Raw genomic sequence first — 1,022,216 nt, 5'->3', positions numbered from 1 at the left:
TAGATGAACAGACAATAATATCCCGTGGAAGTAAATTGTAATAACGTAGACAGATGCACAAAATACCTTTGAGTGCCGGCGTTAGATGATCAAATTTACGCAAATCATAGCTGTATCTCAGGCAGGCATTTTGGAATTTTTGTAAGCTGCATTGGTCTTTACATCTTAGAGCCAGCCAGTATGCAGCACACAATTTAAGTTTATTCTCAGTAGGTAAGTGGTCTTTATACATGTAAAGTGCTTTCAGTTTACCGTAGGACTTCTGCAGCAAATAAGACAAGTTGGAATCAAAAAGCAACTTACTATCAAGAAAGACCAAAGAAGTTTTTACATTTGTCGTCAAATTCAAGCGGAGTACCATTCAAGGAAAGTTTCTGGATAATTTCCTCTTTTTTATTGCCAAAAAGAACAACCTGATTCTTTGAATCATTTAATGCCAGACCATGGACTTTGGAGATACTGGAAATCATTTCAAGATCCTCATTTATGCCATTGAAAGACATCTTTGACCTAGAAATGATAAGTATATTTGTATATTATCAGCATGAGAATAACATTTATGTAGGTGCCTAGAGGAATCAGACATGTAAATCGACAACAATAGAGGTCTAAAATACTACCCTGAGGAACTCCCCGACGACTTTCTAAGAAACTTGTTATTAAAGTAATAGCAGTGTCGCTTAAACCGAAGAACTTTAATTTTAAAATAAGAAGATTATGATTTAAAGTATCGAATGCCTTGCTATAATCCAACAAAATCAAACAACTATTTCTTGATACTTTCTAAGCCCTAAGAAGGTCTTCAGTGTTGTGGCCGTACCGTGCCTGGGCCTAAACCCAGATTGGAATACAGGCAAAATATTCGAATCAGCAAGATGATTATTAAGTTGATCATATATAATCCTCTCCAATAATTTAGACATTACACAGAATAAGCTAATAGGGCGAAAATGTGAGATTTCAGATGGTGAAGTTATCTTAGGAATATGTATATATTAGCTTCCTTCCATAATGAGGGAAATTTGCAGTTAATATACATTGGTTAATAAGAAACGCCACCAATGGTGTCAAATGAGGAATAACCCAAGAGACTTTTGTATATTCGTAATTCTCTCCACATCCCCCTATGTTACAAAACCCAAATACACCTACGAAATCATATCTTTATTAGCCTGCTGTTCACCAGCAGGAGGCGGAACACCTTTAAAAACTGATTAAATGTGGACGAATCAGAAACATCGACTGGACTGGAGCAAGGCCTCGCATTAGTGTTCGAATCGTTTAGTATCTTCCAGAAACCTTTGCTTTTCTTTCATTTCTAAGAGCTATAGTAAAAAGTTTGCGCAAGGATTTATTTGCTAACTCAGTCTTTAATGGTTTGTAGGTACTACATTATCAATCTTGAGTTTAGCGAAACGCCAGCAGTACGAGTACAAGAAGTGACGACTGCCTCTATAGAACTCAAGCTCTAGCTCATATTATGCGCGATCTAAAATATAAAACGCTTGACTTAATAATCCAGGCAAAGATTGGCTGCGGAGTCTGCGAAAATGATTCAACATGTCTTCTGCAGATCGTTTCAGTGCAGCAGTTTTCATGGTCAAGATTGTCGTGGTATTAGCAGACCTCCGATAATGAAGAAGCAACACCAATAAAAGAAAAGTTTTTTGGGTAATACTTAAATTTAAAAAAATTGACAAACGCTATCTCCAAAAAAGACATATTTGTAACAGACAAATTTCACCATAAAATTTAAAACTCCCTGCGTAATATCATTTTCGTATTTTTCTAGCAATTGCCTGCGAGTTATGAACCTGCCGCTAGTTAGGCGGGGAAATTATATTCGGTCTTTAATTCCTGATTGCGTGAAACAATAATCGCTCCCATATCGTCGTAACGAGCATATAAAATTAGCAATAACCCTTAGTAACGACAAAACGTTCCACTTTATTAGCGATTTTATGCAAAATGTCAAGCCCCACCCCACCGGTATTATCCGACTTTTCACGCCGGGGAGAGGTAAAAATAAATTTTAATTTTACGACCCGTAAAACCCCACGACTCCGTCTTTATTGGCGTTTTTATTTTTTATTTTATGCAGAGCCCAGATATTAATCAACGCTGCGAATGAATTCTAATAAAAATGATGAATTGCCGATCGAAAAATCCGTGCTCACTTTTCTTCGGTCGCGGTCGCCCTTAAAAGGTTCCTTTATTTTTTTTTAGTGGTTGTATTGGGTGTCCCGTGTTGTTTATTTTTATGGGGTATCTCTTTCATTTTTTTAGTTTCATTGATTGCAGTTTTCGCGACTTATGGTTTTGAAATGGAACGCCCTGTATATACAGGAAGTTCAGAATTTAATAGTGATGCGTCGACTGTACGGAGGATATTAAAAGGACAACAGTTATATCTATACCATTTAGAAAGGGTTCAAGCTCTTTGACCACTTAAATGTATTTAATTGGTTTCAGAATTGTTTACTAATAAATTATTTTTAAAACGTAATTGTTTAGAAGATACAATACAACTGTTTGACGGGCGTCGAACTAAATTTTGTGAAAAAATTGCAAGAGGCAAAAGAGTTTATAAATCTAAGTCTATTGAAACTTATTTTTTCTACTCCCGTCTGTAAAATGCCCAATTACACCGATCAAGCGTGCGGGAAACGTCATTTTACCACGTCAGTTTCGTTTCCCACGGATCCGAACCACTTCGGTCATTTCCGGGATTTTACTGCACGGATTTGTACCAATCGGATGTTTTCGGTCACATTTCTCGTGAGTCAAATGCCGTTTACCTCACTCGTTGCATAATATACTATTTTCCCATGTCACGTCAAGATTTTCTTTGAATTTAGTCAAGAAGAATGGGTAGTTTAATTCAATACTCTCTCTCTAAATATGCAGAAAGTGTGTTTTTATAAGAGTAATACTTCTGTAATATTTTACTGTCCTATTTAGTTTCGTTTTTAAGCGCGATATTTGAAACAATGAACTGACCCCTTAAGTTTTTCGCCTTTATTTTGAAACGCATAATTTAATAGTAGGCCACGAATAACAATATTAAACAATTGAAAGTTACATACAACTGACCACGGATTGGACGTATCTTTTATAACAGGATGATATTTTCAAAAATACCTATGGAGCTTTTGTATAGCAGTAAGTTTGTAGCTTAATATAAGAATATAACAAAAACAAAAAAAATACGTTACTAAAGAAATCTAAATTTTTAAAGGCAATGTTCAAAACGGTGACCATTTTCTCTGATGTAAAATTGGCATATCTTTGTAATTATTTGAATAGTCTCATTTGGATTCTCTCTCATAGATTTCGCAATATTAAAGCAAACAAGCAAGTTTTTAAAACATGTTATTTGTTTATACATTTTTAGTGATATAGGCAATACATGATAGAGTATGATAGAGTTCTCTATCACGCTAATATTCGTCATGGCGACCATTATACCACCATCCCCTCCATCTCTGCACGTCCTCTTTTCCCTCTTTCCCACTGAAATAGTTTGCGGTCCATACGGTTAACATAGTCATAGCCTTTACAAGTCCTCACTTTAAACGCTGTTCTTGTTCTTGGCGTTTGGCACCGGTCGCTTCTCTGAGACACGCGTTAATAGTACTTGAATGTAGCATATTTGGCTTCAGATTTGGTCTCGATATAATACGGTAAAATCATTGATTTATTTCTTAATCACTTAAATTGATTCTAGGTTCACAAAAATAATCTGTTTACAAATCTTCGTGTTCAATTCTTTGTGCGTGAGTTGTTTTGCTAACATTTCGCCAATCATCATGTTGGCTTCTTCAGAGCTTAACCGAAACTGATACGCATTGTACTCTGTACCTGCTTATACAAGGTGTTTTATAATTGAATATCAATAATTGAAACATACCAACTAGATTCAAATCTTATTCGGTAAAACTAAAATTCTTGCATACCTCAGACCAGATACCTAATCAGTATTAGAGTAGTCGATGGAAGTTTCATTAAAAAATGATCATCTATCGGATGGATAGAGTATAATATTAATAATAATAATAATAATGTTTAATTGCTTTGAAATTTATCAAAAGTATCGGATAATGTCAACAAGTAAAAAAAAAATCCATTAGAACACCAAAATACAAAGTTTAAAAACAGGTACGTACAAACAAACATAAAAAAATACACACAAAGTATATCACGCTGAGAGATCGTCATTACTGCAATCATAGATAGAACAAAAAACATTCTTATTCAAAATGAGCTTTATTTTTTGCTTAAATAAATGGACAGGCAATATCTGTTTGACGGACAAAGGCAACTTATTATTTAGTTTTATTAGTAAAATCATAGGGCTCTTAGCTACTTTGCCTAACTTATGACTTGGCACCTGCAAATTAAGATTGGCTCTAAAATTGTAATCAATTCTGGTCATGCAATAATTAGATAGATTACTTTTTATGTAAATTATGCTATTTAATATGAAGAGAGAGGGAAACGTTAAAATATTTAATTTTGGGAACAGGGTTCTACAAGAGTGACTACGAGACTTCCCCAGCATTGTTAAAACAATACGTTTTTGTTGGTCAAAAACTTCACTGGCGGAGTTTCCCCAGCATATAATAGCGTAAGATAAGCAAAGTTTAACATATCCGAAATAATACAATAGTAAAAGCTGACACACACACTCGACCGCAGTCGGCAAATAAAAGTATGCATAGCCATTTTGTTTAAAACGTAGTCAATTTGGTCTGTCCAGAACAAATTACTGTCTATACACAAACCCAAATACTTGACAATGAGTTATCCTGCATTCTAACCAAGAAGCTCTTGTTCAAATCCCTAAGCGAAAACATCATCTCAGTCTTTGTCCCGTTCGAACAAATACCGTTACGCTTACAATATCGGGTCATACCACTTACTGCCCTAGTGGCCAAGCACGTGAGATTTCCCAGACTCCTAGATGACATTGCCACAGCAGTATCATCTGCATATAAGAAAACATAATTGTCTGGGAAAGAATCAGATATATCATTAACAAATATTATAAATAATAAAGGTCCCAGTATGCTTCCCTGTGGGATACCGCTGGTGAGTTCTTTAGGTGAGGATCTAATCACAGAAGTATGACTTCTAAACACAACTCTTTCGTCACGACCATTGAAAAACGACTCAATCCCCGTATTCCGCAATTATTTAACTTATTCAACAACAAATTAATATCGAGCACATCAAAAGCTTGCTTGAAGTCAAAGAAATTTTTTATTATTCTGATCCAGGTTCGAGACTATTTGATTATATAAGGAAACTAAATAGTCTTGAGTAGATCATCCATTGCGAAAACCAAACTGAGAATTCGGCACCGATAGAGTTGTTTATCATACTGATACTTGATAGCTACTGGCGCGTTATTATTTCATATTGAGGTTATTATTATATATTGTTATTTGTGTTCAAGCTTCAAGCTGGTGTTTTAACGAGGTTATTAGTTAGTTATTAGTCCTCCGCTCCTCCGTTCTCATCTCTTATACGATGAGACCTCAGGCTCGGGTCTGACTGATATAGCTGATCAGCTCCATTTAATTACCCACAAGCCTGAACCCTGGTCACTTTGCATTCGAAAAAACTGAAAATTTAAATCGATTTGTTGCCTAACTTTCCATATGCGGATGTTGCCATCTTTTTTTCGCTTTAATTACTATTTTGCATGTTTGCGGTAAAGACGGTGTAAGCGACGAGAACCGCATTAAAACTGCAGGAGGCTGATTGCGAAAGCTAGCAGCCGCAACATGACACTTTTTCATTTCTCCGGCACCCGAAATAATTTTCAATTCAGCCCGCAGCGTCGTCGCTCACTAAATTTCAAATTGCGCTTCATGCTTTGCGGAAAAGAATATGTTTACATTTAGGGGCTTTTGAAATTTGACAGAACCCCAGGGAATGCGGCCGCTAAATACAGATAAATATATAAATAAAGATACACTGTTTGTGTTTTAAGCAACACTTAATTCAGTAGATATGCCCCGTGAGCTATTCTATTCTATGCTTAAATCCACTGCACTAACCCGAAGTATAAAAGCTTTAGGGCTTGGTTTGGGATCGTTTCCTTGAAATTTCTTATTACGAACTTACTTACACACAATAACGCGTTTTACCACAAACCGAAACTCAATTTTACGTACTTGACGCGCGTTTCGCCAACCAAGTTGGCATCTTCAGGAGAAGATTAAAACGCGTTTAATCTTCTCCTGAAGATGCCAACTTGGTTGGCGAAACGTGCGTCGAATACGTAAAATTGAGTTTCGGTTTGTGGTAAAACGCGTTATTGTGTGTTAGTACAGTGCCGAAGGTTCCAGTTAAGAGTTTGATAACGAACTTACTTGAATATATTTTAGAATTTAGATAACTAATGTGATTTTTCCAAGTTAGCTTTTGATTCATTTCTAAGAAACTAGGTGAATCATAGGCGTAATTTTCTAGTAACCCTGTTGTTTTCAGTTTGTTAGGTAAATCGTTTACACAGATATTAAATAAAGTTAGGGAAATGCATGAGCCTTATGGAATGCCTCTCTGTACATCAATGCAGGTGCTTCTGACACCCCCAGTCCTCATAACCTTCGAGGTATTCTTTACTAAGTTTTTTTTTCTAATACTAGCCCATAAAAAATGCTTTTTAAATTGCACAAGAAATCTATCTATCTATAATTTAACTAATCAAAATATAAAATTTTAGATACTTTGATACTGATTTGCTTAAAAATTATTAGTTTTTTTGCTATATTTAATGTATTGCGTATTTGTTTTAAACGGAATCATGTGCAAAGCAATATTAATAAGATGATTAGCAAACTTCTAAAAGATTTCTTTAACATTTTAAAAAGAAAAGAGGGTGTGCCGTCATGTTACCATCCAATGGAACAAAGCGGGTAGTCCACTAGTTGTTGGTGTCGGCCGCCGTTTGCATTTACAATGTCTCCAAGTTTTTGTAGCCGTTTTCTTGTTGGTTTTAAGAGCAGTTGATTTTTTTTTCATTTTATTACCAAAATCTAAGTAAAGGCAATTAGGTATGATTGGAAAATATGAAACATAAAAGTCGGAGCAAATTAAATTTCAATAAAAATATTATACTTAAGAAGAAAACCTGGTACATTAACATTGCATCCTGAAAAAAAAGGACTTTTATAATGATGGTCTCTTTGTTTTAAATCTATAAAATATTTAAATTGTTATTTTAAACATTTAAAACAATATTTTGTCATGCTTATTTTATTATCTGTTAATTATAATTTCAATGATTTCCTTTTCCGTCCAAATGCAGACAATAGTTTTTTTTTAATAAGAATAAGTAATAAAAATTGTCATGTACCTGTTTCAGAAAGACAGAATGATATAGCGCCTTACTGATTTAACAAAAAGCACAATTGAAGCGAAATCATATTTAATTTTGATCAAGCGTTTTTTTAAATTTTGCGTTTCAACTTTCTTTCGTTATTAATGACACTGCTTGTACTTTAATAGTTCATAATTCGGTTCGATTACTACCGTCTTCTCGTTGAGAGGCCTTCCGTTACTACGGCATAAAGGAATAATGAGTGGCAATATCTCAGGAAAAATGGTAAATGATTAAACATTTTTTATTAATATCGAATGTACAACAGAGACCAAAAATAATTTTTTGTTCAAATTTTGCCTAGACCACTGCATATTTTAGCCACGTTGTCAGTTCTCATAATATGGTGCACCAGTAGCTATCAAGGATCAGTGTGATAAACAACTCTATCGGTGTTAGCAACAGAACAATGAAATAATGGTAAATGGCAAAGGGGAAAGAATAAATTGAGTGTGCCAACAATATTAATTAAAAATCTTTTAACATAAACACGTCCATAAAATACATGCACTCTCCAATAAAATCAAAAATCGAATATATACTGATTAGACGACAAGCACATCGCAGGTTAAAGGTATTGTTTCCATTAAGAAGACACTATAGATTAGATAGATGATCATTTTTAAAAAAACTTCCGTCGGCCACTCTAATACTGGATTGGTATCTGGCATCTGGTAGAAGAATCGATTACATGCAAGAATTTTAGCTGTATCGACTAAGATTTGAAGTCCTGTTTCGTGATTGTGGCTCTTTGAAGTTCTTTGTGTCTAGTTGATATTTTTCTTAACCGCGACTCATGTCTTTACTCTTTTCCTCTAGGATCAGTCATCCGAGACAATGTTCATACCCTTCGTTTTGCATCTCCTCCCTCAAGCAATATTCAGGGTGTTTTCTAATTGAATGTCAATAATTAAGGCGGCAATTTTTGGGTCCATTTTAAAAAGAAAACTTCATATGAACATACGTTCTTAACTTTTGAGATACAGGGTGGTAAAGTTTTCAAACATTTTTTTGTATATGCCACTATGGATATTTGTGTACTATGTACAATGTATCAAGAGGCATTATTTAGCGTACAACGTTTTTAAAAATAGTAGCAAGATAGTTTGTTGACCTATAATTGTTTATACCTAAAAATCTTATTGGGTATGTATTGATCCTTTCAAAACTGCGGCGATGGCGGGTAACATTGTTATGTACATTGCTACCAAGGAAAAACTATACTTGAGAAATTACATTACCACCGAGAAGGGAATAACACCTGTTCGATGAGATAACCCGGAAAACTTATCCCCCGGTATATGGGGTATGCACTTTAATTATTCGCAATCAATCAGTCAAGCAGCTTTCAGATTCTAGATTTATGCGGCCGGACGAAACGCATCGCCAAATTGCCTTGCCCTGATACGACATAAGGACGGACGTCTAAGGCCAAATGAGTGATTTGCTCCTGCCGGGCGTGTATAGTAGTAAATTAAGTTGCATGTAGTGTGCTGTGTTGTATGGTGACGCGCGTTGAGGCCATGTCGATTTTCATTTCGTTCTTTTATAAGTCGATAACTGCGATGGAGATTTCGTAAGGAAATTAACTGGGAAGGTTGTATTCGTGTGGTTATATATTTATTTATAATTTACAAAAAATATATCTCTTCATTAAACTCAAAGCAAAAATTCAAGTTGAAAAAAGAAGTAATATAGTATATGAAATTCCGGGCTCTAATTGCGATAATGTGTATATGGGACAAACAAACCAGTATTTAAAAAATGGAATCAACGGACATAAGTATGACTAAAAAAAAATAAAACAGCTCTTCATAACCATTGTGAGAACACCAAAGGCACATTTAACTTTCAAAAAGTTTAAGTCCTATTAACAGAACCTAACACCAAAAAAAGAGATCTTTATAAAAGTATAGAAATACAAAAAAACAAAAAAATAATTACAAAACCGATTCTAAAGGCCATAATATATTTGCTAATAAAAAACATCCTTATTTTAAATATATATTATATTAACGCAACGCAATATATATATATATATATATATATATATATATATATATATATATATATATATATATATATATTCTCACGTATTGATTCACGGATGGAAAAATGTGATGACACTATATTCCGGGATATCATCCGTTCGCTTGTTGAACTCCGACTGGAATCCTGCAGACGTTTCGCCCAAATCTCACTTGGCATCTTCAATGCTCGCGCTCCGAAAACACTTCGAACACTATATATATATATATATATATATATATATGTATATATATATATATATATATATATATATATATATATATATATATATATATATATATATATATATATATATATATATATATATATATATATATATATATATATATATATATATATATATATATATATATATGTGTGCGTTGTAAATTCTTCCGGGTTTTACTCCGCGTCTGGTCTGGCATGCTCGAAGTGGAGGTAGTCCTCTGCTGACAACGTTTCGGCAAGATCTCACTTGTCATTTTCCATTTTCAAGTCGGGTCGTTCTGCTTCTCGTCTGAACTCGGCTTGAACTTCATTTATACAGGGTGCCCTAATTCTTCTGTATTGACATCAACTTTGCAGTTTATATTTTATTAAGGCAACTTTCATACGATTCTTACAAGGTTGACCAAAATGTTTAAGCTTATGTTAGTTATCACTCAAGAAAAAAGACATCAGACCAATTAGTGATATTGGCAAAAGGAATATATATACACACCAGACAAGTTTCATTAATTTTCGTAATTTTCTATTCTAGAATTGTGGCAGCCGTCTTGTTAAATCTCATCTTATTAATTTTGTCAAATATTAAGCTCATGTCTAAAATTTTTGACACATCCAGTTATCAGCAATGTCACATTATTTAACAAAATATTTAAATTAAGTAGCTTGGCAAATATCATAAGCTGAGCTTTATTTGTATTTAAAGTGAAAATGTTTGTACAGCATTCTGATCATTATTAATATGTTTTTGAAAAGAATTGCAATCCAATGGCCTGAGAGGGCAATAAAGTTGTAAAAATAAAAAACAACTAAAAGTTCAGATTTATCAAATGTTTGATGTGTTGTCAAAATAATTGTCATGTCAAAATATATAATTTCGTGAAAATCTGAACTTTTAGTTCTTATTTATTTTGATAAATGGATTTTCATCAAGTAAAAGCCCAGTTCAATTAATAAAGTTGTACATGATCAGCATATTGACGTCATTTAATCTAATTTAGGCAATTACCCAAGTTCAGCCGTATAGTTTACTGAAGAGAAGATCTAATTTTTAAATAGCATACCCTGTATATCACGTCTTTAGTAGAACGCTCATAATTTTATGATTTATATTTAATGAAATAGTAGCACAATTCTTAACCTTCATCGAATAAAATGTCTAATTGATCTATACTTTTTTACACCTAAAGATAATGTTGCTTGTATTAACCCTTTGAAAACTGGGGCGATGTTCAGCACTTGACAACAGTATCTTAGCCAGTAAAAATATTTGAATCTCGTTAAAACGTAAACAATGCCATCTACCTTTAGAATCCTAAACTTGGCACTAGAAAAAATGAATGTAATCTGAATATCTTGCATGCCTTGGTTTGGAAAATTTCAAAAAATCGTTTTTTTATTGTAGCTATAGCATATTCAACGAGTCCAAGCGTTAGTTGCCAGAGATTTACTCTTGAGTGTCAATTTTTGTCAACAGTTTTCACACAAAATTGCCAATTGTTTAACGAAACTCTTTACAGATTAAGCTAACTTTTCCAAAAAGGAAATCAGAAATTTCCGCAATAACCATATTGGGCCGATGGAAACCGTCATGCGGTTGTAGAATTTAAATATCAAGAACAATTTTTGGTAAATGTTTGGGCTGGAATTGGTGGAAATTACTTCATTGGACCCTGCCTACCAGAAAGGCTAAACGACCATAATTATGGCCGGTATTTAGAACAGGTTTTGTCAATTTTGCTAGAAGCACCATATTTAATTAGAAACAGAATGTGGTACATCCATAATGGCGCACCTGCTCACTTGTTGCAGTAAGAGAATATTTAAATCACACATTTAATGACCTCTGGGTAGGTGGCAGCGGATATCAACTATGGCTTCCCAGATCCCCAGAAAAGCTGAAGGATCGTATAAGAACTTATTGCGATTCAATAAGAAACACTGGAGGTGTACTTCAAAGAGTGCGCGGCAATATGAAGAAAAGAGTTGAAGCGTGTATGCTTCAAGGTGGAAGACACTTTCAACAACTTATCTAGTTTCTATGTTCTACTTTCTTTCAGAAAGGTTGCTATTAATTTATTAACAGACAATTTTCTAAAAAAATATTAACAGTATGTAGTGTTTTTTTTTTAAATAACAATCGCTTATTATTATGTTGTTGTTAGGATGTAATTTCGTTAAAACTGTAAAAGTAAAAACAACACTAGTTGGTAACTAAAAACTAAATATTTTGTTTTAAATAGGCATTTTATTTTTCACAAAAAAAATTCTCGATTTAACCAGTGCAGTGACGACCTAATTAATCAAAATATTATTTGTTCATAGACAGTTAGTGGCACGCCACTGATTTTCTAAAAAAATAATCACATTTACCTTCATTTATGAGCAGATTTGATCTCTTAAGTTTTTATAGACCGCCTCGCGGTTTTCACTTAAAAATAAAAATTAATGTCTCTGCTGTTTTTCGAAGTTTCTATTTATTTAAGCGAAATCCATACATCGGATTGAAAAAAATCAAGAAATTATATTTTTTAAATGATTGGAGAATATACGAGTAACATGTATTTTAAGAGAATTCAGTGGCGTACCATCAATGTCTGCCCAAATAGACACAGATAATGCCTCTTGCTGCATAATACATGTGCGCCAAATTTCATTAAAATATCTGAACTGGTATTACAGAGATTAAAAAATATATTTTATTTTTGGAAACTTTACCACCCTGTATCTCAAAAGTTAAGACGTTTAGGACATATGTTCATATGCAGTTTTCATTTTAAAATGGACCCCTTAAAATGCCTCCTTAATTATTGACATTCAACTAGAAAACACCCTGTACATCTATGGGCCAACCCGTACGAACGTAGTCCAATTATGTTGCATTCGTCCAAAAACCGAAACCGACCGTACTATATTATAAACTTCGGCCCTCTTCAAGGTGTGTGTTCTCTTCTAGGGCCTAACCATCCACTCCGTGAATATATCATCCGACATCTACTTGAGTTTTATATTTTCCGCAATCGCGGAGACACCTGCTTACATAATATATTATTATTCAGGCGGGCGGTGCGGGAGGCGGGGGCCGATGCCCCCTACCCTCGTTTCGGGGGCGGATTTTGCTTCCCGGTGGGATTTCTGCCAGAAGGTAAACACGCACGACATGTTTTTTTACGTCACTTTGCTCCCGTCGACCCACTTTAACGCGAAAGTATCCGCGACGCGAGCGGTTTTCATTGGCCCCCATTTTGCGAGTTATTCGATTGATCATTTTTTCTACCAACGTCGAAAAACTGCGCATTGATAACAACAAGTGCAAAGTGACTTCTTTATTTTCATTTTCCTATTTTATCATGTGTGAAATCCATTTTTACATACATATTATTATAATGTATTATTAGATATAAATAAAGGTCCCAGTGACTCTATTACGTTTTGATTTGCTGAGCACTTTTCCAATAGAGGATGTTTCTAATTGATTTTTGGGTATATTTTAAAAAGAAAACTTCATATGAACATATGTCCGAAACGTGTTAACTTTTGAGATACAGGTTTTTTTGTATTAATATTTAGTTAATGTTACAATATGCTATTTAAACTTAAATAAATATTACTATTACTATTACTATTGATAAATTGGTTAAGGCTTTCGCGGCCCGTTGATAAGCTATTATCTTGGTTCGGGTTTAAAGGCCGTCGTCGATTGGAATTACTTCCTAACGTTTCGCTAGCACGAGTGGCGAGCTTCTTCAGAGGTCCTTCCATCTTCGATGTTGGACGTAGACTGATTTCGTTTTTGTCTAAGGAATGCTGGTATGATGTTGGTGTCCCGGCAGCGGCACAGAAACGCTAAAGTAGCGAGTAAGTGCGCTTTTTGCTTCCTTATTTTGTCCAGTCGTTGATACTGCTTACATGTTTCCTCCCCGTAGAGGCGTCTGATAAATTGGTTAAGGCTTTCGCGGCCCGTTGATAAGCCATTATCTTGGTTCGGGTTTAAAGGCCGTCGTCGATTGGAATTACTTCCTAACGTTTCGCTAGCACGAGTGGCGAGCTTCTTCAGAGGTCCTTCCATCTCCGATGTTGGACGTAGACTGTCTACGTGGACAGTCTACGACCAACATCATACCGGATATAATTATGGCCATTTAGCCTTTCTAGCAAGCAGGGTCCAATTAAGTATTTTCCACTACTTCTAGCCCAAACATTTATCAAAAATTGTTCTTGGTGTTTAAATTCTACAACTGCATAGGGGTCTCCAGTGGCCCATTTCTGGAAATAGAATTTCTTGGTCAAACAAAGAATATGCGCAATTTGATCCAAAAACCATTGACAAAAATTAACACGCAAGGGAAAATTTCTGGGAAGTAACGCTTGGGCTCGTTGAATGTGATATGAGTACAATAGAGAATCTTGCATAATTTTCCAAACCAAGACGTGCGAAATATTCAGATCATTTCTAATTTTTCTAGTACTAAGTTCAGAATTTTCGGCAATAGAATTTAAAACTGCTTCTTCAATTTTTTGAGTTTTTACAGTCCGACGAGCCTGGGAAAACTCTGGATATAATCGCCTAGGTTCCGACGCACTGCAATCAGCCAAACCATACATAAGATGCACATTTACCAACTTCTCATTGCTGCTCATTAGTAAACTCGACTATCCTTTTTTAAAATAACAATACTGACAACATAATTAATTCTTACAGTCACACCCTACTACATTGTAGTAACGGGTGATTCAATAAGAGTTTCCACATTACAATCCGAACTATTTTTGAAACGCCACTGTATTTGTTTACATTTTGGAATGTGGTTCAAAAATTTGAGCAAACTGGATCTGTAACTAACCTCAAAGTCCCTCAACGTGCTCGTGCAGGTCGGTCAGATTAAAATATTGCCATTGTTCGCGAAAGTGTAGCCGAAGATCCAAACACATCGATTCGTCATCGATCGCAGCAAGTGGGCCTTACGTATTCAACCACACAGCGAATTTTAACAAAAGACTTGCATCTGCACCCATATAAAGTCCAAATAACTCAGGAGTTGAAACCTCGAGATCATCAACAGCGCCGCGTGTTCGCAGAATGGATACGAGAACAAGGGGTTCATTTTTCAACGAAAATCATCTTTAGCGATGAGGCACATTTTCGCGTTGGTGGCTTTGTAAACAAACACAATTTGGGGATTAGAAAATCCAAGAGAAATTGTTCAAAAAGCAATGCATCCTCAAAAAGTGACTGTTTGGTGCGGAGGAATAATTGGCCCTTTTTTTTTCGAGGATAATGCGGAGAACGCTGTTACGGTTAATGGTGTTCGCTATCGAAACATGATAGCTGATTTTTTCTGGGAGTAGTTGGAAGGTATGGACATTGAAGATTTGTGGTTCCAACAGGATGGAGCCACTTGTCACACTATTCCAGAGCTGAAACAGGAGATTAGAAGCTAAATAGAACTTGAATTGTGTCAAAAAGTGATAGGAAATTTCAATAAACGAATTACGTCATTCCACATGAGTCACGCGGGTCATTTGAATGACATCATCTTTCATACCTAATTGCAAGACACTAATCTAAAATGGAACATAAAAATGTTTGTATATTTTTATATTCTTCCGAGTTTTTTTTGTTATTTTATTGTGGAAACCCTTATTGAATCACCCTTTACATACATACTTGGTACATGCGTGCCAAATTTCATTAAACTATCTAAAGGGCTATTACAGATATTTAAAAAAAATATGTTTTATTTTTGAGAACGTTACCACTCTGTCACTAGAATGTCATTCGTTTCCCTTTACTCCACCACAAGAGAATAAGTGGCAATATATCAGAAAAGTGGTCAAAAATGGCGACAATATGCACCTTTCTGAACTGTATAAGCGAACTAATATTATTTTTTGATATTCTATTTACTCCAGAAAGTTGCATTCTGTAAACTTTAGCTGAACTTTGATGCCGATAATTTTAATATAATTTAATATTGGTTGTTTTGACAGACATTAAAGCGATTTGAATTAACTACGTTTGAAACTTTGGCGATTTTCTTGATATTCACGTCATTTTAAACAATAGTCTCTTCCTTAATTTCTGAGGTGGTGGAAGGGGAGGGCTGGGGAGGTATTTCTCCCCGCCGAGAAATGTATCTCGCATCCGCTTAACATTTCAATATTATTTTCTCATTTTTCCGACGTCTTAGTGCTTGTTTTAGAAAATGAAAAATCGACCTCTCTTTAGGATGCCACCCTCCGCGCTGGAAATAATCATCTCTCAAGGAAATACGCGTTCCCTCGGAAAATATGATACGTAAACCCTTAGGAAAACCAAATTTCAATGGATTTTATGTTCTGTTCCGGAGTTTATTAGTTTAATCCGGTTTATGGTATCCCGTTTCTTGTATAAATTTGTATTGTTTGGCGTGGATGTAATCGTATCGTTACCCCTGAAGATGTTCCCCAGAGATACGAACGTAATTTATTAGGTTTTTTTGTTTCATGTTTTCTTCTGAAATATTTTTTTTAAGTATTGATTTTAATAGATTTAATATTAGATACGATTACATAGATTTAAGTACAGTTTGTTTGTCAGATACTCTGATAACCGTTAATTTTTAATCATTTTAGAATTTTAGATGCATATATGTGTACTAGATGAATTAATGTTAATATAAAAAAAAATTAGATTACTTGTTTGTTATGTTAAGTCAAATATCTTAAAAAATATTGGTGTTACATAAAATTCATTATAAACATTGTTCTAAATTGAACATATAATAATAATAATAATAACAACAACAATAATAATAATAACTTTGGGGGTATATTGACTTTGGCCTCGTAATTTTCAGCGAAAATATCTTTTTTGACTTTGATAAAATGGTTTCAGCCGTTCTGGTTAATGTATATTTTTTTCTTATTTAAATTGTCTGAGGATCAATGACATTGAAATTTTTGCACACTATTATCTCCAAAACTATTAGATGCGAACATGTACAGGGTGTTTCATTTAAAATAAGAGCTAAGGTGGAAGTACTATTCCAGTGTTTTATATGTCAAAATACAAAATTCAGATACAAATACAAAATATGTAAGTAAAAATTAAAAAATTCCTTAATGTGCACAGAGAAAGTGGTTATTTGTCCACGAGAATACAAACATCCTGTATATACAGGGTATTGTCGGAAATTCTTACTGAATGGAATTTTTTTTATTATTAAAGTTACGAAAACGAATGCCTCTTGGTGAGAAAATAAATTTGCACACGAATATTTGTACGTTTGACATGCAGGGTGGCTTCAGAAAGTACCCAGTTAAAAATTAATAAAATAATAATTAACAAAAATAGCCAAGTGAACAAGTGAAAATCGTATCTATCTCTTTCCTAACCTAAAATATGCGAAAAAAAAAATTAAGTACAGTTAATAACTACCCTCTGAAACAGAATAGACTTTTTGGCAGTGCCAGTGACAGTTTGGAAATTATAATTTCTATTTCAAAACATGCACTTTATATTTAAAAAAAGGGTTTCCAGTTTCTTGCTTACTTTAAACCTTAATACTGTCTGTTAAACTGACCGTTAAGGAAAAAATATAAGTATTTCTTATTGTTGGCGATAATCGTAATTTTCATTACTAGATACAAATAAACGTATTAGCCACGTTATCGTCGGTAATGTCGTCACCAAATTTTAATCTACGTCCTTTGTTAATTTTAATTTAAACACCAATTTTCTTATGCAAAATTATTTTCTCACCAAGCTGAACTTTTTACGAAGAGGTACTTTCTCTCGAGAAGCTAATAATTAAAATTTTGCCCATTTGGTAAGAACTTCGGAACATATAATATTTTCAAAATATAAGTGGTTCAAACAGCTTTTGTCTTTGAGTTTTTTTTTATTTTTTACAGATTTTGATTTAAGATGTCATCCAATAATCAACGCGCCACTCGGCACCAAATTTAATTAGTTATAAAATTTAAAGTAATCAGAATCGAAGCTTTTGATGCGATGTTTTAACAATTGCTTAATCGTATCTAAGAACCTACGAGGCTATTTTACGAACATCGTCTCCTTATTATGTTATATATTATACACAACTAAGAAATTATACAAAACATGCAATAGCTTAGGGAAAAAATAACTTATTTTAATACATTTTCACGTAAAAAGGTCAAAAATTCTGGAGAAATGCTAATAAACTAAATATATCTAAAAATGAAAATCGCTTCGAGATTCCAGATGAGCTCCAAAAGTGCACAGATTTCCATAATTTTTTTAAGAGACTGATAATTTACCATCCCCCCATCTATGAAATTTTTTGCAACATTAAAATGGGAACAGATAAAGTATTAAACTTCATCCAATTAATCAAACCGATCTTGAAAAAATAATCACAGGCATTACTTCAAATGCAGTTGGAGAAAATGGAATGTCAATTCGAGATATAAAAATCTGCTTGTCTTTTTGCTATGGACCAAAGGACCGAAAGATATTGGAAAACATATATATTACTGAGTTTTTCGAAAACAATAACCTTATACCAGTTTGCTAACCAGAATGTAGAAACCATTTTCTTCAAATCTTATGAAAGATGTTCTAACAAACTTCCGAAATTAAGTTGATTAAGGAAGGTGTTTTACAGGGGTCAGTAATTTTACCAACTCTCTTTTCTTTAAACGTGTCCGATATGAATCAGAGTATAACACATTCTACGCCTAAACAGTTTGCCACTGCAGAAGTTCAACAAAAACTTAACAAGATCTTAACAACTTATTTGTAACAAATTTCAGCCTATAACCTATAACCCTCAGAAATCTCAAATTATTATCATCAATAAAAACAAGGACATTCGAGAAAACATTGTACTAAGAATCTACGTTGAGATTGAAAATAATGCTATTCCAGTTATAAATACATAATTAATACACACATAACACACATTAAATAAAAAACTTACAGCGTTCTGAACATTTACAGATTTAAATCCAAAACAAAAATATTTTCTCTGCACCGCTTCAATTCTTTCATTGTTTGTTTACTCAGATGTGGTCAATACAAAAATCGCAACTCTTGTATGCGTTTCGCCTATAACAAACATTACCCTATTCATATATCTCCTTTTTTGAATAATTTTAATGTATTAAACATGGATAGTAGACGGAAACTGGATGTGTAGGTTGGTTTATAAAATTATAAAATCAGGTAAACCGGATTATCTTAATACGTTCCAACTTCTTCCATATCCCCAAAGAACAAGAAATAACCTAACTTATATTGTTCCTCGTTGTGGAACGTCAGCATTTCAGAGATCATTTACTTATGTGGTAATAGAGATATGGAATAGTCTCACCAGTCAGATGCGAACACAAAATTAATAAAATCTAAATTACTTGCAAAATAAAATCTACTTTTACAATAATTAATTTAAATATTCAATAGTTATTTTTATTTATCTTTAACATCACCTTCGATTTGGGTTTGGGTCTGCTTTCTCTCGGATTGGTCCCTTCCCTTTAGTTCAAACTCCCGTTCAGTCGTGTTTCGAGGAGTTAGACATTGAGTTTTAGTGGCAATATACTCAGCACAACATCCTTTTTTTCTAATTTCTTTTCTTATACAATTAAAATTTGATTTGTGGTGTAATTCATCAACTTATATTGTCTTTTTTTTGAAAAATAAAGGTAATATTATATTACTATTTTTTATTTGTTGTCTATTATGCAGAACTATAGCTCATCTCTGGTGTTTGGCCAACGAATCGGCACATCATTAAAATTTTTATGATTTATGCGCGACCCACTCCGAACTTCTTAACATATATTTCCCAGTTTCAACACCTTTTTTCGCCGGTCCAATATAAAGTTATCGAAAGTTCGGCCGACGGAAATTTCTCTATCTTAAGTTTCGGGTAGTTTATCATATAAAAAAGTTACAGCTTTAAAACGCCCGCGTAGGAAGGCGTTTATTTTTAGGCGCGGGCAATAAAAATGAAATATTGCCCCCGCGCCATTGTTCTACCGACTATTTGTTAGAAACTTTATCAATTTGATATTAGACCCAAGAGTGTATCAAAGGAAACAAAATACGATATATCGGCCTCCCAAACTCATAACGGGGTTTGTTAATATAAAGAGTGTTTCGGTTTTTCTTTTTTAATGGTCGATAGAACTTTTAAAATTAATTAAAAATTATTTAGAATTATACGCAACGATAAAGTGTATTTATTTATTTTGCTCCATTATATCCAAATATTTCCACACAATGGTAGAAAATTCATTTTTTGGGGGCGGACAATTTAAATTCGTTGTTAATTTGGTATATACCTTCAGATTTGCCCAGCTCTTCTTAATCATTATGTCTATCACCCGATATTCAGTTGAGTGGTCTCCATGATTGCCAAATTTAAACCCGAACGACTTTTTTCTATGGAGATTTTTAAGGAAGGCGTGTATGAAACAAGAGATGAACTTGTGAACATAATTAGCAATTCTTTAGGTTAAATGAGACCATTCTTAAATACCATTTCACTCTCAGTTTCACTGTTTGTTGGTGTTTTCTTTATTGTACTTTCAAAATTATCTTTTAAAAAATATTCCGTATAACGGTGCAAGCTAAACATTCATCAAGTACACAAACTGAAATTCAAAAATATGTGTAAAAAAATATTTATTTTATTAGAAAACTGTATGGTTTCTTCGCATTATTGTATTCAACCAAATATAACCTTTCTTCATTTCAGGTTGTAGGCACTTTGCCTGTAATGATACGCATTTTTTTCTGACCAGATCTGACTTTGGCTGGTATAATCTTCTTGTGTATCTGTTCCACGTGTTCCTTTCATTTACTTTTATTTTCTCGTTTATATTCAAGATGTTTATGTCCATTCTTATATCTCTTTTTTTAGCCTGTGAATTTTTGTGCAACCTTTCACTCTCCTTAGAAATTTCATTTCTCGTGCTTGTATTCTACTTTCTTCTTTTTTGGTTTATTGCACATATTGCACTACCGTATAAAAAGTCGGTACAGCAATCGTCTCATAATATTTTATTTGTGTATCTTTTCTTGTGTTATTCATTAATGTTGATAATGTTTGAATATATTAAGTTTTTCTTCTATGTCTGCTTCAGTAGTGTGATATATCGTAGCAGTACTTTACCTGTATTCTCATTGGATATTTACCTGATAAAGCCATGGTTTTCCTTTTGCTTACTAATACGAATATTTTAATGTTATTTCGTATTGATTGTTTGTGGAATACGTATTTTTCTTCAAAGGTCGTTTCTGTTTCTGTTTTTTTTTTTAGATAACATCTCCTTACATTTTATATGACCGTCCGCTTGGAAAACATCATGGAGTCTGTAATGAAATTTTAAATGAAATCTATGAAACTGAACCTGGAAACCCCTCTCAGTTTTGCATGAAACGTGATGCTGAATTTTGTGCGACGAAAATTATAATGTTTCAGTTTACAGATCCTGTCTGCAAGATATTTCGGAATAGGTTTAAAAGCTTCTTATTGATATAACTCGTCTTAATATGGACTTTCTTATTGGATCTTAAAAGTTATCTGACTTGCTCTAGTGACGAGAGTGACGCACGACTCTAGTTCTTGTCTTGATGAGATTTTTACAGACTCTCGATCCACAGTATTGAAGTTCTGCACCCATGTCTTCCTGACCGTTAAGCAGAAATAATAAGAACAAAAGGCACTCGGTGTCATGCTGTATTAGGAAATTTACTGATAAGAATTTGAGTACGTTTACTCTATCTCTAGAATCCCTAAACTGGTCTAGTTGTTTTTCTGCTTATAACCTTAACTACTTGTCCCATTTAGTATGCATTCTCTAATGAAATTAATAAGTACTTTCTTTGCAAAAAAGATCCTACTTTTACTAATATCTATAAGACTCTCAAAACCGAATATGTTAAGGAAATTGCTCTTGCCAAAAAACAGGCATTTGGTACTTTTATTAATGATTCTGTAAATAAATCGAGAGATTCTTGGAAATTAATCAACTATGAAATAAACAAATGTTATTCACAACCTAACTATTCTTATATGGATTATGAGTAGTTTAACCTCCACTTTACTAAGGCGGACGAAAATATTATTGATAAAATTCTTGTTCACCCTTGACTCATTCCTTTGAAGTCAACGATATAATATACTCAGAAAAAGTTTTGAATTCCTTTTTATTACAAATGATGCGGCAATGAATGCAATTCACTATTTAAAAAACCCAATAAGTCAAGACGTTTTTAATATTAATGGTAAAATAATAAAAGATTCTAAGCAAAAGCGATGTCACTCTTCACAAAAGATAAAAGGTCGTACAATTATCGACCTATTACCACCGTCCCTATATTCGAGAAATTTTCGAAATAAACTAAAAAGAAATTATTAGATAATTTATTAAGTATATAATTGTTTTGCGAGGAACAGTGGAGATTCCTCCGTGGAAAATCTACTTCATATGCAGGTCGAAAGGTAGTGTCAGAGATCGTTAATAGTCTGGAAGATGGCGATGTGTTAATTATCAATCTATGATCAACTGTTGTTATATATATTAGTATATACTGGAATGATTCATTAAAATCTAAAATATGGAGTCCCTCAAGGATCTGTCCTAGGGCCACTTTTCTTCATTATTCACATAAACGATTTTCACTTTTCGCGGACGATAGGACAATAATTTGCAGGAGCTTGTCGTTAACCAGAACAGATGAACTGACTTATGGGGTTGCGCTGAAGGCCAAGTCTTGGTTTTGGTTTATCAATTTATTTTTAAATAATCATAAAACTCAAAAACTATTAATTTCAACCAATGCTTATTTACTTACTTACTAAGGGTGGTGGCGTCGCTCTCCTTGGTGCTTAGAAAGTTGAAAAGCACACTAAGAATCGTCTATTTTGCATTGTTCCATTATAAAATATGTTATGCTTTTACACTATGCGGAAATTCTAGCCACGGAATAAAGGTTTTTAAACTCCAAAAAAGGCCATTAGAATTCTATTAAAACTCAATTACCGAGAGTCCTGTTGACCTTATTTCTCTAATAATCTTCAATCTTTATATATTGTAGCCATAATGAAATCCATAGAAATAAGACAACTATATTTTACACTCAGACATTCATACATTTTCTACAAGAAATTCTCATCTTCTGCGACTACCTCTTATCGTCTAAATAAAACTAAAAATAACTCTTTAAATCTAGCATTTTACAATGCCCTTGCAACAAATATATAAGCTTTGAGTGAAAAGCCTTTTCAGAGATCAGTCTAGCCAGTGTTTATTAATAATTGCTTGTATAGCAATATATATATATATATATATATATATATATATATATATATATATATATATATATATATATATATATATATATATATATATATGTAGCATGTCAGTTTGTACAAATAAACACGAAACCATAGCTTAGACAAACTAAAGGACAAATGGCGTCAATTAAAATATTCGTTATTGCTATACAAGCAATTACTAATAAACACTTTAGGGCCCTCCGTTTACGTCTCATCTCGTCTAAAAACCTTTTTTGTTGGTATTCCCTTAGTTAACTTTCCGCTAATCATTTTCTCAAAGTCTATAAAGCTATATGTTCTCAGTTGTAATGTCGATGTTTTTCTATGACTTATTGTAAATTAAAAAATTAAATATGATTTTGGTTCATTGGTTCTTTTTAATGAATCAATAAGGCGCTATATGGTTCTAATTTTTATTATTTATTCCTATTAAAGCAAAGTATTGTCTGCATTTGAATTGAATTCTTTTTTCTATTAACGCTATCCTTGGAGAAGGAAGTTCTATTTTTTAGTTTTAAGTACATGCAATAGTAATGTAACAAGTTTTCTTATAATATATTTCTTATATTGGAATTAAATTTGTGCTGACTTTAAATAAATAATATCAGTAAAGGTTTACGGTTTAGTGAAAAACTCTTTAATTGAATTTGATAGTGAAACAATTTTTTAAAAAATGTAACAAATATCTATTTGCCAATCAACTTAATTTATTTCAGAATTAAATAAAATTACAATTCACACATGAAAAAATGCACTAAAAACAGTTTCAATTGAAAATAAAACGAACAGATTTTTTTTCAATCACACCTAATTACTTAGGTTTTGGTTATAAAATGAAAGACAATTGTTAAGAATATTTACCCGTTCTTAGTTGCACAATCCGGTAATTCTTATTTTTATACAGTCCATATGTTAGATATATACACTAGATTTAAAAGAAACAGAAGATTCTACAAAAAATTGCTAAGGCAATTAATTACCGACAATTACCCATTTGCTTGTTTGCTTGTAAGCAACAATTTAAAAAACGCACTATTCTTAAAAGCAATAGAAAACGGTTAAAAAAATTTGGGGACACTGAAAATGCTAACGGCGGTAATTACCTAACAACATAAGAAGTGGACTATCCAGAAAAAACAAGCGGGCGCTAATGGCGAAGACCCTCTTTTCTTTTTAAAATGTTAGGAAATCTTTTTGAAGTAACAACCCACGGCTCTTAAAATATAAACGCTGCAGTTTGATGAATATAGTCATCTTGTTATAAAAGAATGGGAAAACGTCCTTTTGCTAGTAATAATTTGTTTTAAAAACAATTCCTTTTAAAACAAATACGCAATTCATCAAATATAGGAAAAAAGAGTGACTAAACTAATAATTTATAAATAGCGACTAAAGTAATAATTTATAAACAAATTAATGTCAAAATATTTACAGACCTACATAAACTGTTATATGCTGATTAGTTAGATTAAATTTAAATTAAAAAGTGTTGATTTATTACAAGGTGATTTTTAGTGCATTTTAAAATGTCTATCTACTTTTTCTCAAACCAATGTTTTTTTTTCATAGGTAAATCCTCGGTAGTTTTGAGTTTTCTTCATATCACCTTTTTTGAACAACGGGATTACTTTTGCTTGTTTCCAGTCGTCAGGGATAGTGCACATTTTCCAGCAGTCTTTGACGTTAAATAAGTCCACCGTATATTCAGAGTTCTGCTATATCTATATCTTACATTTTACTCCTGTATCGTTGTTTCATCTGGCTTTTCATTATATTGTGTTCTTTATTATCGTCCTGATTGTTTAGTGATTTCATTACTTTGGAGGCCAAGTTTTGACTAACATATTCCAAGACTCCATCCTCTTATTGCACGTTTTTGGGATAATCGATGTCAAAAGTCCAGAGGATATACTTTGAGACAGAGTATACCACAAACTCATCAACGGTTCATTTTATCCGCCGCGTAATGATTTTACAGTAAAAATAAATCAAGCAGAATCACTTAAAACCTAAAAAAAAGCGACGCGGAACGATGTCGCGCCGCGTGATTTATCTCCTTTTTAACAGCTATTACTAATAATTAAGATGTTTAATATGCAGCTCGCGGTTCGAGGACTGGCCTATAACCGTACGTGTTTCGGGGACGGAATAAAACTTCTACCGAGAGGCGGGGGATGAAATTTATGAGCGAATTATACAAGACACAACTGTGTAAAGTACGACGACGTGAGCTGTAGCCGGCCGTAGATGAGGGTAGTTTTCCCCGGAATAAAACTCGTTAGTTCTAACCTGCCCTATGTCCCATGTCGTCGATTTTCGAATTATGATGAATCTAAAATATTTTTTTTAGTCTTTACTGGCAATTTAACATAACACCGCAGAAACGTCACTTACAAAACACCGTCTATTTGTGTGCCACGAGTTCTCTGTTTATTACATACAGGGCGGTCAAATAAAGTTACATTTTTTCAAATTCTAAATCTTGGTGCATTTTAAAGTAACTTGCATTTTATAAACCGGACTTAAAAAGCCAAAAATGACACAAGTGGAAACCGAACAATTACAGTGTCCGCTGAAAACAGTAGTTTTAGTATATATATATATATATATATATATATATATATATATATATATATATATATATATATATATATATATATATATATATATATGTATATATGATGACACTATATTCCGGGATATCATCCGTTCGCTCATTGAGCTCCGACTGGAATCCTGCATCCGACTGGAATCCTGCAGACGTTTCGCCAAAATCTCACTTGACATCTTCAATGCTTGCGCTCCGAAAACACTTCGAACACTATATATATATATATATATATATATATATATATATATATATATATATATATATATATATATATATAATCTGTCACACTGTCAACCCCTACCGTTTGGTGGGATAGAAGAAATAGTAATTAAGATACAAAAACTTGGTTGACAACTGTATACTTAGATTTTTAAAAAGTTCGAGTAAGTAATTATATTGTTGCTGAGCTGGATCAAAATCAGTTATTAATATTATTGGACAACATAAAGCCTTTTGGGATGATTAATCACGATATAGGTTTTAAAGAGCCTTAATTTCTGCTAATACAGTCTTATTTAACAGGTCGTATTCAAAATGTGATTATTACAAAATAAACACTCGGAGATGTCCCACAGTGAGGTATTTTGGGACCTTTGTTCTATAAAATTTCTACAATTAACATTATAATTATATTTTAACTTGAAGACTTAAAAGACTGTTCTTTTTACTTTTACAGTTTTAATGAAATAGCACAACATCCTAACAAGATAAATAATAAACGATTAATAATTTTTAACAAAATTGTTAATTAATTAATAATAACCTTTTTGGAAAATAGTAGGACATAGAAACTCTTATTTCCTCATATTGCCGCGGACTCTTTGAAATACACCTCCAGTATTTCTTATTGAATCTCAGCAACCTCTTAACGCGATAAACAAGACTTTTAAGATGCCCCCGTAAGGTAAATTTCACAATATTTCAATCTGGAGACTCAGGTCATGGTTATTAAATGTGTGATATAAATATTCTCTGACTGCAACACTAGTAAGCAGGCGCGCCGTCATGCATGAATCACATTCTGTTTCTAATTAAATATGGTTCTTCTCCTAGCAATGTTATGGTCATTTAGCCTTTTTGGTAAGAAAATGGGTCCAATTAAATAATTTTCTAGAATTCCAGCCCAAACATTTACCGAAAACGGTTCTTTATGTTTAAATTCTACAACTACATGGGAATTTTCATTGGCCCAAATATGGTTATTGTGCACGACTGGGAAAGTTAGCTTTATTTATAAGTAGTATTTCTTGGTCAAACAATGCGCAGTTTTGTCCAAAAACCATTGATAAAAATTGACATGTAAGGGAAGCTTCCTAAATCTAAGCGTGTTTTTGGCAAATTTGTAATAAATAGCGACATCTGAATCTAAATGGTAAAAATTAGGTGGGCTTCCCAATTTGGTTTAAAATCTCAAATCATACACGCTTAGTTGATTGTATCAGACGCTAGAGGGCGCCCCGATTGAAGTATATATATATATATATATATATATATATATATATATATATATATATATATATATATATATATATATATATATATATATATATATATAAAACGGTAGTCGTGACCGGCTAGTTGAACAACAAATTTTAGTTAATTGGGGTATCGGTCCTGATGAGGGCTCAAATAAAAGGCTTTTGTGCTACACCAAGCTTTCGAAAATGTTTGAATGAGTTTGGTGTTGGCCTATAATGGCACTGTAGCAGAAAGTACTTTAACTATAAGACTTTAGTATTAAATAACTAAGAGCCGCTTTCATATTGTAGCCCCTGAAGAAGAAAATAAACATTTTCGAAAGCTTGGTGTAGCACAAAAGCCTTTTATTTGAGCCCTCATCAGGACCGATACCCCAATTAACTAAAATTTGTTATATATATATATATATATATATATATATATATATATATATATATATATATATATATATATATATATATATATATATTTTCAAAGTTTGCATTAATATCAATATTTCTGGTTATAACGAATTCGCAAAATTCACAATAAATTAATTTCAGTTAAATTATAAAAAATGTTGCTATTTTCATCATAATTATTTACTACCACATGAATGCTTGGAGAACATTAAAATTTGAGTTAAGTTGAATTAATTTTTCTCCTTTTAAATATAAACATATGACAACATAACAATATGTCAATCTGTCTTTTTCCAAACCATTTTTTAAAAATGAAAAAAAAAAGTTATTTTTGACAGATAAAAAGCGTCATTTTAACGAGCGTGATTCAAATCCTATAATAAAATTCAAGCACTATGTTTAACATACATATTAAAATTTTAAACTCAAAAACTTCCAAAAATAAATTCACCTTTTAGGAATTTAGGAATTTTCTTCATTCTATTACGTTGTTTTAGACAGGTACTGTTGGGGACTACGTTTTTTTCTTTTTTTCCGATTGTATTCTATCTTTTATCTTTTTAGCTTTATCGAGTAAGGAATTTGTTTTTTTTTCTTTTTTTTGGGTGTTTGTTGGGTAGCTAATACCCTGCAACACATAAAAAGCTGATCTGAGGGATACTGTCGGTCAAGTTGAAATATAACTTTTAGGACTCTTTTCTGAATAACTTCTAGTGGTTTGAGATTACTTCTTTTATTGAAAGAATGTGTCTCGTTTGCTTAAAAATGTACACTAGAGATCTATTTTTCTTTAAGTGTTTGATTTTGACTATCCCATTTCAGGTGGCTGTCCAATAATGTGCCGGGATATTTGACAGCGTTTTTTATTTCTATTTGCTACCATTCAGATCTCTGATATATATTATGTGTATGGGAGTGGTCATTAATGTAATTTCTTTAATGCTAACACCTTTGAGGGTACATTAAAACTGTTAAGGAGTATTAGGTTGAAAAAATTCTGTAATATTGCATTGCCGGAGAGTTTTGTTCTAAGAAAGGTGTATTTTTTCTACTTCCTTCTGTAAAATACCTGATTATACACCGATCTAGCGTGCGAGCAGCGTCATGTACCACGTGAGTTTCTTGTCCCACGGATCCGAGCCACTTCGGACATTTTCGTGATATTACAGCACGGGTTTGGGAGCAATCGGATGTTTTCGGAGATTTTACCGCACGGCATCCATTTTGACGATTGTGAATTCCGACGGTCATGTCAGTGAATGTATTTGTGTTGTTTAACAAAAATGTACTCAAAAACTAACAGCCGTTTATTAAACACTCACTCCGCTCGTGTCAAATAAACTCGTGGATCAAATGCTGTTTTTCACACATTTTCATTCATTTAATTCGATTGGGTTCCGAGTGTCTTTAGTAATTGGTGAATTTGCTACAACTTCTTCTCTTGCGTCTTCATTATTGTCAGCGACATTCATTACATCTTGGCCAATTTTATCATCTTCACAAATTTCCTTCGTCTCCAACTCGTCATCCACATTGACGAAATTTCTGGAACATTTTCAATTGCTTCCCGACGTGTTCTGACCCAAGTTGATAAAGGCAAATCAATTTGGGATTCATTGTCTGGCTGCTCATGTGTAACGCAGTCCCAAGTTTCAGAGAACCACAGAATAGAATCTAATAAATTGGGTTGAACAACACCGCAACCACGTTCAATGTCTTTAATGATCTTTAAAACTTGAATCTTGGTAAAATGATTTTTTAGGGCTGAGATAACACGTTGATTTGAAGGTTACTACCTTTATTTATTAGGATGTGCTTTGCAATTGTCCACTACAATCCAGAATCTTTCTCTTTTGTTCAGTAAACTTTAGCAGTTCACGGTGTCACAGGTGCAAAGTCTTTATGTTCTTAACAGCACTGATTTTTCGCCTCACCAATAACAATCAATTTTAACTTTTCTGTCCCAGTCATATTTGCTGCTATTAGGAGAGTATTTTTCCGTCACTGGAGTTTTCACCTTTAAATCTCATTTTGAAAAAAAATCAGTTTCATCCGTATTGAATATGTCGCTATCTTGGTATCCTTGGTTTTAGGCCAAATATTTTTTAACCAATTGCGCCATCATTCTAGATAACAAACTGAACACTTGAAATTTTGCACTTCCATCTTTAGAGCCGGTTCGTTGACTTTAAACTGCTGCACTGGCCCATTGATGGGCACGTTGTGACTTCTATGAAAGTTGAACCACTTAAGTGAACTCTGATCAATATTTTCGTAATTTGATTTTGCGATTTTCTTTGTTGCTATATTGGAGTTACCACTACGTGAATAACTTTAGATTTCGCCCCGTGTTTGCCAAATTGTTGCAAAAGTAGAACGAGGAACCTTATAAAATCGACGGTGTGTTCAAACTTACGTCTAGAAAAGCTGCTATGGGAGATATTCTTTCTCCGCAGTTCAAACGATCGATAATTTTCATCTTCTCTTCTACTCTGAACACTTTAAGTTTTTTTTTCGAGTTGTCCATTGCCCGTTGTAGTCTACAGCACGTCGATAACACAGGTCTGCAAAATTAAACTTTTTGACAGTTGTTTTTATTTTAAAAACTGATTTTATATAATTTTGGTAGGCTGATCGCGTAAAGATTTTTTGCAAATATTAAAGAAGAAAAAAACGATATTTTTAAAATTATTAATTTTTTTATTTAGTAAAATATTGGAATCCTACTTAGGATCCTAGTGACGAATATTGTTGCAGTACGCTAGCCGTCCTTTCTGAGTCAAATATTGACCTAATTCTTTTTTGCGATCTCTGTAAAAGCTTGATGTGACGTCAGTAAATGCTTGTCACGAAGTCCCTTGGAAGGTGCAAATGTCTAATTAAATCATTTAACTCGCTCTGGATAAACACTTCGGGCTCTCTGAAATCTGGTGTGAAATCTGAGTCATGTCATCTGGGTCGGAATTAGATTCGGATACACAATTTGTTTCTTAATTTTTTCTGATGAATCCTTGAACATTACATGAAAAATATTTCTTCCTACCTTTTTGCCAGTTTCTTAATGCTTGAACACGTGGTCGCCAATTCTTACATCAAAGTAAGCGTGGTATACATTTTTCACACAATTAGTTTTGCGGTTTCTATAGTACGATGTAACTACCACAGAAATAACAAAAGCTATTTCAATTGTTCAGATAATGCCGTCTTTCCATATTTATACGTTTTAGAAAAAGAAACCTAATATTATCCAGTGTTGCCAAATCAAATTTTATTTCATTAAAATTAATTCATTTAAAAATTATTAAAATTATTATTAAGATTTTTAAGATATAGAACGCTAAAAAAATGTGGCGTTTTTTGGAAAAAGGGACCCTGAAATATACAAACAAGCAACCAGCTTTCAAACATCAAAATCACTGTAGACGTGTGTAATTTTAAGGTTTGAAACTACGTATGTAAGCTTGGTTATTAAAAGTAATGAGTAATGAGTATGTTTGTTTTGTTATCTAAAATTACCTAATCTAAAGTGTAAGGATGTCACCTTAACTTGTAAACAAAGTAAAGTTGAAGCACCACGAACTGTCATAGCACGCCAATGCTTTCGGTAAATAATTGAAATTCAACTCAGTCTCGAACTCCCCCCGCCCCGTCTTTTGCATCCCCTGTCGCGGACAGAACAAGTGCATGGCGAGCGTAGGACATGTTTCGGCCAGTGTTTTGTCCATTCTCCAGACCCTATCGTAAACACGGCTTAAAATACGTGTTAACATGTTTTGTTCGTCGACGACAATATGAACTCTCTGTGCGATCTTCTAATGTGGGATTGTAGTTAACCTAACTAATATCATTAACGGTTACACCATTTTACCAAGGAGGTCGATTTGAAAACAATTATTGACACTGGCCGGACATGCGTTAGATTATTTTTAAAATTTGTTACACTACAAAACACTTCCAAATCGTTGGTATTCAGTCTTTGCAAACATTGCAAGCCATTTTTATTTTTGAAAGAAACTTCCACAATGTACACTGTGTCCCATTTTGTCCGTTGTTAGGGAAGATAGAGCCTTGCGTAATCACCAACTTTAGGTACTTTTTTGTGAAAGGAAAGATGACGTTAACAAAACTTTGTTGACTTGCTTAGTTTTTAAAGTGCAGGACGATTTTGGAAATTTGGAGTTTTGGGGCACCCCTCGTATCTCGGGGGTCCTATGAAAGGTGATATAGATTTTTACGTAGAATTCAGTGGCGTAGTCAATTTTTTCAAAATGGTTTCGTCTTTTTGAAAAAAAGTTAAATAGGCCGATTTGATTCCGCTTGGTATGAGCTTCTCAAAAATGTATAACGGTACGGAGTCATTTGTATAAATAAATTAATTAATTTAATTAAATAATTTAATTAATTGATTTACATAATTAATTTAATTAATTATATAAAATAAATTTATTAAAAAAGTGAAGCATTCTTGTAAAAATCTTAATTTACTGTGTTGTCTTATCAAAAATATTAAAGAATTGCTGAATATTTGCGAAGAAAATGTCACTAAAGCGATGGACATGTGTTTAAATAGGTAAAAGTTTTGTATTTTATTGAGTATCGGGATGTAACTTGAGGATTTTTTCCCCAACCAACCAACCAAATCGTGCAATATTTAAGCTAAATGCGAATTTACTTAGATTTGGATCCTATGCAAAGCCTCGTCCAAGGAAATGTAAAAAAAATGAAATAGGGGAAATAAATGTTCTAGCAAGCGTGCAAGACAAACCACAAAATTTATGTAGGAGTATCGAGCAGGATGTGGGAGTACCAAAAACTAGGGTATAAAAAACATTAAAGATTCATAAATTTAAGCCTTACCTATAAGGTCAACGTAGTGCATCAATTACATCTTGGCGATCCGGATAGGCGACTGGTATATTACAATTGGTTTTTGGAACAAATTAACAAGGACAACAAGGACGTTTTGACTTCGGTGTGGCCTGTTTCATTCTAGGCACTAAAATCGTATATCGTATGTTTAAACGTGCTTTGACTGCCGAGTTGTATATGGAAATATTGCAAGATGTTATACTTGAATTATTAGATAACCAAACCCGCCCATAATTCTAGACAAGCAAGGTCATTTTTAGAGGACAGTTTTGGAGATTCTAATGGTACTAATGGGCCTAACAGGTGGTCTGCGAGGTCCTCTGATTTAAGCGTAGCCACAATAATGTCAGAGCCACCGAAGCAGCTTTTGAAAGCGTGCGAATGCAACCTCTTCTTATACTGAAAGCTTTGGAGAGGATTGAAACTGTGTGTAGGTAGTGCGTTAGAGAAAATGGTTGACATTGACAGATTTGCAAAAAAATTTTAATATTTAATATTTTTATCATTTTATCATTTTAAATAATTATTATCATTTTAATAATTTATCATTTTAAATAATTGTTTTAATTCTAGGTTCTCGATTTGGTTTATCTTTTTTAATAATATCTAGGTCATAAAGCTATGCGAAATATTACAAATAAAACGTTAATATTAAACAAAGTTGGCTTCATGCAAATTATTGTGTAAGTATTGTCATGTTAGAGATTCAATAAATCATTTTTTCAAGGCCTGCTGAGAATTAAAAAAAAAGATTTTTGTGAGGTCATTTAGAGAAAAATCTCATACCCGGTCGCGACAAAAATGGGACACAGTGTTATTTGCAAATCTTCCAGAAGGATTCCTCCTGGGTCTGTAATTGAAAAATCGAGCGTCACAAATCATCTTTTTGACTTTTTCAGAGCTTAAATGAAGCTTGTTTGCATTCTAATCTTTATCTTCTTATATATTGCTTGAGGGGGGCGGAGCTAACATTGTCGCGGATGACTGATTCCCATATTGGTAAAAGGTAAAAATCTTAGTCGCGGTTAAGATTGTTTGGTTGCTCATAGATTTCTACAGATTCTGGAATTTCTAGTTGCTAGAAGAATTCATTACATGCAAGAATTTTAGTTTTATGGAATAAGACTTGATATTCGGTTTCACGATTCATGCTTCAAGCAGTTACTATGTGAATAAAATGCCAGTCTAGCTAAAATCTTTTATTTATTTGTTTTTTATTGTAAACGTGAAATTAACAACATTTTTTATGAGATATGACGCTAAATCTGAAGAACTATGTGGTATGTGACACTCTTAATCTGGTGAAATCATACTCTCGTAGATCCTTATAGATTTTAACTGACCAGGACCGAATTTGCAAAAATTAACGCTTTCTTTATAACTTATTTTAAATTTTTGATCATTTACCTGCTCGTTATAGTAATGCAGTTTTCGGCGAATTCTAGCAGCTCACCAAAAATATACATACAACCTTTATGTGTTAAAGCGAATTTAAATCCGATTTTCCTCTAAGGTACGTTATTATGTAGAAGGAAATACAGAAATTCGCATAAACGAGATTTGCTTAGAAGCTGGGTTCACTTTTGTCGCGCTTGACAAAACGATAGCTTCCAGGGAAACATAGTGCGGTTTTCATAAAAATCGAAAAGTTGAAAATGTCATACGTAATACGTAACTCCTGCAATTTGGAGAGTGCTTCTAAGTAGGACCGAACTGAAGTTTAATTTTTCTCGAATGGCAAGAAACGGTGAAATGTTTCAAATAATAACCAAAAAAAAGTTTCAACCAAGCACAGAGGCGAGTTAGTCGGAAAGATCCTAATGATCAAGAGAAAAATTGTGAAACTTTTCTTAGTGGATTTTAATTCCTTCAAAAATGCGCTTACTTTTAATTTTTTGCCTTTTTAATACTATTTCTATTTTTCCTTTCTATTTATGAGATTGCGGTTTTGCGTTTTATTCATTTTCTCATTCTTTTTTGAGTTGGCAAATTATCAATAATTAATAGCCCTAGATTTATAGAACGGAAAGCCAAGTTCTACTTGCAAATATTTGTGCGGAGGTTCTAATGTTAAAACAATATTTTCAAAAATTATTAATATTTGTAAAAACAAACAAACAGATTTTATACAGAAACACAGACCTTACAGCTAAAATATTAGAATTTTTGTAACAATCTGTACGAGGTGTGTTCAAAAAGTAAGGTGACTTTTAAGTTTTATCGAAAAGTATTTATTTATTTATCAAAATTTGTTGTTGCCTTGAAAGTAATGCCTTCCAGATATAATACATTTGTGCTAACGTTTTTTCCAACCATCGAAGCACTCCTGGTAATTATTATTGCCTTGAGTTCTTCCAGCGATTTTTTTCATGTTCTCAATCATTTCAAACCTCCTCTCTTTTTCTTGAGTTTTGAGCAAAAGTGGCAGATGAATATGGTGGCTGAGGCATGATTGTGGTTTTGTTTATGGACAAAAAGTTAGATGCAAACAATGATGAGCGAGCAGGTGCATTGTGCTGATGCAAAGTCCAAGAATTGTTTTCCCACAACTCCGGACGTTTTTTTCGTATTGCTTCTCGCAACCTGCGCATAACTTCTAACACTTTTTATTAACCGTACGACCTTGTGGTAAGAACTTTTTTTGTGCTACGCCACGATAATCAAAGTAAACAGTAAGCAAAACCTTGACATTGATCGAACTTGACGTGCTTTTTTCGGTCTGGGCGATTCTGGGTTCTTCCATTTTGACGACTGGTTTCGACGTCATAAGCATATACCCAGGATTCGTCACCAGTTATGACCTTTTTGATGATATCAGGATCATCATTGGCGTGGTTTAACAGCTCCTTTTCTTCAAAATTAAGCTGTTTCGGAACAAATTTTGCTGCTACACGTTTTATGCTCGAAACTTCGGAAAAAAAGTGCATGGCACCAGCCGATAGAGATGTCGGCTTCTTCGGCCACTCCTCTAATAGTGATTCGACGATTTTTCAACACCATTTGTTTTACTTCTTCAGCGCTTTCATCAGTTATTTTAATTATTTAAATAGTTAAATTTTATCCAAATTCATTGTTCCAGTTTTTTTGACAGAAGAAAATCGTCGAGCACACAAAAAAAGTCTAAGGCTTTCTGTCTCACAAAGAAAGTAAACTTACAAACTGTTTAAAATGTTAAAGACATGTGTATCAACATAGCAAAAAAAATATTGAAGATCGAATGTACGCAGCCCGCCCAACTACAAAAGTCGCTTTACTTTTTGAACACACCTCGTACACCATATTGTAGCCTTGCGTTTGCAAAATATACCTGAATCAGGTGTTCGATCTTTATCACTGATTTTAATTGTCTCAGAGTGTGATTTTTAGTATTAGGTATTCACCGTGAGGTTTTTATCGATATATATCAATAAGCCAAGAAATTTTATATTGTCTGCAAATGGAATGCTTTCGTTGTCCAATTGAAATTTTAATTTATTTACACGTTTTTGTGCATGATGAAATCGCATAAGTGTCGTTTTAATGGATTTAGGTAAAGAGAGTGACCACAGACTTAACTATTTTTTTTTTTCATCGAGTTATTGGCATTACTCTTTTAAACAGAAAATTAGGATCTATACTGTCAAATATCGGACCCATTATCGATCTTTTTATTTTAAAAGTTCAATCGTCGTATTATTATATTTTTTTAATAGGTTTATTTTAAACGGAGTTTTCGTTTCTTATACCCTTGAAGAATATTTACCATTACTCAAGATAAGCGAAGTGTGAAATGTGTAAAGCAACACAAAAAAAAATTCTTAATTGTAGATTAGGTATTTAAGGACACCAGTGTAAATTAAGAGTTTCAATATGCTTGAAAAATGAATATGATATTTTCAATTATCGCAAAATTATGAAATCCTTGCTGTAAATTATTTGACATCTTCAATTTGAAAATGCTTTTAAAATATACTTTCCATTATAGTGTATAATCGTACAGTACTGTTTGGTTTCAGTTGATTGCATATCGTGGCCGCACGAATCCTGACGGAGTGTCACGACTGGTCATATGAACTTTCAGTGCAGTTCCAGTTTTTATCAGTATAAGGTGTAAAGGTATTGTAACAATAAATATAGAAGATTCATTGAAAAGTTGGGGACTTCACCAGTCCATTATCAAAGTATTGAAATTTAGAACTTATTGTTTACTATCTATATGCTTTAAGTGTGTTATAGGCAGTAGGCAATTTTCCCTAATTTCCCCGGGAGTTGATCAATAATAATGAAAATTATTTCTATGCAATGTTGTGGGTTTTTGGATATAGTACCATAATTTCGTATGTGGTATATGAATACTTCCATTCTTACGAAACTAGATACAGACCAAAAAATGTCACGACACAATGTTGAAGTAGTTGCTTTTCCCTATAATTTTAATTTAATTTAGGCTAGGATAGAAAATGTGCCATAATTTTGTTTATATTAAGTATAGTTCTTTGTTTTAGGTGCTGAAGAAATTCTTAAGGATTTTGCATAATTTGATAATAAAAGAAGGTTCTTTTTTGTAAGATTTACTATAAGGAGAAACAGAAAACCAAACAGTAACGGAAAATTGACAATACGAAAAATTGTCTATATAAAATGCAAGGTGGTAAAACTCTTTTTAAAGCCCTTCCTCCTTCCATATTTGGTTTCAAAGTAACTATTTTCATGTTAGATTAAATCTGCATTCTGGATCACAAAAATTCTCTGCATATGGTAATAGAAATACTAGTTTTGGATGTGTTATTTATCACTAGTCTATAACAATAAAGGAAATTTGATTTTGTCATAATTATTAATACTTATTAATAATTAGTAACACCTCTGAAAAATCTCATTTTTAAAAGTATTTTTCTATTTGTTAAAAATTATCAAAGATCTTTGGTCAATATATAACATGTTTTAGTAAAAATATAATCTGAAAAGTTATTTATATTTTTTGTATTTGCATATTTTCGTATGTCCCAAAATAAACGGTGTCAGTTGGTAGAATGGTCTGAACAAAGTTATACAAACATTTACTTTAAAAATATCTCCATTTTTATGGTAAAATTCTCAACCCTGTCAATATAAAACTGGGATAAGATCAAACAAAACTTGTTGGATGCAATTGACATAATGCTTGATTTAAAGCAACTATATTTTTAAGTCTATATATTTACCTAATTCAAAACTAGCAAAACTTCAATAATAAATTATGCTCATTTTAATAGAGTAACTTTTCGTTTTTAAATCGAATCGGTGAATGCTCAATTCAAGTTGCAACCTAAATATCTAAAATTTTCAAATAACGCTATGTATATTCAATTTGAATTACTGATATTTTTGCTGAAAAAATATCAAATACTTCAAAGAAGCACTTCATTTTATTAAAAGAAACTTTTAACTAAGTATTTTGTTTTTTCCGTGAAGGGAGTCAAAATAGAATCCTATGGTAAAGTCTGTTCATAGATATAAGAAAGTGACTAACCGATACGAATTAAAGAAAGACCCGGCAAAGCTGTAAGAATGAAATATGGCCGAACAGGTCCGTACTTTGCTTAGAATTTAATTATTTGCGGTTTTGTGAGGAAAGATACTAAACAATTTATTTATTTATGTATGTATTTATGTTTAAATCTAAAATAAAATTACAAATTATTTTTATAACCTACTTAAATTACTTAAAATTATTCTCATAATATCAGTAGCACTATAGCTATTATCGCCTGTTCTAATTATTATTTGTTCTATATTATTTGCAATATGGATATACGATTGTTCAGCTTTTTCTATATGTTTAACAGAATTTGCCCGACTTTGTGGTGGAATGTTAAAAACTTCGGTTTCTATAACTTTGAGGACATTGGAGTTAACACGGGGAAAAACATAGTTACGACGAATGGCAGATTTCAGTTGGTGCCAAACATATTCAATGGGATCAAGTATACGGTGGTAAGGTGGCCTTAAAACTGTATGCCCTAGATTTTTTGCATAATTATCACAGATGTATTCCTTGTGTAGGTTCAAGCTTTGTAGAACCCCAATTAATTGCTTTTTGGTATAATCTGAAAATAAAATTCGTTATTATACATGTAGTTTTGGATTGTTGAGTTTGTGTCACATGAGGAAGGGGTTTTAGTCAACTGTCTACCGTGATAACTTGCATTGTGCATTATAATGACGCTATTAGGAGGAATGTTTGGAACTAGTTTGTTTTAACACTAACTTTCAAATAAATCCGGTGGTGGTGTCATGATCTTTAATATTTTTTGCAGACAGAGAAAATCCATTTGGAATCCAAGCCAGCATTCAAAATAATCATTCTTTTAACTCTTTTTGATGACGCGTTTGTTTTACACTTATCAGTTGAGTCAACCCAACCCTTTTCCGGGGTACCATAAGTGTCGAACCAGGTTTCATCCAAGTAAATAATTGGCCTTTGTTGTTCTCTGTAAATCCTAATTTTTTTCTAGATATTCCAGTCGCCATTTCCGAATTCTAAAAGATTCCATTAAAACTTGCCTTTTGTCAATTTTTTTAAATCTAAAACCCATGGGTTGAATACACTTCTATAAGGTAGTTCTGCCACATTTAACATCGGTTTCATCTTTTTCAAGCCTCCTAATTAAGATACCTAATGTAGGCACGCTTTGTTCCTCGTATAACTGGTAAATTTTACGCCGTATTATATCTTGATCACTTTCATCTACACTCGAGAAAATGTCAGCATCGCTTCTTTTTTTTCCTCGCTGAAATGGGATTATTCACATTTCACATTCACATTTGCATACAGTTGATGATGGAATTTTCGTCAATGTGGCCGTTTCTTCTAAATATGCTTGCTTGCTGGCACCACGTTCAATGAGAGTCAAATAAACATTGTTTATAACTTCCTTAGTCTCAACAGAATAGTGTTTTCTACATTTGGGCTGAAGCATCTCCTGAGATACACTAGACTGGCACATATTTTGCATAATTCGCACACGATTCAACACACGCAGTATTACACACGAAATAAAAATGATTACTAATAAACTTAAACTTAAGTAGTATACCAAACCTAAAAATATTAAACATAGGTAGGTATAAAATTATTTTCTATTAAGGACCACAATTTTACCTGAATTTAAAATTAAGAAGCTTTAGGTAATAATCTTAAGGACCATCCTTTGGATAATCCCATTCAAAAGCAATTGGTCACTTTCTTATATCTATGAACAGACCATACACCTACCCGTATATGCTAATATCAGTACAGCTATGAGCATCCTGTTATACCAAGGAATCAATTTATTGCTAACCCTTTTCGCTTAGTTTTAACCCATAACTTATTAAACATCGCGTGAAATGGCTCTAATATCCACGATGACGAATGGCAGAGATAATTACTATTTATTGAGGGGCAATCAATTGTCGACGCCATTTTAACGAACTCCCGCTTTATGTTATTAATGTTTGTTAAATTATTCGCCACCCTAGTCCAGAATATTGCAATTTAATAACCTCGTTAATTGTAACAACCCGGTTTCCATTGCATCGCACACCGGAGGTCTCCAAACGGAACTGGAACGGACAATAACGGATAGTTTGATTAGAATATAATAGAATAGAATTTATTTCCCTACTTCAAATGGTACAAATACACTGAGATACCGGTTTGTGAGGCACCACTACCGTCTTTGGATTTTTTATTTTTTATATTTTCATGTATACAGGGTGACTCGTTTCGCCGTGGCGGCTATGAACTTTTTTATTTCAAATAAAATACCTTTTATAATAATAATAATAACATATTTCCCAAATAAGCATTAAACAATATACAGTTATACAAAATGTTTATATTACGGCAAATATAATACCAACAGCCTTAATTAATATAATATATTTTTCAAGAACTTGTAACACATTTAATTGTCTATAACAATATAAACATTGACACGCCAACTTTGAATATGACGTCATCAGTTAAATAAATTATTAAAAAAATTATTTGCAGTTTTATACCTATTATTTTTTTTTATATACTCACTAACAAATACATATTTCGAGAATCTATGAAATCGTGCATAAGTTTACGTTGTTTTTGAGATATCCAAAGTTTCCCTTTTTTAAAATAAATTTAAAGAATTTAATTATTTAATATCTTCGGGAAGGCAGTTATACAATTTTGGAACAATGTATGTATGGCGTCTCGATGCTATAGTCTTTTTTAGAACTGTTTTTTTTTAAGTTTGTTCCTTGTATTGCGTTCGTTGTCGATTTTTTCAAAGGTCTGTTTATTTTTGTGTTGACATATTAACAGATTGTGCGATGCGATCTGAACATGCCACTTCAGGTGACTATCCAGATATATACGTAGATACTTCATATGTTGTTTGGACTTTATTTGTGATTCATGGTAAATCTTAGTGTATTATAAGTAGGGATGTTCCTTGCATATGATGTAATGGCTAAGAAAAATGTTTTTTCACAATTTGCAGTCAACAAAAAAAATAGCATCAAACCGACTCAACACAGTTTTAAAGTCCTGTTCAGTGATTAACTACAGTTCTGTCCAGTTGCCTGCACCATACATGACTACGGTGTCATCAGCAAAACTCACAACCCGTCCTTCGATGTCTAACTTGAAAAGCTCGTTAATATAGATATTAAAGAGTATAGGGCTAAGTAGGGTTCCTTGAGGCACTCCATATTTTATCAATTGGAATTCCCTCGTTACATTTGGAATTGGAACACATTGTTTTCGATTATTTAAGTTACTTTTTAGTAACTGGTATGGAACGCCTCTAAAACCACTATCGTGAGGACAAGATAAGAGTTGTTCGTGGTCGACTGTTGAATGGTTGAGCCAGATCAAAAAATATACACAGTGATGGAACTTTTTTGTCCATACATTTGTTGTTAGTGACTAATTCAGCTACTGCATCCTCTTTCAACCTTATCTCTCTGAAAGCATACTGATTTTTCTACAAAATGTAAAACTTAAAACCAGTGAAATCGATCTGTAACTCGATACACAGTATCTATCAATTTTGTGTAATAATGGTTTCCTTTAGAATTGTCGGAAACACTGCTTAAGAAAACGATTTGTTTATTAAGTATGTAAGCGGAGACTGAATGAAGTCTCTAACCAACTTGAATGTTTTAGATCTAATGCCCGTTCTAGGGGTTTTATTATTTTTTAAGCCATTAATTGCTCTTAGTACATCCTCTTCCGTGATCTTTAAAAGATAAAATGAATTTTCAAGTAATGTATCATGTTTTCGTCGACCTTCCTAATTTTGTTGTAATTTTTGTTGTATTTCTGAGTAATAGCTACAAAAGTTATTGGCAATTGTTTTTAAATCAGTCGTATGACCATCAGAAGTTTTAACTCGGCTAATTACGTCTCTGTCCTTGGTGGTACCTGTGACGCTTTTTACGCGTTTCCATAGTGAAGAGCAACCACTTTTATTTATATTTATTTGCTCGTTTGTTCCCTACAGTAATTTTGCTTGCATAATTTAATTAATGTATTTAATACGTGTCGATAGTTTCTTATAAGTGTTATTTTTGTGATTCACGGATTTGTACGGAATGTACCACGGTTTTCACAACCGTGGTACATTTTTCAATACAGTATTTTAATTTATTTACAAACGTTTCCGTGGCGTTGTCAGTATTAGCAGCGTAGGAAATATTGTTTCATTCGTCAATTTCTAAGTAGTAAAGAAATTTTATCCAAGTAAGTAGCTTTATTTAGAGTATTATTTTTCTATTTAACTACTTCGGGAAAGGTAACAATATTTGATATGAAGTAATGATGGGTAACACGATTGAGAATAATTGGGGATATTAAACTGTTATGCAGTGATAAATGTGATCGTCGTCTCGTTATATTGCTAAAAGAAGATTTAAAACCATGTTTACTTATTGTGTCTAAATAATCTTGTGGTAACGATTAGATTTCAGGATATTTATATTTTTTTCCCTATCAGATTATGAAGGTAATTATTTTAATGACAGTTGCTAAGATATAAATCGTTATTAAATTCAAAAACATCTAAGATGGTGGTCGATAAGTGGCCGTGATTAAGAAGTGTTTATTTTTAATAATTAATTTTAATTCTATTATTTTAAGTTTATATTATTGCAATTGAAGTCACAACTGTTTTTTTATGTAAACCACAATACTATCGTTTTTATTTAAAACATCACTATTTTAAATCAACGAATAGTTTTGAAGTTTAATTTATGATAGATCTTCAATATGCCATGTTTCTGAAAATCGAAATCGAATATCGAAATCGACTTTCATCTGGCTTAGGATAATTTTCACCTCGTTCAAGTTCTTATTTATGCTTCGAATATTATAATGAAGGATACTAAAAATGACTTTATTGATAGTTTTCTCTAATGAAGTATTATATTCTTGAACATTTTGACGACGTGTGTATCTATTGAATCTATAGAATAATTATTTATACACGAATAAATCTTATTTAATGCAGATAATTTTTTTAAAACAATAAAAAAGTACATAAAACAAAAACTGCTCTATCTAGGCGTGTTGGCTACTTCTGTGGGTACGTGTTTTTTTCCAGTTTTTGCTTTAGAAGGTTTACTGTCCTCAACACTAAACACCTCTTCTTGACATTCTGTTTGATCTTCTCCTGTTTGTTTAACAGCAGTTGGAATTAGTTGGGCGCTGCTTCATTTCAAGCCTTGTTCTGCGTTCCTCAAATTATTTTCTTTGTTCTCATTTGTAGATCTACTTACTCTCTTTTTTCAGTAGCTGTTGAACTGTGTTCTCCTCATGTAACTTTGACTTGGACTTTCTTAGATAGCTTTCTTTTCATTCATGGCATCTAATGCCCATTTTTAATTGTATTGTAATTGAAACGTATTCGTTTACGGCTTGCGTCACTTCGTATTTAGTCACAATTTTCCAATTATATTTGAATCCTCAGTCTAATTTGCTCCAGTTTGGTAGGTAAATCGTTTAAACAGATATCAAATAAATTTGGAGAAATGGACTTTGATAGTTTTGGTTAGATTATATTTATATTTTAATTTTCCAGAATAAATGTTCCGCGATAATATTCATACGTTCATTATGTTGATCTTCAATAAAACCATTGCAGATCTTTTCTTCGGTGTTCTTATTGATGGACAAATCGTTTGCCATTTAAGAATGATCAGAACGAAGCAAATTTCTTTTTCTACCACAAACATACAGGTATGCTTCGTGACAACTGCAGAAGTGAAGTGAGGAAGATTATAAGAGTGCCGTTATTTTCCAATGCGATAGTAAAATGGAAGTTTGGGTGTAGGTAATTCGGAAATGATTGAAGAGGATCCTGATCGTGCGACCACGGAACACAAAGATCACCTACATATATTTTTAACAGTTTCGCTCTTGGATGAATGACTCTTTTTTCTAAATGTTTCCTATTATATTTTGTGATATTTGTTTATACATTTGTTCGTTACATGTGCAGTATGTTCCAGATAGAAATGTTTCTATTAAAAAGAGAAACTCTGCAGGGAGGTTAACATTTCTGAGATGTCGCATGGGTGATTCTGCTTTGACTGTGATTTTTTATGTTATATTGGTATAATAATGAAATTTTTGTATTAATTAGATGATCATGAACATATTTCATCTGCATATTTTTTATATAATATAATTTGTCATTCAGAGAGAACCTACAATATATGAGCTAAATGTCAGTACCGTGCAATGTCCATTTCTTAAATACATCAATAAATTCTATTTTTTTTGTCGCAATAAATGATTGAAACTAATTATGATCAAACAAAAAAAAAACACTCTTTTCGTTACACTGTTTTCCGGTTTTGTGTTTAAAATTTAACGAATTTATGATTTTGAATTTATATGACTCGAACGTCATCTACCCTCTAGTAAATCATCTGAGTACTGTTTTCAAAGTTTGTGTAGTGAAACGGAAAATTTGAAGTTTGTTTCTCGTTCTTCACGCTTTGAAGTTGAAGGGCTTTTATTTTTACAGTAAAATAGATGAAGAATATGGGTAAAAAAAAATAAAAGTCTAGTTTTAAAATCTTTAAAATTTTAAGTAAAAAAGTAACAGTTGAACAGGGACTTTAGAAAACAGAGATAGAATCTAAATTAAGATATTTTAGTTCTTGAATTGGTCGAAAAGAATTAAACCCAAAACTTGAACGTTTTCCTGTGAAAGTTTGCAAAATGTGTTTTATTTATTTCACAGATTTTTTGTGAAATAAATAAGAACTAAAAGTTCATATTTTCACAAAATTATATACATTATTATTATATGTCTTTATCAAATGTAATATTTACAAACTACCTGCTACTATATATACCGAAAAGTGACAATAAAACCTTAATTAATGTTGTTGTTGTAAAGTTTAATAACATTTTGCCAAATGTTTTGAAATTTTTTCACTGGGTCCTCTTTCCTATGTATATTTCGGATAAATAGTCTGTGTATAAAAGAGTGAAATGCAGCCATTTTGTGTCTATAAGGGTGATTTGGGCTGTTATGTATGACTGTGTCCGTTTGTGAATTTTGAGAGGACCATAGAGTGGAGAAATTTGAGGAGCGAGGATATTGATTTATTGTGAGAATACTTCGTCCTAAGTGTTTCTCAGAAATGATCCGAAGGTGACAACGGTAATAATATTTTGGAAGTATTTAACGTGTTTACTGGATTAGTCCGAGAGTTTTCTTAGTAAGTTCCACTATTGATTTATATCATTTTATTTTTGAATAGTAATTTTTCGATTATATTTCAATATAAGGTCGTGAATTTGGGGGATTTGTTGAAAATGAGTGATAACGAAAACACTATGGCAGTATACGTATACCAAGATACCAGTGCAACATTCTTCACGTATGGAAGTGGTGTTGATCCAGATATTCATCTGTTGGTCGTTGGAATCTAAACTAGGATAGGTTGCCCGACGTTTTGCCAAAATTTTATCTGGCATCTCCATGATAGTTAAACTCAAGTGCACTTATAAACAGAAACTGTAAATCATTGGATATATTTGATTAAAGTTTAAACTCACAAATGATAATATTGTTCGTGCTCCAAAAAATTGAAATTTCGAAATTTTATGCCACTTAGAAATCATGATTTTATTTATTTACTTAAGATTTATTCATTTTATAGGGTTTTTGTAAATATTTTTAAATGGATAGCTTGTAACGATATAATTCTTGCTCGCGCTGCGGAGGAAGCATTTTACCTTAACTGTGCCTTTGGGCTGCTCGGTTGAATTTTGTTAGGCGCCAGTCCTTTTATAACAATAATGGAAGTTGGAAAAAAGGACAAATCTACCGTGCCGTTGTTTTATTTGCGGTGGTTAATGACGGCAAACAGGGAACGAGAGAAAAGGAGAAAATTAATATAACAAGATTTAATAACAAATGAAACCACCCGCAATTACTCAAACCTCTCTGGCAAAGCGCTGTCTACTTGTTCTCCCCGGGGTGGTCCTAAGTACTCCTTGTAGCTGGCGGACCTTGACTGATTATGTCAATGACAGATTCTTGCCACAGGTGATTTCCTCCACCTCCACTTTATTGAGGGCGATTATGCAACTCGGACTGTAGTTTTCGGGATATCCAACCTCGGAGAAAGACAAAACAGCAGTAACTAATACCAAGGTGAGGTTTTGAGATGTGTGGGGAGTCTTTGGAATAACAATATAAGAAAACTATGCACTAATTCTTGCTTACAAATTGCAATCTTAAAAGCAAACAAGATTTACAATAATATCCTCAATTTTGAATTTGGCCAAATGGAAAAATTATCAATAGAAAACTGATTTGAATATTTGAATCTGATCAAAGATATCCATTAACGAAAAATTAAGAGAAAAGAAGAGAAAATAAATAATAATAATAACAAAAAAGGTAATAAGACTTAAAAGATCAAATTTCAAAATGTCAAAAACAATTGGTGCTTTTACAGGGCATTAATTACACCAAGGTGACGACAAATAATCTCCGCACTTGCAATATAAAAAAAAGACGGACAGTAAAAAGTGATTACGGCATATAATAGATGAAATAGCTATCGAAAACCGCACCAGAGCTATGTGATGTTTCTGCCCACAAATCAAAAGCAAAATATACGTGCAGGTATTTTGAAAGTGGTCGCTTAACAACTAATATCGAATAGAGATAAAAATAACCACTTACCTGCAGGTATCCTCGCTGAAGATTTTGATAAAAACGTCAAACTTGTCTGATTTTCGTTTAACCAAGGGGGTCCACAATAACTCCAGCAATGCACCCAGAAATTCGCCTAGGGGTTAAGATATGATCATACGCTAAAATAGGACTTGCAGCAGGAATGCAATACTACACAAAATATATGTACCGAGAGTGGCAACGAAAGAAATTAAGAAATATATACGACAGCAGAAGGCCACGTATATACCAAATCAATTACAGCCCTTTTTACTGTCGATGGCTTACGCCCGATAGGATTATGGCGGATATAAAACTGCAAACCATATGCCAATAATGGCTACCGCAGAATTGCAACGCAAGAGGAGATTATTATTATTATTATTATAAGGAATAAAGTGCAGAGGAACTTATTATTCACCTTGAGAGTTAATAACTTGAGAATGTTATACATATAATCAATATTTAGTTATTGCTGTGAAACAATACACTATCCAAGCGACTTTTAAATACAGACAAGTTCAGTGCACACACAATATCTGGGGGTAAACTATTCCAACAATCAAGAGTCCTATTACTTATAAAATGCAGCCGATATTGCTTAAGACTACAACACACCACAAGGGCCATGTCAGATGGAAATTGGTCATGCGCAAACCTATAGATTTAAATGAGATCCACTTGCAGCCGACGCTGACTTGATGTTGGCATACTAAGTATTTTGAGACGGTCATCGTAATGTGTATGTCCAAGTTGAAGTGGTCAGCGCGTAGCGGCTCGTTGCACTCTTTCCGGAACATCACAGTTACGCAATAGTCAAGGATTCCAGACTGGGGAAGCAAATTCCAGGATGGGGCGAAGGTAAGTGGTAAAATGTCTGCAAGCGATGAGATGACTAGGATTTTTAAATGTCTTTTTTAACAAAAATAGCACGCAGTTTGCTTTCTTTGCAATATTTAATACATGTACAGACCACGCAAGATCATTAGTTACTGTCACACCTAGGTCCATCTGAGAATCGACACATGACACAAAGTTTCCATTGATATAATAGTTCAAACCGGGATTGTTCTTGCCAACTTGCAGCATAGAGCACTTTTGAGCATTCAGCGGCAATAGCCAACTTGAACACCACAACTCCGACCTTTTCAAGTTTGAATAACGATGTAGCATTTTGTCGAAAGCTTTGCTAATATCCACCGGATCACCTGAGTGAAGAGATAATGCCCAGTGTTTCAAACATGTCAATGTATTTGATAGGACCGATCCGCCGGGAACAAAGCCATACTGCGAATGTGGGTATAATATGGCTGTCGATCAAAAACGGTAACAGCTGATTTACTATAAGGCGTTCAAGAACTTTGCATATAATACACACTAGGCTGATAGGGCGGTAATTTGAAACATGGAGCTTATCACCCTTTTTATAAATCGGTGTTTAGTTACATTTGGGGAAAACGACTGGGTCGCAAGTGTGGCAGAGTCCAAAGATTTTCTCAAAATAATATAAATAGGCTCTGTAAGCACAGCGGCACACACTTTTAAGATTTTACTGGAAAGTCCATCAGGTCCGGGAGCAGAATATTCTTTTAACTCAGAAAGAGTTCTTTTCACGTCCTCTTGGTCAAAGTGAATGTCTTCTTATAAATCTAGATTTATAGGACCCGTCATAGGTTAGCTGGTTCATCAGCAAAGACGCTAGCAAAATATGAAGCAAATTCATTTGAAATGAAGTCCTGGTTATAAGAGACCTCTCCCGAAGTATCTCTAATGACAGGAAGGGATACCTTAGACGATACGTGTTGTCTGACATAGGAATAAAACGCTTTGGGACGATTGAGGAGGTCATTTTCGAATGCCGACTTTGCCTCTCTAATCTCCAAGGATAAACTATTAGAAACTCTTTTGGGCAACGGATAATCGGAAGCAGAGCCAGAGGCCTTAAATCTACGCTATGTTATTTTTTATGTTTTATTTGTTTGAACAGACGTCCAGTTAACCGAGGTTTTTCAGAATTGAACTTAACAAAATGAGTTTTGGAGCTTGTGCCTATGTAATAATCTAGAATAGACAGAAAATATGTCCAGGTATTATTAACGTCGTTATCAGGAAAGTTCCACGTATGGTGGGAAAGGTCTGCAGCTAATCTTGCAAAAGTTGTCCCGCATAACATTTTTCGATTATTGACCTACTTGGGATAACATAAGGCTTGAATACAAAACTCAATAACGACATGATCAGATTTGCCGATTGGGGAATCAAGCTCCAATTTGTTAGGTAAATTGGGATCCGGGGTAATTACAAGATCAAGAGTTGACGGAGCGTCGTTCTCTCGGAAGCGCGTGTGTTCTTCAACAAGTTGACTAAGATTACAATCTGACAAAAAATCTGTCAAGATTTCCAACTACGACCTTTATGCGTATGCGGCAAAGAATATATTGAAGAGACCGGACGAAAAATATCAACTAGACTCAAAGAACACGAAAGAGCCTTAAGACTAAGAAAAATAAACCCATCAGCTCTTGCCGAACACACTCATGAAACTGGACATAAAATTTTATTGGATAAAACTAAAAATTCTTGCATGTAATGAGTTCTTCTACCAGCGAAAAATGCGAGAGTCTATAGGAATCTATAAGCAACCTAACAATCTTAACAGCGACTCTGGTCTTTATCTGTCAATATGAGTATCAGTCAACCGAGGTGTTTATGCTGCTCATTTAGCTTCGCCCCCCTCAAACAATATGTAAGCAGGTACAGAGTAAAATACGAGCCAGTTTTAGTCAAGCTCTGAAGAAGCAAACAGGATGATTGGCAAATCGTCTGCAAGTTCGACTCAGCAAAAACCGACGCAAGAGGAATACTGAAGTTTTGTGGAAGTTTCTTTGAAAGCTTAGAAAATTATTGTTTGAACCTTATGATCTTTATATCCAGCTTTCGGCACATGTGGCGATATTGTGACACTGAAAATATGTCAAGTCGATATTGGATGGTCAAAGGCTACCTTATCAAATTTTCAGCCAGCTACTACGTTTCTCCGTCCCCGGGATCAATTAAAATGTTGCGATAAACAAAATTTCCACTTAATTGGGGCCCCGAGTGAAAAACATTCAATTAAGTGTCGAAAAAGGAAACGGACCGCTAGCAGCGAAAATTAACCAGTTAATTAAATTTAAAATATTCTAATTGGGGATGCATTATTTGGTCCGTTGCTCAGTGAAGGGGGGGCTATTTCAAAGAGAAAACCATCGAAATTCCCTTTATTTTTGGTGAACAAAATTTTAACGAAGGAGATGACGACAGCAGAGAACTTCGATCCATCGAGAAGCGAAGGCGAGCGAATGTGGGTTGTCCATTTTTCTCTTGCCTTCGTCTTGATCGCATTGTTTGATGTTATAGACTGAGAGTATTTTGCTTGCCAAATGATAAACAGATTTATAGACAAGGAGAAAATTTTTTTTTCCCCGAAAGTGATAAAAAATAGTAGTTTACGTGGAAATGATACTTTGGGGACTGTTTCAATTTAGTGTAAGTCACTTTGCAGTTGGTTAGCAACGAAATAAATAGACTGTTACAGCTTAAGTTTAAACACGACAATTAGTTTTCCAAAATGGAGTTTGAAGAATACAAATGGGCAGAAAATGAAAGTTTACCCAACGAAATTGTTCAAGCACTTCAAATATACCAAATTTTTGAAAATTGATTTGCTAACTTATTTATCTGCAAAATCATCATCGTTCTTAGTATGTATTTAATGCTATGTACAATGAAATATCAAATCAAATAAATCGAGAGATATAGATCAATACAATATTTTAATAAGCTCTACAATGCTATAGAAAGTGTAGATCAGACAACGTTCCCCATCGACGTCTTTTGATTCGTTACAATGGAGGAAATGTAATCAACAAGATTGCTTTCGAAATCTCGTGCGAGGCGTCTGCTTCGTACCATCCGCTACGCAGTCTACAAAGTCACTGCGGAGCTTTGTATTTTAATGATTTTTTGTCCAAGATAAACGTATAGTTTTTCTATAGTGCTCCTGCGGACCACTACGAAATTTCTTTTTTTTTTATGCCCCTATAAAGTGTGTGTTCCGTCTCGCGGAACTTCAAAGTCCCGGCAAACTTTGATAAATACAAAAAATTTTACAAAAAATAGTGATTTCTATTGATATTTCTTCAAATAACTGACACCCTGTATGATAGACGAAACCTGAAACTCTCTCTTCACACATTTTACGATAGCGTTTTAAACAAATTATCCCATATTTTAAGGCTAGTAATTTACCCACGAAACGGGCAATTTTCAGGATCATTTTTACCCATAATCGTCACACGTACATAATCCAAAAGATGCCTGAAGTGAAAGTTATAGCCCTGGATCTCCTATGATTCTTAGTATTTGATTTTTTCCAATAGAGTGTGGGATTCGAGGAAATACTTACTTTCTGAGACCATGTAGTACATCGTAATAGTAAATGACGTCCACGTGGCTAGTTTAAGCGAGAGAAATAGTCATTCTCATAAGGATTTCCCCAAATATCTCGAGCACCGAATGTGACAGAGGAAAACCGTAAATAAAAAAATTGTGGCTCTTCAAACGATATGGCCATATTTTTCACAAATTTTGATTTACGGCTAATAATTTTCTATGGAAAAGAAAAAAAATTTCAGGATCTTTAAGATTTTTCTCTATCACTGGAAAACCCTGTATGCAATCAAAAAAGTGCTTGAAATAAAAGTTGTGGTCCCAGATCTTCCGCATTTCCTGGTTCACAAATTTTGCCGATCGGGTCAATAGTCTCCGAGAAAACATTTTTTCTGTGAAAGTCAAAATATGCAAAGAAAAATCTAAATTCTGCAAAAAATACTTTGCGGTATTTGATTAAGTCCTGTTTTAACAGTTCAAACATGGATGTAGACTTCTACTTTTTTACCAAATCTGAAGGCGATACCTGCACCCTGTACAATTGGTAAAAACCTTAAATACGAAAGTTTTAGCTATTCGTACGGGCTATACGTGTAGGTTACATATACCACACTGACACACTGACAACTGAAACACAGTATTCCAGTTGTAGTCAATTATCATTATAAAGGGAACCAAATTTTTAGTTTTTTGCGAATATCGCACATACCCTGTACATTTTTGAAAATTATCATGAATAAAAGGGTATAATACTGGCCCTCGTCGATTCTTTGATTAAAGATTTCTTTCGATCGCGTAAACGGTTTTCGAGAAATAATTTTTTTCTCGGAATTTTGCAAACGTAGTTTTTAATTTCTAAATATAATTCCCGACTCCCAGTCCCCCCAGTTTCAATAGGCTCACTTAGGAAATTCGTACACTTATCGTGTGTCATAGCAATGTCCAAAAAACTGTCGAAAATCGAAGAAAAAAGTTGGATGCGGGTTTTCGATAGAGGCCATTTTTAATTGACTTAGGTGTCCCATGAACTGTTTAAAAGGAGCCCAATTTGAACGTTATAAGTCAAATTGTTCTAGAGTTATTGCCAATTAGTGCCGCGACTACAGAGAAAGGGAGAACCGACAGACATTAAAAAAAAGAGTTTTTTTCTACCCTGGTGGTTTCTTTTTCAATGGGGATCCCCTAAGACCTCCCATTGCCGAGATATGTTTCGTTATCAAGCTCGTATGCTTTCGCAAAATTCGATTTCATCGATTTTTAGAATGCAACTAGCCTCCATATATACATAAGGTAAAGCTCCTTTCGAAATAGTTATTTTTTTAAAATTACCCAAGCCAAAGTACACGGCATTTGTTTTTCTCCTAGTTCAGAAACATTGCAAGCTAATCGGGGTGCTGACGTTATACAATTAAAATGACGTGGTGGTTGGAAGTCCTTTCCAAGTTGCTAAAGGCTATATTGAAGAGTCTCTCCATACGATTCTTATAAAAACACAGATTTTGTATTACAAACTCATTATAATTAAAGCTGTTCCAAAAATCTCATATCAACAAATAATTTTGAAATATCTTGAAAGTAGAAATACTAATAATTCAACCTTTAATATTAATATTCAAAAATAATATTTGTATTTTTGACTAAACACTAATTTAAAATTTTTAGAAAACGTTAAAAAACTATTCGCCGGGTAAAATGGCGCTTTGGGACTTGCTACTCACCAAAACTATTAAAGAAAATACCTTCTTTGTAATCAGTATTATTGCTGTTTATATAATAATAGTCTTTTCCGAGGGGTGGATAAAAGGGCCATATAATTTCAAGAGTTTTTAAATACTGTATATGTATCATCGACATTAAAATTATTTACGTAACAAAAATTGTACACTTATTAATTAAGTGTCCGTTCAATAATATTTACAAAAAAAGTGGCATTTGTTTTTGTATATTTTATTTGTTTTAATGTCACTATTACTGTTTTTAACTGTATAAAATATAATAATTATAATACTTTAATACTATATTATTTATAATTATCAATAATATTAATAATATATAAAATATAATTTAAATAAATCTAATACATAATTTGCGAAGATAATTATAATTAAGCGTCCATTATAGATAATAAATGTGATAAGCCACGTGCTGTAACTTTGAAAGTTTAAATTCATAATTGATTAGAAATTTCTCTTGGGCCGCCAAAAATATTTTCATCTGTGAGTTTGTACGCCTCAAAGTTTAAAAACGCGCACATCACGATTCTGAACATCTATATATTTTATAACAAATACCCACCGGCACACGTGAAAGCATTTTGCACTGGTGCTGTTCTCTACTGCTAACGCGATGGTTTTCACGCATTTTCAACATGTCCTCCAAATTAGTGGACCTTACTTTTACTTTTATGACGTTTATGCTAGGGCACTGACGCATCTCGTTAGATTGAAGCTCTGTGACGACAGTCTCGACACGGTTTCGTGTAATTACGCTAAATATTTCCCAAACATTAAATTGTCGCATCGGGTTCCCGTTTTCAAAGCCAACAAACGCTGGCGTGTGCCTTTGTGTGCAGCGCTCGTGTCATTTTAATGAAAAATATCAAAAGATTCCTTTTTTATGTCGTTCGCGTTCTACCGTTTATTTCTTCAGCTGTTCGGAGTCGTTTTAATGGGATCTCCAATCCATATTTTATGCTAGTTATAGCTTTTATTAGATATTAGTTAGTATTTTGCGACGAGAAAGTCTGCACTGACATTTCCTTCGTATTGAATTTAATAATTGCAGTGTAAATTCTTTTGTTAATATAATTACGAACTAATAAAACCACAAAACCAAATTACTCCTTATGAATATTTGTGTTAAACACATGGGTGTAAATTTGATTAGTCTATTTTTCCAACCTTCCGCTAGTTTGCTGCTATCACTATTACACGAAGTTATATCTAGCTCTACACATATTTGAACAATATCAAATCTGACATTTGTTTTGATCTTACTTTTGGATTGAATTGAAAAGTTGATGAAAGTAAGGAACGAGTACTGCTAAGTAAAGGAAGAGAAGAGCAAGATGTTCTACTGTTCACAAATCTCTTCTCTCAAATAATTTCCACGTTAGAGATATTAAGCGTTCCATTACAAAATACACTTTACCACAATCTTCTTAAGACAATGATTCCGAAAGCAACCACACGCTTGCCACTGTTGTCCTTCCTTAAGTTCAAAACATCAGTGACCACATATCAATAGTTCTTAAGAAATATAATGTCAAAACCAGATTTACCATTTGTCCAAAAATATCTCATCATCTTCCGTCAAAGACGGAGATTACAGCATTCCATGCATATGCGGCAAAGAATGGATTAAAGAGGCAGGACGAAAAATATCAATTAATAAGAATAATAATAATAATCATAATATACCCTATTTCCACACGACTTACATTGTAAGTATAGGATAGCTTCAAAATACACAACCAATAAAGTTAAACAGCATTTTTAAAATAACACATAGAGTTATAAAAACAAACACAAGTTGAAATGGACAAAAGCTGGTAGAAACACGAATTAAGGTACTGTTGTACAGAATAAAATGCCTTCTGGACAAGCAATCGTTTCACCTCAGCCTTAAACTGACCGCAGCACGTCTCATCCCAGGTGGTAATTTATTAAAAAGTTTTATAGGAAGGACGATTGAGCTATTTGCTACCGAACTTAATTTATGTTTTGGAATATCTATATACTCATTATAATTAGATTTAACCGTCGTTACCGAATTCAATATGTATAGACTGGAAAATGTCAAAATTTGCGTTTCAATAAATATATTTCAACAGTAATAATGTTTCGGTTTAAAGCGCATTGTACGAATAATCCTTTATTGGAAAAAACATATTTCATGTGATCGGGAGCAATTACGCCAAGCAGTAATACCATAATTTAAACTGGACTGAATATACGAATAATAATATAGCAATAAAAGACTATAATCGATCCTTCTTCTAAGTTGCCAAATGACAAAACAGTGTGTGGATCATTTTTTGAGAATATGGTCCACCTGATGAGACCAAGAAAGACCAGAATCTAAATAAACTTCCAGAAATTTCGCGACCCGCCTCTCCTCGATCGTTTTATTATTACACTTAACTAAGATGCTCTTATCTATGCTTCTTAATGAGAAATTAATCAATTCAGTTTTATCGTGATTTAATGTAAGACTATTTCTGTTACAATAATCAACAATATCTGCCAGCGCCTCATTAGAGTTCTTAGAGAGATCCTCCATGTGGGCACCGCAGGAAACCCAGCTGCATCATCAGCAAATAATGATAGATAATTATTATCTGATCCACAGGAAACTATGTCATTAATAAAGAAAATAAATAATAGAGGCCCCAATATAATCTCAAACAACAAACAATGTTAATTATGTCAAAAGCCCTTTTTGGATCGAAAAGAAGAAGAGTTGTTGGTGTATTATTATCTAAATTGCTTAGTATTTTATTGTATAGAGCAACAATTGCATCATGTATTGATACTCCCCTACGAAACTCAAAGAGCCTTAAGACTACGACAAATAAACTTATCAGCAGTTGCTGAACCCAATCATGAAACCCGACATCAAATCTTATTCGAAAAAACTAAATACATGTAATCAATTCTTCTACCAAAGAAAAAAATCGAGAATCCATAGAAATAAGCAACCAAACAATCTTAACAGCGACTCAAGTTTTTACCTTTCACCAATATATCGTCTCCCATAAGCAATATATAAGCATGTACAGAGTATAATGCGAGCTAATTTCAGCTAAGCTCTGAAGAAGCCAACAGGGATTATTGGCGAAACGTCAGTAACTTTGATTTATTAATAACCGACGCAGGAGGAATCCAGAACATTTGTAAACAATTTTTCAGTAGTATTAAACTCTACTATATCATCACAACACAAAATCTGAAAAAATTACCACTAATACGCTGAAGTTATGTAGACCAAAAATGAAACTGACATGATCGTAGACACAGAACTTGAAAATATATCACCGTGCCTTCACTGTCTCAAGTTTGAGGATAATTTTGCATATTTACAATAGTTTGCTGTTTTATCACTAGTAATAATTGATATAAATCTGCATAATTCCCAAAATTAGAAGTTGTATTGTAGAATTTACGAGATTTAGTTAATAGGCTATGAATATTCACTATTCGATTATCACCACTTTGGGCATTAACCGCTATGAGCTGCGTTTCACTCCACAGTGCCGCAATTGGCAAATAGTTATAATTGCCAATTACCGCAATCCGCAATACTTTTATGCTAAAATCCCAATTACCTTGAATAAAATGACTGCACTAAGAAATTAGGTTTGCGGTGATTGTGAGTGTTAATTTTTTGAAACGGAAACAGAAGCTGGTCGTGTAATATTTTCATTCTAGTATACTGCCGCTCAATAGATTTGAACTATATGTTCATCGAGTTAAAATAAAATAGTCCGATTCGCAGGCCATTTTTGAAAAATCAACTTAATTCAAAATTTAATTGTTCCTTAAAATTTGGCAAAGCAATTATTAAAACCCTAGATTTTCCTTCTGTGATATTAAAAAAGTACAGTACTGCTTGCAAAAAAGAGAGGAACGTTATGTTGAGGTTTAAGCGCATTAATTGATATATTATACAAATAAAGAACAAAAATACGTTAACTTGATTTGTAATTATATAGACAAAATACAGAACTGAACAAAATCAATGTTTCTTTAGGTAACTACAAAATAGTGTATAAATGAGCCGTTTATTTTGAATGTGGCTTAAGTCCATTTTCATCTTTTATCAAGTTGGCACTTGTGGCATTTATAATTTATGCTGAACTGTCAGAAAAATTAATCTGTATCGAAATATACTTAGTACATTTGAAAATTTTATGTCACGCACATTTTCAAAATAATATAAATACCGAAAATCCTAATTTTAAAAGTGACGTAAGTCCACTTTTATTGACGATGTCAAAAAGTGCGGCCCAAAATGTTGAAAGCAGGGATGAAGGTAATTTAAATTACGTTTTGATATTAAATTGAAATTTAAAAAATAATATTTTATTTAAAGAAATTATTAAACCAATTTAGAAGTTTATTCTTCAACAGAGGAAGAGGAAGTAATTGAGAAACAGCACCTTCAAGGAAGGATTCAGAGAACACAGAAGTGATACCTACATTCAGAAAATTCGTAAAATGAAACGGAATTCAGGGAAAAGATGCGATATAAAATCGGAAAAAATTATTCCTGCCAAAGTTTTTCAAAATGAAGATAGCCAATGCCGAAAAGACTGCTTGACAAATTTAAATGAAATAGAAAGAAAACGTATTTTCGAAATATTTTTGGCCGAATGTCAATAATATTCCCGTTTAAAGATTTTCCCAAATACTCTTTAACTCTACGGGAATTATGGGCGGGCAACCATCCACCTGATTCCAGATCTCCTGATCTTCATAAACAACTTCTTCTAGTACTCTTCTTTCTTTATCGTCTTTCAGTGTGGTGGTTTTCGTATTTACAGCAAAAATATTTGTGATTTTTTAATGTGTGCCACACTGTGGTTTGATGTTTATTTACAGCCTGTCCATGAATCCTTGTACTAATCATTTTATTTTCCTCTACAAGCAGTAAAATGTGCATATCTCTATGTCCCATTCTTCTGCTCTATTATCGACATTTTCGGCTGAACATTTGAAGTTATTTATTAGGGTGCCTTTGGACTCGAATTGGGTACTAACACGTTTCAGACACTGCTCCAAGACTGTTTCCTGCATAATACCACTACATTACGGTTACTCTTTCTTCAATTGAATAACGCTCAGCTTAAATTAAAGGGCGTTAAATAACGTATTTTCATGTTCTAATTGTCAAACTGTCTTTTACTGGTGTTTGATTTATTACATAAACTAAAAATTTTCTAATTTTACCATAATATTTAATTTAATGAAGATTGGATTGGATTTTCAAACTCGGCCAAAGCGGTCATAATAGGAAATAGTATAGGTAATTATCCAAATGTCAGCTCCAGCTTGCAAATGAGAGGTTGCTAAACCCCAGATCTCAATAAAAAGTTACTTGATTGTTCTTTTTTTATATTTGGTAGTCATTTTCTTGGACAATTAATATCCGTATAGCATTTTTGTAATGGAAAAACGGTTTTTATATTTATTTTTTATTTGTTATTTATTTATTTTAGAGTGATTTCCTTTTTTAAAATACTAAATATCACAAAAATATAAAAACGGGCACTTTTAAAGATTTCATACTTGAATTTTAATATTACTTTTTGACCAGTATATCAAAACCAGACCCAGTTGACAACTTCGATAAATTACCTGACTAAACGCAATTAAACTCTCATTTAGAAAATAATGATAAGATGATCATTTTGTATTAAAACGACAATAACTATAAAAAAATAGTTAGGGGCATAAAACTGTGAAACTGATTTCCAAACTCACAACAAGCAAAGATAATGATGTTTCTGTAAAAAAAGATAAGTAAAAACAAAACGAACGAAACGCAGAATTAAAACAAAAAAGAAAAAAAATAATTCAAGAATTAAAATCACACAAAGGAAAAATTGATCAATAACAACTATTTTATAGCTTTCTATTCTAATGACTATTAGCGATTTTTCAAAAAATCTGTTTTCGATTAGCCTGTGTTTATTTATTTATAAAATACCAGATCCCATTTTACAAGCAAATTAACCTCAACAAACATTTTCAGTTGAAGAAATTGATAGATATATTTAGAAATAAAACAGTTCTGTGTATATAACACTATTATATATTAAAAGAATAAGTGAACCCAAATAACTTTCGTCTTTAAATTTGTGCCACCCAGTACATTATGACAACGAAAGCGACTTGTTTTGATCGATTGAGAAGCAAATCTTGACAACCATAAAATGCGCACGATTTAAGCGAGAATGTCGAATATCGGTGGCCTGGTTCGTTGACGGGGCAGAAAATAAAAATAAAACAAAAGTCAATAAGGGCCTATATAGAATACGTGCTATTACATTGGAGGGAAGATAAATCGCGCTTAGCGGGATTTCAGATGAAAAGCGGTAAAATAAATGTCACTTGAAACTTCCAAATCAAGTGTGTGTTCCTAAAATATTATTTTAAATTTAATTTAATTTAAATTTTACGAATTTTAATACTATTTAATATTTTGGCTAAGCAATTTTTCGAGAAAACGTGTCAACTTTCTTCATTTTTTGAACAAACTTATTAATATTTTTAGAATATAACCTATAAATTCTGGGTGCAATCGGGCTTCGTGAAGTATTAAAAAAAAATAGTTTTGGGTTATTTTGAGTTCCAGAAAAAAATAATTTTACCAATCAAAAAAAATCTTGAACCGGGAGACGCAGAAGATCGAACGCTATAACTTTTATGGCGAGTATTTTTTCGGTTATATACAGGGTTATAGATTTTTTTAAGGGCAAATCTGCCTGTTTCACCAATTTTGTCTTAAAGCCTTTAGTTCACGAGATATAACACAAAGGTATATTTTTAAAAATGAAATACCCCAATTTTTTAAAGAAAATTAGTATTCTATAAAATTTTCTATCATTTTATCATGTCGTACTTTTCAAAGTTTTCAAACATTTTTATAGCTTGACGAAGACACCACTATTGACACTTGGGCTTGTGTATCATGGCAATTGTTTTTATCTGATCCTAGCTACCTAGATAGATACCGTAAAACTGCATAGGTCAGAGTTAAGCACAGCCTACTATGGTAATTATTAAAAGTTGCAGATATCTAGATTAACTACTTAATAAAAATAGGTGTATGGCACGTTCGACAGGAAATTTTATTAGAAAACTGATTTTTTAGAAAAATTGAGGCATACCATTTAAAGAAATATAACTTTGTGTGATATCTCGGGAACTAAACCAAAAAAACGGGTAAAATAAAGAAATTCCCGCTTAAAAAACCTTAAAAAAATGTTTTTTCCCAAAACTCCCAAAAAAAATTATAGAGAACCTTTAAAATGCGGTTTTCAGTTATCGACTTCTCTCGAAAATCGAGCCCTTAACATGCGTATTAGTTTTGGGATAACTATGCTACAATTGCTTAAAGCCATAGAGGCCCCTCGAATTTGGACCACCTTGTACAATTGATGTTTGGTAAGTGCCACAAGATGCGGTAGAATTCGAACATTTCGAGTGCCTCTCCGTGCTGAAAGTGAATTTCGTTATAATGAGAGCCGCAACGTGGCGAATCTTTCCTCGTTTAACAATTCAGTATTTATTTTTTTTAGGTACCTCGCCATAGGCAGCAGCCCTAAAAGGGCTAAAAGATATTTATTCCGCGTCATCAAATGCGCATTATTTCTTTTTGTGCTCAATGGAATGGACGGCGGGCTAAATCTTTCTGTTGCGGTCTTTTTCCGAAGCGAAATTTAAAATGGACTCCCATCGCGGCCGACCCTTTTATACGCCTGCCTATTTGTAAAAGGCGTTTAATGCGGAGATTTTTAAAAGTGATAAATTTTAACGGCATGTTTGCAAATGGACCTACGCGTCCATTTGCGAGAAAAACGTTACTGGTCGACTATTTATTTTGTATGTTACTAGTGTATTCGTTCGTTACATTTAATTAACTCTCGCCCAGTTTTACGTTGCAAGATAATAACGTCAATGTTAATACCGTAAATATAACTTTTCTCGATTAGTTCGCATTTTTAGTGCTACTGTTAGATACCTAGCCTAAATTTTCTTTTTACTAATGCCTTAACTCCTAGACAAGATTATGAATAATCAAATACGAATTTTTTTGGAAACTAATAACATTTTGCCTTCGAACCAGTCAGGGTATCGGTCTGGACACAGTTGTGTAACGGCGCTTTTGAGTATTACAGATGACATTATAAAATCAATAGATTCGAGTCAGTCATCCGTTTTGGTGCTTTTGGACTATTCGAAGGTATTCGACACTATATGCCACGAACTCCCGTTAGCTATTTTTAATTATGTCGGATTTTCGGGTGGTGCGATAAAGCTAATAAAAAGTTGTCATGAGGATCGAATGCAGTATGTTGAAACAAGTTTAGGTCAATCAGCTATAGAAACTGTTAGTTAGTGCAACAAGGTTCCATACTGGGGCCACTTTTAATTACAATTTACACAGGTATAATATTCATTTGACCCCAGTACTTGGTATACGGCTAAAAAATTGATCAATGCAGATTTAAAAGAGCATACAGCACACGACGCAAACAGGCGAATTTGATCAAAATCTTCTTCTTAAAGTGCCGGTCCTCTGTGGACGTTGGCTATCACGTTGGTCCATATTACTTTGTTTACTGCGGATCTGAATAGGGCTGTTGATGTCATTCCAGTCCATGCACGTAGGTTCCGCAGCCACGATATTCGTCTGCGTCCTGCCGATCGTCGACCCTCTATTTTCCCCTGTAAGATGAGTTGGAGTAGGTGGTATTTCTCATTGCGCATAATGTGTCCAAAGTATTCCAGTTTTCTGCGTTTGATGTTTGCTAGGAATTCCATTTCTCCTCCGATGCGCTCAATGACCGTTTTATTTGTCACATGATGTACCCACGAAATTCTGAGGATGCGGCGGTAGCACCACATCTCGAAGGCATCTATACGTTTGCACGAGGCATCGGTAAGGGTCCATGCTTCTGTCCCATAAAGGAGGACCGAGAGAACATAACAGTTCAGGACCCTTATTCTAGTGCGGACGCTGAGGGATAGGTTACAGAGTATGTTTCTTATTTTGTTAAATGTGCTTCTTGCTTTTTCGATTCGGCACTTTATTTCTCGAGAGTGGTCCCAATCTTTGTTCAAAGTACAGCCCAGGTATGTAACTGTCTCTGCTGTTTTGATGGCTTCGTTGTTTGCAGTAAACTGTAGGTTTCCAATATCGTTTTTACTGATAATTAATATTTGTGTTTTTTTACAGTTTATCTTCATACCGTATCCTTCGCATGCAGTCGCCACTCGGTCCACAAGTCTCTGAAGCCCCTCGGCAGTGTCGGCCACAAGAACGGTATCATCCGCATATCTCAAGTTGTTTATAATTTGACCATTTACTACAAGTCCGTCCTCTGTATCATCAAATGATGATGATCAAAATGCTGGCCAATATTATTTATCTTAAAAAAATATCTAAAAATGATGAATAATGAATTTATTTAAGAAAAGTATAAATTTTAATGATAATACAGTACTTTACATCATTATTCCGCTTCACGTAAAAATATTCAGGGTGCTCGAAAAGTCGTACCTAAATTAAATACTGATTAATAATTTTTTTTTAGAATCACGTTAGAACATTTTTAATTTAGTTTCTTACTTGTTCACATTTTTACGTAATTCATTTATTTTTCAGTGACAGTTATTAAAACTTATTTTAACAACACCAACAATGTGTATTATTGAAGAAAAACAGTTCTAATTTTAACTTTGAATTATCATAATGTATATGTAATTACAAAAACAATATTACAAAAAGATAATCATGAATATTTTAGAGAAAAGGGGCAAAAACGAAGACTTTTTATGACAAGTCTTTTTATGGACTATTGAAATTTGTTGCGTCTATGAAAATCTAGTACAAAAACATATCTCATAATTCCTGGTCTATTATAAAAAAAATCTGATTAGATACCTAATAACTTTCTGTGTCACAAATTTTCAAAATGACACAGGGCAAACATAGGTTTTAGACTGTCATGTTTGCTATATGTCATCTATTAGTCAAAAAACACTTAATAGTCTACGATATAAATATTTCTTCTCAAAAAGCTGTAAATCTGGCAACATTGCCATTATCATTTTTGAACAATAGTAATACAATAGTAAATTTTACCAAAATTAAAAATATATACCAGCACTGACAGCACTTCTCAAAAAATAGATATCCATTAAGATCGCAAATTATCGCATAAATAAGAAAATATGTCTTTTTAAGGACATATTAAATAAGAGTTCTATGCTAATTTGAAGATGGGGAAACGCGGGGAAATGTACTTTTTGTCCAAAGAAAAAGAAACATTTATGTACTTTAAGAAGTGACGCCATTGTGACATTAAAACAATTCATAGATGATAATAATTGCATAGATAATAATAATTATATGCTTGTACTTACCACTAGCAATAGGCTCCATACTATAATTTTATTATCTTTCAATCACCAATTTTCGAAAAAATGGTTAAATACACACTGATGCACTCTGATTAAATGAATACAAATTAATAAAGTTTCAAGTTTCAATGACAATATGGCGAGTAGCAACGCGAATCAAAACAAAAGTTTGTTTATAATAGCCAGGTAACTAGATTGCTCAAAAGTAATGGATTTAGCTCAAGATTTTTAAGTTGGAGTTTTTGACTTCTGGCCAGCTTTTGAAGAAAACTCGCCTGTGTGCGATGGATAGATAATCAATCCAAGTAAATCATCTGTTATGCTCTTTGGAAAGAATATTGATCGTTTGGTGTCTGAACTTTACATAAAAGTGAGTGGTAGAGTTTTGCGGTTTACAAATTGTGCAAAAAATCTTGGCCTAAGAATTAACACAGATTTTCGTTTTATAGACCAAGTTGGCTATTATTTACAAAAGGGATATGTCTCCTTAAAGTTGCTTTATCCGCATCGCCATTTATTATCTGAGTTTCAAAAGATTAAATTAACGGATTCTCTAGTATTAAGTTACTTTAACTATTGTGATATTTTATATGGCCCATGTCTAGATAAAATTGGCACATATAGAACTAAGAGACTACAAAAAAAGTGTTTGCGGTTAATTTATGGTATAAGAAAATATGATCCAGTCTCACACAAGCTACAGGATGCTAAGTGGTTGAATATTCAGAATAGGTGTAGACTGCGCTCCTTGGTATTATTTTAATTATATTATTATTTTTAATAACAGTCCTCCTTACTTGACAAATAAAATAACATATCGGACAGATGTTCACAGATTGAACCTTAGATTTAGGGGTCTTATCTCTCCAGCACCACACAGGACATCTCTTTTTCAAAGAAGCTTCTCCTATAACGTTTGCAAACTTTACAATACCGTTCCTCTCTCTTTAAAAGCCTTATCACCATTAAATTTCAAAAAAAAAAATAAATAAAAAAAGACAAGAAATGTTCAGCCAACAAGCAAATTGCAAGTGATTTTCGAGTAAGTTCAGTCCGAAAATTTTCTATCAAATTTTTATATACACGTACACATTTTCTTCTTTTGCTATAGTTATTTCAAGCGAACTCATAATTTTAAAATAGTTGCTATATATTATTTTATAGGGGTTGAACTTGGAACAGTTTGTTGTTACGTGGTTTATTGTATTGTAAATTGAACATTGCAGAATAAATGTATTATTATTATTATTATTATTATTAATATTATTATTATCATTAAAATCCCTTTTAATCAAACATAGAAAGACTTTTTACTCTCACGGTTAAGTAAACATTTGAACATAAAGAGCTTATTCTTTCTCAGATTTCGATATAGAGAAAGTCAGTCTAACTCAAGTCTCAGTTTTGAATAGGTTAAGCGAAACATGCTTTATACTTGTAATAATTTTAAGACTTAAAATAAAATAGTTAAAAACTTTCGGTGTGATAAATTGTTTTCGCTGCTGATCCATCCATCCTGACAATATTTTCGAGCCGGGAAGAACGTAGAAAATACACTCCTGGTGTCATTTTTAAATAACACTACACTAGTAATACATGCACAGAGGTGGCGGAGTCTTACTGGCTGTTCACTAACGTCTACGATAAATATCCACTGCTACCAGGTGAACAACTGCTACCTCAAGTGGATATTTTTATGGTGAGGGCAAGTTTTGATTATTTTACAATTTTTATTTTGGAAATTTACGTGCCTCCACCTGTGAATCGCTTTGCAAACCTCTTTGATTTTATTGTATCTCTAAATACTTTGTATGGCAAATTTTTTTGTATTTTGCGTGATTTCAATATCTCTGCATACTTATCAAATCAATGTGTTGCTTAGCAACTTCATGCACTATCTGAACCTCCTCGAATAGTAATTTTGTCAGAAATAGAAACAATAAAATTGTGGAGTTAGTACTGCATAACACTGTCAACAATTACATGCTAGAATGGGAAATAGATGTGTTACATGATCATCATTTTAAGGACATTGGCAACTTACTTTTTAAATAAAGTTTTACTGAATTCACAGTTAAAATATCTGATTTATTTGGGTGAAAAATTGTTTCATATTTGATATCTTGGCTCCGGTACATGGGGTGACATTGAAAAAGCTAAAACGACTTTGACTGACCTTCACAACTGTCTACCTTACCGGAGCCAAGGTGTCAAAAATATGACACAATTTTCCACTTAAATATTGCACTTTTGAGTAAATTTCTTTTAAATAAATCATAGATTCTAACTTTGAATTCAGTAAAATATTATTTAAAAGTTCGTTGCCAATATCCTTAAAATTCCTGATTTTACTTATGTTTTAAGAAATTTCAGTTTTTTTGTATGTATTTTAACCAAGGAATTCAAAAATGTCGAAATATACAGGGTGCTACATTTAAAATAACAAAGTTGATTTCGGGGAACGCTTTTGGGCCACCCTGTATCAACAAAATTATAATACTTTAAATCTTCAGGAGAATCCAAGAAAGTTTTGTACGAAACTTTTTTTGGTATTTCCTATGGGTTTCCAGATACTGTTTTAGCCACGAAAACGGCAATTTTCGAGATCTTTTAGATTGTTTTCCCATAATCAACACACCCTGTACATAATCCAAAAAACAGCTAAAGTAAAAGTTATAGCCCTGGATCTTCCACGTTTCCTGGTATACGAATTTTTTCAATAGAGTAAATGGTTTTCGAGAAAATACTTGTTTTCTGAAACCATGTAGTACGTGGTAATAATAAATCGAAATATTTCGAAAAGCGTGTGACATATTTTTTACGAATTTTGATTTACGGCTAATCATTTACTCCAGAAAAGAACAATTTTCAGGGTCTTTTGAATTTTTGTCAATAATTGAAAAGAAAAGTATAAAATCGAAAAAATGCTTTTTTTTTACTGTCTTCTGTAAAATACCTAATTACGCACCGATCTAGCGTGCGGGGAGCGTCACTTTACCACGTCAGTTTCGTTTCCCATGAATCCGAGCCTTCGGACATTTCCGGGATTTTACCGCACGGGTTTGGGAGCACTCGGATGTTTTCGGAGATATTTCCCACGCTTTGAATTTTGACGGTTGTGCATTCTGACGGTCATGTCAGTGAACGTATTCGTGTTGTTTTGCGAAAATGTACGGTCGTAGAAAAAGTATAGCATGCAACACGTTCAGTAAACTTTTTAACTCACTCGTTTATTAAACACTCGCTCCGCTCGTGTCAAATAAACTCGTGGATCAAATGCCGTTTACCGTGCTTGTTGCATAATATGCTATTACCGATCGGGTAGAGAGCTTTTTAGAGAAGATTTTTTTTTGGAAGCTAAAATAACCCATAAAAAAGTTTAAAACATTTTTTTCTGTACGTTTGATGCTCCCAACTTCTAAAGTTTAAATATGAGTATGGACTTCGAATTTCCTGTCAAATCTGTCAATTCGTGGAAACAGGAAATAGAAAAGTTATAGCTGTCTAAACGGACTATACGGGGTGTTTTCTAATAGAATTTCAATAATTAAGGGGCGATTTTTGGATCCATTTTAAAAAGAGAACTGAACATGTGCCATAAACGTCTTAGCTTTTGAGATACATAGTGGAAAAGTTTTCAAAAATAATATATATTTAATAATACCACTTTAGATATTTGAATGAAATCTGGCACACCTGTACTATGTATCAAGATTCATTATTTTGTTTTTAAATACACCAGTGACAGGTATAGGTCTATGTCTATTTTGGCAGACATTAATGGTAAGCCACTGATTTCTCTTAAATTAAATAATCCAATCCTTTCTAAAGAAATGTAATTTATTGATTCTTTTCAATCGGATTAACGGTTTTCGCTAAAAAAAAATTAAAACCTCTTCTCTGCGTGGTCATAACAATATTTTTAATATAGTAATAATATTAAATAAATCTGATATTCTAACTGTGAATTCAGTAAAACATTATTTAAAAGTTCGTTTGTCTATATTACAATAAACCAGTGAATGATCAGATATGTGATATGTATTCATTAACTGGTATTCTACTTTTTTCATTTATTAAATTAACATTACTTATAGTGTAAGTAGTACTTGTTTTTAAATAATTATTCCAATTTATCTATCTTCACATTCTTCTTATTTCTCTTTACATTCAATCACAAAACCTGCCTTTCTATTGTAGGCAAATTTTGCCTCATTTCTGAAGATGTTTCCATGTTGTTATAACAGCGGCGCCCATCTTTTTTCTCAATTTTCTTCTGTTTTTCGTACATCGCTAGGAAACATGATAAGCATCCGAAATTTAAAACTATCGGCTTGAAATGTGAGGCACGGATAGACTTCAGTCTTCTAACGGAACCTATTGAAACGGGGTAGCTAGGGGGGCGGGAAGTATTTTTAAAAATTTAACAGGGGTTCGAGAAAAAATCGTTTCTCGAAAACGGTACGAACGATCGAAAAAATTCTTTAACGAAAAGACACGGGAGATCTGGGTTAAAGACTTTTGCGCGGGTAATTTGCAAAAAACTAAAGAATGGGTTAATCTTTTAATGAAAATTGGTCATAACTAGAAGACGATGTCAATGTTTCTTAAACAATTATACAGTGTGTTTTCTAATTGAATGTCAATAATTAAGGAGGTTATTTTTGGGCTCATTTTAAAAATAAAACTTCATTTAACTTTCAAGATACGGGGTGTTAAATTTTTAAAAAAAATAATTATATAATACCACTTTAGATATTTTAATGTCATTTGGCGGCATACATAGACTATGCATCAAGAGGCATTATTTAGTGTACCACATTTTTTAAAAATACTAACAAATTTGCATATTATTTGTTCATAGACAGTCATTGGCATGCCACTGCATTCATTTAGGAGCCAACACGTCAGTCTCTGATTGTTATATTAACAATATTGTTATGACCATGCAGAGGCGAGGTTTTTATTTTTTTAAGAGAAAACCGTTCATCGCATTGAAAAGAATCAATAAAAAATACATTTATTTAGAAAGGATTGGTAATAATATTTTTAATATAAGAAAAATTAGTGGCTTACTATCAGTGTCTGCCAAAATAGACATAGAGATAGACGTGCCACTGGTGTATTTAAAAAAAAATGTGGTACACAAAATAATGCCTCTTGAGACACAGTACAGGTGTGCCACATTTCATTAAAATATCTAAAGTGGTATTACAGATATTGAAAAAATATGTTTTATTTTTGAAAACTTTTCCACTATGTATTTCAAAGACGTTTAGGACATATTTTCAGTTTTTTTTTAATGGATCCAAAAATTGCTCTTTAATTGTTCTATTAGAAAACTCCCTAGACAGCTATAACTTTTCTATTTTCCGTTTCCACATATTGTACAGAGTGTTCGGGATATTTCGTGCTATAATATATAATACGTAATATAGTAAGTGTCTTAAATTAGCAGCTCTCGACTTCAGATTTGACAGGAAATTCGAAGTCCATACTCACATTTAAACTTTAGAAGTTGGGCGCGATCAAGCGTAGTGAAAAAAATGTTTGAAATTTTTTTTTGGGTTATTTTAGCTTCCAGAAAAAAAATCTTCTCTCAAAAGCTACCCGATCGGTAAAAGCATTTTTTCGATTTTATACTTTCATTTTAATTATTGACAAAAAGCCAAAAGACCCTGAAAATTTTTCTTTTCTGGAGTAAATTATTAGCCGCAAATCAAAATTCGTAAAAAATATGGCTATCTATCTATCTCACACGCTTTTCGAAATGTTTTGATTAATTGTTGTTGTTGTTGAGAGAGAGAGAGAGAGTTTCAGTTTTCGTTTATCATACATACATACGCTATTACTAGTTCAGATTTTTATATTTACTAAAGTTTGGCGTAACTTTGAAGTTCGACGGGACGCGAAAGCAACTTACGATCTGGAAACCCATAGGAGACACGAAAAAAAGTTTGTTGATACAGGGTGTCCTAAAAGTCTCCCTCGACATCAACTTTTTTATTTTGATTGGAACACCTTGTAGGTTTCGAGATTTTTGTAATCCTTTGTTAAAATAAATGTCATTTTCTTAAGAAATTCCTACTTGAATTTAGCATTGGTTAGGCAAAGATAGAGGTTATGTTTTTTTTTTAATTGTGTTGTGACGCTATTGATACAGGTATTGCAGCGAAAATTTAACTGCAGACTAAGAAGATGATGCACTACTCAATCAATTTGCCAGATGCGTCGTTTTTGCGAATTCAATTAACAAAATCTCAAGATTTTCAAATGGAACACACTATATTTTAATTTAGATATCAATTTTAGGACAAAAAATAAGGTAAGTTTGTAATTTATCTTATATTTAAATTTTACATACTTTTTCAGATATTTAAGGTTTAAGATAAACAGTCGCATAAATTCTTGTTGAGTTTAAAGCTTCCCACATTAGGTCACTTGTTGGCAACATGAGGTATTTTTTAAATAGCTTAGACATGATACTACTTCTTTTAAAGGTATAATACTCCAGATATACGAAAAAACCCTATTCCATGGTGCCCATTAATACGTGGAAATTAAAAAAAATCGTTTCTACCAGTTTAACAGATTCTGTAAATCTTTAGAATTCATATTTAAGGAAACATAATAAAGTGAATAATTAAAGTTTATAGGCTAACTAAACAAGGTAAGAAATTTGAATAAATCAATTTATAAAACAAAAATTTAACTAAAAAGAATTCTTTAATTCGATCCATAAAGTTTAGTTAAACATGTTCCTCTTAAAATGCTCGATTCATCTGGCATCAAAACAACAAAGAAATATCAAAATATTTAAAAATGTAGTTATGTATAAACAAACTTTGACATTTTTGTTTGTTTTTGTTATTTTTCATATTTCAATTTAAAAAATATGGAGTATTATGTCTTTAGAAGAAGTACATCATGTCTTTGCCATTAAAAAAATACCCAATATTGCCAAAAAGTGACCTAATGTGGGCAGCTTTAGATTCAACAAGACTTTAAATATAAGATAAATTACAAACTTCCTTATTTTTTGTCCTAGAATGGATATATGAATAAAAATATACTGTGTTCCATTTGAAAATCTTGAGATTTTGTTAATTGAATCCGCCGAAACGGCACCACCTATTTGGGACACCCTGTATAAGCTGAGGCGCATCTGTCAAACTGGTTGAGTAGTGCATCCTCTCCTTAGTCCGTGGTTAACTTTTGGTTGCAATAAATGGCTCAGTAACGTAATAACACAATTTTATGTGGGGCAACCAAAATATGCAAAATTCGAATAATAAATTCTTAAGAAAGTGACCATTTTTTTCACCAAGGATTCTTAAAATGTCGTAATATCCAGCATGTTCCATTTAAAATAACAAAGTTTATTTCGGGGCGGACACTTTTTGGACACACTGTATCAACAAAATTATAATACTTTAAATGTTCAGGAGAATCCAGGAATCTTTTGTACCAGACTATTCCGGGTATCCCCTATGAGTTTCCAGATCGTATAGTGGATCATTTTACTTGGCACACGGTGTACAATAAAATTATATCGATTCTGCGAAAGTTACATAGAGGCACAATAGAAATAAAATGCGTTCCTCTTTAAGACAAGAAGCATTTAAAGTACAAAGCTGCGTTGCAGCGACAAGATCGCGAAAGCAATCTCGTTGATCTCGATCAATCAATCAATTAGTTTTTACTTTTCAGTGATTATTGCTGAAAAGTTCCTTTTTTTGTCCGCATATGTTTACTACCGAGCAAGTAAGCTCATTTATTTGTTTAGTTGACAAGAGAAAATGCTTAGAATGGCATCGGACTTCGTATTAGCTGCAACATTGAACTTGCAAACTTCTCCTTGGTGCAGGGAAGCCTTTTTTTCAGCACTAAATTTCGCGGTACGTTATTTGCCACTTTTATGAACCCAATTTTAGACGAAATTCGGGCCATTTATTTCATAAATTTGGAAAACTTCTTTTACTAACCTTTCAGATTGTTTTGTCAGTGTATCAAATCATTAAAATCATTTTAGTGTAAAACGTTAAAAGGTAATTTAAAACTAAGGCGACTACCGGAAGCGACCTTTTTAATGAATCAAGTTGGGCCTTAAGAGAAGGAAAAATATTAACGAGTAGACTAGGTGTTCCCTAGCATGCACGTGCCGTATCCCCGCGTGTTATATTGGGCGAGTTAAAAGGAATAGCCACACAATAGCGGGCCCGTGAAATCGGTCCCGAAACAATAGAGGACGCAAGATCGACTCAGTTTGAAACGTGGACTTGGACGGAGCGAGTGAGGACAGGCGTGCGCGGAACGCAGCTTAACGGGAAATTCGCGTTTTTTTCGTTTTTCGTTCGTTAGTGGCACCTGTTGATTGAAATACGGAAACAAGGAAAAGGCCAGGCAGAGTTCAATTATTGAATTCCGGCGGTGAGGTAGGTCGAACACGTCAGCGTGATACTTGATAATTGATTTTTAATTCAGAGAAAGATATTTTTAGTTATTTTAGTTTATAATAAAAAAGGCAATTGTGGTAATTTTTCAAACAAACTTCCAGAGGCTACTGTAATACCACTTACAAATGTTCTGGATTCTTCCGGCGTCGGTTGTTTATAAATAAAACTTGCTGACGTTTCGCCAATCATCCTGTTGGCTTCTTCAGAGCTTAACTACAACTGGTTCGCTTCCCACTACTCACATGTTGTTTAAGAGGGGCGGGGCTAAAGGAGGTTAATGGACACTGTTTCGGATTATTGAAGAATAGATTAATGAATGCTCTTTGAGCCTAGTTGATATTATTCGTCCTCACTTTCCAATGTATTCTTTGCCGCACATCATGGAATGCTGTAAACTCCTGCTGTCTCAAACAGAATTTTATGTTTGACTGATCGATTTTTGGACAAGTTGTAAATATGGTTGTGACGTTATATTTCTTAGGAAATTTTGTGATGTTTTGAATGTAAAGAAAAACAACAGTGGCATGTGTGGGGTTGCTTTCGAACTCATCTTTGGAAAGTTGTGGTGAAGTGTATTTTGTGATGGAACGTGTAATATCTCTAATGTCGAAATTATTAGAGAGAAGGGTATAGTGACTCGGGTATAGTGAGAGTGTTGATAACCGATGATTTTTGGGCCGAATAGTGATGTGACGATGCATTAAGATATCGGTCGGTGTGCGAAGATTTTCTGTAAACAGAATGATCCAATATTGGGTTTAATTTTCTATTAACAAGAATATATAAGAATTGGAGATTATTGTTAGTTTCTAGTTAAATGATTAAACGTATGTTAGGTTGTATAGAGTTTAAATGGTTAAGACAATTTGGGAGGTATTCTTCACCATGAGTTCAAACAACAGAAGTACCTTTCTGAGTTGCGGATATGATCCGTATGTAAGAATATCTTGAATTTTGTTCATGGCCAGCGTGGCATTTCCTTTATATGGTTTTAGGATTACGATACCGGGATTAGATTTCAGAGATTTTACAGCAAAGCGTCTAGGCTTTGGGACGTTAGATTTAAGAGGTTTGAATTTTTTAAAGGTTTCGCGGTTTCAAATCGACTTTCATTAGCTGTCTGAGATGTCAGTCTGTTTAGGATGGACTCAGTATGGGGGATAATATGTGGGCCAATGTCGAAGTTGGAACATTTTGGAAGTTGGAAGCGATTTTTCCGTGAAAGCAGGTGCGATGATACATTTACCAGAGAGTTTGATGGTTTCACTAGTATTGACGTTAATTTTCTAAATTTTTGAATTTGATTAGAGGTAGAAGATAAACGAAGATTTTCAACTTTGTCATGAGTCAAGTTTGAACTTGTTGTAATATATAAGTAGATAGTAGTAGTTAGATTTATAAACAACCAACTCAGGCGGAATCCAAAAGGTTTTTAGAGTAGAGTAGAGTAGACTTTTATTCACTAATACCAATTTAACAAAGGAAAGTTGCGTCGAAAATAAAATCGCAATGTGTCTAAATATTTCGAAAATTTAAAAACAATAAATATTATATAAAACAAATATAAAATTTTTCGTGAAAAAGACCAACAATTAGCCAAATTGTGTCACGAAATACAAACTTTTTTTAAAAATTTTTATCTATTATTCATATTACTCATATAATTTTCGTATTCAGATAGATTATAAAATACATTTGTTGTCAGTAAAGATTTAACATATTTTTTCTTTTGCTCTACGTTTGTAGTTTCAGCGTGAAACATTATAGTATATTTTGCCGGGAATAAAAAGGTGGATGTTATTTTTATTTCTTGTCTAGTAAGAGTGTTTGTTTCAATGTTGTCTTAATTTTTATGTATATGTATATGAGTGGTATACATTTAAGGAGGATTTCAATTTCAGCTGTAAATTTTAAATGGTATCACGTAATTCTGCTGTTTATGCGTTTCTTACTAAGTGTTCGATTTTTCACAGGCCGACTTGTCAAGTATTTTAAACGTAAAAATTTACTGTGAACGTGCGGTCTAGAATGCCTCGTTTTCGAGATGCAACTTGTCCAAGTTTTATATTTATTTTGTCTTTGGGTCTTTGGTTTCCGTAATCGAGTAATAAGAAAATTTACAGCGCTGTAAAAAGTTTACAGTTTCGAGGAAGACCGTCCGTGAAAGACGAAAACAAAGACGAATAAAACGGACCCCTAAATCTATTAAAGCTCCATCGAGAACATGCGAGTCGGGGTTATAAAAAGGTGTTAACGGGGGAAGCTTCACGTGCGCCCCCACTCCCTCCCGGGTAACGGTGCTTTTCACGTCGTAAACACTTCTACCGAAATCGACGGCGCAAGAAGTCAACAAACGTCTACGGGAATCGGAATTTAGTCGATGGAATTTGATGTAAAAACCACACTATATAGTTTATGCAAAATTACGTCTTGTTTAAAGTTCTACTTTAGCGAAATTATTAATTAATATGTTTTACTTTTTCACCCACTACGATGGTTAGCAAATCAACCCAATTTGTAGAAATGTTTTAATATAATTAATAAGGCATCCTATGGGTCTCCACCAAGGTCCACAGGGTTGGGTCAAGTTTCAAGATCATATTTGTGCAGAAATTACAAAACGTTCCTCAAAAGGGGCCTCTAAAGATTTGCTAGTTGGGGTTTGAAGAGATATAAAAACGCAGAGGCTTATAAACCTCTATAGCGTGGAGTAAAAAAATTACTGAAAATCCAATTTTTAAATTAGTTACATTTTGAATTGAATTGAAATGAATAAATTTAACAGTTATTTGGTTTATTCAGTATACCCTCATTCTTCATTGCTATGAAAGGCGGGAGAACGTTTGCGGGGCTAGAAGGCTGTAGTTAAAAGTTAACAGCGTAACAGAAGAAAATGCAGCTATACCTAGAAGGAGTAGTAAAATGCAAACTACCCATGATTAGGACAAGTGTAGTAGGCCTGTCTAAACTAAACACGTAAAATTTGTGCTCTCCAAAAGTGATACAAAAGTGATTCTGCACGGAAGTTCATAAATATAATATAAAGAAATGGTTATTTTCGGTACTGAAACAAAAAAAATTACCCTTGTGTGATAAGATACTCTCAAGTACGTTCCGAGGCCTGCTATATACAAACTCAGCCGGAATATAAATAAAGCACAGAAATGGTACCAAATGATGAAATCTTTGAACTGTTGAAAAGCGTACTGGATAGTAATGACAAAATTGGCAAAGATGTACCGAACCGAAAAAAATTCAAGGAAGAACTCAAAAGCTCGAAAGGAAAAGTTTTCACAGTTTGGAAGCAGAGAATTTAATATTAAAGGAATCTATCTTGAGTCAAAACAAGAAAGGCAAAAGGAGGAACATAATAATTTTTGGACTCCCTGAAGTTCAAAATATTTCAGAAGACATTCTGCTTGAGTTTTTTAAAGGAAAACTTCAAGTTGATCTCAGGAAACCAGACATTGATAATTTTGAAATAACAACTGTGTTTGATAGATTAAACATTTTTATTATTATTAAACAGGGTAAATAACTTAAAAGTTTCGCGAAGTTCAGATAAAATGTAATGATTAAGAAACCTACTATTTACAAGACAACTTCTTTTGTAAATTATGGTTAGTTACGAGTGGTTAGATGAATAGTCGCCGGAGTCCAGAGAGGTAATAAGTTGCTCTACCGTGTTTTCTAGTGCTTTATTAACTTCCCACATTCTTTTATGTATTTCATTCGTATGTACGACGCACTTACTCCATTATTCACAAGAGGGTTTCAACATGCTTTGCTTTGCTACTTGCGCCCGTACCAATTCTATGGGGATTAAACCACAGCTGAATGGAGAAGAAGGAGGGAGAAGAAGTACTGTATATGTTGAAGTCGTCTTCAAAAACATTAGTATTCATGTCTTCATGACAGTCCTCAATCCGTTTTGATTGAAATACTAATAACGTGAGTAGTTATTTACTCCAGAGGACCTCCTTCTATGAAAGCTTGCCTCGCGCTTTTTAATATTTATCCCCATGTTTGACCAACATGATAGATATTTCTGTTTTCCCTTCTTCGTGTTGCTTCTCCTTTATCGGAGGTTTGCAATCACCATGGCAGTTCTGACCTTAGAAACCGCTGCTCTGGAAAAGACCTGCAAAAGACGTGTTGAACCATTCTTCTCCCAGTTGACCTTCTGTCCACAATCTTTCTCTTTTTAACACCTTTAACTCTTTGTTCATTCTCATCGGTACTTCTGCGTTAGTGGTGTGCTACACCCACGATATTCTGAGCCTTCTTCTGTTCTATTGTGTTATGGGTCCAGTTTCTGCGCCATAGTACAGCACCAGAAATACATAGCACTTTTATGTGCGTATTCTATAATCTAGGCTCAGGTTACGGCTATAGAGCATCTTTTTAATTTTGAGAAAAGCTGCATATGTCTATTATATAGTTATAATCTGTGACCTGTAATCATCCTCTGTCTACATAGAGCTGTTTTGTGTTATAATCATGTATTTGGTCTTTTTTGTATTAAACGTTGCACGAAAACGTTGACGACCCTGTTTAGCGGTTTATTAATTATATCGTCACCATCAGCAGATTTTGTCCTCTTCTTTCAAAGTTTTAGTTTTTCATTTCAGAGATTAAAACGAGTGTGTATTATTCTTGTCTTCCGTTCCTCTTCTTTTTGGACTTTTCTTCGGTGAAGTATATATTGACAGATCAACTCTCAGTTTTACTCAGAAGAATAGCCATTTTTAAGAACGAACTTTGCCAACAACTGTGACAAAGTAACTAAGGCACTTGCTACACATATGGAATACTGCTAACCCCACTAGGTTTTAAAATTCAATAGTGATCTATAACCCTCTCGCATTGAGCAACAACAATACGTTTTTTATATTTAGCTACCTACAAAACTCGCATCTATGCCCCGTCCTATAACACGAAACTAATTAAATTTTTTTTTCAGGAAGAAGCCCTCGAAGCCCTGTCATCCGCGCCGCAGGAAATTATCGCGTCGCAAAACTAAAACTAGCGCTTTGTGGAAATTTATCTAGCGAGAATGTAACCAACTTCAGAAGGAACCCTGCCTTTTGAACTCGATTGCGTTTAAATATGAGTGCCGTCGAAAGTGGAGTTTGCAGTGTGCCGACAAAACTCCGGGCAGCCCGGCTAGTTCTCGTCATTTTTCTTCTGGAGGAAATATCAGGTTAGTATCTTGTGTAAATATAGCAGAGTAAAATGATATTAAAATGTGCCGGTATAATGTTTTGAAGGAACGTTTTTTGAGCTACTATAAAGAAAACTTATCAAAACAAACCAGTAACAAAGCCTTCAAAACTAAATATTTATTTATTAACAATAACACAACTCTGCGTTTATATAGTAATAAGAAATATAACAAAAATAAATAAATAAAAACACATAATAACTAACTAGACGGGTCCACAAAAAGACAATTTCCATGATTTAAATATTTGAGTTTGGGGGTATCTTGCACAAAGACCATCGATAACAACGAAACACAAAACAATTTGACAATGCGGTTTTGCTTTTCCATTAAGCGTTTTTTATATGAGAGGCAAATTGTGTTACTGAGAGCTGCTTCATATGACCAGGCAAGGAATTCCATATTCGAACCGCAACAAAAATAAATGGCTGTTTAAAAGCAGCCGTTCTGTGCTTAGGAACCCTGAAGTCATTAACATTTCTAGTGCCATGAGGATTGAAACAATCATTGAACTGCTGCCTAAGATATGCGGGTTGAGCGGAGTTGCTAAAAGCAAACTTGCGACTAGTCATATTCAAGAGTTTTGAACTTTCAGTATAGCATGAGTTGTGCGAGTATTTACTGAGCTCCCATAAACAACATCCGCATAAGCAAACAAAGGCCAGGTGAGACTATCGCACAAATAGTATTTAGTTTTAGCTGGCAAAACTTTCTTATACTCGTAAAGTTTTTTAAACGCATGTTATATTAATATGTGATTGAAAAGCAAGATATTTGTCAAAAATTACTTCAAAATTCTTGGCTTCTGTAGCGATGGGTAAATATTCATTATTATATAAAGCCCAAAACTCCCCGTTATTTTATATTTCATGTTTTTATTATTATTAAATAGAGGCATCGAGTTTGAGATTATGGTCCACGGAGTAAACAGATACACTATTCAAGTAAAGATTGAAGTTTATTAGAGAACGTTTTAAACCCTGCGTAGAACAAGAAATGTAAATATGGGTATCATTCGCATATTGCTGCGCATCACTGAATACTTTATACACTCATTCATATCTGCTATATAAAGACTAAACAATGAAGGTCCTAAAATTCAACTTTGGGACATTGCAATAGTGATTAGAGTATAGTTGGAGTTTTCTAGATTAAATTGCTTTCTAACTTCAACACAAAGCGATCTATTGCTCAGATATTGTTCCATGAACCTAAGAAATCCAGCTGAGACACCGAAATAATGAAGTTTTGCCGCATCATATTGTGATTGATCGTGTCGAAAGCTTGACTAAAATCCAAAAGAACCAAACAGGTGGCTTCCCTTCTATCTTCGTTGTGGCGAATATCATTTAATAACTTAACTATATTGGTATTTGTACTAAACCCTGAGTGGCAGTCTTGAACGATTTTGGCCAAATTTACGAAAGCACACATTTGTTCGTCCTTGTTGGGCTCTTTCAAAAATGAAATGGTTCCTCGTGCTATGGCAATTAAAAATTCCCGGGCCGTATTACAGTTGGCAAAACTGCATCTGACGTTCGGCATCGCAAGGATGCAAATGTTGAACAGTCTTAAACTTGTATGGATGGTATTTGTATTTTTTTTAAATTCTTTGGGCAGTCGAATTTGGTACCCCTACTGCTTGTTCTAAGTGTTTGCAAGATGATAACGGCGTTGCTTCCATGTAACCTGATACATTTGTCTCTCTTTGCTCGCTATTTTCCTTCAAATAATTTGTAGAACTTGGTTGAATAAAAGATTCGGACCTAACTAGATTTATTTTCAGGCGAGCAAATATATCTGGAAACGGTTGTCGTCTTTCTGGATATCTGATATAAACAAAACACGTTTCTATAATATGAAAATTATACTGACTATATCCCTTTGAAAACCTTACGTATGGTAATATTATTCCGAAGCTTATTGGTCATTTTCATTGTATTGTATAAAACATACCAACATATCCATATTTTTCGAAATTCTCGTACACTGCCATTATTACGAACACAAAAAGAATAAATGGATAGATAATAAAAATATAATTAAAAACTGAGTCTCGTAAGTTTTTGACACATTTGCTTTTTTGTTTTTAATGGATGCGTCATAGCTAACTATCTACTCAACATTATAATAACATAATATTTATCATATTAATAAGGCTTTATCATTTATAGAAAATATATTTTCATCTTATTTTTTCGAAATTAGGAAAAGAGTCTCTTGTATAGTAACTGTTTAGATGTATCTTGTCTTTAATTGGTTTACTATGGCCTACTGCTAGAAGTAAAGTGAAAAATGAAAAAAAAAGATATAATATATAGGGTGCTCCATTAAAAAATATATATGTTTGCTTCATAAGTAAAAAACGGTTAGAGCTAGTAAAACTACGCCACTGCATTATACAAAAAAAACTATATTAAACCACTCTTCAGTAACTCATAAGACAACGGAGATACGGGTGTGGTCCCGAAATCGATAGTTTTGGATTTCACCCTGTATCTCAAAAACCAAGGGGCAACGATAATTTCGTGAACGGCATCTTTAATTTCACAAAAAAGTAGCACAGTGTCGCATAAACCTGGACTCTCTATCTTTAAAAATAACTGAAATACCCCGTAAAAGTGTTCAAAATACCCGGTACAGCATTGATATAATTATACTGGAAATATTTCTAATGTGTTCAGTCGAACTATTGTTAATTCAAAAAAATGATTTTTTGGAAAAACTGGACGCTTAATGAACATCTACTTTATTTTACAGGGGAACAATTTGAATCTGTTCAAGGACAAATGTTTCAATCCAGCAAAAAGAACAAAAAAACGAAAAAAAAAAAGAAAATTTTGTAGTCCTAAACCAGTTTTTCACTTGTAAAACCTCACAAAAACAAAGCAAACTTTCTTGCTAACCATATTGCTATTTGGATGTACTTGTGATTTTATGAAATGGAGCACGACATTTTGTTAACCTGCGTCGAATAAAATTTCTGGTTAATCTACCTACATTTTGTCATACCTAAAAATCATATTGTGTATAACAACTGCGGGGATGCTCGGCACGCGGCAACATTGTCTCAACCCTTCAAAATACATATTTGCATCTCGTTAAAATGTAGACAATGACATCTACCTATACAGGGTGCCCCATAGTTAATATTGCATGAAAAAACAAGACATTCGTTGGGTAAAAATTTTTCGACATGGGAAATCCATTTTCGTGAATAATTTTGGGGTATTTTGTAGAGGGCGCTGCGTATAGTAGTTCTCGTGCATTTGATACTTTCTAACTTTTTTGCGCCTTAATGTGTGCAGATTTTTAATAAAAATATCAAAGATATATCTTTTAAATTTTGCATTTTTTTATACCATCAATTTTTAAATAACAATGCACATAACTGATCCAATATGGTAGCACAGACCTCAACAGCGATTTTAATATTATTTATTTTGAGATTTTTACAACAAGAGATTCAAAAAAACTTCGACGTCTATGAAAAGAATTTTATGGAACTTCAAATTTAATTTTAAACCAAAGTCAAATTCAAAAACTAATAAAAAAACAAGATTTCCATTCATGATGATGAATTTAGAGACACGTTTATTGAAAGATTGCCCGATTTTAAATAATAATTCTTCGTTGCGAAATAATTCAGGGGTATTTTCATGTACCATAATTCTTCTCGAGTATGAACTATTTCTTCATACACTAGAGACTTCATATATCCCCAAACCCAAAAATCAATAGGATTGAAGTCTGGACGCCTAGGCGGCTAAGCCCAAATAATCGGTAAATTAAGTTTGCAGAAAATTGAGGTACAGCTCTTCCTAACATGTAATTATCAGTTATTCCGCACCAAACGTTTATTTTAAATTTCTGTTGGAAATGGCTTTCAGTTGCTAAAAAAAAATCTCTGCGTGTAAATGAATTGTAGTATTGGGTCGGCGTTTTGCTAAAAGATTTTGAACGGGCGTAAACTAATATAGATAAAAGTTTTCTTGCCAAAAAACTCTACAAACTGCTTTGTGCTCTTCCAGCTCCGGTGTAATCATTTTTCATCGCCTCACAGAATCCCTCTTGGGTCGGAAATTTTAAAATCTGGGCTCTTTCGGTTTGTAAACATGTCGACCTCCGTCTATAAGCGCGACGCCCTTTATAATTCTCTTTTGTGTATAAACAGATCATCGCACATATCCACGTTGGGAAACAAGTTGTAGAGTTTTTTACCAAGAAAAGCTTTATTATCGGAATATATTAACCAAAGCTTTTTAAAAACGCCCATGATACTGACAAACAAAACATCAATTCACGAGAAATTAAAGTATCTTTATCGCATTTGTCAAAGCCTACTTTGAGAGATTTTGCAGGTATTTTAACTTGTTTGTTTTCATCAGAGCCTACTTCGCACTCTTTTACTCTCTTTTATTGTGATTATGTTAGTGAAAGCCTACTTTGAGCTATTTTCAATTAGGTGCAACTAAAATTTCAAATGCAAATTTTTAGAAAACGGCGACTAGTGGCGAAATTTGACGTGTAAAAAAGGTGTAAGGGAAATTTTTATTAAAAATCTGAATTCACTAAGGCGCAAAAAAGTTGGGAAGTATCAAATCGACAAAAAGTACCGTACCTTGCGTCTTCTACAATTTACCCGAAAATTATTCGAGAAAATCGATTTCTCATGTCTATCTATCCCAATTTGCAAAATTTTGCGCAAAAAGCTCGATTATTTCAGGAATTATTTTAAAATAATTTCCTATTTTGCCATGTGCCGTTACCTATGGGCAGCCCGGATATTAATTTACTCACTGTGTCACGAGTTTTAGGGCCCAGAATAATTGGAAAATACTACTCAATAATCAAGCAGCATCTGCTCCGCCTGTTGCATATACAGGGCGTCCTAAAATTAGTGGACCAAACCAAGTTTTCTGTATAAACATGAAAATTGTCTCTTTGAGGATTTTGGTAATATTTACCAAACAGACTGAGAGAAAGTATTGAAATTTTAGCGTTTTGGCATGCGAAATCCGTTTGTAAATTTAGAATTGTTAAATTTCGGTCAGGAGCCTAACTTTTGCAACAACTTTTTGTTATTTATTCGTCAAAGTTTGGAAACTGGATCGATAGGTTTTTTATTTGTTAATTTTTATTTGACGGCTTACTAGCAGTCAATTTTTATGGAAAATTAATAAATTTTGTAAAACGTTTCTTTTAAATATACCAGCTGTAGCGAAAAATCGTGTTAATAATATTCTTAATTCTCTTAATAATTCTAAGATTCAATACTTTAAATCATTCTAAATTACAATTTTTCCTTGTGTATGAAATGCGTAAGAATTGAAGTATATCAATCTTTTACGCAAGGAAAAATTAGAATTATAATAAAAATTAAAAAAAAAGTATCAAACGCACGAAAAATGTACTCAATTATTCCGGGAATTATCTAAAATAATCAAAAATTAAATTGAGACTTTGACAGCCTGTATCACGCTTAATATCAATTTTTGGACTAGGGTAAGTTTGGTTAGTTTTTACCTAAAGAATTACCTATGAGACGCCCTGTATATTAATGAGGTGAACTAAGTAGCTCCTTTCGGCGCGTTACAAATAGTATTACGCTGAAACGGGCGCAAAAAAGAAGTCAAGGTGTTATTTTTAACTCAAGCCCTCGCTTTTTCTTTGCCGGCGCCTGAGGTTTGCTTATTAATTTTTGGCACGTAAGCCAAATTACCTCTCAAACGATGTTTACGCGCGACCTACATTTAATTTAATTAGGGCCCGCAAACAAAACGATCGGAAATTTGCGAAACTAATCGCTTTGTTGCATTTTTGTGCTGCCAGTATAATCAGACCGCGGTTTTAGTTTATATTTTAATTTGGCCGCGAAAAAGCTCTATTCCTCCGATTTTTCTGGCAGGAGATACCTGTTCAGATTAGAATAGAATGGAATGTAATATATTTGACTTGTCAGTTCACCGAGATTCTTTTATTATTTTTTTTAATTTTAAAATGAAATTAAAAAAAATTTGTATGATATACCCACTATTAGGCACCATCTGTTCAAAAGCAAGAAGAAAAACCAACCATTTGTCTCAGAAAAAGGGCATTTAAGTCCACATCTGAAGGTTTATTGATGATTTCGATTCAATGAGTGAAATCGGCAATTATTTGTCCCAGAAAACTCGTTTTTTTTAACGAAGATGCCGATTCTGACTCGAATCTTGACGCCGTTTTGGTTACAATATGCTTCGGAAAAGCTGTCTTTGCCTGAAATCTCATTCAAGTCAAAAATCTACTGTTGATCTAAGTTCCAGAAAGACGGATTTGTAAGTGCCAAAAAGTTGATTTTGACCACATTAGGCTGCAAATCAAGAACTATTTGTCCCAGGAAGAGGGGGTCTTAAATATCTTAAATACCTCTAGGTATAAAATATATTTTGGTACAATTTTTGCTGGAATCTGTTCGAAATCAAAAAGAAAAACCATTCATTAGTCCTAGAAAGGGGGATTTTAAGTTGATATCTGCTAGTTTCTTGCCGTTTTTGCCACAATGAGGGCCGTAGATGCCGACTTTGACTGGAATTTCAACGAAACTGACAATAAAAGGTAATTATTTGGAATAGAAACTGAAATTTTAAGCTGACATCTGCAATTCTGAGCGGTTTTAGTTACACTATGTCTCGGAAAAGCCGACTTTGGCTGGAATCTCATTGAAATCAAGAAGAGAAACCTACTATTGGCCAAAAAGTGGGTTTTTAAGTTGATGTTATTAAGTTTTAATGTACATTTCGGTTCAGTAAATTACCAAAAAGTTGATTTTGACTGGAATCTGCTCGAAATCAAGAAGAAAAACCAGCTGTTTGTCCCAGAAAGAGGGTTTTAAGGTTGACATCTGAAGGTTTAAGGTAGATTCCGTTACAATAAGTGTTGGAAAAGCCGATTTTTGCTGGAATCTAATCGAAATGTACAAAGAAAGACCCAGAAAGTGATTTTTTAGACTGATATATGTAGTTTACTTGCCGTTTTCTCTTGTCTCGAAATCAAGAGAAGAAGCAACCATTTGTGCCAAAAAGAGGGGTTTTTAAGTAAATATTTGCAGATTTAATGTAGATTTCGATACAATAAGGGAAGTTTGAAGTTGATATCTGCTGTTCTGATGCCGTTTTAGTTACAAAAGTCTCGAAAAAAACGACTTTGATTAGAAGAAAAGCCTGCTGCTTGTCTCAGAAAGAGAGTTTCTAGGTTTATGGTAGATTTTGCTAGAATAAGGGGCGAAGAATATGATGTTGGCTTATGGCTAATCGAAACCGACAAGCAAATTTGAGCCAGTAAGGCTGATATGTGCAGGTTTGATGCGGTTTTTGTAACGATATGAGACGGAAAAGTCAATTTTGACTGAACTCTGTTTGAAATGAAGAAGAAAACCCATTTGTTCTAAAGTTGATTTCGGTACAATAAGTGGCTAGAAAGTCGATTTTCAGTGAAATCTAATCGAAATCTCCGGGGAACGGCAACTATTTAAGCCAGAAATTGATTTTTTAAGGTCCATTTCAGTTTCATTCATTCGTCAATCGTTGGATCAACGAAAGGCAGCAAATTAAAGCTCGAATCGCTTCCCCATCGACCTGATTCTCCCGACATTACACCCAGCGACTACGTTTGGTTCCCTAACGTCAAAAACTGCCTGTTGTTTTCATTGTTAGCTATTCTGTTTCAATATTTCGTTTCCCCTTTTTTGGGATTCGGGCGTATTTACGCACATCCTATTTTTATAATTAATTGCACTGTCGGCAAACGTAACAATAATTTGTCGCGACGGGGTATTTATAAATTAATCCGTTTAAAAAAAAATACGATAAAAAACGCGCCTTGAAAACACAATGGCACTTGAAAATTGCGGATTCCCCGGAATTAGTACACAGAGCTTAACTGCAGCTTTAACGGAGCTTACGGAGCTTTCGCCCCGTAATGGCGGGCGGAGGCCGTCACGCGAATTTATGTAAATTTTATGCGACGTGTAAACGCAATAATAGAGTGTGTAAAGTTCCTTGAAATTAAAAGTAGTAGATCTAGATTTAGCATGATGCATGAATCATGATCGAAACTAAATCTTAGGTAAGCAAAGTTCAAATTTTTAAGATACGACCTGAAGTTATGCCTTTTTTTAATGGAATACCCTGTTTATATATTTTTTTATTTGATTGCAGTTTTTATACTCTTGTTTTTTATCTAAAGTTCATTCTAGTTAATATTATTGCAACTACGAAAATGTAATAAAGAACATTAGACTGCACCATTTAAGAAATTGAACTGAGGTGGCTTTTACTTGATGAAAATCAATTTATCAAAATAAATAAGAACTAAAAGTTCAGATTTTCATGAAATTATATATTATGACATGACAATTGCTTCTACAACACCGTGTCTTTATCAAAAGTAATATTTACAAACTACCTGCTACTATATATACCGAAAAATGACCATTAAAACTTAATTAATGTTGTTGCGAGAATTTAAATTCAATAAAGGAGAGGTATTTAAATCTAATTGATCGTTAAGCAATACATTTGAATGTCTCATTTTGTTAATCTCCATGGCTTCTAATAAATTTGATTTCCTAGTTTTTGTGGCTGTGTGTAATATATCAAAATTGTCGTCAAAAATGTGTTTTTCTGTTTTTAAGTGTGTAGCATAATTAGAATCTAGGCTATTGTTTTTAAACGCTCTTATATGTTCGTTAATGCGTTTCTTGAAGGATCTACCTGTTTGTCCAATATAAACGTGTAGACCCCCGATTTTTGGGATTTTGGACATTTCGATTTATTGTTTTTTAAATATTTTCCTTTTTTAAACCACATTTTGACAAATGTTTTGAAACTTTTTCGCTAGGTTCTCCTATGTATGTAATTGTTTTAAATTGTTCGTGTTTTGTATTTGGTTTCGGATAAATAGAGTTTACTGTTGTCTGTATTGTTTTTTATTTATAATTTTATCTATAATGGACGGATTGTAGCCGTTGTTCAGTGCTATTTGTTTAATGATATTAAGTTCTTTGTTGTAATTTTCTGTTGAGAGTGGCGTATTAAGAAGTCTGTGTATAAAAGAGTTAAATGCAGCCATTTTGTGTGTATAAGGGTGATTTGAGCTGTTATGTATGACTGTGTCCGTGTGTGAAGGTTTATGATATATTGAAAAATCTAATTTGCTTTGCACTTTCGTAATCGTTAAGTCTAAAAAATTAATAGAGTTATCCTGTTCAATATCGATAGTGAATTTTATACGATTATGTATTGAGTTAATGTAATTTAAAAAAGAATTCAATTGTCTGTCCGTTCCAAGCAAAGGCATCGTCCACATATCTATACCACCATAAAAAACTTTTACTTAAAGGATGTTCCAGTATGATATTTTCCAAATTATCCATAAAAATCTCGGCTAACAAAGGACTAAGTGGGTTTCCCATAATCAAACCTTTAGAGATATAAATCGTTTGTACAAATAGAAGCAATTGTCCTCGAAAATTCCCAATGAAGAAATCATGAGTAATGTTGAGAAGCTGGTGGAAGTATCTTTGAGCAAATATTTTATTTCAAAAAATATATATCTAGAAATTTTTGAAAATTGGAATCAAATTTTTAAAAAAATATGGTTTAACTGGTATCTCAAAAGTCTTTTTTTTATCAGATTCCCTTTTTCATCATGTAATTATGTTACAGAGCGATTAAAATACAAAGCGTAGCTGAAACCGCCAATTTTTCTGTATTACCTTGTAACTCAAAAACGAAGGCAACTAGGGCCACTTTGAAAAAATTGTGGACACTGTCCTCCATTTTCCTAAACATACAGTTTTTAAGTAAGGTTAATGATGTAGTCGGAATGCAAATTATTTATAGTATCTATTTAACTCCTAATTAGTTTTTTAATATCTTTGGCCATGCTGCCTAAAACGAATTTTGTTTTTTAGCTTATTCGGAAGGCTTGGCTTGCTAAATTTATAAAAGTTTGTTCCTGTTTTTTATTTAACGGCTTTAATTTGGAGAACCTGAAAGGATTTAAACTTCACTTTATAAACTGCTATATTTAACTACATTATTTATCAAAATAATTAACTGAAAAAGCGTGGGACAAAATGTAGTTAGATTAACAAAAAGTTATGTGTTGTTTTCTCTGGGCCTCGTTGTTAGTGAATAAGCCGCTTTTAGGTTTGTGTTAATCTTTATTGCAAGATTACGTCCACTCAACACCATTAAATATTGATGGCTAATGGAACTATTTATGTAATTTTTGAGGTATACAGGCTTTCTTAAACTTCGACGGTCTAGAGTATATGAAGAATAGATAAAAGTAGGCTTGAGCTTGAGCTTTTTTAGGGATAAAAATTATTTTTTATACTGTATTATTTTATGGAAATGAGATGTTTTTGTATGTTGCACAGGAAGTTTTAGAATTTTTCATTGAAAGCATTCCATTAAAACAATGAAATCTCTGCAACAATCTATCTCTGCGACCCCAGTTTTGTAATCCCATCTTGATTCATTCCCTCTATACTTGTAAGAGTTTATTGAAAATTTCATCCGTTCTCTCAGATCCTGAGGTAAAATACACAAAACACTGGAAATCAAAACATGAATTGAATCTGAAAAACAAGTGACATTATATGACAAATTAGACACAAAACGCACACATGAACAATAACTATGGCACAGATTAACGATTTACTGTCAGCGACATCTATTAAGAATACTTATAATAACATTATACACCAACGTCTTGATAATTGCATATTTAAATAGATGACCATGAGGTTTTTTGTTATCTGTGATTTTATGAATTATTTCCTTTTTTAATACATGTCTCTGACATTAAGTTCTTAATATACATGATTCTTGCATAGTCGCATTTGCATTTGACATTTTTATAGATCTGATGATGACATTTAGCCGACAGATGTCAACTGTCAAATACAAGATAAAATGTAAGAAGCCTGGAATATCAAAAAATGCGCGAGATCAATCAAATAGGCAGCTGACTGATATTTATTTGGATTGGGACATTTTAAGTTAATAATAATAATTGCGTAGTCAAGTTTATTTACTACTTCTGTAATTTGATAAAAGAAGGATTTTTGAATAGTTTGAAATAGTTGAGGAATTTCAAAACGAATTTAAAACAAAATTAAAAAATAAAATGTTCCGTTTGAAAAAAATGTATATGTTATTCGTCTTTTTCGAGTCACCTTGTATACTTTAGAACATTATTTCATGTTCTCATAACTTATATCATGTACTAGAATAATCAGAACTCTTTGTAAGCTGAAAATGACAGAGTCGGATTAGTTTTTTGATGTCTAAACGTTCGAAACATCAGTGCCCGATATCCAATTTCTCATTAGTGCTACGGGAAAGTCCTTTATCGCTCCCCGCTGCAGACCACTTACCGATTTTATTACTATACTTTTAACTATATTCTTAACTTTATTTCCATAAAGCTCCAACTGGGTTTTTGGTCGATTTTTTTCCGTTTCCTTTTACTAAAAACGCTTCTGCATACGCGCGTTTGGTTATCGATAGCATAAAGACGGATCTAGAAAACCGATTGTTGCGTTTCCGCTTTCGGATATTTGCGCTACCCGGAACTTTGGCACTTATCTCAAGTTAAAAGCCGGCTTTTGAGTTTGCATAGTAACTATGGCTACAGACATCGGAAGGAATCACAAACGTCCAATTAGAAGAGACGGCATTCATAAAATTGCCATTGTTGTCATGAGGGTGGGGGATGTTGCGTAAATATGATTGGTTACTATAATAACCATGGTTGCTATAACCATTCTTATTTAGTAGAAGTAGTAGTATGGGATTAAAATTATCATAGACGCATAAATATACAACATATGCGGAAAAACGCAATATTCAACAACCACATATCTCATGATCACTTTACTAGAGAAAAGACGAAAGAAAACTTAACACAACGATTTGCAAAGAAAAGCGGACATTTCTATATGTTGAAAATATAACATAATTCCTGCTGAAATGAAAAACATTATACAATCTAAAGTTTTCGGCTATAAATTGTCTAATTGGTTAGTGGAAAATTATTTTGGTTCCTCTTTCCTTCTTATAGTTAGTTTATTTTGAAGGCTAAGAATATGTATTTTATTTTGTCGGGGTTATTTGCAAAATAAATAACACTTAAGATAGCATACGAGTTCCGCAACTCAAGCTTAATCAAGTGCCATGAATTCACAAATGTTATTATGATGTCTTATTTTTTTTGTTTATCCCAAATTCAAATTTAAATTTTGAATTTCCGTCCTTCCCAGATCATGTTTTGTCACTATCATATTTACTTTTTTTTAGAAATCACTTATCGGAAACTACTACTTAGCTGAGAGGCATCATATGGTTTACTTAATGATGGTCGCATATCCGAAACCTATACCTTGCGGTGTTCCCCAGGGTTCTATTCTCGGACCTGTACTCTTTTTCCCCGTATAATATGCTGACGACAATGATAAGATAAGATTAATTCTGATTCAAGAACTCTGTCGAATATTTCGCAACGGCCACTGCTTCAACCTGCTTCTACTCTTTGGAAAAAACCAGTCTAGGAATTTATATTCCAAACATTTATAGGTAGCATAAGTTTGATAATAATAAGGCCGCACATGAATGTTCTGATATAGAAGAAATTAACAAATTGAATAAATATTTGAATTTTGCGCAGTTAGTTATAAGGGCAAATTGCGTATTATATGCTTGTACTCGTATGAACTACCCTCAGGGGATTTTGATATATAGTTTTTAATCGGCTTGAGGAAGTTTTGCAGTTTTCCGATATAAAATATGAATCAACTTTGCTTTTTAGGGATTTAAAGAGAGGTAAAAACGACTTTGACATGAATGTATTGTTTGACTTGTTTGAATGGTTTGGTCTGACTTCCCTGGCGAAATAAAAATTAAAAATAATATAAATAATTGTAAAATATAAAAATAAATAAATAAATAATAATATGACAATAAATAATATAACAACAATTCGAATTTGAATTTTTTTGTACCACTCATGTACAGTTTAAAGTTGATACTCTGTGCAGTATAGATGAGACTGGTACTTTTTCACCAATCAGAGAGAAGAGTAAGATCTTTGTGCCACATGCCGCAGAAGAGGTACCGTCCTTAATTAACTGAAAAACAAATGATCTTTTGGAATTGGCGAAATATCCGTTGGACTTATTAAAGTGCTATTGAAGGCTATACTTGAGATGGGATCAGGACATAGATAGTACTCGTCTGTTTCATGTAATATTGTAAACTAGGGAGAAGCTAATGATTGTCAAAGCGTGTTTATGCATCAAAAGAGGCAGCTTAGGTTGATTTTTAAACTTCCTCTGAGACAATCCTCTAAAGAGATATTTCAACAGCATAACCTTGATCACGCATAAAAATAAAGATTCACGTAAAATACACGCCGATATCCACCGTTATTGAAACCAAAACTCCATCATATACAGGACCATATGATTTGCTTCATCAACAAGGCCAATTAAAAAACACGCCAACAGACTCCTGCCGGCCAAAGAATTAGAAATGTATTTGAGAGCATTTAAATGATCTATGTTTTTTTCTCAAAACGAGTTTGTTTGTTCTTTATTTTGAAGTGTTGGTCGTTATACATTAGCTTGTAATTCTCGTCTTATACATTTTTAAAAAATGAATGTGCACGTTTGTTTTATTATATAAATAAATTTTAATTTGTTAATTGTCATTTAAATGGCTTAATATGAGTGAAAAATGAATATTACACACTGTTTTTAACAAAATTGTGGGTAGGAAATGTCCAGATTATCTCTATAAGATTTCAAATTCCGTTACTACACACATAAGTTGGATGTAAATTATATATCAAAGAGGGTAATTATTAATTATCTAAATTAAATATCAATTAAGATTATACGGTTACTGTGGTGGCGGTACGGTTCTTTTTATCAATTATCTGTCGGGTCGCTACGTAAAGGCTCTCTTTAGTTCCTTGCAATAAACTTTTATTATTATTATTATTATTATAAACGTAACTTCTTATTTTTGGATACCACAAAATTCAGGTCTGCCAAAAAGAGACCAGGAGTTTTGTGTAATATATTTGTTTCGATTTCAAAAATTTATAAAACAAATTTCTTTAAACCTTCACACGCACAAAATGTAAATGAGTAGTAATAGTATATTATGCAACAAGTGCGGTAAACGTCATTTGACTCACGAGTTAATTTGACACGAGCGGAGCCCAGCGGAGCGAGTTTTTAGTAAACGAGTTTACCGAACGGGAGGCATACTATACTTTTTCTACGACCGTTAGTTTTTGGTTATATTTTCGCAAAACAACACGAATATATTCACTGGCATGACCGTCAGAATTGACAAACGTCAAAATTCAAAGCGTGGGACACATCCGAAAACGTCCGATTGCTCCCAAGTCCGTGCGGTAAAATCTCGGAAATTTCCGAAGTGGCTCGGATTCATGGGAAACGAAACTGACGTGGTAAAGTGACGGGTAATTGGGTATTTTACAGACGGGAGTAGAAAAATGTTTTTGCCATAAATTCATGTTTGTAATTTTGTACGTATGTGGTTAAAAAACGTCTATGATCGCGAAAATTATGTTGTGTTTTAAGGATATGTAAAATATATTTTTTTAATTTGAAGAATTTTAAATTGGCTTGGCTTGTCTGGTTGTTGCTTTTGATAAGAGCACGGATATTATTCAATTACCAATTACCACTATTTTAATATGAACTATTAAATTTAACACACTTAGATACACTTAAGCAGTATGACTCAATAATATCGAATATTTTTAAATTAATTGAAACGTAAACGCAAACGCGATTTGACTTAGGACATTTTCAATTATTGCAAATTCTGCGTTGGCATACTTTTAAACGGGGTACGTTCTAAAATCCAGATACTTACGTAGCGAATGTTCAAAAAATAAACAGAATGAACATCGCCAGCAATTCGGAATGCTTCGGTGGGGGAAAAATACAAAACGCGAGGGTAAATCTTCCGTCGGAAATTTCAATTTCGCCAAATCTAGGCAAATATTGACAAAGAATACCAGATTTACGAATACGCAAACATAACTCGCGGTTATTTGCCGCACGGTGGCGCCAGCGACGATTAGGCGGCGCTCGTCAAATGTCCTTGACGAATTCCAGTTTTCGTCCTTGATGAATTTTTAAGTTGCCCATGTATACAGTGAGTCAAATTAGATGCTTTTAAAAGAGAATAAATTTTTCGGTTAATAACTAATAATACTTTTTAAGACGCATATATATTTTTTAAGCTACGCTATAAAATTGTATTGTATGTACAACGCAATAAGCAATCGCTTTCGAGCCAGATGTTTTCCTAAAACCGCATTTTTCGCCCCCCCGCTCTGTCATAATATCGATTAGTAGAAGGGTGTCATTTCTTTTCAATCTTTCCGACATTCTCGGTTATAATACGACCAAAAATATAGTGCATTTATTGCTTTGCCGTTTTAAGTATTTTACAGTACCTTAACCGCAAACCTTCGCAGGACCGTGGTAAAACCTAACCCAACAGATATTTATTTTCCATTAAGTAGACCTGAGATGGTCCATCACGAATATTTGTAGAAACTTGAAATGTAAATGGACCGTTTTAAATTTGATTAAGCATTGATGCTGTGGGGTATTTTCGAATAAATAGAAGCTTTTATTTTAACATCAGGTACTATGTATCGTTCTTAACAGTTTAATCTAAATTGCAATATACATTACGGAGGAATTTGACTGTGATTCTTCCAGTAAGTACATATTTATGTACCTAATTCTCGAGCTTTGATCGTGTGAGGCTGATTTCACAGAATAGTTCAAAGGGTAAAGATAAGTACCTGTACTCTATTTATCTTACAGGTAAGTTTGAAAATAATCATTTTTGTCTTGTGTGCCTGTCGATTAACAACATTCTTCTTCTTGTATTTTCGTGTCCTCTACATAGTTTTTCGATTTGTCAGCAAGACTATATAAAAAAAAGTTATTGTTTCTCAATCCGTTGGGTTAAATAGATCAGGGTGGCTAACATACTTATGTTATCCATATCTGGATTTCGCCCATTTCAGTGTATGTAAATGTATACATTCATTTTGTAAAAGAAAGTATGGGTATACAGAAATAAAGACATATTATTATTATTATATATTATATTCGCGGTAGATAAAGGTACATCATAAGAATACAGATAAATATTTATTAGAATCTTAAAATTAAACATTTTTTGGAGGTTCCTGTTTTTTAACACTTAAAAATGTGGACCGCGTGGAATGTAGCAGATGTTCCCATCGAAAACAACGCAGAATTTGAAGACAAAGTGGAGATGGTTGTCGAACCTAATGACAATTTAGAAGACGAATTACCTCAGCAAATAAAAAAAACGGATCCATTTGTCTTCGGATGGCAAACAAATTGTTGTGAATTGAGCAGCAATAAAAAGCAAGTGACATGACCATTTGTTGTGCCAAAGAGTCGTTGCCTACATTTTTGAAGAAAATGGATTTTCAGTTCCAAACATTTAATAAACACCAAGTGCTAATGGATTATCAAAGAATTTCGCATAGAAGGGTGGATTATTTAAATGCAATTGAAAAATTCCAAACGCTTCTTCAAATATAGAAGAAATTAAAGAGTTTCTGTACGAAAATGATTTATATTTTGAGGAGAGCTACACGAAAAAAACTACTTCTGTAATTATTAAAAATAAAGATTTTAATAAAGACTTCAAAATTGATTCGATAGCACAACAAAACGGACATGAAATCTTGAGATTATTGTATATTTAACCCGTTTGAGATGATTTGGTCTGAGTTGAAAGCACATATAAGAAGAAATAACAGGGCAGCAAAATTTAGTGATTCGGCAAAAGGTAGCTAATATATCAGCCCAAAGCTGATCTAACTCTGAAAAATGAGTAATAAAAGAAGAAACTATTTATCGAGAACGATTAGTGCCGGAGTTGATCATTGAAATAGGTGATGACAGTACCTATAGTGACGATTTTTCAATTTTGTATATTAATAATGATACTATGTAGAAACGTCACGAAATAGAACGTAATAAATTGTTGCTTTATACTAATTTTTGTATGTACATGTTTCAAGAAATCCTGTCCTGGAATGGCTACGGTTAAGGGTCTGTTCGGCAGGGTGTTCTATAAGGGGCTGCGGTTTTGGTGTAATACGCCGTAGGCAAAGTTAATCACGGGATCGGTTGCAAAAGCACAATATTCCTGGTCTAGGTATAACCTTGCAGTCGTGTGTTGCGGGCTAGGGTTTTCATTACTTGAAATTGCGAAGACTTAAAGGTGGTTTTGTTTTATTGCCGAAAATACCAAAGTGCAAAAAGATTTATTGATCGGTTTCATTTTTAATTTATAAAATATACCTAAGTAATTTTGTTAAATATTAGTGTGCTTTTTCTTTGAACACTTTTAAACGTTGTAACGTTGTTCAGTATATTAAGACCTACTGTTTATTGCACTGTCGTGTGCTGCTGCCATTCAGTGCCGATGTGGTCATTTGCGACAGTATACTTTGTGTGTCGCTGCCCTTAGTATGCATTGCACGATCGGAGTAATCAGCAGTAGTGATTGAATTAGGTACTATATGACTCTGCCCTTAGTGTCAATATACTGATGCCTGTTTCTGCCCTTCGATGTGGTTATTTGCAACAGGATACTTCGTATGTCTCTGCCCTTAGCATGATCGAAATGATCAGCACTAGTGATTGAAATAAGTAATATGTGTCTTCTTCCCTTAGTACTAACATAAATTCAGTCCCAGATTTTACGAGAGTTCAAGATATATCTGCTATTTGCATTTTTTGGTGATAATAAGTATTATTAACTTTCTTTTCTTATTTTAAATAATCTTTGGTACTCAGGTTATTTTTTTAAGTTTCAGATGCGAACCATGTCACCTACCTGACGGACTGATCGCCTTTCGTTTTGACCAAAATAGTTAATAATTATTCATTAAAAAAATTAATAAATATGTATTTTACATTTGCAAATTAAAATTTTGTTGTCATAGTTACTCTCTCTTACAGCTTTTAATTTGGGAAATATTATATTGAAAATATGATTTTGGATGCTTGAGTCTTGTGTGTATGTATATATATAGGCTGTTTCACGGTTCGCACCTTGGACGTTTATAGAGAACGGTATATTGAATTGAAATTTCTGTTACTTCCATAAGCGGCGAAGCTCTATTGAGTTAAAATATTTTTAACGCTGCCACGTTGCCGTTTCTTCTAAACAGTAACATGAACACTGAAATTTTAAATGGGACACCATGTATATTATTACATTTTTCTATCCGCTAATACTTTATGATTGTTTTTGAATAATATATTCCTATACCTATCATCAGCGGCATTCGAGAAAACTATTATTTTCTTCATTTTTCCGACCAAAACAGTTTCAAATATGTTTTTTTTTAATACTACACTGGAGCCAGTAGAAACGTAAAATTTTGGATGTAACATAAGGAGGTACTTAACATCGAAATTAATTTTATATCATACAGGGTTGGTCAAAACTAATTATTTGCCTAAGAGATACAACAATGGTAAAAAGCGATTTTTCCAAACGGAACACCCTGTATACTATCACATATTCTAAGAGCAAATTAAATTCCCTATATCATATCCCTATATCTAAATCGATTGGTTCCTCAAATAAAAGCAAGTTCCAAAGTTGATGCCGTTACCAAAGAATTGGGGTACCCTGTAGAATAAAAAAGTGAATATTTTCTTTTTAAAGCTTCTTGATAACTGCTACAGGTTGTGAGAAAAGTGTATAGTTTACCTTATGCGAGACACCCGGTAAGATTAAATTAGTAAGATTTTAAAAGATAACAAATAAAACAACAAATTTAACAAATTTGTTGGAGAATTAAAACAATTTTCTGGTCCGTACTATCCTATGGTCCATGGTCTATGGTCTGCGATGTGAATGGGTGATGAGATTGATTCTGGCTTTTTGTGATTCAGTTTGTTTTAAATGAGAAGTTGTAACATTAAAACTTTTTTGAAAAAGATTACTATGTTCCGATTTGTTAATCTTGTCCTTTCTCTAAAGCTTGGTTATATGATGTAGACCAATTAACTAAAAACTGTACTTATTCGGTTTCCATATATTTTGAATAAACATATCGAAACTTTTGATTTATTTGGCAAATAAAAAAGCCATTTAAAGATCCCCGTTCATTCTTGATTTCAATCGTTGCAAGTCTTGTAGAATTCGCTTGCGTTGTCTTTAGATGGTCTTTGAATGGAGTTTTGCTTGATCGTAAACTAACTTTCTGAAATCATTGAAATGATATGACACCTAAGGGCTATATGGGATTAGGTTTTACAAGTAGGTTTACCTTTCTCAAAACATGTAATATTTTTCAACAAATTTTAAATACAAAAGTTTTAGATATTTAAAGTTAAAGACAGTGTAATAGGAGTTTCTGGTAGTATATATATTTTTAAATAGTCTAAATTATGTTTATCGTAGTTACTTTAGTTAATTAAGTGCTTGGTTGTATTAATAATTATTTTCCAATCGATTTCCTTTGTAGAATGGTGTAATGGTCCTCCCGGCATGTCTCGTTTCCATATGGTCTATCAAAAACTTATTACACACGTGCGGCAAGTGTTCTAAAACAATAGACACGTTGTTATTAGTTATAGCTCTCCGATTTGGCGAATGTCCAAAAATTTATGCGATGTTCGAAAGGTCAAAGCTGAACTTCTCTACCGGCACATGTGTGTTTTATCATGGTTTATTTGGATGCGCTTTGGAATACGGGGTGAGCCAAAGAATCGAATCCAGTGTATCGTAGAACTGCTTTTTAATAGGACCTATAGAAAGTGACTTATATCTGCTAGATAGCTATTCAGATAACCAAAACTAACCGAAGCCCCTAAAATGCAGTAACGAACTTAACATCTCATGATTATAATATTATAGAGCGCCTTATAGTGGTAGTAATAGAAACAGTCCCCGAATCAATACCTCCCAAAATGTAGTCGTATTACTTCTTCTACAACCTGATTGTTGGATGTGCAAAATATTTTTTCCCATACTAACATGACCACGGATCACTAAAATGCGCTACTTTTCAGAAAAATGTCAGAACTTATTTCTAAAAGTCGACTTGTATGATTTTAACGCCCATGAGCTCGGATTACAAAGTACCTAATAAATTAATATGCACACTTAAACTACATCACTGTGTAGAAGACCACCGAGCCAGTATCTACAAAGGCGCAGACACAAAAGAAAATAGATCCCTTTCTATCTCTGTGTGTGTGTAACATGTAAATTTCTTGTAATATTATTTTTGGCGGACCAGAAAATCCTATCTGACGATACCGGATGATTCCCTTGCAGCTTTGGCGCCTAAAAATAAGGAAAACGTTCCTTTACTGATCGCGTGCTCGCACAGGGGCGGCGATTCGGGGGCGTTTAAACTGATGCCTAGTGTTTATTATGTTGTGATACTGCTTCCCGAATCTAAATGCAAGAACTGCTGATTTTATGATTAATTAGTGGTGGGTAACAAAGCAGGGAAACGATTATTTATTATCAAACTTTTTGCTCAACTATCCAGCCCTGATTGCGAAAATAATGCACTATACTACATACAATAGTATCGTTTAAACCTCTAGGGGAGGATATTATAGTCGCTTATGGGCATAACCGTAGCATGAGATCCAAAGGTAAAAATATACTTGTTGTATAAATGAAAAGGTGAATTATTACATAAAACTAGCCCCTAATCTACAATATCCTTTATTTTATATGGAACATACACTATCAGACAAAAGTAGAGCCACATCTTCAAAAATAAGATTTATTTAACACAAATCTCAACATTCTGATTATACATGCAAGGTATTGTATAAAAATACAATACATTTGAGGACATTAAAGTAGGCTATGATTTATTGGCGATCACAAACAAAACAAATGAATTTATTTTGACATTAGTTTTAAATGCGTATTAATGACGCGTCAAAAATAGAGCATCATTTCCAAAATTTGTTCAAAAAGACGCTTTTAGTAAAAGTAAATGCAAAAATAACTCGTGTTGGGTTGATTTTGTGCTAAGTTAACCATTTGTGTGCAGGACTAGTTATGCCAAGAGGAATTCCAATTTCAAAAGACCTAAAGCAAAGAGTAGGTACCAATCAAGCTGATATTTCAAGACAGTTTATGTTACCTCGGTACAGCATATCTAAAATAATTTCATCGTATGACAGAGGACACTAAGAAAAATTGCCGAAATCAGGAAGACCCCGGTTTTGACTGACAGGTGCACTAAAAGAATTGCTCAACAAGATCCTTGGAAGTCCGCACCTCAAATAATTGATGAAATTCCAAAAATTACGGTTGGTATACGAACTGTGCAAAGAAGATCAGTAGCTTCAAAGTTGTTCAGTAGACGGCCAGCAAAAAAATCGCTAGTTTCTGCAAGAAACAGAGCAGCAAGGTTGGCCTTTGCACGCCGGCACTTAAACTGGACCATCAATGACTGGAAAAAAGTTCTATTCAGCGATTAAACGCGATATAAAATATTCAATTCTGATGGAATGCGACGTGTGAGGCGACCAATTAATACAAGGTTTAACCCTAAGTACGTAACACCTACAATTAAACATAGTAAAGGCAGTGTTTTTTTATGGGGATTTTTCCCATGGAATGGAGTAGGTCCTATACACTTCATTAATGAGACAATGGATCGATTTGTTTATAGGGAGATTATGCAAAATATTATGCTCCCCTATGCAGAGTGGGAAATGCCGTTACGTTTTATTTTCCAACAGGACAATGATCCAAAACACTCTTCACAACTCGTTCAACAGTGGTTTGCAGAAAACAATGTTAGAGTTTTGCAGTGGCCGGCACAGTCGCCAGACTTTAACCCAATTGAAAATCTCTGGGAAGAAGTAGAACGTCGCATTCGTACACAAATGTTTCCAAATAAACAATCGTTGATAGATAAAATTAATGAAGTTTTCTACAAATCTTCCAGAAAATGTCACTCAAAAGTTGATAGAGTCAATGCCGCGCTGTTGCCAGCAGGTAATTCTCAATAATGGATATTAAGGCATAATTTTAATTATTATTATTGTACTAAAATGTGTGTTTAATGTTTTTTTTTTAAATAGAATACAATACAATGCTGTTAAATACAACTTTCTGAAATAAAATAAAATAAAACACTGTTAAATACAATTTGTTGCTTTACTTTTGTCGCCTTCATTTTCGTCAAATTTTATATTAATTATTATTTAGCTTTCACCAACTAAGGTACACCCAAAATGTTATGAAAAATTACTTTCTATGCAAGGAAAGTATTTTATCATAACTAGCAAAAAATATGAACCATTTTTTTTTATTTAAAAAATACTCTATTTTTGTCCGATAGTGTATGTGCTTTTGCGATGGTTTTAGTCACAACTTAGTTTTTTCCATTAGCTTCATTTTTAGGTTCCAAATTACCTTGCCAAGTTGAAGTCAACTTCTTGATTTTGACAAGGTTTCTTTCTTTCGAAGCGCATTTTAAAAGTATTTTTATATTATACAGCGTCGATTTTTTAAAACGGACTACTTTGTGTATTATTTAAGTATTGGTTTGTATGTATGTAGAATATTATTTTTTTATTAGCATTAAAATTGACAATTTACAAAAAATAATATACGGTGCAATAACAGACCAATGTAGCTTTCAGTCGTATTCATTTACTCATTCCATCGACTTTCTTTTGGTTTGACTAAGACGGACATTCCACAGGAAATGATGTTTTGCAACAATATTAAAACGTTCCACTTAGGGTAAACATAATCTCTATTCTGCCGTGAACTATAAATTCACCTTTATTTAAGCCCACCTTGGAACACGGTGATCAGCTTAGTTTATTGCAATAACGTTTATCCGTTATTTTTGTTCCTTCCCGAATAAACGTTAGAATTCTGAAAAGTCCCATTATTGTTTTCGCAACAAACCATAATTTGATCAAAATTTTTGAGTGTTCCATAGTATTCCTGTTGGTTTGTCCGAAATCCGGTGGGTAGATGAACTTATAAACTATGGTCATGGCCCAAAGGCTTAGCGGAACTTTCATCTGCCGATGTTCATGTAACTGACTGGTGTTGTGGTATTGTCTGGTGTGCTTCGATTTGGAGTTGCCGTTAAATTCAATTTTTGGACCACCATTTGAAGTCCGATTAATCTTCTCACCGAAGTCACCCCATCCTCCATAGAAACCGTATTTTAATGTTTCATTTAATGGTTATTTTGTATTTGATACGATTCTTTTGTGATAAATTATTATTATTGCGTAAACCGACACATGGCGTGCTTGGGAAATCTACTTTTATTCCCGTGGCGCCCTGAATATTTTTTATTTTTTTTTATTTTTCAATATGGTCGTCGTCTACGATCCCCATTTTGTAAGTTGACCCTGGTGGTTAGGTCGCATATTAAGGATTTTTCTTTCATTCTTTTATAGCAATTTTTATGGAAGCCCAGCCCCAACTTTAGTTGAATTGCAATTTTTTTTTGAGCTCCGATATTCTCCGATACTCCGCCATACTCTCCGATACCTTCTGACACTTCCTGGATACTTCTTACGAAGCAGCTTCCGATAAAGGGACGTAATCGCCCAGGAACACTGAGTCCTGGTGTTCTTCACGAAGAGAGATTCTTTCAGTTTGGGTTACTCACAGTAGCGGATTCCTGTCAAGACAAGGCCGGCGTAAACTTTGTAAAATTTTTCGCTTTGAATTTAAATTAATCGTTTTGGTTTTTAAATTTTCCATTTCTAACATTTTTAATTACGCCAAGTAACTTTTTTTTAGAAGAGCATAAACAATGGTTTGGAGATCAACACTCAAAAAACCTCAAACACCTACCGATTGGCGCAGAATTATCTACTGTACAACTAAGAAATGAGGAGATACAACCTTGCAGTGAATCTACTTAACTGGGAGTGATATTTGATGCAACTGCAAAGATAACGAGGATATCAAAAAACGAATAACCCAAGCTAGACCAACAGTTGGCTGTCTGAATGGAATATTTTGGAGTACGTAGATGGGAAAGAGACGGAAAATCAATATATATGAGACACTGGTAAAAAGCAGTCTACTATGGCGCAGAAACGTGGAGGATGACAGACGCCAATCGAAGGAGTCTTGAGGCGGTATAAATGGACGCCTTTAGAAAAATACTTAGAATTTCTAGAAGAGTCAGGATCCGCAATGAAGTAATTAAACAACGAATAGATGGCTCTCTAAGCACCGATATTGAAAGAAAGAATCTTGATTCACGGATAGAAAAATATGATGACACTATATTCCGGGATATCATCCGTTCGCTTGTTGAACTCCGACTGGAATCCTGCAGACGTTTCGCCAAAATCTCACTTGGCATCTTCAATGCTCGCGCTCCGAAAACACTTCGAACACTCGAAGTGTTTTCGGAGCGTGGGTATGAACTTCTACTCCCCTGCCAAATTTGAAACATCATCAAAAATAAAGGATTTCGGCCTGAATCTCGCGCGTCTTTTATTTCAAGATTTTTTTCGATTTATGGAAAAGATTTTTTTCACTTGCAAATGCGATTTTTAAATTATTAAAAATGCTTCCCCCTGTTTCAATAAGCTCTTTTACAGTGCAAAACGCTAATTGCATGCCAAATTTCATTTGAATAGTTTCAAATTTCGCAAAACAGAATGAAAAAGATGGACGTCGGAGTCTGATCGGGGTTATATTTTATTGCCTTGATGCCTCTTCTGCAGAGGAAACGGAGAACAGAGAACAGAAAAAAAAGTTTTTTTTTCGACCCTGTACTAATGGCGACCCCTGTACCTACAACCCTGTAGCGACATCCATCTTGGTCTCGGATTGAGATTGATATGATGTTACATTTAGTCGGTGCTTCTCTATGGCGTACAAGTGTGGAGCTTGAAGGTAAATGCTATAACAAATGTGGACATACCGGAGAATTTTTAACATCCCATGGACAAATGAAGAGGTTCTTTATTGCCTCGTGCTCCTCAACATTACAAAGAAGAGGAAGACTGCTTGTCTCCGTCGCGTCATGCGAGGTGTAAAGTACCAGCTCCTGCCACTGATCATCGGAACCAAGTTAGAGGGCAGAAGATGATTTAGACTGAAAAATATATCACGGTTAATTCACGCCGTCAGAGATAAAGAAACAATGAAAAATGTGATCGCCAACATCCATTAATGGATGCGCAAAGGAAGAAGAAGAAGCAATTGCTTGAGTAAACATCTTTAATAAGACGATATCCGGGTCTCACCTTTGAATTACTCATCCTTGTTTGCGAGATTTACCAAGCCCGTATAAAATTATAATATCCATTAAAACTGACTAATTCGTAAATGCACCTGCCCCCCATTCCGGGCCCGCCAACAATTTCGGGCTATTTACACGGGGGGTAGTGTAATAGGTATTACTATGGAGGGGTGCGGTTTGTACCGGCTCCCCCGTCCCCCGTAATCTAATACCGTAACTCTGCTCGTTCACCTCTAAACCAGAGAGCTAATATTGAACGAAAGGGATGGGAATCCGCCCCACTTAATGTTTAAACACACTCTTTGACGGCTGCTTGTTTATATTTGGATAAATCAAATCGGAAATGTATGCAGGTGTGTGAGATCCGCGGGAGCCAGCGACTGTTCATTTAATGTTAAATAATCAACCGAAACCAAACAGGAAAAATGGGGATGTATTAATTAGCCCCGCAGTCGCATTCGGGTGGTAGAATATTTCCAGTCAGTGTTCATCTACATACATAGCGATACATAGCGAAGCGCTGTCGTACGAAAGGAATCGACGTTTTGTAGCTGGAAGTTTGAAACAAATCAGACAGAAAGCAATTATTTTCATTAAATTTTATGATGGGGCAAGTCATTTGACGCAAATTATATTTTTCTACTCCCGTCTGTAAAATACTTAATTATCCACCGATCTGCGGGAAGCGATATTTTACCACGTCAGTTTCGTTTCCCACGAATCCGAGCCACTTCGGACATTTCCGGGATTTTACCGCACGGGTTTGGGAGCAATCGGATGTTTTCGGAGATATTTCCCACGGTTTGCATTTTAACGTTTGTCAATTCTGACGATCATGTCAGTGAATGTATTCGTGTTGTTTTGCGAAAATGTACCCAAAAACTAACGGTCGAAGAAGAACTATAGTATGCAACACGTTCGGTAAACTTTTTAACTCACTCGTTTATTAAACACTCGCTTCACTCGTGTCAACTAAACTCGTGAGTCAAATGCCGTTTACCGCACTTGTTGCATAATACACTAAAAGTCAGTCGTTTATTAAACACCCGTGAGTCAAATGTCGTTTACTGCACTTGTTGCATGATGACAAATCATCAAATAACACTTAACGAAGAAGAGATAACGACAAAAATCGAAACAGAGGGACAGCCCTAGCCCATTCCTGTATGCTGTGCTATGCCGATTATGCAGCTAGTATCGCGGAAGCGGTAAACGACCTCAGAGACAGTTACACAAATTGTACGAAATAAGTTAAAAAACTTAAAGCATAACCTTTACGAAGGAGTTCGTAAGGTGTAAGTTTGTAGTACAAAACAAAATGATCCGGCAAATCTAATAATTTAGATAACTAATACGATACGATACGATAATTAATACAAGCGTAAGGATAGTGAGGTTAATATCTATAAGACCCGTATCAGATCGATCATGACAACCCGAGAAGAAACCAGGTGTGGAAAAAACAAAATAAACACTATGAAATGCAAGAAATGGCAAAATGGGGAAGACAAAGAAAAAGGCAAAGGCAGGTAAAAAGAAATCGGACAAGATGAAATGGAAGAGTACCGAAGACATGGAAGAATAGCTGGCAGTTCACCTCCCAGGAATCATGAGGCTAACAGAACATAAACATTAAGAATGAGTGTAGTATTGCTTCAATGTTAATGTCTACTTCCGGCATCTTAAAATCCGCAACAAATTATCAGCTCCCATTTTTTAGCGACAAAAATAATAAGAGAATCAATCTTTTCGAAAACTTTAAAATGGTAAAAACGTGTAAATCTTGGATTCACGTTAATAAAAACCTCTCCGTAAAGAATATTATTACTGAAAATCACAATCCGTTGCCTAACTAAATGCTGCGACTTCCTCCAAGTGCCCGTATCTATATCTCATAGTCCCAATATCCCACACGTATAGCGCACCGGACTCAACTAATATACCCATCCATTCCACTTTAATTACTTCCTTATGAGAGAGCGCGAGAAAAGGAATAAGAGGGAAAGAAATGAAAAAAAAAGATTAACAACTCAATTATCGGAGGCGTCTGGCCGAAAGTCGGCAAAGATTAGTCCTAAACGAAAATAGGAGCGATTTCTCAAACGGATATATTTAATTTTTGTTTTGAGTTCGGGAAACCTTTTAACTTTCGAGATTTTATTGCCCGTATCTTTAAAAGCGCGACGGAATTTTAAGTGAAGCCAAATTGTGAGGGTAACTTCTGTCGTATCCATTTATCTAAATTTCATATAGCTGGCGATAAGAAAAAAACTTCATAAACTTTTGAGAAACGGGTAAAATTATCAGAAAACATCTATTTTTTTATATTATACAAAAAACGATCCCGTGTATCAAGAGTCATTTTCAGGGGCACAACTAATTTTTAATTTCCTCCAGTGGCGTTCGTACGCGGGCACGAGGAAGTTTTTTTTTTGAAAAAAAAATCTTCCACCGAGTATTTCATAAAAAAATATTTATGTAAGTATTGCACCCGTTTCTTCTTTATCAAATCTATTTTAAATTCAATATTTTAGTTCGTTCACCAGTCGATAATTTCCCATCTTATAGACACACGAAATGGAAGAAATCGACGAACATACTGGGCCAAGTATGGAAAAGATCATTAGAAATATTTTTCAGCAATGGTTTGAAGGATTCTAATAGATTCTTTGTTACATCTTCTGTCAATATTATCTTCACAATATTAAACAAAATGACTAATCATGTCCACAGTTCAATCAAAAATATCTAGGAATGCTAACATTTGTCATAGTTTGGTGCTATTTTTTTTAATTTCAATATATTTATGATTTTCATATAATATTTATAATATACACCCAAACTGAGATAGGGCCCAGGTTCTATTCCCATAGTTTTATTTGTTATTTTTTCTTTCCTTGACCTTCCAGACGATCTGCTCCAATAAGCGATTCATTTTATTTGTTAGAAGAATATTTTTTGTTTTGTTCTGTCAACTTTACCTTTTATATATCATGGTATTATCCGTTCTCTTAGCCCTTTATACTTTTCGCTTTAGTAATGTTGACTTATAAATCTCATTTTTCATGGTCTTTTAGCAGTTTCGTTGCGATACACACTAAGTCATCACGATCCTGTTCGAGGAGTATTTTATCAGCTGCGAAGAAAAGGGTCTATAAAGAATTTTTGTCATTCTAAGATAATAAGGTAGGATTCGCAATTGCTCTACATTTGTTCATCAATTTTTGTAACAACATGGTCTACGTTTTAGGCACAAGGTTATTATCCACATTTACGTTGAACCATCTAAACTTTAATTGTCAGTAGTATATATATATATATATATATATATATATATATATATATATATATATATATATATATATATATATATATATATATATATATATATATATATATATATATATATACGTAATTATTGGCTTGGCTGACCGTGCAATTAAACTCTCTAATCCGGATTTCAGAGAAAAATCGATTACTAAAGCAAAACAAGCATTAAAACTAAATAACTATCCGGAACGATTAATTAACACCATTTTCAAAAAACGTATACACCTATTCTATAACCAAACTAAACAAAAAAGCAACACCCAACAAAAACAAAAAAATAATTATCTTTCGCTTCCTTATATACCCAGTATGTCCGAAAATTTTAGCAAAATTTTTATGAATCACAACATTACTATTGCTCACAAAGGATACAATTTGGTAAAAAACATTTTCAGTAAATTAAAAGACAAGATACCGGACGAAAAGAAGAGTCACGTCATTTACGAGATACCTTGCAACGATTGTGAGGGTGTGTACATCGGTCAAACAAGCCAGTATCTTAAAAACAGAATTAATGGTCACAAATACGACAAAAAAAATACGACTGCCCTGAAGAGTCATTGCGCGGAAACCAAGCATTCTTTCAACTTTGCGAAAGTAAAAATTCTAAAAACCGAAAATAATACAAAAAAAAGGGAAATTCTGGAAATGGTTGAGATCCAAAAAAATAAGAACTCTATAAATTCGAAAACAGACACCAACAATCTCAGTAAGTTATATTGCAACATTCTGAAGTAAAACAACAATGAAAGATACAACATAGGAATATATTAATATAAAATTATAATATATAAAAATAATTTAAAATAAATAAAAGAAAAAAATTATAAATTAACAAAAACACTCTGTATATCCTCGGAACCTTGCACCAAAACAATCGTGCATCGTATGATATTTTTACAGTAACGTCGACGCGAGCAAACCTCGCGTATCGGTATTATTATTATTTTTTTTTTTAAACTCTTATATATATTTGAACTGTTTCGTTAAATTTGTGTGTATTATGTGTGTGAGTGCCGTATACAAATCATTTTTTGTTGGACTTTTATCTTTTATCAAGGGTATGACTTTTTTATTCTCATAGTTGGAAAAAACCAAAACAATAATATTTCTAGGCACTATGACAAAACCAAACGCTTTTAAAGTATAAACTTCCATATGATGCTACCTCTTCAATTTTAAGATTTGTGTTTGTCTCTTTTTGGTAAGGTTCTTTGTAATTCCGTTGTGTATATGTAAAAAAACAAAGAACTGTACTATAACATAATTTTAGACTGTACCCCTTTCTGAAGAAGGTCATAGAAGACCGAAACGTCAATATATGGACAAAAAATTTTAATCGCTTTTAATACAAAGACCTATAACCCAAGAACCAAAAGCTAAACATAAATATAGAGAAGGTCTAAGAAAAAACAAAATATAAAGAATATATATATATATATATATATATATATATATATATATATATATATATATATATATATATATATATATATATATATATATTCTAACGTATTGATTCACGGATGGAAAAATGTGATGACACTATATTTCAGGATATCATCCGTTCGCTCGTTGAACTCCGACTGGAATCCTGCAGACGTTTCGCCAAAATCTCATGCCAAGTGAGTAAGAACTTTTAGAGTATCTACAGGACACGCAATCTATACCCACAAACATCTCTTTAACGGAGAACCTCTTCCTAAGTATGATATGTGTGAGATATATTTGACCTTTGTTCACATAATCAGTAAGTGTCCAATATATAGCCTACAAATACAACAATACAAAATAAAACCGATTCTTGAAAATAACATGAAGAAGGAACAGATTTAACACACATTGACATATTTAAATGAGATAAACATATTTAACAATATATAGAAAATGCGACGATTAAACGAGGGATATATGCGTAAATGCAATAGAGATTGACAGCTAGGGGCCCTAGCAGCCGATGCTGTAGATTGGGGGTTGTTTTAGCGGGTAAACCTGGATTGCACAACTTAACAAGGAGTCCCACACTCCCCTGCATTTGCCACTCACAGCGTCCGTAAAGGATTTCACCTCCAATTCACTAAAATAATAATAATAGTTATAATAACAATAATAAATAATATAGTCTTGATTACATGGGCGAAGTCTGGCCTTAAAGCCATTCACACTTAACCCATATCTAATTATAATATACACATTTCAAGTAAAAGTAATTATAACAATAATATATGATGTACCTGAAACTACACGTGGCTTGATGTCTCAGATTCAGGTCATGAATTGATTTCCTAAACACTAATTTGTGATTCCAAATATTTAGGAATGCTGGAATTTATTACATGTTTCATTCCGAGCCACTTCGGACATTTCCGGGATTTTATCGCACGGGTTTGGGAGCAATTCTGATGGTCATGTCAATGAACGTATTCGTGTTGTTTTGGGAAAATGTACCCAAAAACTAACAGTCGTAGGAAAATTACAGTATACAATATGTTCGGTAAACTTTTTAAGTCACTCTTTTATTAAACACTCGCTTCGCTGCGCTGCGCTCGTGTCAAATGACGTTTACCACGCTTGTTATTTTAACCAATTATTTTTAATCAATTTAATTTCATAAATGCTCCGGCTATAAGGTCCAATTTGCGCAAGTTAGAAATAAATCGGTAACAAGTATACTGAATTTTCTGTAGTCGATAAGATGTCACAAAAGAGGTTGCAGACAAGACAAACGAGAGAGAACTGTATTTTCGTGTCATACGACAATACTGCAATTTTAGTCATATGGTTGGAGACATGGGCGACATGACGAAAAAACCTCATATTTTTATCAATATATAGACCTAAATTTTTAACAGTCTCTACAACTTGTATAGGTTTATTGTCCACATATAGTTTTATCCTGGACTTGATGTTAATTTTCTTTCTCTTGGGAGTAATAATAAACACATTACACTTTGATGGATTTAAGCGTAAATAATACCCCTCTGCAAAGCTGGTTATATTTTCTAGATCCCCATTCATGATGTTCGCGGCATATTCACAATTGTCGCACTCAAATCTGTGATACAATTGAGCTTCGCACTATGCAACTACATCACGCCCGTATAAATCAAAAATAATGACGGTCCCAATACTGTGCCATGCGGTACTCCCGATAAAATATATAGAGATGACGAGAGCTGATTTTTTAAGTTCGATTATAAAAAAATATTGTTAATTATTGATTCAAAAATACATCGACCATTTTTTTTTACATTCAGAATGGTATGAACGACGGGAGCAATATATAAAGACCGATGATGGATGACAGAATAAATTTGGTTTTAATTACCGGAGAAAGGCGAAAAAACTGTGATAAATTTGTCACATTCTTTGTAGTCAAAATAATGTGTTGAAAAGATGTAGCGTGTCATTTATTTTAAAACTTAAACGGTTCCATGCCGTCGGCGGGTCCCCCATAATATTAACATATAAATAAGGAAATCTTTTATGTCAAGGTCGACGATATTTGATACCTTCGGGGGGTAAATTAAAAAAATATGTTTCTTTTATTTATTAACTGTTAGAATATAGAATAATAAAAGTCGTTTATTATGTTGCCCCTTAAATGCATGATTTTTTAATTTAATTTTATATTTATTCCATTCAAAAGAGTAATGCTGAGCATGAAATTCCTTAAAACAATTATTCTCGTTATCGGAATACAAAGCTTTTCCGAATTTTTCGCATGTTGTGTGCTTAAATCCCCAACTTTATTCCGATTACAAGTAACCCAATCCAAATAAATTGTAACACTGCTGAGCACCATTTTTTTCACACAACAATACAAGCAGTAAAGTTTTTAATTACTTGGAAGTTATCCAAATTTTTTAAAAGTTAGAACTCAAATAAAATACAAGGTGAAATTTTAAGTTTTTATAAAAATCGCGTTTTCAACGGTCTACGAAAAAGATCATTTTTTAAAATCCGTTTACGAAAAATTCTTGATCAAAAAGACGCAGAAGATTCGGGTCCATTTACTTTTGTTCTTGACAATTTTTCAAAAATGTACCGGATGCGCCGAAAATTAAAAAAAAAAAGAAAAATGTTTTCCCCTATTATTGAAAATTGGCTATAAGGGAAATATACAGTATATATACAGGGTCTTTCCGATATTCAGTGCATTATAAGAAATGTGTTAAGTGACCAGAGAAGTAAAGGTCCGTGCGCGAATTTTTTTGTTGCTTTTTTTGACTTTCAGAAAAATGTTTGTCTCCATAATCATTCACGCGATCGGGGAAGCGGGAGATCCGGTGCATAACTTTCATTTTATGCATTTTTTCGATTATATACAGGGTGGTTTAGTTAAGGACAAAAATTTAAAAAACCTTGAAAATTATTCTTTTCGGGAGTAAATTATTTATCGTCCATCAAAATTCGTAACAAATATGGCCAATAGGTTTAAGCAGTGTGATAGGCCGCATGAAAAGCTACAATTTGTATATTTACAGTTTTCGTCTACCACACACGCTGCTCGAGATATTTGAAACAATCCATATGAAAATCTCTATTCCTCGAGATGAGTCATTTACTATTTTGCGTACTGCATAATTTCAGAAAAGAATGGTTTTCTGGAAAATTGTTTACTCCATTGGAAATATTCATAGGCCGGAAAATGTGGAAGATCCAGGACTATAACGTCTACTTACTATAAAACATTTGATAATTTGATCTAAACAGTATCGTAAATTGTGTCGAGAGAGTTTCAGGTCTCGTCTATCATACACGGTGCGCGAGATATTTGAAAAAATGTCATTTTAAATCGCTATTATGTGCACAAAAACTAACCAAAGTGTTTCATTTCAAAGTTTCATTCATAGTGGTCCGCGTGAGCACAATAGAAAAACAATGCGTCCCTCGTGGACAAGAAGCCGCGAAGCTCATTCTTTTTAAAATAAAAAGGTGCTTCGCGCTACAAGCTACGAACTGGCCCCGCCCACAGACGATTTTTCGATAGCAATTTTGTTTAAATTGTGACAACTCACCATTGCGAAATCTATTAGCTCCATTTAATGTTTTATCGAAAGCCTTTGATTTAGGGTTCGAGTTTATATTTGTATGTTATATTTTGGATGAACTCATTTGTGTATGGTGAGTTAAAGGCGCTTACGATTGGACGCAGGGGAACCCCGTCCTTATGGATCTTTGGGAGCCCGTAGAATTTTGGGCAACGACTCGATTTTTCCCTCGGAATAAGTTTCTCCTTTGTATCCTCGTTTATTGATGAATCGAGAATTTTGGACTTAGTTGTTTTTTTTTTGTGCGTGGGGGGAGGTGGCTCCGCCCCCTGAATTGTCGCTTTGTTAATTTCGCCCGATCGTAGTTGCGATGTCCCCGTTGACTGCTGCGCATCGCTCTGCTGTTTGATTATCGTTCTCCACGTGTTGGATAAATGCAGAGCGTCGTCTCTCGTATTGAGGTGTCCGGACTTTTCTATTTCGATGGCCTCTCGTATAATCCTAGTCCTAAAATCAGGAATATTAGCTATTTGTTTGCAAGTGCCGAAATCAATTTAGCACCAACATCAGACAGGCCATAAAATTGATTTCGGCACTTGCAAACAAATAGTGAGATTGAGCTACAACTTTTCAGACTCCACCTGAAACTGAGCAACAAGATCCATCAGTTGCTGTGGGACCGCATAGAATTATTAACATCATGGCGCACTGAGAAAGACAAGGACATCACGTCAAAAAAACTGTGAAAGAAATTAGAAATCCTTCAGTCAAATTCCAAAAAATCAGGACAAGTGCCAAATACAAACCGAAGCAGTACAGTTCATAACAAGTGCCAAATACAAACCGAAGCAGTACAGTTCATAATATTTCAGCATACCATCTTTCTGATACAGAAGTCAGCGTACTGAATAAAGGATTTAACTATGCAATAGCTCCAAAAAGAGTACCCGTCGAAGAGATCGTTTCCAACGTCGCAGCAAGTCTTTCCACCGTAGACGAACAAGATGCGGAGTTAATTAGGCAAGATGTCGCCAGAGTCTTAAGACAGTCAAAACCACCGCAACCAAACTTAAGCAGAGAAGAAATGGAAGCCTTAAGGAATCTAAACAAAAACGAAAACATTCTAATAATGCCAGCAGACAAAGGAAATGCCACTGTCGTCATGAATACGTCGGATTATAATGCAAAATTGGAGGATATTTTGAACGACCCAATATACAAACTAGTCACCAGAGATCCCACGACATATTTGGAAAAAACAACTAAGTCCAAAATTCTCGATTCATCAATAAACGAGGATACAAAGAAGATACTTATTCCGAGGAAAAAATCGAGTTGTTGCCCAAAATTCTACGGGCTCCCAAAGATCCATAAGGACGGGCTTCCCCTGCGTCCAATCGTAAGCGCCTTTAACTCACCATTATGCAAGCTGGAAAAACATCTGACCAGTGCACTTCAGCCTATAGTGGAAAAGGCAGATTCCTATGTTAAAAACTCAGAACATTTCACTCAGATTTTAGGTTCTCTCAGGATGGACAAGGACGACATTATGGCAAATTTCGATGTCAAATCCCTCTACCCGAGTATTCCAGTAGAAGAGGCACTCTTGCTTATAGAAGAAAACGAAGATCTTCCGCCATACATAATGGATCTGTCAAGACATTGCCTGAAAAACGCTTACCTTATGTACAACGGGAAAATTTACCGACAAATAGATGGAGCAGCAATGGGATCATCTCTCTCACCTGTGATTGCCAACCTCTTCATGATTTACTTCGAAAAGAAAGCAATAGAGAAGGCAAATCTGAAGCCAAAACTATGGACAAGATACGTTGATGACGTATTTGTTGTATGGCCTTTTGGCAAGGAGGAGCTTTTGAAATTCCTAGATCATCTGAATTCCATTCAGCCAAGGATTCAATTTACAATAGAACTTGAAGAGGATAACAGTCCGCCCTTTTTAGATGTGCACAGCACAAGGACCGAAGCTGGGCACTTGGAACACACTGTCTATAGAAAACCAACACACACTAATAGATATCTGAACGCTAAATCTCATCACCACCCATACAGGCATACATTAATTGCTATATATATATATATATATATATATATATATATATATATATATATATATATAGCATCCGTGAATCAATACGTGAGAATATATATATATATATATATATATATATATATATATATATATATATATATATATATATATATATATATATATATATATATATATATATATATATATATATATATATATATATATATATATATATATATATATATATATATATATATATATATATATATATATATATATATATATATATATATATATATATATATATATATATATATATATATATATATATATATATATATATATATATATATATATATATATATATATATATATATATATATATATATATATATATATATTCTCACGTATTGATTCACGGATGGAAAAATGTGATGACACTATATTCCGGGATATCATCCGTTCGCTCGTTGAACTCCGACTGGAATCCTGCTTCCGACTGGAATCCTGCAGACGTTTCGCCAAAATCTCACTTGGCATCTTCAATGCTCGCGCTCCGAAAACACTTCGAACACTGGGAGGTTATCGGCGGTGCGTGTGGTATTTATACTCTGCGCCGGAGATGGTAACGGTGCTGCTTGTGCGTGGGGGGAGGTGGCTCCGCCCCCTGAATTGTCGCGTTGTTAATTTCGCCCGATCGTAGTTGCGATGTCCCCGTTGGCTGCTGCGCATCGCTCTGCTGTTTGATTATCGTTCTCCACGTGTTGGATAAATGCAGAGCGTCGTCTCTCGTATTGAGGTGTCCGGACTTTTCTATTTCGATGGCCTCTCGTATAATCCTAGTCCTAAAATCAGGAATATTAGCTATTTGTTTGCAAGTACCGAAATCAATTTTATGGCCTGTCTGAAACCATATATATATATATATATATATATATATATATATATATATATATATATATATATATATATATATGTCATCCTTAATGTTTTCACCCAAGAAATTATCTAATCAGGACTAAACAAAACATTTTCTGTACCCGTTGATAGGGCGTTCAAATAATAATAAAATAAAACTAACAAAATTGGCCCCAGTTCTACTGTAACTAACTTTTTTTGTAAAATTTTCGATTTCATAGTCTTGCTTTCATTTTGAACAATCAGATGCTATTGGAAAGGTATGATATTCTTCAATTGAATGCTTTACCATATCATGCTATCAAATTTCTTGGTTTGGGCAACGTAGGCAATCAAACGCCTTACTAAACCTATGGCTTACTTTAGTAATTGAAGAATAGAGGTGCTAGTTGATTTATTTTTCGTACGCATACTGGGAGTTAGAAAATAATTGACATTTGCCCATCAATTCGATTAATCTGGAACACATCATCATTTCAAAGAGCTTAGAGAAACTGGCCAAAATATTTTTAAATTTTAATAAAGCTAATTTGATGTTACTGTATAGTTCAAAACTTATGCTTATGCTTATGTATTGATAATTTTACTATTGTATATTGAGTTAAGTATATTGTCGTCGCGAGTACAATATCTCTCCGGTTTGATTTTTTGAGGGGGTCTATTCACTGGTATTGGAGATCATAGGTTATAGCTAATCTAAGAGATTCGCACATTTAGTTTTATTGCATTCAGTAAGGAAGCACTATAATATGTCGTCCTACACCCTGGTTTCCGGCTGCATCTTATGAATTTAACACAGAGAATTTAAGTTTCGGCTTTCGCGTCAGGAAAAATTTAAAAAATTCGAAGCCGTCGCGCGCACAGGCACAAAATTAATTGCTTACCTATATATAATTTAGCTTCGGATGGACACATTCCGTGCGACTTATTTTTAGAAATTTCAATATGCGATTTAATGGTAGGAATTCCAAACAAGCGATCCGACCGAAGGGGAAGCAAAACCGAAAGCTGCCGGATGTTGTTCACAATTAACTATTTTCGTCTTGGACCGAAGAAATGGCGAGCATTTAAGAATTTTCCTTAGCAAATTGCGATACTTATGACGCAAACGTTCGGTTAAAATATATTTTTGAAAAGTGATAACAAACGTTTGCTTGAAGGTGGTAAACAATGATTCAGTAGAAATACCAAGGGATTTTCGAACTTCCATTGTCTTTATTTGTTGATTTATACAAAGTTTTGGGCAGACTAATTGATCAACATTGGTACCCTCTATTAAGGGTTGTCCGATTAAAAATCTTGCTAAACAAGTTTGCATTGTTTTTAATGGACATAACTTCCTTAAATTTGCGCTTTTTCCAATGCGGTTCCCTGAAAACAACCCGAGCATTGGACCATTTGGTGTGGTGTTAGCTTTGATGTGGAAAATTTATACACCAAGGTATCCTTGAAGGTATCGTTCAGTACTGTAGAGGACTTATTGAGGAATGATACATTTCCAGCTACCGCTGTAATGAAGGAGATCCTTAGGTGCTGTCTGCATAATTTTACAATACTATACAATTTTTTTCCCATAGCATTTCGTACTTGTCTTGTGCATAGACAGCTACAATCATCTTATTTTTTTACGACCGTAGATTAAATTTATTGTTGAGAAAGAGAAGAACGGCTACCCATGGCTTCTAAATGTAAGTGGAACCTCTGTAAGGACAAGGTCGGCCTTTGGAGCTCTGTGGGCGTGCTGGAGAGCGGTAGGGGACACTTGGGGCCTGGGGCCGAAGATCATGCAGTGGATCTACGGTACCATGGTAGGGCCTATGCTCACGCATGGGGCAGTGGCATGGTGGACGGGGACCAAAAGAGCGGAAGCAAGGCTAGTTCTTAACAAACTGCAGAGATTGGCTTACCTCTGCATAACGGGCGCCATGAGAACGGCGCCCACGAGGGCCCTAGAGGCACTGGCGCGGGGATCGCGGGGTCATGGGCATGCCAATCATGATCCCCGAGATGACCTTCTTTGACAAATTAACCTTTCTCTTCCCATCAAGGGAAGAGTGGAGAGAGGGCAGAGTCGGCTCCTGGGATGGACTTGTCTGGTACACAGACGGGTCCAGAATGGGAGATCTGGCCGGAGCTGGAGCGTACTGCGAGACAACGGGATCGAGCTTGTCGGTCCGTCTGGGTCAGTACTGCACTGTGTTTCAGGCGGAAATTTTCGCTTTATTGATGGCGGCCAGAGAGGTCCTTCGGCTCAACCACGGAAGCAGGAGGGTCTTCTTCTGCTCGGATAGTAGGACTGCACTTATGGCGCTGAAGTCAGTGCGTACGCGCTCCTTCTTGATAAAGGAGTGCAAAGGGATACTGAGGAGAGTGACTGAGGAGAGGAAGGTCACGTTGGTCTGGGTCCCGGGTCACACCGACAGACGATCCGGAGTGTAGGTGCATGGAAGGGGAGGAGACCCCGTATCATCTACTCACCGAGTGCCCTGCCTTGACATGGGCAAGATTGGGAGTCTTCGGAACGGCCCTGATCGCTCCGAACTCAGTGCGTGATATTGGGCTAAAGGAGACTGCTGACCTTCTATAAGAGGGGTGGCATTCTGGACGCCCTTTATAGAGGCCTGGGGGCACAACGGGCCGATCTGTTGGCCTAAGTGCTTGAACGCCCGCGAGGGCGCCCCCCTTTAATACCAATACCAATACCAATAATACCTCTGTATATACGTTCGGCGAAAATACAACTATTGATAACGGAGAAAAATTGCTGAGAATGCTGTCGACTATCTAATTTAAAAATCTTCCGTCAAGATTCTAACTCAATACGTGAGGATGTGCTTTCCGTGTTTCCTAGTAAACATGAGTATATTAATAAAAGTTCTAGGATTTTTATTTCACAAAAAATAATAATATAAATAGGCCATTTAAAAAAACGAGATATTTTTAATTGAAAATAATCCAAATATATTCGTTTATTTTAAACACCCTGTAGCATGTTATTCAAATTCAGTTGCATATAAACTTACGTGCATAGAAAGCGGCCCATTATTAATTTCAATTTCATTTTTTTTAGAAACAACTGATCAGATGAAAGAAAAAAAACATGCTGCTTGAAAGACATTTTAATATACTTTAATGCAAATTTAAATTGGTTAAAACTTACCCTTACTCGATTAGGCATATATCTAATAAAGCTCGCTATTGTTTCCTGTGGAATATTAAGTCACTGCCTCTACTGAAACAATAAGCTCTGAGATCGAGGATGAAAACAGGGTCGGTTCGTGTGTCCATAGAAATTGCACCCCATATCATGGCGGAATGACCTCCATAAGGGCTCTGCTCTTCAGTGGAGCATTCTGCAATTCGCTCTCCTGTTCTTCCATACACTTTATTTCGACGGTCACTATCAAAAAGGCATATTCTGGTCTCATTTGAGAACAGAACACACCCCCATTGGTCCAATGCTCAATTCAGGTGACCCCGTGCAATTGCAGTTGATTTTGCAGTCTTCTTCTCACTGTCCACTGCTTAATAGCCACTCTTCGAACTTCATTTAGCTGTTGCTGGACTTGAATCGCATGAAGGTGCATTATGGTTTCTTATTATTGTTGATGCAATAAAGCGATCATTACAAGCCATTGTCATTCGCCTTCTGAACGTTCCACGGGGCCTAGCAAAGGATCCGATCTCCTCGAACTGCTGCGCGTGTCATATCCAGTAGTCGAGCAATAGCTCGCTGGCCACTATCGATTAAAGCGATAACTTGAGCGGGATTTTTGCTGTGTAGTATGAATCAAGCTAACATAAATAAATAACGTGAAAATTTCATTTGCAAAGGCGCTTAATTTAAGTCTATAACAAGTTTGTTACTATCAATATAGCTACTGCATGAAAACGTTTTATTTGTTTAACCGTAGCTACTCATATAAAAGATCAGCTCTCTTGACAGATTTAAACTCATACTAAAGCATATTAAATTGTCTTCCAAATAGCATGTTTATTTTTTTGGTCAGATGAATGGATTTTAGAAAAAAAAACTAAAGTCAATAATTTACAGAGGACCGATTTATGTGCACGCAAGTTTACCTTTTACGAATAACGCTAATATCACCTATTCGTGACCTACCTTGTACAGATTCTGAGATAAGGTGACTTATTATAATAAACTGGCCACCCTATACATTCTCCATCAACCAGTCTCAACAACTGAATACATTTTAAACGAAAATATGTCCTTACGAAGCACGTACCACGTATATACGTGTATACGAGTGGAACGCAATAACCGCCATAAAAGCTAGGAAAACTAGAAGGAAATTTAATAAAGAAATATTAAACAGACACTTACCCCTAATATATTCAGGAAAATCTCCATAAAATATCATAAATACGCCGTACTTTATGCTCGCGGGACAGGGGCGTGCCTAGACATTTCATAAATTTCACGCGACCTTACTTACTTACGGAGTTTTTCCCGGTTATATTTAAATTATTGCAAATGAGGTGCCATCCACCTGATTGCCTGAAAATGGAGTTTATTTAAGCGCATAGATTGCACTTTGCTTCCCATAGAAGTAACTATCCGAATCTAATATTCAACAATTCAACAATTCAATAGAAAGATTTTAAGATACACAAGGTCAGGTTTCATTGAAAGAGCATTCAGGAAATTATTCTTCCAGAATAATATGAATTGCGAAGATTAATTAGATGAGTTTTTAGTTAGATTGGAGGTGAGACACACAGTGCAGTTGGATGGAGGATGGAGGTGGATTATAGTTATGGAACAGATCCGTTCCTGTTCAAAACATCTTTAAATATTTGTGTTACTAACAGTTACTAACTACTAGTCTAAGAGTTTTTTGTTCTATAAAATACGCAACTACGGAAAATAAAACACAAAAATCCAAATTCTGCCTCACGTGCATGTTGGTATGTGTATCTTCATTTAATTGTTCTATCCTTCGTTTTAAGGAAAGATTTTTAAGTTATATCAATGGCAGTGGAACATTTTGTTAAGAGTTTAAAATAATTCCTCCACCACCCCAGGACTGTTATTACTTTTTGTTTGCTTTAATAAGTAGGCAGTTTTTGAAAATAATCCAAATTATCTACTTGCTGTGCTAAGAACATTTTTAATAATTTTTCCACTTCCTTTTGTAAAATACACAATTATGCACGGAAAGTGGCATTTTACGGGTTCGGGAACAATCGGAATTTTTCGGAAATATTACGCATGACTTTAATCTTGACGTTTGTTAATCCTGACGGTCATGGCAGTGAATATAGTCGTGTTGTTTTGAAAAAATATATCCAAAAACTAACGGTCATGGAAAAACTATAGTATGCAACACGTTCGGTAAACTTTTTAAGTCACTCTTTTCTTAAACACTCGCTCCGCTGCGTTCCGCTCGTGACTCAGTTGTCGTTTACCACACGTATTGCATAATATACCATTGTAAAACACAATTTATCATTGAACTGCAACACTGTAAATAAGAAACAATTTCTGGTGCTACTGGAGATTGTAAATTTGAATAAAATTCTTTATATGAAATTTTTTGTCGTACCAAGTAAAAAAGTTTGTGGCAAGGCATAGAACCAACTACTGGGAACATGATGACTAGAGTTTGCAAATGGTAGTATTTATAACAACTTATTTACTTTCATATTATGCATATAGGTTTTATTTACTTCATTTTAGAATAATTGGTATCTCAATTATCTGAATTGAATGGAGGTGGCTTTTACTTGATGAACATCCATTTAAGAATTCGAACTAATGAACAGGGTCAAAGACATTAAAATTCCTCCTAAGCCAATTTTAATTTTCAACATGCATTCCACCCATTGACGTAATAAACATAATAGAAAATATTCTCACTCAGAGACAAGTCAACCTAATCACAGAGCTGTTAGTTTTGGGTCAAAATAATTTTGAATTTAAAGGTCAATTTTATATTGCCAAAGGAGGATTAATTATGGAAAACGCACTTAGTTCACTACTTTCACAATGTGGAAAATAGCATACATGAACATCCTCTGAGTAAAAGATTTCTTTAGTGGTATAGATACCTAGATGATGTTTTTGCATCATATTTCTTGAAACATGATATAACATTTACCATAGAGACGGAACTAGATAACTCTGTAAATTTTCTGTACTTAACTATAACTAAATTTCAGAACAAATGAGATTTTTTAATTGACCGTAAACCCTCACAAACGGACACAGTAATACATGATATCTCAAATCATCCTCACACTCACAAAATGGCTGCCTCGTATTCTTTTATCCACATACTACTTAGTGTACCACTTTCCACAGAAAATATTGAAAAAGAATTAAATATAAAACCAATAGCATTTAACAAACAATTTCAAATAACTGAACTCTATCTATCAGATATTAAACATCGAACCCAAAATTTATAAAACATTAATATACACAGGAGAACCTAGCAAGAAAATTACAAAACATATATCTAAATTTGGTTTTAAGATTGCTTTTCAAACTGAAAAATTACAAAAACAATAAAAATAAATCACGAAAGACTCACAAATCCGGAGTTCATGATCATGTCCCAAAATTTATATCGGACAAACAGGTAGAACATTTAAGAAACGCATTAACGAACATTAACACTTAAAAATAAAAGGTCGGATTCTAACTATGCCCTTCATTTAAATTCACATGTTTGAAGATAATTTTCATATTTTACAATCATAATGAGTAAAAAAGCAATAAACTAAATTCGATGGAAGCTGTGGAGAGTAACAAAATCGGATATTCGAATTTCTCGCTTAATGACCAATTGGATTTAAATGCGTCTGTTAAATTCTAATTTATAAGCCTACACCGATAATTAAAAATCTATCACTACCTGTTTATATACATAAATGTCGGAATAATATCACAATTTGTATTTGATAAAGGCCGAACCAGGTGCCATAAACCAATAAATAACTGTAAAAATCTGACATTTGTTTGTTTTAATTTAATTTTCTCAATTATCTGCCCATCTCTATAATTTTAATCATGTTTAATTATTATTATCTCTCACTCGTCTTAAGTTAACTTTGGTGTGGAGGTTAAAAAACTAACCAAAACTATCATTGCAATTTATCTGAAATGTCGATATATCCTTTAAGTTGTCCACCTTGCTTAATGTTCAGTGTCATCGCAAATTTATATTTTATTTTCCTCTCGCATTAGAAGTCTAAATATTTTATTAACATTCTTTTAACGTAAGGCAATATTTTTCATATTATTAAAGCAGCTTTAATTCAAGAGCATCTCTAAAGAAATAGCATGCGCCGTGCATTAGACGTTCAATAACCGAAAATTGATAGTCTCCATCGAACAATCGGAAGTTGTGAGGACCACCTCTGGTTTACCCCGACATCTATTACCATAAATATATCGTATTTTATGTCTAGTATTAGGATGTAAAGTGGCCCGCCACATGTTACTATCTTCCCTTAAACTTTTTAATATAACTCCCGGACTTTTCTTCGTTCCTCTTATATACATATATATATACACCGCGACGACAGATCAAACTTTAATATAACGGTTTGAATAAAATGGAGAGGCACGTTTTTTCGAGCGAAGCCTTACTTTAATTTGGAACATGTTTTTTAGTTGTCCCGGTCGCTCTGGCCACAAAATTCTCCGCCAACGTTTTTTAAATTTATTTTGTAATAATAATAAAACTATTTATTGTATCGAGTTCGGATGGATTGTTTATGAACCGATGAAGCTACGGAAGTATTTATTTTTAAGTAAAAACTGTACGACGGACTAAAACAAATTAAGAAATCAAATTTGCCCATAAATTAAGGCAATCAGTGGCGTGCGACTGACTGTCTATGAATAAATAATATTTTGGTCAATTAGATCGCCACTGCACTGGATAAATCGAAAACTTTTTTGTGAAAAATAAAATATCTATAAAAAATATCTAGTTTTTAGTTACTAACTGGTATCCTTTTTACTTTTACAGTTTTAATGAAATAAAAAACATCTTAAAAACAAGACACTAACTAGTATTAATAATTTCTAACAAAATTTTGTCTTAATAAATTAACAACAACCCTTTTGGAAAGAAGTAGAACATAGAAACTAAATAAGTTATTGAAAGTTGCCGCTCACTCCTTGAAGTATACCTCCAGTGTTTCTTATTAAATCGCAGAAAGGTCTTATAGGGTCCTTCTGCTGCTCTACAGTGTTACCTGGATTGTGTTAAACCAGACTTTTGAAATATAGTACTTCTTCAAGCAATCTTGACAAACGTTCTTCTAAAAACCGTGGCCAATTATAGCCATTTAGCCTTTCCGGCTGGTCCAATTAAGGAATTTCCAACAAGTTCAGAACAAACATTTACCAAAAAGTGTTCTTGATGTTTAAATTCTACGACGGTATGGAGGTTTTTATCAGCCCAAATATGGTTATTGCGGAAATTTCTGATTGCATATGTGGAAACATTGGTTTCATCTGTAATAGTATATTATGCAACAAGTGCAGTAAACGGCATTTGACTCACGAGTTTATTTGGAACGAGCTGAGCTGGTGCCTAATAAACGAATGAGATAAAGAGTTTACTAAACGTGTTCCATACAATACTTGTTCTACCGCCGTCATGACATAAATCACAAATTAAAAATAATAACAGAATATCGGATTACTAAATTACTAAATATTTACTAGTTGCCACTAAACCTATTCGTTTATCGATTGGATCGGTTCTGCTATTGTTGTCTCAACAGAATAAATAAATTGTAAAACGTTGTTTCTTATTTAACTTCTATAATTGATCATTAAGTAGTTTATTTAAAGAAAAAGACTGAAGAAACGGGTAGAGCTTTTAAGAGTATTAAATTTTTAAGGTCGTATAAACAAGAAAAAGCAGGTCCTAACCTTCAATTTTGTTTTGTTTGTACTGATGACGCATGGATATTAACAAGTGCGGTAAACGGCATTTGACTCACGAGTTTATTTGACACGTGCGAAGCGAGTGTTTAATAAACGAGTGACTTAGAAGTTTACCGAACGTGTTGCATACTATACTTTTTCTGCGAATTTTCGCAAAACAACACGAGTAGATTCACTGACATGACCGTCAGAATTGGCAAACGTCAGAATTCAAAGCGTGGGAAATATCCACGAAAACATCCGATTGCTCCCAAACCTTGCGGTAAAATCCCGGAAATGTCCGAAGTGGCTCAGATCCGTGGGAAACGAAACTGACGTGGCAAAGTGACGCTTCCCGCACGCTAAATCGGCGTGTAATTATGCATTTTACATACGGGAGTAGAGAAATTGTATTTCTTGGTCAAACAAGGCATAATGCGCAATTTTGTCCAAAAACTATTGACAAAAGTTAACACGCAAGGGAAAATATCTGGGAAGTAACGCTTGGACTCGTCGAATATGATATGGGTGCAATAGAAAATCATCCAAAATTTTCCAAACCAAGATGTGCGAGATAATCAGATTATTAACAATTTTTTTAGCAGTAATTCGAGGATTTTCATCAATAGAGTTTAAAACTTTTTCTTAAATTTCGGTGCGATGGGCTCGTTTTAAATGATTATTTGCCATCAAAGTATGTTTCAGTCAACCTTCTATGCGCTCTTGATACAATCTCCAACTCCCCATTAGAGAACTCAATCATTCTTTTTTAAAATAACAACTGTCAAATAAGCACCTTGACAACAGAATTAATAATTATTACAGACACAGCCTACTACCATGATAAGAAATAATTATGCTGATTTCAGAGTTAGCGTACCTAAATATTTAAATAAAACAGATAGACAATTACCTAACTAAGAAATAATAATTCTCTGCATGCTGTCATGTTAACGACATTGTTATAACCATGCAGAAAAGAATTTGGATTGAAAAAAATCAAGAAACTAAATTTTTTTACAAGTGATTAGAGATTGTAGGAACAATATTTATTTTAAGAGAAGTCAGTGGCGTACCATCCATATACGCCAAAATATATAGGTGAAATTTCGTACGCTGGTGTATTTAAAAAAAATGTGATACATTCAATAATGCCTCTTGATACATAGTAAATGTGTGCCAAATTTCATTAAAATAACTAAAGTTGTATTGCACATATTAAAGAAATATATATATTATTTTTGAAAATTTTACCACTGTGTATCTCAAAAGTTAAGACGTTTTGTACATATGTTTTCTTTTTAAAATGGACCCAAATATCCCTTAATTATTGACATTCAATTATACAACACCCTTGTACCATCAACCCTTAAGGACACTCCAGTTTAATAACGGTGAATTATTTAAATCTACTCGATATATCTTGGTTTGTTTATCTCCATTTTTCACGTTTTGATAAGACCTCTTTCGATTTTGTCCGATACCTAACTTCCATAATCATCTGTCATTCCTTCTCTTAAGTCTCTTCAGCTCATTGTCCTTGAAACCTTCAAAGTTTTTTTCGGTCTTCCTTGTTTCTTCAGGTTTGCTGGACATGACATGGACATGATCATACCTTACTAGTTGTTTTCGTGCCATTTCTGTCATTAGTAATCCTTCAATTCCCATACGTACTCAAAATTCTTCATCACGCTCCCTCGCCCACGTCTCTCCTCTCTCCTCTACATCCTGATTCCGCTAATAATATTTCAAAATTGGCGTCAAAATTGCGTTTTTCTGAATTTAAGTGAGTAGGGTAATACTCAACTCTTATTTGTGATATGCTCTCTCTTTAATCAAAGAATGTGATCCTTTGTCCAGTATAAAATTTTGGACATCATCTTTAAACTTTTGACCTTCGATTTGTTGTTTTTTAAATATTCTTCGATTGTGTCGTCAATTTTAAAGGCAATCTTTAAACCACATTTTGGATAAAAGAATGAAAAGCAGCTATTTTTTGTGTACTAAATAACAGATCATTGGAACTAAGCACATAACATTGTTATACAGGATAGTTCAAATCACCTTTACCCACAAAATATAGGCGCTTTTACCCACAGACTTCTTAATAAGACACATTTAATAAAAGAAAGGAATTAAACATTATAAAAAATAGCATGTAACAATGATGTTATGCCTTGCTACAAAACCTTTTCTTGGGCCCATGCCGATTATATGGGATTTATCCGATAACAAATTTTGTACAAAGAGGTTTATTCAACTGTACAATTTTTCGTAGCTTCTTTTTGAGCTAATCTTTGTGAGATGGCTTGTTATTAAAAGTAAGCCCATGAATGATGCCATTTTGGATACTTTTTCGAAATTTGCCGAGCGGTAGTTGGCATTATCCACCAGTGAATAACATCAGCATTCGTATGTATAGTGCGTTTTGATTGAAATGTTAGCATACCGCCATTTACCGTGGACTAAATTTTTAACCTCAAAAATTGTATTATTTGTGAATGTGAATTTTGCTATTAAAGTGTGGTTGTCATTTTTGGTCCTTTTTGGCTTATCGGTACTGGTATCCGATTCTCAGCAACAAGTTTAAAAACACGTGCCATTTCCAACATCCCACTTTGCCCTCTGAAGACACTTGCAACTCTCTCCCCTCAAGAAACAGAAATAACGACCATGAGAAAACAACCAAACGAAACTCAAACCCTTATTGCAACCAACTCATAACTCTTTCAATCTTAATAAACTTTGAAACGCACCTCATAAAAGACCCATTATCGTCGCTTATTATAGCGGCCGGGCACCCTTTTAACATGCGAGCGAGAAGGGCTTCGAGAGGGCAATAAAAGAAATATTAAGGGATGTATTGTTCCCTTTTGTGCGTCCCTTTTCTAGGGATACATCAGTATTTGGCTTTGGCGCGTTCGAAAATGGTTTCGAACGAATAAAATCATAAATTTACATATGAAGAAGAATATTGGAAGTAGTATATATAGTTTAGGTTGTAAATGGATATTGATAGAATGGGCCGACGGGGCGTCTTTGAACAGTCAGAAACGGCTAAGTGGCGTGAAATTTGGGTTCGGTATTTATTTCTGCGGGATGGCCCTTTTCAGTGGCGTGCGATCTTCCGAGTTCCGTCAGAAGAATACCAAACAAAGAACGCAGAAAAGAAGATGTTGGTTATTATTTTCATATTTTATTAATAGAAGTACCAAAGATGTGTAGTTTAGAGAATTACATTTTCTCTTCTAATAGGTGTTTTTTTTTTCGATGTATAGAACTTTAATTTGGCATTACTGTTTAAGATGGCGACCGATTTAACAGCTGTCAAGTGATTTATACTCAGTTTGGTTTGGCAATTCATTATGAATAGACTCACGCCTGAACAACGCTTGCAAATAGTACAATTTTATTTCGAAAATAATGGTTCTGTGCGGAATACGTATCGCGCAATACGTCCATTTTATCGTCGCCAAAATCGTCCATCAGAGCAGTTAATTCGATTAACCATGGAACGTTTTCGCACCACGTTTACTCTTATAGATAACTCGCATCCCCAGAGACGCCGTACGGTGCGTACAGAAGAATCTATTGCTGCTGTAGAGCGTAGCATTGAGGAAGACCCGAATGAGTCCATCCGCCATCGAGCACAGGAATTGGATATGTGTCCACTTTATGGACGATTTTGCGGAAGGATCTTGATTTACGTGCTTACAAAATCCAACTCGTGCAAGAATTGAAGCCAAACGATCATCAAGTAAGGCGTAGATTCGTCGAATGGGCCCAAAACGAGATTGCCGTGATTCCTGATTTTCATAAGCGAATTTTGTTTAGCAATGAAGCGCACTTCTGGTTGAATGGCTACGTGAACAAACAAAACTGCCGCTTTTGGAGCGAAGCTAATCCTCAAGTGTATGTTTAAACACCGTTATATCCAGAAAAACTGACTGTTTGGTACGCTTTATGGGCTGGTGGAATCATTGGTCCGTACTTCTTCAAAAATGATGATGGCCCGAACGTTACAGTCAATGGTGATCGGTATAGAGCTATGATTACTAACTCTTTCATTCCTGAATTGAATAACCACGATGTCCAGGATATGTGGTTTCAACAAGACGGCGCCACATGTCACACAGCTCGTGCCACAATCGATTTATTGAAAGACACGTTTGGTGACCGCCTAATTTCACGTTTTGGAGCTGTAAATTGGCCTCCAAGATCTTGTGATTTAACACCGCTAGACTACTTTCTGTGGGGCTATGTAAAGTCATTGGTCTATGCAGATAAGCCACAAATGCTTGACCATTTGGAAGACAACATTCACCGTGTTATTGCCGATATACGGCCACAAATGTTGGAAAAAGTCATCGAAAATTCGACGTCCAGATTGAACTACATCTGCGCCAGCCGTGGCGGTCATATGCCAGAAATCATATTTAAAATGTAATGCCACAAGATTATCTTTCGGATAAATAAAATTCATGTCAATCGAATACTCCATTGTTGTTTTATTGCAACTTAAAGTTCTATACATCGAAAAAAAACACCCCTTATTAGATCAACTCCACATGAGCCAGAGCAAAGTGATATTTATATAAACCAAATGTTGCAGCTTTTGGACCATTAAAGTACCTAATTTGTATTAATGTGACTGTGTTATCTATAACAGTTGAGCATTTTTTTAAAAATTCTGTTACTATTCCTAATAAATTTAGACCAAAACAATTTTGAAGTTGTTGTTTATGATGTACAATTCAACGTCCTAAGTCTTCTACTATTAATGTAGTTGATGTAGTTTTCTAAACAGACAAGTGTGGCGGTAAAAAAAAAAATCGCTTTATGATGGACGCTTATCAGTATGCAATCAATGAATATTCCTACATAAATATTGCAAACACACATAGTTAAAGGACACACCTAAAACGAAGGTTCACTGAGAAGTGGTTCAATTTATACACCAGAGCAGCATTTAACACTTATTTCCTTGCAGAAAAAAAACGGGTAAAATGTATGAAGTTGTAGAAATCCATCATCAAGACTTCATGAATTTAAAAGGCTTGAAAAGTGGATTCGTGTTTGACGACACACAGTTCTGGTTTCAGAACTAAGGGCTTTTAAAGTTGAAAAAGAACATGACCTAAGCATATATTATAAAACATAATTCAGCGATGATAACTTCTCTAAGACTGATATAATATATAATAAGAATAAAGGCAAAGTTACCATCAAAAGTGCTTACAAGAAAAAGCCAGGTATTACTGACAAGAACAAGAAAATCCTTCTTGATCTTTTCAAGTCAAAAGTAATTCGTTTCTATTATAGCTTTCATAAAAATTTATGAAACGGATTTTTTTTATTGGTGAATTATTTTTTACAGTTGTTTTTAAGAATATAACAATTCAAGATTGTAAATTTATTTCTAAGTGGTCAGAAATTAGTAGCTTCACATTGAGTTCGCTGTTGATGTTTAGATATTTAATATTTCTATCATTATATTTAGTTGTTTATTTAAAGGTCTGTCTCAACAGCAAAAATGTAGATAAAAGTTTTGAAATAGTGTTTGTGTTTTGATGCTTGTTTTCGAAATCTTTTTTTGGAGAAAAACTACACATTAAAAAAAGGTTTTATTGTGACTTCTACAATTCTTTTTATTAATGGAATGCATTTTAGTAGACTTTAATCAATAATTCCACTTATTTCTGTAATTAAATTGAATGTTACAATTGAGAGAGTTTAGAACTGCGCTTCTGAACAATAGAGTATTTTTATTTGGGTCGCTCTTCTTCCAAGAAGGTGAAGCGGTTATAAATACTTTTAGTGCCACCTTTCAGCGCTACTGCGAATCTAGGAAAAACTTAAACCACAGATTTAGCGTGTCCTATCGATTTTGTGTTATTATGTATATAAATTTTAAGCTTATATATTCTTCAGTCGAATTTGGTGGATTTAACGATGTATTTGGTTTTCACACATTTAATTCACACTCACGGGTATTCCGTTAAAGTTTGTTGTGTCTCACGGGGTCCGTATCAATTGAGGTACACGAAGAACTGAGTTTAATGTTAGTTTAACTAGCTGGGTTTTAGTTAATTAAACTAGTGTGCGAGGACTACGCGGATTTGTATTACAGCGGAGTGTGTTTGTCAATTTTGTAAAGTAAACTCGAAACGCGTACATTAATGCCGTTAATTATATATTTTGTCTTTACAGAGTGAAAAAATATACGCTTTTTGAAGCTTAGCTTTATTCTAACGATTTTAATTTGTGATTTAATTAAAATAAAATTGTGGAGGGTGATTGTTCAATGACTGAACTTATTTTAATGATCATGCTATACTAGTACTATACTAATTTGCATGAAGTCCAAATACAGGGTGTGGAATGTTTGTCTATGGTAAAATTTTGATAATTCTTTTTTGTTGGATATATTTCACTGAAAGACACTAACGATTTTTTTAAAATTAAATATGATTAGGGCGAGATATAAACTGAACAGACTTCACAACGCTGTATTTTTTAAATTAAAAATGATTTTAAAATTCTCATCTAATAGTGAAAATAACTGAAATATCAAAATTGATTGATGTCGGCATACTGCTTTCTTTATAAAACCAAGCTTGCCATGGAGAAGCAAATATTCGGCAGTCAAATTCAGTCGGTAATTCATATTTTAATTTTGTTTAAGATTTATTAATGCTGTTGTTTTAAGATGATACCAAAAAATAAATGTCCCTTAAAAAGTCTTTTTTATCATTATTTTTGGTATAATTAAAATTCGTAAGATGCAAAAAGTACATACAACATAAGCGTTATTTGAAAGGTTTACAATATATTTTTTAAAACATCAAAAACTTTGATCATTGGTCTAGTTACTTTTCGGTAGTCCTGAATACGAATCTGTTGTAATTTTCAATTTGAAAAAATCTTTAAAAGTACTTCTTGATTTTCCACTTCACGCAACTGTGTCAGTTAGCCATGACTTTAGCCGATGCTATATGAGGAAATCGTTTCATTTCTCTTTAGTAAGATCTATCCAGCAGAAAAGAATTACCAAAATTGAGCCAAATGTTCTACAGAAGTAATGCTTTAACCAACTTTATGGAAAATAGTATAGTTAGGTTTCATGTAGTCCTGAATAAAAATTTGATTACAATTTATTTTTAAAGAAATTCCTAAAAGTTATCAAAATTAATCAAAAACGATGTACAGCCTTAAGAGGAGCGTAAATACCCTGTATTGAAACATTATAGAAATTAGTATTGTCGGTCCTGTTTATTATAATATCTTTTTTCATCTGTTATTCACTGCCTGTTTATTGAAAATCTCTTCTCGATTAAGAAATGCTCTAATATGAAATACTTCCTTGGCGCCACGCTTGTTTACTGTCAGCAGCGCCACCATCAGATATGTCATTTAAATATCTACAAATAGTTCCGTGCTGGTGTTTCATAAAAACGCACACCTTTGTGCGATTGTTCGCTTCCCTAGCGCACCAGAAATTGATTTCTATCGTTCGTTTCCGGGAATAATTTCGCGTGCGCAATTTTCGTCAATTTTTCACGCCGCCGACTTAAATGTTCACGCGGAAATAAAATCTCAATTTGAATATGAAAAGCGCCTCTAATAGGAAGCGGTACACCGGGTTTTAAATTTCCTTTTTATGTAATCCTACTTTTAGTACATCATCTTTATGAAATGCGTTTCCGTATATTTATTTTAAACCGTTTATATACAGGGTGTCCTGAAATTGGTGGGGCAAACTATAGCAGCATAATAAGTCCTAGAAACATATGTTGAAAAACGCCTCTGATTCTGAATCTGATTACAAAACTAACGTCAAATTATGCTCATGAGAAGTACGAGTGAATAAAACTGCAATAATTTTTTGCTGGTTGACTTGTAGGCTTATTTATTGTAAAATCGGAAAAAGGGATATCGCTTGGATGGACCATTTTTAGGAAAATTTCAAAAATAGGCTGGTTCGAATGCACCTTATTTATTCATCAAAAATTGAAGAGTAGACCTCGAAACAGAATTGATGAGGTTGTTATTTTGTTGTCAGTTTGACATTTATGGTGCTTTTTGGTCTTATTGTCAAACAAGCGGACTTGAATCCACTAAATTATTATCTGTGGTGTAATTTGTGAGAATCATCATTATTTTCCATGAAATAGCCTGCTAGTGAGTCAACTGAAAAGAAGTAACAATCTAGTCATTTTTTTGATGAATAAATAATATGGCACGATAAACAGCGTATTTTTAAAATTCTTTAATTACCTGACTTTTTCTCGTAACAGAACAGTAAAACAGTAAAAAAAGTCCAAAAGTCAATCCACAAAAGTTATTGCAGTCATTGCAGTTTTAGTTATCTGCACCCTCTCAAAATTAATAAAACAAAACTAAAACTTTCTCTCTACCACTACCTGAAATATTAATAAATCATCATACTATTTACAAAACTTCTGGATTCGTCCTGCACCGGTTGTTCATGAATCAAACTTGCTGATGTTTCGCCAATATTCTTTTTTAATGATCAGGAAAGGATTCGAGATATTCTTACAGACATATCGTTAACTTAAAAAAGATCTCCAATTCTTAGATATTCTTATCAATAGAAAATCAAACCTTGGGTCATTCTATTTGCAGAAAACCTACGCACACAGATATATACCTTAATGCATTGTCACATCACCATCACCAATTAGATTTAAATACCTCTCCATTACTAAACTTAAATTCTCACAACAACATTAATTAAGGTCTTATTGTCATTTTTAGGTATATATACTAGCAGGTAGTTTATAAATATTACATTTGTCGGTGTTGTCGAAATAAGCTGAACTTTTAGTTTTTATTTATTTTACTAACTAACCAATATGTGAACTATGCCCTATGTGGGCATATTGATGACCATGTTTCAGTGACATGGATGACCAAAATACTATTGGGACCACTCGACCTTCACCTCATGTATTAACTAATCCTCAACCCAGCACATCCTCATCCGAAATATCAACTGATCTACAACCCAGCACGTCTTCAACTCAAACATAGTCTGATCTACTACCGATTACGCTTTCATCTCAAGTACTGTCTAGGCAGCAAACTAACCATGTCATATCTGAACTATGCTCTATGTGGGGATATTGATGACCATGTTTCAGTGACATGGATGACCATCTGAAATTTCTTCTGATCTACAAGACAGCACGTTTTCAATTCAAACATAGACTGATCTACTACCAATTACGCTTTTATCTGAAGTACTATCTAGGCAGCTAACTAACCAAGTCATATCTGAACTATGCCCTATGTCTAGATATTGATGACCATGTTTCAGTGACATGGATGACCAAAATACCATTGGGAACAATCGACTTTCACCTCATGTATTAACTAATCTGCAATCTAGCACGTCCTCATCTGAAATTGCTTGCCATCTTCAACCGAGTACGTCTTTAACTCAAACATCGACTGATCTAACACGAATTACGCTTTCATCTCAAGTGCTGACTAGGTAGCACAATCTTATTAATTCAAAAAGAACAGCTGCAAAAGATAATATATTACTTCAAGCAAACTTTAAAAAAAAGTTTTTTACGACATAAATTGGCGATAAATTGGAAGTCAGACTTTCATTAATTAGCAACAAAAATGGCACCTTGAAGCAGGTTTTCATCCGTAATCAATATGCAATTTGCAAAGAAATGTTAATTTCCAGAGACGAGATTTGAGCTCAAGAAATTTCGGTAAAAGAATCAGCTTCTGCTAATTCAAAAAGCTGTACACACTATAACTGCAAGTGCTCCACGTCTAAATATAGCTGCAAAAAGAAGAGGTCTTTGTGTAATTCAAAGTGTCATCCTTGATTAAGTTATTTCAATAATTATTTCATACATTTACTTGGTTTTTCTAAAAACTTCTTCCATGTTTTTATCGAAAGAATAACCTATAAATTTTATTTTTTCTTTTAATTAAAAATTCTTTTGAACGTGTTTCGAACAATGTTGACATTCGCCAGTGACTGCTAGAAATAGTGATATTTGATGAATACATCGCACACACGCCAGGTACCTTGGCGAATGTTGACATTCACAGTGTATCCTGCCCATCACCTGTTTTCGGACTTTCACGGTAACATATTTACGGTATCGATTTTTTCTCTGTCGCGATCTTGAACACGAAGCCAAATTAACTTTCGCAAGTGCGATAAATTAAAATTAAACCGACCGCGAAGAAAGAGTGATACCAGAATTGTCGGAAAATTTATAATGGAGGCCGAGAACTTTCGCCGGCCCAACTTTGCATAAATTAACCGGGTGGATCATGGAGATATTGCGCATAAATAATCGCCCTTATTCGAATTTTAATATTGAAGCAGTGGTGTGGCTATTATCACTGCTTATTTTCCTAAAGGGTGCTTAATTACTAATTCGAGGTAACCGAGTAACCCTTAGAAACTGAAATTCGGAAACTATCATTGCAGTATATCCGAACTAGATACGATATAAATTTTAACCTGTTCGCCCTCTGAAATCTTATATTTTATAATTCCTTCTGTGTCAAATAGTTGCTGTCTCTTGTCAATTTCGATAAAATTCTAGTGAAAATTGGCTTTTCGGTCATTATGTTGAAGCGGAATCTGCTTCAACCTCGATCGCAATTAGATTCCAGTCAAAATCGGCTTTTCCGAGGCTGATTGTAACTCGAATGGCGTTAAAAATGCAAATATCAGCTTAAAACGTCTCTTCCTAGGTCAAATGGTAGCTTCAACTTTTTGATTTCGATCAGATACCAGTCAAAATCGATTTCACGGTCACTTATTTTACCACAATCTATATCAAAGTCGCAGAAATGTTCTTAAAACCCCCCTTTCTGTGTCAAATAATACCTGTTTCTTGTCTATTTCAAATAGATTCCAGTCAAAATCGACGGCACCAAACCTGCAGATATAAGCCTAAAACCTCACTTTCTGTGTCAAGCAGCACCTTTTCCTTTCCTTCTTGATGTCAAACTTGCTTTTTCGATGTATATTGTAACTAAAACGATATCGATCAGATTCCAGGCAAAATGCACACTTATTATCAAAAAAATCTTCATCAATCCTGCAGAAATCAACTTAAAATCTCCCTTTCTGAATCAGATTCCTCTCAAAATACCGATTTTGACTGGAATCTGATCACCGACACTTATTGTATCAAAATCTACATGAAACTTGCAGAAGTCAACTTAAACTTCCCTTTGTGTGTCAAATAATACCTATTTCTTGTCTATTGTAAACAAATTCCAGTCAAAATCGGCTCTTTAGAATCATATTGCAACTTAAACGGCATCAAACCTGCAGATATAAGCTTAGAACCTTACTTTCTGTGTCAAGTAGCACCTTTTCCTTCTTGAATTCAAATTCTAGTCAAAACTGGCATCGTATAACTGAAATGGCATCAAATCATCACCAGACATCAGTCTCAAACCTCACTTTGTGTGTCAAATAGTTGCTTCTTCTTTTCGATTTGGATCAGATTCCAGTCAAAATCGGTATCGACACTTATTGTACCAAAATGTACATTAAGCCTGTAGAAATAAACTTAAAACCTACCTTTCTGCCTGAAATAGCACGTTTTCCTTCTTGATGTGATATCAGTCAAAATTGGCTCTTTCGAAACATATTGTATTGTATCAAGTTAGAACTTCTTTTTCTGTGTCAAATAGCTTCTGGTTCTTAATTTCGATCAGATAAAAGTCAAAATAGGTTTTTCCGCCACTTATTGTTACAAGAACGGCATCCGAACTTCAGATATCAGTTTAAGAAATCACTTTCTGGGTCAAATAGTTGAATTTCTTTGTCGATAGGATTCCAGTCGAAGTAGGCTTTTCTGTCATGCACCGAAATATCTATTAAATTCGCATATATCATCTTACGATAGGTAATATAGCAATAGATATGAAGTTGAGACCAAACTTAATAGACAAAAATAATACATTCCAAATAATTAGGGACACTTTTATATCTTTTTATCTGCGAATGCACTATACGTAACTTGTCGACGAAAAGTTAATAACGCAAAATTTCCGATAAATACCGTTTTTCCTCCCAGCGGATCAATTATTGTTAAAAGTATTTTATGAATTTTATTAGTCGTTATACTACATTTTAATATCGTAAGGAATTCGCGATATTAATATATTTTTATCGACTTTCGTCGGCGCTGATAACAATTTAATGCTTCTGCCGTGTGCGAATGATTTCGATTTGCCTGACGAGCATTGATCGTTGAAAATTCGACAATTGCTGCAGATGCATTTTCGGGTCAGTGATCGCAATTCTTTAAAAGTTGCGTTTGTGAAAAACTTTATTAAGGGTATTTCTACAAAATAACGACAAATATAACTATAATCATAACTCCACAGAAAATCACAGAACTAAATCAATTTTATTATATTTAATATTATTAATTTTGAAGTGAAAATGATATGATTTCACACAACACACATTAGACTACACAACACAAGTAAAATCCAACGATATGTCTTAGAGGTCATCTGAGGTCGAAAGTTGCTCTTATTACGCAAATTTCTCAGAAAAAGTCGATTTCAGCTCGAAGACACCGCAATCATATCGATAGATGTTTCATTTGTAAACGGCATTTTGATAGTTTTCACACGTTACGTGTATGTAGAGCAAATAGTAGTTACGCTACCCTGTATAAGTACAATTCTAATATTTATTTAAAAGCCGATCTTAGGTATTTAGGCTACTCGTCATATTCTGCCACAGCTTATAAGGGGTGTTTTTTTTCGATGTATACAACTTTAAGTTGCAATGAAACAACGATGGATTATTCGATTGACATGAATTTTATTTATCCGAAAGATAATCTTGTGGCCTTACATTTTAAATATGATTTCTGGCATATGACCGCCACGGCTGGCGCGGATGTGGTCCAATCTGGATGTCCAATTTTCTATGACTTTTTCCAACATTTGTGGCCGTATATCGGCAATAACACGGCGAATGTTGTCTTCCAAATGGTCAAGCGTTTGTGGCTTATCTGCATAGACCAATGACTTTACATAGCCCCACAGGGAGTAGTCTAGCGGTGTTAGATCACAAGATCTTGGAGGCCAATTCACAGGTCCAAAATGTGAAATTAGGCGGTCACCAAACGTGTCTTTCAGTAGATCGATTGTGGCACGAGCTGTGTGACATGTTGCGCCGTCTTGTTGAAACCACATCTCCTGGACGTCATTTTTATTCAATTCAGGAATGAAAGAGTCTATAGCTCTATACCGATCACCATTGACTGTAACGTTCTGGTCATCATCGTTTTTGAAGAAGTACGGACCAATGATTCCACCAGCCCATAAAACGCACCAAACAGTTAGTTTTTCTGGATGTAAAGGTGTTTCGACATACACTTGAGGATTAGCTTCGCTACAAATGCGTTTGTTTCTTGACGTAGCTATTCAACCAGAAGTGCACTTCATCGCTAAACAAAATTCACTTATGAAAATCCGGAACAACGGCAATCTCGTTTTGGGCCCATTCGACGAATCTACGCCTTACTTGATGATCGTTTGGCTTCAATTCTTGTACGAGTTGGATTTTGTAAGCACGTAAACCAAGATCCTTCCGCAAAATCATTCATAAAGTGGATGGACACAGATCCAATTCCTGTGCTCGATGGCGGATGGGCTCATTCGGGTCTTCCTCAATGCTACGCTCTACAGCAGCAATAGCTTCTTCTGTACGCACCGTACGGCGTCTCTGGGGATGCGAGTCATCAATAAGAGTAAACGTGGCGCGAAAACGTTCCATGGTTAATCGAATTAACTGCTCTGATGGACGATTTTGTCGAGGATAAAATGGACGTAGTGCGCGATACGTATTCCGCACAGAACCATTATTTTCGAAATAAAATTGCACTATTTGCAAGCATTGTTCAGGCGTGAGTCTAGTCATGATGAATTGGCAAACCAAACTGAGAATAAATCACTTGACAGCTGTTAAATCGGTCGTCACCTTGAACAGTAATGCCAACTTAAACGAAAAACACCCATTACTTGCCAATTATATGAAAAAATAAATAAGTGCAAATACAAAATATAACAGAGTTTTTTCTAATTATATGATTTTTTTTTCTTCGATATTTGAGGTTAGGAATAACATATCGAGCTACAGTTTGCACTTTTCATTTTGGTATCATTTCATTAGATTTTTTTGAAAAAAAATATAATAGTTATAGTTCTTTAGAGAATTTTTCAAGTTATTGTTATCAACTTACATTTGGTGTTCGATTTTTGTCGAGATTTACAAATTTCTTAACAAAATAACGTCTATAGCTTTTTCAGATTTTTTTATTCTAAAATATTTGCTTCGTGGTTGCTTGCGAAGTCGCTATTTTAAACCAAAAAGTTTATCGTTATAAAAACCAAAATTCGAAAATAGCTTGCAACAGGGATAAATTTCACAGCTTGGCAAAAACAAAATAAGCGATATCATCGATTCGAAATTACTAAACCCAGATAAACAAATCTCATGTTACTCTGTACAATGGCTTTTCCGGAATAAAGATAAATATATCTTCTCAGGTTATCCTTCCGCCACTGGTACTGAAAAACCAACACTTCGGAACGAGACGAGACCTTTTTTCGATGATGTCTCTAGAAGGGAAATCGAAGCCACAGAAGGCCAGACTCTCGTAATTCCATGCACAGTAAGGAACCTTTACAAGGACAAGGTGGTACGTATATTTCATTAGAGAAATAATTGTTAAGCAATTATAGTAAGGAAATATATAAAAAATACACTTTAAACTTCATTTCAAAAAGTAAGAGAGAGTATTGTCAGTGTTACTGTTTACAAATTCCCTAAATTTTCATATAGAATTAAAAATGTTTTAGAATTTTCAGTTAAAGGAAGACTACGCCATGCGTTTTTTTTTATCGATAATAACACATTGTATAGAAAAAGTCATTTTTGATGATGAAAGAAAAAAAAACAAAAAATGGTGCAGTGTAGTGTAGATAATCTTCTATACCATATAAAGTTTTTCTAATAAAAAGTATTTTACCATAATTTTTGAAAAGCTATTTGGCAAATTATTAAAAAGTAGGGATCCTATAATATGCGAGGGAAACTGAAATCCAATTTATATTTGAAAATATTTTTATTAATTGAATAATGTATATTAAAATTTAAAAAATATATATTACGATTTGAAAAAATTCACAATCACATTTTGGCAGAAGCAAAGACGATACAAATAAATAAAATAATTTAGTCTACAAAGCTAGGAGTTTTCTTGTTTTCCAGATTTTAATTGTCTTAGAACATTTTTTTGAGAGCTCAGTTTTGATATTTCCCATTTAAGATTTTCATCAATACATAAACCAAAAATGTATATTTTCATTGTCCAATTCAATTTTTAATTTATTTACCTCTTTAGTGCATGATGAATGCGCACAAGCGTCGTTTTGGGTGGGTCTAGGTAATGAAAATGATCACAGAACCAACTATCTTTGGTTAATCGTCTTATTTCAATCACTTTCTAAAACTGTATCAGAGTAATCTGTAATTAAAAACGAAATGTAGCATTGACATGTCAATTTTGAAATTTCTGTATCCGTACTTATTTTTTAAATGAAAAAGTAGTAGTATTTAAAATTGCATACAGTAAAAGCTCTTTATTCGTTGGGTATATGTTCCATAAATATACCGCGAATACAGAAACCGTGCATACGGAGTAGTAATTTATATTTGATTATAGGCAATACATTCTTACATGCCAATATACAAATATTGAACATTTTTATTAATTATTTTAAGGCTTAGGCAGTGGTTTGAGGGATTTTGTAATTTTCTCTGACTAGGCACTTTTTCAAATCTCCTTCAATTCAGACTGATACGTGCATACGGAATAGTAATTTATATTTGATTATAGACAATACGTTCTTACATGCCAATATACAAATATTGAACATTTTTATTAATTATTTTAAGGCTTAGGCAGTGGTTTGAGGGATTTTGTAATTTTCTCTTGCTAGCACTTTTTCAAATCTCCTTCAATTCAGACTGATACGCATTCGCGATCACAATTTTTGTAACGAATGTGAAAGACGATAGAATAAAACACGCAAAGCGACTTTTACCATAGAACGGAGCAGCAATATTTAAAAATATACTTTATTCATTGAGTAATGAGGTTGCTTAGATCCTCGATCATATCATTTAGCAACATACTTTGGGCAAATTTGTAATAAGATCTATTTTATCGGAAAACAAGAAATAAAATGATATAAATGTTGAAAATATTAGTTTTAGTTTGAAAGATTAACAAACATTGAAGTAACTAGAAAAAAACATGTTAAAAACTTATACTATTTTTCCATAAAACGCCTTTTATTAGCTTTTCTTTTATAACTCTTCTTTGGGCAATCTCTTTTTAAAGACCAGCAGTAATCTGCCATCATGCGACAATCCCAGTGATCCTGATACCGTTCTTCCATCACTTTTACATCCTGGTGGAACCGCTCTCCGTGTTCTTTACTATAATTCCCTAAATTATCCGGGAATTTATCTAGATGATTGCGAAGAAAGTGTAACTTGATATTCATATTTGCTCCTAGAATCTAAGAATTTTTCAGCATATTTTGCACAATTGCTTCATAACTGGGTGCTTTATGATTACCTAGGAAATTTCCGACTACCAATACAAAAAAGTCTTTCATCATTTGCCTTATTTGAGAACAATCAAATATTCCACGCTTCAACTTTTCCAGATTAAGCTCAGGAAATTTTCTGCAAATGTAATTAAAACAGTTTCCGTCCTTGCCTAATGCTTTTACAAATTACTTGTTCATTCCTAACTTAATATGTAATGGTGACCGAGTAAAAAATTAACCATGTTCCGAGTATTTAATTTTTTCTAAAACTAAATTTTCATTTTCATACTCCTCTTTGAGTTTTGTTGAATGGGCAACTCGAATAGATGCAAATTTATTACCATTGTGTAGTAAAACTCATTTCAAACTTCTTTTAGTACTGTCAATGAAAAGTCGCCACTCAGTAGGTTAGTATGCTGTTAAATCCATATCTAAAAGTAGCTTCGCGATATCATTACAGTACACCAGACGTTCATCTTCACTAAACTCTTTTTCTCTTGTCCTGTATGTCGTAATTGTCACTGTTGGGGCAAATAATTTTTTTTCTTTCAATCTTGAGGCTAATAATTCTGATCCTTGTTTTGATAAATAGAGATCACATATTACGTCATTGAGTTCATTTTGAGAAAATAACTTGGACGTGGGATGTTTAACCTTCCCATTCACTTCCACTTGTAGACTGTCCCGATTTCTGTGAATTTGTTAACATCATTTTTTCTGAGGGCATTCGAATTACTTTTGAAACGTAAATAGGCCTAGGAAGATTTTCACTGTGAAGTATAGGACCATTTTGTAGACTGTAAATCTCGATATCTCCAGGTTTGATTGCGATTGAAACCTTTAGCATCTATAACGCAAAAGTACCAATCATCAAAATGATTTGTAGGGTCCATCCAGATCATCGGAATACCAAAGTCTAATCCAGAACGTTCTCCTTTTTTCCATAACCGTAAAGACTACAAATTTTATGAGGAACCCATGGTTTTTCTAGTTTGTCCATTTTAATACCGAAATATTCAGTGAAAGCATCCTTAACAAAGTCTATAATGTTTCGTTGTTGTTTTTTTGTTAAATAAACACCGCAATTACAACTAAACAAATCAGTACTATATTTACCCTTTCTTCTTGACGAACTCATATTTTAAAAGACAAAACAAATATATATTTAAATATATATTCAGTAATTGAAACCAAATAGTAACTCATACGAACTTGTTTAGATTCACGTGTGCTTCGTATTGTCGAATAATTGTGATCTCAGCTGCTCTGCGGAACAAAGGGTGTAGATTGCTAAGAGTAGGGATCACGTGATGTTTGTATGCGCGAAAAAGTTGTGCAGAAGCCTAATCATGACTGATATAATCGATTTTTATGAATAAAAAGCTGATTATTGTTCAAATTATAACATTTGTGAAAATCATAAAAATAAGAACAGGTTCAGTGTTTTCGTATTTATGTATTCGTGATCTGGACACTTGAAAACATAAAAATTTTCACAGATATCCAGGGCAACAAAAAAATATTTTTTTTTAGAGCTGTGCTATTGCAAGATCAGCAAATATAATATATAAATAAAAACGCCAAGTCATTATTGGGTATTTTTATCAGTATACTTAAAAAAGAGCCCAATACGCTAAAATTAGTACATTACTAAAAGTAGCATCTTGTATGTACGAGAAACGGGAATAATTAAATTTTAGGTGTCTTGGATACGGACCAGAGACCTGCACATCCTCACTTCCGGCAGGCATACTTTCTCTAGCGACTTCCGTTTCGAAGCTTTGCATACGGACAGTTCCGGTGACTTCTGGGGTCTTAGGATAAGGGGTGTTAGACAATCGGATTCAGGTCAATACGAATGCCAAGTCAACACCGATCCCAAGATGAGTCTTGCCGTAAAATTATCTGTATCTGGTAAGTAGTATTGCCATTTTTTCTAAATTATTGATAACGATATGGACATCAAATATACAGTGTGTCTCAGTAGTGGTAACTAGGGACGCTATTAAGGAACCGGAAGAGCATAGTGTGTGAAAAAAACTTTCATCTTAAGAGAATATGCTGGAAATTATCATTTCTAGTCAAACGTCTTAACCGACAGTCCAAAACTAAATCTGTTTGAAAGTCGAACTATTTCCGATGATGTGTCATGCTCGAGCAGTACCGATCGATATCCCGAGACCAACCGAAGCGGAACAAGCCCCGCCCTCCACCAATCGGCATAAATACAACCTGCGCAGGAGAAATCGTCAGTCTACGTCCAACATCGGAGATGGAAGGACCTCTGAAGAAGCTCGCCACTCGTGCTAGCGAAACGTTAGGAAGTAATTCCAATCGACGACGGCCTTTAAACCCGAATGAAGATAATAGCTTATCAACGGGCCGCGAAAGCCTTAACCAATTTATTGTAATATAATTTTTTTTTTATAAATTTATGCACTCAACTCCCATGTTTGATAACATTTTCTGAGCTAAGCTGTTAATTAAAAAAAAGTATTTAAGCAAAACAATGGTCGTTTTTAGTAGGTAGGTTTCGAACCTACGCTGCGATAGAGAATCGCTTTAACCGACATTCCAAGACTAAATCTGTTTGAAAGTCGAACTTTTTATATACGAGCATTTCACTTTTAAGGATTTTGGGCACTTAATTCTTCAATTAACTATCATTCGTGCTATGTGTGATGCGATTACGTTTGCTTACCTGACTACTAAGTGACGTTTTCTAAATAATCGCAAAAAATAATTTTCCTAAAAAAGAATTTGCATTTATTCTTTTCCAATTATTCCACATTTGGCTGCTGAAATACATCAATAGTTAATAAAAGTAGTTAGTCGCCAATATTTAATTAGTGATTAAAATAAATTTTTAATGGGAAAGTAAATATTTGGAGAAAGCTAAGCGTGTCAAAACGTAATATTGTCAATTACGGGGTAATTGGGTAATGTATTGTAGGTAGTTGTAATATTGTATTAGTAGTATTAACGGCGTCAAGAGCGTTGGTTTTTGTAATAATAAGTTGTTAAAGGTTTAGAATATGAGTCATTGGGGGTCATTTAATACTCAGTGCTTAAGGAAAATAATATATATCCTCACAGAGGATTTGACCATTAGGTACTATTAGGCATGTTCGAGGTTAGGACGGACACTCCTTTTTTGTTATCGGTTTTTGTATAGCACGGTGAACTCTGAGTGACTTTTAAGCAAAGCAAAATTTTACATCCTCGGAATTGAAGTTAGGCTTAGGAATATTTACATCTGGCACAAACGTTTTAAATCAATCTCCAATTTTGTTTATTTGCACTGTATTTTCATTATTTTACTCTTATTTATATATATTCTTTAATTAAATTTAAACTTGTTTATTTATGCTTTTTACATAAGACGACTATCTATACTACAACCCAGCAGCCATTGTACAAATTGAAGGCAAACCAAACTCTAGAGTTGAACTGAGGTGGCTTTTACTTGATGAAAATCCACTTTACAAAATAAATAAGAACTAAAAGGTCAGATTTTCACGAAATTATATATATTCATATGCCAATTGTTTCAACAACACCGTGTCTTTGTCAAATGACATTTGATAAAAACACGGTGTGTTCGAAACAATTGTCATATGAATATAAATAATTTCGTGAAAATCTGAACTTTTATTTATTATTTATTTTGTTAAACTCAAGAGCTGCTCATTAAATATGGATTAAGACAAAGCTGTATCCTATCTCCAACTTTCTTCGACGTTAGGGAAGCCTTGGATGACTGACAAGAAGGTTCGCTGACAAAACGGCTATTCTTGCAGAGAACCTAGAAGACTTCCAAACAGTAATAAATCTAGTCAATGAAGCAAGTGATGGGAGGGGTCACAATATCAATAATACAAAACAAAAGTGGAAGGCAATTGGAAAAATAAAGTCATAAGTCCTTTACGATATGTTAGGTTTGTCCTGCTTTATGGTTGGGAGACATATACACCAAAGGCTCCAATTACAGAAATAGAGGACTTTGAACTGTGGTGTTATCCCCGTATTCTGAAAATATTAACGGGTGAGTCTCGCACACTTCAAATCAGGTCGTCCTCAGAATGATGCATAGCACTATAAAAGGGAGAAAATGCGGAATATTTGGGAGATGTAATTAGGGGACTCAAATATCAGCTAGTGACTACCTTACCGTTCATGCTGCAGCTGGTGAAGAAAGGTTCCAAAAAAAAACATTCATGTAAATAAAAGGGTCGTTTTTGGTATGATTAAACATTTTCCAGAAAATACTAAAATGTGACACCGAACTCAAAGTCGTCTATTTAAACGATACAATAATATTTGTTCGGATTCTGAGGGAGTTTTTCCAGTGAGCGTTTATACTACAACTTCGTTAAATTGGTTTCGGTTTCTAATTTGGAACCACTTAAAATTTTACCGCTCTCCGGCGTACAAACTTTAAAATGGTTTATTTTAAAACATTTAAAACACCATAAAGTGTACCTTGGCAAGCGAAAACTAAAGTTTAAGTAGTTTGGAAACATCTGGCTTGATTATTTGAATACAAACAACGAACGAATGCGGGAAAAGAATGTTTGTTTGGGAATAAACGGATATTGGGCTAACAGAACGTTCGGAAATATTTAGCAGTGAATGTCGATGACGGGATCGTTAATTGTCAAGAGCCATCGAAGGTTTACCCCTCAATTTCTCTCCCGTTTTTATATTTAAAAGGTTTGTTTTGCTACGACGTTATAATAATGCAAATTACAAATCCAACGTTGGTTCTCCTTTCTCGAATTGATCAGCTTTCTTTTCAACTCACTTTTTCCCTCTTGTAAGGAAGGTTCGACGTAGTTGCTTTGGGAACTACCAACCGGCTCATCACTGTCAGAAGAAATCAAGAAGCGCATTGTGAGGACGGAGACTGTTCCACCAAGGCTCTATGGACTACCTAAGATACACAAAGTAGATGTCCCGTTAAGACCAATAGTTAGCGCACCCGGATCACCAACGTATTACTTGGCTAAACACTTGACATCGCTGCTCCAACCACACGTAGGACACGTCACCAGTTACATCAAGGACTCCACCGACTTCGTGCGCAAGATTCAAGATATCAATATTGAACAAAACGACATCCTTGTGAGCTTCGACGTCGTCTCACTGTTTACCAAAGTACCTCTGAAGAGTTGCTTGAACCTGGTGAACAGGATATTTCCTGTCGATATTTGCAAACTTTTTGAAGACTGTCTGACCGGTAGCTATGTCGTGTGGAAGGGAAACTTCTACGAACAGGTGGACGGAATGACAATGGGAAGTCCATTAGGCCCGGTTATAGCCAACTTATTTATGGAACACTTTGAGGAAAAAGCGATCGAGACCTCAGAGTACAAGCCAGCAACGTGGTTCCGGTACGTGGATGACACCTTCGTGATTTGGAAACATGGTATGGACAAGCTCAACAACTTTCTGCAGCATCTCAACAGTCAGCATCCCAGCATCCAGTTTACTATGGAGACTGAAAATGACCAACAACTTGCATTTTTAGACGTAGTGAGGAAGCGAGGTAACAAGCTGGGTCACACAGTGTACAGAAAACCAACTCACACGGACAGATGCATGCATGCATGCTCATGCTGCATGCTCTAGCCAACCATCACCCAAGTCAAAAGTATGGGGTTATCAGAACCCTGAAAGAACGAGCCCGAAGGATTTGCGAACCGGAGAACCTCCAGATGGAACTTGAACACCTAAAAACTGCGGTTGAGGTAAATGGCTACAGCAAGAGGGAGATCAAGAGATCAATGAACTCAAGATCATCAGGATCACGGGATACCGAACAACGACCCTCCACTTCCCACGCGTATCTGCCGTATATTCCGAGTGTCACCGACAGGATTGGCAAAGTATTGAAAAGAAACGACATCAAAACAATCTTTAAGCCTACAAAGAAGATCCAGCAGACCATCAGGTCAGCGAAGGACAAGCCGCAGCAGTCTACCGCATTCCGTGTTCATGCGCAAAGGTCTACATCGGAACTACTAAGAGATCAATGGGAACGAGACTTAAGGAGCAAAAAGCAAGCTGCAGGCTAGGACAGACAGAGAAGTCTGCAGTAGCTGAACACGCACTGGGCAGCGGGGATCACAGGATACACTTTGAGAGCTGTAAGTTACTAGCATCGGTCAACGGCTATCACAACAGACTAGTCAGGGAAGCCATTGAGATACAAAAACACCCACACAATTTCAACAGAAAGGAGGAGACCCTTAGACTCAACCAAATCTGGAACCCGATCCTTAGGAACGCCCGAGCAGTACCGATCGATATCCCGAGACCAACCGAAGCGGAACAAGCCCCGCCCACCACCAAACGGCATAAATATAACCTGCGCAGGAGAAATCGTCAGTCTACGTCCAACATCGGAGATGGAAGGACCTCTGAAGAAGTTCGCCACTCGCGCTAGCGAAAGGTTAGGAAGTAATTCCAACCGACGACGGCCTTTAAACCCGAATCAAGATAATAGCTTATCAACGGGCCGCGAAAGCCTTAACCAAACTACTACTAATATTGATGCAGATCCACTTTATAATTTCTTAATATACAGTGTGTTTTATCAATGATTGTCAATATTTAAGGGTGCGATTTTGGGGTCTATTTTAAAAAGAAACCTTCATATGGCCTAAACGTCTTAAATTTTGAGATACAGAGTGGTAACCTTTAAAAAATAAAACATATTTTTTTAATATCTGTATACACCAGCGGCGGGCATACAGAATTTCACATGTCTATTTTGGCAGACATTGATGGTGGTACGCCCGTGATTTCTCTTAAAATAAAAATTATTGTTACAATCTTCAATTTAATTTCTTGATTTTTTCAGTCCGAAGTACGATTTTCGCTTAAAAAAAATAAAATCTCTTCTTTGCATTGTCATAACATTATCGTTAATAGGTATGACAGCATGCAGACAATTATAATCATTATTATTTCTTATCGTTGTAATAGGCTGTGTCTGTAAGAATGATCAATTCTGTAGTGAAGGTGGTTGTTTGACACTTGTTTGGCATCAGATTTTAAATTAATTTCTTCACGTCTTATTAATTTAGTGTTTAAAATATCCGAACATTGTTATTATAAAAAAAGGATGATACATTTACTAATGAGGATTTGATTATATCAAGAGCGTTTTCCTCATATCAGATAAACGGACATTTTCAAATGTATATAGAAGGTTGAGTAAAACAAGTACTTTGAGGACAAATAATTATTTATAAGGGGCCCATCGGACTGTAGCAACTCCAGAAACTAAAAAAGCAATTTTAAATTCTATTGATGGAAGTCCTGAAGTACTAGAAAATTTGGAAATAATCTAAATATCTCGCACGTCTTAGTTTGGAAAATTCTGCACTATTATATTCAAGGGTCAAAGCGTTACTTCCCAGAGATTTTCCTTTGCGTGTTCATTTTTCTCAATTGTTTCTAGACAAAGTTGCACATTATCCCTTGTTTGACCAAGAAGGTGGAAATGCAATCAGAAATTTCCACAATAACTATATTTGGGTCTGTGGAAACCCCTTTGCAGTTGTTGAATATAAACACCATGAACAGTTTACGATAAATGTTTGGGCTGGAATTGTTGGAAATTAATTAATTGACTACTTTATCCTGCCAGAAAGGCTAAATGGCCACAATTATCGCCGGTTTTTAGAAGAAGTGCCATATTTAACTAGGAATAGAATGTGGTTCATGCAAGATGGCGTGCCTGCTCACTTTAGTGTTGCAATAAGAGAATATTTAAATGACACATTTAATAAGTTATGGGTACGTCGCGGCGGACCTCAACCATGACCCCCTACGTCCCCAGATTTAAACAGTTCGTATTTTTTCTAATGGGGGCGATTTTCCACTTTCCCTTTCATTTGGAAAATAGTTTTTCAAATTTAAAACCATTGTTTTGGTATGCGTTTTGTTAAAATTTCCAAAGCCTCAAAACTACTAGCTTACCCATTTGTTTTTCAGGTCAAGAGAGTATTTTGTTCGAAGTGCGCAATTAAACAATATAAAAAATTAGCAAAAGAAAATTCCTTTGAATTTTGCAACTAAAATAAGCAAGTAGGTCAAGTTTGAAAAAACCAATAATCGGCTAGGTGGAAAATAAATTCGTTCCTATAGGAATTTTCTTGTCCTACTTCTTTAACTTGTTTGGAAAAATGTTCTCGGCTTTCCTGATAAAAACTGTAGGTTTAATTAGAAATCAGTAGATGATTTTCAGGAAATAAGCCAGCTCGATTGGCGGCAACAGAACATACCCCAAAGGATTTTGACTTAGTTATCGAACATTTGATTGCTTTTCCTTTTTTCGTTTAGTGTTACGAAATCGTGATTGAGTTTTGAAACAATAATTGTCTAATAAGCGATCTTAAAAAGTTACACACGCCGTCTAATAGTGTCTATAATATATATGGATTGAGTATTAGCAGCCCTGCACAAGAGAATAGAATATAAAAGAATATAGTGGATGTTCACTTCATCACCTCTCTTCTTCTAGGGCCTAACCTTTCTTCAATTCTATTTCTTGACCCTGGGTGCCCTTCACTCCTTCGCATCTTCGCATTTCACATTTCTTTAGAGTGGTTTCTTGAATTATAAATACAGGTACTTATGTTAAAATTACGACCTCACTGCACTCTCCATTCTCATGTTTTAATATTCACAAGGGAATATTAATTTTCAAACGAACAACATTCGACGTGATATTTCTACAATATCATATGACGCTTAATGATTTCATGAATAGGGAACTTGAACATTTTTTTAATTTATTTAATGCCACAAAACATAATATTTAAGTAGCAATAAATAATTCAAATTGTGACACCTTGCTATTCCTTTTAACCGACACAAACGCGCAGGAAAGACCATGACGTCATACCGCTGCTTTTCGGTCGATATGGTAACAAGAATTTTTGGTTCGTGTAAATTGTGTTTTTGTCATATGATAATAATATAAGCAACACAGAAACAATATTACAAATCGTGCCATCGTGTTTGAGTACTACCCTTAAAACGCCAGATAAACTTTTTATTAGTCTACCAGAAACTACAAGCCATCGTTTTTGTTAACATTATGTTCAGTTGTCACTTTAATTTTAACCGCGAAAACGTTTTTAACTCACCCATCCTATTGCAGTCTCCATAGGAATGGCTCCCTGATCTATATAATGTAAAGAACACTTCAAGTTATCAATTTTAATATACTTTAAAATCAGTATTTAGTTTTCCAGTAGTTTAAAAAAATCCTTTTAGCTTTTTTGGTTAAATAATTTACATTTTATTTGATATAACATTTGAATCTCAAAAGCTACCAAACTTTAAGCTGATTACAATACTATATTGATAAAAAAACTCAGCAGAAACTTTCGATGTATTGTGTGTAAGATGTCACCATGAACATATCCGCTGAAGGTAAATTATCAGATCGACCTTTTAAAAAATTGGTACCTTCGGCCTTTTTCAGAACTTTGTTTTTGATACTGAACACAAGATAACAGAAGCATGCGACAGGATGAAGATTAAAATTAAAATTAAAACCACGAAGACGAAAGCGTTGTCGTTATCTAATGGCTTCTCTATGCTACCGTCCGGCTGGCAAGTAGTTTAACAAGATTGTTTTGGAAAAATCGTCACTGGGCGGGACAAGTTCGTCGCAAGTAGCGCGAGTCAGCTTTTTTTTTTAAAAAAGAAGGCGCTTCGCTCCTGCGGCCACTATGGAACTTTCGCAAAATCGATGTTATTTTATTGTGAATACACCCTGTATAGAGTGTCCTTCACATCTCGTTGAACTTCGAAGTTACGCCAAACTTCAGTAAATATTAAAATTTGTACTGGTAATCGCGATTTAAAATGATATTTTATCAAATATCTCGCGCCCCCTGTATTATAGACGAAACCCTCAACTCTCTCTCGACACAGTTTACGATACTGTTTAAAGCAAATTATCACATCTTCAAAAGTTTTTCATTTATCGCCAAGAATTCACAAACAAAACCGGAAATTTCTAGGATTTATTAGAATTTTTTCCCACAAACGACGTACCCAGTATATCATCAAAAACAATGTTCGCAATATAGCCCTGGACCTCCTTAGTTTCCTGGTATAGAAATTTTTCCAATGGAATAAATAGTTTTCATGAAACTACATATTTTGTGAAGCCATTATTGAGGGCGAGAATTGGTGAATTTCATTCGGATTTTTTGAAATATCTCGAACAGCGTATGGAATAGACGAAAACCGTAATACAAAAATTATAGCCCTTGATACGGTCTATAACACTGGTTGAACGGATTAGATATTTTTTGTACGAATTTTGATATATGGTTAATAATTTACTCTCTAAAAGAACAATAAAGAACAATTTTCGGGCTCTTTTAGATTTTTGTCCATAACTAAACCAGCTTGTATATAATCGAAAAAATGCATGAAACAAAAGTTATAATGCCGGGTCTCCCACGTATTATGGTTGTAAAATTTTTCCGATCGGATGAATGGTTTTGGAGGAAAAGATGTTTTTCTGGATTCCAAAATAACCAAAAACAAAAAGTTCAAAAACTAAAAAAAAATACTTCGCGTTATTTTATTGCCCCCAGTTTAAAGAGTCTAAATGCGGGTCCAGACTTCTACTCCTCTCCCAACTCTAAAGTCGATAGATGCAAATTTGGGGCACTTATTATGTTTTTTAATATTGCACGGAATATTGCAAACACCCTGTACAATACTTAAAAACCTTCTGTCCGTCTATATGGGCTATATCGTCATGTAAAAGAAACTGACATCTAAAGCACAGATTTTAAATTATTGCCAATTTCCAATAATAGGGAGACCCATTTTTCAGATTTTTCGAATTTGTGGCGCACCCTTCATATTTTTGAAAAATTGTCAAGAATGAAAGTTCATGGAGCCGTATCCTCTGCGTCTCTTGGTTTAAGAATTTTTGCCGTCTTGTAAACGGTTTTTGAAAAATGGTCTTTTTTGTAGACCCTTGCACACGCGATTTTTATTTTTTTTTAAATACTTTCCAACCCCCCGCCCCCTATTTTCAATAGGTTTTGTCACATGGCAAAACTGCATATGTGTGGCAAATATGAAGCCGATTGCTTCAAATTTCGGATACTTATCGTGGAAAATCGCGAAAAAAAAGATGGATGCCGGCGTCGGATCGAATCCATTTCTTAGAAGCTTATGTATCACGTAGAGGGTTAAAAAGGAGACCAATTTCAATTTTGTAGCTCCAACGGTTTGAAAGGTATTCAGGAAAAACTGAAAAACGTTCGACGGTGATCATTTCTGTACCAACAGCGATTCCATAGGACCTAACGTTACCGAGATATAAAATTTTTATACGGACGCAGATTTTCAAAAGTAACAAGCGAATTGATGTTAGAACAGGCCACAGGCAATGACAGCGCGTTTCAAGGATTATTTAAATTTTTCAATTTTTCATTGCTTATATTTATTACTTACAACTAGAAAGTTCTCTTTTTTGTGAACTGTGGTTATTTTAATACTATAAACTTACTCCCCTATTGCAGGATATCGATGAAATATTTTTTAAATATTTCTTGTTGTTTCATCTGGTGATAATTTCTTCTGTAGTTCCAGGTACTCTAGATTCTGCAGACCTGTCAAAATGGCTCGGCAAAGCTGAAATCGCCGGTCCCAAAGAGGTCTTCGTTCAGTACGGATCTACATTTTTTCTGCAATGTAAAGTGCACCCGATTCTGGATCAGTCGTTTATCTTAGGACAGCAAGCAAACCGCAGGCCAGACGTGTGGTGGTTGCATGAAGACACTCAAATTTCCGTAGAGGTAATAGTTTCAATTGACCAACCAAAATACTGGCACAATTCCTAGTATTGATGATCTCGTTTTAATTTTAGGCACAAATAGGCAAGATTTTCATAGAAACCACATATAACGAAGAAGACGAGGTTATCAATAGTCGTCTCCATTTCTTCCACGTTTCCTGGCAGGACGAAGGTGCGTACACCTGTATGAGACCTTCTGTAAAAAGGGATTCCGTCCGAATAATCGTCGTCGAAGGTAAATGTTATGTAAATGTAAGAGTACAGTGCATTGCGAACTTTCTATCCCTAATGGGCAATCTTAAAAAGGATTTTATGAGAAACGTTTCGCAATTTTATTAGTAAAAGAACATATCAAACGAATATGTACATACGGAGAACAAAACATTCACCGATAAACAAACCCTTTACTCCATGGATTACTGAAAATATTAAATTTTGTAATGAAGTTTATATAACTTATTTTAATACATTTTCACATAAAAAGCTCAAGAATTCACTAGTTTTCATAGTAAATGATATCAGGTATGAGGAACAGGAAAATGGTACTTGTTGATTTGAGTAAAGCGTTTGACACTTTGAGTCTTAATCTATTATTTGCAAAATTGAAGTATTTTGAATTCTCAAGTAATTCCTTAAATCTTATGAAAGACATTCGAGCAGGTAGATACAGTCGAGTTGGAACAACAACGAAGTGTTTGAAACAAACTTCCAAATTCGAGATGATTAAGCCAGTATTTTAACCTCTTCTCTTCTCTTTTATTTATGTGTGTCTGCTATGAATCAGATTGTACCACATTCTAAGCTTAAATAGTTTGCCGACGATTCCGAACTTCATTTACCAATCAGTATCCAATCCATTGTAGAAGTTCAACAAAAACTTAACGCAGATCCTAACAACTTGCGTTTGAATACAACATACCTTACCGTAGTCATATGTCTCCTTTTCTTAACGGAAACTTACTAATCAAATGAGGCAATTAGGGCTATCTGCGTACACAAAATTAATAAAATCTAAATTACTTACAGAACAAAATCACCTCTTAGAATAATTAATTTAAATATTCAATAGCTATTTTTATTTATCTTTGGTGTTATGTTTAAACTCCTATAGCAACTTCATTGTCAATTTAGGTTTGGGTCTCCTTTTTCTCAGATTATTCTCCATGGTGTAAACTCCCGTTCAGCCATGTTTCAAGCAGTTAAAAATTGAGTTTGAGCTGAGCAGCTGACTATTTTTTCTAATTACTTTTCTTTTTCAATTAATAGCTATGCCACATAGTAGCGCGCTTCTAGGTTCGATGCTATTGTAGACTCTAGGGCTTTCTCGCTAAAATTTTTCTTTTAGAAAAGTGAACGGTTATTAGAATCGAGAGCGGGTCCTTTTTGGTCAAAATTTGATTTGTGATGTAATTCATGAAATTCTGTTCTTTTCTTTTTGACAAATAAAGAATATGGTATTATTATTATTATTATTATTATTATTATTATGTTCCGTAATCCAGGCTTGGAAGAGTTTATCTTTGTTTTTTATATTTTTAAAGGGAGCATGAATTTCAGTTTCCTTGTCAGACAATCGGCTTTCATGTTACATAACATTAACTAATCGTATTTTATGATTTAAGCTGAACCGTCTGAAGCCATGCAGAGGGACTACCCCATATCTTCAACCTCCGTAAATCGCTGTGCCTGCACGATGATGAAGATTTTTCCCCTTCTGCTGGGAAGCATTTCATTACGGTATTACTAGAAGACTGATAATTATAACATGCCATGTACATAATATTGTAAATAAATATTTTATTTTTGTGTATGCGGTTTTTGTACACCCATCATTGTATCGTATTCGTATCGGCCTCTATTGCTTCAATATAACGGTGCAGCAATTTAACCTTTGTTCAAAATCGCGCCCTTAAAATTCTTGAATTTAAAGTCAAATTGCCAATTCTTTTTCTTCAATAGGAATAATAATAATAATAATAATAATAATAATAATAATAATATTAACAATATTAATAACAATACAACAATGTTCCCAAAAAGTGGAGATCGGGACAACCCAAAGAACTCTCGCCTGATAACTGGCTCACCGACGTTGTATAAGATATTTACGTCAATAATCGCTCAGAACGTTGAAAAACATGTAACTGAAAATGAAATCCTAGCAGCTGAACAGCTTGGTTGTAAGAAAAGTACCCAAGGCACAAAAGAACTGCTTATCACTGACGCAGTGATTACAAACCAAGCTAGAACCAAGCAGAGAAACCTATCGGTCGCCTGGGTAGATTACAAAAAAGCGTTCTACTCGGTGCCACATAGCTGGCTGACAAGTGTTCTTGGCATTGACAGCCAAACTACTCCAACACACGATAGGCAAATGGAAAACAAGATTAAGAGTTCGCAATCAACAGCAAGAATATCTAATCCAGCACCTACAAATAAAAAGGAGAATTTTCCAGGGCGATAGCATGAGTCCACTCAGGCTTTGTCTAGCCCTGAACCCACTTAGTTCTCATGTATTGTACGACCTTAAATTTTATGGAAGCAACAACGAGCAACTTCACAATCAGATGGAAATTGTGACCGACTTTAGCAGGACTATAGCGATGGAGTTTGGACTGGTCAACTGTGCTCTTCTTCACATAAAGAGAGGATTCCCGGTTGCGGAAGAGACAATGAAGCTCATGGATGGAGTCGAAATAAACCACCTACCAGCGGAAGAAAATTATAAGTATCTTGGACTATAGCAAGCATTGAGCATCAAAACAAAACTGATGAAGGAAAATATGAAAACGGAGTTCATAGGGAGACTTCAACTCGTACTGAAAAGAGAACTCAATGCAAAAAATACTTCCTCCGCTATTAATTCCTGGGCGATGCCAGTTGTGGAGTTCACATTTGCAGGACCAGGTTGCGCCTACAAGGTACTATATCTGACTTGTCCTGAAGCAAAACATCCCAAGAGATTTGCGCAAAGTGTGCCAAACCATACCAAACCTGAAACCATATAGCATAGTATCGGCACATATAGCGAAATTTCTCCAAAAAAATACTTGAACGGTCATAATGACATGGCGAAAATCGTACATAGTAACATCTGCTACAAAAATAATTTGATGAAGGATATTTTGTCGTATTACAAGTACAACCCAAACCCAGTGATAGAAAATGGTTCCGCCAAAGTTTACTGGGATAGAATGATCGTACCTGATAGACAAATACAGCATAACAAATAGGACATTCTGTATATAAACAAAAATGAAAAATTGGCCTTTATCATAGATTTTGCTGTACCAGCAGAAAACAACATATAGAAAGCATACTCTGAAAAAATTACAAAATATCACGATCTTTTATATGAGCTAAAAAGGACCTACTCACTTCAAACAATCGAAGTCTTACCACTAATTATTTCGGCGACTGGCCTTGTTGAAAAGCGCCTAGTACACTAGGAACCCCCCCACCCCCTGCCAAGGTGATCCGATAATAATAATAATAATAATAATAATAATAATAATAATAATAATAATAATAATAATAATAATAATAATAATAATAATAATAATAATAATAATATTAATAATAATAATACATTTGTTATCCATATAGAAAAATGTTTTAAATTTTTTTATAGGAATTGTCAAACAAAAAAGAAATTTACAAGAACAATTACAATCAAATACCACATAATCAAAAGGTTATATAAAAAAACTGTTTATAGTGTACATGAATTTTTGCAGTATATGCTAATTTAATCTTATTTTAAAAGTTGTTAAAAAGTTACATCAGGAAGGCGATTAAAGACTTGCATCCCCAGTATACAGGGTGGTCTAGACTAGGCTATATTTGGCAAAAGGTATATGGATTTTGTTCTGCTGTCTGTTGTGAAAAGAAAAAATAGATTTATTTTGAGTATTTGAGAGTATTTATAAAATAAATTCTTACATGAATGAGAGCTAAGTACCCCAGCAATACAACAATTAAACACTGATGGGATTATCTAGTTAGTATACTTACTTCGTTTTGTAAAGTCTTACTGCGTAGAAAGGATTTTTTCCGCCTAAAACATGGCATGTATTATTATTAATAAAAATAAAAATAAAAGGAATACAAAACAAAATTTTAAAATATGTATGTTTTATTTTTCGTGCCTTTTTGAGACACCCTGTATATTTTAAAATAATTTCAAATTGTGCATCCTAACAATCGTCACTATTTCTGTATTTACCTTTTTTTTACCTAAAGCAGGGGCACGAACATTCTCCCGGATAAATGCTTTTCATATTGATAAAAAGATTGTAATAAATTTTGAGCGTTTTTTGAGTTTTCCGGAGTTATTTACTGCCGGGTCGGGACGCGAAGGGTATTTTCGTGTTGAGGAACTCGAGAGCTATCGGGACCCGTAGAAAGACCTCTCTTAAAATTGAGGAGGTTTTGAGGTACGTAAGGAACTCGTCTCCTATGGGACATTGACGCACCTATACTCAGACGCTTTTATGAATCTCCTATACCCCGCCTGTTTTTTTTTGAAGGTGCCTCCTCGAAGTTCAAAAAGTTTACCTTCTCGGAGGTTTAACGGCCGAATTGGTTCGAAACAGCTATAGGGAGGTTTTTGGGACAAAAACATCGAATCCGCGGCCAAAAATTAAAAAAAAAAGTATTCATAAATTAGCAAAATAATTATAAAATTGTAATAAGACTGACTTATTGTTAGAACTCAAGCAGTTGCACTCGTAAATCTTGAAATCTTCAATGAGGATTTACTCACTTACAGATGGAGGAAACCTTGTCACGTCAATCCCGGATGCTTTTTCGGTTACCCAGTAGAAATCGCGAATCGGCATCAACCCTCCAACCATAAAAACGATAAATCAGGGAGAAAATAAACTTTTGGGATTAGCGGGGTTAATTTCGGGACGTTATTAATTAAGGGCGCGGCGCGTCACTTCCAAATCTCGAAATTTAATTTGCTTTGGAGATGCGCACATCCATTGTTATCCCCATTATTCCCGTTTGCGATGCGGTTCCTGTGCCGCTGCGTCGCGAACAAGGCGTCTTAAATAGATCAAATTTTGTAATAAATACACGTGTGTTTCTCGCCCCCGACGCCGCCATATTGGTAATTAATGGGTACTTTCTCTTGGGATGCCCGTAATTATAGGACGCGTTCTGAATAGGGTAGAGTTAGCGCCTCGATATTATCATAATGCGCCGAAAACAACGTTTAATCCACTGTCAATTAATCACAATTATTCACTATTTACAAATCTTCTGCATTGCTTCTTCGTATACGGTCGAAGATTTCATGTCCAGTTTCATGATTATGTTTCATGTTCTTTTAGCCTAGCCGATGTTTTTCATCCTGTCTCTCCACTGTATTTTTTGTCGCATGTATATGGAATGCTGCAAACTCCAATCTCGTGCGGAATTTTATCTTTGATGTTGACAGGTTTTTGGACAGTTGGTATATCTGGTTTTAACGTTATTTTTATTTATTTATAAATATGTTTTTGCTACAGACTGACACAGCTGTCCAATAAAAAGAAAACACAAAATTTCCCAAATACGATACTTAGTCAGTGGACTAGTTTACATTATTCCTTACAAGCTAAACCGAATTAGGAACCAATTATAGCCTTACATTGCAGTATGTTAATTGGTATACTGTCTTAACTGTCGTTTAAAGGCTTCAAAGCACAGAGCTCTGTTATAAGTACGGGTACATCTGATAATAGAAGAGTAGTTTGAGCGTTATCTAGATACGGAGAACGTTTGGCTGTTTCGAATAATGCAGGGATTACAGTTAAAGTATACTTTTTCCAAAACGAAAGGAGATTCGATTAAATAATTGTCAACTTTATAAATCACTTTGTTCTACGATTTTCCAAAGACCGCATATAATACAAATGAACGTTTTCACTGTAATTAACGGTTTATAGCATTTACAAATTTTCGTTGTACACTCTGTAAAATACACTGGATTCCAGACCGTCGCAGCATATTCCGACACGGGTCTGACAAGAGTATACAAAATATCATTAACGATTTTTTTATTATTAAACCGATTAGTCACTCGTAGAATAAATCCAAGATTCCTTGGAGCCTTTTGAAAAATATATTCTATGTGCATCTCAAAAAGAAGCGCCGAATCCAATCTAATATCAAGGAAACGTTCAGCTGGTAAGTACCAAGGTAAAGATAACTTTTAATTTGCAGTTGTGGTAAATTTTTTTGTAAACAAAATACAGTAAGATTTCTCAGGGTTAACAGATAATCTGTTCTGAGGACAATATTCTTCAAAATTTGGCAAATATTTCTGCAACGAAACATAGTCTGCCGCAAAGTGAACCAATTGTGAAATTTTTACAGGAGAATGGCAAACCATGAGGGACCCAAATGTGGCCCCAATTATATTTTTACTCTTACAACATTTTTTATTTTTTATTTTATCCCACTTACAACAATATACTGAGATCGTCCGTACAAGTAATTCTTAAAGCGACCGAGCAAAACACCGAATAGACCGAAAATCTCCGGATCACGGCAAGAGTTGGGTAGTGTATTTTATCACAAACTTTGGAGAAATCGATGTATACGGCTCAAGTCTATAATATTGTCTGTAAGTCTGTAATATTGTAATAATAATAATAACAATCAGAATAGTCACAATAAATAAAGTTTATTCGCAGAAAATTAATTACAGAAAACATATGTGTATAAATTATATATAATTATCCGCAAACAGGGACTGAAGGCACTTTAGTCAATAGAGTAATTGCACTAAAACAACTGACACAAACAACTTGCCAAAGTGGCTTGAGGGAGAGATCGGTCTGTGGTTAACTAAGCTACTCTTATCACCGGATTTCAAAATGGGCACGAGTCAAGTCAAAGTCCAGAATATTTACCAGTTAAGATGGCTTGAATTTATGACAAAAAGAGATAGATATCGGGGCATGATTTTAAAAACCGTCTAGCCCAGGCCACTTTAAGGGACTAATAGGGCATCAAAATTTCTTTACATTGTCTCTCGGTATATGATCAACATTAAAACCTTTTTGTAATGGAATTGGTTTTATAAGTGAAGCGGTGTCAGATGATTTAAAGCCACTGCTAAAGAAGTTTCAAAAAAGTTCACAGATACCAGAGTTGTTCCAATCATTATTTTGTATCTTGCTTAATATTTTGTTCTGTTACAGCAACGTATGCTTTAAAATTTTTACTGATATTCATTTTAACGATCTTTCTTAAAATCGAAAAAACTTCATAAACAACTTGTCCCTAATGTCCGTAAACCATAAATATATTTCCGTTTCTTTATATTGATTTCTGGTACATATGTATCTACAATTTCTGTCAATTTTTCATAAAAACAGTCGAGGTTACGATCAACATCACTGGATGTCAATAAAGCATTCCAAGGAGTAGAACGAATTTCATCACAAATTATTGTATAATTGGCTTTAGAAAAATTTAATTTTTCGTAAGAATTACAAATAATCTTTTCTTCGCAGCTCAAGTTGAGAATTATTTCCAGCGATTGATGATGGCAATGCTCAGGAATTAACGTCCGATTACAAGTTAAATTCTCCTAATAATAGTAAGCAGATTGGCTTTTATTATTTAATATGGATTCTATTTTTGAGAAACAGCTCATATTATTAAGTGATGCATAAGGCGGGACATATACAGTGCAATTGTTGAAATATTGTTCGAATTAGACCATTTAGTCACAATTTCGTCATAGTAATCCCCACGAACAGCCATCAATGCCCTGCCAACACCAGTCTTGCCATTGAGAGAAGCATTAAGATTCCAGCCTAAAAACATGATAGCCTGGAGGAAGCAGTTCTGGATCTTGAATATCGGGTTTTAACCAAGACAGTTATTGAAAGAGAGCAATACCCAACACTACACATAGATTGAAAGATTGAGAGAAGACACGTGCTTTTCCGTGTGGATACTTGTAATATGGGCAAAGATACTCACTCATTGATTAAAATTTTTGTCTCTTTGTCAAATACTTTATCAATAGTGTTTATTTAATCTATATTTTCTGCTTAATATAGCAGCACTTAACCCATATTATCCCAACCATAAAAAAAATGTTTTTTTGATCTGAAATTATTTATTTTGTTGCACTTAAGTGTGTCAAAAAAAATAAAAACTCGAAACATACAAAAAAATACTGGTGAGTAAACGAACCACTGGGAAAAAACATTAAATAATGTTTTGAGTCACATAAGATGTAACACATAATTTATACATAAATATACAAAATAAAGTTCAAATTCGACAGAAAACAACTAAAAGTAGATTGTTTTCCAAATAGAACCTGATTTGATACAAAAAAACGCATAATATTTTATGTGCACCCCTGGTAACACCCGGTTTCATTTTTGGTGATATTTTACAAAGCATGAAGTATGTAAGTGCACATTAACAAACGTAAATTGTGTGGCTGTGGCATATTCTACATCTCCTTCGGGCTTGAGATGACCTTGATTATCATAACGCACTTCATCTATGGCAGGTGCAAGATTTCTTTGTGTAATTGTTTAATCAGTTCGCAAAGTAATGTAACATTTAAAATCTACCTGGGAAATCTGGGGTATATTTGCATCTTTCCGTTCTTTTCTATTATAGCGTTTTACATGAGTTGCCGCAGTTACAACTGAATTGTCGTGCCAAGGGGCAATAGAAATTTTTGATTCGGATTCATACGCTGAAAAATAGGATCCGCGGTCTTTTCTTCCAAATGATTTACAATTTTCCATTCGACATTTATTTGTTCTATTATTCCGATGGCAAAAGATCCATTAGTTTTTAAATGTACAAATAGTTTGAATGATGAAAAAAAAATTGGTGATTTACTGGCTTATTTACAACAGAAAGTAGACTCATGACAACGTCACCGCCAAGACCAAGGTCAGAATGAGGTTTATTTTGAGCACCACCATATGGAAGTGAAAATAGGTACCCATCCGATGAACAAAGGCACCAAAGTTTAAAGCCAAAACGAACTGGCTCACCCCTTATAAACATTTTCCAGGAATATTGGCCAAAGTAAAGTAAGCCAAAGTAATTACAATTAGAACAGGCTACATTTATAGGAGAACATACCCTGGCTTTAACACAGTGAAAAGTGTGGTTGAAGCTGGGTTGAAACCGTTTTCTTTACAATAAGCGACTAAGAAATGGAGGTTTTAAGTTGATATCTGCGGGTTGGTCGATGTTTTCGGTACAATAACTGGCACAAAGAACACAGAATCTTATCGGAATCCACAAGATAAGGTTACTGTATGACACAGGAGGTTGATATCGGTTAAGTTTGAAAAAGGTTGATTTTGACTGGAATTTAATCGCTATCGACAAGAAAAGTTTACCGTATGAAGCAGGTGCAAATCGTAAGTCGTAAAGTATCGCAGAGAAATAAAATAACATCATCAATAAAAATTACACAAAAGAGTAGTCCTAAATTAGAACCGTGAGGTACCCCTGATGTGAAGGATTTATTAGATTTATACCCATTGTAATACACGTATTGTCTCCTGTCATTTCTAAGGGACAGTCATGCATTAATTTTGTCATATACTTTACTGAAATTGGTGTATGCGACATGTACTTGTCCTTGATTGTCTAGTACTTGTATGTCTTCTAAACTGTACTAAATCAGTAACCGTGGACTAAGAGTTATAAAAGCGACGCTGATTCCTTGCAGAGTTGAAAATACTGTCATAGAGTACAACAATTTATAGTATTTTTGAAAAATTACATAAGATTGTGATTAATTAATGCTTAGTAAATGCTTATTCGTTTGTCTCCCATTGTCGCTATTGTAATGGGTAATAGAACTTTAAGTTGGCATTACTGCTCAAGATGGCGACCGATTTAACAGCTGTCAAGTGATTTATTCTCAACTTGGTTTGGCAATTCATCATGAATAGACTCACGCCTGAACAACGCTTGCAAATAGTGCAATTTTATTTCGAAAATAATGGTTCTGTGCGGAATACGTATCGCGCACTACGTCCATTTTATCGTCGACAAAATCGTCCACCTGAGCAGTTAATTCGATTAACCATGGAAAGTTTTCGCACCACGTTTACTCTTATTGATAACTCGCATCCCCGGAGACGCCGTACGGTGCGTACAGAAGAAGCTATTGCTGCTGTAGAGGAAGACCCGAATGAGTCCATCCGCCATCGAGCACAGGAATTGGATCTATGTCCATCCACTTTATGGAAGATTTTGCCGAAGGATCTTGGTTTACGTGCTTACGAAATCCAACTCGCCCAAAACGAGATTGCCGTTGTTCCCGATCTTCATAAGCGAATTTTGTTTAGCGATGAAACGCACTTTTGTTTGAATGGCTACGTCAACAAACCAAACTGCCTCATTTGGAGCGAAGATAATCCTCAAGTGTATGTCGAAACACCGTTACATCCAGAAAAACTGACTGTTTGGAGCGCTTTATGGGCTGGTGGAATCATTGGTCCGTACTTCTTCAAAAACGATGATGGCCAGAACGTTGCAGTGAATGGTGATTGGTATAGAGCTATGATTATTAACTCTTTCATTCCTGAATTGAATAACCATGATGTCCAGGAGATGTGGTTTCAACAAGACGGCGCAACATGTCACACAGCTCGTGCCACAATCGATTTATTGAAAGACACGTTTCGTGACCGCCTAATTTCACGTTTTGGACCTGTGAATTGGCCTCCAAGATCTTGTGATTTAACACCGTTAGACTACTTTCTGTGTGGCTATGTAAAGTCATTGGTCTATGCGGATAAGCCACAAACGCTTGACCATTTGGAAGACAACATTTGCCGTGTTATTGCCGATATACGGTCACAAATGTTGGAAAAAGGCATCGAAAATTGGACGTCCAGATTATACTACATCCGCACCAGCCGTGGCGGTCATATGCCAGAAATCATATTTAAAATGTAATGCCACAAGATTATCTTTCGGATAAATAACATTCATGTCAATCGAATAATCCATCGTTGTTTTGTTGTAACTTAAAGTTCTATATATCGAAAAAAAAACACCCCTTATAAGCTGCGCCTCTGTTTTTGAAAACTACCCCACTCGCAATGGACGTTCCCGATCGATGAACGTAATAAAATCCCGGCAAGTGTTCATTATGTAACGAAAAATTGTATGTCCCACGCAATCATAAATATTTACATGATATGCATATAAATATTCTATTAGCACAGAAAACGCGAATAGATGTATTACATTTTATTATTTGAAGCATTTTTCGGGCTAGTAATTCCCTTTTCAGGCAACGCAGCAACTCGAAGTTTCGTTTAGATCATGTCCGTTACAAAGAAATCGTTTTGGAGTGAGACGAAAGAGAATTTTCGATATAGTCTGAGTGTCTGTTCGATAAGCGCAGTTAATCAAATTGTCTTAAATGATAGGAGAACGAAGTCTGAAAGGTTCGTAGGATAATGCAGATTAGACGCCTTAAGCTAGGGTTATTAAATTTTCGGTAAGAAAAGGTAGCTAGGTAAGTGTGATATAATAACCCTTCCATACTTTCTACTCGATTTAAATTTTATTATTTTTAAATTAATAACGCCAGTTTAAATGAATTGAATTGAAAAATGAATATGATATTTTCAAATCAATAGTCTTGTTTTAAAATTTTATTTTTATTTCTAAATTTCAGATTCTGCTTCTGAGATTGCGTCATCTCTTTGTTTGGAAATGATGATATGGAATTTCAAAATGTACTACTTTCTGTTTTAAATGACATAATATTCAAATGAAAACGATTTGAGAATGTGGTTTTGCGGAATTCTATATGTTTATAGGATAATTGTGTTCAAAAAAATATGTTTATTTAAAAAGGGAATACGAGCAAGACTTCTTAGCGAAAAAAACCTAACATTCAATATTTTTAACTCAAATAATAAAAGCAAAGATTCTTGGAGACTAATAAATTTTGAATTAAAGAGATGTACTTTAAAATCAAGTTGTGACATCGGCTGCGATGATTTGAAGTCATATTTTCACACTTAAAATCAATTGATCCTCTAAATGTAAATGACATTCACAGTTGATTCAAACTTGATTTCAAAAGTCGTGTTAACTTTTAAAAATCTTGCTTAGTATTTTATAATATTCACAGCCGATTAATTAAAGAATGTTCTGACTTCTTGGTACCCCTTTAAAACTTTCCCAGATCAATGGAAGTATGCAGAAGAGATTCCACTTTTCAAAAAAGGCAATCCATATGATCCTATTTCAATATTGCCTATTTTTGACAAGATTTTTGACATTATACTGAAGGAGTTGCTGTTAGAGTACTTGCCAAAAATTTCATTTTTAACAGTGGAGTTATTTATAGAGAAAGGCAACTATAAAAACGTGCGTGCGATTGTTCATAACATATTAGAGAAGCTGGAGGATGGACAGCATGTATCTCTCCCTTTTTGATATATCAAAGGCCTTCGATTGTGTCAGTCATATAGTTTGTTGTTGCAACGCTTGTCAGAGGCCGCAAAATCTTTTTTCAAATCGTATTTTACTGATTGCCCTTAAAAAGTGAACATAGTTGGTAGTACCTCCTCTTTTTTACGTCACGGTGTCCCGCAAGGATCCGTTTTGGGTCCGCTCCTTTTCCTCATTTATATAAATAAATGTGCACATTTTATGAAGCCCATCAAGTGTACACTATGCGCAGACAACACCACAATGATCTGCGGAAGTTCGTTTCTAGACGAACTGAACAGTAGAAGTAATGTTCCTGAGGAGCTGGCACGATTTTCGTTTGAGGCGAATGATTTGCTTTTGAACCGAAATAAAACGCAAGACTTCTTAGTTTAATATTACTAAAGGCACGAGCGTCACTCTGATCGGTATCACTATTGACGGTAGATTGAATTAGTCCGCACTATTTATGCTGCGAAAGCTTAAACAATCTGTGTGTTTCTTCTTCAAAAAAAAACTCAACGAATTCTTCTTGGTTTGGACCATAGAGAATCCTGTAGAACACATTTTCCCAACATTCATGTTATGTTCTTACTATCTACTTTAATATACAATAGCCTAATCGAGATTCGCTATAATAAATCTAGTCTTTCTGTTCAGCCTGACACTCATTCCTACTCAACGTGTAATGCACAACAGTTATGATTTCCCGAGACTGTCTTAATAAATCGATCATAAATTCTTTAAACCTGAACTTTTACAATATAAAACGCCCTAAATTTCAAATTTTAAACCTGTGTAACCTGTTTACTTTTACAAATTTGTTTCGTGTGGTTTATACTTTTATTCATATATTGTTTTGTTATCCTTATATGTATTTGTTCATTTTATTTTGCTTGCTACACATACACTGTAGTTAAATCAATAAACCTAAACCTAAACCTATCTGTTTAAGAATTTTCGGGGTCACATCCAAATTTTGAGAGATAAGCGCGGGAGTTGATCAATAATAATTAAAATTATTGGCCTGTAATATATATAATTGGGTTTTTGGATTCAGTACCAAAATTCGGAATGTGGAATATGGGTCCTTCTATTTTTTAAAACTAAATACAAACCAAAATATGTCATGACACTGTTTTGAAGTAAGTGCTTTTGCTTATACTTTTAATGTATTTAAGGCAGAGAAAGGATATGTGCCAAGATTTTGTTCACATTAAGTATAGTTCTTTATTTTAGCTGAAATTGACATGTTCACGCACCTCTTAAGCGGAATACATTTTTAAGGTATCACTTGTTAATAAAAAATAGTAAAATTTCATTCGCTTTTTTTTGCAATATTACTATAAGGAGAAGCAGATAAGCAAACACTAACAACAAAAAATTTACAATATATACATTATACGGTGTTCAAAATTTTCTAACGCCCTCTCTCGTTCCATTTTTGAGATTAAAAGTAAAAGTTGGTAAGGAATTTTTTTTTCTTCGCCTAGAGGTAGTTTTAAAGTAACTATTTATCATATTAGATTAAATCTGCATTCTGGATAACAAAAATTATCTGTATGTAATAATCGTAATACTCGTTTTGAATTGACAACGTTAATGGAAATAACGTAAATATCTGCTTCTGCTTACCTGCTTAATAAAATGTCGTATGTATCACTGGTGTTCAACAATAGTAGAAATTAGTTTTTGTCATATTTATTAATCTATCTTTAGTAATAGCTCCGGAAAAGCCCATTTTTAAAAGTATTTCTTAATTACCTCTATTTGTTAAAAATTATCGAAAGTCGTCGGTCAATAAATACCATGTTTTAGTGGAAGGCCCATTATATTTTTTCCTATGTCCCAAAATTAAATTTTTCAATTGATAAAATGGTCTAAACCAAACTATACAGAAATTAAAAATATCTCCATTTTTATGGCAAAATATAAAACTGGGATAAGATCGAACAAAGCAGGATTCACTTGTTCGATGGAATCGACATAATGCTTGCTACATAAATAACGTTTTAAAATGAAGCGAAGAATATTTAATTTGAATTACCTACATTTGATTTTGTTAAAAGAGACTTAAGATTCTGAGAATTTGCCATTTTTATTTTAAGCCGAGTACATTCAAGCTCAAATTGAGCTTGACCTATTTGAACCAAGTATTTTGTTTTCTCCGTGCAGCAATTATATCCATGAAATTGACAATATAATAACACGTGTTAATCTGTTAATAAACAAACCATATGGTTTTGTTGCTGTGCGACTATCTAGCCCAGTCTCTTTTAAAGTATAATCTTCTTCTGCTTCTTCGAATCCACTTCGTCCACAGCGGAAATTGCAAAGAATCCAGATGACTTTTCAATATACAAAAAAAAAATTCTTGGTAATTAATTCATTTAATACCGAGCGGTATAGAACAGGTGAATAAAATCTTACTAAAGATTTATCCGCCTACTACGATAGCCCATAAAATATTGGATGAAACTTCTGCTAGGCCGTCAGAGTTCGTGCATGACTTGATGCCTAAATGTTCATTAAAATTTTCCCAGGTTTCTTCACTTGAGTCCAAGGAAGTTATAATGTCTTTGATCAAATCAAAAGCTCTAGACTTTTATTGTTTGAGTAGTAAAATCATTTAAGAGTGCTGCAATGCAATAGTTTTACCATTGCCAGACATCATAAATTAGTGTTTTCTTACTTGAGTATATCAAGAGGTTTTTCAAATATCTCCAAGTTGTGCCAGTCTACAAAAAATAGTTTAGAAGGTTTTGGATATAGTTATTCATTATCAATTTTCTTATTATTTTGAGTTTAATATTTCCATAATTAAAATTACTTTGGATTAAGAAAAAAATTACGTTCTACTACCCAAGCACTGTTGCGTATAGTGACTGGTATAGTAAAGGGCTTCGTAAGGATATAATAGTTTGACGCTCTTAACGCAAGGCTTTCAGTTTCACTGGAAAAACTTTTACGGTTGGGAACCCATGTGTCTGCTGTAAATTCTACAGATGACTCTACATTTAAAACATCAAATCCAAATATAGTAAAATTATTATTAGCTACTAGGCTCTTTTTAATTTAATTTTTGGCATATGCTGTTATACTATGGGGAAACTCAACAAATTCCACGCAAAAAAGAATGTGGAAAGCTGATAACACAATAATTATTATTTGGCTGGTCGTCTATCGTTTTGTCGTTATGTTTTCTACCTTGTTATCAGCTTTCCACATTTTTTTTTTTTGTTTCAAGCACATGTCGATGCACTTACTCCATTGTCAACCTCTGTTCAGAAATTTAGGGTTATGCCACTGGCATCGGAATATATCTGCCATACAGTTTTGGAAAATCATAACTTGATAAAGCTGTTATGGTCTGTTCATAGATATAAGAAAGTGACCAATTGCTTTTGAATGGGATTATCCAAGGGTGGTCATTAACATACAATGCAACAAGATTATTACCTAAAATTTCGGAATTTAAATTCAGGTAAAATTGTGGTCCGCAATAGAAAATAATTTTATACCAACCTGTCTTGAATTTTCTTTGGTTTGGTATACTACTTAATTTAAGTTTATTAGTAATCATTCTTATTTCGTGTGTAATACAGCGTGTGTTGGATCGTGTGCGAATTATGCAAAATATGTGCGAGTCTAGTGTATCTCAGGAGATTCTCCCGCAAAAATGTAGAAAATACTATTCTATTTGACTCTCATTGAACGTGGTGCCAGCAAGCAAGCATCTTTAGAAGAAACGGAAAATTGTGAACAATCTTCATGCTGGCTCTAAAGACGGTTGGATTCCTGCGAAAAATATTAAGGATTCTTCTCTGGATTACCATGAAGACACCACCGCTGACTTATTTCAAAGTTGATTTAAAAACAAACTAGTTCCAAACATTCCTCCTAATAGCGTCATTGTAATGGACAATACAAGTTATCATAGTAGAGAGTTGACTAAAACCGCTTCATCATGTGAGACAAAAGCAACAATCCAAAACTACATGTATAACAACGACATTTATTTTCACCAAGATTATACCAAAAAGCAATTAATTGAGGTTCCATTCCATTCCATTCCCATTTAACATGTTTTGCACCAAGTGAAATCTGCCATTCGTCGTAACAATGTTTTTCCAATGTCCTCATTATAGAAACCGAAGTTTTTAACATCCCTCCACAAAGTTGGGCAAATTCTGTTAAACATATAGAAAAAGCAGAACAATCGTATATCCACATTGCACATTACAAATAATGTAGAACAAATAATAATTAGAACAGGCGATGATAGTGATAGTGATACTGATATATTATGTGAATAATTTTAAGTAATTTAAGTAGGTAATAAAAATAATTTGTAATTTTATTTTAGATTTCAATAAATAAATATTGTTTAGTATCTTTCCTAACAAAACCCCAAATAATTAAATTCTAAGCAAAGTACGGACTTGTTCGGCCATATTTCATTCTTACAGCTTGCAGTCTTTCCTTAATTCGCATCAGTTAGTCACTGTCTTATATCTATGAACAGACTTTACCACTCCACTCAGATGATGATGGATATTCAATTTCCTCCTCAAATTTGCTTCCAAGTAAGAAGTTTAAATACACCAAATGCGTGTGTGGTTCTTGCGGTCGATATTCAAATTGTTTTTTATGTGATGTATTACGTTTTTATACCTTTTTATTGTGGATTTCATCTAATCGTATACATGTTTTTGTACTTGGACGTGCTGTAAATATACTTTATATGTTAACACAATCAAATAAAGGGTCTATCTATCAATATTCCATGCCGCATAGCGTGAATAATCCTGAAAATTGATTAAGGATAGAAGTTTTATTATAGAAATCGGTTAAGACCACACGTACTTGCTGGAAATTACAAATATTGCCAGGGTGCTGTTATAAATATTAAACAAAAGTAATTAACACATAAAACATTACAAGGTAATTTAATTCTCATCGAATGGATATCATAATATGAGTTTTCTCCGTGCTCCCAAATTAAACGTCCCGCCAGTAAGTTGGAAAGTATTTTAATTTGGTCGAAATTAATTCGTTGGCAAAATAGAGAAAAGTCCTTAGTCAAGAATTCGGAATGCTGTGGCGGAAACCCCAATAGATTAGGGGAGAATATACCCCAATGATTATATTGGCTAATAATTTAGTTGCTGACTTTGGGAAGCCGAATGGTCCCTCATCCCTGGCCAATTTTAAAGCTATCCGAAGTGTATAATGGATCTCGATAGATTATGATTTGCTTATAGGAGAGCAGCTGCTGAAAACATGATAAATGACACTAATTTATGCTTAAAATGTACGAATTCAACGCTGGTCAAGTTAATATAGTATTGGGGTATGAGAAGGGAGTACGAGCCTGACCCTACAACTAATTAATAACTATTATTTGTCGGGTCGTCTATCGTTAGAAATAATAAGGGGCTCTACAGTGTTTTCTACCTTGTTATCAGCTTTGCACATTATTTTTTCTGTTTCAAGCACATGTTGGACGAACTTGCTCCATTTCTCACGATCAACTGTCTGTATTTCGGCATGCAAGTGGGTTTCAACTCCCTTCGTTTTAAAAGTCGTGTTATGCCTTACTACAAATGCTTTTAATTGCGTCTATTTAACTTGCATTGATTCGTCGACAAGCAATTTCGTATAAAAAGATTTGTTCAAATTTAGATTTAGCATTTTTGAAAATTTTGTATTTTGGTCACATTGCCACATTTCCTCTTATTTGTTTTTGATTTAATGTTTTCACGAACGTTATTGTGCAAGCAATTTTAATAAGTTTTTTAAATAATTTTTCAAAGAAAGTTCCACTGGTAACTGTAATACTATTTACAAATCTTCTGGATTTCTCCTACGTAAACTTTTTTTAAAAATATTTTTCCTTTAGTTTTTTAAAACTGATTAAGATTAGATGTATTAAAAACCCATCGAAATTGTAATAATAATATTTTTAATAACGATTCCAGATTATTTTGGATAGCAGTCGTGATGTTAAGTTTCGGACTGGCGATATGGCAAGGGCTGATTGTCCTTACTCATTATCAAAATCGTCCGGTGATTGTGACTGTCGAAAAAGATTCGTATCTGTGGAACTTGCAGTTTCCTTCTGCCACGATATGTTTCAAGGAGTTTTGGCCCGACAAATTGCAATTATCTCTCGCCGAATTAACGAGGTTAGAAATTAATGAACTATACCGTTTATGAAGTTAAAATTTGAGTGCTTCGGTTTTCCAGTTTGCTTTATCGAAATAAAATATTTTCGGTGACCCAACAGTGCCGCTTCTAACAATGATTTCTTCTTTAATGATTTCTTCTAATAATTCGGTCTGATGGTTGTCGTCCAATAAATTATTCCCACAATCTGATTAATTGATTGAATTCCAAAGGTAAAGAAACAACCACATATAATACGACCAAAAATATAGTGCATTTATTGCTTTGACGTTTTAAGTATTTTACAGTATCTTAACAGCAGACCTTCGCAGGACCGTGGTAAAACCCATCCCAACAGATGTTTATTCCATATTTAGTAGGTCTCGCATGAGATGGACCGTACCGAATATTTGTAGAAACTTGAAATCTTTATTTGATACGTTAATGGACCGTTTTAAATTTGATTAAGCCATTGATGCTGCGAGTTATTTTCGTATAAGTAGAAGCGTGATACGTATAGTTCTTAAGAGTTTAATCTAAATTGCAATATGTTCGTGTATATTAGGGAGGTATTTGACTGATCCCTCGAGTAAGTACGTATTTATGTACCTGTTTCTCGAGCTTTGACCCTAAGAGGCTGTTTTCACTGGATAGTTCAAAGGTTAAGGGATGTACCTTTACTCTATTTATCTTACAGGTAAGTTAGAAAATAATCATTTTTGTCTTGTGTGTCTTTCGATTAACTTCTTGTATTTTTGTGTCCTCTACTTCGATTTGAAACAACAACAGTTTTTTTTTTACTTCAAAAGAATGCAGATAAATATTCATTAGAATCTTACATTTAAACATTTTTTGAAGGTTCCTGTTTCTTAACACTTTAAAATGTTTAAACCGTGCGATGAAAAAGATGTTCCCTTGTTAGAAGAAGATATGGTAACAACGCAGAATTTGAAGACGAAGTGAAGATGGTAGTCGAACCTAATGACAATTTAGAAGGAGAACTACAGCCGCAAATAAAAAAACGGATCCATTTGTCTACGGATATTAAACAAATTGTTTTAAATGTTTACAATTTTATAAGAACTTCAGAAGGGGAAGTAAGAGCAGCAATTGACATTACCAAAGTTCTGAGGTTAACTGTAAGAAAAATTGTTGCAAATGGGATAGTCAAGAGCAAAGTGACAGAAGAAGCTCGTACTTCTCGAGTCTTTAAAGAGCAACACGCAGATCTAATTTGGCTTATAATCTACGACGCTTATGAAGTGAATAGCGTTTTAACTCTAGAAGAACTGCATAAAAAAGTACTAAAAGAACATAAAAAGTGCAGACTTAAACAGTAGTTTAAAGAAAATGTATTTTCAGTTCCAAACAATTATGCTCATGGAATCGCAAAGAGTTTCGCAATGGAGTGTGGATTATTTAAATGCAATTGAATAATTTGGAGTGCAAAATAGCAAAAAATAGTGTATTTAGTTGAAACGTGGTTCGACAGAAAGGAAGTTAGACGGATATGCCGAAGAAAGAAAAGAGGTGAAGAAACCAAAAAGTTTGAAGACCTCGAAGATGATAACACAAACAACGGAGTAAGGGACTTCTACAAGAAATTGACAATATATAGAAAAGGTTTTAAGCCAAAAACAGAAAATTTTCTTCAAAGGGATGACGGGACACTAATAACGGAGCAAAGTAGTATCCTGGATGCCTGCAAGACACATTTCGAATTCCTCCTAAACACCCAAGGCCCAGAAGAAGCAAAAACAAAAATATTTCAAACTGTTGACTGGCCAGTATCACATCGGAACTAATAAAATACGGAGGAGAAATATTACACAAAAATCTACACCAATTGATTTCGGATATATGGGAAACAGAAAACATAGACTGACACCATATGCAGAAATTATAAATAAATAAATTTTCTCCATACGGATGATGCTAGAAAAATGCTGGGAATATAACAAAGGAATTCATCATCTATTTATAGACTTTAGACAGGTATATGACAGGTTGAAGAGGACCGCTTTATGGGAAGCCATGTCAAAACTCTCCATTCCAGCAAAACTCATAGCACTGATAAAGATGTGCGTTAGCGGCTCAAAAAGTGCAGTCTGTATAGGAACATTGTCAGACTATTTCCACATAAACAACGGCCTACGACAGGGAGATGCACTATCCCCCTTGCCGTTTAATACCACCCTAGAGAAAGTCATTAGATATGCAGAAGTGAACCTAGAAAATTTTTCACCAAATGAACCAACTTGCTTCTGGCAAATGCTGATGATATCGATATCATAGAAAGATCGGTCTGTGGAGTGAAAGAAATGTTTGTAAAAATACAAAAGAACGCCATCAAAATTGTCGAATCCACAGCGTAAACCGATGTCTCTTTGCTCTTTCTGGAGTCCTTAAATCTAAAGTGGTATGGCGAAAGTACAAAATTAAAATCTCTAAAACCATACTAAAATCGATGCTAATGTATGGGTACGAAAGCTCGACAATGACGAAGCAAAACGGGGGAAAACTGAGGGGTTTTGAAAGAAAAATCCTAAGAATAATCTTTGGCCCTGTAAAAGATACTGAAATGGGAAACTACAGACGAAGAAACAACAATGAACTGAGAGACATATATCAGGAAGCGGATATTGTCCAGGAGAGTAAATCCAGACGACTAAGATGGCTTGGACACATAGAACATAGTCCAGAAAATAGAATTACAAAGCTAGTCTGGAGTGACAATCCAGCTGGGAGAAGACCTCTAGGCAGACCTCGTTTAAGATGGCGAGATAATATAATATCAGATCTCAGGGCAATGGGATACACGTACCAACCCCAAATGACAGAAGATCGTCATGAATGGAGGCGAAATGTAATGTAGTGCTACTGATGATGATGATGATGATGTGGTTCGACACAAACGACACAGTAAGAAAAGGATGGTGTGATAACAGTAAAGGGTGTGTACTAGACGTGCCGCCTTCACATGGAAAACGCATAATAATTCTTCATGCTGGGTTCAAAAATGGTTGGGTGGAAGGTGCCTTATTTTTGTCTGCCAAAAACGTCAAAAATTCAAGTGTGGATTATAATGAAAATATGACCGCGGAAATATTAGAGGACTGGTCTGAAAATTAATTGTTGCCAAAACTATCGCCAAAGACTGTTAATGTTTTGAATGTTTTGAATTAGAAAAATTCCAAATACTTCAAATAAAGAAGAAGTTAAATAATTTCTTTACGAAAATGATTTAAATTTTGAACAGAGCTCCATGAAAAAAAACACCTCTGCAATTATGACAAATAAAACATTTTAATAAAGACGACAAAATCGATTCTATAGCACAACAAAATGGACATGAAATCTTGAGATTACCCTTTTGTCACTGTATATTTAACCCGATTGAGGGAAGGTAGAGAAGAATTTTCTAGAGCAAAATAGGCCAATAGTGTCAAAAAGGATGATGTGATAACGGTAACAAGTGTATACTAGACGTGCCGCCTTCACATGGAAAATGCATAATTCTTCATGCTTCGTCCAAAAATGGTTGGGTGGAAGATGCCTTATATTACCTCTGTATCAATTTATATTTATCCCTATTGAGATGATTTGGTCTGAGTTGAAAGCGCATATAAGAAGAAATAACATTGCACCAAAATTTAGTGATCGTACCATCAACGTAATTCGGCAAGAAGTAGATAAAATTTCACTACAAAGCTAATCTAACTGTGAAAAACGAGGAACAAAAGAAAAAAATATTTATCGAGAACGATTAGTGGCGGAGTTGATCATTGAACTAGTTAATCACGGCTTCGGTTGTAAAAGCACTATATTTCTGGTCGAAGTATACCATAGAAGTATACCTCTTCTATGCTTAACTGTTTCTGGACGATGTGTGCATCTTACACCATAAATACACAAAACTTCGATTCTTTGAACTCTTTTCACTCTTGGCATTTATTGCCGATATCCCTTCGCAAACAATAATATTGCTCTGTTTTTTACTGAAAGAAGAGGTTTTTTTACGGATGTTCGTGCTTTTAATCGTTGCTTTAATTTTGTACGATACCATATATTTTCTTGTTAGAAGCGGCAACATTGCATTGTACAACAGATTCGAAAACCTGCCATAAGATTTTTAGTATTCTGAATATATCGATCGCTTTCGAAGACACCAAAAAAGAAGATTTTCTGCAATATCTGAGAGAACTTGCTTTCACCGACTACCGGATGTACAAGAACTACGAAAAATATGCCAACGGCAGTCGAAAAGAGTTGCTAACGCCGGATAGGTATATGGACGTGCTCGATCAAATGGTCATGACCTACGGCATCGAAAAACCGGGAAAAAAGAAGAGGATTTCTGCCATCAAGTATCCGCTAAACACGGTAGCTCCATTCCAGAGGATTTTTACCGAACTAGGACCCTGTACCGCCTTTAATCCTGGGGTCGGAATTTATTATACGCCTCTGTCAGTTTCACCTTTCTTTTCAATTCAAATTTAAACAGAAACTGAATGTCGCGTTTTAGATTTCTCAATAGTTCGAAGCAATACGACGGTTTCGTTTCTATATGGTACGACAGACATGACTACGCCAGTTGGATAATTAAAGAGAAGACTACCGAAGAGTTTACGGTAAGTGGGATAGGAGGTTAAAATATCCCAGTTTTTTAAAATGCATTTAAAGATAGAGTTGAAGATCGGATTGCGAAAACCATTTACCGGGTGACACATGAAAGTGGGAATACTCTATAACATAATATAGGCTGAATGTCCAATTTTTTGGCAATATGTAGTCAATGGTTGCACTTCAAAACCTATATTTTTTGCATTTTTGATTCAGGAGATCATTCTAGGTAGGATATGACAGTTTTTCTCATTTGTTTTTGTTTTTTTTTTTAATTTTTATTTAATTTTTAAAAATTGTGTCTAGGAATTATGGAACCGTTTTTTTTTTCATGGTGCGCGATATTTACAATTTCCAAGAAATGAAATTGAATACTCGTTAGATGATTTACCTCTTGCTGTGGGATTAAATACGTATTTTTAGCAGGATGGCGCGCTTGCCCATAATATTAGAGATTTCACTGAACACCTACGTGATGTTTATGGCGATAGACTAATCTCGACACACTGTCCAGTCCATTGACCACTATGCTCACCGGAGTTGACACCATTAGATTCTTTTGTTTCGGGGTACGTGAAAGACCGTGAATTAGTGTAATCTCCAGAGCCAGGTAGTGTCCTATACAAGAAGGAGGACATTTTGAAAATATTCTATGAAAGTGTCATCTGAAAATAAATTGGTTATTATCTATCGCACTTATTTCATTCAAAATTTAATTCAATTATTGTCAATTTAAAACTTGTCTCACCTACCGAAATTGTTGAGATTTTATTTTCTAACAGATTTTCAAAATATTGTGTTGAATTATCAAAAAAAGTGACGGATTTGAAAAGAAAAATAAATTCGGTAAAAAGTGCTGGTAGCTTATGACGTACGTATTCATACAAAACTTAGTTTTTGACTGTATCCCCATATTCGAAAAGCACATCAACTTTTCACCATAATAAAACACTTTCCATAAAAAATTCTAATCGTTGAATCTCAGAAGAAACTCCCCTTTTTTAATACTAATCTGTTTCTTTCTTTGAACTGCATGAGCTTGTTGAGAGTTTCTTCTGCATTTTTATTCTTACCGACATGACAAATAAAAATGAATAGTAGCAAAGCCACCTAAGTAATATTTGTTTTTTTTAAAAATGTATTTTTCTACTCCCGTCTGTAAAATAGCTAATTACACACCGATCTAGCGTGCGGGAAGCGTCACTTTACTACGTCAGTTTCGTTTCCCATGGATCCGAGCCACTTCGGACATTTCCGGGATCTTACCGCACGGCGCAATCGGATGTTTTCGGAGATTTTACCGCACAGCTTGAATTTTGACGTTTATCAATTCTGACGCTCATGTCAGTAAACCGGTACACAAAAACTAAAGGTCGTAAAAAAAATATAGTATGCAACACGTTCGGTGAACTTTTTAAGTCACTCCTTTATTAAAATTCGAAAATTACTGTAATATTGACTAAATTATATCAAAAATTTGGACAATCAGCCTATATTAATCCTTCCAAATTTCAAATCGCTATCTCAAGCCGATTAAAAGTTGAACTGACGTGGCTTTTACTTGATGAAAATCCATTTATCAAAATAAATAAGAACTAAAAGTTCAGATTTTCACGAAATTATATATTTTGACATGACAATTGTTTCGACAACACCGTGTCTTTATCAAAAGTAATATTTACAAACTACCTGCTACTATATATATATATATATATATATATATATATATATATATATATATATATATATATATATATATATATATATATATATATATATATATATATATATATATATATATATATATATATATATATATATATATATATATATATATATATATATATATATATATATATATATATATATATATATATATATATATATATATATATATATATATATATATATATATATATATATATATATATATATATATATATATATATATATATATATATATATATATATATATATGATGACACTATATTCCGGGATATCATCCGTTCGCTCGTTGAACTCCGACTGGAATCCTGCAAATCTTGCATCCGACTGGAATCCTGCAGACGTTTCGCCAAAATCTCACTTGGCATCTTCAATGCTCGCGCTCCGAAAACACTTCGAACACGAGCATTGAAGATGCCAAGTGAGATTTTGGCGAAACGTCTGCAGGATTCCAGTCGGATGCAAGATTTGCAGGATTCCAGTCGGATGCAGGATTCCAGTCGGAGTTCAACGAGCGAACGGATGATATCCCGGAATATAGTGTCATCACATTTTTCCATCCGTGAATCAATACGTGAGAATATATATATATATATATATATATATATATATATATATATATATATATATATATATATATATATATATATATATATATATATATATATATATATATATATATATATATATATATATATATATATATATATATATATATATATATATATATATATATATATATATATAATTTAAGTTCAATAAAGGAGAGGTATTTAAATCTAATTGATCGTTAAGCAGTACATTTGAATGTCTCATTCTGTTAATCTCCATGGCTTCCAATAAATTTAATTTTCAAGTTTTTGTGGCTGTATGTAATATATCAAAATTGTCGTCAAAAATGTTTTTTCTGTGTTTAAGTGTGTAGCATAATTAGAATCTAGACTATTGTTTTTAAACGCTCTTATATGTTCGTTAATGCGTTTCTTGAAGGATCTACCTGTTTGTCCAATATAAATTTTAGGACAAGATCCACATTTCAACCTGTAGACACCTGATTTTTGGGATTTTGGACATTTCGATTTATTGTTTTTTAAATATTTTCCTATTGTGTTGTTAGTTCTGAAAGCTATTTTTAAACCACATTTTGACAAATGTTTTGAAACTTTTCACTAGGTTCTCCTATGCATTGTTCGTGTTTTGTATTTGGTTTCGGATAAATAGAGTTTACTGTTATCTGTATTTGTTTTTTATTTATAATTTTATCTATAATGGACGGATTGTAGCCGTTATTCAGGAATTTGTAATTTCTTTGTTGTAATTTTCTGTTGAGGGTGGCGTATTAAGAAGTTTGTGTATAAAAGAGTTAAATGCAGTCATTTTGTGTGTATAAGGGTGATTTGAGCTGTTATGTATGACTGTGTCCGTGTGTGAAGGTTTATGATATATTGAAAAATCTAATTTGTTGGGCACTTTGGTAATAGTTAAATCTAAAAAATTAATAGAGTTATCCTGTTCAATCTCGATAGTGAATTTTATACGATTATGTATTGAGTTAATGTAATTTAAAAAATAATTCAATTGTCTGTCCGTTCCAACAAAGCAAACAAAGACATCATCCACATATCTATACCACCATGAAAAACTTTTACTTAAAGGATGTTCTAGTATGATATTTTACAAATTATCTATAAAAATCTCGGCTAACAAAGGACTAAGTGGGTTTCCCATAATCAAACCTTCTTAGAAATATAAATCCGTCCATTAAATTCAAAATAATTTTGGTCTAAAGATACTATTAAGCAATCTAATAAATCTTGTTTTGAGTTAGGGTGAAATCTACTAAATATATCAAATCCATAGGTGGAATACTGTTAAATAAGTTTTGTACATCAAAAGACAATAGTGTTGCGTTAGAAGGGATTTTGACGTCTTCAATTTTGTTGATTAATTCAAAAGAATTTTTTATTGCAAATTTTGGTTTAAAACCTATATGGAACTTTGAAATATTTACTAATTTTGTAAAGAGTTTAACTGCTGGAGCTGTTATATTTTATTGAACAAAAATTCTCGCAATAAGGTTTTATGGTCATTTTTCGGTATATATATTAGCAGGTTGTTTGTAAATATTAAATTTGATAAAGGACACGGTGTTGTCGAAACAATTGTCATGTCAAAATATATAATTTCGTGAAAATCTGAACGTTTAAAAGTTATAGAATGTATAGAAAGAAAATATACTCCTTTACCTAAAATTATTTCAAGTAGCCACTTTTGTGCCATTTCGGGTTTCCAAAACTGCACGCCAGAACATTATACCGTAGGTAAGACGTAGTTGTATGAGAGCTGAATATAGAATTTTTAGACATTTTACGTCAATAAATTTTTTTAGTTCTCTAATTTTTTTTATGAATGCACCCAGTTTATATAGTCTATTATAAGTTCGAGACATTTAATTTCGGGTGTTGTTTTAATTTGTATAATTTGGTGATTAACATTAATGTTAAGTTTCTTGAATGAGGACAGCGAATCAGAATAACATCCAAAACGCATGTTCGTCCATGTTTGCCTTTGATTGGCAAACCACTGAAATATTCGAGCCAGCTCGGCTTCCGTCTTTTCTTTGAGAGCAGGCCAAGTGCCACCTTTAGTAAATAATAACGGAGTCATCGGCAAAACCTATAATTTCTCCGCTAGGCTGAATATGAAATAGGTTATTAATGTAAATATTGAACAGGACGCGCGTTAATTACAATTTTGTTTATTTGGCTAATAAAAAAAATGATGAAAAGACAATAGTTTCTTGTGCTCCTGAATATCATATAAGGATTTTTTACAAACCTTAAAAAACTACTACTAACTATTAACTTTTTCATTTTATAAGTTTGTAACTAACGAAATAACTCAATGTACAAAAACAGAACCATTTTGATTTTTAAAAGGAATTTAATCCTCAAAATAAAGTTCTCTTAAAATTTTGTTAACCACTAACCACGAAAAAAATTCTTTCACCTAGTTATTTCCATACATTCGATCAAATTTGCATTCTACATCATCGAAAATTATTTGTCATCGATACAATCACTAAAAGTAATTTTAAAAATAACAATTACGGTCTTTAAGCATTGAAAATTATTACATATCAGTTTAATATCATAATTGTTAATGTAGACGATTTTGAATGTGTTTATAGTCTTCGTCCTTGCCTCTCTCTTTATTTCGCTTTTTTTCACTTACTAAGCGCAATGATGATTGTGACCCTCTATCCTTTTCTAATACTCTAAAAGGAATGTCTAATGTGAATGCCGCGCTGGCTCAGAAAATATGACCTGGGAATCTTTCATTTCCCCCAGAAGAATGCAGTAAGCCTTTACGTTCATCCCCACTTTATTTATTTCTGATTTTTCATTATTTTAACACCAATAACTTACAGGGTGTCCGAAATACCATACCACGCCAAAAGTCGGAAATAATATATTTTACCCTGTATCACAAGATGCCATAAGTTTCCACAATTCAAAACTTCACTAAAACTGAGACTGGGTTGCGGAAACCACAAAGTTCCATCTTTGTTGGTTGAGCCATTTGGGTTGAGGTTTATTAAAATAAGTACTTATTCTAGCTTTATGCATTTATTAAACTACACCAGACAACCTAAATCCAGCAATTGGTTTTTCTGAATTTTCCATTTATAGCCATCCCAATTTTTACTCTTAAATCACACTTGTTATCGACTAGGTATTTTTTCATTCCCCTGCCGAAGTAATGGAAATAATGGATTGGGTCGTGAAAGTTCCCAGTCGTACGATAAAATCCACCAGGTACGAGGTGATAACGGTTCTTATATCGCCTTCTGCTGAAAACCTCACCGTACTCCAAAAGGATTGTCGCATGTGGTACGATCAAACGGACCACTCTCTAGACCACAGTCCGGTCTACAGCCACAACTTATGCAAATTCGAATGCAGAATTCGTTTGGCGTTACGATTCTGTCAATGTACTCCGTACTATTACAGGCGATTAGGTGAATCGAAACACCTGCTACATCACAAGGCTGCGCAATGCTAAAGTTTGAATCATCACATTAAGGGAGCGATATATCTGGTATAGGCGTTCATACATACTTTTTTATGACTTTGTATTAAAATTTATTGGACATCAAGAAATTGAGACAGTAAAAAAAAAAGAAAGTCAATTTCGCAAACATTTAGAGGCACTAAACGTCAAGATAAAGCAAGTGCTAGAAAACCTTGAAGCTGCATAAACTCGGGAAGAAGCTGAACATGACCGTCTTGAAGCTATGGCAGCTATGGAGAAGAAATTTGTGGAAATTCTCTAATAATGTGCAGTGTGTGATGTGAAAGATTGTAAACAAACAAACATCGTTGCAAATGACCAATCTGTGAGACAGATAACTAAATTGAAGCTAGAACATCAAAGTGACTTTAATGTCTTATAGTAACAAGTGCTTTAAGATTTTTGGTTTAAGGTTTTGTTAAATTTATTGTAGTAGAGATTGAGAAAAGCGTGTAGCAAAAGAAGAGAAGCGTTTTGTGGACATTCTATAATAATGTTATATAATAATAATTCGCCTCGTTTTTAACCCTCCACGCGAGGCACATAAGCCCATAAGAAATGGCCCTGATCTGACGCCGGTATCCATCTTTTTTTCGCGATTTTCGACTGATTTTTGGACCTTGCTATGAAACCTATTGAAAGTGGGGGTGGGGGAAGTGTGCTAAAAAAATAAAAAATCGCGTGTGCAAGGGTCTACAAAAAACATCATTCTTCAAAAACTGTTTACGAGATCAAAAAAATTCTTGACACCAGAAGAAGCAGAAGAAGATACTCTATAAACTTTTATTCTTGACAATTTTTCAAAAATATACAGGGTGCGCCGCAAATTCAAAAAAACTGAAAAATGGGTCCCCATATTATTGAAAATTGGTTATAACTAAGACTATGATTCAGATCTCTTTTTTTTTATTTAAAGTTTTCACCTATTGTACGGGGTGTTCCCAATATTCCGTGCTAAATGAGAAATATATTGAGTGTTCTAAATTTGCAGATATCAACTTTTTTTTTTAGCAGAGAAGTGAAAGACTGTGTCCACATTTAAATGGTAGAAATTGGGCGCAATCAAATTTTACCAAGTATTTTTTCAAAATGTTTAAAATTTTTATTTTGGCAATTTTAGCTTCCAGATAAGTATGTTTTTCTCCATAATCGTTTATCCGATTTGCAAAATTCTTTAACCGGCAGACGCAGAAGATCCAGTGCAATAACTTATATTTTTGCATTTTTTCGATTATATACAGGGTTTTCAAATTATAGACAAAAATCTAAAAGACCTAGAAAATTGTTCTTTTACAGAGTAAATTATTAGCCGCAAATCAAAAATCGTAAAAAATATGGCCAATTTGTTCAAACGGTGTCATAGGCCGCATCAAGAGCTACAATTTTTGTATTCGAGGTTTTCGTATATCACATACGCTGCTCGGGATATTTGAAAAAATCCATATTGAAATCGTTATTTCGGGGGCTATGAAATGCCGTCCTATTTTCAAAAAATTCTAGAACCAGGACGCGTGAAAAATCCAGGGTTATAACCTCTACTTCGAACAATGATTATACAGGGTGTGTTGTTTATGGGCAGAAAATCTAAAATATCCTAGAAATTTCCGTTTTTGTGGGTAAATTATTGGCGATAAATGAAAAACCGTTAAAGATGGGATAATTTTATTTGAACAGTATCGTAAACCGTGTCCTGAGAGAGTTTCAGATTTCGTCAATTATACAGGGCGCGAGATATTTGAAAAAATATCATTCGACAACGCTATTATTAGTGCAAATTTTAATATTTACCGATATTTGCTGTAACTTTGAAGTTCGACGAGATGTGAAAGACATTTTACACAGGATGTATGCATAATTCAAATACATTGATTTTGCGAAATTTCCATAGTGGCCCGTGGGAGCACGATAGAAAAACAATGCGTCCCTTTACCACACGAAACCGCCAAGTTCTTTCCCTTTTTAATAAAAGCTACTTCGCGCTACGCGCTACGAACTTGCCCCGCCCAGTGACGATTTTTCGAAGCAATCTTGTTAAATTTATTGTAGTAGATATTGAAAATAAAATGTCCTCAGTCATGCAACTATTTATGATCACGGCTATCTTGAAGCTATGGCAGCATTGGAGAAGAATTTTGTGGACATTCTATAATAATGTGTAATGTGTGATGTGTAAGATTGCACACAAACATCATTGCAAACGACCAATCTATGAGACAGATAATCGAATTGAAGCTAGAACACACAGGTGATTCTAATGTCTTATAGTAACCAGTGCTTTAAGATTCAACTTTTGCAAAATGTCCTCAGTAATGCAACTGTTTATAATCCGCTAAATAAAAACTGAAAAATTAAAGAAATTCCTTAACGAGATGGGACCATGTTTAATTAATAATAACCCAACGAAAACGTATCACCGAAAATATAACCTTAAATGCGATGGACATTTATCCTCCCTTTTCGTGATGGCTCCGCCTTGGTGTATAGGTGGTATTGGGTGAACGGCATGAGAAATTACAATATCGTTGTTTTAGATGGGGAACGGATCTGCAACATGTCTGGGATGTATTGCTTGTCGAAACACGCGGGTACGTAAGCGATTAGGAGCTTATTTTCCCTTACTAAAAAATTCCAGATACGATAATAACTTTGGAGTCGGGCGCAACTAAATCCGATCTGTGTTCCTGTTCGCAAAATTGCAACTTCAGCGTGTTTTTAGAAGCTGAAGAGTTAAAGTCGCAGCCGTTTTTGTTGCAGACTATATTCGAAATGAGTATCAGTTTTCCTGATAAACTGTACATCAGGAATCTCGTGTATACTCCTATTGATTTGACTGGTATGTATGTGGAATGCCATGTTATTACAAAACCACGAACTAAAATATACTGGAAACGGCGACTGACGTTGAAAAAATGTCATCTCATGTTTGTCGTATTTATTATTTTAAAATAACTAGACAGATTCCTTCCACAGGGTGTTTTCTAATTGAATGTTTATTATTAAGAGTGCGATTTTTGGTCCATTTTAAACAGAAAACTGTATATAATGTATTTTTTGAATGTCTGTAATAGCACTTTAGATGTTTTAATAAAATTTTGCACAGATATACTATGTATCAAGAGGCAATATTTGGTGCAGCACAATTTTTTTTAAATACCCCAGTGGCGGGCTTCCGGAATTTCACCTGCATATTTTGCCTAGCTGCTGTTACGCTACCGATTTCTCTCAAAATAAAAATTATTCTTACAATTTCCAGTCATTTCCAAAGAAATTTAATTTCTTGATTTTTTTCAATCCGACGTACGGTTTTCGCTTAGCCTAGGTCATGCATGAACCACACCTCTCCCTAAGTGGGCTTCATCTGTAAGTAGCATTTCTTGGTCAAACAAGGGATAATTCTCAATTTTGACCAAAAACCATTGACAAAAATTAACATCAATTGAAAATCTCTAGGCAGTAAAGCCTGGACTTTTTGAATATGGTATGGGTACAATAAAAAATTATCCAAAATTTTCCAGATTATTTGCATATTTTCTTGTACTAAGTTCAGGATCATCATTAATCGAATTTAAAACTGCTTCTTCAATTTCTGGAGTTTCTACAGTCAGGTGGGCCCCTTTTATGACTATTCGCCCCCAAAGTACCTGCTTCTGTCAACATTCTATGTATATCGTGTGCCAAATAAAATGATCCACTATACCATTTGGAATCTCATAGTAGATACGAAAAAAAGTTTCGTACAAAAGTTTCTTGGACTCCCCTGAAGATTTAAAATATTATAATTTTGTTGATACAGGGTGTCCCAAAAGTGTCACCTCATTTATCAGCTTTGTTATTTTAAATGGAACATCCTATATATTTCGACATTTTTTGAATCCTTGGTTAAATTAAAGCTCACTTTCTCAAGAAATTCCTATTCGAATTTTGTATAATTTATTCAGAAATTGAGATTATGTGTTTCATTCCATATTTTGATCGTCCCATACAAAATTGTGTTGTGACGCTTCTACCTAATCAGTTTAACAGATGCGCCTCAGCTTGTACAGGGCGTCTCAAACAGGTGGTGCGGTTTTGGCGAATTTAATTAACAAAATCTCAAGATTCTCAAACGGAACACCCTGTATTATTATTCATTTAACAATTCTAGGACAAAAAATGAGGTAAGTTTGTAATTTATCTGATATTTAAATTTTACATACTGTTAAATTCTTGTTGAATTTTTAAAATATTTTTTAAATAGCAAAGACATAAAGATATTTTAAAGATATAATATTGCTAATAGTACAGAGTTAATAAAACTTTAGAATTCCTATTTAAAGAAATATTTAATAGTTAATTATTTAGCTTGATTGAAAATACCTAATAACAAAAATAAATAATTATAGGCTAACTAACCAAATCAACAAATTTAAACAAGAAAGTTAACTAAAAAGGGTTCCTTAATTCGGTTCATAAAGTTTAGTTAAAAATGTTTCCTTTAAAATGCCACTTTCATTTGGCATCAAAACAATAAAGAAATATCAAAATATTTAAAAATATAGTTGGCTATGACATCACAATCTTTTTTTTACGCATTGAGGTATAAATAAACTTTCACGTTTCTGTTTGTTTTTGTTGTTTTACATATTTACATTTAAAAAGTTCATAGTTGTCAAGTTATAGTTTTTTGGAAAATATATAAACTTGGTGTAATATAAACTTTAATTATTTATTTTTGTCATTAGGTATTTTAAATCAAGCTAGATAATTAACTACTAAATGTTTCTTTAAATATGAATTCCGAAGTTTTATTAAATCTGTTGAAGTGTGTACTATATAGTCAATTTTTTTTTAAATTTAGCAACAGGTTTAATTCGTAGATCTTGAATATTATATTTTTAAAGGAAGTAGTATCATGTATCTGCTATTTAAAAAATAAGTAATATTGCCTAATCTGGGCAGTTTTAGATTCAACAAAAATTTATATGTTCCATTTGAAAATCTTGAGATTTTGTGAATTGAATCCGCACAAACGGCACCACCTATTTGGGACACCTTGTATAAGCTAAGGCACATCTGCCAAACTGATTGAGTAGTGTGCCATCTCTTTAGTATGTGGTTAAAGTTGTCTTTCGTGGTTTATACGAGGAGCGCCTTTTATATTTCGGGATTTTCTTAAACTCGTTCTGCCATCTGCCATATTTTAAATATTCAGAAGAGTCCAAGAAACTTCTGTGGGAACCTTTTTTTGGTATCTCCTATGGGTTTCCAGATCGTATAGTGGATCGTTTTATTTGGCACACGGTGTACATTTGAAAATGTTCGTCTATCTGGTATGACTCTATCAGAAAAGCACTCTTGATATAATCGCCTAGCTTCTGGCGCACTACCATCATCCAAACCATACCTAAAATGCAAATCTGTCAACTCCTCATTAGTAAACCGCACATTCTTTTTTAAAATAACAATGCTTGGATATATAATAATTATAAGGATTTCCAAAATAAAACTCAGAGTTTACGTACGTCGTAGTCCTACTTCGAAGTATTTCAATAAAACACATAGACAATTACTTAATTAAAAACTAAGTTTTAATTTATTACTTACATTTTCCTTTCCTTTCCTTGCTGCGAAAGCAGTTCATGGCTCAAGTTAAAAAACTACCTATAAGCAAGTATCATTATTCTAACTATGAGTATGTGCGTGACTGTTTTAGTAATTGTGTCTGACATATCTCCAATATATGAACATATAGCCACGATAAAAACATATTTGGTTGAAAAGAAAAATAGAAACGGTGACCTGTTCTGCGATTGTTATTTATAAACAGTGTCATTATTGTTTATGCATTTGTGATATGATTATAATGATTTTTATTTGTTTTATACCGAATAAATTCTATCTATCCTTCTATTCTGCTTTTTCAAAGGATTGCACAAATTAACAAAAACAAGTCCTTAATTGTACGTATAATAAGCGTGAAAATATCTAAAAATCTAAAAAAACATCCTACGCTATGCAACGAAAAGGTGAATCATGACACAAAGAGTCCGTAAATAAAATTAAATACAGGGTGTTCTGTTTAAAAGAGCGTAGGCTCTACACTTTGATGCTAATAATAATAGATATAGCAGCGAAAAGTCGATTTACTCTATCGCGGTATATACTGGAAAATGTTAATAATCAATTCTGATGTTTTCAGTGCAGATCGGCGGCATATTCGGACTTTTCCTTGGAGGCAGCATTTTGAGCTTAGTCGAGCTAATCTACTTCGTAACCATTCGACTATTCTGGGGGACTCGGCTCGACAGAGACGGCAATACTACCCGAGAATATTAACTGCTTACGGAACGACATCTTTTGGCGCCATTAGGGCTCGAGCTCTTGAGCCGAAAATTATTTGCATATTTTAACTTTAAATCGAACACCTTTTTCCGAATACAATCACTTTTCGCGAATCTACCGTCGATTTTTAATCAGGTTAGCGCCTTTTTATTGGATTCGATCTATCAAAAAATAACCGTAACCCGACAAGATCCGATCGAATCTTTATTTAACTGATGCCTCCATTTTTAATCCGTCCGCCGTATTCGCGAGAAGCAATCAAGCGAGAAACAATCTATGGCACATTATCTCCGTCTTCTTTACGTCTCGTTTATGGGTAATGGGTCAGAATGGAATAGATTTTCGTAGGTGAAAGGTATTTTAGATAACGGATGGTGCAGTGCGATATGAATTACAGATTAAACGGCAGCTGTTCTTCGCTCTAATAATTACATAATCACAATACTCACAATTCATGCAATTTAAACGTTCAAAATCTTAATTATCGCCAATCTTTAATTTGAAAATTAAACGTATATTATATTAAATAACACGCACTTCGAAAATAAATATATGTAAAGCTTTTGGGAACAACTGTGTGACCGTATGACTAATAATCAAAATTCAGCACTTCTAAAATTGTTAAACATAGATGTCCTAGTCAATTGCTTAAAATGCTCACTTAGGTTTACTCCAGTTATTAATTATTTTGACATTGCATTTTCTCACGTTAAAAAAAGAATTGCCTTAATGCAAGCAAAGCTGAGCTGTTCGTGAAATTTTTTTTTTTAGTTATGAATATCATAACTCGAAGTGATTTTTTTGTTGTAGTTAGTGTTCCATTCTTCTATTGGGTATCTAGGTAATTTTTTAAGATAGAAAGTTGTGGCAACACTGTGCTACTTTTTTGTGAAATTAAACATGCCGTCAACAAAATTATCCACGACCTTCTCGGTTTTTGAGATACAATGTGAAACCCAAAACTATCGATTTTGAAACCAAACAAACGTTCCTATTTCATCTTTTCCGTAGAATCCAGTGGCGTAGTTTGTTTTTTACTTGCTCCAACCGTTTATTAGTTATGACGTAAACATAAATAAATTAATTAAATTATTATGTTGTTAGTTCTGAAAGCTATTTTTAAATCACATTTTGACAAATGTTTTGAAACTTTTTCACTAGCTTCTCCTATGTATGTAATTGTTTTAAATTGTTCGTGTTCTGTATTAGGTTTCGGATAAATAGAATTTACTGTTGTCTGGATTTGTTTTTTTATTTATCATTTTATCTATAATGGACGAGTTGTAGCCGTTGTCCAGTGCAATTTGTTTAATGATATTGAGTTTTATGTTGTAATTTTCTGTTCTGTATTAAGAAGTCTGTGTATATCCGAAACCTAATACAGAACACAAACAATTTAAAACAATTACATACATAGGAGAACCTGGTGAAAAAGTTTCAAAACATTTGTCAAAATGTGGTTAAAAAATAGCTTTCAGAATTAACAACAAATTAGGAAAATTTTTAAAAAACAATAAAACGAAATGTCCAAAATATCAAAAATGAGGTGTCTACAGGTTGAAATGCGGATCTTGTCGTAAAACTTATATTGGACAAACAAGTAGATCCTTCAAGAAACGCATCAGCGAACATAAAAGAGAAGAGATTCTAATTATGCTACACATTTAAACACAGAAAAATCATTTTTGACTACAATTTTGATATTTTACATACAGCCACAAAAAGAAGAAAATTAAATTTATTGGAACCCATGGTGATTAACAAAATGAGACATTCAAATGCTTAACAACCAATTAGATTTAAATACCTCTCCTTTATTGAACTTAAATTCTCACAACATTAATTAAACAATTAGATTTAAATACCTCTCCTTTATTGAACTTAAATTCTCACAACATTAATTAAGGTTTTGGGTTAAATTTTTCGGTATATATAGTAGCAGGTAGTTTGTAAATGTTACTTTTGTAAAGACACGGTGTTGTCGAAACAATGGTCATGTAAAAATATATAATTTCGTGAAAATCTGAACTTTTGGTTCTTATTTATTTTTACTCAGATTACCTACATCGTCAAAAAGACGAAAAAAAAATCCTGACAAGACTTTATAGGGTATTATAATAATTTGACTGTTGAATTGTATGCTTAAATGCTATTACACATTACAAGGACGGAAAGAAATATTTGTTAATTTTGGGACTTACCTTCTCATTCAGTTGGTTTTATTTTGAGGTGATCACCATTGCCAACTGGCTCAAATTGCCTACATTTTCCCTATTTCTCTTCCCTCTCTCCCCATAACTTTGGAACAAATCGTGTGCCATTTGGTTTCGTAACAAATTAATTTCTCATTAATCTGACAACCCCCAGGCGACGCCGCAAGACAATGGCACGATTTTTTTATTCTATCGTAAGCCGAAGCCTTGCTTTGCGCCGTCTAAGTCGTACTTCGAGACTTCGATCCTGTCTTTGAATCCTACTGACTTGCACGAGTATGTGTGCACCATCAATTAAGCACCTTCCAAGCTTTGACGGCTCCGAAGGATGCGAAATTTAATTACAAGGGCAGCTTTAGAGAGGATTAAGTAGAATTCGACTTCTCTCGATCCTCTTATAATTTGCGAATAAGTAACGATTTAGCACCTAATTTACGGACCATTTGCGAAATGTCTCTGCGTCATTAGTCATTAACAGCTGTAATAAGGATTTGCGTTTTAGTCATACACAATATAATAAAACTACCAAAAATTCATTGTTTTTATAACTAAAAAAAATATTTGCTGACCTATTATTTGTTTTAATAAGAATTAACCCGGTCTCTTATTCGAATACCAATAATATCTTTGATCCTTTCATTATTTTCAGGAGTTCGTATTTGCCATAAATTTCAGTATGAGACGTATTAGTGTTCTAATCTCTTTCGCACTAAAATTAGCAGTTCGTTTTTGCAGGAATATATTTTGATATCACTGTTCCACCAAATTAAACCATAAACTTATATCAGTTATTGCCCATAGGCATAAAAAAGAAACTAATAACAGTAGTATGGTCTGTTCATAGATAGAAGAAAGCTTTTGAATGGGATCATCCAAGGGTGGTCATTAACATACAATGCAACAAATTATTACCTAAAGTTTCGGAATTTAAATTCAGGTAAAATTGTGGTCCGTAATAGAAAATAATTTTATACCTACCTGTGCTTAATATTGCTTGGTTTGGTATACTACTTAGTTTAAGTTTATTAGTAATCATTCTTATTTTGTGTGTTGAATCGTGTGAGAATTATACCAAATATGTGCGAGTCTAGGAAGCCTAGGAGACTAAGGAAGTTATAAACAATGTTTATTTGATTCCCATTGAACGTGCTGCCAGCAAGCAAGCATCTTTCCAAATTCCAACATCAACTGTATAGAAAATTGTGAATGATCTCATTTCAGCGAGGAAAAAAGAAGCGATTCTGATATTTCCTCATTTGTAGATGAAAGTGATCAAGATATAATACGGCGTAAAATTTACCAGTTATACGAGGAACAAAGCGTGCCTACATTAGGGTTATCTTAATTAGTACTTGAAAAAGATGAAACCGGTGTGAAATGTTGCAGAACTACCTTATGGAAGTGTATTCGGGCAAGTTTTAATGGACTCTTTTAGAATTCTGAAATGACCACTGGAATATCTAGAAAAAATTAGGATTTACAGAGAACAACAAAGGACAATTATTTACTTGGATGAAACCTGGTTCAACATTTATGATACCCCAGAAAAGGGTTGTTTTGACTCAACTGATAAATGCAAACCAAAGGCGCCATCAAAAAGAGGTAAAAGAATAATTATTTTGTATGCTGGCTCTAAAGATGGTAGGATTCCAAATGGACATTCTCTGTCTGCGAAAAATATTAAAGATTTTTCTCTGGATTACCATGAAGACACCACCGCTGATTTATTTGAAAGTTGGTTTAAAAACAAACTAGTTCCAAACATTCCTCCTAATAGCGTAATTGTAATGAACAATGCAAATTATCACGTTGACTAAAACCCCTTCCTCATGTGACACAAAAGCAACAATCCAAAACTATATGTATAATAACGCCATTTATTCTCACGAAGATCATACCAAAAATCAATTCATTGAGGTTCTACAAAGCTTGAACCTACAAACGGAATACGTCTGTGATAATTGTGCAAAAAACCTACCTTACCACTGTATATTTAATTCCATTGAACATGTTTGGCACCAACTGAAATCTGACATTCGTTGTAACAATTTTTTTCCCCGTGTTAACTCCAATGTCCTCAAACTTATAGAAACCGAAGTTTTTAACATCCCTCCACAAAGTTGGGCAAATTCTGTTAAACATATAGAAAAAGCAGAACAATCGTATATCCATATTGCAAATAATATAGAACAGGCGATGATAGCGATAGTGATACTGATTTAATTAATTTAAGTATGTAATAAAAATAATTTGTAATTTTATTTTAGATTTAAATATTGTTTGGTATCTTTCCTAATAAACCCCAAAAAAATCTAAGCAAAGTACGGACCTGTTCGCCATATTTCATTCTCACAGCTTGCCGGGTCTTTCCTTAATTCGTATCAGTTAGTCACTTTCTTATATCTATGAACAGACTTTACCAACATAATGAGATCGCAGTTTGGCCAAACTAAAGATCGATGAAGAATGAACTCTTTCATATATTGAATCTTGTATTTAAGATCAGGAATATATTATGCAACTGCCGTTAATGTACTTCCTAGGGTTGTATTCTCAAGATCACAAGTTTTATTCTCAAACTTTAACTTACAAAATGTAATGCCACTTTGATAAATTTGCAATATAACATTGGAAATTGATCCACGTGCTATCTCACATCCCTCATTCACTTGTATATGTAATTAACCAAAACTATATTTACGAAAAAATTCCTTCTAACTCTTTTCAAAACATCGAGGGACATCCACAATCATCAACACTTATAAATGATCATGAGAGGCACTTTCAACACCGCAATCCCGCAACTGTCGAATTCTACTTAGCAATGGTTTCAAGAACAGGATACGTAAGGATGGCCAATTTCTAAAATTTAATCAATTCAATTTTATTTTCCCTTTATTTTTATTTGTTAGTTGTCGTTATAGCCTGGATAAGTTTCCTATGTAAATTTTATGTGGCCAAATATTGGCTCCCGTGTACATTTTGTAGCAAAGTTATAATACAACTTTTTGAAGGGGCCGATATGATTAAGTCATGTGCCGAATTTGAATAGATTTTAATAAGCCAATCTTCAGTTTTTGAATTAAATATCATGGCAAAATTAGAAAATTCAAGTAATAATTCAAGCACAAGTAAAATACATTTTGACAATGATGTTTAAGATATTTTCGCCATGTTGGACATTATTTTCTTCAGTTATATATTTCACGCCAACTGGTTAGGCCACCCGTTCCACATCTATTTCCGTGTTTCACCGAGCGTTGCCGATTGACGTCAGTCGTTGCGGGCTCTGTTTTTTTTGTAACTAAAAAGTAAAATAAATAAGTGCGAACAATATACAGTCCATTTAATCAGTGAGGAGGCCATAGGCTCCACAGAACCGTTAAATAAACCTAACAAATGACAACACGAAAATTTTTAATTTTTTACGTTATTAAACGCGCTTTATTGAAAGCTGAATATTTTATCTAGCTTTAACTAGTTTAACAGTTTATTTTCCTGCTAAAAATATACCGCATTATTACCCAATTCGAGTTCAAAAGCATTACAAATAACTTCAAATGTTCAGCATTTTTGCCATCGTATTTATTTCAATTTATTCAAACTCGGTACAAGAGTAAATCATACCGGCCCCTGCAAAAAGGTATATTGCAATTTTGCTCTTAAATGCATCACCCGATATATATAAACTTAGTTGTTGAACCCACTGTTTTTTAAAAACGTCACATGTCGTTACTTATACCTGCGTAACTTTTAGTTACAAAATATGCAACAAATCAAGTGGTAATAAAATGTCATAGATAGTGATCATTGGAGTCATAAAATACCTGAATTCACAGACTTTACAGCAAAACTTAGTCCGAAGTTGACTATATGGAAAAACCAAAAAAGACGTAGTTAAATTTAAAAGTACATTTCCTGGTGGGTAAAAAAATTAGGGGTCCCATTTTGATTAATCAAGTTACGACCAGTTATTATATTCAAAAAAATATTTGCCGATCCTGTATTAAATATTAAGCAATTTATAATTAACGTATAACATATGGTCAACGGTTATAGATTTCGCTTAAATACTCCTTATGTGGATGAAAGATTAAAATTAGGTTCCATTTAGGTCAAAATTTAATTTATTTAAAAGACCTTAAGGTTTAGGTGTCATTAACGTTATTGAAAATTACATATACAGGGGCGATCTATATAGTATGGCCGTAATTTTAAATAGAAACCATAATTGAATTTCACACATCATACACTCATAGAAAAAACCTAAAAGGCGCTAAAGATTTGATCAAAGTTAAATACAATTTTGTTTCATTGGTGCTTTTTAATTTTAAACAATAAGACTAGACCATTCCATGTCTTGTTGAGATTAACACTTGCATGATAATTCTGATTGATTATTATTATTGAAACAAAAATATTGGCTGCATTCGAATTGAAAATAAAGCATCACAAAATATTATTTTGAATGTTTGAAATAACAATTTTAACATGCTTTAACTATAGGCATTTATTACAAATTATAAGGAATTTTTTTTTTGTTAACGCTGTCCTTTGGGAAGAACGTTCCATTGGTTTTATAATAATTTTTTTATAAAATATAATGTTTTCAATGGAATTCGATTCGCCCGGCTTTTAATTCACACCATGAGTATATGTTTACGGTTTACGGACTTCTCAACTAGTTCAAATAAACAGTTTTTTTAATCATACCTAATTGCTCTTACTTGGTTTTGGTATGATCAAGTTTAAGTTGTGATCTTTATATAATATAATATTTATACGTGTGCGTGTTTACTTATCGGCACCAATTAAAAAAATGAGCTACTTTTAAAACCAACAAAAAGGCAATTTCGACTCAGCAAAAACCGACGCAGGAGGAATTCAGAAGTTTTGTAAAAAGTAAAAGTCACCTTACTTTTCGAACAACCTCGTATTGTGATATTCTCCAGCCCCTGCTTAACAGCCCATGTTCAATTCTTGTCTGTGCTTTTTTTTTAGTACCCCGTACAAAATTAAGTTATCTAGCCGATCTCACATATCCCTAGTAATCTTGGTAAGTGAAATAAAATTATTAAATGGCCACGTAAGTTTGTAATCAAATGAACCCATCAAGTTATTCGTTCTCATTTTGGTATCCCTTTTTTACTTTTAAATTGGTCAAGATTGTCATTATATTTTCCCATTTTTCTCTAATATATAGTAAAACCTATTCCTACTTAATTTTAAAGTATTTATAAAATTCTTCTACAAAATTATTTTATGATAAGAAAAGAAAGGTAAGTAATGTTTTTTGGTATAAATTACGTATTTAAGCAAATTATTGGTACCTAATGATAACAATTTTAATGTATATGTAAATGTATTCTTTGCCGCATATGCATGGAATCCTGTAAATTCGTGGTATCACAAATGGAATTTTGTCTTTGACGGATCGAAGATATTGAAAGATTATCGTTAGTAATGGTAAAATTAGCTTTGCCGTTATATTTCCTAAAAAATTTTGATATGTAGCCAGTGATTCTTTGAATGTAAGCAGGACAACAGTGGCAAATGTGGTGATGCTTTCGGGCTCATTGTCTTTGGAAGGTGAAGTGTATTTTGTGATGAAACGCCTTATATCTCAGATTTTATGTTTTATAATTTGCTATGTTGATATCCATCCAAAAAACTTGTGGACGCTGAAAATGCAAATGGCGGTCACTATCTAAGACAACACAAAACAAGTGGACTACCGAGAAGGAGCACGAAGACGCTAATAGTGGTTTTATCCCTTCGTTCTATTGGCTGGCAAAAATCACATGATAGAAGACTCCCTTTTCTTTTTAAAAGATTCCAGTTGTTTTGCTTAACGGAAAAACGTTCCATTAAATAAATAAAATAAATAAATAAAACCGCCTCTATTTTAAGCTCGGCGAAGATCAGCTGAGCTACTTAATTTAGTATAGTAGTATAGTAAGTATTAGTATACTTAATTTAGTATATCAATTTTAAATTACAAGGATGTAAATCAAGCATAAATCAAAAAAGAAAAACGATAAAAAACAACGTTAAATAAAGAGAACTGATTACTGATTAGTTAGTTTCCCGTAAGAGATATTTTTTTAAATGAAATTTAAAAGCGCAATGAGAGACATTGTGTCATGCTTATTAAGTAATCTAACAGATGTATATGAGACTCAGCTGTTAGTCATGGACTTCTTAATTTTAGGCATTTAATACGGAATTCCATTCCACGGAAATCAATGCTATTTCTACAAGTCAGTTTTTCTAACAAATCTGAGCGGCATTCAGTTTTAAGGATATATTTAATCATTTTAAATAGTGAAGTTTATAACTTACGTTATCTTTTCGTTTAAGGTTATAAGTCAACTGTACTTTTTGAAATTTACATTTTGTCAAAACGTCTAAGCAGGGTCCACAGACAAAATTACAGTAATTTAGATGATTCAAAACCAGTGCTTCACATATATTTTTTTTAATCTAAATAATTTACAAACAAATCAATATCAAAATATGTACAAACGTAAATAAAATGTCATATTTCGATTATTTCAATTGAAGAAAAAGGCAGATTTATTTTAAGGCGATTTCTTGTGCACTTAGATATACTCGATTACAGTAACCGCGTGTTCAAAAATGTTGCTATCGCTTAACAAAGTCGTCCTTCCACATTGGAAAAAATGGCCACGTTTATCGCGTAAAAAATTATCCAAAGGCCCCGCGCCCTGGCGTTTTTATCCAATACCGAAAGCGTGTCGTTGATTAATTACCGCGCTTAACTTTCGTCGTTGCTAAATCCTCTTACAAAGGGGTTTCCGTGCTTTTTCCCCCTGATGGGACTAACTCTTTATTTGTGGAGGGCTCGACCAAGTTCGCGTGTTTGGCATTGGATTTTCGACGGAAAGTAAGGTCCTTTGCGCTTCGGTGTGAAAAATTTCACCAAACCGGATTTTAACTGTTTTCGTCTATCGCCACGTTTCTCAAATCTATTCTCATTTCTGAATTCTATGGCTAACACCCCTGAAGGCCTTCTCTTTTTCTTCTCTGTAGAGTGGCCCCACTACCCACCACTAATTTTATTGACTTTTGTTAGACCGCGACACATCATTGCAAGCTGTTATTATGGCCTCGGTTCCCGTTGCATATTCGATACATTCAAAAGAAACGTATGAAAATTTGGAACTTCTTTTTAAGAAAATAAACATGCTTTATTTGTGAGTGGGATAGTCGGGCAAGAGCTAGACATTGGACTCAAATAGAATGGCCCTCTAGAACAAGCCATACATCTGGTAACAAAAATGTATTAAGAGATAGCTTAGTTGACCCCCAAAAAGTTTTGGACTTCATATCAAATCAGTGGATCTTTTGTGGTGACCTTAAAGTACTGTGTATGCTCTTAGGACGTCATGCTTTATTTTCGAGTGTTTCAAATATTTGTGCCAGAAATTTCCATGCATATTTGATGCATAGATAAAAGAAGGTATTTTTGTTGGGCCGACAAGAGTTTCATTTAAAGAAGTAATTGATAAGTTTCTTGGGAACCCTAAGGACGTAAACTTCGAAAGTAATGTTCAAAATATGTGACAACACTTTCATCGTCTACGCTGTTGTATGAGTTTAAAAATGCATTTCCTGTTTTTACACTTGAACAATTTTCCTGAAAATGTTAGAATAGTTAGCGAAGAACAAGGAGAGAAGTTTCACCAGGACATTAAGGAAAAGGATTCCACTTTTTTACTAAATAAAAAAATAAATTATTTTAGAAATATCGTTTTCTTCCTATAGTATTTGCAAAAAAAACCTTACGTGATACAAATTAATGCATAGAATTTTTGGAATCAGCCCACCAAAATTATGTAAAGTCAGCTTTCCAAATAAAAACGTCTGTCACAAACTATAATTTTGTAGACCTGTGTAATCAACATAGATCATAAAACAAATTCGTTAAATAAGAAAATGTAAATAAAAGAGTTTCGGAAAAATGGCATTTTATTCGCAAATTTATATCTCGATCCAAATCGCTTTCTGTACAATATAGGTGTGTCGATGAATATCGGCCGTGTGTTGCTCTCGAAGCTTTTCAAATACTAGTAATACTAATGTAAGGCGACTGAACAAATTAGCGAATGTGTTGGTTTTCAAGTAAGTCGATTTGTTGCGAAAAGAATAGTGCTTGTCAAATTATCAAGTCAATATTTTATCTATTTAAATAACAAAAACGGTAGTGCACTGCATTTCAAGATGAAATATTAAGGAGGAAAAATATTCTTGTATTTGGACTTTCTCAGGAAGAAAGTGTACAACTAATAGGCTAGTTAGTTCTATAAAAGTTCTCAAACCTAAATCGAAACAGTTCGGCCCAAAGATACGAAAGAACAAACTACTGGTAATCAGGAATTTACACTTGAGGCACTAAAAACACCAACATAAGGCAGAGTTCTTGGAACCAATCATTAACAGACAATCCCTTTTTCGTAATTCAACTCCATCCGCTACTCCAACGACAAAGTAGTCGAAAGAAGATTATTTTGAGGACGATGTACGAATTTAGAGTGTTTGAAAAAGAATTTGGAATAGATACCTTAAAGCAGCAACTTGCAGATCTGTAAGAGGAGGATGGTATATAGACCAGGAATAGAAAAATAAGGGAAAGGCAGGGGAACAAAGATCAACTTTTGGCATTGAAAACCTCAATTGGAAGAGTTACTAGATTGACTTCGACCAACAATCCCTAACAGAGGAAAGTTGCTCCACAAAAAGGGTAACTCTTTTCCCTCTGTGCACCTTTCATTCCTTGTTTATTAAATTATCATTTTTCTTCTCGACTTCTCTTGAGCAACTTTGGGTATTCGTTGTGGTTTTCGATAAACGCTTGGTGTTCTTTACCGTTCGCCTAGGTCTAACGTTCTTCAGACACTGGAGGAGTTTGAGAGTACTTTTTATGCGTTGCTACCGGACAAAAGAGAAAAAATCAGATTTGCATATAATGTGCTTTGTTAATGGTATCAATCGGCAGTCCTTCACTTTTACCATCGAAATCAAAACTAACGATTAATTGGAAAAAAATATATCGCCTGCCAGTGATGACTTCACCAACCATACCCAGTAGGTTAATTCCATCACACGCGAGTACCAAATACTGGGATAGGAGTTTTGTAGTCGTACAACCAATTGGACTACTACAGATTACCTTTCCAGTATTTCTCATAGGCTGTTGGTTATAACATAATAATGAAGTAAGGTCCACTGGTATACCTATATAGGATCCAATACCTTCACAGTTGGAGATAATAACGACGTCTCAACTAGTATAACTGGATATTTTTAGTCTGTCCTAACAAACATCCCACGGCCATACGTGGACGTTCCAATTAGTAGCATCGTATATCCTTGAGACGTCTTAAGGATGTCCCCTTGCTGAAACAGTATATCCCTAGGATATACGCTATATCCCGTCAGATATCCCGATGGTGTTTTGCGGACGTCCTTGTGCTATTTGAGTAAGAGGCTGCGGTTTTGGAGTTATAAACAGTAGGCAAAGTTAATCACGGGGTCGGTTGTAAAAGCACTATACTTCTGGTCGAAGTATATATTTCTCGTTTTCAGGCTTTGAATTCGTGGCTTCACTGGCTAGATATCATAGTACTATGTTATGTATAATCTTTTGAACGATTTATTCACATGATTATGATCGAACTTCACTTAGGTAAGTCCGTTTGATCATTTAATTATGTTTGTCTAACCCGCTTCAAAGGAACAAATTCCACTGGTTTCTTTAACGGAAAGATCGAGTCAGTATAGCTCGGGATGCTGTGCACAAGTAAAACTCATGCAGAGCATCGAATCGATTCACCGTAAAGGGAAATCCGGTTTTCCGGGATACATTTACTAATGACTGCATCGGTAATAAATTCGGTTTCAATAAAGCTAAGTATCTTGCGTCGGTGTTTACGCCGTTAATCGCGGGACCTGTTGAAATTTCAAAAGCCAAACGGTATTCGCATCGATCGCAATAATATTTTGCGTTTTACGTACTCCACTAAAATATGAATCCGTTTTCAACATACGTCCACGTTGCTAATGACTTTCAGCGGCCGCGGGAACAAAATTTATATTAATTTTTGAAGTATTGTAAACAGTAGTAATATAACAGAGCAGCTCACTGCTGCGTGATTCTTTAATGTTTCCATGAGAGTTTATTTATTTTTTTAATTTTTCAAAGAAACTCCGCAGACTTCTGTAGTAATATTTATTTATAAATCGAATAATAATTAATAACACAGGTTTACAGTGACTTTGATGCTTGAAAGCTGTTTGCTTATTCGCATATTTTCCGAAAAACGCCATGTTTTTGCTCTATAACGTATTTTTTTTTTATAGCGCTCTGTATCTTAAAAATGTTATTTTATTAATATACATACTTATGACATGAATATGTTAGAAATGATTTTTAAATGTGTTGATTTTTGTGAAATTAAATGTTATTTGGCAACACTGGACAATAATTGATTTCTCTGCAAAGCCACAGAGTTGGCACAGAAGCGTCAATACAGCGTTGTAAGCTGTTTATGTGCAGTTTGGCTGTATTGGTCGTCATGTTACTGTGTTCGCGGCTGTTGTCTTCGTTGTTGCGTATTTTTAGTGTTCTAGAACGTATAAATATGGCAAGAAGACATGTTGCAAAGTCTGTGGCAGTTATGTCGTAGTAATGCAAAGGCAAACTATTACCTCTTATGTGAAAAATGTATACCACGATTATTTTGGTGTAAAAATTGTCGACCAAGACAAGTCGTGGTTTCCTCATACTGTTTGCTCTATTTGAGCATTAAGAAACTGGCAAAAAGGTGGGAAGAAATGTTTAAGCTTTGGTGTTCCTCTGGTAAGGCGAGAGCCTAGGAATCACAGTATAAGAAACAAATTGTGTATCCCAATCTTGACTCTGCTATTCAAGCAGTTCCTCATGGACCCGATGTACCGATACTTACCGCTCCAAAAGAACTAGAAAACGTCATGTCGTCAGAATCATAGAAATCTAATTCCGAACCAGATGACTCAGATTGCACACCTGATTTCAGAGAGGCCGAAGTGTTTAACCAGAACGAATTAAACGATTTAATTAGAGATTTGCACTCTCCGAAGGATGCATCCGAATTGTTAGCGTCCAGACTTCGTGACAGGTGTTTCCTGCCAGCTGGCGTCACATAAAGCTTTTACCAGGATCGCGAAAAAGGGTTATGTCATTATTTTACTCACCAAGGACTGCTAGTGTATTGTAACAAGTTGCAAGTTTTTTTTTCACTTTTTTTAACTAGGATTCCAGTTCTTTACTGAATAAAATGGATCATAGGATGGATCAGCCTACCAATATTATATAACACCAGTTTTCAAAATAAAAATATCTGTCAAAAATTTTAATTTAGTTTAATTTCTTTGCGTTAGTGTTATTTATTTTACTGAGGAATTTAAATTACATTTAAATTGACCTTGTTGTAGAGATTTTTCGTTCTATCAAACGAAAAAATCAACTTTTAATACTGTTGTGTGTTAATTCTAGTCTTAAGAATAATATTAGCGTTGAACAACACGGTTATGCTTGAAGGTGGTAGACACTGATTCAGTAGAAATCAAACTTCCACTGTCTTTATTTTTAACTTACACAACGTTTCGGACAGTTGTATCACTGCGCGTTATCAAGTGTAAATTAAAGCTTAATTCTAAGGCTACAAGGTTTAAATACTATGTAACAAACAAAATAAACAAGGTGATAAACAAAATAATAACAAACTGTAAGCGGGAAACAACACCGGAACCATGTGAGGTAGATACTCTTTCTCTCTTGACGATCCCATACGTGAAAGGAATATCAGAAAAGATTAGGCGAATAGCTAAACAATATCAAGTCAAAACTGTATTTAAATCTGGATCAACAATGAGAAGTATACTCACAAAAACAAAACCTGAAACGTCGACTCAAGAGAAAGAGTGTATCTACGAGATGCCCTGTGACTGTGGAGAGTCATATATTGGCGAAACCAAACGACCTCTAAAAATAAGAGTAGAAGAACATAAGAAACATACAATGAAGGGCGAAACGCAAAAATCAGGTATCGCAGAACATGTGTGGACCAAACAACATGACATCAATGGTCCAGAGTGCGGGTTGTTGGAGGAAGCGCAAATTTAAAGAAGCAGTTTTCATTAGAAACAATGAAAACATCTTCAGCAATCCAAGCATGAATATGCCAACAATCTGGCAACTTCTAATAAGGCGCACCAATGCTGGCGTTCTAGTTGAACAACTTCACGCTTGACTACCCTCGACTCCGTCATGGATGAGCGCCGTCACGCTTGACTACACCCGACTCCGTCATGGATGAGCGCCGCCAACTAGTATTTAAACCTTGTAGCCTTAGAAAATAAAGACAATCGACATCCTTTTAGTATTTATGTGATATAATGAATCTAATATATATGGATTTTCAAAAAACATTTGATCAAATAGATGTTGATAAAATATATCCTTTAGTTTAGTTTTCGCCACCACGGTATTTCTTTGTTTATAATATCTGCATGCAATTATATTATTATTATATTATTTCTTTTTACGGAAGTGAGCCGATCACAGAAGCAAGCCGCTTTGCGGTGTTTCCTGAAAGTTCGGGTCTAATTTTGATGCGTACCGACGAAGGGTTTAAAAGCGGGTGACGATACTTGTCCACGAGCATTATGTATTAGACGATTCAACTAAAAAGACGCGAGTAACGCGGAAATCCGTGCCGGTTGCTCTTTTTCTTTAAAGACGCAAAAGATGTGGGTAACGCGGAAAGCCGTGCCGCTTACTCTTTTTCTTTAATAAGACGAATTGTTAGACGAAAGACGAGTAGATGAATTGTTAGACAAGTAGACGAATTGTTGTTGTCCATGCCAAGTGTAAAAGAAGTTGTTGTGCGCTGTGTAAATAAGTGAAAATATAGTCTTATTTAATTTTCCATAACGTCGGGCTGTGTTTATTGTGAATATGGATAGTTGGTGTGGCATTCAATATATCAATGTTATATTGATAGCTTGGACTTGATCCAGAGACGGTTCCTTAAATACTTATGTAAGACGCATATATTTTTTAAGCTAACCTATAAAATTTTTGTACGTACGATGCAATAAGCAACCACTAGTGAGTCAGATGTTTTCTTAAAAACCGCATTTCTCGCCCCTCGCTCTATCAGAATATCGACTAGTAGAAGGGTGTCATTTATAATAAACATAGTTTTGGGGTAGAGTAACATTTTAAGAAATATCTTTCCGGCATTTCTTGGTTAACCGTGCATTCGAGTATTGCGGATTATTATTTGCATTCCGTGAAATTGCGAAGACTTAAAGGTGAGTGTTCTCACGGGTACATTTCATGATGTTTTCGTTTAATTGGCAAAAATAGCAAAAATAGCAAACTCCCAAATAATATATTTATTGATCGGTTTCATTTCAAATTTATGAAATATACCCAAGGAATTTGGTTAAATATTAGTGTGTTCTCTCTTTGAACCATTTTAAACGTTGTTACTTTGTTGGTTGAAAGTCGGTGCTACTGACGAGTGTCTCTGCCCTTCAGAATATTATGGTCTGACTTGTTTATTGCACTGCCGCGTGTCTCTGCCCTTCAGTGCCGGTGTGGTTTGTTACGATTTTTTATATATGTTGCAGTCAAAGCATTCATTTAGTAAATGTATTCATTTACTAGCCAATGCATACATTTGCTAAACTCCGTAGTTAAAGTATTCATTTTAACCGAAATGAACACATTTGCTAGTGGATGTATGCATTCACGGACTAGTCAAAGTGGTAAGTGGGTGAAATTTACCGGGAAACCTAAAACCTAACCTCTTTATTCGTGCTGCACCGTTTGCTGGTTGTTGTTTTTCCGTTTGAGATTCTTGGTAAGTGAATTGTTTAAATTGTATGTGTTCAGAGTAATTAATAATTATTAATTATTTTTTTAGCCAAAAATATAAAATGGATAAAGAAGCGATGAAAGTTAAATTCTACGAACATATTAACAATACTCCACAAAAAGCTAACGGCTTTCGTATGAGAAAGATATACAAAAGTAATAAATGATGTTAAATCCGCTAAATCTGCTCAGAAAAAAGAAAATCGTCAGATCTGGTTACTAAAACATTATGATATGGTGTATGTATGTAATGTAGATAAACTAATTGCACCAATAGCAAATGAAAAAGTGCTGCATTATGTTACTGTTGAAGAATTGTTTGAAGTTTTATATGAAACTCATTTATCAATTGGACATGCTGGACGAACTTAAGGAACTTAACCTTCGCTTTGCAAATATAACAGCACAAGATATTCAAACATTTTTAAATAATTGTGAAGTTTTCCTTAAAAAAAGGGCGAATGAAAAGAAAGGCTTGGTGGTTACGCCAATGGTGTTTTCTCATTTTAATTCAAGATGTCAAGTAGATTTACTTGACTTCCAATCACAGCCAGATGATAAATTTAAATTGGTATACCAGGACCACTTAACAAAGTTTGTCATTCTTAGAGCTCTTAAGAATAAGACAGCTAATAAAGTTGCTGATCGACTCCTTCGAATTTTTTGACTATTTGGGGCACCATCTATTTTGCAATCGGACAATGACCGAGAATTTGTTAACCACGTCATTGCTGATTTGAAAGCTTTATGGCCTGAATTAAAAATTGTTCATGGGAAGCCACGCTACAACCAGTCTCAAGAAAGTGTGGAGCGTGCGAATCAAGATATTGATAATATTTTAGCCGCATGGATGCAACAAAATCAAACCAGTAATTGGAGTAGAGGACTGGATTATGTGCAGTTTATGAAGCATCGAGCCCTTCACGCTGGTATAAAGCGAAGTCCTTACTACGCAATGTTTGGACAACCCGCCAAGGTTGGTCTTACCTCTTCTTCCTTACCATACGAGGTATTAAACAATATAAACAGTGAAGAAGATTTGGAGAAAATTCTTCAAAATGTCAACGGTAATGAAGAAAGTGCCCGGGAGATTCCACGACTTGAAACCATTGTGGAAGATGCTCTAGAATCAGATGTTATCTTCAGTGAAGATGTCGGGGAATTGCTAGTGGTTCAAGATGACACGGAACAAGGTTGTTCACCGCTTGAAACTACCGTGACCCTACGAAAATGTGATGCAACTGACATTTTACTTAATTCGGAATGAAATAAAATGTGCGACATTTGCACGGTGCGATCACAGATCAATAATTCCCGAGCAGAATCAAAAGAAAACTTACATAAGCAAGCTAAGCGCATGAAATTAATTTCCGATGCTTCGCATCCTCCGGCGAAGGTAGGAATGACAGTAAGAATTAAGGTACCGGAAGTTGATAGTGGACGGGGAGATTCTCGTGCAATATTGGGATGTTTATTAACCAAAACGGATGATGACAATTTTCAAATTGGAACACGCAATTGAATTTTAAAAGGGTTATATTCCAGATCTCAGTTTAGCGTGTGTCATGAAAATATATTAACGCCAAATGATATTCAAGACAATGCCATTGAATTACCATTACGAACTATTGCAACCAAACAGTCGATAGGTACTGGACAGGGATTTTCTAAATGCCAATGGAAAACAAAATACACAACAAATAGATGTGCATGCCTTAAAGCAAAAAAAATTGTGCAATTCCAAATGCCATGGAAGTTTGAATTGTTCAAACAAATAAAGTGTTTTTCTTATTTATAAATGTTAGGTGCTTTTGTATATATATATATATATATATATATATATATATATATATATATATATATATATATATATATATATATATATATATATATATGCACCTCAGTCCATAGTGGAAAAATGTTAAAAATTCAGAATATTTCACTCAGATTTTAGGTTCTCTCAGGATGGACAAGGACGACATTATGGCAAGTTTCGATGTCAAATCCCTCTACCCGAGCATTCCAGTAGAAGAGGCACTCTTGTTTATAGAAGAAAACGAAGATCTTCCGCCGTACATAATGGATCTGTCAAGACATTGCCTGAAAAACGCTTTATGTACAACGGGAAAATTTACTGACAAGTAGATGGAGCAGCAATGGGATCATCTCTCTCACCTGTGATTGCCAACCTTTTCATGATTTACTTCGAAAAGAAAGCAATAGAGAATGCAAATTTGAAGCCAAAATTATGGACAAGATACGTTGATGACGTATTTGTTCTATGGCCTTTTGGCACGGAGGAGCTTTTGAAATTCCTAGATCATCTGAATTCCATTCACCCAAGGATTCAATTTACAATAGAACTTGAAGAGGATAACAGTCTGCCCTTTTTAGATGTCCACATCACAAGGACCGAAGATGGACACTTGGAACACACTGTCTATAGAAAATCAACACACACTAATAGATATCTGAACGCTAAATCTCATCACCACCCATCACAGATACAGGCAGTGGGAAATACATTAATTGATCGGTCCTTCAGGCTCACAAACGAGAGGAACAGAGATGAAGAACTGAAGAAAGTTAGTACTTGTCTTCGACAAAACGGATACCAAAGGCGCATCATCAGCAAGGCAATCAGTAAACAACAACAGCCGCAGCAGAGAGTGCAGGACGAGACCCAACGCAGATCGATCGCTGTCCTGCCATACATCAAGGCGGTTACTGACAAAATCGGCCGAATATTATGGAAACTCGACATATCAACGGCATACAAACCTGATCATACCATCGGAGCAATACTAAGAAACCCAAAACAAAAAATTACTTTGGAAAACCAAGGAGTATACAGTGTAGCATGCGGATCGTGCAGCCGACATATGTGGGACGGACCAACAGAAGGATTTCAGCCAGGCTCGAGGAAAAATTGATTTCGGTACTTGCAAACATAGCTAATATTCATTAATATATATAAGTATATATATATATATATATATATATATATATATATATATATATATATATATATATATATATATATATATATATATATATATATATATATATATATATATATATATATATATATATATATATATATATATATATATATATATATATATATATATATATATATATATATATATATATATATATATATATATATATATATATATATATATATATATTATACTGTATATCCTCCCAGAGGATTTATCCATCGGGTTCTTTTACGTAGGTTCGAGAGGTTAAGAGAGACCTTAATTCTTTAAAATTTCTGTACGGTGAAATCTGAGTGGCTTATAAGCGAAATAAAATTTTAAAGAATTGAAGCCAGATTTAGGCTTACATTTCATCTCTCTACACCTAGGACAAATGTTTTATATCAGTCGACAATTTTGTAAATGTGTGGTAACTTCAATATTGTTTCAGACATATGTGATATTAATGCGGATGCTTATAACTGCTTGGAGTATGTGTGTTAGCTTCCTTAGAGTACGCATGCGAGTAAATAGCTTCTTTGTATTTTGGACTGTATTTTCATAATTTTTCTCTTTTTTATATATTTTCTGTAATTGGCAAAAAACCTGTTGAAATAAATAAATTTGCATATTATTAAATAGAATACACTGTATAGAAGCGCAACTTAATATTATAGGATTGTTTAATGTCTCCATGAGAGTTTACTTTATAGAAAAATATCAAGAATAATAAACGAAATTGGACGAACACACTCAATTCCGTTTTAAGAATGTCTTCGAAACGAGAGAAGCACTTTTAGCAATACGTGTGTTAATTGAGAAATGCGGAGATGTGGACTGTGATGCGTACCTAGGTTTAATAGATTTTCGACATGGTAAAGCATGATAAACAAATGGAAATGTTAGGATCTTGTAACATTGACGATAAAGATGTAAACGTTTGAAATCAAAAACGAAATATCGGAAAAAAAATTATTTACTGGTATATATTATAGCCTAATCGTAAAATGTTACTTTAGAAAGTAAGTGAAAAACACGATAAATGGATCTATGGACTGAAAATAAAATCGTGAAAATCGGATAAAATAGAAGAAAGTTAGGAAACATCAAACTTGATCAAAATTCTAGGGATTCGTGCTACCAATTATAATGTGCAATACGTAAAAATGTATGTAAAAATTATTGGAGTTTTATGTTATTAACAGCTATTTACCTAAATCAATTAACCCTTTTTATTCCACGTCCCACAAATTTAGAATCAAGCGCACAGAAAAAAAAACTGAACCTATTGTTCCACGTTGTTTGCCGTCGTAAAATATGGCTTTCGTGAAAGCTTCGCTGCTGCGCACGTCAATGTAAATTGGTTTGTCGCGACACAGAAAACAGAGAACCCGAATAAAGGAAACGCTTTGTTTAATCTGGCCATAATAGGCGGAACGCATGTTGTTTGGACTACTTTCAACTTCCAAATACATTATTTACCATTAGCGAAGCACGAATGAGAATTATAATTGCAATTCGGCTGCTAAAACGGCCCCCTTGCCTCCTCGCATCTGAGGTTAATTAACATTATTTGTGTAATAGTAGTATAGCAGCGCAGATTCGAAACCACTTTTGGCGGCCCACTTAAACTTTATGTATTTTTTTGTGGCCTTTAACAATCAAGTCGACTTATTTCTGACCAACTTGAACTAAATTTACTATTTTTAAATCCATTTAATTTTCCAAAAAATAACACTTTCAATAAATTAATTATGATTCGGATATAATAATGTGAAATAGCTTTTTTTTGAAATTTTAAGCGGCCCATTTCACTCCTGGTATTACGCAAAGGGCTCAAAATGCATAAATAACCAGAATTTGTAATTATTAGAAGAAAAAACGAAAAAAAACTTTTGGGGTGGGCCTCCTTCCCCGGGGGGGCCGTCTTGCCCCACCAGCACCTATATTCGGGTTGGGATTTAACCAATTCAAAACAATATAATATCTTTTCCACTCTCCCATTATAATTATGCACCGGTAAAACTTGCTCCAATATCGCGTATTGAGTAACCACTGGGGAATTAACAATATAAAACTGATCAAAAATCAAAAAATGAAATAAGCCCTGGATTTTAAAATATATTCATGATTAAAAAGTCGAAACAATATTTACTTCTCTGGATTATCAATTCTGAATTTTTATATGTAATACATACGACAGGGTCTCGACTTAAGATGGAGGAGCAACTGGCAGGTATATATTTGAAAATATTATATCAATTTTGAAGGAGCAATCTTTATAAGTGATATTGTTCTAAATTGGATATATGAGGGATTAAAAATCACAAAGCAAAAGGTAACTAATATTTTTCTGAAATTTGCTAAGTTAGTTAGTTGCTTTTTTTTGGCCAAAACGGAATAAAATTGATCCACTATTTAAAATTTTTACGAATAATGCATATTTGGTTCATAAACTTCTCGCTCCGCTTGTGCAAAATGACATTGGTGTCCAGAGAAGTGTATAAATCGCTAAATAAGGAATATAAACAAAAATTCAACAAACCAAAAAGGCTGCTTTTGATGGCTTTATCGAAAAATCAACCAATAAAAACAAAGATGTCTGGAAAATCGTTAACTATGAAAGAAATTGTCTTGGGAGATGTGATAAAGAATCTGATTTATCAGCAAACGATCTTAAAAGTTTTTTTAGTTCTGTCTCGAGTAATATTATAAAGATCTTAACGGTGAATCACAATATACAGAGTGCATGTGTTGAAGGGATTCCACTGGAGGAAACTACTTTTTTTTTGCATCCGATAACTTTTGAGGATACGTACCGAGCCATGCTAAGATTAAAAAAATCTTATTCTAGCGATGCTTATGATATCAATAGTGTCTTGGTGAAGGGACTGGTTGAGTACATTACACTGCCATTAACCATTTTATTTAATAAATGTATTGACACAGGTGTATTTCCGTCGCTGTTTAAGATTTCGAGAGTAGTTCCAATCCATAAGGCAGGTGATATAAATGATGCTAACAACTACAGGCCGGTTTCAATCGTGTCTTTGTTCTGAAAAGTTTTTGAGATCTTACTAAAAGATCAGCTAACTTCTTATATTAATAAGATCGAATGTCTTTGTGCTGGTCGGTTTGGATTTAGGGGAGGGTGTTCGACGATCCAAGCAGTGTCTAAAGTTGTGAGTGGGATAGTTGAGGGCCTCGAGGGGGGTGAATTAGTTGGTTTGACCTTGAGTGATCTCTCCAGGGCCTTCGACTGTGTTTCTCACCAGCTCCTTATTAAAAAGGTATACAGATATGGTATACGAGGTCTGCCCTTAGATCTTATAGCGTCCTACTTGCAGGGCCGACAGCAGTTTGTAGAATACCAGGATGACCGTTCATCACTTGAATCAGTAGTAAGCGGGGTGCCCCAGGGTTCCGTCCTGGGCCCGCTACTATTTACAATCTACATAAATGACCTTTATCATTTCTTGGCCCCCAATCAGTGCGTGATGTTTGCCGACGTTACATCCTTCACTACATCTGCTAAGAGTATCGAGGAGTTGTCCGTTAGGGTTGGCATGTTGCAGGACAGGGTTAATGTCTGGTTCGAAAATAATTATCTTAAATTAAATTTAGACAACACCCAGAGTATTGTGTTTTCCTCCAATTGCTTGGTAAATAGTGGACAGTCCGTCAAGTTGCTTGGCATTAGGATCGATGATAGTCTAAATTGGAAACAACATATCTCAGACCTGAAAAATAGATTGTCCAGCAACATATCCGTTCTTCGACGACTGAGAGGCCTGATAGGAACAAGGACTCTGCTTATGGTCTATTTTTCTTTGTTGCATTCACACTTATGCTATGGCACGGTACTGTGGGGTGATTCCTCAGCTGCTGTGGAGATTTTTAGAATGCAGAAAAGGACCATTCGAGTCGTTGCTCATATAGGATATAGGGACCATTGTCAACCTTATTTTAAAAAATTCAAAGTGATGCCCCTTCCTTGCATCTATATCTACTACCAGTTATTAGAGATACAGAGAACGAAAGGAAACTTTAGCGCTAATTCTGATTGCCATGCCTATTCAACTCGTTCGGGGGATCTCCTTAGACGGCCTAGGTTTAGACTGAGGAAGTCTGAGAACAACTCATTGAACCTGAAATTGTATAATGTTTTGCCAGGTACCGTGAAAAAGATGAGCAATAGAAAATTTAAACATACTATTAAAGAATTCCTGCAACGTCATTGTTTTTACTCCCTGCGAGCATGCATTGACACTGTCACTGGTATCGATGCGCTATAAAACTGTATAGTACTGTCTAATTTTGTTTGTATTAGATGTGTGTTTTTATGTTATTTATTAATTTGATTTTATTGTACTTAAATATCATTTCTGACTTGCTACAATTGTACGTCCCTTTTGTACGAAACGTAGTCAATAAATGAATCTATCTATCTATATATCAGCTGTTGGGTTAGTGCAGTATTCGTTTTTTTTTTTATATAAAATTGAAATTGAATTGATATTTTGTACAAGACATGCTAAAATGGTTTGCTTCTATTGAGGAATAAATATATTTTTTCTAGAAACTTCAAAAATCGACAAAGTCTGTGCATTGATATTAATGTGCTGTTTGGTGCTTTATCAATTACAAATTAAGATATCATCTATCTAAATATATTAGAATGTGAATGAGGACCGATGTATTTCGACAAGAGAATAAGCTTGGATGAGGAATCATAAAAAATTTAGTTAAAACCACTGAAAATAAAAACAATGATTTATGGAAAGGCAGCCAAGTATATTCCTCATTCCTGGTCCTCAAGCGCAGCAAGAAACAATACCTACTGTATAATTTATAATTTTCCGACATAACAGTTACCGAACTAGGAAACATCCTCAGAAAAAGATCAGCAATCAGAGTGCCACTTGTCCGGCAAATCAAGTACATTATCGCAGCAAAAGCAGTTTAGATAAAACCAGAAAAAGCGTTTCAAAATTAAATTTTCGATTCATTGCAAACGAAAGATTTATAAATGTGTTAGGTACAGTGTTGGGCTGGTCAATTGATCGCTTTTTAATTGACTAGCCAAATTCGATCATAATATTTTAAATAACAGCTTGCAACTGTAAGGTGTTAATTGTAATTATTTAATAATAATATCTACTTTATTTTAAATTAATATGCGTTTGTGTAGTTCAATTTACCTATAACCCTCTTCAAAAAAAAACGATTCGAGTCCTCAGAGTCCTCAGAACGACGCGACGACATAATATAAATAAATATAAATTAATAAATATCAATTCCAGTGCATTTTTTAATTTAATTAGGTCAATTGACTGGTTAGTTGTTAATTGACACAAAAAAATTGAGCTATTAATTCCACTACCCTAGGTAATATACATAATATTGTGAAAATCTAGATGGAGATAACATTTGATAAGGGATGTAAACGAATAAACTTTTGAACCAGGATTTCTAGACAAATATTTAAAAGGAAAACGTTGGTTTTGTGGCTTTGCAAATGAAAAAATGTAAATTAAAACTATATATGTAACATATTTAATTTTTATTCCAATTTAAACCTTTATATCTGTCAAAAAAATGGCTGACGTATTTACGCAGACACACAATTTTTCGGAATTGCTCAAATAATCAAAACTAAGCTTGTATAACATGAACCGTCGACATCGTCATGACGAAAGTTGCTCCCCCGGTAGGTCATGAAATAACAATAACAACAGAATTGAATTATTTGATTGCCTCGCGCTTTATTGTTCGATGGGAGCGTGTTGCGTGATAGGTTACTATTATCCGTCTCGAATATTCTAAGAAAATGGCGTTCCTTGTAGGAAATTATTTCAAGCCAACGGATGGCCTTTTACTTAGACGGGTTAAAAAAATAAATAAGGCTCTCTATCGCCGGTTAGATCTAAGTTAATACCCATTTAAAAATAAAATAATTTTTAGTTGGCCAATAATTTATTCATTTCAATGGCGTGCAACTACTTTTCCTTCCCGCACCGCAGTCGCATTCAACGACGGTCCAGATTTTTTTTTACACCAGCCATGAAAACTTCCAGTTCATGATTACACATTGGGGTGCATTCCTAAACGATACATTGTATGATATTTGATCTATAAGATTGATTAATGCCTAATGCATTTAAAACTTCTAGATACTCACGTTTTTGATCCCTTGACCATGTGTCATTTGGTGTGTTACGAATTCAAAAAGTCCGCCCGTTGTATCTTGGTGAGAGCGGACGAATCGTACTTGAATGTTTTGACAGCTAAGCCACAAAGCACTTGCGACCAAAACAGTTTTCTTTCATTCTTCTTCTTTTATTAGACGGAGTTGTTGTTCTATACGTTTCGGAATAATATATACTTAGACCTTGTCTATTTTGTTATATTTTACGCTTAATATGGACAAAACTAATAGGCTAAACACAGTTCATTTGGGAAGGATTGACGCGATTTCTGGTCATATGACCAGATAACTAAAACGCCATCCCTAAGATTTTAGATGGAACTTGTCGACGAAAGGTGTCAAAGTGGATTCTGGAGATTTTGCTAAAGAATGGGCTGGGCACCCATGGTGCTAGCAGTAGATCGTAGAGGTAGCGTTGTTTTGTGCTTTTCAGGAAGACGGAGTCTATGAATTTTAGAGGAGTGACCGCCTTTTGATCGACACTCTTTGATGGCAGGTTCTATAGAACTGAGTTGGCGATAAAAGTAGTCGGTAGAATTTATGTCATATTAAAGCATTTAAAGCAAGAAACTCTGATGTTTGGTATGGGAGGTATAGTTGTTCAAAGAAAAACGTTTCCGAAGCGAATCTCATTTTTAGTTTGGGAAAAATTATGTATATGTCTTACGTTCCTAAATATCTTTCGATATAGAACGTATAATAAGGTTACAGAGAAAATCAAATTTATATATATATATATATATATATATATATATATATATATATATATATATATATATATATATATATATATATATATATATATATATATATGATGACACTATATTCCGGGATATCATCCGTTCGCTTGTGGAATTCCGACTGGAATCCAGCATTCGACTGGAATCCTGCATTCGACTGGAATCCTGCACGCGGAGTTCAACAAGCGAACGGATGATATCCCGGAGTATAGTGTCATCACATTTTTCCGTCCGTGAATCAATACGTGAGAATATATATATATATATATATATATATATATATATATATATATATATATATATATATATATATATATATATATATATATATATATATATATATATATATATATATATAAATAATTATTAAAAATAATAGAATTCCTTCGTAACTATACTTTATTATCTTAATTTTTAATATTTACAGAGATGGATTTTTACAGAAAGTTGTGAAATATATCTGATTTACAAAAATATCGAAAACGTCTTTGTAAAAAAAACAATTCGGTAGACAATGCTGGTAAACGAATCAACTTTTCACTACTTATCTTACGAAACTTATTGAAAGAATAGAAAAGAACTAAATTCAGACCCCAAGTTCGTGCAACGAAGGATAAGTAGTAAAAACTATATAACAAGAGGTATCTACAGGATATAAGTTACATTTATAAATATATTTGTTACAATCATTACGCCTAATAACTCTATGGTGTCTTTCCCGCTTCAGATCGATGTCCGGTTAATTACTTCTATGGTAAACTAAGATTCGTTATAAAATCGTATCGATAACCGCCGGACGCTAAATCTGAAGATGGAATCGCACGGTTATAAAGAAGAAATATATTATTTACACGTTTTCATTGGACGTAGAACTTTCACTTCACCTATTAACAGGGTTCCGTAGCCTATAGCACCAGAAATTAAAAGTCCGGTTTGAACGTTATTTTTACCGCTTCCAATTGTCACTCGCTTTTTCAATATATCGATTTAGTTTTTTTTTTTTTGATTAATGGGATACAAAGTTGACATAAAATTTGCACGTCAAAACAACAAACGACTAGTTGGACAGTGAATCGTTCCGAGGAAACAAAATTTTCGATTCGTTTTCGATTTTTGATTAACATCCCGCCGAAACACGGCATAAAATCGAATACCGCTTCTGTATTATCGCATATTTTGGAACGCACGTGGAAGGAATCAGCTGCTGCACGAGAAGACGCACAAAAGGGCCATTATGGAGACTGCAGGGGCGAGGTATGAACCTCTGCTGGTTTGCATGGCGGCTGGGTGCTCTCCTGAAATAAAAAATAAATTTAAACCGATCAAATACTACAATACTGTTTCACTTACGACATAGCTCTAAAATATCTAAATTCGAATGGCGACAGAGTAATTTCAAATCAGATAAAGAAAATGCAACAGAAATCATTCACGCAGGAAATAAATCAAGATACTATCGCCAACTTAAATATATCCAACTTTATCTACGGAACGCAACTCTAAACCTGCTGTTAAAGTTAGAACTCGCGAAAAAGTCTGCTACCCCTCACTATTCTCAAATTCCTCATCCATACGGACTCACTAAGAATTACGCATCTAGGATTGTTAGTCCAATTGATTCTCCAACCTATTCTCTAGCAAAATATCATGATTCTATAGTTTCGTATTTAATTTCTTTTGCTTCATTCAATAACTAAAAAGGACTACATTAGTTCCAGTCATGGATTCTTCATAATCATCAGCCATCGCTGATATATTTAAGGAAGTTTTTGAGAAGAAAATCTTCGATACATTCCATCTAAAACCCTTTCCCAAAAGAAAAATTTATTTAAATTTACATTATCACATTTCTTAAAGAGGTGTTATAATAACGTACTATTCCGAAGATAATGTTTGGCGTACTTTGAGATTCGGAGACAAAAATATTTATATTTTCTTGAATTCCTCAGAAACGATTCTCGTAAAATTCTTTAAAACTTTCCTAATTTACTCGACTCTTTAACTCCTAAGTAGACAATATTGTTCTAAAAAAAACAAAAAAGTAAATAATGGTCAAATTTTTAATAGCAAATATAACAAAGTAAAAACAAATATTATTTTTTAAAACGTTCAAAAAATTATAAATAAAAATGCGATCTTTGACGAAACAGCTAGCGAACCTTAACAGTAACAAATTTTTTAAGCTTTTTGGTGAAAAATTGTTAAACGACAATGTGATTTCTGTAGTACTCGATGCCCAATTTGGAAAACGATGTTTTGGTTAGTTTTTAGTTTTTTGATCAAAGAAACGCCGTATATTCGTATATTAGTATACCGAGTGTTTCAAATTCGACTCTCATCATTAGGACCTCGGTAACGGTGAGAAATACGGGGTGACTTAAATAAGGGCAAAGCTGCGCATCGTTTTGTTCAATAATGTTCCGCTTTGGAATTGAAATTCATTTTGTTACTTGTTAAAAAATCGGCAAATAAATTCTCATTGCAACTTTTTAGACTTCACCATATTGCTAGGTCAAAAATCCCTTACGACGTTTTATTTTTCTCAAACCATTATCAACTTTATTTTTTCTCTCGCCTCATTGGATTTTTGCAGTGTTGAATAGCCCTTATTATTACCTTTTTATTGATGTATCACAAGTTGTGTTCCCTCGAATTCGAAGTATTGAACAAAAACTTTTACACCATAGTAAGCCATGAAAAAAATCTCGCCGAGTTTGCTTCGTTTGAAAAATATGGAGATAGGACGGATGAGGAAACTAAAGAAAATTTAGTTAATGAGGTAAGATTGATATGAAATTATTTTATTGCTTTCAATAAAAATTGGTATTTTGCAGATAAATATGAACCTGAGAAAATCCATATGCCAAGTTTACTCTGATGTGTGCTTCTTCTCATACGAGTGCCATAATATACAATAATGCACTTGTTGCATAACATACTATTTTCTACGACCGTTAGTTTTTGGGTCCATTTTCGCAAAATAATACGAATACATTCACTGACATGACCGTCAGAAACATCCGATTGCCGCGCGGTAAAATCCCGGAAATGTCCGAAGTGGTTCGGATTCATGGGAAACGAAACTGACGTAGTAAAGTGACGCTTCCCACACGCTAGATCGGTGGGTAATTAGGTATTTTACAGACGGGAGTAGAAAAGTATAGTATGCAAGATGTGCGGTAAACTTTTAAGTGACTCGTTTATTAAACACTCACTCCGTTCGTCTCAAATAAACTCGTGAGTCAAATGCCGTTTAGCGCACTTGTTGTATAATATATTAATATGGGAGGGAATTTTTAACAGAAGGAATAATCATTTTTGGTCATCAGAAAATCCAATATTTGTATGCGAAAAGCGAATTCAACATACATTTAGTTTAAAAGACAATAGAAAATAATACAGATTTTTGTATTAACAACGAGAATTTGAACCACGAAAAATATCTGGATATTTTAAGAACAGTTACAGATTTTTTAGACAATTTGGCATGAGTGTTACATCGCGGATGTTGGTATCAACTTGATGGAGCTCCGGCTCATCGCACAAATAGAGTAAGTCACGAACTTACAATAATGTTTGAAACACCGTTTGATGCCTATCTTTGAGGCACTACTAAAGAAAGATTGTTTAAAACTCCAGTTGGCACAATAGAAGATTTGGAACGCCGTGGCAGACAATCTCTTCAACAACTTGATCCAAACGAAATTGAAAGGCCTTTTACTTGATGAAAATCCATTTATCAAAATAAATAAGAACTAAAAGTTCAAATTTTCACGAAATTATATATTTTTACATGATTGTTTCGACAACACGTGTCTTTATTAAATGTAATATTTACAAACTACCTGCTATTATATATACCGAAAAATGACCATCAAACCTTAATTAATGTTGTGAGAATTTAAGATCATTAAGCAATATATTTGAATGTCGCAATTTGTTAATCTCCATGGCTTCCAATAAATTTAATTTTCAACTTTTTGTGGCTGTATGGAAAATATCAAAATTGTCGTCAAAAATGTGTTTTTTTTTGTGTTTAAGTGTGTAGCATAATTAGAATCTAGACTATTGTTTTTAAACGCTCTTTATTTACGTTTCTTGAAGGATCTACCTGTTTGTCCAATATAAATTTTAGGACAAGATCCGCATTTCAACCTATACACACCCAATTTTTGAGATTTGGGACATTTCGTTTTATTGTTTTTTATAAATTTTCCTATTGTGTTGTTAGTTCTGAAAGCTATTTTTAAACAACATTTCAACAAATGTTGTGAAACTTTTTCACTAGGTTCTCCTATGTATGTAATTGTTTTAAATTGTTCGTGTTCTGTATTAGGTTTCGGATAAACAGAGTTTACTGTTGTCTGGATTTGTTTTTTTATTTCTAATTTTATCTATAATGGACGGGTTGTAGCCGCTGTTCAGTGCAATTTATTTAATGATATTGAGTTTTTTGTTGTAATTTTCTGATGAGAGTGGCGTATTAAGAAGTCTGTGTATAAAAGAGTGAAATGCAGTCATATTGTGTGTGTAAGGGTATCGTATCGTAATCGTATAAAATTCACTATCGAGATTGAACAGGATAACTTTATTAATTGTTTAGACTTAAATATTACGAAAGCGCAAAACAAATTAGATTTTACAATTTATCATAAACCTTCACACACGGACACAGTCATAAATATTACATTTGATAAAGACACGGTGTTGTCGAAACAATGGTCATGTAACAATATATAATTTCGTGAAAAGCTGAACTTTTAGTTCTTATTTATTTTAAACAGTTTCCAACGTTATGAAGTCAATCCATAGACATCTTAGAGTAAATGGAGGTAATTCCAAGAATAATATCTAGTTGTATGTAATTAGAAGCAATTTAAATCCTTTTATTAGTTTTTAACATTTGTTTTGTATATAACGGTTTTTATGAATATTACATTTTTGTTGGCAAATGTATTTTCTTCCAATTTCACTGTAACAATTACTTTTATTACATTATTACATTTGAACACGCTAATAATGGAATATTAAGCTTATTTATGTCAAAGACAAATTTGTTTACAAAAACTTCGTCGTGGCCGACCAAAGTCTACTTACCCAAATGATAAATGTGATAACTTTAATTCGTATTAATTGCAATATTTTGATTTTTTTGCTTATAACTCAAAAATAAATATACCATAGTTTAGTGCTAGGTACAAAGGAGGCTCTGTTCAGCATTCAAGTTCTAACTCAAAGATGTCGCGATATGAACTGCGGTGTATTTATGTGCTTTATTGACTTCAAGAAAGCGTTTAACATAGTGGAATATGAGAAAATGATTCGAATACTAAAAACAACAAGAATTCATGACAAGGACTTGAGAATCATTGCCGACCTCTATTGACATCAAAAGACAAATGTGAAAATAGGAAATAATATGATTGAAAGCATCTTAATTAAAAGAGGCGTAAGACAAGTTTGCATTCTATCACCATTGCTTTTCGATTTATACTCGGAGAGATTATTCCAAGAAGCTTTGGAATATATCGAAGAAGGAATAAAAATAAATGGGGTAATAGTAAGCAACTTAAGATATGCGGATGATTCCGTTCTACTGGCAGATAATATTAAAGGACTTCAAAAATTCCTAGCTCAAGCAGTGTGTTCGTTACGGTCGTAAACTTAATATCAAAAAGACCAAATGCAGAATTGAGCAAGCATGAGCAAGGTTCATACGTATAAGGAAAGGGGTGTGTGGACACAAACTTAAAACTGAGCTCAGAATGAGAATGCTCCGATGTTACGTGTTCTCAATCCTGCCGTATGCAGTAGAATCTTGGACTCTCACAGAGACTACGTTAAAAACGCTGGAAACTTTTGAAATCTATTGGCGCATGTTGAGGATAAGTTGGATAGATCGGGTCACTAACACAGAAGTCATGAACCAAATGAAGAAAAATACTCTCATACATACTAAATCCAGCATTTTATCATTGAGGGCAAGATTGAGGGAAGATGAGTCTCGGAAGAGGAAGAACATCATGGCTGATGTACCTACGACAGTGATTTGGAATATCAACTAATATGCTGTTTAGGACAGCGGTAAATAAAGTATTGATAGCCAACCTCATTGCTAACATTCTGTAAAAAACGGATGTGGCACATCAAGAAGAAGAAGTTTAGTACTTTTAGATGGCAAATTTGAGGGGCAATATAAAATATTGGGTGTATTATTTAAAATGTCCATGTAGCATGGTTTTTGATATCCGGCCAAATGGACGATAAGTTGATGACGATGAAGCAATTTATTAGGGAGCCATAACCGAAAAAGCAAAATGTTATAATATATAGGGTGTTCAATTTAAAAAACGAAAATTGATTATTACGAGTACATCTGCCAACAAAATATGACCAAAAATATTTTATATAACTAGCTCATATTCGCTGACATAAGTGACCAACATTTCAGGATTTTATAATGCGTTCTCTAAAAGGACACTCGTGAATAACCCTGTATATCCTTGTTTCGAATTTCGAGTTGGATTCATTCCATCGGAGCCAGACCCACATCGTATGGGTGTTTTTCGATTATGGTACACGAAGGCCATATTAAATTAATATTTCCTATTGGATAACCCAAAAAGTTGATTGCCGTATTAATATTGAATGTGCGTCGGGGCGAAAAAGGTGTCGGTTAAATATTCTCGAAGGTGACGGGAAAACTCGACACGGAAATCAAATACCGCTTTAATAACAAACTGATTTTGTTTTTTTTTTAACATCTTTTCGAATTCCCCGAAGCAAGAGACGCAGAATTTTATTTTTACTTATTGGATTTTTGTAGATTTGAATATTCCGTTTTGTTTGCGTTTTAGCGCATTTTGCCTGCTTTTGCATTTTATTGCAGCGGTCAAAATTGGTTTATCAAGTGATTTGGAAAAAAAAATCATTCATGAAAACAATTTTTTTCGCAATTTTCCCAGCGAAATTTCGGTAAACTTTTAACTTTTTAACCCACTCGTTTATTAAAAACTCGCTCCGCTGCGCTCCGCTCGTGTCAAATAAACTCGTAAGTCAAATGCCGTTTACCGCACTTGTTGCATAATATACTATTGTCGCGGTTTTTCTGACGGAAATTTACACCTTTGGAGAGAAACGCCTAGGCTTGATGAAGCAGTTTTACGTAATGTGAGACAAAATCCTGAAATCTTTTGTATGTCTATTAGGTCTAAGAGATTTTGTTCTTCGTTTACAGTTTTGCCAATGCTATTACTGAATGGTTCATAATAATGGAAATTTTCTTTAAAAATGTGGATGGACCTTTACTTTCTTCAACAAAAGTTGTCCATTTTAATATACTCGTCCCCCTTCACCTGAATAACACCTTTGGCGAAATTGCAAGGGGTGGATCAGTTCACTTCCCTGACTTAAATCCGATAAGTATTTTATTATTTACTTTACTCGCATAGAAACAATGCGAATTTGACTTTTCGTCACAATTATTCGTGTTGTAGCAGTTTATGTTGTGGCGGCCACTGCCCTAAATAATTTTCATTTATTTGGGTTAAATAAGCCTCTTAATACACCAAATAACATTGTCCAATTTCAACAGAATCGAGTTAATGTTTACTTACATATATTTAACAAAAAAATCAGGTCCTGTATCTTGAAAACTCTACTCCGTCTACTTTTTGAACACCATGTACAGTTTCTTTGTTTGGATATGTAGGGACCCACTAGACTTATTTTCAAAATACCTTTATATTATGCTGAGCATTCGAAAAGCCCGAGAGGTATCAAGGTAGAAGTTTTTTTAATGGGACGCCCTATATATTTAATATTTGGTTTTCATTGCACTTGTGAACTTTCATTTAAACGATAATACAAGGGTCACCTGAAAATTTTCTGACCTCACTCTGAAGATGACAACACCAATTACTAAAAGCTAGTGATCGAAATTGTGCACCTCTTGATAGTTTCAGCCATATTAGACGCGTGGTTTATAGTTGAGCGTAGTTTGAGTGTCTGAGTGTTTCGTGAAAATGGCAGAAATTGAGTATAGAGCTGTTACAAAATATTTGTTTTTGAAAGGCAATGCCCCTACGCAAATTAAAGTTGAGTTGGACTCTGTGTATGGGGACTCTGCACCGTCATTTACCACAGTGAAATTTTTGGCAGCTGAATTTCAATGTGACCGTCAAAGCTTATGAGATGATGAATGTTCGGGACGTCCATAACTTGTAACTACTGACGATAATATTACTAAAGTTCATCAAATGGTGTAAAACGACCGTCGAATTAAAGTGAGAGAGATAGCAGAGCTTATTTAAATATCTGAAGAACGTGTTCAGCACATACTAATTCAATGAAATTAATCAAAATTTAATTAATAAAAAAATAGATGAAACTTGGATACACCATTATGCGCCCGAATCAAAAATTTATTCAAAATAGTGGATTGCGAAGGGGGAACCAACTCCGAAAAAATCAAAAATTGTTTTTTAGTCTAGGAAAGTGATGCCGACTGTTTTTTAGGATAGCCCAGGAGACATCTCAATCGATTACCTTCAGGATCATGATAGGCATCATTAGTTGATATGCTGAGGGCAGAAGTTGTAGAAAAATGGCCACATTTGCAAAAACAATCCTGTTCCACCAAGACGCCGTCTCATACCTCAGCGGTTGCCATGGCGAAAATACACGAATCATGATTTGATCTGCTTGGCCATCCGCGTTACTAACCGGATATAACCCCAGTTGACTTCTTTTTATTTCCACATCTGAAAACTGTGCTCGGAGGACAACAATTTTTGTCACCTTCATGAATAGTTATTTTGTGGAAAGCAACGCTGGGTGCTATTTGGACTTGCATCGCTGGGAGAAGTGTATAGAGTTGCAAGGAGTAGGAAAAAAATAGGAAAATGCCTGGTACCATTGTTGGTTCGGAAACTTTTCAAGTGACCCTAGTATGACAATAAACCTATCGAACAATGTCGAACTATCCCATCAGTTAATTTTTCCAAAAACTATATTTTTATTTTGCCAAATTTTTTATAGTTCATTAAGATAAAGATTTTCTCTTGCTCTCTTCGGTACCGCCTTAGGTGTCCTGTTGTTAACAAGTACCGTCATATTATCTACAGCGAAAATAAATGTTTGCTGGATTGATCGATAAATTAGTAAATGGATAAAACGCGATTCCTCAGACAAAAGAAAATGAAGCGTCGATCGTCTGAGATAAAACTCGAAACGCCACGCGACCTACTTAGAACCCGTGTAAAGCGGTGTAAGAATAATCACCGTTCAAGAAAATCAAATGCATAAATAAAAGAAACTTAGCGCCTCTCCCTTTCACTATTCTTAAATACTGTATAGACAATGCGGTCAGAAAGCGACAGTAAAAGAGAAGGGGTGATAACAAACGACGCAAAATCTTATACGGCTCACTAAATAAACCAATTTATATACAGGAAGAATGAGAATGTGTGGGAGGCGTTAAAGTAACGGGATATCAGCTAGATGTATTGCCGATATAAACGAAATATTCATCTTACGCCGTCACCACAGAAAATTATACATTCTGGAAAAATGAACGTGTTGTCCCATGTTGTTGCGTGGCGTTCTTCGAGGAGAATTGATTTTTAGTTGCATATACAAGGTGTTCCAAAATTAATAGGCCAAGCTGTAACAGTATATTATCCGTCGAAAATAAGCCTCCCTAGTAGCTAGCAAGAAAGTTCAAAGTAGCCAGAGTTCTTCAGCAAACTATAATTTCGAAAAGCCTCACCTACACACCACAACCAACACAAACAACATGTAAGACACCGTCCGCTTAAACCAGAAAATAAGCTTTGTAGGCGCGGTTCTTGGGCCAAATGCCGCTTAAAAAGTTAAATCTCGACTACGCGTTTTCTTAGTCCGATAATATATGTGTGTGTAGGAAAGATTAACACGGAGTCAAATCTGTAACGCAAACTTTCCGCCGAACGTGTATAACAAAGTTTACCGAAACCGGAAGTTTTCTTTTGAGAAACTTCCGCGAAATGATGGAAGTATGTAGGAGCGGCACTTAATGTTAGGCGCGAAGTTGAAAAGACGAAGTTGTATCGGTTGAAACTTCGGATGTCTATTGGAAAGTGTTTTCGCCGGCAGGCTACATATAGAAGTCACTACTACGCGTTTATCCTCTGTCTATAGTTCGAATCGTGGACAATATTTAGTTTATGTTTTACTAATGATTTACATCATATAAACTGCACTCAAATGAATCAAAAACAAAAAACGTGGTCCTACAAAATGTGAACTTTCAACTGAGATTAGTTTTGGTTAGTTCAATTCTGTAATTTTTCCGCATGCTACTGTAATACTATTTAGAAATATCCTAGGATCCTAGGAGGGATAGGACATCAAGCGCAAAAGAAGTTAGAAAATCACCGACTGAAACTGGTAAGATTACTCTGTACACTGACTTTTATGTTACGTCGTAGAGACAATAACCTTATCCGTAATTTTCTCAAAATATGGCAAAACTATGGCAAAATCTTATCCGCTTATAAAATTCTTCGTAAATCTAGTTTTGCTATTTGCAAATATGCGAAATCAATAAGCCTTCTGTCGATACCCTTTCAAACATGATTCATGACAAAGCTGAAATTCTTCCTTTATCTTCTACTCAGAATCACATGCAAAAATTTTTAAATTTAACGTCAACACTAGTGACACAATCAAACTCTTCTCAACTTCCAAACACTGTGGTAAATGTATCATGGCACCAACTTTCCAACATGAAAAAATCACTCCTTGAAAAAAGATATTGTGGTTAGTTTCGACTTTTCGACTAGAATCCATCTTTACTATTCCTGAAACCCTCAACACTTATTAAGATGCACTAAAAAACCTTCTCACCTTAATTTAAGAATATTTTGGAACATACTTTTCTTATGCTACGTTGATGATTTTTTTATATTTGGCCCCATACCGAAGCATCTCTACTAGATTCTTTTAGTCATTTAAACTCTGTACACTCCAACCATTGAATTAGACACTAATAATAATCTCCCATTCTTAGATATTCTTATCAATAGAAAAACACACCAAACATTGGGTCATCAGAAAACCTACTCATATGGACCGATAACTTAATGCATTGTCATATCACCATACAGCCCAAAAATCATCGGTTATCAAATCACTTGTTTACAGAGTCATAAAACTAAATCAGCTCGAGTCACTGATTCCAGAATTAAAACACCTTACATCTGCTTTTCCCTCTAATAATTTCCACAATCGAGATATTAACCGTTCCATCGCAAAGTGCTGCTAACTGCTGCTAACTTGCTGCTCCTCCCGGAAAAAATGAATCTGATTGCACCCCACACTTACCACTGTCGCGTTCCATCACAAAATACACTTCATCGCAACATTCCAAAGACAATGTGTCCGAAAGCAACTTCACACTTGCCATTGTTGTCATTTCTTACATTCAAAGCATCACTGACCACCACATACCAAAAGTTATTAAGAAATATAACATCAGAACCAGATTTCCACTTGACCAAAAATCTCTCATCTTCTATCCGTCAAAGACAAAATTCCGCGAAAAGTCAGCAAGTCAGCTGTCTGTTGCAGTAGGGTCATACTAGGGTACTCCCATCTTGGTTACGCTATGCTAAGCTTCTCTCAGGATGGAAATGTCGAAGGTAATCCCTATTATAAACTTATATTTAGTTTATTTTTCATTTGATAAAAGGCTTTAGTGAGAAATACTATTTCTCTGCGAGCCAAAATTCATTTGGAGCTAAAATATCCACTGGTACAGCTCTAAATATGGTTCTACAACATAAGTAATAGAACGAACATTTTGGGTCTCCAAAGCCTGTTATTATTATTATTGTTATTATTTATTGTATATGGAAAGATTATTATTTTTACTGATAAGAAGCCATAAAAACTATTATTCATTATTGGAAACAGTCTAGTTCGTTATAAAGAGAACATGTAAATAGTACGTTGAATAGGGTTTCATTTTCTTGGAGATTACAGATAGTGCAAAATTCGGTATACTCAAGCCGTATAATGGGAATTTCGATTCAAGGTCAGCCCTAAAGTAAATTTGTTTGTATTAAGTAAGGATGTTAGGCAAAAAAAAATGTTTCGTCGCGTCAGCTGAAATTCACGAATTAAATTTCGAATTGCTTGCTCATCCACCTGTTTCGACGGACCACGCTCTGTGCCCGAACCTCAACAACTGGGTTGGTAGATAAAGATTTTTCCAGAATTTTCTTTTCAGATTGGCAACGTAACCAACCGCAATCGCGGATTTTACGGTTGACCGCCTAGGATAAGCTATTTGTAATGAATCCAAATTTATTAAAATGCATTTTTGGATATAAATAATGGAAGCGCTCTTTTATTTTTTGTACCCTTGCATGTAGCACCATAAAATTTGGCATTAAAATGTCTAATTTTTGACATAAAAACAATATCGCAAAATGTCAAAATGAAATCACGGTGCCATTTCAAATATTTTTTTTAAATAGTAAGAGGTCATGCACATTCTATGCGCATACCAATTTTGAAAACATTTCATTTGTCAGGTTTTTCAAGACAAAAAATTAAATAAATTAATAATTATTATTGTAAGGTTGTGTGTGAATACAGCATTAGAGAGTGCCAGGTCATGTTAGATTATTTTCTCTTGTCAATGTCAAAAAATTTTTCAATGCGTTAAGTCCATTTTAACTGTTTTGCTTAAATATTTGTTCGAAAATAATTCGAGTTTGGCGAAATGTCTGCAGGATTCCAGTCGGATGATATCCCGGAATATATTGTCATCACATTTTTCCAAACAAATTAAAATATTTTATTTGCTGTGAGGTGCTTTTAGAGACAACAAAGTTCTTTGGAATATAATTTTTGGGTGTTGGTTAAACATAAAATTCCTATCGATTACTAGTTTTTGTCCCATCAATTAAAACAATTTTAATACTGCATATAGAGATTCCAATATTGCTTTTAAGAAAATCCACTTTATCTTGCTCCCAAAAATCCTAAATCCAGTTTTGTCAGGATTTAGTTTCAAGTTGTGCTTTTTAGGAAGATCGCTTAATATTTGTATAAAAAATAAACAAATTTGAGTTTCACCAACGAATGCCTGTATTTTACAGCATCGCAGTGACTTAAGAATATTGGACGTATAAACGAGAAAGAGTAAGAGTCCTAAGATGGAACCTTGTGGGATAAGATAAATTATGCAGCCTGCCGTCTAAATAGGAACTTACAAGAAGAGAAGCTCGATTATCAATGCCATAATAATACTTTAATTTAGATGTGAATGTTTTATAGCATCCAATGCCTTTGAATAATCTAACAGAATGTCGTCAGTCTGATTTATATGTCTGAAAATTCTTTCGAAAACCGCATTGAGTTTTTGATATAATCAATTTATCGATGAAATATGGTTATATAAATGTCAATATGTCAAATATTTTACATAAAGCTGGTAATATACTCCTAACGCGATGTAGGGTTGGAATTGCTCGGAAGTTGTTTCTCAATTGAAATTTGATAATAGTTGATCTACAACAATTAATGATATGGACTGTGGAGTTTAAACATTAATGGCGAGATTTCATCCAGGCCCATTGCTTGCTTTTGAACATTTTTTAGAAGTCATGTACTTGAGAAAATGTTGCCAGGTTAAATAAAATATTAATTTGTTTTAAAAAAATCATTTTTTATCGAATTTTATGGTTTAATATATGTAAGACTGTACACGGCCAAATTTTGATTAAAAGGAATTTTCACCTGTTGCACTAGTGCCACTAATTCCTACTGATGTGGTCTCGCTATAATGTAGTTTTTTAAAGAAAATCAAGTGCTTAATTTGGATTCCCCGAGACCACCTGCAATTCCACGAAGCATTCAGGTCTGTGTTAATTTTTATTTTTATTCAAGCAATAGTTTTGTACTTTCCGAGCATTAATTTATTTTGTACCAGTCAGACTAGACCCCTGAATGTAGTGTTTACTTGAAGCTATGAAAGCGGGTGAATTCAAACTGTAAATTTAGCAACACCACCGGCGGCAAACTAAATCGTTGGAAAGAACAATGTTATATACGATGAGGTTGAAAATGCTAGTGATGGCAGGAGGTTAAAACTAACCAAAACTAACCAAAATGTTGTATCTCGAAAAATACAGTTTTTTACCCCTCTGCACTTGCTCCTTTTCAGTTGACTTCCTAATACAAGAAAATACCTTTAAAAGTAAATTTGCGCCTTTTTTTTTTGAAAAACGTTCAATCGGCCACGTACCATTAAGCACGTGAACGACCGCAGAAGCCGGACTGGCATTGGACGGCATGCAAGTGTAATTTCCGGTATCCGATAGCAGAGCCTTCGTTATCAGGAGTTTGCTCGTAGTTCCGGCTTCCGTCTTTTCCGTTTCTAAACTGATACCTCCACGGGGTGAGTCGAAGTCTACCACCGATTGGCCGTGGTACCACAGCACCGATGATGGCGGCGTGGAATGAACATTGACCGTGCAGGTTAAGGATATGGTACTGCCCTTCTTGACGTAAATCTCAGCAGGTCCGGCTATCGTTGCTTGAGCATCTGAAACGACAAAGACTGGAATTTTAACGAGGCGTATTTTTTATTTTTATTTTATATTGGACTCTATATAATTTATCACAGAACGAAAGGCTTGGGAACGGGAGAGGGAAGCATAGAAGACGAAAAGTAGTCACGTGAAGTCAAGATTTGTAATTTAAATTAAGCAAATTAATATAGATATGTTAATTATTGTTTTGAAGTTTTATTTCATGCCATTCCATAGCTTACCTTAATGTTTGCAAATATTTGGTACCAATACATAAAGTCCAGTAAGCAAATAATCAGCTTTAATATTTCTAGGAGTTGAACGCACATAAATTTTCGAAAAATTGATCTTACATCATAATAATAATGTTATTCATTTTATTGTGAATCATTTTTGGTCAATGAGGTGTTTTATTCCAATTTAAGTAAAAATTAAAATGTGGTATTTTAACAATGGTAACAAGGTAACAATTACATAAACCAACAAACAATTATATTAATTTTTCAATAAATCGTTACATCGGTTGTTGATAAATCGAATTACCATTGAATTCGACACTAAAAATTGATAGAAAATCTAACAGTGGGTCATTCAATATACAGAAAACATACGCACAGAGGTCGATATTCTAAAAGGTCACATCAACTCTCTTGTTGAAAGAGTTGTAAAACTATCTTAACCAGAATCACTCAACCAAGAGCTAAACACCTTACAACTGTTCTGCTCTAATAATTTCCACATTGGATATATTAAGCGTTCAGTCACAAAATACTTTTCACCACAATCTTCCAAAGACAATGAGTCCAACACTTGCCACTGCCCTTCCTTACATTTAGACTTCTTTTTCCTTACATCTAGAGTTTACAGTATTCCATTCATATGCGGCAAAGAATACATTTTAGAAACAGGACGAAAAATATCCTAGGCTAAAGGAACAAGAAACAACGAATAAGCTCATCAGCGGTTACAGAACACATACATGAAACCGTACATTTAATCGCAGAAGATTTGTAAATGGTATTACGTTAGCCTGTGGGTGTGATTAAAACTGATTGTTGGGAACTGCAATCAAATTGCTGTGAAATAAAACCAATTGAAAATTAATACTCATACGTGCTTTCAAATAACCTTTTCTAGGCTCAAAAATAGTAGGCTCCGAGTTACGGTTTGGGAAACATATGGAAAAAATTTGGGTTTATTAAGTGAGGTTCTAGAAATTGCCACAATCCTAAATCTGGTGACTCTTTTTGACAGGTTAAACATGGAATACGCGTGTTTCGGTATGGAAAACAGTATTTTAGATGCATAAACAGAACAAAAAACATCGAAAATTCCTTATTTTATGTTCAAATTCTATCAAAACCTAATTTACTTCAGAAAATCGTCCCCAACTATTGGGTTGTATAAATATGTACAGTCCAAGATTCTTAAGACACTCAAATTTATTCTTTTTTATTTCTATTTTCTATTGTATTATAAATACTTTGATTTCCTGTTCCTTTTCCTTTCTGATTTGATTAATTGGTCTATTACAATTTCTGGTATATTCGTTTCTAATGATCATCCAGGAAAATGATTAGAATACTTATACATACCCTGTAAATTCTAACGTCTGTATATTATGTTGAGTATAGGTGGGGGCACTATAAATATAGATAAGTATACAGGAAATGCGAATGCAAAGTCGACCAATAAAATTTCGATCTTTATAAACCCTACTGTGTAGTAAAACATTTACAAAAATTCATTCGCTTCAAAAAGGTCTAATAAAAATGAAAAGTCCACAAAAAATTTTTATATTTTGTCGTATCACTCCAACTAGGTACTCCACGGAAGTTTCGTAATATTACCTCGGCAGCTTTAAACGTAAAATGCGCGGGGCTCTTTTTGCGAGATCAAAACTCTCGAAATGATATTTTATTCATGCCCGAAAGCAGAGATCTAACTTTCGGCTCTGTGAGAGGTAACTATTTACAATTTCCATCGAACAATGGCGGTGCCAAACTAGAAGTTTTCGGGAGATTTTGGTTATCTATGACCTAATTTGAGGTAGTCTAAGGGTGCCTCAATGATGTAAGGAAGTATTTTGTCTGTCTTAATGCGACTAATCGTAGTTGCGAGAGTGCTTGGATTTGCACACCTCTTGATTATGTGTTTTAGTATCAATCCATTTTACTAAAGCATTTGATAGGCTTAACCGCATACTTACATCACATGATCACATGATCAGAAGAAATGAACATGAAATTTAGATGATCCTCATTTGTGTCTTTCTTGTATTTTTTCGTTGGAGAGACCGGACGAAAAATATCAACTAGGATCAAATAACACACATTGATGAAACACACTCATGAAACCGGGCATAAAATTTTATTTTATAATCAGTTCTTCTACCAACGGAAAATCCGAAAGTCTATAGAAATCCATAAACAACCTAACAATCTTAATCGCGACTACGTGTCACCAATTTGGGAATCAGTCATCCGAGAAGGTTTTATACTCCTCATTAGCCCCCCCCCCCCCCGCCCTCAAGCAATATATAACCAGGTACAGAGTAACATACGAGCCAGTTTCAGTCAAGCTCTGAAGAAGCCAACCGGATGATTGGCGAAACGTCAGCAATTTCGACTAAGCAAAAACCGACGCAGGAGGAATCCAGAAGCTTTGTAAAAAGCGATAATTAAACCAGTTAGCATTTTTTTTCTTTACAGATGTTGTTTCCATTTACTCCAAAGATTACATACATATTGCTTAATTATAGTATCTTCTCTATTTCATTTTGTACACGGAGTCGTTCATTCAGTTTGTTTCAGTACATCAAAAAGTTCACCAGAAACTATGATATCCGGAGCTATAACAAAATATTTTTTACGAAAAGCTCAGCTTTGCTAACATTAAGGCAATACTTTTTTTAAGGTGACCATAAAATTGAAACAAAATTTCGCCACTGCGAAATTATTTGAGATGAAGTATCAATTATACCCAAATTTAAAGAAATTATTGCATTTTATTGGACACATCAGTTCAATTTTATCAATATTTTATTATAATTGACAAGCGCCTCACGCGAACTTGAAGACGCTAACTTACTCTCAGTGATATGAAGCACCAGCGTCAGATACAATTATTTTGAAGTGCTAAATTGGCACACCGTCATTCCCAAAAAAATAAATACATTTGTTTTGAGGTGTCAAGTCTGTGTGAATAGGTTTTCTGTAATCGAATGTGTCTAGAGCTTTCTTCCCATAAGCTTCCATAAATATATTTGCGATGACCGCTGAAAATTTCAGATTTGTTCATAAATTTGACAGTTACAAGACAAATATTCCAGACAAGTATTTTTCAATTAAGACGAAAATGTTTCATTCTAGATTCCCATATTCGAATAAATCTGAAATGACGTTGAGAATTTCAGGAATAGGGACTTTAGTAAAAGGGAACTCTACATCGAAACTAACCAGAATATCGTTTGTCCGTAGAATCGAGAAATTTTAGAGTCGTGAGTGAGTGAGATTTTTTCCGGATTTTAACAACAGCCATTAACGAAGGAAGATTCATAAGTTTACACTATTAATCAATTGAATACATTATTAGCAACTGTTAGGAAAAACGCAGAAAAATCTTTCTTTTGGTAACTCCTGGTCACTGAATAGTTTCGGAAACTTCGATAGAATTTAAATTAATATGCATAACTGAGTAAGTCGGTTAATAGATCGGAAGTTTGAAGTCTAATCGATAAGACGAGATGAGATGCTCGCCTTTTGGGGGCTGTGAATAGTTCATAAACTCCAATCAATAGCGCTGTAAGTCGGGTTAATAGTTTACACGATTATCGGTTAACGGCGGAAAACCATTTGTCGCTTGTCATATTTTTTATCCTTGATCTAGCACTAAGTATATAAAAAATGTTAAATAAAATCGCCGGAAACAACGGGTTCGCTTATTATCACAAAAAAATGTGACAACGAAATTAGTGTAATACTGACACTTACTAGAAGATTTTGTAAAGAATATGTATATATTATTAATTTTTACAAAATTTCATGTTTCCTAAGGTATTCACAAACATTTTTATGAACTTGGTATTAAAAATTTAGACTCAAAAAGTTGGCCAACTGACAAAAGTTACAGTCACAACAATCGACTGCACCCAAACTTGCGAGTAAGGTACAGTGCTTTTACAGATGTATGATTCGAGCCTAAATTGATGCATTAAAATTGATAATTTAGAAATATAATTAGAATGTAGAAACGAAGTTTTATATTTATATATTTCTTGTGTTTATATTTATTTTTTATATATTTTTAGTATATGTACTACGTGGATTTCACAGAGCAATCATTTTAAAAGATTAAGATGGCAGTTACGCTCCCTGGCGAATGGAAATCTGAAAATATTTTCCACGGTTTTCTTTGGACCGCTCAAAACGGTCAATTAAGATGACATGTTACTCGGTTTTGAATATGCCCCCTACTTACATGACATCGATTTTTTGTAAATTACTAACTGAAGCGAAGTTTAGTATTAACAACTTAAAGTAAACGTATACGTAAGTAAATAAGTATACGTAACCTAAAATAAACTAAGCAATAAGTAAATGTTTTTAGTGGAATGGATGAACCTGATGATTAATAATAAGTTATCAACGTTTGGTGTCAATTTTGTAAGGCTTAATTTTAACTCTCCTTGGCTGATTATGTCGAGTTCGTTTCTTTTTTCGTTAGGATATTAGTAACAGCTCTAAACCTTGGATCCACCAGATATGACGATTTAAAGGAAATTATCAATTCTTCCGCTAGATTCCGGGATAAGTTATGGGTATATTTTTTGCAGCCAGAATTGCTGATATCCGCTCTTAAACTGGATTTTAATTTCTTCCTTGTACTTTATTCAATCAGTTCTTCGTATATTATGATATTCGTTTCTTCTGTGGCATCACATGGGTCAATTATCCACAGTGGCATTACCATAGTCAAAACGTTCTCAAACCTAGTTTCAAAACCTGAATAAATCGCAATTAACAGTTGAACGTAGGTTGAAACGTCTTTGATCGGTATTACAACGCAACAGAAAGCTTGTCGATGAATTTCATAGACGGTACCGGGCTTTAGAGTTATTAAAAGCATTGGGATACGTTATTAATCTATTTAATAACCAGCAAGGTTGATCCGAGAACACCCAATCTTTGGGAGAAACTCATCATTAACAAAAGGTTGACAAGTCCCACCTGGGAAGAGTTTTGCAATTTTTAAACGATCGATGCAAACTTTTGGAAACCACTGAACTTAACGTAAAGGTTGAAAACAAATTCCAAAAAACATCTGATCAAACAAAACAAAGTTTCAATTCTGGGGAGAGAAACAAAAATCATATTCAATCATAACAATCATATTCAACAACGCAATCAAAACACTTTAAGTGCCTGTTTTGTAAAGATTCGTCTGTGCGAAAAATTCTTAGCGTTATCGCGATTATCTCAAATTACTCGAACTACTTGAGTTCAAATCATACCACTACAGATTGCGCTTTTCAGGGATGTAAAGTCTATTCGAAAAAACACAACACGATGCTTCATGTAGATACTAAATCTGAAAAATCGGAAAAAAATTCTGTTGAAAATTTAAAATCAACTTCATCTGAAAACACGCCAAAATTGGTAGGGTCAATAGTTAACCACAACATTAAAAATGAACCTGAAGAAATTCTCTTATCGACAGTGACACTTTTAATTCAAGATCGCGATGGAAATTGGCAACCCTGTCGCGCGCTACTTGATAGCGGATCACATGCAAATTACGTGACGCAAAATTTGATAAAGAAATTAAATTTTTCTTGCACTAAAATCAATATACCGGTTGTAGATGTATTCTGCGTTCTTAAGCAGTATAGCAAATCAAACGCGTGCTAAGGTAAAATCGAGTGAAAACAATTTTGAAAATGAACTAAAGTTTTTAATTCTCGATAAAATAACTGAAAAATTGCAAACTGTTAATTTTGACAAAGTCAAGTTAAATATTTCAAAGCATATTAAGCTTGCGGATAAACACTTTAACACATCTCAACAAATTGACCGTTTTTATGTCCACAGCGAATAAATTTAGGGGAAAATATACCATCTCTTCAGAACACCGTATTTGGTTTTATCGTTTCCGGTCCTTTAAATTAGAGTTTTAATGCAAAAAAGACTGTTTGTCATTAACATTAACATCGAGAAAGAAACTCTTTGCGAAAAAAGTATTTGGTGTCAAACGCGACAAGGCAAGACGCTTCATTGGAACATTACCTCTCCGAGAAACAGCAGGCAAAATCGCAACTCTCTTGATGCCGCTTTGAAAATGTTACATTCTATTGAAAGAAAGTTTAAACCAAATCCTGAATTTAAAAGTCATTATCTACATATTATGAGGGAATATGGATCACTTGGACACATGCAAAAAATTTCCGTTAATGAAAGTGAAGCATTTTATTATTTTTCGCATTAATTACTCCATGTAATTAATAATTCTAGCATTACAACAGCATTAAGGGTAGTTTTTGACAGATCGGTGCGTGTACACAGGACCACTTATTTTCAATACTACTTAGATTTCGAAAGCACAACGTTGTAATAACAGCTGACGTGGCGAAAATGTATCGTCAAGTTAAAATATCCGGGCATCAGCGTGATTTACAACGTATAGTGTGGCGCGAAAATCCAGAATCTCCAATTTCTCATTACGTTTTGACGACAGTGACGTACGGCACTGGTCCAGCTTCATTTTTTGCTACCGGAGCTTTACAACAAGCTGCTATCGAAAATCGTAAAAATTATCCCGATTCATCAGACGTAATTATGCGAGATTTTTACTGGCGTAGAACTGGCATCCAAATTAAAAACTGAAATCAATGAAATATTAAGTCAATATGGCTTTTTCTGAGGAAACGGACCTCAAACGTGGTTTAAGTAATTTAAAAAGAAAACTTTGATAGTATAGACAAATGTTATGTTCATGAAAAAGAAATAAAAAAGACTTTATGTTTGGTATGGCATGCAAATTTGGATGTTTTGAAATACGATGTCAGTAATTTCACACAATCCCAAAAAATCACTAAGCGATACATTCTTTCAAGCATATTTAATCCGTTAGCTCTAATGTCACCAATAATTATTAGCATTAAAATATTGCTTCAGAGACTTTGACAATGTAAACAAGATTGGCACGATCCAGTTTCTCCCGGCATTCTTAAGGAATGGCAAAGCTTTTCAGACGAAATACAATCTATCAATAACTTAAACATTAACCGACATGTATTATTACCACTCCAATGCTTATCGAAATGCATTGCTTTTCTGATGCGTCTCAAATTGCATATGGAGGGAGCTTGCATTTACTTAAAATCATTAAACGAAAACGGCAATGCACCACAAGACTGTTGTGCGGAAAATCGCGCCTAGTTTCTCTTTAAACACTTTCCATCCGAAGGTTAGAATTATGCGCAGCTCTTCTAGCAGCACAACTTTGCGAAAAGGTTCAGGAGGCTCTTAGGTTACAAATGGCTATCTTTATTTCTAAGTTCCTTTAAAATATTCGTAGCGAATCGAGTTGCTGACATTTAAAGCATAACGAACATTTCAAGACTCATGTTCCTATAAACCAAAATCCCGCTGACGTTGTCTCTAGAGGTGTCAGGCCGTCAGAGTTGATCAATCTCAAACTTTGGTGGTTCGGTCCCGAGTGGCTTTCGAATGATAAAAAATCATGGCCTTAAGCAAAAATTAAGAAATCGGATATTCCCGAAAAAAGGAATACTAAAACAGTTTTAACAATTACACCCGCAAAAAGTTCTGAGATTTTTCGAAAACGGAAATTTTGGAAATACAGGCGTTGAAAAATCAGGTCGATCAGTGTTACTTAGAGACTAGCACCAGCGGAAATGTTTTCCGAAGAACTTGTCGATATAAAAAGTAATAAACCCTTATCAAAAAAATCAAAATTATTATCATTGAAACCTTTCATCAATTCTTGCGGCTTACTGCGAGTTGGTGGTCGATTAAAAGAATCAAAGCTCATTTTTAATCAAAAACATCCCGTACTATTATCTCCAAACCACCCACTAACTAGATTAGTTGTATTAAATGAATATCGCCACTATTTGCTTTCGGGTATTCTTTCCTTGTTAACAAACATTACGCGAAAAATATTGGATAATACATGGGCGCAGAGTTATTCGTAGCATCCTCAAGTCTTGCTTGACATGTTTCTAAATTAACCCAATTAACATTAGATACCAAATGGGTGAGTTATCCTCAAATCGTGTAACACAAAACCGACCATTTCAGATAGGCGGTGTTGATTTTGCTGGTCCCTTCCAAATTAAGGACGGAAAACTGCGAAACAGGGCCATCATTAAGGCATATCTCTGCATTTTTATGTTTTACGACTAAGGAAGTTGTTGGTTGTCCTGATAGCCAATCGTGGCACAAATTTCATTGGTGTCAATAACGAACTTAAACAAATTGTACAAAAAATTCCTGAGTTTGTAGAGGATCGTGATGTATCTAATTTTCTCCTCATCGTGGGGGTTTGTGGAAAAATGCCGTTAAACAAGCGAAATATCGTTTATTGCGGGTTATGACAAAAACTGTGCTTACGTTTGAAGAACTTTCTACGTTGTTTGCTCAAGTCGAAGCAGCACTAAACACTTCACTCATAACACTATTATCCGAAGATCCTTCTGACCTTTCCGTTCTAACCCCGGGTCGTTTCCTGATGGGTCAACCTTTGTTTCCTTACTTCAGCATGACTTAAGTGGATTGCCTTCAAATCGGTTGAACCAGTTTGAGAACCTTCAGAAAATACTTCAACTATTTTGGAATAATTGGTCTCGTGACTATCTTCTAAACCAGATCAAAATGCAAGTCAACTATCCAGATTGTTGATAATAATCTTCCCCCGTTATATTGGAAAATAGGAAGAATTATATTGATCTTCATCCTGGCAAAGACGACATAACTCGAGTAGTTTCCATCAAGACCGTTACTGGTACTACAACGCGTGAGGTGCAAAAAGTGTGTCTTCTTCCGATAGAGACCTAAAGTGTAAAGGTGTGTGTGTGTGTAACAAACAAAATTTGTGTTTGAAAACTTGGGTTTTCAAAGGCCGCCGGTATGTTCGGTATTACAATGCAACAGAGGACGCGCGTGACCCGGCTTCGCGAGTCCTTCGTAGGCCGCCGGCCCCTGGAATGTTTTGATCTAATGCCGATCCAGACCGGTCGAAACAGTTCGATGAATCTCTGGCAAGAAGTCGCGAAAAAGAGCTGGAGTCAGCCTTCATCCACCGGGCTATGTAATTAATTTAAAGAATGTTACTCCTTTGTTTTGTTTAAAAAATGTAACCGTGTATTCAACTAATTGAAGAGATTCATGCAATATAACTTTCAAATTTTTAGCAACTAAATATTGCCGATGGATAACGTAATGTCTTGCTAACACTCCTGACACATTTTGTTTTAAACGACTTATAAATCCACGATAACTACTGATATTATATTTGATAAAGTGATTGCTTTTTCGACGAAGTACCGGTTTTCAAAGTTCTTGGTAAGAGCAGTTCTACGTAGATTTCTTGATTCATAACAAAACAAATAATTACACAAGAAGCTTTAAAATATCAGAATTTATTTCTTCAATGCCTCTTTCGACAGTATTGTTGCTTAATGATATTAAATGCAGGTTTGTGAAAAACAGTTTTTGAAACCTGTTCAATGGCTGGCAAAATTACTTCTCTCCGATGGTTTGCGGTTTTCCAGATTTTGCTATAAGTAGCGAGACATTGTAAGATTCCCGAATATCATCATCGTTTCTTTGTGACTTCGAAACCAACATTCTGTCCAGCGCGAGTCTGTTCTGAAGATTATATTTGACAGTTTGAAAGTATTTCAAATCTTTATCTGTTTTTTCAGGGCGACATCTTTCCAGATGATGGTTTCATAGCGTCATTGCCAAAAACTTTTGCATAAAAGACGTATTCAAATAATCAGCAGCTCTATGTTAAAAAATCAAAGTCAAATTTAAATCGCGTGGTCTTAGATATTATAGCAGGCATAGGCATACAGCCATTTCACATGAGTGTGAGAAGGGGAATGTTATGAATGTTACTTAGGGTTTTGATATGATTGAAATTTGAAAGTGAACACAAAAAAGGTAAAATAAAATATTACATAATGAATAATAATAAATAATTAACAAAATAAAAATTCAATGCAAGTTATTTAATAAATGACCGGCAAGGTCGTAAATAAGTAGTTTAATTCAAAAATAATGTTATTTAATATGCTTTCTATATGTCAACTTTAAATTCTATGATAAAGCAAAGAAACACACAAAGGAGAGTATGTATTGAAAAACAAAACTATTGGGGAGTACTCGTATATTTTATCATGATTTCAATATTAAACAACTAATAACTGAAGTCATATTTGGCGCAATTTATCTGTCTTTGCTAATTGGGGGTCCGTATAGACCACTTTGAAAATCACTGCTGTAAACGAACCTATTAATGTTTATAAAATTTAAGAAAATTATTTGAAAAGTGTCTCTTTAATTTGATCTATTGTGCAATAATCAATTTGCTTTTACTCAAGATTTTAATGCTAATGATACAATAGTGGAGCTCACTAAGAAAATTGCTAATCATCTGAAAGGTAAGTGATTAAAATATTTATTGCAAAATACTATTAATTTTTGTTATAATTGTAGGTATATACAGTGTTCATCTTCAGCCGCTAAGAGTAATACAAAATGCTGCCTTAAAAATTAAGTTTTAAACACCGTAATTTTGCGTTGCTGCCATAGTATAGGGTGTTTTTTTTCGATGTATAGAACTTTAAGTTGGCATTACTGTTCAAGATGGCGACCGATTTAACAGCTGTCAAGTGATTTAATTTCAGTTTGGTTTGGAAATTCATGATGAACAACGCTTGCAGATAGTGCAATTTTATTTCGAAAATAATGGTTCTGTGCGGAATACGCGCACTACGTCCATTTTATCGTCGACAAAATCGTCCATCAGAGCAGTTAATTCGATTAACCATGGAACGTTTTCGCACCACGTTTACTCTTATTGATAACTCGTATCCCCAGAGACGCCGTACGGTGCGTACAGAAGAAGCTATTGCTGCTGTAGAACGTAGCATTGAGGAAGACCCGAATGAGTCCATCCGCCATCGAGCACAGGAGTGGGATCTGTGTCAATCCACTTTATGGAAGATTTTGCGGAAGGATATTGGTTTACGTGCTTACAAAATCCAATTCGTGCAAGAATTGTAACCAAACGAGCATCAAGTAAGGCGTAGATTCGTCGAATGGGCCCAAAACGAGAATGCCGTTGTTCCCGATTTTCATAAGTGAATTTTGTTTAGCGATGAAGCGCACTTCTGGTTGAATGGCTACGCCAACAAACAAAACTGCCGCATTTGGAGCGAAGCTAATCCTCAAGTGCATTTCGAAACACCGTTATCATTGGTCCGCATTTCTTGAAAAACGATGATGCCCTGTAACGTTCTACAGTCAATGGTGATCGGTATAGAGCTATAATTACTAACTCTTTAATTCCTGCATTGAATAACCATGATGCCCAGGAGATGTGGTTTCAACAAGGCGGCGCAACATGTCACACAGCTCGTGCCACAATAGATTTATTGAAAGACACGTTTGGTGACCTCCTAATTTCACGTTTTGGACCTGTGAATTGGCCTCCATGATCTAGTGATTTAACACCGCTAGACTACTTACTGTGGGGCTATGTTAAGTCATTGGTCTATGCGGATAAGTCACAAAGGCTTGACCACTTGGAAGACAACATTCGCCGTGTTATTGCCGATATACGGCCACAAATGTTGGAAAAAGTCATCGAAAATTGGACGTCCAGATTGGACTACATCCGCGCCAGCCGTGGCGGTCATATGCCAGAAATCATTTTTAAAATGTAATGCAAGAAGATTATCTTTCGGATAAATAAAATTCATGTCAATCGAATAATCCATCGTTGTTTTATTGCAACTTAAAGTTCTATACATCGAAAGAAAACACCCCTTATATATTTTCTAGAGAAAAGCTATCCTTTGGATAACTCTTGCCTGTTTGCTTGGTGTGAATACTTTTTTAAACTCAGATGTCTTATGTCGCAGATGTAACTTATGTTTTGAAATAACTAAATCTTAATAGAAAAATTACCAGCGGCGAATTATTAAATTGATGTCGCGGTAGCTCCAGATCACGGCGTTATTGCCCAGCGTCCATTAGGACGGAAAAAACTTTTACAAAAGTTGACCGTTAACACTGACGAAATTGGAAACCGGAACGTTTGCGATGGCGGCTTAATGGAGCATAAAAAGTTTTATTGCAAAACAGAAATAGACATCACGGCGAAATCCTAATTAATCCCTGACAGTAGAGCGGGCAGTAAATTTTAATTCTCTACCGTAAATTGCGCGGTCATATAAGAAATATATAAAACCCCCCCGGAGTGACGTGCAATCTTAGAGTGTCCAATGATGTTCTTTTACAAGCAAAGAATTAGTGGTAAACTTTTATTACAAAAAATTAGTGATATTTTACTAAAAGCGAGCGCCATCAAATAACTGTTCATTATTGTTGTTTTGAAACTAATGTTTGAAGTGCATTGATTTATGCTATGTTTGGAAACAATAGAAAGTGGATTTTGGTGAATAAAACTTATATGAACCCGGCGTTGCTTCAGGTCTCTCTCTCTCTCTCTCTCTCTCTTTGGCCCATTTCCCTAAGAAGGGATTAGTGACAATGATGCTCTTGAAACAGTGGTTATGGTATTGTGCCATTCCGTTTTATTCCGAGCCATGATTACGGCTTCATGGAGGCCATGGCCGATAAGATCCTTGGTTTGATCTCTCCATCTTTTGGGTGACCTTCCGCGCGGCTTCCTTCTACCTTTCCTTCGACTATTAGTAGTTGCAGCGAGTCCGTTCTTCTTGAAATATGGCCAATGAATGTTAGAAAGCTTCGATTTACCATCTTTGACAGATTTAGTTCAGTATATAGTTCTTGTAGAACGGACTCATTTGTACGGTGGGCCGTCCAGGGAATCCGTAACAGCCGTCTGTACGCCCATATTTCAAAGGCATCTATCCGCCTTGCATCGCTCTTCTTGATCGTCCAGGTTTCAGCTCCATAAGTGGCAATCGGGAACACAAGTGAATTCAACAATCTTAGTTTGCTGTTTTTAGTGATGGCTGTATCTCTCCAGATCTTACTTAACTTAGTTACGGCTGTTCGAGTTAGTGCAATTCTTCGCTTTATTTCACCTTCGCATGCACCGCTATTGTCAATTAAGGATCCCAAGTACAGGTACTTATTCACCACATTTTTTTGGTTTTGCCGATCTACAATCATGACATTAGTTTTGTTTGGATTTAATTTCAATCCAAATTCTGCACTGGTTTCCTGGAGACGGTGCATAATAAATTCCATTTCTTCTACACTAGATGTTATAATTAGTGTGTCGTCGGCATATCTCAGATTGTTGACTTTTCTTCCCCCTACAGATATGCCACCCTGCCAGTTAACCAGAATGTCCCGCATTATGTATTCGGTGTATTTGTTGAACAGTAAGGGCGAGAGAACATATCCTTGTCTGACACCCTTCATCGCTTGAAACCTGTTTGATGTGACATCGTTGATTCTTATCAGATCGTAATTATGTTCATGGAGCTGTCGGATAAGGATTATTAGGTGGTCAGGGACCCCCATTTCTTTGAGTATTTGCCACAGTTTTGTCCATTTTACCAAGTCGAAGGCCAGGGAGTAGTCGACAAAACAGAGGTACATTGTTATGTTAAATTCTCTAGCTTTCTCAATTAGTTGTCGTACGTTTCCTATTTGTTCTCTCGTACCCTTACCCGGCATAAAACCGGTTTGTTCTTCTGCAATCTGGGGTAGTAGATATGGTCTAAGTCTGTTATTAATGATCTGTAGGAGAATTTTGCATGCATGGGGTATTAATGCAATCATGCGGTAGTTATTGCAGTCTGCTGGGTTACTCTTTTTATACAGTGGAATATAAAGTGAGCCGCACCATTCGCCTGGCCAAACTCCTGTCTTCCAAACTCGATTACATATAAAATGTAAAACTTCAACTACAGGCTGTCCTTTTGACTTTAGTGTCTCTGCAGCTATGCCATCTATGCCTGAACTTTTTTATTGTTTTTGAGGCTCTTTAAGGCACATTCAACCGCCGATTTAAGAATCCCGGGTTCGTGTTCAGTAAGTGTAGAATGGTTTACGGTGTTTAAGGGTCCATCATCGTTGTAAAGTTTATTGCAGTATTTCCGCCAGACCTCAGCAATGCCTTCCGGATCGGTAGTCGTTCTATCATTTTCGTCCTGTATAATTTGTGTGCGAAATTTAAACTCACGAGAGAGGTATTTTACTTTATTGAACAGTTCCCTAGATTCGTTGGTTGCGGAGTGCTTTTCTATTTCCATGCAGATTTTATGAATGTGTGCGTTTTTATCCTGTCTACAGCTGATTTTTATTTCTTTATTGATGTTTTTTTATCAGATATTGTTGCTGGTAAGGCTTTTAGGTGTTTTCGTGATTCCAGCAAACTGACAGTATTATCAGATAACCAAGGGTTGGGTTTTATCTCCGTCTTACCAGGTGTACAGCTTTTTTTGACTATTTCATTTATCCAAGTTCTAGTATCATTCCAAATTTCTTGTACATCGTCTTTTTGTCTAGGCATTTCGACAGAGCTCAGTGCTATCATTATTTTCTCAGTAGAGGGTATTGCACACCTTGTCGTCTTGTTTACTTTCACTGCCCTTAGTTTGCGATGAAAGCTTGCCACTAAGAGTTTATGATCTGATCCACATTCCATGCCAGGTCTTGTTTTAACATTGGTAATAGAGGACCGCCATCTACAGCTTATTAAGATATAATCAATTTGATTTTTCGTTTTTTGATCGGGCGATGTCCACGTTGAAAGTCGTCTAGGGTGGTGTTTAAACATGGTGTTTGCGATATTGAGATTGTTGTCTATTGCAAATTGAATTAGTCTCTCTCCTCGAGCATTTCTGTGTCGAAGCCCATACCTACCCAGGACACTCTGTAAGTTGCTGGTCTTTCCAACCTTTGCAATGAAATCGCCTAGGATGATTAAGGGTTCTTGGCTTACATTGTCTAAACCTGACACGAAAATCTGATGGTCATTAGTTGTGAAATGTGAAGAATCAAGCTTGGCACGTTTTTTTTTTATATTCACCTTAATTATCAACATCGCCTTTAGGGCTGAAATTTATAGCTGTTTTTTATGAGATGTCCCCAAATTGTTCATATAGAAAATACTCTTTCTGCAGCAGGCAAATATAAAATATATCCCATTACAATAGAAAGGTTTTCATGCTGCACTATCTTGGCGCGAATGTGTTTGAATATTTCCACCCAACGCGTTTTCGTCGAAACATTTAAATTATACCATTCCGTTATTTTTTGTAATGTATTTAGAAATTAATCAAAATTCGTCAAAAACTTTACAGTCAATATACAGTGGGTCCCACTCGAGAACTGTACACCTTTGTGAAATCTTTGTTTATGGTTCGATTTTGATAAATTTTTTTGTTGGATAGATCTTTGAAAAATGCACTAAAAATTTATTTTGCTTATTGCGCTTCAACTTAAAGTCATGGATAACTGGAACTATTTAACAAACGAGAGAGACGAGAGAAGTAATATTAAGGAGCTAAAAAAAATAAATGTTATAAAAGTCATGGCCAAAGAGGACCAATTTTTGATGTCAAATATCGAGAAGAGCTATTAGGGATTTTTTAACGAATAAAATGTCAACGAGTTCTTATTCACGACTACATAAAAAAAACTTATTATACTAATCTCAATTTCAATTTTTTAAAATTGTCAACAGACTCGTATTTATCACTATCTAAAGGTAGTGCTAGACCAATGACCCAAGTTTTTATTGTTTTAAAAAAATTAATATTGTAAACCTTGTAAATAACGATTATTTTGTATCTGATTTTAAGATCGTACAAATTTTAATTATAAGATATTTATTTTTTAGTATCATCTTAAAACAACAGCAGTAATGAATCTTGGTATTCAAAAGATGTAAACAAAATTAAAATATATAGTAGCGAGTGAATTTGACAGTCGAATATTCGCTTCTCTAAATCCTTTTTAATTAGAAAAATACAGCATATCTTTGTCTTTCAGTGGAATCTATCCAACACAAACAAAATGATCAACATTGAGTCATAAATCAATATTCTACAGGAGTAATGTTTAAGCGAGGCGCCGGAGATATTTCGAGCACCCTGTATTCGAACTTAGTCTCAGTTGGCCATGATTTCAAGTTGAAAAATAACTAAAACAAGATTTTAGAACATTTTTCACAGACCTATCCGACAATTTTTTTTTTATCAAAATCGAACCGTAAACAAAGATTTTGCAAGAGTTCTTAAGGGGGACACACTGTATTGGTTTTCAATTAATACATCCCGAGATTTTTGATAGTCTGTTCACTGTTCACTATATTCCGGGATATCACTTCGAACACTCGGAGCGCGAGCATTGAAGATGCCAAGTGAGATTTTGGCGAAACGTCTGCAGTTCCAGTCGGATGCAGGATTCCAGTCGGAGTTCAACGAGCGAACGGATGATATCCCGGAGTATAGTGTCATCATATATATATATATATATATATATATATATATATATATATATATATATATATATATATATATATATATATATATATATATATATATATATATATATATATATATATATATATATATATATATATATATACAGGGTTTTTCACTTAAAACTCCGCACTCCAATAAGTCCAAAACGAAAAGAAATATTTAATTTATGTAAAAAGTAGTCAAAGTGTGGGGTCAAGTAGATATTTCCTAAAGTTTAAAAAATTCGACGCCTGCAAAGAGCTGGGCGTCGCGACGCGTCGAAAAATTATTCGATTGCAGAGACTTTGCAAATACGCGCATACAAAAGTACATATTATTTAAAAACTTTTTTGTTATTTACTCAAACTTATTTACTTTACCCGTTTCTAAGTTATACCGATTTAAAGTAAACATTTCTTGATTAATAAAAAATGTGATTAACGCTTATTTTTACAAGTATGCCATGAATGTTAGTTACTATGGCAACCATTGTTATCGCAGTTGTTTTAAGTGCAATTACAAACGTAAGTTGTTATTGCTGTATCAAAAAATTGTCACAAGAAATATCCAAATTTGTTCGATTTAAAAAAACTAAGAATTATTATGTGAAAATGGTGCAATTTAGCAATGAGGAAAAAGTAGACATGTTACTGGTGTTTGGAGAATGCAGATGCAATTGTAGAGAAGCAAAAAGAGTTTACGCACGGCGTTATCCGCATAGAAGAGTCCCCGATGCAAAAACCTTTTCAAGTTTATGTAAAAACTTAAGAGAATATGACAGCTTCATAAAACCTAAAAGAGATAGGAACAGGACGGCTGCAAATGATGAAAATACTTCTGCTGTAATTCAGCAGGTTGATAATAACCCCAAGATATCCCTATCAGAGATAAAAGAAAATACCGGTGTTACCATAAGTTCTTCGTGGAGAATTCTACATAGAAACTCTTTTCACCCGTACAAAAGTAAACTAGTTCATAAACTAGAACCAGGCGATTATGCTAGAAGAATGTATTTCTTAGCGACATTGTCCGATTTGTATTGCCAAGATGCAAATTTTCTCTCGAAAATTTTATGGAGCGACGAAAGTCGATTTCAAAATAATGGAATCGTTAATAGACACAACTGTCGTTTTTGGTCCGAAAACCATCCTCGTTGGATTACAGAAAGAGGTAACCAACGAATTTTTAGTATCAATGTTTGGTGCGGCATATTAAATGGATTCCTTATTGGACCTTACTTTTACGAAGGAACTTTAAATGCAGATCGCTATTTAAGATTTCTTCAAACTACACATCCGGAACTATTAGAAGAAGTGCCTCTTGACACTAGAATGAATATGTGGCTACAGCAGGATGGAGCGCCTGCACATAATGCCCAAATAGTAACGAGGTATTTGAACCGAGAATATCCCAATAGATGGTTTGGTACTAATGGACCGGTAAGGTGGCCGGCGAGGTCCCCGGACATTACACCACCAGATTATTTTCTTTGGGGCTACCTAAAAAACGTTATCTATGAAGAACCTATCGAAGATATGGCTTATCTCATTAACAAAATTAGTGCAGCGTGTGCCGCTATCACAAGAAGGACTCTCCTACAAGTGACCCAAGCTCATCTGTTAAAAGTTTTTGATAGTTGTGTTCGAGCAGATGGACATAATTTTGAACAAAATTTTTGAAATGTCTTATTATGTAGTTAATTGCAATAATAATTTTGGTTATTGTAGGTATTTTACTCTTTTTTCATTTATTTATCATGTTATCAAAACTAAATCGATAAAAAATAATAAATAAAATCATACTAAAATAGTTGAAATCTATTGTTTGTAATTGCACTTAAAACAACTGCGACAACAATGGTTGCCATAATAACTAACATTCATGGCATACTTGTAAAAATAAGCATTAATCACATTTTTTATTAATCAAGAAATGTTTACTTTAAATCGGTATAACTTAGAAACGGGTAAAGTAAATAAGTTTGAGTAAATAACAAAAAAGTTTTTAAATAATATGTACTTTTGTATGCGCGTATTTCCAAAGTCTCTGCAATCGAATAATTTTTCGACCCGTCGCGACGCCCAGCTTTTTGCAGGCGTCGAATTTTTTAAACTTTAGGAAATATCAACTTGACCCCACACTTTGACTACTTTTTACATAAATTAAATATTTCTTTTCGTTTTGGAGTTATTGGCGTGCGGAGTTTTAAGTGAAAAACCCTATATATATATATATATATATATATATATATATATATATATATATATATATATATATATATATATATATATATATATATATATATATATATATATATATATATCTACTCTTATAGATTTATTTCTGATTAAATTAAGAATAGATAGCATGAACGCCATACAAATTCTTATTAAATAAATTGTGTCATTTTGGGACACTGTTTGGGTTCGCCTCAGATTCGATTTTAGGTGAAATCTATCGATGACTTTTTATTTAAAATAACAGAAGTCATTGCATTGCTAATTTTGGGTTTTACAACGACAAGTAATCAAGGAAAAGAAGAAAGAAATCGATCATTAAAGAGAAACTATTATGAAGGAAACATGTGTGAGAAATACAACACATGTAGAATATTCGTTGATTCTTATCGATCAATATTATCTCTCATCTTCGCTTCGCCGTACGCTAACCGAATGTCATTTGAGGTAGCAAGTAATTCAATTACTTAAAGTAACTGTTATTTTCGGTTTAATCTCTCGAAACTAGAAACCCCTCTGCGTAATGAATCAATTCTTGATCCCCTACGGAATATATCACTACTGCGTGGGGGAAGTGCCTAAACGAGGTGATAATTGTGGCTAAAGGGGAAAATAGAATGCTCGGCGAGGAAGGGAATTCCAAATTATAAATTATACAGTAAAAATCGATTTTAATCGCAATCGCTTCGGAGGGAGAATGGTTATTTCCACGCTTGCATTGATTATATACTTTTTAATGGAAACAGCCCCCTCAAACTTGCGCTATTTCCAATTCGTTGTGAACAACTTCCAATTGGTGTTGTATTGCTTGGTTCATACATGGACTTGAATGCAGTCTTGACTTTGTATTGTTTCGCTAATGGCCTAATCTTGGCTGATGGCACGTATGGCATCGTCAAGACTTTCTGCTATCTACATCGACTGATGCTTCGTCAGTGTATATTTTGATTGTCTTCTGCATGGTGTTTGGTTGATTCCAAATAGCTAGACTCGAAATTTAAATACTTCCTGGTATGTGTACGTTTCCAATATACAAAGAATCTAGGACATGTATTCTTCTTCTGTTCTTCTATTTCACAACGGTAAATTTAATGGACGGTCGCAAAGAATTAAGATGATCGAGAAAGGAATCTAGCCGTCTATCGGTTCCCTTCCAGATGATATTCAAGAAAAACAATTCGAATGTCGATACTATCGGGCTCAACTTGGCTCGTCAATATTTTTATGAAATTTTTATGACTCAATGGCAGACGAAGAGACGCGATGGCATCTCCTCATGTGTCACTTTAAAAAGTAATTTTCCTATTGCTCGTTGAGCAACATCATTGAGTTACTGAGTCCACTGAGTAACAGTAAAATTTTTACTTTTTACATTACGGAGACTCTTTCATTTTAATTCCTACTCTCTTTTTGAAATGTTTGCATAAGGTTAGTCGTAAGTCGCTATAAAAACTCACCGTCTCACCGTTACAAATTAAAAATAAGCCACACACACATGAACAAGAACTTGCAAGAATCGTATAGGGTAACTCGTTCCCATAAAAGAAAATCATAAGAATTCTATACACTTACACTACACTTTTGTTATATATTTGTGCGGATATAAAGGGTGTTTTTTTTCGACGTATAGAACTTTAAGTTGGCATTACTGTTCAAGATGGCGACCGATTTAACAGCTGTCAAGTGATTTATTCTCAGTTTAGTTTGGCAATTTATCATGAATAGACTCACGCCTGAACAACGCTTGCAAATAGTGCAATTTTATTTCAAAAATAATGGTTCTGTGCGGAATACGTACCGCGCACTACGTCCATTTTATCGTCGTCAAAATCGTCCATCAGAGCAGATAATTCGATTGCCCATGGAAAGTTTTCGCACCACGTTTACTCTTATTGATAACTTGCATCTCCAGAGACGCCGTACGATGCGTACAGAATAAGCTATTGTAGAGCGTAGCATTGAGGAAGACCCGAATGAGTCCATCCGCCATCGAGCACAGGAATTGGATCTGTGTCCATCCACTTTATGGAAGATTTTGCGGAAGGATCTTAGTTTACGTGCTTACAAAATCCAACTCGTGCAAGAATTGAAGCCAAACGATCATCAAGTAAGGCGTAGATTCGTCGAATGGGCCCAAAACGAGATTGGCGTTGTTCCCGATTTTCATAAGCGAATTTTGTTTAGCGATGAAGCGCACTTCTGGTTGAATGGCTACGTCAACAAACAAAACTGCCGCATTTGGAGCGAAGCTAATTCTCAAGTATATGTCGAAACACCGTTACATCCAGAAAAACTGACTGTTTGGTGCGCTTTATGGGCTGGTGGAATCATTGGTCCGTACTTCTTCAAAAACGATGATGGCCAGAAAGTTACAGTCAATGGTGATAGGTATAGAGCTATGATTACTAACTCTTTCATTCTTGAATTGAATAACCATGATGTCCAGGAGATGTGATTTCAACAAGACGTCGCAACATGTCACACAGCTCGTGCCACAATCGATTTATTGAAAGACACGTTTGGTGACCGCCTAATTTCACGTTTTGGACCTGTGAATTGGCCTCCAAGATCTTGTGATTTAACACCGCTAGACTACTTTCTGGGGGGCTATGTAAAGTCATTGGTCTATGCGGATAAGCCACAAACGCTTGACCATTTGGAAGACAACATTAGCTGTGTTATTGCCGATATACGGGCATAAATGTTGGAAAAAGTCATTGAAAATTGGACGTCCAGATTGGACTACATTCGCGCCAGCCGTGGCGGTCATATGCCACAAATCGTATTTAAAATGTAATGGCGCAAGATTATCCATCGGATAAATAAAATTCATGTCAATCGAATAATCCACGTTGTTTTATTGCAACTTAAAGTTCTATACATCGAAAAAGAACACCCCTTATATAGGAGCTTGACCTGAAAGATATAGACGGTGTCTCCGCATGGAAGATTTTAAAGGACAATTAATATCTGTGGTATATTTTACAGAGTACAACGGGAATATATTTTAACAGCAACAGATTTGCTTGTAAATAATTGTTTATTAAAAGCTTCCCTAGGCAGAAGGATATTAAAAAGTCAATGAAAAGGAGAGTGAAACCCAGCGGAATTATGGCCTAAAGGCAGTATTTATAAGTCTTCAGTGATTATATTTGGAAATTATAATCTAATCGATTATATTAAAAGTGTATCATACCAAATTGTAAGTGTGATTAACCAAAATGCCTCTTTAATACTTTTCACGGGCGCCATTGACCTTGAAAAATAAGTTTAAAATTTTTTTTTTGGGAAAGCAAAATGCTACCCGATTAAACTTTGATTTAAATACTTCCTTGTCTTCAGTTCCATGCCTTTAACACTACAAGCGTTATCTGTTCCTCTGCCTGTTAATTTCATTCTAAATTTGGGGCTTCAGCAAAATCTGACTGCGCCAGATGTTTGACTTTCTTAGCCATATTTAATTCTAGATATTATCAACATCTTTGAGCATTGCATGTAACAGTGTTGTCCTCGCCAAAAATAAATTTCCGAAAATAATAGATAAATGACACATTTTAATTACAATTGTAATAAAAATAAATACCAACGAAATATGTAGATTTCGCGTGTTTTTTGCCTTACCTATATTTATCCTCAGTACCTGAGGAAATGGATGAATTTCTGAATTCAAAAATCATCAACATTTATCATTGTTTTCCCCGTAACGCAAGATGCATCGACCGCGTGAGTGAACACAACATTTTCCGCTGGCAAAAAGGGATTACGGAAATGGAAAACGTATACAGCGTATTTCCGATGAAAAGCTGGATAATAATTTTTATATTTTCGTCTATAGTTACACAAAAGTCGAGGTACGGGGCGCAATAAAAGCAAGAACGGGGGGGCAGAGCAAACAATGTGAGTAGCGCTAAAACTGCTCTTTGATATAACTTTCTGTTTATTTTCACTCTATTGTCTCGTCGGATAAGGGCATTATATTTCGTTATGTTTCGAGATGGGAGATCGGTAGAATGAAAACGCGAAAGAATTCAAAGGACGAGGGGATGAAAAAAAAATAGAAGTAGGGCGGGGAAGGGGCGAACTTGATTCGATTTGCTTTTTTATACGGCATTGAAAAAGCTTATTCGGGGTTCGTCGATTGAAATGTTCTAATTAAAAAGGACCTCTATACGGAGCTTAGGAACTTTGCTAAAAAAGTGATCCACAGGTAAAGAAAAAGTGTACAATGGGTATTAGGGGAAACGGAAGTAAATTTGAAAAAAAGAAGTAAATCATCCAAAAGGAAATGCTGGCTTGTTATCCTGAATTTTTGAACTAGGTTTCTACAAAAATATCTAATAATATCCATGGCATAAAGTGCTATTTTAAAAAAGAAAAAAAAGTTGGATTGGGGCAAAAGGTTCCGCTTTGCAGGTAGTTATTAATGTCTAGGTATACTGAATTTACCAAATAAAATTTTAATTTGTTATTTAGGATGTCAAAGGAAATTTAAAATCAAATTAAAATATTGTTTTTCTACTCCCGTCTGTAAAATACCTAATTACACACCGATCTAGAGTGCGGGAAGCGTCACTTCACCACGTCAGTTTCGTTTCCCACGGATCCGAGCCACTTCGGACATTTCCGGGATATTACGGCACGGGTTTGGAATCGGATGTTTTCAGAGATTTTACCGCACGGCTTGAATCTTGACGTTTGTTAATTCTGACGGTCATGGTAGTGAACGTAACCGTGTTCTTTTGCCAAAAACTAACGGTAGTAGAAAAGGTATAGTATGCAACACGTTTGGTAATAGTATATTATGCAACAAGTGCGGTAAATGGCATTTGACTTACGAGTTTATTTGACACGAGCGGAGCGAGTTTTTAATAAACGAGTGTGTTAAAAAGTTTACCGAATGTATTGCATACTATACTTTTTCTACGACCGTTAGTTTTTGGGTACACTTCCGCAAAACAACACGAATACATTCACTGACATGACCGTCAGAATTGACAAAAGTCAAAATTCAAAGCGTGGGAAATATCTCCGAAAACATCCGATCGCTCCCAAATCCGTGCGGTAAAATCCCGGAAATGTCCGAAATGGGTCGGATTCGTGGGAAACGAATCTAACGTGGTAAAGTGACGCTTTCCGTTCGCTAAATCAGTGAGTAATTAGGTATTTTACAGACGGGAGTAGAAAAACTTTTTAAGGCACGAGCTTATATGGCACGAGCGGAGCGAGCCGTTTACCATACTTGTGGCATAATATATTATACTTATCTAAATTATTTTTTTGCATTACAGAAAGGTGCCAAATTACCCAGTAACTGACATTGGTCAGATTTGATATCATTGATATATCAACTAGGACAGTAATCAATTGCTGGAGACTAACTAATTTTATTAAATATAGATTTATTTTATTATTGAAACGTAGAAAACCATTTAAAAATATCTCTTTTGACTGTCTGTTCAGATTGCCTATCGTTTTAATTAGTTTAAATTTGTTAAATATTTATTACCTTAAATACATCTTATTAAAACCCATCGTAATCCTGTGCCTAGAAAAAATCAACCCATTGGGAACAAAGAATACCTAATATTGATAATTGATTGATTAATTGATTAATTAGATCAGTTACTCTTCAACTATTGAATAATTTTGATTAATTGACTAATCCTAATTATTAAATAAAAGTGAGGGAAAATAATACATTAATTGAAAATGTGCTAGGGTATCAAAATATAGTAATTTCAGCTACAGGTTAATTTTATTTATGGAGCATTAGACATTAATACAAATACTAGGTTAGGATAAAGTTATTGAGATGCCGTTATCATTACTTTGTTGAACACTTCTTTGACTATCTATTGATTTTATTAATTGATTAAGTATTATTATTATTAAGTATTATTTATTATTATTAAGTAACCGTACGAAAAGCTCATTTCATCGACTTATATTAAAATGTACCGCACAAAATAGATATGAATTTATCACAGCTTCAAAAATCATTTTATTCGGACACCATATATGTATATTATTATATTACTTTTAAGCGCTCACGACAATTAAAGCTTGCTTTTTATCGGTTTTCTATGTTAAAGAAACACCAATAACACAAATAACTAAAACACAAAAAGCGGCTTCTAAATGTACCTTTGTTCGTGTTTCTTGTGTCTTGATGAGTTGCTGCCAGTGACGGTAAGTCTGCAACAGAAAACCAATAGAAAACAATCTCTCTCGCGTCATTGTAGCATAGTCCGGGAGCTGGCGATGGAAATAATTTTTTCGCCACCTTTCGAAGATTCGTGTCTCAAAAAATTAAGAAAAAAGTGTATCAATTAACCAAACAGAACTCAGTGACTGAACCAAAACCAAACTAACCAAAATTATGACATGAATATCTCGTAACATTTTTGATATACAACTTGGATAAAACTATTTGGTATTGTCAGATAGAGAAAGGATATATAAGGATATATAACGTCAAAAATTTAAAAATCTCAAAATTATAAATGAGCGAGATATAAAACTTTCAATATATCTCCAAACAAGACTGCATTAAGAAGTTTGCTTAAATTTTCTAAAGAAAAATTTTGTCACTATTAAGTACATTGCGCATTAAACTTCCAATATATCAATAACTTTGAACTTATGCCTGCATTCTCTTCTATCACTTTAAAGTTTGGGGTTGTGCAGCTTCACTAATAATAACGCTGACATTTTCTTCTTCCTTTCTTCCAAGGCTACTTCTATAGATAATATTGAGCTTATGTGCAACACAAAGCTGTTCTTTTACGACAAGATTTTCATGTCGCAATTGGTTAAGTATCTAGATCTAGATAAGTGCCAAGTCAAATGATACATTCTTCCATGATTTCTTTGTATTTTTTTACCATTGCCCCATTGTTGGATAACCACATTTTCCGCGTTCTGTGAACGGAAGGCTTATAATTTGTCACCAGCTGCCGGACTAATACACAGAATCGGGTGTTAAAAGTCGCGTCCAGCTTCATTCAGCAATCTATTTTTCGAAGTAGTACCTAACCGGACGTAGATTGTTAAGTAATGTACTCTGTGTGCCTTTTCTAGAAACAAAAGATGTTGCCGGATGATTTCGCCATTTCGGTAACCATTTCTATGTTAAACACCCTGTATCGTAATAAGATGATAGAAATGAAATCATATACATTTTTCATTTTGCAAAAAATATATATTTTAAGGTACGAGCTAAAGTTATGTTTTTTTTATGGTACACCCTGTATATACAGAGTTGTTCGACATACAAAATACAAGATTTTCAAAAACTTTTACTTTTCGGACTGTAAAGTGTCCAAATTTCAATTTTTTGAATGAAACTTTCGGTATAATCATGTGCAAAAATAAGTGTACGAGGGTCACTTGGAAAGTTTCAGATCTCAACAATGAAAACGGCGGCACTAGTTACTAAAAGCTAGTAATCGTGCATTATTTGATAATTAATAACCAAAGTTTCGGCCATTTTGGACGCCTGGTTTTCAGTTGAGAGTCGATGTGAGTATTGTCGTGATAATGGAAAAAAATGAGTATAGAGTTGTTTTAGAATATTTTTTTGTAATAATAATAATAAAATTAATAACAACCTTTGTTATATCTGTGGTAGTTATGTCGTAGTAAAGCTAAGGCAAACTATAATTTCTTTTGTGAAAAATAAACGCTTATTATGGAGTAAAACTTGGCGAACAAAACAAGTCTTGGACTCCTCATACTGTTTGTTCCGTTTATATTGAATCATCAAGAAACTGGCAAAAAGGTAGGAAACAATGTTTAAGCTTTAGTGTTTTGGCATGGCGAGATCGTAGGAATCAAAGTGATGATTGCTATTCTCGTTCGTATTATGTTTAATAATAATAATAATAATAATTTAATAATAATAATTTTAATAATAAAAAGAAGAAACAAATTGTGTATCTCAATCTTGACTTTGCTATTCGACCAGTTCCTCATGGACCACATATGCCGATACCCACCACCCCAGAAGAACTGGAAAACATCATATCGCCATCTAATTCTGATCCGAATGACTCAGATTTCATACCAGATTTCAGAGAACCGAAAGTGTTTAACCATAGCGAATTAAAATATTGTAATTGTATATTTGCACCTTGCGAGGGATGCATCCGAATTGTTAGCGTCCAGGCTAAAGAAACTTATGAAAATTTAAGACTTGTTTGAAAGAAGATAAATTACTTTGTGGTGACACTAAAGTGCTGTGTATGCTCTTAGGACAACAGGAGGGTTATACAAAATTTACATGCTTTGTGAGTGGGATGGTCGGTCAAGACATTGACATTGGACTGAAACAGGATGACACTCTAGAAGAAGCCTTACACCTGGTAGCAAAAAGGTATTAAGATATATCTTAGTTAACCTCAAAAAAGTTTTACTGCCCTCTCTTCATATCAAACTTGGCATGATGAAGCAGTTTGTTAGAGCCTTAGACAAAAATGGACAGAGTTTCAAATATTTGTGCGAGAAATTTCCAACATTTTCAAATTCACAAATTTCCAAGAAGGTATATTTGTCGGGCCGCAGATACGAAGATACGAACAAAGATTTTCAAAACACAATGAGCAATTTCGAGAAAAACGGCTGGGTTTCATTTAAGGAAGTAATTGATAAGTTTCTTGGGAATCCTAACGACGAAAACCACGAAAGTATTGTTTAGAATATGTTACAATGCTTTCATCATCTAGGTTGCAATATGAATTTGAACGTGCATTTCCAGTTTTCACACTTGAACTATTTTCCTAAAAAACTTGGAGCAGTTAGCTAGGAATATTAAGGAAATGGAACGGCGAATGTCCAGACAACGCAGCTTTCTGACAAAAAGACGAACATTTCACTGAAAATAGTCTGAGAGGTTCTTTTTCACTTTTTTAACTAGTATTCCACTTTTTACTGAATAAAAAAAATAAATTATTTTAAAAATATCGTTTTTTTTTTCTTTAATATTTGCAAAAAAAACTTACGGGATACAAATAAACGCATAGAATTTTTGAAATCAACCTACCAAAATTATATTAAATATATTTTCAAAATAAGAACATCTGTCAAAAACTTTTTTGTAGGCCTGTGTGATCGATGATGATGATCGATGATTCTATGAGCCTACATGAAATTTAGTAAGGGAAAAATATATATAGAAATAACCAGCAAGTTCTAGATATTAAAAATAAACTAAACATTTTACTTATACTATCTAGAATTTATACTTATTTTAAATCGCTCTATAACCAAACAAAAAAAGAAAATGGCAAACTCTTAAAAACATTCAGAGCTGAAGAATATAGACAGAAGATTGAACAATAGAATAGAACAAAATGTAACAACAGTAATCTTCAAATGCAAGGTGATCCTACGAAAGTAGCAAATCGTTATAATGAGTATTTATTATCAATTACACCCGATCTAATCAAAAAATCAGAGCCTAAACAATTCAGTTGTAAAATACCAATTAACAACCAATGTCACCAGATGAAGCTACTTAAATAGCTAATAAAATAAAGAATAAGCACAGCAGTGGTTATGACGAAATACCTACAAGCATAGTTAAATTATCAGTGCCTTATATTAACAATGTTCTCAGTCATTTATTAAACAGTTTCAAATATGGAATTTTTCCAGATCAATTAAAAACAGCTGTAATCAAGCCATTATATAAGAAGGGTGACCCGGAAGAAATGGATAATTATAGACCAATCGGTCTTCTTTCTGGTTTTTCAAAAATATTTGAAGTAGCAGTATGTGGTAGATTGGTAGATTTCTTCATTGACTGTAACTTGTTTAGAGACCATCAGAGACCGTCTGGCAAATCCACTGGAACGGCACTTTTTAAGTTTACTAAAACAATTCTAAAACATATCGGAAATGACGGTATGCCACTTGGCTTTTTTTTGGATTTATCAAAAGCCTATGACTGCATCAACAGGGATCTACTCCTTAAAAAATTAGAATTGTATGGTGTCCGAGGACAAGTGCTCGAACTGTTTAGATCCTATTTATCGAATAGAAAATAGTCTGTGAAAATTATGAAAAATGGACGCCCTCACTACTCACAATCTAATAGTATCGCACAAGGCAGTATACAAGGACCAATTCTATATATAATATATAAAAATGACATCTATTCGATTACAGGACTAAATAATGAAAGCATTTTGTGTTTTGCAGACGACATAAACTTACTTGTGGGAGGTACAGATATTACTCAGGTTCTGAACAATGGTAGTAAGTTGTTGGAAAAGCCGACAATTGCTTTAAAGAAAACAAATTAATTTTAAATAAAGATAAGTCACACGATATTTTGTTTCTAATAAAACAGTCTAAATTGCATAAACCACCCCATTCGGAATGTGATAAGCATGTTATCAATATAGTAGATAGTGTAAAGTTTTTAGGGGTAAATATAGATTAGTTTGTAGACTGGAATGAGCATATTGATAGTTTAATAAAACGGTTAAATTCTGTTTGTTATGGAATTAAAGTAGTTAGAAGTTACATGTACTACAATACAAAAAATATATATAATTTGCCAATTTTCTGTCCATTTTAAAATATGGCATTATTTTTTTGGGAGGGCACAGCACACTACAAAGATTATTTGTAGTTCAGAAAAGAGTTATAAGGCTAATTAAAAAGATGAAGTGTGGAGATAGTTGTCCAGGAATTTTTCAGATGAAAGGTTTAATGACAGTATACGGTGTCTATATTTACGAGTCACCCATTTTCTTTTTTCAAAATCGGGAATATTTCCAACTGCATATATCATCCCATACGTACAACACTAGAACGGGAAATGTAAATTACCCAATACATAGATTAACTCTAACTGAAAAGAGTTCATGCTATATTTGTAGAAAATTTTATAACAATTTTCCCAACAGTTTAAAAGAAATAAATAGTTCGAAAAGATTTAAAACAAATATTAGGACACTTCTGATAGAACTAGATCCCTATACAATAAAAGACTATTTTGAGAAAATAATGTAACGATTTTTATATGTTATGGTTATTTGTAGAGTATAGTTATTTGTATATGTATAGTAGTATGTATATGTATAGTAGCATTGTGTTTTTGTATTTTGTAATATACTAACACAATTTCAAATAAAGATGATTATTATTATTATTATCAATATTTTTAAAGAAATATGCGCTTATATTCTGTACAGTATTATCGAGTCGTTGAAATTCAATATTTGAAAAGGATCTACCACCCATCATAATGATTTAAAAAACTGAAACTAACTAGTCGGAGAATTTTAATTAACTAAAACTCAAGTTATCTATTAATCTATGGAACGGTCAACAAATCATGTGAAGAAGCCAGCAGCCTCTTTGGACAAATTTCACTGAGACCGAGTCAACACCCCACCCAGGAGAAATCCAGAAGATTTGTACCTACAAGTTCCACAATCTGTGAAAATTTCTTCGAAACATTATCGAACGTTTGTCAGACCAGAATTTTATTTTCTCTGTTGCTATGTGTGAAATAAGGCTTTACCAACGAAATTCCAGTCTACTTTCGTTTCTTTTGAAACTGAATAATTGCGAGTTAAATTATCCTCCGCGCGTCATGTATGGAAAACATGTAATTCTCGAAAAGAAACATTATATTTTAATGCCGGAGATCGCACAAAAGCGCGAAATTCATCGCGTTCCATTAATTCTCGGAAATGTGTATGACGTGCCTGTAAAATGATTAATATGGCCGGCGATTTATAGGCGAAATCGACATTATCTTCGAAATTTATTACGCGCCCTCGCTAATTGTTGCACATTTAACCGCGAAAAAAATGTTCGATTTTGGCCAGTTTTGTTATCCGGCAGATACGAAATATTTGCAGTTTTGTAATCTCTACTCGAAATCCTTGTTAGTTGCTCAAGATTTTACAACTGTCAATAGACGCTCCGCAAAAACTGATTTCACGTGATTTTTTAAAACAAACATTAATCTTACCAGTCAATTTTAAGCAATTCTATTGTTAATAAAATTACATAAACACATTTTTCCTGGCACTTGTCATTTTTGACATAAGAAAAATGGAAACTGTTAGAACTTTGTCTTCTGCAACGGTAAAAACGGTAAATCTAGGATCTTTGTTGTTGTACTGAGTGACATCATGTTTTTAAAAAGAGAAGTGTAAGTTACAAAATACAACCGAAAATGTGCAATAAAACCAGCGCTAATTTGTATTGTTATATTAGCAACAAAAATAACATACTCTTCCGACGTTTATTGATCCACTGACCTGAGCAATTAACAATAGAAATCTTATTATTTAAGTAAGATTCCAACGGTATCGCACATGATAGGCTTATTTTCAGTTTTACTTAAATAAAAGAAATATCTACCTTGAACAGAGGAATGTCTGAAATGAAAAGGAAATTTCGGAAAATTAAAAGATAATTGTTTTTGTTACTAAAAAGAAAACTCAAAGCAAAAAATCGCTTTTAATACAGGAAGGCGAATTTAGTCAGACAATTTCAAGGGGAAACAACGATATCTATTATTTAAAGGAATCATAACTAAATTAAGTATACACCCTTGGCTGATGGTAAAGGTTTAATATTTGCAAAAATGGTGGCTTAGAAGCATTTCAATCAAAACGGATATTTTTGAAGACTACTTCCAGCTTATTTCACCTGGATCTGTCATACTCATTGGAACACAAAATGACATCGTTCATTGGCTTACTCTAAAGAAAAAGCAACTTATGCTGAAAAAGGGGATACTGAAAATTTGATTCAAAACGATATACAGGGTGTTCGGAAATTGAGTTCAGAAACAACCATTTGTTATTTTTGTCGTAGATCATTGCTATCTGGTATTGATGTGGCTGACGTTAGATTTGGAATATGATTCGGATTTGCGAATATTACAGTGGACCACTTTACTTTAATTTAAACAACGCATTCCTGAGAAAGTAAGTACGGAAATATTGTATCAGACGTTGTCCCTTAAGAGAGTTTCAAAATGGTGTATTATTCAACCGTCGGGAAGATATGAAACTACGCCCAATAATGAAATACCCAAATGCATAACATATATGTGTTTCATACACCAAAGAGTTTAAGTGCCCCCAAAAAAAGAAGTTCATACTTTTAAAGAAAACCGACCCTGATGTTTTCATTCCCTTTTATCAATGTTCCACTGATGCATATTTCGAAGATTTACAATTTCGCAGTTTGGATTTTTCCTAAAACTTGATTGCTCAAGTGCTCATCACCCTCATACAGTGCTTAAACCCTATGAACATGAAAGGGCCGAAGATCATTTTCGTGCAAAACTTCCCAAACTGTAGAGCAAGCAATTCTTCTCTGAGCGGCAAGTTTTTTGGTACTCGTCTTTTATGTATTGTATTCTATCGGGATAAAGCTCGATATAAAGCCGTCGTACTTGATCTGCATTTTCATTTGCTCTTTCGTAGCAAAAATGCATATCGCTGATATTCAGTATGACTTATTCAAATTTCATCAAGTCGTGTTATGTAAAATCATATTTATAGGTAAACGATAAAACTTAATAGACGTGAAATAAGAGTAAAATTTTTTTAGGATTTCTGATTCTGATTAAGGCAATCTCTTATATTTTGCAATATAAATAAAATACAGGAAAAATAAAAAAAACGTTCTAGGTAAAGAGCCTTCTAGTGACAGATTTATGAAATACTTTTATTTTGTAACGATGACTTTTACTAAATTAAGGCTGTGTGTAAAATACCAGCTTATTACGTCGTTCGAAATAAAATTTAAAAAAATGAGTTTTGACAAGCTATAACTCGGAAAATATTGACTTATTTCCATTATTATACCACGTTGAATCTTTCCTCCAAGTTTCCGAAGTCAATTTCCGAACACCCTGTATACAGCATACTTCGCCTTCCGACATGTCACGGTGAATTAAACCCCATGGAATTGGAATAGGCGCCAGTTAAATGGATTGTAGCAACGCATAACACCAGTTTTAAAATGTGGGACGTGGAAACCCTCTTGCAAGGGGAATAAAAACACTGGATTGTGAAAAATGGCAGCCAATAGGTTGAATATATCTTTGAAATAGAAGAAAAGTGAATGTGGAAACTGGTAGCATGCTAGAAAACACTGTAGAGATATTATTTTTTTGGATTCCGACCACTATAGTTAATTGATTACTTGCAACATGATAAAAAATTGCAAACAAAAATGGTGGATTTTTTAAATAATAGCATTTATTACAATTGATGCATACTCATATTATTTTTACTTTTATATAAGTTTTTGTTTTCTTAATATTAGAATAACTAATATCTCAATTATGGGTCAATTTCGATAATTATAATCATGTATAATTATTTCAAGAGTAATTAGAGCCAGAGCAGAAAGTACACTGTATTAAATTGTTACTGTATTTCAGCCGTTTTTACATGTAAATTCCCATAAGAAAATTTAAAGTTCATATTAGCGAAAATTTGGTCCGCTCAATGTCATTCGATCCACCACTCCTCTTAGCACCGGCCTATTACCTACCGTCACCGTCTCTCTCAACCCTCACCGCTTCCCTCTTCCCACAACCATCCTCCGCCCCCTCAGCCCTTATTTAATTTTCGATAATATGAACCTTAAATGTAAAAACGGCCGAAATTGCTGTTGAACGCACGTAGCCTATCTACTGATGGAGACAAAAAGAAAGATTTGCATTAGCAGTAACAGTCCTGACATCAACTTAATCGAAAACAAAACAGCGAGCAGCTAAGATCTTCAGGAAGTAAGGGAAGAATTGTCGCTTGAAGAAAACTCCTTTCATGACCATGAGCCGCAGTATATTGCACAATATATTAAATTCCTTCCAAGTGTTCCTGTTTATGTTGAAATGTTGGGCCCTCACTGATAAGGTCAACCATCTTCTAAATTATCTTTTTATTTTTTAAATAAATAAAAGTTGAGTCTGTATTGAAACTTAGGAAATCAACCAAGGACAAGTAATAAAATTGAAAAAATGCTGAATACTCTAATACCTACATAATATATATACATTGTTTGCAAGATATCTTCACAAATTTACCAAAGAAGATGTCTCATGTTGCTTACAGGAAGTCATGAAGTGGATAGTGTAAGGGAAATGCAGTAGAAATACGCGCCCTTACGCCATTGGCTAAACAATTAAACAGCTAAACTGAAAAAAAGAAAGAAAAAAGCACTCAACTCTTAAAAATATGAGCAATCATTTTTATTACTCAAAATGTTTGGGTAAACCGCCCTTTAGATCCCATACTGTACGTCAAAACAAACTTCTTTTTGTCAAAATGTGATATGGCAGCCCGTTGATGTGTATACTGCCCAAAATCTAAAGTGGAATTTTCGAGTAGTATCATTTTTTTTTATGAATCTAGCTGCACGTACATCAGTAAAATTCTTGGTCGATATCGGTATTAAATTGTCACCATATTATTTTATTTAAAAAATAAACTTTGTTTTCTATTTTTCTAGTTCATTTGCTTATGATGCCTCAGAACTTTATCGGAAGGTTGAAACCATTTTACTGTTTGTACAACCCTGAAACGAGGAAATGGCCAAGGATTAAAAAATCTGTTATGTGATTCTCAGAGCTTAGAAAACCCACAATTATGAGCCGTAATAATAGAGGACCGCGAAAGTTAATTGAATACGGCGCGATAAACTCCCAACATTCGAAAACTTTTATGTGTTCGTCGCATTTAACGAGAGGCGACAAACCTCCCAGAAAGATATGGTAAAAGTTCGCCCGAAAGAGTGACTACAAGTCTGATAACGCTATTCGGGGCCAACTTTGACAAATCGAGTAGGTTACTATCTATATCTGACCTCTATTTGTCAAGTCAAATCGTTTGAATAACTTTCTTACAAAGGGGAAAAAGGTACGTGACTTATACGAGCCCGTCTCGTACGTCAGCAAGCTTTCTCGGGCTATTTTTCCAACTGGCAAAGACCCAGATTAAAGACAAATTCGCTGTTCAGGGCAATTGTTTTCGGATAACGCAGAAAAAAAAATGGAATACCTTGTACCGGGTGGTCCGTTTATTATGGGATGACACTTTTTCATTCAGGAGTTGTAAAAAATATCGAAACAACTTTGAGACAAAAGTTTTTTTATCTGGTGCCGAACGAAATGTAGGGAATTCCATGTAAATTTTTAGAATGCCAAATATTGACTCCCCTGTATATTTTATAGCAAAGATGTAATAAAACTTTTTGAAGGGGCCGGTATGATTAACTAATGTGCCGAGTTTGAAAAACTGTTAATAAGCCAATCTTCAGTTATTTAATTAAATTTGATGGCAAAATTACTTGTAATTGTTATATATGCGTCACTCAAATGAAATAAAAATGAACCATAATTAAGTGGTGTTATGCAGGAAACAATTTTAGAAAATTGTATGAAATGTTTTCAGTTTATTTTTCTGATAAAACTCTACTTTCGATTTGAACAAAAAAAATGTCTATAATAGAGCATAAAAAAGAGATAATAGAGATTTGAACATTTAACTGCATGTGGAGGAAAACAAAATGATTAGTACGAGTATTTTTGGACAACCTGTAAATAAACATCAAACCACAGTATTGGGCATATTAAAAAATCACAAATATTTTTCCTATAAACACGCAAAGCACCAAGAACTCCGGCAAGGCGATGAAGAAAGAAGAGTATCATATTGGTTTGAAATGATGGAAAAAGCAAATAATTATAAGTTTTTTTTTTAAATATTTGTTTTACCGGTGAATGTACATTCACACTCATCAATGAATCAAATGTTCAAAACTGTCAGTTTTTTTTTGTTTTTATGCTTGCTTCTCTTGTCCATAAGGGCTAAAATGTCAATCCAGGCAACTAAATAAGAAAACCAACCACTAATATATAACAAAATTGCTTTCGAAAAATCGTTGGTGTGCGAGTCGAGCCGCATACCAGCCGCTTCGGGGCTTCTTGTCCTATAGGGACGCATTGTTTTTCTATATCGGACCACTATAGAACTTTCGCAAAATCGATGTAAGTTAATTGTGCATGCACCCTGTATAAAATCTCTTTCAAGTATCGCCGAAATTAAAAGTTACAGCAAACTCTGGTAAATATTAAAATTTGTACCGGTAATTGCGATTTAAAATGATATTAAAATATCTCGCGTACCCTGCATGATAGATGAAAACTGAAACCCTCTCTCGAGACAGTTTACGATAAATAATAAAATTATGCCATCTTTAACAGTTTTTCATTTATCGCTAATAATTTACACGGATATTTTTTGGACCTTTAAGATTTTTTGGCCATATATATAATTTATCAATTCTCGACAGAGAGGTTATAGCCCTGGATCTCCCACTTTTCCTGGTATATGAATTTTTCCAATAGAGTAAATGGTTTTCGAGAAAATACTTATTTTCTGAAATAATGCAGTACGTCGTAGTAGTGAATGACATCATTGTGTCTAGAATGACGGCTAGGGATTAGTGATTTTCATTTGGATTGTTTCAAATATCTCGAACAGCATATATGCTGGACGAAAACCGTAAATACAAAAATTGTGTCTTAATTTTTTTTCGAACAAAATATTTTTTTCTAGAAGCAAAAATAACCCAAACTATTTTTTTTTTACTTTACGACTTTCGATTGCGCCCAACCTCTGAAGTTTAAATGTGGGAATGAACTTCTACCGCCAAATCTCAAGTCGATAGCACATTTAAAACACCCACTATATTTTATTTTATTGCACCAAATATGCCGAACACCCTGTACAATATGTGGAAATGTTAAATAAAAAAATTTTAGATGTCTATGTCAAAGGAACTGGCAACTAGTTAAAATTAAAGTCTTTAAAAAAAGAATCCATTTTTTTGCTTTTACGGCCGCACCATGTACTTTCTGAAAAAATATTACTCCTAATGATTTTTTATTCCGAAACTCATGAGTTTTTTCGTTTTCTGGGAGATCTTTTTGGCGGACCAATGCAAATGCTATGTTTATTATTTTTTAAATACTTCCCGACCGACCCCCGAACCCCCCCGGTTTCAACGGGTTCCGTTAGGGAAGTAAACTGTATACCTATGCCAAGCTTGAACTCGACAGCTTTAAACGTCGCTAAAAAAAAGATGGATGACAAGGTCTAATCACAGACTTATGTGTCTCGTGGCTACGTAAAAGATGTCAAATTTCAGCATACTAACTTGGAAGATATCTTTATATGAAAAGTCGACAGAGAACTAAGATCAGAGATAAGAGAACGGCAAACAGACAAAAAATCGAAAACTTTTTTGCGAAAGTAATGAGGGTTTTCAGTCGAAGAAATCGATATATTAGATATATTAGCCTGGCTAACGTCACTTTGAAAGGGTTAGACTTAGGTTAAGCATATTATTCAGAAATTTGAAAGCTACCTTAATAATGGGTGTTTTTTCGATGAATAGAACTTTAAGTTGGCATTACTGTTGAAGGTGGCGACCGATTTAACATCTGTCAATTGATTTATTCTCAGTTTGGTTTGGCAATTCATCATGAATAGGCTCACGCCTTAAGAACGCTTGTCGAATGGGCCCAAAACGAGATTGCCTTTGTTTCCGATTTTCATAAGCGATTTTTGTTTAGCGATGAAATGCACTTCTGCAAAACTGCTGCATTTGGAGCGAAGCTAATCCTCAAGTGTATGTCGAAACACCGTTACATCCTGAAAAATTGACTGTTTGGTGCGCTTTATGGGCTGGTGGAATCATTGGTCCGTACTTCTTCAAAAACGATGATGGCCAGAACGTTGCAGTGAATGGTGATTGGTATAGAGCTATGATTATTAACTCTTTCATTCCTTAATTGAATAATCATGATATCCAGGAGATGGGGTTTCAACAACACGGCGCAACATGTCACACAGCTCGTGCCACAATCGATTTATTGAAAGACATGTTTGGTGACCGCCTAATTTCACGTTTTGGACTTGTGAATTGGCCTCCAAGATCTAACATCGTTAGACTACTTTCTGTGGAGCTATGTAAAGTCATTGGTCTCTGCGGATAAGCCACAAACGCTTGACCATTTGGAAGACAACATTCGCCGTGTTATTGTCGATATACGGCCACAAATCTTGGAAAAAGTCATCGAAAATTGGACGTCCAGATTGGACTACATCCGCGCCAGCCGTGGCGGTCATATGCCAGAAATCATATTTAAAATGTAATGGCACAAGATTATCTTTCGGATAAATAAAATTCATGTCAATCGAATAATCCATCGTTGTTTTATTGCAACTTAAAGTTCTATACATCGTAAAAAAACCCGTTGGATAGGGTCTTCTATTTAAAATAAAAAAAAAGATATTTTTGCTCCAAAATACAAAGTATTAAATATATAGTTTAGTTTAAGGACGTTTTGTCTATAGTGGTATTTTTTAAACGGTTCGAGATGAGGTATCGTTCCATAATAAACGGGCCACTTATTTTTTTTTTTTAGGTCTTAAACGCGAAGTTCAATATCTTTAATCAAATATTTGATGAAAACGAACAACTCACCGTCAACATTCAGCATAATCGGCAAACTGATTTTGGGTTCCGTGTTCACTTGGCATTCGTAAACTCCCGCGTCGCGTTTTTGAACGTAATCAATCTTCAAATCCCAGTCGTCGCTATGCTCAGGGTGTCTGATATTAAATCTACCGTCGCCCGTGTACGCGTGTACTCCGGATGTGAGAATGTGCAGGTCGCGTTTACGCATCCAGGACACCTGGAAATAAAAAAAAGGAAAATATGAGGGTACGCCTTGCGTAGAACCCTATAGTTCACTATAGATAAAATCAAACGGGTTCTAGAAGTCTTTTACAATTTACAAATTTTCTGGATTCCTCATGTTGTTGTTTATAAATCTAATTTGATTTTCACCAATAATCATGTTCGCTTCTTCAGACCTTAACTGAAAATACTTTTGACAAAGCTCCTGGATTCCTCCTGCTTCGGTTTTTGTTGAGTCAAAGTTTCAGTGAAGCCCTGAAGAAACCAACAGGATGATTGGCGAAACAGTTGTAAGTTTGACTCAACAAAAACTGACCCAGCAGGAATACAGAAGTTTAGTGAAAAGTATTACAGGAGCGTGTGAAAGTTTCTTTGAAGAACTTACCTACTATACTGTTTGGTGAAAGGTAAAGGCCTGAGTGGCGGTTAAGGTTGTTGGGTCGTTGAGAAGCATTGTTTACACGCAAGAATTTTAGTTTCATTTTGTATGTCATTCCTCACGACTCCTAAATTCCTCGTTTCTACGAACTCAATAAGATTCGCAACCCAGAATTGCCCATTCGAGACCTATTGTTAGCAACATCAGTTCTAAAAACCTATCCTCTAGCAAAATATCTAGCTCTGAAATTAAAACCCTGATAGTTTCGTACTTCTTTTCACTTCAGGGAACAGTTGAAAACCATTACATTAGATTCAAACGATTTTCTGGTTTTCTTGTACATACTAAAGTCCTTATCAAACCTGCTCACCAGTCATAGTCAACATATTTATGGAATCTTTTGTCACATCACCATAACCAAAGACAAAATTCCATTTGAAATGACAGAGTTTACAGCATTCCATTCATATGCAGCAAAGAAAACATTGGAGAAACTGCACGAAAAATATTAACTAGTATAAAATAATAAGGAGGGGCATTAAGACTACGACAAATAAGTTCATAAGCAGTTGCTGAACACAATCACGAAATCGTATACCAAATCTTATTCGACCAAACTAAAATACTTGCATATTATCAATTCCAACGAAAATTCGAGAATCCATCGAAATTCAACCAAACAATCTTAAATGGTCTTAGGATTCAGGTCCATCACCAATATGAGGATTACTCATTCGAGGCAATATTCCACCTTTAGCTTCACCCCCCTCAAACAATATATAAGCAAGTACAGAGTGGAATGCATAAATTCAGTTAAGCTCTAAAAAAGCTAACAAGATGATTGGCTAAATGTCAGCAAGGTCGATTTATACACAACCAGAATACGATGCATCCAGAAGATTTGCAAGTTTCGGGAGTTTCTTCGAAAGATGTGTCTTTTATATATTTATTTATGATACACCCTTAAAACAGCCGAAGTCACTTGATGATCGACATTATTTGCTAATTAGCTCAGTAATGTTCTTATTGTGTTAATATGACAATATTGATAAATGATAATTCCGTCATAAGATGAGACATAATTGGTAATATTAGTATATTATGCAACAAGTGCGGTAAACGGCATTTGACTCACTCGCTCCGTTGCACTCAACTCATGGCAAATAAACGAGTGACTTAAAAAGTTTACCGAACGTGTTGCATACCACACTTTTTCTACGACCGACATTTTCGCAAAACAACACGAATACATTTACTGACATGACCGTCAGAATTGACAAACGTCAAAATTCAAAGCGTGGGAAATATCTCCGAAAACATCCGATCGCTCCCAAATCCGTGCGGTAAAATCCCGGGAATGTCCGAAGTGGCTCGGATCCGTGGGAAACAAAACTAACGTAGTAAAGTGACGCTTCCCGCACGCTAGATCGGTGGGTAATTAGGTATTTTGCAGAAGATAGTAGAAAAAAATATTTAACCTTATCCCATTATTAGACCACCTTGTGCGTAGCGATTTTTTTTATATTACAAATGAAACAAAAACAGTGCTCTCATTGCATATTATAACCTCTTCAAGTAATTCCAGAAAAATTACACTTGCTGTAATGAATAATCCGTAAATAAATTTTCATAATTTCGAAATAACTCTGGTCCACTGTGTAGATAATCCAAAACGATTTATTTATTTTATAACTGTAAAGTCGTTGAGCTTGAAGGACAAATATATTCCGACAGAGAATGCTTGTATCGACGAGTGCGACGGAAGTCACGCATAAAAACGAGTGTCAAAATAATGCTTAATTAGCTTCGTGTTGGTTGAATTAATTTTGCTTATAATCATCAGGATATCGAAAAATGTTTTGATAACATTTATAAATTTATTGAAACGCAATGAACCGATTGCATCGAAAAGCCGAGCCGACATTGTTTAATTCGAAACGCGGTACATATAAAATTAGCAAAACAAATAGTGAATAAAACATGTCGATTTTCCGTAAATGTGATTGTATTGAAAAATTTAAGTTATAATTGTTACTTTATTTCATATTTTGTTTTATGTTATCTTATAGGTTATAACTTAATAATAATACTTAAGATTAGTACACTAGTTCGGTCAAAATAGGTGTTTCAAACAAAAGTACCCACCGATCCCATCTTTGGTAAAAAATGTCAAAAGTCAAATTTAACTTACATAACGTTTCGGACAGTTGTATCACTACCCGTTATCAAGTGTAAACTAAAGCTTAATTCTAAGGCTACAAGGTTTATATACTAGGCGATGGCGCTCATCCAAGACGGAGTCGGGTGTAGTCAAGCGTGACGGCGCTCATCCATTACGGAGTCGAGTGTAGTCAAGCGTGAAGTTGTTCAACTAGAACGCCAGCATTGGTGCGCCTCATTAGAGGTTGCCAATTTGTTGATATATCCACGCTTGGTTTGCTGAAGATGTTTTCATTGTTTCTAATGAAAACTGCTTCTTTAAATTTGCGCTTTCGCCAATGCTGCTCTCTGTGAACAACCCGCGCTCTGGACCATTGGATGTCGTGTTGTTTGGTCCACACATGTTCTGCGATACCTGATTTTTGCGTTTCACCCTTCATTGTATGTTTATTATGTTCTTCAATTCGTATTTTTAGAGGTCGTTTGGTTTCGCCAATATATGACTCCCCGCAGTCACAGGGTATCTGGTAGATACACTCTTTCTCTTGAGTCGACGTTTCAGGTTTTGTTTTTGTGAGTGCACTTACAGTTTTGACTTGATATTGTTCAGCTATTCGCCTAATCTTTTCTGATATTCGTTTCACGTATGGGATCGTTAAGAGAGAAAGAGTATCTACCTCACATGGTTCCCGTGTTGTTTCCCGCTTACAGTTTGTTATTATTTTGTTTATAGATTTTTCGGAGTAACCATTCTGAAGCAAATCCTTTTTAATATTATTCAATTCGGCATCAAGAAATGCTTGGTTGCTACATATTGTGCTTACTCTTTTGCACAGTGTTTTAATTATTCCTAGTTTGGTTGTTTCAGAATGGTTAGACTCAAAATTTAGATACTGTCCTGTGTCCAGATAATAAAGGTATGGTCAATATATCGAAGCCAGATCTTAGGTTTAATAGTTGCAGTGTTTATGGCATGAGTTTCGAACCACTCCATGTATATGTTCGCTATCACTGAAGAGAGAGAAGAACCCATCGGCAGGCCATCATCTTGTGCGTAAAACTTATCTTTGACTTGAAAGTAAGAATTATGCAGACAGCACCTCAGAAGCTCCAACACTCCATCAAGTGGCAGCGAAGTTCTCTCTAATAAATTTGTCTGAAGGATCTAGTTTCATGTTTTTTAGTAGATCTATGAAGTGCCGGGAGTTTTTTACAAACGAAGAAGTTTTACCTACAAGTGGCTGGACGATTTGAAGGAGAAATCTACTTAAGCTGCTGGTTGCAGAATCTTTTGAACTAGTGATCGGTCTGAGTGGTAAATTATCTTTATGGATGTTTGGAAGTCCGTAAAGATGTGGTGGTTTGGTGTGATGTGGAGTTAACGTGGTTCTAATGTTATCCGGAATATAGCATCTGTATTTATGGAGAGATCAGTAGATTTTTCCTTCAATCGTCTTAGTAGGGTCACTAGTTGAACAACTTCACGCTTGACTACACCCGACTCCGTCATGGATGAGCGCCGTCGCCTAGTATATAAACCTTGTAGCCTTAGAATTAAGCTTTAGTTTACACTTGATAACGGGTAGTGATACAACTGTCCGAAACGTTGTGTAAGTTAAAAATAAAGACAATCGAAGTTCGACATCCTTTTAATGTCATTAAACTTTGTTTCCTAGCAATCACAATTCCTAAGTTTCAGCGATTCTAATAATAATTCACTTTATCCGGCACGAGGGCTTATGCTTAAAATATTGGAATTTTAAAAAGTTTCTTTATTCGGATGATGCGATTAAGGAATTAATGTTTAATGCGCTTAAAAATTAAAGTTCGTAATTTTGTTCACACAAACCAAAACAGTCGCTTTTCTTAATTTTAAATCAAATTATAAGCCACTTATTGTTCCGAAAAGTACATCATAAGTGCAGATATTAATCTGAAACCTCATTTTCTGTTTCGAAAAGTAGCTATTTCTAGCTGTTTGAACCAAAATCCATTTTAAATCAATTTATCAAATCAAAACTCCAGATATCAACATCAAATCCCATTTCTAGGTCGAACAATAGCTCCGAGGAGGACCTTGGTAGCAGGAGGAGGAACAGTAGCTTTTTATAGTCGATTTCGACTTAAATCTATCAGAAATCAAATTATCCACCACTTACTGTCCTAAAATCTCCATCAAACCTGGATATATGAACATAAATCCCCAGCTTCTGATTGTGAAACTTCGCCTTTTTCAATCGATTTGGGTCCGATTTGAGTGATAATACGCATTTCCATCTCTTAATGTAAATAAAACTACTTCGAAGCCGCGACATCAACTTAAAACTTCACTTTTTGCTTCGAGCAGTCGTTTTTTCTAGTCGACTTAGAATCCATTCTAAATCAACTTAAAACCTCGGTTTCTGTTTCGAACAGTAACTTTTTCCATTCGACTTCTATTAAAATCTATTCCAAATGGAATTATCGAATCAAACCCGCAGATATAAACATAAAATCTCATTTTCTAGGTCAAACAGTAGCTCCAAGGACGATTTTGAGGCAAAAATATGCCAAACCTTCCACTTTTTCTAATTGATTTGAGTCAGGTTTCATGGAAGATTTTTTCGAAAACAACACAAAAATTGAGCGAGACCACCTATTTTTCTAATCCATAAATTGTAAAATAATAGTTCCTTCAAGTTATTTTTTTTTTACGTTCTGTTGTGAAGGATAAAATTGCTTAAGTTGTCAGTTATCGTTTTTCAGGTCTATATAGCATTTACCTATATTCCGACTAAGTTGTAATACACCGTGAGTCATCACGTATAGACGGGAAATAGTTGAAGACGAACCCCCTTCCGGTTGCTGTTGCTTCGTCAGACCTTCCCTCCATTGTAAAATCGATAGTTAACATTAATTTTGGAATTTCCAATATGAATGGACGTCCGGCCGCTCATTGTGTGTTAATAACTTCTCCGCTTTGTAGCTACCGTGTTGTTAAAGTGGACAAAGGCGTGTGCACGTGTTATTAGAAAAAATAAAAATGGCCGTCATCTTTGTGCGCCAAGGATAAATGAAATGGCTCGTAATAATTTGTTTGGTATTAAGGATATTTTAAATAATAATAATAATAATAATAATAATAATAATAATAATAATAATAATAATAATAATAATAATAATAATAATAATAATAATAATAATAATAATAATAATAATAATAATAATAATAATAATAATAATAATAATAATAATAATAATAATAATAATAATAATAATAATAATAATAATAATAATAATAGTCTTTAGGGCCTGCAAATGACAGTCGGCGGGACCCAGATGGCGACCAGAGGCGAGGTCAGGTATCTCGGTGTCTACCTGGATACGAGGCTGACGTTCTGAGCGCACATCAGGCGCGCCGTAGACAAGGCAGCTTCAAATACTGCAGCACTCAGTCGCCTTATGGCAAACAACAAGCTCTTGAGCGAAAGAGTGTCTACGAGCGTAGTATGGAACTGGGCAGGGCAAGGGCGTCCAAAGAAGCACGCAACGTGACGATGGACTAACGGCACGGACTCCACTTGAACGAGGAGACTAATCAGAGACGTGCGACGGTGGAAGGAGAGTGACGGGGGTGAGGTGAATTTTTACCTTACTCAGTTCCTCTCCGGACATGGATACTTCCGGCATTACCTCTTCCGCATGGGTAAGGTAACGAGCCCATGCTGTAAGTACTGCGGAGAAACTGACAACGCGGAACATACGTTTTTCGACTGCTCACGATGGACGGTAGAAAGACAAAGACTAGATACTTTAACTAGATCGATTACGGTAGACAACGTGATTGACCTGATGACGTCGACAACGGACAACTGGGACCTTGTGGACAAGTTCATAAGGGACATACTATTAAGAAAGAAGGCAGACGGCTGCCTAGAAGACTAACGAGACAACACGTGACGTGTTGACTGATACTGCACGGAGAAATACAGAAACGACAGATACGAACGCCAGTTCCCAGCTAGGTGGTGAAGACGAAGGGTTTGCTGGGTTCAGCCGGTAAGAATCCGGCACTCCCGACGGGTGCGCATCCCCGTCGGGGTCTTCCCATTGTGTGGGACAGTCAGCACGCTAGAGCTGGTGTTTGGCTGATATAAGATTCCCAGCATTATCCCTCGGAAAAAAAATAATAATAGTCTTTATTGAGAGTTGAGGTACATAATATACATAATACACATTATACAATACTAAAATCTTCTAGCTGACTAAGTCAGCTGCTCAATATTAACACTTTTTATTACACCTTTCTGATAACACAATTTCTAACAAGAAAACCCGTGGAAAATAAAAATAAAATACAAACAAAAGAAAGACAAAATAAGTAATTATAGAAATAATTCTGTGATTGATTAAAAGACGAAAAACCCAGTCAGCACTTTTATCTAATAACACGCATGTACTGTTCTTTCGAAACAGTTTTAAAGATGATAAGGCACAGAAATATCTATGCTGATTTGTCGCATTATAGGCAAACTCCGGCACGCAAAGGGCAGTTCTAGGTTGAGGCACAGTTAACGTTAGTGCCAGTTTCATAGCGGAAAACTAGCTAAAATGTTAAAAAGGTGGGGCCAGAAGACTTGTATATTATCACATTAAATGTATAGAATTATTAAAAAACACAATAATATTTGAGAATTTTTCACTTTACTGCAATTAGTTTCCTTTTAAAACGTAGTTAACAAAGATCATATAACATTTGGTATTCTATAGGTCCCCATGCGTATTACAGAGGACACTTGTCTAAACGAAATTATTGCCTCAGACCTTCGAAAATTGCAGTTAAAATTTTAACTCCCTACGAATTCAAATGTGCCTCTAATAAGGATTTCATTGAACGAAACATAGGACAAATTATTAATATTTTGATAACTGCTAACGCTAGGCGCAGGTGAGAAGAAAATACAGCAAAAATTGAATTAATACTAATTAATAAGATTTTCATATATTCGATGATCGTTTAAACTTAGTTACCCTTTCAAAAAAAGCTAAAGTGAGGAATATTAGTCGTCTTTCTAAGAACTGCTGGAATTCCATCATCCAATATCTGATTTATTATTTAAATATAATTTTGCTTATAGGGAATTATATCGAAAATAGGCGTTATATATATTTTAACATTAGCAACGTTTGTAATAAATGTTGCGCTTTGTTATTTCAGCATAAAAGCGCTCAACATAGTTCGTAATTCAATTTTCACGTCGAAGTTTATGTGAAAATTACAACGATTTTGAAACTTTTAAACAATGATGTTATTACGGCCGTAAAGGGCACGTTTTACGAGAGCATTTCATAAAATTCGGTAAACAAGTGTCGTAAAAACCAAAAAATAGCCCTTTTCTTTACCTATATTTTTGCGAGTCATGGTGCTATCTCTATGTGAAACGAAAGCTGCGGTCAACAGAATTTTCTTATTCTTTTTTAAGCAGTTTCTCAGATTTTTTTATTTTTTGAATTATGTCATAAATTTGTGTATTTTTAAATGGGAGCCCCTGTATAATTTTCATTAGTTGTATAGCATCCCCTAAAGGCTTTCCGAACATACATAACAGTTCAAAATTTGTTTCTAACTTTAGATGTTAAAGTACAATTTTTATTCTAATTTATTATTAAAGGCTGGCTATGACCGAAACAAAAGAACGCTTTGTCTGTCGAATTATCATCAATATTGCTTGGGCAATTTTATTCTCTTTCTCCTAAAATGAGTATGTGGCCGAAGTAGCTTATTTTACATTTTTTAATAGAATAGAATAGAATTTATTGAGCACGTTTTGTTCATAAAATTCTGGCAAATCATAAATACAATATGTAGAAAAATATGTATATAAAAAACGAGACAATGCATAAATTACATAATTATTATTATAATTTTATATAATTTATATAATTATATAATTATATAAATTATATAAAACAATGTAAAATACATGAAAACAGAACAGCATATATAACAAAGAACAAGAAGGTCATTGCACAGTTTAAGATGTTTTTTTTTAATTTTCTATTACTTAGAACTTTCACGTTAGCTGGTAGTTTATTGCACAAGTTTAAGTTTAGTGATTTTTTTTTGACTTTTGGTATATTTGAATCTTGAAGCACGAAGTAACTTCTCATTTCTAGTTAAATAGTCATGATAAGAGGAGTTTTGACTGAAGCTGTCTATGTTTTTGTGTATTTCTAATAATTGATAATAAATATACAGACAAGGAAGTGGTATAATTTCCAACTTTTTAAAAATTGGTCCACAGTGCTCCAGATAACCTGCACCGGCAATCAAACGAACAACTTTCTTTTGGACTTTAAATGATTACCCCAGAGAACTATGCAGTAAGTTAGATGAGAGTGAAAAAGGGAAAAATAGGTAACTCGCCATGTGCCCACGGTAACCAGTCCTTTAAGTTTATAGGTTATAAAAATATTAGAAGCAAGTTTTTTACATAAGATGTCCATATGAACGGCCCAATTTAAACTATCGTCAAGCGTTACTCCCAACGTTCTTGCCCTCCAGTATATTATTATTAGATGAGAAAACAAGACTTGGTGTCTTATCTGTGTTAAGTTTAAGGTTATTGTTGGTAAACCAAAGTTCCGCCATCCGCTCAACATTATCAACATTGTGTATGAAGTTCATTGGAGTGATTGCCATAAGTCACAAACGATGTATCGTCCGCATAAAGTTTACATTTATTGGGGAACAGAAAATTATGCAAGTCATTGATGTAAATAGTGAACAGGATCCAATCATGAAATATGGCACATTCTCCTTAGTGACCAAATTTCGAATGCCTCTCGCCTTTTGATTGAAGATGTTTTTAGGGAACAGGTTTCCATGCCATAAAGTAATATATAACACTGCACCATTCTATAATGGATCTTAAACGAAAGAACCTGATTGCAGAGGAAGGGTTTGCATTGCCTTGCCTGTTGGATTCGGTTTTTTTGTCGTGCATGCCCTGCATCGTTTATAGGAATTCCAAGATGTTTAAATGATTTAACCTGCTCTATGGATTCGTTATTAATATATATAGTTGATTTCTTTGCTGGCTGTCTACTTATGATCATTTATTTTCGAAATGTTTATATTCAAGCATCTACTTTTTCCAACACTGTCTATTTTATTCAGCATCATTTATAGGTCTTGGCTGTTATCAGCAATTATGACAGTCATCGACAGAGAGCAGGTTATTGCTTGGAATGCCATTTACTTTAGTTGCAAAGTCAATTTCATCCAAAACAACATTCTAGGCGAACATCCTTGAGTATTTCAAACTTCTCTGTAACAGTGTCTCTTTCGACTACGATTCGAGCTGTTTGATTCCAATACAGATTTTGAATTATCCGAATATCTTCATCAATTGTAGCATTACGGAGTACATCATGTCTGACATTGTCGAATGCCTTTTCATAATCGACAAATAGTAGGTGCACATCCTTACGTTGATCCAGGCAATTCTGTACTAAGGTGTTTATACAGAACACTGCCGCTCTTATACCAAGGTCACTTTTAAACACGAACTGCGTTTCCCCACTCAAGTCCTTCAACTTTTTGAATATTCTGATGTGGAGGACTCGAAGTAGCAGTTTCAGAAGATGACTCATTAAACTAATAAAGCGGTGATCTTGACATTGTACAGCGTTGGAAGTCTTCGGGATTATTATAAATGTTGACTGTAACCATTCTGAAGGGATGCGACCTGTATTATAAATATGATTTAATAACTCTACCAAGATAATCACATTAAGACCTCGGTGTTAATGTCATCCGGACTGGGCGCTTTATGTATGTTTACAGTTTTAAATGCATAGGCGACGTCATCTTTTAATATAGGTGGGTCAGATAGGCCCTCGTTTGGGAGCTTACAAGTTGGTTGGTGTGGTCTTCTTCCGATGTTATGTACGCGTTTTACTGATTTCGTATTCTAGATTTATGATGTTTCTTTGACTTTCTTATGTAAGCCAAGCGGTCCACTTTGTTTTATAATTCAGCCACTGTTCTTTTGCTCTTCTAAATTTAACTCAGATCTCTGGTTGAATTTGGATATACTTAGGTTGATCTGATCGGATCTTATATTGCCTCCGGACTTCTATCACAACCAAAATCTCGCTAGTCATCCACTCCTGCTTCTTATTCTTTCTGATCTTCGGTGTAATATCTCTGTTTACGCCTACAATTGTTGATTCAATACCATGCACAATATATTCAATAATATTTACATTCTCACCTCGTTTTGGACTGTGGCAAAGGTGTTTCTCAATCCATCATTTATCATTTATTGGGACCTCTCATTAGCTTCTCTTCTGTCTCACAATATTTTACTAGACTTTTAAGTTGTACGTTAGCTACGATCAGACGAGATATCGGCACCCGGATAAGCAGCAATCCTTTTTATATAGTTGCAAAATCATTTGTTCATCAGAACAAAGTCAATCTGATATCTAATTAATCGAAGCTGGAACCATGTGCTAGATACAACAAGTTCTCCTTCCTGACAAAACTCGAATAATAAGTTGCCCCTTTCATTCCTAAATCCCAGGCCTAATTTAACTACGTCCGCTTCTTCCCTCCTTGGCATTGAAGTCACCCATAATCAGATTGCCTAATTTCTAGTTATTTTTAAGTTCAGGTCTACATCTCATCGTTAGATTTATCTGATGTGGGTGCGTAAACCTGTATCAAATTCACGTTCAGTGGTGTTTCATTAACGTATTTAGTTTTCTAATAAAATTGTTATAAATAAAGTTGCATTATCTGAAATGGATTGTTGTGTCGTGAAAGTACAGACGAACGAAGCATCTGGCTATATTTTGCACAGGTATAATGGATAATAAAATACGTTTTACTTTTATGCCCCTTTTACAAATCTGTTATGCGGGTATCTAGAATGAAGACAACCCAATAAAAGAATATTTCATAGGCTTAAAACCAACCTAAAAGATTTTGGCTTTTTCGAAAAGGTCGGCTAAAAATGTATAATCAAAATGTTTTGACCGCAGTTAGAACAGCTCATACAAAGTCTTGCAGAAAAATTGAGGATAATGATTACGTAAATCTTCGGTTCAACAAATTTGAAAAGAGCACTAGTTTAAACCTCTTATTCAGGGGAGCAGCAACGGAGACAGCATTTGAATTAACAGATGTAGGAGGATTTTTGAAATTTTGCATTTTTAGACACACTAACTGGGTTCCTTACTTATTTGCGTATCGAAAAGGATAAAACTGGTCTGGATAAAATAAAACGGATCTCAAAAAAAATTCTTTTTCATTTGTATAGTTTGTAATATTTTTATTATTTTTATATTTTATTATCGATTTTGATTTTGTAATGAATAGAAGTTCTTCTGTGCACCATATCCCGGAAATTCTAAGCACCTCCATCCCTTATCGTTTTCTATCCCATGTAATGCTAACGTCTCCCTAATACGTTTATCTCGAACTTTCTGCTGCGATAAGTTTAAAAAGTCGTCCAACGAGGGCCGTTTGTTTTCGAGTTTATGCTTGTTGTTTTCACGGTTTCGTTGTTATGAAATCTACGCCAGATCTTTAAACGATTAGTTAGGGTAAATTGCGAAGTCTTCCGCCGAAATTAAAAATTGCGACCCACCATAAAGATGATTTCATTGCCGCGAAACACGGTCGCACAGTTAAAAATCGAGCGATAAAGATGACACGCGTAGATTGTTTTTATCCGGTAAGTTTTCTCACTCAAGGGATTTTTAATTTTTTAGCTTGTAATATTGACGATGGCACAACAGAAATAGAAAGCTCGATTAAATTGTGCCGTTAAACATATAAAATAAATTATTATTTATATTAAATATTTCTAGAAGATGCCATTTACAAATCTTCGCGTTTCGGCAATATTCTGTTGGTTTCTTCAGAGCCTAACTGAAACTGGCTAGAATTCTACTCTGTACTTGCATATACAGTGAAAACTCTCTATAGCGAAACTCCGTATAACGAACAAAATTTGTTGTACTAAACAAAGCTATGTATTAATCCACTCTGTATAATGAATTTCTCACTCTGTATAACGAAAGAAAAAAGGGCACATCAGGTAACAAAGTAATGTATGTAGATGACTTGTAATTAATAGAGTCTCTTACCTAATCAGAATTACTTACCCTAATAATCTAATTACCGGGAACCTGGTCTTCCTAATTGTTTTTTTCATAATAAGCAATTATGTTAAGGTGTTTATCGGTATGTATAAAAGCACACCATTGTTCAATCAATTCTAATGAATACGACCAGCATGGCGAGTAAGCGAAAAATTTGATCTCTAGATGATAAAGTCCTTTTAATTCGGGATATAGAACGGGGAGAAAAGAAAAGTTATGTGGGACGTCGATGCGGACTTACACCGTCGACTGTATCCACGATTTGGAAGTGCAAAGAAAAAATCATTCAGGCTGAAGCGGCAGGCAGTTCTAGTAAAAACTAAGAAAGCCAAAATTTGAAGATTTGGATGGGGCAATGCTGCAACAGCAACGTCTTAAAAGTGTACCACTCTCCGGACCTATCGTAAAACTAAAAGCAGAAAAGTTTCCTCAACGGCTTGGCGTTATCGATTTCAAGGCTTCGGAAGGATGGTTGGGGAAGTTCAAACAAAGACAAGGACATAAATTATGGACAGATAAGTGGCGAAGCCCGTGATGTCGACAAAAACGTCACTATCGATTGGCTGGCGAAGACGTGGCTAAAACTAGCAGATAAGTACCCTGCTGACGACATTTTTAATGCTGACGAAACTGGTATTTTTTACAAAATGACGCAAGTTAAACCCTTAAATTTCGAAGCGAAAAAAGTGGGGGTGGAGAACTTTCTTAAGAACGTATAACAGTGTTAGTAGCTGCCAATATGAGTGGGAGAGAAAAAAGAAAGCTAGTCGTGATTGGAAAATCAACTAACCCACGATGTTTTAAGAACATCAAGCATTTGCCGGTCACTTACAAGGCAAACAAGTCCAAATGGATGACATCGCAAATTTTTGAAGAGGCGATACGGAAATGGGATGCAGACTTAAAGGGGACTAAAATATTACTTCTCTTAGATAACTGCCCTGAACATCCCCATATTCCAAATCTACGGAATATTGAATTGACATTTCTTCCAGCCAAAACAACAAGTGGACCAGAGCGTAATAAAAAGTCTTAAGAATCGATACAGGAAAAACATTTTAATAGAAATGATCCGAAGACAAATTTTCCGTTAATGTGCTAAATGCAGTCAACTTTATTAGTAAAGCTTGGAAAGAGGTGACAGCAGAAACAATTCAACACTCCTATCGTCATGCAGGACTTATTATCGAGACAGAGTACGAACAGGACGTGGAAGATGATCAGCCACTAAGCGAGTAGATAAAGCAGTTTAAAACAACAATTACGTTTACAAGCGAGGAGTTGCAAGATTTTATGGTGATAGATCAGGCCTACAACAGCAGACTTGATAGAGGAAGCCATATTACAACAAGCAAGAAAGGGTGAGGAAGAGCACCAAAAGGAAGAAGAAGATGAAGGAAGAAGTTGATCTGGGACCACCACCAACCATTCAACAAGCCCTATATTCAGTTAAGCTGCTAGAGAATTTTTTTATGTATCAAGGGGAAGATCCCCCTCTCGAAGAAATGGTGAAAATACAAGTCAAAATACAAGTATGTATGTAAAATAATTAAATATTACAGAACACATATGCGTATTGTTATTTTTCAAGTGCCCATAACTCTTTATAACGAAAAAAAAAAAAGCAGATCCTTCAATTTCGCTATATAGAGTTTCAATTGTATATTGCTTGAGGGAGGCGGAGCTTAGGGAGAGGCATGAACATTGTCTCGGATGACTGATTTCCATATTGGGGAAATGTAAAGACCTGAGTCGCGTTTAAAATTGTTTGGTTGCTTATAGATTTCTATGGATTATCGGATTTTAGTTTGATAGTTTCTTAGTCTTAAGGCCCTTTCATGTTCTTTGATATTTCATGGATATCTAATTTTGAATTTTTAATTCTTCAGAACTTTTGATATGTGGTCAGTTAAATGTAAAGAAAGATAACAGTGGCAAGTGTGAGTTTGCTTTCGGACTCATTATCTTTGGAAGGTTGTGGCGAAGTGTATCTAGTGATGGAACGCTTAATATCTATAATATGGAAATCATTAGATAGAACAGCAGATGCTTTAATTCTGTATTCAGTGACTCGGATTGGGGTCTGTAAACAAGAGAGTTGATAACCGATAATTTTTCTGCGCTATGGTGCTGTGACAATGCATTGAAGTATCGGTCTGTGTGCGTAGGTTTTCCGTAAACAGTAAAGATTGTCTATTGATAAGAATATCTAGGATTCTTGACCATGAGGCCAAATAACGAAAGTATAAATTATAAAAAAAATATATTCCAGGCAAGCATTTTTCACCAAGATTAGAAGGTTTGGTTCCAGATTTTCGGGTTTTAATATATGTGAAACAATGTTCAGGAATTAGGATTTTAATAAAGGGGGTTCTACGTCAAAACTAACCAAAATATCCTTTGAATTTAATGTAATGGTTTTTAATTGTGCGGTGCAATAAAAGTACGTGTGTAAGTTTTCCGTGTAAAGGGTACAAGCTAGATATATTTCTAGATATATTTCTAGATATGTTTCAGAACCAATGGTGCTGACAATAGGTCGAAGGGGTGATCCTGGTTTGTTAATTTAGAGTCATGAGGGGTAAAAGATCGACATCGCCAGTTGGCGAAAGCAATCATGAAAAAAAATATCAAATCTTATTCGATCAAACGATGGAAATGAGGGGTGACAGACTTTTTCAAGGATTCTGATAGGCCATTTAAGGTTGCATTCCATAGATAACGTAAGATGCTTTTTAAGTTGACATCAGGATCCCTCTGTAAGAATATTTTGATTTTTTTCCCTGATATTCACTTGTGTTCATGACCACCTTTATCTGCTTTTAGAATTACGATGTCAGGATCATATTTTAGAGATTTTAGGACCATGAGTTTAGGCTATGGAATATTAGATTTCCAAACCTCCTGGACTTTCAAGGACATAATGTTGATAGTTTCAAGAATGGGGACTTTAGGAAAGATGGATTCTACGACTAAACTAACCAGAATATCGTTTGAATCTAATGTAATGGTTTTTGATTATCGCATGACGTTTTAAGATAGAAGCTACATATTTTGCAAGCGAATATGTTGGAGAACCAATGGTACTGACAATAGAACGAAGGGGTAATTCTGGTTTGCGAATCTTAGAAAGTCCCTAGAGACGAGGAGTTTTAGAGTCATGTGAGGTGACAGACTTTTTCACGGATTCTGATATAGAAGAAGTTTATAACAGATTTAAGGTTTCGGAGCAATGACGATGTTGGAACATTTTTAAACACTGATTTTTCCCTCTCAGAAAATTGGTGCGATGATAGCACAGAGTTTGAAGGTTTCATTAGTGTTGATGTTTTCAAATTTTGTGTGATTTTTTCTATTTCTTTACCAGCATTTTGGCTTGTTAATTTTTCAAAGAAACTTTTACAGCCTTCTGTAATACTATTTATAGTTAAGCTCTGAAGAACCCAACAGATTGATTGGCGTCGGAAAATTCTATTCATCAACAACCGACGCAGGACAAATCCAGAGATTTGTAAATATTATTACAGCAGCCTGTGGAAGTTTCTTTATAAAATTAACATCTTTTAAAGCAAATTTCATTGAATGCATAGATAAAGACAGGAATGGCTGTAAATCATTTTTAAATCTTTTTGTAGGTTTCGCGTATAAAGTTCAGGGTTTTTCAGCATTTGATTTAAGTGACAAGCCATTTTAAATCTTTTGTCTTATGCTCATCCTCCGTTTAAGATTGAACATAAAGTGAATGCAACGAATTTTGAATCATTTACAGTCTTTTAGGCAATGTTAGAGAATGAGATAGACACTAAATATTTTGATACTTACGTAAATTTCTCAGAGATATTATTGCCCTTGCTTTTTGAGCTTTACATTTTAGTTTGTGGGGTCCCGAAAATATAACTGCACATTTCACAAAATTCATTTTCAAACCATTTTTAAGTTGAGCAATGGAAAATTTTAAAACTTAATTAATTGAACACTGTGGCACTTCTCTACTATTGCTTCCAGAGTTGGGGTCTCGACTCAGATATTGCACTCATGTTTACTATCTGTTCCGGAAAAACAGAATTAACTCTACAGTAATAAAAAAAGGTGCGTTAGAAAAGAAGGAGTAACGAGCGTCATTTTATCATTTCTAGCAATAATTTTTATCTATATGCAATGTATTGTATGAAAAGAAAATAACTTCGAAAGATGCAATAGTAGTTGGACTATATTGACAAATGATGCAAATATAAAAGGGTCACATTCGATAGTTTGGTTAGATGATTAGAAAATTTGTCTTCCTGACAAACAAACTTACAAAAAAGTATGGTAAAGACTTTTTATAACAATTATTTAGGAGTCATAATTGAAATGGATTTTTGTGCTATTATCTTGTTTGCATTCAAATATGACTGACACATTGTAAATAATTAAAATTTTGCACTTCTGCACTCTATTAATTCAGTGCTTAGCGGATATTAGGCAAGCTCTATGTGGAATATTTGTTTATATCTCCAAGACAAGAAAATCCCATCAGGCTAAACCCGTCAACGTTACACTCAAACGTCGACTACCGAAACGAAAATATTTCCTTTGACGTTTTACGGATATCGACCCTTTATCTCGAGAATATAATCCACTTTCCGCTGTCTATTATATAATAGAAATCTATCAATCTAAACAATAGAGGCACTACTTCGATACTATATTTACTTCCCGCTTCGGCCTTGGATCGATCCTTCCATTCCGGCACATAAAACCGCACGATATCCATTAGTTTCCAAGTTTTCCAATAGGGGGACATTAAACAATTGTTTCATCACAACGAGCGAAGTCACACGAGATCGTTTTTTGTTTCTGTTTATTAATTTTGAGGAATAAAACCAAAGCGACTGACAATTTGTGGACAAATATGAGTAGAGTTTCAGTAGAGTACATCAACGAACAGAAGAATAACGATAGACTGATAATTGAGATATTAATTTTTGTAAGTTCAAGTAAATAAAAACCTATTTAGAAGTAAGGGTAATATCAAAATAGATAATAAATGTTATTTAAGAAAATCTACTAGTTACAATTCAAAACTAACCAAAACTATACTCGTTGCAATCCAGAAGCTCTGCAATGCTTTCTAACATGTTATCAGCTTCGCACTTTCATTCTATATTTCCTCTTACTAGCGACTATTCTAACTATCTATTCTATTCTATTCTAACCCTTATATTTCGTTTTCGTCTACAACAAATTTTGCACAAAGATTTTTCTTTAAATTAACAATTTCTTGCAGCTTCTTTGTCAGCATATATTTTTCAAATTACTTCTTATTTAAATTAAGCCAGTGGATGCTATCATTTCAAGAAGACGTTGGTATTTTTTTGCTGGAAGTCGTCTTCAAAAACATCGTCAATCATATCTTCATCCATTTTTGATAAAAATATGAGTAATTATTAAGACTTTCATTGTAGTTTCACCCTTCCACGAGAGCTTGCTTCGCGCTTTTAAGATTTTTATAAACTCATGTTGTACCAATGGTTTCGTCCAGATAATAGATCTTTCTGTTTTCTCTTCTGTCTAATTGTTATCGTCACTGCAGGCAAAAAATTTCGTATTTATTTATTAACACCGATTTTCGGTTTTAAGTTTCTCCGTAATGAAAATTAATTTCCTTTAGTTTCCACAATTTCTTCTTATCCGTGGGTGGAGTGAAATGATCCTTCGCACTGCAGATAATATAATATTTTTTTTCTTTAAAGCAGTAGGACCATACCAATACCCTACCAATTTCTACGTTGGCTTTTATTTTCTGCCTTCCAGCCTTCAAGCCTATCAATCTTGCTTTAGCCACATAACGATTTTGTTTTATAGGAAACAATTTTTAAGGTTTTTTTGTGTCGGCACAAACTGCGATAATGGCAAATAAAACTTTAGAAATAGCAATTACGCCAATTAGTTCAAATCAAACAGCGCACAATTTTGAATAACTTGTTTGCGACGGAAAAGAACGCCAATCATCGATTGGCCGTTAATTGTAATTAAAATTTCGTTTAATCAATATTTGATGACTGCACTTGATTGCAGTTTCGTGTAAAATTGCGCCTTTATTCTCAAACATTTGGTTGGGTCCACAATTCAATAAAACAAAACGGCAAAAATGCGAAATATCCTCCTAAAAAAAAGAGCATAAATCATTCAAAAAAACTACTCTCAAGGTATATGGTCTTGATTTTAAATAGAAAACTGTACACTATATTTTATAGGTTGCGCCACAGTTTAGGAAGTGTTCAATGTTGTCATTTGTTATTGCAAAACCAGCATATTAGGAAAAACCGGCAAAATAGATTTTAGGCTGACTACTAATTTGAAATTGAAATACCCAAGATCTTATTTTTAGTGGAACGCACATAAAGTAGGTTTTATACCTATATATAAATTGATTGTGGAATTATTTGACTTTTTCTCTTTTTTTTGCGCATTCTATTTAAAAAATATTCTAAGGCACTGAGCATTGCATTCATGAAAAGGACTAATTTAGATAGCAAAGAAAACACACTATACAAATATTGTAAAATTCTAAGAGACATTTTATTTTACATCTAGAAAGATTCAAAAGAATAATATGGAGGAAATAAATTAATGGGATTTAGGTAAAAAAAAAACTATGCTTGATTAAATATAATTCAAGTCTTATTTACCTTTGATATTTTAAGTTAATGAGGTCATCAAAAAGTCGTCTGTCCATCTGAAACATCCATATTTTGAAATCTTTATTAAGTTTCGTATATAATATGGAACAATTAATTTTCTTTCGAAGTTTCTCTTTCAATAATTCGTTACAGGTTAAACATAAGCCCTGTCTTGCCAAAAAGCCACGTTTTCTCGATAATTTTGCGGTTGTCTGTTTATTTCAGCTTTCATTTGGTTTCTGATAAAAAAATACTTTTCTCCACTCAGCACCTCATCATAAAAAATAGGACTCACGATTGAGTCAATTATAATTGGTACACACCAAACATTAACATTTCTTGTTAATCTTATTAGATAGATTGGTGATCAGCTGTGGCAATTTTTGTAGTTTTAAATTGTAAAAATAGCTTTATTCGTTCAAGATACGTTTTCGACGATTTGCTTCTGAAATTGAATGTCAATCCAATAGGGACTGCGTCGCAAGAAACTTAAATTGCTTCAATCGATTCATTTTTAACGCGCGAGTTATATGTTGATAAAGTGCAGACGCAGACTAAACAAAATGCAGTTTCACCGAATCGGATGCTGACAAGTGCATCACGTGCCAGCTCTTGTGCCTCGTTTTTCTGGGTGGATTAAAAACTAGTAGCTTCTTAACTTCAGAACGTTCACGTTGTAAATTCGCATAAATTGTCGGTTCAAAAGTTGTGCTTTAAGAAATAAGGCCAATTTTTAAAAAGTGTTTTCACCTATTCCACCACGAAACTCGCGTTCGGCACCTCTTGTAAAATTTTCGGAATTTTCCTGAAAATACAATAAAATAAGCAAATGTTGGTTTTTCCGTCAATATACCATTTAGTCTGATGCGTAAGCAACAGCTGACTTCCAGGCCAGAAAGCACTTAGATTCTTATGACTACCACAGAATATTCGAAAACGAGGTATTTTAATTTTTATAAAATTTAATGTTTCTTCCAAACACATTTTCAATTTACTTTTTTCAGGAATGCAATAGTCTGTGTGCGAGGTTATTTTTATTATTGCGAATAATTCCACAATCGCTATATATAGGTACCGAAACTGTTTTATTTTTATTGTAAGGTATAATGTTGAGGGTGTGCCATTAGGAAAATAGATTCGGTTATTTGCAAATTTCGAAGGTCAAACAGCAAAGAAAAACACGGTGTAATTCTACACTAGAAAATATATGTGTGTGTATAATTCTTTGGCAAATATTACTAGGTAATACATTATTAATTTTGTGGTATTTTTTTAATATGCTGATTATAGTGTGTTCTGATTATCTCAGAAGGCTACTGTATAATCCAAAAATGAATAATCTTAAATACAAAGAACTTTTGTATTTAAATTTTCTTGAAAAGTATTACAGGTTTTAAGAAAAGTATAGGGATCAACTTCTGTAAGACACTCCCTGTACATATCTTGTAAATCTAATTCTATTTCACTTTTGCAGCTATAATTATTTTGATGGCAAATCTTCAACTTTTAAAATGTGCTGAGCGATATATTTTGAGATACACCATACTGAGCATATAGCTGTTAAAATAAAGTAGCAACTAGTGTAAGAGACCTCAGTAGCTTACAATTTAATTGCAGAATTGTAAGGTCATCTTTTGTAGGGTATATATTTATCTTATACTTTTTTTAATATTAGCCTATTTGCTTATTATCTTATATCCTTGCCACAAGGTTAGGTTAGATTAGACAAAGAGGTTAAGTTAGGAAACTAACCTTCAACTTGCAATTTGTTTATATTTCACATCGCTTCGCAAAAGCATTATTATTAAAATTACATCGGCATGAGGACACTGATGTCTTTAGATTTTAAAAAGGGGTTAAAGCAGAGACAATGACCGCTCTAACGAACAATGCGTACAATTATTGCTTTTCCCTTGTCCCGCATTGTCTTGAAGACGTAACAAAAGTACGGAACGATATGTGGTTCGTTCTCATTAAATCTCTTGTACGTGTAGGTATTTTTTGTTATTTCTGTATGGGTTTTTATGTTCGGTTATACGTTCTGCGAAATATTTATTATTTTGTAAACAACTCTGTTAAATTTAAAATTCCAAAAGTCCATTTGGCATTAACGACGAGATTCGTAGCAAAATAGAGACTGCAGCGTTGAGACGTAACTGGAACTTTAATTTGGCCAGGGATTACGAAATTATTCGCCGAAATTTTGCCATCCTGAAACAAACTCGATTTAAAGACGAGTAATTTCCGGTTCAACTAGTCCGGTCAATTTCCTGCGTCGGGAATCGATTACAAAAATAGCCGTTAGATAGACGGTAGAAAGTTGATTGGGGAGTTTGGGAAAAAGGTGAACTAGGCCAGTTTCGAAAATTGTCTCGACCGTAATCAAATAGCTGATACTCCATATTAAGAGAATTAGAGAAAAAAAAATAAATTGTTAGGAAATTTTTCTAAGAGACTTATGGAGGTTATTGCAATTAAATTTACAAATATTCTGGATTTTTCCTGCGTCGGATGTTTATAAATCAAACTTACTGACGTTTCGTCAATCATCCTGTTGGCTTCCTCAGAGCTTAACTGAATCTGGCTCGCATTTTACTCTGCATCTGCTTATGAACATTGTCTAGGACGACATCATCGCACCCATTTTCTGAGACGGACAAATCAGTTCATGCAAAAGGTTTCGTCCTTGTCCCAAAAGAGAAAAATCATTTTAAATGTCAAGTCTATCCTATATAGACTGCCATCTCAAACGGCTAATGAAAATCGATTTGAGACCTCAAGAATCCTTAAAACATCAAAATCTCCTAAATCTAATATTCCAAGACCTGAACGCAAGCTCTAAAATCTCTGAAATCTAGTCTTGACATCGTGATTCTAAAAGCAGATAAAGCAAATGCTACGGTCTTCATGATCACAAGCGGATATCAGAAAAAAATTCAAAATGTTCTTACAAACGGAACCTACCGTCAACTTAAATAAGATCCTTAAATCCTAAATCTGTTATTAAGACTTCTTGTCTAACAGAATTCGTAAAAAAATCTGTCACTTCGCATGACTTTAAAATTCCTCGTCTCTAGGGACTTTCTAAGACTCTCCAAGATATTCTCCAGCAAAATATGTAGCTTTTATCTTAAAACTCTTTACAGCGAAAACTGACAGTTTCGCACTTATTCCTTTCATTTCAGTGGAGAATCAAAAACCATTACTTTAAGTCCAAAGTCCCCATTCCTGAAACCCTCAACTGTATTTCAGATATATTCAAATCCGAGAATCTCAAACCAAACCTTCTCACCTTAATTGAATAATGCACTCAAATTTATGAACAAGCGTCGGAACAGCTATGGGTACTCCATTATCAGCAGTCTATGGGCGCCTTTGAGAAGAAAGCCTTCGACACCTTTCATCTAACGCTAAAATTACGGAAACGCCACGTCGATGATACATTCGTTATTTGCCCTCTTGGTGAACAATCTCTTTCTTAGTCATTTAAACTCTATACATCCTAACATATTTTTACCATTAGACTAATATCATTACTTAATCTCCCATTATTAGATATCCTTATTATTAAAAAATCAGACGGAACATTGTCTACAGAAAGCCTACGCACAGGCCGATACCTCCATGCATTGTCTCATTACCATCCGGTCCAAAACCTTATGATTATTTTCACAAAATCCTAAAACTGTCTCTACTAGAGTGACTGAACCCAGAATTCAAAATATCTACCATCTGCTCTTCTCTCTAGTGGTGTCTACATTGGAGCTATTAAGCGTTCCATCACCAAACTACTCTTCACGAAATCGCTCATAGATAGATGTATCTTGGCTACGTAACTTTTGCAAATGTAAAGCTATGACGCTAAAATTCAGAGGGAATGTCAACAACAAAAAGAGAACTTAGATCAGAACAATGAGTGCGTCACACGGTCACAAGACCTTACCAGATACAAAGAATAAATTCTTTGCCATTGAACGTAAAGCACGGACCATGTGAATGCGGAAAATACAGTACTTTGACGGCAGGAAATGAAGAAATGTTGCCGGTTTTCGAATGATAGTCCTAAGGAAAACCCATGACCCGGAATATAGTTAGTATTGGGCAAATTCAGTTGGCGAAGAGCGTCCCGCATAAGTGCCCGGAAAAATCGATTCGCTTTCAATTAGAGATCGGTTCGAAAAATCCGGGGCTCGGAAAAAAAATTTATGCCCGGAAATGCTTGAAAATTTACGTCAAACAGTAAAATCGAGTTATAGAGTTAGTATTTCCCGATAATTGCGTAGTACTAACGCGATTAAACCGAACGAGAGTTAGGAAAACCACTCGCACAAAGCTGTAAATATTATCCCCGTTTAACTCGACACCAAATTGAAGTTTCGTGTTCTAAATTTGATGACGCGGCCGTGTGATTTTGCACGTTGTCAACGACAAATTGAAAATAAATTAGGAAACCCGTACAGAGGTAAATTTGTAATATGACGCCCGACGTTTGTCTGATAAATTCGATTACTTAAATCATAAATTGGATTCGCGCAAGTGCCGCCGTCGCCACTTTTATTTCTCTCGTACCCAAATGGAAATATTCACTTTGGTTTGTTGCTCATCTTATGCTACTCCAAAAACTCAAAAATTCAGCTGTAACTATCACATTATAAGAAAGATTAAATTATTCTGAGAGACCGTCATGTTATTCCTAATTTTCTCAAAATATCCCATCATATCAATACATCATCTGTTTACAAAAAAAATTTTCGTAAGTTTAGTTTGACTTTACTTCGAGAAAGAATTCATTATACCCGTAAATAAAACTTCTAGCCAGAATCACATTCAAAAAGTTGAAAAACTTCCCTCAGCACAAACTCTTCTTAACCACAAATATTGTCGAAAATGAATCATTCTGAGACTGAGAGATTAGTTCTTGCAAAATGTGCCAACTTCGTTCTTACCCCACGTAATATTATTGTTATTTTCAACTGCCCGAGTCCATTCTAAACAAAGTGTTGTCTTGAACAGTTAATTAGAATTCATACATCTAATATCTAATATTCCAAAGAATGAACACATAGGTTTAAAATCCGTAAAATCTATATATGACTATTAAAAAAAAAAAGACGGAACGGAATCTATCGTCATCTTAAAAAAATAGTACGCAATCTAAAATCTACAATTAAAGCTACATTTCATTTAGAATTCGTAAAAAATTTGTCAACCCTCACAACCTTAAGGGATCTCTAGCAAAATATCTGGCTTCTATATTAAAACCATTTGCAGTAAAAATTGATAATTTTGAACTTCCTTTCACTTCATTAAACAATTAAAACTATTGCAACCTGGAATCAAATTTTCTGATCTCAATTGAAAAATGCTTGTCTGGAACATATTTTTCTTTTAACGGCCACAAACAAATATCACGAACCGCTATGGGTTCCCCGTTATCACCAGTCAAGGCGAAAATATTCATTTAACTGTCTGAGAAGAAAGATCTCAACACTCAAAAATTCTCAACATCTTCGATCCATCACGCTTAACTGAAATAGTTTCAGTTCAACAACCGATACAAGAGGAATCCAGAAGATTTGTAATTAGTATTACAGTAGCCTGAGGCAAACTTCTTCAAAAAATTAATGATATTTTTACTTTTGTACTTTTCAGTTGATTTAGAAAGCATAATTTGTACGTCATCGAGAGGAGGTAGACAATATTTACTCAAAGAGTAAAAAGAGCGTACCTTACTATTGAGCAAAAAGAGGTATCGATTTCTGGTAAAAGTCGTTTTAATGAGATCTTTTACCAGGATTTTGAGTTTATTTGAACTAACTATTGTGTTCCACCATCGTGAAATCAAATAGTTTAAATAACCTCAAAATTTTTAAATGGAATTCAACCATGTAATGTATATGAAATGAAATATGTAATGTAATGTAATATCGGTCTGTCAATCTCAGGTTTTAAATTGTTCTAATTGTACTAAATTGAATATGGCCCATGAGAGCACTCATCATAAGGAGTAGGTATATCTAGTTTCACGTTGTTTAGGGCCGTATGTTGCAGGCTTAAAGCAAACATTCTTGGTCAGTAGGAATTGATGTTATCATAATGCCCTACATTCTGACCCAATTTGGACATAACTGCGTTGATTCAGTTTTTTGGGTAGATCGCGATTTTAGTGCTACTAATAAAGGGTGATTCAATAAGGGTTTACACATTAAAATAATAAAAAAAACTCAGAAGAATATAAAAATATACAACCATTTTTATTTGCTATTTTAGATGAGTGTATTACAATTAGGTATGAAAGATGATGTCATTCAAATGAACCCCGCGACTCGAGTCTAATCTCTTGTTTCAGCTCTGGAATAGTGTTTGGTTTATTTCTGTACACTCTGCTTTTTAGATACCCGAAAAAAAATCTAGGGGAGTAAGAACACATGATCGCGGCTGCCAATTGTTTCTCTGGATGTGTGACAAGTGGCTCCATTTTGTTGGAACCACAAATTTTCAATGGCCATACCTTCCAACTGCTCCCAGAAAAAAATCAGATATCATGTTTCGATAGCGAACACCATTAACCGTAACAGCGTTCTCCGCATTATCCTCGAAAAAGAAGGGCCAATTATTCCTCCGCACCAAACAGTCACTTTTTGAGGATGCGTTGCTTTTTGAACAATCTCTCTTGGATTTTCTAATCCCCAAATACGAGCATTGTGTTTGTTTACAAAGCCACCAATGTGAAAATGTGCCTCATCGCTAAAGATGATTTTCGTTGAAATATGAACCACTGGTTCTCGTATCCATTCTGCAAACACGCGGCGCTGTTGATGATCTCGAGGTTTCAACTCCTGAGTTATTTGGACTTTATATGGGTGTAGATGCAAGTATTTTATTAAAATTCGCTATGTGATTGAATACGCAAGGCCCACTTTCACGAACAATGGCAATATTTTGATCTGACCGACCTGCACGAGCACTTTGAGGGACTTTGAAGTTAGTTACACATCCAGTTTGCTCAAATTTTTGAAACACATTCCAAATTGTCCTCTCAGAAGGTCGATTTTGCCCGCCAAAAAATTCACGTAGAGCCCGAAATGCATTTTTCTTGATCGACTATTTTCATAATAGGTTTGCACAATTTTTACACGTTGTTCAGTCGTATATTGCTCCATGACTAATGTTGTTTAGGTATTGAGGTTAGAAATCTCATATGACAATAAACAAATACAGTGGCGTTTCAAAAATATTTCAGATTGTAATGTGGAATCACCCGTTACATGCAGTAGTGGCGGAGTCCTACTGGCTGTTCACCAACGTATTAAGTTACCTAAGATAAATATCGACAAAGCTGAACTGCCGACGTATGGCAAACCTCTTTGATTTTATTGCATCTTTAGAGACTTTGTATGGCAAAAATTTATGGATTTTGATACAGAAAATCAATGTGTTAGATTGCATAGCAACTTGATGCACTGCATGAACCTTTAGCAAAATATTTTTTTTAGAAGTTGAAACAATAAAATTTTGGACTTAGTCCTGCATAATACTATCAATACCTGCGTGGTAGAACGTGCAATAGGAAACTTTAAATTCCTCATTCCTTAAATAGAAAACACGGCTTTCCTATGCCACTGCATAATAATTTTTAATGAAAAAAAGCTAACTTTCTGCTCGTGTATGATATGTTTTTATACTTGCAATGGTCATTTCTTTCCCATGAGTCGAATGTTGAGTTCTCGTGCAACTAATCAAAAATAAACAATCAGAACTAATCAAAACCCGATCTAACCAGTGCTTCCGTTTACTACGGAAAAATACCAAAGCGGGTTCCCATGGATTCATAATATTACGAATTACATAATTATAACTGTTTAGGCCTGACAGATAAATACTGCGCATCAAAAATAAACATTTCAAACACCCAAAATGAAAATGATTAAAACGAAATCTGGATGTCAAAAAAGTTTCAGAATTACGGGTAGTTCCTCAGAATTGCAAAATTTCAAAGGGCCACCTATAGAAGCTATCTACTGAAAATTGAATATGACATTAAAAAGATCCTAAAAAAATTTGGTTGTTTATTAAAATCAAAAGTTAGATGGACTTTAATGACACTTTTACCAATTTAACGACTATGTCTCAATATATTTCTGAGGCCATTGATGAAGGTTCTCAAATAGACGTCATGTATCTTGATTTTTCATTTACGTCTATCTCTATGTCTATCGTCTTCAGACGATTGGTAAAAAGCTTGATGTCAGTTTCTTGATACATGTGGACGATGTAAAAATTATATTAAAAATCCGTCCAGAGGATTGTCTTGCTCTCCAGCATAGTTTGGAGCAAATAATCAATTGGTCTCTAAATAATAACTTGCAACTTAATACGGTGTAATGTAGTCTCTTTTGCCACCATGAGTGCAGCTGTGGTATATGGCTATCATCTTTTTAATAAAACTCTCTCCCGTTCTAACTCTTTTTGTGACTTGGAAGTAATATTCCACTCGAAATTATCCTTTGTTCCTCATATTAATAAGGTCCTGGCAGAAGCCTCAAAAAACTATGGATATATAGTACGATTCACTAGAGACTATAAAAATACAGAAGTGATAAAAATATTATATAACTTATACGTCAGGCCTTGTTAGAAAATGTATCAGTAGCCTCCTGGATCATATTAATAGCCCGGAAAAAGACCAACGTAAGTTTTTTTTGGTATAAGTTGGAATGAGTATATATCCCCAAGGCTCATTGCATACAATATTATTAAATAGATTTGGTTATGTGTCTCTTAGTAATCGCCATGATTACCATTTTCAAATGGGTTTATTTAACGTTTTAAATAACTTATTTCATTACTCCCAACAATTATATAGACTAAATTTTTTTGTTCCCCATATGAGCTCTAGACATAGTAACATATCTTTCTGTCCACACCAAGAACAAATATTTTTAAATTTTCACACGATTTGGACTATTACTATTATTCTTAATTTTAGTCTCTTCGTATTCTCTTTATTTAGACTTTAGCCTAAGTTTCGTGATATCATCATTACTTGCAGTGTAACTATTTAATACGACAACCTACCTGTTAGTTGGGTTTCATGCCTGTTTTAAATAAATAAATAAATATCTTGTTCGAAAGTTATTTTGATCCTCTATATAGCACTCATCGAATTTTTTAAATCGCTCGAATCTACCGGTACTTTTTAACCGACCTTGCGGGCATTTATATGTATTCAGTCGCCGTTTAGGCAACTTAAAACCGTCGTTGGTTTAATACAAAGTAATATTGTAATAAATCGACTCTATATCAAACTTGTGGCGAAAAGTTATTTGCCGGATAAATATAGATATGCGAGCAAACGGGACCTGAGAGAAGTCCTAATCGTCTGTCTCTTATGGGAATTTACCGCCTTAGAATTGATGTAAATAAAACATTACGAGGAAATTCTTGTTTGCCGTTTTCCATCCCCCGCGATGACGCGCATAAAACTCATCCAAATATGTAAACATTGGTTTAGTAAACATGACACTTTTCCCTCGACCGCGAGGTCTACGTTAAGATATATCGCATTTCCTCCGGGTATAGTTTTCAAATTTTCTTCTTGCGGGTGGAAAGAGCCTCGGAGAAAAAGAAGTTTCCGCACGGCAATTTTCCCAAAATACTTTTCCAGCGAATATCGACGTGCCTTCTACGCTCGTTTATGTTCGACAGATTGTTAATTCGCGAGCGGGAAAAAATATTTCCTAAACACTATTAGATGATGGATAAGTTTTTATGGGGACTAAGAGATTATACCGGCTGATAATCATAACAAAATACAAACCACAAATATGTGCTTAATAATTTTTCGAGATAGGGCCGACCGTTTATGCAGGAATCACTTGCGTCTTGTTTTCTGAAAGCAGATGGGTCTTTTCTTTTTCTTCTCACTGATTTAGGTTGATGTACATTAAGCCGCTACTTCTTTCGTTCAAAGTCCACATTTAAGTAAGTTCATGTAGACTTCAAATAATATTTTTATGTGTCAATTGATGCAACATTACGGTTTAACTGATTTTACCAATTATTTCCCATCTTATGACGGAATGATCATGTATCAATATTATCATATTAACAATAATAATATTACTGAGATAATTACCAAATAATGTCGATCATCAAGTGACTTTGGCTGTTTTAACGGTGTATCATAAATAAATAAAAGACAGATCTTTCAAGGAAACTTCCGAAACTTGCAAATCTTCTCGACCTTGCTAACATTGAGTCAATCATCCTTTTGGATTTTTCAGAAATTAACTGAAACTGGCTGGCACTCTATTGTGCACTTGTTTATATATATCTCAAACAAAATTTTGTCTTTGACGGATCGAAGATGTTGAGAGATGGAACAAATGGTAAATCTGATTTTGAGGTTATATTTATAAAGAAGGAAGGACAGCAGTGACAAAATGAACCACTGTTAGGTTTGATTTTTTATTGATAAGAATAGCTAAGAATGGAGATTATTATCAGTCTCTATTTCAATGGGGTTTCCATAATTTTGGTATCCGATTTGAGGTATCGAGGGCTTTCCTCTCATTCTTGATAAGAATATCTAAGAATGGGAGATTATTATTACTTTTTAATTAAATGAGGATTTCATAATTGTGGTTTCAGATCCAGAGACTTCCATAAATATATTCGCGATAACTGATGATAATGGAGAACCCGACGTTTGTTCAAAAATTTGATCGTTATAAGAAGAATATGTTCCAGCAAGCATATTTCAATTAAGATGGTTTGGTTGCAGATTCCCGGATTTTAATTATCCGAAATAAGATTGAGAGTGTCAGGAATAGGGACTCTATGTCTAGACTAATCAGAATATCTTCTGGATCTAATGTAATGGCGTGTGATTGTTCAGTAAAATGAAATTAAATTAATCTAAATATTTTGCAGAAGAATATATTGGAGAACCATTCTTGCTTATAATAGGCCAAAGGGTTTTGGGTGATTCTGATAGAGAGGGCGCCTTAATAACAGATTTAAGGTTGCGTTGCATAGATGACGATAGGATCCGTCTGTAAAAATATTTTGAATTTTTTGGACTTTGGACTATTAGATTTGGGAGATTTGGATTTTTTAAGGCTTTTTAAGGTTTCGAATCGAATTTCATTAGCTGTTTGAGATGGCAGTTTGTTAGACTTGACATTTGAAATGATTTCCTTTTTTATAATAATACGTGGGGCAAGGGCGAAGTTGGCACCTTTTGCAAGAACTGATTTTTCCGTCTCAGAAAATTGGTGTGGTGGTAGATTTACCACAGGGTTGGGTAGTTGAGAAGAGTTTGATGGTTTCGCTAGTGTTGACATTGGTTTGATGGAAGCATATTCAAGATATCGAGACAGAAGAGTCTCACTGATTTGGTCTATTTCTTTACGGATATGATAATTTTTTTCTCGAAGTAAAATGCAACCAGATTTACAAAGAATTTTCTGAGTAGATGAAATTTTGATAATGAGATATTTTAAAAAAGTTAGGGTAATGGTATCTACAATGTAACAAAAAAGCTAATGTACAGAGTAATTTTACTAGTTTCAGTCGGTGATCTTCTAATTTCATTGTGGCTGATAAACGACGATTATCAGCTCATCGGCAGTTGCCGAACGCAATCACGAAACAACATCAAATTTTATTAGATAAAACTAAAATTCTTGCATTTCCTCAGTTCTTCTACCAACGAAAAAACCTAGAATCTATAGAAATCTATAGGCAATCTAACAACTGCAACTGGAATCTGGAACATTATTCATGTTCATTGAAATGGCAGCTACTATTTGCTATTGTTTGACAATTCTTTCCCATGATTGCAAATGGAGTGTTCGTAGTGCAATACAAAATAGAAATTGTACTAATCAACAAAAAATAATAATTCTTTAGCTACTTAAAAAAATATGTAATTTAATTAAGACGCACAAACGGCAGGGCCTTAGGTGTGGTGATATATAACTGTGACAGCAAAATACTAAAATATTCTGTAATAGACGGTATAGGTTATTTCATATAAAACATGGTAAGAAAAATTCCGAAAATTTAAAAAATGCCTTGATGTACAGGGTGTTCTATTTAAAATAAGAAATATTTTACTTATTCGCACAATAGAGACCTTGCATATATGGCAATATCATATTTTAGTCCAAGTCCAGTCCCATCTAATCAAACAAATTTTGTGTTTGAGTGCTTTTGGTATTAATAAACGTATAAAGTACGCCACTGTGATGCACCGCTTTTGGTCGTGCGAAACGTATTTAGTTCTCGTATATTATTTAGAAAGCGGACCGGCAAAACATTGGGGCGGTTTTAATTTTGTATATTTTAAACAGGCTTCGTCTATGAAACTTTTATCGCCTTCATTTAGCGCAAGGTTTAAAATTAAAAATGTATTACCACCTGCGGAACAGAGTTTTAGGATCGCCTGCATGTTTGATCCGGTACAGGCTTCAATTTTTAATTTATTGCCAATTAGAAACCGAGATTGTTGATTTGGTGATGTGTATACTTTGTTGCAAAGTATATCGTCTATCCGGAATATGTTTTTATTATTATCATTTATTTTCTTCTTCTTCTTCTAGCTTCCTTTTCAGTTCATTTAATAATTCACTGCTAGCAATATCCTTTATCAACCCAATATTTTGAGATACACTATAATACTATTTGGGCAGTCGGGCGGCGGTGTTCCTAATATTTACGATTCACAAGCGATTGAATAATTTGATGTATCTGCCTCTGAAATTTAATTTTTTGTCTCTTGTACCACTTGAAATTGTCACATTGTTCAATGGCTTACCTTAAGTACTTTTGCTGCGCTGGTACTAGGTTTAGAAAGCGAAAATCGATAATCACCGGATCAGATCAAGCATATTATAACGTTGTACTGGATAGGTTATAATAAGTACATGTTTATCAGTAAAATTTTAGGAACGACAGAGCCCCAAATATCCGAACAATTGCAGTTATATTAAAAGAAGAATGACCTGAATACTTTTAACAAATACACCGAAGATGATACCTAAAAGAAAATGTAGACTTTAAGCGAAAAACTTTACAATATGGTTTCGTCTAGAGTAGATAGAACTTCACCATCCAGTGTACATTGGGCATTTGAAAGTCAACAGAATAATGTAAAATCTTACCTTATTCTTCGGCATAAAGGAAAGCAAATTTCAAAAGAAGCTTTCGGATAAATCATTGCTAACAACTCTCAAAGAATATATTGACATTCAAGGCGTTCAGTTTACTTTAGAGTTTTAGACTTAATTTGCTCAAAGTAAAAATTTGCGAGTATACTTAGAAAAAAATAAAATATATTACAAAAAAATCTTCCTCCGATGATAAGTCAAGCATTTTTTTTTTGTGATTTTTGAGATACAAGGTGTAATATATTTGACAAGGTAAGAAAAATTAACCGTCATTTTAAATTATTATTCACAAGTTTGTTGAAATTTTAAAAAGAATTTTTTTCGAAACCCACTGCCATCAAGCGACATTTGCCTGACTCGCCTCTTACCTATTTCCACTTTACCTAGTCCTGATCTAGTTCCTAACTGCCAGGATCGTCTTCTTGAAATTGACTATAAAAAATGATTTCCAAAAACTAAAAATTATTGTATAGCCTTATTGTAGGCAAATTTAATGTAATCTGTCACTAAGGCTCCAGTTTTCATTTCAAATACTACGTGAAGCTGGACACCTTGGCCAGAAGCATAACTCCTTTATTATTGATTCTTGCATTAGATTTAGAAAACGGAAATTGATAATCATGAGAACAGATCAAGCAGAATAAAGAATAAAGAATAGTGGAAAAATATTATTATAAATCATGTTTATGAGCAAAACTTTAAAGGCGAATTAACCCACAATATCTGAAAACGATTTATACTTTCGTTAGAAACACATGATCTCGTTGTCTCAAATGTATGTTATGAATTCAAGCCTTGAACATTAAAGGAAACGTTCTACTGGCCCGAAATACAAATATGTAAACATGATTTGCTATTTTAGAGGGATTTAACTCAAGGAAAGACTGATAACGGAAGATTTTCATGCATTTCCGAATACAGTCAGTGTGCAAGTGCAAGCTTTGGGTTTAGAGGAGAAACTAGACATAAGAAAAGCCCGGGGGCAAGCTTTACTTGGAATTGGAGTTTTACTTTGAATTATCATTTTCTGTAGAAGATAAAATTTAAATTGTAATAATGAATCACAAATAATAAGTGTTTACTATGCTAATGACGACACTAGATTTACGTCTGGTATAATTTTGTGTGGATGGTATACCGATTTGCCTAATGTCTTCTTGAGTCAGAAAAGATCTATGGCCGGTATTTCCAAATCTATTTCCCGTAAAATCCATTTTTATGTTTGTTGTTATGTTGAAGAGTAATTTTCACTCGGCGAATACAAAACTACAGATGATTTTTGAGTTCCTTACGCAAAATATAATAGAATACCAAGTGTAAGTCGTTTACCGAAAGAAATAAAAATGTGTGATAATTTATGTGCAATCACAACATCTTGTGATTAAATGCCTCCACTCGGTAGAAGAGTACTTTGGTTAGTGCCTTCTTCCTTCCTTGTTTATAGATTACTGTTTGCGAGTCTTGGATGAGTAGATTATTTTTTTTGACAATGAGTAAGATCACGTCAAGTGGACTCCAATTTACCACTTGGTCATAAAAAATTAATCTATATATATTTTTTATAAGTACTTATGATGGAAAATTGATCCCCAAAACGATATTTTAAAATTTTGATTTTAACTACTTTTTTTTATAATGAAAATTTTAAGCACTTTTAACTTAAGCACTTTTAACTAAAAAATGGTTTAAAACTCAACCGTAAGAGATAAATTTATGAAATTTTCGGCATCCATGGTCAAAATATCTATACATATTAACGACTTCAAATTATTTGCTTATTTTCGTAATATTAAATAACATGTTTTTTTTTTATCGGTCGCCTGCTTTATCCATTTAAGTTTAAGATTCCGGAAGAAAATTTCACTGCTTGTCATTAGTTTATTTACGACTGCGCGCCGGGCGTCGAGCGCCGTGGAAGCGCCGCGCTGCCGAGCGCCTCGAACTTCATTGAAAGTTTTATCAGTGATAATTTAAAACAATAATACAAAATATTATTACAAAACAAATTTTATTGTTATTTATGTTATTTTATTATAATTATTATTAATAAAATTTTATTTTTTTTAACATACTGAATAGAACAAACAAGCTTGTATAATTAAATTGTAAATTTGTCATTTATTTATTTATTTTTTTAACTTATTTTTTTTTAAATAAATACTTTTTCGTCCTCTGAAAGGAGCCTGCATTCTAGCGAAAAATTTTCCAATCGTTTGTAATAATGAAATTGGCGAATATTTTTCATTGCAGTTAAGCGTTCGAATCGTGGTTGGTATTTTTTTTTTAAAGAACTTTGGGCCCACTGAAAAAAGGAAAGTGGGGTTGTTATGTGGTTGTTTTTATCACGTTGGAAACTAGCGCGATAAGCTTATCTTTTTACACTCCCTACTAAGCCATCACACGCTCCTTTGCCATCAGATGTAGCGAAAAAAGTCCAATCAGCATCAACACCAAAATCATTTTTATGATTAACTTGATTAAATTTCATAATTCACTCGGCCCATTTTAAATCAAAGAAACACACACAATTAAAAATTATAATACTAAAATATTAACTAAAAAACCACAACTCAACAACACTTCAGTTTTTATTTTTAATAATTATTTCATGTTTTGCGTATAAACTTATGTCATGAATAGAGAGGAATGTCTCTAAAATAATTTTGTTATTTACTAGAATACAAGAAAAACAAATGAAAATCGTTACGTAGCGTTTTTTTTTTGTTAACTACAGATGGAGTGTTGACTAGTAAATTTAAAAATAGTAATTTACTAAATTACCTAGAAAAAATAAATATACACCATAACAGTTTTAAAAATTTAAAGCTGACAACTTTTTTCTAAATTTACGATAAAAATAATAAAAGAAAATTCATAGTATTCTTCAAACCATTGTAAAAAAATGTTATTAATAATAATTATAATAAAATAACATAAAAAATAATAAAATTTGATAAAACCTTCAATGCAGTTCGAGACGCTCGGCAGCGCGGCGCTTCCACGGCGCTCGGCGCCCGCGCGCTGTCATCAATAAATTCATTTTGTTTAAACTAATGGAATCTTAACATTAAATGGATAAAGTTCGGAAAGTCATTTTGTTTTTTTTGGGGAACATGAAAGACAGTTTTCATATAATGAATAAATATTTTATTAAATTATATATTGGCCATTCTGGTCCAACACCTTTTGCCATCTTTCTGGCAGTAACATAATTCCCCTCTTATAAAAGTTTTGGTCCTTGCTGGCAAAAAAACTGGTTCAGGTGGTTTTTGACATCTTCATTTGAGGTAAAGGTTTTGCCATCCAAAAGATTTTGCAGGGACCGGAACAAATAGTAGTCGGAAGGCGCCAGATCTGGAGAATATGGTGGATGTTGCAGTACGTCCCATTCAACCTGTAAAAGTTTTTGGCGAGTGACCAAACTTGTGTGAGGTCTCGCATTATCCTGGTGGAACACTACACCCTTCCTGTTGATTAATTCGGGCCTCTTCTCTTTAAGTGAATCATTCAATTTGTCCAGTTGATGACATCCCACCAAACGGAGAGCATCACCTTTTTTTGGTGAATGTTGGCTTTTGACACGCTTTGAGCCGGTTCATCTTTTCTGCTACATGACCTCTTGCGTTTAACATTGTTGTATACAACCCATTTTTCGTCCGCTTCAAAAATGGATCATTTTCTTGACATTTGAGGAGCGAATCACACACGTCAACGCGACGACACTCCGTAAGGACATGGGGCTCCCACACATCGAGCTTCGAGGTTAAGCCCATGCCTTTCAAATGGCCATAAACAGTCCAATTCGAAAAATTTAAACTCTCACCGATCTCTCGTGTGGTTATTCGCCGATTTGCATCAACTAATGCCTTTATCGCATCTTTGTCAGCTTCGACCGGCCTTCCAGACCGTGGTGCATCTTCGACATCAAAATTGCGGGATCGAAATTTTGCAAACCAGTTCTGGCACTGGCGTACTGTTAACACGCCTTCTCCATACACATCCGTCAATTTTTTTCTCGCTTGGACAGCATTTTTACCTTTTCTGAAGTAAAAAAGTAAAATATGACGAAAATGCTGCTTATTGCTCTCCATATTTAAAAGGGCACCAACCAAAAACTACTGCGTAGAATTAATAGAACTTTTTCACACACAAGCCTTGCAATATCAGCTCTCAAGACATATAATGGTTATGCGGCTTAAGTGTGAAGTTGGTTTCGAAAAAACGTAATTAAGTCCTCTGACGGGAAAAAACGAAATGACTTTCCGAACAACCTTATTTGGGGCATCAATTGTCCATCATAAGTACTTGTAAAAAATATATATAGATTAAATTTTTATGATCAAATGGTAAATGGGGGGTCCACTTGACGTGATCTTACTCAATTTGAATTGTAATTGTAATAAAAAGTTGCTGAAATCGAAGTAATTCAAATAACACCAGTTCTAAAAACTGATCTGCCGACGACCATAAGACGTTAAATTTCGTTCCTTACCAGTGGGTACATTTAGTGACTACGCCATTTTCAATAAATTAGTATTGTTTATCAGATTGTTGTGACTGTTTGCGACCAGCTAACAATATTTTTAGGATTTTATGGTTATGTTTTTCCACTTGAATTAACATTGATTGAAAAAGTTAGCTAAGAATATTTTTGGCAAAATAAACGACTTTTTTAAATTGTTTTGAGGGCCCACCCATTTTTTTCTTCCACCCCGACCATGTTTATCTGTAGACGGATATATCACTCAGAAATAGTTGCAGACCTACCATTTTCCGTAAAGTTATTTTTTAATTTTGATGTCACGCCTTCGTCAAAATGCTGGTTGGGGATTTTAATGTTGGTTGCTAGACCGATTTTGTCATGTAACGAAATGGTTTTTTTAATAGTGGAAACTCCATAACCATTGTTAAGCCTGCGCGAATTTAAAGTGTCGGATTAGCTCCCAGCGTATGTAAATTAAAACCGAAATAAAAAGTCACCGCGTATCGGTAGTTATCATAAAATTTCGACAACAGTGGCGTCCTCGGGTTTAGACGTCGCAAATCCGGTGTATATTTTCGCCGGGATAAGCCCGATAATAGTTGCGAAAACGCGGCAGAAATCGCAAGTTAGGACTTTATGAAAAGGGAAATATCCGCGCTCGTAAAAGCGGGCGTAAAACCGCGCCCACATATTTTAAAACGTTTCCGACGATGCAGTCGGCGGACCAGCCGGAGCGTGCAACATAGACGTGGCAAAATTTGAACTTTAATATAAATAATATGCACCTTTCTGTTTTACGTTCGTCCGCCATAAACGTTTCGGAAGAATAACTTTTCCTTTGTGAGCGCTTATTTGGGAAAATGATGACTTCCGAGGCCCTTATTCTTGAATTTTCCCAACCAAAAGAAAGTGAACCCCCGCTAAGATTCTAACCTCGAAAGTTGCAATTTTGCTCATTTGTCGTGTGTCTTGTTTTTTTACAAGGTGTCAATAATTAGGGGGGCGATTTTTACGTCAATTTAAAAAAGAAAACTTTATATGAACATATATGTTAAACGTCTGTCAACCTATCTAATAGTAGGGACTGTCTTGGGAAGATTTATAAAAAGCACACTAATATGAATTAATATAACAATTTAATCATAGAAAATTTCTCTGCTCTTAAAATACAATAGTCCGCAAGACGCAGTTCTTGTCGGCTAACATCTTAAATAAGGCCCTGGCCTGTGGTACACGTGCTGAAAAGAATGATCTCTCCCGCTTTACAATAGGCCGGTCTTAAACTCATTCGGAAGTTAAAACCGTAAAAGGTTGTATAAACGGTATATCGTTGTGCGAACTCTATAAAAAAATTGTTTGTTAGTTGCTTTATCAGTTTCTGTATTGTCAGTACATAATTGCGGTACAATTCGATGTTATGAACCCGTTTTAAAGAAACGATACATTATTCACGCGTCCTCGAGACTTGCCGCCACCCTTCAAAACTAAAATGCCACATTTTATTGAAAGATTTTTAATTCACAGGTTTACTTTGAGACCCACCATGTATAACATGTAATCTGTTTCATATTTGCAGTTTTCAGGATCAATTAAGGAATTTCCAGTGCAATGAATTAATTGCTCTGTGTATATCTCGTTATCTAAATGGTTTACTGTAGAATAGCTTATTAAATAAATACTTTAATAAAAAATATATCTGACGGTGGTGAGAACGGACATTCAACGCATCACCGAGTCGGTAAGTGAAGACCAGAAGTTTCCAATTGCGACCGGGGATTTTATGGCCGTGAATATTGGTTTGAAAGTTCAAGTTGGGACGTCGAATAAAATACTGTCGAATACTGTTCTAGCAGTATTTAAGATGACCAACATTCGCAATTTGATCAGTCGGCTGACCGAAGTGCGTGACCTATCGGAGATCTGAGGGCCGTAGCTCGAGTATACCATGCAATATCAAATGCATTCTTATTAAGCTTGAAAAATTACGAAAATTTGAATATGTTGAGACCCATCATTTCTAGAAGGATATAGAAAACTTCATATGAACATATATCCTAAATGCTTCAAAAAATCGAAGTACGAATACGAAGTAGGTAAGCTCTATTTTTCAAATATTTATAATTATTTCTAATTATTGTAGTAGGCTGTGTTTGTAAGAATTATTAATTCTTAAGATATCAAATCTGCTCATCAATGAATGCATAGGTCATTATTTTTTTAAGAAAATTAGTGGCGTGCCACTGACTGTCTATGAACAAATAATATTTTGATTAATTAGGTCGCCATTGCGCTGGTTAAATCAAGAACTTTCCTTTGTGAAAAATAAAATAAATATCTAATTTTTAGTTACCGACTCGCATCTTTCAGAAGAAAAAGAATATTAGAAGACTGTTCTTTTTAATTTTACTGTTTTAACGCATAAACATTACTTCCTAAAAAGGTAAATAATAAAGGATTCTTATTTAAAAAAAAGAGAAACACTACCTACTATTAATAATGCTTAACAGCATTGCCTTTTTTCAAATCAAGTAGACTATAGAAACTAGATAAGTTGTTGAAAGCACGCCATCGTACATGAAAATCATTCTGTTCCTGCTTCTAGGAATATTGGAAAATCTTCTTCTAAAAAATAATTATGACCATTTAGCCTTTCTAGCAAGAAAATTCCAGCCCAACCAATTACCGAAAACTGTTCTTGACATTTAAATTCTACAACTGCATGGGAGTTTTCATAAAAATTAACACGCAAGGGTTTAGCTCGGGGAAATAGCGCTTAGGCTTGTCGAATAGGTGCGAGATATTCAGATTATTTCCAATACTAGTACTTAATTCAGAATTTAGAAAGTGCTCTTGATATAATCGCCTAACATACATAAAATCCATATGTGACACCTCCTCATTCTATTCTATTTCAAAATAATAATGATCGGATATTTTAAAAAGCAAATCAATAAGAGGCGGTGAAGTGAATTTAAAAATTGATGTCAAACATCTGTCAAATAACCGCCTTGACAACAGAATTAATAATTTTTGCAGACGCAGCCTACTTCAGTGATTAGAAATAATTATAAAGATTTCAAAAATACATCTCAAAGTTTACACGCACTTCGTATTGCTACTTCGATTTTTTGAAGTATTTTAACGAAACAATTACTTAAGTAAGAAACAATAATGATATTAATGCTCTGCAGGCTGTCATATTAACCAGATTATTATGACCATGCAGAGAGGAGTTTTATATTTTTTTAAGCGAAAATCGTGCATCGGATTGAAAAAAAATCAAGAAATTACATTTCTTTAGAAACGATTTTAGATTGTTAGAATAATTTTTATTTTAAGAGAAATCAGTGGCGTACCATAAATGTCTGCCAAAATAGACATAATAATGCCTCTTGATATATAGTGCCAAATTTCATTAAAATATCTAAAGTGGTATTACAAATATTTAAAAAAATATTTTATTTTTAAAAACTTTACCACCCTGTATCTCAAAAGTTGAGACATTTAGGCCATATGTAATTATGAAGTTTGTTTTTTAAATCGCGCCCTTTATTATTGACCTTCAATTAGAAAACACTGGTGATATCGAATTTGAGACCGGAATTGAGTTAATGAAAGTCTTGTTTATAAAATGTAGATCTAGATCCAAATGTTTTTGTGATTAATTTTTTTAAAAATTTCCAAAATAATTTGCTCTTTTTATTGTTTAAGAAATGTTTTATGTATGCTTTTTTTTCACATTGGATCATGTTGTTGGTAAAGTTTTTAAAGCTCTCTATAACGAGCTAGATTTTCAGTTGTTTTGTTCTTTTTGAACATAAATTTGGCTTTATTTCTTTTTTCAGCGAACGGACCATACTCAAGATTGAAAAAGCTGGTAGCATCTAGCATCATAAAGAGAGGAAAACTAAAATACTAACCAGTACTAATAGATGCATCTGAGAGACGGGCGGAGAAGAACGCAAGAAACATCCCCCAATACATATTTTCTACCAAACTGCAGCTGCTACCCGGAAGAAGTTAGGGGCAGTTGTGCCATAAAAAGATTAGGTGGAAGGAGATTTAAGAATACTTGGAGTTACAAATGCGTGCAAGAGAGAGAAGGGTGCAGGAAGATCCTTCAGCAGGATTGTAGAGGCAGAGATGATGTTGACGGCTTTGATTAACAGGCGGTCGGTACTAGTGACATAACATTTAGTGACTTCGCCATATTTTCGATGCACGACTTGAAGTTACGCGTCCGCCACTCGAAAAATGTTAAAAAAATGGAATGTATAATAGTTTAAATAGTACGACAGATTTCTATAAAAACGTGGCGACGCAATGCTTTTATATATATTTTTTATTTCTGCAGATATGTTACTAAATGTTAAACACTAATACCAATTATAATAATACTAATAATAATAATTACATTGAAATCCATATTATTCTTCTACACTATGTGTATTTCTGTGAGTAAATTAAAAACTGTTGTTCTGCAAACTAATATAACACCTAGTGCACTGATAAAACGCACTCTTCTCACTCATAGCCAGCCTGTGCCTGGTATATGTGTAATTCATAGTTTTTGTAGTACGCACTTCTTGAGATACACTGTTTTCAAAAAGGCTTCTGTTTCTAAAGACGAACAGTATACTCTCCAGTATGAAGATTACAGCAAAGGTTAAAATTTTGTTTTCTTTAAATTTTCTCCCAGATAACTCTCGAAAATTTAGCTGCAGTATAATTTGCAGGGCTCTCTTTTGACAAATAAACATCCTTTCAATTGTTCTGCCATTTCCATACATAACAGTATCTCATGTGAGACTCAAAGTTACTAAGATACAGCATTTCTTCCCATGCTTGTTCGAAACATTGTTATTGTAGTCTTGGCATTATTTATAACTAATGTACTCTTAGCAAATCAATTATCCATTCCCATCATGAATGTCTTAGCCTCCTTTTTGAGGTTTACGGTATCTTAGTTAGTGATTTTATAATTTTGACCCGTTGGTTACAATTTTGTAATATTCTTAATATACAAATGATTACACTGCACAGCAGTATACCTGCTGCACTATTCTTGCTTTCTGATACCACCAGATTTTCTTCCTCGCCTATTACCTCTTGCTGCTTTCTTCTCGAAAGGTACGATTCCAACCACCTTAAAGCTCCTCTTATTCCATGCAAATGTTGTTTAGTCATAAATATGCTATAGCTTACGGTATCATACGCTTTTGACAAATCAAGGAACAATGCTGTTTGAGTTGTTCTGCCTGGAATATTCATGCTTATTTAGTAAATTATTGGCGACCAAAAAGTTTAAAATCTTTAAAGATTGGTACAACCTTGAAGGTGACTGGAAACACAAACTTTATCATCGTACCCGGAACTAAACTTATTCTTTAATTTTTTAGCTATTTCCTAAATTTCTTTTTCATGCTCTGGTTGTTGAACTATTGCGGTTTAATTAAATGCAAGGTTCCAACTAAAGCTTATATTTCCCAATTTTTTAATAAGCTTGGTGCAACACTAATAAGAATTCATAAAAATTATGTACTAAAATCTTTATTACCATGTTTCCGTTTAATATCATTTACCATAGATCAGGCACATTTGTTTTTGTTACATGTGGTTTTTATCCGCATAATTCTGTCTCTCATATTTATTTAAAAGGTTACTTTATTGTTCTGTGGAGCTCTTTATATCTGGTATTTACATTTTGCATCGCGTAAAGAATATCCTATGACCCTCGTTGGTTTCAGGATGTTTTTTATGTATTTAGGTTTTTTAAATTTTCTAGAAAGCACTTTTAAAACAGTGAAAATGTTCATTGAACTTGTTCGAGAACTAATTCATAAAAGTCAACCACTGTTTTAAATTTTATTTCATTGGCTGTATTAAAATTTCTTTTTTTACTTAATCAGGTGTCTGTATTTCGGTGTATAATAATAACTTTTGAGCAGTGTGTTCTGAAATCAATGTATGTAAAGCTTGGTGTGTCATGTTGCCGTCGAAATTGTTTAATATGTTACCAATACAGGTACTAGTTTTATGTGTTATACGAGTGTGACTAGAAAGAGTGTGCTTTACATTCAACGAGTTAATGATTGATATTCATTCTGAATTACTACATTGAAATCCCCCACTATAACAACTATTTCATTAAAGCTACGTGTACACATTTTCAGAATTGTTCCATCTTGTTTATCAAAAGTTGAGGCACAACAATTTCTCCTTTATTTGCATTTTGCACCTCATATGCACAGCATTCGACAATAAAGTCCTCACATTTGATTCTCACAAATTTGCACTTTCACCATGTTTTTGTTCTAATTGTCTACAAATATAGCTTTTGTTTAACCATTTAGAGTGTCCAGCAATTTGGGTTAATAAAAAATTACTGATTCTCCTAAAATACACTACAACGTTATATATAATAATAATAATAATAATAATAATAGCACTTTATTTCCAACAGGTAACATGACCCAATTACAGGAAATATTAAATATAAATCATCCAATATATATACTAGGGGACGTAGAAACCAATCTTAAATCTACTAAACTTACAACTAAAAAAAAATGAGGAAGGATAGAATGAGAAAGAGAAAGGAAAGGATAAGACTTAACGGTACGCATAACCCGACGCCATTCGAAGTTGCTGAAGTATGGCCTGGAGACCATCATAATATAAATCGCAGTACGATGATAGTTTGTTGAAGGTAGCACACATATTGTAAATAGGGTTTTGAAAATGGATATTGGACCTGGGTAACTGCGGTAAGAAAGTTGATTGATGTCTCCCTTCCAGCCGCGGCACATGAAAACGTAATTGTTCCAGAAGAAACGGACAATCAACTCCGTAATGAACTAACTTGTAGAGAAATGAAACAGATTGCAAGTCTCTGCGCAAGCTCAGGGGCAGTATAGCGAACCTTCTTAGTAGAAGATCGTGATCAACTCCCCTCTCAGGTTAGAGACCGTCCTCCCTGAACGTTAGATACTTTAGTAACCTTCTCTGCACACTCTCAATGGACTGAGTGTGGCAGTGATAAATTGGTGGCCATATCAGTGAACCATAGTCAAACTTGGACCTAACGTAACAATTTCTTATTACGAATCCTAAAATTTGCATTGCACTGGAAACCATTTTTGTAATGTGAGGTACAAATGAGAACGACTGGTCAAATAAAATCCCCAGATCCTTAACAGTAGCAAGTCTAGTCAGGACAGTACCATCCATATTGTAATCAAAGACTACAGGAGTTTTTGTGCGGTGGTAAGAAACCACATTACACTTGCTGATGTTAAGATGCAATTTATTTCTGGTACACCATTGACTGACAATACTGATGTTGTCCTGGAGAGTCATGCAGTCCATGCCAGTTTCAATGCTCTCGTATAGCTTTAGGTCATCCGCATAGGCAAGCTTGTTGCAGATGATCGAAGATACGAGATCATCTATAAATATATTGAAAAGCAGAGGTCCAAGGTTAGAACCTTGAGGCACGCCAGAAGTTGGAACAAAAGGAACTGATCTAAACCCCTCAATCTCAATAAACTGTCGACGATTCACCAAATAGGACCTCAACACTGTAATCAGCGAATCAGAGAAACCAAATTTATGAGATACTTTTTCAATCAGTAAGTGATGATCTATCTGGTCAAATGCTTTGTGGAAGTCAGTGTATATAACGTCAACTTGACCTTGCTTGTTCAGAGAGTCACAGACATACGAAGACAGGGAGCATAAGTTAGTGATACATGATCTTTTCGCATAAAAACCATGTTGTTGCGTAGATAGTTTATTTCTAATTTGAGCAAAAATAAATTTATTTAATATATTCTCGAATATTTTAGAAAAGTTGGACAAGATCGAAATAGGCCGGTAGTTTTCAACAACAGAGGGATCACCTTTTTTGAGAATAGGATAAACTTTGACATATTTCCAAGGCTCTGGATAAATATGTGTATGATATACCATGGAAGATCAATGATTTACGAAGTTTTCAAATTTCTTTGGTGCTTGCGAATATGATGTTTACGTCAAAGTGTAAATATTGAGAGGGAACCGGAACTTTACTGTAATCAGGCCCAATATCTGACGAATTTCTCGAAAATTAAGAACCCTCGAATAAACAAAATAATATCCGGTACTAGGGATCCCGACGTTACCCCAAAATCACTGAAGGCAAAAGAGTACAAAGTTAAATCTTACAAGATTATTTGGTCGGAATTAATTTCGTAAATTAGAGCGAATCTGGAAGACCGGAAATCTGTTTATTTGCCCAAATAGAGCTCCAATTTTCAAATTGGCCGTTCGAATGTTCCGTATCGAAAGGAAAGATAAACAGAAATCGTAAACTTATAAAACGGAAACCGAAATATTAATTAAATGGAGAAGCAACTTCGGGATATTTGATAATAACTATTTATGCGGAAATCACTACGTAGTGAACGTGAGAGTAATGAGGAATTTTCCAAACACTTATCATATTCGTATTTTTTATTTAACATAACTTCATGTTTAATAATTGGACACATTAAACGGATAATGAGCATAGTAAAACTAACCAAAACTAAACAGTAAGGAGAAAATAATTTTGAATCAATTTTGCTTTAGTTTGACTTAAAAATGATGTATGGCTAACGAGTCTGACAGTGCCAAAAATGTTAAAGCAATATTCAGAATTGAATAGAATATAGAGTAGATTTTTTTTACTCTATTTGGAAAGAAAGAAAAATCAAATAAAAAATACAAAACAAAGAACACACATAGTAAAAAACAATCGCAATAAAAGTTTCAGTGAAAAACATGATAAAAAAAGTATTGAAAAATATTTAGATTACTACATTTGCTACCTATTAAAATGAGATATTAATATATTTATATTTTTATATTTATATATTTTTTAATTCCTTAAAATTATATTTTTTCATTTTATCAGGAAGACAGTTAAATGTCATGAATTCCGGATAGTATTCCTTACATCTGGTTAATTTAAATTTACGGGGTGAGTAAAGTTCGTAATCTCATCAAAAGTTATGAGAAAATGGTCAATACAAAAGCTGTAAAGATTGTTAGGATGCACAATTTGAAATTAATTAAAGTATACGGCGTCACTCAAGGAAGGTTGATGATTAAAAAATACTTTTTTTTAAATGAAACACATTTTTGGTGATTATTTCTAAAAAAATATTAGTTGTCACACTTGTAAAAAAAGGTAGGTCACTCGCATTTGATATTAGCGTTATTCGAAGATGACGTATAACATATATGTAACGGACTTTATACTAGATGTTACAGCGTGTTCGAGAAGAACGAATAAATTTGGATGATTTTAAATATCATTTAAATATCCACCTCTACCGATCCATTCCTGTGGGTAACTAACTATTAATTAAAAATTCCCGAAGTCTTGATGGTAATGCAGAAGAGCTCTAACTTAATGAAACCACATTTGGTGAATCTGAATGTTCCAAAAAATTTAAATATCTATGATTGAATAACTTAACCAACCCAACTTAAGCAATATATTTGGTTTGCAACTTCCCGTACCCAGTGTGGATTAAGTGTGGAATAATTATGCTTATTATGACAATTAACTGCACCATTACTGCGAAAAGTAGCTTCACCGGAAAACATTATTTTAGACAAAAAATTTTCATCTGCCTTCATTGCTTTTTTGACGTAGGTGCAGAAGTTTACTAATTATTCAAAATCATCAAAAGTTTCATATGGAAGGGATGATGATGCGGTAGATTAGGATGAATCACATAAGACAGCTACTTGAAGGCCTTGAATTTGAAATAAAATTTCCAATGCTTTTTCCTCGCTGATAGTATTTTTTCTACCTCACCTATAATTAATTCCGCTTTAGGAAAATGCATACTTAGTTTTTTTTGTTTTTAATTTATCGATACTAAATTTTATGAATTTTTTTATTTTGTTGTCAGGTACAAATTTGACAATGTCAAAGAAGGGAAAAAATTGAAAAAGTTAAAATAAATGGCAAAGTATTAAAAATAGGTATTTGACATAATTAGTAACAGTTTCTGTAAAACCTTTCCGAAAAAATAATAACATATTTTGTGCGCCATTTAAAAAAAAATAGATTTTTTAATTTAAAATGATCCAAACATATTATCTGAAATTATTATTATTATTGTTATACATTATTTTTATTACAAATAAAAACTCTCTAAAGCTTCTTTTTTTTATCATTCTATAGTGGAAAAACCCTGTACACACAGGGCAAAGGCATAATTCTTTCACCTGTACCGTTACTCCTTACTTATTACTCCACTTATGGTAGCTTGGAGTGGAAAAGCCCATAATAGAACATTTTTTAATATTTCAAAACTAACAAATGGTTTGAGGAGTCTCATCAAATGCGTAACAGTCCAGGGATCTGAGCACAATCAACTTACATGTGCAGACTGTCATCAGTAGTAATACTGAGTGACTTCAAGATATTTTCTGTTAGAATAAAGAATTTTTGAGTTTTCTTCATGTTTCCCAGCCTTTTACACTTGTATTTTTTTCAGATTTGTTCCAATGTAGCAAATATCTTACTAAACGCAAAAGTTGTTATCCGCTAATTACACTGTTGGCGTTGAAGCCATTTATAAAGACGATGTACAAAACGGAGAGTTGAGGGATTCCAGTGCTCATAGACTTTGCTCTAGAATGTTGACTATTCATATCTCACCTCATATATTTACTTTTTTTTTCATCATGGAAATAAATTAACATAACACAATACAACTTAATGGACATAAATACTATTCCACTGAGCTATTATCCAGGTTACCGTACCAGAATGGTATTGTTTGAGGTATTTTTTGTCAGTCCATTTGATAAAATTAACTTTAAAAATTGAAACAGCTCTTGCTTTAAAATGCTTGAAGATGAATGACTAACCCGACCAATTTTAAAATTCATATATTTAAAAGTGATCGAGATATGTTAATCAACATAACAAAATTAATACAGTCAGACAGTAAACTTTTTTGTTTCAATTGATTACACATTTGGGTATTTCAGTTTTTACCTTAAGACTTGGATCACTTGAATAGATTCTTGGATAATCAATGTCGCTACAACTGAAAACTGAAATTCAATTCGCAACCTCCACTACAATCAGTCACCAACTGTCAAGGTAGGTAATGAGGTAACAGAGGAGATTAGCATACGTCAGGGATGTGTATTCTCAACACTTCAATTTAAAGTTTCCTCTGAATATATCACCGGATTTGTCTTGGAAAATTCTGGCAAATAAAAAACAAAGTCTTCAAAAGCCACCGTAAACAAAGATCGTCTGTGTTCTCCATCCTCTTATGTGGAGTAGAATCCTGCAAAACGAACGAAGCATTTGAGATGTGTTGTTATAATAGAATCCTCAAAATTTCATGACTTAAGTGTGATACAAGGAAGTGCTACGCTGAATGAGCGAAAGACTGGAAGTTTTGAATACGGCGTCAAAAGGTTGAGTATCTAGGCCACATATAATGCTCAAGAACCAGGAGGACGGAGAATATCGTGGCTGCAGAACCAAAGGAAATGGTTTTAATTCACTACGAATCAACTTTTTAGAACCGCTGTAAACGAGGTAAATAAAATTATTAAAATTTTTAAAACACTGATGCTCTACGATATTGAAAGTTGAGACATACTATACCATTATTTGATTTTACAGTTTTAATGCACAAATGCCAGGTTTCACTTGTCTAAAGTCAGCTATTCGGAAACTGACGTCCATTAATATCAATCTATTCATACTGCAAAGGTTCGACGCTGCACAGCTGCACACTTTTGCATAACAATTCAACGGGGTCCGAATCGAGCGTCAAACATGTTTATTTCTGCATCCGAACGGCAATATTCAAGATCTATCCATTGTACGGGCAAAGGGGTCACGGAGAATGGCCCTATTGGGAAATACCTCGTACGGAAATTGAGAGTAAAGTTGAAAAGTTAGCATGGGACCGCCATCGATACGAGTGTTTGCTGCGTTCCATTACAAATCGAATACGTATTTGGAGACCTATTAGTTGGCATTTCGCACTGTTTATGACCGATATGGAGGTATGTTACGGCGATGTTGCGGCAATCGAATAATACCAATGCTAAAACCCTTTGGGAAGTAGATCCTAAAAGCTAAATAAAATCCAACAAACTAAAGACTACGTCTGTTCACGGAATATTTTGAATGTTATAGAATTCATGTTTTAAAATCTAAAATGCAGTCATCAAGTTTTTTTTTTTTCGGTGATATACAAGGTATGTCAAAAAATTATGAATCTTACTCAAGAGTAATGTTAACTTTAAATTTGACAATACAAAGGTTATATACGAAAGGTTACAATAAATTTTAAGGATAGTTTCCGTATATTCCGTATTTCCGACACCTCCAGTAATAATAATTGCCAGATAATTGAGGTACTAATTATTCTAAGATCAAGTAAATAAAAACTCATTTAGAAGTGGTATTAATATGATAATCGATAAATATTGTTATTCAAAAAAGATCTAATATTTACATTACAACTTCTTAAGGGCGCGGTTTTTGGGTAAATTTGAAAAAGGAAATTTCATATGATCATATGTCCTAAAAGCTCTTAATTTTTGAGACACAGGTTGGTAAAGTTTTCAAAAATGAAATATATTTTTTTAATATCTGTAGTACCACTTTAGATATTTTAATTAATGTACTATGTATCAAGAGGCATTATTTAGTTAAAATGAACCTGCGGCGGACGTATACAATATCACATGTCTATTTTGGCAGACATTAATGGTACGCCATTGATTTCACTAGAAATAAAAATTATTCCTAAAATCTCCAATCATTTCTAAAGAAATTTAATTTCTTGATTTTTTTCAATCCGATGTACGGTTTTCGCTTTAAAAAAAGCTCTTTTCTGCATGGTCATAACAATATCGTCAATATGACAGCAAGCAGATGACTATTATCATAATTATTTCTTATTTAAGTAATTGTCTATCTGTTTTATTCAAGTCTGAGGTATATTTTTGAAATCTTTATAATTATTTGTTATCATTGAAGTGGGTTGTGTCTGTAAGAGTTATTAAATCTGTTGTCAAGTCGGATGTTTCACACTTGTTTGACAAGTTTTAATTTCAGTTCCTCGTATCTTATTCATTTGGCGTTTAAAATATCCGAGCATTGTTATTTTAAAAAAGAATGGTCGAGTTTACTAATGAGGAGTTACCAGATATATATTGAATGTATGGTTTGGCTGATGGCAGTGTGCGAAAAGCTAGGCGATTATATCAAGAGCGCTTTCCTAATAGAGTCATACCAGATAGGCGAACATTTTCAAATGTACATAGAAGGTTGACTGAAACAGATACTTTCGGGGAAAATAATCATTAAAAAGGACTGTAGGAACTCCAGAAACTCAAGAAGTAGTTTTCAATTGTATTGATGAAAATCCTGAACTTATAATTAGAAAAATTGGAAATCATCTGAATATCTCCCATCTCATTGTTTGGAAAATGTTGCACAATTTTCTATTTATCATATTCAACGAGTCCAAGTGCATGTTAATTTGTGTAAATGGTTTTTTTGACAAAATTGCGTATTACCCCTGGTTTGACCAAGAAATACTGTTTACAGATGAAGCTAACTTTACCAGAAATGCAATTACAAATTTCTGCAGAAGCCATATTTGCGCAGAAGAAAACACCCAACCAAACATGACGGCGATTCTACTAACAGTAGGTAGTACTAATACTATAGTATTGCAGTAAGAGAATATCGGACCTCAACCATAACTCTCTAGGTCTCCACATTTAATTATTTTGGACGTTTTCTTATGGTGGCATCTTAAAAGTTTGTTTATCGCACCGCAGTTAATACTGGATGAGAGCTGAGGAATCGAATAAGACCTTCCTGCGATTTAATATGAAACGCTGTATTTAAAAATAAAAAGTAATTTTTCTGCATGCTGTCATATTAATGATATTGTTTTTTAGTGTTTTTTAAGTTTTTATTTTTTTAAGCGAAAACCGTACATCGGATTGAAGAAAATGAATAAATTAAGTTTCTTTAGAAATGATTGGAGATTGTAGGAATAATTTGTATTTTAAAAGAAATCAGTTTAGTACCATCAATGTCTGCCGAAATATACAGGTGAAACTCCGTACGCCCGCCACTGGCGTATTTTCAGAAAGATGTGGTACAATATATAATGCCTGTTGTTACCTAGTACATGTGTGCCAAATTTCATTAAAATATTTAAAGTGATATTACAGATATTAAAAAAAATATATTTCTGAAAAATTTACCACCTTTTGGACATATGTTAGGACAAGTTTTCTTTTTAAATATGTATTTTTAATATTTTATTTTTCGAAACTTTACCACCTTGTGTCTCCCCCTTAATTATTATTATCCAATTAGAAAACAATCTGTATAACAGTGGCAAACCATCAAAGTTATCCAAAATGTTGTATTTGTATTTGTGTATTTAACATTAATATTTGTATTGATGTCTTTGGAGTATAATAACAGTAACTGAGCATTACCCGAATTCTACAACTGATAGTAACTTATCCAACAAATTGATCGTGCAGAGGAATAATTACCATCATATAAGTACTCCCGTAAGGCATACGGGATAAAATATACTTAGCGACACCTCGGGAGTAAATACCTACGTCCAAGTTTGACGTTTTAACTCTCTGGGGACCCATTAATAATATTTACAATACCCTGAGCGCACTAAATTTAATTCCTAAAATGGCGGCGCCATTAGAATCTAATCTATTGAAGAAAATGAAGAAATTAAGTTTCTTTAGAAATGATTGGAGATTGTAGGAATAATTTGTATTTTAAGAGAAATCAGTGGCGTACCATCAATGTCTGTCGAAATATACAGGTGAGACTCCGTACGCCCGCCACTGGCGTATTTTCAGAAAGATGTGGTACAATATATAATGCCTGTTGTTACCTAGTACATGTGTGCCAAATTTCATTAAAATATTTAGAGTGATATTACAGATATTAAAAAATATATATTTCTGAAAAATTTACCACGTTTTGGACATATGTTAGGACAAGTTTTCTTTTTAAATATGTATTTTTAATATTTTATTTTTCGAAACTTTACCACCTTGTGTCTCCCCCTTAATTATTATTATCTAATTAGCAAACAATCTGTATAACAGTGGCAAACCATCAAACTTATCCAAAATGTTGTATTTGTATTTGTGTATTTAATATTAATATTTGTATTGATGTCTTTGGAGTATAATAACAGTAACTGAGCATTACCCGAATTCTACAACTGATAGTAACATCCAACAAATTGATCGTGCAGACGAATAATTACCATCATATAAGTACTCCCGTAAGGCATACGGGATAAAATATACTTAGCGACACCTCGGGAGTAAATACCTACGTCCAAGTTTGACGTTTTAATTCTCTGGGGACCCATTAATAATATTTACAATAACCTGAGCGCACTAAATTTAATTCCTAAAATGGCGGCGCCATTAGAATCTAATCTATTCGGCTAAAAGGACCCGTATATCGTTATTTTGCTGGGAGAGTTTAATATCGTTTTCATGTTTCGGGGCTATCATTAAGGCATTAGCGACTGAGTGCAAACGATTTCATTTTCCGATATACTCGTCCTCGGTTAATGAAACTTCCATCGTAAATTTCTAGACTTTGTCCGGATTATTCCCTCGCGATAGCGTAATCGCGACTGTTTTCAACTGCCAATGTTAGTTCGCTAAGTCGATAAAGACTACGGTGCGGGTATTAAAAAAAATTACAAAAACACCCGTCAGCCGGCGGAAAAGCATCGAAGAACTTATCATTTACGACTGTGTAAACCGATAGTACAGTTAACAGGAAAAACCTATTTCTGAACTAGATAGAGCAATATAGGCTTACATGTCAAGGGCTCGATTTTTCCATTTTCGGCCCTGTTGAAAATTTAATTTAATTTAATTTAATATGCTGGGTTAACATGTACAAATAGATTCCAAGTCCAAGGAGTTCCACATACACTTAATTTTTGGTTGCGCCTAGATTTCTAAGAATCCGTATGCGCTTTCTTAAAAATAAGAAAATAATTATGTTAACACTCTATACTACCCTGTCACCCTATTATATAAACTAACATGACGTAATGCAGTTCAGTCCTCGCCCAACAAATCCAACAAATTAATAAAAACAAAATAAACCAGAGTTAAAAACAACGCAAAATAAAGTTCCCTATTTTCAAATATAAATTAACGATGGAACATCACAAACCTTTTCCTTATAGAGAAGATTTGTTGGATACAAGTGATGTTTTTTGTAAATCAGTTTAAGGATTCTATTCACACACACATTCAATGGTCTCAACGCAGTACTGTACAGCCCCTCCCAGACTATTATCCCATACCGCAAAATGGACTCTACGAGACTATAGTATATTATCAACAGATGTTGCTCAGTTAGACATTGCTTTAGTGAATAACATTTGAATATTAAATACCTTAGCTTTTTTGTTAAGAAGTTAATGTTACTCTCCCACTTCAAATTTGTATCAATATAATTACAGTTTTTGCTTCCAAAATTTGTTCATTTCCATTTTCAACACGTATGCTTTTAAAAGTAGGACGATCAACAATAGTTTTTTGAAAAAGCCACATAGTTAGTTTTAGCTTGTTGCAGTCTAACCATTCTTTTACCCTGTGAAGTTCGCCGGTTAACTGGGCTCTCGCCCCATCCCAGCTACCACTGCTAAAGAGCAAAACAGTATCATCGGCGTATAAGACAACTGTTGCCAATTGCCAATAACTTTTTAATTTTTGAAAATTTTGGATTCCAATAAAAAACAACATGCGAAGAGATGCGATGAATACAGGTTAATTAGCCTTATGAGCCACACACTTAAGATCTTCCTTCGCATAATACATGGAAGAATAAGAAGCCAGTGCGAAAGGGATATAGACGAAACCGAATTTGGTTTTAGAAACGCACTTGGAACCCGCGAGGTACTTTTTGCCCTAAACGTCCTCCTACAGAAGTGTCGCGACCAACGTAAAGACATCTATGTGGCTTTCATCGACTACGAAAAAGCATTTGATAGGGTTCAACACGATAAGCTTTTTAATATATTAAGGACCTCAGGTATCGATGGTAAAGATCTACGTATCATAGAGAACTTGTACTGGAACCAAAAAGCAGTGGTACGATTCGATGAAAGACTAACCCGCGAATGTTGCATTCAGCGAGGTGTAAGGCAGGGATGTATTCTCTCTCCGCTATTATTCAACCTTTACTCAGATGTGTTCTTCAAAGAGGCTCCACAAGATAAAGATCAACGGCGAACTGATTAACACTATCCGGTATGCCGACGACACGGTCATCTTATGTGATAGTATCCAAGGCCTTCAAGAGCTGTTGGATTGCGTAAACACGACAGGATGGAACATGGGTCTAAAAATGAATGTCGCTAAAACAAAATTTATGGTATTCAGTCGCCAGCCACATGCCGATGCATCCCTACATATAGACCAGCAAAACATTGATAGAGTTACCTATGACAGATATCTTGGATGCTATATCACAGAGCAACTAGATCCAGATAAAGAAATCAAATGCAGAATAGAAACAGCTCGCACAACTTTTATGAAAATGAAACCATTCTTCTGCAATTATAACTTAAACCTCAAATTGCGCCAAAGAATGATCAAATGCTATATTTGGTCTGTGTTGTTATACGGTGCTGAGACTTGGACTCTCAAGGCCAATGCTATTAATCGCCTGGAATCATTCGAGATGTGGTTGTATAGAAGAATGCTCCGAATACCACGGACCGCCCTGCAACGAAGCAGTCTTAAATAGAGCAAGTGAAGTCCGTGAGCTATTTAACACAATCAAAATACGGAAAATATCGTACCTGGGGCATGTTCTTAGAGGGGACCTCTACAAAATCCTTCAACTTATAATGAAAGGCAAAATCGAAGGTCGCAGAGGTGTTGGAAGGAAACAAATGTCATGGCTAAAGAACATCCGCGATTGGACCGGAATACGCAGTGCCGAACAACTATTCAGATTAGCCGAAGACCGTGATCAACTCGCCAATGTGATTGCCAACGTTAGGGGGACCTGATATGGCACCGAAAGAAGAAGAAGTTGCTATCTGTGATGAAAAGGGGCGGAAATATGAGACAATTTTTGTTAATGTACTGGTAAGCCTACGTAACTCTTTTCTGTATTTAATTTTGTGTTCTGTAACACATAATTATTTTGGTGTCCAAACTGAAGCTTTTAATACATTTAGAAATTTGAAATGTACCAAAATTATAAAAAGTCTGATAAAGCGTCACATTTTTTGAAACGAAAACACAGAGGAAGCCAACGAATTTCGTTTCAGTACATATCCAGAGCGACACCAACCTGACAAGCGAATATTTCGGAAGTTTAAAAATAATTTAACCAATTACATTGCAAAATGCCAAGGCAAAATCGAAACCACTTAAGTTAAGAACAGGAAATCCGGGAGTTGAATATAATTGGAGAAGTATTAAAAGAACCAAGCATATCCTCATGGGCACTAGCACACACAAAAAATGCTGGAAAAACTAAAGTGTTGACTACTTTAAGAAAACATAAATTAAAGCCATATCGTATGAGAATAGTTCACAAATTACAAGAAGGAAATACCGGTTGAAGAATACAATTTTGCCACTTTTTGATCGGAAAATGCAATGAGAACATTAATTTTCAAATGCACAGAAAACCCTCATGTTGGAGTGTATCAAATTCGCTTTGGATTCAATGTATCGGTAGGAATTTTGCGAGGAAGATTTTTGGGATATTATTTTTTTATTGAAAATCTGAGAGCGGATGGTTATACAAATATTTTGCGAATATGTGTTGTCCCATTTTTGGTAGACTTGCCGCTAATTCTTGGATGATCAGAAAACGCAAGTGAACTTTGAAACAAAGCGTTTGAACAGTTTTGGTTTGGAAATAGCGGCCCCGTTTTGTGGTCTGCTGGAGCGTGTGATCTAACTCCTCCAGATTTTTTTATGGGGAAGATTAAAGGATATTATATTTAAATAATTAAATATTAAGACAGAGTTAGAGGAAGCCACTCGTGTTTGCTTCCACCTATCTCTATAGAGTTAGTGAATAGTTGCGCGAAAATATTTCAATAAAATTATTGTCAGAGGTTAAATTTTAATAACTTGTATTCAAATAGTTACTGTGTTTTGTATAACCGGTTAAAATAACTATAATTTTGTTATCCAAGTAATCGAAAATATTAAAATTAAAAATAATAGTTAAATTTAAAATGAAATTATTCAATGGTTCAATGTATTCAGGTTATTTTAAATTGGCCCTTATCTTTTTTAAAGTTCCAGTGATCGTTAAATTGTTTTTATGTGAATTCTTTTGGAATATATTATGCACGGCCTACATTTTAAATGGCAGAACACAAAATTCAACAAAAAATAAAATTTATGTCCCAAATATTTTCTCTCTTTCAATAAAGATATTAAGAAATTATATGGCTGAAAAGGGCTCTACACGGCATTTTTTTAAGGCCATAGCTAACTATTATTACCATAAAAAATTAGAAAATTGTATATATGTGTATAAACCGGAGAACCGTGGAAGAAATCTAAGTACGCAACGGCATTTGTCTTATAAAAAAGGCTCAAATAACGTTATCAATTAATATGTTCACAAATTTCGCCATTTGTATTTAAAAAAGGCAAAGAACACAAAAAACAAAAAGTAATTGAAACCAAAACTCCAAAATTAAAAAAAAAATTCTATTCTTCTAAACTTTTTGTTGTTCGTACTTCTCATTAAAACTTCTACATGCCTAATGTTTTTATTAGAATGGTCATAAACTATAACAAGTGCGTAATTACCTTCATTTGTATAATTATATTGATCCATTTTGCTTGACAAAAATTCTATCCTGTCAAGCTCCAAAGCGTTCTTTATGAACAGGATAACAATTTGAAAGGTCATTCTTTAGTTTCATAGTAGCCCGAAACAGTTTTCAAAATAACGGTGTCGAATGTCTTTCAATTACGTGAAAATAAAAAAAATGTATTTTTATTTGGGTGTTTCTGCAAACCCCGTGAAAAATCTTCTTATTGAAACACCCTGTCTAAAATGGAACGGCAGGAAAAAATATTCAACAGTTTCATAACCTACACAAATTGAAGGCAATAGAAAAATATTTATCATTATCAAAGACAACTACAAAATTGTATAAGAATAGTCAAAATACATAACAGATATAACGAACATATAAAACATATACTCAAAAAATGCATGTAGACTAATATGTTTTGGATAACAAGGTTTTAAAAATTTGTCTCTTAATTCCATATTATTAAAAATTTGAACACCCAAATAATCAGATGACCTCGAAGTCTGGAACATGCATATTACCGCTCTGTCTTGTAAGCTAAAAACGTACGTCACCTACTAACGTCAAATTCGATCAATCCTTAAACACATACAATGACATTTCAAAAATGAAATGACTCGCCAGTGTGAGAATTCTGAACTAGGCAAATAAACCCCTACAAAACACGTAAACTTTGAAATATGTGCAATACTCCAATACTCCTTAATGTACGTTTTTAAGCCAAAAATTATTTATTGGAATTTACAGATGCTCCCCACAAATTGATCCCAACACATAATCGAAACTCAATCTTCTCAGAGTATAAATTGGGCAACTATTGCTTAGTTAAAATCTCAATTTATAAAAAAAATAGTTTCCACTATTTAGAGTTGAAATAAGAGTATCACGATGAGACTTCCAATTTAAACATTCATCCAAACTCAATCCTAGAAACCTCACAATATCCCTACTAAGCTCATACTAAAATTATCACATTGTTTCTGGTAGATCTGAAACCTTATATGATACTTTATAATTTTTCCAAACAATGCCATCAATCTATCGACTGCTCATAGCACTTCTATGAGAGGTTATCGTCATTTGCACCCAACGGCACCGAGCAAAGATCATCTACTTATCGGATAAAATTTTCAGTATACAATTTACATATAATATGAAGACTGCAGGGCTTAGAATTGAACCTTGAGGGACTCCCATCTCTTTGAGTTAACTAGCTGAATTTACCCTTTTCATTTTCTTTCCTTTATAAAACTTAAGGGATACAAATTGAGAACGATCTTTTCAAAAACTACTGTCCCAATTTAGAAGCTTACCCTTATACACGAAGCTGACAAAGCATCCCCAAATTCCGTAAAATCAACAGAGACAAACGCACCAGTTGAAGTGTTTCTATTTTCTTTTGAAGCCATGTTGATTATGTATAGAATTATGACACTTATCTACAAAAGACATTATTCTCTCTAAGAAAGCATACTCAAACACTTCAGAAAAACTATTTGAAATTGTTACTGGACGATAGTTCTCCGGTAACTGGCAACTGCCCTTCTTGAAAACTTGCACAAACTTTATTTCTTTTTAGACACGATGGACCTATTATCAAACCAAATACTCTTTTTAATAAAAACGTTAAAAATAAAAACGAGCTCCTCTTTCAGAAAAGGTACCACATAAAAACTCGTTCACATCTCATCACAATACTCAGACCAACCTTTTTGTTATCCAACTAACAATATTTTCGGGAGTATCTCTAAAATAGTTAAACACAGACGCTACAATATTAGGCTCATTCTTGATTTTATTGGTCTGCTTATTCATTAAATTAAAATTCTCAACACTGGACTGACATATTGTTATATATAATATTTCTATTCTACCGGGCAAGTAGCAATTTTATTATTTAAAATACAACACCCTGTATATTAAAATTTAAGGAGTCAGGTGATATAACTGATAACTCAGGTATACAGTGATTTTGATGTTTGAAAGCTGTTTGGTTATTTTGTATATTTTTGTGGGTCCTTTTTAAAAAAAAGCCATATTTCTGCTTGATCACGCCATTTTTGTTATAGCCTTCTATATGTTAAAAATGTTATTTTATTATTATACATACCTCGTATGATTTTTAAATGAATTGTTTTTTATGAAATTGAATGTGATTTGGCAACACTGAATAACATTAGATGTCTCTGCAAAGCAACAGAGTTGGAGCAGAAGCGATGTAACCTGCTTATGCGCAGTTTGGTTGTATTGGTTCTGCTACTGTGTTTGCGGTTTGTTGTCTTGGTTGTTGCGCCTTTCTAGTATTTTAGAACATATAAATATGCAAAGAAGACAATCCAAATTACTTTTGTTATATCTGCGGTAGTTATGTCGACGTAAAGCAAAGGCAAACTACAACTTCTTTTTAGAAAAATGTATACCACGCTTATTTTGGTGTAGAATTGTCCTGGGCTCCTCATACTGTTTGTTCCGTTTGCGTTGAAGCATTAAGAAACTGGCAAAAAGGTAGGACGAATGCGTAAGCTTTATTATTCCATTGGTATGGCGAGAGCCTAGGAATCACAGTGATGATTGTTATTTTTGTTTCAAATCTTCAGTCTGCTAGAACTAGAACACGTCATATCGCCAGAATCAGAGGAATCTAATTTCGACTGAAATGACTCAGATTTCACACCATATTTCAGAGAGCCCGAAGAGTTTAACTATAGCGAATTAAATGAGCTAATTAGAGACTGGCACCTTTCAAATTATGTGTAAGTGTCAGCGTGCAGATTTCGTGACAAGCATTTATTTACTGACACCTGGCTTTTACCGGGATCGCAAAAAAGAGTTGTGTCAGTATTTTACTCTGGAAGGACCGCTAATGTATTGCGACAATATTCCTGACTTAGTTTCAGAATTAGGAAATGTATAAAGAAGAATGGCGCCTGTTTATTGACTCAAGTAGGCGTAGTTATTGCACAATGAAAACGAATTGGATTCAGTTCCCCTTGCACATTCGGTACATCCAAAAGTAACGTATAAAAAGTCAGGACTTCTTTTGAAGTATATAAACTACCAAGAACATCCGTGAATGCTTTGTGGTGACCTTAAGGTGGTAAAGGAAGTTGGGCAAGACGTAGACATCGGACTCAATAGAATGACCCCCTATAACAAGCCTTACACATGTTGGCAAAAATGTATTAAGAGATAGCTTAGTTGAGCAGAAAAAAATTTACTGCTCCCTCTTCATGTATGATGAAGATAGGAACATTATTCACAGACAAGAATTTTCAAACCACATTATGACGGAGATTTTACTTAAAAAAACTGAGTAAAGTTTTTTTTTCTCTTCTTTTTTTGAAACTAAGATTCCATTTCTTACGGAATGAAAAAAACAATTATTTTAGAAATATCGTTTAATTTGCCAAAAACCCTCACGTGATAGAAATAAATGATTTTGATTTTTGAAATCAGCCTACCAAAATTTTATAAAATCAGTTTTTAAAATTAATACATCTGTCAAAAAGTTTAATTTTGTAGACCTGTGTAATTATTGCAGCTAGCAAAATGTTAGTCATTGTAGAAAGTGAGAACACAAAGTTTCTGCAACAGGTCATTGGAAGATCTCTTCAACCCCAGATCGGATTACATGTAATTTGTTTCTTGGAAGTCCCGTTTCATCCCGGATCCTTAATTTCCGCCAAGGGACGTAACACACCCTCCGATTGGGCCCGCTCTTCAATTTTTTAGATAGGCATCGCTAACAGGATTAAGAGGTCCTTTTAGTCCCTTGTCGTTTCTTGAGCCGTAAATTATTTGTGGAATTTCCCGATCGAGTTCGCACGAAAATTTCCCTTTGGCTTTGTAATTTGCCCGCGGCGACAAATTTTAATATCGATTTTACGAAGACGGACATTCTAGTCATCGCAAGATGTTCAGGATGACGTTGCGTTCCATAGAAACTGCGCTAAAGATCCCAAATATTTAGTTCGATGTCGTATTGGCGCAAAATTATGTTTGCTCTATACAGGATGTCCCGAAATTAGTGGACCACACTATAACAGCATGATCCACGTCTAAGAATGTCCAAAATAAGCGTTCTATAACCTCATGGAAACTAACCAAAACTAACATTTTCAAAACAATTGAATCCTATTTAACGTTTATCTCGAAAGTGGGAAACACCAATCAGTGTCACTGCTGGGTGCAGCGACACTGGGATAGTGGCTGAGAGCTTGGAGGACCTACAACCTATAGCTAACGCCATAAACCAAATAGGAAAGCAATATAGGCTAATTATAAATAGCAGCAAAACGAAATTTTGATTATTAGAAGATAATATCATGCTCAAGAGAACCTTCTTGTGGAAAAGGTGCATACTCAGTCGCCAAGCAACTGTGATAGTGACCACAAAGTCGAAATCTTATGACACGAACCGCATTTGCGAAGTTCAGCAAGTAGTTCGGCAAAAGTATGAAACTGAGAGACAATTGTTGAACATAGTCAAGCAACGAAAGTTTGTTTTGGTTATGCGATTAGGGGATCTCGATATTCAGTTGTTAAGCTTATACTTACCAAGATCGAATGTAGAAGTGGCTTGGAAGGAAACAACACCATCGCGTAACATAGTAAATTGACGTCAGTAACTGATTCTGACACGCGTTTGGCACAAGAAGAAGTAAAAAAGTTTGAATAAGCACCCAACATTGTTCTACCTTACCACGGAGTCTTATTTTTCAATGGAAAGAGTTGATACCGCACCCAAAGCTCTCTAGCTGCACTACTGCTAGATTCAGCTAGATCCTTCTGAGAGACGGTTGATCCGTGTGAATGGTTAAGAGTACTAGAATCTTCGAGAGTATAAGGACCAACCGCAGGTAGGATAGGAATAAGAATACAAACCACTTCATCTTCCTTTCGGTTCATATCGTAAGTAAATAATTTTTACGCATTCCAGTTGTAAATTTCCAACAAGGCATATTTTTTTTATTGAAAACCGGACGGAACAACCGAATAACAAAAATATGTAAATCCGAATTTGCTTCCCAAAACAAGCTGATTTCGCGAGATTAAACAGAATTCAGACCTGTCTAATCAATTATGTATAATTCCTTTTGGACTCTATAATAAAATCGGCTCAATTCGGCCTCGGAGAACCGCGAGAGAGAAAAACTTGAAAAATATTGAAATTAATTCCGAAACTCTGCGTAAACTGTCGAAGTCGGCTTACGGTCTAATTTTTTTTCTGTTTCGGGTTTTCGAATGTGATATTACCGACGGCGAAAATTCGTTCGATATCCTTGGCCGTCCATTGCTTTCGACCTCATTTATCGTGTTTATATTTTTCTAGAATTCGTGCGCGTAAATGTCAAAACCAAAAACCGAAAACTCGCTTGCGTAGATTTGGAAATATTGGCAATAAAATGTTTTTTTTTTTTTCATAGTAAAAATGCTATACTGCTAACCGTTGCAGAGAATACGAGCAATCATTAGCACTATAGATACTGTGGTGAGTCTGTGGTCGGTTAACCTCCGTATTCGTCCCGCAACCTTGGTATGGTCTTTTTTCGTGTGACTCTGTTCACGCCAGTGTGGAGGCCGGATGGACCCGGATGGTCCGCGGTTAAAGCGGGGGGAGACCGGATTTTTTTGGTATCGGTCAAAGAATAAATGTTGGTTATATTTTTTTACGTCTTGGTCTGTGACCAAAAGAAAAAATCCTCGACGGAAGTCCGTAATGGGCGAATGTCCTAAGTTGATTTGTCCACTTTAAGGAAAAACAAAAAGAAGAAGAAAAGAAGATGCTGAGGTTTGACAATTTTTAAAAAATGTCACGCACTGTAATAGGAGCAAAATTAAAATTTTATCAAAAACATTTGAATATTTTATGAAAAATAACCAAATGGACCACGTAAAAGGAACGGAGTTAAAGTTAATGGCAGAAAATTTTAAAAATTTTGGAATTGTTGTTGAATATTGAATGTTAATTTGTTTTCTTTACAATTAGAATTAGAACTAGAAAAACGCAGTAGTCGTGTCCATGTGAGATATTTTTTAAAGAAACTTCTTGACGTTTCTTCTTCTTCACATCTTAAGGAAAACTGATTTGCATTTTACTCTGCTTATATATTGTTTGGAGTCTAGTTGCTGAATCCAAAATTTAAACATCGTTTTTTTTGTCTAATAATTTCCAAACTAGATATATTAAGCATTCGTTCCATTGCAAAATACACTTCACCACAACCTTTCAAACACAATGAGTTCGAAAACAACCCCACTTGCCACTGTTGTCCTTCGTTACAATGAAAATATCACCGACCATATATAAAAAATTCTTAAGAAATAAAACGTCAAAACCACTACCACCAGAATTGCTTTACAGTTCGCAGGGTTCACATATATTTTTTTTATAATTCTCCCTTTTCCGAAAAATAAATACAACTTTCTAATTTGATGTGTTGAAGCCTTTGGTCTTAACAAAAAACTTTTCTTTAGAAAATCCTTCTTCGCTTACAATATGGACGGTTAATAGTCTCTACCCTTTGACAGACCTTCCATTAAGGCTTAGCGCGCATTGAATATAATTTTGTCTTGCCATATTTTTGGTACTACAATACTTTCATTAATCCACGTCTCATCAATATAAATGATTTTCTTCTGCTCTTATCGGGATTGCTTTATACGTCTCAACAGCAGACAATTTCATCACTTTCTAGTAAAATTGCAGTTATACATTTGCGAGCAAGAATTCATATTTTTTAAAGAGCTCCATAAAGGTATAAAAGTTTTCTAGTTTTCAAAGAAATAAAAGTGGGCATTACTTTTTTAAAATTAAAAGAGTAAATATTTCTTCGAATTACACTTTAATGTCTTCATCAAAAACAAGATTAAAATTTTACATTGGTTAACAAAACGGCACTCGATGGAAAATCTTGAAAATCTGTAGCTTGCAACAGCTAATCGAAACAATTTTGATGGAAGCTGCATCCTTCCGTTAAACCGAAACGCGACGTTCGGATCGGCGAGCGTCCTAAAGGCGAAAACTGCATCATGATTTCCTGGGATTCGAAGAAATTGGACTTAATTGCATTAGATAAATACTAAGCCGCATTTATCTATCTATCTATATATCTATCTATCTACATAAAAATCTAAATATATCTATATCTGAGTGAACGCTGGCAATTTTCTGAAAAATTGTACAATTTTGTTGTAAATAAAATGACCGACTATCCAATCTGAGAAAATGTGAAATCGACAAAAAAAAACTTTAGTACAAAAGTTTCTTGAATGGACTTAAACTTCTTAAGAACATGACTGTTGTGAATACAGGTTGAATAGTTACCGGTACAAAATTTCCTATTTTAAATACAATCTGCATAGTGATTAATCTTTTTAAATGTCACCCTCTGAATATTATGACATATATTAATAGGGGTTATAAAAATTATAATTAACAAAGGTTAAAATCATAACATTTTTGGCAATAAAATAAATTACATTAGTTGTTGTATCAAAACGATGGTCGGTCAAAACGGTTATTTTAGACTTCTGGTAAGGCTTGACAATACTGTAGCATATTACTGACTTAATTTGCTTTAACAGGATGAGGTAGCGCAAACTTCAATCTTTAATTTGGCTAAATATAGAATTTTAAGAAATATCTATACTTCCGCAATGACGTTTATGTGAAATAAATTCCCGCTATTCGCACTATTATATATCATCATCATGAAACGCACTATCTGGATATATGTCACTAGTACAGCTTTACCATAACATTATTTTAAATGAAATGGCCCCATTTATTTTTACTGCAAATTTTTCTTTTTGTTGTAAAACAATTCAAGCAATTCATGTATTTTAATATAATACAAAAAAATATCTCAAATCTAATATTTACAAATCTTCTGGACTCCTTCTGGTTCTTGCTGAAGTTTCGCCAATCATCCTGCTGGCTTCTTCAGAGCTTAACTGAAACTGGGTCGTATTCTATTCTGTATCTGCTTATATATTGTTTGAGGCGGGTGAAGCTACATACTGGTGAAAGACTTGACTTATAGATTTTCTGTAGGTTGTAGGATTTTTCGTTGGCAGAAGATTTGATTGCATGCAAGAATTTTATCAAATAATATTTGATGTCCGGTTTCGTGATTTTGTTCGACAACTGCTGATGAGTTTACTTGTAGTAGTATTAAAGCTATTTCATGTATTTTTAGCTTAGTTGATATTTTTCTTCCGGTCTATCCAATGTATTCTTTGCATCGAATGGATTTTTGAACAAGTGGTAAATCTAGTTTTGACGTTATATGTCTTAAGAACTTTTGATATGTGTTCAGTAATATTTGATTGCAAGCAAAGACAATAATGGCAAGTGTGGGGTTGTTTTTGGACTACTTGTCTTTCTAAGGTTCTGGTGAAGTGTATTTTGCGTTGGAACGCTTAATATCTCTAATGTGGGAATTATTAGAGAGAAGGGCAGATGAAAGGTGTTTTATTTCTAATAAACCACCGATCAGAACATTTGTAAATAGTATTGCGGTAGCCTGTGAAAGAAACATTTCGGTAATATTTGTTTTTCGTTAGATATTTCACATGTCTTATCTGCATTAATGTAGGCGTAAGAATTTATAATAAAACAAGAACAAAATGACCCTTTCTAAAATTACATTTTCGGAAGCTCTGAAATTTTATTGCGGATGACCTAGTTTTGGTATATAAGTTAGCTTGACCAATTCGTTCGGCTTAACCGAAAAACCGCAACTTACACAAAAGTAATCGTTCCCTATTGCATAATTCCGATATAAACTCCCCCATTTCTTGGCCCGGACAAAGTTCAGCACACCCTGACTTATATCTGTGTCAATCTGTTACGATTAGAATCCAATTTGGCGTGAGACAAAGACGGACGATAACTTCCATCTACATCTTATTTGGCCGAGTCTAACGAAGCGAATTTATTACCCGACGGTCTTGAACAAACTTTATGCGAAAGTGCTACTAATTCCGACTATCCTGCCAAGCGACGAGATTGAGGACACTCGCATTAAGTCATTGGATTAGCGGAAGCAGATTCTAATGTTTCAGAGTATTGATGATGAAAACAATAGCAATATTTCACTTACAATATCGACCGAATTAATTTATGTCATTATTATTATTTTTGAAAATTTGAGTACAATAATTGCTTTATCTTTGCTTTCAGTCTAATTTTCCAATATTTTTTTCAAAATCTGATACTACCAAAAGAATTACTTAGCTGCTATTTTAACCCACAAAGAGCTGAAATTTTGGTTGTAGTCGACAAAAATTATCTGGACTTATTTAGATAACCCAACTGACATTTAGGGCTTAACCTTAAGATTTATAACAGTTTAATAGTTCTATAACAAAGTTTTCTGCTACTTTATATAAATAAGATCTTTGGTGCTGGTAAGAACATATTTTTTGAAAACCTTATGGACAAACCGTTGTTTTTTCAGCCACGATGTTTGCGTCCTAGGTCTATTTTACACTCCATTTTTTCCATAATATTGTAGTAGTACTTGTCTTTTAAAAATGTTTAAAACTTATTCGATGCATATGTTCGTAATGTTATCTATTATTTCGGGAGCCTGCAACTTTCAAAGTAGCAGTCGTATTGTAATGGGAATATTTAAGTGTCTGCTGGTCAAGATTATTTGCATATTCCTAAAGACTTGTTTGGATTGATCTATTCTAATCCTATCCTCGGAGGTTAGTTCCTGTTTGTCTTTCCAGTGGCAGTCAAAATACTTGTATGTAGACACACGCTTCACTACTTCATTTTTAATGGTCAAATTGAAGAGCCATATTGAGTCTGATACCCATGGATTCGCTATGGTGACTGCGGCTAACAGTTCTTGCAGATTTGTTATCTAAGGTTAATGCTTTTCAACCCGCCGATTCCTACCCCAGCTTGTTTGTCGTCCAGAGCTTCACTAAATATTCTCTCTGAATTTAAGTTGACTGCCGCTGTTTGGCCCCAATATTGATTTGCAATAATATGAATATCACTTCCATTTCTTTATCTTTCTTTATTGTGCCCCACGAAACCCCCTACACTAACATCCAAACAGTGCTGGACAAGAACCTGTATACTGAATAGTGTCTCTCTCGTTCCAAATCCTCTTCACATTTTCGTAATGATTTAAAAAAATTTTAAAACATGGCTGATAGTTTATATAGTCTTTACATTACTGGTTTTGGTTATTAAGTAATTTTACTATTAAGTCAAGTTTAGAACATTTAAAAAGTTATAATCATAAAGTTAAAGATATTTTGAATATATTCAACCAATTCTTTTAACTTTTCCCTGTTGATGTTGACATAGTATTTTGCTCATTCATTAATACGTGATGGCCTTGCTTTTTAGTTTCCGATCTTACCGATCTTACCACACTCTATTACGTCGCAGCTTGGATAGCCATTTGTCTTCTGCATCTGTTATCTAAAAACTTCTTGAACTAAAAGATGCCCAAGACCCGCACCAAAAACCTTTATTCTTGATAACTTTTTAAGAATGTACTGAGTGCGTTGTTAATTTGTAAACAACTGGAAATTGAGTTTTCCCTATAATCATAATTGAAAATAAATAGAAAGCTGCGTTTAAGTTGTTGTATGGGCAGCTAAAACTATTGTATTTAAAGTTTTCACATATTGTACAGGGTGCTCGGGATATTCTGTGGTATATTCAAAAATGTATTACGTGTCTTTGCAAGTTTTTTCAAAAATTTTTGTTTTTTTTTTTTTGATTATTCTGGTTTCAAGACCAAAATTGTTTTCTCGAGAACTATTGAGCCGATCCGATATTGAAACTTTTGCTTCAGGCATTTTTTCGAATATATACAGGGTTTGTCAATTATTGACAAAAATTGTTCTTTTACGGTGGAAATAAGTGTAAAACGTGGGTAATTGACTGCACGAGATATTTGATGAAATCCATATGGCAATCGCTTTTTCTCATGTTCAGTCTAGTCGCGATGACGTCATTGCGTATTAAGTTGCTGCATAGTATCAGAAAAAAAATATTTTCTCGGAAACCATGCACCGAAAATGTAGATCCAGGGTTATGGCCTCTACTTCATCTTTTGAATTATATACAGAGTGTGTCGTTTATGGGCAAAAGAACTCAAAAATCTTGACAACTTCTGCTTTTGTGGGTAAATTATTGGCTGTTAATAAATAACGGCAAAAGATGGGTTAATTTCTTGTAAACAATAACGTAAACTGTATCGAGAAAGCGTTTCAGGCTTTGTCTGTCTATTTTGTCTATCATACAGGGTACGCGAGATCATTGGAAAAATATTTTATATCGCAATTAGCAAGAAAAATTTTAATATTTAAAAAAGTTTGCCCTGACTTTTAATTTCGGTGAGACGAGAAAGTCACTTTATACAGGGTGCATGCACGATAAAATTATAACGATTTTGCGAAAGTTCCATAGTGACTGTGAAAAATGAAGCAAATGCATCGAACATGTCATGTGGGGAGCTAATAAAAATTATATCGTATAGTTTTAGTATAGTTAGCATAGTTAGTTAGCATTTAGGTTGTACCTAGGTATCTCTGGTATTTTATTACCTATTTCATTCCATTTTCCATACGTTCTCATTTGTTTTGTATAAAAACAGCATCAAGAATCAGCTTAATTGACTTTAATTAGAATCTAGTCAAGATCGACTTTTTCTAGATGCATTGTATCTAAAACGGCATCAAAATTGTTGATATCAGCATAAACTTTAATTTTCTCTTCCAAAAAACAACCTTAAGAAACCAGCAGATATCAGTTTAACACCGACATCTCTGGGTCAAATACTTGCTGATTTCGATTAGATTCTTTTTTGCCACTAATTTTACCGAAATCTACAATAAACCTGCGCATTGAACATAAAACTTCTCAATGGTTGGTTTTGATTCTTGATTTAGAGTAGATTCCAAGCAAAGACAACTATTTGACTATTGACTATTCCACAAAAGAATGGTCTGAGTCACATGTCGCCCCCTTTTCCACTTTGACATAATGGGTTTGTAGAATTGTCGCATTGTTATGACCTAATCGATGATTAGTGCGAGGTTGGTGGTGTCCGTTTATATTTGTGTATGTTTCAATGCTGGTAAAATATATTTAATAGTTTGAAGCTGAACCAACGCAACATCCTTCTTTGTGCCGTGGGTTGAAATCCCTTATTAAGAAACTCTCTTTTCTATTTCCTATAGAACGTTTTTCTATAAATTCATCTTTTGCTAGTTTTGTTGCTTTTGCATCAGGTGCATGCTACATTGATTTCATTGTAAATATTTGATCTTTTTTTCAATTATATTGTTTATTTTCATATTATTCTTACTTCCATATAAGCTTTTATTTACTCGTTCTTAGGAACGTCAATAACAAAATCTGTGCTAATAACATTTTTGAGGTTTTATGGCTTTGTTGAATAGTAGTATAGTAGTGCCGGTTCGGGTATATTCGGGTGTGTTCGGGTATGTTCGGGTGTGTTCGGGTTGCCGCGGGAACATTTTGAATCTTCGGGTATGTTCGGGTTGGCGCATGCGTTCTCATTCGGGCTTTCGCGGAAACTCCTCGTCGGCCGCATGCTCAAGATAAAGCGTATTCGGCTATGTTCGGAGTAACTCGCATATGCAGAAGAGAAGGGGAAGTTTGTGAAGGGGTATGTTTAATAAATACCGGTACGTAAACAGAAACTTCTTAAGACTGAAGCGAAGTTGACCTGTTTAATAATAAATATGAACAACCAGGACTTTTGTGTAATGGAAGACGGTACTATTATACTTTGAATGATTCAAAATGCTAGCTTTTGTTAAAATACTTCATCGCGATATAAATAAAATTTGTTTTTAAAGTCTATGCATTTTTCTTTTCTACCCTGGCCAGATCTACCTTTGTTTTTTGGCTCGGTATTCCTGGATAGCTCACTAGAGGTTTTGTAATTACTATAATGGCTGGCTGGTTCAAAACTTTGGCAACAACCGAATTAGTACTTTTTTAGATCTGCGACATATTATTTAAAAAAATATATTGACTCACCGTCCTGTCCCCAGGATGTTTCACTCTGCAGTTCAGCATGGCGGACTGACCCACAACGGCGGTTACATTTTTGGGGCCGACGTCATCGAAATAGGGTCTCAAGACCGGCTTTCCAGGCGACGAAGGCCTCGTGGGCGGCCCTTCTCCCGATTCCACGGACTTTCCCAACAAACTCGATGATCCTGAAACGAATAAGTTTTGTAATTGGATTGAACTTTCTTCATTAAATAATAAACGACGGGCAAAAAGCGAGCAGACAATTTTCAAAGTTTGATGGGACAACCAGAGTATATAAACAACGTAGTCTCCAGAAAGATTAACACATTCTTCATACCTCCTAATCTTGTTATTAGATGAAACGTCGAGCTTTCTCGATTCTGTCAAATCTTTGTCCACCACGCCGATCTTTAAGGGAAAAAGACACTGCGTTAAAGACATTTTTTAAGAAACTTATATGTGGGGAAATTAATATTTGAAAAAGTTGGTCGACAATAAAGAGCAATCAGAGTATAGTCAACAGACTTTTTGATCCTATTAATTTAAATATTTATTTGAGTACAGTTATTGAAAACATTTCCGAAATCAATGAAAAAAATAACTTTATAACAATAATCTTTACAATAATTGCAATTTTCTTTTAAGCTTTCAACAATAACAGAAGTAAATAAGGTGCTTAATGGTATTAAAGCAAATGCAACTGGCCTGGATGACGTATCACCGTTAATGCTAAATTACTGTATACAATATATCGATAAATATATTACACATATTACATACATTACATATATTGTTCGAGCGTATGATAAGAAAATGAGTACCGTTCTTGTGCTGTTAGATTTCTTGAAGGCTTTCGAAGCAATCAATCATCAACTTCTAATATCAAATATTATGGATTTTCTAATGAATCTTTTACTCTTATGTCAACGTATCTGAATAATAGAAAGCAAATAATATCCTCAACTGATAAATTTTCGGCTCAGGCGCAAAAACTCTCGGGGGTGCCACAGGGGTCCGTTTTAGGTCCTCTGTTATTTAGTGTCTATACTTCGGACATTCTAAAATCATTAACTTTATGTAAAATTGCAGCGTTTGCTCATGATACACAAATTTATTATTGTTTTGACGAATAGGATATTTTTGAGGTATAACAGAACATAAATCACAAACTTTGAGTGAACTCTCCAAAAGTTAAACTCCATAAAATCTTCCATATCAGTGTTTGTTAATAAAAATAAGAGCAATGGGATCAAAAATTCTTTACATATTTCAATTGACGGAACAGTACTGAACTTCGAAAGTAATCCGAATAACTTGGGTATTGAATTGAATATTTAAAAAGCATATTTCAAATGGCATATACTGCATTAAAAATATTATGCAGTAATAAGTTAAAGAAAAGGTCGCGCGAGTCCCTCGTCCAATCAAATTTTAATTGTTGTAATTTTGTATATAGTTTTTGTTTAGATAATGAAGGTGAGCGTGTGAACATAGGATTCAAAACATTCATAACCACGTGTAACGCGGTAAAATATTATGACCTGGTAAATTTTAATAGTAAATATTAGAAAGAATTACTGCATCAGTTTGTTGTAGAGATTTTTTTCTGTTTTTTTTTCACTTTTTCTCATGCATTTGTTATAACCATGCTTTAAAAATTCGTAGCTGGGATAGGGCATCATAATCAATTTCGTTTTTAATTTTGTTGTGTACTATTGTGTCAGTCACTGTGTTATCTTAGTATCTGAAATAAAAGTCGTTTATTATTTTTTTATGTGTTATTATTATTATAATTAAGTATTTAATTCGTATGTACACTAATAGTCAAAAACAGTGAGTCTGATGTTTGTTACTTTCGTGTGTGATGGGAAAAAAGATGGATTCTTATAAGGGGTGTTTTTTTTTCGATGTATAGAACTTCAAGTTGCATTAAAACAACGATGGATTATTCGATTGACATGAATTGTATTTATCCGAAAGATAATCTTGTGGCATTACATTTTAAATATGAATTCTGGCATATGACCGCCACGGCTGGCGCAGATGTAGTTCAATCTGGACGTCCAATTTTCGATGACTTTTTCCAACATTTTTGGCCGTATATCGGCAATAACACGGCGAATGTTGTCTTCCAAATGGTCAAGCATTTGTGGCTTATCTGCATAGACCAATGACTTTACATAGCCCCACAGAAAGTAGTCTAGCGGTGTTAAATCACAAGATCTTGGAGGCCAATTTACAGGTCCAAAACGTGAAATTAGGCGGTCACCAAACGTGTCTTTCAATAAATCGATTGTGGCACGAGCTGTGTGACATGTTGCGCCGTCTTGTTGAAACCACATCTCCTGGACGTCATGGTTATTCAATTCAGGAATGAAACAGTTAGTAATCATAGCTCTATACTGATCACCATTGACTGTAACGTTCTGGCCATCATCGTTTTTGAAGAAGTACTGACCACCAGCCCATAAAGCGCACCAAACAGTCAGTTTTTCTGGATGTAACTGTGTTTCGACATACACTTCAGGATTAGCTTCTCTCCAAATGCGGCAGTTTTGTTTGTTGACGTAGCCATTCAACCAGAAGTGCGCTTCATCGCTAAACAAAATTCGCTTATGTAAATCGGGAACAACGGCAATCTCGTTTTGGGCTCATGCGATGAATCTACGCGTTACTTGATGATCGTTTGGCTTAAATTCTTCCACGAGTTGGGCCTTCCTCAATGCTACGCTCTACAGCAGCAATAGCGTCTTCTGTACGCACCGTACGACGTCTCTGGGGATGCGAGTTATCAATAAAATAAAATTGCACTATTTGCAAGCGTTGTTCAGGCGTGAGTCTATCCATGATGAATTGCCAAACCAAACTGAGAATAAATCACTTGACAGCTATTAGATCGGTCGCCATCTTGAACAGTAATGCCAACTTAAATTTCTATACATCGAAAAAAAACACCCATTATAAAACGTTTGCCAAACAACACAGCAAAACCTTTATTTTTATTTATCCACAACACACAGATTGAAAATTTAGAATGATTCACTTCAATATCAGAAGCTTGGCACAACACTTTTTGAGTGAAAATTATTTTAAATACACATTATTTTTCTTCAATCATCAATACAGTTATTTGGTCTGCGACTACTTTTTTCCGAAATATAAAACACAAATGACCATTTTCCTATTGCGGTCGTGTTTTCAATAAAAAAAATGGCAACATAAAATAAAAATAATGATGTAAAAACTTATACGAATTAATATTACTTAAACTGAAATTACAAAAGATAAAATGGTATAATATTTATAGCGATCGTGCTCGTGATACAATTCGATGTAAGCAAGAAATAACAGCTCTTCTGCAGCATTGTGAGAATGCGGAATACGTAGATGAAATAGAGACAGATGACAATAAAAGCCATACTGATACCATTCACATTTCAAACAATTTTATTGTGCACTACAGTAGTATTGGCGGGAAATATGCAGCAAATACAATGTGTTTACATGAAACGAATATGTTCGCGGTACAACAGTTTATTAAATATTGAAAACCAAAGAAAACCAATGGAATGTGATAACATAAGAAGTGAAACTGTGAAACAGGCGACTGATGAAATATTACGAGTATTTCCATATTTATCCTGACCATCTGAATATTGGTATAATCAAGCGCACGTACAAAGAAGGAGACAAAACTAAAATATTGTCCCATCTCGCTGTTGTCAGCATTTTCAAAAATAGTTGAAAAAATAATAAAAATACGAATACGAACAGTGTGGGTATAGACAGAAAAGATCGACCCAGGACACAATTTGTGATCTTTCAGAGCGGATTTACGATACATTAGATTCGATACAGAATAGGATATTCGTATTTTTAGATAAGATCTATCTATTTATAATCTACTGCATAGTTTTCTCGCTATTAGCACACTGATGTAGATGGGTCGGTCTAGCAAAGGTGCAGAGATGGTTAGCTGTAAATCGGGGCACTGTACTTGGGAGGCTGTTTATATTATATTATTATATTATAATTATGGGGGCGGTTTTTTGGGTCCATTTTGAAATGAAAACTTCATATGAACATCTGTCCTAAGGGTCTTAACTTTAATATTATTTGTTCATAGACACTCAGTGGCGCGCCACTGATTTAAAAATAATGACATTTGCATTCATTTATGAGCAGATTTGATCTGTTAACTATTTTTTAGTCCGTCGCACGGTTTTAAAAATAAAAACTAATTTCTCTTCCTGCTATTGTTAGGACCATGCAGAGAAGAAGTTTTTATTTTTTTATGAGAAAAAAGTACATGCGATTGAAAAAAATGCAGAAATGAAATTTCTTTAGAAATGATTGGAGATTGTAGTAGTAATTTTTATTTTAAGAAAAGCAGTGGCGTACCATCAATGTCGGCGAAAATAAACAGTTGAAATTCCGTACGTCCGCAACTGGTGTATTTAAAAAAAAATGTGCTACACTAAATTATGCCTATTGATACATAGTAAGTGTGTGCAAAATATAATTAAAATATCTCAAGTGGTACTACAGATATTAAGAGAATATATTTTATTTTTAAAAACTTGACCACCCTGTATCTCAAAAGTGAGACGTTTAGGTTCTTTTTAGAATGGACCAAAAAATCGCCCCAAGAATTGTTGACATTCAGTTAGAAAACACCTTGTATATAATACAATTAATAAAAAAAAAATTGTGCTGACAAAATTGCATAGACAGCGATTTCGTGATGGTTGTGTTGTGGTTTTGGTGTGTGGATAAGACTCGATATCATTTAAGTCATACAGTAATGATTTATCGAATCTTGGTCCGCTGAAGATAGAAGACGATACAGACATTTTAGAAGCCGAATTCGTAAGGTATCTGGGAATAATTATTGACCGGCATCTCAAATGCTACTATACGGGGTGGTTCAACGAGATTCCGCATGTGTCTCTAGCATCGACTTCTGTGCCTGTATATTGGATATATATTTAGCGATGCCATTGACATCTCCAATTTACGTGTATATAGTGATACTGGCAACGGTCACTTCGACTTCCAGAATTTATCGTGTATATTGGAAACATTTTTTCGGGTTATGTGGACTTAACTATAAAAAATTGTTTCGGCATAACTTAACAATGAATATTAGAAGTAATATCTAGCCGGGCAGAATTTGGCTTACAAAAAATTCGGAAAATTAACATTAATATCTGAAGCGAAAAATATCAAGGTTAATTTAAGTTTATCATTTTTTGAAATTTGTGTTAATATTCGGAAAAAAGTAACTAGTTGCATAATCGTCGAAAAAAATTAGGTTTTGTAGTACAAGTTTTATCACAAACATAATCTCACGTCATAGATGCGCGTTTCAGCACCCAAGTTGACATCTTCAATGAAAGATTTTTGATTTTCTCCTGAAGACGGAAATTTGGTTGGCGCAACTCGTGACCATGTATGACCATACATTTTTTTTCAAATTCTCTTGGGTATTCGGGCTCTCGAAAACAAATAAATATCTATTAACGTTTCGATCTTAATTTCGATATTTTTCAAAATATTGTTATTTTGTACATATATTAATATATATTATATATTTAAAATAAACATAATTCGTCAGCCAATATTTTATGCGGATTTTAATCGCATGCAAAGCAGATACGGATATTTGTTATTAACAAATATATTGGATGATTTAATTTTGTAATTAATTGATTTTTGTTTTTTTTTTTTGGATTTCTATAATTTCATAAAGTTCTTTTTTTTTGGTGTTATGTTCTGTTAGTAGGAAAAATAGTAGGAAAAATAAGATAGCTGATGATTCGATAGTTGATGGTGGCAGAAAAACTTTCAAAGATCTGATGAATTTCTGGTTAATATCCGTACCTATAATCTCGTGCACATCTTAGTCTCCGTTTTCCTGGGTTATTTAAACCGTTTAAATCATAATATATTTTGCTGATTTTGATTGCCATTTTGTATAAACCGGTTCTATTTGATGAAAAAATCCACTCACAAGCATTTACATATGCTTCTGCGAATTTTTAGATGTTTGTTTGTATTATTTTTATTAATGGTTAATTATTATTATTACATTTTTGTTCTGAATTCAAAAGAAAATTTGTTTGAGGCATGCTGGGCTCGTTCATAATATTTTGGGCGCTAGTATCTGGAGTTTTGCGATTGCTCGTTCTTTATCAATTACCTTGTATTACCTATATAAGAATACCGATAAAAGAAATTATACTGAAGCGTCGTCTCTATGTCAGGCACGACACATATCCGCCCGCTCTCCTATATGACATCCGGCACAAATTTTCTGACGAAACTAGAAACTACGCACGCCAATCAACACTGGGTCAAAAATATCCCTTTGTTATTTAAATTCGTAACGTAGTAATTTAGTTAACCCGACGATCATTTGTATAGCAATTCTTTTTCAGTGCCGCGACCCTCGAATTTTATTAGTTTCTCACATGTCGAAAGCAATTTCCTTTAGGGTACTATTTTTTTTTTAGAATTGTTCGGATTCCATCAGCGGCGGTCCTGATAATGTCCTTCGTGCACGAAATAATTTTAGGGTTGACAGGGGGCGTTTTGTCTCGCAAAAAATATATTTATATTTCGCGTATAATCGAGCACTGGCGATTCTACGAAATTGGAATGTTCAACACGACAATTTCTTAGTAATTTTGTCTGAGTTGTGTGAAATTGGGTTTTTTTAAAAGCATTTCTTTATTTTTCTAAATCAATGAGGTAATATATAGCAGAGTATTCTCTAAAGGATTTTTGATCCTCACCACAAGAAAGCGATCTAGATCTCCGTGGAGTTTATGCTCATGTTACCACCGAGCGTAGTTTCCGCTAGTTCTACGTAATTCTCTGCTTTACTGTTAGCAAGAAAATTTTATACTACTTGATGAATATATATATAATAGAGAAAATATCCGCAGTTAATTCAGAAACACGTATCTTATTCTTTGTTTTCGAAAGCTTATGATAATGTACCCATTAGCAGGCTCTCGGAAGTATTGCAAAGCACCTCCATTAGTCAAACTCTGATAAATTCTATCAGAAACCTTTATAATAACTCCACTTCAAAAATAAAAACAAGACATAAACCGAAAAAAAGAGGGCGTCCAAAAAAACATGACACGAGGGAGTTTGCAAAGCGATGAGCTCGAGAAACTTAGACACTGGCCAATGGGAGGACCGAAGACAAAGGAGGCTAGATATCGGACAACATCGTCGCACGTTTTAAATCGAAGATATACATATATTTTCAAAATTTGGAAAATTGGTTTCTTTATTATAGTAACCAAACAGCTTAGGCAAATTTTGCTGGTGTGTTGAGACGTATGGATAAGTCTAGCACTCATAGTAGTGGATAAGCAAAGCCGGATTCAGAGCAGCAATCCTGACATAACCTCAAACCTTGATTCCGTGCTGAAATATGAACTTTCAAATTTCTCATTTTTACTAAATTTGCAATTAAAATGGGCATAGCTCTCGATTAATTTTATTTATAAATCGGCTGAAAAATGTCTAAAGTCTGTTCATAGATATAAAAAACTGACTAACTGATACGAATTAAGGAAAGACCCGGGCAAGCTGTAGGAATGAAATATGGCCGAACAGGTGCTTACTTTGCTTATAATTTAATTGTTTGGTGTTTTGTTAGGAAAGATACTAAACAATATTTATTTATTTATGGATGTAATTTTGTTTAAATCTAAAGTAAAATTTCAAATTAATTTTATTATCTACTTAAATTATTTAAAATTGTTTACATAATATATCAGTATCACTATCGCTATCATCGCCTGTTCTAATAATTACTTGTTCTATATTATTTACAATATGGATATAGGATTGTTTTGCTTTTTCTATATGTTTGACAGAATTTTCCCAACTTCGGTTTCTATAAGTTCGAGAACATTGGAGTTAACACGGGGAAAAACATTGTTACGACGAGTAGCAGATTTCATTTGGTGCCAAACATGTTCAATGGGATTAAATATACAGTGGAAGAATTAAAACTCTATGCCCTATATTTTTTGCATAATTATCACCTTTTGTAGGTTCAAGCTTTGTAGAACCTCAATTAATTGCTTTTTGGTATAATCTTCGTAAAAATAAATGTCGTTATTATACATGCATTTTTGGATTATTGCTTTTGTGTCACATGAGGAAGGAGTTTTAGTCAACTGTCTACTGTTCATTACAATGATGCTATTAGGAGGAATGTTTGGAACTAGTTTTTTTTTAAAACTTTCAAATAAATCAGCGGTGGTGTCTTCATGGTAATCTACAGAAGAATCTTTAATATTTTTCGCAGACAGAGAAAGTAAATTTGGACTCCAACCATCTTTGGAGCCAGTTATTCTTTTACCTCTTTTTGATGGCGCGTTTGTTTTACACTTATCAGTTGAGTCAACCCAACCCTATTCCGGGGCATCATAAGTGTCGGACCAGGTTTCATCCAAGTAAATAATTGGCCTTTGTTGTTCTCTGTAAATCCTATTTTTTTCTAGATATTACAGTCGCCATTTCCGAATTCTAAAAGATTCCATTTAAACTTGCCTTTTGTCAATTTTTTTAAATTTAAAACCCATATGTTGAATACACTTCCATAAGGTAGTTCTGCCACATTTAATACCAGTTCTTTTTCAAGCCTCCTAATTAAAATATTCAATGTAGGCACGCTTTGTTCCTCTTATAACTGGTAAATTTTACGCCGTATTATATCTTGATCACTTTCATCTACACTCGAGAAAATGTTATCATCGCTTCTTTTGTTCCTCGCTGAAATGGGATTATTCACAATTTCCCATACAGTTGATGTTGGAATTTTCGTCAATGTGGCCGTTTCTTCTAAAGATGCTTGCTTGCTGGTACCACGTTCAATGGGAGTGTTTTCTACACTTGAGCGGCAGCATCTACTGGGATACACTAGATTCGCACATATTTTGCATAATTCGCACACGATTCAACACAATGCTCTATTACACACGAAATAAGAATGATTCCTAATAAACTTAAACTAACTAGTATACCAAATCAAAGAATATTAAACACAGATAGGTATAAAATTATTTTCTATTACGGACCACAATTTTACCTGAATTTAAATTCCGAAACTTTAGGTAATAATCTTGTTGCATGGTCTGTTAATGACAACCCTTGGATAATCCCATTCAAAAGCAATTGGTCACTTTCTTATATCTATGAACAGATCATACCACATTTCCGGAAACTCGGGTTTGACATTCTTATTTAAAAGCGTCAAGGACACACGCAATATAATGATACATTTCGTTTTACTTATTATGTTCCGCCTTTCGTAAAAAATTAGGTCACCCGTACGCTATATTTATTCAACAATCTACCAGGAAGTAGAATGCATTCTTATTGTACCTTCGCGCCCGCTTCATAAAATTCAAATTTAATTCCGCAAAATTTCGCGAATATTAATTCAAACTGTCCAATAATGTAAATCATTTCAGCACTCTTTTGTTCCACGTCCGCGCGGAACGATTATATTATCACAAACATTATTCTTTTGTCGGAAAACGGGCTAATTAATCATTCCAGAAGGAAATGATAGTAGCTCGGTAATATGTTAATAGAAAATTATAATTAACCATTATTTTTGTTAACCTAGAACTGTCGCCACGAAAATGTGTGTCGATGAAAACTGAACAGATATTTGTGTTAAGCAAGGGTAGATTTTAGGTTTACGTATGATTTATAATCTAGTACTTTTTGATGTTTTTTTCGGGGTTAGTAAGACGAGAGATATGTTGCAAACAAATTGCTTTGTAAAGTTATTTCTGAGCAAATTATAACTAAAAATAATGGGGCTCCCTCATATTCATAATTTTCAAAAGTCCGTAATAAATCATTAATAGATCCCTATACAAATTTTCTTGGTTAAAATTATTAAGTAGTTCTTCGAATTGCACTTTTGGTATCTTCGTCGAAGAATTTTTCTGGTCTGCACTGACTTTTCTTGAGATGTTCTTTCTTTGTACCATAAAATGTAATTTGCCCAAATACATTTACCACAATCTTTGAGTCCTTCTATTGAATGGTTTCCAGAAAATTTAAAACGATATATGGTTAGGGCTCAGATACTTTTGCCTGTGAAAAATACACAAGATGGAAATTTTTTTGATTCGGGATCAAATTCCACTACACAAGATTAAAGTCCCTACATGACCCGTTGAACCTTTTCCGCGTGTCCTACACACACCGGAAAATTGAAAATATGACCCCCGCCGAATTTATTCAGCCGTATAAACAGGTTGTGAATTAAATTCAAAGGTTCATTCAAATAATGTTTTCAAGGTTCATTCAAATAATATTTTAAATATATTATCGAATATAACGCGACAAGCGGACACCAATTTATTTTTAAAATTAATAGAAGGACTAAAAATCGGAAGATAGCTTGCCCATTCCAAAAATAAAACACATTGATTCAAAATTGAAGATATTGAATTGCAATATTAGCCCAATATCAAAGATATAACTCTTTTTAGCTTTGGTGGATTCTAATTTTTCGTAAGTTCAACTTCTTTCCTCTTCTAGCACTCATGCAAAATATTGGCAATTTAATTTTGAGAATTCGTGGATGAACAACTTAGACGAAGAAGAAATAATTCTTTTGAAATTGGAATGTTATAAAGCTCATTCAACTCTTTAACCTTTAATAATAAATACAATATCGAGAAAAGTCAAGATTCCACCGGCATCATTCTCCAACCTAAATTAATTTTCTTATTCAGGAATTGATAAACGTTAGGCATTTGGTACTCGTTTCTTGGCTGCCAGTCCAGACGATGGAGATATCGTCCAGGTTCATTTTGTACCTTTTTAAATATGTCGAGAATCGACGATCCATAAATGTCTCTCAAGAGAGTTTTCGATAATTATGTCTTCAATAAATGATGTTTTAGCAGGAGTTCCGTATGGTACTAATTTGGGCACCTTAATCTTCCTACTTTTTGTAAATAATCTCTGCGGGTGATTTTAAATTTAACGTTAAAGTATACTCAAAACCAACTTTATTTTAATGTAAAAAAATGCACGGTTATTACATTTTCAAATAAACAAAATTCAATAATATATTATTACAAAATAACAATATTTTAAAGATTACGGTGTCAGTTAGGGACCTGGGGTTGGTCCTCGATTCAAAATTTACATTCTCAGATCAAAAATTGCAAGGAGCTGAGGAATCCCAATGAAATAAAAATTTTGTAGAATTCTTATGTGAGATCTAATTTGGAATACTGCATCTTAAGAATTTTGAATACTTAAATTATGAAATTATGAACACTTAAATGAAGAAACGGACAGAATCCAAAATAAATTTGTAGGAAATCTTCGATTCAAGATAGGTGGCATCTATTCTACTTCGTCGTATACAGATTTGATTCGAATACATAATATGACATCTCTGCAACAAATTAGTTTACCACAACATTGTGTGATCACTGCTTATAGAGTTATTGATTTTTGTACAATATTTATAAGTTTAGTGGAAATTTGGAAGCGGTATTTTTTCTTGACTTTTTGTCGTAGGTCTTCAGCTGGAGTAATATTAGTTTAGCCCAGGGATAATACCTTAGATTTAATTTATTTTGTCTTTGTTTATTTTCGCTTGCTTTTGGTTAGTTTTGGTTAGTGCATTGTACTGTTGATCAACAAAGATATAAAATAACTTAAATTCAATTAAATTTAACCACGAATCCAAAATTTTGTTGCAGTTGGTTCATTGTTAAATCGAATATTATCAGTGACAACGTACTGAACTCCTCCGTATTCTTCAACACTAATTATTTGCACTCGGTCTTTACAAGCTATTTTCTGTATCCTTCAGACGTCCAAATAAAGAAACCGAATGAGTGATACTCAAAGCGACAAAAATACAGGATTCGAATCAAATCCGGAAAAGACCATTATGAGCACAAATAAAAATGAGTAAAACTGGACCATATAAAGCCAGCATAAAAATAAACACTAATAAAAATAAAAAAAAAACAACTGGTTGGTAATAAAACAATTGCGATCTACACCCGAGAGTCAAGAGGTATTAAAAACTATACAATCGCATTCATGGGAAAATCAGTTGTCAATGTATGGACAGATAATCCATCAGCAGACCTGCTAAGCTATTAAAGAAAGGTTGTCGGAATAATGTTAGTTTTACTGATGGTACCTGAAAGAGATCTAAGCCCAATGGCATTGGAAGAATACTCTGAATAGCTGTATTGCAATATTATTTTTTCATTCTCTTCTCTAAAATACTCAATTATAGGCGGATCGCAGGTAATATCGACTGCTTGAATTTTGACGTGTGTCAATTTTGAAGCTCATATCAGTAATCTAACAACGTAAACAATGAATTAATTGTACATTGGCGAATAAAAATTCGAAGTCGATCCGAACAAACAAATTAAAGAGTAACTTTCGGAAAAATTCGTGCGGAACTCAACGAAGCGGGGGCCGTTATTACCTAATAAAAATTACCTCCCGTATATTTCCGACGCAAAAATTGCACAACTTCGAAAAGCGCGCCGATAACGAGAAAGGCAACTTTTTCCGCGAAAATGCAGGAAAAATTAAAATTGGCTCCTTTAAATACGAATGCCGTTTGCCCTTTTCGAAAACTTTCCGGGGCGAACTTCTCGAAGACGAAGTTAATCTAATATTCAGACCGTGTCCTCATATATTTTACGGCGAACGTATTTTAATTTAAGTTGTAACGGCTTGGTAAAAATTGCCGTAACGATACACGACCCTATGGTTTTTCGCAAAACTATGAATTTTTGATGAAGTCTCGGACTCGCTAATGAGAATTAAAAATGAATCTACGAAAATCCGCTCGGAGCTTTCTTCGTTGTTAATTTCGGGCAAAGTCGCGAAACTAAAAGCGACGGAAGTAAATGAAGCGCAAGTTCCGTACAAGTATATTTCGGAGTAGCCTCGATTCCGATATTACGGACAGAAGGCTTAAAATAAAATTTAAAATCCAGTTAAAGTTTGCTTTGGCACAATCAAAGTCGAACGTCCTTTATTCGTGCTTTGGTTGGCGTATTTGTTGAAAAGCACTTCTTACCACTAGAAAGGGAATATTGCATGGATTTTTAATATTCTCTTCAAAAGACTTATATAAATTCGTGCAAGAAGTGAAACTATTGGAAACCATGTCACTAAGGAGGGATTCATCACCGCTACTTCCAGTCTTATTGGCATTCTCCATAAGGCAAATCACTACACTGTTTTATATGCTGATGATTTGGTAATTATAAAATTGTGCAAATTCGAATGAACGCTATGAGAATGTATGGGAACTGTACTATAAATAATCAAAGAATGATCATTCTCGGTTCGTCGGAGGCATTGAATATAGGACGACACTCGAGAGTAAGAAACTCTTTATAACTCTTTATAAAAGAGGTGCGCAGGCATTCGTTACGCCTACAGTTATATGACTTCTTCTACTAATCGATCGACGCTAATAACTTACTTACAAAATATTACTAGCTATGGATTATTTTGAAATTCTAATTAATATGTAGAAAACCTGAAATAAAATATGCGCATGCATAAGGTACCATCACACCTTCCCCGCCAAAAAGGAAAAAAAACTAGAAGAGGATTTTTTAAAACTTATACTTACAAAAGGAAATAAACTAAAACTAACCTACCCATTTATTATTAACAAAAACATATATATATATATATATATATATATATATATATATATATATATATATATATATATATATATATATATATATATATATATATATATATATATATATATATATATATATATATATATATATATATATATATATATATATATATATATATATATACCTATTCTACTCATCAACTAATTAGAAGTAATGTATGGCTTAGTATTTCTGCCAGCCTATTATCTATTTCCAAAACTAAATAAGTGGTTTTTGCGTCTAAAACCGTCTATGAACCTGTAAACAAACCATCTAATTTGGTACTCTTTCGCGCAGCGGAGCGAATTTTTAATAAACGAGTGAGTGAGTTAAAAAGTTTACAGAACGTGTTGCATACTATACTTTTTCTACGACCGTTAGGTTTTAGGTACATTTTCGTAAAACAACACAAATACATTCACTGACATGACCGTCAGAATTGACAAACGTCAAAATTCAAAGCGTAGGAAATATCTCCGAAAACATCCGATCGCTCCCAAATCCGTGCAGTAAAATCCTGGAAATGTATTTACGTACCATGACATAAACATTTTTTTTAATAACCAGCATTCATAACTTCAAAAAAATACAGCATGATATGAAGCCATGAAATAGCAAGTATTTAGATAAAATGGATATCGATAAATTCTTAGCAGAACTACCAGATGACTAAAGTTTTGTTGTTTAAGGAGCCTGTCGACAACATAATAGACATTCTTAACACCAAAACCAATAATCCAAATCCACCAATGTTTCTCATCGACTTCTCTTTGATCATTACAATAAAGCAAAATGTAATCAACAAGCCGTGGGCATTCATTTATCTATTTTCGAAGTAACTACTGTCGAGTCCTTGAAGTTATTTAGGATTCTGTTTATAATAAGATTGATACAGCTGACGAAATCCAAATGGCAAATAAAGAATGCTACTTAGTTTTAGGTTAAGTAGATGTATAAAAGGGGTTTGGACGAACATAACCTCAAAACGATGCCCGATGCTTCTGGGTTATGTTGGTCCAATCCCCCTTTATGTGTACTAGGCTAACAGTCAAAAGAAATGTATATATTTTTTGCCGAACACTAAAAAAATATAAAATAGCACTTTCGGAACTTAATACTTAAATTAATATTTCTTGTATCCATCGCAAATGACATATTATTGTCATTACGGAAACGTTACTTGGGTTTTTTTAAAAATATTCTTCAAACTAAATCCCTTATGTAGCGACCAATAAGATATTCAATTTACGTGCTACTGACAAAGCAATAACCTAACGGAATGTACTTAGACGTTTTGTGCTAGCTGGAGCAAAGCTGAAGTTTTTCCCCAGCCATACTCAACTTTCGGGTTCCATTTATTGCTTTAGTTTATATCCAACGATGCACTTGCCACCATTGTATACCGTGCGATGTACAGAATACACGGAGTGCAGTCTTGCAGTCTCCATTTCAGAGCCATTGCGCATAAACATACAAAATGAATCCCTTAAAATTGCGTTTTCAAAGTTTTAATTACGGGCAAGTCGAGTCGTGTAAAGGTAATTAAGTGAAATTAATTATTTCTGGGGAGTTATAAAAAGTTTCGAGAGGGATTCGAGTTTTAACGGTCCCAATTATGGCGGAAAGAGGATAAGGCCACCGTTCTTTTTTTTATGCGACTTGATTAAGAATATTAGGAATGACGCTAACGGTGAAATTTTATCGCCGAGGGGCTCCTAAGCGATGTACGATTTATTTTAAAGCCGAAGTTGCTGTGCAATAACGGTTCTTTAAACGGAGGAATTTCGTTCGTGCTTACTACGTCATGCAATAGTCCATTCATTGGCAAGCAGACTGACAGGAATAGTATTGTACCTCTGATAATATACTTGTGTTTTAGTGCCTAAAATTAAAATTATAGTTACTTTTCTGCAGTTCCATCTTGAAAAAGACTGGTGTTTCTAAATTTGTTGCTGGATAAGGGATTAGTTTAACAGCGATTTTCGAAACTCTCCTTAAAACCAGGAATATTGGGGCGAATGTTGGGTAAATGTTATCGTTAATTTTTCAAAGAAACTTCAATATACTATTTACAAATTTTATTTACAAATACGGATTCCTCCTGCTTCGGATATTGATACACAGTTTCAGTTAAGCTCTGGAGCGAAACGTCAGCAAGTTCGATTCATCAAGAACCGGCGCAGGAGGAATCCAGAAAATATGTAAATAGTAGGATCTCTCGTTGGTACATCATGACAGGAAATGGAAAGGAAATCAAAGGGAATAGAACTAACCAACACTACTTTATATGTCACATACGACTAGAAACTGCAGTCCGAGTGCCAAAAATATTTCTAAATACAGATAAAACTGATAGGCGTAGAACCATCTGACCTAGAACTAGTCTCATAAGCTGTTGTTTTCAAGAGTATAATTAAGTGACCTTTTATCAAAATGGAACTGACAACAAAGAAATCAGAACACGAGTAAGCCTGGCAAGGGAAATTATTGGATGTTGAGATTGGAAAAAGATCAAAATACATCTACAACTCGCTGATGAGGAGCACTTATATGGGTCAGCAACATTGCGATTGTCGGGAGAGAATAAAAGAAGAGTAAATGCAGTAGAAATGGACATGTTTCGGAGGTTATTAAGAATATCTCGATTATAATGAAAAACAAAGGAAGAAGCAAGAGAATGAACCTACGACAGATGAAATTGAACCAACCAAACAACTGATTTGGTATGGACACGACAAAGATGGCTATGGAATTTACGTCACAATACAGACGGAAGAAAGGAAGACCCAAGGAGATCTGCTCAGACGAAGTCAGGAAGGTACTGAGCAATAGAGTGTAAGGAAAAGGGAATAAGAAGATAAATTTTGCTTTGTTAAAGTTGGTGTTTAGATCGTATTCATTGCAGCATGTATTTATTCGATTCATTAGTTTTTGCAAGTCGACGATGCTATCTGCCATAATAACTGTATCATGGTTTCGCCATTGATGTTTATGCCTTTTGAGCAATCGGTCAATTGTTTTTGGCAAATGGTTTCACTGTAGATATTGAAGAGCAGTGGTAACAGAACACAGCTCTGTCGTACATCCCTCAATATTTTAATCTTCCACCCAGACTTTAACTGTTTGGTTCCAATACAGTGTTGATATTACGTTGATGTCGTTTGTGTCAATGTTTTTATCCGCTAAAATGTCTATTAGTTTTGCATGTTGCACCTTAACGATCGCTTTCTCGAAGTCAATGAACCCTAGGTACCCTGGTTCATTTCGATGCATCTTTGCGCTAAAACATTCGTGCCAAACAGAGCGCCTCCGTTGTACCGATCCCATTTCTAAAACATAACTTAGTGTTACTTACGTCCATTTTGAGGCGCCTCAAAATTCAGTTGTGAATAACCTTAAGAAACACTTTTAATATATGACTCATATGGTTCTATGGTCAGCACAGGTTGTGGCTTTTGGTTTCTTAGCCAAATGCCACCCACAAGGCTTCTTAGGGGTCGCAACGAAAATCGACTGAAGCTATTATCCAAGTATTGCGCCAGATATATTGTGTTAAATATGTCGACTAAGACACCAATTACATCTTCATCAATAAGTTTAATTAGTTCAATTGAACCTGAACTGTTTTATCCTTTTGATTCATTTCTTTGATCTTCTTATGCAAGTCAAAGCTGTCATATTTTTTCTCTATTTCTTGTATTGCCATCCACTTTTTAGATAGCCATTTTTCCTTTGCCTCGCGGATTTTTCTTCCAAATTGCTTTCTGGACTTCTTTGTATTTACTTGGTTCATTTGTTTCTGTATAATATCCCATTTGCCATCCAAGTTTTCGGTCGATGTTATGCCTCCTCTTACACCTTTCAGATTGTGATTTAGTAGTTGCTTGGTCTTGTTGTATATTGATTCTTCTTTAAGTCTTCTAGCTAGTGTTCATTTGATTGCTTTTAATTTGATATTTATGGATGAGATAACAGGGTTATAGTCCGATGATGAATCGGCGCGTGGATGTCTTGGTTGATTTAATGCTGTTCCTAAATCTTTTGTTTATAATGATATAATCTATTTGATTTCTGATAATACTAGGTTTGTTGTCTACACGGGGATGTCCAAGTAACAGAATACGCTTAGGAAGCTTAAAGAAAGCGTTAGCAATTGTAAATTGTTAAGAAGAGGCCGGAACAGGGGGATCTACGAAATTGTTAGGTTTTCAATACTACTCGATAGTTTGCAACCCTGTAGTAAATTGGTAACCTCGTGTAAACGGTAACATGGGCAAGATACAAAGCTGCATTTCCTTCTCCCTCCAAAAACAGTCTTCTCTGGACCTCGTGAACATTGACATCAATTAATGTATAACGGTGTGACCTGTTGACCTCTATCATAGTTAGGTAAATTAGTGAAATAAAGATATTATATTAATATATTTTTAATTAATAAAAACATTAAATGAAGAAACGACCAATTAGCCGTAGTAGACAACAGAAACGATGCAGAATCAGAATCGTATGTTTATGTCAACATAACAGTTGTAGGGGCGCGATCACACGATCAATTTTTAAAGATTATTTTCAAATTTCCTCGATTCTCGGCGTCAAAATTCGTTACGAGCAAAATGCGGAATCCACGTTAGGTTAGTTGAACCCTTCGGGGTTGTTTAACCGTCCCATTACGGTTCCCGTTTTCGCTTTAATGCCGCGTCGATTTTTCATTTCATATGAAATTGGAAATTTAGTCGGTGACGGATCTAGAATATACGGTGTAATTTATTTCGCTATTAATCAAAACCGATTACGATTTTTTTTTTTTGATTGATTCGAATTTAATAAACATGCGCAGTCACTTTGGATAATGGCCCGAAATTGAAACGGAAAATTTAGTCTAGGATAATTTGTTTAAACGTGATTTAATTAATTTTATTTGTGGGAATTTTGAGTATAGAGGATTTTGAGTATAGGGATTTGGATGGAAACAGATCTATAGTTGGTAGGATTTAAACTAGCTAAAACTGAGTTTTTGCTTTTGATAGAGTTTTCTAACCTAACATTAACATTACCTGCTAAAAATGACGAATATAAGGGGTGTTTTTTTTCGATGTAAGGTGCAATAAAAGAACGATGGATTATTCGATTGACATGAATTTTATTTATCCGAAAGATAATCTTGTGGCATTACATTTTAAATATACATATGACCGCCACGGCTGGCGCGGATGTAGTCCAATCTGGACGTCCAATTTTCGAAGACTTTTTCCAACATTTGTGGCCTTATATCGGCAATAACACGGCGAATGTTGTCTTCCAAATGGTCAAGCGTTTGTGGCTTATCCGCATAGACCAATGACTTTACATAGCCCCACAAAAAGGAGTCTCGCGGTGTTAAATCACAAGAGGCCAATTCACAGGTCCAAAACGTGAAATTAACCGGTCACCAAACGTGTCTTTTAATAAATCGATTGTGGCGCGAGCTGTGTGACATGTTGCGCCGTCTTGTTGAAATCACATCTCCTGGACATCATGGTTATTCAATTCAGGAATGAAAGAGTTAGTAATCATAGCTCTATACCGATCACCATTGACTGTAACGTTCTGGCCAACATCGTTTTTGAAGAAGTATGGACCAATGATTTCACCAGCCTATAAAGCGCACCAAACAGTCAGTTTTTCTGGATGTAACGGTGTTTTGACATACACTTGAGGATTAGCTTCGCTCCAAATGCGGCAGTTTTGTTTGTTGATATAGCCATCCAACCAGAAGTGCGCTTCATCGCTAAACAAAATTCGCTTATGAAGATCAGGAATAACGGCAATGTCGTTTTGGTCCCATTCGACGAATCTACGCCTTACTTGATGATCGTTTGGCTTCAATTCTTGCACGAGTTGGATTTTGTAAGCACGTAATCCAAGACCCTTCCGCAAAATCTTCCATAAAGTGGATGGACACAGATCCAATTCCTATGCTCGATGGCGGATGGACTCATTCGGGTCTTCCTCAATGCTACGCTCTACAGCAGCAATAGTTTCTTCTGTACGGCGTCTCTGGGGATGCGAGTTATCAATAAGAGTAAACGTGGTGCGAAAACGTTCCATGGTTAATCGAATTAACTGCTCTGATGGACGATTTTGTCGACGATAAAATGGACGTAGTGCGCGATACGTATTCCGCACAGAACCATTATTTTCGAAATAAAATTGCTCTATTTGCAAGCGTTGTTCAGGCGTGAGTCTATTCATGATGAATTGCCAAACCAAACTGCGAATAAATCACTTGACAGCTGTTAAATCGGTCGCCATCTTGAACAGTAATGCCAACTTAAAGTTCTATACATCGAAAAAATAACACCCATTATTATACAAAATTTCATACAATAGACCTTTCTCAGTAAATTGTATATGCAAACATAATCAAAGACCTTTTCTAAATTAAGAAACAATAACTAAATACCGAGAGCCTAGAAACATAGTCAATAAAGTGCATGGTTGTACCGTAAGATGGGGTTACTAGAAACAGTTTTGTTTAGGTTTTTGTTGTATCAAATTTTGACAATTAATATTTGTACACTGATTAATGCTGTAAAACTCGAATCTTGGATTAAAGACTATTGTAATCTAGGCAAAAGTTGCCAATGTTTTTTTTACCTTGTTTCTTTTTACCCACGAATGTGGTGAATAGAATGTGACTGTTCTTAATGCATTACTTTATATTTCAGATTTATGTTTAAAAAGAAACAGTATAATTTTTTAATATAAAAAACAGAGATAAGCGAAATAACAATATTTCTTTGCATAAAAATAATGTAAATATTAATTTTAATGGAAATGAACACCAATGCTTTGGTGACATTTTTAAATGATAAAAATAACAATAGCTCTTTCTGAGCAAAGTTATCAAAAACATAATAATATAATAAATAATAAAAATGAAGCTTTATATTAAATTCAATGTGGCTCTATTTCCTGTAGCAGGCTCTTTTTCGATCACTAATCACTAATTCTGGATTTTCAGATTGCTCAAAGTTTTCTTTAGATTCAGTTGTCGACGTTAGGTAGATTTACTTCATTCTCAGATTTTTTGGTTATGTTGGACTTGCAATTTTGTTTTTATTTTTTGATTAGGAAGGCCTTCAAACGAACCGTATCTTAAATCTCGAAGTTCTTTCCACAACAGACTCATTAACAACTCTGTTGACATCATTGGGGTTAGTATGTTCTAATAAACGTCTCCAATGCTTCTACAGGATTAATTGGTATAATACCGGTTTTTCGAAACCCTGCTTAAATATTATTAGCAGCATAATATTTTTCATTAATTTTGTAGGAAGTGAAGGAAAAATCGATTTTGGGATCACACTCTCTTTATGTCCAGGTTCTTTTTTACAACTTTACACGGTACAAAAAAAGCCACGTCTCATGGTTGGGTCAGATGGGTCGAATTGGCAGTAAAAAGGCTATTTCATCATTATAATCTTTCAATAATTGTTTGACATGTAATGACAAATGGGATGATAAGTTGTCTCATATAAGAACTTTTTACCTTACCTTTTTTTACAAAATGGAAAGACAACTGTTTTAGCCCAGTCAATAAAGCAATGCGCATCCTGACTTTGTCCTATTATATCTTCTTCCTTCTAGTCCTCCCGCCGTCCAAGTGTCATATAAATGAAAAGCTTTGTAAAGCACATAAAATTTGCATTTTGCCTGACGTAGCAATTTTTAAGTGGTTTAGTACCCTCCATGGAAAAACTAGAGTGATAAATTCTTCTAAAAAATATCTCGTTTTGTTTTTTTTTTATAGATAACTTTCTTTTAACCCCATCTTACGGTACAGAGTGCTATGTTTAACGGGCTGGAACTGACCTGCTTGAATATACTTCTGTTCGTTCGTTCTTTGTAATAAAGTTTATTTTATGATTTTTCAAATAAGGATTGCTGTTTCGATAATTATAATAACAAAAATCAATTTTATTTTTTTAATGAATTTTAATTAATTCTAATACTTTCAAACGTACTACGCGAACAGAGTGGGGTTTTTACATCCGCATAGTGCCGCTAGATGGCATTTTTACACGAGTCTAGAAAAACTTAAAATGTCGTCGCAAAAGTGTAAATATGATGCAGATGCTTTTTGTTGTATATGTGGTGAATTTATTAAAGTGCTTGATATAAAACTCGAACCAAAGACATCTCACGTTCTTTGTGAAATCTACGAAGCATATTTTGACTCTCCTCTTCGGACTCAAGACAAGCCATGGGCACCGCATGTTGCTTGTAGTTATTATAAAAGATGTTTAGATGTTTTGATGTTTAATTCAGTGGTCATATTAATTTTTATTTTTATATTTTGGGTTGACATCGAGGCAAAAAAGGGTTTATGACGATTCGTTTTTTAACACCCTGTATCACGAGAAGCAAAGTAGGACACATCTTTGTGTCGTAAAAATATAAATTATAAATATAAATTCCCGTGTTGAATGTTCCCATTTTCAATTTATCGCAAGACTATTAAATAAAAGTTGGGCTAATGACATCACCGAAGACGTAATCATCGTTGCGCAAAAAAATCGCGACCTAGCGAGAGCGCTCCTTCAGTCAATATCAGTTTATTTAATTAACTTCAGAGAAGGCAAAACTCGGCAGCAGAATTTTCCCAACTTTATTACACTTTTCATCCTTTTTCATGGAGATCGGGATTGTTTTTCAGAAATTTTAATCAGCTTCCAGAAGGCCTCAGTTTTATTAAGTCCCATTATTCGAAATCAAAAATTAATTTTATTTTTAAATCGAATAGGGGGTCATTAAAATTCGCCGACCGGAGTTGCCTTGATCTTAACTGCAACGTTCGCTGTTTATTAGGTTAATAAATTGGGAACGACCGACGGTTTTCAATTTTGAGAAGACGAGTATTAAAATATAATAATATAACGTCCTAATTGCGAAACAGTAATAGTCGGTGCTGAAAAAGATCTCACTTTGTTAATGGCTTACACAGAAGGAAATTTAAATCATCTGGCATCACAAGGAAGCACTAATTTTAAAATTTTACGCTGCATTTTAGAAAACCAATTGCTAAATTGATAATAAAATCAAGAATAAGAAGATAAAAACTAGCAGGCCCATTTTTTCAAAAACATTTTATTTACTGCCCTTGCTTCTCATTATATCTATAACTATTAATAACATCAGGTGTATCCGAAATATTATTATTGTCATTATAATTAGCTATATCTAAACTGAATATAATTCTCTTATTTTCATTTAAAGATGCACTTACAGAATGTGAACTAAACCCCTTACAAAATAATTTAAATCCACACACGCAAATGTTTCCACTTTTTTGGCCGATTTAGATGATGTCAGTTTTTTCACGCCGTCTTTACGACAACTATTTTTCGAAATAAGACCGAGTGTCATTGTTATTTGGCCACCCGGTACCATGATCACAACACTAGATCTCTAAATGATATTTATCAAATCAATCAATTAAAGAAAAAACAGTTTCCCTATAACTAACCATGTTCACCATATACGACGAGTGTGTTCAGAAATTAAGATGACTTTTAAGTTTTATCGAAATATATTAATTTATACATCAAAATTAATGTTGTCCTCTTCAAAGTAATCCCCCCAAATATAATACACTTGTGCCAAAGCACTTTCTGGTATACCCTTGAGTTCTTCTAGCGATTTTTTCTTCATTTTTTCTTTATCTCCTCAATTGTTAAATTGTTCGTTTCATGGGTTTCTTGAGTTTTGGAACAGGAAAAAGTCGCAGGGTGTCATATCCGGTGAAGATGGTGGCTGAGGCATGATTATGGTTTTGTTTTTGGCCAGAAAGTTAAACTTAAGCACCGATGGGTGACCAGGTGCATTATCTATGAATTCATCCAAAATCAATGGGTTGTTTTCCCGCAATTCCGGATATTTTCTTAGTATTGCTTCAGCAAACGAGGCATTACTTTAACTTATTGACCATACGACCTTGTGGTAGGGAGTCTTGATGTATTACGCCACGATAATCAAAGTACGCAAAAAATTTACATTTGATTGAACTTGACTTGCTTTTCCGGTCTTGGCGATTCTGGGTTTTTCCATTAGGGCGAGTGGGCTTTAGTTTCGACGTCATAACCATCTACCCATGATTCGTCACCAGTTATGACGTTTTTGAGCATATCAGGATTTTCATTGACGTCGTTTCACAGCTCTTGAGCGATGCTCCTTCGACTGTCCTTTTGTTAAAAATCAAGCAGTTTCGGAACAAATTTTGCTGCTAACAAAACTTCATCAGTTATTGATGTGCTTGGGCCTCCGGAGAAAGGCTCGTCATCGGCGTCTTATGCAAATTCTTCCATTTTTTTTGACAGAATAAAATCGCGGAGCATACAAAACACGTCTAACGCTTCTGTCCCACAAAAAAAGTAAATGTACAAACTGGTTGAAACTGTTAACATGTGTTAGGGACATGTGTAACATAACAAAAAAATCGAAGATGTACGTAGCCCAACCAATTAAGAAAGTTACCTTACTTTTGGAACACACCTCGTATACCATATTACCGTTCAGAGCTTCCCGAAGTACTGCACATATGAGAGACCTCGTGAGTGGGGCAGCTTCTATTTAAGCGAGACAAAGAAACCGTTGGTGAGGATCAAGGGACGGCCATGACATGAAATGTTAGGGCAAAATCATCGCCAATAAATAATATTCGAGGAGTAGAAAATTCAAAGAGGCAAGATCCCAAGTGCTTTACCAAACCCTTTTTAGAAATTAAGAACCTTGCTTTACTGAGTTGTAAACAATGCGCTAAATACCTTGAGAGCACCCACTTCCATACCCATATTTGGAGTATTATGCAGTGTGTCGTACGATATGACTGTCGTGACTTGGGAGTATGCGGGGTGATTTCAAGTTAAAAATGTCATATGAACCTATACCCGGAACGCTTTTCTATCTGAGCCACAATCATTTGAAATTTTAAAGACCACTTAAAAGAAACCCCTACATTTTTTATTTATTTATATTTTATTTTAATGAATTAGTTGTTCGAACTATCCACCCAGTTGCTGTATACATAGTCTAGCTTTTAGTATTGAACTGGTAGCTCTGCTAACAGATCCGCAATTCTAGCAACCAGTTTTTTCTGTTTTCAATACTTGCTACATAAACTAAAGTTTTCAGTCTTCCCCATAAAATGTAAAATAAGGGATTAAGGTCAAGGGGTTGGCCAAGGAATTGCTAAACTTTTTCCAATCCACCGATTTGTATAATTTTCATTAAGAAATTATGGTACTTGTCGACCAAACTGAGGAGGTGCGCCATCTTGCTGAATGGAAGTTTGTTGTCCTACACTAAGGGGAACTTGAACCAGCAATATTGGAGGACCATTTTCAATGAAACGTAAATAACGAATGGCCGTTCAGTTATAAACAGGCCAATGAGGCGGTCATCAATAATGCCATGCTAAATATTCACCGAAAATCTATCTTGAAAATGGGATTCCCGAGTTTTTTCGTGGATTTGCAAGTGCCCAACAATATGAATTTGTGGTGTTATTGATACCGTTTCTTTTGATCCTTTGATTTCTCAATATCTAGCGACTAATTTCAAGTCTGGAAGAGTAGTCGGCAGGTTTTAAAGCTTGTACAAAACTAACCAAAATTATACGTAAAAAATACGTTAAGTCTATTTAAGTATTAAGTATTGCCTCGTCTTGAGCAAGTTCTTGTTGAACGGAACATTCGGAAGTAGCCGTAGAAAACTTGCTTGTTTCTCTTAAACCTCAACGGCCATTGTTAAAAACAGACATCGACCCTTGAAGAGTATATTCATTTTACTGTCACAATACAAAACATTTACAGCCACATTGGCTTTTTAATAATAATATTAACAGCGGAATTTAATTGTTCCTTAAAATTTCAAATGCTTATAGCTCAGTTAGCAATACACTCTCAAGCAATGGTAGTCATGTCGTGGGACACCCTATATGTAAACATAAAGTTTACATATAGGCATATAGGCACATATAAGCAGAAACATTTCAGCCAAAAAACCTAACTTTAACGCTAAGCAGAAACATTTCAGCCAAAACGTTTTTGACATTGCTTAATACGTTTGTAAGGTCTAGAAATACCTTACTGATTAACAACTGCAAACACTCTGCAGATAATTGTTTATGAGTTCCTTTAAAGTATTGTTTAAAGAGGACAACTAGCCGCAGCGCATGAACGTACCCCAGGCTGCTAGTACAAAAATAATCATCGGATGCAAGACCTTTGCCGATATTGTTGCCATGTTTGCCTAAAACCGCCAAAAACTTAATCCCCCTTTCCCTAATTTACTCATAATGCTCGTATTATCTCTTTCTATTGTCGAACCAGACGATTCGCTACAAATTCCGATATCGCTTTTCCGCTTCGGCTTCGGCTTCATCTTTATGTTTGTGTTGTCGCGTCCAAAAAGCTTGGGATATTTTTAAAATCGATCCCTTTCAATCCTAATTACAAAGATACACAGTACGCGAGGCAAAAAAGTAATTTTACTCGAGAAATAACACAACTCGAAATCTCGGAGGCGATTCCGAACCGAAGTCAATATTAACTTTTAGTTCGGGTAATGCGTTGCACCGTTCGCTTTCCTTTTAATCAACTTGCGTACCGGGATTTTTTGCATAGACTCTGTTTCTTAATGCGCGAGAGTTATAAATTATTTTTATCATTACATAGCATACCAAATTTTGGGTAGTTTTTGACAAAAATGAACTTTTTCTTGTCTGCGGGAAAACAGGTCTTTGGAATAATATGTTTTTATATACTTGAAAACTAAAATTACAATGGTGGTTAATAATTAATTCTTTAACCTATCTATGGCGAAAATGTATTATATAGGGTGGTCAAAAATGACTATCAAAAATTTTTTTTCTAATTTATTTCTGTATCATTTCGTACCTAAAGCTTTTATTACCAAAATTGGTAGTTTGGAAGTTATGGCCAATTTTCTCCTACAATTAGTGTATTTTATTTTAAATTTAACTAAACCTACATAATAATATCCTATTCTAACTAAGTTTGTTTCTAAACATTACTAGTTTGTAGTTAGTTATCATACAATATTATAATAATAGAAACGGGCATATTAATGAGATATTAATCATTCTAAGTATAATACGAAAATAGATAAATTGTAATAAACGTTATTTTGAAAAAAGTCTACTATTTACAATGAAAGTTCATTTGTATATATATATATATATATATATATATATATATATATATATATATATATATATATATATATATATATATATATATATATATATATATATATATATATATATATATATATATATATATATATATATATATATATATATATATATATATATATATATATATATATATATATATATATATATATATATATATATATATATATATATATATATATATATACATATATATGTATTTTGAATTTTATCCAACATGTCGTTCCGAATGTAAATCTTTATGAAGAATCTCAACTACATACAAATAATGTACAAATTAATTATTCTACATAATGCTTGTGTTGTATTTTAAGGTTGAGGGACGCAAAGAAACTTTTAAACACTTTACATAAAGAAATACATACCTTAGTGATAATTTCAAATATGAATAATTTGCTCTATACAAAAAAATCATATTAATGATATTCTCAATGCTTTTAATGATTTTCATTCTAAATTACAATTCAATATTGAAATGGAAAAAGACAGAAAAGTAACTTTTTTGACCTTAAACATAAACATAATTTACAGAAGATACAAGGTCAGCGGGATATCTGAATTATAATTCTCATCAACCCAGAAATAAAAAAATGCTGTTATTATTGGTCGAACAGATCAAGTTATAAAACTAAAATCACCATAATATAGGGCAGAAATTATATCATTTAACATCATCAAATAACATAAATAAAATGTTTATAACATGTATTATAATACAATTAAAATATCATAAAATAATTCAATTAATCAGAAATAGGTTGGAATGCCATGTGGAAAATGAAAAGATAAAACCACACTCTCTTGAAATATTTTATCACAAATTAATAAAATCAATATTTATTGTATTAACTGAAATTCCAGTTAAAAAGAAATCTTAAAAGAAATATTGGATTGACGTGGCCACTTTTAGAAAAACGTAAAAATTGACATAAATATACTAAAAACGCATAAAACGAAAATTTAACAAAAACAGAATTTAATTTTAAAGAAACCACAATTTTAAGCCAAAACTAATCGAAAAGATGTAAGTAATTTAAGAAAGTCATACCACAATTTAATAGCATAATCTACATTAAAAATAAAATCAGCTTTCTTATTATAATAGTGTTGAAAATAAACCAACAATTAAATAAACTCTTGGAAATAAAACTATCACTACAATTTGAACTTCCACCCTGTTTAATAATACCTGTTATTGCCAATTTGCGTTTTATTATGTCCTTGAATTAGGAAACTAGGTATTATTATTATTATTATTGTGTCTTTATTAACAAAAAGTCAGTTTAACAATTTTCTCATGATAAATAAAAAAAAATAAGTGGGATAATAGGCCCTTTTACATTTTGTTCTTCAACGAAAACAAAAAATACAAACACTCATGGACGTTAAGCTAAACAATCAAGAAACATTGGCATTCCTTATACATACATATCATACATACACATACATATCATTAAAAATCACTTTCATTTTCAAAAATAAATATTTTTAACCTTTTTTTGTAATAAATCGTTTAAAATATCTACTGGTAATTTGCTGATCAACTTTGGGAGCCATATATGAAACAGATCTTATTTTCTAATATTGTAACACAATATCAATATACTACACTTTCCGGAGTCTGTTACTATTCCTTAATGACTAACAAAGTTTGAACACATTATTTCACAATTTATATAGAGTTTCTGCTTCTGACATGATCTGCCTTTTCTTTCCTCCTAATAGTATCGCCAGTGGCTTACTGGCATTAAGCAATTAGAGTAATAGAGAATTTAGGTCCTCATTAATCTCTATAGTTTAAGGGGTACATGTTTCAAAACAAAGGGAAAGAGATGTATGTTGAGAAGAGCATAGGTACTAGCTTTACTATTGACAAACTGTTGCGATCTTCTGTCAAAGTTAATTAATTTAGTGGACCCATCTTAAAAACTAAAAAAAAAGAACAGTATCAAAAGACAAGACACTCAATTTTGATCACTCTGGCAACGCAAGTCATTATTGGTATATCTAATGATGTGTGTCGGGTGCTCACAGATGCAATATAATCATTTTCAAATTAAGTTAGTATTTTTATGCTTTTTTGTATTTATTTAAAAGTTGAAATTGTGATTAAGTTTTCGAAACACAAGGCGAAGAAATAAAATTATGACTGATTTGCTGCCGCTGTAAATCATTATTTTCTTTATTTATTATTCCTAGATCTCAAAGAAAATTTCACGTAGCCTTAATGTCTTCTTTTTAAGTACAAAATCCTTGCTCACGCTTCATACATCGCTTAGTTTTGTTTCGAAGAGTTTGGTAAACATTCCAATGAACTGAGTGTCTTGTCAGTTTTGTAACTTCTATATCTTAAAAACATTCGTTCATACGGTACATAGCTAAATAAGTCGAAATCGTTCTGCCTAAAATGGTTGCCACAACTGGCCGTTACTTCTCGGCAATTTGTTAAAGATAATCTGAATATGGTGCCATTCGAAACGAATGCATCTCCGATTGCATAGCTAAATAAAATTCATCAGCAGCTAGTTAGATTTAAACGCCGCTGAAAGGTTTTACTCGAACAGAGTGAAGATTTTTAATCAAGCGGAAAAGCTTATAGAAACAAGTCGTTTCGGCAATAAGCTAAATTATGTTTGCCGTCCGTTTCCCGGAATGCCCGGAAAGAGAAAACAACTTTTCGATTTTAATTAATTTAGTTCTTTAGTTATTAGACGAGACTTCCCTTTCTCAAGTTTATTTCGGCGGTATTTTGGAAACGTATTCTTTACGTAAGGTCGTAATTTTCCATTGCAGTTTTCCCCGCTTTACTTTCAGAAGTAAAATGCAACGGGGGAAATTAAACCTGATCGAAACGAGATGGAAAATTTAAGAATTGTAGAGGACAGCTATCTGCTCTATCTTTTTCTTTCAATTCGGTGATTGCCCATATGGTCTGCTATCGTCTGTTTATCTGTTTGTGAGGATATCTACCATTCCTTACTCGGCGGTCTTTCTCTGGCTCTTCTTGCGGCTTTTCTATTTTTCTCAATCTGTTTCAGACTGTTCTTCCTATTATAACCCATTTGGTCCACTTTGTTTTCTAAGGTCTTCATGAACCTTACTGCTTGTGGTGGTCTATGTGGTATCTGATCATGTCTTTGCTGCATAGTTCAATATAGGTCTAACTGACTCCACATAATATCTTCTAGGTATCTAGAAATACTAGAAGTTTTCATCATTGTATATGTGTGTGTACTTCCCATTTCAAATTTCAAAATTCAAATCGAAGTAGCAGTCAGTGTTTGCCATAGCAATATGACCAAACTGTAACTGAGTATAGCAAGAGGAACGAAAAATGTGGAAATCCCAGAATACAAAAGAAATACTTTTGGAAAAAATCTGGACAGAAAATTACGAAATTTTAAGCTTTACAAGCAATAGAAGAATGTTACAAGTTGCAAGCAAATAATAAAGAATACATTGAGCAAGCCAAGAACAATACTATGAACTCAGATTAAATGACTGTAATGTCTTGAAATAAATTTCCTGTTTGAAAGTATTTTTATGGTAATTACAAGTATAAGAAATGTTATTTTATGCGTTATACAGCACACAATTTCCATTCTTTTATTATCTGCTTCTAAGTAATATCAAATGAGGCAAAATCTATTGATTAAAATACCTTGAAAAGTTAATGAACGAACCCTATGCGATATACTTTTTGAATTTTGTTGTTGACGCAAACTCAAAAAAGAATCGTTACATTTTGGCCGAATCAAAGCGCAGTGCACCAAAGTTATATCTATCGGGAGATTTTATCTTTCAACACGGAAGAGCTTAATTCCATACAGCTACCGAAAAGTGGATGGGAGAACATGACATTAAAGTTTTGTCATATCCCTTTAGCAGCCCGGATCTTAATCCGGTGCAAAATGAATTAACGCCTGCGAAGGCCTAGTTGGTGTAACGCTTAATAGAGTTCAGACGGTTATTCGAGCTTATCAATTTTTATTTATTAAAAAAAAACTTCCATAATAATCCAATAATTCCATACATCATTAAAAATGCCGGTAAATTCACATTTCCAATCTCTATCTATGTATCGATTTAGGAAAATTTATTGAAATAATTTTAATTTAATTACATTACAGAGCAATGTTCGGACATGTTTTCTTATTTTTATTAACGGCGATATAGCAGTATATATGTGAAAATCATCGGTCATTATCGGTCAAATCAAATTATCGGTCAAATCAGCTTCTCTTCTTCTTTAAGTGCCGTCTTCGTTGCGAAGGTTGGCAATCATCAGTGCTATTCGTATTCGTGACACAGCCGACCGAAATAGTTGGTTTGTGGTGCACCCGAACCAGTCACGAAAGTTTCTCATCCATGAGTGACGCCTTCTTCCTACACTTCTCTTTCCTTGAATTTTTCCTTGTAATATCAGTTGGAGTAGTTGGTACTTTTCTCCTCTCATGACGTGTCCAAGGTACTGAAGTTTACGCTTTTTTACCGTAATGATAATTTCTTTTTCCTTTTTTATTCTTTTCAGGATTTCCATGTTGGTCACTTTATCGGTCCATTTTACCTTAAGTATTCTACGGTACAACCACATTTCGAACGCCTCCAGTTTCCTTATGTCCAGTTTCTTCAGAGTCCAAGCCTCTACACCATAGTACAGTACCGACAAAACATAGCATCGCACCATTCTGATTTTTAAATCCAAGCTGAGGTCGCTGCAACAGAGCACTCTTTTCATTTTCACAAATGTTGTTCTCGCCTGTCCTATTCTAGTTTTGATTTCTTCAGAGCAGTCGTTATTTTTATTTACAATTGTACCTAAGTATTTATAACTGTCAACTTTTTCTATGGAGTGGTTATTTATATGAACTTGTGAATTGTTTTGTGCTGTTTTTGATATTATCATAAATTTTGTCTTTTTTACGTTTAGTGACAGTCCGAACTCTTCACTCGATGTATTAACTTTGTCTACTGCAATCTGTAATTCGTTTAGGTTGGTAGCTATCAGGATCGTATCATCCGCATATCTTATATTGTTGATAGGCACTCCGTTAATTTTTAGTCCTTTCGTTTCATCGTCCAATGCTCGTTTCATTATTTCCTCTGAGTTAAGGTTAAATAACATCGGTGATAGCACGCACCCCTGCCTAACACCTCGACTGATTTCTATTTCTTCGGTGTTATTCCCTTCTATTTTTACCACTGCTTTTTGATTAAAATAAAGATTCGTAATAATTTTTATATCTCTGGTGTCTAAGTTCTTCTCTTTCAGAAGCTGGATAAGTTGTTCGTGTCGGACCCTATCGAAGGCTTTGTTGTAATCAATGAAACATATATAAAGATCCTGATTCATATCCATACATCGTTGGGCGAGAACGTTCAAGGCAAATATTGCTTCTCTTGTGCCTAAGCCACCTCGGAAACCGAATTGAGTCTCGCTGATATCGTGTTCTAATGTTTTGTATATCCTGTGATGTATCACTTTCAGAAATATTTTTAGCGTATGACTCATTAGACTGATTGTTCGAAAGTCTGTGCATTGCCTTGCATTATGTTTTTTGGGATAGTGACGAACGTATATGTATATGGTGTGAAACAGATCTGTTAGACTGTGTATGTTTTCCTCTTCTATCAATTTGAGAATTTCAGAGGGTAACTCATCAGGCCCTGCAGCTTTTCCATCTTTTGTGATTTTTATAGCATGGATGACCTCTTCTTTAGTTATTTCCGGCCCACTGTTTTCTTGTTCTGTTACTATTCTGTTTATATCTCTCTCATCATCGAATAATTCTGTTATGTAATTCTTCCATGTTCTTAGTTTTTCTTCCATTTCCATAATAATTTTGCCATTCTGGTCAGTGAGTATTGACGGTTGTCTTTTTTTCTGTAACCCTGCCAGTTCTTTTACTTTCTTGTGGACATCGAAGCTGTCGTGCTTTTCTTGAAGCGCTTCTAGTTCGTCGCATTTTCTTTTGTAGAATACCTCTTTTGCTTCTCTTATCTGTGATCGGATTTCTTTCTGAATATTCTTATATGCTTCATTGTTGTCTTTTACACCACGTCGTTCGTTCATCAAATTCAAAATTTCTGGAGTCATCCATTCCTGTTTTTTCCCTATTTTCTGTTTTGTCAGAATGGTCTTGCTCGGCTCAATTAATGCATTTTTTAAATCTTTCCATTGTTTGTCCGTGTCTTCTTCCGCTGTTATTTGATTGTTTTTGAGGGTTCTGAGGTTGTCATTGATCTTATTTTGTAGCCTTTGTCTTGTTTCTTGGATTTTTAGACCCGATACGTCTATAAAATTTGTTGTTGGTATTACTCGTTGTTTTTTAAGTGTTAAAAACCGGGCTATTAGTGGATTATGGTCCGATGAGACATCTGCCCCTGGGTAGGTTTTAACTGATTTGATTACATTCCTATATCTGTGGTCTATCAAGATGTAGTCAATTTGGTTCCTGACTATATTTTGTTTGTTGTCTTGCGGAGATTTCCAGGTTTACAAACGGCCGTTTGGAAGTTTGAAGAACGTATTCGATATAATAAAATCGTTTTCTTGGCAAAATTGCAGCAGTCTCCTACCAAGTCCATATTCTCCCACATGTTTGTCAAATCTACCTCTGCCAATCTTGGCATTGAAGTCTCCTAATACTAGTGTTATGTCCCTTGATTTTAAAGATTGTATGATGTTATTAATCTCGTTGTAGAATTCCTCAATGCCTTCGTCAGATTAATCTGCTGTCGAGGCGTATGTTTGAATTATGTTTAATTGTTAAGTTTGAAGTTGGAGTAACATGGCTCGGTCTGATATAGGGGTAAAGTTTATTACTGATTTATTGATTTCTCTGGATACCACGATCGCAACTCCATATCTATGGTGGGTGTCATCACTTCCTGAGTAACAAATGGTGCCGTTGGCTATTGATTGTTGTCCAGAATTCGGCCATCTAGTGTCACTGATTCCTAGGATGCTTAGATCTAACCTTTGCATCTCCTGGATAACATTATGTATTTTTCCAGGTTCATATAAACTGCGTACATTCCATGTACCAATTCTCATAGCTGACCCGGGGATTCTTCGCACCCTCTGATCATTTAAGATCTGCCGGGGACTGAGGGCCGTTTGTTTGTTGTTTTCAGCCATGATGATTTGTACTAGGGAGAATCGAAATGATCTTTAATGCAGTGGGTTCCCCTTGCCTTCTGCATTCTCATGCCGTTGACCGTGTTGGTTCATCCGCATTTTGGACCGATTTCTCAATCCATGGACCAGAGATGGCCCTACCTCTTGATAGCTCCTCCACCCGAAGCTGTTGGCCATCAAAAAGGGGGACTGCTTATACCGGCAGTCACTGGGTTGGTCTTGGGAGGACCATTTCTTCCGCTCTCGTTAGCCCTGACCTTGTTTCCCACCGGGATTGGTTACCACGATCTTCCACAAGGTTGCTCAGGATTCCAGGGCGGTGAGAGTCGGAATTGAGTAGGAGAGGCTGACTGACGTTAGCTGGAAACAACGTCATATATTCGCTTCACTACCCCCTTAACTTCCCCAGCTTAGTTTTGGTCAATTTTAAGTAGTTTTTGTCTTTATCAAATATACTGAGTTTTTAAGTAATTTGAAAAACTTGCTTGAAACCAAAACTATAAAAGTAAGTTTTGTTTTCTTCGCAAAAAAAGGAATATTTAATGTTTGATAATGTATTATTAAGTTAATATAATTATAAAGTTCTATAACAAATAATGTGCTAACATAAATCAAATCATTACCATTAACATAACATATTAAATTTTACTTAAATAAAAACTAACCATAACTGTTGTCTAATAGGCACATATCATTCATTCAGTTCCAATATTTTCGAATTTTTAAAATGATCATATTTCCCCAGCAATTTACGTTTCGAGATGTTGACCTATTATGATATATTCACACCCTGTATAATGAGAAGGGTTTTAAGATAAATAATTCGGCGCTACTGATGCACAAATCAAGGATGAGTCTTTGAACCACTGGCTGAAAATTGAATATCGACGTTAGTTTAGGTCAGTTTTGATTGGTTTTAAACTATTAAAAACTACTGGTTCACCAGTGTCTATCCTGCATATCCTATTTGTTCGGCCCATGTAGCCATAGGATAATATAGCGGCCCTACTACGGTAAAAATTGATGTGCCGCAGATGGCTATGATATTTTCGTAGAGAAGGTATGCGCATGCGTCATCCCCCAACTGACTGAGTTGCTACAATGTTGTAAATTAATTAATTTTTATTAGAACACAACATCAATCTCTGGAATCCGAAATAATAATAATAATAATAATAATAATCCGTGCCATACTCATAAACTTGTATAATTTGTGCATTCAATAGTTTGTTTTTTAAGGAAACAATGATGCTTATATATGTTCATTTAACAAACTGGAAAATTGCGGTACACAAATATTTACATATGAATTTACTAAACAGAATTGCCTACATTTTTAGGTACACTTAAATAGCTGCGAAGGATGTTTGGGTAATATGTTTCCGTGTACAAGATTTTCAAGAAATATAATAAAGCAAGTTGAATTTTTACTAGAACAAGCATAAGAAATACTCCATGTCAATTACTGTCTACAGGAGGTGCTTCTTAAACATTTTTTCACTCAGATGTCAATGTCTTATGGGTCCTACGTCAGAATTTGTCATTACAGTTAAAAACGAAAGTTTAAATCTCGCGCATGCGCACATTAAATGGACCTTCTGAAAAATAATTTACATAGCTGCTTCATGAATTTTTGTACTGTCATCATAAGCAGCGCCTCTATATGTCTAGTAGCTGTCTGGTTCCGCTACTTTGTTGTCTTATTAAATAAAAAAGTATAAGATTTTTTTTTATTTAGGGCGATACATTTTTTCTTCATTTTGGCCGTTCGATTTTCATTCAGACAAGGAGATTAGCTTTCCCGTCTTTTCACCTGCACGAAATTGCTGGAAGATAATCATAACTCTTGGTGAAAGATTAACGATCGCCGAGAGGCGATGAAAAGCGAACCCTCGACTTCTTTCGTATTTTGTTCCTTTTTCTTATTTTAAAGAATTTTTTCGTCGTTAGGCGCGGGATCGTTTTTTGCCCTGGTCGTGACACAATCTGGAAATGTTTGAATAGATCGAGATAAATAAAGCGGGAACCCACGAGAGGTTCTGCCGGATAAATTCGGGTTTAACTACAAAAGGGTCTTGCTCTTTTAGAATATGAAAATTATCCAGCGCAAGGAATTTGTAACCACTGTTTGTTTGGGTTAGTTTGTACCTAAAGTTCTTCGGCAGGAATTATTTTAGGCAAAGACGGGCCAATTAGTGAGTTTGCCTCAAGAGTGGAACCGATTCACTTATTCATGAATATTTTTTTTATGTGGACCTGGTAGAGAAATAGCTGGTCTCTAATAATTTTATTTTATTCATTTTATAAATGCCATTATTCTTGTGGTTTGTCAGGTCTACTCTAGTGTCTTTACCTTTGTCGGGATTCTTTCGCAATTACATTCTATTTTGTCAGATAAAAAAAAGCTATTATTTGCTTTGTAATTTATTCTAAGTAAATCGCTTCCTCCAATAAGAATAAGTAGGCCATTGATATTAGCGTTGGTATTGATTCACCCGAATGAAAGATCTTTTATCGTTATTTTAAAATGCAATCAAAAATGTAGCATCCAGTATATGCCCAAATGAAATTCTAAACAGGTTTTAGATTGCTTTTTTGATCATTCATTACAGGCCACCCTGTATAGTAATATATGAATTTTAAATTGTAGGTGCCTAAACCTATTTCTGTATTGTGTTTAATGATAAGGACACTAATATATTTTTTTTGTTTCTTGTAATATGTTAATTAATGAGTTTATATAATTAAACTAGAACGGAAGGCCTCAAAAATTAAAAAAATAATAAAAGAAAGGAAAAAATCCCTAATGCCACATTCAATTTTGATTGTGGTTATTGAATCATAGTGTGAGATGGAAATAGTAAAAAAAAATTGCATAAGCCAAAAAGCGAGGTCGCTTTGGAGGAAAGGAAAATAATGGGTGTTTTTTTTTATGTATAGAACTTTAAGTTGGCATTACTGTTCAAGATGGCGACCGATTTAACAGCTGTCAAGTGATTTATTCTCAGTGTGGTTTGGCAAATTCATCATGAATAGACTAACGCCTGAACAACGCTTGCAAATAGTGCAATTTTATTTCGAAAATAATAGTTCTCTGCGGAATACGTATCGCGCACTACGTCCATTTTATCGTCGACAAAATCGTCCATTAGAGCAGTTAATTTGATTAACGCACCACGTTTACTCTTATTGATAACTCGCATCCCGAGAGACGCCGTACGGTGCGTACAGAAGAAGCTATTGCTGCTGTAGAGCGTAGCATTGAGGAAGACCCGAATGAGTCCATCCGTCATCGAGCACAGGAATTGGATCTGTGTCCATCCACTTTATGGAAGATTTTGCGGAAGGATCTTGGTTTACGTGCTTAGAAAATCCAACTCGTGCAAGAATTGAAGCCAAACGATCATCAAGTAAGGCGTAAATTCGTCGAATGGGCCCAAAACGAGATTGCCGTTGTTCCCGATTTTCATAAGCGAATTTTGTTTAGCGATGAAGCGCACTTCTGGTTGAATGGCTACGTCAACAAACAAAACTGCCGCATTTGGAACGAAGCCAATCCTCAAGTGTATGTCGAAACACCGTTACATCCAGAAAAACTGACTCGTTGGTGCGCTTTATGGGCTGGTGGAATCATTGGTCCGTACTTCTTCAAAAACGATGATGGCCAGAGCGTTACAGTCAATGGTGATCGGTATAGAGCTATGATTACTAACTCTTTCATTCCTGAATTGAATAACCATGATGTTCAGAAGATGTGGTTTCAACAAGACGGCGCAACATGTCACACAGCTCGTGCAACAATCGATTTATTGAAAGACACGTTTGGTGACCGCCTAATGTCACGTTTTGGACCTGTGAATTGGCCACCAAGATCTTCTGATTTAACACCGCTAGACTACTTTCTGTGGGGCTATGTAAAGTCATTGGTCTATGCGGATAAGCCACAAACGCTTGACCATTTGGAAGATAACATTCGCCGTGATATTGCCGATATACGGCCACAAATGTTGGAAAAAATCATCAAAAATTGGACGTCCATATGCCAGAAATCATATTTAAAATGTAATGCCACAAGATTATCTTTCGGATAAATAAAATTCATGTCAATCGAATAATCCATCGTTGTTTTATTGCAACTTAACGTTCTATACATCGAAAAAAAAACACCCCTTAATACGGTTTCAGGTATTTAGGTAACTTATTCAATTTGTAGGATTGAGTTCGTTGCCAACAATTTTCAAATGCTTTTTCGGGCCTGCTTCCTTTTTATTATATTTTATTTTCATTAGAAGAGTTTGCAAGAGGTCAGTCAACTTTGAATCTGTAAGCATTATATATTCTGCGTTGGAATCGAACGAAATAATAAAAGAAACGTCATTATCGTTTAGAAAACGATAATTTCCGCCTGCGGTCTTAATAGGCTCTGAATTCTTATCAACCTCTTACATAATTCTTTGAAAGAAAATTGTCAAAACCAACTAAATAATTATAGTAGAAATAAATAACAACAACAATTATTGCACAAATTTTACACAAAATATAGTTACACATCTCAAATGGCGAAGTCTAGCTTAAAATCTTGATCTCTCAGCTACTTAACATTAACGGAATATTACAATGCAACTATTATAATAATAAGTCTAAAAATTTATTATTGGTAAAATATTAATTTCTTTATTTAATTTTTAATTCATTCATTCCAATTGATTTCGATGATCCATCGGACAAAAAATTATAGCTTCCAGGGGAGATGATGATGCATAATTTATGTACTTTTAGAATTTAGCTTAAGATTGTGTTTTTTACTATATTTAGAAAGACTTTTCAAGTCCAAACTAAGATTAGCTTCGACATTATCATAATTAATTGAGTTAAATGCGTATAACAGCTGGGTGTCATCAGCATATGATGAAGTTGAGAAAATTCGACTTCCTTAGACTTATCAAATGTGTACAAAAGATACAACAGAGGTCCAAGAATTGAACCCTGTGACACTTCCGAAGTAACGTCGCCCAAATCTAATATACCGATATTAGTTCCAGTGAACTGGAGCCTATTATATAAATATGACTGGAAAAATGATAGATCGAACGGTGAAACCAAAGTGCTTTCGTTTAGCACAAAATAACTCATGATCCACGCAATCGAATTACTTTGAAAAGTCAAGTATAGTTGAAACATTTTTATCCAATTTTTTTATTATTAGGTCATTAATATGTAGTAAAGCGATACAAGTTCTATGTTTTGGCCGGAATCCTGACTGGTTTGATGGAATTATATTATGACTAGTTATATAAGATATGAGTAATTTTATTTAGTATGACCGGAAAACACAATCTGACATTAAGTAAGGCGATATCATTTCATTTATTCTGTTTTATGATTCTGCTAATGTCTTCTTGAGAAGGTAGTACAAAATCAAAAACACAAAATCCGCACGGTATCCGCACTGGTAATGGCAAAAATAAATAAGAAAAATTAGTTGATTATTTGTAGATCTTGCTTCGCTATCATAGCAGCATCTCCAGAGGTGATTTTTTTTAAATATGCAGCTTCTTTACGTCTGAGGGATGACAAAGCATAGTTACGTAGACTTTGGTATCTTTTATACTTTTACACTTTCATTTACACAAAAATTGTTAAATTTATTTTCTAGAACACCATCTCGGACATCCGGATAGTGTGCGACTAGATAATTAGCATTTAAATGTCCAACTTTTAATTGGAGTTTATACCCATGGTAACATATTTAAAATTGTACAAGATTCAGAGGGAATTCAGAGTGGTTGAATAATGCGCCAATGTAGGCACTCCTATTCTGATTTGACGATTATTTCACTTTTGCTAATACTGCTCCATTGTGGCTCCAAACATATTTGTAGGCCTTTTTATGTATTTCATAGATTCCCTGTGCAATGCAGAAATAGCCATATTCACTTCCTTGCTTTCATATTTTTTTTTTATTTATATTATTTATGTCACATAACGGTGTACTAAGAGTGCCTTTTTGCTGTCGTTTTTGTAGCATGTCGGTAGCTGAAGTTTTTATGATTAATCCTTATTATTTTAATATCCTCGATTTCAGTTTCAGAAAAATCATTGTTAATCTACTTCAGGACCTGAGATGCCTTGTTTTTTATAGTTTACCCGTGGTATGCACCATTGAACTTTGTCCTTGTTTTTCAGAGTGTAATTTTCGATTTTGATTTTTCAACGCAGAAACCCCTGCTTTTAGCTGATTATTAGCTCTCTTAATTTTGTCAAAAAAAAAAAACGAACCGTATCGGGTAGCTTAGTGTAGCCCATTTTTGATTTACTTCGTAATTCTGAACATTAAACTCTAATTTTCTCTATGGTAAGTAACTATCTGGCATTTCTAAAGCTTATGAAGATAACAAAATTACTTCCTTCATTTTATCAAAGCCTTTGACATTGAAATCGTGAAATCCTTATTTCAATTCTTCATCATCTGGGATTCAATGAAGTGTCTTGTAAATTCGTATCATTCTTTTCAAATGTTTCATGTTTTCAAGTTTCATCATATTTGGTTAGATCGGGCTGACTGAATATGTTCAACCGATAAAAACTTCACTCCCTGTTATTCAAGTTTGAATCTTCGTAGACGAGGTCTCCTTACTGTGTCACTGCATCGAAAGACCATTATAAATTCTTCTCATACCAAATTGTAAAATATGATTAATCAATATGTCTCCTTAACCCAATAATTTTATTTCATGTTGGCTTTTTGTATATTTTTGTGTTCATTAGACAATAAATTGGACTAAAATAATTATTTTTCATCTTTACTATAAGGAATGTAGAAAAAAACTTTGATACCACATGATATACCATATTCAGTCCCTCCCATGCTGTTCTTGTAAGATGTTTAACAATTTGATCGAGAAACGATTATAAACTGTTTCTCTTGCTGGCTGTACCTCTTTACTGATGATAATGGATGAACTCATATATTTGTAGAAGCAATAGTGGCTACTGAGGTGTCCACCCACCTAATCTGGAGAACGCGAAGTTTCTTTTAAAACTGTTTTTTATTTGTTAGGGGACATGATATAGATATTCGATTTCCTCGAATCGTACCTACCACAATAAATCCGAGATATTTTAGATAGGAGAGCAGATTTGGACGAGTAAACAATTGATCTATATGAATAACATATGAAAAATCTTGTTTGTGGGCGTCCAGAAGCATGCATACCAAGGGAGGGGAACATTTCCCAAATAAACTTTCAAAATCTGCATCACCACGATGATGTTTTATATGGTAAAAGTCGGATTGCTTGCATCTGCGTCGCCCATAATATTTTACCATTGACCCATCCTGTAATAAGTTTTTAACTCGCTGAAAGAGTGTTAATTTATACATTAGAGGTCTTAATTACCAGGCTTTATCAAGTTCATTTATTTGAAGGAATCTGTTCTTTCATTCCTGCATTCACCACCATATTGTTATGGACGTATTCGTCCATTTCCCAGTACATTTTTTTGTTGGGAAAGTGATTGTATCAAGTCAAAATTAGAATAGCAACAAAACAGTAAATTTCTCAATTGGTGATGACTGGATCAACTGGGTGTAACGTTGTGTCTGTTCAGTGAGAATGCTGAAAGATGTCCTAATTAAAAAATAGTTCAAAAAGATCAACGGCGTACATATTTTTGTATTGTGATTAGTCATCTTCCGGAAAATCATCTTTCATCCAGACTGCATTTCCACTACAAGACATCTAAAGTTGTAGCAGAAGTCCCATAAAATGATAATAATTTTACAATTACAAACGAACACTGACTTTATGGCTTTAAAACTGACTTCGTTCTCTTCTGAAACCCCTATAATTCTGACATTATTTGTTAACTACATTGCAACGACAGCAACGTAGTGGTACTGAATTCACAAAATATATTTAAATTAATACCATTTTACAATACCCCTGTCACCAACATCTGCAGAATCCTCATTCGAAAATTCTTTCTACTGTTCCTTGCATTTTTGTCTTCGTCAAGTATATCCATGGCTGGGATAAGTGAAAATCCACTCCCAAAATAACATAGTTCCCCTAACTTTGTGGGCATTATAATGCCTACAAACAAAAAAAAAAACAAAACTGCTTACTCCCATTGAAAGTGAAACACGTGTATGAATCTAACCTCAAAATACTGCTAAACAATTGCTTTTACTGTGTGTACTTGGTGTTTCATCCACCAATATGAAAAAATGGACAGCTACAAAATTTCATGTTTGGTTCTGTAATTTCTCGATTAGGAAAATTTCACAATTAATTTTTTTCCAAATAAGCTAATGAGTGAAATTCTAATTTGAACTGAAAATATATTATATTTTGTATATTCGAAATGTCTTATTTCGAATTTATATACAGGGCAAATCATTGTGAATTGTAATAAATCTGTGGAAATATGCTAAAATTAATAACACATTTTTACTCTATATACTGTATACTGTATATATTTAGTGACCATAAATTAAAGATGAATTTATCCAATTTTAACCTGCACAACTAATTTTAAAAGCTTGTTATCAAATCACATTTTACAACTTTATTTTTAGATATGTCGAGTTGGGAAGCAGAGCAAGAATATTTGCGTCAATTATGGAATGAAGTGGAAGTTGAAGAAGAACCAGATGACCAAGAAGAAGAACTCGCTGCAGAGGATGATATACTTGAGGCAAGGGACACGGATAGCGAGTCTGAGCAAGAATTCGACGTTTTTTTGGGAAAGATGGCGGTACAACATGGAGCAAACATTGTACGAAAAAAACCTCAAGGACCAGACGAGAAAATATTATTGTACGCCTTCCTGGAGTAGTAGATTATGCAAGAAACGCTGTTTCGCCAATGGGTGCTTTCACCGACAATACAACCTATACATCGTCACAGTTAGTCCTCCGAAATATTCTAGAGACGGAGCATGTAAATCAACTGACTTAACTGAAATTAAAGCATTAATTGGTTTGGTTTACCTGGCAGGAACCTCAAAAAATAGTAGACTGAATACAAAAGAAATCTGGGACAGAATAGGAACTGGAGTTCAACGATTTTGGGTAACAATGTCCGAACAACGTTTCAGATTTCTTCTTAACTGTTTGAGGTTTGATGATTTATCGATCAGAGGCCAAAGAAGGCATTTTGATAAACTAAGAATAAGAACAAAGTTCGATTGTTTTGTTCAAAACTGTAAAATAGCCTACTGTATAGGAACTACAGCAACTATAGATGAGAAACTTGGGGCTTTTCGTGGACGTTGTAGGTTTAAGCATTACATACCAAGTAAGCCCAATAAATATGGAATAAAGATTTTTGCCTTGGTTGATGCTGCTACGACATACTGCGCTAATTTAGAGGTTTATGTAGGACAGCAACCTGAGACTACCTACGACTTATAGAGCCTATTTCTGGGTCGAATAGGAACCTTACTTGAGACAATTGATTCACCAGTATCTACCTAGTCAACAAGCTACTGAATTAACAAAATATAACTTTTGTTGGTACCATTAAGAAAAACAAGAGGGAACTTCCACCAGAGTTCGTCAACACGAGAAATCGACCGGTATATTCTACTGTTTTTGGGTTTCAAGAAAAATTGACAATAATGTCATATGTTCCAAAAAAATATAAAAATGTAATTTTAGTTTTCTCCTTACATAACGATGACTTAATTGATAAGTCAACCGGAGAAAAAGGAAGCCTGAAATAATTACCTACTATAGTCATACCAAAAGGAGTGTTGATAACTTGGACAAGTTATCAGCTACTTTTAATGTAGCTAGAAATACTAGACGACGGCCTATGGTGGTATTTTATCCCTGGAGTAAATTCACAGATAATTTAACCTGTTAATAGAAAAGGATAATCAATTACAACATTTGGAACGCCGTTCTTTGGAACTAAATATGCTGTTGATAAAACAACCCAATGCCCTCGCGAACCCTGAAACGCGGATATTGCGTTAGACGTGACAACGTCTATCGCCTCCCTTGATCACGCTGCATAGACGTGACTGACCGCCCCGACGGCGCCTGTTTTCCAGACATGCGTTGCGCGCAGTTAGTTAGTCGACCGCGACCGCCCTTGACGATAGAAAAGTGAAAATCGCCCTATCGCTAAACCCCCCTTTAAGCCCCTTTCACTCTTAATATTCCCTTATAAGTCGGTGTCCTCTTTGGACTAGCCCCTCAAACGGTTTCTTTCGAGGAAGTTTAATCTCTATTTTAACGCAAATTGTGTTTGTGATTAACTCAAATAAACCGATTGTTAAATGCCTTATCTTGTACCGTCGTCGCGTTGTGACAGAATATAGTTTGTGTTGTGTTAAACGGCTATCATTTAAAATAAACCAGCCCCGCAAGAATACAGTCCACACCCCCAACAAATCAACCCGTTAGATGGTGGTGAAGCAAGGATACGTTTCTCGCCCATTGTTTGGTCCATAGCAGCCGGATTGTTGGCCGTTTTGCCTATCAGAAAAATTGTAAAACTCCTCAACGCATCGTAACGTTTGGTTATTATTACCAAATCAGCTTGCTTGGTACTGAATTGACGCCGACGGAGACGCTCGGACGGAAGCAGCTTCCTTCGGTCTTTGAAAAATTACCGACACGAGTTTGGACTCGCTTTCGTCGCGGTTAGACAGGACCGTACTTCAGAAGTTTGGTGAGACAATTCCAATTTTATAAAGTGTTGTGCAATACTTCGCGTTTTGACGTTATTTCACGTGGTTGCCTGGCTCTTCTGCGGAAAGCATTTAAAATTGCATTTAGTAAAGCATAGTTATATACAACTGTAGCGGAAAAAATTCGTATGTTCATTTCGCTGTTTTGAAAAATCAATTCAAGTGAATACTTTTAAAATGTCTATCAATTCGCTGGAAGATTTAAAAAATCAAAGAGCCCATTTAAAAAGCTCGATAACTAGTATTTGTAACTGGGTAAACTCCAACAAAGATGTTATCAAAGATAAATTTGAATTTCAAATGCGCGCTGATAAATTAGAAAAAGTATTTTCGGAATATAATGACGTTCAGAATTGCATCGAGACGCTTTTACTTGAGTTACCTGTTGATCAAGGAGATCATGCTGAGGATAGAGATGCTGTAGAAAGTAAATATTTTAAACATTTATCAATAATTCAACATGTAATTGAACAATTATCACCTAATTTAAATAATTCCGCTGTAACCTCGCATATGTTAACAAATTCTAATTCTGTGTCAAATATACCGTCTGTTAAATTACCAGAGATCAAAATCAACCAGTTTTCTAATAATCAAAGTGATTGGGCGGCCTTTTATCAGCTGTTTGATGCGCTAATTATTAAGAACCCTAGTATAAGTGACATTCAAAGATTTTTGTATCTAAAATCTTACTTGAAAGGTGAAAGTTTAAAACTTATAGACTCCCTTAGTGCGACGAACGAAAATTTTGAAATCGCGTTGAAAATTTTAAGAGACAGATATGAAAATAAGTGTTTGCTTTTAAACCATTTGTTGAACTCACTATTAGACTTGCCAACTATAACAAAATGTAATGCGCAAAATTTAAGAGACTTTGTAGTAAATTGTAAGAAAAATATTGAATCTTTAAAAAATTTAAATTTGTCTGATAGACAACTGTTTGAACTAGTTTTGATAAATTTATTCCAAAAAAAATTAGACTACACTTCAAAGAAACTTTTTGAGGAGGAAAAAGGTAAAGACAAAAACGAGTTACCGACTTTAGAAGACTTCTTTACATTTCTTAATAGCCGCTGTGTTGTCCTCGAAAATTTACTCGCTTTCGAAAACAAATTCGTAAAGAAAAATGAAAGAACTAGTTTACATACAAATAATAACCCTCAGAATTCCAGAAATCAAAGTTCATGTATCTATTGCACCAAGGAAGGTCATCGTATTTATACGTGCTACGGATTTAAAAACATACCGATGTCTGAAAAACAGGAATTTGTAAGGTCAAATAATATTTGTTCGATTTGTTTAGGCAATAGACACGTTACTGAAAATTGTCGATCAACGCAGAAATGTTTTATCTGTCAAAAATCCAGTCATCATACCCTTTTGCACGTGTCAAATGCTCCCAAGCCTGTGCCTCAAACTAAAAATTCAACCTCTCTTCAACAAACATTCACGAGCACCTCTAGGAACTCGCCCCAAACCTCTGACGTGAGAAAAAATCAATCTCTTTCACACGCATCGACATCAAGAACTAGTTCTCAAATTCTATTAGCCACGGCTTTAGTCACAGTATACTCGAAAGAAGGAACTCCTATTCAAGTCAAGGCCCTATTGGATTCTGCCAGTCAAAGCTCCTTCGCGACTGAACAGTTAGTTTCAAGACTCGGGTGCCAACCATTCAAAAAGATATTGTCCATCTTCGGAATTTCCGAAAATTGTGTTGCGTCGCATAAAATGGTCAACATCTTTATTTACTCTGATGTCAATTCTGATGTGAAATTTAAGGTCACGTGTGCTGCCCTTAAAAAGATCACTTGTAAATTACCCCAAGTAGAAATTGATGTTCAATCCTTAAGGTTACCGAAAAATATCCAACTCGCAGACCCATATTTTCACATCCCCGAAGAAATAGATATGCTCATTGGAGCAGATCTGTATTACGACATTCTCGATGAAGGATTAATTAAACTAGGATCTAACCTCCCAGTACTTCAAAATTCCCACTTAGGCTATTTGATAGCGGGAAGCGTTCCATCGGTGACTGCTTCACCCAGTGTTACCACCAATTTCACGACCAGTGCACACGGAAAGGTCTCCTTACTCGCTCAAACCACTGAATTAGAAAAAACTATCGCAAAATTCTGGGAACTGGAGCAAATTCCGCCTAAGACCTTCCTGAATGAAGAAGAGTCCGCTGCCGAAAAAATATTCACTTCAACTACCAAGGTCTTAGAGGATGGTAGATATCAAGTTTCTATTCCTCTAAAAACTCCCTCAGAATATGAGAAACTCGGAAATTCCTTTTCGAATGCATCGAAAAGATTTATTAGTCTAGAAAGAAGATTCGAAAAGGATCCCTCTCTCTTCTTAGAATACAAAAAATTCATCGATGAATTTGTGCAACTAGGACACGCTAGGAACATCCCTTTAACACTAAAAACCCCTGAAGGCCACAATAAATATTTTATCCCTCATTTGTGTGTCTTGAAAGATTCGAGTGTGACTACTAAATTAAGAGTCGTTTTTGACGCTTCTTGTCCCACTTCTTCTGGAATATCTCTAAACGATACAACCATGAAAGGTTATCAAGTACAACCGGAACTCTATGATATACATTGCAGATTCAGAATTTTTAAGTTTGTATTGACTCGTGATATAAAGAAAATGTACAGACAAGTTAGAGTTGATCCCAAACAAACCTTCTTGCAAAACATCCTTTGGCGTGAAAAACCGTCACTCCCTTTTCAATGTTTAGAGCTTTTGGTATTGACCTATGGAGTAAAACCTTCTGGTTTTCTCGCCACTCGCGTACTAAAGGAGATAGCTATTAACTCTGGTCACAACTTCCCATTGGGCACTGACACACTATTGAATCAATGTTATGTAGACGATATTTTATCTGGTTGTAATAGTGTGCAAGATCTGCGGATTTTGTTCAACGAACTCAATATGCTATTGAATCAGTCCGGATTTGAGTTACACAAATGGTCCTCAAATTCAAAGAGTTTTCTTAATCAGATTCCTGACGCATCAGATTTGACTCGAAACATGAATCTAGATGGTTCTCCAAGCAAAATTCTCGGTCTGACTTGGAATTCTGTATCTGATTGTTTTTTAATTTCGACACCGCAAGGCCCCTTGGAAGGTCCAATAACTAAAAGAAAAATTTTGTCCACGATAGCTCAGTGCTTCGACCCCCTCGGTCTCGTTAACCCCGTTATAGTTAGAGGCAAAATTCTCATGCAGAAGCTTTGGCTTCAAAAATCAAATTGGGATACTGAAGTTACAGAAGAATCGATAATCCATGAATGGACTAACTTCTGCCAAAATCTCTATAAACTTAATTTTCTCAACATACCCAGACCGCTCTTTTTAGACAGTCCCGTCAAGATCCTTGAAATACATGGTTTCGCCGATGCTAGTTTGAAAGCTTATGCTGCTTGTATCTATTTGAGAGTTATGTACTTTGATAATGCAGTCTCTGTTCGTCTTGTGTCTTCCAAATCCAGAGTCGCTCCTTTCAAGTCACTGTCGCTTCCAAAATTAGAACTATGTGTCATGTTGCTCTTAGCCCAATTAAATGAGCGAATTGTGAATGCTTACTGTAAAAAACTAGATGTTGCTTCTGTCAATCTTTGGTCAGATTCCCAAATTGCCCTAAGTTGGTGCAAATCGCACGCCAGCAGGTGGAACGTATTCGTAGCCAATCGCGTATCTCAAATTCAGGAGTTGACACAAAGCTACTGTTGGAGACATATCAAATCTGCAGACAATCCTGCTGATATCGCTTCTAGAGGTTTAGCTCCTCAAGATGTTCTAAAATGCGACCTTTGGTGGAATGGCCCCAAGTTCTTATTAAATCCCGAGTTAAAGTTGGAAAAGTTTGATATTGGTTACAAATTATTTGATTTACCCGAGGAAAGAAAAATCGCTTTAGTAGTCCAAGGCAAATCTTCGGTAAACAACTTTTGGCAACAATTATTCACAAAATTCTCCCGATTCTCTAAGTTACGTCGCACTTTTGCCTATTGTTTACGCTTTGTCCACAATTCTCGAAACCAAAATAAACTCTCTGGTCCCCTCTCGGTACAAGAATTGAGTTGTGCGTTAGAAAAAATTATAACTATTATTCAAGAAGAAAACTTCTCCAAAGAAATCTCCGATATCAAATCTGGTAAGCGGATTTCAAATAAACAAATTTTATCATTGAACCCATTTCTAGATAATGATATTCTGAGAGTCGGTGGCAGACTTGAAAACGCTAACATTCCTTATGAGCAGAAACATCCCGCGCTGCTGCCTTCTAAAAATTATGTCGTCAAACTCATGCTTATTCAAGAGCACAATCGTTTGGGACATACTGGAGCACAGAATGTCTTGTCCAATTTTCGGCTTCGATTTTGGCCGTTAAATGCACTTCGAGAAATAAAAAAGGTGATCAGAAGCTGCCAAACTTGTTTTCGTTTTAGAGCTCAAGCTGCCCAGCAAATTATGGCTAACTTGCCCAAGGACAGATTGCTAATATCTCGCCCTTTCCAAAGGGTTGGAATCGATTTTGGAGGACCTATCATGGCTAAGTCGTCATCTCTCAAAAAAGCCCCTCTCATTAAAACTTACGTTGCCATTTTTGTGTGCATGGTTACTAAATCAGTGCACATCGAATTGGTTAGTGATCTATCGACCCAGACGTTTTTACTCACTTTAAAAAGGTTTATATCACGGAGAGGAAATCCATCTGTAATATTCAGTGATAATGCAACTAATTTCCAAGGATCTAGAAACAACCTCAAGGAACTTTATCAATTTTTCAAAAATAAGGACAATTTAAACTTCATCCAAGATTTTTTGACTCCTAATGAAATAATCTGGAGATTCATACCCCCAAGTTCTCCACACTGGGGTGGTATTTGGGAAAGTGCCATCAAAGGTGCTAAGTACCACCTTAAGCGAATTGTCGGAAACTCAATATTGACTTTCGAACATCTTTACACTGTCTTGGCTCAGATTGAAGCTATAATGAATTCAAGGCCCTTATGTCCAATCTCCAATGACCCCTGCGACTTTGAAGCGTTAACCCCTGGTCATTTTTTAATAGGCTCTAGTATGACCACCTTCCCTGATAGAGACTTTAGTGGTACGCCAGAAAATCGCCTAGCGTTCTGACAAAGATGCTCTAAGATGCAGCAACAGTTTTGGAAACGATGGTCAGTTGAATACCTTAACCGACTGCAAAATCGCCCAAAATGGCTCCACCCTTGTGAAAACTTGAAAATCAATGATATGGTTCTAGTAAAAGAGGACGGATTGCCTCCCCTTAAGTGGTCGCTCGCGAGAATCATTGATGTGATTACAAGCTCTGACGATAAGGTTCGAGTTGTCAAACTCAAAACCCCTGCTGGCGAGCTAACCAGGCCAATAACAAAGATTTGTCCTCTACCGAGAGATGAAGCCCCTTTTTCCCATATTCACCCTTAAATCTCTTTATTTCTCCATACTTCCTCTTTTGAAGTGTAACTTCAACCGGGGGAGAATGTTGATAAAACAACCCAATGCCCTCGCGAACCCTGAAACGCGGATATTGCGTTAGACGTGACAACGTCTATCGCCTCCCTTGATCACGCTGCATAGACGTGACTGACCGCCCCGACGGCGCCTGTTTTCCAGACATGCGTTGCGCGCAGTTAGTTAGTCGACCGCGACCGCCCTTGACGATAGAAAAGTGAAAATCGCCCTATCGCTAAACCCCCCTTTAAGCCCCTTTCAGTCTTAATATTCCCTTATAAGTCGGTGTCCTCTTTGGACTAGCCCCTCAAACGGTTTCTTTCGAGGAAGTTTAATCTCTATTTTAACGCAAATTGTGTTTGTGATTAACTCAAATAAACCGATTGTTAAATGCCTTATCTTGTACCGTCGTCGCGTTGTGACAGAATATAGTTTGTGTTGTGTTAAACGGCTATCATTTAAAATAAACCAGCCCCGCAAGAATACAGTCCACACCCCCAACAAATCAACCCGTTAGATGGTGGTGAAGCAAGGATACGTTTCTCCCCCATATGCCATGAGCTAGTTGTACGAGACAGAAGATGGGATTATGCTGGAAATTCGACAAAAACAATATCACAACAGAAAATTGTTCCAGGAACTCGAAACAGATGTTTTTTCTGTGATAAAGATTCAAAAAAACGGTTGTACTGCCAAAGGTGTAAAAAATGTGTATGCTTGTCTCACCTCGTGGCTTGGTGTGCTCCTTGCGTTGATTCTTTGGAAAACCAATAAAAACAAAATTTCAACTATGTTGTTGGTAGATTTAGCTAATTTTTTTTTAGATTTTGTAATTTTCATACTTAAGGGTTCTTTTTCTAAGTGCATTTTGTTCTTCTTATTACTTCTCGTTTTTCAATTTGGAGAATGGTATTTCTTTTGATTTCGTATATTGAAGATAAATATTTTTTTTTCTTGTACTTGAATAAATAGTTAATATACACTTGTTATTATTTTCGTAAAAAAAAATATCCTAAGTATTTTTTTTTTCAGGATGGGTCTGTGACACAAGATTATGCGCCACTTCTGTAGGGTTAAGGATATATCCTTTTCCCCCTTTGAACCAATATGCGTCTATGCACAAGATTATTTCTGCCCTCAACGGTGGGCCATGTTTCCCGTATTTTCCGGTCCGGATTCGAGTGTAGAATCAAAACTCGCGAAAAGTTAAACGTTTCTGGATTTTTCCCGGATTTATTTACCGTCGAAACAAGAGAAAAACGCGACGCGACCGCATTATTTTCGAGCAAACTTCCGGAATCGGTAATTTCTCATTCGAGCCGAACACGTAGAAATTCGAATACTTTGAAATATCGAGAGCAAATCATTTCCGTCTGCACGTCGTCCGCGTAGAAAGAGACAGCGATTCGGAAAGTTTGATGATTTATATAAAAATTAGAAAGAGCGACAGCGGCTGCGGGGAGAAATATACAGAAACTTCGGCGTATTTACAGAAAATTGGAAAACTCGGTTTTCGTCCGGGATCAATCCGCGCCCGGAGGCGTCGATGGCTGCCGTCTTTCTCCTGGAAATTAAAAAGTTTACTTCAACAGCCAACGATTCTGCAACAGAAATAAGATTGAAGAAAGGAAATTTTATTGACAGCGTTTGTCGTCATTGAATACCAGACGTGACGCGTCCGTCTTCTCCTTATAGCGACAAATTTTCGAATCAGGCTGCCAGAGGGTTCTAATTTAGGTCCTCTGTTATTTATTGTGTATACTTTGGACATTCTAAGATCATTAACTTTCTGGAAAATTCAAGCGTTTGCAGACGATACACATTAGTATATTATGCAGCAAGTGCGGTAAACGGATTTTGATAAAGAGTTTACCAAACGTGTTGCATACTATACTTTTTCTACGACCGTCCTGAAAAAATCACAACTTAACATATTAAAAGTAATAACAGATAATCGGGTTAATAAATTTGCTATTAAACCTATTCGTTTATCATTCCGATGGGTTCGCGATTAACGAACTTTGAATGAACTCTCCAAAAGTTAAACCCTACAAAATCTTAATTATTATTATTTTGGAAATAAAAATTAGACGAATAAGATCAAAAATTCTTTAAATATGTTAGTTGATGGCACAGTACTTAACTTCGTTAATAATGCATTTGTTTAGAGAGCGAGCTAAGATTTACAGAACTTTTAAAAAGCATATTTCAAAGGGCATATACGGCATTGAGAATATTATACAGTAATAGACAAATTTTAGAATTGGACAGAGGTGGCTTTTACTTGATGAAAATCCATTTAACACAATTCAATTAGAACAAAAAAATGTTCAGATTTTCACGGTTTTTAATTATTTATGACAGCTGTTTTAGCAACACCGAGCCTTTATCAAATACAGAATATGACAATATTTCGGCACCTATATATATATATATATATATATATATATATATATATATATATATATATATATATATATATATATATATATATATATATATATATATATATATATATATATATATATATATATATATATTAAGAAGGTTAAAGGCATTCAAATTCCTCCTATTTCATTTGAAGCCTATATATATATATATAGGCTTCAAATGAAATAGGAGGAATTTGAATGCCTTTAACCTTCTTAATTAGTTAGAATGAATTTTTGATAACATATCTAGGTTTAAAGTCAAATTTTAGGTCAAAAGGTAAGGAAAGAGTTGTGCGGGTCCCTTGTCTTATCAAATTTTAATTATTGTAATTTTGTATATGGTTTTTGTTAGATAAGGGAAGGGAGAACAGAATTAAAAAAAAAACTCATAACCAATGGCTTAAGAAAATATGATCGTATTTCTAATTTTTTTTAAACAGATTAGCAAAACTAATCAAACTCATTGCTTTTCGTGGAAGGAAATGGAAATTAATTGCTTCTTGCTGCTAACTAGGCTGCAATATTAAGCCTATGTGGTATAGTCTATTACTCTATACTTTAATTTTACAAAGGTCACTGTTTGCAACTTGTTTTTTCTCTAGGTGTAAATGGTTCACATATATTTCCTTTCTCTTCTTTTCTTTTCTATTATTTAAGTAGTGTAACATCGAAACTCGTTACTCTCGGTATACTGAATGTATTACTTTAGAAGCAATATGTTAGTGACATGAAAAGTGGCTTTTATTTGATGATAAACCATTTACCACAAAAATAAATTAGAACAAAAAATGTTCAGATTTTCACTGTTATTAATTGGTTTATGACATCTGTTTCGGCAACACCGTGTCGTAATGGATTCTTAATTACAGTTGTAGGGTTATAAATTTAAATTTAACTATGGAGGCCTATTCAAATCCAATTGGTTATCAGGCAATGGATTCGAATATATCATTTTTTTTAATCTCCCTAGTTTCCATAGGTATTTGCTTTTTAATTCATTATTGGAAATGTGAAAATTATTGCAAAACTTGCGCATTTCTGAATTTGAATGAATTGCATTGTTAGAATATCAATTTTTATTTTTATACTTTGTTTTATGTTTATTTTTTCGTGATTTCGTTTTATTTTTTTCTAGAAGTTTTTCTATGATTTTCTCAGTTTTAAAAGTAATCTTGATACCGAATTTAGATAGATATTTCGAAACTTTCTTAGAAACTTCTCCTATGTATTTTATTGTTTTGTGCCTTAGGTGTTTAATATGGGACGGATTAAGTTCAGAGTTATTTGAAACTGTTTTTTAGTTATCATCCATAAACCATTTTGAGAAGCTATTTGTTTTACAATACTTAATTGTTTTACAAAATCTTCGGTGGAAAGTGGTATATTAAATAGCCTGTGGATAAAAGAATAAATGTCAGCCATTTTGGGTATGTGAGGGTCACCTGAGAAATTATGTATTAGTGTGTCCATCTGTGAGGGCCTATGGTAAATGGAAAAATCTAATTTGTTGTATAATTTGTTATAGTTCCAGTCCAGAAAATTTAAGGAGTTATCTAGCTCCGTCTCTATGGTAAATTTTCAAGGTTATGTATAAAGTTGATACGACTGAAAAAGGATTGTAGTTGCATTCCAATGAAACAAGCAAAAACATCATCTATGTATCGATACCACCCAAGAAAACTTACTCAGAAGGTGTTCATGTATGATATTTTCGAAATTGTCCAATATGTGATTGTAAAATATTTATTAATATTGTTGAAAGTTTAACTGATGATGCTGTTGCAAAAGAAACTACAGGCCTAATTGCTAATTTATTAAAGAATATAATTTTGGAAGTTGGGCATTTTTGATTTATTTTTGTTATAACCCCGAGACAGTTATTTTTAATTGATTTTACCATGACGTAGGTGAGAGTTCTTCGAATTTACTGTAAGTTGTAACTTGAAATTTTATTAAATTAGCTAATACGTGTTTGTTTACGATATTGTCGTCATTACCTTTAATAGCAGGCTCGCAATTAATCCCTAAACAGTTTTACTCCTTAATGATGATTGAGTAATTTAAGTTTAAGTTGAAACATTTTTTCCAGTAATTCGGACTATTTTTCAGAAAATGTAGTATTAGTTAAATTAATAAATCATTACCAAAATTTATGATTAGACATATTTTCTTCTTAGTGGGTTTTATTAAATTGTTCAACTTAGATTTTTGTCTATGAACTAATAAATCAAATTATTTGATGTTGAAAGTCCATTTTCTAGCATTCCATTTCTTGGCGTAATAAACATAATAGACAATATTCTCCCTCAAAGACAAGTCAACCCCATCATAAAACGAGACTTGTTAGATAATTTACTAGTTTGTTTGAATTTAATGGTCAATTTTATATTGCTAAAAAAGGATTAATTGTAGGAAACCTAGTTAGTCCACTACTTGTAGAAAATTTCGTGGACCATTTGGAATATATCATACAAGAACATCTTCTGAGTAACAGTTTTCACTGGTGGTATAGATAAGTAGATGATGTGTTTGCATATTTCACTAAAACGCAAAGACAACTAACTTTTTGGATCATATTGCTTTCCACAGAAAATTTTGGAAAAGAATTAAATATTATAAAAAAGTAGCATTTAACAATGATTACAACCCCTCTTTGATAGATAAGATTATAACTAAAAAACAATTTCCAATAACTCTGAACTCTATCCATCCCATATTAAACACCCAACCCAAAATTAATAAAACAACAAAATACATAGAACCTATCCAAATTTGGTCTCAAAATAGCTTTTAAAAATTAAAACACCGTAGGAAAATTTTAAAAAACATTAAAAGTAAATCACGAAAAGCTCAAAAATTCTATATCTAAGTTTAATAAAATGAGAGTCAACGAGTTAAACAGGTAAAACATTTAAGACACTTATAAACGAACATAAAAGGGCGTATAAAAATAAAAGTTCGGATTCTAACTATGCCAACTAAATTTGTTGGAAGGTATAGAGATTAACAAAATGAGATATTCGAATCTATTACCTAATTTTATTGTTAACTTTAAATTTATAAGTCTAGAACTGTATTAAAGAATTTATTCCTAGCTGTTTATATTTTTCTAGAAGAAGCCTGCAGCATGATTGGTGAAACGTCAGCAAGTTCGATTCAGGCGGAATGTAAATAAGATTAAGGTACCCTGTGGAAGTTTCTTTGTGAAACTAACAAGCCTTTATGAAGAACACATCAAGTACAATAGATAAGAAAATACCTCGTTTCTTCTTCATCATTGCAAGTCTTTGCATGTTTTTTCTAACTTGGCAAGGAAATTGTTGAAATTGTGAAGGTAATAGACAACCGAATTCGACAAAAATCTGAATAAGATATAAGCGAACAACAAATGGGATTTCGTGAGGGATTGCGGACTAGAGAGGCATTGTTTGCACTGTCAGTACTTCTGCAGAAGTATAGAGACCAGAGGAAGGAGGTGTACATTTGTTTCATAGATTACACAAAAGCATTTGACTGCGTGAAGCAAAAGAAGTTATTGTACATTCTTAAAACTAGATTTTAAAATTATCCAACAACGATATTCATGAAACTTGGAGTTAGACAAGGGTATGTGCTAAATGCTTTTTGATAGGTACTTGGAGTTAATATTTCAAAGTGCACTCGAGGGAGCAGAGGATAGCATAAAGGTAAATGGTAGATTGTTGAACAACTTAGGATACGCCGATAACGCAGTTATGATTGCGGAGAGCTCTGAAGGCCTACAAAGAGTGCTACATAAGAAATCCACCTTAAGCGACAAAAAAGACAACAAAGCAAAACTAGCAAGAGTCTCGAACTTCAGATATTTGGGCAGTTGGATCAATGAAGACCTAAATCCCGATGTAGCCCGTGTCGAAATGGCAAGAACAAATTTCCTAATGATGCGACAACAGTCTAAGCATTCACACGAGACATAACTTCCTCAAATGCTGTGCATTCCACACTTCTTTACTGTGTTGAGTCATGAGCGTCTGAGGTGTGGGTGTATCGCAGAATGTTAAGGATACCATGGACTGATTACATTTCAAATTTGGAAGTTCTAATCGAGTGAACAAGGAATGCGAGCTTCTCGATAGAATAAGGAAAAGAAAAATAGCATATCTCTGTCATCTTATGAGACATAATAAATACAATTTGCCTCAACTCACTTTAATAACACATTAAGAAGAAGGCAAGGGAGCCACAAGTTTATCTTCTTAATTTGAATGGATTTAGAACTTTGCCGGGTCGGTATGTTTATGTTTATATAAAAATCACGAGGATACTTCGTGACGATGTGACTGCGAGTGTGTTCTTCAAAGTTCTTCCCGCGACAGACTTGGATTGGACGATTTTGGTTTTGCCTTTCCCGCATTTTCTCAATTCAACTCGATAATAAGACAATTGGCAATTTTAAAATCTACTAGAATAGCACAAATATTTAGAGCACAAAAGTGAATAATTAGAGCGGTTTTTGGACTTACACCTAACGAGCACCCTAACAGTTTCTTGGAACCGAACGAACGTTTAATAATTTCTCATCGGTGTAAAGACTGAGAAAAATATTTAATATTTATATTTGAAATGTAAAAACTGCCATCAATAGGGTTTTCCCGCCAAAATAATTGAAGGTAACGTTAAGGGAACAAAATTCTCCCGGTGTTAAGTCTAAGTGGAAGGGAATCGGGACCGAATTATCCAAGTATTTTTAATGATCATTATACTTTAGTAAGCAAAATATTGTCGAATTCGTCTGCGTTCAATTTGACTGAGTTTTTTTGTCAAACGTGCCAACCAAATCATTCGCAGAAAGCTTGTTGCTTTACAACAGCTTACAGAGTCTAGACGCGATATTGTTAGCATCGGTCGTTAACCCTATCATTCAAAATTATGTCTTGACATGGGGTAATCCGCAGAGCTAAGGGTGTGCATCGTAATACCTTTTTAGCGTATAATTCCTCAGAGTTCATTAAACATTTTTCGTTAAACCAATTAATTGTTATAATACACTAATAATGGGGGAAAATGTGCGTAATATTAATAATATTAAGCAAATTATAGAATTAAACAGAATCAATATTATTTTAATTACTAGCAATTCAAAATGAGTTAGCACAAATACAGTGTATATATAGTGTATAAATAGCAAAATTTGTATATTATACACTAACTTAACAATTTACAAATACATATTTGTAAGTTATTTTTTATACCGATTTACAAAACGGCAAAAGATCTTCAATTTAGATTAATGGATGTCAATGCGGATAAATAAATAATTAAATAAGCAAAAATCGGGTTTCATTGAAGAGAAGAAAAAATTAACATAGTCATGTTTATAATATACCAATTTCTATTCAAAAATTTTAAAAACATCATTTGTTTCGAATCTTCAAAAAAAAATTACGGAGTGGTACTAACAAAAAAATTATCCCATAAAATAGCGAAATTATGTTGTAACTAGTTAATGCCCTATATATATTATTTTATTATATATTATTTATTACATAAATAAATACACTAAATATTTATTTGCACCAATAAAACACATAATTTTTAATTGATTAGTTTTTATTGTTTAAAAAAATATATCTTTCTTACATTTCACGGTTTTAATTATAACAATAATAAAAATGTGGCACGTCAAAAACAAAGTAGACTGAGAAGCTGACAGGACTATAAACGGTGTCCAGTATAAGATGATATACCGGGTATCCCACTTTCACGGGGTATCTCGGTTATTTTTGAAGATGGAACGTTGGGGTTAACGCAACACTGTGCCACCTTTTTGCCAAATTATCTTTAATTTGACAAAAACATCTTTGTCGTCAACAAAATTATTGTGAAAATAACAATTGTTGTTCAATTTGGAGACCATTTTCTCGAATGCAAAACTCACACATTATTCTTATTTTTTAATGGCTTTTAAAATAATTATTGGTCTCCTTCGTAGCGTTTCGAAAGTTAAATTAATTGCCTCTTGGAGTTCTGATACAGACTCGTATCGTGTTCTATATACTTTGCTTTGCATATATCCCCATAAAAAGAAATCAAAAACTGAAAGATCCGGATATCGTGGAGGCCATCTTACAGGTCCGTTTGTACCTATACATTTTTGAGGGAAATTGTCATCTAAAAATCTTAAAAATCCAAAGTTATGACTTGGGGCACCATTTTGCTGAAGGTATACATTATTATAATATAATAAGAAAATATCTTTGAATAATTCGGTAGACTACTCATTTTCCCAAAATAAAACACGATACCACAACCCCAAAGCGTCGTTGTTAGGCCCTTTCAAAAATTAAATTTTGGTCTTCTGTCGACCAGTTGCTGTGTTATGGCGATTAAAAATTGAGGAACTTGAAAAGTACCATTTTGAGACGAGCAAATTCAATGGAAATGGTTGTCGTCTCTCAGGATATATAATATAGACAAAACACATTTCTATAATATGAAAATTTTACTGACTATATCTTTTTAAGAACTTTTCCTGTCGTAATTCTGAAAGCATCTTCACTACATTCTATAACTAACCATACCAATATCTATTTTTCAGAATTTTCGTATGCTGCCATTATTATAGACAACTAATTAAAATGAAATAAAAACAGAAGAAAGAAGTAGATAGATAATTAAAATAAAATAAAAAACTACATTTGCTTTTTTGCTTCTAATAGATGTTTCATAACCAACTAGCCACTTAATATTATAATAACATAACATTTACCATCTTAATAAGCCATTATAATTTTTAAAAAATATACTTTCATCATGTCTTTTAGAAATTAAGTAGAGAGTCTCTTGCTTAGATGTATCTATTTTTGTGTTGATTTAGTTGATGTGCTAAGGCATATTGCTGCAAATAAAGTAAAAAATGAAAAAAAAAAAAAGAATTTTGAGTTTAATTTTCAAAACAACTTTATACTAATATATATTATTGACAATTATTGCAAATAATAATAAATAGGTTGCTTTATATGTTTGGGTCATAACTAAAAAATGGTTATAACAAGTAAGAAAATAAACTACGCCACTGAATTCTACAAAAAAAATTCTATATGAACACTTATTAAACTCTTCAATAAGTCGTAAGACAACGGAGATACGGGGTTGGTCTCAAAATCGATAGCTTTGAATTTCACCCTGTGTCTCAAAAACCAAGACGGCCATGATAATTTTGTTGACGGGATCTTTAAACCGCTACTCTCTATCTTTAAAAATAACTGAGATTCCCAAAATGGAGTACCCCGTACATGGGGATATTGGAAACTGTAAGAAATACATCGTCGCATGCAAAAAAAGTAGCGTCTGTATCTGCCAAAAAATAATCTGGTTTTGTTTAACTTGAAATCTATACCCGTATATAGACATGGGGTGAAAAAGAAAAATATCAATTTTGGAAAAACCACAAAATTTCCCTTATTATGGGAGCTGAAATGTTGAAATTTATAGAATAGGCGTAAAAGAATACAGCGATGTTATAAATGGCGTCAAAAAAATCTACGTACGGCCGAAGTCAACTTTCGCTTTCTTTATGGGCGCCATATTAATATAATAATAACAATAAGTTTATTTGTCAATCAATACAAGCCACAATATCACGACTACAATATAACGCTATTCATACTAATTCCTGTAAATACATAACCAAAAAAATAAACATTAAAAAAATAAAATTAAACAAATGATTATCTACTAGAAGTGTGAGTAAAATAATTACGATTATTTTATAAATAGACTAAAATAACACCAAAGAAATACTTCTTGTCGGTGAGAATTAAACTTATAGGTCTTATATGATTATGGAAAGTAAAAAGTGTTAATGAAAGAAAACGAATACCTACCTAAATTATACATGTAATTAAATATGGAAAAATCAATACAAATTGGAAAAGTCAAAAAGTCATTTTCCAAATCCTCTTTAAAAATGTCTTACCTCTCCATCTCAGGGTCGTGAAAAAGAAACGCATTAATTAATTAAATTCGTAATTTAATAGTGAGGTAAGACAATGCCTAGGCTAGCTCATTAACAACCGAGAAAAATTAATAAAGTAGAAAAGAAAAAAAAATATATATATACTAAACCAAAGCCAGGTTGGAAGGCGGTGAAGGGCACCTCGGTCAGTCCCGGAAGGTGGTAGGTAGGCGCCACGTGATTCGAAAAAGGTAGACTTATCAACCCGAGGTACCAACCCGTAAAGGAAATAAACAAGTGAATCACGAACAATAATTTATTTCCTTCAACCTGGTGGTAGGTGTGAGTGTCAAATCTCACCTTCAAGTTTTGGCGGTGCAAAAGAATATAAGACACTATAATTTAAGGCTATAAGTTCCGCAAACCGTTCTTGAAGAGAACAGGCCACTTAAGCTACCCAAACCTCAAGATGTCCCGAACGTTACACAGCTGTCTGTCACTATCCCGGGAACCAAGCCAAGATGGAATGGTGGCTCAATGAGACAGCCGCAGGTGGGCAGTCTCAGTTAACCCAGCAAAGTCCGTCCGGAAAGCCGGCTGCTCGATAGGGGAAACTCCACAACTAAACATGTACCCAAGAGACAGCATACACTGCAAGACACCAAGTCTGGTCTGGTATTCCGGTGAAAGAAGAAACCACGTGGAAGGTTTGCGGGAAACGGAGCAACAATACGTACAATACTAATTAGAAAAAAAAAACCCTAAAATAAAATCGGCATAAATTGAGGAACACTGATTAGGTAGCGAAATGGTTCCAAAAGGTAACTTACCTCGATTCGAGGGTTTTCTGGAAATATGGGGCAATGACAATTCTTTTCAAAATCCCTCGTTGAGGAAGATTCCCATTCCAAACTCCAAATAGATCCAAAAGTATGGGAAATCATAAATTAGTGACCAATTCACATATCCCCCTCTTATTGGGGTAGCACTACCGGCTCAAAAAGAAATCGGTCACACAAAAGAAAATCTGCCACAACCCCAAGCTTCAAAAGCTAGCGTACAAAATGCCGGACGATTCAGACAACCAGTTTTATTAAAAGGCTAAACGGGCACAAAAAATTAGAGGGAAAACGCCACTCTTGCCAACCTAGTCGACGGTACGCCGCCAGTAGAAAGAACAACCGAACTATATCTGTGGTGATGGCCGTATGGCCCGTGCCAAAGAATCGAGGTTGCGTCAACGAGATCGAATTACCCGAACGCTATCCATGGTGGCGACCGGACGGCCAGTCACAGAAAATCGAGGAAGAATAGGTTAAGAAACAAAACAATGTTTACTAGGCTCGCCAAGGAATACCGAAGCAATGAAAAGCAAATGTGGTCCCTAGTCTCATAGGGTGACAGATGGTAATGGTTATGACTCCTTCTAATGCGCAACTAATACTCTGTTTTTTGCATTAGTATCTCTCAGTAAACCGGTGTCACTTAAGAGAAAACCAAGCGAACAAGGGGCCACGCACACAGCCGTTGCAGCATAAAATATTTATGGTTCGGCAACACAATCGGCCGGGGAGTACAAGTCCGAAACTAAAGGAACCGAGTCTACAAAAGAACGTGTGTTCAAATTGCAAAATCGATATGAACCTAATAAACAAGAATTTTAATTGTTAAGAAGCACTCGCCAAACAGCAAAAGGTGAAGGAAATGGACAGTACAATTAATTCTACAAGGTACTAATAAAATAAACCCGTTACTTCGCAAATGTGCCAGCACTCTCACTTTAAAAATGCTAAATTTTACCATTGAAATATGAAACCGTCACACTCCCCCGTTCCTCCGTCAGAGGTGAACACCGATCGACACATGGACTTCCACCAGAACAGCAAAATAGCGTACAACTTGCCGAAACGCCCGAAGAAAAAAAACTTAAATATTAGTAAAAGAGCAGCAATATCACCCGAAAACTCGGTAAAGCACGAAGGAAAAAAACAAGAACTTACAACTAGTGAAACAGCAGTATCGCGCGCACTCTTGTTGCGCTCGACACTACCTAGTGGAGCCTGCGCATCCACTAATACCAACTGAATAATTTTGACAGGTTAATCCCTAACCCACTACTGTCGCACATCAGACACTACCACATCTAAGGCGGGCCACTTGAATACCAGTAGCCGAGACCTCCCATAAATTGATTGGCTCGCCGAAGCTACCATTCGGGCCAATCTCGAGCCCCCCAATACTAAGCTCCACGCCAAAGACATCCATCGCACTCACCAACACATACTTGCGAGACGCAGCAGTGAAACCGCACGACACCCATTGGGCCAGAGAGCCGTATAAGAAGCCGAAAAAAAAAAAAAAATTTAAAAGAGGTTAGCTATACCCAAGTGATCCCCAACAACAGCGCAACGACGAATCCACCGGAAGCAGAAGGGAAAACCTCTAGACTAGAGTGGTAACACTAGGCCGTCGGTAATCTATATACCGCGATGTTAAGTCGACCTAGTAGGCTAAAATTGCACAGGTTACTACAGCGGTAAACAAGTCTCGTGTATTAGCCCTCACAACAGCCCACAGGATTACACCTCCACCACCAAGCGAAACCGACGCACGCGGCCGCGCAAGATCAACCTGGCATAACAAGACCAAAGGCACTAATCGGGAAAGAAAAGGTGAGAGCTCGCAGGAGCCCTACCTTGTTGGTGATAACTCTCCAACACTCTCAATATGATTTAGTATATAAAAAAAGCTTACCAAATCTGTCAAAAGAATAACAGACTGGTCAGGCATCGATGTACGGCCTTCAAACAGCAACTGAAAAGTTTAGAGACAGAAAATTCATAAACTTCAGTGCTTATTAATAAGTAAGTAACCCACCTCTAACCCACGAAAACAACTGTCTGAAGAATAGATTGTAAATCCAAACCAGTTGTTCACCAAAACTAAATCAATCGTCATCAGAAGCAAAATAAGTAGGTTTTAAATCTTTAACATGCCAAACACCCGACGACCTACCCTGACTATTCGTCAACTCATACGTCCAACCTCCTATTCTACGCTTAACCGTGAAGGGGCCTATAAATTTTGGACAAAGTTTAGCATTGAGGTTTTTCGACGCGTCGGAAAGAATTTTATTTTTCCTCCAAACCTGATCTCCGACCTGATAGTGAACTGGTCTCCTACGCAAATTGTATATTTTACGGGATCGGTCCGCCATTCTAGCTATACGGGCTTTGACATCTTCAAAAAGTTTTCTATAACCTATTACGCGTGCTTTCATCTCGGTCTGTACTTCAACTCGATCATCATTACCATTGTTAAACATATAACGATACTCGGTACCATCTCCGACATACTCTCGTCCAAAATTGACAAAGTATGGGGTATAACCTGTGGTTTCACTTCGAGAAGTTCTTATAGCGCATCCAATTGCAGCAAGATTTTTGTCCCATTCTTTGTGATTCTCTCCCAAATAGATGGAAACCATGGTTTTCACAATCTTGTTGTACCGCTCAACAGGGTCCGCCTGCGCGTGGTAATATGCGGTATACAAGATTTTCACATGATATCTGGAACACAAGGCTTTAAATTCCTTGCTTCTCATTTGTTTGCCATTGTCGCAAATGAGGAACTGAGGCACTCCATACACCAGAAATATTTGCTCTTCCACGAAACGACACAGGGCGCTTGAAGTAGCGCTCCGTAATGGACACAGAGCAACGAACTTGCTGAAGTAATCGCATACTGTAAGGAGGTAGGAGTAACCCTTCTTGCTTCTAGGATATGGTCCCATAAAGTCAAGGCTTATCATTTGCCATGGGCGGTTTATCTCAGGTCGTGTACCCATATGACCTGCTGAGGCCTTTTGCTCCGGCTTGTGTTGGGCACAAATGCGACAACTACGAACATACTTCCTTACATCTGCTCTCATCTTCGGCCAAAAATATTTATTATGAATTTTCCAATAAGTCTTATAAGTTCCAACATGACCGGAAACGGGCTCGTCATGATACTTCCTAAGGATTTTATTTCGGTGATCCTTGGGTACTACAATCTTCCAATAGTCAGACTGCGCAGTAAGTTCTGGAATCGGACACTTTACATATTTATATACAATATTATTCTCCACAAGCCATTGAGGAAATTGCTCCGGTCGACTCTCAATATTACTTATCATCTTCCTATACCACGCATCAGTACCACTGCCAAAATCAAGGACTTGCTCAGGACTCGTACTAACAACTTCCACGTTGATCGGGACACTTCTCGAAAGAAAATCCGGAACGACATTATCTTTCCCTTTTCGGTGTACGATGTCAAAATCATAGGGTTGCAAACGAAGAGCCCATCTGGCCAATCTTCCGGTTGGGTCTTTCAGATTATTAAGCCAAATGAGTGAAGCATGGTCCGTGACAATAGTAAAATGGCTCCCTTCAAGATAATTGCGCAGTTTTTCGACAGCCCAAATGACACCTAAACACTCACGCTCAGTAGTGGAATAATTACGCTCCTGTTTTGTCAACGAACGTGACAAGAAGCAGATTACCTTTTCTCCGTCGCCCGATTCTTGGGTCAGAACAGCGCCAAGTCCATAAGCAGAAGCGTCGGTCTGAAGGACAAATGGTTTCGAGAAATCTGGACACGTTAATATAGGAGCTGAGGCAAGTGCATTTTTAATATGATTAAAGGCAGCCTCGCAATTGCTATCCCAGACGAAAGAGGCATTCTTGTGGGTCAATTTGGTTAACGGCGCGATCAGGGTGGAAAAATCTGGCACAAATCTTCGGTACCAACCAGCCATACCTAGAAATCTCCTAATCTCTGTAATGTTCTTGGGCGGAGGAACCGTCATTATGGCTTCAACTTTTCTGACATCTACATGAAGACCTTTAGAGTCAACTACAAATCCTAAATAATTAAGGAAGGGCATACAAAACTTACACTTCCCAGGGCTTAATGTTAAACCTGCTTTCATTAGGCGATCAAATACCTTACCCAAAATGATTAAATGCGTTTCAAAGTCGGGAGAAATTATTATAATATCGTCCAGATACACCAAAACATACTGTTCTAAATCTGAGCCGAGGACGGCATCGATAAGTCTCTGCCAAGTTGCCGGTGCGTTAGTAAGCCCGAACGGCATTCGCTTGAACTGAAAAAGTCCCCGTTGTGGTACTGTAAATGCGGTATACTCTCGACACTCCTTCTTCACTCCCACTTGCCAAAATGCCGACTTAATGTCCATGGAACTTAAATATCTGGCTCCACGCAGCCTGTCCAAAATTGATGAAACGTATGGTAAAGGGTATGCGTCTTTCTTAGTAACCTTATTAAGTGCCCTGTAGTCTACACAAAATCGATAGGCGTTGTCCTCTTTGGGCACAAGAAGTACTGGTGAAGACCAAGCGCTCTTAGAAGGCTCGATGACGTCCATTTCAAGCATTTCCTTAACTTCTTCATCAAGGATCTTCTGCTTGAAGGGTGAAACGGGATAATATCGCTGTTTAATGGGCTTAACGTTCTCCTCTAAGACAATCTCATGAGTCGCCACTGTAGTATACCCCAAACCTTTGCTCATTCTTTCAAATTTTTCATCCACTAAAGAGTTCAATCTTTCTCGTTGGTCCTCAGTCAAAGTGCTCTCGTCCGTAATACCACAAACCTCCACCATAGGGTATTCTCCAAAACGCCACTCGTTCCTTTTCAAATTCGGTACTACATCCATGGAAATCCAAAAATCGGTTCCCAAAATTAAGTTATTTGATAGCTCCGGTACCACTAAAACATCTATAATAGACACCCTCCCCATCAGGGACATTGGCGTCTTTACGGATCCAATACTCCGACAAGTATTTCCGTTCGCAACAGAGCACAACGTTTTCCGAGAGGTATCCAACTTCAAACCTAAATGCATCAATGTCATATAACCTGACTTCCCAACTAAAGTGGCACTACTCCCAGAGTCTAACAAACCCAGAATGGGATGTCCCAAAACGGTAACCTCTATATGCGGTCTCTGATCCTGATTTGAATGGGATATTACGTAATCAATCAATGCTCGCTTCTGAAGAAAAGCACAAGTGTGTACATTATCGGTCGTCGAAACATTCACAGGGGACACTAACCGACCACTTAATTCCCCTGAGTCTCGTTTTTTGAGCACTCTGGACAGTTTCTAATAGTATAACCTGGCTTCTTGCATCGAAAACAAAGTAAGCGACGTGATTGAGGACAACTGAATCGTCTGTGACCCGTCTGGCCGCAATTCCAACACTCAATTGGTCTCCTTGGGAAATCACAGCGAGGCTGCGCTCTAGGACTTTGGACTGCCGTCTCCACCGCTCTGACCTGAACAGGACGGTTTGCAGTTTAGTGACGATACGCCAAATGAGGTTCCTGCACTAGACGAGGATGCGCAGGTGGAGGACAGTATTGTTGTGCGCGCCAGTGTATCTCCTCGGCAGCTCTTCCCCTTTCCAAAAGACTCTCGATGGTGGCGATTTCTTGAAAGCTCAAGGCTACCTGTAAGTGTGGTAATAGATTTCTTCTAATAATGTTAACTTGCTCGCTCTCGGACGGTTTGCTAGAAGACAATTTCATAAAAAGATTTTGCATCCTTGTAACATATAATAGCAATCGTTCATCTTGACCCTGAGTACGTCTCTTAATATCGTCCAACAAATCTTCGTCGTAGTTCAGAGGCAGAAATGCATCGCGGAGCTTTTGTCTTAAATCGGGCCAGTCAAGGAACGACCGCCTTCGGGGCGTATACCAATCTCGTGCATCTCCTCTCAAGATTTCGTAAGCTGAATGGAACAACTGATCTTCAGTCACTCCTCTTGACTCCGCCAAATGCTCTATATCTTCAATAAATGAAGTGACACTGCCACTACCATTAAAGAAAACGTTCCATTTGTGTATTGGTACGAATGATCCTGAGGATCGAGGCACATCTCTCTCATTAGACAAGCCTGCATGAGACGGTGCACCAATGTGACTCACTGGGTTTGTAATTAACGATATGCTGCCATTTGGCCTAGAAGTACTGTTTCCTCCGGATTGAGAGCACGTTTGGATCATTGGTACCGCGCTTGAGTCAGGATTAGTCGCAAATGATACTCGACGAGTACTAGAAGTTGCCTCCTCAGTCATAAAAGGAATCGGACAAATTGTAAATGCGGCCAACCGATCGGCCAACTGGGTACAGGCTCGACGGTTGATTGTTTGAGCTAAATTCTGCAATTCAAATTCCGTTATTCGCCTCCTTGCATCTCCAAACGAGTTCCCTGTAAGGTTGGAATCTACATCATTATTGAGCGATCGTGATAATCCAGAGTCTACCGGCCTCTCCAAAGTAGGATTATGATCAGGTGCTGCACCTTCCAGATCTATCAAATTACCCACAGGAGCATCCATTCTCTCCGGATGAATAAATTCATTTTGTGTGCACATTGCTCCAACACTAGTCTGGCAAAGGCTGGCGATGTGATTCGCGTCCTGCAAGGCGTCAAAACACCCACTCAATAAAAACATCAGGTTTTGTTTCTTTGATTTCAAGTCCTGACCCTCAGCTACCACTCTGTGCAATCTGCTTTTGACATGCATTAGCCTGCTGTAAATTTTCTTGAATTCATTCTCTCTATTCTCCGCATCAAACTCTTGAATAAGGCCCACCAATTCATCCAACTTAGATGCACATATGCCCAATTCAGAAGATGGCTCAAAATGGATGTTAATATCCTCCCGAATGTTCCGCTGAAATGCTTCCCGCAACTGAGCTCTCTTTTCATCCACTGTAGACCCCACATCACAACCTCTAGCAGCTAACTCCCAAGTCAATTCATCACTCCTAAGCCGATTAATCTCCATTTAAAATTTAAATAATTAAATTCCCCACCCCTTCCTGGTATAAGGAAAATAGAAAAAGAAAAACGGGAGAACGATAGCGCAATAGAAGCAACCAAATAATGGACCAACACAATACCACCCGCACACAACTCGCGATGCACTAGGCCACCTGTGGCTGATCAAAGAAGCCGCAAATTGAAAATAATAATAATAGTAATAATCAAATAAGATCCGTGAAAAATAAACTGAAAACGTGGCAAAGTATACAGAACTATCGGTAATTACTTCCAAAAGCTTTTAAATAAATTTCCAAATCACAGAAGAGGTCGGAGGATTGCAATCACACTGCTCCCTCAATTTTGAAGTCACCGTTATAACCACCAGCCAAGTACTAGAATTTTGTGAAATTTGACACCTCCAAAAAAAAATTCTTAACAATAATAGTTTTCCAATGCAAACATAAATACAACTTTACCGATATTGAATATACAAAAAAAAATTCCGCAGTGCTCCGATTTGAAAAAAATAGCAACAGTTACACTCCACAAGTAAAGGGATATATACCAAAAAATGTATCCACCTGGTATGGATATCGTTCAAATATCACACAATCAAAAATTAATAAATAACAATATATCGCAACTGTATATGTAGAACACTAATTAATTAAACCGCAAAAATGAAATGCATTGCATAGGAAAACAGCAATATATACAAACTTGTTATAAAAGAACCACCGAAACTTGAAGAGAATCAAATATTTTGAACACTCAGAAAAAATATTCAGTTGGGCGCCAGTTTCTTACCTCTCCATCTCAGGGTCGTGAAAAAGAAACGCATTAATTAATTAAATTCGTAATTTAATAGTGAGGTAAGACAATGCCTAGGCTAGCTCATTAACAACCGAGAAAAATTAATAAAGTAGAAAAGAAAAAAAAATATATATATATACTAAACCAAAGCCAGGTTGGAAGGCGGTGAAGGGCACCTCGGTCAGTCCCGGAAGGTGGTAGGTAGGCGCCACGTGATTCGAAAAAGGTAGACTTATCAACCCGAGGTACCAACCCGTAAAGGAAATAAACAAGTGAATCACGAACAATAATTTATTTCCTTCAACCTGGTGGTAGGTGTGAGTGTCAAATCTCACCTTCAAGTTTTGGCGGTGCAAAAGAATATAAGACACTATAATTTAAGGCTATAAGTTCCGCAAACCGTTCTTGAAGAGAACAGGCCACTTAAGCTACCCAAACCTCAAGATGTCCCGAACGTTACACAGCTGTCTGTCACTATCCCGGGAACCAAGCCAAGATGGAATGGTGGCTCAATGAGACAGCCGCAGGTGGGCAGTCTCAGTTAACCCAGCAAAGTCCGTCCGGAAAGCCGGCTGCTCGATAGGGGAATCTCCACAACTAAACATGTACCCAAGAGACAGCATACACTGCAAGACACCAAGTCTGGTCTGGTATTCCGGTGAAAGAAGAAACCACGTGGAAGGTTTGCGGGAAACGGAGCAACAATACGTACAATACTAATTAGAAAAAAAAAACCCTAAAATAAAATCGGCATAAATTGAGGAACACTGATTAGGTAGCGAAATGGTTCCAAAAGGTAACTTACCTCGATTCGAGGGTTTTCTGGAAATATGGGGCAATGACAATTCTTTTCAAAATCCCTCGTTGAGGAAGATTCCCATTCCAAACTCCAAATAGATCCAAAAGTATGGGAAATCATAAATTAGTGACCAATTCACATATCCCCCTCTTATTGGGGTAGCACTACCGGCTCAAAAAGAAATCGGTCACACAAAAGAAAATCTGCCACAACCCCAAGCTTCAAAAGCTAGCGTACAAAATGCCGGACGATTCAGACAACCAGTTTTATTAAAAGGCTAAACGGGCACAAAAAATTAGAGGGAAAACGCCACTCTTGCCAACCTAGTCGACGGTACGCCGCCAGTAGAAAGAACAACCGAACTATATCTGTGGTGATGGCCGTATGGCCCGTGCCAAAGAATCGAGGTTGCGTCAACGAGATCGAATTACCCGAACGCTATCCATGGTGGCGACCGGACGGCCAGTCACAGAGAAAATCGAGGAAGAATAGGTTAAGAAACAAAACAATGTTTACTAGGCTCGCCAAGGAATACCGAAGCAATGAAAAGCAAATGTGGTCCCTAGTCTCATAGGGTGACAGATGGTAATGGTTATGACTCCTTCTAATGCGCAACTAATACTCTGTTTTTTGCATTAGTATCTCTCAGTAAACCGGTGTCACTTAAGAGAAAACCAAGCGAACAAGGGGCCACGCACACAGCCGTTGCAGCATAAAATATTTATGGTTCGGCAACACAATCGGCCGGGGAGTACAAGTCCGAAACTAAAGGAACCGAGTCTACAAAAGAACGTGTGTTCAAATTGCAAAATCGATATGAACCTAATAAACAAGAATTTTAATTGTTAAGAAGCACTCGCCAAACAGCAAAAGGTGAAGGAAATGGACAGTACAATTAATTCTACAAGGTACTAATAAAATAAACCCGTTACTTCGCAAATGTGCCAGCACTCTCACTTTAAAAATGCTAAATTTTACCATTGAAATATGAAACCGTCACAAATGCTTCAACCATATGTAACATTTATGTTTGATCAAGATAACTCCCGAAAATTAACAAAAATAAAATTTCAGGATAGCATGCTTTGATATCGCTGCGTTTATTTTTAACAAAGTTGGATAGGCCAGCATATTCCAGGTGATTCTGGGTGAAGTTGATTAATTTTGATTTGTGAAATAAATTACTTTTCAAATAGTGAGAGGTGTGATATGTTCGAGTGATTTGATTGCCGTATAAACGAAACAAAAGCCGAAGAAACCTATTTAAATAAATATTCGGAAAGACTTAAACCGGTTAGAACTATGCTTAGGCTTCTGAAAAATAACCCTATCACCTACGCGAGTTTTACTAAGGTAAAAAGAACAAACCTCCAGGGGATTTGGTCTTGCCAAATCGTTTTAGATACGCAAATTAATCGACGTTTTCAAAAATCAAATTGTTTTGATTCTTTATTATTTTAATATACCGAGTTAATGCACAATTAATGTGACTACGTATGTTTTGGCTTTTATACGCAAAAGTCGTTGGAATTTTAACAAATTTCTGGAGATGTTCGCATCCCCAGGAAAACTAAATAAAAACACGTTTTGTTTATTTAATCACGATACTATCTTCGTTGTTAGATACAAAGCGAACTACTCGGATTAAGTTGTGAAAAGGCAACAATCCGTAAGTTTAATTAGAAAACTAAAAGAACGTGAAGATTTAGTACATAAAAACATTTCAAAGCAAGACAGAATGTTATTCGTGATACCACGATCGCCATCACTTGGATTTTATAAGAACTTATTCAACGCAAAAACAGAATCGGTCTGATTATTCCATTCGGATAACATTATGGGCTTTTAATAGCGACTAAAATAAATTTTAAAATCCCTCTGCCCTCCCGAAGTGCGTATAAATGTATTTCCTTGTTTCCCCGTAAACTGGTAATATATTTCGCCAGTTTCGTTTTACACTTTAAAAGTTCTTAATTTAGATATAATTTAATCTGAAGTTGTTTGGGAATTAATCTCGCCAAGTTGCCGCTTTAAAAGGTGAAGTTTTTGTCTAATGGACTGCACCGATATAGAGTTCGGGCAAAGTTATGAGCGGAGAGGCTTCGAAGTTTGCGCATCCTAAAAATAATCGTTCGAAGTTTTTGTAAAATGTTCGTTCGTTGCATGTTGCAAATTGTGGAATATTAGGTTTTCCAATTTTGGTGACTATATTATCGCTTTGTTTTCGCTCTCATTCGTTGCATTATTTTCAAAATAGTTCTGCAAATTAGAATGTTTTAATTAGAAAATTAGAGGGACGAATAATTAGATGGGTTATTAACAACATATGACGTTCGGTCAAAAGCCAACTATTAGAGAGATATTGCGCTAAAAATGCAGGGTCTTTTCTAATAATAATTATAATAATATAATCTTTATTTAGCATTATGCTACATAAAAAATGCAAAATATAAAATCTTAATATAAAATATAAAATTCCAAAAGCTAAGCACACAGAAATCAGGATTTGGACAATACATGGCGTCTTAAAAGTCTTTTAAATTTATTAATAGTATCACAGTTTTTAATATCATGCGGTAAATTGTTAACATGGTTTCGGTCTTTATGTAATATAGAGTTTTGTTCATGACCAGAATGACATTCTCTCAACATAAAATTACCACAATTTCTTTTATTGTAAGAATGAATATCTCTGAAATTGGTAACTTTTTCGCAAAAATAATTGAGAAAACACTGCTGTTTAATTTTAAAAATAAATACATAGACATTAAACATTACTTTTTGTTTTACAAACAAGAAATGAAGAACACTCAACATGCTTTGAATTGGTGTATTAATATTTTTAGAAAATTTATTCATTATGTTATCGGCGTGTGCATGAAACGTCAAATTTGAGTCAAATATAACATCCAGATATTTAATTTCGTTTTTATGAATTAATATTTTGTTGTTAATATAAATGTTTACGTCGAAATTTAATTTACTCAATTTATGTCGTTTACCAAAAATACAAAATTTTGACTTGTCCGTGTTTATACAAAGGTTATTATTTTCATTATTGTTATTTGCATTCACATTTTCACCCACAATAAAAATCATAGTGTCATCCTCAAATAATACCGCTTTAGTATAATCTAAAATATTTACAATATCGTTTATATACCTAAGAAACAAAAATGGTCCCAAAACTGTCCCCTGAGGAACACCATGTTCTACAGTTATGCAATCAGATATGCAATTTTTATATTTCGTTTTTTGTACCTTATCTGTTAAATTCGAACAAAGTTTCCTTAATACCCATTTTATACAATTTTCTTAACAGTCCAGTTCAACTTATCGTTTCCAAAGCACGCTTAAAATCCAAAAATACAGGCAACACAAATTTACCATCCTCCAAGGCCGTCGAGAAATCATCACAGACAGATTCACATGAATGTTTGGAGTGAAAGCTGGACGGGTTAGGCACTAAAATATTGTTTAAGTCGCAATAACTTCGCAGATGCTGTTTCACCACAACCTCAAGAACCTTCTCATAAACTGGAACGGTTGAATATTTATTGAATTGATTTGAATTGAATTGAATATCAATAATAATGGGCACGATTTTTGGATGCACTTTAAAAAGAAAATTTCATATGAACATATGTCCTAAGGGTAAACTTTTCAGATATAATATAAAGTATATTTTTTTAACATCTGTAATGCCACTTTAGATATTTTAATGAAATTTGTCACACATGTACTATGCATCCAGAGTCATTATTTTTTAAATACAGTGGCTGGCGTATGGAATTTCACCTGCTTATTTTGACAAACGAATCTTACAATCCCCAATAATTTCTAAAGAAACTTAATTTCTTGAATTTTTTCAATCCGATATACGGTTTTCACATAAAAAAATAAAACCCTGTTCTCTGCATGATCATAATAATATCTTTAATGTGACAGCATGCAGAGAAATATTATCATTATTATCTCTTACTTTAGTAATTGTCTATTCATTTTTAAAAATGCTTGTTTAAATTCAGTTCTTCTTCGTGTACCCTGCACGGTGGAGGGCACTTTCAACAACTTATCTAGTTTCTATGTTCTATTTTTTTGAAAAAGTTTATTATTAATTTAATACAATTTTGTCAAAAATTATTAATAGTAGATTTTTTTTCCAATAAGTATCGCTTATTATTTATCTTGTTGTTAGGATGTTATGTTATTTCATGGTAAAGGTTAAAAGAACAGTCTTCTAATATTATATTTTCTGAAGGACACTAAAAACTGGATATTTTGTTTTAGATAGATATCTTATTTTTCACAAAAAAAAGTTATCGATTTAAAATGTGCAGTGACTACCTAATTAACTAAAATATTATATGTTCATAGACTATCAGTGACACGCCACTGACTTTCTTTGAAAAAATAGTAACATCTGGATTCATTTATGAGCAGATTTTCGCTTAAAAATAAAAATCCATTTCTCTGCATGCTGTCATATTAACGATATTTTTAAGGCCATGCAGAGAAAAGGTTTATATTTTTTTATTTCTTTTATTTCTCTAGTATGTGCCAAATTTCATTAAAATTGGAATTATAGATATTAAAAAAATATATTTTATTTATGAAAACTTTACCATCATGTATCTCAAAAGTTAAGACCTTTATTATTAAGTGTTATTTAAAAAAAAAACACCCTCTATATGGGAGAAAATCCTCTTTTGTCCGTGTCTAGAAAAACGCATAAAAAGTATTTTTTCATTTCTCATTTCATAAAAAAATCTTAAAAACTCTACTAACTACTACTAACCCCGGCATTTTTCACAACCCTATTCAACACAAAATGACTTTCACTAGTGTAATAATTATATTAATGAAAATGAAAACTCCGAATTTTTCAAATTGGAGAGCCCTAAGTATAGAGCAAAGAGTTTTGTTCCTTGATTCTTCAATAAGTTTCCAAATAATATTAAACAAATGGAAATTTAAGATTCTCCAATTAAAATAAAAAAAATAAAACACGTAGGAAAAGAATAATGATTCGTAAATCTATTTGTGTATTTTGACCAATTTATATTTTAGGATAGCTTTAAATTAATAAGAAAATTTTTAACTGCGATAAAAATACTATGACTTTGAAAGCAACAATAACGCTTCACTTAACTTTACATTATTCTATTCTTCGAGACTATTCTTCGAGAAGCTTGTTCTACCCGAGAGATATTTTTTTCCCTTTTTAAGCTGGATTGAATTCCGAATGAATCTGAATTAGAAAAAAAGAAGGAGCTCCGGATTTGCTAAGAGAGGTGTAACTTATATTTTAACTTCCTTCTTCCAGAAATGGACAAATTAATTGAAGTTACAAGTTTGGGGACCCAATTTTGGGATAGTAAATGTTCCAAACACCAACACATACGCCTTAACTAGATAAATGCTCTGGGGATTTTTCGGAATTATTGCAGGATGGTTATTCCAATCGTTTTCATCTTTTCGAGCGCCCGTTCAATTTAGTTTTAATAACCGAGCCGAAACATTGTGCGCTAACAAATAAAATCCATATATTTAATAGGTCGAAAATGTAAATCGTTTTTCGTAAATTGCTCCGCGCGTAAGTTTTAAGCTGCGTTTACACGATCACCAGTTTGTGTGTGGTGGCTCGTTTATTATGGCATGGCACCTTATCTCAGAAATCAAGAAAACTCAAATAAAAAATTTGTTTGAACACTTGTGTCTTTAGAGTTATTTATACAAGATGTATTTTCATGGACAAGTTACAACTTTTTAATTTTAAACAGATCGACCTCGGTTTCTCGAAAAACTCTAGACTCTCTAGTCATATTCTGTTTATATTATCCAATACCAACTCTTAAATAATAGTAATAGTCATAAATACTCTATTATGAACACCCGATTTAAGCAACAAATTCGCAGTCTTTATACTTGGAAATGTTATAGAGATATGTGGATCAGATATGATCTTCTCTTAGCTAAGACTGAAATTCAAAGCAACCCACAAATGTGCAGAGGTAACAATAACTAGTTATAAGAAACAAGGAGGAAATCCTCCGGGAGGTGCTCTGTTTCGAACGGAATGTCTCAATAAATATAGTAAGCTGTCAAGCATTGTATAACAACACCAAATAAATCCGCAAAGCGGAAACACTGGATATCAGACGAGACATTCCAAATCATTGAGGATAAAAGAACTCACATTGGTGTGCAAACAGAAAATGCAAATCCTATCCTGAAGGTCTTCAAGAACGAAATAAAACGAAAATACGAAGCCAACAAACATCAATTTTAGTCCGATATATGCAAGAAAATTGAGAGTCATGATCAGAACAACCAACAACAACAAATTTAAAAAGATCAGGTACATAACAAGAGACTTTGAAGATCACACAGGAGTCCTGAAAACGAACAGAGAAAACATAGCGTAAGTGCGGAGGTTTTATTGCCAGGATCTAGATAAAGACGACCAGCACCTGAAACATACTCAACAAGATCATAAGCGATCAACAGGCTCAATAAGGCACCAGGACCAGACTCAAGGCTACAGAAGAGACTGGAGTAAGGCTGCTCCACCTTCTCTGCAACAAAATATGGCATACGAGACAATAGCCCATTGACTGGATACAATCGGTAATTACATAAAAAAGCCTTTTGGAAATGTGACAATTACAGAAGTGGTTCTCTCGTCTCCCATACCGGCAAGATAATGCAACGAATTATCAACGAAAGACCGAGAACTTTTTACAAGCAGGAGAGCAAGACGGAATTAGTCAAAGAAATAAAAAGAATTCAACATCCCATTGTACATTTGCTTTATAAACCATCGAAGGACGTTCGATGACGAATATTAAAAGAAGCAGGCAAACACATCATCTTCCTTATAACGAAGCTATACAACCATACCAAAGGATTGGTTAAAGTGCGTGACATCAATTCCACTCAAAACAAGGAATCAGGCAGGGATGCATAGTGTCTGCACAACTCTTTAATATATACGCACAGCTAATTATGAGGAGAGCTCTTGATAGATGGGAAAAGGGCATCTCAATAAATGGAAGAACAATAAATAATCTAAGCTTTGTAGCAGACCACACAGCCCTTCTTGCGAGCAGCCACGAGGACCTAACTGAACTCGTTCGACCAGTTAAGAATGAGAGTGAACTCTTTGTACTGCAATTAAAAACATCCAAGACAAAAATCATGATAGTGGATAAACAACACGTTGTGATTTCACAATTGTATCTTGGATGATACAGGAACCCTACAAGAGGAGATCAAACGTAGATGTGATCTGGCAAAGGGTGATATGGGAAAAAGGACCAGAATAAGGAAAGATCGCCAAATTCCAACAACCGTAAAAATAAGATTGGTTAACTGTCTAATTGTTGCAATACTGACATACGAGTGTGAATCTTGGACACTGCGACAATCATAAAGAACAAAGATTGATACCACCGATATGTTCTGCTGGAGAAGAATGATATGAACTCCGGGGACTGATCGCAGAATAAATAACTCAATTATAAAGAGTTAAGAACTAACAAGAGACTCTCCAGAAAAGTCTACCTAAAATACTTCGGACATGTCATGAGAAAAGACACAGACAATATCGAGAGACTCGTTATTCAAGAAAAGTTGGAATGCCGAAGATCACAGGAATCTGCAAAAGGTCAATGCATGAACTTATAGAGATGACCAGAAATAGATATATGTGGAGATGGGTTACAAACCCAAGAGAGACCCAAGTCTATCCATTTTTGACATATGATCACATGATCCTTGAAATTGAAATAGCATTTCGTTATTTATCGTTATTAATTTCCTAAAGTACCTTGGGAATACAGCAAATTATAATAATAATAGCACTTTATTTCCAACAGGTAACATGACCCAATTCCAGGAAATATTAAATATAATTATCCAAAATATATATATATATATATATATATATATATATATATATATATATATATATATATATATATATATATATATATATATATATATATATATATATATATATATATATATATATATATATATATATATATATATATATATATTCTCACGTATTGATTCACAGATGGAAAAATGTGATGACACTATATTCCAGGATATCATCCGTTCGCTCGTTGAACTCCGACTGGAATCCTGCAAATCCTGCATACGACTGGAATCCTGCAGACGTTTCGCCAAAATCTCACTTGGCATCTTCAATGCTCGCGCTCCGAAAACACTTCGAGTGTTCGAAAAAATGAAGAAGGATAGAATGAGAAAGAGAAAGAACAGGCTAAGACTTATCGGTACGCATAACCCGACGCCATTCGAAGTTGCTGAAGTATGGCCTGGAGACCATCATAATATAAATCGCAGTACGATGATAGTTTGTTGAAGGTAGCACACATATTGCAAATAGGGTTTTGGGTATTGGACCTGAGTAACTGCGGTAAGAAAGTTGATTGATGCCAGCCGCAGCACATATAAACGTAATTGTTCCAGAAGAAACGGACAATCGACTCCGTAATCAACTAACTTACAGAGAAATGAAACAGATTGCAAGTCTCTGCGCAAGGGCTCAGGGGCAGTATAGCGAACCTTCTTCGTAGAAGGTCGTGATCAACTCCCCTCTCAGAATAGGAACCGTCCTCCCTGAACATTAGATACTTTAGTAACCTTCTCTACACACTTTCAATGGTCTGAGTGTGGCAGTTATAAATTGGTGACCATATCAGCGAGCCATAGTCAAGCTTGGACCTAACGTAACAATTAAATAACAATTTAACAGTAGCTGAGCTACAAAAATGCATGCAATTTCTTATTACGAATCCTAAAATTTGCATTGCACTGGAAACCATTTTAGTAATGTGAGGTACAAAAGAGAACGACTGGTCAAATAAAATCCCCAGATCCTTCACAGTAGCAAGTCTAGTCAGCACAGTACCATACATATTGTAACTAAAGACTATAGGAGTTTTTGTGCGGTGGTAAGAAACCACATTACACTTGCTGATGTTAAGATGCAATTTATTTTAAGTACACCACTGACTGACAATATTGATGTTGTCTTGGAGAGTCATGCAGTCCATGCAAGTTTCAATGGATTCGTATAGCTTTAGGTCATCCGCATAGGCAAGCTTGTTGCAGATGATCAAAGATATGAGATCATCTATAAATATATTGAAAAGAAGAGGTCCAAGGTCAGAACCTTGAGGCACGCCAGAAGTTGGAACAAAAGGAACTGATCTAAACCCCTCTATCTCACCAAACTGTCGACGATTCACCAAATAGGACCTCAACACTGTAATCAGCGAATCAGAGAAACCAAATTTATGAGATGCTTTTTCAATTAGTAAGTGATGATCTATCTGATCAAATGCTTTGTGGAAGTCAGTGTATGTAACGTCAACTTGACCTTGCTTGTTCAGAGAGTCACAGACATACGAAGACAGGGAGCATAAGTTAGTGATACATGATCTTTTCACATAAAAACCATGTTGTTGCGTAGATAGTTTATTTCTAATTTGAGCAAAAATAAATTTATGTAATATAATCTCGAATATTTTAGAAAAATTGCACAAGATCGAAATAGGTCGGTAGTTTTCAATTACAGAGGGATCACCTTTTTTGAGAATGGGATAAACTTTGACAAATTTCCAAGGCTCTGGATAAACACCCGTCTCAAGTATCAGGTTAAAAACGTGACATAAAGGAGCGCACAGTGCGTGGGAACAGTCTCTCACGATAAAACTTGGTATGCCATCAGGACCAGCGGTAATTTTGTTCTTGAGTGCTTTGCTTGCTGACAAGACATCCTGGATACTAAGCTTAGGTATGTTCACTAGTTCCGGATTAGAGGACACGCTTGAAGATGGATATGGATCTGGCTGGGATATGGTGCAAACGCTACCAAAGTACTTAGCAAAAGTTGCAACAACCATATTGGGCCCATGGCAAGGCTGACTAGAATAGGACATCGTGGCTGGGATTCGCGAATCTGCCTTCTTCCGCTGAATAAATGACCAGAAATTGGTAGGACTATCATGTATACTTAACTCAGTACGACGAAGAAAATCAGTATAGGCAATGCGTGACTGGAACTTAATAGACTTGCGTAGCGTGGTATATCTGCCAAAATAATAAGCACGTTTGTGTTGCTTGAATTTGCGGAAAGGTTTCTCCTTCTCAAATATAGTTGCGATCATTTCTTTAGTGAACCATGATGGAAATCGCCTTCGTCTCGGTGTTTTAGTGGGCGTGCAAATGGCAAAAATATTGTTAGCATGTCGTAAAAAAGTGTTAGAGCCCTGTCGACATCCGAGCACTCCATAACACTATTCCAGTCTGCATCCTGCATCAGTTCATACATATTGGCCTTCCTAAAGTTAAATTCGGTTTGATCGTTCCTATTGATTTTAAAATTAGAGACGTGTGGAAAAGAGACTTGGAGAGAAACTATTGACGAGGGATGGTGTGGATCCTCGTCGATAAGTGGTACCGCGTTTCTCACTATCGCAACGTCGAAATTGGCAAAAACGAGATCTAAGCAACAGTGATTTAGGTTAGTTACAGAGTTATGCTGTTTAAGATTCAATATGGCGCTGAGGTTGAGTATGCAGTAGTTAACATCCTTCGTCTTCTTGGTGTGCCTATCCGCTCCAGATTTTGGCACAGCACAGCGATTTCAACTTTGCTGATTGCTGCTCTGAATAATCCTTGTACTGACAGGGAAAACAAAGCTCCAACATTTTTTAACCAGGAGATTCTACGTCTTCCAGGTCCTCTTCTGCCCCCCCTTGCAGTATCAACTGAAGCAGACCATATCTCTTTTGGTTCCTCATTACATGTCCACGATATTCTAATTTGCGTTTCTTAATGATGTCCACCATTTGGTGATCAATCCAAGAGATTCTAAGAATTCGTCTGGAGGACCACATCTCACAGACTTCAAGTTTCTTTGTGGACGCTTCAGTCAAAGTCCAGTACTCGGTACCATACTAGAGCACAGATCAGACATAGCATTTAGGTCTTAGTTTGGTTTGCAAGTTAAGGTCTTCACTCTTAAACATGTTTCCCATTCTAACGAAGGTGGCTCTTGCTTTCTCTATACCGCATTTTATTTCCACAGAGTGGTCCCAGTGCTCATTTGTCGTGGTTCTTAAATATGTGTTATTAGCTGCTTTCCAGATTTATTGTAAAATGTAAATCTTTCTCATCAATGCCTATTGTTCTTATTGTTCTTTTGTTGTATCGGACGTTGTCGAATGCCTTCTGATAGTCTATCAACCAGAGGTATACGTTACAGTCAACATCCCTACAGCTCTGGAAAAGAATCTAAATAGCGAATAAAGCCTATCTAGTTCCCATTGCATTTCTGAATCCAAATTTTGTGTTAGATAAATTGAATTGATTAATGCATTATTTTCAGAAATAACTTAAGAAGGTGGCTCATGAGAATAATTAGTGTATAATCCTAGCATTGATTTGGACTCCTTTTCTTAGGAACATGGATAAATGTGGATTTGAGCCAATCTCGAGGAATATCTCCAGTATCGCAAATATGGCTAAATATTGTTATTAAGCACATCATCCCATCTCTGTCCAAAAGTTTTAGGAATTCTGCATAGACGTCATCTGGCCCTGACGCTTTTCCATCCTTCATTTGTTTGACGGCCTTACACACTTCGTCAGCGGCAATAGGAATCCCGTGTTGATAAGTGTCTCGCTGAAAAGAAATTTATCGTGCCTAGGTTGTCTCTTGATTCCATACGTTTTTAAATAACATCAATTCGCCTAACATTTGAATTGCTCTACTGGGTTTATTTCATTTTACATCTGCGGAAACATACGATATGTAAAAGTATTTTTCCAGTGTTATCAAATCGTAAGTGTGGTTGAGCGACTATACCTAGTCAATTATCTCTGGTAGGAGGCACTTTAGTAGCAACGCCTAGAAGAAATCGACGCGTTAAGAATGAAGAAATCATAATTAGTGTTCTTGCTTTTATAATATACATATCTTGGATTGTTTTTTTTGTATACACGTAATCCATTATCTGAAATCACACACCAGTTTTCTGAATATTTGTGGGTAAATATTTGAGTTTTTTCCTTGATTTTTCTGTTCTCATTAAGCGATAATCATTATATCAATATTTCGGGGCGGTCATACTGTGGTACACTACTGTCTTACTTCGTTATTTTGCTTGCTGTCGTTGGCTTTACAGCAATTTTAATGGGTGTACATTTCTTTCGTAACTGATTGTTAATATGAACAATCCCGAGAACGGGAAATACTCTAATAGATGGTATTTATTAATCAAACACTGATCTGGGAAGTGACTATGGTGTAATTTCTACCGACAATGTTAGTATAAACCAAAATGCAATTTCTGCTATTAGATATGGTTGTTTCAAAAATTTCAATTTAAATGATTTTTTGATATACATGTATAGCTTGCCTTGGATAGTATATTACATAGGCACAATACCAAGTAGCATTGCTCAATGTATTGGATAATATTTTTCGATTGTATGCTAAGGAAATGATTACCGTTGTTGTGTTGTTAGATTCCTCGAAGGCTTTCAATACAATCAATCATCAATTTCGAATATCAAAGCTAAAATATTATGGATTTCCTGGTGCATCTTTTACTCTTACATCATTATATCTGAATAAATAAAAACCAAATAATATCCTCAAGTGACAAATTTTCGGTTCAGGCTCAAACACCCTCGGGGGTGCACAGGTCCTCTGTTATTTCTTGTTTATATCCTACATCTTAAAATTAGAATTTTCTGTATAATTCAATCATCATCACGATTTACGAACTTTGACTCAACTCTTTAAAAGTCATAATCTTAAGTTAAACTCTACAAAATCTTGTGAATAGAAATAAGATGAATAGGGTCAAAAATTGTTGAAATATTTTAATTGATGGGATTCACTTCAGAAATATATATCAAGACGTCGAAGATCAGGGGGAGCTATCGTATCCAAATAATACCAACACAGATAACGAAAACATCACGTTAGAAGATGTACAATAAGGAAGCTTAAAAATGAAAGGTCTTCCGGCTTCGAGAACATACCAAATGAGATAATAAAATATGGGGGGGGATTTGTGGAAGAAATCACACGCCTATACCAAATCATAACCCCTACAGTGCATACAAGCAGAGTCATGCTGGAATTCAAAAAAGGATCAAGAAAGGATCCTAATAACTATAGAGGAATAACCCTATTGTGCTCTCCATTGAAGCTATTTACAAAGATGGCAATGCAAAAGATTACGGGGACTGTAGAGACTTCTGAGCAGGGTTTTAGAAAAAACCGATCCACAGTGGACGCCATATTTATACTTATGCAACCAAGTGAGAAGTCAATAGAATTTAATAAACCCGTGTTCGCCTACTTTGTAAATTTGACGAAGGTATCCGATAGAATAAATCTCCTAAACATGATTAATATTCTAGTCCTCACCCAAGAACTTTTAATAAAGAGCGGTATCAAAAAAAGTGACAGCTTAACCCATACCCTCATTAACATAGTGAGGGATAAAATAATCAATTGTGTGAAACTAATGAATGGGGGTATCGAATGAGAAATAGCTCTCTGAAGATTTTCTGCTCTGCGGACGATGCAGTTCTTGTAGCGGAGAATGAAGATGAAATTTACTGTACTATGTAAACTCGAAGAAACTACAAAGATACAAGTTATGGTAATTAGATCATTAGATCATCAGGTCATTGAACAGGTCATGACATTCAATTACTTAGGGGTCAGCATCTCCAGCTCCAGGGATGTGGTAGAGGAAGTTCTAGCACAAGTTATTAAAGCGACACGCATTAGAGGATATCTAAGATACGTGATCTGGAAGAACAAATATATGCCACTTGAACGTAGCGTCAGGATATACAAAACGTCTGTGAGACCCGTGAGCCGACAACTCAACAACAGAAAGAATGCTTCGAACCGCGGAAATGAGAATACTGAAAAATATTAGAGGAGTTATTATAAGGGATCGGATGCGCAGCGAATCCACTAGAAAGATTAGGTCAAGGTGACACTTGGACAGGATGAGGCCAGTAAAATTAGCAAAATGGGCAAAGACACAAAAATTCCTGCACAAGACGACCACCAGGAAGATCGCTACAACGATGCCGAGGTAGCTGCTGAACTATTAGATAGATTAAATAGGGCATGGTCCTATTGAAAAAAGAAGAAGAAAAGCTTCTTACATTTCTTCCTGTCTTAATCTTTACATTGCGCAATCATTTTACTTGTATATTTACATGAAGAGTATTATTTACTATTTTTAAGCATAAAATACTTCAGAACCTCTATGTTACATTGATTTTACTTTTAGTAGTTTTGTAAATTACAGCTATCAGCCAGCTTATAGTTTAGATGGCTGTACAATTAAATCGATTTGTATCTGGTTACACTCACTCACTAAAGTTCATTAAAATTTGTAAAAAAATTGTCCGAAAGGCACTTTTTGAGTGGTACTTTGCATGCACACATCGCGTGAAAACGTATAAACCCAGCATTAGCCAATCGGTTATTTTTTTTTCAATAAAACGCAAAATATTCGAGGCAAAAAGTTGTAGCGGACGCCGGTAAAACCATCAAAAATATTATTAAATAAATCGAATATCGTTGCAAGCGAAGCCCGGAGTTGCTAAAATTGCGAAAATTTTATTAAAATTTTAATTAATCGGCTCGCTTTACAACATGAAAAGATTGTCAAAACTACGGGCCGTGATGTTCGATTTTGTTAAAATGATAAATTTTAAATGTATGCGTTTTAAAGCTCGCAGTTTGTTTATTGGAGGGTAATATGCCTCTATCTCTTTTTAGTCATGAATAAACTGTTTACTTGGTATCAGTTTATTGGTATTTTGAACAAATTAAAATCATTTTGGTAGTGATGTTTTTCGACTAATATAGAGATGGCTCAAAATCGATATCAAATAATGCACGCAAAATTAAAGAAATTACTCCCACGATTAACCAATTACAAATCAACAAAATTGAACTATAATATCGGAATCAATCTATTAATAATATTGCTAGAAGTAGACATTAAACAAAAAAAATACAACTGAAGACAAAGAAGTGAACATTCAGCAACCACAACTCAAGGAAGTGATCGTCAAACATTTTTAAAAGCAGTCACACTGCCAACAATTGCCTCAATAACATGTGTATTATAAACAATCTGGGCATTGTGCTCGAAGGACTATAGGAGTTATAGTTAGAGGTCTTCCAATTTGTAATTGACATTTTGCAATATTTAGTGACAGTGAGAATCCTATAAATATAAAACTGAGAGAACTTTCTACTCCCTTCTGTAAAATACCTAAGCGTCATTTTACCACGTGAGTTTCTTTTTCCTCCGATCCGAGCCGCTTTGGATATTTCCGAGATATTACCGCACGGGTTTGGGAGCAATCGGATGTTTTCCGAAATGTACCCAAACACTAACACTCGTAGAAAAAGTAAAGTATCCAAAACGTTTGGTAAACTTTTTAAATCACTCGTTTATCAAACATTTGCCCCGCTCCGCTCCGCTCGTGACTCAAATGCCGTTTACCGCAACTTGTTGCATGATATGCTATTGTAATAATATGCATTGTAAATGTTTATATTTCTTTTGTGTACCATACCATAGCTAGGGTTATCAGATCGCTGAAGTTTGTTCCATTTCAGAACTGACAAGGAAATTCCATAAACACTTTTTATAAAAGTTCTGGATTCCTCCTGGGTTGGATGACTGATTCCCATATCGCGGTTAAGATTGTTTGGTTGCATATAGATTTCTATAGACTCTCGGATTTTTCGTTGGTAGAAGAATTGCTTACATGCACCAATTTTAGTTTTATCGAATAAAATTTCATGACCGATTTCGTGATTGTGTTCGGTAACTGCTGATGACTTTATTTGTCTTAGTCTTGAGGCTCTTTCATGTTCTTTGTGTCTAGTTGATATTTTTCGTCCGATCTGCAATGTATTCTTTGCCAAATATGAATTGAATGTTGTAAAATCCTGGCATCTCAAATGGAATTTTGTCTTTGACGGATCGAAGATGTTGAGAGATTTTTGGACACGTGGTAAATCTGGTTTTGACATTATATTTCTTTAGAACTTTTGATATGATGTTTTGAATATGAGGAAGAACAACAGTGGCAAGTGTGGGGGATTGCTTTCGTGATTGTGTTCGGCAAGTACTGGTGAATTTATTTGTCTTAGTCTTAAGGCTCTTTCATGTTCTTTGAGCCTAGTTGATATTTCAAAATTCAAAAATCCAACTGCAGTGATAAAATACACTATCAGAACAATTATTTTAATATTAGAGAACATTTTTGCTTTGAATTAAAAAAAATTCTGATGTTTATAAATACTTATATTCATAAAATTGCATGAACTTAAATAGGGAAACTATTTTCCAGATAGCTGGAAAATGTCACTTAGCTAAAAATAACATCCCATCCAGTTTTAATGACTTAAGAATAGTAAGTATATTAGCTGCGCTTTCTAAAATATTTCAAAAGTTTCCTGTAACCAAATGTATAATTATATAATTAATAATAGAATAGTACCAGAAAGACAATTTCGCTTTTAAACGAAAATCAAGTACTGTAATGGGATTGATGATATTATCCAGGCAACTGACAAGAAGCTGATGAGTGCCCTAATACTTTTCGATTTGCCAAAAGCATTCGATATGGTGAATCCTATCTTACTGATTTCCAAGCTGAATTTCTAAATTTTACATAATCTCTATTCGTCGACTTTGCTAAAAGATTGACTTATTCCTAGAAGTACCATACATCCTGTAAACGTAAGATATAAAAACAACCTACATTCAACGGAATTTCTGTGTCACAGGAATCCACTCATTTAAATTTAAATGCATTTAAAAAATTGTACAAAGATCGTCTGTTTGAAATAAAATTTTCCTTGCCTCAGTAGCGTTTTTTATTTTTTTTTCTCTTCCCTTTTTACAGGTACAGAGTTGCAGAGTTTAGTGTCAGAATATTTCAACAATTTGGATGAAGGTTGCAGAAAACAAATACGATTTTGTTGCAATATCATCATCATCTACGATATAGTGATGGCAAAACTCAACCAGCAAAATATTAAAAACAATTTATTTAATTTATCATTTAGAAAATGTTCAATTTTCTGTTTGAATAAACTGATGACGTTGACATTTTCGAAAATGAGGGTGCAAGCGTGACCAAAGCACTCGATAATCTGATATGAATGGACAGGGAACGAAATCTCAAATTATATTGTATAATCTTCCATTATACAATAGTCCTGGTGGTTCATATTTATTATTGTGTTAAACAGGGCAACTTCTATTCAGACTTAAGAGGTTACTGTTCGCACACAGGAATTTATTAAACATACCCCTCCATAAAACTTCCCCCCTCTCTTCTGCAGATGCTTGAACACTGCTGAAAACGATTTATACCGCACTTGCGCACCTTGACCATTGCCGAAGATTTTCCGCGAAAAATCGAATAAGAACGCATGCGCCAACCCGCAAATCCAAAATTTTCCCGCACCAACCCGAACAAACCCGAACATTCACGAAAGTGGTTTAGAACCGTCACTGCTATACTGCTTCCGCAATTTATTAACTACATTAAAAGTTCTATATAGTGGTAGCGTAGCTATTGAACGCGTCACTGGTTAATTTTTCTCGTAAAATGCTGTTAATACATGTGCTGTTTTTTACTCTCTTTATTATTATTATTATTATTATATTATTATAATGATCATTATTATTATTACTATTATAAGTTATTAGTATTTAATTCTGAAAATGATTGTTTCTCAAAAACGAGACTTACAATTCAATTCTGGGGTCCAAAATTATGTCCAGTATTTTCTTATGGCCGTTTTTTCCGGCTCAGATTCTTAATTGACTAACCCGTACATATTTCGTTGGACATTACGTATTCAACTGAAAAGTTTAGAAAAACGCTTTATTGTGAAGTTAGTGTTATTGGCCGGAGATTCAAGTTCACTTTATTGTGACGAACGCTGTTAAAAAAGCCACATTCGTTCTTTACAAATCAAGCCAGATGCTTCCAAATTTTTCAACGATGAATCTGAGAATTTTTTTTAAAACCTTCACTAAACTCGACGAGTCAACGCTGGTCGTCTAAGTTAGCAAGGAAATTAAAATTTTGATAAATTTACTGAGCTTCCTTTTGCGGAGTCGCTTTCGACATAATTTGTATGTTTACGAAATACGAGAAATTGCTCTGTTCCGGGGGGACCAAACATTCTTGAACAATGTAACAATCGGCTGGGTAATTTGTTATAGCGATGGGGTTTGCAGTCGGTTTTGTTATGACTCATTTCCCGGCTTACCGAAGTATCTGATGACGGCTACGGGGAGTTTGTTGTTTCGAAAGATTTATTCCGGAACAGTAAACAGACGGACACTTAGAGTGCAGTATTTCATATTCACCCTCTGGCCTTTGGAATCTCGATTTCTGTGTATAGTTTAGGAGTGTTGCCTCAAAAATGACACTGAAGACTGCAGGTACCATATTCTAAGATGTATGAGAGTAACCCAGTTAGACTTTGTTCAGGTTAATGGGTGGAATTTGAAATCGAAATTGAGATGCTCTTCACAGGCATTTAACTGAATTAAAACAGAACAAATTTTAGAAGCACTAAAGAATCTGATACCAATAAAGGTTCATTGTCAGCAACATTTTTTAATCTGGCCTTGGAGAATACATTAGGAACCATAAATATGAGAACACTTAGCACAAGAGGGAATCAAATAATAGCGGATGCAGACGATATCGTACTGATTATAAAAACGAGGAAAATGAAGAAAAAACCTAATTAATGCTATGTGGAGGAAGAACTTATAATATGCGATTAAAAGAACCACAGTTCACAAAAAAAAAATTCGTAGTTACATGTAACAAATATAAGAAATTAAAACGCGCTCCAATTGGCTGTCACCGGCTGTCGTCAGATTGCGCGCCAGTCGGACGGTAGCATTAAAAAACAACAACGCGTTCTTCTTGGTGGTTTTAATTTTAATTTTAGTCTTGATTCTGTCATTTGCTTTTGTTATCTTGTTTTTAGTTTAAAAAAAAAGTTTTGAAAATGAGGGAAGCCGATTTTTTAAAAGGCCAATCCGATAATTTACCTTTAGTGGATATGTTTATGATGACATTTTATATACAAAATACCGAAAGTTTCTCTTTTGCTAAGGTTCGCCTTGTTTAAACTAAAAGGTATGTTTATATAAAATTTAGCTTTTAGTTTTAAACCAATATAATATTTTAATCACCTTAATGTTTTCTAGTTTTTAAAATTCAAATGATACACAAATTAAATGTAAATTATTAAACAAAGGAAAAAAGATTCCTATAGAAACTAAGAGTTAAAAATAATAACCAACAACGAGGCAATAGCCGAGCTGAATGACAGGGAAGATAGTAAGGAGAAGAAAAGAAATATAAGAAAAGTGAAACCCAGTGCGGAAAAGAGGAAGGGGTACACCCAGATCATGATGAAGTTAAGGAAGAGAAGAGCAGGAGTCGCAAGAGAATGGAAAAGAATGGTCAAACTTCAGCAAAAGAAATGGGGATTGATCCACCTCTTCAATTGAATCTAGAGCGCTTGCTAGAAGGGACACAACTCCCTTTGAGAGTTGTTATCTTTCAAACAGGGCTTACGTTTCGTCGATGTGGCTAAAAAAAAATATAAAATATATATACATGGCAAAAAAAAGTTTACAATATGCAGGTGTGACACGATGATTAACGTAGGTGTCCCATTAAAAGTTCTGGAGAACTAGCAAAGGAAAGTTTGCCGTATTAGATACACGCTATTTCGCCAAATTTATTCATAAAAAGAAAATTTTCATAATTGTTACTGTGCATAAATCATCGCAATTTGAATTCTGGAACGTTTCTATGTCATCTTCTGCGCACCTTTAACAACAGTGTACTTGGGTACAGTGCTGAGCCACGTATCCAAAGATACAAAAAAAACAAGGTACTGGACAAAATTGATGGATTGGTTGGATTAGTTGTTTCAAAACCAAATTTGATATAAAGGGTCCCAAACTAAAAAATCTATTTTAGAAAATACATTAAAATTATCCGCGAATGTTAAGTTATTAGGATCAATAAACTCAAATAAATCTTTAATTAACAGAATAATTAATAGATGCCTCAAATGTGACCCGGATGACGAAATGTAAGAATGAAGAAAAATGATTATGTCTTCCTGTGTTAAAGTGGTACGCCTCTGAAATTCCACTCTGCCCAGAGCACCGCGAATAACGAACAACAAATGTCGCTGCTGTAACCTCCATTATTCAAGACGATTATGGTTGAGAAATCTGCTTAATTATGGTTCAGATACGTTGCCGTTTACACGAGAGAGAAATACCGCAGAGACAAATCGGCAAAACCTCACCGAATTTCACCGAAGGAAAAGTACCCGTCTAATTTCGTCAGAGGAAATGTCTATACGGTAAATATATACTTACACTTAATATTAATTACCAATTCATGTCCTGAAATAAACTTCTTTTTAACTTTACGTGGCTTTACATCATATTGATTATTTTTATATACAGGGAAAAACTTGGATGCTCCAAGAAAAGTGCTAACAACCACAAACTACCTTGGAAAGGCGTGCAAAGATGGTTGGGTCTCCTGATGTTATATTCCATGCCAAACTAGGTCGGACACTAGTATTTTCTCCAGAACTGGAAAATCATTTTGCCACACACTGCGTTCAAATGGAAAAGAAATATTTTGAAATAACCAAAAGAGGCAATTGCAAAATGGCGTTTTTTTCACCATAAAGAAGTTCTGAATGGTTTAAAGGGACTCTTTGGCATCAACAAAAGCGCTTCCTTAGGACACCACAGGATTTTCTTAAGCCAGAAAAAAAAATCTGGTTTTGATTGATTTGAACTATATGGACCGGAAGTAGATAAAATTAAACTTAATGCGATATCATATTAAAGTTATAACCCAGAAGGGGTAAACAAATATGAATTATAACAATGAACAAGTGTGGTTGTTTGTTTTAATGATTTTTGACAATACGAAAACCCATGAAGATTGAATTGATGGTTCAGTATACGCATGTCATCCCTCAAGTTCGGTTCAACAGAATATATTTGTTTAGCGAGTGCATCACCAAGTCAGCAGCATACTAAAAAAATTTGGAGATAGTACTGTAGCCATAGAATATTGCATTTACGCCCCTTTCAAAATATAATATGCACCAAACGAGTGGCTTAAGCAACACACTAATTTTGTAGTGGCAATTTACCCAGTTGCAGAGCTATATGGCTTGGTGTATAACAGAATAGACACAGTAAAAGCAGTAATTTCGTAAATAGGGTGGCAAATTCCCACTACACTGCAATATTTTCGACTTCAGGATTTTTCCGATAAGAGAGATCATGCTAAAGAAATTATCATTGATTGTTCGATGAAAGGTGATTGTTTTATTCATAGTTTTAATAGTTTTTTTTACATTGGCCATTGAAAATTCATTAAAATACTGTAGAAATGAAAAAACGTAATTCAAGTTATCGAATCCAAAAAATATATAACATTGAAGAAATTGTTAACTTAACACGAATGACCAAACCCAGTTTTGCATTTAGTTCTGCTTCGATTGAATCTATTTTAGAAAATTTCTGGAAATCATCTGCGAAGTGATTGCGATCAGTAGACTGGGATAAATTGTCAATAACTATATCAAATAATAGAGGGCTCCAAATTTGATCCAGATGTTGAAAGGTACCGTTATTCATATGTGACTAACATGCATTATTTCTTGATCCATATTTCAGATCTCTTAACGACACCAAATCCAAAGATCAGATAGTTAAATAGTATAGAGTAGTATTATATTGTGAATACGATGGTTGCTGGTTCAGTAGATAAGCAAAGCCGGTTTCACAGAGGCAATTCTTATGTCACCGGCCTGATCGTAGAAAACTAACCAAAAAACATATGATATATATTACATAGATTGTTTATATTACATGCATAAAATCCTCTTTATATATAAATAAATAACCACAAATTTTACTTCTTATTACGACAATAATTGGAATTGATTTTTTATTTAATTAAAATTCTAGAAAGCACGCTTTTCAAGGAATTTATATCACTTCGGTGCAAGCGAAAACTGTTCCTCCCACCCGTTACTTCTCAATTTCGCCGAAATTCAGCACTTTTCCTTCCGATCTCCGTAGACATTAATTTTCCTTACCAATTTTCTCGAAAAATATACGATTATTTGCATGCTCTCGGAAGTATTTACGACCACAATTACTAAACTATGAAATTACTCTTTAAAAGAACCATCCGCGTAGCCGAATGAATTTTATAATAAAAATGTATAAGGAAATTAGTTGCCGTTCCTTATTCTCTAATTTAAAAAGAAGAAAAATAAATCGAGCAAAATTGTTTTAAAGTATATTCCGAGGTGCCCAGAAAATATGCTTCAGTAAATGTGAGTATAAAAGTATGAAGAACATAAGTTCAATTGATCAATTGACTAATAGATTGAGTAAACGGAATTAAGGAGAGGAATGCACTATATAACTCAGCGTATCCTTATAAAAGGAGCCTGAGAATGTTGGATATGATATTGCGGGAAGAGATGTTTCCACGGTAGCTGGCTTTATATTTAGCGATGCTTTACTTTTTGACTCTATTTATCTCTTTTCAATATTGCTTAGGTAGAACTTTAAGCAACTCTCTCAGCGTTTTTAATAAAAAGGTTAGTCGTCTCAATCTCTTGAAACGAGTCCGTGCAAATTTTTGGGTAAACTTAAGTTTTCGGGTAACGTGTTACATAAAAGACACGGGACCCGAAGGCTTCGAGCAATTAATCATTTTTCGGCGAGTCGGGCTATCCGGGAGTTTCACGCCCTCTAAAAAGTAATGGTTTGTTCTCCAGAACGCGTGATGTATCACTCGCTATCTCGGTGTACAATAATTTTTCTTTGTCGTTCTGCATTTGGCTCGTATTTTTTGAGCGAAAACGATCCCCTAATAAATATTCGCCGAGGAAAGAACTCGCGCTGTTTCTCCCTTGAGGATCGAATTCTATTTAGAACTCGAAAATGAACTTCTTGTAGTCGTGTGTCGATTTACACGTCATTTACAAAGTTGCGAATAACATTAATTTAAATTCAAGAAGACCACAATCGAAAATTGAAAATTTCAATTTTTTAGTTACACTGCAAATCGCATATCGACTTTGTTATTTTAAACGGAACACTCCATACAGAGCTGACTTTACACATTTATTATGGCAAATTTCTAAAATTGCTTCTACACTATACAGATTGAACCGAAAGTTGTATTTTTTTAAACGAAACCCCCTACATAATATAACATTTTTGAATTCTACGACTAAAACTATATTTAGTCAACTACATCTACCATTACAGCAATTAATCAGGTTCTAGTCCGCATACTACAGTCACTTAATTATAAAAAAATAACTCTAACCAGCTGTCTGGAACTGCCCAAAGCTTTTGACAGTGTAAATCATAATATACTTTTATTAAAATTAGAAAAGATGGATGAGTGAGGAAATGTCTTACATTTGCAGATATAATGATAGGATCAATCTGATAAAGGGTTTCCTCTGTAGTACGCTATGTACACAAATGAGCTCTGTGGTACAACCGGTATAACTGGAGCTGATGATTCAACTTTGATTTTTGGTGGGCCAGACGCTGATAATATAGAAGCAAATGTAATAAGCGCTTTTGATGCTCTCGCGTCATAAGCTTCTTTTAAGTATGCCTAAAATACATTGGCTTGTGTTTGGTTTGCTTGCTGATTTTGTTTATTATCATAGATATGAATACAACAGAGTACGTTTTCTTTCTTGGGCATCAATTAGATAAGAGATTTATATCCCAATATTGCTTATATGGACAATATGGACTTATATATGGACTTCTGCTTTAGGGTAAATCTTCGTATTGTATAAGGATTTTGCTTCTACAAATAAGTGTATACATCATATCTTTACAATGAGGTATCGCGATCGTTGGAAGACCTTTTTTGAGAAAAACAGTATTCTGGCACTTGTTTATTTACTTGACACATAAAAATGATTATGTAGCTTTTGAAAAAAGCTTTTGCAGACCACTAGAATATTATATACAAATCTTCTGATTCCTCCTGCGTCGGTTATTGGTCAATATAATTTGCTGACGTTTTGCAGATCATCCGGTTGGCTTCTTCAGAGTTGAACTGAAACTGAACTTGTCAGTTTATCTCCGGTATTTATTTTGGTTTTTTTTGTATTGTCATAATTTTATTTATTAAGTACTAATAATAAATGACACAGCTGGAATACTCGATCCAAACGAATCGAAGAACATTGTATTTAACTCGAATGGGGTGTCAAGACGATATACGAGATGAGTCTGTCGCTGTTTATGGCGAAAATAACAATTTAACGTCTCCTTTAAATCTTTATTTCCCCTATTAAACAATGCGGCGAGTCGTCAAATCTTTTATTGCCAACACATGAATCAAATTTGGAGAAAATAATGGACACAAATAAACCGAATATTTTATTGCCTCGCTTTTGATCACTTTTTAGATTTCGGAAAAATGACGTTACGATACCAAGTTTATTGGAACATAAATTCCAACCTTGCAAACAATCTCAAGTGGGTGCTACTGCAAAGTTGTTATTGAAGCTACGATGTCAGTTATATTAGTGACGTTACACAATTTTTCTAACCTAACGTTGAATGGTGCGTTCACATTTTTAGATTTTACAATACTATTGTTATCTTAGATATTTCAAATTCCAATTAGTAGTTTCTGATAAATTGTATTTATAGTTTTAACATCATAGTTAGACAAATTCAGATACATGACCAACCTACTCACTAAATTTAAAAAATCAAAAATAATAGCAGGTATTTAAATAAAATTAGACAGTATTTATAAAAAAAAAATTATTAAATTTATTTGAATCAAACCAATACTTATTGCCCGTTATTGGTCTTACATTAAAAAGTTTTTATTTGAATGTATATTGAATATAAACAATTAAAATATAGTTTTACATAATTTCTAAATGTTAAGTAGTGTTTACATGTAAGATTGGGTAGTAAAAAAATTCGTCCAATTGTAATATAGTAAAAAAAACTTTCTATTTATTCCTACGTGTGTATAGATCTAGGCGGTTTAATCTTGGGTCACCCGGTACACAATGAAATATCTCCTCTCTTTGTATACGATACGATAATAACTGTTGCCACTTTATACCAACGATGACTTCAAGTTCGTAAATTTATTAAAACATTAATTATGTCTCTGCAAAATTGAGACGCTACAAACAGAAACTTTTAGCGGGCGGGTACATTAACAATTTAATTAAAAACCCAAAGGCTGCTTGATGGGACACAAGTTTACTTAAAATTTTCGATTTTGGGATTAAAATTGCTTAGAAATACTTCATCGAGAACTCAATTGTTGGAATAAACTTTATCTTTATTACATACGGTATTTTTTCCAGTTCTATATATAAAAGGTGAAGATAAGGACCTACTTACTATACCGAACTATGAAAATTGTAGTATGATGAGCTAATGTGCCAAAGTCGCTAAATTAAACAACAGACCGGAGATTAGATGTAATGCTGACAGGGACAAAGTAAACGTTGCATCCTAATCGAAAATTAATGACCCGAAGAAGGCACAACGGCATGATGGACACTATCAAACTAATCACTGAGGACAAGCGCGATATTTGTGCGAAGAAACTTGAGCCTGGAGGTCCGCGCCGAACTTAATCGTTGTATTAATTTATGTTGGAATTTTGGCTTCTTTTTCTTCTTAAGGTGATTTATCTGTAAGTATGTTAACTATTACATTGGCCCATTGCTGACGACTCTAAATAACAATAATATGTAGGAGTTTTTGTCTTTTTTCTGATTCCCTGTTGCCGTGGATTTTGACATCAATGATAAGGCGGAGCAGTTCGTATTTTCGATTCATCATAAAATGACAAAAATATTGCGGTTTTCTTCTTTTTATGAGGCTCTGTTGTTCATCTTCCGCAAAACACCCGTATTTGCCGTATGAGTCATATAGGATATGGATGACGGAGTTCGAATTGTTTTTTTTATGGCTTTATATAACATTCAAATATTCTAGTTTTTAATTAGTTTTCCTCTATGCGTCTTCCTCTCTCTATTTCCTTTCTGTTCTGGTGCTTAGTTTCTTATTTCATTTTTGTTGGTAATGTTATATGATCTTAAAATATCACACACAGACACAGGCTCACATCACAATCGACTTCATGCGTATTAAGAAAAGAAAACAAATTGAGTTTGATCAATTTATTAGTCTAATTTATATTTCATTGCGCATTGGTTTGGAGGAGCTTCATGATTCATCAGTCTAATAGTCCTGTATTCTTCAAATTCCTTGGATATATTTTCTTCTTCGGCAGTGGTATAACGACCGATGTCAGTCAGTCATTTGCCTGCCACATATTATGTTCAACAGATCTCTATTATTTCAATATGTTTGTCTAATAGTATCTTTTTTATTTCAATTGGGATCTTAACTTCCCCATGATCTTTCCTGTTCTCCAGCTTCTCTCCCATTTGAAGTCTCCTGCACACCAATATTCCAAATCTTTTGGTCTTCAAACTGGCCCTTTCCCTATTATCTCCATTTGCCTATTTGATGTTCTATTTTTTGTCTCCCATGTTTATCGTCAACAAGAGACGAAGAGGTTTGTTTCCATATTCCAGCTGCTTCTTTCAATTTTCTATGTAAATTGAAAGATTAGTGTCTTTCTTCAATTTTCGAGCATCTTTCGTTTAGCAAAGCTTCCTTGACTTGTTTGATTTTCTTTCTGATTATTTGTGGATTTGGTTGTATATTGTTTCGCTGTTCTTTTTGTGTTTTCTTTTCCTCCTCCAGAATTTACTCAGACCAATGGTTGGTTACTGGTTTTAATGTTCTATTAATATTTTGCCATCCCTGCTCAGAAGTTTTTGTCGATTTTAATAGTTCTTCGTTCTTCTAACTATTCTTTCCTTGTTTCTTTTTTATTCTTTTGAACTTTACCGTTATTGTTGCTAGAACAAGATCGTGGTCGGTGGAAATGTCAGCTCCGGTATATGTGTTGCACAACTTTACTGCATTTTTATATCTCTTGTCACGTGTATAGTCGCCTGGAAAAGAATTTTCGATTCAAATTATGATACGGCATCAAACATGGCGTCCAAATTTGCAAATTAATAAACACCCAGTATCTAATATAATTATAATGATTAGAAAATAAGAAAGGGCAGTTTCTAAAGAGACCCCAGCAAATCGGAACGAACAGATATCCGCTATATCTGTTTTCTCAAATTGAAATTCTTAATCAAAAACTCCGGAAATCCGTAGCCGGCGAAGTTTAATTTGTCGGATTAAACTCGCATGCAATTCGCGCATCTTTTCGTGGATTTTTAAATGGACTTTTTATTTGATTCCGGAGACCGGGTCGCAAACTTGCAGACTAAATGGCCATCGTATATATCCCGGTCCGGTATTGGGAGGAATGTAATAAATGTCTTTCCGGGAAGCCGAATTGCACAAAAAAAACAATAAAATATCAAATATATCCGGCGATAGATTTAACTTTTCAGTCCCGTGTTCTTTTTCGAAGCGCAACTGCTTTATTTTCGATATTGTGTAAACCTGAAAAAAAAGGTGTGTATGGCAACATTAAGGTTTGAATTCGCCATTGTATAGAATTACTAGGGATTATACGACCCAAAGGATTTCTCCAAAATCGTCTTCTTATCCTGTACTTTGATTTCTTCCCACATTGTCTCAACATATCAAATGAGTTACTAAAATATGGGGGGAAGGAAATTAGTAGAAGAAATCACAAGCCTGTACCAAATCATAACCCTTACATCATAGATCCCTTCCGAGTGGAATACAAGCAGAGTCATTCTGGAATTCAAGAAAGGGTCAAGAAGGGATCCTAATAACTATAGAGCAATAACCCTATTGTGCTCTCCATTGAAGCTATTTACAAAGATCTTGACGCAGAAGATTACGGGGACTATAGAAACTTCTGAGGAGCAACAGGCATTCAACGGAGGCATTCGATAGATAGACAGATAGATAGATAGATGTGATTGATATTCCAGTTCAAAATAACATTCACTCCAAATATATATCAATAATCAGACAATGAAATGTTAACAATAAAACACGGATTAAAACAGAAAACGGATTTACCCAAGAACTCTTTAACATCGTCCTGAATAAAATAATCAATAGTGTGAAACTAATGAATGGCGAAATAGCTCTCTGAAGGTTCTCTACTACGTGGACGGTGCAGTTCTTGTAGCGCAGAATGGAAGATGACCTGCAATGACTTCGACATAAACTAAAGGAAACTGCGAAGAGATATAACGTGATCATGTCCACTGAAAAGACACAAGCTATGGTGATTAGCATAGAATCGACCCGGTGCAAATTAGTTGCAAACGAGAAGATCATTGAACAGATCATGAAATTCAATTACTTACTTACTTACTTACTTAGGGGTCAGCAAGTGATCTGGAAGAACAAATATATGTCAGCTGAAAGTAAAGTCAGTGTGTGTGAGATCCGTGCTATCATATTACGCAGAGACTAGGGTTGACAACTCAACAACAAAAAGAATGATCTGAACTACAGAAATGAGAATACTGAGGAATTTAAGAGAAGTCACTCTAGCGCAGCACTTCCATTGGAATGGAGATATAGATACAGAAGATATTGTACGATGCATTAGGTTAAGCAGGCGCTATTGGAGAGACAATATGGACAGAATGAGGCCATTAATATTTCCAAAATAGACAAGGACACAAAATCCCGACACAAGACGACCACCAAGCAGACCCCTACAACAATGGCGAGATAGCTGGACATCTCTCTCACAAGAGGTACTATTAGCTTGCTTAAGCAGGGCATAGCCCTAGTCAAAGAAGAAGAAGATGGTCTCACTTCTCATCTGATCTCTCAGTGTTACTCCTTTAATATCTCGATCCAGTTGTTCCGCTTAAGCTTTTTTTTTTTTCGCGCGTATCTGCCCTAGTTGACACGGGGTAGGTTGACATCGCTCTCAGTGCTGTTTTATAGATTCGAACCTTGTTCACACTAGTCAGTCATGTACTGGTTCTTCCAAATTATATTTCTCAGGTATCCTTCAATTCTTGATGCTGTATTAGCTTGTGTACCAATTTCTATGCTGCATCGTTTAGCTTAGACGGTTTAATTTGGTTTTCGTTAAGATTTTCGAAATGCTGTTACGAATGTAAATGAAATAGTACATAAACTTGGACCTATTCAAAATCGAAGATGTGGATGACTCATGATTCAATATTGACATTTTGATTTACGAATAATGTTTTAAAAAATAAATAATCAACTTCATAATCTTTTTTTGTGTCTTGAGTAACGGCACGCTTACATGTAAAAACTTCTAATATTGCTCAGTGGTTTTTAATTTTATTTTTGGAATTCAATAAATTCGTTGAGAATTAACATATATAATTATATAAATTAGTTGTACTGAAGTGGCTTTTACTTGATGAAAATCCATTTAAAATAGTTAAATAAGAACAAACGTTGTTCAGATTTTCACATAAATATATTTAAATGACAGCTGTTTCGGCAACACCGGCAACAATAGATTTGTTAACTTAACTGAGACCACTCTTTCTGAGAGTGAGACTGAACTACTAGAAAAGGGTTTTAACTTTAATTTAAAATATCCAAACACAAATAGGTAATTAGATAATTTAGGCGTCGAGTGGGAATTAGCTATCGCCAATTACGATCCTAACCCAAACAAACACATTTTAGCTAATTTAATTAAATCACAAGTTTCAACTAGCAAAAAACATCTTTCCCAAATGCCCTTAATTAAAACAATCAAAATTAAAAGTTCCCAGAACGATATAGTATTTACTCGAGAGGATAAAGGAAAGACAGTCATAGCTACTAATTCTTCAGAATACATTTCTAAAACCCATAAATTTCTTAAACCAGAACTATACCAACATATTCAACCATACGGAAACATACTAGAGACAAATCAAAGAATTGCTCAAAGATTCCTCACTTTTTAATAACACGGATAAATATCAATTAAAAATAATGAATCCGCAACCCCCAAAATTATACTAAATTACATAAACAGAATATGCCAATCAGGCCGTTTGTATCTTTTGTAACAGTACCATCTGTCAAACTGTCCACAAGATTAATAAATATTTTAGAAAATTACACAGACCTCAAACCTAAATTTACAATAAAAAACTCTTTTGAATTAGTCAACAAGGTCAAAGATATTAATATCCCTCCTAATGCATTATTAGTTTCATTCGATGTTCAAAATCTATTTCCTAGTATTCCACCTATTGATGTAATAAACCTGCTCACCCAAAAACAAATTAACCCAATCGTTAAACAAGATTTATTGGATAGTATAATAGTTTGATTAGACCAAAATTACTTTGAATTTAATGGTCAGTTTTATATTTCTAAAGAAGGACTAATTATGGGAAACCCACTTAGTCCTCTACTTGCTGAAATTTTTATGGACAATCTAGAAAATATTATACTTGAACATCCGTTACTTAAAAGTTTTCTTTGGTGGTACAGATATGTGGATAATGTTTTTGCGTATTTCGTAGGGACTGAGAGACAATTAGACAATCGAACAAAATAACTCTTTAAGTTTCTTGGATTTAACGATAATTAAAGCACAAAACAAATTAGATTTTACAATATACCATAAACTTTCACACACAGACACTATAACACATGAGAGTTCAAACCATCCCTATACACACAAAATGGCTGCCTTTTATTCTTCTATTCATATGCTGATAACTATGCCTCTTTCTCCAATAAACTTTGAAAAAGAATTAAATATTATAAAACAAATTGCATTGAACAATGGCTATGACCCGTCATTGATAGATAAAATCTTAACTAAGAAACATTTTCAAAAAACTTTGAACTCTATATATCCCCGCTCTATTACTGAATCTCAAGTTTTTAAAACATTAACATACATAGGAGAACCTAGTAATAAAGTTTCAGATCATTTCTCGAAATGTGGCCTCAAAATTGCTTTTAAAACTAATAACACCCAAGGAAAATTTGTTAAAAACAATAAATCTAAATCTAATAGATCCCAGAATTCTGGAGTCTATATGCGGATCATGTTCTAAGAATTATATTGGACAAACAGGTAGGTAGATCTTTCAAAAAATGTATCGACGAACATCGACGACCATTTAAAACCAATAGTTCAGATTCTAATTACGCTATACATTTAAATTTAGAAAAACACAATTTTGACGACCATTTCGATATTTTACACACTGTTTCAAAAAGTAGAAAATTATATTTACTAGAAGCTATGGAGATTAATAAGATGAGAGGTTCGAATGTATTACTTAATGACCGACTGGATTTGAATGGATCCCCCTTGTTAAATCCCAATGTAATACCTCACATTAAGTAATTACTACCTGGTTTTATTTATAAACATCACGGTGTTGCCGAAAGAGCTGTCATTTAAATATATTTATGTGAAAATATGAACAACGTTTGTTATTATTTAATTATATAAATTAGTATTTAGTATTCATTTATAATTGAACATTTTGTTTGTATATATAAAACTTTTTTTCAATGGATCCTATAGAACTATAAATAAATACGTATGTTCATTTTATATCGAATTTTTCTAATAATAATAATAATAATTAGTCGAAAAAATCGACAAAAAACCAATTGTTTTTATATCTTTACGAAAGTTTTAACTTTTTTGAACATATCTCTGAAGCAGAGACTAATGAATTGAAAATTGGCTCAGATCAGTTAGTTGCGACGTATCCTGATAATTCGCAAGAAACTTTAGGGAACGAATGTAGTCATTTACACTATCAGCTGAAAGAATATGCAATGTGTTACATTCTCGGAATCTTGAAGATGTTTATCGGAATGTAGACATTGCACTACCCATTTTTTTTGAGTATTCGCGCTACGAACTGTTCAGCAGAAAGATGTTTCTCCAGTTTGAAAAAGATAAAAGCATATTTACGCGCAAGTATGGGCCGAAACGGACTTGATGTTTTAGCTCTGCTGTCTATTGAAGCTAAACTGAAGAAGAGAAGAGATATTTATCAATTAATCGATACATTGTGTAGTTTAAGAAAAAATATTATTATTTATTTTGTTAACACTTATTAAGTATTTATGTGTATTGTTTAACAATTATACGTCAATAAAATAAAAATGATATTTAAACAACATCCATAGAATTTCGTCTATTAAAAAGGGCCGCACATCAGGCACAGCCTTCGGCGTTACACATTCGTTTAAAGAATATGCTTTATCTAAATGCGTAGGTAAAAGAAGGTACTAAACTCCGATCCGACTTTGCCAAGTTGATGTAAAACTTCTAAACAACAGTATGGTTCCTAATATCGCATAGCAACTCTGCAGCTGCCGTTTCAAAAATTGTTGCTAGACAAAATTTGTACTAATCATTCTTTATTAAAGGTCGCGATATTGAATGTAACAAAATCCGAAAAGACGGAAAGTCCGACGGTGCGAACGAGGGTTCACGTCAAATTTCGGTAGTTTACTACATCGGCTTAATCCTGAGGAGTTCATAGTCGCGTACGGTCGGGCAATAACCCTCCACGCAGGACCTTCCGAATTAGAATTATGCGGCCCTAATAATTACGAATGATGTTGCCGCATCGTTAACCGTATTAGAACAGCACCTAGGAGCGTCGTTACCGTCGAATCCCGTAGTTGGTCCCCAAGTAATTCCCGGGCCGATGAGCCGTTACGTAGCACAAAGAAAGTTCATTGTGTCAAATTTACGCAATTTTATATAATGGGAACCCGGTGTCTAAGCAATAATCAGTACGTTATTATAAACATCCCAGCTCATATAATTTAGGTATCTCGATAAAGTTTTTAGATGGAAGGTGCAGAGGGCTTTCTTCTGAAAACCTTACACGAATATATACGCGGTGACTGGTGATAAATGTGAGAATCTACAGAAATCAGTGGGGTGCTTTGTCCCAATCTCCGAGAGAGTAGTTTTGATCCACACTTGGCAGGCCTTTAAACATTATCCAGGTTTATGCTCAGACACAAGAAGTCGATGGTTTCTATAAACAACTAGATATGGCCTTGAAACTCACAAAGACTACTGAAATAAATATAATTCTTGGAGATTTTAATGCCAAAGTTGGCGGGGTCAGTGGTTGGCGACTGGGGTTTGAGTGAGAGAAACAGCAGAGGCGAAAGGCTAGTTCAGTACTGCGAGGAAAACAATCTTATGATCGCAAACACGTGGTTTAAACTCCCGGCAAGACGACTATACATCCTGGAAATCCCCACAAGACCACGTTGTTTGAAATCAAATAGATTATATCACAATTAACAGAAGGTTCCGTTCGCATGGCTCTACGCCTGGCCAAACGATATTATTGCATGAAGACCGTCTTAATATAAAATTAGAAAAGGTTGCCAGCACTAGCATCACTGACAGGCACTGACTTTATCTCAAACGAGCCTTTACAACCACAAACGAAAAGTTTCTCTTAAAAGAAAAAATAACAAGTAAAAACAAGTGAAAAAAACTTGATTGAGGAATAAAGGCAATGTACAATCCAGAACGATTACAACAGATATGGATGTCTTTAAAGAAGAATACGAACAGAGCGGCAAAGAGAAATGGCTACATGAAAGGTGCCTAGAGCCCGAAAGCCTTTGCAGGCTTGCGAATAGTTTTCACCTTCATAAAAAAGTAAAAGAAATAGTGGAGTTATACAACAGTAGCCACTAAGCCTTATTAAAAATCAACACAATGAAATAGTGACAGAACCCAACGAATTGCTGCAGGTATATAGAGAACACACAATTGGTCTTTTCAACGACGATAGACCAGATAATCACACACGTTTCACTTGATTAACGAACAAAACCTTGAAAATAACGTGACACTTTTTAATAACATCTATGATTACCGGACACTTCCCAACGGACTGGCTCCGCTCTACGTTCGTTGCGATGCAAAAGGTGAATAGCGCAACATTATGTAAGGATTACCCTCTAATTAGTTTAATAAGCCATTTCCCAAAACTTTGTCTCGGAATACTTCACACAAGGCCCTGACTGGAGAAGCCATATTCATTCTTCAGACATTGGTCCAAAGTTGCGAGGATCAAAGAAAGGATATCTTTATGTGCTTCATTGACTATGAGAGAGCGTTTGACAACGTTAAATATCACCTTCTGATGACATACCTTGGAGAAATGGGACTAGATGGAAAAGATATAAGGTTAATCGGTAATCTGTACTGGCACGAGAGAGCGCAGGTTCGAATGAGTAACGCTGAAACAACTGAGGATTTTGAAATTAAAAAAGGCGTTCGTCAGGGATGTAACCTGTACCTCATGCTGTTCAACCTATATGTAGAAGAAATATTTTCCGAGTCCATCTGGGATTGTCCTCTTGGTATTAAGATTAACGGAATTCCCATCAACAATATATGCAGACGACACCGCGATATTGGCAGACAATGAACAGGATCTCCAAAGTCTGCTAATTCAGGTCAATGAAGAAAGCCAAGGATTAGGCTTAAAAATTAACATCAGAAAAACGTAGGTTATGATAGTTAACAGGAACCATATTCCTCATACTCAAATACATATAATTTAAATACTTGGGATGTATGATCAATAAAGGATGGGACCCGGATCAAGAGATAAGAGAGTAGGCTAGAGCAACCTTCTTGAGACTCCGAAGATTCCTCACAGACAAGAATTTGAACTTTGGCCTCATAGAATGGTGAAATGCTATATCTGCTCCATCCTCCTGTATGGTGTCGTGGCGTGGACGCTGAAGGCGCAAACTATCAACATAATTGAGGCGTTAGAAATGTGGATTCTGCGGGTCTCATTCTCCAGGGCAAGATTGAAAGGGATAAAAGAGGAATAAGTGACTTTCAAACACTACGGAATGCTGCAATTAACAGAATCATATGATAAGAAAACGATGAACGCCCATGCAAAAATCTGCTTGGCACATGAAGAAGAGGGTGATAAATGGGAACCCAAAGCTGTTCCTGACGTAACATGACGGAAAATATCAACAAGGAACAAAGAACATGACAGAGATTTGGGACTACGACCAATAAACTCATCAGCAGATGACGAACATAACTGAAATTCTTGCGTGTAATCAATTCTACTACCAATGAGAGAAATCTATAGGTCATCGAACAATCTTAACTGTGATTCAGGTCTTTTACCAATATGGGAATCAGTAATCCGAGACAAGCTCCCCTCGAACTGTATACAGCGTGTTTTCTAACTGAATGACAATAATTAAGAGGGGGATTTTTGGGTCTATTTAAAAAAAAATCATAAGAACATATGTCCTAAACATCTTAACTCTTGAGATACAGGGTTGTAAAGTTTTAGAAAATATGAAAATATGGTGTTCTTAATATCTGTAATATCACTTCAGATATTCTAATGAAATTTGAGACACTATTTCGTGTACCACATTTTTTTAAAATACACTAGTATCCGGCATACGGAATTTTCCTGTCCACTTTGCAGACATAGATGATTTTATTGAATCGAATGTACGGTTTTCACTTAAAAAAATAAAAACCTCTTTTCTGCATGGTCGTCATAATTTCGTTAAAATGAGAGCAAGGAGAATTATAATCATTATTATTTCTTACTTAAGTAATCGTCTATCTGATTTATTAATATGCTTCAAAAAAACGAAGTACGAATACGAAGTACGTAAACTCTGTATTTTTAAAATATTTATGATTATTTCCTATCATTGTAGTGGGCTGTGTCTGTGAGAATTATTAATTCTTTTCCAGTAATGCAATCAGACCCTTCCACAATAACCATATTTTGGCCCCATGCAGTTACGGAATTTAAACATCAAGAACAGTTTTCTGTAAATGTTTGGACTGGGCTTGTTGAAAATTACTTAACTGGAACTTTTTTCATGCCACAAATGTTAACTGGCCATAATTATAGCCAGTTTTTAGAAGAGAATTTGCAAATACTGCTAGAAGAAGTACCATATTAAATAAGGAACAAAATGTGGTTCATGCATGACGGCGCTTGCTCACTTTAGTGTTGCAGTAAGACAATATTTAATAACCGATGGGCAGGTCGCGACAGATCTCAACCCCTAGATCCCCAAATTTAATTAGTTTGTACTTTTTCTTATGGGGGAATCTCAAAACTCTAAAATAAGAAACATTTTATACTTCAGAGAGTGCGCAGCAATATGACGAAAAAAGCTGAAGCTTGTATCAAGGTGGAGGATACTTTCAACAACTTATCTAGTTTCTATGTTCTACTTTATTTCGAAAAAGTTGCTATTAATTTAGTAACAGGCAATTTTGTTGACAATTATTAAGTAGGTAGTGTTTTTTTTTTAATAAGAATTGTTTATTATTTACCTTGTTCTGCAGATATTGTTATTTTATTAAAATTGTAAAAGTAAAAAAGAACGGTCTTCTACTCATTTTTTCTGAATGACACTAGTTGGTAACTAAAATCTAGATATTTTGTTTTAGAAACATATCGTGTCGACCTATTTTCCCAAAATGATATTTGTTTACAGTCAGTGGCATGCCACTGATTTCCTTTACAAAATAATTAGGTTTGCATTCATTTGTGAGCAAATTTGATCTCTTAATTTTTTTTCAGTACGTCGCACGGTTTTCACTTAAAAATAAAAATTAATTTCTCTGCATTCTGTCATATTAACGATAATGTTACGACAATGCAGAGAAGAAGTTTTTATTTTTTTAAGCGAAAAGCGTACATCGACTTTAAAAAATCAAGAAGTTAATTTTTTTTAGAAGTGGTTGGAAATCGTAAGAATAACAAAATCGGCTGATCGGCTAAAGTGGTATTACAGATATTAAAAAATATATTTTATTTTCAAAATGTTACCATCCTGTATCTAAAAAATGGTCCGAAAAATTGCCCTCTTAATTATTGACATTCAGTTAGAAAACAGCCTGTATAAGCAGGTACAGAATAGAATGCGAGTTAGTTTCAGTTAGGGTCTGAAGAAGCCAACAGGATTATTGGCAAAGATGGTTTTAGATGGTTTAAATAACTTAAAATTATTATTAACCGGCTTCAAATTAACACATTCAAGATACTTCTCAACCATTTTTTAATTGAAAATTGGTAAATGTTGTTCGGAACTTCGAAAATATTTTCTGCTGTCTTCTTTTATTCATTTGAGCATTAAAATTTCCGCAATATGGTGTATAGTTCGACACACGATTAATGGTAAATAATATTTTTATCTTAAAGGAAATTGAAAAATTATGTAAATAATAAATGTGTATTAAATAAATTAGTCGTCAGAATAGTTTGAATCGAGACATCACTATCATCCAAGGATATGATTAATGGTTTTACTTTGTCTCACGTTTTTTTTATAATTATTTTCCACTTCCAGTATTATTTCACGCCGAGTTTTAATTACATCAATTACATGGGCGTACCATAATTATTAAAAATAATACAATACAATTTGGTTCTTAAAATTTTAACTGCTGACTTGCTAAATAAGGATGCTTGGCACTTTTTAACTAACTAGCATTAGCTGTCTACTGGGATAACTGGAAGAAGATAATTATTAACCCAATTTTCAACCTGTTATTTCCCGATGGTAGTCAAATGACTGGTCTTTAAGTAGTAGAAATTGGGTACTTCTACGTCCCGCGTCCTCCTGAGATATCGAAATTGCAGATTCCTAACTAACCACAGTTTCATGGTGGCACTCGTTTTAATCAACAAAGTTCGCCGATCACGGCAGTTTCTTAGCAAATTTTTTTTTTATATATTATTAAAAATTCCTCTATTTAGTTTATTTATTTTGTTCCTTTAATAGTTGTCTTCAGTTGAATCCCCTTCAGTTTCTGAACGATAAAAAACAATCAACAAACATTTATCGTGCTTTTTACAAAACTTCTGGATTCCTCCTGCGTCGGTTTTTGCTTAGTCGAAATTGCTGACGTTTCGCCAATCATCCTGTTGGCTTCTTCAGAGCTTGACTGAAACTCGCTCGTATTTTACTCTGTACCAGCTTATTTATTGCCTGAAGGGGGGGAACTAATGAGGGGTATAAACACCATCTCGGATGACTGGTAGGACAGGTAGAGACCTGAGTCGCGATTAAGATTGTTAGGTTGTTTATATATTTCTATAGACTCTCGGATTTTTCGTTGGTAGAAGAACTGATTACATGCAACAATTTTAGTTTTATCAAATAAAATTAACTCTGAAGAAGTCAACAGGATGATTGGCGAAACGTCAGCAATTTCGACTAAGCAAAAACCGACGCAGGAGGAATCCAGAAGTTTTGTAAAAATCATTACAGTAGCCTGTGGACGTTTCTTTGAAAAATAAACATTTACCGTTATCGCACTAGTATAAATTTAAAAAATTTTCAAAACATCGGGCGCAAAAAAACCTAAACTCGCAAACCAGCGTTAAAATAATAAAACTTCAACCCCAACAGCAAACACAAGCTCTGGTATACGCACAATAATTATTCCAAGCCCGTTCCAATTTAAATCTGTTTGTCCACCTATGCGGATTTAACATGTTTTCGGCCAAATTTCGTTACAACAATGAAACTTTCATAAAACCTAATTCTGTGTTTTCTTTGCAAACATCGAAGTTCAAAACTCATTAGGGCCCGACGTTCGGTCCGCTCGCGCGCTTTTAATTACGTCACCAAGGTTTCCGATGTTTATAATAAACCCCCGGACAATAAAATTTTCCCAGAGGAACGGCCGTCGCTGATGTATTTAGATGTCCGTTGAACCCATTTTTGCGGACTTGAGGTCGAGGATACGCTTGACTATGGAGATTTCATTCAAATTTTATTCATGTGTAAATTTAAAATCTCAGAACGATAAAACACAGGTTTAAAACTTTGATACAAACATAAATTTTGTCTAAAGTATACTAAAATAGGCAAGGTTAGTGGAACCGTTATTTTACAGCTGAAAAAGTACTACTATTTCTATTAATAAATCCCAATATTGTCAAAGCAGAATTCAGCATGTTTGAAATGTTGGTTAATACTGGCGTTTCGTACTTCCATTGTTTTGATCAGAAAGTATCACTAGAAATTATCAGTTGATAACTGAGCGCTACGATCGAAGCTACCAGGACAAGATGGACATAGTATTAAGAGACGGAAACATACGTTACTAACCAAGGACCCAACACCGTCGCTAGAAAGAAGAATATACAAAATAATTATCTTACGGAAAGCACCAAGACGATCGCTAACACCACACGACAGTAACCTACCTCACCTATGTGACTCGCCAAAGATCAACAAACATGACATGGGGTGTAGGCCAATTACAAGTATTAGGAATTCTCCAACAAGTGAGCTGGCTCGATATTTGTTGGAGATAGTTAACTCATCATCAGGAAAATCGCAGTTATTCGTCAAGAACTCTGCAAATTTTGCTGAAATAACTATGGCAACTCCCTTAAATCGAGGATATTATTTATCAGTTTAGACGTAGAAAGGAGATACACTAACGTACCTTTGGACACATCTGTAGCGATTAACAGAACCAAGTTTCAAGATTCAACATTGTCAGAAAGAACTATACTATCAATGGAAGGCATCATGGAACGATTGGATTGCTGAGAGATCATTCCTACGCACAAGGCGATGGTTTGCCGATGGAATCACCACTAGGTAGTAGCAAATATTTACATCGAATGGTTCGAAGTAGAAACTATCAAATTAACAACTAACAAATCTACACCTATGTTAAGATATGTCGAGGACACCTTCATAATATGGGATAAAGACTGGGCACAGCCAGCACATTTCCTGAATCATATTAATGGCATGACTCCGTCTATAAAATTCACAATGGAGAAAGAGAAAAACTCAGTACAGACAAAGCCAATACCTAAACGCATCGTCCAACCACTCAGCAACAACCAAACGAGGAATAATTCAATCACTATACAAAAGAGTAAAGACTGTCTGTAGCAACCCAGCTCTACTTAACGACGAAGTTCAACTAATTAAAGAAGATCTAATGCTCAAAAGTTGTTCAAAGAGACTGATTTCATCACTATGTCTCAATACCAAGCAGCACATAAATCCAAGTCCAGTCAAAACCAACTAAATTGTTCCAATGAGAAGAAGGACAACAGCCCTCGGCCTCTTTAATTCGCCAGGCAGCCGGTTGACATTAGAGAAACGATAAATTAAAATTTTTATCGCCCGAAGTTGGAAGCCCGGAGCAAGGGGCCACGGCCGAGCCCTTAAAATATGGACCTATTGCCCTTCTCCCGAACTTTAGTACTTATAAGCCTTCGAGCGGATCCAACGATGTGGATTAAACCCTCCTCTGACCCTCGTACGTAGTCCGTTACAAAGGTTTTTGTACTTCGTTCAACCATGGCAGTTGGTTCTTAGATATTCAAGCAGTAATATGTTGGGGGAGGCTTTCCGTTCAGTGCACGATGTCATTCAAAAATAGGCACATGACGAAAGGTGTAAGAGCAGTTTACTAAATATGGCAAATATGGCTATGGCAACAGGTAACGAGGGAGAAAATTGACGTGTAAGATTATAATGGGACAATATTAAAATTGTTATAATTGTACTATAAATAGTAAAGCTGACATATTAAAAAATATATATTTTTGAATTTATAATATGTTATAATGTGTATAAGAGTAACCGCAGCTTTTTATGTAATACAAATAAACAATATCAAAAAAAATTAAAGTTACCAAAATTTTTTTTTTAATTATTTCATTTTTTTCAATTTTTGTGGCACTTTTTCGATACTTCCTAAATTTTTTTTGGTTAATTTTTCTTAGTTTTGGTGAGTCACTTGCCCCCATAACTCCTAGGTATCTATTTTTTAATAGATAAAACCTATTTCTGAACTAAATAGAGCAAAATCGGCTTACATGTCAAGGACTTCATTTTTGGAAAACATTTAATGGTTAAAACCGCACAGCAGTATCCTCACTACCAATTGAGATATAGTGCACCCCTTTTGAAAATTTTCCATAACTTGTTTATTTATCTAAATATCTATCGATATGGTTGAAAAGGGCTCGACAGGGGCATTTTTTTAAGACCATAGCCAACTGTCATTGCCATATAAAATAAGAAATTTTTATTCATTTATGGAAATGGAGAACTGTAGAAAACATTTTTCATAATTCAAAACTTTCATTAGGAAATAAGTTATGGGCAATGTTTAAAAGACTTTAAATTGAAAAAGGCTCTCGGTTGGTAATAAAAATATGGCCAAGCGGTTTTCACCCTTAATTGTTTCTCCAAAATCAAGCCTTTAACATGTAAGTCGATATTGCTTTATCTAGATCAGAATCACTTTTTTTTCCTTTTAAAACACTCCAATTAGGACCACCCCTTACATTTTAAATGAAAAACCATGTATATTTCTTTAAAAGCCGATTAAGCTCTTCATACGCTTTCCAAAAATAATTGGTTACTGATTAAAATATACATTATTGTCGTAGTTTTTGCCATATATACTAAACAATTGCATAGCTTGCTCTGGTTCTTTATTTTTTTGTTATTGTTTTGAAATTTGTAGTTTGCAGTTTCCTTTTATATTAATAATAATAACAAATAATTAAAGTAATAAAATTCACCGAGACAATTGGTATTTCATAACTATATTACTACCATTTTTAGATACAGATTTTAAAAGTGACATATCAAATTTCTGTGCCAATTTACGACATCCAAAACTACATAAAGATGTCATGCTATGATATAGCCGTACAATTGTTCTGACTGGACTTTACTTGAATTGCTAAATTCAATTCAAGTTAAAACAAGTTGTCTCGCCACTACAAAACAACAAAAAGTAACTTTCCTTGACAAATTACTTATTGGGCCGCATTATCCCCGTCCTTTAGATACTAAAATTAGCTCCTTTACCTTGCCTTAAGCAAATTTCTTTAGCCGACCCGGCAAAATCCTTTTTGCCTCCCTTTTACAATTCGCAATGTGTTTCGGCGCAGGCATGGCGGCCTTTTGATCGCATCTCTCGGGACCCCAGCAGAAATTTCTTTTTGATATAAAGCTAATAAGGATTTAGATCGGACGGAACAAACGGATTGCTCGCGTACCTTTAAGGATATTTACGTTTCGTACGTAATTCGTTCGAATTTCCCTCGGAAAAAGTTTAAAAGTATATTTTTTAAATCATTCGGGTCTGCAAAATCCCGCGCGTTCTCGGAGAAAAAATCATTAAAGCGGCTGTCTGTTAAAATAACACATCTAAGTCTTCGAGCCTGCTCCATCGATTTGAAATATTCTGGAGCATACAGCGTTGCCGATTTTAACAACCTATGGCAACATTATTTCTTTTGATCATTTTTGCTTGACACTTACTCATAAAGTCTCATTGAAACAGGAATTTTGTTTGTTCGTGTTGAATTTGTTATTGATGGTTATGATGGGCAATGTAGCAGCGAGTCTATCCTAAACAATCTACCATCTCAAACGCTACGTCGATCATACCTTTGTTATTTGGCCTCATGGTCATGAATCTCTAGTAGATTTTCTTGGACATTTAAATTCTATACACCCTAACATACGTTTTGCCATTGAAATAGAAACTAATAACAACCTCCCATTCTTAGATATTCTTATCAATAGGATATCAGACCTGACAAGATCATTGTGTTTACAAAAAACCTGAGCACACAGACCGATACCTTAATGCATCACCATCCGGCCCAAAAATCATTGGTTATCAACTCTTTTGTTTACACTGCCGTAAAACTATCTCATTGAACCCAGAATTAAAACACCTTACCTCTGCTCTTCTCTCTAATAATTTCCCCATTAAAGATATTAAGAGTTCCATCACAAAATACACTTCACCACAAACTTCCAATAGCAATGAAACCGAAAGCAATCCCACACTTGCCACTGTTGTTCTTCCTTTTATTCAAAACATCACTGACCACATATCAAAAGATCTAAAGAAATATAAAGTCAAAACCAGATTTAGCATTTGTCCAAAAATCTCTGATCATCTTCCATCGGTCAAATATTCCATTCATATTCGGCAAAGAGTACATTGCAGAGACCGGACGAAAAATATCAACTAGACTCAAAGAACATGAAAGAGTCTTAAGACTAAGCAAATAAACTCATCAGAAGTTACCGAAGACAATCACGAAACCGGACATAAAATTTTATTCGACAAAACTAAACTTCTTGCATGTAATTAATTCTTCTACCAACGAAAAATCCGAGAGTCTATAGAAATCTATAAGCAACCTAACAATCTTAACCGCGACTCAGCTCTCTACCAATATCGGAATCAGTCATCCGAGACGGTGTTTATGTCCCTCATTTAGCTCCGCCCCCCTAAAACAATATAAAAGCAGGTACAGAGTAAAATGCGAGCAAGTTTCAGTCAAGCTCTGAAGAAGCCAACAGGTTGATTGGCGAAACGTTAGCTAGTTCGACTCAACAAAAACCGACGCAGGAGGAATGCAGAAGTTTTATAAAAAGTACATACGGAACATCTTTTATTACGTCACGATACGTATTTTCGGACATCAGAAATAAACAACAATAAAATCATTATTGAAAGCATTGTTTCAATATTTTTTTTTCAGGGCCATTCAAACTTGGAAGTGTGCTGTCTCTAGAGCAGTCCATGTTTGTTTGGAAATATTTAAATTGCACAATGCATTTAGACAGCTCCTCTTTTATCTTCACTTAAACATACGCCCTATTACCCATTTTAATTACTTTTGCGACATTGTTGAAAGGAATGATGTTGATATCATTTTTCTGTCTGAAACTTGGCTCTCTATGGATCAAAACCTTTGTACACTCCTGGTTTAAACTTTTTTCGAAAAGATAGAGTTACTAATAATAATATTAATATAAATAGTGGTTAAAATTATTTAATCTTAAAAATTGGGATAAAACAGAAAAAAGCGGCGTTTTCTTGATTTTGATGATGATGATTTAGATGATTTGTTTTTGATATTTTGATGCCAATCTTTTATCTCATGACAATCCACTAGTAACTTTCTTTGAATATCACAATCTTGATCAAATGATAAATGAGCCTACGAGAGTTACAGCAACTAACATTACGTTGATTGATGCGATTTTTGTTAATTAGTTGGTGACACACAATCGAATGGAAACTGAGAGAGGCTGATTTGAATCAGCTAAGGCAAAACTGGGGCGCAAAGCGCTGCATGGAAGGTTCTGCACGAGTCTACACCAAGATGATGTAGACCATGCGAGTTCGAATATCTACCTGACAGCAGGATATGTTTTCCCTCAAACAGAGGACACGCTGTTCGCTATCCAAGATCAAGTTGTCGCAACACGAACACACACGCGGCACATAATGCAACAGCAAGTTGAATCCACCAAATGCAGGTTGTGCCATAAGGCAGAAGACACTGTCGAACATCTGGCAGCAGGATGGTCGGCTACTATCGCAGAAACAAGATACCTGCAGAGACACAACAACAACAACATGTGGAAGGACCATTTGATGTGTCGCAACGTAAAACCCCTGGAAGGTTTCAGTCCCCATCAGCACTATACGCCGAAACCCGTCCTCGAAAACGACAACTTCAAGGTATACTGGGACGTCACTATTATAACGGATACACCGATTGAGCACAATCGACCTGATATGGTGGGTTGGAATAAAAAGAAAAGAAGTGCAGTGCTAATCGACTTCGCGGTGCCACAGGACTACAACCGGACTAAATCCTATACCAAAAAATCGCAAAATATGAGGCGTTAGCGCGTGAAATGAGGGATATCTGCAGGAAAGTCTGCAGGATTCCAGTCGGAGTTCAACAAACGAACGGATGATATCCCGGAAGTTAGAAGTAAAAAATTTGCTTTGTCAACAGATTTGAAACTTCGCGAAGCCTATGGGTCTTCGAAAATACGATCATGTATCAGCTGCATATCGTCAACTTAATTGACTTAAACTGGAAGAAAGAAGCGCTCTACATTTCGACATATTCTTCATGAAAATTTTACATAATTTCAGTTAATCTACTTTGCTAAAAGGTCGAGGAAGTACCATCCATCCTGCAAATGTAAGGTACCGAAACAACCTACCGATGCCACATCATCGGGGTGTCTTGTTTCATCTGCTAGAAAAACAATTTTTCTAAAATGTGGTGCTGCCTGAGTGTTTTTTTTTCTCTTCCGATTTTACAGGTATTTGTCCATAATTTCAGTAATAGATTGCTATGAGTTCGTATGTATATTTGAATTAATAGTGCCCAATTAATGAACCACATTAAGAGTTCTATATGTTGGTTCAATAGAGTAGCTATTGAAAGCAAAACTGCGCCAGTATTGAGCTCCCTGGCTGTGGTGTTTCTTTTTTTTTTAATAAAAGCTATTTATTATTATAATTTAAAAGCAAAGAGCAAATCAGTAAATTAACTTGTGCTCATCAATGACACAGATCGCTAGTATTCTGTGACAATAACAATAATGTCCTGATCTCACAGATTGGAGTTGCGTTTTTATAAAAAGAAATAAATTCTCCTCAAAAATTACCTATCCCCACATTTAATAGTTATATGGTATAAGCAGGTCGGAAAGGCACTGCTGGGAGGTATAGATCTGGGCTTCAAAGAATACAACTTTTTTCTAATATTTAACTGAAGCTGCTTAGAATACTAACCACACTGTATATCACAACCACTTAGTCCAAAGAAGAATAATTGAAATGATTGTGATGGTGAATCTGTTGCAATTAGGGACATGCAATAAATTGATCAATCTTAAATGAGCCTCTTGTCACAACAAACAACGCTACCAAAATGTTTTATTTTCTTTGTTTATTAAATTTATTATATATAAATATATTAACTACTTATTAAAGATTAAATTTTGCGACTCATGTTTATATGAAATACGTAATTACATTCAAATGTTATTTTGAAACACCCTGTATTATCTAGCAGCTATAATGCTTGACACGAATCGGAAAAATAACTAGTTTTCCACCCGTATTTCAACAGCCGCACCGCACTACCGGGCTTTTTATCAATTTGCATGGTAAATTTGTCAAAATACGATTCGATTCATCGCCTACCCAGATATGGATTTCCGTGCAGCGCTTCTACATTTTTACTCATTTTTAGCGGGGACTATAAATTTTAATGTCCGGGCAGCACAAAAAGTTTTTTGATATCCGACTGTATGGCGGATTCATTTTTTTCCCCCGCGAAACAAAATTTTTGATTACGCCGACTTTTCAAAGAGGGCCGTTTTGATGGATGACGCGTCAACTTTAGGTGGGAATGTAATTTTTAATCGGAACGCCGCTGTAAAAACTTCACTCCTAGTCATCAACAAAGTCGAATCTCTATCGGGTTTTAATTAGCACTCCGAGAAATGAGTTAGGAAACTTTTGTTTCTAGAAATGTTGAATTTTGAACGATCGAATACGGCACACCAGGTGGGGTTGGGATGCGAGAAAACTTAAAGTTGCTCTAACACGCAGAGAACCCCCAATACTCGAGTTTTTTTTTATTAGGGCTGCATAGTTCACCCTGTGAAAAGCTTTTTTGGAAGCTCCAATATATGATAATATTTTTAAATTTTTTGAATTTCGCTGATAATGCAAATTGTAAGCGGTGGTGATACCAACACGAATGGCAGTCTGAAAGGTCTGCTGAACAAAAGAATAAGTTTTCCTTTAACTTAATATTATAGAAAGTTTTCTATTTTTAAGCAATTTATTCAACTTTTAAATCATTAAAGGTCAAATAATAACAATTCCCTGGAGCTAAAAAAATTAGCAGAAGTGGACTGCGAACAATTTTGCAAGCAAAAAAGCTGGACAAGAGGATTGTAGGTTTCTAAATCGGTTTCTTCGGAATTCACTTGTTACTTTGGAAAATCGATGAAATCGAATTTTTCGAAAGTATCTGAGCTCGTATAAAAGTTTTATATCTCAGTAATGGTAAGTCCTATGGGATCGCCGTTGGTACAGAAATGATCACCGTCGAAAAAAACATTTTTTTTGTCTGTCCGTTCTCCGTTCTCGTCTTTTGGTTTTTCCGAATAACTTTCGAACCGCTCGAGCTGCAAAATTGAAATTTACCTCCTTTTTAACCCTCCACGAGGCACATAATCTTATAAGAAATGGCCCTGACCGGATGCCGGTATTCATCTTTTTTTTCGTGATTTTCGACTGTTTTTTTGAGCTTGCTATGAAACACGATAAGTGTCCGAAATTTGAAGCAATCGACTTTATATTTGGCACATATAGCTTTGTCCCGTGACAGAACTTATTGAAAATCGGGAGGCTGGGGGTCGGGAAGTATTTTAAAAAAATTAGAAAAATTCGGATACCAAGGCTATATCCTCTATTTCGAACATTCTTGGAATTATATACAGGGTACGTCGTTTGTAGCAAAAAATTCTAATAGATCCTACAAATTTCTGCTTTTGTGCGGAAATTATTGGCAATACATGAAAAACTTTTAAAGATGTGATAATTTGATGTGAACAGTATCGTAAAAGGTTTCGTCCTTAATACAGGGGACGCAAGATATTTGAAAAAATATAATTTTAAATTGTAATTACCAATACAAATTTAAAAATTTACCGAAGTGTGCCGTAACTTTCAAGTTCGACGAGATGTGAAGGACACTTCATACAGGGTGCATTCACAATCAAATTACATCGATTTTGCGAAAGTTCCATAGTGGTCCGCAGAAGCACGATAGAAAAACAATGCGTTCCTCTAGAATAAGAATCCCCGAAGTGCCTTCTTTTTAAAGTAAAAACCTGAACTTGTGCCGCTCACCGAAGATTTTTCCAAAGCAATCTTGTTTCGTCTACGGGATGTTCCCAACACGGTGATTCGAGATTAGAGAAAAACAATTTTTACTTGAATTATCTATGTAGAATTAAATTGTAGACATTTCATCAAAATAATGTTACATTTTCAGGATCAGCATATTTAATTACTATAATTATATGAAGAAACCTACAGCAAAGATTTCTGAGAAATCCAAAAACCAAATAATATACCGGGCGATCATTTTAAAACGGGGAGTGCTACGAGATACTTGCGAAATACCCTGTATAATCGCAACTGTTTTGTTGTATGTAAAATTTTTCGATAAAATAACTTTTTTTCGAAATATAAAAGAAGACCGCTATAGCGAGCTAGCCTGTATACAGGGTGTTTCGTCGTTGATGGTACCTTAGACGTTTACGGCGAACAGTACATTATACTATTCTGGACGTAGCCGCTTCTTCGAAAAAGTAGCATCAACATTGACATTTTAAATAAGACACCTTGTATATTGTTGCATTTTCCGGAGCACCTACTACTTTGTAATTGTTTCCGAGTAATAGGTTAACATACCTGTCTTCATCGGTTTTCGAGAAAATGATTATTATGGACATAGTTTAAGGAGGTATCGAATTGAGGTTGGTCAATAGTAATGATTTGCCTACCAGATACAAAAATAGTGCAAAGTCCTTTTTTTAAAATATAACACCATGTAAAATATCACATCGCCTCGAAGGTAACATGAACCATACTATGAATCAAACTATATATGACCGATATTATAAACGAATAAACGAATGATAATAAAAATATCGAAACAAATATTTATAATAAGCATCACTCGCTACCAAATATGACATGAAAATAACAAAATTAAAAAATTTACTCGAGATGGAAGGTTACATTACAGCTTCGCCTCTAAAGATCGAAACTTAATGAAATTATTTTTCAATTTACTTTTGAACACCTGGTTTTCGTCGCTGTCGAGGCAGGGATAACTTAATTTTTCATTAGCGAAATTAAGGTAAGTTACGTAAAGGGAAAACAACAAAGTATGGGTCTCGTTTATAAAAAGTTTTACATTTTATTCGACGAGGAAGAATTTTCCCGTTTTCCCCCAAACGTGAAAAATAAATTAATAAATAAATATGTTATAATTATTATTTTATTATTCATCTTGGATGGAACGTTAATGTTGATAGGACAAGTTAAATACATCTGAAACTAAGCAGTACTAAATATATTAATTGTAAATAACAGTTTATATATGAAATATACCACAAACAAACAAAAGTTAAATGTAAACAGAATAACAAAAAAATTCCAAAAAAATAAAACGCGATGGACGTCAGGCCCGGAGAACATGCTACGAGCCTCAAATGAGAATTAGTAAGGGCAGCTAAGGGCAAGTTATCAAACCCAATTATTACACATTCTTCTAAAATTTGTATGTGCAATTTTCAAAAAAAAAAGTAGTTAATTAGTCTATTTTGATATAGATTGTGGCAATGCATTGATTGAACTGAATTATAATTCATACTTCTAAAAAATTCCTTTTCTGGCTGTCGTAAGCGTAATTGAAAATTTGAACTTAGCACTTAATTCACTGAAAAATAAATTTCTTGTCTGATCCATGGCCATAAAAAAAATTGTCCCCCAGTGTTTTAGGTAATCAGGAAAAATCAAGATATTGTTGCAATAGAACGAAAATATTTAAATTTTTTAAGATACGACAGATACACTTTTAGTTTGTATATCAATATTTGTGAGGTTCAGAAGAAAATCGAAAAGTTTTGAAATATTTGCCTGTACCGAAATTGAAATATTTTATGGGAAATCGTGATTTCCTTTTCAGCTTTGTATAATACGACCAAAAATATAGTGTATTTATTGCTTTGATGTTTTAAGGATTTTACAGCACCTTAACCGAAGACCTTGGCAGGACCGTGATAAAACCTATCCCAACAGATGTTTATTCCGCATTAAGCAGGTCTTCCCTGAGATCGACCGTAACCAATATTTGTAAAGTAACAGAGTAATTATTTAATCTAAATTGCAATATGTTCGTATATATTACGGAGGTGTTTGACTGCGATCCTTCCAGTAAGTACGTATTTATGTACCTGTTTCTCAAGCTTTGACCCTGCGAGGCAGTTTTCACTGGATGGTTTAAAGGGTAAGGGTAAGTATGGTCTGTTCATAGATACAAGAAAGTGACCAATTGCTTTTCAATGGGCTTATCCAAGGGTGGTCATTAACATACAATGCAACAAGATTATTACCTAAAGTTTCGGAATTTAAATTCAGGTAAAATTGTGGTCCGCAATAGTAAATAATTTTATACCTATCTGCGTTTAATATTCTTTGGTTTGGTATACTTCTTAGTTTAAGTTTATTAGTAATCATTCATATTTCGTGTGTAATACAGCGTGTGTTGGATCGTCTGCGAATTATGCAAAATATGTGCGAGTCTAGTGTATCTGAGGAGATGCTCCCGCCCAAATGTAGAAAACACTATTCTATTGAGACCAAGGAAGTTATAAACAATGTTTATTTGACTCCCATTGGACGTGGTGCCAGCAAGCAAGCATCTTTAGAAGAAACGGCCACATTGACGAAAATTCCAACATCAACTGTATGGAAAATTGTGAATGATCAAATTTCAGCTAAGAAAAAAAGAAACGATGCTGACATTTTCTCGAGTGTAGATGAAAGTGATTCAAGATATAATACGGCGTAAAATTTACCAGTTATACGAGGAAATCTTAATTAGGAGGCTTGAAAAAGATTAAACCGGTGTTAACTACCTTATGGAAGTGGGTTTTAGATTAAAAAAAATTCACAAAAGGCAAGTTTTAATAGAATCTTTAAGAAATCGAAAGTGGCGACTGGAATATCTAGAAAAAAGTAGGATTTACAGAGAACAACAAAGGCCAATTATTTACTTGGATGAAACCTAGTTCGACACTTACGATACTGCGGAAAAGGGTTGGGTTGACTCACCTGATAAGTGTAAAACAAACGCGCCATCAAAAAGAGGTAACTATTTTGCTTGCTGGCTCTAAATGGACTTTCTCTGTCTGCGAAAAATATTAAAGATTCTTCTCTGGATTACCATGAAGACACCACCGCTGATTTATTTGAAAGTTGGTTCAAAAACAAACTAGTTCCAACCATTCCTCCTAATAGCGTAATTGTAATGGACAATGCAAGTTATCACAGTAGACAGTTGACTTTAACCCCTTCCTCATGTGACACAAAAGCAACAATCCAAAACTACATGCATAATAACGACATTTATTTTCACGAAGATTATACCAAAAAGCAATTAATTGAGGTTCTACAAAGCTTGAACCTACAAAAGGAATATATCTATGATAATTATGCACAAAATCTAGGGCACACAGTTTTAAGGCCTTATACCACTGTATATTCAATCCCATTGAACATGTTTGGCACCAACTGAAATCTGCCATTCGTCGTAACAATGTTTTCCCCATGTTCACTCCAATGTCCTCAAACTTATAGAAACCGAAGTTTTTAACATTCCTCCACAAAGTTGGGCTAATTCTGTTAAACATATAGAAAAAGCAGAACAATCGTATATTCATATTGCAAATAATATAGAAGAATTAATTAGAACAGGCGATGATAGCGATAGTGATACTGATATATTATATGAATAATTTTAAGTAATTTAAGTGGGTAATACAAATATTTTGTAATTTTATTTTAGATTTAAACGCAAATACATACATAAATAAATAAATATTGTTTAGTATCTTTCCTAACAAAACCTTAAATAATTAAATTCTAAGTACGGACCTGTTCGGCCATATTTCATTCTTTCAGCTTGCTCGGGTCTTCTTTCAAAGAAAATCAAAACAAATGGTTAAGTTGATGCAAAATCAATATAGTTTTTGTCATTCTATAATCGACTTAAAATATACAACAAGAAATTAATTTATCGATTTTCCGAAATATAATAAAATGAACAAAACTTTATTTGGTTTTAAAATGTTAGAACCAAATTATTTTGTATCAATTTAGACCACTTGATATGATTTTCTTTAAAATGGAATTTTAGTCCCAAAAAGTTAGAAAAACGTGAAAAAAATCAAGTTTCCACGTTTTTTAAAAAACTTAAAGGATGGACAACTTTCTCCAAAATGTCTCTTCGATATTTTCAAAAATAACTCTATTTTTAATAAAAAAAATGGCAACTTACATCCTCATTTCCCGTATGGTGCGTACTTTATGTATAATGAGTGTGCTATATTACCCTTTGCCTAGCTATTTATAGCATGAACGAACTTCGACACACATAAAAAAAAAGTAAATGATCCAATGTGTTTTCTTAAAAGGGAGATTCACAAGCAACTCAACGAACTCAAGTCGGAATCAGCATATAAATTCGCGTAACGTATTTTGCTTACTTCAGTCGTTTCCTCGAAAAGGGGTGGATGCGCCGCGTTTTTCTTTTAAGCCCCGAAATAAATCTAATTTGAATCTAATCCAGTGGGATTCTAGTAGAGCCATTGGCGTACCCTTCCTTGAAGGTAGAAATGGTTGAATGTTTCAACATTTCCGTTTCAACTTGTAACCTTGAAATTGCCTTGGTTAGTAAAAACTATAAATGTTTATTAAAACACACACGGACCCACACACTATTGATAAAAAATGCTATTTATTAAACATATGTAGCAATACGATACGATACGAATTTAAATCTTGAACAATGAATTAATTGATAAAATAAAAATAACAACTAGCCATTCTGACAAGAAGTTCCGGTTCAGATTAGTAGAACATTATTTTAAAGCTAAAAGCTAATTGGCATTTAAATATGACCGATGCCGTTTTTTTTATATGAATGGATTTGACTTTAAGTTCTAGCTCGTGCTCTAGCACGCAAATAGTACCAGCAGCAAACCAAGACGGTTACTGTAATTTCAAAAAAGCATAAACGTATCTTCAGACATTATAGGAAGGGCCACTGAAATGCATGATAAAATAAAAACAAAAAACCCCTAATTTAATGACGCATTTCTACCTTCTGATTATACATACAATGCACCTTGCAGGTTAGAGCTTGCGATTGTAATTTCTATTGCAACTACTTTGCTTTTCGAATCATAAGCGATCAGCATTTTCAAAACCTCCGTTCCAAATTGATCGTTTTGATCGCATCCGAAGCCGAATATTAAAATTCGAATTACCCTCTTCAAAAACGGACATGAAACGCAGCTTTTTAATTATTGTTAATGCGGGCAGCGCTATTTAAATATTAAATATTATTTACACGTATCTGGTTTACATTAATTCGGTAAAATTTAATATGGACGTTTACGCAATAATGATATAGAAACAAAATTACTAACAATCGAATTTCATATTAATACTGTCTGTTTTCGTTGCAATTCTAATTGCCTCAAAAAAAATTCAGTGGGTATATATTCGAACAGCAAGTAGTATAGCAAAGGCAGTTTTGGAACAGTCTGGTAACCTGCCATCCAGTTCTGAAGAAGTATTGTTCACCCTTATCAAGAAGTAAGTGAAATTACCTAACTTTTAAATTTCGGTTTTGCGCTAATCAAAGAATCCGAATTTAGTTTTGGGGTTGTGAGAGAGATCGAAATTCTTTGGTTGACGTAAAAGTGTAATAACAATATTAATAATGTAATTCCAACAACATTAATTACAACATAACATTCCCCAACAATAATACCGTGCACTATGGACTTCACAGTCTGTGTGTACACTGAACAACTGAACAAATTTTTGTAAATTCCTAAATCTAATAGGTTACAAAAGAATAAAATACAATTTGTGGCAACTATATTACTAAAAAATTATTTTTTGCTTTGAATATTGTAACATTTAAGGATTATTAACTATAAGAGATACAAATGAAATAAATTTTAAACAAAGTGTAACAATAATAGGCAGAGACTATACTCAACGTGGTTATACAATTCGTGCTAAGCACAGAACCCAAGTTATTTATTTCATGAAATGGTTAATTCTCAAATTTAATGGGTAAAATATTAACATTTGGATAGTCTTAGATTTCGAATAATACAGTTATTATTTTGCGCGTTTCTCGTGATATTTCGTGTTGTTTTGTGTAAATGATTTTTGAATTGTTTGGGCACACATTACCGCTGATTTTATATACATCTGAATAATTTGTAATACTTGGGCATTATTAAATAAATCTATGCTAGAATAAAACTTGTTTTCATGTTAAATCACCTCCAAGACATATTTTTCATTGACACTCAAATGTTCATTTATGATGCTATTTGCAGCACCCCATGCACTAACGCACAATATATCTTTTTTAGCATTTTTGTAGTAATAACCAGTCGAAGTTGATAACATTTATAGATTCATTTTCTAATTTAATTAGAGATGTATTCAATATGCTCTTGCTATCTTAAATTTGAATCTATGATAACTCCAAAATATTTTATTTTATTAGGGTACAACTGCAGTGGGGGCGACAGTCAAAGCTATTAACGGTTATGTTGGTAATAGTGGGGTCCTTCACTTTTGTTATTGAGAAGCCAAGAAATTTTGACTTATCAACGTTAAGTGTTAAGTAATTTTTATCATGATGCCATTTTTTATGTGTCATAGACTCTTCGGGCTTCAGACGCAGTCAAAAACGAATGTTCCGAATCCATTCGTATAACAGAATAGACTTCGAGGAACAATAATATTTTCTTTCTCGTCCTTTGTAGAGATCAACGGTTTGTATAACGTATGGAAGCGTCAGGGAGCCTCAATGCTGTCTCTCTTCATAGACAGGTGCAAGGGCTTGAGTCCAAGGACCAGTTGACATGATTTTCATAGAGCTTAATGTTTGTACTACCCAAAATCTAAAAGTGTGTGTGTGTTTGTGTGTGCGTGTTTTTAATCTAATTTATGTTATATTTCATATCGTTTACTTTGAAGTTCGAAAAGTGCTTAGTCTATCGCATGGCATAGAGAGCTGGAACAAAAAAGAATTGCCAAGTGTGGAAAAAAATTATTTGAATTTTAAAAACGAAACTCCTTCTGATGAAACGAATTATTATGGCGTAAACGCAAAAGGGTCTCCCGATCCGACGTTCTAGATATGACAAGAATAACATGCCATTTGCGGTCACACCGATCCGCAGGAAGTGCTCTTGCAATATCCTGCGGGAATTGCGCTCCAGTATTTCGGAGAACATTTTGGAATTCCCGGTAACGGTCTAACGTCAGCTCGATATGACGATGTCGTGGGCTTTAAAACAGTCAGACAAAATATTTTAGATGATGGAGATTTTCAAGAGTAAACTGAAATTGCAAGTTATGAGATTTCTAACTCCGGAAACGTATACCTTGATAACTAACTCGAGTTACTATTAATTTTTTCACCGCAAAAGCGAAATTCTTTTAGCCGCGGCTCCGCGATTTTAATTTAAATTTTCGCGTGAAGCAAGTCAGGAGTTAAAATGCATACCTAGACAGGTGCTTTAAGAAAGAATAATAGTGAAATTTCTCGAACTTTATCGTCGCCAATTAAAAATTTAATTAAGGCAAGGTGGATATTAAGTTGTTAAAACTTTAAATTATGCAGCGATGAAGGGTTTGCTTGATGGCTTTATGAAAAGGGGAAACTGTTGGGTACTCAGGGCGACAATAAGACAGCTTCGCAGGCCAATAGCACAAAATTGGTAGGTATTATTTCAACTGGCAATTGCATTGTATCAATAGCCACGATGTTAGAATACATTATGGAATGAAGAATTGTTTTATTTTTTTTTTAATGAAATCGAATCAGTATTTATTAATACAGAGTAAGTTTTCAAAAACTAATATATTTAATCAATGAGGGAAATAAAATAAAGTTCAAAAGATACATTTCATCAGAAATTCATACAATAGGTACCTCTGTAAGTGATCCTGCATTAGCAATTGTAGTACTTGCGTATGTTCAGAACGGCACCGATCAAGTTTAAAAATTTCTGAAGGAAAATAACATCAAAACTACATGCTCTATTCAATATACCGTGCAGCTTTGGCAAATAATACGGGAAGCAGATCGAAAATTATCAACCAGACTAAAATAGCAGAGATTATCAGTCAGACTTCGACAGATAACCACACCAACAGTTTCTGAACATCATCAGGAAACATTACAATTGATTCAATTCTTCGTCAAACATTGGCAGTTTTTTAGTTTCAAATAGCGCTGCAAAGAGGCCAGCAGTTCAAATTTTGAATGATTTAAATCACAAGGGTCTTACTCAGTTTTGTGCCTTGGATCTTGCGAATTCTGTATAAATTATTCCTATTAGAGCAAACAGGTGATCCTGTTTACTTCTGCCTTTTTGGAATCCACTTTGCGTTTCTCTCAGATTTGGTTCTATATTAGATCATGGTCTCTTTTCGAATCAATATTTCTTCAAACAGTTTCAATTATGTACTTAGCAGGGATATTCGTCTATAATTATTACAGTTCTTATTACCTCCCTATTTGAGTAGTGGCAGTGTCAAACCCACCCCTGTTCTGTTTCATGCTATTCTAAAATTTGATTGTTTGTGCAACAAAATAATTTCATAAATAATTGATAGAAAAAATGGCTAACGAATTTGAAATTTCACGTTGTATTTTGAATCTTTACGAAGCAACGTTTAGGTTCAGTTCATAATAATAAATATATGCAGTGGAGTATTCTTACATGAAATAATATAAAATTAAATGTATTGTAACATAATTCTATTACTAATTTATTTTTCATCAGCATGGCATCCTTTTCAATCCTGAGAATTAGTACAGACGACGAAAAACTGTAGCATGTTCATTATCTCGATTCGTACAATTGTATTTTTTTTTATTCGAAAGCAAGATATCACTAGAAAGCTTTCACGGTAATTTTTTACACTTTCTGCCACCCCAGGCCCATTAGCTGAAATAACAAAATTGTTCCCGCCGAGGAAATTTAAAAGTCACAATAAAATGCGGAGCCGAAATGACTTCCTATCCGTCCTAATAAAAGCGACATCTTGCCGAAGCCAATTTATTTTCATTTGCTTTGAAGTTTCACCGTTCTATTCATTCCGGGGGTCCGTTCATGTTTTTCCCGATCTTTTAGGGCTCATTCATCAACATGTACAGGTTTATGTCTTTGTATGGCCGCCAAATATAAAGTTTTGCGACAATGTACTCACGTCTTTCGCTCGACAAAAAAAGAGTATTTTGAAGTAATTTTCTATACATTTAGATATTAAAACACTACTGTTATATTTATCTATTGTTGGATAATTTTCTATATAATTTCTAATTGCTTACTTAGCCACAAAATTTGAATCTAATAAAATTATAGGCTGAGTAATTCCCCTAGGAAAAAAAATATTGATTAATTATTTATTCATTTATTAATAATTAAAGTGTAATATTTTATGGAATTCCTAATAAGTCCACTGGAATTCCTTGGAATTGTTCGGGATTGCTTTGAAATTCTTTGGTTCTTGAACAAGGTCTTACGTTCAGGCTTAAGTATACATTCAAAATTAAACATTAAATTAAACTTATAAGGAATACAAAATATCAGAGTAATTCTTTGAAATTTATTTGGAATACTGAACACCATAATCCCACTGCGGTTTGGCGCTTGGACATGACTTCGTTGGTTTAGCTTTATTTCAAGAGTATTATAAAATATTTGGGAAGTTATAAATCCAAATTGTCATTACATAAGTTGTTTTTTAAGGTCATGTCAAACTTTAGCAACAAAAGAAAGGTAAACTTTTGGGTTCCGGAATCCCCAATCCCAAATATTGATTCACCATATCAAATTAACATAAAACTTATTAATAAATTATGATTAATACTCATGAAAGTGTTAAAATATACCGCTATGAATTAAATCAACAACAGTCATACTGCCTTGAATTGTAATATTCCTTTTATTTGCTTTTATTTATTTCATAAAAAGTAATTATGTCCGAAATAGCCCAAGGGAACTCTGAAGTTTTGGACTTTCTCGTAGAACCTAAACCTGTGATAATGTATAGTGTAAATAAATAAAAGATGTACTCTAAAAATAAAGATTATTGTCTCCTGTGGGCTCAACCCAATTCCTTAAAGCCCATTTTTTGGTCGATATACTGTTAATATGAATTATGAATCGTTTATAGTGTGCATATGAAAAAGAACTGCTGGTCTGTGACCACATATATGTTTGACAAAATATATACTCTGTGACTTAGGTTAGATGAAAGTGATCTGTGGGCGGTCGCGAACCTGTGTAAGATCGTAGCATGAAATGTTATTTTATTGAATCTATTATATATGATTTACGTCCTGGTGGCGATATGAGTTATTTCATTCGAACATCTGCGTTTACCCGGTCATGGACTATACAAGCCCCAAATGACATATACTTCTAAGAGGTCATGACGTTTAGGAAACCCAGTTCACTTCGTTTTTTTCTGTTTTTTTTTAACAAATTCTCTTGTTCCGCAAGTGATTTCAAAACCACTATTGATTGATTGATTGATTCATTGATTAATTAAATACATATGATGAAGAGGTTAATTAATATGATCCTCTAGGGAGACAAATTGATTAAACACTATTTGTTTGGTTAATATGGAGTCAAGTGTCAAATTAAATACCTGGATTTATTAAAACGAGGAGAAAATGAATTTCTGCCGGGTATCGCTGCCCCTATTAAATGATTTAAATACCATATTATCATGCGAACCGTTGAATTTTCAACTTCAGGTTTGGTGGAGCATCAACGGAGGCAGAGTTAACAAATTTTATTACAAAGTATCCCTTTGGCACTTTAATTTGCCCCTCTATCCCGGTCCCGAAATCTCCAAAGGCATCCGAAGTCTCGGACAAAGAGTTTGCAGGGACAATAAAAGCGACCGAATATCCTTTATGCCGCGGCTTTAGTAGCAGGATTTGTATCACTTTACAATCCTGCATATATTGAATCCTGCCATCGACCTGCTTTGTGTACTGCTGTAAGATAATCCAGTCACGTGCTATGAAATCGAAGGACTCTGGGCACTGTGATTGAGCGCGTCGCAGGATTTCGAAGCGTCAGGGGCGTCGATGAAATTTTTCTAGTCTCAAAATTAGTTTCGACCCTTCTTACCATACCTTCTTGAAAGGTACACAAAGGGCCATGGCAAAAGTGAAGTGGTTAAAAATGTCTGGTTTGGTTAACGTTAGAATTCGGGTAGGTGAGATGAACATTATGCTGACCAAGATGGAGTTGAAGTGGGGAAGGACGCTATATATGTAGCGAGGGAAAAAAATATTTGCTGTTTTAGCAACAAATGATAGGCAATGTACCTATATATATATATATATATATATATATATATATATATATAGGATAAGATATATATATATATATATATATATATATATATATATATATATATATATATATATATATATATATATATATATATATATATATATATATATATATATATATATATATATATATATATATATATATATATATATATATATATATATATATATATATATATATATATATATATATATATATATATATGTATATATAGGTATATTACACGATCATATAATACAAGCACGGCACTGGACGAAGTAAAATTGAACCACAAATTGGTAAAAAGAGATATTCTAAGAACAAGTAATCCGAATATTATAAGAACCATTGCCTACATCTATAATTTACTGTAAGTACCGGGGGCTTAAAATTATATCACCATTGAGATCTCGCAAACAAGTTTTTCGTTTTTTTAATTGTTTACCAGATTAAATTAGTTCACTTTTGTAAATTTCTAAGCTTTACCTTTTTACCAAAGCCAGAAGGATTCCATACGAATCTAACTCATGGATACGCAACTTTGTTCCAATTTCCTTTTCATAGATCCCAATGATGAACACAGAATTTAAAACATCTGTTACAATACACATCGCGTGCACCATTAATGGGTTCTTCTTGTCTAAATTCCTAAATAATGATAATACTATGACGGTTGTTATTAAACGAGAGGTCTACGATTGTATGCGAAATTTATTTATATTTTAAACCAATCTTTATGCTAGGAACTGAGTATTCCGTTTTAATATTTGAGGTTATGTCGAGATATCTGGCCTGGAATCGGTTTTACTTATCTATTGATGATTATAATCGCTATTTTTGCAGAAACATGCCAATATAGGAATCTATTCATTAGCAAATGGAAAACGGAATCTGGAGGCTTGATATTATTTGATATGCCCTATACAAGCTGTTTCTTATATCTCCGTTTATTCATTTATATGCACGGCACTGAGTGACCGGTATCCCTTCTGATATTTTATTCAGGATGGAACATCCCCATTTGGGAAATGTGTCTTCGGTATGGTAGACAAGTTCGTAGGAATCAAACTGTGCAAATTTATAGATTTTTTTAAAGGACCGTCGAATCCCATACGTGATTCTGTTAGTCGAAATCATTTGGCTTTTCGGTCAGGCTTGTATCGTAGAATTTTATTAGTTTTAAGTTGAAGACACACGTAGAATTTTACGTCTCCATGTACGGAGCAAATAAAGTGAATACTAAATTGTCTCGGAATAACATGGCCAAAGAAGAGACGCGACTTATCGTCTGCGATGTCTTCTTTTAAGTCCTCGAGGCTTTTTTAGGCTGGATATAGTTTCTTGGTGGTTTTCAACTTTTCTTTGTCTCAGGAGGAACCCAATACTATATTTTCTTAGGTCATCTACTCCGATTTATTCTCTGCAAATGTCCATTTTAGGTTCGATGGTGTCGAAAATTCAGTCCGTTCTATCAATTTGCTATTACATTTTCCCGTTTTTTGCGTTCTTCCTTGTTCCAGTTTCCATTCTTTCAAATTCCAAATTTCTGACCCATTAAGGAATAGACTTATATATCATTTGTTTGGATCTTTTCGTAATTCTGTCACCTTGCTTTTTTTCTATTTTGATAACTGGGTATAACCTTTGAGTTGTTTTGTAAAACCTTTTGCATATAACTGTCATCATCTTTGTCTCCCACTATCAGAAATCCATCCTCAGCAAACAAGAAATTGTTAAGTAACTGGTACACATTCCTACACATCTTTTCCACCGTAGTCCCTTAGTGCCTGCAAATTCTTCCGAATGGTGGTTTATCCCTGCTTGTACTTCCGCAGTAGATATTCCTTACTGCGTTTATATAGGCTTGATTGGTACCGTTTTGAAGATTTATAAAGATTATATGTGATTCTCCTTTTCGTAATCTTCATTTTATTCTTCTAGTTCCTCAAATTCTTCTTATATTCTTCGCTTCAACATTCTAACGTATGTGGGGCCACTAAACTTACTGATACGTCTGTTGTCTTTGCAAAGTTTCCTATCCCCTTTTTTGTAGATAGATCTAGCGGATCTTTTCCACGCAGACGTTTATTAAAGACAGTTTCATAGGGGATTCTTCAGGCATCATGGCATTTTACTGATTTTATGACCTCTTTAGCAGTGACGTTGGGTTGCCTTTGTCATCTGGTAAAATTGTGATGTGCTTCTTTTCTCAAGAGGTTTCGTTTTGGCTATGAAATGGTTTGGCCTATTGGCAAGCTGTAAACAAAATTTCAGACTTATATATTCCACATCTCTTACATGGAAAGTGTCAGAATTTTTGCACTCCATCTAAAAAAATTAAGTTAGTGTCTGGTTTGAATAGAAGTGGGAAAGCAGCAATGTGACAATATTTCAGAAATAGGAACCACTTCATAGATCAGACATTCTGAAGTGAATTAAGTTAACATATACATTTCCTCACTCGAATAATGCTCCAATTTGAAACCTCCCTCGACGAGAAGAAAACACGGGAACGACGTAACCATCGACAAGCGCCTATGAATACTAGATAATCATTTTCACGGAGCATAAGGTAGTTCTGTTCTCCTTCACGATGCACTTTTCCATATCATTCATAATTTAGTGAAATTCGGATTTCCGGAACAAGAGTTTGCGAAGCCGACGCGCTTTATCTTCGTAAAGGCGTAAATAACTTAGTCAGGCTCGAGCATGTGTGGGTTGCATAATTAAAAGGATTACAAGAAAGCTTAGGACGAATTTACAAGCGGGACCGTGTAGATATACGACACAGTTAGCTCTATAGGGATTAAATCCGGAGACGTGAAATTGAATTACATATTTTTTTATAAGAGTGTGATCAGCTAACGAAGAAAATTGTTGAGAACTAATTGGAAGTATGTTATATATTTCAATACGTATATAAAACTTATTTCTACTCTTTTTTTTTCATTTGAAATTTTCTAACTGTACTCGAACCAGTGGTTTGTAACCACGCAACCACACCCAGACGTCCACATCAACAAAACCATCGAATAATACCATCATCTTATTGGCGTCTTCAGAACTTTACTAAAACTGGCTCGCATTCTACTCTGTACCCATTTATATACTGTTTCATAGGGGCGGAGCTAATGGAGGGGCATGAACATTCTTTCGGATTACTGATTCCCATATTGGAGTCGCGGTTAAGATTGTTTGGTTTCAATTGATTCTCGGATTTTTCGTTGGTCGAACAATTGACTGCACACAAGAATTTTAGTTTTATCGAATAAAATTTGATATCCGGTTTCGTGATTGTGTTTTGCAATTGCTAATGACTTTATTTGTAGTTTTAAGTGTTTTTCATGTTGTTTAACCCTGAACTACTATCATAGTTTACCATACCGTTTAGTACTAGAGCTTCCGTCGCACTAATCACAAGTAATTTGCTATTGGTGGTCGAATTTGACCCCGCGATAGTAGTTCCGTTAATTTTATTATGGTCAGAATGGCATCTAATAGTGATAATGTTCCAATTTGTCGTGTCATAGTAACCTCGGGCAATGTGTACGACTTTCTAGACTGATTAAACGACCCACCTGAGAATGTTGAAGATAATAGTGACAATAATAACAGTGATACGGACAATGAAAGTGAACACTCTGAACATGACACAGCCTCAGAAATCCATCTAAGTGACGCAGATTACATAAGCGACGAAAACAATCTAGTCCAATTGAATCGTGGTCTCTACTGATAACCCCTAATATGTTACCCAGCATTTTAGAATATGCAAATGAAAAAATCATGTAAGCGAAGCTGAACTCAAGGCCTTTTTGGGTATTTTATATCTCTCTGGTTTATTCAAATCCAATCACGAGGATATAGAATCATTATTTTCAAGAAGTTGCTTAGGCAGACCAATTTTTCGGCCAACAATGTCAAAGGAACATTTATTATTTCTTTTCACTGCCATTAGATTTGATAGTCATGTAATAAGAGAGCAAAAGAAGGCCAGTGGCGATAGACTTGCGGCAATATCCTACTTGTTCAACACTTTTATAGCCAACAGTATAGCAAATTACACCTGTTCCGAATATGTCACAATCGATGAGATGTTGGTTGGGTTTAGGGGCAGATGCCCTTGTAGGATGTATAAGAAAGCCAAACCAGTCAAGTACGGCATTAAGATTATGTGTCTATGTGATTCCAAGACACATCATTGGGTAAATGCTTTCGTGTATACGGGCAAAACCAATAAAACAAATCCTCTGAAGCTGTCCATACCTACCAGATCAGTACTCACTTTAGTGAATCCAATTGCTAACAGTAACAGGAATGTCACTGGTGATAAATAGTTCACTTCATTAGAGCTGGTCAGTGAACTAAAGATACTTGGACTTACATATATGGGAACCATGCGTAAAAACAAGAGGGAAATTCCTCCACAATTTCAACCCAAAAAAAACTAGGAAGTGTCTATTTGGTTTTACTCGAGACAACACAATAGTATCACATGTCCTTAAAAAAAATCAAAGTGTGACCATGTTGTCCACCATGCACCACGACAACTCTGTTGATCAGAAAACTAAAAACCTGAGATAATAATGTTTTACAATGAGATGAAAGGAGGCTTTGACGCCCTTGACCAAAAATGTGCCCTTTATCGTTGAGGTCGAAGATGTCGTCGATGGTCTTTGGTGATTTGGTACGCTATAATGGATATTGATATGTTAAATAGTCATATCATTTTTCACGCAGCTAATCCTGGAATAAAAAAAACGTTCTGAGTTTATCAGAGAGCTAGAAATGAGTCTTATCAATGAGCATTGGAAAATAAGATTTGCTATTCACAATTTGTCCAGAGAACTTCGCTCAATAATCTCGAAAGCATTAGGATCTGAAAGTAATCGTGATAACCAGCCTAGACGAGAAGGTCCTGTTGTAAGGCGTAGATGCTACTTGTGTCCCAGGGGTAAAGATACCAAATTTCAACCATTTGCTCAGAATGTCATAGGACAATCTGCAAATCTCATTCACTACAACAAGTCACCTGCACTTCATGCCAAGAGTAGGTAAGCGCTATATAAAAAATCAATTTCTATTGCAATCACATTTTCATAAATTATGTCAAAAAAATGAGTGCTTGAGATTTGAATATCTTTTTCTTCTGTTACAGGTGAAGATAGTATTATGAGAATCCTATTTCCAATATTTCCAATATTTTTTTTTTGTTCTAATGAACGTTTGTTTTTGTTTATATCAAAATGAAGGTGTTGCTTATTTTTATTCTAATATTTTATTTTTTTTAAATATAGGTGTCTTTTTCTAAATATGTATCTTCTATATACTCATACATTCATCAAAAAAAAAATCACAAATTACATTTAAATAATTACCACATCCAATTAAAAATTGGGGCGTCCTTTGTGACCCCACGATAGTAGTTATGTAAGTATAAATGGGTGTTTCTTCAATAATACAAGAGTTTCCTCAATCACTTAATATTTATTGAATTTTTCTTTTCTATAAATGGACTGTATCTCACATTGCGGCGACGTCGCGAACCATGCCGTGCACCTCTACCCCGTAAAGGTACAAAATTGTTACTAGTCTAGCAGAAACGTAGACCTTGCCGGTTTGGCGTACAACGCCCTGTTGTCACATTGACTGAAATGTCCGGCATGTTTAAGATACACAAAATTAAAAAGAAATTTACATAATTTTGAACTCAACAATGAGCGATAGTAGTCAGGGTTAAGCCTAGATATTTTTCGTATGTTCTCGTGAATGTACTCTTTGTCACATATGCATTGAATGCTGTGAACTGCTGGTATCTCAAACGGAATTTTATCTTTGACAGATAGAAGATGTTGAGAGATTTTTGGACAATTTGTAAATCTCGTTTTGACGTCGTATTTCTTTTGATATATGGTTAGTGGTATTTTGGGCGCAATGAAGGAAGGATAACAATGGCAAGTGATAGGTTGCTTTCGGACTCATTGTCTTTGGAAGGTTGTAGTGAGGTGTAGTTTGTAGCAAAATGCTTAATATCTCCAATATGTAAGATATAAGGTGATTTAATTCTGGGTTGATTGACTGGAGTTTTAAGAATCTATGAACAAGAATGTAGAATGTATGTAGAATGACCCCATGTTAGGTCTGATTTTCTATTAACAAGAATATCTAAAAATGAGACATTATTATGACTCTCTAATTCAATGGTAAAACGAATGTTAGAGTGTATAGAGTTTAAATGGTTAGGAAAATCTCGGAAGAATTCTGGACCATGAGGCTTAATAACAAAAGTATCATCAGATGGCCATATCAAGAGGTGATTTTGGAAGGTTTCCTTAAATTTAAAAGCCAGATATTTCTTTAAGTGTTTGATAAATCGACTATTTACGCATACAACTGATAAAAGAATAAGAATAAAAGTAAAAGTGTTCGAACAGCAGCGTTCATAATCTCCATCGAATTCTGTCGTAAAGAAAAAGCAGTCCAATTCCGAAAAAGAATACGGGCAACAAATAAAAATCACTCGCTGTCAGGACCGGCGGCATTTCGTTCGTTCGTTAAAATAACATAAAATACGACATGCTCACTACACACATACACCTTATATTGAAAGCAGTAAAATCCGATATTTCAGGCGGCGGCGTCTGAAGCTGGAAATTTAGCTGAAAAGAATTTATGTAGTAAAAATAAGCGAGTTTTCAAAATAACCAACTCCGAGGCAGCACGGCAATGGCGTGCCAAATTCGCCGCCTTTTTTATTTTGGAATATTGAACACGTATACAGAATTTTATTGCGAAGCGTGCACGGACGGACGTAAAATTGTTGCGTTTTCGGGACTTGAACCCGCCATTATTAAAAAACATGTATGGAAAAAGGGTATGTTGTGGATACCAAGCGCGATTCTGAAATTTTAAGGCACATATAGGAGTGAAAAATATTTAAAGAAATATACGGAAGAGCATGCACCAGCGAGGTACCGAATAAACAAAGATTTTTCGATTCTGTTTTGAATCGACTTGTATAGTACCACCCTGTATTATTAATAATGTGCTGAATACAGAAATATTCTTCAGACACACTACCTTTATAAATGACAAACTTCAATTTTTACTAAAATGTATATTGAATTAATTTTAAGCAACCGGACCAAAAATAGATGTATCAAAATAAGACATACTTACTACTTTTAGAACGTAGTTATAACCCAAATATTTTCATTACTTAACCGAATTAAAAAGAAATTCTTGTGTAGTAGCTATCAAAGGCCTCTTTTGTGTCACTATTTCTCGTCCCTACAATGTTTCGATAATGACACAAACAACGCTCAAATTTGCAATAAAAAATGTTGTATTTTAATAGTTAGTTAACAGTAATAGGTTGCATAAAACAAAAACGCAAGCCATTTAAAGTAGTAGACATACATATTTCAGTTATTCCCGAAGCAGCACCAATTCACGATTGACAGCGCGTTTCTCGCTGCTTCTTTACTTTGAAAAATCGATTGAGTTTGAAGACAACAATTTTCAAATGATTTTTCTGCTCATTTTGTTCTATTTTACCCTAATTGGAAGAGTTTGCTACAGCAAGTAAACTTATGCCTTCTAGTCAGTCGCCTATATTGGATTGCAATATAAAATAGCCGAATAAGAGTCAAACTCTCTAGTGAAATCCGCATTTCGATACATCTTTCCTAACTTATAATATCAGTAAAATAAAAACTCAAAACAGGCAGCATTGCTAGCTTGAAAAAAACTCTTTTCAATAACTCCAAATTTGACCATTTTAGGAATAGGTATTAAACACGACCACCAAATGATATTGACATGTTTTCAAAAAATGTCAATTACAATCTCAGTATGAGTGAGGAGGACTAATACACGCACATTAAAGGTAATTTTTGCCGATAAAAAAACCTGTTGGCGAAATCCTCAAAAATCAAAATGTACAACAAAGCTTAAATCAAGGATTATCCCCTCAACAATTAATCGTAATCGTAATTAAGCGTACTGCATAGTTCCAGAAAAGAATTATTTTTTCGAAAACCATTTAGTGTATTGAAAAAAATTATGAACCTGGAAACGTGGAAGATTCAGGGCTATACCCTCTACTTCGAATATTTTTCAAATTATATGCAAGGTGTGTTGTTTACGGACCAAAAATCTAAAAAACCCTAAAAATTTCCATTTTTGTGGGTAAATTAATGGTAAATGAAAAACGTTAAAAGATAAGGTAGTTTGGTTTAAACAGTATCGTAAACTGTATCAAGAGCTACAATTTTATGATTTACAGTTCTTGTCAATTATACAGGATGTGCGAAATATTTCAATAAAAACATTATTGTAAATCGCTATTACTGGCACAAGTTTCCATATTTACCAAAGATTACCATAATTTTGAATTTCGGTGTCCATGGAAGGCACTTCATACAGACTGTGCGCATAATAAAATAACATTCATTTTGCCAGAGTTCAATAGTGGTCCGCAGAAGCACGATAGAAAAACAATGCGTTGCCCTAGGACAAGAAGCCGCAAAGCGGTTTTTTTGAAATACAAAGCAGCGTAGCGTATAATGTAATGCAAAAGATCATTTTTTGTTAGTAGCCGTTCCAATTTTAAGTCTGATGATGTTTGGCAAATTCTATTTTACACAGTATTGTTTTAATTTTTATACACAGTTTTTGGACAATAGTTAGTGACGGCTATCTTGCATTGATCAGATAGACATTTATGGCGAAACAATATCTGTTGAAATATAAGGGGAAGCTAGAGGAACAATTCTTATTATTCTTAAAATTCTGTCTGGAATTTTATTGCCCACTATGCCGTCACAAATCGTGCCGACTATAGATTTTTTTTTTCTAGAATAAGTAATAATAAGTAATAATTTTTCGTATCTTTATAACAGGTAATATTTATGCTTATAATGGGGAGATCCTCCAAAACAAATGACACCGGGTAAATTATGTGATATAATATGCTGGTGACAACAAGAAATGCTATTGATTTAAAGCTCGTAGCCCTGTTTGAAAAACAATAAAAAAATTGTTTTTAAAAACGAGGACCGCTGTTTGAAAACCTTAACTGGCGCAGTCGTGACGGATTCGGGGTAGTTTTCCGATAAAGCGGCGTCATCAGGACGATTTGATCGCGAAACGTGGGTTTCAACCCTTACACTCCGAAACGGACCAGTGATAGACTGTCTGACAAACCCAACGTGATTAAGTTCGACTGAGGGCAAAGAACACAAAAAATCACCACGCAAGCAGCGCTACGCAAGGAAGATTCCAATAGAAAAAATAGGCCGAAAACTAAGAGAAATCAAGGTTAGTGCCCAAAATTCCTATTGTTCCCCATTCATCTTCCCTGGTTAGGATGGTGGAAATAATTTTAGGAATTTTAGTTTTAAATTTAATTTAAAGAAATTTCAAAATCAATTAAATTTATGAATGAAGATAAAGACATCGACAATTTAAGTGCGTTCTTTACTTCGTTAAGAATTTTCATCAATCGTCAAATGCACGTGTAAATTAAACTTTGTTAAAAATGTTTATACATAGTATTCTGCCATATAATCGTGATTCCAACACTTTAAATAGTTTTCTATCAGCTGGATATTTCCTTTTTGATACATATGGCAAAGGAAATGACGAAATTTTAAAACAATATTTATTAAGGACTATAAGAATGAAACCTGTTGATCAGGCACAAATTCTAGTAGGCTGTAGAATAGAGTTAGTAACGTGGGACAACATCAAAGCAGCTGTGTTAAAATGTTTTGGCGATAGACGAAACTTAAAATGTTTAGAACAGGATTTGTTTATGGCCACTCCCTTTAAAAATATACATCTTTTAGATTGTGGGAAAAGATTACAAGTTTTAAGAGGTATCCTTGCTCAAAAAATCAATGCATTTCCTACCAATACTATGAACAATGAAAGCAAAATAATTCATTTACGTCAATACGATCAAATTTGTTTATTAGAGAATTACCAGGACAGTTACAAAGTATTATAAGACTTAAAAATTCAAGTTGTATAGAATCAGCTATGACCCAAATTATTGAAGAGCAAAATTTTCAATATACACAAAATCTCTTCAGAACTCCAATTCAATCAAAAGTTTTGCCTAATACTTCTATTGAACCCGTTAAACGATTTTCACAAAATCCAAATTATTTTGGTAATCAAAATTTTAATTATGTACCACCGATTCGCCCCGCAAATTATTTTCAAAACAACAATCACCATAACCAAAATTTTAGAATTAGGCCTGATCAAAATCAGTTTACTACGCGAAGTTCCAAGAAATTTTCCTATAAATAGGCAAGTTTTTGCCCCCACCTAAAAATGTATTTAAACCGACAGGTCACGTACCTAACAATAAACCTGAACCCATGTCAACAAGAACAAATTATACCATACCACGTCAAAATAATCAAATTAGCCATTTCGAATCTACTTGACCTAGGAATTTTATTTCGCAAGAATTATACCAAATCGACGAAAGTAACGCGGTACAAACAGATGAAACATCTGCGGTATTTCAAAATGAAAATATTCACCAAGAGGAATACTCTGAAATTGAATTTTCAAATCAAATTGAATACTTTAAGGACACTCAAAATCTTGAAGACCACCCTGAAATCGAAAATGAAATCTCTCAAAATTTTACAATAATGAGCCAATGCGACTCAACGAAATGACACTAGAAATGTACAACGAAATTAATAATAGTTTACCGTATATCCAGATTAAAGAACCCGCAATTAAACTTTTAATTGATACAAGCTGTTTTTAATCGATTCTTCAACCCTCCATTACAAAAAAAAAATTATCAAAAAATATATCATTTCCAACTATTATTAAAACAGGAACTGTAGAAAAGGAAATTCTATTTAAAGCAGATATTCCGGTTTTCCCATAATTAAAGGCTAATACCACCCTATCTTTTATTCCTTTTGACTTTCATAAATTTTTTGACGATATAATTGGATTAAACGACCTAAAACGTTTTAATTTTTCTATCGATCTTGTCAATAAACAATTAAGCAATAATAAAAGTAACATACAAATTTTATTTAGACAACCACAAAACGAAATATATTGTATTACTGTGAACGCACACGAAATTGTTAACGTAAGAATTCCAGTAACGCAAAACAATGATGTTATTATTCCCGAGCAAGTCATTGAAGGTCTCTATTTTCCAGAAACACATTACATCCTGCAGTAATATCGGCAGCTGAATTAGAACAAATAATTTTTGCATTGACTATTCTCGATGGTGATGATTAAATTTTAATTTTTGAAAATCAAAATAATTATTATCAGTTAGCAAACTTACAAGTTAAATTTGCAAAAGATAAAATAATTTTTGCCGTCCATATTCCGAAATCATCGACATGCAACAATATCAAGAATCAATCTGTCCAATCATTGAAGACACTTACGTCTGCGCAAATTAACTTATCCAGCCCATCGCTGATTTTGTGACAACCCTCATTAAATATGCCGAAAACAAAATTGCCACGTAGTCAATGTAAATGCTCAACGCATATAATACGATCATTCAGCAGTAGATTTGTTTTGATAATACAATCGGAACAGAAACTTAATTACTTAATTACAAATCAATTGTAGAAACAAAAAAGTAGCTTTTATTGAAGAAGCCTGTCTAATCGATGTTCTTCGGAATAAAGAAGAACTTTTTAAAGGAAACCCATTCTCACTGTCATCCATCAAAATTGAAAATATGGAACATCACGGTGTGAAGTACCAGTCACTACAACTACAATCGATTGATCTCAATATAATCAAAAAACTACGAGAAGCTGCGAAATCATCGATCGATATTGGCTATGAAATTCATACAGTCATTTGCAGTGTCGCCACTTCAACGGGAATCATGTTTATTTTAATTTTGCTAATAGTTGTAACATAGAAAATCGACAAGAGCCGTTTGCTGCAAGATTCCAAGAAAACCAAGCACAACCAGTCTTCCGAAAACACCCTTCGTGCCTGTTGTTGACTACAAGAAATGCTAGGTTCAGCAGTTCCAGTATCTGCGACGCAGATGTTCGCATAAGAACGTTATAAATATGTGTACAATATACTTAGTAGGGAGTTCTCCTTGTACCGCCGAAATGTAAAGCTCGTAGCCTCTGTTTGTAAAACAATAAAAAAAAGTTTTTTTAAAAACAAGACCCGTCGTTTGAAACCCTTAACTGGTACAACCGAAACTAAAAGTTATAAATCGTTTCTTGTGCCGTATACTTTTTTTTTCAACAAAAGTGATAAAATTTTCACCTCGGCGAGGAGCAAAAATTCGTCCGCAACCAAATTAAATTTGACTTAATATTCGTCCCTTTCCACTCACCCCCTTTTGTCCGTCGATGAATCGTTTCGATATTTCGTCGCCCGGATTCGGCAAATCGCCCTGGTACCAAATCGACCCGGGATAAAAATTTATTTTCAAATCAATTTTGGGGAATATTTAAAAAAAGCTTAAACCCCAATCTCGTAATCCGAAAGTGATTGATTAGCTACCGAAAGCGACTGGATTTCTAAGGGCAATTTATTAAAACTCCGGGGGCGTTTTTCGGTGCAAATCCTTCGGCACGAAACAATCGACAAAAACTGGTGTAGCCACTTTTAAAAGTAATACGTGCAATTTTCTGGTTCTTAAGAATATCCCCACATAAAAAGTGCCATCAAAAAATGTGCGCTTATAAAAAAGTTCAAAAGGAATTCCCAGTTTTCTTCTGTCAATTCTAGAACGAAAACTTCAAAATTTAAATTCAAGTAACAGTTGTAGTAAACAAGGTAAAAAACATGGGAATAATAATTGAGGATGATTTGTGCTCTGAATCTCATGTCCGTTCTGCAAATTTTAAAGCGAAGGAGAAGCTATGCGAACGTCGTGTTGTCTGATGTTAACTATTGCGACATTGTTTACAGCAGGGTTTTAAAAAAAACAAAATTCATGTTGTAGATTTATTCACGGTCTCCGCAAATGTGGCAGTATCGTATCGGCGAAAATAATTGAATTAGACTGATTGTGAATTAATAATGTTTATGAACATTATTTGCCAATTTTTGTAAGCAGTTTATTTAATTTAAGGTCATGTGTACCAAGCTTTATCATAGAAAGCCCTTATAAAAATTCCAAGAGGCAACTGAAAACAGATATTGGTATCCTTTATTCCCCATTTAGTCGGCAATTACTCATCTTTATCAGTTTACTTAATGTACCATAATCCAAATTTAATATTTGTAAATAATTGTAAATAAGTTATCGTTGTCGCGCTTAAAAGGGGCTAATATAAAGTTGTGCAAATATACAGCTTGCAAATATAAAAAATATGTAGCTTAATTAACAGTTTTAGGTTGCATTTAAAAAGTTCAAGGTATTTTTTCTGATTTTACTTAAAAATGCATGATGAGAAATATAAAATTAATATTTAACAACAACAATCTTGGTAAAGACTGGCCAAACACAGAGCACATTTTTTAATAGTAGGTAAATTTTGACAAGTCTCTTAGAATCCTTTTTGACATTATACATATTCTGCCATTACAGAACAATCATCTGATTTATCGTTATTGTTACTGATTGTCTGATATGCTTGATTAAGTCGAGTAGCTAGATTCCTAACATGTTGTTCCCACGGTTTTCGAATGTTGCTTCTACAAGTTTTGTGCATTTGAGCAAAATTTATTATATTATGTCTTAGGTTTTTACGATTACGCAGTTTGAACGAGTAGACAGTTTGTTTTGTTCTTGCTTTAAGCTTATATTGAAATTATTTTTAAATACTTCAGAATAAATATTGATTAGGGTGTGTCCTAGTATGCTTAATTGAAGTACAGTAATTTAAAATCTTTCAAGTAGGGAAGTAACATATAAGTAATTGGGTTGTTCGGAAAGTCATTTCGTTTTTTTTGGGGAACATGAAAGACAGTTTTCGTATAATGAATAAATATTTTATTAAATTATATATTGGCCATTCTGGTCCAACACCTTTTGCCATCTTTCTGGCAGTAACATAATTCCCCTCTCATAAAAGTTTTGGTCCTTGCTGGCAAAAAACTGGTTCAGGTGGTTTTTGACATCTTCATTTGAGGTAAAGGTTTTGCCATCCAAAAAATTTTGCAGGGACCGGAACAAATAGTAGTCGGAAGGCGCCAGATCTGGAGAATATGGTGGATGTTGCAGTACGTCCCATTCAAGCTGTAAAAGTTTTTGGCGAGTGACCAAACTTGTGTGAGGTCTCGCATTATCCTGGTGGAACACTACACCCTTCCTGTTGATTAATTCGGGCCTCTTCTCTTTAAGTGAATCATTCAATTTGTCCAGTTGATGACAATAGACTTCTGAATTAATCGTTGTATTGTCCCGCAAAAGCTCAAAAAAAACGATTCCTTTGACATCCCACCAAACGGAGAGCATCACCTTTTTTTGGTGAATGTTGGCTTTTGACACGCTTTGAGCCGGTTCATCTTTTCTGCTCCATGACCTCTTGCGTTTAACATTGTTGTATACAACCCATTTTTCGTCCCCAGTAATAATCCGCTTCAAAAATGGATCATTTTCTTGACGTTTGAGGAGCAAATCACACACGTCAACGCGACGACACAAATTTCGCTCCGTAAGGACATGGGGCACCCACACATCGAGCTTCGAGGTTAAGCCCATGCCTTTCAAATGGCCATAAACAGTCGAATTCGACAAATTTAATCTCTCACCGATCTCTCGTGTGGTTATTCGCCGATTTGCATCAACTAATGCCTTTATCGCATCTTTGTCAGCTTCGACCGGCCTTCCAGACCGTGGTGCATCTTCGACATCAAAATTACCGGATCGAAATTTTGCAAACCAGTTCTGGCACTGGCGTACTGTTAACACGCCTTCTCCATACACATCCGTCAATTTTTTTCTCGCTTGGATGGCATTTTTACCTTTTCTGAAGTAAAAAAGTAAAATATGACGAAAATGCTGCTTATTGCTCTCCATATTTAAAATGGCACCAACCAAAAACTACTGCGTAGAATTAATAGAACTATTTCACACACAAGCCTTGCAATATCAGCTCTCAAGACATATAATGGTTATGCGGCTTAAGTGTGAAGTTGGTTTCGAAAAAACGTAATTAAGTCCTCTGACGGGAAAAAACGAAATGACTTTCCGAACAACCTTATATTTTTTATCAATCAAAATTTTTGTTGACTGTGGGATACGACTGTTGCTGTGTACCCCATGTTTGCAAAGTTTTCGCGTTTAAGCAATTCAAAACTTTCGATAGATGAACCAGTAAAGTATGATTTGCTTAAAGTGCCCTTTTAATCTTACACCCAACATTGCCTCATACTTGCAGTTTTAAAAATCATTCAACCCATTGCTTGGTTTTATGTTGAATGTCTTTTAAAGCAATTCCGTAATCCTAGCGTTCTGATAAAGCCCACAATATTAGACCAAAGCGTGACTCTCCAATAAAATGGCCGTTTTAACAAGGGCTCGGACATTATTTAACCTCTCCCTTTACGTCTTTCGAGGTTGTTCTCAGATGCGTATCTTGGTTAGCAGTAAGCCCGTTTTTGTCGTTGGCATTTATATGATAATGGTGTAAATGAAGATTCCATTTTATGTGTTGCTTGTAAACTTATGTATACCAATAATTTCAGGCAGACTATTAAGGTTTGTAACAAATGAGTCCGCATCTATTTTTCGTTGACGTTATGACTTTAATTCACTTTCTTCATGGATCAGACTTCAATATACGATGCAATAGTTGGTCACAATTAGTAAACTTTCATTCAGTCGATTGGTCAAAAAAATTGAAAAGAACACATATTCAGCTAACAAAATCCTCAGGAGGTTACAGAACAATCCGTTTGATGAGACACGTTTTGAAACAATTCCCTAAGATAATCTATAAAAGGATATACAGATGATGCTTAAAGAAAATATCCCCAACTCAATTTGATTTTAGAAAAGCGGTTGACTCCCTGAACCTGTGATGTTGAGATATGGTAAATGCAAAATGGTAACTAATGATACTGAAATCATTCAGCTTTTGTTCTGCAAATAAAATTCCTGCGAGGGTGCATTTTATCACCTTTATTATTTAATATATTTCAATTCAATTTAATTAAAAAAAATTAAATTAGTAATAAAAATTTTGAAAGGACCTAGAGGATACTGATAGAATACATAAAATAAAATAAATAAATCAAAAAATTATCTCAAGACTGAGACCCATACACATATATAACTGGGAACAAACATCAACGACCAATAGGATCACTCGCACGAAATAAGCGGAGCTTAACCACTCTTTCACGAAATCCGTGGAAAAAATTTAATGTAATTAATAGTTACTTATTACTTTAAATTTCTGTTTGCTTTTTTAACATTCTCAGGACGCTAGAAATTCCTGATTCCTGAATCAACAACGGTTTCTAATGTTCTTCACTGAAAAGCAACAGTTACAAGAATTTACACCATTTAATTAGTCATGGTATTAAGAATACAATAAAATTAAACATATAAAAATAAAAAATGTCCTATTATCGGATTTAAACTTATGACTTTCCGTTTCGTGATCACCGTGATTGACCCATAAGCTAGGAGAGTTGGGTTACGATGTAATGTTTACTTCCAACCACAACCAATCGCTTTCCAGCCCGTATCTCGCTTTGATCCCTCCCGGTTTCAACAGACTCATCTAGAGATGACACTTTAAACTCTTGCCGAATTCCAACTTGACGGGTCGAAATTTTGGACACTTATTTTGTTTCATGGCGATTTTCCGGGCAACAAACAATAAATAGCCGACAAAATGGCAGCCGATGTCGGATGGGTTCAATTACTTGCTGGAAGTTGCGGGCTCCCAGTATTAGAATGGCGGAAAATTTGAAGCCCATAGTTGTAACCGTTCGTTATTCGGCTTCATCGGAGAACAGAGAACAGACAAAAAATAAAATTGTTTGGTCAACCGATATGTGCCCATGTCAACCCAGTATGGCGCACAGTTATATTGTACAAATAGTAATGTCTTAAATTAAAAAAAAATAGTTACATACATATACAGGGCAACCCAAAAATATAGTGCATTTTACAAAAACCTATTTTTTTATATGCATATAACTTTGCTTAAATGTCATCTACATTTTTCGTCTTGAATTTTTTGGAAAGGAGCTTTGAATTTTATTATAAATACATGTTTTATTATAAAACAGTAAAAACTAGACAGGTTGTTCAACAAAACTAAGTCGTTGACAATTGCTCTTTACTCAAATATTTTTGTTGAATTTTTGTCATTTTTGAAAAAGCCAGTAGTTATTTTAACATTAGAAAATTGTCACCCCTGACATGTCATAAACAATTAAGATGGCTGACAAATCTAGCTATTTGGCTATTAAAAAATATATTTATAAATAAAAAAAACTTATTTATTATTTTTTTTTTAACCTGACAACTTGGAAAGCATTCAAGGCCAATTTTTGCAGTCACATCTCGAATAAATAATAATGCTTCTTCCTTACTAACACGCTGTTGTTTGGACTTCTCTAATCTTTCACAAAATCCTTATATACATTTAGCATGCTATGGATGTTTTCCTAACAAGTCGACGACAAACTGAGCATCTTTAATTATTTTCCTGAAGCAAAACTTATGTTCTTCTGGAAAACATATTTCGTATTTCTCCATTTTTGGTGCTCACTTAGAGAATAATTTTTTTCCTTGGAATAAGGGAATCATCACCTAATAATACATCTTTAATTTAGAATTGTATGGAAATTTTATTTTAACTGAAACCAATTACCTTCCCGAACATAAAAATGATTTTTTTTTGTGGAAATGCACTACATTTTTATTTCAAAATCATTTCATTTGCACAGCAAGTTTATTTTACATTCTAAATATCCGTATAAAAAATAAAACTGCGAACTGACGTCCAATCCAATGAAACCTAACCAAACTAATGCGAATTATTAAAAATCAGTTCAAAAGAAAAACTTCGTTATTTTCGGTTAATCAACGCTTAAAAATACTACAACAGGATAAATCGTTACTAAGTACTACTAAAAAAAAATAATACGTAATATACAAATATTTTTTCTATAACTGATCTCAGCTAAGCGAAATTTAAAAATATCAAATTGAAATTAAAAAAATATCAAATTGAAGAACAAAAAAAAATGTTCTTGCGAATTTTTTGTAAAAATTATAGATTTTGAGATTGCGAAAAACCCTCGTAGCTCACTAGAAAATATTTTCTTCCTCAGTGTAAAACTAAATTTGTAATATAACCCAAAAACTGTACATTTTAACTCATTTGACCAGCCTTGAAATTCTTATCGTTACCGAGATAGTATAAGTGGAACATGTCATGGCAATTGGGACACCCTATATAATACAGTGCCCGCGTTAAAGTTTGCACCATATGACAAGTACGTCTATTTGAAGATAATTTTGTGAAAAAAAATGTGGGAGATTTCTAAAATAAAAAAAATGCTTTGAAGTTAAAAAAATATATTAGTTCAAAATGGAAAAGTAACAAAAACTTTTAAAAAAAATTTTTTCTTCCATATAGTACAAAATTTTTCCGAATGCTCTGTATATACATATCTTATAAATACCTTTAGGAGTTTTTAAAAACTCAAAGGGGTGGTCTAATAATTTCTTATTTTCCTCCACAAACCGTGACTCGACCCTATAGGATTTGATCCACTTTCAATATAATTTTTCGCAAAAGTTTTTGATATTCTTAGGAGCAAGCTCTTTTACTTTTTTAATGGCTCTTGTGCTATTTTTGAATCCTGTATTGGCATCCTTTAATATCAGAAATAAGTCGCGATTTATTTTAATCAAATTCATATTGCATCCAGTTTTCCAAATAAAAATTACCGTTGTTATCTTCGTAGCAGATCTCAGCAGATCAATGTTATATTTTCGTGATCGTAATACTCCAGCAATTATATTGAGATGATTGGTAAACCGAATCGTGTCAAATATCAAATTTAGTGAATACAAAAACTTAGATGTTGATATATTTCTACCTAATTTGTTCATTTTATTGTTATATTTTTGATAAAAAAGACGACTTATTTGTGTAAAAAATTCAAAAAAACATTAATCAGGATTGGGCAATCATATAACCAAAATATTTACTACAGTCAACATTTTATACTGATTTTTTTTTTATATATTTGCATTTCATTGGCACTATATTTAAATAGTAGTATAATTTGTAAATAGACACACAATTACAATAAAACGATAATAAATGGACTTATTTCTAAATAATTGTGTCAATTTAATTCTAAGAATATAAAGAAATAGTATATTATGCAACAAGTGCGGTAAACGGCATTTGACTCACGAATTTATTTGACACGAGCGGAGCGAGTGTTTGTTTATTAAACGAGTTAAAAAGTTTACCGAACGTGTTGCATATTATACTTTTTCTACGACCGTTAGTTTTTGGTTACATTTTCGCAGAACAACACTATGACCGTCAGAATTGACAAACGTCAAAATTCAAAGCGTGGGAAATATCTCCGAAAACATCCGATTGCTCCCAAACCCATCCGGTAAAATCCCGGAAATGTCCGAAGTGGCTCGCATTCATGGGAAATGAAACTGACGTGGTAAAGAGACGGGAGTAGACACATTTTTTGGTCTATGTTTCTGATATTATACTAAGCCGTTCCTCTATACGGCGTCTCGTTCCCGAAATCTAGAGTATAGTGATGAGCGTAGATACATACACAAAAGTCGATTTCATCGGTTTTGTGAAACAATTACAGGGCAAAGTTTGTGGAAAAGAAAACTCTCGCACAATTATTCGGAGCAGCAGTTGGCAATATCCCATACGTGTAAGAACGACAAGGATAAAAAGATTTCTTTTACTTTTGATAAAGTTGCATTTATATAGCAAACCTAATTTTTTCAATAACTTGTCAGTCTCGCGAAAGATACGAACAATTAGCAAATTTATCGGCAACTTTTGCCTCGCCTCTCAAGAATTTAATTTTAATCAAAATGTATGTCTCGAACGTCTCGGGCGGGACAAAAAATAATGGCGGAGAATAAAAAGAGAACGCCGCGACGCATCACGAGAGGAATTACAAGGAGTTAGCCGAATTCCCCCCGGAAACGGGAATAAACGGGATGTTAGACATATGGGACAAGACGACTTTAGCCTCGCTTTTATTATCGTCGAGTGGTGCAAGAAATAACGGCAATGAAAACCGGTAAAGAAGTATAAACCTGCACGTGCCAGCAGTAGCAAGCAGAGTTGTTCGTTGGGGTCAGTTAGTTACGTCGCTGGCTTTACGAGATATTTCATATTTTCTTTTTCTGAAAGCATAAACGGTATAATCCTGCTGTATTTTTGCGCAGTACCGCCAATTTGCATTATTACGGAAAAGCAGTTCTGGATATGATGGTTTTCCATCGTTTTCTTGGCGCATCAAACGGAATTTTCTCCTTGATAAGTCGAAACTGTTGAGAGATTTCCAGACAAATTCTAAGTCTGGTTTTAACATAAGATTTCATACAGTGACTCACAGCTTAATTGATGCAGTCGCTATCCAGTTACCTGGTCTGAACGTATTTTTATTTATTGGAAGAAAAAAAGAACTTATTGAAATTAAGTTAGTAAAGAGCCTCCTAAAAAAGTGCGAATTACTTTGTGTCTTAGTTAATGTCACAGCTTAAATGATGCAAAACAAAATATAACCAAATCAATAGAGAAAAACAACTGCATAATTTGAAATACTCCTACTAATATTATTCTTCTTCTGGGTATTGATTCAACTAATTTTCTAGTATACTCCAAGGAAATTGTGTTCCATACTGCAATTTTTACTTTTAATTCATTCTTGTTAGATATTGGGACACTATTTAGTTTGTTTTTTAATGTCAACCACAAATTATCAATTATGTTTAAGTCTGGTGATTGCGCTGGTTTGCTTTGGCTCATTGTCACGATAGAACCGATAATTGTTACCCATATTTAATTTTAATATATTCAAATATACATATTGGTTCATATTTCCTTCAATGAAATGCATAATACCTACTCCTGCAGATGAAATACAGCCCCATAACATCACTCCATATCCACCGTGCTTTACCGTAGTTTTTAAGTTTTTCAATTTTAATTCCTCCTTAGGCTTTCGCCATACGGATATTTTTCCAATGTATTCAAATAAGTTTATTTTGGTCTCATCGGCAAATATTACTGAATTTCAGAAGTTGAAATCTTTATCGATATGCTCTCTAGCAAATGCCAATCTCATGAAAAGCTTATTTCTGGCAGTTCGACCATGTAAATTATTTTTTCTATTCCCGTCTGTAAAATTGCTCATTGCTCACCGATCTGGATTGCGGGAAACGTCACTTTACTCCGTCAGTTTCGTTTCCCACGGATCCGAGCCACTTCGGACATTTCCGGGATTTTACCGCACGAGATTGGGAGCAATCCGATGTTGTCTGAGATATTTCCCACGCCTTGAATTTTGACGTCTGTCAATTCTGACGGTCATGTCAGTGAATGTATTCGTATTGTTTTACGAAAACATACCCAAAAACTAACGGTGGTAGAAAAAGTATAGTATGCAATACGCTCGGTAAACTTTGTAAGTCACTCGCTTATTAAACACTCGCTCCGCTCGTGTCAAATAAACTCGTAGTCAAATGCCGTTTACCGCACTTGTTGCATAATATCCAATTTTCGCAGGATTTGTCGAATCGTTTCGAGATTAGACCTTTTTCCAAACTGTTTTTTCACCTCTACACGCATCTTTGGAGCACTTTTTTTAGATAATTCGATACCTCTTTCCTCACGTTCATTGAAGATCTTATTTTGAGCTGATTTCTCTCAAAAATTGTAACTGAACCCAAACGTGTTTTTTAAAATATCAAACTAAACAAAAAACAATTGCAGTAATAAATAAAGGCCATTCCGCCTTGTTAAATTTCAAACTGATAAGTTTTAACCTCGGTTATTATTTTTTCATCATTTAAGCTGTGACGTTAATATTGCAAGACAAAAGTAATTCACACTTTTTTAGAAGGCTCTTTACTAACTTAATTTCAATAAATTGTTTTTTGCCAAATAAATAAAGAGACATTCAGACCAGTTAGTTTTTGTTATAGGGACTGCATCATTTAAGTTGCGAGTGTCCGTAAGAAATTTTGATATGTGGTCCGCCATGGAAGGACATAGTGTGGGGTTGCTTTCGCGCCAATTGTCTTTGGAAGGTTGTGGTGAAATGTATTTTGTGATGGAAAGCTTAATATCTCTAATGTGGAAAATGAGGGAAGAGCAGATGTTAAGTGTTTTCATTTTCCAGCGAGTCCAGTGATTCCGGTTGATATAGTTTTACGTCAGCTATAGAGTTGATTATCAACGACTTATGGGCCGGATGGTGACAATGCATTAAGGGATCGCTACCATTTTAATTAGGTTAGGTAGGAAATGTCGGACCAAAAATTTATCTTTTTTGCTTTATAAATAAGTGGGTGCTGATATTAGGTGCAGTCGTTCTATGTACAGTATGCTAAGTGCGTCTCATCACGCACACCATAACGTTCTAGCCCGAAACAATGATATAATCGTGCAATATAAACGTTAGTTTTGGTTAAGAATATCGAAAATGTCGCAAAAAATGGCCGTTGTTCCTATTGAAGTACTTTCATTTTATGGGTCAAAATTACAGGTTGTCTAATGAGCCGCTAGGCGTTTAAGAATTTTAATTAGAAAGAATACGTTGTTATAAGCCCTAAATTTTGACATAGGCAAAAAGTGTTAAATAGATAGGTTTTCCCAATTTTGGTTTTGGTTAGTTTTATATTAGTAAGAATACGATCATGTCTTTGCAGTTTTGGATCTAGATGGAAATAATACCGTTACAAGAAAAACAAGCATTTTTCGAGTAAGACGAGAAGATTTGATTAGAATTATGTTGCAGGATATAGGAATTTAATAAGGAGGAACTTTGGGGAATATATTGAAAGTTATACAGTAACAATAATTTGGCAAGGGAAATGGGATTTTCCACAAAAGGGTTTGCTAACTGCTTTTATTCAAATATGAATAAAATATTTATATAATACACGCTGCAATGCAATTCTTCATTCTTTAACAAACAAAATTGTACTCGAAGGTTAACCTAAAAACATCTCCTCGAAAACATAAACAAAATGCAAATCTACGTAATTTTTTAAAAATATTCCGTCTAACGCAATTATGATCAACCGAACTCCGGTCGTTCCCAAGTCCCAACTCAAATAATCACGTCTTGCTTCACGTTCCCGACAGTAATTAATGCTAGGCAGCGTCTTTAAAAGTGTATAACTTTCATTAAAATAATTACGGTTCCATTTGGCGACAGGCCGCTGATTGTGCCATCATTATTTCCATTACTCTCCATTGTTAGACACAAATCGTTCTGCAGAACAGCTATAAGTTACTGCGGCAATTCTTGCGCTGTACGAGGGTACGTCGAATAATATTACGCAGATAAAGAAATGCTACGGCAAAGTTTACAGAATTAAAATCTAAGTTGCCGCGCTCTCTGTCGGGCCTTTGATGTATCTTTGATGTGTTGAGATATAAGAGCCTCGCAGCCACCCACCACGTGCAGTCGTTCGTTAAAACTATTTCAATAATGGAGGATTATTTCTTTTAAAAAATTGGAATAATACTGCTTGGTTACTGGAATTTATTCGCAGTTCCAAATATAAAACCAGAAATAAACAAAATAAAAGTCTAATCATGTCTTATGTGGGGTCGAGTTTTCAACTCTCCTCGTATATCTCTTGGAGCTGAGTGTTTTTTTTTGTGAGACGATCTAATTAACATATTCATCAATTTTCATTTCATAATTCAAGTCATCTCCCGAAAACATCTTTGTTTATGTTGTTTGACATTTCGTTAGATTTGCATGGCATTTTAAATGGTTACTTATTGGCAGGCAAAGTAAGTTGTTATAGGTGTTTTTTTTCTTCAAATTTTTAATATTCCGTGGTCTGATACGTATCAATATTGAATTTACTCTAATCCAGATGTCATTCTCTTTTCGACTTTGACCTGACGATAACAGGAGAAGTTCTCTCAAGAAGGCGAGGTTAAATTTCACAATGTGGAATTTGCTTATCGGAATTTGTTGACTTTGTCTTGGGCAGTTTAAATCGACGTTTTAGTAGGATTTTCGATGACGGAACCTCAAACGACAGCGTAGCTAAGTTTGCTACCATTTTCTGGTATTATAAGTCTGGCGAGACTTTAAACAAGTCTTTTTTTTCAATTTCTTCTGCTTTGTTCCTCCTTTCATCCGGATCGACGTACCCCGATTTCGATACCTGGGAGTACCCTTAACTTTCTAAGTAGTTGCAAGGAGGAGCCAGCCATTCATCAGCCATAAAAGCTTTTAACGGGGACAGGTTCAGTATCTCAGAGTTTGGAGTGGGATAGTGAAATTTTCATTTGTAATCCCCCGATTGGAGTAAATTTACAAATTGGTACTATCGGTTTATGAAATCCCCTGTAAGACAACTTGCAAGTTGGAGTCGAAACATGTTTTGAATTATTGAATATTGAAAAAGGAAGGACCGGATTTAGCTTATTTGTCTGTGATAATTACAATAATAAATAATACGTTATCGATCTGGTTAAAGAGGTTAAAGCATTAAGATTCTCATCTTCTCAGACCTCCTGAGCTAGACCGCAGCATCTGATTGATATGACGCACTTTATTATTATTATTGCAAAGAATAAAGTGCAGAGAAGAACCTATTATATTAATAGTTAGTAGCATAAGAATATTATGCATATAAGAAATATTTAGTTATTGCTGTGACAAGCGACGTTTAAATATAGACAAGTTCGGCGCACACACAACATCTGGGGGTAAACTGTTCCAATTTTCAAAAGTCCTGTTACTTATAAAATGCAGGTGATGTGAAGTCCTAAATTATTCCTTTCTTATTTTAAATGGATGACCACGTAGGCGTTCATCATTGCCTAAGACCACAAGAGGCACGTCAGATGGAAATTGGTCATGCGCAAACCTATATATTTGAATGAGATCCCCTCGCAGCCGACGCTGACTTAATGTTGGCAAACTAATTATTTTGAGACGGTCATCGTAAGGTGTATGTCTAAGTTGAAGTGGCCAGCGCATGGCGGCTCGTTGCATTCTTTCCAGAACATCAACGGTCACGCAATAGCCATGGGTTTCAGACTGGGGAAGCAAATTCCGGGATGGGGCGAATGTACGCGGTGAAAAGTCTGCAAGCGATGCGAGGACTATTTTAAAAGTCTTTTTTAACGAAAATAACGCGCAGTTTGCTTTCTTTGCAATATTTGATACCTGTACAGACCACGCAAGATCATTAGTTTTGTCACACCTAGGTCCATGTGAGAATCGACACTTGCCACAAAGTTTCCATCGATATAATAATTCAAACCGGGATTGTTCTTGCCAACATGCAGCACAGAGCACTTTTGAGCATTCAGCGGCAATAGCCAAGTTGACCACTTGGAAATAGTATTCAAGTCTCTCTGAAATACGTCCGCATGTGTTGAAGGATTTTCAAATAACTTAGTGTCATCAGCATAAGCGCTCACATGAGAATCAATACTGGAGAGTAAATCCACGATATACACTAAGAATAGCACTGGTCCCAGCACCGATCCCTGGGAAACACCACTAGGTACGTTTTGTGGCAGTGAAAAAGCGTTTCCAAGTCGAACTCCGAACGACCGGTGGCTTAAAAACGCCGCTATCCACTTTAGAAGTGTACCCCCCACTCCGACCTTTTCAAGTTTGAATGACAAGCGTCGATGTGGCACTTTGTCGAAAGCTTTGCTGAAGTCGAGGTAATATCCACCGGATCACCTGAGGCAAGAGATAATGTCCAGTGATTCAAGCATGTCAATGTATTTGATATGACTGATCTGCCGGGAACAAAGCCATGCAGCGATATAGGTATAATATGGCGGTCGATCAAAAACGGTAACAGCTGATTTGCTATAAGGCGTTCAAGAACTTTCCATATAATTCACACTAGGCTGATAGGGCGGTAAATTGAAACATCAAGCTTATCGCCCTTTTTATAAATCGGTGTCACATTTGCGGATAACCAGTGTTATAGGAGACCTCTAATGACAGGAAGACGATACGTGTTTTCTGACATACGAATTACACGCTTTGAGCCGATTGAGGGGGTCATTTTCGAATGCTCACTTCGCCGCTCTAATCTCCAAGGATAAACTATTAGAAACTCTTCTGTGCAAAGCATAATCGGAAGCAGAGCCAGAGGCCTTAAATCTAAGCCATAGAGCTCTCTTATGTTTTATTTGTTTGAACAGATGTCCAGTTAACCAAGGTTTTTCAGAATTGAACTTAACAAAATTAGTTTTGGAGCTTGTGCCTATGTAATAATCCAGAGTAGTATCCTGGAATAGATAAGGTGCAATCGGGAATGGAAGCCTTTAACCACAGGCAGGTTTAAGAAGATCAAATTTTGCAGGCAATGAGCAAATATTGGCGTAAATGATAGGCAAGGAAACGACGCTTACTTTCTTGGAGCCGAGATGTTGACAATTGAAGGCACACCTTTAATATATTTGATTGTTAACTGGTTTCCACCTCTTTCGTGTCTGGCCTTCAGTTTCTTCATTTTCTGCTCCAAAAAGCCGCGCTGAGAGGGCGTTTGGTAGTCAAATATCTTAAGATTCCTAAACGGTCCAGTAAGAAGCTTGTTTTTCTGTTTTAGGATTTTTTTAAACACATCAGGATTTCCAACTACGACCTTTAGAGGTCGAACTCTAGAGCTTTCTCCATTAGAACGGAGGGCACCCAACCGAAACACTGAGACATTTAGAATTTCATCTGATGTATAATCTCCGATGCTGATTGCTTATCTTGATCTGGATCAGACTCGGGAAGTTTTGAGATAATAATATTCCCACAGTATTTAAGGCGCTCATATGCTTTAGATAAGATCCCCTCTCGTATGTCAGGGGTAGGAGGAGAACTAGTTGAATTAGCGATGCAGCCTCGAAAGCCGCAATGCGACTGTTGAAGGTTGTTTCCATTCTCTCCAACTCCTTATTCAGCACGTCCAACTGTCTGTCTCTTACTTCTAGTTTTTTAACTAGTTGATCAAGCTTGTCTCCCTGCTTGCTGCATTAACAGCAGAATATTCTAAATTTTTTTAGTTTGCAGCTCGTCATAAAAGAAACTGCCTCTTTCGACAGCCGGCAAGCAAGTCTCAATCACAATCACTGGACTTTTGAGAAGACAGCGATGTATTGCACTCCTTACAGGACATCGCGTTTTATATTGATCGGTCCTGATAGCGGCCAAAGTGAACGGGAGCCAGAAAAAGTTATACCTTTTTTGAAAGCCACAAAAAGTCGAACCGAGCTGAGGGTAATCAAATATTTTTAGTCTAAACTGCCAACTAAGACTACAACTAACAACTACAGACGTAAACGCGTATGAAACAGATCACTTAACGAAGTTTCAGCAAAAAGAATCAACCCGAGCCTTAGTTACACGCAAAAACTAATCAGAGCAACAGCACTGATTAGTTACTTTTATTTTTACATATTTTAAAACGAAAAATTTTCATCAAATATACAAGTATACACTTCTTGTACAAACATATTGAATATTTAAATATTTTTTCACAAGATTTAATGTAATCATGCTCTACCGTAAAGTTTAATAACTCTTCCAAAAATGGAACCATATAAAAGAACAATTCTTGAAGGGTTTGACAATAAAAAAATTATATTCCTATGAGTAAATTCCACAGGGTATTTCAAATATTTACTTCACTAAATTCGTATTTTTTCTATGTTTAGTATAGGAACACTATTTATTTTTTAGTGTTAAAAATAGAAAAATTCTGTTGCCAAACTTTTCAAGCCGTGTTTTTTTTTTAATGATTAAGTTTTTCGTTCTTCTTGATAGCTTCTTTTTCAACGGAGTTATTAAGCTTTGTAGTGGACCATGATTATATTATGTCTTATAAAAATAAGTTTAAACATTCGATACTTCTATTACAATAATTAGTTAAATAGTGGAAATACAAATGAAAAAAATTAAATTTAGTTTTTATAATTATTGTTTTAATAATTATATTTGTTTCATATGATTTTTAAATAAATTTATTGTCAAACTTCAGTCAAATCAGATAAGTACCTGTTAAAATAGTAATTGGTATAACAGGTGTCTCTAAAAGAAAGCCCATTTCAATTCGCAAGTAAGTCATGAAATTTTCGGTATTTTTGAAAACCTTTAACCTATAACTTTGACATTGTCAACATTAGTGTTGGAAGTGGATTTACTGAGCCATAAATAAATGAACAACCATAGCTATCTAAACGTAACTACCTATTTAATTTGAACATTCTGACTGGCATCTGACTCTTGCAGTATTAATTTCAGTTTCATACATCTTTCTTAATATAAGATTTATTTTTGTTTTCTTCTAAAACATGCATAAATTCATTACATAACGGTATCAGTCGATAAGTAAGTTCGGCCGTTTGTTAATTTCCCAAGAGACACTTATCATCGGAAGTGAATCTGGCACCTAATTTCAAAGAAGGAATTGCAAATTTGTGAAGGCGATTTCGATCTTCAATTGCAAAGCTGTCATCACTGAAATGATTTTGTTCTAACGTTATATTAGCGTATCTATGCGAGCCTATAAGTCCAAGTACATTTCCTAGCGTGACACCTGCAAATAAAGATGAGTATACTATGAAATACAGCGGTAAGCAATATAATCATTTGACAAATTGGACTACTGAACTTTCCCTTGAAAGAAAGAGAAAAAATCTTTTAAAACAGTATTACTTGTCCTCATCAAATGGACAACGAAAAAAACCGTCCCTACACAATACGACATTTTGCTCACTTTGGCTACGGTAGTCACGAACACACCTCATTATGAAAAACAAATTCTCCTACTGTTAACTTAAAAAAGATCCACCGTGACCTTAAATATGCAAATAAATTATCTTCTCTATTAGAATCCTTCAAAAAGTCATGAGTCTGAAATTCGTCTCCTCCACGGACTCCTTAAAGTTCACAAAACCGGATTATTTCTTCGATCTACTGTTATCAATATATTTTTTTAACAATTAAAAACCATTATGTTAGGTATAAACGATATTCTGCTTAGTTTCGACGTAGCTCTTTACAAAAATTCCTATTTCTGAAACTCTCAATATTATTTCAGATATATAAAAATATAAAAATCTGCAATAAAATTTACTTATGTCGCCAGCAAATTCGATTCATCAACAACAGAAACAGGAAGAATCCAGAAGATTTTTAAATAATAACGATTAACATCATAATAATATAATATGTCCACAAGTAATAAATATATTTTTTCTACTCCCGTCACTTTACCACCAATCCGAGCCACTTCGTACATTTCCGGGATTTTACCGCACGGGTTTGGGAGCAATCGGATGTTCTCGGAGATATTTCTCACGACTTGAATTTTGACATTTGTAAATTCTGATGTCAGTGAATGTATTCGTGTTGTTTTGCGAAAATGTACCCAAAAACTATCAGTCGTAGGAAAAGTATACTATATCCTATAGTATTCGGATGATTTCGAATATACTACCGCACGGCTTGAATTTTGACATTTATCAATGAAAAATGTACTCTAATACTAGCGGTCGTAGAAAAAGTATAGCATGCAACACGTTCGGTAAAATTGTAAGTCACTCGATTATTAATCCTCGCTCCACACTTGTCAAATAAACTCGTGAGTTAAATGCCGTTTACTACACTTGTTGTGTAATATACTATAAACACCTTTGATGCATTTGCAATAAAATTATTAAAATTACTTTTTTCTGCCAAATAATTTCTACATTTGTGTACGGCTGGCAACACCAAGAGCGTTCCTCAATTTTGCGCACACTGCGACAATTATTTGCTTATCCAATGCTGTAGATAAGTTCACGAGGTGTGTTGCAGCACTTGAAACTTTTCTTAAGTATACAAATTTAAAGGATCTATACACATTTCTTCAGTTGAGTTAGTCGACAAATAGAGAGATGGATCAAGAAAATGCATTCTTCTTGTATAATAAATTTGCGTATAAATCCAAGGTCGGAATTGCAAGCAGAAACAGAAATTAATTGAAAAGACCAGCGCATAAGTAAAATCTACACTCAAATTATGATCACAAGGGCGAAAAAATAAATTTCGTTGCCTGCGCGGAAAAATATCCCTCTTTAAAATGTTTCCCCTCTGTCATCTCTAGATTATTTTCGACTCTAATTTGGAAACGCCGCTGTTTTTACTAAGTTAAAAACATTTGATTTATTCGGTCGGTATTTGTATATGTATGCCGAAATGATGAAAATACGTTGTTTCGCAGAGGCCTGTAATTGATTGGGTCGATGTCGATTTAAAAGAGCTATTAATTTATTCGCAATATTTTGCGATTTGTATTGTTTTGTTGTTTAGTGTTTAGGTAATGATTTCCGGACACCTGGTAGACGAGTTAGTATAATTCCAAAAACGAATAATGCATTAAAATTAGGCTGTTTAATTTTCTGATGTTGGGAAACGTAGCTAGCATTAGGTATCTATACAGTGCGTTATAGAAATGACATTATAATGGGTGTTTTTTTTCGATGTATAGAACTTTTAGTTGGCATTACTGTTCAAGATGGCGACCGATTTAACAGCTGACAAGTGATTTATTCTCAGTTTGGTTTGGCGATTCATCATGAATAGACTCGCGCCTGAACAACGCTTGCAAATAGTACAATTTTATTTAGAAAATAGTGGTTCTGTGCGGAAGACGTATCGTGCACTGCGTCCATTTTATCGTCGACAAAATCGTCTATCAGAGCAGTCAATTCGATTAACCATGAAACGTTTTCGCACCACGTTTACTCTTATTGATAACTCGCATCCCCAGAGACGCTGTACGGTGCGTACGGAAGAAGCTCTTGCTGCTGTATGGAAGATTTTGCGGAAGGATCTTGGTTTACGTGCTTACAAAATCCAACTCGTGCAAGAATTGAAGCCAAACGATCATCAAGTAAGGCGTAGATTCGTCGAATGGGCCCAAAACGAGATTGCCGTTGTTCCCGATTTTCATAAGCGAATTTTGTTTAGCGATGAAGCGCACTTCTGGTTGAATGGCTACGTCAACAAACAAAACTGCCGCATTTGGAACGAAGCCAATCCTCAAGTGTATGTCGAAACACCGTTACATCCAGAAAAACTGACTGTTTGGTGCGCTTTATGGGCTGGTGGAATCATTGGTCCGTACTTCTTCAAAAACGATGATGGCCAGAACGTTACAGTCAATGGTGATCGGTATAGAGCTATGATTACTAACTCTTTCATTCTTGAATTGAATAACCATGATGTCCAGGAGATGTGGTTTCAACAAGACGCCGCAACATGTCACACAGCTCGTGCCACAATCGATTTATTGAAAGACACGTTTGGTGACCGCCTAATGTCACGTTTTAGACCTGTGAATTGTGATTTAACACCGCTAGACTACTTTCTGTGTGACTATGTCAAGTATGGGTCTATACGGATAAGCCACAAATGCTTGACCATTTGGAAGATAACATTCGCCGTGTTATTGCCGATATACGGCCACAAATGTTGCAAAAAGTCATCGAAAATTTGACGTCCGGATAGCCGTGGCGGTCATATGCCAGAAGTCATATTTAAAATGTAATGCCACAAGATTATCTCTCGGATAACTAAAATTCATGTCAATCGAATAATCCATTTTGATTTATTGCAACTTAAAGTTCTATACATCGAAAAAAAACACCCCTTATAATTTTTCAAAGAAACTTTCACGGGCTACTGTAATACTATTTACAAAACTTCTGGATTCCTCCTGCGTCGCTTTTTGCTGAGTCGAACTGCCTGATGTTTCGCCAATCATCCTGATTTTTCAAAACTTAGAAGACCCAAGTCGCGGTACGATTGTTTGGTTGCTTATAAATTTCTAGAGATTCTCGGATTTTTCATTGGTAGTAGAATTGATTATACGCAAGAATTTTAGTTTTATCGAATAAAATTTGATGTACGGATTCATGATTGTGTTCGGCTGATAAATCTATTGTTCGTAGTCTTAAGAATTATGTTAGATCCACAGGATATTTTGGTTACTATCTACAAAAATCAAGTTCGACTCAGCAACTGACGCAGGACGAATCCAGAAGTTTTGTAAATCGTGTTACAGTAATCTGTGGAAGTTTCTATAAAAACAAATATTTTCGTGAGTTTCGACGTAGAATCCTTATTTACAAAAGTCCCTGTTGATGAAACTCTCAACATAATTTCGGCTATATTAAAATCCGAGTATCTGGAACCAAACCTTCTCATCTTAATTAAAAAAGCTTAAAACTGACAAATTTTTGAAAAAGTTTTGAGAACAGCTATGAAATCTTTGAGAAGACCTTCCATCTGAAATCAAAATTGTGGACACGCTACGTTGGTAATACTTTCGTTATTTGACGAGATTTTCTAACCTACTTATCAACTCTTTTGTTTACAAAGTCGTAAAAATATATCGACCCGTGCCACTGACCCCATAATTAAAACACCTTACATCTACTCTTCTCTCTACTAATTTCCACATTAGAGATATTAAGCGTTCCATCGCAAAATACACTTCACCACAAACTTTCAAAAAGAGTGAGGCCAAAAGCACTCCACACTTCATTGTTGTCCTACATTCAGAACATTCGGAAATGTACGAAGTGGCTCGGATTCGTGGTAAAGTGACGGGAGTAGAAAAAATATATTTATTACTTGTGGACATATTATATTATTATGATGTTAATCGTTATTATTTAAAAATCTTCTGGATTCTTCCTGTTTCTGTTGTTGATGAATGGAATTTGCTGGCGACATAAGTAAATTTTATTGCATATGTTTATTCACTATCATCAGATATCATAAGTTTTCAAGAAACGTCAAAACCAGATTGACCGCTTGTCCAAAAATCTCTCAACATCTTCGATCCATTTGAGATACCAGGAGTTTACGGCATTCCAGGCAAATGCGACAAAGAATATATTGGAGAGACCGGACGAAAAATATAAGCTAGACTCAAGAACGTGAAAGAGCCTTAAGATTACCACAAATAAACTCATCAGCAGTTGTCATGTAATCAATTCTTCTACCAACGAAAAATCCAAGAATCGATATAATTTTGTAAGCAAACATACAATCTTAACTGCGACTCATCAATATGGCAATCAGTCATCCGAGACAATGTACATGCCCCTCCCTTAGCTCCGCCCTCCTCAAACAACATATAACATTACCGTGTGTCTCTTTGATATACAGGGTGTTTTAAAAAAATGCGTATATTTTAAGGGTTTGATTCGTCGTTTAAAATAAAGAGATATCGCTAAGCAAATATTGCGGAAATATAATATTTTGATTTTGTTATCTTAAAATGGCAATCAATAGAACAATTAAAATATTATTGAAATGCAACCGGCGATAAATATCAATAAAATTGAAGCGGGATTAAATAGCGATGCGTCAACTGCATCGACGATATTATAAGAAAAACAGTTATGATAGGCGTGTAGAGGATTCATATTCTTTGTCGAAGAGTACCGATTATACCGATTATCCTTTGTTTTGTTCCTCAAATATAACCTTTTCGGACGAACTTGGGAAGGGATGCACTTCAAAATATTCACAAAAGGGATGTGTGATCTGACGAATGCCAATGAATAACAAAATGTAGACATCAATATAAGTTTGCAGTTTTGCTTTCTCAACAAGAAGAATTACGTTTTTGCTAGTACTTTGTTAACTAGAGCACGCAAGATGTTGAACATTTTTAAATCGTACCTACGAAACAGCTGAATAGCAAGAGGTGTATCGTAATACTTTTTACAAAACTTCTGGATTCCTCCTGCGTCGGTTTTCGCTGAGTCGAAATTGCTGACGATTTCGCCAATCATCCTGTTGGCTTCTTTAGAACTTAAATGAAACTGGCTCGAATTTTACTCTGTACCTGTTTTTATATTGTTTAAGGGGTGCGGAGCTAAATGACTGACATAAACACCGTCTCGGATGACTGATTCACATATTGGTGACAGGTAGAGACCTGAGCAACGGTTAAGATTGTTAGGTTCTTTATGGATTTCTATATACTCTCGGATTTCTCGTTTGTAGAAGAACTGATTACATGCAAGAATTTTAGTTTTATAGAATAAAATTTTATGTTCGGTTTCATGAGTGTATCCGGCAACAGCTGATGAGTTTATTTGTCTTAGTCGTAAACCTCTTTCGTGTTCTTTGGAATGCTTTAAACTCCTGGCATCTCAAACGGAATTTTGTTTTTGACGGACCGAAGATGTTGAGAGATTTTTGGACAAGTGGTAAATATAATTTTGATTCTGGTTAATCAGTTCTTCTACGAACGAAAAATCCGAGAGTCTATAGAAATCTATAAAAAACTTAAATCTTAACCGCGACTCAAGTCTCTACCTGTCACCAATATGGGATTCAGTCATCCGAGACGGTGTTTATGACCCTCATTTAGCTCCGCCTTTATCAAACAATATATAAGCAGGTACAGAGTAAAATTCGAGCCAGTTTCAGTCAAGTTCTGAAGAAGCCAACAGGATGATTGGCAAAACGTCAGCAACTTTGATTCAGCAAAAAGCGACGCAGGAGGAATCCAGAAGTTTTGCAAAAAGTATTACAGTAGCCTGTGGAAGTGTCTTTGAAAAAAAAAAGGTGTATTATATCTGAATAGGTAGAAGTGTATTGTATATGGAAATATCTAAACGAATTAATCTACGCTAACCCAAAACAAGATATCGAAGCCCTAAGAAATCAGATGATCGCGTCTCGTAAAGTCATAAGAAATAATCCGGGTATATTCCAGGGCATTAGAGAGTTATCATGCGTAGAATAATAAACTATATAAAAAAGCCGGCATTTTCAAAACTTACTATAAAAATGGTATTTTTGTTTTGCCTTAGGTGTGTGGCTTATTTTGCTTTTGTTTTTACTTGTATACATTGTATAAATATATTTTTTTAAAGAACATGTTTATTCATAGTTTACCCATGAAGATCTTTTAATTTCAGAAATTATTAGAATTCAGACTACATTACGATGTTGGTACAAATTGCATTTGTTTCAGAGCACCAAAGTAAATTATGTTTCTAGAACAATTTATTTTTTTAGTTTGTTTGGTTTTTTCATTTTGAAACTGTAAGTCTTATGAAGAAAATTCAGAAGAGAAATGTTTTAAGTTTAGAAGAATGACAGGGGTAATAAACAAAAAATAAAAATATGCAGAAAGTACATTTTCATATCAGTAATATTTAATATTAAGTCTCGAGTACTTACATTTTAGTGCTAATCATTTCTAAACATTCTGTAGCATAACGTAGAGAAAGCAGCGTCGATATCATTAAGCAAATTTCTAATTTAGTACTCGAAATACAAATTTATATCATATCAAACGATAATGATTAGTGAGGTAATAAATTGGCACCATTAGGAAAAATCGTTTAAGAAAAACGCGGCCTACTTGGCAAACGGAAGGGCTTCCCCATTAGGATATCTTTCTGTTTTTCCTACCCGGTTTAGAATATTCTTTTAACTCTGAAGGCGGTGGAATTAATTTAACGAGGATATTTATAATGTCTTATCTCGGGGATGGAGGCACTTAAAATAATTTCAACCGCGTTAGGGTTTTGGCCGTTTCGCAGATACATTGGAGTTCTCAATATACGATTTGGAGTGGAGAAACTAGCAGGTTTAAAAAAGGAAAATTATCAACTTGAACATTTTGTGTTTGCAAAGTGTATCGTGCGTATATTGTTCGTAAAATAATAATTCCTTTGAAAATAATCATAATCGGTACAAAAAGATAATTCAATTTTCGAATATGAAATTATTTTTTTGACTATAGTGCGAGTGGTTGCTGGCAAATTTTTGGTGGTCTGTTTACATCAACTGGTGGATTGCTGAAAGCTTTTTTGTTTTCCTGGGTGCTTCCTTAAATTTCCTCTTGCACCAGTGGTTGCTCTCTATGAACTATTTTCACGTTTGAACAAAGGATTCGGTGTTACTTTTCCTATATCCACTGCCAATTTAAGGAGTAATTCTAACTTCGCTCAAGGATATTAGAAATTGGTTTAAAATTTCAAACAATTTTGTCAAGAGTTCTTATACATATCAAAGAATAGTATAGTGGCAACTATTGATATAATCAGTAATATATATACTATATACTATACTATATACTATATAATATTTAATAAGTTAAGTTAATAAGTAATAAATTTTGAACTGTATAACCAAACATGCCTATATATATATATATATATATATATATATATATATATATATATATATATATATATATATATATATATATATATATATATATATATATATATATATATATATATATATATATATATATATTCTAATACTCATTCAAAATTTGATAAATTTTGTAACAAAGTCCTAGTTCATTTAACCACCTACAGTTATAATATTTTTGAGATTTTGTCTAAAGTAGACACATGGTCTATGAAGTCACAGAATTAAACTATCGAGAACTCTTTTAAGATCAAATGTATTCTTACGACCTGGATAAAGTAGATTCCTTTTTTTTTATCTGTATGCAAGTAATTCAGCAGATCTTTTTGAGTCGCTATCGTTTTGTGTTTTAAACTTAAACTTAAATGAATTATACTAAAAATGTTGACATTTACATAAATTTGTAACATATTGAAGTGGATGTTTGCAGAAAGACAGAGAATGAGCATCCTAAAATTTAAATTCATTTAATTTAATTGTTTTAATAAATTAAGTAATTTATTAATTAATCACTGACCAAATCAGTTTGAAAATAATTTTAATTTAGAGGCTACAATTCAAATGATAAAAAAGAAATTTGATTTGAATATGTGTAGAAACGCCGCTTTTGAATAATAGGACTTAAAAAAGATGATAGATGTATTTACTGGGCGATGAATTAAATAGAGAAAATTTCGTTATTAGATAAAAACCATTAATTACACAGGTCCACAAAATTAAACTTTTTGACATATGTTTTTATTTTGAAAACTCATTTGATATAATTTTGGTAGGCTGATTTTAAAAATTCTATGCATTTATTTGTATAACGTAAGGTTGATTTGCAAATATTAATGAAAAAAAAAACAACGTTTCTACAATATCTTATTTTTTATTCATTATCAAAGTAAAATCCTATTTTAAAAAAAAAACTATACTCAGACTTGTTTGAGTGAAATCTTCATGTTTTTGCCAGAAAACTGTGTTGTCCGAACATTCAGCCATGTGTTTTTAAGGGTATATCCCGTTTAACATAACAGCAGTAGTCAGCCATCATCGTTATGCTCCATCTGCCGTTTCATTTCCTTAATGTCCTGGTGAAGAAATGAAAATAAAAGTGTTGTAACATATTTTGAACAATACTTTCGTAGTTTTGCTCTTTATAGTTTCCAAGTAACTTATCAGTTACTTTTTTAAATGGTGATTTTCTCGACATTGGCAATTATGTTTTGAAAATCTTTGTTTTTGGATAATGTTCTTATCGGCAGACGAACGAAAATACCTTCTTTTATCTTGGCATCAGATCTGACTGGAAATTTCTGGCTAGGGCTTTCATAAACTGCTTCATCAAGCCAAGTGTAATATGAAGTGGAGGCAGTAAAACTTTTTTGTTTTAAATAATTACATTTTTGCTGGCTTGTATAAGGCTTATTCTAGATTGCTATTCTATTTGAGTCCAATGTCTACCTCTTGCCCGACTATCCTACTCACAAATAAAGCATGGTAATTTTGTGTCACTCCCCTGTTGTCCTAGGGGCGTGCACATAATTTTAAGTTCACCACAATGATGTTTTTGGTATTTTATTTCCTCCAAAAGAACTCCTAAATTTTCATAAGTTTCTTTTAAATGTACCGAATGTGCAACTGGAACCGATGCCAGTAAGTACGCTTACTTAAGTCAATAAAGAGGTGTCATTCTTCTTTCGTCTTCATTTATATTACTGAAACTAAGTCACATCAACACCAAAGCTTAAACATATCTTCCTACCTTTTTGCCAATTTCTTAATGCTTCAATGCAAACGTAACAAACAGTATAGTGAGCCCAGGATTTGTCTTGGTCGCCAATTTTTACACTAAAATGAGGGTGGTGTACATTTTTCACAAAATAAGTTGTTTTACTGCGATATAACTAACACAGATATAACAAAAGTTATTTGGATAGTCAATGTCTTCTTTTCATGTTTTTACATTCTGGAATATTAGAAATAAGCAACAACGAAGACAACAGCCGCGAACACAGTAGCACGACGACGAACAATCAACCAAACTGCGCACGAGCATGTTTCAAGGCTGTATTGAGGCTTCTGCGCCAATTCTGTTGCTTTGCAGAGAAATCTAATATTAAACAGTGTTGTTAAATCATATCTAATTTTATAAAAATCAATTCATTTAAAAATCATGCTTAACATGGAACAAACTTATTCTTGTCATAAGTACGTATATTAATAAAATAACATTTTTAAGATGAAGAGCGCTATATAAAACATAACGTGATTAAACAAAAACATGGCGTTTTTTGGAAAAAGGGCCCCCAAAAAGATACAAATAAACAAACGGCATTCAAACATCAAAATCCCTGTTGGCCTGTGTTATTAATTTATTATTATAATTGTCCAGCCGCATTACTGTTGCCCCAAAAACTTCCTCTTCTACAGTTACACCCTTTATGTGGAATTGTTTAGATTGGTTCTTGAAAGAATGGTAGATGCGGATTGTTTGGTCATCTGAAGGACCATTGGGATACCACGAACTCTTCTTCGAGTGCATTCCTTATTTGGAATTCTTTAGATTGGGTTAGTGCTTTACCAATAACCTTGAAAGAAATAAGAATGGCCCGGTACCCCCGTACCTATACTACTAACGGGATGAAACCAAAACAGGTAGGACGCAACGTCGAGTTTAGCTTCGATCGAATTTTATTCTCGGCAATAATCACGGCCCGTCCTCGGACTCGACTATAAATCTCAGCCCGACGACTCTCGATACACCGCAAGTCCGGTAGTTATTTTGAAGTGTTACACGGTGTAACTGGGGCCCGTAATAGCTCCTACACAGAATGCAATATTCATGAAACGCGTGATTTATATTATTCATACCGAAACGGCACGGGGTAAAGTTATGGGAGGCGCATGTCACATGCCGCATTAATACGCACAATTTGCTCGAAATTTATGACGGCACCGCGTTGTTTTTTATTATCGCGCAAGTGTATTAAATCTGCGGTTCGACGCGGTCCTTTTTCGCTAATTGAATCGCGGGACTGTAAGCGATCGATCGTCGATCTCCTGCGCGATTGACAATTGCATCTGCAAAACTATTATTCTACTGTACTAAAGACTTTGGTCACCAAAAGTGAGCCTGTTGCCCTAAAATGCTGAAATGTAGTTGAACAAGTGGACCCCATATTTTCCACTTCCAAAAATGAAGTTCATGTGCTTTTTATAGTCACAATCAAAAATGAATCCCTATATATTTTTTGGTATATAACAAAATAGACAGGTGTGAACAAATTACAAAATTAATCAATTAGGAACAATTTCCCCAATAAAACTTAAATGTTGTTATTAATATAACTGAAATGCAGAAACAAATGATATTTATTTTAAATTCAGTAACAAAAATGCGCAACTTCTGGAAGTCCTAAATTTATATGCAATTAAAAAACAGTATATATGGGATAATTTGTTTGAACAGGCTCAGCATACTTCTTCCTGCATATCATTGCACGTTTAACCCCATAAAGTATTTCTGGAATCAAGTGAAAAATCAGTGCAGAATATGTTGCTCCTACTTTAAGTCCAAGTGTTATAACTTTGATAAAAAATGTAATTAATAACATACGAATTGAGCGGTGGAAAAAATCGGTACAGCACATTATAAAAATTGACGATATTTCTCTACAAAATAGTATAATCCTATACACTGAAATATGGAAAACTATTATTGCAATTTATCTGAACTTTATGTTATAACCTTTAAATTGTCTTCCAGATTTAATGCCTGCCCTTGCAAATTTACATTTTATAGCTCTCTCTAAGAAACGAAGCATCGTAGCTAGAAAGTAAAGGGTCTGTGACAGAATAGTGACAAACCCATTTCTAAAAGGAATTTTCAAACATTGTGCAGAAATAAGTGTATGTGTACTTTCAATTCACTTTCTAAATATTTGTTAGTTTTGTAACATATGTAATTTATCTCAGCTTCTTCATGCCTGGCTAGTTCACAAAGGATCACATTATTGTGTATAATCGTAGTAATTAGGTATCTAGTTAATAAATTTTCTTTTAATTTTAAGGTGTCAAACAGTCGAGATGTCAAACACTGACTGCAGATGAGAATGGAGGAGATGTGCTTATTCATACATAAATCTTTAGATTTCAAACAGAAACTTTATTTAGCTATTTAGACTAAGAAAACTCCTTGATCAACTTGTGTGTCCGAGGCCTTTCTGATAGATACAAAATCAGATTTCTTGTATTCATTTTATTAAAATTGATAGTGATGTAATGTAATAATTGCAATACTTATTACTTTTTATCAGTTGTAATTTTATTCAAAAGGAAGAGTTAAAACCATACACGGAAACGTTGTTGAGAAATTCGATAAAACAAACTTCTCTTTGATTTCTGTTACCCGATTTCAAGAAAACAGGACTTGATTAAAACAAATTTTGTAATAAATAGGCAACCTATTGATAATATTCTTAATTAATATTGATGCATCATCATACGAGGTGTGGTCGAAAAGTAAGGTGACTTTTAAGTTTTATCAAAAAGTATTCATTTATTTATCAAAATTAATGTTGTCCCCTTCACTTGTGCCACTGTTTTTGCCAATCCTCGACACACTTCTGGTAAGCACTTTCTAGTATAGCTTTGAGTTCTTTCAGCGATTTTTTATTAATCTTCTCAATCGTTCCAAACCTCCTTACTTTCATGGGTTTCTTGAGTTTTGGGAACAGGAAAAAGTTGCAGTCGCATCATTGTGGTTTCGTATTTAGCTAAAAAGTTAAACACAAGCAACGATGAGCGAGCGGCTGCATCATGGCGATGCAAAATCCATGAATTGTTTTCCCACAATTCTGGACATTCCCTTCGTATTGCTTCTCGCAAACGGGGCATAACTTCAAGATAATACTCTTTATTGACCGTACGACCTTGTGGTAAGAACTCTTGATATATTACGCCAGTAAGCAAAACCTTGACATTTGATCGAACTTGACGTGATTGTTTTCTATTGCGACAACTGGTAGTTTCGACGTCATAACCATATATCGATGATTCGTCACCAGTTATGACCTTTTTGTGTATATCAGGATCATCATTGACGTTGTTTAACTGCTCTTGAGCTATGCTCATCCGGTCCTTTTCGTCAAAATTAAGCTGTTACTGAAGAAATTTTGCTGCTACATATTTCATGCCCAAAAATTTGGAAAAAATTTCATGGCTCGAGCCACTAGAGATGCCGACGTCTTCAGCCACTTCCCTAATAGTGACTCGACGATTTTCCAATAACATTTGTTTCACTTCTCACACTTTTATCAGTTATTGACGTGTTGGGGCATCCAAAACAAGGTCGTCTTCTCTGCCATCTTGGAGCAGCTTATAAACGTTTACTCAAAGCAGATTCGCTATATGACGTTCTTTCAAGTGTTTTGCAGCACTGTATGGCATTTTCCACGTCTAACGTTTCTGTGTAATCGTGAAAAACTGGCTGAAACTATGAACATATGTTAGGGCCATGTGTACCAACATAATAAAAAAAATGAAGTACAAAATTTTGTCGAAATTATAACGTACATGAATTGCTAAACATTTGTTTGTAAAATAACCACATGCGGAACTATTTTGAGTTGATTTAATTAGAACAACTAGCATATACGACATTAGTTCTTATTCCTATCAAAGAGCGTTATTTCTTAAGTCAAAAAAAAGGTTCATAATAGCAAGTATATAAATAAAGTGTAATACAGATAGCGTGGCTACTGATAAACAAGTTTATCCAACTTAAAATGGCAATATTTGAAGTATTCACGCTGGACACTCTAAAAACTATATTGATATGATATTCGTAGTTTGTGTCAATAAGTTTAAGAGAGACCAGTTGAATTTGAATGCAATTGCCGTTATTTTTGGATATGTGCTCAATAAAAGGGAAGATTGTGTCAAACACATCACCCTGATGTCTGATGGTATCAGACCCCTGCACATCGTTGAGTGTATAGTCTAACAGCATGTGATATTTTAACGGTTACCAACAAAGCGTTTTGTAATTCCTTGCAATCATTGGGTTTGGTGGTGTTCAGGAAGATCTTTAGGTCATCTACAATGGATAAATCGTTGAGGATATTCAAAGAAAGTAACTCCTGACGTACGAACACAAACTTTAGAGTTATATGATCCATAAATAGTTTCAAAGTATAATATTCTGCAACTTACGCAGTTATATTTCTATATCTAGGTAAACAACATCGACTCCTGAAATAAACTAAGATAAAAATGAGATCAGTGGTGAAATAGTAAGAGTGAAATATTATTTTGGAAATTACTAACTAGTCAATGCAATAACCTCATCGAAAGCGCTTTCACTCGGTGATCAAACACGGCGTAGTCGAATATTTTACAATGTTCGTCTCCGCCGAACCGTCCCATAATATTTAACGCTTTACTTGTCACTGTGAAAGCCTAATGGCTCATTATCTTCGCCTTCGGAGTAGAAATATAACGATGATTGTCCGTCTCAAAAAGATCGACGTGAGGGACGCGAGAAGCAAAGAAACGGGAGCAATTTTTAAACGCCCCTTATGGAGTCGTTTGCTCGGTGGAATTTTTATGGAAGCGATTTGGAGCTAAATGAGGCGAAATTACTGCGCAGAAAAGGTTTATTGTCAGGTTACGGAGGGAGACGGTTTTTGTATTGTGTCCAGATATTTGTTCGACGCCGGGAGCCGCGAAAGAAATGATCTTGTTACACGGAGAAACATACACCGTGAAATATGTCATGGGATATGGACATATCTGCTATAATTCTTACACGGAGCTATATCAAATTAAGTGACAAAATGTAGTAAGGATTATGTTTTGTTTTTGACAATTACGTGTCTGATCACAGATCGGTTTTGGTGCATATAAAAGTAATCTCAAACCATTAGAGGTTATTCAGAAAAGACTCCTGAAAGTTATATTTCAACATGATCCACAGTATCCCTCAGATCAGCTTTTAATTATTGGAGGGTATTAACTATTCGACAGCTATACTATAAAGTAAGTAAAAAAAACTCATTATTCAACAAACACATATCTCACGATCACTTTACTACCGAAAAAACAAAAGAAAAGTTGTTGCAATGAAAAGGATAAGGCAACGAACATTTCAATATGATGGAAATAAATTATATAACATAATTCCTGCCGAAATTAAAAATAATGTAACATCTAAAGGGTTCGCCTATAAATTGTCTAATTGGTTAGCACACAGTCATTGACAAAGTTTAAAGCTATTCCAAAAGCAACTTCAATTAATGCAATCCATTATTTTCCCTTCTTTTAGTCAGTTTGCTTTTGTCTGCGTTATTTATAAAATAAATAACACTTAAGGGAGCAGACTAGTGCCGCAACTCAAGCTCAATTAAGTGTTATGAATTCTATCAGAAATGTTATTTAGATGTCTTATTTTTTTAATCCTAAATTTAAATTATAATTTAATATCCCTGACTGAAGCGTCCTGTACCCAGTAGAATCTACCGCTAAGTTGAGCTAAAATCTTATGGGCAATAAACAATTTATTAATATTGTTATTATTATTAATAACGAATGTTTGTTTAATATCTCGAATTGCTAGATACTTCAGTGACTCCAAAATTCTAAATTTTGAGCAATTCCTTCACCTGGAGGATTGGTTTCATGTTTATTTCGATACGGACCTGGATAGTTCTTTTAATAATTTTTAGGAAGTTTTTTTGCATTTTTCGGAAAAAAGGTGGTATATTAGTGCGTCATCCAAAAAGAAATATTGTAATAATAATTAAATTAAGGAGTCTAGTGCTAATTTAAGCAGTGAAATCCAGTATTGAATTGCAAAATGCAAAGCGGAAAGGACCATTATTTTCACCAAGTCAGGGTCGTATTTAAAATATTCGACATAAAACCATACTTTTGATACCCGTTTTACATCTAATTGCTTTTTTTGTTAATAATAAGTGTATCAATGATATAGCTCGCTTGCCACCAGTAGGAGACGACAGATTGGAACAAACCAAAAAATGTTTTACTTGATAGATTTTTAATTGATTTGTGTTCCGCTTGTATTAAAACACTGTAAAATTATTTGGTGCTACTTTCACGGATACGGTTTTATCGGAGTTCAAATTTATGCCATTATCGCTGCACCATTCTGTCATCACTGACGAACTCAGAACGTGTATTTGAAATTTCGGGACATGTTGTACCTGTGATAATAATATTGCTGTTGTCTGCACACAAAATTGGGATGCCAAAGCTTTCCGAATTTAGAGGCAGGTCATTGATAAGCATATTAAACAGTGTAGGGGGTAAACAAGAGCCTTGAGGTGTTCCTTTATTAACAGAGCGGACGGTAGAGTTGCTGTGTGCATTTTTGTAGATAGGAACGCACCTAATCAGATGCAGGACCTCTTAAGCCAAATATGATTAAAAAATAGTCAGTAAACAATGGTTTGATCAACAGTTGAACAAAATTCAAAAACTTCACCAAACTGACATTGTAATGATAGTGGTATATAGTTTTTACGATTGGTTGTCTCACTCTTATGCTTATAAATTGGAACAACATTAAAATTTCTTTGGTTACGTATCTTCGGCGAAACTCTGATTTATTAGGGAACTTGGTGGATGGTTCAGTTGTTCTGACGCTTTTACCAGTATGCTTCCTGGTCTATTGTCAATAGTGATTGTGCTCACACACACACACACACACACACACACACACATATTGGAAGCCTCTCTGTATGTACCTGCTATCACAAGATTTGAATCTAAACTTGCTTTAATCTTAATCACTGCTTTTAATTTTTCAGTTTTTATAATCTTTAAAATATTTTTCAACTCCCGTCTGTAAAAAAAAACTTTACTACGTCAGTTTCGTTTCCCACGGATCCGAGCCACTTCGGACATTTCCGGGATTTTACCGCACGCGTTTGGGAGCTATCGGAGATATTTCTCACGCCTTGAATTTTGACGTCTGTACTGTATCTGTCTGTATATACCAAAAAACTAACAGTAGTAGAAAAAGTATTTTTTTATTTAAATTTTTTAGGTCACTCCGCTCGTGCCAAATAAACTCGTGACTAAAATGCCGTTTACCACACGCGGATAATATACTATTAAAGAATGGTGGCAGGTTATCGTCGAAGAAATAGATGCATACAAAATACTATCAATTAAGATTAAAGTGGTTTCGGTGGTGACCGGTTTGATATAACGTTTGGTTAATACAGTATTTTATCTCCGGTAAGACCTCTTATTACTCTATAAGATTCTGAAAACTGTTGACTAAAAATAAATGACCTGTTGTAAAATCGTGTGGTTTTGGGAAAATGTACTTAAAAATTAACGGTCGTGGAAAAAGTATAGTATGCAACACGTTCCGTAAACTCTCGTATAAAAATTTTATATCTCGGTAACTTAAGTCCTATGGGATAGCCGTTGGTACAGAAATGATCACCGTCTAAAAAAAAATTTTTGTCTGTTTGTCCGTTCTCCGTTGCCGTATTTTGGTGTTTCCTGAACAACATTCGAACCGTTGGAGCTACAAAATTGAAATTTGCCTCATTTTTAATCCTCCACGAGGCACATAAGCTCATAAGAAATGGCCCTGATACGACGCCGGTATATATCTTTTTTATTTCTATTTTCGACTGTTTTTTGAACCTTGTTATGAAACACGATAAGTGTCCGAAATTTGAAGCAATGGACTTCAGATTTGGCACATATATGCAAGTTTGCCCCGCGACGAAACCTGTTGAAAATGGGGGGGTTCGGGGTTCGGTAAGTATTCTAAAAAAACAAAAAATCGCGTGTGCAAAAAACATCATTTTTCAAAAACTGTTTACGAGACCAAAAAAATTAGACGAAGCAGAAGATACGGCTCCATAAACTTTTATTTTTGACAATTTTTCAAAAATATACAGGGCCCCTATGATTCAGATCTCACTTTTTTAATATTGCGATATAGCCCACATGGACAGCAAAAACTTTTGTATTTAAGGTTTTCCCCTATGGTACAGGGTATTCCCAATACTCTGTGCTAAATGAAAAATGTGTTAGGTGTCCTAAATTTGCAGATATCAACTTCAAATTTAGCAGAGAAGTAAAAGTCCGTGTCCACAGTTAAAGGGTAGAAATTGGGCGCAATGAAATTTTACCAAGTATTTTTTAAAAATGTTTGAAAATCTTTTTTTTTGGTAATTTTAGCTTCCAGAAAAATATGTTTTCCTCCATAACCGTTCATCCGATTGGCAAAATTCTTTAACCGGCAGACGCAGAAGGTCCAGTGCAATAATATTTTTTTCGGCCATTTTTTCGATTATATATAGAGTTTTCAAATTATAGGCAAAAATTTAAAGACCTAAAAAATTGCTCTTTTACAGGGTAAATTATTAGCCGCAAATCAAAAATCGTAAAAAATATTGCTAATTGGTTTAAACGGTGTCATAGGCCGCATCAAGAGCTGCAATTTTTGTATTGTTTTCGTCACATACGCTGCTCGGGATATTTCAAAAAATCCATATTGAAATCGTTATTTCGGGGGCTGTCAAGAGCACGATAGAAAAACAATGCGTCCCTTTACCACACGAGAACCCGAAGTTATTTCCATTTATAATAAAAAGCTGCTTCGCGCTACGCGCTACGAACTTGCCCCGCCCAGTGATGATTTTTTGAAAGCAATATTGTTTATTAAACACTCGCTCCACAGCGCTCCGCTCGTGTCAAATAAACTCGTGAGTTAAATGCCGCTTAGCGCTCTTGTTACATACTATACCATTCTCAGCATTTTAATAGCCTCAATTCTATAAAAGATTACTGAGGGACGCTGTATGTAACGAGCATTTTTGTAGACACACATTTATCTGTTTCAGTTTAAAAACGTTTTATCCCAAAACACTACAAGTAGTTCAAACGATGCTTGATTTTACTAGGAGCCGAATTTAATTAGGTTTCAGAGTTCCAGCGGCGATATGGCAGCTTTCCTAAAATAATATTAACCCCCCCCCCCCCCCCCGGAGAGGTCTAACTTTACCAACTAATAATCCTTTGCTGAAATTTATATCCTAATACTTTAAGCTTCGGAATTTAATTGGGCACACCTTCGGCGCGGACATTAATGGACTTTTAACTGGATGAACTGGCCCGAATCGAACCAGAGCTTCGCCACGCGCGATTTGCGTAAGTCCCGTGTTATCCGAAATTAACGGGGTGTTTATTAATGATTGCAAGCAATGTTTGACACCAAACCGTAGCGCAGTACCTGATTATTTAGTTTGGACAGATCGCAAAGTTTCGTTTCATCTATAATAGTTTTTAGAGCTAGCAACGTTTTCGAGAGAGAACTGCATGTAGACCAGTTTTTAGATATGCTATCTCTCTCACTCTCCCGGACGTCATAAGGATTATCTGACTGGAGGCACAGGTAAAATATCAATTTTTCGAATCATTTTAAGAAGGTGTCTTTTTTATTATTTTAATTGAACTTTGTGAAACATGAATCCATTATTGCCAAATATTTTTATTGTTGTTTAAGTTGTGCCAAACGCTAATTTTGAATATTTTTTTTTTCAAAATTTTCTAGTATGGCTGAAATTTTTATATGATATTATTTGTATCTCTAAAAACCCTAAATCAATTTGCCAAACAATAATTCAATTTTTGAATCTTCAGCCAGGCCGATTTCAACGTTAAAAGTGATGTTGGAAGAGTACAGACTGTCACGCGCTAGTAGCGCAAGCGAGATAGACGACAGCACCTGTTTGTAGTCAATATGGGTCAGTTTTGTCATATTCATGTATTTGTTGCGGTTATTTTTAATGTCTTTAACCAAATTGTGCTACAATGACTGATGATGCTGCGATCGAAATCCAATTGTGTCGAGAACGTCTTCGTCGTCCACATAATTTCGTAACTGAACTTAAGAATATTTATTGTAAAGAAGCCCTTGTTAATTTTTTTATTGACCATTGGGTTGATGAATAAATGGCTTCTTTTATTGGATATAAAATAATTTATGTAGCCTTTAATAAGTGCTATTCACACAGGGTTCAAACTGTTGAAGATTCATTATCTGACATAGATATTTTAATAATACTTCTTGGTAACATGAATCATTTAAATGCATCACTAAAACTCTGAATAAATTTGGGTGTGGGGAATAATGAGCGATTTATTAGCGTCAATCAATCGTACGAAATTCTAGGGAATTCGTTATCGACAGCTCTACCGTAGTTTCACGCACTCATAGGATGAAACATTTAAGATTATTTTTTAAACTTACTTGTCATATTTACGGAGCTCGTGATTCTTGCAACGTCAATGACGTTCGGACATCTGTTTCCAAACACACCGGTCTAAAAAATTCCTTAATTTTGATCCATCTAGCCTCCCACCATGTAAAGCTGAATTGTATCAGCATGTACTACGAGTTCGTCACGTCACAAAGTTTTGGAGAAATGCTCATTTAAAACACCCAACATCTCTATCACCTCAAGCTTCCGAGTGGACTATAAACGGCAATAAATATGATTTTATTTGGTTTGTTGGAGTACAATTATCATCATTAGTTGCCGGCATTATTATTAAAAATTAAATATGAAATACTAATACATTTCTTTCCTGAAAAATTATAAAATGTTTCATTCTATTACGGATAATGATTTATTACTAAACGATAACCCTTCAGAAGACGATGATGACAATGAAAATGACAACAGTGAACAGACAACGTTTTATGTGATATTATTATGGATTAAAAAGTCTAACCTTCATTTTCCGGTAGCCGTCCAATTTTTTTTTAAACTTGAGGTTCATCATTGCCTTAATTTCATACAACAATAAATTATTATTTTGATACAGTATTATTCTACAAATTAATTCAATGGTTTTTAGACCTTTCTCTGAAATTTGTTTGACAAATATTTCTACGCCAAGCGGAAGGTTTTGAATTGAATTATGGTTTGGTCAATCGTTTTGGGATTTTAGAAATACAAACAACGACTTATAAAAATTTCAGCCATACCAAAACATTTTGAAAAAAAATACTTTTTTTATTCAAAATCAGCGTTTGCCACAACTTATAGAATATCTGGCATTTAATAAAAAAAAACTTAAAATAATACGAAAAATTGGTATTTTACCTGTACAGGCACGATGCGCACCGATGAACGCAATCACTATCGTCAGCCAGATAGCCCAGGCGAGGGAGAGGGATAGCATATCTAAAAACTGGCCTACCTGAAATTCTTGTTTTCCCGACGTTGCTAGCTCTCTTACTATAACTATACTGCGATTGGAGAAATTGTGATGGGAGATATTTTTGGAAGGCTAATGGTCTTTCAAAAGTGTTGATTTCTCTGGAACGCTTTGAAATCTAAGAATATACTCGAATTGTTATTTATCATTGATATCGAAAACAATTTAATTTTATGAAAACATTTTCCGTATTTTCCTATTTAATTTTTTTTTGTCTTATTTTTCTGTTAAACTAATTGTAACAGTTGTAGGAAATTTATTATTTAATTTAATTTATTATACTAACCAATTTTATTAATGAATAAATTAAACAGTGGGAAATTAAAACGGAATCATTTAATGCGATATAAAAGTAAAAATTCCATCTGATCAATATACACCTGCGAAAAGAATGAATTATTTATATGAAACATTCATCCTTTTTTTTAACGGGCGAGACATACGCGTTATTGCTAAAGCATTCTGCCTCATCTTTACCGCATTTCATTATTTGGATTGTCTCAGCAGTAGCAGTCAAAACAAACCTTCTCGGTCGCTTTGACTCACATTCGGTTTGCTGTCATTACACCATTTCGGCTTCTCACTAACGGCTGCAAATGTTCGATGTTTGCTTTCTGTCCTTGCTTTGCGGTCTTTGTGTCGTAACGTCCTGGTAACCTCGTTATTTTGACCCCAAATTGGGAACGCCAGACCATACTTAATGGTCGAAGTTTACATCTAGCGCAGTCAATTTTCCGGTCTAAAAATCTAGCAATTTTTACTTGTAGAGTTGTCCAAACGATATACCGTTTTTACAACATTATATGGTTTTGAATTCGGAATGAGATTAAGACCCGCCTGTTGTAAAGCGGAAGGGACTATTCTTTTCAGCACGTGTACTAGAAACCAGGGCCGTATTTAAGATGTTAACCGGAAAGGACTGTTGTATTTTAAGAGTAGGGAAATATTATTTCATTAAGCTCTTATATTAATTCATATTGGTGTGCTTTTTATAAATCTTTCTAAAACAGTCCCTACTTGAGGTAGCTCAATTTCGAGTTGAATTTGCCCATTAGATAGGTTGATATCTAATATTAAAAACACATTAGCAAGCTGATTTCCAATTTAACGGTTTAACATAACGACTCTCAATATTTTTGTAGGAAAGTAATACAAAAACTTATTCAAATAATTGATTTATAATGGATATTTTCCCAGTTTGCTATTTGTGGGGGTTGATGAAATCGGAGTATGCTGTCAGTTTAATTGAAACTGTATTTTCTTAGCCGTCGAAGTTTTGGAGTTGTTTATATTCCATTTTGTGTTTGTAATTAGTAATTACCAACTTACTATTATTCAATTGTTTTTCTAGACTCAGTGTGCCATTTTTATTGAGGTATCATATATATTTTATTACAATTTATTTCTTACCAAATATTAACATGATTCAATTTTGTTAGTCACTTGCGATGTCCAGCGACGAAGAAGTTGAGATTGCGGTCGATGACGTCATAATCGTTGATGATGAATATCCATCACATCACATTTGTCAGTTGCTATCGAAATTATAATTTAAACGTACTTCTTTCTTTGAAATCGACATGTGGTTAAAGTGGAGCGAAAAAATGAACGTCCGAGATAACTAAAACACTATGGTGTTCCACAATACGTGACATTGTTATGAATGGTTGCCAAGAAAGAAAAACGCGGAAAGATTGTGAGGTCCCAAAAATTCTACTTGACATGCACCACGCCGGAATAGCGAGACGGTTTATATATGATGCGCATCAGAAGAATATTGTTTTAGCAACTAAAACTTTACTTGAACAGTTGCGAGGTGTTTTGAACATTGACTGCTGTCAAGATATTTGACGTGAGTTCGTACGAAGAATTGGTTTTTATTACAAAACCATCAATAAAGAGACAAGTTTTTATATTCACGAACTATCGAAGTGCAGATCTGGCACATCATTGTGGAATTGCGAATGTATTTATTGAGGTGCAAAGAGAAACGCAAGCGAGGTAGGCCTGCGGTTAGATATTCATAAAAATTTATCAAAGTTAAATACCGGATTATTCGCAAAAACGGTATATCGTTTGCAGAACTCTACGTATATAGCTTACGTCGTGCGGTTTAGTCTGTAATGTTGAAGAAGTAAATAAAATACGAAGAAAATTTGCAAGGCCAAATGAACTATTCCATATCAACTTATTAACCAACTAAATGTTGGTGAACACTATCAGTGATGCAGACTCGCCTCTAAAGAATGAAAGAAGTATGAATTATTAAAATAGATGAATTCGATTAAAAGGAGAGCGCGTCAGCACAACATAAAGCACAAAATTAAATATAATATTCTTTAACATCTCGACACAGCTACAGATGAAATAATAATCCGTGCTTAGTTTTTTATTTATTATATTAAATAAACAACAGAACAAAGTTCCAGTAACAGACTACAGTACTCAATTAACTAAACAAACCATTCTGCACATGAAGTGGAACTTACTAGTGCTTGCTGCTAGCAAGAGGAGTTAACTTTGACCATGCGGCATGTTTTTGTAGCATTGCTTTATTGTAAGTAAGAGGCATAACTTAATTTCCTTGGAGTTATTTCCATAATAGTTTTTTCCTTTATTATCTTTAAACTACTAACCTTAAAATAATAGATACTTTAGTAATTAACAATACCACACATATTGTGCAATGGAGAGCTTAAACCTAAGTTGGAAGGCGATCTTGGAAGGACAAATAAATTCCTCCTTTTAAAGCTTTGTTACAGTAAATGAGGATTGTCTATGTTTCGGTGTTTGTGCAGAATCAAAACGGTATGTTACAGATCTATTCACTCTGTTTTTTATAATATAAAAACTTTAAGAATTTCTTTATAACAGGGTGACGGAACTATGCCAGCGTACTTAAGTATACTTCGAACATTCGAGAGTGTTTCCAGCATTTTCATTCCATATGCCTTATTCTATATCCCCATCCACTATATCGATATATGTGGGTAAAAATTAAGTTTCTCGTGCAAAGTCATTCCCAAGTCATTGAACTGATGCTTTCTTACTAATAAAACAATTATGAATCCACAACCGCCGAAATTATATTCTTTAGTTAAATTACATAAACAAGATTTGCCCATTAGACCAGTCGTGTCTTATGTAACAGCTCCAGTAGTTAAACTCTCTACAAAATTAGTAAATATTTTAAAGTTCTACACAGATTTTAAACCAAAATTTTCAATAAAAAATTCTTTTGAATTAATCAATAAAATTAAAGAATTCAAAATCCCTTCTAACGCAACACTACTATCTTTTGATGTACAAAACTTATTTCCCAGTATTCCACCTATGGATGTGATAGATTTAGTAGATTTCACCCTAACTCGGGAGCAGGTTAACCCATTGGTGAAACAAGATTTATTAGAGTGCTTAATAGTATCTTTAGACCAAAATTATTTTGAATTTAATGGACAAATTTATATCTCTAAAGAAGGTTTGATTATGGGAAACCCACTTAGTCCTTTGTTAGCCGAGATTTTTATGGATAATTTGGAAAATATCATACTAGAACATCCTTTAAGTAAAAAGTTTTTATGGTGGTATAGATATGTGGATGATGTCTTTGCTTGCTTTGTTGGAACGGGCAGGCAATTGAACTCTTGTTTAAATTACATTAACTCAATACATAATCGTATAAAATTCACTATCGAGATTGAACAGGATAACTCTATTAATTTTTTAGGCTTAACTATTACAAAAGTGCAAAACAAATTAGATTTTTTAATATATCATAAACCTTCACACACGGACACAGTCATACATAACAGCTCAAATCACCCTTATACTCACAAAATGGCTGCATTAAACTCTTTTATACACAGACTTCTTAATACGCCACTCTCAACAGAAAATTACAACAAAGAACTTAATATCATTAAACAAATTGCACTGAACAACGGCTACAATCCGTCCATTATAGATAATATTATAAACAAAAAACAAATACAGACAACAGTAAACTCTATTTATCCGAAACCTAATACAGAACACGAACAATTTAAAACAATTACATACATAGGAGAACCTAGTGAAAAAGTTTCAAAACATTTGTCAAAATGTGGTTTAAAAATAGCTTTTAGAACTAACAACACAATAGGAAAATATTTAACAAAACAATAAATCGAAATGTCCAAAATCCCAAAAATCAGGTGTCTACAGGTTGAAACGTGGATCGTGTCCTAAAATTTATATTGGACAAACAGGTAGATCCTTCAAAAAACGCATTAAGGAACATATAAGAGCTTTTAAAAACAATAGTCTAGATCCTAATTATGCTACACACTTAAACACAGAAAAACATATTTTTGACGACAATTTTGATACATTACATACAGCCACAAAAAGTAGAAAATTAAATTTATTGGAAGCCATGGAGATTAACAAAATGAGACATTCAAATGTATTGCTTAACGAGCAATTAGATTTAAATACTTCTCCTTTATTGAACTTAAATTCTCGCAACAACATTAATTAAGGTTTTATGGTCATTTTTCGGTATATATAGTAACAGGTAGTTTGTAAATATTACATTTGATAAAGACACGGGGTTGTCGAAACAATTGTCATGTCAAAATATATAATTTCGTGAAAATCTAAACTTTTAGTTCTTATTTATTTTGATAAATGGATTTTCAACAAGTAAAAGCCTCCTCAGTTCAATTCTTATTAATAGTTTATTCTCAATTGTATGGGAAGATCAACGTTCTGCTTTTCATTTTAAAGTAAAACTACATCTCGATCGTTTCTTACTCTGTACTATTTAAAATCATCTGCAATAATGCACAATCAGAGTCCCGAACTGTCCATGGCAGATCGTCCAACTATAGTAAAAAGGAAAGGGGTCCAAGATTCGACCCTTGCGGGACGCTGTCGATTCGCATGCTTTATAAACAAATTGTCCTGTCCCGACAGTTTTGAAAGCAACATATCGTGTTCTATTCTGTCAAATGCTTTAGCAACATCTGTAAAATCATTTTTACAGATTATTCCTTCTCACATCAATATTCTTCCCGAAGTGCTTAGTAGAATGGACAAATATCATCAGATAGCTTAGGCCATTACCCTTCTGTTGGAGAAGAAAATAACATAGAAATGTCTATTACTATTATTTGAAAGCCATTTTTCCCAAATGTCAATTTGAGACTTGCATTTAATACTGCTTACTACAACCATTTCGGGGAGGAGACCCCGTATCATCTGCTCACCGAGTGCCCTGCCTTGACATGGGCAAGATTGGGAGTCTTCGGAACGGCCCTGATCGATCCGGACTCAGTGCACGGTATTGGGCTAAAGGAGTTGCTGACCTTCTACAGGAGGGGCGGCATTCTGGACGCCCTCTAGAGCGGCCTGGGGGCACAACGGGCCCATCTGGTGGCCTAAGTGCTTGGACGCCCGCGAGGGCGCCCCCCTTTAATACCAATACCAATACAACCATTTCGACTAGCCACTAGGAACTTATTCTTAACGTATTCATTGTCGTTCCTCAGGCCTTGACTGTACCTAACTAAAACTTTAGAATGGGCATGACACCGATTTATATTTTTGTGTACCTGTTTCAAATGTTCGTTTTTCCGTAATAAAACAACTAAAAATAGTTAAATCTATTGTACTTATTAAGAATCAAATAAGATGTCTCAGAAAACATTCCGAGCGCCATGATAGATTTAAATTTTATTGTTGGGCTATTCGATATTGGTTTTATATTGGCCTTATATGTTGATGAGGGGAGCCCCCGCCCCATTCCGGCACCGGAATTTATCGGGTCCCGCAATATCTTTGAGTTTATGACCTTAGAGCGGGACATATAATATATAAGAGCCGAGTCGTCGTAAAGGCTGCAAAAATGAGAACCTTAAAATTTATCGACCCTTAATTGTTTTATTCGCCTCCCTTTTGCGTGTGGAACGGTTAGGCAAAAGAAAGAAGGACTACATTGTGTTTCTTAGTTTGAATGAGTAATGTAAGTTTACAACGGCATAGACTAATAATCAGGGTGGACAACTTAAAGGTTAAGCTAGTAAAATTCAGATAAATTGCAAATACAGTTTCAAAAATTTAGTATTTCAATTTACAAATCTGCTGGATTCTTCCAGATCGGTTGTTGATGGATCGAACTTGAAGACGTTTCACCAATGATCTTCTTCAGTGCTCAACTGAAACTGTTTCGGTTAAGGCGAAACATCAGCAAGTACGGTTCATCAACAACTGATCCAGGAGGAATCCAGAAGTTTTGTAAATAGTATTATAGTAGCCAGTTTCTTTCAAAAACTTTGTATGTCAGATTTTACGACCTACGCACCTCGAATCGTTCTTAAGTTATGGTTTATGGTTATAGTTTGCATACAATAGAATGTGGTGGCACAGAACAATATCTAATTATAGAGATGGACAGATAACTGAGATAAAAGCTATTCTAAGATCAAGTATATGAAACCTTATACAATGTGTTTTCTAACCGAATGTCAATAATTAAGAGAGCAATTTTTGTTTCCATTTTAAAAAGAAAACAATATATTAACAACAAAACAACATCTTAACATTTGAGATACATGGCGGTAAAGTTTTCAAAAAATAAAATATATATCTGTAATACCTGTTTAGATATTTTAATGAAATTTGGCACTATGAATCGAGACGCATTATTTAGTCTACCATAATGCAATACTAACATGCACCAGTAGCGGCCGTACGAAATTTCACCTGTCTATTTGGGCAGACATTGATGGCACGCCACTGGTTATTTTTAAAATACAAATTTTTCCTACAATCTCCAATCATTTCTAAAGAAATTTAATTTCTTGATTTTTCCCATCCAATGTGCGATGTTTCCGCTAAAAAAATAAAAACCCCTTCCCTGCTTGGTCATAACAATGTAATTAATATGACAACATGCTAACGAATTTGGTGTTTAAAATATAAGAATGGTAGAGTTTACTAACGAGAAGTTGGCAGATAAGCATTTTAGCTAATAGATAGGTTTAGCTAATGGCAGTGTGTGTGAAGCTAGGTGATTATATCAAGAGCGCTTTTCTAAATAGAGTCATGCCATAATTATTTATTATCGTTGCAGTAAAGTGGGTCTGTAAGAATTATTAATTCTGTTGTCAAGGCGGTTGACAGTTGTTTAAATTCAGTTCTTCGCGTCTTATTCATTTGGTTTTTGAAACATCCGAGCATTGTTATTTTAAAAAAGAATGGTTGAGTTTACTAATCGAGAACTAAGCCATTATATAAAGAGCGTTTTCCTAATAGGCGAACAGATAGGAGAACATTTTCAAATGTACATAGAAGGTTAACTGAAACAGTTACTTTGAGGGTCAATAATCATTTAAAAGGGGTTCATCGGACTGTATGAACTCCAGAAATTTAAGAATTTGAACTTAATTTCTGTCAATGGTTTTTGGATAAAATTGCGCATTATAATAATAATCATGTACCGACAAAATCCCCCATGTATCCCCCAAACATTAAGGATAAAAGGTCATAATTATCGCTAGTTTTTAGAAAAAGATTTCCCAATATTGCTAGAAGAAGTACCATATTTACTTTGGAAGAGAATTTGGTCTGCACACTTAATAACCAATGGGTAGGTCGCGGCGGACCTCAACCATGGCCCCCTAGGTCCACAGATTTAAATGGTATGAACTATTCCTTATGGAGACATCTTGAAAGCTTGGTTTATCGCACCCCAGTTAACACTGGAGAAGAACTGAATCATCGTATAAGAGTTTCTTGCGATTTAATAAGAAACCATAGAGGCTTACTTCAAAGAGTGCCTGGCAATATAAAGAAAAGAGTTGAAGCGTGTAACCTTCAAGGCGGAGGACAGTTGCAACAATTTATTAGTTTATATGTTCTACTTTTTTTCAAATAAATATATATAATAAATAATATGTAGCGTTTTTTTTTAATAAGAATCGTTTATTACTTATCTTGTAAAAGTAAAAAGAACAGTTTGCTATTTGTTTTTCTGAAGGACAATAGTTGGTAACTAAAAACTTGAAATTTTCTTTTAGATAAATATTATATTTTTCACAGAAAAAAGTTCTTGAATTAACCAGTGCAGTGACGATGTAATTAACCAAAATAGTATTTGATCATGGACAGTCAGATTTGATCTATTATTTTTAGTCCGTCGTACGGTTTTCACTTAAAAATTAAAAAAATCTAATATTACCGATATTGTTATGACCATGCAGAGAAGAAGTTTTCATTTTTTTAAAGAAAAAACCGAATTGAAAAATATCAAGAAAATAAATTTCTTAAGAACTGATTTTAGATAGTAAAAATAATTTTTATTTTAAGAGAAGTCAGTGGCGTATCATCAATAAACAAGACAAACAGTCATGTGAAATCCCGTACGCCCGCCACTGTTATATTTTTAAAAATTGTGGTTCACTAAATAATGGCTCTTGATACATAATACATATGTGCCAAATTTCATTAAAATATCTAAAGTCCTATTATAGATGTTAAAAAAATATATTTTATTTTTGAAAACTCTACCGCCCTGTATCTCAAAAGTTAAGACGTTTAGGACAAATGTTTTCTTTTTAAAATGGAATCCGTTAGAATAGGCTAATTAAAATAAATACCATTATATAGCATTTGATCCGCTTCCCACATTCTTTCTTTTCATGTACTCTATTTTTGCACAATTCGCTGCCTCAATTCCCTGTTGCGAGATGGTTTCAACGTCCCCCCTTTTAAAACTTGTGTTGACTTGCTGTAAGCCATTTCTTACACTCATACCAATTCTATTGGATTTATTTAACAGTGATATGGCCGAAGGCAAATTACCTTTATATTTCGTTTTGAAGCGATTTAGTCGACAACAAATTTCGTACAATGGAGTTTCCTTAAATTTGCAATCCCCAGTAGCTTATTTGTTAACCTATCTTGCTGAAATTGCTTCTTATTTAAAGTAAGCCAATGAATAACGTCCCTTTTTCCAAGAAGATGTGGGTGGAGGAATAAGATCTAGCATTTGCTCTAATTAGTATTGAAAAACATTAGCATTAATGTTACCATAGTAATCTCCAGACTAAACGATATTAAGGATGTTTGCTACTTAAAGCATCTACACCGTAATTCTATTAGTACTCATAGTTAGTACTTCTTCGGAATGCTTTGGGAATTTCATGCAATTTTTTACAATTTCTAGAAATTCTTCGAAATTTATTGATATTTTTCGGAACTCCATTAACATCGATTGTATTTAAATGAATTGATTATTGGATTATACTAATAAGGAAAAATAAATAAGGTTAACATAATACGCAGCAATATTTTATTGAAGAAATAAAAAAATATATAAAAATGCTATGTTTATGGTTTTTTTTTCTAATGTGTTTGCTTTTAGCGTTGTGTAATAGTGGTTTTTCTACTCCCGTTTGTAAAATGCCTAATTACACACCAATCTAGGGTACCGGAAACGTGACTTTACCACTTCAGTTTCGTTTCCCACGGATCTGAGCCAATTCGAACATTTCCTGGATTTTACCGCACGGGTTTGGGAGCAATCGGATGTTTTCGGAGATATTTCCTATGCCTTGAAGTATGACGTTTGTCAATTCTGACGGTCATGTCAGTGAATATATTGGTGTTATTTTGCGAAAATGCATCCAAAAACTAACGGTCGTAGAAAAAGTATAGTATCCAAGACTATCGGTGAAATGCCGTTCACCGCACTAATATACTCGTAAAGTAAACAACTTGGAATTGACGGTTTAACGTACATCTTGCCGCAAAAGAATATTCCATTTTTGTTCCTGGTAATTTTCACATTATCACGTTTTCAATAATGGAAATACGTCCCTCGGATCTCAAAATATTGGCCCTTGCAAGCGACAGCTCGAAAAGAAACAACGAAGAACAGTTCCTGTAGAAATTGATGAAAACTACTTTAAGAGAGAGTCGTTTTCGTATGCAAACTTTTGTCTTGCAATTGTCAGGAAAATTGATATTTTCCGAGTAGCCTGCTCGTAGGCTAAGGGCGTAAAATTGGGTTAGTATTCGGGAAACTCTGATGTCATTTTATCTAGGGAATTGAATCTGATGGTTAAATTTTGACAACTACCTCGCGTGTAGATTAAAAAAAAAACAAACATGAAGCTCTTTTCCCAAATTTATTAGTGTAATCTGTCTGTCATCATTGCATTTTCTAGGATGATACATCCAATTTGCTAAACTGGAATAGATAGCGAACGGCAATGGAAATGTGTTTAAACTCATATATAGTAAAAATTTTCAGCATGTCAAAATCTATTAAGTCCAAATCAGCATGGTTTTAAGCCTGGGCGTTCAACAACAATGCTATGATAATGCTAATGTCTGTATATCCTGACTTTGCAAGGGCGTTTGACAGGGTGCGTCAAGAATTGTTTTTAAAAAGACTAACTGCCTTCAATTTTAATAACGATCTTATTAATACCATCAAATCTGTTCATCTTAGAAAACAATATGTGGCTTTTAATAATTGTAAATGTTTAATTTACAACGTGTGTTCAAATGTAACGTTTATCAAAAAGTATTTATTTATTTTTAAAAATTAATGTTGTCTCCTCCAAAGTATTCTCCCCCAGATATAATACACTTGTTTTCCTTGGGTTTTCTAAGTTTTCGCAGCAGGAAAAATCCGGTGGGGGGCATGTCCGTTGCACATGGTGCCTGAGGCATGATTGTAATTTTGTTTTTGGCCAAAAAGACACAGGTAACCTTGAGTTGCATCTCGCAAACGGCTCATAACTCAAGGTTATACTATTTATTGACCGTACGACCTTGTTGTAAGAACTCTTGATGTACTACGCCACAATAATCAAAGAAAACAGTAACGAACACAGACCTTGAGATATGCTCCTTCGACGGTCCTTTTGCTTAAAATTAAGCAGTTCTAAAGTTGACGATGAGATCCGTTTTGGAGAACATCTTGCTTGTTTCACCATGAATTTAACAGATTCAGTAACCCACCATGTTTACAGATAACCAGTAAATTTAGCACTAAGTGCAAAATTGCCGTGATAGCTATATCCAATAATGTTTGTTGCAAAAAATTAACATGTTTGATTTTTCAGTTTGTCCATTTGCCTCCATTGTGAAAATAATTTAACCGGAATGTCTTAAGTTTAATTCTAAATCTCAAAATTGCACTTTTGCACATTTCACCTATTTTTTTATTCATATTGATCCTCACGACGTGACCCGCCTATATCTCGCTTAACTTACGGTTTAAGAGCTTTGCAGACTTCCGCATTTTGAAGTCGGAAATTTTCAAAAGCCCGCCGGTGATATAATGTTATCGTCGACACTTTAAAACCAGGTAAAACACGTCCCAGGGCCGCGCAGCGTGTCCCGACCAATCCCCAAATTGAAAGGAGCCCGCTTTTGTCCCCCCAAAAGCGCACAAAAGCTTTGCGTGGCTTATTCCCGGTTTATCCCGCAGATAAAATCCTAGCGAGGCCGCCGTATAATACCCCCCTTTAATGCCACTTCATTGTTGTTTATAACTTGCTTTAGCCTTCCCTATAAATTTCCTTTCGGCCGGGGGGGTGTCATTATTTCCGAAATTTGTAAATAATTTGCGGTCGTGAAAAAGGCGGGCCCGGAATGCTCCGGCTTTCCGTCGTGGTCCGTTTTAATTGTTCCTTTTTCGAACTTTCCCAACGTAAAGTTTCTCTTTACGGACAAACAATAAATTGGATGTAAAAATGGTATTTAAATTTTAGAAACCTTAGCTTTCACTCATAGTAGTACATATATATACATACAGGGTGGGTCAACTATAGAGTAGAGTTAACATGCAGGTAGAAACGTATGGCCTATTGCACGGGTAGTACGAACTCACGGGACATATATGATTTTAGGCATAAATTTATTATTATAGTTATTGCATTGGGAACAGTAGATAATGATATATTTATTTTCTTTTTGGCACACAATTTATCTTAATTGGTGTATTTATAAGTTCGCATGCTATCTACATAAACCAGGTTTTAGTCTGGTTCACCACCGTTAAGTTTGAATAGCCTTAGGATAGACTTCGCCCTGTATATATTAAGGTGGGTCAAAAAAAATTTTTTTTTGGATTCGACACACAAAAATTAGTTGCTGGTTACCTCTAGAAAGCACTCACCATTCCTAATATTAATTGGAAGATTACCTTCATTATCGTTTTGTATTTTCGATTTGGTCTCATATAAAAAAAAATCATATCTCATCACGAATCCAACATAAAGCTAATTTTATTGATAATTATTACTGTTTGATGATACTGTTCTATTCGGTATAAAAAACAAGGTAGTCGAAGCTGTAAACACTGCAAATGGTATAATTTCAGGGTTAAAAAGAATATCTAAGCGATTATTCAAATGGATTTGAGTGACTTCGTTTCTCAAAAATCATGGAATTTGTTCAAAATATTTGACATATGATTTCCATAATATTGACATTGCATTGTCGGATTCAGATTATAGTTATAAGGAAAATGAAGAGTTTTTCAGACCAGTCAAATGAAAGTTGTAAATGACGCAGTAGAGCATGAAGTAGCCTTGGTCTCTGAATATAATCAGTGTTTCATAAATAACGAAGAACAGTTTCAATAATTGTTGCAAGTTGTCAAAGAACATCGAGGACTATTACTTGAATGTAATAAAAGTCGATTCTTATAACTAAATCTAAAAAATATATATTTTTCTGTTAATGTTGTATTAGGGTATAAAATTTTATTTATTAGAACAGAATTCTTTTGCTGATAATGCATTTATTGTTATTTTTTGAATGAATAATTTTTTACTGAAATAGGTAATATATGCTTGAAGGTGGTAGACACTGATTCAGTAGATATACTAAAAGTTTATACTTGATATACTTGGTAGTAATACAACTGTCCGAAACGTTGTGTAAGTTAAAAATAAATACAATGGAAGTTCGATATCCTTTTAGTATAGATTATATATAATCTCAAAATTTACTAATCCAATGAATAAATTGAAAATATTTATTGAAAAATATGAATATAAATGGCCTTTCGGAATTCCAATGAAAATATCTTCAAAATGGTCGGAGTTAGTTTATAGAGCGTAATTATTTTTCAGTCAATAACAAAAAGTTTCTCAATCTTCAATCTTTGACTTCGAATATCTTTGAAATGGTTCGATTTATTTATTTATTTAAAAGTTTAAGAGACCATTTTTTATTAATAAAATTGGCTTAATGCTTTATTGGTGATAAAATATGATTATTGCACAAATATAATGAGGATAACCTTCCCATTAATATTAAGAGATCATGGTAAGTACTTTATAGAGGTAAGTAGCAACTTGTTTTTGTGTGTCAGATTGTCTTTTTGATCCACCCTAGTATATGTTTATATTGTTTATACATTTGTGCTTTGATTATTATGAATAAGGTCGATTAGATAGCAAATCAGAAGTGATATTCAAGTGCAATAAAATCAAATTAATAAATAACATAAAGACACACATCTAATACAAACAAAACTAGACAGTACTATACAGTTTTATAGCGCATCGATACCAGTGACAGTGTCAATGTATGCTCGCAAGGAGTAAAAGCAATGACGTTGTAGAAATTCTTTAATAGTATGTTTAAATTTTCTATTGCTCATCTTTTTCACGGTACCTGGCAAAACATTATACAATTTCAGGTTCAATGAGTTGTTCTCAGACTTCCTCAGTCTAAACCTAGGCCGTCTAAGGAGATCCCCGAACGAGTTGAATAGGCATGGCATAGCGCTAAAGTTTCCTTTCGTTCTCTGTACCTCTAATAACTGGTAGTAGATATAGATGCAAGGAAGGGGCATCACTTTGAATTTTTTAAAATAAGGTTGACAATGGTTCCTATATTCTATATTAGCAACGACTCGAATGGCCCTTTTCTGCATTCTAAAAATCTCCACAGCAGCTGAGGAATCACCCCACAGTACCGTGCCATAGCATAAGTGTGAATGCAACAAAGAAAAATAGACCATAAGCAGAGTCCTTGTTCCTATCAGGCCTCTCAGTCGTCGAAGAACGAATATGTTGCTGGACAATCTATTTTTCAGGTCTGAGATATGTTGTCTCCAATTTAGACTATCATCGAACCTAATGCCAAGCAACTTGACGGACTGTCCACTATTTACCAAGCAATTGGAGGAAAACACAATACTCTGAGTCTTGTCTAAATTTAATTTAAGATAATTATTTTCGAACCAGACATTAGCCCTGTCCTCCAACATGCCAACCCTAACGGACAACTCCTCGATACTCTTAGCAGATGTAGTGAAGGATGTATCGTCGGCAAACATCACGCACTGATTGGGGGCCATGAAATGATAAAGGTCATTTATGTATATTGTAAATAGTAGCGGGCCCAGGACGGAACCCTGGGGCACCCCGCTTACTACTGCTTCAAGTGATGAACGGTCATCCTGGTATTCTGCAAACTGCTGTCGGCCCTAAGGGCAGACCTCGTATACCATATCTGTATAGCTTTTTAATAAGAAGCTGGTGAGAAACACAGTCGAAGGCCCTGGAGAGATCACTCAAAGTCAAACCAACTAATTCACCTCCCTCGAGGCCCTCAACTATCCCACTCACAACTTTAGACACTGCTTGGATCGTCGAACACCCTCCCCTAAATCCAAACTGACCAGCACAAAGACATTCGATCTTATTAATATAAGAAGTTAGCTGATCTTTTAGTAAGATCTCAAAAATCGGCCTGTAGTTGTTAGCATCATTTATATCACCTGCCTTATGGATTGGAACTACTCTCGAAATCTTATTATATAATTATATAATTATTATTATTTATTTCCTCTACCGTTGACACACCCTGTACACTGTTGTGTCTGAATGTAGACATAATTAATTCATTTTCTGCTTTCTTCTCTTCTCACCTTTGCATTGTTGTTTTTTATTGTGGTTGTTAAAATATCTTGAATATATACATTTTTTTTAATTTGAGCAAAATTCGTAAGAAAAATTTTAATTTCCAAAATTTAGGTTTTCAGGACTATGTCATAGATCTGAAACATATCAGCGTCCATTGAGAAATTTTCTTGTTTCATATCGTTAGACTCCTAAACTTTCTAAATCGCCAACTTTGCGATAACGGAAATTTCATTTGCCTTTTAATATCTTCGAATAATACCGCTAGTTCGGCCTCTGGGGTGCCCGTATTTCCCGTGCGGCAGCGCCACACTCGAAAACTTACCTAATTATAGCTATCGAGTTTACGGGAAAGGAAAAAACGGGAAGCTACTCGACTCTACGTCAAAATTAATCTTAATGAAAGCCAAGCCGTGAAGCTTTATATTATCTCGAGAGAACTCCATCTTTCTGACTAACGGTTAGAGTTAATCACTTTTGTTTGGATTTTATGCGAAAAACGGGAGAAGAGCGTCACATTGCGTGTGCATTCCCAGGAATTGTCAATTTATATTACCCGACAACTATAACTATCAGGAAGATTAGAACCGAAAAGGGAAGTCACATTATTTTTAAGGCACCAATAGATATCGTTCATTTCTTTTGGGACTTGAAGCTCATCTATAACATCTGGCTTCAGACGATTCGCTTAAACTGCTACGACAGTCAGCTGCAATTTGTGCTTTATTGAATGGATGAAAATGCCCCAAGGAATTACGTTTTTGTAGAAAACATTTTTCTTCTTTAGTATCTTTTTTAAATTGAAACCTAACCGGTCTATAATAGGGTGCAGCAGAAGTTCTTGGATTTTATCACACAGTTTGTATGAATTTACAAACAAACTTGCTTTTACTGTGTATTTGCTTGCTATGTGATCTAGTAAGTTCTTCAACGCCATTTACAAGTCTTCTGGATTCTTCCTGCGCAAATCTCCCTATTGGCTCCTTCAGAGCTTAAAGTGAAAACTGACGTGGGAGGAATCGGGAAGATTTGTAAATTGTATCACAAATATTCTGTGGTAGTTTCTTTGAAAAAATCTGTAACTCCGCCTCTGCAGATGAATCGGTATCTAAACGTAATCTTCATAGAGACAGCGCTATTTCTTCAATTTCAAAAATTTTAAATACCACAAAAATATGTCATTCATTTTAGAATTTTTAAAATTTCTTCTTCAACTCTAGCGGCATCAACTTGTTTATAATCAGTTTAGTCGTAATATCTTCGTAACATTATTATCGATGACAGAGATTTGAGAGAGCTCATCAAAATTTTCTTGGCCTTCCGTGTGTAGATGGTTGGTTGCTTTGGGCTAATTTGGACACCTGCATCTTCTTCTGAATTCTTCCTGCGAAAATCACCCTGCTGGCTCCTTCAGAGCTTAAACTGAAAACTGACGTGGGGGAATCGTGAATATTTGTAAATGGATGGTTTCTTCGATTATTTTTATGTGGTTTGTTAAAGAGTTTAGTGTGTGGACAAGTCCTGAAATTCATTAGAATTGAGAGGAATTTTAAAAAAGCAGATAGAAGCAATCGCAGAAAGGATCGAAACAGTAACTGCCAAAAAAGCTTTCACCTGTTGGTCAAAGATATTTAACGATACAGAAAATTGGGAACGGTCGTTGAGGTCAAATCAAACCGATCTTGAAAAATAATAATAATAATAATAATAACAGGTCTTTAGTTATATATCAATTAACAATAACAAATAAAACAGTATAAGAGAGGAGGGTTGCGAGATCTAGCAAACTTATTCACCTAATCACCCTAAACCAGCAAGATCCGCGGTGTAGACAGAAAACAATAAGGGGCTCAATATACTCTCTGAGTTCGTTTACTTAAATAGCTTTAAATAAGACAAATGACCAACTTGCTAAGACCGAAGTAATGGAATTTAGCGAAAAGAACCTCGTGATTCAAGGTGACACCTGGATTATTGTGTTTTGGAAAGGGAATCGCATTGGGGCACTTCCAGAGGTAGGGAAACTTATTAGAAATTATGCAGCTATTGACCAAAAAAGTTATGTGCCCTAGCAAATGGGGTGTTATATAATTCATCATTTTTATATCAATCCTATCACTACCCCACGCGTTTATTTTTATCTCATCCACCCAACAAAAGAAAAACTGCCTCAGGTAACCATGAAATTTTGAAGTACCATACTTGTACAAGTATATGTTATAGCTATTATCAATGTCAATATTCGGAATACTTTCAATAAAGTAATTATTAAAATCGTTAGCATTGGCTACTTTTTCAGGTTGACTATTAAGAGAACCGTTGATAGTAAGTAATTTTAAAGTGCACCAAAATCTACCTGGATCGATTTTAAACTGATGCTGGAGATAAGCTTTCTTTTCATTTCTCGCGGTCATAGTTACTAAGTTTTTAAATTGCTTGTGTGCATTCCGTGCGACACCAGTTTTAGTTTTTTTATAGCGCAAATGTGCTTTGTCCCTAAATCGCATCATAAATTTAATGTTTTCAGTGATCCACGGAACCGGAGATTTGCACATACGTGCCGTCCTGTCAGGTGCATGTTTATCGAATAGACTAATAACTTTTTTAGTAAACAAATCAACCATTTCATCAATGTGATCTGCTGCGCAAATTTCATCAAAACCGTAGTTAAACAGATCATTTAAAAGTAAGTTATAATTAAAGCGTTTATAATAGCGAAAAGTTTTGTATTTAAAAAATGACATTTTAAAGAAAAGTAAAAAAATGTTACCACTAAAACTTAAAGTGGCACTTTCTGCAAGCTTGGTCTGTGCTTAGTTGCATATTTTAGACTATTATGCAAAAAAATGACCAGTAAAAGAACAATTTCATTTTTTACGAGAAAATTACATGAGAATTCCAGTGGAATTCCCTCAATTGTATGCCAGATTTCCACTAGGCCATCCCCTGCAATTTCATCTGTAAGACCCTATATATTGAACGAATCAAACTTCATTCGATTTATACGGTCATAACCACGTCGGAAGTGTTGCCTCAGATAAAAAATATTCCCGAAAAAATTCTATAAGCGTGACTGGTCTTAACTTCTATCCCACAGCGTTCATGTTTAATTCAAATAGGATATATTCTTTACGGCAGGGAGAAAGTTGGACGTGAGCAGTCGTGCTTCGAAAATATATCTATCGATTATTAGTTTATCGGTGTAACGCTACCGGGAAGACATAAATAAGGAGATTTGGAACGGGGAATCCGTGTCGATGTGATGAAATAAGGCCCGGAATTATGGCCCGGGAAAAACCGAGTCGACATTTTCCTTTTCGTCTCTCGTACCGAGGAATTCAGTCGCGGAACATCTGCGCCCGATGAAATCTTGTTGATTCAGACTTGCGTTGTCATTCTGTAACTTATGAGTCACAGACAAATTGATAGCAGGAGTTCGACTATTGTCTACATCACACATTTTAATAAATTCGGAGTAGTTAAGAAGCGTTTCTGCTAGGCAATCAATAGGGTAGGCGCGGGCAAAGGTGTAAGGGGTAATGGTAATATGGTAATATGAACTTATGTCAGCCCAAATGGCATTCTCACCTGCTGGTTGTGCACCCTGCTGGTACGAGGCTCTGTCGATCGAGTGACTGCCTGAATAAGTAGTCCCCTCTAACTGTAATTAGTGAAATGAGGTGGCAACAAACAGGAAAATTAGTATCAGACGAACATGTAGTATACTATACTGGAGATGAAAGTAAAAACCACAGTAACGGAGTTGGATTTATTGTAACACAAGAAGTCGATCGATTAGTTAGAACCTTCACACCAGTTACAAATCCACGCTAAACCAACACCAATTAATGACATACAAGCGCAAGCGATGAAGAGGAGATAGAGCAATTCTACTCAGACATAAACACAGTAATAAGTAAGGTTGGTAACGGTAAAGAAATGTGGATTAGGTGTCAGAAATGAAAGTGGAGACAAATTTGTGCAGTACTGTGTGGAAAATGAAATCGCTATCATGAACACATTCACACCAATTCACATCATTCGCAATCAAATCGATTTCATGGCTATTAAAAAAATGATACAGAAATTCAGTCACATCAGTAAAAACGTATCTCGGAGCTGATGTACCCTCTGACCATACCCTTCTAATCGCTAAGATTTCAAGCCGGCTTAAGATGATAGATACCACCAAAAGACCAGATCTGAAAAAGTTAAAAGAGCAGAAGACCAGAGGAGAATTGACAGATATGATAAAAGAAGCAGTAGAAACTGTACCGCAACAATATCTAACCTCCATAGAACAACAATGGGAATGGTTTGCCAAAACTATAAAAGATACAATAGCGAGTAAATTGATAAGAGTAAGAGATAAGAAAACCAGGGAAAAAAATGGATGACAGAAGAAACTCTGAATCTATTGGAAGACAGAAGGCAACAGAAAGTCCGAGGAAATGAGGACGACTTCAAAAAACTTAATTCAGCAATAAGAAGGAAAATTAGACATGCGAAAACGGTGTACTTCTCCAACTAATTTGCAGAGATAAATAAGAAAGTTAAAGCAATTACAGGATATAAGCATGACGGTGTGAATGCAATAATGGACAAAAATAGAAGATTAATTGTAGAAACAGAGGAAAAACTAAAGAGATAGGTATAGTATATTGAAGAGCTATATCATGGCGTACAAGAAAACATAACTGGACCACTAGTTACCAAATACGAAATAGAAAGAGCCATTAAATTAGCAAAAAGCCAGAGAGCAACAGGACCAGATATCCCAACTGAGATACTAAAAGTATTGCGAGAGAAAGCAATTGAATTATTAGTTAAGTCGTTTAATTTAATATACGATAAAGTAGATATACCATCTGATTGGTTGAAGTCGACTTTTATCCTGATTCCTAAATCAGCAAACGCTATAAATTGCAATGAACACCACACCATAAGTCTGTTCAGCATTCAAGTTCAAAATCAAAGATGTCGAGATATGAACTGCAATGTATTTATGTGCTTTGTCGACATCGAGGAAGCATTTGACAGAGTGAAACTTGAAAAAATTATTCGAAATCTTAAAACAACAAGAATTTATGACAAGGACATGAGAATCATTGCTAACCTCTACTGGCCGCAAAAGGCAAATGTGAAAGGAATAAAAATAAATGGGGTAATAATAAACATGTTAAGATATGCAGATGATTCCGTTCTACTGGCAGAGAATATTAAAGGACTTCAAAAACTCCTAGATCAAGTAGTAGTTTCAATCAACCGTTACAGAACCGATTATAGATGCAGAACTGTGGATCGATCAAAGTAAACTTGAAAGGATCAAGAGGATTAAATATCTGGGACAATTATTAAGCGAAAACTGGGACCATTCACTGGAAATAAAATCCAGAATTGAACAAGCAAGAACAAGGTTCATACGTATGAGGAAAGTTGTGTCGTCCGTGTTACGTGTTCTCAATCCTGTTGTATGGAGTAGAATCTTGGACTCTCACAGAGAATACCTTAAGAAGGCTAGAAGTTTTTGAATTGTGCGTGTGCGCATGTTGAGGATTAAGAAACTCCCATGATTCGGCCATATTTTCAGACATCCTGCAACATAGAACATCCAGCATTTATCATTCAGGGCAAGATTGAGGAAAGGCGAGGCCCAAGCAGAAGAAGAACATCTTGGCTGAAAAACCTACGACAGTGGTTCGGACAGCAACTAATACGCGGTAAATGAAGTATTGATAGCCAACATGATTGCCAACATTCGGTAAAAAATGGATATGGCACATCAAGACGAGTGCAGATTTGCCATCAGGTATAAACTTGAAATTCGTTGGGACTATAAGTTATTAATGCCCTCGCTTTTAAATATAGAACGCGAAGAAAATATTCATTAGAAAAAAAAAGAAATAAAATTCAAAACTACAAATAGGACTTTTACCCCATAGGGTAGGGTAAATATTCGTAATATTGCCCCTTTTAAAGAAAATTTATTTTTTTGAGAACAGTATCTCATAACTGAGTTAAAAATAATATATTTAAAAAAAAAAACATGATATTGAGAATGCACTCATAACTTCTTTTAACTAGTTTAATGTTTTAACAAAAGACAGTCTCTTAATTAAAGGCAGTGGAACTCTTCAAAATTGAGGAAAAGTCGCAAAAACATAGAAAATCGTAAGATAATATGAAACTATTTTGATGTCTTAGGTACTTGATGTAATGTCAAATTACTTAAACCGGTACAAAAACCTACTAAATCTTTAAATCTAGTAGAAGTGCCTTGCTAGAGCTTTGAAAGTTTCCTTACAATGTTGGATTTGTCACCATAAAGCTATTCTTCGGTTTCTGTGAAGCGCTTTGTGATCGGGGGGTTCTTTTTATAATAAACTCCATTGTAACCATGTCCATAGTTGGTGTAATATACATAATATAAAGTCTAAAGGAGAATTTAGGTTGCCGTTAACTTTTACTACAGCAAAGTCGCCGGGATTCAAATTAGGTAAGTTACTGGTGGATTCGAAATCACTTTCAGAAAAATTTAAATCATTGCTACTATCGTGAAGGGATATTTCTGACTCTAAATCAGAGGCGTATTCGTTTTCTGTTTTCTTCCTTTTATTTTCTTTCCCAATAAAGTTTTTTTTTTGTTCTCTGGTTTTCCTTTCATGAAACACGTTTCTCTTGATACTTTCCTCCCTTTTTCTTTTCTTCAACTTTATTTTTCTTTTCCAATTCTAAATTTTCCAGTTGTTTTTTATTGGGGGTAGAGGAGAGAAGTGTTGACTTTAAGCCTTTTCTTAATGGTTTTCTTTTTTTTGCATACTAGTAATGGAATGATATCTGACGGTAATGTACCACATAAATGTTCTCGAGAGCATCCACTCGGGATTATTTAAAGCATCAGTTGTATTTGAGACATTGCCGCATTTTTTATATTGATATTTTCCCCAGGCACATCTTTTTCGACATTTCCAAAAAGCTCCTCAATTTACATCTCGCTATTTTGCTGAGTCTTGTCTTAATTAACATTTCTAACGGGATCTACAGCTTCACGCTGGTTATTTTCCTCAGAGCTGCTTTTCTCATCACTATTAGTTAAGTTTTTTCCAAAGACAACCCGTATATGCACGTCTTTGTCACTTTTAACAGAACTCTCCAGCATATTTCTCTTCTTCTGTAACTGAGGCGGGCAGGAAGTCCTCTTCAGAAAACATATTTTTATCCAAGGGAAAAAATCCGGTCATAATTTCTTAATTCCTATATAAGCCAATGACGTGGTATTCTGTCTCTACTTGTCCAGGGTTAGAAGTTGTCCAGTTATCACACAAATCATCATGATATGCTTTTAGTGGTCTGAAAAAATTTCCGTCTAGCGATTGTGTCTGTGGTGGAAGGCCAAGCAAATGGTTGTGATTATTTTTCGCGTAACTACAGAGTGGTGTGAGAAATATGATTATCTAATAATAACAAGATAGGGCGCTCTGGGGTGGGATTTGTATACTTCAGAAAATACTCCAAATATTCAATAAATTTCAATGAATTCATATATCCAGAGTCCGTTACAGCCAAAGCAGATCCAGTTGGAGCTTCTCTTGTCAATAGAAATAGAAATTAAATTTCTTTAGAAATGATTGGAGGTTGTATAAATAATTTTATTTTTAGGGAAATCAGTGGCGTACCATCTGTGCCTGAATAGACAGGTGAGCTTCCGTAAGCCCGCCACTGGTGTGTTTAAAAAAAATTGTGGGACACTAAAAGTGGTATTATAGACATTAAAAAAAATATATTTTATTTTTGAGAACTTGACCATATGTTCATATGAAGTTTCCTTTTTAAAGTGGACTTAAAATTCGCCCCCTTAATTATAGACAATTAGAAAACATCCTGTATATGTACTTTTGATACTCTTCTTTATAGGCATAATTAAAATACTTTCAATCTTGTGGTAGTTTGCTTAGTGAGTGTTCATGATTCTACCTCATATAGGAGGAATAAGAAGACATAACAACACAGCAGTCCGATTTTAATTTGATGTTATTTTTAGATAGTTCTCTTTTTTATTCGTTCTCTTTTCGATTGTTGTATGTTTTGTTCCCATTATTTCTCTGATCTTTTAATTTGTTACGTTTTCTTTCCTCGATCTTTCAGCCCATCTGCTCTAAAAGTCAATTTAGTTTTAGTTTTAGTAGTACTTAGTTCCAAGCCCCAATTTCTATACTTTTCCACCAGTTTTCTCGCCGGGTAATATAGGTGATCTTGGGTTAGGACTGCGAAGAAAAGCATATATACAGTATTTTTATCGTTACTTGTAGTGTACAAGAATACAAATTTGAATTTTTCGAATAATCAAATATTTCTTCTTTGGTTATTCTTTTAGACATTTTTCGTAGACATAAAAGTATTGTTGTTTTTTTTTTAATGTAATAAATGATAGTGTAATGTAATGCATTAGGCATGTAAAAAATTAATAATAATATATGCTTATTGGCACTTCGTATTTACCTTTATCTGTCAGCAATAAAGCGATAGGACAATGCAAAAAGGAACTAGAAAAGACCAAAGTCCATTTCCCAATTTTCTCGTTATTTTTCAAACGAATAAAAATCACATATACTTAAGAAAAAAATATTTTTAAATAAAAAAGTTTTTTTCCACAATTGCCTAATAAAAAACATATAAATTCAACTTTATTCCAGAACCTATACATTTTCATTTTCTTTTCGGTCCATAGATTTGAATAATTTTTTAGTCCACTCAGTAAGGCTAAGTTTAGGCTAATAGTTGTTCCCATCCTCAAAAGAATTTGGTTTCGGTACTGAATTATTTTTTTTTAGGGTTCGACACTAAAACTTTGGCAGGCAATTCCGTCGAGCAAATTATATTACAATATCCCCATTCGTGGACCACTTAAGTAGGATATAATAACGTCTATACAGATTCCCGTGTAATGAAACCATCCGTACGTAGAGCCATTGAACTTTGCGAACATAATAGCCTCTAATATTCCCTAGGGGCTTCGTAGGTCGCTATCCGCACTGATTAAAATTGCCTTGAAATTATTGCGGCACGGTAACTTTCAATGCCCTGTGTTAATCAGGTCTAATATGGACATAGCAAGCGAGCTCTTTGTATGTGTTGAAAATCAATTTTTGATGTTAGCGCGGAAAACAATGACGAAATGAGCCAGAGCAGAGGGATTCAAAATTATTTAAAAAAACTTGACCCTTAACTGGTATACTGGCAGCCTTGACCCCAAGCGCTATAAATCTTATAAAAATCCCTTTATATTTGGCAACACGGTGTATTGCCAATTAATAGCCGCATAAATCGATGTCGCTTAGTCGGTGCCTAGCCGGCAAATCTATAGGGTGCACAATTGTGGTAATACGTCGCTTTGGGGTCAACACTGACCCCAATATACCAGTTAGGTTAGTATTACTGATCAAATATGTCGCGCAAATTTTTAAATGATAAAAAGCTTAAAACCATTCTTATGAACGATAGTGATATGAAAGAAGAGTCAAGAGTATCTGGAGATTTCGAAGACTCACCACACTGACTCCGAACAAGAATTGTCAGATGGAGATAACATTCAAGATGACTATAATTCCCTATCTGGTGACAAATCCAATGAAGAAAATTCCTCATCTGATTATTTCTACGGTAAAAACGGTAAATGGTCTAGTAATCCGCCAAAGCGTGATCGTCGAACTCCTGCACATAATATAATCACCCACGTTCCGGGTTTGAGGGGACCAGCAGAAATAACTAGCCCAACTAGTCCCTTTGAAAAATGTTACTTACTCTGGGTTGCGAACGAAACTGATAAAACGCTTTTTGTTTTTAAAGCCGACCGAATTACATCTGGTGACACTTCAGCTGCAATTTCTGAAGTGTGAAGGCAAGGGGAAACCACCTCATAACACTCCCAAGAACAGTCATAAATGGCAGAGAGTACTATATCTCATAGAAATACTGATCATAGGCTTCGGAACCCAAGATGCGGCAGGGGAGGTAATGGCAAGGCTTCCCAGGTCGTCAGCCAGCGAAATCCCTGCACGACGGGAGCTAGAAGGCCACTGAAAATATGCAGGAGAGTCTTAAAGATAGGTACGTGGAATGTAAGAACAATGTATCAAGCGGGAAAGGTGCATAATGCTACTCAAGAAATGATTAGAATGGGAATTGACATAATGGGGATTAGTGAAATGCGTTGGCCTGACTCTGGAAATTCCACAATTGGAGAACATAAGATCTTTTACTCTGGGAACAAAAACAACCAACATATAAATGGAGTAGACATAATTCTGTCCCAAGAGATACAAAAATACATCAAAAACTTTATTCCTGTCTCGGAAAGAATAATGGCCATCCAATTAGAAAGCGCTCCTGTCAAGTTGAATATTATTCAGTATTTGCCCCAACTGCCGATAAAACGGATGAAGAAATAGAACAGTATTATAAATCATTGACAGATGTTCTAAAGCAGTTTGATAAACACGATATGACAATAATGAGGAAAATGCGGCGAACTCATAGGTGGATCCGGTTTGGGATCAAGGAATGAACGCGGTGACAGATTAAAGCTCTTCGTCGAAGAAGAAGAATATGTAATACTTAATACCTTTTTTACCCTACCGCCGCGTCGACTATATACCTGGATATCGCCAGATAAAACAGTGAAAAAACAAAACGACTACATCCTTGTGAATAAAAGATTTATGAATAGTTGTCTATCCGCGAAGACTCTCCCTGGCGCTGACATCAAATCGGATCATTGCCTTTTAGCGGGAAGATTCAGAATCAAACTGAAGACTGTGAAAAAGAAAACAGTTTCCAAGCAATGGGATATGAGAAGGCTGAAAGAGGAGGAAACACGGAAGAGAGTGACGAACGTACTGACAGAGAAATTTTAACAACTAGAGGAAGTAGATAACACAGAGGAATGGCTGCAAAAAATGTCTGATTCGTTCGGGAACATCGGAAACGAGCATTTGGTCGCAAACAGGGAGAAAAAGAAAAGCTGGATGACCGATAATATTCTACAACTTATGGAAGACAGGCGGAAAGCGAAAAACGACGACGCAAGGTATAAAAATATTCAAAGAGAAATAAGACGAGAAATAAGAAGTGCAAAGGAAAATTGGCTTTGCGCAAAATGCGGAGAAATGGAGTCGTTAGAACAAAAATACGACACGTTTAATATGCACAAGAAAGTCAGAGAAGCAGCCGGAATAACAAAACTAATACATCTGGGACACTACATGATGAGAACGGCAAACTGATCACCGACGTCAAAGAGAAAGTGTACATTTGGAAAAATTACATAGAAAACCTTTTCACGGACACCAGGCCAGAAAGTCCTCCAGATTTTAACAATTTAGACAGGCTACCAATAACAGTAGACGAGGTCACGAAGGCTGTATCCCAGCTAAAAGACGGCAGGGCGCCCGGTCCGGATGGGACACACTCTGAATTTGTAAAAATGCTTGATGCGGACGGCATTAGACAACTAACAAGAGTATTCAATGACATATATTCTACCGGGGTAATACCGAAGATGTGGTTAAAATCGACTTTTATACTTTTGCCAAAAAGCCGTCATGCAAGGAGGTGTAATGATTACCGGGCCATCAGCCTTATGAGCCACCTCCTCAAACTCTTTCCGAAAATAATACACAGGAGAATTTTTAAACAATGCGAAGATCAAATGAGCCGCACACAGTTCGAACTTCGAAACGTGCTAGGTACTAGAGAGGCTCTAGTTAGTGTTCAGGTCCTTTTCCAACGGTGCAGGGACGTCAGTTGCGATGTGTTTGCCTGCTTCACCGACTACCAGAAAGCCTTTGATAAGGTGCAACACAACAAACTTATTGAAATTCTAAGGGAGATTGGATTGGGCCAACAAGAACTACGAATAATTGCCAACTTGTACTGGCAACAAACCGCATCTGCGCGCATCGAAGGAGAGGAGTCGGAGGATACTTTGATAGAAAGAGGGGTCCGTCAGGGCTGTATGCTGTCGCCTCTATTTTTTAACGTATACTCGGATCGAATTTTTCAGGAGGCTCTGGAAGACACGAACAGTGGGATTAAGATCAACGGCGAGTATATAAACAACATACGATACGCAGATGACACGGTAGTGTTTACTAATAGCCTAGAGAGTCTCCAAGAGATGATGGTTCGGGTGGTCGAGGTCAGTGAAGGATACGGGCTTTCTCTGAACTTTAAGAAAACAAAATATATGGTTGTGTCAAAAACCAACAACCATGTTGGCCAACTCTCTATATATAACCAATATATAGAGCGAGTTCAGACTTGTGTTTATCTCGGAACCAAGATAAGTGAAACGTGGGATCACTCTCTGGTGATCAAATGCAGAATAGAGAAGGCCAGAGCCGCATTTCTGAAAATGGCAAAACTATTTAAATGCCATGATCTATCACTGCCAACTAAGATCAGACTATTGAGGTGTTATGTCTTTCCAGTGCTACTCTACGGGGTGGAATCCTGGACTTTTAACTGAGGCTGCCTGTACAAGAATCGAGTCATTTGAGATGTGGTTATATCGACGCATTTTAAGAATTCCATGGATCGACCATATAATCAATCTTAGGGTCCTAGAAAGGATGAGTAAAGACAAGGAGCTGCTTCTCTTAATAAATACACGCAAGCTTGAATATCTGGGACACATAATGAGGAATAGCGAGTGGTATGACTTGTTGCAGCTGAATCTGCAGGGCAAGATGGAAGGCAGAAGGAGGCCTGGTAGACGAAGGATATCATGGTTGAAGAACTTGCGTACATGGTTCAATACAACAACAGTAGGCCTTTTTCGTGCAGCAGTTGACAAAGTACGCATTGCCATGATGATCGCCAACATTCGTAACGGATAGGCACCACAAGAAGAGAAGAAATATCTGGACAGTACCCTATATATATAGCTGCGAAATTACAAAAATAAGATCACCAGAAAAACATTTAATGTATTACTTGGAAAAGCCCCGATACAAGAACATTTACAACAACGGATCTCACTGAATATCCCTAGGGAAATAAAAAACTTAATAAGTATTCGGAATAGCAGAACAAAATCAACCCGACGCCACTGATTTGCAACCTTCTAATCAAAAAAGAATGATGTCCACGATCAAGAGATAGAAAGTCTCCAATGACGTCTTAAAAATGTGGAAAACCCACAAGCAAGATTCTGAGCAGAGTTTTGTCTGAAATGTAAGAGAGAACGTCACTGTCATTTTTCTAATTCTAGTAACGTTTTTCATTATTCCAGCTGGTCTGATGAAGACTAAAGAAACGATGTTATGTGGATTTGGAAGAATGAAAATGTTAGTTTTGTTTATTTTCTTCTATTTAAATAATGTTTTTTACTTTTTTAATAAATAAATACTTTAAAATTGTTTACGGTGTTATAACAGTTTTTTTAATATTATGTTACCTTAATTGGGGTCACCAGCGATCCCGTATTATCACTTACGTTATAAAAAATTTGTATACCAGGTGAGGTTTAATATATTTTGTCTATCGCATGGTTGCACATGATATCACAAATAACAAATATTACAACATATTACAAATTATTCCAAATTACATACAACTTCGGCATATTTATATAGAAAAACAAAATTTATTTTATTAAGTTTGGCCCACTAAATGCTGTCAACTAGTGCTTTAGTGTCGCTACTATTTGCTAATGATTACTATAACAAGTAAATAAATTAAAATAAATTTGTCAGACATCAAGGTCCATCTACACTGTTTTTATACACTTTTATCCCCACTTAATAAAAAAGTTTTTTTTTGCTACTTTTTAATAATGCGGTTGAGGAATTTCGGACTTGTCAAATATATTGCGGGATCATATTTGCGTCCCCCGAAAATTTCCATCTTGAATTAAACATGACGCGTTTAGCGAATAAGAGAGAGCCATCATTTTCCTACCATGAGATTTATCCGAAGCGCAGGAGATTTCTGCGAGATTTATAAGTTTACTGAGTCTTTATACGTCCTCCCTAAGACAAGGCATATTTATATTTTTATCTTTGCGTGTAACAAACGACTTGAGGATGAGGAAAATGAGGGCATCCGTCGAAATTTGGCTGCTGTGGCCCTCTCGCCTTTTGATAAATTTCCTTCCACGGATCAGCGTGTATTAAGTGAAGTAACTTTTTAATAGATTTAGAGAGATGCTGTACTTTGAGCGAAAGAAAGGTGCAAACTTATCGGGTGTTCTGAGTGATGCGCTGGTAAATTTTGTTTGGAGTGCCATAATTATTCAATATTTAGCAATACTATCTATTTTCTCTTGGTGAAGAAGATCTATTGTTTAGCTAACCATTCAATTATTAGGGACGACTATAAATACCAAAAATATTAACTTTTCCCTGGGATTTCAAAATATTAAGTTACGTGAACTCTTATGTACCTTATATAAGCGATATACCTGATGTAAAATACTTGGAACTTCTCCCAGATTCAACAAATTTTGGGAAGCAAAATATCAAATATGCCACATGTAAGATGTAAGATGTAAGTGTACTTTATTTTATAAAAGTCGTCTCCAATATTGGTATAGTTGTCTGGAGAAATGCTGGTTCCATAATATTGTCTAAGCTTGCAATAGCACAAAAACCAGGTAATAAATGTAGAAGTTATCTATCTAAATTAATTTATAGCGAAGGTACTTTATTAAGTATTGATTTATCATACAAAAAGTCTCTAACTAAATACATGTTAAAAACTAATGACTTTTGACAAACAATAGCATAAAGAGAAGGGGGAAAACTTTTAACTCGTATTATGTGAGTGACCCAGAAAGGTACATATCAAAGTTATATTCTCGCTTACATAACACCCTGTATCTTTTTATATCTTTGATTACTATAGAACACAGTTACTGTTTTCCAACTTCCTGTATCTAAATCTGACCGTTTAGCTGCTTAGCTGAAAGGTCAAAGTTAAGTCACACATAAAAGTTTTACTTCAATATTATACAGAGTGGTTAAAAAAATTGCCTCAACATTTGGACACGAATTTTATTAAATAACTTCTAAGAATTAAATTAAACATGCGGTATTACTGGTCTATATACCTACCTCCTCTGTGCAAAAGGCGCTATATTTTACTTATGAATAATTTCTTTATATTAAAAACACAATGAACGTAGTTTATTAAAAAATTAACGAACTTAACTTCATCTAGCTAAACCATCTAACTAACTAACTAACCAAAACCTACTATTACTGAAAAAATAATAGGATACAGTGCGTTCGATTTTTAAGATAAAGAAATAAATCATTAGTAAAATATAGAAACCATTAAAGCAAAGGAGATAGATATAGAGAACCCCAATATGGTTTGAAAGGGCATCCAATTCTATGGCAAAAAAGGCGACTAAATACGGAGTGTCCCATTTAACTTTAAGAAGTTATTTAATAAAATGAGTGGTCAAATTTTGTCGAATTTTTTTTCACCACTCTGTATAACATTGAAGTAAAACTTTCATGTAACCTTTCAACTAAACAATAAATTTAAAATAATAACAAAAATATAACTTTGATATGTCATGTGATAGCTCATTCTGTATATTTAAAAGATGTCCTTCATTTGCTAAAAGTGTTTTTTCTCTTTCCATTTCTTGTACAAAAACCGAGCCGAATGTGATAGTCCACCCTGTATATTCTGCACTTCTTTTTTAGTGATTTTATGTAAAATAAAAGGTTTTGTTGGTTTGGTAGGTTTTTTAGTATTCTATGCCAATTCTTTGCCTATATCTCGAAACGAAATAAGGGCAAGTCGGTATCCTATACCTAAATTTGACCACTTAGCTGCTTAAACTGCCTAAACAGCATTTTTGAACTCAGTTTTTTGAAAAATTAACACACTCAGGTCATCCTGTATATTTCATTGAACACAAAACCGTGCTAAAAGTTTTCCCTCGACTATTTTCGTTTCTCGTACAAAAACCGAGGCGGATGTGATGGTCAACCCTGTATATTCTGCACATATTTTGTAGTGATATGATGGAAAAGAAAAGTTTTGTTGGTTTTTGTCGCACGGGTTTAGGAGTTTGCGGTTTTAAGCAAATTATTTGCCTATCTCAAAAAGATATGTTAAATTCATTGGCTATGATTCCATGGTGGTTGGTAAAAAACGCTGCAAATTTTAAAGAATAGGGGACTTTAAATAATATATAACAAACGCTTAGTACGCGGTATAAGCGCTGAATCCCTCGCGGCGTATTAGCCGTACCCCAGGGAGAAAATTAATGTTTCACAATCGAAACTAGTGTCTCAGGCAGTGGAGTTCATTATCTATAATTTATGAAGGGTTAGAAATATGGTTTTGTTTCTCGGCACTGAGAAAACGAAGATTATCTACCGGTTCGTACGTCGGCGTGCGTCTCTTGCAGGGTTTACTAGGAGTAATTTACCACCATTACGGCAAGTTAAATAAAAGGTCGTTCGAATTATGCCCGTATCTAATATTACCGGAACCCTTCATAATTAAATTAGTTAAAGTCTTTCAGAAAGGTGTATTAGGAAGTAAAAAAGTTCAAATGAATACTTGACTTGAAATGTCTAGTTTTCAAGATTTCAGTTCATTTTTGTGGAAGAAAAAACAATTGTTTTTTACTTATTTGCGCGAATGAAGCGAGGCGTACAGAAAAGTGAAATTGATATAAATCTGGAATTTACATTTATGCTGCACACATTTTCAACAATATTGTTGAAATGTGGAAATCCTTTATGTGAAAACTATATACTTTAGAACTTAGAGATTATATCATATTTTCTACTTAATCTTTAAGTTACAGTTCGACATTTCACAGTTGACATTGGTTACATGATAAGAAGAGAATGTGGCATATTATTACAACCAAAATTAAGTAGGCTTTAATTAATTCATTTATGATTATATAGTCTCTGTCAAAGTATGATTTTTACTATTTTTGACATTAATTGTAGCTCAACATTATCGACAAAATTGCTTCGTAGAAAACTTGATTTATAATAATAATATTGGTTTAACGGCCAGATACTGTTAGAGCTCAAAATTTAATATTAAATTAGGTATGACGATGAATTCAAGTAAAGCAGTTATTACTATACAAGAAACTATCAAAAAAGCAAATATGTAAAAAAATTACGAGACTGACAGTTTTCAATTATATTTTCATTACCTATCGATTCGTTTTTCTGTGTTTATTTCATTTTATTTAATTTTCTATGATAATGACAGTGTAGGAAAATTCTGAAAAATGTGAAATTTTGTTATTTTTTATACAAGCTTCCAAATTATATGAGCACAGGTAAGGTTTTTAATGGGATATAGTCAGTATAATTTTTATATTGTAGAAATATGCAAATGTTCAGAGAGACGACAGCCTTTTCGAGATATATTTGAACGTCTGAAGTCCTAAAATTTATTTGAAGGGGCATAGTGAGCAAAAAGAAATAAATATATTAGGTTGCATAGAAACAACGTCATCATCTTCCAGACACATAGAACAAGCAGCAGAAGTACCAAAATCGACTGCCCAAAGAATTTTGAGGAAATACAAATACCGTCCATGCAAGTTTAAGAGTGTTCAACATTTGCATCCTGGCGATGCCAAGCGTCCGATGCAGTTTTGCCACTGGTACTTGCAAAAAATACGAATCAACGTTTGTTTTGGCAGACTTGTAATATGGTTCGACCAATGTTACTTTTTAAGTTCGGGAATTTTTAATCGCCATAATACGAGGAACTGGTCTACAGAAAACCACGATTTAATTTTTGAAAGGGCCCAACAAGAACGCTTTTCGGTTGGGATATCGTGTTTTACTTTGGGACAACGAATTGCTTACAGAATTTATGAAAAAGGTAGGTATCTAGACATTCTTGAGGAGGTCATTTCAGAATTACTCGAAGATAATCCCTTAATATATTATAATGGTATATGGCAAGGTTGGGCCCCAAGTCATAACTCTGAACTTTTAAGACCATTTTCAAAAATGGATAGGTACCAACGGACCTGCAAGATGGCCTCCACGATCTCCAGATCTTTCAGTTTCAGATTTATTTTTATGGGGAGATATGCGAAATAAAATATATAAAACACGATACGAGTCTGTAGCGAAACTTTACCAAGGACACCAATAATTCCATTATAAAAATTTTCGAGTTTTGTATTCGAGAAAATGGTCTCCAATTTGAACAACATTAGCGACCTTTAAATACAATGTTATTTCGTATTCATTAATGTAATAATGGACCATAACATTGAAATTTATTACGAATAGTAGTTCATAAATGTTTTGGTTAGTTTTTGGTTAAATTTTGAGCTTAATTTTTGAAAACAACTTGCACTGTATTCTACGAAAAAATACTATAATATAGTTTTTTTAAACTCTTCTATAACAATAAGCCAACGGAGACACGAGGGTGGTCCCAACATCGATGGTTTTGGATTTCATCCTGTATCTCAAAACCCAAGAGGGCCATGATAATTTTGTTAGCGCTATCTTTAATTTCACAAAAAATTAGCACGATATCGAATTAACCACAACTTTCTATCTTAAAAAATAATCCAGATAGTCCAAAAAAGTGCCCAAAATGGGATACCAGGTACTTGAGTGTCATCGCCATAAAGATAAAAATCACTAAACCGTAATGATGTTGTAAACCTGTTTGTAAAAATCAGAAACCGAAGTGAACCTAAAATACTACCCCAAGGTACTCCGTTGTGAATTTTTTGTTGTGTTATTAGAGAATTTGTTCAATTTAATCCTACAATAATTAAAAGTAAGCTATTTAATATTATTATTATTAAAAAATAAAGGATTGATGTGAAAATTAATAATAACTCTAAAGAGTAAAATATTTGATGCCAGAGTTGGACAATGAAATATTGAGGTGCCTTTTCTGAGGAAAAAATATTTTTAGAATTAATTATTAATGGAATAAATGATATTATATTCATTTTTAATCCTATTCAAATGGAAAATCAAAAGTAAGAAGAAATAATTAATAAAGAACTGAAAATTAATAATAAAATAATTAAAAAAAGAGAATAATCTCATAGTCCAAGTCTAGAGGTTGATTCATCATTTCAGAGGCGGTAAAATCAAGTAAAACAAAGTCAGTAATTTGATTAATACCATAAGTTTTTAACATATCATCTGCTAGAGCGCTCTCACGACTATAACCACATCTAAAATCCGATTGTTTCGACGGCAAAAAATATTGAGAATTTCTTTTACTTACTTCTATATTATTTTCTCCAAAATCCCAGAGATACGACTTGGCATTGTATCCACAATGTGGGAAAATATGAGGAGAAAATGCATTCAATATTTATGTGGACAAAATACTGTACCAAAGTAAGTAATTAAGCATTAATACTACTGTTTTCCGTTGTCTTAATCTTAATAATTATATTAATTATATTAAGTGCTTGAAGTTTGTCAGTTTCATCGATAATCCTATCCAATACATCGGACTGTGAAATATCCTACGATATAAATTTCATTCACAACGAAGCTCTTCGCGAACATGGCATTTCACAATAATAAAAACATTTTGTCCTTCCGCTAAAGGCTGTCGATGACATTCGATTACCTTCATAACGTATATAACGACACGTTTCAGCGTTTAATGAGAATTATTGATAGCGATAACAATGCATTCGGCTAACGGATCGAAGCTGTCATTCAAAACTGCGGCCTGGTGCTGACTTTTGTTGCTGCGTCTCTTTCGTACGCATTAAATCCGACGAGCGCGCGAATTCCGCGGTTAAATAATATATGTTTATTTCAAAATTTACTTTTAAATCGAAACTATTGCGCCAGTTATATGGGCAACAATAACAGTTGTCGGTTTTCAGCGTAGATGTACGGTATGGAGACTAACTAAAAACATTCGCTTTGCTTGCTTTAGGTAGGTACGAAAAAAAATGCAACAATATTAAATTTGCTAAGTGATGCTCTTTTTTACAGCTTAAACACAAAATGCTAAACATGAATATTGTTTTAAATTTCAAAATACATCACACGCATATTTTCAATAAAAAATTCTACATTTTAGAATATCGATTTAAAACCATAATATCTTTTTTATTTCATTGAAACTTTCATAATTGTATTTGTCAAAATAAAATAAAACAAAAAAAATCTGTCCATAAATAAATAATCCAAACGCTTGGATTTCTGTTTGGGGATCAGCAAAAAAATTCTAAATAACAACGTAACTTTCACAAGTTAATAATATTCTTAGACTAGTCGATCTTTAATAGAAACGGTACCTTGGCTTCTCTGCAAATGTAAATGTGGAAGAATGGCAGATTTGGAAATCGACCGATACGCCCCCCTCAGTGGTCCAATTTTATAGGCTCCCAGAAGCTTCAGTTAGTCAATTTGGGATATTTTTTTTGAGATGTCTTAAGCAACTGGCATACCAAAGAACCACTGAAAATTATCAAGAAGTTTGAAGCACAGAATATTAGAAGCAGTAGAATCTATTTCGCTGGAAGAATAATGAGTAACTGAAAGATTTATTATATAAAATTGTATCTATTTTTTTTTTAATTTCAATATGCCATATATTGTAAAGTCAACAATCTTCTTATTTTGACAAATATGTTACAATTATGAAAGGTACAATCAAATAAAATAGGTGCTAACGGTACTTAATATTTTGGTTTTAAATTTAAATTTGAAAATTTCGAATAATTGCTTGAAAATCTGCGGTATTTGAAAGTGTAAATCATTTCTATTTAACATTTAGTGTTTTAGCTGGAAAAAAATCCACATTACTTTTGAGCAAATTTTCTAGTGTTGAATTTTTCTCGTACCGAGTACAAAAAAAAAAGAACGAAGACCAGGCACCTTATTTTCAAAATAAGCGAAAACATTAATAAGGAATGAATTTGTTCAGCATCCACTGTAAAATCCATTGATCCAAAGAGTAAATTTTTTGTAGTTGTATTTCTATTATGGATTGTTCAATAATATCAAAAAAATGTTGGGTCCACATTAAATGTGTTTAATTTAGGATATATTTTCGAATATTTTATTGGCTCATCATGCGCATTCATGATAGTTTTTACCTCCTTTTTTCCTTGGTAATGCTGGCATAAACGAAAAACCCAAGTTTCATTTATCTCCATCTCACAATGTCATGGTACATATAAATATTTTATAAATTAAATGAATCGTTTATTATTTATGAAATGAAAAAATTGACACCAACATTTAGACTTTGATATATATAATGTGTATATACAGGGTATTTTCAAATTAAATGTCAATAATTAAGGGTGCTATTTTTATGTCGATTTTCATATGAACATATGACCTAAACGTCATATTTTTTTAGTTTCAGAGTGGTAAACTTTTCAAAAATATTTTTTTTTTAATATCTGTAATACCACTTCTAATACCTATTTTAATGAAATTTGGTACATGTGTACTGCGTATCAAGAGGCATTATATAGTGTAACACATTTTTTTTAAATACACCAGTGGCTGGCGTATAGAATTTCACCTATCCATTTTGGCAGACATTAATTCTAAAGAAATTTCATTTTTGAATTTTTTTCATTCTAATGTACGGTTTTCGCTTAAAAAAATAAAAATCTCTTCTCTGCATGGTCATAATAATATCGTTAATATGACAGCATGCAGACAATTATTATCATTATATTTCTTGCATGCGGAGAAATTCGTTTTTATTTTTAAGTGAAAACCGTGCGACGGACTAACAAAAAATTAGGGAACCAAATCTGCTCGTAAATGAATGCAAATGTTTAAGAAAATCGGTGTCGTGCCACCGACTGTCTATGAACAAATAATATTATGGTTAGTTAGGACGCCACTGCACTGTTTAAATCGATAACGTTTTTTTGTGAAAAATAATTTTTCCAATTTTACTATTTTAATGAAGTAACATTACATCCTAACAATAAGATAAATAACAAACGATTCTTATTTTTTAAAAATACCACCTACTATTAATAATTTTTAACAAAATTAACTGTTAATAAATTAATAACAACCTTTTTCAAAAAAAGTAGAACATAGAAACTAGGGAAGCTGATCAAGGTGTCCTCAACCTTCAGCTCTTTCCTCATATCGCCACGTACTCTTTAAAGTATACCTCCAGTGTTTCTTGTTAATTCCCAGGAAGCTGTTATACGTGTTCTACAGTGTTAACTGGGGTGCGATAAACCAGACTTTTAAGATGCCCCATAAGAAAAAGCCCAAATTATTTAAATTATATTAAGTAATGTATTTCAAAGTTTTATTTTTGAATTAGGACCCAAAAATCGCTCCCTTTATAATTGACATTCAATTAGAAAATGCCCTGTATAATTCGCCTTTTTCTATATGCTTGATGTGTGATCATTTCATATTATATTTTTGATAATATTCAACGTACTTTGCTACTAACCGACGGCGTTATCGATTTCATATACGGCTTCAACCAGGACGAACTCAATTCGACCGAACTGGACAAAAACAGACCCTTCAGAGATGGGGAAGCCGCAGTGCAATTAATTCGGTCTTAGGTCCGATTTTGGAAAACCCACCGCGTTCCCCTTGAGGGGACGCTCTATGCTCACCATCGAGAGCTCTTTTTACGGTCGCGTGTGATTTTAATGGGAGTTTGCGGATCGAAATGCGGCTTTGCGGGACCAGATTGGTTTTAATGTTGACGTCTTAAGGAGATAAAATCTTCACTTCTGAAATTTTTACCTGTAGAGGTTGAACAAAATAAAGTTACTTATCCCCTTAACTAACTTAACTAACAAAGAACGATAGAAAAGAAAATTAAATAGAAGGGTTGCCATTGCAGCTGATATGTTCGATGTAAATTAATTTAAGGACCACATTATAAGAAATGAAATAGACTACATCTTAACTATATAGAAATAGAATTGAAGGTGTTAGATTCCACCCTGGATCAGATATTTGCTGCGACCATCATCTTGTGGTTGACAAACTTGAAAATCCAAGACCTGATTGAGACAAGCCGAAACAAAGGAAGAAATAACTCGCGTATTAAACGGGAAAATTAAAGAAACTGGACAACTAGTGACAACTGAATCAATAGACTCCTGGCAGTCCTTCACATACGTAATACACGAAGTACAAGGAAGCGAACGGGGAACTCAGAAATAACGAGCCAAACAAAAATGGATGACTGTTACTAATGAAAAAAGAAGAAAATGTAAAGATAAAGACAGCAACAGACACAAAGACGAAGAAGAATTACGGAATAAACGTGATATATTTAGTGTGCACAAAAAAAAGAAGTCACAGGAAATAAAGGCAAAACCCAGCCGGGTATCTTAGTCACAGCAAACAATAGACCGAGAGGAAATAGAAATAATATTGACCAACACGAACAATCCGTTGGGCTTTGGAATTAGAGAGGCACTGTTTCGGTAAAATGTGCTTGTGCAAAAATGTACATATCAATCATCTCTGTTTTATAGACTATAAAAAGGCAAGGGAAATCCTTGGAATCGCCACAGGACGCAATACAAGTTAATTAGGGCACATATTCAGAGGCGAGAGATATCAAGACCAATGATGGAGGGCAAGATTGAAGGTAGAAGAGGACCAGGCAGGAACAGTGCCTATGGCTGAAAAATGTGAGGGATTGGACTGATCTGGACTGGCAATCACTACTGAGAATAGCGCAGGATAGAGAGCAATTTGCCGAAGTTCATGTGAATTATTTTAGAACCTTCAAACATCATTTTTGACATAAAATTCAAAAATGCAAACATGGTGTTTTTAAGAAAGTTGTATGTGAGGTGTGCTCAAAAAGTAAAGTGACTTTTAAGTTTTATCAAAAGGTATTTATTTATTAAAATTAATGATGTTCCCTTCCAACTAATCCCCCCCTCAGATACGACAACTTTTTTTCCAATCCTCGAACAACTTCTGGTAAGCAGATTCTGGTGCCTTGAGTTCTTCCAGCGACTTTTCCTTATTTCGTCAATCGCTCCAAACCTCTTTCCTTTCATGAGTTTTGAGAACAGGAAAAAGTCGAACAAAGTTAGACACAAGTAACAATGAGTGACCAGGTGCATTATCGTGATGCAAAATCCATGAATTGTTTTTCCACAATTCCGGACGTTTTCTTCGTATTACTCATCGCAAACGGCGCACAACTTCAAGGTAATAATTCTTATTGACCGTACGACCTTGTGGTAAGAACTCTTGATGTACTACGCCATGACAATCAAACAAAACACTAAGCAACACCTTGATATTTGATCGAAATTGACGTGCTTTTTTCGGTCTTGGCTTTTCTGGGTTCTTCCACTGGGACGACTGCGCTTTGATTTCGACGTCATAACCATATAACCATGATTCATCACCAGTTATGATCTTTCTGAGCGTACCAGGACCATCATTCCTTCGACGGTCCTTTTGTTCAAAATTAAGCAGTTTCGGAACAAATTCTGCGCTACACATTTCATGCCCAAAACTTCGGAAAAAATTGCATGGCACGAGCCAATAGAGGTGTCAACGTCTTCAGCCACTTCTCTAATACTAATATGGTCCAACGATTTTTTCAACACCATTTGTTTCACTTCTTCAATCATGAGTTATGGACGTGCTGGAGCGTCCAGAGCGAGGTACGTCATCGTCGTTTTCTCGACCATCTTGAAATGGCTTATATCACTTATAAAAATTTTTTGCTCAAAGCAGATTCACCATATGCCGTTGTTAACATCTCAAAATGTATTGCAACACTATATTCCATTTTTTACACAAAATTTTATGCAAATTCTTTGGTCCATTTTTTTTTGACAGCAGAAAATCGCTGAGCACACAAAACACGTTTAACCCTTCGTCTCACAAACAAAAAGTAAACATACAAACTGACTGAAACTGTGAAGATATGTTCGGGGCATGTGTACCAACATAAAAAAAATATCGAAGATCGAATGTACGTAGCCGACCCAATTACATAGTCACCTTAATTTTTGAACATACCTCGTATATGAAATATAAAAAAAATAAAGATCTAGTTGGACCTGCGCAAATTATTTAAATTTTCTTGCTATCGTTTTTAGTTTCTGAGTTAAAGGAGTAGGGATCGTTATTTCGAAAACACCCTGTACAGTGTACGTTGATGTTGTAGGCAATAGGCTATGGAAAGAGATAAAAAAAAAGAGATATGTGTCTCATTCTCTTAATATAGTATTTTGTTTAATGTACATATCTACGCTAAATGCATTAGTTTAGAAGTTATATTATACCTCATAGGACCGGCTTTTATTACCTCTTATGACTCGGTGATTTATAGAGACAGAAAAAAATTTAAATACAAAGTTTTATGACAATGGACGTTTGTTAACAAAACTACCATTTTCTTAAATGGGACACCCCTGAGCTGTTTCAACAATATGTATATTTATTTTTATGTATACATTGCACTCATTATCTTTAAAAATTAAATATAATTGAGAGATATGGGCTTTCTCGTAATGTTTTTATATCAGACCTTATATTTTGTAAACTAACCTTTGTCAACCTAGTTTGGTTTAATTGCACTCTACGCGCCTCAGATCTTCACCTTAATCTCTGTAAATCTCAATAAACGACCTTACCACCTAACTTGGTCGCAGCATAAATCGCAAACATTAAACCAACAAGCTGCCTTCGGAGGCATTTAATAATGTAGAAATAATTAAATTTATTATGTTGACACAAACGGTACTGGGTTATTATCGCCTCGGCCAACTAAAATTACATTGTCGATTGTGCAGACGCGATATAACTGCGATAAATCCCCCAAACAGAGGAAATTTGACAAGGCACTGTTAGGACTCAAACCCGTTTGCGGTAAATAAATCATAACCCAGTATTAATACCAACGAATTTTACGTCATACCAAAATGCGTTACTAATAAATACTAAAACAAATTGATTTTTGGCCTGCTTTAAATAGCGCTAAGTCTGTACTAGGTATAAATACAAGGTAATTTGTCAAACACGTCTTTGCTCTGTTTCCTAATGCATGACAAGTCTCAACTTTCTTATTTTAAATGGAACACCTGGTGTACTATTTCATTTTTTAATTCTATACAAAATATATTATGTCCTATACTTAAGTCTAACCATTTTTGATATTTTTAATTTATTTTGCGAAAAATTACATTTGCAAGACGTAAAATATCTGCCCATTTCTTCATTCGAAAACATGTATTGCTTCACTTGAGTAAGTTTTGTTGTAGACAAAGGATTCGAATAACGGATTTCATAAGAAATTTCGATAAATTTTAACACAGGCTACGCCAAAAATATGATTAAAAATGAAATTACGAAGTTGGCAAAAGACTTTTTTTTTAATGGAAAGTACCTGTTTTTATAATTTTGTCATATTTAGCATTAAAAATTAAGGAAATTTTATATAACGTTGTATATGCATAATACTTTTACATTTTGAAATATTTCCTTTTAAACATTTGTCTATCACAAATAATAGGCTGTTGGCTTATAAGTTTAATTAGTGTAAGGTGTAATTGACCATAATCTTGCCGATGCGCTTATGAAGATCCAAAGATTATGTATGCATTATTTATACAGAATATAAAATTAATAGCTTACACGGGATAATAATTATTGTAACAGTTGTTCAATATGCCCTCCACTTTGAGCAATATAGTATAAAAGGCTTCAGAAAGTTCTTGACAGATTTGCTGATTATTGCAAGAACCCCAGATTATTCTTAAATCTTGAAAAATGTCGATAAATTCTATTTACAAGGAAAACGGATTTTACAGGTATTAACTTAATGCTTGATAATAAACAGCTGAAAAGAGCAAAAAAGACTTGGGAATTGTTTTTGACCCACAGTTAAACGTTGAGACTCATATTGAAACTAATGTCAAAAAATGTTTGAGAAATCTGGGCTTCATTTTGAGAACCTACCAAAGGATCCAACACGCATCAGTGAGTAATTATCGTGTATAATAGCACGATAAGATCTGTACTAGAGTACTCATCCACAGTTTGGAATCCTATTTATAGTAAATACATAATCAGAATAGAAAGCATACAAAAAAAAACTTTTTAAAAACTTAAACTTTAGATACAGCAGAGATCGACACTTTTGTTCGTACGAAGAAAACTTAATATTTTACAATTTGAAGTCGCTTGAAACTCGAAGAAACTGTTTTGATGTTGTTTTTCTTTACAAAGTTGTAAATAACCTTGTGGATTCTTCTTTTTGTATAAATTACCTGAGCTTTAACGCTAATCCATATATGTATATATGTTTAGTATAAACCTTAGTTTATTTAAAACAAACCTATATAAAATTGTTTCGCTCGTAGTTTTCTACCTGATCTTGTAATTTCCATATGTATTTTTATTATTCTTGTTGCTCCAGTAATGAGTATTTTTCTGATTAAATTTTTTAGGTGAGTTTGTAAATATGGACTCATCTGTCTAAATAATATTAGCTGTTATATTTGCTGAAAAGTATCTCTCTATAAGATAGTTGCAAAAATCTAACCTGATGTTGTAATAAATTTCTGCACTGGAGAGAATTTATAGGACTTCCAGTCCTTTATTTCAAGGCACGTTTGAAGCGTTGATCGTTTGACATGTAGATCCAAAGACGAATGTCGGGTTGAATCTTCAATGGTCAAAATATGACGACGCGTATTTTTTTTCTTCAAAGTTCTATCTATTCTAAAGTGCTGGGCAACTCTTTAACGGAAATTTTGTTATATAATCTCTAAGATCCAGAATCCGGTTTTTGTTGTTCGATATGTAACTTTCTAACATACCAATTTTTTCCTCTGTGGTAAACATAATACGCAAGCAGCGTTCTAGCACTTGTTTTGTTTAAATGCCACCTTACACTACCTGAACTTACAACTCAATCCCTTTAAAAATATATTCTTTTGGTTTGTCTGCGAAATGAGCTAAAACAGCCGCGTTTAACTCAACTTCGTCGTTAACCGGCGTCCACGTAAGCCCTTTTTCAAATATCCAAACAAATAATAGTCGCTCGGGGCCATATCTGGACTAGAGGGAGGATGATCTGTCTGTTGGAACCCACATTCTAAAATGGCAGCTTGTGCAACAGTAGCAGTATGTACAGGTGCATTATCGTGCAAAAGACCCACGCCTCTGGTCAGTTTTCCTCGACGTTTTACAAGTATGCAGTCTCGCAATTTATGTAGTAATGTTGAGTAATATTTACCATTGACATTGGTATTAGTTTCTTTAAAATCTATCAAAAGAATTCGTTCACATTCCCAAAAGATCGTGGCCATCAATTTTTTTGTTGACTGGCGGACTCTGAATTTTCTTGGAATTGCTTCACCCTTACGACGCCACTCCATTGATTCTTTTTTCAAAAGAAGAACATAATAGATGACATAGTTTCAACTCGCGTCACAATAGTTTCTATCACAGGCTTTGGTTCCGACTCAAAGAGTTACAAAAAAGACCGCGCACACTCGACACGACGTTGTTTTTAAATAGCAGAAAGGTTTTTAGGAACCCATCTTGCACTAACATATGCATACCTAAATGATCATGCAGGATTCGACGAACACTTGTATCAGACAGCTTAGTAATTTCTGAGATTTCCTTGACCTTTAAACGTCAATCACTCAATACCACCTCTTCCACAATCGCAACAATATCTTCCGTTATGACCTCCACTGGTTGACCAGTTCTTGAATCATCTTCAAGGGACTCTTGTCTCATTCGAAAACGTTTTGCCCATTCTTTCAATACAAATATGAAGGAGAACTTTGGCCGTACACACCATCCAGTCTTTCTTTAATAATTTTAGGTACTAACCCTCTTTTGTCAAAAACTTTATGACTGCTCTATAATCAATTTGCGTTATTTGAGACATTTTTCCGACACGTCCTGTTTAAAATGCTGACAAGAAAAAACTATTTCGCATCTTACTAAGACATATATTTTAAAAAAGACAAAGTTTTGAACTGTTTGAAAAAGTAAAAATATTAGTCATATATAAAATTGTCTAAATAAGTTGGAAGTTTGCAATACCCCAATTAATTTTGTATTTAACTTTTGGCTCCATCCACTATAGCTCCTTTGAGGTAGTGTGTCCCAAGATAAGCGGTCCACCCTATACCTATGCTTCAGTGTTTCAAACTAGAATTATAGTGACTTTCGGGCACTTGGCGATGCTCGTTCTTGCATTCGTCAATTCTCCAATACAGGAGTAACGTGATCCCAAAGATCAAACATCTCTTTTACTTTAACGTCAACTCAAAATTATACGCCTAATTGAAGTCGGTCCTAATGTAATTTCCACCGTCGGGCGAAATTTTGAAACCATCTTGGAAAAGTCAATTAGCAAATTCGACTTGTTTCAACATTGTTCTTTTGAGCGCCTCCCTTGCGGGAACTTTTATCTTTTGACCGAAATTTAATAAAACGGCCCTCTTTGACGGCTTAAATGTAAGATTTATGAAGATATTAAGGCCGGCGAGGTTTAAATGCTTCTCTCTATGAATAATTTTTCCGCATATTTAATCCTATTTGAACCGTTGGAGTTAGCAAGTCAGATCCGGGTCAGTTTTATAAAAGAACGTTTCACCGACTTACCGTTTGCACTTGGCCTCCGCTATCGATAATATCGCTATTTTGTGTACATAGTTTTTTCGATTTCTCTAACTAAATAAACTTTGCATCAACTGATTACTCGTTTACCAGATTACAAGAGGATTTTTACAATTCCAGACTGCAAGAGCGACACCAAATTAGAAAAATGTGCTATTCAAATATCCTCCTGTCCCAATCATCTTGTTGCCTTCTTCAGAGTTTAATTGAAACTGGCTGACATTATACTGTGTAAAGTCTGTTCATAGATATAAGAAAGTGACTAACTGATACGAATTAAGGAAAGACCCGGGCAAGCTGTAAGAATGAAATATGGCCGAAAAGATCCGTACTTTGCTTAGAATTTAATTATTTGCGGTTTTGTTAGGAAAGATACTAAACAATATTTATTAATTTACTATTATTATGCTTAAATCAAAAATAAAATTACAAAATATTTTTATTACCTACTTAAATTACTTAAAATTATTCACATAATATATCAGTATCACTATCGCGTGTTCTAATTATTATTGTTCTGCTTTTTCTACATGTTTAACAGAATTTGCCCAATTTTGTGGAGGGATGTTAAAAACTTCGGTTTCTATAAGTTTGAGGACATTGGAGTTAACACGGGGAAAAACATTATTATGACGAATGGCAGATTTCAGTTGGTGAAAAACATGTTCAATTGGATTAAATGTACAGTGATAAGGTGGAAGCCTTAAAACTGTATGCCCTAGATTTTTTGCATAATCATCACAGACGTATTCCTTTTGTAGGTTCAAGCTTTGTAGAACCTCAATTAATTGCTTTTCGGTATAATCTTCGCGAAAATAAATGTCGTTTTTACACATGTAGTTTTGGCTTTTGTGTCACATGAGAAAGGGGTTTTAGTCAACTGTCTATTGTGATAACTTGCATTGTCCATTGCAATGACGCTATTAGGCGGAAGTTTGGAACTATTTTGTTTTTAAACCAACTTTCAAATGAATCAGCAGTGGTGTCTGCATAGTAATCCAGAGAAGAATCTTTAATATTTTTCGCAGGCAGAGAAACTCCATTTGGAATCAACCAGCTTTAGAGCCAGCATGCAAAATAGTTATTCTTTAACCTCTTTTTGATGGCGCGTTTATTTTACATTTATCAGTTGAATCAACACAACCCTTTTTCGGGGTTTCATAAGTGTCGAACCAGGTTTCATCCAAGTAAATAATTGGCCTTTGTTGTTCTCTGTAAATAAACATAATTTTTTTCTAGATATTCCAGTCGTCATTTCCGAATTCTAAAAGAGTCCATAAAACACTTGCCTTTTGTCATTTTTTTTAAATCTGAAACCCAGTTCTGCCACATTTAACACCGGTTTCATCTTTGTCAGGCCTCCTAATTAAGATATCTAATGTAGGCACGCTTTGTTCCTTGTATAACTGGTAAATTTTACGCCGTATTATTATTATTATTATTATTCTATATCGCTTTCATCTATACTCGAAAAAATGTCAGCATGGGATTATTCACCATTTTCCATACAGTTGATGTTGGAATTTTCGTCAATGTGGCCGTTTCTTCTAAAGGTGCTTGCTTGCTGGCACCGCATTCAATAAGAGTCAAATAAACATTGTTTATAACTTTGTTAGTCTCAATAGAATAGTGTTTTCTAGACTTGGGCGAGAGCATATCCTGAGATACACTAGACTCGCACAATACATGCTCTAAGTAGTATACCAAACCAAAGAATATTAAACGCATGTAGGTATAAAATTATTTTCTGTTACGGACCACAATTTAACATGAATTTAAATTCCGAAAGTTTAGGTAATAATCTTGTTGCATTGTATGTTAATGACCACCCTCGGATAATCCCATTCAAAAGCAATTGGTCACTTTCTTATATCTATGAACAGACAATACCAGATTTCATTTTCGCTAACTAGTAGATATCGTTCATCCTGCCTCTGCAATGCATTCTGAATATATGCATGGAATGCTGTAAACTTTTGGAATTTTGTCATTGAAAAACCAAACATAATAATAATAACACATCCTTTATTTGTCAAAAAGGGCAATATAATTTTAACAAATCAAATTTTAACAAAAGGGATCCACTCTCGATTATAACAACCGTTCCCCAACACCTTTCTAAAAGCAAAAAGTTAGCGAGAAGATCCTAGAGTCTACAATAGCATCGAACACAGAAGCACGCTAACATATAGCATAACTATTAATTGTAGAAGAAAGGAAATTAGAAAAAAAAAAAGAGGTTGTAGTAAGTATATTGCCACTAAAGCTCAATTACTAACTGCTTAAAACATGAATGAACCGAAGTTTGCCCCAAAAGGAACAGTCGTTTGAGGGGAACAATTGTTTCACGGGGGCGAAGCTAAATAAGGGGCATCAACGTCGTCTCAGATGACTGATTCCTATATTGGTGGCAAGTAAAGACCGGAGTCGCAGTTAAGATGGTTAGGTTTCTTATAGGTTTCAAAAGGTTCTGGGATTTTTTGTTGGTACAACAATTGATTACATGCAAGAATTTTAGTTTTAGTTTAGTTCGGCAACTGCTGAGTTTATTTGACTTAGTCTTAAGACTTTTTAATGTTCTTTGAGCTTAGTTGACATTTTTCATCCTTTCTTTGCCGCGTATGCATAAAATGCTGTAAACTCCTGGCAGCTGAAATGGAATTCTGTCTTTAACTGATCGAATACATTGAGAGATTTTTGGACAAGTGGTAAATCTGGTTTTGAGCTTATATTTCTTAAGAACTTTTGATCTGTGGTTAGTTGTGTTTTGAAAGTAAGGAAGGTAGGTGTTTTAGTTCTAGATACAGTGAGTCGGGCTGAGATAGTTTTACGGCTCTGTAAACAAAAACCTAAACTAAAAATCATCGGTTGTCAAATCTCTTAGTTGCAGAGCCGCAAAACTCACTCAGCCCTAGTCACAGTATCCAGAATTAAAACAAATTACCTAGGTTCTTCCCTTTAATAATTTCCACATTAAAGATATTCAGCGTCCCATCACACAATACACTTCACCACGACCTTCCAATAGCAATGAGCCCGAAAGCAAACCTATTCTTACCACTGTTGTCCTTCCTTACAGCCGAAACATCACTGACCACATGTCAAAAGTTCTTAAGAAATATAACGTCAAAACCAGATTTACGACTTGTCGAAAAATCTCTCAACATCTTCGATTCGTTGAAGACAAAATTCCATTTGAGATGTCAGGCGTTTACAGCATTCCATGCATATGCGGCAAAGAATAAATTGGAGCCACCGGACGAAAAAGGAAATCAACTAAGCTCAAAGAACAGCCTTAAGACTAACACAAATAAATTCATTAGCAATTGCTAAACACAATCAAGAAAGAGGATATAAAATTTTATTCGATAAAACTAAAATTCTTGCATGTAATCAATTCTTCTACCAACGAAAAATGCAAGAATGTACAGAAACCTAACAGTCTTAACAGCGACTCAGGTCTTTACCTATCACCAATATGGGAATTAGTCGTCCGAGACGATATTTATGCCCTTCATTTAGCACCGGCCCCCTCAAACAATATATAAGCAGGTGCAGATTAAAATGCCAGCCAGTTTCAGTTAAGCTCTGAAGAAGCCAACAGGATGATCGGCGAAACGCTGGTAAGTTCGACTCAACAACAAACGATGCAGGAGGAATCCAGAAGTTTTCTAAATAACATTCTAAAACTAGATTTTGTTATGTAAGTAATTTAGATTTTATTAATTTTGTGTACGCAGATAGCCTTATTTACCTCATCTGACTGGTAGGACTATTCCATATCTTTATTGAGACATAAGCAAATAATCTATGAAATACTTGCATTCTACAATCAGTAAGTTATTTCTGGTTATTTGGGAGTATTATAATTTTATCAACGCAGTTTCCATCAATTACTCATCTTTAAGTTATTACATATATATATATATATATATATATATATATATATATATATATATATATATATATATATATATATATATATATATATATATATATATATATATATATATATATATATATATATATATATATATGATGACACTATATTCCGGGATATCATCCGTTCGCTCGTTGAACTCCGACTGGAATTCTGCATCCGACTGGAATCCTGCGTTTACGTCCTGATACTTAACATCTCTTTTCTGCTATTATCTTTCCTATTTCTGGAGAAATTGTGTTTGCAGTGATAACTTTCAACACCGACCCAAGGTGAGCATCATTGATACGGTTTCTAATAGGAGACTTATTACCTTTCAGGACTGAAAATAACTGCTCGCACCGATAAGTACTACCAAACATGGAAATAATTTCATATGCGAATTTTCGAGTATTTTCAAATCTGGCTGTTAAATATTTGTAAAATTCAGGCACGCCCACTTGAATGAATTTTTCTTTCAAATTTGAGTCGCATTGAATCTCGATCACCTCCATTTGCATATGGATTGGTACTGAGTCTATACTTATTTAAAAAATCGAAGAAAACAATAAAAATTTGTCTTTGAGGGAACTAAAATCGTTAAACCTCATTTCAAATTCAGCTATTAAATTTGCAATTTTTTCTGCATATTTTTGATACTAACAAGTATCATCTAAACTCATTTTGTTGATGCTGCACGTCGGGAAGTGTGTCAAATCTTCATTTTTGAGTTGTTTTTCCCAAAGAACTAATTTACATTTGAATGCTTTAATTATGTCAAACATTTTCGTAACAATATGATCTTTCCCTTGTAACGATAAATTTGTCTTTAGCCATCAACTCGGAAACCACGTAACTCGCATGTACCGCCGCTTCACTTTCTTGCAATACTTTACTAAACATCAACTGTTGCTTTTTCAGTCCTAATTTGAGTTCTTTCAACTTTTCTTCTCTCATTAATCCTTCATAATTGTTATATTTTGACTGGTGTTCTTCGTAATGACGTTTAATATTATATAACTTTGGTACATTAATAGTATTTTTATATATCAAGCAGATTATTTTATCTTTTATTTCACAGCAAAAGTATTCTAATTCCCATTTTACGTGGAATATCCTATGTTCGTCAATGATTTTTCGTTTAATTTTAATACCACTTGGTTTTAATACAGACATACTGAATACAATGGGCTGGAATAAATACGCTGTTGTTAAGAAAAAATAATACATTTTAATAAAATGTATAAAAAAAACATTTTAATAAAATACTAATGTTAACATTAACTTGCCAGAGAAACGGAATAACTATATAAATAAATGAGAGTACTATGAATTAAGTTATAATTAATATTAAAACAAAATTATTCCTATTACCTGCACAGATTCATGTATATCGTACAAAACTATGTTCAGAGAACTGAGACCATGTGTTTGGCTACATTCGGCTATCGTCGGCTATCGTCGGACGCTACTCACACGTAGCTTTTAAGGTTTTTTAGCGTGAAAATCAAATAAATTTTTTGCTGTATTTAGAACTGAAATAACATTATTTTCAATCTCAACGTAGTAGATTCTTCATTCAATGTTTTCTCAAATGACCTTGTTTTTATTGATGATAATAATTTGAGGTTTTTGAGGAGTTTGAATTGCCAAGATCTGCGTCAAGTTTCGTTAAACTTTTGCAATGAATTCGATAGTGATTGCTTTAAGCTTAGAATGTGTTACACTCTGATTTATAGCAGACAAATATAAGGAAAAGAGAATTGTTCACATTACTGAACCCTGCGGAACACCTTGCTTGTTGTTAGAATGTCTTTCATAAGAGTTAAGGAATTACTTGACAATCGAAAATACTTGAATAATATGTTATGACTCAAAGTTTCAAACGCTGAACTCAAATCAAACCTAGCTATACGGGTGCCATTTTCCCATTCCTCCTTATACCTTATATCATTTACTATGCCAACTAGTGCTGTTGTGGGGATAAAATGTTTCCCAAATCCTGATTAGCAATCCGGTATAAGATTATTGTTTTCTAAAAACTTTCCTCAAGAATTGTTTTTCCAATATTTTACAAACTACTGGGAGTATGCTTACAGGCCGCAAATCGTTCAGTCCTTTAAGGTCTGCCACCTTGTCAAAAAATGTTTGAGATATATTTGGATAAGTGCTAAATCAACTTAAAAATCATATTTCTTAAAAACTTTTGTTATGTGGTCATTAGCGTATTGAAGATAAGGAAAGACCACTGCGGCAAGTGTGGAGTTGTTTTTTTTGGGAAGCATTCAATGATTCAGAATGTGCACGAAGGTTTTCCTAATGCTACGTATGGTTCTGGTAATAAGAATATCAACTTGATTAATATTTGTTTAGTTAATCAAAAAGTTTTTTTCCCAAGGACGGCTTATCAAAATATTAACAATCTATATATTTTTGACATCAGGAGAGAAAGATCCTTCATCATTACAGGAAAGATATGCTTTCGCAGTCCCTATGAGCACTGAGCTTTTGCTTTTGCATTTAAAAATAAGAGACTAACTGCAGTTTTCGTTTACTGAAATATAATACCGCAAAAATTATACAACTTTTTTATTAAAAGCTTTTCTCAGTGATTTCCGTTAAAAAATAACCCTGTTATAGTTTGATTGTTTGTTAATAGTATCGGAGGAACAACTTCTTATCTCGTCTTACCCGTGCCACAATATGGTATGGTGTCATGCCATAGCGTTCTTTCATGAGGATTTAGGGAGAGCCACGCAACTAACATTTATTCTGTGATCTTTGCCATAGGAAACCAAAATTTCAAAAATATAAAATAGAATAATAATTCGGCAACTAAACGGCATAACATTTTTTTCAGTGCCTAATTCATTGACATTTCTATTCGGAAGTTTGCGTATTGGTATCGTTTTCCGTTATTATTTTCTACGCGAAATATCAAAAACAACACTTTTTAACGGAAATGGCCGCGCCCGGTGCTACAGAACGTTCAGTTGCGGAAATAGAACCCCATAAATCTGACGTAATTCGGGTTTTTTTGTTCATCGTCGGACTTTTTGGCAAAGCCCGGAACTTGTGATATACTTTCGGCGAAGGCCACATACAAATTCGAAATGATTTAAGTCGGTATTATGTTGCGCGGTGGACGGCGGAAAATAAATACGTATTTGTATAACGGGTAACGGAAGTTTCATTATTTTCACCAAATTTTGCGACACAAATTAATGCTTTGAATTGATAAGAATGCATTATTTTTGGTAAACAATTTAAGTAAAATTAAATAAAAATAATTTTTTTCTATTTTGTTGTTTGTAGAAGTTTAACAGTTCTTTTATTTTGGTTAGTCAATTTTATCTGGATCCTAAGTTGTGTGTTAGCAATTCTCTCTATCCTGCCTAACCGCTTCACCTGGTCCAGCTGCCGTTTTGGAAAACGTCTTCAGGGTCGTGTTCGCTCTACTTTTCCTTGGACCTCAACTTTTTCTGATTGTCATATTTCCTGCCGCTGATATGTCCAAAATACTTAACAATCTGTTGTTTGATTTTGGCTGACAATCTAATTTCGATATTAAGTTCTTCAGGTTGGCTCTTTGGGCTGTCCAAGGGATCCTCAGTAATCTTCTATAGACGCATATCCTAAACACATTAAACACTGGGCAATGTATGGCTTTTAAGGTCCAAGTCCTTTTCTCCGTCCAATCGCATATTCATGGGACTCTTGTACAGGTTCTACTTTGTAAAGTTCACCAAAAGATATACCGTTTTTACAACCTTTTATTGTTTTTATTTCGGAATGAGTTTGAGACCCTCCTATTGTAAAACGGAAGGGACCATTCTTTTCAGCACGTGTGCTGCAAGCCAGGGCCGTGTTTAAGATGATAGCCTCCAAGAACTGTTGTATTTTAAATTTTCTTTGATTAAACTGTTATATTAATTCATATTAGTGCAATTTTAATCCGGTAGAACTAATATGGGGACAGCGGAAACCCAGTATAAGAAAAAACAACACCTCGTCGAAATTTAGTTCGGGGGCAATAGATTTAATTAGAAGTGAAGTGGAAAAAATGTCTGCTTTTAGTTGGAAAAATGTTATCGAAGAAGAAAATGTTTACAGAAGTCGACTAGTGATAGAATTAATGTAAGGGACGAGTCCAGTGATGATAGTGATTATTTTGATGAAAAATACCTATTTTTTATAAATATTCTAACTTTGTCTTAGAGCTAAATTTACTCCTTAATTTTTATTTATAATAAACATTTAAAGTAAGAATAGCTTTTTCACTGCACGGGCTAATAATAATCGAGAAATCTCACCAATGAAACTCTCCGCTTTCAGCATTTGTATGCATGAAGTATCGAAGTACGATTCTGAAGCGTTATTGTGGAATTGCGAATCTGTTTATTGAGGCTTACAAAGAGAAATCCAAGCGGGGTAGACCTTCATAAAAATCTACCAAAGTTAAAAACCGGATTATGTCGTAAAAACGGTATATCGTTTGGAGACCTATATAATTTAATGCAATGTTGTCGCCAAACTTGCAAGACTTGCTCCGTTCTCATCCTCTATCGACCATGTTTTTGGCTTAAATTCTCTTGTGATCTCTTTAATATATTTAAATAAATCTCGTGAGTCTTAGAGAGCTTTTCTCTGTCGTGACAAAAGTCCCGTAAGTGTTGACTTTTAATCTCGTCTAGTCATTTCTCTGTTTGATTCTTTATACTCGATTCTCTGTTTTTCAGTATTTTTTTTCTGAGATTCTTTCTTCTTTGTAGTACGTTCCAAGTTTTGTTCACCACTATTTGCTTTTTACATTTGTTAATGAGTTATTTAGCTGTTATGAGACTTTGCTATATTTTTATATATATTTAGGTTTCTGCTTGGAAGGGAATCTAAATTTGCTTTCAGTTCTTGCTCCATGAGGTATTTGATATATGTGACCCAGGTAGCACATAAATTTTGTTACTCGATTAAATAGTTATATATCTGCTTTATTGTTACTTCCTTTAAGAGCAAAGCCCGCCAAAGTCATGAATATGCTTTAGAAATATATATTTTATTGAAGTGCCTTATAGATGTTGATAAGACTGATTAATAATACTTAAAAGGCTTCGTATCAAATATGTTTAAACATGTTTATATTGCGCTTTAGTAAAAGTACTTTACTATTATATTTAATGACGCTTGTAATAAAATAACTGAAACAGCTAAACAATAAAAAGCGCTTTAAAATAGAAATGCGACATTCACATATGGTTTCATTAACACTAACCCATCTTTCTATGCTAATTCAGAATTCAGTGTACTGCAATGTCGTAAAATATCAAGTTTTCAAATCTGTAATTGGAAATAACTTAAACGTAATGGTAATTTCAGAAAAAGTGTGTAAGATGGGTATCAACGCATTTTAAATTCATCTCAGGACACTGTAATTCAAATAGTTGCGACATCACCATCCACTGCTAAGTTGAAATCTATCATCACATATTTAGAATTTCAAAATATAAATTCTAATTTTTTTGGAAGCTACGGCTTGGAACTTATGATAAAGGAAGAAGAACCTCTCGACTCAAGTAACGAAGAACATCCCACAGGGCTGTCTGGAAGCAAACAAAACTATTAAGGTTAATCAACGCATCCAAATATGGGCTACTTCCTGTAATATTAAATTTTTTACTATTATGAATTACAAAATTCCTAATCTTCCCCCAATAGATCCAAGAACATTATTAAAAAATGTTGTAATGGTTATATTTCGGGTTGAAAATTATTTATTTAATCAAACGCGTGAACGTCTTTGAATTTAATATCACTTAATATAAATATGGATGCCCTCTTTATTTATAAAAGTTCTTTAAAACGAATTTTGGCCCAGACCATGGTTCATAAAATCAGACAATTGTAGCAGTGGTTCCGGAAAACCCATCGACCTTTCGTTATACCTTCTGACCTTCGTAGATGAAATGAAAGAACTGCCTTAAAAAAAAACTCTACATATAAGTATACGAATTTGTATAGCCATAGGTACTCTATGTAGTGCGTCCTCAAAAAGCCTTGCAATTTGGTTATTTTAAACCACAAAGCCGTTAGCAAAATACGTAGTAAACACCTTTGACAGATAACGTTATCTTAACATGTACGTTATAACAAAAATGTAACTTAAAGTAATTCTAGTGAGTTTTACACAAAACAATATTCTTATATTACCTTTTTATTAATGTCATAAAAACATTCGATATTCGACTGTGCTGCCATCATATTAAAAAATGGGAACCTAGAATCTTAAACGTTTGTGCTGGAGATGTGGTGTTGTCAAAGTTAAAATAATAACATAAGCTCCTTAATTGGTGCTGCCTTAGTTAGCGAAACGCACGTCGGATGCATTAAACGAAGTTCAATTCAAACTAACCATTCCCATTTCCATTGCTCATTTTTTGTCGGCATTATTATGCTATAAAAATTTAAAAAAATGCGATTGTTTTTAAATGAAACGTTTTCAATTCTGCTGTAAACACCGAAATGTTATTTAAGATCATCCTGACTTACAAGCTCTATTAAAAAAAAAAACGCTTATGTAACCTTTTTATACAATGGTAAATATTGTTATATAATTATCATTGGCGATCATTATATAACATAATTGGCTACAATTGTTTTATAAACTATTAACATATTAAAGGTTACCAGTTACATAGCAAGATATATGACAATTTAAAACGCGTTTGTGTTATTTTATTTACAAAATTTTTACGTTACATAAGATAAAAATATACATTCTATCAATCGTATTTAAATGCAGTTCATGTATTTCAAAAGTTGACGTCACCGAGAATAAAACGTTTTAGCACCGTTGGAAACCACCGAACGGACATTTCTCTTAAAAATCGATACCAAATTTACGTATCGAGCTGACAGACATTTAAAAATCGTTGCACAATTTCCTGTCACGAGCTCCCGATCTGGCGCAGATAATTTTATGAGTTAGTATAAAAATCGTGGTCTCCGATCAGCATTTTCCGTTGTGTGTGTGTACGGCGGCGGTAATTGAACCGCCGCACATGTAGAAGTCCAGTGTGGTGGCGTTTAACGTCAACGCGAGTAATATTTTAAAACGCGGAACAGATATAAGAGAGTTATAGCACCAGTTTGCGTTTAACTCTACTTCGGGCTATCATAAAATATCATAGATCGCCAATGTTATGAGCTAGTTCACACATACCCCGAGTTATTGAGTCTCTTCATAGGATTTTCCAAAAAAATATATCTTAATATCATATTATTCTGAGAAACTATTATTATTCTTCGCATTTGTTATTGTTCTTTAATGACATGATGGATTGTTTTCTGCCCGTTCCTTGGTCAATGGCTTAGTAGCTAAGATCTTTTGTTTTGAATGAATTAAGCATATTGTACGAACTCTTCAACCCTCAAATTTGAATTTAATATCCAGAATTATTTGAATTGAGAAGTGCAGATTTTCAAAAAAATTAATCTTCAACTTTCGGGTTACATAAAAGGCTATTTTGTTTGGCGAACTAATAAATAGCTGAAGAGAGCTATAATGTATGTTATATAGAGCGTAATAATGGTGGTTCGGATGGATGTGGCAACACTGCCATCTTCCAAATGTTTTCAAAATAAAGAACAATATCCGATGACCGTAATCGAATATATAAAGACCTTCCTTTATCTGTTATCTATATAGTTCTAATAAAACTTGGCACAGTAGCATAGTTTGTTATTTTATCAAATTCAATATGTTTTTTATTTTTACATCAGTTTTATTACCAGAAGATGGCGTGATGTCTAAACGTACGTAATATTGTCGAAAAGGGTTTCTTTTCTGCCAAAATCCGATGCAGATGAACCAGACCAGAAAACAATTATAAAACTACCGCTTACTTACTCAATAAAATCCACGAATCGTCTATATGTATTGGGAAACTCACCTAAAACAAACATAAAATTGTTTTAGTAATGGAAATAGTACCGCGTATATATGTGTTCAAAATGTGTTAAAAAAAATTTGCGAAACCTTTTGCTTTATCTCTTTCTTCATTTTTTATCACTGGGAATCGATTTTGAATTTGTGTTATATCCCAAAGCTGCGATCCTTTTATTATATTTTCCATTCACTTCACTCGCAAATAATGATAATGCAGGCGTTATGATAATTCAGGATATTTGAAGTTAATTTTGTATTTAAACATAAGTTAATTAAGTCATTTAACATTTGTTAAGAACCTATTAGTTTTCGTTGCTATGTGTCAACGAATTGTTATTATAATTTAATATAATAATAATTATATATATATATATATATATATATATATATATATATATATATATATATATATATATATATATATATATATATATATATATATATATATATATTTTTTTTTTTTTTTTTTCACGTATTGATTCACGGATGGAAAAATGTGTTGACACTATATTCCGGGATATCATCCGGATGATATCCCGGAATAAAGTGTCATCACATTTTTCCATCCGTGAATCAATACGTGAAAATATCATTCACCTTTACGGGGAGGAGACCTTTACGACCACCAAGTATTATGAAAAACTAAGACAAAGGAGGGTTATTTCGTTGTGCAACTTGAATTTTCTTATAAACTGCCGCAACAACAACTTGCTGCCAACATTTACAAGGTTGTCTTATCACACACGCACCAGAAAGACACAAGCTATCTTGGACAAAGCTAGCAAGGCCCTACTCCAAGACCAGATCAGGCGGACCCGGTACGAAATTAGTGAGACTGAGCTACAACTGAGCAACAAGATCCATCAGTTGCTGAGGAACCGCATAGAATTATTAATATCATGGCGCACTGAAAAAGACAAGGAAAAACGGATGATATCCCGGAATATAGTGTCATTATATATATATATATATATATATATATATATATATATATATATATATATATATATATATATATATATATATATATATATATATATATATATATATATATATATATATATATATATATATTTTTTTTTCTCACGTATTGATTCACGGATGGAAAAATGTGATGACACTATATTCCGGGATATCATCCGTTCGCTCGTTGAACTCCGACTAGAATCCTGCATCCGACTGGAATCCTGCAAATCCTGCATCCGACTGGAATCCTGCAGACGTTTCGCCAAAATCTCACTTGGCATCTTCAATGCTCGCGCTCCGAAAACACTTCGAACACTGAAGATGCAAGATGCCAAGTGAGATTTTGGCGAAACGTCTGCAGGATTCCAGTCGGATGCAGGATTTGCAGGATTCCAGTTGAAGTTCAACGAGCGAACGGATGATATCCCCGAATATAGTGTCATCACATTTTTCCATCCGTGAATCAATACGTGAGAATATATATATATATATATATATTCTCACGTGTTCGAAGTGTTTTCGGAGCGCGAGCATTGAAGATGCCAAGTGAGATTTTGGCGAAACGTCTGCAGGATTCCAGTCGGATGCAAGATTTGCAGGATTCCAGTCGGATGCAGGATTCCAGTCGGAGTTCAACGAGCGAACGGATGATATCCCGGAATATAGTGTCATCATATATATATATATATATATATATATATATATATATATATATATATATATATATATATATATATATATATATATATATATTCTCACGTATTGATTCACGGATGGAAAAATATGATGACACTATATTCCGGGATATCATCCGTTCGCTCGTTGAACTCCGACTGGAATCCTGCATCCGACTGGAATCCTGCAAATCCTGCATCCGACTGGAATCCTGCAGACGTTTCGCCAAAATCTCACTTGGCATCTTCAATGCTCGCGCTCCGAAAACACTTCGAACACTGGGAGGTTATCGGCGGTGCGTGCGGTATTTATACTCTGCGCCGGAGATGGTAACGGTGCTGCTTGTGCGTGGGGGGAGGTGGCTCCGCTCCCTGAATTGTCGCGTTGTTAATTTCGCCCGATCGTAGTTGCGATGTCCCCGTTGGCTGCTGCGCATCGCTCTGCTGTTTGATTATCGTTCTCCACGTGTTGGATAAATGCAGAGCGTCGTCTCTCGTATTGAGGTGTCCGGACTTTTCTATTTCGATGGCCTCTCGTATAATCCTAGTCCTAAAATCAGGAATATTAGCTATTTGTTTGCAAGTGCCGAAATCAATTTTATGGCCTGTCTGATGTTGGTGCTGAAACAAAGCAGATGTTGTTTGTTTGTTTCTTATGGCTAAACGATGTTCCTCGAGCCTGGCTGAAATCCTTCTGTTGGTCTGTCCCACATACGTCAGGCTGCACGATCCGCATGCTACACTGTATACTCCTTGGTTTTCCAGAGTAATTTTTTGTTTTGGGTTTCTTAGTATTGCTCCGATGGTATGGTCAGGTTTGTATGCCGTTGATATGTCGTGTTTCCGTAATATTCGGCCGATTTTGTCAGTAACCCCCTTGATGTATGGCAGGACAGCGATCGATCTTCGTTGGGTCTCGTCCTGCACTCGTCCTGCAGGACGAGACCCAACGAAGATCGATCGCTGTCCTGCCATACATCAAGGGGGTTACTGACAAAATCGGCCGAATATTACGGAAACACGACATATCAACGGCATACAAACCTGACCATACCATCGGAGCAATACTAAGAAACCCAAAACAAAAAATTACTCTGGAAAACCAAGGAGTATACAGTGTAGCATGCGGATCGTGCAGCCTGACGTATGTGGGACAGACCAACAGAAGGATTTCAGCCAGGCTCGAGGAACATCGTTTAGCCATAAGAAACAAACAAACAACATCTGCTTTGTTTCAGCACCAACATCAGACAGGCCATAAAATTGATTTCGGCACTTGCAAACAAATAGCTAATATTCCTGATTTTAGGACTAGGATTATACGAGAGGCCATCGAAATAGAAAAGTCCGGACACCTCAATACGAGAGACGACGCTCTGCATTTATCCAACACGTGGAGAACGATAATCAAACAGCAGAGCGATGCGCAGCAGCCAACGGGGACATCGCAACTACGATCGGGCGAAATTAACAACGCGACAATTCAGGGAGCGGAGCCACCTCCCCCCACGCACAAGCAGCACCGTTACCATCTCCGGCGCAGAGTATAAATACCGCACGCACCGCCGATAACCTCCCAGTGTTCGAAGTGTTTTCGGAGCGCGAGCATTGAAGATGCCAAGTGAGATTTTGGCGAAACGTCTGCAGGATTCCAGTCGGATGCAGGATTTGCAGGATTCCAGTCGGATGCAGGATTCCAGTCGGAGTTCAACGAGCGAACGGATGATATCCCGGAATATAGTGTCATCATATATATATATATATATATATATATATATATATATATATATATATATATATATATATATATATATATATATATATATATATATATATATATATATATATATATATATATATATATATATATATATATTATGTTAAATTATAATAACAATTCAACAAAAGCTTCAATTTTATTTAAACAATCATAGAGGGAATCGGTTGTGTATTCACAGGTTTTCAAATAGGAACAAGACAAAATTTTCAACCAATTCATTTGAAAGTGGTTGCTGAGAATCATCTTCCAATTCCTCCTCCATCGTGTCACTTTCGCAGTCATTTTCGATGTTTAACTGTACCGGTTCGGATCTGCAGGACTCGATAATGTTTATTTTTCAAAATTGTAGACACTGTACTTGCCGAAATCCCATACTTCACAGCTACATCTTTATTTTTTGAGCCACTTTCCACTTTTTTTATAACCTTGAATTTTTGATTTTTGATTTTTGAAAAATTTTAATAGAAATGTTGTTTTGTTTTTAGTTTTTGACGAATGTACTGATTTTCAAAAAAAAAATATTCATTTTTTATTCTATTTTTAAGTCGATGTTTTCAAAAATAGGGTAGTGGTAAATATTTAAGAACATCCATAAAATGACTCAATGTAAGCCACAACTGTCATCATTAAACAAAAGACGAGGCCGATGGTTACTCCGTCATTCCCTTTTTTCGAATTCCACGTAACTGTACTGGATCTTCTTTCGAACTGCGCGGAATTCGTCGAAGTTCTACGGTATTCGACTGAAATTTCTTAGAATTCCATGTAATTTCACTAGAATTTCTTGGTAATTACAATGGAATTCTTCCGAATTCCACGGAATTACAATGGAAATTTTACTGGAATTCCTTTCAATTGGACGTATTTACAATGGAATTTCTTTGTATTCCACACGAATTCTTTGGAGTTCCACGATACTAAACTGGAATTCTGCGGAATTTCATTGAAATTCTTGCCAATTCCACAGAATTCCAAGATATTACACTGCCATTTTGCGGAATTGCACTGAAATTCTACTAGAATTCCTTCTGTATACCATAATTACACTGTGGTTTATCACTGGAGCATGATCGCGCATGATGGCCTTAATGTGACAATCAACTACAACGTATTGTATATTTTTCAAAATCAGCATAGAAGGGCCTGCCATTTTACGAAATAGTGTGAATAGTAAAGTAATTTAAAGAAATTAATAAATAAATATGTGATATTAAGTATACCCATTAAACCCTTCAACTTTTGTATTAACCTTTCTTTCTAAAATGTAAAATAAAAGAAATTGAGGAGGGTAGCACTTATAATGCACATATGAACCTGACATAGAATGATTCAAGGACGGTATCCGGGAAACATTTATAAGGCGATTTCTCCCATCGGGTAGTTAACATTTTCGGTCGCCATGCTAATTGGTAATTTTCGAGAGCCGCGGCATTCAGAACTTGCATAAAGCCATCATTAAACCCATCTACCTACACAAAATTTTAGTATTAATTACCCCCCGAACGGGGCCCTTTGAAGGGTTTTGAGAGACAAAGGGGTCTCGCCGTATAATGACGCTGGTGAAACACGGTGTTTGTCGAGTGGCGGGGGAAATGTCCAATGGTGCTTGAAATAAATTGCGTTTGATGGATCGCTACGAATTGGTGCTTATGGAAAAATCAATTATGGGACCATTGCGCGTATTCCGGGTTTCCTTTGCATTCGTTCCTAGTGCCTGCGATTTGTTTTTTCAAATTTTAAAAGATATCCTAAAAAAAACGGTAGCGGGCCATTTTTGGGCGCTTTTGTAATGACAGAAAAATAATAAGAAAATAATAACTAGTATCGTATACCCACAAGCTCGGGTCGAATTATTAATCATAAATACGGACGCAAAATTTTCCAAAAAAAAAACGCATTTTTGAAGTCACCTAAAAGTAGGACATGCACAATTTAAAAAATAATGAAATTATCAAGGAACTGGGAATGAACGACGGTTATCCATAGAACTTAATAATAAAATTCTGAATAAAGACAAGACAAAAAAAATTGAATGTTGGGAATGAGGTTAGTGGACATCTCGTGCGTGTTCGCAGGTAAGACAATGAAAGGAGTGCCTTATATTGAAAAAAAAACTGTAGGTAGGTTTAACTTAATTTAATTATTAATAATTAAATTAAAATTAAAAAATTTAATTATTACAATTAATCATTTTTTCGATTTATTCCGATTTATTCCAACCTCACCACACAACTTTACCATGTTTAATCACATTTTCGGCTTTAAGTAAGACTTTTCTTCTTTGTCAGTTTTATCAAACGTTATCGGTTATCTTAATTTGTTTAATTGTGCTATTTTAAAAAAAAAACACGATGCTGACCGTTTATTGAGGAATGTATTTTTTTCTGCTCTGTGTTCTGTTGTTGGCATGGTTGATTCTTTTTCGCTGGCTTTTATTTTTGTATTTTCAACCACATACTGGTATTTTTGCTTTTAAACCCTAATAAAGTTCATACTTATATTTTGGCTTTGTGTTTGGTTACCGTTTTGGATATTTTTAGTAAGTAATTAATTGTTTATTTATTAATATTATTATTTATGATCGTAAAAAATTAAATTATTTCATTTTGACAAAATACTTTTAAGGCTAGCACTTGTATAATACGAAAAATAGATTTTGCATTCAAAACTATAGCATCTAGCTATTCACTAATTATTAATTAAGTTAATTAAGTTAACACGTCCAACCGAGATTTTGTTTAAAATTATTTTATACAAAAAGATCGCTTGTGACAACTGACTTCTTTTCGAGTGGATACGGAATGAAAATTTGTTTTCGAGTGCTAGACACAGAATATGAATGTAATCTACAGAAGCGCCATTAAGGTTCGTGAACAACACCCTGCTTAATTGACATTTTTGATGAAAAAAAATGTTAAAAAATTAAGTTATTTTCGAACGTATCGATAAATTATAACGGAAATGTTGTTTTGTTTAATGAATTCATACTTATATTTCGGCTGTGGGTGCTAAGTTGAGAGACATCAATTTATACGTTAATAGTAATTTTTAAAGTCAAAAGCATAATAATACTATTTGAAATTTATGATGTGTTTCTGGTAAACCCGTCAAAATACCAAAATATTAATATTTAAGATTTATGAAACTTGATGCCGGCCATCACCGATCTCTGTAGATATTTGGACAGGATAAAGATGATGCTCCGAATTTTCTTTACCTAAAGTCTTCGAAATGGAATCTGGAACCTTCGACAGAGAAATTTCGGTAATTGCGAATGAGACAATGAGAGGTGTTGCCAAAATATTCCCTATGTTAAGTTTTTTATATGAATTGTACTATTTTTTGTTGAAAATGTTCTTATTTTGATCAGTTAGACATTTTTTCTTTCTTCATGACATGATACTTTAGAATAATTTTATTTGATTTACAACTTTTAGAAATTAAAGCTAGATAATCGGAAATATATTCAAATTGAAATAAACAGTTCAGTTAAAATAAGTAGCAGTTTAAAATAATAAAAATAAATCATTTGTTTAAAAAGGTATGCTATATTTATTCAAATATTGCATTACGTTTTGAATTAATCCATTATTTTGCCCCTTAAAAAAAACGCATATCGTTGATCTAATTTCTTGGCATTTTTTTATTAAACAAATGCTTTTTCTAAGTTAACTTAAACAATTGCCATTCGGGAAGAAATTGTTTCTAATCCCGTCTGCAAAATACCTAATTACACACCGATCTAGCGTGCGGGAAGCGTCACTTTTCCACGTCAGTTTCGTTTCCCACGGATCCGAGCAACTTCGGACATTTCCGGGATTTTACCGTACGGGTTTTTTTTTAATATTTCCCACGCTTTGAATTTTGCCGGTTGTCAATTCTGACGGTCATGTCAGTAAAGCTATTATTGTTGTTTTGCGAAAATGTACCCAAAAACTAACGGTCGTAGAAAAAGTATAGTATGCAACACGTTCTGTAAACTTTTTAACTCACTCGTTTATTAAACACTCGCTCCGCTCGTGTCAAATAAACTCGTGAGTCAAATGCCGTTTACCACACTTGTGCAATAATATACTATTAGCATATGTAATTTATTTCCAAAAAATGATAGACTTGACTATTTAATTATGTTAGAAGAACGGATGGCGGTTCTGTCTTAGCGACGTATGTGGCAAAAGCTTTATTATAATATATCAGCTAAAGTAGCGGAATAAGTTTACAATAAGTTACATGAAATACATTATTACTCTCTTGGAATATCCAGAGCAAGTATCTTACGATAGAAGAAAACAGTTCCATATTTTTTACTGAATAAACTATGTACTACGTTATTGATATAAGTAATAAAAGTATCTTGGTAATTGAAAATGTTATTTTATTTACCAATACTTATACCAGTTTTTTTCTTTACATAAATGGAAGTTTTAAGAGTTTTTACAAGGCCTAGAATATAAACCACTAGTCGTAGATAATATAACACTACTAAATACTTAATTCTCATCTCTCAACTCATTTTGTTAATCTCCATGGCTTCCAAGAGATTTAATTTTCTACTTTTTGTGACTATATGTAAAATAGTAAGCACACAGTTTAACCCATTGGTGAAACAAGTTTTATTAGATTGCTTAATAGTATCTTTAGACCAAAATTATTTTATAAATTAAATAAACAGATTTACATCTCTAAGGACGGTTTGATTATGAAAAATTCACTTAATGCTTTGTTAGCCGAGACTTTTTATGGATAATTTGGAAAATATCATACTAGAACATCCTTTAAGTAATGGTATGGTATGGTGGTACAGATACGTGGATGATGTCTTTGCTTGCTTTGTTGGAACGGACAGACAATTGAATTATTTTTTTAAAATTATATTAACTCATTACATAGTCGTATAAAATTCACTATCGAGATTGAACAGGACAACTCTATTAATTATTTAGATTCAACTATTACGAAAACGCAAAACAAATTGGATTTTTCCATTTACCATAAAGCTTCACACAGGAACATAGTCATACATAACAGCTCAAATCACCCTTATACACACAAAATGGCTGCATTTCACTCTTTTATACACAGACTCCTTGATACGCCACTTTCAAAAGAATATTACAACAAAGAACTTAATATCGTTAAACAAATTACACTGAACAACGGCTGCATCCGTCCGAATTATAAATAAAAAACAGATAAACTCTATTTATCCGTTATTCATAAAATTATAAATAAAAAACAAATGCAGACAACAGTAAACCCTATTTATCCGAAACCTACTACAGAACATGAACAATTTAAAACAATTACATACATAGGAGAACCTAGTGAAAAAGTTTCAAAACATTTGTCAAAATGTGGTTTAAAAATAGCTTTCAGAACTAACAACACAATAGGAAAATATTTAAAAACAATAAAACGAAATGTCCAAAACCTCAAAAATCAGGTGTCTACAGGTTGAAATGCGGATTTTGTCCTAAAATTTATATTGGACAAACAGGTAGATCCTTCAAGAACATTAAAGAGCGTTTAAAAACAATAGTCTAGATTCTAATTATGTTACACACTTAAACACTGAGAAATACAAATTTTTGACGACAATTTTGATATTTTACGTCCAGCCACAAAAAGTAGAAAATTAAATCTATTTGAAGCCATGGAGATTAACAAAATGAGACATTCAAATGTATTGCTTAACGATCAATTAGATTTAAGTACCTCTCCTTTATTGAACTTAAATTCTCGCAACAACATTAATTAAGGTTTTATGGTCATTTTCAGGTAGTTTGTAAATATTACATTTGATAAAGAAATGGTGTTGTCGAAACAATTGTCATGTGAAAATATATAATTTCATGAAAATCTGCACTTTTGGTTCTTATTTATTTTGTTAAATGGATTTTTGTCAATTAAAAGCCACCTCAGTTCAATTTTTAAAGATTAATATTATGTACTTTACGATGAGATGCTGTATCACATCCTCAATGGTTCCATTAAAGAGAAGATTGAGCTCTGCCATTTTGAATATCGTTTTGCGTCTTGGTAAAAATCCTTCCCCTGTCCTTTTTTATAAAATTATTATTAAAATCTTTTCTAGGATGATTATTTTTTTCCTTCGGATTTGCAATAAGAATAAAAAAAAATTTGTTTGCTCACAGTTTACATAGACTTTTGGCCCAAAACCAAACCGGAACCGGAAATCTAAAGAATTTCCCGTTTTATTACTCTAGACAACTACACACAAAACCTATTACTTACACTTAAAGTGCCGTCTCTGAAAACAAATTACAATTTTTTCTGGAAATTTTGCTGCCTGAATCAACCTCATTTCCTTCGACGCTCCTGTTATGCAGCTCTTTAAAAGAAAATATTTTTATAATCACGATCGAGAGGCCGACAAGAATACAAAATAAATAAAAAATGGAATTGAAATTCACAAAGCAGCTGGGAACGGCAGCATTGCGCGACTGCTGGCCGACTTGTAATTAACTCAGCTAAAATGCCGCTCTTTTTTTACCCGTTCCTCTCTCTGCAGCGGCAAAAAAGAAATTCGACATTATCTAACAAATAATTAACTGGGAGAAACGAGGTAATCAGTCCTCGTAATCTATCTAAAGGAAAATCGGAGAGAAACTACCTAGAATTTGAGAAGAGTGGAGCGGCGAAATGGAGGAATTTACAAAAAGGGATAAAGATAATTGCTCATTTAGGTATAGTTCATAAAAGACAGGTTTTCGTTCATTTTCGGCATCGCTTTGTTATTCGCTCTAGTCGATATCGAAATATTCGTTAACAAATTCAGCTACCGTAACTTGATTAAATATTCTTCCATAGATGTGTCTATCCGAAACATTTTTAAATCAAGTGTTACACAACCGAAAGGTTTGGATGCACGCAAGGCGAAAGAACAACTTTGTAGGGTTTGCTAGATGCTAGTATTTTTTAATAAATACTAGAATACCATAGGACAGAACAGAACTTTATTATATTGGTAGATTTTAGATTGTCCTAGGTTTTGACGATGCAGCTACTTGCTGATATAAGTACAATAAAAAATAATTTTATATCTAAATCACGTGGTCGACTTTTCAGTTAATTGAGTATTGAGTACTGAGTGTTAACAATTAACAATTGGCGAGTTAACATAGAGACGTATCTAAATAACTATTTTATTGTATGCACTAATAACTAAGATGCCTCGGTAAGAATTATTGTTATTTTGATGTAGAAAGGTCACTTTGCTACTGGAGAGAGTAAGTTTTTACATTTTTAGTTCAATATTATTAACCGGAAACCATTGTCGCAGAAGCTTTGTAAATGCACATAAGATATAAAGAAAAACAAACAGGGAGCGGCAAAAGAAGCGCTGGGATACCAAAAGACAAAGAACACTAAAAATCCGGAATGGTACTCAGAAGAAATAAACGAAATAGTACAACAAAAAAAAAGCATATAATATGCACCTAAAGTCACATAAACCAGAAGAAAAATATATATGAATTGGAATAGAAAAGTAAAAATACAACATGGGAAAAGAAATGCGAAGAGATTGATAGGTATATGGGAGGAACGAAGGTGGCAAAGGCTTGCAAAACTGTAAGAAATATGAGAAACTGAAAAAAGCAACAAAAATAAGTTCAATTTAATAGAAAAAAAACGAATGGGTAAAGCACTACAAAGAATTACTAACGGAAAAGAGACCACAATTTAAGGAGACTCAAATTAAAAATAAAGAAATAGACGAGATAACATTAGACGAAATTCGAAAAGCATTACAAGAATCAACAAAGCATCAAAGCCTGGAAACACTTCTATTGAACTAGTGAAAAATGGACCAGTGATCCTACACGAAATAATAACCAACCTAGTTAATAAATGCTTAATAAATGGGGACACAATCCCAGAAGATTGGAATATGGCATATATTTCATCCATATATAAAAAAGGGGACAACAAAAACTGTAATAATTAACTTGGCATTAGTGTAACTAGCGCAATAGGAAGGTTGTATGGCAGAATAAATAAAAATAGAATCGAAAAAAATATTATAGAAATAGAAGAACAGAACGGCTTTCGTGCAGGTCGCTCCTGTATTGATAACATCTATGTTTTGCAACAAATTCTAGAAAAACGAAAAGCCAGAAACCTAGCCACGCACCTTGTATTTATTGATCTTGAGAAAGCCTACTACACAGTACCCCTAAAAATGCTATTTGAAGTATTGACGCAATCTGACAGTAGCTATGCAAAACATATACAGAAACTCCAAAAGTGTAGTTAAGAGTCCTATCAAAACCGTTTACCGTTTATATCAAAACCGTTTACGACTACAAAAGGGTTGAGGCAAGGATGCAGCTTATCACCAACTTTATTTAGGATATACAGGATCGAGGTAGAAGATAAGTGCTTAACAACTCTATTTTTTGCAGACGACCAAGTGCTCATAGTGGGTGATGAGGTTGATGCAGACTATAAGCTAAAAAAATTGGAAGATGAATATATAAAATGGGGTTTAAATATAAATATGTTGGCAGCAAAAATGAAGACTCCGAACTGCATATAAATAGAGTAAAAAAAGTAAACAGTATAAATGTCTATGAAGCATAATTTCAGAAGAGCGAACAACAAAAGAAGACATAAAAAAAGACTGCAACAAGGAAAAATAATAGTTAAATACAAAATTGACAATCTACAAAGTTATTGTGGAGCACATTCTAAAGTGTGAGTGCTGGCAATTGACGGACCTGAGAAGGTCCTGCAGGATATCTAGAATCTGAAATGAAAACATACGACGAAGAACAGGGCGAGTACAGAGAATACAGACAACACAATTGCTATGGTACGGACATGTGATGAGAATGAAGCAGGACAGGTGGCCGAAAAAAGCACTACTATGCCAACTACTAAATAGAAAAAGAAGAGGAAGACGCTTAAGGACCTGGAAGGAAAGTATAGAATAGACAATGAAAGACAGAGCTAACCAGGAAGACGAGTGGATGGATAGAAAAGTTTGGCATACAAAATGCGAGATGGGGCAAAGAAAGCTGTAGGACCCCGGCTGTATATGTATATGTGCTCGTTTTTTGCAAGTAGCCAGAGTTGGTCAATACAAGGATTAACTCCCACCTGTGAAAAATAAATCTCAACTGGTTTTCGTAAACAACGAACTTTCCAAAAACTAAAATACGGGGCAGCGCAAGGCTCAATTTTTTGTCCGATGTACACATGTACATTCACTTACATGACCGTCAGAATTGAAAGACGTCAAAATTCAAAGCGTGGTAAATATCTCCGAAAACATTCGATTGCTTCCAAATCCGTGCGGTAAAATCCCGGAAATGTCCGAAGTGGCTCGGATTCGTGGGAAACGAAACGGACGTGGTAAAGTGACGCTTCCCGCATGCTAGATTGGTGTGTAATCAGATATTTTACAGGCGGGAGTAGAAAAAAGTAATTATGGGATTTCTTTCAAATGGTCCCACTTTGCGAATGACACGACATTTGTCACCTCCAGCGGCGGCATTGAAACTTTGTGTGATACTTCAAATGCTGGTTTGGTGCCAATAATCTTTTTGTTACTAGCATAGATATTAACTCAATATTAAATTTAAAGTGAGGGCTGTGATTCTTTGATATTGTCACATTTTAAGTATTGCGAAAATTAGATGACCAGTTTCTGAGCATCTTTAATAAATGTAGAATCAGTCGTAAAAGAATATTATAGTACTACACCGGTAAAAGCAAAGCTACATAGTAAAACTGCTTAAATATACAAAAGCTACATAGTGTCAGGTTTGCGGTGGCAAAGTCGTCCAGAAGTAAAAGCAATAAAGTTTCAACATCCCACCAAAAAAAAAGTTTATCCAATTTTGATTGTACAATTTCATTCTACTAATCGCACTAACCTGTGTTTAAAAAAGGCTTATTTTATTATTAAACCCCTTTATTCACATAGATATTAAACACAACATTTAAACCAAAGTCAGGCATTTTTTATTCTTTCATATTGTCACATTTTGATCATTGCGGCCATTACATGGTCCGTTTCTGAGCATATTTAAGAACTGTAAAAGAATATTGTAGTAATGGACTGGCACTGTCATAAATTTTGTCTAATTTTGGAGACAACAATCAATTTACTAATCGTTTAAACTTGTGTTTACATAGGCCTATTCTATTTTAAAGTCCCTTTACTCACTTAGATATTAACTCAATATTATAACTATAGTGAGACGTTGTGATTCCCTGATATTGCCACAATTTAATCATTGAGACAAATATATGTCTAGTTTCTGAGTATCTCTAATAGAATATTATAGTAACACAGTGGTCAAACGGTAATATAAAAAAGTTACATGGTGTCAGGTGTGGGGTTGCAACGCCCTTCGTAGATAGTGACATCAATTTTCAACATTCCACCAAAAATTTTGAATATAAAATGCAATTTTACGAATCTTATTAACCCGTGTCTAAAAAAGGCTTATTTCGGTTTAAAGTCATAGACAATAACTCAACAACAAAACCAAAGTGTTGATCATTGCAAACATTACATGGCCCGTGTCTGAGCATCTTTAGCAAATGAAGGATCAGCTGTAAAAGACTGTTATAGTAATAAACGTGTAAAAGCAAACCTAGTGGGATTTTCTTTAATACCAAGATGGTCTGATAAAACTACGGTAATATGTGAACGTTCCACGGTTTGGAGTTGCATTTTAATGGCAAATTTTGCCTAATTTTGGATACAAATTTCTATTTTAGTAATCGTTTAAACTTGTATTTAGAAAGGCTTATTCTATTTTAAAGTCGCTATACTCGCTTAGATATTAACTAAATATTATAATTAAAGTGAGACTCAAACTCAACAATAACCTCAAAGTGCGGCTTTTTTACTCTTTGATTGTCACATTTTAATAATTGCGAGCATTGCATTGTCGGTTTCTGAGTATCTTAAGGCATCTTGAAGAATGAATTTTACCAATCCAATTAACCTGTGTTTAAAACAAGACTTTAAAAAAATGTTTCTTTTTTTGTAAACAAACAAGTAAAAACTTTACGCATAAAATCTACATCTATTTTAGATTATACCAATTATACCATATAATTCGCAAACTTGGCTTCATTCCCAAATGCAGTTTGGAATTTTAACCGGTTTAGCGATGTTGCACTTATTACGGGTAAGAACAGAATTATAAAAGTGCCGCAAACAAAGATTCCAACAGGCGAAACAAGAAAAAAGTAAAAACAATTAACATCGCGACCATTAAGTCTTTTGTGTCGCGTAATAAGTCTATTTTTTTAAAAAAGGGCATTTTTCATCGTCCCCAATTTTAGTAAATACCTTTCCTGCGTAATAATTTAATAACGGTGGAAATTCCCCCTTCTCACTCGAAACGCCTTTGAAAAGTGTCACTGTTCTACATCAAAGAAAATTTTTCTTTTCGCGTTTTCTACGTCCCCGAACGTAATCTAAAGCGCCGTGTTTTCCATTGCTCCGTTTGTTTCTTTTATTAAAATTTCCAGCTTTTGCTGGATAAAAATTTCCGCACTGTCAAAAGGGATCGTTTTGCTTTCGTTTTACTTCGACACAGAAATTATGTGGCGATACGTTATGACACAGAGGTACTTCCGTAGCCTTTTGTCGGCTCGAAACTTGCATTGAAGAGAAACAAAACGACTGATCACTTTTTTAACGTTAGGAAACTAAAGTCTATTTCAGATGAATGTAGAGTACAAAAACCTCATGAGTCACGCAGCAGTTGCTGACCACAATCACGAAAAAATCCGACAGTCTATAGAAATGTATAAACAACCTAACAATTTTAGCTTTCGCGAATATCGCAATCAATCATCCGAGACAGCGTTTATGACCCTCATTTAGCTCGGCCCCCCTCAAACAACATATAAACAAGTACAGAGTAAAATGCGAGCCAGTTTCAGTCAAGCTCTGAAGAAGCCAACATAATGATTGGCGAAACGTTAGCAAGTTCGACTCGACAAACATCGGCGCAGGAGGAATCCAGAAGTTTTGTAAAAAGTATTACAGCAACCAGAGGAAGTTTCTTTAAAAAAAAAAGATCATTATGGATCGTGGATATACTATGTATTGGAATGCAGTATCAAAATGCGATTGGACATCCACACATTAAACTCCACAACCTTGGTAATTCAACGGTGCTTTCCAAGAACAAGTAAAAATAGAAAGCCTCTAAAATGGGCGACCGTTAGAGAGAAATCAACCGTCTGTCAACCGGAGTAAGACTGCGAACATTGAATTACTACGCGCCCTCTAGCAAACGGTTAGGAACTACGTGACGTCTACAAAAATACGAAATTTCTAGACGGAATTTTGGTTAAAACAATAATTTACCGAAAAGTTATGCTTTCCTGGAAATACCTTGACTAAAACAATGAGCGAGTATCTGAAGGTACCCGAAAACTAAGATTCCAGTTTCTTGCCGACAAGGCACAGGAAAATTTGACTTATTTTCCTGCGGTCTTATTTCGGCTATAAATTAATCCTCCCGAGGAAATGCTAGAATTTGTATGCGAAGTTCGGAGGACATTTGTCATGTTGCTTGGCGTTAGAGGGATGCAAAGTACACGTGAACAGTGGCGTGTCTATAATTATTTCGTCAATGTTGCTAATTTTTTGGATTTCAGAAGTAGTTCAAAATTCATTTCTATAATATCATTAAATATTGTTCAGTAATAAAAATTGTAAATAAGTCGTAAAACAAAATAGTTTTGTTGGGTTGCAAAGAACCACTGATATCCATCATTTCCATTCGATGCTTTTAACTGCCAATGACAGCTGACCATCAAAGCAAGGATTAAGAATGCGTTGATTTTATTATACAATGTATGCGTCAAAAACGTTGTGATGTGATATCTGCGAAGAATGCTGAGAATAACGTAGTTAGATTACATAATAAATGAAAAAGTTTTTCAAAGAACGCCATTAGAAGATTGCGAGCTTTAGGAAGTAATACAACAAGCAAAAATATCCACTTGGAACATATTATGAGAGGAGACCGATATGAATCCTAATCCTTCAAGGTTGCGGAATATTAGGCAATGAATTCAAAATTTTGAAGATCTTCACAAGGGTGGAATTAACACAACATATGAAGCACGCCCACGTAAGAATTTGCATGACCCTCTAAGAAGAAGAATGAATAATGTCATTCTTTTCCAAGAAGCGTGGGTATTTTTTCAAAGGTGGCATGAAATCATCCTTTTTCATTTCAGCCATTAGAGAACTTAGAGTTTTGGTGCCAAAATGCTTTGAGAATAATAGTTTTCTAATTTTCAGGAAGCGCGGCCCTATTGAGGCATTTTCAAGAAAGAACTTTACCAACAACTACCGGAAAGTAGCTAAGATCGCTAAGTGTTAATAATTTTTCAAAGAAACTGCACAGGCTTACTGTAATACTATTTACAAAACTTCTGGATTCCTCCTGCGTCATGTGTTGAATCGAACTTGCTGACGTTTCGAAAATCATCCTGTTGGCTTCTTCAGAGCTTAACTCAAACTTTCAGTTAAGTTCTGTTGCATTAAGAACAGAAAAAAACTTATCTGCTCCAAAATGTTTCCTCCAATTATTTATAATAATTTTAGAAACAGTTTATTTCTTTCTTTTTTTTTGCGCGTTGCCTTGTTTTTATTTTTAGAACTTTCAATCAAACTTTTATTTGACGATGTTTTGACCAACTCAATAGATTTTCGATTGTTTAATTACATTTGCCGCTTCACTCTTCCGTCTCATGTAGCGCAACTCGTTAAATCATTTTATATCTGTGATATTTTTTCGTTCAAACTTTCTCTCGGGGAAATGACTGTGAATTTTGCCCAGTTCAAAGAATTTGCTCATCACCCTGCAATTACAGTACAAACCACCAAAATAAATAAGAACTAAAAGTTCAGATTTTCACGAAATTATATATTATGACATGACAATTGTTTCGACAACACCGTGTCTTTATCAAATGTAATATTTACAAACTACCTGCTACTATATATACCCAAAAATGACCATAAAACCTTAATTAATATTAATTATTAATTAATATTAATTAATTAAATAATACCAAACATCTTACAAATAAGCAAATCTTTTTACTTACATTTTTGATATATTTCATTTTATTTAATTTTTTTAAATATAATTAAATATAAATTAATAATATATAATAATAAACTCAAAAATATGTATTTAAAACTTCATTAGTACCAAAAAATTTTTATTTCAATTTTAATTTTCTTTTACTGTTGTCTGTATTTGTTTATTTATAATTTTATCTATAATGGACGGATTGTAGCCGTTGTTCAGTACTATTTGTTTAATGATATTAAGTTCTTTGTTGTAATTTTCTGTTGAGAGTGGCGTATTAAGTTGTCGGTGTATAAAAGAGTCAAATGCAGCCATTTTGTGTGTATAAGGGTGATTTGAGTTGTTATGTATGACTGTGTCCGTGTGTGAAGGTTTATGATATATTGAACAATCTAATTTGTTTTGCACTTTTGTAATAGTTAAGTCTAAAAAATTAATAGAGTTATCCTCTTCAATCTCGATAGTGAATTTTATACGATTATGTATTGAGTTAATGTAATTTAAAAAAGAATTCAATTGCCTGCCCGTTCCAACAAAGCAAGCAGAGACATCATCAACATATCTATACCACCATAAAAAACTTTAAAAGTTTTTAATGGTGGTATAGATTTTTCAATATATTATAAACCTTCACACACGGACACAGTCATACATAACAACTCAAACCACCCTTATACACACAAAATGGCTGCATTTAACTCTTTAATACACAGACTTCTTAGTACGCCACTCTCAACAGAAAATTACAACAAAGAACTTAATATCATTAAACAAAGTGCACTGAACAACGGCTACAATCCGTCCATTATAGATAGAATTATAAATAAAAAACAAATAAACTCTATTTATCCGAAACCTAATACAGAGCACGAACAATTTCAAACAATTACATACATAGGAGAACCTAGTAAAAAGTTTCAAAACATTTGTCAAAATGTGGTTTCAAAATAGCTTTTAGAACTAACAACACAATAGGAAAATATTTAAAAAACAATAAATCGAAATGTCCAAAATCCCAAAAATCAGGTGTCTACAGGTTGAAATATGGATCTTGTAATAAAAATTTATATTAAACAAACAGGTAGACCCTTCAAGAAACGCATTAACGAACATATAAGAGCGTTTAAAAACAATAGTCTAGATTCTAATTATGCTACACACTTAAACAAGGAAAAACACATTTTTGATGATATATTATATACAGCCACAAAAAGTAGAAAATTAAATTTATTGGAAGCCATGGAGATTAACAAAATGAGACATTCAAATGTATTGCTTAACGATCAATTAGATTTAAATACCTCTCCTTTATTGAACTTAAATTCTCGCAACAACATTAATTAAGGTTTTATGGTCATTTTTCGGTATATATAGAGCAGGTAGTTTGTAAATCTTACATTTGATAAAGACACGGTGTTGTCGAAACAATTGTCATGTCATAATATATAATTTCGTGAAAATCTGAACTTTTAGTTCTTATTTATTTTGATAAATGGATTTTCATCAAGTAAAAGCCTCCTCAGTTCATTTTTTACAAACGACCAATCACAAAGCTGCAAATCTCGCTTGAATGACCCTTTTTCCGAAATATTCGCATTTTTCTTAAGATGTTAGATATTAATATGCCGTAGTAGTCTGATAGATTGCAATGGGCCACTTTTACTTTAATATATTACTAGAATCTAGATTTGTTAGAAGATTGTCAAATGCAGTATACCGGTAAACCAGATATATTGAATGCTTCCAAGTGCTGAAAAGTTGAATTGTCTGCTAATTTAAACCGTGTACAAAAAATAAGTCAATGAGATCTTTCTTCCTCTCACGTAACGAATCATCTTGGTCGGTACGGCAAGATTTCAATTCCGAGTGAAAAACTCGGGAAGAGTTTAAAAGTCAATCTGGGATACGAAATTAAAACTAAAGACGGTCTCCTGGCGAAAATATTTTATTAAGTAATTGTCGGGCGGCATAAATCAGCGAAAAAATCGTGTCTGGGTTCACGATCCCGCTCCAAAAAATAAAAGGAGAGAATTTAATCAAATTGCAAATCTAACTTCGGAAAAGACCGCTGGATTGGGATTATTTCGAGATGCCGGTGGAATTTTGATAAGCAAAGGCGGTATAAGGCGAATTAAAATCCAACGAAATAAGGACCAGGTGAGTTTAAAACCGTTGCCTCCCTAAAAGCCACCAATGGGGTTTTCACTCAGCAAAAGTTTTCAGCCTACAGTGTCACCCTACAGTCCGCCATATTTTTTATTTTTTAATATAAATTTATTATTTTTTATTATGATTTCGGTCTAGAGTTGTCCCAGTCTTCAAAATGGACGAAAAAGTAAGTTTTTAAGATAATTAAATAGCTTAGTTGAGGAATTTCCAAAGAAAGTTCCACCAATACTAACTACCAAAATTTCTCCTGCGTCATTTGTTCAATCGAACATGCTGAAGTTTCGGCAATCATTCTTTTGTTCTGTAAGCATCTTATTTGAGGATCAGTTCAGCTTTGATGATGATAGATAACAAGCTTAGAGTTATTAGCTTCTTTCTTAACTGCTCACGAAATGGTTAATCTTGATATCTTATAGTTACCTGCGTATTGGGAGAGATGCAGAATGCAGAAAGAGACGAGCGCGATGAATCTCACTGAGGAAGGGGTGTAGTTGCGTTGGTTTTGCATCTGTGCAAAGAATATGCAGTCCTTCAGAGGTGAGGTAGCTTTGAATTTGACTTCCTTTCTCTTATCGACAACCGGAGAGGAGTATTTAAATAACGCCAGATAGGGGTCTTTTCGGCAGAGAAAAAAAAGCAAAATTCTTAGGCATAAACTTTTTTAACCTACCTTGGCAAAGTCATATCAAATCAGTTACTAGCAGATTGAATAAGTGCGGTTTTATATTGTGGAAACTGAAAAAATAAATAAATAGAGAGGCTATACTATTTACGCACATGTTAGGCCCATGGTAGTTTCGCTTGAGGTGACAGTATGTAAATGATCATAAAAACAATAACATAAAAAGAGTATATTTTTCTCTTATCTGGGAGCTTAAGATATTTACTGCGATTTTATTATGTTTTGCATTGCTACTAATGCAAGAAAAAATTGCGAGAACTTTTTAACATCACAGTTATATACACATATTAGCTATACCATGAAACTATAATTGAAATGAACGAAATTCGAAAATTCCCTTCGGGGTAATATGTGTGTTATTTTCTACAATACAAACTGTTATTAACAACTGTGGTGCTTGACGAATCAACATCAACTCCATTGTCTCAAGGCAGTATCTTGGGCCCTATACTATTTTCGATTTTTGACGTATATGACACTCAGATCTATCTTTATTTTTCTGTGAACGAATATCTCTATTAATTCTGATTTAAATAGATTTTATGATTTGGTCAGTGATCATATGTTAAAGCCTAAGCCTAATAAATCATCAGTGGTATTGTTTGGTAGTGTGGGCCAAATCGGTTCTTGCTTTCGTTAACAGCTGCAAGAAGTTGGGTCTTATATTGAATTCTGGATTGAACTTTAAAGAGCACGTTACTAGTAAATTGAAGGTGTACATACAGTAACCTAAAGTTATTCTATTGCAATCGACATCTTTCACAAGACACTAAGAAGCTTCTTTGTGACATACTAATTGTATCTCAATTTAATCACCGCAGCAGTTTTTTTATGCCTCACTCGAACAATATCGAAAAGTTCCGTACGCAAAATATAGGAAACTCCTATCTTAGACTGGTGTATTGGGTTCGACGTTGAAATCACATTTCACCATATCTTAGAAGGTCAGACTAATCATGTTTAATAGATGTAAACTCCATACCTTGCTATTTTATTGCAGAATTATCAAATTCCGGACACCACCCTATCTACTGCTAACATTGATGTATTTATATATCTATACCAGCATGTATTTTTATGTAAAAAGTATAAGTATAAAAGTATATTATAACATAGCATAAACATAGAAAATAGTCAATAAGAACGAACCTAAGAATCACTTGAACATATGATACGTTAATCAAACTCGCTTTACAATATACTATTAGCGCAAAACTATTGACGCAATTAAATATACTAATTGTATCTCAATTTAATCCCTGCAGCAGCAGTGTTTTTATGCCTCACTCGAACAATATCGAGAAGTTCCGTATGCAAAAAATACTTAGACTGGTGTATTGGGTTAAACGTTGAAATCACATTCCACCATATCTTAGAAGGTCAGACTGACCATGTTTAATAGATGTAAACTCCATACCTTGCTATTTTATTGCAGAATGATCAAATTCCGGACACCATCCTATCTATTGCTAACATTGATTTATTTATATATCTATACCAGCATGTATTTTTATGTAAAAAGTATAAGTATAAAAGTATATTATAACATAGCATAAACATAGAAAATAGTCAATAAGAACGAACCTAAGAATCACTTGAACAGATGATACGTTAATCAAACTCGCTTTACAATATACTATTAGCGCAAAACTATTGACGCAATGAAATTTAGTAATTGTATCTCAATTTAATCCCCGCAGCAGCAGTGTTTTTATGCCTCACTCGAACAATATCGAAAAGTTCCGTTCGCAAAACATAGGAAACTCCTATCTTAGACTGGTGTATTGGGTTCGACGTTGAAATCACATTTCACCATATCTTAGAAGGTCAGACTGACCATGTTTAATAGATGTAAACTCCATACCTTGCTATTTTATTGCAGAATGATCAAATTCCGGACACCACCCTATCTATTGCTAACATTGATTTATTTATATATCTATACCAGCATGTATTTTTATGTAAAAAGTATAAGTATAAAAGTATATTATAACATAGCATAAACATAGAAAATAGTCAATAAGAACGAACTTAAGAATCACTTGAACAGATGATACGTTAATCAAACTCGCTTTACAACATACTATTAGCGCAAAACTATTGACCCAATTAAATTTAGTAATTGTATCTCAATTTAATCCCCATAGCAGCAGTGTTTTTATGCCTCACACGAACAATATCGAGAAGTTCCGTATGTAAAAAATACAAAACTCCTGTCTTAGACTGGTGCACTGGGTTCGACGTTGAAATCACATTTCACCATATCTTAGAAGGTCAGACTGACCATGTTTAATAGATGTAAACTCCATACCTTGCTATTTTATTGCAGAATGATCAAATTCCGGACACCACCCTATCTATTGCTAACATTGATTTATTTATATATCTATACCAGCATGTATTTTTATGTAAAAAGTATAAGTATAAAAGTATATTATAACATAGCATAAACATAGAAAATAGTCAATAAGAACGAACCTAAGAATCACTTGAACAGATGATACGTTAATCAAACTTGCTTTACAATACAATACCATTAACGCAAACCTATTGACGCAATTCAATTTATTTGAGTGCAAATCTAGTTATATTATTAAATCTGCTATATCTACGTAAAAAGGTCTCATTCAAAAGATTTCTTGAAGAAATCTAGATGCTACAACTTTTGAAACGGCTTAATAACGGTCCAAATTCGATTTAAAATGAAACACCAGTTTCTACATTAGACAAGACAATTAGCAAGGACGGTAACGAAGGGACGCGCAAAGTGACAGCTATTATCTTTGGGCTCAGCCCTAAATCACGACGTAATATAGCCGGAATTGTTAAACACGGCCCTTTCTTGATGTTTTGATACTGTTTAATATCCCATTAAATTGATATAGGGCACAATAACGGCCCTTGAGGACTCGTTACCCCTAATATTCGCCTTAAGTCTCCAGAGACGGCGCAGGTCTATTATAAAGCAACTTTAATACTACTTGTAAGTCGCTTGTAATTGTAAAACATTTAACTTGGGACGTAATGATATACTGCACTACAATCCGCAAAATTATTTGGTTTTGAATAACTTGACCAGCCCCATACTGATTGAATTAGTAAAACGAGATTGCTATTACTAGATGAAAAGCTGTATTACAAATTAAATGAGATCAAATATCCCAAATAAAACTAAAATTAAATTAAAATGTAAATAATCGACATATATCGGTTTAGAATTAGTTCGATCGTTTGAGCCTAGTGAAACCTTGTTCACACATCGCCCATTTCAGATGCACCAGATGATTTTTGAGTTTAAACATGTTACGTTGGTAGCGATATGCGCACATAGATTTGTTCATTGAAATGGGAAATAAATCGTGATTTTACAAATGTCATCTATTTTTGGAAAAACAGTCTTCCAAGTTGAAAAATCAAGTGAAAAAATTGTGAGAAAATTGTTTGAATGCATTGCGGGTTGCGATCTGAAGCGGTTTCAATGAAAGAGGAAAACCATCCATCAGGGACCTGAGTTGATATAAACTTTTTTTTAAATCATGTAATAAATATAAAAAAAAGACAAAGCCGTTTGGATTCATAAAATGAAACACCCTGCATGTGATACAAAAACGTTTTATTACTAATATTTCGAAGCCTACAACTTTTTCATATAGGCAACATTATCGGAAGTCGCAGTTTAAAAAAAATAAAATAACTAAAATCTCTTGTTGGCTTCGTTACGGCTTAACTGAAACTGGTTTACATTCTACTCTGTGCCTGCTTATATACTGTTTGGTAATCTACGTAACGCAACTTCAAATCTGCTATTGAAGCTTCTTCTCTATTCGAATCCGCGTAAAAATTTGTTATCCATCTCTACAGACTCCCTAAGATTCACAAACCAGGATTACCTCTTTGACCTTAGCACCACTAGTTCTTAAACCTACTCTGAAGCAAAATATCTAACTTGCCATATTAAAATCCTTTACAGGAAAAACCATTAGTTTGGTACTTAATTGAATAATTAAAAAGCACCAATAATAATAACAATAATCATAATCGTTTTTATTCATAATAATCAAAGTATAGCTGCACAAACAATTCACAGGGCCTAAGGCTATTCAAACGTAACCCTGGAAAGAAAGACTAAAACCTGTTTTAATGTAATTAGAAATAAGATAAATTGTATGCCAAAAATACTATAAATATATCATTACCAACTATTCCCAATACAATAGCTATAATAACAAATTTATGCCTAGTAACAGTAATAAATAAATAAATCAATCAAAAAGAAGAAAATAAAAAAAAAATTGTATATGCTCCGTGAGTTACTACTACCCAAACAACACTTTCTAAAGTAAGAAAAGAGCTTTTTGCTAAACCATGTACAAAACAACCCGAATGATAAATCCTTCGATAGAACATGTTCAACCATTGAAGCGCATTAATGTTACGTGTTACATGATCCGATTTTCGTAAGTTAAATATCAAACAATTATTCTGCACTTTTTGAATGCGATATTGCTGCGACTGTCGAAGACAGGGACCGTACATAAAACTTGAGTAATTAAAATGAGATAATACTAAGGCCTCTCATAATGTAACTTTCATTTTGGTACTTTGTGTAAGAATTTTTATATGTTCGACAAATAATAAATTGGAATTAGGCAGGATACGAAGGTTACGTGCCATTTCAATAAATGTTTGACAAATTTGACATTTGAAATCTGTGTTTGTCTTCTTGCCAAATGGCAGTAATTGTTGTTGTGTTGCTCAGAAATATCCTTTACTACATTTAAATAGGAGTTACTAGTCTCTGTGTAAGTATTAAATGCAGTGCAAGGAAAGTGATTATAATGATGTGTATCATCAGCAAAAGCTTGCACCTTGCCTGAGATAGTACATTTAAGAAGCTCTGATAAAAAATATGGGACCAAGAATAGAGCCATGGGGTATCCCAGAAAACACATTACTGGTCTGTGAAAAAAACACCATCCACCAGAAATTGTTGTGACCGTTCACAAAAATAAGATCTGACGAGATAATGGCTAGGTTTGGAGAATAAGAGACTGAGGTAAATAGTATCGAATGCCTTGGAGTTATCAAGCAATACCAGAATGCTCTCTAGACCGCGATCATGGGACTCAATAATATCATCGGTAACCACCGCAAGGGCTGAAGGCTGAATTTGAGAGTATAGGATTTCTTTCGTAATTTTAGAAGTATATATAATATAATGCACATATTGTTTAGGGTTGTTGGTATATGGGTCTTGGGTAAAGGATTTTCGATTCCAGCCTTCCAGCTTTAAAGAAAGTAAAATTTGATTTAGGCGTCTGTAAATGGGCTACAATATTTGGTACTGTGCAAAGCCTTATAGGGTCAACTTAAATTGTTTAGTGTTATTATTTGGTCATTACACCTAACTGGAATACGTTACGTTAGATGCAAACGATATTCTGGTTAGTTTTATTTTTCATTTGAGATATATTAGAAACTCTGAATCCGGACTCAAATCTTATCATCTAATTTAGAAACTGCTTGTCTGGGAAATATTTTTCTTGTGGCATCTATCGGTTCTCCATTACCACCAGTCACCGCGAATAAATTTATGGAAGTTTTTGACCAGAAAGTCCTAGACACACTAAAACCAAAACTGTGGAAACACTATGTCAAAGACACTTTTGTCATTTGGCCTCACAGGCAAGAATTCCTCCGAGATTTGCTTAACCATTTAAACCTTATACCACTAACATACGTGTTGCCATTGACATATAAATCAGCCATTGGACTCACTAGAGAACTACAACACCTAAAATCTGCTCTTTAAACAAATAATTCAAATAATGATTTTAGTGTCACAATAAACCACTTTATTTTAGCTACTGTTCCTAGTGTAGGACTGTCCTTTGATTTCGGGAATGGCTTTGTTTTGGTAGTCTTTCATTACTCATCCTTTATACATGGCTATACCATCTGAGCTGTTTCGTTTCTATATCATCTATGTTGTGTATGTGACTCCCATTATTTCCAGTACTCTTTCATTTCTGATTTTATTCCTTTCCATTTTCCAGCAGCCCTTCCCCAGAAGTCCACCTCTGTCATCTTTAGCATTCGCTCATTTCCTTCTTTTAGAGCCCAAACTTCACCACCATATGTTACAATGCTCTTGACAATTGATGGAAGAAAGAAATGTAATCTTCTAAATACTTACCTTGGCTGCTGGAGAAATATGGAGAGTTGGAAATTTCTTAAAGCATTGAGACAAGAGATCAGTGGGAAAAACATTACACGGGAGCTATTGAAACTTTGCAAATGATGAGAACCGAACAAAAAACCTCACTACAATAAGTTCCCGGTTAGGACTAGAATATAGGGAAGTGAAGGAAGGATGTAGAGTCGTGGAAAATAAGAAGGCGTCTACCTACCAGGAATCATTGCATCGGAACTATTGAAATATAGTACAGGAAAGTTGTATGCTTTATGAACTCAACTCTTCAAAATGTGCCTTAATGGCGAGGAAATCACGAAAGAATGCTCTCCCTCCGTGATTTCAACCATACATAAAAAAGGTTACAAAATGGAAAGTGGCAACTACCGAGAAATCTTAGTCAAGAGTACGATCAGCAGAGTGTATGAAAGATAATCTAAAGCAAACTAGAGGGAGAGTACAGAGACATGAAAGCGGAAGGACAGGCTGGCTTCCGAGCAGGGAGATCTACAACAGACCATACTGTTTCGCAGAGATAAATATGGAAGGCTCTCAAACATACATTAAAGCCATTAAAAAATTTTATAACAAGAACGAAGTAATAGTAAAAGTGGGGAAAAACACTTCTAAAGAATTCCCCCTAAGTAAAGGACTGAGTCAAGGGTAATTTCTCCAACATTATTTAAAATATATTTGGAACACGCCCTGAAGAGGTAAAAGAACAAATATAAGAATATGGGAATACCATTGGGTGAGGATCATCTTTTCACCCTCTGTTTTGCGGACGACCCAGTAATCTTCGCCGAAGACTATGATAACATAGAGTACATGACACGAAAGCTTATTGAAGGATGCAAATAAACATTAATAAACATTAATAAAACAAAATAAATGTGCGCACAACAATATACAGGACAATGTATTATACTGACTACAGAATATACGGAAACTGGAAAGTTAAGGAGTTAGGGGCAATGCACTTGAACGGTTGAAAACATATAATGGATGAATGTAAGTAGTAGGGGTTAACAAAAATGACGAATTTAGTCTGGAATGCTACCGAACAAGTACATTGCACAGGATAGTATTTTGGGGCCATCCTTATTTGTTATTTTGATAAATGACCTATATCTTGTCTCAGAAAAATGACAGCAGTATCAAAAAAAACATAAATGAAACGAACGCAATACTTTTTAAAACAAAAAGCTCCGAATTGGAAAATATTTAGAAATAATAGGTTTTTGGGTTTGTTCATTGATAAAAATTTGGACTGGGCATGTCATATAAATCAGCTGCAAAATTTATTAAATTCGATCTGTTAGGGAACTAGGGTTCTTGGTAAATACTTAGATAATAGAACATTAAAAAAAATATATTTTGCAAACTTCGCGTTTTTCAACATCCATGGAATACCAATATCAATTACCCTGTACAAATTACTGAAGCGGGACCAGAATATATCTGTGTCAAATTTTACAATATGTTACCAGTGATTGATGGTCAACATTTGTTAAAAGTAGAAATTAAAAACTACTAATTCAGCTGGAACCTTGGTATTGGTATTAAGGGCGGGCGCCCGCCGTGGGCGTGCAAGCACCTAGGCCCATTGTGCCCCCAAACTACGCTAGAGGACATCCAGAATGCCGCCCCTCCTATAGAACGTCAGCAACTCCTTTAGCCGAATACCATGCACTTATTCCGGATCGATCAGGACCGTTTCGAAGACTCCAAATCTTGCCCATGTCAAAGCAGGACGTTCGGTGATGATACGGGGTCTCCTCTGGAACCTTATTGCTTTAATGATTATTTGTATATGTCATAAGTTAGTTAATTTTTTTTTATGTCTAGTCTATGTCTGAAAAACAATCTTATTACCCTACTTGACAATTTGACAAATTAAAATAATATTATTACTTATAATAATAATTATTATTACAAGTATTTGAGTTTAAAAGTATCAGAAGATGGAAGGAAACATGGATAAAGCAATCTAGGAAAGACGCATCCAGGGTAGGACAGTTATATCATTACCAAACAACATACTATGGGATATAGTATCTCGAAACAGAACAAACAAAAAAAAACAACTCGGGAATGATTCGCCACTAATTAAATAAAACGTTTTGACTAAGACTTAATGTCTACAGAACGTCCCAATTTGTCAAATCGGCAACACATTGTTGGGCAATTAATAAAGTACATACATTGAGATGATAGATTGGCCCTGTCTGGCGTATGCACGCGTCGTAATGTCTCGAATGTCATTGCACGGCTCATTAATATGTATTATACGATCGACACCAATAGCATTCCTTGCCAAACACGAAACCGTCTGTCGCGACTATATGAAGAGATTTCCGATTAAACGTTTTTGGCGGTAAATTCGAAATGTGTCATCGCCGCGCGTAATTAAAGCGAGCGAGGAAAATCTCTGCATGACACTGATTGCATTCAGCAGCGAGCTGGGTTAACTAACGACGCCAACTAACCAAGCTGACAGAAAAAGCGACTAGACCTAGATTATTTATTTAGTTACATGGTTACCCCATAGTTATGTAATCAAGGTAGATGGCATTGTTTACCATTTAATGTGATACAGTAGTATATTATGCAACAAGTGCGGTAAACGGCATTTGACTCACGAGTTTATCTGACACGAGCGGAGCGAGTGTTTAATAAACGAGTTTACCGAACATGTTGCATACTATACTTTTTCAACGACCGTTAGTTTTTGGAAACATTTTCGCAAAACAACACGACTTCACTGACATGACCGTCAGAATTGACAAACGCCACAATTCAAGGCGCCGGAAATATCTCCGAAAATATCCGATTGCTCCCAAACCGGTGCGGTAAAATCCCGGAAATGTCAGTTAGTAAGAAATGCACTTTTAGCAAGGCATGTGCAAGATTCTGGGCGTTACCTTGGATGACACTCTGAATTGGTCAGAACACATTGGCGAGCTAAGTAAAAATCTTTCTAATATTCTTTTTTTTGCGTCAACTTCGCAGAATGGTGAGTTTTGATGTATTGATTACTTTGGTTTATTTCACTAGCGTATAAACTACGCCACCATACTGAGGGGTAACCGCTCTTATGTCATTGAAATATTTAGGATGCAAAAAAAAGCCACTACGGATAATTTCAAATTCAAATTTTAATGAACACTGCAAGCCATTGCTTATTAAACATAAAATAATGATGGTTCCATGTATATTTATATTTCAAAGTGTTCTTGAGATACACTCCAAGACCGATATGACACCCGGAGTGCAAGTAATCTCGTACTTCCGAGATACAGGTTGCAGAAATCAAAACAAAACTCTCCTCATATAAAGCTTAATAACGCATTGACAAAATCTTTTAAACTTTCAAACGAAAAACATTTTAAATATAAAATTAAAAGTTTTCTTCTAAGTAAGGGCTATTATAGAGTTGGGGCTTTTTTTGAAGAAAACATCGGTAATGACGTGTTGCTGGGCGTTGTGCATTGATTGTATTTTAATGGTTGTTCTGTGCTATATACATATAAATTAATTTTTTTATTTGTTGTCCTGTTATTGTCAAGTTATATACATTGTATATCTAGATTCAGTATATTATGACGTTATATACAATTTTATGTTAGTATATACTTACATATATTCAATTTAATTTTTTTTCCTTTGTATGACTTGCTACAAATAATGATTGTAAAGTAATCAATAAACCATCTGTCTATCCATCTATCTATCTATCTATCATAACGTCGAACGCATGCGCCATGTGGCGTTCTTTGACTTTCATTCTACATACGTCCAAGTTTGCCCTGTTTTTGTGAGAATAATATATTAGTATAATAGAACTAAAGTTAAGTGTGACACTTTATGTAGAATAAACTCTGTTATGAGGGAACTCTCAGTAAATAACAATAATAATAATAATGGAAAACCGTAACAAATATTTAATGTTTCCTTGGGCTGGCTTCCGTTCATTGAAAACGGCGCGGAAATTAATAGAGTTATCAAAATATCAAGTCGAGCGCAAACAATTCTTTAAAGTTCCCGCAACTTCCAAAATTAGATTCGAAAACGAGCGGTAACTATCGCACAATAACTTAGTTGCACAGAAACCCGGCGACATTAGCGGGAGTCGCTTTCCTTGCATTGTTTGTAATATTCGCAAATGGCCTTTGTTCTATTTTCCAGAAATATCTGTTCAAAATTCGTTAGACGCGCCCGGCGGGGAACTGAAATTTAATTCCTGCCCGTTTCTGGCGGCTACCTGAACCGAATAAAGGTTGGTCTCGTTAAATTAATCCTATACAAAAGTAAACCCATAAAAATTTTTGAGGTGTTTGTATATTCTGTATACAGTCGGCAAAATCTTACCAATTAAGCTGTAGTGTAAAAAGTATCTTCTTTAATAATATTTATTAACAAATATCTATTTTCTATATACAGAGTGTTTGGAAACTTTGAGCCGATAGGTTTCAGAAATCCGTCCCTAGAGGGCACTTTACCAAGAACATTTTTTTTTATTTTCCCTATATTTTATTTATGTAGACTGATATTGGGAAATAGAACAGATTACCTTAAACAGAATCACAAATGCTCAAAAATCGTTACTCTTGTTTTGAGTCGATGAGTGTTAACGTTTAGCCACAAATACACTTTTTTGCCCAAATACCCTGGCAGTTCTAATTTACAGGAAGGTGATACTGGATATCGCGATATGCGTTTCTGTTACGTAAAAGCACGTGGAAATGCATGCCAGCATTATTAATCTGCAAGCTACGTGCACTAAGTTTTTCAAATCAGTATGCTACGAATTAAAAAAGTGCAAAGTACAAAAGTGCAATAACATAAATACGTTTAACATTTTAGAAAATAAAAAATTCTTAATAATAATCGGAAATTAAACAGTACACAACGCTAGTGACAATGTTCACTTTCTTATACATTTTAAAAAATGCTGTGGAACTCGAAAAAATAACTTATTTCTAATGATTTCGGAACCATTTATTATTTTTTGTCGTAGATCATTGATATCTGTTATAAGCTTTTCATACACTAAAGACATTAAATGCTCCCAAAAAAGAAATTCCTCATATTAAGGTCTGGTGCGCGAGGCAGCCAAGCTAGAGGTCTGCACCGACAAATTCATGGATGTTCAAATATATATATATATATATATATATATATATATATATATATATATATATATATATATATATATATATATATATATATATATATATATATATATATATATATATATATATATATATATATATATATATATATCGGTTTAGAACGTCCTTCGACGTTGTCCGACACCTAAACTATAACCCCGTCGATCTTCACAATCTCCAGGAGCCAGATTTCTTTCACTCATGCATTTATGCATAGCTTTTTGTCACTCTAGTTTTGGCCTACATCGTTTTCTTTTACCTGTTGGTTGCTAGTGGAGTATCCTCTTCGGCCATCGGGTATTTGACATTCTTTCCACGTGTCCGTAGCAAGTAAGTTGTTTTTTCTCTATATCCTGCGTTATTGTGCCTTCTAATCCCATCCGTTGTTTTATGGTATCGTTTCTTATTCTTTCTCTTCGTGAAACGCGCATTGATCTTCTAATTGCATCCATCTCGACAGCCTCAACCCTTTTCTTATGTCTATCGGAAATTCTCCATGTCTCTGATCCATATAGAAGGGTGCTTTTTACCATTGCTTCATAGATATTAAATTTCCGTTCCTTGGATATTTCTTTGCTCCATAGGATTGCATTCACTCTTACTCTTACTTTTTGACTTTGAATATTCGTTTTTCTATTTCTTTTACATCTGTTCCAGTGTTGTCGAATGTGATGCCCAGATATCCATATTCCTGACATCGATGGATTTCTTGGCCATTGCCTAATTCCAAATTTCCGTCCTGAGTTCCCCCACACATAGATACTTTGTCTTTGCTATTTTGACTATCAAGCCCCATTCTTTATACTCCTCTATTAGTTTTCGAATATATTGCATATCATCTTTATCATTGGCTACTATGACTTGGTCGTCTGCGAACTGAAGAGTAAACAAGCATCCACCATCCCATGCCCTGGATATTTCTTTTCCATTTTTTTGGTGCCATTGCCACATATATTTTAAAAAGGGTGGGGGAGACACAGCATCCCTGAGGTAGTCCTTTGTGCACCATGAACTCCTCCGTAATGCATTGGGCGACTCTTATTCTTGATTTTGATTCAATATATAGTTCTTTAAGGGTTGCTATGTAGGTGTGATTAATGTTGGATTGCTCTAAGACCCTCCATAGCTTCATTACTGGGACTGTGTCGTATGCTTTTTGTAGGTCAACAAATGTTAGGTGCGTTTCCAAGTTCCTGGCACTTCTCTTTTCTATAACTTGTTTTAGGGTAAACACATTATCAGTACATGATCTTCCTGCTCTGAAACCACATCGTTCTTCTTCCTCTTTCTCTTTATAGTCTTCCTCAATGAAATCACGTAAAATTCTGCCATACAGTCTGCTCATTGTGCTTGTAACCGAAATGCCCGGATAGTTATTGCAGTCCAGTTTAATTCCTTTTTTGTGAATAGAGGAGATAAGAGCCACTTTCCATTCCTTGGGAACTGGATGTCCATTCAAGCATTTATTAATAATAAATGTCAGATTTCTGAAAAGGTTGTGTTCAAATGTTCAAATACCTGATTTAAATACCTTCGTACAGCCAATGTAAATTTAGGTGGAGCGCCATCTTGCATTAACCATATGTTTTGTCTTCACTGCAAGGGTACCTCTTCCAGCAAAGGAGGTAGCTCCTCTTGGAGAAATTGCAAATACATTTCCGTATTAAGCGATCCGTTAAAGAAATGAGTTCCTATCTCCTATAATCCCTGCTCAGACATTTAAAGAAAACCGGCGATGGTGTTTTCCTTCAATTTTTGAATGTGGGTTTTCATGTATATATCGAAAATTTACAATGCCGTCACGACTGAATGCAGCCTCGTCAGTGAACAAAATAACATTTAAGAATTGAGAGAAATTTTGAATTTTTCCTAAAATTTCATTATATAAAATCACTCGCAATTGCTCATCACCCTCATACAGTGCTTGAACCCTTTGAATATGAAAGAGCCGAAGATCATTTTCATGTAAAACTTCCCAAAATGTAGAGCAAGCAATTCTTTCCTGATCAGCAAGTTTTCTCATACTCATTGACGTGTCAACCTCCACATTTTGAAGTATTGTTTCTTCTCTTGCAGCGGCTCTTGGTGTCCCTTTATTCATATTATCAGATTTGAATGATCCTCTTTGACCAAGTCTTCTGTGTATGTGTATCACATTTACAGCTTATATTGGAGCCGAATATAAAAAATCGATTTGTGGCTAAACGATAACACTTATTATTTGTGATTCTGCTTACGGCAATCGGTTCTATTTTGCAGTATCAGTCTGAATAAATAAAATACAGGGCAAATAAAAATAATGTTCAAGGTAAAGTGCCCTCTAGTGATAGATTTGTGAAACCCCTTTATTTTGTAACATTGACTTTTACTAAACCAGGGTTGTGTGAATTTGTTACATGACTTACTGCTTTTATTTTATAACGTTTTACCACCAATTTCCGAACACCCTGTGTAATTTTATTTATTTAATCTTAGAATAATTAATATCTTAATTATTTACCTACTTCTATATCTATAATGATCATTCTAGTCAATTAAAACCAATTTAACTTTTTTTAATTTAACTTTAACAATTTGAGGGGTGCAGATCTTGAAAACTAAGATACAAAATTTATCGGGAACATTCATTGCAATTTATCTAAACTTTACTTTGTCATTGCGACATTTACATTTTATTATGCTCTGGTATTAAGAAACGAAATATAAAATCTTTCAAAGAAATTCAATAAAATAGTTATTGAAATAGTCAACAATAGATTTAGTATCCTGCACTAAATTTCCTGAATTATCATAAAGTACAACATGAAGTGTTATAACGCGCTAACAGTTTGTTTAAAGGAGCTGGAGAAAAGTTGGTCAACCTCAAATTTTAGTATGGAGGCTGGGCGTTTACGTCAGTCGTATTTTTGGAACCGGCACTTGCGATAAACACTTTAACGCCAGTCCAATGGCTCCATTATACGAGAAAACAAACAATATCGCCGGGTAATAATAAAAACGAAAAGCGTCGTAATTTGTCAAGTTGCGTCGTAAAGTCGTGCAGATAAATTGTAATTTTAAACTCTTATTTTAAGGGAACGGCAAAATGGCGAGGCAATTTATTTATTGTTACTTCTCTCCGGGCTCGCTAAATGGGAATAGATTACCCCTTGTGCGAAGGACAGCCTAGCTTGTTTATATCTCAGTTTTTCGAGTGCCCTCGTTGCCGTTACTAAAACACCGTTTGTACCTCACCATTCTTGTTTAACCACAGGCGTAAATCACAGAAAGCGGCTGGGCGTTTAACATATACCTTAGCACAGTGGTTATTATTTGCGTTACCCGCTTATAATTACCCAGAGCGACCAACGCTCAACTATGTTAAGTCCATACTTCGATCCCTTTCTTCAGAAGTTCATTGGTATAATGATTATTGTCAATTTGATATACGAGGTGTGTTCAAAAAGTAAGGTAACTTTTGTAATTGAACGGGCTACGTACATTCGATCTTCGATATATATTTTTTTCATGTTCACAGTTTCAGACAGTTTGCGCGTTTACTTTGAGACAGAAGCGTTAGACGTGTTTTGTTTGCTAGGTGATTTTCTACTGCTAAAAAAATTGAACAAAGAATTTCCAAAAAATTACGTATAAAAAGTGAATTACAGTGCTGTAAAACACTTGAAATATTGACAACGGTCGATCACGAACCTCGTTCAAATAGTGTTGAAAAATCACCATTGAAGAATCACCATTAGAGGTTCGTCATGTGCAAAATTCTCCGAAGTTTTGGGAATGAAACATATAGTAGCAAAATTTGTTCCGATACTGCTTAATTTTGAACAAAAGGATCATCGAAGACCTGTTAAACGACGTCAACAATGATCCTGATAAGCTCAAAAAGGCTAGGGTATTGTACGACCAAAATTATAGTGCATTTATTTCTTTCACGTTTTAAGTTTTTTACAGTACCTTAACCGTAGACCTTGGTAGGACCGTGGTAAAACCCATCCAATAGATGTTTATTCTACATTAAGTAGGTCGTGCCTTAGATGAACCTTAACGAATATTTGTAGATGGTTAAAATTTTTATTTGAAACATAAATGAACCGTTTTAAATTCGATTTAGCATTTATGCTACGGGGTATTTTCGAATAAGTAGAAGCGTTTATTTTAACATCAGATGATATGTATCGTTCTTAAGAGTTTAACCTAAATTGCAATATGTCGTATATATTACGGAGGTATTTGAATTGTGATCCTTCCAGTAAGTCCGTATTAATGTACTTGATTCTCGAGCTTTGACCCTGCTAGGCTGTTTTCACTGGATGATTTAAAGGGTAAGGTTATGTGTCTGTACTCTATTTATCTTGCAGGTAAGTTTGAAAATAATCATTTATGTCTTGTGTACCTGTCGATTAACAACATTGTTCTTCTTGTATTTTGTGTCTTGTACATAGTTCTTCGATTTGTAAACAACAACAGTCTTTTTAAGGCTATAGATTATATTCGCAGTAGATAAAGGTACGTCATAAGAATGCAGATAAATATTTATTAGAATCTTACAATTAAACATTTTTTGAATTTTCCGTTGTGGAAACCGTGGAATGAAGCAGATGTTCCCCTGTTAGAAGAATACATGGAAACAACGCAGAATTTGAAGACGAAGTGGAGATGGTAGTCGAACCTAATGACCATTTGGAAGACGAACTACCTCAGCAAATAAAAAAACGGATCCATTTGTCTTCGGATGTTAAACAAAATTTTTGAATGTTTACAATTTTATAAGAAATTCAGAAGGGGAAGTAGGAGCAGCAATAAAAACAAGTGACATAGAACATAATAAATTGTTACTTTGTACTTTTTTTTTATGTACATGATTCAAGAATTGCTCTGCGAAAAAGCTTGAAAACATCCCGCTGTTAGTGTAGGTAGATTAATTCCTAGGACGGTCCTGGAATGGCTACGGGTAAGGGTCTGCTCGGCAGGGTGTTCTACGGTTTTGGAATAACAAACGGTAGGCAAAGTTAATCACTGGGTCGGTTGTAAAAGCATTATAATTCTGGTCCACCTATATATGGTTATGACGTCGAAAGCAAAGTCCAGTCATCCCAATGGACGAACCCAGAATCGCCAAAACCGAAAAAAGCACGTCAAGTTCGATGAAATGCCAAAGTTTTGCTTAGTGCTTTCTTTGATCATCGTGGCGTAGTACATGAAGAGTTCTTACCACAAAGCCGTACGGTCAATAATAAGTCATGCGCCGTTTTCGAATGCACCTTCTCCCTCATCGTTGCTTGTGTCTAACTTTTTGAACAAAAACAAAATCACCTCATACCTCAGCCACCATATTCACCGGATATGGCCCCGGCGACTTTTTCCTGTTCCTAAAACTCAAGAAACCCATGAAAGCAAAGAGGTTTGGAACGATTGAGGAGATAAAGAAAAAATCGCTGGAAGAACTCAAGGCTATACCAGAGAGTGCTTACTAGAAGTGCTTCGAGGATTAGAAAAAAACGTTGGCACAAGTGTATTACATCTGACAGCATTAATTTTGATGAAGAAATAAATAATTTTTGATAAAAAATTAAAAATCATAGACTTTTAAATCACACCTCGTATATGCTTTTATTTCAAAAATGTTTCTGTTGGGAGCGGAAATATGATACATGAATTGAAAGCGCTTTACATATCTGTTTTCCTATTCTATTTTGTTTCTAATTTTGGTGAAAAAGTGATTTTTAATAAATTTAATTTACTAAAAGAAATTTAATAATAAATGATAGTACAGCTGGTCCATTACCTTTTTGTATTGACGGTATTTTTGGTTATTTTTCTTTAATTTATGTCAACTGACTGAATGAAACAAATTAATTGTCGTCTCTTTATAACAGTCAATGCCCATTGTGGTAAGTTCGTCTATCAATAAAGAATAAAGATAAGATAACATAATACGCCAGCGATAGTAAATTTTGGTGAATTGTTCACTATTAGAAAAAATATAAATCATTATCATTATTGTGAAAATTCAACTAAATAAAACAAAGGTGATATGCTTGCACATGCACATGCACACATCTTTCTCGGTCTATAAAGTCTTATTCAAGTTTGGCAATAGCACTTCAAATATTTTTTTCAAAATGTTTTCAACAATCCAGACATAGGCAAAGTGGCAAAAATTATACCGATTTTTAAGTATGAGAAAAAAATGAAATAACAAATTATGTCCCAATATTAATTTTAAATCAATATTCTAAAAAAATTCAATATTTTCATGACCTTTTATTTAAGTCAAATCAACCATGAACGAAAACTAACTTAGTTTCTTAAAGATTAGTGTTTTCTTATTTACAAAAAAATAAAAAGTTTTGAAAATGGAGAAAAGACCTCAGCTGTGTACACCGACTTTTCCGAGGCTTGTCATAAAGTTGATAAGTACATTATCGGAGGAGCCTTTAAACTATTTAAGGGGTAGAACTCAATACGTTTGTTACGTCGGATGACGTTTGGAACTAAAATGTGTCAACAGCGTCAGGTATTTAGGTATCACCTTAAATATTAACTTATCATTTGAAGCATTTATTGAAAACATTGTTCTGCTCACCAATAAAATAAAAATTTTGTAAATGCTCTAAATCGTTAATTACTAGGTTTAAAACATTCGTTAATTCAATTTTAGAATTTTATTCCGCCCAAAATACGCTTAATACGTGGCGGCTCATGGGAAAAGACTATTCTTGAAAAAAAATCTTAACTTACCCAGCTGAAGCATTAATAAGTCCACAAAATATTACAGGATCCTTGGAAATCTCGCGAGAGTCAATTTAAAAGCTCCTCAAAATTTAATACAATTAAGAATTGTATAATGTGTAATGATAACTCAAATTCAAGGCAATTATGAAGGTGACTTTTAGAATTTTCACATATTTTTATTTTCTTAACTTAAATGCTCTAAGCGGTGACGTCCAAGCTTTATCGCCACTCAAAAGTAAGCAGGAGAAACAATATACATCCGCAAATCCATTCATTTTTAAATAAATGTCTTTACTTAATATCATTCACTTATTTCTCTACTTCCACCAGCTTTTGCAGTGGTAATATCTGATGATGGCCTACCTTTCGCTTTTCATTCAACCTTTTCTTCGTATGAATATTTGAAAAATCTCTTCGCATTAACAGTTCACAGATTATAGATTGGGTAATCACCTGGTCCATTCTATCTACGCGTTTGGCGGCATCTCCAATCTCCAATCTCGTCGCTGCGTAAGGCGACTGCTCCACGCTACGCGTTACGCCGTCTATAAAGCGGATGCGCGGCTGTGTTTTTCAAAAAAACCGCTTCGCTAGAAATTATCTGATAGTTCAATAATTCATAGCTGAAAACCTTAACTTAGAAGAGTACATTGTTTTTCTATCGGGCTCCTGCGGACTATTATGGAACCTTCGCAAAATTGATGTAATTTTATTGTGCATGCACCCTGTATAAAGTGTCTTTCACGTCTCGTCGAACTTCAAAGTTGCGGCAAGCTTTGGTAAATTGAAAAGGTTGTACTGGTAATTGCGATTTAATGACAGTTTTCGAATATCTCGCGTACCCTGTACGATAGTTGAAAACTGACACTCTCCCTCGACACAGTTTAAGATACCGTTCAAATCACATTATAACATTTTTAATAGTTTTTCATTTATCGCCAATAATTTACCCAGAAAAACGGAAATCAATAATCATCAATCAATAATACAATCAATGTTCGAAATAGAGGTTATAGTCCTGGATCTTCCACTTGTACTTGTATATGAATTTATTCAATGGAGTAGAAGGTTTTTGAGAAAATACTTGTTTTCTGAAACCATGCAGTACGTCGTAATAGTAAATGACGTCATCGAGTCTAGGACGAGAAATGGTGATTTTCATTTGGATTTTTTTAAATATTTAGAACAGCGTAAGTGATAGACGAAAACCGTAAATACAAATATTGTAACTATTGAGGCGGTCTACAATCACGTCTAAATCAATTAGCAATTTTTTTTAGGAATTTTAATTTACTATAGGAAAGAACAATTTTAAGCGTTTTTTAGATTTTTGTCCATAATTAAAAAACCATGTGCATAATCGAAAAAGTTGTAGTCCCGGATCTCTCGAGTATTCTGGTTCAAGAATTTTACCGATGCGCCAAATAGTTTTCGAGAAAAATATTTTTTTCTAGGAGCAAAAATTATATATTTCTTAATTTTTAAAAAATGTTTCCCAACTTTTGATTGCTCCCAACTTCTAAAGTTTTGGTGTGGGTATGGACTTTAATATCGCTGCCAAAAGTGAAGTCGATGGCTGCACATTTAAGACACTAATTATATTTTATATTATGGCACTAAATATCCCGAACACCCTGTACAAAACTTTATATACGAACGTTTTAGCTGTCCATATGGGCTATATATGGGATATAGAAGAAACTGACAACTGAATCAGAGCCGTCTAGTTATGGTCAATTATCGTTATAAGGGGAATCCATCCAATTTTCAGTCTCCTGCAAATTACCGACGCACCCTGTACATTTAAAAAAAATTATCAAGAATGAAAGTTTTTGATTTAAATCTCGCGCGTTTTTTAGTTCAAATAGTTTTCGATCACATATACCGTTTTTGAGAAATGGTTTTTTCTCGATACCCTGAAAATGCAGTTTTTAAATTTTAAAAATACTTCCAGACCCTCAGACCCCCAATGTCAATGGGTTCCGTTAGGGAGCTAAACTCTTATTGTGTTTCATATACGAAAAACAGGAAAATCGCGAAAAAAAGTTGGACGCCAATGTACTACGGACAAACAGACAAAAAAATGTTTTCGACGTTGATCGTTTCTATATCAACAGGGCCTACCGCTGGCGAGATATAAGTTTCGATTTCGATTTCATCGGTTTTTCGAAAGCAACAAGTAGTGAAACCAGCATTTTTTATTCTGTTTTCTGTGTTATACGACTGATCCGATTTTCTTTAATAGCGGGCTGGAGAGCTACCTTCTAAACAGAATGCGACCCTGTCGATGATTTTTGTAAACTTTCACTAGTAGCTACTTTTCTAATTTCTCTTTTATAAGATCCGTCAACACTGCTTACAAAATGAACAACGAAACAATGAAAAGTCACTACACCTTTTTAGTATACCCTTTGATGAATTTAAAAATATTTTTTTGCTAATACTAAGAAATAGTTAATTATTTTGAGTAATATTTAACTTCTTTTTTTTTTCTTTTTAAGACATTTTCATACTTATTCTCCACACAGTAGAGCATTGTTTGTATTAATTTGTATATGGGAGGTAACCTTTTGGTATAAATAAAATAAAAAAGACAAGGCAATCATGATTTTGTACAATGTACGTTAGTTTTAACAAAACATGAAAATAACTATAATAGTATCTTAATCACCAAATTCCAAAGTCGATGTCACTAGCAAGCAACTTGGAACAACAGTTATTTTTCTTGCTATCCCTGTTCTGTACACAGATCAAAAAGATTTTTAGAATTATCCACCAAATAATCAACCCGTAAAATTTTATTGGAACGTGCCTTAATCAAGAGTCAAAAACGCAATTAATTACGGACCATATCAGTGTAATCTTTATTACTGTCACACGAAGCGAACACGATCATTCTATATTCGCAGTCCAATCAAGTGTCTTTTATACGTCGGAAGCAAAAAAAAAATCATCAGAATCAATTTTATTTGTCGGCGTCGACACTTTTGTACGGACAACACACTCTGAAAGCAAGATATATCAAATTTCCGATACTGCTGATCCATTTGGAGAGACGAAAACAAATTGTAAGGGAGAGGTTTTTCAATATTTCCCTCGCCTTCCTACGCCTTAATGTATTGCGAGTCAGTAGCTTGCTTTTTATTGACGTGGGGCGATCGAATGAAATAATCGGATGGTTATGTGTGAGATTGAAATCTATGCTAGACCGATTGTGCTAGGGAGAGATTTTGAACATTTCGTGTGAACTATAACCACAATAGATCAATGTATGAATTTTGTGACTTTAAGGTAGCTGTTATTCTTTTATGCAATTTTTTTAATACTGAATCTTGGAATCACCAACATGCAACAAATTGTAAATGACAAACGAAAAACGGTAAGAGGAGAGCGAGATAACGAGCGAAAACTTGGATGGCAAAGAGGCTATTATACGGATTGAGAAATAGAAAAACTAGGCAGGGAAACATAATTGGACACACATAAAAGAAAAGCAGACCTGGCAGTTAATGGAACAAATGAGTCTTCCAATATTAAAAGAGCGGGTCATGTATGCAATAAGGTTTATGAGTTTCCAATCGAACCAATATAACAGAACAAGCAGGAAATTATTTCAAATAATCAAATTTGCGACTTTAACGTAGCTGTTAATTTTTTGTAATTTTTTGGAACTGAGCTTTAAAGACGAAGATTCGAATGTTCTTCAAAATGTAATCAGTATTAAGTGCGAGAAAGAAACATTACACGTTTTCAGTGATTTTCTCCAATATCTACAAAATATTTCAACACGCTATAATGACAACCCTTGATTATCAAATTGAACTCTTTTTTAACCTCTAAACTATTTTATTCATACTTTATGTTAGGAAAAATGTATTGCATGGCGGTTTTCACTTGATTTTTGGGACATCATTTGATTATGTTGCTCATCTTAGAAATTTATTCTTTTTTGCGATTCTGCCAGAAAAGTCATCTGGTGGCAAGGTAGGCAATCGCAATCGCCTTATTTAAAGTAAAAATTAGAAGTTACTTCTCAAAAATATTCGAACACCTTTCCTTCAGATATAGACCGAAAAGCTTTATATGAAACGATTTTTATGTCATAGCTTTACAGCGATTCTCATTCAAAGAATGGTTGATATTTTTTTTTCCAATAAAAAATCATGTCCCTCTTTCTTAAAATATATTTGTTCGATTGTGGCAATGTTTTTAATGTCGTTTGTTTGAATGAATTTGTAAAAAAAAATATATTTCTTTTTTTCTTGTCCCTTCTCTTTATGACTTGTTACTTTCTGTTTTTTTTTATAATCACAACTTAATTAATGACTATCTATTCATTTCGTTAATATCGCAACTAGTTGCCCTTAGTAAGCATTCTTATCGATGTTAAATGTACGTACATATTGGAATTCAATATAGAATGTGTAGTGATTCAGATCAATAGATGTGTTAAAGTCAAGATGATACCCACACAATCTCATATTTTATACTAGAGTTTATTTCAACAAAAACCTTCACGTGAACGAATGTTGTAAACATCTTAATATTTGAGATACAGGGTGACCAATTTCCGAATCCTTATAATGACAGGAAGTTAAAAAAAATGCTTAAAATTAAACCGAAACACATTAAAAAGAGTGATTTGACAATGACGTGTACCAACCACAATTTATTCTATCCTAAATGTATCATCAAAAATCCTTAGTTAATTTAAAGAATTGTAAATTTTAATAAAGAACGGTGCATCTGATAAAGAAAAAGTAGGGGGTGGGTCAATACGTCAATATCTAGACTATCTAAAGGTAATACTTGCTCGAAAACATGCCAGTGGCGTACCCGTACCTTGGCCAGCCAGATTTCCCTACTAGACATACATTTTTTTAATCTGGAGATATGCAAAGAAAAAAGTAATATTACTCAAGATACTGAACCTAGGTGGGTATATAGTATACATTATACATACATTATTAAGCAATACAGATTGCTTAATAATTTATAAGTAATGTAAAGTTTTCACTTTACAATATTGTATTTTAAGTTACTTCAAAGCAATTTTGATTTAAACGTTTAAAAATTCTCTATTAACGGCATAGTTTTGAAATAAAGTAAGAGATATAGGTAATAAAAAAAAAGATGTGCTCTGTTAAGTCTGCTATATAGCTATAACAGAGACCAAAATAAATAAGAACTACAAGTTCAGATTTTCACGAAATTATATATTTTGACATGACAATTGTTTCGACAACACCGTGTCTTTATCAAATGTAATATTTACAAACTACCTGCTACTATATATACCGAAAAATGACCATTAAACCTTAATTAAAGTTGTTGCGAGAATTGAAGTTCAATAAAGCAGAGGTATTTAAATCTAATTGATCGTTAAGCAATACATTTGAATGTCTCATTTTGTTAATCTCCATGGCTTCTAATAAATTTAATTTTCTACTTTTTGTGGCTGTATATAATATATCATCAAAAATGTGTTTTTCCTTGTTTAAGTGTGTAGCATAATTAGAATCTAGACTATTGTTTCTTGAAGGATCTAGCTGTTTGTTCAATATAAATTTTAGGACAAGATCCACATTTCAACCTGTAGACCCCTGATTTTTGCGATTTTGGACATTTCGATTTATTGTTTTTTAAATATTTTCGTATTGTGTTGTTAGTTCTGAAAGCTATTTTTAAACCATATTTTGACAAATGTTTTGAAACTTTTTCGCTAGGTTCTCCTATGTATGTAATTGTTTTAAATTGTTCGTGTTCTGTATTTGGTTTCGGATAAATAGAGTTTACTGTTGTCTGTATTTGTTTTTTATTTATAATTTTATCTATAATGGACGGATTGTAGCCGTTGTTCAGTGCTATTTGTTTAATGATATTAAGTTCTTTGTTGTAATTTTCTGTTGAGAGTGGCGTATTAAGAAGTCTGTGTATAAAAGAGTAAAATGCAGCCATTTTGTGTGTATAAGGGTGATTTGAGCTGTTATGTATGACTGTGTCCGTGTGTGAAGGTTTATGATATATTGAAAAATCTAATTTGTTTTGTACTTTCGTAATCGTTAAGTCTAAAAAATTAATAGAGTTATCCTGTTCAATCTCGATAGTGAATTTTATACGATTATGTAAATTCTCGCAACAACATTAATTTTGGTTTTAATGTCTTTTTTAGGTATATATAGTAGCAGGTAGTTTGTAAATATTACATTTGATAAAGACACGGTGTTGTCGAAACAATTGTCATATCATAATATATAATTTCGTGAAAATCTGAACTTCTAGTTCTTATCTATTTTGATAAATATTTTCATCAAGTAAAAGCCACCTCAGTTCAATTTTATAACAGAGACCCTGTAGTATATATTTTACAAATATTACATTGAACACATGCCCGGAACTTTTGGTTAAATACGGTATAAATTTTGAATGCCTCGCTTAAGTTTTATGGGATCTACGTTAATTGTAACAAACCGCTTACAAATTGTATTATAAAGCTTTTTCTATTACACATTAGGCAATGAAAGATATTTTTAATTTGTAGACGTTTATCAAACCTGCAACTTGGGCAACATAAAATTTTGCAACCCTGTATCCCAATACTTAATATGTTCGCGACATATGTTAATATGGATTTTTTTCTTAAAACGAATCCCCATTTTAGAAAGGACACACCATTAAGGAACACCCTGTATATGGCTTTTCAAAGGGAAGCAATTTTACAGGAATTTTATAATATATATAAAAAGTTAACGCACCGCCATGAAGGGTCCTCTCTTTCGTTTTTCTGTAGAATAAAAACCCAAAGGACTGGAAGGAAAATTTAAATAGTTTCGACATGGTTTGGGCGGGTTTGACCGAAATGAATAAAACATATTCGGGAAAACGTACGTCACGATACAGATTTGTCCCTGTTACAGAGCGCTGTTACATAACGGGCGTGCACATTTTACCTGCTAAGGTGATTTGGTTAAATCAAACTGCACTTTGCGAAAGAAAGCTTTTAAACGAAAACCATAATAATATTATCGAAGGATTCCACAAAGTAATATACCACATATGGGTGAAAATGCAATTAAGATCGAAATCTGAGGAAAGCTTAAGATTCATATTAAAAACAAAACGCAAACTTGGAGTCGCCAAATGGTAGAAAACAGATCCTGAAAAGTTTTAAAGAAAATTAAGGACAAAACGTTAGCTATGAGAGAGAACATCCTCTAAGAAGGGGCTCTGCATCCATCAAGCAGGAATTGTGCGAAAATATTTCAATTCTAAACTTAGCCTAACATACTTTACTAGCCTAGGAAAGAAGTTTTCAAAGGTCCTAGAAAGATAATTGTAAAAAATTGTAGATGTCATTGCCTCAAGCTTACAAAGCATGTATTAAAATAGTGCCTAAACCATTGCACGAACACAAAATTCTTTAAATATGTATTTTTTTAGGTCCCTCAGATCGTTACTTTGCGATTCCTGAGTTTTATTCCAACATGATATAAAACCGAATACACTTTTTGCTGACTGTTTTTAACATGTTAATTGGGAAATTGCTAGTACTTAACTTAATACGAAATATCTCTCCATAGGCTCATATCTATTGTATCAAATGCTGATTTTTTTTATTATTTTTTCTATTTGTTAGCAAATTGTGTGAATGCCTTAAAACGCACATTTAAGATTGACACATAATGTTTGATCAATTTATATATATATATTTCTTTATGTCAGATACTAGCTGTAGCGTTATGTCTAAATTTCTTATAAAATGTGTACTTGTGTATGTCAACAATGGCCCTTATAATTATTACTATTTTTTCATTTATCAATCTCTAGTATCGGAATTGTAGCTAGATGTTTGAGACATGAACTGAAAAATAATTATTCCACAAAATACCTACTTCCAGGTGTAGAAAGCGATAATCTTCCAAATAACAAGTATTGTGAAATCCGATCTCACTGACGCCTCAAGTGTGCTCATTTGTAAAGAAAAAGAGGAGACTAAAAAAATAATAGTACGTGTCTTGGCTAGCCTAAGAGATCACACCAGGTATCACCCCTTTCTCTACAAGGCTGATCTTAATCATAAATGTAGAATAAAAACGACAATTGAGGCCTTCATCATGAAGCGCTTTAAGGACAATAATAACAAACATTGAACCATATGATATAAGATGCAAAGTATCACCAAAACTATTCACGATTAACTCTGTTCTCTTAGGAATGCGTATTTTGTCTTAGTCATTGTTACTTATTTTCTCAATTAAGTGACAGGGTATAGAATAGATTTCTGCATCTCGTGGTTAGTCCCGCTAGACATATGCGGTTCGAAATACCTCATGGGAAATGCTCTCCAGCAAGTTTCCCTAACTCCTCGACAAATAGATACATCTTTTATAAGGAACAAAGTTACTAAAAAAGAATTCTGCCGAAAGTACATCGTGAAGAAACTCCAGAACATAGAAGAGATTGATGATTGTGTGTCTGTGTGTGAGGGTTTACGGAAAATGGAAAATCTAATTTGTTTTGGAATTTAGTTAGGATTTAGTCCAAAAAGTTTAATGATTCAAACAGGACTGTAGTTGTCCTTTCCGTTCCAGTGAAACAAGCAAACACATCATCTACGTATCTATACCAACAAAGAAGTCTTTTACTCAGAGGATGTTCATATATGAAAATTTTCAAATTGGCGATTGTCAAATTTTCTTTTTTTTAGCAATGAAAAATTGGCCATTTAATTAAAAATTATTTGGATCTAAACAAACTATTAAGCTATCTAACAAGTCTTGTTTTATGATAGGTTGACCTGATTCTGAGTGAGAGTATTTGTTATGTTTATAACGTCAATGCTAGGAAATAGATTTTGGTTTTTGTAATATATTGTAGAGAAGCGATAGCTATCACTGTCTTTCCTTTATCTGGTGTTTGAGTAATTTAAAAAAAAATTCTAGTAATTCGTACTATTTCTCAGAAAATGTAATATAAGTCAAATTAAATTGTCCAACTTGTTTTTTGTTTCAGATAAGAATGTTTTTGTAAATTCATATATAAAAATACTGAAAAATATTTTTTGATACCCTTTATGATCTCATCACTAATGTTCAAGATGAAAAATAAACTCGTCGTTCTGTTCAGCTCATTAAAGTTAATAGCCTATTTAATAGGGCTCATCTCATCCTTAAGATGCTGTGAATCTGATCGATTTTGGCTAATCCACTGCAAAAGCAACCATCGAAAAATGGTCTGGATCCCTATGACTACAGGGCAAGTACTAATTTCCCAAAATTTTGAATTTGACTCACGTATAACATTGCACGCACCGCACTAAGTACCTTTTCCGTTTCTGGGTTATTAAAAAAATATTAATTTAGGCTGTTAATACCCAAAAATAAATATGTTAAACGAAAGAAAAATAAAATCCATTACTGCTCGACTGTCCTGGCCATATGCTCCGCGTAAATATTATCGCCATTTGCAAACATGGCGCGGCAGTTTTAGGGCCGAAAATGTGCGTGACGTTCGACCCCGAAAGGCGTAACAAGTTTTTCCTGTAACCGCGGAAGACTTTGATGGATTTTCCGGGCGGAAAACTCTGACGAGAAAACCGCCTTCTGGCGTCGGAGATATGAACGGAATTTTTCCTCTCGGAAAATTTGATTTAAAAATTTAACTCTGTATATGCACTTCATGCGTTTTTTTTTTTGCGGCAATGTTGTAAATTGGTTTTTAGACCGCCGCAAGTTGGCATAGGTAATATTTTTAATTTGTACGGTAAATATAAAAGTGCCTTTTGTTTTAATCTGAAAGTCATCACACTACATTTTTGAGGGTTCAGTGATACATAATTCTCTCGACATCCCAGCTCTACATTACGCAAGTTATCTGAGAAAACTTGACTATTACTAATAGGTTGAATAATCTTGTAGCATTAAATTCAATAGACTTAAAAGCCTTCAAGTCTGTTAATAACTTCAGGATTATGCAGACCATGTTTTGCATACATTGATATCGTCGCTGTACAACAGAAAGTGACCAAGTCCAAGGTTAACAATTTTAAGCTATTAATATTTGAAGATTTATGAACAAATATAAAATCCAATTATTTCTTGTAAGTTTATTTTAGTGCAAATACATGTTGAATAGGGTTTTGGTTAATCTACTGGAATAGTCAAAATAATTTAAGTATTGTTTTATTGTAGTCATATACCTATTATTATTTTTCTATTCGTAGGAAATTTGTTTATTTCTTTTAAGTTTATTCTAGCGGAAATACATATTGAAAGTAGGTTTTATTATTACTTGGTAAGTTCATACTTATATGGAATAACTGCAGTTCAGCAAAGTTTAACTAAGTCATCCTTTTTGTTGGCAATGGTTCTGAGTAGCATTTTTTAAAATCTGATTTTTTCGACGCACTACTGGGTCTACCCTTTACTTTTCCTCTTACATTTAAAACTTTGGATTCTTCATCGTAATATTAATTATTAATTAATTAATTAAACAGTATTAAATTTTTTGTTTGAAATTTTATTCTTTTATTATCTCTTGAAACGTGCTAGTGTAATAATTGTTTTCCGTCATTTAAACAAAAGGCAGGATATACATTTTGGCTCTTTCTGTTGCACTATGCATCGAATCTGCTTCCATGTGTGAATGGCCTTTTTCTAAAAAGTTATGTGTTATAATTCCTATAGGTAAAACTTGAACGATAAATAAAAAAGGACGGCTATTATTATTTATTTATTATTGTTATTATTATTGTTATTATCATTATTTAAAATTCGAAATGTCAAACTACAATAGAACAGTGGACGTTGACCATATCTATCTTGATTTGGCCATATACAAAATTCGGAGATTCGGAGAAATGATGTCAGAAGACTCGAACAATTGCAAAATATCAACTTATGGAATTCATTTATAAAAAATGCCTCTATGTTGAGACAATGTTAGTGAATTTTCCTGTATACTACAAATAATCAGGGTGTTTCTTTAATAATGGGGAGAACTTTTGATAGAGTAACATACTGATGACGTTGTGTTCTGCAAAATGGAGTTTTTTTTTACAATTCACAAAGGCATTTACATTGTTACCGTTTTATTGTTGTGTTTTTTTTACCCGTTTTCTTTTACATGATTCATGAAAATTCAATTCACCTTCGAATCAATAATTAAAAAAAATTGCTGTTGTTGCGAACTGGACCGTCAAGCATAAATTTCCTAAAAGCGGAAAAATCTGAATAGAAAACAATTAGATTGATCCTATCCCGTGCCCATTTTTTTTCCCTGCAACTCTTCCGTACTGATATTGGCAGCAGCGAGCTAATTCCGTGGATTATAGATTTTCCTTACGATTTTTATGCAAATTATTATATAACAATAAAATACGGAAAACAATTTTAACTTTCATTGTCATTATAAAATATTTATTCCCCGTCCAAAAAAAGGAAGTTGAGTTTCCGTAATTTTATATCTAATAACTCGCCGTAAAATAATGAAAGGTTTTAATTGGTGCAAAAATTTAATTTGGGTCTCAAAGGGCCGCCTCTCTGAAGTGCTTGTTTTTAATTGGCGAAATTAATTACCTTTTAAAAGTCTTAATTAAGCAAAAAAAAGCGGCAACCCCTCAGATTATTTCTTGTTTACACTAATATATTTTTATTATTTTTATTGTCTGCTAGTTTGTTTATATTTAAAATTTTCAGAAAACATATTAAAATAGATATCTAAGGGACCAAGGAAGACAAAAGAAAACGATGCAGGTTTTTTTTATTCCGAAATGGTAAATAATGAACGAGAAAAAGGATAAAAAAATTATTACGAAATAGAAGAGAGAAAACCTCGGAGATATGGAATATTGGTACTTGGAATATAAGAAGCTTAACAGGCTTAACATGAAAGAGTATCTGAATGGAAAGGATTTTCAAGGCAATTTTTTTTATAGTAATTTATGGACCGAACGAAGGCGACACAGAGCTCAATAGAGACCGGAACAAGCAAGAGGTAAAATAATAGTTCTGGAAGATTTCAATTGCAGAGTTGGGTAGAAAGACAAGGAATTTAATACTGTGATTGGAGCATATGGTAATGGAATGTGACGAATAGCAACGGAGAGAGTATGTTGAATTATTGTGTAATGGACTACTTGAATGTAACTTCTTTCAACACAAATCTACTAGAGAAGTGAAGAGCCGAAATGATATAATTGATACAAAAGTGAGAGGACCAGAAATTGAAAGTGATTACTATTTGGTTAGTTAATAAAAAGAACCATATACAAAATAAGAGAAATATTATGGAATGGTTATAAGACAGGGAGAAAAGGGACCTGGTCTCCGCCGCAAAAAAGGCTCGGTCAAAAAATGGAGAAAAATTGCGAACGTAATCAAACGTAGTTTTACAGCACAACAAAACACTCAGAAAAGAAAAAATGAATTATTTGTAACAAATTAAAAACAAGATGGGGAGAATTTCACTAACTATGAGAAGAAAAAGAAGATAATGATGAATAGAAAAAGAACTCAGGTACGTATGCCATAGAAATAAACAAGATGATGAGTATTTAACAAGGAAAGAAATACAACAAATATTAAAGGAATTAAGAAACAAAGCGATAACGTAACAAAGAATATTTTAAAACACGTTGGCCAAAGTGGAATAGAAATCCTTGTCAAATTATGTAACAAAGTGTGGACCAAAAAACGAAAGACATCTTTAATAACTCCAATATTAAGGAAAGGGAATAAAATCGACTGAAATAATTACCGAGGAAGAAATCTTCTATGTGAACAGTCCTGGAGAGAAAGATAAGATTGGTAATATTAAAGACTACGAAAATCTCAAAGTAGATTCAAAAGAGGAAGAAGTATACAGAATTACATATTCACAGCTACTCAAATAGCTGAAAAGGCAATAGATTAAGATAATGATAACCAATAAGAATCGAAAACAAAATCATAAGGCCGTTGAAAAATATATACAAAGAAAATATGAACTATATAATATAACAAAATAAAATTTTGGCAAGAAATAAAAAAAAGGTCAAAATTTGTGCATTAATTTTAAACCAGCCATACATATTTGATTTTTGCAGTGTTGAATAGCCGGTTTTTATTGATGTATCGCAAGTTGTATTTATGTTCCCTCAAATTCGCAATATTGAACAAAAACTTTTGCATAATAGTAAGCTATGAAGTTTCAAATCTTTCGATGACATTTTAATATCTACTACATTACTGAGTCTTTAAAAATGGACTTTAGAAATAAAGAACAACGAGATATGGTAAAACTTTATTATAAAAAGGATAGAAACGGTGTCATCGGAAATTTGTGTTTGAACATTTATCCTGAAAAACATATGGGTACATTTTCTAGCAAACAACGTATTTATTCTTGTAGAAGCGGCAAACGGGACCCACCAGTTAACCCATTTTGTCCCAGAGATGCGTTAATGCACCACCTATTCTACGATTTTTTTTTCACATCCAGCAAAGATTTTTGCACATCCATTTAGAAATTTTATTATTTTCACTACTAGAGGACATAAAACCGTAGAAATCGCTAATTTATGTATAAAGGAAAGATATTTTATATGACTTCAAAAGTTAACAAAAGCGGTACATAAATTTGTATCAAATTTTCAAGTAAATCCAAAATAGTACAAAAAAATATTTTGGATTTGTATTGCCATTTTTGTTAAGTCTATAGCATAGCATAGCACAAAACTTTGTTGTTGCAAGTCTAGACAAATCAGCCTGTTCTTTAGTATTAGTTTGTGCCTTATGCAGTGAACGTTACAATTCGTAAAATATGGCATTTCCCAGGTATTTGACTCAAAAGGAATTAGAGGCGGCTATGAAGGAGATCGTGATGGATGACGATAATAACAATGAAAGTCGTAAGTATTATTTGGATTTATGTATTCTTATGTATTGTAGCATTCCATTCCTTATAAATTTATGCTAAAAATAATGTGAAAAAAGATTTACAGAACATATTGACGGGGTCTATATTCCACCCGACGTGGATACCTTGACTGACGATGAAGATATGAACGATAACATAAATCTACAAGAGTTTGGGGAACCAACTGATTTAGTTGGAACTTTCGAGTTACATACACTGAATGATACAGCTGTCCTTCAATAGTCCTGCAATTCATCAACTACTGAACCAGAATGGGACTCATCAGATGATGAAACCCTGGAATTCAAAAGAAGACGTATGCTTTCTGCAAACGACAGATTTGCTTCTACTGTCAAATGAAAGAAAGGTCAGATTTAGTACACCCACACACCTATATCCGATGAATTTAGATCACGCGAGGAACTAAAAAATAGGCTTTCTAGAAAAACTCCGCTTGAAATATTTTTTTATGTTTTTTGATCACGAAGTAATTGATTCGATTTTAAATCTTGCTTGCTCATGCTAATAAAGCCCGAAGGAGATGTAGAATCTGGCACAGCCATACAATTTACGTTTGTAATAAGTGTAACGTGCATTTACATACTTCATGCTTTGTAAAATATCACCAAAAATAAAACTGAGTGTTACCAGTGGTGCGTTCACGCACCATAAAGTATTATGCGTCTTTTTATATCAAATCAGGTTCTATTTGGAAAACAATCTACTTTTAGTTGTTTTCTGTCGAATTTGAACTTTCTTTTGTACATTTATATATAAATTATTATGTTACATCTTATGTTTTTTCACAGTGGTTCGTTTACGCATCAGTATTTTCTTGTATGTATCGAGTTATTATTTTTATTTTTTGATACATGTAATGTATTCCTAAGTGCAACAAAATAAATAATTTCAGAGCAAAAACGTATTTTTATATTTTTTTAAGCTTGAGGTGATATGGGTTAATTTAATCTGATATTGCTTCTATGCAGAGAAAGTAGCTTTGGATCCTCAAGATTCGTTATTTTAATTGAATTTCTTGGTCGCTACGGTTTATTAGCTCGCAAAACATATCAATTGGTACAAATCCGAAAAATTGTGATACTTTCTGTTTTAAATGAACATTCGAACTCAGCAATCCGCTATGGAGAGAGGACGAATTGATCCTCTCGTTGACCTTGGTCGAAGTCGAAATTTCTTCCGCTTATCGCTTAAATAAACAAGACGCTGAAGAAGCATCCCCAGTCATTTGCATTTAAATACGCTTTGTTGCGGTAAACAAACTTAAATTAAGAATTATCCGCTGTTGAAAGTTATCGTTCCCTAATTAGAAACAAACTGCGCATCACAGTCGGAAGTTTCTGATGCCAAAATAACGGACTATCCTGAAAGCATCTTCGGAGAGTCATCGCGATTCCTTGATGGCCCTGCGTCAAAATGATATCGTTTCCGGCAGGTGTTGCCGCCTCCCGCTGCAGCGGCGGCCGTGGCAGCAGGATCGGCAAACGGCAAAGTTCATCCGAGTGTTGGCGGAATAGGACATTAAACCCTACGAGGGCGGACAAATAGCTCAAATATTGAACTTAACATGAATCTGATTGCCTCGTCGTATTGCGCGCGGCATTCTAATGGCTTCGTTTAATTTAATATCGTTCGAGTCCTGCGGGGCAGCTTCGCAGGTTATGGGTTGTCGATTATGAATATGGAATTATAATATTAGGCGGATTTTGTCCGAATCCCGTACGATATTTAGGTATGATTTTAAGTGATGTATGTAGAAACTTTCCCCTGCAAATTTTGCCAATCCGGTGTTATTTATATTTGGAACTACAGATCGTTAATTAAAATGGGGGAAATTGTAAAGTGGCTACACAAGAAAACGAAGACAATCTGGCTTTTTACTTAGCTGATTTAACAGAATATATGAATCGGGTAAAATTCCATCGGACTGGTTAAAGTTTATCTTTATACCTCTCCGTAAAAAACGTACCCTTAGAAACTGCTTAGACTACAGGGGTCATGCTCTGAAGATTTTCCTCCGAGTTATTCACATGCCAAATGTGAAGCAATTAGCGGAGAAATCCAATTCGGTTTTATCAAGGGGCTGGGTACAAGATAAGCTCTCTTTTCAATGACACTCCTTATACAGAAATGTTACGATCAACGACGGCACTTGTATATATGTTCTGATGGGGTTATATGAAATTGGCTTAGATTCGAAGGACAATTGTACTCCAAACAAATTGCTGAGGTGAAAATAAACGACGAACTAATTACAGAAACATTTTTTATATCCAAAAGATTCCGCCAATCTTACTCAATATCTACGTAGAAAAGACTTTTCAATTGGCTCTGGAAGGAGATAATAGAGGAATCAAAATCAATGGTACTCCAATTGACAATATTCGGTATGCGGACGATACAGCTGTATTGGCAAATTCTCCTGAGGACCTTCAACACATTCTGCAGGGAATTGATCAAACAGGTAAAGAGTTTAGGCTCAAAATTAACACGTCCGCAACAAAAGTCATGGCAATAACCCGCGAACATATTGATCTAGCTTTGAGGATTGACGATCAAGATCTGGATCAGGTGTCGCGTTTTGTGTACCCGGGTGCCTCCCTCAATCAAAAATGGGACCGCGATGAAGAAGTAAGCATACGGATAGAAGTTCCTTCTTGCAAGTTCTCTTCCGCTGGCACTTGTTCTCTTCCGCTGGCACTTCGTCTTCGAGTGATAAAGTGCTACGTGTGGCGTATATTGCTACATCGAGCAGAGACATGGTCCCTAAAAATACGGACACTGAACCGCATAGAAGCATTTGAAATGTGGACATTGCGTAGGCTCCAGAGAAGAAGTCTTCTAGACATCGTAAAGGAGCGAAATATACCTGGAGAACATTCCTAGAGGTGCCTAGTACTCAATCCCTAAACTAATTTTACAAAGCAACGTAAGGGGCTGGTGTGGAATAGAAGATGCCGCTACAATCTTTCAACAAGGTGAGAACGGCACCCTACATATGATATAGCGAATGAAGAAGTATAAGGGATCGCCACTGTGCGTATATGCACAGGGCACGAGAAGAAAAAAAATATTGACTTCAACTAAAATATACAGCACGTTTTCTAATTGAATGTCACTAATTAAGGGGACGATTTTTGGGTCCATTTTAAAAAGAGGGGTTTGAGGGGGGCGGAGCTAAGTGAGAGGCATAAACACCGTCTTGGAAAACTGATTCCCATATTGGTGACAGGTACAGATGTGAGTCGCGGTTCCGAATGTTAGGTTGCTTATAGATTACTACAGACTCTCAGATTAAGTGCAAGAATTTAAATTTTATAGAATAAAGTTTTATGTTCGGTTTCGTGATTGTGTTCTGCAACTGCTGATGAGTTTATTTGTCTTAGTATTAAGGCTCTTTTATGTTCTTTGATATTTTTCGCCAGATCTCTCCAATGTAATCTTTGTCGCATATGCACGGAATGATGTAAACTATTGCCATTTCAAATGGAAATTTGTCTTTGATGAATCGAAGATGTTGAGAGATTTTTGGACAATCTGGTTTTGAAGTTATATTTCATTAGAACTTTTGATATGTGGTCGGTGATATTTTGAATGTAAGGAAGGAAACAAGTGGCAAGTAATGGGATGGGTTTTGGCTTCATTGCTATTGGAAGGTTGTGGTGAAGTATATTTTTTGATGAAACGTTTAATATCTTTAATGTAGAAATTATTAGACAGAAGAACAGAGGTAAGGTGTTCTAATTCTGGGTTCAGTGACCCGGACTGAGATAGTTATACGGCTCTGTATACAAGAGAGTTGATAACCGATGACCATCCGGCCTAAAAATCATCGGTTGTCAAATCTCTTAGTTACAGAGCCGCAAAACTGTCTCAGCCCCAGTCACAGTATCCAGCAAATTACCTCGGTTCTTCCCTTTAATAATTTCCACATTAAAGATATTAAGCGTTCCGGATGGTGATGTGACAATGCACTTAAGTATCGGTGTTCGTGCGTAGGTTTTCTGTAAACACAATGACCCAATGTTAGATCTGATTTTCTATTGAAGAGAATATCTAAGAATGTGAGATTTTCATTAGTTTCTACTACAAAGTATGTTAGGGTGTATAGAGTTTAAATGTCTAAGAAAATCTACTAGGGATTCCTGACCAAGCTCTGAAGAAACCAACAGGATGATTGGCAAAACGTTAGCTAGTCCGACTAAACAAAAACCGACGCAGGAGGAATCCAGAAGTTTTATCAAAAGTATTACAGTACCTTGTGGAAGTTTCTTTGAAAAATTAATAATCCTGTTGTCAAGGCGATTGTTCGACATTTGTTTAACTTCAGTTTTTAAATTCAGTTCCTCGCGTCTTATTAATTTGGTCGTTAAAATATCCGAGCAGTGTTGATATGCATTTTATGTTTGATTTGGCTAATGGCAGTGCGCCGGAAGCTAGGCGATTTTATCAACAGCGCTTTTCTAATAGAGTCATATCAGATAGGCGAACATTTAAGAATGTAAATAAAAGGTTGACTCTAACAGGTACTTTGAGAGAAAATAATCATTTAAAAGGGGCCCATAGTACTGTAAGACCTTCAGAAATTGAAGAAGCAGTTTTAAATTCTATTGATGGAAATCCTGAACGAGTCCAAGCGTTACTTCTCAAAGATTTTCCTTTGCGTGATAAATTTTGTAATTGTATTTTGGACAATATGGCGCATTATCCTATGTTTGTCCAAGAAATTATATTTACAGATTATACTAACTTTTGGAGAAATGCAATCAGAAATTTCTACAATAACCATATTTTGACCCATGAAAACCCACATGCCGTTGTAGAATTTACACATCAAGGACAGTTTTCGGTAAATGTTTGGGCTGAAATTGTTGGAAATTACTTAATAGGGCCCTTTTTCCTGCCGTATTTAATTAGGAAAAAAATAATGATATTTGCATTCATTTATGAGCAGATTTGATGTCTTGACTTTTTTGTTCGTCGCACGGTTTTCATTTAAAAATAAAAACTGATTTCTCTGCATGCTGTCATATTAACGATATCGTTATGACCATGCAGAGAATATATTTTAACTTTGTTAAGCGAAAACCGTACATCGGATTGAAAAAAAAAACAAGAAATTAAATTTCTTTAGAAATGATTGGAGATAATAATAATTTTCATTTTATGAGAAATCAGCGGCGATCAGTGTTCGAACTGATTTCGTAGGACGGGCGAGTGCAAATGAGACATTTTTCCGTCTGTGAATCAATACGTGAGAAAAAGTGATAAGTTCTGCGGCCGTTATTTATTAATTATAATTAAAATCCACTAGTGCAAACGGCAGCGCTTTCCTAACCTAATAATGTCTCCATTTTACGAATATTTTCAGTATACCAGCCATTGTTAAATACTAGTATTCGTTCTTTTAGCAAAATATATATATATTAATTCAATATAATATACCACACACTAAAAACACAAATGCAAAAATCTTTAAAAATCATTTGTAAACCATTCATTCAATTTAATCATGGATGTCGGTAACAGAAATAAATCAAGTGAGCACCTGTTATAATCTCGTTTAACATTTTATGAAATATCTTACAAACCCTGCCTTGTAATTTGCCTTTGATTTAAATTATTGATACATAATTTAAATATGCAATAAATTGACGTTTGCTGAAATTTTAATACCATTTTCAAAAATGATTTTAAAAAAGTGCCTCATTTTTATACATTTTTCTTCTGAATGTAGCAAATACTAACTTTTTAGTTATATTTATCTCCTATTATTATTTTTTCCATTAGATCTTAGGGAAACGTTGTATACACATGGAATAATTGTAATGCAATGCACAATGACTTTCGACAAACTGAATTACTCATATCTGATCATTTTCCCCACTTTGCTGTGGTTAGCTTTTTTTGGAATAATTCTTCTTCGAAACAAAGTGTCTCTTGGTTTTTGTGGCGTTTTTCTTTTTGTCTATCAACATTTTACAGATTTTGGATTTGCATTAAGGCGCAAAATAACTACCGAATTTAGGAGATCATCGATGCTCCAATGAAGACTTTGAGAACAAACTGATTAACAATTCACTTCAGCGAGCATCTTAAATCTTAATCTTTCTGAAAACTATTTTTTTCTATTCATTCATTCATAACCACCGCACCAAATTTATAACGCGGCGTAATTATTGCTCGGGTCCGTTAGACAAAACGTAATAAATCAATCAAACATCTAAATAAAAAAACAATTTTAACTTCAAAGAAGAATAAAATAATCGTTTCGGAGGATTTGCCGTTTAAACCGTCGTAGTCTTCATCTTTCCCGAAAAAGTTTTTTCCCGTAAGTTATAAAGAAAGTTTTAACCGCCTAACTTCTCAAATCAATTTTTTTTGCCCGGACTATACAAATAAAATTTTCCGATGTCCCGATTTTCTTGTCTTTATATTTGCCCGCCGGAAAGAGCGTCGGACCCTTGTGAATAATACGGCGAAGGTATATCAAGATATAAGGGCACTCCATTACGGACATGGAAAACTTCTGGCAGCAAATTTGGGATGCCGAATCTGCACGTCCCGGACTAAACTAGTTCGATTAACTTTCCTTCTTCATAGATACATCCCACCTAACAAGTTGATACCAATGTTAAGACCCTGGAGACAACACTGGTCAGTCTATAGTTTACAAAGAGCACATTATGCAACCAATAAAAAATAATAAAAAATTGCTTCAATGCATTAATAATTTCTCGATTTAAATTTAGAAGCAAAGTTCTTTGAAATTCAGACATCTGGCACAGCCTAAAATTTATCGTAAAATTAACTGTAGGGAACAGACAACGCTTAACATGATAGTGGGAGGGAATTAAGGACAAGGAAGTACCGAAGTAATTACAAAATCAAACAGCTTTTTGGCTTCTTCGCCAAACTGATGAGACCCAATGGGAAATTGCAAAGCAACACGAGGTTGTTTTGTTGTTTGAGTTTTTGAGAACCAAAAAGCAGAAAGTTTTCGGTTATAGCTTTTGCCTGTGCCTTTTGCATTTGACTTTGCGCTAGGGAATTCAACACAATCTAGTGTGATTTCCCATTGCCTAGCGACAGCTGTCAAACTTTCTTTTATCAGTTTGACGAAGAAGCCAAACAGCTACTTGATTTTGCTCAAAGACCAAAGGTTGCACCAGGTCCAAAGCATTTGCAAAGTGTTTCGTTAAAAAAATCTTAATCAAACTATAAATTTCGTCTAAAATTTAATGATTTGAGTAATCATTCAAGTAGTTAGAACCGAAAATGAGACCTTGCTAGTATGCATTTTGCCCATCCTAAAGGCAACTTTTAAACTCATTTTTCAGGGCTAATAGCACCAATGTGCTTTTTTCGATGCTGTGGAGACTTCGGCTCGTTGCACAGATGGGGCAGTGTTAGACATTAAATGATTTTGCCGTAGAATAGCAGAAAATAGCAAAGATAGTACACAAAGGAGCTCTTTTAGTGAGGCACAATATCTATTTAAGTCACTGTGTGCAATAGTTAAATTTGCATGTAACATGCTCTTTAAATTTTAGCCGAGAATCTATAATTGTATATTTAATTTAATTTAATTCATTTTACTTAATTGACTATTGCAAAGTTTACATGACTGTAAAGTTTACTTGACTTCCTAACATGTGCTAGTCAATTGATTAATACTGTACCTTGATCACAAACAATCTGTATGTGCAAAACTTCTATTGCGTTAATTGCAGAATTTTATATAAATAAAAAATATTATTATTATGCCACCTGCAAGTACTAAGAGAAAGAGAAGGAAAAGGGAAAAGAAAAAAAAGGAAACCAGTATCAAATAGGTTAGGAACACAATTGAGTAATGTGCTAAATGAACCCAAGGAACGATTTATAGTTAATATATACAAGTTGCAAGGATTTTGTAATTAGCGAGATTTCTTATGCTAAGGGGTAGAGACTTATATAGCTTTGGCATCAAGCCTGCAACAAATCTGTGGCTGTATGCTTGCTCAACTCTTGTCTGTAAATTTTTGTTTCTATCCATAAAGAGGCAGATGTTACAGGAATATTAAAATATAATATTTTATATATTTTCGTTATATAACTGGTTAATCAGGAAACGTCTTCCTTTTTGACATTGGTATTTGTATTGGTATTAAAGGAGGGCGCCCCCCGCGGGCGTCCAGATGGGCCCGTTGTGCCCCCAGACCGCGCTAGAGAGCGTCCAGAATACCAGAAGCCTTTTTAAACATCTAAGGAATACCAATATCAATTACCCTGCACATCGCCTTCAAATTACTGAAACGGGACCAAAATATATGTCAAATTTTACAATATGTTACCAGTCAACGTTTGCCCAAGGTAGAAATTCAGCTGGATTCTTGGTATTGGTATTGGTAGTAAGAGACCGCGCTAGAGGGCGTCCAGAATGCCGCCCCTCCTATAGGTCAGCAACTCCTTTAGCCCAATACCGTGCACTTATTCGATCAGGATCGATCAGGGCCGTTCCGAAGACTCCAAATCTTGGCCATGTCAAAGCAGGGCATTCATAAGCCTCGTCTGCCTCATTCCCGGAGCTCCTTTCTGACATATAATTTTGAACAACGTATAGAGGTTCAAGCGTGTTAGTCACAGACCACTACATACAATTATAGCATATTGCTTTATACATATGTAGTACGAGGTTTTTATTCATAAAATTTGTAGACAAGTCTTCTAGCCTAAACAATCAAGTTATTAACGTGATTGGACCGCTTTAAATTTTTGTCAACTATGACGCCGAAGTATTTAATGTTTACGTCTGTTTATGACTTATATATTGATATTACTACCGATTTCTTGAAGTTGTTTGGTTTGGTTGGTTGTTGAAATATGAGGTTTATAATATGTATCAGAGGTGTAATAATGTACAAATGATGCTCTTTCATGAGTTTTGTACCAGTGCCGTTAAATCCAAAGAACTGTTTTTTTAAGAGACGCTATATGTTAAAATATAAATAAAATATAAAATATGTTTATGTTACACGAGAGACATTGGAATACTTGCGTTTTGGCTGCCATTTGTTGTCCTATTTGCTCAAAATAATTATTGCAATAGTTTTTTTTTTGTGTTTTCAAATGGTTTTTTGTTAGCGTCTAGTATGTTAATGTCGCTGCTTTTATTTTTGGATGACTTTGTAGCATTACTTATTATGTTATGTTGTGTTAGACTAGATCCTAAACTTTTGCAATTGCTGCAAAAAGCCAAACGAGAGTTCTTTATAGAGAGCGAATTTTATTTATTTTTTTAGTATCATCTATTTAATTGGCATTTCCAAAGATCATCATTGAGAATTTATTTATGTATTAGATTCAATTGAAATTTGAATAAATACTGTTGTTTTCTTCGTTAAAGGCATTTCTCAGAAAAAGAAAGGTACAGTTGAATGTCATCGGTATAAAAATGTAATCATTTTGTAAAGTAGGCTGCAAAAATCGCAAACAGAAGTGGACTCCCAGGGTCGGCCCCAGTATTAACTAAACTAAACGCTACCAATAGTGTTGTGTTTCTATCAGTTGCGTCAGTTCGACTTTATTTCGCCTCTTATTGGCTCGATAATGAGCACTTGGAACCGGATAAATTCATCAAGGAAATCCGAAGTCAGGAGGGTTATTGAACAACTTGGAACAATGGCAATTGTTAGGTCTGAAGCGATCTCACTTGGAATTTCCAATTAAATTGTCTAGAGTTCAATCAGTGGAGGTTTGAAAAAATATTAACCCTTCGGCCAATTATTTTTCTATGAGCACGGTGCACGCAAAATGAATAGACTTCATAAAAATATTGGTATAAATACGCAAAAGTTATTAACCGCTTTACATTTTCAAACTCTTTAGAGGATAATCGTCGTAAACAACTTCCGCCACTAACCAATTGGTCGTTGAAATCAAAACAAATTGATTCGGGATATTTCATTCTGGAATTAGTTAATTGGTTTTCCACAATTATTTAGATTTAGATTTATAAATATTGCTTATTTATGATGGAAACATGTGGAAGAGAATTTCGAAAAATTAAAAGGTATTCCGATGGGTCTCAAGGAATTCCTATGAAATACAATGGAATTTGGAGCAATTACAAGTATACAAGGAATAGGGAACAACATTTTAATCTGAAAAAAATTGATTAGTAAAGTAAGTTTATACTATTAAAAGAACCACAGTTCACAAAAAAATATATATGTCGAAGTTCTATGTAACAATTAGATTTAATGATGGGTCAGATGATAGACGCTGTTTATCTGTCATTTACCAGTTCTGATTTTAGTTTTTCATTCGCTTGTATATACAGGCCGAGCGATATTGATAATGATTCTAATCTTCAGCTCTTACAATCCATGAACTGTATCTGTATCTTCAGCTCTTACAGTCCATGAACAATTTTGTCACAAATCTTTTAATTTCCCAAGAATATCCTGGCCTGTTAGTTTAAACGACTTTGTACCCACTTCCATGGAGTACATATTGCTAGATTTTTTGTCAGATTGTAATCTTAGTCAACTTGTTGAAGAAAACACACTCTTCCGAGAGAACAACGCTCCGTCAACTCTTGATCTTGTTATTACTCCGGATCCCAATTTACTTGACAAATTGGAGCTTGATTCCCCAATTTTCAAATCTGATCATGTCGTTATTGAGTTTTTTATTCAAGCCTTATGTTATCCCAAGCAGGTCTATAATCGCAAAATGTTATGCAGTACAAATTATGCAAGATTAGCTGCATACCTTTCCCACCATACCTGGAACTTTCCTGATAACGAAGTTAATGATGCGTGGACATATTTTCTGTCAACTCTGGATTATTACATAGGCACAAGCTCCAAAACTCATTTTGTGAAGTTCAATTCTGAGAAACCTTGGTTAACTAGACATCTCTTCAAACAAATAAAACATAAGAGAGTTCTGTGGCCTGTTTATCTGTCATTTACCAGTTCTGATTTGAGTTTTTCATTCGCCTGTATATACAGGCCGAGCGATATTGATAATGATTCTAATCTTCAGCTCTTACAGTCCATGAACAATTTTGTCACAAATCGTTTAATTTCCCAAGAATATCCTGGCCTGTTAGTTTAAACGACTTTGACCCCACTTCCATAGAGTACATGTTGCTAGATTTTTTGTCAGATTGTAATCTTAGTCAACTTGTTGAAGAACACACACTCTTCCGAGAGAACAACGCTCCGTCAACTCTTGATCTTGTAATTACTCCGGATCCCAATTTACTTGACAAATTGGAGCTTGATTCCCCAATTTTCAAATCTGATCATGTCGTTATTGAGTTTTGTATTCAAGCCTTATGTTATCCCAAGCAGGTCAATAATCGCAAAATGTTATGCAGAACAAATTATGCAAGATTAGCTGCATACCTTTCCCACCATACCTGGAACTTTCCTGATAACGAAGTTAATGATTCGTAGACATATTTTCTGTCTACTCTGGATTATTACATAGGCACAAGCTCCAAAACTCATTTTGTGAAGTTCAATTCTGAGAAACCTTGGTTAATTAGACATCTCTTCAAACAAATAAAACATAAGAGAGTTTTGTGGCCTGGATTTAAGGCCTCTGGCACTGCTTCCGATTATGCTTTGCACAGAAGAGTTTCTAATAGTTTAAACTTAGAGATTAGACAGGCGAAGTCAGCATTCGAAAATGACTTCCTCTATCGGCCCAAAGCGTTTTATTCTTATGTCAGACAACACGTATCGTCTAAGGTATCCTTTCCTGTCATTAGAGATACCTCGGGAGAGATCTCCTATAACCAGGACTTCATTTCAAATGAATTTGCTTCATATTTTGCTAGGGTCTTTGCTGATGAACCAGCTAATCTACCGTGTCACTATGAGGGTCCTATAAATTCAGATTTATTAGAAGACATTCACTTTGACCAAGAGGACGTGAAGAAAACTCTTTCTGAGTTAAAAGAATACTCTGCTCCCGGACCTGATGGAATTTCCAGTAAAATCTTAAAAGCGTGTGCCCCTGCGCTTGCAGAACCTATTTATATTATTTTGAGAAAATCTTTGGACTCTGCCACACTTCCAACGCACTGGTTATCCGCAAATGTAACGCAGATTTATAAAAAGGGGGATAAACTCGATGTTTCAAATTACCGCCCTATCAGCCTTGTGTGTATTATATGTAAGGTTCTTGAACGCCTTATAGTAAATCAGCTGTTACCGTTTTTGATCGACTGCCATATTATACCTACATCGCAGCATGGCTTTGATCCCGGCAGATCTGTCATATCAAATACATTGACATGCTTGAATCACTGATCATCATCTCCTGACTCAGGTGATCCGGTGGATATTATTTACCTCGACTTCAGCAAAGCCTTCGACAAAGTCCCACATCGACGCTTGTTATTCAAACTTGAAAAGGTTGGAGTGGGGATTAAACTGCTAGAGTGGATAGCGGCGTTCTTAAGCCACCCGTCGTTCAGAGTGACGCTTTTTCACTGCCACAAAACATGCCTAGTGTTGTTCCCCAAGGATCGGTGCTGGGAACAGTGCTATTCTTACTGTACACCGTAGATTTGCTCTCTAAATTATTTGGAAATCCTTCAACACATGCGGACGTATTGCAGAGAGAGTTGAATACTATTTTCAAGTGGTGTTCTACTTGGCTACTGACGCTGAATGCTCAAAAGGGCTCTGTGCTGCATGTTGGTAAGAACAATCCCAGTTTGAATTATTACATTAATGGAAACTTTGCGTCAAGTGTCGATTCTCAGATGGACCTAGGTGTGACAGTAACTAATGATCTGTACATGTATCAAATATTGCAAAGAAAGCAAACTGTTATTTTTGGTTAAAAAAACTTTTAAAAATCCTAGTCCTCGCATCGCTTGCAGGCTTTTCACCACTTACATTCGCCCCATCCTGGAATTTGCGTCCCCAGTCTGGAATCCATGGCTATTGCGTGATTGTGATGTTCTGGAAAGAGTGCAACAAGCCGCTACGTGCTGGCCACTTCAGCTTAGACATACACCATACGATGATCGTCTCAAAATACTTAGTCTGCCAACATTAAGTCAGCGTCAGGTTTGCGCATGACCAATTTCCATCTGACGTGCTCTTTGTGGTCTTAAGCAATGATGAACGCCTACGTGGTCATCCATTTATAATAAGGAAGGAACAATTCAGGACTTCACATCGCCTGCATTTTATAAGTAACAGGACTTTCGATTATTGGAACAGTTTACCCCCAGATGTTGTGTGTGCGATGAACTTACCTGTATTTAAACGTCGCTTGGACAGTGTATTGTTTCACAGCAATAACTAAATATTTATTATATGTATTATGTTACTATCAATGTGCATAATAGGTTTTCTTCTGCACTTTATTCTTTGTAATAATAATAATAATAAAATATAAGCAATTAAAAATTGTAAAATTTAAATTCTCTTTGAAACGCGCGTCATTGGTTGTGCCAATAGCCCAGAGAATCCATTAAAGAACGACAACGCGTTTGTGTTGGTGGTATTAATTTCTTATTTTAATCTTGATCGTGTCGCTTGCTTTTGTTGTGATTTTTAAAAGGTGAATCTGATAAGTTACCTTTAGTGGATATGTTCGCGATGTTAAAGCTAAAAGGTTCATAGAAAACTTAGGCTCTAGTTTTAAAACCAATATAATATTGTAATCAGCTTAAAGTTTTCTAGTTTTTAAAATTCATTTCAAATTGTATTTTCCGGTTGACGAATGAAAAGTTTATCTCGCGTTTTACGGGTTGTACTTAAACACGATGGCACGATTTGTAATTTTGTTATTATGTTGCTTCCATTATTATCATATAAAGCGCACTAAGCAAAAAATTAGGGGGGGGGGGGGGAATTAAAAAAAAAAGCCAAAAGTAAACGTAAATAATATAAGTCTCGGCCTATAACCCGACAATAACACCACAACATGTCGCCGTATCCATCGAACAGTAGCGGTATGACGTCACGATCATTCTCGCGCGTTTAGTGTCGTTTAAAAGGGATATCTGGGTTTCACAACTTGAATTAATGGGTTTTGAGTTTAGATGTTTGGTATGCGTTATTTCTATGCATAAACAAATACATTAAAGGAATAAAAGATCAATGTTCAAGGTCCCTATAATCCCTATAACCTTAGCTCTCTATTTATAACATTGAAAACTTCAGAAACCCTGCATAAACAGCTAGTCTGGAATGAAATACACTAATGAATGTTGTTTAGACACTTAAGACTTTGTTCCAGACTTAGCCCACTACATTCGAGACCGGAGAAACTTCTTCCTATTCTATTTCGAGGAAATCTGGCTAATACAGTAGAAAATTTTAATTGTGTATTACAAGAAAAGCGCCCTCATACTATAAACAGAACCTGGACGCGCTTAAAAGAAAACCTTAAAAATTTAAGGTAAAACGGGGGAAAACTTGCAAGGAGAAATTTGCGAATTATGCAAACTAAGAACTCAATTAAAAATAATTCCATCGCGATGGTTTAAAACGGCAAGTGTTTTCTTTTTGTTAAAATAATCCCGTTCTATTGTGACGTTGAATGTAACAATCTCCCTTAAGTTTTCCGCATTTGTCTTTTAAAGTAAAGTAATACTGATAAGTATATTTAGAAAACATAGGTTTGCACACGAGAAAAAATATTTTAATTTAAATTACGGGACTAATTATTTCAAGAATAAAAAAAACTGTTGCGATGGCGCTATCTTCGACACACTTTTGTATTTTAACATCTTCAGAAAATTAATAAATCTTACTTATAGATGAAATACCTAGAATTTCTTTCGTTCTCAATGAACCGAATAAGACGCCCAATTAATCCTAATTTTGTTCAACAAAGCACTAACCAAGAATCCTTCTTCCTTGCCCCTGTCACAGAAAGTGAACTTATACATCATATTAATGACCTAAAAAATGGAGTTGCATGTGGGGAAGACAATATCGCATCGGAAGTAATTAAAATGAATTATAAAGTATTATTAAAACCTTTAAAACATATCATTAACCGCATCTTTGGTACTGGTGTTTATCCCACGGTTCTAAAAAACTCAATTGTTGTACCCTTGTACAAGCAGGGGAATAAAGAGCTAACTACAAATTATAGGCCGATTGCATTAATAAGTACAGTAAGCAAATTAATAGAAAAATGTATTAATCAAAAACTATTTGCGTTTCTAGAAAAGCATAAGCAACTATCAGCAAATCAATATGCCTTCAGGAGAGATATCAGTGCAGAACATGCATTAGCTAGAGTTACTGAACATGTATTAGAAAGTTTGAATACCGGGAAAAAGGTTGTTGGGATATTTTTAGACTTGGCCAAGGCCTTTGACACTGTGGCACACCGGATCCTACTTGACAGGTTGCAAACGGTAGGCATAAGGGGTATTCCACTTGATTTATTTAAGTCTTACCTTACGGGCAGGACACAAAGTGTAAAGGTAGCTGATTACGTGAGCAGCCCAATGGGGGTGGGGATGTTGTAGGAAAAGTCAGGAAGTTAATTTATAAATTTTATGAATTGAGGCATATCCTACAAATAAAAACCCTTAAAATGATTTATTTTTCACTGGTTGAGGCAATAATCAATTATGGTTTAGCAGTATGGGAAGGGGCTTGTAAAACTATTACCGCCCCATTATATATAGTGCAAAAGTATATTATAAAAATCATGTACTTTAAAAATAAGAGATACTCAACATTACTTTTATTTCAAGAGGGCAAACTACTTACCTTGGAGCAGTTGTACATAAAATCTGTGATAAGATTTATGCTTAAAACATCTTATTATAAACATGACCTTCATCATAATTTTGACACCAGAAATGCAGCACAACAAAATGTGTTATTACCCTTAGTCAAAAATTCAGTTAATCAGCGGCATATTAGCTTTGTTGGGCCAAAAGTCTACAATACCTTACCATTAAGCTTAAAAATACAACCGTAGAGAAAAATAAAAAAGAAGCTTGATCAGTGGATTTTGGAAAGCCACTTCGCCCTGCAGCTTATCTAGCCTTACTTGCTTTCGATCGATTTGCGGATCAGCACTCATTTCATTTCATTTCATTTCATTTTATTACTATTTAAAATTTCCTTGTAAACTATTTATTTATATATGTGTGATATATTTTCTTCCAACTGTTTGAGAGTACAAACCTTATGTAATAACTAGTAATATCTCTGCATACTAGGTTGCACACACAGATTCTTGTGAATCCATTGTGCAAACCGAAATTATTTAAGTTTAGAATATTATCATTGTTGATTTTTTGTTGTTAAACAACTTTTAAGTACATAATTACGTCAATTATTGTATACTTTCTAAATATTGTTGAAATGATTTAGAAATGGTCTTACCTTGTATAATCTGTCGGTAGATGGTATTGAGTTATCAACCAAATGAAAATAACGAAGTAACAACTGGAATCGATTTCGACTCATATGTGAGTGACTCGTTTGTGCTCCAGTAATGTTCAATTGATGGAAAAGAGCAAGGTCCCATTTGCAGCAGAAGTCCAATAAAAACTTTCATCTCATCTCATCTCAGTTCTTATTTGTGATCATCGAAAGACAAGTTTTTCTCTGCCAGCTTTAGCGTCCTTATTACCTGCGACGAGACGTTGGCGTAGGAATTTTGTAAATAAATGTAAAGTATGCTTTGGTTTGTATTGCTTGAATCAAGAGCTTAAATTTCTGTTTGTAAAAACAAATAAAAGAGATATTGGAAACGAATTCTCCGTCGTTTGAAAATCTTAACTATGAATACATCTTTTAAATTGTGAAAAGCTCAGGTACAAATTTTGTAACGTACTAAAATGCTGAAAGTGTTCAAATTAGTAAAACTATGGAGTTTATGTATCTGGGTTTATGGTAGAGGAAAATTTTAACTATTATTTAAACGACTTTCTAAAAACATTTAAACAACAATCTGAAAATTTAATATTTTTAAATTGGTAGGTTGGTAGAACAATGGCTAGTCCATCAAAAAAAAAAAAGAAATGCAAATAAGTACCAAAGAATGACAAAACTTCCATTTAGTTAATTTAAATTAAATAACTAACAATTAAAATTTAAATTGAATAATTAATCAATCATAGCAAACAAATGGGTCTACTTTTAAATACAGGGTGCTTCAAAAAAATGTATACACACTTTAAACTATTGTAGTTTTCCCGCTCTACAAGGCTAATGTTATATTTCTTCGCCAGGTGCCAGCATAATCGTCCCTCTATGTTATATTATCAGTTGGAATTTGTAATATCAATATGGGGAACGTACGTTTGAGTTTTGAAGAACGTAAGCAGGTTATTAAGTGCTACTGGAAGTTTGAGAATGTAAATGAAGTTCAAAGACAGTGGAGAAGGGAGTATGATACAGAACCACCTTCAAGATTAACAATTACACGCAAATTCGAAGTTCATGGAACAGTGTGTGCTGTGCATAAAGGTCATTCAGGTCGGCCTCGAACAGCTACAAGTGATGAGTCATCAACGGCAGTCTTGGAACTGTTTCAACGCTCTCCTAACAAATCTTCAAGGCAAGGGGCACGTGAAAGTGATGTAAGTGCTAGCAGCGTGCTACGCATTCTGAAGAGAGTCAAGTATCGTGTTTACATTCCAAGGCTGGTGCAGCAGCTAAATGACGACGATCCAGATCGAAGGTAGCAATTTTGTGAATGGATTAAGGAGATGGTGATACGTGAACCGGGATTTATGGGTAGCATCATTTGGTCGGATGAAGCCCAATTCAAACTTAATGGAACTGTCAATAGGCACAATTGTGTTTACTGGGGTGAAGAAAATCCTCACATTACAATTGAAAAAGCTGTAAATTTGCCTGGTGTAAAGGTCCAATGAGTCCCCTTGAAGACAAATCGCACCTTTTCGATTTGAAGGCACTGTAACTGGTATTAATTACCTAACAATGCTTGCTGATTGCATATTTCCTGCCATTCGTGCATTATACGGAAATGATGATTTTTATTTTCAACAAGATGGTGCTCCGCCGCACTATCACAGGGACGTACGAGCTTACCTGGATCAAAATTTGTAGGGCCGGTGGATAGGACGCAGGGGGCCAATCGAGTTTCCAGCACGCTCTCCAGACCTTACACCACTGGATTTCTGTGGGGCACAGTAAAAGATGAGGTGTACAAACGTAAACCACGTAACCTAGACATTCTTTGGAATGAGATTCAAGCAGTGTGTAGAGAAATCTCATTGGACGTTTTGATACGATGTACAGAATCAGTGGTGACTCGTACTCAGAATTGTATTGATGCTGCAGGTCACCATTTTGAACAGTATTAACATTTGTTATTTATGTTTCATTTGCATTGGACTTTCAGCTTTCTATTTTCCTGAAATTTAACTTTGTAGAACGGTAAATAAATTTTCTATGGAAGTTCAAAGTGTGTATACATTTTTTTGAAGCACCCTGTATAAAGCAAACTAAATGAATATTCCTCGACAAAAAACAAAATTATAACTAACAGCTAAACACATATCTTAAATAGGATAATACTGAGCAGAGTACAAACTTGCAAATAGGAATGGGACCTAAGCCATCGAAAGTCGGATAGGACGTGTTAAATATATCAACCAACAGAAAATTAAGAATTCCCTAAAGGATGCGCTTATTACGTTGCTACGTCTTCAGCATATTATTCTACGGTATGGAAGCATGGACCCTCACTGAATAGAATTGAAGCTTGCCTAAGTCTGATGGATCTAATGATGAATGGAACGACTGTGCAGAGGGGTACTTAATATCATAAAAAGAAGAAACCTGGGATATCTTACCCACGTGGGGCAAGATATAATGATTCAGGAAAAAATAGACAGAAAAAAATCTTCACCAATGGTATGAACTTGAAGGTGAAGAAGAAGGAGAAGATCGCCATTTAAAAAAAAACAAGCGCAAACTACAGGTTAGCGTGTGCAGTTTAGGTATCATGTCCAGTGGGTTGGACAGAAAGAACAAGATGACGATAAAGACAACTCTAACCTCTAACTGTAAAGCTGCATCTCATTTTTCTTTTTTTCTTCAAGATCATTTCCATCAGCAAGTTATTACAATTTCTTACTATTATTATTACAATTATCATTACTGGATTCGGATAAACTCTGTAACGTCTCTCTCTTCTGTCTCTCTTTTCATTAAAATACGCGTAGATTCGCCATCGGAAATAAAATCGTATACGGAGATGATGAAAAAACTTCCATAAAAATAAATTTTTCACAGCGGTCCTCCGGAAAATCCTATAGGAAAGTTCGATTCCCACGAGGAAACTGCGAAACGGAGGAGTTTTCCAATAGGCGTCGACGTCCGAAGTTATTGTTTTCGAAGGTAAACGAAACTTTATACTTCACCGTGTGTTCGCTCAAAGCGCATACTTTCGTTTTAAGCAATAAAATCTTTAAAGGGTGTCGGAATCAAGATCAATCGCGACATTTTGAAAAGCCCCGGTTTTTGTTCGTTACTTTACTGTTACTGTTATTTGGCTTCGCAAAAATGAGAAAATTGTAGAGGTGGAGTGTAGCACGTATACAAGAAATATTTAGAAGGAACAAAAATGTTATTGATGCATAATACACTTTCAAAGCATTTTTTTTGAAAATTTTCTCTTTCTCTCTTTTCTAATTTTCAATTTTTGTTTTTGTGGTATTTACTGTTAGACTTTGAAATAAAACCGATATAAACCAAAATATATATTCCGGAAAGCTAGCTAAGGACTCTATATTGCTCTATTGTTTTCTGCGTATCAAAAAAGAATCGAAATGTTTTTGTTATATCTTCCCAGGATTACAATAATTCCATAAATTGAAAGTCAGAACAAGCTGCGAAACCAGAAATGCTCGAATATCGTATTTTTTTTCAAATGTTTATAAGAAAATATATTTTAAGTTTGTGTTGCATGTCAATGAAATATTTTATTCTTGTTATCAATCTATAATGTAAGACATATAATTATTTGATACAAATACTTACAAATACAAATATGTTATGTTTTTGGATAGTATATAAACGTTACAAATAATACTAAGAGAATAACGTCCAGTTAATAAATTTTACAATCGTGTATCTGTTTAAACTAACCAAAACTATTTTTTAAGGCGAGAGTGTTTCTGAAAAACCTATTAGTAAAACTGCGCTTCAAAATGGTTGAAATGTGTTGAATATCGCTAGACTTAACAATATCAGAATCAGAAGAATAATCCACTCGTTTTTTAAAAACTTGCAATTTATCCAAACTTTTCGATATAACCTTTAAGTTTTCAAAGAAACTTCCACAGCCTACTGTAATACTATTTACAAACCTTCTTTATACCTCCTGCGTAGGTATTTTTTTCAATAGTAACGTTTAAGTTGCCCAACCTGTTTAATCCCTTTAATTGCAAATGTACATTTTATAACTTTCTCCTATTATGAAACACAGCATAGATGTATCATTTTCTATAAGGAAAGGTTGCGATCGACAGCCCTACCCAAACTCATGAGCTTGCGAGTTCGCTGTCTATGGGCGGCATGATCATTCCTAGACAAACAATCGTATATGCAAACAAAGTAATAACTAAATGCAGTTAAAACGAGCACAAATTGGTTGTGTGCCTGTTTCCAATTTCTAACGACGCTTAAAGGCACTCCCGCTCATCACTAAACAAATACAATATACAGAATGTTTCCCCGAAAAATTCGTGGACCTACAAAAATTTTGAAAATTGGGAATGGAACCAGCCTACTTATTTGAAATGCAACATCCTACACATTATTGCATTTTTAGACTCCCCAGAAGATTCTATTCACATTTAATTCACGTTTTAACTTCAAAATCTTTGAGCTATCTAATAACTTCTGTCAAAAATAACGTTTGTAAACCAAAAAAGGCAAAAGTAAATCATTTTTAAGTTTTTCTTCTATAATCAACTTTCCTAAGAACACCCGGCAAGTAACTAGGATTCCAATTTTAAACAGTAAGGCACAGGTAGGTCAACTATCTGTAACTCTCGGGAATCTTGACTATCATTCATAGACCAATACCATCCCTATAGAATAAGGGTAAGACCACAAAGTACAATAATGATTTATCTTTTGGATTAAAAAGAGATGGCGTTTAATCTATAATCTGTAATCTATATTCTAGAATAAAAAGTGCCAGTGTTAACAGCATACCTACCTAAAAATAATCGATAAAACTAGAGAGGCGTCGCTGTTATTTTTAATATTTTATTTTTAGCATATTTTACCACTCTGTTCTTGAATACTACGCAGCACAATGGATAGCGAAATAGTATATAAACGATAAACAAAACAAGCTGGATTTAGAGCAAGGCCGTCTATAAAGGGCTACATATTTTTTCTTGAAACAACTCGCAACGCATACCTTACTAAAAGCACGCAAAACTCCCATCAAGGCTATCCAAATACTGTATAAAGAAAACCGCACTAGAATAAGAAACGACCATTTCACATCAAGTCTGCAGCAGGGTTCTTGTCTATAACTAACACTTAATATATTTTGACAAAGCTGTACAAAAGCATATAAATCAAATTATATATAAAGGGCTCCAAAAGGTTGTTCAATAAGATCAAAAAGGAACTTGTAAGTATTTAGGAGTTAAATTCAAGAAATAAGGAATCGACCAAGGTGGAATACAAGAAATGATAAATAAGGGAGAACAAGTTACAAATTCTCTAAACTCAATACTTTGGAGTATATGATATTAATGGTAGAACTTGTAAGTGCAGATTAGATAAAACTTGCAAAATAGATGGCCTCGATATATACTGGATGGGAAAATGGGACTACCGAGAAGAAGCTGGAGGGACAAGATAGGTGAAATCGTGGAATTGAGGAATTAGGGAGAAGGCTTGTGCTCCGACAAATAAAAATGGAAACAGCTCATTACCTTAATAAATTGCAAATATGGAATCGAAAATGTCCAGAGTGGAACCGAAAAACAATTTGCAAGGGCCAAAAATTTCATTAGCTCCGCATCCGCCGGTACTCATCACACACGTAATCGAAATCCCTGGAAACGCGGCAGATTGAGAAAGATAATCCGTTCAGAATTCGTCCGCCACGATTCCGTTCAATTATGAAGTTTCCGAATTACCACCGGCGAAACGTGTGTCCCGACTAATAACGTAATGTTTTTGTTTTTATTTTGTGCGCGCGAGTCGCCCTCGTACATCTTTGTCGCTGCAACCACGCTCTATTTGATTAAGCGTCTAGCCAATTTGAGTTTTTGTTTGGATATATTCAATTACCGCATAGAGCGTAGTATGTTGCTCGGAAACTTCGCGACTCTTTTAATTTTTAATGTGATGGTTAAAAATAACATAATAATTTATATAATATTTTTTCTACTCCCTTCTGTAAAATACCTAATTATACACCGATCTAGCGTGCGGGAAGCGTCACTTTACCACGTCAGTTTCTTTTTCCAACGATCCGAGCCACTTCGGGCATTTCCGGAATATTACCGCACGGGTTTGGGAGCAATCGGATGTTTTCGGACATTTTACCGAATAGCTTGAATTCTGACATTTGTCAATTCTGAGGGTCATGTCAATAAATGCATTCATGTTGTTTTGTAAAAATATACCGACAAACTAACGGTCGTAGAAAAAGTATAGTACGCAACACGTTCGGTAAACTTTTTAACTCACTCGTTTATTAAACACTCGCTCCGCTGCGCTCCGCTCGTGCCAAACAGGCGTGTATAAAGACTCAAATGCCGTTTACCACAATTGCTGCATAATATATTCTAGTGTTGTCCGCGTACTCCGTGGCCATAACAGGAAGCTTTATTGTAAATCGGCCTAGAAAGTGGTAGCAAGCATGAAATTCAATTTCAATAATTATTAACCAAAATAATTAAGAACTAAAACATTTGGAAATCGACGAGTAGGTCACTTTTTGGCACAATAGTCTAACAAATATAAAGCCTTGCAGTGAATTTCTTATTAAAAACTGGGACAAATAAGAGATGGTGCTGGCGACATCGCTTTGCAATTGAAGAGCCAGAGATGGCACCACTACGAATTACAAGTCAAAACTTGTTCACCCCTTTTTGGAGTTGTGCTAGAATTTTTGCGATTTTTATAGAGGGATTTGTTGTGTGTGTTAATGGTTGTGCGATTTTTGATTTGACATTATATATTTTGAATTTGTTGTTCTATTTTGGATTAGTGCATTAGTGCACATTCTATTAAGCAAAATTTCTTTAGTTATATAAGAAGCCATGAGTTTAGAAATATTTATGATGGTACCCATAGTAAATAATTATTTGGCTAGTCATTTATCAAGTGCAATTGTAAGGTGCAATTGGGTTAGACAATTTTAAATCTTTTTTGGTAGGTAAAGTAGATATTGGTGTCTCTACCTTTTCAGAAAATCCTGATGTTTTATTGGAAATTCCGAAGGATATTCTGCATTTTAAGAGGAATAGAACTGGCAAACGCAACATAAAGTATACTATGTATACTTTACTATTTTACTAAAATCAAAAGATATACAAAAATTGCTTGTTGTGCAATAATCTTCTTCTTAAAGTACTATCTCCATTCAATAAAGATCGGCAACAATTATGGCACATTCTTCTCTACTTTGTGTTTGAGTCCAAACCAGTCCAGTGTCTGATGTTCTTCAGCCAAGACCATTGTCGACGTCAGGGACCGTGTTTTGCCTAGATCCTACCTTCAATTATGAGTTGAAGAAATTGTATTTTCTATGTCTCATGAGATGACCAAGATATGCTGTTATTCTTTTCTATATTGTTCACTCGATTTAGAACTTCCAAATTTGACTGTGATAGTGTCCCCAACATTTGGTAATACACCCCATGACTCAATTCCGTAAATAAGCGTGGAGTGCACGTAGCATTCGACGAAGTTATGCCTTGCATAAACTATTGGCGCAGGAAGGTTTCACACCTTTAGGAAATTTGTTCTTGCCATTTCAATACGTGCTTTTATTTCTACATCGGGATTTAGGTCTTCACTGATCTAACTGCCTAAATATATGAACTTCGAGACTCTTGCGTGCGTTGGCTTGGATTACGATTTATTTTTATCTTAAGGCCCATCGAGTCGCTTACGATGGATATCTTATCTATCACTCTTTGTTGGCCTTTAGGGCAGCAATCATAACTGTGTCATCGACGTATCTCAAGTTATTCATCAATCTACCATTTACCTCTATCCCGTCCTCTGCTCATTCTAGTGCACTTTAAATTATTAACTCTAAGTAAAAAAGCTCAGCACATACCCTTGTCTAACTCCACGTTTTATGGGTATCGTTGTTATTTCGAATCCTTCTAGTCTTACGGACACCCCTTCATACAGCTTTCGGATAATTCTAAAAACCTTGGGAGTCTAGGCCTCTACTTTTAAGAATGCTCAACAGTTTCTTTCGTTTGACACAGTCAAAGGTATTTGTGAAATCCTTCCTCTGGTCTCTACACTTCTGCAAGGATTGACAGTGCAAACAAGGCTTCTCTAGTCCCTAGTCCCTCACGAAAGCCCAATTGTTGTTCGCTTATATATTGTTCACATTTTTGTCGAATTCGGTTGTGTAATATCTACAACAATTTCAAAGCTTGACTGATTGGCTTTTGGTAGTTTTCTGGTTTTGTAGATAGCGTTAAAGACTTGTACTAAAATATTTAAGTTATTTCCGTTTATTAGTTTCAATAGTTCAAGGTAAATGTTATCCGGCCCGGCTGTTTTTGCACTTTTAATGTACTTTAGAGCTTTTTCGATATCTGGCCTCAGTATGTCTGTACCGTGTTCTATTTGAATTTGACTATGGAAAGAATGATTTAAGACTGGTTTGTTCTCATCGTCCACAATTTTGGTACATGTTCGTACTTCTCTGTGGAGGTTAAAGAAATCGTGTTTTTGGTTGAGCTCTTCGATTTCTTGACATTTTTTCAGTATCCGTAATTCTTTGGATTTTCTGATTTTATTTCTAATAATTCTGTGAGTATCTTTATATTTTTGTTGTTTTGTGCTTTCAAAGCTGCACATTTTTTCCATCAGTTCTGGGGTTTCTTGACTCATCCATGTTTTGCGATGTTTCGTGTTATCGTTAGCTATTAATTTTTCCTATGTAGCTAGTATAACATTATTAAATTGGTTTTAAGTGTCTTCTATGTTAAGGTATTCTGGTGTAGGAGGGACCTGAAAGACGTGCAATTGTTGAACCCCAAGTTTATTAAGTAAACAGTCACAACACAAAATACGCCACCTTAGAAGCAAACATTTATGTCATGTCATCTACAATCAAACTAAAAATATGAAGTTCTTCTACTAAATGGCTAGCACACAACTTAATTTCATAACGACACAACGCCATCTCGCTGTAAATATTGATAATTAAATTGTGTCACTTTTTTCCATGAAATCACTACGGTTTTGGAACAGTTTCATGCATACAACTCGAAAACTCTATTTTTTTAGTTGCGTCAGTCTTCTTCCAAGAAGGCGATAATCATCATCACCCTAACTTTTTTGTTAGTCACAGTGTTCATGAAACATGTCAATCTGCTTATAAATATACGCAGGGTAAAAAAATAGATGAATGTCCCAAAATTACAATGTTATCACAACGGCGGAATAAAGGATAGAATCGTATAAAATATTGAAAAATAGATGAGTTGCTTTTTATTTGAATAAATGCTATCAGTTATTCAATCCTACAGCTGCTTCGAAATAATTGGTGCTAAAGTAATACATACTACAAGGTTTTAGAAAATATATTTTTGAAAAAGTTCTCAAATTTTAAAATCCATTTGTCTCAGAAATTCATTTTTTTGCGACATACTTTTTCCCCTGTACCCTTTACATGTGAAAGTCCTAGTAGACAGTTTGTTTTCTAAAAATTATCTCTGTGTTGAGTCGCAAGCACTTTTCATTTGATATTTCTACAGGGCTACAATCTATTAAGTACCGATTTTCGAATTTTTCCTTCCTTCCTTTTTTGCTCTAAGAGCTATAATTTTCCACGCTCATACACGACGCTAAACTTTTTAACTCAATTAAGATGCTGGTCAATAAAAGGGTCTATGGTTTCTAAGTTAACAAACAAGGTCCGATTCTTCGTAACCAAAATTCAATAGACAGTTTCTTCGATAGTGTATTAGTTAATTCGAAGCTAGCGTTCATTCGTTCCGGCGAAGCTGCAGGATTTCACGTAACAGCCCGCCAAACTTCGAAATTACCGAGAGGCTTTGTGAGAAACGCATCGGTCGCAGGAGATGAATTCCTCGGAAACCGAGACGTTATAATATGGTTTTATACGAGGTGTGTATTATGCGGAATATCCGGCTGAGGCGTCCGGAATTTCCGCTACGATGGAGCTAGCGGTCAATTTCACGTATAATAGCTCCGATTGTTCGTCGCGGCTGATTTAGACGATAACCTCGCACATGAGTTGCATGGATAAAGGCTGTAGCTTGTTTCCTAATGTGAGAAAGTCATAAAATAGAAATGATAGTTTCCAGTATTTCAGTTTTAGGGGCCACAATAAAAAGACAAATTTCGCCATGTTATGCAAAAATTTGCGAACTCTCAAATAAATAATTTTGATGTATTTGAAAATGAACTTTTTTCTAAATAATCAAAGCTGAATACAAAAAAAAACAGACCCCCAATAGGTTTGTTTTTTTTTTTTCAAAAATTCCAAAAATTTTGTGGCTTGGTAGGAGTTTGCAAAATGAAAAACAGCAATGGGAAGTATCAACAAATTATTATATTAAAGAATAATGAAGGAAATATATAAAATACGATAACTAAAGTATATACTCTGCTACAACATTGATATCTAGCTCCTCCACGTCGAATCCATAACACCTTCAACTATGCGTTTATCTTTTAAGCTGTTATAAAAGACACAGCATCTCCCAGTATAAGGCGCATCATTAGCCACAACGGCACTAGAGATGTGAACGGTGAACTAATAATTGTGGATGGCCTTCCTCTTGGATATTTTTTATATTTATTGCGAAATTATTTTCTTTAACTAAGATTTTAAACGGGGCATTAATTTGTAATTTAATCGATCTAATACGTAACCAGTTTTCCCGTTTCCGTTTGTCGTCTGTTTACAATATTCGAAACGACATAAAAATTATTTGATTTCATTTTTGTTACTATAAACGGCTTTTTTTACGGCAGTCATCACGAGTATAAACATGTATATACGTGTAAACACGTATATAGAGTTGCCTCTTATAGAACGCAATATTTGAGGGTACGCGTGGTAAAGGTAATTTGTTTTGAAGATCAAAAGTCAAGCACTCATATTCATCATTGTCCTTAGCTTTCTCAAAATCTTCTTTGCACAGTGTCCAAGCTTCATTGGCTAATTCTAAATGGTGTTATTTACAAAACATCTGGATTCTTCATGCGTCGGTCGTTGTTGAGTTGAACTTGCTAACGTTTCGCCAATCATCTTGTTGGCTTCTTCAGAACTTAACAGTTTCAGTTAAATTACCGTCTCTCTTGGATGTCTTATGCATATGACGAAATTCAAATTGTATAATCCAGTGTGTCAACTAAGTGGGTTGAAAGTTAAAAGTTTTAAACGTTCGAAACTGACACTTTGTGCGTTTTGCCAATAAACTCATTCTGTAACCGACTTGTGTTACGTGGTTTATGAATTTTTGTTGTCGATGCTTGTTATGGGTCTGAACTCGTGCGGCATTACGGGGAGGGACAGGGGATGTAAGTCAGGTTAAGTTAGATTAGGCGAGACCGGAGGTTAAGTGTGTGCAGCGGAAATTGATGGGGCTCCTGGTCAGAAGCTGTTAGTTGGTAGCTGTTTTCGGGAATGAAGCTCCGAACGACTAGCAGCGAGGCCGCCGCACACAGGCGAATTTGATCTAAATGCTGGCCAATATTATTTATCTAAATATCTAAAATATCTAAAAATGATGAATAATGAATTTATTGAAGAAAAGTATAAATTTTAATGATAATACAGTACTTTACACTATTATTCCGCTACACGTAAAAATATACAGTGTGGTCGAAAAGTCGTACCTAAATTAAATACTGATAAATAATTTTTTTTTTAGAATGATGTTAGAACATTTTTAATTTAGTTTCTTACTTGTTCACATTTTTACGTAATTCATTTATTTTTCAGTAATAGTTATTAAAACTTATGTTAACAACACCAACAATGTGTATTATTGAAGAAAAACATAAAACAGTTCTAATTTTAACCTTGAAATATGATAATGTATATGTAATTACAAAAACAATGTTACAAAAAGATAATCATAAATATTTTAGAGAAAAGGGGTAAAAACGAAGATGAGATATTGATATTTGAGTACTTTGAGTATTAAGAGTTTCGCAAGTATAATCTTATTATTTATTGCAATAAACAAGCAGAACTTTTTATGACAAGTCTTTTTATGGACTATTGGAATTTGTACAGTTGCGTCTATAAAAATCCAGTACAAAAACATATCTCATAATTCCTGGTCTATTATAAAAAAAAATCGGATTAGATACCTAATAACTTCCTGTGTCACAAATTTTTAAAATGACACAGGGCAAACACAGGTTTTAGACTGTCATGTATGCTATATGTCATCCATTAGTCAAAAAACGCTTAATAGTCTAGGATATAAATATTTCTTCTCAAAAAGCTATAAATCTGGCAACATTGCCATTAGCATTTTTGAATTTTGCATGTTCAAAAACCATACAATAGTAAAATTAAAAATATATACCAGCACTGACAGCACTTCTAAAAAAATAGATACCCATTAAGATCGCAAATTATCGCATAAATAAGAAAATATGTCTTTTTAAGGACATATTAAATAAGAGTTCTATGCTAATTTGAAGATGGAGAAACCCGGGGAAATGTACTTTTTGTCCAAATAAAACGAAACATTTATGTATTTTAAGAAGTGACGCCATTGTGACATTAAAACAATTCATAGATGATAATAATTGCGTAGATAATAATAATTATATGCTTGTACTTACTACTAGCAATAGGATCCATACTATAATTTTATTATTTTTCAATCAATAACTTTCGAAAAAACGGTTAAATACATACATACTGATGCACTCTGATTAAATGAATAAAAATTAATAAACTTTCAAGTTTCAATAACAATATAGCGCGCAGCAACGCGAATCAGAACAAAAGGTTATTTATAATAGCCAGGTAACTAGATTACGGAAATGTAATGGATTTAGCTCAAGATTTTTAAGTTGGAGTTTCTGACTTCTGGCCAGCTTTTGAGGAAAATTCGCCTGTGTGAGCCGTGAGATTAAGGTTAAGGTTAAGATACTTTGTGCGTTTGCACAGCGTTTGGATCAATGACGCAAAGCAATAAAGATCCTACTAGTTTGAATTCTAGTTGTTTAATGTTCCCCGAGAGAGAAAGGTTACAATTCCTAACATTATGCAAAGTCTGCAAACATTTCGAACTCTGTCTTTCAGATATTCAACCGCATTTGGTTTTGTAACATAAATTTTACTATTTCGATATGCCCAAAGCGAAAAGTCCAGGGGTGTTAGGTCTGGCGATCGAGCTGGTCATTCAATGTGGTCTCGTCTTCCAATCCACCTGTTAGTTAGTGACAAAACGATTAAATATTTTCGCATTGCCGTGACCTGGCACTCTCTAATGCTGTATTAACCGCAACCTTATAATTAATTATAATAATTACTATCATTTTTATTAAATTAAAATGGAATTTTTATATTGCAAAAACTGACGAATTAGATGTTTTCAATATAGGTATGAGAGTAGAACGTAAAAAAAACCTCTAAAAAGAGGTATCACATCACCCCCCTTTCATAAAACACACTTAAATGGGAAAATGAGAAATGTCAAAAAAAATTGGACATTTTAATTATATATGTGCATGCCAAATTTCACCGTAGTATATAAAATGGTACAAAAAATAAAAGGGGGCTCCCATCATTTAGGTGGGCACTTAATAATAATTACGCATGATAATAATAGAGACAAAATAACTGAGATAATAATTATTCTAAGTTCATGTTGTAAAAAGATAGGTAATACATATCATTATTTTTTTAAAAATGTAGTATTTTCGAAACAACTTCATTTGTAAATTTTAGCCATCACGCTCCGAATAGTCAAATCAACTATAATCAAGTCCAGAGAAATAATAAGGGGCCCTAGATTGTTGTCTAGCACGTTATCAGTTTCTCACATTCTTTCTCTTTCAATAACTTTGATGCACTTGCTCAATCAATGCATTTATTCCCTCTTGCAAGAAGATTTCAACGTCCCTCATTTGAAAAGTTTTTTAAAAGGTTATGCTTTGCTACAAACCCTTTCACATGGAGGAAGGCAAAGAACCGTTATATTTCATTTTGAAGCGAATTGTGGACAAGGAATTTCGTACAAATTTACCTTTCCAGCTTGCCCCATGCCTCGTGCGGTATATGTCTCATATATTCAAGTTTCGCCCAGACATTAGATAGCGATACTGTTAAAAGGGCTTCTAAATTCAGTGTTTGCTCCATATGATATATAAATAGTGGTTATCCTGCAATTTACGTAGTAGATGGGAAAATCTGAACTGCGATCGCCAAATAACACATAGAGCTGCTGCTACTTACTAAGTATACGCGGTACTTAAAAAAGTGCTAGAAACTTAGGAAAGTTTGTTACATATACATTGTGTCAAAACCTAACCAAATTGGATATATCGTGCTACAAATATGACGGAAAAAATTGTTTTTATTTTTTTTCTTACAAAACGCAAATTAGTTCGCTAAAATAACGAAAATTTGGATTTCATAATGGCAGGTATACTGAAAATGTTTCTAAAATGTTCAGCAAAATGAAGGCTTGTGTTTGATTTTCTCCTGTTGTTTAGAGCTTCATTTTAAAAAAAAAAAACGAATATAGATTTACCATAAAATATTAAGAAAGTACTAATTTTATAAAAGCCTACTTACTGCAAATTTTTAATAATAATACTTTGCAAAAATAACCAAAATTAGGATTTCATAATTATATTGAAAATATCCTCAAAGATGGCGACATTATTTATTTCTACCACTGATATAGGTTAGGAAAAAGATATCGACATACGGTGTTCGGTGGCGCGTTGGACTTTTGTTGCAATAAAGCGATATCGTTTTTTTTAAATGTTTAAAAATAATCGAATTTATTTCAACGTTGTTCATTTTAGCTATCTGTAATACAGAATCATTTCTCAAATCGCGCTATTTACAATAATGCGAATGTGCCACCTAGCAGGCATTCCAAATCCTTGAAAACAATTTTCATCATTTTTTCTTAACGGCTTTAGTTATAAGTTAAATTACCCCAAGTTTTTACGGCAATTCCTTTTCGAGATATGGCTGAGTGTCCTTCTTAATTGGCTACCGGTTACACAGTTTTATGCAGGAAAATAAATAAAACTAAGGCACCGCGAAAGAAAGTCCATAAAATGGAAATCAAGGAAAAATTTAAATTCATAAGAGAGGAAACCCTTTTAATAAGCGCGCAATTAAAATGCCCCAAGGAAATCCAGCGAAGGGAAGACAAAATATTTTGTTTGTTGCCCGGGAACATTTGCATAACTTTCCGGGGGTGTTCCGGCTATACGGATTAATATTCGGTGAGAAATGGGCTTAAATTAATTTTTGAGATCCGCGCCTTAGCGGCAAATTTGTTTACTAACTTTCTTTCGGAAGTGGGAAATAAATTTCATGAAATTGGGATACCGGGTATCGATGTCGCCGGTCCAAATTATAAGTAAGTAACATAGGCATATTATGTATTATGTATGTATTGTAGCCTCCACTGTTCATCATTGCTTCTCCAATATAGCAATGTTCAGGATTCAGTACAAAGAATTTACGAGCATATCAGTCAAAATGAATTGAATTCTTCTTGCTTCACTTTCCGGATACAAAGTGTCAAAATTAATTTAAATTTTTTTATATTTTTCGACTTTTAAAAATCTCTATTGGCTGCTAATATTGGCTATTAAAATAATTATATTATAAAAAGACATATTATTATTATATTATTAATACAGTTGTGTTAAGTGTTATTTTGATTATATGATATAATGCTTTACCAAAATTGGAAATATAATAGTTATTTCAGATGTAAAAAAAAAATTGTGGTAATAACCCTTAAATGCGTGAAGTACGTGGCTTGAAGTATTTTACTTTTCAAATTTCATCTACTTTTTGAAACATTTTAATTATAATTGAATTGAAATTTTAGAGAAACAATAAAAAATCAGTAAATGTTTGAATTGGCGCCCTCTGGCGGGAGCAGTGAAAACCGGTTTGTTACAGGTATGTTTTATCCTAATAAGCAATGTGTTTTCGTTTAAAGGAGACCTAATTTACTGGACTGTGTTGACTTAAACTAATGTTATAGTCATTTTAATCATATTCATCTTACCTTTAGCCTAATTCAGTACAATTAAAAGTGGTGAGCCAGAAAATGCAGAATTTTACAGGGGTCGTATTCTTTTATCGACACATTATTTAGTAGTAGAGTAAGATCACGTCAAGTGGACCCCCCATTTACCACTTGATCATAAAAAATTAATCTATATATATTTTTTATAAGTACCTATGATGGAAAATTGATCCCTCAAACGATTTTTTAAAATTTTGAATATAATTTTTTTTATAATGAAAATTTTAAGCACTTTTTATTAAAAAATGGATTCAAAATCAACCGTAAGAGATAAATTTATGACATTTTCAGCATCTATTGTCAAATGTCTATAGTTTAAGAATGTATTAACGACTGAAACTTATTTGTATATTTTCGTATTGTTAACTAACTTTTAAGTTAACAAATGAAAATTTAACTGATTTCTCGGTAAAAAAAATAATGTCTTTTTTATCGCTCATATGCTTTACACATTTATGTTTAAGAATTCTGACAAAAATTTCACTGCTCTTCATTAATTTAAACAAAATGCTGTGGAAGCGCCGCGCTGCCGAGCGTCTCGAACTGCATTTAAGGTGATAATTTAAAATAATAATACAAAATATTATTATAAAACAAATTTTATTATTATTTATGTTATTTTATTAAAATTATTATTAATAAAAAATTTTTTTTTTAACAATATTAACAATCATACCATACTGAATGTAACAAAAAAGCTTAGATAATTAAATTGTAAATTTGTCGTCAGTTATTCCTATTTTTTTTTTCAACTTTTTTTTTAAATAAATACTTTTTCATCCTCTGAAACGAGCCTGCATTCTAGTGAAAAAGTTTTCAGTGGTTTGTAACAATGAAATTGGTGAGTATATTTTATTGTAGTTAAACGTTCGAATCGTGATTGGTATTTTTTTTTAAAGAACTTTGGGCACACTGAAAAAAGGAAAGTGGGGTTATTATGTGGTTGTTTTTATCACGTTGGAGACTAGCACGATAAGCTTGTCTTTTTACATTCCCTGCTAAGCCATAACACGCGCCATTGCCATGAGATGTAGCGAAAAAAGTCCAATCAGCATCAACACCAAAATTACTTTTATTATTAACTAAATTGGCAAAACTATATTTAAATAATAATTAGAACTAATTTTTTAATTTCATAATTTCATAATTCACTCGGCCCATTTTAAATCACAGAATTATTATTACAATTAAAAATTACAATACTAAAATATTAACTTAAAAAACACTTATGTCACGAATAGACAGAAAAGACTTCTAAAATGATTTTGTGATTTATTAGGATACGCGAAAAACAGATGAAAATCGTAACGGAGCGGTTTTTCTTTTGTTAACTCAAGATGGAGTTTTGACTGGTAGATTTAAAAATAATAATTTACTAAATTACCTAGAAAAAATAAATATAGACAATAACAGATTTAAAAATTTAAAGTTGATTATCTTTTTCTAAATTTACGTTGTTTGGTAAAAATAATAAAAAAAATTGATAGTATTCTTTATAACATTAAAAAAAAATATATTAATAATAATTATAATAAAATAACATAAATAATAATTTGCTTTATAATAACATTTTGTATTATTATTTTAAATTATTACTGATAAAACCTTCATGCAGTTTCAGACGCTCGCCGGCGCGGCGCGGCGATTCCACAGCGCTCGGCACCCGGCGCGCTGTCATATATAAATTCCATTTGTTTATAAAATATATATATGGACTAAATTTTTATGATCAAGTGGTAAATGAGGGGTCCACTTGGCGTGATCTTACTCAGTAGTCTTCCCGACCATAGCTACAACGCCCCCTAAAGGCATAAATATGAACTTGAAAATTCACTTAATGTGCAGTTCCTACGGTCTCTGCAACTTCCCACATTACGATCGCCATCTGTCTCAACTCTCCCCTTTTTTTGGCGTATTTTCCCATTTTCTACATGCTCTAATTGGGATGTCGTGCCGGTCTTCTAAGGAAGCCTATTTCCGCTGTATCTATCCTTTTCTTATCGTCCATCGTCAGTTGACAGTATTCTGCACCGTAGACCCAAACAGTTCCAGCTTTGCTTTCTTTTCTTGCTCTATTTTATTTTTAATACATTATTTTGTTGTGCATTCTTGTAAATCTGGATGTTTCTCTTCGTCTTTTCCACTAACTCTTCCCAATCTTCATATTGGTCTCCTCGCTTTTTTAACATGTAGTCTGCGTTCCGTTCATCGGAAGCTATAAAGGCTTGTCAGATATTTGTCACCAATTTCAATACACTTTCTTTTCTTACAATTGTTTACAGCTTCCTGCGTGTCTATTTTAAAAAGTGTCGAAGATAGGCTACATAAAATCAAAATAAATAAGAACTAAAAGTTCAGATTTTCACGAAATTATATATTATGACATGACAATTGTTTCGAGAACACTGTGTCTTTATCAAATAAAGCCACGGTGTTGTCGAAACAATTGCCATGTCATAATATATAATTTCGTTAAAATCTGAACTTTTAGTTATTATTTATTTTGATAAATGGATTTTCATCAAGTAAAAGCCACCTCAGTTCGATAGGCTACAACCCTTGCTCCAGGCACTGGGCTAAGATATTTTACACCCACATGTGTGGATTACTTTTACTTCTTACATAAATATATAAATAAATAAATAAAAAATACACCGGGTTCACCCCCATGCGTAACCCGATGCGTTCCGTGTAATTCCGATCCAGCAACAAAGACCAATTAAACTTAGGACCTCGTAGATCGTATCTAGGCTTCACGCCGCATAGTTCACATTTCGGTTTTCGCAGTCCCAGAAGCGCTGTTTTCTTCCTACTTTCGTGGTCCCGGCGGTATCGGAACGAACCCGGCTGCAATTAACAGGAAGAGCGGCAGGAAATTCAGCAAGGATAAAATATTAGGTATGGCGGAAATTCCTCGTAAAAACGCGGAAAATTTAGCGCTGTCGGTGGGAAACGTTTTCAATTTTACTATGTAATAAACCCCGTAGCCGAGCGTGGTGTTTCTTTGTGAACTTAATTATTCCCATAAATTTATTTTCCGAATTACAAGTTTACTAACTCAATCCACTGCAACAACTAAAACAGCTAATTATTTAAATTGTTTAGCTAACTAAATAAAACTAACCAAAACTATTTCCAACATAATTTTTTTTTTATTATTCTCTATACGTATTTTTCTAATCGACACGGTGGGTGAGGGAAAGTACAGGGAAGTGCAAAAAATATTGCAAAAAAAATCAGAATAACATGTTTCTACAGTTTTGTTCCAATTCTGTCTCTAAAACACGCAGGGGGTGTTGAGAAATCGACTATTTCAAAATGATTCATGATGCTGACAATGTCGTTAGAAAAGGATCTTTGAAAGGGTTCTTCGGAATTGCCTGATATTGTTAAAACGTCTACACACCTTATACTTATGGGTTTGCCCACTCTGGCGGATCGGGTGCAGATGGAGGCGGCCAGGACGGCTGTGAGGCTGGAGAGCTGCGGGCTCTGGAGGGAAAAAACTTTCAATCGGGGCCCGTACGACATTTTAGAGGGCTGGCCCGGGGATCGCCGGGTCATGAGCATGCCGAGTGACGTCATGATCCCCGAGATGACCTCCTTTGACAAATGGACCTTTCTCTTCCCATCAAGGGAAGAGTGGAGGGAGGGCAGAGTTTGCTCCTGGGATGGACTTGTCTGGTACACGGACGGGTCCAGAATGGGAGATCTGGCCGGAGCTGGAGCGTACTGCGAGACAACGGGATCAAGCTTGTCGGTCCCTCTGGGTCAGTACTGCACTGTGTTTCAGGCGGAAATTTTCGCTTTATTGATGGCGGCCAGAGAGGTGCTTCGGCTCAACTACGGAAGCAGGAGAGTCTTCTTCTGCTCGGATAGCAGGGCTGCACTCATGGCGCTGAAGTCAGTGCGTACGCGCTCCTTGTTGATAAAGGAGTGCAAAGGGGTACTGAGGAGGGTGGCTGAGGAGAGAAAGGTCACGTTGGTCTGGGTCCCGGCTCACACCGGTGTCCAGGGCAAAGAGGCAGCGGACGCCTTAGCCAAGGAGGGCTCCTCGCATAGGCATATGGGACCAGAGCCCCGCTTGGGGATCGCCCCGTGTGTGAGGTGGGGAGCTCTCGAAGCCTGGGAGAGACCGGGCCGCGGTGGGAAGTATAGCGCACTAACAGGGACCTACACAGGACATTGCAGGCTTAGGAGGCATCTTTGCTTGCTAGGAATTGGAGACGACCTGGAGTGCAGGTGGTGCATGGAAGGGGAGGGGAGACCCCGTATCATCTGCTCACCGAGTGCTGTGCTTTGACATGGGCAAGACTGGGAGTGTTCGGAACGGCCCTGATCGAAACGGACTCGGGATCCTCTATAGGAGTGGCAGCATTCTGGACGCCCTCGAGAGCGGCCTGGGGGCACAACAGGCCCATCTGGCGGCCTAAGTGCTTGGACGCCCGCGAGGGCACCCTCCTTTATTACCAATACCAATACACCTTATACTTTTTCTTTCTCTTCTGCGAATTCCATAAATCCGTCTTACTTTTGCAATTTTTAAATGCGACTAGGCACATGATACTTAAGGCATGCGTCATGCATGCAGTATTTTCGATGTGAATAGAGTATTTTGAAGTTACAATGGCTCAAACCGATCTTGCTGGTAACATGTTTAGTATGTTTTAATCTATTGTCCATGATTCAGAATCTGTCATTTTCTTGTCAGAAATAACATACTGTTAGAGATGACGTAAGCTATAAATTATTTAAAAATACTTGGTGGAAGCTACCAGGTCCAGTTGTCTGATTTTGATTATATACACATTAATTGCACTCAAATAATAGTAGAATCAATATATAGTAGGTACGCCAAAAAAAAATGTAAAAAAAACAGCAGAGCAAAATAACAACAGCTAAAAGCTAATTAAAGCTTACCAACAACATAAAGAAAAGAACATGTAAAAATAAATACAACAAATTAAAAAAGAAAAGTTCTAATTAAATTTGGAATAAAACTGAATCCGTTTGATTTAAAGAGATCTAAACAACGAAGGAAAGAATGTAGTTGAATGTAAATTGACTCAAAAACAATTCTTAACCGAAAATGTACAGTTTGTTCATTGATTAATTAATTAACAATTATAATTGATTAATGTTAACTTCGGTAATTTTTAATTTCTCAAGTTTTTACTCTTTTTTGAACTCATGTAAAATATTGTAATTTTGATCGGAAATTGCTTCAGTATCAGATTGACGAAAATGTTTTTGTTGTTTTTGATGAACAAAATAGAATAAAGAATTAATGGAGACAAACCTATGACAATAGGGAGACCTGGAGAAATTGTATCACATTGTCAGTTATATCCTGTTAAAATCTCTGACTCAATTATTTTACCTTCCCTAACTAATAACAGAATCAGAAACGATTTTCCTTCAAAGCGTAAATTAAACTTTTCTATGTAAGGAATTGATAAACTTAAGTAAATATGATTCTTTTTGCGACTCCCAACAGCTCAATATTTAACGCGAAGTTTATTTTTAACATTTGGTCTTTAACCGTAAAGACGGTTAGGCAAAATAATTAAGTTCAATATTAAAAGTTGGAAGAGTCAACAAACTCATAACTAGTTCGAAAGTTGTGGCGATCTGGATTGAAATTTCCTTTAAAGATTTCGTAAAAAAAGAATCAGCAGAAGAAACTTTTTTCCTATTTTGCACCCAACGCGGATAAAGTTGTACTCATTCCTGATGCGCCCATTAAAACTTCCTTTTGATGTGGAAAATATTTTCCAAATGATTGCAAAAACTCGACATGCAAAAAGGGCAAACATTATTGCATATATTTCTTGGGAAATCCTTAATGGTGATGCTATTGAAGTTACTGGTTGAGTTATTTCATTATTTTATTTAAATTCCGTTCTATTTTCTGAAAATAGTGTTAGAAATATGTTTTTCTGCTCCCGTCTCTAAAATACCTAATTACATACCGATCTAGCGTGCGGGAAGCGTCACTTTACGATGTCAGTTCCATTTCCCACGGATCCGAGCCACTTCGGACATTTCCGGGATTTTACGGCACGAGTTTGGGAGGAATCGGGTGTTTTCGCAGATTTTACTGCACGGTTTGAAGTTTGACGTTTGTCATTTCTGCCGGTCATGTCAATCAATGTATTCGTGTTGTTTTTGCAAAAATGAATATAAAAACTAATATACAGAAAAGATTTTTTTTTCAAAGAAACTTCCACACGCTACTATAATACTTTTTTTCTACTCCCGTCTGTAAAATATCTAATTACCACCGACCTCGCGTGCGGGAAGCGTCACTTTACCACGTCAGTTTCGTTTCCCACGAATCCGGACATTTCCGGGATTTTACCGTACAGATTTGGGGGCAATCGGATGTTTTCAGAGATATTTGCCACACTTTGAATTTTGACGTTTGTCAATTCTGACGGTCATGTCGGTGAATGTAGTCGTGTTTTGCGAAAATGTACCCAAAAACTAACGGTCGTAGGAAAAGTATAGTATGCAACACGCTCGGTAAACTTTTTAACTCACTCGTTTATTAAGAACTCGCTCCGATGCGCTCCGCTCGTGTCAAATAAACTCGTGAGTCAAATGCCGTTTACCGCACTTGTTGCATAATATACTATTACAAAACTTTTAAATTCCTCCTGCGTCGGTTTTTGCTGAGTCGAAATTGCTGACGTTTTGCCAATCAACCTGTTGGCTTCTTCAGAGCTTGACTGAAACTGGCTCGTATTTTACTCTGTACCTGAGTCGCGATTAAGATTGTTAGGTTTTTTATAGAAATCCGCAGAAATTTTACATACCGTTCCCATGAACTTTAGTGGCTTTTACAGTTTTTATATTAATATCTTGTTAAGACCAATTGTACCATTTCATATTCATGTCTTTTCAGTACAAACAAAACAAAATTGAAGGCTAGCACTTACTTTTTCTTACTTATACGACCTTAAAAATTTAATGATTTTTCTTCCAATTACAGTTTTTTTTTCTTTAAATAAACTACTCAATGATCAATTGTAAAAGTTAAATAAACAACATAAAGTTTTAAAATTTTGTTTATTCCGTTTTTTATATGATATATCCAATAACACATTTATCTCTGCTTAACATATACAGTTAAAAAAAGGTCCTGTGTGATTCGATTGTTTTATCTTCTTTTAACCAGTGTAATGTCGTCTATGGCCCATGTCTGACAGCAGCTGCTTCAGAACGGATTAAAAAAATCCAGAAATACTAAGATTCATTTTTGGGATTAAAAGCGGCAGGCCTGTTAGTCATTAACTGAAGGCAGTCCGATGGCTTAATATGAAAAATCGACGATACCTCCATAAATGTAATCTTTATCACAAAATTATAAGATTGAAGTCTCCACGCTATCTTTTCAAAAAAATCAGCTTTCGCACGGACGTTGACAATTTAAATTTAAGGTTTAAAGTCCTGCTCACCCCTTCACGTCACACCTCTGGAATTTTTGAGAAATCCTTTACATATGACATGGCTAAAACATATAATGCGTTGGATCAGTCTCTTAAATTTCTAAACATTACCTTTTCCACACACCTGCGTGAAGTTTTATTATCATTAAATATTTAAGTAATATCTACTGTAAATTTTTTGCACAGATCATACCAGGTATTTATGTGTATTTTTCCTGCCTAGCACTGCTACCTTCTTCTTAGGATAGGTTTAAAAACGGAGGCTCAAAATATCTTATTTTATTCATCTGAACCGTGCCCTTTTCATTGTATATCAAGACACGATTAAAATTATTATTATTAATAGCAGAACCGATGTCAACGATAAACGAATAGCCTTAATGGCAACAAGCAAATATTTTTTTTCAATGGTACGTAATTATTAATTTGTTAAATTGTGATTTTTTCTTGACGGTCGTAGAAAAATATAGTACGCAACACGTTTGGTAAACTCTTTATCTCAAATCAAATGCCATTATCACACTTGTTGCATGATATACTATTTGCTACTCCCCTCTGTAAAACCTAATTATACACACTGATACATCGTCGGGGAAGCGTCATTTTACCACGTGATCCGAACCACTTCGGACATCTCCGGGTTTGGGAGCTATCGGATGTGTTTGGAGATTTTCCCGTACGACTCGAATTTTGACGTTTGACGAAAATGCCGTTTACCACAGTGGTTGCATAATATACTATTCCCGTTTGTCCATGGTTGTTGCTTTTATTACGTCCTTGTTTTGATTCCACCTTAGTTGTTTTATTAACAGTTTATTTGGCAGTTTTTTTTCAGTTATTTCCCTCCGTACTAGAGCTTGCGTTTTCTTATGTTGCGCCTTGTAGTTATCGTTTCTTGATTTTAACAACAGCTGACCATTCTTCGGTACAGATATCGTATAGACATACAGAACATAATGTCGTTTTAATTTTATTAAGATAGTTTAAATAATTTTGTGTTAAATTAATTTAAGGCTACAAATATGTATTATCTAACATTCAGCTGTATTGTTGGTACGGTGCAGAGGCATAGATTTTTACGTTTAGGACTCTTCGAGATGTGGTGCTGATGCTGATGGTACGGTCTTGCGTCGCATATAAAAAGAAATGGATGTATTGAACACCATTAAAACTATAAAATTCGAGTACTTTTGACACCTGATAAGAAATAGAACTCTCTATTTTTACAAGGCATGGAAGAACTCAAGAGAGTGGACCTCTAATCCTCTATTTAAATAGCTAGTAGAGAAAGTTATCTGGGCTAATGTGTTAACCAACATCCACCGAAGATCGGCACTAGAAGAATAAGAATGTCTATTTCTTGTGCGATGACAGGTAAGTCCAGATTTTATCCGACCCGCAAATCTCCTTTCCTCCTCTTTTTTGCGTTTTTCATTTACATATCCAGTTCGACGGTAGTTCTCACATCGAACCAAACAAATTTGACTTATTACAAACGTCACCGGGAATGAAAGATAGTCGTAGAGGAGGAGTAAAAACTCTCGGCCTGTCAGTCCGTTATCAATTCAAAGTCTCGTCGAGCTTGACAAATTACATCTACCGAGAGAATCGTACCCTTTTTCCTTGCCGTTTTTCGGTTTGCTTCGACTCTACGGCTTCGAGAATTTAATTTCGGAAAAATGAAACGCCGATCGGGACTTAGCGATTTATATTTTTTCGGCTTTTGTTGTTCCGCGCGGAAATGCGGATTTTAGATTGAATTTTCGCGCATGCAAATTCGTTGTAATTTTGTCCTTTTTTTTTCGGGTTTGTGTTTGTTCTCTTTTTGTAAATTACATTGGGAATTTCGCTCTATAAGTATTTAAAAATTTTCTTCTTTGATCGCCTATCCATATTATTGAACGTTGCCAACCACATTTCCAAATTTATGTCTGTCTCTGGTGATCTATTCCGCTTTTTATCTCAATTTTGCCTTCTATTGGGTTGTTCGGAAGGTCATTTCGTTTTTTTTGGGGAACATGAAAGACAGTTTTCGTATAATGAATAAATATTTTATTAAATTATATATTGGCCATTCTGGTCCAACACCTTTTGCCATCTTTCTGGCAGTAACATAATTCCCCTCTCATAAAAGTTTTGGTCCATGCTGGCAAAAAACTGGTTCAGGTGGTTTTTGACATCTTCATTTGAGGTAAAGGTTTTGCCATCCAAAAAATTTTGCAGGGACCGGAACAAATAGTAGTCGGAAGGCACCAGATCTGGAGAATATGGTGGATGTTGCAGTACGTCCCATTCAAGCTGTAAAAGTTTTTGGCGAGTGACCAAACTTGTGTGAGGTCTCGCATTATCCTGGTGGAACACTACCCCCTCCTGTTGATTAAGTCGGGCCTCTTCTCTTTAAGTGAATCATTCAATTTGTCCAGTTGATAACAATAAACTTCTGAATTAATCGTTGTATTGTCCGGCAAAAGCTCAAAAAAAACGATTCCTTTGACATCCCACCAAACGGAGATCATCACCTTTTTTTGGTGAATGTTGGCTTTTGACACGCTTTGAGCCGGTTCATCTTTTCTGCTCCATGACCTCTTGCGTTTAACATTGTTGTATACAACCCATTTTTCGTCCCCAGTAATAATCCGCTTCAAAAATGGATCATTTTCTTGACGTTTGAGGAGCGAATCACACACGTCAACGCGACGACACAAATTTAGCTCCGTAAGGACATGGGGCACCCACACATCGAGCTTCGAGGTTAAGCCCATGCCTTTCAAATGGCCATAAACAGTCGAATTCGACAAATTTAATCTCTCACCGATCTCTCGTGTGGTTATTCGCCGATTTGCATCAACTAATGCCTTTATCGCATCTTTGTCAGCTTCGACCGGCCTTCCAGACCGTGGTGCATTTTCGACATCAAAATTGCCGGATCGAAATTTTGCAAACCAGTTCTGGCACTGGCGTACTGTTAACACGCCTTCTCCATACACATCCGTCAATTTTTTTCTCGCTTGGACAGCATTTTTACCTTTTCTGAAGTAAAAAAGTAAAATATGACGAAAATGCTGCTTATTGCTCTCCATATTTAAAAGGGCACCAACCAAAAACTACTGCGTAGAATTAATAGAACTTTTTCACACACAAGCCTTGCAATATCAGCTCTCAAGACATATAATGGTTATGCGGCTTAAGTGTGAAGTTGGTTTCGAAAAAACGTAATTAAGTCCTCTGACGGGAAAAAACGAAATGACTTTCCGAACAACCTTATAGAATGAACTGTAGTATATCACATTGATGTAAGTAGGTATTTTTCTTTATGCATTCTTTGTATCACGTCGTTGTTCGTCACATTATCATTCATTTAGCGCCCAAACCTCTACCCCAAGGTCACCGCACCATATTTTATGCATTACGTGCCATTTCAGTACTCCTCCAGATTTCGTTACAGTTCAAATTCTTCACCAACGCGGCTTAGTCGATATCACATTTTCTCAATATCATTGGCAATCAATACAATATTGTTGTTTTCAAAGAAACTTCCACAGACTTCTGTAATATGTTTCGCCGATGATTCTGTTGCCGTCTCCAGAGGTTAACTGTTTAAGTTTCAGAAGATATGTAAATAGTAATACAGTTTGGTCTGCATATTTAGAATTGGACATCGGCACAACATTCACTTTTACTCCCATTTCTTGTTTGTTAAAGGTTTCTACAAATATGGCTTCCGAGTATGGATTGGATAATTGGAGAATTGAAGATAGAATACAACCTTGTGGGGGGCATCTTCTTATTTCAATATCTTCATGCTTTGCGGCACTCTTATGTGAATGGTGTTGTGGTGTGTGCTCGCTGTTTGTGCTGATCAACTATTTGAGTCTTCTTCAGTACCCTACTGATCTTTTTGTGTTTTAAATTAAGCGGAAATCCGAGAAAGATTTTATTTGTAAATATTTACAAATAACGATTTTTTAATACATTTCAAAGAATCATAAATTGTTGCCGCAAAATTTTCCATATCTTAGTAATGGTACATCCATACATGAACTAATATTTATTCCTTAACCAGATAATTCAGATTGCACTAATGAAATTATATCTGACATTTGACTTTTATTATTGATAGGTCGAAGGTCTCCATCCTCCGTCCTCGGTATTGCTCCAAATTATTCGCAAAATAGCTCATTACTAGAATATTCTTTGCATCTAATGAAAATATTTTTTATTATATAGAGTTTCTCATAAGTATCTCACACCATCCAACCCTCACATTTTACATGAAACACACTAAATACCAACAGTTCTTAGATATAAAGAATAATTTAAAAAAAATGGAATCTGTAACATTATTTCGAATAATGTGCCTTTTTTAATAAAAAAAAGGTTTCTTACATCACTCGTACATTAATAAAGAATTAGAGTGTTTAGCAATCGATTGTGAATTAGTATTTAAGGACATTAACGATTCTAATTTAAACAAATATGTATTAGCTAATATAATAAACTCTCCATTAATAGATAACAACAAACACAATGAAATTTCTCAAATGTCACTAGTAAAAACTATCGAAAACAAAGCTTCTGATAATAACAAAATATTTACACGTGCAGATAAAGGGAAGACAGTCACAGCTTTCGATCTCCCAGAATATGCTAAAAAAAAACAACAATTTTCTTAAACCACTTTTCAAAATATATCAAACACGATTCTGCCGAGTTATATCAAAGACAAGTCAAGGAAGTAATTACTAACTCCCCACTATTTAGTGACAAAGACAAATATTTTTTAACAACTATAAATCCACAACCGCCGAAATTATATTCTTTAGTTAATTTACATAAACAAGAAATGCCCATTCGACCAGTCGTGTCTTATCTAACAGCTCCAGCAGTTAAACTCTCAACAAAATTAGTAAATATTTAAAATAAAAAACAAATCCAGACAATCTTCTTCTTCTGTTGTGAAGGTTGGCGAAGGTTGGCAATCATCAGTGCTATTCGTATTCGTGACACAGCCGACCGAAATAGTTGGTTTGTGGTGCACCCGAACCAGTCACGTAAGTTTCTCATCCATGAGTGACGCCTTCTTCCTACACTTCTCCTTCCTTGAATTTTTCCTTGTAATATCAGTTGGAGTAGTTGGTACTTTTCTCCTCTCATGACGTGTCCAAGGTACTGAAGTTTACGCTTTTTTACCGTAATGATAATTTCTTTTTCCTTTTTTATTCTTTTCAGGATTTCCATGTTGGTCACTTTATCGGTCCATTTTACCTTAAGTATTCTACGGTACAACCACATTTCGAAAGCCTCCAGTTTCCTTATGTCCAGTTTCTTCAGAGTCCAAGCCTCTACACCATAGTACAGTACCGACAAAACATAGCATCGCACCATTCTGATTTTTAAATCCAAGCTGAGATCGCTGCCACAGAGCACTCTTTTCATTTTCACAAATGTTGTTCTCGCTTGTCCTATTCTAGTTTTGATTTCTTCAAAGCAGTCGTTATTTTTATTTACAATTGTACCTAAGTATTTATAACTGTCAACTTTTTCTATGGAGTGGTTATTTATATGAATTTGTGAATTGTTTTGTGCTGTTTTTGATATTATCATAAATTTTGTCTTTTTTACGTTTAGTGACAGTCCGAACTCTTCACTCGATGTATTAACTTTGTCTACTGCAATCTGTAATTCGTTTAGGTTGGTAGCTATCAGGATCGTATCATCCGCATATCTTATATTGTTGATAGGCATTCCGTTAATTTTTAGTCCTTTCATTTCATCGTCCAATGCTCGTTTCATTATTTCCTCTGAGTAAAGGTTAAATAACATCGGTGATAGCACGCACCCCTGCCTAACGCCTCGACGGATTTCTATTTCTTCGGTGTTATTCCCTTCTATTTTTACCACTGCTTTTTGATTAGAATAAAGATTCTTAATAATTTTTATATCTCTGGTGTCTAAGTTCTTCTCTTTCAGAAGCTTAGAAAATTTATTATTTGTGCTTTTGATAGAAATATGTATTAAAATATTAATAATAATAGTATCCCATATAGCATATAACAAAATAAAAGTTAAAAAAAAAGTTTCAAAAAACGTTGCAACTTATATCCGATAGGTGGGACATTTACATTATACTTTGTTTCTTAATGCGAGAGAGTAATAATATGTAAATTTGCAATGACAGGGTTCCACAGGGTAAAGTGCTGATAAATGGCAAAGATAGTTTATAGAAAATTCCTTATTATAGTTTTTAAGACCTACTTTTTCTACGAATCGTTTCTGAATTAGTGTCACACTAATTTGAATGCCATAGAAATGCTGATTTTCTGGAGTGTAGGTTATGTCTATGGGTGCACCATCACCCATGACTAAAACAGACCCAGGAGGAATAACATCGACCATTTGCTGGAAGTACATTTCAGCATTAATTTGTAAGCCCCCAGCGACAAATTCATTTTTCCTACGAATTTGAGTAATAATCGATGTTTATCCCTTACCCAGGGAAGCTTTCATTCCATACTTGAAAATTTGCCTGAGGCTTTTAACATTTTTATAGATAATATACATTATTGTTTTCCCTTCGAAACTGTCTAACTGCTCTCAAATGTTGTCGTCGCCAGCAGATAATTTGGTCTTTGCCGAACAGTGATTTTCTGTTTTAAAAAATCATTTCGTTCAAAGTTTTCCAACAATTTCTTCTTTCACATGGGTCGAATGCCAATCTTTTAGTCTTCATTTATTAGAGTTACTTTTGTACTTCTACTTGTACTTTTCGTTCGTCGCCAGATGAAGCCAAGTTAAATTTCCTGCACAAGTCTGCATATTGTTAACAATTTAACTCAAAATATATTCGAACACATTTCAACTCCCAATTTTGAGTTTTTTTGAAGAGTGTGTACACACTGAGAATAATAATTTTCTCGTTTTTATACAGCGTAGTTTTACTAATCCGTTCCCAGAGGCACTAGCTATTCTCAAGAACGAACTTTTCCAGTAATTCTCGGAAAGCAATTATAACTCTATTATTTACAAATCTGTATACTTGCTTAGACATTTTTCGAGGGGGACGGAGCTAGAGGAGGGGCATAAAAGTAATCTCGAATTCCCGTATTGGTTCCATAGATTTTCGGATTGTTGTTTCATCGAATAAAATTCAAATCTCCTAAATTCCGTGATTGTAAATGCATATACACGAAATGCTACGGTGGTCATGAGCGCAAGTGAATATCAGAAAGGAATTCAAGATATTTTTACAGAAGGATAATATCATCAACATAAAAAAGCTTCTACGTTATCTATGGAAGGCAACCTTAAATCTGTTAATAAGGCTTCTTCTGTATCAGAATCGGTGAAAAAGTTTTTCTACTCCCGTCTGTAAAATATCTAATTACTCATCGATCTAGCGTGCGGGAAGCGTCACGTTACCACGTCACTTTCCTTTCCCACGAATCCGAGCCACCTCGGACATGTGCGGGATTTTACCGCACGGATTTGAGAGCAATCGGATGTTTTCGGATATATTTCCCACGCTTTGAATTTTGACGGAGCTGTCAGTGAATGTATTCGTGTTGTTTTACAAAAATGTACCCAAAAACTAACGGTCGCAGAAAAAGTGTAGTATGCAACGCGTTCTGTAAACTTTTTAACTCAATCGTTTATTAAACACTCGCTCCGCTGCGCTCCGCTCGCGTCAAATAAACTCATGAGTCAAATGCCGTTTACCGCACTTGTTGCACTATTGTCACTCCTAATGAGTCTAAAATTAACCATCTCTACCGACTCTCTAAGATTCGACCTATTATCAGCACCATTGGTTTTCCAACATATTCTCTGGCTTCTATATAAAAAACCATTTTCAATTAGATTAGATTACAGATTACAGATAGTTCCATTCATTTCATTAATGAATTAAAAAACATTGTAACAGATCCAAACAATATTCTGGGTACTTTCGAGATAGAGTCCGTCTTAACTAAAGCCCTAACTCTATTATTTCAGACATAGTAAAATTCGAGAATCTAGAATAAAACCTTCTTCTTCTTATCTTAACTGAAAAATTAACGGGACGCGTAGTTATTAAACCCGAAGCAGGCGTAAAAAGAACAGTGTCGCGACGTAATCGGGTTTTAAAATGTGCCGAATAATTTGATAATATGTTTAGCAGACAGGTAAATAATTTTCCTTGCCTGGGGGAGAACGTCGAACACGAAAATTTCGGCTTCCCGTAAATTGAGAAATTTCTGGTTGCCTTAAACTAGATTACGCCCGGGTTAACTCGGGCTATATAAGGACGGGAATCATATTCGAGATTGAAAATAGACGCTTCGCTTCACGAGATAGAAGCTTGCGGACCGGTATGCAGAATGTCGTTTTTTAGGTTTGCGGAAATATTACACTCAACGCCGCCTAATAGTTGCTTTTATTTCTAATGATCATTGCATTACAAAAAAAAGAATACAATTACAATACAAGAATTACAGGGGACCAGTTCGTTACTTATTTTAATCATATGCTGGGTAAGTAACAATGTCGCTATACAGAAAATGACCCCTTCGCATTACCCCAAAAAATTAATTAACTTAGTTACTGTTTCTCAATCTCGAAAAAAATCTAACGTTATCTCAGATATTGAAGAGCCACTTAGGAGAGCTTCAAAACAATGTATTGCTTCAAACCGTCCGGAAGATATTTAAACTACCTCAATAATAAGACACCATAAAAATTGTTATATTTATTTCGGAATTTCAAAAAAAAAACCTTACGTCCCACATATTCAATTGAAGATTCAAAATTATGAATTCAACCCACCACATTGAGACCGTCCTGAAAATATAAAACTACCCCCAAAAATGAGATACCATAAAATTCGTTTTAATAAAATCGTTTTATCTCTAAAAAATCTGACCTTGTCCCAAATATAGAATTAGATCATTGAAGAGCCATTTAGAAGAGCTTTAAAATGATGTATCATCATCATGAAATGATGTGAAATTTGTCCCAGATACTTAATTAGATCATTGAAGACCCATTTAGGAGAGCTTCGAAATAATGTATTACTCCACCACCTTGAGACCGTCGTGAAGATATAAATCTAGCCGCAAAAATGAGATACCATAAAATTCGTTTTAATAAAATCGATTTATCTCAAAAAATCTGAGCTTGTCCCAGATATTGAATTAGACCATTGAAGAGCTTCAAAATTATGTATTTTTCTACCACCTTAAAAAAGTCAGCAAAATAAAAAAATAGCCCCAATCATGGAATGACCTAAAATTTGTCCCAGATACTTAATTAGACCATTGAAGACCCATTTAGGAGAGCTTCGAAATAATGTATTACTCCACCACCTTGAGACCGTCGTGAAGATATAAATCTAGCCCCAAAAATGAGATACCATAAAATTCGTTTTAATAAAATCGATTTATCTCAAAAAAATCTGAGCTTGTCCCAGATATGGAATTAGACCATTGAAGAGCTTCAAAATTATGTATTTTTCTACCACCTTAAAAAAAGTCAGCAAAATAAAAAAATAGCCCCAATCATGGAATGACCTAAAATTTGTCCCAGATACTTAATTAGACCATTGAAGACCCATTTAGGAGAGTTTCGAAATAATGTATTATTCAACCACCTTGAGACCATCCTGAAGATATAAATCTACCCCAAAAATGAGATAACATAAAATTCGTTTTAATAAAATCGTTTTATTTCAAAAAAATCTGATTTTGCCCCAGATATGGAATTAGATCATTGAAGAGCTTCAAAATGATGTATTGCTCTACCACCTTAAAAAAGTCAGGAAAATAAAAAACTACCCCCAATCATGAAATGACCTAAAATTTGTCCCAGATATTTGATTAAATCATTGAAGGTCCATTTAGGAGAGCTTCGAAATAATGTATTACTCAACCACCTTGAGACCATCGGGAAGATATAAAAACTACCCCCAAAAATGAGATACAATAAAATTCGTTTTATTTATTACGGAATCTCAAAAAAATCTGACGTTGTCACAGTTCTTTAATTAGATCAAAACAGCTACTAAGTAGAGCTTCAAAATGAAGTAATGCTCAACTACCTTAAAATAGTCAGGAAGATAAAAAACTACCTCCAATCATGAAATGCTCTAAAATTTGTTTTATTTCAGAATCTCAAAAAAAAATGACTTCCCAGATATTCAATTAGCTTATTAGGGAGGCACTCGGGAGAGTTTTAATATAATGTATTACTCAACCATCTTGAAATTGCCGGGAAATTTAAACGGTTTTAAGAACTGCTTAATAAGTACGTGTAAATCTGTTTAGAAAAAGGGAGATATCAGGAAGAAGGGAAGTAGTGAAAGAACGTGTGAATGAAGGGGAAAGAATGATCTAGTGACGAAAGAGTTACCTTTGGTTTTTGTTTTCGTGTTGCTTCGTATGTTAAATCTTGTATTCCACTGTAAACTAATTGTAACTTTAAACTGTTCTGCAATAGTGCGGTGCGAAACATTCGGTTTTTGACTCGAAATTTACCCGCAAAGACACATCCATCGATCATGATTGCTTGCGATATTCATGAGATTTGTTTAATTTCATTTTCATATTTATTTAGCGGTTCATTAAAAGTTTTCGGGCGACATTCGCGCACACATTTAAGGTTTTGGGATTAATAACAGTTGCATGTCATGTTTGTTTATAAAATATTTTCAGAATAGGGAACGCTAATATTCGATAGGGCACTAAATTCTGTATTTGATGCCGTTTAGAGTACGAAAGTTACGAAATATATTATTAATTTTTTGTTTTCATTTTATTTTATCGAATTCAAAAAAAACTGTACTTTGTTACTTTTTTGTAAGTTAATTTATTAGAAGAAGAGTTACAGAAGATGTACTGCATTAGTAATTGTAAGTTCAAATTTGCTTGGACAATAAAAAAAACATCTGAAACATTTAGTAATAAAATGAAAATAAAACTATTTTACTAGAAAAATTTATGTAACAACAATACTCTTATTTAAATATTAACGAAATGCTCATTATTAACGATCATCATCCTGAATAATATTTTCATCATTCAGCTTTTATGCCTGTAAAGTAGGCTCTAGAAGTAAATTGAGAACCTCTTTGTTGTTTCTTATTTTACCTTGCTCCCACACATTTAGACAAAAACGAAATATAAGAATCAGACGATATTAATCTTTCATTTCTTTACCTAAAGATGATGCTTTTATTATTTGAGGACCATGTAAAAGTAAAAAAAATGCCGTTATTTTACAATACTCATCAAATCTCTCCACATTTATTTAATAACCCGAGCAGATGGTCCTTAAAATAACATCGAGACGTTTGAGAAAATCTTTTTCTAGACTTATAAATCACTTGCAATGTCATTTTCTGCTGTAATGAATTTTTTTTTTCAAAAAATCGCCAATTACGCCAACCAGAAAAGAAAGCAAATTTTGCCATTGACATGGTTACTAAAAAATATATTTATTCTGTTGGCACATCTTCGATAAAAAGATTGATACGAAAAAAACGTTTTTGAAATAAATCTGTGTAAATCCTAAAAAACCTAACCTAAAACCTAACAACAATTGTTGTCTTATTACTACTTTTCGCCAAGTCACGTGCTTTAATAATAAATCTTACCTTATGTTACACCATAACACTATAGCACTTTTTGGACTCACTTTCTATTCGTAATAACAAAACTGCAAACTTTATGAACTAACGCCAGTAATTCTACAACGCGAAATAATTGAAACCAACCTTACATTGTCATTCTCGCCACGGCCACCTCTGTTAATATTAAGAAATAATATCTCTGGGACCCTAGCACCAAGATGGAATAAAAAATGTTTATTCGACATTCAATTTTTTTATTCATTTTTTCCTAAAATAAATAATATGACCTATGACGAATCTATAAAAAAATTCTTATTCCCTTAGCATCTGGTCCCTTTATATCATTTCCGTTTATCTACTACCCAGGTGTGAAAAATTTATGTGGCAATTTGCACCGAATAAAAGCAGTAGTTTACAATTTCAATCCTTGACGGGATAGAGTTTTTACACGCGCGTACAAAACGCGGCGGAGTAAAAACGGCATTAGCCGTGGTCAAGTAAAAAGAACCATTTGTCACTCGCGAAAAACCCGCGAGAGTCCTATCTACGCGGTCCACACAGGGAACTGGGACAATGCAAATTTCCTCGAAGCCATCCCAAAGAAAAATAATGTTGAACGTTATTTCTGGTCATTGAAGATCTATTTTTAGCTGAAGTAGGTAGGTAGTAGTACAACAAATTTGTATGCAAACGAAATTATTTTTTTTATAGGGCCAGAACTCTGGCTGCTACCGCGGTATCCAAATCAAAATATTCTAGGATTTGACAAGAGTCAAGAAAAATGAATGCAGACTATGTAGGAGAGGGAGCAAACATTGCTTTTAACTACTTTGATTTTTTTTCAGTAATTAAGGATATTTTGCTTGATAACATGATAAGCGTTGGTTGTTTAGGGACTTTGTTGAACCAAATGGGCTTCAAGTAAGTTTAAATATTTAAATATTTAAATTAAAAATTAGAAAAAGATAAAAGTACCAGGATTTTGCAAAAAAAAACAGAAGATAAACGTAAACTTTCGGTGAAAAACCATATCCGCCAATATCAGATTCAGAATAAAAAAAAATTACAATTTTTCTTATACCGTAAGGATTTTGTGGAAAAATAACTTATATATGAATTATTTATTATTGTATTACTTACTAAATGAATAAATAAAAGCTAAAAAAAATAATTTGGGTTTTATTGCTAACGAAAAAATTATTACTGCCTATAACAATAAATGTATTAATTTGATGCTTGTGTTTTTATTTTGTACTCTTTAAAAGCAGACCTTTTTTAGTATTGGCAAAGAGACAAAAAGGCAAACATATATTCATAGTAGGCATTTATGAGATAATTCAAGAAAAAAAAAGTACCCTCGTGTATTAAACCTGACAGGAAAAATATGGGCCTTGGTTAAAAGTTGAGTGGCAAGTAGAAATTAAGTAGAACATTTTGCAAGGTAAAAATTTTCAGAAGATGAGGAATAGGCTAAGATTTGCAAATATGTTATAGCTTGTTTCCACAGCAAAAATGTAAAAAAAGGTTTTGCAATAATCTTTGCGTCTTCTTCTGATGGCGGTTTTTGAATTTTTTTTTTTGAGAAAAAAGACACGTTTAAAATTAAAATAACATCTTTTTTTGCTTTATCGTCAATTTTACAATTCTTTTTGTTAGTGGAATAAATTTTAGTAGACTTGCATCAATAATTCCACTTATTTTTGTAATCAGATTGAGTGTTACAAGTAAGCAATGGGAATTACAAGTAATTGAAAGTTAAAATAGCTCTCCTGAAAAAATGAGTTTTTTGTTATTTGTAACACTTTTCTTCCAAAAATCTAAAAAATCCATGGGGTGAGTAAAATTAAACATTTTTGACTATTTGTACCAAGAAATGTTTGAATGCCCTTCAATCAATCTGATCGAAACAGATATTTTCGCAATTACTATCTATAGATCGACAGCTATTTATTTTTGAAAACAATTTTTTGTTTGTTTCTTAAGATTGCTAGCGCTAAATCCATAGGTGTCATAAATAGAGACTTCAATATACACATGCTTGATGGTCTTAATCTTTAGACTCTTGAATTTAAAGATATCATTGAGTCCTTTTATTTTTCTGTCACTATATCTAAGCCCACTCGTATTTCTAACAGCCTAGTGAAATGAAATTAAAAGTGATTGACGATAATCTATCCGATCATTATAGTACATTAACGTCTATTATTGTTTCATTTTTTTAAAAAATGACAATATCGTGATTTAAACAAGAGTTCCAACTTTATGATTGGTCGTTTGTATTAGCATAGCAGGGTGAAGAAGAAATGGTTAACAAATTCATTGAACTGTTTCTTGGCAAGTTTTACTGTAATTTCCAGAAGAAAAATCTTAAACAAGAATAATATAATATTAACAATTTTTCGATAATCAAAAAAAAAGGAGAATATTCTGTATGAAGCGCCTCCTTGCTGTGAATTGCAGAACATTTTTAGATATTAATTCGATTCGCTTTCGATTTTGAAAAGATATTATCCGAGGAATCCTTTGCGATCCCTGCTGTCAGCACTGGATGCGGCCGGGGCTCCTTTGAACGCCGTCGATGCTGTTAATAGATAATAAATTGGAATATTTTTGAATAAGAAAAAACATATTTAAGATGAAATGTTTTTCGAGAAGCTGCGGTCTTATCTATAAAGAAGTATATAAATCCGTCCGGCTTTAAATAAAACGAAATATTTTGTAAGGGCAGGACATGTTTCCAAGACCCAACTTAATGAAAAAGCTTAACTATAAGAATCTGAAAAACTGAAAACATGCTCGTAAATATCAGATATATGTTGATATATGGTCTATATGAGCCTCGCTTCCATGTGTGGATTATATTTTTAATAATTATGTACATTTGCATCATTTATTTATTTAATTTTTTCTTAGTGAGTCGCAGTTTTAACTAAAAAATAAGAACTAATTTCTCTGCATGCTGTCATATTAACGCCATGCAGAGAAGATGTTTCTATTTCTTTAAGAGAAAAACCGTACATATAAGAATAATTTGTCTGCGAATATGGAGAGGTGAAATTCCGTACGGCCGCCGCTGGTGCATTTAAAAAAAATCGTGGTACCCTAAGTAATGAGTGGCATGTTTCATTAAAATATCTAAAGTTTTCTTTTTATAATGGATCCAAAATTTTATTTTCACAACAAAAGGGTCAAGTGTCGTAATACGTGTTGTGCGTTGGTATTGGTATTGGTATTGGTATTAAAGGGGGGCGCCCTCGCGGGCGTCCAAGCACTTAGGCCATCAGATGGGCCCGTTGTGCCCCCAGGCCTCTCTAGAAGGCGTCCAGAATGCCACCCCTCCTATAGAAGGTCAGCAACTCCTTTAGCCCAATACCGTGCACTGAGTCCGGATCGATCAGGGCAGTTCCGAAGACCCCCAATCTTGCCCGTGTCAAGGCAGGGCACTCGGTGAGCAGATGATACGGGGGTCTCCTCCCCTTCCATGCACCACCTACACTCCGGGTCGTCTCCAATGCCTAGCAAGCAAAGATGCCCCCTAAGCCTGCAATGTCCTGTGTAGGCCCCTATTAGTGCTCTACACTCCCTTCTGGTCAGTCTAAGCAGCTCCCTGGTCCGAGGAAGGGCGGGCCCATCCATCATAAGCCTCGCCTGCCTCATTCCCGGAGCAACTCTCCAGCCCCCCGCGACCCGGTCTCTCGCCCAGGCTTCGAGAGCTCCCCACCTCACACACGGGGCGATCCCCAAGCGGGGCTCTGGTCCCATATGCCTATGCGAGGAGCCCTCCTTGGCTAAGGCGTCCGCTGCCTCTTTGCCCTGGACACCGGTGTGAGCCGGGACCCAGACCAACGTGACCTTTCTCTCCTCAGCCACCCTCCTCAGTACCCCTTTGCGCTCCTTTATCAACAAGGAGCGCGTACGCACTGACTTCAGCGCCATGAGTGCAGCCCTACTATCCGAGCAGAAGAAGACTCTCCTGCTTCCGTAGTTGAGTCGAAGCACCTCTCTGGCCGCCATCAATAAAGCGAAAATTTCCGCCTGAAACACAGTGCAGTACTGACCCAGAGGGACCGACAAGCTTGATCCCGTTGTCTCGCAGTACGCTCCAGCTCCGGCCAGATCTCCCATTCTGGACCCGTCCGTGTACCAGACAAGTCCATCCCAGGAGCCGACTCTGCCTTCTCTCCAATCTTCCCTTGATGGAAAGAGAAAGGTCAATTTATCAAAGAAGGTCATCTCGGGGATCATGACGTCACTCGGCATGCCTATGACCCCTCGATCCCCGCGACAGCCCTCTAAAATGTCGTACGGACCCCGATTGAAGGTTCCCTCCCTCCAGAGCCCGCAGCTCGCCAGCTTCACAGCAGTCCTGGCCGCCTCCATCTGCACCCGATCCGCCAGAGAGGGCAGCCCCACCAGAGCCTCCAGGGCCCTCGTGGGCGCCGTTCTCATGGCGCCCGTTATGCAGAGGCAAGCCAATCTCTGCAGTCTGTCAAGAACTAGCCTTGCTCCCGCTCTTTCGGTCCCCGCCACCATGCCACTGCCCCATGCGTGAGCATAGGCACCACCATGGTACCGTAGATCCACTGCATGATCTTCGGCTCCAGGCCCCAAGTGCCCCCTACCGCTCTCCGGCACGCCCACAGAGCTCCAAAGGCCGACCTGGTCCTTGATCTTATATGTTCCTGGAAGGTCAACTTAGAGTTCAACCATACGCCCAAGTATTTGACACTTCCGCTTGCAGAAAGAGGCACCCTATCCATCGAAATGTTGAGGTTGCACTCCATCTTCCTTTTCCTAGTGAAGATGACCATCTCCACCTTGCCAGGATTGACAGCCAACTTACTGTCCAGGCACCATTGTGAGAAGTGTTGTGCGTTTATATTGTTTTTTAATCTTTTCCTGTAACGGCGCTGTCAAATATTGTAAAGGGTTATTCAAAATGAATTTTAAACGTCGAAAACAGGGAATGGAAAGATTAAATGATGAGCAAAGATAACGCAAAAATGCAGGACAATCTTATAAAAACATAAATAGGAACGCTGTAGCTGAAAAAAGAGACCTAACCTACAAATGAGCCATTGTTCTAATTTCTAATATGGAAAACCCTAGGACCGTCCCAATTTTTATCTTATGCGCTGTAGGTTTGAATTCACAGGCTTAGCGCAGTTGTCAGTATAAAGGATTAGACACTCACCAAACTTTTTTTTTAATATTATGAACAACCCTACGGCGATCTCGTAAACAGATTGTTTTACTGTGCTTGTATCTTTTTCTGTAAGTTCTAAAAAATTTTCTTCTTTCTTGCAAATAACATGTAAATGCAAATTTAACTAACATTGCCAAATAAAATTGCAGACAGGCAGCAAAGTTGGTGCTGGGGGTGCACCATAGAAAGGCAGAAGGTTCGTGTGTGCCCATGAAAAAAGAAATCGCATCGTCGCAAGTGCCAGGAAGCACCACGAGTGTGTTCTCAGTGGATTTAGAACAAGTCATGTTCGAACCGACTTTGAACCACTCTGACATGTTCTACATGAGCCAACTTTCATTCTACAACTTAGGAGTCAACTTTGGGGATAACAGGCATTCATACATGTGCTGTTGGCAGGAAAGCTGTTGGAGATGGAATCTATTGAAAATGGGGGGCTGGGGGGGTCGAGAAGTATCATTTTTCATAAATTGTTTACGAGACAAAAACAATTCTTCAACCGGAAGAAGCAGAAGATACGTCTCTATAAACTTATATTATTGACAATTTTTCAAAGATATACAGGGTGCGCCGCAAATTCAAAAAAACTGAAAAATGGGTCCCCCTATTCAGACTCAGATCTCTTTTATATTGCGATATAGCCCGCGTAGATAGCAAAAACTTTTGTATTTAAGGTTTTCACACAGGGTGTTCCCGATATTTCATGCTAAATGAGAAATGTGTTAAGTGTCCTAAATTTGCAGATATTAACTTCAAATTTAGCAGAGAAGTAAAAGTCCGTGTCCACATTTAAACTGTAGAAATTGGGGGCAATCAAATTTTACCAAGTATTTTTTTAAAATGTTTGAAATTTTTAATTTTTTTTGGTAATTTTAGCTTCCATAAAAATATGTTTTCCGCCATACTCGTTGATCCGATTGGCAAAATTCTTTAACCGGCAGACGCAGAAGATCCAGTGCAATAACATTTATTTCTGGCATTTTTTCGATAATATACAGCGTTTTAAAATTATAATCGAAAATCTAAAAGGTCTAGAAAATTGTTCTTTTACAGAGTAAATTATTAGCCGCAAATCAAAAATCGTAAAAAATATGGCTAATAGGTTCAAGCGGTGTCATAGGCCGCATCAAGAGCTACATTTTTGTATTTGCGGTTTTCGTCTATCACATATGCTGCTCGGGATATTTGAAACAATCCATATTGAAATCGTTTTTTCGGGGGCTGTCAAGACGCGATGACGTCATTGATTATTGCGGCGCACTATATATTTCCAGAAAAAACTTATTATCTCGAAAACCATTTACTATTTTCAAAAAATTCTTGAACCAGGACGCGCGGAAAATCCAGAACAATAATTGTATCATATACAGGGTGTGTCGTTTATGGGCAAAAATTCTGAAGCACCCTAAAAATTTCCGTTTTTGTGGGTAAATTATTGGCGATAAATGAAAAACCGTTAAGGATGGGATAATTCTATTGAAACTGTATCGTAAACCGTGTCGCGAGAGAGTTTCCGGTTTCGTCAATTATACGAGGCGCGAGATATTTGCAAAAATATAATTCGACAACGCTATTATTTGTGCAAATTTTAATATTTACCGATGTTTGCTGTAACTTTGAAGTTCGACGAGATGTGAAGGACATTTTATACAGGGTGCATGCACAGTTAAATTAAATCGATTTTGCGAAAGTTCCACAGTGGTCCGCAGGAGCACGATAGAAAAACAATGCCTCCCTTTACCACATGAAACCGCGAAGTTCTTTCTTTTCATAACAAAAAACTGAAGTAGCATGTTGGAAAGCCACATCGGTACTTAAGAGAGGGAAAACCATAGAATATATTAGAAATATTTCAGTTAGGCTGCTACCAGACATGAATAAGATCGGTGATAACGAGAAAAGACACCTAATATCAATGATTCCTTATCTAAAAGAGGCTAAAAGCATCAAGAATTTTATTCTATATTGACCAAATAATGTGTTGGCACTTAGCCCGTTTCTCATTTTTCTTAAATATTTTAAAAAAATTGTTTAAAAATAATTGTTCTCATGTTTTTTGTGTCGCAGCTTATTTACACGTAAGCCAAATAATATGTTATTTATTTTTTGAAAAGAAAATGTTTTTTTATTTTCGTAAAAAAAAGTTTTTTTACGACTCTACTCTTCAGTTAATAAAATAAGCAATATATGTCAATTACAAAAACACAACAAAGAGTAAATCCCGTTGGCGAAGTTATTATCATCAGTTTTGTTTAAAATAAGAAATGCGCGAAGACCCGAATCCATTCTCTATAGCTCCCCCTTAAACAACAAAAATAAACGCGAGTCACAAATTTAATTTACCCGTTTTAAACCGCGTCCGACGAAACAACACTCGACCATCGACGCACACACATACATACACAGATAGGACCGCCGAAACAATAAATCTGGCAAAGAACAAAAGTGAAGCGAGACGGGCAGTCGACCGAGCAGAAATTTAAGACTGGAAAACTACATTTTTGATTTACGGCAATTGTTTCGACCGGAAGTGAAATGCTTTATTTCGAGATTTTCGACGTGCACCTCATAAATTTATCAATGAAAGGTTAAGTTGTCGACCGAGCCGCTTTTTCACCGGCCCGGGAATTTTATGCGGTTCTTTGTATCATAATGGGGAATTCATTGTCCCGTCGGGAATTCGTTTGTCAGATATTCAGTTTAATTTGTCAGTTTTTTTTTCAATATTAATCGATTCGAATAATAAACTTGACATAGCAAATAATGCTACCATTCTAAACATATATAAAATAATAATAATAATAACAATAATAAACAAAATCTTTAATAGTCGCTGCTCAAGATCAGTCCATGTCAACCAATAGGAAAAAGATATTCAAGAAAGAAATAGACACAAGATGCAGACTTTGTAAGCAACACAACGAAACAATTAGGCACATCACTATAGGCTGCCCAGTTCTACATTGCTGTATTTTTTTGGAAAATTGATTCATTTTTGTAAGACTGAAACGTCAATCTCTGAAATCCGAAGATAATCGGCAATGCCGAGATAAGTAGTTACTATTGTCGCAGTGCCCTGTGCATTGTTGTTTTCACTTTTGATGTCAATATCTCCGTACCGTACTCACAAATTTGTATAATTTGTGCTTTCAATGCCTTGTTATTTTACGAAATTGCAGCAAATGTAGCCAGATAATACGATCTTAGAGAAACAGTGATGCCTATACATTTGACATTTAACAAATTGGAAAATAGATTTACACAAATATTTACTAAACAGAATTCCAGCTACGAAGAATGTTTGGGTAATATGTTTCAGTGTACAAGAACTACAGGAAATATAAGAAAACAATTAAGCTACAAGTTGAATTTTTACTGGAACAAGCATAGGAAATACCCATCGTCAACTACTATCTATAGGAGGTGCTTGTTGAACATTTTTTCCACTTAGTTGTTTCTTGTGCGATATCTAGCATCTCCAAGTAATTTCAATAGACGTTAAATCTATGAGTTTATGAGAACTAACGCTTTGCGCAGATTTACAAGCAAAAGAAAAATTGTAAAAAAATAGTTCCGATTGCTCCCAGACCCGTGCGGTAAAATCCCGGAAATGTCCGAAATGGCTCGGATCCGTGGGAAACAAAACTGACATAGTAAGGTGCCGCTTCCCGCACGCTAGATCGGTGTGCAATTAGGCATTTTACAGATGGGAGTAGAAAATTAGTTTATTGTGCAACAAGTGCGGTAAACGGCATTTGACTCAAGAGTTTATTTGACACGAGCGGAGCGAGTGTTTAATAAACGAGTGAGTTAAAAAGTTTACCGAACGTGTTGCATAGTTTTTCTACGACCGCTAGTTTTTGGGTACGTTTTCGCAAATACAACAAGAATGCATTCACTGACATTACCGTCAGAATCGACAAACGTCAAAATTCAAAGCGTGGAAAATATCTCCGATTGCTCCCAAACCCGTACGGTAAAATCCCGGATGTCCGAAGCGGCTCGAATTCGTGGGAAACGCAACTGACGTGGTAAAGTGACGCTTCCCACATGCTAGATCGCTGTGTATTTTACATGTTGATATACACGCAAGAATTGAAAATGCCTTGGATCAAAATGTACGCTCTAAATATGTCCGCGAATTTTTGCAGTATATTTTATTTTTTTATATATATTTTACAAATTATATATATAATATAGATTAACGTTTGAACTCTCTAAAGGTACTAAACGGGAATGAGCATAGTGTCGTGTGTTAATGTTAGGCAATAATAAACTGTGGCAATTATTTTCTTAGGGAATACGAATTTTTGTTATGTAAGGTTAATATTATTTTTCTACTCCCATCTGCAAAATACCTAATTACCCACCGATCTAGCGTGCGGGAAGCGTCACTTTACCACGCCAGTTTCGTTTCCCATGCATCCGAGCCACTTCGGACCTTTCCGGGATTTTACCGCACGGATTTGGGAGCAATCGGATGTTTTCTCACGCTTTGAATTTTGACGTTTGTCAATTCTAACGGTCATATCGGTAAATGTATTCGTGTTTTGCGAAAATGTACCCAAAAACTAACGGTCGTAGAAAAAGTTTATAAATTTAGTTTACTATTATTTATTTACTAATCACTCGCTCCGCTGCTGGTTTCTTAAGTTTAAATCGTTTTCCGCTTTTTCAACACCTATTTTTTAGAGTTCACACTGCCAAAAAGTGGGTAAAAATAATATTTTTCCTTTTAAGTGCAATTTTACAACTGACTGTTTCCAAACACAAGATTATAAGTTGTTTAAACGCCATATATACAACGATATTCGCAAATGTAAATATATGATATGCCCACTCGTTAATTTCTGCAAATGTTAATCTACATTTAAAGAATTGGCGTCCTTGAGAACCTATTTTTTACAAATCATACCTTAAATTCGTTTCAAATAAAAAAAAATTGCTAGTAGCAACAGACTGAGATAATTTATAATTTATAATATATCTTATACACGTTATACGGACTCCTAGATAATAAATATAATTAGTTCCCTTTTAAAAGTTCCCGTGAGGCGACTAACATAAATATTATATTTTATGAGGTGTAGGAATATTATTAATTTCTTGGCAATGGACTTATATTAAAATATACTATTCTCATAAGTACCATGTGTGTTACTTATTTTGTTAAATTTACCGTTTTTTAAATATTATATAGTATTGGTTAGTTTATTTAATTATATTTTTGCGGGTAACTTATCAGTTCCTATTTTAATGTCAATTGAGATGGAAATATTTGGTGACTCTTGCTATAAGATAATGATTTCGATTGTTATGGTCAACTAGTATCAGTAATAGTTATATTTAAATATTTAGGAATAAGCTTGGTTAAAACGATTACTGAAGTTTTAAATAAGAATTAGTATAGATCTCTGACGGCAGCTAACAAAGTAGACACAATAGGCACAATAGGCACAATAGGCACAATTGTTCTTTTTTGTACGTTATTTTTCTATACCGCAAATAATATAATGTATTGGGTTAAACATATTTTGTACCGTGGAATATTTAAACAAACAATATATCATTAAATCGTTAAAAGTGTTTTAGTCTACACGTACTCAGATCTCCTATCCATTTAAATTGTTCATTGTCCATTCAATGAAATGAAATTGACAACAAATTTCTCTGCAAAAATTATTAACTTAACCAAAAAATTTTCTGTATATTTATTAAATCCTGCAACTGTAACAGTAGAATAACCTTAAGATAAGCATTAAATTAAAACATATTTACAAAAGTTCATGAAAATTACAACTTTAGCAATAAAAATTAAGATAAATCGACGTAATATTAAAGTAATTTTCTGAGGTGACTTAAAATCATGGCATATGTACTAGTAATCTTAAATATAAAGTTTATTGTAAGTTTACAGGCTGCCTTTAAAAATGTATAAGTGTTGCAGCAATTTTATCGGTAAAATCCTTGAGCAAATATGTAAATTCACTTTTAAAAAAATGTAAAATCACAATACTCGGATTAAATTGTTGTGGTACTGGCTAAAAGTTACCATAAAAATAGCTTGCATTATACAAGTAATGGGAGTAAAACTTAAAGAAATATACCATTTTTACAGATAACCGTAACACTACAATAAGACACTCTTTGCTGTCAAAATATGACCTACTTTATTTGCTGTGAAATTACCATATTTTGATTTAGGGCGTACAGATAGATTCAGTATATACCGATTTTGCTAAGCCGTTTGACAGGATACCTGGTTCATTGTGTTTCAAAAAACTGGCTGCCTTTAATGTTGATAATGGTCTTAATAATGTCATCAAATCTTTTCTTGCCGAAAGAAAACAATATGTCGTGTCTATCAGGAGTTTTGCATGGTACTAATTTGCGTCCCTAACTCTTTCTACTTTTTATAAATGATCTAACTAAAGCTAACCAAAACTCAATTATCATTCTTCTGACACCCCTGCACTAGACATATGACACCAGTGTTCTTTGTTTTGTATATTTACCGATTGCGAGATATAGCTAGACGGTTCAAACTCGAGAAGTAAAGTAGAGTAGATATTTATTCACTAATACCCATATAACTAAGGAAAGTTTTGTCGAGAAAAAATCGCAAAAATTGTAAATATTTTTAAAATCTAAAAACATGAAAAATATTATATAGAACAAATAGAAGATTTTACGTGAAAAAGACCAACAAACAAAGAGCCAAATTGTGTCATGGAATACAAACTTTTTTTTAATGCTTATCTATTATTCTTATTATTCATATAATTTTCGTATTCAGATTAGAAAATACATTTGTTGTCAGTAAAGATTTTAAATAGTTTTTGACTTTTTTGCTCGTAATGAAAAGGTGATTTTTTATAGCAATAGTTATAATTTTTTTAACTGCAAGTTATTTTTATTTCCGAGTCAACTGATCTTCCCCAGCTGAGTACATTTGAAAGAGAAGAGGAATTTAGAGAAGATTTCCATGTTAAAATAGCAAAATAAGCGCTATTAGATTTATTTGTGTGCACCACCTTAAGTGACAATTTTTAGTTATATAGTTTTGATCCATTTTGACACTTAACCCTTCTAGAGGACTTATGTATTGACTTGTGAATTGAACAGTTTCTTCTGGGTTAAATATAAGGTATTTTTTTATACAATAGGTATGAAAGTTTTTCGTCACAACGAGTAAAACACACGGAAAAGGCACCGAAAGTTCAAACGGGAGTGGTCGCAATAACTCTGGAAGACCTACATTGCTCAGAGCTTAAATGGTTTGCATTGTACTTTGTAACTGCTTATATCGGGTGACACAAGAAAGTGGGAACACTCCATAACTAAGTCTCTAACTAAAAACTCTATAACTAAAAAACAGACGCGAGCTCATAATCAAGGAAAACAAAGTCTTCTTACAAAGTCAGCTTCATAAAGATGATTAAAAGTTAAAAGAATGAGAGCCGTGTTTTTTTTTAATTCTCCTCACAAATTCTCTTGAGATGTCTCATTGACGTATCCCACAACATTGATTTCCATTTCTTTACTTACATTAAAATTATCATGTCGATTATTTTGTGGATTTCCCATTTTAAATTTCAGTTTTCTAAAGAAAGAATGTACAGAAAGGCGACGTAGCGGATAGAGGGCTGCATACAATGCACGGGCCTGTCGAGAATTTTTTCTTCATTCCCCGTATATCCGAAACATATCAACTTTTGTAAATCCATTTATAAATTGATTATTGTTTTCCATGATAATCAGATACAAACAGTACAAACTGTCAGAATTTTCAATCATGCCGACTTGATGTTTTGTTTTTATAAAAATTTACTTATCTGGTTTTTTCCTTCCTGTGGGCTTATTTTTTAACGGATTTTGAAAATTTTGGTGTCAAATTGTTGCAAAAAAGTTTTTGTTCTTGCTATGGTTCTATTAAAAAAAACTAGGTTACCCTAAAAAATTAATAGTTGATTATATTAAATGCTATTTGCCAATAGACAAGTAAAGAAAACTTTCATTTACAATTTTTCCCATGATCAGGTGACCGGGTAAATAATATTTATGATGGTCACGGCCTCCTAGACACAATTTTCAGAAATTGAATAAACTTAAAAAAAAACAAAAAAAATGAGAAAAATCATCCTATCCTTAGTAGAATTATCTCTTCAATCCAATAATGCAAAAAACTATAGGTTGTGACATTTAAGATTCGAAAGTTACTCTCGTGTCCGCTCAAACCGGAAGTGTAACCATTGACTACATATCGTCAAAAAATTGGGCATACAGCAGAAAGCTAAATTGTCTCGGGTGACTGATTCCCATATTGGAGAAAGGTAAGATGGAGACAGGAAGATTTTTTTTGGCAGAAAAATTTATTACATGCAGTTTTGTCGAATAAGATTTTATGCCCGGTTTCGTAGTTGTAATGGGTGTTTTTTTTCGATGTATAGAAATTTAAGTTGGCATTACTGTTCAAGATGGCAACCGATTTAACAGCTGTCAAGTGATTTATTCTCAGTTTGGTTTGGCCATTCATCATGAACAGACTCACGCCTGAACAACGCTTGCAAATTGTGCAATTTTATTTCAAAAATAATGGTTCTGTGCGGAATACGTATCGCGCACTACGTCCATTTTATCGTCGCTAAAATCGTCCATCAGAGCAGTTAATTCGATTAACCATGGAGCGTTTTCGCACCACGTTTACTCTTATTGATAATTCGCATCCCCAGAGATTCGGTACGGTGCGTACAGAAGAAGCTATTGCTGCTGTAGAGCGTAGCATTGAGGAAGACCCGAATGAGTCCAACAGCCATCGAGCACAGGAATTAGATCTGTGTCCATCCACTTTATGGAAGATTTTGCGGAAGGATCTTGGTTTACGTGCTTACAAAATCCAACTCGTACAAGAATTGAAGCCAAACGATCATCAAGTAAGGCGTAGATTCATCGAATGGGCCCAAAACGAGATTGCAGTTGTTCCCGATTTTCATAAGCGAATTTCGTTTAGCGATGAAGCGCACTTCTGGTTGAATCGCTACGTCAACAAACAAAACTGCCGCATTTGGGGCGAAGCTAATCCTGTACATCTAGAAAAACTGACTGTTTGGTGCGCTTTATGGGCTGGTGGAATCATTGGTCCGTACTTCTTCAAAAACGATGATAGCCAGAACGTTACAGTCAATGGTGATAGGTATAGAGCTATGATTACTAACTCTTTCATTCCTGAACTGAATAATCATGATGTCCAGGAGATGTGGTTTCAAGAAGACGGCGCAACATGTCGCACAGCTCGTGTCACAATCGATTTATTGAAAGACACGTTTGGTGACCGCCTAATTTCACGTTTTGGACCTGTGAATTGGCCTCCAAGATCTTGTGATTTAACACCAGTGGACTACTTTCTGTGGGGCAATGTAAAGTCATTGGTCTATGCGGATAAGCCACAAACGCTTGACCATTTGGAAGATCACATTCGCCGTGTTATTGCCGATATACGGCCACAAATGTTGGAAAAAGTCTTCGAAAATTGGACGTCCAGATTGGACTACATCCGCGCCAGCCGTGGCGGTCATATGCCAGAAATCATATTTAAAATGTAATGCCACAAGATTATCTTACGGATAAATAAAATTCATGTCAATCGAATAATCCATCCATCGTTGTTTTATTGCAACTTAAAGTTCTATACATCGAAAGAAAACACCCCTTATTTTGCAACCGCCGATTAGCGTATTTATCATAGTCTTAATGCTCTTTCGTGTTCTTTTAGCATGGTTGATATTTTGAAATGTATTCTTTGCCAGGGGTGGTAAATCTGTAATGTTTTGAATTCAAGGAGTTATCACCACTGTCAACTAAATTACGCCCCACTGTGAAAACAACACACGGGTGGCATTTCAAATAGTCGAACGAAATGAAAGGTAACATCCCCCGGAACTCTTCAGGGCATTCAAGATTGAATGATAAAGTGGCGGGCGAGCGTCGGTTCATTTCTCTGCCCGTCACTTTTGAGTCATTAATTTGGCCCTCCAACTAGACAACCGAAATTATCCGACGTAAAAAGTTAGGAAACGCCATTCGGCAAGATCCCGCCATTTGTTTAGAGGATTTCGGGCCTTATTCCGGAGGCCCGCCCGCCCTCATTATCTTACGGACGTGATAGCCGAAATAATGGTCTCGTTGCGAAACATTTTCTTCGATTGGTGGACCTCGCATTCGTTTTCAAATGTCTCGAAGTAAATTCGGAAAAAAAGATCCGAAAAGATTTCGCCAAGATGTTTTAACTCTTTCACTAAATATCCAAACAACGGGGAGCTGTATTTTATTATGTAAACGTACTTCGTCTTTTCCCGTTGTTAATCCCTTGCCCTTTATTTTTCTTAATTAAAGATTAATCCCCTGGACCCTTTGTCCAACGTTGAAACAGTGATGCTAATGTTTCCGTTCAATACAGTACAATTCGTAACAAAAACTATGCTTATTAACTATCAAAATGTCTCATATTAAAAATTACATATAGGTTCCATTGGCAATGAATAATAATAACTAAAAGTTTTACCAAGTTTTGTTTGCAGTCGAATATATTATATTATTTAATCAAAATTGTGTGGCAGATGTTTTAGGGCAGAAATACATAATATAAAATTTATTATTCTTTTCTATTATTGCTCGTTTTTATTTGTAAAAGTGTTTATTTAAGTTCATTTAGCTTATTGTATGAATTATCTTTTGATTGCCTAAAGATAGAATTCATTGAATAATATTAATCCGCTCCTTGCTCGTATTTGTTAGGAATTATATGTTTCTTAATATGAAGAAATACCATATTAATTTACGTTATATGAATACAGGTTTTAACGACTTTAAAACCCAAGCGCTAGAAGTGAAGTGATTCTAGTAACAATAAATACTAAACACAGAGACCTTATTTTTATTTTTGGTTTTGAATTATCAGAAGCATTTGAATACATGTTTATAGAATACTTGAAAACTTTGACCCTCCTCCCTTTAATGAAAAATTTTGTTAATACGCTTTGTGAGGTTGTACGTACGTATGTACGTATTATCCCGGGAAATCCTAAATAAACTGCCATCTCAAACAGCTAATTAAATTCGATTTGAAAAAGGAAAAATCCATAAAAATTCTTACAGGCTCCAAGTTGCTAAATAATTCCTATAGGGTTTGCATAAACAACCATAAGATGTATCTTATAAGGTACTAAAAGTCTTATAATGTTCTACAAAACGATTAAATAATCCTTATACAACCTAAAAAGGCCCATTTTTATAAAACAGTTTGATAGCAAAACAGTTCTATTAAAAGGTTATACAATTCTTATGCGGCTGTTCTATAAGTAATACACATATCGAACTCTATAAAATGGGATTAAAGCTGCACTATAAATGTATTACAAAAGCTTTTAGTAGTTTAAGAAATCCTATTACATGTTAGTGAAGAATATTTGACCAAATTATATTGTAAGCGTGTTATAATATAAATCTTGAGTTATGCTTTTTAAAATTGGAGATACTCCCATGAATTATATAGGCTCGGTCGTAAAAATAACAGAGCCACTAAGGTGTAAATAGCATATAATGCAACAAGTGCTGTAAAGGGTATTTGACTCACGAGTTTTTAATAAACGAGTGAGTTAAAAAGTTTTTCTACTTCTCTAAAATACCTAATTACCCACCGATCTAGCGTGCGGGAACCGTCACTTTATGTTTTCATGAATCCGAGCCACTTCGGACATTTCCGGGATTTGGGAGTAATCGGATGTTTTCGGAGATATTTTCCACGCTTTGGATTTTGTCGTTTGTCAATTCTGACAGTCATGTCGGTGAATGTAGTCGTGTTTTGCGAAAATGTACCCAAAAACTAACGGTCGTAGGAAAGGTATAGTATGCAACACGCTCGGTAAACTTTATAACTCACTCGTTTATTAAAAACTCGTGAGTCAAATGCCATTTACCGCACTTGTTGCATAATATACTATTACCGAACGTGTTGCATACTATACTTTTTCTACTACCGTTAGTTTTTGGATACATTTTCGCATACACAATGAATACATTCACTGACATGACCGTCAGAATTGACAAACGTCAAAATTCAAAACGTGGGAAATATCTCCGAAAACATTCCTCCCAAATCCGAGCGGTAAAATCCCGGAAATGTCCGAAGTGGCTCGGATTCGTGGGAAAGGAAACTGACGCTTCCCGCACTCTAGATCCGTGGGTAATTAGGTATTTTACAGACAGGAGTAAACGCAGCTACAATTTAGTTTCACATGTTCCAAACACCAATGCACAATGGCGAAATGCGAAACTAGAATTCATTAACTAATGTTTCATTGTAAATTGCAACGATATTCGATAAAACTGTTATATAACGAATAATTCTCAAACTTATTTTCACAGAGTAATAATATTTTGAAATTCGCTAAAAGTAGAGATTGCCAGATCTATTTTAAATTGGAATTTATACTATGTATCAGAAATTGGACCTGAGCCGATACTAACTACTGACTACCTATTTTAAAACAAGCGTTTTATCATTTACAAATCATTTAGCTCAACTTTTAGCATTACTAAAACACAAGGGAATGATTATTGAATGAATTATAGAAATATGAAAGGACATGTAAAATTCGACGAGACTGAGCGTTTTACTCTCTTTGTAAACATGCATCATCGTATATGCATAAAGTACCTCTATATTTGTCTTCCATAGAAATTATTATTAGTAGTTGCAAAAAATTTCTTATGAACTAAACTAAATTCCCCAAGTTCCATTTAATGCAATATGTAGGAAATTATCTACAAATTCTACAAATTTTGTTCAATCAAGAGCCCACTTACAAATGCAAAATAAATATTAAGTAACCTGACTACTCTAATAGACTTCACGCCTAAAATAAATGTGTAAACAATAAATTCTTCCAACACGTTTGAAAAAGTTCGTAATTGCTAGAAGTCCTATTGTCGTTTTCATTATTAAAAGGATTTTAACCAGAATCCAGATTTTGGACATCAATACCAATATTATTATGGCCTGGTTTGTTTTGTGTGATAAAACGAATGATGTTCTGAAACTCTGTGGTATCAAGTTCACTTTCGTTAAAAGTAGGATTCAAACTCTCTCGGTTACTTGCAAGAATTTCCTGAATTTTTTCCTTATAAGCTCTTTTAAAATTGTCATTATGTTTTTTTTCCATTATTAGCCGCTACTTAAAATGAATTTGTCATTCAACAAATTTAGTTTAGTTTGGTTTCGTCCAATCCAGAATGTTATAACGCAAATCTTAGAACGCATTTATTTTGATGTATACTGTTTTATCTTATAAGACATTTATAAAGAAGAAGGTCCTATAGAATTGAATGTTAAGTGGTTTATAACGCAGCTCAATCCAATGCTAGAAAGCAATCATTACACAGCGTTAAACATCTTTAATCAGACACGCTTTAGTAACTATTTTATAATATTGCCACTACTAGTTATAAAGCATATTATAAAACTCATATACAATAAGTGTACATTATATCATTTTTTTTTAAAAAATATCGTATAATCCGTTATATGAGATGGTAAAAGCCATTATGAAATAATTTAAAACGACAATTTTTGTAAAAAAAAAAAAAACAAAACAATCGCAGCGCAGCATCAAGTGTCCTGCGATTGTAGCCAACAACTTCATATTGAGGTTGCAACGTATTCGCTCCGTGTATGATGCCTAGTAGCGCCGCCCACGGAAAAGAAGGAATTACAGCACTCCAATTTTATCATTGTCTTTACGTGTTAATTTATAAATAAAACAATTAACAATAAATTTTGAGATGGATAAGTAGTATAAAGTGATTTAAACGAAAGGTACGTGAAAATTGTATATTAACAAAAATTTTGTTATTAAAACGTGTAACAAACAAATAATAATAGTTTTTTTATTGACAGCATAACCTGAAAATATTCCCATTCAATAATTTTCACTGCAGGTATGCTAGAAAAAGGAAAAAAATTGGCTTTTTGTCATATTAAACACATTGAAGAATACGTTGGTGGCAATATTAACAATAAGTTAATTGCTAAATGCATTCGGCAAACGTCCGTCACTGAAACACCATATAATTTACAGATTACAGAAAAAAAATTGTCAAACTTTAAAAGTGGCTTTTTTATTTGATTCTTTAATTTTTTTAGCTGAATTGTAAAAGGGGTGTGGTACATGCTCAATGTACTTGCATTGCCAAAGAAACTGGCGAATGCAAACATATTGCGGCATTTATCCACCAAATAAACAATGACCGGGGTGTGTCTAAAACGAGTGTTCAGCAAGAGTGGGGTTTCCATCAATTAATCATTTAGCAAAAGAAAAATATTCTCGAGGAGCTACGGTAAATGATCTTTTTCCTCAAAAAGTGCTTAAAAATCCTCCTCAGCCACTGCACTTGACTTTGGAAGACTTTGACGATATCGAATGCCCAATTAAAAAAAGGTTAAAAGTCGATCATATTAGTGAGGAAGAACAAGTCTGTACGGTGGTCATGAATATATGTCTCGAAGAACGACAGGTAGAACTAATATCAGAGTGTACGAAAAAGGTGATTGCTTGTCTTTTAAAGAGTGCTGGTCAGTGTATCACCATAGGAAAAGACAAGTTGGCTCTGTCATCTGAGATAGCACAGTTTTACAGAGACCTGATACTATTAGACAGTGAAGAAGTTTTCACATTGTGTTTACAAACCACACAACAAAGCGAGACGGTAAAATGGTTTGAAGCAAGACGTGTATGCATAACGGCCAGCGCAAAAGCTCATAAGATAAAAACAATAACTCGCACTTCAGCTGAATCTTTACTACAGGATTTTCTGCATCTGAAAAGTTTAAATTATGGAATACAAAATGAGGTAAAAGCTCGCGAAAATAACAAATTACTGCATGATGTTCACATATTTCAAATTGTCTCCCAAACAGGCCTGGTTAGGAGTCTCAGTAGATGGAATAGTAGTCAGTGACGGCATGGTAACTAAAATAGTCGAAATAAAATGTAACTGTAGCTACGGGAAAAGTCCAATTAAAAAGAACCATATTTAATATGTTATATATTATATTATTTACGAAGGTTGAACTCATTTCTTCATGAAAATCAATCTGTACAGCAACATCTTTAAACCGCGGTTGCAGTGAGTCAATAATAACTTCACTACATTGCTGTATATCCATATGATCACTCAGGTTATCGGTATCCTTATTGTCGTTGAGGTCTTAGCTTAGTGTTGTCCATTTCGGAACCATTTGAATTTTAACTTCTCCGCATTGCTCTCGCGAATCTGTAATCGAGAAATCCTATATTTTTTAGTAAAATGGACATCTACGATTCAATTAATTTTTCATATCATCCTCTGTACAAACGTGGATCTTTTACGTCCAGCCGTTTTGTATCTACTGATCTCGGTCCAAAAATTATGTACAAAATTACTGTCAACGTCACTAATTGTCAATCCGATATATCGATTATAATTTTACGAAACCAATAGAGAAACTTCTTGAAATGTACGTGGTTTACTCAATAAATATTACATTAAGGACAAATGAAAAATTTTACAACCAACCAACTAAACGGCAAATGTAAAGCAAAAAATATAGTCGTTGAAAAAAAATTTTGCGATTTTTTTTCTTTTTTTAATGTTAATTACATGGCCGGGGCAAAACATACCCACGTTTATAAATCAAGGTTTAACAAATAGAAAAATTACCTGCTTTGTGCTTGTACTTGCTCTGATTTATTTATTTTTGGTTTTCCGTAATATTTTTCAGGAAATATTGCTGGGAGATATGCAGGGCTATTAGGATGCTCCGACTTTTTACCTCCTACAAAATGTTAACTGCAAATACATGATCTTAAACTAGGTTCCCAAGAACTTCCGTCACGACTACAGAAAATTGAATAATCATTTTTACAAATTTGTAACAATAAATTCTGAATCAGTTATTAGGATAATCATGGTCTTACTTACTTGATTCGTTTCACAGCTTTAACCCACTTTACTCTCTTTTCGAGGTTATAGCCTTGCGTGGGGAATTTATAAAATTTTATGTTGTTTAAGTCTTCATTAACACAGCAGCCAGGAACACAACAAGTATTTCCTGATCGCCTCGTTCTAACCATTTTTTATTTATAATTAAAAACCGTTTAAAATTTTTTCACTTTTAATCACAATACTCGTTAGAGTGTACGAAAATTTGGAGTGCAATGATTCGACTGACGCTCACGAGGATCGCTGGCATCCAATTTTTCCTTGACCACGCCCCCCCACACAGAGCCTATAGGAGTACAAACATATATATGTTTAAAAAAAAATTGTTCATTGATACTACAAAACTCTTTTCTATTAAAATCGGAAAAAATCGATACATTTGACGTAGTAAACTTTAGCAAAAAAAAAATAGCTACTTCCTATCTATTTTTTTAATGATTCGAGATTCATCTTCATTTTGGTTATACTAACATGTAAGAAATGATCGGAGAGAATGTTGCTTACAAGACTTATTGACCGACTGACTCATGGCGCAATCAAAAGAGGTGCTTGTGTTGATTTGTAAAAACTATTTTAAATTGTAACATAAATTAACTTCGTTATATAATTAGTTAGTTTAAAAATATTAGGAACGACTGTATTTCTCTCAATTTGAGGAAATTGCTGCTTTATTTTTCCTTTCTAAGCCTCTAATGTCCTGTTATTCTTCTCGATACCTGCGTTTTAAAAGTATACTTTTTCTACAGTTACATTATACATATGTAATTGGGAACTTGAACATTTTTTTGTTTCTCTAATACATTCGTTTATGTATAGAAATAACGCATAGCACAAATCGAAACTCAAAACCGGGTATTTAAGTTGCAATAAATAATTCAAGCCGTGACACCCGAACTAAACGCGCAGGAATAATCGTGACGTCATACCGCTGCTTTTCGATCGATACGTCGAGATATTATAGTGTTATTCTCAGGTTATAGGCCGAGACTTATATTATTTACATTTATTTTTGGCTCATGTAAAGGCGCTTAGTGTGCTTTACATGATAATATTGGAAGCAACGCAAAAACAATATTACAAATCGGGCCATCCTGTTTGAGTACAACCCGTAAAACGTGAGATAAACTTTTTATTCGTCTACCAGAAAATAAAAGCCGTCGTTTTTTTAGCGTTATATTCGCATGTCACTTTAGAGTTAACCGTGCAAACATTTTTTAATTCTTTGAACTTGTATCCATCCTATTGCAATCTCCATAGAAATGGCTTCCTGATCTATATAAAATAAAGAACAAGAAAATAAAGTTATCAACTGTCCGTGTACTTTAAAATCAGTATTTAGGTCTCCACTAGTTAAAAAAAAAACTTTTTGTTTTTTTTTGTTGAATAATTTAAATTTTATTTGATATACCGTTTGAATTTTAAAAACTAGAAAACTTTAAGCCAATTACAGTTTTATATTGGATTTTAAACAGCGGCTAAATTTTGTAGCTTTAACATCGCGAACCTCAGCAAAACAAAAATTTTCGCTGTTTTGTATGCAAGATGTCACCATAAACATATCCACTAAAGGTAAATTTCCAGATTGCCCTTTAATAATATTGGCTTCGGTCATTTTCAAAACCTCCTTTTTGATACTAAACACAAGATAACAAAAGCAAGCGACAGACAAAGAGTATTTAAATTTTACAACTTTTAATTGTTTATGTTTGTTACATAAAACTACGAAATTAATTTCAAATAAAAATAAAATAAAATCTTGTTGACGTTCTCTATTCACAGGTTTTGAATATTGTCAATTTCATTTTCAACAAAAACATGAAAAAAAAGACCCATTTTATTATTCAAATGTCATTTTAAAAATTGAATATTGATTAAACACCAGTTGTATTCAATCCCAATTAACGTTTTCGTTTAGAGAATACTCTATTTTGACCAGTTATTTCAGTTGTACAACTAATTAGGTAATTTAAATAGAATCACGATCTCACTTCGTACCTAAATCGAAGAAAGCCCAACTAAAACGCCAACCGAAGAGAGAAACAAAAACCGAACTCGTCACGGAAGTTATTTCCCGTGACCGTTTTAAATATTGACCGAAACAACGGAGTTAATGAACCCGCGAGATCACGAAACGAAAAGCGTTTTAACTAAACCGAATTCTAGACGTTCGCGATTTTCTGCAATTTCTTGTTTGGCTTTTGCGCGAATAAAAACTGATTGTGAATTTGCTGCGGGTTTATTGCGTTTAACACGGCACTTCCATTAACACGAATGTTTATCTGATGCATCGCTTACGATTCAGCTGCAGGCGTGACTTCCATTAGGTCTTACGTAGTTTTCTGCTAGCACTCTAAACTAGTCGGACGGGTTCGCTTCGTATGTCGGAACTTGGGAGACGCGATAGTAATAAATCGATTGAATTTCCACAAGTTTTGCTTCCGCCACGGTTTGTTAGTGTTTGGTTAATTCGCGCTGTATATCGTTTCTTAATGCGGGAAAGTAATAACACGTAAATTTGGCGGACAATTTAAAGTTAAGTTCAGATGAATAGAGAACTCGAACATAATTTTAATATGAAAAATATTGCTTATAAAAGTAAGTTTATACTATTGAAAGAACTGAAGTTCACAAAAACAAAATAAAATTTCGTAGTTCTATGTAACAAATTTAAGCAATTCAAAAAAATTGCAAAATTTAAATCCTCTTTGAAACGCGTGACCGCTTGTGACGTCAATTCGCTCGTTAGACTCGCGCCAGCCGGACGGTAGCATAGAGAAGCCATTAGAGGACGACTTGCTATGGTTATTTCGTGTTTAGCATAAAAAAAAAAGTTTTGAAAATGCCCGAAACCGATATTTTATAAGGTCAATCTGATAATTTACTTTTAGTTGAGATATTTATGGTGACATCTTACATACAAAACAAGGAACATTTTTCTTTTGTTGAGGTTCGCGATGTTAAAGCTAAAAAATGTGGCCACTGTTTTAAAGCCAATATAATACTGTAATTGGCTTAAAGTTTTCTTATTTTTAAAATTCAAACGGTATATTAAGTAAAATTTCAATTATTCGACAAAAAATAAAAAAAAGTTATTTTTTAAACTTGTGGAGACCTAAATACTGATTCTAAACTACACTGACATTGGTAGCTTAAAGTGTCCTTTATTTTATATAGATCAGGAAGCCATTCCAATATAGATTGCAATAGAATGGATACAAGGTCGAAGAATTAAAAATGTTTGCACGGGTAACGCTAAAGAGACATGTGAAGATAATGCTAAAAAAAAGACGGCTTTTATTTTCTGGTAGACGAATAAAAAGTTTTGCGGGTTATACTCAAACACGATATGCACGATTTGTAATATCGTTTTTGTGTTGCTTCCATTATTATCATGTAAGGCACACTAAGCACAATTACAAACTGGCGTAGATTAAATACAAACTCATTTCACCGGGGAAAACTAAATGTAAATAATATAATTCTAAAAATGAGAATAAAACTGTGACATGTCGCCGTATCGATCGAAAAGAAATGCAGCGGTATGACGTCACGATCAATGCCGAGCGTTTAGTGTTGTTTAAAAGTAATAGCCAGGTAGTGCAGTTTTATACTTATTATTCTATTATTTTTTTATATACTAACTAATTAATACATATTTGGAGACCGATTGCCAACTTTTCCCAAATCATATAATTCTTTTGTGCGTGGGAAGCGCACTGTATTCTCCTAAGTTGCTTTTAAGATACATTTTGTAGTTTTTTCTAATTGATCCATTAGATACTATATCTAATATGGGTTTCAACCAAGACAAAAATCTTGAATCTTTGCTAAAAGTGTCCTAATCTTTTTCACAACATCCAGATATATACCTACATACTTTATATATCGTTAGTGATAAGAAAAATATTTTTTTCACAATTTGCAGCCAACAACATACTATGAAACCAATTCAATGCCACTTTAAAGTCCTTTTTAGTGATTTAGTTAAATTCTGTCCAGTTCACTGGATTATAAATAACGGCGGCGTCATCAGCAAAACTCATAACCCGTAATTTGGTGTATAACTTGAAAAGCCCGTTAAGAGTATAGGGCCCATTACGCTAAAGTATATTCATAGATATAAGAAAGTGACTAACTGATACGAATTAAAGAAAGACCCGGGCAACCTGTAAGAATGAAATATGACCGAACAGGTCCTTACTTTGCTTAGAATTTAATTATTTGGGGTTGTGTTAGGAAAGATACTAAACAATATTTATTTATTTATGTATGTATTTATGTTTAAATCTAAAATAAAATTACAAATTATTTTTATTACCTACTTATATTACTTAAAATTATTCACATAATATATCAGTATCACTATCGCTATGATCGCTTGTTTTAATTATTATTTGTTCTATATTATTTGCAATATGTATATACAATTGTTCTGCTTTTTCTATATGTTTAACAGAATTTGCCCAACTTTGTGGAGAGATGTTAAAAACTTCGGTTTCTATATGTTTGAGGACATTGGAGTTAACACGGGGAAAAACATTGTTACGACGAATGGCAGATTTCAGTTGGTGTAAAACATGTTCAATTGCATTAAATTTACAGTGGTAAGGAAGAAGGAAGCCTTAAAACTGTATGCCCTACATTTTTTGCATAATTAACACAGACGTATTCCTTTTGTAAGTTCAAGCGTTGTAGAACTTCAATTAATTGCTTTTTGGTATAATCGTCGTGAAAATAAATGTCGTTATTATACATGTTGTTTTGGATTGTTGCTTTTCTGTCACTTGAGGAAGGGGTTTTAGTCAACTGTCTACTGTCATAACTTGCATTGTCCCTTGCAATGAGGCTATTAGGAGGAATGTTTGGAACTAGTTTATTTTTAAACCAACTTTCAAATAAATCAGCGGTGGTGTCTTCACGGTAATCCAGAGAAGAATCTTTAATATTTTTCACAGACAGAGAAAGTCCATTTGGAATCCAACCATCTTTAGATCCAGCATGCAAAACAGTTATTCTTTTACCTCTTTTTGATGGCGCGTTTGTTTTACACTTATCAGTTGAGTCAACCCAACCCTTTTCCGGGGTATCATAAGTGTCGACCCAGGTTTCATCCAAGTAAATAATTGGCCTTTGTTGTTCTCTGTAAATCCTATTTTTTTCTAGATATTCCAGTCGCCATTTCCGAATTCTGAAAGATTCCGCTAAAATTTGTCTTTTGTCAATTTTTTAAAATCTAAAACATATGTGTTGAATACACTTCCATAAGGTTGTTCTGCCACATTTAACACCGGTTTCATCTTTTTCAAGCCTCCTAATTAAGATATCTAATGTAGGCACGCTTTGTTCCTCGTATAACTGGTAATTTTTACGCCGTATTATATCTTGATCACTTTCATCTACACTCGAGAAAATGTCAGCATTGCTTCTTTCTTTCCTCGCTGAAATGGGATTATTCACAATTTTCCATACAGTTGATGTTCGAATTTTCGTCAATGTGGCCGTTTCTTCTAAAGATGCTTGCTTGCTGGCACCACGTTCAATGAAAGTCAAATAAACATTGTTTATAATTTCCTTAGTCTCAATAGAATACTGTTTTCTACATTTGGGCGGGCGGGAGTATCTCCTGAGATACACTAGACTCGCACATATTTTGCATAATTCGCACACGATTCAACACACGCTGTATTACACACGAAATAAGAATGATTACTAATAAACTTAAACCAAGTAGTATACCAAACCATAGAATATAAAATTGTTTTCTATTACGGACCACAATTTTACCTGAATTTAAATTCCAAAACTTTAGGTAATAATCTTGTTGCATTGTACGTTAATGACCACCCTTGGATAATCCCATTCAAAAGCAATGGGTCACTTTCTTATATCTATGAACAGACCTCGAGACACTCCATAATTTATCAATTGGAATTCGCTCATAACATTTTAAATTTGAACACATTGTTTTCTTTATAATAATTAGTATGGAATGCCTCTAAAGCCACGATCGTCTAGACATGCTGAAAGTTGTTTGTGGTTGACTGTGTCGAATGCTTTAGCCACATCGAGAAATATACACAGTGATGCATTCTCTGTCGACCTTTTGTAGCTGAAACAATACTTATTTTTCCGACAAAACGTTATATTACTTTCCCAAGTAAGCTACCATCTTCTGTTGAAACTTGAAACCCGTGAAATTGGTCTGTAAATTGACACACACTCTTTACACCTATTTTTATGAAGAGGAGACAGAATCAAGTTTTCTACCAACTTTAAGGTTTCAAATCAAATACCATTAATTCCAGGAGCTTTATTATTTCTTAAGCCATTAATTTTTCTTTGTACATCCTCTTCCGGGTTCTTTGAAAGATAGCACAAATTTCCAGTTCTGTATCATGTTTTTGTCGACCCACACCAGCGTGTTGTAATTTTATAATTTTTGCTAGTTTTTCACCTATTTCTGAGTAATAACTACAGAAGCATTTGGAAATTGATTTTAAATCAGAAGTTTTAATTCTGCTAATCACGCCTCTGTATTTGGTGTGATACTTTTACGCATTTCCAGAGTGAAGAGCAGTCATTTTTATTTTTATTTATTAGTTCGCTGTGATAGTTTTGTTTACATAATTTAATTAATGTGTCTAATAAGTTTCGATAGTTCTTATAAGTGTTAATATTTTCAGGCGTCGGCAGCACCTTCATTCTGTGGTAAAGTTTATTTTTGTGGTTCACGGATTTTACGATTATTAGTTTAAAGTTATTTTTCACAAATAAATAACAGATATCCAAAGAGTGCATCATGCGTCTTGACGATTAATTTTTGTTTTGCTCAAAAATAGCATACCTGAAATAGACGAACAACAGCATCATTTGCTTGTGTTTGCTTGCAAAATTATCAAGTCAAATACAAACACATATTTATCCAGCAAATTCGCATTTCCAATGTCTACTCTAAGAAAGACCAATTATTGCAAATTCCAAAACAAAAATCTATATAATTACATTTCTATAAATTCTATTAACAAGGAAACTTACCCTATAAAGTGTTGCATTTGCATTTCAGTTTATTTTCCTCAAGTTGATTTTTTTTGTAATTTATTTGTAGTTTACCATAAAATACTAATAGCCATTATTTTTTGTGTTTCTTCGGATTAAATTTTAAGAATAGCAACTCCATTCACTCTACCCTTGGTCAGTCTTTCTTTGTCTGAGTTACTTTTTTTCTGTTCCTGTTTATATTTCTGTATTTTCTCATTTTTATTTTGAATTTATTTGACCAATAAAAACCATATATTGTTATTATTATTTTCTTGGTTTCACAAAAAGTATCTTATAACTTTGCTCGTCTTTTGCGACGTTATTAAATCGATATATACAATAACGCGTTTTTTCACAAACCGAAACTCAGTTTCGTACTCGACGCGCGTTTCGCCAACCAAGTTGGCATCTTCAGGGAACGCGTTATTGTGTGTTAGTGCAGTGCCGAAGGTTCCAGTCAAGAGTTTGAAATCGATATATATTAATATTTTTTCTAGAATGACGTTTAATTGCTAATTTTATTTTGTAGAATATAATTCCATTGCGTGATTGTGTCTCTCATGTTATTTATCGGTTAATTGAAGAGTTCTACTGAAATTTGCTTGCAAAACGTTGTGCTATAGAACATTGGGTAAATATTTGAAAATCCAGAAGGGGTTGTCTGAACTGGAACCATAACGTTGAGTTAATTGCAATGTTTCGATAGATTTAATTTACATTCTGATTGACAATCTCAATACACACACAATATTTACATTATTTTAAGCTTTTACTCGACGTTTTCGGACCCTGATGTTGGCTGATGACGTGCCATGAATCGCTTCGAAGACGTCTAGAAGCTCTCAGCAAATTCTATTCCGCACACTTTCGGAAAAATCTGCAAGCGTTATTATTTACATCCCTCGCCGTCCTTTGGCATAAAACCTGACATTCGAATACACGAGCTGCGTTAAAATATATGTCAAGACTCTCCGTTCTATAGTTATGCAAATAAGCAAAATAGGTACGAAGGTGCAGCACTTTTTTAGTTATTTGACCCTCTTCGTGTCGACCAACAAATGTGATGTCACGTTTTTTAATTTAATTTTAAATGTAATAGGAGTGTTCACAAAAAACATAAATTTCGCTATAATGTCACAAAATGATCCAAAGTAGAAGTTACAGTAGCTTAGAATTTAATGAGTCAGTTTTAGCGAAAAAAAAAAGGATAGAAAAGTGCTAATCGCTAAACGCACCTTCATTGATAATGACGTCAGCTCTCTTATCGAGACTATCGCTTGAGGTATACTTACTTATTTATATAAAAATTTCTAATTTTAAAAGATTCCAAAGCTTTATGTGTACGTTATAAATTAACAACAATTTAGTGCTTGTATAAATTGTTGATGTTCCAGAAAAGTCGGTCATTTTTGCAATGATTTAATTTGTACAATGGTACGTTGTTAGTATGTGCGTTCAAAAAGGTTCCTGGTATATGTTACTTATATAATATACAGCACATGCTGGGGATATTATTAAAGTATATAATGGGTTTTTTTTCGATGTATAGAACTTTAAGTTGGCATTACTGTTCAAGATGGCGACCGATTTAACAGCTGTCAAGTGATTTATTCTCAGTTTGATTTGGCAATTCATCATGAATAGACTCACGCCTGAACAACGCTTGCAAATAGTGCAATTTAATTTCGAAAATAATGGTTCTGTGCGGAATACGTATCGCGCACTACGTCCATTTTATCGTCGACAAAATCGTCCATCAGAGCAGTTAATTCGATTACCCATGGAACGTTTTCGCACCACGTTTAATCTTATTGATAACTCGCATCCCCAGAGACGCCGTACGGTGCGTACAGGAAGAAGCTATTGCTGCTGTAGAGTGTAGCATTGAGGAAGACCCGAATGAGTCCATCCGTAATCGAGCACAGGAATTGGATCTGTGTCCATCCACTTTATGGAAGATTGTGCGGAAGGATCTTGGTTTACGTGCTTACAAAATCGAACTCGTGCAAGAATTGAAGCCAAACGATCATCAAGAATGAGCCCAAAATGAGATTGCCGTTGTTCCCGATTTTCATAAGCGAATTTTGTTTAGCGATGAAGCGCGCTTCTTCAAAAACGATGATGGCCAGAACGTTACAGTCAATGGTGATCGGTATGGAGTAATAACCATGATGTCCAGGAGATGTGGTTTCAACAAGACGGCGCAACATGTCACACAGCCCGTGCCACAATCGATTTATTGAAAGACACGTTTGGTAAGCGCCTAATTTCACATTTGGACCTGTGAATTGGCCTACAAGATCTTGTGATTTAAAACCGTTAGGCTACTTTCTGTGTGGCTATGTAAAGTCATTGGTCTATGCGGATAAGCCACAAACGCTTGACCATTTCGAAGACTACATTCGCCGTGTTATTGGCGATATACGGCCACAAATGTTGGAAAAAGTTATCGAAAATTGGACGTCCAGATTGGACTACATTCGCGCCAGCCGTGGCGGTCATATGCCAGAAATCATATTTAAAATGTAATGCCACAAGATTATCTTTCGGATAAATAAAATTCATTTCAATCTAATAATCCATCGTTGTTTTATTGCAACTTAAAGTTCTATACATCGAAAAAAAACACCCTTTAGTATGCATGTACCGAGTGTTCCAGAAAGGGCAACGAGGTACGGTATTAGGACGTTTCTCGAAATTTTAAGTTTGAAGTTTATTTAGTATGCTAGTAAAGAAAATGCAGGAAATATTTTTGAAGTTCTTAAATGTACTTTTTCTAGGCTGTCCATCGTGACTTACAATTGGGGTTACATAAGAACTATTATATTTTGCAGAAAAAACTCTAAAGTTGTTTTTGTCAAAACTTGATTTATTTTAAAAACACATAGAACGTTACAATATCAAAATATTAAATTTTTAAAATAAATTTTACTAGATTTGGATATACCATGGTTCTTTTCTAAACAAATAAACACCTATATTACATATACAAGAAGAAAAGTATTGGCCCTAATACGAAACTAAATTTCTTTGCACTTTGCACACTTTATCGACTTTATTTCAGTGCACTATCTGTTTTATACTTTAGGCTAACATATGAGCACCTTACGAAACATTTCCCTTGTTCACCATTTGCCAAAAGAAATAAAAATGTATGATTATGTGCGCTCAAAAACAACTTGATGCAATAACTTGAGATTAAATGACTGTACTTAGTAGAAGAAAACTTTAGAGTGTCCTTTTTCCTTACTTGTTTATAAATTATTGCAGTCCTGCATTTACGGCCACAAAATTGGACGTCCAGATTGGACTACATCAGCGCCAGCCGTGGCGGATAAATAAAATTCATATCAATCGAATAAACGATCGTTGTTTTATTGAAACTTAAAGCTCCATACATCGAAAAAAAAACACCCCTTATTAGAATAGTTGCACTGCATTTTTAAGCAGGGAAAAGATAGGATTCTGAAAATAAAACTTAGTTTAGGACATATTACAATCCTGAAAACTCAAAGAAAATTGAAAGATCCTTAAATGTAAAACATTTTACAATTTCACTTAGTAGTTGAATGCCATTTAATTCATCTATATTGAAATATTTTCAAAAATTCAAAACAATGAATTCTTCTAATTTATTTTTGAAAGTATTCCAACTACGAAACGCTTGGGTTGATATGTTCTATTTGCAACAATTCGACTTTTCGCTTGTCATTAATATCAATAATAGAAATTTTATGACACAAATAAAAATATAATAATATTTTCTTTATTTATTAATAAAAAAACAACTATCGACTTCTATGAAAAGGGTTGTCCTCATACATTTGTAATTATTTTTAGAAAATTGCATTAGAAAGAAAAAACGAAAACAAAATCTATCATTTTACATTTTTTTTAAATATCTCAAAAAAAAAACAAAAAGGCTGGTTTTAAAACTTCATATGGGACTTCCCAGATATGATATTCTTTATTTAGTCCTAACAAGTCATTATTTTATAATATCAATTATATCGTTCTCAGTTGCCTCCCTTTCTTGCTATTTGAATGAATACAAAAAAAAATCATAAAAATCACGTATATAAAACTCCCTTTTTTCTTTGGTTTTTGTTGTTACGTTTCTAATGAAATGCAGGGAAAAGGGAAGCTTTTTCAGTTCTAATGATCTAATAATCTCGTTAAAAAATTGACAATCAGAAATTTTATTAACCATTTATTCCGAGATCCTTTCAATATCCCGAGGGTGAATGTCAAATAAAACACACCCGTCATCTCAGTTTTATAACTTTTTTTTCAAATTCTGAAACAAAGATAAAGCGAACTTGCATATAAAACTCTGCCTCATGCATGACATCTAGAATATGTTACTTTCACAGTTCACTAGTGATGTAACGAACTCATCTATAGATATATCGGAATATATTAATAATGATTTTGAGTTGAGTTTAGAACAAATATAGTTGTCTATTAAGATCGAAGGGAAAACGTTGTGTCTAGGAACAGTTTATAGACCTCCAACTTTTAACATACTTGAAGTCTTGACCCTCTGGAGAAGGTTCTTACCGCACTTATTCCTCAATTTGATTTTTTTACCAACTTCGGTATGCATCAACAGTTACAGGACCCACTGGGGTTACTGGTAACTCTAGTTCGCTTCTTGATGTACCTCACCTCTAATTTATCTATATGTGACAATATTGAAGTTCATGATATGAGTGATATCTCAGATCACTGTATCGTTTCTTCTTAAGCTGCAGAAAGACCGGCATTAACTGGGATCTTTCATACTCTTTTGATGATATAAACGTGCACCTTCTTACGAATAATATGAATTATTTATTTGATATTCATGCTCCATTAAACACAGTAAGAATTAAGAGATCCCCACCTCCTTGGCTTACCGAAAACCTTAAATTTTTAATAAAACTTAAAAATAGATAATATAAGATTCAAATATCTCAAGTAAGATATTAGTTTAAACGACTATGGAGAATTACGACCCACGCAATCTGGTTTTCGACTTCTTCACAGCAATACTTCTACCTTGCTTCAAGTTAGTGATGATTTATTGAGAGCAGCGGATTCAAACTCTTATCTCATACTCTTGAATACCTTGGATCATTCCCTTCTCTTAGGTAAACTGAAATTCTTCGCGATAAAAGTACTACTCTTTTATTTTTTAAAAATTTTCAGAGATACCAAAGTGTAGTAATAGGAAATACTCATTCAGATGCCACTGTTTTAGAGAGGGGTGTTTCACAGGGGAGTGTTCTGGGACCTATTCTGTTCTCAGGTTATACAGCCGACTTCTCTACTTTTCTCTTTTTTTTTTAAATCTCACCAATACGCCGATGATACTAAGTTATATTTATTTTTTGTTATGAGTGCAGCTTTAATGCTGGTACTAAAATAAATTTAGAACAAAAAATATTTTCGAAGGTGTCTGCGTGTTATAACCTCTTATTGAATACTTACAAAACACAGATGTTATTTGGAAATAAAAGGGAAGATATTGTAAGAAACGCCTCTTTTAAGATTACGCTAAATGAGGAGGCTATCTCGGTGTAAAAATGTAGGATTATGGTTTGACAGTGACTTGCGGTTTTGTAACCATGTTAGCTTGCTTCTATAAGTTGAGGATATTGTATATTCATAAAAGTTTTCTCATTAAAGAAGTCAAACTTCCACTCTGTGATACGTTAATTTTATCCCATGTCGCTCATTGCATTATCGTCTACTGGCCAGCTATATTTGATCGAGATAAAAAGAATGCTTGTATTCGTTTTAGTTATAATCTCAGACAGTATGACCATATTTCCTAGTGCCTCTCTGAATCGGGTCGTCTCAAGCTGGTTCGTTATAAAGTTCAGTTAGTCACCTTTGTTTTTTCCAATACGACCGCATCGTACTTGTTTGATAAACTTTGCAGAGGAAATGATATTCATAATCGAGACACACGCCATTGTTTGAGATATTGTTTTCCTAGACACAGTTCGGTAAATTTCCAGAGATCTTTTAGTTATTACGCAGTAATAAAATACCTTCAAAAAAGCGTTAATATTGTTTATTAGTCCCGCCAGTATCTAACAAGAAGCGTACGAGTTTATGATGTGCGTCAAGTTACGATGTATATACGGGTGTGTATTTTATTGTCAATAATGTTGTTGGGGCTGCTGTTCTTGTGAAAGAGGCAATTTGCGAATGTTGCCACTCTTGTATTATTACTAATATTGTAAAATTTTGATTTTCAATAAAGTTTATTATTATTATTATTATTATTATTATTATTATTATTATTATTATCTCATAAGAACTTATTACTAATTATATAAGAACTCTACACCACTCACAGAGACGAAAATGCATTACCTAATAAGTTCGTATAGCGTGAGTAGCAGGTAAAAATATATACGAAGGTAGCTTTTCCGACGCGGACATTTAAAGCGATACGTATCCTCACAAAATCACAAATTCGCACTCACGGTCCTTTCACGTGACCCTCGTAAAAGATAAAGGCCCACCCCCGAACGAAAACCAAGCTGCAAGCAGGTCATAACAGGTGCGCCAACTGTAAGGACTTTTAGCGGCAGACGTAAAACGGCCGTATTAAGAAGATAAGAACTCTAAAGTCAGACTTATAGGGTTAAAACTGGAAGAAAATTGCGAGCGCAGCGCGATGTTTCAAGTCCCAACTTATTTATTGCAAATTGTCTTAACATATTTAAACTATGCTCCGTTTTTTAATGCGAGATGGTTATATATCATTATTGAACTGTAAAGTTATGTTATTGCATAGGCGTACTTATGATGGTTGTCAATGCCCTCGAGAGTGGCAGGTAGATGGCCGACAGATCCCCTCGTTTTGAAATTAGAGTTGTACTGAATTTGCTGCTGAGAAACTGCGCATCCTAAAAATGAGAACGTTATTATTCTCAAGCACCCTCGGGAAAGGTGAAAGAAGAATAATTACTCGGGTTGGTGGCAAAAATGGATTTCTAGGTGGTGTCTTACTAGCGTTTCATTAAAAACGGACTGGAAACTATCATGGAGACACGAATGCTGCTATTTTTGTCATGTCAGTTATCAATAAATAAAATCCAAAATACCAGCCACGTTTTCTTGGCTTGGCTTGACATATTTAATGAAAGTTCTAGTTTTCTGTAAGGACTTTCTGAAAGAATTAGAATGTATATGATGTTCCATTTAAGAAAATATCAAATATAAGTAAACTTACGTTATCTTTTTTGTAAAAAAGTATAAAAACTAGCATTTTTTTAGAAAATTTAATGTATTGGAAAAACTATTAGGTTTAGTTATGTACGAGGTTAGCGCCAAAATTTCCGGGCCTGACATAGATGCATCTCCAGTATCACGATAAAACTTTGTCTTCTTTTAAATATATATCTTAGTAGGCTGCGAAAAAAAAATGAAGTCTTGCGTCAAATAGTTTTTTATTGACAGCATTTTAAACAAGACGTGTCCGAAAAAATGTCGCAAATAACGCAAATTGAGTAGAGAGTAGTCATAAAGTTTTTGACAAAAGAAGGGTTAGCACCTAAATTATTAAAGAAAGGCTGGATGGTGTATACGGCCAAAGTTCTCCTTAGTATTCTATAGTAAAAGAATGGGCAAAACGTTTTCGAATGGGGCAGGAGTCTCTTGAATATGATTCACGAACTGGTCGACCAGTGGAGGTCATAACGGAAGATATTGTTGCGATTGTGGAAGAGGTGGTATTGAGTGATCGACGTTTAAAGGTCAAGGAATTCTTTTGATAGATTTTAAAGAAGCTAATAACATTGTCAATGGTAAATATTACGCAACATTATTACATAAATTGCGAGACTGCATACCTGTAAAACGTAGGGGAAAACTGACCAGAGGCGTGCGTCTTTTGCACGATAATTCACCTGTCCATACCGCTGGTGTTGCACAAGCTGCCATTTTAGAGTGTGGGTTAGAACATATAAATCAAAAAATAGAAAATAGAATAAATAAAATATATAATATAGAAAAAGGACTTACGTGGACGACGGTTTAACGACAAAGTAGAGTTAAAATAGGCTGCTTTAGCTCATTTTGCAGACAAACAAAAATAATATTTTTTTTAAGGAATTTTGGCGCTGCGTATTTTTATTAATAAAAAAGTTGAAGAATTTCAAGACGAATTCAAAACAAAATTTTAAAATTAGGGTGTTCAATTTTTAAAAATGTATGTTTTATATGCTTTTTTGACTCACCCTGTATATTTTAAAATAATTTCAAATTATGTATTTACTATTTGTTTAAGATGGCAGTTGGTTTAGGATAGATTCGACATTCCATTTCCTCTTCTGGTATAATGGTGAGGGCAGGACGAAGTTGAAACCTTTCCGTCTTTGAAAGTTGGTGCGACATACTTTTACCACAGTGTTTGGTAGTGGAGATAGTTTCACTAAAGTTGACGTCAATTTTTTTAATTTTTGGACATAATTCTGGGTAGCAGATAAACGAAGAGTCTCAGCTTTGTCAGGAATCAACTTCTTCAATACATCAAAGACGAAATTCCGTTTGAGATACCAGGAATTTACAGTATTCCATGCACATGCTGCAAAGAATTCGCTGGAGATATCCATCAACTAGAAATCTATATGCAATCAGACAATTTTAACCGGGACTCAGGTCTTTACTATATATATATATATATATATATATATATATATATATATATATATATATATATATATATATATATATATATATATATATATATATATATATATATATATATATATATATATATATATATATATATATATATTGTATTTCTTATGTTTCGACATATTTTTACTCCACAGGATACCGTTCAGACAGTTAACTCTTAGGTATTTGTTCTCTTCACGGGTTACCACTTTCCCTTCCTATGCATAGATATTTCGTTTTTTCAAGTCCTCCATCTTCATAGTTTTCTTTTAGTTTGCGGCCACATATTCAATTACTGCTATTACTGCTTATTTCCATTTTAGTAAGGCCTCTTTAACATACATTTTTTTAATCGTATTTTTTATTTGTCCGACAATGGAAAAAATAAAAGGACGCACAGCCTCGCGAACTCACATCGTTCCGCTTTTGAGAAATCGGGAAAACGTATGCTTGAAACAGATCGACATTCGTATACGCAACGCTCGCCCCGAGGGTTACCGTCAAATTCGTATTCACGGGATAGTCCTCGGATGCAAAAGCATTATTGTTCTCCGCATAATGCTTCATGCTTACAGCGGGTACAACTACAATATAGATTAGCGTCGTCCGTGTGTTTGAAACCTGTTCGAGTATTGCCGTTATTATTTGCTTTGTTTGGACCAAAATTTATCCGCAACACCGGAAGATAAAATAGCTCCAGGTAATTAGGCTCTTGTGCTACGCGGTGCTCTCTCAACGATGGTCGTAAAAAAACGCCGCATCCGGGAGCTTTTCGTTCGGTGTTTTGCACAATAGGCGGTCGTTATCAAAGCTGTTTATTCATAATCCGGTCAAATTGGACGTAAAAATGGTAGTCAGGTAATAACTTGGAGGGACCAGTAAGTAAAATGTCAAACACAATTAAATGAAACGAAAAATGTTCAAATTTTCACAATTATTTATTGGTTTATGGCAGCTGTCTCTATCCAAACCTGTTTCAGAGACTTCCACAGTCTACTGTAATACTATTTATATATCTTCTGGCTTCCACCTACCTCAGTTGTTGGTAAATCAAACTTGCTCACTGTAATGCTAGTACGCTGTACTAACTTACATATTCCTTGAGGGGGAGGAGCTAAAGGAAGGGCGTGACTGATTCCCATATTGGTGAAAGGTAAAGATCTGAGTCGCGGTTAAGCCTAAAAACTAATAAATATAAAATAATAAACAATAAAACTAAAACTCATGCATATACTCTGGACTATTATGTCCTTCCATTAGCTCCGCCCTCCTCAAACAATATGTAAGCAGGTAGTGAGTAGAACGCTCTGAAAAAGCCAACAGGATGATCAGCGAAATGTAACTAAATTATATTCATCAATAACGGACGCAGGAGGAATCCAGAAGATTTCTAAATAATAAATAAATTATCATAGACAAGCAGGCAGAAATATTGATTTTAATTAATTAAACTTAAATTTAAATTCAGAAATGCAGTAGTTTGTCCAATAATTTTGATGTTTTTCATAATAAATCAAAAAGGAAAAAAGTAAATTTGTTGAAAGCTATGGAGGTTGACATATATATATATATATATATATATATATATATATATATATATATATATATATATATATATATATATATATATATATATATATATATATATATATATATATATATATATATATATATATATATATATATATATATATATATATATATATATATATATATATATATATATATATATATATATATATATATATATATATATATATATGTCAGAATATTGCAACATTTTGTATTTGATAAAGGCACGGTGTTACCGATACAGCTGTCACAAACCAATAAATAACGGTAAATATCTGAAAAATTGTTGTTCTAATTTAATTGCGTTAAACATAAGTAATAGTTAACTCAGTTAAATTAAAATATCGAATTTGTTTTTTCAGATTTTTCTCGAATAAATTGAGTAGACTGACAATTTGACAAGTTTGAGGATTTGATTTTAAATTATTTAGTTGGGCTTAGTAAAACCACGTTCAATTTTCTTCTATATTTTAATAAAAACTAGCAAATATAAATGGTAAAGCCGCTAAGCGTCTAACGAGTGGTAGTGTTGAGATGAAATGGGTTACACACGGTGTCTGGTAAAGTTCTCCAAGCGATGTACCGTTCTTACTCTGGTAAATTTCTATAAAGGTCAAACCGCAGGCCTACTACGTTTGGGTTTATCTTTGTAACCCTCAATAAATAGACACATAATTGCACAATGACGTTCGAGAATCGCACTTCGATAATTCGTACATACAAATGCTGAATGCTGACGCATTTGTGTAGAGTTTCATCGGTGAGATTCCTCGATTACTAATAGTGCATGTAATGAAAAATTCATTCTTACTTTAAAGTGTTTATTATAAATATAAATGAAGGAGTAAATTTAGCTATAAAACAATGTTAGAATATTTATAAAAAAATATATTCTATATCAAAATAATCACTATCGTCACTGGACTCTTCCCCCACATTAATAATTTATTCCGGCACTAGTCGACTTCTGTAAATTCTTTTTCTTCAATGAAATGTTCTACACTTTTTTTCCAACTAGAAGCAGCTATTTCTTCTACTTCAATTCTAATTAATTCTATTGCCTTAAGAACTAAATTTTGGCGAAGTGTTGTTTCTTCTTATACTGGATTTCAGCTGTCACTATCTCAGTCCTATCACATTGAAATTGTACTTCTTATCAAACGTTTCCAATAATAGTTTCTTTGTGTAGGAATTTTAAAAGGTTTCAAGCAAAAAAAATTGAATGTCTTTGGTCGGCGATTAATTCGGTATTCTTTCCGCTTGCGCAGCAGGATAGCTGGCGTTGTTCATCACGACAACACTGTTTGGTGGAATATTGGGAAGCAATTTTTCAGAAAACCATCTTTCAAAGATGTCTGCTGTCATGTTTACTGGCGTGTACAAAAACTTCAATAAAGACACTGGAAAAAATATTTGTAAGTGTTCCCAAAAACCATAAATTTCCCCGTCTCTTTTTCTGAGAAGATCATTTAAATATAAGTAAACGTTTCCGTATTATTTATTATTATTTTACTTTAAAGGTCCATACCCAAAATGATGATAATTTTATTTCTCTGAGGTTAAAATTGAATGTATGTTATTTCATTCTAGATGGCGAAAGACATGGAAAACTACTGTGAATACAAAATGTGGTTTAGTGAAGGAATAATGACGGCGGATGGAGTTTGATGTCAGATGTCAGTCATAATTTATTCAGAATCAAAATTCTCTAAATTAGAAGTAGACGAAACAACAATTATTGCTTGTTTCAGAATTCACCAAGGTACATTATAAGTGCCAGGACTCACATTGAGAAAATTCGTGTTATAAAAACTTAACCAAACTTGTGATATCTCTAAAACTTATTTATGAATATGTACAGCCTCTTTATTTGATCTTAACACAAAAGACTAAATGCTAATTCTGCTGCTCAGCAGCTTAAAAATCGGAAATGTTTTAAAAAATACTGCAACCATCAAAGCATCAACTTTCCGCTGTCTGCTCTCACGAAGTTCGCCTCCATGGTACAATTACAATTATTATTACAGCTGTAAACACTTGGAACGCCAACAACTAAATGGAAACTAACGCAATAAACGCTGTAACGGATCCAAATTTGCTGAAATGTAACGTTATTCGATCACGTGACGGCAGCTTTCAAAAGTCTCACTTTTTATTTATCAGTCCAATTAATAAAATTACTTGCAACATCCACAATCCATAGGAACGTAAAAAAACATCATCTTTAACACTGTTGAATTGCCCATTATGAATCCACGAGTTTGAAAAACATTTTAAATATGCAGATTGGCAGTCAACGGAAAAATCTCGACGATTTCATGCATTTGCTTCTTTCCATGCTTCCCACATCTTTTCTTTATAGTCGACCTATTGTATTATTATATTTATTTTTTATTTATTTATATTTTAATATATTTTTGCATTGTTTCAGTTGCCACCCAATTACATATAGTGGTCAAATAAAGTTACATTTTGTATAATAGAACACCTGTATTTTATTACATTTTTAAATGCCTCTTTAAAAAAACGAATCCAACGATGTTTAAATTTTAATTAAATTAAAATGATAAAATGAAATAATATTTATTGAATTATTTATTTCCTATTAAAAAAAAATATAATATTCTACGGTATATAAAATAACCAACAATTTCATAAAAAAATATTAGAAACGCTTTCAGAATTAAACCAGAAAGCTAAGAAATTTAATTAATTTTATAATATTGCCTCGGAATTGATAAAACGGTGCATGGCGTACCAATTTTCATATATATCGTTGGATTCCTCTTTTATAGAGCTACCCGAAAAGAAAAATATTCAGGGTGTTTGATTTAAAAAAAATGAGAGAAGCAACTTTTTGCGAAACATCTCAACACCGCGTATTTGATTGATTCAATTTTGAATATTGTCTGAGAAAAAGTTATATTTTGTTAAATAGGCACAGAAAAATGTTTTCAGAGTTAATATGCAACGTAACAAAAACTGCTGCATTAGAGACCGATATACAAGGTGTTTTCTAATCGAATGTCAATCATTTTTTGGGTTCGTTTTACTAGTGTTCGCTACTGATTTCTCTTAATATAAAAAATATTCTTACAATCTCCAATCACTTCAAAGGAAATTTAATTTCTTGATTTTTTTCAATCCGATATACTGTCTTAAAAAAATCAAAACCTCTTCTCTGCATTTTCATAAAAATATCATTAATGTGACAGCATGCAGAGAACGTTCTATTCAAATATTTCAAAAATTCGAAGTACGAATACTGAGGTGTATTTTTGAAATCTTTATAATTATTCCTTATCGTTTTAGTAGGCTGTGTCTGTCAGAATTATTAATTCTGTCGTCAAGGCGGTAGTTTGACAGTTGTTTGACATCAGTTTTTAAATTCAGTTCTTCGCGTCTTATTAATTTATTAGAGCGCTTACCAGATAGGAGAACACTCTCATATTTACAATGAAGGTTGATTGAGACAGGTACTTTTTTGAGGGTTCTTGGACCAAATTTCTCATTGTTCCTTGTTTAACCAAGAAATACTATTTACAGAGCAAGATAACTGGAAATTCAAGCAGAACTTTCCACAATAACCATATTTACAGTTGTAAAATTTAAACATCAAGAAAAGTTTTCGGTAAATGTTTGGGCTGGAATTGTTGTTGTTAAAACTGTAAAAGTAAAAAAGAACAGCCTTCAATTTTTTTCTTTGAAACCAGATATTTTGTTTTTGTTTTCTTCAGTTAACCAGCCATCTAATTAATCAAAATATTGTTTGTTCATAGACAGTCAGCGGCACGCCACTGATTTGCTTAATGGCGTTTGTATTCATTGGTGAGCATATTTCACTTAAAAAAACCATTGATTGATAATTGATAGAAAGAAAAATAAACATTGGAAAAGTGAAAATAACTCGCACAGTATTAAAAATAGGTATATAACACAGTTAATCAAAGTTGTAGGTTTTTGTAAGAGTTTTTAAAAAAAAATTCATACGGTGTACGATTTAAGAAAATCTCGATTTGTTAATTTAAAATGATCCAAATATGTTCGTTTATTTTGAACACCTTGTAGTATCTAGTGCGACTTTTTTGCAGGCGTTTTCTTAGAAAGATTGAAATATTAGTGAAACTATTAGGTTTACGTATGTATTTTAATTAACGACAAAGTTGAAAAATGTTAAAAGGAAAAGCAAAATTTAAAAATACCATGTTCCATTTAAAAAATGTATGTTTTCTTTGATACGCCTTTTTGAGCCACCTTGTATAATTCAAAATGTTTTTAAACTGTGCATCCTAACTTTTCAATTTACCATTTTCTCATGACTTCTGAAATCAATGATATAATGAAATCTATCTTTGAATCACCCTGTAGAGAGCAGAGATCATCGACTGAATTTTATTTATTTATTTATTTATCCTCTCCTTTTGTTTAAAAAAGATGCATCTAGTCCTACCTGCATTAATTTTTGGTTATATCCAACCTATAATCCAAAGTAACCTGGTCGATTAAATTAGGGAAGACATATTTCGCGTGGTCGTGTAAAAATATGTTAAATAATGTCAACATTCGCGGAATATCTCTCCGCTCCGCAAGCCTCAAACGCGTCTGCAAATAATGCTCATCGGCACATGGACCTGGCAAACGGGTCTTTATGGGTCCCTAAAACGGAGTTACCGCGACGTAACTGTTAAAAAATTTTATGTTCCAGACTGTTACCAACAGCGTGACGTATAACGTCCTCTCTTCTAGAAAGGTAACAAATTTTATATGGTGCATGCGATTGAAAGTTATATTCGAAGAGCGCCAAATGTGAATAGAAATAAACAGATAACTCGCTTGCTTTGTGAGCTTTAACAAGCCATTGTGTTTTTATTTTCGATGTATAGAACTTTAGGTTGGCATTACTGTTACAGATGGCGACCGACTTAACAGCTGTTAAGTGATTTATTCTCAGTTTGGTTTGGCAATTCATCATGAATAGACTCACGCCTGAACAACGCTTGCGAATAGTGCGCACTACGTCCATTTTATCGTCGACAAAATCGTCACTCAGAGCAGTTAATTCGATTAACCATGGAAAGTTTTCGCACCACGTTTACTCTTATTTATAACTCGCATCCCCAGGGACGCCGTACGGTGCGTACAGAAGAAGCTATTGCTGCTGTAGAGCGTAGCATTGAGGAAGACCCGAATGAGTCCATCCGCCATCACGCACAGGAATTGGATCTGTGTCCATCCACTTTATGGAAGATTTTGCGGAAGGATCTTGGTTTACGTGCTTACAAAATTCAACTCGTGCAAGAATTGAAGCCAAACGATCATCAAGTAAGGCGTAGATTCGTCGAATGGACCCAAAACGAGATTGCCGTTGTTGCCGATTTTCATAAGCGACTTTTGTTTAGCGATGAAGCGCACTTCTGGTTGAATGGCTACGTCAGCAAACAAAACTGCCACATTTGGAGCGAAGCTGATCCTCAAGTGTATGTCGAAAGACCGTTACATCCAGAAAAACTGACTGTTTGGTGCGATCGAAATCGGCAACTATTTGACTCAGAAAGGTTGCCTTACGTCGAAATCTAATAGTTTATTAAGGTGTCACAGAGGTCGTGCCACAATCAATTTATTGAAAGACACGTTTGGTGGCCGCCTAATTTCACGTTTTGGACCTGTGAATTGGCCTCCAAGATCTTATGATTTAACACCGCTAGACTACTTTCTGTGGGGTTATGTAAAGTCATTGGTCTATGCGGATAAGCCACAAACGCTTGACCATTTGGAAGACAACATTCGCCGTGTTATTGCCGATATACGGCCACAAATGTTGGAAAAAGTTATCGAAAATTGGACGTCCAGATTGGACTACATCCGCGCCAGCCGTGGCGATCATATGCCACAAGATTATCTTTCGGATAAATAAAATTCATTTCAATCTAATAATCCATCGTTGTTTTATTGCAACTTAAAGTTCTATACATCGAAAAAAAACACCCCTTAGTATACATGTACCGAGTGTCCCAGAAAGGGCAACGAGGTACCATATTAGGACGGTTCTCGAAATTTCAAGTTTGAAGTTTATTTAGTATGTCAGTTAAGAAAATGCAGGAAATATTTTTGAAGTTCTTAAATGTACTTTTCCTAGGCTGTCCATCGTGACTTACAATTGGGATTATATAAGAAGTATTATATTTTGCAGAAGGAACTCTAAAGTTGTTGTTGTCAAAACCTGATTTATTTTAAAAACACATAAAACGTCACAATATCAAAATATTAAATTTTTAAAATAAATTTTACTAGATTTGGATATACCATGGCACTTTGCACACTTTATCGACTTTATTTCAGTGCACTATCTGTTTTATACTTTAGGCTAACATATGAGTACCTTACGAAACATTTCCCTTGTTCACCATTTGCCAAAAGAAATAAAAATGTATGATTATGTGCGCTCAAAAACAACTTGTTGCAATAACTTGGGATTAAATGACTGTACTTAGTAGAAGAAAACTTTAGAATGTCCTTTTTCCTTACTTCTTAATAAATTACTGCAGTCCTGCATTTGGAAAATAAATATTATTATTATCACTTACTTCTGCACTTTGTCGTGTAGCACCAACGGGTCAATTTTTTCCATGAAACGTAATGGTGTCTTATAATTAGCTCATAACAACTGGAATGCCCTAAGAGCTTTATCCTTAGTAGCTAAGAGTATGCTTTTTGTTACTTTTCTCCGATTCATCCCAAACACCGTAGATATAGTTTACCAAGTTGTCGCTAATTTCAATTCTGATGGATTGATTTTATGACATTGCTTTTTTAATAGTTCCTTTTCATTTACTCACTGTATTTGTTTCAAATCGAAGTAAGGTATCGTGGTGGCGTTTCCAATTCAAATACATAGAAGCTCATTAACATTATAAACGTAAAACGAATTGAACAGCTTAAAAAACGACAAATCTCTCAAATAGCATTATCAAAACCTACCGGTTTGTCATAGACGCCCAAAAAACTCCTCCATTTAACATGTTACAAAAGAGAAATTTAAGTTTAAGTTACTATAATGCCACCAAAGGCTGTAGTATCACGCCTTACTTGACACAATATCAGATTAAGGCTACAAGATCGCGTCTAATCTATTTTTTTAATTACCAGCATAATAACAACAAAATAACTTTTACGTCCTTTGTCACGTTGTATTCCTATTTCTGCACAATAATTCAACAACATAGCGGTTAAAATGCAAAGTTTACGCTTTACACCAAGTTTAAAATAATATTTCAATATATTTGATCTTTACATAATGTTTCAGAAACCACCGTTGTCGTTATTTGTCCAGATCCGACTGATTTCTAATGTTCTTCCATCTAGTTGATATTTTTCGATCTGTTTCTCCGATTAATTTTTTGCAAGGGTTGTTCCTCTACCTGAAACACTAGGCATAACTCCCATTTTATTAGAAATGAAGGAGCTGTGTCGTAAATGTTTTATGGACCATTTCGAAAAAACAGTCGATAAGTTCCATCTTGACCCATCAGTGTTTAAACGATATGTGATGAGGTTTTTGTTAGGTGCATCTTCATAAAACCGAAACCAACAAAACCAAAAAGATTCAATGTCAATGTAATGTCACTAGTCTTATAAAGAATGTGGAAAGCCGCTAACATATTAGAAAACAATGTAGAGCCCCTCATAGATATATAGATCTATATTAATAATATTTACTTTAAATTATTTTATACTTAAGTGCTTATTGTTCAAATAACTATATGTCATTTCAAAATTCAAATTTGAAAGTCGTTAATTACAATACAGAAATGCAAATTACGCAACATCACAAAGCTCGTCTAAAAGATATCAAGTTGGCAATCATCATCATTATCATTCAGCAGATACTGGTCCGCTGCTGGACATTTTGCGTGCCTATTTTATACACGTTCAACATCATCTGGCCATCTAGTTTGTCTTCTACTTCTATGTTCTCTGCACAATGCTATACAATCTTACCATGTGCCCTTTCCAATTCAGTGTTTCAAGTGTTTCATTATATCTACTTATGCGAATCTGGTGATACTTATATGTATTCATCTCAACCTGAATACCATCCACGTACCCACCCCCACCAAATAGACACATTAATGCTAAGTCTGACTTCAATGAGGCTGAGTCTTCAGTAGAGTCTACCAGAACTACGTTCTCTTCAAATCTTAAGTCGTATCAGCAAAAGGGGCTCGAAATGGTTTCTTTAATATGTGTCGATATTTGACTACAAATCCTTAAAAGATAACCCGACGCTTTGTAATCCTCAAATTTCGTTCGCGTCTCTCACGCATGCCATTACAATAACAATAAAAGAGAACTTACGGCTAACCCGGAAAACCTCCTAGCCGATATCGTCGGCCATTACGGCAAAATGGCGTCCCGAAATCCGCCGCCGCGTAGATTTTCAATATCTGAACGGATCCCGATAATAATTTCATTTCGCAAGGGATCGCATTTTCGCGCGTGTTACAGACGATTTTTGCGATCCGCAGGATTTTACACTAAACCCACTCCCGACGTTTCGGTCGGTGGCCATTGACATCAAGATTGTTGTGAGTTTATAAAGACGATCGTGAACAAGAAAACGACGAATATGAAAATAAAAATCGTGTCAGTTTAGATGTTTTCTTTCTAGAAAATTGAATTACAATGTTTTCGCTGTCTTAGAATTGGCAGCCGATAGAATTTACCACGTTATTATCACTACAAAGGGTTGTTCTCAGATACCTGTATCTCAATACGGAAGTTCGTACCGAATTGGAAAATTTGTAATTGAGAGAATAAATTTGTATGTTGGGAAAAAATACCGACGGTATCTACATCTCCAAAACTAACTATAAAATACAGTCGAAATCAGACCACAGCCTCGCCTTCATTGAAGAATATAAGAGAGGAAGAGAAACAGTCTTTAAATCCACAGCTGTAAATGGTATAGGGTAAAGGTATAGGGGTGTTTGGAATTTTGTAATAGAGTCCAGGAAAATGTTCTAATAGCTCATTTTGAGACCACTGCAAAAAGTTTTCCTAATTCATCTGACCATGATAGTAACTTAGTTGAAGTATGGAAGAAAATACAGTTTTTACACCACCAAAGAAACATTTCATTACCAGCATGAAGTATGATATGCCCAGAAATGTATATTATGAAGAATTTGCAAAAAAATACTCCCATGAGTACACACAAAATTAAAGAGATATTTTGCCTTGTTTAGAAATTAATTTCTTCTTGACAGCTCCAACGATCCCCGAATTACGTCATCTGTCTTCCATTTGAAATCTATTTCTAAATTGTTTAGCGATCAACTGTAAAAAGCATATTATGAAGATACGGCAAAAATTTACTCCCATGAGTGAACACAAAATTGAAGAGATATTTTGCCTTTTCTTAGAAATCAATTTCTCATTCACATCTCCGTCGATCCTCGAATTAGGTGATCTTTCATCCATTTGAAATCTATTTCTAAATGGTTCAGAGATCAATTGTAAAAGGTAAATAAACTCCACAACACTTAAACTTCAGGTTCCAGGGCAACACTTTTGAAAAACTTTCTCAGTCACTATTAAGCACTATCTCCCAAAAAATGTCGAGATCGACCAGCAAAATCTCTTGATGACGACACTAAAAGCAGATTTCAAAAAAGAAATAATATCAATGAGTAGGAGCCTTCATGAAAACTGAAGACACTAATAATAGTCCATATTGGAAACGAGAGATTCCTAATAGAAGGTTCATGAATTCGGATATTTTGGAGAAATGGTAAAATATCTTTTAGGTGATTCATGAGTAGTGTTGACTCATGACTCATGACTTCTTGGAAAAACTTAGAAATTATCGACTAATTAACCATAAAAATAATGGATTTAGAGATAATTTGAAGATCGTAGTATAAAAACATACTGTAACTGCGAACTTAATCCTATAAAACTGAGTTATAAGATTTTGCCGTACATAACTAAAAAAGTTTGAAGTTTAAAGAATATGAAGCATAGTGGTTGCAAGCAAAAACTCCAATTTAACTCTTCTTCTACCGGTGGATGTTTGCCACTACATTTCCAATGCTTCTCCATCTCTGGAGGCATGATAACAATTCTGCAGCCCCTGCCTGAATCCAAATTGTGTCGCCATACATTGTGTGTAGTCTCTACATTCTTAGAAATATTTTCAGAAAGTGACTTATAAGACTATTAAGTCTATATGTCTATATGAATTTGGCAGAAGAAGAAAGGTTGAAGATAACCTTTGATCAAGATATTGGGTAGTGACATATATTTGGATTAACTAATTTTTTCAATTTGAAAGTAGCCTTTCAACGTTGAAAATGGAAGAATCATAATGCCTCTTATTAAAAACAGAACTTATCCACTGCAAATAATTTGCTTAACACCTCCGTCCTAAGTTCAGCCGTTAAATACAAAACAGCGCTTTTGAACGCTTCGCTCCCTTTTCCACATCCACCCCGCAGCGCCACACGAAATTGTGGCGGATTTATCGCAGTCCGTGAGTCTCGACCAGTGTAGTGATTTTGCGCGTCATCCATCTTACGTTCGGGAGTTTGGATACTTCCAGCAGGAAACTTCCGAGCGGTTGCAGCGGGGAGAAGTAGCTTGGAAGCCGAATGTTAAAACTGGGTCTCGTTGCCTCCCTGTGGTGGTTGGGAATTATCAGAAGCGACGATAACTTTGTTCCCGCCAATGTGCCTCGTTCTGATATCTTATATGTGTCTTGGAGGAAATTCGAATTTGAAACACGCCGATTAATTGTATCGAAACTTAGTGCTCGATATATTATTCGAACGTGACGTGTTCAGACAAGCAACAATCTCGTCGAGTTTAATCGAAGTAGCTAGCCTAGAGAAATAGTAGTTGCCTTGTATTATTGTTTTAATGGTATCAAGGAATTGGCTGGAGTTATGTTATATTTCTTAATACGAGAGAATCGTAAATCATTATTGAAGTGTAAAGGTCCTCAGAGTTCCAGGTGCAACAACAGTTTGTTCTGGAAAATGGTCAGTGTTTCGGAAATGCTGTTGTTGCTAAAAATGAGAAAAAATGTTTTTCCAAATGTGTCCCAAGCTTTTCGCCAACAAAACTCAACGGGGTTGGATGAGTTGGATAACGAACAATCAATAATAACTTGTGAAAGATGCTAAACATGGCCTAGGTCACCAAAGCGAAGTACAGAAAGAAAAGAAACTGTAATACAGGATGGAAAGACTGTCAACAACCAACTAGAAAATCCGAGAAAATACCGACTTCATTTTTGGAAAAAAATCTATAAAAAGGAATTTCAGAGATATGCTGAAAAATGACGACCGTTTGTACGAAATTTGCAAGAAATCAAACTAAAATATGTTTATGTTTTCAAAAATTTTCACATATTTACCGTGCGACGGCAATGATTCGATTAAATTTCAAAAAAAATGTTTCGCGCCATCGTTTCGGCTCCTAAATAAACCTTTTCTCTTGTTTGTATAAGGGGATCAATATTTCATTGTTCAGCGACTCGCAAAACCTATCTTTGTCGTGTTTTCCAATTTTCCCGCTCCATCGAGAGTTCAGCGAAAGCGTTTAACAAAAAGTTGATAAGTTGGGGCGTGTAGCGAAAAGTGAACTAAAAAAATGTTTGCCGGAAAGCTTCAAGGCAACCTTCACGCTGCATACCGTACCTTATCAAAAATCGATTTCGGGTTTTTGTTAAAATCCGCACTATTTTGTTCGCGATGTTAATACGGTGTTGCGCATTGAACGCTTGGGATTGTTAAAAGTGTTTTCTAATGATAGTTTCGTAAAATTCTTGTTAAATATCGCGACTTAAACCTTTTATTGATGATCGATTCCAAAACCAAAAGAAAAATTATGAATCTACTGGATTTCCTCTTGCGTCAATCGTCTTAATTGAATAATTATTGTCTTTAATATGTTTTTCTTGAAACGGTCAAATTTGTGAACAGTCATGAATTCTTCGCAGAAAAAAGCGTCCCACACTTTCCAATTAACTTGGAGTGAATATTAATAATAACAAATAAAAACTAAAGAAGTCATCTGTTTACAGAGACGTAAAACTATCTCACCGCACCCAGAATTAAAACGTTTGGTCTTCTCCATTACAAAATACATTTCACCACAACCTCCCCAAAAAATAAGTCCCAAAGCAACCCCACATTTGCCACTGTTGTCCTTCCTTACATTCCAAACCTTACTGACCACATGTAAATGGTTCTTAAGAAATATAATGCTAAAACCAGATTCACCACATGTATAAAAATCTCTCAACATCTGCGATCCATCAAAGACAAAGTTCATTTGAGAGATCAGCAGAAACAGGACAAAAAATACCAGACTAAAAGAACATGAAGGACCCATTATAATCATGAAACAACAACCACATAAGAGTCTTAATCTCGATGCACCAATATGCGAACCAGTAGAAGCAGGTACGAAGTAGAATGTAAACCACTTCCAGTTAGGCATTAAAGGAACCAACAAGACGATCGGCAAATTCGATCAACAATCGACGTAGTATAAACAGTGCACCAGAAGCGTACTTCACTTGCAAGAATACATACTCGAACGTATTGAAAAAAATCACATTTAGAAAACAATTTTAACATACTCAACACTAAACTTCTATTGGTAACCCTTAAAGAGTTTAATGTCAAATAAGAAGCAAACATAAATATTGAGATAATCCAACCACCCCAGTCTATTGCAGCTGATTTAAATGACATTTCATCCACAATACTCGTATACTATAATATTTATTTTTATTATTATTATTTTAACATTTACTATTAGTATCTTGCGGGTTTTTTCTAAGTTATCCGAAAAGTAACTATACCAATATATGCTGGGGGTAACACAGCGGTGGTGCTTCAATTCTAATTAGTTCTTTTTCAAAGAAACTTTCACAGGCTAGTGTAACAGTTTCAGTCAAGCTCTGAAGAAGTCAACAGGATGGTTGGCCAAACGTCAGCAACTTCGACTCAGCAAAAACCGACGCAGGGGGAGTCCAGAAGTTGTTTAAAAAGTATTTCCTTCCTGTACACCATGTTTCCAGCTTCTTGGTTGTGTCCTTCTATTCCGCGTTTCTGGAGCAACCCAATTTCATATTTTCTTTAGCTATCCATTCTGTTTCATACTTTGAAGATGCCCATACCTTAAGCATTAAGCATTTTAGTTCTGATGGTATCCAGAATACCATTGCCCATTTCTTAAGTAGGCCATTCTTCGTCTTGGTTGTTCTTTAGTCATCCTTGTCTCATCCATCAGTAATTCTGTCGCACTAAAGAGCGAATTAAGTTCTCGTGCCATCCTTTTTCCTTTTACTTGAGATATCATAATTGCTTTTTCCGTTTATGGAGTGCGTCACTCGTAAATATTCAAGCTGGATGCAGTATTTTATGGTTTTGCTATATCCGATATCTAGATCAATCTGATCGTTGTCACCAATTGCTATGTATTCGCTTTCCTTATAATGATATTATTATTATTATTAAGCCCATTCGACCCCTATTGTTTTGCGGGTACCTTGGAAGGTCTACAGACGCTTCTTACATTACAAAGTTTGGGGCAAGCTACCTTGGATTGAATATTACCAACATAGTAAACTTCAGACAATCAGACATGTGCGATTTGTCTAAATTCGTTTAATGTCAGGAAATGTTTTCCGCCACCGAGTAATGGTCTTCACTCGCTAGCAATATATTCAGTGTAACATTCTTCCCAAAAATTGATAAAAGTCAAATTTAATAAAACTTAATTAAAATATTTTCCGACTGAATTTGAAAGCACACAACTACAGCAGCTCTGGGAGACAACATTCCATACGTCTACATATTAAATTTTAATGGAATTACAACAAAGAATTCCTATCTGCACAAAGGCAACCTCGACTTCATACGTTTATTGTTTTTCATATGTTCGTTATACCGCAAACGGCAGGCTTTGATAAAAAAAAACGCTGGATTTTATACGCTTGTACTAGTAAAGGACAAAAAGCTTTTTGCAATTAACTTTAGCTGTATAATTGGATTTATCTGCAGGTTACCATTAGGGGCAATTAATTTTTAAAGTATTTTGATAAAAATGAAAGTGAGCAACTTGTCATCACTAATCTGATGGCGCAAAAACCAGACAAGACGAGTAGAAACGGCATAAAAAGATAACCAACCCACAGTCAACATCTATCTCATCAAAAGTCTCGCTGAAAAGAAAAAAAGGATAATAACCATAACAAAGACTGTTAACAGTAACGTCGACGCGAGCAAACCTCGCGTATCGATATTTTTTAAACGCTTATATGTATTTTAACTGTTTCGTTAACTTTGTGTGTATTATGCGTGTGAGTGCCGTATACAAATCATTTTTTGTTGGACTTTTATCTTTTTATCAGGGGCACTATGACAAAACCAAGCGCTTTTAAAGTATAGCACTTCCATATGATGCTACCTCTCCAATTTTAAGATTTGTGTTTGTCTCTTTTTGACTGTATCCCTTTCTGAAGAAGGTCATAGAAGACCTGAGAGACCTTTTTTTAACTATGAAGGTTAGACTAAGCAATGAAAGATCTCAGGTGCTTTTTTTGTAGCTGCCATTTATTCTCACTACTTCAAGCTTTCGCCCAAGATTGTAGGCTTCATCCGGAAGACTGGAATATGGAAAAGCATTATATTACAAACAGCTCGCCCTAATGTTCGATTATTATTTATGTTTGTTTAGAATTATTTTTAGCAATTGATGTTATATCAAAAAAACACCAACCAAGAAAACGGTTTGAACTATGTATCGATTAATTATTATATCAAACTAAATATATTTATTATAACTACTTACATAATGTGCAGTTTAAACTCTGAAAGATGGAAAAACACTCGGTACACACCGCAGCCGGCATTCTCTTGTTGGTGACATATTAATGAATTTAAAATGTAAATACAGAATAATTCTCGTAGTTACTTTTACCATCACATACCGTAGTGGTTTTGCCCGTAAGTTGCTGTTAGTTCAGTATCAACAATTTAAATAAAAATCATTATTTTTAAAATTTAAGTTTGAGTTCCATAGATAACGTAGGATCTTTTTTAAGTTTAAGTTTTATGAAAAGTATGTGTTTTTATTCCTTTAAATAATTAACCTGATTAAATAACAAGGAATTTGGATATTTGCTAAAATAAATTGAACTGTTTGGAGTGACCGAAATGTTGTATGGCTATCACAATAACTGTGTGTTGCACAACATTTCCGTAGCCTTTACGTTGACCTTCTGGGCTGCATGATAAGATTGTATTTGACTATATAATAGGAGTTACTTAGTCTCAGAGAAATATCTACGACCCTTGCGACTTACCCTCTCGAATCGATGTTTTATTAGAGTTACCTAACCAATTAACCACTAGTGTCTCGTCGTCGCTAAACAAGCATCAATTTAAGTAAAAACCAGAGATCAGGATCCCCGACGTAAGGGGTTAGCAAACGCGAGAGGGTTGTTCTAATAAGCAAGTCCTTTACAAACCGCGAAGATATTATTCGCAACACAGATAACAGTTGCTAGAAACTTGGGTAATTTAAGCTAATCTTCCCGAAGTAGAAGGTTTTACTAAAATTGCGTAATGGTGTTTCGGAGAACAGTAAAATTAACCATTTATATTCCCGGATTCCGTTCCCGGAAAATATAGGGAACGCTTTAAGGGGCCACGGAATACCGTTCCTTATTACCTAAAGTTTAGCGGACGGGAACATTTAAAAATGTGTGGGCTAAATTGGTAGGAAGGACGCTAATGTTGATAATTGGATTTTAAAATTTTCCGCCCCATAAACAACTAGGTTATAGAAATAAAAAGAAAAAGTTTGAAAAGTATTATCAGTTGAACTTTGCACTTGAGACAGTTTTGGATGATATCTAATTGAATGTCAATAATTAATGGGGTGATTTTAGGCTCCATTTTAAAAAGGACACTTTATATAAACATATGCCCTAAACGTCTTAACTTTTTAGATACAGGGTGGTAAAGTTTTCAAAAATGAATAATATTTTTTTAATATCTGTAATACTACTATAGATATAGATATACATAGATATAGATACTTAGTTTACTACAGTTTCTTTTAAAAACACCAGTGGAAGGTACACGAAATTTCACCTGTCTAAAAAAAAATTAAAAATCAAATCTGCTTGTAAATGAATGCAAATGTCATTATTTTTTTAAGAAAATCAAATAATATTTTGGTTAATTAGGTCACTGCACTGGTTAAAACGAGAACTTTTTTTTTGTGAAAAGTAAAATATCTATCGAAAACAAAATATCTAGTTTTGAGTTTTAGACTGTCTTTTTACTTTTTGAGTTTTAATGAAATAACAACATGCTAACAACAGGATAAATAATGAACGATTGTTATCTATTATCTACTATTAATAATTTTCAACAAAATTTTATGTTAATAAATTAATAACCTTTTGGGAAAAAAAAGTGAAAAAAAATTGTTAACAATGAATAAAGATTTCAAAAATACGTCTCAGAGTTTAGGTACTTTGTATTTCAACTTCGATTTTTATAACTATTTTAATTAAACAAATAGACAATTACTTAAGTAAAAAACGATAATGACAATAACTAGCTGCATTCTGTCATATGAACGATAATGCTATGACCATGCATAGAAGAGGTTTTTATTTTTTTATGAGAAAACCGTACATCTGATTGAAAAAAATCAAGAATTTAAGTTTCTTTAGAAATGATTGGAGATTGTAGGAATAATTTTTATTTTAAGAAAAATCACTACCTAAATAGACATGTGATACCCCGTACGCCCGCCACTGGTGTATTTTTTAAAAAAATGTGGTACACCTAAATAATGCCTTTTGATACATAGCATATGTGTGCCAAATTTCATTAAAATATCTAATTATATTTTATTTTTGAAAACTCTACCACCCTGTATCACAAAAGTTAAGATGTTTAGGACATATGTTCATATAAAGTTTTCTATTTAAAATGGACCCAAGATTCGCCCCTTTAATTATTGACATTGAATTAGAAAACATCCCGTATAGAGAAAATTTTACAATAAGCAATTTATTAGTTTTTTTAATTAATCTATTTTTTATTTATAATTCGATCGGTTGTACGTTTTTCGAGAAAGTTGAGCTATGCTTTTAGAAATCCATATATTTTTTAAATAGAAACTTAAAACTTAAAACTATTATTTACCAGAATTTAATATATTTTATCAAATAATAAATCAGTGATTGAGTGCTAATTAATTAAAGAAAATGTCTTTAAGGATGACTATAGTATAAAGAGTATATACTAAAGTATTCCGGCATAGTTATTTTAGTTAAAACAAATAAAACTTATTTAAATTGACAAATTATTTATTTATTTTTTATTTATTTAGCATAAAGATATAACAGAAGACAATCGTATTTACATTTTAAATATACGAGCCAGTAGCAAAATAGGAAAATTTAAATAAGTATAAAAGTACAAAAGTACACAAAAAAAAACAATTATAAAAGAAAAATTAGATTAAAATTTCAGACAATACATAAGTTTTAATTAATCTTTTAAACAAATTTAAATTATCACACTCCTTAATATTTTTTGGCAGCCTACTAAACTCAAACAAACCTTTACTTAAAATGGTATTCAAACATTGTGATGATGCGATTGACTACCAATGTATGGAAGCATCATTTTATTTTTTATCTTATATAAATATAAAGGCATCAAACATTACTTTTTGCTTTACAGTTAATATTTGTAACACTTTTACCATAGTCATCACAGGTGTATATCTATTACATTTTAGAATTGCGCGCATTGCTCTGTTTTGTATTTTCTGAAGTTCCAATAAAGTTGAACGATGTTGCAGATATGGCGCCGCCAAGCTATTGTAAAGTGACAATTTTGTATAACTTGTTAAATTTTTGCCTGCTCAAGATATGAAACCGACCTTTTGTGAGGACTTTCTCATTATATAAAAACAATGTGCATCAAAATTTAATTGTGGATCTAATATAATTTATATTAATATTAACACTTTCCAGATCTAAACCACTCAATCTATGTTTTTTGCCATACAAACAGAACTTCGACTTTATGATATTAATGCTAAGATTATTATTGCACAGCCATACAAACGCTCGATACAGGTCATCATTGATATCTCGCTGCATTTCTTCGATATTCTTACCAACGACACATCAGACAGCCCACTAAAAACAACAAGAAATGTTCTGGGTGCTCAGCTAAAAAATAGGAGCAGAAAGTGGTTTGACAGCGAATGCGAGGAAAAAATAAAGGAAAGAGAGAAATGGAGACAGATCAGCCTACAACATAACACTGAAGACAACAACAGAAAGTATCAAGAACACAGAAAGGAAGTCAGACGGATATGCCGAAGAAAGAAAAGATAGGAAGAGAGAAAAAAGTTTGAAGACCTCGCAGATGATAACACAAGCAACAGAGTAAGGGATTTCTACAAGAAATTGGCAATATATCGAAAAGGTTTTAAGCCAAAAACAGAAAATTTTCTTCAAAGGGATGACGGGACACTAATAACGGAGCAAAGTAGTATCCATGATGCCTGGAAGACACATTTCGAATTCCTCCTAAACACCCAAGGCCAAGAAGAAGCAAAAACAAAAATATTTCAAACTGTTGACTGGCCAGTGGACTCACCAAGCCTGGAAGAGGTGACAGCGGTAAAATTAAAAAATGGAAAAGCCCCAGGCAGTAGTAGTATTACATCGGAACTAATAAAATACGGAGTAGAAATATTACACAAGAATCTACACCAATTGATTTCGGATATATGGGAAACGGAAAACATGCCTGAGCAGTGGAAAAAAAGCATAATTGTCCCCATTCATAAGAAGGGAAATAAAATTGTCTGCAATAATTGTAGGGATATATCGCTTACAAAACAATAGCGAATATCCTTTTACATAGACTGACACCATTTGCTGAAAATATAATAGGAGAATATCAATGTCAACCACAGATCAAATTTTCTCCATACATCATCTATTTATAGACTTTAGACAGGCAGATGACAGGGTGAAGAGGACCGCTTTGTGGGAAGTCATGTCAGAACTCTCCATTCCAGCAAAACTCATAGCACTGATAAAGATGTGCGTTAGCGGCTCAAAAAGTGCAGTCCGTATAGGAACATTGTCATACTATTTCCACATAAACAACGGCTTACGACAGGGAGATACACCATCCCCCTTGGTGTTGAATATCGTCTTAGAAAAAGTCATTAGAGATGCAGAAGTGAACCTAGAAATTTTTTCACCAAATGGACCACACTTGCTTCTGGCATACGCTGATGATATCGATATCATAGAAAGATCGGTCTGTGGAGTAACAATGTTTGTAAAAATAGAAAAGAACGCCAGCAAAATGGGCCTTAGAATAAATGAAAAAAAAAACAAAATATATGTGTGTCAGCAGACAGGTAAACAGAGACCGTGCAGGACAAGATGTCACAATGGGAGAATACAAATTCGAAAGAGTGACTAGTTTCAAGTATTTAGGAGTGACGATAATGGAGGACAACAGCATAACAGAAAAACTAAAAAACCGAATCCAGAGCGTAAACCGATGTCTCTTTGCTCTTTCTGTAATCATTAAATCTAAAGTGGTATCGCGAAAGTCCAAAATTAAAATCTATAAAACCATACTAAGACCGATACTAATGTATGGGTGCGAAAGCTGGACAATGACGAAGCAAAACGAGAAAAAACTGAGGTGATTTGAAAGAAAAATCCTAAGAATAATCTTTGGCCCTGTAAATGATACTGAAATGGGAAACTACAGACGAAGAAACAACAATGAACTGAGAGACATATATCAGGAAGCGGACATTGTCCAGGAGACTAAATCCAGACGATTGAGATGGCTTGGACACATAGAACGTAGTTCAGAAAATAGAATTACAAAGCTAGTCTGGAATGACAATCCAGCTGGGAGAGGATCTCTAGGCAGACCTCGTTTAAGATGGCGAGATAGTGTAATATCAGATCTCAGGACTACACGTACCAACCCCAAATGACAGAAGACCGTCAGGAATGGATACGAATTGTAAACGCAGCCAAGACCTACCCAGGGTTTTAGTGCTACTAATGATGATGATGGCATATATCATGGTATCGTTGGCAAATAATGCAATTTTGCTATTTTTCACAACTTGAGCTAGATCATTAATATACAGAAGAATCAATAATGGCCCCAAAACAGTCCCCTGTGGTACCCCATGATCCACCAATATAGACTCAGACACAGATGTCTCATACTTTACTTTTTGTGTTCTGCCAGATAAGTAAGATTTTAGCCAATCCAGGGCTAAGTGCTTTATACCCATATTTTCTAGCTAAGCTATTCAAATATCCCTATGACAGTCTAAACTAACTAAACTAAACTAACCAAAACTAACCAAAACAAAACTACTGTTATCGACCGCCCCAACAAATTCATCACAGATACTAACCATCACAGTCTCGCAAGAAGGTCCCGTTCGAAATCCCTATTGATTAGAGATAATAAAATTACTTGTACCAGTGGCCGTTAAAAATTAGATTTAGTGCGTTTTGTTTTACCCATGTGTTTATTTTATAACTTTCGGCAAAACAAGTTTTAGTTTTGTTATTTTCAAGTTTTACATTTTGCAAAGCAAAATACAGAAAAAATATAATTTTTTGAAAATAGTTGTTCACTTTACTTAATTTTAGAAGATTACAGCTAGAAGTATATCAAGGTTTTGGAGTTCCTTTAAAGTTAAATATTGTATAGATAATATAATTACGGAGATATTCAGATACTTAAATGTTTTTTGACTAACTTCTACTATCGTCGCGTTTAATTTGATTAGAATATTTTATGAGAATATTCGCCTTCCAAAAACTGTCTCGGTTTCGTTAATTGCGCTTAGATGTACCTTTTCTTATTTTCTCGATATTAAAAGTTAAAATAACCATCGGTACATACTTAAACCCCCACCATATAAAACGTGCGAAAGACTCAAATTTTCCGAGCCCCACCATACACAAAAAGAAAACAGCCGAAAAGTGAAGGAAAATTTTGTGGTGCAGTTTCAAATCGTACAACTTTAGAAATGTTTAAAACAAAAGTTTTATGGGGATAAAGTGTAAAGGATTTATAGGACGGAGACTTGGAAGCGGTTCTCCAGTTTGGCTCTCAGAACTTAGACGAAAAAGACACCCCCCCCCCCCCCAAAATACCGATTGTTGATGAAATTGCCTTCATAATAATGTACCGGGTGGCCAAGAAGGACGCTCGAGCCTATTTCGCGAAATAACCTTATATTAGCCCTATCTCAGCGGAAGGGGTGGGAAAATAATTGCCAATAACTTCAGAATGATTGAACGCATTTTGAAAAAGTCGTAGTCGTTGAAAACGGTTCTGACTGGGCCATTTCCTCGAAAAATATGTAATCAGTATAGCGACTGGCGAAACGTCAGCAAGTTTCATTCATTCGTTCATCGACGAATCTAGAATATTTGTAAATGGCGTTACAGTAGCCCATGTTTCTTTGAAAAATCCTTTGGATCTGCTTTTTCCAAATTAATTTCAACAACTAGAACGAATCAGTGTATTAAAATGTGCCTTCGCATATGATATAACTTTTACTTCTCTATTAAAATTTGAAGTCGATATCTGCAAATTTAGGGCACTTAATACATATATAGCACCGAATATCCGAAACACCCTGTACAATAGGTGAAAACCTTAACTACACATAGATATACTTGGCTGTCTACAAGAGCTATATCGTCTTTTAGTTATTGTTAATTTTTATTAAAAGAGGAACCCAATTTTATATTGATTGATTGATATCAACAACAAAGATTTATAGCATTGGATCTCGCGGATCTTTTGGTCTAAGAACTTTCGACAGCATATACGGGAAATGACCTTTTTCATAAACCCTACTTCTGGAAGCCAAAATAATCCAAAAATATTTTTCAAAATTTTTAAAAAAATACTTGGTGAGATTTGATTACGCCAATTCCCACTGTTTAGATGTGGGTGCGAACATTTCTTATATATCTCCGAATGTCCGGTACACCCTGCAAAATAGGTCAAAAACCTTAAATCCAAAAGCTTAAGCTGTCTATAAGGGCTATATCGTCGTATAAAACAAATTGCCTACTAAATCACAGCCTTCTAGTTTTAGCCAATTTTTATTTAAAGAGGAACCCAATTTTCGGGTTTTTACTAAAAACGGGACACCCTGTATATTTTTGAAAATTACCAAGAAAAATGATTTATAGCACTGGATCTCGCGGATCTTTTCGTCCAATAACTTTCAAAAAATGACCTTAGACCCTTTCTCTGAAAGCCAAAATGATCCAAAAATATTTTTCAATTTTTTTTTTAAATGTTTGGTGAGATTTGATTACGCCAATTCCCACAGTTTAGATGTGGGTGCGGACATTTCTTATATAGCACCGAATGTCTGGTACACCCTGTAAAATAGGTCAAAAACCTTAAATAAAAATTTTAAGCTGTCTGTAAGGGCTATATCGTCGTATAAAACAAATTGCCTACTAAATCATAGCCTTCTAGTTTTAGCCAATTTTTATTTAAAGAGGAACCCAATTTTCGGGTTTTCACTAAAAACCAGACACCCTGTATATTTTTGAAAATGACCAAGAAAAATGATTTATAGCACTGGATCTCGAGGATCTTTTCGTCCAATAACTTTCAAAAAATGACCTTAGACCCTTTCTCTGAAAGCCAAAATGATCCAAAGATATTTTTCAAATTTTTTTAAAAAATACTTGTGAGATTTGATTACGCCAATTCCTACTGTTTAGATGTTGGTACGAACTTTTACTTCTTTGCTAAATTTGAAGTCGATAGCAGCAAATTTAGGACACTTCATGCATTTCTTATATAGTAGGCGGAAACCTAAAATAAAAAAGTTTTAGCTTTCTCTAAGGGTTATATCGTCGTATAAAACAAATTGCCTACTGCATCACAGCCTCCTAGTTAGAGCCAATTTTTATTAAAATAGGTAATTTTTAGTTTTTTTGCTAATAGCGGAGACACCCTCTACATTTTTGAAAATTACCAAGAATAAAGATTTATAGCATTGGATCTCGCGGAACTCGTCCAATAACATTCGACAGCATAAACCCTTGCAAACACGATTTTTTATTTTATTATACTTCCCGACCCCACCAATTTCAACAGATTCCGTCAGTGGTGGACACTTATCGTGTTTCATAGCAATGTCCAACAAACAGTCGAAAATCGAAAAAAAAAGATGGACGCGGAGGTTTAACCGTGGCCATTTTTATATATCTTATGCAGCCCACAGACTGTTAAAAAGGAGCAAAACTTCAAGGATCCCGTTCAAACCGTGCGGAAGCTATGGTCGATAAATCCCAGATTAGAGAACAGAGAACAGACAGACAAAAAAAGAAAACTTTTTTTTTACGCTGCTCCAATTTGAAATGCCCATGTAAGAGAAGAAATAAAGGTGGAATGCATAGAAAAGAAACAACTTGGGTGGTGGGGCCATTTACAGAGATTAGAGAGGACCGTACCGGTTAAAAGAGTTTGGCATAGTACAATGCAGAAAAAAATATATTGAAAAACATGGGGAGAAGCTAAAAATTTAGCACTAAATAGAAAAAGCTGATTTTTTGTTTTTACATATAACTAACTAGATTGTAAGAAAGGAGCTAGTAAAATGTTCGAAACAGTTGAGGTAATTCACACTAATCGCAGTATTGTGCGTAAAAGGAGAAAGATAAACGTAAAAAAATACATAAATACAATTACAATCCGCCTTTCTATTTCGTGTGCTAATATCTACGACCGTTGCTTTCTATAACTTCATGGCCGGTCGACACTATATGCAATCGTCCCTAACTGCGTCCCCACGTACGAAATGTAATTTCCCTCTGTTGCCAAATTATTATTATTTCAGTTTACTGCAAAGTTTAGCACACTGTAATAACGGTGAATGACCAAAGCGAAATTGGGCAATCGCATCTGGTTAGTTCCGAAGTTGGCGGTTCTCGCAAAATAAATACACCGAACGTTATAAAATACCGTAACTCCCATTGGCCAACTCTCGAATGCGCTGCCGAAAACTTTGATGATTAAAAATGAATTTTAAATTGGAAATTAGGAGGACATTATTAAAATATGGTCCGTCGGACGCGCCGAGTGAAATTTCAAATCGTCGACGTGATGAATAATCACGGCTGTAACTCTGTAAATTAATTTGTCGACGGTAAAAAGTAATGGCGGGCTGAATGTACGGGGTGGCCATTTTTCGATGATTTTACGCTTGTTAGTAAAGAGGTATGCGTTTTTCGGGACACTGTGCTACTTTTTCGAGAAACAAACAGAATTTTCATAACCCTTTTGCTTGGTTATTTCAAAGCTTTTAAAAAATGTAAAAAGTGGGTTTATTGTCATTTTTAATGCTGGAATACGGACATTTTTGCTAACTTCAATTATTTTCGAAGAACAAGCGAAACTAATATTTTTTTAAATATATATGTATATCTCAAAATATATAAAACTCTATAGTTGTTCTTAATATTAAGCGTATTATTTAAATCATCCTGTATTTTACTTCGATTATTTTCGTAAAACAAATAAAAAAAAATTCTTTAATGGACTGCCCTGTATATTTTCGACAAATGCGATTGAGTTCGTCAACAGCATCCCAAAAATATATAAAACTCGTAGAGTTGTTTTTAATATTAAACCCAATATTTAAATGTTTTATTTTTCTTAAAACACAAGAATTTTGGTAATTTTTATTTAACCTGAAAGAAATACACAGTTATAGACTGGTGCTTTTTTTATCTTGAATTATTTTCGAAAAAAAAAAAAAGCAATTTTTTATTAGTGCCGTCCTGTATACTTTCGATTAATACGATTGAGTTCGCAAACGGCACGTCAAAAATATATAAAACTTGTATGACTGTTTTTAATATTAAGCCTTATATTTAAGTTTTGAAAAAATAATGCGCTATTTCACTTAAAACTATCTTCATTTATTTTCGTAAAACTGTAAAAAAAAATTATTTAATGTACCATACAGCGCTCAACAACATCTCAAAAATATATAAAACTCGTATAGTTGTATTTAATTTAATATTAACCCTAATATTTAAGTTTTGAAAAAATAATCCTCTATTTCTCTTAAAACATAACAATTTTAATAATTTTTATTTATCCTGAAAGATATATGCATTTACAAAAAATGCATTTACGAAAAACAAGCCAAATTAATATTTTTTAAAATGTATATGTAAATTTTTGGAATAATGCGATTGAGTTCGTCAACAAAATCTCAAAAATATATAAAACTCTTATAATTCTTTTGAATATTAAACCTAACAATTAAACCTTTATATTTTTTTACATGTACCGCCCTGTACATATTCGATTAATACGATCGAGTTCGTCAACAGCTTGTCAAAAATATATAAAACTCGTTTAGCCATTTTTAATATTAATCCTTATATTTAAGTTTTAAAAAAATAATCCGCTATTTCACTTAAAACATAACAATTTTAGTTATTTTTATTTAATCTGAAAGAAATATTCATTTATAGACTCATACTCATGTTTTTTCTATATTCAATTATTTTGGAAAAATATATAAAATTCGTATAGTGGCTTTTAATATAAAGAGTAATATTTAAGTTTAAAAAAAATGCTCTATTTCACTTAAAACACAGCAATTTTGGTAATTTTTATTTAACCAGAGAGAAAAATATATTTATGTATTTTCTATCTTCTATTATTTTCATTTTCATTTTCAGTTCATCAACAGCATCTGTAGTTGAGATATTTAATAATACTGCTTAGAAATGGCTGAAGAAATTTATTGGGAATATGAAATTTTAATCACCTTTTTTTCAACTCATGATACACTGTTTAATTTAAAATCATTTGGAGCAGCTACTATATATTTTAACGTCATACCGACCGTAAAACCATATAACCAGTTACCAATAGGAGGTAAATACCGATTGCAGAACTCCGTTTCAGATGAAATTTATGTGGTTCGAATTTGAATTTCCTTTGGATCGTTTGCACCCGTGATTTAATAATTCAGACAGAATATTCTACTTTCCTGCAACAACTATTTGTATTATACAAAAATATATGGAGTCATCCATTTAAAAAATTATAAGTTAGGTTCATAACTCGAAAATCCGTGTTTTTCCACTGAATTCATTGTAAAAAAAACGAGTTTTTATTTTACTAATAACCTTTACAAAACTTTCATAAACATCCCGTGTCTCAAAAATCAAAAGTACCTTTAAAACTTCGCGACATCTTTTGTTTTACGAAAAACTAGCAAGGTGGTTCGTCTAGCTTCACCAATAAGCGAGATATCTCGTAAAATCATGGAAATGTTCCGGTTTAGTACGATTGTTTATTGTCATTAGTATGCTTTTGTTGGTAGTTTCATCTTGTTTGCGTACTTAATACTAATTTATTAGATATTTTTCCTTCGAAACAGGTTAATCAGTCCAATGAAAAATACATAATACAGGGTGTCCCATAAGTAATTCGTGAAATTTTACGATATAACGAAACTTACTTCTGTCCAAAAGTTGATATTAACCGAGGTATCAAAGTTGCAAATCATTTTTGATTTTTTTTTAATAATTCCTGAAATGATCGAGCTTTTTGCACAAATTTTGGCAAATCGTTGTTTTTTGCCATGAGAAATCTGTTTTCGCGAATTCTAGCATTTGATCCTTTATAACTTTTTTGCGCCTTAGTGTATGTAGATTTTTAATCAAGATATCCTTCTTACATCTTTCTTACTCAATCTTGTAGTATCTTGGGTGTTTTAAAAAGTTTTGATAACTTTTCCGATAATGCCAAGACATAACTTGTTTACTATGATATGTTTATACCCACAAGAGAAGTATAATGGGTGTCGAGCTCATAGGCAGGTTTGTTCCGAAGCTAGAGGGATGCTATGGGGCGACCAAAAATGATTACATTGGAACTGGAAGAAGAAATTTTAGTCTAAGTGGTTCAGAATCCGGAAGAAAGCGCAAAACGAATGGTAGTGACAACTAGAGTGAGCAGATCTACAGTTTGTAGAGTTTTTCACCAAGAAAAGCTTTAGCCATGTCACAGTGCAAAATCTTTTAGAGAGTGAAGTGTCTATAACTTTAGAAATAAGTATGCGTGGGATCTAGAAAATACCCATTTGAGAACTGAACCCCATTTCCAACAGGAATTTAAAATAAACGTGCAGAATAATTGATAATTGCATGTTAGAAGGCGCACTTTTCGAGACATGTTAGAAATTAGTAGCGCGAGTCAGACACCAAGGTCGCCTAGGAGTCCAGATTTCAATCCTATTGATTCTATTTAGGAGTATTTCATATTCGAGATGAATTATTTCGAAACTAGGAGTTATTGTTAAAAATGGTGAATGGAAATTAATTTGAATATTTATTTCCGAATAGATATCTTTTTTTATGAATAGTTTTTGTAGTTTACTTTAGTTTAAAATTAAATTTGTATTTCCGTAAAATTGACGTCGAAGTTTTTTTGAGTCCCTTCTTGTAAGAATCCCAAAATAAATATTATTAAACACATTAGTTCAGTTTAGGGTTAGTTTATTTTCATTGATGACATGAAAAAAATAAATTTTAAATATTCGCAATGATGTGCTGCAAATTTCAAATGCGAGTTTCTCGAAAACGACGACTTGGCGAAATTGAAAAGTTATCCTCTTTTTATGAAAAAATGATTATAAAGATAATATCTTTATTAAAAATCTGCAATTTGCAGCAAAAATATTCACGAAAATGGATTTCTCATATTGAGAAATCCCGAAGTGAGAAATTTTGTGCAAAAAGTTCCATTATTTTACGAATTATTAAAAAAAATCAAAAATGTAATCGCAACTTTACCTAAATATGTATCAACTTTAGCTTTTTACGAGGGGGTACCCATAAAAAACCGGAATTGAATTGCCGCGCACAAAGCTTGTACAGTACACCTTTCTGCCGCTAGGTTGTGGATAGTACAACTTATTGCGAGTTCAACGCCATCTTCGTTTTAAATTTAATTTGTTTTGTTCACTTGCAGTGCTATTTTTTGTTAACGCTGTTTTTTTGTTATTTCGTTTTTTTCGATGTCAAGTTTAAAGCAACAACGTGCAGCTGTGAAATTTTGTTTTCTGCTCGGCAAAACTGGAATGGAAGACGTCACTACCTCCCCGTCCAAAAAAATGTCGTCAGGTCAAATCAAACATCAAAACGATGCTGATTTGCTTTTTCGACATCAACGGCGTAGTTCATGCAGAGTTCGTTCCACCAGGTGAGACCGTTAATCAAGCTTTTTATCTGGAAGTTTTAAGAAGACTGCGCAACAGTATTCGACGAAAAAGACCCGATTTGTGGCGGACAGGGGACTGGTTCTTCCACCACGATAATGCACCTGCATTTCTGTGAAGCAGTTTTTGGCTAAAAATGGCGTGGTTCCTCTGCCCCATGCACCTTACTCGCCTGATCTCAATCCGTGTGACTTCTTCTTATTTTCACGTATGAAAAGGGACATGAAAGGACAGCGATTTGATAACATTGAAGAGGTCAAGAAAAAACCTAGGGATGAGCTGTCGGCTATAGTCAAAGATGAATATAAAAAATGTTTCGAACGCTGGGACAAATGTATTAGTTGTAATAGAGAGTATTTTAACGGGGATAAGGTCGTTCTGTGATTTTCAAAACAATATATAGTTTATAAAAAATGATTCCGCTTTTTTTTTTTTTTTTTTTTTTTTTTTTGGGTACCCCCTCGTAGGGGTGCAATGTTAGCTCGCCTCCACGCGGTGCACCCTGGGTAACGCTAAAGAGCTAACAACACTTGGCAGCCAGACAATCATCTGATCTCCTGGCTACTAGTACATTGTCAACCATCAATATTACAATGCCCACCAACATGAAGGGAAAAGGACCTTCTCAGGACCACAAGACAAGAAATCTTGGTCCTATTATCAAGATTTGCCAAATAAATATAGAAGGAATAAGCTGGGCAAAATGCCAAGTATTACATAAGATATTAATTGATAACGAAATCGACCTCGTTGCTGTACAGGAAACGCACGCAGAGAATGTGGATCAAATTAACCGGAGAGGTACAATACCTGGATATGACTTGGTGGGTGCGACATACCACCGTTCCTATGGAGTAGCCACATATGCCCGATCGGAAGTTGAAAACGTTCATTTATGCTCAGCAACGACACGCAACAACATACACGAAGTTGTCGTTAAAATAGGAGAACTCTCAGTGAGCAACGTGTATAAGCCCCCAGCCTGTAGGTGGCCCCAGGACGTATTGCCGGGTCTAACACACCCAGCCACGTACGTTGGTGATTTCAATAGTCATCATACCCAGTGGAGATACAGAGCAGCCGACCAGAACGGAAATAACAACATGTTCTTAGTTTTTGATCCAAAGAGCCGGGGAACTTTTAGATCGGCAGCCTGGAGAAAGGAATACAATCCGGACCTCTGCTTCGTGACAACTGACCACGAGCAGTTACCTTTAAGAACAACAAGAGAGGTACTAACCGACTTCCCGCATAGTCAACATCGCCCAGTCTTAATCAAGATCGAAACCAGCATCCCACTGGTGACGTCCTTACAACGCCCAAGATGGAATTTCAGGAAGGCGAACTGGAGTGCTTACACTGAGAGACTGGAGAAATGCCTGGGATGGATCCCACCAACTGCAAACAATTATGAAAGATTTATTGGTGCAATTAAATCCACTGCTAAAGCTACCATCCCAAGAGGATACCGAAGACAATACGTACCTGGCTGGAATGACAACTGTGAGGACCAATACCAGAAGTTTCTCAAGAGCGGAGATCCGGAGATCGCCGACGGCCTGCTGCATAGTCTGGACGTCGCACGTCGGGAAAAATGGAGGGAAACAGTTGAGTCGCTTGACTTTAAGAGATCAAGCAGCAAGGCATGGAGCCTCCTTAGAAAACTAGGTGGAGCCAGCAAAACTTGCCGTGGCACCCCAGATATCTCTGCAGATAAGGTTGCATCGCACATTCAGGTGACAACCAGAGCCCCTAGAGACAAGAATCATACAAAAAAGATACGACATGAACTTAGTGCTCTAAAATCGAAGATCGGACCAAATGATCAGTACTCCTCCAGTTTTACGGCCCTCGAAGTCACAGAAGCATTAAGGAGCGTAAAACGCGGAAAGGCACCTGGCCCCGATGGGGTACACCCGGAGTTCCTTCTTCACTGTGGGAAGTATGCCAAAAAATGGCTTGCGCAATTCTACTCAAACATGCTGCAATCGGGCCACATACCACAGAAAATGAAGAATTCAAGAATAATAGCACTGCTGAAGCCAGGAAAACCCAGCGACCAACCAAAGAGTTACAGGCCAGTTGCGCTTCTCAGCACTGTATACAAGCTACTAGAGAGGCTCCTGTACAACAGACTGAGCCCAAAAATACTAGAATCTATACCAATCGAACAAGCGGGTTTCAGACCAGGAAGAAGCTGCACAGACCAGGTGCTTTCCCTAACATCTCACATAGAAGCAGGCTACCATGCCCAACCCCACTAAAACAGAGGTGTCATGCTTCCACCTTTGTAACCAATCAGCGAAGAGAGAGCTTACCATCAACTTCGAAGGAAAACGCCTCAACCATAACAACCACCCCAAATACTTAGGAGTCACACTGGACAGGACGCTCTCCTACAAGGAACACCTGATAAAGACCGCAAGCAAAATGAGAACAAGGACTAACATCATTCATAAATTGTGTGGTACCACCTGGGGCTCCTCAGCGGACACGCTCCGTATATCGGCAGTCGGTCTTGTCTACTCTGTGGCGGAATACTGCGCACCAGTGTGGATTAACAGCCCGCACACTGAGAGAATCGACACTGTACTGAACGACACAATGCGCATAATCAGCGGCACGATTAAGTCCACACCAATTGCTTGGCTGCCTTTCCTGAGCCACATACTGCCACCTGAAATTCGACGTAAAAACAACCTTGTTAGGGAGTATCAGAAAATAAACAATAATACAGAGCTACCTATAAACAATGAAATAGGCGATCTAGAGCGCAAACGACTGAAGTCGAGGAAACCAGCGCTAATCACCGCTAAAGAGCTGTTGGACTCAAATTTCAACGCAGCGAACGCCTGGCAACAAAGATGGCAGGAACAATGCCCATCGCACTTTCAAACTTTCCTTACTTCAGAGAAGGTTGCTGGATCTGACTTGCCTCGAAAAGTGTGGACTACATTGAACCGAATACGTGCTGGCCATGGCAGATGTGCTGACGCTCTTCATAAATGGGGATGGATAACCTCGCCAGAATGCGACTGCGGGGCCAATAATCAAACAGTGACTCACATAGTGAAAGATTGCCCAAACCGTGCCTACCAAGGACCTATCACTGATTTTATGACTGCAACAGAAGAGGCGATTGATTATATTAAAAATTTAGACATAAAATTGTAACATCAATATCTATATGCTCTGAGAACATATAATAGCATAGCACAATGTACGCCATACGATAAATAAAATAACCCCCTCGTATGTATATTACACGTATAATTTCCTCCAGATTATGCTCATTTTCATTCCGACGACGCTTTGCGTGTGTTTTTCAAAATTGCTACTTCCGGCAGACAAAATTTAATAGTTTCATACGCGAATAAAACTGCCTAAATCGAAAGGAAGGCTTTAACCAACCTCCGGTTCAGTTCACGCGAAACCCAAAACACACATAGCCACGCTAAAGCAAATTTGGATAAATTGTAGGAAACGTTTGGCAAATAGAGCCGAAGAAAAAAAGTAAACTCCCACTGTTTACTTACCGGCGGCGGAGAAACAAAACAGAAGAGCCAGAATCGGGCGTCCCAGAAATTTTCGTTTGGGCATTTTCCGTTGTTTCTCTACGTCCCACTCTGAAACGAAAAATAGCCATCAGATAACGGTGCTTACAAAGTACTTAAAGGGCCAATCTTCGGCTAATTTGATGATAAAAATGTATATGGATATGGGCACCAGATTCTTGAGTGTCTTGAGGTTCTTGAGAGAAGAAAACTTGATTATATTTTTGTTCAGTAACATAAGAATTAAACTAAATTTGACATACTGAGTATATTAATAACGGGAAATTGAAATATTGACTTAGTTTTCGTTTAGTGTGGTACACTTAGTATTTGTCGCTAAGAGGTTTGGATGAAAATGGCTAAAAGAATCGAAGATTTACGGATATTTACAAGCCTGTTCTCCCAGATCACCAGACTTGAAGCCTTTGGATTATTTTCTATGGGGCCTACGGTCTGACAAATAGGATATCGGAATGTGCCTTTATTAATCAGACGAAAAGGTATCTACTAAGAAGAAGTAACTTCCACATTAATTCAATCGTTTCTTGGGCCGTTATATGATTATGTAATAACATAAAAAAGTCACATGGTGGCCGTTTGCTTTCAGAAAATTGTTTTTTTAAAGACATAGTTTTAAATTTAAAAGTTTATTTAAAAAAATACAGGGTGAATTCTAATTGGACGTTCATAATTAACGGTTCGATTTTTAGATCCATTTTAAAAAGAAAAGTTCATACGAACACACATCCTAAACGTCTTAACTTTTGAGATAGAGGTGGTAAAAACTTAAAAATACTGCTTTAGATATTTCAATGTAAAAATTAAAAGGGCACATCTGAGCATAAATCAATGCAAATATTATTTTTTATTATCAACATTTTGCTTAATTGAGTCGCCACTGCACTGCACGCATCGAGAACTTTTTTTGTGAATAATAAAATATCTATCTAACCAAAACTAGATATTTTGTTTTAAATAGATATGCAGTAGCGACTAAATTAACCAAAACATTATTTCTCCATAGACACTAATTTCTATGCATGCTGTCATATTTACCATATTGTTATGACCATGCAGAGAAGAGATTTTTATTTTTTTCAGCGAAAGACGTAACTCGGATTCGAAAAAACCAAGAAATTCAATTTCTTTGCAAATGATTGAAAATTGTAAGAAAAAATTTTATTTTAAGCGGCGATGAGTGTTCGATTGCAAGCGAACAGATGACATCTCGGAATATATTGTCATGACATTTTTCCATCTGTGACTCAGTACGTAAAAAAAAGTGATAAGTTTTTCCGGAATTATGTATTAACCATAATTAAAATCCGCTAGTGCGAACCTATAAGAGAAATATGGACAAAATAATGCAGCCATTTTTGGGAATATTTAGAGTATACCAGTCATTATTAAATACTGGTATTCTTACTTTTAGAAAAATGTATATAAATTTACTATTTAATTAAATATAATATACCATACAGATAAAACAGAAAAAAAACACTAAAAACACGAATGCAAAAATCGTTAAAAATCATTTTAAAACCAATTTAATCATAGATGTTGGTAACAAAAAAAAAACAATTGACCACCTGTTATCCCCTCGTTTAACAATTTATAAAAAATCTTATAAATTTTGCCTGTTAATTTAAGTTAATAATACAAAAGTATTTTAAACATGTATAATTTTTAAAAATGAAACAAATTTCAAATCAAAAACATTTTGACGTTTGCTGAAATTTCGATATAAAGTGCTTCATTTTTATACATTTATCTTCTGTATGTTGCAAAAAATTAATAAACTATGCATATTCAAATGCAAATATCAATATTTCTTTAATGAAATGAGTGGCGTGCCAGTAACTGCCGAAGAACAACTAATAATTGGCTTAATTAGATCGCCACTGCACTGCATAAATTGAAATTTTGCAAAAATTGAATAAATTGAATTGTGAAAAATAAAATATCTATCTAAAACAAAATATTGTTTCTGAAAGATACTGGTTGGCAACTAAAAACTAGATATTTTCTTTTAGATGAATATGCAGTGGCGACTAAATTAATCAAAGTATTATTTCTTCATAGACAGCCAGTTACGCGCCACTAGTTTCTATGCAGGCTGTCATATTAACCATATTTTTATGACCATGCAGAGAATAGGTTTTTATTTTTTTAATCGAAAGCCGTAAATCGGACAACAATTTTTATTTTAAGAGAAAGCAGTGGCGTACCATCAATGTCTGTCAAAATGTTCAAGTCAAATTTTGAAAAAAATTTTTGAAAATTTTACCACTCTGTATGTCAAAACTTAAGACGTTTAGGACATATGTTCAAATGAAATTTTCTTTTTCAAATGGACCCAAAAATCGCTCCCTTAATTATTGACATACCGTCATATACTTTACTTTACACAACAAGCCAAAAAAGGTGTTAAAACTTAATAAGACCTCAAGTTTTCACCGCTAAATGGTCCTTTCAAATTCCGAAACGAATTCAACGTCTAAACGAAAAATAATTTTAAAACGTCATTAATTAGCTGGAAATAGAACGGTGATAATCACCAGGCTTTATACGGACCGAGCGCTATATCTGCCGTATTTCCGCTCTGTGTCTCTAAATTATCCCGAAATAATATATATCCCGCGGGAAGCGGGGATCGATTTTTCAGTCCGAAATAATTTTATGGCCACCCGAGAAATTTATTCTGCCAAAGCGGAGATTGTAATGGCATCTTTTTTTTTAAGTTTCATGTTATATTTTATCATCTACAAATCTGCCCTGATGAGGAAAGGAAGCAGTAAGCTACTGAGTTTAGGTTGGTTTGAGAATATGGTAAAGGTGCCTGCAAATATGTAATTGGAATCGCTTTTATTTATGTTATGTAATACAAATTTTCATCAAACATGGTGAAAGGAAAAATAACAACAAGAAATAATTCTTATGTGGTCGGCGTTTCGGCAATTTTATTGTCTTCTTCGTTAAAGAAATCACGTATAGTTAAAATCATTTCTTAAATAAACCAATTTAAAACAGCGCAATTATATAGTTATCAAAAAAGAAGAAAGAAAAAGTAAATACGCATAACAATAATAATTATTATTAAACTCAATTCTCAATATATTTAAAGCTCTTCGTCACCAAAACTTAACTTAATACCTACCTGATTTTTTTTTAATTTCACCTATAGGTGAGAAGAAATTGATACGAAAAAATTCAAAACGAAAAATCACACAAAGGTAAAAGATTAATAACGACTCAGTAATGGTAGTGATTACCACTTCAATCAAAATGGACTGGAAACTATCATGAAGACCTGAATGCTGATGTTTTATTTATTTATTTATTTACAAACACAAAGATTATACAAACAAATATAGGTTTAAGTGTCTTCGCTGTTCAGAGAAACACAGTTATTATACATACCAGGACATCTAATTAGTGGAGAGTTTGAGAAGTATATAGATCTAAATCTGTCTGTACTAGCATTAAAATATAAGTGGCTTATACAGGAAGGTAACGCAATAAGATTGTTGACAATTTTTTTAAGAAAAATTAGGACTTAGCAGTTTCTGCGCGTTTCAAGTGACCTCAATTTATAAAACTAATAGGTTATATCCAAAATTATTTTTTCTTATTGGACACTCTATATCCGATCCTTGCAATAGATGGCGTTGCGTAATACAAAGCCAGGATTGCTCAAACTTTTCTTTATAATATTTTCCACATGTACCTACTTCAAATGTTTACTGAAGCTTCGGTATGATACCAAAATTTTTAACCAGAGTAACTTTTTTAAGTTTTGTATTGTGTACTTTGAAGTCAATATTAATTATAAACTATATTACTTGGTATTCATCCAGATTTAAAGTCTGTGATTTTTACAATACATTTCTTGTAAGTCCCCTTGCCAGTGAAGCTGATATTGATGTGGGGTGACGATCTTGTCAAAAGCTTTAGTACAGTAATGCCTGGTTTCTTCTTAGTCTGGCGCAATCTCATATCCATATTGAATAGACTTTATTGTTCAATTGTTTTTATTGTTATCAATTTCTTAATTTTGCTACTCATTATGTTTACCTACGAATATTAATAGAGTTCGCCGAACGATATACAATTTTTGCAACCTTTTATGGCTTTGACTTCGCAATAAGCCTGTTGTAAAGCAGATGATGAAAGATGTTTGCCGACAAGAATTGTGCTGTGCGAACTGTATTTTAAAAGTAGGGAAATCTATTTAATTAAACTGTTGTATTAATTCATATTAGTGTGCTTCTTTTAAATCTTTCTAAAACAGTCCCTACTCGAGATAGGTCGATTTCAAGTGGAATTTGCCCATTAGATGGGTTGATATTAAAAACATTAAAAAGCTTTTAACTGCCATTATTAATATATATTAATTGAGGGTTACAAAGAGAAACCCAAGCGAGGTAGGCCTGAGGTTAGAGCTTCATAAAAATTTACCAAAGTTAAATGCCTGATTATGCGAACTCTAATTATTTTTATTTCCTCTCTAAAACTGTTATACAATAAAGCGTTATTGTTATTATTTTTAATAATTGATTCTATTTGTACAAACAAAAAAAAACAATTTAATAAATACTTCTTTAAGTCCATTTTAGATATACTTGAAAAAGAGGCCGAAATCATGGAGATTATTAAAAAACGCGAATTAGAACATTTGGGACACATTACGAGGATCCAAGTCAATAGCAAGATCTTATTCAGAAGACGCAGAATCTCCTGGTTGAAAAGCCTTATATTCGGAACGGATAGCCACATTCAAAAGTAGAGGACCACTCAAAGAAAACCGGAAAAAATACCCACCCCTTTTAAAAAAAAAAATGAACGGCTTGCGTTAAAGGAGACGCAATTTCAGAAATACATGCTCGAAATGTACTTGGCAACATTAAAATGTATACAATGAAGTCTACTTCTAAACCGAAATTTCATATGATGACATGTACGTTATCAAGCGCTGATCTTCATCTAAAACTTCAAATCGAAGGGGAAATGAAAAACAAAAGTGCCAACTCCTCCGTGTCAATTTAGTAAAAGTAAAAATGTAAACCATTCGCCGACACAATAAGAAACGTATACGTAAAACCCTTATTTTCTTTCAATGTTGGTAAACCTCAAGATATTCAGTATCCCCGAGGACTACGAAAAAGTTTCCTGAAAAGAAATTGGGGTTATAGCCCAAAGTGTATTAGTTACGACGCTGAATAAAAATGAGGCCGACAGTGTATTTTTATTCATTCGGGTTGTTTTTTTCTCGCGAACATTGAGATGGCGTGAGGACATATTCAGAAATGCATTTTGTTTGAGAATATGGAGAGTAAATTTCTGGATAATCTCATCGGTTTCCTTGAAATGTGTTTCTTCGGTAATGGCTTAAAAGCAACACTGAAGTACAATCACGTGTTTAATGATAATAATACTAAATTTCACATGCACATCGCATTTCATTTCATTTTCAGCGCCTTCCAAGGGTTTGACAATTTGCCTAGTTATGTCTAAATTTCGAAAATTTCTAAAATACCACGCATTGGAGCTGGATGTTAACTTCCTACCGCAAAATTGCACAAGCGATTTATGTATACTAACTAAAAAAAACTAAATGGAATTCCCTATTTTTAAATTGTGTTTTGGATGCCTTTTAAAATTCTTTAACTTTTTTATTAATGATAATACCTACCCAAACCTAATATTTTTCCCAATATTTTAATTTAAGGAAATGTACTAGATTTCGCAGTTGCAAAGAAATTACAATAGCGCTTTTTTTGTATTTGCGATTTATTTCAATTATTCCAAAATTTGCCCTTCTTGGCGACAATCGAATTCTTTCAACGTTCAGACAAGCGACAATTTATTACTAAAGCTCCCTAACGATAACCGTAATTCATTTTGAATGCTATTTCTTATAAGCCAAATCTGCTCCAAATTCCAAGCGAACAAACTTTATTACAGTTTCATAATGAAGAAAACTTCGAAAGAACAAAACGCAAAATTCGGCATTGTTCGTGCGATATGCAAATGGCCTCCGCGATTTTCCTCGGCTACACGAAATAAGCTCAATTTCTCTGGCATGTGCGCCTGTACAACGGCAATAGTTCCGTCTTAGTCCTAAGTTTGTTGCAAATCGATTTTGACAGCAGTAGATTTTTATTGTTATGAGAGAACTTTGTTTTGAATCTCAATGAGCCTTCGGGGCCTCCGCTTCAGAGCGTTTTCCCGGAGTGAAACTCGCAACGTACGACTTTTTAGAAGCCCAAGAAATTTTTTATGCACAATAGTCCAAACTTAGGCTACATTCGGTTGCTTTTCATTAATACCGTCGTCTTCACTGGAACTTAACTTTTTATACGAAAAGTACAATCAAACTCCGGTTTTTTCAAGAAATGTCCGACATTTCGACGCTTAATTTACAAAAAAATATATTGATATTGATATGCATAGAGATGTCGCAACATTTTACTAAGCAAATTCACATATTTGTAAAATATAATAGGCTTTACAAAAATTAATATTTTTATTCTGTTTCTAAATGCCAGAAAATTTTGATTTTGAGTAATTGACCTAACTATGCCTTAATATTCAATATTAGAAATTTAGTTACAGTCGTTTTCAAACTCAACATTATGACTGGAGTTCAGCAATCAACACCCCCAGAAAAAGGTAAAAGATTAATAATTACTCACACATTTGTCGTCAATTGTTTACTAGCATTACGCATTATTCGTTTTTTTTTATCTTGGGGTCCTTTTTTCTGTATACACCTACAACATTATCTTAAACGACACAAGGAGACACTGCGTTCAAGAAATTTAAAAGAACAAAGGATCCTAACGATTGAAAGAATTATAAATTTCTCCGAAACCTTACACTACCTATGTTAAGAAGGGAAAAAAATAAATAACTTGATATGGTTTGTGAGGAAAATAGTATTAAAAAAATTGGTAGGAAAGTTTTAACACTATAAATTGCAAAAATATTAGATTATACCCAACAGACTTTCTGATTCTAAGAATATAATCACTTTTCATGACAACAATCTTTTAAAAAATAATTTGCAATTTTCTTTTAATCTTTCGGCAATGTCAGAGGTAAATAAGACGATTAATGATATTAAAACAAATGCAACTGACGTATTACCGTTCATGCTAATGTACTGTAGTCCATATATTAATAAATATATTACACATAATGGGTGTTTTTTTTTTCGATGTATAGAACTTTAAGTTGGCATTACTGTTCAAGATGGCGACCGATTTAACAGCTGTCTAGTGACCATTTGGAAGACAACATTCGCCGTGTTATTGCCGATATACGGCCTCAAATGTTGGAAAAAGTCATCGAAAATTGGACGTCCCGATTGGACTACATCCGCGCCAGCCGTGGCGGTCATATGTCAGAAATCATATTTAAAATGTAATGCCGCAAGATTATCTTTCGGATAAATAAAATTCATGTCAATCGAATAATCCATCGTTGTTTTATTGCAACTTAAAGTTCTATACATCGAAATAAAACACCCCTTATAATCAACTGCTCCATCGAAATAATATATTTTCCGGATAAGTGGAAGATATCAATAGGGAAACTATTACCCAAAGTTTCTAATCCAGTGACGTATAATGATATGCGTTTAATAAGCGTTCTTCGTTCAAGTTCAAAAATTTACGTATTTGTATGAATTTCACTTACGCAATGTGGTTTTCAAAAGAAGTCTGGGACACAAGTATGATAAGAAAATAAGCACCGCTCTTCTGCCGTTAGATTTCTCGAAGGCTTTCGATGCAATCAATCATCAACTTCTAATATCAAAGCTAAAATATTATAGATTTTCTAATCAATCTTTTACTCTTATGTCGTCATATCTGAATAACTAACTTGGGCATGTATTTAGATAGCCAGCTCAGATTTAAAGAACATTTAAAAAGCATATTTCAGATGGCATTTACAGCATTAGAAATATTATACAGTCATAGACAAATTTTAGGTCAAAAGTTAAGTTAAAAAGTTGTGCAAGTCCATTGCCTTATTAAATTTTAATGATTATATTTTTGTATGCTCTTTTTGTTTAGATAATGTAAGGGAGTGTAGAATTCAAAAAATTCAAAAGCAATGTGTGCGCTTTGTGTATAATGTATAATTTTTGTAAACAGATTGGGTTGCTTCGGATAGATTTTCGTAGAAGACCACATTTCTGTAGTTTTTTAATAAAGACTATAAACAATCCCGTTCTCTATTCGGGAACGAATAACCTTTAGGCGCGAAATTCATAACAGGAATGTTTAAGTGCCATGTTTCGGAGGAGTTTAAGATATAACGTCGTAAAATATAATTCAGTACCTAATAACCTAGTAAATTTAAATTGTAATACGTTTAAAATTAATTATAAGAAAGAGTTAGCTGCATCTACAGAATTTGCTGTAGAGATTTTTTCTGTATTTTTTCCAGGTTTTCTCATGCATTTTTTATAATCATGCTTTAACAATTCGTTCGTTCGTTGCTAGGATAGGGCGTCATCATCAATTTCTTTTTTAATTTTGTTGTATACTATTATGCCACGCACCGGTTCAGTAGAATAGCTAATTATAAGATGGTCTCTGTATTGTATGCTTGTCAGAATATTATATGAAATAAATGTCGTACATTATTTCAATGAAAACAGACTGGAGACTATGATAAAGACACTAGAAGCTCAAAAAGCCTCAACAACACAATCGACTCATTAAAAATGGTAATAAGGGAGCTGGAACGACAAAGAAGAAGCCAGCGTATTTTCTAAATGTCTAGAAAACGTATTTAAAGCATTTCCCTCAGAACTGTCATCTAGATTAGAAAAATATAACGAACTTCCTGGACGTGCCTTTTCATAAAGAATGCACAAGTTAAACAAACGATGATAACAGAAATTAATATCAAAAAAATTACCGGGATTCGATCTAATCTCTCAGAAAAATGTTGGGCATAAATCAGCTCCCTTGAGCCTGGAAAGTAGCCCAAATTATCATGATTCTTAAGCCGGCGACAAAAAAAGGAAATATTTCATTCTTCTGGCCTATGAACCTGCTTTCAAAAGTCTTTGAGAAGAAATACGTTAAAACACTGAAAATAAAAATAGATGAAAGGAAAACAAGCTCGGCACAGTAGAGCAAATATACAGGCTAGTTAACCAAATAAACAAAGACCCACATGCCAAAAGATATTGTTCGCCTGCTACCACCAAACGCCCATTTCCAACTAGTAAAATGTTATTTGCAAGAAGACACCTCCCGGTGAAACAGAAGTGCAAATGTACTATCAAATACCATATATATTCGGGCATGCCTCAAGGAAGTATGATTGGACCGATATTATATCTCTTGTCTACAGCAGACTTAAAAACAACAAAAACTACTTCGGTAGCGGCATGTGCTGCTGACACTGCTATACTGGGATGATACACTGATGCAACATCAGCTTCAAGAAATCCTCAAACTAACCTAAATAAAATCCAACACTGGCACGTCAAAGCTAATGAAACTAAGTGTACTCCCATAGCCGAAAATCCAAATTGTCCTTGGACTTAAGATAACATAGACAAATCTTCTAGATTCAAGATTTGGGTTAATTTTTAAAGGACATCACTCACTAGAGTGATACTCCACATGTCATTATTGACAAAAAATGTTTATTGCTCATAAGGCAGATTGGTGACTTTACAATGAGTCATAAAATATAAAATAAAAACATAAGACATAAAGACTACTTTCAGCAAATGCTAGTTCTTATTTCTCCTGGATCTATTATATCCGTGTGTTCGAGTGTCTATGATAGATATGTAAGAAAATAAAAGAAAAATGGCCGTTTTCGTAGGTAAATTATAAACCGTATATGAAAAAATATGAAACATGGGGTAATTTGATTTAAACAGTATCGTAATTTGTGTGACTAAATAGTTTCAGGTTTCGTCTATTATACAGGGTGCGCGCGATAAATTTTGAAGATCGGCGTGACGTGAAAGTCACATGCACCCTGTATACACAATAAAATTACATCCATAATAGTCCGCAGCAGCACGACCGAAAAACAATGAGAAGCCGAGAATAAAGGGCGAAGCAACTTCTTTTCGAAATATAAAGCTGCTACGCCCCACTCACCGACGATTTTTTGAAAGCAATCTTGTTGTTTTAACATTTAGTCATTCGATATTCACATTAAATTAGTTATATCTATATTTTTTCATATTTGTTTTCGCATTATATTTAACGTTCAAAGTTTTTGAAATATTTGCCATTTTGCAAAAAATATTGAAATTGGAAAGACTTTTGAAAAATATTGTGCGTGATACGCGTTTGAAGCACAGTTATGATTTTTGAAACTGAAAAAAAAGAAAGAATTTGTTAACTTCATGTCATAATCCTTTTAAATGGAATTCCCATTTTCTTATTTGACGCTGTTCACAAACATCGAATGCCGTCGTTCAATGTGACGATGTGATGATAGTTTCCAATAATTTTCTGAAATTCCCAGCAATTCCCGAAAATTCTTGGAATTGCTCAAAAACTTGGGTTGATTATTATGTTTTGGTATATTGAAACGACATTGATATCGATTTTATCGAGGAATTCTTAAAAAATCCTGAGACAAGCCATTTTATTAAATAAATTGTTGTAACGGATAACGCTGCTATTATGCTGAAAATAGTTATTTTTTTACAACAAGCACAGATGCACTTTAAAACAACGAACGCCATACGTTTGTGTTGGTATATAATCTCAATCGCAAGTACAAGATAAACTAACCCAATTTCGCGCCCTAAGTAGCTAAGTTTCGACGTAAAATGTTTCAACTTTCGTAACCCCATCAATCATACTCCAAATTATTAAAGAAAGCTCTCTCGCTGCAATTCCCAACGAGAAGTTTTTATATGGTTTAGTCTACTGTTGCAGCAATATTTTAGCGAAGCAAACAGGTACGAATCGATAACAAAATTGATAAATATTAAAAATGCATTCACAATAAATCTTACAAACGTCCTAACTTATAAGCCTATCGGCAATTTCCAGTCTATCAATTAATATATTATTATTATTACATATTATATATATATATATATATATATATATATATATATATATATATATATATATATATATATATATATATATATATATATATATATATATATATATATATATATATATATATATATATATATATATATATATATATATATATATTATACATAAATAAAAAATATATTTGATGTAGAATAAGACAGCTACATCCACCGTGTAACATACAGCGATTTAGAGACCGGCTTCAAATGCAAGCTTGAGACTCTATGCGTCAGTTGAATAAATTTAAAAACCATTTTTCAGGGTGGCCCAAATGCTACCAAGTGCTTTTTCCTAAATAAAGATTCTGTTGAAGTAGTTAACTATCACACATATTTGGAGGTTCTTCTTCTTCGTCTTCTACGAGAATGGCAAAATCTGCTTCTTCTGTTCTCATGCGAGTCATTCATTTTACAGTCACTACACTTAAAATCTGTCCAAACTTATTTAGCATGGGCAGTGTTTCAATTGTCATTTACAATTTTCACAGTGTGTGTGAACTCAATCTGTGGCCAACCATACTGAACTTTGAATATAATCTTGGAGAAAATGGGACTCCATTCCATGCGTCCTTTATACACCAAGGCTAAAACTAACCCGTTTGAAGATGTGGAGTTTTTTGTAGGACAACTGGATATTCTTACACCTAGAGGTGGAGATCCAATGCCTCAAATCCGTAGTAAGTAGTAAATTTTAGCTGGGTTTCTTCTCCTAGTTTTCTCTGTAAGTGGCTGATGACTGCTAGTTTTAAAGGTATGTCTTCCTCGCACGTAAAGCCACAAGTATTTACCAGTTCAATTTGTCTTTTATATTTTAATTATAGCTTGTAGAATACCAAATGGAGCTTGTCTACGGTATCTTGGATCCTGACGTATAATTTGTATCCCGATTGGTGCAGTATTTTTCCATTATCGCATTACTTATTGCCTTATAAACAATAAATCATAACAACAAATAAATAAAAAAATAAAACCTTTCGATAAAAGTAACTGTTATGGTGACATAGCTACCCTGTATATGCTACATCCCGGATTCGATAGGAATGGAAAACCTGCGGGATATATTTCGTATTAACCGAAACCTGGCTCCTATCTAGCTAATAATAAATCACCGAATTCTATAAAATCGAGTCCGCGTATAAGCCTGAACCTGCATAAATTATTGGATAAAGCGTCCAAAAGACCAGATAAGAGTCGCAAAATTTCTTGGTTTTAGTTGCTCGTCGCCAGTTAAACACGATTGCCATATTTTGTACCGGGTGTTCCAATTATAGAGTACAGTAGAGCAAAGTGCATTTTTGTATTGCCTTGTATTTCATTTTATTCGTGGATTATATGTGTTCCTATAGTAACACAAATATTCCATAAGTTTTGTATTAGTGTCTTACAGGCCAACCAAAACTATCCCTACAGGGGCATAACGCTTTTGAACACAGTCATGAAACTCTTTACTAGCATTTTGAAGAAATCCAGATCCACAACCGACGTCATATTCATTATCAAACCACTAAAAGAAAAGTCAATCGAATTTAATACACACCGCATCGTAAATATACTGATAGTGAAAGAAGCGCCAGACACCATCGTAAGAGCATTCCGCAGTCTGAACAAAATGACTAAAGTAACGGCAGGAGACACTTATACCGAAGAGATACCGACACCAGGAGGCATCAGACAAGGTCTTAGCCCATTTTTGTTCAAACTCTTAATTGACAGAACTATAGTGGACTAAATAGGGGACACCGAAACGGAGGACGATCTACAGAGACAACTACACAAATTCTGCCTGATCTGCCAAGCGATGAGCATGACCATATCTGTAGAAAAAACGAAAAGCATGATCTTTGGTAAAGATCCCTTAAGATGTAAAGTGGCAGTTCAGGACAAAATCATCAAGCAAGTCTCATAGATTAAATGTTTGTGTATGGATCTGTCGAGTTATCACGACCCAGTGAAGGACCTCAAAAACCATGTCGAGCTGCTTATGACAGATAATATGTACGAACGAATACATGCGAAAGAATAGCAAGGTTAGGTTCTGTATGACTGATGTATCAGGCTAATCATAACATACGGAATAGGAAGCAGAAAAGAAACCAACAAAACGAAAAGCATGCTTCGAGTAGCCGATATGAAAATGCTCAGGACTATAGTGGCAAAAAGAAGAAGGGACCGAATTAGGAACACTGACATCAGGGAACAATGCGGGGTGCAAGACATCGTAAGATGGGAGCGACGAAGGAGAATATATTGCACTTGAAGGGAAACTAATAAGGAAAAGAGCACCCGGAAGACCACCTAAGAGATGAAAGGACAGCTGGAAGTTTACCTCTCAGGAACTGTTACAGAGATACCTACAAAACTAACTGATCACGAGATACATTTAAGAAGAAGAAGAAGAACATAGTTCTAGTTTATACACTTATCGTCCGCATGGTAGCCAACATGATAAACACCCTATTTTTAAATTTTGTTTTCAATCGATCCTTTTAACATTTTTCAACTTTTTTTTATTAATTCCTAAACCTAGTAGTTGTTCCAATACTTTAATTTTTCTAAAAAAAAAATAGTTTTCACAACACTATTTTTAGAAATCTCCCGGATTCCTCCTCCGCCGTTTCTTTCATCCTGTTGGCTTCTTCAGAGTTTAAGTTAAACTTAAATAAAACAGTTAAACATTGGTAAACCGGAATGCTACCGCTTAGAAAAAAAAATGGAAATTTCATAACGTTTGGTTTTTATGTGAATCCCCTACAATACCAACAGATATGGAAAATATGATTCACGACGTGTATAAGTTAATAGGATAATAAAACCGTTCAAGTTAACCAACGTTCAAGTTAATTTGAGGTAAGAGGCATTTAATATTATTTACTTTTTCTGTGAATCTAAAATTTTGCCGTTATTTTCTCCAAAATTACTTGTAACTGTCTGTTGTTTTATTTACGGTTCCAATGAACTTCTTTTTCCAGTTCATTTTTTAATCTGAACAGAACCCTATTGATAGTTTGGTCTACTAATATTAAATCGCAAAGTATTAAAATAAGTACATAATCTACTTAAGAAAAATTGAATGGTGTGATATTGGAGAATATAGAAAATTTTCAATTCGACATCATCCAAATATATTTTGTTTATTTTGAACACCCTGTAGCATCTAATTCAAATTCCGTTGCATATATCTTTTACTTCATCTTCGAATAACGTTACCATCAAATAAGGATGATCCAATTCAAAATAAAAGTAAAAAATTAGGTGTTCCGTTTAATAATATGTTTGTCTTATTTAGAGCCACCCTTTAAAACAATTTTAAATTGTTTTACTCCATCGTTGACTCACCCTGTAAAAACGCGGCGATTAAATTGGACCGTATATTTTCTGCCGTGCGGCTGGATGATCGATACGGCAAAGGAAAACATTCCGCGATTCCGAATGCCGAAAAGAGTGAAACATTAGAAACGCTTTAATTGCCCTGCGCTCTCGAAAAATAGCTTCGGCCGTGATGATTTTTTGTCTACGAGCCCGTCCTTAATGATCAATCATTTTAACGTACGCGTGACGGTTATAAGAAACGCGAGAACCGTTAGAGACTGCCGTCACGCCCCCCTGAAAAATAACCTGACGTACGTAACACTTATCCCGCTTCTGAGGCGACGTTTTATCAGGAAGAATGGCGAAAAATGGCGCTAGTTCACATTTCACGTCGGCAAGTCGACACCAAAACGGTTTATCAGCCACGAAATTGTGCTTTAGGCTTGACTAAATTATGATTTAAATTCGCGAAAGCGACGGCGAAATAAAAAGAGCCGCCCAGGGACGTGATTCGTCTGGAAAATGACTGGAAAACGGGTTATAAAGAGATTCCGATAAATGTTGAAGAATCGGTCGCCATTTCCGGGTATAATTTTGATTTCTCTGGGAAATGCAGTTAATAATGGAATTGGGTTGGCGCGATTGACTCTGTCTATAGAATAATCGGATTTTGCTGAACGATTTGCAGTTTACAAAATTAAAAGAAAACCCGGACATCGCAATCGTAAAAAATAGCCAAAAAAAAGCGCGCATATTTCGAAAAATTGAGACCGTAATCAATATCTCTTTCATGTTTTTTCGTCCTGATTCCAAACGATTGAGATAAACATATTTATCTGAATATGTTTTTGTTGGAAATTGATTTCTCCATTAAAAATCCATAATTGAAAACCAAGCCTAATAAACTATAAGTTAACTTTGTATTTAACTACTTTAATAAATATACTGTACTCTGCAAGTCAAACCGAAAGAAACAAACTGTATTGATAACTGCATATCAAAATTAATTAAAATTAGGAGGCATTCGCGGAGCGTCTCGACCCACGCCCGTTCCACGCGTGAATCCCGTCGGACCCGGCTTTTTCATCCTTTTCCTAGTGCGGTGTTGCCGGATTGCGTCGAAGCTTGGAATTAATATCATATCGATCACTCAGTGCAACAGTGAAATCTAATATGACCTTGAAAAGTGCTACTCCGAAAAGATCTGCAGAAGACGCGTTGAACTACTCTAGCAGACTCCGCAACAATTGAACTTCTGCTCTCTATCTAATCCTGAAGTAAAGTATCTCGTATGTTGGTAGATGTTTTTCTTCTCTTCTTTAAGACCTTTAACTCGATGTTCTGAGCATTCCTCTGTAGGTCCACATCGCAAATGCTTCTATTTTCTTTTAGTGGTACAGCATTGTATTCTAAGATCTAGGCTCAAGAGCAGGTGATGCTTGCACGAAGACAGTAAATGTTCTCCGCCTTTCCATTTACTGTGATATCTCCCGAAACGCATACACGGGATCTGGTGAATATTTTTGCCTGCTATGAAGCAGGCGTAAACTTCAAGGACTGTATCCGTTTCTAGAACTTTTCACATTTCATCAGGTGCTTCGTCGGGACCCAGAGCTTTTCGGTTTTTATGGTTTTATGGTTTTTATGCTGCTTCTTCTTTAGTTTACTGATCATCGAACAGGTTTTTTAATGCAATTTTCTATTCTATTTAATGCAATTTCTTCCGTGCATTTATGAATTAGTCATGTTTCAGTAGCTTGGCGACATTCATACTTGAATTTGTTTTTCAGCTCACGATATTTCCTCCGATCTGATGCTTTGGCTAACCTCCTTTTTCCCATTTACCTGAGAATCTCTTGTCTTTTTTATCGTCTGCTTCATCTCAGGTATTTTCGATACGGCCTCATCATTGATGACTTCAACGTCCCTCATGATGCTGATATCTCTCAGATGGTAAGTATCAATTCTGATTTCATCTTGATTTATTTTTTTGAGTTGCATTGCTAATAAACGACTGACATTTTCGAGAAAATACATGAATAACCAGGATGGTGCCTTTTCATTTGATCCAATGTTTTTGGAAGAGACTTGGAAATTTAGTAAAGGAGCGTCTAGAAAAAGCTGGCAGGACGATTCTCTACAAACAAAATTTTCAAAATTTTAGTTTTGTGCCCACGGAAACTGTCATTCCCAAGAATAGCTGTTCCCCAATCTTAATGAATCTTCATTAATAGTAATGGACAAATACAAATCACTGTGGACTTGATCCTGATGATATCTACCCAATCGAAGTTGGATCAAGCAGTCTATTGAGAAAATATCCATTGCGTTTTGCAGCTTGCGCCTCATCATTATATAAGCTTTCTTTCAAGTTTCACCCGACAAATGGAAGAACTATGGTAGAAATACAGACCACCTGATAAGTCAGCCTTGGGAAATGGAAAAGTTGATGGATGCATCTTCTTCTAATTGTTATCGATATGCATGAATCAGACTCATCAGAATATGTTTTTTCCGGTTTTGTTCCCCTTCTTTGCTCTTTGCGTTATGGGTTTTTATTGTCTTTGTGGTTGAAGCATAGATAGTTTTTCCAAAAATAAACCTATCTAATTTATAGTTGTTTTCTCCCATATATTTAATGAGTTTTATTTTGCCGTTGGTATAAATACGCCACTGAACCAAGATAATTATACAAAATAGGATTTCAATTTCGTTTTTAGGATTGCGTATCCGAACGTACCTACTTTAAACTACGGAATTTATTAAAATCGGAGCGCTTTTAGAAATCGTAGCAATGTAGCTAAGACATACGGACCATTTTCGATTACGTCACTATACCTAACTTGACTGCTCTGACTGGAATATACAAATTTTTTCACTGAATGTTTCATTATTTCAGCAATGATAACACTTAAATTCTGAAGTATAGCAACGGACCAGAATCGAATTAGCATTAGCACCAAAATTCAAAATTTATTGATTAATAAGTTATTAAAATGTTGAGCTGATATCGTCAGAAATTTAGCACTTGTCTCGCTATTGCTCTGCAAGTCGAAGAATCACAAAGCCGTTAAATCGGACAAACGGCGGGTTACGCTTCTAGCAAATTATGTTAATTAATTTAGTAAAGTTGCAATAGTTAGTGAAATTACAACGAGCTGATTACGGCTAGCGCGTTTGATTAGCCAAATGGGCAATTTTACACGCGCCTCTGTTGTAAATTTGGCACGGCGGCCCTTTGCAAAATCATTACAAACGCTTTGTAATTCGGTTTTTATACAGGCAATCAGCGGTCCTCAAACAATCTATATTAATAAAAGAACGGTAAGCACCACCTGAACTGCAGTTACAAAAATTGGAGGGCAAATTGAGTTTATGATGAAGTATTTTTTTTTATTTCGCTTGGTCAATATTTTATGATAAACCTTGCCTTTCGATTTCTATTTTTATGTTCTGCGTTTTTTTCTGTATCCCATGATCTATGAAACTAACAAAATTATAACTTCTCTGGCCTGAATTAACTACTTTTAACGTCATTTTCATTAAACCCAAAAATACACTTCTGTTTTCTCTTTGGCCTTGGAATTTGTTCAAAATATGATCACCAGGTCTAGATGAAGTGCCGTCAGGATTGCTTAAGCTACTTGAGAAGGACCAAATCAAAGCTGTTACAAAAATTTTTAATTCCATTTATTCAACATCTGTGGCGACTACCGTACTATTAGCATGATGAGTCATTGGTTGAACGTATTTTTAAAGGTCATAGGATCTATCGAAAATGCGAAGAACAAATAGCGCAAAATCAGTTTCGATGTGCGGACGCCGTAGTCCCAAGAAAGGCCTTCTTCAGTGTGCAAGTTTTATTTCAAAAATGTAGGAACGTGAGCTGTCATGTATTTGCCTGTCTAATAGACTATAAAAAGACCGTGTAAGACATGACCAGATGATAAATGTCCTGAAGGAAACCTTTATGGACTGAAAAGATCTGCAAATCATAGCTAATCTCAATCGGACCCAGTCCGCAGTCCCCAGGGTAGATGGTGAGCAGTCGCAGCAGCAAGTCGATATTTTGCGAGGTGTTAGATGTATCATTTCGATCTATATTCTGAGCGTATCTTTAGAGAAACACCAAAAGATATAGATGAAGGTATCTCCAAAAATGGTCTCAAATTTTTGCAAAAGGTAATGGACAAAGTTACAGAGACAAGTAAACAATATAGATTTGAAATAGACACCGGTAAAACCAAACGTTTTATAATAAGCAAGAAAGACATCAATGGAGCAAATATATATATATATATATATATATATATATATATATATATATATATATATATATATATATATATATATATATATATATATATATATATATATATATATATATATATATATATATTCTCACGTATTGATTCACGGATGGAAAAATGTGATGACACTATATTCCGGGATATCATCCGTTCGCTCGTTGAACTCCGACTGGAATCCTGCATCCGACTGGAATCCTGCAAATCTTGCATCCGACTGGAATCCTGCAGGATTCCAGTCGGATGCAAGATTTGCAGGATTCCAGTCGGATGCAGGATTCCAGTCGGAGTTCAACGAGCGAACGGATGATATCCCGCAATATAGTGTCATCATTATATATATATATATATATATATATATATATATATATATATATATATATATATATATATATATATATATATATATATATATATATATATATATATATATATATATATATATATATATATATATATATATATATATATATATATATATATATATATATATATATATATATATATATATATATATATAAACCAAACAAGAATCTCACAATATAATTACTTGCAAACTGTAATTAATGAATCGTGGGACAATTCTCAAGAGATCCGGTGTAGAATTAGAAAGGCAAAAGGTGCTATCTTAGCTATGGGTCGAGTACTCACTGGAAATAAAAGAAAACGTTACGTGTAAACATGTCCAATTTCCAAGCCTTAGAATGCTGACTGTACAGGAAAATCTTAAAGATACCATGATCCCATAAGGTTACTAATGAAGAAGTGTTACGAAGAATGAAAAAAAAAGAGACAACATCATCGCAAACTTCAATACCTGGATCACATCATCAAGAATAAAGGAAGATAAGATTAATCCAGTGTATTTTTCAGGCAAAAATTCCAGTAAGAAGAGCACCAGGACGCAGGAGACTCTCTCTTTTCTGGCCAATCTTCAAGGATGGTTTGGTAAGTCTTCCTCAAAACTGTCCGGTTTGCGACCAACAAAATTATCGTAGCCGGAATAATCACCAACTTTCGTATCGGCCAGACACCCTAAGAAGAAGATGGGAACATATCAGCAAAAAAGCGACGTAAACGGCGGTAGATTGCGACAAATTTTGCGAATTCAATTTTTAACCGCAACGTGGCGGAACAATGGGGGAGAAAAGAAATATGGTACGTTGCAACGGACTTTTATGGATGTCGCTTACGCTAAAACCGGATTTAAATTTCTAATGTCCGGACATAATTCTTCCTTTAAATCTATAAAAGCGGCCTTAACTTAGGAGCTAAATCGATGTATGAATTCGTAATGCGCATAATTTATCATATTTTGTTGTTTACGTGTTGGGGGACATGTGACGGAATTAATGAACTCAGAAGTCATGATACTTTATTGTGCTGTTAATAGTAGATTGGGATGCTAGCTGCTTGATGGCTACTAACCTGGGGACCATCTTGAACTTGCAATAAAATTTACAATTCTTTTGCCTTATTGGTAACATTCCGGTTTACCACTTTCCGTTTTTCATATTCAGTACTACCATTAGCAATAAACCGTTCCATTAAACACTGAAGAGATTGTCGAGTTGGTACTTCGACTTGTAAAGTTTTAATTTCTTCCGCATCACCCAGTATATAAAGCATATCAATTAATCCACCTCTAGGCTTTAGACATTCAATGTCGGAAATGAAGTTTACAGGCCCTAAAATGATTATGAATTTCTAATATAAAGGAGCCCCAATAATTTTTGATGGATCCTGAAAAAAGCCTATGTTCCCATACTGAGTTTTTCCGATTTGGAGTTGTTAGAAAACAATCGAGCAGCCCATAAACACTACCTATACTATTTACTAAACTTGCTAACGTTTCGCCAATTACTCTGTTCGCTTACTCAGAGCTTAAGTAAAACTGCGTACACAGTTTTTGTTATTTCAATAGAGATCTTTAACCGCCTTTTTATAAATTGATTTTATATTCTGGCTTTCCATTGCTTGCCTCACTTTTGAGGGAGGTACGCTATCATAAGTTTTTTTTTATGGTACAGATAGATCATATCAAATATATGATCTACCTGCTCGGGTTCCTTCTGACTATGTCATTTCTTTTTTATACACGTTCTTTATGATTTTTCTATAAATTCTTCCATTGAACCTCAAAACTATTAGTTAGGTAGTTAGTCAAACTATCTCTTTGTCTCTCCCCTTTTAATGAAAATTCATGATTGATTTATTGATTAAACTAATGGCCAACTAATGGTGTTTAAATTTGTTACTGGGTAAATGTCCCAGGCTATTTCTGAAGGTTCCAATTAATGGAATTGATAATGGTTGTACTGTTATATATAATCAATGGGAAACATTTGGCGTGCTAGCAGGCAAAACCGCTTAATCAGTTTTTGTTTTCTTATATTTTGACGCATTAAATTAATTCTGGCTTTTTAACGCCAATAATGGACCAATTTTTTTGGCGGTTTATGTGATCAACAATGTTCTTGTCCAGAGACAATCAGGAATCCTTTGGGGTATTAGTAGACAAAATAAAAAGGATTTTTAATCTTTTTTTTTTATATTCTTATAAGATTTGATTTACTCTTTTCGACGCACTTTTAAATCAATGGCACGATTCTAAAACAGGTTTTTAATGTTCAACATTAGATGCTTGGTCCGGTATGCGCGTTTATTCTTCACATACAGATGTGCTAGCATGTCGGCAAACCTTGAAGTTTATGTTCAAAATGACGTTTTCGGGCCCCAAAATAATTAACTTTTTTTTTTTTAAGGGAGCGTTTATAATTTTGTTAGTTACACGTATAATGTAATAATTGTAACATTGCTTATGTCGGAGGATCTTTCAAAGCTTCTCCCTCTCCTTATACTTTAAAACACACTGCTCTCTTAAATCACGTACATACTCTTTCGAAGGTGAAGCTGCGAATTAAACTGAATAAGAAGGGAATTCGATTCCGACTAATGAAGACACGTAGACCAAGATCCAACAAATCCTGTCGTCTTCACCTCTTATTTCGTTAAAAATTCAAAACGTAGGAGTATGGAAACTTGTGGTGAAGTGTATTATGTGGTGGAACGCTTAATATCTTTAATGTGGAGATTATTAGAGAGAAGAGCAGAGGTAAGGTGTTTGAATTCTGAGTTTAGTGACTCGGGCTGAGATAGTTTTACGCCTCTGTAAACAAGAGAGTTTAAAACCGATGATTTTTGCCCGGATGGTGATGTGACAATGCATTAAGGTATCAGTTTTTGTGCGCAGATTTTCTATAAACACAATGACCCAATGTTATAATTAGTTTATTATTCAGTGGTAAAACGTAGGTTAGGGTGTATATAAATTTGGATGTAGATCGAAGGTGTAGAGAGCTTTCTTCCCAGAGGCTCTCCATAAATATTCAAAAATTTGACCATTATAAGAAAAATATGTTCCAGACAAGTACTTATTAATTAAGGTGAGAAGGTTTGGTTCAAGATTTTCGGATTTTAATATATCTGAAATTATGTCGAGATTTTCCGAAATAGGGACTTTAGTAAAAATCGTCTCAGCAAACGCTGAACGGCAGTTTGCTGATCTGGATGGACGGGAGTGTTTGATCCGGATGGGGTTCTTGTCCTAGAAGCGGTCCTTAATGTGCGAGCGACGCCAATGGTCACTTGCCTTACTTTGGTGGTACTGACGTTCCGTGGAGCCGGGCTAGCCGGAAACCTCAAACCGCTAGGAGTCCGCGGTCTTGAACTGGTCCCGTTGAAGGTGGTCTTACGAGCAGTCGAAAGGGCGGAGCTTCGTCCGGAAGACGTGGGCGTCTTTCTGGGTATTCTCGAGGGTGTATCGTTTGTACTGTCCAAAGACAAATTAGACCCGTGCCTAGACGGTGGCTTGCTACCAGGTCTGCTGCCCGTACGGGAGGTGGGTCTGGAATTCCTCCTCGACCCTCCGGGTGTCAACGCCGACCTATACGATGGTTTTCTGGGTGTTCGAAAACCGCCTTCGTTATCGGTCAACGAGTCTGGAGTACCGGCCGACAATGATGTTTTCGGCAGACTGCCCAATCCCATCGACACCGACTTCTGCGATCTTTCCCGGACCCAATAGCAAGTGTTGGGATTAACGTGGGCCATATGAAGGGTGGGTACAGCTGTGGAGCCCACATGCAGTGGATAATGGACTCGTCACGGATCGTTCTTCAATAGGAATTCGTCAAGGGCCACCTAGCCGCCGCCGACGCGTATCATGACGGTACTGCACAGTACACGTACGAGCCGAACATGGAACTAACCAGAGTATCTTGTGTATCTACTGTAATGCTTTTTAACAAAAATGCGAGCAAGATTTAGTTAAGCTCTGAAGAAGCTAGCAGGATGATTGGCGAAACGTTAGCAAGTTCGGCTCAACAACAACCGACGCAGCACGAATCCAGAAGTTTTGTAAATAGTATTACAGTTGCCTGTGGAAGTTTCTTTGAAATACTACACTACCTATTTATATGTCAGTTTGTTACTTAACACAGTTTTTGTTAATTCGATACAGATCTTTAACCGCCTTTTTATAAATTGAATTTATATTCTGGCTTTCCATGGCTTGACACACTTTTGAGAGATGTACGCTAACATAATTTTTTTTATGGTAGATATAGATTAGATGTGTTATTAAGTTTTAGGGTAAGTCTTTTGTCTGTCACCTGTTGTGTATCAAATATATATACCTGCTCGAGTTCCTTCTATGTCATTTCTTTTTTATACGCGTTCTTTATGATTTTTCTATGAATTCTTCCATTGAACCTCGACACTATTAGTTAGGTAGTTACTCAAATTATCTCTTGTTCATTCATTCAAATCAATTCGTTATTGATTTATTGATTAAACTAATGGCCAACTAATGGTGTTTAAATTTGTTACTAGATAAATGTCCCAGACTATTTCTGAAGGTTCGAATTAATCAAATTGATAATGTTTGTACTGTTATATATAGTCAATGGGAAACATTTGGCATGCTAGCAGGCAAAACCGCTTAATCAGTTTTTGTTTTCTCATATTAAATTAATGCTGGCTTTTTAACACCAATAATGGACCAATTTTTTTTGGCGGTTTATGTGATCAACAATGTTCTTGTCCAGAGACAATTAGGAATCCTTTGTTGTATTAGTAGACAAAATAAAAACGATTCTTAATCATTTTTTTTATATTCTTATAAGATTTGATTAACTCTTTTCGACGCACTTTTAAATCAGTGTGCACCATTCTAAAAAATGTTTTTAATGTTCAACATTAGATGCTTGGTCCGGTATGCGCTGACTGTTTATTCTTCACATACAGATGTGCTAGCATGTCGACAAATCTTGAATTTTATGTTCAAAATGACGTTTTCGAGCCCCAAAATAATTAACATTTCTTTTTGAAGGGAGCGTTTATTATTTTTGTTAGTTACACATATTATGTAATAATTGTAACCTTGCTTATGTCGGAGGATCTTTCAAACCGTATCCCTCTCCTTATACTTTAAAACACACTGCTCTCTTAAATCACGTACATATTCTTTCGAAGGTGAAGCTGTGTTGTGAATTAAACTGAATATGAAGGGAATCGAAGTTTTCGATTCCGACTTATGAAGACACGTAGGCCGAGATCCAACAATTTCTGTCGTCTTGACCTCTTCTTTCGTTGAAAATTCAAAACGTAGGAGTATGGAATTAAGTGAACATGCTTCGGATAACTGATCCCATATTGGTGGAAGGGTAAAGGCCTGAGTCATGATTAAGATTGTTGGGTTACTTATAGATTTCTATGGATTCTCGCATTTTTGGTAGAAAAAGCTCTGAAGAAGCCAACATGATGATTGGCAAAAAGTCAGCGAGGTTGATTTGCAAATAGTATTACAGTGGCCTGTGGAAGTTTCTTTGAAAAATTAACGATACTACTGGTACTCCAGGAGTAAGTTTTCTCCAAAAATAAATAATGACCCTTATAGTTTGTTCCCTGGCAACCAACATTTGTAAGATACCGCGAGTCTAAAACTTTTAAGTGGGATACGTGAACATTAGAACTCAGGTAGAACTTAATTAAGTAAAAATATCCCCATGTGTGACTCCATAATGTTCATAAATTCGACAGTTGCACAAAAAATATGTGTCAGGCAACTATTTTTTAATTAAAATGAGAAGATTTGATTCCAGATTCTTGGATTTTATTATATATAATATAATTATATTATTATATAGATTATATTATCCGAAATTATATTGAGAGATTGAAGAACAGGGATTTTAGTAAAGTGGGATTATACGTAGAACACTAACCAGAGTATCATTTGTATCTGATGTAATTTGTTTTAATTATTGAATGAAATGAAGGGTTTTATTATGTTAATTCTTGTGTTACACAACTTATTTGTTTTTAGAGATATCAGGGTAAACAAAAAAACTAAATGTAGGATTAGTAGCCATGCTTTTTTCAAGTGACGTATAAAACAAAACGCTATAAATTTTCTGACATATAAGCCCACATAATATTTTTTTTAATTAAGCACCCTGTATATTATATATATATATATATATATATATATATATATATATATATATATATATATATATATATATATATATATATATATATATATATATATATATATATATATATATATATATATATATATATATATATATATATATATATGTTTAATAGAATATCTTACTCCGATTAGAATAATGTAGCACACTTTATATTTTAGTCCACTCGTTTTTGACAAATCGGCAAAAATAGGACATTTTAATGTAATTTCAAAGAGTGCTGTGATTGACTGCAACAATAATTATTTACAAATTAAAGTAGAACAAAAACGTTAAAAATATCAAGACACACTAAAGTAAAAAATTCTTTAACTATTCTAAATACTGCTGTATGTAACCACCATTTTCCTGAACACATTTCTCATACACTCTAATTGTATTATGTCTTTCATTAAGTATCGTTTCCGGATTGTCTCTTACTGATTGATTGCCTCTGAAGTCCTTTGCAGACATCATTACAAGGAGTTCAGGGCACGTGATCTTTTATGTGTCCCCAAAATAAAAAATCCATTAAAGTTAAGTTAGAGCTGCTTGCTGGTCAATCCATAGTTCCATCCTATCCAACCCCTGGGATACTCCATGTTAAGAAAATTTTTAACTGCCACAGTATTGTCAGGAGGAGGACCGTCTTGCTGCCATATAATCCGCGCTGAGGTATATATATATATATATATATATATATATATATATATATATATATATATATATATATATATATATATATATATATATATATATATATATATATATATATATATATATATATATATATATATATATATATATATATATATATATGTATATATATATATATATATATATATATATATATATATATATATATATATATATATATATATATATATATATATATACGGGCAAATCTTCTATATATTGTTTTATTTGGTGCTCTAAGAGCTGCAAATAATGATCTCCAGTTAACTTTTGATATATAAATATCGGACCCAAAAATGCCCATCCATGGCACCACACCATACATTAATTGATTGGTAACCTTGAGTTTTTATTTCGTGTATTTGACTAGGATTATTTGAAGATCAATATCGCGTATTTTGCCTATTTCAACCCTTTCTTATAGTAAAAAATCTTTCATCAGTCATAAAATGTTTTTTAAAAAAATGTTATTCTCATTATGCCTATTTAAAAAATTAAAACAAAACTGCCTCCTCCTTTGACATGATCTGCACTTGGTTTTTGAGTTTTAATGCATTATATTTATATTCTTTCAAAACTGAGTGGATTAATCCCCGAGAAATACCCGTTTCTTCATATACTCTAGTAAAAGAGGAAACCGGATGTGCTTCATAGAATCCTAATATGTTTGCCTTATTTTCATCATTTATTTGTCAGAAAATTGAAAGTGTTTTGTTTGATACATCACTTGGAAAAAAACTGGGCAACTAACCCTATATTTGGTTTTATTGTTTACCTTGATACCTCTAAAACCAAAAAAATTACAGCCAATTACAAGGTTATCAAGATAAATTGAACGCACGGTACATCCAAAAATTATCTACAAAAATATTTGTTACCACTATTGTGCTCCTTATAATCTTTAGTCTTAGTTAGTTTAGAACCTTGGTAGTTTTTTTTTTATTGTTATGGTTCTTTCCTTGCAGATAGCTGAATAACCTTCTAAGAATTACATGATTATTCATCAAACAATTGGGTTACAAACAGGCAATGAGGTTAATAAACATTTTGATAGGCAACGTGTTCAGCCACCGCGTTCGACGGCAAAATCTAGATCGAACGTGCAGGTGTCCATTTTACCATGTCATGTTATCTCCAATGTTAACCAATCCACGTGAGTTTTGCATCGACGGCCCACATCATCTGAATCTAATAGACGTTAATTTTCTCTCGTTTTTGGATGTTTGATTGTACGAATGCACTCTTTTACCTCAGTTCCGAGTTTCTTTGTCTATATTTTATTCTCTATTCTACAGTCCCTATTACTTATTGCTGGTTACATCTGATTTTCTATAGGGAGTGAGAGAATCAAAGTAAAAAAAAGCACTCGCGCGTACAAAAATAATAAAACAACAAAAATAACATAGCAAAGGATTTTTTTTACCAATAACGTAATAATAACAATTAACGAAGCCAGAATTGGTCATTCTAAGTTTAAATGCAGCCAAGGTTTACAACTGAGTTTTAAATAAATGCAGATTAAGTTTTTCCTTTCTATTAGAGTGGTAAATGGAAAAACCTCAATTTCTGTTCTCGTTCTGGTTTCTTTTTTTTTACCACCTTTACCAAATTCTTAAAGGGTTTACAGAACATTAGATTTAGTGCGCAAAAGTATTTAGCGCGGTTAGCATCGCGATACTCTGCTACCTTTTACCTTCCCACCGCGAGGACTAATGACTTGAAGTTCTCTTCCTTATATAATATGTGCCACGTTTCCAACCGTACCAGCGATTTAGACATTTTTAATTGCAGTTTGAGTATCAGTAGGCTAAAATTCTGTTGTGCCTAGTCTTATTGCAATTTCGTTGCCTTCGCAGTTGAGTAATTTTCCTTGATTAGCATTTTTCTTATGTTCTTTTTGTTCTTCTTTGCAATATTAATATATTTGCGTGACGGTGTTTATACTTTGTAAATAATTTTGTAATTCTGATTAAATGTAGTTGGTGTTCTCCTGCTCTATAATTGGGTTTGATCCTGTTGAGCAGTGTATGCAAATAAATAAATAAACAAATAAAATAAATAAAAGTACAATCTTTATATAAGTTTATTAAATTTTAAGCTAGTATTACTACTTCTAGCAATTGTAGCTTGATTTGTGTGATTGACTAAAAGTTTGTTACTAATACTGGGAAGCACCATTTTATTTTGTCTAGATTGGTTGTCCAAAATCCTTATGAAACTATCTTCAGGATAATAAAAGATAGTTAAAGAGAATTTACTAACACCATCTTAAGTACTTGTGATATCTTTTAGAAGCTTGGCAATAAGATTGTGAAACACACATCTTCCTCTGCTAAATCGTCCACCGGCAACTCTGTCCACAACAATTAGTGTCTTTATCAAATGTGGACATTTAATAAAGACAAGGTGTTGTCGAAACTATTGTCATGTAATAATACATAATTTCGTGAAAATCTGTACTTTTAGTTCTTATTTATTTTGATAAATGGTTTTTCATCAAGTAAAAGCCACCTCAGTTCAAACACATTGTTGTTCCATGGCTTTCCACATGCCTTTCTACAGAAAAAATATACGTAAAAAGAAATATAACAAAAAATAACAGAGAAAATTTCTAAATCGAAAGGTGTTTGAATATAGTTACATAAGGAATAGTGTACATATTTGAAAATAATATTATAATAATGATGATAGATACCCTTCATATAGAGAAAATGGGAAAAAAAGGAAAAAAAAAGATTCATCATCGGAGAAACAACAATTTTTATGTATCTCACACAGGTCTTTAAGTAATGTTACAACCCTCAACCAGGACAGATACTGTTTTTGTAACATGCAATGCAGGATTTTTTAAGTTCGTTTGGAACACAATTGTACAAGGCAGAGACATTATACGAGAAACTTCTTTCACAAATTGCTGTTATTTTTATGAAAGTATGCAATGCAATTTGCGTCTGCAGTTCATATTAACCCAGTGGTCGGCCTCTTCAGAATTCTCTGCGCATTCTTTACTATTAACGACCATACACGATGTCACAGAATCACACAGCATCCTCGTAAGATTATAATTCAAGACATTACGGTAATGATTCAATCCTTTTAATTTATATATTAATTTCTTAATACACTTAGAGATATGCTTTTCAAACCGCAAGGTCAACACCTAACCAAATAGTAAGGTTAGGCATTTATTGAGATTTCAAAGTCTTAGAAACTTAGAAAAAATAGAGTTTAGGTCTCGACTAATAAGATGACAGCTTTCTATCAATTTGTGGAGTAAGAAAAATACAAAAATAACTGCGTAAATTGTAAGAAAAATACAAAAATAACTGCGTAAATTGTATATAATATGGGCCCTAATATCGGTCCCTGAAGAAGTGTGACCACCACTTTTAGAGTGTTGGCTTTAGTTAACTAATGACTGCTCAAGGCTGGCAGAAATGGGATCAAACATTATAATTGTTTGTCTCTTTACAGCCAGACAGGAAGGTAGGATGCATAATATTAAATTTTAGGCAGTATTAAAGAATCGGTCAGTTTTAACTTGATAGATGTGTTTAACTAAAGTATCTTCGTGAGAGTAGAGAATCTGGTATTTATAATTAATCTTCCTTGTTGAAATATCAATATCAAAATTAACTGCTGATTTATTCTGGTGAAAGAAACAGTATGACATCTAAATATTTCATATGATATTTAAATAATTCTACCGTTTTCTGTTTACGTGAAAAATGGCCGCGCGGCACGTTTTAATCATTGCCGGCGTAATAACGAGTGATGAAAATATCTGGGTCGTTTGTCATACCAGTAGGATGACCTCGATGCGAGGCGGTTATCTGAAGCTTACCGCTGTCGACAGATTTCATCCTTAGCTTTAGGTAGAAATTATCTTAGCCGAAGTTGAGATGGTGCAAAAATTTGTTTTGCTACTACTCCAAAAGAACAATAAAAAGTATTAAGTATACAGTGTAAAAAATTGAATACAATAATAATAATAATAATTTATTTCTAGCATTCGATTCGACTTCACAGTTTGTGTGTGCACTTAATATGGTGCTCATAATGTTTTTACAAATTCTTACATTAAACAGGTCACAAAACAAAACCATACAATTATATTTATTTTTTGTTTTAAATATTATAACATTTAAGGATTTTTAACTGTAAGAGATACAAATGGAACGAGGTTTTAAAGAGAGATTATACGCAGGGCGGTTATACAGTTCATGCTAAGCACAGAACCAAGTTATTTTGTTATTTAGTAGCCACTACTTGGGATTTTGTGCGTGATTCTTGTTGCTCTGTGAGAGAATTTTTGATTTTTTGTGGGCAGAACTTATAGCTGATTTTATATACAACTGATTAATTTGAAATACTTGAACATCATTAAATAAATCTATACTAGAACAAAACTTGTTTTTATGCAGCATCACCTTAAAGACATATTTTTGAGTGACAATCAAAGGTTCAATTATGATTTGAGTGAGTCAACTAACGCACAGTACACCTTTTTTAGCATTTTTGTATTCATAACCTGCCAAGTAATGTATTCATTTATTTTAAGGGAATAATTGCAGTGGGGACGATTTTGAAACGATGAACAGTTAAGTCGGTAACAGTGGGGTCACTTTTGTTATTGAGAAGCCAAGAAAATTTGACTTATCAATGTTTAATGTAAGTAATTTTTATCATGCCAACTTTTTGTATGTTTCATAGTCTATTCTATTTTTACTTAAGACTCAGATCACTTTTCTCCAATAATGACTATGAAGGTGTCACCTTCAAAATAAACCATGCCTTCCTGTTCATTAACGTAGATATTAGAGAGAACTGGGGGACATTAAGATTCACTGTTCTAGGGTTAATGAGGGAATTGACAATTTTTACACTCTGAGTTCTATTTAATATGTAAGATTGCAATTCACCAATTACCAATACCTTTCACTCCCAGATTTAGAGGTGTTAGCCGTATTCCACAGGCGTATATATGCATTACTGGTGAAGGTTTACATATATGCATAATACACGCACACACACTGCCCTCCTAAAAATCTCTGCGTTACGTTAGTCCTTCGTTCCACGATCTTCCAGGTCCTCCTCTTTTGTTCCTGTCGGACTGAATTTTTTTTTCAGTACGTGCTCTTTGGACTTCCTCCGATAACTGTTCAACTAGCACCATATATATATATATATATATATATATATATATATATATATATATATATATATATATATATATATATATATATATATATATATATATATATATATATATATATATATATATATATATATATATATATATATATATATATATATATATATATATATATATATATATATATATATATATATATATATATATATATATATATATATATATATATATATATATATATATATATATATATATATATATATATATATATATATATATATATATATATATATATATATATATATATATATATATATATATATATATATATATATATATTCTCACGTATTGATTCACGGATGGAAAAATGTGATGACACTATACTCCGGGATATCATCCGTTCGCTCGTTGAACTCCGACTGGAATCCTGCATCCGACTGGAATCCTGCAAATCCTGCATCCGACTGGAATCCTGCAGACGTTTCGCCAAAATCTCACTTGGCATCTTCAATGCTCGCGCTCCGAAAACACTTCGAACACTCGGAGCGCGAGCATTGAAGATGCCAAGTGAGATTTTGGCGAAACGTCTGCAGGATTCCAGTCGGATGCAGGATTTGCAGGATTCCAGTCGGATGCAGGATTCCAGTCGGAGTTCAACGAGAGAACGGATGATATCCCGGAGTATAGTGTCATCACATTTTTCCATCCGTGAATCAATACGTGAGAATATATATATATATATATATATATATATATATATATATATATATATATATATATATATATATATATATATATATATATATATATATATATATATATATGGTGCTAGTTGAACAGTTGAACAGTTATCGGAGGAAGTCCTGCTTATATATATGTTGAGAGGGGCGGAGCTGAAGGACAGACATGAACGTTGTCTCGGCTGACTGATTCCCATATTGGTGAAAGGTAAAGACCTGGTTGCTTACAGATCTCTAGTTGATAGATAATTCATATTTTATTTTTGGGATCTCCAATGGCATTTCAAAGCTTAAAAAGGGGCACTGTCCCCAATGACTGATTCCTATATTGGTGAAAGGTATGAAATGTACGTTTGAAATGTATTACATGATTCCTTAATCTTTAAATGAAAGAGTTTTTCTCGCAAATGGCTGAATGATTTGGAGGAAAAATCTAATATCAATCTCTCTTGCTATCTATCTATCTATCTAATATATTACTTTTGGGGATTTTTGGTGGTAGTTTAGTATGATGCAAACTTAACGAAGTTCTAATATAGCGTCTACATTTATGCAGTGATCTAAAGATTCTCAATTCAATCATCCAAGTAGATAACCTCTTAATATTTCTAGATTCGTTTTTAATTAAAATGAAATACACATTTTTAGACCTCTATTATAATAAAACTAGACATCATTGATAAAAAGGTTTAAAAAGAAAACAATGAACTTTTTAATTATGCAAAACAAAAATCTTAAATTGATAGCTTATGGAACTGAATCAATAGTGTTGTTATGTCATGTTATGTGTTGTTGTGTCAATTATGTCTTAAACATAATTGACACAACATTCTGATCCACCATTGTATCTGTATCTCCCCTAATTTTATCATTTCTTACCTTAACATATTTTTTTCGCGTTTTGGTTAGTTTAGCGTTTTCCAAGACCATTGGTTGTAACTGTCGTCCTTAGACATTACAAACGTCTGACTTGGTTCAATGTGGAGTTTTTATTAAGTTGGATTTCGAAAGCTGTCTCTGAGTTAGCAACGAGAGGGATGATTTCATTCCACCCATGCGTGAGAAGAAATTGTTGAATACTTTAAAGGAAATGAATTTTCATTACGGAAATACTAAAAACAGATAAACGGATGGACTTTTAATGGATTCGTAGGTGGTAGCTAAAAAGTATTTCAAGCAAAACTGACTGGAGCCCACTATGAAGACGTAATTGCTGATGGTTTTGAACACCACTTTCAGCATGGATAACGCCAGCTACCATCAAAGAAATACCCAGCCATAACAAATAATGATATCATTCATTGACTTACATTAAATAAGATACTGGACATAGGTGGTGGTGGTGGTATTTTCATTGTTATTTTTGGTTTCTTTAATATTCAAAATGGAATGAATTGGTTATTTCTAATTAAAAATTTTAATTACTCGTTTCAACTCTTGCCTACATCCATTCGGGCACGTAGAAAACCGGAACGTAAAACTCTGTTAAACGCGGTGACCACGAATGAAGCGGACAAAGGGGACGACTGTAAAAGTTAATTTCTAAAGTGCTCAGTAATAAAAAGCGGATGCAAGTCTTTGTGTCGGCTCGCTTATGTGTAAAAAAACTCGCCGTCACTGCACTAACTGTAACGATGTACTGTTTTTAACCCCACATTTATTCAAACCGGTTGAAAAATCCCCGCCTGCCATTGTCCGTTTACGGATTGTGTTTGGGTGTCCTTTTTCCGCATTCGTTCTTTCCGCAATAATTGTTATGTAGACGTAGACACTAATTTGTTAATTTTTAATCTCTATAGCGTGCTTGTTGGGCTTCGTCCGATAACTGTCCAATACCGTTTTAATTATCTGTACACCATGGACTACAAATCTAAACATTATTTTCTTGTTTCTCTTCAGTATTGCTTAAAAATTTCCAAATCAATTTGATATCCAATAGCTGAAGAAAGAAATAATTATAATAGTAATAATAATAATAATAATAATAATAATAGACTTTATTGGCCATTAAATACATTACAAGAATAACAAATGGCAAATCACATCTGTGAATGAAAATGAATGAACACAAAACCAAACACATTCTAATAACATTCATAGAGAGCAACATAATTATCAGATAGACAAACACCAAACATTGAAACAAAAATTATGTAAGAAAAAATAAGTAAATAAATAAATAAATAAATTCCCAGTTAGTATTATGGAGACACTCGTGACGCACCACGGATGTACTCATCTGCAGTATAGAATAAGTTCTCCAATAGAAATTGTTTTATTACCATACAAAATTTAGTGAATGGCAGATCCTAGACAACGGTTGGTAGAACATTGTAGTAATTAATGTACAATTTATTTAACTCGGATGTGCGCAGCGTAGAATCGCCCTGGACAATTAATTCAGATCCCCTGATGTAGTGATTGTGCCGATCACAGTGCTTAGGCATATCGTTCTTTAGCTCATGTATTCGAGTGACTTTATAGTAAATAAATAGTGGTAAGGTCAAAATATTAAGCTTTGAGAAGAGCGGGCGGCAGTGATCGCAAGGTTTTGCATTCGCAATCACACCTATCGCTCCTTTTTGCATAAAGAAAGCCTTGCGGGCATGCACGGAACCACCCCTCAAAACAAAAGCGTACGCTAAGTGAGAATGGAACAATTCGAAATAAGCATGTCTTGATATGACAGGAATGAGTGACTTGTTTAAGTATCTAATTAGAAACAATTGACTTGACAGTTCGTGGCAAAGGTTCAACGTGATTCTTCCAAGAAAGTGTACGATCGATCCAGACTCCAAGTACCTTAACCGGAGCATTGTTTAAATTGTGCACCTTACTACAAGAGAAAATAAGATTGTTTGTTTTATTTTCGTTTAACTGTAAGGAGTTCGACCCGAACCATCCACGCGCTTTAGTTTTATTGGCCACACTATCAATACTAAGTTCATATGGGTTCCTAGCTTGGGATAAAAGAATTGTATCATCCGCGTAGAACGTAGTTTTACATGGTATGTGGGAAGGCAAATCGTTGATGTAAACTATGAACAGCAGGGGCCCGAGCACCGAGCCCTGCGGCACTCCAAACGATACCGGCAAGCTAGAACTACTGAATCTTCCAATCACTTCGACACACACGACAAGTCTACCGCTAAGGTAAGAGCGCAATAATCTGTGAGGCATGCCCCTGATGCCATACCCCTCGAGCTTCTGCATCAGCACTCCATGATCCACACAATCAAAAGCCTTCGTGAGATCACAAAAGGTGGCATCCGCTATTTCACCAGCGTCAAAGCCTTCGACAATGCTCCCCACAAGACTTAGCAAAGCATGCGTGGTGGACCTTCCGCCCCTAAACCGGAACTGTTCTTTGCACAAGAGTTTGTGTTTTTCAAAATATTTCAGCAAACGATCTTTTAAGATTATTTCGACGATCTTACCCATTATAGGGATTATTGCGATAGGTCTATAATTTGAGGGGACGTTCGTATCTCCCTTCTTGTGTTGTGGCACAATACTGCTTATTTTTAACTGTCCTGGAAATATTCCAGTTTCAAACATCTGGTTAATTAGATGAGCTATAGGGTCAGCTAAAAAAGTTGCGGTATGTTTAAGAATTGTTGAATTTAGGTTGTAGACGTCTAAAGAATTAGAATTACTCAAATGTAGAATTGTGTTATAGACTAATTCACTGGAAACCGGATCCAGGAAAAACGACCTCGTGGGATTTGATTGCCTTCTTATATAGAGCATTGGATCATTTATTTTTTTTACTTCGGCAGTAATGCTCGATGCCACCTGAGAAAAATATAAGTTGAAATCATTGGGAGTAATACTACAATTGGTATAACCACGATTAAGGTTTTTCTCACTGTTAATAAGTTTCCAGCAGCTCCGACCAAGATTGTCAGCGTTGTTTACAAACTGACCATAAGCTGCAGCTTTTGTCGACTGAACTTCTTTTTTATAGCGTTTATTTAAATTTCTATCCTCCTGCCAATGATCCGGATTGCCAGACGCTTTGGCCATGACCTTTACATGTAAGAGCTTATCATGCAGGCAACTTAGATCGCTGTTGTACCAGTGATTAGTCTCGAACTTGTAGACTTAACTTGTTTCGTTTTAATAATCTGGTGATAATTGACATTGCTTGTTAGAAAATTTAACAGATATTCTACCGTATCAGATGGGCTTGCTGTCATGGAATAGTAATTATCCCAAACTCTTACCTCAAGAGTCTGAGAAAACTGCTTGAGACCCTCCGCTGACACGGTTTTAATTGAAAATCTATCTTCTTTCAACCTAAAATCAGTTTTCACATTAATGAAATCACCTTCATGATCGGAAAAACCAGGCTCAACGTTACCAGCGCTGTAAAAGGTGTCACAAAAATTTACCATACTGTTGTCAATGCAATTTGCTCAATGGTAAGTAATTCTAGTGTTTTCTGAAAGGGTTCCATGCATTCCAAAAGAGGATAATATGTTCAGTAATAATAATAATAAGAATAATAATAATAATAATAATAATAATAATAATAATATGTCTTTATTTCTGTATATCTATACTATATACAAATAGCCGTTTTCTTTTACAAAATGAATGTATATATATACATACACAAAAATGGGCGAAATCCAGATATGGATAACATCAGTATGTTAGCCACCCTGATCTATTTAAATAATAAATAAATAATTGTTTATTGACCACTTATAAATACAAAAACGTATTATTGAAGTCAGGAAGAGTACAAACAAGATAAATATATTACATATAAACAGCTAAACCAGTGTAACCAGAAAGTAAAACACTCTAAGAATAATTAATTTATAAAATAACTTAAAATAACTTAGATATACTGTGCCCGATGAGTAACAAATTCGTTTATGGAATAGAAACAATGCTTTCCAAAAAACGTTTTTGATAATTGTTTGAATTTTTTAATGGAAAACCGTTTTTCGTTTGGACTCAAAAAGAGTGTTTGCAAAAATATTATACAAATCTAGATTAAGTTTATTTTTTTGTGTAGCACACAACCTCGATCTTAATGTTATGATATTGTCAGCTGTTCGCATCATGTAGCTGTAATATCCAGCATGAATCGGAAAAACAGACAAATTTGAGTGGAGTTCACCTAAAGTTTGGAGAATAAACATACATAGTAACGTAAGTATTTTCAATTCATTGAATATTGGGCGGCAGTGGCTGGACGGCGGAACACCCCCAAGAACCCGAACCGCAGACTTCTGCAATCTAAAGGCTCTCTCGGCCTCCGTCGCGTTCCCGCACAACAGTAGTCCATACGATAAGACACTATGAAACAGTGCAAAATAAACTATACGGAGAGTGCTTTGCGAGATGGAACCTCGCAGTTGTCTCAGAACAAAAACCTGAGAGGACAATTTACCGCACAGGTAGTCTATATGAGGCAACCAGGTTAAAAACGCATCTAAGTAAACAACAAGGAGTTTGACCGGTTCAGATTTTTTACTTCTTCTATTGGTATTGAAAATTAGAGTCTTTGTTTTATCGGAATTTAATTTAAGTTTATTTGCAGAGAACCACTGCTCAATCATGGAGAGTGTAGTGACAGCCTTTTTATATAAATTAGTTATACCTTTCTCCGATTCAATCAATGATGTGTCATCCTCATAGAGTATACTGCAAGCAGCTTTTGTTGCAAATACTACATCATTCATGTATATTATAAATAAAAGTGGACCAAGGATGGAACCCTGAGGCACTCCATTAGTAATGTCCAATAGAGTGGATTTCCCATCATTCTAGACAACATATTGCTTTCTTCCGGTCAAATAAGATTTTAAAAAGGCAAGGGTATTTTCACGAATTCCGTAGTACTCAAGTTTAGAGAGAAGTATCGTTACCGAAGTCGACTGGCCCTCCCCAAACCCATCAACCACATGCTCAATCATTGTGTATAAGGTACGGATGGTGGACCTACCTGACCGAAAACCAAATTAGGAATCTGTTAATAATTTCCTTCCCTCAAAGTAAGCGATAAGTTTATCTTTTACTATGGACTCAAAAATGATAGGAACGATTGCTATTGGTCTGAAAGATATTAGTAACCCATTTTTTATGGAGTGGAAAGGACTTAGGGCACCTCTAAATCTAATATTTAAATTATGACCATGAGATCTGAACACAATCGTTCTGTACAGCTATTGAGGACTTTTGTAGTATAGAACTTTGTGATAAAAACAGGCTTCATGTAGTTTTCTTCTGCTCTCCATATTCAACCATTTAGTCTATACTAGTTTATGTGATATTCTCTCTCGGTGTCTAATACCGTATATTAGTCGCAAACATGAATTCTGCACTTTTGCAAAGCTGTTAAACAGTTTCTATATAAAATATCACCGTGATTGAAGACAGAAAACACAAGAGACTCGGACAATGTAATTTTTATTTTTCTTGAGAGATAGTGACGAATACCATAGAGCAGTTTAAGCTTTGCATATGCTCTGCGGTCGCTGTCAGAAACATGGCTCTCAAATCTCAAGTCAGAATTTATAGGTAGAGTAGTGTCCCCAATGTAACTTGAGCCTCCAAACCATCCAGATCATTTTTTCTGCCAAAAAGCATAATACAACATTTCTTAGGATTTAAGAATAGTGAGTGTTTCAGTGAAAAAGTAATTTATTTCGATCTCGGCACATGAGTTGACAGCCCAGACGAACGCTTGACCTATAACAGGAAAAGTATACTTGAGTATCGTCTGCATAGTATTATGCTAGGCAGTTTTAAAGGGCCGTAGCCTGATTTGACGCATATATTGCGTACAACAACGGGCTCAGTATTCATCCCTGCGGAACGCCACTGACAACAGGCACCTCCGTGGAAATGTTATTTTCAATGCAGACTCTCTTCTGCGTACGATCAGCCAAAAATGATTTCAAAAGTAATACCGCTTGCTCGCCAAGACCAAAATAATGAAGAGTTGTGAGCAGAATTTGATGGTTTAATGGATCCAATGCTTTGGTATAGTCTAGGAGTTCCAGAAGGGTAATTTTTCCGTCATCTGCGGCTCTTAAAATGCCATCGCTTACATTGGCTAGCGTAGCAGAACATCCATGGTTTTTCCTAAAACCCGACTGGGTTTCAGGCAAGATTTTATATTGTCCCAAATAAACAGAAAGATTTTTGACATTCATGGTAGTACACTAATTGGCCTCAAATCTTTTAACTCAAGCGGGTTTTTAACCTTTGGCGCGGGGTCACAAGGGCTTTCTTCCAAGTCTCCGGGTATACTGATTTTGTAATGCAAAAGTTAACATGTGCAATATATGGCAAAATAAAAGGACAACAAATTTGTATTATATAATTACTTAGCTCGTCAACACTCTTAGCGTTGGATTCAATTGGATTCGATCGTTTTAAAATGTAGGCTCTCCGTGTAATGTAATTTTCTGCTGCTTTTATAAAAATCTAGTCATTCTTGCGAACCAACTGCATTAGGTACTGAAGCTCTAAAAAAAATTTTTATCGAGTCTGGATTCCTTAAATATTGAGGTAATTCTATTTGTGTTTTCTGCCCAATGTTAGAGGAGGTCTGTAATCTATTCTCAAAAAAACAGTTAATTTTATCCCGACTTTTTCTATACCTGGAAAGCGCATTATCTCTTAACTTTATTAAACGTTTGAAATTTTCGGTGATGCTAGAATAATTTGACCTGATAAATCTTGCAGTCTTTTAAATTAAATTTAATTTCAATTAAATTTTTATCCACACCTGTTATATCTACCACTGGGGTTCTTTTTGAAAAAAAATCTTGCCAGTCCCCAGCTGAAGTGGAAATCTTACAGCCCATATACATATATAAGAAAACGTAAAATAACGTCATATTAAAACGGAAATTTGACGTCATTCTTTGTTATTCTATGACGTCCTTAAGACGTCCCTAAATATATGTATTGAAAAATTTATTGAATATGTAAATTTTTATATCAATATATATATATATATATATATATATATATATATATATATATATATATATATATATATATATATATATATATATATATATATATATATACATATATATATATATATATATATATATATATATATATATATATATATATATACATATATATATATATACATATATATATATATATATATATATATATATATATATATATATATATATATATATATATATATATATATATATAAAGATGCCAAGTGAGATTTTGGCGAAACGTCTGCAGGATTCCAGTCGGATGCAGGATTTGCAGGATTCCAGTCGGATGCAGGGTTCCAGTCGGAGTTCAACGAGCGAACGGATGATATCCCGGAGTATAGTGTCATCACATTTTTCCATCCGTGAATCAATACGTGAGAATATATATATATATATATATATATATATATATATATATATATATATATATATATATATATATATATATATATATATATATATATATATATATATATATATATATATATATATATATATATATATATATATAAACATTTTAGACATATTAAAAGGCCTGTGGAGGTCTACGTAAATTGCTCAAATGAGTTTAATACTGGAAACGTGCAACGACCGCTCTCATCTTGCAAAGGAAGTATAACACATTTACATTGTAATTTGTGAGCATCCCAAGAACAAAATTGTTTAGATGAATCATAAAAATCAAATGAATTTGATGGATAGGTAAAAAGATTCTGTAATTCAAAAAACGATTTATCCACAATAAAAATAGAGCAATAATTTTATTGTCAATCATTCCATAACAGTCTGCTTGAGAAAAGTTAATTGTCGTTACAGTGAAAAAACAGTTTTTTATACTGTTTCATATTATGATAATCATTGACGTTCAGCAGTATATCTGTTACCATGTTCTAATAATCGTCTACATATTTGTTGCAAGAGAGATTTTGATGATTTAACCAGTAACTTTAATTGGCCTAGAAGATGAATGTTGTATATTAGAAACTGTGGCCCATATAAATAGTGACAATGTTTTACAAAAAAAAATGGCTACATGAACAGAAGATATAAGTATTATGAAAGCATAACTCAGAAGTAGAAAATTCCCCATATTTCCTTATTTTGCTCTTTAACGTAATTGAGGGATATTAGAAGACTGATTTATAGACCTATAATTGTAAAATATATGCTAATTCAGTAGGTATTATTGTCATCTGAAGGTTTTATTTAATTGTTTATTGCTCCTTGCTTAAACGGAGATACATGATTTGTAATGTACTGAAAAGATGAAGTTGATGCAGTTAACCCTGCTAAACCATATGGCGAATCCTGTTCTACATCCCGACCTGATATATAAAAAAAATAGTTTACTTCAACAATAAGAAATGTTTTATATTTTCATACCAGCCTGAAAACGAGAGATATTTTTTATTAATATATCTCGAAGGAATAACAGGAAGGCTTGCCAATGAAGTGTTATCATCTGCAGTATCACTTCCACTATCATATAGTCTCTTTGGAAACAAACCAAATCAAGGTTAGATGTGACTTCTGCCCGCTTGAGTTTTTTTTGTGCCCTTTATAAATCATCTACAAATAATTCGATTCTGTAATCTTTAAAACTAAAAAAAATTCTAAGCGTTCATTACATACGGGCCAGGAATCTTCCTTTGTAGATGCTCCCTCTTCTAACAGTTTTTCAAATTTGTCCTATGTTTTGGTGGGTGGCCAAAAACATTTAGATTTTCTGGAAGTTAACTAAGTTAACCAAGTGTGACTATAGGTAAGCCGCCACCTTCATCGTCTTTCTCAAACTCGACTCACATGAAAGCTATTTCTACATAATTAATAAAGAATGTGCTTACTAAATTAACCTTGCTGTTTTTGCTACAACCAACAAATATGGATACCGCAAAATGCTCACATTTGTACGGAACCCACATTTCGGAAAACACAATTCGAAAATGTAAGTACCGGTAATATGGCGATCACCGCGTGCTTTTGTCTGCTGTTTCCGTTAAACCGTTGGATGACGCAAGGCGCAAGCGCGGCACATGACGGATAATTCTAATTTGATTTGGAACCAAAAATAAAAAAGAAATAAACAACTCGTCACGTACATACAAAATATTACATCGTTAATTTTAAAATCGATGAATAACAATTATAAACAATGTGACAATATAGCAATAAATATTCGAGATGTTAATTTATATATACTATATTATACATTTAGGATCATAGTCGTACGTTACATATAGGTAATACTAATGACGCCTACAGAACGTATAATAATGCACGTTTTGACGACGTCGATAATAGGTCTTCGACGTCAATGAGGAATAATTCCCAATTATCGACGACTATACGACGTGATCTGGGTATTGCTATTATTAGTATTTCCAAAATATTTGACACATCTAGAGCTTTTCTTTGAATTTTCTACTTTCTTTGGGTTTAATTCAACTCTAGAAGTTTCGTCTTTTAGCTGACATAATTTCATTGTTGATTTGCAACTGATGTGCAAAGAACGAATTGCAGTGTAAAACGGTTCCCATAATCGAGAGACGTGACAATTTGACATTTTTCTGACAATTAATGTGAATTCTTGTTTTTATTATTTGCAGTTGCAAACGATACTCCTTTTATTTGGGCTGCAGCAACAAGTCTTTTAAGCAACCCAAATAGGTGCATGAAAAGCGGTTGCTGCAATATTAATTAAACTATTAATTTAACTAGACGCAAAGGTTTTGTCAGAGTTACACACACGGATTCGGACAAAAGGTGCCGCGTATATTTCCTACGAGTTCATACGAGCCGAGCGTTTCAAATTAAATAATGCCGGCGAGATGTTTCGGTCAGTGCGAATTGGTCCACATTCGGCTTTCGCTTGTATTCCTAACCATGTAAATTATGTATAAACGAAGTGTATATGTATAGAACTCGTTAAGCATTTGCTTAATTAGTTAAGCGTGTTTGCGTCTGAATAAATCTTCTGAATTCCTAATGCGACGTTTATTTACAAAATAAATCTTGATGACGTTTCGAAAATCATCCTGTTGACTTCTTCAGAGCTTAAGTGAAACTGGACATCAGGAGGGACATCAGGGGCATCAACATATTGATGAAAGGTAAAGACCTGGTTCGCGGTTGTTTGCTTACAGATTTCAATGGATTTTTGTTTTAGTGTTATCGAATAAGATTTGACGTCCGGTTTCAGGATTGTGTTCGGCAATTGCTGATGAGTTTATTTGTCATATAACGTTCTTTGAGCCTAGTTAATATTGTGGTATCTCAAACGGAATTTTCTATTTGACGGATCGAAGATGTTAAGAGATTTTTGGACAAGTGGTAAATCTGGTTTTGACATTATGATACTTGAATATGAGAAAGGGCAACAATATTGCCTTTGGAAGCTTGTGATGAAGTGTATTTTCCAATGAAACGCTTAGTATCTAGTGGGGAAATTAATAGAGAGGATTCGGTGACTCGGGTTGAGACAGCTTTACGGCTCTGTAAAGAAGAGGGTTGATAACCGATGATTTTTGGGCTGGAAGGAGATGTGACAATGCATTAAGGTACTTGTCTGTGTTGGTAGATTTTTTGTAATGTTAGGTCTCATTTTCTATTGTTAAGAATATCTAAGAATGTTTTTAATTCGGTGATAAGACGTATGATTCTTGAGTGACGCAGGAGGAATCCAAAAGATTTGTAAATAGCATTATAGTGGCCCATGGAAGTTCCTTTGAAAAAATAGTTGGTATTTTGTCTACCAGATCGTACCAAAATTTATGAAGATGTTGAGGTGCTGCGCAGAGGATTACAAACTTTACAAAAGAAAAGGTTTGATATCAAAATATTGTAGGAGCACTTTCAAAGAAAGTATTGATATTTGTTATTTTATTATAAGACAAGTGCCACAAAGTTTAATTTCTTCGGGAGAGAAAAACTAAGAAAGTTCACCAAAGTACTAAAATAAAAGCAGTATTTTATAATTTATAAATTCCTTCTAATCGAAAATGTGGCACTGCTATGTTGCGATTTTTTGAACTATAGGAAATAGTATATTATGCAAGACGTGCTGACTAACGAGTTTACTTGACACGAGTGACTTAAAAAGTTTACCGAACGTGTTGCATACTATATTTTTTCTACGACCGTTAGTTTTTGGATACATTTTCGCAAAACAACAGGAAGACATTTACTGACATGACCGTCAGAATTGACAAACGTCAAAATTCAAGGCGTGGGAAATATCTCCGAAAACATCCGATTGCTCCCAAACTCGTGCGGTAAAATCCCGGAAATGTGCGAAGTGGCTCGGATCCGTGGGAAACGAAAATGACGCTTCCCGCACGCTAGATCGGTGTGTAATTAGGCATTTTACAGGCGGGAGTAGAAAAATATCTATATGTGAGAGTGTATCGCTCTAAACTTTAATCTGAAAAATATATACAGCGAATGGAATTAAAAATGAAAAATATGTCAAAAATGACAAACATGATGACGAATTAAGATAGGTAAGCGACTCTCGGTCTATCGGAAAGTAATAACCGCAGAAGTTTCGGGTAACTTTGTTTTTAACAAAACGTTCTAAGGGAAACCGCTGGAAATTACTTCAAATATGCGAAACGACCGATAGCGGGCGTAACAACTAACACATAGAATTTGATTGGTGAAGATAAATCATTGATATTGTTTTTGAAATGGTGGCATATTTTGCAAAAAATGGAATGAAGTATTAACCTCTACATAAGTCACGATAGAGAACTGAATTCTTCATATTTGAGATAAGAAATGAACTTGCATTTTAATTGTTTTTTTGTTACATCCTGTATATTTCATTTTGAAATCACCTAAGGATTTCATTTTTAATGGTGGAGCATCTTATGTGTACCAATCTGCGATAACACTCAGTAAATTAATAATCGTTTCTTTTGAGTACTAGCTAAACGCAAAAACTTTTAATTATAACCAACAAAATTAAAATCCAGCTCACTGTGCGCTGTTGGGACGTTTCTCATACAAGTTTAATCTCTAGCAGTGTTCTTATTTATTGAAACTGATGGATTAACGTAGCATTTTGGAAAAACAGCAAGATCATCATTAGGATAAAAATACGGGAAGCTCGTAACAGACGGACGCGACAGCAATGCTGAAAATAATCTGGAAATTATGAACTCCTTGACTCGGAAGTCACATACGCAATAAATACCGGTAATATCATATGTTGAAACATTGATTTAATTTAAAAAACGCTTAACATGAAAAGGTGAAAAAATTTAAAAATCTCTCTATTTAAATATGACCCAATTAATCAAAGCATCGACGTTTAAAGCGACAAGATAGCAGAAAGCTATCTGAGATAGTTCGTAGCGTGCAATCCATTACTCTGTCAAATTGTTAAAAATAAAAGATTTCTAACGTTTCAAAATCTTTTCGCCTTGGCCACAAGTGTGCAGAACTCTTATGCTGCGATGAAAACCAGTGACTTTATGTAAAGTCAAGTCAGAGCAATTGTACAGTTATGTCATAGCATGATACGTTTATCTACCTCATTACAGGATGTCGTAAATTGACACAGAAATTGCCAAGTTTAATGAAAGTCCAGCTATTGATGAAGCAACGCTTGCCAGAAAAACTGCAGAGGTGGTTCACAAATATTTTTCTTTGACTAAGAAATTGTTTTAAAATATAATCTTTTAAGAATGGACAAGCTAGCATTGGAAAATGGCCATCGCCTTATCATTTCCAATTTAATGCAATAGAGATCGTTGGCTCAGATGTTAAACTGTATTGTGATGTCAAAATAGATTCCATCAATCCCGTAACATCTGATGCTGCACTGCGTTTATGGACTGAATTATAACAACAACACTTTGTTTCAGGTTTCATCCAAAAAATGGAAGAACTATTGTGGGTATACAGACTGCTTGAGAAGTGAGGTCTCGGAAAAGGAAAAGTTGATCGATGCATCTATCCAGTTGTTATCGGAGGAAGATATTTTCTCCGATAATGATTGGTTTTTGTTTCCCTTTTTTGCTCTTTGCGTTATGGGTTTTCTTTGTTTTTGTTGTGGAAGCATTGGGAGTTTTGCAAAAATATACCTATCTAATTTATATTGTTTTCATCCATACATTTAATGAGTTTTATTTTGTCCATTCGTATAAATACGCCACTGAACCAAGTTGCCATAATCTTATTATAACATAATAATAATATGTACCTAAGTACATGGATTTTTTTGCGAATGATCTTGTTTCTAGTAGGTTCTACTGTTTGAATTATGAGTTAATGAATTAATTAAAATCGAAATACATCTAAAAATAATAGCAATATAGCTAAGACATACTGATCATTTTTGATAACGTCACTATACGTACCGTAACTGCGTAACTTCTCTGACTGGAGAATAGTAAAAGTTGACATTTATGACAAGTATTTCAAAAATTGACTTTAGTGTTCTTTGATCCTTGGCTGACTGCTGAACATTCTGCATTCTTTAGCTCGTATTTTCAAAAGCTCTACAATAAGGTTAATAAGGAATTGATTACCACCCTTTTATATTTATTGACGTCGAAGACCAATAAATTGTGAAAATCTGGTCATTGTTGATTTTACTTTAAACATTAGATATTATAATGAAAAATTATGAAATTGCGAAAATTATGGTGATAATAAATTTAAATCGTTACCGGAAAAGTCTAGAGTGCGATCGGCACTAACGTATCCATGGGGTCGCACGGCACTGGAACAAATCCAAAATGGGGTGACACAAAATTCACAAAAACACCGACACCGCACAGAAAAACGGGTCGCTTCGGGGAGTCGCGTCGCCAAAAACCGTCAAAAATTGATAATCGTATTCGCGTAAGTAGAACGTAACGCGAAATTTCGCGGCGGAAAGTGCGACGTGCCGAGGGTGGAAATTCAAACGACACTGCGTCAGGGGTGGCTGTATCTGGGAAAGCTACCCCCACCGTCCGGTTCGAGACCGCAGGAGATGGTATAGCGCGCCAAGAGAATCAGGGGAAGTTTTATATAATACCCGAAGGTGGTGGATTGATTAGGTGTTTGTTTTGGTAACGTTAGGATTATTTATTATTGTTTTGAATAGAGCAATTTTTAAATCCAAATCCAAAATATTTTCTTTGCAACGCCTTAGCTCCTTCATTGTTTACGCATATGTGGCATATGGAAATTGTCTCTCTTGGCGAACTAAAAGGTCAATACAAAAATACATGCATAAGAAGAGTGACCCAACTAAAAAAATTGTATTTTTGAGTTATAGCCATGAAGCGGTTCCAAAACTATAGTAGTTTTCTAAAAAAAAAAACGACAGAATTTATTGATCAAAATTTTCCACGAGATGGCGCGCTGTCATTATGAAATTGAGTTGGAGTGTGCGAACCGTCACTATTCCTAGTAAATTTGGAACAAGATGTGTCTGTCTTGGCAAACTAAAAGGTAAATACAAAAATACATACATAACAAGAGTGACGCAACTAAAAAAAATGTATTTTTGAGTTACATCCACGAAACTGTTCCGTAGTAGCTTTCTAGAAAAAAAATTACAGAATTTATTTATCAAAATTTACCAGGAGATGGCGTGCTATCATTATGAAATTAAATTGGAGTATGCAAACCGTCTGGTACGGAAACGTCACATTTTGAGATCGATTACAGAGGAGATGACATAAAGTTTTGCTTCTAAAGTGGTGTATTTTGTGTTGTGACTATTTAATTCATAAACGTAGGTCAATATAAAGTACTTAATTTGTATTAATATGACTATCCTAGAGATACAAATTTGAGCACTTTTTTAAAGTCGGTTATTTATAATTAATTTAAGTATTAAATAGCTATTTTCATTTTTCTTAGTGATATGTTTGGCAAACTTCAACGTCGATTTAGGTTTGGGTCTCCTTTTTCTCCGTTTGTTCGCCTTGGGGCATACTCACGCTCAGTAATGTTACAAGCAGTTACAAATTGGGCTTTCGTGGCAATATACTCATCACAACATTCTTTTTTTTTTGGCTTATTTGCTGTGTCCTTATTGTTAAAATTTTATTTGTGTTGAATTCATGAAATTATATTACCTTTTGTTGATAAATACTTTGAAATTGGATTATTATTATTAATATTATTATTATTATTATTATTATTATTATTATTATTATTATTATTATTATTATTATTATCAAATACAAAACAGTCATTGTCAAATCCTCTCTCAATGCAGCTGCGAATGTCCCTAATTATATGTGGTGTTTCAGGCTTGATGGTAAAGTTCATCAGCGATATACAGTTTTTACAACCTTTTATAGTTTTGACTTTGGAATGAATTTAAGATCCGCCTGTTGTAAAGCGGAAGGGACCATTCTTTGCAGCACGTGTACCATAAACCAGGCCCGTATTTAAGATGATTGATTAAAATGTTATATTAATTCATACTGGTGTGATTCTCATAACTCTTCCTAAAAGAATTTCTACGTAAAGTAACTCGATTTCAAGTTGAATATACCATTAGATAGGTTAATCTCCAATTTTAGGCGTTAACATAATGACTTTAAAATATTTTCTTATTAAAGCAATACAAAATCTTACGTAGATGAATGATTCGTAATGGATATTTCCCAGTGTGCTATTGATTGATTTGTGGGGGTTCGTGAAATCAGAATATGCTGCCAAGTTTCATGAAACAGTATTTTCCTCAACGTCGAAGTTTTGCAGTTATATCTATTCCGTCTTCTGTTCCTAATTATTAATTGTCAACTTACTGTTATTCAATTATTTTTCAAAAATCTGTGTGTAATTAAATTTACTACTCCGTCCTTTACATTTATAATAACCAATTTAAAGTGAGAATGGATTTTTCGCTGTATGAACTAATAATAATCGAGGAATCCGACCGATGAAACTGTATACAAATCCGTCAGCTTTCAGCTTTTGTATGCACGAAGTACCGAAGTACGGTTCTGGAACGTCATTGTCAAATTACGAATCTATTTATTGAGGGCTACACAGAGAAACCCAAGCGGTATGCCTGCGGTTAGACCTTTAAAAAATTTACCAAAAATGGTATATCGTTCGGCGAACTATACCTATTATTTCGTTAGTGTAAATGTTTTTTGTAAAACGATTTGCAAAACTTTTCTTAATTCTGGTTCATGTGTTGTAAATCCGGATTGGTTTCTTAAAATTTTCTGCACGTAGTGTCTATAACGTGGTTGCATTGTCAATACATAATAAATAAACTCATTAAAACAGAATTAGAATACTGGTTTCCTACCCTTTTGCATATATGAAATAAAACTTCTCTCAAAATCTAACAATAGAGAATACATAGAAAGTGTGATACGGTTATAGTTTGGCATTGAGAACACGAAAACCCTTCTTTATCGATGTCCTATTTAAATTCTTCCAAAATTTATCCAGAGGAGTCTAACGGCATTTGTACTATTTTTTTAAGGGAAACAGTACATTAGATCTGAAAATTTCCTTAGGTCCATAAGGGACGATGCTCTATCGATCAAATGGCACTTTTTTTCTAAAAAAATTGTTTATTTATTTAACCGTTTCATTTCTGGTGGACATGTAACCAGATAACATTTTTTGGTCTAAAAGATTGATATTTTTCCAGAACATATTTCGTAGTTTTGGTTAGGTAGTAGCTTTAAAAATTCAATACTTAATTTGTGAATGTGAAAATTTTTATGGATACCTTTCCAACCTGAACATTTGTCGATACCAATACCAATAGGGGGGGGGGGATTTATTTTCAACAACTCATATTAACAATCTCTTTCCATGGTAAAACTAGAGCAACCACCAGCAGATCTTTAATTTGCAGTGGTGGTCAAGACAAGATGACAAATTAAAGGGAGGTACAGTAACATATAGTCAACAATCAAAATGCAGCTGATATAAATTTTGTTTCGAATTGGCAGTTAGTAAAATTTGTGATCTTGTGATTTAACACCAGTGGACTACTTTTTGTGGGGCAATGTAAAATCATTGGTCTATGCGGATAAGCCACAAACGCTTGACCATTTGGAAGACAACATTCGCCTTGTTATTGCCGATAAACGGTCACAAATGTTGGAAAAAGTCATCGAAAATTGAACGTCGCCGCATAGGTCATATGCCAGAAATCATATTTAAAATGTAATGCCACAAGAGTATCTTTCGGATAAATAAAATTCATGTCAATCGAATAATCCATCGTTGTTTTATTGCAACTTAAAGTTCTATACATCGAAAAAAAAACACCCCTTATTTCTGCTTGAATTTTTAACAGATAACAATTGCTGTTAAAAATTTTTAACTGGCAACTTTTTCGAGCAACATGTGCTTGCTTATTTTGATGGAATTTTGTTTTTAAATGTTTTTAAATTTAAATACAATAAACAATACTTTATAGCGTTAGTGTTAAATGGCTAGAATCGAGAGAAATGAAGTTTCTTTGAAGCACTGAAGAAAATATTCATATTGAAATACAGCTTTTTCAATACCTACAATTTAAAGAAATTGCCCATTGGCACTTATAATTATATATTTGGGAGTGCTTGTTGAATATTATTTCTACTTACATGTTTCCTGTGTGATACCTAATATCTCAAAGTTATATTTAGACTTAAGTTTATGAAAACTAACTTTGCGCCGATTCACACCCACAAATTCGGAAAAAGTAGCTTACATGAAAAAATATATGTAGAAATTGCGTAAAAATGCCCCATCCAAACATTCACCATCTGTTGTTTGTCGAAAATCAGACTTTGCAATGGTTAAAAACGAAATTTTAAATCTCGCGCACACGCACGTTGAATGTTTTTTGCACAGTTACACCTCTCCCCCTCGTTACAGATCGAAATTTGGTTGGGTACTTGCATAAACTCAGGAGAGTTCAGATTTTAGATACGTCGCCCCTTTCAGGCCAAAACAGTTCAAAGGTATTTTTTTTTCACATCCTGAAAGTCAATCATAAAATTTACCATTTTGGCATTTCCGTGAAGCTTGAGGACGAATTATTATTACTCGTGAAACAGTAAATTAGATGTGCACTGCCATTAAACTGTTTAGTATCTAACATTTTAATCGATACCGAACGGGGTTTGAGTAAATCGCGTGCCTTTCGAAGGCCCTATTGCCTGTGATTCGCGGTATTACGGACATGTATGAATTTGAAATACAATTATTCACGATCGCAATGCTAAATCGATAATTGCGTATAACTGCCGAATGTGATTTAATCTAAAATCCGCTGAAACGTTATTTAATCAAAGCTACAAAGTTAACGCCGCATCACAGAAATAGGATTTCTCGCAAGAGGCGGCCCACATTATTATGACTAATTTTGCGTGCCTTAAAAACGAAAACGAAATATAGCATACCAGCAAAGAAAAGATTTGTTATCAGAGCAAAACTAATCTGGTTAGAAAAGCTTGTTTAAAATAAACTTTTTTGTGCCTATGTGACCATTCTTTCATATTATATTTAGTGAAATAAGGCAAATAATTGTTGATAATGTTACTAAAATTATTTTTTTGTGTGTCTGCTTGTCTGTTAATAATGCACAGTTACTTTAACAGATTTTTTTTTCAGAATTTATTTCATTTTTGTTATCCTTAGACAATTTAGATAAACAGAAAATTTAGCTTCCTACGATGGTCCTGGATCGTCTACCAATTCAATCAGGAAGAAATTGGCTATACGCAAACAACATAAATAACTAAATTTCGGCGTACCTACAGGCAATATACACAACTTCCTATGTAAACAAATTACGGAACTATGGCGAGAGGCGTGGAAGATTTTACGAACAGCTTTACGCCGAGGCTTTCGAGAGATACGATAATACGGGGTGGTCTATAGGAAAATTACATTTTAGAACTTACAAATCGAAAAACGACATTTTTTTCAAAGAAGCTTCAGCATTCTAGTGTTTAAAATTCTTCTGGATTCCTCCTGTAAAATTGCTAACAAAATTCGATGGTCATCAACACAACTGACTCTCAGAAAAAAAATCGAGATGTTCTTACAGACGGATTCTTTCTTTAACGTCATTTATGGAACGTAACCTTAAAACTGCTAGTAAAGGTACTTTCGAATCTATGACAAAACCTGCCACCTTTCCTCTGTTCTACGGACTCCCTAAAATGCACAAACCAGGATTACCCCTCCGACCTTCAACCTATTCCCCTACAAAATATCTAGCTTATATATTAAATCCTTTGGTACACACTTTATGATATAATTTGACAAGGATTTCTATTACACTTTCAGCAACGTGTTTCCAGTGCTTTTCCATTTTTTAATTCCTGAATTATATTAATATACTCGCTTGGGTTCTTCTTGCAATTCCTGTCGATCATTATCTTGTTCTTCTCCTAGTAGTTTCAGCAAAAATTCTTTCCATCTCTGTGCCATTTCGTTGACTGTTGTTAATACCTCTTCATTTTTTTTTAATATGTGACATACAATTTCCTTTAACTTTTCTAAGAGTTTTAATAATGCAAAACTTACCAAACTATTTTTGATTAGATTTGCTATTATTCTCGATTGTTTCACCGAACTCTGTCCATTTAGCCCCAAAATGATTGATTATCAATTGAACTGAGGCGGCTTTTACTTGATTGATTATATATTTTTAAATGACAATTGTTTCGACAACACCGTGTCTTTATCAAATGTGATAAAGACAAGGTGTTGTCCTTCCTTACATTCAAAACATTTGACCACTTATCAAAAGTTCTTAATAAATATAATTAAAACCAGATTGACCACTTGCCCTAAAATCTTTCAACATCAAAGACGAAATTCCGTTTGAGATGCCATGAGTTTGTAGCATTGCGTGCTAATGCGGCAATATTGGAGAAACAGTACGACAAATATCAACTATGCTAAAAAATTACGAAAAATTTTAATCATCAAATCTAAGTAGACCAAAATTCTTGCGTTTAATTAATTCTTCTGGCAAAAAAAATCTGAGAACTTAGGTCTTTACCTTTCATCAATATGGGTTAAGTTAAACTCTGAAGAAACCAACAGGTTCCAGAAGATTTCTGATGTCTTGCACTGATCATATTGTCACCGGAAAACATGATGTTGCTGTGTCATGTCTCTGTTGCAAATATTCCAGTAAAAATATTTTTTCCCCACCCAAACCCGTTTTCTAGGATAATTACGATTTAAAGCTTTTCCTTAAATTAAGCGCCCGTAATTTAATCCTTTTTAAAATTCGTTTAGGTTGCTTTTGCATGTTCTCTGCTGGAATTTATCAAAATTATTTCTTCATTTGGATCTCGGTATTTGATACGAAATATTTAATGTTACTGCTAACTTGAATGTATGTTGCTACCGTTCCTACTTCAATGTTGCTGACATCCAAATTAAGTTAACTATTTTATGCGTTAAAAGATACGGATTATTGTTTTCCGATAATTAACTTTGTGTTATTACAATGTTTTTTGGTTTTCATAAGTGTTCTCAAAGTTAGGCACTTCATGGCATTAACCTCTATCAACAACGAACAAAAATTGTATTCAGAATTCCTCTACAATGAAGCTTCTACAAATAACGACTGGATTTTTTTTTTATCAAAATTGAGTTTTTAATAGTCCCTGCCATTTTAGGGGATACCAGTGCTGGCCAAATGCGGTAAGAAGAGTTTGCCCCAGAGCTTTGGGAATTCAGGGTTGTATACAGTTTTCGTATGTCAATTTCTTTTTCTTGGAAAGATTAGGAATCACTCACTCCTAACCTCAAAAGTCTATTTAGTCTATGCGCATTTTAAAAATAATAAAAATCTGCGTTTCACGAAAAATTTAAAAAATGCAAAGGTTTTTTTATTTGCGATAGTGAAAAAAACTTTGCCAGGTTAGTCGACTATATATTTCCAAGGATTATGTATAGAAGGTTATGGATAAGTGTAATGTTACGGCTAATAATTGTAAATAAAGACTTGTGTGTTTCGCACCGTCTCATGTTTACTAAGTTTATTAAAGTATATGTACATGTATAAAAAATGACATAAGAGAAGTATTATAACTCATAAAGAAATGTTACATAGTGTTGTAACAGTTCAATTATTGGCAATATAATTCATTATTATTAAATTAATAAATTTTTAATTGATCATCTTTCTCCACAATTGTTCAAAAATTTGTTTCATGAATATGAGCAAAATAGAAATTTCAAAGTACCTTTAATGTGGCTAAAAATTGTCCAAACTTCGGAAAATAATGTGTGTCATTCGATAGATATTTTGCCGCGGTAGAAATGCCATTAAAAAAGTCATTTACTCTTCGTTCTCCAAAATGATTAGAAGATTATTAAAAACCGCCAGGATAGTAATAATTTCACTTCATTGTATTCTATATTCACAAACTTATTAGAAGACGCAATTTTTAAAAAATAGTAAAGAATTCTGACGGAGAATCATTAAACCGGTTAAATTATGCGTTTTGTCAGAAATAAACCTTATAAAATTTTCTATAAAACATCATTGAATGTGAATGAAAAAAACGAAAGTCTTGAATTTATTACCCCCAAGATCTATGTAAGAATATCAGATAAATTACAACAGCTAAAATTCATAATTGAAATATTAGATATATTTTAATAATATTTATTTCGCAATAAAATAATACATAAAGTATCATAACATTTTTTTGGCCTTATAAGGGGTGTTTTTTTTTCGATGTATAGAACTTTAAGTTGCAATAAAACAGCGATGAATTATTCGATTAACATGAATTTTATTTATCCGAAAGATTATCTTGTGGCATTACATTTTAAATATGATTTCTGGCATATGACCGCCACGGCTGGCGAGGATGTAGTCCAATCTGGACGTCCAATTTTCGATGACTTTTTTCAACATTTGCGCATAGACCAATGACTTTATATAGCCCCACAGAAAGTAGTCTAGCGGTGTTAAATCACAAGATCTTGGAGGCCAATTCACAGGTCCAAAATACATGCATACAGTTTCTTATAGCATTTTTCTGTATCCTGAATATTTACAGGAGTGACAGAGATTTCCATAATATTGTGCCATATGATAAGTGGGAATAAAATAAAGCATAATACACTATCATTAGGGCATCGATCGATTGTGGCACGAGCTGTGTGACATGTTTCGTCGTCTTGTTGAAACCACATCTCCTGGACATCATGGTTATAGAACTTTAAGTTGCAATAAATCAAAATGGATTATTCGATTGACATGAATTTTAGTTATCCGAGAGATAATCTTGTGGCATTACATTTTAAATATGACTTCTGGCATATGACCGCCACGGCTATCTGGACGTCAAATTTTCGATGATTTTTGCAACATTTGTGGCCGTATATCGGCAATAACACGGCGAATGTTATCTTCCAAATGGTCAAGCATTTGTGGCTTATCCGTATAGACCAATACTTGACATAGTCACACAGAAAGTAGTCTAGCGGTGTTAAATCACAATTCACAGGTCTAAAACGTGACATTAGGCGGTCACCAAACGTGTCTTTCAATAAATCGATTGTGGCACGAGCTGTGTGACATGTTTCGCCGTCTTGTTGAAACCACATCTCCTGGACATCATGGTTATTCAATTCAGGAATGAAAGAGTTAGTAATCATAGCTCTATACCGATCACCATTGACTGTAACTTCCTGGTCATCATCGTTCTTGAAGAAGTACGGACCAATGATTCCACCAGCCCAAAATGTGCACCAAACAGTCAGTTTTTCTGGATGTAACGGTGTTCCGACATACACTTGAGGATTAGCTTTGCTCCAAATGCGGAAGTTTTGTTTGTTGACGTAACCATTCAATCAGAAGTGCGCTTCATCACTAAACAAAATTCGCTTATGAAAATCGGGAACAACGGCAATCTCGTTTTCGGCCCATTCGACGAATCTACGCCTTACTTTTGTAAGCACGTAAACCAATATCCGCAAAATCTTCCATAAAGTGGATGGACACAGATCCAATTCCTGTGCTCGATGGCAGATGGACTCATTCGGGCCTTCCTCAATACTACGCTCTACTATAAGAGTAAACGTCGTGCGAAAACGTTCCATAGTTAACCGAATTAACTGCTCTAATGGACGATTTTGTCGACGATAAAATGGACGTAGTGTGCGATACGTATTCCGCACAGAACCATTATTTTCGAAATAAAATTGCACTATTTGCAAGCGTTGTTTAGGCGTGAGTCTATTCATGATGAATTGCCGAACCAAACTGAGAATAAATCAATTGACAGCTGTTAAATCGGTCGCCATCTTGAACAGTAATGCCAACCTAAAGTTCTATACATCGAAAAAAAAACACCCATTAGTTGCAAAAGAGGAGCCGAAAATAATTACAAACCATCAAGTTATATACAGAGTGTTTTCTAATTGAATGATAATAATGATGGCGTCGATTTTTGGGTACTGTAATACCACTTTAGATATTTTAATGTAATTTGTCACACATGAGCCATTATTTAATGCACGACAATATTTTTTAAATACACGAGTGGCACTCGTACGGAATTTTACATGTCTATTTTGGTAGACATTGATGGTATGCCACTGATTTCTATTTAAATAAAAATTGTTCATGCAATCTCCAATAGTTTCTAAAGAAATTTTATTCCTTGAATTTTTTCAATCCGATGAACGGTTTTGGCTTAAAAAAATAAATCGATATCGTTAATATGAGAGTATGCAGAGAATTAATACCATTATTATTTCTTACTTATTTCTTACTAATCGAAGTACAAATTCGACGTACGTAAAATACAAGTGATTTTGGGTACGCGCTTACGAACGAAGGAAACAAAAAGAAATAATGGCAGCATTCAGTGCACTATTTACTAAAGATTTATTCCACTGCCATCGTGTACACGAAGAGTTCGCAAATATTAGGAGTAATAAACCTTCAATTATTTCATGATATTATGTGCTGCACGTTAAAAAAAATAACAGTACTTATAGATTAATTTTAGACTTTTGTCTATAACTAAAACACCTTCTATATAATCGAAAAAATGCGTGAAACAAAAGTTATAGCTCCGGGTCTCTCACGTATTAAGGATGTAAAATTTTTCCGATTGCATAAATGGCTTTGGAGGAAAAGATGTTTTTCTGGATGCCAAAATAAGCAAAAAAAAAACAAAAATTAAAAAAAAATACTTCGCGTTTTATTTCATTGTTCCCAATTTAAAGAGTCTAAATGTGGGTCCAGACCTAAACTCCTCTCCCAAGTCTGAAGTCGGTTGCTGCAAATTTGGAGTACATATGCTTTTTAATATTGCACGGAATATTGCGAACACCCTGTACAATACTTAAAAACCCCAAATACAAAAGTTTAAGCTGTCTATATGAGTTATATCGTCATGCAAAAGAAACTGACATCTGAAACACAGATTTGAAATTATTGCCAATTTTCAATAATAGGGGGACACATTGTTCACTTTTTTTGAATTGGAGGCTCACCCTGTATATTTTTGAAAAATTGTCAAAAATTAAAGTTTATGCAGTCGTTTCCTCTCCGTCTTCTGGTTCAAGAATTTTTCCGGTCTTTTATACGGTTTTTGACAAATGGTCTTTTATGTAGACCTTTGCACAAGCGATTTTTATTTTTTTTAAATACTTCCCGACCTCTCAGCCCCTCCCATTTTCAATAAGTTCCATCACGGGGCAAAGCTGTTTAGATGTGCCAAATATGAAGGCGATTGCTTCCAATTTCGGACACGCAGTATTTCATAGCAAGGTCCAAAAAACAGTCGAAAATCGCGAAAAAAACATGGATACCGGTGTTGTACTAGGGCTATTGGATTGGATAAGGCTATATGCCTCGTGGAGGGTTAAAAAGAAGGAAAATTTCAATTTTGTAGCTCCAACGGTTCGAAAGTTATTCAGGAAAATCCAAAAGACGAGAACGGAGAACGGGCACACAAAAAAAAATTTTTTTTCGACGGTGATCATTTCTGTACCAACGGCGATCGCGTAGGACTTACCGATACCCAGATATAAAATTTTTATACCAGCGCAGATACTTTCGAAAATTCGATTTCACACCAGACAAAAAATTACGAGAATCCTCATTAACCAAACATCGGGCAGCACTCGGTAACAACGTCGGAACTCGGATCGATCGATCATTAAGGGGAGTGAATCTGGAACGATTCTCTAGCCGGAAATTATTTTTAATTCTCAATGAAATCTTGTATCTTGTGTGTTGGACTTAAGAAGCTCCGAAGTCCGAAGAAAAATATGATGCGATATCTTAGCAAACAATTTTCCGAAATAACATGCGAATAACTGGCGTCCAAGTACCCTAACGAATATGCATCATTTAAAATTGGAGTTTATGAAAGAACTGTGAAAAGGCTTACCGACCCTACCATCCGGGATGAAGGAATAAAAATAAAGCCGTTTTTTCGCAGGAAGTGGATGGGGCAGCAGGACAATTAGCAAAGTCCAATTCTCTTAAAAACTCGGACAAAATTCAAAACTGTTTGAATATTTTTCATTTAAACGTACAAAATATTTCAAATAAAATGCAATAGCTATGATATCCCCTGCATAAGCGAACATTATATAACTTGTCCAAGTATTTTAATTTCTGTAAATATTACTGGATATAATCTTGTATCTCACTTTTGTAGGAGCCACAAGAATAAGAGCGGAGTTTGCATGTTCGCTAAAACGACTCTTAATTGCCGAAAGTTAGATATATCAGAGAATTACGAAGAGTTGCACGCAGAGTTTTGTGCTATTGAGATAGTAACAGAGCACTTTTTGGTCATTTGTCTGTATAGGTCTCGTTAGTATGATAGCTTAGACAAAATTTTCGAAAAGTTTACACACCTTCTCAGTGACATGGATAAAAAGTTTAAAAAAATTATCATACTGGGAGACTTTAATATAAAATTCAATTTAAACTCGAATGCACTAGCTGAACTTTCCTGTATCCTGGATACCTTTAGTTTTAAAATTACTATCTCTCAACATACTAGGATAACATCGGATAGTTCGAACTGTCTTGATAATATACTTACGAATTTTAGTGAACATCATTATGCAACAGGGCTAATCAACCCAGGTTTCTCTGATCATTAAGCCCAGTATATCAAAATAGAAACCACAGTTTTACTAACAGTCAACAGTAGATACAAAAGATTGTTCACTAGATCCGGTGTTGTAAAAACTATAAGCTCTCTGTTGTCCCTTGACTGCTACAACTTTTATAGTTCTGAGGAGGTCAATTCGCGCACTAGGTCCATTTTATCATCGACAAAATCGTCCATCAGAGCAGTTAATTCGATTAACTACGGAACGGTTTCGCACCACGTTTACTTTTATTGATAACTCGCATCCCCAGAAACGCCGTACGGTGCGTACAGAAGAAGCTATTGCTGCTGTAGAGCGTAGCATTGAGGAAGACCCGAATGAGTCCATCCGCCACCGAGCACAGGAATTGGATCTGTGTCCATCCACTTTATGGAAGATTTTGCGGAAGGATCTTGGTTTACTTGCTTACAAAATCCAACTCGTGCAAGTATTGAAGCCAAACGATCATCAAGTAAGGCGTAGATTCGTCGAATGGGACCAAACCGAGATTGCCGTTGTTCCCGATTTTCATAAGCGAATTTTGTTGGGCGATGAATCGCACTTCTGGTTGAATAGTTACGTCAACAAACAAAACTGCCGCATTTGGAGCGAAGCTAATCCTCAAGTGTATGTCGAAACATCCAGAAAAACTGACTGTTTGGTGCGCTTTATGGGCTGGTGGAATCATTGGTCCGTACTTCTTCAAGAACGATGATGGCCAGGAAGTTACAGTCAATGGTGATCGGTATAGAGCTATGATTACTAACTCTTTCATTCCTGTATTGAATAACCATGATGTCCAGGAGATGTGGTTTCAACAAGACGGCGAAACATGTCACACAACTCGTGCCACAATCGATTTATTGAAAGACACGTTTGGTGACCGCCTAATTTCACGTTTTGGACTTGTCAATTGGCCTCCAAGATCTTGTGATTTAACACCGCTAGACTACTTTCTGTGGGGCTATGTAAAGTCATTGGTCTATGCGAATAAGTCACAAACGCTTGACCATTTGGAAGACAACATTCGCCGTAGTATTGTCGATATACGGCCACAAATGTTTAAAAAAGTCATCGAAAATTGGACGTCCAGATTGGACTATATCCGCGCCAACCGTAGCGGTTATATGCCAGAAATCATATTTAAAATTATCTTTCGGATAAATAAAATTCATGTGAATCGAATAATCCATCATTGTTTTATTGCAACTTAAAGTTCTATATATCGAAAAAAAAACACTCCTTATAAGTTTGGTCTCAAAAACATACGAGGACATACACAGATATAAAAACATCCAAAAACATTACAAAAACGAGATAAAAAAAAAGAAACAAACTTATAACAAAAACATATTAAATTACGATTACAGGTCTTAACTATGAACAGAATTATATAAAACATTATTGGGAAACTGGAGAGCAATGCGAACAATTAGTTTAAAAATAACTATTTGAAATTGAATACAGACAAAACTCAAAAGATATTCTTTTCACTAGATAAATACAACAACGGTGAATGGCAATCGGCTAAATTAATTGGCATTACACTTGATAGTAGACTTGACTGGAAAGATCATATTTTTTTTCGTCCTTAGAAAAATTAGGAAGAGCCTAGACCAAAATGCCCTAATGATAGTGTATTATGCTTTATTTTATTCCCACTTATCATATGGCACAATATTATGGAAATCTCTGTCACTGCTGTAAATATTCAGGATACAGAAAAATGCTATAAGAAACTGTATCTACATTCTCCATAATCTTTTATAAATTCACAAACATACTAATTTCGAAGTCCTGTCGCACTTGTAACCTGAGACAAAGACGTCGCGCACGCCCATAATGATTTCCGGAATCCTGTTGGGTGCAGGCTTCACGCGTCACTTCCTCTCAGCAATAAATAACAAAACAGACGTTCGTGGGCGCTACACCGGGTTTACCTTCATTAAATAAGAAAATATATACTTGAGTAAAAAAGTAACTTTTCAGCACATGAACTGTAAATCAGAAGAATACTGAACGAACGGTAGATGGATAATTGATGGATGCATAAATAGTTTATGATTTTATTTACTAATCCACTGTTTCCATTATAGATGTGTTAACTCCGACCAACGATTTTAGGGACCCTCTAAGGTCACCAAGATACAAACTTACAATAGCGGTACCAACTTTTGATCTAGATGTTTTATTTGTCACAAAAAAAGTTCTCTATTTAACCAGCGGCAACCTAACTAACCAAAATATTATTTATTCATAGGCACGCACGCCACTGATTCCCTTAAAAAAAATAATGATATTTGTATTCAATTATAAGCGGATTTGATCTCTTTTTTTTTAGTCAGTCGCAAGGTTTACACTAAAAAATAAAAACCAATTTCTCCGTATGCTGCCATATTAACGGTATTATTATGAGCATTCAAAGAGGTTTTTATTTTTTAGCGAAAACCATAAATCCGATTGAAAAAAATCAAGAAAATATTTTTTTTAGAAATGATTCGAGATTGTAAGAATAATTTTTATTTTAAGAGAAATCAGTGGCGTACCATCAATATCGGCCAAAATAGATATGTCAAATTCTGTACGCCCGTCATTGGTGCATTTTAAAAAAAATGTGTCAGTCAACTGTGTTTTTAATTAGTTGGATATGTTTGGATATAACTTTTGAGGTCGTCATATGCAGTGCGAATCATCTTATTAACATGCGAAAATTAGTATCGAAATCTAGTCCCAAATTTCTACCAGTGCTGGAGCATTTTAATTCTTCACGTAGCTTTTTATGCTACTATGAATAACGTGACACTGTATACCAAATATCACTATTGAATACTTTTCTGCATTAATTTCTAAATTATGATTGTCTGAAAACTGCAACCTTTCTAAATCATTTATTTATATTTGCACCTTATTGTGAGTTGACGGAAAAAATCAAACACTAAGTTGTGTATCGTCTACGTAAAGGTGTAGGTTGCAAAATCGCAAACAAGATGTTATGTCGCGACTATAGATAGTAAAGACAAGAGGGCCAAGGCTCGAACCTCGCGAAACACCACACGTAATTGGCTCAGTAGATGACACAGTGTCCTTAAACTCAAAAAACCGATGAAATATAAAATTGCTAATTCATGGGTTATTCTATCGAAAGGATTAGAATTATCATGGAGTATTAGGGCCGTCGCTTGACTTTTATCAGCGACTTTACTTATGTTATGAAGCATATAACATTTTTGCAGATGGTCTCTAATATGATAATTCATTATTTTTTCAATGAATTCAATGTTACTAAATGCTAAATTTGAAATTGAGAGTAATTGATAATATTAGTCACAAAGGGGAGAATTCTAGGACAGCGCATATTTACTTCATCTTCCTCCGAGTCTTCATTTTTAGCAATATCTTTCGAACATTTTCTTCATCAACTATGTAGAATTGAAATGGTACCTCAAAATGTGTTTTACAATTATTTTGATAATAGCAAATTCGACTTTTCAAAATATCCATTTCCTCTGCTTTGCTCTTGCTCTTTGATGGTCTGTATAAAGATCCAGACGAATTCTTTACTTTAGCAACTTTTAATTCAATCCGGACTTCTTTCGAAACATTGTCTGTGGCGTCAAACATAACATTAAAGTACAACGCTACTCCGCCAGCCATCTCTGTCCACTGCTTTAATTTGAACGATTTGGTTATCTATGTTTCCTGTCAACCAAGTCTCCCAAATATTGTAATTTCAATTATTAATATTAAAATTCAATTTGAAGCATTTTAAATTATGTTGAATGTACTTGGGCACATTCCAATTTTATAATGAATCTGGTTGTTAATTTGTAAAGTGGACTTACCGATACTGTTCATTTAATAATTTTTACTATTTTGAAAGGACTATAATTTTAACACACCCAAATATCTGGATTCGTAGATGAAAGCAAATTTCATCTATGCGCTTCGGTTGTTGTCCCACAATTAAATTTTCGGAAAAAAGTATTTAATTCATTTAGCTCGGTCGTTTGTCGCTTCTGTAGCATACATGTTTTCAGCGGGAAGAACCGTTGAAAATGGATCGCGAAAAGTAAAGGCGTTACGGAAATTGACTCGATATCGTAGGACTTTTAAAACTCGGAGATCAATGCCGAAAGATGCTGGATTTATCCCCTTTCAACGGCTTGGGATGTTCAGCGTTTAAACGCCAGGACAATCGAATTCGAGCAACCTCTCTTACTTAAAATTTATTTCTCCGGAGGGCTACGCTACTCGTCGAAGATTATTATGATTAAGATTAAGAAAGCGTTATTATTAAATCACATATCTAAATGCCTTCAATAAGCTTACTTTAATTTAAAGATTATTTTCCAAAACAAGAATTATTTAAATAGGAACACAAAAGTATTGTTGTGTGTCCGTCCGTCCGTAATGTTGTCTTTCATCCATTCACATTGGCATTTTTCGTATTCAGAAATTACAAAACTGCCGTTTGAGGCTGAGGCCAAAAGTTTTGTAAAAAGTATTACAGTAGCCTGTGGAAGTTTCTTTGAAAAATTAAATCTCCTTCTTACTTATATGGAAAAATAAAATTTAGAAGTGACCGTGCACAGTATCGACTCGACTAAGCTTTACAAACAACAAAATTTCTTATTAAATTACCAAGAAAATTAAATATAATAACTTCACCAAAAACTAATAAGCCACTTTTTCTATATCTTTTTCCAAAACCGTGTTCGCTAGTTAATTATAGACAAAAATTGTTCCTCCTTATAAGATTAAAGATTACATTGTGGATTATATTCTTACATAATTGTCACATCTGCGCTCTGCATTTCTTAGACCTTAAGTTTTCAGGTTAGGTAGAAGAAATCTATAAGCAACCAAACAATTTTAACCGCGATTCAGTTCTTTCTGTTATAAAACGTCTTTAGCCTTCCACTATACAATCTCGTACACTCATACACTCATTTGTTAAGCATTTGTTAAAGATTATCTTTATAACCTCAATAATAAGATTTTCCATTTTTATGTGTTATCAACGTTCAAGTAAGCAAGTGTTTTTAGATGTTCACAATCCTCCGCTGTTTTATTTGTCTCTATCTGGTGATTAACCGTAATCATGCCTGAGAATTTACAAAATAGAATAACATAACTTCATTACAGAGAGAGCACTTAACAATGTGTCTGAAAGACTCTCGAATGCCGACTGGCGGAGATTTCTTATCTCCGATGATCCCAATGTCTTGGTGAGCCGCTTCATGCAAATCGTCGATTGTCAGCTCCGGAGCGGTCGGGGTCGGCTCTAGTGTGGCACAACAACGATTTGAGAGCTCTACGAGATAGAGTAGTATCAACAAAAAATTCGTTTAGAATAACTGGTGATTCTCGATTATTTCATGAACATGAACATTTGAATAGAATTTACAAGAAACAAGTTAAATCCACTAAAACCGCCTCTTATGTTGTTGGAAACTAATAAATGAAAACAACAAAAATCTTAGAAATTAGAGAGACATAGAGCAGCTAACTATGTCGCCGAGAGAACTCAATGTCTTTTTCTCGGAGATCGCGTATAGTATCACCAGTGGTGTACATAAAACTAGTCATCCTTCCATTTTTCTTAAACAGATTAAAAGTCTTGCTTCTTTTTGTTAGTTGTCACCGGTCACAGAACTTGAAATTGAGCATAATATTCAATTTCTTAGTGGTTCTTCTCTCGATGTTTACAGCATTAATTTTAGGGTTCTGAAACATATGCTGCCTATTATTAAGGGTTCCCTTACATTCATAGTAAACAGAAATCTGGAAAAGGGCATTTTTCTCGACCAACTAAAAATTGCCAAAATTGTACCTATCCATAAAAAGGGCGATCAATGCGATCCAAATAGTTACCGTCCAATCGCAATCATCCCGGTTCTGGCCAAGGTGGTGGAGGTGATATTGAAGAGCAGGCTTATGGACTATTTCGAGAGCAAGAATCTGTTTAGCAGTTTTCCAATTGGTTTTCGTAAAGGAAAATCTACGACTCTTGCTCTTGTGGACTTTGTCGAGGAGGTGGCACTTGGTCTTGATGGCACTGAGGTGGTTAGAGCCACATTGTTTGACTTGACTAAGGCTTTTGACTGTATTGATCACAATATATTGTATAGGAAGTTGGAGTGGTATGGTGTAAGGGTCACTCCGCTCGAATTGCTTAAGTCTTACCTGAACAATAGATCTCAGTTGGTCGAAATCAACGGAACCAGGAGCAACGAACTTCCCGTTAGGTATGGTGTTCCGCAAGACTCTCTCCTAGGCCGCCTACTTTTCGGTATATACATTAATGACCTCCACTTAAACATCCCCCGTCATGTTACGCTCTACGCAGACGATACTTCCCTCCTTATAAGAGGAAAGAATCACATTCATCTGGCGGAAGAGTGTGTCCGCGCAGAGGAAGTCGCGGAGACTTGGTTCAACTGCAATAATCTTGTTCTTCTCAGGCAGTAGAGTCAGTCATCTGAGTCAAGTCCCAATTAATCTATTGGGAGTCACACAGGATAGATCGTTGACATGGAAATCACATATCGAACTCCTTTTTAACAGATTGTCCACTAGACTTTACCTGCTGGGGCATCTTAAATCCTTCGCCCCAACGATCATGCGGAGGATCGCTTATTTTGGATTATTTTACTCTTTGCTTTCGTTCGCAGCCCTAAACTGGGGCCTGTCCATGCAGCCAACGATTTCCGAATGCAAAAGAAAGCTGTATGCACAATTCACGGATCAACACCTCTGGCACATTGTCGCCCTACCTTCAAGAAGCTAAAAATCATGACACTTCTTAGTCTGTTCACTTACCGTGCACTGACCCACGTCCATGAAAATATTCATGCTTTTGAAAGACATTCTAACTGACATGCAAACAACACCAGACATAAGCCTTGCACCTACTTTTACAAGGTTCTTCCTCAAGATATCAGAGACTTATCACAGTCTAAATTCTCCAGAAAAGTTAGACTGTTTCTTCTGGAGCATGCTTTTTACTCAATTACAGAATACACCCTTTCGGCCAAACACGAATTTTAGATAAACATATGTTTTATTATCTACCTATCTATATTTACGTTTTTTGTTAAATTTTAGATTCCATCGTTTTTACATTTTATAATTTATGTATTGTACTTTTATAGTGGCATGGAATTTTTCTATTTTTCCATCTTAAGACTCTGTTTATACGCTTTATTTATTCACAACCACAAGCTGTCGGGGTAAATTTTTCTTTTTTCTTTTGCACTTCTGACGCGCCATTTGTTGTAAAGACTTTTTATGTAAAAAATGGCTAAATAAATCTATCTATCTATCTATCTGTCTAACAACTTTTTCAGTGATGATAACAAAGTTAGTGGTCTTCATTGTAACTATTTGTGATGGCATGCCTTCTACTTATACGTCAACAGATGTTGTTGCGCCTTAAATATCTATTTGATAGATCCAGAGAACCTTTACTAATTATTACCATTATAAAGATAAAGATAGCTTTATTTCCGTAAGACTTGACTTAGAAGTGTTGGATATTGTCAGTATAATATTAATATAAATAATATAAAATTATATTTGATTAGTTGGTTAATCAATTAATAATAATAATAATAATAATAAATATTATTACACAAATAACAAATATACAGACAATAACAAACAACGAATACGTAGTAAAAGATATCAGAAGAAAAAATATCCTTACTATCGTAATAGGCGAGGAACAGCAATTTGTTTTTTAACTACTATTTGTTTCAGTTCTCCAGGCCATTTGTTATACATTTTTACCGTCAAAACGACAGGACTATTTGATGTATGAAGCAGTCGGTGTTTAGGTATACCGACTATATTTGGATATTCATTTTACATTTGCCATATTCTGCACTTCTAAACCAATCCCTTTTATTGCGAAGAGAGAAATGTTTTCTGTCTCTGCTTCTTTTGCTCTCTATAAGTGTGGATCCACGTACTATGTGTCCTAGATAGAAGACTTCACGATGTTTGAGTGTATCCAATAGCCATTCCTCAGCATTAGCTCTTTATAATACCACATCAGTTGTTACCTGCCCTGTCATTGATATATTTCTGAATCTTAAACATATTCCTAGCAAGCATTGCTCTATCATAATGTACGCTTTTAGTAGAAGGAGGTTGTTCACGAGCAAGCTTCCTATCCAATATCCGTAACGTCTTCACCCTAACGCATAACTGCGTCGCCATTTGCAAATACGAATTATTATTAGTAAAGTTGGATCAACAAACTTTTGTGGGCCGCAATTTGAATAATGTTTCGTTTGGGTGTATCCCTGCGAAAAAGGAATCTCCGCTTTGAATATCAAAGAACATCGAAAACCTGCAACATAAACGCGAAGTTCGAATTTTTAACAGCTGCAAGTTTATGGTGAAAATTTATCGCAACAGGATAATCGTTTTTTCATGGAATCTATTTAAAGAAAACGTCAATTTCTGCGAAATTTTCGTACATTAACGATGTCTGTAGTAAGCGCTACTTCAAAGCAGAGACACACACACATGAAAAGTAGGGAGATGGGTTCGAACATTATTCGAAATAATTTTCGATAATTGCGAGGCTCTCTGGGATAATATGATGTGCCATAATATGACTTTATTCACGTCAGTAGGTAGTCAAACAAAACAAAATATCTCTATGCTAATCTAAGATAAAAATAAAATAGTTTAAAACAAAAAAAGGGAAGTTGTTCCACTTTACGGGTTGTTGTTAGTTGTTTAGTTATCCGTAATTTACCATACAAAAATATTATTTATTATTTAAAATTAGAACTTACCAAAACTAACCAAAACTGCATTAATATCTGTAGGCCAACCTAACATAAAAAAAGTAGTTTAAAACAAAAGAAAAATGGGGAAGTTTTTATACTGTACGGGTTGTTATTTGTCTGATTATCCCTAATTTACCACATAAAAAGGTTATTTATTATACCTTCCTTTCCATTTAGAAATATTTAGTATTGTTACTTTTTTTACAGAAATAATTTCTATCTAACCCAACGCTACGCATTTTTCAAGTCGTTACCCGTAGTAAAATGCGGAAAAACATTTGCAAATAAATATCTTTGAGAGAAATCGTTCGTTTCTAATTATCGAGATTTCGATTCCTGAAGAAACATTTTCATATCGCCCTCTGACGCTTGTTAAAACCCCTGAATTTCTTACCGTTTTAAATAGTTTAAACTTATCTATTATTAGTGACCTTCAATAGTTGACCGAATAGGTAATTATATGAAATATTTCGCATATAGTTTGCAAAAAGGCTCTTCGTCGTATTTGGAAAGTCTTCACAATAAATTTAAGCTGAACTCTGATATACATAATGGAGATCCCTTAAAAATTAATTAACCATAGCTAAATATATAAAAACGATTTACTTATTAACGTTCAACTTTATAACCCTTTGCCACATCATTTTAATAAATCACAATGTTGGAAAAGTCCACGGCTTTTTAAAAATCAATCTATTTGACAAGCGGTAGAGTTTTATGGCTTATTGCTTTTTTAAAAGATTATATTTTTTATGCAAATAATTTAAGCCCCACGTCAGGTTCATTAAACAATGTTGCAGACCAAATCGAGTGTTTCACTACTTTAGTTACGTGTTGGGCGTTATGGGTAGGTTATCGGTAGATATTAGTATAGTCCGTCTCTGTGTGTTTATCGTGTGGGCTTATGGCCGCAATTATGGAAGTTGCCCGCCGACAGCAATAAAACTCTGGTCCGGTAGGTATTAAAGGACAGAACATTAGGGACGGACTCTTAAAGGTTTCGGTAATAATATTTTTTTCTGTTTGTTTATGTTGGCATAATCTTCTTATAAATAAAAAACAATGACATTAAATATATATATATATATATATATATATATATATATATATATATATATATATATATATATATATATATATATATATATATATATATAACAAATTCATAGCTAGGAATACATATTTACATTATTATTTTAAATGTCTAAGTCTAATTCTGTTTCGCTATCAGAGCAATTGGGATGGTATTAATTACATTTTTTATCAAATTTATAACAATGGGACTTAAAGTAAGAGAAACATTTTCTTCTATGACCTTTGATTTTATTTGGATCCACAAATGCTGTATGGGGGAAGGCATAAAACACTATGCAAAGCCTGTTCAGCCAACTTATTGAATACATACTGTTTTCGAATTGCATATGAATTTAGGACTTTCAAAAGTTGAACCTTTTTGTAACTGAATTTAAAATAAATATCATTTTCCCCCAATTATTTTCGGATTTCAGTTTTTGCACTTTATGAGGTTGGTGCTTTGCGTAACAGACGGTTGTGGTAGCTTGCGTTATTCATGACAGTAACACTGTTATTTATATATATATTTTTTTGTTTTACTTGTATATGAATTTAGGACTTTTAAAAGTTCAAAATAAATATTTTTTTCTAACAAAAATTCATGGATTTCAATTTTCGAACTTGATAAGACTGGTGCTTTGGCAAACTTCTGTGATACCTTACGTTATCCATGACAATAACACTGTTATTGGGGATATTTTTTGAAAGATTGTTTTGAAACCAATTTTCAAAAAGTTCGACACTTGTATCGTTATGCTAATCCAAGATGGAATCCTTAGTATTCTTTGCAGACAACAGCAAGCAGTTTGTGTTATGGTGATGCGTTTTCCTTCATTTGAGGGTGCTTTCGTCTGACAGTTTTGAGTGGAATTAACCCATCGTTTGGTTACAGTGTTGTGTGTATCGAACCACGTTTCATCAAGGTTGATTATGGGTCTGTTGTCTAATCTATATCTTTTAATTCCTTGAAGGTAATTTAATCTTCATCTGCGTAATCTGTGTGATTCCGCTACTACTTGCCTTTGGTCTATTTTCCGGTACTAAAGTTCCATTTTACAAACAACTCTATGGAGGGTGGCACGGCTTATATTTATATTGGGTTCATTTTCTTCTAGCTTCTTTTTCAATTTACCCAGGGTAGGAACAACTTCGCATTGATAATAAATAATAATAATAATAATAATAATAATAAGTTTATTTATCAATCAATATCAGACACAATACCACGACTACAGTATAACGCTATTCATACTAATTCCCGTAAATACATAACCAAAAAAATAAACGTTAAAAAAAAAATAAATAAATAAAACAAAAGATTATTTAGTAGAAGTGGGAGTAAAATAATTACGATTATTTGATAAATAGACTAAAATAACACGAAAGAAATACTTCTTGTCGGTGAGAATTAGACTTATAGGTCTTATATAATTATGGAAAGTAAAAAGTGTTAATGAAAAATAACGAATACCTACCTGAATTATACATGTAATTAAATATGGGAAAATCAATACAAACTGTAATGAAAAATCGAACGGTAACAAATTGAATGAAAACTAAAATGAAAATGAAACAGAAGACTTAGTTTAATAAGCTAGGGAAGGAGTGATAAAATTATGTTGTAATAACAAGCTTGTTTTGGAATGTAATTGTATTAAATTTATTAGCGTTTGGTTTGTCATGATCAGGTACAGTTTAGTTTAGTTCTGGATACGTTTTCTTGGTTATGTGTTTTTATCATTGTTGGGGATAGTTTAACACATTCGAGAATTTATTTTTTTTTGTCGTACTTTTTAACCCAGCCATATTTTTTCATTAGCAGAGTATGAATTCCCGATAAAGACAATATATTTTCCTTCTTATTAGGTTCTGATCACTATTGTTTGAAAATCACTACGTTTATTCCTTTTCTTCAATTTTCCACTATTAATAATTCTTTTCTTTTAAAGCTTTTTGTTGAATAAATCCTCTGGTGATTAAAGTTTTCATTTGTTTTGCATCATTCGATATTGTTATATTCTCGTAAACTAACTTTTTCAAAAGGCAGAGTAAAAATGATCAATACTGTCATAAAAAAATGGTTAACACTCAAGGAACATATCAAAAAATGAAAGAAATATACTTGACCCACCTCTGCCCTGTTACTCAAGTAAGAATATGGCTTTACCCAATAACAACGATGAAGTCTGAGACAATTTGAGGTAGTAAATTACGTTTAACACAACACAATATACTATACGACAAGTGTTATAAACTACCCTTTGGTTGTGGGGGTGTTTGACACGGGGCAAGATAAACCAGATTGGAAGAATTTTAAGCAAAAACATTAAACCGCAAACCCACAAATGTGATTCTGATTAGAAAGTTTTTAATTTTAGATAATTGACCACATATTTGCCTTGATTCGACTAAATGAAAAGAGAGTTACACTAAACAGTAAGTCCATTTACTTTTCGTAGTTCTTGCAGAGCCTTTTTATACACTTCCAGTCCAGGGGCCCTTGCAAGCCCTAGGGAATTTTACTATTAACATTACACCCACACTAGCAATTCAACAGCTCTACGATATAGCGACATCAAACTAGCTACGTAGAAAACTTCACAGCATCCAAATAGCTACGACACAGATGATGGAAATTTAAGAAGGTTGTGCTGTGAAATAAGAATACTTAACGATGAAGGAAGACTATACATCGTCCATTTTGCAGACGATCAAGTGGTAGCTCAAACCAAAGACTAAATGTACGATGAAACAGTAAAATCTGGAAGGCACACTTGAAGTGGGGCAATATGGAGCAAATTCACTAAAAGATCAAGTATTGGATTTCAAGAAAAATGCTCACGCGCATCCATCATAATATTTTCTTGCACATTTCTTGCAGTGATCAGCAAATATACAGGGTGAGCCAAAAAGTAGATGTCAATGCCAAGTTAATTTTTTTAAATGAAACACATTTTTTTTCAATAAAGCATGTAGCATGCAATATACCACTTACAGAAATTTAATTTTGAAGTGAACTGGTACCACTAAAGTTCTTTAATTGTTACAATTACATTTTAGTAAGTAAATAAAATGGACATGCAACATCTAAATGAAACTCTGAGAATTTTGTCATGGCGTAATTTTACTCCCTTGTGTTTCCATTCTCCAGACATCTCTGTTGTTCCAGTCACCAGTTTGTATCTTTCAATTTTTTTTTTGCTTCTTTCGTCCACGAACTCTTAGGTCGCTCTCATTACCATTTTTGGAATTCTCTCTGGTGGAATTCTTCCCACGAGACAATACCATATTTTTGTTGATTTGTTTCAGCAATATCCTCTTTTACATTCATGATTTCCTAAATTCTTGTAGTCCTTTCATGATCTAATTCGTGCTGATCTCTTCTAGAAGTCCATCTCTCACGCTACTAGTTTCCTTTATTGATTCTGATTTAATTTTCAGACTTCAGATCCGAACAGGCGCTATATATTAATTGTTTTCAGCACCTAGTAATGTCGTTCCACTACAGAATGAAGCCTCGCTTTACTGTCAATTTTTTGGTCCAAATAAATAGTCTATTTTCTCGTGCTCATCCAGCACTAAGTCTCCTTTTGTCCTCCGAGACACACATATTTATTTTTTGACACGTTCACTTCCATCAGCTACCAAGTCTTCTTTGTCATTTGCAATAACTAGTTAGTAATTAACCAGCTTGTGAGACTGGAAGTCCATACTTCCACACTTACCGATCTTAGTAAATCTATTCGTTGCTATCCTTTTCCCAGGTACTTAGATTATTAAAATTTTAATTTTTGTTGTACATGGAGACAAGACGAGAACTCAAGAAGTAGTTTGCAATTTGGTTGACGCGAAATATCCAGAAAGCCCAATTACAAGATCCACAGTGAATGAAATTGAAGTAGCTTAAAATGATGATGTTGGCCAACGAACAGCTTTGCGTGTTCTGAAAAAAGAAAAGTCAGTCGTTAAAGGTGGAGATGGTAACGAAGCACTGCATCAGAGAGATGATGTAAGTTAACACAATAATTACTGATGAGGTGACCACCAGAAAAGAGGAAAAGACAAAAATCAAAAACAACATGGCTCGGTGGCATAAAAAAGGTTATGTCAGAGGGAAACCTAAGGCCAGGTAAAAGGGACAGGATAGAGGGAATAAGAAGGCAACAGGTAATTAGTTTAAGAACTTATTATTATGGCCACAACAAAATAATATATAAAAGCGTTTACGTTTATGTTATAAACGATTTTTAGATTTCGCGGGCAAGAATTCAATTTGATTATAAGAAAGTTCTCAATTCGTTAGAGGCTGTAGATAATAACATCACTTTGAGTGCAGATATCGAAACAGTATCCGTGACCGTTAACGTGTGAAGCGCGAATCGATAGAGGTCGTTGCGGTTGCACGTACGGGCCGTAAAGTCCATCGTATGACGCTAAAGGATTTTGTGGCTGCCCGCACCCGAAGTCGGAATGGGGATTCGATTTTCTGCGCATGGCTTATTATAGATCCCACAAGGCCTTAGCTTAATTGGTATATTTTCCGACGGACGCAAGGAACTAAATATATCATCTGGAAGCTACTCTACAAAATAGTCCGAGCGAGGTAATTACACAGGTCAACAAAGATTTTGTGATAATAGAAAAAAATGTTTTTTTTTTTGTTTCAACATTTTCGATTTAATTTTCGTTGTCATATTTATTGATTTATTGATATTTATTGTGGACAAGAAATTTAGACGTCAAATTACGCCCTTGTTTAAAAAACAATACCACTCTTGTAAAAGCAAAAATTGGTGATCAAGGCAAACCTATTGTTTGTAAGGTATTTGAAGAAGGTATAAGACAATGGAATAAAGGAACAAGGCGATCCCTACCATTTAGAATACCCATGATATGGAAAGAGACAACAAATCACCATGATGACTATTATTTCTGAATGTGACATTTTCGTTGATATAATAATAAAAAAATTGGAAACCACTGTTTACTTGAACCTTACATGAGCTAAATGTTCCAATATCTGAAGCATCTAGCAAATTTAGAAGAAAATACCACCAGTTTTTCTGAACCTGAAATGAAAATACCCTTAGAGATGTTGGTGGTATACGGAATACTTCTCAGCAACCACACACAATCAGAACTTAATGATTTAGTGTTAATTAATTAACCATAGCTAAATATATAAAAACGATTTACTTATTAACGTTCAACTTTATAACCCTTTGCCACATCATTTTAATAAATCACAATGTTGGAAAAGTCCACGGCTTTTTAAAAATCAATCTATTTGACAAGCGGTAGAGTTTTATGGCTTATTGCTTTTTTAAAAGATTATATTTTTTATGCAAATAATTTAAGCCCCACGTCAGGTTCATTAAACAATGTTGCAGACCAAATCGAGTGTTTCACTACTTTAGTTACGTGTTGGGCGTTATGGGTAGGTTATCGGTAGATATTAGTATAGTCCGTCTCTGTGTGTTTATCGTGTGGGCTTATGGCCGCAATTATGGAAGTTGCCCGCCGACAGCAATAAAACTCTGGTCCGGTAGGTATTAAAGGACAGAACATTAGGGACGGACTCTTAAAGGTTTCGGTAATAATAATTTTTTCTGTTTGTTTATGTTGGCATAATCTTCTTATAAATAAAAAACAATGACATTAAATATATATATATATATATATATATATATATATATATATATATATATATATATATATATATATATATATATATATATATATATATATATATATATATATATATATATATAACAAATTCATAGCTAGGAATACATATTTACATTATTATTTTAAATGTCTAAGTCTAATTCTGTTTCGCTATCAGAGCAATTGGGATGGTATTAATTACATTTTTTATCAAATTTATAACAATGGGACTTAAAGTAAGAGAAACATTTTCTTCTATGACCTTTGATTTTATTTGGATCCACAAATGCTGTATGGGGGAAGGCATAAAACACTATGCAAAGCCTGTTCAGCCAACTTATTGAATACATACTGTTTTCGAATTGCATATGAATTTAGGACTTTCAAAAGTTGAACCTTTTTGTAACTGAATTTAAAATAAATATCATTTTCCCCCAATTATTTTCGGATTTCAGTTTTTGCACTTTATGAGGTTGGTGCTTTGCGTAACAGACGGTTGTGGTAGCTTGCGTTATTCATGACAGTAACACTGTTATTTATATATATATTTTTTTGTTTTACTTGTATATGAATTTAGGACTTTTAAAAGTTCAAAATAAATATTTTTTTCTAACAAAAATTCATGGATTTCAATTTTCGAACTTGATAAGACTGGTGCTTTGGCAAACTTCTGTGATACCTTACGTTATCCATGACAATAACACTGTTATTGGGGATATTTTTTGAAAGATTGTTTTGAAACCAATTTTCAAAAAGTTCGACACTTGTATCGTTATGCTAATCCAAGATGGAATCCTTAGTATTCTTTGCAGACAACAGCAAGCAGTTTGTGTTATGGTGATGCGTTTTCCTTCATTTGAGGGTGCTTTCGTCTGACAGTTTTGAGTGGAATTAACCCATCGTTTGGTTACAGTGTTGTGTGTATCGAACAGAACAGAACAGAAACAGAAGACTTAGTTTAATAAGCTAGGGAAGGAGTGATAAAATTATGTTGTAATAACAAGCTTGTTTTGGAATGTAATTGTATTAAATTTATTAGCGTTTGGTTTGTCATGATCAGGTACAGTTTAGTTTAGTTCTGGATACGTTTTCTTGGTTATGTGTTTTTATCATTGTTGGGGATAGTTTAACACATTCGAGAATTTATTTTTTTTTGTCGTACTTTTTAACCCAGCCATATTTTTTCATTAGCAGAGTATGAATTCCCGATAAAGACAATATATTTTCCTTCTTATTAGGTTCTGATCACTATTGTTTGAAAATCACTACGTTTATTCCTTTTCTTCAATTTTCCACTATTAATAATTCTTTTCTTTTAAAGCTTTTTGTTGAATAAATCCTCTGGTGATTAAAGTTTTCATTTGTTTTGCATCATTCGATATTGTTATATTCTCGTAAACTAACTTTTTCAAAAGGCAGAGTAAAAATGATCAATACTGTCATAAAAAAATGGTTAACACTCAAGGAACATATCAAAAAATGAAAGAAATATACTTGACCCACCTCTGCCCTGTTACTCAAGTAAGAATATGGCTTTACCCAATAACAACGATGAAGTCTGAGACAATTTGAGGTAGTAAATTACGTTTAACACAACACAATATACTATACGACAAGTGTTATAAACTACCCTTTGGTTGTGGGGGTGTTTGACACGGGGCAAGATAAACCAGATTGGAAGAATTTTAAGCAAAAACATTAAACCGCAAACCCACAAATGTGATTCTGATTAGAAAGTTTTTAATTTTAGATAATTGACCACATATTTGCCTTGATTCGACTAAATGAAAAGAGAGTTACACTAAACAGTAAGTCCATTTACTTTTCGTAGTTCTTGCAGAGCCTTTTTATACACTTCCAGTCCAGGGGCCCTTGCAAGCCCTAGGGAATTTTACTATTAACATTACACCCACACTAGCAATTCAACAGCTCTACGATATAGCGACATCAAACTAGCTACGTAGAAAACTTCACAGCATCCAAATAGCTACGACACAGATGATGGAAATTTAAGAAGGTTGTGCTGTGAAATAAGAATACTTAACGATGAAGGAAGACTATACATCGTCCATTTTGCAGACGATCAAGTGGTAGCTCAAACCAAAGACTAAATGTACGATGAAACAGTAAAATCTGGAAGGCACACTTGAAGTGGGGCAATATGGAGCAAATTCACTAAAAGATCAAGTATTGGATTTCAAGAAAAATGCTCACGCGCATCCATCATAATATTTTCTTGCACATTTCTTGCAGTGATCAGCAAATATACAGGGTGAGCCAAAAAGTAGATGTCAATGCCAAGTTAATTTTTTTAAATGAAACACATTTTTTTTCAATAAAGCATGTAGCATGCAATATACCACTTACAGAAATTTAATTTTGAAGTGAACTGGTACCACTAAAGTTCTTTAATTGTTACAATTACATTTTAGTAAGTAAATAAAATGGACATGCAACATCTAAATGAAACTCTGAGAATTTTGTCATGGCGTAATTTTACTCCCTTGTGTTTCCATTCTCCAGACATCTCTGTTGTTCCAGTCACCAGTTTGTATCTTTCAATTTTTTTTTTGCTTCTTTCGTCCACGAACTCTTAGGTCGCTCTCATTACCATTTTTGGAATTCTCTCTGGTGGAATTCTTCCCACGAGACAATACCATATTTTTGTTGATTTGTTTCAGCAATATCCTCTTTTACATTCATGATTTCCTAAATTCTTGTAGTCCTTTCATGATCTAATTCGTGCTGATCTCTTCTAGAAGTCCATCTCTCACGCTACTAGTTTCCTTTATTGATTCTGATTTAATTTTCAGACTTCAGATCCGAACAGGCGCTATATATTAATTGTTTTCAGCACCTAGTAATGTCGTTCCACTACAGAATGAAGCCTCGCTTTACTGTCAATTTTTTGGTCCAAATAAATAGTCTATTTTCTCGTGCTCATCCAGCACTAAGTCTCCTTTTGTCCTCCGAGACACACATATTTATTTTTTGACACGTTCACTTCCATCAGCTACCAAGTCTTCTTTGTCATTTGCAATAACTAGTTAGTAATTAACCAGCTTGTGAGACTGGAAGTCCATACTTCCACACTTACCGATCTTAGTAAATCTATTCGTTGCTATCCTTTTCCCAGGTACTTAGATTATTAAAATTTTAATTTTTGTTGTACATGGAGACAAGACGAGAACTCAAGAAGTAGTTTGCAATTTGGTTGACGCGAAATATCCAGAAAGCCCAATTACAAGATCCACAGTGAATGAAATTGAAGTAGCTTAAAATGATGATGTTGGCCAACGAACAGCTTTGCGTGTTCTGAAAAAAGAAAAGTCAGTCGTTAAAGGTGGAGATGGTAACGAAGCACTGCATCAGAGAGATGATGTAAGTTAACACAATAATTACTGATGAGGTGACCACCAGAAAAGAGGAAAAGACAAAAATCAAAAACAACATGGCTCGGTGGCATAAAAAAGGTTATGTCAGAGGGAAACCTAAGGCCAGGTAAAAGGGACAGGATAGAGGGAATAAGAAGGCAACAGGTAATTAGTTTAAGAACTTATTATTATGGCCACAACAAAATAATATATAAAAGCGTTTACGTTTATGTTATAAACGATTTTTAGATTTCGCGGGCAAGAATTCAATTTGATTATAAGAAAGTTCTCAATTCGTTAGAGGCTGTAGATAATAACATCACTTTGAGTGCAGATATCGAAACAGTATCCGTGACCGTTAACGTGTGAAGCGCGAATCGATAGAGGTCGTTGCGGTTGCACGTACGGGCCGTAAAGTCCATCGTATGACGCTAAAGGATTTTGTGGCTGCCCGCACCCGAAGTCGGAATGGGGATTCGATTTTCTGCGCATGGCTTATTATAGATCCCACAAGGCCTTAGCTTAATTGGTATATTTTCCGACGGACGCAAGGAACTAAATATATCATCTGGAAGCTACTCTACAAAATAGTCCGAGCGAGGTAATTACACAGGTCAACAAAGATTTTGTGATAATAGAAAAAAATGTTTTTTTTTTGTTTCAACATTTTCGATTTAATTTTCGTTGTCATATTTATTGATTTATTGATATTTATTGTGGACAAGAAATTTAGACGTCAAATTACGCCCTTGTTTAAAAAACAATACCACTCTTGTAAAAGCAAAAATTGGTGATCAAGGCAAACCTATTGTTTGTAAGGTATTTGAAGAAGGTATAAGACAATGGAATAAAGGAACAAGGCGATCCCTACCATTTAGAATACCCATGATATGGAAAGAGACAACAAATCACCATGATGACTATTATTTCTGAATGTGACATTTTCGTTGATATAATAATAAAAAAATTGGAAACCACTGTTTACTTGAACCTTACATGAGCTAAATGTTCCAATATCTGAAGCATCTAGCAAATTTAGAAGAAAATACCACCAGTTTTTCTGAACCTGAAATGAAAATACCCTTAGAGATGTTGGTGGTATACGGAATACTTCTCAGCAACCACACACAATCAGAACTTAATGATTTAGTGAGAAACTTAGATTTACCTAAGGATATTTCCAAAATTTTAGCATCTAGGCTTCTAAATAAAACTTTACTGGCACAAGACGCTAAAATCTCATATTTCAAGAAAAACGAGACAGAATTTGTAGGCGATTCTAAACAGAGTGGTTCACTTGCTCGTTGCAATAATATTCATAATCTAATAAGAAAACTTGGCAGAAACTGCAATTCTGAGAACTAGAAGCTCATCCAAGTGAGAGAAGACTTAAAGCTCTTCTGTATTTGTTACTCATTCTGTACAAAGGAAAGAATGCCACGAAAGCTGGAACTACTGCTTGAGAAAATCAAATACAAGGACTATAGTTCGATGATTTGTGGGACTTCTCCTAGGTCAGCAGTCAGGACACGCAAAGTGTCCCTGTTTTTTGTGCAAGTGCAACAGATAGGGTTAATTTAACTACCGGATCAAAAAAATTCTTTATGATAGTCTTGAAGCAGTACGTTAATGCTTCGCAACGCAAACCCAAAATTAAAGAAAGGAATTTTTGTAGGCACTCAAATAAGGACATTAATAGAAGAACAAGACTTTGTGAATACCATGATCGAATCTGAAATTGAAATTACAAAGACAAGTTAGACAAATTTCAGAAAATGGGATTCAATATGAGTGTAAAACTACCCTTTTTACAATCACATCTAGAGTACTTTCCCGACAATCTTAGTGCCGTGAGTAAAGAGAACGATGAGAGTTTATACCAAGATGTAAAAGAAATGGAACTCAGATATCAAGGATTACTACTGGTCAACAAAAAGGGATAATCCAGACATGGAAAACACAAAAAATCCACTAAACAAGGTGTGTCTTTCAAAAATAAAAGGATTTAACTATTGTTTAAGACTTTGTTATTTAATTTATATTTTTTATTTGGGTTTTTGTTCTTGCACTAATAAAAATAATATTTAAGTCAACCGATATTTTAATTTATTGATTCTTTAAATGTTGATAAAAAACCAAAAGGTCCAAAGACTATCTTTTGTTTTAAATAAATAGCTATTGCAAGACTAATCAAAACTCATCAGCGCTAAAAGGTGAGTAATAAAAACACTGTTTTGGTTTAGTTTTCTAATTTATTGTCCACATAGCAAAGCTCATATACCTGCTTTTTTCGAGAGACTTAAATGAAATGCGGGACTAATGATAATGAGGGACTACAGAGTGGCTTGTTTGCAACATTCGCTTGGTGCATGTTTTTTTTAATAATTATATAGTTAAAGCAAACTATGAAAATTTCAGATTTTTAGCTTTCTCTGTTTTGAAGTTATTTAAGTAAATAAGCTGCTAGAACCAGAGGACGCGTAAAATGCAGGGAAAAAATAGTTTAGTCAAAGGTACAAAGAGTTATGGGCAAAAAATTGAAAATTAACACATTTCGGAATAAATGGTTGGTTAGGCCGCCTCTGGAGCTACAATTTTTGCATTTACCGCTTTCGTTTATCATGCAGGGTGCGCTATGTACGGGCTATGCTCCCAAGTAACACTGAGAATACAGCGTGGAGTCAAATTTTATCTCTACATTTTTAATAAACCTGTTTTTTATGTACATCAGAACTGTCTGCAAAATTTACGCTAACAATAAGTTCATCCATGTTGTCTTGGAGATTATCAGCGGACCACATTTCCTTTTCTTTTTTTTCTATGACATGTTCAACATAATTACTTCACTTCAATTACAACACTTGGTTGAATTTCTTAAATGCCACGTTAATGATTAGAAACCGAACCTAAAATAAAAGAAAAATTTCACATTTTGAACGACTTGCTGATTTCAGTTTAAACATTTAAATAGCAAATTCCAAACATCTTATTCTTATTTCTGTATGAGTAATGCAGTTAATACGTTTATTTATGTGTATTTTAAGTGATATTACCTAGCCATTGTGTTGACCATTTGAAATGCATTGCCTGTGCCACCAAAAATGTATTCTCAGTGTGACGTGGACCATAGACAGCGATTGGATGGAATTAAATATTATTACTAATTATAAATCAAATATTTACGCTTTTCGTCTATTGTACTAGGTACTTGGGTAATATTGATTAGTTTCTCATAGTGCAGGATATTTAAAAGATTCTGAGTGAATCAAAAATTATTTTACGCAATTCGTAAAAGTGCCGTTAGACGCCTATGAATTATTTTTGGTAGAATTCGCATATGTATTGACCATACAACCAGAATTTAGAAAATATTTATCATTTTAAGAAAAACATCACCAACGGAATAATAGATATAGTTCGCATAGGTCTCATTCACAGCTATGTCATGTAGTGTGTCATACGCTGTTTTAGTCATCTCAGACGTTAATTTTGTGGTACCACTTTCCCCAGATGTCGGTTTCAGAAACAGAAACACATTTAAAATTATAATTTTGGAAGCAACCTGCAAATGTGGCCGAGTCTTTGATCCATTTGAATTTGATCAACGATTATTACCTCATCGACGACCACTTCTTTTGACTAACAAAACTCAATAATGGTATCTGGTAAGAAATAATTTCTAATATAATCTATATGGTACCCCAATAAAAAAGACACAATAATTCTTCAAAAACAATTGTATAACAGTAAGCTGGTAATTACTAATTACAAACGCAAGACAGAATAGATATAACACCAAAGCTTCGACGGGTAAGAAAATTCTGTTTCATAAAACTGAGAGCATATTCCGATTTCATCAACCCACACAAATCAACCCATAGCAAACTGGGAAAACATCCATTATAAGTCAATTATCTACATAAGATTTTATATTGATTTCCTAAAAAATATTTTAGAGTCATTATGTCAAACCCTTCAATTGCAAATCAGTTTAAGGCTTATAATGCGTTTTTAATATAGGAGATCAACCTATCTAATGGGGAAATTCAACTTGAAATCGAGCTACCTCGAGTAGGGACTGTTTTAGGAAGATTTATAAAAAGCACACTAATATGAATTAATATAACAGTTTAATCATAGAAAAATTCCCTACTCTTAAAATACAACAGTCCTCACGACAAAATTATTGACGGTTAATATATTAAATACTACCCTGGCTTGTGGTACACGTGCTGAAAAGAATGGTCTCTTTCGCTTTACAACAGGTGGGTCTTGAAGTCATTCCGAGGTCAAAACCATAAAAGGTTGTAAAAGCGGTATACAGTTTGGCGAACTTTACTTAAAATTAAAAAATGAAAAAATGAATCTAGTTTTTGCATTAGATGTTCGAATTGTTCACCATTGTATTCTAAGTATTTTTAATTCCGTTAAAGTGGACTGATGATATTAGCCTTCTTTATCTGGGATGGAACTATTCGTTGCTCTGCACCGGTGTGAAAAAAAAATCTAATGGGGTGAGATCAGGCAATCTTGCTGGCCAACCCGGCAGACGCAAATCGTGAAACACCCCATATATGTAAATAAAAAGATCTGCCAGTTATCTTCTTCTATTCAAATTCTGCCGGTATCTTTATGGCTTGTACTACCTCGTTTTTCGATATTTTTCATCGACACTTTTCCTCTACAGTTATAGAACTTAGGATTCTCTCTTCAGTTAGTTTTCCTTCTATAGATACTTGAGCTTCATTCGCCCAATAAATCATTAGATTTCTCTTCATTTTATAATTTCCTTTATTTAGTTCCGTAAATAATCTATAATATCAGATTTGTTTTTCTGCTTTGTTGTTCGTCTATAGCCATGCCTCATCGGACATGAAATCATTAAAAAACAAATATATTAATTGACATCAGTCAACGTTTTAGTGAAATGGCAATGTAGAAAAATCGTCGAGCATCTAGCTAAATATAGTACGTATCGAACCACCACTGGGCAGGAGCGTTACGCACACTTGCCCCACAATACCAATAATTGTATTCCGTTCCGGCGAACGGCAAATCATTTCCTAATGGACATAAATCGCCTCAATGATTATGGCTAGCAAATAGAGCTCGCCAGACGTTCCCTACTCCACGGTTTCTGGATTTCTCGTTAATCGTCTCCTATGCCTCGCGTTTCACGGCGCATTGCGCCGGAATCAAACAGTTAGAGCGTTTTAGTTTTCCTCAAAAATATTCCCGATCGCCTGTTTGAATTTAATTCGCAAAATTAAGTGTGGAGGGAAATAACTGAACAAAAAAGAAACTGTTCAAAAGTCATACACCATACGTACCTGGGTGGTACAAAAAGTAAGGAGAGCTGGACATTAATGAAGCCACTAAGGCAAAACCAAGAGAAGGATATAATATCAACAATAACATTGGACAAATAAGAAACATATTTCAAAACACTGCTTTCAGAAAACATGGAACAGGAATTTTAATATAAAATCTATATAATGACACAACAGCTTATCTGAAAGCACGCCAAAAACAAAAGGCCTCAAACGAAGATGCTGTCCCGCTCCTCTATTATGAAAAATATATGTCCACCAAGCAAAAATGGATAATTGACTTAGAATGTATCATTTTTAAAACATAAGGACAATAAGGAGAACATAATAAAACATAAGTACACTGCAACCTTTGAAAGAAATAGTGAAATTTATAAGAGCACTCGCAGTATAGTCTGTCTCAGTCTTCATAGTTTTGGTTTTTGGCAGCAATTATGGAAGTTACCTACCGACGGAAATAAAACTCTGCTCTGGTAGGTAATAAAGGACAGAATATTAGGGTCGGACTCTCAAAGGTTTTCTTAATAAGTTATTTTTTCAATATTCAATTATATTAATTTTAGATAATAAATTCGTAGCTAGGAATATATTATTATTCTAAATGTCCAAATCTCATTCTGTTTCACCATCAGAGTCGTCATTGAGATTAATTATAATAGGATTTATGATGTTTTCTATAGAAATATAAGACTCCTCAAATTTTATAATGTGCTTTACTGAATTATTCTAGCTCTCAATTGGTATGTTATTAATTACATGTTTTATCAAATTTTTAACACTGGTACTTAAAGTATGAGTAATATTTTCTGCTCTGATCGTTGATTTTACTTGATTCTACTAATGTTCTATGGGGTTAAACATGGAATGATACGGAGAAAGACGTAAAATATAAGGTTGTTCGGAAAGTCATTTCGTTTTTTCCCGTCAGAGGACTTAATTACGTTTTTTCGAAACCAACTTCACACTTAAGCCGCATAACCATTATATGTCTTGAGAGCTGATATTGCAAGGCTTGTGTGTGAAAAAGTTCTATTAATTCTACGCAGTAGTTTTTGGTTGGTGCCCTTTTAAATATGGAGAGCAATAAGCAGCATTTTCGTCATATTTTACTTTTTTACTTCAGAAAAGGTAAAAATGCTGTCCAAGCGAGAAAAAAAATGACGGATGTGTATGGAGAAGGCGTGTTAACAGTACGCCAGTGCCAGAACTGGTTTGCAAAATTTCGATCCGGCAATTTTGATGTCGAAGATGCACCACGGTCTGGAAGGCCGGTCGAAGCTGACAAAGATGCGATAAAGGCATTAGTTGATGCAAATCGGCGAATAACCACACGAGAGATAGGTGAGAGATTAAATTTGTCGAATTCGACTGTTTATGGCCATTTGAAAGGCATGGGCTTAACCTCGAAGCTCGATGTGTGGGTGCCCCATGTCCTTACGGAGCGAAACTTGTGTCGTCGCGTTGACGTGTGTGATTCGCTCCTCAAACGTCAAGAAAATGATCCATTTTTGAAGCTGATTATTACTGGGGACGAAAAATGGGTTGTATACAACAATGTTAAACGCAAGAGGTCATGGAGCAGAAAAGATGAACCGGCTCAAAGCGTGTCAAAAGCCAACATTCACCAAAAAAAGGTGATGCTCTCCGTTTGGTGGGATGTCAAAGGAATCGTTTTTTTTTGAGCTTTTGCCGGACAATACAACGATTAATTCAGAAGTCTATTGTCATCAACTGGACAAATTGAATGATTCACTTAAAGAGAATAGGCCCGAATTAATCAACAGGAAGGGTGTAGTGTTCCACCAGGATAATGCGAGACCTCACACAAGTTTGGTCACTCGCCAAAAACTTTTACAGCTTAAATGGGACGTACTGCAACATCCACCATATTCTCCCGATCTGGCGCCTTCCGACTACTATTTGTTCCGGTCAATAGTGATCAGGACCCCGACCCCGACGTGCGCACCCCTGCTTTGTCACTCATTAAGTTATTTGTTAATGGCTTTACCCAATTACAATAGGTAATAACATCGTTCAAATTTTATTAGGGAGGGTCCGTCGAAAGTCAACACGATGAGACAAACTATACTTGATTTTCGACTTTTTTCAAATATTTTAGAAAGCGCAGTATGTCATTAAAATTGGACCGGGTGTTACTTTTAGTTAGTTAAGTTAATGGTTTTCAAAGTGACATTTTATTTTATATGAGTGATATATTTATCGATGAATGGACTACAATGTTTCAGCATCAGCATAAATTTTATGAATATCCTTATGAACATCAGAAATATTTGTTAGTTCGAAACAAAAGTGAATATCATTATTGAAAGAAGACGTAAGTGAGCTATAGCAACTAGCCACTGAAACATTGCTTGACTAATTTATATTATACTACAATCACCAAAAATGTATTACGTACACACACTAAATAACTGGTCAGTACACCAACATAAAACTTCTAAGATAACAATAACAATAATAATAACATGTACACAAACTAAAATTGAACTGAGGTGGCTTTTACTTGATGAAAATCCATTTATCAAAATAAATAAGAACTAAAAGTTCAGATTTTCACGAAATTATATATTATGACATGACAATTGTTTCGACAACACCGTATCTTTATCAAATGTATAATCTAAACTAAAATATATAAAGATGGAAATCGAAGACAAGGAACGGGTGACACAACCAGGGAATATTAATCTTAAGTACCCAACTATATGACCAATAAATAATATTCCATGACAGTACGTAAATGACAATATCCCAGATAAATATACTTGTTTATTAACTGTACATTACCCTACGAATAATCGATTTTTTTGTGATGTTTTGAAATCCATTTGAAGAAACCGATTATTTTCGGAATCTAAAACTAATTAATGGAAAATGTGCAACCTGCCATATTGAAACAGCAAATCATAAACCCCATTTAATTTACACATAATTGGCGTGATGTCTTTTAAAATAAGATCTACGAGTCCTGCCATAAATTTATTACTAATTTTTTGACTTTCTATAATACACTTTTTTGTAATCGTGCTAGGCTTAAATTCTTAGAGCGTATACTTTGGTCCTTCTTCTATAGGCGCGTAACCGAAAAGTAGATTATAGGTGGTACCTTTTACCGCCAGGAACGTATTAAGTGAGAAGAGTGAAAAACTAATAAAATTAATTAATTCATAGATTAACCTCCGTGACCTCTACTTTCGATAGATAATTTAGTTTCCTTAGAGCACCGTAGGGTTAAAAAACATAAAAAAGTAAATTTTTCAAAAAAAAAAACAACTATTCCCTTCCTAGTGGAAGTTCCGCATTTTCTTGTTTTATCACTTACGTTCCGTCGCCACGACGCGAATAACGTTTACAGAAATTAGGTTAATTCGAGGGACATTTTGCATTTAATCGTTCAATTAGGTGTCTCGACCTTTGCTAAGCCCTCCCGCGCATTTTTCTATTTCGTGTGACTCACCGGTCCACTCAATTAGGTTTGGAATATTTTGCCGTCTCAGTGTATAAAAGTGTTTTAGGTGTGCAAGTGAACTGAAATTTACTTTTGTGTTGGAATTAAAAATTACAGCGACGATGAAAAATGGGTACGCATATACAGAGTGTTTTGTAATTGAATGTCAATAATTTGGGTTCGATTTTTGGGTTAATTTTAATGAAATATGGCACACTTGTACTATGTATTAAAATGTATTATTTAGTGAACCATAATTCTTTTTAAATATGCCAGTGGCTGGCGTATGCAATTCTATTTTGGTACGCCACTGAAAATAAAAATTATTCTTACAATCTCCGATCATTTTACTTTTTACTTTACAACTTTACCACCCTGTATCTGAAAAGTTTAGACGTTTAGAACATATGTACATATGAAGTTTTCTTTTTAAAATGGACCCAAAAATCGTCCCCTTAATTATTGACATTCAATTAGAAAACACCTTGAATTGTTGAATTGACTTTCCTAACTCAAAATGCATAAAGCGGTCCGTTTATTATGTATTGACAAGAAAAAAATACCAAAAAATTTTTAAATAGTTTGGATCCAATTTTAAAACACTGTATTGTTATGGATATACAGGGTGTTTGTATTTCGTGGACCATTTCATACACAGAAGTTCAAACGAATGCGGGAAACTTAAGGGGGTGATTCTTTGTTTGAAGTAAAGGGCAGTTTGCTGCATAAACGTTGGCTCAAAAGCCAACCATTAGCGAGACATCGCTCTACAAATATGCCGGACAGTATTATTTTCAAAAACACACTTTCTGTATATTTTTAATTTTTGTAAAATGACTTCTTAACTAAATTTCAGGAACAAAGATATTTTAAATTTGAAATGTTTTAACTAGCAAATTTACAAAAAAGAACAATATCGATTTTTAAAGAGAATTCGATGCCCTACAAAAATGTTTTTTTATGAAGTGTTATTTTAAAGTTGTCCACGATTCAATTTGCTAAGGCCAAAATGAATACTTTACTAGTTTTTCGGATTTTAGGACATCCTGCAAAAATTCGAATGTTCCCAAGAAGGAAATCTTTATAAAATCAGTAGTCAGTCTTATTACGATAGTAATCTGATACAAAATCGTTAATTACAGTGATCTTCTGCCAACCGAGATACCCAGCAATGACCACTGGTGGAAAAAGACCAAGACATTTTACAAGAAAATTATATGGTGCGTTTTGTGCGTGCTATGTGCAACAGTGATAATTGTCGGTGCATACTATGTCATTTGGAAAGGTAATTTCAAGGATTACAGAAATCTAATATGTACAGGGCGTCACTTTCTTGAACACTTTTCCGACGTATCTAGCTTATCTTTGAGGACAGAAAGATACTATTTAGAAATCTTCTGACGCATTAAAGATTAAGATTGTTTGGTAGTTTAGAGACTTCTGTGGATTCTCGGATTTTTCTTTGCTAGAATAATTGATTGATGCTAGTGATTCGGATTGATACCAATCAGAATCTAACGAGTCATATCAATTTTAAATGACAAAAAAATCACATAAATTTTAAGAAAAATTTACATGAACCAAGGCAGCTGAAGAAGTAATATTGTTATCCCATATAGACTTTCTTTATTTTTGATATGCACTCTTTGCTCTGTTTTCCTTAGAAAATAAAGTTAACCAAAACGCTTTAACGTCTATTATGCCTTGGCGATATTAGAATTGTTATGGTCGCATGACAAATAGTAAATTGGAGATACTTAATAGGGCTAACTTCTCGGAATTAATAACAAAATATGTATATACTGCGGTAGGTGGGTTCCAAACACATTTAAAAGCAATTCGTTGGGCAATGCTTGGTGAAGAAGAAATTTTCGACGCTAATGTATTACGAAAATTAATATATATATTATTTTAAGGAGAAACCAGTTGGATCCGTTCAGGGACAAATTTTTTAAAACTGTGATGAAGAATTAAAAACGAAATACTTAAAATTCCAAAGTCAAGTTAAAGCATTGTATCACCTTGACTTTTGTGCTCCAAAAACTTCAGTATTAAATATAAACAGAGTCATCTACCTTGTCTATACATCGTGTTTTCAAATTAAATGTCAACAATTCATTTTAAACAGAAAACTTCATATGAACATATGCCCTAAACGTCTAAACTTTTGAGAGACAAGATGGTAAAGTTCTCAAAAATAAAATACATTTTTTAATATCTGTAATACCATTTTAGACATTTTTATAAAATTTGGCACCCATGTACTATGTATCAAGAGGCATTATTTAGCGGACATATGGAATTTAACCTGTATATTTTGGTTGACATTGAATTCTCTTAAAACAAAAATTATTCTTACAATTTCCAATCACTTCTAAATAAATTTGATTTCACTATTTTTTTCAATCCGATGTACGGTTTTCGCTTAAAAAAATAGGAAGGGACGTCCTGTACAGACTCGTATCGCCGTACAAATGATCGATGTCCCTATTTGTAGATCATTTCTCGCTGTGCGAAAATTCGAAGTGCGAAAAAATATCGGCCGAAATTATCGGTTACATAGACGAAACAATTCGACCATGCGATGACTTTTACCAATTCGCTTGTGGTGGGTTTCTCAGGAAAGCAGCAACCGAAGATGTAAGATCGCTGAAATCGATCAAACAGAATATGGAGGAAAAAATACTAATGGATATACGGTAAACAATTATTATTCACTTAATCTTTGTTATTAAATTAAACTAATGTTAAAGGTGTATTTATTAGACTGGGCCAAAAAAAGGGAATTTTTTCTGATAAATATCAGTATTTGTGTTTTCTTACTTTGATCCTCCTGTTCTGATTATTTATATTTATGTAGAAAATTCACTTTTCTATATAAAAGGGCTCTGATCGCAAAATTTTCAATTTAAAAAAAATTAATTTTTTTTTTTCATTTTAAAATTTTATAACTAACAAACAGCCCAATATACGAAACTTATTTACAAGCTATACTGTTATATACTGTTTTTTACCCAACTTTCTCCACTAAAAATAACGATTATGTTATACTGTTGAAAATTATTTATTAAAAATATTTTACATATTAGTATACAGTATTTCATTTTTCTAGTAATTATATTTAATAGTAAAGCACTATAATTGTTATTTTTAGTAATTGTCTTGATGATATAATAATTTTCGATGATGCAGAATACGAATTTGATCCCCTGAGTTGAAAAAAAAGGGGTGAAAACGAAAAAAAAACACAATTTTTTATTCAAGTTCGATAGTGAATAACGATAGTCAATCTTGTTTCAAAGGCATTAGATGTGTGGTGTTCGTTGATCTGAGAATGGCTTTTGATGTTATTAAATAAACTAAAAAATTTAGAAATTACTGGTGTGATGCTTAATTTAGTTAAAACCTGTATTGAGACTAGAAATCAATTTGTCAAATGTTATAATGTTAAAAGGGATACATGCTCAAATTCCTCTTGAGTGCTGCTGTCTCGAGGGTTCTCTTGAACTCCCTATATGACTCAAATATAAAAGTTGCCAGTCTCAAAGCACGCTATTTTACTTTCGCCGCTGGCACTGCTTTAGCCTGATACAGACGAAAATGTTCTATGTGGAGAGATTACGTCAGGAAATATGAGGTTTTATAGTAATAAATATATAATGAAGGAAACAAATTCAAATCACGAGCATGTCAATACAAATGTATAAGTTCGTACAAATGTAGACATTATTTATCGAAAAGGACCTACAATCCTACTTTAACGTCTCACTTCTATTTCCCATATCGGGACATTGAAGCAAAATAAATTTGCAAAGGATGCAAGTGTTACAAAGCCAAATAGTAAAAATAGGCTACAGACAAAGAACTAGATATCTTTAAGCTGAGTTCATTTCTGCAAATTAATTTTAAAAGTAGTAAGTAATTAACAAAAATCTTATCTGACAATTTTCCCCAATCAGATGTATAATTCTGACACGAGAAACTGATTAACACAACAACCAATTTGGCAAAATCCTGTTGTCAATGCATCAAGAGCTTTTAATGATTTACTAAGAGGTGTGAACTTTTCCAATAAGTCCAGCTTCTTTGTTAAAAAATTCAAAACATTTTTTTTTAGTATGTATTATATTTATATCCACAATGCAACTTATGCAAACATAGTTTTGGTTAGTAGAGATCTTTGTTATAACACCCACATTGTAAATGTACATATCTTATAAAAAAATATTAAGGGACCGTTTTTGTGGAGAATTAAAAATGAATTTTGCATATTCAGATAACTATTTTTCCCTCAATCGCGACATCTATTGACCGGCGGCTCAGCAAGTAATAGACATCTTCGAAAAAAGATCGTTAATTCAGGGCGTTCTAAAGGGTTCCTAGTTTGTATGTGTGTTCCGAAACGTTGACAGAGAGCGACAGAGTGAGATTATCCACCGGAAAGTCACTTTTTGTATGGCGTTATGTGGATAACTTTTAAATCATTAATAACTCGATTTTATTTAGTCATTAATTTATTTTTTCTTTAATTGAACAACTACTGCCAACATTGAATGTTCAAAAAGTATTTTTTTGGTAGTTTATATATATAATATATAAACAATAATAATAATATAAACAATATTTCAAAGCTTGATTTTATACGTATTTATTATTTTACTATTATTATTATTATTTAACTCGAACTCGAAATATTTTAAGATATTATAATGTAACGTTAAAAACACTATTTTAAGATTTTAAGCAGTGGATGCACAAGGACAATGGTAAAGACAAGTGAAAACTTTAGTCACTTAGTTAAGATTAAATGCGGTTTGAAAAGTGCAAGAAATTCGACTGGTTAGTCATAATCGCAGACGATTCTGGAATTTTTTATAAAAAATCTCTGAACATTTTCATCCAAGAAGTCGGACAAAGTTTTTTCGATTTAACTTTTTCATTTTGGAATTTGCCAACTATGCAAAAAAGTATAAAGTTTTTTATTTAAGTGGAAAAATGAAAACTTTGTTTTTCTTTCGTTTTTCATCCAATTTTCTCCATTCAATGGATGGTTTACATTTTTTTGCATCATCGAAAATTAATATATCATCGATGCAGGCATTAAAATTAATTTTTGAAATAACAATTATTTCTTTACAATATTTTACACGTTGGCATAATATTGTATTTGTTAATATGTTATTTATTATGTTAATTTGTTATATGTATTTGTAACTTGCCTCCCCTGTTCCTTAGTTTGTTTCACTATTGTAATAAATAATTTTCAATAGTAAAACACTGCAATTGTTATTTTTAAAATTATTTTAAGTGATTTTATGGTTGCAAAGCTTAACTTATATTAATAACGTTAAAATTGATGCCCTGTCAAATTCAACGGCGGTGCAAGGTTCAGAGTTGGGGCCTCTGTTGTACTCCCTATATGTCTTAAATTAATATGTTCTATGTCGAAAAGCCAGCAGAATGACGTCAGTAAATATGTAGATTGGTTTTATGGTATTTAAGCGAGAAAATAAACACAAATTACGAGCATGTAAATACTATAGATAATAAAATTGTACTTATGATCACTGCAATATTTAAATGTGGACGTTATTTGTCGAGAAAGACTAAACGGCGAACTTGTAGCAAAACCAATGCGCAAAGGGTGCAAATGCAAAACAAAATAGTAAAAAAAAATATGTTGTGAGTATCACAGACTAACTAATACAACTAGGCTATACAAAGAACTAAATATTTTTCATTTAAGTTTATTTATGTAAATCGTAAAATTTAAATTAATATTCTAGTATTAAATAACGAACCAAAGTTTAATGTATCAATAATTTCATTTAATCACGTGCAAAGCTATGAGAGGTGAATTATAACATTATATATCAGATTAACGCAAGAACCAATGTGGTACTGCAGAATCCTGTTTTGAATGCATCAAGACCTTATAATGATTTACCAAAGGGTGTAAAATCTGCAAATAAATTGAGTTTCTTTGTTTAAACACATAAAAACCATATTCTTGGTATACAGACATGTTAGCAGTTTATTTATCTATTTATACTCACACTGTAACTTATTGAAAAAAAAAACCTTTATGCTCAGAATTAAATTGTATGATCAGATAATTATTTCTACCTCAATCGCGACATCTAGGGATTGGCGACTGAACAAGTAACAGAAAAAAAAATCGATAATTATGGGCGTTCTAAAGGGCTCGCGGTTTGCATGTTTGTTGCCAAGCGTCGATAGAGAGCGGCAGAGTATCAGACATCCACCCTTGATATTTCTAAGTATAATTATAATAATAATATTTATACACATACATGGTTTGTAGCAGGCGCTATACGTACATAACACAAATCAGGCGGATTTGTTTTTAAAATATTAAAACATTTCGACATTCAACAAAATTAAAAACTACAAAAAATTGTATAATCACACGCCATTAACTACATTAACAATTCTCGGATCCAATACTTAATATGTTCCTTTTTATAATGTGTATTTTATTTGTTGTTATAATTTTTTTTAAAAGGTGTCGTAAAATATTCGTCCATTTTCGTTAATGAAATTGAATCAATAATTGGTCTCTAAATAATAATTTGCAAACAAATACAGCCAAGTACAACTATCATAAGTGTAGCTGCGAAATATGACGATCATTTTTTTAATAAAACTCTCTCCCATTCTAATACTTTTTGTGACTTGGGAGTAATATTCGACTCGACAAATTACCCTTGGTTCTTCGTTTTAATTTATAGTACACTAGAGGCTTCAAAAATAAAGAAGTTTTTGAAATATATATGGTATAAGTTGGACGGAATATACCCCCACAAGGCTTTGCGCATACAATATTATTAAATAGATTTGGTCCTATGTCTCTTAGTGGTCGCCATGATTACCATTACTAAATGGCTTTATTTAAAATTTTAAATAACTTGTTTGATTGCTCTGATCTATTATATAGACTAAATTTTTTTGGTCCCCGTATTAACTGTGGATATAGTAACACATTCTTTCTGTCCGCGCCAAGAAAACATATTTATTAAAATTCAGCTAGTTAATGCTTGTGTTAATTTGCTTAATATCATCATTCCTTGCAACCCTTCTGTGACTATCTAATAATTTGTACTGCAACTTACATGTTAGTTGGGCTTAATGCTTTTTAGGTAGAATTATATAAATAAATTAAGAAATATTGAGGGAATCTATGTAAAATAAACGTTATTTGCTTTGTTCCCTTAGGTCCTATTTATGTAGGTAAAGTCTGTTCATAGATATAAGAAAGTGATTAACTGATACGAATTAAGGAAAGATCCGGGCAAGCTGTAAGAATGAAATATGGCCGAACAGGTCCGTACTTTGCTTAGAATTTAATTATTTGGGGTTTTGTTAGGAAAGATACTAAACAATGTTTATTTATTCATGTATGTATTTATGTTATGTAATTATGTTATGTAAATCTAAAATAAAATTACAAATTATTCGCATAATATATCAGTATCACTATCGCTATCATCGCCTGTTCTAATTATTATTTGTTCTATATTATTTGCAATATGGATATACGATTGTTCTGCTTTTTGTATATGTTTAACAGAATTTGCCCAACTTTGTGGAGGGATGTTAAAAACTTCGGTTTTTATAAGTTTGAGGACATTGGAGTTAACACGGGCAAAAACACTATTACGACGAATGACAGATTTCAGTTGGTGCCAAACAATGGGATTAAATATACAGTGGTAAGGTGGAAGCCTTAAAACTGTATGCCCTAGATTTTTTGCATAATTATCACAGATGTATTCCTTTTGTAGGTTCAAGCTTTGTAGAACCTCAATTAATTGCTTTTTAGTATTATCTTCGTGGAAATAAATGTCGTTATTATACATGTAGTTTTGGATTGTTGCTTTTCTGTCACATGAGGAAGGGGTTTTAGTCAACTGTCTACTGTGATAACTTGCATTTTCCATTACAATGACGCTATTAGAGGAATGTTTGGAAATAGTTTGTTTTTAAACCTACTTTCAAATAAATCAGCGGTGGTCTCTTCATGGTAATCCAGAGAAGAATCTTTCATATTTTTAGCAGACGGAGAAAGTCCATTTGGATTCCAACCATCTGTAGAGCCAGCATGCAAAATAGTTATTCTTTTACCTCTTTTTGATGGCGCGTTTGTTTTACACTTATCAGTTGAGTTAAGCCAACCCTTTTCCTGAGTATCATAAGTGTCTAACCAGGTTTCATCCAAGTAAATAATTGGCCTTTGTTGTTCACTGTAAATCCTAATTTTTTCTAGATTCTCCAGTCGCAATTTTCGAATTCTAAAAGATTCTATTAAAACTTGCCTTTTGTCAATTTTTTTAAATCTAAAACCTATGTGTTGATTACACTTCCATAAGGTATTTCTGCTACATTTAACACCAGTTTCATCTTTTCCAAGCCTCCTAATTAAGATATCTAATGTAGGCACGCTTTGTTCCTCGTATAACTGGTAAATTTTACGCCGTATTATATCTTGGTCACTTTCATCTACACAATTTTCCATACAGTTGATGTTGGAATTTTGATCAATGTGGCCGTTTCTTCTAAAGATGCTTGCTTGCTGGCACCGCGTTCAATAAGAGTCAAATAAACATTCTTTATAACTTCCTTAGTCCCAATAGAATAGTGTTTTCGCATAATTCGCACACGATCCAACACACGAAATAAGAATGATTACTAATAAACTTAAACTAAGTAGTATACCAAACCAAAGAATATTAAACACAGGTAGGTATAAAATTATTTTCTATTACGGATCACACTTTTACCTGAATTTAAATTCCGAAACTTTAGGTAATAATCTTGTTGCATTATATGTTAATGACCACCCTTGGATAATCCCATTCAAAAGCAATTGGTAACTTTCTTATACCTATGAACAAACCATACACATATTTTGTATTTCTCCTCGATCGGGTGTTGAAATTAAAGATGCTGAAGACTACTCTGAAGGAGAAATACAGGAAATGTGTACACAGCATGCGGAAGTTTCTTTTGACGAGCAGATTTTTTCTCCTATAGGGATATGTTGGAGGAACCAATAAACGGAGACGATTTACAGTCTTTCAATTTGGCTAAAAAATTTTACAAAGGGTGCACGAAAAGCGGGGCGACGAACGAAGAGGGCCTTCGAAAAATGGAACTAATTTTTAAAGAAATGGGTGGGTGGCCCGCGATGGAGGGCGACGGCTGGAATACCAACTGGTTTGGTTGGATCGCGGCCGTCAGGAATCTAAGGAACTACGGAGCGAATTTTAACTTCTTTTTCGACGTCAACGTTGACGTGGACAAACGTAATTTCGATAAGTATATCCTAGTGGTAAGCGCACATCAAACTTTCTCTTATTTCGAATTTATTTCTAATTGCCTTCAAAAATATAGGGTGTTCTCGGTGAAAAAAAAAAGATATGCTCATTATTTTTGTGTATTGCAAAGTACAAGAAGCTAAAGCCAAAATTTCGATTCTAAAATCCAGTTTTCGCTTAAATTTGGACAAAGTGGAATCATAATTATTTCCCCATAATTTTAACAATAGCCCTTTATTTTTTGACAAAATTATATTGTATGTGGGCGTTGAAATGCGAAATCCATTTTCCATAAATGGAGATCCAAAATATTTATATAGTGGTTTATCTTATCACAATTGAAAAGTGTGCAAAACCGTCACACCTCATTTTGGAACGACGTTCTGTGTGCTGGAAACAAACAGCCTTTTTTAATAAAATTCTGACATTTTGCTATACGTCGGTAGCCGAAGAAAATTTTATAATAATTTACTAAAAAAAAAGGCATGTTTTATACTATTTACAAATCTTCTGGATTGTTCCTGAGTGGGTTGTTTATAAATCAAACTTGCTGCGGTTCTACCAACGTTCTCCTGCCAACCAAAAATCCTAGAATCTATAGAAATCTATAAGCAACCAAACATTCTTAACCGCTACTCGCCAATATCTCCTTTAGCTCCACCCTCCTCAAACAATATATAAACAGATACAGAGTAGAATAGTATTACCTTCTTTTTGTGAAAAAAAAAATTAACATGCCTTTATGGAGAGGACATCGAGGGCAAAACCAGAAAGTTAGAAGTTCACCGACGGAAACTGGTAAGATTACTCTGTCACTGATTTTTTTTGTTACGTTGTAGAGACCATGACGTCATCCCTAATTTTCTTAAAATATCCCATCATGTCAAAACTTCACGTCCTACTAAAATTCTTCGTAAAATATAGTTTTGATCTACTTCGACATGTAATTCATGATACGTAATAAATAGACCAAATTAATAAGGCTCTTCTCTCTCTACATCCTGAACTTGCTTCCATCTTGTCCCCATCCGTGCTACCCTTTCAATCATGATTTATGACAAAGCTGACAATCTTTCCCAGGTAGCAGTCACAAGTGGTCGCTACTAGTCAGTAGTTTGAAAAACACGTCAAATTGACGTCAAAAAAGGGTGTCTTATTAATATCACAAAAAAACCTCCTAAGGTCGTCAAAAAATAACTTGATTAATTCCAGATATGGACTTTAAACTTAATAATTAATTTGAACTATCAAATTGTTCTATTTAAAACCATGATGTAGAAGAATATATCTAGAGGGTGTCCAAATCGTTTTCGTTAGTTGATTTGACTGAGACTGGCTCGCATTTTACTCTGTACCTGCTTATATATTGTTTGAGGGAGGCGGAGCTAAATGATAGGAATAAACACCGTCTCGGATGACTGATTACCATATTGCTGACAGATAAAGACCTGACTCGCGGTTAAGATTGTTAGGTTGTTTATAAGTTTCGTCCAGTCTCTCCAATGTATGCTTTGCCGCATATGCAAGGAATGCTGTAAATTTCTGAATGCTGTAAGTTTTGTCTTTGACCGGCCGAAGATGTTGAGAGATTTTTGGGCAAGTGGTAAATCTGGTTTTAACATTATGCTTCTTTAGAGCTTTTGATATGTGGTCAGTTATGTTTTAAATGTAAGAAAGGACCACAATGGCAAATGTTGGATTACTTTCGGCTTCATTGCTAGTGGAAGGTTGTGGTGAAGTTTATTTTTTGATGGAACGCTTAATATCTTTAATGTGGAAATTATTAGAGAGAAGAGCAGAAGTAAGTTGTTTTAATTCTGGGTTCAGCGACTCAGGCTGAGAAAGTTTTACTGCTCTGTAAACAAGAAAGTTGATGATTTTCTATTGTTAAGAATATCTAAGAATGGAAGGTTATTATTAGTTTCTAACTCAATGGCAAAACGTATGTTAGGGTGTATAGAGTTTAAATGTCTAATAAAATCCACTAGGGTTTCTTGACCATGAGGCCAAATAACAAAAGTTGCGTTTCCATAATTTTGGTTTTAGATGAAAGGCTTCGAGAACTATGACTGGGGATAGTGGAGAACTCATAGCTGTTCCGGGTGTTTGTTCAAAAATTTGACAATTATTAGAAAAATATGTTACAGACAAGCATTTTTGCAATCCTAGATTTAGAGCCTATAGAAGAGAGTCTATAGAAATCTATACACAATCTAATAATCTTAACCGCGACTCAGGTCGTTATCTGTCACCAATATGGGAATCAGTTATCCGAGATGGTGTTTATGAGTTTTAAGTTTTGTAAAAAGTGTCATTTTTTTTTTTTGAGAAAAATATTAAATACAAATCTTATAGGACGAGACTGAAAGGAACAATTTAAATTATTTTTAAATACTCCCTTTTATACTCAATAACCCAGTGTAGGGTTGTTATGGTCTATACTGAGTGTCTTCCGATTTATGGTCATTTTCTCGTTAAAAATACGCTGTGTTTATTACCCTATATCCTACACTTGTCTTGTAGGTAGTTCTAATGGTTTATACAGGGTAAAAAATGAAAAATATTAATTTTTGTGAAAAAATCATTTGGAAGACCCTACAGATTATACCTGCGTTATTAATTTTTTAAAAAGAAATGCTCATCTTTATTCATTACCTATAATTCTCGATTTTCCGCAACCGCAAAAGACATTCTTTGCAATTTAAAGCAGCAGTTTCTGTGTGATTCACTTTCGCTTTTCCCCACTGCAAAAAGGGAAAACTAATTTGAAAATCGTCATATTTTTCGGCAGTAAAGACCACTCAAGTGACAAATATTGACGACACTAAATGACATCATTCGTCTGAGTCATTAGTAGACCTGCTGATATCATATATAACGGCATTTTGGTTATTTGGCTGGGTCGTTTATCTTCTACCCAGAATCATATTCAAAAATTTCAAGAATTACACAAATGAAACCATCAAACTCTGTGAAAGGTATCATCGAGTAAAAGAGAAGAATGCGAACCAGTTGCATTTTAGCTCTGAAGGAGCCAACATGATGACCGACGAAACGTCAACAAGTTTGATGTACAAGGAACACAAGAGGAAGGCAGAAGAATTATAAATAGTATTAGAGTAGCCTATGGAAGTTTCTTTGAAATTTTCCAAAAGTCGTATTTTTAAGATTTTTAAGATAAAGAGCATTGCACAGATTGTTAATTTGAATAACTATCAATTATTAAGTATCAAGTTTTATATTGCCCAATATGCAAAGCATTGATATGTGTAAATATCAACAGAGAAAAGAAACTTCAGTTCGATAGTTCAATAGAAGAGTTAAATTTCTATTTCGTTAAAATTTACAGACTACTTTTTTTTTCATTCAGTGGTCGTTCCTTTTCATACTTTTGATTTCAACTACTCGACGATAAATTTTACATGTAAGCACATATTTCTTTTCAAGCGTTGATATATTTTTCCCATGTTAAATTTCAAATATACTGCGATTCATCAAAATTATTTATTTAGTTATTTACAAAAGTCATTTATTTATTTATCAAAATTAACTGTGTTAATCCATTTTAGCATTTAAAAGGCTCAGAAGCTGATGATTTTTTCATATAATTCCCTATGAGTATTGAAAAAAAAAGGATGTAGTAAAGAAATCCATACTGAGAAAAAGGTTTTTTGGTGTGTTTTGTCTTTAAAATGATGTTTTTAATTATTCATTTATTATGCATGGTAAATTTGGTATTCCCTCTATATAAAATCAAAAGAATATTTTCTCAAGTTTAATTCTAAAAAATTGAACCTAGTTGATATATCATATCCTTAAAATTTAAATGAATTTCACATTTCAACGACCGTACAATAAGCAAAATTCTCCCATAAGAATTTTGTCGAAAAAGTAAGGTTTTTATTTAGTTATTAATGATAGGATGCTCTAATGAGTTTCATTAGTTAATTAGCACCCTATATATTGAAGCGCATTTGATGTAATCTATGCAGCAACAGATCTACATTTCAGATAAAAGATAAATTCCTCGGTTCTTCGTCAATCAGCCCCAATAACAAAAACGATTATCTAAAATACATGGTAGACGTGGCTTCACAGTTTTACATCAAGTCCAACAACCTCACCAAGGAAATGGACGACACTCTTAATTTTATTTTGAAATTGGCACGGGTAAGCAAGCAGTAAAAAAAATCGCTACCTGTCTTTGTCAAGTGAAATTACTACTGAAGATGTTCAGATTTTCGCAAATTTTTAATTGGTGTATGACTGCTGTTTCGGCAAGATCAACGCATCACATATAGAAAAGTTGGTAATAAATTCCTTAATTACAGTTATTATTGTCTTCTTTATATTGAGCCGTATAGCATCCACTTCTGGACAAAGGGCTCCTATAAGTTTTTTCATATTTCCAGCGTTCTCCTATGTATTTTATTGTTTTAAAAACTTCGGGTTTGGAGTTTAATATGGTAAAAATGAATTTCAGAGTCATTTGAAACTATTTTTTAATTATGTTCCTATCACAGAGGGATCACAACCGTTGTTAAAAGCTGCTTGTTTTATAATATTTTATGAGCGAATTATACTACCAAGATATAAATAATTCTTATAACATAAAAAATACGCAAAAGGGAAATTTGATTACGAATAAGTGTAAAAAACAAATAGGGAAAATGTCTTATACATTTTTGCGTATCTATGAGCCTCGAAGCAATAAATAACTTAATAAATATAAATACATAAATATAAAAAGTAAACGAATTATCAGAAAAAAAATATATAAGAGTAGATAGCAAAAGAAAGTAAAGAATTTCAAAAACAAAAAGCTTAAGGTTTTCATGTGAGTTTTATTTCTTATAAATATCAAAATTAAAGTAAAATTTGATTGTTTTAAAATTTTCATATTGTATAGGTTAGACTGTATTTTACATATTTATATAAAAATTTATATTAGAGTCATCAGTCACTTTCAACAATATGTGGCAGGGTAAGGTTAATTTTTATCGCTTTGAACGTGGCGGATTTTTTTTATTCATAAATTTACTGTCTACTGAATGCACATTTATCATTATTGTTATTAGAAATATTCATCAAAAAAAAAAAGACAGCCATTTTGTGTGTGTAAGGATGATTTGAATTACTTTGTATTACTGTGTCCGTATGTGGGAGTTTATGATAAATGGAAGTTAAATTCAGAATTAAGTTTAAACATTTTTATTTTTTCATCCCTTCAGGTGGAAATGGCAATAGTGGGCATTCAGTTCCAGTGAAACAGTGAAACCGTCACTCATATATCTGCACCACCAAAGAAACTTTTCTTGAAAGGATGTTCATGTATAATATTTCTCATAATTAATCTTTCTTTAGAAATATCTTTTAAACTATAGTTAAACTCAAACCAATTTCGATCTAAACAAATTATTATTCAACGATCTATTAAAAGAAAAGAAACTGAAATAGCATTAAGGTGAATTGTCTTTGTGCGCACTTTTTTAGATAGCAGAGGAATCAAGAGGATACAATGACACTAATTCGTACAGCCTTTTCACAATATCCGAACTACAGTACGCCAACCCTAGCATCCCCTGGTTCAATTTTATACAGGGCGTATTGGGAGAAGCCGCTTCGCTTAATTATAACGATCTCGTGGCAGTGTCCAATCCATCGTACTTGAGGAAGTTAGAAGGACTATTACTAAAAACCAATAACAGGTAAATTGCGTTTCAAAATAGTTCTTCTTTTGTCGCAACGTTATTTATGAAAGAAGTTGGTAGAACTTACATCAGTGTCTTCGAATGAGTTTGTTCTGCTATCGGAGTTTTGATTGCATTCACGATAGAAGTAATATGTAGCTAGCTCTAGGTGATTGGCTTTTTCGTTACCTTTAAGTCCACTACGCCCTGGTATCCAGTATCAGTGTAACCTTATTACGCACACTGCCATGGATATCGCCTCTTGGCAGTTTACTACTCTCTTAGAGTTGCTCAAGTTGCTTCCTTCCAGCATCCTGGAGCAGATCTCAATCGCGTACACTTCGAATACGCCATAATTTATGTAAAGACCGATAAATACTTCCGTCCTTTGATGCCCAACGCATTCATGAGTTTTGGAGACGGCGTTTAGCCAATGATGCCCAGCTCCCATGGGGCAGTTTTACATTGAGCTCATTCATGCTTATGTTAAGCTGTAATGCTATGCTTCTTCATTTTGCAAAACAGCACGGATACATTCTTATGTAGTTAAACTGTGTTTTACATCGAAATACTCATAAGGTTGTAGTTTTTGTGGCTCTTTCATTTTTATACTACCCATTAATTTTGCAGGTTTAAACTAAAGTTATTTACGTTTTTTAGAACGTTAGCCAACTTTATAGCTTGGCAATCTCTTCACCATCTGATCAACTATCTGCCTTCCGCGATTCTAAACAAGGCATACGATTACATGGACAAAGTAAATGGCGTATTCGACAGACCCGAAAGATGGCATGTTTGTGTGCAAGTAACAAGACAAAAGTAGGTACACACAAACTAAGCTTATTTAAGATTCTGAGCTGTTTCATAGGGACTTTTAATTAATATGTCCAAAACACGTTGCGAGCAAAATTTGAAATTGTAAGGTTTTATTAATTTTGGTATACTGGGACTATAATTATAAATATTAAGTTTTGGCAAGGGGCGTAACTTTTGAGGGGTACAGATTAAAAAAAATAATTTTTTAATAGGTCGACTTTTAGTTTTTGGCTTATAAAATCCGAAAAGCTGTGTTCTTTGACTAGAAAAATACATTATTGGATACGTAGAGAAATAACCCAACACATTTGCACACAACGATCCAAAGTTTTTGACTTCTTCTTAACTACACATGCTGATGGCTTTTAGCTTTATAATAATCAAAGCATACAAAGTATATTCGAGAAAAAAAAGGCTTTATGGGATAACGAGAAACTAACTGCAGGGCACTTAAAATCGCGAATCCAAAAAAAAAAATATAAAAGTAAACCTAAAGAATTCGTAGCGATTATATTATTCGCAATGTTATTATATTATTTTATACAGATATAGATAGAAGGTTGTCCAAGATTGAACAATAAGAATAAGGAACTTTGTAAACAAGTCAATCAAACAGTCAATTTTTCAACACCACTTACATCTCTTGGAAGCAAAATTAACATAAAACTGTTAGTCAAGTAGTAGTTAATAGTAACAAGTATTTTTATTAATACCTTTTCAAAAAAACTTCTAGAGGCTCCTGTAATACTCTTTACAAATCTTGCCCCTTCCTTTTCTTATAAAACAATAAAAAGTGTCATAAAAGGTAATGTTTTGTTATAAACATCTTATGAATATCCTTTACCTAATGACCTACGGTTTAGTAACTATTACTTAACGCTGTATCGATAATTCCAAAATGTCTATATTTACTCTCATCTAGGCTTAGCCCACAGATAAACTTAGGCTATATCGAACGATACTTTGACGACCGCACGCAAAGTCACGTGACGGACCTCATCAGAAATATCAAATATCAGTTCAGAAAGAATATCTTGGAGAGGAATTGGCTCGATAACGAAACGAAGGAGAGACTGCTATTAACGTTGTTATCCAGTGCCGAGAAGATATTTTCGGTTTATGATTTGGAACAAATATTTATGGAAGACAACGCCTATCGTGACGTAAGTAACGAGGGTCTCCGATAAATTTTCAGCTGCTTTCTACAATTTACTAACTTCAATCATCACACGTGCAACAAGATATTTGGCGAGGCAAGAATGTACAGGGTGTCTGAAATAAAGTTCCCTACCTCCTTAACTCAGAAAGTGCGAACGAAAGTAAAATAGTTGTATAGTTTAATCCGCTAGTTAATACCAGATTTTTTTTTCAAATAAAACACCTCGTACATTTTGAATTCTTGGATTCTCCGGGGAATATTAGATATGTTTCACCAAAAACTAACCGTTTTCGACAAATCTTGATTTTTTTGCAGATGACCTCGCATTTTATAAATTAAAACTTACGAATCATAAATTTCGTGGCTTTTTCTAATATTTGATATCAGATAAATGAATCCATCCATGATTATCAAATAATTATGCTTAAAATTTTTAAACATTTTCATTTACAAAGTTCGCTTAAAGTTGGCATAGCTAATTTTTTCGAACCATAGACAAATATTTTAAAAGTCGGCGACATACACCTATAAGCCAAATAACATTTCGCAAAACCTTGCGTGGCAGTTTCCCATTCGAGGCACATTGTAAAACTACAGTTTTGAGAATGCCCGGAAAGTGAAATACAAATTAAATCCACTTTTCTGGTGTTTAATTTGACTAAAGAACTAAATAGAGAATTGTTTAAATAAGTATTTCTTTGGTTTGAACTAAAAAATCTCTTATTTGTATTTCGGACGCGACCAGGAGAATTTTACAGAAATAAAACACTATTATATAAGGTTTTACCTGTATTGATTTCAAATTTCAAAAAAAAAGTTGAAAATGTGTCCAAACTGTAAGACAATACGTGTCACTGATATTTAATAGTATACTATGCAACAAGTGCGGTAAATGGCATTTGACTCACGAGTTCATTTGACACGAGCGGAGCGAGTGTTTAATAAACGAGTGACTTAAAATGTTTACCGAACGTGTTGCATACTATACTTTTTCTACCACCGTTAGTTTTTGAATACATTTTCGCAAGGCAACACTAATACATTCACTGACATGACCGTCAGAATTGACAAACGTCAAAATTCAAAGCGTGGGAAATATCTCCGAGAACATCCGATCGCTCCCAAACCTGTGCGGTAAAATCCCGGAAATGTCTGAAGTAAATTCGTAGGAAACGAAACTGACTGTCGTAAAGTGACGCTTGCCGCACCCTAGATCGGTGTGTAATTAGATATTTTACAGACGGGAGTAGAAAAAACTAATTACAGATGCTACAGTCGGATCTGATTTTCAAAATTGCATGGTTCATGCTTCCTCGCCAAAAGTTACATAGAAAACGTCTTTTAGAATGGAAAATAGCATATAGGAAAGCTTTTCGACTCTCCACTGTATATCCAAATTGGATTGTTCAACGTATCTTACGGTTTTGAATTCAGAATGAGAAAGAAACAAAAATCTACAGAGGTTGATTAAAAATGAAAACCAAAATGGTTTGACATTTAAAAGATGTCATGTTCAAAGTTGGGTCAATGGCTTGATGTCCCTGTACAGTGCGTCCCATTTTTTACCGTTTTACTGCCTGTCTCTTTATTAATTTTTGAATTAATTAGACATCCTTTCTTGCTAGGTCATGGTTGTAGAATATTGGACTGGATAGGCTCTTTAAGTAGGGTACAGTGGCGTAGTCACTTTTCTTCCCACTAGACTCGGAAATTCTGTTATAAAAACTAAACTTGTGATTCCTTAATGGAATAACCTGTGTATTTTTAATTGTTTTATTAGGCTTCTTATTAACATTCAAAAAACACAGATTACTTCTTCTTAACTTATATTATCCGCAACTATTCTAGTAGGTAGGTAGCTAGCAACTGTCCAAATTATGAACGAAAAGTTTTCGTGTAATCTATGCTAATTATTTAAGTCAAATATCTCAAACAATTTTTTTTCAAAATTTTAACAGAATTATCAAAGCCTCACCCCCTGAAGCCGTCACCAAAAACTTATGGTGTTTCAGTGCTTTTTATTGTTTTTTTTTTAATTAATTTACGTCCTGTATAAACTGTTTTGGTTTGTTAACTTTTTAGCACTCAATCCATTTCATTGACAATAACGTAATAATTATTATGCTTTAAGGTCGAAATAAACGAAAACCAATTGCTGCAAGCCGCTTTGGATTTGGACACAGTTTACTGGAACCTACACTACGATTTGCTGAATAAAGCGTACATCGTGGACGACTGGGTTCGAAAACCCGAATTCATCACCGGATTCAACGTCGAGTATTCACCACCAGAGAATATTTTAAGTACGTAAGACTATTGGTGTGTTTCTTAACGCGAGAGAGAGAGAGATGGAGGGAGGGAGAGAGAGAGAGAGAGAGAGAGAGAGAGAGAGAGAGAGAGAGAGAGAGAGAGAGAGAGAGAGAGAGAGAGAGAGAGAGAGAGAGAGAGAGAGAGAGAGAGAGAGAGAGAGAGAGAGAAATGTAAATTTGCAATTACAGATATCATTACACGGGGTGGACAACTTAAAGGTTTTATAGCAAAGTTCAGATAGATTGCAATGATCGTTTTGCTTAGATATAAATAAAACTGTTATAGAAGTAAGAATTATTTCAAAATAGAAAAATTGTAATAAATATCATTATTTCGAAAAAATCACATAAATTCATTTTGTCTGACGAATTACAGTGACTTGAGTCCAGAGAATTAAAAAGGGGATCTACACTATTTTCTAGCATACATCCGCTTACATGCTTAAACACTTACCAAACCGATATATTCAATGGAATGGCAGTACATGGTGTTCCACAGGGGTCGGTTCTCGGGCCTCTGTTGTTCATCATTTACATAAACGCGCTTCTCATTTAACCTCAGCTAGATACTCACAAATACTAATAGATAAAGTTGAAGTAACCACCAATGCAATTCAGAAATAGTTTTCTTCTAATCGTCTAGTTTTAAAAAGTAAAAAACTCAAATAAATTAAGCTTAGTGCTGAGCAATGCTGGCATATCTTCGAATTGTCGGCTGCTAGATGCAAAGCTCGACGTAATAACGCTCCCTTGTTATTTTTTAAAACATAAATATATCCAAAATGTTGATCTGCACGACTCTAAGACCAGGGGGACAGTAGCTATCGCCATTCCCTTTTTCAGGCTGACGTCATCTCAGAATAATGAGAACAAGGTTATATTTTTTTATGTCCAACCAAAAAATATCCAAACTTTACCACGCCATCAACTTAACAAGACAATGAACTAATTTTAGCTGATGCTGATTCAGGTGATATTTTATAATTTAATTATGTCTTTAATGCCCTTCTGCTTTTGATTTTAGGTATCTGTTGATTTACCGTTAGTTGTTTGGCACAACTTACATGAACACTCAAAATAGTTCCTTCTTTCTTTCCCACACTGTTATTTCTTGCAAGGAAGTATATTCGAATTTATTATCTATAGCAGCGCCTTTTAGCATGTCTTTTCAAAATTGCCCTTATTTAAAGAAAGCCAATGAATAATGTTTTTTTTTCCAAGGAGGCGTGGCTACGATTCATTATTTTCTTGATTGTAGCTGGCATTATTCACGACTATAAGACGTAGGATTTACTGGAAGTAGTCTTCAAAACCATCGGCAAAGTCTAAAGTCGGTTTTGACTGACATACTAGTAACCCACCACCGAGAAATCCATTTTTGCTAGCTATTGCTATCTTTCTGCTTAAGGTGCTCTTATTCCAATGGAATTTTTATCCCTCGATTATTAGCCGCAGCTACTCATCACATGCCCCGAATGCGCAGTTTTCCTCTTTTTTTACTATGTTTAAGAGTTGTCTGTCCTTATTTATACGTATCAGTGCCTCTTCACTGGTTACTTTTGGTTAGTAGCACTTCAATCTCCGACGACCATTTCTTGAAGAGCCAAGTTTCCAGATATTTAAATTTGTACATTCAATTGATTTTTTGACAATTTTAGTTGTAGTCTGGAATCTATGAAATTACTGGGTTTTCTAGTGATTATCACGAATTTGCCACCCATTTACCTTTATTCCCATTTCTTTTTTATAATATAATATTATACCTAAAACTGTTGTTCAAATTGGATATCATTTTCTCGAATTCAAAACTCGCATATTAATGACATTTGAATGAATTATTGGTCTACTTCGTAGAGTTTGTCCCTCGAAGTTCTGCTACAGATTCGTATCGTGTTTTATACAGTTTATTTTGCATATATCCCCATAAAAAAAAATTAAAACCGAAAGATCCGGAGATCGTGGAGGCCAACTTACAGGTCCGTTGGTACCTATCTATTTTTGAGGAAATTTGTCATCCAAAAATGGATAGGTAATAAAAACATAATTAAAAAATAAGTAAGTTTTTGACACATTTGGTTTTTCGTTTTTAATAGATGAACTGTTAACCTAACGTTATAATATAATATTTATCATATTAATAAGCCATTCTTATTTTTTTTAAATATATATTCATCCTGTTGTTTCGAAATTAAGTTAAGGGTCCCTTGTAACATAACTGATGAAATAGATGTATGTTATTTTTAGTTCATTTAGTTGATTTACTATGGACCACTACTACAAATAAAGTAAATAAAAAGAAGAAAATTGAATTTTAAGCTTAATTTTCAAAAGAACTTTATACTAATACACATTTTTGAAAAACTGAAATGATTTCCAATTAATATGAAAAATATCAGGGAGTTCCATCTGCTTTACAACTAAAAAACAGTTAAAGCAAGTAAAAGACAAGCTATGCCACTGGATTCTGCGGAAAAAATTCTATATTAACGTTTTTTCAACTTTTTTATAACTCATAGGTTATCGGAGATACGGGCGTGGTCCCAAATTCGATAGTTTTACATTTCACCCTGTATCTCTAAAACCAAGAAGGGCTATGATAATTTTATTGACAGCACCTTTAATTTCACAAAAAAGTACAAAAGTGTCGCGTAAACCTCGACTCTCTATTTTTAAAATTAACTGAGGTACCCAGTAAAAGTGTCCAAAATGGGATACCCTGTTCTTCTACGGAAAGTGTAAAGGTATGGAATTAGCGACAATGCCCTTTGTGGGTGACAAAAACTTCGACTGGGCAATCAGTTGCAAAATATGTTAAACTCGATCCGTTACAACTTCAGGGTTTTTGGTAAATATTTAGATAATAGAATGTTCAAAATACTTTACTTTACAAATTTACTTACTTAAGTATGAAATAATATTATGGGTTTATCTTATATTCTTTTTTTTTTTTTGACTTCGAAATTTGAGCCTTTTTCAACATCTAAGCTGCACTACTAAAGCAACAGGAGCTGACAATTTCAATTACCCTACATATCGCCTACCAATCACCGAAACGGGTCCAGAATATATGTGTAAAATTTTACAATTGTACATCGAATTAATAGTCAACGCTTGTTCAAGGAGAAATGAGAAGACTATTAATTCGGTCGGAACCTTTTGGCTTGATGATTAAGTTTTTTCTCTGAATGTTTGGCCTATGATTGTGTCTTCTGGTTAACGTTGTATCCCTTTTTATATTATGAAACAAAGTTGAAATAAATGTTAATATTATTATTATTATTACTATTATCATATATGGTGGCTGGATAGAGTAGCATTGTGCTGTATCTCATAAACTACTCATCTATTATTTTGTGATAATAATGTTTGATAAAATTTAAATAAATTCGTTATTTATTTATTTATTTTTGCAACTCTCATCTTTGAGATATGGTGCGTTTCGCAAATGATTTATAAGTTTTTGGCGTTAAGAAACAGAGCACGGCAAAATTGTTTTTGAAACAATATTGATGTATTTCATATTTATTAATTTGGAAATTAAATAGGGTTTCCACTCGGACTTTTTAGAAGCATTTTCTACGACCGGGACAGGCCAGAGTACATGAATTACGGCCTGCTGGGCTCAGTATTGGCACATCAAATATCGCACATCTTCGTCGACGCGGAAGACGGTAACGCGGATCAGAGAAAATTAATAAATTGGTGGACCGCAAGTAGTATACAGAAGTATTCTGATAAGCTGGAGTGCCTGTCCGGTCAATATCGAAACCTTTATTTAGACGAATTGGAATCCAATCAGGTGCGTGGATAAATTTCTAATTGTGATTTGCCACCTAATAATATTGAAAAATGTATATTACATCCAATTTTCTAAAAAACTCATCAACATTTTTAATTGTTACTTCTCCACAAACAAATTATTTCACAAACTTTATTTCCAACCAACCAAACATTTTATTTTAAGAAATGTTTACATTACGGTTTTAAAAACTACTTAAATATTCTAAATACAAGAATAGACTCATTGTGAGGGATATTTAATCACACGGAAAAAGCAAAATACTTGGTTCAAATAGGTTAGGCTTAATTTGATCATATGTAAGCTTTGCATACACTGAGGACTACGTTGGCTTAAAATAAAAATGGTAAGTTAGTGAGTATGAGTATTTCAATTATTTTAAACAAAAATGTGAAATTAAATATTCATAGCTTCATTTTGAAAAAGTTTAACCATTTTTAATGAACAAATTATAAGGGGTGTTTTTTTTCGAGGTATAGAACGTTAAGTTGCAATAAAACAACGATGGATGGATTATTCGATTGACATGAATTTTATTTATCCGAAAGATAATCTTGTGGCATTACATTTTAAATATGATTTCTGGCATATTACCGCTACGACTGGCGCGGATGTAGTCCAATCTGGACGTCCAATTTTCGATGATTTTTTAAACATTTGTGGCCGTATATCGACAATAACACGGCGAATGTTGTCTTCCGAATGATCAAGCGTTTGTGGCCTATCCGCATAGACCAATAACTTTACATAGCCCCACAGAAAGTAGTCTAACGGTGTTAAATCACAAGATCTTGGAGGCCAATTCACAGGTCCAAAACGTGAAATTAGGCGGTCACCAAATATGTCTTTCAATAAATCGATTGTGGCACGAGCTGTATGACATGTTGCGCCGTCTTGTTGAAACCACATCTCCTGGACATCATGGTTATTCAATTCAGGAATGAAAGAGTTAGTAATCATAGCTCTATACCGATCACCATTGACTGTAACGTTCTGGTCATCATCGTTTTTGAAGAAGTACGGACCAATGATTCCACCAGCCCATAAAGCGCACCAAACAGTCAGTTTTTCTGGATGTAACGGTGTTTCGATATACACTTGAGGATTAGCTTCCCTCCAAATGCGGCAGTTTTGTTTGTTGACGTAGCCATTCAACCAGAAGTGCGCTTCATCGCTAAACAAAATTCGCTTATGAAACTCGGGAACAACGGCAATCTCGTTTTGGTCCCATTCGACGAATTCGGCTTCAATTCTTGCACGAGTTAGATTTTGTAAGCACGTAAACCAAGATCCTTCCGCAAAAATCTTCCATAAAGTGGATGGGCACAGATCCAATTCCTGTGCTCGATGACGGATGGACTCATTCGGGTCTTCCTCAATGCTACGCCCTACAGCAGCAATAGCTTCTTCTGTACGCACCGTACGGCGTCTCTGGAGATGCGAGTTATCAATAAGAGTAAACGTGGTGCGAAAACGTTCCATGGTTAATCGAATTAACTGCTCTGATGGACGATTTTGTCGACGATAAAATGGACGTAGTGCGTGATACGTATTCCGCACAGAACCATTATTTTCGAAATAAAATTGCACTATTTGCAAGCGTTATCCATCATGAATTGCCAAACCAAACTGAGAATAAATCACTTGACAGCTGTTAAATCGGTCGCCATCTTGAACAGTAATGCCAACTTAAAGTTCTTACAAAATTTTTAAAAATCTCTAAAGCTTAAGAAGTGCATGAACATGTTAATGAAAATAAAGAACTACTAAGAAATAAAGTATAAACAAAAGCAACTATTTCAACACTGTGTCATGACATTTTTTGGTCTGTATCTAGTTTTGTCAAAATACACATACCAAATTTTGGTATCTAAAACCCCATATTTATTACATCCAAATAATCTTCATTATTATTGATCATCACCTGCCGCACACCGGCGAATTTGATGAAAATGCTGGCCAATATTATGTATCTTAAAAAAATATCTAAAAATGATGAATAATGAATTTATTTAAGAAAAGTATAAATTTTAATGATAATACAGTACTTTAAACTATTATTCCGCTACACGTAAAAATCTATAGTGTGGTCGAAAAGTCGTACCTAAATTAAATACTGATTAATAATTTTTTTTCAGAATGACGAACATTTTCAATTTAGTTTCTTACTTGTTCACATTTTTACGTAATTCATTTATTTGTCAGTGACAGTTATTAAAACTTATCTTAACAACACCAACAATGTGTATTATTGAAGAAAAGCATAAAACAGTTCTAATTTTAACCTTGAATTATGATAATGTATATGTAATTACAAAAACAATATTACAAAAAGATAATCATAAATATTTTAGAGAAAAGGGGTAAAAACGAAGATGAGATATTCATATTTGAGTACTTTGAGTATTAAGAATTTCGCAAGTATAATCTTATTATTTATGGCAATAAATAAGCAGAACCTTTTATGACAAGTATTTTTATGGACTATTGAAATTTGTACAGTTGCGTCTATGAAAATCTAGTACAAAAACATATCTCACAATTCCTGGTCTATTATAAAAAAAAATCTGATTAGATACCTAATAACTTTCTGTTCACAAATTTTTAAAATGACACAGGGCAAACACAAGTTTTAGACTGTCATGTGTGCTATATGTCATCCATTAGTCAAAAAACACTTAATAGTCTACGATATAAATATTTCTTCTCAAAAAGCTGTAAATCTGGCAAGATTGCCATTAGCATTATTGAATTTTGCATGTTCAAAAACCCTTCAATAGTAAGTTTTACCAAAATTAAAAATATATACCAGCACTGACAGCACTTCTTAAGAAATAGATACCCATTAAGATCGCAAATTATCGCGTAAATAAGAAAATATGTCTTTTTAAGGACATATTAAATAAGAGTTCTATGCTAATTTGAAAATGGGGAAACGCGGGGAAATGTACTTTTTGTCCAAAGAAAACGAAACATTTATGTATTTTAAGTAGTTACGCCAATGTGACATTAAAACAATTCATAGATTGCGTAGATAATAATAATTATATACTTACCACTAGCAATAGGATACACACTATAATTTTATTATTTTTCAATCACCAACATTGGAAAAAAATGGTTAAATACACATCTTTGTGCAGCCACTATATGTAACCAACTTAACCAAACAGTACTGTACGATTATATACTATAATGGAAAGTATATTTTAAAAGCAATTTCAAATTGACGATGTCAAACTTATTTAATCAAGAATAATATTTTCAGACAATTATTTTACAGACTAATATTTTCTAACATTGAAAATACGGCCCAAACATATTCTCAAATGCAAATATTAGGTCAGCAAGTAGTATATTTTCAAAATAGGTATATTATTTCTCCTTCTAAAATTATATATAATCATTTTAAAGAGGCAACACTATCCAAATAAAGAGATAATGCAATATGAGAAGTAGAATTTGCAATTTAGAAATAAAAATTTTAAACATTTTAAAATTGAAATTCTTACATTAAACTGGTGTCTTTAATTTAAAAATATTCAATTTTAAATCGAGTAGAAAATATTGAAGATACATAATCTACAATTAATAATTTGTTTTTGCTCGATTTGATACTCTAAATAACCAATGGTAGAGCGTAATTAGTATTTACATTGGCTAACTTTATTACACATTACGCAACATCTAGGACCGGTTCTATTTTTGAAGTATTTTTTCCATATAAGCAAACTTTTACTGTTTCCAAAAATTTTATTGCTTCAGTCATCAGAAATTGTTTATTGTTATTTACTTACTAATGAAAACTGGAAGGATTGTTATGTGATGTTGAGAACATTTCTGTTCCGTCATCAGCATAACCTAGATGAGAATATTGTTTTTCTACTCCTGTCTGTAAAATACCTAATTACGCACCGATGGAGCGTGCGGGAAGCGTTACTTTACCACGTCAGTTTCGTTTTCCACGGATCCGAGCCATTTCGGACATTTCCGGGATTTCACCGCACTTGTTTGGGAACAATCGGACGTTTTCGGAGATATTTCCCACTATTTGAATTTTGAAAATGTACCCAAAAACTAAGGGTAGTAAATAAAGTATAGAATGCAACACGTTCGGTAAACGTTTTAAGTCACTCGCTCCGCTCGTGTCAAATGCCGTTTACCGCACTTGTTGCATAATATACTATTGGCAGATTTATTTCGTTCCTTAATATTTTCTTTGGTTTCCTTTGTAAATAATGCAATATTTAAAAAAAAAATAAAAATTTTACTCTTTAAATCTGCATTCGCAAAAAATTAATTTTCTTAGTTATGTCGATTTTCAAATTCATGTCTTTGCACTTTTTGTGAACGCGGTATATCTAATCCAAAATTTGATGTCATCGACACTGTTTTTTTGCTATGCACTAACTTTTATCAGGATGTTTTTTTTGTTGAAAAATTACTGCATAAAGAAGTTTCCTATATATGGTTCATACATTTTAGCAGGGACTGTATATATGCGTATTATTTATATGCTCATATTTTTCCTGAAATGCTAATTTGCTATTATTATAATAACTCATAACTTTAAGAATTTTTTGTCTTGTTTTTCACAGATTAAACAGAGATAAGTTAAGTTAAGATAAAATAACAGGCATTTTGAAAGATTTGAAGGATTTGAACGATTGAGTTTAGAGCTTTCATACTCCAATTAATTAGACTTGGACAGGTGTTGTAAGCTGCAAGTTTAATTAAATATAAGAAAAATAAAAAGTCAAGTGAAAATGTAATAAAACTAATATTTATTTTTCGTCCTGTCTCTTCAATGTATTCTTTGCATATGCATGGAATCGGATCGAAGATGTTGAGAGATTTTGAACCTTATATTTCTTAAGAACTTTTGATATGTGGTCAGTGATGTTTTGAATATAGAAAGGGCATCAGTTACAAGGGTAGGGTTGCTTTCGGACTCATTATCTTTGGAAGGTTGTGATGAAGTGTATTTTGGGATGGAACGCTGAATATCTCCAAACTAAACTCATAATAACGAAATATAACCCAGTACATCATGCACTGCAAATATGGTTCTCTCTGTATATAAGAGTTTCCACATTACAATCTGAAATATTTTTGAAACGCCACTGTATTTGTTTTTTACCATATGAGATTTCTAACCTCAAAACATCAACAAAATTAGTCATGGAGCAATATACGACTGAACAACGTGTAAAAATTGTGCAAGCCTATTATGAAAATGGTCGATCAAGAAAAAATGCATTTCGGGCTCTACGTGAATTTTTCGGCCCGCAAAATCGACCTTCTGAGAGGACAATTTGGAATGTGGTTCAAAAATTTGAGCAAACTGTATCTGTAACTAACTTCAAAGTCCCTCAACGTGCTCGTGCAGGTCGGTCAGATCAAAATATTCCCATTGTTCGCGAAAGTGTAGCCGAAGATTCAAACACATCGATTCGTCATCGATCGCAGCAAGTGGGCCTTACGTATTCAACCACACAGCGAATTTTAACAGAAGACTTGCATCTACACCCATATAAAGTCCAAATAACTCAGGAGTTGAAACCTCGAGATCATCAATAGCGCCGCGTGTTTGCAGAATTGATACGAGAACAAGGGGTTCATTTTTTGTAAACAAACACAATGCTCGTATTTGGGGCTCGTATTAGGAGATTGTTCAAAAAGCAATGCATCCTCAAAAAGTGACTGTTTGGGGCGCATTTTGATGCGGAGGAATAATTGGTCCTTTTTTTTCGAGGATAATGCGGAGAACGCTGTTACGGTTAATGGTGTTCGCTATCGAAGCATGATATCTAATTTTTTCTGGGAGCAGTTGGAAAGTATGGACATTCAAGATATGTGGTTCCAATACGATGAAGCCACTTGTGACACATCCAGAGAAACGATGCAATTGCTGCGGGGCAAGTTTCCTGGTCGGATTATCTCGCGTAACGGCGATATCAATTGGCCGCCGCGACCATGTGATTTTACTCCTCTAGATTTTTTTTTGGGGGTATCTAAAAAGCAGAGTGTATAGAAATAAATCAAACACTATTCCAGAGCTGAAACAGGAGATTAGACGCGAAGTAGCCGGCATAGAGCCTGAATTGTGTTAAAAACTGATAGGAAATTCCAATAAATGAATTACGTCATGCCACATGAGTCGCGGGGGTCATTTGAATGACATCATCTTTCATACCTAATTGTAATACACTAATCTAAAATGGCAAATAAAAATGTTCGTATATTTTTATATTCTTCCGAGTTTTTTTTATTATTTTAATGTGGAAACCCTTATTGAATCACCTTTTAGAATTGCAGGAAATATTTATGAAACATTTTTAGAAGTTTCGGCGTATATTTGATGTCTTAAAATTGGAAATGTATTGCGACGATGGAAATAATATCTGCGATTGTAGTTCAAGACATTTCTATTTCAATTCAATCTCATTTCCAGCTTAACACGTTTAAAACGAGGCACGAAGATATCGCGGACTTGGCAGGCGCGAAGATAGCTTACGACGCGTACAGGAATTTAAACGTTCAAGACCCCGTGCTTCCGAATCTGAAATATACCCCCGCCCAACTGTTTTGGATATCTTCCGCCCTGCAATATTGCAGCAAATATCCCTTGGGCTACTTTAGGAAAAAATTCTCGGGAAACGATTACAAGCACTCGCCGAATCAGTTCAGGGCAAGTAAAGCCTTTCGTGGTTTTATCTTTAATTTTAATCCAGGCTTATTTTTAGGTTAACGGACCGCTTCGAAATGTAGTACAGTTTTCGGTGGATTTTGGATGTGGAACTACGTCGTTTATGAATCCGACGGAAAGGTGTTTTATATGGTGATACTCATAAATAAATAAAAATAATTTAAATTTAACGAGAAATAAAGTAATCTTGCTTAACTTTTTTTGTGGATGTAATACATTTCAAATGAGTGGTTCTTGACCTTGACATTGTTTAAACTTTACTAAAATATGAATTCGACTGTACTTTACTCCAGAATAGTATGGAAATGCATCAAATAAAATATTATTTGATAAAATAAAAGTTTTAGTTACTCCCCGCCTTAGACGAAAAAAAATCTACGGTCCAAAATTCGCAAAACATCTCCGATCTATCATTAGCACTATCGGGTCCCAAACTTACTCTCTAGCAAAATATCAAACATACGAGAATATAATTTTTTAAAGTATTTTAGATTCTTATTAAATTTGTAATAGTAGCAGTAAAATATTTTCTATATAAAATTTTCTTATATAGGTTTTTTAACAAACATTGAAATAGAGGAATTTTAGGGTATTTAAGGAACCTTTTTAAAAAAAACTGAATATATATATATATATATATATATATATATATATATATATATATATATATATATATATATATATATATATATACATAATTTTTTAAATTAGGAAATTAAGAAACAAACAAATCAACAATCAATAAAAAAAAATTTTGGCTACTTACGCACAGCGGTTGTAGTGTTAGTTAGTTAGTTCCTACCTGAAAACAACAAAAATAAATTTTAATATACATCGTTACTAAGGACAAAGTCTCTCAAAATCTGGCAACAATTGTAAAATATTTTGTTACCAAATAGTACCCAAAATGTAGAAAAGCAGGAGCGTAGCTATTTTTTTATAATAAAACTTAAATGGTCACCTAGATCTCCTCATTCGGAACATTTATTGTTTCACTTGAGTTAGTTTTGTTGTAGGCAAAGGACTGGAATGTCGGATTTTATAAGAAATTTCGATACATATTAATAAAGGGTACGCAACAAATAACATTAAAAATTAAATTAAAAAACGCTGTGAAATAACCTTTTTTTTTAATGGAAACTACCTATTTTTATAATCTTGTCATATGAAATTTATCTTTATTTATTGATATTTATTTGCAAATGGAGTAGATATTATTAATGGGATTCCCCGAATCGCAAGGTATCGTATTCCGATATTCCTTGAAGAGGATTATAAGTAAATCGTATACCGTAAATTCATAGTAATTTATTATAAAATACATATTATTTTTAAATGAGAGATAACACTCTAGAATTGCAAGATGGTATTTAAAACATTTTTTGACTAGTCAGTTAAGAAGTGTTCAATTGATGGTCTATTGACCAGAGTCCACTATGATTTACCATTTTATAGCTGACCATTATCTTGCCGATGGGCTTATGAAGGTCCAAAGATTCTGTAAATGTATGTATGGATCATTTGTACAGAAGAAGACCAAGGATGCGGGATAACGTTGGTGAATATTTTATTAACGAACGATCAACAAGAAATTAATGCCTGACAAAGGATAATAATTATTGTAAGAGCTGTTTTTATTGTTCGATAAGTAACTTTTAAGCAAGTGAAAAAATTAAATTTATAAAAAATAAATAAATAAATCAATAACGTGTCAAAAAATAAAAATAAATTAAATTATATTAATAATCAACAACAAAACAAGCGTGCAAGGAGGCATCATTTTAACACTTGTTTTGTTCAAATTATTTGTGATAGACAAATGTTTAAATAGAAATATTTCATAAAGTAAAAATATTGGTACTTTACATTTAAAAAAAAAGTTTTTTGGCAGTTTTTTTAATTTCATTTTTAATGTTTTAATCCATTTTTCGAGTCCTTTGTCTGCAGCAAAACTTACTCCAGTGAAACAATAAATTCTTGGTTGATTAGACTTAGGTATAGGACATTATACACAAAATATGTCTAGAATTTTTTATAGAATTCAAAAAGGAAGTAATATACCAGGTATTCCATTTAAAATAAAAAAGTTGATAGTCGCCCACTAAAAATGAAACACCCTCTATGTACAACATTAAAATAAATTGAAGCTTTGTAATACCCCAATTAACTTTTATATTTTTTGGCTCTATCCACTATAGTTTCTGAGATAAGGCAGTGTCGTGTAGATAAACGGCCCACCCTATACCCTGTTCATGACATTTTTTGGAATTTTCACCATACCAATGCCTCAATTCCATGAAGAAGGTTAAGGTAATTTTATGAGAGAGAGATATTCGAAATTTAATTTCTTCATCGCAACACCATTTCACTTAAGTGGATTTTCTAGGGATGATAGAGGTTTGAGTGTAATCTCCTCCATATTCGCATTCTCGGAATTTGCGGTTCATTTTCAAAATATCTGTTTGGTCGTCGAGGTGTATTACTTTCCCCAGGGTTACTAACAAACCAAAAAAAAATCGAGACGTAAAAATCTGAAAACATTTATGATTAAATCTTCCTCATTAGGATTAATTAAAACTACCGATTTCCAACAAATTTCTGTACTGTTTTTGAATCTTTTTTTTTGTGTAAATTTGCTTTTATTATCGATTTCAGGGCGATAATGATTAGAAAATCATCAAACGTGATAAATATTTGTCGGAATGACTAGCTCCAACTTCGAGGGGACAAAAAGTTGCAATGAAAATGAAGCATTAAGATTCAAAAAAAGAATTAGCTTCTCAGCTTCGAGTCTGGCACTTTTAAACAGGAATATGCGCTTAATGTGGGAGGTTAACCGATAACTGTTGATATTTCCTGCTCTAATCTTTGTAAAATTCCGATAAAAACATTTTTGCATCACATGAAAGCGCGTTTAGTACTAAAAGCGGTTTAAGATGAATCGAAAACCTTTTTGTCACGTTGTGTTACTGTTAACACTCGTGAAAAATATAAGTTGCGAGCACAGAAGAACGAAGAGAATAGTGGGTGGTGTTGCAGCTAATTTCCCTCCTTATGACGACCCGACAGTGTTTGTGAGGTTTAATGGTCGAGCCGCTCGTGTACAAGGGAGCAGAGAATTTCCGCATTACGTTTTTAAGGGTATAAAGTACGCTCATCCGCCAATAGGTAGAGACCGCTTTTTGGTAAGTGCATTCCAAACTTAAATTCGCATTCGGCTCTGTTTCTTAACTCGTGAGACTTATAAATCATTATTTAAACTGTAAAACTCAATGGTCTTGGCCGTAGATGATTGTCAAGGCTCCCGAGAGTGCTTAGTGCCTTAGTGTTCAAAATTAGAACTGCAGCATCAGACAAAATTAAAACAATCCAGTTAATATTAAGAAAAGATTTTGTTTAAAAAAGGATATTATCTCTAAAACTATAAAAAATTTAACAGAAATAAACGGAATTCCCAAACTGTCTGCAACACAGGTTTTGGTATCTTTAAGTAAAGTAGGCCCAGTACAATCCAAACGCACTTGGCTGAAGCAGGTTGAAAAACATCTTCGAAAAAATCTCTTCTCTGTTAAAGTCATGGTTAATGTGAGCTACCACTCAAAATTTGAAAAAATATCCACGTCTTCTAGGGAATAAAAGGCATCGTTCATTTACTTTAAACAAGAAGCAATTACTAATGGAGTATGTAACTTTGAATAAATCTCACTGCAAGGAATCGCTTCGTAGAGAAATATGACTGCACTATGAATTGAACCCCCTAGAATTGGCATGGGAGCAAATAAAACGGTTTGTAGCAAAGGAACGTTGAAAGCTTCGTAAAAGAGAAAATAAAAACAGTAGATTGCGAAAGTTGGAGATGAGCGTCGAACGTGTGATTGTAGTAGCAGAAAAAATGTGCGAACTGGATGGATGACATGCTCGGAAACACTATAGAACTACTCATCATTTTTCTGCATCTCAACGACTATAGTTCATTAGATTACTGGTAACATGGTGACTAAAATTTACAACTGAAATTGTATTCTTAATATTTATGTATGAATGTATTTATGTATTTTAAAATAATAACATTTTTTACAATTTGTCTATTTTCATATTTTTCTTATTTACGTATGTCTCTATTTACTTGATCTTTTATTATTTATTATATTGTGTTATTATTCTAATAAACCACTTGCATGAACACGGCTGTCAGATTACTTTTATTTGCCAAACTCGTCCTTTTACTGTGTGCAAATTAGTGCGACCCCAAAAGGAGGCCGTAATTGGAATGTTTTAACAGAAAAAACCTATTTCTGAACTAGATAAAGCAAAATCGACTTACGTTTCAAGGGCGCGATTTTTTAAAAACCTTTAATGGTTAGGGCGTTTTCAATTTTCGGCCTTCTTGACAATTCGCTACCACATAATTAGAACCAGGCAGGGGGACGACGAATGAAACAGGATTACGCCTAATAAAAAACAGGAAGAAGAAGTTTTTGATTTATGAAAATTTTAGATTCGGAAAAAAACATTATTAGGGCATTTTTTAAAGGCAAATTAAGGCAATTAAGGAAGTTTCAAAAAACCAAGGCAAACTCAAAACCATTTAAATGAAGGAAAGGAAATCCGGGAATTGAATATAATTTTAGAAGTATTGGAAAATCCAAGTATATATTCACCGACAGTAGCCCACGTAACAAATGCCAAAAGTTTTGACTACTTTAAAAAACATAAATTGAAGCCATATAGTACTGGAAAAGTAAACCAGTTACATGAAGACGATGCAAGTAGCATTTTGCAACTGGAGAACAATAATTTTCCATTGTCTTTTGTTTGGACTGAAAAAGCGAGAATTCACTGTTCCGGAATATTTAACAGATACAATTCTTATCGCTAGAGCACAGAAAATCTTCATTCTGTAGTGTATCAAGGTCGCTTTAATAGTGTATGGGCAGGAATTTTCGGAGGTAGATGTGTGGGAGCTTTTTTTAATGAAAATGTGACAGCGGGTGGTTAAACAAATATTTCGCGAACATGTGTTGTATCATTTTTCTTAAATTTAGTTCTTGAATGGAGTATTTGTTATCAGTAAGTAAGTTACAAAACACGGATTGTATGTGAACTTTAAAATGATGACTTGGACAATATCGGATTAGAACTTGAGGTCAAATTCCGTCGCTTGCGAGATTTTGTGATTTCTAGATTTTTTTTGTATGGGGGACCTTTAAAAATCGTATATTTTAAGATATAATTTTCCAAAGCAAAGCAGAGTTAGAAGAAGCCACTCGAGAAGCATTTACTTTCATCAATCCTATAGTGAATAGTTGCCACTCAGTACGAAAAAGGTGGGTTCAACGTATTTATTATTTCCATATAATTTATGTAAAAGGTTAAATATTAATATTTTGTATTCTCATAATTATTGTTTTTTGTTTAATATGTTAAAATAACCCAATTTTGTTTTCTAAATATTCAAAAATATTAAAACGAAATATTAAAAATAGTATCTATAATTAAAATTAAAATATTAAATGCTTCTTAGGTTTCGAGTTTTCCACTTAACACACCAACCAATCTATATGCCTGAAAAGGGCCCTAGAAAGAGCATAGTTAACTATTATTACCCTATCAAATAAGCAAGAGAGAGAGAGAGAGAGAGAGAGAGAGAGAGAGAGAGAGAGAGAGAGAGAGAGAGAGAGAGAGAGAGAGAGAGAGAGAGAGAGAGAGAGAGAGAGAGAGAGAGAGAGAGAGAGAGAGAGAGAGAGAGAGAGAGAGAGAGCTAATAGGGTTTTTATCCGAATCCAAAATTTTCATAAATAAAAAAGTTATGGGCAATTTTCAAAAATGAAGAACCCCTTATATCTCGATTGGTATCTAGTTCTGGTATATCTAGTTCAAAAATAGTTTTTTCTTGTTAAGACAATCCCCTGTAGATCCTAAAAATTGAAATTCGGAACCCATAATTGTAATTTAACTAAACTCTGCGATATAAAATTTAAGTTGTGCACCATGTTGACAGAGACCGCGAGAAAAATTTCTGGAAGGTACTGTGCGAGCAACCACATATTCCCCACCCTGCGTTCAGTTTATTCCAGGAAAAAACATAGTTATTGGTAGCGAAGATTGTTTGGCGTTGAATATTTTTACTCCGGACCTTCCATCTGGAACAGAAGGTGATTTTCGCTTATAACTTTCTACTAATTGTGGCATTAGTCAATTTTTACTCAATTTTTTGCATTTCCTTTATGGCTTCTGCTTTTCTTAAAGTCTAGAAAACGCTTTCCAAAAAAAAACTAAATAATAGAAAAAATACGGGCAGTGAATAAAAGAAATTAAATTTATTATTTATTATATTGATGACGGTTTTTTCTAGTTTTTGTTACATTCTTTTAAATTAAAAAAATTAAAAAACTTCTATGTTAACAATTTAACCACCATAATAATGTATAAGATTTATAAAGAATTGTGAAACAATAATAAACAATAGATGCTATTTCTGCAGTACTCGACCGATTTTTTTTCCTGCCATGTTTTTCCGTTATTTTCGTGCTTCTAATATAAAATAATTACGTCAAAAACATCAAAATGTCAAAAAAGATTGTCGATTTTAGGACTTCCAGTCATCATTTGGATACACGGCGGAGGCTTTCGCACAGGTTCCGCTTCACAATATGGGGTATGAGGCTTTACAATAATTCTGTGCGGAATACTATACCGAGTGACACAAATTGGGACGGAAATTACTTTTAAATTTGAAATCAAAATGCACAGTATTTCTTGAATTTGTTAATAGTGCTTTAGATTTTTTCTAACTTTATATTGGGTTTTAAAATCTTATCTATACTGGAAGACGTACATAATTTAGAAATTAGTGACCATTGGATAAGTGAATAAATAGTCTCTCGCCAAACAGGCCCATAATACTATAGTATGGAAGAATTTTGATAAAAACTATTTTAGTGACAAGTTTAATTTGGCATCGGTGAAGCGCTTAATAAACTAGTTACTGAAGAAGCTTACCACCTCGTTAAACCGACTATACATGATCCCGCAGGCCTCTCAGTTCGAACTGAACAGTCCGCTTAAAGACCGTTCAGGCGAATAAGAAATATCAGTCTGATACGACACGTTAGCACTTCTCGGCTTAGTAGTTGCTGTGGGTAAAAAGAAAATATACATGTTCAGGCGACTGGCCTTCAGGCCAACTGTTCGGTTCGAAATGACAGGCCCGCCGGATCGTGCGTAGGCGGCCGGCTTTAGGAACTATACCTTTTCTGGGGGCATTGCTTTTTGACAATTTTCAAAATCAAATTAAAAAATAGAACAAGACTGTCTAAATCGAAACGTAACAAAACACAGCACGTTTGTTTTTAAATCAAAAAGTTAAAATTTCCAAATTTCAAAAGCAAATGGTAAAATATTCGCACTTCCTTGTGTCACAGCCATTTGCTGCAAATGAGATTTTTATTTGTAACTTCAGTAACTGTTATTTTGACTATATACATATAAAAATATATATTTGCTCAGAATATTCTTCCCAAGAGTTATGATAGAGAACTTAGATAACGTTTTAAACAGTAATGCCATCTCTACGTTACGATAAAGTTCGTTTACACTAAAATAACCTAATATTAACTTCCCAAATAACGTTTTGATTTCTGTGTAATTATTAATTGGGTTCGGAAGAAAGAAAAATATGCAATTGATTATGAAGTTCTGTGCAATTTCGGCGAATTGTTCATTCTAGGTTCGGCATTTAGTCAGTAAAAGACTTGTGGTGGTCACAATACAATACAGATTGGGATCTCTTGGTTTTTTAAGTTCAGGTTCGAAACACTTACCAGGAAATGCAGCGCTCTGGGACATGGCTCTGGCGGTGCAGTGGGTCAGAAATTACATAGGATTTTTTGGAGGAAATCCTCACAGAATTGTGGTGATGGGACATGGCACGGGAGCAAGCAGTGCCTTGTTGGTAGCCCTTTCAAAAATAGCGAAAGGTTTGCGTATTTTTATTTGCATGTTTTATCAGGATTTCATAATATTTATAATTAGGGTACAACCGAGAAAAAATTGAGTTTACACTATTGGTAATACATATAAAACATTTATTTTTTATTTATTTATTATGATTTCATATATCTGGTCCTTTCAGCTTCTTCTGGGTAGTCCTTCTTTTTTTGGCACCTGTTCCAGTATTCGTCCATGCCATCTATGTTCTCTCATTATTTTGTGAGCTATTTTTGTTGGATTTTTTCTATCAAATTTGTTTCTGTGTCGTGCCTAGTTCTATCTAGTCTTTTTTAGTTTACTACCATTAATATTTCAAACTTCTTCTCCATATGTGATAACAGTTTCAAATATGGCCTTGCATATCTTGTTTTTATTTCTATGGTAGTGTTCTTGTCCCAACGTATCGAGTTTAGAGAACGTGTGACTTGTTTTCCTTTATTTATCCTTTCTCTTATTTCATCTTGGCCGTTTCCTTGTTTGTTGAATATAACTCCCAAAAACTTACAAGTTCTTACTTCTTTTATATGTTCTTGTTGCAGATGATTAATTGTTCAGGTTTGTCGGTATGTCCTTCGAGTTTCCTTATCATGTAGTTCAAGTCATCTTGTTCCTCGGCTACTTGTTCGTCAGCGAAATAAAAAATATATAGATTATTGTCAATTTGCAGTTCCATATATTTAATTTTATTTGTCCACTTCTGTATAGCTTTGTCAAGATATATATTAAAATCTGCTGCTGATATTTGGAGGTGGGAAATATTGCCCGTAGTGCTTTCTTTCTTAATTGTCCACATAAATTCTATAGTTCACAATGTTTGTGTAAAATTGATATGTTGCAATTAGTTACTTCTTCGAAATCGAAATCAAATGCAATTTTTGCAAAGCATAGTTATGATTTGTGCTTTTCGCTTTTTTCCCATTACATACATGGCCACAAGTGTCAGAATACTATCTTCTCACAAAACAGGTCTAAAACCTGAAGATAGTTTAACCGCTGACAGCCTTCAATGAAATCTTGGTCTCATCTCATCTTCTGCTCTTTTCAGTATTGCTGTATACTTCTCATGTCGCTGGCACCTGGCCAAGCTCGATTTAAATCTTATATGGAGATTCCTTTTTTTAATCTAAAACGAATGAACTCTTTTTAGAATTACATTTATGGTGTCTTCGTCAAGTACTTTCACTCGCCTCTCTGGACTTTTGAGAGTTCGACCTGTACTGCATAGGTCGACACCATATACTATATAATATTGTAAGGCGTCTAGAGAATTACATTTTATATAAATATATAGATAACTGTGATCAGCATTAATGTTTAGTTTGTGTTATTGATATAATCCATAAGAGAAACATTTGTTGTAGGTTTACCGAACTCTGTTATAGCAATGTCAGGTACCGCTATCTCAAGATGGAGTATCGATAATGCACCACTAAATACGGCTCATGCGATAGCGGAAGAAAACGGATGTCCCACAGCGTCCATTTTAACAATGGTTAAATGTTTACAAAAGTTGCCAGCAGAATCGATAGTACAGGTAAATAACGCTACGTAAAATAGTAAAGTAAAACAGTAATATATTTATCCAGCCATTTCCATTATGTACATCACTAGAAGTTAACATTTCTATTACTACTATTGCCAATACGGCAAAATTCCGAAGGACAATTCAATTCAAAGCAGTGTAATTTAAAATAATTGTTGCTATTAAAAGGTTAAACTTGCTTATTTGGTTTCACATTTGCGTTATCGAAATACTATGCTGAAATTTCTAAATAAGATTTACATTACGACATTTAAACTAGTCAATATGTTAATTAAATTTTTCTAAGCTTGACTTTGTTAGCAATAATATGTCGACCTATAACCATGAAATTAAAATAAAACCACGTAAAATTTGTTTTTGTTGAAAATATTTAACTTAATTATTTAATTTAAATTATTAAATTTAATTTCAATACCTAGAAAGTTACGTTACTCACACTTTCGAGTTTTGCTTATAATTGGGGAAACAGTACAATCTACGTCTGTCCTAACACCACAATGCATAAGCAACATGTAAATCATTCCATAATATTTTGTGATTATAAGGTCCGAAGGCGTATTCGCCATTTAGCCATAACATTTCTTTGACCGCTTTCTTATTGTATTGATACATACAAAATTTGGACGGGTTTATATCTTAATGCACTTATAATAAGGTCCTTTCTCAGTTATCGAAAATCAGGATTGCATACATTTGCAATGGCTTAAATCTTCCCCTACAAGAGTTCTGTTGTTCACTTCTTTCATTGATCTTTTGGTCCTCTTATATATAATAAAAACCTTTATGTCAGAATCACTACCCTGACACATTATGCCATAATGTACAAATTGTGCTTAGCGATTATTCTGATGACATAACCTACGCTGTTTAACTGTGTACATAGAGTTTGTATATGACGGTCCCAGTCTATTAACCCAGTATACGTTTTGGTTAACTTAGGATTGGTTTTGCCTAAACCACAAATTTATTTGGTCAAATGCATTTTAACTTTTATTTATTACCTCAGATATTTTCTTTCTTTCATTTCTTCAGCAGGAAATTACACTGCTCCTATTGGAACAAAATTTCATGGTTTAAAAACTCAAAAGTCCAACTTAAATTTAAAAATTAGCATATCGTTTTTTGTCGTCAAATTGTTCAAGAATTATTTTAGCAAATTGAACAATGGCGGTGCCAATTGATCTTTCAAATACGCATGCCGAGAGAAAATAATGCATTCATAAATTCAACAAACAGCTTAGAGAAGCTGACCAAAGACCACATGCTTTTATTTGTAGTCATCTATTGTAGGGAGATTCGAATATAGAGTTCGCGAGGCTTCAGGAACGAGGATTCGTATCTGGATTAGATGGAAAATTAGGGCCTACACCCGTAACTGAAGGGGTAAACGATGGAAGATCGCTTCCTGGACTTGTGGAACACGATCCGATAAGATCGTTACACGCCGGAGATAATCCAAAAATTCCCTTACTTACCGGCGTTACCAAAGACGAAACCAAAAGGGCCGTTTTAGGTGAGAAATTGACAAGTAATTTTAATATCGAATTTTCGTTCATAAACTCGTTATAAAACAAAGTATCTCATCCTAAAAAATATAAAAATCTTTCAGTATCGCAGTGTTGCCAATTGTACCTAACGGTAGCAATAATTTTTAGATTTTTACACCAATAGGAAAGTTATTTCGTAAGTGCCTTAAAATTGTAAGCAGAAATATTTTTTGCGCTCCATTTAATTTATTCCAATGATGAATAATAGTGAACTTGAGCAAATTTATATCTATTTTTTTTAAATAAACAAGAACAGATTTTCACAAAATTATATATTTTGACATGACAATTGTTTCGACAACACCGTGTCTTTATCAAATGTAATATTTACAAACTACGTGCTACTATATACTACGTATACCGAAAAATGACCATTAAACCTTGATTAATGTTGTTGTGAGAATTTAAGTTCAATAATGGAGAGGTATTTAAATGTAATTGATCATTAATCAGTACGAATGTCTCATTTTGTTAATCTCCATTGCTTCCAATGAATTTCATTTTCTACATTTTGTGGCTGTATGTAAAATATCAAAATTGTCGTCGAAAATGTATTTTCCTGCGTTTCAGTGTGTAGCATAATTAGAAACCAAACGCTCTTTTATGTTCGTTAATGCGTTTCCCGAAGGATCTGCCTGTTTGTCCAATATAAATTGTAGGACAAGATCCGCATTTCCACTGGTAGACACCTGATTTTTGGGATTTTGGACATTTCCTTTTATTGTTTTTCGAATATTTTCCTATTGTGTTATTAGTTCTGAAAGCTATTTTTAAACCACATTTTGACAAATGTTTTGAAACTTTTTCACTAAGTTCTCCCATGTATGTAATTGTTTTAAATTGTTCGTGTTCTGTATTAGGTTTCGGATAAATAGAGTTTACTGTTGTTATAAGTAATTACTAACTCCACACTATTTAGTGACGAAGACAAATATTGCAATTATGAATGCACAACCGCCGAAATTATATTCTTTAGTTAAATTACATAAACAAGATATGCCCATTAGACCAGTCGTGTCTTATGTAACAGCTCCAGCAGTTAAACTCTCAACAAAATTAGTAAACATTTTAAAGTTCCAAACACACATTTTAAACCAAAATTTGCAATAAAAAATTCTTTTGAATTAACCAACAAAATTAAAGATATCAAAATCCCTTCTAACGCAACAATATTGTTTTTTGATGTACAAAACTCATTTTCCCAGTATTCCACCTATGGATGTGATAGATTTAGTAGATTTCACCCAAACTCGAAAACAGGTTGACTCATTGGTGAAACAAGATTTATTAGATTGCTTAATAGTATCTTTAGACCAAAATTATTTTGAACTTAATTTTAATTTTAAAAATTTAATTTAAAATTTATATCTCTAAAGAAGGCTTGATTATGGAAAACCCACGTAGTCCCTTTTTAGCAGAGATTTATATGGATAGTTTGGATAATATCATACTAGAACATCCTTTAAATAAAAGTTTTCTATGGTGATATAGATACGTTGATGATGTCCTTGCTTGCTTTGTTGGAACGGACAAACAAGTGAATTCTTTTGTAAATTACATTAACTCATTACATAATCGTATAAAATTCACGATCGAGATTGAGCTGGATAACTCTATTAATTTTTTAAACTTAACTATTACGAAAGCGCAACACAAATTAGATTTTTTAATATATCATAAACCTTCATAGACGGACACAGTCATACATAACAGCTCAAATCACCCTTATACACACAAAATGGCTGCATTTAACTCTTTAATACACAGACTTCTTAATACGCCACTGTCAACAGAAAATTACAACAAAGAACTTAATATCATTAAACAAATTGCACTGAACAACGGCTACAATCCGTCCATTATAGATAAAATCCAGACAACAGTAAACTCTATTTTTCCGAAACCTAATAGAAAACACGAACAATTTAAAATAATTACATACATAGGAGAACCTAGTCAAAAAGTTTCAAAACATTCGTCAAAATGTGGTTTAAAAATAGCTTTCAGAACTAACAACACGATAGGAAAATATTTGAAAAACAATAAAACGAAATGTCCAAAATCTCAAAAATCAGGTGTCTACAGGTGGAAATGCGGATCTTGTCCTGAAATTAAAGTTTTATGGTCATCTTTCGGTATATGTAGTAGCAGGTAGTATGTAAATATTACATTTGATAAAGACACGATGTTGACGAAACAATTGCCATGTCAAAATATATAATTTCGTGAAAATCTGAACTTTTAGTTCTTATTTATTTTGATAAATGAATTTTCATCGAGTAAAAGCCACCTCAGTTCAATCTATTTTTTTCTACAGTTTTCAATGACTTTGTGATCTTGCGATTTCTACGTAATAAATCAAAATTTTGTTTTTTCGACAGGTCAATTTAACAGCGAAACAATATCAAAATTGAGACAGACCGCGGAAAACATAAACAACAAATTAGTTGAAAGTTTGAAGTACGGCATTGGTTTAGTCAGATATAATAGAAAATACACCAACGGCAGTGGCGAAGATCTGGGGCAAGGAACGCAAAATTGGATTCCGTTAGAATTCAATAACTATTTCAAAGCTCCAAAAAATGACATTAGCGGCCAATTAAATAAAATTGCGGAAGTCACAGGTTGAAACGTAATTCAACGCGTCTTGCGTTTTGTATTTCGTTTGCTTTTTCAGGCGATGCACTTTTCAACGTCCCGGCTTTTCTGACGGCTCAGTTTTGGAAAGGGGCTCCGGCTTTCCTCTATAGCTTCGAACATATCGGGAAAATGAACCGCGGCTCGTCTTTCTTGAAAGGGATCCCTATTTTAGGAAATTTTAGTACCGCAGGTACGACCAGCTTACAATATCTTTTATCAATTGAAGCGAGATTATTTGCTTTTCTAAATTGGCTTTTACATAAAACAACCCATTATCGATTGTATGCTTCTAATTAGTGCTCACTCAAAGTGATGTCCCATATAATAAAGAATTCTTCAGGGTGAACCATGGACCTAAGTACTGGTACATTCCTTTACATGAATTTGACTGATAGAAGAATGAGTGTCATCAGAAAAGGACAAAAGATTAAAGAAAGAACCAGCGGGAAAAAAAGGATCAAAAAATACTTAGCGAGCAATGCGGTCACTGACAAGTGACTCCATGGCCGCTATTTTTAATAATATCTCCAATTTAAATAGAAAAAGGGGTTGACTTAGTTGGTCCTTCAGCTTCATCTTCTCATCAGAAGTGCAGCTTTTGGCTCGATCATCAGGCATAATCCAAGAATGATCACCAGTTACGACATTTCCTACAACTGAAGAATACAATATTGAACAAAGTAAAAGTATATCTTGAAGTCGAGTGAGCTCGATTATGATACGAGGGCAGCGCCAAAATTTCCCGGCCTGAATATGAATGAAACAAAGCAGAGTAACAATTTTTTATTATTTTTAAATATAATCCCCCTTAACTGCAATACACTTATTACATCTCTTTATTCACAACTCAATCCCTTTAAAAAAATATTCTTTTGGTTTGTCTGCAAAATGAGCTAAAACAGCCTCTTTAAACTCAACTTCGTCGTTAACCCGCCGTCCAGGTAATTCCTTTTTCAAGTCTCCAAACAAATAATAGTCGCTGGGGGCCATATCTAGACTATAGGGAGGATGATCTATCTGTTGGAACCCACACTGTAAAATGGCAGCTTGTGTAACACCAGCAGTATGGACAGGTGCATTATCGTGCAAAAGACGCACGCCGCTGGTCAGTTTTCCTCGACGTTTTACACGTATGCAGTCTCGCAATTTATGTAATAATGTTGGGTAATATTTACCATTGACTGTGGTATTAGTTTCTTTAAAATCTATCAAAAGAATTCTTCACAATCACAAAAGATCGTGTCCATCACCTTTTTTGTTGACTGGCAGGCTCTGAATTTTCTTGGAGGCGTTTCACCCTTACGACGCCACTCCATGGATTCTTTTTTCAATAGAGGGTCATAATAGAAAACCATAGTTTCATCTCCATCACAATAGTTTCTATCACGGGCTTCGGTTCCGACCCACAGAGTTCCAAAAAAGACCGCGCACACTCGGCACAGCGTTGTTTGTGAATAGCCAAAAGGTTTTTAGGAACCCATCTTGCACTAACCTTATGCATACCTAAATGATCATGCAGGATTCGACGAACACTTGTATCAGAAAGCTTAGTAATTTCTGAGATTTCCTTGACGTCTAAAAGTCGATCACTCAATCACCTCTTCCACAATCGCAACAATATCTTCCGTTATGACCTCCACTGGTCGACCAGTTCTTGACTCATCTTAAAGGGACTCCTGCCACATTCGAAAACGTTTTGCCCATTCTTTCGCTACAGAATACGAAGGAGAACTTTGGCCGTACACACAATCCAGTCTTTCTTTAATAATTGTAAGTGCTAACCCTTCTTTTGTCAAAAACTTTATGACTTCTCTTTACTCAATTTGCGTTATTTGAGACATTTTTTCGGATACTTGTTTAAAATGCTGTCAATAAAAAACTGTTTGACGCAAGACTTCAATTTTTTTTTCGCAGCCTACTAAGATATATATTTAAAAGAAGACAAAGTTTTATCGTGATACTGGCGCTGCATCTATTTCAGGCCGGGAAATTTTGGCGCTAACCTCGTATATAGAGCAATGCAAAACCTGGGTTTTATGATACGCAACAGTAATCGACTGCTTCGAGCTGCTTCCTTAATGTCCTGGGGAAATTAATATGCATCAGTGGTATGGTGGTCTTCGTACTATGCCTGTCATATAAATATTCCGTAAATCACGAAAGAATACAATTTCGTCAGTAATTTATTTTCTAGTTGAAACAATAAAAAACTTGCTGTCAGTTTTACAGATTAGACTTTCTGAAAGCTGGAAAGTGGAAAGTTTGTGGTTTTTCGTTAGCTTGTTCACTTTTCCATATAAATTGTTTGCTATCATTTAAATCTGTTTTATTTTTCAAACAAAAATTTTTTCGTGGTCTAGTAATTAAGGTACCTACATACCGTAAAAACGCGCAACAGGGTCAAATATTTAAAGATATTCTAACCACATTTTTTCTGTAAGTGCTCAAAAAAAGTTGAAAATCTCAAAAATATATTAAAATATATATATAGTCGATAACCTAGGAAGTTATTTAGATTTTAATGTGTTCTTTAATATTTTGAGATTTATAGCTGCATATGTACAGTAAAAATGTGCATAAGGGCTTGAATACTTACAATCTAAAACCCTACGTTGGTCCTTAAAATATATGCATGTAAAAGACCGGTTTTAAACTGTCACAAGGTCACAATTAGCAACAGTTCTTTGCAGAGGTTTTAAATTGAAAATAGCTGATAACCAAAGAAAGATATCTTTTCTAGCAAACCAATGTTTCATTGCTTCGAACTATTTTTTTAGAAATTACTAATATGTCAACCTTTCCTCTCGTCTGGGCAAGATAATTTAATAAAAATTGTAAGAAGACCACTGGACTTTCAAGGGAAGCGATTTACTGTCGTCCATGCAGGGAGTGAAAATGGATTTGTTGATGGAGCAAGATTGGTGTTTTCTTCTGGTTAAACGAAAAATTACTTTAATTTTAGAAGAGCCGGTCAGTTTTAATTACATTACCTTACCTCTGCCCTTCTCTCTAAAAATTTCCACATTAAGGATATTAACCGTCCCATCACTTCACCACAACCTTCCAATAGCAATGAAGCCGAAAGCAATCCCACACTTGCCACTGTTGTCCTTGCTTATATTTAAAACATATATCAAAAGTTCTAAAGAAATATAACGTCAAAACCAGATTGACCATTTGTTCATGCATAAATAAATAAGCACTTTTTGATAAAACTTAAAAGTCACCTTACTGTTTGAACACACCTCTTATTACATATTTTTGCTAGTTAATCCATCAGATAAATAAATAATAATACATTACAAGAATTGAATAAAACAATATATTTTTCTTTTCTTTTCTTAGTTATAAAATTATTTTAGTTTTAATTGGGTGCTGTTGGAAATAAAGTGCTAGTGTTATTATTATTATTACATTGTGTTTTTGTCTAGATGCCGCAGACAATAGTACCGTGGGACACGGCGATGAATTGGCGTACTTGTTCGAACCCAGAGATTATCAAGGTAATCCGTTACCGACAGAGCAACCTACCGAGGATGACGTAAAAGTTCAAGAAATATTCACGCAGATCATTGCCGATTTCGCGAGGCATGGAGAAATAAATATCAATCACAAAAAAGTGCCGGCGTTTGCCGGTTCGGAAAACAATTTTATCCAGATTAAACCGAAACCGAATTTGGCAAACAAGTTTCGGTTCTGCGAAATGGCTTTGTGGACGAATATGGGGGAACGGTTGAAAAGTTCGTATTGCCAATATTTAAAAATACTCGGCGGTCTGTCCCAGTCGTTATTCGGCGTGATGAACGAAAATAAAGGCCTAGGTGGAGTTATCCAGGGATGGAATGTGAACGATAATCGAAATTTGCAACGTACGAGCGCCCCAAACAATAATGGTAACCAAAAGAAGAATCCCCTAGGCGGCTTTTTGTCGGGGAATCAGCCCAAATCTCAGCTGTCTTTGTTTTAAAAAGAAAGTGTTTATTCTATCCTACTATTTCTTTTTTAGATCTAATGGTAAATTCAAGTCAACTAGCTAGCGGTACAATGCTTTCATTTGCTTTGTGCTTAGACCTCAAAGAATGTTTTACCTTTGATAGTTTTGTAAAATAATTAGTATTAAGTTTTGTAAAATGTCCAAAAAATTCCGAAACACATTAACTTTTATAAGATTGCATGCAAAAAGTTACCGTTAGTTTGCCTTATTTGAGTAAGCTTAAATAAAGTCAACATCTTATTTAGTCACGTCATATTTCGATGCTTAATTATGCATTATATTATAAAATAAATTATGTGCAATGGTACTTTTGTTTATTATAAGGCTATTGGATAAGGGATGTTTATATGGGGTTTATAAGAAACCTTAACTTTTAAAACCGTTTTCATAGTTTTGTAAGAGAACCAGCATTAAACATTTTGTAAACGTTCAATAAATACTAAAACACCCTAAGTTTTATAATATTGCAGCCGAAAAGTTTCCGTTACTTTAGTTTATTTGACTAAACTTAAACAAAGTCAACATCTTATATAGTCACGTCACATTTCGATGCCTAACTAAAAAAGCAAAGTACTTATTATATTATAAAATAACTTGTTTGTTTATTATAATGATATTAGACAAAGAATGTTTATAGGGGGTTTATAAGGAACCTTACCTTTTATAACTATTTACAAAGTTTTATAAGACAATCAGCTTTTTTTTATTTGAAAAAAAAAGACAATCCTCAGCATAAATTTTTTTATGAACATTCAATAAATACTCATAGACCTTATTTGACTAAACTTAAATAAAGTCAACATCTTATTTAGTCACGCCACATTTCGATACCTAACAAAAAAAGTTATAAAATAACTTATGTGCAATGCCACTGTTGTTTATTATAAGGGTATTAGACAAAGGATGTTTTAAAGGGGTTTATAAGAAACCTTGCACTTCATAGCCTTTCATAGCTTTGTAAGGCAAAACACCTTAAGTCTTATAATATTACATCCAAAAAGTTTCCATTTCTTTACCTTATTTGAGTAAGCTTAAATCAGCTGAATATCTTTTAATTACTTCACATTTCGATGCTCAACAAAAAAGCAAATATGTAAAACACGTACTTATTATATTATAAAATAACTTACTTTCAATACCACTTTTGTTTATTATAAAGATATAACCACACATTTTATAACAGTTTTTAGAGTTTTGTAAGGCAATTAGTATTGCACGTTGTGTAAAACAGTCAATAAATACCCGAAATATCTATATAATATGGCATCCAAAAAGTTTCCGTTGCTTAACTTCAAAAGCAAATATGTAATACAAATACTTATATTATAAAATAACTTTTGTGCAATGCCACTTTTGTTTATCATAAAGCTCTAAGACAAAGGATGTTTATTAAGAAGTTTATAAGAAACTTTACCTTTTGTAACAGCTTTTTGTAGTTTTGTAAGGCAATTGGTATTGAGAGCTTTGTAAAATGCCCAGTAAATACCAAAACACCTTGTTTTATAATTTCCCATCCAAAAAGCTTCTGTTATTTTATCTTATTTGAACAATGCATCAGCAAAGAAGTAAGAACGGAGTAGAGGTACTTATTATATTATAGAATAACTTATTTGCGATGCCACTTAAGTTTATTATAAGGTAACGCATAATTATAATAGCTTTTTCACAGTTTTATAAGACACCCAATAAAAACATTTTTGTCTAAGGTGCCTATTTGCTTAAGGTCAAATAAATTGATACTTCACTGTGTAACAGAGGTACTTATTGTATTATGAAATAACTTTTTATAATGGCTTTTGTAGGTTTGTAAGACGTTTTTTTTATTTGCTTTTTTCATTTTGAAATTTTGTAACTAACAAAATACTCAATGTAGCAAAAAGAATAATATTGACTTTTAGAGGGAATTTAATTCTTTACAAAACATAACTACAAAACGTAATATTTTTTTATAATGTTATTTTTTTTAAGTTCTTTTATCGTTTTTTAAATAATTTTTTTTCACTCAATAGATGAAATTTGTATTCCGCATCTACTGAAAATGATTTATTTCTAATATTTGCATATTCGTATCTATTTATAACCTACCTTCTTTGCTCGTCATTTGCTTCCTTTTTCTTCGAATTATTGTTTGAAAAAATATGAACAAACCTAAAAAAAGAAGAAAATAACGTAACTGCTCGCGAACACAACATTTTCACAACAATTGGCTGTGGGCACCCTTTATTTAATAAGATGTCGGTATAATTTTTCTGAAATTTTAAAATCCATCCAGTGGTTTCACAGCATATCTCTCGTATAAGGAGTCCCACAGAACGAAGGCGTTCCATCTGGGGTCGCTCCTGACTGCCAAATCCTTGTTGATATCCAAATATTGTAGTTCACCATTGGAAACATCCACCTTCGGCCAATCCACTAGTTCCAATAGCGAATCCCGGTCTGGTGTTGGGTTTCTAACATCAGAGGTAAGATCTTGTAAACCTAAACATATTTTTATAGGCGCAACTTACAAGTATTTGGCAAAATTTGTCCATAACTTCATTAGCCTATAATGCGTATTTTGATCGGCTTGACTAAATTGGCTCAAGTTTGTATTATCCTTTAAGCTGTATTTTAAAGTTCTCGAGAATATGTAATTTAATTCTTCCGAATGGGTAACGTTGCCTGTACCTAAAATCATTTGAGTTTCTTTTCAATTTTAGACATTTGTCATGCAAAAATTTTGATGAATAGTCTAGTAATGTAAGAATGTAAGTCTAGCTATTATTCGTTAAACTGTTTCCAATACAATAAAAAACCAAAAGTTCTTTAAACCAAGAAGTCCAATTGTTCTATTTAATTATTTATTTTTTCAGAAAATAAAAACCTTTTGTGTGTGTTGGAAAATCAAAATCTATACTAGGTCCCAACTAGTGACTGGATATATTTATGAAAAAACAATCACCAATTTCCTGGAAGCTTTATGGATGAGAGGGCCTAACGGAGAGCTCACTTTTAACGAGGAAATAACTATGAATGTGGATGTGGATACTACCAAGATTGTAGCACACATATAGATGTCCGCCACCATTTTATGAGAAAGAAAATAGAAGAGAACATTTCGAAGCTGGAACATAGGTACCAACTGAACAGATGGCTGCCGAATCAAATATAGGCTTTTTGTAGAGTGTGTAACTAGTTCATTAGGGCTGTTTCCTGTAGTCCGACGTTAACATGTTTTTTGTATGCTATGAGGTAATACAACGGTTAAACGTAATACCTGCCAGTTTTCCGGTATAATCTCCCATGTCTCCGTCATATGCGAAAATGTAAAAGTATGTATCCGCAAACGGAGCCTGAAGTTGAGCATGCTTAATAATGGACCTGGCGAAACACTGATCCGTGAGGTACTGCAAGGGAAATTAATGATAATATTTGTCGCGCAAACTTCATCAGGTTCTGTGCCACCATATAGAACTGGACTGAATGATATCGATAATATACAAAATGTCCCGAATTAATAAACCAAACTATAATACCATATTCTACATCCAAAATAAGCCCTGGTTTTCTATATAAACGTTGGTCTGTGGCGTAACTTTTGATGGGTACAAATAACACACACCGAAATAATTTTGTCTGAGTTGACTTTTGGACTTACTAGTCACAAATCTTCTGGATTCCTCCTGCGTTTCTCTGTACCTGTTTTTATATTGGTGAAAGCTAAAGACTTGAGTCGCGGTGAAGACTGTTTGTTGCTCATAAATTTCTATGGATTCTCGGATTTCTCGTTGGTACAAAAATTGATTGCATGCAATTACGGCAACGGTTGAGTTTATTTGTCGTAGTCTTGGCGGCTCTTCATATTCTTGGAGCCTAGTTCATATTTTTCGTCCGGTCTCTCCAATTTATGTTTTCCCGCATATGCATGGAATACTGTAAACTCCTGATATCTGGACAACTAATGTGGGGTTGCTTTCGAACTCTTTGGAAGGTTGTGGGGAAGTAAATTTTGTGATGGAACGCTTAATATCTCTAATGTGGAAATGCTTAGGGAGAAGAGCAGATGTAAGGTGTCTTAATTATAAGTTCAATGAGTCGAGAATCATCAGTACAGGTTTTTCATAAAGTTGGTTTCTAGGATTTTAATATATCTGAAATAAAATTGAGAGTTTCAGGAGTAGGGACTTTAGTAAAGAGAGATTCTATTTCGAAACTAACTAGAATATCGTTTGGATATAATCTAATGGGTTTTAAGTACCCAATGAAATGAATGGAATTATGTAGGAATTAAGTACGGATCTATCGGTTCCCCCCGTAAAGGGTTTTAATATAGAAGCCAGATATTTTGCTAGAGAATATGTTGAAGAACCAATGGGCTTCTAAATCTTAGAGGATCCGTAGAGACGAGGAATTTTAGAATCATGAGGGGTGAGAGACTTTTTCACAGATCATGATTATTAAAAGACTTCAGGTTGCGTTCCATAAATGACGTAGAATCTTTTTTTAAATTAAAGATAGAATCCATCTGTAAGAACATCTTCAATTTTTTCCTGATACTCACCTGTGTTCATGACTACCGCCTTTCCTTTCTCTGCTCTTAGAATTACGACGTCGGGATCAGATTTTAGATATTTTAGAGGAATGCATTCAGCCTTTGGATTTAGGAGGAGAAAAGGGCCTTAAGATTACGAAAAATAAACTCAGCAGCAGTTGCCGAACACAATTATGAAACCGGACATCAAATCATATTCGACAAAACCACATTTCTTGCATGTAATCTTCTACCAACGAAAAATCCGAGAATCTATAAGCAACCAAACAAACTTAATCGCGATTCAGGTCTTTTCTAGCAATGTGTTCATAACACTTATTTAGCTCCGCCCCCCAAACAATATATAAGCAGGCTTCAGTCAAGCTTTGAAGAAGCCAACAGAGAGAGAGAGAGATGAAAAATTGACTTTTAGACTTGCTAAACGGTGTATTTTTGATCCATCCATCCATCCATCTTAGCGATATCGATCGTAACAGAATATAACAACCCACAAAAAAGTTATTGCAGTTTTTGTTACCTGTACCCCTCAAAAGTTACGCCCCTGGCCAAAATTACTAAAACAATAAAATTTCAAACTTTCTGTCATTTTGTTTCGGAAATATTTCGTCAGGGGGCATTCCTCGATATATATTTATATAGAAAACTAGGGCTCATAGTTTGGCTCATTTTTGGCACACTAATTTCGGGACTCCCAGTGTATATATCAACTTAATAGATTCACCTAGAGGCTACTCATGTTTCACTCTCACCACTCTATGGGATATTTTAGTGTATAATAATTTAAACTAAGTTTTTCGAAATTTATCTAAATTTCTGCGAAAGGTAAGAAAAAAAATTGCGTATATAAATAATAAGCTTCGCTCACCCTTACGGTTCCCACAATTTGGTCGTGGTAATCGATATTTGCCGAAATTGAATAAAAATCTTGCAAGTATTTAATGACAGTAGATCTGTTCTCATTGCTCTCGACGAGATGCATATTAAGTGGTAAAAGTAACGATTCATTATTATCGAAAGCATCAGTTACGTCCTTGATATGAGCTGAAACACAATTGTCTGTTGGAAAAATAGTTTTGGAACGGTTGCGAAATTGGACAAATATCTTGCCAGCGCAGTGCAAACTTTTGGGAGGGGCGAACGACAAGCGCAAAACACAGACAGTTAAGTAAATATCGCCCGGAACAAGTCAAAAGTGACAAAGTAAGTATCTCAATGTCGCTAGAGAAGACAATACCCAGAAAAAAAAGCAATTCTTTGATGTTGATTACGTATATCTTCAATATTTTAACATTTTTTAAATTAATAACAATAGAATTGATTTATGAAAATTTATAAATTATGATTTATAATTTTATAAGGAGAAATAAAATACCTATTTTTTAAAATGAACTATTTTCTCTTTTAAACGCGCAATAAAAACCAATTTTTCCACTGACTGGATCAAATTCGTATTCTACACCATCGAAAATAATTTTCGAACGATTGCGAAAATTGTGTTTAGGAGTATTCACACTAAACTTGTAATAAATATCTTGTCGGCGCAGTGCAAACTTTTGAGGGGAGCAAACGACAAGAGCAAAATACAGACAGTTAAGTAAATATCGCACCGAACAAGCCAACAGTAATAAAGCAAGTATTATCAATGTCGCTAGAGAAGACAATACACAGAAAAAAACAATTCTTTGATGTTGATTAAGTATAACTTCAATATTTTAACATTTTTTAAATGAATAACACCCGCTTAAATTAAGAATTCATTTATAAAACGTATTTTTGAAAATGAACTATTTTCTGTTTTAAACGACCTAGCAATCAAATAAAAAAGACAAAACGTAATATACCTTCGATTTGAGAAAATGTTTGTGTCGCATGCTCAATATTAGGAAATATAAATCTATAAAATAATTGTCTCAAAATTATGATATTCTTAATGTACTAAGTTTGACATCCTAATCTACAAATGTTTTTAAAATATATTTTCCATTTAACATTATCATGCACTACTTAAGATGAATGAATTTTTAAGAATTTTATATAATTTGTTAATAAAAAAGGGTTAAAATTGTTTCTCATTTTTTTTGTAAAATTTACTATAAGGAGAAGCAGACAACCAAACACTAACAGAAAATTAACAATACCAAAATTACCTATACAAATTACGCGGTGGCAAAAACTTGTTCTACCTCGTTCCAGTTTTTTCTATATATAATAATAAAAATAATAGTTTTGGATAGATAAAATTAAAGTAAATAAAAAAATAAAATGTGTTATTCATCACTGGCCTTTAACAATGGTAGAAATTTAATTTGGTCATAATTATTAATGTATTTTTAGTAACAATTCTAAAAGAGTCCATTTTTAAAAGTATTTTTAACCAGCTTTATTTGTTAAAAATTATCAAGAATCATTGATCAATAAATAACATGTTTTAGTAAAAAGATAAGACGGAAACCTTTTTATATTTTTTGCATGTATTTGCTTATCTCCCAGAATAAAAGTTTTCCATTATTAGATTGGCCTAAACAAAATTTCAAATAAATCTACTTTAAAAATATATTCATTTTGACGGAAAAATTACCACCTTCTCGATGTAAAACTAGGATACGATCAATCAAAACAGGTATAAGTTGTTGAGGGAATTGATATAATGCTTGATTTAAAGCTACTATATGAATGTTTTTAAGTATATATCTAACTAATTTAAAACTATCAAAAATTCAACATAAAATTATGCTAGTAACTCTCTATTTTTAAAACGAATAAGTGTATGCGCAATTCCAGTTGCTAAATATCTAAAATTTTAAAATGAAGCGATGAATATTTAATTATCTACATTTTTGAAAGAAAGAAAGAAATTCGACATACCCAAGCGAGGCATTTCATTTTGTTAAAAGAACTTAAGTTTATTTTAACAAAATAATATCTTTAACATCTTACGCATCTTAATATTGAGAATTGGCCATTTTAATTTTAAGCCGACATAGTCTTGAGTACATGCAAAGCTTACTTATGCTCAAATTGAACTTAACATTTTTGTTTTTTCCATGTAGAATTATCATGACTTCTTAATCGATAAAATTAAACAAAGGCAGGAAAATGTTACGAATATTTCTTATTTCTTAAAAATGCATATTTTAAGCAAACTATACTACTTACAATTATACTGATTAATGCATTCCTCTGCATTCATACCAATAATAACGGGGACTTTGTTAAAGTTGCCATCCCTAATAGCTTCGTACATTCCTGTTGTCAGGAAGGCGTCTTCATTATCGGGTTCGATAACCGGCGCGTAATAAAAACCCTGTTGAAGTTGCATGTTACCCGGACTTTCCTGAAAAATAATCCTTCAACTTCAAACTTTTGTTAGGTGAAAGTGTTTCTCACCTATACAAAGCACGTTCAATAACTCAGAAAAGTGCTAACCAATAAAAGGTCTTGAAAGAGTAATATAAAAATAACAATAGTCGGGGAAAAAATGTACTATTTTGTTTTATAAAAAATATATCCATAAAATCATTCAAAATGACGAACAAAAAAATATCGTGAAATTTTGAGCCCTTGATCATTTCTATTTTCTACGGTTTAGTCCTTACTTCATTATTGTGTCAAAACAGCCGAAGGGTTGAGGCAAAAATATTTACTTGAAAATATTTTTGTAGCAAATTAAATTCTCGATATAACAATTTTTTATAGAGAGTTAATACACCATCGAAAGTTATCAAATCGTCAATATTAAAAATAAAAATTATATTTTTTACTATTGAAAATTATTTGCTTGCAATATTTGAGTGGAAAACAAATTCATTTTTTTCTCAAGTTTATTGGCGAATAACTTTTTCCAAAAATTACTTCATAAAAAAGTATTAAAAGGCCTTTTTGGGGAACATTAAAATCAGTATCAATTTAAAAATCAGTATCATCATTGTATATTCATGTTAGTTACAAAGTTCCAAAAGAAAAAATTAAATTAATTGTTTTTTTTTCTTTATAGAAAATTCTTGTTTCTATAATTGTTTGGCTGTTTTGACTCAATAATGAGATTTTGACAATAAAATTGAAAACATCTCTTCCAATTCGTATTGAGTTCAAACTCTCACGGTTTTTTGTGTATTCTGAATGATTTTATCCAAATTTTTTTCACAAAAAAAATTGTGAGGTCGACTTTAAAATTTGGTTGCCAAATTTGTATACAAATAATTAAATGAAAGGAGAAGACTAAATGTTTGAGAGAAAAATAAAAAATCTGTTAGTCGTAGTTTGAAACCAGTTTCAAGGATAACTCAATGCGTAATCTTAACATCCCATGGGTTTTTTGAAAAAGTGAAGAAATATCTCATAGTTGAATCAAAAATAAGTCCTGTCCATATCATCCAAATGTACTATCAACAACGGGTCGTTAGAGTATTCTTTCCATTAAGTATGTGCTCTGAAAACCTTTGAAATAGTTCCTTTATTTATCATGCTCACTGTTTCGTGTACCTTACTGACAGAAAAACCAATAATACATTTTTTTTGTGTAGAAAAATGAATATATCACGTTCATTTGATCATTGATATTTTGATATTTATAAAAACGTCAAACGTCATTTAGCTAGAAAGTTTCGCACAGTATTGATATCTCAATGTCTTGAATTTGATGTTTTGTATTTTCTAAGTGTTTGTGATTTTCTTATCAGCTGCTAAGGTAAGTGCCAACTAATAACGATAAGAAAACAAAAATAAAAACATTCCTGATCTCGATAATAACAGTTCTGCACCATGTTTTGAAAATTCTGATTTTAATTCTATGGGCGATCCTAATTTGTGACTGTTTAATGAAAAAAACGACCAAACTCCATAAAAATATTTAACGTTTCTTTGGAATGACATTCTATCTTGATTTGATAAAAGTAACGAAATGATTTAAAATGTTAATATTGATTGACATCAATTAGCAATAAAATACAAAAGTATAGTTTATAAAGGAGTAAAAATGTGACCTTCTTTAGTTAATTTAAACAAGGTCTAAAACGATCAAAAATTAAAAAAATACACTACTGACACAAAATGTGCCGGGCTAAATAATTTCAAAGAAAATCCCAATTTTTTTATTATACATACAATTAATAACCAAAACGCAAAAAAAAGTCATAACGACGATTTACAACAAATAGGACACACTTTAATAAATCTGGATAAAACTGATATTAACGATGAATTAGGAGTTATTTTTCAATACTGTTAAATATTAGTTTACCACCTGGTTTATTTATCACAATGAGTTAATAACGATAATATATTATAACGGTAGCAACAACGTCATTTATTTTACAATACTATCAATTGAAAACGATTTTTTTAAAATAATAATATTTTATATATAAAAATATAAAAAAAAAACATTTAAATAGATATACATTACATTTTTTTGAAATAAAATGTCCTAGTAAAATTTTTATTATAACAATAACAATAAAAAGAGACAAAAGCTGTCATGAAAGAGCCCGATTTTTGAGCCCCCAGCGATGTAAATCCGGTGCTGTAGTTTCACGATCCAATAGAAAGAGTATGCAAGACTTTGCTAAACTTCTTCAGATATCGTTTATCAAAGTTGTTGCATATTAGAATTCTAATGCTGAGACGGCAAAAACCAAATCAATATGGGGGAAGCTTTAAATTTGTTATCGCGTCCTTGTGGTTGAAGTACCGCTACTTACCAAATTGTAGATTTGTTGCGACGCCCCATCGATATCTCTGGCTGTTGCGTTAAGTAAAAAATCGAGAACTTGTTTTGAGTCGTTCGAGCTGATGAATTTGGGGTCGAGGAGGGCCGCCGTTCGGAACGTATAGGCCCTTTGATCACGCTGATACGCCCAAGGACTAAGCGCGGAACCGCTCTCCAATATGGCCGCCCTAAATAAACCTAGAAACCGTTTCATAAAAATATTGTGTGGAGAAGCATAGCTGGAGAAGAATATTTTATTATAAAGGGAATTTTCTAATCGAATGTCAATAGTTAAGGAGGAGGTTTTTGGGTCCATTTTAAAAAGAAATCTTCATATGTCCTAAACGTTTTAAAAAATTGAACTGAGGAGGCTTTTACTTGATGAAAATCCATTTATCAAAATAAATAAGAACTAAAAGTTCAGATTTTCACGAAATTATATATTTTGACATGACAATTGTTTCGACAACACCGTGTCTTTATGAAATGTAATATTTACAAACTACCTGCTACTATATATACCGAAAAATGACCATAAAACCTTAATTAATGTTGTTGGGAGAATTTAAGTTCAATAAAGGAGAGGTATTTTAATCTAATTGAACGTTAAGCAATACATTTGAATGTCTCATTTTGTTAATCTCCATGGCTTCCAATAAATTTAATTTTCTACTTTTTGTGGCTGTATGTAATATATCAAAATTGTCGTCAAAAATGTGTTTTTCTATGTTTAAGTGTGTAGCATAATTAGAATCTAGACTATTGTTTTTAAACGCTCTTATATGTTCGTTAACGCGTTTCTTGAAGGATCTACCTGTTTGTCCAATATAAACTTAGGACAAAATCCACATTTCAACCCCTAGACACATGATTTTTGGGATTTTGGACATTTCGATTTATTGTTTTTTAAATATTTTCCTATTGTGTTGTTAGTTCTGAAAGCTATTTTTAAACCACATTTTGACAAATGTTTTGAAACTTTTTCACTAGGTTCTCCTATGTATGTAATTGTTTTAAATTGTTCATGTTCTGTATTAGAATTCGGATAAATAGAGTTTACTGTTGTCCGTATTTGTTTTTTATTTATAATTTTATCTATAATGGACGGATTGTAGCCGTTGTTCAGTGCAATTTGTTTAATGATATTAAGTTCTTTGTTACAATTTTCTGTTGAGAGTAGCGTATTAAGAAGTCTGTGTATAAAAGAGTTAAATGCAGCCATTTTGGTGTATAAGGGTGATTTGAGGTGTTATGTATGACTGTGTCCGTGTGTGAAGGTTTAAGATATCTTGAAAAATCTAATTTGTTTTGCACTTTCGTAATAATTAAGTCTAAAAAATTAATAATGAATTTTATACGATTATGTATTGAGTTAATATAATTTAAAAAAGAATTCAATTGTCTGTCCGTTCCAACAAAGCAAGCATATCTATACCACCATAAAAAACTTTTACTTAAAGGATGTTCTAGTATAATGTTTTCCAAATTATCCATAAAGATCTCGGCTAATAAAGGACTAAGTGGGTTTCCCATAATCAAACCTTCTTTAGAGATATAAATCTGTCCATTAAATTCAAAATAATTTTGGTCTAAAGACACTATTAAGCAATCTAATAAATCTTGTTTCACCAATGGATTAACCTGTTTCCGAGTTAAGCAATAAAGAATCAGGTGTCTACAGGTTGAAATGCTGATCTTGTCCTGAAATTGATATTGGACAAACGCATTAACGAACATATAAGAGCGTTTAAAAACAATAGACTAGATTCTAATTATGCTACACACTTAAACACAGAAAAACACATTTTTGACGACAATTTTGATATTTTACATACAGCCACAAAAAGTAGAAAAATAAATTTATTGGAAGCCATGGAGATTAGCAAAATGCGACATTCAAATGTATTGCTTAACGATGAATTAGATTTAAATACCTCTCCTTTATTGAACTTCAATTCTCGCAACAACATTAAGGTAGTTTGTAAATATTACATTTGATAAAGACACGGTGTTGTCGAAATAATTGTCATGTCAAAATATATATTTTTCTGAAAATCTGAACTTTTAGTTCTTATTTATTTTGATAAATGTTTTTAATATCTGTGATACCACTTTAGATATTTTAATGAAATTTCTACAAGTCTATTTTGTCAGACATTGATGGTACGCCACTGATTTCTCGTAAAATAGAATTTATTCTTACAGTCTCCAATCATATCTAAAAAAAATAATTTCTCAATATTTTTCAGTCGTATCTACGGTTTTCGCTCTTCTCTGCATGGTCATAACAATTCTGTTAATATAACAGAATGGTGAAAATTATTATTTCTTACTGAAGTAATTATCTATCTGGCTTATTAAAATGCTTCAAAAATTCGAAGTACGAATAAAAACTATTTAAACTCGGAGGTGTGTTTCTGAAATCTTTAAAATTGTTTCTTATCACTGCAGGAGGCTGTGTCTGTAAGAATTATTCATTTGGCGTTTACAATAACCGAACATATCATTTTTAAAAAATGGTCGAGTTTACTAATGATGAGTTGGCAGACATGTAAGACAGGACTGTAAGAACTCCAAAAATTGACGAAGCAGGTTTGAATTACATTGATGAAAATCCTGATCTGAGTACTGGAAGAATTTGAAATGGAAAATCACGTGTTCCGTGTTAATTTTTGTAAATGGTGTTTGGATAAAAACCTTTGTGTGAACAAGAACTACTATTCACAGATCAAGCTAACGATTGCAGAAATGCAATCGGAAATTTTCACAATAACCATATTATTCCTTAATTGGACCTTTTTTCCTGCCAGAAAGGCTAAATGGCCATAATTATGGCCAGTTTTTAGAAGAGGATTTCCCAATGTTCCTAGAGGTACCAGAAGTGTTCTTTTTAAAATGGACCCAAAAATCGCCCAATTAATTATTGACATTCAATTAGAAAACACCCTGTACATATTTAGACGGGGCGTAAATTTTATAGGAGCCATCTTGATTTTGTATTTTAAAAAACTGAAAATTTTGGCTAATTTGACATTTGAAAGGGTGAGATTTACGTCTTTGGTATGACTTTACGAATAAGTTAAACTTTTAAAAGTTAAAGAAGAAGAAGAAAATATTTTAAAATTTTCGCAACTCCATAATCCGAGTGAAGGTCAGTGCGACAAATGATTTTTAAAAATAAATTTATTTTTTTCAGATCAGAGGCCCTTCTTACAGTTTCCAACATTTCTGGGGTTATTCTTCTGCACCTACTCTTCTTTCACGATGTTCTTACAGAGCTCTTACAAAGCTTTCGTCTTCCACAAACTGGGATTAAAATTAGCCCCGGCATTCTTTTTTACAGATAGGTTCAGTGGCTTCAGACTTTTCGAGAAATTCGTGCAGCTTCTCTAGTACAACTATTATTTTGATAATAAATGGCGACCATCTTAATTCTATGTTCTATGTCTACTAGTCATTACACCAAACTTAAAAATAGCACACTGCAGATAAACGGCCAAATAAACAAATAATAAAAAAGTACATACCTTTATGTAACAAATTTGTACCCAATTTTTGTTATCTGCGATTGTTTTAGTAGGTAAATAGTTACCAGCTTAAACTGACTTAAAAATAACGTTGCAATTAATGAATTTAAATAAAATAGCCACAGAAATGTGTATTCTGTGCCAGTAATTTAAGTCAAATACTTCAAAAAATAATAAACAAAATGTTAAAATTGTAACTTATTCGCAAAGGCATAACAAAGACCTATAAAAAGAGGCGCCACTTCAAACTTTAAAATAGCCGAATCGTGTCCCCTTCAAGACGGATCCTTAAAAGAATAAGGATTCGAAGTGTCTGAAAGTTAACAACAAATTAAGGAAAATTAAAGTACCTGCAGATTTGGGACTTAAGATATGATAAGAGACGGACGCCGAACCGGCACTTTGTCCAAATATTGTCACTTTACTTGGATCACCTCCAAAGTACTTGATGTTCTGTTGAACCCATTGTAGCGCCAGAGTTTGGTCTTTTAAACCGGCGTTTCCTTGAATTACATCATCACCAGTAGAGAAAAATCCTAAAATAAAAAAACATATATATTGCACTTACATAGTTGAGTATACAGGTAACAGAAGAAATCCACAAAATCTACAGTATCCTTCATGAAATTTAATTTAAAAAACGGGTGACCTATTTCGCTTAAAATAGCATCGGTAGACCTACGAAAATGTCGAATACAGGATTTCCCATGGTTTATAAGAACCAAAATAGATATTGATGTTAAAATTCAAATCAAATATAAATTTTTTTTATTGCATTTTCGAATTCGACATGCAAATTTAAACAGCTTCCGCTAATTGTTAATACACAGGTGATTGCTACTGAATGTATTTCAAAACTGTGCATGCAATATCAAAAATTTTTTACAGGGGATGCCGAAAAAGTGCACTTTTGATAGAAATATAGTAATAATAAAAAACAGTTTTTTTAAAAATCCATACCTACATTGACTGACTAGGCCAACAAACTAACCTAACAAATGATTATACGTGTTCGTATATCTATCTCTTAGATTGGACATGGCTCGCATTTATTCCAACTCGCAAGGCAGAAACGCGTTATCAGGTGTCAATCAATTGAAGCTCCTTGACGAGAAATTACAAGAAAAGGTGCCTGAAGTTAGAATGACGTTAAGCTGTCGTAAAATTATGTAAAATAATCCAGGGAAAGTGCAGCAGAGCTGTCAGTCGTACTAAATTCAGAAGGTACGAGAAAAATTTTCTGGAAAATAGAAGCATTAAAGCTGCGAGATTTTTACCGAAGCTGATGATGTACACAATTTTGCGAAATATTTCTAATTCATACCCAAGAGTGTCCAGATTTCTGGCGTAAAATAATTTGGACTGAAAGCGAAAATCGACTCCCATAAATAGTGTTGACAAATCAATTGTTCGAATACGCAGAACTTTCGACTAATTAAATCTCGACTTTCCAGAAAGTTAACTGGGCTGGTGGGCCGAGATTTTCTTAACCATTTCATCTCTATACACCCCAACATACGTTTTATCATTGAATTAGAGATAAACAATAATGTCCCATTCTTAGATATTCTTATTAATAGAAATTATACCAAATTTGAGATAAGTATTGCAGTGGCCTGTGGAAGTGTGTTGAAAAAAAGAAAACAGCTCAACATGATGCACTGTTGCTGCATTTTGAAGACCACTGCTCTAAATCGAATTCATCTGCATTGGAGTATCTCCGGTGGCAGGAAGACTCAATTTTATTATTATAAAACAATAATCTCACCGAAGGGACCCAGACGATAGTTAATGGTGACCAATACGACATCGTACTCCATAAAAAAGTCTGGTCCATAGCGGCCGTTGCGGCCGCTCGCTCCTTCCACGAAACCACCACCGTGTATGAAGAACATTACGGGCAATAGGGTGTCGGATATCTACGTTAAAAAATTGCACTAAATTTATGGTGGACAACTGAAAGATTATGTGGTAAAATAGAGATAAATTGCAAAACAGTTTTCTTCATTTCAATTTTTTAACACATACACACCTCCAATCGTTCCTAAATTAGGTAAGTTTGGTGATGTTACACTGGCTTTACTACAGGTAAGTTCTTTAGGACAATAATAGTAAATGATTAGAATTACATAAATTCGACGTCTTTCGATTCCTAATCATACTCCTCCCTATCTTCCCATAAGTCTTATCGATTCCCTCTCTTTTGCGCGGTCATCCCCGTTTTCTTCATCCTTGCGCGTTCCGATTTCATTTCATTTAGATATAAGCATAGGGTGTAGTCTATATAATCGTCATCTACTGGTCTTCACATATTACTGTATTTTCATGCCCAGGTCTTCAGTATAGTTTCTAAATAAATTTTAGATATTGTCGCAGCAACCTTGCTTGAGATCTTTTGATAACCTTGATCTTTTGATAACCTTGATCTTTTGATAACCTTGAAGCTATCCCAAAGTTTTACTAGCGGTACGCTGTTGTAATCTTTTTTCAGATCGACAAACAAGAGATCAACTTCTTTGCTAAATGCTATTTTCCTTTCCAGCATTTGTGTTCTCGTAAAGAGGTGATCAATGGACGATTTTCCCGCTCTAAAGACCGCTTGTTACTTTCGAAAAAAAGATGAAACTCGATAAACTCGGTATCTCGGTAATGGTTGGTACAGAAATCCGTTCTCCGTTCTCCGTTTCTCGTCTTTTGGTTTTTACGAAAGAACTTTTGAACAGTTTGACTTACGCAATTGAGATTTGTCTCCTGTCTGATTTGGCTGCATGAACTTTTATTCTTGACAATTTTTCAAAAATGTACATGATGCACCGCAAATTAAAAAGAACTGAAAAATGGGTCCCCCTATTGTTGGAAATCGGCGATAACAAAAGGACTGTGTTTCAAATATCACGTTCTTTTACATGGCAATAAAGGTCGCATACACAGGTAAAACTTCTCTATTTAAGGTTTTCACCTATTGTACAGGGTGTTCGCGATATTCCGTGCAATATTAAAAAATGTAATAGGTGCCCTAAATTTGCAACTACCGACTTCAGGTTTGGCAGAGAAGTAAAAGTTCAGACGCCTATTTAAACTATTAAAGGAGAGCGCAAGGTATTTTATTTTAATTAAACCGTTCACCCGATCGGCAAAATTCTTTTACTAACAAAGGCGGATGAAATAGTGCTATAACATTTATTTCGAGCATTTTTTCAATTATACAAAGGGTTTTTAAATTATAGGCAAAAATCTAAAAGACTTTGAAAATTGTTCTTTTCCAGAGTAAATTATTAATCGCAAATCAAAAATTGTAAAAAATATGCTAATCCGTTCAAACAGTGTCATAGGCCGCATTAATAATTACAATTTTCACAGACGCTGCTCGAGAAATTAAAAAAAATACATATGACAATCACTATTCCGGAAGCCGTCAAGACGCGACGACGTCATTGATTATTACGACGCACTACATGGTTCCAGAAAAGTCTTATTTTTTCGAAAACCATTTACTATTTTAAAAAAATTCTTGAACCAGGACATGTGGAAAATCCAGGGCTATAACCTCCATTTCGGTAATTTTTTAATTATGTACAGGGTGTGTCGATTATAGGTAAAAATGTCTAAAAGACCCTGAAAATTGTCGTTTTCATTTGTAAATTTTTAGCAGCTAATGAAAAACTATAAAATTTATAAAAATTTGGTCCAAACAGTTTCGTAAATTATGAGGAGAGAGTCCTAGGTTACGTCTATCATACAGGGTGCGCAATACTTGGAATATTATAATTGGAAACGCGAAGCGACTGCTTTTCGAAATAACAAGCTCTATTCCCTTTCTGGTCTGTTTTTTTAGACTTTTTCCATATATTCGACTAACGGAATTTCTAACCGAGTATGGTTGGCAAATAAGATTCTTTCGGCATTGTCGATGTGTTATTCACCTCTGGTGTAAATTTCTTAGTGCATGATACAGTTTTTCGCTTCGGTATTTGCCATTCTTTCAAGTTCCATTCTTCCTTTTCCTGTTCTGTTCTCATGTTTCTGAGGAGCAACTTTTAAAATTTCTGTATTTATTCTTCCTCGTATGTATGCGTCGAGCCTTGAACATGTGCTTTGCCATTGGCTATTTTTCTATCTTCGTACTCTGGCTTGTGATTCTTTATACCTTAGTTTGGGGTTTATGTTTTTTGAGATTAATTATTTGTGGAAATTTTTACGCCTTCATTATATTTCATATTCAATCTCTTCATCCCACCAATATGGTTTTCGTTGTTTTCCGCTCTTCTTCTGCTATATTTTCTGGTCCAGCCGGGTCTTATACTTTCGTTTTCCAGGTTAATAGTGTCAAATCTTAGTGATGTTTCCTCGTTTGCCGGTTCTTCTTCCCATTTAGTATTGTCTCGATTTATTAATTGATGTTGTCTTTCTTTTCAAGTGGCCACTTCCATAACTCTTACGTTTACGAATTTTAATCGAGATTATTGTCTTGTTATTACATAGTTAACAATATTTCTAAGTTTCTTGTTGTCTCTGTCCACGTGTTATTATTAAATATTATACAATACAATACAATGCAATTACATATGTAATTTTTTTAGTCACCATGTTCGGAGTAGTCAGATGAAGTATAGTCGAGTTCAGGGAAATAATGAGGCTCCTCAATGTTTTCTAGCATGTTATCAACTTCCCGCATTCTTTCTTCTATTTTAATTACCTATTCGACGCACTTACTCCATTTTTTACAGTGTCTACTGTCTTTGTTTCCACTTCCAAGAGGGTTCTAACTTCCCTCGCTCATACCAATTCTATGTGGTTAACTCACAGTCTTATACCGTTTTATACTTGGTTTTGGAGCTATTTGGTCGACAACAAACTTCGTACAAACAGTAGCTCCTTTTCAATCGTTCTGAAATCGCATCTTATTTAAAGTAAGTTAGTGGATGATGTGATTTTTTTCCCAAGAAGACGTGGGTATCTTTTATGAATGAAAACATCCTTTTTTTTTACTGACCCAGCGATTTTCAATAACGAACTTTTCGAAAATTTGATTAGTAACAAAACCTCTTGGAGTATTTTAAGTTCGTGATTGATAACTGACTAAAAACGAACTTTCCCGACACCTGTCGGACAGTAATAAAGTAACTATAGTTCTAGTTGGTGCGCCTATGAAATTTCACGATTTACAGTTCAATAATGAAAATAGGTAATGCAAATTTGGACCCTTATTAGATATTTCATATATTATAAAAAAATTTGCCTATTGTTTACACGACGAAAAAAACTAAACTAAACTGAACTAAAATTTTAGTTTATAGGATTTTTTGCGGAAAATAAAGTATTTAGTCAACAATATCTACTATAATTCGCTGTTGATTGCCTAACCTGGCAAAAAGAATTTCGGATAAAGAGTTGTTTGTTTTGTTTGTTTGCTTGATTAAAAAAAAAACTGGTGCACAGTGAAAAATGATTTTTGTTTTAGTTAAATTATGACGTCCATCTTATTTTTTGTCTCTCTTACTCACTCTGGGGGTGTAGACGTGTAAAAATAGACAGTCTTCATTTTCCGTATTAGAGTTGCCGGGTACTTGAAAGCAGATGTTCTTCTCGGCGGTGGCATCGTAAACCCCCGTCCAAGGTTCTACAGCTTTGGGCGCCTACAACGTTAATGATTGATTAACGAACGATTGACGATAATAACAAACATATGAGGCGATTACCTTAAATCTCAATTCGCCCACGGGTGGTCTTCCGTATCGAATACCACTAAAGGAATAGAAAGTGTAATTCGATGAGGTCGTCTCTGTTTTTCCTTGAATTTTTCCATTGGGAGTGTCCACCGTTGTCTGAGAAATCTGTAAATATATTTGTTGGTGCCTGACGAAAAACTTACCCAAAAATACCCACGGCCGACCCGTAGAACGCGAATAAAATACAAAGCAACCGGATCATGTCGCCATTTGATTTAGTGGAAATTTTAAATGACTGTAATGAAATGAACAAAATACTTCTCTCGTAATCGAGATATCTTATCGGAAACAAGGAACCGAGTTTAATCGAATTCGAAGTCGATATTACTTTCAGTACAACTTCTTCGTTATTCATTGTCCACTTTTGATACGATAATTTTCTATCACGAGCTCAACGAAGACGCAAAGACTGCAAGATCAAAAAGCATCTGTTATTTTTGAAGACAAATTTAACATAGCATAGGGAAATCCGTGGGAATTATTTTTGGTAGTGAGGCAAATAGAGAATAGGAATGGCTAGGGTTGATAATAATTTTATTGAATTTAAATCCGTTATCAAAAACCTGCATTTACATATAATACATTTACATATATACTACAAAAAAAAACTACAAAAACTTACATCAACTTAAAAATTATATTTCAAAATAGTAGACTCCTAGGTTAGCTGAACAGACAGCTCGGGCAACTGATGCATTGACGTTTTCTCACTGAACTGAAACCGACCTAGAGCGTTAGATTATATAAGTTTATTTATAAGTTTTTTTGGATCAATATATGGATATATTGGATGTTATTATTAGGCTGGGGGTGTTAATTTTCCCCCTTGGTTTTACTTTTCCCGTTTTAAGACAATTGGAAAGCAACTTTCCCGAGAGTACCAATTTATTAAAAATGTGCTTTATCGTTTTCGATGCTACGTTGTCCCAGTCAGGATTTTTCTTGTGTTTCAAAGATGTTATAGCTTCCAAAAACTTTGTTTTACAAAACATGCTGTCAAATGGCTTATTTCCTCTTTACAAGGAGGCCGAAGCAATTTTTGCAAACATTCTGCACAACATAAGCAAGGAATATTCAAGGAAGAACCAAAACGAACGAAGTATTTAATGCACTAGAGAAGGGAAAGAAAGAGAAAGAGGACGAAAGAAAAACAAAAGTATGTTCGTTTATACAGCGTAAGGAACAAAGCAGCCAGAGTGTCATATCTATGGCAATCAAGAAGAAGTGTAAGCGAGGTATTGTGGGAAGGAGCCAGATAAACGACAGAATCTTCGAAGGAGCAACGAACATCAAGAATGGAATAATAAACGCAACCAAGGTTTAAGGAGCTAAATACAGCAAATATGTTTAGAAACCTTGTAGAAGAATACAAGAAATGGGACCTAGAAATAAACATGGAGAACCCCAGTACATGGCTATTGGGATAAACTTCGGACGGAAGAGACGAAGTGGATGTACAAAACAAAATTAGGAAAAATTGTTATAAGTCAATTACACCCAGTGTTATGGAATGACCTAATTTCCCAAAAAACTAAGAAGAGAATGTTTAATTCCTTTGTGCAAAGTACAATTACCTATGGGTCAGAGGTTTGGATAATGTCAGAGAATATGAAAAAAAAAGGTAGCTTGGGAACGGTGCTGTAAAACCACATTAATAGCCAAATCAAAAATGGCGAAATTTTGAACAGAATGTACGAAGAAAAGAGACTATTAGATACTATTGAAGAATAACAACTAATGTGGTTTGGACATATGAGTCGAATGAGCGAAGACAGAATACCCAAAAAATTTATGAGTGGAGGCCACCAAAAAGAAGGAAAGGAGACAGACCACGGAAAAGCTGGAAGGCATTGATGAAGCTATGCAAAAGAGAAGTCTCACGGCCAAGGCTGTAGCCAAACCGCTTTTATATATAGCAAATATAGCAAATGGGTTATCAAACCGAAGTAATTCTGCTGGGACACTTAAATGGTAGAACTTAATGATCCTATAGTCTATGGAGAAGACACGGTTAACGAAAATAGTGAAAAGCTTATATACAGGATTGAAGATAACCAATAGTTTTTTAAACACAATAAATGAAGGCATCAAGCTCAAAAAATAGCATGATGGAAGAAATAAGTATTCACCAGGCGTTGGGACAAAAATAGCAGTCCAGAACTTGGAAACTTATAAAAAGCACGAGGAAAGAGAATAACGACTCGGCAGGATTAAGTCCTGTAGACATCCAACAATGGGCCGACCACTACAAAGATCTACTGAAGATAGACAACAATTTGAAATTAACGAAGGGTGATTGCTCAGCTTAATTCTCTATTGTGGATCAAACAAATTAGAAAAAGATATTACACTACACCCTCGTAACAACAATAACTAAGTATGGCTCAGATACCTGGGAATTAAGCAAAAGAGACTAGCTGTGGAGATGGACTACTGTTATGTTAGAAATGAAACAGGAAGACGATCTATGGGAGTGGATAATAGGATAATAGACACTACATATATCATCCGTTCGTTTGTTGAACTCAGAATGGAATCCTGCAGACGTTTCGCCACGATCTCACTGGGCATTTTCAACTTTCGCGCTCCGAAAACTCTTCGAACACTGGGAGGTCATCGGCAATGCGTGCGATATTTATACCCTGCGGTGTTGCTTGTGCGGGAGGGGAGACGGCTCCGCCCCCCGAATTGTCTCGTTGTTATTTTTGCCCGATCGTAGTTGCTATGTCCCCGTTGGCTGCTGCGTATCGCTCTGCCATTTAATTATCGTTCTCGACGTATTGGATAAATGCAGAGCATCGTCTCTTGTATTCAAGTGTCCGGACGTTTCTATGTCGATGGCCTCTCGTATATTCCTGTTCCTAAAATCATAAATATTCGCTATTTGCTTGCAAGTATGTTGTTTGTTTCTTTCTTATGGCTAGACCATGTTCCTCGAGCCTGGCTGAAATCCTTCTATTGGTCTGTCCCATGTACGTCAGGCTGCACGATCCGCATGTTACTCCCTGTATACTGTATACTCCCTGGTTTTCCAAAGTAATTGTTCGTTTTGGGTTTCCTAATATTGCTCCAATGGTATAAACATCTGGCAAATGCACTACAGCCCATAATAGAAAAGGCAGATTCCTATGTTAAAAACTGAGAACCTTTCACGCAGATTTTAGGTTCTCTCAAGATGGACAAGGACGACATTATGGCAAGCTTCGATATGAAATCTCTCTACCCCAGTATTCCAGTAGAGGAGGCACTCCTGCTTATAAAAGGAAACGAAGATCTTCCGCCGTATATATCTGTCAAGACACTGCCTGAAAAATGTTTACTTTATGTACAACGGGAAGAGGGAAAATATACCGAGAAGTAGCGGGATGGGATCATCTCAAATACGTTGGCATATATATATATATATATATATATATATATATATATATATATATATATATATATATATATATATATATATATATATATATATATATATATATATATATATATATATATATATATATATATATATATATATATATATATATATATATATATATATATATATATATATATATATATATATATGATGACACTATATTCCGGGATATCATCCGTTCGCTTGTTGAACTCCGACTGGAATCCTGCAGACGTTTCGCCAAAATCTCACTTGGCATCTTCAATGCTCGCGCTCCGAAAGACTTCGAACACTTCGGATGATATAGTGTCATCACATTTTTGCATCCGTGAATCAATACGTGAATATATATATATATATATATATATATATATATATATATATATATATATATATATATATATATATATATATATATATATATATATATATATATATATATATATATATATATATATATATATATATATATAACACAAAAGCCTATATTGTGCAAAATATACGGGATGTTTTAAAGCCACTACAGAAAATATTTTAATTTACTAAAATAGCAAAAAAACAATTAAAGTAAATGGGTTTACTAATTGGTGAAAAAATCATAAAAATCGGATGGAAATAAAAAAAGTTATAAATCACAAAGTGTATGCAAAATGTCAGGCTGGCCCCTACAAGGAAGGTTGTTATTGGACAATTTTTTCATTCAACAATTGTTGCCCGTGTAGTTAATTGTTGCTAAAGAACGCAGTCTGTATTTACACATGCAACCGCTGTTTATTCAAAGGATTGACGCTAATTTATTGAACAAATATTTCCCATTGTTGTTTATTAAATTTGGTTTGGTAATTCGCGATCACGAATGTGATCGATATTGCGAGATGTGTCAGTAACTGCTGCGCACTGGTAGTTTATCGATAAGAGATTGATTTAAATACGACTTCATACCGTCGTTGCTTCTAGATAACCAGTTGTTTGCGATATAATTCGGTAGCGTGTCGTGTTTGAAATCGTTAGATGGCTTTCGCAAACGGAAACGATTTTGCCGAAAATCTGATCGATGGTCTGTCGGCAAAAGAACTGGTGGATTCGGGAAATGGGATTACATACAGGTACATTATTAACTACTGAATTTTTGGCGATACCGTTGATGTTACGATTTTTTGTAGCGATCTGATTATTCTACCGGGTTACATCGATTTCGTCCCTCAAGAAGTGGTAAGTGTTGAAAAAAGGAAACAAGACTCAACGTTACTTCGACGCCATTTTAGGAATTAAAGTGCAGACTAACCAAAAGGATATGCCTGAACGCTCCGCTAGCATCATCTCCGATGGATACCGTAACCGAATCTGACATGGCTGTAGCGCTGGCAGTAAGTCCAATCACCAATTGTTATTTTAAATTTTAAAACTCTGACCAATAATACCAAATAAAACGCAAATTTTTATGTAGGATGCCCAAATGATATTTAACACCAAAATAATTGTTATAATTTATCTTTATCACATTTTTACGATTCCTAAACTAGCCAGAACTATCCAAATTACCCCGTAACTGACATTAGTTCATTTTGATTGAAATAGGTAGAAAAAAAATTTGAGTTTTAGTAACTTGCTTGCTTTATGATCTGATAAACTGAGGCCAGGTTACCGGTGCAGCACGAGTCTTTGACCTACAACGTAGGTTAACTAGAATAAATCACAAACCTCATATGTTAGATCTAAATTTTCGGAGCTTCAAATATATACCATGACCAGAAATATTGTGTTTTTATAACCGACACCGTGACTAACTTTGCCTACTGTTTATTACCCCAAAACCGCATCCCCTTATAGAACACTCTGCCGGGCAGACCCTTACTCGCAGCAATTCCAGGACCGTCTTAGGAATTTATCCACCTACACTAACAAGCGGAATATAAGTATGTTTTCAACCTTTTTCGTCGAGTAATTCTTGAAATATATGCATAAAAAAATTAGTACAAAGTAACAATTTATTACTATCTATTTTATTACATTTCTGTATGTACCATTATTAATATAAAAAATATTAAATATAAACTATAAAGTATCAGTCACTTAAAAAATCGTAACTATCGCTACTGTCGTCACCTACAGTTACACCAGCTTTGTAGTGATACTTTAGATACCTCTTTCCAAATTACGTTTATGGTACTGTCACTAAATTTTGATGCAGTGTTATTTCTGCTTATATGATTTCAACTCAGACCAAATCATCTCAATCGGGTTAAATGAGCAATGATACGGGGGTAATCTCAAGATGTCATGTCCGTTTTGTTGTGCTATCGAACCGCGAAAATAATCTAAGTCTTGAAAAAGGCTGTTGTTGTTTACAAATCGAAGGAACTATATAAAAGACACCAAAATACAAGAAGAAGAATGTCGGTAATCGACAGGCACACAAGACAGAAATGGTTATTTTCAAACTTTTCTCTAAGATAAATGGAGTACAGTGACTACAGTGAATTATCCAATGAAAACAGCCTCGCAGGTTCAAACCTCGAGAATCGGGTACATAAATACGTACTCACTGGAAGGATCACAATTAAATACCTCTGTAATATATACCAACATATTGCAATTTAGATTAAACTCTTAAGAACGATACATATCCCCTGATGTTAATAAAATAAACACCTGTTGGGATGGGTTTCACCACGGTGCTGCGAAGGTCTGCGGTTAAGGTACTGTAAAATACTTAAAACGTCAAAGCAATATATGCACTATATTTTTGGTCGTACAATACTAATATACTTATGCGAGTATACTGGGTTCAAATAACCACAGCGCCCATTTTTTCATAAACTTAAGGCCGAGATAAAACAACTCCCAATAAACAAATTCAAAAACTTGGTCAAAGACTTTTTAATAAAGCAAACAGCTTGAAGGACTTTATCTTTTTTCAAATCAATAACAATATATATTCAGATGATTGCACCTCCACGACTTCCCGCTTTCGCTGATAACTTTGTGTGACAATCTTCGTTCAGTTTTAATGTTTGTCCAGATGCCCGCAGAGCGCTTTATGTCTTATATGTATATTACGTTGTAAAATTGTTATTCCATGTTATATTTCATTGCCATGACTGATTGTATACATTTTCTATGTTCGTAACATGCTAATAAATGAAAAGAAATATAATGAAAATTTTGGCATGCCGAATCTGATTCGCGATATATGAATGCGAAATTTGTTGGTCGGGGGCGTAAGTATTAAGGGGTATAGGTATCAAAAACTACAATAACCTTTTTGTGGGTTAACTTAGATGTTTTCTTATAAAATTGAAAAACATGTTCAGTTACGAGGAAAAAACTGGATTTGCAAAATACACTATTGAGGATGCCCATCTTATTTATTCATCAAAAATGAAAAAGTACACACAGAAACAGAATTGATAAGATTGTTATAAATAAATAATAATAAAATAAATTAATTTTTAACTTGGTAGACATGCTTGCCGTTATCTACATTTCAACATATATCAAGTTTCCTTGTTTCAGAGATCGCTTACATTCAACGCGATTCACTGACTTAAATTTAAATGCATTAAAACAAATGTACAAAAATCATCTGCTAGAAATTTTACAAAAATGTGTTGTTCTTTTTCTCTTCCGATTTTACAGGTACTTTCTATACTTTCAGTAACAAATTAATATAAATTTGCAAGTATATTTTAATAAAAAGTACGGAATTTAAAATCTGAACCATCAAAATATTTTGGAAAATAAAATGGTTTGACGAGGTAACATTATCAAGAGATAAAACAGATTAATTAATTGCTAATGCTTACTTAAATTTCCTTACAAATGATCGGGCCCAATTGTTAGAGAATATTACTCGCTTGGAGATACGCTTTCAACAAGGTGTAAGAAACTGGTTAGATGAAAAGTTTGCAAATAAGTCCGCCGGCTCTATCACCCGACTTAAACTCACTAGATTATTATTTATTAAATAATACGGTAATTATATTTATGATACAGAAGTAGATCGAAATCATTTGTGCAATCAGTACGTCTCAAAATATGTTGATGAGAACTTGATGCTAATTAATTAATTAATTAATGTCAGTGTTACTGTGGTAGTAAATCATCAAATAAAAATTATTAGATGGGAACTTTTTAAAAATCTATTTTCCTCGAAATCACCTTTTTCTGCTGACAGATCACAAATTTTCCGATTTTATAAGAAACGAGTCTAAAACTGAACCCACAAAAAACTTATTGCAGTTTTTGTAAGCTGCATCATTGGCTGCATATGGCAAAAGTAATATGCAGTAAACACCGGCGATAATTACGGCCATTTAACCTTTCTGACCGGAAAAATGTCGAATTAAGTATGTTCCAACAATTCCATCTCAAAAATTTACTGGAAACTGTTCTCGACATTTAAATTCTGCATGGCAGTTTTCATCAGCCCAGATATGGCTATTGTGAAAATTTCTGATCGCATGTCTGGAGAAGTTAACTTCATCTCTAAATAGTATTTCTTGGTCAAACAAGGGATAATGAGCAATTTTATCCAAAACCCATTGACAAAAATTAACACGCAAGTGAGGAGTAAAATTAAGTAGTTTCCAACAATTCCATCTCAAACATTTACAGAAAACTGTTCTTGATGAGACCATACATAAAATGCCAATCTGCCAACTCCTCATTGGTCAACTCGATCATTCTTTTTTAAAATAACAATGTTCGGAACTGAATTTAAATATGCCAAAATAGGCAGGTGAAATTCGGTACGCCCGCCACTGGTGTATTTAAAAAAAATGTAGTACACTAAATAATGTCGCTTGATACGTAATACATATTTGCCAAATTTTTTTAAAGTGGAATTACAGACATTTTTAGATATATGTTCATGTGAAGTTTTTTTTTAATTGATCCAATTATTGACATTCACTTAGAATACACCCAGCATTCTTATTTAAAAAAGTTGGGCTTATTGCAGCTTTCTTTCAGCTTTCCGGCGGTATAGGAATCATCCATCACAACTGCTTGCCCGAGTACCAAGCTAGCGAGGTGCAGAAAGTCAAAAAGTACAAGCACGGGTTCATAAGGGATCCCATAGTGTTAAGCCCGAACGACACCATCGCTGACGTGTTGCAGATCAAAGAAAGGTACGGCTTCTGCGGAATTCCCATAACCGAAAACGGAAAATTGGGCGGAAAACTTGTGGGTATGGTCACGTCGAGGGATATCGATTTTTTGGACAAGTCTCGCGAGCTGACGTTAGATAAAATTATGACCAAGTTAGAGGATCTCGTCACCGCGCCTTCGGGGATTAAATTGAGCGACGCGAACGCCATCCTGCAGAAAAACAAGAAAGGTAAATTGCCGATCGTGAGCGCTAGCGGTAATTTGGACGCGCTCATAGCGAGGACCGACTTGAAAAAGGCTAAAAACTATCCCTTATCGGCAAAGGATGACAATAAACAGCTGCTCGTCGGAGCTGCTATTTCCACGAGGGAGGAAGACAAGCATAGGTTGGGTCTTTTGGTGCAGGCGGGCGTGGACGTAATCGTATTGGATTCCTCGCAAGGGAATTCCGTTTACCAAGTGGATATGATCAAGTTCATTAAGCGCACTTATCCGCAGTTGGATGTCATTGCCGGCAACGGTAAGTCACGGTGGTCCAAATCATTCAAATTTATTAAATAATGAATACCTGAGAACAAATATTAGAGTACATTTATTATTTGTTATACAGGGTATTTTCTATTTTAATGTCAATAAGTAAGGGGACGATTTTTGGGTACATTTTAAAAAGAAAACTTCATATGAACATATGCCCTAACCGTCTTAATTTTTGAGATACAGGCTGCTAAAGTTTTCAAATATAAATATATATTTTTTAAATATTTTTAATAGCTCTTTAGATATTTTAAAGAAATTTGGCACACATATGCTATATATCTAGGGGCTTTATTTAGTGGACCACATTTTTTTTTAAATACACCAGTATGCCTCTTAAAATACAAATTATTCTTACAATCTCCAATCATTTCTAAATAAACTTAATTTCTTGATTTTTTTTAATTATTTCTTATCATTGTAGTAGTCTATAAGAATTATTAATTCTGTTGTCAAGGCGGTTGCTTGACAGTTGTTTGAGATCATTTCCTCGCATCTTATTCATTTGGAGTTTAAAATATCTGAGCATTGATATTTTAAAATAGGAGTTGGCAGGTATTCATTTTATGTATGGTTTGGTTGATCACAGTGCGCCGGAAGCTAGACGATTATCTCAAGAGCGCTTTCCTAATAGAGTCATACCAGATAGGAGCCCATCGAACTGTAAAACTCCAGAAATCGAAGAAGCAGTTTTAAATGCTATTGATAATGTCCTGAACTTAGTACTACAAAAACTGGAACTAATCTGAATATCTAGCACGTCTTGGTTTCGAAAACTTTGCATGATTTTCTATTGTACCCATATCATTTACAATGAGTCCCAGTCCCAGAGATTTTCTATTACGTGTTGTTTTTTGTCAATGGTTTTTGGACCAAATTGCGCATTTTCCCTTGTTTGACCTAGAAGTACCATTAACATATGAAGCTAACTTTTCCAGAAATGCAATCAGAAATTTCCACAATAGCCATATTTGGGCCGATTAAAACCCCCATACAGTTGTAGAATTTAAACATCAAGAACAGTTTTCGATAAATGTTTGGGATGGAATTGTTGGAAATTACCCTTTTTTCTACCAGAAAGGCTAAATGGCCACAATTATCGCCGATTTTTAGAAGAGGATTTGCCAATATTCCTAGAAGAAGTACCATATTAAATTAGGAACAGAATGTGGTCCGTGCCTGCCGGCGCGGCTGCTCACTTTATTGTTGCAGTAAGAGAATATTTGAATGGGTAATCGGAAGAAGCATAACATTCCAGTGAGGCCTGTTTCTGGGAAACGGTTAATGGTTATCATTGACCAATTGTACACATTGACAAAGTACATTTGATGCCAAATTTTGAACGATTTACACCTATTTGGTAATTGGATATTGGCATTTGAATGTACAAAAATTTTATCTTTTTTCCACTCAAATTTCAAAAAGTTAGTTAAAAAAAAACAAATGAGGGCGTTAATGAAGAACTTTGATTTATTTAAGCAACAAAAATTGTAAGAAATATTATTTATATGCTTCTTAGTCTTCTGGGTCACTGGTTTCTCTATTTGTAGTAGGATTGGTCACAATTTCATTATAGAAGGTCCTGTAGTCTTCGGGTATGTAATGAACTATTTTGGAAATATCTTCCAGCTTCTTATAGTTGATAGGAACTTTCCCATTGTATGCTTTTGAAATGGGAAGATCCACTTTGTCTTGTTTCTTCATATTGAAAAGACCATGGGTGAAGTCGTCAATGAATTCACATGCTCTGATATAGCCTCTCATTGCTTGCGTATATGTTAAATGCCTGTATTTGCTTATGGTAAAAGACTGTTTTTTTTTCAATATCTTTGGCAGTCTTTTTAAACTATTGAGGCCACCATCCTTTGAAATTAGGTATGTCGGTACTTGTTAGCCGTTTTACTTGAAACTTGGGAATTTTCTTCTTGGAAGACGTAATGATATCGTTGTATTGTTCCGGAGAGTAAATTCGGTCAAACTTTCTTAAAGAGCGCTTGATAACAGAAAAGTTTCTATCGCGATGCAAAAAACTATGGCCTCGAATAGGAAAATATTGATGGATAACTTCAAATCTGCCATTCATGGTCAGAGCAGTAAACAACCTGGTTAGAGTATGGTTGAGGTTTTGCCCAGCGCACGCATCACTAAAAACATTGAAGGGTTCTGACTTCTTCAGGAATATGTTGGGTGATAAAGTCCAAAATGGACGTACTGACTGCATTAGGGCCTCGCCGAGCAACTCCCTCTGTATGAGTATAGAAGACCGATACATCGTTGCCAAAGCTGTGAACGTTAAAAACATAATACCAAAGTTTTCGCAGATAGAACATTTCCTGAACTGGCATCAATGGAAGGGGAAGATTTTGTATATAATCAAACACTGTGGCTCCAACGTCATTCCTCTCTTTACAGGTTTCCTTGATTTCTTGAAATTTTTTTGTAAAATTTGGATGCTCGTCTTTTATGAGTCGTAAGCTCTGCAACTGCGCACCTCTTTGCTGTTTCATTAAGAGTAGTCGACTTTATTTTTGCATTCAAGTCTTCACAAGTCAAGCAAACGTCGACTTGAGGCCTACCAAACCGGTATCCGTAGTTTTCCTGAAAATGTCTCAAATAATATTCATACTTGACGTGAGTTCTCAAATCAGGGTTTTTATTAGTGAAGAGTTCATACATCTTAATGATGTTCAAACTTGCATCTAAGTAGGTAATTAACTTAGAAGAATAATGAGACACTTTTTTTGGAAATGATTTGATATGGTCATCACTTTTGGCAACAATTGCACCATCGAGTTTATTTGCACGATTTGCATGCCTTCCTCTCATGTCAAATGGTGAAGTTTCAGTTCCACGGAGCTTGACATATCATCATCTTTATAAAGACAATTGTCATGTCATAATATATAATTTCGTGAAAATGTGAGCTTTTAGTTCTTATTTACTTTGCTAAATGGATTTTCATCAAGTAAAAGCCACCTCAGTTCAATGATATTTTTTGTTCAACTTTCGCCTTTTCCCTCTCGTTCTCCCTCTGAATCCGATGAATCTGACATTTGTACAATACAGAAATACAACTTTAATATTTCTATTTAACCATCACTAAATAGGAACTCACCTTCTACTCACTAAACTCTCAAACTTCAAATTATAGATAATCAAAACTATAATAATCCGGTCAAGACGCTAACGGTTGTCAACAGGGCGCGTAAATCAAATTGCTTCGAAGACCGATAACATTCCAGGAATATTATCTTTTTTCCGCTCAACAACAAAATTATTATATGAAGGGAGCCGGCGATTTTATCGTTTTTGCGCTCAGCAGAAAGAAAATACAAATCTTAATATATTGGCTATCTCACTTTAATATGCCATAGTTTTGGAATGTTACCCTTTTTCCAATCACTCATTCATTTAAGTTCCACATGCCACATGGGTAGGTAGCGGCGGACCTTAACCGTGGCCCCCTAGATCCCCAGATTTAAATAGTTTGCCCTTTTTTCTATGGGGGCATCTTAAAAGTCTGGTTTATCGCACCCCAGTTCACTGTAAAAGGGCTGAAGGATCGTACAAGAGCTTCCTGCGATTTAATAATTAACAAGAGTGTGCAGTCATATGAAAAGAGCCTGAAGTGTATATAGATATTTTATTTCATTTTATTTTCACAAAAAAAGTTCTCGATTTAACCAGTGCAGTGGCGGCCTAATTAACCCAAGTATTATTTGTTCATAGACAGTCAGTGCCACGCCACGGATTTCCATAAAAGAATAATGATATTTGCAATACTGTTATGATCATAAAATAATCAAGAAATTAAATTTCTTTAGAAATGACTGGAAATTGTAAGAATAATTTTTATTTCAACGGAAATCAGTGGCGTACCAAAATAGACAGTTGAAATTTCATACGCCCGCCACTGGCGTATTTTTAAAAAATTGTGTTACACTAAATAATGTCTTTTGTTATATAGCACATGTAGTATCTAAAGTGAAAACTTTACCACACTGTATCTCAAAAGTTAAGACGCTTAGGACACGTGTTCATATGAAGTTCTCTTTTTAAAATGGACCCAAAAATCACTACCTTAATTATTGACATTCATTTAGAAAACACTCACTATTGCAAAAATCTAGATCCAGCCATTTTCATACTTGTACACAAAATTTGGAATTTTAAAAAATCTATTCTCTGGAAAACAGAGTTGCATCCTTCGATGATGATAAATTTATTTAGAGTCACTACAAAAATAATACTTTGCTAATAGTTAATTCTTAGAGATGTGTTCAACCTTTTTTTAGGTTTTTAACATATCCTTATATCTATTCCGCGTAGAATTTGGAATTGTCTTTGTTAATTCGTGTCATTTTTTCAAAAGGCACGTGGCAAAAATAGCCGCACATATATTTTACAAGTCAATTTAATTTAAGTCGATTGCTCTCATTTAACATCGTTTCATACATAGAGGGACCCAGTAAGAAAGTATCAAAACATCAAACAGAAGGTTGAATAAAACCGAAAATCGGGAGTCAATAGGTTAAAGTGCGGATCATGTTCCAAAAGTTATTTTCGACAATAGGCATGTTCTTTGAAAAACGTTTTCAATGAAAATGAAATATTGTCCTTTTGAGCTGTTCTAGAATTCTCCGTGTTCTGACTAATATTGTCAGTGCATGTCTATTAGATATAGCCTTTCCAGACAAATGGAAGATATAGAAAGTAGTGCCGGAATGATTATGTGTGGCAAGCGACTCTGGACAGAGCGGGATTTGTTGTTTGTTTTTGTTTTAGTTTTTTTTCCTTGTATGCTATTTTCATTTTAAACTTTAAAAAGCTTTTGCTTGTAAAAGATCAGACATAGTATGCAAGTATCTATTTGAATATTACTTTCCATGTCTAAGGGTTAAAGTTGAATGATTTGCTAAATTTTGTGATACTTTCTGTATTATTTATTATTTTTAAAAAATGGGTTCTTATTTAACTATAATTTGTAAATAGTATTACAGTCGCCTATGGAAGTTCCCTTGAAAAAATACTGTGTTATCCCAGTTTCATTTTACAGTTTGCAAGAGCAAATTCACATTTTCAGTGGTCACCAAGAAGCAAGCCAAAAACTTGATAGACGCTGGCGCCGACGGTTTAAGGGTCGGAATGGGTAGCGGGAGTATATGCATTACACAAGAGGTTATGGCAGTGGGTAGGGCCCAAGTGACAGCAGTATATAAAGTAGCTGAATACGCTGCCAAACACGGAGTGCCAGTGATAGCAGACGGTGGAATATCCTCGATCGGTCACATCATCAAGGCGTTGTCGTTGGGAGCGTCCGCAGGTATTTGATGTGCAGGAAAACCAGGCGAGTGTTCAGTAAAGTTGTTTTAAGTCATGATGGGTTCGATGCTGGCCGGAACCACGGAAGCACCGGGAGAGTACTTCTACGCGGACGGAGTGCGATTGAAGAAATACAGAGGTATGGGCAGCATTGAAGCAATGACAAGGGCAGACAACAAAGGGTCGGCCATGAGCAGATACTTCCACAAGTAAGGTTGTATGGTGAACTGACAGTGCGCTTTTCATTTGTTTCCATTTTTAGTGAATCTGATCAGTTGAAGGTGGCTCAAGGTGTCAGCGGAAGTATCGCGGACAAAGGCTCCGTTATGAATTACATTCCGTATTTGATAACGGGGATTAAACACGGACTTCAAGATATCGGAGCGAGATCTTTGAAACAACTCAAGTGAGTTTGTGTATTTCCAGGCTCTAAGGTTGGCAAGTCAGAAAATCCTTCTTCGTCCAGAGGCTCTTTCCTATTTTCACTGCCTTTGTTCCTTACTATGTGACCCAGGAAATTCAAGCTTAAAATAAATAAGAACTAAAATTTCAGATTTTCACGAAATTATATATTTTGGCATGACAATTGTTTCGACAACACCGTCTCTTTATCAAATGTAATATTTAAAAACTACCTACATAAACAAGATATGCCTATTAGACCAGTCGTGGCTTATGTAACAGCTCCAGCAGTTAAACTCTTTACAAAATTAGCAAATATTTTAAAGTTCCGCGCAGATTTTAAACCAAAATTTGCAATCAAAAATTCTTTTCAATTAATCAACAAAATTAAAGATATCAAAATCCCTTCTAACGCCACACTATTGTCTTTTGATGTACAAAACTTATTCCCCAGTATTCACCTATAGATGTGATAGATTTAGTAGATTTCACCCTAACTTGGAAACAGGTTAACCCATTGGTGAAACAAGATTTATTAGATTGTTTAATATTATCTTTAGACCAAAATTATTTTGAATTTAATGGACAGATTTATATCTCTAAAGAAGGTTTGATTATGGGAAACCCACTGAGTCCTTTGTTAGCCGAGATTTTTATGGATAATTTGGAAAATGTCATACTAGAACATCCTTTAAGTAAAAGTTTTTTTGGTGGTATAGATACGTGGATGATGTCTTTGCTTGCTTTGTTGGAACGGACAGACAATTGAGTTCTTTTTTAAATTACATTAACAATTACAATGGTTCAAAATTCACTATCGAGATTGAACATGATAACTCTATTATTTTTTTAGACTTAACTATTACGAAAGCGCAAAACAAATTAGATTTTTCGATATATCATAAACTTTCACACATGGTCATACATAACAGTTCAAATCACCCTTATACACACAAAATGGCTGCCTTTAACTCTTTTATACACACACTTCTCAATACGTCACTTTCAACAGAAAGTTACAACAGAGAACTTAATATCATTAAACAAATTGCACTGAACAACGGCTACAATCCGTCTATTATAGATAAAATTATAAATAAAAAACAAATACAGACAACAGTAAACTCTATTTATCCGAAACCTAATACAGAACACGAACAATTTAAAACAATTACATACATAGGAGAACCTAGTGAAAAAGTTTCAAAACATTTGTCAAAATGTGGTTTAAAAATAGCTTTCAGAACTAACAACATATTAGGAGAATAGTTAAAAAACAATAAAACGAAATGTCCAAAATCTCAAAAAACAGGTGTCTACAGGTTGAAATGTGGATCTTGTACTAAAAATTTATATTGGCCATAAAAGAGCGTTTAAAAACAATAGACTAGATTTTAATTATGCTACACACTTAAACACAGAAAAACACATTTTTGACGACAATTTTGATATTTTACATACAGCCACAAAAAGTAGAAAATTAAATTTATTGGAAGCCATGAGGATTAACAAAATGAGACATTCAAATGTATTGCTTAACAATCAATTAGATTTAAATACCTCTCCTTTATTGAACTGAAATTCTCACAACAACATTAATTAAGCTTTTATGGTCATTTTTCGGTATATATAGTAGCAGGTAGTTTGTAAATATTACATTTGATAAAGACACGGTGTTGTCGAAACAATTGTCATGTCACTATCCCTCAAGATCCTTCTGTACAACTATAGTACAAAGGCCGGGAGTTTCGATATGCAGGAGTACTGAATACACATAGAATTTAAGGAGTAAAATTTAAAAAAATTAAAAATCGCGTTTGCAGGGAAATAATGAAAAAACCGCTTATGTGATCGAAAAAATTCTTGAAGAGGAAGATGTACAAGATTAGGCTTCACAAATTTTATTCTTGACTCTTTCAAAAATGTGTAGAGTGCGCCGTGTATTCGCGAAAAACTGAAAAATGTGTTCCCCTTTCAATGAAAATTGACAACTAAAAGATTTTGTTTAAATTGTCATTTTTTTTTACATGACAATATAGTTCGTATAGATAGCTAAAACTTTTGAATTTAAGATGTTCATCTATTGTTCGAGGTATTTCGTGCTATATTAAAAAATGTAACAGGTATCTTAAATCGACTTCAGGTTGGGCAGAAAGGTAGAAGTCCACAGTATTTAAAAAAAATGGCTTTCAGAACTATGTTATTCATTATATTTCGACCCCTACAGGGTTAATTTTGAAAGATAGAAAGAAAAGTGTAAATACAAAAGTTTGAAGACCTTTGTTCTATTATCTTATGCAAATGTCAGAAAAAACAAACAACGATCGCAAGCTGCCAAAATCAAAACATCATTTTTTTTTAATGGAATGCCCTATATATTACTAGCTTAAATCGTAGATATTTTTTTCCTGATTTATTGACATTATATATAACCGTTTTTGAGATATTTCAGTGTAAAAATAATTATCATTCGTTTTCTGGACAATAGCCACATTGTTCAAAAATGATTAATTCTGCCTTGATAGTAACCATATGATCTATGATTGAAATTGACAATATTCTACTTTTGACAACTAATCAAATCTAAAGATCTGCAGCGGAAGTTAAATAACTTAAGATATTTCAAATGGGTTATACTGAGGAAGAAAAACGCCAAATAATAAAATTATATTATTCGAATAAAAATATCAATAATTAATGCTAAACATTTTCCACATAACCTCCATTATTTTCTATACATCGGACTATATTTCCTTTAACTTTTCTATTAACACACGAGGTGATAAAATTAGGGTTTTCTTTGTTTAGATCTAGTAAAATGACATTAAGTCTTTTTCTTATCACTTGTAAACTTTCAGGCATATTATAATAAACTTTATTTTTTAAGTATCTCCACAAAAAAGGAAGAAAGTAGAACTCAAGTGTCGTAATATAATAATAACAATTTACCTTGAAAGTCAAGTAATATATTGAGGTCTTCATCAAAATTTCTTTTCATTGTCCTGGTTTTCCGTGACACTATTTCGGTCCTCAAATTTGCAAATCTTAAGTTTTGATTAGTTGTAAAAAATAGAACATTGTTAAAACAATGCCAAACATAGATAATATGGTTGCTATCAAGGAAGACTTGACCATTTTTAAACAATATGGCTATTGTCCAAAAATCGAATAATTATTTTTAAACTGAAATATCTCAAAAACGGCTAAATGAAATGCCAATAAAAAAAGATCTACTATTTTTATATAGGGCATTCAACTGTTTAAAAATGATATTGCTCTTATTTTGACAGCTTGCTATCGTCGTTTGTTTTTTTCTGACACTTGCATAAGATACTAGATAATATCTGGGTGTCAAAATATAATGAATAACCCAGCACAAACAAATTGCAGTGCAAATTATAAAATATGGCCAATTGAGCAAAATGACCAAACAAGGATTTTCTCGAAAACCATTTATTTTATTGAAAAAATTCATATATTAGGAAACGTGGGAGGATGCAGAACTATATAACCCTTATTTCGGCATTTTTATGGGTAAATTACTGGCAACAAAGGAAAAAGATGGGACAATTTGATTTTAACAGCATCGTAAATTGTGGCGAGAGTTTGTTTTCGTCTATCATACAGGGTGCGTGATATATTTGAGAAAAATATATCACGCGGCAATTACCGGTACTTCGGCGAGACGTGAAAGACGCTTTATACAGGGTGCATGCAGAATAAAATCACATCGATTTCGGGCATAATACGGAGCAGACGCTTCGTACAGCTACGAGATTTCGAAAGCAATCTTGTTCCATACGTTACCGGTGCATACAATTGAATAATGTTTATGTCTATTGGTTTTGCTTTATTGTTTGAACAAAACTTTTCTTAGGGAGATGATGGAGCGCGAAGAACTACGATTCGAATTACGATCTCATTCGGCGCAGCAGGAGGGCAACGTCCACGGCTTGTTTTCGTACGAGAAAAGGTTATACTGAGCCTTGGCAGTTGGGGCGAGCTTTTAATAAAATATTTCGTAATGAAATTGTGTCACTGTTGGTCATTTACCTACGAAAACGACGGGTTTTGGAATAACAAACGGGGAAATAACACTACGCAAAGTTGAAGGAATAATAACAAAATTGATAAGCACCCGATAACATAAATAAGGGGTTAATCAATTAATTTTGCAGCAGGGATATTGGCACATACAAAATTAAGTATTCCAAATTTCCTTGCATTCCGATTCGATTTCAAACATAGACTCTAAATCGAGAATTTTAAACTGTTCCAACGGAGAACTTTTGAATCCCTCATTCTTTATCCACTTTCTTTTCGATGACTTTTATAAATTTTATACGAAAATATGTATGTTGATCAACAGACTTTGCACGGTAGGTCGATATAAATTAGAATTGACATTAAATCATTCAATTTAGGTACTTTTTCTACTGCCGCACAGTCGAACGACGTTATGGGAACAGAGGGACATGAGGTTTTTTAATTGAAACTTTTAATCTGGAAAAACTAGAAATGAGTTATATTGTACAAAGGTCTTAAATTTAAAAAAAATAGTTACTTTACATGATATAAACCATATACAGGGCAACCCAAAAATATGGTGCGATTTACAAACACCTATTTTTTTTATATGCATATAACTTTGCTTAAATGTCATCTAAATTTTTGGTCTTGAATTTTTTGAAAAGAATTGAACGCTCCAATTTTATTATAATTTTTTTTTTATAAAACAGCAAAAAACTAGACAGAGTGTTCAACAAAAATGAGTCTTTGACAATTGCTTTTTACTCAAATATTTGTGTACAATTTTCATAATTTTAGTCATTCTTGGAAAAGCCAGTAGCTATTTCAACATTAAAAAATTTTAACTTCCGACATTTCATAAACAATTAAGATGACTGATAATTTCTGCAGTTACATCTCGAATAAAATATATTGATATTCAGTTAATTTTGCGGTGACTAGAGTACAAAAATGCAAAAAGATATCAAAACCAATGAAACCTAACCAAACTAATCCAAATTATTAAAAAGTATCTCCACAGATAAACTTATTTTCTGTTAATCAAGGCTTCAAAATACTAAATATATAAATGTGTTTTCCATAACTGATCTCAGCTAAACGAAAGTTGAGCCTCATTATACGGAGTGTCCAAATTGCCATGGGCCACTATGGCTATCTCAAATGTTCCTTACGAATTTTTTGTAAAAATTATAGTTTTTGAGATTTCGAAAAACCCCCATAGCTCGGTACAAAATATATTTTTTTTTTAATGTGAAACCAGATGTTTAATATACCCCAAAAAATGTACATTTTATCTCATTTAACCAACATTGTGGTTCTTATAGTTCTTAGTCCTTATAGTAATGCAACGCCCTCGGCAAAGTTTGCACCATACCTATTTTGAGATAATTTTGTGAAAAAATTGTTGTAAAATGCCTAATAAAAAAAATTGCTTTGAAAAAATATCTATGCTCAACTTTTGTTAATTCCATAGTTATCTTAAATTGAGATTATTGGTAAAGTGAATATCAAATTTTCTAAATACAAAAACTTGTATGTATTTGGATGTATTTTTACCTAATTTGTTCATTTCATAATTGTATTTCTTTTTAAAAAGACGATCTATTTATGTAAAAATTTCAAAAACCCATTAATCAGTATTAGGTAATCACACAACAAAAATATTTGCTAAGTCAACATTTTATACTAGATATTTTTTTATATTTATAATTAAACACACGTGTAGCCAAATTTAACGCATAACCCAAAATTAGAATAAAATGATAATAATTGTGTGAATTTAATTCTAAAAATATAAAGAAAATTTTTTGGTCCATGTCTCTGATATTATACTAAGCCCTAACGCGATTGAAGAAACAGGGAAGGAAAAAAAAAACTGGGAGTAGAAGTTTATTAAGAGCACGGGGCATAATAAACGCGAAAGGATCTTGCATCTTTTAATGTAATTAGTACACATTGCTTTTCAACAATTCCTTCGTTATTCAACCACACCTAAATACACGAGAAAAAATTCGAACCGATGGTTTTGTCAGGTGAAGCCGAACAACGTCTTACAACATCTCCGCGATCCTCAGCGTTTCATCTTTTTCCGTTGTAAAAATAGCGATCTAGATGTTTTCAATGGATTTAGTGAAGCCAATATCACGTCCAATTAGATCAACGAATAAAGAAGCAAGCCGAAATCGTTCTCCAAACATTGCGTTATAGAATGGACACAAAATGATGAAGGTAGCCGCGTCTCTGTGACCATCAAAGAGTTAATCAAAGAGTAAAATTACGGGCTTGAACGCAAATCAGATCGAATTCTAAAGAAAGGCACATCATTCCCGTTTATCCAGCTTTTGTCGACTTTGAAATCGATGGTTTTCGATTTAAAACTGTAAAATTATTAAATACGGAGCTAGGATAAACGATGAAAAAAAAATCACAGAGACGGCACGTACATGTTAATTTTGATGATGATCCGAGTCGGTTATTGTACAAACAGCGAAAAATCTTCCGACAATATGTATTCACTTATAAAAAAAGGCCCGAGGTGACGATACTACACTTATTAAGTTGGTAAGGCAATATTAAGTTATCGGATAAAAATTATACTAGGCTAAAATTAAATATAGCTGATATTTTTCTTAAGCTACGTTAACAGTGTGGGTTGGTTAGATTTTAGATTTTTGTTTTTTTTTTGTTTTCCGCTACGTAAACCACGCTAAATTCTACGTTATTTGTACCAACCGCACCGATTATATTTTCTCAATTCTACTATAACGAAATTTTCTTTTGTCACGCATCGCCGCACAGTTTTGAAGAAAAAAAAGCACGATGCCTGGCCCGCCCGTGAACTTTGCTCAGGAATTTGGAAAAAAAGATTTAAAATTTAGATTCTCAACTTTTTCTGGCATTATTTATTTGCAATGCTTTCGATTTAAAGTAGCAGAAATAGTTGACACCTACCAGATGTAGTTTAGAATTGCGAAACAAAGATGTTTGGAACGGACGATATTAACTATTCTGCATCATTTTGTTCATTGTATCGATTTTTTCAACAAAAATGTTTCGGAAACCTACGAATGTCAATTTTGTATAATTTTTGTTCAAAATAATAAAAAAAACCAAAACTATACGTTTGATAGTTTTATCTGGTTTGATTTTCGAGTATATGAGTAGATATAGAATTTTTGACTGATCTACAGCACGAAATTAGTTTTCTGACTGGACTTCAGTACTGCATATGGTAATGTACCAATGACATTAAATGATTTCACTCCGGAAGCAAAGTTTGCCCACGGGCGAGCCAGACGCTAGTGACACGAAATACATGACCAAAATGGATTTTACCCGAATTTAACGAAATTTCATTATTATTTTTTTAAATTGTTACCGGATGCCAAAGTTTGCCAAAAAGCATTTTACCGGACCAAGTACTGTTTTTATGTTCAAAAAATTTAATTTCCGAATGTTTCCAAAGTTATTTTGTTTTTTTTTATTGCTTCTCAAAAACAAACAAGTTTAATTATCATACACAACCGATACGAAAAGCATCTATTAGTTGCATGAGTTTTAATAATTTTTCTCTGCATTTTAAATAATATTGAAAACTGCTCCGCCTCATCAGATGTTGCGGAAAAACATCGTCGTCAAAAATAGTCGAAATAAACTACCTTACAGATGTTGAAAATTATTCAAACTTTTATAAATAATAGGTACCTTTTTTTTTAAATTATATCGGCCTAAATAATAAAAATTAAATTATTTGAAATTTACAAAAAAACATATCTTTTACCTTTTACTCCACGCCGCATTGAAAATAAAATGGTCAGGTAAAATAAAAAAAATATTTAAATGATATTTAGAATGACTATTTTTGACTGGGTATCACATACAAAGTAGAATGCTCTGGATAGCAAGTTATTGGATATTTTCTATATTTTTTCAACGCAAAATCATTTGTACTTTATGTCACACTTTGCTTAATAAGCAGTTGTTTTGGGCATTTTCGAAAAAATTCCTAAAATTTCATTAAATTCGACCGAAGTCCATCTCATTTATTTCGTGAGAGAAGCAAAGAAAAAATATTTCAACGAATTTTTACATTTATCCACGCGAACAGACACACACACACACACGCGCGCACACACACAGGGGACACCATTTTACCAGGCACACGAAACTTTTCGATAACTCAATCGAATTACGTCAGCTGCCCCGTTTTTCAAAATAATCGGGGCAAGGATCGCAAACCCTACTCCTAAGGGAATTTTATTTGTTTTTTTTTTATGATTAATTCATTCGTTTATATATATTTTTTTGTATACGTTTTTTGTTATTTTTTTTTCTGTTACCGCGAGAGCCGGAGGCGGCGCCACGGTCGTGGTTTTCCCCCGCACTCCGGCCAACAATTTAACCTAAACGACGCTCCAAAATTCAAAAATCAACCCTTCCCAGTTACCGATGGACCGGAACTCCTTAAAAAAAGAACAAACAAAAAAAAAACTCAACCGGAAACGAGAAAAATACAATACGAAAACAAACGAATTTTTCCGTTTTCAAAAAAAAATCTCTCCCTTACACTACCCGCTTTTTTTTTAAACGGTAGTAACAAAAACGCCCAGCGACTGAGGTTCGTCGTTGCTTATTAGCTTCAAATTTAAAATTCTCCTAAAAATATCAATCGAACTACAACGCACAGGTTATTATTTTCTCAATTTGGTGCAGAATTACCCATCGAACTACGAGCCTCAAGGTCATTCGTCTTCGATTACCACACTTTGAGAGATTATATACGACGGTCGAAACAGCGAGACTCCGCTAGAGGCCCCTAGCACGACGCTATTTACAAAAATAAAACATCTGGCGAGACGCGTTTTATTTTTCTAAGCTATGATTCCCGGCTGGCAGACGTCACCTAAAGTTTTATGTCACCGACGTCATATTACCTACATTTGAGATGTTATTTATCATCAACTAGAAAACATTTATTTATTCTACCAAGACAAAATTAGGATGGACGGGAATAATAAAAAAATGGGAAATACTTCACAAAGAGCTACAAATAGAACTATCTGATTTTTCCAAATATGCAGAGCTTAATGGTGAACCAAAGAAGCAAGGATTAAAATTTATATAGATTAACTTAATTTTTGAGAAACAAGTCAGAATTTATGAAAAACGAGTCAGAATTTCTGAGAAGCAAGTCAGAATTTCTGAGAAACAAGTCAGAATTTCTGAAAAAATCAATCACAATTTCTGAAAAACGAGCCCGAATTTCTGAAAAATAAGTCTGACTCTCTGAAAATTAAGTCAGAATTTCTGAAAAACAAGTCTGAATTACTGAGAAACAAGTCAGAATTTCTGAAAAACAATTCAGAATTTTTGAGAAACAAGTTAGAATTTCTCAGGAAGGACATTGGCAAGCGATACATCAGAGAGGTAGTGGACATCAAAATATTATGAAATCCCAACGTTTAATTTGAATTTTTTCAATTACCATTACCAAAATTGTTATTGTTGAATATTGATTTGTTTATTGTTTCTTTAAAGTATTAATCCAAAAAATTTCTTTAACCTTTTAAATCAAAATAAGTCAAAAACCTACCTTTGACCAGAAACAAAAATAATCCGATTTATCTAAATTCCGACTTGTTTTTCGGAAATTCCTACTTATTCTTCAAAAATAACAGTAAACAAAAACCTATATTTTATTTTTGGCGGCTTTTCAGTGGTTTCGCACCTCAGAGCCAGTATTTGTACCGATTTAAAGAGAGTTGCGGTACTATATTTCTATATTTCAATTTTTAAAAAAATTCTCACTTATTTCACTGCATAAAATCTTTATCTGTTACGATTCTTTTTACCACAACAATCAAGAAAAACTTGTTAAAAATGTTAAAAAATAATGTTTTCGACAACATTGAAACGTTAAAAATGGTAAATATAGTGGTAAACTTTTTTGTTTGCAATTTTGAATATCCAGCACGTAGGTAAAGTGATATTCCTTTTCCGAAAAATTTTCCCGCACCTTGTGATGTCCTAAAATTATGTCACTCGATACTGCAGTCAAATTTATGACGTCAATTTTACTTCGCCGTCATACTAGCCGGAAATGTCCCCGCCGGCTCGAGAGGCCCCGCCCACTCCGCTGCGCTAAAACTAATATGGCAGTCGTCGTCAATTCTCGAGCCGTCCGAAGCCTTCGGGGAGATTTTTGCCGCCCACAAAAAAAAAATTCCTAACCTCAAACACGGCAAGATCGCACTAACGGGTCAGGTGTCACGTGACTGCGCTTTGGCAGCGGCCTCGTCAAAGGTTAATCTTAGATTTAAAAAAAAAAACGAACCGAACTCCCATAACCTACTATGTACTAGGCGGGGGCGGCGGCGCCAGGCCCCCACGTTCCGTCTCGCTTTTATTTACAGGGTAACGGAACGTAGGGTGGGCAGGGCAGACATCCGGACGAAGCAGTCCTCCTGGAGGCGGGTGGCAAAACTCCACGAATCCGTCGCATTGTCCATATAACTGAAAAGACGGAATTTAGTTTCTACCTGGCTGTTTTTGTTGATGATAAAAAAAAACTGGTTATTTTCGAAAATGCCAATAAATTTCGCACAATTGTGCCGGATTTCCCGGTCTGAGTTTTTTTGGTGCGTCCCAATTTAAGGAAATATGAATTAAATTACTTAGATGGACTAGCCGGAATACTTAAATAAACTGTTTTCCTTTAAATTTTTCATTTTAAAGGGGACGTTCTCCACCTCAAAGTTATTACGGTTTCAAAGTTTTCCAAACCAAATAGTTTGGTTGAATTCAAAAAGGTATCCGATTAAACAAAGACAATAAAAAAATAACATTTGCGAAAAAGGTGCTGTTTTCGAAAAGATTTGAAATTATTGGCTCGTTAATTAGACTTTTATAAACCGACGATTTTCACATTTAGACCATAATAAACTTTACTATCTTAATCGTTTTGTACTAATAATATCTCCAATCTCTACTCGTTTTGCTATTTACACAGTTACGAAGTTTTTTTAAAAAAAAAGCTTTATTTTCCAACATAATCTAATTTGGTTATAGCAGTTTTAAACGTACATTTTTTTGACGTTAGGAAACGGGTCATTGTCGCTGGGGCTAAGTCTGTCCACCCTCCTATAATTCCCAAATTTTGACTTGTGAAAATGCCATTGGAAGGTTTGATTTATTACTGGAAATATTGGTTGTAAGATTTTTCTGCTGCATTTTTTACCTACAAAACCCCTATTTTTGCCTCCAGGGGCGTTTTTATTTTTTAAAAAAATCGACGTTAGTCCGGGAATGAAATTTTTATTTAAGGTAGAGGTTAATAAATATCGATAATTTTTCGATTTTTATACCAAAACCCATTTTTAACCTACATTTAACGTGGTTAAAGCCTACCTTGATCCGGGAAAGTTGAAATTTTGATTAAATGTAGATAAATTCCTCTCCTTTTAGTCCCACTTGTCTATTTTTTCTTCAAAATTTTGGACTCAAAAAAATCTACAATCGACTTCTCGATACTGAACGATAGAGGATGAACTATAGCAGGCAACATATCCATTTTGTAATTTTAATAAATCAATCGTCGAATTTTGGGCCGGTTTTTCGAAACAAGTAACAAGTAATTTCTCGAAAGCGGGTAATCTTTTGGAAATATTTACAAATTAACGATATTTTTCGATAAAACCCCTTTGTTACCACCCTCCAGGGGCGTTTTTATTTTCCAAAAAAGCCTACGTTGGTCCCGGAAAGTTGAAAGTTTTGTTAAAGGTAGCAGTCAATAAATGTCGATAATTTTTCGACTTTTATACCTGGCATCGATAAATTATCACTAAAACCCATTTTTAACCTACATTTAAAACAGTTAAAAGCCGGTCCGGTAAAACTGAGATTTTAATTAAATGTGGTTAAGTTCCTCACCCTTCAGTCAAATTAGTTCTTTTCTTTTTTGCCTCACAAAAATCGTTCCTCACGGCGAACAATACAATCGACAATCGATTTCCCGGTACTGTCAGATAGAAGATGAACTAACTATTGTATGCAACATATTCATTTTGTAATTTTAATAAATTTTGAGCCGGGTTTCCGGCCTAAAATGGAGATTCAAGGCAATTTCTCGAAAGCGGCTAAACTGTAGTATAGGGGAATTTTCAAAGGTCGGAAAGTTGAATCCATCGTAATGTTTTGGAAATGTCAAAAAATTATTGACAATTCCTAGATAAAATCCCTTTGTTACCGCCCTCCAGGGGCGTTTTCATTTTCTGAAAAAGCGGTCCGGAAAATTCAATTAATATCAATAATTTTTCGGTAAGACCTCGAATCCGGGCTGGGCTTTTATTTATTTAATACCACGTCGTCCGAGAAAGTTGATTTTTACCTGTGGCGACGTTTCCTTTGGTCGGGAGGTTCGACGGCCCCCAACCGGGCCAGCACCGGCACCGAAAACTCCATGTTCCTGTTGTGTATCGTCCTGATGTCGGACATCAGCTGCTCGCCGTCCCGTATTGTTTCCAGACGCAGCTGCCGCTGCCGCATATCGTCCCGCGGGACGGTGTTGTTCAGTTTCAGACACGCGTGACACACCTGAAAAACGTCATTTATTTATATTTTTTATAAAACTTCTGGATTCCTCCTGCGTCGGTTTTTGTTGACTCGAACTAGCTAACGTTTCGCCAATCATCCTGTTGTTGGCTTTTTCTGAGCTTGACTGAAACTGGCTCGCATTTGACTCTGTAGCTGCTTTTATTTGTTTGAAGGGGGCGGAGCTAAATGAGGGGCACAAACACCGTCTCGAATGACTGATTCCCATATTGGCGACAGGTAAAAGAAGATGAAAGATCCTTAAGACTAGGACAAATAAACTCATCAGCAGTTGCCGAACACAATCACCAAACCGGACATAAAATTTTATTCGATAAAACTAAAATTCTTGCATGTAATCAGTTATTCTACCAACGAAAAATCCGAGAGTCTATAGAAATCTAGCCAACAGGATGATTGGCGAAACGTTAGCTAGTTCCACTCAACAAAAACTGACGCAGGAGGAATCCAGAAGCTTTGTAAAAAGTATTACAGTAGCCTGTGAATGTTTCTTTGAAAAAAAAAATTGTCATAAATTATCATTCTTATTATTACTACACTTCTTTTTGTCCCTTATAAGTTTCAGTTCTGGTTTTCGAAGATTTTAAGATAATAAAGCAACATAAAGTCAAACATCGATTTCTATTGTTTCTCGACCTACCTTGTTGCCGTTCCATATGTTCATCACGTTTTCCGTATCGAACGTTTCTAGCTGCTTGCCCCAGTCGGTGTTCCAGGCCTCGTCGTCATCGCCCGCGCATTTGTCGCAAGATTTCGTAACGTAAGGCCATGACACCTCGTCCATGACGCCATCCAATACGCCGACATCCGATTTTTTGCTCGAATAGTTGTTCCAGCTGACGTCGGCGGCGGCCCTGCATCGATCCAAGGCCCACTCCTTCGAAAAAACAAATTATAAATCACTTATGAACTTATAAAATAATAATTTTTTTTTTCGAAATTGTCACCTCCCTCACAAAAATCGATCCTCACAGCGAAAAGTACATTACTGTGCGATACAGTAATAATCAAAGTATGCAAACATGTAAAATTGACCATCGAGTTTTGAGCCGGTTTTCCGGCCAAAAATGGAATTCCGAGGGAGCGCGTTAACTGTTGAAGGGGCGATTTTCATGTGGCGATTCTAATGTAATTCTTTTAAATATCGATAATTTTTAGATTAAACCCATTTTTAACCTATATAACGCCTCCAGAGGACCTTCTATATTTAAAAAAAAAGCGTCCGGGAGAGTTAAAATTTTTATTAAAGGGACAGGTCAATAGCGCAAATATCTTGCCTTTAGTCGTAATTTTTTTTGTTCTCATAATTTTTCACCCCCTTACAAAAATCGAACAGCTCAATCTAGATAATTATAAAATGTATATATTTTTTTGAGAATATTGATAAATTCTCGACAATTTTCTACTTACATTTTGCTTTCAGGAGGCGTTTTTATCCTTCAAAAAAGTACAAGATTGAGAAAGTTGTAATTTTTATTAACAGAGGACATATGTCACATCACCCCTCCCCCAACTCTTTAGTTCTATCGTTTTCTTCTAAATTTTTGACCCCGTTACAAAAATCGTTCTTCACGAACGACGAACAGTACAATCAACATACATGTTATTTTTGAAAATAAAGATAATTTTTCGACAAAAACACATTTTTTACTTATATTTCCCTCAGTCAGGCGTTTTTACCCTTCAAAAATGTCCACGTTGGTTCGGGAAAGTAGAATTTCTTATTAAAGGAAACGATCAATGTCCCTCCACCCGCCCTTAAGTAGCAATTATTTTTTTATCGAAATTTTTGACTTCACAAAAATCCATTCTTATGGCGAACAGTGCAGTACAGTAATTTCGATCATTTTTCGATAAACCTGTTTTTGTGACATCTCGTCGATTAGTAAAAAGTTTGTTCAGAGTTTGTTTTGTTCGGATCACATATTTTGCAGTATTTTCATGAGATATACAAAATTTCGAAAAAATTGCAACATGTATAGGTTACAAAGCACATAAAACAAATTAACAAAGAATAAATATCCCATATCTATGTTTAAGTTATAAAATAAATAAATGTAGTAGGTGCTCCAAAAATTTGAAAAAACATTCTTTTTGTTTATGAATGAATATATTATCTGGGATCGTCTCCCAGAAGGAAGACGACTAAGGACCTTTTTTTCCCAGTAATATTTTAAAAATTTCGTAATCCGTATTAAATATGTTTCTATCCCTTTAGTTTCCATAAAGGACGAATTCCCCAAAACAAAAAAAATCATACTCAACCGTACTGTTCAACGTTACAATCGTTATTTGTTTGCTGCGTTTTTGCATTTTTTTAAAGTTATTTGCGCGCTCACCTCTCCGAAACGTTCCGAACCGTACGTAGGCAAGCTTGGCGATTGCAAAGAGGAAGTCAGAGCAACGATCGCCTCCCCTTCTGTTTGGCAAGCCTTGTCGATTTGCTTCACCTGATATTTGAGCACGAATTCGGAATCCAAACCCGAACCGACCTCAAACGACCGATCGGGTTCGTCTTCGGAGCTGTGGTAATGGCGGAACTTTCTCTGGCCGAATTCCGTCTCGAACAGCATAGAGCCGCTAGCGCTGCGCCCGTAATCGACCTGCAAAGCCCCGGAGTGTCAAATATCCGGCTCGTGTGGCCTCGCATTCTTACTATAAACTCACACGGAAATTACACAAAAAAAAATTGAGAAGGGATCGCCAATTTGTATTTACCTATATATTATCTGTTCTCCTTTTCACTTAAACTTTATATATACAAGGAGTGTTCAAAAAGTAAGGTGACTTTTGTTATTGGGCGGGCTACGTACATTCGATCTTCGATATTTTTTTTTATTTGGTACACATGTCCCTAACATATGTTTACAGTTTCAGCCAGTTTGCAAGTTTGTGTTTTGTGTGCATGGCGATTTTCTGCTGTAAAAAAAAAATGGATCAAAGAATTTGCATTAAATTTTGTGTAAAACGGAATAACAGTGCTGCCAAACACCTAAAATGTTGGTCACGGCATATGATGAATCTACTTTGAGCAAAAAAAAAAAATGTTTATAAGTGGAAGCTGATCCCAGGTGACCGAGAAGATGCAGATGACGAAAGTCGCTCTGGACGCCCCAACACGTTAATAACTGATGAAAGCCTTGAGGAAGTGAAACAAATCATTATTTCCGAAGTTTTGGGCATGAAACGTGTAGCAGAAAAATCTATTCCGAAACTGCTTAATTTTGAACAAAAGGACCGTCAAAGGAGCATCGCTCAAGAGCTGTTAAACGACGTCAATGTTGATCCCGATATCCTCATTAGATAAATGAAAAATGAAGAGATAACAGTTTCAATTGTGGCCTAAATCAAAGAGAAACAATAGGGAAGGAGAATCGTTTTACCTTTTCTAGATTTCCGTTGATGACGAAGGTAGTCCCGTCCGCGTAGTCGCATTCGTCAACCGGATCTTTAATAGGTTTAAAGTGCGACCGTTCTGACGTCAGCAGGTCGTCCTTTTCAAGATGGCGATGCGGCAGGCCGTCGCGCCCGCTGAACTCCGCCATCGCCATCCGCGCGTTGTTGCTGAACAGGCTGAAAGGCTTCTTGGCGCACTCTTTCACCTCGGCAAAGCTGCTGCACTCCTGCGCAAAACAAATAAATACTGATCCTTCAAACTTCTGGATTCGTCCTGCGTCGGTTGTAGATCAATCGAACTTGTTGGCGTTTCTTGCTCTGAAGAAACCAAAATGACAATTCGCAAAACGTCGGCACGTTCGATCCAACAAAAAGCGACGCAGGAGGAATCCACAAGAATGGTAAACAATAAATACGGATCATTTGGGGGGATAGATAGGAAGTAAATTAATTTACACATTTACATATAATTGTTATTATATATTAATCAAAAATCAGACAAACTTCACGTTTTTCCAACTTATTTAGATGGTTTAGTTGATTGTATAACAATTTCAAGAGGTACCTTAATGGTTTGTCAAGTCTGAGTAGTTTAAAAGTAAACATTCACTAATCGATTTATTCCAAAACCTAAGTAAAGGCAATTAATTAGGTACGATTGAAAAAAATCTGTTTGTTTTACTGGTTATGTCGTGGGAAATTCCAATAAAAATATCATATTTTATAAGAAAACCTGTTATATTAATATTGCATATGCCGAAAACTAAAAAATAGGACTTTCTAGTCTAAGGAGAGAGTTAAGAGAAAAAAAAGGACTTTTCTTACAATTTATAATGATGGCCTCTTTATTTAAATCTATAACATGTTTAAATTGTTGTCTTAAACGTTTAAAATAACATTTTGCGGTGATTATTTCATTATTTGTCTTATAATTTTCCTTTTCAATCCAAACGCAGACAATTTTTTTTTTATAAGAGTAAGTATTAAAAATTATATTGCTAATGCTAATTAGAATTAGAAGAGAATATTTCATATAGCTTCTTATTGATTTATTAGAAAGCACCAATGAAGCAAAATCTTATTTAATCTTAATCTTATATAATTATTTTATTTTACAACGTTTTCTTCTCTGAGTATAGGAATACTCAATTCGATATTTAGCGATTCTATTTGAAAAAATAATTTCCAGGATTTTCTCTTAGCCGATTTATAATTGCTTGTTCATATATTTGTTGTTGTATTTCCCTATCATACTTCGTGCCCCTTAATGGGAAACAAAATCGACGTTTCAAAAACAATAATGCGCCTACGTACCTTATCGTGATTGACCTTCATGAAACTGATGGTCAGCATATCGAAGAGGCATTCGTTTTCGTGCAACGCAGCGGCCAGATCCGAATCGTCCCAAGCGCGATCTGGCGGTAACGCGTGCAAACCGTCGAAGACGGATTTCCTTTCCGCGACAGTGTTCGTCTCATTCTGACTGATGAATTTGGGCCAAGAATCTGTTGAAAACGCAGAAAATTCTTACTTCATTAATTACTTTTGGCACAACTTATTTAAAGTCAGAAAGGGGTTATTAAATAATATAGTGCATAATGTATGCATTCGATACTGTGATTTGCAGTGTTAGCATTATTATCTTTCTTTCTAATCAATCCAAAAAAGATTTAATTCGTGTCGTCAACTTACTAGACTCTACTTCGCGAAACTGAAACTCGGACTTCGGGGGGCTGCAGCGTACGTTTGACCATATGGAGGAGGTGATGTTGGTGCCGCGGGCCAAAAACTGGTTTTCCTTGGCGGTGTTCATGGCGTTGGCGAGGTTCATCAGTTCGACGGTCGCCCCGCCCTTCGGCGGCGAACAGGATTCGTTCAGCAGGTCGGAAATGTCGACCGGCAGACCCTCGTACATGTCGAAGTCATCCTCGATGGTCAGATTCTGTCCCAAACACTGACCTGAAACACGGAAAATCCATTTTTTAACTCTCCGACTAGGCCAATTATTCATATCGTCCCTCAATTGGATATATCTTAATAAAACTTGCTGACGTTACGCCAATCATAATGGTAGCTTCCTCAGGGCTTAACTGAAACCGGCTCGCAATCTCCAATCATTTCTAAAGAAATTTAAAAAAATAAAAACCACTTCTCAGCATTAGGCAATTAGTTTTTATTTTTAAGTGAAACCCACGACTGACTAAATAAAAATTAAGATATCAAATCTGCTCGTAAATGAATGCAAATGTCATTATTTTTGTTAAGTGGCGTGTTACTGTCTGTCTGTGAACAAATAATATTTTGGGTCGGCACTGCACTGGATAAATCGAGAACTTTTTATGTGAAAAATAAAATATCTATCTAAAACAAAATCTCTAGTTTTTAGTTACAAATTAGTGTCCAAAAAAAAATATTAAAAGACTGTTCTCTTCACTTCTACAGTTTTAATGAAATAACATAACATAATAACAAGATAAATAATAGACGATTCTTATTTTAAGAAAACAAAAACGACCTACTGTTAATAATTTTTAACAAAATTGTCAGTTAATAAATTAATAACAACCTTTGTTGAAAACAAGTAGAATATAAAAAAAGGTTTTTCAGCTCTTCTACAGTGTTAACTGGGGTGTGATAAACCAGACTCTTAAGGTGCCACCATAAGAAAAAGTCAAAACTATTTAAATCTGGGAACCTAGAGGGACCATGATTGAGGTTCGGCGGTTATTAAATGTGTGATTTAAATATTCTCTTACTACAACATTAAAGTGAGCAGGCAATTAATAGTCTTCTAAAAACCGGCTATAATTATGGCCATTTAGCATTTCTGGCAGGAAAAGGAGACCAATTAAGTAATTTCCAACAATTCCATCTTTAATTTACCGAAAACTGTTCTTGGTGTTTAAATTCTACAACTGCATGGGAGTTTTCATCAGCCCAAATATTGTGGAAATTTCAAAAATGCAACTCAAAGTTTACGTATTCGTAAGTTTTTGAAGAATTTTAGTAAAACAGATAGACAATTACTTAAATAAGAAATAATAACGATAGTAATTCTCACCATGCTGTCATATTAACGATATTGTTATGCAGAGAAGAAGTTTTAATTTTTTTAAGCGAAAACCGTACATCGGATTGAAAAAAAGCAAAAAATTAAATTCCTTTAGAAATGATTGGAAATTGTAAGAATATTTTTTATTTGAAGAGAAATCAGTGGCATACCATCAATGCATGCCAAAATAGATATGTGAAATTCCATACACCCGCCACTGGTGTATTCCTACAGCGCCAGTGTGGTTTACATAGTGAATTCCGTTCTCAATTTCTGAGCTTCAGTATCATAGCCAAAATGTTAAATTGTAAGATATCTGTGTACATTTCTGGAATGGACAACCTTAAATGACTACGTTTTTCACAATTTGAATTCATTTAAATCCAAAATATCCCTTCAATGTGAGATAATAATGAAAGCTCACTTATGGGGAAAATGTTTAATTATTTTTGGTAAAGAATACACCCTGTAGACCTAAAAATTCAAAAAAAAAAACAACCCAACCCAGATTACTGCTCCACATGGTCGTATGTCATCCTTCTCTTGAAAAAGCCATAACGCAATATTAATTTACCCACTTTTCAAAGTTTTCGCGTACACAGGCAACGAAAGATACAGATTTTGTCGACATTGAAAATTCTTATTAATACAATAATTACAAAGTTCGAAAAAATTTCGCAATATTCACTGCGAAAACTACATAAAACGAAGAAAAATTTACTTACACAAACTTTTACAGCACTCTAGAAAATAATTCACGTACTGAGACATCCAGAACCACAATGTTAACCCACTGACTTAGGAGCAACGTCAAGGACGGTATATATTATCGCAATTTAATTGCCACAAGGGAGGGGCAGAAAGCAGGTAAGAATATTAGCCCCCTAATCCCGATGACATTAACTCAAAATATTATCGCTAAAGATTCTCCTTTTCATTGTTAAATTCTGCAAATTTTCCAAGAAATAATGTACATGTAATGGCCTGGGTAATCGGAAAGAGATTAGTAAGGGTCTTTTTGGTAAATATCCTTTTATTGCGATCTGCATGATACAAGATAGGAACGGGAAATGACGAAAAACAGTACACTTACCCTTGTTATTGCTATTGTTATTTAAAAACTTCCAATTGGTCATGTTGTTAAATATCTCCTTGTTCAAGCTTCGGGGACGAAGCTCCCTCTTGTATGCGACCCGCCCTCGGGACTGATTGGTTCTCGCCTTCAAGTTGTCCGAGTACATCCTAAATAAAATTAGTGAAAAATGAAAAAAACCGCTTAATATCTGTTTCGTCAAGTAATGGCGCTCTTTTCATCATTATAATGTGTTTCTTTTAATGACAATAATAACTTTTGGATTGTTCAAAATATTGCAAAATTACATTTTTCGCATTCTGCGTGAAATTTCCCTCAAAATGTTAACCAAAAACTAACCGTAATTGGAAACTTGTTACTTTTGGAATGTTGGGAAATTCCTCTTGACATTTACCAGAAGAAAATACAATTCGGAGCAGACATTGTTTTATTCCATCTTTATTTTCAATTATAATAACGTATAAAATACTAAATGTACCAATTTAAATAATAAGTACGATATCGTGAAAGAAATTTGTCGTTTTATGAGGAAAAAAAGCATTTTCTGACAGATAAAATTTTCAAAAAATGATAGAGTAAAATTTCCTTTAAAAATATATTCTCCTCGATCGAAACTGTTTTATTAATTTTTATCCATTGTTCCATCAAATCTTTATTTCAGTTAATTTTACTTATTATCTTAATATTTTCAAACAAATTTTTCGTCTTATAACGAAAATGTCGACTTTTGATGCTTGTCACGATTATGCCTTTTCTTGTTGGTCTATCAATAGAGAGATGAAATTGAAAAAAAAAATCATAGAGTAAAATTTCCTTCTCCTCAATAGGGAACTAGAACGTTTTTTTTTAAATTCATTAATGCAGTTGTTTATATATAGAAATAACGTATACCAAATATCAGGGAAAAAAATCAAGTTGTGACACCCGGCTATTTCTTTTAAATGACACTAAAAGCGGGAGAATGGTCGTGACGTCATACCGCTGCTTTTCGATCGATACTGCGACATGTTATAGTGTTATTCTCAGGTTATAGGTAGAGAATTATATTATTTACGTTTATTTTTGCCTCGTGTAAAGGTGTAACACAAAAACAATATTGCAAATCGTGTTCAATCGAGTACAACCCGTAAAACGGCAGATAAACTTTTTATTTGCCTACTAGAAAATAAAAGCCATCGTTTTTTGTTAACATTATGTTCAGGTGTCACTTTAGCCTTAACCGTGCTAATATTTTCAACTCTTCGAACTTGCACCCTTCCTATTGCAGTCTCCATAGGAACGGCTTCCTGATCTACGTAAAATAAAGAATACTTTAAGTTATCAATGCCACTATACTTTGAAATCAGGTTTATTTTGTTGAATAATTTACATTTTATTTGATATACCATTTAAATTTTCAAAACTAGAAAACTCTAAGCTATTTTCTATGAACATATCTTTCAGCTTTAACACCGCGAGCCTCAGCAAAAGAAAAACTTCGATGGTTTGTATGTCACAATAAACATATCCACTAAAAGTAAATAGTCAAATTGACCTCTTAAAAATCGGCTTGGGTCATTTTCAAAACTTTCAACAAAAGCAAGCGACAGGATCAAGACTAAAATTAAAATTAAAACCACTAAACCGAATGCGTTGTCTTTTCTGCTACGGTCCGGCTGGCGCGTAGTCTAACTAGCGAATTGGCGTCACAACCGGTCACAGCCAATGACAGCTCGTTCCAAAAAGGGTTTGAATTTCCCAAATTTTGATTGCTTAGAACTGCGAAATTATTTTTTTTGTAAACCGTGGTTGTTTTAATAGTATAAACTTACTTTTATAAGCAATACTTGATTGATAATATTCTTTTAATTGTTAATTTTTTTTAATTATACCTTATATTTCATTCTAATTCACCTTATTATTTTAACATTTTCAATTGAAATACAAAACAAAATATTAATAAAAATCTGACAATGTGAATAATGAGGACATCTACATTATTTGCAAAAAAATTCGTCATTTTATAAGGAAAACATCAACTTTTTCATGCTTCCGCTTTTTCTTATTCTTTTCCAAAACAGAGGCGAAATTGAAAAAACAATTTGATAGAGTAAAATTTACTGTTCTATTAATTTTTATATTTCTTTTAATTATATCTTTATTTATTAACTTTTATTATCGTCAATTGAAATACAAAATAACATATTAATAAAACAATTGAAATAATAAGTACAATATCTACATTATTTTCAACCAACTTTCTCGTGTCAATTTTATAAAACACCTCGAAAACTAAAAAAAAAAAAAACGACACCGAATTTGGTACGAAAGGAAAACATGGCGAACCTGTTTTGATGCACGTGACGCTTGTTTTTCCTCTTATTGCCCTTTTTCGGCGACGTTTCGGTAGCGCAATCGGTGCGGGCGTTCCCGGGACGGAGCGGAGGGAACGCCGCGTAGTACCGTTGAGCCAACTCTCCCGGGGAAATTTTCCTAGTTTTCTCTGATTTCCTTGTATTTCCCGCCTCGGTCGCGGACGATTCGGACGGGGCGTCCGCCTCTTTCAGTTTCTCGCAGAGCTCGTCCACCAACGATTCAATTTCGCAACTCTAAAACCGGAAACGCCGAAAACCGTTTAATTGTGAAAGCACTATACCTCCCAGTAATAGGAGAAAAAATAGTGACTACATTTTGTACGTTTTTAAATGTTATATTTTGCGATTGTCCTTTCTATAGGCCACCGTGCAGACCGTGGTGGACGTGCGGTCACTACGGAGGAGGGGGAAGAAACTGTGAAACGGCGGTAAATAAAACATACATAATAAAGTGATCAGGAGTGGGAATTGACAAAAAAAAAGTGGAAATGCTCAAGTGCGGATTCAAAAAATTGTTACACAGTAGTTTACTTTCTCCTTCTTACTTAGTTTCTTCATTTTTCATACACGTTCCTAAAAAAGCGCTGAAAGGAGACCAACAATAATTTTTTTTAGTTTAGTTTAGTTTAAAAAGGCAATAAAACAAAATTTCTTACTTAACTCCGGATTTCTAACAAATAAATTGGTCTTACTGGAAAATAACTCAGAAATTCTGAGTTAAAAATTAGACGGACAGATCAGATATACGGCGTGATTCGTAAAGAAAGGGCAATGTCTAAACTAGAGGTACTAAACAACAAAAAAAAGTTTGAATATCAATAATTAAGAGGGCGATTTTTAGGTTCATTATAAAAAGAAAACATCTTAACGTCTTAAATTTTGTGTTACAGGGTGATAAAAGTTTTCAAAAATAAAATATATTTTCTTAATATCTATAATACCACTTTATATATTTTAATTAATTGTATCACTTTTTTTTTAAATATGTCAGCCCTACGGAATTTCACATGTCTATTTTGGCAGGAATTGATGGTACGCCACTGATTTCTCTTAAATCATTTCTAAAGAAGTTTAATTTTTTCGATTTTTTTTCAATCCGATGTACGGGTTTTCGCTTAAAAAAGAACTCTTCTCTGCATAACAATATCGTTAATACGATAGCATGCAGAGAATTATTATTATCATTTTTTACTTAAGTAATTTATCTGTTTTTTAAATATCTGGGGTGTATTTTTGAAATCTTTATAATTATTTCTTATCATTGTAGTAGACTGTGTCTATACGAATTATTAATTCTGTTGTCAAGGAGACTGAATTTAAAAACTGACGTTAAACGTCAGTTTCTAAATTCAGTTCTTCGCATCTTATTAATTTAGTGTTTAAGATATTCGAGCATTGTTATTTTAAAAAAGAATGGCCGGGTCTAGATAGATATTTTATTTTCCGCGAGTGCAGTGGCGACCTAATTAACCAAAATATTATTTGTCCATAGACAGTCAGTGACACGCCACTGATTTCCTTACAAAAAAAGTAATGACATTTGTATTAATTAATGAGGAGATTTGATTTCATTTTTATTTAGTCCGCCGAGCGGTTTTCACTTAAAAACAAAAACTAATTTCCCTGCATGTTGTCATATTGTAAAATGGTTAAATATTGCTGGTTAATATTGCTCTCAGTACCTATTTAGAGAAAAAAAGAAAAAAACGTCTTCTAAGAACTTTCAAACCGAGAACCCACGGCCTACACGATTTATCCGAACGATAAGGTGACATTAGGGCCCTCTAGGAGCAAATAAGTTTTAAATTCGAAATTGTCAAGTCAAAAAAACTAAAACCGCCAATTTTTATTAATTATTATAATATAAAAACTTTCTCAATTAATGAGAAACTTCAGAACGAAATTTACACTTTTGACGCCCTGTGTTATTAAAATTACCAAAGAACCTCTCGAAAAAGAAATATGTTTTCACATATTTCGGAAACTCCAGTGAAAAATTGTCCAAATTCTTAAGTAAACACAATTTGAAGATAGCTTTTAACTGTAATAATTCCTTGGGACGATTAATTAAAAATAATCAATTACAATTATAAACGAATTAAAGAACATCAAAATGAAAAACTTGTTCGCTTGTTGAGATCCGACTGGAATCCTGCAGACGTTTCGCCAAGATCTCACTTGGCATCTTCAATGCTCGCGCTCGGAAAACACTTCGGGCACTGTTACTGTGTTTATTTATTTGTATAAAAGAATGTTGGACATGTTCAATTTCAATTAAAATTATAACACAATTTTCTCAAGATTAATCCGAAAAAAACAATAAATTGGCGAGACAATAACCATACTAACTTAATGAATAAAAAATTCAAAAGTATGTATTTGGTAATTTTTATTTGTAACAGAGAGTGCTGCATTGTAAAAAAAAAATCAAAATTTTGGAATTTCGTACACAAAATCTCACTAAATAGTTGTTTTCGGATAAACGCTTTTTCGTTTTTTATTGAAAATTACCTCGAAATTTGAATACGTCAAAAAATATCATTGCGAGGCAAAATTTTCCCGTTTAATCGGACAATTTTGTATTTTTACAGATCACATATGGAACAGATCTAAGGACGTTAACAACAGCGAAAAAATATGTTGTTTGTGGTAAAGAAAAATAGTCGTATTTGCGGTGTACAGATACAGATAGTGCAAGACAAAAAATGTTTGTTTTCGGGTTTAACATTGGTCGATCACATGTATCCGAAAGTTATAAATATGCCCTCTCAAAGGGTCGACGTCCCATACTAATAGTGGTTTTTCAAACATGATCAAAAAACAGGTAAGTTTTGGTTACTTTAAGATTTTTTCCTTTTTTTAAATACAACACGATGTACATTATTACGGTCTGATTCACAAAGTAAAAATCAATCTACTTTCTACAGGCCTAGGAAGAGCACACTAATTCCAGAGCTCCCTAACTTTGCAAACTGCAAGAACTCTGAGGTTGCATTGATTTTTGATTGAAAATACCAAAATGGCTAGAAAATTGGCGAATATATGTATATGCAGAGGAAAAAATTTGCATCTACAAAATTTACGTAATTCATTAATAAGTTTTGGACACCCTGTAAGAGACAAATCCATTTTCAATAGCCATGGATGATCCTTGGGCTTCTTTTTACCATAACATAATATATTTTAAAATTTTTAACTTTATCAAGGTATTTCAACAACTATTGACATTAAGTATTATATATTTAGATAATTGCAAAATTCTTTAAACTTTTTTAAATTTTATTCAAATTTTGATCTTTATTAAGAATGTAAAATACATACAAATATTAAATAAATTAAACATTTTATATAAAAATATTTAATCCTAAGTTATTTAAAATATCACTAAGCTATGTAAATATTTGTATATAAAATGTTTCATTTATTTAACATTTGCATGTATTTTAGATTCTTGAGAAAAATCCACATTGTGATCAAAACATTGAATAAAATTTTTAACAATTCAAAGAATTTTGCTATTATTGAACCTCAACCCAAGAAAAAGCCTAGTATAATTTGCTCAGAAATCCAAAAATGCATTAATATAGAGGGTGTTGCATTTAAAATAATAAAATTAGATATAAACTTTATAATTTTACATTTCTGTACACCTTTCGATTGTGCACTTAATTACCCCTTTTTTTAGTGTTTGTAAAGGTTCTTATTAATAAATAGGAAAAAAAAAGTTGTGGAAAATGTATGGATGGAAAAGCCCAGCTAGGAAATATTTTTTCTGAAATTAAATCTTCATATTGATTGATGCAAGGCCTTGAACTAGGGAGTGATACTTTTCATAATAGTACCTAAATTTTGAAAAAATATTTTCTTTAATAGGGTAAAAAAAAACTTTCAAAATAAGCTCAAGCGCCCACTATTTACCTGGTCAGCGGCCGACATGAGGCATTTGACAGCTGCCGAACGTTTAATCTGTTCGGCATTGGCCTGCGCATGTCTCCACCAGTTCGAAGTTCGACGGATCCGCTTTTGATACGCAGCGTTCCGCCCTCCTTCCTAGGTGGCACCACATAATTTATAATTAAACTGCAACTGAAAAATCTACCTTTTTTAGTTCCGTAAATAGCTCCTCATCTTCAGGATAAATAACGTCCAAGGTGTGCACGTGCAATAAACTGAGGATGTAACGAGTGTAAACTTCCGAATCAATACCGCGAGCTTCGAGTTGTTCCTCCAACCAATCGGACACTGCTGAAGGCATCGACACTAACTGAGGGTACTTCATAATATTCTGTTGAAAGCGAATGAAAAACAATAACGCATCAACTAATCCGTTCATACTCACACTGAACCAAATGTGGATGGGTATGCTTCTGTAGGGCTTGTCTTTCAAAATATATACCAAGCACTGGTACGGCGAAAAAGGTGGCCGTGCCAAAACCCATGTTAAACCGCGGGAAAATCCATGTCCGATGCCAAAACGCTTAATTTATAGGGAGTTTTGATATTTCTAAAAGGGAAAACTTCGACGCCTGCCCGCCCCCATTGTATATCTGCAAATCAAACGGTTGATAAAAAAATAAAACAAAAGACGTTCGGAAGTAAGTCGCAAAAAGTGCACTACAAATGGAAGAAAGAAAGGTTAAAGCACTTCCAAGTTAAAAATAGCGGCAAGGGCATCACGGGTTTTCGCGTATTTCCGCCTTAACGTCTCAGATCATGCACAAATTTTCTCGTGAAGTGATGATGCAGTTTGATGTTGAGCCGAAAATAATAGTCGCGTCAACGAGAATAAGACGAAATTTTAGTATAAAAATATAGTTTTTTCAGAACGTTTAAAATATGTATATTAATGTTCCTGGGTATCAAAATTGACTTTTAAATCTTAAACCTTTCCAAAAAAATTCCAGAAAACTAAAATTACGCTCATCGTCTAATCCGACAGAAATCTAATAAAACGCACTTTTAAAATCAAAGAAAAAACAGCAAACAAAAATTACACTTCAAATGTACGCCATTAAAACAATTGCACAACAAACGTGGAAACCAAGGCGACGGCAAATTGACGATTGACATGGAATTGCGGTCCCAATTTAGGGCAAATAAAAACGAAAACCGCCTAAAAAAGGAATATTTGGTACCTTTGCGCGCGGGGAAGTTATTCAGAACGGTTAATTCCCTTAACACACCCCACGGATTTACAAAAACATGGCAGCTCGGCGCGACGGCCTATGCCAATCAAACGAAATCCCGCTCAAAGTGCGCGTGGGCAAAAGCCAGCCCTCGCATAGTGCGCAAGACGCGAGGAGCGTTCAGAAATTCTGGGAGGAACGCATTGTCCTTATCTAACGACGTGATATAGAAGGAGACAGAGCGAAAACGTTCCACAATTCCCATATGCGCCGCGGTTTCTAAAGTTATCACTTTATCGACTTTTTCTAATTTTTTTTCTTGTTGTCAAATATGGGTATTGCTTCCATTTCAGTTTGGTCTAAAACGTTCTGCAAAATGAGGTCGACATAATGTTGACGTTTGGGTTATGGAAAAATATGTATTGTTTTAGATTAGCGATTTGTTTTCGCTACAATAACCTAATTCATTAAAAGATAAATGTCCACCCGAATGACCATAGGGCAAAATAAGATATTGAGCATTTAAGTGGCATTTTAAACAACCTGCTATACATATGTTTTTAAAAATAATAGCGAAATTAAGTGTCCTACTCCGAGCAGGTTTCTGATTTGCAGTTCGCGTGCCGATCCCGTAGATGGCGCAGCCGCGGTTCGAGAGGTCGCCCCTATCGACTCATCAAAATAAAAAAATAAGCTTTTGCTGCCGTATAACAAGGTCAACAACTTTATTTGCTCGAAGATCAAAATTTTCCGAAAAGGACAGTTGATAAACATTATCCGTGATGTGATTTCGGTGGAAATCTCGTTTGGGAGCCAAACAGGTCGAGGGTAAGTGGAGAAAACGACCGTTTAAGTCGGACGGGAATGGAAATCTTTTTGTTTGATAACGATTTTTCTGGATAAAAGACGAGTCGGGACGGAAAAATGAGCGTATCGAAGCGGCGGTTTATTTTTTTAATGTTCGGGAACGTCCTTCTCGCCAGCGAATCTGTCCGAAAACGGGAAAAATCGCGGAAAAACGTTTTTCTTTTCCCTCCTGTCAATTTTGATTGTTTACGACTGGTCTAGATCTCGATAGCGCGGAATTCAAACTTAACGTCAAACGTTACGACCTTAAACTTACCTATTCGGGTATTAAATTTCGCTCCGTTCGTTTTTTTAAATTACTGTTAGGAGGAGGCAATATTCCTTTTGCAAAATTAATCGATTAGGGTCGAAGAATGCGAACGGTTTTCGGATTTTTAGGTTAAATACTTCCGTATTTTGGTTGCAGGTGATTTTCACATTGGAAAAATGTTCCTCCCGACGTGATCGAATTGCAGGAAATGTAAAGATCGCGACTCGGCACAATGTCCGAAGCTGCGGATTGCTACAACCTCGTTCCCCAAATAACGGACACAGGTACGAGCTCCAACATAGTTAAGACGAACCTTAAGTCCCAAGAGCTGGATCTCAAGGACTGTTTGTTGAATGGTGAAGTTAGAGACTACGGGGCGTATCTCCCCAACAACAATGTATGTGATAATGAGTTGGCCGATGTTACTTCGGCCTCCGGTTGTAGTGAGCTGAAAGATGATGATTTTGGCGAGAGTGAGTGTACTAGTGATTCAAACAGGACTTTGGTTGGCGAACACGGTGAGGAGTTTAGTAAAGATGGGGACGTGAGCTCTTTGAATCAGCCAGGTGAGTTTTGGCTATCCTTAGGATAAGTCTTGTTTGGAGCTCAACCGAACCCTATAAGTAGGGATTTTAGCGTTCTAAAACGCCAAAGTGTATTTCCATATCACAAACTAGGTAGCTGAATATGCTTTAGAGAATTTTGCTGTTAAAGCTCTCTGCAGTCTTATGGAGGGTGTGGCCTAGGGTCTTTAGGAGGGTCAGTTCGCAGGGATGACTTGCTGCGACCTTACCAAAGCCATTAACTGCATATTGCGTGAGATCCTGTCAAAAAAGCTAGAATTTCATGGAAAAATTGTACATTATGTTCGCTGTTTGATGGTGGGACGACCAATCATGGAGTACCGCAGTGGTCAAAGCTCTCGCATTTACTGTACTTGACAAGGCAAATAAAAATTAAAAATATCTCTTTGCGATCATACCACAAAAGTGCATATTAATAAAGATATTGAAGCTTTTGATACCGAAATGGACGAGGCCTTATTATACTTGGGTGAAGGGTTTGTTGCAACTTGACACATCATAGATAGATAAAAAAAAACACAATAAAAACAATATTGGGCTTATAAGGTTTTTGGGAGGTTACTTTGATCCCAAAGTTTTATTTGATCTCTCGAAAAGTGTTCAGAGGCAAAATTTCTTATTGAAAGTCCAGAAAACATCATCAATATAAATTTTTCCATGTTTGAGTCAGTATGTAATAGCGAAATTTGAACTACGAACACTGAAATTACAATCCGTGCATTTCAGAGAAGAGAATGAAAATAATAGAAAAGTTAACATGTAGATTTGACGAAAAGAAATAATTTAATAAATTGGAAGTAGACATATATATTGGATTGCCTGATTTATATAAAAGAATATATAGGTAATTATTCAACACATAATGTCTTTTACTACTATAATTGGTGGAACATTTCCTTAGATCGGAGAAATGTAAGTATAACATAACAATGGGAACGTTTGAACTACTAACACCGAAATTATATAGAAGAGTACTAAGTATAATAGGAGGATTAATATGTAGATCTCACATAAAAAAAACACTAATAGTTTATATAAAAGAACATATAGGTAATTATTCAACCCATAATGCGTTTCAATCCTGCAAAATCCATGTTATTGTATGTAATGAAATTTACTTATAGTTTAAAGTGTTTTGCTCCTAAATTCTTGAATTTTAACTGGGGACACTATTAAAAATTTGAAAAAGTAAAAGTACTGCATATTGCGACATTACAAAGAACAATTCACATTGGCAATTATTTTCGTGAAACATAAATTAAACAATTTAATTGACTTGCTTAAATATTTCAAACGTTGCTTTATTATTTAGTATTTAGTATTTAGAATAGAATTTTTTGGTTGGGTCAGGTTTGAGGAAAAATGATATTCAAACTTTTCAACGCTACCACCTCCAAAACTATCCGGCTATCGATGAAAGATAAAGAACATTTCCTGCTGGAAAACATACTTGCTGGAAATTTGGTCTCAATTCCAGTAAATATATACCCCATTTGTATAATAAACAGTAACATTAATAAACTACCAAACAGTTTTATTTAAACGATTGGAATATAATGCTGTATAATTTTGGTATCTGTTGAAGAGTACAAGGACGTTTTTTAAATAAAGCTTTTTCTATTCGCACACTTAGATACAAACAATACAAACGAAAACAGCAGTAACACCGAGTCGAGTCAGGAGCCTCACTCTTTGGAAATTCTTAAACCTTCGGAAGAGGACGATTTAGACAAATCGTCGGTCAATAGCGACAGCTTTGCCAATTTTGACCACAGCAATGGAATCATTAAAAAAACTGGCAAGAAGAAGAAACTCTCTAGCGGCCCGGGGAGGGGCAGACCTCGCAAGGCCCACGTAGCCATGTACCATAGTCAGATTAGCGGGGATAAAAACACCATTAAAATAAGGATTAAAAAAAGTAACTTCAGCACTACAGTACAACAGGTAAGGTGGATTTGTGTAAAAAAATGTGTTAAAGCCAGGCTGTACTTCTTCAGCTAACTCCGACCAAAAAGAAATCGGGTCGCCGAAAAAAACACAAGGTGCACTCGGACACCGACAATTCGGATTACGAGAAGAAGCCAAAACGCAGTCGCCCCAGTGGGGCCCACGACAACGACGTCACGAGCACGCAAGACGTCGAACCATTGGAGCAGAGCGGTTGGGGCGATCCGGACAAGATGCCCGTTGATATCCTCCTGAGGATATTTGAAGAGGTTTGCGCTCAAGAAGGCTCTCTCCCAGTGCTAGTTAGGTATGGACTCTTTTTATCATGTTGCAAGAGGACATATACTCCCATTATACACCTTAATGTAGCTCTCCTATGCCTCCATATTTTGCTGATGCTAGTTAGGTAAGGCCTTCTTGGGTTGTAAGTCTAACCCTTTTTTTATGTGAAAATCATTTAATTATGATATGATATGTAACAAGGGTGTCCAACTCTATTTATTAAAGCAATTTTATTTAAAAAAAAAAAACTAACCTGATTCGAATTTTCAAATTAAAAAATGCTTTATTCCTTATGAAACATTGATGAAAATCGACCGATAGAAAATCAAAATTCAAAGGATAATAAAGGCAACAGCTGGGACAAGAGAATGAAACAACCCAATGGGTGTAGTATTTGATGCTGTGTCATTCGACACAGGGTTCGTAAGTAAATTAAGTAACAAGAATGATGTACCTATACACATACATGCAGGTACATGCGCCTCCTTATAATAATATGAACATTACAGCTTAACTTAACTACACTTATCAAGGCCCTACCGTAAGGTAGGAACAATATATTTTCAAATAAACTGTTGGCTTGAGCAATTTAGCGCATTAGCAAAGAGATGTTAAATATTATAATATGTATTGCAGGTGAGTCAGATCGGTGCATTTGAACTACTCTGTATGCCTAATACGTACTCCCATATTTATTGCACTATAACTCTCCTATACCCCTCCCATGCCTCCATATTCCACTCCTATACCTCCAGCTAACTCTTTTATAATGCCATACACCTATTATTCATTTTTTGCATACCTTTATTTAAGGTTATGTTAAACTTTTCGAAGTTTTCAAAAATGCAGCAAAAACGGGTCAACGTAATGAACAATCGCAGCTGACACAAGAAAATTTGAGCCCAGTAAGGATCACAGATATTAAGAATGAGGGAATAAAATCAGGCAATATTCAGCAACAAAACCCTTTAATCAAAATTACAATTATCAACCAATAATTTGTTATAATCAACGAATATACATTCTAAGTAACCTCTAAGACGTCATTATAAATTGGTGTGATGTGACAAATATTTAAGTATGTCAGGCATATGGAGTAGTTCAAATGTAATATGTAAAAGCAGACTACATTTTCTGGACTTTTGAAGAAATATAAATCGGTAATTAAAGAAATCCAAAATTACTTATACAAAGTCAAACAAAGAATAATATTTAATAAAACACAGTTCGCAATTATTACAATTAATACAATCCTGGAGACGAAAGAGCATCAAAGCCGTTTTGTTTACTGAAGAAGTGATTGAATTCCGTCTTCATTTCAATTCTTTTGAATTGCAGTATATGTAAGGTGTGTAGATTATGGCGGGACATATCTTTAACTCCATCGTTGTGGAAGAAAGCCGACCTCAACTACGTCAAGGAGAAAAACCGGACGGATTTGAGGTTGCATTGGCTGATTTTGAATAGGTTGACGGAGTGTCGTGATCTGAATATGGGTAAGCTTGGCAATTCGTTGGGGGTTTTCCCCGTCAGCATTTGGTCGGTAGGTGAATGGAAGGTGAGGGACATTCAGTCCGTTTTGGAGGCGATGTGCGAGCACTGTCCACGACTGCGGGGCCTCAATCTGAGCGGGTGGAAGGGTTTGAATGCGGACAACCTGAAATATTTGACGACCGAGTGCAGGACCCTGGAAAGGTTGGATTTGTCCTCGATCCACTCGACGTCGGCCATCAACGCGCAGCCCCTGGTCACCCTCAGTCAGACCATGAACGCCCGTCTCACCCATTTGGTTCTGGCCCACAACAAGATCGCCGGATTCATGCAGATCATTTCCGGCATATCGGTTAGCGTTTCCGATTTTTGTCGGTATTTTCTTTTATATGTCGTATTCTTTCAGGCCCATTGTCCGAACCTTCAGCTACTCGATATCTCGAATATAAAAACCTTCGCCCACAACACCGCCCTGCTGCACGTCGAAAAGCTACAAACCGGCTGTCCGAAGTTAAGGGTGCTGCGCATCACCAACAGCCAGGTGTGGCTCGCTCCGGCCAGTCTGCCCGAACAGGTACGGCCGACATGCATTTTGTGTCTGTTCTCTGTTCACCACTTCTGTTCTCTGTAACGGATCACGGGGAAGTTTTCGTGGCCTGGTAACATTCCAACGATCGAAACTACGGGTTTTAAATTCTCCTCTGTGCTAATGCTAGGGGATGCGCGGCGGCTCGCAAAATATCTAGCCGATCAGACGTCCACGGCCATTTTGTTGACTATTAGTCGGGAAAGTCGCGGAAAATCGCTACCATTGAAAGTAAGTGCCCGAAATTTCGAGCCATCGAGTTGAAATTCGACGGGAAGTTAAGAGTTCCGACCGCAGACGGAACCTATCGAAAAAAATTGATTTTCTCGAAACCAATACGTGCAGTCGGAAAAATTCTTGAACCGGAAGACGCGTGATATTTGGCACGATAAACTAAAAATGTAGTTTACTGAAACATATATAGGGTGTCGCAGTTGTGGGCGATAATCTGAAAACTGTTATTTTTCGGAGTGAAGATTGCCCGTAACTGCCCGATGCCCGTTGCGAACGACGCTGTTTGACTTGAGCGGCCTCTTAGGTCGCCTCGAGAGGTAGAATTTTTGCATGTACCATTTTCGTTTATCATACAGGGTGTGCGTTATACGGGTTAGAAAGCGATTGGTTGGAGTTAAATATTGCCTCGTAACTCGACTATCGTGACGTGCGAGCCAAATTGCCAATATATTTTCTGATAATATAACTATTTCCTGAAAAAAACTAAATTCAGAAAACAAAACTGTAACGATATCCATCCCAAACTTAAACAAATATTTCTAAACACCCCCCGAGATGTCGACACAGATAGACTTTTTAACTTTTTGCAAAAAGTTGACAAGATTTTAAAATAAAAACTTGTTTTTAAAAATTTTAGTTACATTAAAAGTGACCGGGTATAATTTTTGATTTTACTACGAGGTGCGTTGGAAAAACAAGGCTAACAGTCGGTAGTAAAATGTGGCTTGTTCATGTAAAAATGGAGGTTTTGGTGTTTATTATGTAGGTCGCTTCTCCCGGTTTTCCCATGCTGGAGGAGCTTTCGCTGGCCGGTCTAGAAGAGGACCAAACGACAACTTCGAGGTAAGCGAATTCTAAATGTTATTAATTATTTTATTTATTTATTACCCTGATTTAAAACTTAGGAAAGATGCACGATTGAATTATAGGTTTGGCTGCTACTAAAGTAAAAAAGTTTAATAAAAAAAAAGCTTTTAATAAAATAAAAATATACAGGCATTTTTTCTAAACTAAATTTTAAAAAAATGAAACCACTCTCTAATTATTCGCATAGACTTTCGAGGAGTATCTAACACGTTGATCAATAGATGCTTGTTAAACAAAATGTATGTTTTTTTAATTAAAGCTCTAATTGTGTAAAATCCCGATTTCTAGGTTATAATATTCAACACTTTATGGCTGAAAAGTTTCAAAAACGGGCTTTCCTTTAGCAACTGTATCTAGGTCAAACAAATAATGTATTAAACGTTAAATTCCTTTAACAAAAAGGTAAATGAATGATGTCGGAATATATTTTTTGGCCGTACAATAAGATTGAATCGTTATTAATTGATAATTTGGTAAATACACCAATTTTGGGTTTGACACGTAGAGGTTTTTTTGAAATCTAGGTCTCTAGGTTAATAAGATACTGTAATATTGTACTTGATGCTTCGAAAAAGCCGCTAAATTCTTGGAATTCTTGGAAAATTGATAATTTGATAAATTAATTTATTTTAAGTTTGACATGCTCTAAGTCAAACAGATAATATAATATTGTAATTTATATTTTGAAAAAATGCTAACCGCTTTAAATGGTCTTCAAATATAGGTCAACGAATGACGGCAGAATCGATTTTTTTTTACTTGCTCATTAGTATTGATTTGTTATTTTTTGGTATAGGTTTTTTTTAAATCTAGATGTCTAGGTCAGACAGATAATGTAATATTGCAACTTATGTTGAGAAAAAATGCCAAATGCTTTAAACGCTCTTCAAAAATAGATCAATTAATGATGTTGGAAAGATGTATTATAAGATTGAATTGTTGAATTGATTTTTAGTTTGACACGTACGGGTTTTTTAAACCTAAGCCTCTAGGTTTATTAGATACTGTAATATTGTGTTTTATGCTCCTAAGGAAACGTTAAATTCTTCGAACGATCATGAAAAATTGATAAATTGACTAGTTTCAAGTTTGAAACGTACAGGTTTTTCAAACTTAGGTGTTTAGGTTTATTAATTGTACTTTATCTTTTAAAGAAAACGCTGAAATCTTCGAACGGTCTTGAAAAATTCATAAATTAATTAATTTTGAGTTTAAGACGTGCAGATTTTTTTAACCTAGGTGTCTAGGTTTATTAGATAAGGTAATATTGTACTTTATGTTTTAAAGAAAACGCTAAATTCTTCGAACGCTCATGCAAAAGTCATTAATTAATTAATTTCGAGTTTGAAACATACAAGTTTTTCAAATTTAGGTGTTTAGGTTTATTAGATCTGAACCATTTCAGTATATGCTTTAAAGAAAACGCTGAAAATCTTCGAACAGTCTTGAAAAATTGAAAAATTAATTAATTTTGAGTTTGAGACGTGCAGTTTTTTTAACCTAGGTGTCTAGGATTATTAGATACTGTAATATTGTACTTTATATTTTAAAGAAAACTCTAAATTCCTCGAACCATCTTGAAAAATTGATAAATTAATTAATTTCGAGTTTGAAACATACAGGGTTTTCAAATTTAGGTGTTTAGGTTTATTAGATACTGTAATATTGCACTATATGCTTAAACTTAGGGGTCTAGGTCAAACAAATTTTGTAACTTATGATTTTAAAAAATGCTAAATGTCTTGAACGGTCCTGAAAAATAGGTCGATGGACGACGACGGAATAGAGAGGCTGTTAAAATCGAGCACGAAACTTCGCTTGCTGGACGTCAGAGGGTGCAGCAAGCTGACCGACTCCGGGCTGGTCCGGGTGCCCGCGTGGGACCTGGAGCATTTGTTCTTGAGCGGTAATCCTAGTTTCCGCGTCGACCGAAATTTTATATATCGCGCGTGTTTTTTGCAGCTTGCTACATAACGAGGCTGCAAAATTCAGGTCTTGAACTGATCGTCCAAAAGTGGAGTCACAGTCTCCTCGAGGTTGATCTCGCTTGGTCGACGGCGACGGCGTCACTGGACGCCGCTGTATTCGCTTTGGCCGAAAAGGGACCTGAATCTAAATTAAGGTATATAATAGTGGTTGAATGTTGTTAGATTATTGAGTAAATAATTTCAAAAATACAAAAAAAAACTTTGATATGTGCAGAGAGGATATTCAGACCAAATAAGGTTTAATTACCTATACAGGATTTCAAAAATATCCTTACTAATGTAAAATGTTTTATTAAACCATTGTACGTACGTATAAAAACAGTTTTAGGACGACAATATTTATTAAATGTATATTTAAATTTGAAAAAATATGTCGCTGTTAGAGCTCCCACATCAAACAGGCTGTAATATTAAATAGATATTTACAAATACTTTCGGAAATATGCAGCAATTATTTGGAATTCGCGATTTACAATTCAATTTCACTATACTATTAAATAGTTCTTATTATTGCACTGCCTCATTCAAATAATAAAAATAATTGTGATATTTTGTCCGAAAAAATGGCAAATTTCAGTTTTTCCCATAACTTTCCGGGAATGGAATCTTAAACTCCTGCTCAATTTCCACTCAATATCTCGAAATTTCGCGCACTTCCTTTGTCTCCGTACTTGCTTTTCCTTCTTAATAGCCGACAAATTTTCCGCCGATTCTGATATTTTGCTGGTCGTCGCGGTTCGTACGGTGTTAGAACGGAGGAAAATTTCAAGCCCGCAGTTTCAACCATTCGAATATTTTCCGGCTTCGAAAACTCCCCAAAGGTCCGTTCCAGAGAACAGCCAAAATAAAAAACGACGGAAACTTCAATTAAAAAATAAAATCGGTTAAGATTTTTTTTTTGTAAAACTTCTGGACTCCTGCGTCGGTTTTTGTTGAGTCTAATTAGCTAACGTTTCGCCATTCATCCTGTTGGCTTCTTCAGAGCTTGACTTAAATTGGCTGTACCTGCTTATATATTGTTTCAGAGGGGCGGAGCTAAATGAAGGGCATAAACACTGTTTCGGATGACTGATTCCCATATTGGTGATAGGTAAAGACCCGAGTCGCTGTTAAGATTGTTAGATTGCTTATAGATTTCTATAGATTCTCGAATTTTTCGTTGGTAAAATAATTGATTACATGCATTAATTTTTTAATTTTAGTTTCATTGAATAAAATTCGAAAAACAAATTCTTGCATGTAATCAATTTTTCTACCAACAAAAAATCCGAGAGTCTAATCTCAACCGCGAATCAGCTCTTTACGTGTCATTAATATGGGAATCAGTCACTTGAGTGTTTATGCCCTTCATTTAGCTCCGCCCCCTGAAACAATATAAAAGCAGGTACAGAGAAAAATGCGAGCCAGTGGCAGTCAACCTACGAAGAAACCAACAGGATGATTAACGAAACGTCAGCTAGTTCGACTTAACAAAAACCGACGCAGGAAGAATCTAGAAGTTTTATAAAAAGTATTACAGTAGCCTGTGGAAGTTTCTTTGAAAAATTAGGTTAAGAATTTCACCTACATTTGTGAGCTATATGTGCCAGACTTTATTGAACTTGTTTCGTAATTCCAGTTTTGATTAGATTAAGAGCTATCAGATTTTCACTGAAATTCTACACTTATAGATCCAGTCGAATCTAAGTTCCCTTTCTCCTTAAGCTTTTGTGGAGAATGTGCTTGTGAGGCCAAGAAGAAAATGACAAGGATTTTATATATTTGTCGATGCGAGCTTCATGCGCAAATAAAACTTTTGATCCTAATTATTATTTTTCAACAGGCAAATTTTTACCCACATTTTCCTTCCATATTACTTAATAACCGCAAGCTAAATTATTTTATTTATTCAATCAATCCGAGCTTGATTGCATTAAAACAAGTTTAGTATTAGCCACACCATACGACAAAAATCAGCTGTATTTCCAAGAGATTTGTTTATATTTATTATTTTCACTCTTCTCACTATTCCACGAACTTATCTATAGTTTTATTCAAATTTGTCGATACTTTATTGGGTATATTTTTATGTAGATACTTATTAAAATAGGGGCACTATTTAAAATGAAAATCAATAGTGTTTAAAAAACAAAACGACAAATTAGTTTTAATTAAAACTAAACACAAGTGTATTTTAAACTCTCGACTAATCGTCAAATTATTATGTTAGCGTTTTTCTACAGTGTGGCCTCCATTAGGAGAAACTTAAATGATGTTGAGAAATGTTAAAAACAAATTCTGCCACTTGCGTTTAAAAAAAAAAAAATACTATTGGATAAGGTAACATTTTGTGGACGTTATTGTATCATATATTTGTATGTATATCGTTTTTACTTATAAATTATCTGCCTATCGTCATAAAAAAATTAACAAGAAAGCTTTGACATAAAATTAAATTATTAAATTAAGATTATTTCTCAAAAATACTTAATTACTTAATGAATTTATAATTTGAAACGAATATTTGGTATAAAAAAAAATTATACTCTCGTAAATTCGCAAAAAACAATCAAATAAATAAATAAAATGAGATGTAGTTTAAATTTAATTTCAATAGTGCATTTTGTTTGATACATTATCCTGCATTCTGGAAAGTTATTATTTTGTGGAATATCCCTTTACATGTAAAATCCCTTTTCTTTCTTGCTGTGAACTGATCATCGCGGAACGCATTAATGCATTTTCAAAAAAGCACCTAGATGTTGATGTGAGAAAGTGACAAAACACCACTGCTTTGAATTCAGTTTTGGACGGATCTTTTGAGTCCGTAAATGAATTCGAGCACTCACGTCACGAAACGCATTAATACATTTTCAAAAAAGCAGATAGATGGAGATTAAAAAATATGCCACAGAAACGCTTCCACAAAAGTGCAAAAGTGACAGAACACCACTGTTTCGAACTCAGTTCTAGACAAAATTCGGAACTTACGAGCACTGACGTCATGTGAATCTAACCCATGGCGTTTCCTAGTCTCGTCAGTTGCCCAAATTTGTAATTGTTTTAAATTAATTTCATGGTTACTACGGCGCTTCCTATTCCTGTTATTGTTCTTTCTCTCTTGTAGGATACTGAACTTGTGCGGGTCGTCGGTGAGTCTGGAACCGGTGAAAGCCGTCCTGACCAAGTGTCCCAGCTTGAACTCGATCAACCTGCAGTCATGCAGGGCGCTCCCTAGGGGCGTGAAGAGGCTTTATACAGGGGCGGCGGTCGCCGAACTAAGGGACAGTCTAAACGAGAAAAAGACTGAGGCCAGCGAATCGGAGGGCGGGGAGAAATCGGCGTCCACGTCGCCGAAAGAATAACTCCTCCCAGTACGTTCCAAGGAGTGGATCTTTAAACCTGGTTTATGCAAATATTTTTTTAATTGTACGTTTTGAGTTTTTACAGTGGCACAAACTTGACGCCGCCCTTAAAAAAATGCCCCCTCCCCGAGCTTTAAAAGTTAAATCCAACAGAAATCGTGTCTACCTGGAAAATTCAAAATGGCCGACTCTTAACAGCTGATTTTAAGTTTTACCGGTCTATAACGAACTTAGTTTGTATTTGACGCGTTTGATTCGTTTTGTTTTTTTCTATCTTTGTCAACGTTTTTCAGCGCATTTTCCTTCGATATAGCTCATTAAATATGTACATTTATTTAACAAAATATTCGCAGAGATCGAGCACATGGTATTAAATAAAAAAGATTTAAATTTTATGAAAAAAGTTCCGATAAATGTCCCAAAAATGCGTTGTTTCCAATGTAAAAGTTTTTTTTTAAATATTTTTTGAATTATTTCTAAAGAAAAATTAAACAGCGCCGTTATGGTTGGGGGGGGGGGGCAACTTTTGCCAAAAAATCGTTTACAAAGTTAGATTTAAAAAATAGTAACTTTTAAAAATCTACAGCAGCTTAGGTGATAAAAAAAAACTCAAATTTTTGAAAACCGAATTTTGTTAATTTTGATAAGAAACGTTATCTCAAAGCGCGTTTCGCAACTTGGGGGGATTAGTATACAGTACCTGTCTTACTAAGTAATACTAAACAGTAATAATGACAAAAAAGGAATACATCGGAAATTAAAAAAAAATCGGTCGATTTCTAGAATCTCCTTGAATATTCGCCCACCCTTGTGATAAGACGTCGTTTATTTCGCTCGTAACACTAGTTGCTTTTCTTGTCTGGTGGGTGCCGCGAGTTCTAGATAAAATATTCTTGTTACTATGACTTTCGAGGACGTTTCGCTTCGGATGGGAGCGAAAGCGAAGTAAATTGTTTAGTTTTGGTCAGTTCGCTAAATTTAGTCCCGTCCGGCACGCAACTTCTTGTAGGGGGCGCTTTCACCACAAGACGGTTTAATCTCTATATCGTGTTGTTTTGTTTCATCGGTCATTTGCAGGTTTTTTTGTCACTATCGAAGCTACACATGGTGATATACAGAAAAAAACGCGTTATATTGCAAAATCGCGAATATCGGTGATATCGATAGAGGGCAGGGAGAGCGTTGCGATCGATGCGAGAGATTTGGCCGCAAAATACGCTAAAAAAACTTCATAACATGCCTCTATACAGGACGTTTCAAGATTCGGTGCGAAGGTTTTGAGCACTTGGCACTTCACAGCCGACCGGGTAAATGCAAAAAAGGTGTTTTGAAAATTGGAAACGAAGCTAGATACGAAAAAAAACGACAGGAAAAAAAATCAACCCTCAAGGAATCAGTGGCGTTTTGTTATTTTACCCATAAACGTCAGCACCGTCTGAGACACTGCTGGAATGAATAATTGGGTTTCGATTAACGCTAAATAAAAATAAAATTACGGCAACAATTTTTTTTTCTTAGAGTCGAAGCTATAACTAAATAAACAAAAAAGTTTCTTTTCTGATTCCTTAATCTAAAAAAATATTAAAACCTCAAAGAATCAGTGGCGTGCCATTATTTTACCTATAAATATCAATTGGAGCACTCTCTGGGACACCGCTGGTTTTGTCAAAATTAGCCAAAAGATTTTTGAGTAATTAATTTAAAAAAAAAATCGGAACGTCTAGAAAAGTTAGCGGCAATAGTTTTTAATTTTTAGCTTGGAGACGAAGGTAGATACCAAACTAACGAATGGGACAAAAAAAAAATTCGTTTCTGATATGTGGCCCTTAAAATCCTTGTACTGAATTTTGAAACACCATGTAAGCTAATATCTGGTTGTAATAAAAATGATATTGTGTTTTTTTTTTAAGTAATATATCAATTATTTTGCAATATGAAATAAGAGTAATTTTTTCTTCTTAAAAAACCTGGTGATTTTATTTAATTTTTTTAATTTTATAATGAGAGACACTTTACACTTTAAACTGATATACCACCATGTATTTGGCCAGCGAAAATATAGGTGAATTTTTATATACACTGCCCGGAAAAATTGAAGTCGGTTTAAAGGATCTGTATAATACAGATTGTCGCAAAATAAAAGAAACGCCGGTTTATCTGTACATATAAGCCCAAACTAAGAATTTCGAGAATTTACCAAAAGAACGTTAGTGGTGTACAAAAATGTTTAGTTATACGAGACCATTATTAGGTTTTCGTTTTCGATTTAATTTTTTCGGCGCGTCTAAACGATTTTCGTGTATTCTTTTAAACGGAAATATTTTATGTACATACAAAACAAAAAAAGAATAACTTAGAAAGTTGCCCTAGTAAATGTTAGCGAGGAGTTTCCGTTGTTAATGTGGCGTTTTACGATTAGTTTTTTTTATACGACGGGGTATTTTGAAATTTCTACGGCACGTAATAAAGTTTGTTGTAAATAATAAAATAGAGTAACAAAAGAAGTCGTAGGGATCGAGGAGGAACGTTTCTAGAAAAACTTTTTCCGTATATTATGTTTAATCGATATGCCTTTGAACACTCGGATATAGAGAAAAATATTTATTTTCAAAATGCCCTGTGCACGGCAAAGGCGAAAATGAAAAAAAGATTTTTAAAATTATTTAAGAGGTCGTTATGTTATTTTATACATATACATTTGTGCACTTAAGAAGAATATATATGTACTAATACTATTGTATATTTATATATAAATATATGATTTAGGTTAAAGCAGCGTTGGATTTATCGCTTCTTTGGGATCCCGTCAGTTACCTACAGAAATTCTTTTTGAAATTTCCGTTCCTTTTTTTACTTTTTCCTAACCCCGACGATGTTATAATTTTTTTTGTCCTTTGCAAGATAACGTGCAGCATTTTATTTTGTTCCTTTCCTTTATTTTTTAATTGATAAATTAATTAGTGGGTTAATTTTTCTCTTTGTAAATTAGTCAGACCAGCCACATATCAAAACTTGAATTAATTTTAATAAATACGACTGCCGTAATTAAAAATAATCAAAATACAATGGGGTTACCCTAAAAGTATGCTTGGCAAAGAATTTTTACACATATTAAGAGGTTTTCTATCTATTTGTTCATAAGTCAGTTTTACATTTTAAATTTCAAAATTTCCAGTGGTGCCACGCGTTCCGACGAGAAACGTATTAACTCTTTTACGCCAAAAGTTGGTCCGTCTTTGAATAGATGGCGCCACCAGAAATAACACATTGCCCAGACCCGGCGACATTTTATTCCGACACAGATGCAATCCACTATGAATCTGACGTGTTAATTGATTTCGCTTCGATAGTTTAAGTTTTGTCACATAGATGGCAAGTCAAGACATTATCGCCGCGTTTCCATGAATGAAACCTTTCTTCGTTTCTTCGTACTTTTATTAATTCTCTGGCAGATGGCGCCGATAGATGATCTAGAAGAACGCTTTCTGCTACGTGCCGCCTGAGTTGGTATTAAAATATAATTATTTCTAAAGTTGAGTCGAAACTTAATAGATGTCACCGCACCCATATCGCTAAATTTTCTAATTCGACAATTACACGTGCTCATACTGGTTGGTTTGTTTTGGAGTCTCAACAGTACAATAAAGATAGGTTGTTGTTTTAAATTCGCCTGGACCGTGATCACGCGGTGCTAAAAATTTGAATTTCACGAAGAGAAGTTATCGAATGTGATACTTGTTTACAGTGCAATTGCCAAAGTTTGTTAATTATAACTGTTTAGGGTAAAAACTAAGTTGCAATCATATTTATAAAAACCAAATGGAAAAGTAAGCGTGAATTTCATTAATGGTTTTTGCACTTATCAGACTAAAATTTTTGGAATGAAGTTTTGATATTATAATAATGGATTAAGTATCATTTTATTAACGATTAATAAAAAAATCTATGTGCTTTTTAGATGATCTGCGAATGTTAAGGAAATTTGTTTCCTTTTTTTTTGGATTTGTTTTTTAAGATAATTTTAAACTGGAAGTGTTAAGTAATTCTGAAAACCAACTATTTTTATTTAAAACAAAAAAAAAAGAAGTCTACCATGAAGTGTAGAAACTACTTATCATCAATATCGTGAATACTGTACTCCCATGGAAGAAAGCTTTACAAGCACAATTCACAAATTTGCAAGACGCAAATATACAAATCACTTATTTTCGATCATTTTGTCACTACAAGGTGAATTAGAAAATAGTTTTTGACATTTTTCGCTTTTTGAATGAAGCATTATGTCCTAAAACCCTCTTCATTTGAAAATACAACCTAGACCTAAAAAACGAATGTTGTTCTATTTTTTCTATCAATCCAACCGTTAGGAGCCAATTTCCCTTCGATATTCCTGTTTTTTTTGCAAGAAATGGTACAGGTTTAAGTAATCGGCGATTTCGGGCGGTATAGCCCAAAAGTTCGAAACGCAGATAATGTTCGTAAGAAGATTCATCGAAACGTGTCTAGAACTGGCGATTTTTACATAATTAATTCAAAAAACGAACGAAAAAGCACAGAAATTCTACAAAGACCGAAAAAACACAACACAAACACAATGAGATTTGGTTAGGAATCCCGAATCCGATTTGATTTCCGACGCCAAGATTTAGAACAGATGATTATAACTGTTCCAAATTTGGCATTCAGACTCCATTAATAGACAGTATAGATAGTATATTATGCAACAAGTGCGGTAAACGGTATTTGTTTCACGAGTTTATTTGACAGCAGCGGAGCGAGTGTTTAATAAACGAGTGACTTAAAAAGTTTACTGAACGTATACTTTTTCTACAACCATTAGTTTTTGGGAACATTTTCGCAAAAAAACACGAATACATTCACTGACATGACCGTTAGAATTGACAAACGTCAAAATTCACAGCGTGGGAATTATCTCCGAGAACATCCGATTGCTCCTAAATCCCAAACAAGTGCGGTGAAATCCCGGAAATGTCCGAAGTGGCTCGAATTCATGGGAAACGAAACTGACGTGGAAAAGTGACGCTTCCCGCACACTAGATCGGTGGATGATTAGGTATTTTACAGACGGGAGTAGAAAAATATATTTAGGAGCGAATATCCTAGCATTCCGAATTTATTTTAGTCACAAAGATATTTAAAATAGACGATTTTCACTGTTTCAAATTTCCTTGCGCGCGGTTTCGAGTTGCGAACAACGACGTTTGTAACAGACAAAATTAACTGATCCAAATCTCTTTGCGTCTAAACTCGATTTTGAACCAAATATATTTAGAACAGGCGATTTGAACTATTCTTTAAAAGCATATAAATAATTATCGAAATACATTTTTAACGCTTATTAATCGTCACAATCTGAAAGAACAAGTTATTTTAGAATCGAGAATCAGTGACCACAAAAATCATAAACCGCGTTTTATAATAGTATTTATCGTTAAGTTTGTTACAAAAGTTGCGTGTCATTTTCAGTTTATCATTCACTGTTAACAAGCATCTTTTATCGGATATTTGAGTCTTTGCAAGTAGGCTTCTAATGGAATGATTCTTCTACTTATTAAACGTTCATACACTTTAGTTTTAATTGGTTATAGGCCATAACTTTTTGGGCGGAAAGGTCCGTCGAAATGCAAAACGATATATTTTGATATGACCTCCACAAGGCGTATCGTATCGTACCAAATCGGAGAGTACGGGCGTGCGTTTAAAAAGAAGAGAACGCGCATAAAAATGCGACCTTAAACAAAACCGTTGCGCCTAAATAGGCAATACGGTTTTACAATCGAACGAATGCCATTTGAAAAGCGGTTTCCTTTTCGGTTTTCTCAAGTTTACTTTAGTCGCGCGTTGAATTCGTTCGGTGAGCGTCGCCGCAATTTTCCGTCGCCTGCACTTTCCGTAAGTTTCAATTTGATCCGTTTTCCAAGTCCCATTTTATTTCCGCGCCTGCGCACGCTGATACGCTCTTATGGACCCTCAGTCAAGTGACGAAATAAGTTCATCCACACTACGTGAAATATGATTTTCAAACACTCAGCGCAAATATCGCAAATATATACAAAATATACAAGGTCGAATTTTGGGTCCACTTTAAAAAGAAAACTTCGTAAGAAGTAACTCCACTTATATTTTGATGAAATTTGGCACACACGAAGTGCGTATCAAGCGGCATCATTTAGTATACCACGATTTTTTTAAAATACACCAGTGGCGGGCGTATAGAATTTCACCTGTTTATTTTGGCAGACGTTGATGGTACGCCACTGATTTCTCTTAAAATAAAAAGTATTCTTACAATCTCCAATCAGAATTATTATCATTGCTATTTCTTTCTTGAGTAATTGTTTATCTGTTTTACTAGAATACTTCAATAAATCTAATTACGAATACGAAGTACGTAAGCTCTAAGGAGTATTTTTGAAATCTTTATAATTATTTCTCATCATTATTAATTCTGTTGTCAAGGCGGTTGTTTCACATCAGTTTTTAAATTCAGTGCTTCACGTCTTAGTAATTTGGTGTTTAAAATATCCGTTATTTTAAAAATAATGGTCGAGTTCATTAATGAGGAGTTGGCAAATATGCATTTTATGTATAGTTTGTCCTGTTGGCCTGTAAGAACTCCGGAAATTAAAGAAGCTTAAAACTGTTTGATGAAAATCCTGAACTTGGTAATAGAAAAACTGGATATCGCGCACATCTTGGTTATCTCATATTAAACGAGTCCAAGCGTTAGTTCCCAGAGAGTTCTTTTCCTTGCGTGTTAATTTTTGGTTTTTGGACAAAATTGCTCATTATCCCTTGTTTGAGCAGACAGATAAAGCTAACATTTCCCGAAATAAAAAAAAAATTCTGAGTCGATGAAATACCCCATGCAGATGTAGAATTTACACATCAAGAACAGTTTTCGGTAAATGTTTGGGCTGGAATTGTTGGAAACTACTTACTTAATTGGACACTTTTTCCTCCCAAATAGCCAAAATGGCCATAATTATCGTTTGTTTTTAGAAGAGGATTTGCAAATAGTCCTAGACGGCGCACTTGCTCACTTTGGTGTTGCCGTAAGAGAATATTTAAATTCCCACATTATAACCGATAGGTAGGTCGCGGAGGGTCCAACCAAAACTAACCAAAACTAACCATGGCCCCCTAGGCTTCAGATTCAAATAGCTTGGACTTTTTCTTATGGAGCAACCTTAAAAGTCTGGTTTATCGCACCCAGTTAACACTGTAGAGGAGCACACTGTATAAGAGCTCCCTACGATTTAATAAGAAGCACTGGAGGTATACTTCAAAGACTGCGCGACAATAGATCTGAAGCGTGTATCCTTCAAGGTGCAGGACATGTTCAACAACTTACCTAATTTCAATGTTATACATTCTTTTAAATGGTTGTTATTAATTTATTAACAGACAATTTTGTTAGTGGGTGGTGTTTTTTTTTTAAATAAGAATGGTTTATTATTTATCTTGTTGTTAGGATGTTAATTCATTAAAACTGCAAAAGTAAAAAAGAACAGTCTTCTAATTTTTTTTTGTGGGACACTAGTTGGTAACTAAAAACTAGATATTTTTCTTTAGATAGATGTTTTATTTTTTACAAAAAAAAGTTTTCCACTTAATCAGTGCAGTGGCGACTTAATTAACACAAATATTATTTACACTGCTAAGTATTTCCGGGCTTTTGAGCCGTGGTCCCGAGTTTACACTCGACGTTTCGTCTACAACTGCGGCAGACATTTTCAAGAGCAGCGATGCGGTCGAAGTGATCTTCCGTACTGCTTTCCGATGACTGATTTGCCTAGTGGGAGAATCCTCGGTATTTAAGCTCGCTGGAGTGGGCGTGGCCTCGCTATTAGGCATAGGTCGTATTCGTCCGGGTAGACATGATGTTTTGTTTATGACCTGAATCCACGTTCCGCTGACGTTAAGGCCTTCTTTTCTGTTGAAATTATTCTGATGTTTCTGAATTTCAATGGCTTCTCTGAAAAGTCGTGGATAAAAATGTGTTGTCCTGTCCGGTACGATGATTGTCTTTGGTAAGAGTATGCTCCGCCACTGCTGACTTGTCCGTATGTCCCAGTCGGCAATTTCTTTTATGTTCTATAAGCCTTGTTCCGATACTCCTTTTTGTGGTGCCTATATATACACAACCACAGGAGCATGGAATTCGGTATATATCGGGTGTTAATAAGGCATTCCTTGTGTCTTTGGCAGGCCTCACCACCACAATCCGATAAAGCTTGAGCTTCATCTTTCAAATTTCATTAAAATATCTAAAGTGGAGTTACAGATATTAAAAAAATATATTTTATTTTTGAAACTTTACCACCCTGTGTAAAGGGAGCAAATAAATGTGGTAACGCTCAGTTACTTTGGCTATTATTATGATGTCAAGCTTTCGATCATGAAAAGTGAATTACGGGAGAATATTGCTTCACAAAAACAAAGTTAGTAGTCATGATAATATCCAAAATGTCATCTAAACAAGGTGGGAGGGCTTCACATTGTGGTCACAACAACTGGCTAAAACTAGGTAAACAAAACCATGGATAGTTTGTAAACTAGCTGTGTAGTTTAGAAGCTAACTAAACTGTTGACTATTTTAACTGAATTTTCTTGTAACTTCGCGGCTATTTTATAAACTAACCACGAGTTTGGCTAATGTACCTAATTTATAGTAATACAAAATAGCCCAACCTTTGCCTAGTTTATAAACTAACCAACCAATCCCGTGCATAATTGCGAAATAAGGTTAGGTTATGTTTGCACTTTTCTATTTGTTGGGCTGGTCCGGTGTGTTTAGATTTTACACGAATGTTTACTACAATAAAATTTTAAATCTGAATAATAAAAAAGAAAATAATTCCAAACTTCACCATGAGTGTTGTTATAAAAGTGACGTCTTACGTCCCAATGGACCATTAAGTATGCAAAAATCTGATTATTAGTTGATTAAACATTTTTTCTTAGCGTTTATCTATAAAAATCTAAAAGCAACCAAACAATCAGATATCAGATCAGAACAGATCAGACATTCGAGACGACGTTCATGCCTCTTCTTTAGCTCCGTCCTCCACGTTCATTGGATTCAACAACAACCGACGCAGAAGTTTTGTAAATAGTAAACGAAAGTCTCTTTTGTATCTAAATTTAGGTGTCACGTAAAGGAAAAACGTCCTTGTTTTTTGAGACAATTTCAACGTGAGATCTCGAAGTACGGACTAGAAAAAAATATTTCTCTATATCGAGCCAAATAATTGCACCCATTATAGTACGTCGTGGTATCGAATCTCCTGAGAGGAAATTTCGCTCATTACCAACATTCGAAACTTGGTCTTGGGTCGGCCGAAACTCGAGCCGGTTAAATTTCGCGATCCTTAGGGAAATCGAGGCTTTTTGACAATCCCCGGAAAAACCCGGATAATTATGTTTGATATCGAATCAAACCTCGGCAAGCGCACTCTACACCGTCTCCGAATAACGATGTTTTTAATTAACGGCTTTCGTCGGCGAGCATTTGCGTAATTTTAATTTTAGACCTTCTGAAACGATACGTCTATTACTATTTACAAACCTTATGGATTCTTCCGGCGTCGGTTGTTGATGAACTGAAAACTCGCTGACGTTTCGCCAATTATCCCGTAGGCTTCTTCAGAGCGTAATTGAAACTGGTTCGCATTCTACTCTGTACCTACTCTACCTACTCAGTGGTGTACTACAAATAAATTGCATCTTAACATCAGCAAGTGTTTTCTATAGTGTTTAATTACAAAATGGATGGTACTATCCTGACTAGACTTGGCACTTTAAAGGATCTGGGCATTTTATTTGATCAGACGTTCTCTTTTGTGCCTCGCATTACTAAAATGGTTTCCAGTGCAATGCAAATTTTAGGATTCGTAATTTCGTAATTCGCATTTCTGTAGTTCAGCTACTGTCAAATAATTATTTAACTGTTACGTTTGGTCCAAGCTTGACTATGGCTGAGAGGGGAGTTGATCATGATCTTCTGCTGGGAAGGTTCGTTGTACTGCCTCTGAGCTTGCGTAGAGACTTGGAATCTGTTTTATTTCTCTACAAGTTAGTTCATCACGGAGTCAATTGACCCTTTCTTCTGAAACGCGGCGGGAAGGGGGACATCAATCAACTTTCTTACCGCAGTTACCTCGGTCCAATATCCATTTTTAAAACCCTATTTACAATATGTGAGTTACCTTCAACAAATTATCATCGCACCGCAAATTATATTATGATGGTCTCCAGGCGCTACTTCGACACCTTCAATTGACGTCGGGTTATTTAAATTAGTTTTTACGTCCCCTGTGCATATATATTGTATGATTTATATTTAATATTTCCTGTAATTAGGTCATGTCACATAGAACGTTTTCTGGGATAAATGACTCATATTGGTGAAAGGTAAAGATTTGAGTCGCGGTTAAGATTCTTTGGATGCTCATAGATTTCTATAGATTGATTACATGTAAGAATTTCAGTTTTATCGAATAAAATTTGATGTCCGGTTTCGTGATTCTGTTTGGCAATTGTTGATGAGCTGATGTTCTTTTTCCCCAATGTATTCTTTGCCGGATATGCATGGTACCTCAAACGAAATTTTATTTTTATCGGATCCAAGATGGTGAGAGTCTTTTGGACAAGTGGTAAATCTGTACAATACAAAAAAAAACTACAGAACATAAAATGGAAAAAACCTATCCAGTACCAATGAAGGCATCAAGTTTGCTGATAAACCAATGCCACTGTAGGTACATTGTTTACAGGTTGGAGTACTCCAACCCGTTGCAATAGGTTGTATAGTCTCATATCCAGAGATTTGTTCTCAGCTTTCCTGAGCCTAAACCTACGCTCTCTAAGCGGATCTCCAGAACGAGTAGAATAAGTGTGGCAATCGGAATTAGCTATGAATCTCTAACAACTAATAGTAAATGAAGATCCAAGGCAGAGACATCATTTTAAATTTTTGAAAATATTGGCAACGACACGAATTTCTTTCTTCTGCATTCTAAAACCAAGCCTTTTAGGAGGAAAACAATCCTTTCAGTTTTATCCAAAAACATTTGCTGTATTCTTTAACGTACTTGCTTTAATGGACAGTTCTTCAGCATTCATAGTAAAGTAAAAGCAAATAACAAAAGCAGTGGTTAGGAGCCAAGAAATGATAAAGGTCATTTACATAAAGTATACACAGCAGTGGGCGCAGGATAGAGCCCTATCTACTAATCTAAGTTACTAAGTCATTCTGGTATTCCAGAAACTGCTGTCCACGACCACGAATGCCATACCTATATAATTTTTTAATAAGAAGCTGGTGAGAAACGCAGTCGAATCATCCCCGTCAAGTCCCTTCCACCCGACTGACTACTTTGGTCGCTGCTTAGATTGTCGAACATTCTCTCCTAAGTGCAAACTAATATAAGAAGTTAGGACTTTTTTCCGAATTTTCTGAACCGAGGTGTAATTGAAATTGCTCTATAGTTATTAGTATTATTTTCGTCCCGATTTATAAACTGGAACTACTTTAGAAAGCCAAAACAAGCATCGAAGAACACCTGTGTCAATTCAACAAGTTCTTTTATACCTACGCATCGCTAGATTAAGATTTTTTTTAAATTTTAAAATTGCTCGGTAAGAATTGTCATATGTTTTCGAATGAAAGGAAAAGGTAGTCTCCTCAAATGGAACATCGTGATTCTCCATTAAAACCTTAGTAATATTATCCGATGCAGAACTAAAAAAACTGTTAAGGTCGTCGGCTGATAAACGATTTTTTTTTTCAAATCTGCCAAAGCAGTTACTTTCGTTGTTAATGATTTTCCAAATATCTTTTTTTTTATTACTAGAATTTGTGATAAAGCCGTCGAAGGCAGTTTTTTTGTCTGTTGAACGGAATTTATGGTCAGTAATGTTTTGAATGTAACGAAGGACCAGAGTGACAAGTGTGGAAGGTTGTGGTGATGTGTATTTTGTGATGAAACGAGAAGAGCAGATGTAAGGTGTTTTAATTGTGGGTTCAGTAACTGGGGTTGAGATAGTTTTACGACTCCGTAAACAAGAGAATTGGTAACCGATGATTTTTGGGAGGAAAGGTGATGTGACATTAAGGTGTCGGTCTGTCTGCGTAAGTTTTCTGTAAACATAATGATAGGTTGATTTTATAGTGATCAGAATCTCCAAGAATGGGAGATTATTATTAATCTCTAAATCAATGATTAAACGGAGTGATTCTTGACCATGAGGCCAAATAACAAAGGTATCATCAATGTGGCATTTCCATAATTTTGGTTTTAGATGGAAGGTCTCCAGTCTTAGTTAATCAGTTTCTGAATTTGTTGAAAAAAAATGACATTATTCATAGACTTTTAAATAAGAAGCAATTTCTTAAAGGTATACTAGAAAAGGACCTAATGGAGATTGGCAATTTGATTAAAGCTACGAAATTTGTTTGTCGCCTTCCGCCATATCACTTTGAATTAAACTCTACGGAATGGGTGCAGATAAAATAGTTTGCAGCAAAGCATAATAACACTTTTAAAGTGAGGTACGTTGAAGCCCTCTAGTGCAGTAGTAATAATGATAATAGGTTTATTACATAAACACAATAAGATATTTCGATAACAAATTTAAATAAAAAAAAGAATCTTATAAACAACAACCATACCATTTTTTGTACTACAATAGGCAATTGTTCGAAAAAAAATTTATGAGAATTTCGATAATATTTTTTATTTTTAAAGAAATTGGTAACTATTATTTTTTGTATCAAAAATATTCAATCGAAACACCACTAACAACTAACAAAAATTAACCAAAACTACACCGAATCGAAATTAATATCACACAAGTCAGCAAGTATGGGTGAGTCAGCACCGCATGAATTAAAACATATAATTAGAAAAGGGATTCCCATCAGTGGAGACTATAGAATTAGTCACAAATCTTCTGGATTCTTCCTGCATCGGTTGTTGACGAATCCAACTCGCCAATCATCCTGTCCTCTTCTTTAGAGCTTGACTGAAACTGAGTCGCATTCTGCTGTACACCTTCTGATGATGGGTAAAGACCTCAGTTGCAGTTAAAATTGTTTGGTAGTAGTAAATTATGCCACAAGTGTAATAAATGGCATTCGAGTCACGAGTTTATTTGGCACGAGCGGAGCGAGTGTTTAATAAACGATCGTTAGTTTTTGGGTACACAACACGAAAACATCCGATTGCTCCCAAACCCGTGCGGTAATATCCCGGAAATAACCGAAGGCGCTCGGATCCGTGGGACAAGAGACTGAAGTGGTAAAGTGAGTTTCTTTGAAAGACTATAAAATTAGCAAGAAGTTTATGACAGGTGAACCATGTGACCATAGCAGAGTCGGTTGGAGTAATAGAAGATGGCCAAATCTCCTTTCAGGATAACGTGTCAATATTTTAAGCATACGTCCCAAACCTGAAGTGAGATTTTCGAAAGGTGACCCATATTAGAGATGAATATCCCAATTTACTTCTTATGAAAGTTGTGTAAACAATAGATTTAGATAGTATCTAGTGCTCAAGACACATCCTTGAATATATATTTGAACATTATTTTACATTAACAGTGGCGATATAGTACATTGTCACATTTGGGTGACTACGCTGCTAAAATTCCGCCTGTTTATCACTTGATTTAGATAGATTAAAATGGAAACTTTCTTCCCGCCAATATTACATATTAGAGCCGGGTATACCGAGACCTATATGTGTATGTCCGACCCAATATCCGACACAATGTCGGTCATTCCCAACGCAAATGATCACAAATAACAATCGACGGACTGCATGAATTTTGATTGAAGGCGGCTTTGTGCCGCATGGGGTTGAAAACTGGAACGACAGCGCCCCCGTCTCCCTCCACTCCGTCGAACCCTTTTGTATTTCTACACACAACGTCCGGTGTAGTGGGTCAATCGATAGGACATGGGATTTACTACTTGTGGAGTGACTACAACGTGTTAAAGCGGATGTATTGCGGTCATTTTTTGAACGGTCATTACTTCTCTTTTTAATCCTTGAGCATATAGCTGTTTATAAACAATTGAACATAACTTTCGAATTTTAAATGGCACTACCTATTTTTTTTTTGCATGTTTGGATTCAGGAGATTATTCTACCTCAGATAGGACGGTTTTTCTCTCTCTTTTTTTAATTTTATTTAATTTTTGAAAATTCTATCTAGGAGGCTGTGAACATCATAAATACTGTTTACCGGGTCACCTGATAATGGGAAAAATTGTAAATGAAAGTTTTCTTTACTTGTCTAATTGCTAGTAGCATTTAATGTAATCAACTAATAATTCTTTAGGGTAACCCAGTTTTTTCAAATAGCACTCTAGTGAGAACAAAAACTGTTTAAAACCGATACTTTTTTTACAACATTCTGACACCAAAATTTTGAAAATCCGTTAAAAAATAAGCCCACAGGAAGGAAAAAACCAGATAAGTAAATACATTTTTATCGAAACAAAATATACTTATGTGGCTTTGCTTCTATTCATTATTATTATTAATTGTCACGTCAGTAAGACTAAACATGCAGAAGAAACTGTCGACAAGCTCATGCAGTGAAAAAAAAAAAACAGATTACTATTAAAAAGAAAATCAAAATGTACAAACTGTCAGAATTTTCAATCATGCCGACTTGATGATGATTAGAAGCAAAGCCACCTAAGTAATATTTTGTTTTTATAAAAAATTTATAGTTCAATTCATTAGACAAGTAACGTTTCATTTAAAAATTTTCCCATAATCAAGTGATCCGATGAATAGTATTTTTGATGGCTACAGGCTAATAGACAGAATTTTCAAAAATGAAATAAAAATTTAAAAAAACAAAAAAAAAGAGAGAAAAACAGACCTATCCTACGTAGAATTATCTCCGCTCAAACCGTTGACAACGTATTGTCAAAAACTTGGACATTCATATTCAATATTCGATATATTAATAACCTCAAACACAGAGATTAGTCGACAAGAATTTTTGCTTACTTTTTTCCACAAACTGCTTAAAACTTGATGTCCCTTATACATATTGGAAAAAATAACCAAAAGAAAACATATTTTACGGAAAAACGCCTTTATAATGAATTTTCCTTCGCGAGATATTATCATTATGTATCTTTTTTTGGGGTGTTTCACGGTTAATGGTATCTTAGACGTTTACTGCGAATGATAGATTGGATTGTTCTGAAAATTTGGTTGGTTGCATAAGAGGCGGTGCTCTATCGATCTAAAATATAACGCTATGTAGCGTCGATAATAGAAGACAACTCGGTCATGTTTTTCAGAAGGAATTTTATTCCATACTCGTTATAAAAATCGTTGCACATTGCCGATGAGCGTACCAAGTCCAGAACAATATTGTTTACATCTACGTAAACAAATGGGTAACGATAACAACACTATATGGTGAGGTTTACTGATTCAGCGGCTTTAACACAGAGAGTTATAGGCACTTGAAAAATAACAATACGCATATATGTTCTGTAATATTTAATTATTTTATATACATATTTTAACATCTACTTTATATAAATACACATAGAACTACATTTAATGTTTCAATAGGCATCTCGTACTTTGGCTTGTATTTTCACCATTTCTTCGAGAGGGGCATCGCCCCCATGATACATAAAAAAATTCTCTAGCAGATTAACTGAACTGTTGAATGGTTGGTGGTGGTCTCAGATCAACTTCTTCATCTTCTTATTCCTCTTGATGCTCTTTTCACCCTTTCTTGCTTGTTGTAATATGGCTTTCTCTGTCAATTCTGCTGTTGTAGGCAAATCCTGATCCATCACCATAAAATCTTTTAACTCCTCACTTGTAAACGTAATTGTTGCTTTATCCACTCGCTTAATGGCTCATGATCTTCCAAGTCCTGTTCGCATTCTGTCTCGGTAATAACTCCTGCATGACGATAGGAGTGTTGAAATGTTTCTGCTGTCACCTCTTTCCAAGCTTTAGTAATAAAGTTGACTGCATCTAGCATATTAAAGGAAAATTTGTCTTAGGACTCTATCATTTCCATTAAAATGTTTTTCCTGTATCGACTCTTAAGACATTTTATGACACTCTGGTCCATCGGCTGTAATATACTTTTTGTTTTGGCTGAAAGATATGCCAATTCAATATTCCGTACATTTGGAATGTGCAGGGCAGTTATATAAGAGAAGTAATATTTTCCGCCCCTATAATTCTGCATCCCATTTCGGTATCTCCTCTTCAAGAATTGGAGATGTCATTCATGCAGATTTGTTTGCAATGTTAGTGACCTGCAAATGCTTGATGTTCTTAAAACATCGTGGGTTAGTGGATTTTCCAATCACGACTAGCTTTCTTTTTTCTCTCCCACTCATATTGGCAGCTACCAACACTGTTATACGTTCTGTAGAAAGTTTTCCATCCACACACTTTTTGCTTCGAAATTTAAGAGCTTTATCTGGCTTCATTATGTAAAAAATACCAGTTTCGTCAGCATTAAAATTGTCGTCAGCAGGGTACTTTTCTGCTAGTTTTGGGCATGTCTTCTCCAGCCAATCTTTAGTGACGTTTCTGTTGACATCAAGGGCTTCGCCACTTATCTGTCCATAATTTATACCATGTCACTGTTTGAACTTCCCCAACCATTCTTCCGAAGCCTTAAAACCGATAATGCCAAGCTCTTGAGCAAACTTTCTGCTTTTAGTTTTACGATAGTCCAGAGAGTGGTACATTTTTAAGACCTTGATGTTGGAACACTGCAACATTGCCCGATCCAATTCTTAAAATTTTGGCTTTCTTAGTTTTTTACTAGAACTGCCTACCGCTTCATATAGGAAGTATTAGAAAACTTATATTTAATAAATATGCAGCGAAAATGATGTTAATGAACCCATTACACCTCCCTTTCCCAGAGAATGGCCTTCACTATGGCCGATTGTGAAGGTCATTTCTGTTACAATAATTATCGAGTGCAATCATCTGCTGAAACAGAATATTAAACGTGAAATAATATAATTACTTACATTACTATACTGCATACCCATTATATTTTAATATATTATAAACAACATAAAACATTTTCTTTAAATAGTATACTGAAAAAATTTGATAATTTTGCGTTATAGAAATAATTTAACAAATATTTTACTAAAGTTACAGGAACATATCTTATAAACAATTTGGTGAATATCGACAGAAAGCTGAATATATAAAGTTCTCAAAAGCATTAAAAAAAACAACACACAAATTGTCGATGAAGCACCACACTTAGATCTTACAGACTCACAGAGGAGAAAACGTTTGCTGTAGAGGCAGTCATATTTCTCTGCCAAAGCTGTTTCAGGCTTTTCCTGTAAATCTGGGACTTCAGGAATAATATTAACACCAATGTGCCAATTATTATGTGCAGTACAACCTTTACGTCTTTTTTACTGCTCCTGCATTAGTCACTTCCTGCTTTGTTGACTTTGAGTTGCCCATTTTTATTTGATGGCCCTCAGTAACATTACTTATTGCCTAGCCACAAGCTATGTCGCCTAGCAGGATCACCATGTAGCGTTGACGAAAGAAGACAATTCCGTCGTGTTTTTCTGAACAAGTAACAAAACTATAAGGTCATCCATATATAAAAATGCTTTTCATCATCATTCCTCGAAACCTGTGGGGAGTTTCGAGAGACCAAAAGGTTAACGCGTGAATCTATAGGATCCTGAATAGACGCTAAAATATGTTACATCGCGTGACTCTTCATCTAAGAGTATTAAGTCAATTCTTGGAAGAGAATATTTATCAGAAATTATCTTATTTTTATTATTAAGAACTCTATAGTCCATATAATTACTAGATTTATATAGAGGCAACGCCTATGAAATAGTACAGGAACTCGTGAAGCAACTATGTAACAAAATTTAAGAAGGTCCGTTCAACATGCGCATGCGCGAGATTTAAAATTTTGTTTTTGTCCAATGCCAGTTCTAATTGTAAATTCTGAAGTTCGACCCATAAGGCCTTGAGGCCTCCACCAACCAACATGGCCGCTGGCAGGTCGTCAATGTTTGGATGCTGTATTTTTATGGCAGTATTTTCTCAAAATATGTCGAAATTCCATTAAATTTTCAGGCAAAAAAGGAATTAAGGCGTGGAAAACGTTGGTAAAAAAAAGCGACAAGTATAAAATTACAACAATTACAGCACCCGAATCGGCGTCCTTGGACTAATTCTGTAAGTCATTTGGCGTTTTTGTTCTTTAAGCGTTGTTGATACGATACAAGCTATTTTTTCCCGAATTGGGGCGTGTAAATCGGGGCAAAAATTTTGTTTTCATAAACTTATAGGTTTAACCTCTATTGAAAATGTAAATAAACTGGAAATCACGAAATGTGACTCTAAATATCACTTTGAGGTACTAAATATTGCAAAGGAAATATCTATATGGAAAAAAATGCTCAGCAACTACCTCCTATAGTCTGGTAATTGCAGAAAGTTTCGTCTTCCAAATATATAACTATCCCTATGGACCATTTGGTTAAAAAACTGTAGGTATTGCAAAAGAAAATTAAAAATTAGTATAAAACAAATTAATAAACAATTAGCTAGGAACAGAAATCAGTTTTAGAGAATTAATAAATTAATATAATGAGTATATATAGGATTTAATTCAGCACTTCAAACAAACATCCCCATTTTTTTGTTTCTAGTATTGATGGATTTTTCGAAAAATGAAAACAATAATGACACCGACTGTTGTATTTTCTTTACCTAGCTCGGCGTTGCCAATTATATTCGGATTTCAGAGACTGATTTTACGTTCTTATAAAAATTGGGAATTTTTTTCAGAAAAATTACGGCAATGTGGCAACTCAGTTAGTTAGTTTTAGCGTAGTAGGGCTACTATATTATTTTATAGCTATGTGCTTTAGTCTAAAACAAGAAGCCACGTTTTCTGGTCGTTTTGAGATTTTTAGCCCATAGGACTGGACCGTTATATTCGGAAGTTGAAGGTCCGAAAATGTTATTGTCTAGTATTTATTTCATGGTTCAGTTAATGGGTGGTTCGGTCACTTTTAGTTTAGTTAGTTAGTTAAGGGCAAAAATATCTGATAATTCATTGCAGAGTTGTTTTAATAGATTAGAAAATCGGTCTACCGGCTTCGACTCTACATTACAAATATTAAATTCTTCGAGACAAACGGTTTCAAGGCTAATGTTTCTAAGAGTGACGTTTCCCAAAGTCCTGTTAATTAATGCAACTTCATTTCGTCCTGCGCTTCTTTTTTGTATATCGGGATTATTTTAGCCAATTTAAGTTCTTTAGCGTAGTTACCAGTTTGCAGGACATTATTGGTAAGTTCTACCATTTGTTCTCCAATGATATTGATTATTGCCTGCAGATCTTTTTTTGTTACACCATCGATGCCTGGGACACAAATATTTTTTAATGAGTTAATCGTTTCCTTTATTTCTAGGATCGTTCTTGGTTCCAAAAATATGCTAGCCACAACTTCTTCTTCTTCAAAATTGGTATTGAAATGTTGCTTCATTTTGTTGGCTAAAGTTTCTCCAATTTTTGAAAAATGTATATTAAATTCTTTAGCCATTTATTTATCGTCTTTAGTCTAGTTGCATTAATTATTTGATGCATTATTTGGTTTTGCTTTCCTTGGTGTTCGTTATTTCGTATAAAGTCTTTCAGATCTTCTCTTTTGCTTCATTAAGCTTCCTTTCAGCATATGGAGCGTTTTTATTAAGTTATTTAATTCATTTCTTGCTTCTTTATATTCTTTTCTACAGTATTCGTTGTTAATTTGTTTCCATCTAGCGTATAGCGTCTTTTTCCTTAACTTTTATTGGTAGGTGTTGAAACGTTTTTGGTTCATTCAAAAATTTTGTTTTCATAAACTTATAGGTTTAACCTCTATTGAAAATGTAAATAAACTGGAAATCACGAAATGTGACTCTAAATATCACTTTGAGGTACTAAATATTGCAAAGGAAATATCTATATGGAAAAAAATGCGCAGCAAGTACCTCCTATAGTCTGGTAATTGCAGAAAGTTTCGTCTTCCAAATAAATAACTATCCCTATGGACAATTTGGTTAAAAAACTGTAGGTATTGCAAAAGAAAATTAAAAATTAGTATAAAACAAATTAATAAACAATTAGCTAGGAACAGAAATCAGTTTTAGAGAATTAATAAATTAATATAATGAGTATATATAGGATTTAATTCACCACTTCAAACAAACATCCCCATTTCTCTTGTTTCTAGTATTGGTATGATGGATTTTTCGAAAAATGAAAACAATAATGACACCGACTATTGTATTCTCTTTACCTAGCTCGGCGTTGCCCATTATATTCGGATTTCAGAGACTGATTTTACGTTCTTATAAAAATTGGGAATTTTTTTCAGAAAAATTACGGCAATGTGGCAACTCAGTTAGTTTTAGCGTAGTAGGGCTACTATATTATTTTATAGCTATGTGCTTTAGTCTAAAACAAGAAGCCACGTTTTCTGGTCGTTTTGAGATTTTTAGCCCATAGGACTCGACCGTTATATTCGGAAGTTGAAGGTCCGAAAATGTTATTGTCTAGTATTTATTTCATGGTTCAGTTAATGGGTGGTTCGGTCACTTTTAGTTTAGTTAGTTAGTTATGGGCAAAAATATCTGATAATTCATTGCAGAGTTGTTTTAATAGATTAGAAAATCGGTCTACCGGCTCCGACTCTACATTACAAATATTAAATTCTTTGAGACAAACGGTTTCAAGGCTAATGTTTCTAAGAGTGACGTTTCCCAGAGTCCTGTTAATTATTGCAACTAGGAGATTTCCTTTGGATACTAGCACATTATTAAGCACTAAAGATTTTTCAAAAAACTTACTTTTCTAATTAATTCGCACCAAGCAGGAATTATGAAGATGTCATTCGCGGGGTACCATGTCTTGGTACACGCCTGTCTCTTATTCTTGTGGACATAGTCCAATTTGCATCATCTAAAATGTATTTATAACTAGTAATGATATCTCTTCCTAATATACTATCGGACGGAATTGGAAATTCTTGGTCAACTATATGAAAATTAGGATTTATCGTGTCTCTACCTACAAAAACGGCAAGTTTGGTGGTACCAAAAGTACTCTGAGATGTAATGCAAGCAGAGAATTTATTTTTATGTAGTGAAATTTGTATTTTAAGTACCTAATATTTCGTTAGTGTAAATAGTTATTAAAATATTTGTCGTTAAATGGTCTGTAGAACTTTTCTTAACCTATTAATGCCCAAGGGGTCTTTAATGACCCACCAAGTAAAAATTATTCTATTGTGTGTTGCAATATAGAGATGGCACTAGGAATTCGTCCTCTTTAATTAGCAGGCACGCGACCTATTTACATTCCTGCGCAATACGTGGAACGTTTAAGTGCTGAGATTCACTCATAAATAAGAAAAAGGCAAAACAATGTCTTCCAATTATTATTGGTAAGTAGCTTAAATTTTAATCTTTTGTTTTTATAATTATTTTTAAACATTTGTTAGAGATTCTTGTTAATATCTGTTATAGCTTTAAATGTGTTTTTAGTAATACATAAAATCGACAAGCCATTTTTTGTTGCTGGGTCGTTAACGACCCCTTGGGCACATATGAGACCATTTTATAATTATGGTATTTTTTAGGAAAAAGCCATTTTCCGTTGCTGAACTGCTAGAAGAAGCTGAAAAGTTTATATATATATATATATATATATATATATATATATATATATATATATATATATATATATATATATATATATATATATATATATATATATATATATATATATATAATATATATATAATTATATATATTACCCCCCCTCCCCCACAGAAAAAGATGGCGAAAATACCGACTGCGATTTAGGGGATGAGGAAGATAACGATCCAAACCATCTTAGTACGCGGCAACTCTTGGCAGAAGGCGAGCTTGTGCATAGCAAATAGAATAGGCGCACAAGAAGGTGGTAATATTGACAGTCAATCGCAGTAAGTAAGAGTAAATCCGAAATAAAATTTCAATGGGAATAGGAATTTTTTCAACTTTTTACGAGTCCGTCACTTGTCGAAGAACTCGTGAAATATACGGTAAGCTATGCCACTCAAAAAAATATTTCTGGATTTGAGCTTTCAAGCAATGAATTATATGTATTTATTGGAATTCTTCTAGTTAGCGTTTACGTTTCTATACCTCGCCGAAGAATGTTTTGGGAAGAAGCAGAAGATGTGCATAATTCACTGGTAGCTCAGTGAATGAGACGCAATCGGTTTGAGGAAATATGTATATTCTTTCTTACTGCTGATAACAACGCCTTAGCTCAAGGGGACAAAATGGCTAAGCTGGGCCCAAATATTGACACTTTGAACAAACAAGTTCACCCTTGCAGTCAAATATTTCAATAGACGAGTCGATGGTTCCTTACTATATAAGCTTGGGTTGTGAGTACCAAACCAGGTTATTGCTTACTGTGCGAAATTTACCAAGGACGAAAAACCAAAGAAATCGCCAGTGAAAGTCAAGGTCTTGGGGAATCTGCTGTACTAAACTTTGCTGAGTTTCAGCAAAGAGAATATTCTAGTTTGCGCTTTTCATTATACTTTGACAATTTTTTTACCTCTGTTCAACTGATATACAAACTTACTCAGATAAATTTTCGGGAAACAGGGACAGCGAGAGAAAATAGAACGATAAAATGTGAATTAAATGACTCAAAGATAATGAAAAAGGAAAAAAGGGGAAGCATGGACAGTGCGATGGATAAGGAAAAAGGTATCGTAGGAATAAAATGGAAAGACAACAGTGTTGTCAGTGCTTTGTCAAAGGCGTTGAGCCTTTACATAAATGTAAACGGTTTTCGGTTCAAGAAAAAATGAAAGTTGATGATAATAATATATTCAATTACCGAATTGCCATAAAGGACAAAAAGTGGTAAACCCCCATACTGTATTGTATCTTTGAAAGAAATACGGAGTAAAACCTAAAATGTCTTGGCCAAAGAGATCTTCTATATATTTTACCACTTCGGAAGGAAGGCACTTAATAGTTTGTCAACCGTAAAAACAAAACCACAAAATAGTGTGAAAAATTAAGTCTCGTTTTTTATTCAATAAGCGCCCAAGGGATCGTTAACGACAAATTATCAAAATCAAAAACCACATTTCTAAAATTTTTTTTAACATTTTTTTATATCATATTTTGTCGTTTTTTAATTCAAAACAATGAATTTAGTTGTTAAAAAAAAATTCATAGTTTTGGGCATTAATGGGTTAAATCAATTTTTTGAAAATCAAGATTCGATTCATTAAATTTTATGCATGTTCTGGCTATGATGCATTGTCCATGCACAATAAAGAAATTCATTAAAACAGCATTGGAATACTGGTCTCCTTTCACTTTGAACCGATTTTATAGATACCACCATCAATAATGAGTCAATCTTCAGTAAAAAGAAGAATTATTATGCCAAAGTAATACAGTTTTCAGAGAAACTTGCTTTTATTTCAGAAACCAAACGATTTTTTTTAATAACAATTTGTTTCAGACGTCTAAACAGTTAACAATAAACTGGCCCCGAGGTCCTACAAAAACAGTAACAGAAAAAATATATATAATATTATAGTAAAATTAAATATTTGTTTGTTGAAGTACCTTGCTTTAAGGTTCACATATTTTAGGCTTTGCACATACAGTAAATACAGTACTGACCCTAATGCCGATCCCTGGGCAATGCCGACGTTGGGAGTAAGTCGTTCACTGCTTTCACTATTTATTGTTGTACAGTGCTCTCTGGCTGTAGAATAAGATTTAATCAAGTGGTATCACACCCCACGAAGTGCCATTTCATTTAATTTATTCATCATTAGCTCTATATTGACAGTATCGAACGCCTTTTGAAGATCGACAAACACTGTTATTACATATTTGTTCTTATCCAATTGATTGGTCGTAAGCAAACGCTCCTTGTGTACTACTTTCACTTTGGAATCCATATTGATGGTTGTCAACTTTAATTTTAGCTTCGATAAATTTTATTAATCTTGCCTTAATAATTTTTTCCAGTACCTTGGTCAAAGTGCTGAGTAGGGAGATTGGCCTGTAATTATTCATTTCGTCCTGCGCTTCTTTTTTGTATATCGGGATTATTTTAGCCAATTTAAGTTCTTCAGCGCAGTTACCAGTTTGCAGGACATTATTGGTAAGTTCTACCATTTGTTGTCCAATGATATTGATTATTGCCTACAGATCTTTTTTTGTTACACCATCGATGCCTGGGACACAAATATTTTTTAATGAGTTAATCGTTTCCTTTATTTCTAGGATCGTTGTTGGTCCCAAAAATATGCTAGCCACAACTTCTTCTTCTTCAAAATTGGTATTGAAATGTTGCTTCATTTTGTTGGCTAAAGTTTCTCCAATTTTTGAAAAATATTAAATTCTTTAGCCATTTCTTTATCGTCTTTAGTCTAGTTGCATTAATTATTTGATGCATTATTTGGTTTTGCTTTCCTTGGTGTTCGTTATTTCGTATAAAGTCTTTCAGATCTTCTCTTTTGCTTCATTAAGCTTCCTTTCAGCATAATGTATATGGAGCGTTTTTATTAAGTTATTTAATTCATTTCTTGCTTTTTTATATTCTTTTCTACAGTATTCGTTGTTAATTTGTTTCCATCTAGCGTATAGCGTCTTTTTCCTTAAGTTTGGTTAGGTATTCTTTAGTTATCCAGTAATTATTTTGTTTAATTTTTACTGTGTATATTTTTGTACAAGTTTTCTTGGTAGGTCTTGAAACGTTTTTGGTTAATTTTGCTGCATTTTTTCTTGTACACTGTTCAGCTACTTATCTTCATTTAGATAACTTCTTAACTTATACCAAATGACATACTATCAGATATGAAGTTTAATAAAGAACTGTCAGATAATACTTTGCTGGTAAAAAATAAAATAAATGAAGCCGATAAGTCAAAAAAAAATTAACTGGAGTGGCCTACAAGCATATACCCCACACCTGACACCATCTAACATGGTCAAACTTGCGTTTTGGCTAAAAAGAATCGTTATCCATCCTTGTCTACCTTTAGAGAAACACCGTCTTAAATCTTATATCTCAAGAATGAATAGAACGGGTTCACACAAAACAAAATTATATTCATTTATTTTCTAATAGGCATTCATGGTCGCCAGGCAGCCTAAGCAACTGAGGTCGGGTGGGAAAAATAGGGAAAAAATATTGTTTCCGGCACGGATTTAATTTGGAGAAAAATTGTCTCAAGTCATTTGCAGGTGAAAACATTAAATAACAGAAATTCATAAGAATAAAAAAAAAACAACGTTGTACCCCACACCTGACGCCATCTCATATTTTGCATCTCTAAAATGAACAGGGGTTCTCACTAAAGAAAAGTTTTTGTGTTAATAAAACTAGGACTTGTATTCCATTTTTTTTTTCAATAGGGATATTGCGTTTGGATCTTGTCTTATAAAAGAAGAATTTCTTGAAACTTCTCCATCTAGATTTTCTCTATGGATAAGCACGGAGAATTATATTATGCCTTTTTTCAAAAACGTCTTGCTTTTTTCCATTTTTATCAAAAAAATCTTTAGCTACAGTTGATTGTCTTTAGAACTGTTCTGTGCTTCGTTAATAATAGGTAAATTTCTCAATAGTTTCTTAGAAAGATTTAATGTAATGGTAAAAACCGAAGGTAAAACTCCAAGACCCATAAGCGATGAAGTTTTATGCAAGACCTCATAAAAATCATTTATCCACCATTTAAAATATATTTGCTTATAGTAACAGGTTTCACTCGAGATATTTAGCACTTCTGATAGAATACAAGTCATACCTTCCTTTCTAGCAATCAATTTTTAATAACTTTGTATGCCATTTTTTATCACAAAATTTTATAGTTAAAATTATGTTTTTCTTCTTCTGCTTAATTTACTTTACTGCGTTACTTCACAGTACAGATGTTTGTAGTGTTCGTACATTGTTTACCTTGAATACATGTGTACGCAGAGTGAGTTTTTTTTATTGTTTGGTACATGATAATGACAAACACGAAATTTCATTCTTAATAAAAGTGCATGGAAATATTATTCCTCGCACTTGTCATTTTTGACATATAAAGCAAATTTAGTCATTTTCTAATGTGAATCTTATTAAATGGAAACATATTATTAACAATAATACAAAATAAAATGGTAACGCGGCGATTCAAATAGTATATTGATGTAATGAGACGAAAAATAACAATCTCTTTTCTTCTTGGCCTATCTCGATGCAGCTTTGGCTCTTGACTGGCACAATTTGGCAATACTTGACGGCACTCGAGATTTTAATTCTGGAACGGGGAAAATGCTCTCACGTTGGTCTCTACTTGAGTCATACTACGAGTAGTACTAATCACAGCAGAGTACGACATCGCAGCCACATATGAGTTTTTTCTGGATATACCTAGTGAGAGAATATAACCGTAGCAATTAATTAAATGAAAACTGATTTCAATTTGCTCGACATAAAATAAATAAATAAAATAAACCAAAAACAATTCCGATAAAAGTTTTTCTGCTCCAATCGAGTTTTACAATTTCGAAAAGCTTGATATTGTAGAGTGTCATAAAAATGACGTATTATCTGCTGAAGAGAGGAGAAGAACGAAAAAATAAAAAGCGATCGTAGATGAAAATCCCACCGAAATTCTGTTGACATATTTACATATTGTACCAAATTATTTATGTTCTAGTAAATTTTTGATCTAGTAATATGGGACCCATAAATCATAATTTATTTTTTTATAATAACAAGGTACCTTAAGATGTCGAACTAACGTCACAACTTACAAAGGTACGCTAAAACTAAGTACATTTATCTTAATTCAATAGAGTCATCAAAACTACTTCTGAACCCAAAAAAAAAGTGAACCAATAAAGAATGTAGAACTTAACTTAACTTAGGCCGAGAGAAACACTCTTATTGCTCGATTCCTAAATGAATTTAGTGACAACGCACAAATATCTATGTGCAAAAAGTAACTGTTATAATTTCTTTGCAAGAGATATTGGTGAGTTGCTTTCTAAATTTGTACTATATTTAGGCGCATAGAATAAAGCAGGAGTTCTAGTCATTACCACCCTAGCAATAAAGGATAATTTTTCCAATAGTTTTGGGCAGTCTACTCTGTTACTAACAATATTGTGCAAAAAAATGCCACTTTAAAGTATTCTCTTGACAGATAATTTCAACATATGATAGAAGTCAAGGCTTGCTCCATAGGATACACCTACAGATTGTGGTTATATCTAAAGTTCATGAAAAAGATTAATTTTTTGAATGGTTTTAATGCTAACCTTTATAATAAAACCCAAGTTTCTGTAAGCCTTTTTCACTATATTTTCGGTATGAATTTCAAAACTAAAATTTTGTGCCTATAGTTACTACAAGATCCCTGATAGGCTTTACTTCTTTAATATTTACTCCATTACATTTATAATCAAAAGCTATATAATTTTTTAATTTACCGAACTTAAGATAGTAATATTTGTCAATATTTAAAAACAGTCATTTTCCTACGTAGTAGTCATAAAACCTATCAAAGTTCTCCTGAAACTTGCGACGGTCCTCCATGCTCCTGTCAGCGGCATACACCTTTTGGTCATCAGCATATGAAATAAATTTTGTACAATATTTACCCGCGATCGTTATGAACAAAGAAAACAGAATAGGTCCCAAATGCGATCCCTGAGGTATGCCAATTGATTTAGATTTAGTTCAAATTGACTCAATAAAATGTAGAACTGTAGAACTAATGTATGACTGAAGAGTTTTGTAAAGAGAACCTTACACACCGAAGTTTTTAAGTTTTACATTGTAGGATGATGTACATTATGCCTTATATTATTATTATCATTAATTATAATTTATTAATAGTTTATAGACCAATATCGCGGATTTCGTCTATTACAAATCTTTCTTGTAGTAAACGCACTTTCATCCGACTATAAAATATATATTTTTAATTATTGTTTTTCTTATATCCAATTGTGCCCTCCTTTAAAACGTCCAGTGGTAGAAAAAAGTAAGGAAACTTTTAATAATAGAGAATTTTTAATTTCCAAACATTAAGAGACGCCAGTATGATTCAGATTTTTATCACGTTTAACAAGTGTAAACGAATGTTGGTTATGTTTTTCTCTATTGCGTGGTAAGGGATTTGATTTTCCTAGTTTGCGATGCAGGATTTAATGCAAAACGTCAAACCACTACTCAGAAACATGGGGGAGAGAACATAATGTTTTCAAAGATCGCTCAGATTCACTGCTCGTACTCAACAGTCTGTGACCCAATAGCCTAACTGTTAAACTACTTTCTAAACTTAGAAGTTTGAGGATTGCACACTTGCGTGCTATAAATACTTTCTGAAAGTCTTTACAAGTTCCATACAATAGTATTCCATAGCTGATTTGCATGATGCACCTTTTTAGTTTCGATGTTAATTTGGTATATTTAGGAAGTACGTAACAAATAATTTAGCTTAAACTTTTCTCACAAAGCTTCCACGACGAAAAGGGTTTGATCAATGTGAACAGTAAAAACAGTAAATAGTAAATAAATAATTAGTTAGCGAAAGAAAAAAATTATTTTAAATTTTCAATTTTCAACAAGATTAATTAAAATTTTAGAATACAATACTGCTTTTAAACCTAGATATGATATCAAAAAATCATTCGAACTAATTAACAAGGTTAAAGAAATAAAAAATCCTCCTAAGGCAATTCTAGTTTCATTTGACGTTCAAAACTTATTTCTTAGCATTCCACCAATTGGCGTAATAAACATAATAGGCAATATTCTTACGCAGAGACAAGTTAACGCTTAATACATCATAATACAAGACTTGCTAGATAGTTTAATAGTTCGTTTAGACCAAAATTATTTGGAATTTAATGGTCAATTTTATGTTGCTAAAGCAGGATTAATTATGGGAAACCCACTTAGTCCACTACTTGCAGAAATTTTCATTGGACAATTAAGAAATTATCATACATAAACATCCTCTGAGCAAAGCATTTCTCTGGTGGTATAGATACGTAGATGATGTTTCACTGGAACCGAAAGACAACTGCAGTCCTTTTTGAATGATATTAACTCGATACATAATCGCATAAACTTTACCATAGAGGCGAAACAAGATAACTCTCTAAACTTTCTGGACTTTACTATAACTAAACTACACAACAAGTTAGATTTGTCCATTTACCATAAACCCTCACACACGGACACAATAATACATAATAACTCAAATCACCTTTACTTACACAAAATATCTGCCTTTTATGCTTTTATCAACAGACTACTTAATATACCACTTTTTACAGAAAATTTTGAAAAAGAATTAAATATTATCAAACAATGGTTACGACCCCTCTTTGATAGATAACATTATAACTAACAACGAGTTTCAAATAACTCTGAACTCTATCTATTAATCAATTAAACGCAGAAAACAAAATTTATAAAACAATAAAATACGTAGGAGAACCTAACAAGAAAATTTCGAAAAATCTACCTAAATTTGGTATTAATATTTTTTTAAAACCGAAAACACCATATACTAAATACAATAAAACTAAATTAAGAAAAACTCAAAAATCCGGAGTCTACAAGTTGAAACGTGGTTCTTGTTCCAAAATTTATCGGACAAACAAGTAGAACATTTAAGAAACGCATTAACGAACATAAAACTGACTATGTCAATCATTTAAATTCAGAAATGCACAACTTCGACGATCATTTTGATGTTTTACATAATCATTCAACAAGCAAAAAACAAAATTTGTTGAAAGCTAGGGATGTTAACAAAATGACATATTCGAATTAATTACTTAATGACCAATTGGATTTAAATGCGTCTCCGTTGTTAAATTTAAAATTATAACCCTATACCTGGAATTAAATATCTATTGCTACTTGTTTTTATATATAAGTGTCCGAATATAGTCATATTTTGTATTTGATAAAGGCACTATGTTGCCAAAACAGCAGTCATAGAGTATTAAAAACTGTGAAAATCTGAACATTTTTTGTTCTAATTTAATTTGTGTTGAATTTTGCATAGCACCGAAAGAGAAAATCCCGAATATTATGGCCGGTTGGCGTTTCTTAGATACACGTTATTATTTCCGTGGAAAATGGTTAAATTCGACAAATTACAAATCGATTCCTTCGGGCTATTAGTTTAGGGTTTCGGCATCGTAGACGAAAAATTGTTCGGCTTCCGGCCAGAGAAATGTGTAGAAAAAGTGTGGCGAATGCTTGACCTCTCATTTTTTTTCATAGTATTCGTTATTTCCATTCAATTTTCGTGATTCGCGTTGAGAATCGGGGTGCCTAATTCGATAGAGTCATGTGCTATTTCAGGAAAGCGAGATGGAAAAGGCGTAGGCATAATAACATTATCTTTGATCCACAGTGTAAATCAGATAGTAATAGACTTTGACCATGACGAAAATACTTGAGAAGTACATGGTTACACTTAAAGTGTCTTATACTTTTATTCATATATTGTTTTATCCTTATATGTATTTGCCGGTGGCTTTCATTTAGTAGGAGTAACCTTTTAGATTAGTAAGAGTACTGCATAAAATTAGAATTAGGAATAAAAATAAATAGCAATTACTTTTTAGAAGGGAATGTAAATCTCCTAGTATAAAAGGGACTATTTTTTATTCTTATAATGTTTGCTCTTTATGGTCAGAAATGCAAGTTCGTGAATATGTCTGCTTGATGTTGGTGTCGCCCTGGTTGGTTCAACGACCGAAACAGCCCCACCGAACCACTCCAGAACACAGACTAACTCTGCCAAATTTGCGAGAAAAATTACGTTAAAATCTCCTGAGAAAATTAGATTACAATTAAGCTGAGATAAGTACGAAAGTCGTTTTATTTTTGTGGCACAAAATTCGGCAATCCTTTCTTTGCTAAAGTGTGAAAGATCTAGATTACTGCTTTCAAATCAACCGTTCAAATAAAAACCTACCCCGCCGTGCTTCGCTGTCAACTGTTATGAAAATCAAATTAAATTTAATGAAACTTTATCTAAAAACAAGTTTAGTAAGTCAGTCTTGGTAGAAAGACATTGAATATTCAAATGGGTCACAGAAACATCGGTCAGAGATGTGCTGTCACCTTAAACCTCAAACGAGGAACACAATCTCAGATAAAGGATGAGTTGTAGTATTTAAATAAGCCAATTTTGGAACAGTTTGAAAAACGGTATTAGTAGAAGAACCTATAAGAGTTCGGGTGTCTTTATTACCTTTGGTTATGTGTTTTACCACAAAAAAAAATATATTTTGCGTCTAAAGAGCTGTTAGCAATTTCAACACAATTGAATCGTTTGGTCAGACTTTAGACTGTTTACAGGACGTTGTTCCGTTATGAGGAGAAGGGGAAAGAGATTCTTCACTAATTGCATTAATGCTTCGATTGGTATTAGTTTTTTCACCTCAATTTTGTTCTGTGGTCAGTTTGGCTGATAGCTTTGGATAGTTGGAGCTCGTAACTCTTTTAATGATTAGATGGCACAACTAGGATGCAATAATGAATCACATGTAGAGTTCTCCAAACGTTATACCGTTTTGGTAACTTTTTATGGTTTTGACGTCGGAATGAGTTTAAGACCCGCCTGTTGTAAACCGGAAGGGACCATTCTTTTCAGCACGTGTACCACAACCCAGGGCCGTACTTAAGATGTTATCCGACAAGAAATGTGCTGTGCGGAATGTTGTCTTTGAAGAGTAGGGAATTTTTTTTGATCGAGGCAGCTCGATTTCAAGTTGAAGGAAATATATTAAAAATACATTAGAATTCATAGAGTGATTTCCAATTTAACGGTTCAACATAATGCCTCTAACATATTTTCCTAGGAAAGCAATACAAAATCTTATCTAGATAATTGATTTATAATGCATGTTTTCCCAGTTTGCTATTGGTTGATTTGTGGGGGTTGGTGAAATCGGAGTATGCGGTCAGTTTTATGAATCAGTATTTTTTTAGCCGTCGAAGCTTTGAAGTTATTTCTATTCCGTGTTGTGTTTGTAATTAGTAATTACCAACTTACTGCTTTTCAATTGTTTTTCAAGACTCAGTGGGTCATTTTTATTGAAGTAATATACAAATTTTAATACAATTTATTAAATCCGTCAGCTTTCTGCACTTATATCTACCGAAGTACGGTTCTGAAACGTCATTGTGGAATTGCGATTCTACTAATTGAGGGTTACAAAGAGCGAGGTAGGTCTGCGGTTAGACCTTCATAAAAATTGTTAAATACTGGATTATATCGTAAAAGCGGTATATTGCTTGGTGAACTATAATACACTTCAATTCACTACAACACGGTTTCTTCGGAGGTAAACTACGCGCACCTATCTCATTCGGCGCCATATTGTATTCTACAAACCAGTACCTGCAGACGTTGATTGTTGAATTACAGATTATATACTGTAAATCCCAAAAGAAGACAATTTCCTAATGTAATGTCACGTCGTTTAGCTTCCGCCAGTTTGACAGATTACATTTTCTGAGAGCTAGAAAATGAAAAGTTTGTGTTTATAATACATATAAATTGTTTGCTATGTATAATTTAAATCTGCTTTAAAAAAAAATTGTCAGCATTATAATTAAGGTATATACATATACCATGACCAGAAATATTGTGATTAACTTTGCCTACTGTTTATTACTCCAAAACTGCAGCCCTGCCGAGCACACCCTTACCCGTAGCCATTCCAGAACCATCCTAGGAATTTACCTACCTACACTAACAAGCGGAATATGAGTACGTTTTCAATCGTTTTCGAGGAGCAATTTTTAAAACATGTACAGAAGAAAATTAGTACAATGTAAGAATTTATTACGTTCTATTTCATTACATTTCTACATAGGATCATTATTAATATCCAAAATATTAAATGTATTAATAATAAAGTGTCAGTCACTTAAAAAATCGTCACTATCGCTACTGGATAAATATTTTCTTCTTTTATTACACGTTTTACACAGTTAGACCAGCTGAGATATCAGCTACCTCTTGCCGAATCACGTTTATGGATTATTAATAAATTTTGGTGTAGTGTTTTTTTTTCTTATATGTTCTTTCAACTAAGACCAAATCATTTCAATCGGGTTAAATATACAATGATACCGGAGTAATTTCAATATTTTATGTCCGTTTTCTTGTTCTATAGAACCGCGAATATAATCTATAATCTAAAAAAAGACAGTTGTTTACAAATCGAAGAACTATATAGAAGACACAAAAAGACAAGAAGAAGAATATCGTTAATCGACAGGTACACAAGACAAAAATGATTATTTTCAAACATACCTATAAGATAAATAGAGTACATGTAAATTGGTTAAGGCTTTCGCGGTCCGTTGATAAGCTATTAACTTGATTCGGGTTTAAAGGCCGTCGTCGGTTGGAATTACTTCCTAACGTTTCGCTAGCACGAGTGGCGAGCTTCTTCAGAGGTCCTTCCATCTCCGATGTTGGACGCAGTCTACGTCTACGATATATATATATATATATATATATATATATATATATATATATATATATATATATATATATATATATATATATATATACATATATATATATATATATATATATATATATATATATATATATATATATATATATATATATATATATATATATATATATATATATATATATATATATATATATATATATATATATTTATATATATATATATATATATATATATATATATATATATATATATATATATATATATATATATATATATATATATATATATACATATATATATATATATATATATATATATATATATATATATATATATATATATATATATATATATATATATATATATATATTTTTTTTTTTTATGGTCATTTTTCGGTATACATAGTAGCAGGTAGTTTGTAAATATTGCATTTGATAAAGAGACGGTGTTGTCGAAACAATTGTCAAAATATATAATTTCGTGAAAATCTGAACTTTTAGTTCTTATTTATTTTGATAAATGGATTTTCATCAAGTAAAGGCCACCTCAGTTCAATTTTTAATTTGATCGTTATGTCTAATTTTTAGTTAAATAAATTTTTGCTATGAAAGGTAAAGCTCTTAACTCTCCAGGGTCTAGTGACATCTTTGCTAAATTATTTCCAACAAGAAAAGGATCCACAATTCAAGAGGTTTATATAACTAATAAAATTGTGGATATCATTTGATTAGTAATTCCTTCCAATTTTTCAGCGGGTGGTTCAGGCATTGAATATTAGTTTATCCACTGTTACAAAAAAAAAGCATTTTAAATTCAATGATAACGTAATAAAGTCACCAAGAAAGAAGACACCCCGAAATAAGACCAAGACGACTGATATAACTGATGTAGTTAAATATAATATACGAGACACGCTGTATCAAATGTATAATGAAAGTAAACCACACAAGGTAGTGTATGATGATTAATTTCATAGTTTTGTTAACAAAAAGTCTTAAAGAGCCAGAACTTTTAAATTCAAAAAAGATGATTACCGAAGATATCTTGTTGAACCAACCAATGTTTCATTACTTCGAACTAAATTTTTAAGAAATCACAAGTATGTCAAAACTTTTTCTAGTCAAGTCGTTTTCATGGATATAACGTAGATATTTTCTAAAGAAAATGCAAAAAATTATTGGCAAGATAATTCAATAACAAGTGTAAGAAGACCACTGGGCTTTCAAGGGAAGCCATTTATTGTCGTCAATGCAGGAAGTGAAAAAGGATTGATTGATGGAGCAAGCTTGGTGTTTTGTTCCAAGTCAAAATCTGCAGATTACCATGGAGATATGAATAGCAAGGTATTTATTAGGTGGTTAAAAAAATACTCCAATAGTTAAAAGAAATGGCAAAGAAAATAAATATGTGATAGATGAAATCATCAAAAGTAAGAATTAATACGGTCGCATGCTAAAAATAATAAAATATAATAAAAAATATTTTGATGAATTTCATTTAAAGAACGGTTTAAGCAATAAGAAAGCTTTTGTAACTGGTTAAGATGTCCAAAGTTAACGCTTTTATACTTTTCAAGGGACCCCAAAGAAAGAAGTCGTTCGGCGAGAGGTCAGGTAACCTGGGTCGCCAAAGATTCGGCATCTTGGACCAATAATATTGCCGTTAAAAGTATTTTTCCAATACTCCCTAACCATACGGGAATTATGGGTGGGACAACCATTCATCTGATACCAGATTTAATGATCTTCGCGAACAACTGCTTTTGTAATAAGTCCAATAGGTTTCTGCCCAAAATGGCCCAATAATATGATGTTCGCGAATAACATTTACTTTTGAGGATATTGGCTTCGAGTATGAACAAAATAATATTCATTATTTTGGCTCCAATACCGACAGTTTTGAACATCTGGTTCGTTGTTGAGTGTGGATCAACAATTCTTCAGTAAAATAAATATTTTCTAAAAAATGTCTATCATTATTTGCTTTATCCTTCATTTCAAAACAAAATGCCTTCCCGGAGCTCTTAATTATAGGAAAAATATTTGTATTTTTTTAATGTGCACAACACTGTGGTTGAATGTTTATTTACAGCTTCTTTAAGAATCCGTGTACTAATCATTTTGTTTTCCTTCGCATGCAGTAAAATGTTCAAATTGGACTGACATGGATTTTCACAGTTAGTTAATGATTTATGACAGCTGTTTTTTTTTCAAAACATAAATCTCGATTTGAAAAGTCAGTTTTATTTCTTTTTTTAATGTGTGAATCTGTCACTAAATCGTGAACATATATTGATATAATTAATTTATTTAAAGTCGGGGCGAATTTAATTCTAATCAAAAGATTATATTTTATATGAAATCAGAAAGTCAGTACTACCTTGTAAATAAGAAAAACTGTTACATTAATATTGAGTGTGCCTGAAACTAAAAAATGGGCTTTCTACTCTAAGGGCAGAGTTATCAGGAAAAAAGGATTCTCCTTACATATTAGAAATTATAATGATGGTTTCTTCGTTTTAAATCTGTCATATTTAAAGTGTTATTTTAAATATTTTAAATACTATTTTGTGATGCACATTCTATTATAAATTGAATGGTTTACGTTTGAATTCAAATGTACGCAATACTTTTGTTTGAAAAAGAATAAGTAATAAAAATTATAGTGCACATGTCAATTTAAAGAATAAATTATAGAATTGTATAGCGTCTTTTTGATTTATTAAGAAGCACTAATAAAGCAAAATTTAATTTAATTTTTATCAAATCTTTAGCGTTTCTTTCAATTTTACAACGTGATATACCGTTAAAAGTTTAACGGTATATCACGGTAGTATAACGGTTTAACGGTTTAACTTGCAAAATTGGTATTCCGATGCCAAGGGTTATAGCTAAAACGTGTATTGATAACCGACGGCTTCGCAATATTCGCGTTTCCAAATATTTGAGGTTATAATTTCGCGGGTGTCAATTATTTATCGAACCACGCCGATAAACGCAAATTAAACAAAATCCAATTGCATATTTTAAAGGCCGATGTAATTTGGGATACCGCGAGGTCGGTTGACCGTCGAGTAAACAATATGCGCCGAAATTGACAATTAATGAACATATTTGGACAGCAATTTCGTATGTTTTCAAACAAACATTAACGCAATTAAGAACACTGAGTTAATTTAATTGAAATTCGCCCACATTTGAAGGGTTCTTTCTTGGTCAGTTGGAAAAATCTATATCCAATAATACAATTGCATTACATACAATTAATACATTAATACTTATATGGTAAACTATAATGGAACTTGCGTTTTACATGGTGAAAAAGTAGTTAATCAAATAGATCATATCCTGATAAATATTCACTTCTATAGAAATGGAATACGAAAACCAAAGTTACACCATTAAAGTACTAATAAAAGAAAAATATACTATAAAGGAATCACAACCCCTTAAAAAGTTAGAAAATAGTATATTGTGTGTATTGTAAGTAAGTATTGTAAGCGGAGCAAACAAAAGAAAACAGAATGGAAGAAGGATTAGAGAAGTGAACAACCATTTCAAAACAAAGAAATTGGATCATTCTACCAAGCAAGGAAGAAAATAGATAAAGACTGTCATGGTTGAAATAATTACGTTAAAAGTAAAGGGAGACTATTAATATCCAAAGGAAATAAAGTGAAATTAAACACCAATACGCAGGAAGAAGATGAAGTGATAGAAAGCCCTATAGAGGAAGAAATACAAAGGATATAATAACAATAATAACAATATTAATAATAATAATAATAATAATAATAATAATATATCTTATAGGTAACTTTTTCACAAACATAATCAGGAACACACTGCTGTTTAATTTTAAAAATAAATACATAGACATTCAACATTACTTTTTGTTTTACAGTCAAGAAATTAAGTACACCCAACATGCTTTGAATTGGCGTATATCTATTACATTGTAGTATATTTCTCATGGCCCTATATTGAACAATCTGCAATCCCTCTAATTTACAATGCGGCAAATTGAATTTTGGCGTTAATTAGAAATAAAATTAATATTTTTAGAAAATACATTCATCATATAATCGGCATATGTATAAAACGTTAATTTTGAGTCAAATATATTTATTAAAAATAAATAAAATAAATTTAATATATTCAATTTACGTCGTTTATCAAAAATACAAAATGTTGACTTGTCCGTGTTTAAACACAGCCATTGAAAAGCATTCTTTATAAATAAAGGTGCCAAAACTGTCCCCTGAGGAACACCATGTTCGACAGTTATGCAATCATGTATACAATCTTTATATTTCGTTTTTTGTTCTCTACCTGTTAAAGAAGAAGCCTGTATGTAATAAGGAAAAGAATGGGAGTGAATAACATAAAAACAAAAGATAAATCTCAGGTGTACCCCAGTCTGAGAAACCAAGCCGTTGCTGGTGGAAAATATTGTTCCCGTACATAAATCGCAAATCACAAACTATAGACCCATAAAGTAAAGTTTTAGAATCTCTCCTACAGGAGAAAATATTTCATGTTGTTAAGAACCAAATATTCCTCCAACATGGAATTTTCAGAGGAAGATCCAGTATTACCAATTTAACGACTATGTCTCAGTATTTTTCTGAATCTATTGGTGAAGGTTCTCAAATGATGTCCATTTGAGAGATCCTTCAGTTTGCATATTGATTTTTCAAAAGTTTTTGATCGCCCAGATCACGAAATTCTAATTCACAAGCTCCGTGCTTTTGGATTTTTCGAATTACCTGTTAATTTCTTTTTTTCATACTTGTTTAACCGCACTCAGTACGTCTACTCGTATCTCTATGGTCACACTTCCGATGAATGCATTGTTTCCTCCGGCGTTCCTCAAGGCTCAATGTAATTGTTATTCAACATTTTTGATATATGCTTACGAAGTACATTTTTTTTAATACAGCGTTCAGAGGATCTTACTCTCCAGCGTAGTTTGGATTTATTTTCGCAATGTATTACTAAGATAAAAACGTTATTACACCATTCACTATAATTATTGTAACTATTTAATACTTTGTACTACAACCTACCTGTTAGTTGGACTTCATGCCTGTTAGATAGACTTCTTTAAATAAATAACAACTTTTTTTCTAAATTCGTTTTTAAGAAAATCCAATTTCGGTTAAAAATATGTATGTACTTATCTATATAAAACTTTGGAATTGTATAAAGTGAGCGATATTTAATAAAACGAAATTCAAAACTATAAATTCAATTCAAACGTACCTGCTTCCGCTACATTTCTGTATATCACTTTGGTGTGGTGGATAAGATTATACGCTCTTTCAACTTACACCAAATCATTTCAATCGGGTTAAATATACAATGATCTGGGAGCACTTTTTTATGCAGTTCTTTAGGGTTTTATTCACTATTTACTTTATAAGCGTCGTAGATAATGCTCTTAATTAGATCTACGTGTTGCTCTTTAAAAACTCGCGAAGTAGCAGCATCTTTTCTCACTTTCCTCTTGACTATCCCATTTGCAACAGCTGACTTCGTTGCTTTAGCCCTGTCACTTTAGGTTCGACTACCATCTCCACTTCGTCTTCAAATTATGCGTTGTTTTCCATGTCTTCTTCTAACAGGAGAACATCTGCTACATTCCACGGTCTCTACATTTTAAAGTGTTACAAAACAGGAACCTTCAAAAAATATTTAACTGTAAGATTCTGAGAAACATTTATGACGTACTGCGAATATATTCTATAGCCTTACAAAAGGCTGTTGTTATTTACAGATCGAAGAACTATTTAGAAGACTCAATTCATTGATTCATACCATATAAGTTGTCTAGTTTCTATTCGGTCAGTGCTGGTATGTATTCTCCCTGTTCCTCTTCGTATTTCTTCATTTCTGACGTGTTCTACTCTCGACACTTGACATGCTCTTTCTTATCGTTCTTCGTCATTTGCCAGCATTCTGCGCCTTACGTTAAGATGGGTTCCACAACTGCTTCATATATTCTAACAGCAAGGAATTAAGCCCTTGAGTTGCTCTTCTTCCCTGCTGATCTCTGTTTTGAATGTCTGTTTTTGAATTACCTTCGTCCGTTATGACGCTTCCCAAGTACTTATAATTTGTAGCTCTTTTTATTTTTCTAATACATAGTTCAGGGTCTTCATCTTCGTGTTTCCCCCCTACTTTCGTATATTCTGTCTTCTGCATATTCATATTCAGTCCCCAATTCTCATAGTACCCTTTCAGTTTTCACACAAGCTATAATCACTTGATCATCTGCAAAATATTTGTCATCTAAATCTATATATATTTGCTATTTTTTCTATTTTTTCCCTCCACTCTCTTAGGGCTTCTTGAATATATATTTTGAATAGAGTTGGGGACATGCTACAACCTTGTTTTAATCCTTCGTTCACTGAAAAACGGTTCGATCTATGTCCTCCCATCTTGATTACACCCATCGCATCTTCATATAGGTATTGGTATTGGTATTGGTATTAAAGGGGGGCGGCCTCGCGGGCGTCCAAGCACTTAGGCCACCAGATGGGCCCGTTGTGCCCCCAGGCCGCTCTAGAGGGCGTCCAGAATGCCGCCCCTCCTGTAGAAGGTCAGCAACTCCTTTAGCCCAATACCGTGCACTGAGTCCGGATCGATCAGGGCCGTTCCGAAGACTCCCAATCTTGCCCATGTCAAGGCAGGGCACTCAGTGAGCAGATGATACGAGGTCTCCTCCCCTTTCATGCACCACCTACACTCCGGGTCGTCTCCAATGCCTAGCAAGCAGAGATGCCTCCTAAGCCTGCAATGTCCTGTGTAGGCCCCTGTTAGTGCTCTACACTCCCTCCTGGTCAGTCTAAGCAGCTCCCTGGTCCGAGGAAGGGCGGGCCCATCCATCATAAGCCTCGCCTGCCTCATTCCCGGAGCAACTCTCCAGCCCCCCGCGGCCCGGTCTCTCGCCCAGGCTTCGAGAGCTCCCCGCCTCACACACGGGGCGATCCCCAAGCGGGGCTCTGGCCCTATATGCCTATGCGAGGAGCCCTCCCTGGCTAAGGCGTCCGCTGCCTCATTGCCCCGGACACCGGTGTGACCCAGGACCCAGACCAACGTGACCTTTCTCTCCTCAGCCACCCTCCTCAGTACCCCTTTGCACTCCTTTATCAACAAGGAGCGCGTACGCACTGACTTCAGCGCCATGAGTGCAGCCCTACTATCCGAGCAGAAGAAGACTCTCCTGCTTCCGTAGTTGAGCCGAAGCACCTCTCTGGCCGCCCTCAATAAAGCGAAAATTTCCGCCTGAAACACAGTGCAGTACTGACCCAGAGGGACCGACAAGCTTGATCCCGTTGTCTCGCAGTACGCTCCAGCTCCGGCCAGATCTCCCATTCTGGACCCGTCAGTGTACCAGACAAGTCCATCCCAGGAGCCGACTCTGCCCTCTCTCCAATCTTCCCTTGATGAAAGGTCAATTTATCAAAGAAGGTCATCTCGGGGATCATGACGTCACTCGGCATGCCCATGACTCTGCGATCCCCGCGACAGCCCTCTAAAATGTCGTACGGACCCCGATTGAAGGTTCCCTCCCTCCAGAGCCCGCAGCTCGCCACCCTCACAGCTGTCCTGGCCGCCTCCATCTGCACCCGATCCGCCAGAGAGGGCAGCCCCACCAGAGCCTTCAGGGCCCTCGTGGGCGCCGTTCTCATGGCGCCCGTTTTGCAGAGGCAAGCCAATCTCTGCAGTCTGTCAAGAACTAGCCTTGCTCCCGCTTTTTTGGTCCCCGGCCACCATGCCACTGCCCCATGCGTGAGCATAGGCACCACCATGGTACCGTAGATCCACTGCATGATCTTCGGCCCCAGGCCCCAAGTGCCCCCTACCGCTCTCCGGCACGCCCACAGAGCTCCAAAGGCCGACCTGGTCCTTGATCTTATATGTTCCTGGAAGGTCAACTTAGAGTCCAACCATACGCCCAAGTACTTGACACTTCCGCTTGCAGAAAGAGGCACCCCATCCATCGAAATGTTGAGGTTGCACTCCATCTACCTTTTCCTAGTGAAGATGACCATCTCCACCTTGCTAGGATTGACAGCCAACTTGCTGTCCAGGCACCATTGTGAGAATCTTGCCAATGCCCCGTTCAGGAGCCCCTGCATCCTCCTCACGTCCGTCCCCTGCGTCATTATCACAAGGTCGTCTGCATATGCTTGAGCATAGACCCCGTGTTCTTCCCTCAGAATATGCAATATCTCGTTCACCACCAGGCACCACAGGAACGGAGACAAGACCCCGCCCTGTGGACAACCCCGTGATGAACCGATGGAGACCTGCTCCCCACCCAGTCTTGCCTCGACCCTCCTGTCGGTTAGCATGGAGCGGATCAACCTTACAATGGCCGTCCCCACTCCAGTACTCTCCACCGCCCTGCAGATCGAGTACAGGGCCGTGTTATTGAAAGCCCCTTCGATGTCAGCGAACACGCACACCGACAGCCGTCCCGAGCCCATACCCTCCTCCAACCTGGAAGTCAGATGGTGAAGAGCTGAGCCCACAGACCCGCCACTTCGGTACGCATGCTGAGCTGGCTCTAAAGGGGCCTCCAGCTCCACCCAGTCCCTCAGATACCGGTCCACCAGCCTCTCCAGAGTCTTCATAATGAAGCTGGTGAGGCAAACAGGCCGGTACGACTTCGGGTCTGTGTAGTCACTCTTCCCTACCTTGGGAATGAACACTACCCTGCTGTATCTCCACAGCTCGGGCACGTACCCCCTCGCAATGGAGGCCCTGAACAGGTCCATCAGCGGGCTGGTCAGGAGACCTCCGTCCCTTTGCAGCAGAGCCGGAAATACTCCATCCCCGCCCGCCGACTTGAAGGGGCCAAAGCTGTCAATAGCCCACCTCAGCCTACTATGGGTAACCACCCTCCTTGCCGTGGCGTAGCCGCCTCCAAGACGACCCCCGGCTTCAATATTCCCCCCTGTGTCCGGACATATAGGTTCCATATGACTCTCACATATACATTGTTGAGTCCGGTTGTCATTAATACTTTAAACATTTTCTTCAAGGGTACCGTGTCATATGCTTTTTCAAGACTTATAAATACTAAATTGGTAGTTAAGTTGTGGGCTCTATGTTTTCCCATTACTGGTCGCATATTATCTATACAGGATTTTCCCGTTCGAAAATCGCTTTGTTATTCTATTTCTTGGAAGATATCTTCTATTCTTCTTTTAAGTATTCGACCGTACAACCTTCCCATTGAGCTAATAACCGTTATGCCTCTGTAATTATGAATAATTATCTCCTTTTTATATATAGAACTAATATATCTTAAATTCCAGTCCTCGGGTATTTGATGTCCGTGTATACATTTATTGAATAGTTCTTCCAATAGTTCTAGTAATATATCTGGTTCATTCTTTATTAGCTCTATGGGCATATCTCGGGGTCCAGCGGCTTTTTTATTTTTCGATTCCTTTAGGGCTCTTTTAATTTCAGTTATTGTGATTTTATGTACATGATCGTCTATGTTTATGTCTATATCGTCCATTTGGAATTTTGGCTTATTTTCAGTTAGCAGCGTTTTATAATACTTTCGCCATGTTTCCACCCCAATTACGTTTAATTGAATAGTTTCCTTTGTAATTTCTCTTAGGGATCTTTATTATTTTCCATGCTTCCGATGCTCTTGTGCCGCCCATGAATCTATCTACTCCTTCGCATGTCTTTTCCCAGCGTTTTTTTGCTTCTTTGTTTAGTTCCGCATATATTTCTCTATCTTTATCTCTTTTAGTATTTAGCCAGTTGTGATATGCGTTCTTCTTCTCTTTAATTACATCCTCCACTTGTTTTGGCCACCATTCTGGGTTGTTCTGCGTTTTCCTTTTGCGGCCCGAGGCTTCTTCTGCTGCCTCGTGTATATATCTTTTTCTGTCGTTCTATAGTTCCCTCGCAGATTGTTCCTTTCTTACTAGTTGTAGTTTGTTGGCTAACCTTGTATAAAAATTGTGTAGATTCATCTCGAAAACTGTCTAAGTTATATCTTCGTTCGACTTGTGTGTTATTATTATTTTCTTCATCCTCTCTTATTATGTTGATTTATCTTCTGTAATTTACTACTAGTCTTGTTACTATTAACTGATGATCTGAGCCGCATTCCAAACCCCGATTACGTCTAGGTTATTTATTCTAGATCTTTGTTTCATAATTACGTAATCAATTATTGAGGTCAGCCCTCTATTAGGTTGTGTCCATGTGAAGAAGTCATTCATAATCTTCAACGACATTCCCTGACAAAGGTGAATTAAGCGTTGTCCATTGGAATTAGTTACTTGTTCACCATATCTGCCAACTGTTGTATCGCCCTCCTTGCGGCCTGTACGTGCATTTAGATCTCCCATAGTAACTATTTCATTATCTTTCGTGATGTTAATTAATGTATCGTTAAGTCCTTTATACAACCCGTCTTTATTTTGTGTGCCAGCATCTTCACTAGGGGCATATACTGCGAGGATGATAATGTCCATTTATTTGTAATTATAACTTTAGTATTTGTTCATCTATTTCTTTCCATGCCTTAATAATTTTCTTGAGATTCTTGTATACTACGATAGATACTCCTCTCTTAGCTCTAGCATGTTTTTCCACTCCACTGTAGAAGTGAATATAATATCCTACTATTTCGTTTCCTTTACCCTTTTTCTTTGTTTCTGTTGTTTTGTTTCCTTTGTAGTTCTTGGAAGACTTGTGTATTTAGTTCTTAGACCTCGTCTGTTCCATGTACCGAAACGTAATGTCCTTTTTCTTTGCAATTTTCGTCGTCGGTTAATCCTGTCTTGGTTGTCGAAATTTTTAGCTATAATTTTTTTCCCTGGGGATAGGGAGCTGGTCTATCGCCCCAACCCTCCTCCTTTATTCGGGCTTGGGACCGGCAGCGACTACTGATGAGCTACTCAATTCACCCACCAGCAGTCCCAGGCGGAGTTTTCAAACTTACCTGTGAGATAAATAGAGTACAGGTACTTACCTTTACCCTTTGAATTATCTAGTGAAAAACAGCCTCGCAGGATCAAAGCTCGAGAATCAAGTACATAAATACGTACTTACTGAAAGCATCACACTCAAATACCTCCGTAATATATACGAACATAATGGAATATAGATTAAACTCTTAAGAGCGATACATATCACCTGATGTTAAAATAAACTTTTCTACTTATTCGCAGCATCAATGCTAAATCAAATTTAAGACGGTCCATTTACGTTTCAAATAAATATTTCAAGTTTCTACAAATATTCGTTACGGTCCATCTCAGGCAAGACTTACTCAATGCAGAACATCTGTTGATATGGGCTTTACCACGGTTCTGCGAAGATCTGCGGTTAAAGTAGTGTAAAAAACGTCAAAGCAATAAATGCACTATATTTTTGGTAGTATTATACATTTCACTAACACACGAGCTAAACAAACTATCATATTTAAAGTTTATAGGTCTATTTTTTGAAGAATATAAACTGCAAGGGTGTCTAAGCGCTCGCTCCAACAGCAGCGCCGACATAATCCTGTTTGTTTTCGCTCCAAAGGTTCCGTTAAAAATATGGGCCGATCCTCTCGCCAGACCGAGCCCTTATTTATAGACTCGCATCTCCGAGGCCGCCCTTTACACACGCGCGTAAACCAACGAAAACCGATTCCCTTTGACCGATGAGAGGGTTCGCCGTTTACCCATCCGTGGCACCCTAATCGACTCAAAGATACCGCGGCTCTGTAAAAGTGTATTAATATCGCGCTTTGACCGACAGAGTGCGCGGAAATTCGCGCGCGTTAAGCACGGTCAAAAAAGCACGTTTTTTTGCCCTTTGTGGCGTTTACTTCCACACCGTTTGTCGCCCCTGGCACTGTATCGACGATTAGAGAAACGGTTCGGTTCGTTTGAACTGTGATGAAACGCGTTCACACGCCTATGACGCTAGGCTTGCGACTCTACGAACGCGCGTAAGCGTAAGACGTAGCGCGGATCAAAGGAAACGTACGCGGTTCGTTGGTCCATGAAAAGTTTGCGGATGCGGGGTTTTATTATTAGGTTATCCTACATAGGAACATTTTTAATTATTAACTTTACGAATAAAAATGCCTCTGCTTACAAAGTTCAGCTCGGTAAGAAAATAAATTTGCCTAATAATGTTTGTACGTAAGATGTAAGGGGCGACTTCGAAAAGTTAGACGAAAGATGTTGCCTATTGGTGATATGCATAAAGTTAAGTGGCTACTTTTGATTCAAATTTTTAAAGAAATCAATCAGTTTAATTTGCATAAGAATGTGGGTATAAGCGTCCACTGAATTCGAAAATGCGAGGCTCCTTAGTAACACACTCGGTTTTTTTTTATTTATGCCTACTTATCAGCGTAAGGTGTTTAAGGTTCATAGAGGATCAAGGCAAGTAGACTATCGTGCCCTATATCGGTTTGCAGTATAGCAGGTATAGCAGTAGATGATTAGTGAAGAAAGAATGAGGTTTTTTACGTTATCTTGGTGATCCAGGATTCCAAATTGGATTAGCAGAATTGGTGCGAAACGTTATCAATGTCATAGCACATATCGTGCAGAAATGAAATGTTTGGATCAAATTTCCATTCTTATATGAAGAGCTACAGAATGCTTAACATAAAAACGTTGCTAGCATAAACGTGCAGACCACGTGCAATTCAACTGAGGAGTCCACAAGTGTTGATGTCTCTTGACCAGGATCTACACAACGTCACGCGATGGAACAGAGCTGGTGCACTTTTCCTTTTTTCCTGGGACGCTCGGTGGCTCATGACTCCTTTTAGGGTTGCAGATCTTCAGAACAAACAAAATGTTAAATATAATAATAATAATAATAAACTATCAGTCACTTGAAAAATCGTCACTATAGCAACTATTGTCGTTACCTAGTTCAATGATCAACTCCACCACTAACCGTTCTCGATAAATATTTTCTTCTTTAAATATTCGTTTTTCACAGTTAGACCAGCTTTGTTAGCTGCCTCTTGACGAATTACGTTTATAGTACTATCACTACATTTTGGTGCAGTGTTACTTCTTCTAATATGCACTTTGAACTCGGACGAAATCATCTCAATCGGGTAAAATAGACATTGATACGGAGGTAATCTCATTTTATGTCCAATTTTGTAGACTTTATTAAAATGTTTTATTTTAAATAATTCCAGAAGTTGCTTTTTCGTGTCGCTCTCTTCAAAATATAAATCATTTTCGTACAGATTTTTTTTAATTTCTTCTTTATTTGAAGAAGTATTTGGAATTTTTCTAATTTGGCGATAGTTTTGGCAGCAGTTTATTTTCAAACCACTACTCAAATATTTCCACGGTCATGTTTTCATGGTAATCCACACTTGGATCTTTAACGTGTTTGGCAGACAAAAATGAGGCATCGTCCACCCAACCCGTTTTCCATGCGAAAGCTGCACGTCTAGCACACACTTGTTTTTGTTATCTAAGTACCTTAATGATAAAGACTTCCATGACAATGTTCGAGAAGAAGGTGAACAAGAATTGATTGAAAACCAAAATGCAGCCGAGCATACAGAGGCCGTGATACGTTAGAGAAGTCAAGTTAGAAAAGATACTATATCAAGAATTATCCACGGCTTTCGAGTCTAAGTATCATAGAAGGACGTAAATTAAAATACTTTATGGATATAAGTTGAAGAATGATTTTTATTAACTAATAATAAAATGAAAAACAATTTTACAAATGCAACTTAACAGGATAATAGTTACTTAAAAGTAGTATTAGTTAAAGTAACATTTATGAAATACTGTTAATAATAAAATCGGATAATTATTTCAAGTCTTTCTCGGAAATAGGCTAATGAGAATTGGACTTTCGGTTTTCTCATTTTTATTCAAATAAAATATATTTTGGTCAAGGTTTGCATTTTTCTTTTGAAATAACAGTTCCTTCGCTAGCCGAAAGTTGTTCAAGTAAAAGGAGACCCTGAAGCTCTGTTAACTACACATCTCTAGTTTCGTCGGTTTCCATTAATCCTCGGTTTCCTTTTTCTTAGGATTTTCTTTTCTCGGCCCGCAGTAAATTAAGGAGCTTGCAATACTGGTCCTAAACTTACAGATGCTATTTCGTTGAAAAATGTTTCTTCTGCTGCAGGCTTTTTGAAACTGTAAATATCCAACATGACGCCCATATGAAGAAACTAAATGATGATGGTTAAAAGAAAAAGCCGAAAGATTTATTAAACTGTATATCAAATTTTAATAAAAACCCAACTAACCTCGAGCAATAGTAGGATTTGATTCTCCTTTCAATTTTTATTCTAAATGTCTATATCTCATTCTGTTTCAGAGTCGTTATTGAGATTAATTATAGAATTTATGTTGTATTGTATAGAAATGTAAGAGTCCTTAATATTTATAATCTGCTGTACTGAATTTTTCCAGCTCTCAATTGGTATGTTATTAATTACATTTTTTAATTAAATTTACAACTCTGGCAATTAAAATAGGATTAACATTTTCTACACTGACCTTTGATTCTACTTGGTTAAACATGCAGTGATATGGAGGAAGACGTAAAGCAGTATGTAAAGCCTGTTCAGTCAAATTATCGCATTTTTTAATTGCATATGAATTTAGGACTTGCAAAAGTTGCGCTTTTTTGTAACTAAATTAATGTCATTTTCTAATATATATATATATATATATATATATATATATATATATATATATATATATATATATATCTTCTATCCCGTGGTTCCAGATGATGAAACTGTCGTCTACATGTCGTAGCCATAGTTTTGGTTTGTAGTCCGCTGTCTCTATTATTATTACAGGGGATAAAGGTGATCCCATCGGTGCTCCTTCTATTTGTTTGTACCTTTTGTCATTGTAGATAAAATATGTGTTTTTTAGGCAGTGTCTAGTTAAGTCCATGGTCTATTAGTACATTGTATTTCCTTTGGATAATGTCCAATGCTTCGTCCACCGGTATGTTGGTAAATAAGAACACGACTTCGAAACTAACTAGAAGGTCTCCGGGTCTAACATCTACGTTTTGTATACGTTCGATGAAGTGGCTCGCGTTCTTGACATAAGATTCCGCTTCCTCTGCGTATGGTTGTAGTTGCTTCGCTAAAAACCTCGCTAATTGCTGTAACGGTGACCCTATTGAGCTGACTATTGGTCTTAGTGGTGCTCCTGGCTTATGAACTTTTGGCAAACCATAAAGTTTTGGACATTGTGATGATTTTTCTCTTGGGATGAGATGTATCTGTTGGTTCTTGCTGATTTTTAAAGAATTGATTTTGGCCTTCGTTGTTTTTTCCAAATATGTAGTTGGATCGGTGGATATTTGTTCGTAAGTTGGATCGTCTAATAGTGTACGGATTTTTTGGTCATATTCTTCTATATCCATGACTACTGTTGCGTTGCCTTTGTCTGCTGGTAGTACTATTATATTTTTGTTTTTCTGTAGTTCCCGTAGTGCGTTGGACTCTTCCTTTGACAGATTCTTCTTCGGTGGTTTGGCTGTTCGTAGTATCTGAGAAACTTCTTGTCTGATAACTTCAGCAGTATTTTCTTCCAGATCTTTTATCGAGGTTTCCACTCCACAGATGATGGTTTCCACCGGGATCTTTGTGGGGGCTATAGCATAGTTGAAACCTTTGGCAAGTACACTTTCTGTCGCTTCATCGATTTGGTATTTGGAAAGATTATACACTACTCTCTTCGACGGTTCTTCTTGTTTCTGTGTTTCTTTCAGCTGTTCGAACTTTCTTTTATGTTTGATTCTTGTGACAAACCAGCCGAGCACCAGTTCAAGCCGAGTTCAGACGAGAAGCAGAACGACCCGACTTGAAAATGACAAGTGAGATCTTGCCGAAACGTTGTCAGCAGAGGACTACCTCCACTTGGAGCCAGCCAGACCAGACGCGGAGTAAAACCCGGAAGAATATTATATATTAGTTGTTATCAACATTTTTAATTTTAGTTGCGGTTTCAGTTATTGCCAAGTCTACTGAAATAATTATGAATATCTGCATCTCTTAAACAATGGGTGATGATGATCTCCTGATTGCCTGATTCTGCAATGTAAAGACCACCAAGGGCTGCCTCACAAAGCGGCAGCGCAGCTCAAATGAGAACGAAAAAGAGAATGATAGACTATGGACAGATATTTTACATCAATTAATTTCTCAAGCTGCCGCAAGACAAAAAAAAGAACTAAGTTTGCTTTTTAATTTTTTTATATGTTCCGACCAATTTAACCTGTCATCAATTACATGACCAAGTAAGCTAATTGAATTGGCATCGGTTGCTTGAGGTTAGCTGTTGGGTTTTATCAAGGTTTATGAGTTATTTTCAAACCACGTATTTCCGATTGTTTCTAGTTGCCCGGAATTTTGTTTTAGTTCATTTTTATTTATTCCAGAGGTTAAGCCTGTTGTGTCTTTGAATGGGGGATGAATAAGTTAATATCGTCAATGAATAAATGACAAGGTCCCAAAACTGAACCCCGAGAGACCACAAATTCAACATTTTTTAAGGTTGAAACGTCATTCTGATAAGAGGCACACTCTTTTTGAAATTTTAAATGACATTCGATGAGTTTGAAACCGTATTTAACACACCATAATTGTATTGCGTAATTAAGACAATTTGGAAGGATTTTTTGTTTGCTTTCCGTATTATTTAATTAGTTCACGTCGCTTCTCTTCCATCTTTATTGAAACTAACCAAAACTAACCAGGGCTTTCTCTAACACGAACTTACCGTTTCTGTAGCCAATCCTAAACTACGATAATAGAGGAAAGCGAATTGCTTCCTCCCCCCAAAGGTACCTGTTTATGCAATCACCGAGCATTATTGTTATCGAAAAGTTTGCAGAGAGCCAGTTAAAGGGGATCGTTCTCAGCAAAACAATTGAAAAACTTTGTCGTGACGGACACAATCGTATAAGGTCAACAGCTTACCGCGAAAACTTGCACGCTCACGTTGGAATAGCGGTTATGGGTCCTTTAACCCGTCTCATGTCGGTGCACTTTTTATTTCGAGTGTTTGCCTTGCGTGGGTGCCGCAAATTTGCCAGAAAGCAAAAAGAAAAAACGTTATCTACAAATCTTTACCACAGTTTCGCTTTTGGATGGAAATTATCCGTGGCTAGTTTTTCAAAATGTTCTGCGAAAAGGTTGACGACGACAGGTAATAGGGTCTGAGGTGAAAGCAAAAGCCGAAGAGACCCTGAAACGTTACATGAAATGAAAATTACACAACACTGAACGTTGATAGGACCAACTTTCTTGGCTTCTCAATAACAAAAGCGAATGAGCGCACTATAACAGTTCATAGCTTTGACTGTCAAAATAGCCTCCATTGCAATTGTAGCCTTGAAGTAAAGAAAACTAACAACATCAATTTCTCATTAATCAGTAGAAATGTATATATGTATATATAATCCTAAACCTATCAACCCTAAGGTGTAAGGCTGAATAATGTTTACAACTCGTTTACGAATTTCCATGTTAGTTGCGGTCTTCCTCTATTTTTTTGACTGAATCTTCTCGCTTCCCAGATCAGTTTTGTTGGTCTCTTTTTGCCCATTCTTGTTGGGTGTCCGTACCATCGTAGTTGGCATTTCTCGATATGTTTGAGAACTGGTTGTACTTTCAATCTCTCTCTAATCGAGTCATTTCGGATTCTGTCTTTAATTGTGATAGCTAGGACCTTTCGTAGATACTTCATCTCCATGCTTTGAATACTATTTTTTGCCTTTTGGGTTAGTACCCAGCTTTCACATCCAAATGTTAAAATTGGGATGAATATTGTTTTGTATATTGCTATTTTGGTTTTAGTTGATATTTCCCTCTTTCCTATGAAGCTTGATTTTAAAGTGTGAAATAGTCTTGGGGCACTCTCGATTTTAGCATTAAGTTCTGTTCGGTAAGACCTGTTGAAACTTAGTTGTACCCCCAGGTATTTAAAAACGTCAACTTGCTCTATTCGTTTCTTATTTAATTCGAAGTTCAGAATTCCATTTGTTTTAGACGTAATCCAAATTTTTGTTTTTTCTTCGTCGATTTTAAGGTTTTTCTCATTCAGCCTGTTATTTCAGATTTCCAGGTTCTTCTTAAGTTCCCTTTCATTTCTTGCAAACACAACCACATCATCTGCAAACGCACATTCGCGTATCCAGAAACTAAGAAACCGGGTGTACTGGTTCTTGTTTTTTTTATTACATCGTTCATACCTAACTTAAATAGTAACGGACTTAAAACGCTTCCCTGCCTAATGCCTTCGGTTACTGTAAAGTATGCTGGTTGCATGTTATAGATTCTGACGCAATTGTTGCTGTTCGTATATGTGAACATTATGGCTGAAATTAGTCTTCTTTCAACACCTCGCTCTATCAAACTCCGCCTCACCACATATTTTGGAAGTTTGTCAAAAGCTTTCTCCAGGTCTAGGAAAGCTAGATAGATCGCTGTATTGCTGTACCTTTTCCATAATTTGCTTGATATTGAAGATGTGGTCGTGTATGCTTCTTCCTTTCCTGAATCCGTTTTGAGATTGCTCTAGTTGTGGTTCCAAGACCAGAAAGTTTTTCTTGTAAGACTCGCTCATATACTTTCGATGGTGTGCTCAATAATGTTATACCTCTATAGTTGCTACAATCTCTTTTATCCCCTTTTTTAAATATTGGCACAATGACTCTGATTAGCAATATCAGGGGTAAAATGGACCGCTCAAAAATTCTAAAAAAAACTATTCCATGCTCTTATTATAACCGAATCAAAATTAATTTATTGCAATTGTTATTTTTTAGATAATTCTATGGATTTAGCTTAAAATCAGACCTTTCGAAAATATTATAAACACCAATAACAATTATTTTAATAGATATAAAAACAGTTACCAAATCAATAACGTTTTTTGTTTATTAAATTTGTTTAATACATAATTAAAATTAATATATAACATTATAAATAGGGGAGACTGGGGCACGACGATCAGAAGCTTAGCCAAAATTTGGGTAAATTTAGTTAAAGTGAGAAAAAAAGTTATTGACTTGATGTTTAAAAGTCACAAAAAATAATAAAGAGCTTAAGTGGGCCGCCTTGCCCCACCATCCCATCCAAAATATTATCAACTTAGACAGGTTATGAGTACAAATTACGCATTACTGTATCAATAAAACCATAATGGAACCTTTGCCCGCATAAAAACAAGTTTTATTCTAGTAGAGTTCTCCAAACGATATACCGTTTGTACGACATAATGACGTTACAGAACCGTACTTTCGTAGTTCGTGCATACAAATGCTGAAAGCTGACGAATCGAGTAGAGTTTCAGCGATGAGATTCCTCGATTATTAATAGTCCATGCAGTGAAAAATCCAATCTTACCTTAAAATGTTTATTATGAATATAAATGTAGCAAACTGGGAAAACATACATTATAAAATCAATTATCATCATAAGATTTTGAATTGCCTTCCTAGGAATATAGTTTACGAGATCAACTTATCTAATTACGCTTGAAATCGAGCTACTTCAAGTAGGGACTGCTTTAGGAAGATTATGAATTAAGAATATGAATAAATATAACACTTTAATCAAAGATAATTTTCCTACTTTTAAAATACGGCTTGTCGGCTAACATCTTAATTACGGCTCTGGCTTGTGCTACAAGTGCTGAAAAGAATGATCCCTTCCGCTTTACAACAGGCGGGTCTTAAACTCGTTCCGAAGTCAAAACCCTAAAAGGTTGTAAAAACGGTATATCGTAGATTTATTTTAATGATACCCGAGTATTACAAACTAATCGAACCAATTAAAAAAATCAAAAATATTTGTACAAAGCAATAGAAAATATCAAGAGACAAGCACAAAATAATAAATGGATTAGTCAAAATGCGAGACTAAATCTAAATGCCAAAATAGTATATTATGCAACACGTGCGGTAAACGGTATTTGAGTCAAGACTTTATTTGACACGAGCGGAGCGAGTGTTTAATAAACGAGTGACTTAAGAAGTTTACCGAACGTGTTGCATACTATACTTTTTCTACGACCGTTAGCTTTTGGGTACATTTTCGCAATACGACACGAATACATTCACTGACATGACCGTCAGAATTGCCAAACGTCGCAATTCAAGGCATGGGAAATATCTCCGAAAACATCCGATTGCTTTCAAACCTGTGCGGTAAAATCCTGGAAATGTCCGAAGTGGCTCAGATCCGTGGGAAACGAAACTGAAGTGGTAAAGTGACGCACGTGAGTCAGTCATGTCAGTGAATGTATTTGTGTTGTTTAGCGAAAATGAACCCAAAAACTAACGGTCGTAGGAAAAGTATAGTGTGCAACACGTTGGGTAATAGTATATTATGCAACAAATGCGGTAAACGGCATTTGACTCACGAGTTTATTTGGCACGAGGGGAGCGAGTTTCTAATAAACGAGTGTGTTAAAAAATTTACCGAACATGTTGCATACTATACTTTTTCTACGACCGTTAGTTTTTGGAAACATTTTCGCAAAACAACATGAATACATTCACTGACATGACCGTCAGAATTGACAAACGTCAACGTAAAATCCCGGAAATGACGCTTCCCGCACGCTAGATCGGTGTGTAATTAGGTATTTTACAGATGGGAGTAGAAAAACTTTTTAACTCGCTCGTTTAGTTTTGGTTAGTGAAAACTCGCTCCGCTGCGCTCCGCTCGTGTCAAATAAACTCGGGAGTCAAATGCCGTTTACCGCACTTGTTGCATAATATACTATTTTCATACGATACCAAAAATAATTAACGTATTATTAAAAAAAATAATAATAAAGAAAAAAAAAGTATAATAGTTGCAAGGTTTAGGTGTTCCGTGGTTTTGGGTCGGTAACTTAACTTCAGTATGTCGAGTCAAACTAAACAACACCCAATAAAACCTTACTACCTTTATTATATTGATAACGCGAATGGGTGGGTCAACGATATATTGAGGAGAACAATAACGAACAATCGCAACGAATTTTGGTATCGGGGAATTCTATCGTGCCACACAAAAACTCGGAAAATGGCTCCTTTGTGCACAAAAGAGGGCCGTTATATGAAAATTGAAGCCGTTGCTCGGAAATATCTCGCACATTCGCGTAGAAAATAATGGACCTCATCATTTAATACGTCTTGCTCTACCTCTGTCCGAAATAGTAATGTCCAGAGAACCACTAATTTTATAAGAAAAAGGCTGTGAGGAAAAGTAATTGTTTCGAATTTTGATAGGGCATGGAGCGGAGAACAGAGAATTAACAAAATAAAAGATCTAAAGTTACTCTTCCACTAAACCGAGAAACCTGACAAAAAGCTGTCTCTATCATGTCGACAAAGAAAAAAGGTAATGTCAAGAAGAGAAGACTGTTGCTCAGATAAGAACTAACATATTAACAAACTTTAAAACTCATCATGGCTTAAAAAATGTTTAATTTCTAAAGTTTTTTTATAGTCCTTTATTCAGTCAGACAATACATATACATATTATAATTATATTGTAAAACACTATTGTACTATCTACACATTAATTAAGGTAACTTTCGAAACAATGCATTAGGCATTGGTACCGAAAGCATTTTAAGTAAATTATCCAATAATAATGTAATATAATAGGTTTGCGTTTTGCAAGAATTTAAATAAATTAATAATAAATATTTGAAGCTCGAAGAAGGTCAGCCAAGCTGTTAACTTAACCGAGTGTGTAACAAGACAATGGAAACTTAAATTTACTATACCTATTTTATATTACAAAGATATGAATCAAGCATAAATCGAAAAAAAAAACAATATTAAATAAAGAGAACTGATTAATAATCTAGGTAGTTTAATTTTAGGTATTTCATACAGATAATTGAAGCGGGTTCAACTAAGGCGATTTCTACAAGCCAGTTTTTGCAACAAATATGAGGGGCATCCAGTTTTAAGTAGTTTCTGAAGAAAACAAGCAAAATGTAATACCTCTCCGCTCGATATATTTAACCATTTTAAATCACGAAGTTTATGACTGTACTTATATTTTGTCAAAACATCCAATCAGGTTCCATAGACAAAATTACAGTAACTTAAATGATTCAACACACAGAGATGTTTTTCAAACTAAAGTTTAGAATATCCTTAATTTTATAAATGCTGCGGAAATTAATATTAACATTTTGAAGAATTTTGTGTACGAAATCTGACTTCAAGAGCTCGAATTTGAACCCCATTTATAAATACATCCAAGTTTTGGACGGCCTAATACTTAGCGGACCCAAAATATATTAATGCAGACTTATTCGGATTTAATTTCAAGCTACGATCATTTGAGTATGTAAAGACCGATCTCAAGCATTTATTTAGTCTTTTTGCAGCTTCCATAGCATCAGACCGGGGCGTGTCGTCGGCATACCTGTGATCATTGAGCTTACAAAAGCAACCCGGCATATCTACTGTATAAATAATGAAGGAAAGAGTTCCTAATAATGAGCCTTGGGGTTGTCAACTTCTAAGGCTTTCGATCTAATGTTGTCCATTGAAACTAGCTGACATTTGTGATCCAGATAATTACGAATAATACGTAGTATTATAACTTGGCACAGAGCATAGGGCATCAAGAGCTTTACCATAATCTAATAAGACCAAAGCCGATGCTGCTGCTGAGAGAATATCATCTAAAACTTTGAGCAAAGCCGTAGCCAAATCTTGACTGTAATTTAGGTAAAAGGTTGGTATTAGTGAACTAATCACAGATCTGACTATAAATCAGTTTGAGTTTGAGTTTGAGTTTGAGCTCATTTATTTATTACCATTTCATTACATAAATATTTTTTAATTTTGAAATTGAAGCGTTTATTCTGCTATATCTAATATCATTTGAAGTAACCGGTAAGTTCTACTAACAACTCTGCTGCATTTTCCAGTACGAATAAATTTAGAATTTCATCCTTAAAATATAGATTATTTTAGATAATTCCAAAACTACAAACATAACGTCATTCAACCTCCAAAAACCTTGTCTTGTAATTTTTCGTCAAGGAATTTTAATTGATTGACACCTGACAATACGGTATAGGTATATAAGTTGAAAAACATGCAGCTATGCATTAAAAAAAAAATATTATTACTATATTTCTTTCAAAAGCGCATTTTTTCGGCGTCCCCTGTATAAAATATTGTCGATATTACAGGTACAGTTTTAAAGTTTATTCAGAAGATATCACCTATGAAAGTGTTGATTGAGTAATTCGTTTTTACGTTTTTACTAATGAAAAAAATCTATTTTTTAAGAATAAGACGGCAGACAATTGTAGGAACGATTAGTGGAAGCTGTTTAAATTTTTATCTTGTTTCATTTGAAAATTCAATATTACCACTGATTTCGGGTAGAAGCGCCAACATTGCAAAAGCAAAAATATTTTTAAATTGTACGTCAGGGCCATTTAAACCATATACCAAGTTTCAAAACAATATCTAGTTTGACCGTCATAAAAAATGGACAGTCACCGTGGAAAAATCTCCATATAACCACAGAAATAACTATTTTTTAAAAACAGCTTGGAGATTATTCGGTGCGGTGTATAGGGAACAAAAAACTGATTTTAATATGCTGATTCTCAAGAATGTCATCAGCTCTAGTTTTTAAAATGCAGATTAATTGATGTTAGTTCTGATAAAGGACAACAACACAGAAATAAATGTATAGGTAATGGTCAAAATTAGATTCTAATTACCCCGATATGTACCTGGAAGTGTGCCCGTCCCAATCTTCCTATGCTAGGCAATCGGTTAACTAATATTGACATTCAAGAGATGTCATGATTCAAACAAAGATCAACGAACCAGAGAAAAAAAAACTTACTTCCGCTCTTACAAGCTGGGGTTTATGAGACAATTCGAGGAAGCTTTAAATTAAGTTGAAAATTGTATAGGATACTTGTCAGGTAAATTTCCTTTAATTAGCAGGAAAAACTTGAAGCTGGTATATTTGATGGTCCTCAAATAAGGCAACTCGTTCAAAATTCGCAATCCACACCACATCTAACGCTTGGTGTTCAATTGATCGAGTAGTACAAAATTTACATAGAATAAGCGGAAGTTATATTATAAATACTTTGAAATACCTGATCTGAAAGTATCAAAACTAAAAATTATACCTAACTACCGGATCTAAACATCTGTCTCTTTTTAAACCTCTATCTCTTTCTTACACTCCGTCCGTCCAGTCTTAACGTAAGACGTTCTAACTTCGACTTCTCAACATATCTTTGCGGACCGTCGGTCAACAGTTTCTAATAGAAAGGGGGTCAACTCCATATCAACCAAAACCGCTAGTCTTGGAGCATTAGAAAAAATAGCTATGACTAAAATTTCATCGTTAGGAGATGAGAGACTCATTGGCGATCGACTTCAACTTCAATGGGGCAAGTTTCCGATGGTTGTTTTTATGTAGCATTTATTAGTATGCACAAATAGGGAGTGTTTGTCGACGTGTACATTTTTTCTACAACCTTTCGTTTTTGGGTACATTTGTGTCGCTACCAAACCAACCACTAAAAATTCTTTTAGTAGCAATTTTTGAATTTCCAAGGATGTATTAAAATCGTTCCTCTTTGCTTTGCTAAATTTAAATAAAATTAAAAAAGAACTCGAATTCTTAAACATTAATCAAGAACGCTTTTTATATTTGTTAATAGGTAATCGAGATACTCTTAAAAAAGCATTTATCTCGAAATCGCCGAAGCGGAAACATGGAGCTTTTAAATTGCTCAAAAAAATAGTTCACATTCATTTTTAATCCGTCCATTTAATACAACTTTTTGCTTTAACCGCGTGCTTTCGTAAACATAAACTATGCAGCGAATTCATTACTTTTTCAGTCTTTTATCGCCATAGCTATTCGGTCCTCCTTGGCCTTATTGAAAAACAGTTCGACATTAACGTTGTATGTAAATTATTAAAAGGACTTGGTTTATTGTTAGATGTAAAATCGATAAGCCGTAAATAATTGATTTGTTAGCCATAAACAATCGGCTCGACGCCGCCATTAAGGCAATAAATAATTGCGAGCAGAGAAAGAGAAGAAAATATAGATAATATGAGAAACTGAACTAAACGAAAGCAACAATTGCAATTAATTGTAAATCTTTTCTTCATGTAAATTTAACAATATTTGATTATAAAGGATTTTTTATGAAATTTTTTATTCAAGCATTCATAATATTAATTATTTATTTTTTTCATCAATCAACATCTTAAGGCATTTATTTATTTTAAGCTCACTAATATGCTCATGAACAACGGAAAAACTAACTAACTAAAACTAACCAAAATTAATCAAAAAGTGGATTCTTGAAATTTAAACATTTTTTTGTGCATATAATTGTTCGTTTTCGAACAAATGTAAGAAATTACAACGTCATACCAATATTTACCGATGTACGTTAATAAAATATATAAAAACGGCTTGGTCGCCGAAACCACTAATTATTTACGTGTCCAATAAGTAATAGTACATGGCATAAAAATTCTTTAGGTAAAAATATTACGATTTAACGAAACTTACCTCAGTCCAAAAGTTGATATTAACCGGGATACAGGGTGTCGGAGTTGCAATTTAATTTTAGATTTTTTTAAATAATTGCTGAAATAATCGAGATTTCGAGTTTTTTGACATGAGAAATCCATTTTCGTGAATAATTTTGGGGAAGCCTGTAGAGGGCGCTACGAATGGTACTTTTCGTAGATACTTCCTAACTTTTTGCGACTTTCTTTAAAAAAAAAGTTATACTTCAAAAACGTCGCCCGGGTCGCCATTTTCGAGAAATTTTTTCTTTGAAATTTTTGGTACATAATAAAAATAACAATAATAATAATAGATGTAAATATATAGTAAAGTACAGTACAGTAAAGAACCTACAGGGGGCAAATACTGCCCCTTATAATTTTAAAAATTAAAAAAGTGTTATAGATATTTTCAGTTTTATATTTACATTTTATTTATTGGATTGAAACACTTCTATTTTTTTTAAACTTTTTTTAAGCACTTTTTTTAAAATATTTTACTGCATAATACACATATTATATACAATTGCTGTAGCGGTAAAATTAGCCCCGTGAACATCTCACTTCATATTATAGTCATAAGTAAGTACTGATAACTCTTTTCAGTCGCACACCATTAATCTTGATTGTAAAATACTGTAGAATATATCCCCTATAGTTTCCAAAAGAGACAAAAACAGACTAGTCTGTGTTGAGTATCAGTTGATTTTGATATATCCAGGAGTATATAATATCCAGAGTTGATGACATGGCCATTGAAAGTTCGGGTCATGATTTTGCTTTCATCGGTATTGCAGTATCATCCGCATATGCTATTAAACAACAATGAACAATATTGAGTATTGAGCCCTAAGGCATTCCAACATTTGTTTTAACTTGCTGAGTCTTAATACCTTTACAACTTGGCGTCTGTCTTTCAGACAATTTGCTATCAAGGTCACACTTACACCCCTTTGGAGACTAGTCTAACGTGATCAACTGTATGAAAGGCTTTTGTCTAACCTAAAAAAGTCACAACTGTTGGTAGGCTAGGACTTAAGTTTTCGTCTTCTTGACTGGACAAATTATATATGTCTTGAATTGATATCAATGAACTGAGTCAATGAACGGAGCAGCTAACTTAATTATGCAGGTAGGAATGCCACCACACCTTCTAGCCTTGTTTTTAAATCCACTAATAACTAATGGCCTGAAAAACTTTTGTCTCATTTGTTGGTGCGGATTATATGGTATAACTGGTATTTGATGGTGTCTTATTGGAGGAGTCATACGCTTTCATTCAGCTTAGATATCACTGTGTTAAAAGACTCCTTAATATAATTTTGGTTAGTTAATATGGTTTGCCTTCATCAAGATCATTGCCATTCGGTTTTTTACTTATCAACATTTCATTCATATTTCAAATGCCATTTTTTTTACCGTCAATTTTAAAATAACCTAGATAATACATATATAACTGGACTAATATGGTAGTACATACTTATACAATGGAAACATTTACAATACAAATTAAATTTTATACTAAAATAATATTGTTCTTCTTAACTCTAGGGATACATCATCGAGACAATTGGCGAAATGAGTTTGCAAAAAAATTGAGTTACAGCTGGCAATTTAAATTAGGTGGTAGTTTGGGGGGTTCTAACATGTAATTGAATGAATAATTGATTCCGCACCAAACGTTTATTTTCAATTCCTGTTGGAAATGGCGTTCAATTGTCAAATGGGGGTTTTCTAGATAACACGCATGATATTTTCTAAAGTTACAGCCACCTCTGCGTGTAAAGGTTGGGTTATTTGTAAGTATTAAACGAGCAAATAAAATCTGAATAGAGGATCACCCCCTAAAAAAATTTGCACAGGAGTAAAGTGATACGGATAAAGTTTTTCTGGGCGAAAAACTCTACGGATTGTAGATTTGCTCACTTCAGTTCCTACTGCCAATCGTCTTGTGCTTATTTTTTCCAGCTCCGATGTAGTAATTTTTCGTCGCTCCACGGAATACCTCTTGGGTCGGAACGAACCGGTTTCGCCGGGTCTATTATAAAGATTCTTAAAACTTTAAAATCTAGGCGGCTGGAAAGCAGCACGTCAACAAATAATATTTTAAATAAAAAAACAGTTATACGTTTAAGATTAATTTTAAATATCAGATTATTAGAAAACGTAAAAAAAGATAAAAATTGGTGATAAAAAAATTATAATTTTCCAATCCTATGGTTTAAATAAAATGCATGTGACGCATTCTCAAAGGAAAATGGCAAACGGAACTTGTTACGTAAACTCTTCTAGCAGGAGGGATCAATATTTTTGATAAAACAACGACGCACCTAACACTAAATGTTAAAAAATAAAAAACCTCCAACACAAGGGAAGCCTAAATGCGATTTATCTTCGAAAGCACTATACATTTATATTTGCGGATCTGTTATTACCGAACAATAAATAACGAGGTTTTCGGTTTGTGTCTGCTACAATTTTTTTTTTCGAAATTGTACTTAATAGATTTTGTCACACGCTAGGCTATGTATGTATGTAGCGGTCTAAAAATTTGTACCCCATTTAGTGCAACGTTGCTCTCACATTTATACCCCAACACGAACGGCACAAAGAATATTTTTCCTTTTAGACGTGCGTGCTAGCTTTCGATTGTATTTTTAAATCAATCACGAACCGCCACCGCGTGGCGTTTTTGTGGGATGAACTTTTAGGCCGACATTGTCGGGGTTTCAGATTTGACAAATTATTATGAGCATTTTTTGCTAAACGGCGCAGTTACGCATAAGGAAAACACATTTTCCTTTCCGCGTTTTGATAACGCGGGATTGCGGGGCATAAGTTATATATTAGGGCGTTAGTTTTTAATAAATATTTTCAATTATTTCAGAAAAAAAGTTCTTTGTTCAAGATATCAATAATTGCATTAATAGAAAAAGAATTCTGTTCCACCATATGAAACTTTATACCTCAATACAGTATTAAAGAAAAAATATACATTTTTTAGGTGTAGTTATGTTAGATGTTCTTTGACAACTCGTGGCAAGTATTGAAACTGTTCTTCATTTTTCGTCAAACTCTGATTATATTCAGAGACTGCTGCTTCATTTACAACCTTCATTTGTTTGAAATATTCTTCATTTTCCTTATAACTCTCATCTGAAGCGCTCAATGCAATGTCAACATCAAGGAAATCATATGGTAGGTCAAAGATTTTGAACAAATTCAATGATTTTTGAGAAACGAAGTATCTCAAATCCTTTTGAATAATCGTTTTGATGTTATTTTCATCGATCTCAAATTTTTCAACCCTAGAATTTATACCATCTCGAGTTTTTACAGTTTCGACTACTTTCTTTTTTATATCGAGTGGAACAGTATCATTAAACAGTGACAAATTATCAATAAAATTGGCTCATACATGGTAAATACTTTCTAAAGGTAACTAGCAACTAGTTTTTGTTTGTCAGATCCAAAAAAAAATATTTTTTTTACCCACTCTGTTATATACAGGGCGTTTTAAATTCGTTGAAATCTCAGAAACGCTAAGAAATGAAGTCTGTCGGTTGATTTTTGGTTTTCGTTTCAGATTATACTTATTTAATGCAGTGGGGAAATTATAAACTAAGAAGAACTAGGACAAAAACATTTTTTCACTAGTAAAACGAAAAAATATCAATGTTGACGAAAGTGTATTTTATGCCGATTATGAAATATATCCTTTGCAATTTGGGTGTGGGCATCCAATTTTCCTTTCTATAATGGTATTTTTAATTTAAAATTTTATGTCGTGTATTACTTGTAGAGCATAAAATTTTACATACATTTTATACAAATTCATTTCTTCTTTTTGAACTCCGACTGATAAGTTCTAAAATACTGCTGGTAAATAAAGTTGGTTTTTATTTAAGAGTAAGGGCTTTTTTTTCAGGCAATATTTCCGTATTCAATTTCTGCCTCTCGTGAGGTCTCAACGGAGTTTTTTGATTCAGCATTTTTGCTCCTCCTTTTATTATTATTATTTTCCCTTGCCAGTCAGCCAGTCAGTGAAGTTTTTTGTATATTTTTTTTAATATTTGGTCTTAAATTATCGAAAATGAACAGTATAGTAATACTCCCATCATGTGCCTTTCCTTCATTTAACTCCACTTTAATCAGAATAATATGTTTAATTTAATTGTTATTGGGAAACTTCTAAATGGCTTGCTAGGATAAAATACAGACAACCGTCCCTGTAGTTGATAGCAGAAATTTGCAAAACATCAACTATGAACATTTCTTCAAAGAACCCCAGATACGAAGCAGTATCGAAATACACATATTACCTAAAATCTGCTGTCATTGTTCCTAGGCAAATATCGGATGCATTAAATAGTCTTTCAAGCAACGATACATTTTTAGATGTTACTAAAACTTCTTCTCTTGATCTTGCTTAGTAAAATGTGACCTAAATGTCACGAAGTCACCTACAACATTCAGAACTTATCGTGATTACTCAATTTTTTAGTACAATTTACACATACAGTGATATTGATGATATGAAAACTTTAAGTTTAATTCTAGAAAGTGTTACCGTGGTTGATGCCCCAGTAAAAAATACATTTATTGACCACTATACTAATAGTAACTCAAATTATGCAAATAGTCACTTTGAAAATTCTATCCCAACTACGCTCCAATGCTAAAGGACTTGATAGATTTGGCCATCAAAATATGCTCTTAATAACCCCTTATCGATTAGATCACATCAGTTACAGCATTAATTATAGTATCTCCTGCTGCAAGTTTCCCAGTGACGGGAAGTTGTTCAGAGTTGTACCAGTAGCTAAGAAGTTGTTCTCGCTTTACACTTTGACTTCAGTTATTATCTTAACTAACTCATCTTGCCTCAATTTGTTGATGACTTTCAACTATATCTCAGTTTTAATTCAACAGGTCCCAATGTTGTAAGTAAGATTGTAAGAGTGTAAGTGTAATTGTAAGTAAATCTTTTATCTGTTTTTTCAAAAATCATCAAATTCTCTCGTTATATAAGCATACTCTTGGCAAGTTAGAAGAATGGTAGCAAACAGCATGCATTTTGTTCGATCTACAAAGAGCATTTGACTTGGTCGATGTTGATATTTTAGTGGACAAGCTTTGTTCATATGGTGTTAGAGGTATCGTACAGGATTTGAATACGTCTCTGACTCTAGGCCAATAAATTGCGGTCTACCTCAGGGAAGTTTACTAGGCCCTTTTTTGTTTATAGTGTTTCTAAATGATGTGTTTTCTTCTTTCATCAAACATTATGCAGAAATTAATAAATTGATACTAAATGAAAGTATAACCAAGATGATCGCCTTTTCAACTCGGGATTTAAATAAGAGTAATTAGTACGCTTCAATAACCCATAAAATGTAAAATTTCTCGGAGACTCTCCTGGTTCGAACAGGTGAATCCTATTCTAAAAAACTTTCTCTTTATTGCTTTGTCATATGCAGGCTCCGCCGTCCGGCTTTTTTTCCCTTCAAAATAAATAAGAACTAAAAGTTCAGGTTTTCACGAAATTATATATTTTTGCATGACAATTGTTTCGACAACACCGTGAAATTCTGAATTTTTAGTTCTTATTTATTTTGATAAATGGATTTTCATCAAGCAAAAGCCACCTCAGTTCAATTCTTTTCCCTTGGTAAAAATCGACAGTCACTATGTTTCCTATGTCTATTTCTGTCTTAACTACGCCTTTATTTGTTGGGGAGGTTCCCCACGTGCGGAACAAGTCTTTAGTATGCAGAAACCCATTTTAAGGACTGTACTATTTAAGCCGTTTACTTTGTCATGTCGAGACGTATTTCCACAACACTCTTTATTGACACTTCCTAGTATGTACTAAATTGTGACACGTATGTAAAAAGCAACTCCAATATTTAAGTCCTCTCAAGAAACGCGGATATTCAGTACAAGTTAAGACCGAATCATAACATACAAATATCTAAACAAAGACGGTCTCTGACATCAAATTGTCTTTTTCTTTGTTTTCAACTGAAGGAGATAACTAGTCAAACAAAACTTAAATGCACTCTTAAAAACAGATTCCTACGCCTCGCCTATTACAATATAAGGGATTTTCTTTCTTGTGATACCTTTTAATACGTATTTGTTGTTCGTTATTGCCTATATATTTGTTATTTATCTAACATTATTAATTATTATTATTATTAATAAATTAATTATACTAAAATAATTTTATATTATTTAAATCTCAGCTCGATTTTGTAGGCAACAACAACGATGCTGATTTAAATAATGTCAATATATTAACAAAGTTAAATGGAATTCCTGTATTTCGTGCAAATTTTGGACGTATTTTTTTATAACAGAATGAGATTTAGACTTTACGTGTCTTATCTAATCCAACAAAGTTATTGTAAAGTCCTTATATCTGTTTAAAAAATTTTCTTATCCATACAGTGAAATGGACATCATTATGTCATCCCGTTGGCATACTGCACTGGTCCGCTCATCTTCGTAAAGATAGAGACAGCACCCAAAATTTACAAAACAGCTATGCAAGATTTTGTTATGGATCGAGATGGTTGTTGTTAGTAACTCTGATTAGATAGGATACAATGACACTTTTTTTTTAATATATATTTACGAAACTCGCCGTCGTCTAGAAAACAGTTTAAAGAAACCGCTTTCCCCATTGTCGAAAACTTAAGGCGTTGCTTGAGGCTTGCGAAAGGCGTTTTTTCGAAATTACATTCGCAATTAAGGCGGTTGTTACGAAGTTTAACTTTTAAGCAACGTCTCATAAATCCTTCGGCATTTTGCTTTAATATAATATAGCCGAGCTCAGTTTCATATAGCAGCACATCTTTGAAAAAAGACTCAAAATACTCTTTACGAAAATTATATAGAAAGGAATGCAGTTAGCGGAAATTACATTTTCTTCAGACCTATTTTTATTGAATAGATGAGATTTCCACTAGAAAATGACATTTTTCCAGCGATATATAAGCTAGCTAGAATTAAATTGTTACAACTATGATGGTAAATTTATGGGGGATATTTAGCTTTAAACTTTCTGTCTCTAAAATAAATAAGAAAAGAAAATAACAGCTCCTCAAATGTGCTTTTCTACAATTTAGGCAAAAATAATAAATATTTTTGGCTATATGTTTTGATTTTTAAGGTTCAAGTGGTAAATTTTCGGACTAAATCATAAACAATTGATTTGAAAAAACTGACCTTCTGGAAAGAGTTATGGAAAATCCATATAACAAACATACTTTTTTTCTTATTCAACTACCCGTTATATATATTTTGCAAGCATTGCAAAAAATTTTCTTAATTTTTATTTCTGTAAAGGGTCGATTTTATAAGGCTCTTTAAATCTAAAAGCGTGCGTAGGGATTACCGGAGAAATATCCAATCTATGAAAATGTCTGCATTTGGAGATTCTTTGAAAGTACAAATTGAAAAAGAAATAAGCAATCTCGGGCCTCGTACACGTGTGACTGGGCAAACAGGGTTCAGTCAAGTCAATTTGGTGTATTTTAGCAAAAAAGTTCAGTATTTCGACAAGAAAACAGGTCTACAACAATTTTTTGACCATTATTTTTATTTGTAAACCTGATTTTATATAATTTTGGTAAGTTGAATTCAAAAGTCATAGTTAAAAAAAGTGAAAAAAAAAATAGTCAGACTTTTTCAGTAAAATCTTCGTCTTTTTCCGGACATTCGGCTGTGTTTTAAAGGGCAACAAACTGATTCAGCAAGTGAAGTTTGATATGAAGGGAAGGCAGTAAAACTTTTTTGGGATCAACTAAGCAATCTTTTAATACAATTTTGTTACCAGGAGTATGGCTTGTTCTAGAGGGTTACTCTATTTGAGTCCAATCTCTTGCCCGACCATCCCACTCAAAAATAAGGCATTGAAATTTTGTATAACAAGTTCTATTGTCCTAGGAGCATGCACAGCGCTTTAAGGTCACTACAAGTCATCCACTGATGTACCGAATGTGCAACGGGAACCGAGGCCAGTTCGTTACCATTGTGAAATTAAACGCCCTTTAAACTACGCTAAATGTGGTTTAAAAATAGCTTTCAGAACTAACAACGCAATAGGAAAATTTTTAAAAAACAATAAAACGAAATGTCCAAAATCTCAAAAATCAGGTGTCTATAGGTTGAAATGCGGATCTTGTCCTAAATTTTTACAAACAGACAGATCCTTCAAGAAACGCATTAACGAACATAAAAGAACGTTTAAAAACAATAGTCAAGATTCTAATTATGCTACACATTTAAACACAGAGAAACACATTTTTGACGACAATTTTGATATTTTACATACAGCCACAAAAAGTAGAAAATTAAATTTATTGGAAGCCATGGAGATTAACAACATTAGACATTCAAATGTATTGCTAAAGATCAATTATTGAACTTCTCACAACAACATTAATTAAGGTTTTATGGTCATTTTTCAATATTACATTTGATAAAGACACGGTGTTCTCGAAACAATTGTCATGTCAAAATATATAATTTCGTCAAAATCTGAACTTTTACGTTTTCTAGTTCTTTTGGGGCGGCAGTTATCGGTACATCTGGTCCATGAGGAACTGATCAAATAGCCGATTGGGATCCACAATGTGTTTCTTATTATTTCTGTTGAGTCCTTGAACATTGCACGAACAAAAATAACAATCATCACTGTGATTCCAAGGCTTTTGCCATACCATAGGAACACCAAAGCTTAGACATTGCTTCCTACCTTTTTGTCAGTTTCT

At 34.3% G+C, this 1,022,216-nt stretch overlaps 11 protein-coding genes across 16 annotated transcripts; 6 read left to right on the top strand and 5 right to left on the bottom strand.

Annotated features, from left to right (window-relative positions):
- Positions 1–71,381: 71,381 nt before the first annotated feature.
- LOC132702420 (uncharacterized) lies at positions 71,382–152,631 on the top strand. Its single transcript, XM_060671012.1, has 7 exons — positions 71,382–71,520; positions 76,505–76,744; positions 136,947–137,098; positions 140,720–140,933; positions 150,657–150,868; positions 150,940–151,102; positions 152,490–152,631. Exons 2-7 carry the CDS (start codon positions 76,651–76,653, stop codon positions 152,612–152,614), a joined length of 960 nt encoding a protein of 319 aa, XP_060526995.1. The 5' UTR covers positions 71,382–71,520; positions 76,505–76,650; the 3' UTR covers positions 152,615–152,631.
- A 16,759-nt stretch (positions 152,632–169,390) lies between these two features.
- Positions 169,391–182,624, top strand: LOC132702135 (uncharacterized). The gene is made up of 5 exons (XM_060670582.1): positions 169,391–169,505; positions 173,622–173,951; positions 174,011–174,116; positions 179,569–179,854; positions 182,439–182,624. The coding sequence occupies exons 2-5, from the start codon at positions 173,710–173,712 to the stop codon at positions 182,498–182,500; spliced, it is 696 nt and encodes a 231-aa protein (XP_060526565.1). The 5' UTR covers positions 169,391–169,505; positions 173,622–173,709; the 3' UTR covers positions 182,501–182,624.
- Positions 182,625–212,751: 30,127 nt separating this feature from the next.
- LOC132701695 (hemicentin-1-like) lies at positions 212,752–792,397 on the bottom strand. Its single transcript, XM_060669811.1, has 7 exons — positions 792,171–792,397; positions 745,641–745,730; positions 335,597–335,778; positions 265,400–265,610; positions 252,005–252,055; positions 226,618–226,917; positions 212,752–213,616 (listed from the first exon to the last, which is right to left on the bottom strand). Exons 2-7 carry the CDS (start codon positions 745,702–745,704, stop codon positions 213,519–213,521), a joined length of 906 nt encoding a protein of 301 aa, XP_060525794.1. The 5' UTR covers positions 745,705–745,730; positions 792,171–792,397; the 3' UTR covers positions 212,752–213,518.
- LOC132702378 (uncharacterized) lies at positions 767,871–768,491 on the bottom strand. The gene has a single exon (XM_060670964.1). It carries the CDS (start codon positions 768,489–768,491, stop codon positions 767,871–767,873), a length of 621 nt encoding a protein of 206 aa, XP_060526947.1.
- Positions 792,398–832,316: 39,919 nt separating the features above from the next.
- LOC132702425 (neprilysin-2-like) lies at positions 832,317–862,414 on the top strand. The gene is made up of 12 exons (XM_060671018.1): positions 832,317–832,424; positions 833,434–833,576; positions 834,789–834,990; positions 841,346–841,643; positions 845,641–845,799; positions 847,123–847,337; positions 847,980–848,138; positions 849,058–849,298; positions 851,426–851,597; positions 855,149–855,402; positions 861,857–862,093; positions 862,149–862,414. The coding sequence occupies exons 1-12, from the start codon at positions 832,414–832,416 to the stop codon at positions 862,245–862,247; spliced, it is 2,190 nt and encodes a 729-aa protein (XP_060527001.1). The 5' UTR covers positions 832,317–832,413; the 3' UTR covers positions 862,248–862,414.
- Positions 862,415–865,029: 2,615 nt separating this feature from the next.
- Positions 865,030–880,349, top strand: LOC132701692 (carboxylesterase 4A-like). Of its 2 annotated transcripts, none has more exons than XM_060669806.1 (9): positions 865,030–865,296; positions 868,113–868,266; positions 868,705–868,769; positions 869,841–870,090; positions 871,465–871,637; positions 872,937–873,159; positions 875,575–875,817; positions 875,871–876,023; positions 879,265–880,349. In XM_060669806.1, exons 1-9 carry the CDS (start codon positions 865,048–865,050, stop codon positions 879,798–879,800), a joined length of 2,046 nt encoding a protein of 681 aa, XP_060525789.1. In that variant the 5' UTR covers positions 865,030–865,047; the 3' UTR covers positions 879,801–880,349. The 2 variants fall into 2 exon arrangements, with proteins under 2 accessions (XP_060525789.1, XP_060525790.1); XM_060669807.1 differs by having other exon boundaries at positions 876,174–879,406.
- Positions 880,350–880,479: 130 nt separating this feature from the next.
- LOC132701694 (venom carboxylesterase-6-like) lies at positions 880,480–900,056 on the bottom strand. 3 transcript variants are annotated; one of them, XR_009618812.1, is made up of 14 exons: positions 899,944–900,056; positions 899,479–899,730; positions 899,292–899,426; positions 899,097–899,228; positions 895,361–895,511; positions 893,943–894,128; positions 890,058–890,263; positions 887,515–887,692; positions 885,224–885,399; positions 883,084–883,213; positions 882,335–882,494; positions 882,045–882,277; positions 881,913–881,975; positions 881,718–881,856 (listed from the first exon to the last, which is right to left on the bottom strand). XR_009618812.1 is itself a non-coding variant. In XM_060669809.1 (13 exons), the coding sequence occupies exons 2-12, from the start codon at positions 899,674–899,676 to the stop codon at positions 882,085–882,087; spliced, it is 1,845 nt and encodes a 614-aa protein (XP_060525792.1). In that variant the 5' UTR covers positions 899,677–899,730; positions 899,944–900,056; the 3' UTR covers positions 880,480–881,975; positions 882,045–882,084. The 3 variants fall into 3 exon arrangements, 2 of the variants coding, with proteins under 2 accessions (XP_060525792.1, XP_060525791.1); XM_060669809.1 differs by having other exon boundaries at positions 880,480–881,975; XM_060669808.1 differs by lacking the exons at positions 881,718–881,856; positions 881,913–881,975 and having other exon boundaries at positions 881,995–882,277.
- Positions 900,057–903,525: 3,469 nt separating this feature from the next.
- On the top strand, positions 903,526–919,942 carry LOC132702611 (inosine-5'-monophosphate dehydrogenase-like). 2 transcript variants are annotated; one of them, XM_060671372.1, is made up of 9 exons: positions 903,526–903,621; positions 903,679–903,827; positions 903,885–903,933; positions 903,987–904,088; positions 907,696–908,353; positions 913,451–913,690; positions 913,742–913,898; positions 913,952–914,095; positions 917,969–919,942. In XM_060671372.1, the coding sequence occupies exons 2-9, from the start codon at positions 903,733–903,735 to the stop codon at positions 918,072–918,074; spliced, it is 1,551 nt and encodes a 516-aa protein (XP_060527355.1). In that variant the 5' UTR covers positions 903,526–903,621; positions 903,679–903,732; the 3' UTR covers positions 918,075–919,942. The 2 variants fall into 2 exon arrangements, with proteins under 2 accessions (XP_060527355.1, XP_060527354.1); XM_060671371.1 differs by having other exon boundaries at positions 903,587–903,827.
- Positions 919,943–920,789: 847 nt separating this feature from the next.
- LOC132702610 (uncharacterized) lies at positions 920,790–941,899 on the bottom strand. 2 transcript variants are annotated; one of them, XM_060671369.1, is made up of 13 exons: positions 941,761–941,899; positions 940,965–941,172; positions 940,725–940,910; positions 940,544–940,675; positions 936,597–936,859; positions 934,272–934,420; positions 931,819–932,085; positions 931,441–931,631; positions 930,114–930,353; positions 929,070–929,333; positions 927,371–927,607; positions 926,507–926,712; positions 920,790–924,633 (listed from the first exon to the last, which is right to left on the bottom strand). In XM_060671369.1, exons 3-13 carry the CDS (start codon positions 940,902–940,904, stop codon positions 924,528–924,530), a joined length of 2,235 nt encoding a protein of 744 aa, XP_060527352.1. In that variant the 5' UTR covers positions 940,905–940,910; positions 940,965–941,172; positions 941,761–941,899; the 3' UTR covers positions 920,790–924,527. The 2 variants fall into 2 exon arrangements, with proteins under 2 accessions (XP_060527352.1, XP_060527353.1); XM_060671370.1 differs by lacking the exon at positions 940,544–940,675.
- A 474-nt stretch (positions 941,900–942,373) lies between these two features.
- LOC132702183 (F-box/LRR-repeat protein 6) lies at positions 942,374–956,961 on the top strand. The gene is made up of 11 exons (XM_060670668.1): positions 942,374–942,579; positions 943,025–943,434; positions 945,086–945,396; positions 945,450–945,706; positions 947,020–947,177; positions 947,229–947,524; positions 947,579–947,746; positions 948,759–948,835; positions 950,623–950,765; positions 950,822–950,981; positions 953,954–956,961. Exons 2-11 carry the CDS (start codon positions 943,101–943,103, stop codon positions 954,189–954,191), a joined length of 2,142 nt encoding a protein of 713 aa, XP_060526651.1. The 5' UTR covers positions 942,374–942,579; positions 943,025–943,100; the 3' UTR covers positions 954,192–956,961.
- Positions 956,962–994,388: 37,427 nt separating this feature from the next.
- Positions 994,389–995,112, bottom strand: LOC132702552 (uncharacterized). Its single transcript, XM_060671260.1, has 2 exons — positions 995,014–995,112; positions 994,389–994,983 (listed from the first exon to the last, which is right to left on the bottom strand). Exons 1-2 carry the CDS (start codon positions 995,026–995,028, stop codon positions 994,405–994,407), a joined length of 594 nt encoding a protein of 197 aa, XP_060527243.1. The 5' UTR covers positions 995,029–995,112; the 3' UTR covers positions 994,389–994,404.
- Positions 995,113–1,022,216: the final 27,104 nt, after the last annotated feature.

Source organism: Cylas formicarius, unplaced genomic scaffold (genome assembly GCF_029955315.1).
Source record: "Cylas formicarius isolate icCylForm1 unplaced genomic scaffold, icCylForm1.1 PGA_scaffold_5__7_contigs__length_24384050, whole genome shotgun sequence".
In the NCBI taxonomy this organism is placed as follows: domain Eukaryota; kingdom Metazoa; phylum Arthropoda; class Insecta; order Coleoptera; family Brentidae; genus Cylas; species Cylas formicarius.
The sequence above is the reverse complement of the archived record's forward strand: the minus strand, read 5'-3'. Positions and strand labels throughout refer to the sequence as shown.

Bases quoted from the DNA above. Each gene is read 5' to 3' on its own strand.
- LOC132702420 (XM_060671012.1), top strand. From the start codon at position 76,651: ATGAGTGCCGTCGAAAGTGGAGTTTGCAGTGTGCCGACAAAACTCCGG. The intron at 76,745-136,946 runs GTTAGTATCTTG...ATATCTTCTCAG, and splicing joins TCTTCTGGAGGAAATATCAG to GTTATCCTTCCGCCACTGGT. The intron at 137,099-140,719 runs GTACGTATATTT...ATTAAATTTTAG, and splicing joins ACCTTTACAAGGACAAGGTG to GTGTCTTGGATACGGACCAG.
- LOC132702135 (XM_060670582.1), top strand. From the start codon at position 173,710: ATGTACAAGAACTACGAAAAATATGCCAACGGCAGTCGAAAAGAGTTG. The intron at 173,952-174,010 runs GTCAGTTTCACC...GTCGCGTTTTAG, and splicing joins GGAATTTATTATACGCCTCT to ATTTCTCAATAGTTCGAAGC. The intron at 179,855-182,438 runs GTGAATCGAAAC...TCGTTGTTTTAG, and splicing joins GTACTATTACAGGCGATTAG to ATGGGGAACGGATCTGCAAC.
- LOC132701695 (XM_060669811.1), bottom strand. From the start codon at position 745,704: ATGCCCAAACGAAAATTTCTGGGACGCCCGATTCTGGCTCTTCTGTTT. The intron at 335,779-745,640 runs GTAAGTAAACAG...TATTCGTTTCAG, and splicing joins GTTTTGTTTCTCCGCCGCCG to GATCATCGAGTTTGTTGGGA. The intron at 265,611-335,596 runs GTGAGTCAATAT...TTTTATTTCCAG, and splicing joins AACATCCTGGGGACAGGACG to GTGTCCTGGATGCGTAAACG.
- LOC132702378 (XM_060670964.1), bottom strand. From the start codon at position 768,491: ATGGCCCACGTTAATCCCAACACTTGCTATTGGGTCCGGGAAAGATCG.
- LOC132702425 (XM_060671018.1), top strand. The intron at 834,991-841,345 runs GTAAACAATTAT...TTTCTCCTATAG, and splicing joins AAAATACTAATGGATATACG to GGATATGTTGGAGGAACCAA. The intron at 862,094-862,148 runs GCAAGTAAAGCC...GCTTATTTTTAG, and splicing joins ACTCGCCGAATCAGTTCAGG to GTTAACGGACCGCTTCGAAA.
- LOC132701692 (XM_060669806.1), top strand. From the start codon at position 865,048: ATGAATCGAAAACCTTTTTGTCACGTTGTGTTACTGTTAACACTCGTG. The intron at 868,770-869,840 runs GTATGAGGCTTT...TGTTCATTCTAG, and splicing joins GTTCCGCTTCACAATATGGG to GTTCGGCATTTAGTCAGTAA. The intron at 871,638-872,936 runs GTAAATAACGCT...CATCTATTGTAG, and splicing joins CAGCAGAATCGATAGTACAG to GGAGATTCGAATATAGAGTT.
- LOC132701694 (XM_060669809.1), bottom strand. From the start codon at position 899,676: ATGAATAACGAAGAAGTTGTACTGAAAGTAATATCGACTTCGAATTCG. The intron at 899,427-899,478 runs GTGGGTATTTTT...ATATATTTACAG, and splicing joins TCGCGTTCTACGGGTCGGCC to ATTTCTCAGACAACGGTGGA. The intron at 894,129-895,360 runs GTGAGATTATTG...TTTTTATTTTAG, and splicing joins CTATCGTCTGGGTCCCTTCG to GATTTTTCTCTACTGGTGAT.
- LOC132702611 (XM_060671372.1), top strand. From the start codon at position 903,733: ATGGCTTTCGCAAACGGAAACGATTTTGCCGAAAATCTGATCGATGGT. The intron at 908,354-913,450 runs GTAAGTCACGGT...TCACATTTTCAG, and splicing joins GGATGTCATTGCCGGCAACG to TGGTCACCAAGAAGCAAGCC. The intron at 913,899-913,951 runs GTAAGGTTGTAT...TTCCATTTTTAG, and splicing joins ATGAGCAGATACTTCCACAA to TGAATCTGATCAGTTGAAGG.
- LOC132702610 (XM_060671369.1), bottom strand. From the start codon at position 940,904: ATGAAGTACCCTCAGTTAGTGTCGATGCCTTCAGCAGTGTCCGATTGG. The intron at 934,421-936,596 runs GTTCGCCATGTT...AATTTTATTTAG, and splicing joins CGTCACGTGCATCAAAACAG to GATGTACTCGGACAACTTGA. The intron at 932,086-934,271 runs GTAAGTGTACTG...TCCGTGTTTCAG, and splicing joins TAACAATAGCAATAACAAGG to GTCAGTGTTTGGGACAGAAT.
- LOC132702183 (XM_060670668.1), top strand. From the start codon at position 943,101: ATGTCCGAAGCTGCGGATTGCTACAACCTCGTTCCCCAAATAACGGAC. The intron at 950,766-950,821 runs GTAATCCTAGTT...TGTTTTTTGCAG, and splicing joins GGAGCATTTGTTCTTGAGCG to CTTGCTACATAACGAGGCTG. The intron at 950,982-953,953 runs GTATATAATAGT...TCTCTCTTGTAG, and splicing joins GGACCTGAATCTAAATTAAG to GATACTGAACTTGTGCGGGT.